A 1,063,067-nucleotide genomic window follows, 5' to 3' on the forward strand; every position below is an offset into this window, starting at 1 on the left:
TCCTTCCAGCTCCGAGAAGCTTTCTCATGACTGCGCCCCCTGTGTCTGGCAGAGGGGACAGCACCTGACAGATGCCTGTCTTAGTGGCTGGGGCTACGACCACAGAGTACCACAGCCTGGGGGCGCTTAAACACAGACGTGCATTTCCTCACTGTTCTGGAGGCTGGAAATCCAAGATCAAGGTGGGCAAGGTTGGCTTCTCCTGCGGCCCCTCTCTTCGGCTTGTAGACGGCTGTCTTCTCCCTGTGCCTCAGATGATCACCCCTCTGACGGTATGTGGATCTAACCTCATCTTCTTATAAGGACACCAGTCAGAATGGTTTAAGGTTCACCCTCAAGGCCTCATTTTAACTCAGTTACCTCTTTAAAGGCATTGTCTCCAAATAAGATCACAGTCTGAGGTACTGGGGTTGTGCGTCAACATATACATTTGAAGAATCTTAATTCAGACGGCAACAGGGTCTCACATGTTTCAGGTAAATGGACTAAATCTCAGCCTGCAGTTCAATGGGGTCGCATCGATGCAAAATCTGAATTTCAGCTGTGGGTTGGCCTCATCCAGTTGGCTTTGGCTCTCTGCCCAGTTATTTCCAGGAGTCTGGAAGAATCTCAGGAGAGCTCAGGGAACCTGGAACAAACACCTACTGCTGGGCCCCATTGCTGCCACTCCCGCTCCCTCCTGACGGCAGGGTCCCCCTCTCCCCCAGTCACAGACACGCGGATGAGCCCCCATCTCCCTGGCTGACCCACTGCCTACTGAGCACAAGTCTCTTTGGCTGAGGCCCCAGTACATACAAGACCATTTTCAAAATGACTCCTTCACAATTTCTCTTTAGGGCCAGACACCAAAGTCCCCTAGACCTGACTCTGGAACAAATATTCTTATCTTTTCTACTTGAGCTAACCTTTAAAAAAAAAAAAAAAAAGTTTGGAACCTGATGCCGTAGATGAGCTCTGAGCTTCTGTATATTTGGAAATTCTGAATCTAATTGAATAGCATGAACTCGTCTTTTTCCACAAGGGATTCGAGGCACGGTTTTTGTTTTTTGTTTTTTGTTTAATTATACTTTAAGTTCTAGGGTACATGTGCACAACGTGCAAGTTTGTTACATATGTATACTTGTGACATGTTGGTGTGCTGCACCCATCAACTCGTCATTTACATCAGGTATAACTCCCAATGCCATCCCTGCCCCCATCCCCCTCCCCATAATAGGCCCTGGTGTGTGATGTTCCCCTTCCCGAGTCCAAGTGATCTCATTGTTCAATTCCCACCTATGAGTGAGAACATGCAGTGTTTGGTTTTCTGTTCTTGTGATAGTTTGCTGAGAATGATGATTTCCAGCTGCATCCATGTCTCTACAAAGGACACAAACTCATCCTTTTTTATGGCTGCATAGTATTCCATGGTGTATATGTGCCACATTTTCTTAATCCAGTCTGTCACTGATGGACATTTGGGTTGATTCCAAGTCTTTGCTATTGTGAATAGTGCCGCAGTGAACATACGTGTGCATGTGTCTTTATAGCAGCATGATTTATAATCCTTTGGGTATATACCCAGTAATGGGATGGCTGGGTCATATGGTATTTCTAGTTCTATATCCTCAAGGAATCACCATACTGTTTTCCACAATGGTTGAACTAGTTTACGATCCCACCAACAGTGTAAAAGCATTCCTATTTCTCCACATCCTCTCTAGCACCTGTTGTTTCCTGACTTTTTAATGATTGCCATACTAACTGGTGTGAGATGGTATCTCATTGCGGTTTTGATTTGCATTTCTCCGATGGCCAGTGATGATGAGCATTTTTTCATGTGTCTGTTCACTGTATGCATGTCTTGTTTTGAGAAATGTCTGTTCATATCCTTTGCCCACTTTTTGATGGGGTTGGTTGTTTTTTTCTTGTAAATTTGTTTGAGTTCTTTGTAGGTTCTGGATATTAGCCCTTTGTCCGATGAGTGATTGCAAAAATTTTCTCCCATTCTGTAGGTTGCCTGTTCACTCTGATAGTAGTTTCTTTTGCTGTGTGGAAGCTCTTTAGTTTAATTAGATCCCATTTGTCAATTTTGGCTTTTGTTGCCATTGCTTTTGTTTAGACATGAAGTCCTTGCCCATGCCTATGTCCTGAATGGTATCACCTAGGTTTTCTTCTAGGGTTTTTATGGTATTAGGTCTAACATTTAAGTCTCTAATCCATCTTGAATTAATTTTCATATAAGGAGTAAGGAAAGGATCCAGTTTCAGCTTTCTACTTATGACTAGCCAATTTTCCCAGCACCATTTATTAAATAGGGAATCCTTTCCCCATTTCTTGTTTTTCTCAGGTTTGTCAAAGATCAGACAGCTGTAGATGTGTGGTATTATTTCTGAGGGCTCTGTTCTGTTCCATTGGTCTATCTCTCTGTTTTGGTACCAGTACCATGCTGTTTTGGTTACTGTAGCCTTGTAGTATAGTTTGAAGTCAGGTAGCATGATGCCTCCAGCCTTATTCTTTTGACTTAGGATTTTCTTGGCAATGCAGGCTCTTTTTTGGTTCCATATGAACTTTAAAGCAGTTTTTTCCAATTCTGTGAAAAAGTCATTGGTAGCTTGATGGGGATGGCATTGAATCTATAAATTACCTTGGGCAGTATGGCCATTTTCACAATATTGATTCCTCCTATCCATGAGCATGGAATGTTCTTCCATTTGTTTGTGTCCTCTTTTATTTCCTTGAGCAGTGGTTTGTAGTTCTCCTTGAAGAGGTCCTTTACATCCCTTGTAAGTTGGATTCCTAGGTATTTTATTCTCTCTGAAGCAATTGTGAATGGAAGTTCATTCATGATTTGGCTCTCTGTTTGTCTGTTACTGGCGTATAAGAATGCTTGTGATTTTTGCACATTAATTTTGTATCCTAAGACTTTGCTGAAGTTGCTTATCAGCTTAAGGAGATTTTGGGCTGAGATGATGGGGTTTTCTAAGTATACAATCATGTCATCTGCAGACAGGGACAATTTGACTTCTTTTCCTAACTGAATACCCTTCATTTCTTTCTGTTGCCTGATTGCCCTAGCCAGAACTTCTAACACTATGTTGAATAGGAGTGGTGAGAGAGGGCAAGCCTGTCTTGTGCCAGTTTTCAAAGGGAATGCTTCCAGTTTTTGCCCATTCAGTATGATATTGGCTGTGGGTTTGTCATAAATAGCGCTTATTATTTTGAGATATGTTCCATCAATACGGAATTTATTGAGAATTTTTAGCATGAAGGGCTATTGAATTTTGTCAAAGGCCTTTTCTGAATCTATTGGGATAATCATGTGGTTTTTGTCTTTGGTTCTGTTTATATGCTGGATTACGTTTATTGATTTGTGTACATTGAACCAGCCTTGCATCCCAGGGATGAAGCCCACTTGATCATGGTAGATAAGCTTTTTGATGTGCTCCTGGATTCAGTTTTCCAGTATTTTATTGAGGATTTTTGCATCGATGTTCATCAGGGATATTGGTCTAAAATTCTCTTTTTTTGTTGTGTCTCTGCCAGTCTTTAGTATCAGGATGATGTTGGCCTCATAAAATGAGTTAGGGAGGATTCCCCCTTTTTCTATTGATTGGAATAGTTTCAGAAGGAATGGTACCAGCTCCTCCTTGTACCTCTGGTAGAATTTGGCTGTGAATCCATCTGGTCCTGGACTTTTTTGGGTTGGTAGGCTATTAATTATTGCCTCAATTTCAGAGCCTGCTATTGGTCTATTCAGGGATTCAGCTTCTTCCTGGTTTAGTCTTGGGAGAGTGTAAGTGTCCAGGAAATTATCCATTTCTTCTAGATTTTCTAGTTTATTTGCATAGAGGTGTTTATAGTATTCTCTGATGGTAGTTTGTATTTCTGTGGGGTCGGTGTTGATATCCCCTTTATTATTTTTTATTGTGTCTATTTGATTCTTCTCTCTTTTCTTCTTTTTTAGTCTTGCTAGCGGTCTATCATTTTTGTTGATCTTTTCAAAAAACCAGCTCCTGGATTCATTGATTTTTTGGAGGGTTTTTTGTGTCTCTATCTCCTTCAGTTCTGCTCTGATATTAGTTATTTCTTGCCTTTTGCTAGCTTTTGAATGTGTTTGCTCTTGCTTCTCTAGTTCTTTTAATTGTGATGTTAGAGTGTCAATTTTAGATCTTTCCAGCTTTCTCCTGTGGGCATTTAGTGCTATAAATTACCCTCTACACACTGCTTTAAATGTGTCCCAGAGATTCTGGTATGTTGTATCTTTGTTCTCATTGGTTTCAAAGAACATCTTTATTTCTGCCTTCATTTCATTATGTACCCAGTAGTCATTTGGGAGCAGGTTATTCAGTTTCCAGGTAGTTGAGTGGTTTTGATTGAGTTTCTTAATCCTGAGTTCTAGCTTGATTGCACTGTGGTCTGAGAGACAGTTTGTTATAATTTCTGTTCTTTTACATTTGCTGAGGAGTGCTTTACTTCCAACTATGTGGTCAATTTTGGAATAAGTGTGATGTGGTGCTGAGAAGAATGTATATTCTGTTGATTTGGGGTGAAGAGTTCTGTAGATGTCTATTAGGTCCGCTTGGTGCAGAGTTGAGTTCAATTCCTGGATATCCTTGTTAACTTTCTGTCTCATTGATCTCTGGGTATTGACAGCGGGGTGTTGAAGTCTCCCATTATTATTGTATGGGAGTCTAAGTCTCTTTGTAAGTTTCTAAGGACTTGCTTTATGAATCTGGGTGCTCCTGTATTGGGTGCATATATATTTAGGATAGTTAGCTCTTCCTGTTGAATTGATCCCTTTACCATTATGTAATGGCCTTCTTTGTCTCTTTTGATCTTTGATGGTTTAAAGTCTGTTTTACAGAGACTAGGATTGCAACCTCTGCTTTTTTTTTTTGTTCTCCATTTGTTTGGTAAATCCTCCTACCTCCTTTTATTTTGAGCCTATGTGTGTCTCTGCATGTGAGATGGGTCTCCTGAATACAGTGAACTGATGGGTCTTGACTCTTTCTCTAATTTCCCAGTCTGTGTCTTTTAATTGGACCATGTAGTCCATTTACATTTAAGGTTAATACTGTTATGTGTGAAGTTGATCCTGTCATTGTGATATTAGCTGGTTATTTTGCTCATTAGTTGATTTAGTTTCTTCCTAGCATCAGTAGTCTTTACAGTTTGGCATGTTTTTGCAGTGGCTGGTACCGGTTGTTCCTTTCCATGTTTAGTGCTTTCTTCAGGGTCTCTTGTAGGGCAGGCCTGGTGGTGACAAAATCTCTAAACATTTGTTTGTCTGTAAAGGATTTTATTTCTCCTTCACTTGTGAAACTTAGTTTGGCTGGATATGAAATTCTGGGTTTAAAATTCTTTTCTTTAAGAATGTTGAATATTGGCCCCCACTCTCTTCTGGCATGTAGAGTTTCTGCCGAGAGATCTGCTGTTAGTCTGATGGGCTTCCTTTTGTGGGTAACCTGACCTTTCTCTCTGGCTGCCCTTAACATTTTCTCCTTCATTTCAACTTTGGTGAATCTGACAATTATGTGTCTTGGAGTTGCTCTTCTCGAGGAGTATTTTTGTGGCGTTCTCTGTATTTTCTGAGTTTGAATGTTGGCCTGCCTTACTAGGTTGGGGAAGTTCTCCTGGATGATATCCTGAAGAGTGTTTTCCAACTTGGTTCCATTTTCCCCCTCACTTTCAGGCACCCCAATCAGACGTAGATTTGGTCTTTTCACATAATCCCATACTCTTTGGAGGCTTTGTTCATTTCTTTTCCCTCTTTTTTCTCTAGACTTCTCTTCTCACTTCATTTCATTCATTTGATCTTCAGTCGCTGATACTCTTTCTGCCAGTTGATCGAGTCAGTTACTGAAGCTTGTGCATTTGTCACTTATTTCTCGTGTCATGGTTTTTATCTCTGTCAGTTCGTTTATGGCCTTCTCTGCATTGATTATTCTAGTTATCCATTCTTCCATTCTTTTTTCAAGATTTTTAGTTTCTTTGCGCTGGGTACATAGTTCCTCCTTTAGCTCTGAGAAGTTTGATGGACTGAAGCCTTCTTCTCTCAACTGGTCAAAGTCATTCTCCGTCCAGCTTTGATCCGTTGCTGGTGACGAGCTGTGTTCCTTTGGAGGGGGAGATGCGCTCTTATTTTTTGAATTTCCAGCTTTTCTGCCCTGCTTTTCCCCCATCTTTGTGGTTTTATCTGCCTTTGGTCTTTGATGATGGTGACATACTGATGGGGTTTTGATGTGGGTGTCCTTTCTGTTTGTTTGTTTTCCTTCTAACAGTCAGGACCCTCAGCTGTAGGTCTGTTGGAGATTGCTTGAGGTCCACTCCAGACCCTGTTTGCCTGGGTATCAGCAGCGGAGGCTGCAGAAGATAGAATATTGTTGAACAGTGAGTGTTCCTGTCTGATTCTTGCTCTGGAAGCTTCGTCTCAGGGTACACTGTACCCCGCCGTGTGAGGTGTGGGGTGTCGGTCTGCTCCTCAGTTGAAAATGCAGAAATCACCTGTCTTCTGTGTTGCTCGCGCTGGAAACTGGAGACTGGAGCTGTTCCTATTCGGCCATCTTGCTCCGGGACCAACGAGGCACTGTTTTTTTAAGTGACTAAGCACACGTCCCTCTCCAGACACCACCCAGGGCTTGGCAATGAGGATGCTGGTGGGGGTTTAATATGGTCACACAGGAGCCAGAGAACTGACAAGGTTGACCGGGGCACAGGGGGCATGCTGAAGTATGGCTGGGACTACAGAAAATTCTAATTTCTAGTGGATGGTAATTTCTTGAGCATTATGAGGTTTGAAACATACAACAGAAGTCTATATTATAATGTAGTGTCCTCTTATCCACAGGGATATGTTCCAAGACCCACAGTGGATGCTTGAAACCTTGGGTAGTAGTGAACCCTGTATATGTTTTCTCTTATACATACATACCTATGATAAAGTTTAATTTATAAATTAGGCACAGTAAGAGATTAAGAGCAGTTACTAACAATAAAATAGGACAATCATAACCATATACTGTAATGAAAGTTATGTGAACGTGGTCTCTGTCACAAAACATCTTCTTGTCCTCGCCTGTTTTCTGACTGTGGTTGACCACGGATAACTGAAACCACAGAAAGGAACACCACAGGCTGGGTGCGGTGGCTCATGCCTGTAATCCCAGCAATTTGGGAGGCTGAGCTGGGCAGATCATCTGAGGTCAGGAGTTCGAGACCATCCTGGCCAACAGGGTGAAACCCCAGCTCTACTAAAAATATAAAACTTAGCCAGGTGTGGTGGTGGGCACCTGTAATCCCATCTACTTGGGAGGCTGAGGCAGGAGAATGGTGTGAACCTGGGAGGCGGAGCTTGCAGTGAGCCAAGATCGCACCATTGCACTCCAGCCTGGGCGACAGAGCAAGACTCCATCTAAAAAAAAGAAAAGAAAAGAAAGCAATGCCACAGATGGGGTCGACTGTATGGTAATTACCGAAATGTGCCGGAGAAAAACATTATACTCACTTTAACCTTGACATACTGATTTCACCAAGACTACCTTTATCTTAAATGATAGCATAAAATAATGTGTTTGGAAAACAACTACACTATGAATATTAATAAAAAGATACTAAATGGCGAATTCTTGGCCATTTTCATTTACCACAGAAAGAAAAGGGGGCAAATATAGTTGGAAACAGATTAAACTCCATAGCTTCATAAGGTCCTTCAATGTAAAGATGAATAACTTCAACCTGAAGTGAAAAGCATCTGCCACGATCTTCTAAAATTACTGGGAATATAATTGACCAGCAGCCTCGGTGCTGAGACATAACACGCGCTCTCCATTGTTACCCTTTGCCCGAATATGTGGTCAGTGACTATCAGCGCATTGCCAGTGGAGGAAGGCAGGATCAGAGATGTCACCAATAGCAAACAGCAGCAGCAACACAGAATGATGGAGCCTCCCGCCACACTCTTCAAAGTGCTGCAGCCAAGAAGACAGAGAGAAGAAGGTGGTGTGGACCTGCAAAGGACAGACCCTGAATCAGTGCGACCCACCCTACCTGTGCCTCCAACCAAAACAGCGGATTCCCTCTCGCCACCCTACGCTGCCAGTCTGGAGTGAGGCTGATTGAGAAGAGAAGTTGTAAGTTGGAGGGAAAAAGTTTTAAGAGAGCCCATGAGTGCAGAAGCCCCGACTCCCACCAAGGATCTCAGCAGATGCAGGAAAGCCATGGGAGGCAGCACTTCAGGTGTCTTCCCTATGGGCAGGAAGGAAAGGGGATGTGACTATAACCAAATTCCTGCTCCCACCAGCCCTCCAACTACCAGCCCTAACAGCTAAATCCAAGAACATTTTATCTGTCCTCACTGGAGTTGAAAGGTGTGAGGCGAGAGGTTGGGAAATTTCACCAGGAGTACATGGTGAATAACAACTCTCTCACCCCAAAGACCCAGGATTTCATGAATTAGAGCAATAAATAATAATATAGATCTCCTCCCAGGTAATACCCAAAATGTAATGGAGCACCAACAGACCAATATCAACAGCAACAAGGTATAGACAAAAACGCCCAGGCTGTCCATCCTAGGGGCTGGCCTTCCTCTCAGAACCCCAGGCCAGGAGAGCAGGAAGAAGAGGGAGCACAGAGTCTGAAAGAGGCTGAGACCTGCTGTTTCAGAGGAATTTAAAGCTCCACACGGAGCTGCCCAAATTAAGCAAAAGTAAGAGTGAAATAAATGGCAAGCCATTCCTGCAAACACACTGCAGGAGAACAGTAAACACAGGGTGGACCATGGTCTGTAAAGAAAAAGATTTCATTCTGCAGCAAAATATATAACTGAATCCATGCAAGAAAGTGCTCCAAAATGTTGTGAAAGAAGTTAGTAAGAAATTGATTTCAATAAAAAGAGCTAAAAGATAGAAAAGCAAAATGAAAGGTAAATTGCAGAGCTTTGGAAACAAATCGAAGAGCAAAAACTCATTTCAGAACAGGAAAAAAACAACAAACAAACAAACAAAACCAACCAAACTGTAAATAGCAGGAAACAGAATAGACGATGCCAAAAATAACAAAGCTATCATCACGGAGGAAGAATTTCAGATCTCCACCGGGAATAAGAGGAATAAAGCACATTGCATATTCAAGCCAAAATGAGGGAAAAGACGGAGCATTCATTTTGCATAAATAAATATACCGTGTATGTGATGGCAGGAAATTAATTTCAGAAAGTAAATGTTATAACTCGTGAATTTGTAAAAATAACAAAGATAATTGCACTATGAAAATTAGGGAAGAGGGAAGATTACCACAAAATAAATGAATTGCCCATCCTATTAAACATCTTTCAATTTTCCCTCAATAGTAGTCAACAGATACTCTTCTGAATTGATAAATATTAAAGCATATCACACAGCGTTGTATAAGGAACCTGCAGAAAACCTAAAACCAAAAAGATAACTAATAATAGAGTTTGAAGTGAGAAGTGGAGAATTAATAGAAACTGTCAGGTTGATAAATCATGAACTATAGGTTGAATTATATTATGTAAAATTATATAGGTAACCACTTAACCACATAAAAGCAATAAATCTTTTATTTTAACTAAAGGATTGCACATATATCAGGAGGAGCAGGGAAATAAAATCCAAAAGAGAATGCAAAAGAAATGTCAATTTCAGATGTTGAAAAAATATTAAACCAAATATATCAGCAATATGTATTAAAAATATGTGCAGATCCAACATAAACCTTAAAAAAGTACCTCAAAAAAGTTAAACATAAAATTGAGTATAAAATAATAAGAAGTACATATTGATCTGTGTCTCCAGTTTCTGACACAGAGCTCCAAATACCCTTGTAATTTCCTGAGTGATGGGGCACTGGGAGCATCTTTTGTTCTAATATTGGTTGGGAGCATCTTTGACTGGTACGGAGTTCCTGGTATGGAGCTTCCAATCCCTTGGAATTTCCTGGGTGATAGGAGCATCTTTTGTTCTAATGAACTACTCTTGGTGGAATCCTAGATGAGGGCTGGTCACCTGAAAGACCAAGCCATGGTTAGAAGCTTGGAACTTTCAGCCCCACACCCCATCCTCTAGGGAGGAAAGAGGAGCTGGAGATTGAATCAATATTATCATTCATGCCTACATGATGAAGCCTCCTTAAATATTCCTAAGTACAGTTGCAGGAGCTTCAGGGTTGGGGAACACATTTGTGGTGCTCCTGGAGAGGCCATACCCACCCCCAACGTCTCTTTTCCTATTATAGTCTCTCCCATTTGGCTGTATTCTTTATAATAAGTGGATAAACATAGTAAAGTGTTCCCCTGTGTTCTCTGAGCTGTTCCACCAAATGACTGGATCTAAGAAGGGGGTCGTGGGAACCTTCGATTTATAGGCAAGTTGGACAGAAGCTGTGGGTGACCTGGAGACCCACCACTTACAACTGGCATCTGGAGCGGGGCAGTCCTGGGAATTGAGCGCCTCCCCTGTGGGGCTGGCACTAACTCCAGTTAGTGTCAGAGTTGAGCTGAACGGTAGGACACCCAGCTGGTGCTGGAGAATGGGTTGGCGTGGGGAAAACCCACACATGTGGAGACGGGAGGTGTCGTGTGAACGTAAGAATGAACGAGGGAGGCATCTCAGCAAAACAAATCAGTGGGGCTGGTTTTAAAAGCAGATAAATGTGAATTCAAGGTAAATACTGAAAATAGAGTGCAAATCCGGTATTAATCGTTAAACGTCCTATGGTAAATGGAAGGATATTAAAGAGGAATGCTGCTGACAGGGAATGTGGCCCCGGCCAGGCCAGTGAGCAAAGCCGGGGGTGGAGCTCCCAGACACCTGCCCAGGTCGTTCTCAGAGAGGGATCCATTCACAGACGCTGATCATACAAACCCCTCAGAAACACCTCAGCACATTACAATATTAGAAATAGTACAAAAGGCTTAAAGCATGAGGTGATATAACTAGAAATTAATTTTTAAGTTAAAAAAAATGTGGACATTTTAAAATACTCAGCAAAGCTCAGTTTGGGCTGGTCTGAGTGCAGTGGAGTGTACAAGGATTACAAACAGTTACAGGTTTCTTTGCTCCTTTTCCATTTCCACTGCTGCTTCACCTGACTAGCCTTTATTTAAAAAGTCAGTTCAAAGAAGATACAACAATTCAACTTACAGAATATCCAGAAAATACAAATGAAAACATTGCATATTAAGACGTATGGACTGCTGTTAAGACTTTGATCAGAATAAAATACAGACCCGAAAATACTTATCTGATTAAATAAGAATAATTGGAAACACACGAATTAGGCATCTACTGAATAACTTAGAAAAACAACAACAAAATAAAAGCAGAAGAGAACCGGCTGGGCACGGTGACTCACGCTGGTAATTTCAGCACTTTGGGAGGCTGAGGTGGGTAGATCAACTGAGGTCAGGAGTTTGAGACCAGCCTGGCCAACATGGCGAAACCCTGTCTCTACTAAAAATACAAAAAAAAAAAAAAAAAATTTGCCGGGAGTGGTAGCGGGTGCCTGTAATCCCAGCTACTCAGGAGGCTGAGGCAGGAGAATTGCTTGAACCTGGGAGGTGGAGGTTTCAGTGAGCCAAGATGACGCCATTGCACTCCAGCCTGGGCAACAGTGTGAGACTTCCTCTCAAAAAAAAAAAAAAAAAGTAAAAGGAAGGTATAACATGGCTGAATCTTGAGGACATCTTATTTCATGCTAAGTGAAATAAGTCAGTCACAAAAAGACAAATACTGTATGAACCCACTTGTATCAGGTACCTAGTCAAATTTATAAAGACCAAAAGGAGGCCAGGTGAGGTGGCTCAGGCCTGTAATCACAGCACTTTGGGAGGCTGAGGCAGGCAGATCACTTGAGGCCAGGAGTTTGAGACCAGCCTGGCCACCAACATGGTGAAATCCCATCTCTACTAAAAATACAAAAAAATTAGCCGGGCTTGGTGGTGTGCACCTGTAATCCCAGCGACTCTGGAGGCTGAGGCACGAGAATCACTCGAACCCAGGAGGCAGACGTTGCAGTGAGCAGAGATTGCGCCACTGTATTCTAGCCTGGGTTACAGAATGAGACTGTCTCAAAAAAAAAAAAAAAAAAAAAGACCAAAACGAGAATGATGGTTGCCAGGGGCTGGGGGAGGGCGAATGGGAGGCTGATGTTTGATAGAGACAGGGTTTCAATTTGGGAAGATGAAAAGAGTTCTGGGAATATGTGATTGTGAGAATTGTACAACAATGTGAATGTATTTAATGCCACTGAATGGTACACTTAAAACTAGTTAAAATGATAAATTTTACATTATGTATATTTTACCAAAATTTAAAAATATACAACTTTTTAAAAAGTAAAATAGAATGAAAATATTAATAATAAAAGCAGAAAACTAAGAATTACAAAACGCACCTGCAGAATTTGTTGATGGGAAGTATTAATCAGAAGGTGAACACACGGAACTGTAACACAGCAGCAGAGGAAATGGTAAGAAGGCCATTGGCAGGAAAAAAAGGAAATTTAGAAAGCAGTGCAAAATGCTACATGTGACGGCGGAGAGAAGACAAGAAAGAGTGTGGAACTGCAGCACTGCTGAAAGCGTGCACTCCCGAGGCGGGCTGTGTGCAGACACGGGGGGTGTCTCGCCACAAAGAGTTTGAGAAAGAGTCTGTGGGCCGCAGCCCCAGGGGCCATAACTTCGAGACCCCTTCCCCAACTCAAGACAAGCTATGGCATTAGAAGGTCAAACACAGATGGAGATGAAGTAAACAGTAATTAGAAAAGGAGCCATCCATGGTGAGGTCAGAAACACTCTGATGGACGGAAGGTCTACGGAGGCTGGGAAGGGTTTGTGCCACATAAAAAATGAAGGAATGAGAAAAAGTTAAATTATGTAAGAGTTACTTCCTGAGGTGTGCACCCCCGGAGGGCTCTGCTTAAAGCTTCTGTCAGTCATTTCTCCAACTCGCTGGGGTCCCCATGAGTGCACTGACCAGCTACATCTAACCCACCCGTGCTGCCTCAACTCGTTTGTCCCACAGGCTCCCAGGGCCAGGGGAAGGGCTAAACCGTGTCTTGGGCCCAGCACTGGCTGGAGAAGCACATGCAACAATGGTGGCTTCTGCTGCGCTGGCCCACTGCTGTCACCTGGGAGGGCTGGGTCAGCACAGGGGACCCCCCAAGACCCTGAAGACAGGTCCCCAGACTGCAAAGTCTAAGGGTCCAGTGTCTAAAAATATGAACCAGTAAAACTCATGGCAAGCTAAATCAATAGGCACAGGAGAAAGTAGAAATGCACACAATTACAAATGGAAAAAGGAGAAATAACCACAAATAGAGGAAAGAAAACACTTGAAGTGCCTATATTGCAAAACTATGCAACTATGTTAAAAAGTGGATGGAATATTATTTTTAAAATGTAACTAAAATGGACTCTAGAAGGGTTTGAGGACCTAACCTGAGGAGCAAAAATCCAGAAATATACCACAGCAGGCCCAGACAGCCCCACCTAGTTCTTCCACACTTAAGTGGAAAATAATTCAAAATCAATAGATGGTTGTAGAATAGAGAGGTTTTTGTTTTATAATATTTCTTTAAGTTAGCATAAAGTTAAATCAAATCTGGGCCAGGCGTGGTGGCTCATGCCTGTAATCCCAGCACTTTGGGAGGCTGAGGCGGGTGGATCACGAGGTCAGGAGATGGAGACCATCCTGGCTAACACGGTGAAAACCCGGTCTCCACTAAAAAATACAAAAAAATTAGCTCAGTGTGGTGGCATAGCCTGTAGTCCCAGCTCCTCGGGAGGCTGAGGCAGGAGAATGGCGTGAACCTGGGAGGCGGAGCTTGGAGTGAGCTGAGATCAGGCCACTGCACTCCAGCCTGGGTGACAGAGTGAGACTCCGTCTCAAAAAAAAAGTTAATATCTGGGCAAAAAACACATAAAAGCAAGCTGTAGAATGATGAATCTTAATTATAAATATTGATAAGCAAAATCATGGTACTAGTAAGTAAAGAACATCTCAGGAATACACTAATGATTTGGTCTTAAATATTCTATTAATGTAATTAAACATACTACTAGAGCAAAGGAAAAGACCTTCTGATAATCCCTCTGGACACTGAGAAGGCTTTGATAAAAATCTAACATCTATATTTTCCTCAGAGAGTCTTAATAGTTTGAGAACACACAGATACTTTTTTATTATGGCAAGGAAAATACATGTCTTCATACAAGTTAAACGTTGAGACATTACAACGTCCCACTGATGTCGAGAACAAGATAAGCATGCCACCTGAATCACTGACTCAACACTGATCTCAAATGCAACTAGATACAAGAAATAAGAGACACATTGGAAAGAAGTCAGAAGTAAATCTTAGAAACAAGTAGGAATCACAGTTTGTGGTTGATTATAACATTCATACATAAAAACCAACTACTTTCTTATACAATGGGATAAAATAGAAAATAAAGTGGAATAAATCATTCCATTGAAAATGGTAGCCAAATGATAAAACATCTGGAAATAAACAACTATAAATTCAAAGCACCTTCGTGAACAAAATCATAAAACACTACTAAGTTATATAAAATTAGACTTAAACACAAGATTTCGTGCTGTTGAATAGGAAGACTCAATCTGTAAATTCACTGTGACTCTAATTGAAAAAAAGATTCATATGAGAGATTCAGAGTTGAAGGAAGTGTTGACTTGAAAATACTGATATGAGTATGAATAATGCTTTAGAAATTAAAGGCATTCATAGAGATAAATAGAACAGAAATAGAACCAAACACTTAAAGAAATTTAGTTTACAAATAAGGCTGCATTTTGAACAGCTGGGGAAAACACTTATGACTGGATTTTAGAAATGCATTATTACATAGTTATTGATACAACTGACCACCATTTGGAAGAAAAAGTATGGATTTTTCCCTCATTTCCTGCAATAAATGAATTCCAGGGAGTCCGAAGGTAAACAAATAAAACCATAAAGTTTCAGAAGAAAATGTGAGTAAGTTTATTTATCATCTCAGAATGAGGAAGGCTTTTAAAAACTGGAAACAAATCCCACAACTGACAAAGAAAAATACTGATAAATTGACAACATAAATATTTAAACTCTATGCCAATAAATAAGGAAATCAATAAATAACATCCAAAGACAAATGATAAACAAAAATATTTTAAAGGCATAAGACAAAAATGTCCCGAAGTACATGAGCAAATTAATTAAGAAAAAGCCAAATAACCCATTTAGGAACTGGGTAAAATATATAAATGTATCCAGAGTAAAATTACAAAAAATTTGAAAAGATGTCCCATTTTATACACAATAAAATAAACCAAAATCAGAATAATATTCCTAAATATCATGTGTCACCAATTATATTGGGAAAAACATTAAGTTTGAAAATGCCCAGTGCTATTATAGAAAGTTGAGAAATTGGGCCTTTTATTGTACTCTTGATGGAGTTACATCCATTGATCAGTTTCTAGAAGATGATCTGGCAATATCTATCAAAATTTTAAATACATGTAACCTTAAACCCAGTAATTTCATTTCTAAGTTGGAATTCATACCAAGTTTTAGTCACAAAACAATGTCAAGATATATGTACAAGTATGCCAATTATAGATTTGTATATAAAAATAAAAACTGGAAATATCCATATGTTCGCCAGTAAAAGGCTATTCAAATAAATGATAGTCCACTGAGACAATGGAATGCTAAGCAGCTACTAGGAGGCATGAGGTAGATCTTTATGTGTTACTATGGGATGACCTCTAAGACAAAACCATGTGAAGAATGCAAGGTGCAGCGCACTTCACAGAGCGCTAGCGCTGGAAAGGGAAGGTCTCTTCATAACCCCCGTTCCTCCTCCTTTGGCCTCTTCTTTTCTTCCTTTCTAGAAATGCCCTTAGAAGCATCATTCGTGGTCCCCTCTGAGAGAGAAAACAGGGAGTATGGGAGCGTGTTGTTTTTAATACTTTTCTAACTATGCGCACATCTATTTCTTATTATTACTTTATTAAATGACAGAGTAGTTATTTGAGGGGCCAAAATATGCACAACTTTTGTTTGCATTTTATAGGTTCCTGTATAAAATACAAAACCAAAAAGGTTTCTTTTTAAAGCAAAACTGTGGAAGGGATCATTTTTGGGATAATGATAAGAAACGAAGCATTCCTTTTATGTATCAAAACACTTCTTGTTTCTAAAGACACTGTAATAGGAAAAACAAAAACAAAAACACAAATGAAAATCTTGTGCATGGTTCATCCGTAGCACGTGGATGGAGTGCCTGCTGAGGAAGATCCTACTCCAAAGCCGCCTGAGGCTGGAATGTCCTGATTCACCAACTTTCTCATAAGTGAGGTCTCTTCTCTTGTCACACACACAGGTACCTCACACTTAAACACACACACACCCCAAACACACACAAGCTTCCATCTTCCTCCACTGCAAAGTCACGTGCATTACCCAGAAATGAGTGGGCCAGATGGCTGGAAAAACACATACAATTTATTTAATTCTCAAAATCAAATCTTCCTCATGATGTTCCCATCTCAGGGATTAGAAGCAAATTAAAAATCTCTAGGGGCTCAGATGCCTTCTACAGTTTTGAGCTCTGAGCAGCTGTTGGATGGCACAATGGAACAGAAGAGGTCTTTCTTGGTGAATTACCCTCTGATCTCATTAAAGAATAAGAATGAGACCATCCAGGCTAACACGATGAAATCCTATCTCTACTAAAAATACAAAAAATTAGCCAGGCGCAGTGTCGGGCGTCTGTATTCCCAGCTACTGGGGGAGGCTGAGGCAGGAGAACGGCGTGAACCCAGGAGGTGGAGCTGGCAGTAAGCCAAGATCGCGCCACTGCACTCCAGCCTGGGTGACAATCTAAGGGAAGAGCTGCATCATCGCTTAGGTTTAAAAATGAAAGTTTCTCTTGTTTTCAAGTTGCCCACCTCCAGTGAATCCACCCAAGGACTCTGAGCCAGCTTTCGGGGCTGCAGCTGGGGTGGACGGGCTTGGAGCAGGCAGACTGCCAAAAGTCAGAACCCAGACTTGCTGGCTTGTCAGTCACTGAGGGTCTGCCAGTTCTTCCCTGCTGCCTGCCACTGGCCAGGTATCCAGAGAAGGGATGGGCCACACCATCCCGTCCCTGGCGCCTGCCATACTGGGGACCAGAAGAGTTCCCAGCCCCTACTTCCTAGCCCTGACACATGCAGAAAAGGCCTAGGAATATGTTCATTTTATGTTGTGCATTTGTAGGCACACACACATTTCTAAGACTAATTAAGTCCAGTGCATGTGAATCAGCTAACACATTGTTGTTTTTAAAGCCCGCATAAATGGCTTCACTTAGCTTTAGCTATTCTTTTGGGCTGTTAATTCTACTAGAACTCTATTTGTCCTGTGGGTTCTGCAGAATAGAACAGATTTGCTCAACTCCTCAGTCTCTGAGAGCAGCACCTAGGAGTTACCTGGGATCCACCAGAGACACTCATGGGGCCTGGCCCTTGTACAGAATAAACAGAAACCTGTGTCCCTTTGATTTCCTTGACAGGGTAGGTTTGCGGAAGTCAGGAAGGCTGGTAAAAAGATCCTTAGTAAGACCAACATTGTCTTTTATTATTTTTTTTTAACGTACGAACAGCATAAAGCTGCTTCTGTCTACCAACTGTCTCTGATAGAAAAAAATAACTTGAAGAAAAGCTAACAGAGAGTGTTTTAGTTTTAGTTTTTTGTTTTCCTTCCACCAGTAAATTATTGGAATGGATTTAGTGAGTCTGGTTTATTTTAGCTTCAATCTAGGTTTGTACACAAGCAAAAAGCAAATGTTGAATTTTCAGGTAGGCCTTCATGGCAAGTGGCATGCAGACATGCAAAACCAACTGTCCCGGGGTGAGGAGCCACTGGGAGCTCTCTGAAGGGCTTTCCAGGCAGTGGGCTAATGGGCAAAATGACTTCTCAGTGGCCCTGCTGACCGACAGTGCGGATGTGCCAAGGGGATCATCAGCCCACCTGAGCGTATTAAACTGAGTGCTGAGATCCTACTACCTAAAGTAATGAGGAAACCGTGAGCAACACGACTGACAGCCAGAAGGGAACATCGGAGTTGTGGCGTTTAATGTTGTCCTGGATTAGCACCCCAAAATCTCACCAAGCCAAAGGCCTTGCCCATCTGTGAGTTTTCCACATGTACAGAACCAGGCGTGGTTACGCAAAGTCTTTGGACACGGCCTCCACGAAGTTGGGAGCCGACATCAGGATGCCGATGGTGCAGATGATGGTGAAGACCGAGAAGGCCATGAGGCACAGGCGGTCCACCACGCAGGCGGCGAACTTCCACTCGCTGCAGACCGCCTCGCTTTCGTCCTGGCAGCGAAAGCGGTTGGCGATGTAGCGGACCTCCTCCAGGATCTTGGCCAGGTCCGGGTCCCCCTCGGGGGGCTGCCCACCGTGCAGGAGGTGCTCGTCGTGCGTGGGGGAGCAGGCCATGCGGCCGCACACCACCCCGGAGTCGGGGGTCGGGGCGCAATGCATGCCGTCCAGGCCGCGGAAGCCGATGTACAGCAGGTTCCCGTTGCTGGCGGGCGGCGGCGCCACGGCGCTCATCTCCACGCTGGCCAGGCTGCAGCGGCGCTGCTTGTGCTGGCAGGCCGGGCGCACCTTATCCTCTCCCGGCCTCTTCATGCGCAGGAACCACGCGCACCAGTTCAGAAGGATGACTCTGGTCTGGGGAGACAACAGAACGTTAGGAGCGGCCCCGAGGCAGGCTTCGGCTGATCCCAACAGCAGTGAGATCCTACAATACAAGCCCTGCTTCACTGGTCCTGGGGGTAGCAGGCTCCACTGCCTCCCGGATGATTTTAGCAGGCAAGCAGTGCCTGCTCATGACAAGCAGTTGAGTTCAAAGTGAGGCGAGACTAAAACTGATGCACCCTGGGAAGAAGCTAAATTGTTCTCCGGGGCAGGCACACTGCAATCTCAGGGAAGACAGCCTCGTGGAAGGGGAACGCTATGTGAGCTGTGTCAAGAGGGAAAGTCGATTTCCCTCTCTGATCCTTCCTCATCTGTAACCTGGGGACCTTCAGACCTAACTCTGGCTCCCACACTACCTGTTAGGTGCCCTGGAAGGCCACTGCAAATAGGCAAAGAGTGCCTGGGCGGCTGTAAATGTTCAAAGGCAACCCCAGGACATCCATGAGACACCAGGTGAACTTGAAGCTTGAAGCAGTTCAGGCTTCCGACATCAGATTACCACATCTCTTGTGATGATGTGAACACTTTGCAAAGCTGTTTTTCAAAGTACCCTGATAAAAAGCAAACACCAAGGAACTTCCTGTGAAACAGAAACTAGGTTAGTGGTCTCCAATCTGATCCCAAGATTTGAGAGGCGGTGCTGTGCCCCAGAGGTGCTACATTGTTAAGGCATGAAAACTTATTAAAGTCTTTTGATCTATTTAAAGGCAGCCTTGGGTATTATTTCTCTTGGCCAGGGGCTCTGTGAAAAATTTGCTGAGACACTAAAGTGCTGTGAACCAAGGAAGTTTCGGAACCTCTAACCTAACTCAGTGGGCTTCAATGAAGACTGAATAAGATGATGTCTGGGAGAGTACTTTGAAAAGTGGAAGGTGGAAGTTGGCAAACTTTCTGTAAAGGGCCAGGCAACTACTCACTTCTGCTGATGTAGCACACGTTGAAGGCGTCAAATGGATGGGCATGTTTTCTAAAATAACTTACTTACAAAAACACTTGGTGGACTGGATTTGGCCACCCAGGCCATAGTTTGCTAACTTCCGGTCTAAAGTGTGTCCTAGAGTGCACGAAAGAAGCTGGAGAAAAATCACCCCATGGAGTTCATCCTGGTTTTGCCTCTCATGGAAAGGAGAGAGACATCCAAAGCCTCAATCCAGGTAAAGAAGCATTCTTGCAAGCCCATCCAGGTAAGTGTGTGAAAAACGGGCCCTTTCCCTGAAATTATCCAGATCCTGATTTCATTTACATTTTGTTTTATGATTGTGGGGAAATTCCATCAGTAACCTAGCAGGTAGATTTCCTATCTTTAGGAAATATACAGATAGTAAATTGTGCAGTTCGTATCTACAGAGCTTTCATTCCTGGTAATCTTTTTATAACATCTTATCAAAGATAACAGCAACAAACAGGTTTGGGGACAAGAACAGGGAAGCATGCAGTTTCATTGCAGCTATAAAAATAACCCTTCGTTTCCCATTGTACTTGACAAGCAGGCGGCGCTCTGCATGTCCTGGAAAGGTTGGGTCTGCTGACCTCAGAGGGTTTTTTATGATCAGTAAGGAGCAGGGACATATGGCCCCATGTGAAACCTTGGGTGAGTTGGGCCCTCCATACGAGGCTCATGAGACAAGTCATCTCACTTGGGCCTTTCAGGGTCCTGTGAAAGGAGTATAATCCCCCCACTTTATAGACCAACAAACTGAGGTTCAAAGAGGCTAATAAACTGGCCCAAGGACATACAATGAGTAAGTAAGTGGTTATGTCACTTCACATGTTTAGCCTTTCCCAGCCTCATCTGTCAAAGGGTCTACAAGATTCTCTTCAAAACTTGTGCAACCCCACCCCTCTGGGAAGGCACCAGAAAGCCTGAGCCAGCTCTCTCGGGGGCTGCAGGGCAGTGAGTGTGCCTGCATGCACTGGCAGCTGTGCACATGGGGAGCGAGCAGCACCAGGCACTTCTCCCTCCATGCAGGGTCTACACGTCCCCCAGTGCACATCTCAAGCTCATACGATACACACTGCCAAGTCTACTTTGAATTCCATGGCCTGAATCATTAGCTTTCAAAGCCCAAGCATTTAAAAGATAAAATTATCCTCTTGGCACTCCTCAAACTGTGCTCTTGACCTCTTCTGTTAGGTTACAGTTTTGTTTCTGGCTGTGCAAATGTCACATAATGCCACCGCACCCGGTAGTATCTTCTTCATGGCAACAGATCATAATAAAAGTCCCTCGGAGGCTGTTTGTGTTTCACATACACATGGAATGAAGGAAAAATGCAGTGTGCTATATAAAGCGAGAGAAATGCATAAGCTTCATCTTTCATTTGCAGCCAACTGGTTTTAATAAGCTTTTATGCTGAGAGGTGAATAATTAGCATATGTTCTTAATTAAGATTGTTCTAGAGCAGTAGAGTGCTACAGGTCATTAAAAATGGTTTCGTGTCTCAATGTCTTAATTTTCTTATCTTCTCATCAGTCAAAATATAAGAAATGAGAATAGGTGTTTAGATTTTTGTATTTGCATAAATAAATACTGGAAGGAAAAAGAAGGAATTCATTACAATGGTTATATACCAATCGGTATTGGTGGTAGATGCAGGGTAAGGGGAAGGAATGGGAGCAGGATTTCCTTATGTATAATTTTAATTTTATTTAGACTTTAGAAACAGGTAAATGTATTACCTGCTTCAAACTGATGGATGGATAGGTAGAAAGAGCAGTAAACCAGCAAGCCCCCAGCTCTCAGGCCTCCCACCTTTGGCCTTGCATTTTGTTAAGTGTGTCAGGGTTATAAGGAAATCAGACAAAAATACAGGTGAATGTGTGCAAATGTACTCCGGTGTTTTAAGCCGGGGGGGGCTTCACAAAACAAGCCTCAGGGAACATAGTGATGTGGTCTGTGTGTGCGATGTCACCATGTAGGCTGAGCTCACATTACTGCTGGTGTAATGAGCTACAAGTGAGTCCTTTTTTTTTTTTTTTTTTTTTTTTAAGAGATGGGGTTTTGCTCTGTCACCCGGGCTGGAGGGCAATGACATCATCATAGCTCACTGGAGCCTGGAGCTCCTGGGCTCACATGATGCTCCCACCTCAGCCTCCCAGGTAGCTGGGACTACAGGCACACACCACTATGAGAGGCTTACAAGTAAGTCTTCACTAAAGAGTGTATAAGGGGAATGGGCCATGCAGGTGCAACTCTGAGAAGAAACAGTAATTTTGTAAAGCATTTCTTAAGAAGTAGTCTTTGCTAAGTGAGCATTCAGGTAACTAAACTACTGCACAATGAAATGTTTCAGGAGGCCCAGCAATCCCCTATTCCTGGAGCGTCACCTGATGGCATCTCACCCCTACAGCTGCTTTTAGCTTGCTGTTGATTCCTAGATTCCCTTCTGAACTGGGACACAAGTGCTCTCCAAAGACAGGCTGCTTTTGGGATGTGAGGGCCTTTTTAGCTCCCCAAATCCTTAGGCCAGGCTCTCTAGACAGGAGGACAGGGAAGATTTACAAAGCCCACATGAAGCGGGGAAGCAGCTCAGGCCCTCCCTAGGTCCTCATCAAGGTTTCCTGACTGCCAGGCGAGGGTGGATGCAGACCTCCGGACACCAGACCCTGCAGGAGAGGATCCCTGGGTGGGCGAGCATCTGCAGACGTGGCCGGGCACGGTGCCAGCAGCTGGGGCAGGACTGATATGGCCCAGGCTAAGCTGACAGGCTGTGGGATGCAATCCTTTGTTTTCATGCATTTCCTTTTATCCCGTCCCCCTTCCCCACTGGTGACAATTAGTCTTTGTTTTATAGACTTCTGGTTGGATGATATCCCTATACGTACTGAACGTACGGATTTGTACATGGCTCGTTCTGTTTCTTACTCTTTTCGCTCCTCATTCTGTTGTGAAGCCTCAACCACACTGCTACACGTCTGTCTCATCTGTTGCTTCCAACTGCAGCACAGTGCTTGACAGCATGCATCAAAAAAACTACCTTCTCAAAACACCGTGCTGATAGAACACACAGGGCAGCCAGTTTGAGAGCCTTACTCCGCAGCGTCACATTAGACAGCAGTGCCACAGGGCATCCGGGAATACGCGCACCATGACTGCACGCTACGCAAAGACACGTCAACGGGTGACGAAATACAAAAACAAAGCTATTTCTGGCTGGGCACGATGGCTCACGCCTGTAAATCCCAGCATTTTGGGAGGCTGACGTGGGCAGATCACGAGGTCAGGAGTTCGAGACCAGCCGGGCCAACATAGTGAAACCCCATCTCTACCAAAAATACAAAAAAAAAATTGGCCAGGTGTGGTGGCATGTGCCTGTAGTCCCAGCTATTTGGGAGGCTGAGGCAGGAGAATCGCTTGAACCCAGGAGGTACAAGTTGCAGTGAGCCGAGATTACGCCACACTGCACTCCAGCCTGGGTGACAAAGTGAGACTCTGTCTCAAAAAACAAACAACCCAAAGCTATTTCTTTAGGAATGCCCGTTTTTTGTGCAATTTTTGAAATAGATAAACCCTAGGAGGAGCCTCCTTTAGGGAGGGGCTCCGACTCTGTCGGGGGTGGGAGGAACATACCCACTTGGGCATCTTGCCCCCGTCGGGGTCGTGGTGGTGGTACTGCAGCACGATCACCGTCACCACCACCGAGAGGCCCACGATGATCATGGTGCTGGCGAAGTACTGGGCTGTGGAGAGAACAGATGCAGGGTGAGACGCGGCGCTCCTGCGGCACTGAACGTCACAGGACAGGCACACCCTGACCAGGTTCTCTGACCGTCAGGGCCTCAGGATGCAGTGATGCCACGGGCGGGGCAGATGGCCTCCTGTCACCAGCCAGGCCTGCAGCCCACATTCTGGGTGCGCAAAACCAGCCAGCATGGTCTGACTTCCCACCCACGGAGTGGCCTTCCCTCACTTCACTGCACTTCTATGCCCTCTGGCCTCCCTGTCAGCCAATAAGAGCTAGCATCGCCTGACAGGATGGTGATAAGGTGGTTCCTGTGAGTAAATACTGGATGTCAGGGCATGGGAACCATCCAGTGTTTATGATGCAGGCCTCTACTGTGCTCCAGGGGCACAATGAGGGCAAACCTGCACACCACCTGGCTGCCAACTGTCCAGCCTGAGGAAGGGGTCAGTGGCAGGGAATTTTTTTTTTTTTTTTTTTTTTTTTTTTTGAGACGGAGTCTTGCTGTGTAGCCCAGGCTGGAGTGCAGTGGCCGGATCTCAGCTCACTGCAAGCTCCGCCTCCCGGGTTTACACCATTCTCCTGCCTCAGCCTCCCGAGTAGCTGGGACTACAGGCGCCCGCCACCTCGCCCCGCTAGTTTTTTGTATTTCTTAGTAGAGACGGGGTTTCACCGTGTTAGCCAGGATGGTCTCGATCTCCTGACCTCGTGATCCGCCCATCTCGGCCTCCCAAAGTGCTGGGATTACAGAGCAGGGACTTTTCAAGACGAGAACTTCAGTCTTAGCTTTGGCTCTAATGGGCCATGCGTGTCCTTCCACCTGGGCCCACGTGAGAAGCAGCATGGAGCATCTGAGTGCTTCCACCCTGGTCCACTAGCTACTGGTTGTGAGTTTGGAGTGAATGCTCAGCCTCTTTGGGCCTCAGCTCTTCAACGGGGGTGGTGCAAAGGATGACGTTTGCGTCTCCCAACAAAGTTCATGTGTTAAAACCCTAGTCCTAACTGGGATGGTATCTGGAGGTGGGGCTTTGGGACGTATGAAGATTGTGATTTATAGTAAGAAATATGTATTTGGTCTTCCATTTCCTGGCACACAGCTCCTAAAACCTTTGAATCTCTGAAGTCATCAGTGTCTTTTTATATGCTAATAAGATGACTTATGGCTGAAGTTCCCGGATACCCTCAGGATGCGGTTTGGTTGCCAGGGGAACCAGTCAAGTAATTAGAGAGTTGGAACCTTCAAGCCCTGTCCCCTCTCCCAACCCTTGACCCCTGGGGAGGAAAGACCTACTGGGGGTTGAGTTGGTCACCAGTGGCCAGTGATGTAATCAATCATTCCGACGTAGTGAAGCCTCCATAAAAACCCAAAAGGATGGTGTTCTTTGGAGACCTTCCCAGTGCTGAACACGTGGAGGTGTCTGGAGGGTGATGTGCCCAGAGAGGGCATGGAAGTTCCATGCCCCTTCTCAAATACCTTGCCCTGTGCATTTCTTTCATCTGATTGTTCATCTGTACTTTATAATTAGTGAATAAGTATAAGTAAAGTGTTTCCCCGAGTTTACTAGAGTGAGCCACTCTAGTAAATGGCTGAACTCAAAGATGTGCTTTTGGGAACTCCCTGATTTATAGAGTTGGTCAGAAGCATGAGAAGCCGGAAGTTCTAACTGGCATCTCAAGTGGAAATGGTCTTGTGAGCCTTAATCTGTGAGTGCTGTGCTAACTCCAGGTGGCGTCAGGACTGAAGTGAACTAACTGTAGGACACCCAGCTGGTTTCCAAGAATTGGTCGATGTGGGAGAAACGCCCCCCTTTGATGTGAGAAGTGTTGTGTAAGTAGAGAAATGGTGAGTGATTTTCTCAGGGTCCTTGAAGAGGTCCTGAGGGTGCAGCCCTCATGGATGGGATTAGAGTCCTTCATGAAAAGAGGCTAAAGAGCTAATTCACTCTCTTTTTGTCACGTGAGGCCACAACGAGAAGAGGGTCATCTGTAAACCAGGGAGTGGTCCCTCACCCAAGCCCTGCTGGCACCCTTATCTAGGACTTGCAGCCTTGCAGAACTGTGAGAAATAAATGTCTGTTGTTCAGGCCCCCAGTCTACAGCAATTTGTTATGGTAGCCTCCATTGAAATAGAAACCCCTTCCTTGCAGCACTTGTGCAGTGATGAGCAATTACACAGGCCAAGATGTCTAGGAGAAAGGAGGCGGCGTTCTTTAGTGGGCAGCTCTGATTATTAAACCTTTGGTGTGGCTGTCTGCTCAAGAGACTGAGCTCTAAGCAGCAAGCATCAGGGTGCAGGAGGCTAAGCGTTCAGCTAGCCCTCACTGGTCCCCACGCCGGGAAGGAACTCGCTGCCTTCCTACAAAGACCAAGAGGTACCTGGGAGGAGCTTTGCCAGAGGTGGAAGTTCAAGACCTAAAGTTAGCGTCAGGGCTCCTGAGAAAAGGAAGGAGGCTGGAGCAAACCATGACCCTTATGAGCTGAATTGTGCTTCCCCCTAGAATTCACATGTTGAAGCCCTAACCCCTAGTGCCCTAGGATGTGACTGGACTTGGAAATAGTGTCCCTAAGGAGGTAATTAAGTACCATTAGGTTAAGTCCTAATCCAGTCTGACTGGTGTTCTTTTAATGAAGAAGAGGAAATGTGGATACACAGAGAGATACCAGGGATGCAGGTGCACAGAGGAACTACCAGGGAGGACAAAGCATGGTGAAAGTGGTTGTCTGCAAGCCCGGGGGAGACGTCTCAGGATAAACCATCCCTGATGGCCCCTTGGTCTTGGACTTTCAGCAGTGCAACTGTGAGAAAAGAAATTTCTGTGATTTAAGCCCCCAAGTATTTTGTCATGGCAGCCTGAGCAGACCAACCACCTATGGAGAGAGGGGGGTCAAAGGATTGCCCAGACTGAAATTCCATCAACAGAGGGAAGCAAAGCTGATGTCCCTGGGGCCACTAGCATCCCATCCTTCTAGATGTGGGCTATGCACCAACCAAGCCTTTCCCAGCAGGTAATCAGTCCAGAGAGGGCCTGACAACTGTCCCAGGAGGGGTGGCTGCAAATCTCTGCTGAAAGCAGTATGCTGGAAGGTAGAAAGAATGGAGTCAGAACCGGGTGGAGAGGTGGTTCTTCCCTGTCTGATGGTATCAAGAGAAAAATGATACCCACAAAGGCTTTTCATACCAACAGTTTCTCTGGCCAAAATACTGCACATACAGGGAGTTCCCCAAAGAAGGGCCTTGGCTGCTTGGTTCCCAAAGCCTAGGGGTATCCAGGTAGGGCTCTCCCTCTAGCCCACCCCCAGGCAGACACACAGCGTGGGTTCTCAAACAGCGGGCCAGCAGGTGTAATGCGTCTGTATACCTCCTTCCGACCTTCACTGCCCAATGGGAGTGGAGACTCTAGTTTTTGTTGTCCCTCCTTGGGCAGAGGGTCATGCCTTATACCTGTACAAAATATATTTCTCTCATTCATATTTCCCTAAACACTTTTATTTTATACAGAAACATTGAGTTATCTCAGGACACAAAAACGTGTGCTTCTCCCATTTTAACAAAGGCTTTTTGGGTAAACAACATCTTAAGCTAAGATGATGCATCTCTAATGATAAAATATCTGGCTTCAAAGCAAGCATGAGGAGGAGAATTATGAGGGGAAGGGAGGCATTTCTGCAAGTTAAAAGTCAAACCTCAAAGCTGAATATCCCCTTCCCCTTACTTGGGCCCAGGTGACTCTGAATAGTTACAGCAAATCATCACCTTCCAGAGAAAATGGGGGCAGTGCAGCCCTATTTCTTCTCGTTTCATCTGCTGGGAAATCCTGGGCACACCCTAACCCCATATCTCTGAGAGAGGAGCCCGACTCTTGCCTTACCTATCAATGGTACTGAATCAGATGTTGCGGGCATGATCTCAGCCACGAGCAGCATGAAGACAGTGAGAGAGAGTAAGACTGTTATCCCTAAAACATAAACACACAGCGGTTCCTCAGACAAAACAGACAAGAACGCCTCAATTCTATCCAACGAGGGCTCCTAACCTGACACTCAAAGAACGAGGGATGGTGGTGCTGGGGGATGCTGTGGAATGCATGTTTTGGGCGTGTGCATTTTCCAGGGGACATTCTATGCCACTTACCAGAGTCCCAAAGGAGTCTCTTATGGAGACAAGTTTAGGACCCAGAATTTTAAAAGCATCAACACAAACTGAAAAATTTAACTTAGCACAATTATCTCTCATATTTTTTGTAAACTATTATTGAGAAGTAGTTTCACGTAGCAGGAAAAAGAAAATATGCAGTCAGGAGACCTGGTTTCAGGTCTTAAGTTTGCTACTCAGCTAGCTATGTGACCTTAGATATAACATTCAACCTTTCTAAACCTCATACTCAGAAGATATGGGTTTGGGAATAATTTCTACTATGTGCTACATCTGATGTTTAGTAACTCTTTAAGATATTGAGAAACTCATCCCACCATTCGAAATCTTGGTTTTCTTAGCTTCGTATGGGGGTGATCATAAGAATTAACGCTGTGTACTGCAACATACAAATGCAAGCTGATACTAAGCTAAATTGTTCCCTTGATGACCAGTCGCCATCAAGGAACAGGTGGGGTGGCAGGAGGGAAGAAAGCACAGGCTCCTTAAGGCAGATTGGAGCTGGCCCCTCCCCGTGCATCCCCCCCATCCTCTGAGGGTCCTCCAGTATTCTCAGGATCACACAGTCGTCCAGCACGGAGCCCGAGTCAGGGACCTCCGGTGTCCTGGAGCCACCCCGGGCTGGAGGTCTGTGTGCGATGAGCCAGGTAATCCCCGGGAACCCTGATGGAGTCCTGAGCTGTCTGCTGTGAGCCCTCCAGAGCTGACCTCAGCAGAGGGGCCTCCAGTCTCAGAGACCCGGGTGCTTACCCAGGGAAATCTTCTCCCCGGAATCTGCAGGAAGCAGGAACACCAGCAGGGCAAGGGCAGAGATGAGCACACAGGGGATCAGCAGGTTGAGGCCGTAGTAGAGGGTCCTGCGGCGCATGGTCACTGTGAAGGTGACATCGGGGTAGGGCTCTTTGCAGCACTCATAGAACTTTTCACTCCTCTTGCCGGGAATTCCTCCATAGGGAGGAGGAGAGAAGGAGCCATTGTTAGAATACAATAAATTACCCTGTTTATTTCAATGTGTATACCACACACAAGCATAGCCCTAAAGTTTGCAAAGTGCTAAAAAAAAAAAAAAAAAGGGGGGGCTGTAATTAGCTTGAATAAAACCTGCTGATTTACTATAGCGTTAAGAGTATTTTAGTGATAGTTGGCCAAATTGGTAGATATTCTTTTGGTGGATTGGAAACACATGATTATAATAATTAATATATTACCAATTTTACAGTTATAAATATAATCATTGTTTTTCTATTTAAAATAATCAAATATAGGTTCCCATCAACTGAAGTTTGCCGTTCAACTTGCTTTTAGAAATGGAGTGGATCTGAATAACGTAGAGATATCTATCCTCACACTGCTTTGTTTAAATGCACTCTCACTACAAGTGCCAGTTCCTCATGGAAAGCATGGCATATCCTAATTGTTTTCTGTTTCTCCTCCTATAGCTCTCACTAAATAATGGAGACTACTGCAAAACTCAATAAATACTCACACCGAAAAGGACAGTGGAAAATCCCAAACTTTTAAAGCCTGCCCAGGAATAGAAAAGCTTTCTTCCAGGCTGTCAGTCTCATGGCTTACCCACTAGGTCCCATTCTCCACTGGGGATATAGCCACTGATATCTGCCTCCTGCATCTGCAGATCCAAGGACCAGCCTCCGTAAGACCAGGATCCAAACTTCAGTTTGCAATGCTGCACATCAAAGGGAAACCAGCGCACGTCGATGTAGCAGGAACTCTTGAATATGCCTGTGTGGGTGACGGAAACAGAAGACTGAAACGGAAGCTGATCGAGACGCGCTCAAAATACGCAGCAGTTCCTTCAGCCGGTTCCGCCCTCTGCACTGCAGCTAACGCAGTCCAGAGCAAACTGAAGCTGTCTCTTTATTTAATTGCAAAATCTTTAAAACAGAATCTCAGCTCAGCTTCACTGTCTTTTAAAATCCAAACGTAACACTGACATGCTCTGTCAAAAACTGTTTTGTGGGCTTTTTGTGCAAAAAGTTAGCTCTATAATCTTGCATTTACCATGAGCATCTTCAGACTCTAAATAATAAAAGTAAAGAATGCAAAATATCTCAGAGAAGTTGATAACAATGATGATGAGGTTAGAAATAGAATCTAAAAGGTGTGTGGGTGTTGTGTGGGGTGAGGTGGGCATTTTCTTTAGGTTAAAAATTGGAAGAACACATGATTATCGAGAAATATAATCTAGAATTCTGGTTAAAGCTAGAATTTTAACTAATTTAAATTCTAGACCAAGAACAGAACAAGCTGGGCACCGTGTCTCATGCCCATAATCCCAGTGACTCAGGACACTGAGGTGGGAGGGTCACTTGAGACTAGGAATTTGAGACCAGACTGGGCAACACAGTGAGACATCTCTAATAAAAAAATTAGCTGGGTGAGGTGGTGCATGTCTGTAGTCCCAGCCAGTCAGGAGGCTAAGGCAGGAGCATTGCCTGAACCCAGGAGTTTGAGGCTAAAGTGAAGCGAGCTATGATCGAGCCCCTGCACTCCAGCCTGGGGAACACACCTAGAATCTGAAAGAAAAAAAGTTAAAAAAATAAAAACAAACAGATAAGTTTAAGCTGAAGAGATGGTGCTTGAAGGAAGAGTTTCCACTGAAAAGAGCTATTCCAGGCTAGGACAGGTTGGAAGTGGATTTCCCAGAGGGCCATGGGGAGGAAACCAGAAGAGGCCACTCCAGTTATTTACGCTCATGTGCTCTTCCTGGCCCAGAGGAAGGCTGCATGGCACAAGAAGACAGGCACAGACTCAGTGTCCAGGTGTTCCTGGGGCAGGGCTGGCGCTCTGCAAATTGCTGCTACTCAGTTACAGAAAGAATGCATGCAGGAAGGGCCTCCATAGCCTTGCAAAGAAGGACCCCACCCCACAACTGAGTTGGGAAAAGATACACATTTTGTCCCTGAAGTTCCTTTAAGTATGATTTGCGTCCTTACATGAAATGTTTATAGGAATCTGGAATCATCAGACAATCCCCCTCCATTAATGGTTGGATCCCCCCAAAACCCACATTGTCTGCCAGTTAGAAAGCTTTGTAACTTCATGAGTCCATTTCTACGAAATGGCCCGAGACAGAGAATTTCTGAGACAGAAAGCAGATCAGTGGTTGCTGGGAGTAGGAATGGGAATTAACTGCAAACAAGCAAAAGGGATCTTGGTGGGGTGATGGGAATGTTCTAAAACTAGACTGTGGTAATGGTTGCATAATTCTGTAAATATACTAAAAATTGTTGAATCATGTACTTAAAATGCATGATATGTAAATTCTCTCTCAATAAAGCTGTTAAAAAATAAACACATGAAATGGGGGGAAAAGTCATGTTATGATCAAGTCTCTATTTCAAAGCTTGAACTCATTTTTTTCTACCCCTACCCCTCTAACTACAGACAAGGCAGCATCCTGGGACTAGTTCTACATTCCCAGGGAGCAGGCAAGGGGTTTCCAAACCAGGCAGCCCTGGGCCTTTCCTGCCAGTGTAAGGAAGCCCCTCATGGTCACAGGACAGCGTGTCCTGTCTGACCAGAATCCAGGGACACTGCAGTGGGGACGCAGGCCTGGAGGCCCAGAGGGGGCTGCTGTACTCGGACAGCTCGAGGCTTGCAGTGCTCCTCCTGCAGCTGAAAATAGCCTCAGCCTTCCAAACCACCTGCAGCAGCATATTCTACACTGGTGACTACAAGGGCTAAAATAGCCCTCATAACAGAAGATGCAACGTGCAGGCCTGGTGAGAAAGACCTTGGGAGTGACGGAAGGCTCCCCCACTACCCGCGTCTGCAAGGGTCCTGCTGGTAGGAGGAAATGCCAGGGCTTGCAGGAAAGCGGATGCTTCGAGAAGCCTGAACAGCTGGACTTCTTCAATCTGTTCCAATATTATTGGGAGGTTCACTCGCTCCTTTGTTCATTCAGGGGTAAATGCTAAGGTGAGCAAAGGCTGACTCTGCCCCCGGAGGCTATTCACCTGCTGACAGGGAGGGCAGGCAGACGGCAACCCAGAAGGCAGAGCCAGCCTAGCCACGGCAGTGCGGTGTGAGTGCGGCCGTGTCTATGTGAGGGTGTGCGGTGTGTAATAGTGTGTAGTATATCAGAGCGCATGAGGTGTGTATGTGGTGTGACACATGTAAATGTGTGAGGCGTGTGTGAGGATGTGGTGTGAGATGTATATGTGTGTAAGTTTAGCTGATGTGTGAGGTGTGTGTGAGTATATGAGTGTGTATGGGTGTGTGCATGTGTGCATGTGAGCATGTGTGTGTGTGCATGTGAGCGTGTGTGTGTGTGCATGTGAGCATGAGCGTGTAAGTGTGGTGTGGGTGGTGTGTGTGCAGTGACTGCGAGATGTGCGTGAGTGTGTGTTGTATGTGAGTGAGGTATGTGTGTGGCATGTGAGTGGTGTGAGTAGTGTATCTGGTTTGAATGTGCATATGTGAGTGGTGTGCGTGTGAGGGTTGTGAGTCGTGTATGAGTGGTGTGTATGAGGATGTGAGTGGTGTGTGAGTGGTGTGTGTGTGAGGGGTGTGTGTTAGTGGTATGAGTGGTGTGTGTGAGTGGTTTGTGTGTGAGTGGTATGTGTGGAGTGGTGAGTGGTGTGTGTGGGTGGTGCATTTGTGTGAGTGGTGTGTGTGTGGGTGGTATGTGGTGTATGTGAGTGGCATGAGTGGCGTATATGTGTGAATGGTGTGTTTATGAGTGGTGTGTGTTATGTGTGGGTGGTCTGTGTGTGGTGTTTGTGTTAGTGTGAGTGGTGTGTGAGTGGCGTATATGTGTGAGTGGTGAGTAGTGTGGGTGGTGTGTGTGAGTGGTGTTTGTGGGGGTGGTATGTGAGTGGCATGTGTGAGTGGTGTGTGTGAATGATGTGTGTGTAGGTGGTTGTGTGGTGTGAGTGGTGTGTGTGTGTGGTGTGAGTAGTGTGTGGGTGGTGTGAGTGGTGTTTGTGTGAGTAGCGTGTGGGGGTGGTATGTGAACGACGTGTGTCAGTGGTCTGAGTGGTATATGAGTGGTGTGTGTGATGTGTTAGTGTGTAGGTGGTGTGTGGGATGTTTGTGTGGAGTGTGTGTGTGTGGTATGTGTGTGAGTGGCACGTATGAGTGGTGTGTGTGTGAGTCGTGTGAGTACTGAGGTGTGTGCGTGGGAATGGTTGTGTGAGGGGTGAGTGGTGAGTGGTTGTGTGGGTGTTTGTGTTAGTGTGAGTGGTGTGTGTGAACGGTGAGTGGTGTGAGTAGTGTGTGGGTGGTGTGTGTGAGTGGTGTTTGTGTTAGTGTGTGGGGGTGGTATGTGAGTGGCGTGTGTGGTGTGATGCGTGTGTAGGTGGTTGGTGTGAGTGGTGTGTGGTGTGAGTAGTGTGTGGGTGGTGTGAGTGGTGTTTGAGTAGTGTGTGGGGGTGGTATGTGAATGATGTGTGTCAGTGGTGTGAGTGGTGTGTGTATGAGTGATATGTGTTAGTGTGTAGGTGTGTGTGGGGTGTTTGTGTGAGGAGTGTGTGATTGTGAGTAGTGTGTGTGGATGGTGTGTGTGTGAGTGGCATGTATGAGTGGTGTGTATGTGAGTCGTGTGTGAGTGGTGAGTACTGAGGTGTGTGTGGGAATGGTGTGTGTGTGAGGGGTGAGTGGTGTGTGAGTGTGTGTGGTGGCTGTGAGTGGTGTGTGTGTGAGGGGTGAGTGGTGTGTGAGTGGTTGTGAGTGGTGTGTGTGTGTGTCGTATATGTGAGTGGTAGTTAGGTGTGGAGGTAATTTCAGGTTGCCTCTGAACAGAAAGTTAAACAGTTGCAGTGTGGGAGATCACCCTGGAATAAACACATTAAAAATCTTCTAAAAGATCAAAAACCCCAGCTTTCATCTCAATATGCTAGCGCGCACTCTGCATGCACCTCCAGGCCATAAACCTATTTCCCTTGCCCTGTGAATCCGACTGAAAAAATGAGTCGGTGAGAAAGAACCAATCCAGGGGGCACTTAGCCTTGGAGGTAGAGAGAGAGGAGAGAGACTGCTGGGAAGAAGTCAGTCGCTAGAGAGCTCTCCCTTGAAACCACCAGACCTTGCCTGTAACCTGCATGTGCTCTTCAGTGCACACCCAGGCTCTCGGAACTGTCACATCTCACCCCCAGCAGCTGGACTGCTGCACCTGCCAAGACAGTGAGTCCCGCGGGAAGGAGGATGGCGAGCGGGAACGGGGAAGCAGAGCCTGGACAGGTGGCTTGCAGGCTGGAAGGTGAGGTGGCTACTGCCTGGCAAAGGAGACTTGCTGTACTTGTACATTGGCTTTAAGGCACACATGGTGGAAAATAAGGACACACTGGCAAAGACGGCTTGATCGAGACAAAAGAGGAGGATGACTTCTGGGGGTAGAAAGCACATAGAAGCACAGAAAAGAGAGAGGAAGTGGTGGGAGTGAGCAGAGGCGAAGCAAAGAGCTGGTCCCCCACACGGGGGACACCGGCCAGACACCCAAACTCGCTTCAATCTTCTAACTGGAAGAGGACAAAGAAAGTGCAGCTTACCTGGAGGCAGGTACTGGCAATGCCCAGAAGAATTCACCAACACGTTGGTGTGGAATGTGGCGTCAAAGCGCTCATCCGCACTAGAAACAGGAAAAGGATGCATGAGCCGGTGCCACCAGGCTGTGGATTTCCCGAAGCCCCGGGGTCTGTCTTCGCTGGTGCAGCAGAGTCCTTGAGAGGGGCCCTGTCTGTCCTCACAACCCCACACCCCGCCTGAGAGCACCACTGGGGCTGGCCTGGGAGGTCTTCCAGGAGCACAGCTTGGAAGGGGCCAGTGTCTACCCCCATTTCAATTTTCACACTGAACTGTAATTTTTTTCACAATGTATATAAAATCAAGCTCTTAACCAAAATGAAACCTGTAAACAACTTTGGAGAACATCGGCAGATGTGACATTTTCACGATATCTAGAAAAACAGAGGGTGGGTGAGGCACGCTGCCACCCTGTGAGCCTCCTGGGGCAGGGTTTTCACTCGCTGTGTCCAAAGCTCTAGTTCCAGCCTCTTGAAGGGGGCCCACACTTGGTTCATGCCTCACATATATATCTTTTTTTTTTTTTTTTTGAGACAGAGTCTCGCCCTGTTGCCCAGGCTGGACTGCAGTGGCACGATCTCAGCTCACTGCAAGCTCTGCCTCCTGGGTTCACGCCATCCTCCTGCCTCAGCCTCCCGAGTAGCTGGGACTACAGGTGTACACCGCCACGCCCAGCTAATTTTTTGTATTTTTAGTAGAGATGTGGTTTCACCATGTTAGCCAGGATGGTCTCCATCTCCTGACCTTGTGATCCGCCCGCCTTGGCTTCCCAAAGTGCTGGGATTACAGGTGTGAGCCACCGCGCCTGGCCCACATATATATCTTGAATGACTGAACTGCAGTCGCAGGAGGGAGCTGGACACCACAACCCTACAGGGCTTCCAGCTTCAGTTAGCGATGAAAAGAAGGAAAGTGGGGGAAGACAATAGAAGTGCGAGTTTTAGATGGATGCACCTCTTCCCCTCTCCTTCCCCTGTTCCAGCCTCCTGCGGCCAGGAGCTAACAACTGGGATAAAGGACACACACACACATAGCAGCAACAGCAATTACACCAACAGCCTGTACTAGCCTTGTCTTCTTATATTTTCTGGATTCTGATGTGTTGACATCTGGGGCTTTGCTGACTCTGGAGGGCTCCTGGAGAGATAGTAAACAACTCCGGCCTTTCAAACACAAATCAATCAATCTAGAACCCATACACCCACCCAAACACATCCTTTATCAGGCTGTCACACTGGGGTTGACACCAGTCCTGCTCTCATCACTGCAGGACCAGGTAACACCCAACCAGGAAGAGTCCCTATGCCCCAGGGCCTACTGCAATTATTCTAAGGAGCCAATCCTAAGCCTAAGCCTGCGTGCCCTGCTCCTCCCTTCCTTCCTGCAGAAGCCACAATGAAGGAAGGCCCTTGCTCAGGTTTCCCGTGCCTCCCTGTGTCCCTGCATGTGCTGGGCTGTGCTTCCTTTTTTTTTTTTTTTTTTGAGATGGAGTCTCACTCTGTTGCCCAGGCTGGAGTGCAGTGGTGTGATCTCGGCTCACGGCAACCTCTGTCTCCCGGGTTCAAGCAATTCTCCTGCCTCAGCCTCCTGAGTAGCTGGGATCACAGGTGCACACCACCACTCCCAGCTAATTTTTGTATTTTTAGTAGAGACAGGGTTTCACTATGTTGGTTAGGCTGGTCTCGAACTCCTGGCTTCGTGATCCACCCCCGCCCCCCGCCACTCCCCTTAGCCTCCCAAAGTGCTGGGATTACAGGCATGAGCCACTGCGCCTAGCCTGTGCTTCTGCTTCTAAGGAACTGTGAGTAAAACTGTTTTCCTTTAGGACAGTCACTTCTGTGTCTGAATGTCTCACCATGCCTGATTAAAATCAACCCTGGGTACCCTTAAAACACAGCCCTACTGGTAAAGAAAAATAAACCACCTCAAAAAAAAAAAAAAAAACACACACACAGGCAGTTGGTCAAAGTATTAGCACCCCAGAGTAAAGCTTCCCCCATTTTGGCCACCGTGGCCCCTGCAGGAGCTGCCCACGACTACAGAGCTTCAGGTAGCCTCTCCCATGTCTGAGATTCCCCCAAGGGGAAACTCAGAATCAGACACCGGAGGACAGTCTTCAGCATGCGACACACATGGAGGATACACACCAAAAAAGATCCAAGAAGAATGAGTCAATGAAAAGGAGGAAAAATCACTTCTTAAAAAAGTAATGTCCTCACAAAATTCAAGAGGATATAGCCATTAGAAAAACAGAAAAATGGCAATTAAAGGTATAATTTATGAAATAACTTTTTACGAGTGGGTGGGAGGTTTGGATGATGGAAATCACAGAGATCAAATGTAACACAGAAAGAAGACGGCATAGAGGACAAGGCCGGGGGAACTCGCCTCACCCACAGAAGCTCCATCAGGGAGAGTGGGAGGGAGAAAATTACTCAAGAAATAACACGAAGACACTTCTCACAGCAGGAAAACCACCCAAGCATGAAGGCAGAAACGGGTTTCCAAGAACACTAAGGCCTTCAAGAGCTTGTTCCCAACATATATTTCCTTGGTCAGCTTTGGAACAATGAGAGTGAAAACTGAGAAAGAAGAAATACACTTTTAGACTAAACCTGGAGATCAATAAAAGAGATTTAGAGGATGACTTGAGCAGGAGACCTAGAAAAAGGTGGGTCCAAATCCTGGCAAGATGTTAAGGTAGTGAGGACAGAATCAAATGGGTTCAGAGCAAGACAGAGGAGATATAATGAGCTGAAAAACATCACGGACTTGATTGAGGACACAGTTTAAAAAATTCTTGTAATAAGAAAAAAGGCAACTGGAAACTCTAGGAAAAGATTAATAACTGTACAAGGAAGCCATGATTTGAATATGAAACAAGAAAAACGTGATGAAGTTTAAGGGAAGGAAGAAAGGGGGAGAAGTGGGGAACTGGGGAGAGGGAGAGAAGGCAGGAGCCAAGCTGTCACGAAAGGACACACCCCCCCGTACTTCCAAACACACATAGGGAAAGAGACAGCAGGAGGTAGGATCAAGATGTAAATATTCTTTGCTCGACCGTTGTCTGTATCTGACTGTTAATGAGTCACATTATAAACAGTGATTGGGCACAAAATAGCTGAAAATGTGGACCTTCACAACCTCACTCTGGATAGTATCACGATCTTCAAGCTAGATTCTCTGGAGCCCTCAGATCCTACAGAGGCGCCTCAAGGTTTCTGAAAATATTCACCTCCAATATTTTAGTGCCTTTGCATTATGAAAATGGTAATAAAAGTCACACACTCAAATGACTATTAACAAAATTTTAACTCTTAGAGACTACCATTGTGTTAATTTATGTGTCCTGTTTAACTCCTTTTTGCATGGAAGTTAAACTAAAGCCTCTCTGGCCATGAATGTGTATGCATTTGAATCTCTTATAAAGGAGTCACCAAATGAGATTTCAGCTTTGCATTGCTCTTTTAAAAAATTAAAGTCTGTGCTTCCAATTACATGGCATCTAAGCTGTAGCAGACGTGGGATGCGTTCCCCCATCAATCACCCTCGGGAGCAGCAAAACAGAAAGCATGGTCTACAGGCTGTGCACAGTGGCCCATGCCTATAATATTAGCACTTTGGAAGGCCCAGAGGGGAGGATCATTTGAAGCCAGGAGTTTGGGACCAGCCTGGGCAACAAAGCAAGACCCCATCTCTACAAAAACAAAACATAAACAAAATTAATCAGTGCGGTGACATGAGCATAAGTTTCAGCTACTCAGGAGGCTGAGGCAGGAAGATTAGCTGAGCCCAGGAGTTTGAGGCTGCAGTGAGCTATGTCTGCATCTCTGCACTCCAGCCTAGGAGACAGAGTGAGACCCTGTCTCTAATAAAATAAAATAAACACATAAATAAATATTTTTGAAAGAAAAATACATTAAAAGTTAAGAATAGTGTGGTTTGATGCATGTTATGGGGAACAAAGTTTTGCTTATTTTAAGCTTGGGTTTCTTCCTGTCTGATTTTCATATTTATAATCAAGACTGAGCATCTGTTAGATCAGTGATTCAACTCTGAAAAAAAAAAAAGTTCCTACAAGCCTTTCTTTCAAGCATTTGGATCAATGTAATTGAAGAGACTCTTGAGATCACAAGGCAAATAGGTAAAAACAAGATAAAAAAACTGTTGCTATTAGCAACAGCTTACCTGTGACTCAGTGATTTGTGACTCAGTGATTTCTGAATGTTGTTCATCCAAACAGAATATTGAGCTACATGAAATTGTAACACATAAATGTTATCAAAATCCAAATCTTAATACCCATCATGGTAGTTTTACGCTTCTTTCCCATAGGCAAATTGATTTTATAAGTACATAGTATAAAAGTAAACTCTTGTAATGGATTTGTGCTAATACTACTTTCTCTGTTCTGAGCATCAGGGGTGGAGATAAGATGGGTTTGAAGAAGGGCCCTGTTGCTGAAAATTGAGTTCGAAAACAGCGATCTGAGGTGGGAAATGAAGAACCTCAGAAATGTGAGTGGCTAGAACCCCTACAAGGACCTCAGTGGCCACAACACTGGCACAGCTTCCCCGGGGATGCCGGACGGATGCCAGCCAACAGTGACCCCATCACCAGTGCAGGGCAGCCCTGTGCTGGCAAACATCCAGAACCGTGGAAAGAGGGGTGGGGCTGCAGGGTTTCATTTGTCTCCTCGCTCCTCTTCTGTGTGTATTTAAACCGTTCTGTATTAAATAGTCTGAAAAAGGTCAAATATATTCTTTTTTTCGACTACTGGGGGAGACAGTACATCCGCGATTTGTGAGGATGCCGGCCTGTGGCCTCCCCGTCCTTGCAGGAGCTGCCTTTATCTGGCTGCCTTTGTCCTCCCACAGCCAGCAATGACTGGGGCTCACTCTTGGTGTGAGGAGAGCTCTGAGCCCTACCCCCACCATGGAGGGGGCGACTGGGGCAAATTTAACTCAAACATGTAGGATGCAAGCTACATGTCCTTCGTGGGGGTAGGAGGAGGAGAGGTGTCTGCCTAGGATCTAAAGGATAGGCAGAGCTCCCAAAGATGGAAACGGATGTGGACAGGCCCCTGGCGGAGGGCATGGTGGGATCACACACTTGGAGATAAACCAGATCGAAGGAGGCTCCAGGAAGGTCTGGCTTGCCTGGATCATGGTGCTTGCTTGCACCATGTTACCCTAAGCAGTGAAGCTGAAAGAGGGCTTGGGAGCAAACCACTGCTTGGCCCCCCAGGCAGGACTCAGGAGCCTAATCCTTATGGGATTCCAAGTTGTGCTTTCAGACATCAATGGCAGTATAGGCAGGGGGAGCCCATGGGGCACAGGTGGACCCTGTGGGTCTGAGATCACACCCTTCCTTCCTCCACATGCCCTGGAGTCCTCACACACTGGTGCCTGGTCTCATCCCTGCAGAGCTGCTGGCCCTGGAACAAGAGCCCTCTGATCCTAGGCTCCTGCCTCAGTCAACTCTGTAGCATTGACCTCTACTGCTAAGCACGGGAGGCCTCAACCCTAAGCTGGAAAAGAAGGGAGTGACTGTGCCTCCACAGAGAAGGAACCTTGAGAGAAAAAGCCAAGGGCCCAGCCATCAAAGAAGCCCAGCAAGACCAATTCCCAATAGGGCATGTGTTCACCAGAATGAGCCTCTGCATTCAGGTAAAGATGAAGAATAATAAAATAACAACAACAAGAAGAAATCCAGGCACTCTGTCCTGCTGCAAAGAAAACGCTACGCATGGGTTCAGGATGACCCTGAATAGTAAGGTCTCATGTGAAATCAATCCTATTCCTTCTGAGTTCTCAGCAACCCTGAAAGACTGAGAGAGAGAAGGGCAGGAGAGATGAAGATGAAATCTATTCAAAAAGGAAGGGAGGATGAAGGATGATGCTCATCTATCTGATCTAAGGTGTCATTTACTTTAAATCTCTCAAGAAAGGGGAAAAAGTTGCCAATTCCCCAATTCCATGTGAAGACAACCACTGACGGAAGCGATACCCAGATTGCAGAGGGAGAGCACGGCTGTTGAGAATGGGTGAATTTTCTGCATAGAAGACAGAGGGAGAGACACACTCTGTCCTAAATCTGTTGATTTAGTTCTATATTTTATTCTAAAATGTTGAGGGTCTGCAACCAGCAAATGTGGCCCATCATAGTCCATCACCAAAAAAGTCTTGAGTAGAATCCAACTTTTATGGTCATTTCTACCTGCCAGAGATTCCAGGAAGCAGAATTCTGAGGTACCAGAAGGAGGCTTCCAGAAAAATGCATTCCAGAATATTTCCTTTTATTAAAAAGAAAATATTTACTTGTTTATGTTATTTGTATTTGTTTATTTATTTTGAGACAGGGTTGTGCTCTGTCGCCCAGGCTGGAGTGCAGGGGTGCGATCATGGCTCACTCGAGCCTCAAACTCTTGGGCTCAAGCCATCCTCCTGCTTAGTCTCCTGGTAGCTGGGACTGCAGGCACGTGCTACCTTTTCATATTTTGATTTTTATTTTAGATTCAGGATGTACATGTACAGGTTTGTCACATGGGTATATCAAATGTGATGCTGCGGTTTAGGGTATAATTGATTCCATCACCCAGGCAGTGAGCAGAGTATCCAGTAGTTTTCCAACCCTGGCCCCCTTCTCCCTTCCTTTCATGGTAGTCTCCAGTGTCTGTTGTTGCCACCTTTATGTCACGAGTACCCAATGTTTAGCTCCCACTCAGGAATCTTTTCTTTACCTGCTAGTTTGCATATTAAATTCAATGTAACATGGGATATTATAACAACCAGATATGGCAAAAGATGGATTACAACAATGCTATAAATAACACAGGATAAGATTAACACAGCAGATATCCAGTTTCTGGACTCCCTAGTTTTGTTCCTTGGGTTACATGTCTATCCCTGACCCAGCAAAACATCATCTTAATCCTTACAGCATTATGAAAGTGTTGCATTTGGCATAGAAAGTCCCTCAACTTGGTGCTTTTTCTTTAAAATTGTCTTACTTTACTATTCTTGCTCATTACTGACCCCTTGCTCAACATTGTAAATTTTAAATGTACTTGTACAGTCTCATGAAGTCCCTGCTGAGACTTTAGTTGGAATCACATTACATTTAGTTAGAATCACATTAATCACATTCAATTTATTTTGGAAAAACCTGGCATCTTTACGGTATTGAGTTTTCCCAGGCATATATGTGATACAACTCAACATATGTTGGTCTTTCTTAAACTTATTTTTTGGTACTCGTTAACACCTGCAGATATTGAAAATAAAATTTGTGAAATGACATTTTCTAACTGTCTATTGTAGGAAGATAGAAACACATCTGATACTTTGATAGATCTTGTTTTGTATCAGATATATTTTTTCTAGACAGTCTCTAGGGAGTTTCTATGTAAAAAGACATGATATGGCCTATAAATGATAACAGGTTTATTCCTTTCTTATTCATATTTTATTATTTTACTGGTATTACTATTGAAATTCATATAGTCACTAAGATATTTTTAAAGAGTGATGACACTGATATTCTTATTTTATTCTACATTTAGAAACTTCTAATGTTTCAGCATTAAGTGAGACCCGATGTCAAGTTAGGGGAAACTTCTTCCAATTACAAATGGGTTTTAAATAACATCAACTGATTTTTCTCCAACTTATCAGAATGATCATTTATTTTTTTCTGCCTCATTCTTTTAATAGAATGAATTATATTAATGGACTTTCTGAAAGTTAACCACTCCTAATAGAAGCCTACACTTGTTAGGATTTATTTTTAAACTATTGCTAGATTTTGGTATGCTGATATTTCAGTTAAGACTTATACATAGGGGTTGCTACCAAGACAGCCGAATAGGAAGAGCTCCGGTCTGCAGCTCCCAGTGAGACTGATGCAGAAGATGGCTGATTGCTGCATTTCCAACTGAGGTACCTGGTTCATCTCAGTGGGACTGGTTGGACAGTGGGTGCAGCCCACAGAGGGCGAGCCGAAGCAGGGTGGGGTGTCGCCTCACCCAGGAAGAGCAAGGGGTCAGGGGATTTCCCTTTCCTAGCCAAGGGAAGCTATAACAGACTGTACCTGGAAAAACAGTATACTCCCACCCAGATGCTGCACTTTTTGACAGTCTTAGCAACCAGCAGACCAGGAGATTCCCTCCTGTGCCTGGCCCGGTGGGTCCCTCACCCACAGAGCTCTGCTCACTGCTAGCGCAGCAGTCTGTGATCGATCTGCAAGTCTACAGCCTGGTGGGAGGGAGGGGTGTCTGCCACTGCTGAGGCTTGATTAGGTAAACAAAGCAGCTGGGAAGCTCGAACTGGGTGCAGCCCACTGCAGCTCAGCAAGGTCTACTGCCTCTATGGACTCCACCTCCGTGGGCAGGGCATGGCTGAACAAAAGGCAGCAGACAACTTCTGCAGACTTAAACGTCTCTGTCTGACACCTCTGAAGAGAGCTGTGGTTCTCCCAGCATGGCATTCGAGCTGAGAATGGACAGACTGCCTCCTCAAGTGGGTCCCTGACCCCTGTATAGCCTGACTGGGAGACATCTCCCAGTAGGGGCCGACAGACACCTCATACAGGCAGGTGCCTCTGTTAGACGAAGCTTCAAGAGGAAAGATCAGGCAGCAATATTTGCTGTTCTGCAGCCTCTGCTCGTGATACCCAGGCAAACAGGGTCTGGAGTGGATCTCCAGCAAACTCCAGCAGACCTGGAGCTAAGGGGCCTTACTCTAAAAAGGAAAACTAACAAACAGAAAGGAATAGCATCAACATCAACAAAAGGGACATCTACACCAAAACCCCATCTGTAGATCACCAACATCAAAGACCAAAGGTAGATAAAACCACAAAGATGAGGAGAAACCAGAGCAGAAAAGTTGAAAATTCCAAAAACCAGAGTGCCTCTTCTCCAAAGGATTGCAGCTCCTCACCAGCAATGGAACAAAACTGGATGGAGAATGACTTTGACGAGTAGACAGAAGTAGGCTTCAGAAGGTCAATAATAACAAACTTCTCTGAGCTAAAGGAGTATGTTTGAACCCATCACAAGGAAGCTAAACACCTTGAAAAAAGGTTAGATGAATGGCTAAACCAGAATAAACAGTGTAGAGAAGACCTGAAATGACCTGATGGAGCTGAAAACTACAGCATGAGAACTTCATGACACATGCACAAGCTTCAATAGCCGATTCAATCAAGTGGAAGAAAGGATATCAGTGTTTGAAGATCAAATTAATGAAATAAAGTGAGAAGGCAAGATGAGAGAAAAAATAGTAAAATGAAACGAACAAAGCCTCCAAGAAACACGGGACTATGTGAAAAGGCCAAATCTATGTTTGATTGGTGTACTTGAAAGTGATAGTGAGAATGGAACCAAGTTGGAAAACACCCTTCAGGATATTACCCAGGAGAACTTCCCCAATCTAGCAAGGCAGGTCAACATTCAAATTCAGGAAATACAGAGAACACCATAAGGATACTCCTCGAGAAGAGCAACCCCAAGACACATAATTGTCAGATTCACCAAGGTTGAAATAAAGGGAAAAAATGATAATGGCAGCCAGAGAGAAAAGTCAGGTTACCCACAAAGGTAAGCCCATCAGATCTCTTGACAGAAACCCTACAAGCCAGAAGAAAGTGGGGGCCAATATTCAACATTCTTAAAGAATTTTCAACCCAGAATTTCATATCTAGCCAAACTAAGCTTTATAAGTGAAGGAGAAATAAAATCCTTTATAGACAAGCAAATGCTGAGAGATTGTGTCACCACCAGGCCTGCCTTACAAGAGCTCCTGAAGGAAGCACTAAACATGGAAAGGAACAACTGGTACTAACCACTGCAAAACCATGCCAAATGGTAAAGACCATTGATGCTATGAAGAAACTGCATCAATTAACAGGCAAAATAACCAGCTAACATCATAATGACAGGATCAAATTCACACATAACAATATTAACCTTAAACGCAAATGGGCTAAATGCTCCCTCCAATTAAAAGACACAGACTGGAATATTGGATAAAGAGTCAAGACCCATCAGTGTGCTATATTCAGGAGACCTCTCTCACATGCAGACACACACATAGGCTCAAAATAAACGGACGGAGGAAGATCTACCAAGCAAATGGAAAGCAAGAAAAAGCAGGGGTTGTAATCCTAGTCTCTGATAAAACAGACTTTAAACCAACAAATATCAAAAGAGACAAAGAAGGCCATTATATAATGGTAAATGGATCAATTCAACAAGAACTAACTATTCTAAATATATATATGCACCCAATACAGGAGCACCCAGATTCATAAAGCAAGTCCTTAGAGACCTACAAAGAGACTTAGACTCCCACACAATAGTAATGGGAGACTTTAACACCCCACTGTCAATATTAGATCAACGAGACATAAGGTTAACAAGAATACACAGGATTTGAACTCAGCTCTGCACCAAGTGAACCTAATAGGCATCTACAAAACTCTCCACCCCAAATCAACAGAATATACATTCTTCTCAGCACCACATTGCACTTATTCTAAAACTGACCAGATAATTGGAAGTAAAACACTCCTCAGCAAATGTAAAAGAACAGAAATCATAACAAACTGTCTGTTAGACCACAGTGCAATCAAATTAGAACTCGGGATTAAGAAACTCACTCAAGGCTGGGCGCGGTGGCTCAAGCCTGTAATCCCAGCACTTTGGGAGGCCGAGGCGGGCTGATCACAAGGTCAGGAGATTGAAACCAGCCTGTCTAACACGGTGAAACCCCATCTCTACTAAAAATACAAAAAATTAGCCGGGCGTGGTGGTGGGCGCCTGTAGTCCCAGCTACTCCCGAGGCTGAGGCAGGAGAATGACATGAATCCAGGAGGCAGAGCTTGCAGTGAGCCGAGATCACACTACTGCACTCCAGCCTGGGTGATGGAGCGAGACTCCGTCTAAAAAAAAGAAACTCACTCAAAACTGCACAACTGCATGGCAACTGAACAATGGGCTCCTGAATGAGTACTGGGTAAATAACGAAATGAAGGCAGAAATAAAGATGTTCTTTGACACCAATGAGAACAAAGTCACAACATACCAGAATCTCTGGGACACATTTAAAGCAGTGTGTAGAGGGAAATTTGTAGCACTAAATGCCCACAAGAGAAAGCAAGAAAGATCTAAAATTGACACCTTAACCTCACAATTAAAAGAACTAGAGAATCAAAAGCAAACAAATTCAAAAGCTAGCTGAAGGCAAGAAATAACTAATATCAGAGCAGAACTGAAGGAGATAGAGACATAAAAAACCCTCCAAAAAATCAATGAATCCATGAGCTGATTTTTTTGAAAAGATCAACAAAATTGATAGACCGCTAGCAAGACTAATAAAGAAGAGAAGAGAGAAGAATCAAATAGATGCAATAAAAAATGATAAAGGGGATATCAACACTGATCCCACAGAAATACAAAATACTGTCAGAGAATACTATAAACACCTCTATGCAAATAAACTAGAAAATCTAGAAGAAATGAATAAATTCCTGGACTCATACATCCTTCCAAGACTCAACCAGGAAGAAGTTAAATCTCTGAATAGACTAACAACAGGTTCTGAAATTGAGGCAATAATTAATAGCCTACCAACCCAAAAAAGTCCAGGACCAGACTTTTTCACAGCCGAATTCTGCCAGAGGTACAAAGAGGAGCTGGTACCATTCTTTCTGAAAATATTCCAATCAACAGAAAAAGAGGAAATCCTCTCTAACTCATTTTATGAGGCCAACATCATCCTGATACCAAAGCCTGGCAGAGACACAACAAAAAAAAAGAATTTTAGACCAATATCCCTGATGAACATCGATGTGGAAATCCTCAATAAAATACTGGCAAACCGAATCCAGCAGCACATCAAAAAGCTTATCCACCACAATCAAGTGGGCTTCATCTCTGGGATGCAAGGCTGGTTCAACATACGCAAATCAATAAATGTAATCCGTCACATAAACAGAACCAACGACAAAAACCACATGATTATCTCAACAGATGCAGAAAAGGCCTTCGACAAAATTCAACAGCCCTTCATGCTAAAACCTCTCAATAAACTAGGTATTGATGGAACGTATCACAAAATAATAAGAGCTATTTATGACAAACCCAAAGCCAATATCACACTGAATGGGCAAAAACTGGAATCATGTCCTTTGAAAACTGGCACAAGACAGGGATGCCCTCTCTCACCACTCCTATTCAACACAGTGTTGGAAGTTCTGGCCAGGGCAATCAGGCAAGAGAAAGAAACAAAGGGTATTCAAATAGGAAAAGAGGAAGTCAAATTGTCTCTGTTAGGAGATGACACAATTGTATATTTAGAAAACCCCATCGTCTCAGCCCAAAATCTCCTTCAGCTGATAAGCAACTTCAGCAAAGTCTCAGGATACAAAATCAATGTGCAAAAGTCACAAGCATTCCTATACACCAATAACAGACAACAGAGAGCCAAATCATGAGTGAACTCCCATTCACAATTGCTACAAAGATAATAAAATACCTAGGAATCCAACTTACAAGGGATGTGAAGGACCTCTTCAAGGAGAACTACAAACCAGTGCTCAATGAAATAAAAGAGGACACAAACAAATGGAAGAACATTCCATGCTCATGGATAGGAAGAATCAGTATTGTGAAAATGGCCATACTGCTCAAGGTAATTTATAGATTCAGTGCCATCCCCATCAAGTTACCAATGACTTTCTTCACAGAACTGGAAAAAACTACTTTAAACCTCATATGGAAACAAAAAAGAGCCCGCATAGCCAAGACAATCCTAAGCAAAAAGAACAAAGCTGGAGGCATCACACTACCTGACTTCAAACTACATTACAAGGCTACAGTAACCAAAACAGCATGGTACTGGTTCCACAACAGATATGTAGACCCATGGAAGAGAACAGAGGCCTCAGAAATAACACCAGCCATGTACAACCATCTGATCTCTGACAAACCGGACAAAAACAAGAAATGGGAAAGGATTTCCTATTTAATAAATGGTGCTGGGAAAACTGGCTAGCCATATGTAGAAAGCTGAAACTGGTTACCTTCCTTACACCTTATATAAAAATCAACTCAAGATGGATTAAAGACTTAAACTTAAGACATAAAAACTCTAGAAGAAAACCTAGGCAATACTGTTCAGGACATAGACATGGGCAAAGACTTCATGACTAAAACACCAAAAGCAATGGCAAAAAAAGCCAAAATTGACAAATGGGATTTAATTAAACTAAAAAGCTTCTGCACAGCAAAAGAAACTATCATCAGAGTGAACAGGCAACCTATAGAATGGGAGAAAATTTTTACAGTCTACTCATCTGACAAAGGGCCAATATCCAGAATCTACAAAGAACTTAAACAAATTTACAAGAAAAAAAAAAACCACATCAAAAAGTGGGCAAAGGATATGAAGAGACACTTCTCAAAAGAAGACATTTATGCAGCCAACGGACACATGAAAAAATGCTCATCATCACTGGCCATCAGAGAAATGCAAATCCAAACCACAATGAGATACCATCTCTCTCACACCAGTTAGAATGGCAACCATTAAAAAGTCAGGAAACAACAGATGCTGGAGAGGATGTGGAGAAATAGGAACACTTTTACACTGTTGGTGGGACTGTAAACTAGTTCAACCACTGTGGAAGATAGTATGGTGATTTTCCAAGGATCTAGAACTAGAAATACCATTTGACCCAGCAATCCTATCACTGGGTATATACCCAAAGGATTATAAATCATGCTGCTATAAAGACACATGCACACATATATTTATTGCGGCACTATTCACAATAGCAAAGACTTGGGACCAACCCAAATGTCCATCAATGACAGACTGGATTAAGAAAATGTAGCGCATATACACCATGGAATACTCTGCAGCCATAAAAAAGGATGAGTTCATGTCCTTTGTAAAGATATGGATGCAGCTGGAAACCATCATTCTCAGCAAACTATCGCAAGGACAGAAAACCAAACACCACACGTTCTCATTCATAGGTGGAAAATGAACAATGAGAACACATGGACACAGAGCAGGGAACATCACACACCGGGGCCTGTCGGGGGGTGGGGGGCTCGGGGCAGGATAGCATTAGGAGAAATACCTAATGTAAATGACAAGTTAATGGGTGCAGCAAGCCAACATGGCACATGTATACCTATGTAACAAACCTGCACGTTGTGCACACGTACCCTAGAACTTAAAGGATAATAATAAAAAAAGACATATATTTATGCTCATGATGATATTTTATGCTGGGTGGAACTTGCCTGTAAACCTACCTTTTTGAATTTCTTTTTAAAAACATGTTGATCAAAAGAATGAAAAGATGAGCTACAGATTGGGAGAAAATATTTGCAAAAGACACATCTAATAATGAACTGTAATCCAAAATATACAAAGAACTCTAAAAACTCAGCAATAAAAAAACAAACAATCCAATTAAAAAATGGGCCAAAGTCAGGTGTGGTGGCTCACGCCTGTTAATTCCAGCACTTTGGGAGGCCGAGGTGGGTGGATCATGAGGTCAGGAGTTCGAGACCAGCCTGACGAACATGTGAAACCCCATCTCTACCAAAAATACAAAAAAAAAAAAAAAAATTAGCCAGGCTTGGGAGCGCATGCCTGTAAATCCAGCTACTAGGGAGGGTAAGGCAGGAGAATCGCTTGAACACGGGAGGCTAAGGTTGCAGTGAGCTGTGATCGTGCCATTGCACTCCAGCCTGGGCGACACAGAGAGACTCCATTTCAAAAAAAAAAAGGGCCAAAGACCTTAACAGACACCTGAGCAAAGACAATATACAGATGGCAAATAAGCACATGGAAATATGTTCCACATCATCATCAGTGAAATACGAATTAAAAAAAAAACTGAGATACCACTACACATCTATTAGAATGACCAAAATCCAGAACACTAACACCACCAAATACTGGCAAGGATGCAGAACAACAGGAACTCTCACACATTGCTGGTGGGCATGAAAAATGGTACAGTCACTTTGGAAGACAGTTTGGCAGTTTCCTACAAAACGAAGCATACTCTTTTCATGTGATCCAACAACTGCCTTCCCTGGTGTTTACCCGAAGGAGCAGAAAACCTGTGTTCACACAGAAACCTACACACATATGTTGATAGCAGCTTTATTCATAATTGCTAAGACTTGGAAGCAACCTTCAGTAGGTGAAATGGATAAACTAACTGTGCTGTATCCAATGGATTATTACTCAGTGCTAAAAAGAAATGGGCTATCAAGCCATGAAAAAATATGGAGGAACCTTCAATGCATATTACCAAATGAAATAAGTCAATCTGAAAAGGCTACAGACTGTAAGATTCCAATTATATTATATTCTAGGAAAAGTAAAGCAATGGAGACAGCAAAACAGATCAGGCCTGGCACAGAGGCTCATGCCGGTAATCCCAGCACTTTGGGAGGCCGAGGCAGGTGGCTCACCTGAGGTCAGGAGTTCCAGACCAGCCTGGCCAACATGACGAAACCCTGTCTCTACTAAAAATACAAAAATTAGCTGGGCGTGGTGGCGCACACCTGTAATCCCAGATACTTAGGAGGCTGAGGTGGGAGAATTGCTTGAACCTGGGAGGCGGAGGGCGCAGTAAGCGCAGATCGCAACACTGCACTCCAGCCTGGGCGACACAGCGATACACCGTCTCAAACCAAACCAAACCAAACCAAACCAAACAACAGGTCAGTGGCTGCCATGGATTGCAGAGAGAGGGAGGGATGAATAGGTGGAGCATTGAGGATTTTTAGGAGAGTGAAACTATTCTGACTGATATTATAATGGTAGATACAGGTCATTATACATTTGTTCAAACCCATACAACACCAAGAGAGAACCCTGATATAAACTATGGACTCTGGGTGGTAACATCAGTTCATCTATTACAATTGTATGGCCCTGGCTGTGGATGACTGGGGAGGCTGTGCTTGGGTGGGGGTGGGGAGGGGACATGGGAACTGTACATTCCACACAGTTATGTATGAACCTCAAATTGGTTTAAAAATAAAGTCTATTTTTTGCTAGTCTATTCCATTTTTGGTCTATTTTCTAGAAAATATTAAATCTAAGTTTCCAAATTTTTGGCATAAAGTTGTGTCATAATATTCTATTTTTAAGTCCTTTTCTGTAGTTAAAAACTCCTTTTATATCCAGCAAATTTCTCTTTGTGCCTTCTTTGTTTTCTTGGTAATTATTTCCTGAGGTATGTTGATTTTATTAGCTCTTTTTTAAAACCAATTTGTCCTTTGCTGATCTCTACTTTAGTTTTCTTATTTAATACATTTTTAAGTTTATCTTTATTCCTTTTTTTCATTGGATTTAATGTTATGTTTTATAACTTCTTGAGTTTGGTAATTAACTCACACATTTTCCCAAAAAGGGTATTAAAAGCCTTTAGGGTTTCCTAAAAAAGAGGTCTATGCTGCTATCAACATATGTGTGTAGGTTTCTGTGTGAACACAGGTTTTCAGCTCCTTTGGGTAAATACCGAGGAGGACAATTGTTGGATCATATGGTAAAGATACTTAGACAAGTATCTTTTCTAACATAAGCACTTAACGGCTATGTATGTCTGCCTACATTCCTATACATGTGTGAGTGCATGTGCACACACACACACGCAAACTCACACAACACATGCTAAAGGTTTTAATTCATATGTGGATATCTAGTTTTCCATATATTTATTTTCCCATGGAATAAGGATGCATTTTTTTCTATATCTGTATCTATATCTAAATATTGGATAAGGCTTGTTAACTATGTTGTTCAAAACACCTACATACTTACATTTTTTTCCCTTCTTACACTATCAATTACTAAAAGAGGTACGTTAAAATCTTCTACTGTAATTGTGGACTCATCCAGTAAACTTAAAATTCTACCAACTTTTCTTCAAAGCAATTTTATTAGATGTATACATGTAAGATTTGTTAGACATCTTTAGTTTTAAAAATCATTATCACCTGACCTTATTTAGCCTCAATTATACTTGTTTTTCTTACTGTGTTTGTGTGTGCGGTTGTGTTGTAAACATAGCCACTCACATTTTATTTTTGTTCCTGTTTTTCTTTTTCCTTGTTTTCATTCCTTACATACATATGGTTTAGTTTCATCTAAATAGTCTATCGTTCAATTTAAATGCGAAGAGATGTATTGGGGAGATCTGTGTTTTAACCAAATGGCTACTCCATTTACTTTTATCTTGTCTATTGTAATGTTTGTTTTCATTTCCACCATCTAATATTATGCTTTTGACTTCCTTCTCCTTGGATTGCATTTAGGTTTCTCCCATTTTCTTCATCCCTTCCCCATTCGACCCCTACTTGTTTGGAAGTTAAATATAGTATTCTTAATGTGTCTGGTCTGGTGGTTATTCTCTCATTTTAACCTTGTATATTTTACTTCAAGCTGGCGTCTTCATGGTCTTCCAGAGTAATATAAGTTCACCTGAGGGTTTTACTTCCAAGCACTGTCCAAGTTACTGTTTCATGCTACATTTTCCAATATTTTAATTCTATTATTATTACTATTATTATATTATTTTTGAGATGGAGACTTGCTCTGCTGCCCAGGTTGGAGTGCAGTGGTGCTATCTAGGCTCACTGCAACCTCTGCCTCCTGGGTTCAAGCGATCCTCCTGCCTCACTTCCTAAGTAGCTGGGATTACAGGCACCTGCCACCACGCCTGGCTAATCTTTGTATTTTTAGTAGAGATGGGGTTTCATCATGTTTGCCAGGCTGGTCTCGAACTCCTGACCTCAGGTGATCTGCTTGCCTTGGCCTCCCAAAGTGCTGGGATTACAGGCATGAGCCCCTGCGCCCTGCCCCACTTTGTTTTTAATACTCTCAAATTCATCATTATTATTTTATATAACCAAATCTGTTTACATGTACCTGAATCTTTGCCAACTGCTTCACTCACTGCTTCTCATGGCTAGTTCCTAAGGGTCTTCTGGTAGTTTTTTAAAATAGTAGCACAGCCCCTGCATGGTAAACTCCTTTAGTATCTCTTTTCCCGAGAATGTCTTGATTTTGCCCCCCAGGTAAAGAATGGTTTAGCTTAGGATAAAACTCTAAGTTGACAATTATTTCCTTTCATACTTAAAAGACATTATTTTCGTTTATTTTTCTGGCTTCTATTGTTGCCTTTACAAGGTCTGCAGTCAGTCTAATTGCCATCTCTTTGTTAGCAAGCTATCTTTTTTCTCTCATCGCTTCTAGGATCTTTTTTTGGCTTTGGACATTCCTGCAGCTTTTCTTGCACAATATGTCTTGGGCTCATTTCCTATCACGTATCTTTCCTCAGACTTGTAACTCCTGAATCTGAGGATGTATGTTTTTCATCAATATTATTACATTCTCAGCTGTTCTTTTGGGACATGGCTTCTGTTGAAAAAAATCATTGTATTTCAATGGAAAACGATGTGTCCCCTACAGCACATAGATCTCACTTAGCAAGTCTCGCCCTGTTCACTGTCTGAGCTGTTTTGCCACTGCGCGTGGACTGCAGGCAGCTGACAGATGCGGAAGTTCTTAGTCGCCCAGTAGTGATTTAATTGGTAGTGCCTTGACTTCCTGCCCCTTTAGATAAACAAGTTTTGTGTCCATTTAGAATTCATCTTGAAATTCCTTTATTCTGTATAATTTTGTACTAGTTTGACTTTCCCATTGAACTGAGGAGAACATCTGCTTGGTTTCCTCATGCAATATGAGTAAAATAGATTCTTTAGCATGTGTTCATTTTTATATCTGTATGTGAGTCATAACTTTACCTGTTTTCTGAAAATAATCTCTTAACATTTCTCCCACATGCTATTTATTATTGCCTTCTACTATTCCAGCGAGTGTGTGTGGGAGCACCTATCCCCCGCATGGGAGGAAATGGCCCTCCTTGTCAGGCACAGCCTCTCCTGGTGGCTGCAGGCTTCCAGACCTGCTTTCTGCGTGACCTTGGCCACACTGTGCTCCGGCTGCCATATCTGAAAATAATCACAGCGCTTTCCTCAGAAGGTTGTTAATCTATGTAAAGCACTTGAAATAGGGCCTGGCACACAGAAGCACTACAGAAGTGTTAGATATTATTGCAACGACTGTAAATCATTCTTTCCTATTTTCCATCTATTTAGCTTTCTATGATTCATGCAGGAAATTGCCTCTGCTCCTTCGACTGTGTCTCATCTGACATTCTGTGCCTCCACTGTCTTTAATTCTGATGGTTATATTATTTCTCATCTCTCTTAATTTTACTTGACTCTTTTCAAAGCTTTTTTTTTTTTTTCCAGTGGAAAATAACTTTTATTGAGACCCCACCAGCTGCAAAATCTGCTCCTCGCATTAAGCTCCTTCTTCCTTTGCAATTCGGTCTTTCTTGAGTGGTCCCATGAATGCTTTCTTCTCTTCCATGGTCTGGAAGCGGCCATGGCCAAACTTGGAGGTGGTGTCAATGAACTTAAGGTCAATCTTCTCCAGAGCCCGCCGCTTCGTCTGCACCAGCAAGGACTTGCGGAGGGTGAGCACCCGCTTCTTGGTTCCCACCACACAGCCTTTCAGCATGACAAAGTCATTGGTCACTTCACCATAGTGGACAAAGCCACCCAGAGGGTTGATGCTCTTGTCAGACAGGTCATAGTCAGTGGAGGCATTGTTCTTGATCAGCTTGCCATCCTTGATAAGGTAGCCCTGGCCAATCTTATAGATCTTCTTATTGATCTCAGTGCGGTGATGGTAGCCTTTCTGCCCAGCACGTGCCACAGAGAAGGCCACACGAGCAGGATGCCATGCCCCAATACAGGCCACCTTGCGCAGGCCTCGGTGGGTCTTGCGGGGCAGCTTCTTGGTGTGCCAACGACTGGTGACCCCTTTGTAGCCTTTGCCCTTGGTGACCCCGATGACGTCGATCATCTCATCCTGCCCAAACACTTGGTTCACAGGTACCTGCTGCTCGAGCCTCTCGCGGGCCCAGTCCAGCTTCTCGGCCACGGTGCCTCCGTTCACCTGGATCTCCATCAGGTGGGCCTTCTTCTGGCGCAGAGGAAGCAGGCGCATCTGGGTGTGGGCAATGACACGGATGACTTGGCAGTACTTCTTCATGCTGCTGAAGTCCTTCTCCAGCTGCTTCTTGCCATCCTCATCCTGCCATTTCTTGCAGTACTTGGTAAAGGCCTTCTTCTTAGATTTATGCCAGTTCTTACAGAAACGCCTCTTGCATTCATCACTGATGTGCTCAGCGAAGACAGTCTTGAAGGTCCGGAGGCCTCGAGGGGTTTCCACGTAGCCCACAATGCCCACAACCACCATGGGTGGCGTCTCCACAATGGTTACAGCCTCCACCACCTCCTTCTTGTTCACCTTAGATCCTGGCCTGTCGACTTCCTGCACGATGTGGGTCATGCCAGCCTTGTATCCCAGGAAGGCTGTGAGGTGGACCGGCTTAGACGGATCATCTTTAGGGAAGCTCTTAACCTTCCCGCGATGCCTGCTGCTGCGCTTCCGAGGCAGGAAGCCGAGCGACCCATGTCTGGGAGCCGAGAACTTTCTGTGAGACATCACGCCATCAAATCCCGCCAGTAGAGCTCAAAGCTGCTTTTTAAAGGGTTTCTCTTGTTTGTGTTTTTAATTCTTACTTGCATTTAATTATTTTCAAATCATGTTAGTTTCTATTGTCTTAAGTGTTTAAGAGTCCAAACCTGCCTTTTGCTGTTTGTGAATGCTTGCTCAAAGTGAGCTGTTTCTGTATGTGTTTCAATTTGAACTTCACTTTTAGCTGATTTTTAAAAATTGAGTTTTCATATTATTTCTTATAGTGTTTCATTCCTCATAGAGTTTTCATCTGTAACGTTTTCTTAAAAAATTTAATGAAGGCTAAATGGCACAAGAGCTTAAAAACACAGATGCAGGCCAGGTATGGTGGCTCATGCCTGAATCCCAGGAGTTTAGGAGGCCGAGGTGGGTGGATCACCTGAAGTCAGGAGTTCAAGACCAGCCTGGCCAACATGGTGAAACTCCATCTCTTCTGAAAATACAAAAATTAGCCAGGAATGGTGGTGGGTACCTGTAATCTCAGCTATTCAGGAGGCTAAGGCATGAGAATTGTTTGAACTTGGGAAGTGAGGGTTGCAGTGAGCTAAGATCACGCCACCTGCACTCCAGCCTGGGAGACAGAGCCAGACTCAGTCTCGGGGGGGGGAAAAAAATACGTAGTCACAGGGGTGGGACAGGATGGATGAGGGAGGAGGATGCAGGAGAGAAAGGGGCAGAGCCCTTGGCTGCCCTCTCCCAGCATTGCCTGCACACCTGGCCTCACACCTAGACACTTACCAGAGCACGGAATATTTGTTAGGCTGCAGAAAACCCATGTCTCAAACCGCAATCACCATCCGCAGAGCATGTTCATGGCACATGAAGCTTGCTGACAGGACAGACTGGAATGAATTCCCAACTCCCAACCTGTGTTGCTAGCGTGTCTATGGGGATCCTGTGGACCTGGTCAGAAGAGGACTTCTCTCCAGGTGCCCTGCACTCCATTCTACCAGGTACCCAGAGCCTCACAGATCAGACCACTTTTCATGCCACTACAAGTGGTGCTGGAATTTCCTGGGTTCTGCTGGACATATCAACCACCACCTCAGATGCACCAGAAGGCACCCCTTCCCTCATCTGTTGTGAATTCCCACGGAAGACTTTGGGCCCTGACCGAGCACAGCCTAAAACAGTCACGCTTCTTTTTCATCTTCTTGTGCTGGATGGCAGATTTTATTTGTTTCAATTCCAACTTCTCAGGGAGAGTGCAGCATTTTGAAGGTCCTGGCCTTCTCAGTGCCAACCCACCTTGTACAGGGCAAGAGGGCAGAAGCACGAGTTTTACTCCCGCCTTCTTGGGTAATGACTTTTGCGACCTAGGATGGCTGACTGAACTCCCCAGGGCCTCGTGTGGGAGAGAGCTGGGCTCCACGGGCCCCACCCTCCTGCCTGCTTGTAGCCTGTAGCCTGGGCATTCCTTCTAACAGTTTTACGTAGCCTAGATAAATGGACATGAAGGAGCTCATGAAATTAAAAAAAAATTTGTCCATTTCTAAACTACATGACCTGTTATGCCTTTTCTGGCTCCAGATGTATGAAACAAAAGAAAAAAGGAAGCTAATTATCCCCAGCAGTGGAAGGAGAAGATGTTCTGACACTGGGGTTACTATGCACGCAAGGACTATTCACCATGGGTGGAAATCCATCTCTATGGAAATGGATCACTTGGAGACACGAAGGTGAAGGGAACAACATGGTGCCCTGCCAGCTTGTCCCCCAGTGACAATGCTGACCAGGCAGACAGCCAGCCTTGAGAGCCTCCTACACAATCGGACGGCCAAAGTCCACACCTGAGGTTCGTTGAAAAATGACCAGGCTGATTTTTTAAAGAGCTTTTCCTTTAGATTGAGTGAAGAAATTGACCACCCTTAATCTGAATAAATATAAAGTCTAAATAAACTAAGCATATGCTTTCAGAAAAATACCACTTGCTATGACAGCATAAATACAAGAAAAATGAGGAGGAGGTAATATGGCTAAAAAGAATAAGCAGGAGCCGACCAGGGTTAAATCAGGTCACAGGGGTAGGGCCCTATTCTGATGGAACTGGTGGCCTTATAGGAATAGGGAAGCCAGCACGTGCCCCTCTTTCTCCCTCTCCCACTCCCTCTCTCTAGAAAGAGAGACACATGTGAGGACACAAGGAGAAGGAAGCCATAAACCAGAGAGAGTTCTCATGGGGGAACCAAATCCAGAACCTTGATCTTGAACTTCTCAGCTCCCAGAACTGTGTGAAAATAAATTTCTGTTATTTAAAGCCTCCCATTCTATGGTATTTTGTTATGGCAGCCTGAGCTGAGTAATGATTATTATTCTTTTTTTTTTTTTTTTTTTTTTTTTTTTTTTTTTTTTTTTTTTGAGACGGAGTCTCGCTCTGTCACCCAGGCTGGAGTACAGTGGCCGGATCTCAGCTCACTGCAAGCTCCGCCTCCCGGGTTCACGCCATTCTCCCGCCTCGGCCTCTTGAGTAGCTGGGACTACAGGCGCCCGCCACCACGCCCGGCTAATTTTTTGTATTTTTAGTAGAGACGGGGTTTCACCGTGTTAGCCCGGATGGTCTTGAACTCCTGACCTCGTGATCCGCCCGTCTCGGCCTCCCAAAGTGCTGGGATTACAGGCTTGAGCCACCGCGCCCGGCCATGATTATTATTCTTGCTAAATATGACTAAGAAGTCTGAACATAATCCATGAATAAACATAAGAAGGCTGTGAGCAGTTCAGAGAAGAAGGCAAAAGGGATCACACCTTTGTGACAGGCAGAATGGCATGGTGCTGAGATCCCTAGGTTTACTATTTATGTTATGTATTTCAAACTGGGTTCTGGAGAAGAATGCACAAAACAAAACAAAACAAAACAAAACAAAACAAATCCAACAGGTGCAGACCAAAGAAGTCCTGAGAAAAGCTTGCCCGAACGGTCAGGAGAGAAGCAGCCTGACAGCTGGACCATGCTAGCCAAGAGCCCTGCCCCAGGGAAACACCAAAGGAAAAAGCCGGATTCCACCAGCAGCCTCATCAGCAAAGACCCAGTGAGCATTCTAGATTCAAACATCCCCAGGCAAAAGGGAGATGCTCCTCCCCATACTTGCATGAGGTGATGTTAGAGAAGGCCAAGCAGTGACTTCATCTTGACCCAGCCGCCACCTGCTGTTTCAGTGGAGAACATTTGAGGAGCCTGGACTTCCACTCCCGCCTAGCAGTACCAAGGTCCCCATCCCTCCCAGGTGTCAACAGAGGCTGAGTGGGGAGCCTGGATCACCTGACAGCAGGGGTGGTGTTCTCCCTCCTCTGCTGGCACAGTGTCAGAGGAGGCCTAGTGAAAAGGAAGACTGAAGTAAGACTTGGGAGTCTCAAACAATAATACCCAAAATGTCCAGGATATAATTTTAAACATCACCCATAATACCAAAATCAAGAAAAAACCTCAACTTTAATGAGAAGAGAAAATTAGCAGATGCCAAAACAGATAATTCAGAAAGTTGGAATTTTCTGGATTTTAAAACCTCAATCATAATAATGCATTGGTAGGCAATTAGGAACATGTTTGAAACCAGTGAAAAAGCAGAAAGTTTCAAAAAACAAATAGAAGATGTAAAGAAAAACTAAATGAAAACTTAGAACTGAAAAATACAATAACTTGGATTACAAACGTGGGCTGGGCTCAGTAGTAGAGTGGAGATAGCAAAGGAAAGGATCCAACTGGAAGACAGAATAGAAATTATTCAATCTGAGCAACAAAGGTAAAATAGACCAACAAAAAAAAAAAAAAAAAAAAAATCAACAGAGCCTCCAGGGGTGTGAAGCCGTAACAAAATCTGATATTTCTGTCATGAGAGTCTCACAAAAAGAAGAGAAAGAAAATGAGAGTGAAAAATATTCAAAGAAATTATTAAAAATTTTCCAAATTTAGCAAAAGATACACATCTACAGATTCAAGAAGCTGAGTAAAACCCAAACCAGTTAAATCCAAAAAAATTAACGCCAAGAATCATCATAATCAAACATCTGAAAATTAAACATAAAGAGAAAATCTTGAAAGCAGTCAGAGAAAAATGATCCATAAGGGGGAAAAACAAAACTAAACAACCACCACCAATTTAAATGACAGCAGAATTTTCAACAGAGACCAGCAGGAGGCGGCATGACGTTTTCAAATGCTGAAATAAATTATCTGTAAACTCAAAATTCTAAATCCAGTTAAAATATCTTTCGGGAATAATAAAGAAATGTCAAGACATTTTTCAGGTGAAGAAAAAACTAAGAGAACTAGTGAGCAGCAGAATTACCCAAGAAGTATGGCTAAAGGAAGTTCTTGAAAGAGAGATAAAAACAAACAAAGAAGGAAGAGAAAATTCATCTACTTTACTTGAACCAGTAAGATGTTTATACCAGGCCGGGTGCGGTGGCTCATGGCTATCATCCCAGCACTTTGGGAAGCGGAGGCGGGTGGATCACAGGGTCAGGAGATCGAGAACATCCTGGCTAACATGGTGAAATCCCGTCTCTACTAAAAATATAAAACATTAGCTGGGCGTGGTGGCGGGCGCCTGTAGTCCCAGCTACTGGGGAGGCTGAGGCAGGAGAATGGCATGAACCCCGGGAGGCGGAGCTTGCAGTGAGCCGACATTGTGCCACTGCACTCCAGCCTGGGCAACACAGCAAGACTCGATCTCAAAAAAAAAAAAAAAAAAAAAGAAAAGAAAAAAAATTGTTTATACCAGTAGTCAGTAATGTAATGTTACATACATAAAATGTAATATCTAGAGCAACCATGAAACCATGAAATAGGTGTACAAAGAGACATACTCAAAAACACTATGAATAAAAAAGAAATTCTAAAAAAGAAATTCTCAAAAAATGTTAAGTACACCATAGAAAGGCAGGAAAAAGAAAAAACGAAGAATATGTCTATATATATCAATCACACAGACACACACACCCTGCAAACATTACTCAAAAAACACAAGAGTAACTATGTTACTATCGCATAAAGATCTTAGAGAAAAGAAAATTATGAAAGACAGATGTAAATTTACATAATGATAAAAGCTCAATCTACCAAGAAGACGTAGCAATCATAAATCCTTTCTCAAACAAGAAAGCTTCAAAATACGTGACCCCAAAACTGATGGAAATTTTCAAAAGATATAGACAAGTTCATAACTATATTTGGAGATTTCAACACTCCTCTCTCAATAATTCATGACAGGACAACTAGACAGAAAATCAGCAAGGATATAAAAGAACTTACATCATCAAACGACAGGACTTAACTGGCATTTAGGAAACTGTCTACCAACAAGTACTCATGGAGCATATACCAAGATAGACCATATCCTGAGCCTAAGAAAAACCTCAATACATTTAAAAGAAGTGAAACTACACAAAGTGTGATATTTGCCCACAATGCAATCAAACTAGACATGAATAGCATTAAGATGACAAGAAAATCTCCAAACACTTGGAAACTGAATGCCAAATTGCTAAATAATCCATGAGTCAAAGAGAAAGTCTCAAGGAAATGGAAAAAAATACACTGAACTGAATAAAAATACAATGTATCAATATGTATGACATGCTGGTAGTGCTGAGAATAAATTTATAGTACTGCTTATTTTAAGAAAGAGAAAAATATTCAAGTCTGTATCTATGCTCACTCGGTAAGAAACCAGAAAAGAGAGACAAGCCCCGCAAGTAGAAGGAAGTAAATAATAAATATAAAAGTATAAAATCACTGACATGGAGAAGAGGGAAAAAAAAAAAAAAAAAAAAAAACACGAAAAAAAAATCAATGAAATGAAAATCTGCTTCTTTGAAAATATCAATAAAATTGACAAACTAATATGAGGAATGTATCCCATGTGTCACTACACAGACATTGTAGACATCAAAAGAATGATGAGGAAAGCTATGAACAACTCTTTACATAGAAATTAACACATACAGTAACACATACAGCACAAACTACCAAAACTCAACCAATAGGCTATAAATAAGCTGAAGATCCCTAAAACAAACACATTGAGTCCATAATTTTAAATGTTTTTAATATCTCCAGATCCTGAATGGCTTCGCGGGGGAATTTTAACAAACATTTAAGAAAGAATTAATGCCAATTCTATAACTGTCTCCCAGTAAATAAAAAAGGATAAAACACTTAGAGGATTTTATTAACCTCATAACCAAAACTAGACAAAGACAGTAGAAAAAAAATTATAAAATGCAAAAACAAAAACTGCAGACCACATTCTCTCATAAATATACATAAACCACTCAATAAAATATTGGCAATACAACTTAGCAGCATATATAAGGAATTACACATATGACCAAGTAGAGTTTGTTCCATGAGTGTAAAGCTAGTTCAGTAATTGAAAACTGATCAATGTAATCTACCATATTAAGAAGCCAAGGAAGAAAAATCACATGATTACATCAATTGATGCAGAAGAAGTAAGTAATAACACTCAACACTCATCCATAATACAAAGTCTAAGAAAACTGGAATAGAGAGGAACTTCCTCATCCTGATAAAAGAAATTTGACAAAAACCTACAGCTAGCATCATACTTAATAGTCAAAGACTGGATGTTTTCCCCATAAGATCAGAAACAAGATAAAGTTGTTCACTTTTAACATTCTAATTCAGCATAATACTAGAAATCCTAACCAGGGAAGTAAAGGAAGTAAGAGGCCTAGAAATCAGAAAGAAAGGAAAAAAGTTCCTATTTTCAGGTGACATAAGGGTCTATGTGGAAAATCCAAAGGAATCTCAAAACAAAAACAATTAAAAAAAAAAAACCTGATAGATCTAATGAGTAAGTTCAGCAAGGTCAGAAATACAAGATCAACATAAAATAATTAATTGCTATACTAACAACAAACGTGGATACTGAAAATGCAGTGTCATTTATAACTGGTCAAAAATGAAACAAATATAAATTTAACAAAACAAGCATAAATCTTACATGCTGAAAACTACAAAATACTGATGGAAAAAATCATAGAAGTTTGACATAAGAGGGACATACCATGATTATGGATTGGAAGATTCCACATAATTGTCCCTATGAGAACCTCTAGGTTCAACAAAATTCCCATTAAAAACCCAGCAAGAGCTTTGTACATATGGATACACAAAGTCAGTCTGAAATGTATATAAACAAATAAACTAAAATAGCTAAAACAATTTTGAAAAAGAACAATAAAATGGGAAGAAGCACTCTACTCAATGTTAAGCCTTACTATACAATGAAAGCAAAAGAGTATAATGGAGAGAGAGCTAGATTAATAAAACAGAATTGAGAACCCAATAGTAGACCCACACAAATACACCCCACTGATTTTTTTCAAAGCAATTCAGAGGAGGAATATAGTCTTCTCAATGAGTGGAGCTGGGATAACTGAAAATCCACAGGCAAAAGGATAAACTTTGATGTAAATCTCAGATATCATACCAAAATTGACATCAACTTAAAATAAATGACAGACTTAAATGTAACACTTAAAAATGTGAAACTTTTAGAACAAAACATAGGAGGAAATCTTCAGGACTCTAGGCTATGAGTTCTAAGAATTGACATCAAAAACACAATCCACCAAAGTAAAATTTGATAACAACAACTTCACTATAATTTTTAAAAAGAACATGTTTACTCTGTGAAAGGCCCTGGTGAAGAAGATGAAGAGATAAACTACAGAAAGACAAACTATATTTTCAAAACACATATCTGACAAAAGGCATACCTAGAATAAAGAACTCTTAAATCTCAAGAGTAAAAATAAAACAAACAAAACCCCACACAATCTAACTAGAAAATGGGCAAAAAGACATGCACAGATTTCAACGAAGAGGATATACAGGTGACAAAAACCAACACATGGTAAGATGTTCCACATCATTAGCCACTAGGAGAACATAAATTAAAAACACAATGGGTTATCACTACACACCTACTAGCATGGCTAAAATAAAAAATAGTGGTAACACCAAATTCTGGGGAGGATGCAGAATAACTTGATCACTTCTGTTGGGAATGGCCACTCTGGAAAAGAGTATGGAAATTTCTTATAAAACGAAGCATCTGCTTATTATACAACCTAACAATGGCATGCTTATGTAATTTATACCAGACGAATGGAAACTTCAAAAACAAACAAACATGGACATGGATGTTATAGACGCTATGACTGCAATAGCCAAAAACTGAAAACATCTCAAATGTCTCTTAATGGATTAACAGTTACACAAATTGTGGCACATCCACACCACGGACCACTATTCAGCCAATCTCAAAAGGTTACAAACTACATTAGTCTACATATATAATATTCTTGAAATGCCACAATGACAGAGATGGATTAGTGTTTGCCAGAAGTTAGGGACAAGGGGGATGTGGCTATAAAGGGATAGTGCAAGAGACCTACAGTCGAGGAACAGTTCTTTATCTTAATTTGTTGGTGGTTACATGAATCAATACATGTGACAAAATTGCTTAGAATTATACACACACACAAAAATGCATGAATGTAAAACTGGTGAAATCTGAATAAACTTTATAGCGTATACCAATGTTAATTTGGTAGGTAATCTGGCAATTTAGGAGGTAAAGATACAGAGTTATTTAAGGTGTTTCTGCTGGGGAATATTAGGAGGAATACGAAAATGTACCTCCCCATAATTTTTTTCCATTTCTTGTGACCTATAATTATTAATGTTTCAAAATAAAACAAGTTAGAAACGTACTAAATCCAACAATGGTGAACTAGAAAGTATCATCTCTATGAATTATGTCACTATTAAAATGATGATTAGAAAAACCCATGGAAAATATGATGAGTGAAAAATGCAGTCAGCATAACCACATAAAATATATTAAGTAGATGGATTGAAGGAAGATAAATAAAATGAAATTTAGTAGTTTAGGGAAAAGGAACAGAAATCAAGCAATTTGACTGTGTCGTAGCTATCCGTCTTGTTCTTTTGAAATACGAAGGCTTCTTTCTTTGCCTTGCCCTCAACCTGAAGCGGTTTTCATAATAAATGAGGCAGAGTTCAACAAAGCCAAGATAAAGAGACTGTATCAACGTAGACTTAAAAGTCAGAAATAAATGCAAACTACAAACTCAGATGCTACCTACCACAGGTCTTTATGAAGCCATGAACCCACTGGTAGGGACAAAACATTTAACTAGCTCATAGTTATAACCTTTAGAGGCACCATCTGGAAGTCATAAAGTGGAATCTATACTATGTTCCGCTTACTAAGAACATCAAAGGAGCTATGTTACAGCACAACATATTTTGCCTATTAATTACAAAATGCATAAAGAATTCTGTAGTAATTCACTAAAGTTCTCTAGCATTAAAGCATCCCTGGGAAAATGAGAAGCACAAACTAGGTATCAGGCAGAAGCATTCATATTGTCAAAATCAAGTTCCGGATCTTTTTTTGTTTTGTTTTGTGTTTTTTGCCATCAGCCACCAGTGGTGAGAGCGCCATTCATCATTCAGTTGGTTTTCTCTGGACAGCAGGATGGAGACAAGCATGTAACTGAAGTAAGCATATGGGCTGAAATTCATGACTTCCAGCCACCAGATACCTCCCTGTTTCCATCTAATTAAAGGAATGCAAGCTGGCATTCATGCCCAGTAGGACAGAGTTTTTCACAAGTGACCCAGGGGGACCACGTGTGACTGATTCCTGAGCTGTACTCTACACCTGCTGTATCAGACCCTGAGGAGGCAAAGATGCAGTTTCCATTGTTAACAATCACTTGGCAGCTTCTTAGCCAGAGCAGATGTTGGAACATTGAATCAGAAGAGCTAACCAGGCAAGCAGGATCTAGATCCCCTACATGGAGCCCAAAGCACTATCTAAGAACTCCCTGAGCAGCCCGAGAGTTTTCAAAGCTCTTCCCAATTGCCCCCTCTTGACCCCAGGAAGACTGCAGCGGAGCGCCTCTACAGTCTCCTAGACAGCCTGGGCAGCGCAGTTCTGAGTCCTTGACTCTGGGTCCCCAGGCAGCAACCCCGCTGCTACTCCAGCTTCCAACACAGGGCCCAGCTGCAGGAGAAGGAGAGCTGGCAGACCCTAGTGCTGCTCCCTGGCTCTTTCACTCTTTCAGGAGCTTTGGTAAATTTTTGTCGTTTTCCTCACAATGGTTTGGTGCATCTGTACCAGGTTTATTCTTTGGTATTTTATGGTTATCATCATGAGTGTAAATGAGGTCTTTTCTTTCCATTTCACTTCACTGTTCTTCACTGACACCTAGCTCAGCTATTGTCTTCTTTCTTAAATCTTTTATTAGTTCCAAGTTTGTCAGCTGCGTCTGCCTTTAGGCGAATAATCAACTGGAAGTAATGACAGTGTTTTTTCTTCCTTGTAATAGATTCCTTTTTTTAACTTGCTGTCATAGGGCTCCGGCTAGGGCATCCACCAGGCAGTTGAAAGCAGTGATAGCTGTTGTCTTAGTCAGTTCTGGCCGCTATAACAGACTGCCAGAGATCGGGGGGTTAAATAACAAACATTTATCTTCCATGGTTCTGGAGCTTGTAAGTCCAAGATCAAAGCACCCACAGATTTGATGTCTAGGGAGGGCAACTGTCCTGGTTTGCAGATACACATCTTCTCCTTGTGTCCTCAGATGGCCAAATAAGCAGAGACAGGAAGAAAGCCCTTGTGCCTCTCCTTATAAGGACACTAATCCCACTCATGAAACTCCACCTTTATGACCCAGTCCCCTCCTAGAGGCCCCACCTTCTAACTCCATTGCCTTGGGGGTTAGGATTTCAACACACTAATTTTTGAGGGGACACAATCATTCAGTCCCTAACATTTCTCATCTTTACCTTATCTCTGACTTTGAGGTGGATTCACCTGATTTTTCAACAGTCAGCTTTGTTTGCCAGTTTTCTTCTGAGTATTATTTATCTGCTTATGAATTTTCTTCCAGTCTTAGTTTGTTTTTTGTGAATATTATTACTTTTGGGAAATATTTGTTAGATACAAATCTTTCTATATATCTTCTGGGTTAGTTTTATCAACTGTTTTATTTCATTCCATCTAAGCATACTTACCTTTCTTGAGATTCTGGTTTTTGCTAATTTCTCCTTTGACTTTCATCAGCATTGATTGTATTTTTTTGCAGTCACACTGCAACATAATTATTCATGAGCACTTTTTCTCAATAAATTTTCCTTTAATCAACATAAAATATTCATTTTGTCCCTTTTTACGTATTTTGTCTTTCATCTATATTTGTGAAATAAGAACAATGCTAAATCTGTTTCTCCTTATGGCATTTGGCAGACATGGTTTTTCAATCCTTTTAATTTCAATCTTATGGATTATTTGATTAAAATTTACCTTCTGTATATACAATATAGTTGGATTTTGATTTTTTTAAAACCAATGTAGGAGTCTGTTTTGGTTTGAGAACTGTTATGGGATTTAAACCCATTTGAATTTTTGTGATTAGTGATTGTTTTAACTTGTTTCTGCTAGTAGGTTTGTTTTCTGTTTTTTTTGTAGGCTTTTTTGGTTTTTTTTTGGCCAGATTTTCTCATGTTAGAGAAGAAACACTCTTCCTCTACCCTTATAGATTCTTTTGGGGAGTGGGGGGCTTAGGAATTAAACTGACAAAAGACAGATGAGCAACAGAAAACTGACTTTTATGCCTACATGTGCACGGGGGCACAAAGAAAAATGTAACTCTTTAAACAGCTAAAGATGAGGTTATATACTTCACAGGGGAGAGAGAAGGGAGAGGAAGGGCTTCTATGAGAAGAACAAATAGGTTTCTAGGGGAGCAAATGGGAGATAAGAAGGTCTGTGAGACAGTTCTGTTTATGCAGGTGCAACTGGTCTTTTTCATCTTCTTTCCAGTCAGTAAAAACTCCCCTAGAAAGGAGATCTATGCCAGCCTCACTCCCAGAAGTTGTTGCCTGTAGTCAGATAAGTAAGCTCTGAAAAAGCTTCTTTCTATCTGTTTAATCTCAAATGTCTTCAGTTTAAGATAACGTTCACACCCACGCCGGGGATCCATGAGAGTCCCCATACTTACACTGTTTCTCAGTTTTCTGTTCTTGCATTACAGGTATCAACTCCAGGTTTTGGTCCCTTATTTTATGTCTAGTGGTTTGGAGGTTATGATATTATTTCTGTTACTCTGATAGCTATTCAAATATTTAACATATATATTTACTTGTGCTTCTTTTCATTTTGTGCATTTAACGAGGGTTATCTTTACCATGCATGAACCAAAGAAGGCTGACACCAAACGTCTGCTATTACTTCTACTTCTTAGTCCCCTGCCAACAAAAACCATTTAACAACATCATCAAATAATTCGACTGAACTATGCCTTTTAGTGATTCCATCACTCACGAGTGCTGACTATATCCCAGGTTTGCCTCGTTCTTGGTTTCTTCTCATTTTGCTGGAATACAACTCTGAGTAATTATTTCATACTTGAGTATTTACATACTTAAAACTGCTTTTATTTTTGCCCAGAAAGTTCAGTTCAGCAAAATATTTTATTTTAAAAATAATTGCCCTTCAATATTTGAAAATAGTCCTCTATTAGGCTACTGTTTCTTGCAGCTGTGATTTTTTTTTTTGCTTTGAGAGCTTATAAGGGTTTTGCCTTTATCATCAGTGTTTTAAAATCGCAGCAAGATATTCAAGACATATGTCTCTTTTTATTCACCCTGCTCAGCTCTCAGTATGATATTGGCACATGCATAGATGACTATAACAATCCCACTTTAATTCCACAGCGAGAAAGATGTATTGCTCAATAAGTGCTGTTAGAATTATTTTCTATCCCTTAAAGAAAAGTAAAGTTAGACCCTTACCTCACAGCATACACAAACATTTTGGGGGGAGTGGGGGGAACATACACAATAAAAAACAAACTATTCAGTTTACCAAAAATTATCAGAAGAAACTATACTAGAATAAATTGATAGTCTCCTGGTCTGGGACCCCAAAGCCATAAAGGATCCGTAAAGAAAACAATACAAAAATGCAATTAGTTAAGGATGTAACATTTACATTAAAAAAAGACCACAAATAATGTGAAAAGATCTTCAGAGTCATTTCAAATGGATAATCTTTCAAGATAAGATTGGTGTGGGTAGTGGAGGAGAAAAAAGAATAATTTCTAGACTAATTTGCTTCTCGGGCTAGGACCCATACCCTACCTCCCTGCCCCACACAATCAGAACTTACTTATTTTTAATCTAAGGGTGCTGGAAGATGGCTCTCTTGATCCAGAGAGCCTGAGTTCCAAGTGCTACTGCCCAGGTTCCGGCCTCCAGTAACTCCCTCCTGGAACAGGGTAGTGGCCCCACTAATCCCTCACCCACTGCAATGTGCTGCTTGCCACGTGCTATTTGTCACACTAACTTGGGAGGATTAAAAAATGCGAATGGAACGTGGTTGCTCCCAAGGAGCTCACTGGACAGTGGGGAAAAACAAGAGTATCAAACTCACATCTGCAGCATTGTGTGATGGTTAGAGTCCTCCAAGGTACACAGCAGCCCAGAATAGGCGACTGTGGCCAGGAGTCAGGGACAGATTTCCAGAGAAGTCCGGCTGGGCTGGTCGCCATTCCTTAGACTATAGCTAGTCCCTGACCTGATTATCCCTGTTCTTTTCCCTCTCCCTTTCATTCCAAGCACATGCATCGAGGGTCCTGCCACATTTAGTCCCTTCCAAGGTGAACTCTCCCCATCCCCGCTAAGGGCCCTGTGCCATATGACCTAACTTACATGTCTTTCCATGAAGTGCCCCATCTTAAAAGTGAAAAAAGGCACCATTAACAGCAGTGCCAGGACCTCAGGCACAAACCAGGGCTGTCCCAGACAGACCAAGACGTATGGCCACCCTGCCTTGAACAGTTGCCCACGCCCTCCCACTGGATGAGGCTTGCTCTCTTCCAGATCTTTCTAAGATGTTATGTCCCTGACATACGTCATCTTCTGCTCTGCAAGATGCACTTTGTGCCCTTGTCTTACAGCCACAAAGAGCCTGTCAAGGATTGGGAAAGGCACGAGGGTTTGGAGTCAAGTCCTCAGAACTGCGTCAACAAGCCATTTAATTTCAGAAACCATTTCCTCAATTGTGAAGCAGACAGAGTAATTTTAGATGACTTCACTGAAGGACACAAAATTACATCAGATGAGACCACCCATGGTAAAGTGATTTGCTACTGATTACACATGCCTCAAGGGCAGTGAAGGTGCTTCTAGTATCTTACACAGAGTAGTTCCCCAGAAAATACCACCCAGTCGACTGACAGCAACAGCTCCACTGACCCTGTGGCCCTGGCCCACAAGGAAAGCCTCAGTTTCTCCAGGTTTTGATACAAGCGAGGGGGCACATCCAGCTTGGGCCTTGCACCCTGCACCACTGAGGTCTTAGCGTGCTGGGGAGGCCCAGCTGCCTTCTGATGCCTCACACACGACTTCGTAAATCTCTTCCTGTGCAGACAGTTGAAGACTGCATCTCTGGTGGGCAGTGGACACGCGCAGGGAACCCACAGCAGGCTCGGGAAGGGACGGGGTGGCGGCGGACCCTGACCCTCACCTGGCTGCCCGCCCTGCTCCCTCAGGCAGCTCATGATGAAGACTGAACCGCCCATCGAGTTCCTGTCTCACGTATTTATCACACAGCCCTTACAACCATGCTGGCTCTGTGTTCCACATCACAAAGATCAATAAGCTCATCTCCAAAAGCCGCGCCCTTGGACACAATGAGCTTCAGGGCCCTTGAGGTGCAGGGGGTTGGGGAGCTGCCCCGTGGACTGGCCCGTTGCCACATGCCAAAAGACAGCCTCACCCAGGCCACCTCAATGCAATGCTATCCCCACAAAATTCCGTTCACCGCAGCACCTGTCCTCTGCTTGAAATTCTGCTCAAACTCTTGCACAGCAGTTGGATTCTGTCATTCCATGCTCTGCCGTGGCACTGTTCTGTGGCCCACACTGGCTGGCAGGGGATTTGGTCAAAGAAAAGGTAAATGTCAGATTCTGAGTGAAACCAGTCAAGAAGCGACAGTAAATCCCACAGCAGCTTCAGAAAACAAACAAACAAACAAACAAACAGAAAACCCCACAGCAGCTTCAGAAAAAAACAAACTCCCTCTTTTTAGGAAGCGGAAGGCTGAGTCTGGCAGAGCAGCCCAGAGCAGGTGCGAAAGTGGAGCCGGCTCAGAGGGAGGGAGAGGGGATCTCTCTGCTTTTTAACTTTAGAAAATGAAACACAAGAGACCGAGCTCTTTCCTGATGTGACGAGAGACTGGCCGGTAATGAGTCAGACTATGGAGTCAGGCAGACCCTGCTGGGTGACCTCGGGCAAGTGGCTGAACCTCTCTGAGCACCAGCTTCCCGCCCTGAGAATTGTGGATGCTCAAACAGACTTCATAAAGTCTAGCAAGAAGGCATAAAGCCACAATTTCCTGGCTACCATTTGCTGGCACCAGGCGAGTGCCAAGTAAAGGGGGCTTGGCTCCACGGGGCTGAAGACCAGGAGCTGCGGGCAAGCAGGCTGAACGTAGTGCGTGGCACCTTCAGAAGGCACCGGATGAGGCAGGCAGCATTAACAGTCAGCCAGCAGCAGTCCACTCACTCCGGTGCCAACAGGTGGGCTCCAAGTTAGCCCGAGGCAAACAGCTGGGCCATCGGGGGCTGATTAACAACACACACTTGCCCTTCCTCCCTGCCTCTTGCTGAGATGCTAGAAGAAAAAACAAAAGCAACACCTGCCCACTGCCACAGGCTGGGAGGAGTGTACAAGCAGAAAAGAACAGAGAATAACTTCTGGACAAAATCACCTGAAGGGAATCAATTGCTAACAAGTCAAGAGGAGAATATGAATAAATATTGTTTTAAAATTTTCAGAGCAAAAAGGAACCGAAACAAAAATTCTATCAAAGGTATCAGGGCCTCTCCTGTCTCACTCACAGTCAAAGCCAAGGCCTCCACGACTTGGCCCCCAGCTCTCCCCATCATGTCTCGGCCCTCTCTCTGACCCCTGGCCTTCCCCACCCACCAATTCTCTCCAGCCACAACAGCTCAATTTGCTCCTAGGACAGACCTGGACAGCATGTTCCTGCCTCAGGGCAATTGATGAATTTTTAAAATGATAAAATTGTGACACTTGCGCAAATATAAAATGATCATGTGTCAAAGACTACTTAAGTCATTAATGAATGAAGGAACCAGGAACGTGTTAAAACCAATTCTGCAGAGCATCCTAAAAGCAGACACATACACAGACAACCAGGCACACTGGTCTGAATCTGTCGACAGGGGAATTGGTCCACCAGCAAAACCCATTTCCTTCTCTGTGGACTAGAATCATTGGTTTTGCCATCAGTTTTCTAGAAGTTAGAGTTGAAAACTAGTTTGAAGACCATGACAGGCACAGTCCACTACAGACTCAGATGACCAGGAAGGTGCCTGTGACCGTGCCTAGTATTCCGCAGGAACCCAGGTGTCTTTATTTTTTCTTCCCTCACTATTTTTTTGCATTTCAAAGTCTTTCACAAGCCTTCTTGACAAGGCCCCTGCACTGACTGTTCCTTCTGTCGGGAACACTCTCCACTTGATATCACAGGGCCTGTTCCTTCGCAGCCCTCTAGTCAGTCTCCTGGTCTGTCCCTGACCTCTGGCTCAGCCCTCAACTATTCCCTTTCCTGCCTAATTTTTCTGGGAGCACCCACACTCTGGCCCATGCCCCCCTCCTCTCTTCCCCATCTCTGTTTCTCTGGTGGGTTTGGGTCTGGTTGGATCACTGCTGAATCCTTAGTTCCTAGAACAGTGTGTGATTATGCTGCGGGAGCCTTCACTAAATATTGCTTGGAGTGAATGAACAAATTAAAAACAAACAGCAAGAGTGACCATGATGAGACCGGGGAGGGTGAGATGGACAGTTCGGAGGATGACTTTGAAGATGCAAACATAGGTTGGCTGGCTCCACTCACTGCTTGAGAACAAGCTGCTGCTCCCCCTCTTCCCACCACACATGATTTAAAAACAGCCTCCCTCCAGCTCGGGTGCGAATATCTGATTAATACGAAAGCTGTAACAGCACATCCTCAAAACTCCTTCTCTGAGGTTCCCAGCAGCAAAATTACCTCTGCTCATCTGGAACTACTACTGTCTTAGTTTGCTTTCTGTTGCCTGTAACAGGATGCCTGAAACTGGGTAATTTATAAAGAAAAGAATTCATTTCTTACAGTATGGATGCTGGGAGTCCAAGGTCAAGGAGCTGCATCTGGTGAGGGCTTCTTGCTGGCGGGGACTCTCTGTAGTCCCAAGGTGGTACCGGGCATCGCATGGGGAGGGGCCTGAAGGTGCTGGCTCAGGCCTCTCTTCCTCTTCTTATCAAGCTACCAGTCCCATCCTCATGATACCGTATTGATCCATTAATCCATAAATAAGGTTAAAGCATTCATGAGGGCAGAGCCCTCATGACCCAGCTGCCCTTCAAAGTTCCCACCTCTCAACACTGCCATATTGGGGGTTAAATTTTAGCACAAATTTTGGAGAGGACAGATATTCAAATATTTGTAAAGGACAAATATTCAAACTATAGCAACCATATCACCTTCCAGTGATGCCCTGGGGCCCTCCAAGAGCCTGGCCATGACTGCATTATGAGCCTTTGAGCACCAGCAGGCCAACCTTGGTTAGACTGAGGGATACCACAATTTCAAGAGCTATTAACCGTGACAACACTACAACTCACAGATTCACTCCCTCAGATGCCATTCCATGTGTACACTGCCATGATTCCATAATAGACACATCGCAGCCCACGGGGGCAGGCACCACTTGCTGGGATGCAGGCTTGGGCTCTTCTTTAGTCCAGTGAAATCTGCCACCTGCCTGCCTCCTCTGCTGTGGCTGAGAACACCCTCCTCCCTAGGACCCTCAAGTCCTAGGACTCTCTCCCTTCCACCCATATTGTTGCTATGCTCCCCACCAGAAGCTGAGATTGGATCTACAATCACAGCAGGGTGAAAGCAACTAGTACTTGAGTGGATGGCTCATCTGTGCTGTAGCAGACCATGTCGACAATCATCCTCCCGTGCCCAAGGCCCTGACAGCTGCCTGCTGCAAGCATCTGCAGCTCTGCACTTGATCCACACATGGGGCAGGCAAGCCAGAGGTGCCAGGGAGCTGACACCCCTGGCAGCAGCTCTCAGCCTATGATGGAAGGCAGCTGGCAGATAAGCATCCCAGTTTCCTCAGAACAAGGCTGAGATGTGTTGCTACACAGTCTCCCAGAGCTCCCCAGGAGGAATGGGCTCTGGTTGCTGGCAGTACGATTTGCTTTTCACTGCTCACTCCGGCGGCTTGCCTGCCCTCCCTATCTCACTCCCCTCCCCTCATCCTGCTTCCCAGGATCCCTTCCCAAATAAGCTACAAGCTCAGGAATCCTTGTCCTGGGTTGGCTCCCCCAGGTTCCCTAAGACGCCTGGCACCTCAGTGACGAGCACAATTATGAGGCTTCCAGGCTTGGCCACACTGCTCTCAAGTGTGTCCTGCATACAAGCCCCCTCCCCAGGCTCTGCTATCAGCCACAGGGTCAGGGAAATGAGTGAAAGACACAAGCCTGCAGATGACAAATGTAGATTTGCACACTCAGTGAAAAAGGATGGCTGACACCCCATGCTGTTCTAAACTTTCGGAGGCAACAAAAACATCTTTAAATATCTTTATTGAAAAAGGTTTCCATTATTGCAATAGAAATTTCTGACCAAGCAACTCAGAAACAGAGAAGCCCAGAGAGGGTGAGGCAGTTGCCTGTCTCTGCACGGTGCACGGTGCAGGTGCATCCGCAGAGGTGCCGGGATTCAGACTGTCCTTCTGCAAGCCCACTGCTGATCCCAGCGAGGCCTTTAATTCCATCCAAAGGGGAAAATCACGGCAAGCCATCCATAATTGCTACCCACTTTAGGCAAGATGGTGTTCAGAAAACTCCTCGAGCTGCAAGCTTAAAGTAAAGCAAAATAAAGCAACAAAGAAATGACTGGGATCAGCACCAGACAGAGACGCTTTTATTCGTGTCCATCCTCTCCTCAGTGCGACCTGGCCAGCTGGCTGGCAGCAGCACAACTTGTTCCCCATCCATCAAGGAAATACAGCAACCCATTCCAGAAACGATGCAGAGATGGCTGTTTTGCAGTGACCCAGCCACTTTACAGCATGGAAAATGCATTATATCTCAAAAAGCAATAGTGACTCACGTGGGGACTCCAATATCAAACCAGAATAGAGTGAGAAATAGGACAGACATGTTTGGGAGGCTTCACCTGAGCTACATCAACACTCCTATCAAAACCGGGGCTTACACAGGACGCATTTAACCCCCTCCTTTAGGAAAAGCCCCTCAATTCCATTCAGACAATAATGAACTAACAGATGAGTCTAATAAGCAGAACATATTATTTTCCATGCCTGGAAGCTGGCAGAAAGCATTAAACTCAGTATCTCTCAAAATACCCAATAACAGAATATCAGAGGGTTAGGATATTACTAGTGAAGCCTATTTTTGCTATTTCCTGTGTCCATTTTTGGACTCAGTCTCAGCTGAATGTTTTCTAGGTTGCCTACATGATTTCTTTCCTTTCCTTTCTTTCTTTTCTGGCTGTTCTTAGCCGCACTGTATTACACTGATCCATCTTCTTCGCTCCTCCTCCTAATAATTCCTGCACCCTCCCTTCCTCTCCATCTTGTCTTTGCACAAATGTGTATCAAGTGCCCTGCTAGGTGCCCCTAAGAGGTAGCAAACCCTAAGTGCCATCGTGGACAGGAATCCTTTTCTACGTGACAGAGCCATGTGTTCTAAACTTGGCGGGGGTGAGGGTGTCGGGGAGGTTTCCCACTGGGAGTGAAGGGGTGGGCACTCCTCACCCTGCAAGAAGCTCATAGAAATGCTCTGCCTGGAAGCATGGGTGCATCAATGAGCCGAAGGACAAGCAGTAGGGCTGGAGAGTGGATGAGGCTACAGGGCAGGGGTGGGCTGGTCAGCATATGCCTGGGGGCTGCACAGTGTGTCCAGACAGGAAGGGGAAGCCAGACAGCAAGGGGAGGCAGGGATGACAAGATCTGACTTGTCTGGGAGCTCTCTCCTCCTGCCTGCTCCTCCTCCCACATTGCCCCTTTCAGTGGCCACACGGCGGAGTGTGCCTTCCCCTTCACGATGCACGCCTCTTCTGGTCTTTCTGTTTCCTGGGGCTTTACTTTGACCCTTGCAGTTTCACTGCTTTCCTTCTTCAGCTGTGATCACTAGTGTCCCCAGAGCGCCCTGTGGTCTCCCTCCCACCCTTCTTGCCCTAGATAAGGGAGCTGATTTCCCCTTTCTTGACTCCAAGCTGGGCTCCTGCCTATTCTGACCAACAGAAGGTGAAGAAGGGCTGTTGCAGGACTCCCACACCCAGTCCTTAAGAGTACCAGCAGCCTATCCTTCCTTCCTGTCAGAGCACTGCTGGCCACCAAGCTGGGGGACACCAAGCCTTGTGGAAAAGGCCCAGAAGGGGTGGGTGCACAGCTCCCGGCTGAATGGCTGAGCTTCCCACCAGGGTCGGCATCCCCACCGGCTCAGCCCAGTCCTGCGCCGCTGTGGAAGTGCACCCCTCAGCACGCCGGCCCAGTGGAGCCCCAGCCCACGGCTGTGCCCAATGCCACGTGAAACGGACAACCAGCCACATGGGCCTGGACAGCCCATGACATCATAAGGAATAATCTGAGTTGTCTGCTTCAAGTCACTCGGTTCTGAGTAGTTTGTTCTGCAGCAATAGACAAGTGTCTATGAGTGACTTAAATATTCTCTGAAATCTATTCATTCCACATTGGGTTCATGTGGACCTGCGGGCCACATATTTAGCAGTTACTTCAAAAAGAAAGTCCTACATTCCATTTCTCAGGAAAACGAAAGCAGAAAATGAAGCAACCTCTACATCCTCCATGATGAAGCCTGGCGGACGTGGTCTACATCCACCATGGGAAAGAGGAACGAGCAGGATCCTTCAGTAGAGCTCAAGAGATGTGCGAATGACGGGGTTCCGCACCGGCAGCTGGGCCGGGTGTGTGGAGGGGGGATCGTTTCTGAGGGCCTGGATCCTGGTAACGTTTGTCAGGCAGGGACTGTTAGGTCTTTGCTCCTTGAAATTCAATTACAACTTGGAAATTCCTCATTAGCCAGAGCATTTGGAATCATCAAACATTTTACATTTTGGAATTAAAGATCCTACACATAGGCCATATAAACTGCCTCCTGTAACCGTATTAATAAGATTCCACCAACATAGTATACATATAATATGGTAGGGCTCTCTCTCTCTCTCTCCCTCTCTCTCTCTCTCTCTCTATATATATATATATATAAATAAATATTTGGAGATAGCACCTAACTCTGTCACCCAGGTTGGCATGAGTGATACAATCAAAGCTCACTGCTGGGCTCAAGGGATCCTTCTACCTCAGCCTCCTGAGTACCTGGCACCACAGGTACAGGCCACCATGCCCGGCTAATTCTGTGGTTGTTGTTGTTAAGGATGGGGATCTCACCACATTGCCCAGGTTGAATGTCATAAAATTTATTCTTGATTTCAAACTTAAAAAATCTGAATTGAGAAATGAAAAGTATTGATTATTTTTTTCTAAATTGTTACATTACCATCTTGCTCTAAGAGCAGGAATCCTCATCCTTCTGCCTGTAAACACAGAACTGCCTTTATGGAATGTGTGTTCTTTTCCGTTTGCCAGACTAAGTGTGCTGCACACCTCCACGGAGTGATCCTCCAACCTGTGAAGCTGGCACTTCCCCCATTTTTCAAAGGAGAAATTGGAGACTCAAAGGTTACACGGACTATAAATATTACAGCTAAAATTAACACTTAGACGTCTTCAACCCTGACCCTTTGCCCTCAAAAAGTCAGACACAATGCCCTCATTATGGACTGAGTTGCATCCCCCTCAAACTCACATGTTGAAATCCTAACACCTGGTGCCTCAGAGTGCGACTCTACTTGAAGACAGAACCTTTAAAAAGGTAATTAAAGTAAAAGGGGGTCATGAGCGTGGGGCCCTACTCCAATTCGACTGGAGTGCTTACAGGAAGAGGAGACTAGGGCACAGACAGGGATAAGGGAAGGTCACGTGAACCCAGTGAGCTGGCAGCCATCTACCAGCCAAGGAGAGAGGCTCAGAAAAAGCCAGCCCTGACAACACCTTCACTCAGACTTCTGGCCTCCACAATTGTGACAGGGTAACTTCTATTGCTTAAGCCTCCGAGTCTGTAGCACTTTGTTATAGCAGCCTCAGCAAACTAATACAGCCCCCCGAGAAATAGAAGACCCAAAGTCCAGGCCTGGAAAGGTGTGTGTTTGATCCATCAACAGGGGACCACTTACCCCTATTTTAGACATTTTTCAAAGCTCAGTTGTCTGAACTAATTTAAGAAGCAGAAAAGTGGCAGCAAATGAGAAGAAGATACTCTTTAACAGGCCCAACGATTCAAGTGAAATGTGGTCCCCAACAGCAAAGACAGGGGCAGAATGAAAAGTCAGTACAAGAAATGGCATCGTCCAGCCTTCTGGAAGTAGCCATGTAGGACAACACATTGCTTGTCCAGCAGGATCACTGAGTGACCATCGAGGGCAATTTGGTCACGCCGTTCCCTGCATCAGGAAATCCTGGGCTTCCTTATTCATTCAGTTGGGGCCAAAGGAAACAACTTGCTTTTCATGATGTAATTTATGAGATCTGAGACCTTATTAGTAAGAAATGTTCTGGGATCCCTTATTTGACTATGCAGTTTAACAAGAAATTTTACTGCTTCTAGAAACTTACCCTGCCTAAATAATTGCCTTTTAGGCATCTGGTCTGCAAGTCAGACTACCTTGGTTTACCAACGTGTCCCTTATTTCCTGACCTCAGGAGAAAGACTATTAGAACACAGGTATGTACCCTGCAGGGGACATTTCTGCATGCAGCTAGAGATGACAGTCCTCCAGCTCATCTGCAACCATCTCTGCCCCAGAACTCTCCAATGCACGATGGGGAACACAGATGAGGATGTGGGTCCAAACTGTGGGCTCCAGCAGTGCGTCCCATAAGCCAGCACTTTCTGCTGTTGGTCATAACTGCTGCCATTCAGAGAACAAAGGTACTGCCTTACGCAAGAATACTCCATGTGCCAAGATGCACAGAAACAACTCTAGGCCCCGAGAACACACAACTTCATGGGCATCTTAGGCAGCAGGCTAGCCAGGGTGTGCACGTGTGCATGCCAAACCAGGGAACGCCGGCTGAGGGGGACAGAGCTGCTTCTCAAAGGCCTGGTCACTTGGAAAGTCGTGTAGGCAGCAGTGGCCCCAGATCATAGATGACATATCTAGCATTTCTGTGAAATATTCAAATATACTTGATAGCTACATGTATACAAGCATAAAAGCATTTTTTTTCCTTGCTCAATATACTTACCTGTTATAGAGAAGAATGTCTGGTTTCCAAATCTGGCCATCTGGGAAACGAACAGTCTTCACCCCTGGATATTCTGACACATTCCACTGTAAATAGTGATCTGTCCAAGACTGACACACACAATGACATTAGCAGCACTTCACTTCCTTGGCTACTAATATTTCTTATAAGCAATTGATAGGTAAGTGCAAAGCCAAAGAGAATTCCAGACATTTATTATAACTGAATTGCTATTTATAAAACATAATGAAAATGGGAATTCAATAATCCCTTCCAAAATGACTGTGAAGAGCATAAAACTCACATTTAAGGTTCTGCTGTCACCATGAACACATTCAAATGGTATCATTAAAGTGAATTCCAACCCTCTGGATGTCCCCGAGCCTTCTCCTGCAGTGGATGGGTTACTTCTAGCCAAATGAATAACTGTTTTGCCTTCAAAGTTTTCACTGTGAGAATACTTCGAAAAAAGAAATTCACTTATTTCCACTGGAATAAGAACCGGACTGGAAAAATGTGGAATATTTATTTCCAAAAAGCAATACTGTGCAGTTGCATGGGAACCTCTCAGAATTTCTAAAGGAATGTTTTCAGATTTGAATTTTTATTTTGTCACAGGGATAGTGCTTCTGACACCCGACAATGCAAATCCTGAGCCCTGATGGTGAAACACAGAGTCAGGACGAAAGGAGGCAGATGAAGACTCAGGAAGCACTCACACAAGCTCGCGGCCAGGCCTTAATTGAGGTTATCTAGTGACCTTGTCAGAGGAATACCCATGTCTGGGGTCTTCCCTCCCAGGATCAGGTGCTAAACAGCCTTTCCTGGAGCCCACAAGCTCTGCAGAGGATGCTCGGGTGGGATCCCACCTGCAGCTGCCACATAATTAGCACCACCCCACAGGAGGCTCAGTGCTGACAAGTGTGAACTCAGAAGCTCCTATAATTGCACCATTATCCTGTATTCTGTCCGCCTGGTACCACCCACGCTCTGGAGCTCAGGCTTTCCAAGATCTGAAAAGGTATGTGGTGCACCACCCCGACCTGGGACCAGGGTGACTCCTCACAATCAAACACATGGTAATTTCTGCAGCAAAACATGCCTATTTGCACGGAGACAAATAAATGCCTTAATTGCACATACATTTCAATTTGATTTTAGACCAAAACAGTTTGATGCAAAGTTACGAAAACAACATTAAAGGAGGGGAACATTTTTTCCAAGCTGCTGAGATTTGGAAATTGCAGATGAGGGGCTGTGGAGCTAGAGCTACTGATACTGACAACAAGGGAGTCAAAGGGCATATCCCAGACCAACTATCCTCTGAGGAGGGCGGGCAGCATCCAGAAAGATGGTCCCAGCTCTGGATCTAATCCTACATCAGAGGAGAGGAACTATCCAGATGAGTGACATCATTTTGCAGCCAGGGACCTCCAGGAAAGAGGAAGTGTTCACGGGTGATGTGCAGAAGTATCATCTGGGGCATTCAGGATCAACAGCTGCCTGCTGGGCTCTCTAATGAGATGGAAGTGGTCTGGGAGGGGACAGGAGGGGCGCACTCAGGAAGGGTGGGTCTTGTCCTAACTGTCTTCCAGGAATGCCTGGGCACCAACCAAGCCACGCTTCCTGCAGCTCGCTCCGACTTGACACCTCTGCCCTGTGCTTCCCTTCATTTCTCTCCCTTGTCCTGGGCATGAGGCCCTTCCACAGCCAACACCTGTGCTTTCTGTGCCACAGTTTTGCATCTCATCCTGGGATGCTTCTCTGGGTTGGTCACTAATTATCAAAAAGCCAGTCAAGTTCACCGTTATTACCATACAGGTCAGGGCCACAAGGTTCCATGAACAGGCCTGGAAAGTGGGCATGGTGGACCAAGGCACTTCTCTCCTTCTCCCCTGCCTGCCGAATGATGGCTAGAGAGGGGGAGGGGAGACAGGAAATGGGAATGGGGATGGGAGTGCCTGGTTGGTCAAACCCAGACCTCTTCCAAGGCACAGCCAGAGTTGCACACTGCCTCCCCACACTCCACACACCCCACTGCGTGAACCATGGGCTCATCCCCTCCCTGGCCAGATCACAGCCTTTATGCTAGTCCAGTGTCCTGTGTATGTCCAGACTCACCATAGTTCAGAGGGGGTCAGAGTGAGGACTGCTCCCATTTACAAGAGGAGGCCAGGGTTCAGGAAACTAGGATGTTTTAGTCAGTCACTGGGTCAGGGCTTACCTGTGTTACTTGACTTTAAGCAAACTGATCTCTGGGCTCTACCAGAGATGGTTCTTCTGGCTCAGTCTCCCTGATGCTGCTGCCCATCTGCTGTTTTCCCTTGCCCCAAACCAGGCTGACCATTGTGTCAGAGGCATGTAAACCAGGGAAACTCCATCTCAAATAGCAGCTGGGTAAAACAGGCTCAAACCTCCTACGGGGCTGCATGCCCAGATGGTTAGGCATTCTAAGTCAAGGGACGAAATAGGAGGTCAGCACAAGATACAGGACATAAAGACCCTGCTGATAAAACAGGTTGCAGTAAAGAAGCCGGCTGAATCCCACCAAAACCAAGACAGCCACGAGAGTGACCTCCGGTCATCCTCACGGCTACATTCCTACCAGCTCCATGACAGTTTAGAAATACCAAGGCAACATCAGGAAGTTACCCTATATGGTCTAACAAAGGGAGGCATGAATAATCCAACCCTTGTTCAGCACATCATCACGAAATAACCATAAAAATGGGCAACCAGCAGCCTTCGGGGCTGCTCTCTCTGTGGAGTAGCCATTCTTTCATTCCTCTACTTTCTTAATAAACTTGCTTTCACTTTACAGACTTGCCCTGAATTCTTTCTCACACGAGATCCAAGAACCTTCTCTTGGGGTCTGGATCAGGACCCTTTTCAGGTAACAGTAATGGCAGAAAAGGTCGGGGGGAGCTGCAGAAAGCATCCGAATCAGACAGACCTGGGTTTGTACCAAGGCTCTGGCAGAGACTAGTGGTGCGAGGTTGTTCAGATAAATCATTGTCTCTGGACTGCAGTTTCCTCGTATGTACCCTGCCTCACAGGATGAGATAAGATAATGTGTGCAGCAGCAGATTAAAGTCATGTGGCCCTGGTAGGCAAGTGATGAATGACGGTGTAAGAAAAGAGAGAGATTTCCCCACTTTACAAAATCCTGCTGGACTTGGGAGCTGTAATAACAGTCATAACGTAGCTGCGGCCAAAGGTGGGGAAGAGTGAGTGCCAACGAGGACAGGGAACCTCAGGCTGTGTGCCCTGGAGCCCAGGTCCACACTCTTGAGCCCAGGGGGCCCACCAGTGACCCCCACAGGCTCCGATGAAGGTTTCCTAAGAATGGATATAGAATAAGGCCCTATAAACAACAAACTTCTAGAAAAAGGTGGTTCTCTGAAAGCACTTGGTTCCTAGGTCCCTCGGGAACAGGGGGCAACAGGCAAAATCTTTGTAGACAGCACCTGGCATGTTTTCCACAGAGTGGGGATCTGAAAAGAAGCATCATTGAACCTAGACTCCCAGACCATTGCATTTAGAGGAGTGTGTGCTCTTCCTTCTCTCCCTCTTTCTGTGAGATTCCTTCTCATTAAATCTTCAAAAGAAGAGTGTGTGGAGTTGTGAGGGGACACAGAAGGGAGGAAGGGGCCATTGATCGAAAAGGCACCGCGGGAATCCCAATTATTCCATGGCCCTGGCACCTGGGCCCCATGTGCACTGCTTCGAGCCCACAGGAAACTCTAAACGTGTGTGGATGCTAGCGGCATGGAAGCATTGAGGGAGGGTGGAGGAGGGGAAAGGGATGAGAGAGGGGAAGGGAGGGAGGAAAAAGGAAAGTTACCTTTCATTAAAAAAAATACATTATGGTATAAGAAGAAGATAGATTTGGTTTTCCCGGCACAGAGCTTCTAAAGCCCTGGGAATTTCCTGAGTGAGAGGAGTGTCTTTTGTGATTCATACAGAGCCCCTTCTGACCATGCCTGAGGCCTGAGTTTACACTGATGAGGTGACTTAGAGTTGGGCACCTAGATAGCTTTCATGGGGGCTGGTCACCTAGTGACTGGAGGAAGGAGCTTTCCATCCACTGCACTCACAGCTCTGGGGAGGGGTGAGAAAGGGGCTGGAGACAGGATTATAAACACTCTTGGTCAGCACATCCACTTGCGGGGAGGGTGGCGCTGGGGAGAAGTTACTGCGGCTCCGTACACCTTTCCAGCCACCACGCCCCGCCCTCTGCGTCCTTCCACTTGGTGGTTCCTGAGCGCATCCTTCAGAATAAACCAATAAACGTTAAGTCATGGGTTTTCTTCTTCCCGAGTTTCATGTTGCTGAATTCCTGTTCTGAAACTCTGAATTCACGTAAGCTTTTCTCCAGGGTATTTTATAGAAGTAGATATTAAATATTTATTTAATGAATATATTTTTCTTTATAAATATACTAGTTTGTGTATTACATACAATTTTATTAAATAAGCCAAGTATTTTCCTGAGCTGTGAGCCATCTTAGAAAGTTATTGAACCTGGGGGAGAAGGGTAGGGGAACCCTCGAATTTTCAGTCACCTGGTAGACGTTGTGGGTAGCCTGGGTACCCCATTTGCAGCTGGTATCTGAAGTGAGACTGAGTCCTTTAACCTGTGGGATCTGATGCGAACTCCAGGTAGATAGTGTGAAAAATAAATCAAACTGGTGGACCCCCAGCTGCTGTTGGAAAATTGGTTGTTGGTGCCAGAAAAGACATCGCATGTTTGATGTCAGAAAACACTTATCTTTTCTAAATTCTTCCCGTCTATTATTTTGACAGAGGAGGAAAGCAGCCTTCTTTCCAGCCCCCTGATCCTGACACTTTTTTCTCTTGGTGAGACGTAATGATTGAAACATCGCTCTTCACCCTGAGATGCTGTCGCGGCCCTAAGCAAGCCGCTAGCTGGCTTGTCTGTGAACAGGAAGCACGGCATTTCCATGTGTCAGAGATCAAGTGATAATGAATGCAGAAATTAAAAAGGTAAACATTTTAGAAAAAATAATGGCTTAAAATCTCATCTATGGTGTGAATGCTATTAGTACCATAATTAGAATTAGGAGGTTAAAGTCAGAGAACGACCCAGGAAGGCTGGGACATCAAATGCCAGAAGAATGGTCACGACTGCAAAATGAGAAGACAGATATTTTAAAAGCAAATGGAAGTCTCTGGATGGTTCAAATGTCTCTTCAGAAACTGAAATGGCTTCTGTCATTTCTTCTCATAGATTAAATCAGATTCCATCTGACAAGCCTCCCAAAAGATAAAAACTAATCTGCAGAGAAAACCGGCTGCAGAGGAGCCGGCTGCTTCCTCCTAGGAACATGAAGAGGTAAACAGAGAGGCCAAGCCTCCTTCTACTCCCTCACGTTTCTGAATGATCAAAATCAAGGGCAACTGGGAGAAAGAACAACAAAACCAACACACTGGAGGTCAGGGAGAGATTTTTCATTTTTTTACTTTTCTGCCTTTTCCATTTTTAATGCATAGAAAATGTATCATTTGCAGAGTTTAAATACCCTAGAGAAAAGATTACGTGGATTCAGATTTTCAGGACAGGAATTCAGCAACGTGAAACTCGGGAGGAGAAAAATCCACTGCTAGAGCCGTTTTTGTGGGTCTCCACCCCTGGCCCATATTTGCACCCCTCTCAGAACCCTGGCCCTGAGAGCCTTCAGTATCCAGCTTCACTTGCGCGTGTCCATTATCGTGCTGGGTCAAGTCAGGTTGGTCCCCAGCCAGGGAACACAAGAACAGCAATCAATGGAAGGTTGCTTAGAAGTGGCCCCTGGGCAGCATCCAAGCTTGCTCTGGTGACTCCTGAGTTCCTCATGTCCACGCTGTGGGTATGAACAGGAATGCCAGGGCTTCCAGACTGAAACACTGGGTGGGGGCGGGGGCAGAGAGACACAGGCATTGGCTAGTTGACTGTTAAGGTTTGTTTTAAACCCAGGATTCTTATGAGCCCTTAAAAATTCAGTTGGGAGGCAGTGTTAAAACTGCTAGATCCTCCTCTTCCTCCTCCTCCTGCGTTTTTCCTCCTCCTCCTCCACCACCTCCATTTTTCCTCCACCTCCTACTCCATTTTTCCTCCTCCTTCTCCTCCTCTTTTCCTTTTTTCTTCCTCCTCTTTTCCTCCTCCTTTCATCCTTCTCCTTTTTCCTCCTGCTCTTTTCCTTCTTCTTCTCCTCTGCCTCCTTCTTCTAAACGTGTTAATTACACAGCCTGATCATAAATGGCTTAAAGGTAGAAACTGGGTTATATATTTCTAGGTTCCCTCACCTGGCCCAGTTTAATACCTTCCACAGAGTAGATTGCTTCAAAAGAGGAGGTGAGTTAAAAGGTGAGTTTTCAAACAAATGAAGCTGCAGATGCTTCTGCAAATGTAAGCCTTAATTAAAAATTAGCTGTGCTTGAAATAAACTTAGAGGTCTCTGGTGACACCCTCTGAAGCAAGGATGTTTATTTATGGAGCATCTGAATTCAATACTGGAAGTAATAATCCAGTTACATTTTTCTTGGAAACCACCATCCTTTAAATAAAATTGCCAAATCATATACATTGCTGAAGACCAGTCACTTACTGAGGGCTAAGGAAGATAGGCGCCAGAGAGAGAGACCTCTCCATAACATGCATTTCTCTCTGTAAGAAAAAGGTCAATAGCAGCGTTGTTCCTGAGAGGGCATGGCAAATGTCCAACTTTAATTAAAGAGGGAAGCACCTGCCTCATTCCCCGAAGCCTGACCTTGCACACACAGTATGAAAGTGGGGCACGGCTGTTCAGGAAATGGCTTTATGTTGTGTCACACTACCTAAGCACCTCAAGGTTCACCCTGAGTTTCTGCTTCATTCTCTCATTCAGCAAAAGTTCTTTGGCGCCCGCTACAGGTGAGACAGTAAGCTTGGGGCTGTGGGTACAGCAGTGACTGAAGGCACCTGGAGCGCTGTCCCCACCGCGCACACATTCTAACGGTGAGGAAGACTCAGAACCAATGAGCAGATAGACGAGTGACCACAAAGTGGGTTAGATGGTGAGAAGCCTTTGGGAGAAAAATATAACAGGATAAAGAGAACACAGTGGGCTGGAGGTGGAGGGGAGGGTTTGGGACAGTACATTGGAGCTCAGGGAAGACCTCAATGAAGAGGTGACCTTTAGGAAGAGACCAGTGAGAAGTAAGGGGGAAATCAAGTGGTTCTTAGGGACGAGTCTTCCTGGCAGGGAGAGTAGCCAGTGCAAAGGCCCTGAGGGGGGCACGTGCTCGGGTGACATGTGTGTCACCCAACAAGTGGGCAGTGAGCACAGCCAGGAAGCAAAGGATAGAGGGGAGGGGAGAAGAAAAAGGAGCCAGGCAAGGAGGGAATTGAATCCAAGGCCACTTCGAGGATTTCAGTTCCTATGCTGTCCAGGGAGACAGGAGCCCCTGGAGGGAGCTGTGCCAAGAAGCTATATGCCGGCTGCTATGTTGAGGACCGACACCACCAGAAGAGGCAACACTGATGCGGAAGGCTGGATGGGGACTCCTAATAATGGAGGTGAGAGATGACGCCCATGTAGACCAGGGTGAAAGTATCATGGCTGAGGCTGTAGTTAGATCCTGGATCGGTTTTGCATGTCAAGCTGCCAGGATTTGTTGATGTATCAGAGGTGAGATGTGTGAGACAAGAGTTAAAGGTTTTTGGTTTGAGCCAATGGATCCATGGCTTTAACATTTATTCAAATGAAAAGTCTGTGGGGAGGGACAAAAGCGAGAATGACCCACGGACACTATTTTGATGCTACAGGCAGCAAGGACAATCATTAATGCCGGGCTCTCAGCAGGGGCCAGGAGATGAGCCTGTCCATGGGAAGAAGGGCTGGGCCTTCCAGGAGAGCACAGATCATGTGTGTCCTGCGCAAAAGGAGGGAAGCTAGAGTAGGTGGCAAAGGCAAGGGCAGGGATGCGCTCACTGAAGTATGCTGCTTTAAATCCTGCAGGGGAGTCTCTCAAGGGCTCTCACCTGACTAACGTTAGGTTCTGCAGGGGACTCACATGTAGCTATGGGTGCACCTTGTACTCCTAGCAATGGCTTTAAGCAGATTCATTTTCTTTTCTTTTCTTTTTTTGAGACTGAGTCTTGCTCTGTTCCCCAGGCTGGAGTGCAGTGGTGTAATCTCAGTTCACTGCAACCTCTGCCTTCTGGGTTCAAGAGATTCTCCTGCCTCAGCCTCCTGAGTAGCTGGGATTACAGGTCTGCACCACCACACCTGGCTAAGTTTTGTATTTTTCGTAGAGACGGGGTTTCACCATGTTGGCCAGGCTGGATGCAGATCCATTTTCTATTCCTCAACTCCACATGTATTTGCAGGATAACTCACCTGCCCAAGAACCACCTGGGACTATCCTTTGCCTCCATTTTTACTTCTCCCTTTCCACTTGACAAAGAGGGGCACATTTCTCTTATCTTACCTCAACTCCCATCTTGGGACACTGACCCAAGAACCAAACAAAGGATCGATTCAAGTATCAGCCTCTGTGTCTGTGTGAATTACCTTACAAATTGGGTGGCAAACACTTTCAAAGGTCCGGTGGGTTTTAATTCTTTTAATTCTTTGTTTTCAACAAAACTGAAGGAGAAACTAATCAAGCTGTCAGCTGATACATTTGATGAAAACTACATTATTTTTGGCATATAATCTAGAAGAAGTACAAAGATTGAGTAACATTGCTTTAACAAAGTGGCTTTCATGTCCAACTACTCATGTTACTACACCTAGTTAAAAAACAGCAACAGAATTGATGTGAAAACTATTATTTCTCCATTCAAGTAATAATAAGTCATCTGGGGATACATGAACTAATTTAAAACAAACTCATCTTGGGCAGATATAAATTGCCAACAAAAATTTATGTTTTATAATTACTTAAAAATTTAATTTATGTCATTTTGATGAATTATAATACCAATAACAACAGCAAACTTAAATCAATCCAAAAGAAACAAAATTTAATACTTATGGTGTAAAGGAATAATTCTTGTGTAAATATTTACATTTGAAAAAACCAAGGCACAGTGATTAATAAAAGACTTTCGGCCCAGCATGGTGGCTCATGCCTGTAATCCCAGCACTTTGGGAGGCCGAGGTGGGTGGATCACCTGAAGTCAGGAGTTCAAGACCAGCCTGGCCAACATGAAGAAACCCTGTCTCTACTAAAAAATACAAAAACTAGCCGGGCGCGGTGGTGCATGCCTGTAATTCCAGCTACTTGGGAGGCTGAGGCAGGAGAATCACTTGAACCTGGGAGGCAGAGGTTGCAGTAAGCCAAGATTGCGCCACTCTACTGCACTCCAGCCTGGATGACAGAACAAGACTCTGTCTCAAAAAAAAAAAAAAAAAAGAGAGAGAGACTTTCAAACATAAAACTATATTACATTAGGATAAAATTCCCTATAGAAAGCAGAATAGAAATGCATTCGCAAAGAAAAAAGGGACTATGTTAAACATCTGACAGTTTTAAAAAAGGCTTGTTCATATGGTGTTTGAATGAGATGGGCACCAAATTATTATGCTATTTTGATTCCATTTAACATAGAGACTGACCGTTCCATTTTTCAGTGTCAATATTTACAATTAGATGTTAAGTGGCATCATTTGCAATTAATTAAATTTAGGTTAGTATTGCAGATGTCAAGTTAAAAATCTACAAATGATAGGCAGCATTTCAAGATTCTTACAAGCATCACTAGAGCAGAGTACAAGGGCCTCTGGTTTAGGAACACTCCACCTGATTCAAACATGCAGCTCTGGAGGCCACAGAGGGCAGGGCTGGAACTCCTAAGTCCTGGGGACTGGCTATGGTGCAGGTTGTGGACATCTACATGCAGCCCTGTATCTTCTTACTTGTCTTGCCTGAAGTGCTTCTGAAGTGTCCCCACATTACCCTGTCCTATGTGCTGAGCTTGTGCATGTGTTGAGCACTGCAGACTGTAGTGTCATACACCCAACATTCATTATTGGCAGCTGTGGAGTTGGTGTGACAGCCATGGTTATGTTTTTTTTTTCTAAACAGGACCTCTCAGAAGCAAGCATCTCAGGTATCAGGACAAAAATCTTGGGTGCAAGATCTTGCAGGCCCATGGGTGAGATTGTCATTCTCTTAACTTACCATTTGCAGCCAAATGTTGGTGGTTAAAACTTGGTTCTTCTCATCCTTAAAAAAAAAAAAAAAAAGCAGCAGCATAAATATGATATGGTTTACAAAAGAAAGAATGAGACAATTATTCACGTGGGGATCTGACTGTTGGGATCATTATGTGTGGAAATTAGAATGCACCAAGCACTTCCAATATATGCAAGCAGCATTTCCCCAGAGTTAAGCTTTTCTATTTATTCCAAAGTAAGACACATTTATTATACAGCATTTTAAAAAGATGGAAAAGTATAAAGAAGAAAATTAAAACTCTGCAACCTTACCATCCAGAAATGATGCCTGCTAATGATTTAGCTATTTATCTTTGTATTTTTAAATAATTCACAGACTAAAAAAAACCATAAAAGTAGGTGAAAATCCAAGTTTTTAAAGTCAGGTTTATTTCCAAAATATATACAGTTTTAAACAAATACAAATATGTTATGCCTCCCTCCCCCAGGAAAGGGGCCATGGCCCTGTGTGGAGCTGCTGCACCCTGTGTGGGTGGTGAAATGTGGGCCGTGACTCTGACTTGTCCCTGCAGATCTGGACTTTTCTCTCATCCTCTAACTTCTAGGGGGAACATCAGGCTTTGAAATACACCTGAAGGTAAAGCCTACCTAGGTGAGTAAACTAAAGGTGAGAAAGATGAGGTGACTTTAGAAGCAGCCATTCAAACTTGGATCTCTCGGACTCCAGAGCCTATTTTCCTACATTTCCAAAACACCTCCCTGAGTTCTGCCTCCAGCTAAGCCTACGTGCTAACCAGGGAGCTTGGATAGTGTACCAGCTGTGACTTTGCTCCAGCACAGGACGTATAGAGAAGAGACCCGTCAAGACCGGCCTTTCCAAATGGAAGGCAACTTGCATTTTAGTATGGCTGACCAAGCCCAATATGGCTCAGCATAAAACAACGTGAAAGGAGGCAAATGAGTGAATTCTGTACAATAGTTATACTGTGAATGTTGTGATTCAGTATGAAATAACTCCAACCCAAAGGGCTCTGTGCATTAGCAGTTGACACTCTCTCCAGAGAAAATATTAATTAATGCCCCTGTGAAGATGTGAACAGGAGCTGAAACCTCAAGCTCCTGCAACAGAATCTACTTGGCCTGGTTCAGCAATGGGCAGTTTCCAAAAAAAAAAAAAAAAAAAAAAAACCCAAAGACCCAAAGGCAGAAAGAACGTGGCATCTACTGGGGCGTGTCAGTGGGCAGGGATGCAGATGAAAAAAGTGCTGCCTCTCATTAAAATGAAAATGCGTTGAGCATGTAAGAAGCTGGCAGGGACACTCTGATGCATCAGTGCCCCAGCCCAGTCGCTCACATGTTGGGCACCTCTACGGTGAGATGGGCCAGGTGGGGCAAATCCCACAGAGAGGAGAGGGCTGCCTAGGGAGGGACATGGGATGATGTTTCAGGGGACCCCAGGCCAGGGGCAATGGCCACAAGACGCTGAACATTTGTTCAGTTACAGGAAAAAATATATCCCATTTTCCTAATAAAATGTGCCAGGAGTTTTCGGTGGGAAAAGTTGTAGAGCTAACATGTCTCTGCACTCTGCACTGAGCAAATGATCCCCAACAGAGCTATCCATTTAAGTAGCTGGAGCACTCCAGTTCCAGTTCAATCTCCAATATTATTGGGAAGTGTTGTTAAACTCTTCAGAATGTATATCTGTTACCTCAACTTATTAAGGAGTTGTTGTTTTTAATGGACTTAAAATTAGAAAGGGTTCCATTGAGGTGCCTTTCCTTCTTTTAATTGCATGTGTGTCTTCATCTGCTGAGAGAAAGGCTTCTGTGGTTTGGGAGCTCAATTACTACCAATCTAATTAAAAGGCTTTCTTCTTTCCAACATTCTAACAGAAACCCCATTAGAGGAACACTGAATTTCAGCGGTGTGTGGCAGCTTGGGACCAAGTACAGCTTTTCAAACTGTAATCAACAAGCAGCAGCCACCACCACCTGAGCATGCTGGGATGCCCATTAGGGGAGCCCCCCACAAAGACTCAAGAGGGAGAGAGAAGGGCATGAGGAACCATGCTCCCAGAACAATCTCCCTCCTCCTAGCACCTGTACGGGCCACACATGGTCTGAGTCTCTTGGCTCTCTGTCTGCAGTGACAAGGTCCCTCACCTCCTTCCCATCCCCACTGTGCAGCCTGCTGCCCCTATGCACACCGCAGGCACACACACACACAGAGGCTGTCCTCTACTCATCTTTAGACCAGACTTTCTGACCGCCGATACGATCAGATCACCCTCCTCCAACTGCACTGCCCAAAGGATCAAGTCAAAAGTCTTGAGTGAAGTGCACAAGCCATTGCTACAAGCCATGGTCCAGCCAAGTTTTCATTCATTCATTCATTCATTCATTCATTCATGCAACATTTATGGAACATCTCCTGTCCCAAGCATTATGCTTGCCTGACGTGTGCAGTGGAAATTAATATTGCTCCTGAGCTCCTAGAATAAAAATTGTGCGTGTGTGTGTGTGTGTGTGTGTGTGTGTGTTGGTGGGGGCGGGGAATGAGGTAGGATTATACAACACAATAATGATACACTTATAACAACCTGTAACAACAAATGGTAACAAGGGTCACAGAGGGAGGGAACAGGGTCCCTACAAGGAGGAAGACAGGGACATGGACTTCACCCAGAGTGACAAGGGGTGGCGTCCTGGGGTTGAGCCTCTGATTTAACAACCTGTAATCCTGCAATACCACAGTATGTGGATCTCCTCACACCCATCATGTGCACCCCAGCCCTGAGCCTTTGTCCCTTGGTCCCCATGACTAGCCCTGCTTGCCAAGGTTCTATCCAGGCATTTACTGTCTCCAGGCCCCCACGTCTGTGACCACAGATGAGAGGCAGCAGCTGCAGGCCTCAGTCTCCTCATTTGCAAAATGGCTCCTGACTGATCCCTTTCCCCTTTCTCAAAGGGGTCCTGTGGGACTCTGGCAGCAATAGGTCTGCAGGTGTTGTGTCTCCTCCTGCAAGACCCTGACAGGCTGGCAAGAAAAACCCTCCCTCCCCAGGGGCTACTCCAAAAGCAGGTTCAGGGTCCATCTCTCCCCTCCCCTCTCCCCACAGCCTTTTCCCTCCTTGGTCCCTGGCAAGCCTGTCCCAACCCTGCTGCACTAAAGCTGAGCTCAGCCCCTGCTTCCCGACAGGCTTCTGCACAGAGCAGCTGGAGCAGGACTTCAGCTCTGCACTCAACTTCCTTGCCTCAGGGTTTGCATTTGGCCACACAGGCTGCAGGTGAACTGGGAGACCTGGGGATGGTAGCCACACCTCTGAGTGTGGAAAGTCCCCAGATGGGATTATAGTTCCCACATGGCCCTCTGGCCCCCAGCAGAAGGACATTCAGGGCAGGATGCAGGGGCTCACTCCCACTGCCCAGAATTTACCTAGGGACAAAATCTAGCTCCTCACCCAGCAGGGAAGTTTCCTTCTCTTTCACCCAAATGTCCTCCACTGCTGCCAGAGCCCCCAGCCTGCCATGCAGCACTTGAGCCTGAAACCATGAATCAGCAGGCAGAGCTGCCTACAGCAGTCACTCCCTCCAAGTTGGAGGCCACCCTGGTCAAACTAGGGGGTTCCTGCAAGAGAGGGGATAGAAACATCCAATCCTGGCCCAGAGGCCTATGAATAAATACACAGGTTTAGTCTCCCAAAGAACAGTATTCCACAGGAACCTAGGGGCCTGCAATTAAGTAGCACACACTCTATGTTTTATTCCGTTTGGACGCTTATAACAAAATACTATACACTGGGTATCTTATAAAACATAGAAGTTTGTTTCTCACAGTTCTGGAGGCCGGAAGTCCATGATTAACCTGTCACTATGGCTGAACCCTGGTGTCTGGTGGGGGCTGGCTTCCCGGATCATAGGCAGCCACCTTTTCACTGTGTCCTCGCATGGTGGAAGGGGCGAGGGAGGTCTCTGGGGCCTCATATATAAGGGGACCATCCATCATGACTGCACCCTCATGGACTAATCACCTCCTAACACCATCGCCTTGGGGATTCAGATCTCAACATATACATTTAGCGGGGGACAAAAACATTCAGACCATTGCACTGTGAAAGTGGGCTTCAGCAATTCCAGATCCTCAGGCTGCCCCCTGGCTATTCCTGCCCTCCCCAACTGGGCAGGAGGGCATGGAGGAGCAGAGTCCACAGAGGCAAAAGACCCTGGGGCTCCGGACTCATCAGGCAATTGGCTTCTGGGCATTTCAGTGTTCTCTCCTCCAAAATAGGGATGCAAACAGCTGCCCTGTCTGCTACAGCAGGTGGGAAGAGGAGGAGCATGCTGCAATCTGTGCAGTGTCACTCAGTGCCAGTGGCTGTCGCCACATAGCTACTCACACACATGGCTCTCCTGCAAGATCTACACTCTCTTCTCCGTCTCAGATGAAGACAGGAGAAGGCAGGGTCCCCAGCCCACATAATCCCAGAAGGCCGGTGTGGCAAGGCACCCTCAAGTCAACATGCCTAACTCCCTTCATTCTTTTCCAATCTGAGCCCTTCAGTTGAGAGCACACTTTAAGTGATTGTGCTTTTTAAAATCAATCTCTCTGAATAATCGTGTATATGGTTCAGAATCCAGCTGTCGTGGTAATGCATAATGTGCTATCTTGCATTTCTGCAACAATTTTTCTTTTGTGAATTACTGAGTAACATCATTCAATGTGATTTTACAGAGCTCCCATCACATTATTTTTTTTTCTTTGTGTAGATGCTAAGAAAAAAAAGCAAACACATAACAATAGACCTAACCACCACCATTTCTAAATTCTTGTTTGCAGAGAAAATAGCTGCATAATATAAATTCATATTTGTGTAGCACTCTAAAGTTTATAACAAGGGTGACTTCTTTTATCTAATTTAATACTCTTTACATCCACTATATTTTTTTCTTAGTTTTACAGCATAACAAACTGAGGTTTTCCCTGAGTCAGCAAGATACTAGGTCTGACAAAAGACTCATATTCAGAATAAGAAATAAACTCCTAAAAATCAATCAGAAAAGGGCAGGCAATCCAATAGAAAAATGGACAGAAGATGAACAAGTACTTTACCAAAAGGATATCAATAAATATCAGGTATCAGGTATCAGTGATACCTGAAAATAACAAAGCTAGCCTTTAAATAGAGTTTGCATTTCTAAATGTCACATGACATGCACACGCAAACAACTCATTTTGGCTTCACGACAATAATCCAGCAAAGTAAGTATTATTATTTTTCTCATTTAATAATGGAGATTATGGGAGACCCCCCAAATTTAATTTTATATGTCTCTTTTCTGTTTGAATGCTTTGCTATGAGCATGTATTACCTTTATGATCAAAGGAGAAGGGGAATGCATAAATATATCAATTATGAAACAAAAAGGCTCCTGGTCCTAGGTCACACAGCTAAGTACAGAAACTGAGATCCAACCCCTAACCTGCTTCATAAAGTTGAGTTTTCAACACTTGTGTTTGGAACCACGATGTCATTCTTCCCTCCTTGTTGTAACAGCAAACACTATGATTACGATCATGACAAATAATTCCCTTTGGTAATTGTACAAGACAGAAGTTTTCAAAGTATGGTCTTGGAACCCCTTGGTTTCTGAGACGCTTTCAGAGGACCAGTGAGACAAATCTTTCTTCATAATGGTTAGACGTTATTTCTCTCTTTCACCCCCCTTTTCCCTTGAGTCTTCCATAGAGCTTTGCAGAGGCTACAGCACATAGGGACCAGCAGCAGACTGAATGCAGAAGCTGGTCAGAGCGTCCAGATGTTTTCTATTACATGAGGCATTAAGGAGATTTGCAAAATAAAAAGCAACGCCACCCTTCCCACTGATTTCTTGGGTGAAAATATGGTCATTTTCCATAAAATGCTATTTATGTTAATATTATGCTATTCATGGAATGGCCTTATTATGTTAAGTGAATTAATGAGCTTTAAAATGTTTCTTAGCCTTTATCTCCAATGTGGTAAATATTGATAGATATAATCACATAAACAAAACTTAGAGGATCCTCAATAACCTTAAAGAGAGCAAAGGAGTCCTGAAGCCTGGATGTCTGAGAGCCGCTGAAGGGGAGCTTGGCATTTCTAGGACCATCCTGGTCCTTGTACCACAGGGCCTGGCCCTCTCGGGATGCAGAGTTCAGCTCTACCTCTGCTCACATTTTGGGACTGCTCAGGGTCTGTTTGTTGGGGACACAGTGTAAAAAATACAGATATCACAGGCTCTGAGCTCTGCTATTCACTAGCCATGTGGGCTTGGGGTAGTCCCATCACCTGAACTTTTCTGAGACTCAGTTCCCTTATTTGTGAAAACAAGGGTGAAGGCTGTTAACTGCTCTCTCTCCAGCATGTTGCAAGGACTGAAGAGGTAGCACAAAGAAAAGTGCCTAAAACATAGCAAAATTCTCCACTGTTAAATTACTGGAAAAAAAGTTCCTTTGATAGAAAGGTACTGAAAAAACTAAGAGAATTAGCCCAAACTGACAATATCTCCTTGCTATCTGCGGCTGCCTATTTTTAGGGGTGGCACATAATTACTGGTTGGTTTTCTGTTTCTAATTTAACTGTGTAATAATTTGTTTTGGTTCTCAGTTTATTCATTTAGCTCTGCAATGTTCCTTTTATTCTGTTATTTTATTGGCTCATCTTTGAAACCTGGTTGGTTCGGTTCCCACTGAAATTAAGGCTTAGGAATTATGTGTCTAGAGGTCAGCATTTAATATTCCCAGTGGGTTCATGGTTATTCTGCGATGCATCAATGTGCAGATGAGAATCTTTTCAAAAAGTGTGCAACCTGACTTCCTTCAAGCCTTGGATCCTGGCCTCATCCACCAGCTAGCCACCTTGGCAAAGGGTTAAGCTATGAAACTTCACTATTTCTAGGATTCTAGGAGCTCCTTAATCACAGCCGAACTGTTTACAGATATATGCTTATTTCTGACAGTACCATGAAACCTGACAAATAGAGGAAATGCATTATGTTTTAAAACACAGCACTCTGAAGACCCTGAGATTGGAGACGTTGCTCCAAAGACCCACTGAGGCAGAGACTGCAGTCCTTGGAAAAACTTCTGTGCCTAGAACTCCCCCAGCAGAGTGATTCTGAACTCTTTGATTCTATTTTTAACTACCAAAGTTAATCCTGCACAGTTCGAGAACGCCGATTTCAGGAACTATGCAAAGTATAAGGCTTAAGGGATTTTAAAAATCAGACCACAGTATAACACATGTATATTGATATATATATTTTTTTCCTCCCAACAGGTCAGCATGTAATTCCTTGAGACATAATCCCAGGAAAGACCCATGATGGCAAGATGGGAAACTGGCTGATCAGCCTGGGTCCTTTCTGGAGAATAAATGCCAGGCGAACAGAGGCAGGTGGGTTTCTTCAGCTTAGGACCTTGATCCAGGCACACCACGGACTTTTGTTCCCCCTGTGAAATCCACTGCCCAATGCCAGATTGAGGGGAGCAAGGCAAACCAAGGTGTTCAGCTGCCTGTGTGTGCAGGAATAAGAGAGCTTGCCTGGGAGAGGTGAGCCACACCCCACCTGATGTCCATTTGGTTCTCGCTGGGTGGACTCCCATCCTCAGAGCGGCCCCATCCTTCTCAGGGAGGGAGGAAGAGTTCAAGCATGCACTTTTCACTTCAACTGAAAGGGTTTCTTTCTTTCCATGAGGAAGGGTCCCCTATCTCCCTCAAAGGACCTAACTCTTGGGGAATGAAGCCTGGAAGGTGGATCATGAGAGCAGAACCTAACAGAGAAGGAATCAATCTTGAATTAGCAGAGCTGACAACAGGTAGTCATAGGAAGATTGTGAGTAGAGGAGAAAGAGGAAGAGAGATGCTGGGTTTCCAGCATACTGAGTGGAGCAAGAATCAAACTTCATCTGAACTACCCTTGAACAGAAAGGATAAATCCCCCTTTAAGTTTAAGCCGTCATCCCAACTGAATCAATTTTCAGGAATTTCCTTGAGTGTTTACAAGTTGTATTTCTCTGGACTAAGAGCAAACACCTATACACACAGCCAGACTCTCACAAATGCCTTGGTTCCAAAATTTATGTAACTTCAATATCAGGCTTTTTCAATGAATTGTCAGAAAGCTAGTTGCAATAAATCTCATCACAATTGGGGTCCTCTAAAGAACTGAGTTAGAGATAAGGAGACCCCAACAGAGTTCTTGGTATGGAACTGGTGCAAGGTGGGTTCAAAAGGCCAATAGAAAGGGAAGGGGCTAAGACAAATAAGTGGAAGTTACGAGCAGGATTTAGAAGCAGTCATTTATTGTTCTTGCTTTTTTGTTGTTGTTATTTGATGTTTCTAATACTTCTGCAAATAATATAGGCTAATTGGCTTAATGAACAAAGATAAAAATAAATCAGGCCACGAATCAGGAAAGTATAACACAAAATTAACGCATCCCTATTACATCACAGAAAATACTGAGGCATGAGCCAGATGAAAACAAATTGGAATGACAGCCACAAGAAGGGAGTATGAGTATGAATGAATGAATGATTAAATATATACATAAATAAAAATTTTAAAATAACAAGCACAAAGAAGAAAGGCAGCTAGGCACACACACATAACTAATATACAAAGTAGCCTGGAAGAAAAGCCCAAATAAGAAGGGCACGCTTCTCATGAGTTCTTTATATTAGCCTTGGATCAAATTAAGCATGATTTCAAAGATAAGCTAATAAAATAACAGAATAAAAGGAACATTGCAGAGCTAAACGAATAAACTGAGAACCAAAACAAATTATTACGTAGTTAGATTAGAAACAGAAAGGAACAAAACAGATACAGCTAAAAAATTGAGTTACTGGCATGAAGGCAGGACACGAGATAATCACGGTGAGAGAGAATCACAGCGTTCGCAGAGCAAACACACCAAGAGATTACATCCATTACAGAAGAGGTTGGAAATGGAAGTGAAACAAAGAAGCCACAGCTAGAGCTGAAATGGAGACTACAACACAGAGAAACTAGTTTAAGTATGCCGGGATAATACATGGGAGACCTGCTCGTGGTTCTAGCCAAACAGGAGACTCTATAATGTGAATACCATCCTGCTATAAACACCTGGAAATTCTGGAGAAAATCAAACAAATGTCTTTTTAAATATTGATTCTGGCTCACAAGAAATCCTTGAACACTACAACAACATCCAAGAGGAAACTGAAAAGAACATTTTAAGTCCGTGAGCTGACACCACAGCAGAGTGCAGGGGTGTGGAGACCAGTGGCCAGTGTTATTCACAGAGAGCTTAAACAATGCCTAAGTGGGACTATGAAAAGATTCTCTTTCGTAGGTGGAGGGCTGAACCAAATCCCCCATCTACTTACACCAGCATGGTCCAGGAAATCTTGAAGAGACCACTGACCAAAAAAGAATCAAGTTAGTCTGTGTCATTCTGGGCTGAAAGTGGAGAACCAGGGTATACTCTATTTCCTGAAAATGCATTGGCCTTCTTTCTGATGGAGAATTCAAATGTAACCAATCCACAATGCCTAGGAACTCTGCAAGTCATGGAATTAGCTTAGAAGTTGTTCCAGGTCAGTAAAACTTGAGGTCCCAGACAGACACAATGAGAACAAACAAATTAACAAACCACAAAAAAGAAAAAAGGAAGAAAATAATAATAACAAAAAATTGTTGCATAGAAAACACAACAATGATTATACCCTCCTGATCAAAAATACAAAATACATAAAGTATAAAATTCTCCATGAGTGAAAGAGAGAAAACCAAGTCAGGAGGAATAAGCTCCCCAAAATACAGAGAAGAGCAATATCAGAGGGATAATATTGAATAAGTATGTTTAACGTGATTAAATGCACTAAAGAGATCAAAAACATAGTAAAAGAATGAGATATTCTAGGCGTAAAAATGCAGATTTGGAAGAAAACAAAAGTAAGAGCTTTGCAAAATGAAAAGTTTAGTAACTGAAACAAAAGCTCAATGGGTGGGTTAAACAATGAATTTAAAGAACAGAAACGATCATCAGTAAGCTGAAGACAGACTCAACAAAATGACCTACAATGTAACTCAGAAGGATAAAGAGGAGAATGTGAATGCTTGAAAGACTTGAAGGGCACAATGAAAAGATTCAATATGTGTATAAAATAGTTTTATAAAAGAAAGGTTAAAGAAATAATGGCTGGGAAATTTCCAGAATTGCCAACTTACCCTCAGATTAAGGAAGTACAAGTTCCTCAAAAATGTTTAAGTATAAATCAAGGACTAATTCCAACCTCCATCATTTTTTAGCTCTGGCATGTAAATAGCTTAGAATTAATCACTCTCATACTTACAACAGAAAAAAACATGAATGAAATGAAAAATCAGTGTCATCTATTGGACTCAGGAGGGACTGACGCCGGTAAGCACCACACTGAAGTCCGGAGAGACACGGAATTCGGCGCACAGCCAAGATCTGCTCACTCAGAGCAGAAGCCACTGGAGCTACGAACTTGTGGTAATGCTTCAACGGTAATTTCAGTGAAGCTCTGGTTGCTGAGTGTGAACCAGCAATGAATGAGAGTGAGAAACCCCCAGAGAGCCACAGTCTTGTTGAGGCCTCTACAATTTCATGGGTTTTATCTCTAGAAACTCCACCAGGTTCCCATGGTAAACACGCAAGAAAGAGCTCCTTGTGGCTCCAGCGAGAGAAGGGGAGAAGTAACCATTGGGAAATGGGTCACCCAGAACCTTCTCGACAAAAAAAGCCTACTCTCCAGGGTTTCTCAGAGCCTTATCCCTGCTAGGGAAATGACATTCATCCCACTCCAGCACCCTGTAGCCTTTCTGTCTTACCTAAGGCGGGGAAAAGCTGTGTCACTACTATATCACTAGAGAAACACTTGTGAAGGTCAGAGCCCAGACACAGAGGCCTACTAAACACTACCATGTAACACAGGATTACAGAACACTTCTTCCCCCCATCCCCACTTCCCACCACACCAACAGGGGTCCAGTATAACTACTGTGAATTACAGTCCAAAAAGCCGTAGATTCTCTGAGAAAGAGTACTCAATTAAGGAATACAAACATCAAGAGGGAAGACAAAAACAAGAACACTAGAAGAAACTGACGCCTCTGGCAGTTAAAACTATAGCAAGCAAGCATCAAATAAAGCCCAACTACTACTTGTCACGTGTATTCGCACACTAAAAACGTACTTATCTAAATTCATAATGTCGTGAACATTTCTGGTTTATGACAGAAAAATTACAAGGCAATTAAAAGACAAGAAAAAACAGTCTGCAGAGACAAAGCAAACATGAGAACAGGACTTAGATATGATACAAATGTTGAAATTACCAGATAAGAAATTTAAAATAACATGATAAATATGTGAAAGGTGCTAAAGGAAAAATAAACAACATGCAAAAGCAGTTGAGTAACATCAGCAGAAAGACAGAAACTCTCAGAAAGAATTGCAAGGAAATACTAGAAATCAAAACCAGTGTAACAGAAATACAGAATGCCTGTATGCAATCTGAACATATTTTGTCAAAAATGCAAGTTAAATTCACAGTAGTGCAATGTAGCCTTTCTGTCTACATGTTAAAATTTCAAAAGAAAAAAGAAAGCAAGCATTTGATTGCCTCATGAGGAGCCTGGACACAGCCAAGCAAGGAATCAGTGAGCTGGATAATATGTCAATAGAAACTTCCAAAACTGAATTGCAAAAAGAAAAAAGAAACACAGATTATCCAAAAATTGTGGGACGATTTTGAAAGGTATAACACATATATAGTTGAATCACCACAAAGGAGAGCAGAGCAGAAAGAACAGTTGAAATAATAATGGCTGAGAACTTCCCAACACCATTGACAGACACAAATCATAGATCCAAGAAGCTCAGTAGACACCAAGTAAGAAAAACATCTAAAAAATTCAACATAGATCTTACGCTTATCACTGAAATTAAATCAAAGTGGATCATAAGCCTACATGTAAAATATACAATTCTAATACTAGAAGAAAATACAGGATTAAATATATGTGACTTTGGGTTTGGTGATTATGGTTTTTGATACAACAGCAAAGACATGATGATCTGTGCAAAGAAAAAATTAGTAAGTTGGACTTTATTCAAATTAAAAACTGCTCTACGGAAGACGCTGTTACAAGAATGAAAAGAAAAACTACAGACTGGGATAAAATTTTACAAAATACATCTCTGATCAAGAACTTATATTCAAAATATAGGAAAGAAACCCAGCAAGACAAAAACAAACAGCCTAACTAAAAAATGGCTAAAAGATATGAACAGACAACTCACCAAAGATGATGTACAAATAACAAACATATGAAAAGATGCTCCACAGCATGTTATCATGGAAATGCAAATTATAACAACGCAATACCACCCATACACCTATCAGAAAGACTAAAATTTGAAAAGTTCACATTACCAACCAATTGCCGGGAGGATGTGGAGCAACAGGAAGGCTCATTCATTGCCGGTAAGAATGCAAAACGGTACAACCACTTTGGAAAACAATTTGGCGGTTTCTTACAAAACTAAACCTAGTGTTACCACACGATACAACAACTATATTCCTAGATATTTACCCAATGATCCAAAAACATGTATCTACAGAAAACCTGCACATGAATGTTTATAGCAGCCTAATGCATAATCACAAAAACTGGATGCAATCAAGATGTCTTGTAATAGGTGAATGGAAAAACAAACCATGGCACATCCACACAATGGAATATTATTCCAGTGTAAAATGAAATGAGCTATCAAGCCATGAAAGATATAGGTGACTCTTAAATACACAGTGCTAAGTGAAAGAAGTCAGGCTGAAAAGGCTACATACTGTATCATTCCAATAAAAAGACATTCTACAAAAGGCAAAACTTGAGAGAGTAAATTTATCAGTGGTTGCCAGTGGTAGGGGTTAGGAATAGATAAATGGAGCACAGAGTACTTCTAGAGCAGAGAATTCTATATCATATTTTAATGGTGAATACAAGATATTAAGCATTGTCAAAACTTATAGAACTTTACAATGCAAAGAGTAACCCAAAATGAATGCAAAATACAAAACAAATATTTAGGAGATTTGGTGATCCAGGATGGAATGCAAAATGTAACAAAAGGATTCAAATGCATTAAAAAAGTACAAAACAATTTTACTGACATGACTGGGAGAAAAAGGTGCTGGCCTAAGTAACTTTGAAACTGGGTGTATTCTGCAAGGAACTGCATATCAGCATTGCACTCTAGTTGATGAAGTTGTTCCTCACAGAGTTATGAGTTACCAATTCTGAAACTACTGTACATGAATATTGGAATCGAACAGTTAAGTAAATGCATGCCATGTGTGGAAATCAGTTTTCTCACTTTAGAGTAAGAGTTGGAGACTTAAGCATGAATTCACATTTAGCTTAATAAGGATACATATGGTTACATACAGATATACTTAGAGATATTTGTGTATATATGAGCTATTATATACAGATACAACTCTTTGCTCTGTCGGTCTAAAGGGCCTAGAAATGATGACACCCCAATGGCAATGAACCACCTGGCACCCAAACCTTGCTTTCTAATCATTCACCAAGACAAGGAACCAGGAGTTCTGCAGAAATGGGTGATTCTAGGTGTTGGGCAGGAAATATACCAGATGAATCTGGAACATACTGTAGAGCCAGAAAGAAGGAAAATGAGTGAAAAGAGAAAATAACACCAATGCCGTTAAGCCAGAGGGATACTGCAGCAAATTTAACAAGTACCTAGTGGTAAAAACTAGAACAATTTGAACAACAAAATAAGGTAATACTGGATTACAATCCTAAGTATAAAATAAATACTCCTGAGTCTGTACTGACATAAATAAATGATTAAATAAATAAATGGGGTGAAGGAGGCAAACTGTCCATGAAGAATTATTTCAATTTATGTAGACACTTTGCCTTCATGGAGGTGAAACATTACTCTCCACTCCTTAATGTGGGCTGTGCCTAGTGACTTCCTTCCAAAGAGTACAGTATATAAATAGGAGAAAAAGAGTAACTTTACAGTCGAGGGATCTGACGAATACCATTTTAAGCCATTTGATTAAGGCTCACAACAGTAAGTCATATTGATATTATGCACCCTGCATATGATAACATATAATACTCTGCTCTCTGTCTACTCCAAAACATACTACCCCAATCTAACCTGGATAAAACATATAATACTCTGCTCTCTGTCTACCCCAAAACATACTACCCCATTCTAACCTGGATAAAAACATCCAACAAATCCCAATGGAGAGACACGTTACAAAACATCTGACCAGTGCCCTGCTCAAAACTGTCAAGATCATCAACAAGGAAAGGCTAAAAAACGGTTACAACCAAGAGGAGCCTCAAAAGCTGAGAGGACTACATGCAACATGGTATCCTGGATGGGATCCTGGAACGGAAAGAGGAAATGGGATTAAAAAGTCAAGAAAATGTGAATAAAGTATGGACCTCAGTTTAAAATATCTATGAAGATCCAATTACCGATTGTAACAAAAAGGGTCATGCTGATGTTAAGAGGATGCTCACAGGGGAAACTACGTAGCCTCCAGGGAAACTCCCTGCAGTACCTTCAAGTTTTCTTTAAAGATAACTGTTAACGTGAACTTAAAAATAAAAGTGCTCATCTTTTTTTTTTTTCTTTTTTTTTTTTTGAGATGGATTCTTGCTCTGTCACTGAGGCTGGAGTGCGGTGGCGCCACCTCGGCTCACTGCAAGCTCCACCTCCCGGGTTCACACCATTCTCCTGCCTCAGTCTCCTGAGTAGCTGGGATTACAGTGCCCGCCACCACGCCCGGCTAATTTTTTGTATTTTTAGTAGAGATGGGGTTTCACCGTGTTAGCCAGGATGGTCTCCATCTCCTGACCTCATGATCTGCCCATCCCGGCCTCCCAAAGTGCTGGGATTACAGGCATGAGCCAGCACACCTGGCCAGAAGTGTTTATCTTTAAAAAAAACTTGAAGGTATTACAAGGCAGTTTATTTATGTTTATTTATAATGTTAATAAATAATTTTACTATTTAATAAATAGTAAAACTATAGACTATGAAAAAGAATATCTTAAAAGTACAGAATCAAATACAGTTTATCTACCAAGTAACAACAACTGGCCAGGGAGCAGATGGCAAGGCACAATAACAGCAGCCAGGAATCAATGAAGTAACATGTTCAAATTATGGAAAGTAATTACGGCCTTCAACTTTGGAGTCTAAGACCAGCTACATACTGCCATCCAAGAGTAAAGGTAAAAGAAAAGTGTTTTTCAGATTAAACAAAGACAATGTCATTACTGACACCACTTCATTGAAGTAATTACTATCAGGTGTCCTCCTGGAAGGAGAAACTGGATTCAGAAGAATGGGATACAAAAATTGGAGTCAGCATAATCGAAACTCTGAAAATACTTTTAAATACAAACTCTTCTCAGGTTATTTTTAACATACACTTAAGGGATAATTCCAATTCCATTGTTTATCCTCTAAGCATTTATTCCAGTTTCACATGTCATCAAATCTAAGACGCTATTCAATTGTAAGACATGCCCAATTTCAAACAAAAAGTTAAAATGTGAAACTAACGTGCATCTTAGAATGAATGAAATATGGTGTTTAGTTTCTTTGTATGCATAAGGATAGAGATAGAGAAAATATATAAAGTAGCAGAGACAGCTAATGATCTACCACAACGTCAGGCACTCTAACGTTTGAAAAACACTAATTGGGATAAAGGGCCTACATGGGGGGTTTCTGCCAGAATCAACATTGATATTTTTATAAATTATCTCAAAGGCAGGAAACTTTCTAAGTTTGCAGATGCTCCTAAGCTTATTTAAACAGCAAAGACTACTAGAAGTGACCTATAGGGACATGCTGCTGAACTATAAGAATTAGGGGGAGGCTGGGTGCAGTGGTTCCCACTTACAGTCCCAGCACTTTGGGAGGCTAAGGCAGGTGGATCACCTGCGATCAGGAGTTCGAGGCCTGGCCAACATGGTGAAACACTAGCTCTACTAAAAATACAAAAAATCACTGGCTGTGGTGGTGGGTGCCTGTAATCCCAGCTACTCAGGAGGCTGAGGCAGGAGAATTACTTGAACCCGGGACGTGGAGGTTGCAGTGAGCTGTGATCATGCCATTGCACTCCAGCCTGGGCCACAAGAGCAGAACTCCCACTCAAAAAAAAAAAAAAAAAAAAAGAATCAGAGGTCAGTCGATGAGCATGGGTATGAGTGCAGGCCGTGCAGGCAGTGCCAGCTGTCCTTGTGGCCACCTTCTAACGCACTAGCATGAGCAGTCAGCGAGGCTGCACTCGAGTCAAGTAGCCTAAGGAGTTTCCCAGGGCAGCTGGTCCGAACTGTCTTCCTCTTCAGGACAATTCCTGGACAAAATATCCACCACTGGTGATTCACATTTATTAAAGACTTGCACATTTATTAAAAATATCTGATGGAGAGGAAGGAACATTGAGCATGATATGCCAAAGCTTCAGTCCTCTACTGGAGCCACCATGGTAAATCCAACCCTGATCTAAAGGGGCTCTGCTCTTTGCCCAAAGTGCATGTTCTGAGACTGCATGTTGCTCATGCACATTGCTCCCCAGTCAGTCCCCAGTGCTGAACTCCAAACAAGGAACACACTGGTAAGAGAGAATTCACTGGAAGTCCTACCCTGTGAAATCAGGCTGGGGTCACCCTAAGTCTAAGAGAGCCCTGTGTAAATTAGGAAAGAACTATAACCCCTCCTACCAATTCCTAGTCCATGTTGTTGTCACAAGCATTTTTTTTTTTTTTTTTTTTTTTTTTTTTGAGATGGAGTCTGGCTCTGTCGCCCAGGCTGGAGTGCAGTGGCACAATCTCGGTTCACTGCAAGATCCGCCTCCCAGGTTCACGCCATTCTCCTGCCTCAGCCTCCCAAGTAGCTGGGACTACAGGTGCCCACCACCACGCCCGGCTAATTTTTTGTATTTTTAGTAGAAACAGGGTTTCACCATGTTAACCAGGATGGTCTCAATCTTCTGATCTCAGGTGATCTGCCCACCTCGGCCTCCCAAAGTGCTGGGATTACAGGTGTGAGCCATTGCACCCAGCCTGTGGTCACAAGGATTCTAAGAAGTCCTGTAGAATCTGATTAAACTTGCAGTTTTCAAATATGTTTGTTTTTCCGTACAATCTATAACTAGTGAGTTCTGTACAGACCTTTAGGCTCTATCCTTCTCTTACAGACTTGTAGGAAGATAATAAATTACTGGTACCCAGAAATACCTTGGCAGTTCATTATAATTAATCAAACAGAGTTTTAACACAAGGAAAACTATACCTCTCCCCTCTTCAGCCCAAAATTCCATTGCCCATCTAATCTAGGGCATATACTGATGTCCTCTTCTACATGAAATAGTGAGGTGCTAAAAAAATCAAATACAGACCATTCATAAACATTTTTCCTCTTCTGAAAGGGAGAATGAAGTGACTCCTGACATGAAGCCACTACACCAATTACCAAGAAAAACGTTCCTATCACAAAATCGGGAACCAAATTGCTTTGAACCTTTTTCATAATTTAGGTGATTAAATAGTTTGCATAAATTTCCAAAGTAATTCCTTCCTTCATAAATGACCTTCTGTTATATATGAGCCACTTAATATGTCAGGGAAATATTTTTTCATTATAAACCTTGAACTGGCTAGGAATATTGTTATGTGTAGATGACATCCAAGTTTGAATCTATATAATAGTTAACAGTTGAATTTCTGTCCCACACCATCCACCCTCCTTACCTCATCCCTTCACATGTAGCCCAAAATAAATCTGCGCTAGTTTTTACATTTATTATAACCTAGGACAACAACGTTTCTTTGCAATTTGACCCAATGTCTTGGTCTGTTTTGTGTTGCTGTAACAAAACATCACGAAGGGGGTGATTTATAAAGAAATTTATTTCTCACAGTTCTGGACCTTGGGAAGTCCAATTTCAAAGTGCAATCTGGCAGTGCGGCTTCTTGCTACAACATCCCATGATGGAAGATGGAAGGGCTAGAGAGTGCTCCAGAGACAGCAAGAGGCGACCAAACTCACTTTTATAACATGTCCACTCTTGAGATAATTATATCTCCCTCTCACAATAACTCACTCCTACAATAACAATATTAATCATTATCAGCTAATCACCTCCTATTAGGCCCACTTTCCAATACTGTTGCATTAGGAATTAAGATCCCAACATATGAACTTTGGGGGACACATTTAAACCATAGCACCAAGGAATACATTTTCCCTAATTTATATTTTATAGAAAGTCCGATTATCATGAAAGATTAGGTTATAAAATAAGGAGAGATTTCCAGGAAAGAAACAGCCCCACAGCATTTTATAACCTAGTCGAAGAACTTCCACTAAACCTTAAGAATGAGATTGTTTCTACCCTCAGCTTTCCCCCAAAGACACATCCCAACCTTCTCATCTACCTTCCATGACCTTTTACCTTTCCAAAAATCTCACAATACTCACTCACCCCTCAGGAGGAACTTTCCCAGTCTCATCTCGATTGTGCCACCTAAAGTTTAAAGGCATCGAGTTCCCAAAGCTCTGCCAGTAGATAGCTCCATCAGAAAGGCAGAGGCACGGGGGAAGGAAGAGAAGACAAAGGGAACACAATCTTCCCTTCTGCTCTTAGAACCTGAACACGACACACTAAAATAATGAAAAGCTACTCCACTAAACTCACACATGAAGAGGGAAGGAATAACACTCCAAAGGTTATGGATATACACTGTTGCTTTGGGAGAAGGGTGCAAAATAAGGCTTCCAAAAACACATGAATGGGGAAAAAAGTGCCTGTCATTCAATATGTTTGTCTTCTCTCATTTCACTGGATTAATTCTAACATTGAATTTATAAATAATAAGTAAAACTGTAAAATATGGCTACATTTCTACATTCTAGACGCTCTTCCTCCTCCAGGTATGGGTTCACAGACTTTTTCACCACACATTGTTGGAAATGATCCTGAGAGAATAAAAGACCAATTTGCTTCCATAACTGTGGGCTATTTCTTTAAATCTTTACTAACACATAAATGTGTATATATAAAATAAACCAAGTCACCATTCAAGTCAATATTTTAAAGTAAGACTCAAAGCTGATGAGGGTATGGTGAAAGTTTCCTACAATGAGTCAACATACATAAACCAGCACATACTTTCTTCAAAGCGATTTATAAGTTGCCTTTAGTACAGAGAGCTTTTTGAAAAACAATACTAACTTTTGGGGCTACTAATTTCTTTTCTGTTTTTTTTTTTTTTGAGACAGAGTCTCACTCTGTCACTCAGGCTGGAGTGCAGTGGTGCAATCTCAGCTCACTGCAACCTCTGCCTCCTGGATTCAAGTGATTCTCGTGCCTCGGCCTCCCAAGTAGCTGGGACTACAGGTGTGCACCACCACACAAGGCTGATTTTTGTATTTTTAGTAGAAGACAGTGTTTCATCCTGTTGGCCAGGCTGGTCTTGAACTCCTGACTGCAAGTGATCCACCTGTCTCGGTCTCCCAAAGTGTTGGTATTACAGGCGTGAGTCACCATGCCCAGCCTGAGCTACTAATTTCACATTTAAGAAATTATACTAAAAAACAGTCAGTGATCATCAGCAAAAATGGAAACCCAAAGATGTTCTTCATAATGTTATTTATAGTGCTAGCAATATTATCAACAAAGTTAACTGCCCAGCAATGCATCACTGCTTGTACACAAAATGGAATACTACATAATTAGTGCGTTTTTTCAAAATAATTTAATCATATTAAAAATAAGATATACAGTGCAAAGAAAACATCACATAAAGTTGTACTAATGGCATTATCCAATTGTTGAAAGAACTGTTTAAGTTCGATGATCCCATTTTACATCCTGTATTGTCATGAATATGATCTGATTGTTTTCATGCTGAATTATTCTCTAAAATATTCTCATCTTACAAATAACCTGCTTTACTAAGAATTACAGGTGGAGATTGTGAACACAAAGACAGAATAGAAATTACCCAATTTGAAAAACAAAGGTAAAATAAACTAAAAGAAAAAAAAGTCAGAGACCTACGGGACTACAAAAAAAATCTAATAATCATATAATTGGAGTCCCAGATAAAAGTAGAAAGAAGGTGGAGTTGAAGAAGTACATGAATAATGACTGACACTTTACAAATTTGATACAAGACACAGATCTATAGATTAAAGAAATGAGCAAACCCCAAACAAGATAAATCCAAAGAAATCACCACCACGACACATCGTAGTCAAATTTCTAAAAATTAAGGACCATGCAAAAACCTTAAAAACAGAGAAAGAAAAATGACACATTACCTATACTGCAAAAATAATTCAAATGACAGAGTACTATTCATTGGAAACCAGAGAGTTCAGAAGGAAGATTTTCAAATGCTGAAAAAAATATCAACTCAGAATCCCATATATAGTGGAACATATTGGTCAAGAACGAAAGAAAAATGCAGAAATTCTCAGATTCAGGCAACTAAAAGATTGTGTTGCCACCACATCTACCTTCAGAAGAATAGCTAAAGCAAGTTCAATAGATAGAAAGGAAACATTAAAAGAAGGAAGTGTGGAGAGAAAGGAGGGAAAAATGCAGTAAGTAAAAATATGGGTAAATATAATAGACCTTTTTCTCCTGTTTTCTAAATTATGTTTGTTGGCTGAAGCAAAAAGTATAAAACTGTCTGAAATGTTTTTAATGTATGTGGAGAAAATAGTGAAGGAGGAGAGGATAAAGGGAGGTAAAGTTTCTATGCTGCATGCAAACTGGTAAAATAACATTAGTAGACAGGAATAAGCTATTCATAAATAATACAATACCTAGAAAAACTACTAATATTCAAACAATAGAGTATCACTCACTGGAATAATTTATATATACATAAAGTGTTCCACTGGGACACGCTATGAATAAATCAAATGGAATTCTTAAAAATGTTCAAATAGCCTACAGGAAGGCAGGTAAAACATAAAAAAGATAAACAAAATACAGAAATAAAATGGCACACATAAGCCCCTAACATATCAATAATTACATTAAATGTAAATACTCTAAGTACAATAATTTATTATTTTTTATTTATTTACATTTTTATTATACTTTAAGTTCTAGGGTACATGTGCACAAGAGTATTTTTATTTTTTAAATTTAATTTTATATTTTAAGGTCAGGGATACATGTGCTGAAACATAGATAAACATGTGCCATGGTGGTTTGCTGCACCTATCAACCCATCACCTAGGTATTAAGCCCAGCATGCATTCGCTATTTTTCCTGATGCTCTCCCACTACCAGAACCCCACCCGACAGGCCCTGGTGTGTGTTCTTGCCTGCCGTAGCCCATGTGCATGTGTTCTCATTGTTCAGCTCCCACTTATGAGAATATGCAGTGTTTGGTTTTCTGTTCCTGCATTAGTTTGCTGAGAATAATGGCTTCCAGCTTCATCCATGTCCCTGTAGAGGACATGATCTCATTTCACTTTATGGCTGTGTAGTATTCCATGGTGTATGTGTACCACATTTTCTTTCGTCTATCATTGATGAGCATTTGGGTTGATTCCATATCTTTGCTATTGTGAATAGTGTTGCAATGAACATACACACGCATGTATCTTTATAATAGAATGATTTATATATTCCTTTGGGTATATACCCAGTAATAGGACTGCTGGGTCCAATGATATTTCTGGTTCTAGGCCTTTAAGAAATTGCCACACTGTCTTCCACAATGGTTGAACTAACTTACATTCCCACCAACAGTATACAAGCATTCCTATTACTCCACAGCCCTTCCAGCATCTGTTGTTTCTTGACTTTTTAATAATCGCCATTCTGACGGGCATGAGTTGGTATCTCATTGTGGTTTTGGCTTGCATTTCTCTAATGATCTGTGATGTTGAGCTTTTTTTTTCCATATGTCTGTTGGCCACATAAATGTCTTTTGAGAAGTGTCTATTCATGTCTTTTGCCCATTTTTTTAATGGGGTTGTGTTTTTCTTGTAAATTTGTTTAGTTCATTGTAGATTCTGGATATCAGACCTTTGTCAGATGGACAGATTGTAAAAATTTTCTCCTATTCTATAGGTTGTCTGTTCACTGTGATGATAGTTTCTTTTGCTGTGCAGAAGCTCTTTAATTTAGTTAGATCCCATTTGTTAATTTTTGTTTTTGTTGCAATTGCTTTTGACGTTTTCAACATGAAATCTTTGCCTGTGCCTATGTCCTGAATGATAGTGCTCACATTTTCTTCTAGGTTTTTGTATTTTAGGGTTTTACATTTAAGTCTTTAATCTATCTTGAGTTAATATTTGTACATGGTGTAAGGAAGGGGTCCAGTTTCAATTTTCTGCATATGGCTAGCCAGTTCTCCCAGCACCATTTATTAAACAGGAAATCCTTTCCCCATTGCTTGTTTTTGTCAGGTATGTAGAAGATCAGATGGTAATAGATGCGTGGTCTTATTTCTGAATTCTCTGTTCTGTTCCCTTGGTCTATGTGTCTGTTTTTGTGCCAGTACCATCCTGTTTTGGTTACTGTAGCACTGTAGTATAGTTTGAAGTCTGGTAGAGGGATGCCTCTAGCTTTGTTCTTTTTGATTAGAAGTGCCTTGGCTATAAAGGCCCTTTTTTGGTTCAGTATGAATTTTAAAGTAGTTTTTCTTTTCTAATTTTGTGAAGAATGTCAACGGTAATTTAACGGGAATAACATTAAATCTATCTATTTTGGGCAGTATGGCCATTTTCATGATATTGATTCTTCCTATCCATGAGCATAGAATGCTTTCCCATTTGTTTGTATCCTCTCTAATTTCCTTGAGCAGTGGTTTGTAGTTCTCCTTGAAGAGGTCGTTCACTTCCGGGCTGAGACAAACTTGCATCCCAGGAGAAAATGAAGCTGACTCGATTGTGGCAGATAAGCTTTGTGATGTGCTGCTGGATTTGGTTTGCTAGTATTTTATTGAGGGTTTTTGCATCAAAGTTCATCAGGGATATTGGCCTGAAGTTTTCTTTTTTTGTTGTATCTCTGCCAGGTTTTGGTATCAGGATGATGCTGGCCTCATAAAATGAGTTAGGGTGGAGTCCCTCCTTTTCAATTGTTTGGAATAGTTTCAGAAGAAATGGTACCAGCTCCTCTCTGTACGTCTGGGAGAATTCAGCTATAAATCCATCCATCTGGTCCTGGGCTTTTTTTTTTGGTTGGTAGGCTGTTATTACTGCCTCAATTTCAGAACTTATCATTGGTCTATTCAGGGATTTGACTTTTTCCAGGTTCAGTCTTGGGAGGGTGTATGTGTTCACGAATGTAACCATTTCTTCTAGATTTTCTAGTTTTAAATAAAGTGATTTAATACAGGTTGGCAGAGGAGACTAGAAAAACAGGTCCCAATAGTCTTAAAAAGACATGATGCTGGAACAACTGACATCCACATACAAAAAATAAATGTAGATACAACCTTACATCCTTCACAAAAATTAACTCAAAATGGATCACAGAACTAAATGTAAAATGCAAAACTATAAAACCAGAAGATAATATAGGAGAAAACCTACATGACTTTGGTATAGTGATGACTTTTTAGATGTAACACCAAAGGATGATCTATGAAAGAAAGAATTGATAGACTAGACTTCATTAAAATTAAAAAATTGCGTAAACTTCAACAAAAAGAAAACAAGCAACCCAATTTAAAAACAGGCCAAAGATCTTGCTAGAGTTTGTTTGATCCCTCCAAATCTCATACGGAAAACTCTAAGGGGAAGTGTTTGGGTCACAGTTAACATTCTTTTAGTTCCCATAAGAGTCATGAGTGCTAGTTGTTAAAAAGAGCCTGCGACCTCTTCCTCTTTCTCTCTTGCTTCCTCTCTTATCATGTGATCTCTACACATGCTCCTCTTCCTTCACCTTCTGCTATGAGTAAAAGCAGACCGAAGCCCTCATCAGAAGCAGAGGATGGTGCCATACTTCTACAGCCTGTAGAACTGTAAGCCAAATAAAACTCATTGCTTTATAAATTACCCAGCCTCAGGCGTTCCTTTATAGGAACAATAAATGGACTAAGACAGATCTTAACCAATACTTCACCAAAGAAGACATACAGATAAGCATATGAAAATATGTTCCATATCATATGTCATCAGGGAAATGCAAAGTAAAACAACAATGAGATACCACTACACATTTATTGGAATGGCCACAATCCATAACGCTGGCAACACCAAATGCTGGCAAGGACAAACAGAAACAGGAATTCTCATTTATTGCTGGTGAGAACAGAAAATGGTACAGTCACTTGGAATGACAGTCTAGGATTTTCTCACAAAACTAAGCATACTCTTACTATTTAATCCAGCAATTGCCCTCCTTGGTATTTACCCAAAGGATTTGACAACATCTGTCCACACAATACCTACACACAGATGTTTATAGAAGCTTTGTTCATAATTGCCAAAAACTGGAAGCAACCAAAATGTCACTCAGTAGGTAAATGGGTAATCTGTGGTACATCTGGACAACGGATTATTATTCAGCACTCAAAAGAAATGAGCTATTGAGCCATAAAAAGACATGGAGGAACTTTAAACGCATATTACTATGTGAAACAAGTCAATCTGAAAAGGCTACATTCTGTATGCTCCCAACTATGGGACCATACATTCCTAGAGTTGACATTCTGGAAAAGGTAAAATTATAGATACTGTAAAAAGACCAATGGTTGTCAAGAGTTGGGTGGAGTGAGGGATGACTAGGTGGATCAGAGAAGACTTGGGGGGCAGTGAAAGTATTCTGAATGGTATTATAATGGTAGATACAGTTCATTATACATTTACCCTAACCTACAGAATGCACAACACCAATAACAAACCCTAAAGTAAACTATGAATTTTGAGTGACAATGATGTGTCAGTGCAGGTTTGTCAATCGTAACAACGTACCACTCTGGTCAAAGATGTTAATAATGAGAGAGATTATGCATGTGGGGCGACAGAGGATATATGGGAAATCTTTGTACTTTTATTCAATTTTGCTGTAACCCTAAAACTGCTCTAAAAATAAAACCTACTAAAAATAGCAACAAAAAAGCATGACTAAAATATAAGCTGTCTACAAGAAACCTGTATCAAATAAAACAATACACACAATTTGAAAATAAAACAATATAACAAAATATAGCATGTAAACCTTAATCTAAATAAATCTGTTGTGGCCTGATATAATATCAAATAAAGCATTCAGAGCAAATAAAATTACCAGAGATAGGGAGAGACAGTATCTGATGATAAACAGGCTAATCTGCCAAGAAAACACAGCAATCTTAATTGTGTGCCAGCAAACTTCAAAACACATACATGACAAAACTTACAAAATTGAAAGGAGAAACAAGCATCCACAATTATAGCTGGAGATGTTTATACTTTCTCTCTCCACAATTTGAAAGAGGAAGAGACAGAAAATCAGCAAGGATACAGGCAAACTTAACATCAACTAAAAATATATAACTGAAATTTATATAACACCCCACTGAACAAAAGCAGAATATACTCTTTTCACATGGCCAGGGAGTACATACCAAAATGTGCCATAATCTGGACCACAAAATTCAAAAATGTAGAATAACTGAAATAACACGAAGGATAATTTGGAATCAAATTAAAATAAACAATGGAAGAATAATAGGAAAATATCCAAAGGCTAAAACATTGAAAAACACACATTCTAAGTAACCTGTAGGTCAAAAAGAAAGAGTCAAGATAATTTTAAAAAAATATTTTGAATATGAAAATATAACATATTAAAATTTGTGAGATAGAAAGCAAGCAATGCTGACAAGGAAATTTATAATAATAAATGCATATATATATAAAAAGGAAAAGACCCAAATAATAATGTAAACTCCTACCTGAAGAACGTACAAAAAGAAGGGAAAAGAAAAATTTCTCAGAGAGCAAGAAGAATGAAGGAAAAAACAGAGGTAAGAGCTGAAATCAATGACATTGAAAGCAAGCAATAGAGAAAATCAATGAAACAAAGAGCTAGTTCTCTAAAAAAATCAGTAACATTGAAAAACCTTTAGCAAGACTAATGAAAAAAGAAGATTCAAATAACCAGTATCAGGACTAAAATAGAGGATATGAATATAGATTCGGCAGATATCAAAGGATAAAAAGAGAGTACTATGAAGAATTTTACACTCATCAATTGGAAAATTTAGATGAAATGAATAAAACCCTCAAAAAAGACAAATGATTATAACCTACCTAGAATAAAATAAATAATTTTTAAAGTCCTATAACATTAAAGATGCTGAAATTGTAATTTTAAAACTCTTAAAAATAACGTCTCTAAGCCCAGACGATTTCACTGTATCAAATGTTTAAAGAATAATTTTAACACCAATTCTACACCACTGCTTCCACAATATGAAAGAGGAGACACTTCTCTATTCATTTATTAAGCTAGTATATTACCCTGCTTACAGAAACAGACAAAGAAAGTATAAAAAAGAAAATATAGATGAATATCTCTCATAGACCAAAAATCCGTGTTAGCACATTGAATTCAGGAATATATATAAAAAAATTATGTTCCATGACCAACCAGGGTTTATTCCAGGGATTTAAGGCTGGTTTAATATTTGAAAATCAATCAATATAAAAATCTAAATATAAAAGGCAAAAGAAGAAAAACTGCACAAAAAATTCATATCAAATAATGTGATTCCGGCCAGGCGCGGTGGCACACGCCTGTAATCCTAGCACTTTGGGAGGCCGAGGTGGGTGGATCACCTGAGGTCAGGAGTTCAAGACTAGCCTGGCCAACATGGTGAAACCCCATCTCAAACAAAACTGCAAAAAATTGGCTGGGTGTGGTGGTGGACGCCTGTAATCCCAGCTACTTTGGAGCCTGAGAATCACTTGAACCCGGGAGGCAGAGGTTGCAGTGAGCTGAGATCATGCCACTGCACTCCAGCCTGGGCAAGAAGAGGGAAAGACTGTCTCAATAATAATAATAATAATAATAATAATAATAATGTGATTCATATCAAGAGCTGCAGAAAAAGCCATCTGATGAAATTCAAGACCCATTCACTATAAAACTCAAAAAAATTGGAATAAAGGCAAACTTCCTTAACTTGATAAACAGCATTTACAAAACAGTTATAGTTAGTTATATTTAGTAGTAAAAGAGTCAATAATTTCTTCTTAAAACAGGAAACAAGGCAAAGACGCTTGCTCTCACTGCTTTTATTCTATTTTCTTGAACTTATTGCACTGGCTAAAACTTCTAGCGTGGTATGGTATGGTATGGTATGGTATGGTACGTTACGTTACGTTATACTGTTAGAAGTTTTGGCCAGTGCAGTAAGTTGAAGAAAAGACAATAAAACACATACAGATGGAAAAGAAAGAAATAACACTGGTTGTTTGCAGAAGACATAATTATCTGCACAGAAAATCCCGAAGTATCCACAAAAACAAAACAAAAACAGAATAAGTAAGTTCAGCAAAGCTGCACGATACAAAATTAACATACCAAAAATCAACTTGATTTCTATATATCAGCAATGAGCATATGGACATCAAAATTAAATGTACATTAACATTTACAATTTTTAACAATAAGAAGGAGGAAGGAAAGGAGGAAGGGAGAAAATGGGAACAGGAAGAAGGAAGACAATGAAGGAAGACCAATGTATTAGTCCCTTTCACATTGGTAAAAAGGAATACCTGAGACTGGGTACTTTACAAAGGAAAGAGATTTATTTGGTTTCTGGTTCTGCAGGTTGCCCAAGAAGCACGGTGCCAGCATCTGCTTCTGGTCAAGTCTCAGGAAGCTTAAAATCATTGTGGAAGGCAAAAGGGGAGCAGGTGTGTCATATGGCAAGAGAGGGAGCAAGATAGAGGGGAAGTGGTGCTAGCCTCTTTTAAACACCCAGTTCTTGCATGAACTTGTTACGATGGGAAGAGCAGCAAGCCATTCATGAGGGATCCACCCCCATGACCCAAACACCTTCCACCAGGCCTCCAACACTGAGGATCACATTTCAACAAGAGATTTAGAGGGAACAAATACCCAAACCATATCATTCTGCACCTGGACCCCTAAATCTCGTGTCCTTCTCCTATTACAAAATATAATTATCCCTTCCAAATAGTCCCCAAATGTCTTAACTTATTCCAACATTAACTCAATCAAAAGTCCGAAGTTTCATTTAAGGCTCAAGGCAAATTTCTTTGACCTATGAGCTTGTTAGATCAAAAACAAGTTATTTGCTTTCAAGAAACAATGGTGGTACAGGCATTCAGTAAACATTCCCATTCCTAAAGGGAGAAATCAGCCAAAAGAAAGGGGCAATAAGCCACACACAAGTCTGAAACCCAGCAGGGCCGACATTAAACCTTCAAGATCCAATGTAACCTCCTTTGACTCCATGTTCCGCATCCTGGGTACACTGGTGTGAGAGGTGAGCTCCCGAGGCCTTGGAAAGCTCTGACCCTGTGGCTTTGGAGAGACTGCTGTCTCTGTGGCTGTCTCACACAAGCTGGAGTTGACCGCCTGCAGCTTTACCAGGCTCAGGGTACAAATTGACAGTGGCTCTACCATTCATGGGTCTGGTGGATGGTTGCCCCCTTCCTACAGCTCCAGTAGGCAGTGACCTGGTGGGGACTCTGTGTGAGGGCTCCAATCCCATCTTTCCCCTCAGCACTACCCTATTAGATACCCTCCATGGTAGCTCCACCCCTGCAATAGGCTTCCACCTGGGCACCCAGTGTTTTCCATACATCCTCTGAAATCTAGGTGAAAGCTGCCAAGCTTTCTTCAATTTTGCATTCTGTGCACCTGCAGACTTAGTACCACATGGTACCACCAAAGCTTATGGCTTATGTCCTCTGAAGCAGTGGCTTAAGCTGTACTTGGAGCCCTCTGTGCCATGACTGGAGCCAAAGCTTCCAGGATCATGGATGCAGTATCCTAAGGCTGTGCAGGGCAGCAGGGCCTCAGGTCTGGCCTTAGAAATCAGTCTTTCCTCCTAGGCCTCTGGACCTGTGATGGGAAGTTCTGTCCCAAAGATTTCTGAGACCCCTTCAAGGCCCTTTCCCCCACTGTCTTGGCTATTAGTGCTTACCTCCCTTTTAGTCATGCAAATCTCTTTTGGGAGAAGTTGCTCCACTAGTGCTTGTAGTCCTCTCCTGACACAATCTGCTTGTTGTCCTCTCCTGAAAATGCTTTGTCTTTCACACAGCCAGGCTGCAAATTTTCTCAACTTTTACACTCTGCTTCCCTTTTAAATGTAAGTTCCAACTCTGAGTCATTTCTTCGCTCCTGCATCTGACAGTAGGCTGTTAGCAGCAGCCATGTCACCTCTTAAACGCCCTGCTGCTTAGACATGTCCTTTGCCAGATGCCCTAGGTTGTCACTCTTCAGTTCAACTTTCCATAAATCCCTGGAACATGAGCACAACACAGCCGAACAATCTGCTAGGGTGTAACAGGAGCGCCCTTACTCCAGTTCTTAATGAATTCCTCATTTCTATCCGAGACCTCATCAGCCTGGTTTCCACTGTCCATATTGCCATCAGCATTCTGGTCAAAACCATTTAACCAGTCTCAAAGAAGCTCCAAACTTTCCCTAATCTTCCTGTCTTCTAAGTCCTCCAAACTCTTCCAACCTCTGCCCATACCCAGTTCCAAAATTAATTCCACATTTTCAAGTATCTTTTATAGCAACACCCCACTCTCCTCAGTACCAGTTTACTGTGTTGGTCCATTTTGTGGAATATATGAAGAACTCTCCATATTCAACATTTAAAAACTCCAATTAAATAGTGAGCAAAATCATCCATAGTGACAAATCAGATTAGTGGTTGCCTGGAGGTTAGAGGAAGCTGAGGTGTAAGGGAGAAACTGCAGAGGGGCAAAAAACAAACAAACAAACAACAACAAAAAACAGACTATTTCAAATGATGGAAACGTTCTTTATATTGTGGGAATGGTTTCATGAGTGTACAAACTTGTCTCAACTTATCAACCTGTATACTTAAACTGTATAGTTTTTGTATGTTAATTACAGCTCCAATAAAGCTGGTTTATTTTTTTAAAAGGTTTATAATTCTTCCAAACAGACATCTATTAAGAAGCCACAATAAATACTTCACCAATTGAGATAAATCCGGTGAGCAGGGGAAAAATCAGATAAAAGATAATTATAAAAACAGCATAGGTAGTACTTTCAAGTTAAGTGCTCAGTGTGTTTCAAGTTCTGATGTTTCGCTGATTTTCAAACTCTACGTTTGCTAACACAATATTCACAGCAGAAAATTCAGGAAGCTTTCTTTTAAAAAAAGCAACCTAGACCTCTTTTCACACTGAACAATTCAAGACACAAGAAGGTTTGGACACAAGCATTTACACTTAAAAAAATGAGATACAATTCATGTATGATAAAATTATCTTTTTAAAGTACAGAATTCAATGTAGTTTTGTTTTTGTTTTCTGAGATGGGGTTTTGGTCCGTCACCCAGGCTGGAGTGCAGTGGTACAATCAGCTCACTGCGGCCTCGACCTCCTGTGCTAAAGTGATCCTCCTGCCTCAGCCTCCTGAGGAGTTGGGACTACAGTCATTCACTATTTCACCCAGTTAATTTTTAAAATTTTTTGTAGTGATTGGGTCTTGACGGGTTCCCCAGGCTGGTCTCCAACTCCTGGCCTCAAGTGATCCTCCTGCCTCAACCTCCCAAAATGCTGGGACTACAGGTTTCAGCCATCAGGCCCAGCCTCAGTGGGTTTTACTATTGCATTGAATAAATGTCTACTCATTTAGTATTTCATTGGATAAATGTCCTTTGACCTTTCTTAAATTAGGCTGTATTTTTTGTTGAGCTGTAAGAGTTTCTTTAACATATGCTGGATACTTGACCTTTAGGAGATATATTATTTCATATATTATCTCACATTCTATGAGTTATCTTTTCATTTTCTGTAGAGTGTCCTACAGATGTGTCTATTAGGTCTAATTTAAGCCTAACGGTTATTAACTCTATTATTAAGTCTAATGTCCGATTTTAATTATTGCTTTATGCAGTTGTTTAAAAATTATGCACAAGAAACAAGGGTATCACAAAAAAAGGTGTCCATTAGCTAGAAGACGAAAGGCATTCAAGTCTTCCATTTATTTTTTAACCATCTAGTGTTTCTATCATTATTGAAACAGGGGTACTGAAGTCTTCAACTATTTTTGTTGAATTTTTCTATTACTCTCCTTTAATTCTGTCTCTTTTTGCCTCATGTATTTGAGGACCCCATCAATAGGTCATATGCATTTATAATTGTGATATATTCCTGACCAATTGACTTTTTATTATAATGAAATGTTCTTTTTAGCCTGTAGTAACACTTTTTTTTCTTTTTTTTCCCCCGAGACGGAGTCTTGCTCTGCCACCCAGGCTGGAGAGCAGTGGCGCAATCTCGGCTCACTACAACCTCCACCTCCCAGGTTCAAGCAATTCTCCTGCCTCAGCCTCCCAAGTAGCTCGGATTACAGGCACCCACCACCACACCCAGCTAATTTTTGAATTTTTAGTAGAGATGTAGTAATACTTTTAAGTCTATTTTGTCTGATATTGGTATAGCTACTCTAGCTCTAGTTTCATTACTGTTGCATGCTATTATCTTTTTGCATCTATTTATTTTCACCCTATTTGTGCCTTTGAATCTAAAATGTGTCTCTTGCATATACAGCGCAATTATTTTTATTTATTCTGTCAATCTCTGTATTTTCATTGGAGTGTCTAATCCACCTAATTTCATGTGCAATCTGATAAAGTAGAATTTACAGCTACCATGTTGCTCCTTCCTTCCTTGGGGTCTTACTCTGTTACCCAGGCTAGAGTGCAGTGTAATCACAGTTCACTGCAGCGTCAAACTCATGCACTCAAGCAATCCTCTTACTTCAGCCTCCTGAGTAGCTAGGACTACAGGTGTGCATCACCATGCCTACCTAATTTTTCTTTTTTTTGTAGAGATGGGGCCTCACTCAGTAACCCAGGCTGGCCTCCAACCACAGACCTCGAGCAATTCTCCTGCCTCAGCCTCCCAAAGGGCTTAAAACACAGGTGTGAGCCACTGTGCCCAGTTTGCTATTTATTTTCTATATGTCTTAGGTGCTATTTATTATTTTCTACATGCCTTGTGTGCTTCCCCCAATCCTTCCCTACTGCCTTCTAATTTGTTAAACAGATGTTCTCCAGTGTACCATTTTCATTTCCTTGTCACTTCACTTACTTTTTGTAAAGCTGTTTTTCCTGGGAATTACAATTAACATCTTGACTTCTAACAATCTTGTCTGGATTGATACTAACTTAAAGCAATAGTGTACAAAAACTTTCCCCTCTATAACTCTGTTTTCTCCTCCTTTCTTTATGTTGTTGTTGCATTAAAAATTACATTTGTATACGCTGTATGCACAACAACACAGTTATAATTATTGTTTTATATAGTTACATCTCAAATCAGAGAGGAGAAAAAGTTATGAACACAAAAAATATTTACAGTGTCTTTTATGTTTCCCTCGGTAGTTACTTACTGATATTCTTTATCTCTTTATGGATCTCAGTTATTGTAGACTCTCCTTTCATTTCACCTAAAATACTCTCTTCAGGATTTTCTTGTAGGGAAAATTTTCCAACAGTGGATTGTCTCAGCTTTTCTAAAATCGGAAAATGCATGAATTGCTCCTTCATTTTTGAAAGATATTTTTTACTGGGTATAGAATTCTCAAAGTCTTTTCTTCCTTTGAAAATATCCTGCTCCCCTTCTTTCTATCTTCCACGGTTTCTGTTGAGAAATCAGCTGTTCATCTGATGAAGGCTACTTTGCATGGGATGAGTTGGTTCTCTCCTGCGCTTTCAAGATACTCTGTCTTTCAACAGTTTGATTATGATGTATCTAGGTGTGGATCTTTGGTTTTATCCTTCCTGTAGTTTGTTAAGCTTTATGGATGTGTACATCAATGTTTTTCACCCAATTTGGGAAGCTTTTATTCCCTTTAGTTTCAAATATTCTTTCTGCCCCTTTCCTCTTTCCTTCTAGGACAACTCTTTTGCATGTGTTGGTATAATTGTTTCCTCACAGGTTTCTGACGCTTAGTTCATTTTTCCCCATTATTTTTTTTTCTCAGTTATTCAGATGGGATAAATTCAGTTGATCTGTCTTTAAGTTCCTTGTTTCTTTCTTCCACCTGTTCGAATCTTTTATTGAGACTCATTAATTAATATTTCATTTTCATTACTGGAATTTTTAACTCCAGAATCCAGTTTTATGTCTATGCATCTTTACTGGCATTATTTATTTGGTGAGATATTCTTATACCTTCCTTTAGTGTTTTAGACAGTGTTTACTGCATTGAACATACATAAAATAACTGGTTTAAAGTGTTTTGCTAGTAAACTCAACATCTGGGCGTCCTTAGGACAGTTCCTATTGACTCTGTTTTGTTTTTCCCTCTGTATATGGCATTTGCTCTTTTTTCACTGCATGTTTCATATATGTATATTTTGAAAACTGGACATTTAAAATACTACAATGTGGCCAGGTGTGGTGGCTCACGCCTGTAATCCCAGTACTTTGGGAGGCTGAGGCAGGCAGATCACGAAGTCAAGAGATTGAGACTATCCTGGTCAACACAGTGAAACCCTATCTCTACCAAAAATACAAAAATTAGCTGGGTGTGTTGGCGGGCGCTATAATCCCAGCTACTTGGGAGGCTGAGGCAGGAGATTTGCTTGAACTCAGGAGGTGGAGGTTGCAGTGAACGGACATCAATGCCACTGCACTCCAGCCTGGGCGACAGAGCGAGACTCCATCTCAAAAAAAAAAAAAAAAATACTAGAATGTGACAAATCTGGAAAGTATATCCTCCAACCCCAGGTTTGTTGTTGTTGCTATTTGTTTATTCAGTAACTTTTTAAAACCAGTTCTGTAAAGTCTAATGTTTTTTGTAGTGTGTAGTCACTAAAGTCTTTCCTTTGTTAGATGAGTTGCCAGCTATTCATGAAACTGAGATTTCCTTCCATGCTTGGCATCCATGAATCCCCAGTGTTTGCAGTGGACTGTGTCTGGGTGCTGGGGCACACCTTCGGCACACAGCCAGGCAGCTGACAGCTCTGCCTTGGCCTTCACTTCCTGCCTGTGCACAGTCTCAAGGTCAGTCAGAGGTGAGAGGCTAAGACCTTCTCAGATTTTTCCTGAGCACGTGCACAGCCTTACACATGTTTTTTGGAGCTTTTCAAAGAACTTGTGGACATCGAACACCCCAGCCTTTCCTTTTAATCTTTTTTTAGTTTATCTTCCTCAATTGATACCCACTGCCTCGGGCAGCCCCAAGGTTAAGCAATTACTTCTAAATTTTCAACCCAACCACCCAGGGAAAAGGCTTTCTGGACTGGGAAAGCTCTGGATTTGTCAAGTAAAAATAGTCTTGCAAGTGGGGTCTTCTACTGAACCACCAGACAGACCAAATATTGACAATGATCCAACAGTGAGACTCTGAGGAGCTTTCTGTTCTGTCCACTTTGGTGACAGACAGGCTGATGGTTGCATCATGACTGCAGCCTGAATTGCAGATCCAAGGCTACCAGGGAGCTGGAGATGGGAGAAGGAAATAGGGCAGGTTAAAATGTCACAAAAGTCACTGTTCTTACCAAGATTTGGCCTATTTTTATAAAAAATAAATGCTCCCCAGATTGCTGCAAGTTTTTGGTCTCATTTATTTTACTTCTAAAGTTTTGAAAAACTTACTTTTGGCAAATGTTGGCAGTTTCCGTCTCCCTTCTGATTTTATGGGGGAAACAATTTTCAGAGGCCATTATTCTGCTGTTTGCACATAGATACCTCAACACTCATATTCTAAAAGTTCTTCATAAGCTCTGTTGCATATTCATTTTAAGAACCACAATGCACAAGTGGCAACTGCCCCTCTTGGCCCTGGCATAATATTAGCATTTTATTCTCAGAAGAAAAAATATCAGAAGGACTCTGTATGACGAGCACAAGTAAAGCAAGAGCACAGCGCATACTGACAACAGAGTTGGGGTAAGAATGCATGACCCCCAGCCCCTCCCTTGTTTTGGTTTCCAGAGCTCTGACTGCCAGGCACATGCTGCCCAGGTAGCATACTAGAAAAATTTTCTCTGGGAAACATGATCCACCCTAGAGAAAAGACCTAATCATATTAAGGTCCCCAAAATAGCTTCCCATCCAAATCATGCTACGATGAAGCCCACTTCTCCAACACCACCACCACAAAACAGACATGGGAACTCCCTGCTCGCACACACACCACACACACACACAATACACACACAGCTTCTACCAAAGATCACCTATCATTATGAGAAAGGCTCTAATATGACAAATACAGACCAAAATAAACAACAGATAAAGGGAGTTGGAGGATGCAGACAATACAGAAAATAGAGGAAAAATTCCATAAAAAGTGAAAGCAAGAAGTAGAAGGGTCAAGGAGCAGGAGGAAAACAAAGCAGCAGCAGAAGCAGAAGAAAGAAAGAAGGAGAAGGGGAAGGGAAAGGGGCACGGGGAGGAAGAAGGAAGAAAGAAGAAGAAGGAGAAAGACAAGGACAACTTCAGTACTATAACAGAGCAACGGCATTGTTTTAAAAATACTAACAAAAATCAAATACTTTAAACAACATTCAGAGAGCAAAACAAAGTTCTTGGGAACTGGAACACTGGAAGAAGAAAATACACAACAAAATCCTAAGAAAAAATTATTCCACTTATTCCTAGCCACACTATTCATCAAGTGTAAGGGTAAAAATAAGGTCTTCAAAATCCTACTATGCTCCCTTTCCCAAACTGTAATAAAGGATACTATCCATCAACTGAGAAGATAAACCAGGAAAGAGGACCTGGATCCATAAACGGAGAATGGCAAGGGAAATTCTCTAGTTGATAGCTATTGGAATAATACAAAGTAGCTCTTTGGTCTTTGTCCATGGTTCCTGACATAGAGCTTCAAAAACTCTTAGTGACAGAAATTCCTTGTTATGCTAATGGAGTGGCTCATGGAAGGGGTCCCCTGAGTGGTTTCAGGATGGAGGCTGGTTACCAGAGAGACCAAGTGATTGAGAACTGGAACTTGAGGCTTAATCTCCAAGAAGGGCAGGGGTGCTGGAAATTTAGCTCAATCATGTGGTCAAAAGTTTAATCAATCATGCATACAAAATGAAACTCCATCAATAACTCCAGACAGCAAGGCTTGGGGAAACTACCTGGTTGGTGAACATATCAATGTATGAAGAGGATGGCACTGCTAGTCCCACAGAGACAGAAGACCCTGTGCTTAGGACTTCCTAGACTTTGTCCTATGTAACTTTTCACCTGGATGCTCATTTGCATTTTTATAATAAAATGATAATCACTAGGACAATTGTGTGTCACATAATGACATTTCAGGGAACTACAGACAGCATATCTAAAAGTGGTCCCATAGGATTATAATGGCTGAAAAATTCCTATTGCCTAGTGATGTCATAGCTGTCATAATATCATGGTGCAATTACTTTTTTTTTTAATTTAATGTAGCCTAAGTGTACAGTGTTTACAAAGTCTACAGTAGCACATAGTAACGTCACAGGCCTTCACATTTACTCACTACTCACTCACTGACTTACTAGGGCAACTTCCAGTCCTGCAAGCTGCACTCATGGTAAACACCCTGTATAGGTATATCATTCTTTTATCTTTTATTCTGTATTTGTACTACACCTTTTCTATGTTTAGATACACAAATACTTACAATTGCACTACAATTGCCTATACTATTCAGTACAGCACCATGCTGTGCAGGTTGATAGCCTAGGAACAACAGGCTCTACCATATAGCCTAAGTGTGTAGTAGGCTATAACACCTAGGTCTGTGTAAGTAGACTCTGATGTTTGTACAAGAACGAAATCCCCTAATAACGCGTTTCTCAGAATGCATCCTCATCATTAAATGACAGATGACTATATAGCACCGAGTTCTGTGAGTTGTTCTGGTAGATTAACAAATGTGAGGAAGTTGTAGGAAGCCCCAAATGTGTAGATGGCCAGGCAGAAGTGCAAGGTAGTGTCGGAATCAAATTGGATTGTAGAATACTCAGTAGATGTCAGAAAGCTGTTGACAAAAGGCAATCATAAAAGAAAGTATCAGTCTGACAGCTGCAGAACAGGCCTAGGAAACAATCAATTTACATTCAAGCAGGAGGACGAAATGCTTCAAAAGATGCCTCTAACAACATGGAAGACACAGATCCACAGGTGTCTGAACACAGGGAGAGAAATGTACACGTCTACTGGAGAGTCTGGGGATGGAATAGTGATCATTACACGAAAAATTCAACACTGGCCAAAGATAATAGTATTAACTCTAAGGAAAAGGAGTACAGCCTATCACATGGCTCAACTGTGAATTATGAGTTTACAGATTATAATATAAACATTGTATATTAATTTAAACAAAAATGATGATGTAATTTCATTAGGTAAATGTGATAAATGAAGGGAAGTGTGTTAATTATGCATGGTGGTGGAGGTAGAGAGTGAACGGAGAACTAAGTCCTCACCTTCAGTATTGTGAGGTTCTTCACTGTTCAACAGAACTAAAGCAAAAAGTGCTTTAATATAAGCATTTTATTTCAAGATATGCATGTAAATCTCAAAGAAACAGTGAAAAGAGTTAGAACTGGTTGTCTATGAGAAATGTAAATGGAAGCAGAGGAACAATAATCTTCACAAACTATCTCAGCTTTTAAACTATGGGCAAGAGTTATATTACCAAAATATTAATTTTTAAAAGTATCACCAATCCTAAGAGTATTGTGACAATATCACAGGAATTATTATTACTTTAAAGAACAGAATGTAAGAGGTGTGGAAGCTTTCCCAAGCTCACATAATTACTGAGGGTCTCATCTTATTTGTTTTGTTGTTTTCTGTGTTTGTTTGTTGTTTTGTTTTGTTTTGATTTTTTTAAATGAAGTCTTTTGTTTTTTTTGTTTTTTTAGATGAAGTCTCACTCTGTCACCCAGGCTGGAGTGCAGTGGTGCAATCTCAGCTCACTGCAACCTCCGTCTCCCAGGTTCAAGCAATTCTCCTGCCTCAGCCTCCCCAGTAGCTGGGACTACAGGTGCCCACCATGAAGCCCAGTTAATTTCTGTATTTTTAGTAGAGACGAGGTTTCATCATGTTGGCCAGGCTCGTCTCAAATTCCTGATCTCAAGCAATTCACTCGCCTCGGCCTCCCAAAGTGCTGGAATTGCAGACGTGAGCCACTGCACCCGGCCTTATCTCATTTTTAAATGTTGTTCTTGTGAATTCAAATCTTTTGTCTCTCTCTGAATTGTCCTAATAGCCACAAATAAGTAAAGTATTTCAGTATTGTGGGAGTACAAAAGGTTAATTCTGATGGGAGGAGATCTGGAAGTCTCTTTATGGACACCTCCATTTGAACCAGACCTTGAGCAATCTTAGGCTGTCCTTTCCACGGAGGAAACGTGCCTGGATGACTTTCCTCCCTCCTCTTCTGCTGCCACTACCTGGCTTCCTCCCAGGTCTGGACTGGGTGAGGCTGGCACTTAAGTGAAGGGGTTTCCTGAGCCTCCACTGTTTGGCAGCTGTCTAGTCCCACTGAGCATGGTGGTTCCACTACTACAAGCATCACGAATCTGGGCCAGCATTGGTATCCAATCAACAAAATCGGGAGAATGACAGTACATCCAACGGACTTGCCACAAGGACTGAGTGAGATCACACGCTTATCATGAAACAGGGCACGGGCATTGGCGACTGCTGCCATGCATCTCCTCTTGCTCTTGCGATGAATCCAAAGCTCTCCTGGCCCACAATGCTCCTCAGGTAGGCAGCTCTGCATATCAGCCCTTGGCGGGTGTGCTCATCCCGCGGCCACGTGCTCTGCCCTCTTCTCGGACTGATGCCCGTTTCTGCAGCCAACAACGCCATCGCACCTCAGTGAAGACACGCCCTCCCGCCACAGACGGTTTTCCTCAATTAGCCCCCATTACAGCAAGACATAGTTCTGTAACCGCTGTTAACATCTGCTTGCTGCAGCTTCTCCCCATCTCCCTATTTGCCTATCTGCCTATTTACTTATTTTTGTCTGAGAATTTGTGATTTAAGTGTAGCTCTTGAAAGTGGCCACAGCTGGAACATCTTCAACTGAAAATGTCCAATCCACAATATGGTGATTATGGATAAGATTGGGTTTGTTTCTGTTGTCATCATGTGTTGCCTGTTTAGCAGACTTTTCTTGTGTTTTCTAAAAGCATTTCTTAGTTTTATTGGATTGTTCAATTTTCTTTGTTCCATTATTGCCCTTCAAGGTTTGAAACCTTTATATCCTATTTCTATTCTTATAGTGGTTATTTACAAGTTTATGTGAAAGTTATGTGAAAACGCATAACCTTTCTATTTCTATATATACCTTCATAAATCAGTCCCTATGCACACACACACACGTATATACAGGTATACATATAAATAGATGATATCGATACAGAGAAATATCTTAGAATGCATTTCTTTTCTGCTTTTTCTACCTCTGAAATACACTACTCTCACTCCTCCAGGACTGTTTGTAGAGTGAATTCTAAAGTTTGTTATATATTGCTGTTGATGTTTCAGGGGTTGACAACTGACAATTAGGCTTAATGCCAAATTTTCTGGACTCTAACTGCTTAGATTTATTATATCTCACTTATTTTGCTTAGAGTTTGATTTTGATTCTGCATAACTGGCATACATTATTCCAGCATTTCTTTCAGACAATTTGTGGGTGTTAACTTTGAATCCTTGCATACATGAAAACACCTTTTTTTTTTTTTCTTTTTTTTCTTTTTTGCCTTTCTACTTGGCGTTTCAGAGATCTTAGGATACTAATCAGTTTCTCATCTGAGCTTGGGGGTCATAGCCCTCTGCAATATCCTAAATAGTTTTTTTTTCCTTACACTTGATGTACTGGAATTGAAGGATACAGTGGGTCTGCTGCTTCTAAGTATGTGCGTTTGTGTCTTCCCTCAACTCTAGAAGCTTTTAAAAAGCAAACAAAACAAAACAAAATCATTTCTCTATATCTGTACTTCCATTTGCTCAGTTGTTTCTTTCTGAGATATCTATTAGACTCAAGTTGGAATTTCTTCCAATACCTCCTGACAGTCTGTGGTTTCCAAATTTAATTTCCCACTGCAATGCTCCTTAGCAAAGGCAGATTCCAGTCTGTAGTGGGAGGTACACACAGTAAGCCTGGGACACCTTATTTTATTTTCTGCCAGAAAATAGAAGAAATGATTTTAAGGATCACAGTGACCGTAGCAAAACAATGCAGGAGCCAATCTGACAGTTCAAGCATCAGAAAGAATAACTGCAAAGGAGTAAAACACATCAAATGCCAAAAAAATTAATAATTCAAACTGAAAATAAAATCTCACTGGTCACTTATTTCATACTCCATTCATTTAATGAGCAAATAAACAGAAATATCCCGAAAACAAAAAAATATAGCACTTTAGAAGGCCAAGGCAGGCATATCACCTGAGGTCAGGAGTTTGAGACCAGCCTGGCCAACATGGTAAAACCCTATCTCTACTAATAACACAAAAATGTGCTGGGCGTGGTGGTGTGCACCTGTAGTCCCAGCTACTTGGGAGACTGAGGCATGAGAATTGCTTGAACCCAGGAGGCGGAGGTTGCAGTGAGCCAAGATCATGCCACTGCACTCCGGCCTTGGGCAATAGAGTGAGACTCTGTCTCGAAAAGAAAAAAAAAAAAAAAATACAAAGAAGATCTGGGTTCAGGTCCCAAAATGTTCTCTGCCTACACAGGTACAGTCATTAAGAATACCATTTCACATGATCAAAGATCAGTGAAAGTGCTTTAAAAATGTGAAAGTTCTTTAAAGTTATATACATATAGATGACGTTACTTTAGGGCTTTTTTCAAATACACACAGTGATATATGCATCCAAAGTCACACAACCAAAGCCACCTATTAGGAGGCCCTGAATACCAGTCCACTCTAGCTCTGCCCCCACAGTCCTTTCCAGATTTCCCGGTAGATTTAACAATAAAGTAAGGAGGAAACTAATTTTCCTCCAAAAGAGTAGCGTTTCTGAAATAAGTACAATATTCCCAATCCAAACAACACCACATTATGTATCCCACTCTGTGTTCATTTCCTCTATTTGAGACTAAGTTTCAAGTACTTTAACACTAAGTTTCAAGGACTAATTCAGTGTGCTTTTCAAGTGACATCTGGAAAAATCCAGGAAGCCAGTGGAAATCCAGGAAGCCGCCTTGTGCCGACACATCAATGACCAGCTGCTTCCCGCTGTTGCAAAACACCCCCGGCAAGGGAAATTTCCTGTCATGAATATTCCTTTTCAGTTTTTACTTTAATCCAATGCCCATAATTGTCCCTGTCAGAAACAATGAAGGTACCATCTGTACACTGCTGTTTTAATGCACGCCTGATGGTTACTGTCAAAGGATCGTCTCAGACCACGGATTTTGCATTAATGGCTTTGTGCATGGAAGAGGATGGAGGATCCAAACAACCCTGCATGTTTCAGAGGGAAAGGAGGCAAGGAGGTGCTCCCTGCAGCCACATATCATCTTCAGCTGCATGACAGTCAATCCTAGAGTGCAGGAAGCAAAATTAAAAGCCTACTGCTCCTGGGACCATGAGTCAGAGTAGATCACTCCCTGGCCTAATCAGTAAGACAAAGGCCTCTGATACAGTTTCTGTTTAGTCTGGAGTTGTAAAATGCAAGACCAGTAATATAAAGAACAGGGAAGCCTCCAGGACAGATCTGGAGACATCCTCCTGCTTGAAACATTACAGGCTGTCTGAAATTTACCTAACTTACACGTATATCCTGACTTCCAATTGTCTAGGATGTGGCCCTGAATGTTTGCAAGTATCAGGATTCTATGGATGTTGTCCATTTTTACCAACATATCTGTGATCCTTTCATTTCTGATCAAGAAATTTTCTTGATCTTTAACCTACAGATATTTTAGGCAAATTTAAAATATTGTCCTAAATGATTCAGTCACAAAGTTGAGGAGTAACAACATTTGATCAAAGACTTAAAAACTAGCACTTTTTATTTTTAAAGGAAAATGCTGCAAGAAAGTTTTTAAATGTGGTTTTTAAAAAGAATGTTTTTAAAACTTTTGGTCAATTGATTTTCAAAACCCAAAACATATTTCAGTTAATATATTAGCTATGGCTATAAAGTTGAGGTTTTTCAAGTTAACACATCAAAATGTTCATTACCTAATTACAGCCTGTCTTTAAAATCAGTCAGTGTATAAAGCTTTTGATTTGCTAAGATATTTAGGGAAATTTTTTTCTTTTCCTTCAGAGTCAGATAAGCATCCAAACAAAAACAAATAAAAAAAACCCATCTCCATCTCAATCATTAGCCAACAACCTTCATCATCAGATCCTGATTTGAGGGACACACTGCCATTCCCAACAAACAAAATGCTAAATGAAATAAGCGGGAGACCACTGGCTTGAGACTATCTCCCATCTTTGAGTTCCTTCTTAACAAAGGCAACCTAATTTATTAAGTAAACCAACAAAGACCTAACTTATGACTAACAGCAGAGTTTCAGTTCATCACGAACAGTCAGATTTCAGCCAATCACAGGCAGACAACTCATCACCCCATGCCAAATAAGGTAAATGCCTAGTGGTAGCCAATCAGATTATCTAATTTGCTTCTGTGTTCAGCCTATACGAGCTGGCTGCTCACACTGCTGGGTCGAGCTCTCTGAACCTCTTCTGGTCCTGAGTGCTGCCTGATTCATGAATTGTTCTTTGCTCATATCACGTCTGCTAAATTGAATTTGTCTAATTTTTTTTTGTTAACAAAATCCCTTCTAAAAATAAGAATATCCATACTGAAGATATTTAAAGGCATTTTAATTTCAGCAGAGGTCCAGAGAATCTGATATTTTAATCAATCAAGAAATAGAAACATAAGCAGAATATTAAAATAGGAGTGATGACCTGAAATAGAGTCTGTTAAAAGTACCTGTCTTAGGATGGTGATGGGAAACCTGGGGTCAGGGGCTAGGGCTTCTCATAAGTCCTTCTTTACTGACTTTGTAAATAATGTGTGTGATGTCAACATTTTTAAATATTAAAAATTTCCATAACCTATACATTATTTTTATATCATACACACATTAAATAATTAAAATGTCCATTAAGGCACAGGCATGGTGGACAATATAATATCCAAATGTGATACAGTTAAACAATCATGCACTCATTACACTAACCACCCTTTCACGACTCTTGAAAAACAAAATAAGTTAGTCACCAGTCCAATTTCCATAAAGCTGCTTCAAAGTGACACACTTTATACACAAAAATCAATTCTAGGTGGGTTATAAACATAAACATTAGAAGTAAAACAGTAACAAAAAGCCACTAAAACAACAATAGAAAGCTTCTAAAAATACAGAAAAATATCTTCATGAACTTGGGGAAGGGAAAGACTTTTAAAATATGAGACTATCAGCATTAAACATAGAAGAAAGGACTCATAAACTAGGTCACACTAAAATTAAGAATTTCTGTTCACCAAAAGACACCATTAATCTGTAAGCATGTCATACTTCAATTAAAAGTTTACAAAAGGAGAAAAGAAAGAATGTCAAAAAGTTAAACAATAAGCCAAAGACTCTAAGATACCTGCAAAACATACCTGCAACGGTTTGAATACCTGTCCCCTTCGAAACTCATGCTGAAATTTAATTTCCACTAGGATGGTACTGTGAGACAGAACCTAGAAGAGATGCTTCGGTCATGAAGGCCCCACCCTCCCGAAGGGACTAATGCAGTTACCTTGGGAGTGGGTTCATTATGAAGCGAGTGGGTTTACCCCTCTTGCTCTCTCTCTCTCACCCTCTCTTCGCCCTTCTGCCATGTGATGCCTTCCACCATGTTATGACACAGCAAGAAGACCTATGCCAGATACTAGCACCTTGATATCAGACGTTCCCATCCCCAGAACTATGAGAAATAAATTTCTTTTTTTAATAAATTACCCAGTCTCCAGTCTGTTATAACAGCACAAAACAAAGACGATGACTAAGGGTTTATATCTCTAATACAGAAAAACTCATACAAATCAATAAAGAAAAAACAAACCAACACAAAACAAAAAAAGAAAAAAGAGAGAAATAGTAAAGAGACACGATTAGACACTTCTCAAAATAATATACCAAAATGGAGAAATTAAAAAAATGAAAATCTCCTCAACCTCAGCCGTAATCAGGGAAATGCTAATTAAAATCCCAAGAAAATGTCACTCCACACCCACTAGAATGGTAAATTTAATAGACTAAAAATGCCAAGCGTTGGTGAATATGTAGAGCAACAAGAATTTTCATACACTGCTGGTGGGAATGTTAATTGGTATAACCATTTTGAAAATTGTTTAGCATCGTCCAGAAAAGTTAAAAACACGTTGCCCTAGGGCCCTGCTAATCTACATCTATTTCAGAGAGCAATGCATACTCCTGTCCATCACAAGACATATACCACATTCCTTGAAGTGTTCTTCAAAACAGACAAAATCTAGAAGAAATCTAAATAGCCATCAATATAATAATACACGTTGTTATATTCATACAATAGAAACGAAGAAAGAAGAGCTACAGAAAACAACTTGGGTGACTCACAAAAATAAAAATGAACCAAAAAAGCCACATCCCAAAGAACGCATGCGGTGTATTTGGGTGATGCCTCTCACACAGAGTTCCAGAGAAGAGCAGAACTAGACTCTGGTGTTGGAAGTAAGGCAAACAGTTTAGCTCTGGAGGAGGGAAGATCTGTATTGGGTGGTGACAGCTTAAGTGGGTTCACTTTGTGGTAATGCACTGAATTGGTTTTGATACTGTGCCACATTAGTATATATCTATTTTACTACAATTTAAAGTTTTAAAATCGGGTTAAAGAATAACTTCCAGGGGGCGGAGCAAGATGGCCGAATAGGAGCAGCTCCAGTCTCCAACTCCCAGCGCGAGCGACACAGAAGACCGGTGATTTCTGCATTTTCAACTGAGGTACTGGGTTCATCTCACTGGGGAGTGCCGGACGATCGGTGCTGGTCAGCTGCTGCAGCCCGACCAGCCAGAGCTGAAGCAGGGCGAGGCATTGCCTCACCTGGGAAGCGCAAGGGGGAAGGGAGTCCCTTTTCCTAGCCAGGGGAACTGAGACACAACACCTGGAAAATCGGGTAACTCCCACCCCAATACTGCGCTTTAAGCAAACAGGCACACCAGGAGATCATATCCCACACCTGGCCAGGAGGGTCCCACACCCACGGAGCCTCCCTCATTGCTAGCACAGCAGTCTGTGATCTACTGGCAAGGCAGCAGCGAGGCTGGGGGAGGGGCGCCCGCCATTGCTGAGGCTTAAGTAGGTAAACAAAGCTGCTGGGAAGCTCGAACTGGGTGGAGCTCACAGCAGCTCAAGGAAACCTGCCTGTCTCTGTAGACTCCACCTCTGGGGACAGGGCACAGTAAACTAAACAAACGCAGCAGACACCTCTGCAGACGCAAACGACTCTGTCTGACAGCTTTGAAGAGAGCAGTGGATCTCCCAACACGGAGGTTGAGATCTGAGAAGGGACAGACTCCCTGCTCAAGTGGGTCCCTGACCCCTGAGTAGCCTAACTGGGAGACATCCCCCACTAGGGGCAGTCTGACACCCCACACCTCACAGGGTGGAGTACACCCCTGAGAGGAAGCTTCCAAAGCAAGAATCAGACAGGTACACTCGCTGTTCAGAAATATTCTATCTTCTGCAGCCTCTGCTGCTGATACCCAGGCAAACAGATTGCTGGAGTGGACCTCAAGCAATCTCCAACAGACCTACAGCTGAGGGTCCTGACTGTTAGAAGGAAAACTATCAAACAGGAAGGACACCTACACCAAAACCCCATCAGTACATCACCATCATCAAAGACCAGAGGCAGATAAAACCACAAAGATGGGGAAAAAGCAGGGCAGAAAAGCTGGAAATTCAAAAAATAAGAGCGCATCTCCCCCGGCAAAGGAGCGCAGCTCATCGCCAGCAACGGATCAAAGCTGGACGGAGAATGACTTTGACGAGATGAGAGAAGAAGGCTTCAGTCCATCAAATTTCTCAGAGCTAAAGGAGGAATTACGTACCCAGCGCAAAGAAACTAAAAATCTTGAAAAAAAAGTGGAAGAATTGATGGCTAGAGTAATTAATGCAGAGAAGGTCCTAAACGAAATGAAAGAGATGAAAACCATGACACGAGAAATACGTGACAAATGCACAAGCTTCAGTAACCAACTCGATCAACTGGAAGAAAGAGTATCAGCGATTGAGGATCAAATGAATGAAATGAAGTGAGAAGAGAAACCAAAAGAAAAAAGAAGAAAAAGAAATGAACAAAGCCTGCAAGAAGTATGGGATTATGTAAAAAGACCAAATCTACGTCTGATTGGGGTGCCTGAAAGTGAGGGGGAAAATGGAACCAAGTTGGAAAACACTCTTCAGGATATCATCCAGGAGAACTTCCCCAACCTAGTAGGGCAGGCCAACATTCAAATCCAGGAAATACAGAGAACGCCACAAAGATACTCCTCGAGAAGAGCAACTCCAAGACACATAATTGCCAGATTCACCAAAGTTGAAATGAAGGAAAAAATCTTAAGGGCAGCCAGAGAGAAAGGTCAGGTTACCCACAAAGGGAAGCCCATCAGACTAACAGCAGATCTCTCAGCAGAAACTCTACAAGCCAGAAGAGAGTGGGGGCCAATATTCAACATTCTTAAAGAAAAGAATTTTAAACCCAGAATTTCATATCCAGCCAAACTAAGTTTCATAAGTGAAGGAGAAATAAAATCCTTTACAGATAAGCAAATGCTTAGAGATTTTGTCACCACTAGGCCTGCCTTACAAGAGACCCTGAAGGAAGCACTAAACATGGAAAGGAACAACCGGTACCAGCCATTGCAAAAACATGCCAAAATGTAAAGACCATTGAGGCTAGGAAGAAACTGCATCAACTAACGAGCAAAATAACCAGTTAATATCATAATGGCAGGATCAAGTTCACACATAACAATATTAACCTTAAATGTAAATGCACTAAATGCTCCAATTAAAAGACACAGACTGGCAAACTGGATAAAGAGTCAAGACCCATCAGTCTGCTGTATTCAGGAGACCCATCTCACACGCAGAGACATACATAGGCTCAAAATAAAGGGATGGAGGAAGATTTACCAAGCAAATGGAGAACAAAAAAAAGCAGGGGTTGCAATACGAGTCTCTGATAAAACAGACTTTAAACCATCAAAGATCAAAAGAGACAAAGAAGGCCATTACATAATGGTAAAGGGATCAATTCAACAGGAAGAGCTAACTATCCTAAATATATATGCACCCAATACAGGAGCACCCAGATTCATAAAGCAAGTCCTTAGAGACTTACAAAGAGACTTAGACTCCCATACAATAATAATGGGAGACTTCAACACTCCACTGTCAACATTAGACAGATCAACGAGACAGAAAGTTAACAAGGATATCCAGGAATTGAACTCATCTCTGCAGCAAGCAGACCTAATAGACATCTATAGAACTCTCCACCCCAAATCAACAGAATATACATTCTTCTCAGCACCACATCATACTTACTCCAAAATTGACCACGTAATTGGAAGTAAAGCACTCCTCAGCAAATGTACAAGAACAGAAATTATAACAAACTGTCTCTCAGACCACAGTGCAATCAAACTAGAACTCAGGACTAAGAAACTCAATCAAAACCGCTCAACTACATGGAAACTGAACAACCTGCTCCTGAATGACTACTGGGTACATAACAAAATGAAGGCAGAAATAAAGATGTTCTTTGAAACCAATGAGAACAAAGATACAACATACCAGAATCTCTGGGACACATTTAAAGCAGTGTGTAGAGGGTAATTTATAGCACTAAATGCCCACAAGAGAAAGCAGGAAAGATCTAAAATTGACACTCTAACATCGCAATTAAAAGAACTAGAGAAGCAAGAGCAAACACATTCGAAAGCTAGCAGAAGGCAAGAAATAACTAAGATCAGAGCAGAACTGAAGGAGATAGAGACACAAAAAACCCTCCAAAAAATCAATGAATCCAGGAGTTGGTTTTTTGAAAAGATCAACAAAATTGACAGACCACTAGCCAGACTAATAAAGAAGAAGAGAGAAGAATCAAATCAACGCAATTAAAAATGATAAAGGGGATATCACCACCGACCCCACAGAAATACAAACTACCATCAGAGAATACTATAAACACCTCTACGCAAATAAACTGGAAAATCTAGAAGAAATTGATAATTTCCTGAACACTTACACTCTTCCAAGACTAAACCAGGAAGAAGTTGAATCCCTGAATAGACCAATAGCAGGCTCTGAAATTGAGGCAACAATTAATAGCCTACCAACCAAAAAAAGTCCAGGACCAGATGGATTCACAGCTGAATTCTACCAGAGGTACAAGGAGGAGTTGGTACCATTCCTTCTGAAACTATTCCAATCAATAGAAAAAGAGGGAATCCTCCCTAACTCATTTTATGAGGCCAATATCATCCTGATACCAAAGCCTGGCAAGGACACAACAAAAAAAGAGAATTTTAGACCAATATCCCTGATGAACATCGATGCAAAAATCCTCAATAAAATACTGGAAAACTGAATCCAGGAGCACATCAAAAAGCTTATCTACCATGATCAAGTGGGCTTCATCCCTGGGATGCAAGGCTGGTTCAATGTACAAAAATCAATAAACATAATCCAGCATATAAACAGAACCAAAGACAAGAACCACATGATTATCTCAATTGATGCAGAAAAGGCTTTTGACAAAATTTAACAGCCCTTCATGCTAAAAACGCTCAATAAATTCGGTATTGATGGAACGTACCTCAAAATAATAAGAGCTATTTATGACAAACCCACAGCCAATATCATACTGAATGGGCAAAAACTGGAAAAATTCCCTTTGAAAACTGGCACAAGATAGGGATGCCCTCTCTCACCACTCCTATTCAACATAGTGTTGGAAGTTCTGGCTAGGGCAATCAGGCAAGAGAAAGAAATCAAGGGTATTCAGTTAGGAAAAGAAGAAGTCAAATTGTCCCTGTTTGCAGATGACATGATTGTATATTTAGAAAACCCCATTGTCTCAGCCCAAAATCTCCTTAAGCTGATAAGCAACTTCAGCAAAGTCTCAGGATACAAAATTAATGTGCAAAAATCACAAGCATTCTTATACACCAGTAACAGACAAACAGAGAGCCAAATCAGGAATGAACTTCCATTCACAATTGCTTCAAAGAGAATCAAATACCTAGGAATCCAACTTACAAGGGATGTAAAGGACCTCTTCAAGGAGAACTACAAACCACTGCTCAGTGAAATAAAAGAGGACACAAACAAATGGAAGAACATACCATGCTCATGGATAGGAAGAATCAATATTGTGAAAATGGCCATACTGCCCAAGGTAATTTATAGATTCAATGCCATCCCCATCAAGCTACCAATGAGTTTCTTCACAGAATTGGAAAAAACTGCTTTAAAGTTCATATGGAACCAAAAAAGAGCCCGCATCTCCAAGACAATCCTAAGTCAAAAGAACAAAGCTGGAGGCATCACGCTACCTGACTTCAAACTATACTACAAGGCTACAGTAACCAAAACAGCATGGTACTGGTACCAAAACAGAGATATAGACCAATGGAACAGAACAGAGTCCTCAGAAATAATACCACACATCTACAGCCATTTGATCTTTGACAAACCTGAGAGAAACAAGAAATGGGGAAAGGATTCCCTATTTAATAAATGGTGCTGGGAAAATTGGCTAGCCATAAGTAGAAAGCTGAAACTGGATCCTTTCCTTACTCCTTATACGAAAATTAATTCAAGATGGATTAGAGACTTAAATGTTAGACCTAATACCATAAAAATCCTAGAGGAAAACCTAGGTAGTACCATTCAGGACATAGGCATGGGCAAAGATTTCATGTCTAAAACACCAAAAGCAACAGCAGCAAAAGCCAAAATTGACAAATGGGATCTCATTAAACTAAAGAGCTTCTGCACAGCAAAAGACACTACCATCAGAGTGAACAGGCAACCTACAGAATGGGAGAAAATTTTTGCAATCTACTCATCTGACAAAGGGCTAATATCCAGAACCTACAAAGAACTCAAACAAATTTACAAGAAAAAAACAAACAACCCCATCAAAAAGTGGGCAAAGGATATGAACAGACATTTCTCAAAAGAAGACATTCATACAGCCAACAGACACATGAAAAAATGCTCATCATCACTGGCCATCAGAGAAATGCAAATCAAAACCACAATGAGATACCATCTCACACCAGTTAGAATGGCAATCATTAAAAAGTCAGGAAACAACAGGTGCTGGAGAGGATGTGGAGAAATAGGAACACTTTTACACTGTTGATGGGACTGTAAACTAGTTCAACCATTATGGAAAACAGTATGGCGATTCCTCAAGGATCTAGAACTAGATGTACCATATGACCCAGCCATCCCATTACTGGGTATATACCCAAAGGATTATAAATTATGCTGCTATAAAGACACATGCACACGTATGTTTATTGCAGCACTATTCACAATAGCAAAGACTTGGAATCAACCCAAATGTCCATCAGTGACAGATTGGATTAAGAAAATGTGGCACATATACACCATGGAATACTATGCAGCCATAAAAAAGGATGAGTTTGAGTCCTTTGTAGGGACTTGGATGCAGCTGGAATCCATCATTCTTAGCAAACTATCACAAGAACAGAAAACCAAACACCGCATGTTCTCACTCATAGGTGGGAACTGAACAATGAGATCACTCGGACTCAGGAAGGGGAACATCACACACCGGGGCCTATCATGGGGAGGGGGGAGGGGGGAGGGGGGAGGGATTGCATTGGGAGTTATACCTGATGTAAATGACGAGTTGATGGGTGCAGCACAGCAACATGGCACAAGTATACATATGTAACAAACCTGCACGTTATGCACATGTACCCTACAACTTAAAGTATAATAATAATAAATAAATTTAAAAAAAAAAAAAAAAGAATAACTTCCAAAATAAAATGAGTGTCTCTCTATGAGCTAGCCAGTGTGTTAAACGTTACCTCAAATGACAATAAAACTTCTTAATGGAGAACCGAAACAAACTGTTTCCTGACTAGCGATTTCAATTGTAAATTTCATCCATTTGTACTTAATGAAATACATTTTGGCAATCAGTGAGCAGCCTTACCCTAATTTGCTTAATCTAAATCCCTGATCATATCATCTCTGTGTGAGCTTCTTAAAATAGATACTTTAGATTATAAACTCATTTAACATCTTGAAATTTGAAACCAGCTAAACAGCTAGCTTAACACTTGCCTTCTCTCCACAAAACAAAGCAAGTAAGTTCTCCTCCCTCTCTAAGTCCTCTCCCCAGAGTATAGACACCACCTCTTTTACCCAAGACAGGAATATTTACAGATAATTCACTTTCAATGACACAAGAGTAAATTTCCCATGCTGAGAATCTCACAGGTGGCATTCATTAACCATGACAGCTACAATGTCCTACTCCTCGTCCACTGCCACCTACAGTTTATACAGGTCAGCTCCTACACCTATGAGCTGACGCAGAGCCAGTAGGCAGCCACACATCCAGGCCTTTCCCACAGCCCATTCTTCTGCACTAATTTTTAACCCATAATACAAGATTTCATATAATTCATTGCTTAATTTCATATTAGTTTCAGTCCATTGTTTTGGCTACCTGGGAGCTATGACTCCAAGGCTTCTGCTGTATCTTCAAGCTTTATATGTTGGAAACTTAATTAGCATAGTACATGATGCCTTGTCTCGAGATATCAAAAATAAAATCAACAAGGAGAGCTAAGGATAACAGGGGTGTGTGTGACTGAGTGTGCATTTACACACACATAAATATGCCCAAGTACATACTATTTTACAATACTTTTCAAATTTCTTTGGCTATAATAGTTTATAACTGATGTTTACTGAATAAAGAAATCACCGAAATTAAAAGCATGGGAACTGCAATTAGAAGATGCCAAATGATTTCTTTCTTCTCTGAGGAGGAGTAAAACACTACCTAACCCTGATTTTAAAAATAAATCAATAAGGGAGCAGAGATTTTCGTTGGCCTTCCTCCACGACAAGACTATTTCTCTTCCTTTAACAGCATGTCAAGGATGAAACGAGAAGCTCTGAGAGAGCTGAACCCTTCAGGGAATATTTTCAATGGTAGCCTTGAAAGGCAACATTTACAAGAAAGATATCCTTTACTAAAAGTGCTTACAATTCTCAGTCTATACAGATTAAAAGAATTTTGTGGGTTTATCTCTCAGAGCCCTAAAGAGGTTTTAGGAGACAAAATTTCTACCATAATAAATTGGTATCAATTATAAAGGTGCACTACAGATTGGTGTTTTTATTTATATCTAATAGCTGTACATATTTTGGAGGTACATGTGATATTTTGATACCCACAGACAATGTGTAAAGACGAAATCGGTATAATTGGGGTATCCACTACCTCAAACATTTATCTTTTATGTAGGGAACATTACAAGTCTGCTCTTCTAGTTACGTTGAAATATACGACAAATTATTGTTAACTATAATTTCTCTACTATACTATCAAATACTAGAACTTATTCCTTCTAACTATATCTTCCATCTAACTTTTTAAAATTTCTTTTTATTTATTTATTGTTTTTTGAGATGGAGTCTCGCTCTGTCGTCAGGCTGGAGTGCAGTGGCACAATCTCGGCTCACTGCAACCTCCGCCTCCCGGGTTCAAGCGATTCTCCTGCCTCAGCCTCCCGAGCAGCTGGGACTACAGGCATGCGCCACCACATCCAGCTAATTTTTGTATTTTTAGTAGAGACGGGGTTTCACCATGTTGGCCCGGATGGTCTCGATCACTTAACCTTGTGATCCATTTGCTTTGGCCTCCCAAAGTGCTGGGATTACAAGTGTGAGCCACCGCACCTGGCCTCTTCCATGTAACTTACTCTCTTTAACCAACTTCTCTTCATCATCCTCTCCCCACTGTCTTCCCAGCCCCTGGTAACCACCATTACACTCTCTATTGAGATCCACTTTCTTAGCTTCCACAAATCAGTGAGCACATGTGGTATTTATTTCCATTTAGAATTTCTGTTCTGCTATCAATAAAGATGAACTAGGTAGTTCTCGCCAACTCTCCAGTGAGAACAATTAGAAGAGCTTGGGGAAAAAAAAAAAAAGAAAAATCATGCTTGAGAGCACCAGAATACCAATAGAGCAGTGAGGAATTGCAGGGACAAGATCCAGGAAGGGAGGGGAGCCCTGAGAGAATACCAGGATTTGAGACCACCTTTCCAGAGCCTGTGGTGATTATTTAATAATGCTTAAGAGGCTAAAATTTTGAGCAAACCTTGACAAACTTAAGAGAAAAGGGGACAAAATTTGAGTTCAAGACTTACTGAAGAGAGGGCCAGGTGTGGTAGTTCATGCCTGTAATCCCAGCACTTTAGGAGGCCGAGGCGGGTGGATCACTTGAGGTCAGGAGTTCAAGACCAGCCTGGTGAATGTCACGAAACCTTGTCTCTACTAAAAACACAAAAATCAGCCAGGCATGATGGCGCATGCCCATAATACCAGTTACTTGGGAGGCTGAGGCAGAAGAATCACTGGAACCCAGCAGGCAGAGGTTGCAGTGAGCCGAGATTGTGCCACTGTATGCCAGCCTGGGTGACAAAGCGAGACTCCATCTCAAAAAAAAAAAAAAAAAAAAAAACTTATTGAAGAGAGAGAGGACTCTAGTAAATGTTCCGTATTTATGCCGTAGAATATACATGCAAGAACCAGAAAGAAAGCAGCCTTTAGAGGGACTGAAGCCCATCTTCACATCTTCTCAATCCCTAATCTAATTAAGGTAATGCATGGTTGCTGGTTGCTGGTGCCCATGGGGTGGCTGCTGTCAGAAGTAAATATTAACAGTAGTAAAAGGGTTCTCCATGCTCTCATCTCTACCATTTTCCCCATACGTTGTCTGGGGCAAACTACAGACACAACCAGGCTCAGAAGGAGCCCAGATCATGTGTCGGAAAAGCAGAAAGAACCATCACTAACAAAAACAGAGGCACAAAGTGTCTCAAGAATGGAACTATCAGACAGGGACTATAAAAGAATTCTTATGAATACATCTGAAGAAACTGAGAAAAAGCTTGAGAGCTAGAAAATTTTGTAAGAACCAAAAGGAAATTCTAACACTAAAGCGTGCAATATCTGAAACTTTAAAAAGAAGTCAATAAATGGGACTAACGACAGATAGACACAATGAGAGAATTCAAGGACTGAATATTGAATATAGGTCAACAGAAAACAGACTAGATGAAGCATGGAGAGACAAAGTAATGGGAATTACAGCAAAGAAGAGGAAGCATATGGAATAAAGCAGGCTTCTCCATCTCAGCACTGTTGACATTGGGGGCCAGATAATTCTTCATCTTGGGGAGCCATCCTATGCACTATAGGACATTCAGCAGCATCCCTAGCCCCTTCCCTGTGTCAGTAGCATCCTTCTCGCCAACTGGAACAACTGAAATTTTTTCAAGATAATGCCAAATATTCCCTGGGGAGAAACACTGGCTCTGGGTGAGAATCACTGAGATAAAGTGAAAGCTGTGGTAAACATGTAATCATTGTCCCAAAAAGAGAAGGCAGATAAAATAGAGCAGACACTATATCTAAAGAAATATCTAGGCTGTGCATGGTGGCTCACACCTGTAATCCCAGCACTTTGGAAGGCTGAGGCGGGCAGATCATGAGGTCAGGAGATTGAGACCAGCCTGGCCAACATGCTGGAAACCCGTCTCTACTAAAAATACAAAAATTAGCCACGTGTGGTGGTGCACGCCTGTAGTTCCAGCTACTCGGGAGGCTGAGGCAGAAGAATTGCTTGAACCTAGGAGGCAGAGGTTGCACTGAGCTGAGATCACGCCACTATACTCCAGTCTGGGCATCAGAGCCAGACTCCGTCTCAAAAGAAAAAAAGAAAGAAAGAAAGATCTGGCAACAATTTTCCAAAACTTGTGAATGAAACCAAGGAACAGATTCAATAATTCATTCTGAATCCCAAACAGGTAAAACAAAACAGCAGAAACATATTGTTATCACAGTAAAACTGTTGAAAATCAAAGACAAAGAATACAATTTAAAAGTGACCAAAGAAAACAAGAACAGAGAAGCAACAATAAGGCATATAGCTGACCTCTTAGGAGAAGTACTGGAAGTCAGAAAACACTAGGGTAATATACTACAGACACTGTGCTGTGTATACAAGTGCTGTAACTAACCAGCAACACAAAGTCTGTATTTTTGAATTATCATGCAAAAATTAGGCAATATAAATAAGTTTTGAAACAAACATGGAGAACTTGTGCTACTTCCAGACTCTCATGAAAAAGAAGTCTAAAGGGCAGAAGGAAAGTTATCTTAGATGGAAGTTAGAAGATACAGGGAGGAATTAAAGTAACAAAAAAGGAAAATATAGGAGTAAATCTAAAAGAATACTGACTGCAAAAAAACAATTATAATCTTATAAAATTTAAATATATTTATAGAAATAAAATACATGACAATAACAGTAGATACATTGCAATTATGGAATTAAAGTGTTGTAAAGTCCTCACATTGTACAGAAAGATTGATGACTTTCATTAGACTTTAGTCAAGGATTCCTATTGTGATCTCCAGATCAACCACTGTAAGACAAAAAGAAAGAAATATGACTAACAAACTAATAGAAGAGAAAATAAGAATAATATAAAACGAGCAATTAATCCAGAAAAGTGTAAGAAAAAAGAGAAAAAAAGAACATAGAAGAGACAAGGGTAAGTGGAAGTAAATAGCGAAGGATAGATTTAAACCCAAATAGATCAGTAATCACATTAAGGATAACTAAATTATAAAGATTCTCAAATTCAATTTTTTAAAAAACCCAACTATGTGTTACTTATAAGTATCATCATAAAGCATTTAAATACGTTTTTAAAAATGGTTTTTAAATTACAAAAGGAATATAGATTGAATATGCAGTGATGGTAAGAGTTAATGAAGAAAACATATAAATGTATTTTAAAACCTGTATTTGTTTACTAATGGGCCTAAGTGTACCACTTTAAAATCAATGCCTGTTAATACTGCTTAAGGCACCATACATCATGTTTATACCTTTCAACTTTTAAATATTTAAATATTTCTCTACACATCTATAAACATAAAGAAAAGACAGCATGAACTCTGCCAGAATGCCTTGTGTGCACTGATTTTTACACCCTTGATTTTCAACTTCTTGATTCCTTTTTAGGTTTGTTTAATTTAGCTCCTGTACAAACACATATTAATTTTGTCATTTTAAGAAATGTATCTTATTAAAACATTATTAGATCCAGTTCCTGGTTCCTGATGCAAGAAAATCAGGAGTTACAACTTTGTCCTAACAAGTAAAAGGGTGAACACACTAAAAAAACAACAGCTCTTCTTGGAGCCAAACTAACAGGGGAACACACAGGATGAACTTCTGCTCTCAAGATTGGAGGGACAAACGGGCATACAGAGAGCCAGGACTTTCCAGAGCACAGACTAATCAGCAAAACCACCACAGGAACCAGCAGCAGAGTAAGAAAACCCGAACTGGAATTGGCAAATTCCTGGAGACTCAGTGTGTACAACTTTGAAAGTTAAAAATTCCAAAAGGATTCAACCATAGGGGTTCCCAAATATCCTGAGATTTACCTCCAGAAGCTCTACCAGGTTCCCACAGGAAATACTGAAGAAATGTTCCCTCGTGCTTCCACCAGAGACAGGTGAAAGAAACCATCTGGAAATGTGCCAGAACTTTCTGTTGTTTTTAATAAGGCCTGCCATCAGGAAAAATGAATTAACTGTAGTCTAACCCTCTGGGGTATTATCAGAGCCTACCTGACCCAAGGGAAGGGAAATACTGAACTCCACCCACTCTAGCCATCCTATGGCACCCAAGCGGGGAGAAACAAACTGAGAAACACCTATGAAGTTCGTGTCCAGAGGCATAGGCTCACTAAAAAGCTGAGACCTAATCACAGGAGTATAGAATGCTTCCCCTCCCTCCACACCTTACCACTACATTAGTAACATTCATTTACAGCAGTTCCTTTTGCCTATATCATGGCCACCAATCAAGAAAAAAATCACAAAGCATACTAAAAGGCAAAAAACAAACAAACAAACGAAAAACATAAATTGAAGAGACAGAGCATGCATTAGTACCAGACATGGCAGCAGTATTGGAATTATCAGATCAGAATTTACAACAACTATTTTTAATATGCTAAAGGCTCTAACGGAAAAAGGAGACATCATGCAAGAACAGTTAAACAACGGAAGCACCGAGATGGAACCCCTAAGACATAACCAAAAAGAAATTCCAGCAATCAAAAATAATGTAACAAAAATAAAGAATGTACTTGATGGGCTTACTACTAGATTGGATACAGCTGAGGAAAGAATCCCTAGTATGAGGAATGTCAATAGAAATTTTGAAAACTGAAAAGCAAAGAGAACAAAGACTGAAAACAACAGAATAGAATATCCAAGGATTGTGGGACAATTACAAAAGGTGGAACATATGTGTGATGGGAATACGAGGAGAAGTAGGGCAGTGTTCCCCAAGCCCCAGGCCACGGGCCAGTACCTGTCCCTGGACTGTTAGGAACCGGGCCACACAGCAGGAGGTGAGGGGCACGTCAGGGAGCATTACTGCCTGAGCTCTGTCCCCGGTCAGATCAGCGGCAGCATGACATTCTTACAGGAACACAAACCCTGTTGTGACTTTCACATGCAAGGGATCTAGGTTGCACGCTCCTCATGAGAATCTAATGAATGCCTGACAATCTGAGGTGGAACAGTGTCATCCCAAAACCATGGCCCCCGACGGTCTATGGAAAAACTGTCTTCCACAAAACAGGTCCCTGGTGTCAAAAAGGTTGGGGACTGTTGAAGTACAGAAAGGAACGGAAGTATTTGAAACAATGATTGAGAATTTCCCCAAATTAGTGTCAAACACCAAACCACACATCCAGGAATCTCAGAAAACAGCAAGCTGATACATGTGGGGAAAAAAAAATCCAACATCTAGGTATATCATTTCAAACTATAAACAATTAAAGACGAAATCCTGAAGGAAGCCAAAGGGGGACAAAATACCCTTCCCTTTAGAGGACCAAAAAGGTAAGAATTACATCTGACTTATATGAAACCATGCAAGCAAAAAGAGAGTAGGGTAAAATAATTAGTGTTGAGAGAGAAAATTACAAATCTAGAATTATTGAAATCACCCTTCAAAAGATAAGGAAAAAAAACCACATTCTCAGGCAAAAATTGAAGAAATTTGTTGCAAGCAGACCTGCCTTGAAAAAATGTTAAAAGAAGTTCTTTAAAAAGAAAGGAAATGACACAGGTTGAAAGTTGTATGTAAATTAAAGGAGGAACCACTGAAAAAGGAAAAAGTGAAGGCAAAATAAAAACTTTTGTTTTTCTTATTAATTTATCTAACAGAAAACAGTTTGTTCAAAATAACAATAGCAACAATTTTTTTATACCTATATGTATATATCATATATACATATATTATATATATATATATGCACACACATATATACACACACACATATGCACCTTATAAGAAACAAATGGTACAAGGGACAGGAGGAAGAAATACATGTTATTTTGCATTATAAAGTGCTCATGTTACCCATGAAGTGGTATAACGTAACATGAAAGGTGACTTGGGTTAGCTGTAAATGTACGTTGCAAACTCTAGGGCAACCACTAAAAAAGTAAAGAGAAGAACTATAACCGATATGCCAAGAAAGGAGGGAAAACACAATCACATAAAATGCCCAACTAAACCGTAAAAGTCAGAGTGGAAAACAAAAACTGAAATAAGGAACAAGGACAAAAAAAAAAAAATCAGTAACAAATATGATAGTTATTGATCCAACTATATCAACAATCACTTTGAGTGGTCTAAATGCATCAATTTAAAGAGACTGTAAGAGTAGATCAAAAAACAAGACCCAACTGCATGTGCCTATGTAAAAACCAGAGTACTCTAAATATAAAGACACATATAAATTAAAAGTATCCTATGGATGGAGAAAAGTGTACCATGCTAACACTAATCCAAGAAAGCAGGAATAGCTATGTAAATTTCAGATAGCGCATACTTCAAAGCAAGGAAAGTTTCCAGGGATAAAAAATGGTATTACTTAATGATAAAAAGATCAATTCTACAAAAAATACTTAACAGTACTTAATGTGTATATGCCCAAAAACACAGCATCAAACTAATGAGGCAAAAACTATTAGACCTACAAGGATAAATAGGTAAATTCATTATCACAGTTGGAAACTTTAACACCCCCCTACCAGAAATTGAAAGAACCAGAAAGCAGAAAACCAGTATAAACATGGTTAAACTCAAAACATTGTCCATCAATTGGATATAAGCAATATCTATAGAATATTTTATCCAACAACAGTAGAATACACATTCTTCTCAAGCTCACATGTAATATTCCCCGTATTTGTGCCATAAAATGAGCCTTAACAAATTTAAAAGAAGAGAAATTACACCTTGCCTGCTATCAGAATACAAAGAAATTAAACTAGAAATCAGTAACAGAAAGATTACTGAAAAATCCAAAAATACGTGGAAATTAAACAATATGCCTTTAAATAATACATGTCTCAAAGAAGAACTTTCAAGAGACATTGAAATATTTTAACTGAAATGAAAATGAAAATAACTTACCAAAATTTGTGGGATGCAGCAAAAGAAGTGCTTAGGGGAAAATCTATAGCACTTAATACAGTATTAGAAATGAAGAAAGATCTAAAAATCAATATTCTAAGCTTCTACTTTAGGAAACTAGAAAAAAGAGCAAATTAAATCCAAAATAAGCAGAGAAATATTAAAAATTAGAGCAAAAATCAACAAAATTGTAAACAGGAAATCAATAGAGGAAATGAACAATAACAAAATGTTTTTTGAAAAACGATCAATAAAATTAATAAGCATCCAGCCAGGCTAAATAAGAAAAAAAAGAGAAAGGACAAAAATCACTAATATCAGAATATCACTAATATCAGAAGTAAAAGAGGAGACATCATTACAGATCCTATGGGCATTGAAAGGATAACAAATAAATACTATGAACAATTCTATGCTCACCAATTTTATAACCTAGAGAAAATGGACTACTCCTGGAAAGACAAAATTTCTCAAAACTCAAACAAGAAGAAATAAACAATTTGAATCGGCCTATATCTATCGGAGCAATTGAATCAGATAATAATAACCTTCCAAAACAGAAAGCAACAGGCCCAGAAGGGCTCACTGGTGAAGTCTACAAATTTAAAAAAGAAATTATGCCAATTATCTACAGTCTCTTTCAGAGTACACAAGCAGAGGAAATACTTCCTAAAACAGTCTACGAGTCCAGCATTACCCTAATACAAATGGCAGATAAATACATTATAGGAAAAGATAACTACAAACCAATATCACTGATGAACATAGATTCAAAAATGCTCAACAAAATATTGTGGTGGCTCACGCCTCCAATCCCAGCACTTCGGGAGGCTGAGACAGGCAGATCAACTGAGCTCAGGAGTCCGAGACCAGCTTGAGCAACACAGTGAAACTCTGTTTCAACCAAAAATTTAAAAATTAGCCAATTGATCTCAACAATGTACAAAAAGAATTATATACCATGATCAAGTGGGATTTATTCCAGATATTCAAGGTTGGCTCAACACTAAAAAATCAATTAATATAATCCATTACATCAACAGGCTACAAAAGAAAGATCATATGATTATATCAATAGATGAAAACAATTCTGACATAATCCAACTCCTATTCATCATAAAAACTTTCAGTAAATGGAATAGAACTTCCTCAACTTGATAAATATATATATCATTATGATGTTAGCTGTAGGTTTTTTGTATATGTGTATATACATATTTTTCATATGTATATATAAAATATGTATTTGTATATATACAAAATATTTGTATATGCTTACATAAATATAAATATACAAAATATATGTGTATATTTATATATAAATGTAAGTAAATATGTACATTTATTTTTATATATATTTTATATATATACTTTTTAAATTTTTTTATTTATATATATATATACTATCCAAAAAACCTATAGCTAACACCATACTTAATGATAAGAAACCTGAAGCTTTCCCACTAAGATTAGGAACAGGTCAAGGATGTCCCCTCTCCCACTCCTTTCAATAGCACACTGGAAGTACCAGCTAATACGAAAGGACAAGGAAAAGGAAATAAAAAGTATACAGACTGGGAAAAAAGAAATAAAGCTGTCTTTGATCGCAGATGACATGATCATTTATGTAGAAAACCCAAAATAAATGACCAAAAAAAAAAACTCCAGGAGCTAATAAACAATTACAGCAACTTTGCAGAAGACAAGGCTAACATGTAAAAGTAAATGGCTTTCCTATATTTTGGCAATTAACAAGTAGAATTTGACATTGAAATCATAATACCATTTAACCCCTCAAAAATTAAGCACTTAGGTATAAATCTAGTGAAGTATTTACAAGATCTATAAGAGTAAAACTACAAAAGTCTTACAAACAAAATAAAGGAAGAACTAAAGAGCTATTCTACGTTCATGAATAGAAAAATTCAATATTATCAATATGCCAGTTCTTCCCAACTCGATCTATAGATTCAGTGCAATCCCAAACAAATCCCAGAACGTTATTTTGTGGGTATCTATAAAGCAATTTTATAAGGTTTGCAGAGAGAGGCAAAAGACCCAGAATAGCCAACACAATGTTGAAGAAGAACAACAAAGTTGGAGGACTGATACTACCAAACTTCAAGACTTATGATAAAGCTATAGTAAAATCAAGACTGTGCTATTGATGAAAGAATAGACAAAGAGATCAATGAAACACAATAGAGAACCCAGAAATAGACTCACATATTATCAACTGATCTTTGACAACGATGCAAAGGCAATAAAATGGACCAAAGATCGTCTTTTCAACAAATGGTGCTACGACAACTGGGCAACCACATGCAAAAAGATAAATGTAGACACGGACCTTATACACTTCATAAAAATTAACTCAAAATGGACCACAGACCTAAATGTAAAGTGCAAAACTATAACACTCCTAGAAGATAATAGTGGAAAACCTATATGACCTTAGCTACGGCAATAACTTTTTAAATACAATACCAGAGGCACAATCCATAAAAGAAAGAATTGAAAAGATGGGTTTCACTAAAGTTAAAAATGTATGTTCTGTGAAATACGATGTAAAGAGAATGAGAAAACAAGCTACTGACTGGGAAAAATATTTGCAAAAGACATACCTGATAAAAGACTGTCATCAAAAATATACAAAAACTCTTAAATTCAGCAATAAGAAAAAAAAAACACTTAAAACTTGGTCAAAGACCTTAACAGACACCTTACCAAAGAAGATCTACAGATGGCAATAAGCTTATGAAAAAATGCTCCACATCATATGTCACCAGGGAAATGCAAATATATAACAATGAGATACCGCTACACACCTATTAGAATGCTCAAAATCCAGAACACTGACACCGCCAAATGCTGACATGGATATAGAGCAACAGGAGCTCTCATTCATTGCTGGTGAGAATGTAAAATGGTACATCCACTTTGGGAGACAGTCTGTGATTTCCTTAGAAAATTAAACATACTCCTAGCATACGAACCAGCAAGTGCCCGCTTTGGTATTTACCTAAATGATTGAAACCTTATGTTCACATAAAAATCTGCACAAGATGCTTATAGCAGCTTTACTCATAATTGCCAAAATTTGGAGGCAACCAAGATGTTCTTCAGGAGGTGAACGGATAAATAAACTGTGCTACATCCAGACCAATGGCATATTACTCAGTGCTAAGAAGAAGTGAGCTATCAAGCCATGAAAGCGTATGGAGAGAGCATAAATGCGTATTACTAAGTAAAATAAGTCCATCTGAAAAGGCTACAGACTGTATGATTCCAACCATACGACATTCTGGAAAAGATTCAACTACAGAGACAATAAAACATCACGGGTGCCAAGAATTGCGGCGAAGGTAATGATAAAAAGGCAGAGCACAGAGAAATTCCAGGAGAGTAAAAATACTCAGTATGATACCATAATGATGGTGTTATACACTATGCCATTATACATTTGCCCAAACCAATAGATTATACAAAACCAAGAGGGAACCCTCTTATAAACTGTGCATTTGGGGTGATTATAATGTCTCAATGTAGGTTCATCAGTTGTAACAAATATACTACTCTAGAGGGGAATGTTGATCATTGAGGAAGCTGTGGGAAATCTCTGTACCTTCCTCTTAATTTTGCTGAGAAGCTAAAATTGCTCAAAAAAGTAAAGATTTTTTTAAAATTATAAAGATCAATACCCGATTATACCTTCAGCATTTCTTTTTACAATATATTCTAGGTATGTGGGTTTTATAATACTTGATAATATTTTATTGGAGTTGTAGCATTTTAAATGGTGGCTAATGAATATAAAATCATACATTTTGCAAACCTAAGCAGAGGGCCACCCAAAGGAATTTAGATAACACATAAGCCCTTAGGATACTGGGCTCCACAGCCCTGCCTGCCATCTTCAGTGCCAAAGCCTAAGTGCATGACCACTTAGTTCTACTCTCTTGTGACTAAAGCTTCCAAAAAGCTGAATCTGCATTTCAAACCAATAAAACACCAAAAAAATCAATCTTGTATAATTATATGTTTTACATTTGTATATAATTACATGTTGGTTCATATTACTCATTTTAACAAACTTGACTTCTGGACATGCTTCATAACCAATGTATATTTATTTTATGCAAATCACTTAGAATGGCCTTTGGATGCATGTGCTCAGGTGACTGATTAAACAGCACAAATAAAGGAGAAACATTATGGAAACTTGGCAGATCAGACCTTACATATGCATCACTTCAAAATGATTTCTTATGTATTATCTCATTCCCAGCCCAGTTACAAGCCCAGGAAGTAAATTAATAATCACCAGAAGTCAGCGTATGCATATAAGAATAATTTAGGCACTGTCACTTAGCAAATTTATTGATGTATATTCATGATGTTTATATACACGGTTACACATCATACACAATATATCCAAAACACCTCTTAAATCTGCCCTCTTCTCCACATTCCCACAGTGGCCACCCTAGTTTCAACCTCCTTGTCCCTTACCTTTCCCTCCTCCTCTCTAACCCGTCTCACACTCACTGCTCTCAGCATCTTCTGCTTAAGCAGAGATTTGGTTACTTCCCTCCCCTGTTTAAAAATCCACCATATCTTCCCCTTCTGCCTAGTGCTTCATGAAGGAGCCTGTTGAGTAACAGCAGGTCAAGCAATTCCTTTGAGGACTCATGTTGTGCCTCTAAAATGTATGCAAAGTTTTTTCACTCCAATCTATAATTTATACTTGAATTTAATACAATATCAAGGTTTGGACTATTTCCATTTCTGGGAAAATATGCTATGGCAGGCTGGTCTTAAAGCTTCACAAAACACCTGGCACACTGCCTCCTCGTGCCTTCAGAGATGCCTAGACTAGAGCCAGGTAAAATGCAAACTTGCAGAGGAACTCAGGACACCTCACACACTACAACCTTATTGTCCCCACACTTATCTAACACCTCATACCAAAGAAAACTCATAACCCTCTTCCCCCTGCCCTTGTAAAGTGTGCTTCTAAAGCATAATTCTTACAAAAGGGTCTGTAAAACTATCAGTAGTTTGGTCAGTACTATATTGGTCTTTTAGAATGTCTCAAAAAACATAGGACATTAAATTTTCTGAAGTCTTGCAGCAAAATCGTAGGAAAGATCAACAGGTTGCCAGTGTCCCACAAAACACATGTTGGAGGTGAGCTGTCCTCCACTGCACTTTCAGCCTTTCCTCAGCCTGTAACCATTACCTGGAAAAGATATGCTACTTTCAGTGGCAAACTCTTTCTCATTTTTGGAACTCTAACCACCATCTCTTTGAAGTCATTCTCAGCGGCTCTAGTTGAAAACAATGTTTTCTAGCCCTTTGTATAAATGTGTATGCTAAATTTCATCACATGTAGTAATTTGGGATTTACTTTTTTTTTTTTTTTTTTGAGACTGAGTCTTGCTGTCGCCCAGGCTGGAGTGCAGTGGCGAGATCTCGGCTCACCGCAAGCTCTGCCTCCTGGGTTCAGGCCATTCTCCTGCCTCAGCCTCCCGAGTAGCTGGGACTACAGGCGACCGCTACCACACCCGGCTAATTTTTTGTATTTTTAGTAGGGACGGGGTTTCACCATGTTAGCTAGGATGGTGTTGATCTCCTGACCTCGGGATCCGCCGGCCTCGGCCTCCCAAAGTGCTGGGATTATAGGCGTGAGCCACCGCGCCCAGCCTGGGATTTACTTGTTAATCTCCCTAGCCAGCTCATGAGATTTCTGAAAGGAAAAATAATCCATCACCTTTCTGTTAATTCTCAGAATTTGTCAAAGTCTACAATAGGAGTTCAATAGGATTTGTGGAATAAATTGATTAAAGAGTAAATGATCTTTCACAAAAATAAAATATATAACATCATATGGTGTCTTCCTATCACTCCAGTTGGGAACCTCTGCTAACCAAAAAAAGGAATCAATAACAATATTTGGGAGCAGGAAAACCAAATACTATGGTCTCTAGAACAGCCCAGTTAAAACGGGCAACAAATGTGTAAAGAGAATCTATACCAGCCAAGATTTTGCCATGTGAAGCCTTTATGAGAACCACTGTGCCTCTGTCCAGAGGGCTGAGATTTCAGCTGCAGAGACCCGGCTCCACTTCAAAAACCAGGCAGAGCCAAGTCAGGCTGGAATACAAATGTTTGCATATTTCCTTATGTCTGATTGAGACTTCAGCTTCATGCAGCATCTCAGGAAAGTCACATTAAATCAGTTACAATTCATCCAGTTTAAATAAATTAAATGACTTTGTTCTGCCGAAGTTACCAAGTCTAAAGGAAGCAGCAGATGAAAGACAAAGGACTTGCCCAATGTTTCCTCTTAACCCTACCTCTAATCACAGAGTGGCCTTGGGCAAGGGACCATACCTTTCTAGGCATGACTTCTTGACCTCTGAGTTGAGTAGTTACATAATTAAGATGGAGCATACCTTCAGTGAATCACCAGTGTGTGGCAAGCACTTCATCTTATTTAATCCTCTCAACACCCTCTGAAGCAGGTATTATTCTAACACATGGGAAAACAGGGCTCCGAAAGGTAAGGGAGTTTGTTCAAGGCCACTCCATGAACACAGCATTGCCTGGCTTGGAAGTTCAATGTGTTCACAGCCAACCCCACGGCTAAAGTGAGAGAGAAACTTTCTTCCGCCCCCTTCCCATCACCTCTGACTGCTGACAGCCTTCTTCACACACATTTCCTAAGGAGTGTGGACTGTCATTGACACAAAGTGCCAATTTGCTATTTTTGTAATTTTCTAACGTGACAAAAGTTATTTTAAATGTTCTATTTTAAATGTTCACGTAGTGTAACACTAACCTATGCCTAAACTTCTCCTAAGACTCAGAGCGCCTCATAATAAGTTGGTTTCTTAAGTGTCTCTTAAAGAAGCAGAAGTTCCCAGAAAAAAAGCCTGCAGCTTCTCCGTGAGTAGTCTCTTCTCCAAAAGAGGCTGACGCAGCCTTTGCAACCTCAGGAGCCTGTTCTACTGACTTCCTCCTACTCCTCTACTGAGGGGCTACTGCACCATCACCCCCATCCAGGCAATACAGGGACACCCACTCCAAGGGAGACAGCTGTGGAGCAGACACAAACAGTGAGGCAGCCTGGCTGGAGTTGACCCTGGGCAAATGGGGGAAGAAGGGGCCACTGTCCCTTTGTCACCCTGTCACACACCACTTGCGGGGTGTGTCAGCTCTGCTGCCTGGTCTTTTCATGTGGTTTCTGCATGAAAATGACCATAATCACATATCCAGCTTTAAAGTCTCTTCAAGTTGTTTCCATATTCTTTAGTTGATCACAATGACTGATGAGGTACTACAGTGTCCATTTTATTAGCCAGAAAGCCAAGGCTCAAGATGCTTAAGAAACTTACCTAACAGCAGCCATTCAGAAACCAACAGAGCCAGAACCCACCGAACACCCCAAGTACAAATCTTGAGCTCTTTAAAGTAACTGAGGAGCTGCTCTGTAAACAGCAACTTTTACTGCTCTGCAACTCATAAGACTGAACCTGTCTTCCCCTACAGCTCTTCTCTCATAACTCTTCCGCTTCATCACATATACATTCAATATTTTAAAGCATGACTCTGTCTGCAGGAGGAAGAATACATTTGAGGCGAGTGTAGTGTTGGAAAGGAGGCAATGTATCACAGCAATTTTAACTAGGTTAAATGATACACCATTCATCAACATGCTAGTGCGGGTAACCATTTATTTGTAGGATTATGAAGTATCACCTCTTATCTTTTTCCACTTTGCCAGGTGACTCTTAGCACTATTTGTTTTTTAACCAGGAATTGTGGCTATTGTCTCACCTCTTTCCTATCATGCTGTCCCTCCCAATGAACATCATTATCCCTGTGCCCCACCCTGCCCCACTCCAGGGTGCTCCACAATAGAATCCGATATTCTGTATAGACATTTATAATGAATTAAACATTTGTGTGAAGCATTTGTATTATACGGAGAATATACCATGAATATATCCAAAGCAGCATAGAGGAACAAAAGGCAAGTTTACACAGAATGGCCAACTGAAGTGGGCACTAGCAAGGCTGCAAGGCAAGAGGCCCATGGAACTGGTGGCAGCTGCCTGGAGGGACAGACACGTGTATTCCTGATGGGGAACCCTGAGTCCATGGAGCAGGACTCCTGGTACCTGTCCTCACCAGGAAGGCAAAGCATGCCCATTCCTAAGATGGGGTCACAGTGAAAGTTCACAGCTAGCCCTCTTGCCCTCTGCCTGGACAGATTTGCCAGCTGCAAAGCTCAGGGGCAGGCCCCCCACCAAAGTAGTTACATATCACAGGCGGCAGAAAAGTCTAGAAGTGGCTAAACTGACACTCAATGCTGGACTGCATGTCAACACTTATACTATAAGGGAGACTAAAAAGTGAATGTCACCTGTTCTTGCTACTGAGTCCCAGTTCAGGATGCTTGAGTTTCTAAACTGAGGGAAAGGTGGGACCCAAGTACCCACGTACAGGTGGCCGGAGTGATGGAACAAGCTTTACCAGGTTCCTCCTCGGCGGAAGGAGAGACGGAGAACTGAGACACTCAGGAGAGGGCAGGCTAGGGACAGAGTCAGAGCATGGCCCTGCCTCGCCTGGGGCCAGCTAGAGTGTCCCAGCCGAGCTCCACCGCCTGGACGCCCGACGCTTTCTAAAAAGCCCCTCGGAGCCCAGGGAGGGGAGAGGGCAGCCCTGTGGGCAGGCGGGACTCACCACGTCCATGATCTGCAGGAGGCTCAGGGAGAAGTAGACGGTGAGCGGTTGCGAGTCATTGGCCACGGGCCTCTCCAAGGGGTTGTAGTTCTTGACCAGCTCCTTGTAAAGCTTCCTCTGGAACTCGCCTTGCAGGGACACTTAAGGAGAGGAGACCCGGGCAGGGGGCTCAGGGCAGGCCGGCGGGTGTACTCCCGACTCCCTCCTGCCCGCGGCCCCCGCCGCCCACCCGGTGCAGCCCAGACAAGCAGCCCCCGCAGCGCCCCCGCTGCCCCTCGCCGGCGGCGTGGGGCGCACAGAGGCGCCCGGGATGTGCCCGGGATCCCACGGAGAAGTGGAGGGCGGGGAGGCGGCGGCTTTACCATGCAGGAGCGACGCGGCCAGAGCCAGCCAGACGCCTCCCTGCGAGCAGCGCATGTTGAGTCCCGGAGCTGCCGCGGGCCGGCGCGCCTCACGTATCGGCTGTCGCCCGGGCCTGCGCCTGCGGCCACAGAGCCGCCTCTCGGCTCGGCTCGGCTCGGCTCGCGCGCCTTTAAGGAGCCGGGCGCGCGCCCCCGCCCCGCCCGCCCCCGCGCGCCTCTCCACGTGACGAGCCCCGCCCCCGCCCCGTCCCCGCCCCCTGTCCCTCCAGCCCGGGCCGGCGTCTAGGCGGCCACCCAGGGAACTGCAGCCCGGGGTGTTATCTGGAGGTACTCCCGGCGCTGGGTACGCTCCGGGCACCTCCACCCCCAGTCTCCACCGAGCGCGCTCTCGGAATCGCGCCTCCGGCCAGGCCAGGGGCTGCCCAAGGCCAGGCTTTGCCTCTCCCTTGCGTTCTTTGTCCTCACTCAGCCGGCTCCCGCTCTCAGCCAGAAGCTGCGCCGGGCACTCCGGAGAAAGCCGGGACAATTCTGGGGTCCAGTCTTCCTGGACTCCCTCCTCCACGCCAGCGACCGGGTGACAGCGTTGGGGAACCAGGCTTCGGAAGTCTTGCCAACCAGACAAAACAGACCCGAGGAAGCCCCCTCCTCCCGCTTTCCGCGAGCCCGGGTTTGCTTTCCGCACCGTTTGCTGGGCGCTAGCAGCCAGACTCTCGGCTGGGATCTGAAGTGCTGGAGGCACCCTGTCGGGGAGGACAGATGCCGCCAATGTGTGTGATGGGATTCCCAGTGGTTACCCTAATGTGTGGCTCATTCTTTTTTAAAGGAGATTAGAAAGATTGAAAAGTTAACTCCTAACTCTTTGCTGGAAGGACAGCCAGAACTTGGTGTTCTTATCTAGGCTCTTTTGAGCCAGCGCACTGGGAAGAGTTAATGAGAAGGAGAGGCTCTGAGAGGTCCAGGGAGTGCGGAGAGTTCTTGATGTTGAAGAGGAGGCGTGATTTTGGAAAGAGGAAAGGAGGGAGGAAGGCGCCAAGGGGCGGCTTCCAGGGCGGCTGAAGCTCCCTCCCATTTGCTCCCTTCTGCTGAGCACAGCAGCGCCCTGCGTCCGCGTAGGGGGCGCTACCACCTTCCTTCCCGCAGCCTCCGTGCATCTGCGCTCCACCAGAACAACGCCCGTGGGCCACGCAGCTGTTTCTGGAGGAGGATTCATGGAAGAGGTGACAGCTGAACTGGATTCACCTCAAAGGATAGCAGTCGTTGTGCCGGGAGAAAGGGACGCCAGGGGTGCCTGGAGAGCAGACAGGCGTGCCCTTAGCCTCATCTGGCTCTTGAGTCCCCCCACCACTTCTAGCAGTCTGGACACCACAAAGCAGGCACTTGGCAAAGAAATTATCTACAGAGATTAGTTGTTGGTAAAGGGGGAAAGAGAAGAAGGGAAATAAAACCCAGAAGCAGAATAGAGAAAGCCCATGAAGTATTAGTTAAAAGATTCTCACTGGCGCATCCCCTCCACTGGTGGTGGGACTGTAACACTCTTCTACAAGGGCTGAAAGTACCTAAGAGCCCTGTCTTCCCTGCTAGAAGAGCATGAGCCCATGGGGCCAAGGGAGTTTATTTTTTCTTGAGTATGGCTATCAGGATCACCTTCCTGAAACCGGAACTGCTTCCTTACCTCCATTGCACCCCATAATATCAGAAACCTAGAAATCGTTTTCAGGTGGGACAAGCAATTCGCAAGTATTTATTTGTCCTCTGTTCTCTGCTAGACACCTGGAGGACCTACAAGCGCAATCCACTCGCTCAGCTTACAATGTAGGACTGCTGGAAGTTGGAAAGTAAACTTCAGTCTCCCTTGAGCCATTAGGTAGGTCTGTGAGTTTGGCTGTATTGACTCCCATCTATGGGACTCAGGTTTTTCATTTGTGAAATGAAGAAAAGTGCAGAACATTCTCGGAATAGAGCTGACGGGCCTATATAGGTCCTGCCCTTACTCCCGTTCCCAACGCAAGAAGACAGCGAATAAAACAGCAGGATATGAATACATGCCTGGGCATACCAAAAATACGGCTTCTATGGGTAAGAGGGAAATTTTAACACTCTCAGGAGGTAAGGTGACTTTGCGCTTGGGGCCTGTGAGAGGTGGAGAACTGGAACGGAGATACTCACATAAATCCGGAGATCGGTGTAATCTCCTTTCCAGTGTAAAAAAGACCAGGAAACCCCAGCCATTAGCCAGGGAAGTGGAAGGAAGCATGTTTTCTGCCTGGGCTCCGGATAGGGGGAAAAAGATAATTACACATTCAAAAACCAAAAAAAAAGTGCATTAGGCTTAGGTGTGGAGTCCAAATGTGTATTATATGGTTTAGAATTCAAGAATTCCTCTGGAGGAAGATTTAGTAACTTTACACACATGGGACTCCAAAAAATGCCCCCAAATCACAATATTCATGAAAATAAGTTCAAAATAAAAAAATATAAACCATTCAAGGAAACAAACTCTACATCATCCTAGGCCATCATCAATTAGGGAAAGTGAGTAGGCAGAGTAAACAGGAAAATGTGTGCCTCACAATTTGAGATAATAGGACACTGAAAAATAAACTATAAAATTTGTGGCCAGGTGCAGTGGCTGACGCCTGTAATCTTAACCCTTTGGGAAGCTGAGGCAGGTGGATCACCTGAGGTCAGGAGTTCGAGACCAACCTGGCCAACGTGGCCAAACCCCGTCTCTACTGAAAATACAGATATTAACCAGGCATAGTGGCAGACACTTGTAATCCCAGCTACTCAGGAGGCTGAGGCAGAAGAATCGCTTGAATCCAGGAGGCAGAGGTTGCAATGATCTGAGATCACGCCATTGCAGTCTAGCCAGGGCAACAGAGCGAGCTCCGTCTCTAAATAAATTAATAAATAAAAATAATAAAAACGAATAAAATTTGTACATTTAAAATGGTAAAGCTATTTATCAACGTGGGTGATGTCCGTCGCAGTGATAACCCTCAATTCTCATTGGCTTACCACAGTGAAAGTTTCTTTCTCCCTCACACCACAGTCAAATAGTTCAGATGACTTTGCTGGGTGGCTACCCTCCTCCCCAGGTCTTTCAGATATAAAAGATCCTTTCATTAAATGGAGAGTGAATGTAAGACAAAAGCACTATTCAAAGAGTAAATTCTGAGAACTTTTCAATATTGACAAAAGACATCACACCACAAATTCACTCGGTCATGGATTTGATTACTGCTGAATTTAATTTGTTAGTAGACTTTAAAAGAATTTTCTATGTATATCCATGAAGGATATTGCTCTATCATTTTCATTTCTTGTAATTTTATCGTCTAATTTTGGTAGAAGATCTTATGCTTCCTCCTCCTCTACTTTCTAAAATCGTTTGTTCAAGATATAATTTGTTTCTTAAATGTTTGATGAAACTAGTGAAACTGGAGTTTTTGTGGAAAGATTATTTTCTTAATGGTAACCCAATTTTTGGTAGATATGTAGGACAATTCAGTTTCTGTTTTTTCTTGGGGAAAACTTGCTAAATTGTATTTTTTTTTTTTACAAATTTGTCTATTTCATTTAAGTTACTGCATTTATTGACATAAAGTTGTTTATTATGTGCCTTTATTACCTTATTTATATGTATAGGCCATGTGGTGATACCTCCTCTTCATTACTGTTTCAAGGAATTTGTGTTTTCTCCTGTTCTTGGTTACACTTACTAGGGTTTAACAATATTACTAATCTTTTCATGGTACAACTTTTTGCTTTAATTTTTTTAATTTTATTTTTTAAAATTTCATTGATTTCTATTCTTGTGTTTCTTATTATCTTCAACTTATTTGGGGTTTAATTTGCTCATTTTTTACAAACTTCTTAAAGTGTAAACTGAGGTTGCTGATTTTAGATTCTTTTACAATGTAAGTATTTAAATATGCAAATTTCCATCTGAACACTACTTTAGTTGCCTCCACCTAATTTTGATATGTTCTATGTTCATAACCTCCAGTTCAAAATATTTTATAATTTCTTTGTGATTTATTCTTTGAGCAATGGTTTACTTCAAATTGTGCTTTTCTGTTTCCAAAACAGCACAGTTTTTTCTAGATATATACTATTCTTAGATATTGTCAATCTCTCAAAATATTTGTTCTAATTACTCTCCCAGCACAATGTATGAGTGATCTAGTTGCCTCACATAATTCATCCACTTGTCTTTGACTTAATTTCAGATTTTTTTGGCTTATGGGTAATTTGATCTCAATGTGGCTTTTAATTTGCATTTCCCTGATGACTAAAGAAGTGGAGCAGCTTTTCATGTGTTTATTGTTATTTTGGATATCCTTTGTGAAGTGATTTTTCAGGTCTTTTGTCCATTTTTCTAATGTGTTGTCTGCCTTTTTCTTATTTATTTGTGGGAATTAATTCTTCAGAACGAGTCCTTTGTCAGACATCTATATTGAACATAATTTTTAGAACTCTGGCTTCATTTAACTTTCTTAATGGTATCTTTTGGTGAATAGATATTCTTAATCTTAGCGTAGTCCAATTTATCAACATTTCCAATCACAGTTTGCATTTTTTGTGTTGTGCTTTAGATCTCTTTGTCTACCCCAAGGTCGTGAAGATAACATCCTATGTTTTCCTAGAGTTTTATGGTCTTACCTTTCATGTTGAGATTTTTCACCCATCTAGAGTTAAATTTTGCGTATGCTATGAAGTATGGTAGGAATAGGGGTTCATTGTCTTATATGAATATTAAATTGACTCTATACCACTTAATGAAAAAGTAATCTTTCTCCCTGCATTGCCATGTCACCTTTATGCATCACATAACAGTGTATATGTGGGTCTAGTCCATTTGCTTAGACTTGCACCAGCATCACACTCTCTTAATGACTACAGCATTATAGTAGCTCTTTATACATGGCAGTGTGAATTTTCCACCTTTTTAATATTTCTTCGAGATTGTCTTGAATATCCTTGACCCTTTTCATTTTAATAGAATAAAATAATTTATTTTATATTAGCTTTACTGGGATTCTATTGAATTTTTAGATCAACTTGGGAAGGATTGATGTCTTTACTGAGTCCTCTAATATACAAACATGATGTTTTCTTCCATTTATTTAGATCTTGTTTAATTTCTCACAATAATATTTTGTAGTCTTCAACATAGGTATTTTGGCACACTTTCATCAGAATTATTCATAGACATTGGTGTCTTTTGATGCTATTAAAATGACAGATTTTTTTACATTTAATTTTAAAACTGTTGCATGTATAAAAATATACATGATATTTGCATATTGATCTTGTATCCAGTGAAGTTCTAAACTCTCCTATTGATTATAATGGTTTTTCTGTAGATTATCCTTCCCAATCCTTATTCATCCATTTCTTTTTCTTGGCCTGTTTCACTCACTATGACACTAGCTGGGACCATCAAACTCAATACTGAGTAGAAGTCATAGCATACTGCTTTGTCTCATTTCTGGTCTCAGACAGAAGCCCTTCAATAATTCACCACTGTATTAGTTTCCTAGCACTTCCATAACAGAGTACTGAAAACCTGGCGGCTTAAAACATATAAACGTATTGTTTTACAGTTCTGGAGGCTAGAAGTCTGAAATCAAGATGTCAGCATGCTGCCCCTGAGACTCCAGGGAGAACTTTCCTCGTTCTCCTCGCAGTTTCTGGTGGTGGTTGGCCATCATGGGTGTTTGTTGGCTGGCAGCTGTATCTCTCCCATCTCTGCCTTCATCGTCACATGTTGTTCTCCCTGTGTGTCTGTGTTCAAATTTCCCTCTTCTCTAAGGACACCAGTCATATTGGATTAGGCCCCAACTTAATGTCCTTATCTCAATTTGATTGCATCTGCGAAGACCCTATTTCTAAATAAAGTCACACTCATAGGTATTACAGGCTAGGATTTCAACATATCTTTTGTTGGATACATAATTCAACCCACAAAAGCCACTAAGTAAAATGTTAGCTGTGGTTTTTGGTTGTTCTGTTTTGTTATATTATTTTTTAGATAAACCTTTTCACGAGGAGGAAATTCCCTTCTATTCCTACTCAGGTAACAATCCTTAAAAATCACAAATGAGTATAGAGTTACATTTTTATAAAGTGTCTATTAAGATGAGATTGTTTTTATCCTTTTTTGTTAGTATTTTGAATTGCAATGACTTTTTATTATTGAGTTAACCCTATACACAATACAAAGACCTACATTATTGATCAGATTTATGTGAAATTCAAGTCTTGTTCAACACCAAGCTTCACTAATGATTAGTAAAAGATGCAAGCAAGAGCAGCAACAGGCACCACATCAATATCTGGAAGACACTGAGCTCTTCATACTCATCTCTCTGTGTCTCCTTTTTCTACTCAGAGTGAATTCTGCCTTCAGAGTGAGGAGTGCAAACTGCATAGAGGACAAGTTAGCACAAGAAAGCAACTAGGTTTAGTTATCACTCAGCTTGTATATCCTCCAAGGCAGGCAACCCTGTACTGGCTACGTGACTAACTTCTGTTGTCCAATGCAGAACTGTGGCCCATAAATTGTAGATCTATTTATAACCAATTTTATAGACAAGCCAGGTATTTCATCCTGAAAGTGCTCCTGGATCAGTAGTTTGTACCTAGCAACTCCTGCTGAAGTTGCGCTTATGGTGTAGCTGGTGTGTTTCATCAGCTGTCCTTTGCTAGGAGTTGGGGTCACAAATAAAACTGCCTCAGAGCCTGGAGGAATGAGTTATAGACATGCTGTCTACCCATTCCTTCCCATCTTGCAATTCTGAAAAGTAACACATTCGGTTATAGTATATTATTATTTTAAAAGTATTGTTGAATTTGTTTTGCAATTATCTCCTTAGAACTTTACATTTATCTTTATCAAAGGAAACATACCTCATATTTTCTTATTTTAATAATAAGCTTCTAAGATTTTGGTATCAAGATTATGCTGGCCTCATAAAATAAGTTGGGGATTATTCCTCATTTTTTAAATTTTGAAGGAGTGTGAACTTTGTGTCATGTATATATTTTCTCCTAAAGTTATTAGAAAAATTAACCAGGGAAGTTATCTAACTTGATATTTCCCTGTCAGAAGGCTTCATTTTATCATTTTTTTCAATGGAAACATGTGAACAGAAAAATCAAGTCATAAGTTTGAGAGGTTTGCTTATCTGAGCATTTTTTAATACCACTTTGAAGCTGTGTTAGATAATGCCAACATCTATCACTGATGTCTGTGGCTTGTCTTTTCTAATGCAATTTGAAGGTTTTCCTGTTTTATTCTTCAAATGCAAAATAATTTTGGATTTTATACTGCGCATTTTGAATATTGTGAGACCCTTCTTGTTTAAATTTTGTTAAAATCCTATCAGAAGTGTTTATTGTCACATTTATTAAACATTTATATTTTAGCCTTCTGTAGGCTGTGGTTCCCATATCAGGCCAGTTTTCCAAGCCTTTCAGTAATATTCACATTTGTTCTAGATCTGTAGCACTTAGTGGTCAGTTAGGAAAATGAGCAAAGGTCTATTGGCTATCTGAGTTCTGAGAGTCTTTGGTATGCTGATTATGATCAGGACTGTGAATGTACAGGTCAGAGGTGAGTCCACAAGCTGATAAACAGCTTTTTGGGGTCATTTTCCCAAGCTCGCGCTCCACTCTCTCTCCAGTACTTTCTGGTTTCCTGACCTTCCCCTTTTCAATCCTCTGGCCAAAAACTGCTTGGTTCCATAATTACAGTGTGTACCAGGCCCACGCAGTGCAGAACCGAAAGAAAAACGAAAACACCTGGGATTGACTCTGCCCTCTTGGAACTATAGCCACACCAAATGCTAGAGGGAGGTTCCCTGTCTTGGATACTTACCTCCTTCAGTTTTTCCATTGCTGGCTGGTTTTGCTCTTCCTGCTACCCACATTGTACAATTGCCTGGGGCTAGGGTGCAGGAACTGAGGAAATGGAGAGAAAAAATGGGGGATTTCTCTCTCTTTCTCCACATTTCCCTTTGCTGGTCGTTGAGCCTGAGCCAGAGAGTTTGTTGTTTCTATTTCTGCATCACAGTGCGCAGTTCTGGTTTTCTAACTGCAGTGAATTCGGACTGGGAAACGCTCAAGGAAAAAAAGATTAAACTCACCAGCAGTTCATGTGTATTTTGAACTCTGATGGTTTCCTTTGATCAGCCTACTGATGTTGATTTTGCAGAGTTCCCAAATTGCTGCCTATGCATTCTGTTTAGGTTTTATGAGTTGTATTCGGTAGGAAAGGAGGTTGGTGTGTGTGTACCCCATCTTCCCTGGAACTAGATCTGGAAAGTTAATTTTCCTTTTTTTTTTTTTTTTGAGACGGAGTCTCACTCTGTCACCCAGGCTAGCATGCAGTGGCATGATCTCGGCTCACTGAAACCTCCACCTCCCAGGTTCTAGCATTTCTCCTGCCTTAGCCTCCCTGGTAGCTGGGATTACAGGCACACGCCACCACACCTGGCTATTTTTTGTATTTACTAGGGGCGGGGTTTCACCGTATTGCCCAGACTGGTCTCAAACTCCTGAGCTCAGACCATCCACCCACCTCAGCCTCCCAAAGTACTAGGATTACAGGTGTGAGGCACCACGCCCGGATGGAAAGTTACTTTTTATACCTGCTATTTACTTAAGATTACCAATATAATTTATATAGGCATAGTTAATTAATTTTATCAATATATGGTTTCTTAATTCACTCTATTTCCCTCTATGTTTTCTCTTTCTATAAACATATATCTTTACTGTTCAGTGAGTGTCTTTATATGGTAAGCTGTCTGCCATCATATGTCTATAAATGTCTTTATTTTCCATTTGAATTGTGTATTTTTTATTGTCAAAATAATAGGAAAACAGAAAACAATTTAGACCAAGTGTACTACTTAATGAGTTATTACAAAATAAATGTCCCTTTAACTCCACCCATAAATTAGAGAGAACTTGGCAACAACCACAGAAAGTTCAGACCACCTTCCCAAGGCAAGCACCATCCTCCCCTAACAAGACTAACTCCTGCTCTAGCTTTTATGAAAATACCCTTATTACTTTTGATTATTGTTTTGTTATCTAGTTGAAGAGCCCCAAACAGTGAGTTTAGGTTAGCCTGATTTTTAAAAATTTCTCTGTATCTTCCTAAACTGAAAGTTTTTTTTCATTTTAGAAACCAATCCTGTAGAGTCAAGATTTTGCTGATTGCATTCCCATGGTAGAGTTTAATGTTTCACTTATCCTCTAGATTTCCTGCAGATTAGTAGTTGAATCTGTAAACTTAATCTGATTCAGATTTCACTTTGGGGAGGAAGATTACTCCATCGGTGCTGTTGTGTTCATTGTGTTTATTGTCAAGAGCACACAATATATACTTATCTTTCTTTTTTTTTTTTTTTTTTTTTTTGAGACAGAGTTTCACTCTCGTTGCCCAGGCTGGAGTGCAATGGCGTGATCTCAGTTCACTACAACCTCTGCCTCCTGGGTTCAAGTGATTCTCCTGCCTCAGCCTCCCGAGTAGCGGGGATTACAGGCACCTGTCACTGCCCCGGCTAATTTTTGTATTTTTAGTAGAGGCGAGGTTTCACCACGTTGGCAAGGCCAGTCCCAAACTCGTGACCTCAGGTGATCTGCCCACCTTGGCCTCCCAAAATACTGGGATTACAGGCATGAGCCACCGTGCCTGGCCTTATCTTTCCTTTTTTTGTGATTGGTAGCAATAGATTCTTAGATGGCACTGCTTAGATTTGTTTAATTTGTAGGTGTTGCAAAGTGGTAATGCTCCAGTTCTGTCATTCCCTCTTCCTTTAAAGATATCCACACATCTGCCATTAGCTTCCAAGTGGTAGTTTGCACAGGAAAGGAAGTATACATGTTCCCTTTATTTATGAGATTTTAACACAGATACCTGGTCCCTTAGTGTCCTATGAAGTTAACTAATCAGGTAGGAGTGTGGGGGGGTGTGTGTGTGTGTGTGTGTGTGTGTGTCTCCAGGTGTCCATGCAAACCACCAACTTCAGATAGCATAATTCAACAAGAGTCGCAGCTATGGAGCTACAAAATCCATCCCAGTATTTGTGATAAGGCCGTGTCTCACAACATCCTGCTTCTTGTTCCCAGGACAACTGTTCCTAAGCGATGCTGAACTTTGCTAGCAGACAACCAACTTGGGCTCAAGGGCTCCCAGTGCTCCTGCTGAACCTTCTTTCCTGGCAGTTCAAGACTCTTCCATGCCACCTTTCCTCCCTGCCTCCTTCACTTGGGATATACGTTGCAGTCTGATAGATCTCCAAACTTCTCCAGCATGCACCCTACTTTTTTCCCACAGGGTCTTTTCCTCCAATAAAATCCATTCACATTTAATTCTATATTGGTGTATCTGGACTAATACAGTGTATCATTGTGAGCTCACAGAGTCACCTGTTTGGTGTGTTTTGATTACGGTCACTATCCTTACTGATCCTCAAGTTGTCCTGTGGTTTGATGAGTGCCTGTTCGGCAGGTTGACTCCCAAGTTCCTTTAGCGCAACCCTATGGTCTTGGCTGGTGCCCTTGCTCTCTGTTGTACGATGATATTCTGAGCTCCTCTGTTCATTTTCTATATTTCCCACCCCAGACCTAGAATTAGCCATTTCAACCATTTCTCTAAGAAGCTCTGGTACCTTTTACTTCCAAATGTTATTTTTGGGCCTCTTCAGTAGACAGATTTAGGATATCTATCTATCTATGAAAAATATCCTATGAGTTCAAATTCAGGATGGCAGAGTGCTTACTTAATCTTTTCTATTTCACACTTGCAGCTCCTAAAAGTCCTGGTTCTGAAGGGCCCTGGCGATTCAAATAACACGTGTATTGCTTATTTTCTTCGTCTCACATTTCAAACAAAACATAAGCAGAGTAGCAATAGCAACATTGTCACCAACATGATTATAGAGAAGCATTTAAAAATTGTTTTGCATATGCTTTTTCCATTTTCTCTTTCCCTTTTTAGAACATTCTGCTGTCCGCCCATTGTCAAAGCATATAACTATTACATGCTCTACTCTCCCTCATATTGCAGATTTCGTCTTAGCTCTCCATGGAAATATATATTTAATAGTCCGTCTTTATGCCACTGTCTGTCCAGTAATGTTCATTATCTAAACCTCCTTCTCAGTACATTACGAAGAAAGCGCCCATGGAAGATATTCTCTATGTTATTCCATATTGATGACAGTTTGCTCCCTTTATACTTGAAAGTCAGTTTGTTAGGATATAAAATCCTTGACTCATTTTTTTGAAATTTGAATCTCTTTATAATATTCCTTTTATTCTGGCACAAAATGCTTCTCTTAAAAGTCTGACGATAAGCTAATTTTCTCTTTTACATCACTTTTGTCCTTTTCTCCCCTAAATATTTAAAAAGACAGAGAAAAGATATTTCTCTTTCTTTTTAACTGTGTGTTTTGGTGTTGGTTGTTCTGAGTTGACTTTCCCAGGTATGCAATTTATTATTTCATTGTTTCAAATCTCTTGTTTATAAAATATTTTTTTCAACAAAATGCCATTCTTAGTACTTGTTTTATTCCTTTATTTAGGATTTCTTCTTGGACCTGTATGTTGTGGTTTTTGTGGTTGGGGTGGTAGTCTTTTATATTATCACTTTTGCTCAAATTCTTGGCATATCTTTAACATTTTTTTTAAACTGTCCTCTCTTCTTCCACTTTTCTTAAGACATTATGTTGTGATTATTTGCATTTCTCTTGTGTTTATTTACAAAATTGTGGTTTTAAATTTATTTTTCCCTGAATTCTCTCTCTCTCTCTCTCTCTCTCTATATATATATATATATATATATATTTTTTTTTTTTTTTTTTTTTTTTTTTGAGATGGAGTCTCGCTCTGTCGCCCGGGCTAGAGTGCAGTTGCATGATCTCGGCTCACTGCAACCTCCATCTCCTGGGTTCACGCCATTCTCCTGCCTCAGCCTCCAGAGTAGCTGGGACTACAGGTGCCCACCACCATGTCCAGCTAATTTTTTGTATTTTTAATAGAGACAGGGTTTTACCGTGTTAGCCAGGATGGTCTCAATCTACTGACCTCATGATCCGCCCACCTCGGCCTCCCAAAGTGCTGGGATTACAGGCGTGAGCCACCGCGCCCAGGCCCTGAATTCTATCATTTAATTTACACTGTTCTCTTGTTTTTTGCACTATTTTCTTAGACAATTATATTAAAAGTTATAGGATGTAGCTTTCTCTAAACAACCGAAGTGTATCCCTCTGTTGGCACACTTTTAATCCTTTCATCAAAATGTCTTTCTGGCAAGTATTTGACAGTTTTTTCCATAGAATGTTTGTATTCCTTTGATTTATTTCCCTTTTACTAACTTTACATGAAATTGTAGTTCTTCTAAATTTTCAGAATGGGGACATGATTTAGAAGCATTTCTTATATCACAGCTCTCCAGTACTGTGGTAGTTTTGTAATGTGCCTATTTGACAAGGCCAAACTGTTTTTCAGAATTCCCTTCACTGTATTTTTTTGGTTAGACTAGAGAGGTTTTTGTGGGAGCTTTGGAAGGAAGACATGGGACGCCAGCCATTTTGGAGCTTACAGGTATTGGAACTGATCTGCTGACTCACTTCCTTGGTGTGAAGCAGTGGCTGGGCTTCATCCTCCCCTGGATCTTCCTTCAGCTTCTGCATCTTCTGGGCCAAGCGTGTGTTTAGCTGCGTGACACAGAGCCATAGCTTCTGCAGGATACCACTTCCGCTAATGTCAGGGGCAGCAAGTCTGACCCGGATGTCAGCCCATCCTCACAAGGTTCCAACATGTGCTTGTGAGTTCCTGCTTGCTGTTGCTCTTCCCCACTGTACAGACATCTTCCCTTCCTGGCAAACTGCCTCGCCGTGAACTCCAGACTGCAGTTCCAGAGGCAAATATAACAGCTTCTCAAAGGCTGGTGAACCAGCTCCTAAGATTTGCTGTTACACAGTCATACACACAAACATGCACACAGACACGCTAGTGGTGCTGCTCCTCTGATTGAATTGTGACTGCTGATACAAGTGACCTGTCGTTTTGAGAAAGTGTTAGAAAACATGGCATTTTGCTTTCTAGGAGTCTGACTCTATTCCCCTCCCCAGTCATAACTGGACTTTAATTCCCCTTTTCTCTATTGTTATCCCCATCCAGTTCAGTTTGAACTCTGACCTTCCAGTTTCCTCCCATTGTGGGGCTTTGTCCTGAAGGGAGGTTGGCTTATTATTACTGAGTGTCTTCAGGACCTTGTCTGCTCTGCTGTCCTTACTGAGACCTTCTGGCTTTCCCCGGCTTTAAGAATGAGCAAATCCTTCCCAATTCCAACTGCTTTCAAAAGTTGGCCCTCTGGGGATGTCCAGAAAGCAGCCATTGGCAGGGTGTGTTAGTCAGGGTTCCCTAGAGGGACAGAATTAATAGGATAGATGTATATATAAAGGGGAGTTTATTAAGGAGTATTGATTCACATGATCACAAGGTGAAGCCCCACAATGGCCGTCTGCAAGCTGAGGAGCAAAGAAGCCAGTCCTAGTCCCCAAACCTCAAAAGTAGGGAAGCCGACACTGCAGCCTTCAGTCTGTGGCTGAAGGCCTGAGAGTCCCAGGCAAATCACTGGTGTAAGTCCAAGAATCCAAAAGCTGAAGAACTTGGAGTCCAATGTTGGAGGGCAGCAAGCATCCAGCACAGGAGAAAGATGAAGGCCAGAAGACTCAGAAAGCTAAGTCCTTCCAAATTCTGCCTGCTTTATTCTAGCCGTGCTGGCAGCTGATTAGATGGTGCCCACTGCAGATTGAGGGTAGGTGGGTCCACCTTTCCCAGTCCACTGACTGACTCAAATGTTAATCTCTTTTGGCAACACCCTCACAGACACACCCAGGATCAATACTTTGCATCCGTCAATCCAATCAAGTTGACACCCGATATCAACCGTCACACAGGGCTTGCCATGTAATTTTGTGAGACCCAGTGCAAAACAAAAATGTGCCCATTGCAGATTGAGGGTAGGTGGGTCCACCTTTCCCAGTCCACTGATTCAAATGTTAATCTCTTTTGAGATGTTACCATTGGGAGAAACTAGGCAAAGGTTACACAGCATATCTCCATATTATTTCTTACAATTACATATGAATCTAAAATTATGCCAAAATTTTTAAAGTTTAATGAAGAAAGAACAGTTCTTTAATAGTGTGATTTTCTTTTCCGTACAGATTGCATGAATTTCTTTGTTGTATTTTTCTAAATGTTTTAGAGATTTTGTTTCTATTGTAAATTGAATCTTACTGTCTATTACATTTTCTTAACAGTTATTACTGGTTTCAAGGGATACCATTCATTTTTATATGCTGGTCTTGGATCTGGAAATGTCTCTAGATTCTCTTGGTTCTTACAGCTTGTCTGTTGAGTCTCTTTTTCTATGGGTTTCCAATGCAAATAGCATTTAACTGTAAAGCTGATTGTAAGAATGCATTGAGAAAAAGAAAACCATGTGAGTTTCTTCTTTATCTGCACTCGTAAAAAATTTACACTGGTAGATTTTTCTGATAATAAAATAATCTGATGTTGAATCATTTCTGATGGCGTTCTTGCTTTCCTGGTATAAATGCTTCACAATCATTTTGTTTCATTAATTTAAAAATACACTCTTGGGTTTAATTAGCCTACTCCATTATTCCATTTCTGATTTCTGAGTGTATGTTCGCCTGTGAAATCGGTCTGTCATTTTCTTTGCTTGTAATTTACTTGCTCTGTTTTGGTACCAAGGTTATGAACTGACTTCATTAAATGAGTTTGGAAGCTTATCTTCAAGTTCTGTTTTCCATAACAGATTATTTAAAATATGGGTTCCACATTGTTTGAGAGTTTGGTAGAATTTACCCATGTAATAGTGTCTGGGTTGGCAGCTTCTGGGCAAGGAGAAAATTTGATCCCCATTTAAATATTTTTATTTGTTATTGGCCTTTATAACGTTTTTTTTTTCTTTTGGTACCAAATTTGTTATTTTAAGTTTTTTCATAAAATTTTTTACTTCATCTAGTTTTTTTAACTTGGCGTATAATAGTTGGATATATTTTGAGGTACATGTGACATTTTGATACCTGTATACAATGTGTAATGATCAAATCAGGGCAATCGGGACATCCATTACCCCAACCATTTATCTTTTTTTGTGCATATTGGGAGTATAAATCTTTCAGTTATTTTGAAATATGTAATAAATTATTGTTAACTATAATTTTCTAATATACTATCAAATACTGGAACTTACTTCATCTAACTGTATCTTTGTATCCATTAAGAATTTTACATTTAGTCCTCTATAGCTGTTCATAAAATTGTTGTCAAAAATGTTTAAATCAAATTGTTTTTCAAATGTATATAAAATAAATACTTCACTCTCTAAGAGGAGAGTACTTCCAAGCCTTTAATAATATCCCATTTTTTTTCCCCAGATACTCTTCAAATGGAATTCTTAATCTGGTTTACTTGTGCTCTTGTGGCTAAAATGTCCAATTGTCATCCTAGAGTTTTCTCTTTTCATCATCCTGGGGATTCTTCTTTGGTTGTTTTCTGAAATTTTTTTGGTCCCATACTTACCTGTTTCTTCTATTACTGTCATATTGTAGTATAGCAAATACTTATAAGGAAGCGTGCACAAAAATCAGCAATCGCACGCTTTGAGGCCTATCTGAAAGCATCTTCACTGTGTCCCCATATGAGATTGACTGACTGTTATACAGAAGTCTGGATTAGAAATATTTTTCTTTGGTAGGAAGGTCAAGGCATTGTTTATTGTCTGAGGTCATTTCCATGAGTCACGTTTTTTTATTTGTCTTTTTAAAATCCATAAGGTTGCCCCTTCCCCCTCATATTCCAAAATACCACAGTGGTTAGTGTCATGCGATTCCACATCTTACACCGTGTCAGGTGTGCAGTAGGACCTTTCAATCTGGAGGCTCATGCCCTAAGAGTCTGAGAAACTTTCTAGTATTATTTCATTGTCATTTTTCTTCCTTTATATCTGTCCTTGCTTTTCAGCACTGTAATTATTTGGATATTGGCCCTTCCAGTGGTATTATTTCCCCTTATACTTGGTTTGTTGTTTTGCTCTTTCTGAGAGAACAGTTCTACTCTTATCTTCTGGCCCTTCAATGAAATATTTTGTTTTTCCCATCACATTTTTTTAATTTCCAAGAATTTTTTTCTGCATGCTTTTTAAAAGCACCCTGCTTTGTTCCTTGGCCTCACTCCCCATAGGCACTTAGCTTTCTGTGGACTTAGTTTGCAACATTAAGAGATGTTACAAACTTTTAAGAGTGTGAAAGTAAACTAATGGAGTTTCTCACATTTAAAAGTTTGTAACATCTCTTATGTCATCTTATTTGCTCTGTCCTTTTCCACTGATGCTTTATATTTTTCTTTATTCTGATTTCAGTGAAATTTTAAATATAGGCTTAATCTGTCATGTTTAAAAGAAGTTTCTTATAATTAAAAAATCTAGTACATTTATGTCAGTTCCCTTCATTGATATTCCATTTATTTGCATTTTAATTTTGGGGCATAATTTTGCCAGACAGCAGTCTACCTAATAATCTTCCTTTTAATAACCAGGCTTCATTTTTGTAATAATCTTCTTTAAGGAAAATTAAAACAATGGCTATGGAAGTTTATAAATTACTAAACAAATTCTGAAAATAAAGCACAAGTTTGGACAGTTATCCTACCTTAAAGCAACACATACAAAACTGTTTTAATAAAAAGCAGTGTGCTACTAGAACAGGAGCAATAGAATAGCCTGGGCAGTGCAGGCAGAGCCACGCATGTATTCAGGGATAGAGTGTATGATGGTTGCATTACCATTCACGAGAATTCGTTTATTACTGCATAAATGGTATTGCATAAACAGACTGAGTACCCACTGAGAGAAATGAAACTGGATTCCTACCTTACATGTGAACAAAAAATAGTATTGAATAAGTTACAATTCTATAAAGAAAGTAAATCTGCTAAGCTAACAGGTGAAGATACAGAATACCTCTGTGAACTGAGATGGAGAAATCCTCCTTAACAAGACCCAAGAATCACACACACTGAAAGGAAGGATTGATGGACATCACTCATTCAGAATTTATTTCTGTGTAGCCAAGGTAAAGTTAAGATACAGATAACAGATGGAGGTCTATTCTTTTAAGTGCCTAAAACATGCAGAGTACTTCTGCAAATCAGTATGGAAAAGGCAACCATCCAATAGAAAAAGAATGGACCATGGACATGAGAAAGCTCTTCAGGTGGAAAACCAGACAGAATACCTGCTACATGAATGCATATATGCTTAACCTAATTATCTGAGACATGCAACTCCAAACATCAATCATACTGCCGCACCGACATGAGAGTGGCAAAATTAGAAAATTTGATCATGTTAACTCCTAGTGAGGATGTGGAGAAATGGAAACCTTTGTTTACTTTGGAAATTGAAGACTAGTGAAGCCATTCTGGAGGGCAATCATTAACAATTATGTATGTGTATGCCATCTAACCTGGGAATTCTCCTCCAGGGTGTATCCCACAAAGAAATCTCAGTGGTAAGCACAGAGAGACCACTACAAAGTGATGCATTCAGCCTTGGTTATGAGAGCAAAGAGCTGGGGCTAACCTGAAAGCCTTCCTTACAGAAATGGATAAGGATGTGTGTTGCACTGTTTAGATCTCAACAGCGGTCCACGCAAAGAATTAGATTTATAGATATCTACGTATTTGTGGCTAATAAACAAAGCATTATTTGCATTAATCACATAAACACACAACTACTCTATATCATACATACATTTAAGTGAATGTATAAAAATGGTTTGAAAAGATTCTCTTTAGATAGAATGTGTGTACATTGTGAAGTTCAGGATAGGGAGTGGAATGGGAAAAGGATTCATGGATTAAATAACTAACAGGAAAGAAGGAAGGAAAGGAAGGAAGGAGGGAAAGAAAAGAAAAAGAAATAGGAGAAGGGGGGAGGGAAGAAGGAAGGAAGGAAGGAAAGAAGGAAGGAAGGAAGTGAAAGGAGGGAAGAAAAGAAAGAAAAAAGGGAACTTTGTACAGACCTGATGTTAAGTGTGCCAAAAACTGGGGAATAGTTAATTTTGTTCATCTGTGATTTTTTTTTTTTTTGAGACAGAGTCTTGCTCTGTCACCCAGGCTAGAGTGCAGTGGTACAATCTTGGCTCACTGCAACCTCTGCCTCCTGGGTTCAAGCGATTCTCCTGTCTCAGCCTCCCAAGTAGCTGGGATTACAAGTGTGCACCACCACGCCTGGCTAATTTTTGTAATTTTTTAGTAGATACAGGGTTTTACCATGTTGGCCAGGCTGGTCTCGAACTCCTGACCTCAGGTGATCCACCGTTTTCACCCTCCCAAAGTGCTGGGATTACAGGCATGAGCCGCTGTGCCCAGCCCATCTGTAATTTTAGAAAACAAAACCAGTTACAAATTGGAGGCTAGTGACTAAAAAGTCATCTGTGGAGAAATTCACAGCCCAGTTGGAGAGTGGGATAATACAGCTACAGGGATGACCATTATTCTCAGGCCGACAGTAATCTTGCCACCCAATGGAACATTACTATATAATATGACAGAAAATCTATCGGGGGAAACAAGACTGTGACCTTTTAGTGATCTTCCAGGGAAAAGCGTTTTTCTATATTCCATTAGCCCTGAGATTGATGATCTGGGGTAAAGGTAGAAGATCTCAAATCATGTGCTCGGATTACATAAGAGACTGGAGATTGATAGAGGGCTGCTGGGTGCCCACATCCAACCAGCTTGTGTTCCATCCAAACTAGAACTGATAGTTGATTGAAGAGCCCTCGTTGTGCTGTGTCATGATGCACCGTGATGGCTGAGGACAAAGAGACGGGAGAATGAAGTGCCTAAGTCCACACTGGAAACTAGTAGTTATGAAGGCCCTATTGTATGACAGGTGCTTATGGAGACTATATAAATTAATCTTCATGACAAACACAATAGGCAAGCATTCTCATCTGAAATTTTACAGATGGGATCAAGAGAGGTGATGTAAATTGCACAAGGTCTACTGGTAAAAGGAAGCTGAGGTCCAAGCTCAAATATTTGTGACTCGTTTCAATATAGAGCACCTTACATTCATCTCTAAAAGGCTAGAGTTGCATTCTGTTATCTACATGGATTCATCCAGTGCTAAGATTTTGTCATCTTATTAGCCATGCCCATTACAGGGTTCCCCACGGTTGCGCCCATATAGTCCTTTCTAAGAGGACAGCCTTAGGTACTCATGTCATGACCCCCCACTCCCAGTTCACAGCTGATGGACTAGAGTCTGGTGATGGACTGAAGGTAACCATACTAATAGTCAGGGGTCTAAGGTGTGGTCTAGAATGGAAAGATTTTCCCTAGCAGGGTTAGGGATATCAGTTGAGCAAGGTAGGTTCCACCTGTCTGGAATTTGAAGTGAGAAGTTTGGTAGCAATGAGCTCCTTGGTAGGCAAACGGGAGGTGGTTCCACACAGGGAGGAGTGGACAGACAGCATAGAGCTGAGTGATCTGCTGGCAGAACCCTGGAGTGGAGGTCCTGGGACTCCCACGGCTGAGGATGTCAATCCACAGCATTGACACTCAGGATGTCATTCCACTCAAGTCTCCCTGGTTGCCAGCCTGGGCTTCCTGACCTGGATGTGAAGCTTGGTTGTTCAGTTTTCTCTGAGTTCTTGTGAAGACCCACCCCATGGTTAAGATTCCTGTTTTCCATTTTCTTAAATGAATCCTTAAAATATATTCCCACTTACATGAGGTGGGTGAGAAAATCTGTTCCATGAAGCAAACAAGCCCCAAGGAATCACAGCTTTGATTTCTTAACTTTCTAGAAGGTGGACTCCAACTTTGATCAAGAAGGCTCAGTCAAGCATAAGAACATATAGCTAGGCCGGGTGCAGTGTCTCACACCTGCAATCCCAGCACTTCGGGAGGCTGAGGAGGGTGGATCACAAGGTCAGGAGATCGAGACCATCCTGGCTAACATGGTGAAACCCTGTCTCTACTAAAAATACAAAAATTTAGCCGGGCGTGGTGGTGGGTGCCTGTAGTCCCAGCTACTCGGGAGGATATAAACTGGATTGACGTAAACTGACATCCCTCACAAGGGAATTTGGAAGGAAAGTGCTGCCCCATTACTTAGAGCGTTTTCCCATTTTCCTGTAACTGTGCGTGTAAAAGTTTCTCAGAAAGCTCCTTTCTCTTTGTTATCGGAGGATATAACCTTCGGGGAGGCAGAGGGTGCAGTGAGCTGAGAAAGTGCCATTGCACTCCAGCCTGCCTGAGGCAGGAGAATGGTGTGAACCCAGTAGGCGGAGCTTGCAGTGAGCTGAGATCGCGCCACTGCACTCCAGCCTGGGCCACAGAGCGAGACTCTGTCTCAAAAATAAATAAATAAATAAAAATAAATAATAATGAAAAAAGAACATATAGCTAGAGGGAGGGCTTCATGTTTCAGTTTTCAATGGCTATGAGCCACATGTGGTGGGGTAGCCATGTACCCCTCACATGACTTGTGGAGGTAAAGTTGAGAGCATGGTTCTGACTTAGGAATGTCAGTGAATTAGGGTTCAGGGGTTGTGTTGTGTAAGGATCAGGAGTGAAGAACGAGTTGCGTAGGGAGAATGGGGGCCTGTGATGGGTGGGATGACATCTCAGGATATATGTGGGGCATGTACTCAGGGTTCCAGGTAGTTAATTTAATCATGGTAGTGGTTGTTTTATGAGCACTGGTTAGAAGGATAAAGAGAGGACATCTCAATAAATCTAGTAGGAAAATAATCATAATACTTTGATTACAGGTAGAGTGACAAACCATCCAGGTTTGTCTGGGACTGAAGGGTTTCCTGGTACATGGGATTTTCAGAGCTAAAACCAGGAAAGTACTGGGCAAATCAGGATGCTTGGTCAATTCTAGAACTTGCAAGTGACAGAAACCCAACCCTCACTAGTTAAGCAAAAGCAGATGATTTTTTGACTAACAGGGAGGAAAGCCCTGAAACCTAGTTTGCAAAGTTCCATATGGAAAGGATTAAACCATTCAAGGAGCTCCTGCCTTGACCTTCCAGAAATTTCACCGATCAGCATGAGGAGCTTTTGATAATCACCCATGCCCAGCCTCCTCCTAGAGATTCTAATCCCATTGTTCTGGGCCTGGGATTCAGTGCTTTTTAAAAACCTGCCTTATGTGATTCATGTATGAAATCACTGTTTTTCAGGAATAACAGGATAAGCCCATTGTTCTCAAACTTTTCTTCCCATTGCAATCATCTGAAGAGCTTAAAAAGATGCCCATGTTGGAGTTCCATTCCCCAGAGATTGTGCTTTATAACTTGTCTGGATGTGGCCAGGTTTTGGGGAGTTTTTGAATATCAGCAGATGATTGTAACTTGCATACCCACAAATTTGGGATTCACTCCTAGACCCGTTCCCAGAATAGCCCCAGAATTCAAGCAGGGGAAGGGGAATCGTGAGGATGTGTGGGTACTTTGGTCATCAGATAAATCAACAAAAAACATTTGCAAACACTGTGAGCTAGCTGAAGGTCTGGTCTTGTTATTCTGCCTGAATGGAGCATGGGTACAGGTGATTAGAAGACTCTGCAGGCAGCTGGGATGCGACCCTGGCCAGACAGAGGCTGACTTTTCCATGATCCTCTCACTCTCTACATGCTTTCATGACTGTCAATCAAGTTTTCTGATAGATGTGCAGTTGAAGTCCTAGCTCTGGCACCTATGAACTTACTTGATATCAAATCATCCTCAGCTTTGGTTTCTTCGGTTCTAACATGGGGATAATACCACACACAGTGGAGGACCTATATGAAGTAGTGGTATGTAGCTAACATAGAACAAATTATTAGTATTTCTTTCTCACCACTTTGAATATCTTAGTCCCTCCAGGGACTTCCTTTAGTAATGGAATATGTGTCTGCTATTGTACAATCTCAATCTGACTCTTAATTTCTCAGAATTTATGAATTGGCAGCCACAGAATGTTTGAATCAAAGCTGAAGTTTTCAAAGAGAAGGACTACGGGATTCTGCAATTTTGATTTTAATATCCTGAAAATGCAAATTGAGGCTTGTGTGCAAATGTAGTTTTCAAATATCATGACTCAGCAGATCTCAGATTCCATGATTCTGTAGATATTCAAAACCCATGACTTAGTGATTCTCTGATATTATGGCACTAATTTGCAATTTTGGTGATCAATACACAGAAAACGTAAATGTGAACCTCTAGCAACTGTGCAAACGATGTTCATGCCTAGAGCCAGTCTTAACTTTTTTGGCCGTGAATGAAGAGGGTTGTATCTGGAGCTGCGAGACTCATGTACCTGAGGCTTCCTCAGAGGATTCAATTCTACAATTCCAGCTCATTGAAGAAATAGCATCTATCAGAACAGTGGAAATTTCAAATTGAGATTAATTTTTGTTTGTCCTTTTTAAAGATAATGAATACTGCTTAGGTAATAAATCGGTATAGCCAAGCATTTGCACAGTGAGCACAGAAAAAGGATAAGATAATGATGCTTCTCAAATTGACTCAGAAATCTTCAGATGTAATAATTTGATGGTTTTAAGATTGAATGACTTGGCAATTATTATAGGCAAATAATAAGATGCTAAAAATGGAGAAAAAATTAATTCAGCATTATAGAGAGAGAATTCAGAATATCACAAGGCACAAAGACCCAAAAACACACTCAACAAGAGACAGAACATGCAGGATCTGACCATTGCTCCTTCCCTATTCTCCTATGAACACCTGGAAGTGGACGAACCCCAGCTGTACCTGGCCTCCATTCTTTGCTGCACTATTGAACACCTAATCCAGGGAGAAGCACTTCACTGGCTGGATAATCCCAATCAGATACCCACTCTTGTCATCTGTTCGGGGATGACAGTTGTGGTTGGTCTTAGAACTAGACAGTCAAGCAAGCTGGAAGCTAGAGAAACTTATTGGGAGGGGCTATCCTTGCTGATGGCCACCGGGTGGGTTGCGATTTGTGCAGAAAAACGCAAGGACAGGAGGTTCTCTTCCTCGCTACATATGTATTTTCTTCCCTCAATTTCCAGAACACATGCCCCGTTAACTTTTTTCCTTGGATTTATGTATGCATTCACTTATTTATTATTTATCTTTTTATTTTAAGATGAAACAGAAAACCAGACCAAAACAAATGTAGAGATTAGTTAACTATGATTATAAGGCAAATGTCTTTGTCACAACTACCCAGGTCAAGAAACAGAACTTTGCAACAACCCCAACAGCCCTCCATCATGCCCCATCCAAATTACATTGCCTCCTGTAAATGTAACTATATTATACTGATTTTTGTAACACACTCCCTTGCCTTTCTCCATAATCTTACCATCCAAGTGAGTATAGTAGTCCCTATAGTATAGCTATGTCTATTTTGCCAGCTTTCTATGGTATATAATTATCTTTCCATCAATCTTGAGATTACTCCTCCATCCTTTTTTTTTTAATATGCAATTTGTCTGTTGAGTCTGGGCTCTTTTACCTGTAGAGTATTCTACTGCGTGGATTTCAAACTCGTTATGTAGCTCAGCATGTATCCCTGCCCTATTTTCTACCAACTAACAGTGGGATCCAGAGGCTCAATCAAACTCAAGGTCAGTCCTTTTGGAAGGTCGCTGTTTGTGTTGTGGCCTTTCACCTTGTGGTTGGTTTTCACTGTTTCGATGTCACCAACTAATGAAAGCCAGTGCCTGTATCCACTAATTAATTGAGTGCTGCGAAAAGCTAATATAGTTATTGTATCACTTTGTTTTCATTTACTCTTTTAAATTTGTCAAGATATGTTTTATCATCCAGAATGTGCCCTTTCATGAATGTAAGCACGTGACATTGAAGAGACTGTGTTATTCCGCTGTTATTGAATGAAGTATTCTATAAATGTCAGTTAGATCCAGCTGATTGATGGTGGTGTTCAGTTCAACTATGTTCTTATGGGTTTCCTCCCTGCTGGACCTGTCAATTACTGATAGAAGGATATTTAAGTCTCCACCTATAAGAATAGACTCATCAACTTGTCCTCAAAATTTAATAATATTTTGCCTCATGTATTTTGACACTTTTTAGGTGCACATACACTAAGGATTGAGATGTTTGGGTGATATAACCCCTTTATCATGAAGTGATGTACATTTTTATCCCTGATTATGTTTCTTGCTCTGAAGTCTGTTCCTTCGGAAATTAATATAGCTACCACAGTTTTCTTTTAATTAGCGTTAGCACGCATACATTTCCCTACTGTATTACTTTTATCTATCTGTGTTTTTAGAGTTAAAATGGGTTTCTGGTAGACAACATATAGTTGGATCTTATTTTCTTATTCACTCGGACACTCTATTTTAATTGATGTATTTAGATCATTGACATTGAAAGGGATTATTGATATAATTGGATTAATATCTAACAAGTTTCTTACTGTTTTCTATTAAATATCTTTGTTTTTGTTTCTTTTTTTTTTTTTTTTGTCTCCCATTCTTTTTCTGCCTCATTTGGTTTTAGTTGAGCATTTTGTCTGATTCAATTTTTACTTTTTTAAAATGTTTTTCAGTGATTGCCCTAGAGTTTGCAATATACATTTACAACTAATCCAAGTTCATCTCCAAATATACTAAATCATTTTAAAGGTTTTAAAATAGAGTGTTTACAGTTTCTCCTTCCCACTCATTATAAAATTGCTGTCATTCATTTTACTTACGTCTGTGCTACATCCACACAATTCACTGTTTACTATTATTACTTTGAACAAAGTATTATCTGTTAGATCCATTAAGGAAAAGAAAAATGAAAGACTTTATTTCACCTTTATTTATTCCTTCCCTAATAATCTTCTTTTCTTTATTTAGATTAAAGTTTTTAACCTATATAATTTTCCTTCTCTCTGAAGAACTTTTTAAACATTTCCTGCTAGGCAAACTCCCTCATTTTTGTTTGGCTATAAGTTATTTATTTCTCTGTAACTTTTGAAAGATAATTACTCTGAGTATAGAATCCTACGCTTTTTCGTTATTCCTATAAACACCTTAAATATTTCACTCCACTGTTTTCTTGCTTGAATGGTTTCTAAAGTCAGATATAATTTTTATCCTTGCTTCCCAATAGATAAGGTGGTTTTACCCTCTGACTTCTTTCAATACTTCCCCCTTGTCTTTTAATTTCTTCAGTTTGGGTATGATATGCTTACATGTAGATTTCTTGGCATGTATTCTACTTGGCGTTCCCTGAGCTTCCCGATTTGTGGCTTGGTGTCTGACATTAATTTGGGGGAATTCTCAGCCATTATTATCTCAAAAATTTTCTCTGTTCTCATCTCTCTTGTTTCTCCTTCTCATATTACAATTATGTATATGTTACATCTTTTGCAATTGTCCCATGGTTCTTGGACAATTTGTTCCATTGTTTTAATTGCTTTTTCTCTATGCATTTCAGTCTTGAAAGTTGCTATTATATTTCTTAAAACTCATTGATTCTTTCCTTGGCTGTGCTTAGTCTACTGATGAGTCCATCAAAAGCGTTCTGTATTTCTGTTATAATGATTTTATTTCTTGCATTTACTTTTTTATCTATGTTTGATGAACAAAATTGATCTATAATTGATGAACAAAAATTGTATATATTTATCATTTATACAATGCTTTGATATATGTAGATGTTGTGAAATGGCTAAAAATCAAGCTAATATATATTACCTCATATATTTTTATGATTAGCACACTTAAAATCTACTCTCAGCAATTTTCAAGCATATGAAATACTGTTATTAACTGTAGTCACAACAATGTACAAGTGATCTCTTAAACTTATTCCTCCCATCTAACTGAAATTTTATGCCTTTGACCAACATTTTCTCAGTTCTACCCACATGCCAGCCTCTGATAACCACTATTCTAATCTCTGCTTCTATGAATTCAACTTTTTAGATTTCATGTATTAGTGAGATCATGCAGTATTTGTTTTTCTGTATCTTATTTCACTTTGTATAATATCACCTAGCTTTATTCATGTTGTCACAAATGACAGGATTTATTTATCAGGCCAAACAGTGTTCTGTTTGTACATATACCACCTTTTCTTTATTCATTCACCCATGGATGAACACTTAGGTTGATTCCATGTATTGTGAATACTGAGAGGAACAGGAGAGTGCAGGCATCTCTTCAGCATACTAATTTTATTTGCTTTGGATACATATTCTTGCATTTCCTTTTAGTTCTTTCTTGAAGTTTCTATCTCTTTGCTTATATTAGCAATCTGTTCTGACATTGTGTCCACTTTTTCCATTAGAGCCATGGCATACTAATCACAGTTGTAAATTCTCAGTCTGAAAATTCCAAAATCTCTGCTATAACTGAGTTAGGTTCTCATGCTTGCTCTGTCACTCTAGAAGTCCTTTACTATGTCTTGTAATTTGTTTGTTGAGAGCCAGGCATGATGTACTGGATGAAAAGAACTGAGGTAAGTAGGCCTTTAATGTAAGGTTTTATATTTGTCTAGCTAGGAGTTAGCTGTGTTTTCCATTTGTTTTTGGTGTTAGAGGCTATAATTTCCTCTAGTTTCCTTGTTTTTGTCTTTCCCGTTGTCTTTGGGTTCCCTAGAGACTTCTTAAATAAGGCCTGAGCTGTACCGTTCTTTCCATTGTAATCCCCTATTATCACACAGGAGCCCTAAAGGTGGGGTGGGAAGGTGTGGAGGGGAGGGAAGCCTTCTATCATCCTGTGCTCTTGGACTGTGATCTTCACAAGCGTTTCGGTTATTTCTTGTGCCCCCTCCCCATATGAGATGGGAAGGATGGGGAAGGGGTGAGGTTGGATATTTTCTTTTTCCCAAGCCACTTAGGCTCTGATAAAATAGTTTTCATTGAGGCTGTGTTGAGAAGAACAGAATGCTATGGTTATGTTTCAAAAAAGGCTGGTTTCTTCTCTCCATGCTAAAAGCACAACAGAATTTTTCTTTAATTCTCACTATGACAGCCTGGTAGGTATCTTGGAGGTAAAACTCACAAAACTGGGCCTGCCCCCAGCCACCCTAAGACTGGGCCCTCCTGACATGTTTGACTCTCAAGCTTGTCCACATTGAGCCTCCAACAATTTTTAAATCACAGTATACGTTTCTCTACCTTGGTACTGGCTCCAGCAAGTTTCTGCTCCTGGTTTTCTACTCTGATAAGCTGTGGTTCTCCTTATCTGCCTGTCTGTCTCTGCAATTTGGGGGCAGTGGTTTGCCCTGTGACCTCAGTTCTCTGATAGATAAGAAGAGTTGTTGATTTTTCAGTTTGTTCAGCTTTTTTCTTGTGAGGATGGGAGTGAAAACTTCCAAGTTCCTTATATGCCAGGCAGCTTGAAACTAGAAGTCTTGTTTTCACTTATTAGAATACTTTTATAAGGAACAAGTCCCCTCACCTACTATGTGTTTACCCAGGGTTATAGCTGATACAGGAAATGCAGAATAAAAACTTGATTCTTTTTAACTTTTATTTACCTAGGTTTCCAGATAATTGGTTGTTTCCCTATCATCTACACAAGACGAATTAATAGTATTTCTGAGATAATTTTAGGCTTAGAGAATAGTTGCAGAAATAGTACAAAGTTACTGTATACCTGCCACACAGCTTCTTGTATGTTAACATCTTATATAACCATAGAATATTTTATCAAAACTAAGAAATTAACACTGGCACAAAACTAGAAACCAAAGTACAGACTTAATTGGATTTGACAAATTTTTCCACTACTGCCTTTTTATCAGTTCCAGGTATATCCAGGATTTCACATTGCATTTAGTGCCATGCCTTCTTAGTCTTCCCCAATTTGTGATGATGTCTTTTTTTTTCTTGTCTTTTAGAACTTTGATTTTTTTAAAGTACTGGACAGGTATTTTGTAGAATGCACCTCAATTTGGATTTTTCTGATGTTTTATCAAAGTTAGATTGAGTTTATTCATTATTGGGAAAGATACTACCTACTGATGTGCCCTTGACACACAGGGAAGGGGTACATGATACTGATCATTTATTACTGGTGATGTTAACCTTGAGTGCATGGCACAGGAGGCGTCTGTCAGTGTGCACCAGTGTAAACTTTCTCTTTTCCCTTATGAGATGGGAAGGATCTGGGAGGGGTGGAGTTGGGCATTTCCTTTTCCCAAGTCAGTTGGGCTCCGAACAAATACTTAGAAATGTAAATACTTTCTACTTAAATGTGCCCACTACTTAAAATTCATCAGTGAATCTTGCCTATGGCAATTATACCTGTAGTGTTCTAATGGTGTTTTTAGAATATCCCCAATTTCTTCTACATTTACTGATTGGAATTTTTATGTAAAGGGAAAATGATCTCTTTATTAATTTATGTATTCAGTTATCCATTTATATTAGATGGATTCCTGGGCATTTATTTTACTCTTTGGCGTATATTCCAACACTATCATTACAGTTTAGTCCAAGTTGTTCATGGGGAACTCTTTGGTCATTGCTCTTATTTAGTTATTTATTTTTTAAATTTTACTTTTAAGTTTGAGGATTCATGTGCAGAATGTGCAGGTTTGTTACATAGGTATATATGTGCCATGGTGGTTTGCTGAACCATCAACCCATCATCCAGGTTTTAGCCCCTCATGCATTAGGTATTTGTCCTAATGCTCTCTCTCCCCTTGTCCCCACCCCCTGACAGGCCCTGGTGTGTGATGTTCCCCTCCCTGTGTCCCTGTGTTCTCATTGTTCAACTCCCACTTTTGAGTGAGAACATGTGGTGTTTGGTTTTCTGTTCCTGTGTTAGTTTGCTAAGAATGATGGTTTCTAGCTTCATCCATGTCCCTGCAAAGGGCATGATCTCACTCTTTTTTATGGCTGCAAGGTCATTGCTCTTTAGGCATTTAGAGCCCTTTTAGGTTTACTCCTGTGCTCTTTTGACACTCCCTCAAACCATTTTGCTTTTGCTTTGCTGGCTTAATTTGTTTTGTTTTATTTTAGCACTTCCTTCCTACTAGCACTACAAGATGTTACAGAATCTTTGTGAATCTTCCCTGACACAGACCTGGTATCAACCACACCTGCACAGAACCATGTTCTCCTTTTGTTGGAGAATGGTGATTAGAAACCATGAGCTGAACAGAAGGCATGCTCATTGCCACAGGGGTGTCAGAGCATCTAGTTCCTATCAGTGGATAGCACTCGGAGATATATAGGCTAACTCATGTATACACACATCTACATTTACTTCTGCATCTACTTTCATATATTCACACACACACATACACACACACTCATGAGTTCATATTGATTCTCAAAATTCAACGCAGCATCACATAATCCATTTTAGACTTGCCCCTTTCCTTATTGTAACTTCTTTCTCTCATGGTGTAAAACCTGGTTCCATTGTCTCAAATATATTTACTTATTTACTCAACACTACTATACAAATAAAGTGGTTTCAGCATTCTTTTTATTTATTTATTTTTTACAGACAGGATCTTGCTCGGTCACCCAGGTTGGAGTGCAGTAGCTCAGTCATAGCTCCCTGCAGCTTAGAACTCCTGAGCTCAAGTGATCCTTCAGCCTCAGCCTTCCAAGTAGCTGGGACTACAGGCACTGCCACCACACCCTGTTAGTTATTATTATTATTTTTTGTAGGGTTGAGGTCGTGCTATGTTGACCAAGCTGGTCTAGAACTCCTGGCCTCAAGTGATCCTCCCACCTCAGACATGAGCCACAGTGCCCAGCCCAGAATTCTTAATCCAACCCCTCTGGGAAACAAATATACCAACAAAAGCAGTCTTTGTTTATGTTCTTTTTTTCTTTAGTCTTACAGTAACCATTTAAAATACTGCTTTTTGAAATGACTTAGGTCAGCTCTTTTCTTCCTCATGCCCTCACTGTGCTTATGTAATTCATTTGTAATATGGTTTAACTCATCATCACAGTCTGGGGATTCAATCTTTTCCCCACATCCTGGTTGATTTTTTAAAATTTATGTCAATAAAATTCACTTTTTATGGCAAATTGTTCTTTGACAAATGAAAAGAGTCTGTAAAACTGTGTCGCCACCAAAGTTTTATATAATACTGTTCCATCATCCTCAAATTTCCCGTTCGCTGCTCCTGTATATAAAACCTCGTCCAATCCAAGATAATCACTGATCTGCTTTCCTTCTGACAGCTTTGCCTTTTCCAGCATTACATAAATTGGATTACATGATGCATAGCCTTTGGACCTTTCTTCTTTCACTTAGCAGAATATATTGAAGAATTATCCTTATTGTCACATGCATGCATCATCTGTTTCTTCTTACTGTTGAATAGTATTCTATTATATGGATGTGTCATAGTTTATTTATCCATTTGTCATTTCAAGGGCATTCACATCCCTAAATCTTTATGTTTGGTAGATACAGAGGAATAGAACTCTGGATCATAGATTAAGTGGATGCTTAATTTATACAAACTTGCCAAATTCTTCTCCTCAGTGCAGACGCAGGGATGGCCAGGCAGAAAAGAACAAGACCCGGTCACATCAAGTGATCTGGCTTTGGAAGCCTCTTTGATCCTGTGAGTCCAAAACTCTCCTCCCTCACTCAGAGACACCGAGAAAGAGAGGAGGGCACTTAAAGTGAGACTCCTCCCACATCAAGAGACATCTGACTGCCACACCTGGAAAAATCACTTTTTCCCTACAGGCATCACCAGCAGACTATACTGGGAGCCTTAGGGGCATCGGAAGAATCAAGTATAGGAAATAACACTGCAAAGTTTCTAAATGTTAAATAGCTATTAGAACCACAACCCATAAGAGTAGGCTAAGACCCATATGTTGAATCTGAACCGGTTGACAGCATGCTAAAATAAAATATTTAATATTTAAATAGGACCCAGTCGGTACGGTGGCTCAGGCCTGTAATCTCAGCACTTTGGGAAGCTGAGGAGGGCAGATCACCTGAGGTCAGGAGTTCGAGACCAGCCTGACCAACATGGCAAAACCCCATCTCTATTAAAAATACAAAAATTAGCTGGGCATGGTGGCGGGCTACTGGGGAGGCTGAGGCAGGAGAATTGCTTGAACCCAGGAGGCAGAGGTTGCAGTGAGCTAAGATCATGCCATTACACTCCAACCTGGGCAACAGAGCAAGACTCCATCTCAAGATAGATAGATAGATAGATAGATAGATAGATAGATAGATAGATAGATAGATAGATGGATGGGACTACTCAAAGTCTCCTGGCCTAACAGATACAATTTTCAGAGCACAGTTGAAAATTATATCATAAGAAGAATCACCTTGAATGAGAAAAATCAATCAACTGACATCAACAACAAGAAGAAGCAGGTATTAGAACTATTTGACAAGGATTTTAAAACAGTTCTAAAAATATTTCAATCAACAAGTACAGATGCTCTTAAAACAAATAAAAATACAAACTAGAAAAGTTTAGTAAAATAGCATATGGTATAAAAACGACTAACTTGAAATTATAGAACTCAAAAACATAGCAAGAGAAAGTTTTAAAAGCCCACTGGATAAACTCAATCGTGGAATGAAAATGTCAGAGGACGGAATCAATGAACTTGAAAACATATTAATAGAATTCACCTAGACTGTACAAAAGAGAGAAAATATACCAAAAGAAAATGAACAATCCTTTGGAGACCTGTGGACAATAACAAGAGATTCATTCAAAAATAGTACCACCAAGGCCTTAGAAGAAGAAAAGAAAGTGTGGAAGAATGAGTATTTGATACAATGATGGTGGAAATTTTTTCCAATTTTTCAAAAGATAGAAACTTACAGTTTCAAACAATTATTATATGTAAATCTAAAACTAAAAATTTTAAAAAGAAGCAAAAGTTTATTTTTTAATTGTATATTACTAGCATATAAAAATATAATTGTATTTTGTTTATGGGCCATAATTCCTGCAACCTTGTTACATTTATTACTTCCAGCAGTGTTTTTGTAAAATTTATAGGGTTTCTTATGTAAACAATCATTTGTCAGTGAATAGTGTCATTTTTCTTGTATAATGATACTGGCTTTGTCTTCCATTATTAGTGTTGAATAGGAATATTTCCTAGTTTAAAAAATCTCCACAAATGCAAAAGAGCCAAAATACTGGATGAATGTGTGTATTCTCTAGCCACAATGAATTCAAACTAGAAGTCAATAATGGGAAGAAATCAGAAAAATTTATATCCAAGTGCAAATTAAAGTACACTCTGAATAATCCATGAGTTAAATAGAAAATCTCAAAGAAAATTTTAAAAGACATACAGTTGACTAAAAGCAAAAACACACCATATCAAAATACATGGAATGTAGTTACAGCACTACTGAGAAATTTATACTGCTAAATATTTACATTAAAAATGAGACAATATCTCAGACAAATAACCTATATTCCCACTTCAATAACTAGGAAAACAAGATCAAAATAAATGGAAAGTAAGCAGAAAGAAGGAAATAATAAATATAGGCCAGAAATCAATGAAATTGAAAACAGAAAAAATAAAGAAAATACGTGAAACCATCAGCTAGTTCATTGGGGGAAAAAAAAAACCCAATAACATTAGTAAACCTATAGCAAAACTGGCAAAAATAAAAAGAGAATACTCAAATAAATAATAATAGAAATAAAACAGGGGGTATTACTACAGATTCTTCAGTTGTTAAAAAGATGTTATGGGGGATGGTATGAACAATTACTCATACATTCAAAAACTTGGAAGAAATGGAAATCTTCCAAAAAAGTTCCACAAACTACAAAAACTCATGCTAGATAAAATAGATACTCTGAGTATCCCTGTAACCATTAAAAGCATTGAATTTGCAATTTGAAGTGTCTGGAAGAATAATTCTCCAGGCTGATATGGTTGCACCAAGGAATTATAAAGTCATTTGAAGAAAAATAACACCAATTTTATGCAATCTATTTCAGAAAATAACATAGTGGGGAGCATCTTCTGCCTCATTTTTTAAGGCCAGTGTTACCTTGACTAACCAGTGTAAGACAATATTTTTAAAAAGAAAACTATAGACCAATACCTCCCATGAGTTTATATGCAAAAATCCTCAAAAGTATTATCAACTGAATTATCAAGTTGGATTTATTCCATGGATGTTTGACTGCTTTGGCATTTAAAAATTAATCACTGTAATGTACCATGTCATTAAGCTAAAGGAAAAAGACCATATGCTATTATCAATTGATGTAATATGCTTTTGATAATTTATGTAAAATGCAATTGACAAAACCCCACATCCATTCATGATAAAAACTCTCAGCAAGTTGGGAACAAAGAAAAATTTTCTCAATTTGATAAAGAACACTTGCAAAAATAAAAACAAAGCTCAAGACTATAGGTAACATCACATTTAATACTTCTCTCCTCCTTCAAATTGGAAACAGGAGGAAAAATCTCAGCATTCACCACTCTTGTACTGAAAGTTCTAGCCACTTTAATAAGATTAAAAAAAAATAGGCACACTGATCAGAAAGAAATAAAACTGCTCCTATTTGCAAATGACTTGATTGTCTATATGGAAATCCCAAGGATTCTACAAGGAAACTCTTATAACTAATAAGTAAGTTCAGCAAAGTCCTAGTTTACAAGGTCATCACACAAATATCTATCACATTTCTGTATACTAACAGTGAATATGCAGAAACCACAATAACATTAGCAATCACCCCAAATAAAATTAAATCTTAATTATGGATTTATAATGGATTTATATGGATTTATAGCCTTAAAGGGAAAAGATAAACTATAAAAGTTTTAGAAAAAAATTAAAAATCTTCAGAATCTAGGGTAGGCAAGGTTTTCTCAAATTTGATGTCAAAAAGAGATAATTTGGAGCTCATGAAAAGTAAAAACATTTGCTCTGCAAAATATCCCCCGAAGAGAATAAATCTATAAGCTAAAGAAAGTAAGCAAATATTTCCAAATCACTTATCTAGTAAAGGATTTGTAGCTAGGATATATAAAGATTCTCAAGAATTCAGTATTAAGAAAACCAAAAAATCCAACTAGGAAATAGGCAGAAAATATGAACAGATACTGTTTTTTGTTGTTGATCTGTAGGAATTCTTTATATATTCCGGATAATAATCCTTTATCAACATATGAGTTGTAAATACTTCCTCCCATTCTGTGTGTTGTCTTTTCACTCTTTTGATAGCGTCTTCCAATGCATACAAGTTTTAAATTGGGATGAAGTTCATACTATCTATTATTTTATTGCCTGCTATCAACATTTTTATAAGTTAGTTTGAGCGGCTTCCTTCTTCCTGTTACCAAATCATCCCTGGCTAAAACACCAAGAAACAGAAGCACTAGGCAGGAGAGAACAAGGGTTCTGAGAAATGAAAACAGATCCACTGGGAGAGTTAAATGCACCAACATGCAGAGAAACACAAGTTCAAGGAGACGGCTTAGGGAAGACTTGATAGCAGGGGCAGAAATTGCCTTGCCTCCTGCCCCTAGCATCTTCTGTGCCACATGTGGCCTGGTGTGCAGGTCAAGTTCAAGTTGGAGTCATTTAGGTAGATACCAAGTTGCATGGTGAAACCAGATTAGACACCAGTAAATACAGCCATAGGCCAAATGCCATGGGGAGGCTCAGTGAGCCCTGGGCTTGCTAGGGCGGGCAGAAAGAGAGATCACAGTAGGTAAAAGGAGATGAAGCATGAGGTAAGGCCAGGTATCTCTGGCACTACTCCATAAACCAGATGACATACCAGGGGTGGTTTCTATGTACAAAGAAAGATACCTCTCAGCATTAAGATCATCCTTTCAATGGGGCCACACAGGTTCCCATAACTCAGTCTGCCTGATACGTACTAACCCAGATAGAGAAAGGTAAGTACAGGGTAGGCTAAAGCCAGGGAACAACAACAACAAAAATGTGTCAATCAAGAGATAGTACTGCACTCACCTGGGCAAGGTGCAAGGGAGACTTGCTAACAAAAATGGTCCCACCAGGCAGTTACTATAGAAAGAAGAAAAATCTAAGGCTGAATGTTGGGGTGAGCATAGTTTGATGAAAGGGCTGTGCAAAAAGATGTAAAGAAAGTTAGTAAGATGTTGGGTGATCAGCTGTCCTGATTTACCTGAAACTGAGACATTTCCCAGAACACAAGACCTTCGGTGACAAACTAGTACAGTCCTGGGCAAACCAAGACTGTTGGTTACCTTAGCAAGATGTCAGTGTAAAGTTGGATGGAATGCCCTTGCCTGCAAGGTGTGCAAGGCTCTGCTGAGCAGTATGTCTCCACAGCTTGCCCTTCCACCCCTGGTTGCTTGCTGTGTGAATTTTCTACCCCTTCTTCCCACAGGAGATGTGTGTGTTCTCAGGCATAGAAAGCAAAACACTAATGGAGCTAAGAGGTAAGGTAAAAGGCCCACATGTAATAAGAGCTTAAGAAATGATGAGAAAAGGCTGGACCAAGTGGCTCACGCCTGTAATCCCAGCACTTTGGGAGGCTGAGGAGGGTGGATCATCAGTCAGGAGTTCAAGACCAGCCTGGCCAACATATTGAAACCCCATCTCTACTAAAAATACAAAAAAAATTAGCCAGGCTCAGTGGTGCATGCTGTAGTCCCAGCTACTTGGGAGGCTGAGGCAGGAGAATCTCTTGAACCCAGGAGGTGGAGGTAACAGTAAGCCGAGATCGCGCCACTGCACTCCAGCTTGGGCAACAGAGTGAGACTTCATCTCAAAAAAAAAAAAAAAAAAAAAAAAAAGACAAAAAAAGATTATGAATAAATATTGAATAAACATGTCAGTTAAAAGTGACAAGAGTTGAGAAAAGGTAGCAGAATTTTAAGACAGGGAAGGGCAAGCAGAAGAAAAACAGTGACAGAAACAATCTGGAGACAGACCAACAGTGTGGTAGCAATTTGTACATAGGAGAGACAGCGCGATGGAAAAATCCAGGAGAGGCAGACAGGGAAATGAAAGGTGGGTTCACGTAGAAGAAAGATGGATGCAGGGGAAGTGCAAAAAATAGAAGCAGAGAGAAATGAAGGAAAAAGTTGGAAGAGGCTGAGGAGACATGGAGAAGACTATTCAAACTCTACTTTGATAGAATAAATATCCTTGATTTCTAGGCTGAATTTAAACAGAGTAATTTAATTTCAAAGCTTTGCTCAAATCCTATAAAAATGAAGATAAATATTTCAAAATAAAGCTTAAGAATGGAAATGGCTCCATATCAGTTTGAATAATAGTTCTTGGTATTATATAAGACTTTTTTTTCTAAGCCCCCCACCCCCCGCACACACACACACTGACCAAAACAAACAGCAATGCATGCAACAGACAAATCTTTCTTGAGAGGAAGAGTCCATCAATGCAGCCAACTTCACAGTTGTCTTATTTTAAGAAATTGCCGTTGGGTGCAGTGGCTCACGCCTGTAATCCCAGCACTTTGGGAGGCTGAAGCGGGCACATCATGAGATCAGGAGTTCGAGACCAGCCTGGACAATATGGTGAAACCCAGTCTCTACTAAAAATACAAAAAATTAGCTGTGCATGGTGGCGCGTGCCTATAGTCCCAGCTACTCAGGAGGCTGAGGCAGGATAATTGCTTGAACCTGGGAGGCGGAGGTTGCATTGAGCCGAGACTGTACCACTGATTCCAGCCTGGGCAACAGAGACTCAGTCTCAAAAAAACAAAAACAAAAAAAGAAAGAAATTGCCACAGCCACCCCAACCTTCAGCAACCACCGCCCTGATCAGTCAGCAGCTGTCAAGGGAAGACCCTCACTGAAGGCTCAGATCATCATTAGCAGTTTTTAGTAATAAAGTACTTTTTAAATAAGATGTGTACATTTTTTAAAATATGCTATTGCACAGTTAATAGATTACAGTATAGCAGTCTATTCTGTGAATCACTTTATTGTAACATTCACTTTATTGCGGTGGTCTGGAACCAAACCCACATTATCTCTTTGATATGCCTATAGTAAAATATGAGAGAAGACAGATAAATGGAAGAAGAAAGTATTACATCAAAAGAAACAAGAACTTAAAGATTTGGAAAATTCTTAGTCTGTCCACATGGCAAATAAAAAATAAAAATGAGAAAGTATGTCCAGAAGAGAGAACCAAGGGTGTGGCTCAATGAAGGGAATACAAGCAGAAACACCTACACCACCGGCTTACACTGAAGGGGATGAGAGAGGGAAGAAATGAAGGAAGGTGGTGGCACTTCTTAGACTCTGCAGGCGAGGACAATGGTGCTAATTGGCTGTGAACGTGAACTGTTCATCAAGAAAATGGAAGAACGACCTAGAAGGTGTTTCAGAGAACATCAGGGCCGCCTCCTTGTCTTCAAAGGGTCAGACTCCAGCCACCACTTTGGTTTCAGCAGGCAGATGGCCTCCACCAGAAGCACTGGGGTAGGTCTGCTCTACAGAGCTGTAGGAGTAGGGCTGCCCTACAGGGCCCAGAGGCAAAGGTGCTGCCCCACTAGATCCAAAGGTAGGGGATTAAGCCCAAGAGGATTTTCCTGCCAAGCCTTAAGATCTGATGGAGTTTATCTTGCTGGGTCTGGGACTTGCTTGGAACCCATTGTCCCTTTTTTCTTTCTGACTTCTCCCCTTGAAATGGGAATGTACGTCCTAAGCCTGTCCCACTATTGTAGTTTGGAAGCACAGAATTTGTCAGTTCACAGGTTTACAGCTAGAGAGGACCTCACCCATAGCTGATTTGGATGACATCTGGATGAGAATTTGAACTTAGATTGATTCTGGAATGAATAAGACTTTGGGGGCTGTTGGAATGGTGGTTCGTGTATTTTGTATGTGAGAAGAATGTAAATTTGAGGAGGCCTGAGAGTGGAATGCTATGGATTGAATTGTGCCCCCCTCTAATCCATATGTTGGAACCCTAAACCCCAGTGTGGCTGTATTCAGAGACAGGGCCTTTAAAAAGATAATTAAGGTTAAATAAGGTCATAAGGGTGGGGCCCTAATCCAATAGAACCAGTGCCCTTACAAGAAGAGGAAGAAACATCAGCAATCTGTCTCTCTCTGCACACACACACAGAGGCCAAAGGCCATGTGAGCACACTGTGAGAAGGTGGCTGTCTACAAGCCAGGAAGAGAGCCCTCACCAAAAACCAAGTTTTCTCGTGTTTTCAGCATAGACTTCTAGAACCTAGAATTGTGAGAAATAAGTTTCAGTTGTTCATGCTGCCCAGCCTGTGTTATTTTGTTATGGCAGCCTGAGCAGACTGAAGACAGAAGGTATATTTCAGCAGCATGGTACTAACATGAAAACAAGAATCCAAAGATAAGAAAGAGACAGAATTGTTGATGTAGCCATCAAAACAGTTTGAACATATAGTTTTAGGTATAAATATGTTACAAACATAGTAACAAATTGCATGCAAAATCCAATGTTTTTCAAAAGAACATTTAAATATCAAAGATCAATTATACATTGTTTAAAAATATCAGACAAATTCCCAAAGATTCCGAAGTATCTTATGGAGAGGGGTGAGGCAGTTGGAGAGATTGAACATCAAAGGAAGCAAAGGTGTGCTAAATTCTTTATTGAATATGAAAAAAAATAAAAAGTCACTTTTTCATACCTTTGCTAGAAAATTTATGATTATGTAAATATAAATAATTAGGCTTAAGCATGATTTTTTTATATATTCAAAAATAGATTGAGTGCCTGGGATTTTGAATAAGAGGTGGTATCTGCTCTCCTGGAGCAAACTGGCTAGTGGGGAAAACAAACTAACCAGAAACCAACAACAAATGGTGTTAAGGATAGAGAAAGATAGGAGACAATGTCCTGTGCACTGCTGGGCCAGGGAGGCCCTTTCTGCAGGATTGGCTTGTGTGCTGTACCCCGAGAAAGGTGAAGACCCAGCCATGTGAAGAGAGGGGCAATGTGTGTTCCAGGGAGGCACGGAGACTGGAGGGGCCTGAAGTTGGCAAGGAATGGAACACAGGCCAAGCAGCTGAGCGGTTAGTGAGAGGGAACATCCAGTGGGAGGATGGAGGAGGAGGGGAAGACCTGATTAAACAGCCCATGTGAAGAAGTGTGGATCTCCACTAGAAGCATGAAGCAGGTAGGAGTCCCTGAAGTGTGAGAATGTGTGTGCATGTATGTGTGTGTGTGAGAGAGAGAGGGAGAGATTAATATATTCAACAAGATTCAAAAATCACGTTAAAACACTATCATAAATTATACAATGGGAAGCCTCACTTCTCTTTCTTGTCGACCTCATCACCTTCACACTCAAGATAAATTTTTCTTTCTTTCTTTATATAAAAAAGACAGCATACTATAAAATACTATTTTCAACTTTCTTTTTCATTAACAGGTTTCATTAAATATCCTGGAGATATTTTCATATCAGCATATGCAGGGCTTCCTTAAAAGTGTTTTCACTGCTTCCAAGTGTTCTACTGTGTTGATTACCGTAGCTTATTTGATTACCATAGCTTATTTATCCAGTTTCCTCTTGATGGGATTTTGAGTTGTCTGTAAATTGTGTTGTTTCAGTGCTGCTTACAATAAGTTTGTGCATTATTACTTTTCATGTGTGCAAATACGTACAAAAGACAAATTCCTGGAAGGCATTACTGAGTCAAAGGGTAGTTGCGTTTGTCATACAGACAGATATTCCCAATTTCCCTGCATTGTCTTCTGTAACATTTTGCATTTTCACAAGCAGTGGATAAAGTACCTGTTTCCTTAAGCAAAGGAGTGACATAATGGACTTACAATGACAAAAGTCCACTCAAAGAGAGTGCATGGGAGGTAGAGGAGATGACTTAGGCCTTGCAATTGACCTTGGAAGAGCTATCGGTGCAGGGGAAGCAGAGAGAAGTGAATAAAACGATATGCATTTTCTTAGAATCTGCAGGACTTGCTGATGACTTGGTTGTGGGGAGTGAGGGAAAGGAGGAAAAAAGAGTGACTCCTTGGGGTGGGACAGGAGAGCATGTGGGAACAAGAGTGCAATAACCAACCTGTTCGGGGTGAGTGAGTCCCCTGTGAGACGTCCGAACTGAGCTTTCCAGCAGTCAGTGTCACAGAAGAGAGACTGCACCTGGAGCTGTGGATTGGGGCTGGGACATAGAGCAACAGGCTGTAGGAGATCACCCAGGAAAGGTGCAGATAAAGAGAGACAAGGAAATACCCCAGGTCCAAGGCTGAAGGCAAACTGACATAGAGAGTGCAGTAGAACCGGGGGTGCCAGCAGGGAGGCAGGTGCAGCTCTGGTGACATAGGAGTGAGGGAAGAGTTTGGAGAGGGAAGGCGTGGTCCGCCAATCCCAATGCTGCTCAGGGGCTGAGTTGGATGAGGACCACATGAAGTGAATCCACTGGATGGGACAGCAGGGAAGCTCTTGATAAGAGCTTGCAGCGGAGTTCCAGCAACATAAGAACAACTGTTGGCAACGTGAAGAGACTGTCACCTTCCAAATCACAAGGGAAAGGAAAAGGACCTAAAAAGATATCATCATGAAGAAAAATTGAGAAAACACAAAGAACAGAAAATCGAGAAAACACAAGCAAAACGTGCATTGAGATGCTTATGCATATGAGCGCTAGGAGCAGCACTCAGGGTTCACACTCAGTTTCTCGGCTGCCTGCAGGAGGTGAGCTGATCGACTCCTGGATCCCAGTGTGCTGTGGTTTGCCTGCAGGGTTAGTGTGAGGACCGAGCAGACAGTACCACACCAGCACATAGGATGTGCTTGTTGACCGTGAGAGTTCCACTGGGAAGGCGCAGTGGAGGTAAGTGGATTTAACTCTTGCAAGTTAAAAAGAATTCTGAAATCATATGGGGGAAGAGGATACACACACACATCTGTTTGTGTGTGTGTGTGTGTGTGTATATCTTTCATTTTATATGATAACCTAAAATAAAATCACATCCAAGGGATTGAAAAAGAAATCATCTATCCGCCAATAAGGTAAACGACATGAAGTGCGGAGCTGAGCACAGATGGAAAGAGAAAGCAAAGGTCTCATTACACATGTTATAATCCTGGGCTCCCAGGGAAGTCTGTTAGTGCCTCAACCGTGCTAAAAATAAAGCCGCTTAGCTGGAAAAATTTGAACAAATTCTGTAGTTTTTATAATAATATTATATCATTGTTTATTTCCTGGTTTTGGTCATTGCACTGTAGATGTCACAACTGGGGAAGCTAGGTGAAGGATTTACTGGAATTCTCTGTACTATTTTGAAATTTTCTCATAAGTCTACTTATTCTAAAATAGAACATTTTTTTTAAAAAAAAAATGAGCACACCCTGTTTCTCCCCAAACCTCCATCAACTGGCCTGTCTCATTAAAAGGTGTCATTCTTCTCCCAGCTTTCAAACTGGGGACCTCAGATGCATCCCCACCTCCTTCTTTCCTTCCCTCCGTCCCCCGCTTCCTGTCTGTTCTGCCCTAGAAACATCCATCACACCTGTCCCTCCTCTCCTACACAGCTAGGCTCGGACTCAGCCTGGCATCTTCTCTACAAGGTTCCTGACACTCCTGCAATGACGGCAGCCTGTGCCCTCCCTCTGTGGCCAGAGTCCTTGTTCTAAAAAAGGAATCACATTCTTTTTTTTTTTTTTTTTTTTTTTTGCCACTTCTATCTCCAACAACTGCTTCCCATGAGGCTCCCCTTGAAGCCCTTGGGCCTGTCAAGTCTCATGTCCAGACACTTTCCAATCAAGCCACAGAAGTCATGGCCATCTGCCCGCTCTGTCCCAGGCCCCAACTGGTTTGCCCCAAGCTTCAGTCAAAGGCTGCCTCCTGCCTCCAGCATGTCTCAAGCCTATCCGCTTCCTGGAAGTATGCATTGCTCTCTAGTCTGTGTTCTCACAACGCCAGATGCCTCCTTTATTGGAGTGATGCTGAGAGATTGCCACCATCCTGATGCCTGTGCCTCCCTCGGCTTTAGATCCGGAGGACACAGCTCGGTTCCCGGTGTATAATAGATTCACAAACGGGTGTTGTTGCACTGAACATGTGCCAATGCTTTATTTATGCCTTGCTTAATCATATCAAAAAAGCCATGGAACTTCAGATGAGCCAGAAATAAGCCATTTTCCACCCTATGAAGCAATGCAACAACTCACTACCCCCTATCCCTCCACTATTCAACAGAAAATGGCCAACAATATCAAACTGTAATCTACTTAAATGTTCTTTTCTTCTGAAAAGGATTCCATTCAATAGAACTTCAGGTTATCCTCAGCTTCCTTAACGAAATTGGAATGAGTTCAGCTCACATTGGCAGGCTGGATGGAATGTGCATATCAGTGCAACCCCAATCACGCTGTTCAATAGCCCATGCAGTATTCATCTAGGCAGAGAGTGAGATGAGAAATACACCCTCAGCAAAGCTGCGGACGGGCCTGTGGGAATCTGCACCCACAAGACTTGCAGAGGAAGTTTGGTGCAGTAGAATGCAGGGGGCTGGAGTCTTAGTCCTGACTGTCTTTGGCTCATTACATCTTCACCTCAGCTGGACCCCTAGTCCCTCTTTTCTCCCAGGTGAAGACAGGAGGGTGAGCTTGAGGACCCACCTCCAGCCCTCGACAGTCCTCTGATCTGGATTTCATCCTTTACGATGTGTGGCAGCTAATGTTATGTGTTAACTTGACTGGGTGAGGGAATGCCCAGACAACTGGTAAACCATCATTTCTGGGTATGTCTGTGAGGGTGATTCCAGGAGATTAGTGTTTGAACTGGTGAACCAAGTCAAGCAGAAGGCCCTCGCCAATGTGGGTGGGCATCATCTCATCCACCAAGGGCCTGCATGTGACAAAATGGTGGAGGGGAAAATTTGCTCTCTCTGCTTACACTGAGACTCCATCTTCTCCTGTCCCTGGACATCTGCTCTCCTGGTTCTCAGGCCCTTGGACTCAGACTGAATTGCAGCACTGGCTTCCTTCTTCTCCAGATTGCAGACAACAGATTGTGGGACTTCTTGGCCTCCATAACCACGTGAGCCAATTTCTATAATGAATCTCTTCTTGTGTGTATACACCTGTATTAGTCTATCTGCATTGCTATAAATGCCTGAGGCTGGGTAATGTATAAAGAAAAGTTGTTTATCTGGCTCATGGTTCTGCAGGCTACACAAGAAGTATGGCGCCAGCATCTGCATCTGATAGGAACCTCAAGCTGCTTCCACTCATGGCAGACAGCGAAGAGGAGTCAGTGTGTGCAGAGATCACGAGAGAGGAGGCAAGAGAGAGGGAAGGGAAATGCCAGGCTCTTTGTAGCAACCGGCTCTTGTGGGAAGTAATAGAGCAAGGACTCATTACCACAAGGACAGCACCAAGCCATTCATAAGAGATCTACTCCCATGACCCAAGCACCTCCCATTAGGCCGCACCTCCAACACTAGGGGGCAGATTTCAACATGAAGCTGCACCTCCCAACACTAGGGGGCAGATTTCAACATGAGGCTGCACCTCCAACACTAGGGGGCAGATTTCAACATGAGATTTGGAGGGGTCAGATATCCAAACTGCAGCTGTTTGTTCAATTTCCCTGTAGAATCCTGACTGACACACCATTAGGAGATAATCATAAAAACGAGGAAACACTTGTCTCCAGCTTCCTGTTCTTCCTGTCAGCCCTGATGAAGCACGCACACAGCACTCCCTCCCATGTGCACACGCGCTTGCATATACACACAGAGCCTTTTTTTTTTTTTTTCTGAGACAGAGACTCACTCTGTCGGCCAGGCTGGAGTGCAGTGGTGCGGTCTCGGCTCACTGCAAGCTCTGCCTCCCGGGTTCACACCATTCTCCTGCCTCAGCCTCCCGAGTAGCTGAGACTACAGGCACCCGCCACCATGCCCAGCTAATTTTTTGTATTTTTAGTAGAGACAGGGTTTCACCATGTCAGCCAGGATGATCTCGATCTCCTGACCTCATGATCCGCCCGCCTCAGCCTCCCAAAGTGCTGGGATTACAGGCGTGAGCCACCGTGCCCGGCCTATATACACAGAGCTTTTTTATCAAGCAGCTTTGCTGGGTTCCTTAGCTATTATATTAGGTTATACGTAAAGTGTCTTAAACTCCTCTTTTTTAGGCACCTTCCCCAAGGAGGAGTTGTTTTCCATGGTGATTCATAGGACCAGGGTCACATGACTTCTGAGATCTGCTCTGGCCAGTCCTTACCCTGCATCAGGTCGACAGAGCGCTCCACAAGGAGGAGAACAAATATTGGTGTGGGAGGCCTTGGTATAGCTACTCCTTAGTCACAGCTTCAGAACTGTCGGAGAGGCTACAGGGAAGCTTGTGCCAGTGGGAAGCATGCACCTATCTCCTAGGATTATGCCAACAGCATCATGGCTGTAGCTTGGATGTATCAGGAGCAGTGTCTCCTGGCCGGGCGCGGTGGCTCTACTAAAAATACAAAAATTAGCTGGGCGTGGTGGTGCAAGTCTGTAATCCCAGCTACTTGGGAGGCTGTGGAAGGAGAATTGCTTGAACCCAGGAGGTGGAGGTTGCAGTGGGCCAAAGTCATGCCATTGCGCCACTGCACTCCAGCCTGAGTGACAGAAGCGAGACTCCATCTCAAAAAAAAAAAAAAAGAAAGAAAGAAAAAAAAGCAGCGTTTCCTATGAAAAGGAAGAAGCCATAAGCCTAAGGAAAGAGCATGGAGCATATAGAAAAGCAAACTGGAGCCAGGAGTGCTCAGGCCACTGGAGCGGGAGCCTCCGCTCTTGGACAGAGATATTTATGAGGCCTCTGGGAAAAAGTCCTGGGAAACAACCTCAACGTCTTCTGCTTCATTTTTCTACAACCTCGTGCTCCCCTGAAACCTCATTTCCAGCTGCTATACTGTCAGAGAATTATCTCTTTCAGCAGACATGGCCATAGTTCCCTGGGAGGACAGGCTGTGCATAGGCCCTCCAGTGAGAATCACACACAGCCTGGTGCAGTACGAAGCTCCATCTGGGTGTCTAGCATCAGGCGGGCAGAACTGACAGCCTGTTTGCCTGTCCTGGGCACTGGCGTGGGGGCACCATCCACCATGAGCATTCTGTGGTGGTGTTTGTGGTTGATTCACACACCTGCATGTGCAATCTCCTAAGTGAAATCTTGCCAATATTTTCTGCTCATTGTAAACTGGCTGAATTTTATGCCCCTGGATCCTGAGCCACCATATACATGCAGTAGAGAGGAAAGGTCTCCAGGAAGAAGGCATGTCTGGAAAGCTCCCCCCTTTACACGGGCTGTTTGCCTGAGATGCTCGCAGCGTCCAATTTCATCTCTGACATGCTGATTGGTCATCCCTGAAAGACCTCTCTGAGCAGACAGGTAGAAAAATGCCTGATGGCACACTTACACTGACTTCATTCAATGTCTTGCCTTTTCTCAGCTAATCTTCAACCCGTAATTTCCTAATGACTTTTCCAGGCACTGTTCTGGATCACTGAAAGGCATAGCCAGCCAAGATCCTCTGCATGGGGTTCTTGTTGGGATTTTGTCAGCGTTGCTTTCCTAATTATGAACCAGTGTAAGGCTGTCTCTGGATTTCCAGCATTTCTTTAAAGTGAGCATTCTTCACCCAGGAATAGGGTTTGGTAGAGACCCCAGGGTACAGGCCTAGAGGACACTTTGGATGTCCAGTGCTGTAGAGCCCAGAACCTTCCCGCCCACTCCACAAGGCGCTGGGCTGTCTCTGTTCCCTTCCCCATCATAACCTGCACAGCATAGTTTGGAGGGACCTACTCAACCAACACACAGCTAGGCTTTCAAATATACGGCCCTCCACTGATCTGTACTTTTTACATCCACTGGCACCTGTCTCCCCTTGACTTTTCTGTGGCCTTGGTGCTAAGGAAATGCTTCCCAAATACATTCATTAATGTCATACTATGAAATTGCATAAGTGGTTTATCATCCTAATTGCCCATACTGCATTATTTCCAAGTTAATGAGGTTATGAGCCTGCAGCAGGCATACTATAATTCTAATAATAGACTTTAGGACATGCCGTTAAAAAGTCATTACTATTATTATTGTTATTTAATTGGGGGACGGTCCTCTTGCCCCCTCACCTATAGGCAAAGGATGTGTTAGGTAAAAAGACACATGATCAGATATATGATTCCAAGGTCAACCCTGGACCAGAAGAGCCAGCTAGACATCGAGCTCTACACTGCTTTCTGTGTCTGCACACTGGGAGTCCCTCTTTCTTTCCCTCCCTCTCCTTGATCAATAAGGAAACACAGTATTCCCATCTGCCCTCCACCCCTGCTTGACACCTGCCTCATCTTCCACCAGGACAAGTCCTATGGATCCAAATCTATTGCACCCATTGGATCCACCACAGTAATTTCTTCAGGAGTTACCTCCATGATCTCTCCCCAGTTGAACACACATTGGTGTGAATAAGAACAAAAAATCAATTTTGTTTGCCAGTGCTTAAACCCTTCCGTAATCCAAACTCTACCACTCCTTCAGAATCTGTCTGCAGTTCACATTGTCCAATCTCCAACCCTCATTCCCCAAATAGCCAGGGTTATTACAACGAAATTAAAGCTCAGTCTGGTCTCTGAACACACCAGGCTGTTCCCATCCCCATACATTGTCACGTTTCTACTGCGGCATGGAAGGCAAAACCTTCCTTGTCCATCTGTGGCTCCCTAAACCATTCCAAGCTACAAAACAAGCTCATTCCACCTGTGAGGATTCCAGGGGAGCAAGACGCTCCTTCTACATCCATGATCCACTGGATGATCATAGCAACAGCATTAAGAAACCAAACCCAGATGACTCGGGAAGTAATTCGTATGTGCCAAGGACAACACAGTTAGACGAAAGTTTGTAATTAAGCCCATCTAACAATTACTAAGTTTACTTTGCATTATGAAGTTTACTTAATTTTGCAATACTTAATTTATACGTAAAGCAAGTAAAGTTGAGGATAGCATGAGATGATACAGATCAGAGAACAGAAAAGCCAATTAATCATCTCTGTACAAAAACAGACTCAGAATGATCTTTCTGAGAAGCAGAAACCCATCCCATCCACACAAAGGAAGAATCTAAGCAAGATCGCATGCTGGAGGCCCTTTTCCTTCATTGGTGCAGATGGTCACTACAGGTCACAAAGAAGGATCCCTGTCCTCAAATGCTCAGAACATTAGTGAAAAACAGAAAGGGAAGGGGCTTTTCAGAACACACGCGGACTATCAGCATAGATAACACATGGAAGGAACACAGGTCTCGTGTGCACACTCTCAGTGCAAGTGACAAAAAAAGGCCCCTAACTTCACCCACACAGACTCTCAATACCCAACATCAAATGATGACACAATGTCCAAACATTTGCAAACTCTAAGAGAAGATTACCACTGAAGACCCTGTCATCATGGGAGCATGCTGTCAGTACAAATCACACACAAAAGGCTTTATCTTCCCAGGTGCACACGCTTAGTACAGAAAAAAATACCAAAGGCACCTCTCCTCCCAGGTGCATACTCTCATTACAGAAAACAACACAAAAAACAGAACACTGAAGGCCCCTTTCCTCCAAGGAGCAGACTCTTAGTTCAGGGAAAAAAACCACCACAGACATCTCTTCTCCTAGGTGCATACTCTCAAAAAAACACTGAAGGTCCCTGTGCTCTCAGGTACAGACCCTCAGTACAGACCACACACTGAAGGTCCCTGTCCTCCCAGGAGCAGACCCTCAGTACAGATCACACACTGAAGGCCCCTGTCCTCCCAGGTGCAGACCCTCAGTACCGATCACACACTGAAGGTCCCTGTCCTCCCAGGTGCAGACCCTCAGTACAGATCACACAGTGAAGGTCCCTGTCCTCCCAGGAGCAGACCCTCAGTACCGATCACACACTGAAGGCCCCTGTCCTCCCCAGAGCAGACCCTCAGTACAGATCACACACTGAAGGCCCCTGTCCTCCCAGGTGCAGACCCTCAGTACAGATCACACACTGAAGGTCCCTGTCCTCCCCGGAGCAGACCCTCAGTACAGGTCACACACTGAAGGTCCCTGTCCTCCCAGGAGCAGACCCTCAGTACAGATCACACACTGAAGGTCCCTGTCCTCCCAGGAGCAGACCCTCAGTATAGACCACACACTGAAGGCCCCTGTCCTCCCAGGTGCAGACCCTCAGTACCGATCACACACTGAAGGTCCCTGTCCTCCCAGGAGCAGACCCTCAGTACAGGTCACACACTGAAGGCCCCTGTCCTCCCAGGAGCAGACCCTCAGTACCGATCACACACTGAAGGCCCCTGTCCTCCCCAGAGCAGACCCTCAGTACAGATCACACACTGAAGGCCCCTGTCCTCCCAGGTGCAGACCCTCAGTACAGATCACACACTGAAGGTCCCTGTCCTCCCCGGAGCAGACCCTCAGTACAGGTCACACACTGAAGGTCCCTGTCCTCCCAGGAGCAGACCCTCAGTACCGATCACACACTGAAGGTCCCTGTCCTCCCAGGAGCAGACCCTCAGTATAGACCACACACTGAAGGTCCCTGTCCTCCCAGGTGCAGACCCTCAGTACAGGTCACACACTGAAGGTCCCTGTCCTCCCAGGTGCAGACCCTCAGTACCGATCACACACTGAAGGGCCGTGTCCTCCCAGGAGCAGACCCTCAGTACAGATCACACAGTGAAGGGCCCTGTGCTCCCAGGTGCAGACTTAGTACCGATCACACACTGAAGGCCCCTGTCCTCCCAGGAGCAGACCCTCAGTACAGGTCACACACTGAAGGGCCGTGTCCTCCCAGGTGCAGACCCTCAGTACCGATCACACAGTGAAGGGCCCTGTGCTCCCAGGTGCAGACCCTCAGTACAGGTCACACACTGAAGGGCCCTGTGCTCCCAGGTGCAGACCCTCAGTACAGATCACACACTGAAGGAACCTGTCCTCCCAGGAGCAGACCCTCAGTACAGATCACACACTGAAGGCCCCTGTGCTCCCAGGAGCAGACCCTCAGTACAGGTCACACACTGAAGGCCCCTGTGCTCCCAGGTGCAGACCCTCAGTACAGATCACACACTGAAGGCCCCTGTCCTCCCAGGTGCAGACCCTCAGTACAGATCACACACTGAAGGCCCCTGTCCTCCCAGGAGCAGACCCTCAGTACAGATCACACACTGAAGGCCCCTGTGCTCCCAGGTGCAGAATCTTTGTGCTGATTGTCACCAGGACAGGAATCCTGGCTGCAGTGCCCTTGTCATATCCTGGCCACCTAAATTTCATTCTACACCAGTCTTCATTCACCTATTATTGTCTCCTAGAAATCTTCATATCCAATACTGCATCTCACGCTTTTATTTCACCTTGACTTCTTTAAACATTAACGTTCCATCCATTTTTTTTTTTAAATTAAATTCTCTATTGTTCATCCTTAAGGCATAAAACACCTCTCCAGGAATGCCTAGGGGGCATGGTCTGGCATTCTCTTTCAGTTGCTGTGACTGCTGTGGATTTTGTTGTGCTCCATAAAATCCTAAAATGCAGAAAATGTGGGTGCTGATTCCCAAAAAGTAACAATACATTTGATTTCACCAACTTGCCCACAGCAGTCCAATACCAGAGTGCGATCCTCTGCCCTCAGCCTCTAGTGGGGGATTTTACAGCCACCTCAAAACCAAGGGCACTAATAGGGCAGCAGATTCTTCTCAGCTGGGCTCTCCATTCTGCTGAGATGCCAGGAGGATCTCCCTTGTGGGCTAAGAGGGATTCAAGGACCCTCAGCCACGTGACTTGGCCTCACAGGATGCATGAAGTCTCAGGTGTGGACCACCCAACTGTCCCCCTCACCCACCGTGGGCTCTGAATCATGACAAATGGGAAGAAAATCATGTAATAGTGCTGGAAAGGAGAACAGCATCAGTATAACAGAAATTGGAAAGAAGTTTGAAACACACAAAGGAGACAGCATGGGACGGAAGCTCAGCCTCCAGGAACGCACCTGGGAGCACAGCGGCCTTCGGTATGTGATCTGTACTGAGGGTCTGCACCTGAGAGGACAGGGGCCTTCAGTGTGTGATCGGTACTAAGAGTCTGCACCTGGGTGGACAGAAGCCTTCACTGTGTGAGAGGGTGGTGGAGGGGCATGTTTGCGGGTCTCAGCTCCCAGGGAACAGCACTCCCGCCGGGACTGCATTCAGACCACAGCTGTCCTGAAACCTGCAGGCGACGTCTGAACCCGCGGAGTCAGACGACTCACCAGGGAGGTCCTGCCCCATGACCTGTGTCCCCAGGACAAGGGGAACTAAAGAGGTAGCAAGACTAGACGCCTCAGATCGTCAGCAGGGAAACAAATACAAGCATATAGAACAGTAAAAAATTACAGCATCCACTAGCCCGAGGTAAGTGATTTGCTCTCTATTAATCGGAAAGCACAAGGTTTCCTAAGTGGGTTTTACGCTGAGATTGTATTTTTTTTTAAATTCACATTTTAAAAATTCCCTGCTTTTTGTGAAATCTGCCCCTTTCTGTCTGTGTAGAGGTTGGAGTTATCTGCAGCTCCTTGTCTTACAGGACGGATCTGAGGGCGCCCTCAGGCGAGATGCCCCTTGTCCTGCAATTGAAGCGGTGAGGGAGGATCGTGGCGCGGACAGAGGTGACTCTGCCCCCTGGTGGCTGGTTGGGGAGACCGCCGCGGCCAGATGCCAGGCTGGAGGAGGCGCCAGCCCCAGTCCTGGAGGAGGCAGGAAATGAGCGCTCAGGGCACTTCCCATCCAGGTGCGGGGCTCACGCTGGAGTCAGGACTGGCTGGGCCTACAGAGTCCCGTGCGCAGGGCCCTGTGAGCTCCCCAGCGAGGCCTGCCCGAGCCCACCTCCACAGAGGAGGGAAATCTCTGGCCAGGGCTGGGGACGAGCTGAAGGACAGGAGTCCCCACCTGCTCAGGGGTATCCCCAGTAGAGAGGAGGGAGTCCCTTAAGGGCCTCATCCTGCGGGAACTCCTCAAATAAATGGAGAGTGCCTGGGGTGGAAGCTGATCCCTTGAACAGGCTAAACGTGGGGAGCTGCCAGGCAGGAGTTCCCCAGGAAGGAGCGCAACCTGCAATGGAGGTGAGGGCAGAGGCCATGCCGGGATCCTCAGCTCTGCCCCAGCAGGTGACAAGGACAGGCACACAGGGTGTCCTCCCCAACAACGGGTCAGTGCCAGGCGCACAGGTGGGTGCTGGGACTCAGCGCAGTGGGGCAGCACACCACGCTGGACACACAGCCCAGGACACACAGAAGTACTGGGTACACAACACAGGGCACACAGCCCAGGACACACAGAGCACACACCCAGGGCTAACAATAGACCACACAGCCCAGGACACACAGAAGTACTGGGTACACAACACAAGGCACACACCCAGGGCTAACAACAGACCACACAGCACAGGACACACACTGCAGGGCACACAGCACACGGCACACCACACAGGACACGGCACACCACACAGGACACGGCACAGGCCACACAGCATAGGACACACAGCACAAGACACACAGCACAAGACACACAGCACACACAGGGCTAACAACAGAGCGCACAGCACAGGACACACAACACAGGCCCACACAGTGGGCACAAAATTCTGGGCACACACCGTCAGCCAAACAACTCGATGTATACATGCTAGCCATGCAGCACCAGGCACACAGGAGTGGGCACACTTGCCAAGCATACACAGCCACACAAACCATGCTGGATCACAACACCAGGCACAGAAGGAAAGGCACACTCTCCAGCCACAGACACTGAAGCTGGGGACACGCTGGACACACAACTCTGGGCATACAAGGTCAGGCATACCATGACAGACAAGCTGGCACACCCGCTGGGAATACAAAATGGCACACACTGGGGACAACACCAGATGCTGCAGGAACACAACATCGGGCACACACCAGGCACAGATACTACACACACTCTGGGGATACAGCGTCACATACACAATGCACACACGGCAAGAGCCCCTGCTTGTAACACACGCTGAACACACACACCAAACGCAATGCTTGGCTTCCCTGTCGGGCACAAAACCCTGGCACACACCATGCTGGGCACAGAAGCCAGGGTGCAATGCCAGGCACACAAGTCCAGGCACTAATGCCAGCACACATGGTGAGAATACAACACTATGCACAAAACTTCAGACAGACGATGCCAAACACATACCACACACACACCAGCAGGCACTCCGGGCCAGGCACTCCAGGAGCACCACACTGAGCTCACAAGGCTGGGTCACACACCAGCCACGTACACACCAGCCCTGTAATTCCACCCACACAACACCAGGCACGCAGTGCAGGAGGAGAACTCTGGAACCACAGGGCCAGGAAAACAATGCCGGCGCCCCATGCTGGACACACACAGTAAGTATACAACAATGAGCGTGCAATGCCAGACCATAGTAGGCGCAGCCTCTGGGAGACGTTCAGGGCACACAGTGCTGGGCAAACATGCCATGCACAAAATGCCAGGGAGAAAGCACTGAGCCCGTATGCCAGGCACACTCTGGGCCCACCAAACTGGATGCACAAACCTGAGCACGCAGGGCCGGACACATAACGCAGGCACCCAGACAGGGTAGACACTCTGGGATCTCAATACTGGGCACACATGACTAGGTACACAACACCAGGCACGCAATGCTGGGCATGCCCACTAGGCACAAACAAGCAGGGACACAGCACCAGGTACACACAGTAGCTGCACACACAGTTGGCAAACAACACAGGGCATAAGCTCCAGGATTACACTGCAAGACTCACCCAGGGGAGCAAACGAACCCGGCATACAATGCGGAGAGCACACAGCCAGGTGCCACACGAGGCATGCAGGGCCGGGCACATGGCAAGAACACAGGCTGGACACAGATGCTGGCTACGCCACACTGGGCAAACAAAGTCGGACACACCATGCCCGGTGCATAACACCATGCACATAACTCAATACTGGACACACAGTGACAGGCACACAACACTGAGCGCACAAAGGAAGTGTGCATGCTGGCACCCAGCAGGAACACAGCACACTAGCAGGCACACCCAGTCAGCACACACCATTGGCTTTGAGCAATGAAGTGTGCGCAGACGCAGTGTCACCCACCAGCTTAGGGCTCACCGTGGCCAGCCGTGCTCCAGATGGCTGCCGCCCCGCGGCGCAGGTCTTGGATGAAGGCGAGGTGGAGCGGGGCTGTCGCCAGCCACTGGGGCTCAGGGGGTTTAGGGGCACTTGCGGCAGCCACACAGCCTGAGCGCTGCTGGCTGTAACTGTGGGATGTACGAGGGGTGCTTCCATTAGTGCCCTCATTGATGCACATGTGAATCGCTCTGAGTCTCTTAGGATGACAAAATATTCGGTGGGATGTGGCACGTGTAAAACCGACTCATATTTCTTGCCAGAGTATCTGTCGCACGATTTCCTGGGTTACTGGGTCAAAAGTCAAAGGCAGGTGACTTTGCAATTGCCAATTATCTCCGCAGGGCTACACCAGAGTGGGTCAGGGAAAGAATCAGAGATGGGTCGTAGGATTGTATCGTCATTAGGTGCATGTGCCCAGAAAGCAGGAAACAAATCTTCCAAAAAACCTCTCCCCCTGCTCTTCAAATCCCGGCGGCCCCTTCCCACCTCTTCCTCTGCTGGAGGAATCTTTAAGAGTTGCAATTTTTACCTTTAGCCGTTAGGTGGCGCCACAAAGTAAGGTATCCACTGGCCGAGGACGCTCAGCGACCCCCTTCCTCCCCCGGTGAGATTTCTTCTCTTGTTGAAGCTGCAAAGGAAAATCGCCGTTCCCAGATCTGGCAAGTGTAACATCTTCAGCAGCTCTGAATTGTTTTTATACAATTCTTTGCTTTACCTCACAGAAGGATCAATAACTGTAGACATATGCAGATCAGGATGGTTTGACCTCAGGCCAAAGCAACCTTGCTCCCCGCCAGGACTTTCCTGTAAGACAGAAAGAGTGGCTGCTGAATGCTTGTCAGGTGCGTGGCCCACTGGGTGAAGCTGTTCAGTAGGTCCCTTGCCAGTGCCCCCAGCAGCGGCCCCTAACAGCCATGCTAGTGGCCCTCTCCTTTCCAAGCACCCAGGCTTGCAGTGGTCTGGGGCAGGCCTCAGGCCGCTCCCTCCCCTCCCCGGAGCCCCTGCAGTTCCACCAGAGGCCTGATGACTCCCTGGGGGACCCTCTTCAAATGACTTCAGTCATCCATGTGGAGCAAGACAGCCAGATTCCTGGCAAGAAAAAGCCAGACAGGGCCTGGCAATCGGCCTGGCTTCCGGAGGCCCCTCCCTCCCTGCAGGTCCAGGACACACATCACTTTGCAGGAGAGGTTTCAGTCTGCAAGGCCAGCCCACGTCTCCCAGAGTGGATGGTCCTTCCACCTCACCCTCTCTCTCAGACCAGAGGGTCACTAGGCCCACGCTCTGTCCCAGGCACCAACCCCGCCTCCCAGGTTAGGGGCTCAACGTTTCTAGAATTCCTGGGGTGTGAAGGACATTCGCCTGAAAAGCTTCACTAGAGGATTGCAGACTTCAGGCTCCTAAGGAATTGCCTGGTGACTCTTGATCTGCCTTTGCCAACACCCCTCCCAACAGCGTGGGCAGCACTGAGATGGGACCACTCTGCAGGTGGAAGGAGCCCAAGCTGGAAAACTGGGTCACCAGAATTCAGCCTGCGAGCCTCGGCTTCATCCTCTGTGAAACAAAGAAGGCAATTTCCCAAGCAGAGAGAAAGGTCCTGGCACTAAGCAGGTGCTGAACAAAGACACGTAGCTGTTCACTCTGCCGCGCCCTAGCAGGTGGGTCCCGGGCAGAGGATGCACCAGAACAGAACAGAGCCATTCAGGGAAGCAATGGACTCGCTCATTCATTCTTTCTGTGAGAGCTTATGCGATCCACTCTTTCCAATGGATATAGGAAGCCCCAGGCAAAGGCTGTGTGCAACCATTTCCTTCTCTTGCTGCTTGGGGACATCTGGAAGGCTGACAAAACACACAGAACCATCTCCTGCTCTGACCAACTAATGATGCTGCACTTTCCCTCCAAGTGGAAAAGTGGATGAAATATGCTAAATCATTATTTTCAGACTGAGCCACAGATAGTACAGGAGTGTGATGGCTGAGAACAAGCAGAACTTCTGGGCCTCAGTGCAGGCAGGGGCTCCATGCAGCGCATGGAGGTGGCTGGAGCTGAAGAGACAGAGACCAGACAGATTGCTGGAGAAGACAGAGCTGCATGCTGAGCCCATGCCTCTTGCATGGCTCGAGTGAAAAAAACCTGCTCTGCGTGGTGTGCGGGACTGTTACATTCACGGAGGATGCAACCAAGACCCAGGGAGGCCCTGAACTGCATGCATCCAGGAGTGGGTCACGTCTTTAACACCTTTAATCAGGGACTGTTCTGATTCGCTGCAGTCCTGATTGGCTTTTACGCTCTCTACCTCCAGCCAGGTCTTCTTTGCAGATAGTCTGTAGAAGAGCACGGGTCTCTGAGAGCTCATCACCACCTCACTTGATCTGCTTCTGTAAAGCATTTTAAATGCATGCTGTGGTCTGAATGTTTCTCACGAATGGGATTGCTGCCCTTATAAAAGGGGCCCCAGGGAGGCGGCAACCCCCTCCAGTATGTGAGGGCACAGGGAGAAGGTGTCATCCATGAAACAGCAAGTGGGTCCTCACCAGACACCAGATCTGCCAGTGCCTCGATCTTGAACTTCTCAGCCTCCAGAACTGTGAGAAATACATTTCTGTTAAGTCTCCCAGTCTATGGTATTTTGGTTACAGAAACCCAAACAGACTAAGATGCTTTGCAAAATCATGTTTATTTCGAGCACCTACTATGTCCCAGATACTGCAACTATTATATAACTTAATTTAAACTTTTATAACAACTCTATTATATACGTAGCACCATCTCTTTTTACCTTTTCTAAAATTTGTGTGACACATGAATACCTTTGTTGGAGAAAAAAAAAATAAAACAGAAGTGTATTGACTACAAAGCCAACGTCTCCTCACCCAGCCTCTACTTCCAGTCCCTCTCCTGCATCTAAGCATATCCAGTTGAGAGGGGTGTGATTCTGGACAATTCTATATAGTCAATCATTTGTCTGTCTTGAGGAAGTCCTGCTTGTTTCCTAATGCAGAAGGAGTTATTTATCATTCCTGGCAATGTGGCATAGAATTCCCAGTGCTGCTGGGGAGTCCAGCTACCCCTACCCAAGCTCACCTCTTCCTAGAGTTGGGTAACTTGACTTTGAGGTTCAACATCGCTGGAACTCAGCGTCATCACCTGTCAAACTGTCAAAGGAGTGTCTGCCTCCAGGGCTGCTGAGTGGCCAGCAGGCGGTGGTGAGGGTGAGGGTGCAGATGGTGAGCACTGAAGCTGCACGGATGCCATGAGCAATGCCCAGCTCCCAGCCTCCTCTGTCTGCCACAGAAAATGTGTCTGCTCATGCCTAGGCTGTCCCCAGACCCCGACCCTATCATCGAATGAAGGGTGGAAGTTCTCTCTGTTCCAACACTGTTTATGTGCCATGGGTATCACCTCCTTCAAGAAACCAGGTTGTTGTTCAGGTCTAGGACCTGCTGGGGCAGAAGGGGAGCTCTGGAGGGTAAGCAACAGCACAGCAGGATGGTCACTATCCCAGGCTATGGAGCCAGACCACCTGGGCTCTATTTCTTACTTGGAGCCAAACAACCAGGTTCAAGTCCTCACCTGCCACTTAACAGCTGAGTAAATTCGGGCGGCTACCTCTTGTCTCCTCGCCACACCAAAACCCCCATTTGTAAAATCCAGACCATGGCAACTTTCACCTCATTAGGTGATAAAAAGGGTCATGCTTTTATTTTCTCTACTGTTTATTTTTATTTTATTCTATTTTCTACCTTAATTTTTAAAGATTTATTCTGTATTTGATACAAAGCAAAAATATACTTAGCATTTATCAAGATATGAAGCATGACCCTCAAATCAGTGTTCACCCATGAGCCTCCCCAACTTCATAACCAAGACACGCTAAGCAAACTGCTACTCCTACTGACCCACAACCCTCTCACTCCAACTGTTGGTAAACACTGTTATTATTTTTTTGTTCTTTTTTTTTTTTTAAGTGTCTTTACCATGTAGTGTGGATGCCTAAACAATACATTAGTTTTACTCATTTTTTGCTTTACTTAAATATTCCTATATTGTAAACTATCTGTGGCTTTTCACATTTTCACTTACCATTACATTTATAAGATTTATATATATTGTCACACGTCATTATAGACATTAACATCCGTATAAAACCATTGTGTGGGCATGTCATGCACAATGGAATTTTCCATTGTTCTGTTTATAAACATTTGAATTGTCCACACATAATCCAAGGCAATGCTGCGATGTACATTCCTGTGTATACTTCCTGGAACAAACTTTTTTTAAAAATTTTATTTTATATTTTATTTTATTTTATTTTTTGAGATGGAGTCTCACTCTGTCACCCAGGCTGGAGTGCAGTGGTGCGATCTTGGCTCACTGCGACCTCTGCCTCCCAGGCTCAAGCGATTCTCATGCCTCAGACTTCTGAGTAGCTGGGATTACAGGTGCATGCCACACATCTAGCTAATTTTGTGTGTGTGTGTGTGTGTGTGTGTATTTTTAGTAGAGACAGGGTTTCATCATGTTGGCCAGGCTGGTCTCAAACTCTTGATCTCAGATGATCTGCCTGCCTCGTCCTCCCAAAGTGTTGGGATTACAGGTGTGAGCCACCGTGCCTGGCCTTTTTAAACTTTTGGAAAAGATATTACCTAGGAGTGGGTTTGGAGGCCGTAGAGTGAGAGGCTGCACAGTACAGTGAACAAGAGAGTGGACAGAAGAATAAGACGCCCTTAGTTTGGATCTTGGCTCACTGCCACTTAACGTATTATCTTGGGCAAATATTTAACTCTCTTGCTCCTCAATTTTCTCAACTGCAAAATGGGGCTGACGGTAGTGAGTACTTCAGAGTATCAGGGGTATTACATGTGCCAACATCGGAAAAGCACTTAGGATACTGCCTGGCATAAAATAGTGGTCCGTTGTATTGTCTGATCAATTCAAATATAATTTGAAGATTCAAAGTAAATGTCATTGGTTCTCTGAATTGGCTGAATCAATTCATGTAGCAACAGAAGTTCCATCAGTATGTATTCTCATCCATTGTGATATTGTCACACTGCCTTTTTAAGGATTTGAATTTTAAAAGATAACATAATACAATAGTACAGAGTATTGAATTCACAAAAATATTATCAAAATACTTATAGCAAAGCACAGAAGCCTTTCTTCAAAATGTTATGTGTAGAGTTTGTGTGTGTGTGTGTGTGTGTGTATATATATATGGCATGTTTGTACAGTGTTAGCAATTCCATAGAGTTTTGAGTTTGCACTTGTTCTGTTTTGCATCTAAGTACTTCATTTTATTTTCAGCGAATATAACTGGCTTTGTATTTTCCATTTCAGTTTCCACATGTCAATTGCTGGTATATATAAACAATTGATTTTTACATGTTGAGTTTGTATCCTGCAAACTCATTTATTAGTTCTAGAAGGTTATTTATTTTTTAAGCTTCCTTAGGATTTTCTACCTAGACTACTATATTATTTTCAAAATACAGACTGTTTTCCTGTCAGCTTTCCTGACTTCCTTCCTTCATTCCTTTCTTCCTTCCTTTTTTCCTTGCCTTCCTTCCTTCCTTTCTTCCTTCCTCCCTTTCTTCCCTCCTGTCTTCCTTCCTGCCTTCCTCCCCTTTCTTCCTTCTTTCCTGCCTTCCTTTCTGCCTTCCTGCCTTTCCTTCCTCCTATCTTCCTTCTGTCCTCCCTCCCTTCCTGCCTGCCTTTCTTCCTTCCTTCCATCCTGCCTTCTTCCCTTTCTTCCTTCTTTTTCCCTTCCTGCCTTCTTTTCTTTCTTCCTTCCTTCCTACCTTCCTCCCTTCCTTCCCTATCTTCCTTCCTTCCTCCTTTCCTCCTTCTCATCCGTCCTTCCTTCCTCCTTCCTTCCTCCCTCCCTTCCATTCCTTCCTGCCTTTCCTTCTTCCTGTCTTCCTTCCTTCCTCCCTTCCTGCCTTCCTTTCTTCCTTCCTTCTCTCCTTCCTTTCTTCCTTCCCTCCATTTTTTCCTTCCTGCCTGCTATCCTTTCTTCCTATCTTCCTTCATTCCTTCTTTCCTCCTTCCCTCCCTCTGTCTCACCCTTCCTTCCTTCCTTCCTTCCCTCCCTCTTTCCTTCCCTCCTTTCTTCCTTCCTTCCCTCCTGCCTTCCACCTTCTCTTCCTTCCCTCCATTTTTTTCCTTCCTGCCTCCCATCCTTTCTTTCTTCCTCCCTCCTATCTTCCTTCCTTCTTCCCTCCCTCCCTCCCTCTGACCCTTCCTCCCTTCCTTTCTTCCTTCCTTCCCTCCCTCCCTCCCACCCATATGCTTTTGTATTTTCTTCTCCCGCCTCACTGCACTGACTAGAACTTCCAGTACTATTACCGAATAGCAATAGTGAAAGTAGACATCCTGGGTTGTCTTCAATCTTAGGGAAAGCTTCATTCTTTCACCATTTAGTATGATGTTGGCTGGAGGATTGTTGTAAATACTTTGTATCAAATTGTGTAAGTTCCCTCTTTTTCTAGATTGCTGAGAGTTTTTGTCATGAATGAGTGTTATAGTTGTCAAATTTTTTTTCTGCATCATTTGATATAAACTTGTTTTCCTTGTTAACCTGTTAATATGGCACATTACATTGATTTATTTTAATGACTGGATCAGCCTTGCACCCCTGACACAAACTCCACTGCTTTCTATACATTGGTGGATTTGATTGCTAATATTTTATGAGGACATTTGTGTTTATGCTCTTGAGAGATACTGGTCTGTATTTTCTTCTTTTTGTACTATCATTGTCTGGATTTGGTATCAGGTAATACTGATTTTGTAAAATGAGTTGGGAAGTGCTTCTGTCTCTTCTAATTTATGGAAGATATTTTTTAGAGTTAATATTAATTCAGAATTTTCACAGTAAAACCATCTGGTCCTAAAGATTTTTTTTCAGGGGGGGATGGTTAAAATTACAAATTAAATTTTCTTCATAGAAGTAGGATTATTCAAATTATCTGTTTCATGTTTAGTGAATTATAGTAATTGTGTTTTTTCAGAAATTGGTCCATTTTATCTAAATTGTCAAATTTACATGGGTAGGGTTGTTCACAATATTCCCTTATTATCCTTAAGCCACCTGCATGATCTATATTGATATCCCGTTTCATTCTTGATATTGACAATTTATGCCTTTTCTCTCTCTTTTAAAAAATTTTTAGTAAGAGCATTTTTGTGATGGCTGCCTTAGGATCTTAGGATCCTTGCTGGAAAATCCTAACATTGGTGCTACTTCTTTGTTGGTGTCCATTGATCTTTTTTAGTCATTCCATTTGAGATCTTCCTAGTTCTTGGTATGATGAGGGATTGTCAATGATATCTGCATATCTGAGGTATTATGAGACCAAGCCTTATTTAAATGTTTTGTTTTAGCAGCCTTCCTCTGAAGGAAGGATTGGGTAGAAAGGGCTTCACCTCATTACTGCCAGGTGGGGGCCAAACTTCAGATCCCTGCTTGGGCTCCATTGGCCCCCAAGAGGAGGGGCTTCTTGTTACTGCTGGGCAGGGGTAAGAGTTCCATGAAAGGCAGGGAGCCTAGCCACAGCTCCCCACTGGCCCCCACTGGCACTGCCAGAGAAGGGACCTCACTAGCACTGGTCAGCAATGGAAGTCCTGACCTCCCACCTGGGCTTCTCTGACATCACCACCGTGTGGGGGAGAAGTTGCTACAGTTTGGCAAGGTTGGTAGTCTAAGCTCACCAGGTGGCCTTTGCTGCTGGAGTGGGGCTGGGGCTGTGGTTATTACCATGGAGTTTGGCTGAAGCAGTGTGGTTCTTGTCTAAAAATGTTGTATCTTGTTTGGCTGCCCCTTTTCTTGTTCTGTGGCTGCAGAAAGCAGGGGTTTTTGTTGTTGTTGTTTGTTTTTGTTTGTTTGTTTTCTGGGGGATAAGGGGGTCTGTATTTCCCTATTGGCATTTTCAGGTTTCTGCAGCACTCAGTGTGAGATATTTAAGGTACTAAGAAGAGCAAAGAAACGCACTATCATGTCATTCTTCAGGACACAAGGCCCTAACTGATCCGCCCTCCTTTCTCCACCTTATGGAGTTGTGTTTGTTTTGTATATAATGTTAAGGAGCTTTAGCTGCACTAAGTAGGAGGAATAGGGAAACACATGTCTACTCCATCCCATAAATGTTTCTATGGTACATTGTCATTCAGTTTAAGCTATTTTTAAATTTATTTTAAAATACTTCCTCTTTGAGTCACGGATTATTTAGAAGCACATTTCGTAGTTTTCAAATGTTTGGAGATTTTCCTGTTATCTTTCAGTTACTGCTTTGTAGCTTGAGTCCATGATGGCCACAGAACCAACTCTGTATGAGTTTTGTTATTTCGTATCTGCTGCGGCTCATTTAATGGCTCAGAATATAGTCTGAGTTGGTAAATGTTCTGTGAGGGCTTGAAAAAAAATGTGGATTCTACTGTTTTTGGGCGAGTTGTTCTCTAAATGTTTAGATCCTGTTGGTTATTGGTATTGTTCTATAAATTGTTGACAGAGGAGTGTTGAAGTCTCCCATTAAAAGTTTGTTTATTTCTCCTTTCAATCTTCTATCAGTTTTCTATTCATGTATGTTGCAGCTTCACTGTTGGGTGCATTAGGTATTTAGGATTGCTATGATTTCTTGAGGGATTGATCCTTTTACCATTAGGAAATGTTCCTTTCTGTTACTTCACTCTGAAGTCTGCCCTCTAGGATAACATATACATTTCAACTTTCCTTTGATTAATGTTTATATGCAATATAGTTTTTCAATCTTTTCTTTCAACCTAACCAAAATGTTAGATTGAAAGTGAGTTTCTTGTAGCTGGCACATAGCTCATTTTACAATTCCCCCTGTCAATTTCTGTCTTGTAATTAGTATATTTAGAAAACTTATATTTAATGTGATTACTTATATATTAGGGATTACATCTGTCATTTTAATTTTTTTTTTTGTTTTCTGTTTCCTCTGATTTTTTCTTTGTTTTACCGTTTTCTTCTTTCTGCCTCCTGTGGGTTGTTTGAACATTTTTTTACAATTCTAGTTCGATTTTTCTATAGTGTTTTGAGTGGATTTCTTTGTATAGACTATTAAGTGGTTGCCCTAGGCATTACATTGCAGTGTAGATTTTTAATAGGAAATGGGACAATTTATAAATATATTTATGTTTCTCATCAGTCATTACAAATGAGCAAGCTGACATTCAGCTTTTACTTGTGCTTCCTCTTACCTCGATTGGCGAATCATCCCTGAGAGATGGCCACATTCCCTGTTTGCTGATGAAAATCTTGCCAAGGCGAGACTCAGGTTTCATAAAGTGGTCAGTGTGTTGAGGTAAATAGCACCTTGTAAGTCTCTGACGAAAAGTAACCCTTCCCTGGCAATTCCCCAGCCTCACTGGATTCTTTATTTCATGTTTAAATGTGGAGTCCCTCCCTGTATCCTCTAGAGGAAGTACAAGCACTGGAAGAAAGCTGAAGTGTTATTTTCATGTTTAATATGCCAAAATAATAGGAATCAAATGATTTCAAGGGGAATTGTTACATTAGTTCACATGGAGCTCGAAAGAAACTAGCACAAAGATGCTGTAACGCTACATCAAGCATCAAATCAGCTCTGATGTGCTACGTCTGAAAGCAGCAAGCATATTTAGTTGAAATTAGACTAACTGCACAGCACTTCCAGACTTGTGCTTTGAAATCATGTTAACAATGATGAGGAGGAAAAAAAACTTGCAAAAACACTGTTTTTCTCAGTGGACAGTAAAAAAATACCAATGCCATGGTTCCTTCATTCAAATAAATTCTGAATAAATTACAAAGGACCCATATTTTGTGGTCTCAGGAAGCATTTTCAAGGGAGTGTCATCTTTGCTGCTTGCACTAGTTTTAAACAAACAAGAGACTGATGTAGCAAGATGGCAGATAGAAGAGTTCTCAAAGATTAGATTTTAAAGAGTATCATGACTCATCCTGTTGATTTTTTAAAAAAATAAAATAAGTGTTTTTCCTTAATGTGTGAGAAAAGGAGTCAGCATCTGTCACTAGCAAAAAGCATCCAAAAAAATAGAATTAGAGTGATTGGCAGAGCAGCAGGGCAAGCCTGAAAGCTTAGAAACACCCCAAATATTATGTCTTTTCTATAAATTACATACTACAAAACACAAGTCATAAGACATTTGAAGAAAAACTAACAGCATAAAATAAAAGCATCAAGTGAAGTAAACAGACAATGCAGTATTATTTAAATGCCAAAAATTAGAAGTGCACAAAGATGTTTGTTGCAAGATATTAGAAGTTGGAGGGAAAAAGATCTGTTTATACATAGTGTAATAGTTAATAATGAGTAAGCTGTTCTGATTCTAGGTATTCTGGTTATATATGGATGTATAACAACCGTCCCTAAATCTACCAACTTAATACAATAATGGCAGTGTATTTTGCTCAGAATTTGCTATTTGAGTGGGACATGACAGGAACAGCCTATCCCTGCTCTGTGCAACATCAATGGGGGCAGCTCTTCTGTGGCTAGAGGATTCACCTTGAAAACTTATTTCACTTACATGGCTAAAACCAAGTTCAGTGGGCTGGCCAATTGGTGCTGACCCTTTTCTGGGTGCTTAGCCAGGGCTGGACCTGAGAGCTTTGGATCTTCCCCACATGGATTTCCGTGGAACTTTTGGACCTCCTCACAGCACGACACCTGAGTTCCAGAGAGCAAGGCAGAAGCTTCCGGCAGCATGACTTCTGCCTCATTCTATTGGTTAGACAAGTAATCAAGTTCAACCCAGATTTAAGGATCCGGGGCATTAGACCTCTCAATGGAAGGATCCACAAATAATTTGTGGCATTCTTTAATCTGTCACATTATGGAATATTATGCAGCTATTGAAAAGCAAATGGAAGTATAATACAGTTGATTTAATTCCATTTGTGAAAAAAGTAAGGGAGAAGGCTATCCATGTATATTCATATTTAGTTGTTTGAGAATAGAAAATAGTTTGCTTCATTACATATAGGAGTGGGAAGGGAAGCAAAGGGGAATTATTAGCTTGTGTACTTTTAAATTTTGATTTATTACAATTGCCTTGTATTACTTTTGTGCATTAAAAAATATATAATTCTTTTTAAAAAACTAAAATAATTCTTTTAAATTACCAAATCAAGCAGAACCAGAAATAGAATTTTTAAATATTCCATTAAAATAGCAACCAAAAAGATATTGATCTTAATAACAACAACAATAATGCTTATTAAAGCCTTGAGGGTAAACATTTACCTGTAAGGTTTTGAGATTCCTAAATGAGTGTGTTGAGGTAAATACCACCTTGTAAGTCACTGACGAACAGTTACCCTTCCCTGGCATCTCCCCAACCTCACTGGGTTCTTTATTTCATGTTTAAATGTGGAGTCCTTCCCTGTGTCCTCTAGCGGACATGCAAGCACCAGAAGAAAGCTGAACTGTGAATGCAGAACCACCACTGTATTTCTTTACATCCTGAGAAGAGTTGGCATTTTCTAGGGCATGATGTGTGGTGGGGGGGAAGTGGGGAAGAGAGCTTTTAATATGCAATTCATACAATTTTTGTACTTGAAAAAATAATACAAAACATTTTAAATAAATTTTTATTACAGTGTAACATACATATGGAAAGGCACACAAATTCTATTTTACCTCAAATAATGTTCATAAACTGAACATATTCATGTAATCAACACCCAGTTATAGAAATAAAACATTACCAACACATCAGAAGCCCTTCTGGTACCCTCATCCCGTGTCTAACCCATCCTAAAAGAGGCATCCACTGCTATAACATCTATCGGCATAGATTACTCCTATCTGTTTTGAACCTTACATAAATAGAATTATATACATCATACTCATACTCTTGTGTCTGGCATCTTGTGACAAACATTAGGCTTGGGAGATTCATCCACGTAGTTGTACACTGAAGTTGTTTATTATTTTTCAGGGACTTAAAGTATTTTATTGTGATTTTTATCAGAACATATTTACTTATCCTACCATTGATGAATATTTGGCTTGTTTCCAGTTTGGGGTTATTATGACTAATGCTGCTACTAGCATTTGTATAAACATCTTTTGGTGCATTTGCGTGGGGTATATATACCTACAAATGTAATTACCTTGTCAAGTCTAGTGGATACCGCCAAACAGTAATATTCCCAAATGCATGTATGAGAGTTTCTGTTGCTCCATAATCTCATTGACACTGGACCACTTGGGAATGGAGGACGGAACGGTAGCTGCTGGTTTCAGTTTGCACTTCCCCGATGACTGTAACACTGAGGACCTTTTCATATGTTTTGAGGGCACTTGGATGAAATTTTTTTAAAATAAAATATTCAAGACAATTGCTTATTTTTTAAATTGGGTTGTATGTTTTTTTCTGATTAAACTGTAAAAGCTCTTTAGAATTTTTAGGTTCTTCTCAGATGTGTATTGCAAACATCTTCTCACATGCTGTTTTTTCTGCCTCATATAGTTTTGTTTTTATGGAATAGAAATTCTTGGTTTTAATAAAGTAAAATTTTAAAGTAATTTCCTTTGTGATATCTTTTTAAAGAAATATTTGCTCACCATAGGGTCAGGAATATAGTTTGTGCTACTTTTGAAGCCTTGTTGTCTTAACTTTCACAATTAGATTTAAGTCCGTTTGGGATTGATTTTTCTGTACAATGTGAAGTGATGGTTAAGATTAATTTTTTCCACATCAATATTAAATGAGTCAGCATTTCATATTCTTTCTCCACTGTTCTACGCCACCTTGGTCTATAATTGATTATAGATGCCTTTATCCAGTGGTTTCTCATCACGATTTCATAAAATAATCAATTGGTCAACTGGACTTGAACTGAGGCATTGACTTTTTGGATTTCAAACCTGCTGGCTTTCAGATTCGAACTTACGTCATTGGCCCACCATTGGTTCTCAGGCCTTCAGACTCAAAGTGGAGCTATATTATTGGCTCTCCTGGGTCTCCACCTTGTCTATTGCAGATCCGGGGACTTCTCAGCCTCCACAATCATGTGAGTCAATTCCTTACGATACATTTGTAGGTAGGTAGATAGATAGAGAGAGAGATATATGTATACCTACAGATATGTTAATATAGAGATATAGATATCTCTTATTGGTTCTGTTTCTCTGGAGATCTACGACTAATAAACCTGAGAAAATCTTTCAAGCCCACAAGAATTGGTTTGGTGTTATTTCTGAGTGAAAGCTGCTCAAAAAGAAGTTAGCATTCTCCATTGTTACCTAGCTGTAGACAGTAGCCACTCCCTAGACTGCATATCCCTGGCTGCAGTGGTTTTTTCCCCTTGTCACTGTTGGACTTCAGTGCCATTCAGCATGTGCTTAACAAAGGCTTCCTTTAAAAGGTTACTGGCCAAATGCTACACTCCTTCTTCCATCCCATATTTCTGAAATGATAAAAAAGACAAAAATATGAAACTATGTGAAAACAGCAATGGTTGCAAGTTCTGCTGGTAATAATGGACTATGTAATTCTGATCAATACTCCTAAACATAATTATAAAAGCTAGATAAAATATTTCATTAAAATGTGCTTGAGACTTCCACCTCTGGGAAAGTGGAGTCGATTTACTTTTCCTAATTCCTCCGACTAAGTACATCTAAAATCCCTGGCTCTAAAAGGTGGAAGGAAACACATATTAGAAACCCCAGAACCAGAAGAACACATGGAGAACTCTGGGATTTCTTTCTATTTCACATATCCAAGGCTTAAAGCTAGAGAAGCTGACGATTCACAGACCATGCGTGAAAAGGGGGGAAAATAAAAACAAGCAAACAACACAACAAAAGCCTTCTCTCTCTAGTTAAAGGTCAGGAAACGTTTAACCTAGCAAGGTAGAAAACGTTAAAACAGTCATTACTCAACTTCCACCATATACCACAAAACAAACTGTGGCCTCACCCACATCCACACTAGTGAGGGGTAGCAGGGAGCCTACAGATCTACTCTCACTAAGCTGCAATCAGGTGCCCCAATCCTCCTTCCCAACATCAGGGTGGTATCAGAGATAGTCAAGTCAAGAGCTGGAATTTTCATCTCTAGGAGGCGATAGTCCCTTTCCCTTTGTGGTGTCAGTGGAGGTCACATGGAGGCCCAGTGGGAAGTCTGAATTTCCACTCTCCTCTGGCAGTGATGAGGTGCCCTTCCTCCACCCTAAAGTGACGTAAAAGAGACTTGCTTGGGAGCCAAAACTTCCACTACCACCTGGGCATCATAAAGCCAATTCGAGGTGGTGTCAGCACAGGTCATGTGGGGAATAAGAGGCACTGTTATTCTGACCAGCCAGGGTGATTTTAGTGGAGGTCTGTCAAAGAGTCAGAAACCCCACTCTACAGTAATGGGGAGTCTCTTGGGTGTTCTTGGAGGATGAGTGAGGGACCTGGACTTCTACATCCACCAGCTGCTGCATGGCAGAGGTCCACCTTCCTCCACCAGAGTGATGTCAGAAGCAACCATCTGAAAGAGAAGACCTAAATAATACCAAGACTATCATCATACTGCACATATCCAGTTTTCAATAAAAATAGTCCCTAGTTATAGCAAGAATCAGGAAAACATAAACTTGAGGTTTAAAAAATCAGTAAATACCAACAGTTGGATGACAGAGATGTTAGGATTATCTGACAAAAGTTTTAATGCAGAGGCCCGACACGGTGGCTCACATCTGTAATCCCAGCACTTTGGGAGGCTGAGATGGGTGGATCACTTGAGGTCAGGAGTTTGAGACCAACCTGGCCAACATGACGAAACCCCGTCTCTACTAAAAATATGAAAATTAGCCAGACGTGATGGTGCGTGCCTGTAATCCCAGCTACTAGGGAAGCTGAGGCAGGATAATCACTTGAATCCAGGAGGTGAAGGTTGCAATGAGCCGAGATTGCACCATTTGCACTCCAGAATGGATGACAGAGTGAGACTCCATCTCAAAAAAAAAAAAAAAAAAAAGTTCTAATGCAGGCATAAGAAAAATTCTTCACTGAGCAATTACAATACAATGGGACAAAAGAAAAAAAGAATTAGAAAGCCTTAGAAAGGAAAACCAAATGGAAATTTTAGAACACAAAAATAAAATAGACAAAATAAAATTTAGAAAAATCAAAGGATGGATTCAACAGCAAGTACAAGTAGACAGAGGAAAGAATCAGTGAACTCGAAGGTGGGAACAATGGAAATTACCTGAATGACAGAGAAAACAGACTATTAAAAAATGGGCATAGCCTCATGGACTTGTGGGACTATAACAAAAATCTAACAGTGTGTCATCACAGTCCTGAAAGAAGAGCAGGAATTTGAGAAAGCTGAAAAACAACTCAAAGAATTATGGCTGAGAATTTCCATAGCAAAGGATTCAAGAAGGTACATGTCTAAGTCTGTTTGTGTTGCTATAAAGAAATATGGAAGGCTGAGTGATTTATAAAGAAAAAGGGGTCTATTTGGCTCATGGTTCTGCAGGCTATAGAAGAAGTATGCCATCAGCATCTGCTCCTGGTGAGAATCTCAGGATGCTTCCATTCCTGGTGAAAGAAAAAGGGGAGCTGATATGTGCAGAGATCACATGGTGAGGGAGTAAATGAGAAACAGATAAAGGGTAGGGCCAGGCTCCTTTTAACAACCAGCTCTCATGGGAACTAACAGAGTGAGAATTCACTCACTACAACAAGGATGGCACCAAATCATTCATGAGGGGATCTTCCCCCATGAGTCCCCCACTAGGCCCCACCTGCAACATTGGGGATCAGATTTCAGATGAGCTCTGGAGGATCAAACAAACCAAACTGTAGCTTTGAGCTAGCTGTAAACAAGAAACCCAGAGAACTACACATCAAGATGCATCATAGCCAAACTTCCAAAAACTAAAAAGAAAGAAAAAATATTGAAAGCAGCCACAGAGAAATAACACATTACCCATAGGAGAAAAACAATCTGAATTATTGTCAATTTCTTGTCATAAATATTGGAGGCTAGAAAGAAATGGTAAAAGATTTTTCAAGTGCTAAAAACAAACAAACAAAAGAAATAGTTTATTCAGAATTCTATATCCAGTGAAAATATCTTTCCAATATAAGAGGAAAATCAAGATGTTCTCAGATGAAGAAAAACTAAGATAATTTTTCAAAAGTAAACTTACCCTAAAAGGATGATGTGTTAGGCCGTTCTTGCATTGCTGTAAAGTAACACCTGAGACTGGGTAATTTATAAGAAAAGCAGTTTAATTGGATCACATTTATGCAGGATATACAGGAAACACAGTGCTGGCATCTGCTTCTGGGAAGGCCTCATGGCAGAAGGCAAAGTGGGAGCAGGCACTTCACATGGCAAAAGCAGAAGTGAGAGAGTTGGGAGTGGAGTGCCACACACTTTTAAATGACCAGATCTCATATGAACTCAGAGTGAAAGCTCACTTATCACCAAGGGGATGGCTCAAGCTATTCATGAGGGATCTGCCTCCATGATCCAAAAACTTCTTCCCACCAGGCTCCACCTCCAACATTGGGAATTACATTTCAACATGAGATTTGGGCAGGGACAAATATCCAAACTATATCATTCTACTCCTGGCCTCTCTACAAATCCCATGTCCTCACATTGCAAAATGCAATTATGCCTTCCCAGCAGTCCCCTAAAGTCTTAACTCATTCTGGCATTAATTGAAAAGTCTAAAGTCCAAAGTCTCACCTGAGATGAGGCAATTCCCTTCAATATATGAGCCCACAAAATCAAAGGCAATTTATTTGCTTCCAATATACAATGTATAAACAGGCATTTGGGTAAACATTCCCATTCCAAAAGGGAGAAATTGGCCAAAAGAAAGGAGCTACAGGCCCCAAGCAGGTCCAAAACCCATGAGCACAGTGATTAAATCTTAAAGCTTCAAAATAGTGCCACCTCCAGGGCACACTGGTGCAAGGGGTGGGCTCCCAAGGACTTGGGCAGCTCTACCTTTGTGGCTTTGCAGATTTCAGTCCCCAAGTTTGCTCTCAAAGCTAGTTGAGTGTCTGTGGCTTTTCTAGATGCAAGGTACAAGCTGTCAGTGGATCTACTATTCTCAGGTCTGGAGCACGGTGTCCCCTTCTCACAGCTCCACTAGGCAATGCCACAGTGGGGATTCTGTGTGAGGCCTCCAACCCCACATTTCCCCTCTGTACTGCCTTAGTAGAGGTTCTCTGTGAGGGCTCCACCCCTGTAGCAGGCTTCTGCCTGGACGCACAGACTTTTTTTTTTTTTTTTAATCGAGTCCTGCACTGTCCCCCGGGCTGGAGTGCAATGCCATGATCTTGGCTAACTGAAATATCCACCTCCCAGGTTCACAAGATTTTCCTGCCTCCGCCTCCTGAGTAGCTGGGATTACAGGCGCACATCACCATGCCCAGTTTTTTGTTTTGTTTTTTTTTTGTATTTTTAGTAAAGACAGGATTTCACTATGTTGGCCAGGCTGGTCTCGAACTCCTGACCTCATGATCCTTCAGCCTCCCAAAGTGCTAGGATTACAGGTGTGAGCCACCACGCCCAGCCCACATAGGCTTTTCCGTACATCCTCTGGAATCTAAGTGGTAGCTTCCAAGAATCCACCACTCTTGCACTCTGTGCACCTGCAGGCTTAACATCACATGGAAGCCACCAAGGCTTGTGGCTTGCATTCTCTAAAATGGCAGCCTGAGCCATACCTGGGCCTCTTTGAGCCCCAGCTGGTGCTGGAGCCAAAGTAGCCAGGATTCAGGGAGCAGTGTTCCAAGGCCGTGCAGGACAGCAGGGGCCCTGGCCCATGAAATCATTCTTCCTTCCTAGGCCTCTGAGCCTATGATGGGAGGGGCTGGCCCAGATAATCCTTACAATGCCTACCAGGACTTGTTTCCATTGTCTTGACTGTCAGCACTTGCCTCCTTTTGATTATTCAAATATCTCTAGTAAGTGTTGTTCTGCAGACTGCTTGAATTCCTCTCCTAAAACAGCTTTTTCTTCCTCTGTCACACGGCCAGGCTGCAGATTTTTCAAACTTTCATACTCTGCATCTCTTCTAAATATAAGTTGCAATTTTAAGTCATTCCTTTGCTCCCACATCTGAATGTAGGTTGTTAGAAGCAGCCAGGCCACATTTAAATGCTGTGCTGCTTAGAAATTTCTTCCATCAGATACCCTAGGTCATCATTCTCAAGTTCAAACTTCCACCAATCCCCAGAATGTGAACAGAATGCAGCCAAGCTCTTTGTTAAGGCATAATATGCATGCCCTTTGTTCCATTTTCCAGTAAGTTCCTTATTCCCATCTGAGACCTTGGCAGCCTGGACCTCGCTGTTCGTAATTCTATTAGCATCTTGGTTGCAACCATTTAGCCAGTCTCTAAGAAGTCCTAAATTCTCCCTCAACCTCCTGTCTTCTTCTGAGCCCTCCAAACTCTTCTGTCCTCTACCTATTGCCCAGTTTCAAAGTTGCTTTCACATTTTCAGATATCTTTATAACAATGTCCCACCCCTCAGTACCACTTTTCTGTTAAGCTGTTCTTGCATCACTACAGAGGAATACCTGAGACTGAGTAAGTGATATAGCTTGGCTCTGTGACCCTACCCAAATCTTATCTTGAATTGTAATCCCCATGTGTTGAGGGAGGGACCTGGTGGGAGGTGATTGTATCATGGGGGCAGTTTCCCCCATGCTGTTCTTGTGATAGTGTGTGTGCTCTCATGAGATCTGATGGTTTGAAAGTGTTTGGCAGTACCCCCACCTCTTCTGCTGCCGTGTAAGACATGCTTTGCTTCCCCTTCCCCTTCCACCATGATTGTAAGTTTCCTTAGGCCTCACAGACATACAGATCTATGAGTCAATTAAACCTCTTTCCTTTATAAATTATCCAGTCTCAGGTCGTTATTTACAGCAGTGTGAAAACATGCTAATACAGTAATTTATAAGAAAAAAGTTTAGTTGGATCACATTTATGCAGTCTATATAGGAAACAAAATACTAGAACCTTCTTCTGAGGAGGGAAGCTTTTACTTATGGCAGAAGGCAAAAGGGGAGCAGGCACTTCACATGGCAAAAGCAGGAGCAAGAGAGAGATTTGAGGGGAGTGCCATACACTTTTAAACAACCAGATCTCATGTGAACTCAGAGCAAGAGCCCACCTATCATCAAGGGGATGGCCCAAGCCATCACGAGGGATCTGTCCTCATGATACAAACACTTCCCACTAGTCCCCACTTTCAACATTGGGGATTACATTTAAACATGGGACTTGGGTGGGGACAAATATCGAAAGTATATTAGATAGCTAAACCAAGTTCTCTAAACAGAAAGAAATGATGGAGGAAACTGGGAACACGAGAAAGGGCAAAAGAACAGTGGAAAGAATTTTAAAAATAGATAAATATAATACATTTTCTTTCTCCTATTGAGTTTTCTAAATTATGTTTGACAGCCAAAGCAAAAATTATAACACTCTCTATAACACTATCTTATGTGGTTTTAAATCTATTATAGAAAATATTTAAGACAACTATGTTATATACAGTAGAAGATAAAGGGACTAAAAGGAATGTGAGGTGTCTATATTTCACTCCAATTGGCACTCTGGTGTGGTATGTTAATAGTGGAGAAGGTTATATATAGATGGGCAGGGAGTATGTGGGAAACCTCTGTGTTTTCCCTTCAATTTTGCTTTGAACCGAAAATTGCTCTAAAGATACATTCTAATAAAAAATGCATTTACTAGATCAAAAGCTGCATGCCACATACTAGAAACTGCATTGAATACCCTTGTAAAGACAGCACATCCAGCCAGCTGCAATTGGATCTACCACTGTGCCGTAAATCAGTAGGCTCACTTAAGTTTGTTATTTCCTCAACACATCCATAGCATCAACCAATTTTATGTCCTTATAGTGACTATTTCTCCACATTGTCCAATGTTAGCAAGAATCCTTCTAAGTTGGTTTAGCCAGAACATGCCACCGTTGATATCTGATCATCCTTGATATCTGATCAGGTTCTTCCTCCTCCACCATCCCCCAGGTGATGTCTGATCACCTTGGCCAACCCTCCTTACCTCTGATTCTGATTACCTCTTAGTAATTTTCTACTCTCTGATCCCTACCATGCTCGCTGGCCATAAATTTCCCCATTTCCTTTTGCATTCAGAGATGAGCCCCATTTCTCTCCCCTACTGCAAACCCCAATTGCAGTCATCCTTATACCTGCCATGATATGCACCTCCTGGATAAAGTCTAGGTGTAAATTATAACGTAGAAACATCCCATGTAGACTCCCTTTCAAATTTCCTAAGCTGAGGGTTGTCATGGGGGATGTGCTCTGAATACAGAAGCAGAGTAGCCTAGGGAAAGTTATCTGAAGAAGCATCACAGATGCCTGCTATCAGGGTCAAAAGTAAGCTTTTGGAGAGGCCCAGTGCTGACCAATGGGATTCCAAGGAGTCTGGATGGAGCAGCAACAGGGCTGGCCTCCTCCATGGTGTCTGTCCCACCCCAGGATCATGTGAGCTCTGCAGCTCCTCTGTTCAACACACTCCTTTCCTGATCCTATGCCAACTCCCTGAAGGCAGAACACGTCGTCTTGTATCCTCCCTAATACCTAGCAGTATGAATGATCCACATTGTGCTGAAAAGACTAAAGACATCTGTCTGCAAAGCTTGGATCACTTACTTAGCACCCCTGACTCTGAGCAAGAAGGCTTGTTTCAACATTGGTCCTGAGGAAGGGCTCCAAGTGCCTTCCACTGGCTGTCCCAGGGCAGAGCAGTGCATGGTGTGGCTGAGAATGAAAAAATTAAATTTCACCAGAGAACTTTTAGAAAAATGTCCCAAAGTGGTCTAGTCATCCAATTGTCCTCCGCATTCACAGAAACTGTTGTCCTTAAACAGTGTAAGGTAGGATTCTAAATTCATTTTCAGCTTGCATGGCTTTTACTTTTATTGTTTGTCTTATAATCTGTTAAGTGCTTTTTTGTATGCCAGGACCTGGGATGACTTCTTGATGTAAATTATCCCCATAGGGGCTTAAAGAAGAGGTATTACTACTGTCTGCTAGAGAAGAAAGCCGAGGCCTGCAGGTTAGGGGCTTACTCGTGATTGCTTTGAGGGGCATAAGCAGAATGGGATGAGCCTGCAGCTTCACCCCCATCTTCACCCTCCTGCACTTTCATGTTTCTGCTGTGATTCACCCTCCCCCAGAGCCTGGCTTCAGTCTTAGCTCTGCTACACTGGAGACCCGGCTGGACATTGCCACCAGAGGCATTTCTGTCTTCCTTTAAATATATCTAGCTATCCCTGCAATGGTTAATCTGTCTCGTCTTCCCTGCTATTGTTACAGGACCAACGGGTTTCTTTGTCCACTGTGCAGGTGCATACCAATACACTGAGACAGTAGGGTTTGCAGCAGAGAAAGAGCTTAATGATGATTGATAGGATGGCTGAGTGAGAAGATGGGAGGGACCCTCAAATCCATCTCCCCAAGGAGTTCTAGACGAGGATTAAAAAAAAAAAAATCATTGTGGAGGGCAAGGGGCTGGAAAATTGGGTCACTGACTGGCCAAGTAAAGGGAATGAAATCATTAGGATGTAGAAACTGCATCTGGTGAGTCAGCTTCTCATGGGGCCCTTTGGACACGCTGAGTCAGTAGTTTCATTGGTTTGCAATACCTGAAAGAATATCTCAGATGGAAAACTTAACGTTTCACAATGCCCAGGTTGTTATCTACAGAGCAGTTACAGGGACCTCTAAGCTAGAATCTACATGATTCCTGGGCAACAGACAGCAAACAGCTCTGAGGAAGCAGGTCAGAGAACAAGCGAACTTAGTGATTAATGCTGAGTATGCTCAGCTGTTTCTACCCTCCCTTTTTTCTTGATTAATTGTATAACATTTATAAGGACTAGTCACTATCAATTCGAGGGCAGGGCTCTTTGTGCATTTCATTTCTCCATTCCCTAGAATGCTGTGTGTGTAGTACATCTGCAGTGTGTATTCATTGTTGGGATAAACTGCTCATGCTCAGTGCTTGCATGTTAAGAGGCAGGCATGCTGATCCTCCAATTCAGAATGTTTTTGTGTGATTTGGAACTGTGTTCTGTTGAAAGATTTTATTTTGAGGGCTGAAGATCTCTAAAAGCAAGAAAACACCTTTGATATCACAAGTTGTATCATTATTAAAAGTAAAAATAAATTAGCATCTCCATGGCTAGAGTGTTTTATATTCATATTTTTGTCTCTTCATCAAGCCATCTGCTTGCATAATTTCATTTCTATTCTATAGACACCCACAGGCAGCCCGCCACTGGAATCACACTCCCAGCTTGTCCTGCCCTAATCCTCAGGAAAGATAGATGAGAAGCCTTCAAGTCTCTTTCATTTAATCCTCATGACCATCTTTGAGGTACATTTTACGATCTAAAGTGAGACCTTCAGGGATGACTTGTGACCTGCCTGTTGTTAAGGAGGTGAAAGAAGACTGGAGCATAGCCCCTGACCACTCAACTCTGTGGCCGTTCCCAGAGCCCACCCACTCTGCTCTCCTGGCCTCACAGGGACCTCAGCACACACGGATCCTTTGCCCCCCTCCTCACACACCCTGCACTTTCTTCCCTCACTGGGTTACTATGACAGAATCTGCAAGCCCTGGAAATTCCTCTCGGAAAGTTGCTATAGAAACTCCCAGTGGGGGTGTCTGGAGGATGTGGTGTGAATCCTCGCAGCTGATGCACGCAGCCGTGTGCAATGAGTGTGGCAGCTCCCCATCAAGCCCCCAACATTTCTCACCCAACATGTGCCATCCCAGAGCGCGGAGGAGGAAGCCGCTCTACTCTTTTGCTGCTAACTCCAGCCTTGAAAAGAGAGCCTTCCCTCTTCTGATCTTGGGGAAAGTGCAGGGCTTATTGAACTCACCCACCTCAGTTCAGAGATAGTGAAACTGAGGCCCAGCGTGGCCATCCATTATGCAGGGATTGCGAACAGCCAAAGACAAGGGGGCACCACTTCCCCATGGAGTGGTCACACGCCACACTGCCTCCCTTGGCAGGATGGGAGTCAGGGAGCCTTGCCCCCAGCTGCGGTTTGGGTGATAACCTCCTGCATCTCCTCAAAGACCTCTGGTTCTTGCCCAAAAGCTATCTGGCTCCATCAGCTCCAAACTCAATGAAATCTTGCAGCTCACCAACTTGTCATTTCAAGAGCAAGCCAGTGGCCCCTGCTGCTCACAGCAGCTCAGGCTAATGGACATAGCCTTGGACGTGGAGGCAAAGGGCCTCAGCTCAAAGTCCAGCCCCACTACATTCTAGCTGTGTGCTTCAGTTTCCCTTCGGTTTCAGTAGCAGGGTCATTTTGATCTCTGAAGGCAGCCTTAAGGATTCAATGAGGTCTCCCCCGTGCTCCTCAGCTGCCTTGTTCAAGAGAACGGAGAACCCACCATGCCAGGAGCATTGGAGAGCAAGGAAACAGGAGGAGCCCTAAGATGCACCTTTGGGGCCGACTCAGACCGCTGCCTGGACGCTGCCTCCTCAGAGGGGCCCCCTGGTGGGCAGGGCCAGGACAGCTGGATGGGAACTCAGGGCACTTAATCCCATATGTTGACAAATGACTGGATTTTCACAGGGTTGCCTGTGAAAATTTCTCTTTTCACACAGTTCTTAAAATAAATCTTGTTGAAAGGAGGGATTCACAGAGAAGAAGTGACAGATATATCCTGTTCTACATAAGATGACTAATATCCCGCAAATGTTCACAAGAAGCATAAGCCCGAGAATGTCACAGACACAAAGGGCCTTGGAGACAGGGGTTTTGTGGCCCGTATAAGGAATGGGAAGCAAAGAGGGAGCGCCGCTTTTCCAGCCAGCTAAAATCCCACTTAACACCTTCTGCGCACCTACTATGTGTGCGACTGGGTGCAGGGGACAGGGCAAGCTCAGAGAGGGAAGAAAGAGGCGGTCCTCTGCTCTAAGGTGTTTATAGTGCAAGTAGGTGGTTAAGACACAGGGAAATATAATACTGGGAAGAACTGGGGAAGAGGTGCCAAAAACATATAAGCAATGGGCTCCTGAAAATTGAAGGACTGCATTCTCTACTTTGTGGATGCAGGGGAGAGGAAGATAAGTCTAAAGGAGTTTTACTGGAGTTGTGGGTTTCTAAGATTGACCACAATATACTGGTATTTTTGTATTATCAGTCTATTTATAAGAACCCAGACTTTTAAAAAATGCAAATATGAATAAACTTTTAAGGAAAAGAAAGTCCACTTGAACATTATTTAAAAGATTAAAGATTAAATATTGGTATCAATAAGAGACTTTTAAAAATATTTTAAAATATTATATTTTTAAAATATTATATCATGAAATATTATTATATTTTCAAAGTATATTTATTGACATCCAGAAATGTACCAGACCAAACTGGAGAGGACCCTGGCTATCCTGTTACTATGATCTAAATGTATCTCCCAAAAATGCATGTACTAGAAACTTAATCTCCAAAGCAGTGATGTTGGGAGGTGGGGCCTAATGGGAGGTGTTTAGGTCAAGGTTAAAGCTGCTGTATGAAGGGCTTCCAGGTGTGGATGCGGTGTCTTCTCCTGTTCTGTCATGTGACAACACAGGGTTCCACCGCTCAGGAGGACGCAGCATTTAAGGCACTATCTTTGAAGCAGAGACTAGACTTTCACCAGTTGCCAGCACTTTGATCTTAGACTTCCCAGTCATCAGAACTGGGAGAAATAAATTTCTGCTCCTTATAAATTGTTCAGTCTCAGGCATTCTATTATAGCAGCGCTGCCTGGCGTAAGATGCTTCTCCTCTCTAACAGAATGTAATGCTCAAAGGAGAAACAGGAACCGCTGGCAGAAAGCAGAGACCAGAGAAAACCTGTAAACTGCCTGAACATTCAATGGATTTCCCACCTCAGACATGGAACCAGTAGCCTTGTGGATCAACATGTTTAAGCACAGACACTGACCAGTAATTGGCTGATCGCCACATGATGCTGACCCAGTGGCAACCCTAGGAATTCAGCCTTAAAAATTGAAAACGAGATTTTTTTTTAATGAGGAAAAACATCTTTGGCTACATACTTTGGAAGAAACTATCGTAAAGAATTAGTACGGAAGGGTCAGTGAGTAAATCAACAAAAAACTTACAAAAAGAAACAACAACCCTGGAGGGAGGGGAGAGTGCAATCAGAATCTAGAGTTGTTGCAATATATGATCTAAACTGTTTGAAAAAATTAGGAGATGTGCAAAAAAACCAGAAAAGTGCTACCCATATACAGGAGAAAAAAGAGTCGACAGAACCTGTTTCTGAGGTACCCCACAGAAAGACAATAAACCAACTATTATAAACATGTCCAAAGAATGAAAGAAATGGTGTTTAAGAATAAAACAAAAGTATCATGACCATGGCTTATCAAATTAAAACTATCAATAACTACATAGAAATTATGAAATATAACAAAATAAAAATTATTGAGTTGAAAAGTACAGTCATTGAAGTGAAAATTTCACTGGAGAGATTCAGTAGCAGGCTTTAGCTGGCAAAAGAGATAAGCAAACTTGTGGACAGATCAATATAGACCATCCAGTCTGAAGAACAGAGAGAATTTTTTTAAAAAAATTGAACACAGCTCCCAGAGAAGGAGAGAGAAAAAGGCAGAAAAAATATTTGAAGAAACAGTGACTGAAAATATCCCACACATGATTTTTTAAACTAATTTACACATCCAAGAAGTTCAACAAACTCCAACTAAAATAAATTCAAAGAGATTCACACCTTAGCAAATTATAATCAAATTGTTGAAAGAGAAAAAATTGAAAGCAGCAAAAGAAAAATGACTCATGAAGTACAAGGAACCAAATAAAATTAACATTTTATTGTGATGAGAATTTCCATCAGAAACAATCAGAAGCTAGAAAGCAAAGTGCTAAAAGAAAAAGTCAACCAAGTATTAAGTATTCAACAATACTCTCCTTCAAGAAAAAAGGTAAAATAAAGACATTACCAGATAAACAAAGACTGAAGAGAAATGACACCAGACAGCTACTTGAATCTGTATATATATATACATTAAAAAAAACTAGTAAAGATAATTACACAGCTAAATATAAAATCTGCTTAAGTATATTATTTCTTATGCTCTTCTCTTATTTTAAACACTTTGCATAGAAAAATTAGAATTGTTGGATTTTAACCTATACATAATTATAAAGTATAATAATAGGTAAATTTCATATAAACAGCAAAATAGAACAAAGAAGGGGAGAAATAGAGTTCTATTGGAATCAAATATCTATATTTTACTGGGAAAATGTTAGTATTAATCTGAAGCAGATTGTGATAAATTAAGAAACATATTGTAATCCACAAATAAACCATAAGAAGATATCCCTTAAAATATAGTAAAAAAATAACAAAAGAATCAAGTAGTGCAATAGAAGTATCTATTTAACACAAAAGACAGTTAAAAGCAATGTATGAATCAAAAAGATATGAAACATATAAAATTAAATAACAAAACAACATATAAATTAAATCACATAAATAATTACACCAAATGTAAATAGATTGAACATTTCAATAATAGTTTTAGAGAATGTCAAATTGGGTAAAAATAATAAGACTTAAGAGACACCTTTTTATCTAAGAACACAAATAGATTTAAAGTAATAGAACGGAAATAGATAAACAATGCAAATAGTAACCCTAAGAAAACTGGAGTGGCTATACTAATATCAAGCAAAATGAAATTACAGTATATCAATATTTATGGGATACAGCAGTGCTTAGAGAACATTTCTTGGTTTTAAAATGACTTTTTTAGAAAAGAAAAGACACTAAGGTTTCATCTTAACTTACTAGAAAAAGAAGAGTAAACTAAACCTTAAACAAGCGGGAGAAAAGAAATAATAAAGATTAGAGAGGAAATCCATTAAACAGACAAAAGAAAAACAATAGTGAATATAAATGAAATGATTTTTTAAATTGCTAAACCTTTGCATAGACTGGTAATGAAACAGAGAAGACACAAGTTAGCAAAATTACGAGTGAAAGAGAAGGCATCTCTTTCAGAACTTGCAGAAATGAAATAATTATGAAAGAATACTATCATCACCTTTATGCCAATAGATTACACAACTCAGATGAACAATTCCTAGCGAAACACAAATTACTAAAACTAAGTCAAAAATAAGCAGAAAATGTGACTAGTTATAAAATAAGACCTGTATCCATCTGATCTTCAACAAAGTCGATAAAAATAAGCAATGGGGAAAGGACTCCCTATTCAATAAATGGTTCTGGGATAACTGGGTAGCCATATGCAAAAGAATTAAATTGGACCCCTACCTTTCACCATCTACAAAAGTTAACTCAAGATGGATTAAAGATTTAAATGTAAGACCTCAAACTATAAAAATCCTAGAAGGAAACCTAGGAAATACCATTTTGGACATTGGCCTTGGCAAATAAATTTTGGCTAAGTCCTCAAAAGCAACTGCAACAAAAACATTGACAAGTGAGACTAAATTAAACTAAAGAGCTTCTGCACAGCAAAAGAAACCATCAACACGTGAGCAGACAACCTAGAGAATGAGAGAAAATATTCACAAACTATACATCAGACAAAGGTCTAATATCCAGAATCTATAAGGAACTTAAACAAACCAACAAGGAAGAAACGAATAACCTCATTAAAAGATGGGCAAAGGATATGAACAGACATTTCTCAGAAGAAGACATACAGGCAGCCAACAAACATGAAAAAATGCTCAACATCACCAATCATCAGAGAAATGTTAGCAAGGCTGCAGAGAAAAGGAAACACTCATACACCGTTGGTGGAAATGTAAATTAGTTCAGCAACTATGGAAAGCAGTTTGAGACATTTCTCAAAGAACTTAGAACTACCATTCCACTCAGCAATGCCACTACTGGGTATATACCCAAAGGAAAAATCATTCCACCAAAAAGACAAATGCGCTAGTACGTTCGTTACAGCACTATTCACAATAGCAAAGACATGGAATCAACCTGGATGCCCATCAGTGGTAGACTGGATAAAGAAAATGTTGTGTATATATTTATAATGGAATACTACAGAGCTATGAAAAGAATGAAGTCAGGTCCTTTGCAGCAACATGGATGCAGCTGGAGGCTGTTATCCTGAGCAAATTTGTGCAGGAATGGAAGACCAAATACCACATGTTCTCACTTATACATGGAAGCTAAACATGGGGTACACATGAACATGAAGGTGAGAACAATAGACACTGGGGATACTAGAAGGGGGCGAGAAGTAGGGGACCAAGGGCTGAAAAACTACCTATTGAGCACTATGCTCAGTACTTGGATGATGGGATTATTGGTACTTCAAACCTCAGGATCAACACAATATACGCATGTAACAAAACCTGCACATGTACCCCCTGCATCTAAAGTAAAAGTTGAAATTATTTTAGAAATAAAATAGTAAAGAAATTAACCTGGTATTTAAAAATCTTTCCAAAGGATAAAGGTCATGCCCACATGGCTTGAAAGAACGTTTCACGGAGTATACAAATCTAAGTTGCCAGTTACCTTCTCCCAGAACTTATTCTAACTTCTGCTGGTTTCATACTGCTTTTAGACTTTATTCCTCTGTAGGTAGTCTGTCTGTCCTTTCAGTTAGTTCTAACAGATATATAGATATAGATATGCATTCTTATTCAATATATAGTTATGAAATTGCATGTAAATATCTTATATGTATATACCAATATTATAAATATATATTGCATAAGAATTATAATTATGTATTTAAGGTACTTCTATTAATATTTAATATATATATAGTCATCCCCCAGTATTTGCAGGGGATTGGTTCCAGGGCCCCTGCACGTGCACAAATCTGCACATACTCAACTCCTGCAGTCACCCCTGCTGCGGAACCCACGTATAAGAAAAGTCTGCTCTCTATACACAAGGGTTTCACGTTCCGCAAGTGCTGTATTTCTGTTTGGCTGAAAAACATCCATGTATAAGTGGACTTGTGCCAGTTCCAACCCATGTTGTTCAAGGGTCAACTGTATGTTGGTGCAGTCTCTTATTTATCCTTAAGTTTTATCTTCCTTTTTAAAAACTTTTATCAGTCATTTCTAGGAGATTTACAATGAGAGATTTTCCAGACAATCTAGTTTGCCCGATTGCTGAAAACAGAACTTTCATTTAAATCTGTGATCCTTCTGGAATTGGTTTTTATTTATGGTGTTGCATGGTTTATTATTGTTATTTTATACCTAAAGCCAATTGTCCTGGAACCATTTTGGGAACAGTCTATGTCTTCCCAAGGATCTGCCTTCCTGCTTTTTTTTTTTTTTTTTTTTTTTTGGTACAATGGAACGATGTTGAATTTTCCTGAGTCCCATGATCCTGGAAAACAATGACATTTAAGAAATCTTTCCTAATTATTTTTGCCTGGCTTTTCTATCCTGAAACTTTACTGAAATCATTTGTCAAGTCTAGGAGTCTTTTGGAGAAGCTTTAGGGTTTTCTAGATATAAGATCATGTCATCAACATGACTTTCTCTTTTCCAATTTGGATGCCTTTTATTTCTTTCTCTTGCCACATTGTTCTGGTATGACTTCCAATGCTATGTTAAATAGGAGTGATGAAGGTAGACATCCTTGTCTTCTTCCAGTTATTAGGGTGAATGCTTTCAGCTTTTCCCCATTTAGTATGATGTTAGCTGTAGGTTTGTCATAGATGACTCTTATTTTGAGGCATGTTCCTTTGATGCCTAGTTTGTTGAGGATTTTAATCATGAAGGGATGTTGGATTTTTTTTAGATAAGGTCTTGCTTTGTAATTCAGGCTGTAGTGCAGTTGCACAGTCATAGCTCACTGCAGCCTCAAACTCCTGGATTCAGGCAATCCTCCTGCCTCAGCCTCCTCAGTAGTTGGGACCACTAGTGTGTGCCACCATGCCTGGTTATTTTTATTTTAGGTAGAATAGGGGTCTTTCTATGTTGCTCAGGCTGGTATTAGGGTGTTGGATTTTATTGAATGCCTTTTCTGCATCTATTGAGATGATCATGAGATTTTTGTTTTTAGTTCTGTTTATGTGAAGAATCACATTTATTGGTTTGCAAATGTTGAACCATCCTTGCATCCCTGGAATAAAACCCAATCAATTGTAATGAATTATCTTTTTCATGTGCAATATATTGCATTTGGTTCACTAGTATTTTCTTGAGAATTTTTGCATCTCTATTCATCAGTGATATTGGTCTGTAGTTTTCTTTTTTAGTTTTGTCCTTGCCAGATTTGGGTATCAGGGTGATACAAGTTTAGTAGAATGAGTTAGGAAGGATTCCTCCTCCTCTATTTTTTGGAATAGTTTCAGTAAGATTGGTACCAGCTCTGCTTTGTATGTCTGGTAAAGTTTGGCTGTGAATTTATCTGGTACTGAGCTTTTGGTTTTTTGGAAGTTTTTAAATTACTGATTCAATTTCACTACTTGTTACTCATCTGTTCAGGATTTCTATGTTCATAGAAGCACTATTCACAATAGCAAGTCATGGAACCAACCTAAGTGTCTATCAATGGTTGCCTGAAAACGAAAATGTGTCATATACACACCAAGGAATACTATGCAACCATAAAAAAGAATACAGCTGTGTCCTTTGCAACAACATGGATGCAGCTGGAGGTCATTATCCTAAGTGAACTAACTCAGAAACAGAAAACCAAATACCACATATTCTCACTTGTAAGTGGAAGCTAAAAAATGGGTACACATGGACTTAAAAATAGAAATAATAGACACTGGGGACTCCAAAAAGGGGGAGAGTGGGGCAACAAGGGTTGAAAAATTACCTGTTGGGCATAATGTTCACTATTTGGGTAATGGGTACACTAGAAGCCCAATCCCTACCAGTATACAGTATTCCCATATAGAAAATAATCACATTTACCCCCGAATCTAAAATAAAATTTGTTTTATTTTTTTAAATAAAGAATCCCTCCAAGGAACCTTAGTGCTCTGGAAAAGGGCTTACTGCAAAGAACCACCCTTTCCCAAATGATTTTGATAAGACTCACAGATGTCTCCTTGTTTATCTATGAAAAGGTCAGAAATAAGCCTTTGAAACTCCTACTCTTTGCTTCATAAATGATTTACTGTACTGCTTGTCCACAAAGATCAGTTAGAACAAAATACTTCTAATCAAACTTCTGTTAAGCATCTCTTCTTCCTCTAGGCCCCTGAATGAGCTTTGGCTCACTCTCAGCCTGAATCATATACAACTCCTTCCTGAGAATAGGCTGACCTCTGACAAAACATCCTCTGATCAAATTTCTAGAAAGACACAAATTACCAAAACTAATTCAAAAAGAAGCAGAACATGTGAATACTTCTAGAGCAAGCAAAGAACTTGTTTGATGGAAACTCACTTATTCATTTTTGCTTGGGTTGCATGTAGTTTTGAGGTCATATCCAAAAAATTGTTGCCCAGACCAATCTCAAGAAGTTTTCCCCTAGGTTTTCTTCTAGTAGTTTTACAGTTTCAGGTCTTATCTTTAAGTATTTAATCAATTTTTAGTTGATTCGTGTATATGGTATGAGATAAGAATCCAATGATATTCTTCTGCATGTGATTATTCAGTTTTCTCAACATCTTTTATTGAAAAGGCCATTCTTTCCAACTGTATGTTCTTGACACCTTTGTTGAAGATCAACTGGTCATAAAAGTATGAATTAATTTCTAGGATATCTGTTATTCTTCATTGTTCTATATGTCTGTTTTTATGCCAGTGCCATACTGCTTTAATTACTATAGTTTTGGAAGTATTTTCAAATTGAGTAGTGTGCCATTGCTTTTCGTGTTTTAGACATGAAGTCCTTGCCCATGCCTATGTCCTGAATGGTATTGCCTAGGTTTTCTTCTAGGGTTTTTATGGTTTTAGGTCTAACATTTAAGTCTCTAATTCATCTTGAATTAATTTTTGTATAAGCTGTAAGGAAGGGATCCAGTTTCAGCTTTCTACACTGGGGCCTGTCGTGGGGTGGGGGGACGGGGAAGGGATAGCATTAGGAGATATACCTAATGTAAATGACGAGTTAATGGATGCAGCACACCAACATGGCACATGTATACATATGTAACAAACCGTTGTGCACATGTACCCTAGAACATAAAGTATAATTTAAAAAAAGAAAGGAATTGAGTAGTGTGATGCCTCCAGCTTATTTTTCTTACCTTGGCTATATAAAGTCTTTTGTGATTCCATCTGAATTTTAGAATTGTCTCTCTATTTCTGTGAAAAATGTCATTGAAGTTTCGATAGGGATTGCACTGAATATGTACATAGTTTTGGGTATTATTGATATTTTAACAATATTAAGCTTTCTAATCCATGAACATAGGATTTCTTTTCATTTATTTGTGTCTTTTTCAGTCAATGTTTTATAGTTTTCCATATAGAGAGCTCTCACCTCCTTGAATAAATTCATCACTAAGTATTTTTTGATGCTATTGTAAATGGGATTTTTGTTTTGTTTTGTTTTCTTTTTTGTATAGTCTGTTGTTAGAGCAATACTACTGCTTTTTGTATGGTGATTTTGTATCTTGCAAATTTGCTAAATTTTTATTAGTTTTAAGAGTTTTTCTAATGGAGCCTTTAAGGTTTTCTATAAGCAAGACTATGTCATCTTCAAACACAGACAATTTAACTTCTTCCTTCCTAATTTGGATACATTTTCTTCTTTGTCTTACCCAATTGCTCCAGCTAAGACTTCCAATACTATATTCAATAGAAATAGCAAAAGTAGACATCATTGTGTTGTTCTTGATCACCATTGAGTATGATACTAGCTGTGGGTTTGTCATATAAAGACTTTATTATGTTGAGGTACACATGAAGGAATGTTAAGTTTTGTCAAATGCTTTTTCTGTATCTATTGGGATTACCATCCCTTTTGTTCTTTATTCTGTTAATGCAATGTATTACTTTTATTGATTTTCATATGTTGAAACATCCTTGCATTCCTGGGATAAATCCCACTTGGCCATGGCATTTGACTTTTTTGAATTTGGTTTGCTAATGTTTTGTTGAAAATATTTGCAACTATGTCCATTGGGGATATTGGTCTAATTTTCTTTTTTTTCCTGGTGGACTTGTCTGGCTTTAGCATTGGGGAAATGCTGGACTTAAAATAAGTTTGACAGTGTTCTCTCCTCTTCAGTTTTTGGAAGAGTTTGAGGATTAGCATTAATTTTTTAAATGTTTAGAGAATTCACCAGTGGAGCCATCCAGTCCCATTCTTTCTGGGGGAGGATTTTCATTGCAAATTGAATCTCCTTACTCATTATTTGTCTATTCAGATTTTATATTTCCTCATAATTCAGTCTTGGTAAGGTTGTTTGTTTCTAGAAATTATCCATTTCTTCCAGCCTATTTAATTTGTTGGCATGTAATTGTTCATAGTAGTCTCTAATGATCCTTTATATTTCTGTGGTATCAGTTCTAATGTTTCCTCTTTATTTTATAATTTTATTTATTTGTTCCTTCTTCATTTTGTTCTTAGTTAATATAACTAAAGGTCTGTTAGCTCTGTTTATTTTTTAAAAATAAGTCTTAGTTTCATTAATCCCTTCCAATAGTTTTTACTCAATTTCATTTATTTCTGCTCTGAATTTTATTATTATCTTCCTTCTGCTAACTTTTTGGGTTCAGTTTGTTCTCCTTTTTCTATTTCCTTGAAGTGTTGATTGTTTGTTACATATCTTTCTTTTTCATAATGTAGTTGTTTATCATTACATACTTCCCTTTCAGACTGCCTTTGGCACATCTTATAAGTTTTGATTTGTTGTGTTTCCATTTTAGTTTGTCTCAAGATCTTTTTTTATTTCTTTTTAGATTTTTTTACCAGAAGTTTTTGTTTAATTTTGTTCAGAAATATGTTATTTCACTTTGATACAAATGTGAATTTTCCAATTTTCCTCCTGTTATTGATTTCTAGTTTTATACCACTGTGGTCAGAAAGGATACTTGCTATAATTACAGCTTTCTTATATTTGTTAAGACTTGTTTTGTGGCATAACATGTCAACTATCCTGGAGAATTTTCTATGTGGGCTTGAAAACAATGTGTATTCTGCTGCTTTTAAATATAATAAAATATTCTGTATATGTCTGTCAGGTAAATGTAGTCCACAATGTTGTTTTAAGTCTACTGTTTCCTGTCTTGATGATCATTGTTGAAAGCAGGGATATTGTGCTCTGTATTGTTGTATTGCTATCTATATTTCCCTTTAATTATGTTAATATTTGTTTTACATATTTAGGTGTTCCAATGTTGGGTAAAGAGACGTTTACAATTACTATATCCTCTTCATGAATTGACCACCTTATCATTATGTAACGACCTTTTTGGTCTTATATAATAGTTTTTAACTTAGCCTACTTTTTCTGCTATAAATATAGCCACTCCTGCTCTCTTTTGATTACTCCTTGCATATAATATCCTTTTCCACCCCTTCACTTTCAGTCCACATACAGCCTAAAAGCAAAATCCCTGGAGCAGAAACCAACACTACAGCCAGTACCAGGGTAGGAAAACTAAACTGTCATTGATGAGTTGCTAGAGGACAGTCTCAGAGTTAAAGTTGCTAGGGGCAAACTTGAGAGGTAAAAACTCAAGGGAAGCCCAGTCTTGGGGGAAGGGAACTCATATTTTCATGAGTTTTACCTCCAGGGGTTCTGCTAGGTTCTACAGCTATAGCATTCTATAAACATAGCCTAACCCCTAACCAGATAAACATAAAACCTCACACAAAGGCCTATTTACCTCAGTTCTTTTTACCTACTACATGATGTCTGGCTCTCAACAAAAAAAATTATGTGGCACATGAAAAGAGAAAGAAAATATAGTTTGAAAAGACAGAGAAAGTATCAGAACCAGACTCAGATATGGCAGGGAATTTGGAATTATCAGACCAGAAATTTTAAAAACTGTGATTAAAATGTGATGGCTCTAATGGGAAAAAGTAGCCACATCCAAGAACAGATGACTGATGTAATCAGAAATATGGAAACTCCATGAATCAAAAATAAATCTAGGAGTTAAAAACTCTAACAGAGATGAAGTATGTCCTTGACAAGCTTATCAATAGAGTGGAAATTGCCAAGAACAGAACCAGTGAATCGGAGGAAATGCTAAAATAAGCTTCCAGAACTAAAATGCAAAGAAAACCACTGAAAAAGAGAACAAAATATCCAAAAACCATTAAACAATTACAAAAGGAGAAACATCACCAGACAGAGAAGAAAGAGAATATTTGAAGTAGTAATGACTGAGAATATTCCAAAACTAAAAATAGACACTAAACCATAGATCCAAAAAGTTCAGAGAACACGAAGCAGGATAAATACCAAAAGACTGATATGTGGGCATATCATTTTCCAATGGCAGAAAACTAAAGAGAAAGAGGAAGTCCTGAATAGAAGTCAGAGGACAAAACACCTATGAATCAACAAGGGTAAGAATTACATCAGACGTCTCCTCAGAAAACATGCAAGTGAGAAGAGACTGAAGTAAAATACTTAAAATGTTTAAAGAAAAAAAAAACCCCACCAACCTCGAATTTTTCCCCAGTGAACTTATTATTTATAAATGAAGGCGAAATAAGACTTTCTCAGTCTTGAGGGAATTTGTCACCAGTAGATCTGCCTTGCAAGAAATGTTAAAATACGTTTTTCAGCAAGAAGAAAAATGACATAGGTGAGAACTCTGATCACATAAAGAAGGGAAGGTCATTAGAAAACGAATAAATAAAGATTAAATTACTAATTGCTGGTGATGTGTTGAAATACTATTGAATTTTATATGTTGAGCTTGAATCCAGCAACTGATAACCCAAACTCAGTTAATATTTCTAAATGTGTTGTCTTCAAATTCTTTTGGGTTTTTACATTAAAAAAAAAAACTTGTCTATAAATAGCAAATGTTTTGTTTATTTTTTAATCTACCTAACTTTTTCTTTTCTTATTGCATTTGGTAAGATCTCTAGGATATTGTTGAAAGAAAATGAACATAACAGATATTCTTGTTTTGTCCTGAATATAAAGAAAATGCTTCTGAAATTTAACCATTAAGTATATTTGTTGTAATTTTTATTATATATTAATTTCAATACATAATATAATCATGATGAAAATCTCTACTATTATAAATATTTGATCATAAATGGCTTTTTATTGCACATTTTCAAGAACTTGAAATAATTACATATTTTCTTGTCATATTTTAGTGTTATAAGTTCCACTGAAAAATCTCAGGTGCAACCATTTCTGAAGTGTATCCTGTATTAACATATTTGTGATTTTTTTTCTCCCACATTACTTTATTTAATTAAAATTAGTATTCTATCTTTCTCAGGTTTGGGCATGAAGCTTATGTTAGCCTCATGATTTAAGCTGATTATTTTTCCTTCTCTATGTATTCTATGTAGCAATGAAATTGAAGTCATTAGTATTTGTTATTTGAAAGTTTTCTAAAGCCCACTTGAAACACCATCAGCCTGGTACAGTTTGAAGGAGAATATGAGAGAGGTTTTGAATTGTAATTTCTGTAATGCTAATGGGACTACTCAGATGTCTTCTTTTTTTCTTTTCGGTGGCAAGTTTAGTACTTACATATACTCTAGAAAATTATATATTTCGTTTAATTTTTGTAATGTAATGACAAGCTGTTTTGTCAAGGTTTTCTTTTATAATTTTAAAATTATGACTGTATCTCATGATATAGTCCTTCAACTATTATTTACTGGCACTTTCTTTCTTTCACTTGTTTGGTCTTACCAGATGTATACTTTACATCTGGCCCTTTTGAGGAAAGAGCTCATGGATTGACTATCATCATGGTTTCTTCACTTCATCTTTCTTTGATACATGTTTGTTTCTGCTTTATTTACTTTGCTCTGCTTTCATTGGGATTACTTCTTTTTATAGTATTTTGATTTGCAAACTTAGTTCAATAAAGGCCAGTCTTTTTTCTTTTCTAATGGATGCCCTTGAAGTTCAAAATTTTCCTCTAATTACCATTTTAGCAGCATCACTCATGTATTGATATGCGGTCACTCTTTATCATTCACTTATAAATATTTCATGATTTCAATTGTGATTTCTATACCCCTTGAATTATTTAGCAGAGTATTTTTAATTTCCAAGGGAATATGACTTTTTGACTATATTTTGGCATTGATTTTCATCTTTGAATAGTTATTAGAGACTATCATCTTATGTATATGAAATTGATTATTTGGTATTCATTGGGGTTGGCTTTGTGGCCTAGTACTTTCCAATGTTGGTAAAAAGCTTATATAATCCCTAATTGGGTACAAACTCCTACAACATATATTCATTAATTCAAGCTTGCTAATTATGCTATTCAAATGTTCTTTATCTTTACTAATTTATGGCCTGATTGGCTTCTTTAATACTAACATTTTCTTCATGGTTATGGGTATGTCAATTTTTGTTGTAATTCTGTACATGTTTACTTCATTTATTTTCAGTTTAAATATTTTAAGTGATTTTGAACATCATTCCTATGTTTAAGACTCATTTAATTCTTCTCATCTGTGATCTGACTATTCAAGTCCTTTGCATGTTTTAATATTGGTTTGTTGGTCTTTTTCTTATTGATTTGAAATGATTAAGAAAACAAACTACTTGTCTGCTATATAAAGGCAAACATTTTTCCCCAGTGTGGTCATTTCTCTTGCTTTGTTCATACACATCACATAAAGTATATAATCAGCTCATCAAATTTCACAAAATAAAGAAAACTGCTGGAGTTTTGATTGGGATGACATTGCAGTATTGTCTCCAATCTATGAGCATGGTATATCTTTCCATTTTTTTCACATAAAATGGAGAAAAGGGAAATTATAAGTAAAAGAACAAATTAACCAAATAGAAACTAAACATATAATACACAATTGTCTTGTACTTTGAGAAAACTCATAAAATTAATAAGTCCTTGATAAAACTGATTTTAAAAAAAGAAAGACTAGAAAAAGAACTAAAAAAAAAAGAAAGTAAGAATTTGCTGTACCCTAAAAAGGCAAATTAAATAAAATGGACAACTTTCTAGAAAAATACAACCTACCATACTTGAAACAAGATAAACATGTGAAACACAGCAAAAACTACATGTAGATGTATTCACTTTCCAGTGAAAACAGTGCAGACCTGAATGGTTTCACCCAGAGTGTTACCAAGTAGTTATTTTTTAAAAATATCAATCATATAGAAACAATTTAAGAGTATAGAAGAAATGATACTCTCCAAAGAATTTTATCAGGCCAGCAAAATCCAGATACCAAGGTTGGATTAAGAAAAATTATTAAAGGCCAATTCACTTATGTATATAATTAAAATATTATTTAAAATATTAGAAACATAAATTCACCAATATGTAAAAAGTATTATTACAAATAATGAACGAATAGGTCTTATCTCAGGATTGCAAAGATGGTCTTACATTGGAAAACCAATCAATGCATTTTATCACCATTGATTGTTTTAATAGATACAAAGAAAGCATCAGCAAACATATTCCATGAAGAAATGTTGGAAGTTCTCACTCTGGTATCTGGAATGAGGTAAAGATTCTTGTTCACACTGATGGTCCCAACCAGCACATTATGTTCAGGCAAGAAAATAAAAAAGAGTAATTGAAAGAGCAACTGAAACTGCCATCACGTGCAAATGATAGAATTGTGCGTATAGAAAATCCGTAATAAGCTAAAAATAAATTATTAGAACAAATACATTTCTACATACAAAAATACAAATATTATATTTCTATTTGTCAGCCATGAAGAATTCAAAAATGGAGCTTATACTGGACTTTATATACGCAAATAATAATCAGAAGGTATAATAGAAGACAATACATTTTTTGCTATATAATAATAAGGTAAAACAGTAGGGAGTATCTTTCTAAAAAATAGCAAAACCTAAATGAGGAAAACTATTTTTACAAAAGCGATCTCCTAATAGACACAAAGGTTAACTTGAACAAATATATAAATGCATATTAGGTTGTTAAATAAGAAAACACAGAATCAGAAAGATGTCAACACTAAGGAAATTTCTAAAATTTAATGTGATATGTATATGAGGGGACTTTAAAAAGTTTGCAGCAAAATGGAATTAAAAGATAAAAATAAAAAGTATAAACTTTATTTCTCAACATAAGCTACATCAAGTTTAAGACACTTTTGTTAAGTGGTGATGCCAGTCATTTAATCCATCCTTAAACAAGTGAGGGTTCTGAGAAATTAACCATGTCAATGAAGTCTTTTTCACATTAACTGAAGAAAACTTGGTTCCCTTTAATGATTTTTCAAGATCAGGAAACAAAAAGAAGTCAGAAAAAAACAAATCAGGACTGTAAGCAGGATGCCTGATGATTTCCCATTGAAACTCACATAATTTCTCCTGTTTGATGAGAGGAATGAGCAGCAGTATTGTGGTGGTGGTGAAGTTTCCTGGGCATTATTCTGCTGTGGCTTTGGTTAGCTTTCTTAAAACACTCTCATCATAAGCAGATGTGATCAGTATTTGGCCCTCCAGAAAGTCAACAAGCAAAAACCTCTTGGAAGCCATTGCTTTGATTGTGGCTTTGTATTTGGGTCATGCTAGTAAAGCCATGTTCCATTTCCTTCTGAAATTCTTTTAAGAAATGCTTCAGGATCTTGATTCCACTTGTTGAAACTGTCCATTGAAAGCTCTGCTCCTGTCTGCATCTGATCTGGGCACAACAGTTTTGGGATCCACCAAGGGGAAAATTTGCTCAACTTTAGTTTTTCAGTCACAATTACATAAGATGAAACAATTGAGATGCCTACGGTGTTGGCGATTTCTGCTGTTGATTGCCAGTCTTCTTCAATTAGGACATGAACAAGGTGATTTTTTTCCCTCACAAATTGATATAGATTTTCTACCACTGCAGGCTTGATCTTCAACATCATCTTGTTCCTTTTTAACACGATGTATTCATTTGTAAACTGCTGATTTTTTGAGAGTACTGTCCCCATAAACTTTTTGTCAGGCATCAATGATTTCACCATTCTTCACCATAAATTTGATGTTTGGTCTTGCTTTGATTTTAGCAGAATTCATTTCGTTCTGATAGGGTCTTTTTTTCAAACTGATGTCTTGTTTTTATTAGTGCTTTGTATTAGGGTTCTCTAGAGGGACAGAACTAATACGATATGGGTATATATGAAAGGGAGTTTATTAAGGAGAATTGACTCATAGCATCAGAAGGTGAAGTCCCACAACAGATTGTCTGCAACATGAGGAACAAGGAAGCCAGTAGTGACTCAGTCTGAGTCTCAAAACGTCAAAGGCAGGGAAGCCGGAGAGCCCCTTGAAAAGCACTGGTGTAAGTTCAGGAGTCCAAAAGTCAAAGAACTTGGAGTCTGATGTTCGAAGGCAGGAACCATCCAGCATGGGAAAAAGATGAAGACCAGAAAACTCAGCAAGTCAAGTCCCTCCACATTCTGCCTGCTTTATTCTAGCCATGCTGGCAGCTGACTAGATGGTACCCACCCAGATTGAGGGTGGGTCTGCCTCTCCCAGTCCACTGACTCAAATGTTAATCTCTTCTGACAACACCCAGAAACAATACTTTACGTCCTTCAATTCAATTCAAGTTGACACTCAACCATCACATACCTCAAGCCGTGTTCTGTTCAGACATGTTATAACAAGTTACTATGAGTTTATTTTGGTGCAAAAAAGTTGAAATTTATGCACAGCTTTTATTTTATTTTATTTTATTTTATTTTATTTTTGAGATGGAGTCTCACTCTGTCACCCAGGCTGTAGTGCAGTGGCGCGATCTCAGCTCACTGCAAGCTCTGCCTCCCAGGTTCCTGCCATTCTCCCGCCTCAGCCTCCCTAGTAGCTGGGACTACAGGCGCCCGCCACCACGCCTGGCTAATTTTTTGTATTTTTAGTGGAGACGGGGTTTCACTGTGTTAGCCAGGATGATCTTGATCTCCTGACCTCGCGATCCGCCTGCTTTGGCCTCCCAAAGTTCTGGGATTACAGGCATGAGCCACCGCACCTGGCCATGCACAGTTTTTTTCATAATACACACTCTCCATGAACTTTTTGAAGATCGTGTGTGTGTGTGTGTGTGTGTGTGTGTGTGTAGCAGAGTTCAACAAGTTGATTATAAAGGTCACATGTAAGAATACACAAGCGAGAAGAGCTGAGTTTTTCTTGAAAAAGTAGCAAGAGAGAAATTAGTCCTATTAGATATAAAAATATACTATAAATCTTCTATTATTAAAATGCCATGCTATTGGTACATGAATAAACAATGGAACACCATAAAAATCCTGAAGTACACCTAAATGCAAATGCAAATTTAATATATAACAACAATGGTGTGATGGTTAACACTGAGTGTCAACTTGATGGGATTGAAGGATACAAAGTGTTGATCCTGGGTGTGTCTGTGAGGGTGCTGCCAAAGGAGATTAACATTTGAGTCAGTGGGCTGGGGAAGGCAGACCCACCCTTAATCTGGTGGGCACAATCTAATCAGCTGCCAGTGAATATAAAGCAGGCAAAAAAATATAAAGAGGAGAGACGTCCTCCCAGCCTACGTCTTTCTCCCGTGCTGGATGCTTCCTGCGCTTGAACATCAGACTCCAAGTTCTTCAGTTTTGTAACTTGAACTGGCTCTCCTTGCTCCTCAGCTTACAGATGACCTATTGTGGGACTTGTGATCATGTGAATTAATACTTAATAAACTTCTCTTTATATATATACACACACACACACACACATATATATACGCAGATATATACACATATATATTATATGTGTATAAATTATATATACACAATTATATATAGATATATATAATTGTGTATATATAATTATACATATATAATTATTAGTTCTGTCCCTCGAGAGAACCCTGACTAGTACAGATAATATATTAGTCAGGATTCTGTGGAGATAGGACCAGTAGTATGTATAGATAGGTGATAGCTAGCTAGATAGATAGAAAGAAATTTATTAGGGGAATTGGCCCACATGATTATAGAGGCTAAGAAGTCCAATCCCACAACAAACCTCCTGCAGGATAGAGTACCAGGGAAATCAGTATGTGGTTCAGTCTAGTCCAAAACCCTCAGAACCAGGGAAGCTAAAGGTTTACCTCACAGTCCATAGCCAAAGACCTGAGAACTTGAGGGCCTCTGGTATAAGTCACAGACTCCAAAGGCAGGACAGGCTGGAGTCCTGATGTCCAAGGGCAGAAGAAGAAGAGTACCCCAGCTACAGAAGACAGCCACACCCAGAAACAATGCTTCACCAGCTACTTGGGTATCTAGTAGCTACTTGGGTATCCCTTAATCCCATTAACTTGACACCTAAATTAACCATCACAAGTCCACCCCTTGTCAACTTGACATCCCTACACATCTCCTTAAACCATACTTAATCTCCAAATAAAAACAATAAGGAGATTATAGCTCCCCCTAGCAAGTTGTACATGATACAACTATCCTATGTACAACCAAAAACACACTAACTTCTTTCCCAAAAGAGAAGATAAAGTCCTTGATTGATGTTTATTCTTCTCCTTATATCCCATAACTTAAATATTAAAATTTACATGGCTGGGCGTGGAGGCTCACACCTGTAATCCCAGGACTTTGGGAGGCCAAGGAGGGTGGATCACTTGAGGTCAGGAGGTTGAGACCAGCCTGACCAGCATGGTGAAATCCTGTCTCTACTAAAAATACAAAATTAGCCGGGCATGCTGGCACATGCCTGTAATCCCAACTACTCAGGAGGCCGAGGCAGGAAAATCACTTCAACTAAGGGGGTGGAGGTTGTAGTGAGCCGAGATCGCACCACTGCACTCCAGCCTGGGCGACAGAGCCAGACTCCATCTCAAATAAATAAATAAAATAAAATTTACAATACTTAATAATACAGTCAGTATGTGTCATGTTACATGACAAAGGAATAAGAGTGGAAAGAAAATAGAGGCATTTGCTTAATACATGTATATATACAAGCATATTCTTTAAAAATATAGAGAAAAAGAATAACAATTACAATTCTTATTTCTGCAACTGGTCACATGGTCATGGGTGGTGTGTATAACTACTTTCTTCTACTACCCTTTCTGTATAATCCTTTTTCCTTCAGCAAGTGCCTTATCTGGTCCTGTTCTTTACCTGGCAGGGTGGCCCAAACTTTCATTCCTGAAGGGTCTAGGCTATTTGTAGTCCTGACTAGACTGCATTGTAGTAATTCTTCATTAACCGTAATTACAGGGCATGGTAATTACAGGGCATGGTAATTACAGGTGAAAGATGACCTAAGGGATCTTCTGTAGTAATTCTTTCATCTGTACCTCCATTGTGGAGTAGTAGTCCAATTTCACTTTAGTAGTCCCAATCAATCACCCCAGCCAACACCATAACTCTCTTCTTGGCCTGTACCAAAATATCACATCAACTTCATAATATGTACAGCTGTTATATGTCCATAAAATTTAAAAATAAAAAAACAAGGAAGAGGAGAAGGATAATATACCTCCCAATGTGAAACAGGCATTACAAATTTTGTAATTGGAGACTCAGTAAAAGGGTTGTATAAAAGCTATGGACAGTGTTTGTAGGAAGACCACAAGGAAGAGGGCAGCACCACAGGGTGGCGACGCCATGATCACCATGGCATTTAGGGGGACGTGATCTCATGCAGATTGGAGGAGCAAAGGAAGGAGTGGTTATGAAAACCCAGGTAAGAGAGGTCTGTGCAGAGACAGCTGTAATGGATGCAGCCAGCTGGGGCACAGCATAGGGAAGGAAACAGGGGAATAAACTCCATCCTCATTCTCCTCCCTCCCTTTAATCTCATTCCAGGACTCCCATGAGCTATACCCAAGCAGAATCTAGTGGGCAACAGAGCCTTTGGTGCAGCCCATGAGGGCATAGACAAGGCTGAGCACATGGAGACTGGGTGGGGGAATGCCACATGCACAATTCACCTCATTTGCCTTTTGACTCATAACTCATGGTAACCCAATAGCTGATGAGCATGCATTCCTTTACAGCTAATGAATTCAGAAGAAATCATCGAATTAGAATATTTGCTTTCTCAAACCCCTAATGAAATAATGGATGCAGGCAATGGTCATCATTGGCAGCTGGAACTATTATTTGGTAGAAAATTTTATAATGGATAGATCATCCTGATAACATCTGAACCCACAGATCAATATTAACATCAACAAAAGGAGACAGACAATAGGCACCTCCTGATGCAATATAATAGCAAGCAAACGCACTACACATACAGCATTCCTGCCAGAATTATTGAGCCTGAACCTAATCAAGACCATGCTTTACTACCAGTTTATAGGAACTACAAGGGACAGAGGAACGTGTTAAACATTCCGGGGCTGCAATCAGCAATATCTAGACTGTGGGATGTTCCACAGGGCAAAGAATCCAGTTTTATTAACAGACACTTTGCAAGATATAAAAATAGGGAAGAGGAAACCTACAGATAGATTTGAGACATAACCAATCTATGTCTGGACCTTTTGTGAATCCTAATTCCAACAAACTCGCTGTAAAAACTTTTCTGATGTGAAATGAGAGGTTTGAATGCTGACTGGAAAACTCGGCAATATTAAAGAATTACTGATTTTCAGGTATAAGTAACAGTATTATGGTTATGTTTTTTAAATTTTTATTTTTTTAATTTTATGTTTTGAGATGGAGTTTCGCTCTTGTTGCCCAGGCTGGAGTGCAATGGCAGGATCTAGGGTCACAGAAACCTCTGCCTCCTGGGTTCAACCGATTCTCCTGCCTCAGCCTCACCAGTAGCTGGGATTAAGGCCTTAGCCACCATGCCCAGCTAATTTTTGTATTTTCGGTAGAGACAGAGTTTCACCATGTTGGTCAGGCTGGTCTCGAACTCCTGACCTCAGGTGATCCGCCTGCCTCGGCCTCCCAAAGTGCTGGGATTACAGGCATGAGCCACCATGCCCGGCGGTTATGTTTTCTAAAAAAGAATCAATGTGTTTTGGAGACAAGTAGTGTAGGATTTATGTATGGTGTCTAATAATTGACTAAAAATAACTCAGTGGGGAGAGTGTGGAGTGGGTGAAGAAATGAACGAAACAAGATGGACTGTGTGTTGGCAATTTCGAAGCTAGGTTATTAGTACACACAAGTTTGCTATACTAGTCTCTCTACTGTGTATATTTTATTTTTTCCCTAATAAAATATGTAGGAAAAAAAAATTGCATGCAGAGGCTGTGAACTGTCTGTTACATAATCTCATGATGCATAATCAGCATTCAGGGACAGACGGAAAGCAGGAGCCCCTGGGAGTTGGAGATGTCTGCCCTGGAAGAACAACCGCCTCAAGTGTTTCTAACACTGTGCTGGTCACAGGTTCCCAGTCCTTGCAAAGCTGTTCACCTCTCAGAGGCCCCTCAAGGAAACAGAGAATCCCCAGTGAGACAACGAGACTAACCGGGATTAAGCTTCTCTGTGAAATCGAGAGGTCATAGTTAGGGGAGTGAATATGAAAATGCCCATTCAGTCACTGAATTTGGCAATAGGATAGGAAGCAGAGCAGGAGGGTATATCACTTCAGTTGTGAGGCAAATGTATTATTCATTGGTACAGGAAAGGCATTTGGGAAGGTGATCAAATGCATATGCTTTATAAAGTCACATGCTCAGAAAACTTTGAAGAGCAGATATTTTCCTCTTTTTGAAACTATTTTATAACAGCATAAACAGCTGAAAGGAGTGAGCTCAGTCTATGTGCACCCATTTTCATACACCTTAGCGAGAGAAGGTTGAGTTCATTTATTAAAGTCAATTAATTTTTATTCAAGGAATTTCATGTCGTGATTTCTTCCAATGCCCATCAAGGTCACTTTAGATCCTCTAATGAGCTGGAGTTAAAATTAACCATTTTCAAAAATGACCTTCAAGTTAGCCCTTTTACATGAAACTGACGTTTATTTTAATCCAGTTGTTCCGTCAGCCCATAATTATTTTACTTTGGCTTCTGTCGTCTCCTTTTAATACGGATATACTGATGAAGACTTCAAAACTCACCAGTAATCTTTGGGATCTGATTTCTTCCACCAATTTACTTTAGGGTCATTTTCAGTGTAGGTGGATCTGCCTGGTTCTCAAAGTGACACCTTCTCTAAATATGAACGAGTTCAAATCGTATTCATTCCTAAGTGATGAAATTCAAGAATAGTACAGATGTGTGGAATATGCCAATACCTAAGGTAAAAAAGTAAATTAACAGGTCTTTACTAAGACAGTTAATAAACTAATGACAGTTTAGTAACTGTCTTTTTCATACTTCAGCAACTGCCTTGTGGTCCCTTCCCACAGGTCTAACAAAAGTCCTGTGAGTAAAGTAAAACCACAGAGTTACTCCGTGACGCATTTCCAACAACATGCAGGCTACAGCAAAAGCCCTATCAGGATTAGACCTCAACGGAATGTTGAGTTTAAAAAGCAAGTCACCAAATATCACTTATGTAAAATTTATAAATATACCAAACAATAAACTACATCAATATTTCTCTTTTTTGGTTTTAGGAATCTCTTATTCTCCTAAAATTACTGAAGATCCAAAGAGATTTATTTCATTTGGGTGGCATGTATTAATTTTTTGTATACAAGAAATTAAAGCTGAAAAAGTTTTGAAACACGAGAATGCGAGTATTCATTTCCTCAGGCAGCAGAGCAGTTACACCTTTAGGTAGCTCCACTGTAGCCTCATGAAAGAATGAGAGTAAAAAACTTTCAAATAATGTCTTAATATTATTAAGTGAATATATTTTATCTTATTTCCCCCCAAAAGAATGAAACCATTTTATCTTGCTTTCATACTTTTGTGATCCAGGGATCACACTTTGAGAACCAATTCACAAATGGTTTAGAGATATATTCTATTTAATACATTTAGTAAAATCATAAAAACGTGTCTTAGCAGCGCACCCTTTATAAGCAAAGGCTAAGTTATGCTGCAATAACAAATAACGCCCCTTTTTTTTCCCATCCTTGTATGTCACATATCCATCGGCCACAGCATGGCACCAAATCCTCTTCCCTCTGGAATCAAGTAGATAAAGCACACACTCTCAGAGTTTGCCAGGCCCATGGCACATGGAAAAGAAAAAGTGAAACCACTTCTGCTGAAAGAGACAAGGATCATTTATGCCCACATTTCCCCGGCCAAAGCAATTCACACAGCCAATCCGAATGGCAGCAAGGTGGAGAAACTCCTCCTCCCCCAGGGAAGGGCAGCAAATACTTTTCACAAAAAGTTGTCCTCCCCACACCAATGTCAAGGTTAGCTTTGGGTCGATAAGGAGGTAGGATGGGGTAATGACAATTTTTTAAGTAACAGTAATAAAATAATAGAGTAAAAGAAATCTTTATAAAAAATAGAATTCTGAACCAGAGCAAACAAATAAAAAATGGTACAAACCAGAGGTGTTCTCTTTGTGACTGCAATTGACTTGACCATACTCCTCAAAATGATTTTAAATTAGGCATCATTGGCTCAGCCATAGACATTATGACCCAATGGTAATGAGGCAGAGACTGTGCATGGCAATATAGCTTAGAGGAAAATAAAGGATCATTGTCTTTTTGATTGTTTTATTTTATTTCTCAGACGGAGTATCACTCTGTCGCCCAGGCTGGAGTGTAGTGGCGCAATCTCGCCTCACTGCAACCTCTGCCTCCCAGGTTCAAGCAATTATCCTACCTCGGCATCCGGACTAGCTGGGACTATAGGCATGCACCACCACACTCGGCTAATTTTTGTACTTTTAGTAGAGATGGGGTTTCACCATGTTGGACAGGCTGGTCTCGAACTCCTGACCTCAGGTGATCCGCCTACCTTGGCCTCCGAAAGTGCTGGGATTACAGACATGAGCCACTGTGCCTGCCCAGATCATTGTCTTTGAATCTACACTTCCTGTCTTCAGTTTCTAACCATGGGTCATTAGCCACATCACTCAAGGTATCTATGCTTTGAAATGGTGATTATAATGATACTTGCCTTATAAGGTTTGATAGGTAAGTCTATAAGAAAAGACTTGGTCTATCCAAGTGCTCAGAATAGTGCTTAACTTAGAGGAAGTCCTACTTAGCCCAACTTCTGAAGCAAGACACAGCAATTAAAGTTGTGACCTTATTTATGTATGGAGAGGTGAGAATTTAGGTAACACTAACATGAGGATCTAATATTAATATGTGTCCAATTCCAACCTTGAATGAGAAAGGTAGAATTACTCAACCTGTTGGAATAACTAAGATTTCCTTGAATTTTTGTATCTGTGAGATACAGGTATGTTTTTCTGAGAGTAGCACTTTGGAGAAGATGGATAGGATTTGTGACAAAATCATGGGGGAGACATTATGACATTTTTTTCAAACATGTTGAAAACCAAACCATTAGCTCCCAAACTCCAAGGCCATGGTGACAGATGAGGTTGCTGAGAGGTTTTGCTGGTTTAACAGAATAGTGGGAGCTCTGCTTCTTGTTAGGGTATAAAAGGTTGTAAAAAGCTGTTGCTCGCAATATAACAATGAGGAAATCTTGATTTATTCCAATCATCACACATGACAACCATTAGAGACCTGAAAATGCAAAGAAGTCTAAACGCACAACATTCTAGGGAGGGACGAGCCCATCCAAGGCAATAAAAACCTGCAACTGCTTTTATCTCTGGGATGTGGTGGGAAGAACAAGCCAGCTATAAGCAGGGAGGACTTGGCTCTTGGCTGAGACAAGAAGAAACCAAAGAAATCTTGAAGGACCCTGTAGACCAGGCGTGATGGATTCAAACCCAGAAGCACCCCCAAAGTACACTCATCTACATGCCCCATAAATCCTTTCATTCAGACATTTCACCTCAAATACAGAGTGATGGCTGGGCTCCTGGGACAGGGTAAGATGGCAGAGAGAAGGAGAGGTCCTGTGGAGTCAGAAGCCGGGGGAGGCTGCAACACAGATTTCTTCCAAGGCACGGGAAGCTGGAAATGAGCGAGAAAGCTTAGGGAGACCTCAGAGTCTTAGCTCCCTATTCCTAATGAAAGGAGGGCCCTGGCTGCTACGTTTGAAATACATGAAACCTGTGGTAAACTGAAATTAATTAAACTGAAATTAATTAAATCTACAACCCAGACCAGAACCAGCTCATCTCCAGACTGATGGGAAAATAGAATTACACTGCTGTAAGTTTCTTATACATTTTTTATGAAGTTTCACAATACTATTCACAAATAGATTATAATAAGTTAAAAGTCCATGACCTCGAAAGACAACAGAAAAAAATCTCCAGATACTTTGAAATTAAATAGTACATCTGTAAATAGTCTATGGTCAAGAAGGAGAGCCAAGGAAATTTCAAGAAGTACACATAGAGTTGAATAAGAATAAAAAGACAATAGATCAAAATATGTGGGAAGTAGCTAATGCAGAACTGAGGGGGATCTTATAGCCTTAAATGCTTATGTTAGAAAAGAGGAAAGCCCTCAAAACTAAGTTTTTCCCCTCAAAAAACTAGAAAAATATTAGCCAAAGAAGCCCAAAGCAAGCAGAAGGAAATTATATAGGTGAGAACAGAAATCAACTAACCTGAAAACATAAAAATAGAAAACATTAATAAAACAAAAAGCTGCTTCTTCAAAAATATCAATGTCACTCTAGCAAGACTGGCAAAATTAAAACAGAAGAGACACAAATCAACAATATCAGTAATGAAACTAACCGCAAAGCCCATAACCATTAAAATGACAGAAAGGGAATATTAGAATCAATTTTATGCTCACAAATTTGACAATGTAGAAAAAAATGGATGAATTGCTCAAAAACCAAAAATTACCAAAATGCAACCAACATGAAATAGATAATCTAAGTGGTTGTAGTAAAGAAAACTATTTTAAAATGGGATTCATAATTTAAAAGCTCCTAAGTAACAACTTGCAGCTCCACTTCACCTCCCTGGAGAATTCTGCCAAATATTTAAAGAACTGACAGAAATTTTACACAATTTCTTCTAGAAAATAGAAGAGAAAGGAACACTTCATTAATTCATTTTATGAGGCTGACACCAAAACAAGACAGAAACAGTATCAAAGAAGAAAAATAGAGACAAACATTTTTTATAAACTTTGACACAAAAGCCATCAACAAAATATTAGCAAATACAAAAATGTACAAAAACGTTTTAAAATAGTGATCAAGTGTGATTCATTCCAGGAATGTAAGGTGAGTTTGATATTTGCAATCAATTAATGTAATCCGCCATGCTAACAGGCTAAAGAACGGAATGAAACAAAAATGAATTTGACAAAATTTAGTACTGACACATGCTAGAGACCCCCTGAATTAGGAATACAGAAGAACTAAGTGACCTTGATAAAGAACACCTACAAAATCCTACAGCTGACATTGCACTTAATGGTGACAAACTGAATGTTTTTTTTCTAAGATCAGGAGCAAGAAAGAATATCGCCTTTCAACACTTGTATTTAACATAGTATTGGAAGTTTTACCTGCCACAATAATGCAAGAAGAGAAAAGCAAAGACATGCAGAAGAGAAAGGAAAAGATAAGGCTACCTCCAATTGCAGATGACATGATCATCTTCGTAGAATATTCCAAGGAATATACAAAAATAAAGGTCTAGAACTAAAAGTCAGTTCAGCAAAGTTAACAGAATACAATATCAACACAAAAAATATTAATCACATTGCGTCCAGAGTTGGTTCCTTCTGGAGGGTTCTTGGTCTCGCTGACTTCAAGAATGAAGCTGCGCCTACCTTGGCGGTGAGTGTTACAGCTCTTAAAGATGGTGTGTCCCAAGTTTGTTCCTTCAGATGTGTCCCGAGTTTCTGCCTTCCTGTGGGTTTGTGGTCTCACTGACTTCAAGAATGAAGTCGGGGACCTCTGCAGCGACTGTTATAGCTCTTAAAGGTGGTGTGAACCCAAAGCGTGAGCAGCAGCAAGATTTACTGTGAAGCGTGAAAGAACAAACGCTCCAAAAGGTGGAAAGGTGCCCCACCAGATTGCTGCTGCTGGCTGGGGGTGGCCAGCTTTTATTCCCTTATTTGTCCCCACCCACGTGCTGCTGATTGGTCCATTTTACAGAGCATTAATTGGTCCATTTTACAGAGTGCTGATTGGTCCATTTTACATAGTGCTGATTGGTGCGTTTGCAATCCTTTAGCTAGACACAGAGCACTGATTAGTGCGTTTTTACAGAGTGCTGATTGGTGCATTTATAATCCTTTAGCTAGACGCAAAAAATCTCCAAGTCCCCACTGGACCCAGGAAGTCCAGCAGACTTCACCTCTCATTATTTCTGTATATTAAAAATGAGTATTAATTAATGAGCAGAAACCAAAATTAAAAACACAATACCATTTACAATTACTCCAAAGAAAATGAAGTACTTAGATATAAACGCAACAAAAAGTGTACAGTATCTGAATGCTGAACATGACAAAATACTAATGAAAGAAATCAGAGACCTAAATAAGTGGAGAGACGTACTATGCTCATTTAAAGACTCAACACGGTGAGTATACTTTCTCTCCAAATTGATCTATAGGTTTAATATAATTCCCTCCAAAATCTAAGCAGGTTTTTGTAGATGTTAGCAAGTTTATTCTAAAGATTATATGGACAAGAACGGACCCTAGAATAGACAAAAAATAATCTTGGAAAATAAGAATAAAGTGACAGAAAACACTGTACCCGATGCTAAGACTTACTACATAGCTACAGTAATGGAGAAAGTGTAGTATTGGTAAAGAAGCAAACATGTAAAATGGTGGAACAAATTAGTGAATTCAGAAATAGACCCACATAAATATCCTGAAGTGATTTTTGACATAGAGGCAAAAGCAACTCAATGGAAGAAGTAGATCTTCCTCCAGAAGTAGATCCTTTGGAGCAAATGATATCTCAACCAAAACCTCATGCCATATATTATATATGTAAACATATATATATTATTATATATAAATATATAATAACACAACCATATATTATATATATTATATAATATATATAATATATTATATATATATATATGGTTGTATAATTATATATTATAAATAATAATATATATATGTTTACATATATAATATATATGTAAAAACTCAAAATGGATTACAGACTTAAATTTATAACTGTATAACTTTTAGGAAACAAAGCAGGAGGAGATGTTTGGGATCTAGGGCTAGGAAAGACTTCTTAGGCACAAAAAGCACGATCCTTTAAAGAAAAACAACAAAAACTGGACCTCATCAAAATTAAAAACTCTTACCCTGCACAAGACCCTGTAAAAACAATGAAAATGCAGGCTACATATTGTGAGAAAATATTTGCAAAATACATATTCAAAAAAGTATTACCCTCTAGAATGTGTAAAGAATTCTCAAAACACAACAGTAAAAAAAGCAAAAATCCAGTTAGGAAAAAGCCAAATATATGAATAGACATTTCACTGAAAAGAGTATACAGATGGCAAATAAGCACATAAAACTGTTTAGTATCATTGTTTACCAGGGGAATGCAAATTAAAACCGCAATGAGATATCACTGTATAGCTATCAGAATGGCTATAACAAAAAAACGTGACAACATCAAATGCTGGCAAGCATGCAGAAAAACTGAATCAGTTATCATTGTTGGAAGGACTATAAATTAGTACAGTCACTCTAGGAAACAGTTTGGCAGCTTCTTATACAAGAACTATACAATTAGTCTATGATCTAGCAATTGCACTATTGGGCATTTATTCCAGCGAAACGATAACTGAGGTTCACATAAAAATCAGTACACAAATGTTTTTAGCAACTTTATGCATAATAACAAGAAAAACAAAATCTGGGAAACAATGTCCTTCAATAGGTCTGTGGTTTTTAAAAAATGTGGTACGTGCATACCATGGAATAATATTCAGCAATAAAAAAGAAGAAACTATTGATACATGTGACAATTTAGATAAATCTCCAGAGAGTTACAATGAGTGAAGGAAAAAAGCCAATTCAGTTACATACTGTATGATTCCATTTATATAACATTATTGAGATTTAAAAAAAATAACTGAGGCAGAGAACAGATTAGTGATTGCCAGGATTAGGAATGGGATCAATGTGGGAGGGAGTGAGTATTGTAATAAAAGGGCAAAGTGAGGGATCCCTGTGGTGGCACTCTTCTGTACCTTGGCTGAAGTGGTGGATACATAAACCCGCACATGTAATAGAACTGCACAGAGCTGAATACACACACCTGAACTCACCTAAGTGAGTACTATAAAACTGAAGAAATCAGAATAAGATCAGTGGATCATATCAATGTCAATTTTCTGGCTGCCATGGTATAGTTTTGCAAGATGATTTGAGAGAACCTAGGTAAAGCGTACACAGGATCTTTCTCTATTATCTCCTACAAATACACAGGAAGCTATCTCAGTATTGAACTGCATGGGAATTATCTCAAGACAAAATGTTTAGTAAGAATATATGTTGTAATTGGCAGAATACAGAGCACTTTTAGGGAGTGAAATCATTCTGTAGGATACTACAACGGTGGGCACATGTCGTTATGTATTTTCCACAACCTATAGAATGTATAGCACCAGGAGTGAACCCTAGTGTGAACTATGACTGGGAGTCACGATGGTGCGCTAAGGTAGGACCATCAGTTATAACAACTATACTACTAAGGTGCAGGAGGATGATAACGCGGGAAACTGTGCCTGTGGTGAGGATAGGGGAGGAGGGGTAGATAGGTGCTCTGTATTTCCTGCTCAGTTTTGTTTTGAATCTAAAACTAGTCTAAAAAAATAAGTTCTATGTCTTAAGGAATGTTGTAATTTCAAGAGAAATATTTAAAAATACAGATATAACTAAAAACTCAATAGAAAAGACATAATAAAAATACATCATCCATCCAGAAAAGTCAGAAAACTAACGAAGGACAAAATGTCAGATGACACAAATAGTGACCAAATAGCAAGATGGTTGATATACACACATTTGCATCAAAAATTTCACTACAAGTAAATAGATTAAGCACTTCTTTAAAAATACGTCATAAAACAGGGTAAGTTGACCCAACAATATAGTGTTTTCAAGAGACCTGATTTAAATTCAAGGACACAGAAATGTTGAAAGAAAAAAAAGATGAAAAAAATACATCTTGCAAACACTAACCACGAGAAACCCAGTGTTTCTATGTTAATATCAGATAGGAAAGTTGTGTCATACGGCTTAATAGAAAACCACAAAATATTGCTGAAGAAAGTTGGTAAGAAAGCATGATCTTCATACGGTCCTATTTCCTTTCCTTGAGTTCTTTGAACACACATATATATATGCTATACATATATGAGATATATATATGCTATATATATATGTGGAAAATATATATATATATGGCAGTTTCTTTGGGGTGTTTGCCTGTCAAGTTTAACATAAAGTGCGAGAAATCCCAGGCTAACACATCACAAATGCCCACTGTTATTACTTGAAAGCAGTCTTTCTTGAATAAACTCATATAAATTTGTTGTACATCTCTGGCCGGTTTCCGAGTCCTGAAATGGATGGTTTTGACAAAAGTTTTGTTCAGTTGTAGTATTGCTTTTTTGGAGAGAATTTACCTTCCCCCTCACTCCGCCATTCTGTAAGACTCTGGTCCCGGTTTGGGTGCGCAGCCAACACCGTGACTGGCTCCAGGGCAGCTGATGCAGACGAACGGGAGAGCTCAGCAGCCCCCGACCTGCCTTCCAACAGGCACATTCACCAGAGCAGTCTGGGAACCAAAAGGACCCAAGCAGCCTGTAAAAGTCCAGCTCCCAAGGCAGTCATAATAAATGGTTTGGCCCTAATGAGGATTGCAGGAGCTTCTATAGATGAGCTGTACAACCTTCCCTGGGCTTGAAATCTGTGCTTCATTTACCATTTTTGTGAAACCTAGTATATAAATATCCACAGTCTTTCTTCACTTTAATGATGTGAGGAGGTGCTGCAGGAAAATGCAGTCTACTCTTTGAACAACGGTATTGACGGCCAGGTGTGGTGGCTCACACCTATAATCCCAGCACTTTAGGAGGCCAAAGCGGGAGCATCACTTGAGGCCAGGATTTCAAGAACAGCCTGGGCAACATAGCAAAATCTCGTCTCTACAAAAAGTTAAATTAGCTGGGCGTGGTGGCATGTGTCTGTAGTCCTAGCTACTCAGGTCGCTGAAGCAGGAGGCTCATTGGAACCCAGGGATTGTAGGTTCCTGTGACCTATGATTGTGCCACTACAGTCCAGCCTGGGTGACAGAAGGAGACGCTGTCTCTAAAAAATAAATAATAAATAAATAAATAAATAAATAAATAAATAAATAAAAAAGTTATTGAGTGTGTCATGTTACTTTAAGGGCGTTTTTAGCAACATAAAGAAAAGCTCAGCCAGGTGGGGTGGCTCACACCTGTAATCCCAGCACTTTGGGAGGCCAAGGCAAGTGAATCACTTGAAGCCAGGAGTTTGAGACCCGTCTAGCTAACATGTGAAACCCCATGTCTACTAAAAATACAAAAATTAGCCAGACATGGTGGTGCATGGTGGTGCATGGTGGCACGTGCCTGCAATCCCAGCTACTTGGCTACTTGGGAGGCTGAGGTGTAAGAATCACTTGAACCCAGTGGGTGGAGAGCCGAGACACACCATGGCATTCCAGCCTGGGTGACAGAGTGAGACTCTGTCTCATTTAAAAAAAAAAAAGAAGAAGAAAAGAAAAAGAAAACCTCAGTTTGAACTTCGCGAGACCACTAAAAGATTTAAGTTTTACAAATTATTTATTAGAAGTCTTTCTAAATTTTGAGAGAAATCACAGTTCATTAATATATTAGTTAATATATCTTGTTAAATTCAGATTTAATTGTGCTACAGTTCAGATTTCTGCTGTTAACTCTATGGTACATCATAGATGATTTTATATCCTTAATAATCTAGAATAAACTGAGTGGGTAATATATTTATGGCTACTTGGGATGGGGGATTGGAGCCTACTTTAGCCATTTCAAATGGTCAGAGAAATTTAAGGTTGAGTGGTTAGTGTATCATTATGATTGTGATTTATTTGATCCTAAATGATTACTTGGGTACTCAGCCTCAATTGTAGCATTCTTTCTAGGAGTAAAATACGATTTACCATCCAATTTTAAAAATGCAATTTCTGAAAGCAATGCACAGTAAAAACAAAACAAAACTGGAGTGCCTTTAATTTTTTGATAAACTATATTTATTAATGTTTCTCCATATTCAATGGGATATGCTTATGCTACATAACAAGTATAATATAAACAGATGGTGGTTTCTTTTAATACCCTATCTTGACTCTTTGGATAGGCACAAATTTTCTGCATCACGATAAGGACTGGAAAGGCAATATGCTTGCTTCCAGTTTCACCCCCAAGATATAGCAGCTGGAATCTCACACTCACCTTTACAACAAAAACAAAAATACTGAACAAACGACCAAGGAATGATTCCCTTAACCCACCAGAGAACTGATAACTGAGGCCAAGCCACTAAACTAAAATGTACACAGGCTACCACGGGGAGAAACAGGACCCCCACATTTATTTTTCAGGGGCAGATAGTAACAGATACCATAGGAGCCATTAGGGGACTAGTGTAGGGATGTGAAGTGCCTGGGGGCTGTGGACAGAGGAAAGTTGCTACTCTGACAGGTCCCCCCAGCACCTGACAAGGAAGCCCACCAAGTACTCATAGGGATGACTGGGGAGGTTCCTGGAAAAGCTTTCCTCATCCTCGTAATACTGACTGAGGAATGAGAGGGCTGCAACTGATAAAATTCTACCTAGAAATATCTCCTCTATCTCCCCTATGATACCAAAGCCCGTCTACAAGGGAACCAACAAGAAAAACTGTAGCTTGGGGCTCTCGTAAAAATCCACTTTAGGTGGGAGAGGGAACAAGAAAATAAATAAAGCTCCACCCTAAAAAGAGGAGCAGAAATACTGCTAGACATCACATTCCAAGCGGAGGTGAGGCTGTAACAATTGTGCAAGGCATACTCCCAAGACCTAGGTTCATGTGCCGGAAACTGAAGCTAGGGATGTAGATATTGCCGTAACTGAAAGGCAAAGAGTAAAAATTACTAAAGACAATCAAACAAAACAGGTGTTTCAAGAGCTGTGCAACAGTATCACTCTCATATACAAATGATTGGAATCCCAGAAGACCGGAAAAAATGGAGCAGGAAAGAAGACACATTTGAAGACGTAACAATTGGGCAATTATGATTTTTCAAAAATAGTGACAGACCCCAAACCACTGACCCATGAAGCTCAGAAAATATCAAGCAGAATAAATACCCCAAAAAAAGAGTCGTACCATATTCAAAGAACTGAAAACCAAAGACAAAGGGAAATCATGAAGGTTCTACTTCAATTTTAGTTTCCATCATTTTCACATAGTTTTAAAAAGTATTGTAGTGTTATGCACACAAGGAAGGTACCAATTCCAGGGCAGCTAAAGGGTTGGATCTTGGACTTAAATAGACCATTTTCTATTTGGCAAAGGTTGAGCTCTGTGATCTTCATTCACCTCACTTTCATAGACACAATTATGTTAACTTTTTGAACTTTTTCCTCCTTGATTTGTCCAAATTACTGATTTCACACACTCTCAATCTCTTCCAAAAGCTTTTTGTGTCACTGATCAAAAATAAAGTCAATTTTTTAATGCTTTTGAGACACTAGCAAAAGTTTGTTAAACCATACTCTCAGTTTTTCTCAGGGGTGTGCATTCCTGACAGTGATTTTCTCCATTTTAGCAGTGTTTGCTCTCTGGATAGGCTGACACTTCCCAAATCATTCATTCATGGTTCCTTTTTGCTTAATAGTTATTTTCTGAATGTATCTCTCTCCTCTCACGTTTTATCATAAGCAACAAGATGAGTTTAGGTTGTGCCTTCAACACTTGGTTTGGAAATCTCTTCAGCTAAATGACAAAGATTGTTATATATGTTACTCATTTCATACAACTGCAGGGCACAATTTTACTAAGCTCTCTGCCAATACATAACACGGATCCCCTCTCTTCAGTTCTCAGTAGCATTTCTTTGTTGTTGTTGTTGTTGTTGTTGTTGTTGTTGTTTTGAGATGGAGTCTTCTTCTGTCGCCCAGGCTGGAGTGCAGGAGTACAGGGGCGCCATCTCGGCTCACTGCAAGCTCTGCCTCCCAGGTTCACGCCATTCTCCTGCCTCAGCCTCCCAAGTAGCTAGGACTACAGGTGTCTGCCACCATGCCTGGCTAATTTTTTGTATTTATAGTAGAGACGGGGTTTCACCATGTTAGCCAGGATGGTCTCAATCTCCTGACCTGGTGATCTGCCCGTCTCGGCCTCCCAAAGTGCTGGGATTACAGGCGTGAGCCACTGCGCCTGGCCCTTCAATAGCATTTCTTTATTTTCTGCTAAGTCCTCACAGGCAGCATTCTCAAAGTCCAGTCTGTGAAATCTCTCCACATTTCTACAGTATGCTTGTGGTGATGTGGCCACTCTCTAAGAGAATTTACGGTTTCTCTACCATGTCTTTCACTTCCTTCTGAATTCTCACTACCAGAACCCTTAAAATATGTATCTTTACTGTCTGTGGAAGGCAATGTAGGCCTTTTCTATCATGCTTCCCAAAATGGTTTCAGCCTCTGCTCACTGCCCAATTCCAAATTCATGTTCACATTTTTAGGAATTTATTGTAACAGGACACCACTTCCAGGTACTGAATTCTATATTCTTCTTTTTAATTTTTTTTCTTTTTGGAGACAGAGCCTCACTCTGTCGCCCAGGCTGGAGTGCAGTGGTGCAGTCTTGTTTCACAACAGCCTCTACCTCCTGGGCTCAGGCCATCTCCCATCTCAAGCCTTCTGAGCAGCCAGGGTGCATGCCACCAGGCCCTGCTAATTTTTGTATTTTTTGTAGCAACGAGGTATCGCCATTTTGCTCAGGATAGTCTCGAACTCCCGGGCTCAAGCGATCCTCCTGCCTCAGCCTCCAAAAGTGCTGGGAATACAGGTGTGAGTCACTGTGCCCAGACTGTATTCATGTTTTTATGTCGCCATCTTGACATATTCATAGATATATCACCAGGTTGGAGGGGTTAGAATCATGGGGAACCAACATTCTGCCTTCCATACTGTCACTTTTACTAGGATCCAAGTCAGAGCTCTGAATATACCATTATAATTAGCCAAAGCCTAATCCGCAACTAAAGTGATACAGCACTTCAATATGGCAGGTAATGCTGGCCAAAGAGGAGCTCATGGAAACAAGACTAGATGTACTCAACAGAATCTCAAACTGGACCACTAGAGGAAAGAGTGGAGAAACCCCCTCAAGGATTTTCCAAAGAGGGTGAATTACACTGTTTATTTGCTTTTGTTGTTGTTCTGGTTAGGCCAATTTAATGATCCAAGATTGACTGTTATGGATAATCACATTTTATATTACAGACTACAATGTGCTAATTAAAGTATTAATTGTTAATTAATCAAAGCATTATAGAGCCTATGAAATTATATAGTGTTCTGAAATTCACAGAGTGCTTATATAGGACAGATATGAGACTAGCATATGTAAGTATGGCTGGAACAGTATTTAAAATACTGAAATACATCTTTTTAAACATTTTGTTTCATTTCACAGAAGGGGATCTAAGGCAGGTAGAAAAATGAGGTAGTTCCTGCTTTTTTCCTCCTTGCTGCTCCCTCCAAAACCCACACGCATGCACATGCACGCACACACACACGCACACAATTGCTGCAAACCACTGCATTTACAGGATTTTTTACACCTCAGGTGGGCCTGATAGTTTCTAATAAACATACTTGCCATCTATTTTTGGATCTCATCACCCTAATGAAAGGATCACAGAATGCTTCACAGCCAATTACCTGGTGCAAGATAAATGCATGTATTTATTCATTCCCCATAATGATGATTAAGAAGGAGTTCATTTCACTGTAATCTTGCAGGTGTTTAAAATATAAATGAACTGACTGCAATAAGAAGTGCCCATAACCTCACCTAAGGAAAATGCCATCCTAGATAATGCTCTCTTGTCCAATCCTATTCACATGAAATCACTTTTCTATTCCTTCAAATCTCACTAACAGGATGAAATAAAGCAGATGCCAGACAGATACCACTCAAAGGGGACTGGCTCTCTCTTTTGCATCTGAGAAGCCCAAACCCCTAATCTATTCTCTATCCTGGTTTTTCCTTTTCCCTGATGCTTTGTTTCCCTAATGCAGTTTCATTAGACTGCATTTGATATTTATTTCTCCAGAGCAGAAGTAGCGTATTCCCACAGAAAAGATTTGTCTAAATACATCTACTGTTGAGGCTCTCTACAGGGAGAAAAATTTTAAGCAGTGATGTGTGTTTATGGATATACATGTTTGTAATCTTATCTTCGTGGAGGCCTGTTGAGAATTCCTGAGGCACTTACTGAAAGACTTCCTTTCCTAACATCATTATTGCTTATTTGCTCCAGATGGATGTCCTGGGAATGAGCAGCTTGGAGAGCCATGTACCATGTGTCACCCCTAGGTAACTGGTCTCCTTGTCCAGGCTCTCAGGCATGGGTGAACAGCATGCTCAGCTGGGCCTATCACATTCCACATGGCAGAGCCTTAACGTAGCCAGTTGCAAAAAAGTACATTTTAATGGAAATAGAAACCACACTCATGCTTAGCCTTGGTTGTTAGTGTTTTGAGAAGACAGGATTTAAGTCTTTCCCAACAGGGGCATGACAAGCACTGCCTTTGGGGGTCAGTGAGGCTTCAGCAGGGCTGCTCCCCACCTGTGCACCGCTCTGGAAACATTCCCTACATCCAGCCCATAGACTCTGACTCTGGCCTCTTTGCACCCAGGTTCCACAATGCATGAGGAAACTCTGAGAGAGGAATGTGATGGAAACGTAATAAATTTAGCACTTACTTAAAGTGTGATTTGATCTAGCAAAAATATTTCCCAAATGTTGGTGACCATGTTTTGGCCACAGGAGGTGCTATGGGAGGGTCTTATCTTCATTCTCTCCTCTCCGCAAAACATGACAAATAATTGGCTTTGCAATCAAATGCACCAATGAGGAGGGAACGCAGCAGGGAAATAGGGTCAAGGTGTAGGTGTAACTGGTGAATACTATATTTTTCACCTTTTATTTTATGACTATGTTGTAAAATATTAACAAAATATAAGATATCTATTTTTGAATGCTTACAAATGTGTGTATATATTTCAGATATATAAATATATGTATACACAATATATGCTATTAAATATATATTTAATAGTATTATTTAAATTGCAACTGATCCTTGAGCAACATGGGGGTTGGAGCTCTGACCCTCTGCTTAGTTGAAAATCCACATATAACTTCTAACTCTCCAAAAACTTTGCTAATAGCCTACTGTTGACTATAGCCTTACTGATAATGTAAACAATCAATTACCCCATATTTTGTGTCATATGTATTATATACAATATTTTTACAATGAAGTAAGTTAGAAAAAATGTTACTAAGATAATCTTAAGGAAGAAAAACTATATTTACTGTTCGTTACAAGGAAGTGGATCATCATAAAGGTCTTCATCTTCATTGTCTTCACATTGAGTAGGCTGAGGGGGAGGAGGAAGAGGAGGGATTGGTCTTGCTGTCTCAGGGGTGGCAGAGGCAGAAGAAAATCCATGTAGAAGTGGAACTCTACTGAAAATCTGTGTAAAAGAATTTTTCTTCATGGGTCATGTTGTTCAAGGGTCAACTGTAGTGATTACATTTTTATTTAAACACAAAATAGTTGAACATTCAGTTAAACAACTCTAACACAAGTGAAAGTGGTTAAGGGCAGTACCTCAGAATTTCTTTTTAATACGCTCGATGTTTATTTTACATTCAGGTGGTACACGCGCAGGTTTGTTACCTGGTATATTGTGTGATGCTGAGGTTTGGGATATGATGCCCTCCCCCAGGTACTGAGTATAGTCCCCAGTGCGTAGTTTTTCAATCCTTGCTCCCTCCCTTCCTTCCTGCCTCTAGGAGTCTGCAGTGTCTATCCTTCCAATCTTTATGTCCATGAGTACCCAATGTTGGGCTCCCACTTATAAGTGAGAACATGTGGTACCTGGCTTTCTGTTCCTCCTGCAGACATTTTTGTTTTGTTTACACAACTGATTTGCACAATAGTTCTCTGTCCGTGACAAGAAGAAGTCCCTGTGATCCGGCCAGCAGCATCCTCAGCCTTCTATATTGAATTATCGCTTCACCTCCACCTCAACATCATGTGAATTCTCAACACTTTGTAATTCCCAAGCTTATCCAGCGACTTTCATGTTACTGATCCTCTTACTGATAAGACCTTTTTCCTCCTTGCCTAATATCAAATTGCCATTCTCCTTTCAAAGACCTGCTTGGGGGTCAGTTTCTCGCAACTTGATGCTCCAACAAGTCTCCTTCAGGGCTGCTCCCCGCTCCACCTCATGTCCCGCAAACATCTACTCCACTGAGCACAACGCATTTTGAATATGTAGTCACTCATCTGTCTCTACCGCCAGAAGTCTGGTTCAGAGCCTGGTACACAAAAAAGTGCCCTGTGGATATTTGTGTCAATCAATCTATGGGCCCAGGGTGACTTACTCATAGGATAAAGCAAGGAGCTCCTGCTGTGGGACCTGAATTTATCACCTCTGCCAAGTGGGGCCTTTGCTGCTGACTTTCTGATTTCTTCTCATTTAGAACCAAGGCATTGTCTGGTCTTTTCCTCAAGCTAGTCACCTGAGGTGGCTGCAGGCGAGCCAGAGTCATCCCATAAGCTTCGTAACTCTACAGGCTCAAGTGTCTTGCTCCTATCTGGGCATTGCAATGTCAGGACTAGAAGCAGTGCATGAAACAGGCCTCATCAGTGCTTTCCCAGTGCAGATCTCGACTATAAAGTAGCTAACAATACTAACATAATTAATTAACATATGAGCACCTCTTAAACAATTGGCACATCTGGGACTTCACACTGCTGGGAAGAAGGGACAGCTTAGAAGAGCGTGCCCAGTGATCCCTCCTCTGAATGCTGCTCCTGACTCTCTCCCTCTATCATCTTCTGCCCACAGGCCCATGCTAGCCCCAGCGTCTTCCAGGCACAATGATGGATGTGCCTGGATGGATGTTGGAGCAAGAACACCAACACTCCCTCAGGCTTCTCCAAGGCCACCCTAAAACCTGAATGAGTTCTGCATTCTCAAGCCCCTTCACACTTGTCCCAAAAAGTCTATGTGGCTGCACCCAGAACCCACCCCCTGCCAGGATCCCCACAGGCCAGCATGCCTACCACTCCACCCACTGAGCAGCCCAGGCAAGTGGTCTGCTCTCAGGAGTACGCCTCAGTAGCTGCCACTCTCGCCCTGCTAGCTTGCCACTCTCTTTCCATTGCCTTCCCTCCTCTGCCTTCTGGGTATCCAGACTTCCTCAGCTCTGCTGCCACTCAGCTCATATCAGTCTCGCTGTTCATCTATCCCCAGTCCTCATTCAAGTGGAACTGAACATCTCATTCTAAGAACCCTTTTGATTTTAGTATCTCCATAGCCTCAAAAACTACCTGAATACCAGAACACTGCTGAGCAGTAGGGATGCTTCCCAAGGTGCTGTTATCATCCCCAGTTTGCACATGGGGAAACTGAGGCAGAGAGCTAAATCTCCCCAAAGTCAAATAGCTGGCAGCTGGCCAAGCTAGCACCCATGTGCTCAGCCACTTCCAGTGGTTCACTGCCCAGGTGATTGGCTGCTGGTATGGCAAGAATGAGGAAATAGGAGGGCTTCTCCCTGGCTCTGCAGGAAATCCCAACTTACCCAGGAGTGTGGAGCTGAGTGGTTCCATACCTCTAACATTCTTGTCTTTGTGCATAAGGGATTTTTACTTCCCAGTGAGTGATCAACAAGGGAAAGTTGTGGGATACTGCTTATTGACTTCTTCCTCAAGTCAAGGTACCAAGAGGGTGACAGAGCAAAGCTGAGAGCCAAGAGGACACATATTTCTCAAGTTACTTAGAATGCATGTTAGCAAATGTGTGCAGACTATGGAGAGGCCCACGGAAGAACTGAGCCTCCTCTTAGCAGCCAGCACCAGCTTGCCAGCGATGTGAGTGGCTGCCTTGAAATTGGACCCCCTGCCCCAGCCCAGCCTTCAGATGATGTGGTGCCAGCCGACAGCCGAAATACAACCCCATGGGAGACCCTGAGCTAGAGGGTTCCAGCCAAGCCACATGTGGATCCTGACCCAGAGGAAGTATGTAAGGTAATAAATGGTTGTTTTAAGCTGCTAAATTTTGGGGTAATTTGTTACGCCAAGATAGATAACTATACTAATATTATGTTTTGCATGTATTATCTCCTATATTATGGTTTAGTCTCTTTAAAATGATGACTCAAATATATGACTTTGCATCTAGTACAGTGGCTGAAATCTGATAGATCTTCCAGAAATGTTCATTGCATACATGAATAACTGAATGAATTTACGATCAACTTCAGGGCTGATTTTATTCATCAAACATTTATTCAGAACCTAATTGAAGTCAAGCATTGACCTAGGCGCTGGGGACATGTATGAGTTGGGGACTGCCAGCGGCCCATTCTGGGATGAGACTCTAAGCGTGCTCATAGTCATCCTACCCAAGGGTGGGGAGGGTGAGTGCTCACCTACCCACTCCCCACCAGCTTCTCTGGCTGAGGGCTGCTTCTGGACCCTGACATTCTGGCTTGCCTTGTGTGTGGTTCAAGTGTACACCCAACACCAGCACACAGCATTCAGGCAAACAGCCTCAGGTGTGTGCGGGAAGCGGCCTTTGGACAGGCAGGGCACCAGCAGCATCTGCTGTGGCATGAAATGTAAAACCAGGGCTCAGAATGCAAAGAAATTATAATAATAAAATGTAAAAGAGAAAGAATCAAAGTATGTTTCTATACATGTGAATGTGGTCACTGCCTGGTGGACTGTGGAAGGTGTCACAGGAAGTTACGTTTGAAATGGTGCTGCAGAGTGAGCATAAATTTGCTGGTGGCCTGGCCCGGTGACTCACGCCTGTAATCCCAGCACTTTGGGAGGCTGAGGCGGGTGGATCACCTGAGGTCAGGAGTTCGAGACCAGCCTGGCCAACATGGTGAAACCCATCTCTACTAAAAATATAAAAAAACAGCTGGGCATGGTGGCGGGCACCTGTAACCCCAGTTACTTGGGAGGCTGAGGCAGGAGTATCGCTTGAAACCAGAAGGTGGAGGTTGTGGTGAGCCAAGATAACACCATTGCACTCCAGCCTGGGCTACAAGAACTAAACTCTGTCTCAAAAAAAAAAAAAAAAAAAAAAAAAATGTGCTGAGAAAGCAAACAGGGAAGATGTGCGAGGACGAAAGAGCCACACATACCAAGGCACGCAAGTGTGAGCACTCATAGTGTGTCAGGAAACAGGAAATGTCCGCCTGTACCTGGGACCTCAGTCACACAGGAGCAAGGAACACATGAAAAGCTTTCAGCCAATACCTCATTCGCTTTGGAGGTATTTCCTGGTAGCAGAAGCACTGCTACTAGCAGGCAAGCTGGACCCTCCGTGAGGATTACAGTCTGCACTTTTGAGGCTCCCAACCTCCCAGCATTTAAAGCATCCCTAACACTCCCAACCATCCCAGGAAGCAGCGTCTTGTACCACATGAGATCCTGGCCACGGGTAAATTAACCCAGGGGTCCGCCCCTGCTGGAGTGAGGGAGAATCAGGCTGTTTGTTTGTGGCTGTTGCACAACTGACACCATTTTCTATATTGGGAGCTGTTATGAACTAAATGTTTGTGTCCCCTCAAAGTTCACTCGTTGGAGCTCTACTCCCCGATGTTATCAGGAGGGAGGACCTTTGGGAAGTGATTAGGTGAATCACTAAAGTCCTGAGAGTGGTGCTGTCAGGAGAGGATTCGTGCCTTTGTAGGAAGAGACTGCTCTTGCTCTCTGTCTGCCATGTGAGATTCAGTGAGAAGGCAGAGGTCTGCACCCCAGAAGGCGGCCCGCACCAGAACCGGACCCTGCTCTGCCCCGTTCCCAACCCCTAGCCTCCAGAACTGTGAGAAATACGTGTCTGTTCTTTAAGCCCCCTGGTCCATGGTGTTCTGTTACTGTAGTTTGCGCAGACTAAGACAGAGACTCTGCAGAAATTCTGGTCTCAGAGAGGCAGGGCTTTGCTTTCTATCGCAGAAACCAAGAGGGTTCAGACATTCCTGCATTTAGCCCCAGAAGCCAGGGCAAGGTCCGTGAGATGTGAGTCTGCAGAGAACATTAATGTGCAGGGGCAGTTTTGAGGTGACACTGATGCCTGGGGACCTGAAGCATCATCCTGGCCCCCTGCTAGAGTGAGGATGCCTGGGGATCAGGTAATCAACGCAGACCAAGCCCACTCACACGGGCGCTGCAGGAATTATACTGATAGGACATTCCTGGTAGCAGTCCTCATTCAATGCATGTCCATTCTTATGTTTTTTTGTTGTTTGTTTGTTTTGTTTTGTTTTTTGTTTTTGTTTTGTTTTGTTTTTTGAGACAGAGTTTCCCTCTGTCGCCCAAGCTGGAGTGCAGTGGTGCGATCTCGGCTCACTGCAAGCTCCGCCTCCCGGGTTCACGCCATTCTCCTGCCTCAGCCTCCAGAGTAGCTGGGACTACAGGCGCCGCCACCACACCCAGTTAATTTTTTGCATTTTTAGTAGAGACAGGGTTTCACCATGTTAGCCAGGATGGTCTCGATCTCCTGACTTCGTGAGCCACCCGCCTCAGCCCCCCAAAGTGCTGGGATTACAGGCATGAGCCACCACGCCCGGCCATTCTCATGGTTTCATTGTCTGGTAGTGACTTGTGGGCTTCTCAGAAGAGATCCCTTCTCACGCATAAGGGTGAGTGACTTTGATCTAACCCAGTTCTTCTAAACTGAAGATTTGCTTTCTCTCCATGTTGACATCCATGAGCAAATGTCACATCCCCTGATAGCCCTTCTGCCAGTGGGCACGGAAATGTCTCTTTGAGCTTCCACATTCACTGCAGGCTTCATGCTGGGTGGAGGGAATTGTTACCGCCTTAGATCTATAGACGAGATCATTTCTTATTTGGGGATTTATAGGTACAGCAGAAGAAAATCGTTGTGATTTGAAAGTCTAATGGATTTATTTATTTTTGTTGATGGTTTTGCACAGGGATTTAAAAGTATGGTAATTTTGTGTGTCTTTGTATTGTTTTTTAAAACAGTTGTTTTTACAGATTTTTTACAGTTTTTGTTTTGTTTTGTTTTACAGTTTCCATAGCAGTAAAATATTCACTCCATAGCGAATTTTTGTTAAAGTTTTCAGCTGCAGGTAGAAACAGATTACATCTATTTGTACTGTAAAAGCCTGGCAATAAAGTTTACTCCCAATAATATCTCTTTTTTTAAGGTGCTTAACACTAGCTCTAAAGAATAAATGAAAGAAAGTATTAGGACATGAATCCCAAAGTTTCCAAGAAATGCAGCTCTATGTGTATACAACATAAGTTATTATTTTTTTTTTTTTCTTTTTTTTTTGAGACGGAGTCTCGCTCTGTCACCCGGGCTGGAGTGCAGTGGCCGGATCTCAGCTCACTCCAAGCTCCGCCTCCCGGGTTTACGCCATTCTCCTGCCTCAGCCTCCCGAGTAGCTGGGACTACAGGCGCCCGCCACCTCGCCCAGCTAGTTTTTTGTATTTTTTAAGCCCCTTCCACCAATGGCAGAAAGGAAATTCCAAGGAACGTAGGTCTCCCTCGCACACACATGCACACAGGCACGTATGCGCGTGTCTTGTCCCATCTGCCACCACGTGTGGCTATTTTGGATGGCTCCTTGGTGCCATGACCTAGGGGTGGCTGGGGTTGGGTGTCTGTCTCACCATCTCCTGTCTGTCATCCCTGAGGCTGCATCGTCAGGGTGAACGTTGGTGTGTGCAGGGTGAGGCTCAGTCTCCTCTTGTTCCTGGGTGCAGAGCCCCTCCAGTACAGCATCCTCCCAGAGATTTCAGGCCACTCCTAGAGGTCTGGAAGGAGCCCTCTGCAGCCTGTGGCACTCTGTGGCCACAGGGGACATGGGAGGACTCAGGTGCCTGACTCCTGACAAAGTGGAAGTATTTTACTGCTTCCCAGGTGACTCTGGAGTGGGAAGGAACTCATGATACTGTGTGTGTCCAGTAGTCCAAGTGGCAGGATAGCCAGCGCCTTCTCCGCACTGGGAGAAGGGAGGGCACTCAGGGGAAGTGAGGTTAGCTCCACCTTTCCGCCATGCCTCTCCGCTGTCTCCACCTTGTGCTCCCTGCTAGGGTTCAGGTGTTGGGGAGAGCTCTGCACGTTTTCCTCGGTCTCTTGACTCCACTTCTCGCTTTTTTCTCTGACCTTCTTTCATCCCTTCCCCAACCCAGGAAAACATCATCTGTTTTTCAGGGTGAGGAAAATGAACTCAGTATGAAGGCATGTTGTTTCTCAGGGCCCAGCTTTTGAAATTCAAAATGCTTTCCTTTCAGACTCTTGCTTCAAACTTGAATCTCAAAAGTCTAATGCTGACAAAATTAAAAGTAGACTCTGAAATGCCAAGTCTCTCTCTATGCTCTACTGTGCATGTTATTTGCAGGAGGTGCTGACTGATGCCTCAGCAGGGCAAGGCGGGACACTTTGGACACACTGTGGAAAAGAAATCTGTTGTTTCTGAGTATCAACAATCAACATACTACCTACTGCAGAGGTATATACTGAAATGCCATTTGAAAGGGGCTTTTTGTCTCTATTAGCTTTATTGGTAGCACTAATGACAAATAGAGTTTTGAATTGCTGAAAATCACAGGCTAAGTTACTTTAAGGGACCAGGTTTCATCCTGAAGTCTTGGAGCAGCTCCCCGGAGTGGCCAGTCCTGACTGCACAGTCATGTCGGTGGCTTCAGGGAGACATTTTAGAAGCATGAGCTGGCTAGGCTGGTTGGAGGGAAATGGAAGGACCTGAAGAAGTTTAGCATGAGTGTTCTCTTTGTGTGGTCTCTGTTCTTCTCCTCCTGCAGAGAGGCACAGTGGAGGGCAAAGGCTTTGCCTGGGTCCCCCTTTCTCTGGGTACCCTCCATGCAGGGCTCCCAGAGACTATTGTGGACACTGGGGGAAGACAGTGGGTTCACCTGGACCCAGTTCCTCCTAACTTCCTCACTCTGCCCACATACGGCCCCTCAACCCTCTAACTCCCTTCAAATTTAGACATCAAGATTTATGTCTTTCTTCTATTCCTTAAGAGATAAGCTGATGCAATAGTTCAACCCGAAGCATTTCCACACTGCCTCATACTGCTCTGCGCTGCGGTTGCATCTTAACGTGGAGCGCGTGGAGCCCCCTTGCTTCACCTATGGGATGAATTTCTGTGGATGCTGGAAGGCACCTGGGCTCATCAATATTTGGAGGGAACATACAGGAAGAAGAAACATGTTGGTGAAGTGGTGAAACGTAAAGTGTATCTCAAGCATTTATAATATTAAAAACATAACACACGCCTGGGTCCATCACGTGGATTTTCTGGGCAGAACATCACTACCTCTGTGGTGCACTGTACCTACCTATCTTTCTAATGAGGCAGCCTCACTCACCAATCTGGCTGTTATACAGCACTCCACCCCCTATTCAGTCCTGAGGGATTTCCTTTGGTTACTTAGGCCCCAGATCTTTTGACATCGACCCAAGGATATCCTTATGGATAGTCCCCATGTTAGTTCCTGGGGCAGGAAATGCCACTTTCTGAAGACCTGCTGTGCACCACCTACCCAGAGAACCCTGGGCCATTCTGCCCAGCAAGGACCTCTGGGGAAGGAGAGACAAATGCAAGTCCCCAAATACAGTGCCCAGAATGAGTGCTGGACACTTTTCTTGCAGTCTCAAGGGCTAGGTGAACCGCTAGGTTTTAAACAAGACATTGGAATTGGGAGTTTTATGTAGTCCAGAAATCTAAGTAGATGAAAAGTTCAAACATTCTCAACTGACACAACACTAGATTTTGGAAGGGACTGCAGAGATCTTTGACTCTGACTCTCTCTTAGTGTTGAGAACTGGCTGCCATAACAAAATATCATAGAGTAAGAGTCTTAAAAAAACAGAAATCCAGGCCGGGCACGGTGGCTTACACCTGTAATCGCAGGTGTAAGCCACCTTTGGGAGATTGAAGCGGGTGGATCACCTGAGATCAGGAGTTCGAGACCAGCCTGGCCAACATGGTAAAACCCCATCTCTAATGAAAATACAAAAATTAGCTGGGCGTGGTGGCAGGCACCCGTAATCCAAGTACTCAGGAGGCTAAGGCAGGAGAATCACTTGAACCCAGGAAGTGGAGGTTGCAGTAAGCCAAGATTGTGCCATTGCACTCCAGCCTGGGCAACAAGAGCGAACCTCTACCTCAACAACAATGGCAACAAAACAAGCAAACAACACAGAAATCCAGGTGCTCAGCCTGGAGGCTGAAAGTCCAAGATCAAGGGGTCACTAGGGCTGTTTTCTCCTGAGGCCTCTCCTTGGCTTGTGATGACCGCATCCTCACTGTGTCCTCTTGTGGCCTTCTCCCTATGCATTTGCATCCCTGTTGTCTTTTCCTTTTTTAATAAGGACATCAATCCTATTGTGTTAGAGCCCCACCTTATGACCTCATATAACCTTAATTAACCCCTTTAAAGACCCTGTCTCCAAATACAGTCACACTGCAGGTTAATACTTCAACATAAGAATATGGGGAAGGGGATACAACTCAGGCCATAACAACTTACTCCACTGTGTCACAACTTAGAACAAGACATTATTACACCATCTGCTGGGTCCAAAATAATCATGGTCTGAGTAGAATAGATTAGACAGCACAGGGGAAAATATCCAGGATTGAAGTCAGACACATCAGGGTAGAGGCCTGACTGTGAAACCCACTGGCTCTGACCAAGCAAGTCACTTGACTTCTCTGAGCCTCTCTTTCTTCATTTGGAAAACAGGGAGAGTAACATATATCCTGCATGGATGGGAGTGTTGGAACTAGTGTTTGGAAAGTGACTACTCAAAACAGAGTGGCTATTCTTATGAGTCACCATCATTCTGATATTTCATGGGATCCCAATGTCTAGTGAAGCCCTTGGCCTCCTTCTGAGATGCATTTTTCTGATGAGTTGCTGCACATTGTGCTATGGAATTGTGCAACCCTGGACACAACACTAGGCTTGACACCTGAACCACCAGCCAGACGCAGGGGTCTGATTCAGGGCCTACCACTCTCTGTGAGGACTTTCCATGGGCTCCTGAATAGATGTGTGACTTTCCCTGAAGACCAGATCCCTTGCTGATCACACACCCTGTGTTTCTCCATATGTACCAATATTCTCACATAAAACTTTTCACCTTCCAGTCACTTGAACAAGGCTCATTCTGTGCCTTACAGCCTGGAAAAATAAATACATAAGTAAATAAAAGCCTTCTATCACATAACAGGGCTACATGAGGGAATTGCTCAAAGTTGTAAACTAGAATGTAGTTACTGTGGAAATACTTTGAAATGCTGTATTAGCCCATTCTCATGCTCCAATAAAGAAATACCCAAGACTGGGTAATTTATAAAGAAAGAGGTTTAATTGACTCACAGTTCCACATGGCTGGGGAGGCCTCAGGAAACTTATAATCATGGCGGAAGGTGCCTCTTCACAGGGTGGCAAGAGAGGGAATGAGTCAGCATAGGAAAGATTAGCATTTCTAAAATCATCATATCTCCTGAGAATTCACTCACTATCATGAGAACAGCATGGGGGAACCATCCCTATAATCCAATCACTTCCCATCAGGTCTCTCCCTAAATATCTGGGGATTACAATTCAAGATGAGGTTTGGGTGGGGACACAAAGTTTGACCATATCAAATGCCTATCCCTGGAGGAATGCTCTAGGATCTGGGGTCAGGGAAAGGAGGCCAAGTGGCATCAGATGGTTTGGCAAAGTGCTGAATATGTGAAAATGGTATTCTTGGCTTTGGACCAAGTTGAGCCACCTGTTCTGTCACTGCATCATCACAGCTCATGAGATACAGTCATCACAGGCTAAGAAGAGGTTGGATGTGGATAGGACCTGAGCAGCCATGTGACCTGCTCCAAAACCCTCGTAGAGGCCTATAGAGGTACAATAATTGTTCCAAAGTTACACTCTTATTTACTGGCAGTTCTAAGGCTAAATTTTAAATCTTCTGACCTCTAGCCCAACATTTTTTCCACCTTTAAAGTGAATCATAGATTCTTAAAAATTGTATTTTGCATATGAATATTCAGTTGTCCCAACAACATTTGTTGAAAAGACTATTCTTCTCCTATGGGATAATCTTAAGACCTTTGTTGAAAGTTAGTTGACCATAGGTATATGAGTTTATTTCTACTCTCAATTCTACTGCATTGATAAATATGTATATCATTGTGCCAGTATCACGTTGTCTTAGTTACTCTTGATTTGTAGTAAGTTTGGAAATCAGGAAGTGTGACTTCTCCTACTTTATTCTCCTTTTTCAAGATTATTTTGATTGTTCTAGTCCCTTGCAGTTCCAAATGAATTTAAGAATTAGCTTATTATTTCCGCAAAATAGGCTGTTGGGATTTTAATTGGGAATGAATTGAATCTATAGATCAGTTTGGGGAGTACTGCTATTATAATAGTCAATGGGTCAAAAAGTTAATCAAAAGAAAAATTAGGAAACACTTTGATATGAATGAAAAAGAAGGCAAAGCATATCAAAAGTTATATGACACAGTAAAAGCAGTGTCACATAACACAGGGAAACATAGAGCTGCAAATGTCTACATTAAGAAAAACGTTATCAAATCAATAACCTAAACTTACATTTTAAGATGCTGAAAAAAGAAGAGCAAGCTAAACCTAAAGCATGTTAGTCCATTTTGCAATGCTCTACAGAATACCTGAGGATGGGTAATTTTTTTATTTTATTTTTTATTTTTCATTATTATACTTTAAGTTCTAGGTTACATGTGCATAACGTGCAGGTTTGTTACATATGTATACTTGTGCCATGTTGGTGTGCTGCACCCATCAACTCGTCAGCACCCATCAACTTGTCATTTACATCAGGTATAACTCCCAATGCAATCCCTTCCCTCCTCCCCCCTCCCCATGATAGGCCCCGGTGTGTGATGTTCCCCTTCCCGAGTCCAAGTGATCTCATTGTTCAGTTCCCACCTATGAGTGAGAACATGTGGTGTTTGGTTTTCTGTTCTTGCGATAGTTTGCTGAGAATGATGGTTTCCAGCTGCATCCATGTCCCTACAAAGGACACAAACTCATCCTTTTTATGGCTACATAGTATTCCATGGTGTATATGTGCCACATTTTCTTAATCCAGTCTGTCACTGATGGACATTTGGGTTGGTTCCAAGTCTTTGCTATTGTGAACAGTGCCGCAATAAATTTTTTAAGAAAAGATTTTATTTGACTCCATGACACAAGCATGCCTTCTGGTGAGCACCTCAGGAAGCTTACAATTATGGAGGACGCAAAGAGGAAACAGGCATGTCCCATGGTGAGAGAGAGCAAGAGAGAGAGGAGGGAGGTCCCAGAGTCTGTTTAACCATCAGATCTCCTGGTGACTCGCTACCACAGGGAGGGCATCAATCCATTCATGAAGGATCTGACCCCATGGCCCAAACACCTCCCACTAGGTCCCACCTCCAACACTGGGGTCACATTTCAACATGTAATTTGGAGGGGACAAATATCCAAACCATATCAGTAGGAAATACTAAGAATTAGAATGGAAATTAATAAAATATAGAAAAGAAAATCAATAGAGAAAATAAATGAAACCAAACCCTAATTCTTTGAAAGGATCTACAAAATTGACAAAACTTTAGCTAGATTGATCAGAATTTTTAAAAAGAGAAGACTTAAATTGATGGAATCGGAAACAAAAAAGATGACATTACTACTGACCTTATAGAAATAAAAATGAATTATAAAAGAATATCATGAAAAAATTGTATGCAAACAAACTAGATAACATTAGTGAAACAAATTTCCTGAAAGACACAGACTGCAAAAACTGACTCAAGATGTTGACAATTTTAGTAGACCTATAACAAGGGAAAATATTAAATTAGTAATTAAAAACCTTCCCACAAAGAAAGCCCAGGCCCAGATGGCTTTACATTGAGCTATACATTATTATTTTTTAAAATTATACTTTAAGTTCTTGGATACATGTGCAGACCATGCAGGTTTGTGAAATAGGTATACATGTGCCATGGTGGTTTGCTGTACCTATCAACCTGTTGTCTACATTAGGTACTTGTCCTAATGCTGTCTCTCCCCTTGCTCCCCACCCACCGACAGGCCCCAGTGTGAGTTGTTCCTCTCCCTGTGTTAATGTGTTCTCATTGTTCAATTCCCACTTATGAGTGAGAACATGCAGTGTTTGGTTTTCTGTTCCTGTGTTAGTTTGCTGAGAATGATGGTTTCCAGCTTCATCCATGTCCCTGCAAAGGACATGAACTCATTCTTTTTTTATGGCTGCATAGTATTCCATGGTGTATATGTGCCACATTTTCTTTATCCAGTCTATCACTGATGGGCATTTGGGTTGGTTCCAAGTCTTTGCTATTGTAAATAGTACTGCAATAAACATACATGTGCATGTGTCTTTATAGTAGCTATCCCATACTTTGTTCAGATATCCTTAGTTTTCACATAATGTTCTCTTTCTATCTCAAGATCCCATTCAGGATACCACATTATGTGTAGCTGTCATGTTTTCTTAGACTTTTCTTGGCTGTGATTGTTGATCCGAGTTTTCTTAGTTTTAAAATTAGCAGAGTGTGGTGGCAGGCGCCTGTAATCCCAGCTACTTGGGAGGCTGAGGCAGGAGAATTGCTTGAAACTGGGAGGTAGAGGTTACAGTGAGCAGAGATGGCACACTGCACCCCAGCCTGGGTGACAGAATGGACTGCATCTCAAAAAAAAAAAAAGAATTTTCTTAGTTTTGATGACCTTGATCATTTTGAGGAGTAAAAGTCAGGTATTTAGTATAAATAATGTGCCTCAAGTGAAATGTGTATGATATTTTCCTCATGGTTATATTGTAGTTACATGAACTTGGGAGGAAAACCACATAGGTAATGAGTCATTCTCATCACACCATATCATATCAACTCATCAGATACTGTCAAAATGACTTACCACTGTTGATATTGATATATATCACCTAACTGAGGTAGTGTTTGTCAGATTAATCCAGAAGTTTGAAAAAAAATTTTTTTAAGAGCCATAAAAAGGTTATATCATTTAATAGTTCTGCTTTTAGAATTCTAAGTAAATTTTGAATGTATGAAGATTTCTATGTAGTGATGTGCAACATCATGTTACCTATACAAATATTAGTTTGAGGGATAAATCCATAAATATTTATATATCAGGGAGTGAGTAAATAAATCATGAGACATTAGAATATTGAACAGACACTAAAATTGTGGGACAATTATTTTTTATCATATGAGAAAACATTTGAGAATTACATTAAATAAAACTAAATACAGTAAATAATATATAAATTTTGACCAAATTACATGTCCAGATATGAATATATTTTAAATTATTTGTCCCAAGATCTTTTATGAATATTGAATCTATAGATTCATATTTTTTGTTATTTTTACAATTATCTCTTTGAATATTGTTTCTCTTTCATTTTTGCTGTTCCCTTTTTCTTCAAGTAGACATATTAGATTTACTCATTCTGTCCTTGGTGCTGTCCTTTTGTTCATTTCTTTATCTTCTTATACTGCATTTAAGTAATTTCCTGTTCCCTATCCTCCAGTTCATTATTTCTCTCTTCAATTGTGTCAAATCTGCTTTTTAAATACTAATTTGAGTTTTACATTAAATTATATTTCACATCTGTCTGAATTTTCCTTTTTATGGCCCAATTCATCCTGTTTCATCCATCTATTCAAATTAGTCATGTCTTTGTCAGTTCTAATATTGCTAGGGAACTCTAATGCTATATATTGTTTCTGTTGTTTCTCATTCACAGTGGATTATTTCCTCACATGTGGTATAAGTTTGACATGTAAATGTTTCTCCTATAAGATCTACTATATAACTGTTCTATAGTTTTCTCCTGCTTAGAGATTTTGGCTATAACTGGCATGGAACCTATTTTTACATTAGTTTTTTTAGATTACAAGTTTTGGAAAGACAGAGATATTGCAAATTTGATCTCCACACATCCATGCAATGCAAGTTCTGACTTCGAATATGTGTGCTGGACTTTTTCTCTTACCCAGAGTCCAAGTAGACATAGGTAAGTTTTCTGGTCGCTTCTCTAAGTTAATGACTATATTTCTTTACTAAGTCACTCTTTTCTAGAGGTACAGTTCTTTTATGGTCTGCCATTCATACAGAATTCTCAGTTCTAGTGCTCAAACCTGTCTCCTATGGGCCTAGAATTTTCTGTAATCCCCCATGCTTGACAGCTGGGGTGGGGCATTCTGGCTGGCCAAGCAGACCCAGAACATGAGATCTGTGCTGTGGGAAACCCACCTAAATCCTTGTAAGTGGTCTACTCCCAGAAAAGAGTGGTCTTAACATTGGAAGAAAAAATGTGAAACCCATCTACGCATTTTATGCTTCCTTTTTGGTTTTTAAGCTCCCTCGTTGATTCTATCACACACGGATTTCTTCTTCTTCCTTGTTGAAAGCTCACCTATGCATTTAAAACATGTCTGTTCTATTTTATACAGTATTTACATTTTTGTAAGAGTTTTCAATTGTGTAGAGCAAAACATTACTGGAATCAGAAATCTTTTCTGTACCATTTAGTATATTTAATTTTAAAACCGTCTTCTGCGATAAGCATTGTTTATATGTTACAGTTAAGGACAGTGAATTTTGCCTTTTGTCATCCAAACTAGCATACAGCAAAGGTAGAACTGAATTCAGATCTTCTCTTTACACTCCAGGGTTACTTCTGCTCTATCACAGATCTATACCACAGTTCTATGAAATTAAGAGAATTTTAGCATTTTTTTCTGGCTAAATACATGAGATATAGGAGATCAAATCTCCATTTATTCAACAAATATTTTCTCTGTGTCTACTTAATGCAAATATAGAGATAGATGGATAGATAGATAGATATACTTATAGGTGGGTATATAGATATATCTATCACGAGGTATCACTTGGGGGCCAAAGGGAAGGGGATGTGTTGCCAAGGACAAACCTTTTCAGAGAGTCAGAAAAGAAAGTTAACTCCCAAGTATGTTTTGTGTAACTCTAGGCCTGTGTAGTAGAAATAGCAAGTAGATTACATAATATTCAGTCTTCCCTGCTGGTGAAGCCAATGCCCAGTTAAGAAAACAATTTACTTTTCCCGCTTCCCTTGCAGAAATAACTGGGTGACTCTAATATGGCCAAGACATTTTACATGAAGCTTGTAGGGAAACTTTATTAGAAGGGGGCTGTGGCCATTGGAATAATGGCCACCCCAAACCATCCACACCCTAATCCCTAGAAGCTGAGAATGTGTTACTTCATATGGTAAAAATGGCTTTGCAAATGTAATTAAGGGGAAAGACCTTGAGATGGGGAGGTTTTCTTGGATTATGCAGGTGGTCCCAACTAGTCACATGTGTTTTTAAAAGTGGAGAACCTTTCCTGGCTGTGTTCAATGAGAGAGATGTGATGATGGAAGCACTCAGAAAAAATGTAGTGTGAGGACTCACCCTGCTGCTGGCTATGACGATGAGAGAAGGGAGCCATGAGTCAAGGAATGCAGGTGACTCTAGAAGCTAGAAATGGCAAGGAAGCAGATTTTCCCCCAGGCCCTCTAGAAAGAAAGGCAGCCTCTTTGTGCTATTGATGTAGCTCAGTGAGATCGGTGTCAGACTTCTGACGTTAAGAACTCTCAAATAATAACTTTGCATTGTTCAAAGTGACTACATTTTTGGTAAGCTGTTATGGCAACAGCAGAGATCTCATACTGGGACAGACTTTACTGGAACATCCATTTTTGGACCTTCCCCTTCCCTTTCTTTCTGTTTGGAATATGGACAAGATGTGGCCTCTACCTTGTGTGCGTGAGGATGAGGATGAGGATGAGGATGGAAGAGCAGAAAGTCAGAAGGTACCTTGGTTCCTTCTAGAATCTAGGCTGCCTATCTCCTGACCAACCCTGTTTTGTTGGTATTCTGTTACATGCATTTGAACCCACTTCACAATTTGCAGCAAACCTGACTTAGAGTAGAAAACCTAGGGTTGAGTCCTGGCTCTATCATTTAGATGTTTGACCTGCATGGCCTTGGGCGAGTCATATAATCTCTTTTGGCCTCAGTGTCCTCATCGATAAAATGGAGCATCCAAAATAGCCCCCAGGAAGCTTGTGAAAATGAAATACAGTACCTTGAGAAAACATCTAGCACAGGACATGGCACACAGCAGGGGTTCACCAGATGCATCCCCATTTTCTTTCTAAATATAACCTATACAAGTTTCATTGTCACATAAATCCACATCTATAAATATTTAAGACAGTTGGCACAGATGAATGCCTAATCCCCAGGGAAGAAGAGTGGCCTTTGGTCAGCCCCAGCTCAGTTCCACTGAGTACAGTATTCTGATTCCATTGTGCAGCCAGAACTCTGCAGACCCAACACCATCACCGCTGAGGCTCACAACGATGTGGGTGAGCAAGCCCAGGCTGCTGTGATGACATCAGGGATCTGGGATGATTGCTGGGTTCAGTTGAAGGAACACTCCCCTCCACCTCTCATGAATGTTGGGATATCATCTGAAAATTGGTGTTAGGCAAGGTTTTCCCTGACAAGGCGATTAGTCACTCCTGGAACAGTTAGTGGAGAAGATACGGCTTCTCAGTAGAAAGCTAAAAATGAGTAAGCTAGAGAGATTAAGCTCAAATGAACGTGAACAAAAGTTAGAAGTATTGGTTTCCAAAACTTGGATGTCCAGGAGCATAGCTGGGCCAAGACACCCAGTAACATCCGTGGGCTGTGACTCCTGCACTGCTCACAGGTTCTTTCCATGCTGTAGAAGCTGTAGCTCCGTATCCACCTTCCCAACCCTCGGATAGGAGGGCTTTTGAATAATTTTGGTAAATAAATAAGTTTGGAATGGACTCTGATCATCCTGATATGTATTACACGCATATTCCTGAACCATGCTCGTCAGTTGGGATGGGGCACTCTGGCTGGCCAAGCACACCCAGAACATGAGATATCTGCTTGGGAAACCCACCTAAATCCTTATAAGTGGTCTACTGCTAGAAAAGAGTGGTCTTAACCTTAGAAGAAGGAGGGAAATGGTGACGGACAGATGGAAACAACACATGTTCATTGGAGGGTCCTGGGACTATGAAGAGAAGTGTTCATATCCTTTACTCTCAGATATTCTCTCCTGAGCCTTGTTTTGAAAAGCCAAGGTTTTTATGCACATGTTCCCCAGAGGTGGAACTGAAAAGACACCACTTACAGGAGGTCATTAAAGAACTGGGATGGGAGGGGGCCACCTTTTATTAAAGAGACTCCCTGGAAATGAGGTCTACTTGGGTAGACTTAGGACTCTAAGGTAAGAACATGAAGGGATGAGAAAGCAATGGGTTGTCTCCCACCAGAAAAGCCAGCCTTACCACCAAGGCCCTGATAGAGGCACAGTTGTCCAAGGCTCTTCACCTTCCTGATGGGCTGTCTTACTGTCGGCAAAGCTGAGAGTTTAGTCTTAACCAATCTTCTGTCATCCTTCCACACATGGTGTCCCCGGTTTCCTCATACATCAGAGGGACATGGTAATAGTGTCCACCACTCTGGGGGATTGAGAACCAAATTAGATCATAGATGTCAAGCACAAGTTCTGAGTAGACACCCAGCAAATGTGTGACATCATCCTTGTCATTGCTGCTTCTGCTCCTCAGTGAGTCATTTTCTGTGTCTTTGGTCTGGAAAAAGATATGCAGCACAGTTAGCACTTCCAAATAATTGGATTTATACGGATTTGAAATGGATCAATATTTTGAATCTGGGACCTAAATTTGAGGCTGTTCATCCCACTGAATCAACAAACAAAAAAGGAGATACTGTGGTCACAAGGGTGGTGGATCATGACTGCAAAGGAGGCCTCGCAAGGGGCCAGGCAGGTAGTAATCTCCGCAGAAGAGAAACGCGAACTTCACCTTCCAGATAAAATGGAGTAACAGGAAATACATTTACTCTCATGCCTGAGACAGCCAAGAAAAAAAAAAAATAACAGTTTTTAAGTCCCTGGACATGAGGCTACAAAAGACAGTGATTCCTGAGATAGAGAAAACAGTCAAATCCACAGTTGCTTTGACACTGTCTCCCCACTATGGCATAGAAAAGTGGAATTCAGGCAGAACCCTAAAGAGTCCCTGAGTTGAAGAGACAGCTGAGATTCCAGGACATCAAGGCAGATAGCAGGCACAGAACAGAGCTGCACAGGGAGAAAACGCCAGAGATCAGCACAGAGTCCCCGCTAAGTGTTCAGCTGTACTGATCAAGGCGCATGTGCATAAACTACCGGAGGTTGGGTGTGATGTTTCATTTTATGTGTCAACTTAAATGGGCCATGGGTGCCCAGATGGAACATTGTCGTGGGCGTGTCTGTGAGGGTGTTTCTGGGTGAGATTAGCATTTGGATTGGTAGACTCAGTGAAGTAGGTTGCCCTCCTCAAGGTGGGGAGGCATCATCTAACCCACTGAGGGTCCAAAAGGATAAAAGGCAGAGGAAAGAATTTGTCCCATTTTTCTTGCCTTACTGCTTGAGCTCAGACATATCATTCTGACTTCTCCTGCCCTTCCACGGGCTTACACCACCGACTCCCCCCAGTTCTCAGGCCTTTGGACTTAGACTGAATTGCACCATCTGCTTTCCTGTAGGGCTTCGGCTTGCAGAACGCAGATCCTGAAACTCCTCCACCTCCATAGTCAGGTGAGCCCTATTTCCTCATAATTAGCAAATAAATATATATATATGTTTATCTATTATGATGGTATATATAACACATAATATGTTATGTTAACATTATATTATATATTATTGTGATATATATATTATAATATATATTATATATCTTGCGAATTTGAAGACATAGCTGTAGAAACTATCCAAGAAGGAACACAGAGAGAAAAAATTATATATTATAATATATATATGGCCGGGTGCGGTGGCTCACGCCTGTAATCCCAGCACTTTGGGAGGCCGAGATGGGCAGATCACGAGGTCGGGAGATCGAGACCACCCTGGCTAACACGGTGAAACTCCGCTCTACTGAAAATACAAAAATTAGCTGGGCGCGGTGGCGGGCGCCTGTAGTCCCGGCTACTCTGGAGGCTGAGGCAGGAGAATGGCGTGAACCCGGGAGGCGGAGCTTGCAGTGAGTGGAGATCGCGCCATTGCACTCCAGCCTGGGCGACAGAGCGAGACTCCGTCTCAAAAAAAAAAAATATATATATATAGTATGTATAATATAATATAATATAATATAATATACATATTATAAATTATAAAATATATTATAATATATAATATTACAATTATATATATTATAAATTATATATGTTGGCCGGGCGTGGTGGCTCAAGCCTGTAATCCCAGCACTTTGGGAGGCCGAGGCGGGAGGATCACGAGGTCAGGAGATCGAGACCATCCTGGCTAACACGGTGAAACCCCGACTCTACTAAGAAATACAAAAAACTAGCCGGGCGAGGTGGCGGGCGCCTGTAGTCCCAGCTACTCGGGAGGCTGAGGCAGGAGAATGGCGGGAACCCGGGAGGCGGAGCTTGCAGTGAGCTGAGATCCGGCCACTGCACTCCAGCCTGGGCGACAGAGCGAGACTCCGTCTCAAAAAAAAAAAAATTATATATGTTATATTATAATTATATAATATATTCATGTTACTATATTAATATATTAATTATAATATATAGAGAGAATATATCCTATATATATATCTCTCTGTTTTGGTTGTTTCTCTGGTGAACCCTGACTAATACTCTAAGAAAAGAACTTCCCCCCAAAATTAAACAGTGCCTGGCACTCACACCAGGCCAAAATTTGTGTCCAAACTGGCAGATAATTTATGAGACCTTGTGTAAATGCTATGACTTGAAGGTATGTGTCCCTCCAAAATTCATGTGTTGGAACTTAAACCCCAAGGTGATGATATTAAGAGGTGGGGCCTTAAGGTGTTAAGTCATGACGGTGTCACCTGCATGAATGGATTAGTGCTCTTACAAACAAGGTTGAAGGGAGCACCCTAGTGCCTTTGGCCCTTCCATCCCTTCTGCCTGTTGTACCATGTGAAGACACTGTGAGAACATAAATTGGCCAGTGCCTTGATTTTGAACTTCCTAGACTTCAGAAAATAAATTTTGTGTGAATTTTTGTGTGAAAAATAAATTTCTGTTCTCTATAAATTACTCACCTATTTTGTTATGGCTGCACAAATGGACTGAGACACTAGAATACTCGGAAGGGTCTTGCCTCAGTAGCAGAGAATAATTAGCCATAGAGTGAACATGAGTTCCTGTATAAAAATCTTAAAAGCAGATGCAAAAGGATCAAACTGCTTCAGTGTAACTTAATGGCAAACAAAGCTCAAGAATATTTGCAGCAATACAAAAAAATTCATCACTCAACAAGATAAATTAACATTGTTGTGCAACCAATGAAAAATTATCAAGCATACGAAGAAGCAGAAAATATGAGGTAACAGGAGAAGAAAAAGCAACCAATCACACCAACACAGAACTGATACAAACATTAGAATTAGCATACAAGAATATTAAAATTGTTATTGCAACTCTATTCCTGATGTTCAAAAGGTTAAATAGAAATGTGACCCAAATCAGACTTGAGAAATGAAAACTACAAGAATGAGATGAAAAATATAATATACTGAATAGCATTAAGGGCACAGTAGACATTGCAGAGAAACAGACTTGCCAATTTGAAAACATAGCTGTAGAAACTATCCAAGAAGGAACACGGAGAGAACAAAAAAAAAAAGACTCAATACATGCATGAAAAAAGCATAGGCAATTTGTATAACAAAACATTCAGAGCCCTAACATGTGTGTAATCGGTGTTAAAAAAAGGGACAGGGCAGATAAATATCTGAAGAAATAATAGCCAAAAACTTTCCAAATTTGATGAAAATTATAAACCCAATTACTGAAGATACTTAACAAACTTTATGCACAAGATACATGAAAAAAATGACATGAAGACACCATAATCACCATAATCAAATTGCTCAAAATTCCTGATAAAGAGAAACTCTTAAAAACATCTGGGGTGGGGGGGAAGGATTTATTATGCACACAGTAACAAAAATAGGGATGACAGCAAGTTTCTCACAAAACAAAAACCAAGCCCAGCAGGAAGACAGTGGAACAATATATTTAAAGCAATGAAAGAAAACCTTAGAATCTTATACCCAGAAAAAAAAAAAAAAAATTTCAAAATGAGAAAAAATAAAGACATTTTTAGACATGCAAAGCCAAAATAATTCATCACCATGAGGCCCACATAACAAGAAATGCTCTAGAAAGTCCATCAGGCAGAAGGAAGATGTTAGTATGTATCTACACAAAGGAGTGAAGGGAACCAAAAATGGTAACCACCTTGGGTAAATGTATAAGGTTATTGCCTAGTATTTAAATCTGTGTAAAAGATGATTGATTTTTTAAAAATATATATTGACTTTTTACACAGTAATAACAATGTAATGTTGGGTTTATAAAATATGTAAAATCACATGTATGATAAGGATAGCACAAAAGCTGGGACACCTAAAAATACACTGTCGTAAGGTGCTTATGCTATATTTGAAGTGAAATAACATCATTTGAGGACTGTGATAAATTAGATGTGTATTCTATAAACCTTAAAACAACCACTAAACAACAAAATGAGGAGTTATAGCAAATAAACCAGCAGGTATTAAAATCAAATTATAAATGATACTCATTTTACCCCAAAGCAGGCAGACTATAGGTGAAAAGGGAAACAATATACAGAAAAGACAAATAGAAAATGAATAGCAATATTTAAAGCTAGCATGTCAATAATTACAGCAATTTTGAAGAGTTTAAGAACTTTAATTAAAAGTCAGTATTGTCAGATTGGATAGTAATCCAAGCCCCAACTATATGTTGTCTTCAAAAAGGATAATTTTAAATATAATCAACAAAACATGTAAAAGAAAGAAACAGAAAATTATATAATGTATTAAAATTAATCTAAAGAAAGCTACAGTTGCTAGATTAATAGCAGAATAAGTCAAATTCAGACTGCAGAATATTCTGACCAAAAATAAGATTAGTTCACAATGATAAAGGGTTCAATTTATCAAGAGAACATGAAAATTCTAAAAATGTATACATCCACTAACAGTGTTTCAAAATATTTGAAGCAAATACTGATATAACTGTAAGGAGAAATAAATAAATTCTTAATTATAGGCAAATATTTCAATAACCCTCTCTCAATAATTAAAAAAACAAGTAGACAGGAAGTCAGCAAAGATAGAGAAGACATGACAACAATGTCAACCCACTTGACCTAGTTGACATTTATGGAACACTCCAACACCCCAACCTCCAACAACAGAATATATATTTTTTCCACATGCAACAGGACATTTACAAAGGTCAATAATATTCTGGGCCCCAAAACAAATTTTATTAATTAAAAGAATTTAAGTCATACAAAGTATGTTCTCTAACCAGAAAGCAATTAAACTAAAAATCAGTAATAGAAAGAGCTCTGGAAAAATCAATTTCCAAACATTTACAAACTAAGTAACACACTGCTAAAGAACACGAATCAAGGACAAACTCAAAGGGAAATGAGAAACTATAAATTGAATGAAAAATGAAAATACAGCAGGTCAGATTTGTGGGTTTCCATTACAGCTAAATTGGTAAAGGAAATTGTTTCAAATCAATGACCTTAGAGCACGTTTTAGGAAACCAGGGAAAAAAAGCAAATGAAATGGAAAGTACATGGAAGAATTGAAATTATCAAAAGATAAAGGTGTCACTCAGTGAAACAGAAAACCAAAGCGATAGAAATAAGTCAATAAAATAAAAAGTTTGTTCTTTGAGAAGCTTAATAAAACTGGAAACCACTAGCCAGATGAATCAGAAAAAGAGGGAGAAGACATAAATTACAGTATCAGGAATGAGACATAGAATGTCACTACAGATCTATAGATATTGCAAAATAATTATGAATTATTAGAATAATTTTATATTAATTTGACAAGTTAGATGAAATGGACAATATTTTTAAAGTATACAAACTAGAGTGTTAAGAGGAAATTGATAATATGAATTATCTATCTACTAAAGAAACTAATATTATACTGGACATCCTTAAAACAAACAAAATAAACAAACAGAAAACAGCTTCCAAGCTTAAATGCCTTCGCAGAGGATGTTAAACAATTCTACACAAACTCTTACAGAAAATTGAAGAAGAGAGAATATTTCCCAATTGATTCTATGAGGCTAGAAACACTCTGATGCCAAAACCAGGTGAAGACATTACAAGAAAAGAAAACTACAGATCAAGCTATTTCATAAACACAGAAAAATCTTTGAGAAAATGTGAGTGAGCCAAACTTAGCACTATATAATACAGATTATATCCCTGGCCAATTTGGATATATCCTAGCAATGCAAAGATGATTTAACATCTGAAAATCACTCAATTAATATACCATATATTTCAGTCTTTTCATTCCTATGAATTTATTACACAAGTTAAATAAAAGCATACATCCACGTAAAGACATGAGCAGATATGTTTATATAAGCTATATTTTTAATACGTCAAACTCAGAAACATGCCAGATTCCCAATAGATGAATAGATAAGCAGTCTGTGCTATATTCATACAATACAATACTACTCAGCCACAGAAGCAATGAACAAACGATCCATGCAACAGCACAGATGAATCTCAAATAATTATGACAGGTGAAGGAAGCAGAATTTTATTTAAATTCTACAAAATGCAACCAATATATAGTTATAGCAGATCAGTGGCTGCCTGTATATAGGGGCAGTGGTATTAAAGGAAGTGATTCAAAGAGGGCATAACGAAATATTGGAGAATGTCATATATATTCATTATCTTGATTGTGATGATAGCTTAATAGGTGTATACTATTGATACAGGAGCAGGGCAGGGAAGTTCTGGGTAGAGAAGGGGGGCGGTCCCTGGCGAGGGCACCACCCTCAGGCCTGTCCCCACGGACCTAAGTGAGGACAGGCACTCCCGTTTGTGCGCCCAAATGTTGCATTTTCCAAGACCACTCTGGCCGCCACACCCCCCATCCTGTGTCTGTAAAATCCCCGAGACCCTAGCCGGCACAGACATAAGCAGCTGGACCTTGAGAGGAACACAGTGTCAGAAGAACACACCGACAGATGCCGGCAGGCCATTAACAGCACAGCGACATGATCACGGAGGGAAATTCAGCCGAGGGTGGTCAGAGGAAAGCCCGGCCATGGAGCGGCCGGACTCCGGGGAAAAACCACCTTCCCACTCCATCCCCCTTCTGGCTCCTCATCCAGCTGCTGAGAGTTACCTTCACTACACGATAAAACCTTGCACTCATTTTTCAAGCCCACATGGGATCCGATTTTTCTGGTACACTAGGGCAAGAACCCGGGGTACAGAAAGTTCTCTATCCTTGCAATAAGGCAGAGGGTCTAATCGATCTGATTAACACAAGCTGCCTGCTGAGGGCTAAGCTGAAAGAGCACACTGTCACATACATCATCTGGGGCTTCGGGAGCTGTGAACACTCAACCCCAGAGGCTGCCATGGGGTCAGAGCGCTGTGCTCCCCACGACCTGCCTGTCTGCATGCTCCCCCTAGGGGTCTGAGCTGCCCTGCGAGGGGGATAAGGGAAAACTCCCATTTCACTATATTAAAACTTACCAAACTGTACATATTAAATGTGCACACTATTGCACTTCAACTAGATCGCGATAAAGCTGTTTTACAAAGAAAATAATGAAAACAAATTTTAAAAAGAAGAAATAAAGCATTTGAATCAGAAGCTAAAAATATACTATAGAAAAATGGCTTCTGCTTCTACTTAGGATATAGAAAGTCAGCACAGATATAAAAAGTACAAGGCAAGAAACCAAACAACCTACAAAATCATAGAGAGCTAAGAAGGCAAAGAAATTTAAATAAATGAAAATCCGGATATTGGCAAGCCCCTCTTAAGAAACAGGAGACACAATATTGTTAAGGCTTAATATTGTTAATATGTCAAACATCCCTAAATTGATATATAGATTAATGATTTTGGAAATCTTTTAAAAAGAAATTGACTAGATATTACAATTTATATAAAAATGCAATGGCCTTTTATAAAAATAAACAAGAAAAATAACCAAAATGAAAAAAAAAATGAAAGCCTTACTCCACCTGATGTCAAGACTTCATATAATGCAACAGTAATCAACACAGTGCAGTATTGGCATGGAGACAGACTAACAGACAAATGTACAGAACAGAGAGCCTAGGTTTCATTTTGACAACAGTTTCAAGTCAGTTTCATTAAAGAGTGCTGAAACAATAGGAGAGCCATTTGCAATAAAACAAACATCAACCATTACTTCAAAACATAAACACAATTAACTGCAAATGAATAAAAAACCTAAGCTGAAACCTAAAACTATAAAATTTGTAAAAGAAAACAGTAGAAAAACTATGTGACCTTGGGAGTTTGAAATGATTTCTTAGACAGAATACAACAATGCTAAATTATTTTTAAAAATTGGATTTTATCAAAATAAAAACATTGCCATACAAAGGTAACCATTTAGAAACTTAGCTACAGAAAAAAGCAAGCTACAACCTGCAAGAAAATATTTGCAACAAATGTATCAGACAAATGACTTGTATTCAGAACAAAGTGTTCTTACAAAACAAAAACTAAAGACAAGCTAATATTAAGAAGAAAATATCTGAACAAGCATTCACATAAAAGAAATATAAATAGCCAACAAGTACATGAAAATATGCTCAACAGTATTAGTTTAAAGGGAAATCAAATTAAAATAACGGTAAGATACCATCCATTCCCATTGTAATCACCAAAACATTAAAAAATCATTGACATTACCAAGAGTTACCAAGAATATAAATAAATTGGCATGCTCATTGGAAAACAATCTGATAGTTTCCTAAAAATGTAAACATACACTTACCATATGAGTCACGCTCTGGTTATTTATCCAAAAGAAACGAAAACATATGGTCACACAAAGACTTGTAGACATGTACATAGTAGCTTTATTTGTAATGGCCAACCACTGGAATCAAGTCAAATTACCACCAACAAGTGAACTGATTTATAAGTTGTGGTATATCTATACAATGGAATACTACTCAGCAACTCACACAACAACATGAATGACTCTCAAAACAATTATGCTGAGTGGAAAAGCAAGGTAAAAATGCATATTGTATGATTACATTTATATAACTTCTGGAAAATGCGAACAAACGTAGTGACTAAATGAGATCGTGGTTGCTTTAGGACAGTGGTGGAGAGAGTTTTGGGTAAAATGGAAATGTTTGTTATCTCGTTTGTGGTAATGGCTTTATAGGCGTTTATGCAAGTCAAAACTGATCAAACAGATCCCTTTAGATATGTTCACTTTAGTGTACTTCAATTATTCTTCAATAAAAAATTCTACTAATAAAAACAACACAAAAAGCCCCCAATGGTCAAGGCTAGAACAACTTGAGAAACAAAATAAACAAAGTAGTTTTAGATTATAACCCTAAGTTTAACATCAATATCCACATATCCATAAAGACATAGATAAATGATTAAATAAGTTAATGGGAAAGAAGAGAAATATATTATGTGCAGAAGAATTTCAAATAACTTAGGTAGATACTTTATCCATAAGGAAGTGGAGTATAATGCCTTACTCCTTAAGTGTGGGCTGTGTATAGTAAATTTCTTCCAAAGAATAAAGTATGGAGAGGTGAAGAAAAAGTAAATTTACAATGGATAGGCTGGGCATGGTGGCTTACGCCTGTAATCCCAGCACTTTGGGAGGCTGAGATGGGCAGATCACGAGGTCAGGAGATCGAGACCATCCTGGCTAACACAGTGACACCCTGTCTCTAACTAAAAACACACAAACAAATTAGCCCAGCGTGGTGGCGGGTACCTGTAGTCCCAGCTACTCGGGAGGCTGAGGCAGGAGAATGGCGTGAACCCGGGAGGCAGAGCTTGCAGTGAGCCGAGATCGCGCCACTGCACTCCAGTCTGGGCGGCGTAAATTTACAGTGGAGAAACCTAACAAACATTATCTCCAAGTGATTAAGGTCAACATCAACAGTGATCAACCATGTTGAATGTACCCTGGATGTGATTTGAGAGGAAGGCGCTTCGGCCCTTCACCTGTATGATCTTCACTCCAAAAACTCCGACTCCAGTCTAATCATGAGGAAAAAAATCAGACAACTTTCAGTAGAGGGGTATCCTACAAAATACTTGACCAATACTTAAAATGGCCAAGATAATCAAAAACAAGGAAAGTCTGAGAAACTACCTTAGCCACGAGAAACTGAAGGAGACATGACAACTAACTATAAAATGGTATCCTGTGGTTAGATGGGATCTTCAAACTGAAAAAGGAAAAGTGCATTGGGTAAAAACTAAAGAAATCTATATAAACTGTGGGCTTCTTTTAAAAATAATGTATCCTAGAGAAGTAAGCTCAGGGCTTTATGAAAAAAAAAAAAAGGAAAAATGTATCAATATCAGTTCACTAATTATAACAAATGGACCATATTAATTTAAGATGTTAATAACAAGGGAAACTGGATGAAGAATGTATGAGAACTCTTTGCAGGAACCCATATTGCCAAAATGAAATGATGAAGGAAGTTAGAAGGAATGATAATGAAAGAACAATGTTTCAAAATATGGGCTTTCAGCTATGGCTGCACTTAGAAGAACATGTATATGTTTAAATACCTATATTATGTAAGAAACTACAAAAAAGAGTAAGATCTAAATTCCATAGAAGAAAGGAAATAATAACGGGAAGAACAGAAATTAATAAAATAAAAAATGGACACAGAATAGAAAATGTTGGTTATCTGAACAAAATTATAATATTGATGAACTCCAGCAAGACAGAGCAAGAACAAAACAAAACAAAACAAAAATTTACAGCCTGGGCAACATGGTGAAGCTCTGTCTCTACAAAAGATTTAAAAAATTAGCCAGACATGCTGGTATGTCCCTGTAGTCCCAGCTACTTGGAAGGCCGACATGGGAGAATTGCTTGAGTCCAGGAGGTCGAGGTTGCAGTGAACCAAGATCGTACCACTGCACTCCAGCCTGTATGACAGAATGAGATTCTGTCTAAAAAAATAAAAAAATAAAAATTACTAATGCTAGTATCACTAACAGAAAAAATGCAACATCACTACAGGTCCTATGGACATAAGATGATAAGAAAACATAATAAACATTTTTTGCAAATAATTTAAAAAACAAAGATGAAATTCTTTGTAAAGTACAGCTGAACAAAATGGACACAGCATTATATTATTATATAAAGTCTGCATGCATCTGTTAAAGAAATGGAATACTTAAATAAAGGTGATTACGAATTCACAAAATCATTAAGAGAATAGATGAGGCTAGTATAACCTTGATATAAAACCAAGGAGGGACATTGCAAGAAATGAAAATTAGATACCAAATACGATGAAGAATGACAAAAAAATCCTTAATAAAACATTAAGAAATCAACCCTATCAAATATAAAAATACATCATGAGCATGTGGAGTGTGCCCAGGAATGCATTGTTGGTTTATCCATGAAAAAATCAATGTATTTCACCACATTAACAGACTAAAGGAAGAAGACATCATAAATCATCATAATAGATATAGAGAAAGCATTTGACAGTAATTTGCACCTATTCATAGTATAATATTATCAGCAAAGTAAAAATAGAAGAAAATTCCCCAACTTAATAAAGGATCTCTAGAAAAAACCTACAGCTAACATATGCAATGGTGAGAAAACAAATGCTGTCTTCATAAAACCTGAAACCAGGCAAAATATATGCTTACCACTTCATTTTCATATTGTACTAGATGTCCTAGCCAGCACATTAAGACATGAAAAAGAAATAACAGCATAAATACTGGAAATAAGTAAACACGCCTTGACTCACAGATAACATGATTACCTATGTATTTATAGAAAATCCTAAGAGATCTACAACAAGAAAAAAAATCAATGAATGAGTCAATTTAGCAAGGTGGCAATACGCAAAGTCAGTATATGAAATTATGAAATCTAGTGTATTTTTTCATCTTAGCAAAAATAATTTGAAAAATTAGCAGTTATATACCTCTTACAACAGTTAGGGATATTTAAATACTTAGGGATAAATTTAATAAAATATGTGTAAGACCTGTAGACTGAAAACTATATAACACTTTTAGGGAAATTAAAGAAGACCTCAATACATATATTATGTATATATCATGTTAATGGGTTGGAGGATTCAATATATTTAGGATTACAATATATTTAGTATGTTCAAAGTGATCTATAGAATCAAAGATGGTGCCAATAAAAATCCCAGCAGATATTTTAGTAGAAATGAACAAGCTGATTCTAAAATGTACAGAAATACAAAGATTGAGGATGAGTAAAAATATATCTTGAATAAGAAAAAGGAATGTTCCATGGTGTTGAAAATGTTTTACATCCTGATAGGGGCGTGGGTTATATGTATGTGTACATTTGACAAAACTCATTGAATCATAAATTTATGATCTGTATTTGTACTGTAAACAAATGGCACCACAAAAAGAAATAACAAAAAATAAGTCCTCAGATAGTTTAATAAGCACATTATATAAAATGTTCAATAAGTATTAATTTCCATTTTGTTCATATTACCCCCCAATGTAATTGAGCAAGGCCTCATCTCCAAATACCAGAGAAACAGAGGTCATGCTTCCTGGAATAGACATGGATGCAATGCTAGTATCTCCTTTCAGGCACAAGTGGACTTCAGGTTCAATTCCCTTGGAAATTAGGCCAAATTCAGTGGCCATCACACAGATGGGGAGCAAAAGCAATATGCAACCTGACCTCATTCAGTTTCCTCTTTCTCATCTCTTGCCAAACCCAACTGGAAGCCACAGAAGGGAGCCTTTTGATGCAGATTGTCCTCCCAGGGCCCAGAGCAGGGTGGAGAAAGGTAGAGATACAGAGTAAAGTGGAAAGAGGCAATTTGTCACTTCAGGCCACCGGTCTCTAGTCAAAGGAGAGCCACACCTGGACCTGATGAAAAGGCCCCAGGTCACACTTAGAGCCCTTGAACTTGGAGCTGGATTTAATGACTGGATGGGACTCTTGCAGTGCTTCTTCTGGGGAGGGGGTGAGTGTGTTTTTCCGTGCATAGAAAGAAGACAGAACTGAGTATTTGGTGACAGAAGGGCAGATGGTGATAGTCATCAGGGAAGTTCGCCTGGTAAGAAGTCACAGCTGTCTGACTTGCTTTGGCCAATAGAATGTGAGTGGAAATGGCCTTGAGCTATTGCGAGGTTCATCACGCTCTCTTCTGCCTTCTGTAGCAGTGGTGGACACATGTAGAATGGAGCTCATGAGAGCCCTGAGTGCCTATGAGGAACATAGATGCTCCTAGTGATCAGTGATGGATATGTAACAAGAGCCAGAAAAATACATTTGTTTTGTTTTGTTTTAGCTACCTGAGGTTTTCGGTCTCTTTTGTTATGCCTTATAACCTAACCTATCCTGACTGATATCTTCCCCAACTCATTTTATGCATCTAGTATGACTTTTATACCAAAAGCAGAGAAGAAGATCATGAGAAAGAACCATAGGCCAATCTTATTTACAAATATAAATGCTATTATCCTAAGCAGAACATTTGTAAAGGAGGTCTAAAATAGTATGCATTAACATTAGAATATAGTATGCAATAACATTATAAAAACTAGTAAATATTAAAGGAGAAAAACTATCTCAATGAATGCAGGAAAAGTATTTTTAACGTTGTCAACACCAGAAAACAGATCAGTGGTGTTCTGGGGACAGGATGGGGTAAGAGTAGGGAGAAGCTGGAGGAAGGAATGACTTAGGGGCACAGGGAAACTTAGGGGGTGATGGAAATGTTCATTGTCTGGATTGTGGTGATGGTTTCTTGAGTGTACATATATGTGAAAATCCCTCAAACTGTATATTTTAAGTATGTTCGGTTTATTGCATGTCAATTATACAGTAAAACTGTTTTTTTGTTTTGTTTTGTTTTGTTTTGTTGAGACAGAGTCTTTATCTGTCACGCAGGCTGGAGTGCAGTGGCGTGATCTTGGCTCACTGCAACCTCCACCTCCCAGGATCAAGCGATTCTCCTGCCTCAGCCTCCTGAATAGTTGGGACTGCAGGCGCCTGCCACCATCCCTGGTTAATTTTTTGTATTTTTAGTAGAGGTGGGGATTCACCATGTTAGCCAGGCTGGTCTCAAACTCTTGACCTCAAATGATCCACCCACCTCAGCCTCCCAAAGTGCTGGGATTACAGTTGTGAGCCACTGCGCCCAGCCAGTAAAACTGTTTTTAAAGGTCAACGTGCATGCATGATACTCTCAGTAAGAAAGAAATGGAAGAGATTTACATGAAACTGAAAACATCTTTATTTTTCCTTTTCTTCCTTTCAGTTCTTCACATAGTTTCTGAAACTGCACTGGGCTATTATTTCTTGATAGCTTGTCTCTATCCTTTCTGACATTGGTATTTGGGATAAGATAAGTATATTTGGTTTATTTTATTAGTTGCTGTCTCTTTACCTGGGGATTTAGGGAGGTTCCAAATGGATACTGCTGGCTTCTTCTCAGACTCCTCTATTCAGCTGGTAGTTTTTATTGAGGGCACAGTATCAGTGTTATTTAATGTAGTTCATCACTGATGCCTTCATTAAAATAATGCTCCTTAACCATACTTTCTTTTTATCAAGGAGTCAAACCTGTCAGTGTCATCCATGCATGACCTCTTCTGCTATGAAGACAACTGAAATGCAGTCACATCTCCAGCCCTCCCAGCACATTGAAGATGATGAGAAAATGTGTCTTGTCCTCTCACCCCTAGATTTCACCCACCTGAAACTATTTATTTCCATTCCATTTGTAGTGGGTTAAACTGTCCCTCCTCTCCAGCCAAGAGACATGTCCAAGTCCTACCCTTCAGTACCTGTGAATATCACCTTTTTGGAAGTAGGGTCTTTGCCCATAAAATTATGTTACAGTTTTTGAGATAAAATCATCTGGATGACCTGAGATAGGCCCCTAATCCAATGGCCAGTGTTCTTGTAAGAGAAAGAAAAGGAAAGAACACAGAGAGAAAGGATGAAAGGGTGGGCACAGAAATTAGAATGATGCATCTAGATGCTAAGCATATTTAGTCCTCTCTGGCTGTCATAACAACATATCACAGAATGGGTGGCTTAAACAACTGAAGTTTATTTTCTCAGAGTTCTGGAGGCTGGAAGTTCTAGATCAGGGTGCCAACATAGGTTCTGCTGAGGGCTCTTTCTGGCTTCTACACAGCTGCCTTCTCACTGTGTGCTCACATGGCCTTTCCTTGGTGTGTGCAGAGACAGAGAGAGAGAGAGAGACAGAGAGAGAGAGAGAGAGAGAGATCAAGTGTTTTGGAGGTTCTTCTATTAACAGCATTAATCCCACCAGACCAAGGCCTCACTCTCATGACCTAATTGATTCCTAAGGTCTCATCTCCAAATACCATCACATTTTGGGCTAGGGTTCAACATATTAATTTTTTTGGGAAAACAAACATTCTATCCATAACACCAAAGAATGCCCAAGATTGCCAGCAGCCACAAAAACCTAGGAGAGAGGCATGGAATGGATGCTCTCTTAGAATCTCCAGAAAAGGTCAACCTTCTTGATTCTGGACTTCTGGACTCCAGAACTGAAAAAATAAATATCTGTTGTTTTAAGCCACTTAATATTTGGTACTTTATTATGGCAATCTTAGAAAGTTAATACATTGTTCACAGTTTATTGCAATATGCTTGCCATAATTAATGAATTTCATTGAAAACAATCATAATTTTGCATATACTTGGAAAAGTTACAATTTTTTAAAGTCACAGTCCCCATTTCACTGTATTCATTTTATGATGTAGTACATGTGATACATAAATACATTTTATGTAGTACACAAAATAATGTTCCTTAACTATACTTTCTACCACTACACAGATTTCATCATCACTATATCCCAAGGCTTGCTAGTAGATAGAAAATTGTATTTTGAAAGGGGAAGGGACATGTAAAAATATTTTCGCAAATAAGTACATTCAGCCTTCAACAAATGTTTTGTTGTTTTTCATTTTGTTTTTCTTTTTTTATTTTTTAGAGTCAGAGTCTCGCTCTGTCACCCAAGCTGGAATGCAATGGTGCAATCACAGCTCACCGTAGCCTTGAACGCCTGGGTTAAGCGATCTTACTGCTTCAGCCTCCTAGAACTAATAGGGATCTCCAACCTCAAATGGTGTCTACAAAGGCCTTCTGCTAACCACATACTTAATGATGAAAGGTTGAATTTGTGCCCCTAAGGCCAGAAACAAGGCAAGAATATCTACGTTCATCTCCTCTCTTCATTCTTTCATTAGAAGTTTTAGCCAGTGTAATTAAGCAAGAAAAATAAATAAATGGCCATATGCATGGGTAAAAAGAAGAAAATAGCTTTCATTCACTGAACATAAGGTTATCTACACAGAAAAATCCAATGGAGTGTATGAAAAAGCTCCTAGAACTAATAAGGTTGCAGAATATAAGGTCAACACACAATAATCAATCATATTTATATAGACTAGTAATGGTAGAAATGGAAAAAAATTTTAATTGACTACATCTACAGAGGAAATAGAAATAAATCTACCTAACTATGTGCAGAATCTGAATGTTTAACTACAAAATATTAATGAGAAAAATCAAAACCTAAATAAATGGAGAGACCTATACCATGTATACTTGTTGGGAGACCCTATATAATTAAGATATTAATGGCTGGGCACAGTGGCTTACACCTGTAATCCCAGCACTTTGGGAGGCAGAGGCGGGCGGATCATGAAGTCAGGAATTTGAGACCAGCCTGGCCAATGTGGTGAAACCGCATCTCTACTAAATATATAAAAACTAGCCGGGTGTGGTGGCGCATGCCTGTAATCTTAGCTACTCGGGAGGCTGAGGCAGGAAAATCGCTTGAACCCAGAAGCAGAGGTTTCAGTGAGCCAAGATCATACCACTACACTCCAGCTTGGAAGATAGAGTGAGCCTCCTTTTCAAAAAAAAAAAAAAAAAACTTCATTCTCTCTAAAGTGAGCCACAGATCTAAATCTATTTTCATCAAAACCCTGGAGTTTTTATAGGTACACATAGGCTTGATTCTAAGTTATTCAGAAAGGCAAAGGAACTAGCCCAGCCACGTTTTTTTGAAAAGGAACAAACCGGAGTATTCACAATATCTGATTTTAAAAAATCAATAAAAACCACAGTAGTCAAGACAGCATGCAGTTGGTAAAGGGATAGACACATACATCATTAGAAGACAAAACAAAATCCAGCAACAGACCCAACAGACCCACATGATTGATTTTTGACAACTGAACAAAGGCAAATATTACTAAACATACAAAGGATAGCCTTTTCAACAAATGGTGCTAGAAATCTAGATACCTACATGACCCCAAAAATGTGCCCGGACCCAATCCTCACACCTAATATAAAAATTAACTCAAAATGGGTTAGAGATATAAATGTAAATTGTAAAACTATACAGTTTTTCAAAGAAAACACAGAAGATGTTTGTTGCCTGGAATTAAGCAAAGAGTATTTAGATGTGTCACCGAAAGCACAAGCCACATCATTTTTTTAAATTCTAAATTGGACTTCATAAAAATGCAAAATGTTTGCTGTGAAGGAAAACTTCTCTTAATATGATGAAAAGATGAGCTAAAGAGCTGAAGAAAATGTTTGTAAATCACATATCTGATAACTGACTTATATCGAGAATATGGGTAAAGAACCCCAAAACTCAACAGTAAGAATATTTTAAAATCCCATCAAAATGGAAAAAAAAAATACTTGAACAGAAGGTTCATGAAAAAGAATACAGGAATGGTGACTCCACCCATAAAAAGAGGCTCCACATCATAAGCTATTAGGAAATTGCGTATTAAAACCACAATAAAAGTGAGAGTTATGGTTTGGGCTCTGACTGTAAAGAGCTTGGATGTTGTTGCAGCTGTCTTTACAATCAGAGAAACTGGAAAAATGGGAAAACAATGACTTTTCTTGGGCCCATCAGAGAATTGAGTTGTAGGACAAATTGTCATCCAGAAATCCGAAGAGACAGGTGAAACCAGAGAGTCGCAGCTGAGATACGCTCACCTGAAGAAGCTGCTAGGGCTGTAAACGGATAGGAACACTTACATGGTAATTTTGACAAATTACTGGAGTCTGGGCACGGACTAGCTTGAGAGTCAGAAATGCCTGGTGGCTTAGTCTTGGGAGCGCCCTCATACCTTCAGGAACATGACCTCCAGCAACCTCACCAGGTTTCACCTCCAGCAAACCAAAGAAGAGTCCCTCCTGGCTCTGGAAGAAAGAGGAAAAAAACAATCCTTGTGAAGTGTATCCAGAGCATTCTCCATGTGACAGGGTTACTGTCAATGGGAAAAAACCTTTAACGGAGCCTTTTCCCAGAGCTGTGGAAAAGGAAATTCCTCTCCACCCCGCCCCACAGTCTGCATGTCTCTGTCTCACCTAAGGGGCAGTGGGGAGGAGGAATACTGGGCCGGAAGAAACACTTCTGCGAGTCACAGGCCACCAACAGGCTGAGACAGGGACGCAGGCTCACTAACAGATTGAGATTTCCCTGGAAGATGATACGACACTTCCCCTTGCCCATACCTTACCACACACCAACAAGGCCCCACTGTAATCAGAGTGACTTACAAATAAAGAACGATACAACACAGACTGTCTCTAAGCAGGAGTACACAGGGAGGCCCAAATTCAAAAGAGGAGACAGAAACAAGGACGCTAGAGCAATGTGAAGCCTCTGATGCCTACAGCCACAACAGACCTTAAACATACCTACCTATGTTTAAATGTGAATATATGTGTGTATATTTATGTGTGTATGTGTGTATTATATATACCTCTTTGGTGAACACTGGCTGATACAGGCTCTAATGGAAAAAAGTAGACAACCTGCAGCCAAGCGCAGTGGCTCATGCCTGTAATCTCAGCACTGTAGGAGGCCGAGGTGGGCAGATCACCTGAGGTCAGGAGTTTGAGACCAGCCTGGTCAACATGGTGAAACCCCCATCTCTACTAAAAATACAAAAATCAGCCGGGCTTAGTGGTGTGCACCTGTAATTCTAGCTACTCGGGAGGCTGACAGGAGAATGGCTTGAACCCAGGAGGCAGAGGTTGCAATGAGCCGAGACCATGCCATTGCACTCCGGCCTGCACGACAGAGCAAGAATTCATCTAAAAAAAATAAAAATAAGTAGATAAATAAATAAATATTTTTTTAAAAAGTAGACAACCTGCAAGAACACATGGGTAATATAAGAAGAAAGATGTAAATTCTAAGCAAAAAATGCTAAAATTCAAAAGCACTGCGACAGATAATGAGGGATGCCTTTGATGGGCTCATTGTACAACTTGACATGGCTGAGGAAAAGCATCAGTAAGCTTGAATATAGGTCCACAGAAACTTCCCAAACTGAAATTGGGAAAATAATAATAAATGGAAAAAGAAGTACAGACATCCAAGATCTGTGGATAACTTCAACAGTTTTAACATATGTGTAATTCTTTGACCAAAATAGAAGAGAGAACATAGTAGAATAAATGTTTGAAGTAATAACAGCTGAGAACATTCCAATAGGAATGACAGACACCAAGGTATAAACCTGTGTAGGTCAGACAGAAACAAACAGGATTAAAGAAACAAAAATGAAACTAGGCATATAATTTTCAAACTGCATAATACCAAAGGAAAAAAAAAAAAAAGACAGAAAAAGTGAAAATCTTGAAAAAAGCTGAATTGGGGGTATGGGTGCAGTGGCTTGCCTATAGAGAAAATAGGACAAGAAACACAGGGAATTTCTCATCAGAAACCATACAAGCAAGAAAAGAGTGGAGTGAGATATTTAAAGGTTTGAAAGACAAAAAATAACCAACTAAGAATTTGTATCTAGAAAAATTATTCTTAAAAACTGAAGGAGAAATAAAGACTTGCTGAGTTAATTCACCGTCAGACCTGTCCTTCAAGAAATGTTAAAAGAGTTTCTCCAGACAGAAGGAAGATGATGTAGGTCAGAAACTTAGAGCTACATTAAGAAAGGAAGTGTTGGAGAAGTAATAAATGGAGGTAAAATGAAATCTTTTATTTTTATTTTCATTAATAATTTAAAGGATAACTTCTTATTTAAAGCAACAATAGTAACAGGTCATTGTAGCATATGGATAAGAGAAAAGACTAACAGCAATGCTACAAGGAAGGGGAGAGAGGATTGAGAACACACTCTTATAAGATATCTACATTACATGTGAAACAATACCATGATTTGAAGGTAGACACACATTAGTAAAACAAGAAAATCTATATTAGAAACTCTAGGCTGGGCACAATGGCTCAGACCTGTAATCCCAGCACTTTGGGAGGCCAAGACAGGCAGATTGCTTGAGGTAATGAGTTTGAGACCAGCCTGGGCAACATGGTGAAATCCTGTCTCTACAAAAATTGCAAAAATTAGCTGGACGTGGTAAACAACTGTAGTCCCAGCTGCTCAGGGAGCTGAGATGGGAGGATGGCTTGAGCCCAGAAGGCAGAGGTTGAAGTAAGCCGAGATGGCACCACTGCACTCCAGCCTAGGCAATACAGCCAGACTTTGTCTTTAAAAAAAAAAAAAAAAAAAAAAAAAAAAAAAAAAAAAAAAAAAAGCAAAGAAAAAAGAAACCCTAGAATGGCCACTAAAAAGTTATTTAAAAAGTATAATTGATACTCTTTAAGAGAAGATAAAATGGAACCATACAAAATGCCCAATTAAAATCAGAGAAGGCAGAAAAAGCCACCACTGGCAACTAATAGGAAACAGTTACAAATATGATTTATATTAATGCAAACAGATCAACAATTATGTTAAATGTGAATGGTCTAAACACACCAATTAAAAGACAGAGATTGCTAGACTCGATAACAAAACAAGACCCCACTATATCTTGTTGATATTAAATACAAAGTATCTGTTTGGTGAAAAGTAAATGGATGGAGAAAGACATACCCCGTTAACCCCGATCAAAAGAAAACTCCAGTAGCTACATTAGTTTCAGATGAATGGGACTTGAGCAAAAGGAAAATGATCAGAGATGTAGGGGGAGCGGTAAGTAAGAAACTCATAATCATAAAGGGGCTAATTATCCAAGGATACATAATAACCCTAAATATGCATGTGCCTAACAATAAAATGTCAAAATATGTGAGGAAAAAATGATAAACCTGAAAGAAAAAATGGTCCACTCCACTATCATACGATACTTCAACATTTCTCTATCCATGATTGATAAGATCACATAGGCAAAAAATCAGGAAGGATATAATTGACCTAAACAACATTATCAACTTTATTTAATTGATATTTGTAGATCTAGCAATAGCACAATACACATTCTTCTCAAGTTGGTATGGAATAATCACCAACATTGGCCACATTCTGCTCTAATCAAATTAAAGAAAATAGAAATTATACAAAGCATGTCTTCATACCACAATGGAAGTAACATAGAAATCAAGAACAGAATGATAGCTGGAAAGTCCCAAATCATTGGAAACTAAACAACACATCTTAAATAACATTTGGGTCAAAGAGGAATCTCAAGAATAACTAAAAACATTGATCTAAATAAAAATTAAAATACAACTTTTCTAAATTTGTGGGATGCAGTAAAAGCAGGGACATTTATAGCAGTAAATGCATACATTTGAAAAGAAGAAAAATCTAAAATCAACAACCTAACTTGTCACCTTGGATAACAGAGAAAGAAGTGCAATTTTAACCTAAAACAAGCAGAACAAAGAGGAATAATAAAAATTAGATAATGAAATTGAAAATAGAAAACAATAGAAAAAAATCAATACAACAAAGAAAACACTGAAAAGATGATTAAAATTAATAAACCTATGCAGGTTAACCAAGAAAAAAAGACATTGGACATAGTTTGCCAATATCAAAAAATAAGATGTGTCATCTCTACTAATTTCATAGATATTAAAAGAATAATAAAGGTTTATGATGAACAACTTTACACCCACAATATTTAGATAAAGTATTTAGATAAATATTTTTTGAATCTTTAGATTAAAAGGACCAATTCCTTGAATGATACAACTACATTTTACACAAAAGCAAATAGATCACCTAGCAGCTCTGTATCTACGAAGACAAAGAATCAATAATTAATAAAGTTTCAAAAAAATCACCAGATTCGATGGTTTCACCAGGGAATTTTACCAAACATTTATGGAAGAAATGATATAAGTTCTTTACAATTTCTTACAGAAAATACAAGTAAATATTACTTCTTAACTCATTTTATGAGACCAGCATTACCTGCATACCAAAATAAAATAAAGACATTACAAAAAAGAAAATTATAACCAAATATTTCTCATGAACATAGATGCAAAAGCCATCAACAAAATATTAGCATATTGAATACAACGGTGTATACAAACAATTATACACCATGCCCAAGTAGAATTTGACCCAAGTATGCAAGGCTAGTTCCTTGAAAATCAATTGAAAATCAATCAATGTAACCCATCATATCAACAAGCGAAAGAAAATAAAATCACATGACCATATCAATAGATGCAGAAAAAGAGTTTGACAAAATCCAACATCCATTCATGATAAAAACTCTGCAAACTAGGAATAGAGAGAACTGCCTAATCTTGATAAAGAACTAAAAATATCCTACTGCTAACATCGTATTTAGTGGTAAGAAACTGGGTACTTCCCCTAAATTCAGGACAGGACTGTTAAGACAATGAAAAGACACGCTTCCACTGGCAGAAAATATTTGCAAAACACGTATCAGATCAAGTACTTCTATCCAAAATACACAAAGGACTCTTAAGACTCAACCATACGAAAACAACCTATTTTTTTTTAATGAGGACAAAAGACGTGAACAAACATCTCACCAACGAAGATATACAGATGCATACGAAAAGTTGCTCCACACAATTTTTCATTAGAAAATTGAAAATTAACAATGATATAGCACTATATGCCTACTAGAATGTCTAAAATTATAGATGATAGGTAGGTAGGTAGGTAGGTAGGTAGATAGATAGATAGATAGATAGATAGATAGATAGATAGAGATAGCCAATATCAAGTGCTGGCGATGATTAAGGAAAGGGATTCATATTTGCTGATGGTTATAAAAATGCTACAGCCACTCTAGAAAACTGTTTGGTTCTTACAAAGTTAAACAAATTTACCATAAGATCTAGCAATTGCACTCCTAGATATTTAGCCAACTAATTTGAAAACTTTTGTCCAAACAAAACGCTGCATGCAAATGTTTATAGAATGTTTATTCACAGTCGCCAAAAACTGGAAACCACCCAAATATTCTCCAGTGGGTGACTAGATAAACAAAATGTGGTACAAATAATGAGACTTTCCTCAACAATAAAAAGGACTATACACAGTAAAATGGATGAATCTCCAAGGCATAATGATGAGGGAATAAAGTCAATTTCAAAATGTTACATATTGCATAATTCCATGTATACGACACATTCACAAAGACAAAACCTTAGCAATGGAGAACCTATCGGGGGTTACCAAAAGTTAGGGATGGGGGGGCGTGGTTATAAAAGGACAGAACTATAGAGTTCTTTATTGTGCTAGTGGTTACATGAATCCAAACAAGGTTTTAAGATTACAGGATTACATATCAAAAAACCAATTTACTGAATATTAATTTTAAAAGTGAAATAAATTATCAAACACTATTAAACATATACAATGTTTAAAGTGAAGCAAGAAGTCCTAAACTAAAAGTAAAATAATGATTGATTGTTTAGAAGTACACCAGGATGGTATGGGTCATCTGCAATATAACGTCCTGTTTGGGATAAGGAGGCGCGGCTACATCTAGAGGGTGACGTGAGAAGGGCCCAGGCAGCGAGCAGGTCTTGGCATCAGGGAGGGGCAACATCTGAAGGGGTGGCGTGAAAAAGTCTTTAGAGGAAGGCAAAAAATGGGAAAAGGTCAGAGAACCTCTTTGGGAGGTAAAAGGACCAGCTTTGGATTAGGCGTGATGCACAGGCCCCAGCGCAGGGCGTGGAAACTGCAGCCTGGACAGCCTGGGTGGGAGAAAGTTTGGGATGTTTAGGAAGGAACGGTGCGCCAGCCAGGGGGAAGAAACGAGATAGGTGGCCGCAGATGGCTCGAGTCAGGCAGCAGGAAAAGGCAGGCTATTTAAGCAGCGTTTCCTGCAGTCCAGGCGGAGAGCGCAGAAGGGGCCACCCCGAGGGGCAAGCGTGGGAGAGCCAGAACGGGCGCGCGGGCGCGGGCGCGGGCGCGAGGGCGCTGTGCGTCCTCCCGGGGCTCGCGGCCGCGAGCACGCGCTCTCCGTGCCCGGCCCCGGCGGTGCGGGGGCGGGGCACAGGGAGCGGCGCGCGCACGTTCACGCGGGGCTGGGGCGGGGCGTGAACGCGACCGGTGACGTCGGGGGAGGGCGCGCGCCGGGAGGCTGCAGGCGGAGCCGGGAGGCGGGCGCTGCGCGCGGCCGCGGGCGGAGCGGAGGGGCGCGAGGGGCGGAGCGGAGCGCGGGAGGAGGCGGAGGAGGAGAGGCCACCGGGACCGCGAGCGGCAGCTGGGGAGGGGGCTGCGGAGCCCGAGCGCGAGCAAAACAGCTGATCTGGTTTTCCTTTAAAGCGAGAGAAAATGGAAGTCGGGTAGCAGCGACTGCGGCGCTGCGGGCTGGCGGAGCGGAGCGGCTCGGCGCGGCAGGTAAGACGGCGCTGGCCGCGGTGCTGCCGGCGGGCGGCGGGGCCGGGCCCGCGGACCAGGCAGGTGCGCTGTCCCGGCGCGGGGCCGGCACCGGCTCCTTCCCGAGCTCCGTGGCAAGGCAGGTGGGCGTTGAGGCCGGGCCACCGCGGGGCCGGGACGCGGGGACGCGGGGGGCGCGGGCCCCGGCTGGGCTCGCCGGCGCGTCTGCATTGCGGGCTCCGCTCTGGACCCCGCGGGCTCCGGGGCCACGGGCTCCGGCCCGGCGTGGCGCGCCTCTCTCGGGCAGGGCGCGGCGCTCCGGCTGGGTCGGGGCTGCTGTCTCCGCTCAGCCCTTTGGCTGTCCGCACTGGAACGTGATGCCAGGCGTGGGGCGACCGGCCCCTCGGTCCGTGCGCGCGCGTCGGGGGTCCCGCGGCTCTGACAGACGGCAGGTCAAGGCCCGGCCCCGAGCAGCGCGCGAGGCCGCTCGCCGGGCACCGGAGCTGTGGCTGCGTGGGCCCCCGCGGCCCCGCGCACCGCCGTCCCGCTTGCTCTGCTGGGTCTCGCTGGACAGCAGGCAAACCATTAATGCAATTTGGCTGTGAACCCAGAGGCCTTCCCTAATATCTCCTCACTGGAGGGGAAAAAATTGCATCTGCGGTGCTTTAAGTGCTCCTTTAAATTTGGGAGATGTCAGTGATGTCATCATTAACTAAAACTTTCCTTCATTGGACACAACCGCTCAAGTGTACCCTCCTCCCGCCCGGTGAAGCTATTGCAGCCCTTTCAGAATGTCTGTAATAAAATGGATTTGCCTCTGCTCTGTAAACTCAGCTACCTCACACAAGTGCAAATGACTTTTATTTCTGTCTATTGACTGGAGAATGAATAGATTTAAGAGTAGCTGAAGGGAAACTTGTGAGACCCGGATCAGGGAATCCCTTCATCCACAGCACAAGGATCCAGGGGAAAGTCATGTATGACATGCACATGGTTACCGCCGGGTGATAGCTTGGTAAATGGAAGTGGGCTGTAAGAGGAACAATTTTTAAAAATATTATGGGGCAGATAATGTGTCCAGGAAAAGGTTGACAGCGGGACCTAAATCTTTACAGGTCTTAATTGCTTCAGGAAAATCTGCAGGTGTCCTTCTTCACCATCCTCCTCCTCCAGGGTGTGCCCGGGAGAAGCCTGCCCTGGGCAAAGGCGGGGAGGCAGGTTCACTAGGGTCCTCTAAGCAGCTGTGTGTCCCACCACCTTCAAAGGCCTCTTCAAGAGCCAAAGAACGTTCAGAAGAACAGAGGTAGATCTGAATGGCACTCTCAGGTCTGGATAAACATGCCCCGCTAACTGGGATCAACACTTCGTTATTTTATTGTGCGTGTGCCATTAGTACCAATTCTTATGGGAACAAAACTAAGCAAGTTCCCAAGACAATCTGAGTATCTACTTAAGCCTATCATATCGAAAGGATATCCAATAAGGGACAAACGTATTGACATTTTCATATTTAATAATTAATGACAACTCCCAATTGGTTAAAATAAGTATGCCTTAAATTATTACTGTGATTGTATTGGGTCTGTAAGGAATTTAATAGCATATGCCACACAAAAGTTGGAACCTGGTTAGAACTTCGATCTTTTGAACCCTGTATTGGTGTGAAAAGAATGGGAGAACAGTGGTTACTTAGGCCTTTAGTGTTCAAGGTGATAATGGGTGGAAATCACCGCTTTACAAAGTATTGCCACATGCAGGTCTCACCTGGGCCTGGATCATAGGTGGCAGGTGTTCCCTTAGAAAGTAATTCCTGAGGCCCCCAGGCTTGATGGAGAAGGAGAGGGGACGCCTTTCTCTGAGCAAGCGTGTGTAATTCTTGGCCTCTGACCTCCTGATGGTGCCGCATTTATTCCCAATGGTGTGCCTCAGTGAGATGAGAAACTGGCTCCAAATGAGCTGCTTTTGGATGATACCGTTCCCGCTGTGTGTAGTTGCTTTAGAGCTCAACTCTTGAGTTGTGGCAGAGATTCTTCTTTACAGAGTGTCTTCAGTAGTATGAAGATTGGTTTTTAAGGGTCTAGATTGCAAACTGTGAAAATGGAGTCTGTGAAACCAATCTGGCCCCGTATCCATCTTTTTTTTTTTCACCTGTAGACTCGTGAAAATATTCGCCACGTTTATGGTTTAACCCACTGTAGTACTTGTAAAACTTCAAATGCAAGTGTTTCCACTAAACCTTTAGGTATGGGTCACTCATTTCCCTAAAACATTTTAAAACATCCGCTTTAAAGCCTCTTCATCCCCCCTTGTATGTTTAGAGTGCTTAAATTTGGGAGCTGTCAGTGATCTCCCGAAAGAGATCACTGTCACATCTTCCGTTTCTAAGAAGTCAAAATTGCCCTGATTTTCTTTCTGTTCCCTCTGGGATCTTAAGGTCATTTATTCATGCCTTAGGCCCACAGAAGAAAGGTTGAATCAGCTCTTTTGGGCCAGCAGGGGGCGTGCTAAACGCGGCTTGGCAGGTGTGTGTCAGAGCCACCTTGGGAGTCGGTCGCCAAGTTGAGGTGGGTGCGTGTGTGTGCGCCGGTGTGGTCTGCCCCCGGTTCCCCCCGCCCCTCCCGCTCCGCTCCCGCATGCCTGTCTCCCAAGAGATGGAAACTTAAGAAAGGGTTGGGGGCACATACTTGAATGACCACAGGTTGTGGAGTCTGGAATGTAGGCCTCCCTAGCAGAGAAATTGCTTCAGTGGCTCCATGTCTTTGGAAGGTGGCCCTTAGCACACTTTGAGCCTCATGACTGAGTGCCTTCTCCGACTGCGGAAGTGAGAGTGTTAGTTTGGAGAGGAGAAAGTTGACTTCAGTGAACTACAGTCTGGTGTCCTGGTCAGGGCGTGAATGTGCCAGCCAGGGCAACGCGTGGAAATCCTCTCCTGCACACCCTTGCTGTTTGCTCCTGGCTTTGACTCCCAATTGACTGAAGCCCTGGGACCTTGTGTGGTGGCACTTCCTAGAGGAACCTATTTCACCCCTTGCCCTGGGTTATAGGTGGCAGGTGTCCGCTTAGGAAGTAACTCCTGTGGCCCCCAAGCCTGGTGGAGGAGGGAAGGGGCACCTTGCTCTGAGCAAGCTGTGTGCAAGTCATGGCCTCTGACCTCCTGGTGGTGCCATATTTATTTCCATGATGTGCCTAAATGAGATGAGAAGGGCTTTTGGCCTTAAAATTTCTCTGATGAAAAACATTTCATTACTGTGCTTTTATTTTTCCCTAGAAAATGAAAACAAGAAAAAAAAAAGGCAACTATGCTTTTTCACTTAAAATGTGCTTAATCTGATTTTAAGTGTGTGCCAGGTTATCCAACCACATGTTCCCTGGGAGGCTTTTCCTCACAGGGACTGAGCTCGGAGAGGCCAGCCTGTGCTCCAGGGCCATCTTGGCGAGTTGGGATTGGTGTTTCCCATGCTTAGATGGTCATTGCAGCATCTGCGTGTGTTACTGAAGACCAGAGACTCCTCTCTTCTCCTGAGGTTCTCATGGAGCCCCCATGCAAAAGGGAACATCACATTTTAAAAGGAAATAAGTTTCATAGATGCCCTACTAGAGAATTAGCCCAGTGCTATGACTGGGCATTTCTTTATGCTTCTCATTCCATTGAAATTGCGTGGAAAACTGAACTATTGATTTCAAGGGGGCAAATGGGAATAACATGTTTTTCAGCTTTAGTGAACCAGGCTTTTCACCTTGATTGAACACTGTAAATGGTTAAAGGGGAAGTGCCACTAGATGTAAAATAGGTGATGCCAAATCCCTTTGGAAGCTGTTCATTCTTGAGGACAAAATGGGAATAAAATATGGTGGTTCTTTTTTGTAACGTATTTAATGTGAAAATATTTTACCCTTGAACCTTGGAAAAAGAATTTTGTTTGCCCATTGGTAGACTGCCGTGTCTCCCAAAAAGTTTGTGTGTGAGACCAAGAATAAGATGGCCTTAACACAGATGCCACAAGGGGGGAACCGCCTTCATCACACTTTTGGAATGGCGTTCTTCATCATTCATAGTAACAGACGGGAGAAGTGGGTTAAAAATAAGTCTTTAAAAAGCTGAAGTGGAGAGAAGGGCCGGACGCTGCCTTATTACTTGCCTGTGTTGTGGAGGCGTGTTTAGCTGGCTGGTTTGCACACAGCATTTCTGGACCAGGAAGTGGGGGAGTATAGACTAGGATTGGGAGGGAGTGGGCCATGCAGCAGCCACAGCTGGCCAAGGCCTGGCCCGTCATGCTCTAGGCTCCGCGTGGCAAAGGGAAAGATGCCTCCCATGCATCTAAAGCCTTACTTGGTAAAATTGTGTGATTCCACAAAGCCCCAGTCCTTGCTATTACCGATTTCTGCTCTACAGCATCTCACATTCTGAGAAGTCAAATACACATTAATGCTAATACAGGTTTTAAATACATCTGTCTTAGTTAAGTAGGTAAGTCTAAAGTAAACTCATTTTGCAGGATTGAAGGATTTTGAGTTTCTCCTTCCAAGGAAATATTTTCTATTTGAGCATAGTTTATTCTTAACCTAGTTTTCCTTATAAATATAATGGAAATTTGATGTCTGAATGAATATACATGAGTAAGATGCAGTATTGACTTTTATGAAACATAAAATTAGACCTTTGAAATTCATTTCCTTGTCTGTTCAGCGTTTCATTTGTTTTATTAGATTACTGTTAAGTTTCACATGGTGCTGGGGATTGGTGTGAACAGACCATACACCCATCCCTCTGTGAGATTAGATGAAGTTTCTCAGTCACTGAGACAAAGGTTTAGGAGCTCACTCGAGAGGAGGTGGCTGCCTGGAGTGAGAGCAGACATCTGTCTGTGGTGCAGACGGGTTGAACCTTGCTGCCTCTGAGAAGACCCCAGTTTTCCTGCCCGCAGGGCTAACACACCCATCTTCAGATAATTTACCCAGATAATCTCTGCGCTCACATTTTAGGAACTTTCTGTGAATTAAGTTCTCCGAGTTTTTACAGTAAGCTCAGGGCTAGCCTGTCATGTCTTTGTTGCAGAAGAGATCACAAAATGCACAGTGTCCTGGGACTCAGCACGTCCTCCTCCCCCAGATCACCTTACGTCATCCCTGAAGTCCATGCAATACCCTTTTATCTTGGGGGTCTAAAACTCATACCATGGTTACAGCCCATTCTCTCAAAATTCCTCTAATGATGATTTGAGGTTTCAAGAAAACCTGTGCTATTGTAGTGTGGGCAACACATTTGCATGTACAATTTTTCATGCCTTTTACAAAAATTGTTTGACATCCAAGAGGTACATAGTTAACTTTTTCTTTTTGAAATGTATGAATTGGAGTATTTGTTTTGACTGTCTTTTAAATAATACACCATCTCTTGAAAGAATCATCACTGAACAGTAAAAATAAATGAGACATGCTTGAATTTGATGACCAGTTGTGTGACCTTGGGCACAGCCCCAGGTGGGGCCACAAGGGCAGAATATCTCTCGGGCCATCCTGTAGGCTTTAGGGTAGAACAGATGAGTGAGTGTATACCATGGGTTCTTTTTTTTTTTTTTTTTTTTTTTTTTTTTTTGAGACGGAGTCTCGCTTTGTCGCCCAGGCTGGAGTGCAGTGGCCGGATCTCAGCTCACTGCAAGCTCCGCCTCCCGGGTTTACGCCATTCTCCTGCCTCAGCCTCCCGAGTAGCTGGGACTACAGGCGCCCACCACCTCGCCCGGCTAGCTTTTTGTGTTTTTAGTAGAGACGGGGTTTCACCATATTAGCCAGGATGGTCTCGATCTCCTGACCTCGTGATCCGCCCGTCTCGGCCTCCCAAAGTGCTGGGATTACAGGCTTGAGCCACCGCGCCCGGCCTACCATGGGTTCTTAAGTTCTAGATTGATAACTTGTTCAATAAAAGGAATTGGAGACGGTATTTGTCTCACTTCCCATTAGCCCAGTTTCTATCCTTTGACAGTTGATGTAGTTATAGTTTGCACTTGTAACCAAGGCATTGCTTAGATGAACTTGCTTTGACTTGTGTGTGTGTGTGTGTGTGTGTGTGTGTGTGTGTGTGTGTGTGTGAAGAAGGAGGCGTGGGTAACAAGAATGGAGGGGCTTCTATGGCTTGGGGATTCTTGGAGTTAGAAGTCATTAGCCATGATATGATTTGGCTGTATCCTCACCCAAATCTCAACTTGAATTGTATCTCCCACAATTCCCATGTGTTGTGGGAGGGACCCAGAGGGAGGTAATTGAATCATGGGGCTGGTCTTTCTCGTGCTAGTCTCATGATAGTGAATAAGTCTCACAAGATCTGATGCATTTATCAGGAGTTTCTGCTTTTGCTTCCTCTTCATTTTCCTCTTGTTGCCACTGTGCAAGAAGTGCCTTTCGCTCCCCGCCATAATTCTGAGGTCTACCCGGCCATGTGGAACTGTTTAAGTCCACTTAAACCTCTTTTTGTTCCCAGTTTCAGGTGTGTCTTTATCAGCAGGGTGAAAACAAACGAATGCAGTAAATTGGTACCAGTAGAGTGGGGTGTTGCTGAAAAGATACCCAAAAAATGTGGGAGTGACTTTGGAACTGGGTAACAGCCAGAGGTGGGAACGGTTTGGAGGGCTCAGAAGAAGACAGGAAAATGTGGGAAAGTTTGGAATCTCCTAGAGACTTGTTGAATGGCTTTGACAAAAATGCTGATAGCAATGTGGACAGTAAGGTCCAGGCTGAGGTGGTCTCAGATAGAGATGAGGAACTTGTTGGGAACTGGAGCAAAGGTGACTCTTGTTATGTTTTAGCAAAGAGACTGGTGGCATTTTGCCTCTGCCCTAGAGATTTGTGGAACTTTGAACTTGAGAGAGATGATTTAGGGTATCTGGCAGAAGAAACTTCTAAGCAACAAAACATTCAAAGGGTGACTTAGATGCTGTTAAAAGCATTTCTTTTTAAAAGGGAAAGAGAGCATAAAAGGGCAGAAAATTTGCAGCCTGACAATGCAGTAGAAAAGAGAACTCCGTTTTTTGATGAGAAATTTAATCCAGCTTCAGAAATTTGCGTAAGTAGCAAGGATCCTAATGTTAAACACCAATACCATGGGGAGAATGTCTCCAGTCCACATCACAGACCTTCATGGCAGCCCCTCTGGAGAACAGGTCTGGAGGCCCAGGAGGAAAAAGTGGTTTGATAGACTGGGCTCAGGGTCCCCGAGCTGCACAGCCTAGGGACTTGGTACCCTGCGTCCCAGCCGCTCCACCTGTGGCCAAAAGGGACCAACGTAGAGCTCAGGCTGTGGCTTCAGAGGGTGGAAGCCCCAAACCTTGGCAGCTTCTAGGTGCTGTTGAGCCTGTGGGTACACAGAAGTCAAGAATTAAGTTTTGGGAACCACCATCTAGATTTCAGAAGATGTATGGAAACGCCTGGATGCCCAGGTAAAAGTTTGCTGCAGGGGCGGGGCCTTCATGGAGAACCTCTGTTATGGCAGTGCAGAAGGGAAATATGGGGTCAGAGCCCCCACACAGAGTCCCTACTGGGGCACTTCCTAGTGGAGCTATGAGAAGAGGGCCACCGTCTTCCAGACCCCAGAATGGTAGATCCACCAACAGTTTGGACCATGCACGTGGAAAAGCCACAGACACTCAACACCAACCCCTGAAAGCAGCCAGGAGGGAGGCTGTACCCTGCAAAGCCACAGGGGTGGAGCTTCCCAAGACCATGGGCATCCATCTCTATCATCAGCCTGACCTGGATGTGAGACCTGGAGTCAAAGGAGATCATTTTGGAGCTTTAAGATTTGACTGCCCTGCTGGATTTTGTACTTGCCTGGGCCCTGTAACCCCTTTGTTTTGGCCAATTTCTCCTGTTTGGAATGGCTGTATTACCCAATACCTGTACCCCCCATTGTGTCTAGAAGGTAACTAGCTCGCTTTGATTTTACAGGCTCATAGGCAGAAGGGAATTTTCTTTGTCTCAGATGAGACTTTGGACTGTGGACTTTTAAGTTAATTCTGAAATGAGTTAAAACTTTTGGGGACTGTTGGGAAGGCACAGTTGGTTTTGAAATGTGAAGACATGAAATTTGGAGGGGGCCAGGGGCATATTGATATGGTTTGTCTGTATTCTCACCCAAATCTCAACTTGAATTGTGTCTCCCAGAATTCTCACATGTTGTGGGAGGGACCTAGGGGGAGGTAATTGAATCATGGGGGCTGGTCTTTCCTGTGCTAGTCTTGTGATAATGAGTAAGTCTCGTGAGATCTGATGGGTTTATCAGGGGTTTCCACTTTTGCTTGTTCTTTATTTTTCTCTTGCCACCGCCATGTAAGAAGTGCCCTTCACCTCCCACCATGATTCTGAGGCCTACCCAGCCATGTGGAACTGTAAGTGCAATTAAACCTCTTTTTCGTCCCAGTTTCGGGTATGTCTTTATCAGTGGTGTGAAAATGAGCTAATACAAGCCAGCTCTGTTAAGCAATGCTAAGTGAAGTTCCTCTCAATCAGAGTAGATAGCGAGCTCCCCGGGAAGCTGGTTACGTCTCCTGTACCTCAGGTGCTGCTGTGTATGAGAATAGCAGGCATGCAAGGGCTAATTGGGCAGGATCATTGCAGAACATACTTCCTTATCCTTGGGGATGATGAAAGATTAGTCCTTTACATGAAAAACTAGGGGATGGGGGAGAGGAAAAAGAATAACATTCCAAAGATAGAGTCCTGTGAGTAGATTTCAGGGAGGATAGTGGGCAGTGACTGAGTCCTGCCAGAGATGGTGGTCTTGGCATTTTCCCCTGGGGGAGGCATGACCCCATGCTAGGGTCTGCACTGTCACCCCCACCCTAAGTACATTCCCTTGCAGAGCCTAGAGCTGCTCCCAGAGCATGTCCTTGGCTCCGAGACCACCGGCCTTTTTTTGCCATTGGTGTTGACTGCCATGGTGAAAGACATAGGGGTCTCGGTGCCATCTGTGGGATGACATGGGCCCCCAAGGAAGCACGTGGGTCCTTTGCAAGTGCAGCATTAGATTATTAGATTGAGTGAAAACTCTCTGGTTGTCTGTTTAACTTGGCATTGTGGGTCTGCAGCTATTGAGTAGGCATGTTGAAAGGCTGCACTTAACCTCTTGGAAACATGTCCTAGAATTGCAAGGATGGGTTGCAGTTCACCCCCAAATCTCTTGATTATTCTCTCTACCTCATCTGAGGTGTTGAATGTGAACTCAGCCCTTGGGTCCACGTGGTTATAAGTGCCCACTGACTCTGGGTTCTCAGGCACAGCACATGCAGCCAGTTGGGATGTCCTTCCGGGGTCCTCTGCCTGTACTGGAAGAGGCAGACAAGGTTTCTCCTGCCAAAACTGACTTATTCCATTTACAATCTGGCAAGCAGTATGTTCAGAAATGCATCATCAGAAAAGGTGCTTCAGGGGCCTAGTTGAGGAGTGGATACAGGTGCCAGCCCACTGCTTAGCATGTATGGTTTATTAGAAGATCGGTGTGTGGTTGCATTCACATTAGACTCCTTCCATGCCCATTGACTAGTGACTAGAGAACCTGGTCCAGGCTGGGGAAAGAGAGTGCCCCCAGCCCAGAGGAGGACTCCTTCTGGCTTGGGTCCTCACTCTGGGGATATTCTCTAGGTCTTAACTAAACATGTGAAATGAAGAACCATAGCTGCCTACTCTGATATCCCACATGGTGAAACCCCATCTCTACTAAAAATTAAAAGAAAAAATAGCTGGGCATGGTGGTGGGTGCCTGTAGTCCCAGCTACTTGGGAGGCTGAGGCAAGAGAATGGCGTGAACCCAGGAGGCAGAGCTTGCAGTGAGCCTAGATGACGCCACTGCACTCCAGCCTGGGTGACAGAGTGAGAGTCCGTCTCAAAAAAAAAAAAAAAATTATATATATATTTATCTCCACTTCTGGGGTCGAGGAGAATACTGAGCATTTGAACAAGTATTTATAATTAGAAATGAGTTGTGTGGACATTGTTCCTCCCTCTGACTCTTAAGCCCTTGAGGAGAAGCTCATGCATTATTTCTTGTTACATCTCTGAGGCACCTTGTTCAGAACAGTCTCTCCATTCATGTTTGTTAAATGCATTTAGTAGCCCTATGGGAATTAAAATTAGAAATTTAATTACTCTTCCTCGAATTGCTTAGCTCCCATGAGTTCAGAAGCGTTGCAGTTGGGAAAGTTGCTTATATAAAATTTGAAACATTTCATACTTAAGCTTGCAGTTCAGTGGCATGCAAAATTGTGTTTACTTGGGTTGCAAATAAACAAAAACCAGATAATTTACTGATCAGTTGTAATGGGACTTGCTTGTCATACAGCAGAGTGCGAGTTCAAAGAAGAACTATGGTTTCAGATTTTCCGTTCCATAGATTTTTAAGAATGAAATAAATTAGTTGTACTACCTTGAAAATGTTAGTGATAGAAAAGAGAAAATGGAAGGTCACATGAATATGTCATGTTTGAAACAATCCTTAAGGAAAAAAGAAAATTCATAATGGAAGAAAAGACGTGATCGATTAAGATGATTGATTACATTAACTTCGTATATTTAAAAATGGTGGCAAATCCTAAACCTCAAATTCTCTTAATATCTCCCCCAGAAAGGAGATACCACTGCCAGGCCTGTGTCACTGCTGGGTACATGCTCAGAGCTGTGGCTGTCCTGGCTCTCTGAAGGGCCCAGGCCAGGGGTCCTCCACTTCCCATTGAAACGACGTGGGTACTTTAAAAATCTTAATGTCTGGGCACTTCCCCAAGAGGTTCTGATATCAGCAACCGAGCCACAGCCTTGGAACCCTCTGGGACTTTTATAAAAGCCCCTATTGATTCTGGATTTGAGAACCACTAGCTTCAAGGAAGTTCTTGTAACTTTAGAAATGCAGGGAGACAGGTCCAGGACAAACAGGAAGGACCATGAGTTCCTCTTCTCTTCTTATATATTATCCCACAAAGGGGAAAGAAAGTTGGTTTCCTTAAAGCAGAGAATTGAAAGACATCTGCGAGATGAACTGGTAGAATGTTTACTATTTGATCAAATGATGGTTTTATATCACTTAACTGAATATATAGCTGGCTTACAAATGTTTATGTTCATGAGATCTGTTGTATAATGTGGTGGCTAAATTATTAATAACAATGTATTAAAGACTTGACAATTGCTAAGAGTAGAGTTTAAATGTTTTTACCATAAAAAGTAATAAGCATGTAAGGTAATGCATACATTAATTAGCTCTATTTAGCCCTTCCATGTACAACATGATGTGTTGTACACCAAAATATAAACAACAAAAACACACAGTTTTGTCAAGTTAAAAAATAAAACAACAACAACAAAAAAATAATTTTGTTATGAAAACAAACAATGGTAAAATGTACGGCCATGCAGAAGGAAATCAAACAGTTTGCCAGGTTTGTTAACTTGCGTACAGTATATCATCAAGTCTTTACCGTTTTACAGTGCTTTGCAGTTTGCAGAATACTTTTGTGTAGATTATCTAATTTGATCTCCCAATAACTCTGTTGTCAGGAGGGAATTTGTTCCCATTCTACTGGTGAGGAGACTGAGGATGGCAGTCTGTGGTCTTCCACAGTGGTCAGAGTGACCAGCACACTTGGGATGGCCCTGTCTTCAGGCCCCATGTGACTGCCCCTCACCTGGTGATGGTTGGTCTGGTGGACTCCACCACTGCCTCCCTGACATTTTAGTGACATCTGTGGGAGGCTGAAATGAAGACATTCATGTGAGGCTGACTCTGCCCAAGGCTAGCACAGCGGCCAGCCCAGTGAATGGTGGGGCTGGCTGGGTTGGTGGTGTGCAGTGGGATGGGGATGTGAGCCAAGACAGGGAACCTGGCCGTTGTTCTTGTTATGTTTGCCTCATTCTCCTGCGTCTCTAGCCTTGTCGTCTTCTGTGGCAGCAGCACCTGTATTGCATTATCCATCCGTGCGAGCAAATACCTGCTTTCCTTCCTTAATAGTGTTTTCCTTGGACGAGTCTTTGTGCCCTTAACTATTCCCGCTGCCCTGTCCTGCAAGGTTGGGTCCCATCCCTCTGCACCTGGGCATTTGGCAAATGCACATGGCTGAGCTGCTGCCTCTTCCTCTGGTCTCTATTTTCTCTGTCTAGGATTTCCGCTTTGTAGAGGGGTCTTTGAACGAAGCCTTCCATGCTAGCCACACTGCACAGCAAGAGGCGTTGGACCTCGGGGCGAAGGCATTCAGGCCTCCCTCAACATCTTGACTATGACTACTCTGGTCAGTGGCTGTGGTCCACCTCAGTCTCCTTGCCACCCTTGCCCTCTGGCTACCTGCCACACCTGTCTTATGGGCTCTCTCCTTGCTCCAAGAGGTCCTCAGTGGGCTGCTGGGGACTTTTGACCTCACCTTTCTGCCCCTGAGCAATACTCCTTATCACCTGCCACCTTGTTATTTTATCTTGGCGGGAGAATAAGGTCTGCCCTTTCCGGGAAGACAACAGTGCCACAACACAGTGATATACATACTTTTGTCCCCAAGATGTTGGGTGAGAAACCATGCTTTCTGCATAAAGTACTACTGGGAATTTTTTATTTTAAGTAATTAACCTTCCCTTGTTGATTTTCTTTTTCCCTTTCAATGTTCTTTCTCTTGCAAAAGTTGCCCAAGAAGGAACTAAACTACTGCACGTATTATAATGAGAGGGCGCATGGTTCAGTGCTGCAGTCTCAGCAGAAAAACCTTTTTTCAGAATTGAAAGTCCAAAGTAGACCTTGCTAAGAAAAAGTGAGCAATCAAGTGGCAATACCTCTCATGGTCCAGGATATGCCCAGGACAGCAGAGCGAGGGAAAGTCAAGTGTTGAAGGACGTGGGGGGCAGTCCGGAGTCACGTGTAGTCCCCGCCCTGGAGCATGTGCTGTGTATGTCACACTCTTCCTAACACCGAGGGGCCCTGCTCAGGCCGCGCTGACTGCCCAGTGGCTTGCATTTGCTCTATCTGTACACTCCCCCTGCATCCCGGGCTTCTCCCAGGACAGCTTGCCATCCCTATGTGATTGCCTTTCCTGAGTGTGTAAGGGGGAGGGCGTGGGAACCCACGTGCTGGCAGAGGGGACTGCGAGTGCCCAGGCCAGGCCTGGGTGAGAATGAGACACTCCCAGCCCCGGGCCCCACACTGGGTTTGCTTTCCATTTGTGCTGCCTCCCACTGGGAGGCCCATGGCTAAGGCGGTTCAGCTACCAGCTCTAGTGTCCCTGTATGTGACATCTGCCTTACAGGTGACAGCAGGCCCCAGGTGCTACTGTGGGCTCTGGTTGGCTATTTTCCTAGCCCCTCTTCCTTCAAGACAGAGCACAAACTGTCTGGGTCCATTCTTGTTTTCCTTCAGGGCTGGGGCAAGTTTGGGCCCAGGAGCTGGATCTAAGATCTGTTCTATCTATTGCCTGGGAGCTGAGGGGCCTCGAGGAAGGTTCTCACTGCTTTGAGCCTCTATTTCCATGTTGTGAAATGAGGGTAAGACTAGGTACCTTGCAGGATTGTTCTTGTAGGATTATTGTTATGAGGACAACAGAAGGATAGTTGGCATTTGCCGGCTGTCAACTATTAGAGAAAGGTCACCTGGAAAAAGAGAGGGACTCAGTGGTCAGGGGCTGGCCCAGTGACAGCGCTCTGTCCAGCAAGCCCCTTCTCCACCGGCTTCTGTGATGCTCCCAGCTGCGAAAGAGCTCAGAGCCAGAAATGACAATCTGGACCCTTTGGGCAGACGTCAGAATTTCCTTGTGTTCTTTCCTTTTTGGGGAGCATACCAAAGGATTGTTCAAACCTTTGTCTGCTGTGCGTCATCACTTTAATTTTTACATAGATTGTAGATGAGTTTAATTAACATGTATGGCGAGGAGGGGTTGAGAAGAAGCCGGTCCTGAGTGAGCTCCACTTTGCCCATGGCATTTTGAGTATAACCATCTGTTTGGGGGAAACTTTGTGAAACATGTTCCATAAAACATACTGACATCTACAAAGATAAAACTAATACAGAGCTTCTCAAACCCCAGACTCTCAGCACCTTGCTCCTCTCTGTGTGTATAGCAAGGCAGAGAGTGTACATTGCTCTGTAAAAATTGAGTCATACTAGTTTTTACTCTTTCCTTTGCTTAGTTATTTATTTTTCATGAAAAAAAATCTAATATTTGCACAGGTTAAAAGAATAAGTTCAACAAAACAAAACAAAAGAGCATACGGTAAAATGGGGGTCATTTTCTTCCCTCAATCCCCATGCCTTTCCCAAGAGGCATTACTACTAATTGCTCCTTGTGCATCTTTCTAGAAATAGTCTGTGGATATCCAAGACTATTAAACACATAGGAGCATACATAGAATACTTGTTGGAGATTATTCTATTTTTAGTCTACAATACATGCTATTTTAACTAAAAAAGTATTCAGTTAAATTATATTTTTATTTAGTGATTAAAGACTTGCTGAATTTATATGTCTTATTTCTTGGAGCATAAAAGTTTCTAAAAGTTCCCTTTCTTGGTTTGGGTAGGCCAGCCTGGAGTTACCCTTTACGTAGCAGCCCCTCCCAGGCATAGCTCCTATAGCAGAGCCGACTGGTGTGCAGGAAGTAATGTCCCCCGGCCACTCAGCTTATAGCCATGTGGGTTAGCTGAGTGCCCAGGAACAAGAGATGGATTTGAGGAGCAGCTGTAGCCTCCATTCAATCCCTGTAAAATTAGGGGAAAACTATGAAATACCTGTTTGCTTATTATTGCTGTTTATTAACATTGCATTTACTGTGTATTTAGGGTTGGCATCTGCTCACTCGGGTTGAAAGATTGCTAAATTTGCATATCAGTGCTTCCTTTTGCTCCACCCATTTCCCTATTTTGTTACTTACGCTATAACTTTTCACATTAGCAAGGCACATAACATTGGTCATCTCTTAGGTAAGGATTCTTTTTTTTTCAATTTGTTTTTTTGATTGTCTGAAGTTCATTGTATAGTTTGTTTAATCCCTGGCTCTGTTTTCCTCCTTTCTTGTTCTCTTCTCACATGGCTCATGGCACACGCACACTTGAAGAATTCTTGCAAGCTTGAAAATATCTCTTGCCTGATTATAAAGGTCTTGAGTTGCATAATTTCCTTTAAAACTATATAGAGATATTTCTCCTGTCTTTTAGCACAGTTATTATGGAGAAATTTGAAATCAGCCTGTTTTCACCTAGAGGTTCACGTGATTCTTTTAATTCAGTTAATTTACTTGAATGTTTCTGGATGCTGGTATTGTTGTATCACTTTCTTCTAAACTAAGCACAGTAAACCCTTGTAATTGACAGAGATGAGTCAGTTTATTTCAGAAGTTTTCTTGTATTATATCTCTGACCTTTTTTTCTGTTAACAATTCAATAATGTTAATTATATGCACATTGTTTCTTTTGTCTTATATTTGTCGTCTCTTTGATAAAGTTGATATTTCATATTCTCCATTTCATTTGTTTATCTCTTGGGTTGATTGCCCTTATTCTATTATTAATTTGCATCTAATGTGGTTTTCATCCCTATTCCATTTATTTTAATTTTTATTTCTTCATTTCTTTTCCATGCCCTGATTCTCTTTCTGTTGGTTTATGATCTCTTCTTTGTTCTTTTTTTTTTTTTTTTTTTTTCCTTTTTGAGAGAGTGTGGTAGGCAGGATAACAACCCCTCAAAGATGTCAGTATCCTAATCCCCAAAACCTGTGAATATGTTACCATACCTGGCAGAAAATTGGCACTGAAAAATGAAATCAAGTTGAGCATGGAATTAAGGTTGCTAGTCAGCTGACTTTAAAATAGGGAGACTATTCTGGATTGTCTGCATAGGCACTGTATAATCAGTAGGGTCTTTCTTAAAAGTGGAAGGAGGGAGACAGAGAGAACCAGAGTGATGGCAGCTTCAGGACTTTGCCTGACATCATCGGAGGTGGGGAACCAGAGCCGAAGCACATGGGGGTCTTCAGAAGTTGGAAAAGAAGAGGGAAACGTTTCTCTTTATGGTGGGCAGAATAATGACCCCCAGAGGTGTTCCTCTCCTAATTCTCGCAACCTCTGCACATGTCACCTTATGTGGCAAGAGGGAATTTGCAGGTGTTTGATTAAGTGAAGGTCCTTGAGACAGGGAAATGATCCTGGATGACCCAGGTGGGCCCCAGGTCATCACAAGGGAGGCATTGGGGTCAGAGTGAGGGAAGGAGATGTGGTGGTGAGAGCAGACGTCAGAGTGATGTGTTTCCTGGAAGGGGTCCACGAGCCAAAGAATGAGGGAAGCCTCTAAAAAGCATCAAAGACAAGGAGCAGATCCTCCCTGGAGCATCCAGAAGGAATGCAGCCCTGCCAACACCTAGATTTTAACCCAATTTTAGATTTATGACTTTCAAAACTATAAGAAAATAAATTCCTATTGCTTGAAGCCACTCAGTTTGTGGTAATTTGTTACAGTAGTAATAAAAAACTAACAGAGAAAATTGGAAATATTTTTTTTAGTCACTTTATCTGTGTCTCTATGGATATTTTCTCAGGCATCTGCATTTGCTCTTCTCCTTTGCCACCCTGTCTTCTGTGCCTGATTCCCATGCTGGTTGCTTTGTGATTTTAGTCACTTTTGAATGGGGTCAGGTCTTTGTTGAAGAATGGGGATGAGGGTGAAGCTAGGGAGGGGTGCAGACTGGATTCAAGTTTGTGGTCTGAAATACATTTACTCCACATGAATTCCCTTTGTCTAGGCAGGCTATGTTCCCTAGATTTCAGGGCTTAAGTTGGAAGTTGTTCATAGCAGACCTCTTGTGTTTCTGTCCTACATTTGCTGCCTCTCTCTCTCTACAAGACCAAGTCCACAGGCTGAGGCCCACTCAGTGGCCATGCTCCTGTATCCACAGAGCCCATTCATGACCAACCACATCGGGGCTAGGCCATTTCTCCCGGTGGGGCCCATGTGCCTCCCCAGGTTCAGGAGGTGGGTGCTGGCTCTCTCTGTGTTCCTGATTGCATTGGTTCTGGTACACTCAGTGGTTTGTGGTTTGTGGTTTGTGGTTGTGTCTGTCTCCTTGATTTGTTGGGGGTGGAATATATTTCTCTTTCTAGTTTTCTCTCTCCCTTTCCTTTTTCATTGTTTCTGGGGATTTCAAAGAAAGTGTGGAGGAGTAGATTGTTTGCTGGAAGCTGAGAAGCTGCTGTCTGCTGGCTGATTGTGTGGATACTGAGGGGTTTTGCTTGTAGTCTTTGGGGACTTCTTGTGCTTTAAGAAATAGGTCACTGTTTTGCACAGATGCTGGGCATTGTGTAGTAACTTTAGGGCTCCTTTTCCAAGAAGAGTTTTTGTTTGACTCCAGAACAATTCGTCACAAAGGCCCTTTTGTTAGATTAGACAAGCTATTGTGTTAGAGATTTGGCATCCCAGCGAGGGCCACCCAGGCCCTTCCTTGCAGAGCAGCCTGGTGGGAAGGGAGGCAGGCAGGTACCACCCTGGACATCTGTCCCACTTTTCCCCACCTCCGCAGCTTGTTCCTGTATACTGCCTGGTCCTGGTGGCCTTGGAGTGACCACCTGTCTCTCGGAAGTCTGTGACCTTTTGGGTATTCATCAGTATAACCTTGAAGGAATTCTTACTGCTTTAGTAATTTAATTAAATCATTAATATAATGAATTTTAAATCAATGCTGTCATTTCTACGTGGTAAGAGTAGCAATCATTGATTGCCAAGTGCTTTGCCTATGTTATCTAGTTTAGATTTCACAGCTACCCTGCCAGGCAGGTATCAGTGTTCAAGCCCACTTCACAGATGAGCCCATCGAGGAGCACAGCATTGGCCAGTTGGCTACTCACATGGCACAAGCTGTCTTCATAAACATCTGACTTAGTCCTTTGTAGGGAGGAGGCATGTAAGTACTTTATCAGATTGAGTTGAAGGTTATGAACTTTGTGTATTCTCTTAGAAGCTATTTGTAGTTACAAATCTGTGGACCCAAACTGTATTATGGAATAGTTTATTGCAATAGTTCGAGATTTGTTTGTTTTAAATTCTCATTTTAAAATAGTTGTATGTTAACAACCCTTAGTTTTTTAGAGTTTCTCCATCTGCAAAACTTAGTTTCAAAGGCCATGGCGACTTAAAAGTGAGAAATCCTAAATTCCAAGGAACAAGAGCTGATGAAGATTTCCCCTCAGCCTGGCCTACTGTAGACTGTCCTGTTGGCAGCTCCTTCAGTCTGTTGCCCCTGGGGCTCCTGCCAGCAACTGGTGTGAAAGGTAGAGGGCACCCACACTTACTGTCTTCAATTGCTGGCAAAAAGTCTACCTTGCGTTAAAAGGCAATCGGGGCTGGGTGCGGTGGCTCACGCCTGTAATCCCAGCACTTTGGGAGACCAAAGAGGGCAGATCATGAGGTCAGGAGTTCAAGACCAGCCTGACCAACATGGTAAAATCCCATCTCTACTAAAAATACAAAAATTAGCTGGGCGTGGTGGCACGCGCCTGTAATCTCAGCTACTAGGGAGGCTGAGGCAGGAGAATCACTTGAACCCAGGAGGCGGAGGTTGCAGTGAGCTGAGATTGTGCCATTGCACTCCAATCTGGGCGACATAACACCCTGTCGCAAATGAAATGAAACAAAACAAAACAAAATGGCAATCAGCTGAAGTATCTAAATACTTTTCTTTCTCTGCCTGCCTCCAAGTTTGTAGAGTTCACATGGGATTGTCAGTCATGGGGATGTGTAACTGGTGAACTGTGGCTTCAGAGAAGCCAGAAGGGCTAAGCCCTAGCATCCCTGTAAACAGGAGGTCAGCAGGACCCAAAGGATTAGTTCAGATGATCAACTCCATCATGGTACTGTTGCAAATGTGGAGAAAAGACAACACTGTTTAGAAAACACTGCATCTTGGGGTCACCTGTACAACCAGAATGTGTGATATCTTAGAAAATTAGCCCTCTTGATCTTTTTGCGTTACCTGGGAAGATTAGAGAATGAACCATCCATCCATCAGCTTCTCTGACCTTTCCTAAGTAGAGAATTCATGTATGACATTGATTCTATGACATTACCAGCCACTAACTCTTCATAGGCTGCCTGCTACCTCTTCTCTCTTTTCTTTCCATCTCCAATTAGTCATTTATTGATCCTTTTCGTTACATCCTCTAATTTCTTAGCCATTCTCTCACATTACCCCTTCTTCCAGCTCTCTGATATATTCTGGATAATTCCCTCAATACTTCCTTCCACTTCATGAATCTACCTTCTACCTAATGCATGCCAAATCCACTTTAAAAACCAGCCTCTTGGTCTTTGATTTTGTGATTATAGTACTCATTAACACAAATTCTCTTCATTTCTCATCACCCTGGTCTTTTTAATGTTGTGATACTGTTTACTTAGTGTTTTAATCATGTTTTAAAATGCTTGAATCAACCCTTAAAGCATTATTTTGGTCTCCAAGTAATCATTTATTACGTGAGCTTGGTGGTGGTGGTGATGGTGGGGTGGGAGTTGTCTGGTTCTGTTGTTTCTGGGTCTGTTGGCTCTTATTCTTGGGGGAATTACTGCTGCTTTTGTTTGGTCACTGGATTGCAGCCTCATTTTTGGCTTGACTTCAGGATGTGCCTGGCCAATGAGGCTGTATTTGCTTCTGTCAGGCCTCCAAGGGCACCATGGGTTGCTTTGCATGTTAACTCCTTGGGTTGTTGGTTTTGGACACTTAAGTGGCTCTCTGAGCTTAGGACCTTCTGAAGCTGTGCCCTTTATTGGTGCATTGTCCTGCCTACAGCAAGGTTGTGAAAGTGCTTTGTATGTGTTAGGGATGTGATGGGTGTAAGCAGAAGGATGGGGCCAGCCACAAACCAGGGAGCCTGCAGGCCTGTTTCTTTTTCTTTATTATTATTATTATTATTATTATACTCTAAGTTCTAGGGTACATGTGTACAACGTACAGGTTTGTTAAATATATATACATGTGCCATGTTGGTGTGCTGCACCCATTAACTTGTCATTTACATTAAGTATTTCTCCTAATGCTATCCCTCCACCTCCCCCCCACCCCACAACAGGCCCTGGTATGTGATGTTCCCCACCCTGTGTCCAAGTGTTCTCATTGTTCAATTCCCACCTATGAGTGAGAACGTGAGGTGTTTGGTTTTCTGTCCTTGCAATAGTGTGCTTAGAATGATGGTTTCCAGCTTCATCCATGTCCCTACAAAGGACATGAACTCATCCTTTTTTATGGCTGAATAGTATTCCAAGGTGTGTATGTGCCACATTTTCTTAATCCAGTCTATCATTGATGGACATTTGGGTTGGTTCCAAGTCTTTGCTATTGTGATTAGTACTGCAGTAAACATATGTGTGCATGTGTCTTTATAATAGCATGATTTATAATCCTTTGGGTATATACCCAGTAATGGGATGGCTGGGTCAAATGGTATTTCTAGTTCTAGATCCTTGAGGAATCACCACACTGTCTTCCACAATGGTTGAACTAGTTTACACTCCCACCAACAGTGTAAAAGTGTTCCTATTTCTCCACATCCTCTCCAGCACCTGTTGTTTCCTGACTTTTTAATGATTGCCATTCTAACTGGTGTGAGATGGTATCTCATTGTGGTTTTGATTTGCATTTCTCTGATGGCCAGTGATGATGAGCATTTTTTCATGTATCTGTTGGCTGCATAAATGTCTTCTTTTGCGAAGTGTCTGTTCATATCCTTCACCCACTTTTTGATGGGGTTGTTTGATTTTTTTCTTGTAAATTTGTTTAAGTTCTTTGTAGATTCTGAATATTAGCCCTTTGTCAGATGGGTAGATTGCAAAAATTTTCTCTCATTCTGTAGGTTGCCTGTTCACTCTGAGGGTAGTTTCTTTTGCTGTGAAGAAGCTCTTTAGTTTAATTAGATCCCATTTGTGTATTTTGGCTTTTGTTGCCGTTGCTTTTGGTGTTTTAGTCATGAAGTCCTTGCCCATGCCTATATCCTGAATGGTATTGCCTAGGTTTTCTTCTAGGGTTTTTATGGTTTTAAGTCTAACATTTAAGTCTCTAATCCATCTTGAATTAATTTTTGTACAAGGTGTAAGGAAGGGATCCAGTTTCGGCTTTCTACATATGGCTAGCCAGTTTTCCCAACACCATTTTTTACGTAGGGAATCTTTTCCCCATTTCTTGTTTTTGTCAGGTTTGTCAGAGATCAGATGATTGTAGATGTGTGGTATTATTTCTGAGGTCTGTGTTCTGTTCCATTGGTCTATATCTCTGTTTTGGTGCCAGTACCATGCTGTTTTGGTTACTGTAGCCTTGTAGTATAGTTTGAAGTCAGGTAGCAGCCAGAGAGAAAGGTCGGGTTACCCACAAAGGGAAGCCTATTAGATTAACAGTGGATCTCTCAGCAGAAACTCTACAAGCCAGAAGAGAGTGGGGGCCAATATTCAACATTGTTAAGGAAGAGAAATGTCAACCCAGAATTTCATATCCAGCCAAACTAAGCTTCATAAGTGAAGGAGAAATAAAATCCTTTACAGAAAAGCAACTGCAAGCCTGTTTCATGGGACACTTTGAAGTTGGAAATAGCTTGGGAAGTGGATCTGTAAAAGGACAGGGTTGCAACTGGTATGTTTATGTGCCAAGGCCTGAGAGTGCCCAGTGTGTGCTTTCTGACTTTGAGTGCTCAGCTACTGTTGGAGCAACATGGGCCCCTGCAGGAACTCTCAGCTGAGCAGAGGCAAAGAACTTACTAGCCTTTTTCAACTGAGCATACCATATTTTTCAGAAGTCTATTTGTTTGTTATCAACGAGATTAAAAAATGCAAAGCATTGGATATGGAAGAGCACATGATCTCAAGAGATGACTGCTGAGTCAGACCAGGGGACGGCAGGGAAAGGCTTGGGAAGGCCAGAGGGCAGAGAAAGGAGAGAGGCAGCTCAGAGATTGATGACTGGGATGTTCTGGAGCCTATTTGTGGACTTCTGACTGAAATTTCTTAAATTGTGCAAGCTCAATGAGAGAAAACTATTTAAAAAAAAATAAAAAGCACAGGTTTTTAGAGTATTGCCTAAAACTGGGGAACCATTACTTAAAGTTCAGGGTTTGATGCTTCCCCAGGCAGACTGGTCTGCATATCCCCTTCATCTCAATCCCACAGCAGTCATGGCTGCTTTACCCCCGTTTTTGCTATTGTTCCTCCCTGGGTACCCAGCAGGGCCTTCCCTTCAAGACCCTAGCCCCTGCCTCTTGTATGACACCTTTGATTTCCCTTCCCAAAGCCTTTCCCTGCCATCCCTTGCTAAGCACCTGCAGGCAGAGAGGCCACTCCTGTAAGCCATGATCCTGCCTCACTGAATGCGTGTTCTTCAAGGGACTCTGCGGTTAGGGACCTCACTCCTGAAGGGCAAGTTGCAGGTTGATATGGTTTGGCTCTGTGTCCCCTCCCAAATCTCATGTGGGAACTGTAATCCCCACATATTGAAGGTGTGGGCTGGTCGGAGGTGATTGGATCATGCGGGCAGACTTCCCTCTTGCTGTTCTCATGATAGTGAGTGGGTTCTCACCAGACCTGATCATTTAAAAATGTGTGGCACTTCGTTCCCTCTTCGCTTTCTCTCCTGCTTCAATGTGGTAAGACATACTTGCTTATCCTTGGTCTTTCGGCATAATTGTAAGTTTCCTGAGTCCTCTCAGCCGTGCTTCCTTTTAAGCCTGTGGAACTGTGAGTCCATTAAACCTCTTTTCTTCATAAGTTACCCAGTCTCTTTATACCAGTGTGAGAATGGATTAAGACATAGGTCCACATGCCTTTGTGAATCTTACCCGTGGTAATAGTGATTTTCATGGTCGCGACATTATCAGAGCTCTTCAGATCTCCAAAGCAAGGTCTTCCCTGTGTTACCCTTATGCCTTCAGGGCCCCCACAGAACCCTGCAATAACCAGCCCCAGTAGATCTGGCAGTCAGAGGTCATTTTACTGCTTCTCTGGAGTAAGGTATATATTACCAAGTCACTGTGACCTGGGATCTTTACAAATAGCCTCCTTCTCATGGCGGTAAAGGGAAGGAACGTCACTAGCCCTTAGTGGAGGACAGCGGCTGTCTTGCTCTTTGACCATGATCACACCCTTTTTTCATTTCTATCATGTACTCGGCACCAACTCAGCATCAGGCCTGTGTGCACAGTGGCCTGGCTCTAGGCGCTGCTGTCCTGTGTGTTGGGAATGGGTGGAATTGTTTCAGGAACATGCAGCATGTATGAACTGTATTTACACCTGGGACACATGTTTATGGAAAGGGTTCTCTGCAGCCCTATCACATCCTCTGCATGCCCTGACATAGTGTGCTAGCCCCTTGCAGGCCCATTCACTCACAGGGATGACCAGGCTACAGCAGGCCTGCAGGGTACCCTGCCCTCTTGGCATAGCCTGGGAGAGGAGGAGGAGGACGGTCCTTCCCTGCCCTGCCTAGCAGGGAACAACAAGGCAACCCTTGGCTTTTCATTGTCTCTATCTCTATATTTAGTCTATCCTAAATCTTACTGCCGTTGGCTTTGTGCTCTTTCTTTCTACAGACTTTTTGTCTAAACTCATGAAAGTAGCAAGTACTCTTTGGAAAAATACCTACTTGTTGGAGAAGAAGTAAATAATCATATATGCAAAAAAAAGATTTATCTGGTTTAGTTTTTCTTGTCATGGACATCATTTCTTGAGCCTTTTCTGTGTTATAAATATTCTTCTTAAACCAATGTTTCAGTGGCCATGTGGCATTGTGTTGAATGTGTGGTGGTTGTTGAACTGGATATTGATGGGGGCTCACCAGGGGCTGGGTGCCATGGCTTTGCTGAGGATGTGTTCCAGGTTGAGTAGATGAGTCTTGTCAGGTCATTGGAGACGAGTGAGCCACACCAGTTCCTGTCCACTCTTGTTCCGTTGTCAGAGTTCTCCCCTTTTTCCTGTTCTTTAGGGTTCTCAGTGGGCTCCCTTCACAATCTTACTCTGATCTCTGCAATGTGGGCTCCTTCCAGCTTTCTAACTTAGTCCTTGACAACATACCCAAAGAGTTTATATGTAATCCCTTACCCTTCCTCCACAAACCTCTACCCAAAAAAGAAAAAGACAGTTTGGGCCAGAGGCTCTAGACTGGCCAGTGGGCCAACTTACCCATCTGGTGGAAAGCGCTCAGCCCACCAGGAAAAAGTCATGCTGATCATATCCTGAACGTGGGATTCCTCGGGGATCCGAATTGGGAAATATGGAAGAAATCAGACACTAGAAATAAGAGCAGAGGCCCAGAAGGTAGGAGGTAGAGAGTCTGAAGGACAAAGGTGAACAGAGCAGGGCTGTGGAGTTGCAGTGACTTGAGGCCCGAAAGCCTGTCCAGCAGAGGGGCAGAGCCAGCCAGGGGAGGGGAGGGAGCAGGTGGAAGCAGCCGCTGGAACAGCTGAGTCCCTGGCGTCCCACACTCTGGGGCCACTGTCCTGAGAGCTGCCTCCCATCAGACCCCAGGCCAGTGGGCTCTCTTAATAAGCATGGCATCCTGTAGAGTCCCCAGACCTCCTCCTGCATGGCAGAGTCACCAACCCCTCATGGGTCTGCAGATTGTCTGTGGTTGCACTCCAAGCACTTTGTGCTCCACGCTCACTCAGGCCCTCCCTGGCGGGTGCTTAGGCCGAGTTAGAATACCACTGGGTCCTGGCACATCTGCCAGAGGGGGATAGAGGGTGCAGGGCGGAAGGGGGTGTTGCAGAGGTGCTAGGAGGGGCCTAGTACAAAGAGCACTGGGAGGTCGCAGAGTCCCCAGGCCAGGCCTGGTTGGGGGCTGGGGATCTGTAAAGCATGGCCAAATGCCGACCATGATTCCCCTGCCCAGAGCTGGATCCCCTGTGGCCCTGGGTGTGTCATGTGGTTGGAGCCAGCATGAGGCCAGCTTCACAGAGGATGAGAGAGATGGTGGGTGCATGTGAATACTGGCTACTCCTGCGGCTTACCTGCATGGTTTCTGATGTGCACGAGTGTGCGCCCCACCTATTTGAAACCTGGGCAGAACCAGGACAGGAGGAGGGGCCAGAATCTGCACCGAGTGTGGCTCCGCAGCCTTTTCAATTCTCCTCCTCTTCAGATGGAGAGGTACAGGACATGGAACAAGTTGTGTTCCGAGCCATCAGGGAAACAGGTTTACATCGCTTAGTGCAGGTGAGAGGATGCCCAGTGCCTGGGGAGCGGGGATGGCTGGCATGCTGAAGAATCCTGCTTTTTAATTATTTTGAACCAGCTGTAGCATGGGAACCGGAAGGGATTTGAATGGCAAGAAGGCAGCCTATTTCGAGGTCTCTCAGGAGCCCACCATGGAGGGTGCCTTCCATAGACCGTGAAGGAGAGAAGAGCTCATACAGGAGGCTGTCTGTTTGCTGGGGGATAGCAGGGTCTTCCGTGTGTCCCACATTAATTCTTATGGGAGCTCTGCTGGTGGTAGCCATGTCTCCAGCTCCCAGGTGGGGACACCAAGTCCTCAGAAGGGTCCCTGAGTCAGTGAGCAGGCCCTGAGTGATAGGAAGAAAGGGTTTGCACTGTTCCTGGCAGGGCATTGCCTCTCCTGGCCTCCTGTGGGACCCATCTACGTGTGGCATCAGGTGTTTTCCTTTGTGGAAGGTTGGGAGTGTTGGCTTTGCTTTTGTAATTGATGTTTTCTGCTTAGTAAGGTAAACGCTCTATAGGAACCTCCACCTTTTGAGGGACACGTTACTGGCTGTGGAATCAGGAGTTCTGGGAGTTGTATATGAGGAACCAGGAGGCACAGGCAGGTACCTTCGCAGCAGGCTGTTAGGAGGCCAGGGACAAGAAGACATCTCCAGTGTCATCGAAAAGGGGTCTCATGGAACCAGTGTGCGATTCTTATCTTATCTTATTTTATTTTATGAGATGGAGTCCCACTCTGTTGCCCAGACTGGAGTGCAGTGGTGCAATCTCAGCTTACTGCAACCTCTGCCTCCTGGGTTCAAGTGATTCTCCTGCCTCAGTCTCCTGAGTAGATGGGATTACAGGCGTGTGCCTGGCTAATTTTTGTATTTTTAGTAGAGACGGGGTTCCACCGTGCTGGTCAGGCTGGTCTTGAACCCCTGACCTCATGATCCACCTGCCTCAGCCTCCCAACGTGCTGGGATTACAGGCATGAGCCACCACGCCCAGCGCAGTGTGCAATTCTTGATTCTCTTCTGTCATATCCTGTGCCGCCTCAGTGTGCGTGCCTGGGCTGCTAGAGGTCAGAAGGCACAGCACAAAGGTGGGAAGTGTCTTTAAATGATAAGATGATTAAAGTTCACTCTTTCCCCCCAATTTTCAAATTTTCTGTCAAAGTGAATATGTCCTTAGAACTCTGAATGGGCTTTGCAGAGAGGATTAATGAGGTCTGATTGATTGGAAAACTTCAAGGCGTGGCCCCTGCTCCCCTGAGGTCATGGCCCTCCTGCCTGGCTGGTGGTCCTCACAGTGTGAACCATGTAAACTGTGAACCTCACAGTGTAAACCGTGTGGTTTAGCTGGGAGTGAACATGACTCCAGTGCATCGGGGACCATCAAAGAGTACTTTGGTGCAGAGCTTGGAACCTGCCCACAGGGAACAGAAATGTGCTCCTGGACTTCATATCATTATGTGATGCAGGTGGCCCTGCTAGTCCTTCACCTGTTAAGTTTGAGTTAGGCAGAGCAGAAAAAATGAAACAAAAAACAAAACAGGCCAAAAACAATGACTGTGACACAGCCAGGGTTTGTTCATTGTCACCCAGCTCAACCGGGGTTCTGCCAAGCAAGGGCTCATTTGTGATGTTGTTACAGATGTTTGCAGAAGCTGTGGACATTGCCTTGCTTCTGTGCCTGGGCCTAGAAGGCTGCTGTAATTGTGTTACATGGAAATTGTACAGATTGTCATTTCAAAATGGTACATTTTTAAAGGAAGAGCTGGAAAAATAGCATAGGTGTGGAAAAATCACTGTCAAAAGAAATAAGGATCACTGCCAGAACATGTTTTCAAGAGACTGACTGTATTAAGGCTTGATGGTAGGGTTTTTTTTTTTCCCCCGAGAAAAAATATTTTAAAAATTGTCTTGAGTTATAATGCCATGATCAGAAAAAAAAAAAAAAAAAAAAAGTATTGTCACTGGGAAGACTAAACCTTCTAAGAGAAATTGCCCAGAAGTTGGGGATGTAACTGTTCCCAGCATCCAGGCCACCTTTCTAGGGCATGCTGCCCCTTGGACCTCAGGAAAGCAATCCAGTGGGATAGACTTCCTGACTCCTCACATGTGCTGTGAGGACAGAGCACAAGGGCAGCCAGGCCTGGCTCTCCTCCTCATTTCCACTGTGGGATGGGGACTAGGGTCTGCATAGCAGTGGTGTGAGCCTGGATGTGTACAGGAAGGGAGCAGTGCTTCTGGGAGGCTTGTGCACAGCAGTTTCTCACCCATTCCCTCAGCCCTTGGCTTCCTGGAACCGAGAGCATTAATTCGGATGCATGTCGCACTGGCATTTGGGGTTTTCGGAGCAGATAGCAAATGTAAGCCCATCTTTTGGAATGCTGGGCCCAGCAGTGAATTTGGGATTTTCTTCTGTTCTACTATGGCTTAAGTCATGAGAGACATGCTTTAAATAGGGAGGCAGGGATGTCATTTACAGGCACTTTCCCAGCCCTAAGTAGGTCAGGGTTTTGTCACAGTTTTGAGGAGATCACAGGTGAGTCACAGTAAATTTGGAGAGTCACGAATCTTGTCAGAATTCAGAGTGCGTTTGTGATATTGTTAAATAGCATACCTTAATTACTGGCCTGTGCAGTGTTCTCTCTGTCCCCCCAGCCCCCATTCCCCGGGGGAGATAGTACAGTCTCCATTGAAACCAGCCATCAGAGGGATTCAGCCTCACTCCTGGCTGTGAAAAATCTATCTCTTGCTGGCTTAACTGGTGGGAAAAAGCAAATCCTGGGTGCAAGGCATGAGAGTCGCCCCCTCTTGCTAGCCTCTCTCTCCCTTAGCCCTTGGCTGCACCACTTTTTATGGCAATAGAACCTCATGCACAAAGGGCACGTCAGAGATTTGCAGGTTAATACATGCAGCCGAGTAACTGAACACACCTCGCAGTCCACACCTAGATCAGGACACAGAATAAACCCACACTGCAGGAGCCCCTCATACCCCTCTGGGGTCAGCGCTGCCCTCACTTCTAACAGCATAGATTTGCCTGTTTTGTACTTTAGGTACATGGGACCATGCAGGATGCATGCTTTTCCATTTGGCTCCTGTCACTCAATATTACGTGTGTGAGATTCATACAGGACCTTATGTGTAGTTGTAGCTCGTTAATTTTCAGTGCAGTGCAAATATACAGCATTCACTGTTGGTGGGCATGCAGATGGTTGCCAGTTTGGGCTATTATGAACAGTATGGCGTTGGACATTCTAGAACATGGGTGGAGATGGGAGCATGGTTTGCCGAACATCTGGATGCACTGCTGGTGAGTGGACCTAGGAGTGGAATTGCTGGGTGGCAGGTGTGCGGGTCTTCAGCAGAGGACATATTCCATCTCTCCAAAAATACACTCTTTCCAGCAGGTGGAAGCCAGAATGCGGTTTCCAGGTAGAGTACATGCAGTTTTATGATGGCCATGGAGTATGTTTGGATTGATTTGGGGCAAGCAGGAATACGGTGGCATTTCAGTAAGCAGTTATCCTTAGAAATCTGAGAGAGGAGGACTGGTCTTCACACAGGCAGATTCTGCGTTTCAATGGGGACGTTTTAGTTCAATGTTTGTTTGTGCAACTCAGTTAAATTTTGCTTGCTGTGCTCAGCCAGTGTCATCCACCAACAGAGCACATCCTGTCCCTGATAAACTGACTCAGTGGGTAATAAGGGAAGTGACTGTGTAGACAGGCAGAGGCAGAGTGGAGCCGCCACGTTGTCACTGTGCACCTGTTGCATGTGTCCTCCAGGCTTCCTTGTGTCCTGCATCCTCAGGGCTGTGTTTCAGAGCATGCCTTGGACACTGAAGATGCCCACCATTCAGCAGCCTCATTTGCAAGGCAGTTCATGGTTTGACCCAGGCTCTGTCTTCTGTCAGCATCACCTCTCACTCTCTCTGAGGCCAATAGTATCTTCTGGTCCCAGGTTGAAGTCCAAGTTGAGTGCCTTGCCCAGGAACTCTGTGACTAAGAAAAAGGGGCTGGAACTTAGCCTGAGTGTTCTGACCACACACCCCAGGCGATTCTGCCACACCACAGCCCCCTCCTCTGTGTACCAAGCAGATACATTGGAGGTGGTGCTTTATTTTATAATGATGATTAATAGGTCCACTAAACCACAGGCTCTTCTGTTGCTTGGCGGAGGTTCAGCTTTCCGTTCTCCATATTGCACAGGTGACCGCATTCCTCAGCAGCAGGGTGTCGTGGCCTGTCAGAAGCCCTCCCAGCGTGATACTGAGACAAGCCTGTGACTTCAGGTATTCCTTTGCCGTGGCAGATAGTACATTCTATCCTCAGTAGTGGATGGATAGTGGTAGAGAATAGATTCTATTCCTTTTCCATGGTAGATAACAAATTCTATAAAGTTATTTTAGGAAACTCTCGTAATGGGACGTACTAGATCGAGTAATGTGAAATCTAAATCCTCAAGAGGAATATTTTGGCATTACTGTCCATTTTAATATTTCCTGTTCATGTGTGGTATTGTGGTATTTTCTGAAACCTGAGCATTTTCCTTAAAAGCATATTTCCCACAACTACCAATGTCTCTTAGAGGGGGAAAAAAAAAGACTGAAAAACAGTCCAGTTAACTTCATGCTATATCTAACATTAGAGGACGCTTGATAACCTCTAGAGTGTAATGTTACCTTTCCTCATTCTAAGAATAGACTACTGTTATTTAGACAGTGAAATTTAAGCTTCAATTTTATTTTTTATTTTTATTATTATTTTTCTTTTTATTTTTGAGACGGAGTCTCACTCTGTTGCCCAGGCTGGAGTGCAATGGCACGATCTCTGCTCAATGCAACCTCCACCTCCCGGGTTCAAATGATTCTCGTGCCTCAGCCTCCCAAGTAGCTGGGATTACAGGTGCACGCCACCATACCCAGTTAATTTTTTTTTTTTTTTTTGATTTTTAGTAGAGATGGGGTTTCACCATGTTTCCCAGGCTGGTCATGAACTCCTGACCTCAGGTGATCCACCCACCTTGGCCTCCCAAGGTACTGGGATTACAGGCATGAGCCACCACGCCTGGCCTAAGCTTCAATTTTATAATAGTCTATACAATTATTTCAGAAACTGCTGCCTGTGTCTTGAAATTGTAATGGGGATTACCAGTCATTGTAGGTCATTTTTATTTTAAAAAGAGATTTTACTTTGTGTAGTTAGAGTCTGGTCAAGTTAAAGAGCTAGCAAGACAAAATAACAGAAACCAAAAAAAAAAAAAAAGTTTTTTTTTTAAAGCAAATAATGCAACTTCCAAAATATCATTTATATTTTTTTATCTATGTGGGTGAGTGCCCACAGTATCTCCCAGGAAAATTATTACAAGATGTTTAATGTTGTTTTAAGAATCCCAGCCTTGATGTAAGAGTTTATATCCCAACTTAGTCCCAAGAGGCTTTGCACATGGTGACCGATGCTGTTATTTATACCTGAGCATGCTGCAGTGACACACTCCTTAGCACTTGTCCGAATCCCCTCACACACACAAGTTAGTTTCTCAGCCCACGTTTTGGTTCAGTGGAGCTGGGATGTCCCTGGAATATGGAGCCGTAGAAGTTTATAGAAGAGGAGAGCAGGGCTCTCACACGTGCTCCTGTGCAGGTGCTGAGTGGACGCCAGGACAGGCTGCAGCAAGTGGTGTGTCTTTGGCAGGATGTGCCTGGCTCTACTATTTTACCACCTCAAATTAGGTTACATTCCCTTTAGAGTTTAAAATAAGGTTGTTGTGAACCCTCATCCTGTTGGTCACAGCCAGTCCACTCTTTTATTTGGTCCAAGGGCCCTCAAGATGCTTACCTGGCCCCATGGATACCGTCCTGCTGATGAGCAAACAGAAGAAGAAATGGGAATGTGAACATGTGTCCTGTTCCCCAAAGCAGTCACTGCCTTGTGACTTTGTCACTGCATAGTGGTGACATCCGGTATTGAGGCCAGTGCCTACCCACTGTGGGAAGCAATCCAGTCGCAGGGGCCTGGGGCCACTGCTGGCCAGGACTAGGGTGCCCCTTTCCCCACCGTGGTGTTTCAAACGGTTCTCCAAGCCAGAGGAACCTGGCCCTGAGGCCAGGGCTCACCTTGCCAGCCACTCTGCTGGTTCTCCCACCAGCTGTCCCCATGGAGTGCCATGGAGCAGGGGCTGGGAGAGCAGCACACCAGTGTCATGAACTCCCCACCCCAACCCAGCTATCTGGCTGGGTCCCCCAGTCCATTGGATCCATTCTGATATTGGTGGATCTCGAAGGAAAAGGGCTCAGTCATGACCCAACATGCATCTGGGAAAGGTCTCTCTGACTGTTGAGTGGATTATAAGGGAGATGGGGTTCAAGATCAGTTAGGAGTAGTGGAGGGCCCTCAAAATGAGTTAGGAATAGTGGAGGGCCCTCAAAATCAGTTAGGAGTAGTAGGGGGCCCTCAAGATCACTTAGGAGTAATGGGAGTCCCTCAAGATCACTTAGGAGTAGTGGGGGGTCCTTGAGATCAGTTAGAAATAGAGTAGGATCCTCAGAATGAGTGAGCAGTGGTGGGTGTCCTGAAGATTATCAGTGGGGGGTAGCCTGAGATCAGTTGGGAGTGGTGGTTCTGCAGGCTTCCTGGAGAGAGATGTGGCAGCTTAGACCAGTGGGTGCTGATGAGAAGAGAGGCCTGGCTTGGAGACCTGGTCTTTGGGGGTTTGGGTGGATTGAATGTGGAGAGGTAGAGGGTGATGTGGAGAATGGGACCATGGTCTCTGGCTTGGTCTCTGGGGGATGGCAGTGCTGGTGGTTGAGGTAGAGATGACTAACCTTTAGCCTCTGCTAAATAAATTTTTGCAGACCAAAAGTTGTTATTGTTTGTTTTTAAATGTTGCTGAAGTCCAATTTATTATTTTTAATATACTTTAAAAAAAATGATTGGCGTCACATCTAAGAACTTTTTGTGTAGTGCTAGGTCCAAAAGATATTCTCCTACAATTTGTTCTTAACTTTTGTAGTTTTGCATTTTATGTAAAGTTGTGATCCATTTTTGATTATTTCTTATAAGCCGTGATATTTAGGTCAAAGTTCACTTTTTTGCTTATGGATATCCAATTGCTCCAGCACTGTTTTTGAAAAGGCGATTCTTCCATTGAATTACTTTTTCTACTTTGTCAAATATCAGTTGGCTGTACTTGTATGGATCTATTTCTGTTGTTTAATTCTGTTCCATTGATCTATGTGTCTGTTCCTCTACCAATAATACCACACTGTCTTGATTACTAAAGTTACTGAATAAGCCTTAAAATCAGGTATAGTGATTTGTCTCATTTCATTCCTCTTTTTCAAAGTTATTTTAGCTATTCCAACTTCTTTGCCTTGCCATAAATCTTTTAGATTAAACTTGTCCATATTTACAAAAACACCTTACTGGGATTTCGATAAGAATTTGAAAATAATTGACATCTTTATTATGTTGAGTCATCTAATCTATGAATATGGTACATTTCTCCATTCATTTATTCTTCTGTATCTTTCATCATTGCTTTGTGATTTTCAATAGACAAGTCCAATACATGTTTTGTTCAGTTTATACCTAAACATTTTATTTTATTTTATTTTATTTATTTTGAGATGGAATCTCACTGTCACTCAGGCTGGAGTGCAGTGGCACAATCTTGCCTCACTGCAACCTCTGCCTCCTGGGTTCAAACGATTCTTCTGCCTCAGCCTCCTGAGTAGCTGGGATTACAGGCACACACCACACGCCCGGCTAATTTTTTTTTTTCTGTATTTTTGATAAAGATGGGGTTTCACCATGTTGGTCAGGCTGATCTCAAACTCCTGACCTCATGATTTGCCTGCCTTAGCCTCCCAAAGTGATGAGATTACAGGCATGAGCCACCGCATCTGGTCCAGCATTTTCTTTTCAGTGATCATGAATCATATTGTTTTAATTTGTTTCATCTGTGCATTGCTAGTATATAGAAACACAATTGATTTTGTATGTTTATGTTGTATCTTGTGACCTTGCTGAATTTGTCTAGTACTAGAAGATTTTCTATAGATTCCTTATGATTTTCTATGTAGACTATGTTATCTGTAAATAGCAATAGCTTTATTTCTTCTTTATGAATCATTGTGTGTTTTATTTCCTTCTCAGGCCTTATTACACAGGCTAGAACTTCTAGTACTATGTGCAATAGCAATGGTGAGAATGGACGTTCTTTTCTGGTTTCTGATCTTAAGGAAAAAGCATCCAGTCTTTGTGCATGCCTTATGATAGTAGCTATCTGTTTTTTATAGATGGCCTTGATCAGTTTGAGAAAGTTCTTTTCTAGTTTGCTGAGTGTTTTTATATCATGCGTGTATGTTGGATCTTGTCAAATGCTTTTTCTGAGACAGTTGATATGATCTGGTGGTTTTTAGATTTAGCCTGTTAATATTGTGGATTATATGGCTTGATTTTTAAAAATGTCAAACTAGCCTTGCATCCCTGGAATCAAGCCTACTTGGTCACGGTACATAATTCTTTTTACATATTGCTGGATTCTAGTGGCTAATATTTTGTAGAGGTTTGTTGTGTCTGTGTTCATGAGGCATCTTGGTACTCTTTCTGTACTCTCTTTGGCATGGTAAAACGAGCCTCTTAAAATTAGTTGGGAAAATATTATCCTTAGCAAGGATTTCCAAGAAAGGAATTATGAGTTAAATTCCATACTGTAAATTTTGTTTAGATCTTCTGAATCTAAAGTGATATAAGTTCATGAAAAGCACAAAGAGAGTAAAAAAGGAGAGTACTTCAGAAGAACTGAAAAGTGATTAAGTTATACAAGTACCCTTTTTTTAGATTCTAAAATGGCCTGCCCTGGGGATAATTGTGAAAGACTACTTCTGCGCCACAATTCTGCATTAGAGAGAGCATTTTAAAATGTTACCACCAAACATCACTTTTGGAGTTTGCTTGAAAGTGTGTCTTGAATCAGAGGCAAATTATAAAGCAGTGCTTTGTTTCAGAAGAAAGGTTTTGGTTTCTCAGTGGTGTTATCACAGGGGATATGCTTTAAATATTGAGTTAGTCTCCTCAACTTGTGTATATACAGGTTGAGCACCCCAATCCAAAGATCTGAAATCTGAAACATTCCAAAATCCAAAACTTTTTGAGTGCTGACGTGATACTCAAAGGAAATGCTGTTTGGAGTATTTTGGATTTCAGATTTTCAGATTAGGGATCCTTGTAAGTATACTGCAAATATTCCCAAATCCCAGACACCTCTCGTCCCAAGCATTTTGCCATTTTGGATAAGGGATGCTCAACCCGTGTGTGTGTCTGTGTATGTTTACATATGTGTATGTGTGTATGCATACATGTGTATGTATATACAGATATATGTATGTGTGTATGTATGCATATGTGTGTACATGTGAATACATATGTATTTGTGGGTGTGTATGTATGTGTATGTGTGTATGTATGTGTGTGTGCATATGTGAAATATCTATATTTAGGTCCAAAAAATAGGGCAGTTTGGTGAACAAAGTGGAATATACAATTTTAAAAGGGAATAAAACAGCATACTTGCATTTCTTGTCAATGAAGACCGACCCTGGCTGCCTTGCATTTATTATTAGCGGTGAAAAATCAGTGGAGATTTGCTGCACATGGCCTCGCCATTCTCTATGGTGCCCAGCTGAAAGATGGCTTTTGGAAGGTCAAACAAGTTTGTGCTTCTTTCAGTTGCCAGCTGTAAGATGATAATAATACAGGATGTCTAGTTAAATTTGAATTTCAGATGAATAATGAATAATGGTTTAACATATGCTTGTCTCAAATATTACATGGGACATGGTTATACTAAAATATTCGTTGTTCATTTGAAGTTCAAAATGAATTGGACATCCTGTTTTGTCTGGTAAACCTAGCCTTTCTCCATATTTTTTCTGTGTTTGAACCTTGTTCACGTTCATCCAAGGTAAAAGCAAAGTAAGTTACAGGGAGCGTGTTGAAACTCTGTAGCAATAGACTGAGACAGTCATCTTTTCCTGATAGATGAACAGGCTGGCAGACCTTGTATAATACGTGTTTAATTTTTTCCATTGGTGCTTGTGGCGAGATGGTTAGCCCTGGGCTGGGGGGTGGGGTGTCACACCCCTCCCCATAATAGTTTGTGTCCTGCACCATCGTTGCTAACTCACACTTACTCTTCACAGTGATCTCACTTCATTTGTCTTGCCAGCATCTCATTATTCAGAAAGATTCTTACTCATCTACACATCTGCACCTCAGTCCTATTTGCAATTACCCTTTTAGGTTGCTGCCTGAATTAGTGTTCATGCGCTGCAGATAACCACTTTTACATACTTCCTGGGTCAGATATAGAAGCAGACACAGCGTTTATCTATTGCATGCTTCACTTAAGTTGTCAACCATCACAAGCATTGTCTTGAATTATGTGTAGTGCTTGGATTCAACAATTGGCCTAAAGAATACATACATAATAGAACTTCTCTGTCAACACCTTGAGAAACCAGATCCAGCAGGAGGCAGCTCTTGGAATGTTTTACAAATTACATCTGAAATCTGTACCATCCATTAAACTGGCTTATGTGGCTAGAATAGGAGGAAAGAAGAAATAAAATGGTTGTTTACTAATATTTTTACTCCCATTAAAAATGTCTAATGTTAATAAAACTTTAAATAAACATGATTGATCAATTAAAAAAAAAAACCATATACCAGCAAGAGGAAGACTGACTGGGGAAAGCACTGTTGGTGGTCGTCCTACCATCTCTCTTTACAGCAACAGTGGTCCCTGGAGCTTCCCGTTCTGTTCCTTTCTGCTTTGTTCTGTTCCAGGCAGTTGGCAGAATTGCGCTGTGAACTCCAACCTTGTTGCTATGAATGCATTCTTTCATCTGTTTGATTTGTTTCAACCCAGAGGAAGGAAATGTCTGTGACTCTTGTTTGCACTTTTGGCTGGTTTTAGGGCACCTGAGGCCATTCAAATTACAACTCTGCCCAAAGCAAAAGCTAAAGAATATTACTCTTTTCAGGACAGATGTCCTTAATGTAAAATTAGAGAAAGCATCATAGGAAGCTTCACAGCAGCTAAACTGAAGGCCCTCCACGGCCTCCCTGTTTCATTTGAAAGGCTCTGAAGAATGTGGGCTCTGCACAGAGATGAGTAGGGGAGGACCCCCCACCAAAAGCAGAGAGGGGCCTCCAGGGCCATCTTCTCTATGGCTTGTGGAAACTGAGTCCAGTATTCTCAAGTTTATGATGGCTTCTCAGATTTCTACCATTTTCAGCTAAATTCACTTATAATGAAGTTTAAAATCTTGTTTGTAATGAACTATTCACTCAAAATACTGAAATGAGACATTTGATAACTGCTGATATCTGGAATTCTAAGATATTTACATCTACTCTGATTCTAAAAGAGTGTCAATAAATTGTAAGTACAACACTTTTATATTGACTTAAATATGTTTTAGTGGTTAAACTGCATAAATACATATTTGCTAAGCATTGGTCTTTCAGTGGTCAGAATGGATATTTTCCTACAATTTTGATGTTATAGGAAGCAAAGAAATACCACTTGCTGCAAGTCTATTGCCATTTGTGAGAATGTTTCTGCAGCCCTCAAGCCTGGATACAGATTTTTCTAAATGGAAATGGTTTATTTGGTAAATATTCTCTGCTTCTTACCTTCTATATTCAAGTATAAAGAAATCTGTTTAGTTTCTGATAACCAGAAATTATATACATGCTTGCATCAAATGTGTATTGGCCAAACCTCATGGGCAAATGTGTAGGGAAATCACTTGAGTTGGGTATTTTGAGGAGAAAGAGCCTCCACTGCCATCCCTGGGCCTTCTCTGCCTCAATTCTCAGCTGTGAAACTCAGCCCTCTGCTGAGAAATCATCTTGGAAATAAAGGCCTCTTCATTTTTTCTCTGGGAAAGGAGCATGGGCTTGTATCCTCCTTTAAAAAGGATCAAGAACATCACTGCACACCCATTAGGATAGCCACTATCAAAAATAAAAACAGAAAATAAGTGCTAGTAAGGAATTGGGGAAGTTGGAGACCTTGCTCACTGTTGATAGGAATGGTGGTTCCCCAAAATATAAAACATAAAACTACCATAGGATCCAGCAGTCCCACTTCTGGGTATATATCCAAAAGAATTGGACGTGAAGACTTGGACAGAAATCTGTACATCCATTTTTATACAGCAGTAGCCAAAAGCTGGGAGCAACCCAAGTGTCCCTCAGTCTATGAATGGATAAGCAAAATCTGGCATATTCATACAAGGGAATATTATTCCGCCTTTGAAAGAAAGGAAATTCTGACATGTGCTACAACATGCATGAACCTCAAGGACATTATGCTAAGGGAAATAAGCCAGTGACAAGAAACAAATACTAAATGATTCCACTTATATGAGGTACCCAGAGTAGTCAAATTCATTGAGACAGAAAGTACAATGGTGGACGATGAGGGATGCTGGGGGGTAATATGGAGTTGTTGTTTAATGGGAACAGAGTTTCAGTTTTACAAGGTGAAAACAGCCCTGTTGATGGTTGTACGACAATGTGAATATACTTAATGCCTTAGAAGTGTACACTTAAAAATGTTGAAGATGGGCCGGGCGCGGTGGCTCAAGCCTGTAATCCCAGCACTTTGGGAGGCCGAGACAGGCGGATCACGAGGTCAGGAGATCGAGACCATCCTGGCTGACACAGTGAAACCCCGTCTCTACTAAAAAATACAAAAAAAAAACTAGCCGGGCGAGGTGGCGGGCGCCTGTAGTCCCAGCTACTCGGGAGGCTGAGGCAGGAGAATGGCGTGAACCCGGGAGGCGGAGCTTGCAGTGAGCCAAGATCACGCCACTGCACTCCAGCCTGGGCGGCAGAGCGAGACTCTGTCTCAAAAAAAAAAAAAAAAAAAAAAGTTGAAGATGATAAATTTTATGCTATGTATAGTATACTACATATTTTTAAAAGTATCAATGATTTGTGTCTGTCTGAAGATGGAAAGACCACTCATTCCTTCCTGTGCCCATGTAGATGTTTCTGTATTGTGGTGTAGTGTTGTGATGGACCTGTGCTCTCTCTGTCACATGACACTCTCGAGCACATGAGGTTCCTTTTCAGGTTGCCATACCAAGAACCCCTGTAGGTTTTCTCTGGCTCCCCATCACCTGATATAAGTTTGGCCAAGAGAGCCCCAAGGGAGGAAGCATGATGCCTGAGATACCTCTGGGTCAAGCTTGGAGGAAGGGCTCCCCATGACACTGGCCCAGGTTCTCAACCTACCAGCCCAACTTTTTCTTTTTCTTTTGAGGTAAAATGAAATGCACAAATCATATGAGCCTTGACAAATCCATGCACCTGTGTAATCCAAGTCCATATCAAGATACAGAACATTCACATTCACATCATACCAGAAATCTCCCTCGTGCCCTGCCCCAGCCCTTCCACCAGGCAACCTGTCTGATTTCTCCATCATGGATTAGTTTTGCCTATTCTAGAACTTCACGTGAAAGGGATCCACAGTGGGCAGTCATTGCTCGGCAGAATGCCCCTGTGATCCATCTGTGCCGCTGCTTTATCAGTGACCTCCTCCTTTTTGTCACTGTCTGCATTCCATTGCGTCACCATGCTGGGGGTTGCTTGGCTACTTTCCCGTGGCTTGACTCCTGGGCTCTTCCCAGTTTGGGGTTTGTTGGAATAACGCTGCTGTGAATATTCTTGTACAAGGCTTTCTGTGAACTGATTCTTTGGTTTCTCTTGGGTTAATGCCTAGGAATGGTATCAGGTCACAGAGAAGTTTACAAAACTGTTTTCTTCTCCTGCCCACAAGGTCCGAGAGTTCTGGTCGCTGGGCATCCTCACCAGCATTTGGCACTGACAGCCTGCTTGCTTAGGGCATTGCCGTGAGTGAGTAGTGGGTTTCATCGCAATTCTCATTTGCATTTCCCTTATCTGATGATGCTGAAGATGTTTATTGATCATTTGCATACTCTTCATTTGTGAACTACCTATCCATCTCTTTTACTGATTTTTACTAGGTTTGTTGTATTTTAATTGTTGACTTGCAACTAGTTTTTTTGGGAAGTAAAATTTTGAAATTTTTACGAAGTCTAATTTATGATTTTTTTATTTGTGGTGGTTGTTTCTGTGTCCTAAGAAGCTTTTGCCTACCCTAAGCCATGAAGATATTCTGTTTTCTTTATTAAAGCTTTATAGTTTCGCTTTTACATTGAGCATTGTGATTCATCTCTAATTTTTGTGTATAGTGTGAGGTAGGGATTGAGGTTTCTTTTTTTCTATGTGGATACCCAATTTTTTCAGCATCATTTGTTGAAAAGATCATCATATCCATGATGAATTATAGTGGTGCCTTTGCAAAGATCAAATGGTCATGTAAGTGAGTGTCTATTTTTGGGCCCTTTATTCTGTTCCATTGTTGGTCATGCCATTACCACACTGCCTTGATTACCATGCCCTTACACTAACATCCCAAACTTCTGGTCATCCCATGTTCTTGGCTGTGCTGCAGTGTGATTGAGTATGTAATATTAACCTGTTGGCTCACACTCACTTTCCTTGGGCATAACATGGCAGTGATGTCACTGAGTGATGGTGATGACTAAGAAAATTCTGACAATGACATCAGGCACAGCATACACGTAGGACATCTTCAGTAAATGTGTCTCTTCATATTGGATTCTGGAAAGTGAGCTCACATCTTTGTGTACTATCACCACATCATTGTCGTATAGGTAGGAGGTCAGTGCAGGAACAACAGGGTGAAATAATTTTAATTCAGATCTTTCATTCTGTGGCAGAGGAAAAAGATGTAGCTCCAATTACTTAGTTCCAGTGTTGACCTTGGCCATTTTATTTTGCAGCATTCTCTAATCTTTCAAAATTGATCAGTCTAAGCCTCACTTTTGTCATATGTAAAATGAAGACAGTACCCCTCAAGATCATTGTCAGACACAGGTCTATTCAGGCATGTGAAAGCACTTTGTAGGACCTAAAACATAACATCCTGAAATGCTGTCTTGACCTTTCTCTCTCCATTGGGATTGCAGATATTCAGAGGGAAGGACAGATTTTTCATTTCCATTTTTTGTGTCTGACTCAGATATGAGGTCTCACTTCATTGATTTGGTATTGATTTGGCATTGATGAACAGAACATTTAAAATCATTGACTAAGAGTGTTTACAGACTTAAAGAGCCAGCTGTTGCCTTCTTAAAGGTTTTGATTTAAGGCATAAACCTGGGCAAGTTTGAACAAGTGTGGGACACTTGTGACAACTGTGGGACACAGACGCTTGGACTCGAACAAACAGCTGATGGTGGTGATGAGACTGTACAGCCACCAGCTTCATGCCTCTTGAGATATGTTTGGAATGTCCCAAAGTCCCTTAACCCAGAGGAAGGGTGAGTGCCCCAGACAAGGGCATGAGAAAGATGAAGAGAAGAGCAAGAAGAGGCTACCACAGCAGCAGAGATTGCCGTGTTCACTTTGAGCCCCGAGCAGTGGTTTGAGGCTTGTTTGGAAGTGTTTCCACCTCTTCGGTTGAGTGTGTCTGGATCTCAGGTAACAGACTCAGGGGTAAGGAACAGCCCGTTTCCTTCTCTGTGAGTCTGCTTAGATTCTGAGCTCCCATTCCGCACAGCCTGTGCCAGAATCATTTTGGGTGTTTTCTTTCTCCCTGGGTTGTGCTGGAGGTAGGATCTTTCTTCAGAACTGAAAGGGGGAGGTCCCCAAGAAGGAATGGCCACCCTCAGGCTGGTGGGCATTGGTCCACACGGACAGGCTCTGCAGTGTCCATGCGTCTGCTTGCCTCGTGTTACAGCTATCTGCACATGGTGAAGGTTGGGAGCATTTGACATCTTTATTGGAACAACCCAATGTCTGGTGTCCTCATATCATGCCAAGATGGTCTCCACTTCCTGGAGCTTTCACCCAGCAGTGGGCAGAAGCCCATGGAACCAAGAAGGAAGATGGCAGAAGCCTTCTTTCATCCGCTCAGGTTGTGACTTCTAGAACAAAACCAGCATGGATGAAAGATCAAATGTGGGAGGACTCCCTGTCTGGAACCTGTTCCTTACCATGTTGATGGTGCCAGGCCATGGTTGAGTCAGAGAATTTGTTGGAGCCACAGAAAATAATACAGTGCCTCAGCAGACCCCGTCCCAGGTCCAGTGCCACCCCTGTCCTCTGAGGAGAGGGAGAGTGTTTTCATGTCTCTAGATTTGACCTGTGGGCACTCCCGCCACTGCCCCATAGTTCACTTTCCCTGATGTCTGTGCTCACCTTTCTGTTGGTCTCTTTGGTTTTATCTGCTTCATTAGTTGGCACGATCATTCACTCATTTAACAGATATTTATGGAGCATGTACCATGGACCAGGGGCATCAAATGCAAAAGGAAACAAGCATGAGCACTTTTCCCTGCTTGGATAGAGCCAGTTCAATGCACGGACACTCAGAGGCACAGCGATGAAGAAGGGACCATGCCCTCCTCCAGTCATAGTGTACATCTTCTGGCCCCTGGCTTAGGGACCTGCCCAGGATAAAGCGGGAGAGGGAGATGCGGGAGGTAGCTGTGACAAATCCCCACCCAGAGGATGGGGACAATAAATGCTTTGTATTAGCCAGTGCAACCCTTGAAGGCCAAAAGCTCAGGGAGGCGGGTTCCCAGGATAGAAAAAAGTACAGATTGGTGAGAAAATATTCCAGGCAAATTTGAATCAGGACCATACACTCTCTCACCTTACTTCCCCCGTTTTCTCCATACTGTTCTTCCATGAGTAGCTGATCTCAAAGATGACTAAGGCCTACAAAAGAACAAGCTTGCAGAAAAACCTGAACATGAAAAAGAAAGAGGTTATATAATTACTTGTCATTGACTATAGTCTTTCTACTGTACAATATACTATGAGAAGAGAGGATCTTGTGTGTTCCCACCACAAAGAAATTGTAAATGTTTGATGCACATGCTAATTACTCAATTTAAACATTACACAATATAAACATCTATTGAAACATTACATTGCACTGCAGAAATAAACATAGTTATGTGTCCATTAAAAGTTTTTAAACATTTAAAAAGAAAATAGTAACAAAAATGTAAAAGGAAGACATCAGCAAATGTCTAAGAATTGAATGATTCAGTGACCAGCTCAAGAATTCAAAAAAGTAAATTTCTGTACTCAAAAAGAAACTGCCGATCTCTAAAGCAGAATTTAAGCATAGGAGAAAGATTCAGAGGAGCGAGTGAGATGGAAGAAAATAGGTCCCAAGCTGGCAGAATTCAGGGTGGAAAGTGGAAAAGAAAAAAACAAAATGATGCCAACACAGAGATAACCAGGAAGCCACAAAAGAGGAAGCCTCCTTGAAAATGCAGACACCATGGACAGGATAGGAGAAAACCACACAAAAGGAACAAAGCCTCACCATAATTTGATTTTTTTTTTTTTTTTTTTTTTTTTTTTTTTTGAGATGGAGTCTTGTTCTGTCACCCAGGCTGGAGTGCAGTGGTGTGACCTCGGCTCGCTGCAACCTCTACCCCTGCAGGTTCAAGCAAGTCTCCTGCCTCGGTCTCCTGAGTAGCTGGATTATAGGTGCACACCAACATGCCCAGGCAATTTTTGTATTTTTATTAGAGACAGGGTTTCACCATGTTGGCCGGGCCGGTCTCAAACTCCTGGCCTCAAGTGATCCACCTTTCTCAGCCTCCCAAAGTGCTGGGATTACAGGCATGAACTACTATGCCCAGCCTGATTTTCTAACAAAGAGTTTTAGGAAAGAAGGAGAACATTAAAGTATACAATAAAAGAAAACTGTGTAAATATACAGGCCAGACTTGGCTCTGTCATTCAGAAGGAACAATTGAATTTTGGTAAATGATACAGTTTAGCTCTGTGTCCCCATTCAAATCTCATCTTGAATCATACTCCCGTGATTCCCATGTGTTGTGTTAGGGACCTGCTGGGAGATAATTGAATCATGGGGTGGTTTCCCTCATACTGTTCACATCGTAGTGAATATGTCTCATGAAATCTGATGGGTTTATCCAAGGTTGCTGCTTTTGCATCTTCCTCATTCTCTCTTTGCCTCCTGCCATCCATGTAAGACCAGACTTGCTCCTCCCTACCTTCTGCCATGATTGTGAGGCTTCCCCAGCTACATGGAACTGTAAGTCACATTAAACTTCTTTCTTTTGTAAACTGCCCAGTCTCAGGTATGTCTTTATCAGCAGCATGAAAACGGACTAATACAGTTAATTGGTACCAGTGGAGTGGGGTGTTGCTGAAAAGATACACAAAAATGTGAAAGCAACTTTGGAACTGGGTAACAGGCAGGGATTGGAACAGTTTGGAGGGCTCAGAGAAGACAGGAAAATGTGGGGAAGTTTGAAACCTCCTAGAGACTTGTTGAATGGCTTTGCTCAAAATGCTGATAGTGATATGGACAGTAAGGTCCAGGCTGAGGTGGTCTCAGATGGAGATAAGGAACTTGTTGGGAACTGAAGCAAAGATGACTTTTTACGTTTTAGCGAAGAGACCAGCAGCATTTTGCCCCAGCCCTAGAGATCTGTGGAACTTGGAACTGGAGAGAGATGATTTAGGGTACTTGGTGGAAGAAGTTTCTAAGTAGCAAAGCATTCAAGAGGTGACTTGGGTGCTGTTAAGAGCATTCAGTTTTAAAAGGGAAACAGCTTAAAAGTTTGAAAAATTTGCAGCCCAACAGTGTGATAGAAAAGAAAATCCCATTTTCTGAGGAGAAAGTCAAGCCAGCTGCAGAAATTTGTATAAGTAACGAGGAACCAAATGTTAATCCCCAAGACAATGGGGAAAATGTTTCCAGGGCATGTCAGAGGTCTTCACAGCAGTCCCTCTTATCACAGGCCTGGAGGCCAATGGAAAAAACGTGGTTTTGTGGGCCAGGCCCAGGGTCCCCAAGCTGTGTCAAGCCTAGGGAGTTGGTGCCCTGTGTCCCAGCTGCTCTAGCCATGATTGAAAGGGGCCAACGTGGAGCTTCAGCTGTGGCTTCAGATGATGCAAGCCCCAAGCTTTGGCAGCATCCACGTGGTGCTGAGTCTGTGGGTACACAGAAATTATTAATTGAGGTTTGGAAACCTCCGCCTAGATTTCAGAAGGTGTATGGAAATGCCTGGATGCCCAGGCAGAAGTTTGCTGCAGGGGCAGGGCTCTCATGGAGAACCTCTGCTAGGTCAGTGCAGAGGGAAAGGTGGGGTCAAAGCCCCACACAGAGTCTTTACTGGGGCACTGCCTAGTGGAGCTGTGAAAAGAGAGCCACCGTCCTCCAGACCCCAGAATGGTAGAACCACTGACAGCTTGTATTGTGTGCCTGGAGAAGCCACAGACACCAAATGCGAGCCTATAAAAGCAGCTGGGAGGGAGGCTGTACCCTGCAAAGCCACAGGAGTGGAGCTGCCCAAGACCATGGGAACCCACCTCTAGCATCATCATGATGTAGAGGTGTGACATGGAGTCAAAGGAGATCATTTTGGAGCTTGAAGATTTGACTGCCCCGCTGGATTTTGGACTCTCATGGGGCCTGTAGCCTGTTTGCTTTGACCAGTGTCTCACATTTGGAACCGTGGTGTTTACCCAATGTCTGCACCTCCGTTGTATCTAGGAAATAAGTAGCTTGCTTTCGATTTTACAGGCTCTTAGGTGGAGGGGACTTGCCTTGTTTCAGATGAGAGTTTGGATTGTGGACTTTTGAGTTAATGCTGAAATAAGACTTTGGGTGACTGTTGGGAAGGCATGATTGGTTTTGAAATATGAGGACGTGAGATTTGGCAGGGCCCAGGGTTGGAATGCTATGGTTTGGCTCAGTGTCCCCACCCAAATCTCATCTTGAATTGTACTCCCAGAATTCCCACAAGTTGTGGGAGGGACCCAGTGGGAGATAATTGAATCATGAGGACAGTTTTCCCCATCCTGTTCTCATGGCAGTGAATAAGTCTCACAAGATCTGATGGTTTTATCAGGGGTTTCCACTTTGGCATCTTCCTTGTTCTCTCTTTGCCTGCTTCCCTCAGGTAAGATATGACTTGCTCCTCTTTGCCTTCCACCATGATAGTGGGGCTTCCCCAGCCACGTGAAATTGTAAGTCCAATTAAACCTCTTTCTTTTGTAAATTGCACAGTCTCAGGTATGTCTTTATCAGCAGTGTGAAAATGGACTAATAAAGTAAGCATTAAAAAGACTGAACAAGACTGACTGTCATCCTGGTGAATTTCTCGATTTCCATGGTGATTCTTACCTGGCACAAAAGCAGAAAAGGGACCGGGCGTGGTGGTTCACGCCTGTAAATCCCAGCACTTTGGGAGGCCGAGGCGGGCGGATCAGGAGGTCAGGAGATCAAGACCATCCTGGCTAACACGGTGAAACCCCGTCTCTACTAAAAAAAAAAAAAAAAAATACAAAAAAATTAGCCAGGCGTGGTGGCAGGCGCCTGTAGTCCCAGCTACTCGGAGGTTGAGGCAGGAGAATGGCGGGAACCCGGGAGGCGGAGCTTGCAGTGAGCGGAGATCGCGCCGTTGCACTCCAGCCCAAAAGCAGACAAAGTTGGGAACATAGGTAGGTAGAATCACACTGGGTCAGCGTCTGCCAGGCAACACTTTCTGAAAGATACTGGCTTCTGAGAAATTCTGAGTGGAACAATGGGGCCCTCAATGATTTCCTATTTAGCCAAATTGTCCCAAGTATAAAGACACAGATAATAGATAGATTTTTTTCAAGCATGCTGTAAATCAGAAAGCTTAGCTGCTATGAGCTCTTTTGAATAAGGGTTTTGAATAAAACTATTAAATATAAAAATCCAGCCAAAATAAAAGTGAATAGAAGTACAGAGCTTAGTATAAATGGGTGGCGAACCTTGGATATGTATAAACATAAAAGTAAGACAGGCCATCTGCATGAATTACAGTGAAAGTATGTGATATAAATGATGTGAACCTTGCAAATAGTATTATAACTTAGGAAAGTCTTTGGCTGGGTGAAGGGAGTGGATGTGTGAGTATCTAATGGCCTCATCTTTCTTAGCAAAATAATTGACAATCACTACGTTGAAGAGGCTATCTTAAAAAATGAGGGTGATAACTTCAAGGCTTTTCATAATGTTTTTGTTATCTTTAGAACAATCATTTAGGAAGACATCTCTTATAGTAAAGAAGCATTTATCTGAAATTTAGCAGTTCTTTCTGTTTGGCTGTCTTGTCTTTCCTTTCCTTTCATTATCTTTATAGTGAAAAATACGACTTGTCGGATGCTCGGTGTGTTGTGGGCATGGAGAATACCTGGTGAGCTGGCATTCATGCACGGAGCATTCTTGCAAAGCAGCAGGTGTTGCTATGGAAATAAAACAGGTGAAGTAATGGAGGGTCGGGAGTGAGATGCGGCTCAGGAAGGCCTCTCTGAGGAGTGCTTGGATAAAACCCAGATGCTGAGCCGGAGCCAGCCTAGCAGAAGGAGCAGGCTTCAGTGTCCTGAGCATGAAGGAGTCTGTTCCAGATACTGGACAAAGGCCTTGGTTCAGTGTCCCTGCTTTGCTGGTGCTCTAACAGGTCATCTGCCTAGTGGCTGGTGCTGCCCCTACTATGCTCTTCACGCTTTGGACTGTGTCTTCATCTTTTTGCCTACCTAACCGGCCTGTAAGATTGTCTGGAAGATGTTCAATGAATGCATAAAGATGCACATATGAATGAAATAACCCATGAATGAATGAATATTCTTTGAGGGTGTCAGGTTAATGACATATGACAATTTATGCCATGAGCTGTTTCTTATTTTTAAGTTTGACATTGTCAAAGTAGACCTCCTTTTGGAAAGACGATGAAATCCACATTTTCCAGCATGGGATTTAGGCTGCTGCTGAGGGCTCGTGACCAGGCAGTTCTAGTTTGATATTCTGGCATCCTCCTGTGAACCACATGAATTTATCTTCTGAGTTTTAGGTTCTAAGGTACACGTGCAATCAGAAAAATGAAGTTCACAGCCAAGATCCTTGTCTATATTTGTTTGAGAAGAAAGTAAGTTGAGATATTTTACATCAGGTAGGTTTAGGAGGCAGTGCCCTTTGGAAACCTTGAGCGTAATGATTTTGCTAACTTTACGCTTACCTATTCTTTGCTGTAAGGATATTTATGTAACAGATATGGCAACTCTCAAAAACAGGGTAATGAGTAATTTTAGCTCTTTTAAAATAAATGTATCCTCTTTTTTGGCAAAGATTGCTTGGTGTGGGAGTCTGCATTTTGACAATCAAATGTATAGGTTCGCTATTTTGTTTAAGCAGCTGTGATTTACTGGCTAACATGTGGAATGCTCACTCTTAAGAGGCCACACCCCTGGGGATGGAGCAGAGACACTCCTTCTCCTTCCTGGAAGCCCAGCTTAGTAAGATCAGTGGGAGGTCGCTGATGCTCCTACCTGCCTGGCGAATTTCTCGATTTCTGCTGGGGATGCAGGCCTGCGTTTGAATCGCAGCACCCGCTCTGTGTTCGAATGAGGTGTCCTGGGGAGACATCGAGGAGCAGAGCTTTATGTGTGTGGTCTTTTTTGTCTTTGAGACACAGGCTGCAGAGGCTGACAAAGTTTACAGCATGTAGCTGGAGCATCCTTTGAACATTGTTCTCCAACCCCTTGAAATGCATGCCCCGCAGGCCACATTGGTTTTGCCCCATTTTCCTCTCTGTGGTTTTCGCATGGAACCATACATCTTGTAGAGTTTTATTCAGAGAATTTAGAAAACTGAGAGTGTCTTTTTAACTAGTTATTGTCTGTGGAGATCTTAGAGTACTCCGTGAGGGTACGCAGCCTTCCCCTCCACTTGGAGGTCAGTCTATACAGATATTCCCGGAAACGTGTGTTACAGTGCGTTTCCCAAGCGATTTGCCCCCTTGGGCCTGAGGGGTCTGCCTGGATTAGAGATGAAGTCTCTTCAGGCTCGACAATTGCTGATCTGTCTTATGTAAGAAAGTCCCGGCAACTGACACTTGCAGTGTGCTATTTAAAGAAAGTTTTCTGTGAATCTCTTTGCAAGTGAAGAGAAGCTTGTCTGGTTATTTGTGATGTTTCTTCTCTGCCCACGAAGAGGCAGGGTGGCCAGGCTGGGGGTGCAGGCCTGCGTTTGAATCACAGCCCCTCCACAGCACCCGCTTTGTGACTAGACCTTCTTGGAATCTGTTTTCTTATCTGTAAACTAGGTATGCTTGTCGAATGTCTTGTTTTCTTTGTTGCTTCTTTGTCTGTTTCCTAATAAATAACAGAAACTGGAGGGAGCTGGGGAGCGGGGTCCATGATGCACAAGGATTCCCAGTCAGGTGCAGCTGGGTCTAGGGTGTGTCTGCCCCCAGAAAGCAGCGCTTTGGGAAGCCCATGCCCGTGTCTGCCTACATGGCTCTGTTTCCCACTGTTTGACTATGCCATTTTCTCTCTCCTTACTGACTTCCTTACACACATGGGAGCAGGTGACCACCAGTAGCTTCTTCACTTCAGAGAGCTACCACTGTACGATACCAAAAGACCAGGAACAAGAGAAAAAATAAATACATTAGACCACATCAAAATTTAAAACTTCTGTGCTGCAAATACTACCTTTAAGGAAGCAAAAAGACAGCCTACAGAATGGGAGAAAATATTTGTAAATCATATCTGATAAGGAACTCATATCTATAATACATAAAGAACACTTAGAACCCAGTAATGAAAAGACAGCCCAATAACAAATAGAAAAGACACTTGACATTTCTCCAAAGTTGATATACAAATGGCCAGTAAACATATGAAAAGATAGTCAACATCATCAGTCATTAGGACACAAAAACCAAAAGCAAAATGAGACAGCACTTTACATTCACTTGGATATGTAGAATCAAAAACATAGACAAGTGTTGACAAGGAGGTAGAGAAATTGGAACTATCATATGTATGTTTCTGGTGGGAATATAAAATGGTACAGCTCTTTGAGAAACAGTTTGGTAGTTATTCAAAAAATTAAACATAGAATTTCCATGTGATCCAGTAATTCCACTTCTAGGGAAGAGAAGTGAAAACATGTTCACACAAAAACTTATACATAAATGTTTATTATCATTATTTATAATAACCAAAAACTAGAACCAACCGAAGGCCCATCAACTGATGAATGGTTAAATAAAATGTAATATACAATGGTGTGTTGTATATTGTGTTATTATTCAGCAACAGAAAGAAATGAAAAACTGGACTGGGCTTGATGGCTCACGCCTGTAATCCCAGCACTTTGGGAGGCTGAGGTGGGCAGATCATGAGGTCAAGAGATCAAAACCATCCTGGCCAACATGGTGAAACCCCATCTCTACTAAAAATACAAAAAAAAAAAAAAAAAAAAAAAAAAAACACTAGTTGGGTATGGTGGCACGTGCCTATAGTCCCAGCTACTTGGGAGGCTGAAGCAGGAGAATTGCTTGAACCCAGGAGGTGGAGCTTGCAGTGAGCTGAGATCGCGCCACTGCACTCCAGTCTGGTGACAGAGCGAGACTCCGTCTCAAAAAAAAGAAATGAAAAACTGATTTATGCCACAACATGACTGACCCTGGAAAATATCCTGAGCCAAAGGAGCCAGTCACAAAAGACCACGTATTATATGATTGCATTTATATTAATGCCCAGAATAGGCAAACCAATCGAGACAGAAAGTAGTCTCATGGTTGCCTAGGGCTGGGGGCCGGGGAGGGAATGGTAAGTGACTGCTGGTGGGTGCAGGGTTTCTTTCAGGGTGATGAAAATGCTCTAGAATTAGATCGTGCTGATGGTGGCACAACTCTGTGAATATACTAAGAACCAATGAACTGTACACATTAAATGGGTGAATTCTATGGTAAGTGAATTATATCTTAATAAAGCTGGTTAAAAAATAAAAATTTACAAATTAAAAAAAAGTAAAAAGAATCGTCCAGCCTAGATTTCAAATTCCTGGAGGACTCTGGTCTAGCTTGTGGGGAGCCAACCACTGGATCCAGTGTTGGGACCTGTTATAAGAGCACAGCTACCAGAAAGTGGTGGGGCCAGTTTTCTGTAAAGTAGGCAGGCAGAGAGAGAAATAGGTGTCCATGTGTGAGGATAGCAATGGTGTCTTGTTACTAGGATTAAAATAAATAAATGCATGGGAAGCATTTAGTACTGTGCCTGACACACTGTACATGTTGACTATAATGATTGCATCAATGCCAGTTTACTTGGGGAAGAATTGTGAGATATCTCATAGAAAATATAGCTCAAAAAATAGTCAAGTGATGATCTCAACCTAAAGGAACCTGAAGAGAAGTGTCAGGATAAAACGGGATTTAACTCTGACTTTATTACTTGAAACTTTGAAGGCAAATGGTGTGTGGTTGATTGCTTAAGTGGGATACATCTATACCTTATATTTTTAAATATATAGACTTGAAGTCGTCTTATAGACAGTCTCAATTACTTTTCAGTAGTACTTTATATACTCCATTGCCTGCTTGCAAGATAATTTACTGATTTCTGTGTTTTGCTGTTACTAGCTTTCCATTGTCGCTTCCTGTGATATGAAGTGCTAAGTGGTTGCCAGCAGAAGCAAATAATAAGAATGTTTAAGGATGGAGTGGGGTAGGAGTGGGCTTTCTTTCATCAACCTTTGCATCTGACACTCAGTACGTGAGTTGTATTCAACTTCTTAGTTGCCACGTGAATGATACCACTTCACAGTGTGGAGGTGAGGGACTGGATATTTAAAACACCTGTATACCTAGGCCATAATCACAAAACCATAAATACTGTGATTATAATTTTGATAATTACATATATTGAATATGTTTGATATTACATATAAAAATAATATATAATGTATATACTTATACATTATATATGACATATAATATATATCCACTTGTTATATGTTACTTATATGTTATATATAATGTATATTTAGTTTATGTTACCCGTATAATATATAAGTACTTATATCTAAGTATATAAGCATATATGTTTGTATAAAAATGAAGTGTTTTTGAATTATACACATATAATTACGTTAGAAAAAAATAGACTACACAGATAAACAAAATAAAATACATTGGAATTTCAAAATTCCATATTCCCAAATGACCAATACTGGTATCTGTCCTTTCAGATTTTATTTATTTAGCTCTGAAAATATATGTAGATCCCACTAGTCATATTCTTTTCTCTCTCAATATTTACTAAACATCCATGTGCATTAATCAATGCAGATCTCCATTTTTTTTTATTTTTTGGTTTTAAGGTAATTTTAGACTTATAGAAGAGCTGCAGGAAGCATGCTTGCTTTCCTCTCTCTAGCACCCAACTTATTTGCAGCCTTCTTGAGCTCATCAGGCTTCCCCAGAAGTGTCATACTCTTAGTTTTTAGGTTATACTTTTCCCCCTAAGCCATTTATCCAACAAAAAGAAATTACTGGGCTTTTATTCCATGCGTAATTTATAACAACAATTCAAGGGTTCTGCCCTTCATTAGATCCTTGCTTTTAAAATGTGGTTTTCTAGCTCAAAGTCCATCCTTAGTTTAATCTCATTATTTGGAGAAGAGAAGCTATTTCATCTTCCAGCCTGATAAATCTCTACATGCATGGACCCCTCCATTCATTTCTGCTTACAAATTGGCCAATTCTTTTCTGAGCTCATCATCTCTTTCTTGTGTCACCTTGCCAAACCCAGCCGTCAGTGTCCCTCTGTCCCACAGGACTGACCTTTTGTCCTCCACTTATTCTCAAGTAGAGGACCTGCCCTGAAGATGCCCACAGGAAGTAGTTTTACCAAACTCTCCACCCATCCCATGATACCAGGACTACATAAATTATTTTAAAATTGTTTTACAGCAGCAGCAGCAGACCATTAGCAGATGCTCATTTCTGTATCAATCACCATGAGTTCTGTTATGCTTCAGTAATAAACAGCTTCAGAATCTCTGTGGTTTAGAAAAGCTTATGTCTTGCTACCATCCCTTGTCCATCCCCGGTCAGCAGGGGCTGTCACACTGCAGACCCAAAGAGCAGCCACTGCATAGTGGCTGCTGGAGATAGGAGTGTGGGAGGTCAGGCCGCAGCTCTCAGGCTTCCACCTGAAAGAGGCACATCACCTCTCTGCCCACTCTTTATCAGTCAAAGCCAGGCCCACGGCCTCACCCCTCAAACACAGGGAGGCCGCTGTCTCCCTTCACCTGGAAGCAGGGAAGCCAGACACACTTTGTTAGGAGCACCTGTGACTACATTATACCCTTTTGTTGAAAATGTTAGTGGTTTCTATTTTTTTCTCCCTATAAAGAGAGATGCAATGAATATCATCTTTTCTCTGTACCTCTTTGTTCCTGTCCTTTTATTTTTTAAAGATACAGTTACAGACTTCGAAGGACTGTGTTAAAACGTTTGGCATCAAGGCTGTTGCTAGCATGTGTGGTACCTGCCTAGTCCATCCTCACTGCTATAACAAAATCACTTAGACTGGGTAATTATAAATCATAGAAATGTATTTCTCACGGTTTGGGAGTCTGAGAAGTCCAGTTTCAAGGCACTGCCATGTTCATTGTCTGATGCAGCCTTGCTGTCTGCTCCATAGATGGTGCCTTGTTGCTGTTCCCTCAGCTGGGGGTGATGGAAGAGCACACAGGATGAATGTGGCATCCTCACGTGGCAGAAGAGATGGAAGAGGGGGCAACTCTCTGACGGCTGTCTTGTAAGGGCATGAATCCCATTCAGGAGGGGGAGGTCTTCATGACTTAATCACCCACAGAGGCCTCAATTCTTAATACCACCACCTTGAGGCCTAAGTTCTATCTACGAATGTGGGTAGGACACATACATTAAGCCGCAGCAGTGCCTCTGTGTACAATTTGGAGAAAGGCAGGTGGGCAGCAGGTTGGTATGAATAAGGTTCTGCCCCTTTGCAGCCCAGGCCAAGGGCATGGGTGTCGGTTGGATTTCATGCTCTGCTGGCCCTCGGCCTGTTAGGTGACACAGGACATCACTCTAGTTGTGGGCAGGACTTACCAAAAACCCAGGAAGCTTAGGTTCCCATCTAAAGTCAATCCATGCTTTCAGAAATTGCCAACATGTCCTGACTTTTAGAGCCCATGGGAGAACAAAAGCCTTGGGTTTTTCAAAGATCAGAAAAGGAAAGGCCCAAAGGAGAGATATTATTCTGTAGAATTCATTCTAGTCCGTAAATTATATTGAATTTCTGGATAGAGTACAAAAAAAACCAGAAAAATGTGACTAAAATGCACCTAATCTCCTGGTGTCTGATTTCTCGATTACAGAAGGGCATCTCCTTCCTTAGAATGGAGGTTTTTTTTTAATCAGTCCTGACCACAGACTGCTTCTCTAGACTTTCAGCAAAATCTCACTGATAAGCCATGAGTGATGGGGAAATGATCTAGGGTGGTGTAATACAAACAGGAGAAACTAGGTGTGAATAACTGACTTCAATTGGATGAAAAGCATGGACAGCAATAGGAGGCACCCAGTTGAAATATTTGGACGTTTAAAACCTACCAAGCAGAGGACCCAGGGAAACGGTGCTCATAGACAGAAACTAGTTCACGGCCTCAGCATGATGGCGTGCCCAAGAGCGGCATCACTTCATTATTTTCTTCTGATTTGGGTTCTGAAAATGTAATTCTGAAATTTTGTTTTCATTGTGAATTAAGTGAATTGAGGCAAGTTTTGGGGTTATTTGGTTTCTTTATTAGTTTGCCTTTCTTAATGTACTGTCACATGACAGACACCTTCTTACGGTTCATACCCCCTCTCAAGTGTCCTTCCTCAGAACGGCCTTCCCATGGGACGCGCAGGCATGAGTGCATATGAAAAACATAACACAGTTATAAATATAATATACATAAATTAAATTCTGGCATTAATAATTTGTTTGCCAAAGGATTTACCCTAGGATTCTTTTTAGTAGTAAAGGTCTCAATGTATGTTTAACATGTGATTCTAATTTTTTTTTTTTTTTTTGAGACAGAGTCTCGCTCTGTGGCCCAGGCTGGAGTGCAGTGGCGCGATCTCAGCTGACTGCAAGCTCTGCCTCCCAGGTTCATACCATTCTCCTGCCTCAGCCTCCTGAGCTGCTGGGACTACAGGCGCCTGCCACCGTGCCCGGCTATTTTTTTGTATTTTTAGTAGAGATGGAGTTTCACCGTGTTAGCCAGGATGGTCTCAATCTCCTGACCTGGTGATCTGCCCGCCTTGGCCTCCCAAAGTGCTGGGATTACAGGCATGAGCCACCGCGCCTGGCCATGTGATTCTAATTTTTAAAGTGATTTTTCTTAATATAATGGGATCAGTCGTTAAGGAGAAGAAACTGACTAATATTTTAGACAGCTTTTTCCTCCCTTTTCTGCTTTTGTGAAGAAGGAATCAAATATCTCTTTTGTTTGTTCCAGGAAGGACATGATAGAATTGCATGTGTACCTACGGGTCCTCTACCCAAGGTTTGATGTTACCGCAGAGTGATTGGATGAAAAGCATTCCAGGCCATGCTACTTTTCATCTTTTGATATGGGCTGGAAAGGGGCCGGAGCCCTCAAAGCAGCATCCTCACCTGTGCCCAGAGCAGGCAATGCCTCACTCATTCAGCGGCTTTTTTCCTGGAGGCCAGCAGAAGCTCCTCACGTATCAGTGGCCCAAACTGGGGCATGTGCCTCTTCTGGTCAGTCACTGTTGACTGAGGGAGAAGCATTGCGAATGGTATAAGTCACCACCTGCTGTGCTGGCTGGGAACATGGTGGGGACCTTTCTCCCAGAACATCTGTGCTATGGGCAAAGAGAGAGAGCTGCCAACAAATGTCCATGTGAGAGAGTGTGCCCCATCTTTGGAGAAGCTTTCTGTTCATGATTGTTACAGAGTGCATACATTTATGTGTCACAACAACAACTTACAAAACAACCCCTGTGGGATCCCAGTGCTGTGCTTTGGGTAGGACGATGGCCTATAGTGGGAGAGGCCCCCCAGCCTGGCTCCATCCTGCTCCCACCGCCTCATAGCCCAGTGCTCTGTTTCCAGAATGGATCCAAGCATAGACCAGAGGATCTTTGCAAAGTGAACTCACACAGTTCCAGCCCCTCACGGGCTTTGACGGAAGGCCAGTGGCAGAGAGGTCAGAAGCACTGGACGTTCAATGAACTCAGACACAAATGAGCTAAGTGACCTTGAGCTCATTCCTTGCTGGGTAGGTGTTTGCTCATCTGTAAGATAGAATGATCGTACATCACCCCAGCCACCCTCGCGGGATGGCTGTGATGAACAGATGGGAGAACAGATGCAAACGGTCACTCACCTTTGGAACTGAGGAGCTGACAGTGGCTCTGGTTTCTGCGGCAGTGTCATTCTGCTGAGAGCCCTCTGATTCACAGTGTGCACTTGGGCATGTTGCTTTCCCTGCTAAAATCAGAGATCTGTATGTCATTGCTCCTATGGCTACAGCAGCACAAACGTCCTGGCAGGGGGCGTTTGGAGGGGAGTTTCCACATTGCATGGATTTGTGCAATTGTAAATTTAGATACAGCACCCTAGAAGGCCCTGGAAGCAGCAGAAGGGCTGGGGAGTTCTGTGTGCCTCTGTTCAGCGACAGGGAACCAATGTTGAAGAAACCCAGTGGTCTCCTTTGCAGCAAAGGATTTGAGAGTCGGGGAAGGTGGCAGGAACAATGCGGGAGCTTCAGGACTCTGCCCTAGGAGTTCATTCCGCCATGGCAAGGCAGGGTATTTACTCACAGCTGTTGTGTAATGAATAGATACTTGGCCCATGCATAGATATGAATCTATGCAAAAAGTAACTGCCCAGTAAACATGAATAGAACTTACGCATGATTTTTAGGCCGGGTCCAGTGGCTCACACCTATAATCCCAACACTTTGGGAAGCTGAGGCGGATGGATCACTAGAGGTCAGGAGTTCAAGACCAGCCTGGCCAACATGGTGAAACCTCATCACTACTAACAGTACAAAAGTTAGCTGGGTGTGGTGGTACGTGCCTGTAGTCCCAGCTACTTGGGAGACTGAGGTAGGAGAATCGCTTGAACCCAGGAGTTGGAGGTTGCAGTGAGCCAAGATTGCACTGCTACACTCCAGCCTGGGCAACAAAACGAGACTCTGTCTCAAAAAAAAAAAAAAAAAAAAAAAAAAAGAACTTATGCATAGTTTTAAAATTCCATTTTCTTAAATGTTAAGGCTCTTCTTTTTGTCTTAGGATCTTCTTTTTGAATTAGGATGTGTCACATGAACAGGGTTGCAGCAGGCGCGGCGCCCCCCATGCCATGGTCATCATCAGTGCTATTGGTGGGATTCTCAGTTCTTCAGGGCACTCGGTTGGGCTGACTCCTGGGCCTCTTGCGGCAGGGCAGGTCTGGGGGATGATTCCGCCTGGTGAATTGTGAATGGGAGTGCTGTGTGTCACTTCCAGCTGGAGTCAGTTGTTGACACGTGGTCCGTTAGAGCACCCTTGCATGGCTGATGCCAGTGGTTGGGGTGGTCTGCTCCATCAGCCTGAAACCCAGAAAGAGGGTTTGTGGAGCATAGCCCCGGGCTGATTATAATGCATAATTAGCATGAGTGAGAAATAAGCTGTTGTGGGTATGAGCTGCTAGGGTATCGGCTGGTCTGTTTGCTACCCCACAGTGACCTAGTCTACAGGGATTGATGCTCTCGCCATTTCTTTTTTTACTTTTTATCTACAATTTCTTATCAGGCTGATCATGTGTCTTAGAATCAAGGTGTTACAGTAATTCCTCTGGTGGTTTTCCATAATTCCCAGTTAAGGAATCTTTTCAAGCATTCTCAGTTAAACGTAAGTAGAGCCTCCTGACTGTTGTCCAGGTGTCACTGCGGAGGCAGGAATTGGGCTTGGATATTCTAGGAGATTGATATTTACAGAAACATTTTGAAAACTAGAAAGCTTTGTGAAATGGTGAAACTGGAAGTTTCCCAAGTTATGTTTCATGATGTTAAAATATCTTCCATTACAAAATAAAGGTTCTTTGACTCAATAAGCTTGGGAAATGTTATGTACTATTTTTTTCTTAAAGATGCATAATGTTCATTAGCATATCAAAGGCTCTGAGAAGGCCTGCAACACAGAAATTGTTTATTTCAGTGGAATTCAGTATTCTTCAAACTTATTTGAACAAAGAATGTCCTCCCTTACCCCGACCTCCCCCACATATTTATCAGACCCAGTGTTTATGGGGAGGGCAAGACAAGAATGTGGCATTTGCTGAATCTTGGAGCGGTAGAGTAGTTCTTCATGTCAGAAAGCTATATGGTGTGTCATGCAGTAAATCATCATGAACTAAGGCACTTTACATAATTATTCTCTTTTCTAGTCTTTTAAGCAAAATTTATTGAGTTTCTACTGTACAGAAGCCTAACAATGCTGGATGGTAGTGAGTGGAACACTCTGTGCCTGATCCATGGACCCAGGTATCAGCATCCGCATCAGCAACGGCATTGGTGTGGGGAGGGCATGCGTATACCTGCACATGCTTGGCCTGGGCCATTACCTGCTGAATGGAGCTCTATTAACATGAGGCCAGAGGATCTCTATTGAGCATGTACTACCAGCGATTCCCGGGCTCCCTGGTGTTTGACAGGTGCCGCATCAGATGTCTTGCTTCTGCCTTCTCTGTGTTTTGGGTTGGGTTCTGAAAGTGTCCAGGGAAGGGCCTGGCCTTGAGAATTCATCCTGAGGGAGAATAGATGATGTGGCATGACCTCATGCCTGTGTGTATGTGTGTGTGTGTGTGTGTGGAGCTTAGTGCCCTTAGAAATGACAGCTAAACCCTTATATTTTAGAAGACGTTTATCACTTGCGTGTTAAGACCAAGGGTGCTGAGGACCAAGGGGAGACTCAGCCTGGGGCATGTGGCTTAGATTAGCAAAGCTCCTCACATGGTGGATGGATCGAACCTTCACACTTGCAGTTGTACCGTCTACGCGGGACATTCTGGAGGACCACACTATTTGAGACAGCAAGGAGTGGGAGTGGGATGGGGACGCTTTACGGTATGGGTGGAGTGTTCCGTCTCTTGAATGCCTTTCATTGCAGCCATCGGTAGGTGGGTTCTTGAGGTCCAGAAAGAGGCACTCCATGAGGCAGGTCTTTATGGAATTTGTCAGGCACCAAAAAGGGAGATTTGGCTCTTTTTACTGGCCCATGAAATAGCTTCAGGGCATGCATTTTCTTGGAAGCTGCTATTAACCATCACCTGAAATTTCTCCCAATGCTGTTTCTTCTCTCCTCCAGCAAGGACAATTGTAAATGAGGCAGAGTCATTTAAATTCTGTCCCTTTCACATTCAGATTACCTCAGGGTAGCTGATGTGACCACCCTTGGAAGGCGTAGCTGAAGGGCAGTTGATGCCATAACTGCCCGATTCCTGCGGGTCTGTGGTGAGCTGGGGACCTGCAGAGGAGTGTGGAAGCCCTGGTTGGGCTCCCTGAACAGGGTCAGCTGGGGCGTTCTGATTAGGAGGCAGTGGGTCCGGGGCATGTTTGGGAGATGAGGCCCATGTGATGCGTGGGTTGATGCTCTGATACTGTCAGAAGCCGGGGTCCACTTGCGGAGCCCCCTTCCTTGTTAATGCTCCCTCAATCCCCGATGCTTCCACCAATGCGGAAGGCCTCGCTCTGGTCACCACCTGCCCTGTCCCTGGGAAGGCTGGGGGAAGTCAGGCAGCAGTGACCAGCGTCCTTCCGCAGCCTCAGGCCTCTCTCAGGTCTCCTCAGGGGTGGGCTCCAGCGAGAGCGAAGCTGACCCCTCGTGCTGTGTGGAATGAGTGAGGGAGTGAGTGGATGCTCACTGTTGCTCTGTGTGCAGCTCTGAAAGGCTGATGGGAAAAAGCAGGTTGCCCTAGTCCAGGGAACATGGTGTTCTGGCCAGGCAGACTGCTCGCAGCAGGGCCTGGCCAGCTGGCAGCACTGGGCGAGTGGCAGCCCTCACTGTGCTCTGTATCCCTACAAAGTGAGGATGGTGAGGCAGTTGTGAGGGTGAGAGGAAGGCACCTCTCTACTGCCCTTTAACTAGCACCCAGAGCCCTGGGAGTGCGGTGGAGATCCTGCTCACTCCTGCGGCTTCTCACTGTCTCCTTTTCCAGCCACACACGTCAAACACCCATAAACACACACCCACATGCACATACGCACACACACCCCACAGGTGTTATACACATACCCATGCACTTACATGCACACCACACTACACACACCTACAGACACTACACCACACATACAGACACAGCACACACTCACACATACCACACACATAGACACAGCCCACATCATACCCCCACACACACATGCAAGTACAATACATATCACACACACACACCACACACACATGCACTTACACGTGTACCATGCACATATACACTAAGCCACACACACACATCAAATCAATCAAATCAATCAAAAGGTCTCAGTAATTCATTTTATCTCTCCCTCAGTCTGCCTCTTTCCATTCCTACTGTACTAGATCCTGCCATCACTGTCTCTCCGTAGCTAGAAATATTATTATATTTTCCACCAAATGTAATTTAAATTGCCCTTGAAAGTGGAAACTGAGACAGAGGTTGAATCCATGCACCTTCTGTGCAGTGCTTTATCTGTGGATAATGTTTGTTCTACTCACTGTGGCTCCTCCTGCTGCATAGGAGGTGCCGGACCCTGCTTTGAGACTTTCGATGCAAGGCACACTCCTTCATAGGCACACAGTACAGGCTGCAGTGGCTTGGCTTTGCACCTCATGAACTGGGGACTTTCTCATCAGAGAGCACTCTGTGTGGCCCTGCTGGGTGTCCTTTAGGGCTCAGAGCCTCCTGGGCATGGAGGCCTGAGCCGGCTGATACCACAGAGCTGGGAGAGACTGACTTTCGGACAGAATTCCAGAAGGGGCCAACCTAGTCCTTGTAGTGCCTAACCTCCAACAGTTAGTTGAGAACCATTATTAAAATGGCTCTTTGGAGCAGCAGACATAGAGGCCACTGGCATTAGTTGAGGTGGTTACCTTAGTCTGCTTGGACTGTCATGCAAAATATCATAGACTGGGTGGCTTAAACAGCAGTCATTGATTTCCTCACAATTTGGGAGCCTGAAAATCCCAGATGAAGGTGCTGGCAGGGCTAGTTTCTGGTTAGGGCTCTCTCCTCGGCTTGCAGACAGCTGCCTTCTTGCGGCGCCCACACATGGCCTCTTTTCTGTGCATGCATGAAGCTAGAGCCAGTGATCTCTGGTGTCTCTTTTTCTTCTTATATGGACACAAACCCTATGTGTTTAGGGCCCCACCATTATGACCTCATTTAAACTTGGCTTGAATGCCCTGTCTCCAAATGCAGTCATGTTGGTGGCTGGGACATCAACATAGGAATTTTCAGGGACACAGTTCTGTCCATGACAGCAGTGAAATTTTCAATGAGGCTCCACTGCTTCTTCAGGTAGGCCCTTGCCCACCTTAGCACCCCTGTTGTCCCACCTGCACCCTCTGTATAAGTAAACCCAGCTCCATAGAACTATGAGTGTGCTGGGCTGCTGTGCCGAGGGACCCCTCTGGCCTCCCGAAGCCGCTCTTCTCCAGCTGCCGGAAGAACTGCACCATCTGCACCACCTTGCGGGCTGACGGTGGTTCCATAGAAGCCCTGGAGAAGATGTGACTGTGAGTGCCTTGCACTTACCCCTTCACCTCTCCAGGCGTGTTTTCTTATCTCTGAAGTGGGGAAAACACACTCATCTGGTCACAAGATGTTAGTGGGTCCAATTAGATAAATTTTGTGGAAGTCTTTAATGGACTGAGAAATAGTTATATACAGGAAATGAATTGTAGCTGGTATCACTGAATCACTGATGTGCATAAATAAAGTGCTTGTGTGTGTGGATTATTTAGGAATCTGTTCAGGTTTGAGTAACAGAAAACTGACCAATGAGTGGCTTGCTTTTCATTCACAAGGAGGAGTCTCAAGGTTACTGGCTTTGGTATGAAGGCTTGACCCATCTAGGCTGACCTCTCATTCTCTGGACCACATGGCCGCAAGGTGGCTGCTGAAGCACTAGCCATTGTGTCCTAGTTCAAGGGAAGGAAAGCTGGTCAGTACCAGCTGCTTCTGATTCTGTTTTATTAGGATTGCAAATACTTCCTGGAAATCTGCTGGGCAGGTTTATGCTTAGGTTTTATTGGCTGGACCTGGGTTTCTGCTTAGATTTTACTGTACTAAAACTAACTGCAAGAGAGGCAGGGAAAGCAGGAAACGGTATTGTCACCATTGTCTTACAGTAGTCTATATCCGTTGCCCAACGCTCGACACAGTAACCCACCACTGCTGCTCAAGCCAGATTCTGATGGGAAGGCAGAAGAAAGGGATTGGCATTGGGTAGACAGCAAAGGATGGTCATGTCTCTCCCAGGATACACTTTACTTCCTAAGAGCTGGAATTCAGAATTGCCAGTGGTGAAAGGATACTAGGTTCTGTTACAGGAACGTTCTTCAGTGTTCCTTAAAAATTGTAGCACCAGGGATTACTAATAGAGAGCAGAGTTTCGGCTGGTTTGAAGTCAGTGTGCATCTCTCTAGTCGGAATGGAGGTATTGGAAGCTGACCCTGCAGTCTACAATGTGCTTATTCCTGCTTCCTCTCCCGTCAGAGTCTGTCTCACTGTCCCCCAGGCACTTCTTGGTCCCTTGGCTTCTCAATGATTTTGCTTTTCAGTCTCCACTTTGAACAATCGCCCAGCAAGTTTAAAAAGGAAAGGCAGGAGCCACATACAATTAGACAACGTAAAAGGAAGCAAGGGCCAGCCTCACCTAGCCCGCGTGGGGCCTGGGCAGCCTGAAGTTGGACTGCTTCAGTCCAGCTCTGTGGCTCTGTACTCCAGGCTTGTCTTGTCTGCTAAATGAAGTCCACACCTTGGCTCTGCAGATGTGAGGCTCAGGGGAGGGAATGTGCATCTCATTTCATTCTTTTGTCCATTCTCACACTGGTGTGAGTGCTGCTGTAGATGGAGCCTGGTGAGGCCTTGGATCGTGCTGTCTGGAACAGTCAAGAATATGAAGCAGAACTGATGTCATGCTCTGGCATCCTTAAAAGGGCAGTGCCTCGGGGTCTCTTACACTCAGACTTCTCAATATGTAACCAAGGTCCTAGGTAAATGACTCGGGGTAAGTGACCCCAAGGCTAGGACTGACCCAAAAGGAGGTGGTGGCAAGAACTACGGTACAACTCAAGCTCATGCTCGATCTCTGAGTCAGGCACCTTCTCCGCTTTCCAGAGCCTGTTTTCTGAGAAGCTTGTTGCAGCTCATGCTCTGAAAGTGCTCACGTGAATGAGGTCTGTGCTGGGGAAATGCAGTGGGTATCAGTTTTGAAGCCTAATTGTGTTTCAAGAAGCCCAGTGCTCCACACAGGGGCTCCTGTAATGGAAAGGCAGTGCTGCTCAAGTAGGAAGATGGTTTTGCTCTTTTATTTCTTTGCTTTGACAGTTCATCCTGGCACTTGCTGATGGAGTGTCAACTCTTGAGTTGTTTTAGTTGAAACCTTGTGAAGGAAAAACCTGGTGAGGATTTGTGTGTTTGTGTGTGTGTGTGCGTGTGTGTGCGCGCGCGTGTGTGACATTTGTTAGTTCAATTGTATAACAAAATATTATGTTTGGGGTTTTCTGTCTTCTGGCCCCTCCTCTGTGTAAAAGTACCATGTGCTCTGAGTGTCGCCAGCTTCAACAGACACATGAAACTGGCACCTATCAGCAGCAGGGAGGCTTCCTCGAGGTTATTAAATACAGGAAACAGCATATTGGTAACAGCGGCTCTCTCAGTTGGATGATTTCCCCTAAATTCTTGGGAAGGGTTCCAGTCAACAGTCTGTGAGGCTTCAGTGCATTTGTGGATTTTTTGGGGGGCGCGGGGTGGGGTGGTGGTTGGTATATGATTTCTATTTTACCTCTTTAGGAATGAAAGCATCTTAATCAAATATAGCACGCTCATTCCCGGAAGACCAGCTCCAGGGGGCTCTGCTGATGGTTTGAAACCATCTCAGGCAGACAGGTGTTATTGAGCATAGGTAGTGTTGGCAGGGACCCTTAGCCCACCAAGTCCACCACAGGCACTTCCCAAACTCTCCCTCTGTACTCCTGCCAAGACTGGAGCTGGGGATCTTAACTGCCAGGTCCCCAAATAGGAGATTGGGAATTTTTCTGCCTTTCCTGTGGCATCTCTTGTGTGCAATTTGGGGACAGTCAAAGAAAATAACATGTAAGAGTTTAATAAAAGGAACTTAGAATTAAGAATGTCATTAAGCACATTCATCAACTTTAATGACGTGTAGTAACTCATGCACTCACCTCTGTGAGCCCTTTTCACAGGTGTGAAACACATGCGTGTCCCTGTGAGACTCTGTCTCTTGGGAGATGGCAGTGAAGAGCTTGGGGCTCAGCAATGGGGAGATCTAGTGTGAACCATAGCCAGTGTGGGCAAGTTACTTAGCCTCTCTGAGGCTCAATTTCACCTGCAAAATGGGAATGGTATTATTGACTCTATTGAGCTTATAAGGGGATTCAATGAGGCCATGTTTATAAAAAGACTAGTACATTGCTATGCACATAGGAACTGACAAATAAAGGAGAATTGAACAGATTGAATTGAAATAGCCCAGAGGCTTACAACATCTCCAGATGGGAGAGGGAAGGGGGATTGGGTGGCACATGTGGCCAAGGCCACCCCACTTCTTGGAAAAGTGGATGAGTACACATCCCCGGGACGTCGGGCAATGGGTTAGGATGGGGACAGTGTCAGGGCACCATGTCTCTGCTGCCTTCATCCCCAGGGTTGCCGACCACATGTCCATAGTGGATGCCCCACAGGCAGGGCACGGACGGCAGAATACCTTTCCTGTGAGAAACTCAGTTCTCCTGCTTACCATTTATATTGGATTGTGAAATGCTCTGTGGTCACTTTTGTTGATAATGTATTTTGATAAAGTCTCTCTTTGTAGCTAGAGGGAACTGTTTTCTATACATGATCCTGGGACAAGAGACTTTGGCTCTGCTACGTGATGGAGGGACAGTGGCTGAAGGATGGGATGATCAGCCTTTGACCCCAAGGACCAGCAGTGGTCACTGGGGGTCCTTGTTGGATGTGAGGCAACCCACTAGACCCTCCACGAGGAGTCTGCATGGAAGGATGGGGTTTAGGTAAAAATTTTAATAGGACTTTTTAATGACAGAAGTCTTGAATGTCTGGTTGAATATATTAAACAGACTACATTCTGCTTTGTCTCATTTTCCAGTGATTATAAGAGGTTGGCTTGGATGATCTCTTCTTAAATGTGTTGCCAGTAACATTGGTAGCCCTACTGATTCATGAGGAATCTCTCATTAGTGCAAATGTACTTCTGAAAGGCACATAAATGGGACTCCAGGGAAAAGTCCTGTCCAGAGATGCACCAATTACTGCAAGATGAGCCATGTGCTTTTTGCATTGAATGAGACCCAGAATATAGTATCAACCCAAGCAAAAATCTTACCCTAATGCTTAACAGTAGAAAATGATCTTAGTTTTCTGGGCTGAATAAATCTCCAGAGGTTTCAGGATTGGAAGCTAACAAGAGTTTTGCATAAAACTCTTGAATTTTATTGCTAAGATTATGATAGATTAGTTGGAATGTAATTCCTAAACTTGTAGAAAACAATGTACAAATCTTTAAAATGTATTTTGATATAGTTCCATATAGAAACCTCCTTAAAATGTGTTTTACATAATATGTCATTGTGGATATTCTGCAAAACCACAGCGCCTTAAAAACATTCATATTACTCTTGTCTCCTCCCTTGCTTGGTTGCTGAGCGTGCATTTTAATTGATTTGTGTTAATTGATTAAATGTAGATATTTGTAGCTTTTATTGTTGGGTTTTGGAGGAGGAAGATCTCCAGAGACCTCAGGCTATCTCAGCTGTCCGCCTTGAAGCGGGAGTCAGGGACCTCAGGCAGCTTCCTGTGCAGAGAAGCACACCTTCCCCTCCTGCCCTGTAACTCTCTTCACGTTCATCTGGATTGAAGTAAAGGCACTGAATATGATGTCAGTGGGTCTTAGATTTTGCCAACTACAAATCTGTCAGTTCCTACATATGCCTCTCTCTCAAGACAGACACAGTTTGATAAATCACAGGCCTCCCTTTAGAGGTGATGTGGTTATATCACCTCTGTGCCCTGTGCCTGTGCAGACGGGGAAGTTATCTTTTGGGATGGATAGAAGAGAAGGTTCATGCATCAGGCCCTTCCTGCATACAGGGCCCTGTGAGGTGGGCTGGCATCCCAGGCATTCAGTGGGCCCAGGGGAGGGTCAGGAGGAGCCCAAGCCTGTCCTTTGCCAAGGTGCATCTACAGGAGCCTACCAGTGCAGGCCATTGCCAAGTTGTTCAGCTCTCTAGGTTACCAGGTTGCTTACACCTGCCTTTTCTTTCTGTTTCATTACAAATCAGGCTCACTACTCCTCCCTCAGCACTTAGCAGCCACTGGGCTGATAGGCCTCTTTAGTGCTGTCCTGCAGCCTTCCAGCAGATCCTGGATCCCACTGGGAAACTAACTCACCCCACCTGCTGCCTCTGCAGGGGCTGTGTGCATGTGGAGGTCAGGCAAGAAAAGGCCAAGGATGGCTCCTGGCAGTTCTTTGTTCAAGATGCCTGGCCAGCCGAGGAGCCTCTGCGCACAGCTGCTTTCTGATGCCTGTCTTCTTCCCTTGCCTCTCAACACAGTGCCTGGGACAATTATGATGTTATTATGTGCTGTGCCCATTATTTCTTTAGCAATTGCTTCTGCACATGTTGTGAGCGGTTCTCCTAGAGCTCAACAGAAGTAGCTCAGCGGCACTTAAAGCAAAGTGGTCTATACAGACACAGGGTTTAGCTTTGCCCCAGGTGGGTTGGTTTGATGCTTACCACTTGTCATGGGCGCGTCAGTAGGTGATGTCCAGCCCAGGTCAGGTGGTGTTTGTGGAACCCCCATGATGACAGCTCCTCTGGGGAAGGAGAGTTTCTTCGGTTCCATCTGGCATGGCTGGGATTGGGCATCCCTCCCCCACCCCTCCCCAGCACAAGAGAAGTGTCAGTTTCTGAAATCTGTCGTCATTCACCGCATCAGCCTTCAGACTGGTGAGGTCGAGGGGCAGTGGGAGAATGGGGCAGAAATTCTCAGACGCCTCACAGCACTACATCCTGAGGTCTCCATGGAGGAGAAAGGGGAGGAAGGGGCTTAGTCCCTGGGGAGAGGTTGGGCCAGAAAGGAGGAGGGAGCCAGCCCTGAACTTCGGGGAGAGTGTCCTGAGTCCCTCTGAGGACATTTTAATTCAGGGAGTCGGGGGCCCGGGTGTTTCCAATGAACCATAAAAATAGGCACTCCATCAGAGCTGTGGTTTTAGGTTGTGTCCAAGAAGCTTGACTGGACATACGTTGGTAGCAATGCCAGAGGGAGCTGCCTCTTCCCATTGTCCCACACATTTTCTCTTCAAGCTATTTTATATCTTGAAATTATGTTTATGCAATTTCAGTTGAAGAAAGGGTCTGTTCCTTGAAGGTATGGAAGCCATCCTGCAGAGTTAGGGGTGAATAGTAGGTAAAGGCTGAGGACTGCATCATGATTAAATTGATTAACTTCAAGCAAGACCAAATGTGTTTTGTCTCATGCCCCCTGCCACCTCTGCTCCCATGGAGTTAGGGAGACATCTGACTTACCCGCCAGTAAGGGGATTAAGCTTGTCATCTGGTATCATCACCTTGATCTGAAACCATGGGGAAGGAAGCTTTGGGCTTTGTAGCAGATGTGCTCGGCTGGGATGAGAACTTATTGTGAATTCCATCTTGCATCCTGAAAGATGTACTTGTGGGTGGGGCCTCCACTGGCTTTTCACCTGGTCCCCTACCCCACCAGGGTTTGCTCTGGAGGTCACTGCATTAAAGCAATGCTCTCAGATGGTCACAGTGGAAGGCACTTATGTGACTCACTGCAGCGCTGGAAACTTTCTGAGAACAGGGTGACACACCTCAGCCAGCCAGTCTTCCGAGTCGTAAGGAAAAGACTGACTTTAGCTGTGGGGCTCAGCAGCACTTAGGAAAAGAAGCGGAGTCTGTGTCCCCTGTGGAGCTCCCACCAGCTGAGGCCTTGAAAAGGGTGCTTCCCCCAGTGTTCTCAGCAAGACAAGGGCGGAGGCACCCCTGAGCCTTCCTGGAGAGCTTGGTCCCTGTGCACAGAATGGTGTGTTGGTGGTGTATATGCTTGAGAATCAGAGCCATCATGGTCTTGGGGACAATAAGAAGCAAGCTTAAAATATACAATTTTTAAGTCATGTTTTGTGAGTGGGTAAGAAATGAAGGGAAGATGATATTTTAGCAAATAACTCTGTTTTTAAGGATATCGAAGTGATATGGATTGATGCGGTAAGATGTTTTTATTCCAATGCCTTGAGCAGCAGGCAGTGTGTCCTGGAAATGTGAAAATGCTGTTCCTGGTCTGGAGTTTGCTGCTGAATGACCTGGTGTCCTGGGCCACTCTGAGCTTCTGTCCCCTTCTCTGGGGCATGATTATTGGTTCTGTGGATTGGTGGTTTTCAACTGTGCTATTTTCATTTGTCTGGGAATGCTCTGCTCAAGTGAAGTCTTACCCACAAAAGTCGACAGACCTGCCCCTTGATCCTTCTCTCCCTCAGCCAAAAGGTCACTTAGAGGTGCCTAGAGGGCGGGGAGAACCTCCTGACTGGGTGAATTCGGGGATCCCTCTCCTTCCACATCACTGTGGAGCCTGAAAAACCTCAGCAGCGTTTGCACCAACTGTCAATTGGGGTTCAGTTCAGGCCTGAAGAATTTGACCTGAAGTAGTCCTTGTAGTATTTTTATAACAAAGACATGGTAATTGCTTTTCAAAGACTGAGTAAAAAAGGAAATGACTATGACTTTATTTCTTAATTTTTTTCTGTAAAATAAGCCAGTCTGTTAAAAAAGATGTGAGATGTTAAACGTACCTCAAAGCATTCTTAATCCCACATCTCAAATGTGCTATTGCAGGACTGAATTTCAATAACATCAAATTGACTCCATAAGTAGTTACTTATAATCTGGATATCAGCATAATGAAGCATAATGTGAGAGTGAATATTATTATACCTTATGTGATGGTTAATACTGAGTGTCAACTTGACTGGATTGAAGGATGCAAAGTCCTGATCCTTGGTGTGTCTGTGAGGGTGTTGCCAAAGGAGATTAACATTTGAGTCAGTGGGTTGGGAAAGGCAGACCTACCTTTCATCTGGGTGGGCACCATCTAATCAGCTGCCAGTGAGGCTAGAATAGAAGCAGGCAGAAAAATGTGAAAAGGAGAGACTGGCTTAGCCTCCCAGCCTACATCTTTCTCCCGTGCTGGATGCTTCCTGCCCTCGACCACTGGACTCCACGTTCTTCAGTTTTGGGACTCAGAATGGCTCTCCTTTCTCCTCAGGCTGCAGACAGCCTACTGTGGGACCTTGTGATCATGTGAGTTAATACTTAATAAACTCCTCTTTTCATACACACACACACACATATATTCCATTAGTTCTGTCCCTCTAGAGAACCCTGACCAATACATCTTATTTTTTTGTGATTTCATGCAAAAAAATGGGAGGTAACTGCACTCCTGGTACATGGAGCTTGCAGGATACTAAAGCAGTGTCACTTGAGTGTAATGTGTGGACGCATACACCATGTGTATGAATTATGCTGTGTGAATGATGGTTCTTTGGATCAGTCTATATAAAAATATATAAATAAAAAACATATAATTTTACATTTATTTATCATGACAATATTTTATTTTTATTTATTTATGTAAAAAATCAGTCACGTATCATAGGTTTAGGATTTAAAGCCATCCTGATTTCTCTTGGCTTTTAGTCATGGATTGAAAATAATTTAATAGTAAATCTCATATCTCTTGCATACACACATACACACAGCACAGTGTAGAAATATAGCAGAAATAAGCTACTTTAGCACCCGCAAAGTAGATGATGTTTCTTTTAATTTTTTTATTTTGTTAATTGATACTTTCAAATGTTACTGTTCCACCAAAAATGCAATTTTATGCATTTTGAGAAAATGCTTCTGTATCTGAGATGATGTGCCCACTGTTGGCCTAGATAGTGGCAGCTCAGAACCAGCCCAGGGTTTGCCCAGAGCCTCTGCAAACCAGAAGGGCTGGATTCTGGGAAACTGTTTTCTAAGGCAGTCAGAGCCCTGGCCACCTGCCATCAGGCTGGGAGAGTTGAGTTAGTGCGGTTCCTGGTGTTCCGCTAGACCTCAAGCCAAGCCAGCTCCTGTGAGAGTAGTACACCTATCTCTGCCCTTGCACCTGGCCTCCCAGCTGCCTGGGGTATGAGGCCGGCTCACCTCTGCACGCTGGCACTGGCGCACACTGTCCAGCCTGTGTTGAGTGTTGAATGCACTAGTGATTGTTCATTAGGAAGGCTAGTTGCAGTGTGGAGTTTCTGGGGATATCTACTTTCCAGAACGATCTATGGAAACCTGATTCTGCTTTTTTTTTTTTTTTTTTTTTTGAGGCTGCTGGATAATGCTGTACATTAAGCTGCATATGTGTTTTCTGTAGGTTGTTGTTTCCTGCTTTGTGTGTTTGTTTCTGGCCCAGCATGCAGAGACCCTGAGAGCATGGCTCTGAGACCCATGGAGGGATGCCCATGTGCACAGCAGGGACTGCAGGGAATCCGCAGCAAAGGGGCACCTGTTTGTAGACGCTGCCGTGGCTGCTGTCAGCAAGAATCAGCAAAGCTCACAGCCATCCACCTGTCAGGGGTCTTAGAATAAATAAGAAAAAAAAAGAAAAAGAAAAAAACACTGGGGCTAATTCTCCTCTGTAGGAGGAGTATCGCCTTCCCTGCCTCTGCTTCTGCTCATTCTGGTGGTGAGAAGCTCTGTAACCCAGAGGGGCCTAAGAATGTGAGGCTGGATGAGACCTGGACCTGGCTGTGTTCAGCAGAGCATGGGAACTCGTGGCCTTCAGGAGTGACCAGGGGACACCCACCACAGTAGCCAGCCACAGAGGCCGTTGGGTAGGCCGGCTGCCCTGTCCCTCCTGGCTGCATCCTGATGGTCCCACAGCATCCTGGGGAGCCCCGACCTTCAGGAACACACCATGAGCTTGAAGCCCACTGTCCCTGACTGGCTGCTGGCAGAGTGCATGGGGGTGGTGAGACCATGGGCCACCAGGACCCTGGGCACAGGTGCCTGGCCTCCCCTTGGCAGGACCGAGGTGTGCGTATCTGGCTGAGCCTCAGGTCCAGGAGTGCAGGCCCCCGGAGCTTTTTGCCTGGGAGCGGAGACATTCTGAGGTCTAGGTGGGCCCAGCCTGGGCTGGTTTCCAGGCCCGGAAGCTCCTACTTGGTGAGCTGATGTTCGCGGGAGGACTTCTGTGTTCATATTCCAGGGTGAGTTTTCCGTGCACACTGAGTACCTTGTGTTATTCATAATCATCTGGCCACGAATGGGAGGTGTGCTGCTAATGTCACTGCCAGATTTCTGCCTGTGTCACAACCTTATGCTAGCCTTCTCACTCCCTGCGGTCTCTGGTGTAATAAACACTCTTCTTGCTTTTGCACCTGAAGTGTGGTTTCAGTGATTCGAGTGTCATGTGTGGCTACCCCCATTCACCTAAAGAAAGTTTGGGTTGCATATGAAGAGATCTTTAACTCAGCAGTGCTTCCCCTGTATCTTCAGCCTCCTGCCCCACCCCAGCCTGTGAGCCTTGACTGAAGGGAAGCCCCATGTCCTGGGTCAAGCAGCAGCCAGGCATTGAGAGCGACTAGGTGTGAGCCAGAAAGATCTGGATTCCAGCCTGTCTTAGTAAGCTCAGACTGCCATGACAAAGTACTGCAGAGGGAGTGGTGGATGCAAGAGGTGTTTATTTCTCACAGTCAGTTCTGGAAGCTGGGATGTCCAAGGTCAAGGTGCTGGTGGAGTCCGTGTCTGGTGAAGTCCCTCTTCTTGACCTGCAGGTAGATGGCTTCTCACTGTGTCCTCACATGGCCTTCCTCCTAAGCATGCAGGCACGTGGAGGTTATGTCTTCAACACAGGGATATGGGGTGGGCCGAAACATTCAGCCCCCAGCATAGCCCCAGACCTACCACTTAGGAACCGTGTAATGGAGAGACTTGCTTCCCTCTCTAAGAGTGTTTTCTCATCTGCAAACTGAGAATGGAACTGTATCGTTCGGGGGCTACTGTCTGGCTCAAGGAGACGCAGCCCTCTTCATGGCCTGCAGGCCCGCACAGCCCTCTGTTCCTGTCCAGGTACCCCGCTCTCCCCTGTGTCTTTGCCGGACTCAGCCCAGCCACTCCCGCCTTCTCTCTGTTCAAGGAGCCACCCCAGACTCGTTCCTGGCTTAGAACTTGTACACTTGCTGTTTGCTGTGCTCGGAAAGCTCTGTCTCCAGACGATTGTGTGGCTGCCTCCTGGTCATGGGGCCCTCTCCACCATGGTCCCTCCTTGAAGGCCTGTGCCGCCTCTTCCAGTAGGCTGTGTCTCAGAGTTCTTTCTACACGTGGTGATCTTGAGAGGTGAGATCGTAGCTCCCTGCAGAAAAGGAGAGGTCTGCTTTCTGCCCACTAGCAAAGTAGTGGGTTCCCTAGGCACAGAGCTCCTCAGCCATGACAGGAGCCCCCCAAGGCAGAGCCTCCCCTGGCTTCCTTCTCGTGGGGGCTGGGAACCAGAACAACGTAGCTGATGCCCTGCTGTTTGCTGTGCTATACATGGTCAGCTGTCCTGCTGGGGTCCAGTGAGCCTCGCTGTCTACTTTTGGCACTTAAGGTGTTGGAGCAAGTTGACTCCTGGTTATCCTCAATGAGGTTTCAGTTCTTCCCTGGCAGGTTGGTGCAGCATGCAGCGGAAATTCACTGTCAGGCCCATGTACTCCGCTTCCATTCTTGATGCTTCCTGGTCGTCTTCAGAATACTCGTCAGTCAGTGCCAGAGCTGCCTTGTTCATTTTATGTGTTTTTGCCTTCATGCTCTTATCCATGAGCATGAGCGTCTGCTCTGACTTGTCCATGGCCACACCTGGATGCCTGGACAGCAAGCATGAGGGGGCATCGGGAACACGCCACGAACACTTGAGTGAAACAATGAACCGTGTGCAGGACAGCAGGCAGCTCACGGGCACTGCGTTTATCTCAGTAACCTTGGCTTCAAGTGGGGCCACCCTCTCTCAGAATTTTGGGGAAGATCACATTTGTTATGGACTAAATTGGGACCCACCCAAAATGCCTGTGTTGAAGTCCTAACCCCTAATACCTTAGAATGTGACTTTATTTGGAGATACGATCTTTAAAGAGGTACTTATGTTTAAATGAGGCCCTGTGGGTGAGCTCTGATCCTGTATAACTCATGTCTTTATAAGAAGATATCAGTCACCAGGGATGTCCACACACACAGCAATGCCCATGTGAAGACGCAGTGAAAAGGCGGGTATCTCCCAACCAAGAAGAGAGGCCTCAGGAGAAACCAACCCTGCTGACACCCTGATCTTAAACTTCAAACCTGCAGAACGGCGTGAAGTGAATGCCTGCTGCTTAAACCCAGCTGTTCTTGGGCATTTTTTGTGGCAGCACTAGGACACTAATACAGCGTTCCATAACTGATATGCTGGGAGGAAGTATCACAGCACTGGAGAAATAGCACACACAGGGACCACTCGTTAGGGTAGTGGCAATAGGAACACGTCTTTGCGTTTTGGAAGGGCACTTACAATTCTGTAAGCATGCGTCCAGGCTTAGGATAGGGTTTGGGAATGAAGGTGGGCGACTCACTTTGGAGTACAAAGCATGCGATTTGCAGGTGTCACCCAAGGAATGGGGGCTGTTCCTTTAGGCAGCCTGCATGGTGGGGCCTGGGCCCTCAGTGAAGAAGGACAGGGCAAGGTCCTGGCCTCCTGGAGCTTGTCCTTTGGGGGAAAAGACAGAGAGGCCACAGGGAGAGGGTACTGAGAGCAAAGCCAGAAACAGAGCAGCCACGCTTAGACTCAGTATTAATGGAACAGGTACTTGTTGTTGAGAAGCGAATGCCAGTCTGCATTCCCTTCACTGCCAATCAAAATCTGCTGCTTTATGGAACCTAAAGAAGGAAGGTCCCTATGAGCAGAGGGGTTTGTGTTCTGTTTTGTGACCAAGATACGTACAAAAAGATCACTCAGCCCTCCTAAGCGAGAAAACACCTCCACCCGCCCAGCTTTTCGGGGAGGGTTGGCAGTTTAGAATCACGTCTCAGAGGCAGCACAGGCCCCCATGCTCCTGAGGTCGAGGGGCATGACACCAGGGAGGTGCTGTCATCCACTAGGGCAGCTCAGAATGAGGAGCTTCTGAAACATCTTAACTGATTTATTTTCCCTTTTTTTTTTTCTTTTCATGCTTGCGCAAGTGCAAGAGTAATGTTTGAGGCCAGGTGCAGTGGCTCACACCTGTCATCCCCAGCAATTTGGGAGGCTGAGGCGGGTGAATCACCTGAGGTCAGGAGTTCGAAACCAGCCTGACCAACATGGTGAAACCCCGTCTCTACTAAAATACAAAAATCAGCCGGGTGTGGTGGTGCGTGCCTGTAATCCCAGCTACTCAGGAGTCTGAGGCAGGAAAATCACTTGAACTCGGGAGGCAGAGGTTGCAGTGAGCTGAGATTGCACCACTGTGCTCCAGATTGGGCAACAGAGCGATACTCTGTCTCAAAAAAAAAAAAAAAAAAAAGGAATATTTGAAAGCTCTGTCTAAATATAAGTATGAAATAAAAACTGGAAGCAATAGAAGAGCATTGGGTCATCATTGACTTGGTGGCTACTTTTTTCTTTAATGCTTTGTTACATTAATTGTGTAACAATCATGGTGATTAAATTTTGTTTCAATCTGGCTAGGTCATAATATCCAGAAATGTGGCATGTTGCTGTGAAGGTAATTTTTAGATGAGATTAATATTTCAATTAGAAGACTATTAATAAAACTGATTGCCATCCTCAGTGTGGGTGAACCTCATGCAATTATTTGAACGCCCAACAAAAAAAGACTGAGCTTCCCCAGTGAAGAAGGAAATCAGTCTTCAGACAGCCTTCGGACTCCAGCTGCGATATCAGTTCTTCCCTGGGGTTCTAGCCTGCCCATCTGCCCTGCAGATTTTGGGTGTGCTAATCCCCGCAATCATGTGAGCCAGTTCCTTAATTCTCTTTAGAAAGATAGATAGATAGATAATGCATAGATACATACATAGACACACACATACACACATACACACACACACACACGCGCGTGCGCGCACCCCTTACTGGTTCTGCTTCTCTGGAGAACCTCTAATGTTAGAGAGACTCAAGTTCACTGCATGTGGCGGTGATCCCTGCTGTGACTTTCTGCATCTAGTGCATCTCTCCAAGCCTTAACTGAGCCTTCTATGAAATGAGGATGATGCACCATCCTTGCAGGATCCGTATGAACATTTCAGGAGATGAAGCAGAGTGTTCATCTAGGGGCCAGGTTCAGAGAGGAAGCTTGGACACCATGCTTCCGGGAGGGCATGTGGTGTGTGTGACTACATTCCTGTGCTGTCTTTCTGTGCCCTACAGGGATACATATGGGCCTGTTCCTCACTTTACAAAGAGGAGACTGAGGCCCACAAATGTCCAAGCATGCTTCCAGTCACCCAGCTGTGGAGTGGCAGCCCGCCTGTCTCAGGTGCTGTGCTCCTAGCTCCAGTGTTCTTTAAAGAAAGAGCCAAATTTGCATTTCAGGAACCTGCAGGCCCGGGAGAGTGGCTGGGTGTGTAGCTGCACTGTGCCTCATACTCCCATGCCACTCTCCATAGGGAGGTGTGCTTATCCATGGCACCTGCCCTGGCACTCCAACCCACTGTTTTCACCTCCCGGAAAGATAGAAGAGATCAGCCAATCATACTGCTAGCTACACCTCTCCGATTTTCTCATCCCCCAACTCCAATTCTCTCTCAACTCAGACCTCTTTGGAGTTTCATAAACCCAGTCCTCCAGGTCAGCACTCCAGTATCCACAGAGGCTGAGACCCGTGACGAGGTCCGAACCAGGTTTTTAGGGACCGCACAATGAAAGTGCAACCCCTGATGGTGCTAGCAACCCTGTTCAACCTTCCCGAAGACAAGGGCCTAGAGGTCTGAACCAGGTTTTTAGGGACCACACAATGAAAGTGCAGCCCCTGATGGTGCTAGCAACCCTGTTCAACCTTCCCGAAGACAAGGGCCTAGTGGAGGAAAGCCTCAATCATCCTGTGATTCCCACTGACGGAGAGAGGCCAGCTGCAGAGAAATTTCCTGCATAAAAGTCTGTGTATTTCACCTGTGGACCCCAAATGAACCGCGTCTGTAACCCACTAACCTTTTATCCTAGGATTCGAATGAGCAGGCAGATCTGAATTGTCTGCATTTCTTTAAAGCCCAAGTTACTTTCTTCAAAGGATAGTCTCATTTGTAATATTAAAAGCATAATGAGAATAACTAGGTTTTATTATTTAAAAGATTTGTAGCCGCAATAATCTTATTTTCATTTTTATAGATCTCTATTCAAAATCAGACCAATGACTAAACTCTGGAGAATAAAGGAAATGACCTGTTATTTTACTTAAGATAAATACATTGACTTTTATTTTTAAATTAAATCTTGAGTAAATTAATTCATATATCTGGGTTGATTGTAAACCCCAGGAGAAACAATAACTTTGTATTTATTTGCAACTGAAGTTCGGCTCTCATCTTATGAAGCGCTCACTGGAGAAGCCCAAGCGGGCCCAGTAGGGAAGGAGCATGCCCCAGACAGTGGGCTGGGGAGGCGAAGTCGATGAAGTGATTCTCTGATTTCTATCACTCAAATGTAAGTTCCATGAAGTTAGGATTTTTTTTTCATTACTCTATTCCTGGCCTTTAGAACAAGGCCAGCCAGCACTTGTAGGTGCTTAATTAATATTAGTTGAATGAATGAATCAGTTAGACATTTACTAATTTGTGACTTTCTCCCACCCTTCCGCCCCCCGATATTATACCATTGATCCTTGGTACTTAACAAAAATAGGAAGTGACAGATTTATATTTGAATATTTGAATGTATCATTGAGATTGTCACACTGCTTTCTGCTTCCTGTGATAGGGACATTAAATCATCTCTTTTGAGAAATAACTGTCAATGTAAAGAGGAAAACTTTGCCAGATATTAAGGCATACTGCAAATCTATAGTGATTGGAAATTGTGGTCCTGATGTAAATACAGACAAATGGGCCCATAGCACAGAACAGGGAGCTTAGAGACAGATATTTGTGCAACTGAGGTTTAATACATGTTAAGGTAGAACCACATATCCACAGGGTAAGCTTCTATTAGGGAAAAGTTTCCATGTAGAAAAATGAATCTAGATCCATACCAAACACCACATAAAGGTTAAAAATAGAGGTTTAAATGTGAAAGATAAAACTGTGATGTTAATCAAAGAAGGCTTAGATGTAGAAGAGTTTTTAAAATTAAACTTCAAAAGCATAAACTATAAGGCAAAAATAATTAATTTGATCAAATTAAGAATTTCTGATCAACATAGGCTTCCTTGGTAGCATCAACAGACAGATGACAGCTTGGGAGACCATCTCTGGAATACCAAGGCACGATGTACAAGGAACTCTTCCAATCAACAGCAACCGAGAAGAACCTACATGGAACAATGGCCAAAGGTTATAACCAGGCATTTTTCAGAACAGGAAAGTCACAGGGCTAAAAAGCAAAAGAAAAGATGCTCCAAGTCATTTTTAATCAGAGAAGTGTGGACTGCAAAGCAATCAAATGGTCTTTTATGAATGACAGGACAATGGGCCATCTCCTTCCATTAAGCCTTCCACTGGTGGCTCTAGCTGCAAACCCAGAAGGACTTAAGAAAATGCAGCTTCGTACCCCTTCCAGTATTGTAATTTAAGGATGACGGAGAATGAGAAGGAAACATATATTTTTGGTTTGTAGAAGGAGACATACAAAATAAGTAGAAGAAATGCTTTCTAAGAAGAAGGTACCAATGGACCATAGAGGAGGGATGGAGGACTCTGTGAGGAGAGAGGACACAAGGAGACCAGGTTGAGGCAGGAAGTGCCCCTTTGGCCTGATGGGAAGCCATGGAGGCTGAAGGGAAAGGCAGTGATGCTCTTGGACACAGTGTGGGGTTGTCTTTCACCTGGGGTCAGATAACCCAGGAGCATCAGTTACTACCAGGCCAGAATTAGCCCAGAGCGTAGGAACTGAAGAGGCCAGAGACCCCTGATGCTGATGCAGGCAGGGGCAGGGAGAGCAGGTTCTGTCCCATTATCAGAAAGAACATTCCTGCTGCTTCCAGGGGAGGTGCACAGCGGGTTGGGAAGCTGGAGGGAGAAGCATGGCGCACAGTCTCCTGAGTGCTGTGTGTGCGGTGGTGGCACGGGGCGAATCAGCTTGGGGGTCATTTCCTGTGCCCACGTGCCATCTGTTGATTGGTGTTTGGTGTGAAGCATGTGGTGTCTCCCGGGGCTGGCGGTGAGGAGGATGAGCGTCTGCATGGCAGTGTGGCAGGACTGCTTAGAATCCCCAGGCATACTAGGCACGGGGGCAGCCTGCCACTAGCCTGTGTCCCTCCCGGCCTGGGGGCTGCACAGAAGAGCTCCCTGAGGACAGCCCCTCAACCAAGCCCTTGGGTCCCACTGAGGCCAGTCACTGTTCCCTGAGGTGTAGAGGTGAACACAGAGTGGAGGACTGTGCTCAGAAGCCAGTGGGGGATGGCAGAACACACATCTGCCTAAAGAAGAATTTTATCTGGTGGTGGTCACTGTTGTGCAGAGAATGCTGTGAGAGAGACTGAGGGCTGCCTCAGACTGAGGAGTCAGCAAGGGTCCCAGAGGAGAAGAAAGTCAAGGTGCAACCTGAAGAAAGGTAGGGGCCAGACAGAGGGAATAGTGGACAAAAGAAGCTCCAGGTTAGGACTGAGTGTGGCTCAGTGCAGGATGAACAGGCTGGCCCAAGTCAGGGAGTTGGGGGAGAGGGGAGGACAAAGGATGCAATGGAGAGGGCAGCAGGACTGGAGTAGGTGGAGGTCCTATGAACCTGGCCATGGAGTTTGGGTTTTGGCCCAAATGTGATGGGAAGTCATTGGGAGGTTTTAAACTAGAGGTGATGGAATCTGGTTTCTGTGTTAAAAAATGACCCTTCCTGCTGTGTGGAGAATCGAATGTAGTCAGGGGTATCAGTCAGGTGACACATGCAGGCAGCCAGGCAAGAGGTGTTATGAAGCAGATAAGGTGGTAGCAGGGAGATGAGAAGAGGTGGAGGGATTTGAGACGTGTTCCGGATTTGCCTGTTGATTGCACATGGTTGCTGAGGAGAAGAGGAGAAATGAGGAGGGCTTTGATTTTTGGCTTAAGAAACTGGGTGGGTGCTGAGAAGAAGGAAGTTGGAGAGAGAGTGGTGGTTGGAATTCAAGAGTCCTGGTTGGGTAGTAGTTGGTTTGCAGTGAGTAGGCATGTGAAGTGGAGAGCTCGGATAGGACCGAGTGTCTTCTCTATATCATCCAGGTGCTATTTAGAGCCTTGATGGGAGTGCATTTGGGGAGGGCATAAATGGAGATGAGATGCAATCCAGGCTGAGCCTTGCATTCCATGACATTTGTCAACAGAGTCTGAGGAGCAGCCAGTGATGAAGGAGGAGGACCAGGAGAGGTTGGGGTGTCAGGACAGCCAAGGGAAGGCCATGTTTCAGAAGGAGGGAGGGGGCCAGCTGGATGGAATTCTCTTGAAGGCTAATTAATATAAAATACACTTCATGAATGATCCTAGAAACCCACATTAACACAAAGGCCCACCAGCACAAAGCTGCATAGAAAGCCTCTTAGATGCTGGGGTTGGTCCGGGACATGTTGTACCGTACTCATTCATTGTGTGCCTGTGTCACATGCATCCCTTCAGTCGAGCTTTCCCTATTCTACAACTAGAAGCAGAGATGTGGGCATTTCATTGACCCTTCTACTCAAAAGAGGGACACAGCAAGAGAACCAAAATAGAAGGTGGGATGGTAGAATACAAAATTTGAAGAATCCCAGAGGAATCATCAACCCACTTCTTATATTTAACAATAAAAAATTCCTAGGGACCAAGCAACTCCCTTAAGATGACTATTAGTTGTACTGGGCGTGGTGGCTCATGCCTGTAATCCCAGCACTTTGGGAGGCTGAGGCAGACAGATCATGAGGTCAAGAGATCGAGACCATCTTGGCCAACATGGTGAAACCCCATCTCTACTAAAAATACAAAAATTAGCTTGGGGTGGTGGCGCACACCTGTAGTCCCAGCTACTGGGGAGGCTGAGGCAGGAGAATTGCTTGAACTTGGGAGGCGGAGGTTGTAGTGAGCCGAGATCGAGCCACTGGACTCCAGCCTGGTGGCAGAGCTACACGCCATCTCAATAAAGTAAAGTAAAGTAAAATAAAATAAAAAATACTGTTAGGTGTAGGTCAGGACTAAAACTCAAGACTTGCACCTCCCAGTCCATTATTTTCTACCATGAATACGATGGAAAAATGTCACTTCCCTAGGTGTCTCCATTGTCAAGTTCTCATCCTAACCTTAAAAGGGGACCTCAGCCTGTGACTCTGTGTCTCTCAGGCAGTTCCATAAAGGGGGCACCCTCTCCTGCATGTTCTGGGGCCCATCATGAGGCAGCATCTATAGCCACCAGGTCTGTCATTCATGGATTGAGGGCCAGAGGCCCCAGAGGGGGTCTTCAGGGCACAAGAGGTGGCTACATTTTCTGAGTTGTTTCCATGATATTGGGTGGAGGGGGGAAGCTCATGAGTGGGTGCAGAACGAGGTCACAGGCCAGGTTCACACCCAGAAATTCCACCCCAGGTTGGACTTGTGCCTTCCCCACACACCACAGTCTTCAGGGAGCTGTTTTGCTTTCTCTGTTAAGGGCATCTATTTAATCTCTTCCTCTTTTTCTCCTTCCTTCCTCTTCTTTTTTATTTATCCTGTCTCTTGATAAAGCAATTCTAGTCTTTGAATCAAAGCACCTGGGTTCCAGATGTGGCCTCTCCTTTGCGGGCCTCACTGTTCTCGTAACATGAAGGCTTTGAGCTACATGAGGGCAGACGTTCTCCAGGTGTGGCCCCTAGGCCTGCAGCATCAGCATCAGCTGCGAACTTGTTGGAAGTGCATGTTGTTGGCTCTTTGGGCCTCCCCAGCCCCACTGAATCAGAGTCTTTGGGGGTGGCCCTGCTGCCTAGAGTTTACAGGCGCTGCAGGGATCCTGATGTCATGTGGGAGCCATGATGTAAAAGGTCTCTGGTTGCTGTTGTTCCTGACACATCTAGGGAGTGTGGTGTACTCCCGTCAACGTGATTTTATAGGGTGGTGGTGGCTCCACTTGGTAGAACCTGGAGATGGACTTGGCCTTGTGGAGTTTAAATTGTATCCTCTTCCTTCTCCCAGCTGTTGAGGATCCTGAGGCTTGCTAGGCGCTATTCAGCCAGTCTCCCCGCTCTGCACCCTGTACCTCTAACTGCGTAACAGTGGCAGTGAAGGGAGCTGGCAACTGTACCTCTAACTGCGTAAACAGTGGCAGTGAAGGGAGCTGGCACCTGTACCTCTAACTGCGTAACAGTGGCAGTGAAGGGAGCTGGCAGGCAGGGCCAGGCTGGTGGGTTAAAATGCAGCATTGGCTCATTTTGTATTTTTGGTAGAGAGAGGGTTTCTCCATGTTGGCCAGGCTGGTCTTGAACTCCTGACCTCAGCAGGAGAATCGCTAGAACCCGGGAGGCGGAGGTTGCAGTGAGCAGAGATCGCGACATTGCACTCTAGCCTGGACAACAAGAGCGAAACTTGGTCTCAAAAAAAAAAAAAAAAAAAAAAGGCAGCATTGGATTTCCACAGTTCTACCTCTGCCCCTCCCAGGACCTGCAGTTTTTCTTGCAGAGATAGATATGTTTCTTTTGAATGTGCCATGCTGCTGAGATCAGAATTAAGCCATGAGCGAAGAAGCCCAGACCGTATGAGTGGCGTGATGTTGAGCCTCAACAGCACTGAACTGGACGGGAAGAATTTCAGTTTTGGGAAACGTAATCATGGAGGAGTGAAATGTGTTGCCCTTTTCATGTCAGAACATTCATGTGAAAATTATCTGGCTTCAGTTTTTGTTTCTAAAATTAACCTTTGGTATTAGAAACATTTACGTTAAAACCTGGGGGATTACTTTCAGACATCTTGGATTACTTTCAGATGATTGCATTTCTTGGGGAACACCACAGTGGGAGAGGGACCAGAAATATTCCCATCTGATTGAACAGAGGCTGGATGTGACCAGCCCAGCAGTTTCTCCTGGTTTCTACCCTGCATGAGGAAGGTGTGGGCTTGGAGGAGATGCTCAGTCAGTGTTCCTTAGAGTGACTGCTAGAAGATATTCTGTGTCTATTACATAGTACTTACAATGGTATATCTCCCCTCAGAGTATAAAAAAATTTGAAATTTATTTCTAGCTTCTTCAAGACTTCAGTGATGCCAGAGATCTAACTGGGTGTAAGATTATGGTAATGGCTGTAGGACAACAATCCAGTGAAACTGAAGATAGAATGGGATCTAGAGTTTGGGTCCTGGCCTTTAGTAATCCTCTGGCCTTGGAAAAGTCACTGCACCTCCTTGAGCCTCAGCCTATTCATACGCAAAATGAACATTAAAAATAAACCCTTCCCATGAAGGATGGAGCAATTAAGATTATGTGAGTAAGCTCTTTCTAAACTACAAAGAGCTCTGAAGTATCTACTGCATGCTGTGGATAGCTTTGGGGTACCTTTCTCAATGTCTCTGTTCTAAGGGTACCCTTTTCCTCCTCCGTTCACATTGCTGCAATGTTTAGAAAAAGAGGCCTGGCCCCTCCACCTCCTGCGGCTACCACCCAATGGTGGGTTCCCTACCCACACTGGGGCCAACACAATCCCCACCTGCCACTATGGATGATTGGCCAAGGGGGGATACTTGAGAGGGGTAGTGCATTCTTTCATGGGAATGTGAAAATACCTTCCCAGAAGAGTCCTTTATCCTTGAGTGGGTTAACCTGTATCATTGAAACTAGGCTGTTCTCTTTGCCCATCAATAGCCATTTGGAATGAAAACAAGAAAAGAGATGAGAATGAGGAAAGAACCATCTGAAGACATGGCAAACATGGCCATGGTTCCTGCCCAGTCATAAAGCCCAGATCTATTCTGGCCCTTGGAGTGTCTGGCCTTCCATTGTTTGCTTATACTAACTTGTGGGTTCCTGTGTTTTGTAGCCCAAAGGGTCCTTTGGCATGATGACACCATATCAGGCACATTAGTGCAAAGTCTTACGCATATTTCTCAGTGTCTATAAGACTAATTTAAGACATTCATAAACAGAAGGGAAAAAAGGTATAAATATTGGAAAGACAAAAACACAACTGTTATTCTTAGAATCAATATGATTTACCTAGAAATGCAAGAGAACCCATCTATTAATCCAATTACTCAAAAATTAATTATTGAGTGCCATGTGGGGTCTGGCATTGTGGAATGACTTAGAATTATGAGAGTGTACAGTAAAGTGGCCAACTACAAAATAATTGTATAACAGTAAGCTTTCCATGTTAAATAAAGCATGTTACAAATTTGTTGATGTTAAACAAGGCCTGGACCATTGCTGGAGGATTTCCCATGTTAGATATATTCCTAGGGTCTTATGCCAGCTTCCTCCCTGATTTCTCTAAAAGACTGAACTGTTGCCTAAAGAGCTTCCTGTGTTCTATTCATTGGAAGGAGTTTGCACTGCTATGAATTCTATAATATATATGATATTGCCTGCCATTTCCAATGCCTCCTGTATTGTTTTTATTCAAAGGGTTTCTCACCATTATGAATTGTATCATGTACTTTGAGGCTTAAGTCAAAAGAACTTCCCACATTTATCACATTCAAAGTCTTTCTCAGTAGCCTAAGTACTTTGATGTTGAGAAAGTTGTTGATGTGCACTGAAGGCCTTTCCACATTAATCATGTTCATAGGGTACCTCTCCACTATGAACTCTCTAATGTATTTTAAGGCTGCCACCTAGGCTCAGTATTCCTTGAGGTCACTGAATTTCCCTCCGTCTTTAAATCTTTGATGGAGAGTAGGAGATGTATATTTTTGTAAGTGAACATTTTTCATATCTGATTAGCTCCTATCTTGGCTCCAAATTTGGAAAATTTATAATTCATATTAGAATACCAAATGCTTTCTTGCTGTCTCATTTAAGAATTAAATTCCAAGGTAACCAATTAGCTCTACTTGGTGAGGTGACCAATAACTGTATACTATCTTCATGCTTCTTATAGCCATTGAGCACCCTTTTCCTTGCTCCAATAAGGCCATCACATCTGGCTCAGAAAAACAATGTCTAGCATTGAGATCAAATTGCCAGTTCTCCATCATCACATCCTGGTACAACATTTCTGGAGCAGGTTCAAACGGCCTCATCTGTGGCCACATCTCTGGCCATGTATGCCATGTTGTTTGATGAGAAAGAGCTGACCAGTCCCCTTTCGGGCCTCCACTAAGTGGAGTCCACTTAGAAAGCCCAAAACATATCTAGAGCTAAACATTGACTTTTATATGTAAAGCAACATTTTCCCCTCCTCCTTAGGTTCTTTGTTTCGTAGAACAACAGGCCTCACACACATTTCATAATGAGATGGAATGAAGAGGAGGGGCTACAGTCTGTCTGTGATATCACTGCAGGGTCCTGGGTCAGAACTCTGGCGATTCTTTGACTCTGAGCCATGTTGCTGCCTTCTCAGAGCTCCTGAGGGGAGACCTGCTTACACCTCCCTTTCCCAGATCAAGTCAGCTATACCTGCTTGCTGGAAGCCTCCATTCTAGGACTCGCTACCTGGCTTCCTTCTTAGGGACACCTCTCTGGAGGCATCTCATGTAGCAAAGAAGTGAGATGGTGGAGGGGCAGCAGGGCATGAGGGCCACAGAGCCCAGTGACACATCCCACAGCACCACATACCCACAAAGCCCCACTCGCAGCTTCCACATCCGCGTCCTGTCCAGGCACATACCCGGTCTCACACATGAACATGGCACACACACAAAAGGAGACTCCAGTGATGAGACACTCTGTCCACATTCCTGACCTCTGCCTTAAGTACCTAGGCAGATTTGGCAATAAGAATTGTTGGAGGATAGAGAATTTGTTCTACTGGATAATACCGTTTATTGTAAATAATAATGGTAGCTCACATTTAGTGCTTATTATATGCCCAGCTGTATTAGTTTGTTTTCTGTTGCTTAGGATACCTGAAAGTAGGTAGTTTATAAAGAAAGGAATTTATTTTTTAAAATTATGGAGGCTGAGAAGTCCAAGGTTGAAGAGCTGCATCTGGTGAGGCCCTTCTTGCTGGTGGGGACTCTGCACAGAGTCCCGAGGTGGCGCAGGGCATCATATGGCAAGGGGGCTGAGCGTGCTGGTTCAGGTCTCTCTTCCTCTTCTTATAAAGCCATGATTTCCCCTCCCATGATAACCCATTAATCCATGAATGGATTAATCCATTCCTGAGGTCTCTGCATCTTAAAGACCTTACTTTTCAATACTGCCACATTGAGAATTAGGTTTCAACGTGAGTTTTGGAGGGGATGTTCAAACCACAGGACCATACCTGCTTTGTGTGTTTATGTGTACTATTTAATTCTCTGACCAAGGAAGGTGCTGCTCTCCTTACTTTGTGGATGAGGAAACTGAGGCACAGAGATGTTCATCTCATTTGTCCAAAGCCACACAGCTAATCTATGGCTTAAATAGGTCAGGCTCTTGCTGCTTTGCAAACAGACCCAAGTCACATGTCTGCTGCACTGGTTGGGGTACAGCAGGAACGTTACAGTCTGGAGTGGATGATTGAGGGCCGGGGTCAGAATCATGGAAGGCATCAAGTTTTGGGGGCACTGCCATCTTCCCCAGTAACTTCCAAGTTGGTCAGGATAATAGGTGTTGCCCTTGTACTACAGTAATGACAGAAGGTCGTGGAAGAAGGTGTGGGGAGCTCCAGAGGCCAGGTCTGGAAACGGCACACACCTTTTTGCTGTTCCTCTTTCATTTAAGAAAGAAAGAAAAGCTAGTATAATCTTGGAGTGAGAAAGGCAGTTTCTAAACAGAAAAATATGAAACATGTTTCAAATAAAAATATCTACAGATAAGAATTTTATTTTTAAAAATTCACATGTACCGAAAGCTTACCCAAAATTATAAAAGGACCAGCTGAGAAAATGTATCAATGCATACTTACAGGGTTTACATGCATCAGTATGTAGTTACAGGGTTTAGATCCATGAAAATGTACTTGCATGCTCTAGATGCATCAAAGTGTACTTGCAGGATTTAGATGCATCAAAGTGTAGTTGCAAGGTTTAGATGCATCAAAGTGTACTTGTGGGGTTTAAATACATCAAAGCATACTTGCAGGGTTTAGCTGCATCAGTGTGTACTTGCAGGGTCTAGATCCATCAAAGTGTACTTGCAGGGTTTAGATGCATCAGTATGTCCTTGCAGGGTTTACATGCATCAGTGCTGTACTTGCAGGGTTTACATGCATCAGTGCTGTCCTTGCAGGGTTTACATGCATCAGTGCTGTCCTTGCAGGGTTTACATGCATCAGTGCTGTACTTGCAGGGTTTAGATGCATCAGTATGTCCTTGCAGGGTTTACATGCATCAGTGCTGTACTTGCAGGCTTTAGGTCGTGTGTTCATGTTATCTGCATGCCCACGCTTAAGAGATAAGCACAGGTGGGCATTGCTGCTCCCTTCTGAACTGACCCTCCTTTAACTCCAGCCTCCCCATTCTACCTCCACAGCTTCCCCTACTTTTCCTCAGTAAAACACTCAGGAGAATCATCTACCTTCGTTGTGCCATTCCTCACCTTCTGTTCATCCTTTTTGAAAAAGTAATACATTTTAATTGTGAAACACTTCAAGCACTCGGACAATACAGAGCCCACTGCTTCTGGAATGCCCTCCTCTTTGGTTTAACTTCCTTCTTCCGGAAGCAAACGCTTTAGGATGCTGGTTCTCAAATTTTTTGAGGTCAGGTTTCCTTACGTTCTTAAAAATTATCGTAGTGCCAAAAGAGCTTTACTTTGTGAGGTATATCTGTTAATATTTCCTGCATGGGTAATTAATACTGAGAATTTATAAAATATCAATTTTAAAATTACGATTATAAACCTATTACGTGTAAACATAGATAAGCTTTTATGAAAATTTTTTCAAAAAAAAATCATGAAAAGGGTGGCATTGTTTTATGTTTTCGTAAATTTTGACTGGCTTAATAGAAGACAGCTGGAATTTCTTAGCTGCCCCACAATCCATGTATTGGGGTGTGTTGTTTCAGTTGTAGTGAGAGAAGCAAGTCTAACCTCATACAGGTAGTTGGAAAAGGGAGGAGTATTTCAGTTGACTTTTCAGGTAATTGTGGATATCTCTGACACTGCATCTGAATTCAACAACAGGTAGTTTCTTAAAATTAGTTGCCACATGGAATCTGAAACCACACTGATAAACTTTTCATACCCCGTTACATTACAGTCCTTTGCCATGTCTTGCACTTATCTACAGATGATCTATAACATGATACACTGATCGCTGGGAAAATAGTGGTCCCTTGAGTTAGGTATCTTCTAAGCATGGTCACATTTCATTACACACTCTTAGAAAATCACATTCATTAATACCACCACCAGTCTCATCAGAAAAGTCTCTGAGTATTGGGAAAAGTTAGATTCACAGTAGTAGATACAAGAAGTTTCATGGGGAAGCTCAAATTTTATCATCAACAATAAAATACTATTGGGATTCTCTTTGAAGTGACAGGCTCACTACATTCATTTTCAAGAGGATGCTTGCCAGATACCAGTGTCTGAAAAATGATAGTTTTCAGTTATTCTTTCAAACCCTGCAAGTATGCTTTGATGAATAGAAGGTGAGGAAAATGATGTTTCATGGCAATGCAGCTAGTTCATGGTGTAACTCAGGCAATCATACAGGTGCTGTGTCTCAGGACCTCCATCGCTCTTTGGCATAGAGCAGAGATACTTAGAATATCAGGAACACTTACACACAAGGGTTGCTGGTTAATACAATTAATACTTTTCACTGCTTCATCGATATTCTTAAACTGTTTTCTGTTTCTGTTTGGGTTTTGTTCTTTGGCTTTTGTAAGTTTGAGTGTTTGATGGTGAAGAATATGAAGGCTACTGGCCCGGTGGATGCTATTGCCTTAATTTGTGCAACTTTTTCCATTGCTTCGATACCACGAGTGTTAACACAACAAAAGGCAGATCTCTCCTTAGAATGATCATTGAATGGTCGTGAAAATAGTCTTGACCTTTTGGATCAAGGAACCCCAAACCTCTGCTTTGGGATTCCTGCATGACATTAAAAGGTACGCCCCTAGATGGAGGAGAGATTGCCCACTCCACACTCCTTCAACAGCAAGTATTGATGTTAAAGCTCTGATTTTCCATTTCTTCTGGTTTCTAACAGCTGAGAAATTCTTTCCTTTGTTGCCAGTCTTCTTTAAGCATTCTTTTCCCTTGACCTCCAGAATGCCACCACTTTCTGGTTTCTTCCCATCTCAGTGTCTGTTCCCTTCCCTTCTCCTTGCTGGCTTGCGGTATTTTCTTTTCTATCTGACCCTTAAATGCGGGACGTCACAAAGGCTCAGCCCTGAGTTGTGTTCTGTTTTAACTCAGCTCTTGTTGGGTGGTCTCAAGTTCCATGGCTTTAAATACCAGTTTTGTGCAGGTTCCTCAAGCTACACCTCCAGCTCAGAACGTTCTACTGAGCTCCAGTTCAGTGTACTAGTTGCCCAGTTGATGTCTCCACGGTTTCCACAGGGACCTCTGATCCTGCTCTCAGCCAAGCTCTTCCCCCAGGCCTCCTCTTTTTAGAAGTGGCATCTCTAATACTGAGATGATCAGAACATTTGAAGTCTTGTTTGATACCTTACTCTCCCTTTCCCCCCAAGCCAATCAGCCATGAAGTCATGAGAAGTTATTCACCAAATTACTTTCTTTCCACCATCATTGCCGATCTGCTGCTTCCTCTCCTGGGTCCCAGAGCCTCTGGCCAGTACTGCTGCCGCCACCTTTCACCAGGCCTGCAGGGTCACCTACACCATCTCCTGTGCCCCTGGGTGGGGCTGTCCCTGCTCACCACCCCTCAGGGCCTCCCACTTTCGTTCCTGTGAATCCCAGCATCTGCCTGTGGCTACAGACCCCTGCCTAGTTTGGCTTGTCCTTGGCTTTCTGACCTCAGTTTGTGTCTCAGATCCAAGCACATTGACCTCTGCTGTATTCAGGGAACAGACCTGGTCTTTTGCCACCTCTGGGCTTTCCAGGACTGGTTATGCTCTTCCTGCGATGTTCCTTTAGGTCCAGTTTAGAGACCGGGATTCCCTCCTCCGAGCTGCTCCTGCACACCCCTGTTGATGGCTGTCTCATATTACCCTGGGCACCTCCCTCAGTACCACAGACCCTTTGCATTATCAGCTACCCTGCCAGGTTCCCCTGCAGCGTGAGCCCATGCCAGCAGCCCCTGCCTGTTCACAGCAGCATGGAGGGTTGTGTCACTGCGCGTCATGTCCGAGGGCACCCCTGCAGAGCACCTTCCAGTCTGTTAGAAAAACCCACTCCCTTACATGACCGAAGGACTGGGATAAACAGTTCCTAAAAGAAAAACAAAAATGAGCAACAAGCTTTATAACTGTGTTCCATTCTCACTAGCAATTGATTTCAGGAAAAACACTTGGCAGTATCACCAAGATCCTGAAATCTAATATTCAGTCTCGCACGATTCCACGTTTCAGAATCTTTCTGATGGAAATGGCTAAAGATAGGATACAGATTTATATGTGAGGATATTTTTCTGATAATATGTAAAATCAGCCATTTTCATTGGAAGCAGTGAAAATGTCTCTGAATAGGATGATGGTGAAATCAGTTAGTGATGGGTGAAATGAGTGGCTTTGTGTGGCTCGAGCAGAGATGGTGTCCCTGAGGCTGCAATCACTATGTCAGGTCCAGCCATAGGGGGCATTGGATGCCAGGTGAGCAGTCAGAACAGGTGTGACTGTCAGAATTTAAGGAGAGGTGCTAGCTGAGCCTGGGATGTGCATTACCTTTGAAGATATATATACTGGTGCAGTCAGGTTTCAAAATATGTTTGCATGAATGAGATCGCAAAACTTAATGGTTAATACAACCTTGGATTCTGATAGGGTGTAGCGGGGATGGCTCCTGTGTGGTCCGTGATGTCTGAGACCCCAGCTGAGAAGCCTTGAAGACTGGGGCTGGACTCATGCAGAGGCTTATTCTGGAGCTGGGTCTGGATGACTCAAAGATGGGGACTGCTGACTGGAGTGCTCACATGTGGCCTCTACACGTGGCTTGGCTTCCTCACAGCATGCTGACCTCAGGGTCATTCTTACATGGAGCTTCAGGACTCCAAGTGTACATGTTCTAGCGAACCAGGCTGCATCACCCTTCCTTAGCAGTCACACTGCATCCGATCTCCTGTATTCTATTGATCCTAGCAGTCCTGAGCCCACTGAGAAGCAGAAGGGTGTAGGTCACAGACCGCCTCCTCTCACTGCAAGGGCTGACAAGGTCACATTGTGGAAGAGACACATTGCTGTGACCATCTTTAGAAAACACAGCTTGCCACAAGGGCCATTATTTAACTAACTAAAAACAAGAGGCCGATGCATAAACTCGGTTTTTAAATTTGCCATTCAAAATATAACTGCTCAGTGCATCAAGAATATTTGTACCTACAGTCACTGTATTCCTTCCCCTGTGGAAAATTGACAGAAGCCGTTGACTTTTTAGAACATGAGTGTGCAAGACATTGAATGGCGGTGGCTGGCATCTCCAACCGTCAGATCCAACGACAGCCCTCTTTTCTGTAGAGATGTACTTGGCAAGCAAACTTAATGGAATACTCAGAGGCTCCCTTTGCCCTTTCTTCAATACAGAAGGCAATTTGAGAAGCTCTTTCTTGCTTCTTGATCTTATTAAAGAAGATCTCTTTCAATAACTCATTTTAGTTCATCTTTTCTCCCCATATGCTGTACTTCAGTAGTTGACTTGCTGTGAGAAATCCCTCATTAGTGTCTTTCTCAGGTGGTGGTGTCTTCAAGAACCACTGAGTGCTGGGGCTGCGGCACCCACAGATCCGGAGTCAGGTAGCCACCTTCCCACAGCTCCCACCGGCTCCTGCCGGCACCTCTAAGTACTGAATAGAGTGCCCGCCTGCCTGCCAGTGAGGCTTGATTTAGGTTTTTTTGTACTTTTTAAATCAAAAATTTAATCTGTAGTAAAGCTGATTTTCTCCTCTTAATTTCCAAAAGGCAGTCATTTCTTAACCTAGTAGAAGCCCCATTTTAAAAATGCATATATACATGTAAATAAAATACGAGCTAGTTTGAATGTTAAGTGTTTATTGTGTGTGTTACTAGAAGTGAAGAAAACAGCGGGAAATCTCTTGAGGTGAGTGAAATTGGTGCATGGCTGCTTTATTTTTAAGTGATTTTTTTAAACCAGAGGGGCAGATACTACAGAAAGAGTTGTTTCCTGACAGTTGACATGGCCGGCCTGTCTGCTTCTGCCATCCTTGCTGGTTAATCACCCCAGGCACTCTCTTCTTGGTTTGAGGATGACACGCCCCCTCCTCGGAGGGAGCAGATCCCAGCACTTCATCGTGGACTGGGTTGTGAAGGCTTCTGGGGTGCACTGAGAAGACTCCAAAAGCCCTTGAAGCAGTCAGGATGTGTGATTCCAAATCACAGGTTGAGGTCGACAAGAACCTTGGAGAGAGTGAGTTCCAAATCCCCATCTTACTGACAACAGATCCAGGAGGACCAAGGCCTTCCTTGGTGCATGGTACCCTCTGCACCCACATCCTCCTCCATTTCCCTCTCACCCACTCCCAGGCCTCCAGAGTGGCCCAGGAAGAAGACTCTGGTGTCCAGAGCCTAACAGGGACAACCTGAGCCGATGTTCAGGAATTTGCGGTGGGAGCCAGAAGCTGTGTTGTACAAGGAAAACGGTACTGAGATCCTTTCCCAGACTCTCAGACCCAGACTTTTTCCAACACACAAAGGCCACAGAAAGGAGATTTCTTCTTCTACCTGCTTTTTTACTGTCAATTGCCTTGTACACAGAAACGGTGCATTGTTTTTCTTGTAAAGTAAATGCTGTTTATATGAAATAATTTGCTCTATTACACCAACAGGATGGTTCTAATGTAACAGGTTGGCAGTGTGAGAAACAGAGGTTTCTCCTGTAGCCTCTAAGAATGTGGATACAAAGCACATGTTGCCTGGCTGCCTTGCAGTGAAAGTTTCAATCAGTGAAGCGTACTTTTCAGATTGTATTAGTGCCAGCATGATGATTTCTCAGGAGAGCTGTTTTTCAGAGTTCTGAGCCCAGTTTTTGTTTTGGGTGATAATGCCATAAAGGAAATGGAACCCAGGGACTCCAGGAGGTGCCCTCAGCTGTTTGGTTGAATAGGGCGCCTGGGTGAGGAATGGACAGTCTTAACTCTGGAGAAGAATTCTGGAAGAGAGTTACAGAGAGAAGACAGTCTTCTAAAACGTGACCCAAGCTCTGCGGTGGAAATGGAGTGTTCAGATACATTAAAAATTCCTAAAATAGTGTTTCACATTCATCAAGTAGAGTTTATCCATTCAAGATGTAGCTGTTCCCCAAGCTTCCATTTCTGTTTAGTTTTCCTTCCACAGTGCTGAAATATTGCATTTTTACCCCAAGAATTCATGTCTGCATTGATCTGCATTCCATTGATCATGTTTGAATCATTAAAGGGAATAGTGAAGACATTATACGTGATGGTGGGGCTGGGAGCAGGGAAAAGAAGAGCAGAGAAATAAATGAATCCCCCACCCATGGGTGTGTGTGTGTGTGTGTGTGTGTGTGTGTGTGTGTGAGAGAGAGAGAGAGAGAGAGAGAGAGAGAGAGAGAGAGAGAGAGAGATACATCTTGTTGACTTTTTCAAAGAATTAATTTCACCTTTTCCTAATGTCCCTTGGCTAAGGAGAGGCTTTTCTGCCCAGGCAGACACTCTACAAATCCACACAAACACTCAAATACTTGGCAGCCTGCAGACCAGCACCTGCGGCATTGGAGTGGGCGTCCTAAACACCAGGGCTGCCTCCTGTGGGACAGAGCCCCGCTCCATGCCACTGTGTGCATTGTATGTAGTTCAGGGCATTGGTCAACTAGAGCATGTGCTGTTTCGTTAGGTAAATGGAAATGTGTTTCCATCTCTCTTTCCTTTGGATATACAATTTGCAGTGAGTGAGTGAGTTTGCTGTTCCTGGTCCTTCCCATCACTGAGGGATCCAGATGGAATCTTCTAGCTGCACCCCATGGTATATTTCTCCTCACCTGTTATCTCTCTCTGTGGTTTTTATCTGTGAAGATTATTGCTACAAAGTGACCAGTCAGAGCCATCCCTGCTGACCCCCGGCATTCCTGCAGAACAGCCTTGTAGACAAGGTATGGGCTGTTGAGTTCCTTGGGTGTGGTATTTGTACCCCTCTCTCTATGCATATTGGCTCTTGTCCTCAGAATTACTCACTGCACATTCGGCCATTCCCATGGTGCTGATGACTGGGCAGATCAATCCCCTAGCCCAGGCCTCTTCTGGAGACTGATACCCCTAGATCCCACTGTCCCACACATGGCCAGCCACCAGAACTGTGTCTAAGAGCCGCTCCGTTTCCTCCCATCAGTCCATCATTTCCACCTGTGTCGCCCTCTGTGCCCATCCTCTCCCTCACTGCCCTCTGCTACTGTCTTGGGTGCCTGCAAACGCTGCAGCCGCTTGTGTTCTTTGCTGTTAATTCTGCAGCCGCCCCCTCGCCAGGCTCTGCCTTCAGCCTCTTTGCACACAGCTTTCAGTGTTTGTGGGCTGCCCCCAGAACTCCCTCACTTAGCGCCGTTTAGGCAGAACCCACGCATCCACCTACTCCGGGGGCTGCCATGAGATCCGACATGGAGGCCCCCGCCTGGCTGCCTGGGGGCCTGGGCTGAGGGTGGGGGGCGGGGAGCCTGCAGGAGCACCCCAGCCTCTGCACTGCCCTCCCCACACACTGCCTGCTCTGTGCTGATGCCCGCAGCCCAGCCACCTTCACGGGGTGAAAAAGGAGGACCTCCCTCCATTTTCTGTCCATCTTGAGTGCCAGATCTGACTAAGATCCTGGCAACTCGCAGGCCATCCAGGTCCACACGCAGGTCCTCACGCCCACGGGTAAGGAGCGCATTGCATTAGGGTTCAGCATTGACCATTTGGATAACCTTGAACCAGGGAGTACCAGCCACTGGGGTACGATAGACTGAATGTTTGTGTCCCTCTCAACCTGACCCCCAAGGTGATGGGATTGGGAAGTGAGCCCTTAGGGGGGTGATGAGGTCATGAGGAATGGGATTAGTGCCCTTGTAAGAGAGGCCTGAGAGAGACCCCTTGCCAAAAGGCTGTCACGTGAGGATGCAGGGAGAAGTCACCGTGTACCAACCAGGAGCAGGGCCCTGGTCAGACTCACTCAGCCAGCCCCTGATCTTGGACTCCCCAGCCTCCAGAACTGTGAGAAATGAATGCCTGTTGTTTATGAGCCGCCCAGTTTATAGTATCAGGTTACAGCTGTCCAAATGCACTGAGGTAGGGGGCAGGTGGCCTTGTAACAAAATGTTCCATTTTATAAAAGGATTAATGATAGGAACCTATTAAATAGCAAGACTCCCTAGTATGCATTTAAAGCCCAATTTTACTTACTAGCAATGCCCACTTTCAGGGACAAACTAACATGAACAGTTCAGCCCACACCCCTGAGGAGTGTTGTAAGGCCCCCGGTTCCTTCAGACCCTGGCAGTCACAGTGCACTGCAAAGCTGTTGACACACAGGCATGCACTGTTTTCCTCAGTATTCCTAAGTCTTGAGGTCTTTGCCTTTAATTGGGTTGTAGCTTTAGTAGAGGAAGGTAGGTCTCCACTGAATTGGATGTCCCTGTCTCCACATACCTGAGGCTGAATGCAAGGAAAAGCCAACCTCATTAGGACAGGACAGCCTCACTTCTTACCAAGGAAGGAGAGAATGGGGAGGGGCCACGTGCTGTCAGATCTCCAGTCACACCACAGGTTGCAAGCAGCCCCTGTCCCTTGCTCCCACTCTCCCCACAGATTCTGGCAGCCACCATCCAGGAGATAACACTGAGAAAGAAGCCCCAACCAGAAAGTCACACCAAGGGCTTGGCCCTTCGGAGCATTCCCACAAAGCCCAAGTGGTTGGGAAGTACATGTGTCGCTATCTGGAAGTCCCACACTGGAAGTATTATGTGAAATAAGCTGAAGACACAGCCAGGCCATGTGCCAGGCCCTACTGGGAGCGGCACCAGGTGCTAAGGGGTCCTGGCCTGGGGCAGCTGTTAGGGGCAGCCTGGAGCATAGGCCCAGAATGCGCCTCCCTTTCCCTGCACGGTGACCAGGCGCTTCTGCAGTGCGCGGACAGGTGCAGGTGGCTGCGTGGCGGTGGCACTCTGTCCTTGTACTCTCCCCTGTGTGTCTTTCCCTGGAAATGTTCATCAGGGGTGTGTGTGTGTGTGTGTGTGTGTGTGTGTGTGTGTGTGTGTGTGTTGTTTTAACCTCAGATATTAATTTGGTGACTTCTGGACTGAAATTGAGCTTTGAATGCACTGCTGCTGGAAATCAAACAATGAATTTGAGAACTCAAGGCTCTCCCCTGGATGTGGTTTGGCTTTTCCAGCCGCAGGTTCAGCTGATTCAGAGCCTGTCCTGAGGGATACACCCACATTCTTCCCTTTCCCGCCTCCTGCCCCTGCTACCTTGCCCATGTCTACACTCATTCCTTCAGATGTCCAGGAGCAAATCTCTTCCCCTTAAACTACAGGCCCATTCAGTAGGACTGGGTTAGGAGAGTAGTACCCTCTGTGGGAAAACAGATCACGTTTTGTTGCTTAAAAAATTCGACTTTGAAGAGTATTTTCCTCCTAGATATCTGCACAGTTGATCTTCAAGCTTTTGCACAAATGTCATCTCAATGAGTCTCTTCAGTTTTACAACCCAGTCTCCAGACACCCATCCTGCCCAGCAAGCCAAGTCTTCTGTTGTAGTCACAGGACTTGCAGACTCATAACCTACTGTTTAATTTACTTATTTTTTTTCTCTGTTCTTATTGGAATATAAACTCCACAAAGGCAGAGGTTTTCATCCACTGGTATGTGCTGAGCACCTAAAATAATCCTCATTACATGATTATTCATTGAATGAATGAATATGTGGCTTTTGTTATTTTTAAATGAATCTACAGTGTTGGTCTTAAAACGAACTGCCTTGGGTCTGTATATTTTGGCATTTTATTTTCTTAAGCAGCTGAGTCTTTCAGGAAGCAGATAAAGATGATTAGTGTAGAAGTGAAACTCTGTAAAAGTTTGGAATGGGTAAGTGTTGAAGAGAGGGGAGGAGTGTGTGTGTGTGTGTGTGTGTAAATGCGCGGACATGTGAGCGTACACACGTACATGCATAGGTCAGAGGAGAGGATAACAGGTTTGGATGTGATGTTGTGTCTCTTTTTGCAGTAGTATCACCTTTTTTTAGCTATCTTTTCAATCCAAACTTTTCCACCGAGAAGGCACTGAGTCGTTCTTGCCTGACGAGGTGACCCAACCCCCACGAGAAGGCCACGACAGCGTCACAATCTGCTTGGGTGGTCTGTGGATCCCCTGGGGTCGTTGACTCTTAATTTTAAAAGACAAGTGTTATAAGCTTTTGCTGTTTCGGTGAAAATATATCTTCCTTTCCTAAATTAAGGGAAACGTAAGTGGCTGGTAGTGTTTCCCAGACAACTGAGATCATGTTTGAAGCCTCGATAAAAAGTGTGCAGAAAAATCTCTGGATGTGGCACGGAAACTGATGTTGCTGTAATCAGCAACTAGCAGGGAATATCTGAGATCCCCCTCTGGAGACGCACCTGACTGCATTTACGTGTCTGGTACTAACATGTCCTCATTAACAGAGCGTGCTGGAGCTGGAGCTGGAGCTTTGTTTCAGAGCGGCATGTTCAAGCCAGAATGTTTCATGGCAGGCAGATAGTCATTCACTTTCCTTTTGGGCTGGTCTTCAAAGTTCCCTTTTTCTCCTCCACAGAGGACAGTATTTTCCAAGGCGTTCGAGTGTTTTGGTGGTAAAACATTTTAAAGCAGTCTAAAGGGGTCATGAAGAGCCAGCAGGAGGCCCCTAGGTGCAAGGCGTGGGATGATTGCAGGGCTGGTTATGGAGCTGTCCCTGGGCTGACTCTGACTTGGCTGGCAGTGGGCAGCCTGCCCCAGCCTGTTCCTGGGCTGCAGAGAGCACCTTGCTCATCGGAATTTGCCGCTGTCCCATGGTTTTTTGTATGGCCCAGGAAACCACCTCGATTCTGGAATGTATTTCCATGGAGCTCCACTGAGAGGACTTTATTTGGGGAGGAACAGAAGCCTCTCAGACTCTTCTCTCATAGTGCATGGCTGTGTGGCTGCTCTGGGCGTGTCTTCAGATAGCCTGGATTTTACTTTTTACCCACGGTGCCATTAACTTCATTTCAATGACTGATAAAGTGTTCTTCTTGACAAACAGTGCATTTGCTGATAATTATTTCTTTTTGTTGTCAATTTTAAAGGTGCTGGTCGACAGATTGTGAGCCGATTATAAATTGCCTCTCCCCACCTCCCACCATCTCATTCACTGCTTGTATGACATGTTAAACTGTTTTGAGGAGTGGAGCTTTTACATAAGCGTCTGTTGATCGACCGCAAATGTGTATGTGTATTTCATATTATTTAAACCCATCAAAAACTCCAGCATCCAACTTGTTGTTCTCACATTTCAGATGAAAAACTGAAACACAAAGATTAACAAAGTCCCCTAAATTTATATAGATGGTTAATAGTGGAAGCTGGGATTAAAGTGGTATTACAGATTACATGTTTGTATCCCCCCGCTCCCAAATTCATATGTTGAAATCCTAACTCCCAAGGTGATGATGTTAGAAGGTGGTGCCCTCGGGAAGTGATTCGGTCACGAGGGTGTATCCCTCATGAATGAGATTAGTGCCCTCATAACGGGGACCCAGACATTCCATTGCCCCTTCTACCATGTGAGGGTGGGGGGAAGGCACCATCTATAAATGGGTAGCAGGCCCTTAGCAGACATGGAGTCTGCAGGTACCTTGATGTTGGGCTTCTACCCTCCAGAACTGTGAGAAATCGTCGGTAAGCCGCGTATTTGATGGCATTTTTGTTATAGTAGCCTGAACTAACTAGACTCAGTGTGGAAGATGCTGCTTTGCCAGATAATGAATTCTGTCAAAGGACATATTATTCATCTTAGCAAATGTCAATATGTAAATGCTTTATATAAATAAGACACCATTTTCAGTTTCCTGCATTTTGTCATTTAAATGGAGTACATGCTAAGTAATAGTTGTTCATTAAATGCTTATAGAATTTATATTCATAATATACAGATATATAGATAGGCTTATATCTACATATTAAAATATACATATCTGTAATTATATTAGCCAGGTAATATCGAGTAACCAGTAACATCAGCTAAAAATTGAAAATAGTACAGAGAAACACCACTTTCAACATTGTTAATATTGAAACAAAGTGTTTCTGTAGCATTACTTGACATTATATACAAACTTCTTTAATACATTGCAAATTAACAGGTAAAAATGATTGTACATATTAGCCACAGTTGGAATTTAAAATAGCACATGTAGATGTATTTGGGCTTATAAAGTATATTGTAGGTGCTATTTGAACTTCATATATATTTAATATACATAAAAGGAATATATTTTTCTTTTTAAGAGTTTGTTTTTATATGCTTTTATCTCAAAAAGTAAATGTCAGCAGTTCCCAACTTTGCAGCACATTGAAATCAGCTAGGGGGCTTTCAGATGTCCTAGTATATGGCTCTCAATCCAGCCATTCTGATTGAATAAGGTTGAATCTTTGTATTGGGATTTTACCAAGCTACCTAAGTAATTCTAATGTGCAGCAAACTTTAGGAATCCCTGGTATATGCAGTGCATGAAGAATCATCAGATTTAGTATCTGTGTATGCCCCACAACTCCTCATTTATTTTTCAGTCCTTCACTCGCTGTACACTTGCCCATTATCTGTCGGGGACTATGCAAATGCCAGGCACATAGAGGTGGATGAAAAAGGCATAGCATTGCCCTTCTGCAATTGTAGTCTGTCAGAGGGGTATAAGCAGTTTACAGGTAAAGAAATCAACACTCTAAAATGTTTTTTAAAGACTGTAGAAAGTGAGAAGGAGGTCAGGAACAAGAGGCTGTTAGGGAGAATACATGTCGGTCCAGGCAGCAAGACGGCGTGGATGAACACTACAAGTCAGGGAGGAGTTTGGCAGGCTCTGAGGCCAAGCAGAAGGCTGAAGTGTCCCATGGGAGAGGCTGAAGAGGTTGGAGAGGGGTGTCTGGTGCAGGGGCTTTTAAGCCATGCTAGTGACTTTGGACTTAGACTTCAAACATTGTGATGCTGTTGGCTATTTTAGGCCAGGGGGCTGGGGTCAGGGTGGAGGTGGAGATAAGGTTCTAGTTAACCATTTTAAAAGTTCTTTGTGGTGGCTGTTGCATTCATTCAAGTAAGGGATGATAGTGGCCTGGAGAAGAGTGGTGTAGTAGAAGTGGATTCATGATGTATTCGGAGGAACCCACTGGTGTCGTTGGTGAATTGCATATGTGATGCAAGGAAGAGAAAGGAATCAAGGACAATTCCAAGCATTTGACCTAAGCAATCATGTAAATGTTGATGTCATTTGGTGGGAAGGGAGATAGTTCATGGGCTGTTGCCAGTGGATGTGGATTTGGAAGTAAAGTCAGAATTCTATCTGGCATATTAAGCTTGAGATGCCTGATAGACATCTAAATGGAGCTGACAAATAGGTAGTCCAGTAAACCAGTACCCAGACCAAGATATAGAACATAAGCAGGTGAACAGAAATGTTCTTCTTCCTCTTTCAGTATCTACCCTTCTATGACCTTGTTAAACTCATTTGTTAGTTCTAGTAATTTTTCTGTAGATTTTTTATAATTTTGTAAAAAACTCATCTGTGGACAAAGTCATTTGAGATTTGTTTCTTTCCAGTGTGTATGCCTTCAATTCGTTGTTCTTATTTCATTGGCCAGAGCCTCTGGTACAATGTGGACCACGAGGGGCAGGTGCAGGGGATCCTTGCCTTGCTCTTGATCGTAGACACAGAGCACGCACACTTCCATCGTCAAGTCTGATGTAGGCTGTGGGGTTTTCAAAGGTGCCCTTTGTCAGGTTGAGGGAGTCCTTGTATATTCTTAATCTGTTGAGAATTTTTTATCGTGAATAGATAGATTTTTGTCAAAGGCTTTCCTGTATGTTCCGTATCTAATGAGATTATTATTTGGTGTTTTCATTTGTTCTGTTAACATAGCTTCATTATTTTCCATCGTTAAACCAACCTTCCATTACTGGAATAAATCCAAATTGGTCATGGTGTATCTTTTTAAATATGTTCCTGAATTTGGTTTGCTTATATTTTGTCAAGACCATTTATGTCTGTGTTCATGAAGGATATTGGCCTGTAGTTTCTTTTCTTAGTCTGGTTTTGATATCAGACTAATGCTAACTTCATAGAATAAGTTGAGCAGTGTTCCCTCCTCCAGTGTTTTATGAAAGCATTTGTGAAGGATTGATACTATGCTTTCTTTAAATCCTTTGTAGCATACACCAGTGACACCATTTCAGAGTGGACTTTACTTTGTGGGAAGAGTATTATTACCAGTTTAATTTCTTTGCTTGTTATTGATCTATTCAGATTTTCTACTTTCTTATTGTATAATCTTTGGTAATTTGTGTATTTCTAAGAATTTGTCCATTTAATATGAGTTATCTGACTTTTTTACATAAAGTAGTTCATATTCCCAGGTAATTAATACTTTTGGCATCTGTAGTTTTGATAGCAGTATCCCCTCTTTCATTTATGATTTTTGTGATTTCTGTACTCTCTTGAATTATTGGTAATCTAAGGGTTTGTCAGTTTTGTAAATATTTCCAAAGAGCCAACATTTGATATTTTATTTTTCTGTTTTCTGTTCTGGTCCTCGTTGTTTTTGTTGTTCTGCTCTTGTGTTTAGCTTGCTTTTCTTTCTAGTTTCTTAAGGTGGCTGCTTAGCTTATTCATTTCATACCTGTCTTTTCTAATATATATTTAATTTTATTTTTTGAATTGGCGTACTGCACAATTGACTTTCTGTTGTATAGTTCTGAGTTTAACACACATATAGATTTGTTTAGCCACTATCACAATCAGTGTGCAGAACAATTTCATCACCTGGCAAAACTCCCCCAAGCTGCCCTTTTGTAGTCAGCCCTTCCTTTACTCCTGATTAACCCCTGGCAACCACTAATCTGTTCTCTGTCCCTATAGTTTTGGTATTTTCAGGGTGTCATAAAAATGGAATCATATGCCATGTATTATGTTTGGACTGACTTCCTTCACTCAGCATAGCAGATTTGAGATTTATCCTTGTTGTGTGAAATCAATAGTTCATTCCTTTTTATTGCTGAAAAGTATGTCATTGTATGGAGGCATCATGGTTTGTTTATTCATTGACACTGTGAAGGATATTTGGGAGGTTACAGTTTTGGATTATCACAAATAAAGTGGCTGCGAATATTCGTGAACAGGCGTTTGGGAAAACTAAGTTTTCATTTCCCTAGAATAAGTATATAGGAATGAGATTGCTCTGTCATGCATAAGTATATGTTTAATTTTATTTAAAAACTACCAAACTATATTCCAAGTGTTTTTTGCTTCATGTAATTTGAAGCTCTTTTGTTAGGTGCATACACATTTGGGATTGTTTTTTCTTTTTGATGAATTGAACCTTTTATCATTACATATTATCTCTCTTAATCCTTGGAATTTCCCTTGCTCTAGTCTACTGTATCTGATAACAATATATCTGATGTTAATAGAACTACTATACCTTTCTTTCCATTAATGTTTTCATGACATATCTTTGGCCATCATTTACTTTTGACCTACTTATTTTGTTGGACTTAAAGTGGATTTCACAGAGAAAGCATATTGTTGACTCTTATTTTTTAATTCATTCCAATAATCGATGTCTATTATTGGTATATTTCAGCCCTTTGTATTTAATTATTGATTTGTTTGTCCTTAGATGGACAGTTTTTTATTATTTGTTTACTGTTTGTTCTTTCTTTTTTGTACCTGTTTCCCTTTTCCTGTCTATCTTTGGGATACTTGAATTTTTTCAGTATTCTATTTTAACTTTTCTATTTTTATATTCTCTTTATATAAGTTTTGGTGATTGCTCTAGAGATTACAATATTCATACTTGTTTTTTCACAGTCTGTGGAGAACAACATTTAACTACTTAATGTGGAATGTAGAAACCTTACCACCATATAGGTCTCTTTACTTCACCCCCTTTGTGTTGTAGGTGTCTTATATATTACATCTGCAGACACTGAAAATGCCATCAGTGTTATCACTTTCACTTTTTTTTTTTTTTTTTTTTTTGAGATGGGTTTCTGTCACCTAGGCTGGAGTGCAGTGGCATGATCTTGGCTCACTGCAACCTCTGCCTCCCAGACTCAAGTGATCCTCCCACCTCAGCCTCCCGAGAAGCTAGGACCACGGGCATGTGCCACCATGCCCAGCTAATTTTTGTATTTTTGGTACAGACAGGGTTTCGCCAAGTTGCCCAGGCTGGTCTCAAACTCCTGAGCTCAAGCGATCCATCCAGCTTGGCCTCACAAAGTGCTAGGATTACAGGCATAAGACACCGTGCCTGGCATCACTTTTACTTTATAGATATTGTATAGAAATTATGAGAAGAATCTATTACATTACCCATATATGTACCATTTCTGTTGCTTTTTATTTCTGAAGTTTCAAGTTTCCCTCCCATGTCATTCTTGTCTGAGGAACTTCCGTTAACGTATCTTTCAGAGTAGCTCCAGTGACTAATTCTCTTCATTTTCTTTCATCTGAGAATATCTTTGTTTCCTCTCCATTCTTGAAGATTATTTGTACTTAGTATAGAATTCTGGGTTAACAGTTCTTGTCTTTCATTCCTTTAAAAATGTTGGGCCTCTGTGGTTTCTGATGAGAAATCTGCAGTCATTCAAAGGGTTGTTCTCCTATTTATAATGCGATGATTTTTCCTTGATGCATTCAGGCTTTTTGTCAAAAATCTTGTCTTTGGTTTTCAGCCGCATAATTATGATTTGTCTGGGCCTGGATTTCTTTTATTTTCTTTTGCTTGGGGTTCCCTGAGTGTCTTAAATCTCTATATTTGTCTTTCGCTAAACTTGGGAAGATTTCAGCCACCATTTGTCAAATTTTCTTTTCCACACCAGACTCTTGCTCCTCTCTTGGGACTTTGATAACACAAATGTCCAACTGTTTGAATTCTTTCCCTCAGTTTCCTGAGTCTCTTATTTTTTTTCAGTTTTTTCTCTCTGATGTTCAAATTAGATAATTTCTATTGATTTCTCTTCAAGTCCAATGACTTTCCTGTGCCATCTCCATTCTGCCATTTAACCCATCTAAAGAACATTTTTTTACATTTCAGCTATTGCATTTTTCATCTCTAAAATTTCCACTTGATTCTTCTTTATATCTTTTGTTTCTTTACTGAGACTTCTGTCTTTGTTGTTGTTGTTGTTGTTGCTGAGATGGAGTCTCGCTCGGTTGCCCAGGCTGGAGTGCAGTGGCACGATCTTGGCTCACTGAAACCTCCGTCTCCCAGGTTTAAGTGATTCTCCTGCCTCAGCCTCCCCAGTAGCTGGAATTACAGTTACATGCTACCAGGCCCGGCTAATTTTAGTACTTTTAATAGAGACAGGGTTTCACCATGTTGGCCAACCTGGTCTTGAACTCCTGACCTCAGGTGATCCGCCCGCCACAGCCTCCCAAAGTGTTGGGGTTACAGGCTTGAGCCACCACACCTGGCTGACTTCCGTCTTTACATTTGTTTATTCTTACGTCTTGAAGCATGGTTATTCTAGCTGCTTTTGTCTGCTTCTGCCGATATTTTTGTCATCTCGGAGTAGCATATGTTGTTTTTCTCTTTTCTCATAGTAAAGGCTTTCCTGGTCATTTGTGTACCGATTAATTTGGATTGAATCCTGGACATTTGGAATATTATGTTATCAGACTCTATGTCTTATCATAATAAGAATATTGATTTTGTTTGTTTTATCAGGCAACAACTATTTAGTTAGGTTCAGGCTTCAAGTTCTGAACCTTTTTGGGATGTGGTTCCAAAGTCGAGCCTGTTTTCAGAGCCTTCGCAATGCTATTTGGACCCTTCTATAGCTTATGCACCACTCAGTGGCAAGCCTGGGACCTGGATGGTAGCTAGTCCTATAGTTCTATAATCAAAGCCTTTGGTGTACTGTTTAGGGTTAGATCCGTGCATGCACAGCTCAGAGGTGAGCCAGAAGATCACACTTCGCTTTACGGGGTTACTTTCTTGAGCTCCTCCTCTTCACAGTCTTTCTGTTTCTTTGTGCTCCTTTCAGTGTCCTTTGATCAGATAGCCAGGGCTTTAGTGTCCCTGCTTTGTCTCGTACTTCATGACTTTATCTGTATGGAGGTGAAGTGGTGGGAGAACAGAGGAAAAAAAAGCAATGAGGATTTGCTCCAAGCCCTTGAGACCACAGCTCCTGTGGGCAGAGAGAATTCCCCTCCCTCAGAGTTTTAGGAACATGCCTGGCAGCTTTGGCCACCACTCCTGCCACTGCAGAATCGTTGCACATCATTGGTTTTACTGTTAGTTTTGAAAAACCAATTTGTTTGAGATATAATTCACATACCATAAAATTCACCCATTAAAAGTGTAGTTTATTGATTTTTAGTATATTCACAGATACATGCAACTATTCGCACAGTTTAATTTTGGAACACTTCATTACCCCAAAAAGAAATTCCTTACCCATTACCAGTGACTTACACACATGCCCCCCAGTTTAGGCAAGCATTGATCTATTTTCTGCCTTTACAGATTTACCAGGGCATTTTATACAAATGGCATCATACAATATATTATCTTTTGTGTTTGGATTCTTTTACTTAATGTTTTCAAGGTTCATCCATGTTGTAGTAAGTACCAGTGCTTTTTTTCTTTTCATTGCCGAATGATACTCAATTGTATGGATATATCACATTGCATATATCTATTCATCAGTTGATGGATATTTGGGTTTTTCTATTTTTGGCTAATATGAATAATGCTGTTATGACAATTCATGTACAGATATGTTTTCATTTCTCTTTGGTGTATACCTAGGAGTAGAATGTCTGGGTCGTTTGGAAATTCTATGCTTAACTTTTTGGGGAACTGGTGAACTATTTTTTGAAGTAGCTGTATCATTTTACATTCCTACCAATTGAGTATAAGATTTCCAATTTCTCCACATATTTGTCAACACTTATTATTGTCTATCTTTCTTATTATACCCGTCTTAGTGAGTGTGAAGTTATATTTCATTGTGATTTTGTTTTGCATTTCCTTAGTGACTAGTGATGTTGAGTATCTTTTCATGTGATTATTAACTGGTTTTATGTATTCTTTAGAGAAATATCTGTTCAAATCTTTGTCCATTTTTATTGGTTATTTGTGTTTTTATTATTGAGTTGTATATATCCTGTATACAAGTCCCTTATCAGATGTACTTTGTGCAAATATTTTCTCCCATTCTGTAGTTTGCCTTTTCACATTCTTGATAGTGTTTTCTGAGAAAAAACTATAAATTTTTGTAATTTTGATGAAGTTCAATTTATCTTTTCTTTTGTTGATTGTACTTTTGTTATTGTACCTACAAAATTATTGCCCAACTCAAGATTACAAAGATTTACTGCTATGCTTTCTTCTAGGTGTTGTTATGGTATCATCTCTTAAGTTTAGGAGGCCCATGATCAATCTTGTCTTAATTTTTGTGTACAGTGTGAAGTAAGGATAGAACTTTATTCTTTCACATGTGGATACTAAGTTGCCCGACCACTATTTGTTTAAAAAAAAAAACACTGTTCTTTCGCCACAAAATTATCTTGCTGTTCTCATAAAGAATCAATCAGACATAAGTGCAAGGGTTTATGCCAATACCATACTATCTTAATTATTGTAGATTAATTGTAACTTTTAAAGTCAAAAACTGTGGATCCTCCTTTGTTTTTCAAGATTATCCTGGCTATTCTCAATCCCTTGAATTTCCGTATGAATTTTAGGATCAGCTTGTCAAGTTCTGAAAAAAAAGGGATTGAGTTGAATCTGTACATTAATCTAAGGAGTATTGCCGTCTTAGCAACATCGCATTTTCTGGTCCATGAATATGGGATAGCTTTTAACAGCAACACTGGAAACTGGAAGACAATGGAAGATAAGTTCGATGTGTTCAATACAAAACCCTGCAAAACTAAAATTCTAATTCCAGTGAAAGCTTCTTTATAAAATGAAGGAAGAAGAAGTGAGCATTTGGTGACAGAGAGTATAGATAAATTTTCAAAGATTGTTGCTATAAAGGAGAGCATAAAAAGGAGTGGTAGCTGGAGGGAGATATGAAGTTGATTTTTAAGATGAGCAATTTAAAAACATCTCATATAGAGAAGGAAGTGATGAAACAGTGGAAATCGGGGCTAATTGGAAGGATGCTGTCCCTTAGTAACTTTTAGCAGGTGAGGAGGTTAGCATCCAAAGGGAGATAAGGTGAGAGAAGGGTGGAGGATGAGGGTGCAGAAGCTGAAGAATAATGATGGGAAGATCAAGAGTTGTCCATAGACCACTGTGTAGAGTAGGTAGCAAAGTTTTAAGGGAGACTGAAGGGAAAGAGTTTGTTGGAAATTTGAGAAAAACAGAAAAGTATGAAACTGTCATCCTGGAAAATAACAAAGTGAAATTTCCATGAAAATAAAACAATTTAGCAGTTTTTAGTGCCTATATGATATAAGTTTGAAGACAGCCTAGTCATCAGAGTTCTAAGATTTTTTTCCAGTGATGTTCAGATGGCTTGGTACAAGTGCAGAATAAGTGATGTGGAGTAGAGGGAAGCATGGGCGAGGCATGAATATTATGTGTAAAAGCATGGCTCTGGCCAGGTGTGGTGGCTCACACCTGTAATCCAGCACTTTGGGAGGCTGAGGTGAGAGGGTCACTTGAGGTCAGGAGTTCGAGACCAGCCTGGCTAAGATGCCAAAACCCTGTCTCTACTCTACAAAAATTAGCCAGGCATGGTGGTGCATGCCTGTAATCCCAGCTACTCAGGAGGCTGAGGCAGGAGAATTGCTTGAACCCGGGAGGCAGAGTTTGCAGTGAGCTGAGATCGTACCACTGCACTCCATCCTGGGCGACAGAGTGAGACGCCATCTCAAAAACAAAAAAGCAAAAAAGCATGCCAGTGTGGTAAGCCACGGTCTATTAGGCACGGCAGTCAGAGAAGCAGGACTCAGATGGAAGAAAGTATGAGAAGTGACAGGATCAGCAGAATGTAGGCCCTGAGAAGGGCAGACTCATGCACACATGTCCATTGGATACTTTGCAGAAATCAGTAATTCTCTTTGGGGTAGGTGCCAAATAAGTGGTACTTGACTCTTGTCACACCTTCTAGTCACCTGGGGACCTTTGAAAAAATGTATCAATGGGATTCAAGCCCATTGGTTCAGGATCTCTGAGCATTCGTGTCTTTTAAAAGATGTACAAGTGATTCTAATACACAGACAGAGCTGATAGCTGCTACCAGAGCGCATGGAGTGCTGGAGACACAGAGCTGCTGCCTTGCACAGCTCCCAATGGCACATTGATAGGGACTGCAGTGTCCTTGGGTGGAGGGCTATAGCAGCATTTTATTTTTTTTTTTTTTTTTTTTTTTTTTTTTTTTTTTTTTTTTTTTTTTTTTTTTTTTTTTTTTTTTTTTTTTTTTTTTTTTTTTTTTTTTTTTTTTTTTTTTTTTTTTTTTTTTTTTTTTTTTTTTTTTTTTTTTTTTTTTTTTTTTTTTTTTTTTTTGAGCATTTTAAGATTGACAACCCGTGGGAGGAGGTATAGACTCATTAAAGTATTAGGGATTTAAAATATCTAGAGCAGTGATTCTCAACCCTGGGGAGGGGCAGGTCAGAAAAACATTTCAATGCCTAGACAGCATCCCAGACATCAAAATCAAAATTACATCAAAATCACGGTGGTTGAAGCCCAGGCTAAATTAGGACATTACAAAACTCCACAATTTTTTTTTTTTTTTTTTTGTATAGGAAATACTGGATGGGGTACAGGGTTGGGTAGAGATTGGATGATTTCTGATGGAGTCTTGTTGAGTTTGAGGAAGCTGTGCTTCATCCAGTTAGAGATGTCAAAGAAGCCATTAGCTCCAGGTCTGGAGCTTGGCAAAGTCTTGAGCTGCAGCAAAATAATCCTCCCCACTATGGGTGAATTGTTGATTGCTATGTATTTTTAGAACACATTAGTTTTGTGATGTTCCAATGCAAGTCATAGTCTTTATAAATGACCATGTCTGCTCTCTGGTTTGAGCAGTATTCCCATAGCTAGAGAGGAGAACACAGGTCTGGCACTGATGTGGGATGCTTATCAAACGCAATTAGAAGAGCATCGGGGAAGGGAGGTTTCTGCAGAGTTTGTGTGATCGTACCTGCTAATTTTAGAGTCAAAGGCCCAGATTGGAGAAAGATTCAGTAGAGTGAGACCAGCTAAGGCTCCTGACTTACACAGCAGGGCCGTTCTTGGCTGTGTGCCCAGAGGGCGATGACCACAGGCTTCGCAGGAAGGCACTGTTGTTTGCTGTTTTGCTTGTTTGTGTGTTTGATTTTTTTTGTGTGTGTGACAGACATGTTGGTATTTCCCTTTATCTAAATGATACTATCCATTTCTACAGTTTTGTATCTGTTTAAGAGGAAGTGGATCTCTTGAGGTTGTTTTTGAACTTTGACTACATGACCTTTAAGGTCCCTCAGTCCATTTTGATAATTTGTCAACATTAAAAGTAAATGAAAGCCTGCGTTTTAGGATTCATATGAAATAAAAATCGAAGACATTTATTTTTGCGAGTTCCCTTAAAATATGTCCAACTACTTAGCATTGAATATTGTTGTGGTTGTTCAAGTGAGAATCTGGCCATTGTTGGGGAGTGACACAGTTCTTGCCACATCTGTTCTAAGGATCATCAGTGGGTCATCCTCATTTGTGAAAGCCTCTTCGCCTCCTCGTATTTGTTTTTGTGGAATATTTGTTTACTCAAGGCACTGACAATGCTCAAAGAATTCTATAGAATTATTATTTAAATCCTTATAAAATTCTAATTTACCATATAAAATGCTTTGTCCAGATGCAAGTGACCCATAAGTACACTTTGAAATGTAATTGACATTTTATTAGTGCCTGTGGGTTTGTGCCTTGGAAGAGAGATTTTGTCTCCTTAGGACGAGGGTTGCCCATGGTACAGTTCTGGGGGAAAATGTTGCAACTGGCTGGTAATGTCCCGGGGCTGGCTCCCAAATCTCCTTGTTACATTGTTGATTAGTCTGTATCTCACGTTTGTATTTATGTATTTCTGGGGTTATTGGAAATAATATTGCAGTTGTCCTCTTGACCATTGTGTTTAAGTGGTAGCAGTAGCAGTGGTACTAGGAGTGATATAGTGAGATCTAACCTCTAGCAAGTCCTTTCTCTGTGCCAAGAACCCTTTATGTGTCTATATATATATTATTTCATTTCGTCCCTACAGTGACCCTATGAGGAAGGTGCCATTTCCATCCACACTGTATAAAAGAAGAGATGAAATAACTCCCCAAACTTTGGGGTTAGAATTAGATCCCTGCCTGTCCAGGCTTCAACTTAAGATCCCTGGAGATTGAGCCCCAGGAGGTACAGGATTAATGAGATCTGCTTCTGCCCTAGAGAAAAGCAGGAGGTGGGGTATGGGAGTGGATGTGACAGCACAGTGAAGTTGGGTTCATCTGGATGGGCACAGAGGTTAGAGAGCCTCCATGTGATGTGTGCCTGTGCCATCTACCCCTGCTCAGTCCAGTGGCATTCCAGTGGCTCCGAGGAGACAGGAGATATCTCCTGCTTTGAGGAAGAGGATGGTTTCCTGCCATCATTTTTATGTCATGGAGCAACTTCAGTGGCCCCCACATACCCAGTATACAATCTTTACTGCTTTCTTGTGCGTACTGTTCCTTAGAAGCAAGAGGGATGCTGAGTAGTTGTTAGGTCTGCAGTAGCTGCTGTGTTAGGCCAGAAGTTTTGTCAAAATCCCAAATAATGGTAAATTGTAAGCTGATCTCATCTAATTTATTTATCTTGCATAGGATATCCCCATATTCTTATTTAACTTGAGCTGGTTCAGGGTTAATAAAAACTGTGTGTGTGTGTGTGTGTGTGTGTGTGTGTGTGTGTGTGTGTGTGTTGGGTACACTGGGATTTTATGCATTTCTGTCCTCAGAAAGGACCCAGTGAATGGATAAGGGGCAGTCCTGTCTCTGTCACCCTGGCCATGTTCACTTTGGGAGATGGAACATTGAGGCCGTAGTCGATTACATCACGAGGACAGTGACTTTGTGTGTCAGCGCTCACTTTACCGCCTTCTCTGGGACCACAGAGGCAAGACTGTCTTATAGACATTTCCAGGGCCCTGAAAAGTACCTTGAGAGGAGAAACAAAAAGGTTTTCTTTAATGTCTAGATTATTCTCACAATTATTGTTTGCAGTGGAAATCCCTGTTCCAATTTAATAAGTAAAGAGAAAGTTAAAATAATGATGAATGGTAATAATGTAAAACTCAAACTACAAAATAAAAAGAAAGATAAACTGTAGAAGAGTTATTCTGTGTTTAGAAAGAAAAAGCAACAGAGGACCCACAGGCCATTTGTCAGAGGTGTGGAAGTTGAAAGCAGGTGTCCACAGGCGCTGGAGTGTTCCTGGGCACAGCTAACTCCATGGCCAGTGGGGCAAGACAGGGCAAGGGGCAGCAGCTGGGCTCCTCATCGTCAGCGGAGTCCCCACTGGAGGTGAGGCTGGAGTCCCCAGCTCTGCTCCCTTGCTCTGTGACGCGCCTCTGCAGAAGGGCTTAAGCCCGTAAACCCTTTCTAGTGGGTACCAGGTAGACAACACCAGCCCCTGCACGCCCCTGTTTGCCTTGCTGCCTGCCTGGATGCCAGTCTGTTACAGACCTAGGCCCCCATTGGGTGGAAAACAAGCAAACAGTCAAAGACAAAGCTTGAAGATCGATTGAGAAGCATTTCGGTGAAAACACCATTCTTACTTGACAATTTCTTTGGCGTTAAAGACGAACACTTTTTTTTTTTTTTTTTTTTGGAGATAGAGTCTTGCTCTGTCGCCCAGGCTGGAGTGCAGTGGTGCGATCTCTGCTCCCTGCAAGCTCCACCTCCTGAGTTCACGCCATTCTCCTGCCTCAGCCTCCCTAGTAGCTGGGACTACAGGCACCCACTGCCATGCCCGGCTAATTTTTTTTTCTTTTTTTGTATTTTTAGTAGAGACGGGGTTTCACCGTGTTAGCCAGGATGGTCTCGATCTCCTGACCTTGTGATCTGCCCGCCTTGGCCTCCCAAAGTGCTGGGATTACAGGCGTGAGCCACCGCACCCAGCCGAAGACCAGCACTTTTGTTTAGGTTTTCCTAAACAAAGCCCTGCACAGTTTAGGTTTTCCTCATATGATGCCTCCTATCTGATACTAATGGATGGGAAAGGCCCCTGTAGCATTCTAGCTCACCCTCAGATATATCAAGAAGCTCTCTTGTGTTTTCAAATGCTTCTGGCACCATCAGGCTGAAAAACCATGTATGCCACATATTAATACTTCCTCGCTTTTCCCCTCCTTCCATTCCTCCTCCTTCCCTCTCTCCTATCTTCCCTTATTCTCTCTCCCACCTTCACTTCCCTACTTCCCACCTTCCCTTCATCTCTCTCCTCCTTAAATAGAATTCTGTCTTCTCTCTTTCACACACACACACACACACACACACAGAGAACACACACACAGTCACACACACACACCATCTCTCTCTCTCTGTCTCTCTCACTTTCTCCCTCTTTCTTCTGTGCCAGCCAGCTAGACTAATAAGGAGACCAACCAGTTATTCCAGGAGAACCTCCTTCATACCCCTACGCCAGCAGTGCTCAAACTGTGGTCTGTAGACCCCTGGGGTCCCTGAGAAGCTTTCAGGAGATTCACAATGTCAAAATAATTTTCATAATAGTATTAAAAGAACAAATCTGGAGGCATCATATTACCTGATTTCAAACTATACTGTAAGCCCAAAGTCACCAAAATAGCATGGTACTGTTATAAAAACAGGCACATAGACCAATGGAACATAATAGAGAACCCATAAATAAACCCAAATACTTATAGCCAACTGGTCTTCAACAAAGCAAACAAAAACAAAGTGGGGAAAGTACACCCTTTTCAACAATGGTGCTGGGATAATTGGCTGGCCACATGTAGGAGAATGAAAATGGATGCTTGTCTGTCACCTTATACAAAAATCAACTCAAGATGGATTAAAGACTTAAATCTGAGACATGAAACTATAAAAATTCTAGAAGATAACATTGGAAAAACCCTTCTAGACCTTGGCTTAGGCAAGGATTTCATGACCAAGAGCCCAAAAGCAAATGCAATAAAAACAAAGATAAATTGCTGGGACTTAATTGGACCAAAGAGCTTTTGCATGGCAAAAGGAACAGTCAGCAGAGTAAACAGACAACCCGCAGAGTGGAGGAAAATCTTCACAATCTGTATGTCTGACAAAGGACTAATATCCAAAATCTACAATGAACTCAAATAATCAACAAGAAAAAAAATCCCATTAAAAAGCGGGCTAAGGACATGCATAGACAATTCTCAAAAGAAGATACACAAATGGCCAATAATCATATGAAAAAATGCTCAGCATCACTAATGGGCAGAAAAATGCAAATCAAAACCATGATGCAATACTACCTTACTCCTGCAAGAATGGCCATAATAAAAAAAGTAAAAAAATAGATGTTGGCGTGGATGCAGTGAACAGGGAACACTTCTACACTGCTGGTGGGAATGTAAACTAGTACAACCCCTATGGAAAACAGTGTGGAGATTCCTTAAAGAACTAAAAGTAGAACTACCACTTGATCCAGCAATCCCAGTACTTGGTATCTACCCAGAGAAAAGTCGTTATATAAAAAAGATACTTGCACATGCATGTTTATAGCAGCACAATTCTCAATTGCAAAAATGTGGAACCAATCCAAATGCCCATCAATCAATGAATGAAGAAACTGTGATATATATATACACACACACATATGTATATAAGTATATATATTTATATATATACTAGCCCCATTTTCCATGAAACACCATTTTTACCTGAAAGAATGACTGACAAACTATGTTTACTCAGACTTTGTTATATGGCAAAGTTTTTTTTTTCCAAAAATGATGAGGGTAAGTCTCTCAGCTAAAACAATTAATACTATTTGTTGCCTTCCTGTCAACATGCATATTTATATATACATATATATGTATATATTTACATATATATAGTATATAGTATATACATATATAGTATATATAAATATATATGTAAATATATACTATATATGTATATATATTTATTTTTATATATACTATATATGTATATATATTTATTTTTATATATACTATATATGTATATATATTTATATTGACATATGTGTATATACATACATATGTGTGTATATATATCTCACAGATTATGTATCTCATATATGATGGAATACTACTCAGTCATAAAAAGGAATGAATTAATGGCATTTGCAGCAACCTGGATGAGATTGGAGACCATTATTCTAAGTGAAGTAACTCAGGAATGGAAAACCAAACATCATGTGTTCTCATGCATAAGTGGGAGCTAAGCTATGAGGATGCAAAGGCATAGAATGACACAATGGACTTTGGGGACTTGGGGAAAGGGTGGGAAGGGGGTGAGGGATAAAAGACTAGAAATAGGGTGCAGCGTCTACTGCCTGGGTGATGGGTGTACCAAAATCTCACACATCTCCACTAAGGAACTTACTCATGTAACCAAACACCACCTGTCCCCCAATAACCTATGGAAATATAAATAAACATTTGGTAGAATTTTCCAGTGACACCGCCTGGACCTGGAAATTTCTTTTTTGGGAGTTTTTTAAAAAAAGAAAAGTCATTTGTGTTTTTCACTAAGTGGACATTTGGGCCATGGTACAAGAAGTAATGGTGGTGAAACTGCCGGGACCTTAGCTTGAATCAAGCTTGTGGCATCAGACTGCACCATTAGTCATTGTATTCCTCACTGTTCTGTACAATGTAAAGGTAAATGCTAATTTCCCTTAGTAATGTCCCTGACGAAACAGTAAAAATGATTCATTTTATTAAATATTGACCCTTGAATACAAGTCGTTTTAATATTCTGAGCACTTCTGCTGCATATGATGGTGGTCTTAAAACGAAATCACCATCTGTGCAGTTGTTTCAGTTGCAAGCTGAACTAGCCCCCTTTTCCATGAAACACCACTTTTACCTGAAAGAATGACTGACAAACTATGTTTACTCAGACTTTGTTATATGGCAAAGATTTTTTTTTTTTCAAAAATGACGAGGGTAAGTCTCTCAGCTAAAACAATTAATACTATTTGTTACTTTCCTGTCAACATGCATATTCTTTAAAATATGACCTAAATAGCTTACCACCACTTAAATTCTGTATTGATATTGGCGGCAATATTAGTGAATGTGATTTTTGATATTGCATAATGAAATATAATGTGTCAACATTTGAAAAAGTTTCATAACTCAGCAAGCTTATGTTTTCCAAATGACTAATGCATGATGTAGCAAAATTATGCATGAATAAAAGATTCCTTTGAAGTATAAGCTAGACCAGTGAATTTTAGAGTAACAGAGTACAAAACATTCATTGATGTCATGTTCGATTCCACAGTGCCACTAGCTTTTAAGCAACTATCACTTGTCAAGTTTCAGAATGATATCAAAGAATATCCTACAATTATTTGAAAAACCTACTAAAATACTCCTCACTTTTCCAGCTACATTTCTCTATAAGGATAGATTTTCCTCACATACATCATCCAAAACAACATAGTTTTGTTTTGTAATTGTACCGTATTTGTATGTATCCATACACATCATACTTTAGCATTATATGTTTTCAATTTTACATAAATGGAATCATACTGTATACATTTTGTGTTTTTCTTTCTTCTTTTATTCAACATATACTTTGAAATTCATCTGTATCACTGTAGGTACCTGGAGTTCTTTCATATTCAGTGTTTTATTTGTATATGAATATGCCACGTTTATTTATAAAGTATTTATTTTAAAAATTTAATTTTAGATTCAGTGGTTATGTGTGCAGGTTTGTTACAAGGGTATATTGTGTGATGCTGGGGTTTGGGCTTCTGTTGATCCTGTCACATACATGGTGAACATAGTACCCAACAGGTAGTTTTTCAGCCCTTGCCTCCTCTCTCCCTCTCTTCCTTTGGAGTTTCTAGCATCTGTTATTCCTGTCTTTATGTCTGTGCATATCCAAGATTTAGCTCTCACATACAATATTTGGTTTTCTGTGTTAATTGCACTAGGATAATGGCCTCCAGCTCCACCTATGTTGCTTGAAAAGGACATTATGTCATTCTTTTTTATGGCTGCAGAGTATTCCATGTTGTATATGAAACACATTTTCTTTATTCAGTCCATCACTGATGGGCATCTAGGTTGATTCCATGTCTTTGTTATTGTGAATAGTGCTACAATGAATATACATGTGCATATTGTCTTTTGGGTAGTACAGTTTATTTTATTTTGGGTAGATACCCAGTAATGGGATTGCTGGATTGAATGGTAGTTCTCTTTTTAGTTCTTTGAGGCATCTCCAAACTGCTTTCTACAGTGGCTGAACTAATTTACTTTCCCACATGCAGAGTATAAGCGTTCCCTTTTCTCTGTAGCCTCACCAAGTAAAAAGTAAAATGGTAAAACTCAAAGTAATTTTTTAAAATGTCTGTTATCGTTTGAATTTTTAGTAATGGCCATTCTGACTGGTATGAGATGGTATCTCTTTGTGGTTTCGGCATGCATTTCTCTGATGATTAGTGATGTTGAGCAGTTTTTCATACGTTTGTTGGCCACTCATGTGTCTCTTTTTGAGAAGTGTCTCTTCATGTCTTTTACCAACTGTTTAATGAGGTTGTTTCTTGCTTGTTGATTTGTTTGCATTCCTTATGGATTATGGATATTAGTCCTTTGTCAGAGGCATAGTTTGTGAATATTTTCTGCCATTTCTCTAGGTGGTATATTTACTCCATTAGTTTATTTTGCTGTGCAGAAGCTCTTTAGTTTAATTATGTCCCACTTGTCAATTTTAGTTTTTGTTGCAGTTGCTTTTGAGGACTTAGTCATAAGTTATTTGCCTAGTCTGATGTCCAGAAGGGTCTTTTCTAGGTTTTCTTGTAGGATTTTTATAGTTTGAGGTCTTAAATTTAAGATTTTAATTGATCTTAAGTTAAGTTTTTATATGGCAATAAGGAGGGGTCCAATTTCATTCTTCTGCATATGGCTAACCAGTTTTCCCAGCACCATTTGTTGAATAGGGAGTCCTTTCCCTATTGCCTATTTTTGTCGACTTCGTTTCTATTCAACAATGACTAGTTCAACTTATCCTGAAACAAATAATAACATAGTATTAAAGGATGGGAAGATTAGTTGGTTTTAGATGTGTGGCTTTACTTTTGGGTTCTCTATTTTGTTCCATTGATCTATGTGTCCATTTTTGTATCAGTACCATGCTGTTTTGGTTATTGTGGTCTTGTAGTATAGTTTGAAGTAGGGTAATGTGATTCCTCCAGCTTTGTTCTTTTTGCTTAGGATTTCTTTGGCTATTTAGGCTCTTTTTGATGTCATATAAATTTTGGATTTTTTTTTCTAATTCTGCAAAAAACAATGACATTAGTGATTTTATAGCAATAGTGTTAAATCTGTAAATTGCTTTGGGCACTATGACCATTTTTTGTTTTTTTGAGTCAGAATCTCTGTTGTCCAGGCTAGAGTGCAGTGGCATGATCTTGGCTCACTGCAGCCTCTGCCTCCCAGGTTCAGGTGATTCTCAAGCCTCAGTCTTCTGAGTAGCTGGGATTACAGGTGCTTGCCACCACACCCAGCTAATTTTTGTACTTTTTGTAGAGACGGGCTTTCACTATAGTGGTCAGGCTGGTCTCAAACTCCTGGCCTGAAGTGATCTACCCACCTCGGCCTCCCAAAGTGCTAGGATTACAGGTGTGAGCCACCACGCCCAGTCGAACATTTTAACAATATTGATTCGTCCAATTCATGAGCATGGAATGCATTTCCATTCGTGTCATCTGTGATTTCTTTTATCAGTGTTTTAGAGTTCTCCTTTAGATATCTTTCACCTCCTTGGTTAAGTATTCCTAGGTATTGTATTTTTTGTGTGTGGCCATTGTAAATGGCATTGTGTTCTTGATTTGACTCCCAGCTTGAATGTTATTGGTGTACAGAAATGCTACTGATTTTTGCACATTGATTTTGTATCCTGAAACTTTACTTATTATGTTTATCAGATCCAGTGCTCTTTTCATGGAGTCTTTAGGGTTTTACAAGGTATGGAATTATGTCATTCGTGAAAAGAGATAGTTCGACTTCCTTTTCTTTTCTTTTTTTTTTAATTTGTATGCCTTTCATTTCTTCCTCTTGTCTGATTGTTCTGGCTAGGACTTCCAGTACTATGTTGAATAGGAGTGGTGAAAATGGGCATCCTCTTGTTGTTCCAGTTTTTAAGGGGAACACTTCCAGCTTTTGCCCATTCAGTGTGATGTTTGAATATGCCACTTTTAAAATGCACTCTATTGGATAAGCATTTGGATTCTTTGCAGTTTGGAACTATTATAACACTGCCATTAGCCTTCTCAGACTTGCACTCTGGTGTGTATGTGCATAAGTTTGTCTAGGGGTAATTATGTGGCATTGTTGGCTCATGGGGGTATCTGTCTCAAGTTCACACACTGAATACCAAACTGTTTTCCAAAGTGGATGTGCCCATGTATACTTCCACCAGCAGTGTACGAGAGCTCACTTTACATGCTCACCAAAACTTGGTTTGAACCAAACTTTAAAATCTGTGCGCACATGGTGGATGTTTGAGTATCTTTTTTTCACTGGTAACTAATAAAGTTCAGCACCTTTCCATGCTGTTTTTAAGAACCCTACACTGGAAGCAACCCAAATGTCTATTAAGGGTATAATGCAAAAATAAATTGTGATACATTGACACAAAGGAATGCTATGCTATTATAACATTGCTATGAATATTCTTGTGCATGTTTTTAATGACCATATCTATGTATTTCTGCTGAGTAATACCTAGGAATGAAATTGGTGGTTCATAGGGTATTTGTACGTTTAGCTTTGGTAGATACTGCCTAATGGTTTTCAATGGGTAGTTGTCCCAATTTACAGTCCCATCATTATAGTAAACCTTTTCTCATGATTTTTCTTTTGATCTACTTCCACATGTATAGAAAAGTTGCAAAAATGACACAAAGGACCCCCATATATGTTTTACCTAAATCAACCAATTGCAACTGTATACCTTTTAACTCATTTGCTCTATCCATATATATTTTTAAATATATGTATGGTATGTTATGTATATAAATATATATAATAGTTTTGTGTGTTTGTTTATATATAGGCATATGTGCATGCATATGAATACATGTGTGTGTATCATCGTGGTTTTTTTTTTTTCTGAACCATTTGAGATGGTAGAGACATCATGCCCCTTTACCACAAAAAATTTCAGCGCATATTTTCTTTTATAAGAAAGACACTCTCTTTCATAACTATGGTACAATTATTAAAATCAGGAAATTTGACACATACAATTATAGTATCTAATCTACACTCCATATTAAATTTTATCAATTCTCTCAATAATGTCTTTTATAGCTGTTATTTTCCCAGTCCAGGGTTCAATCCAGGATCTTAGGTTGCACTTAATTGTCATGCCTTCTTAGTCTGTTTTAATCTGGAACAGGTCCTAAGCCTTTCTCTGTCTTTCTTGATTTGGTGTTTTCCAAGAGCATGGACAAGTTAATTTGTAGGATGTCTTCCAATTTGATTTTTCTAAGGTTTCTTAAAGTTCTGTTAGCATTTTTACCAGTAATGCCACAGAAGTGATGTTATGTCCCTCCTAGTGTGTTGTATTAAAAAGGCATATGGTGTTGATTTGTCCCATTACTGGTTATGTTAATTTTGGTCACTTGGTTAAGGTAGTGTAGGTTTCTCACCTGTAAAATTATTTCCCTTTGTAGTTAATAGGATTTTGCTCATTAAACTTTTATCTATTAGTTATCTACTAGTTTTAGCACTCATTGATGAATTTCTAACTGTTACTCCTCCTACATTGGCATTCTTCTCTATGTAAGAGGTTTATTTTCTCTATTTCCTTAATCATCTATTTATATGGACTTATGGATCTTATTTTGCCCAGTGGATTATATTGTTGCTACCATTATTTATTGTGATGCTCAGGTTGCCCCAGATTTGGTGGGTGGGGAAATCTCTTCAAACTAACTCTCTGTCCTTTGGATTTGTGCCCACTGTTCTCTTAACACCTCTTTCCTTTCTGGTGCAAGGAGGTAGTCTAGGATTTCATTTTACAATCTTTGCTCCAGCACTGAAATCAGCCTTTTTCTAGGAAGTTCTGTTTTATTTTAAGGAATGTTATTTAGAAATAAAAAATTTGGGTGCCGGATGTGCTCATTGCTTCTAGGCCTTGTCATAACTAAGAAATGTAGGTATTTTTCAAAAATGAGAACTTACATTGATCCTTTCAGCCCCAGTCTGCACAACCCTTCCCATCTTAGTAACTCCTTTTACCAGTGGTCAGACACTTTGCTTTCAATAATCTTAATATATTTACTCATTTGTTCAAATCTAGAATACACAGAAAGTGGTATCAGAATTGCCATCAAATACTAAAGAAAAGAAATCAACCAAGTATAGCTCAACATTTGTGTGGTAGTATTTTTAGGTATAATTTACATCAGTAAAACACACATTTTAAGTGTGCAATTGAACAGATTCTGGCAAATGCATCTGCCAATCTAAATGACACCCCTACCAAGATACAGAAATTTTCTCTCACCCCAGAAAGTTTCACTGTGCCCTGTTCCAGTTAATACTCTCCAAAAGCAACAAGTTTTCTAAAAATTATTTAGAATATATTTGTTTTGCCAATTTTAAAACTTCAGATAGGCCGGGTCTGGTGGCTCATGCCTGTAATCCCAGCACTTTGGGAGGCTGAGGTGAGGGGGGCGGATCACCTGAGGTCAGGAGTTCGAGACGAGCCTGACTAACATGGAGAAACCCTGTCTCTACTAAAAATACAAAATTAGCCTGGCGTGGTGGTGCATGCTTGTAATCCCAGCTACTTGGGAGGCTGACACAGGAGAATCACTTGAACCCGGGAGACAGAGGTTGCGGTGAGCCGAGATTGCACTCCAGCCTGGACGATAGTGAAACTCTGTCTCAAAAAAAAAAAAAAAAATTATGTAAAAACTACTATGCAGTTTGATTTCTCTTGTTTCCAGCTTCTATGAGATTTACCCATATGGCCGAGTATATCCATATGTCATTCTTTTTTTTTTTTTTTTATCATTGAATAGTAAGTATTCTATTGTAAAGAACATATGTATACATATATGTGTGTGTGGTGTGGTATGTGTATGTACAGATATACACACCACAGTCGTTACCCATTCTCTTGTTGATGGACATTTGGGTTTTCAGTGTTGTGTCACTATTAATAAAGCTGTTTTAATCATTCTTGTACAAGTCTTTGTGTGTGTAGACACATGTTTTCATTTCTCTTAACATAAATACCTGGTGGGAAAACCCCAGGGTAATAGGGTTGATGTTTGCTTAGTTTTATAGAAAGCTATCATATCTTTTTCCAAATGAGTGGCATCATTTCTATTTTCCCTCCAGTAATGTAAGCAAGTTCCAGATGCTCCCCATCCTTGTTAGCACTTGATGTCGTAAGATGTTAATTTTAGCCATTTTAGTAGGTATCAAGTGGTATCTGTTTGAAGTCTAAATTTTCATTTTCCTGATAACTAATGATGTTGAGCACTTTTTCATGTACTGTTGACCATTTCTGTATCTTCCTTTTAAGTTCCTCTTCCAAACTTTTGGCAATTTTTTTTTTTTTAAAAAGGATAATCTGCCTTTTCATTGTTGCCATAGGACTTTTATTATAGAGGTTAGAATTAAGTCATTTGTCAAGTCTATGTCTTGTGAATATTTTTTTTCTCATTTGGGGATTTGTCTGTTTATTTTCTAAATGGTGCTTTTCAGTGAGTTGAAGTTTTTAATGTTTTGATAAAGTCTAACATGTTCAATTTTTTCTTTTATGATCACTGCTTTCTGTGTTCTAAGAAATCTGTAACTACTCCCAGTTGCGAAGGTAGAAGACTGTGTTTACTTCTGAAAAAAGGTTATAGTTGTAGGTTTAATGTTTAGTTTTGTGACCCATCTTGAATTAATCTTCGTTTGTGGCATTAAGTAGGAATTGAAGTACATTATTTTTCCACATGAAAATGCAGCTATTCCCAGAACCCTCTGCTGAAGCCTTCCTTTCACCTCTGAATTACCTTGTCGTGGTTGTGGGTTTCTTTCTAGCTCTCCTCTATTTTGTACCATTGAGCTTTATCTTCATCTCTGTCCCATTGATTTATATATTTGCCTTCATGCCCATATCATATTGTCTTGACTACTGTAGCTTTATAGTAACTCTTTAAGTTCTGTAAGACTTCCAGCTTTATATTTTCTCAGATAATTTTGGCTATTCTAGATCAATTGTATTTTTATTTAAAATTTTGAATAATTTTGTCAGTTTCTACAAAAAGGCCTACTGGGATTTTTAAAAATAGAATTGTCTTGAATCTATAGATTAATTTTGGGAGAACTGACCCTAATATTGATGTTTTGAATCTATGAATGTAATATATTTTTCTATTTTGTAAGGTCTTCTTTAATGTCTCTCAGCAGAGGTTTTTGTCTTAGTGTAGAAAACCATGGCAGCTTTTGCTAAATTTATTCTGGATTATTTTATGTTTTTTAAAGCCATTATAAATTGATTTATTTTAATTTCATTTTCCAACTTTTTGCTACTAGTATATAAAAATACAATTGATGTTTTTGACATATTGACCTTGTAACTTGCAGCCTTACTAAATGCATGTATTAATTATAGAGCTTTTAGAATTTGCTGCATTGACATATCATCTACAAATAGCAAAACTTTTCCTTTTTCCTTTTTAACCTTTATCCCTCTTTTCTACTTTATTGCACTGGCTACAATCTTTGATACAAGTATTAAGACTAAATATGCTTAACTTGTTTTTAATCATAAGGGAAAATAATTCAACATTTCATCATAAAGTAAGAATTAAGGTTAGAATTTTTTTAAATGCCCTGTATTGCAGGAGGAATTCTTTCTTATTTCAAGGTTGCAGGATTTTTTTTAAATCAATAGGTATTAAATTTGGTCAAATGTTTTACTGTTTTTTAGTTAATATAGTAAATAATTTTTATTGGTTTTTGAATGTTTGCCTAGTCTTACATTCTTGGGATACACTCTACTTGGTCTTGATTATTTTTCATATATTACAGGATTCAACTAATACAGTATGAGTGATTATGGCAATGTTCATGTTGGTTGTTGATCTGTTCTTTTCTTTTCACATTCTTCTTTTAGTGTCAGAGGTATGCTAGCCTCATGCCAAACTTGAGAAATTAGTGTTTCTTTCTCCTATCTTCTTAGAGTTTTATAAAATACAATTTTCTTAGTAAATATAGATTCAGAATAAAATATGCAGCTCAGATTTTCTGTTTCCTTTTATGTCATATTTAGTAAGTTGTGTTTTAAAAGAAATTTGTCTAATTCATCTAAATGTCTAATTTATGATCATATTTCTTCACAGCATTTTCTTATTCTTTTTATGTGTGTAGAATCTGAGGTTCTGCTCCCTCCTTCATCTGTGACGCTGATGGTTTAAGCGAGCTCCTGCTTTCCCTCTTTCTGTCCCTTCTTCCCCTCCTCTTTATTTCTCTCTCTCATCAGTCTTGCTGGGTGTTTGTTTACCAGTCTTATGAATCCTTCAATGAATCAAATTTTAGGTTAATTTTCTCTCTTATGATTTTCTTTCTTTCTTTTCTTTTCTTTTCTTTTTTTTTTTTTTTTTTTTTTTTTTTTTTTTTTTTGAGATGGGATTTCAACATGTTGGCCAGGCTGGTCTCAAACTCCTGGCATCAAATGATGTGCCTGCCTTGGCCTCTCAAAATGCTGGGATTACAGGCATGAGCTACCATCCCTAGCTGTTGATTTTATTTATTTTCTGTTTCACTGATTTCACCTTTATTTATTCCTTCCTTCTACTTACTTTGGTCTTGATTTGCTTATCTTTCATACATACTTAAGGTGAAAACTTAGATCACTAGTTTTAAGCCATTCCTCATTTGTGTGTTTAATACTATAACTCACTCGAAGCACAGTTTTAGCTGCATTACCAAAATTACATGTTTTTATTATCTTCAAGTTTAAAATTATTTTCTAACCTCCCTTGTGTTTTTCCTTTCACTCATGAGTTATTTACATGCATGTTATTTATGTGCATGTTATATAGTATCCAAATATTTGGGACTTTTTTACACATCTCATTTTTCATGATTGCCAGATTAATTCCCTTTTTGTCGTAGGACATACTCTGTGTTATCTCAGCATTTTGAATTTTATTGAGACATGTTTGGTGGATCAGCATATGGCTTTTTCACCAAGATATGAAGGCTCTTTTTGCACTTGAAAAAAAATTATATTGTATAGTTTTGAGTTAGAGTATTCTGTAAATGACAGGTAATATTTGTTGATGGTGTTCAGGTCTTCTATACCCCTGCCTTTTTTGTCTACTTGTTCTAGCAGTTCCTTTAAAAATAGACCTCAAAATCATCCACTATGGTTGTGAATTTGCCTATATTTCCTTTTAGTCTTGTCATATTTTGCTTTATATATTTTGAAGTTGTGTATTTATATACATTTCTCATTGTCTTCCTGGTGAATTAATGTTTTCATTATAATGAGATGTTTATCTCTGGTAATACTTTTTTCTTGAAGTCTCTTTTGTTTGATTGTAATACATCCATTCCAACTTTCTTATGCTCACACTTTGCATGGCATATATATTTTTAACCCCTTTTCATTCAAGCTACCTATGTCTTTATATTTAAAGTGAGTATCTGTAAATAAAGTCTATTTGGGTTTTGCTTTTCTATTGCTGACTTAATTGAAATAAATGCTCTATATGCAACTTGGAAATAATATTCTGCAGTTTGTCCATTAGCATTTAATTCAATTGTGTATATGTTTAGGTTTAGTTCTGTTTTTCTGTGGTAGGAAAAGCTTTTGACATGTTACAAATATGAATAATGTTAGTGCCATATTTTTTCTAAGGAGCCATATATCAGATAGAAGAAATTTCCTTCCATTTCTAGCTTAGATTTATAAAATCTCAGTGGTTCAGTTTTTAAAAAGCTTTATCTACATGCACGTGTTGAAACACAATTATTTTGTAGTGTTAAACCATCCTTGCATTCCTGTGATAAACGGAAGTTTGCCATGATTGTAATAAATATATATAACCAATTGTTGTGGATGAGATTGCCCTGTATTTTTTTTCTTTTTTTCTTACTACTTCTTGTCACATTTCCGTCCCAAGATTACGTGCTAGTCTCATAACATGAGTTTAGGATTGTACCCTCTTGTTCTTTATTGTGAATTAGATTGTAAGACTGAATTATTTCTTTATTTGTCAAGAAAACCATCTGCACCTAGAGATCCTTTTATAGAAAAACAAATGTATATATCTGTTGATTTAACTCATTTAATGGTTATAGGGCTGTCCAAGTTTTCTGATATTTTAATCAGCTTTGGTAAGTTTTATTTTTCTAAGACTGTGTCCATTATATTCATATTTGCCAATTTATTTGCATAGAATTATTTTTAGAGGTTCTCAATAGTATTATTCTTTTCATAAGCCTAATGGTTGATTTTCTTGGTCCTGTCTACCATATATTTGTTTTCTGTGGTTTTTAAAAAGTTTCTGATCTTCATCATTGTTTTTCTTCTAATTTTTTGTGTTTATTTTGCTATTTTTTCCTAACTTATTGAAATGGGCATTTGGCTCCTTAATTTTTGGTATTTTTTATTTTCTTGTATATACATCTAAAGAAATAAAACTTTATTGCTTTTATTGTCTCTTACTAAGCTTTTGTGACATATTTTATGATTTAGTTCAAAATATTTTATTATTTCAGTTGTGATTCTTCTTTCATTGTTGGGTTATTTTTGTGATTTTTCCTTCAGGTTTTATTTATTTTACTTACATTTCTAACATTTCACTCTTGAAAATATTAAATATCTATGTGTGTATGGAACAATAAAGTGAGTATCCATGTATTCATCTCCCAACTTTTACAATTATGAAGTTGTGGGGTACAGCAAACCAACCTGGCACATGTATGCCTATGTATCAAACCTGCACATTGTGCGCATGTACCTTAGAACTTAAAGTATAATTTAAAAAAAATTTTTTTTAAGTATGAAGTTGTGGCCAATCTTACTTTTTCTATATCCTTGTTCCCACCACAACCTCCTGTATTATTTTGAAGCAAATCCTATGGGCTATTTGGAAGTATGTGTTAAATCTCCTAACCATATGGGGATTTGCTAGTTGTCTTTTTAAGTTAATTGTAGTATGGTCAGAAAACGTGGTCTGTATGATCTCTTCTTTTTAAATTTTTATGATGCATTTTATGGCTCAGAGTATGATAAATATTTTGTAAATGTTCCATTTGTACTAAGAGCATTTTGTAGTCTGCAGCCCTTGAGAGTATAATTCTATATGACCCTTAAGTAAAGTTTGTCAATAGTACATTCACATATATGTCCTACTTTTATTTTGTCATTCTGAAGTAATTCTTTTTATCACTAGCAAATGTTTTTTACCTAAAAGTCTATTCTGTCTGTTGTTAATGTAACTACACCAGTTTTCTGTTGGTTACAATTCACATGATGTATTTCTTACCCACCCTTTTAATTTTGTCCTCTCTGTGTATGCTTTAGATGTCTTCTATAAACAGCATGTAGTTGAATCTTGAGTTCAGTCTGCCAATTTATTGCTTTTAACTGGAGCATCTGGTCTCTTTACATTTAATTTAATTAGTGGCACATTTGGGATCACCTCTACCGAGCTCCTCTTGTACTTTCTATTTGTTTCACATCTTCTGTTTTTTTTCCCCCTCTCATTTATTGCCTTCTTCTGGATTCTTTTTTAAACTAATTTTTCAAAATACATTGAGAATTCACCACTTTTTCTCACCCCCACGGCAGCCATCCTCGCCAGACCATTATCCTCCTTCCTCCGGGAAGGCAGTGGCCTCCTGACTCATCTCCTCCTTGCTTCTCTCCTTCCTCCCACCTCCCACTCTCCCCCCACCATCTGCTCACTGAGCAGCAGCCAGAGTGAGCCCCATCACATGTGAGCTCTAGCATGAGGCGGCTGGGCTCCAAAGCCTGCAGCGACTCCTGGTTTCACACAGAGGGAAAGCGGTGAGTGTCATGGGGCTTCTGGCAACCCGAGAGGCCTCAGCTGCAACCCCACCTCTGCTCTGGGCACTCAGACACACCTGCCCACCTGCAGCTGCTCCAGCCTCTGGGGGCTGTTGCCCTGCCAGGCACCCGAGTCACCAGCTCATCTCCACCTCCTTGTTCCAGAATCACCTTCTCAGTGAGGCCTGTTCCGGCCACCCCACTCATGTCCTCACAGTCACCTCGGCCTTCCTCTCCCCTGCCCTTTTCTGTTGTCTTTTCATCGTGGTAGTAGTCTGTCACCTGTAAAATCCTATGCGGTACACCAAGTGTGGCATCATTCAAAGACGGGTCTGCCCCTGTTAGAAAAGAAGCCCCATGAGGAATTTCTGCCTTTTCTGTTCACTGATACATTGCAGTGCCTCAGAAGGGCCTGGCCCAGAGTAGGCATTCAAAAGACATGGTGAGGCTAGGCACAGTGGCTCAGCCTATAATCCCAGCACTTTGGGAGGCTGAGGTGGGTGGGTCATTTGTGGCCAGGAGTTCAAGACCAGCCTGGCCAACATGGCAAATCCCCATCTCTACTACGTGGTAGTGCATGCCTATAATTCTAGCTACTCTGGTGACTGAGGCACAAGAATCACTTGATTCTGGGTGGTGGAGGTTGCAGTGAGCTGAGATGGTGCCACTGCACTCCAGCCTAGGCAACAGAACGAGACTCTGTCTCAAAAAAAAAAAAAAAAAAAAAGACATGGTGAGCAAATGTGGGCATTGCATTTTAACCTTAGTAGTTATTTGAAAGTTATATATCTCTTATGTCTATTGTGTTAACATTACCATGGAAATGGCAATGTGCGTATTTATCTAATTAAGTCTAAAGCTAGCCAAACTGTTATTTTCCTCCTGGATTTTGCAATGAGCTGCAACTACTTTTAAGATATTATTTCATTTTATTTTATTTCGTTAATTTTTTGAGAAAGGGTACAGCCAACAGTGAATATCCAGTTGTTTTTGATATACTGAATCCAATACTTTCAGCATTGGACTGGATGACATCACGCGATTAGTAGACACAGAACCTCAAATTGCATTCATTATAGAAAGCCAATCCACAGGTGTTTGTTGGGTTCCTACACTGGCTGCAAGCGCTCAGTACTATGAGAGTTTTGAGTGGTTTCCAAAGCCATTTGATCCAAGATGAGTGGCTTAAAAATACCTGGGGTTTTTGTAAATCAGTCCCAGACCCACATCCAGAAATTTCTCTGTGACAAGTCTGGGCTGCTCCCCAGAAATGTGTACTTTCATCAGACCATTTCCTTTTCTGCAGCCCCCAGTGAGCCCCTTCCCCAGCAGGTCCAGTGTCCTCAGAGACCTCTGTACTTGATATCTGATCTGATGCCATGTGGCATTTACAGGAATCCCGACATGGTGTGGGAATACCTTGCTTTAAGGATACTTGATAGGTATAAATGAAAGTTTAAAATGTCCTCTGAAGAGTAATTTGAGTTGTCTTAAAATCAGGAAGGCTGCCTCTAAGCTTTCCGGCATCCAGGCTGTCAGATCAGCAGTGCGCCTTTGTGTACTATCCCGAGAAACATAATCATTTTGGGGCCACCATGATTGTAAGGCTGCATTTCAGGAGTCAACAGGCTGCACTTGTGGAGAGAGCTGCAGAGGAGTGGCGAGTGCGTGTACAGGTGGTAACAGTCCTGATCAGTGGAAGCAGCGTAGGTGCTGGTACCTTCCTCCACAGAAAGCTGTCACAGCAGATAATCCTCCTGGGTTATCAAATTAGGGATCACTGTCATGCTCTATCAGAATGCCTCTGGGACCCTTGGAAACTGTATGGGATTGCTCCAAGGAGGATGCAGGCAGCTGCTGTCCCTCCCTGGACCTCTTATGTAGATTCAGTGCTGATAGTGGTGCCCGGAGTTCCTTCTTCTCTTCCAGTCTGACTTCATGCATGCTCAGGTCTCCATCCTCAGCCAAATTCTTCACCTCTCCTCTTTACACTTAGGATGCCAGTTACAGAGCTAGGAGATAAGGGCTCCACGGAGGTCCTCATCTGGCCCCATGGCATCCTCATCATTAGCTCCAGGCCCCCTGCCATTCTCCCTCCTCCATCTCTCCCCATCCCCCCATGCCCAAGTTCTTCTCAGTCTTTGCTGGCTCCTATTTAACTAATTATTCCCTCCTGGAAATTCTCTCCCTTGTTTTCTCTGGCAAACTGTTAACCTTTTATAAAAATGCCCTCAATTAATTTTATTGCAAAAATAATGACATTTTTACAGCCAGTGAAACAATGAAAAGAAGCTAAAAAATGTTAATACCACCCAATTTATACTTCCTTGAGCTTACAGATACTATGTACAAACTACCAGCTACACCTATACATTTATGAACATAAATATGTACTTTTATAAATAGATACTTTTTTGCAACCTACTGTCCATGATTCCCTACAATACACATGATTCTGAAGCTTCCCTTCCTCAGGAAAGCGTACAGCATGGATGTCCTTCCAGATCAGCAAATCGAGTCTAATTTCTTTCTTGAATGCTGTGTGATAGTCCCGTATGAACACATTCAGTCTATCCAGTTATTTCCTGCTGAGAAGCATGCTGACTTTCTCCAGTTTCTGCCACTTCCAAAATTCTTTGTATCATTGAACACTTTCTAATATACTCCTGCTCTTATTTCTGTAAGATATGTTTCCAAAAATGGGACCACTGAGTCAAGTTTTTAGATACTGAACTTGAATCACCATTTCCAGATTACTTTCCAAAAAGGGCATAGAAGTTCACATCTTCCCCCAAAATGCAAGTGCGTGCAGTGCTCACTAAACCCCTCTGACCCCGGATGTCATCCCCAGGGTTTCTCCAGTTTGTGTGAAAATGATACGGCATTGGCAGTTTGCATCATTTTTTCATGACTACCTTTTTGATGCATCTTGATTTCATTTTCTGTAAACTGCTTGTTCGTGTCTTTTGCTGGAGTTTCTGTGGGGTTGTCTCTATTTCAATAGTGGATAGCAGTTCTTTGTTTAGAGGGCTATTAGTCCTTTGCCTGCGTATGTGTTTCAACGATTTTTCCAAGTATATTAATGTCTTTTTATATTGTTTATTTTACCATATTAAGAAACATTGTCTGGTTAAATATTTCTATTATTTTTATTTATGATTTCTACCTATCCAACATTGCTTAAGAAGGTCTTCATGCCACCTGTAATTCCAGCACTTTGGGAGGCCGAGGAGGGCGTATTGCCTGAGCCCAGGAGTTCAAGACCAGCCTTGGCAACACGGTGAAACCCTGTCTGTACTAAAAATACAAAAATTAGCTGGGTGTGATGGTGGGTGCCTGTAGTCTTAGCTACTTGGGAGGCTGAGGCAGGAGAATCACTTGAACCTGGGAGGTGGAGGTCGCAGTGAGCCAAGATCATGCCACTATACTCCAGCCTGGTGACAGAGCGAGACTCCGTCCCCCCCACCAAAAAAAAAAAGTCTTCAAGCCAAAGTCATACAAATACAAAGCCATACAAATATTTGAATATATTTTATTTTAATATTTTTAGTTATTTTATTTTACATTTATATTTTAAATTTATCCAAAACTTACTTGTGTTGGGGGTGGGGGATATAAATTTGTTTTCTGCCGGCTCTGTCTGTTAAATAAACTACTCTTCCCTGGGGACAGCAATGGCACCTGGAACATACGTTGGTCTCACAGTGCATTGGTCAGCACAGCTTCAGTGTGAGGTGTACACTCCCTCCCTGTCATTCTTTTCTAGTTTTCTTGTTTGAGTTTGGATGTGTGTTAATATATACAAAGAGCTTAAGACAGCACCTCTTTTTTGTTTTCTGCTAAATTTATTGTATTTTACTTATATCTTTAAACATTCAACTATGGAAAATATTAAACATCTATAAATATGTACAGAGTAATATACTGAGTGCCATGCACCCATCACCTAGCTTCTGTAATGATCAAGCTGTGGCTAATCTTTTTTTGGGGGGGTGGAGTCACCCTCACCCATTGCTAGTGCAACTACAAGTGTAAACGTGTTCACTGCTTTTATCATTATTACTATTTATCTTATTTTTATAACTTTTAAGTTCAGGGGCACATGTGCAGATTTGTTACAAAGGTAAAATTGTGTCATGGGGGTGTGTTGTACAGATTATTTCATCTCCCAGGTATTAAGCCTAGTATCCATTAGTTATCTTTCCTGATCCTCTCCCTCCTCCCACCCTCTGCCCTCTAGTAGGCCCCAGAGTGTGTTGTTCCCCTCTATGTGTCCATGTGTTCTCATCATTTAGCTCCCACTTGTAAGTGAGAACATGCGGTATTTGGTTTTCTTTTCTTGCGTTAGTTTGTTAAGGATAATGGCCTCCAGCTGCATCCATGTCCCTGCAAAAGACATGATCTCATTCTTTTTTATGGCTGCATAGTATTCCATGATGTTTATGTACCACGTTTTGTTTATCCAGCCTATTATTGATGGGCATTTAGGTTGATTCCATGTCTTTGCTGTTGTAAATTGTGCTGTAATGAACATACAGATACATGTGCCTTTACAGTAGAATGATTTATAGTGCTTTGGGTATATACCCAGTAGTGGGATTACTGGGTTGAATGATATTTCTATCTTTAGGACTTGGAGAAATCACCACACTATCTTCCACAATGGTCGAACTAATTCACACTCCTACCAACAATGTATAAATGATGTATAAAATGTTCCTTTTTCTCCATAACCTTGCCAGCATCTGTTACTTTTTGACTTTGACTTTTTTTTTTTTTTTTTTTTTTTTTTTTTTTTTTTTTGAGACAGAGTTTCACTCTGTTGCCCAGGCTGTAGTGCAGTGGCGTGATCTCAATCTTGGCTCACTGCAACCTCTGCCTCCCAGGTTCTAGCAATTCTCCTGCATCAGCCTCCCGAGTAGCTGGGATTATGGGTGTGTGCCACCACACCCAACTACTTTTTTTTGTATTTTTAGTGCCACCACACCCAACTAATTTTTTTGTATTTTTAGTAGGGACGGGGTTTCCCCGTGTTGGCCAGGCTGGTCTTGAACTCCTGACCTCAGGTGATCCACCCCCGCCTTGGCCTCCCCAAGTGCTGGAATTATAGGCATGAGCTACCATGTCCAGCCATTTTTTGACTTTTTAATAAAAGCCATTCTGATTGGTGTGAGATGGTATCTCATTGTGGGTTTGATTTGTGTTTCTTTAATGATCAGTGATACTGAACTTTTATTCATATGATTGTTGGCTACATGTATGTCTTCTTTTGAGAAGTCTGTTTATGTCCTTTGCCCACTTTTTAATGGGTTTTATTTTTCTTGTAAATTTATTTAAGTTCCTTATAGATGCTGGACATTACACCTTTGTTGGATGCACAGTTTGCTGAAATTTTCTCCCATCCTATAGGTTCTCTGTTTACTCTGTTGGTAGTTTCTTTTGCTGTGCAGAAGCTCTTTAATTAGATCCCATTTGTCAGTTTTTGCTTTCTTTGCAATTGCTTTTGGCATCTTCATCATGAAATCTCTGCCTGTAACTATGTCCAGGATGGTATGGCCTAGGTTGTCACCTAGAGCTTTTATAGTGTTGGGTTTTACATTCAAGTCTTTAATCCATCTTGAGTTGATTTCTGTATATGGTGAAAGGAAAGGGTTCAGTTTCAATCTTCTGTACCTGGCTAGCCAGTTATCCCAGCACCACTTATTGAATAGAGAGTCTTTTACACGTTCCTTGTTTTTGTCAGGTTTGCCAAAGATTAGATGGTTGAAGGTGTGCTGTCTTATTTCTGGTTCTCTATTGTGTACCATTGATGTCTATGTATCTGTTTTTGTACCAGTACCATGCTGTTTTGGCTACCAGAGCCCTATAATATAGTTTGAAGTTTGGTAGCATGATGCCTCCGGCTTTATTCTTTTTGCTTATGATTACCTTGGCTATTCAGGCTCTTTTTTGGTTCCATATGAAATTTAAGATACTTTTTTCTAGTTCTATGAAGAATCTCAATGGTAGTTTAATAGGAATAGCATTGAATCTAAAATTGCTTTGGGCAGTATGGCCATTTTAATCATATTGATTCTTCCTATCCATGAGCATGAAATGTTTTTCCATTTGTTTGTGTCACCTCTGATTTCTTTGAGCAGTGTTTTGTATTATTCCTTATAGAGATTTTTAACCTCCCTGGTTAGCTGTATTCCTTGGTATTTTATTCTTTTCATGACAATTGTGAATGGGAGTACATTCCTGATTTAGCTCTTGGCTTGACTGTTGTTGGTGTATTACTACTATTCTTATCAGTTCTTTTGTTCATACTTCAAAATAATTGTATCCAATTCCCCAAAATGCAATGATAGAACTCTGATTGACAGTGTGTTCCAGCTTTGGGTTAATTTTGAAAAAATTGACATTTTTTATATTAATGTGTTTCACCTTCCCCTGCTGAAACATGATCAGCTTCTCTAGCTTGTCCTGTCTCCATACCTGCAGCTTTCAGGCATCCTCTGAACACTCTTATTTTGGATGATTGGCTGGGTTTCCTCTTTCTCTTGACTTCTGATTGTATTTCCCCATTATGTGACTGAGACTTCAGTCTCGAATTCTTTTTCTGACAAACTTGCCATTTGAGAGCACTCAGACAGCCTCCTGTCTATAGCTGACCCCATCGTGACAGCTCCAGCCATGACTTCATTTATTCAGCAGATATTTGTGGGGTATCATGGCCCTGTGCCATGCTAGGCACTGAAGAGACAGTGGTGAACAAGATGGATGTAATCTCTGTTCCCTAATGGAACCACAGGCATGCTCAGGAGAGAGAGCCAGAGGGCTAACCTGGTCTAGGCAGCCAGGGAGGGCTTCCTGGAGGAAAAAGTGTTTATAAGTTGAACTCTGAAGGACCAATAAGAATTAGCCAGGCTGAGCAGCAGGATGTGAATGTTGGGGTAGAGGAGGCAGAGAGTGGAAAGAACACCCAGGCAGAAGAAACAGCTTATTCACAAATCCTACAGTTGCCCAGAGAGTGAGTGGGGCCTACAGTGAGTCTGGTAGAGGAGGGGGTGTTGGTGGAGGGTCAGAAAGAGCCAGAGTTGACCAAACTCATGGAAGGTAATGGTGACAGATGTCAGTGTCATCTGGTTAGATTTGCTCTGAGCTGGGCTCTGTTCTCAGCCCTTTGTGTTTGTCTCAGTTCACCCCCACAGCAATCCACTGAGTTAAGATGTAAGGAAATCAGAGTGCAGATATATCACCAACTTGGCCAGGTTTGCACGGCCCCAGGATCATGAGTCAGGACTGAAACTCGGGCTCCAGAGCCCACTGTGGCAAACCAAGATGCTGTTAAAGACCTTCTTTTCAGGAGACTGGCTGAGTTTTAATTCTTATGTTTTGTCTGTTGTGTGGAGGAGCAATTAAAGATTGAGCCAGTGGTTGAAGGGAGGACCTCAAGATTGTGGTTTGGATAAGATTTATTGCAACCCTAGCAAAACATGGAGACTAATATCCAAAGGAAGGCACAACTAGGAAAGTGGGGAGTAACACAGAAACCAAACTAGTAGGCAAGTATTCTGTGCGAAGAAGCACTGGAAGAGGGACTTGGAGGTGGGAAGAATTCTTTGTTGCTCTTTGTCTTCTTTGTCACTCTTTCCACTTAGAATGAATTCTTTTCCACAGTACGAATCTGGCTTCACCAATACAATATTTTCTGGAGTGCGATGCAACTGATAGAACCACCTGTACATGGGAAACTTGGGAAGCGCATGCTTGTTACATATGCCCCAGTTGAAATCCACACTGTGGCATTTCCAAGGGACTAGAGTAGACTTCTCCAAGAACCAACTTTTTAGTTGTTTTAGCCATATGTTGTGAACAGCTTTCTAACATGCATTGTATGTTTCTATAGCCGGTTAAGCTGTAGTCGTGCAACTACTAGTATCCTCTCCTTGATATAAATGTGAAGCATGGCACAATCAAATCACAACTAGGAGACCATATGTATCCTTTTAACCCCAGCTTGCCCTTGGGTGAGACCAGGCATCTCTCAGAGCCTCATTTTCCTCACAGTTATTCACAGCAGAGCCAGGGACAGAGGAGACACCAGCCCTGTGCATGTATACCAGTCAGGAGTAAGTTCTCTTATGACAGTAGAATGCATCTATATGCTTTCTGCTGTTTAATGAGTTCCACTGACTCCAGGCGTTCTGTTTGCATGACTAAGTAAAGAAAAATAGTTGGAGGAAAAGGCCATGGAGTGTAGGAGAGACTGAGGGGATGATTAGTCTGTTTTTAGACATGATTTTAATATCAAAGTAGAAATTCCAGGGAAGAGAGAGGAGAGAACTTGGTCCACCTTTAGCTCTCAGGATCCTGTATCTCCCTCCTCCTGGTTGGCGTTCTTCTCCCCAGAGGACTCGAGCAGGTTCAAAAAGCATTACTGAAAGGGAAATGTCTGTTTGTGTGATTATATATTTTTTCATTGAGGATAATTTCCTATCTTACCCTTTTTTAATATGCTTTATTTTTAGTGCAGTTTTAGGTTCACAACAAAATTGAGAGGAAGGTGTAAAGAGTCCCCATTCACCTCCAACCCCACACATGCATAGACTTCTCCATTGTGTCAGCCTCCCCCACCAGAGGGGTCCAGTTGTTACAACTAATGAACCTACATTGAGACATCATTATTGCCCAGAGTCTGTGGTTTACATCTGGGTTCACTCTTGCCATTGTATACTCCACGGGTTTAGACAAATGTATAATGACATGCATCTACCATTATGGTATCATACAGAGTAGTTTCACTGCCCTAAAATCCTCTGTGCTCCACCTGTTCGTCCTTTCCTCCCTCTAGTCCCTGGTAACCACTGATTTTTTTTTCTTGAGATGGAGTCTCGCTCTGTTGCCCAGGCTGGAGTGTAGTGGCATGATCTCGGCTCACTGCAACCTCTGCCTCCTGGGTTCACACCATTCTCCTACCTCAGCCTCCCGAGTAGCTGGGACTGCAGGCACCCGCCACCACACCCGGCTAATTTTTTACATATATTTTCAGTAGAGACGGGATTTCAACGTGTTAGCCAGGATGGTCTTGATCTCCTGACCTCGTGATCCACCCGCCTCATAGTCCCACAGTGCTGGGATTACAGGCATGAGCCACCGCATCTGGCCAACCACTGATCTTACTCTCCTTGTGGTTTTGCCTCTTCCAGCTTGTCAGTCATATAGTATGCAGCCTTTTCAGATTGGCTTCTTTCACTTAGTAACATGCACTTAAGTTTTCTCCGTGGCCTTATAGCCCTTTTTTTTTTAAGTGCTGAATAATATTATATTATCTGTATGTACCACAGTTTATCCATTCACCTACTGAAGGACATCTTGGTTGCTTCTGAGTTTTGGCAATTATGAATAAATCTGCTATAAACATCTGTGTTCTTACCTTACTCTTTTAGAATGCAAAATCAGAAAATACTCTCAATTCCTGAATGTGGAAAACTCCATAGGGATGTAAAAAGAGGTCTCCCTTTAGAGAAGGAGAAAATGCACATGATTCACCAGCATTTGACTGAAACATCAAACAGTTATAACAAAACAGATTATGCCACAAATGCATTATCCCAGGAGTCTGGTGCTGCACAACCCCTGAGACCCAAGAGATCATTTCAACTATTAGGGAGAATAGAGGACCTTGGATTTAGTCCTAAGGATATTTTGTACATATATTTTATAGTTTTTCCTTTGACACTTTAGCAACGTGACCAAGGTGCTACTAAACTCTTCTCCAGGGAGAAAGCATGCAGTACCTGAGCTTGAACTACCAGTGGTCCTCCATCCCTCCATCATGTCCATCACTGACCTCCTGTAGACCATGTGGGGCTCACTTTGTATTGACCATGGGCTCGGTGCTGGAGGATGATAACAATCCTGTGACTGCCCCCATGTTGGAGATGAGAACAAAAAGTTGTAGAAAGCCTGAGTATCCTTCCCAAGGTCAGAGTTGAGAAATAGTAGCATTGGGATTTAACCCAAGTCATCTCCACCCAACCCCATTCTTATTACACCTTGGCAGCAGCTGAATCTGACCTCATATCATCTGGTGTGGTCACTTCAGTGTACGCTCCAAGAAATAAAATTCTGCAGCAGAAACTGGAGAATGATCTGAGTTTGAATTGAGAGGCTGGCCACAAGGTTGACATTTCAGAGCCAAACACATAGGGGAAATTTGATGCCTTTGACAGGGATGGATGAACTCTCTCAAGCAAGGCATGTTCAGAACAAGGCAGTTAGAGAAGGGAGAGAGCCAGCATTAAAGGTAGTTATGGAGAAGGGGAAAAAAGTAAAATAACATAATGGAAGGTGTAAGAGCTTTAAATGCAGAGGGTTGTCTCTCAGGTACCATGGGCTGCTGTCACAGAATACTGTAGCCTGAGTGGCTTAAACAACAGACATTTATTTTCACAGTTCTGGAGGCTGGGAAGTCCAAGAAGAGAGTGCCAACATGGTTGGTTCTGGTGGGGCTCTCTTCCTGGTTGCTGACAACCACTTTCTTGCTGTGTCCTCACATGGCAGAGAGAGAGGAAGCAAGGTGTCTCTTCTTAAAAGGACACGAATTCCATTCATGAGGCTGCACCCTCATGACCTAATCACCTGCCAAAGGCCCCACCTCCTAATACCATTACCCTGGGGGGCTAGAGTTTCAATATATGAATTTGGTGAGGACACAGACATTCAGTTCATAACAGGAATCATTAGTATCATAGGAGAGAGAAGGAAAAATAAAGCACACAGGAGACCCAGTGGGAGGAATAAGAGTGGGGGACAAAGGGCAGAGGGCTGGGGAGCTTGCAGAGAGAAGGAACTGATAGAGCAGATGTGGACAGGAGGGTTGAGAAATCTGACCACGATCTGGAGGCTACAGCTGCAGTCATAGTTTGGGGGAGCCTTGCCCTCCAAGGAGAGTGTGAGGTGTGCTTATGGACAGGTGCATTGACCTCAGGGCATGCCTGTGAGTGAGGTGGGATTAAGCACACAGAAAGCAGAGGGTTAAATCTAAAAGTGAAAATGAAATAATACCCAATTTTAACTACATTATTTCCCAGGTACCACATGGAATGCCCGTGAAGGTAAACTAGATATCAGATCTAAGTACCAGTTTTAACTTTAAAAGGAAAACCAAAAAAAAAAAAGGGGCCACACTCAGTAGCCACATTCTTTACTACTTCACATGCAAGCTTCCATATTAATGTGACTGTTTGTGGCCACAACCCATTGCCTGCCATATGCTAGGCGTTGAAGTCACCATGCTGTTATTTCTTCTTTCCCATGACAGTCAGTATCAGAGTTATTACACAAACCAGGACTAACAGCCCATGCTTGTTTTGCTCATCTTCAGGGTATCATGGTGATAAACTTTAGTTATTGATTTCTTCAGTAAGCAGATACAGTAACCCCTTAACACCCCCATACATGGAGAACACATTCCGAAACCCCAGTGGATACCTGAAACTGTGGCTAGTACCAAACCCTATATATACTGACTTTTTCCTACATACCTACCTGTGATAAAGTTTAATTTATAAATTAGGTACAGCAAGATAATAACAACAATAACTTAAAACAATTATCACAACATACTGTAATAAAATTTATGTGAATATGGCTTCTATCACCCTCTCAAAATATTTTATTATACTGTACTCACCTATTTTCAGACCATAGTTGACCATGTGTAAGAAAAACCACAGATAAGGCAGGACTACTGTACACACATCTGTTTTTAGCTGGTGCTCTCTAGGTATCTCTGCACTGGGCATCAGGCCAACTGCTGGATCTCCAGGGGAGAATGACAGACATAGTCCATCCCTACCTGGACCTCACAGTATAATAAAAGATAAGCTAGTAACACACATGCACATAACTGTAATGAATGTGAAGCATAGTAAAGGAAAAAAGTGGGTTCATGGGAAAATAAAGGTAGGACTTCATTGAGATAATTTAACCAAGGAAATCATTTGAGCAGGTGACATAGCACCTGAGACCTAACGGGTATGTATGAGTCCTTATAGGAAAGATTCTGGGCCAAGGAGGAACGATCCTGAGAGTGTTGAGGGAAAAAGCTCACACAGCAGGAGAATGAGGAATAAAGAGAGGTCATGCGTAGAGAGGTGGAGAGTTAGGCAGGGGCTGCCCAGGTCACAGAAAGGGTCTTCTGTTTCATTCTCTCTGTAATTCTCTGTAACTGTAGAATTAGGGTGAAGGAAAAGTATGAACCCATTGAAAAGGTCATTCAGATTGCTAACGTAAAATGGATTGAGGTGGGGTCAGAGAGCAGGAATGAGGGGCCATCTCAGCTGCTCTCTGCTGGGTACTTGGGGCAGATGGTAGAAGTGAAGATGGGGAGAATCCAGTAGCCTCAATGCTATCTTAAAGGTGGAAATGCCACCATGAAATTACTGATGCACCGTGAAAGGAGAAGGCAGACTGAGAATGGCTCCCGGGATACTGGCTTGATCAACTGAGTAGATGGAAGAACCTTTTACTAAACTCAGGAAAATTGGAGGAGAAGCCAATTCAAAGAGGAGAGCCAGATGTGCTTTTCGCCTCATTATGTTTGCAATAACTGTGAGGTATCCAGGTGGAGACTAAGTGGTCAGATGTACAAGACCAAGGTAAAGTTCAGAAGAGAGTTGGGGGCTTGAAATATAAACCTGGAAAGTGTTGGCATTTGGGTGATATTTAAAGACGTGGCTACTAACAGCTTCATCTATGGAGAAAGCATAAGTGAGCATAAAGGACTCAGAGTGGAGCCCTGGGGAGTCGTTTACATGTCAGATAGCCACAGAAAGGCCAGCCAAGAAAAGTCAGAAGGGGCAGCTGAGAAGTAGTTAGATGAAATAGGAGAGCCAGGTGTTATTAGAGCAACAGAGGAGAATGGGAAGAAGTCATCAAAGGCAACAAACACAGGGAGGCAAATAAAACAGGGAATGAAACACCCACAGTATTGGTAACAGGGCCGTCCTGTGGATCTTAGCAAGAATAGTCTTGGAGGAAAGGCCGCAGCTGAGGCCAGCTGGTACCAGATTGAAGAATGAATGAGGGATATTCATTGGAATTTCATTCTAGATCAAAAGACTCTGTGTGGTGAGATGACAGTTCCTCACGAATTGGCCTATGAATACAGTCCAAATGCTCAACATTTCAACATGGATTTTTGTGGAATTTAACAAAATAATTCTAAAATACCTATTGAATACTAAAGGTCTAAGTAGCTGAGACAACAGTGAGGGGGAAAAAGGAGGGTGAATGGAGAGATCAATGTTTTAAATGAATGGTAACTACAATATATGGCATTCCTGCCTGGGCTGGTTCTGTGGAAGAAACCGGAAAGCCCAGAACAGGCCTTGGACGATATAGGAACTTGTACAAAATAGAGGCAACCTTACAAATCAGCACAAACTCTGCTGTGGGAAGATTGGGAAAGGTGGGGATATGAGGTGAGGTTGAGAGATGAGCCACTCAGAGTATGGGATGCCAGGCTGAGAATGGATGCATGGCCAGGTTCTTGTGCTGGACATGATGGGGTGATAGATTTGAGACCTGGTAGGGGAGAATGGGCGCTTGGACCTAGCACCTGCTCCCGCATGGCCCATGGCCCTGGCCCACAGCCTCCTGTCTCCCTCTCAGTCAGCCTCACCTCTGTCTGATGAGGAGTCAAAATAGGGAGATGTAAGTGAAGATTTCAGACTTTTCCATGTATCGTAATATGACATAGTGAGGCAGGCCACATGTGTTTTTCTGTTACTGTTTTTGCTGTTTTCCATCTCTACTTCAGGTGGATTTTCCTAGAAATTGACCCATGCAGGAACAATCTTCCCATTGAACACTGTCGACAAAAAGAACCGTGACAATGCCATCATCACTTCTAACATTGAGAGCTCCTCTAGAATGTGCTCTTGGCTGGTAGGTGCAGTGGATCATTGCAGCCATTGGAGCCCACATGAAGTTACTGATGACTTAAGGGTCCTTGAGAGCAGTGTTCTCAAGGGCATATTTCTTAAGGAATATACATCTTGGGAAAGGGGCTAGTTTCAGTTCTGATTCTTGCTTCGCAAAGTGATTTATTAAAGACAGGTTGCTGATGGGGTACAATAACATTCTGTTCGTAGTGTTTACGTTTTCTGTTTGATATGATCAAGCTTAGATCTCCCTTTCCTTTTTTCTTTCCTTCCTTTCTTCTTAGCTACGCTGTTCAAGGGATTTTTTTAAATTAGGAAATTTGCTCCTGTCTTACTACTTAAGTGGGAAAAAATGCAAACACTATTTCACAAAGTGTGTGTGTGTGTGTTGATGTCTTCAAGGAACTTTTTTATATTAGGTAATAGTGGTTGACTCAATCGTGAAATTCAGGAGACAGAGAAAATGCTTAAATTCAGTTTCAAGAGTCCAGAGTCATGTAGGAACTATCCAGGAATTAACTTAACTGATGTGTACTAGAGAGGTACTAGTCAGGGCTAGAGATTTAAATTTGGAAGACACTGGTGCTTAAATATTTAAGGCCTGATGTGGAATAAGATTACAGGGGAGGAAAGTGTAGACAGAGAAGGAAAAGGAGCTCAACGCGGAGTCTTGGGCACTTGAATATTCATAGGTTAAGAAAAGCAGAACCAAAAAAAAAAAACTCTGTCTAGCTCAGGGTTGGGGACTGCATTAGAATTATAAATCTGCGAGTCATCAATATAGAGATATTTGTGTCCATGGGAATGAATGAAGATACTTTCAGTTAGTTTAAGTTAGATACAGTAACACATACCCCCAAATCTCGGCAGCTCAAACCACAGTTTATTTTCTCCTCCTGGTGCACTGGGAAGTCAGGGCTTGCTACATGCCATTCTCCTCCAGGCTGGTGGAGTGCTGCCATCAGGAGGTCACCAGGCTTAGGGGCAGGAGGAAGAGAAGGACTGGAAAGGTGAACACTAGCAATTAAATGCATCCACTTAAAATGACATCTGCCACTTATCATATTTCATTGGTCAAAGCAAGTTACATATCCACATGTAGCTTTGGGGATGCCAGGAGGTACAATTTTTCTGAGTGCCCAGAAGCAGAAGAAAAGTGGATATTAGTGAACAGTTTTAATGCCCACCACAGTGTACCCTTCTGGTCACCAAATATTTGATTCAGTCTTTTTGCTACACAAATATCAAAGGTAATTGCTCCCTGTGGGAGACATCCTAAAGTCTCATCAGCCTCAAAGTCACGGGCTTCTGCATGATGCCTAGTGGTCTCTTTGTAAGATGCAGATACAGCTTCTTTGAGTCTGGAGACCCATGGACTAAATAAAAGAACAAGTTAGCTGATACCACACAACCATACAGTCATACCCACACAACAACATGCACTAGTAGAACAGGAATGGAGTAACTGGGAGACAGGTGACTGTCAATGGCCATAGAAACCCTGAAATTCCTCGGGGCAGAGGCTGTGAGGTCCCATCACCCTTGGTCGTTCAGTTTCCCAGCAGGGCAGGGGCTTCACCATCTCCTACTCTCCTGGCCTTGGCTCTTCTTTGGAGAATAGAGCACTAAAGAGACCATGGCATCCTTGCAAGCTGGCAGCTTTCTCAGTCTGCTTCCTACCTGTAGTCATGTGGGGGGATCTGGGCTCATTTTGTGTCTGGAGCAGTCTCAGGTCTCTGCTACGTGAGGCTCCCGATGCCTCTGCCCTGCAATTGCTCACAGCCCAGAGGCTTGGAATCTGGTGGGTCCCTATCAACTGCAGGTGCCAGTAGCCATCCACATTCCTCTTGGAGATTTCAGATAAGTGGCATTTCTTTGCTTTTGTGCCCCCTGCCCCTGCCCCTGCCCCTCTCTTGACTTAATTGTAGCTGGCTTCAACAGGAGGACCTACCCTTAAGCTCTTTTCCCTAAAACATCGTGTCTAGTTTCTCCACTGTGTGTGAGTCAGCCTTCGAACAACCATAATCCAGGGAACATTCCTTCAGGTAAAGGCTGGGTGGTCCTTTCACATTGGTTTTAGGACCCCAGCACTCCTGCCCTTGTATTCAGACTGTGAAAGATGAGATCTCAGGTGTGTGAGAGCAACTGCATGGCTCAGCTTCTACGTATGCTCCCATTCTGTGAGTAGCAGAAACAATCCCAGTTCCTTGAAGCCCCACTCCAGCTTCTGTTGCCCATTCCTATCTCCTTAGGATTGCATCAACGGCATATTGTGTATGATAAATGTGGTATTTCAAATCAGTGAAGAAGAACGGACCATGTAACTGTGTAGTAACACTTGGTCATCCATGTGAAAGCAATTCACTGGGGAAACCTTTTGCCATTTACAAATGTTACTTCCAGATGTATTCAAGTGTGAACGTTTAGGAGAAAACCCCAAGAACTATTACAAGGAAATATCAGAGAATAGTATTTATTTTAGGGGAAGAATTTTCTAAGCAAACCCAAAACCCCACAAGCCATAGAAGATAAACAGCACAGATTTTATTTCATTAAAATTTCAACTTCTGTAGGGAAAAGTCATATTTTAAGATGAAAAGACAAGCCACCAATGATAATGTAGTGTTCATAATAATACGCAGAGTGCCTCAGATCAATAAGAAAAATGAGCAAGTAAAATTAATCAGGAAATATATACATAGGCAGTTCACCAAAGAAGAAATATAAATAGCCTGTAAATATGTGAAAAGTTAACCAGCTCCATGAGTAATCAGAGGAGAGCCAATTAAAACAACAACAACAAAACTCTGAGGTACCACGTTTTGCTTACTATGTTGGCAAACAAAATAACACAGATGTCCAGTCTTGGCGAGGGTGTGGGGAGACGGCACTCACGTGGCTAGTGACTGATGATGCGTTACTTGGTATATGGTCCTTGAAGGACAATATGGCAGTCTCTATCTAAATTTAACATGCAATTCCATTTTGATCCAGCACCTCCACTTGCAGGATTTTTTTTTCTCCAGCAACTTCTGCCTCTGCAGGCCAAGAGTCAGACAAGTGTCCCAATTTTACTTTTGTTTTGTAACAGGAAGACAAAGCCCATGAAACAAAAATGGTGAAAGGAATCACAGTACATCTACACAAGGGAAAGCAATGCAGCAAGTAGGGGGAAGTGAATTAGCTCTCTCTGCTGACAGAGAAATATCTATGGCATAGGAAAAACAAATCCCCCAAGAACATCTCCTATGATCTGAATTTTATCACTGAAAAAGTTGAGGGCTTGAGTGTAAAGGGAAAGTCCAGAAGGATGTATGACTTGCATTTCTTTCTCTCGCCACAGCTGGCCTCTTAGCTGAAGTGGCCAATTTCATGGACAAAGGCGGGGGTGCAGGTTGGGTGGGGAGTGGGGCATATACTTTCAGAAGGCGGCAGGGCGATTGTGCCCCAGGTAGCACTGGCACCACAAGCAAGGGCAGATTGTGTGGTGAGGTGGGGCAGCACCTCAGAGCTGTGCCATCAGTTGAGTAGTTGATTGGCAGGCCTCCGGGCCTCCTCCAACAGCTTCAATCCCTTGCCACACGGCCTTCCTGAGTTCTCAGGCTCTGCAGGGACTCCCCTCCTCTCTGGCTAGGCTCCAAGTCCTTGCCTCCTTCACCTCCTTGCCCTCCTGCACCCTGTCTTCCACTCCCCTGACTTCTGCCCCAAGGTCCTCATGGTGGAATCACTGTCCTAGCTAGTAGGAAGGACTGCTGGTCATCTTTCCAGCAACGCCGAGGCACTCCCGAGGGCTCCAGCCAGCAACATCTTCCCTGCTCTCTTCCTATCCAAACTGCTCTCAGGGGGCTCAGGGGATTTGGGTTACAGCTGCCCAGGCAATCAGACAGGTCAGGGACTCAGAACTTTCCTTTTTGACAGTCAGTTGGAAGTCCCGTGGCCTCGTCGTGTATTGCTGTCTCTGGGATGTATCTTATATTGTCTAGGCCTCTGTTTTGCCAACTGGAAGACCACGAAGTGAACAAGGACCACTGTGCTGGGGACCTTTCAACCCAAACATCCTGCAACCCAGCCTGGCTCCTTAGCAGTTCCTCCCAGGCCCTGGGTGGTGGCAACTCTGCTGGCTCTGGTCACTCCCTGGGCCGCAGTAGTCCTGCCTGCATTCCATCCATCTTCAAACCAGCATCCCCAGGCCTCTTTCTGTGATGAACCTCGTCTCCCGTTCCATGCAAACTGTCTGTGCATTGAACCTGGCAGTGCATTCAGGAGTGTGTTTGCAAACCTGCAGTTTCCAGCGAGTGAGAGCATTTGAAGTCAGTCAGTGGGCACACGTCTGTTCTGTGAGAAGCTGCCCATTTTCTGAGAGATCCATGAATATCTGCCAAGAAGCCTCGTGTAATAGCCATAGGATATATACCTGTGTGGACCCAGACAGCTTGGTTTTCTCTAGATGGGAGCTGTGACAGCCTTGGAAACTTCAGGGCCATTCCTGCATGGCTGAGGTGAGGAGGGACTGACTGTGTCCACACCAATCAGAGCTCATCCTACACCCTCTCCCAGTCCCTGCCAGAGATTCCCTTGACCTCAGAGGGATCAGGGGCCCTTCACTCCCTATGGGAGTGACGTGAAGAACCTGTGAGCAGGTTCTTCAATAACCAGAACCTGCAAGGGCTAATGAGGCTGTGCCACAGGCTGCGTGCCGCTGTGCCTTCATGGCACAGTCCCGGCAGATCCTCCCTTAGTCTCCAGTTCACACAGGCAGACCCCGCCTATTCTCCTTCAGTTATTTATCCGTTCACTCAGGCAGGCAGTCAACAGAATTTTATTGAGCACCGACTTCGAGCCAGATGCTGTACTGGGTGTGGGGAATTCAATGAAAAAGATGCAGTCCCTGGCCCAGGAGCCTGAGTCCGATGCAGAGGCTGCTGTGCAGCGTGTTTGCCTTCAGTCCCGTGACACAGCCCGGCTGTGAGGCGCAGGCATCCCTGGTCTTCTCTGTGGGATACATGCTCATGGTTTTTCAATGGTCTTCATTCATTTAAGGTAAAATTTTAATGTTAAGGGCAGAAAAAGGAAACCGGCCGGGCGCAGTGGCTCACACCTGTAATCCCAGCACGTTGGGAGGCTGAGGCGGGCGGATTACAAGGTCAGGAGATCGAGACCACACTGGCTAACACGGTGAAACCCTGTCTCTACTAAAAATATTAAAAATTAGCTGGGTGTGGTGGCAGACGCCTGTAGTCCCAGCTACTAGGGAGGCTGAGGCAGGAGAATGGCCTGAACCCAGGAGGCGGAGCTTGCAGTGAGCCGAGATTACACCACTGCACTCCAGCCTGGACGACAGAGCGAGACTCTGTCTCAAAAAAAAAAAAAAAAAAAAAGAAACCAACTATTGCTCCCGTTGATTTAGAAATCATTACGTTATTTTCTTTTAGACACATTTCTTAATGTCTTTCTCAAAAGACGGAGGAGGAAATGAGTGACAGGGCTTTGTCTTTTTCACTTGATTTTCAACTCATTCTTTAAAAATGCTTTAAAAGGCTAACAGTGACTGAATACTGCTGTAAGGGAGGAGAAAACAAAACCTGCATTGACGAAGGAAAGGCAGCATCTCTCTGGTGGAAATTAATCACCTAAGCCACCTACTATGACTGCACAGGATACAACTGGTAGCCCAAAGGCTCTGTGTGTTTACAGTGTAGACATTTGAAGCAGCATCGTCTTGGCCTTCACAAAAACCTCGTGATACTGTTCTAATGCCTTCTCCCCCATTGTAAACCGTCTGCTGCCTCATACTGAAATACTGCACCCTGGTGACCTCAAAAGCAACAAGCATTCATGTACACACACACTGTACATACAGACACAGATACATACATGTGTGCATGCAACGTACACACTGATTACATAGAGGTACAGTCATGTGTTGCTTAACCACAGGGATACAATCTGAGAAATACATTTAGGTGATTTTTGCCATTGTGTGAACATCATAGAGTGTACTTACACAAACGTAGATGGCATAGCCTACTACATGCCTAGCTATATGGTATAGCCTGTTGCTCCTAAGCTACACACCTGTGCAGAACGTTGCTGTACTGAATACTACAGGCAGCTGTAACACAATGGTAAGTATGTGTGTATCTAAACATAGAAAAGGTATAATAAAAATACAGCATGAAAGATAAAAATGGTAGACCTGTCTAGGGCACTTAACCATGAATGGAGCTTGCAGGACTGGGAGTTGCTGTGGGTGAGTCAGTGAGCGAGCGGTGAGTGAATGTGAAGGCCAGGACCTTACACTACTGTAGACTTTAGAAACATTGTGCACTTAGGCTACAGTAAATTTATTTTTAAAAATTAAGTTCGTGTGCCATGATGTTAACAACAGCTATGATGTCACTAGGTGATGAGAATTTTTCATTATAATCTGATAGGACCACCGTTGTATATGCAGACCATTGACTACAGCATCATGATCTATCTGCACATGACTGTAAATAACAACTTTATTGGACGTGGCACAGATGGAAGCTACATAAACAGTCTATACAATATGGCCAAGTCACCAGGCTCCCTGTTAGTCTTGTGAGCAATTTTAAACTTTTCCACAATTCTTTCTCTACTTTGGAGTGTTTCAATTAATTTGCCATTATATTATAATTTACATTTTTATTAAGCCTTTACAGAGAGCAGCTGAATTTCTTAATTAATCTGTCAATACAAGTTGTGTTAGCATTTAAGCTTAAAAGGAAAAAAATATATAGTATGTATGTGTCACATATATTGAAGCACCAGGAAGCTTGAGGAAGGGGACATGGGCTATCCCCAGATGGGGAGGATGGTCAAGGCCTGAGGCTGGTGTGTGTATGGTCAGAGGGGATGAGGGGACACTTTCAGGGAACAGCCCGAGGGAGTGTGGCTGGTGGGGAGAAAGCGGGAGGAAGTAGTTGGTATCTGAGAGGAACAGGGTATCACATCATTCAGAGCATTGTAAGATGTGGTAAGACTTGGCTTTTCCTCTAAGATGTGACGTCATTGGAGAGGCCTTGGCAGAGGGACTTAATCCAGTTCGGTTTAACAAGATCACCGTGGCTGGTGTTTGAAAATCAGAAGTCAGCCTGCCAGGGCAGGGACGCTGACAAGGAGAGAGCTGCAGCATTGCAAAGGAGGAATGACGGTGCTTGGGCAAGGATGGTGGCAGAGGAACAGTGACAAGAGGAAGACTCTCTCTTCAGATTATATTTAGAACCCAATAGAACTTGCTGATCGGCCAGATGCAGGTGTCAAAAATGTTTGGTCCTGCATCTTTGGTCTGAACAAATGGTCTGAACAAATGGAAGCTTGAGGTTACCCTGATCAGAGATGTAGAAGATGATAGGAGAGTTTGATTTGCAGGGAAATGCCAGCCTCTCTGCAGCTGCGTTTTGGTGTGTTTACTGTCAGATGTGCATTACATGTCCGAGTTCCTGAGAAAATAAGGGAGTATGTTGGAACCAACAATGAAGGAGGGATTTCCAACATAAAGCATGGGCGAGCAATGGTGGTGCACGCCTGTGACCCCAGCACTTTGGGAGACGGAAGGTCGCTTGAGTGCCGGAGTTCAAGGCTGCTGTGAATTACGATTCCACCACCGCTGTCCAGCCTGGGCAACAGAATCAGACTCTGTCTCTTAAATAAAAATAAAACATAATGCCAGAACCTTCATGAATGTGAACTAATAATGCATTTCTCAGTAATGTAAAACAACGGGAAAAAATTACCAAAGATATAGATCCCAACAACAAAGTGATGAGACTCTATCTAATAGAAGCCTGTAGAATAGCAGGTTATATGAAGTCAGAGGGTTTACATGGTATTTTTTTTCCTATTCACTTATTCAGCATACATGTATTGAGTTCCTCATGTGGACCAGGGAGGTGCCTTACAAGGATAATAAAGAAATGTAAGTCACAAACCAACTGCTTATAAGCCTAAACAAACAAGCACAGTGCACAATCCATGATAACAATGGAGTCATATGGTAGCAGCAAGATTTGAGATGGGAACATGAGAAGTTGGGGAACTTTCTAAGTGGGCTGTTTAACAAGTGCTAGGAATTATCCAGCCAAGAAGTGGGCAGTGCCATCAGAAGAGCTGCAGAAAAGCCTGGTGTGTTTACAGAACAAGCACTTCAGGAAAGAACAAGTGGCCAAAGAGTGAAGGGGCCTGTTTGATGAGCACTGGAACAATTTGAGCCTCCAACTACTAATTATAGTAACAGGTGATTATTTATTAAATTGGTGATGATTCTTAAGAAAAAATGCATATGTTTATATTAAAAGAAAGAAATGGATGAATAGAAATAAATGGGGGAGAAGGGAAAGTGCTTTCTTATAGTGGAGTGTCAGCTAATAAATGTAGGAGAAAGGAAGGAAATAGAAAGTCACCATTTGATGACCACCAAGTGCTAATTGTTGCAAACAGAAATATCATTGCATACTAAAACCAATGGGGGAGAAATTCAATGAGAAATAGAATATAGAATACAAAGAGATAGAAATAGAGTAGAAATAGAATACAAAGAGTATATCTCTGCAAGATACAAACAGAAAAATAGTAACTGTTTAGGGGTGGGACCTGATGCACATCACCTTAGCCAGAAGATCAACATAAGCATCGTCACCATGGGCCAAGTAAACATGATTTGCCCCTGGTGTGGTTCACTGCGGACAGAGCATCACTTCCACGGCGTTCCTGCCAGAAATACACAACAGGGTCTAATCATGAGGCCTCGCAGGGCAGACCCAAACTGAGGGACATTCTACCCTAAGTAGGGTATCAGGATTGCAAAATGATAGTCTGAGCCCTGCCCAAGGATACCATCTCACACCAGTTAGAATGGTGATCATTAAAAAGTCAGGAAACAACAGATGCTGGAGAGGATTTGGAGAAATAGAAATGCTTTTACACTGTTGGTGGGAGTGTAAGTTAGTTCAACCATTGTGGAAGACAGTGTGGTGATTCCTCAAGGATCTAGAACTAGAAATAGCATTTGACACAGCAATCCCATTACTGGGTATATACCCAAAGGATTATAAATCATTCCACCGTAAAGACACATGTACATGTATGTTTATTGCAGCACTGTTCACAATAGCAAAGACGGAACCAACTCAAATGCCTATCAATGATAGATTAGATAAAGAAAATGTGGCACATATACACCATGAAATACTATGCAGCCATGAATAAGGATGAGTTCATGTCCTTCACAGGGACATGGATGAAGCTGGAAACCATCATTTTCAGCAAACTTAACACAGGAACAGAAAATCAAATATTGCGTGTTCTCACTCATAAGTGGGAGTTGAACAATGAGAACACATGGACACAGGGAGGGCAACATCACACACTGGGGCCTGTCAGAGGGTGGAGGGCAAGGGGAGGGAGAACATTAGGAGAAATACGTAATGTAGGTGGCAGGTTGATGGGTCCTGCAAACCACCATGGCACGTGTATATGTAACAAACCTGCACGTTCTGCACATGTACCCGAGAACTTAGAGTATAATGAAAATGTTTTAAAAGAAAAAAAAAATGATAGACTGAGAAACTGTTTCAGATTTTCAAAAACTAGATTAGAAACGTGAAAATGAAATGCAATGTGGGATCCTGGACAGAAACAACCATTTTGTTACAAAGGACATTGTTGAGACAATGGATGAAACTTGATTAGTATCTGTAGAATAGACTCCTATGTGGAGAGAATGATAAATGTAAAACTTTAACCTTCGAGGGGATCTAATTGTGAGGTATGTAGGAATTCTGTATACTATTTTTGCAACTTTTCTACATATCTGAAATTATTTCAAAATAAAATTTTAAATAAAGTAGGCAGAGTTAAAGAAGGCCTTTTATGCCATATTACCAAGGGGGATGCATGACTGCCCCATAGGCTTTGTGGCTCACAGCCACGGTGAAGGCCCCTGGGCAGTTTCAGCCAGGGAGTTCCCCATGCAGCCTCCTCCCTTTGTCCATGTGCACATGGTACCTGGCCCTGGGAAGTCTTCATCCTTTCGATAGCTTTTAATCTGCAAAGTATCTCACTGAAATTGATAGGCCAGGTTCCATGCAGCATTCCCCACTGTTGGATTCTCATCAGATTGCCTCCAGCGTGTCTCTGAGATACGGTAACAAAGGTATCAGAACATGCGTTGTCTCTCCCCGCTGCATGTTCTCACGGGGGCCATTGCTGGTCCATGTGTGCCCACGGTCTGATGCCCGTGCTCCCCGCTGCCCTGTTGCTCTCTGTGGAGGCTGTGCCCACTCACATGTCATTTGCTCCTCCGTCTTTGAATGCTAATGCATCTCAACAAGATGATCTCCTTTTAGAACACAAAGTAAAGGTGTTAATACAAATTCTACTATTGAAATAATTTACGTATATAGTAATAGATAATATATAATTAATATGTTAATATATTAACATTACATATAATACATATGTATTATATAATATATTGTATATAAATATGTAAAAATATATTTGTATATTACATATAATACATATGTATTGTTATATATAGTATTTTACATGCTATTTTATATAAAACATTGTTAAAATAATATATATAATTGCAAATCATTTTATATATATATAAGACATATATATTTCTCATGCTATTATCTGATTGTTTCTTTGGGTTTCTGCCAAAAAATCATTTTTATATTTATATTATAAATTTTAAACATTTTAATATGTATATATTCATTTTGTATTTTTTGTAACCGTCTGACTTCCTTACAAACCAGCATGAGCCACAGCTCTCTATTTGTGTCTCACTGCACCACTGCACTGTGGGCAACACCCGTTCTTGTTGTACCCTCAGAACAGCGCACAGTCTAGCACCTGGAGGAAGGACTCGGTACAATTTTGTTGAATGGAAGTAGCAATGTACGCTTCAAGAAAGGGTCACTTTGGAGTTAGGAAAAGGATGAAATGCTCAGATGTAAAGCAGAGGAATGTGTTGAATGGCCAGTTGACTTTATAATTTTCGTTTATTTCTTCAGCATGTTTTCACTGAGTGGCTGCAACATCCCCTGAACTGTGTACTAAGGTCCCAGGGATAGAAAAGACAAAACAAGCAAGTTCTCAGAACTTAAATTCTCCAGGGAACAGAATGACATATATGGCTGGCTGGATGGATCAGTGAATGGACAGACGAGGTATGTAGTGTTATTAACAGACAATGGTAGTGCTACAAAAGAAGTAATTGGTACTGCAGTAAAATAATGAGGAATGTAGTTCAGCAAGGAAGTCAGAGAAGCCTTCTTAGCAGTGGTGAAATTGAAGCAGACACTTGAACTGAAAGGAGGGGCAAGGGAAGCACTGTATAAGCTCTTCCAGGTGAAGTCAGTCCCAGGGCACAGAGGCCAAGGAAGCAGTGGGCTGTGTGTGGGCACATGGAAGGCTCAGCCTGCAGTGCTGGTCCTGGACAGCCGGGCGCCATGTGAAGTTGGAGAGGTGGAACATCGAGGTGAGGCAGGACAGATGAAGTCTTGGAAAGAAGTTTGGTCTCACTACAGTGCAGTGGGAAGCTATTGTTCGGTTTCAAGCAAGGTAGGGCATGATATAATTTACATCTTTTTTTGTTTTGTTTTGTTTGAGACAGAGTCTCACTCTGTTGCCCAGGCTGGAGTGCAGTGGTGCATTCAGCTCACTGCAAGCTCAGCTTCCCAGGTTCAAGCGATTCTTCTCCCTCAGCCCCACGAGGAGCTGGGACTACAGGCGCCCACCACCACGCCCAGCTAATTTTTGTATTTTTAGTAGAGACAGGGTTTCTCCATGTTGGCCAGGTTGGTCTGAAACTCCTGACCTCAGGTCATCCGCCCGCATTGGCCTCCCAAAGTGCTGGGATTACAGATGTGAGCCACCGCGCCCAGCCAATGTACAGCTTTTAAAGATTCTTGTGGCTGTGTTGAGAAGGAATTGGAGAAAGGGGCAGACTATGGTTTGCTGATGTGAGTAAAAATACTTAAACTAAATGAGCTGATCAATAGCACACCAGCAAATGTCCAGCTGAACGCCAGTAACGCTGTTTTTCAAATATGTGTGCTGACAGAAGTTGGAGAAGTCCTTCACAAGCTTATTTATTGACTTTGCCTAAGGGCTGTTTTATGGCCCATAGATTTTTGCTGCTCATTGTTTTTATTGAAGAATAACATACCTACAGAAAAGTGCACATCAAATGTACAACTTCATGAATTATTAAAAAAATATATATATGCCTTTGTATTAAATAACCACTGCCCTGCTCAGAAACTAGAACATTAGATGCCGGCATCTGCCCCCTTGAGCTTTCTCCCTGGTCTTTCTCCTCTATTCAGTCTTTCCATTCTCCTGACCTCTCACCTGCAGTGTTGCCTATTTTTTTTTTTTTTTTTTTTTTTTTTTTTTTTGAGACAGAGTCTCACTCTGTTGCCCAGGCTGGAGTGCAGTGGCACAATCTCAGCTCACTGCAAGCTCTTCCTCCCAGGTTCACGCCATTCTCCTGCCTCAGCCTCCCGAGTAGCTGGGACTACAGGTGCCCACCACCACTCCCGGCTAATTTTTTTGTGTTTTTTAGTAGAGACGGGATTTCACCGTGTTAACCAGGATGGTCTCGATCTCCTGACCTCGTGATCCGCCCACCTTGGCCTCCCGAAGTGCAGGGATTACAGGCATGAGCCACCGCGCCCGGCCAGTTTTGCCTATTTTTAAACTCATTGTGATAAATGGAATGAAATAATGTGTTTGCTGTGTGTACCACCAGTTCATTCGCTCATACTATGCTATTCATGTATATTTATCTGTGTGAGTATAATGTGGTTTATCCATATATTCCAATTGTCCAGTTGATTCATTGGTTGTCATTTGGCGGCTTCCAGTTCTTAGCTATGTGTGCAGTGCTGCTATGGTGATACTTCCCGTATTTTTTGGTGCACAGGTGTACACGTTTTGGTTGTGTAGGTACCAAGTGCTGAAAGTACTGGCTCACAGGGGATGTGTAGGATGAGCTTTGGTAGATTCTGCCAAACAGTTTTTCAAAGTTGCCTTACCAACTACACTCGCACCAGCTCTGTGGGAGGGCCCTGGTTGCTTCACATCTTTGCCAACACTCGGTATTTTCAGTTTTTGTAATTTTAGACATTCTGGTGGGTATCTAATTTTAATTTTAATTTAATTTCACTGATGACTAATAAGGTTGAGCAACTTTTCATTGATTTTTGGCCATTCAGATGTCATCTTGTGAAGTGCGTGTACAAATATATTTCCATTTTGCTATTGGATTGACTGTGTATTTCTTATTAACTTCTGTGTTTATTCAGGATACCAGTCCTTTACTGAGTCTTTCTCTCTGTATTGCAATGATGTTTTCTCTCTGTGTAGGTTGCTTTTCACCTTCTCTAGGTTGTTTTCTAGTGCAGAGAAGTTCTTAATGTATCTACTTTATCTCTTAGGGTTTTTTGTTGTTGTCATTACTGAGACAGAGTCTTGCTCTGTCACCCAGGCTGGAGTGTAGTGGCACGATCTCAGCTCACTGCAACCTCTGCCTCCTGGGTTCAAGCGATTCTCCTGCCTCAGCCTCCCAACTAGTTGGGACTGCAGGCATGCGCTACCATACTCGGCTAATTTTTGTATTTTTAGTGGAGACAGGGTTTCACCATGTTGCCCAGCTTGCCACCTTAAGCGATCTGCTCACCCCAGCCTCCCAAAGTGCTGGGATCACAGGTGTGAGCCACCGTGCCCAGCGTACTTTACCATTTCAATAGTAGTTTTGGCCTCCTGTTTCAGAACTCTTTGCCCATCCCAAGTTCATGCAGATGCTCCTTCGTGTTGCCTTCTAGAGGATTTATTGTTTTACCCTCTACATTCAGAAACACCATCAACTTGGAGTTGATTTTCATGTATACTATGAAGAAGATAGATTTTCTTATATGGCTCTCCCAGGGACTCAACACATTTACTATGGACATAAATACTCTCTCAAATACTCTGCAATGTCATTTTTGTCAAATATGACCTTTATAAAGCCACATGCAGCAGACTGTCAGTATTGAGGTTTGACAGCAATATGGAAGTGTAATAGATGAAGCATCCAAAATGAGATGCCAGGTCAGAAGCCCCAGTTAGGAAGGAATGAGCTAGGATCATTTCCCTTATTTTTGAACACCTCGAGCTGATCAAGGATATAAAGAAGGAATCAGATGTAGGGAGGAGAAAGGATGCTGTGAAGATAATTTTTTGAAAAAGCTGTTAGAAAGCCACTGTCAGCTCAATGTCCTTCTGTTTCAGGGGATTGGGGAAGGTGAACTACCCCTCACCTGGAGCCTTTCGGCTGAGGATCAACAGGATGTTGAAGGTAAAGGTGCCAATGCTTGGATCTGGGCATCTCATGAGTGAGAAAAGGGAGCAGGATGCATGCCTTATGATTGTCAGAGCAGAGTGTGTGAGGACCATCATGGCCCCGGGATGGGCCATGCATGTAGGAGCTGGCAGGCGGTGGTGTTGGGCCCTGTCACTGGGGCCGTGTGGAAGGAGAGAGGGACCTGAGTAGCAAGAAGCTAGAGGAGGACTTCAGGTGCCTGGGACACTGAAACTGCAGAAAGTGACTGTTAAGAGGAGGCACGCAGCCGTCTGGGGTAGGAATGCCGCACATGAGTGACCCCAGCATGGAAATCTCCAAAGAGGCATGGAAACGCCCAGGAGGACAGGTGAGCCTCCTCCAGCGGCCACACCCCAAGCACCAGACAGGGCACGAAGCAGTCCCTTCAGTCCAAACTGCCCCTCCTCCCACCTCCACACCGCCACCCCCACACAGTTAGCAGAAGACAGACGCCAGGCACAGCACCTTCCCCAGGAAGGACCCTTTGGAATTCTCTCAACTAAATGCATTTTAAAGGGGCCAGAAAGAGATTTTTCAAAAATAATAATAAGTTGCATTTTGATTACATCCCCAAAGTCCTGCTCTTTCAGTTTCCCTTTGAGCAGTTAACCACTGACCCTCTGCACCACCCTAGGCAGAGGTAGCTGATCACTCAGGGGGGTCACTCTTGTGTGAGGGTAAGCCTCCCGCTAGCCCAGAAGTGCTCTGGGCCATAGTTGAGCTTTCATATTGCTGCACCATGTAGATGCTGAAGTGAGACAGAAACACAAAAACACAATAACCATCTGCCAAGGAAGCAGGAAAAAAATCACCTTTCAGGCCATTGTCCTGCTAAGTGGCATGGCCTCCCAGCCAGTCAGCATTTATACACAGGGAGAGCCACTTAAGTAATGCAATTTGATGCATCTTAATCTGAGATGACACAAACATCAAAGGCATTCCTTCTCCCTTATTTCCAATTAATTTCAATATGCATTATTTTCATATGTTCTTTGAACCTCAGTATAAAACATGGAATCAACTCTCTCAGTTAAAAGCAGTGGAGTTTTGCAAAGTAGCTTGCTCTAAGCAATGTTAGGGAGGTGATGCCTTTGCCGTTCCTGGGTTTGTATTTTTCCATTTTCCAAAACTCTGTAGGTATTACAGATATCATTGTATAATTTAGAATTTAATCCTTCTGGAGAGTCAGGTTTCATAAAGGTGATTTATAGCAAGTGAAACTTGCAGAATTATGGAGAGTGGTGATATAAAGTAAGGTAAGGCAAGAGAAAGGGAGAAAGAAAGGAAGGAAAACACGTTTTATGTGGGTTTCCAGTTATGGAAGTGTAAACGGCATCCTGGTAGACAGAACAGAACTGGGAAAAGAATATGACAGTCATTGATCACCTTGAGTGTGTGCTGATTTTGTAATAGAAATAAGGAATAGAAATGTCATCAGTCACAGCCTTTAAGTGATAGGATTCTAGATCATTGTTATTTTCATCTTTCTTCTTTGTGTGTTTTCTGAACTTTCCCTAATAGACATCTGTCATTTTTGTAACCAGAAAAACATAGATATTAAACAAACACAAAGGCGTTGAAGCCTTCAACTCTATTTGCTGTTCATCATAGAAAGGGTTTTTTTGTTTGTTTGTTTCCTAGTCAGGCCACAGTCAGTTCAGCTGAATGAACGTGAACCGAAATGCACACCTGCACATGCTCTTCGGGTGAGTGTTCTGAAGGACAGACACCCACCACTGGGCCGCCAGGACTGGAATTTCACCCAGCCGCACTGCCATGGGAATACCTGGGAGGACAAGGCCAGTAGCTGGGCAGGTAGAAAGAAAGACTCCCCCACCCCAGGTTTGTGACCTGGGGGCCCCGGATGCTTGGCTGTTGCAGGAGGTAAAGCCGTGGAAATTCACTGGGACTGCTTCTATTGACAGCCAACGGAGAACCAGCAATACAATAATAGTAGATTTCAGTATTCCACTTTCAATAATGGATAGCTCTTCCAGACAGAAAATCAGAAAGGAAACGTGGGTGTGAACAGCACTGTACGCCAAGTGGACCTAACAGACATTCACAGATCATTCCACCCAGCAGCAGCAGAACACACGTTCTTCTCTTTATTTCTTACTGCCCAGCTGTTGATCTTGTCCTCCCAGGTCTCCCTCCGGTGCCTCCCGGCCCAAGGTCTTGCTATCCCCCTCTGCACCTCCATGCAGGGCTGGAGGCCACTCTGGCTGTCTGAGAACTTTTCTGGCATGTATTCCCATGGCAGTGCGACTGGGTGAAATTCCAGTCCTGGTGGCCCGGTGGTGGGTGCCTGTCCTTCTGAACACTCACCTGAGGAGCACGTGCAGGTGCGCGTTTCGGTTCATGTTCATTCAGCTGAATTGATTGTGGCCTGACTAGGAAAAGCCCTTTCTGTGATAAATAGCAAATGGAGTTGAAGGCTTCACTTCCTTTGTGTTTGTTTAATATCTATGTTTTTCTGATTACAGAAATGACAGATGTCTCTTAGGGAAAGTGCAGAAAACACATAAGAAACAAAGATGAAAATGACAATTATTAGAATCCGATGCCTCATGGCTGTGACTGATAACATTTTTATTCCTTATTTCTGTTACAAAATCAGCGCAGCCTCGTGGTGACCAGTGACTCTGTATTTGTCATATTCTTTTCCCTGTTCCGTTCAGTCTCCCAGGATGCAGTTTATACTTCCATAACTTTTTCTATACTTATGCAAACATGACTATTTATAGGGTTTTATTTTGTTTTGTTTGTTTTGTCTTAACAAAAGGACTTAGACCATATATTCCTCTGCAACTTGTTTTCGTTAGTTAACAATAAACTATGGAAGCATTCCCAGATACACACACTTATGTGTGTGTATAATGTATGTATGTGTGTGTATATATATACACACATATATTTGCATATACACACATACAAAAACATTTTTAAGGCAGCTGCACAGTCCTCTTTCATGGGCAGCAGGCCTGCATATAGAACCACCACACACAGATATGCAAAGCAAATGGAGCTTTATTTTCGTCTAACTGACGTGTCCTCCTGTGCTCTGTGTTCTGTCTGTCTCTTCCCGCCCTCAGCCTTTCCGTCAGTGTCATCCCATGCTCTGCGGCTGTAAATCCTCTATGGTGAATGCCCGGTTCTTCAGGATCCCCTGTCTCCTCCTGGTGTCCTGGCCACATCATCTGTTGTGCAACTGTAAAACTCTTGGGAGTGAGGGGCACTTTAATAAGGACACTGGAGCCACAAGTATATCCAGGGATCTTATAGCTGTCCCTATGCAGGTTCCCAGGTGCCCCACCTGTGTGCAGGCCAGTGTCTAGAGAATGATGCCAGGTTTGTCCACACTTGTGGTGCTCTGCTGGCACCTTTGTGGCTGTCTGCATCTCACAGAGCTCCTGCCCTTTCCTGTGAGTGCTCATGTCCCTGAGTCCCTCAGCTCTCTCTGCTTCTGAGTCTGCCAGTCCTGCTTTTCCAGCTCTGAGTCTTGGGGATTCATCCTGTGGTCCTAGGCCATAGCATCCTTGCTCTAGCAGGCATAGCTGGGAGGTCTGGCCTGTTCAGCCCTCTGCAAGAGGACACCCAGCTCTTCCTGGGCATGACCTGGAAGTGACCTGTGTTCTCTCTTCCTCTCTCTCCTGCAAGTCTCTTGCATTACCTTGTATGCTGTGACACTCTGCTCAGATTCTGTCTAGTCTCTTCCCACAATCCCAGAGAGGAGCAGAGTATAATCTACTCCTCAACTGCTGTCACTTTCACATCTTCTCTGAAATTCCTCTCCACTGGGGCCTTGGACCCAGAAACAGCCCAGGCCACCTGTATCTCTCACTGCCTCCTTCCCCACCTTCCTCCCCGCCAGAGTCCCTTGAAGTGAGGTTTTCCATTTCTTAGTCATCAAATCTTGAAGTCCCCTTGTCCCTGACAGATAGTAAAATTATCTGGGTCTCCCTCAAAAGACCCTTGAAATGCTAATGGAGCTATTGGAATTTAGAAAATTGTTTAATTGCTTCCTCTTCCTCCAATAAACCTGGATTTCTAGAGGATATTCTTGCTAAGGAGGTTAAGAAAAGTCAGCACTAAGGGCCAGGGCTGATCAGTGGCCCCTTTGATTCTGAATATAAATCAGCCTTAAAGAGGAGGGCTGCAAAGGAAACATGACTTAAGGGAGAAAGATATGACAGTGCAAAAGTGTATGCTCATTACAATATAGTGCGGCTGCGTCCAAATTCCTCCCACCTCACCTCTATGGATGGTGGTCATGCTTTTGCCATCCTAAATAATGCTGAGGGGGGAAAGCCTCTTACACGTGTCTTTTTCTTTATTAAAACTCTCAATTTCTGTGGAATAAAATCCTAACAATGTGATTCAAAGGGCATATGCAATTTAACTTTTAAAATCTGCTGATTCATCTTTTTTCAATTCATGCTCTCACCGTTAATGTGTGAAGTGCTGTTTCCCCACATCTTTACCACCACCGGATGTTAGAAACTCTTTTTAAGTTTTACAGTCTCATTAGATTAAAAAGCAAAAGTGTCTTGTTTCATCTCGCATTTGCTTGACTGCTTGTGAGGGGCAGGTGGTGTGCGCTTTCACAGCCTATCAGCTGTCTCCAGCCCCTCTTTTACAGGAGTGGCTCCTCCCATTGTCTCCTAAGGCTGTTCTTCCTTTTAATTCTCAATGGTGCAAGCTCTTTATATATTAGGAACTCTAACTTTTGGTCAAATGGGTTGGAAATTTCTCCCAATCTGTTTTTACTTTGTATATATTTTATTTATATTTTACCATAGGAATTCATACCAAAAGCAAGAAGTATGACAAGTACAACTTTTTATGAAAGGACTTAAAAATCTAGATAAATGGAGAATTATACTGTACTCCTGGATGGGGAAGCTGAATTTGAAGCCATCAGTTATTTTGAAATTAACATGTATTTGTAATGCAATTTTGGTCAGTACTCTAGGTTTTTGTTTTAACTGAGCCCAAGCTGTCCAGTAATGTCAGCAAGAAATTCCTCAAGAAGAATAGGAAGAGGGGTCTTGTGTCATCTATAAAAGTATCATATAGCCACACTCGTCAAAAGAAAATAGTATTGGTATCAAAAATGACAAAAATTAAAATCACTGAAAGAGAGAAGAGATTTTGCAAACAGATCAAAGTATGGATATATTTTAACTTACTTGGAAAAGACAGCATATTTAATAAATATCTTGTAATCAGTGATGTTGGAAGGGAATAAAATTGGATGCCAACACTGAGGCATGCACATGAATAAATTCCAGATGGGTTTTAAACCTAAATGTACAGCAAAAAATCTAATCATATAAGTAGCAGGAAAAAGAGTAGAATGTGATCCATATAATCTCAATTGAGAGAGGTCTCCTTAAATAAGGCAGGAATCCCAGAATGATAAAGAAATAGATGGCAGATATGGCTATATGATAACCGTTTAGCATCTTTTCCTTTAGTCTTTTATATATGCAGTTTTACATTCTTGAGGTTTTTTCATATATATGGTTTTCTCTTGATTTTTTTCACTTCCTAAGTGTTTCCCCAAGGAATATAAAACTTCAAAAATGTAATTTCAGTATCTCTGTATGTTCCAGTTTATACACGTGCTATCATTTAATTAGAACTTACCATTATTAAACACAATCCACAATTCTTTGAAATTATATTTCAAAAGTAGAAAACACATTCCATAATATATTGAATAGAGTCTGACATGCAAGCCGCATGACATACTGTGGTAGCAACTCTCAGGATAAGACAAGTGGGCACTACATGGTAAACTAGACCTGGTGCTCATACATAGAATCCAGTGGCAAACAATGTTTAATAAGTTATTAGCATCATTTTGTATAAATTGGGAAGAAATTTATTGGGTCCTTTCCTCATCCCATGTATACGGACCAATAGAAGATAGAAGCAACAGAGATACCTCAGGCACCAGGCGCTGGTTGCAGATGTGGGGCAAAAGTACTGTATGAAATCCACAGTGCATCCAGGGGGCTTTTCTTTGATCAAATCCCTGAGAATTTTCATAAAATAAACACTGTTTGGGAGTTTTAAGAGGAGGAATAGAACTTGGCTTCTGCAAATTATGGCAGTCATGTCAATGTGACCGAATATTCTGGGACAGATTTCCAGAAGAAAAGAGTACATCTTGTGAACCGTCAGCTTGCAGTGGCCTTAGTTAGAAGTCAGCATAGATTCTGACTTCATTTTCTTTCTGGATAATGTTTTTGAGAGGGAACACTGGAGACATTATACATCTGAATTTTTGGAGTGCGTTTGATTAAAGAGGTAGCATAGTGTAATTGTAAAAAAAAAAAAAAAAAAAGTTTATTTTGAATCAGAAGAGTTGAATTCAAATGTCTAAACCCTCACTTACCTGTTCTCTTTAGAGAAGTCACTTCACTCTCAAGTCCAGATTTTCCGTTTGTAAAATGAAAGTTTGGGATCTAAGTGACTTCAAAAGTCCCTTCAAGCTATAACACTCTGCTCTTGTAATTCCTCGTGACAGTCCTATGGTAAAGATGGAAAAACGTAGCCTGAATGTCATTTTAATGAGATAGGAGTCACCATTGTCAATGACCATACACAGAGAACACATTTGTCTGTTAGTCCTTTAGTTAAGCCTAGAAAGGAGTCTCTGGCAGACTGCTGTGAGGCTGTGTCTTCCTTCCCATCTAGGCATTTTCTAAATGCTCTAGAATAAGGGTTAGCAAAGTTTTTCATAAAGGATCAATAGTAAATATTGCAAGTTTTGCAGGCTCTGTAGTCTCTGTTTACAACCAGACAACTCAGCCAGTAGATTTTATATAAATGAATGGGTGTGCTTGTGTTCCAATAAAACTTTATTTATAAAAAACAGGGAGCTGATGGGCAGGCTGAGGTTTCCTGACACCTACTGTTGCACAGTGAGAACATTCATGGCCCGCAGATCAAATTGTCATTTATTTGGTTAAGTTTTATTTAACACTAAGTCCTAGGCTTGCAAATACGCATGTGTCAGTTCCTGATCTCCAGGAACTTCCAGTGAGGAGATAGCAGGTGAATGAGATGGGGTGCTCCTTAAGATAGGGAGGTGCCTGGGGTGTGGATCTGGTCCTGTGAGTACAGGCAGCTGTGAGTGCCAGATTCTGCCTGGAGGTTAGGCTGGGCAACTGGAGCCGAAAGGAGTCCAGATGGCTTGTCCTAGGCAGGAGTTGTGGTGCACTGAATCTAACAAGATGAAATTCAGTACTGACTGAAATGGGACAGTGAGTTTAGACTTCAAGATAAAAGCAAAAAAGCAAACAAAAGACAGCTGTTCAAGTGGGAAGCAAAAGCTGTCACTAAACCAGCAAGTTCATGTGAGTTTCTGCAGCTGCAAGTAACTAGAATGAGATAAATGGGTCCCAACTCATCAGGGCCTTGAGCTTCTCCATCCTGTGGGCCGATCGTGTCTGAAAAGTTGTCTTCATTTCTTCATTTCTTGGCTGGTGCAAGGAAGGTCTAGAGGGAAGTAATTTCCTGACACTAGGTTGGCTGTGATGGAAAAGGAAAGAGTAAGTACTGGGTGTTCTGTTAATTCTCACATCAACCCTGTGAGCCAGGGATTACATTATATCCATTATAGAGCAGCACTTCTCAAATTTTGGTGTGCGTAAGAATCTCTGGAGATACAGTTGAAATGCGGGTTCTGGTTCAGTAGGTCTCAGTGGGGCCCGAAAACATTACTTTTTTTTTTTATTATACTTTAAGTTCTAGGGTACACGTGCACAACGTGCAGGTTTGTTATATATGTATACATGTGCTATGTTGGTGTGCTGCACCCATTAACTCGTCATTTACATTAGGTATATCTCCTAATGCTATCCCTCCTGCCTCCCCGCTCCCCACAGTAGGCCCTGGTGTGTGATGTTCCCCTTCCTGTGTCCAAGTGATCTCATTGCGAACATTAATTTCTGATGAGCACCAGCAGATGCCAACACAGCTGGGCAAAAGTACTGTATGAAATCCACAGTGCATCCAGGGGGCTTTTCTTTGATCACACCCTGAGAATTTTCATAAAATAAATACTGTTTGGGAGTTTTAAGAGGAGGAATAGAACTTTGCTTCTGCAAATTATGGCAGTCATGTCAATGTGACCGAATATTCTGGGACAGATTTCCAGAAGAAAAGAGTACATCTTGTGAACCGTCAGCTTGCAGTGGCCTTAGTTAGAAGTCAGCATAGGTTCTGACTTCATTTTCTTTCTGGACAGTGTTTTTGAGGGGGAACACCAGGGACATTATATGTCTGAATTTTCATAGTACCTTTAATTAAAGAGGTAGCACTGTGAACAGCAAGGAGGTGGATGAGGAAACAAAAATTGGCGGAGTCCGTGGTTTGTCCCAGATTAAACTGCTATGAGTTGCTGTAGCAGAAATTCAGAACTTACGTAACTCAAATAGGTATATTTGAAAAATAGTGAGAAATAGGTCAGCACAGGTCAAGATGTGAAAACCCGATAAAGCTAGGTAGAGACTTGGTAAGATAAAAATAAGTGCCTCAAAATGTTCAGTGACAGTAGTGCCCTGATACGGGCAGTACTTAAGGAAAAAATCGGTATTTAAGGAAGAGGTGTAAAGGGTCTCCAGGAGTGGGCAAAGTATGTTTTTAATTAAACACTTTATTTTGAGATGATTATATATTGATATGCAGTTGTAAGAAATACAGAGTGCCAGTGTCCCCTTTACCCATTTTCTCCCAGTGGTAGCATCATGCAAAACTATGGTTCAGTATCACAACCAGGACATTAATATTGATGTAGTCAATATGTAGAACATTTCCATCCCGTAAGGATCCCCAGTGCTGCTCTTTATATCCACAATCACTTACCCAACCTCATTCTTAACCTCTGGCAACCATTCATCTGTCTCCATTTCTACAATTTTGTATTTTAAAAATGTTATATCAATGGAATCATATAATATGTAATTTGGGGATTTTTTTTTTTTTACTTGGAATAATTCCCTGGATATTCATCCAAGTTGTTGTGGTTATCAAGAGTTCATTCCTTTTCCTTACTGAGTAGTGGTTCACGGTATGGGCATTCCACAGTTTGTTAGCCATTCACCCCTTGAGGGTTCTGGATCATTTCTAGTTCCGGGCTCTTATGAAGAAAGCTGCTATGAACATCCCTATGCAGGTGTTTGGGTGAACGTAAGACTCCATTTCTCTAGGATAAGTGCCCAGGAGTCCGGTTGCTGGGTTAAGTGGTAGTTTTATGTTTAGTTTTAGGAGAAACTGCTTTCCAGAGTGGCTGTGTCATTTTCATTTCCACAAACAGCATGTGAGTGATCCATTTCTCTGCGTCCTTGTCAACTGTTGGTGTTGTCACTGTTTTTTATTTTTGCTGTTCTGATAGATGTGCGATGGTAACTCATTGTGTTTTAACTTGCATTTCCGTGATGGCTAAGGATGCTGAACATTTTTATGTGCTTATTTGTCATATATACCTTCTCTTCAGTGACATGTCTCTCCCTGTTTTTTGCCAGTTTTCTAACTGATTTAACCGTTGAGTTTTGAGAATTCTTTATACATTCTAAATAGTAGTCCTTTGTCAGATACGTGGCTTGCAAATATTTTCTCCCAGTCGGTAGCTGGTCTTTTTACTCTCTTTCACAGAACAGAAAGTTCAGATTTATCAATTTTTACTTTTATGGATCATGCTTCCGGTATCAAGTCTAGTAACAACTTCTTTCCTAACCCTAAATCCCTAAGATTTTCTTGTGTGTTTATTTTCAAAAAGTTTTGTAGTCATATATTTTACATTCAAGTCTGTGATCCATTTTAAGTTAATTTTTACTGTATACAAGGTGTGAGACTTAGGTCAAGTCTCTTTCCTCCTTTTGTAAATGCTCTTTGTTAAGTTGAAAGTGTTCTATTATTACTTCGTGAAGGGGTGTTGAATTTTATGAATTTTTTTCCTTCACCAAGCGATGTGATCATGTGATTTTTCTTTTTAATCTGTTAATATGGTGGATTACATTGACTGATTTTTGAAGATCAAACCAGACTTACATTTCTAAAATAAACCCCACTTGATAATGGTGTGTAATTACTTTTCAATATTGATGAATTCCATCAGTAATATTTTGTTAAAGATTTTTGCCTCTCTATTCATTAGGGATATTGGTCTGTAGTTTTATTTGTTTACACTGGGTTTGTCTGGTTTTGGTATGAAAGTAATAGTGGCTTCATAGAAGTGTTGGAAAGTGTTTTCATTTCTTCTGTTTTCTGGAAGAGACGGTAGAATTGGTGTTAATTCATATTTAAATGTTTGGTAGAATTCTCCACTGAAACCATCTAGGCCTGGACATTTCTTTGGGGGAGGTTTTAAATTCTGAATTTAATTTCCCATAGTTGTAGGACTATCCAAATGACCGGTTTCATATTAGAGTAATTAAGGTAGTTTGGGCTTCTCAAGGAATTGGTCCATTTCATCTAAGTTGCTAAATTTATATATGTTGAATTGTTCACAATATTACCTTATTATCCTTTTCATGCCTGTAGGGCCAGTATTCCTTTTTCATTCCAGATACTGATCATTTGTGTCATCTTTTTAAAACTTTTTATTTTAAATATATTTTTTAAATTATAATAATTTTAAATAATTTTTTAAATTAGGAAAAAATTATAAAAAGTTTAGAGTTCCCATTTGCCTTTCACCCAGTTTTCCCAAATGTTGACACTTTACAAAACCACAGTACTATTATCACAACCAGAGAATTAACATCGACACAACCATGTTAACTATTCCACCAACATCATTACAAAAATTTTACTACTTTTCTGACTAATGTCCTCTTTCTGTTCTAGAATCCAATCTAGGTCCTACGCTGCATTTGGTTATCATGTCTCGTTAGTTGCTTTTAATCTGCAGCAGTTCCTCAGTCTTTCCTTGTCATTACCCTTATACTTTTGAAGAGAACTGGTCAGTTATTTGGTAGAATGACATTCCATTTGGGTTTCTCTGATATTTTCTCACAACCAGATCGAGGTGAGGCTGTGCACTACGGGGAAGGAGACCGCTGATGTGCTCTGCTCGTTTCTGTGTTGGTGCACATACTATTGATATGTCTTATTACTGGCATGTTGACCTTGGTCCCTTGACTAAGGTGCTATCTGTCAGGTTTCTCTAGTACAAAGTTACCATTTCTCCATTTGTCATTAGTAAATATCTTCTTGCAGGAGATACTTTGAGACTAGGATGCAGGTATATTTTTCTCATCACAGCTTTGAGTGAGAAAGGTTTGGGGGCTCAGAGGAAAATCCTCAAGACATATTCTTACACCACTGAATGACATCAGGTGGCCTGTGACGGTGACATCTATAGAAGGGACAAGGAAAGCAGAAAAAGGCCATTCTCTATGAATATCATGATGCTTATGATTGCCTGACTTGGGGAGAAGAGGTGAGTAGTGAGAGATACAGAGAAAGAGAGAGAGGAAAAGAGAAAGATTGATGCACAGAGAAAGAGAGAGAGCTGAAGAACTCATTGAGATGGAGAGGGCAGAATCAATGGAGAATTCAGTTTTTCCGTCTTGACTGACTTGAAGAACAGGTAAGTTTTGCAAGTAAGGCAGGTTTGATTCTAAGAAATCTGAGGTACTTGTGAGATGTGTAAGTGGACATCCTATCAGAGAGCAGGGCAAAGGGTGGAAAAGAGAACAAGACTAGAGAGGGCCACATGGGAGTCACCTGAACACAGGTGTTATGAATATTTAATGAGTATAAATCAGTTATCCAACAGAAAGAGCCAAGCCAAGCACAAAGTTGGGAGAATACCCACAGTTTGTTGGAAAAGGAATCAGTGAGACAAACTGAAGTCATGGGGAGATGAAGGACGATGGTGCCCTGTGTAAGGAACAGTTCACAATGGCAGCCATGACGACTGTGTTAACTAAGAGCTAGAAGGTCAGTGATTCGTCATTAGCAGGGTGTGACTTCTGGGGCTGTGGTTTCAGTCAGGTGGTAGGGATGGAATCCAGATGTAGGCAGGGGATAGGAGAATGCAGAGAATGCTGTAAGTGATGAAGAAAGAAGTGGACAGCAATTATTCTGAGCAGTTCAACAGGGAATTTTCTTTGTTAATGATGCAGAGGGAAACATACCTGTACCATCACCTCCACTAACAGTGCAGTCAGACAGATTTGATTGCTAAAGAAGACTCACAGGGCCCACCCAGAAGGACAATGCTCACAAGTCTGTGGTTTATCGACAAGAAAGGATGTGACGGAGCGACAAGCATGAAGGCAAGGACCTGCCCTGCATCCAAAGGCTGCCTCACAGCAAACAGTGTGGACACACTGAGGCCGACACGGGCTGCATCCAATGGTCTTCCCTCTGCAGGCCTGAGCCAGATGTCTTTTCTCTGTTGGAACCACGTACCCATGCAAGGAAGGAACACCTAAGACTAAGCAGCCCAGTGGAGTCTCCGTGAGGCTTTTTGTAGCCTTCTGGTCACATAGGCACATTATTGCTACATGAGCGGCTCTAACATCAGAGCCCCCTCCCCAAACATGTGCAAAACATCAGTCTCACAGTCGTTCATAAACAATGAGGACAAACAGGCAGAACCCACCCTGAAGCTTGCCTTGGACCCACGGGTAAAACAACAGTGTTGGCCGGGCGCGGCGGCTCAAGCCTGTAATCCCAGCACTTTGGGAGGCCGAGGCGGGCAGATCACGAGGTCAGGAAATCGAGACCATCCTGACTAACACGGTGAAACCCCGTCTCTACTAAAAATACAAAAAACTAGCCGGGCATGGTGGTGGGCGCCTGTAGTCCCAGCTAGCTACTGGGGACTGAGGCAGGAAAATGGCGTGAACCCGGGAGGCGGAGCTTGCGGTCACCACCACTGCACTCCAGCCTGGGCGACAGAGCGAGACTTGTCTCAAAAAACAAAAAACAGAACAAAAAAACCCCTAGTATTAATCATCGCCTTTCATCGTTTGATGCAGAATGTCTCTCACTTCAGCCAAGCAGCTCAGGCCAATTTCAGACCTGCTGGAATTAACCCTCCCAGCACATCCCTCTACTAATGTTATCTCAGTAAGTCCTTATCACCATCCTGTTACATAGGTACCATTACTCTTCTTTTTAGAAAGGGCGATGTGATGCTCAAAAACAGTAAGTACACTGCCAAGACAACACCACTAGGAGAAGGGAGGCGGAAACTGATTGTGTGGGACAGGAGGGCAGATGCCTTCACAACAAGGCCCCCGGGTGTGATTGAAACAAGCTGGGAGTAAAAAGGAGTAGAGAGGAGGAGCTTGCAGGTATGAGGGCAGCAAAGGGATAACTGTGAAAGGTGGGTCTCCTGAAAACTGAGAACAAATGTGCTCCTGAGACTGCCTAAGAAGAAAGAGAGAGGATGAAGCTATTAGCAGAGACTGGGGCCCAGGCCTTGGTAGCCTTTAGATCAGTGGTTCTCCACCCCAGAGGGCTGGTGCAAACACAGCTTGCTGGGTAGTGCCCCCACTTGCAATTCAGCCGGTTCTAGGTGGAGCCTGAGAACTTGCATTTTTAACAAGTCTCCACCAATGCTGATGTTGTGGGCCAGGGGCCCCACTTTGAAAACCACTGTTCAGGCTTGTCAGTGCCACTTGGGTTGGGTCAACTGGAAGCAGAAGAGCTGGGGTGGAGGGATGACTCTCTGGGACCCGTCTTTCTGGTCTCTATGCAGAAGTATCAACAGGTCATGATACTAGGGAAGCAACATAAATGAAAGGGACCAAGTTGGATAAATGCCAGGGTATTAGAGGAAAATGTGTTTCAGCTGCTTAGCTTTGATGTGAAAATTTGAACAAATAACCAGTGAATAAGGGACTATTTCCATTCCCAGTTTGGAAAAAAAAAAAAAGATCTTTAATAAAAGATGGAATTGTCACCAGCATAATTTTAACCATTTTAAAATAGAAAATATCCTTGGTGGGGAGGGAAGGGTTAGGAAAGAATGTGTGTAGTTGGAGGAAGGAGCAATGCTTGGCTGCTGTCCTGGTGGGAGTCAGTGAAGCTGCCTGATGAGGACAGTAGCAGGACCATGGGCTCGATGATCAGGAAATGACTTTTTAGATGGCGGAGATGCTTCTGGGGCTTCAGGAGCTGTGGAGATAAGGTGACCAGTGTCTTCACCAAGCTGGGATAAAGCATCGTTCACATCTCAGCACATTTCGAGAAGTGGCCTAATGCTAACACAGCGCGTTGGCTTTGCTGTTCAGGTTGCAGGTGGCTGGTCGTGTGACCCTGGGCAGGTTGTCTGACTCCTCCGGGCTCAGGAGAGGTGGTCTTTAAGCAGACGTGCATGCTAGCTAGCCCCTGCAGCGCGGGGTTATTGTGAAAATGTAATGATAGAGAATATGGAGCATGCCTGGTACAAGGAGACACTCAGAAATGTCCTCTTCTGCTTCAAGGTCAGGTAGAAGAATCTTTTCAATTTCACCTCCTGAACCCCAAGTAGCTCTAAGTCTCGTTCTTCTGAAACCCTTGTGTTCTGTGGCTCCTGAGCCCTAGACCCACAGATGCTGGGTCTTTGTGGCCCCCTGGAGGCCCAGCTTCAGGAGGACCCTGATCACAACCCGAATAGGATAGCAGTCGAGCAAGATTCAGCAGACAGCATGTGAGTAAACAGATTAACAGGGTGATTGCTAACGCCACAGAAAGTAATGTGGGTGAGTGAATGACAGCGAAGGTTGAGGAACGTCATTCATAAAGGGCAGCCAAGGAGGGCCTTTCTAAGGAGGTAGCAGCATGAAACCTGAGGGTGAGGAGGGGCCGCCTGGGGAAGGAGGCAGGTGAAGGGGAGGAGTCCACTTGGGAAATCCCAGGTCACCTGGTCATGTCACTGGGCCCCGGGATTGGCATGCGGGTCAAATGCAATGTTGGTTGTGCTTAGACAGTTGAAAGCAAGTAGAAGCTGAAAAAGGGATGATTTATCTTAGTTCTGGGAAGTTGGGTTAGCAGTGAGGTCAGGAAGCAGAGGTGAGCAGCCAGCACCCTCTTTCTCTTGGGAAACTTGAACACATTTTAGAGTTACAGTTCCCCTAGGGAAGAAATTAGCAGAGGCCACCCCACACCCAGGACTGCTGCTCCAGTCCAGCAGTCTTCTCCCCCTGACCTTGATGCCTGGGCACAAAGGCAGCTTTTGCTGAGTAACAGAATGCTTGGACTTCCCACTCCTCTGTTTTCCTCTCCTGGCTGCATCTGCTCTGAAAGGCTACAGACACCTGGCCCCAGGCCCTTCAAGTGGGCACCCACCTCCCTCTGGGCGACAGAGGCTGCTGCTCATGGGAACTCCCCTTGCTCCCTCTGAGTCCCTCTGAGTCATCTGGGTGGTGGGTGTCCCTGGACCAGCAGCCGTTGGGTCTGACCACTCACCAGGACACATGCCTCTGAACACTGGGACACAGGCCCTTTGAGGTCTGTCTGGAGCTGAAGGGCCGGCTCCCACACTGGGATGGAGAGGAATATGTGTAATATGTTGGTGAGGGATGCAGGCAGGTGTGGGAGGAAGTGGAGCAGGCACAGTCCATGGAGGACATGGGGCACGGGTACAGAGGCACACAGGCATCATCCAGATGGCGAAAAGGCGATGGGCCCAGATTCTGCCCTAGTGAATGGAAGGTGCCAAGATTTCAGACCAGAGGGAACTGCAAGAGAACTGCGGAGACCCTCTGCCTTCAGCAGATTTAGCTGCTGCCTGCAACTTGCCAGACTGGCAGTCCCCAGCGTGCTGCCAGCAGGCACTCTCAAAATGCACTTCTGGCCTGAGCCCTTGCTGGCCTCAGCGTGCCAGTGGCTGCCCGTCTGTGAAGAGGAGTTGTCTGTAATGGTGCTGCATGGCCAGCCAATTCTGCCTCTCCACCCCCAGCCCCTTGTGCCCCCCACCCAACCCTGTGCCCTGTCACTCACACCTGCAGCTACACCAAATCCTTCCCCACCCCCTGCACAGGGGACTCCTTCATCTGCGGGCCACCCACCCCCAACCCGTGTCTGCACTGGAGGTTCTCTGTGGAGAATTCTCCTCTCTGGGGCAGTAGAAGGACAGGCCTGAGTGTGCCTGAGCCCCCCTTCCTCAGGTGTGTGTGGGAGAATTTACCTGCGAGAAGTTAGCAGCGCCTGCCTAGTGAAGGCCCCACATAGAATAGGCCCTCAGCAAACACCAGGGGCCTCTGCCCTCCTTACCTTTCTGGGAACTCTTACTTAGAGTTTGAGGTCCAAGCCAAGTGTCTCCTTCTCTCTGAAGAGTTTCCTGTCCCCGGAGGCAGATGACAAGACAAGCCGTGACTTCCCTCGGACTGGGGCCGCTCTGTACCTCAGGTGTTCACCAGGCAGCGGGCTGTGCTGCGGGTGTCGGCCTCCAGGTCTGTCTCCTGTTTCAGATTACAGGGTTTTGATGTCAAAACCACTCAAGTTTATTTCTGCCTCGTGGCCTGCAACTCCTAGCATAGTAAACGCTCATTAAAATGTTCCTGATTTGTGCAGGACCTGGGTTTTGTGCAAATAAATAATAAAAAAGTTTTGCTAGCTGACTACAGTGAAATATCAATCACTTCATATCTGTTTGGATGACTATTAGCCACAAGAGAAGAGGTATGTGTTGGTGAAAGTGTGGAGAAAAGAGAACACTGGTACATCGTTGGTGGGTATGTAAATTAGTGCAGCCATTATGGAAAAAGTGTGGCGGTTCCTCAGTGATACAAAACTAGAACTACCATGTGATCCAGCAGTCCCACTACTGGTATATAGTCAAAGGAAATGAAATCAGTATGTCAAAGAGTTACCCGCACTCCTATGTTCACTGCAGCACTATCCACAATAGCCAAGACATGGAACCACCCTGTGCTCATCCAAAGATGAATAGATAAAGAAAATGTAAAACATGGCCAGGGCAGTGGCTCACACCTGTAACCCTAGCACTTTGGGAGGCCAAGACAAATGGACCACAAGATCAGGAGATCGAGACCATCCTGGCTAACATGATGAAACCCCGTCTCTACTAAAACTACAAAAAAAACTTGCCGGGCGTAGTGGCGGGCACCTGCAGTCCCAGCTACTCGGGAGGCTGAGGCACGAGAATGGCGTGAACCCAGGAGGCGGAGCTTACAGTGAGCTGAGATCGCACCACTGCACCCCAGCCTGGGTGACAGAGCGAGACTCCGTCTCAAAAAAAAAAAAAGAAAGAAAGAAAATGTAAAACGTGGTATAAATGCACGATGGGTAATATTCAGTCATAAAAAGAATGAAATCCTGTCATGCACAGCAAGACTGAACCTGGAGGGCATCATGTTCAGTGAAATAAGCCAGGCATGGAGAGACCAATCCTGCATGGTCTCACGTATGTGTGGAATCCGGAAAAGGTGAACTCACAGAAGCAGAGAGCAGAACCGTGTTGGTCAGGTGCTAGGGGAGCTGGGCTGGGGTGAGATGTCGGTCAAAGGATACAAATTTCATTGAGGCAGGATAAATAAGTTCGAGGGATACATGGGGACTATTAGAACATGGTAACTATTGTAACGATGTATTGTATCCTTAAAAATTCTTGAGACTTGCTGAGAGTAGATAATAATAAAGTAAACTGGTGTTACAAAAAAAGTTTTCTGGTTGAATGCTGAGCAGCATTTCCTGAGGGAAGGGAGGTTGAGGGATCTGGGCTTGTGAAGGGTGGAGGGGTCTTATGACAGGGAGAAGGAGAGCTGAATGAAAGAAGTCAGGAAAACCTGGGTAGGAGTAGGGAGCAAGGAGAGCGGCAAGAGCCCAGGATCCAGGTAGCCTGAGGGAGGAGGCCCCCAGCCATGGGATGCCAGAGGGCATGCCAGTGCCTGTTGACCCTTCACACACCTGCGCTGCGTGGGCCCCCTCCACTGGCTCTGTGAGGGCAGTGTCCTGGCCTCTGAGCTCCACTCTGGGGTCACTAAGGTCACTTGGCACCCTGTTGGGCAGCCGCTGCTCATTTTGTACCTGCTGTTTCCCGGCAGTCAGCCCTGGAAGCATCTCTGGTCCTGTAGTCCTGCCTTCATCTTGAGCCCCTTTCAGTGCCTTGTATTTTTACAGTAGTTTCAGCTTAGAGCAGTGAGTTGTTCGGGTCTCTGGAGCATCTTCAGAGGTCCCTTTTCATCTTCACCAGGACATTTGGAACAGCCCAAGTCCCATGGTGATGCAGGACAAAGCAGCCGTGGTGGCTTCTTAGACCACAGGCAAGTGGGGGACCTGGCTGGTAGTGATCCCAGACCTCAGGAAGCCCAGCTGATGGGTTTCCCATGTGCTGGCCTTCAGTGACACCAAGGGGCCGGGTGGAGAGGGGGATTCAGCTAGAACAGCCTCTTTGGGCTTTCACCTGCACCTTACGGACCTGGGTCTCTGCTCTCACCTGGAGCCCCCCAGACACGCAGTGTGTCCACAGCGTTAGCACGCTCCCTGGGCCCACTGTCAACACTGGGGGCTTTGAGAAGGGTGTGTCTGCCTGGCATCACCACACCCAATCCCGCCGCATTCTGCATTTCAGAGCCAGAATGCAGGTCTAAAATGCCTGTTTTATTTTAGAAACTACTGTTCTCCCCAGGATTAAAATGTGCAGGAAGCATTCATCCCACCCTTAGTTTAGCTGATAGCCTTACCCCTCCCTTGTGTTTTGTTGCAGATCTGAACTCATTTTACCCAATGGCTGTTTTCCTGCATTTCCCTCTAGAGGTATTGGCATTTCGAGAAACACTTCAGCCTTCCAGATCTTTACGTAATTCATTACGGACATAGTTTGGACTTACAGTATCTTACAGTACAAAAGAAAAAAGAAAAGAGACTTTCCTCTTTATTTCCAGAAGTTGTTACAGACTTCTCCTGAATTTAAATTTCCTGAAAATTTGGCCAGGACATGCTGTAAGTTTTTATTCCATTAGGGAACCATAAACAAAACCGCTTACCAGCAGGCCTGAGGCAGAGATGAACGCCTGACCTGAGCATCTCTCCTGCACCTTCCTGAGAGACAGACCCAGTGATCACTGTGTGGATTAAAGCCCATTTCCTAGAAACTCACTCATCTCTTGAAGCTTTTAGGAAGACTAAGAGATAAAGCTACTCACTGAGAAATAAAGGCAGGAAAAGTGTCTGTCCCAGTGCAAGCCCATTTCCTAGAAACTCACTCAGCTCTTGAAGCTTTTAGGAAGACTAAGAGATAAAGCCACTCACTAAGTGATAAAGGCAGGAAAAGTGTCTGTCCCAGTGCAAGCCCATTTCCTAGAAACTTACTCATCTCTTGAAGCTTTTAGGAAGACTAAGAGATAAAGCCACTCACTAAGTGATAAAGGCAGGAAAAGTGTCTGTCCCAGTGCAAGTGTGTGAGGGTTGTTAGTCGGGGGTGTCCTTCATTTTCCGCCAGGGGACTGCATGTCCATGGAGTGAACACCCCAGAGTGGGCAGGGGACCAAGTCCAGCATTGGAAACACGGGGCCCCGGGTCGAAGGCTGTTCTTAGGTAAGCTTCATGACAAACATGGCATTTGAGCTGGGTCTTGAGTGGAGCCAGGAGAGAACAGGAATTTTGAAAATTCCTGAGGGAAAAAATGTGAACAAAGAAAGGGACACAGGAAGTAGTTTATTGTTAACTATAATTTTCCTACTATGTTATCAAATACAAGAATGTATTTCTTCTATCTAACTGCATGTTGGTACCCATTAGCCAACTTCTCTTCCTCCCCACTTCCCTTCCCAGCATCTGGTAAACACTATTCTACTCCTACGTCTGTGAGACCCACTTTTTTTGCTCCCACATTTGAGTAAGAACATGTGATATTTGTCTTTCTGTGCCTGGCTTATTTCACTTAACATCATGACATCCAGTTCCATCCATGATGCTGCAAATGACAGGATTCCGTTCTTTTTCTGGTTGAGTAATATTCCGTCCTGTATATATTCCACACTTTCTTTATTCATTCATCCATTGATGGACACTTAGGTTGAGTCCACATTTCAGCTATTGCAGACAGTGCTGCAGTAAACATGGGAGTGCAGATATTTCTTCAATATACTGATTTCCTTTCCTTTTAATATATACTCAGCAGCAGGATTAATGGATATTTGGTCGTTCTGTTTTTAGTTTCTTGAGGAACATCCGTACTGTTTTCCGTAATGGTAGTACTAATTTACATTCCCCTTTCTCCACATCCTTACCAGCATCTGTTGTTTTTTGTCTTTTTTATAATAGCCAGTTCTAACTAGAGTGAGATGATATCTCATTGTGGTTTTAATTTGCATTTCCCTGGTGATTCATGATATTGAGCATTTTTTCATATGCCTGTTGGCTGTTAGTATGTCTTCTTTTGAGAAACATCTATTCAGGTCATTTACCGATTTTCTAATCAGATGATTTGTTTTTTTGCTATGGAGTTGTTTGAGCTCCTTATATAATCTGGTTATTAATCCCTTGTCAGGTGGAAGTTTGCAGATATTTTCTCCCTTTCTCTAGGTTGTCTCTTCACTTAGCTGTTTCCCTTCCTGTGCCGAAGCTTTTTCGCTTAATATAAACCCGTTGTTCTATTGTTGCCTTTTTGAGGTCTTATGCAAAAATCTTTGCCCAAACCAATGTCCTGAAGTGTCTCCCCAATGTTTTCTTATGGTAGTTCCATAATTTTAGGTCTTACATTTAAGCCTTTAATCCATTCTGAGTTGATTTCTGTATATGATGAGATAAGGATCTAGTTTCATCCTTCTGCACATGGATATTTGATTTTCTCAGCACCATTTATTAAAGAGACTGTATTTTCCCCCATGTGTGTTCTTGCCACGTTTGTCGAAACCGAGTTGGCTGTAAGTGTGTGGATGTATTTGCGGGTTCTCTGTTCTGTTCCATTGGTGGATGTGTCTGTTTTTATGTGAGTGCCATGCTCTTTTGGTTACTGTAGGTTGGTAGTATCATTTGAAAACACAACCAGTGTGATGCCTTTAGCTTTGTTCTTTTTGCTCAGGATCACTTTAGATCCAAGGTCTTCTGTGGTTTCATATGAATTTCAGCCTTTTTTCTATTTCTGTGAAGAATGTCATTGGTATTTTGAGAGGAATTGCATTGAATCTATAAATCGCTTTGGTTAATATAGACATTTTAGCAATATTAATTCTTCTAATCCGTGAGCGTGGGATATCTTTCCATTTTTTCAGGTTCTTCCTGTTGAGTTACAGGGGTTCTGCATATGTGATGGGTATTAATCCCTTATCAGAGATATGATTTTTAAACATTTTCTGTCATTCTATTGGTTGCCTTTTCACTTTGATAGTGTCCTTTGGTACACAAAAGTTTGTAATTTTGATGAAATCCAATTTATCTGTTTTTCCTTTGGTTCCTGTTTTCCCTGTTTTTTTGGTGGCATCGTACCCAAGAAATAATTGTCAAATCCAGTGCCATAAAGCTTTTCCCCAGTCTTTCCCTGTATGAGTTTTATAGGTTTAGCTCTTACATTTAGGTCTTCAATCCATTTTTAGTTAATTTTTGCATACAATGTTAGGTAAGAGTCTAACTTCATTATTTTTCATGTGGATGTACAGTTTTCCCAGCACCGTTTATTGAAAAGATTGTCCTTTCCACATGGAATGGTCTTGAGGAAAACGTTTGGCCATTTTTGTGAAGCCATGCATGGCACCCTTGTGGAAAATGATTTAACCATATATTTGAGGATGTATTTCTGGTCTACCTTGTGTGGACTGTAAATCTGTCTTTATGCCCACACCACGTGCTTTGATTAACATAGATTCATAGTATGTTTTGAAATCAAGATGTGTGAGACTTCCAACTTTGTCCTTCTTTTTCAAGATTGTCTTAGCTATTGATTCTATTCTTTTGCGTTAGAAATCAGAAAATTTATTGCCTACAAAATCATTTTGAAAGTACTACTCAAGCCTTCTAGTAAAATTGAAAAGTAAAGGAGCAATGAGAGATATGCAAATTATTTATGATCAATCAGCAAATACCAAAACACAGTCATGTTACAAGTAATAATATAGAACTGAAGCTTAAAGCAGTTGTTAAGAATTATGACTCCTGAGAAAGTAGAATACAAAAATCAAAAGGAATTTCAAATTAACATTTTAAATAATTTCAACAAAATATAGCAGGTAGCAGAGGAAGAGATGGGAATTAGATTGAACTAGGGGCCTTATCCTATGTGGAAATTAGAGGTTATGTATGTTATTTAACTGAGTAAAAATTAAATTTTATCTATAAGTTATTAGATAAATGACCTAAAAAGGTAAAAATATACAGACATCTGCTGACCTAGGGGATGCCCAGTCCAGATGGGGTGCACCTGGTTCTGTGTGAAATATGAACAGCCCCCTCACTTTGAGGTTCCCCGCAGATCACACCCCCAGAACCTCTCTCCCAGAATCTCAGAAGTCAGAGTTCAGTGTTCGAGCCCCGCTGGGAAGCACAGTTCCCTCCCCTGGCACATCCGCTTCTAGGAGCTCTAAGCCCACCCTCACGTCTGTTAAGTCTACACAGATGAGACTTTTCCCATTGATCCTCATCTGTCTCCTGATGGGGCATTCATTTAAAAATTTAAGGGTGGGGTCATGTATTAGGAGTGGGAGACAGGGGTGTGGGATTCACCAGCCAACTGCAAATGCATGTTAAATATTTAAAATCATTTTAAAATTTGAAATATTAATATTTAATTTTTTAAATATAAAAAATCCTAACATTGAAATTGTGAATTCTCACTTTCCATGAAGTGTGAACATTCTCTTTGATTCTCACTGTCTTTTCCAGAGTTCTCAGGCGCTGTGGTCTCACCTTCCACTGGGGCAACAATGGGCCATTTCCAGCAGGGACGGTGCGGCGTTGGCCTGCATGCCTGACTGCCACACACCTCCAGAATCAGGTGTCTGAAAAGTAAGTCCTGTGTTGGTGGGGTCTTAGTGGCAAGCCAGAGGGGCAAGTGCAGTCACTGCCTCTGACAATAGACCTGGTAGTGGTTCTGTGGACTCCCTGGAAATCAAACCTAAAGCCCGGATAAAGTATAAGGTTCATTGAGAAAGAGTCATGAAATGTATTTCATACGGCATTAGAATTTGAGATTGGAATAATAGGCATTATTCTTTAAAAGGAAAAAAACAACTGTAGTGATTGACAAGTGACTTGATTTATACCAGTGCAAAATTTGTCATCTGTTGCAACCATTATTGATTTTTAAAATATTATAAGCAAAAGAAAAATAGTCCTATTATCTTAACACACTAATTATTTTTACTTTTACTGTTTCCTCTTCTTATCCAAAAATACAATTTTAATCTGACCGATATCAAGAGTGATAGCAAATTCTTTTGCTTTATCACTCTTGGAACAAATATTTTTATATACCTTCTTGCCTACTTTTTATTTTATTTTATTTTATTTTTTATTTTTATTTATTTATTTTTTTTTTTTTGAGACGGAGTCTCGCTCTGTCGCCCAGGCTGGAGTGCAGTGGCCGGATCTCAGCTCACTGCAAGCTCTGCCTCCCGGGTTTACGCCATTCTCCTGCCTCAGCCTCCCGAGTAGCTGGGACTACAGGCGCCTGCCACCTCGCCCGGCTAATTTTTTGTATTTTTTAGTAGAGACGGGGTTTCACTGTGTTAGCCAGGATGGTCTCTATCTCCCGACCTCGTGATCCGCCCGTCTCGGCCTCCCAAAGTGCTGGGATTACAGGCTTGAGCCACCGCGCCCGGCCTCTACTTTTTATTTTATAAGCTTTAATTCTACAGAAAACTTGAAGGAATAGAAAAGTGAACACCCATAATTCTTCACCCAGATTTACCAATTGTTTATACACAGACACACGCAGATGGTAAATATGTGTTTGTGTGTGTTTGATTCTTTTTGTCTGAATCATTTGAAAGTAGGCTGTTGACATCATGACACACTTTGGCATCATCTCCTAAGTACACAGCTGCCTTCTACAAAAGTGTAGTACCATTACCACTGTGAAATATAATATTGATAAAGAGATATTATCCAAATATGTTGTCCCTATCCAGATAACTCTGATTGTCTCCCAAATATTCATCATAGCTGTTTTCCACTGTCTAGTGTTCAATTAAGTATCACTCACTGAATTCAGTTATGTCTCTTTTTATCTGAACTAAAGCCCTGCTTTCATTTTTCTCTTTCATGATGTTGATGTTTTTGAAGAGTCTGAGCCACTTGTTTTATGGAGCGCTACCCAATCTGGACTTGTCTGATTATTTCCTCATACTTAGATTGAGATAGACATTTCCTCCATCTCTCTTTCCAGCACATCAGTGGGCGCCCATGGCTCATGGTGATAAGTTTGTTCACCGGGCTAAGGTCGTTTCTCATGAGCTCTCTTTATAAAGTTACTTTTTTTTTTTTTTTAGATGGAGTCTCGCTCTGTCACCAGCTGGAGTGCAGTGGCAAGATCTCGGCTCACTGCAACCTCCATCTACCAGATTCAAGCGATTCTCCTGTCTCAGCCTCCCGAGTAGCTGGGACTGCAGGCACCCACCACCACACCCAGCTAATTTTTGTATTTTTAGTAGAGATGGGGTTTCACCATGTTGGCCAGGATGGTCTCCATCTCTTGAAGTCAGGTAGTCCACCCACCTCGGCCTTCCAAAGTGCTGGGATTACAGGTGTGAGCCACCACATCTGGCCTATAAAGTCACTTTTTACATTCTTGTCTTTTACTAGTAAGCAATGGGGCAGACTTTGAAGCTCCGTGAACATTCTCTTCCCTGGCTGATTTTCATCCAGTGATCTTAGCATCCCTTGATGGTTGTATTATGATTTTTAAGCCATTAGTGTATTGGGACCTCAGACTTTCTTTGTCACATAGTCGTTTATGTTTCACATTTTCTGTGGTTGGGAGGTCATCACACAAGGGAGCATATGGTGAGGTGGTCAAGAGGACTCTGAAGTTAGACCATTCAGATAGGCATCTAGGTATGCATCTTGTCTCTGTCATACAACAACCAGGTGACTGTGAGCAAACATTTCTCCTCACAAACCTTTAGTGTCCTTATAGTTACAATTAGGAGACTGGGAGTGACCATCGCAGGAGGCATATGGCGGAGGGTAGAGCCTGTGGCTGGCCTTGCTAAGCAGTAGCTGTTAATTATTATCAGACACAGGAAACATGGGCAAGAGCCACTGGATGCTGCTTTTATTCCTGAGATCTTTTATAAGACCTTTAGCAAAAATGCTAATAAATCTGAATGACAGAGTAGATGCCCCATGCTCTGTGTCCCGGCAGTTAAAAGGTTGCATAGGGAATGAAACCACCACGCCAGGAAGTATTCATCAGTGAACAGTGTCCTGATGTGCCCTCCCCCATCGGCTTCCTCCTCCTGCTCTTGGTCACCCTTAACTGCCTCCCCTCGCTGGGCCTGAACCTCCCTGGTCTGTTGTCAGGTTTGCCTTTCAGTCACCACTAACCAATTGGTTTTTTTTTTTAATCTGAAGATTATGTGTGGGTATTTTTTTCCATTTAGATCAAGTCCTTTTAGTTCTATTGGCATCCCATTGCCACAGAATGCATCTTCCTTGAGAATGTTTTGAAAATTTTACCAAGAAAACAGTTTGTGCAAATATAAGTTATTTTAGAAGCTACACACGAATATGAATTAGACTGAGTCTTCAAAAAAATTGCTGTTGGAAAACATGTTAATATCTTAAAAATACTTCCTCGGAAAAGGTTACTTGCCTCATTTTCTTCCCCACAACTCTTAAAAGCAGATGAGAGCTAGTGCTCACAGAGAAGACCGCTCTGCATCCTGCGTCCGGATGACATGCTTTCTGTCGGCTTCTTGTCAGGCTGAGCTTGAACGGATGGCCCTGTGAGGTTCCCCTGCTTTCTGGGGCGATACCAACCCAGCTAGCCTGGGGTTTGCCAGGACCAGAGGACACTTCTTGTGGGCTCCAGCCCCAGGCTTCCCTGAAGCCTCGCCACATCTCCTTTTTCCTTCTTACCAGCTGTTCACGTGCCAGGAATCCTTGCTTGTCTCCTTGTCCTCTGTATGCGCTCCTTGGGGATGGGACTGTGCCTTTTCTGTTTTCCCAGGAGCAAACCCAAAGGTTATAGGATGAGTGAAGTGTAGGTGAAAATCAAACCTCTGGTTCTGCATCAACACCAAGGAAATCACTGAGTTTCACTTGAGTGTGTGGATGGAAATATCAGGGCTGCCTTTTCTCAGTTTCCCAAAGCACATCCTGTGGGATATCTGTCCACTTAGAAACCTGAGCTCTCTGGACTTGAGTGAGCTCCACGCTCCAGGCCTGTGTGCTAGAGAACCAAATGGAGGTGGCTGGAAGCCAAGGCAAAGCCCGTGCAGAGAGGCCCACTCCCAGGAGGCTTGCAGGTGCTTGGCCACACTCGGGCGAAAAGGACCCCTCCTCCTCCACAGCCCGGGGCCAGGCCCCTCCCTGCATCTCCCTCTTCCTGTTCCCTTCTCCTGTACAGCAGCAGCCCGGCAGTCTGTGTTCCCCAGTGTGGGTTCATCAGCATCACCAGCCAGGAAACCCTCATACCCAGAACTTGGTTTTGGGGCTTACTCTTCAAAGCCCTGTTGCTGAGCCATGGAAAGAGACACAGTCCCCCGTGAGATGGCATAAGTATAAATTCACAAAAGGCTTGAAGACACACCCTTAGGGCAGTTCTTAAATCCCCTGGGGGCTTGCTATCCCCACAGACATTGTGCCCCGTAAGTGTGTGAAGGTGGGTCAGCCAGTCAAGATAAGGCCAGGAACCCAGTGTGTATTCAGCACTTTGCTGAATTCCCTGTGTACATCTTGGTTACTCCTAGAGCATGCAAAAGCTCAATTCTCAGGCAAAATCATCTGCTACCATGTTCCAAAGCTTTGTTTAACTCATTAATTAGGGAACCAGCAAAAAGACAAATGATCTGGCTCCACAAGCATTTGGTAACTGGGATTGATTGATTGATTGATTGATTGATTGATTGACTGATTGATTTTGAGACGGAGTCTCGCTCTGTCACCCAGGCTGGAGTGCAGTGGTGCGATCTCGGCTCACTGCAAGCTCCGCCTCCCGGATTCACACCATTCTTCTGCCTCAGCCTCCCGAGTAGCTGGGACTACAGGCACCTGCCACCACGCCTGGCTAATTTTTTGTATTTTTAGTAGAGACAGGGTTTCACCGTGTTAGCCAGGATGGTCTCAATCTCCTGACTTCGTGACACATCCACCTCAGCCTCCCAAAGTGCTGGGATTACAGGCATGAGCCACCGCGCCTGGCTGGTAACTGGGATTTTTAAGGTCAGTTGGGAAAGAAATGCAGAAATGAGATGCTAAGTTAAGGCAAACCTCTACAAAGCAATACAAATGCCAAATTTGGAGTTAATTTGTTTACTAGGCAGTAAAAGTCATAAGCTATCAATCCTGCAGGCTAATCTCACAGGGCTATAAACCTCTTTATTTTAACCAATTGTGAATGATTAGATAAATATTTGTCACACTGCTCAAGAGCTTCAGAATGAGATCAATCAGACTTTTTTGCATTCTAGCAGAATATCACAGATCCCAGAAATCATCATTTTTCCCTTTTTCAGGTTTGGAATCAATGTTTCCATAACAATCAGCTAAAATATGGTGGTTGACAAGTTGTGAGTGATCACGTAGCACCGTGTGAAGGTGCCGCTTTTTGGCCTGCACAATGCACTTGAGCTCCGGTGTAGACACTGCAAGGCCATGTGTGGGAGACAGCTTCTGACACAGCTCCTAACCATTCCTGCCTCCTGACGTCGCATCTTCGTATTGTCCCCTGCCCTTGGGTGTGAGCTGGACATAGTGACTCGCTGTTAATAACAAAATACAGCGGAAGTGACAGGTGTCACTTCCAAGACCAGGATGCAAATGCAGTGGCTTCTGTCTTGCTCAGGCTCTCTCTGACTCTTCTCACATGGTTGCTCTGATGAAACAACTCTGATTTTGTGATCTCACCTTTGGAAAGGCCCACGTGGCAAAGGACTGAGCTTCTTAGTTCAACAACCCTCAGAAACAATTCTGTGAATGATCACATGAGTAAGCTTGGAAGAGAAAGGTTCCTCATTTGAGCCTTCAGATGAGACTGCAGCCTCAACTCACATTTTGATTGCAGCCTTGTGAGAGACCCTGAGCTAAGGTGCACTCTGACTCCTGCCCCACAGAAATGGTGAGATTATGTATATGTGTCGTTTTAAGTCCCTAAATTTGGGAGTCGTCGTTTCACAGCAATAGGTAACTGATGCAGCATCCATGAAATGTATAGGGTTGATTGTTCTTGGGTATGTGCTTCTCAGCAGAGCTGTCTTTCATCTTTCCCGGCTTCTCCCATCTCCTTTCTCCTGCTTCTCTACTGTCCCTTTCCTATTCTTTATTACTCTTCCTTTCTTTATTCCCACTCCATTTGAGTTCCCCTTCTCTGCAACTATAATTGCATCCTTGGCCATTGATTAGGGAGGCTTAAAACTAGAGGTACCTTATTTGTGGGGACAACGTGCAGTTCAGAAAGATACCCCATCCGTGGCCAGTAGCAGAATAGTTTTCTTTGTTGAAATCAATTGCTTCGAACTTACATTGACTACATCATCCAGGGCTGCAATGCTTCTTATTTGGTCTTGAGCCAATGCTTAGTGTTTGAATGCAATTGGCTTTACCATTCTTTCCTCAGGGGAGTGTAGACAAACAAATTTTCTGCTTAAGAATGCAGTTTCTTTCTGACTCAAACAGCTGATCCTATCAACTTGGACTTCATAGTCATCAGTTTCAATTCAGAACCAACCTTTTAAAAATTATATGTTATTTTGATATAAAAAGTACCAAAGGAAATCTTCTCAAGGAATAGAACTCCAGATGGTTTTATTAGGTTTCCCAGGTTATTAATTTAAGAATATATTGCAAATAAATATATACATAATCATAATCATACCTATGTTTTTGATTTTTTTTTATTTCAGTGGGTATATAGTAGGTGTATATATTTATGGGGTACCTATCCTTTTTTTGGTACTAGCTGTGTGCCAGGCACTATGCTATGTAATCACCACCACAACCATATTAAAATAGGAACTGCAATCCTCCTCTCAAAACTGAGGCAGTGAGAACCAGGGACTAGACGTAAATTATCCCCAGGAATTTTTGGAATGCCTGCCTGGATTTGTATTTGTATAAGTGTTTCTAGTGACTAAAAATGAAAACCCAAGAAACTAAAGAAGAAAACAATTAGTAGATTAATCTGTTGGGTCATAAAGTTGACAGGGTAGTATAGAATGCTGGGTGGGTTCTTCAGAATCCACCTATCTCAATGTTATCTATTTTAAAAGTTCAAATCCATACATGATGACAGATATTTATTTCCTTTATGTTTATTTTTTTTATTTGGGCAAAGTTGTTTATTATATTTGAAAAGATAGACACTAAAATAAAACACTGAATTTTACCAGTCACTGATATGTGTAAATAATCAACTAACATGGGCCAATAAGAAAGCCCAAAAGCTGAAATTCTCCTGTTTTTGTGAAATCTAAATTCTTTTTTCTTAATGGAAAGAGCCACTACGTCGACTCTTTTGGTTCCACTTACTCTAAGTGGGCTGGAAACTTCCAAGTATTAACAGCCAGCCCACTGGAATTTCTATCCAAATGTCCCTTAGACACCCTTCCCTCTCTCCCTTTTTAACATGCACAGACTGTCACACACAGTTATGTGAATGTGCACATACATACACACACACATGCGCATGCAAACATTCACATGTATTCACACACGTTCAACATAAACACAGAAGTCACAGACACACATACACACTGTTAAACACGTACACTCACATGGACATGCACACACACAGCACATGCATACACATGCTCACATATGGACACGTAAACATACATGCACACCTAGTCTATGATCCATTCAGAGTTAATTTTATATATGGTGTAAGATGTAGATTGAGTTTACTTTATAGAAGTCCATTTGCTCCAGCATCATTTTTTAGAAAAGTCTTATCTTTTCTCCATTGGATTGTCTTTGTGCCTTTGTCAAAAATCAGTTGTCTTTCGTTTTAGTAGTAAGTGTGTCTATCCTCTACTATCCCAATGCTATACTGTCTTGGCCATGGGAGGTTTATAATGCATCTTAAAATCAAGTGTGTGAGTCCTCTAACTTTTTTCTTTTTCAGTGTTGTTTTGGCTAATCTAGTTTCTTTATCTTTCTATATAAAATTAGAATCAGCTTGTCTGTGCCTACAAAGAAACCTGTTGGAATGTTGACTGGGATTGCATTGAATTTATAGATCAGTGTGACTATACCTGACATCTTAACTGTGGTATATCTTACAGTTCATAAAAACAGTACATCTCTGTATTTATTTAGGTCAATTTTGGTCTCTCTTGCCTGAATTTTGTCAATTCCTTAGTTAGAATTTTTGACTGTGTCCTGGCTCTGTTGTTCTCCAGGTCTACATGTACCCTGTTCCCTCTTTTCCTGGCTCTGCACCCACTGTCCATACCCCTTCCCCAGTTACATGGAACTCAGCCCTCTACTTCTTTGCAAAATCCCCAGTCCCCTGTGGTTTTCAGATGAGATGTCACTTCTTCAGAGCCTCTCTTACTCTCTCCTCCACTCCAGTCTAACATGGGTGCCCTTCCCTTGTGCCTAACACCATCTTGTCTCTCATAGCTCTAAGCATCATGTGATATAACTGCCTCATTAATTTGTTTTTTAGGCCAGCAGCCCAAACACTCTTTTGTTTGTGTTTGAGGTAGGCAGAGACCCTACCTGATTTTAGGTTGTATCCCTAGCACATAACACAGAGCAATGGCCCAGTTAATGGCAGCTGGGTGTAGGAATGGAGCAATGAAGGAGCGAAAGGAACTGAAAAGGGAGAAGTAAACTAGCCTTGAGTGAGGCTCTGCTCTGTGTCAAGCACCAAGAAGGTAGGTCAACAGTGGTCAATAGAAATTAGACTGTCAGGGAGAAGTTAGACAATCATTATTAGACAGTGAAACACAGTCAGACAGAAAGATATAGAGGGAGAAAGGAAAGGGAGGGGGATATATAGACAGACATTCAGGCAGGTTGTGGATAATCAGATAGATACATTCATGGGCATATGGATAGATATGTAGACAAACAGGATAGGTTGAAAGACATGCAGACAAGACAGATGGGAAAAACATTGAGACCCCCAGATGGATAGACAGAAAAACAGAGAGTTTCTAGCATAGAGAGACAGACAGGCAGTCAGATAGACAGATATATAGCACAAAGGCATACAGACATACTGACAAATAGACACCCAGAAACATGCATAGGTGGGTGGGTGGGTCAGTGCATGGATGGATGGATGGATGGATGGATGGATGGATGGAGACAGGTAGAAATAGACAGGATGCCAGAAAGAAAGAGAGAGAGAGAGAGAAGAGAGAGAGAGAGAGGAGAGACAGAAAGAAAGAAAGAAAGAAAGAAAGAAAGAAAGAAAGAAAGAAAGAAAGAAAGAAAGAGAGAGAGAGAAAGAAAGAAAGAAAGAAAGAAAGAAAAAGAAAGAAAGAAAGAAAGAAAGAAAGAAAGAAAGAAAGAAAGAAAGAAAGAAAGAAAGAAAGAAAGAAAGAAAGAAAGGAAGAAAGAAAGATGGGTAGTTAGACATCTACATAGATAATAGTAAGACAGACACATGACCAATGGAAGGAGAGACAGAAAATCAGGAAAGAGGAAGGCAGACAGACAATGAGAAAAAATAATTAGAAAGATAGATACATACAGACAGGAACAAATATACATCAAAAGATATGTAGGTAGGTAGGTAGGTAGGTGGAACAAGAAAGGGAGAGATAGAATATAGATTGAAGGTAGATGATAGGTGGACAGGCAGGCAGGCAGGCCGATAGGTATAATATTTTTATTTAGGTTTATTTAAACTTAACACAGTTCCAAGAAAGATATGGTATCTTCTGCATATATAGTTGGGGAAGTGGATTCACAGGGGTTTAGTGATTTCCTAAAGACCACACTTGAAGAGCATGGCAAAGCTTCAACTCAAAACTAGCCCTACCTTTCCCCAGGGTTTGTGCCGGCACAGCCTCCGTGGATTCTCCAACCCCCATCACATAACCTGCCAGACAAGGTGCACCTTTATACTCTTCTCTTGCTTGCATTTGCTTCCATGCTAGAGCCTAGGCCCCTGTCATTTCTTGTATCTTATTTAATAGCTTCGGTAGAAAATGATGCTTGAAGTGTGGTTTATTATGTGAGCAGGGGGCAAAGAGTTTGGGAGGCCTTAAAGTAGAGATGAGTGTCCTGCTCCCTCCCTCCCGGGTCCTGAGCTCCTGAGAGCCCTCATGACCATAGCTAGTTTTCCTTCTGGAAAGTTTTCTACCCATGAGACCTTTTTCCTGTTAGTATTGTTTAATCATGCTATAACACATTAATAATCTCATGTGTCCTAGAGACACTTCCTTGTTGACACCTATAATGTAGTTCAGGTACTGATGTAATAGGCTTGATTCAGCCAATCTCCTATTGACAAACTTTTTTTATATTTCCAGCTATGCTGCAGGGAGCATCGTTAGATGTGCTTCTTTGTACACATAAGCAGAGTGTTCTCTCAGGAAGATACTGAGAGGCAGAATTGTATAGTTACAATTCTATATATGTATTCTATATTAAAATATGTATTCTATATTAAAAACAATTTTAGATACTAAAAAATATGGCCCCTCCTGACCTCACCACTAGCCCAATATTCCCCTACTAGCAGTGTTAAAAACTACCAATTTCACTTCACCAGGACTTGATGTTTTCAGGCTTTTTTTCCCTTGCCAATTTGATGCATGAGGGCGTGGGTGAGGGTGGTTAGTGGGTATCTTGTCTAATTTGTATTTTTGTCATTATGACTAAGGTTGATTCTAGTCATTTGAGTTTCCTGTAAATTGCACATTCATGTAATATGTCAATTTTTTAATTGGTCCATTGAATACCAATCCCTTGTTTTTATGTGTTTTCCAAAATTTCTTGTTCTGTTATATAACTTTAAAATATCTATTTTTTTTATCATATAGAACTTTGTTTATTGTCTTTGGTTTTTGCTATTATCGGTTTTATCAAATTTATTTTGATGGTGTATTAGTCTGTTTTTACACTGAAATAAAGAGCTGCCCGAGATTGGGTAATTTATAAAGGAAAGAGGTTTAATTAGCTCACAGTTCAGCATGGCTGAGGAGTCCTCAGGAAACTTACAATCATGGCGGAAGGTGAAGGGAAAGCAAGGCACATTCTTTACAGGGCAATAGGAAGGAGAAATGCAAGCAGGGAAAATGTGAGGCACTTACAGAACCATCATATCTCATGAGAACTCACTCACTATCATGAGAACTCACTCACTGTCATGAGAACAGCATGGGAGAAACCTCCCCCATGATCCAGTGACCTCCACCTGGTCCCACCCTTAACACATGGGGATTACAATTCAGATAAGATTTTGGGTAGGGACATAGCCAAACCATATAATTCCACACCTGGCCCCTTCCAAATCAAATCTTGTGTTCTCACATTTCAAGACACAATGATGCCTTTCCAACAGTCCCCTAAAGTCTTAACTTATTCCAGCATTAACCCAGAAGTCTAAGTCCAAAGTCTCATCTGAGACAAGGCAAGTCCCTTCTGCCTATGAGCCTGTAAAGTCAAAAGCAAGTTAGTTACTTCCTAGATGCAATGGGAGTACAAGCGTTGGGTAAATACAGCCATTCCAAATTGGAGAAATTAGCCAAAACAAAGGGGCTGCAGACCCCATGCAAGTTCAAAATCCAGTAGGACAATCTTAAACCTTAAAGTTCCAAAATGATCTCCTCTGACTCCATGTGTCACATCCAGGTCATGCTGATGCAACAGGTGGGCTCCTATGGCCTTGGGCAGCTCTATCCCTGTGGTTTTGCAGGGTATAGACCCCCTCCTGGCTGCTTTCACAGGCTTGTGTTGAGTGTCTGCGACTTTTCTAGGTGCACAGTGTGAACTGTCGGTGGATCTACCATTCTGGGATCTGGAGGATGGTGGCCCTCTTCTCACAGCTCCACTAAGCAGTGCCTCAGTGGGGACTCTGTGTGGGGGCTGTGACCCCACATTTCCCCTCTGCACTGCCCTAGCAGAGGTTCTTCATGAGGGCTCTGCACCTGCAGCAAACTTTTGCCTGGACATCCCAGCATTTTCATACATCCTCTGAAATCTAGGCAGAGGTTCCCAAACCTCAATTCTTGACTTCTGTGCACCTGCAGGCCCAACACCAAGGCTTGGGACTTGCACCCTCGGAAGCAACAACCTGAGCTGTACATTGGCCCCTTTTAGCCACAGCTGGGACACAGGGCACCAAGTCCTGAGACTGCACAAAGCAGCAAGGCCCTGGGCCCGACCCACAAAATCATTTTTTTCCTCCTAGGTCTCCTGGCTTGTGATGCAAGGGGCTGCTGTGAAGACCTCTGACATGCCCTGGAGACATTTTCCCCATTGTCTTGGTGATTAACATTTGGCTCCTCATTACTTAAGTACATTTCTACAGCCAGCTTGAGTTACTCCTCAAAAAAAAAAAAAAAAAAATTTTTTTTTCTATCACATTTTCAGGCTGCAAATTTTCTGAACTTTTGTGCTCTGCTTCCTTTTAAACATAAGTTCCAATTCCAAACCAAATCTTTGTGAATGAATAAAACTAAATGCTTTTAAGAGCACCAAGTCATCTCTTGAATGCTTTGCTGCTTAGAAATTTCTTCCACCAGATACCCTAAATCATCTCTCTCAAGTTCAAAGTTCCACAGATGCCTAGGGCAGGGGCAAAATGCCACTAGTCTCTTTGCTAAAGCATAAAAAGGATCACCTTTGCTCCAGTTCCCAACAAGTTCCTCATCTCCATCTGGGATCCCCTCAGCCTGGACTTGATTGTCCATCTCACTGTCAGCGTTGTGGTCAAAGCCATCAGCAAGTCTCTAGGAAGTTCCAAACTTCCCTACATCTTCCTGTCTTCTGAGCCCTCCAAACTGTTCCAACCTCTGCCTGTTACCCAGTTCTAAAGTCGCTTCCACATTCTTGGGTATCTTTATCGCAGCACCCCACTCTCTGTGGTACCAATTTACTCTATTAGTCTGTTTTGATGCTGCTATAAAGAACTGCCTGCGACTGGGTAATTTACAAAGGAGATAAGTTTAATTGACTCACAGTTCAGCATGGTTGGGGAGTCCTTAGGAAACTTACAATCATGGTGGAAAGTGAAGGGGAAGCAAGGCACTTTCTTTACAGGACAGCAGGAAGGAGAAATACAAGCAGGGGAAATGCCAGGCACTTATAAAAACCATCAGATCTCATGAAAACTCACGCATTATCGTGAGAACAGCATGGGGGAAACCACCCCCATGATCCAATTACCTCCACCTCATCCCACCCTTGACACGTGGGGATTATGGGGATTACAATTCAAGATGACGTTTCGGGTGGGAACACAGCCAAACCATATTAGATGGACCTTCACTTTTTAGCTCTTACAAAGGCTTTATCTATTAGTTAGGGCTGGCTAAAAGCTAAAACGAGCATCCCCACAAATCTCAGCACTTTAACACAAGGCAGGTTTATTTCTTGCCATGTACCAGCCTGATAGGGACAATACCATCATGTAGGGACTCACATTGCTCCCATCCAGCAGTTCTACTATCCCCTGGGGTTACTGACTGTCTGCTGAATCCTTTCTAATGAGCTGAGCTGGCAAATAAGAGATAAGGGAGAAGTGTGGATGCCGTGGGAGATTGGGGCCAGGCCTGGAAATGGCTCATTCCTTCCATGCCATATTCTATTTTCATGGAACTTAAGTCACATGGCCACACCTTGCTTGGCCTTGGGAGGCCAAGAAATGTGATCTAGAAACACAAAGGCAAGGGCTGTGGTCAACATCAGGCAGGGTCTCCAGCACACTTTTCTACCACAAGGTCATAAATGTATTCACCTATACTTTTCTCTGGCACACTTACAGTTTTACTTCTTCTCTATGTGTATTTAATTCCTGTGGAATTTGTTGGTCAGTGATAGGATGTAGGGAATCTTGCTTTATTTTTTCCAAATGGATTTCCAACTTATTTTATAAATTTTATAATGTGGTCCTTTTCCCACAGGATTCTCAGAAATTTGGGATTCTCTATGTGTGTCATTCTGTCAGTTAGCAATGCTTTCAGCTTCGTCGGAGATGTTTAATTTCACAAGACAGAGTTGGGAGCCAGTGCACGATTGGGTTGGCTGCTCAGTGATGTCATGGAAGCATCTTCCAGGTTCTCTTGACCCGTCCCTTATGGTCACAGGCCAGCACAGCTTCTCGTATCACATCACTTCAAGGTAGGAGTGTTCTATGCATGCCCCTTTTCTTAGGAAAGCAAAACATTTGCCAAAAGTAGCCTAGAAGATTTCCTATTGCATTTTGGCAGCTCACGGAGGAGAAAGAACTGGCCACATGGATACTTTGAGCTGTAGGAAAAACTGGGAAAGCAGATATCAGAATTGTCTTGATTCACTTAGCCCAATCATCAGCCCATATATTAAGCCCACGGACTTCCTACATGGGGCCGAGCACGTTGTAGCCATGAGCAAAAGCAAAGGCTGTTAGCAATAAGGAAGGGGAATGGGTATTGGATGGGAAGTTAAGGGCATCTGCCATTATCATATACCAAATTCTCTCTCTTTCCCCGCTACCCTCGCACATCTCTGCATTTTCTGTTCTCCTTCACAGGTCCATATGTCTCTGTCTGCCCTGTGTACCCATCACTTTAGTCACAATATCTTTATGTGTGAAGTGTACGAGAACAAACATCCAACTTATTGTTTATCAAAATTGTCTTGGAATTACTGGCTTATTCTTCTAAGTTTTAGAAACTGTTTGTCAGCTTCCACGAAAAATTCCGTATTGATTGCATTCAATTTATTATACATATTAGAGAGGAACTGGCATCTTAACAATATAGTCTTCCCATCCATTTATGTAAGTTCTCTTTCTATACCTCATTAAAGATTTATTGTTTTCTGCAAAGGAAAAAGAAATAAAGGTTTCCTTCTTTTTGTGTGTTTTTCCTAATTAACTTACAGGATATTTGGTGGGGGTTGGTTGGCTATTATGAAATAGATCTTTTTGTGTTGTTTTTAAAATTCTAACTTGGCTAATGTTGACATGTAGGAAAAGTGTTGATTTTTGGATGTTGATCTTGTTCCAGCCATTTAAAATGTTCTCATTTGATGTAATACTTAGTCATGAGTTTGTTCTAAAGCTTGATGGAAACGCTTCTAAAGTTTTCATTGTTAGGTGTGATAAGTCCTAAAAAATTAGAATCAATATCATTTAATAAGTAGAAAAAAGCTTCCTTCTATTCCTGGTTTGTTTCAACTTGGTATAATGAATAATTGTGGGCTTTTTGGCATCTTTTAAGATGACCATATGGTTTTTCTCCTCAAATTTGTTAAGATAGTGTATTGGCATGAGAATCATGTTTGGCCATTAGTAACAGAGAGAAAACATGGCAGATTTAACAAGAGGGGAATTCACTTCTCTCACATATATGAGAATGAGGCATTCCAGGGTTGGTAATGGCATCTCCAGAACCCCACAGACTTATCTCCTTCCACCCTAATGACCCCCACTACCAAGCACCCAAGGTGACTGCAGCAGCTCCAACGCTCTAATTTGTCTCTTTGTGTCTTTTTCTATATTTTGGACTCATTTGCTAATCTTTAATTTTAAGTTGTACATCTATGTTTATAAATGGTATTTGCCTTGGGTTTTTTTTTCTATTGCCTCTTTTCTAGTTTAGACATCTGAGTCATTTTACCTTTATCTGTCAATTAGGAATACATTCAGCTACAAGTAACCAGACATTTGACTTAACTGGCTTGAAAAAATAGATACTTAGATGAGAAGTAAAATAAGAAGTCCAGGGGTGGACTGTCTACGGCTGGTGCAAGTGTTCCATGATACCATCGGAAATAGCTTCCTACTCCACCCAACTTTTGTTGGATTTTGTCCTCTTGCATTACGTTTTATACTCCCAGAATGGTGGGTGGACTTGCAGATGTTATTTCCTCACTCAAGGCAGAAAGAAGGGGAAAGGCAAAACGAGAAAGGACTATTCCATTGAAGCCTGTCTCTTTCAGGTAAGCAAGTGCTCTCCTCTAAACCCAACCAGTTGGAAACCCAACCATTTCCATCAAGTAGACTGAATCATCGCCCAGCATGGCACATGCAGATTGGTGAATCACAGGTTGGGGAATAGCTGGCTTTTACCAATTGCCATTCATCCCTGGGTGCTAGCAATTTTGTCTGTCTTTTCTGAAATCCAGGGTCTCAACTGCTCCCTGATAAACCAAGATTCAGTCTGCAGTAGGTGCAAGGGTATGCAGTGGATAACATCTAAGAAGCTGGGCTAGCACCTGCCCATTGCCTTCTAGGCTCTGGATGCCAATTTTTTCTATCTTCATTTATTTTCCTAAAGCATATGTCATTCCTGTCAGTTCTCTCCTCTGAAACTCTCATCGGCCTCCCATTGGCCTCATAACATAGGTGAGCTACTCACCCTGGCAGCCCCCAGGTCTGGCCCTCACCTTCACCCCTAGCCTCTTGGCCACTGGCTCTCCTGGACACACTGGGATATCTGTGCCTGGCCACCACCCATGTTGCTCATCCAGTCCGGAATGCCCTCTTTGCACTTTTCCTTAATCCTCCTCAAAAATTTAACTTACCTTCAGCTGTCTTCATCTGCCAGGCACAGAGAACTGTTCCTTTCTCATATTCCAATGGGTTTGCTTGTAAGCAATATTAGAGGATTGATTCCAATCTAGATGGAATTTTGGTTATTTTCATGTCTGCCCATCAGAATGGAGTATGAAGGTAGGTTTAGTGTTTTTAGTTTCCTTTTGTTCATTTATTCAGCATACTTATTATCTGGTATATTCCAGCTTGTGGTGATGTTAAGACAATTAAAACGTGAACCCTGTCCTCCAGGGCAGCCTTCGCAGAGAGAAGGAGGAGGCAGGTAGGTTGGGGTGACAGCTCAATGTGCAAGGGGTGCCCCACCATTTGTCACAATGACAATGGCAGGCCAGGAAGACAGGCTGACCCATTAGCCTGTCTTTTCCTTGAAAAGAAGGTGCCTTTACCCAGAACAACTGATTTAATGATTGGAATCAATAGTAAAACTAGCAACCTGATTTGTAAGTTGTTTGGATTTTTTTTTTTAAACCCTTGTCAATGGCACATTGGTCTGATTCAGGCACGTATTTTATGCCATTGTAACAGCTAGATGTGTGAGCCTGAAGAATAAAAACATAAATCTTTCAAAGCAAAGTGGCCTTGCAAGTATTCCAATGCTGACGATTTAGAATTGTCAGGCAAGCTCTGCTGCGCATTTTCAGGGATGAGATAATCTCTGTGACATTGAGGTTCTCTTGTAAGGTGATCTTTTCAGGGTGTGGGCACATTACACTGTTGCAAGATTGTAGTTGTCTACAAGTCAGAACAAGTGTCACCATGTTTCGTGGCCTTACAAAGTTCACTTTTGTGTTTAAGTCTTTTCTTCAAAACTATTATTATTCCTTGTGGATTCTTTAGGAATTGTCTACAAACTATCACAAATTTAGAATGGTTGGACTTAGGATTTTCTAACTTTAGGGTAGGTTTCTTGGGAGGGTTACCCCATCATAAGTCAAGGAGCATCTGGACTTATGATGCTTCAACCTATTTCAACTTTAAGGTGGATTTATTGGAATATTACATTCATTTTCAACTTACTATATTTTCAGCTTAAGATAAGTTTATTGGTATATAACCCCATCATAAATTGAGGAGCTTCTGTAGTTTTTATGAACAGTCTGTAACCCTTTTGGGATCATAAGCCCATGACTGTAATGACAGCTGTACACTTACTGTCATAGGAAGAACCCTGGAAGAATTCTATATGCCATTGATGAGTATATCATTTCAGTGCACACAGGAGAAAACTTCAGTAGGTCCTACACTTACTGCTGTTCCCAAAGATGTAAATTTTAGTAGAGACTTTTCTTCCATCTTTCCATACTGGGAGAAAACTATGAAAAGGTACAACTGAGTGAGTGTCACCTAAGGAAATGTTTTGCTTCCAATCATGCATCTATGCACATAATATATGTCAAAGGCACCAGATGTTTTGACTTGACACCTTTTGAAGACACCCTGTTCCATTGTAAAGGGATGGTATTGTGTGATGGCATAATGGTGACTTTTGGATCAAAGTGAGTCTATGTGGGAATCCTTACTCTGCCACTGGACACTCTGGGCTTGAGTAAAATGGAACAAAACCACTGTCCCTGTGGAATTGTTGCCTGTATGAGAGTTAACTTACCCTTAAAGCACTAAGCACGATCAATGTAATTTTGGGCACTCAGCAAGTAGCATTTATTTTCTTCAGTGAGATATATAGGGGATTTAGGCCCATGGGAAGAATCTTTTTAACTCCATTCAAATAAATTTGAAAACCAGGTAAAGATGGATAAATCTCTAGGAAAATGTGACATAATAAAATTAAACCATATAGAGATAGAAAGTCTTGGCAGAGCAATTTCCATAGGAAAAAATTCGAGGAAGTTGTAAAAGAGTTCCCCAAAAAAGAAGGACCAGGAACAGATTGATTTGTGGGCCAAATCTACCAACCTTCAGATATCAAATGGCCCTGGTGCTACTTAGGTTAATCCAGAGCATTGAATAGAATGTGAAACTTTCCATTTTGTTTTATGTATATAATATTAATTATAAAACCTGACAAAGATTACACATAAAAGTAAAAACCATAGCTCAATCTAGTTTATTTATATTAATTTAAGAATTTTACAGAAAACCAAATGCCACACATTCTTACTTAAAAGTGGGAGCTAAACAATGAGTACACATGGACTCAAAGAAAGGAACAACAGACACTGGGACCTACCTGAGGATGGAGCGTGGGAAGAGGATGAGGATAAAAATACTACCTAGTAGGTACTATGCTTATTACTTGGGTGGCAAAATAATCTGTACACCAAACCCCCATGACATGCAGTTTACCTATATAACAAACCTGCACCTGTCCCCCGAACCTAAAGTAAAAGTTAGAAAAAAATAAACAAATATTATGGGAATCATTTAAAAAAGAGTTTTAAATAAAAATTAGCAAAACCTAATCAAAAAGCACATAAAAAGAAACATCAATGAATGATTAAAGGAGATTTATTCCAGAAACATTAGTTAGGTTCAGTATTAGGAAGCACATTAATATTATTCATCATATTAGTAGATTTTATGAAAAAAATAGTGTGAAAGTCAACATCTATCCATGATAAAACCACTCAGTAGAAGAGGTTCATGGGTACCCTTTAAACATGTGTGTGTCACTACCCAACTTCAAACTATACTACAAGGCTACAGTAACCAAAACAGCATGATACTGCTACAAAAACAGACACACAGACCAATAGAACAGAATAGAGATCTCAGAAATAAGACCACACATCTGCAACCATCTGATTTTTGACAAAAACAAGCAGTGGGGAAAGGATTCCCTATTTAATAAATGATGCTGGGAAAACTGGCTAGCCATATGCAGAAAATTGAAACTGGATCCCTTCCTTACACCTAATACAAAAATTAACTCAAGATGGATTAAAGATTTAAATGTAAAACCCAAAACTATAAAAACCCTAGAAGAAAATCTAGGCAATGCCATTTAGGACCGAGGCATGGGCAAAGATTTCATGACAAAAACATCAAAAGCAATTGCAATAAAAGCAAAGATTGGGATCTAATTAAACTAAAGAACTTCTGCAAAGCAAAAGAAACTATTATCAGAGTGAACAAACAACCTACAAAATGGGAGAAGATGTTTATAATCCATGCATCTGATGAAGGTGTAATATCCAGAATCTACAAGGAACAAATTTACAAGAAAGAAACAAACAACCCCATTAAAAAGTGGGCAAAGGACATGAACAGACACTTCTCAAAAGAAGACATTTAGGTGGCCAAAAACATATGAAATAGAGCTCAACATTGCTAATCATTACAGAAATGCAAAGCAAAACCACAATGAGATACCATCTCATGCTAGTCAGAATGACAATTATTAAAAAGTCAAGAAACAACGGATGCTGGCGAGGCTATGGAGAAATAGGAATGCATTTACACTGTTGGTAGGAATGTAAATTAGATCAGCCATTGTGGAAAACAGTGTGGCAATTCCTCAAAGACCTAGAACCGGAAATACCATTTGACCCAGCAATCCCGTTACTCTATACACCCAAAGGAATATAAATCATTCTGTTATAAAGATACATGCATGTGTGTGTTCATTTCAGCGGTATTCACAATAGCAAAGACATGGAATCAACCCAAATGCCCATCAGTGATAGACTGGATAAAGAAAATATGGGATCTTCATGGCATATTTCTAGATTGCAGCTCTGACTCAGATGGACACAGCAGCATTCCGAAGCTTGCATCGTATTTCTAGCTCCAGATCTACTACAAGAACAAACCAGCAATCCTGAGAGGACCCACAGACCCTCTGAAGGAAGCAGACTGCTCCTGCAGGACCCAGGAGACGCCCCAAATACTGTGAGTGCCCCACCTATGGAAGTGGGAAAGGGAGATCCTGCTCTCCCAAACACACACCTCCAGTGGAGAAACTGAAGGTCTGTTTGCAGGAGAAGTATCCAACCTTAACTGGAGCTGAGTCAGTTTGGAGTACTGAGTGAAATATAGGGGTAGATGAAGCAGTGGGAAAGGCCCTGGGAGCTCCCTGGTCCCCAAGCAGGCCATTCCTACCTGGCACTACAGGGATCCTTCAGGAGGGAAGCCAGAGGAGTGGGGAAAAACACCACAGGGCAAAGGAAGTCTCCAGCTGAACTTTGTAACAATTTGAACTGGGTAGGAAGCCCCTTTGCCAGAACTCAGGGGAGGGTGCAAATCTGTTGTGCAGACTCTCCGCAGGCGGGGAGTAGAACGCAGCCCTTTTCTTTTCCAGCTGGGAAGCAGGTAACCTGGGGCAGGTTCTCAACTCTGCTTGCCCACTGCCTGGAAACAGACTTGGGACTGTTAGGGGAGGCACGGTTGGAGTGAGACCAGCCCTTCAGATTTCACAGGGGCTGGGTGAGGCCTGTGACTGCTGGCTTTCCCTCACTTCCCTGACAGCCTGCATGACTCAGCAGAGGCAGTCATAATCCTCATAGGTTCACAACTCCACTGACCTGGGAACCTCACCCTCATCCCTCACTGGAGCCACAGCAAGACGCACCCAAGGACAGTCTGAACTAAGACACACCCAACCCTACTCCCACCTGATGGGCCTTCCCTATCTACCCTGGTAGCTGAAGACAAATCGCATATAATCTTGGGAGTTCTAGGACCCCACCCACCACTGGTTCTTGTCCATACTACCACAGCTGATGCTCCCTGGAAAGTGCCACCTCCTGGCAGGTGGCCAACCAGCACAAAAAAAGAATATTAAACCACCAAAGCTAAGAACTCTTGCAGAGTCCTTTTGACCCCACCACCAGCTCCAGGAGAACGGGTGCTAGTGTCCACAGCTGAGAGACCCATAGATGGTTTACGTCCTGTGCATTGTCCTGTGCAGACAATACCCAGTACCAGTCTGGAGCCAGGTAGACTTGCTGGATGGCTAGACCCAGAAGAGAGACCACAATCACTGCAGTTCAGCTCACAGGAAGCCACAATTACAGGAAAAGCAGGAGAGTGCTACATCAAGGGAACACACCGTGAGACAAAAGAATCTGAACACCAGCCTTCAGCCCTAGACCTTCCCTCTGGCAGAGCCTACCCAAATGAGGAGAAACCAGAAAACCAACCCTGGTAATATGACAAAACAAGGCTCTTTAATACCCCCCCAAAAATCACACTAGTTCGCCAGCAATGGATCCAAACCAAGAAGAAATCCCTGATTTACCTAAAAAATAATTCAGAAGGTTAGTTATTAAGCTAATCAGGGAGGCACCAGAGAAAGGCAAAGCCCAATGCGAGGAAATCCAAAAAAACCTCTGTAAAGCATAAATCAAAACAAAACCTCTGTAAAGCATAAATCACACAGGATGTATAAAACAAAAAGACAAGTTAAAAAGCAAAAACAAAAAAACCAAGGTACACAGGCAACAAGTAGAACAATGAATGCAATGGTACCTCGCATCCCAATAATAACATTGAATGTAAATGGCCTAAGTGCTCCACTTAAAATATGCAGAACTGCAAAATAAATAAGAACTCACCAATGAACTATCTGCTGTCTTCAGGAGACTTACCTAACACATAAGGACTCACATAAACTTAAAGTAAAGATGTTGAAAAAGGCATTTCATGCAAATAGACACCAAAAGCAAGCAGCAGTAGCTATTCTTAGACAAAACAAACTTTAAAGCAACAGCAGTTAAAAGAGACACAGAGGGACCGTTATATAATGGTAGAAGGCCTTGTCCAACAGGAAAATATCACAATCCTGAACATATATGCACCTAACACTGGAGCTCCCAAATTTATATAACAGTTACTAACAGACATAAGAAATGAGATAGACGGCAACACAATAATAGTGGGGGACTTCAATACTTCGCTGACAGCACTAGACAGGTCATCAAGATAAAAAGTCAGAGAAACAATGGATTTAAATTGTACCTTGGAACAAATGAACTTAACAGATATATACAGAACATTTCATCCAACAACCACGGAATACACATTCTATACAACAGCACATGGAAGTTTCTCCAAGATAGACCATATGATAGGCCACAAAATGAGTCTCAATAAATTTAAGAAAATTAAAGTATATCAAGCACTCTCTCAGACCACAGTGGAATCAAACTGGAAATCAATTCCAAAAGGAACCTTCAAAACCGTGCAAATACATGGAAATTAAATAACCTGCTCCTGAATGATCATTGGGTCAAAAGTGAAATCACGATGGAAATTTAAAAATCATTCAAACTCAACGACAATAATGGCACAACCAATCAAACCTCTGGGACACAGCAAAGGGGATACTAATAGGAAAGTTCATAGCCCTAAACACCTATCAAAAAGAGTGAAAGGGCACAAACTGACATTCTAAAGTCACACCTCAAGGAACTAGAGAAGCAAGAACAAACCAAACCCAAACCCAGCAGAAGAAGGGAAACAACCAAGATCAGAGCAGAACTAAATGAAATAGAAACAACAACAACAAAAAAATATATATATAAAAGATAAATGAAACAAAAGCTGGTTCTTTGAAAAGATAAATAAAATTGATAGACTACTAGCAAGATTAACCAAGAAAAGAAGAGAGAAAATCTAAATAACCTCATTAAGAAACAAACAGGAGATATTACACGACAGAAATACAAACGATGTGACACCACAGAAATGCAAAGGATTATTCAAGACTATTGTGAACACCTTTACACACATAAACTAGAAAATCTAGAAGACATGGATAAATTCCTCAAAAAATACAATCCTCCTAGCTTAAATCAGGAAGAATTAGATACCCTGAACAGACTAATAACAAGCAGTGTGATTGAAATCTTAATTTAAAAATTACCAGCAAAAGAAATCCAGGACCAGATGGATTCACAGCAGAATTCGACACTATTCCACAAGACAGAGAAAGAAGAAAGCCTCTCTAATTCATTCTATGAAGCCAGCCTCACCCTAATACCAAAACCAGGAAAGGACATAACCAAAAAAGAAAACTACAGACTGATATCCTTGCTGAACATAGATGCTAAAATCCTTAACAAAATAATAGCTAACAGAATCCAGCAACATATCAAAAATATAATTCACCATGATCAAGTGGGTTTCGTACCAGGGATGAAGGGATGATTTAACATGTGCAAGTCAATAAATGCAGCATACCACATAAACAGAATTTAGAACAAAAATAACGTGATCATCTCAATAGATGCATAAAAAGCATTCAACAAAGTCCAGCATCGCTTTATGACTAAAACTCTCAGCAAAATTGGCATACAAGGGACATACCTCAATGTAATGAAAGCCATCTGTGACAAACCCACAGTCAACATAATACTGAATGGGAAAAGTTGAAAGCATTCCCTCTGAGAACTGGAACAAGACAAGGATGCCCACTCTCACCACTCCTCTTCAACATACTACTGGAAGTCCTAGCCAGAGCAATAAGAAAAGAGAAATAAAGGGCATCCAAATTGGTGAAGAGGAAGTCAAACTGTCACTGTTTGCTGACAGTATGATTGTTTACCTTGAAAACCCTAAAGACTCCTCCAGAAAGCTCCTAGAACTGATGTAAGAATTCAGCGAAGTTTCTGGATACAAGATTAATGTACACAAATTGGTAACTCTTCTATATACCAGGAAGGACAAAGCAGAGAATCAAATCAATAACGCAACCTTTTTTCTAACAGCTGCAAAAATAAAATAAAATACTTGGGAATATACCTAACCAAAGACGAAAGACCTCTACAAGGAAAACTACAGAACACTGGTGAAAGAAATCATAGATGACACAAACAAGTGGAAACACATCCCATGCTCATGGATGGGTAAAATGAATATTGTGAAAATGATCATACTGCCAAAAGCAATCTACATATTCAATGCAATCCCCATCAAAATACTACCATCATTCTTCACAGAAGTAGAAACAACAATTATAAAATTCATATGGAACCAAAAAAGAGCCTGCATAGCCAAAGCAAGACTAAGCAAAAAGAACAAATCTAGAGCATCATGCTACCTGATTTCAAACTATAATGTAAGGCGATAGTCACCAAAACAGCATGGTACTGGTATAAAAATAGGCACGTAGAGTAATGGAAAACAATAGACAACCCAGAAATACACCCAAATACTTAACAGCCAACTGATCTTCGACAAAGCAAACAAAAGCATAAAGTGGGGAAAAGACACCCTTTTGAACAAACAATGCTGGGATAATTGGCTAGCCACATGTAGGAGAATGAAATGGGATCCTCATCTCTCATCTTATACAAAAATCAACTCAAGAGGGATTAATAACTTATATCTAAGACCTGAAACTATAAAAGTTCTAGAAGATAACATTGGAAAACCACTTGTAGACACTGGCTTAGGCAAGGATTTCATGAGCAAGAACTCAAAAGCAAATGCAATAAAAACAAAGATAAATACCTGGGACTTAATTAAACTAAAGAGTTTTTGCATGACAAAAGGAACAGCCAGCAGAGTAAGCAGACAACCCACAGAGAGGGAGAAAATCTTCACAATCTGTACATTTGACAAAGGACTAATATCCAGGATCTGCAACAAACTCAAACAAATCAGTAAGAAAAAAAAAATCCCATCAAAAAGTGGGCTAAGGATATGAATAGACAGTTCTCAAAAGAAGGTGTACAAATGGCCAACAAACGTGAAAAAATGCTCAACATCTCTAATGATCAGGGAAATGCAAATCAAAACCACAATGTGATACTACCTTACTCCTGCAAGAATGGCCATAATAAAAAAAAGTCAACAAACAGTAGATGTTGGCATGGATGTGTTGAACAGGGAACAGTTCTACACCGCTGGTGGGAATGTAAACTAGTGCAGCCACTATTTTACATTCCAGAAAAACAGTGTGGGGATTCCTTAAAGAACTAAAAATAGAACTACCATTTGATCCAGCAATCCCACTACTTGGTATCTACCCAGAGGAAAAGAAATCATATATACTTGCACACGCGTGTTTGTAGCAGCACAATTCATAATTGCAGAATCATGGAACCAACCCAAATGCCATCGATCAATGAGGGGATAAAGAAACTGCAGTATATTTATACAATGGAATACTAGTCAGCCATAAAAGGAAATGAATTAACATCATTTGCAGTGACCTGGATGATATTGGAGACTATTATTCTAAGTGAAGTAACTCAGGAATGGAAAACCAAACATCGTATGTTCTCACTGATATGTGGAAGCTAAGCTATGAGGACGCAAAGGCGTAAGAATGATACAATGGACTTCGGGGATTTGGGGGGAAGGATGGGAGGGGGGCAAGGATAAAAGACTACAAACAGGGTTCTGTGTATACTGCTCAAGTGATGGGTGCACCAAAATCTCACAGATCTCCACTAAAGAACTTACTCCTGTAACCAAACACCACCTGTACCCCAATAACTTTTGGAAAAAATTTTTTTAAAAGTTTAAAGAAAATGTGAATATACACCATGGAATACTATGCAGCCATAAAAAGGAATGAGATCATGTCCTTTGCAGGGACATAGTTGGAACTGAAAGCCATTATCCTCAGCAAACTAACACAGGAACAGAAAACCAAACACCACATGTTCTCACTTACAAGTGAGAGCTGAACAATGAGAACACATGGACACAGGGAGGGGAACAACACACACTGGGGCCTGTTGGGGGGATGGGGGGATGGTGAGCATCAGGATAAATAATGCATGCAGGGCTTAATGCCTAGGTGATGGGTTGATAGGTGCAACAAACCACCATGGCACACCTTTACCTATGTAACAAACCTGCACATCCTGCACATGTGTCCTGGAACTTTAAATTAAATTTTTAAAAACGTGTGTGTGTGTGTGTGTGTGTGTGTGTGTGTGTGTTTGTTTGTTTAGCCCAAGACCCAACACTCACCATCTTTTTCAGTGTGGAAACACCAAAGTTGTTCCCACTAAAGTTAGGAGCAAAGCAAAGATGCCCATAACCTCTCATAATATGTAATATTATATTGAATGCATTAATCAAGGAAATCAGGCAGGATTGGGAAATAGAGAGATACTCCATCTCAAAAAAAAAAAAAAGTTAACACAAACTATATTTGCATTTGATATGATTGTGTATCTGGAATACTAAAAAAACTATGGAAAATTGCTATAAATTGTAAGAATTTAGTAAAATAGCAAGATATAAATTTAGCACAGAGAAATCAATAGCTTTGATTCGAGCAGGAGAAATGGAAAGAGTAACTGTGTAATATGCTATCATTCCTGATTTTATTAAGAACTAGGATTCGGTGAGGGAAGGAGGTTCATCTGTCAAAGAGATTAGGTTAAGTAAAAACTCTGAAGTCTTCTATTTGAATTGGAAATATTAGAATGAACTCAAAATTTAGTCTTTATTAAACATATTTCTTAGCTCTCCAAGAAGTCCTGTAAACAATGACTAAACCACTAGTTATGGGTACACCAAGCGCCCAGATTGTGGTCTTGAAAAACCGTTCTCAATAAAGAAGACTGATAGTTCTTTGGAGAAATGTCGAATTCTAGATCCGGAACAGTAAATGTAGAAAATGGACCTGAAACATTTTGTCACCCAAGATATATAGAAAAGACTCTGTCAGCTGCGCTAGTGTCAAGGGAACTTGATTCAGAACTTAAGCATCAATAAAGACAACAACTGCTCTATACTGGACAGATCAAAATGCATAAAATATGTTTAAATCGAGGAATGCAAAATATTTCAAAAAAAGGAGTAACAAATTGATCCCATTGAAAGAAGCTAGTGAACCAACTTGTCCAAGTAAAATGATGAATTAAAAGGTCATAAATAAAGCATCCATCTTGCCTTTTCTATTAGATGTCTACCACTGGGTGACCAAATAGTAGATTAGTAGAAGTTTCCCTTTAAGAATTCCAGCTAATAAATAAAGAATGAATGAAAGAATTGTACTGCCAGTATATGCAACCCCTCTTGAATTGCTGGGTCTAGGCAATGATCATCAGTGGCTGCTACCATTGCAGGCAGAGACAGATACTCAGTGCCTACTGATGGAAGAAGACAGCACCAAAATGTGCCCCAAATTGAACCTGAATCAGATTGAGTCTTATATCCCAGTGCTGATTTACATGAAATAGAGAGGACAGAAGAGCACATGACATGGCACCAGAGGAGCAATCAGTAAAAGCCAGATGATAGAAAACTCTAGAGAAAAATATATACATCAGATTTTTCAACAGAGGAAAAAAGACGGAGGCAAAATCTGTAGATTAAAAAAGACGTATCAACCAATTACAATAAGAGATCTTACTTGAATTCTGATTCAAGTAAGATGAACAACAAACTGAAAAATATGTGAACTTATAATGTTTGATATCATTGGAAATTTGCACACTGGAAATTTGCACAATGGATATTCTTCATTCTTAAATGAAGAATTATTGTTAATTTTTAGGTGGGATTATGGTACTGTGGTTATGTTTTAAAGGGTCTTTTAGAGAGAGAGAGATGGAAGTAGTTGTGGATGAAATAATGTGTTATCTGGAATTTGCTTCAAAATGATGTGAGCAGGGGAAGGGTTGGAGATAGAGAAGGAGCATGGTTGGCTAAGAGTTGATAATTGTCATGCCTAAGGGATGGGTGCATTGGCTTTAATATACTTTTCTGTCTACTTTTATGCATATTTAAATATTTATTGGAAAAATATTTTTAAAATATATACCATCACTTAATTCTGTGTTCTCCTTATTAGCCTAAAAGTCTAAGCTCAAGAGTAGACAGACTGGGATGTTGAGGTGCCATTTAATATTTCTAGTGCCCCACTTTCTCCTGTCATTTAAACTACTGTTTAACTCGTATTAAGAACCATTGAAGAATTTGATATGTCATTGATGAATATATCATTTCAATGCATGTAAGACAAAACTCCAGTAGATCCTACACTTACTGCTAATCCCAAAGGTATACATTTTAGTAGAGACTTTTCTTCCATCTTTCCATGCTATGAGAAAATTGTGAAACAGTACAGTTGAGTGAGTGTCAGCTAAGGAAATGTTTTGCTTCCAGTCATGGGTTTATGCACATATTTTATTTTAAAGGCACCAGATGCTCTGAGAGCCAGCACAAGGCCCAGTCATGGCCCCTGAACAGAAGGCATGTCTCCCTCCCATTGAGCCCATTGGGTGTCCAGCCCAGGGCACCTGCTAGACAAGTGAAATGGGCTCAGTGCCCACACGTGTGCCTTCTCCGAGCCCCAGGTGCACGTGGTGGGCCCCAGCACTGCCCGCTGTTGCTGCTGGAGCCTTCCTTGGTTCCAACCACACAATGCATTTGAGAGTATCAGCTTCACCAAGGGGAAAACTAAAGAGTGAAATGATCCCGCAACAATGCGAACAACTTCAGTGTGCCCCACAGACTTTCCCATAGCCTCTTCTGTTTGATTTTCACACAGCCCAATCTGTCGCTGTCTGGCCAAACCTCTCTTCTTATTCCTCAGTAAGAAGCACCTCCCCTCTCCTCACCCAGGACTTTTTACATTGAATTTCCTGGAGAAATTGCTTCATCACAGTCCAAATTGCTGTTAGACTCATCTTTATCTCTAGCTTGCATTGTGGAGGTTATATAAGTAATATACGTGGCCAAGCTTTGGAAATGATGATGTGCTCTGTGCATTGGAATGTTTGGCAGAGCCAAACTTCCCAGAACTCATGCCCCCGCACTGAAAGACACCGGGCTTTCTTACCTTTCATCTGACCCATGCAAATGCTCTGGAAGATGTGTTTCCCTAACGTGGCATCCACTGAAGCCTTTGTCCCCTAGTGCACCACACTTGCCCAAGGTCACAATGGCAACTGGCAGAGGACGAGCCACACACGCAGGCTCGTAGAGTGTTGACATCTGAGTTGAGACGGCCAATTCATTTCACCAGGGAAGCCCAGGCATCTGATCTCCTCACCAGGGTGGGCTTCCTCGCCAGGCCAGACAGGATGAACGCATGCCTGACCTTTTTTCATATTTAACCATTTACCCGCTTAACAGGGATGTATAAATGTATGGGTAGTCAAGGGCGGATTCTCAGTACCAGAACAGTACATTTGCCTATTGTTTTAATCTATGTCAATGGTAATAATAGTAATAGTGTGTGTTCTTTCAGTATCGTCTCATCTCACTGTATCCTTACTGCAATTCTAAAGAGGCAGAGTTTTTCTCACCCTCATTGCTCAGATGTGACAACCAAGGCTTCAAGAAGTGAAGTGCCCTTTCCAGGGTTGCAGGGGCTTTGCACCCAGCCAGGCCATCAGCTCCCAAGCCTGCGCTTGACCCCAGATCTGTTCATCCACCCCTCTGTTCCCTTATCCGTGTGTTCAGTGTGCTGTATCATCAAACAGACCTGATGAAAGCAAGCTCCCGCTCCCCACTCACTTGCGTGCCCCTGCCCGTGGCCCTCACTGGCCCTCTCTGAAGTCAGTCTCTCTGGCTGTGATGGGTGTTCACTCGGCTGCCTCCGAACCACCTGCCTCCCAAGCAGCAGCTCTGAGCTCATGCCCGGGCCCGGCAACCCTGTGGAGCCAGGGGTAAAGGAAGAATGGTCATGCTGACCTTGCCTTCATTTAAAAGGCTGATATTTTGTTCATCAAGGATATTTTTGCACTACATTTTTCTTTTGCAAATATAGCACTAAAATGTTGTTTATGTTGATTCCTGAGTGTTTTTGCATCCCCTTAGATTCTGCAGCAGTGGCAGGTGCCGCCTCGCCTCACCTTAGTTTTGGCCCTGGTGTGTGCCAGGCACTGTGACCAGGAGGATAGAAAGGAGGATGAAGTAGATCCCAGCTCTCAGGCAGCTGGCCCTCTGTTGAGAGAGATTTTAAAGGCATTCACTACCCTGCTCGCTGCCCTAGGAGTGAAGAGTAACCTCCAGGCATTCATTCACCCATAGTCTTCCTGTACCTGTCCCCAGGGTTCAGACCACAAGCCTCTGCCACCATCTCCCAGTGTTCATTCTCCATCTACTCATTTTATTGCCTTTCAGTGTCCAGTTATGATGTCTACAGACAAATATAGCAATGTTTTATTTGAGCTTCACTGAAACAGAAATTTGTTTGTTTGTTTGTTTGTTTATTTGTTGGAGATGGAATTTCACTCTTGTTGCCCAGGCTGGAGTGCGCGATCTCAGCTCACTGTAACCTCTGCCTCTCGGGTTCAAGCGATTCTCCTACCTCAGCCTCCCAAGTAGCTGAGATTATAGGCACCTGCCACCACACCTGGCTTTTTTTTTTTTTTTTTTAATTTGTAGAGACAGGGTTTCACCATGTTGGCCAGACTGCCCTCAAACTCCAGACCTCAGGTGATCCACCAGCCTCGGCCTCCCAAAGTGCTGGGATTACAAGTGTAAGCCACCATACCTGGCCAAAACAGAAGTTAATGAAAAATGTATCCTGAGGCAGTTTGGGTCTTTATCCTGCTACACCTCTGTCTTGCAATTTTGCTCTCTCTGGTTGGACCAGTTCCTCCACTAAGTGTCTTCCAAATCCAGCAGTTGGTCTTTGAGACCTGTGTGTGTGTGTGTCTGTATCTCTCTGCTTACTGGGGAGCTCCTGGGGCGGCTCAGGGGGCTCATAGTTCCCACACAGTCCCTGCAGTCATGGCCAGAACAGATTAGCAGCTCCATGAAGGTTGCTTAAGTGAGAAATGAACACTGCAACCTCGGATACGGGAAGGAAGACGGAATTGAAGGCAGGAGCCCCCACCAGTTTAACCCTCTGTGATTCTAAGCCAGGGCACTAGAGGTAGACCCCTTATTCCTGCCTTCAGCAAGCTGGTGGCAGCAGTTTTCTTGCTCAGTGGAGACTTGGGAAGGCAAGGGTGGTCTCAGGGTCCCTGTTGAGAGTTCATTCAGTGGCTCATGATTAATGTTTGTTGAGCATGTACTATGGGCCAGTACATTTTGTGCATGAATTCCTTAAAATTTCATAATAACTGTGAGATACTATTATTATTCTAATTGTATTGATGAGGAAACTGAGGCATGGAGAGGTGATATAACATGCCTAAGGTCACACAAAGTATGTGAACCATTTTGGCCCCAGGGACTGATTCCAGGGCCAACCCTCTTCCCCACATGGCACTGCCCCTCCTAAGGCAAAGTCACCAGGCATTGACGGGACACATCACTCTCCCCAGGGTGGCTGATGAGACCTTCAGAGACGTTCTGTCTAAGGGCTAGGATGCATGGAGGAGAGCAGGAATGCAGGGCCAGGGCACGGCCACCCAGAGCCTCAGGCTGTTCGAAGCGGCTGAGTGAGTGCTTTAGACCACACAGGGTAGGTTGAGAGGCACCGTGCATGCTTGGGAGGATGGCCCAGGTAACTGGGGGCCAGTGTCCCCACCAGCCCAGCCCCTCCCATATCATCATGGGACATGAATGTGAGGATGTGGTGATGGTGGCAGTGTGAGATTTAACAAATACATCTGGAAGGCCAGGTGCGGTGGCTCCCACCTGTAATCCCAGCACTCTGGGAGGCCAAGGTGGGCAGATCACGAGGTCAGGAGATCAAGACCATTCTGGCTAACATGGTGAAACCCTGTCTCTACTAAAGATAAAAAAAAAAAAAAAAATTAGCTGGGTGTGGTGGTGCATGCATGTAGTCCCGGCTACTCGGGAGGCTGAGACCGGAGAATGGCATGAACTTGGGAGGCAGAGCTTGCAGTGAGCCGAGATCGTGCCACTGCACTCCAGCCTGGGCAACAGAGTGAGACTCCATCTCAAAAAGAAAAGAAGAAGAAGAAGAAGAAATAAATCTGGAAGCAAGATAAACACAGTAGCTTCTTACCACACAAAACATTCATTTTAAGTCCACACTTTAATCTATGTTTGCATTAAGGACATGATACAGAGGAGGAGATATGGACATAATTTTAACTGCCATTCTGGTGAAAGCTCATGAAGTTCACAGTACAGCAACCTGGCATAAGTATAAATGGGCTGAGATTACACAATTCACTGCCGCCAAAAGGTGGGGCAACCCAAGTGTCCATAGATGAATCAACTGATATGTAAAATGTGATCTATACATGCAGTGGAATATTAGTCTACCTTAAAAAGGAAGAAGATTCTGACACATGCCGACAGCATGCAGCAACCTTGAGGACAGTATGCTAAGAAGAATAAATGAGCCACAGAGGACAAATCCTATATGATCCCATTCACGTAAGGCACCCAGAGTAGTCAGATTCACAGAGACAGAAAGTAGAATGGTGGTGGCCGGGGCCTGTGGGGAGAGAGGAATGCAGAGTTAGTATTTCATGTGTACAGAGTTTCAGTTTGGGAAGATGAGAAAGTTCTAGAGTTGGATGGAAGTGATGGTTGCTCAACGGTGTAAAGGTACTTAATGCCACTGAACCTTACACTTAAAAATGGTTAAAATGGCAAACTATCACAAGAACAGAAAACCAAACACCGCATATTCTCACTCATAGGTGGGAACTGATCAATGAGATCACTTGGACTCGGGAAGGGGGACATCACACACCGGGGCCTATTATGGGGAGGGGGGAGGGGGGAGGGATTGCATAGGATTTATACTTGATGTAAATGACGAGTTGTAAATGGGTGCAGCACAGCAACATGGCACAAGTATACATGTGTAACAAACCTGCACGTTATGCACATGTACCCTAGAACTTAAAGTATAATACAAAAAAATGGTTAAAATGGTAAATTTCATATTATGTATATTTCACCACATAACTGAGATTGAATGTACTGGTGTGGTATGTGCTAATAAAGTTTAAAACAGCTCTGTAGGCTGGGCGCGGTGGCTCACGTCTGTAATCCCAGCACTTTGGGAGGCCAAGGCGGGTGGATCACAAGGTCAGGGGATGGAGACCAACCTGGCTAACATGGTGAAACCCTGTCTCTACTAAAGATACTAAAAACTAGCCGGGCGTGGTGACAGGCGCCTGTAGTCCCAGCTACTCGGGAGGCTGAGGCAGGAGAATGGCGTGAACCCGGGAGGTGGAACTTGCAGTGAGCCGAGATCGCGCCACTGCACTCCAGCCCCTGCGACAGACAGAGCAAGACTCCGTCTCAAAAACAAACAAACAAAAAAGAAAAATACAGCTCTGTGCTGTGCAAGTGATCCTCACTGAAATAGAAGTGCTTGCTAAAACGAGGGAAGCTGAGACAGCCCCTGGCCAGGCCCAGGCATGGGAGATGGTGGTCAGCTGGTGAGCAGTGACCTGTAGGGCCCAGGAAGACAGAGTACATGCCTCAGGCGATTGGCCAAGGCCAAGATCCAGCCTCCTGTGACAAAAAGCCAAGCCTTCGGCCTCAGTCTGAGGGTAAGGAGATCACATGCTCTTGTTTTCTGATCTGTCCCCCAGGTGGCAGTGACAAAAGAAGAGACTCTCCCGGCCGAAGCCCCGGTGCATGGAGAGAAGGAAGAAATCAATTTCCTAATTGGTACCATATACATCAGGTCAAATAATTTTCTTATTTTCTAGCCGCATCAACTAAAAATTATACCCAGTAGGAGCTGTGTGCAAGATGGGGTGGTCACAATGAATGTCCCTGAGGGTATGGACCTCCCTGCCTGAGACCCTCAGTCCTCAGGGTCTTGCACATTAGGTGAGCTCATTTCCTGCATTCCTACAGAAAAACAGGAGTGCTCAGAGAAATGAAGCCCATGTCACAGCTGGACAAGGGCAGGGCCAGGGTCACATCAGGCTATGTGCCTGGCTCTAAAGCATGGGCCACTGACACAGGACCTACCCCACCAAGCGGCACCCATCCCAGTGGGTTTCTGTGAAAGAAAGAACAGAGGACAGTCATCAATAGTATGGGATTCAAACTCACCCCCACAATCTGTAAAATTAATTACATGCTTACTAGCATAAAATTCTCCATTGCCTGTAATGGAGTCTGCAGACTTTTTCCGTAAAGTTCCAGGCAGTAAATCTTTTCAGTTTTGTGGGCCTCAGGGTCTCTGTTTTAACTCCTCAACTCAGCTGGGTGCAAAAGCAGCCGCAGGCAATATGCAAATGAGTGGGTATGGCTGTCTTCCCATAAAATTTCATTTACAAAAACGGGTGGCATACCACAGGTGGCCCGTGGTCCATAACTTGCGGACGTTTTATCTACACAAACACAAGGATGCATTTGTATTCCATCAGCAAAGACTGAGCACCCACTGGGGACCCCAGCACCTCTGACTCGTGTAAGTCTCTCTCACTTGCAATGTGACAGTTGCTTTTCCCCAGCAATCAGCTGCTGCAGTCAGCCTGGGTCAAGCTGCTGCACATCCGTTCTCTTTCTCTGGCTGGGATCATACTGCCTGGGAAATCTGACATTCTTCAGAATGTTGTTGGATTGATGGCAGCTCTTAGAGAGATGGCAGATAGTTTAGTAGCCATCTTCAGCAAGTGTGGTATTTCAGTCAACTGTGGATTAACCTGGAGTCTTTTCTACTAGCCAAGTAAGGGGTGAGGGCTGAAGGGGTAGGATGGCACACTGGTAAAGGCGTAATTGGAATAGAGTGGGTAACATTCATCACATTGTGAAAGTATTACAAGTCTATACAGTTCGGAAGAGGATTAGAAATCTAGCAACTCCAATTGAATTTTTCTAGGTATACTTAGGTGTTTGAAATTCTAAAATAATCTAGTCTTTTTTCCCCATCAGTTATTAGAATTAATAAAATGTAAGGTCAGGAGCACTGGAAATAGTGATGACCCCTTGCCTTAGTCTATCTGGGCTGCTATGTCAAAATACAATAGCTTGGGAGGCTTATGAACAATAGAAACGTATTCCACACATTACTAAAGGCTGGGAAGTCTGAGATCGGGGAACCAGCGGATTTCATGTCTAGTGAGGGCCCATTTCCTGCTTCTTAGATAGCACCGTCTCCATCACCTTGGAGATGAGATATCAACATATGAATTTGAGGAGGAAACACAAACATTCGGCTCATAGTACCCCTTCTCTCACATGGCATGTACAGAGGGATGACATTTTAGTTCAAATTATATAATATAATGTCTTGCATGAAGAATCAGGCAGTTGGACCAAACCAGTTCAGAAAAATATGACAGCAGGTGGAAATGGCTCCTCTTCTGTCCCTCAGGTCCCTGCATGTAGTTGTCACTTGCAGCTCCATTTCCGTCACGTGGTAAAATGCCTTTTCTCTTCTTTCCTGCAGATGGATGGTTTCTAGTGTGCTTCCAAACCCCACCTCGGCTGAGTGTTGGGCAGCACTTCTACATGATCCTATGACTCTTGATATGGACGCAGTCCTGTCAGACTTTGTTCGGTCCACAGGGGCAGAACCTGGTCTGGCCAGAGACCTGCTGGAAGGTAAGCCCACGTCCTTGTCCCCCCACACCACCATTGTGGGCATAACCACCTTCCAAATAAGAAGATTTCCAATACCTGATAACAGTGGTACTTGGACAGTATTTGGACTCTCAAAAGTGAAAGTGTTGGTGATAAAATTATTTTTGTTATTTTTATTTGGCTTATGAAATATATCACCCAACTCTTGACAGTAAAGTTGCCGTGAAGCACTAATTGGGCTTTGCCTTGTGTCACATCTTACTGATGTTGAGTCAAAATTTATCAATGATTATTATATTTAAGAAAATATATTCAATGGAGCAGAAATACAAAACATTCAAGAAAATACTTTTATGGGAGGCCTTAGTTTCATATCTCTGTGTTAGCTGAGACGAAAGTACTCTAGGCCAGGGTTTTTGGTGGAAAAAGCACCTACTATCCAGTAAAGTCACTGGGAGTAATTCACAAACAGGAAGACAGCCTTCATCCTCCAGCTTTTCACATAGATATCATTTGCTGTGTGAGAAATGTGCACCCTTCGTATGTGTGATGTTTTCAGATATTTATTCAGCTACAACCATAGTGAAGTAAAATGAAAGCTTAGATTCTGTGTCACTAAAATGGATTTACCTTTTTTTTTTTTTTTTTTTGGATGGTGGCAGTGGTATGCCACTGGTAGGAAGGACCAGTCACAACTTCTCAGGACAGTCAGCTGTGTGAGACGACAGAACTTTGTAATGTTTACTCTTTACTTCAAATGTATAAACTGCAATTTGTGGAGTTAGTAAATACTTGGTCAAGAATTGTAAGTCACAATGATTCTTGAAGTTACTTAGGGAAAATAAGAATTATTGTACATTTGCAGAAGTGGAGAGAACTATTCCATCGTATTGAAAATTAAGAACCACCTACTGGAGGGTTATCAGAAAATGGCAATGGCAAAAACATAGTTTTAAAATTTTCCCCAACCTCTTAGAATTTCAAACCAACTCCAAGTTTAGAATAAAATATGCTTAGAGTTTTTGCGATCTATGGAAATCACAATATGATTCTCCCTTCCTGCTAATTTATATGATATAATGTCTCCCTGTCAGTTTCCATTATTTTTGTTAAGTGGGCAGCAGAGTGGAGAAACAGGCTTGGAATAAGGTCGGCAGTGAAATCTGAGTTCGAGTTTAGATTCAGCCACTTATCATCTATGAGATATAGGACAAATTATTTTACTTCCGTTACCCTCAGATTTTTCTACGTTGAACTTAACCCACCTTACGAGGTGACTGTGAATATTAGAAGTTGTGATATAAAATGTGTGGTAAAGAAGCAGCATGTAACAGATGCTCAAAAAAGTATTTTCATAAGAACATGCTTGTGGTGGCCATTATTGGAATTAGTACTAAAATCAGTATTAATGTCTAGACAGTCTTAAATAGGAAGCAAGAGATGTCATCTCTTTTCTTTATTTTTTTTACTTATATTCTTCACATTAAGATACAGAAAAATTAAGTTTTTTGTGTCTAGTTCTATGAACTTTAACACATATATGGATTTGTGTTATTACTACCACTTTCAGGACACAGAAGCACTTCATCACCTCCAGATTCTCTGTCCCGATATCTTTTATAATCAGACCCTCCCCTACTCCAACCATTGGCAACCTGTGCTCTCTTTTCTATCGCTAGTTTTGTCTCTTTGCAAGAATGTCAGATAAATGTCCTACAGAGCCTAATCTTTGAAACTGGCTCCTTTTCATGCAGTGGGATTATTTCGAGACTCATCAAGTCATGTGTCAGTGGCCGGTTCCTTTTTGTTGCTGAGTAGTATTCCATTCTGTAGGTACACCACAATATATTTATCCACTAATCTGTCCAGGGGCATTTCAGTTGTTATCCATTTTTGGCAGTTATGACTAGAGCTTCTAGAAACATTTAAGAACAGGATTTTGTGAATATGGTTTTAATTTTTCTTTCTTTTTTTTTTTTTTTTTTTTTTTTTTTTTTTTTTTTTTTTTTGGTGACACGCAGTCTCGCTCTGTAGCCTAGGCTGGAGTGCAATGGCGCCGTCTCAGCTCATTGCAACCTCCGCCTCCCAGGTCCCAGTTCAAGCAATTCTCCTGCCTCAGCCTCCTGAGTAGCTGGGATTACAGCCGTGGACCACCATGCCCAGCTAATGTTTGTATTTTTAGTAGAGCCGGGGTTTCACCATATTGGCCAGGCTGGTCTTGAACTCCTAACCTCGTGATCCGCCTGTCTCAGCCTCCCAAAGTGCTGGGATTGTAGGTGTGAACCACCGTGCCCGGCCTAGTTTTAATTTTTCTAGGCTAAATACATATTAACCTTGTAAGAAACTGCCAACCTGTTTTCCAGAGTGCTGCACCATTTTGCATTCCCACCAGCAATGTCTGAGAGCTCCAGCTGCCCCACATCCTTGTCAACACTTGGAATTTCTTCCTTTTTTGTTTTTTCGTTTTAACCATTTGATAGCTGTGTAATGGTATTTCTTCATGGTTTTAAATTTCATTTTCCTAATAACTAATGACATTGAAAATTTTCATGCTATTTATCATCCATCTTTTTATTCTCTTTCATGAAATGTCCGTTCAAGCTTTTTGCCTATGTCTAAATTGAGTTGTTTACTTGAGTTTTAAGAGTTCTTTACATATTCTGAATATAAATCCTTTGTTCAGATATGTGATTTGCAACTATCTTCTCCCAATCTGTGCTTGACTTTTCAGTCTCTTAACAGGGCCTTTTACAGAGCACAGTTTTAAATTCTGATGCAGTCCAACTGACGTTTTTCTGGTATGGATCTTGCATTGCGTGACATATCTGAGAAATTTTGCATAACTCCAGATCATGAAGATTTTCTCAAAGTTGGGCTTTTAAAAGTTTTATACTTTCATGTTTTACATTTAGATCTACGACCCATTTGAGTTGGTTTTTGTATATATAATATGTGAGATTTAGGTCCAGATTCAGTTTTATGCATACAGATAACCAATTGTTTCAACATCATTTATTGAAAATATCCTCCTTCTTTCATTGAAATTGAATTGCCTTTACAGATTTCACAAAAAGCCAACTGAGGGTATTTGTAAGAAATATATTTCTGGACAGTGGTTCTGTTCCATTAATCATTATGTCCGTTCTTCTATCAACACTGTGCCATATTGATTTCTATAGCTCTGTAATGAGTCTTAAAATCAGATAGTGTGATTTTTCTAAATTTATTCTTTTTCAAAAGTGTTTCAGCTATTTTTTTTTTTTTTTTTGCCTTTCTGTGTGAACTTTAGGATCCACTTACCTCTATCTACTCTATCTATAAACTGTTTTGCTGAGATTTTGACTACAATTTTAGTAAATCTACAACTCAATCCTATGTTGTGTCTTTCAGTCCATGAAGGAATGCTATAATTTCCGTGTACTTGGGCCTCCATTAAGTTCTTTCATCAACATTTTATGGCTTTTGGCATATAGATCCTGTACATGTTTTGTTTTATGTATATCGGGGGGTGGGGTTGTAAGCTATTGTACATATTTTTTATTTCAGTTTCTACTTGTTCATTGGTAATATACAAAAATATAATTGATTTTTGTGTGGTGATCTTGTATCCTACAATCTTGCTAAAGCTAAACTCAGTTTGTTCTAGGAAGGTTGTGTGTGTGTGTGTGTGTGTGTGTGTGTGTGTTCTCCTTGGGATTTTCTACATAGGTGATCATATTGTCTCTGAGTAAAGACAGTTTTATTTCTTCCTTTCCAGTCTCTAGGCCTTTCTGGTTTTCTTGTCTTGTTTCACTGACGAGGACTATTCAAAAGGTTAAACAGCGGTGTTAAAAAAGAAGATCCTTGTGATGTTCTTAATCTCTGAGAAAAAGCAGTATTTCACCGTGAAGTAGAATGTTGGCTATAGCTTTTAGTAGATGGTCTTTATCAGGTGAAGAAAATTTCTTTCTATTCCAAGTTTGCTGAGAGTTTTCTAATAAATAGATATTGAATTTTTAAAATGAAGATCAAATGGGTTTTTTGCTTTAAACTGTTGCTATACTAGATTAAACTGATTGTCTTCCAGTGGTAAACCAGACTTTCAGCTATTTCTTTCCATGTTTCTATGTTCTACCGTTTTTTTCTTTGCTTCTGGGACTCAGATGATAGGACGCTCAGACCTTTTGTTGTTACCTAACATCTCTATGGTTCTGTTCAAGTTTTTCAACTTTGTCTGTTGTTCAGATTCAATCATTTCTATTAATTTGTTTATAAATTTACTAGCTACTTCCTCCATCATCTTCTGTTAGTGAGCCCATCCAGTGGGTTTTCTATTTTAGTAGTTGACTTTTTTCATTTCTAAGATTTCCACTTAGTTCTTCTTCGTATCTTCTATTTGCAAAACTTTCTGTATTTTTTAAGAGTACCCTTCTTTACTTGTACAATATTTTTAACAACTGCTTGAAAATCTTTGTCAAATAATTCCAGTATCTGTTTCATCTCAGAGTAGCTGTTCGCTTTCTGTATGCTGAGTATGCTTTCAGTATGCTGAATTGTATCCTAGACATTTTAAATACTATGTTTTGAGATTCTGGTTATCGTTAAAATCTTACAGTGAATGTTATTAACTTTATTTTAGAAGATAATCACTCCAAATGGGTTCAGACCACAAATTCCTAGTTCCTGCAAGACTTGTGTGGATTGTGGTTGCTGTGAAAGTCTTTGAGATGTGGATCTATCTCACACAAGTGCCACCTAGTGGCCAGCCTGGGACTCCGGTGGTAGTCTGTCCCGTATTTCAGCACTCGAAGTCTGTGTCATCTGTGTAGGGTCAGATCCACACATGCAGAGCTCAAGGGTAAGCCCAAGGGTTGATGAGCAACTGTCAGGGGTTGCTCTCCCAAAGCCTTTCCTCACTGTAACCTGCTCAGTCGTGTCTGGGTCCCTGGGCTCTACCTTTTCAACCCTCCAGCCAGCTTGGGTGGTTGAGGCTTGATTTACCCTACTCTCGGGTGCACGTGACTGAAACATGTCAGAGCCAAGCAGCCAGAAGCCAAAGAGAAAAAGCGTGAAGGTTGTCCCCACCTTCTGGGGACCGCAGACCCTCTCGTTGGAAAGGAAGTTTGCCTGGCCTGATGACTTTAATTATCTGCCATTTCTCACTAGGGCCACAGAATTTCTTGAGGTCTGGGGCACAGAGAAGAAAAACTTTTAGAAAAAGAAAAGAGGATAAATTAGAGATTTCCAGACTTTCTCAGAAAGTAGAGACCCCTTTCCTGCTTCTGTACCGAGTTGGTGGCTCTTCCTGGAATTAGGGCCCGCTCTGGATTAGGAGGTGCACTGAGTCCACACTGGGGAGACTGGAGGTGGGGAAGTGTCTCGCTCACCTCCAGCTCTGTGGCACTTCCAACTGCGGTCTCCTTTCTGCATTGGCACTTCCAACTGTGATCTACCTTCCTGAGCCCCGTCGCTGCTGCCTGCACGCTGTCCAGGGGTCCCGGGCGCACCCCAGTGGGAGAGAGGGTGGCAGTGCTGAGCGCTCACTCACCTCACCCACGGCTGGGTCCTGCCCTCGGCTTTCACAGGTAAGAGGACTGTGGTTCCATTGTGTGTGATGGATTGAGGTGTCAGAGTCATTTGGGTGAAGATTTCTCTAAAGTCAATATTTCAAAGAATGAAGTATTTTTGTTGTAAGTCCTCAGAATGATCTGTATTGGGAGGATGTCAGTAATGTGGGAATTTAGAGGGGAGATGTCTAAAGGGAAATAAATCCTCATGGTGGCAGAAGCTGAGTGGAAGGTACATGGTCCTCATTTGTAACTTCTTGTACTTTTATTTATTTCAAAATGAAAAGTTAAAAAACACCGCAATGATGGGAATCACAGCACAGCAGAGGGAGGCCAATAAGAGAGGAGGAGCAGAGGCTGATCACAACCTTGGTAAACTGAGGCAAGTGAACACCGACCTGCCTCCAGACAGAAGAGGGTGGCCTTGCCTGTTCGCCTGCTTCCTGTGTTACCAGATCAAACTTGGGTCTGGCGCTCTGGCACAGCAAAGCCAGAAACTGACGTCAAGCTTGCAGTAAGAGAAAGTGAGACATTTATTGCAGGGCAGCGAGCCAGGAGAATTGGGCAGCTCGTGTTGAAGCCCTGAATCCCCCAGTGCCATATAGGTAAGCATTTTCACAGGCAGGAAGAGTCTGGGCGTGGTGGCTCACGCCTGTAATCCCAGCACTTTGGGAGGCCTAGGCGGGCAGATCACCTAAGGTCAGGAGTTCGAGACCAGCCCGGCTAACCTGGTGAAACTCCGTCTCTACTACAAATACAAAAATTAGCTGGGTGTGGTGGTGGGCGCCTGTAATCCCAGCTACTCAGGAGGCTGAGGTACGAAAATTGCTTAAACACAGGAGGCATAGTTTGCAGTGAGCCGAGATTGTGCCATTGCACTCCAGCCTGGCAACAGAGTGAGACTCTGTCTCAAAAAAAAAAAAAAAAAAATAAAAAAATAAAAAAATAATAATAATAATAAAGGCGGGGGCAGAAGTTACAGGCAAAGACATAAATCAATACATGGAGGCTGTACATTGGTTTGACCTAGAAAGACAGGCCATCTTGAACCAGATGTGGGGCGAAGGGCACAGGTCATAGGTGGATTCGAGGATTTTCTGATTTACAATGGGTTAAGGAGATGAAGCTTTGTCTGCAAATTTGTGATCAGCAGAAAAGAATGTTAGCTCTGGTCTGTGGGCATGACCTCCTCTAGGCCCATCAGGAAGAATTTTAGAACAAAGAATGGTGGTCCAAGCTCAGTCCTCAGTTTCCCCTGTCTGAGGTCTGCATGCCAGCAGATAGCACTTTTCATTTGGTGAGGGTCCTGGTTTCAGAAAATCAACTCAAGGACTTGTGTTAAAATGTTACCTTTATTCTCTATAGGGAACTTGGGTCTATTCTGTGACTTTAACTTCCCTGGCTATTGTTTCAAGTTATTCTTCCCTTCTTGCTTCAGTTGCTCGTTTACTTCCCAGTGCTGGCTAGGTGCCTGGAAATGCCTTTGAGGGAACTCAAGATTTCCTTTTATCTTCATGCTTGGGGGCAGGTGCCCGGCAGGCCCCTAAGAGGGGTCTCTGCTCCATCTCATCTTCGTATCAACCCCTTGCATGTCCCTGAAGTGGTTCTCCAAAACAAATTCAAGTCAGGTAACTCCATTTCCTCAAATTGTTCATACCCCGCCCCCATTAATTACCTGCAAAATAAACTTCTCCACCTGGTACTCCAGCCCTTTAGCATCTAGTCCTATTCCATCCCGTCCCTCATTACCTGAGACGTCTCTTCACCGTCCCTTTCCCTGACTTGACACCCACCTCTGTGCTTCTGTCTTCACCCATTGCTCCTGCTGCCCCTCCCCCTGCACACACTGCCTCCCAGTTGAAATTCAGCTCTTCCTCCAAGATGGATCATGAACTCCCAGACAGCAAGGACCATACAAGGTTTTGTTCACTGTTTGCCCAACACTCAGCACGTATGAGTCCCTCAGTAGAGTGATCTATTAATAGCTGCTGGGGTACAGTGATAAGCAGCCAGACAGAAATCGCCCCCATGGAGACAGATGGAAATAAGTTATATAGTATGTTAGCCATTAATGCTGTGAAGATAACTAAGTTAGGGAGAAGGTAGCGGGTATGAGTGTGTACAGTTTTAAATAGGGTTGTCAGGGAAGGCTTAAGACTTCACTTAAAAAAAAAAAAGGGATCTGAGCAAAGATTTGAGGAGGTGCGAAAGCAAGCCATGTGGATGTCTGGAGGAAGAAGTTTCTATGAAGAGGTGAGGATTCACTGATCATTCCTTGCCCTCCTGTGGAACTTTGTGGACTTCTGCTGCAGCATGTACTTGGTTGTGCCTTGTTTTATAATTCATCACATGCTTGTCAGGCTGGATTTGCCCAGTCTTGAGCACATGCCACTGATTTAGCAGAATTCACAGCTCTGACATTTCCAAGTGTGTGCCATTAGAGGACTGCCATGGGCAAATCCCACACCCTTGAATGGGAACAAAAAGGTGGTCTAGGGACCATGAATCCTAAGCGGGAGTTAATGCTTGACCACAAGGTGTGATGGCCCTTGGCCGGGGCTGGGACTGTCTTGTCAGTGGGTCTAGAAATACTGAAAGGAAACCGTTGGCTGCCCTTCCAACTGTCCTGTTCCCACTAGGGAGAGCTCTGCCGTTAGACCAGACATATTTGGGGAAAAAATGGCAAAAACAGAAAAAATAAATAAACATCTCCAATCAGAATTCTAAGATACGTCCTCTAGCCCGGCCCCATTCAGGAAGACACATTCTTCCTTTAGAGATAAGAGTATTTAAATACTCTTAAACAGACCCATTAAGACCATTTGTGGTGAGTTTCCTTGTGTCACACTGATCAATTAAGTAGATCTGATTTCCCTCATTTCCTTCCTACTGGGGAAGCTTGTAACCCCCAGGTACCATCACTGGCCTATTTTGCTGGTTTTACTCAAAAGTCTGTGCCATTGTGGCTGCTTGAAATTAAACACTTTGGCCAGGCGCGGTGGCTCACGCCTGTAATCCCAGCACTTTGGGAGGCTCAGGCAGGCGGATCACGAGGTCAGGAGTTCAAGACCAGCCTGACCAACACAGTGAAACCCCGTGTCTACTAAAACTACAAAAATTGCCGGGCATGGTGGTGCACACCTGTAAACCCAGCTACTCAAGAGGCTGAGGCAGAGGTTGCAGTGAGCTGAGATCGTGCCATTGTACTACAGCCGGGGCAACAAGTGAGACTCTGTCTCAAAAGAAAAAAAGAAAGAGAGAAAGAAACACTTCCTCTCTGGAAAGCCAACCACATTCGTCCCAGCATCTTTCTTGGTGTCTGTGCATGGACAGAGCCTCCCCATTCCGCCATGTCCCCCACCACTTTGTGTCCTTCCACTTTGCTTCACTTATGTGCCCACCACTCCAGGGTTCCTTGAGGTCCAGGAATTCCATGCCGTTCGCTTTCACATGGCTGAGAGCCCCAGCGCTGTGAATGAGCTGTCCTGAGTGGGCACTCAGTAATGTGGGCGAGACTGAATCAAGCTGAAGAGGGAAGGAGCAAAAAAGCAACCAGAAGCTCTCTGATAGTGCAGCTCAGATTCACAGCCATGTTGTTAAACACTTCTTAAGATAAAAAATTAGCTGTGCAAACTGAAATCGATTTAAACGATTTTCTTTGATTAGGCAGGAAAGAGGAGGCTGCTACATATTAAGAACTCTCACTTAAGCCAAACCTTCATGTTTTCAGTCTCCAAGCAGGCATTGAGGGCCTCTGGGCTGCGTGTGGGAGATCCAGGAAGAAAGAAGAGTAGGCCCTGCCTTCAGGGTCCTTCCTGCCTAAAGCAATCTATAGGCAGCTGTGTTCTAACAAAACCTTTATTTATAAAACAGGCAGGCAGCCAGCCTATGGGCAGTAGTTTGCCAACCTGTGCTGTAGATTAAAAAAGGCTTGAGATCTGTCAAACAGTGATAATGTATGCACATTATTTGAATACTGATTCCAACAAACTAAAAAAGAAAAATTATAAGACAATCTGGGAAATGTGAGCACTTAACATTTACTGGATATTTGATGATATTAAAGAATAACTACTTTTAGATATGATATTTTTATTGTGATAGTGCTAAGAGAAATAAGATACATACTGACGTGGATGGATGAAGTAATATCATGCAGGGGTTTTCTGGGGACAGGCGAATGGGTGGGAGAGGAGATGAAACAGTATTATCCATGAGATGCTTTTTATTAAACCTGAACAGTGGATGCAAACAGGTTTATTATAAGCGATGTACGAATGTTTCCATAATAAAAAGTTTTAAAACAGACAGCACCAGGAAACCTCCGCTTCCAGCCAAGATGAAGTATCAGAATGTGGGTGTGCCCTCCCGCCTAAAGAAGAAAATGATAAATACGATAAACAAGACACTGAACATTAGATAGTGAAGGACAGTAGTCCCCAAGAGATTGGAAACAAACAAGGTTAGTCCTATAATTGCCCAGCTCACTGCCTTGAGAAAGTTTCTAGTGTGTGGTACAGGGAGGAGGAACCCAGAGGAAGCTTGCCCGACTCCACAATGGAAGGAGACAGAGCTTAGAGTCCCAGGAGTCCAGGAGGCTGGAGTCCACAGGTCAGATCCTGAGAGAGGAGACAGCTACACAGAGAGAACTGCAGTGATTCACAGAGCGTTTGCCTCTGCCACTCCGCCAAGTGTCAGTCAGTGCCTGTGTGTGAGGAAGCTATGTGGAGCTGGGGAGAGAACCACCTAAGAGGATTAGAGGAAACAGTGCCTGGGGCTGATACAGAGCCATGGAAAGTGCCTGTGCTCGCCAGCCAGGCCGTACAAGCACTGAATATAATACCTAGAAGGATCTTGCCTCAGTAATTGGGAATAATTAGCCCTGTAATAAAAACTTTTCTAGGGCTAGACACAGTGGCTTATACCTGTAATCCCAACACTTTGGGAGGCCAAGCGAGGAGGATCACTTGAGGACAAGAGTTCAAGACCAGCCTGAACAACATAGTGAGACCTCTGTCTCCACAAAAATCTTCTAAAAATTAACTGGGCATGGTGGCATATGCCTGTTGTCCTAGCTATTCAGGAGGCTGAGTTGAGGAGATCACTTGAGCCCAAGAGTTCGAGGTTATGGTGAGCTACGAGCGCACCACTGCACTCCAGCCTAGGCAACACTAAGACCCTGACTCTTTAAAAAAATAAAAGTAGGTAAATCACTCTGATCATACCTAATGAACCTTAAAAGCAAGAAGCAAGATCCAAAAGGATCAGAGTGAAATGGCCTCATTGCCTGACCCAAAGTTCTTGGTCTCACAGCCAAGGAAGTCAAGGACATGGCCACACCAAGGGTGAGGTTAGAGCAGAAGCAGAAATGTATTAGGTGAAAGAAAGATAATAGCTCTCTGCAGCAGAGAGGGGTCCCAAAAAGCATTGCCATTCAGCAGTGAAATGCAAGGGTTTTTTTTAAGCTAGCTAGTGGGGAGGCAGTATCTTATCTACATAGGGTGTGCAAAACCAGTTAGGACCAGGTGTGCCATCTGCATAGAGCGTGAATCTCTGGCATCCTCCACCCCAACCTTTTATTATGCAGGCAGTTCTTTTGACTGAGTTACTACACGTTGCTTTCCTACTGTGTATGTGCTTAAAAAGGAGAGGTATAGCCCCCGTGGTGGACACACCTGGCCCCAGGTACCCCTTTCTGTCTGTGCAGCTGCAAGCATCCCCCCATGCAAATTCCAGCTTCCTTATCTATGTTTGCACCCCGATCTTCGAGGCTGCTCTTTGTTGGAAAAGAAGTGATTTCCTGGGCTGCTTTTTGGTAGAAAGGAAGTTCTGCCAAGGGCTCTCTGCCCTAACCATCTGCCTGGCTGGTCTCTTTTTACCTCCTCTCTCACGAGTATTTCCAAGAAATGTAACTTCATTCTACAACAAAGCTCAATCATATTTATAGAAATATAAACTTGTCCAGCACCAAATAATGTCAAAGTCTTGCTGTCTGGCACCCAATCAGAAGTTATCAGGAATGCAAAGTAGCAGGAACATAGGACCCATAATGAGGAGAAACTGTTCAATCAAAGTCAAACCAGAACTGCTAGAGATGTTAAAATTATCAGACAAGGGCACTAAAAGTTATTATAACTGTACTCTATAGAATAGAATAAGCTGCATACTGACATGGTGTTCAAATGTTTAAGTAAAGATATGGAAAATACTTTTTAAAGCCTGAGTTGAACTTCCTGAGATGAAGACTACCTCTGAGATGAAAAAGTAACTCAATGGAATTAACAGCAGATTGCTTATTACAAAAAAGAGAAAGATTAGTGAATGTGAAGACATAGCAATGGAAAATATGCAAAATGAAACACAGAAAGAAAACAGAAGTAAAGAAATATTAAAGGCATCAGTGAAAGCCAGCTGCAGTGGTGCATGCCTGTAATCCCAGCTACTTGGGAGGTTGAAGCAAGATGATTGCTTGAGCCCAGGAGTTTGAGGCTAGCCTGGGCTACATAATGAGACCCTAATCTCCAAAAAAATAAAATAATTAAAAATTAAAGCATCCGTGAGCTGTGGAAAAATGTAAGCAGCCTGAAATAAGTGTAATTGGAATCCTTGAAGGAGAAGCATGAAAAACAGGAAAAAATTATTCAAGGAAACAGTACCTATAAGAAAATTTATAAGTTAAACACCTCTTATTAGAAAAGAAGCAAGGCCTCAAATCAATTACCTTAATTTTTATCTTGAAAACTAGAAAAAAAAAGAGCGAATTAAACCCAGACAGAATAAATGAAATAATAAAGACCAGAACAAAAAACAATGAAACAGGAAACAGAAAAATAGCATTGAAATTCAGTGAAACCAAAAGTTGATAAACCCATAGCCAGATAATCAGAGGAAAAAGAAGATACAAATTAACAATATCAAGAATGAAAGAGATGACCTCAGTACAGATTCTCAAGATATTAAAAGGATTATAAAGGAATATTATAAACAATTATATGCCAATAAATGCAGCAACTTAAATGAAATTCACAAACTATTTGAAAGGTACAAAATACCAAAGCCTATGCAAGAAAAAAAAAAAAATGATTTGGATAGCTCTATATTTATTAAAGAAATCCAAGTTGTAGTTTAAAACTTTCTCACAAAGAGAACTGCAAGCATCTATAGCTTCATTGGTAAATTCTACCACACATATAAAGAAAAATTTATACCAGCTCTTCCAGGAAATTGAAAAGGGGTTAAACTATACCAACTCATTCATTCTTTGCACCAGCATTACCCTAATACAAAACCAAGAAAGACTGCAGACAAATATTCCTCATGAAGAAAAATGTGAAAACACTGAAAAAAATTTTAGCAAATCAAATTTGGCAGCATATATAAAAAAGATACTACATCATGACCAAGTGGGTTTTATCCCAAAAATGCAAAACTAATTTAACATTCAAAAATCAATCAACATAATTTTCTGTATTAACAAACTGAGAAACAGAAGGTATATGATCATCTCAATAAATGCAGAAAGAGCCTTTGGTAAAATACAGATTCATTCCTGATTTTTAGAAAACACTCAGAAAACTAGAAATAGAAGAAGACTTCCTCAATCTTATATAAAGTATTTACAAAAAAAGCCTACAGCTAACCTGACACCTACCGATGAAATAAAGCTTTTCCGCAAAGATGAAGAGGGAGATAAGGATGCCCCCTTTCACCATTTCTATCCAACATTTTCCTGGATATTCTAGCCAGTGCAGTCAAACAATAAATTATAATTAAAACGCATCCAGATTGGAAAAGAAGAAGCAAACTACCTTTATTCACAGGTGACATGATGACATACTTAACATATCCAATGGAATTTAAAAGCATTTTTTGGAACTAGTAAGTGAAGTTAGCAGTGTTGTAAGATACAAAATCAATATAAAGAAGACAATTGCATTTTTACAATTGCAATGAATAATTGCATTATTTTTTAAAATACATTTTAAAAGTACTTTATTCAATAGCATCAAAAATATGAAATATGGATAAATTTACAACTGAAACTTCAAAACATTGCTTAAAGAGATGAAAAACCTAAATAAAGGTTTAAATGTACCATATCCATGGGTCAAAAGACTCAATATTGTTAAGATGTTGGTTCTCCCAGATCACTTTAAATTCAGTACAATCTCAATAAAAATCCAAGCCAGCTTTTTATGTAGAAATTAGCAAGGTGACTTTAAAATTCACACATAAATCCAAGGACAGAGCATAAACAAAACAAACTTTGAAAAATTGGAATAAAGTTAGAAGGTGTATTAGTCAACTCTCACATTGCTATGAAGAAATACCCAAGACTGGGTAATTTATAAAGGAAAGAGGCTTAATGGACTCACAGCTCCACATTACTGGGGAGGCCTCAGGAAACTCACAGTCATGGTGGAAGACAAAGGAGAAGCAGGCACCTCTTCACAGTGGCAGGACAGAGTTAGTGCAAGCAGGGGAGATGCCAGACACTTATAAAACCATCAAATCTCGTGAGACTCACTCATTATTCACAAGAACAGCATGGGGGAAACTGCCCCCATGATCCAATGACCTCCACCTGGTCCTGCCCTTGACACGTGGCAATTATGGGGATTACAATTCAAAGTGAGATTTGGGTGGAGACATAGAGCCAAACCATATCAGAAGTCTAACAATACCTGATACTAAAACTCATAAGAGTACAGTAATCAAAACTGTGATATTGATCAAATGTTCAACATGAGGACTATCCTTAATAATATTGCATTGTACACTGGAAAATTTGCTTTTAACACACACACACATACACACACATATGCACAAAGGGGTAACCATGAAATGATGAATAAGTTAATGTGCTTAACTATAATAACCATTTCACTATGTATAAGTGTGTCAGAACATCATGTCCTATACCTTAATATATACAATAAAGTAGTTTTTTTAATGTAGAGAATTAGATCAATGAAACACATTGGAAAGTTAAGAAACAGTTCACATATATGGACAACTGATCTTCAATAAGGATACAAAAGTAATTCAGTGCAAAAAATAATCTTTTCAACAAATGGTGGAATAATTGGATTTTCATATGCAAAAGAAATGAACTTTGGTTTATGCTTCATTCATATGCAAAAATTACCTTAAAATGGATGGTATTGCTAAATATAAAACCTAAAGCTAAAAAAGTCTTCTAGAAAAAAACACAGGGGAAAATATTTTTATTTTATTTTTATTTTTTTTATTTCCATCGGTTATTGAGGAACAGGTGGTGTCTAGTTACATGAGTAAGTTCTTTAGTGGGGATTTGTGAGATTTTGGTGCGCCCATCCCCCGAGCAATATAGACTGAACCCTATTTGTAGTCTTTTATTCCTGAGTCCTCAAAGTCCATTGTGTCATTCTTTTGCCTTTGTGTCCTGATAGCTTAGCTGCCACTTATGAGTCAGAACATACGATGTTTGGTTTTCCATTCCTGAGTTACTTCACTTAGCATAATAGTCTCCAATCTCAACCAGGTCGTTCAAATGCCATTAATTCATGAGAAAACCTTTTTAACCTTGGGTTAGGAAAAGATTTTCCAGACACAATACCCCATAAACAATCCATAAAAGAAAAAATTAATAAGTTGGACTTCATTTAAAAACTGCTTTTTGAGGATAGTGTTAAGAGAATGAAAAGATAAACTACAAGTTGGAAGAAAGTACTGCAAATTATATGTCTGGTAAAGCACTTGTTTCTAGAATATGTAAAGAACTCTCACGACTCAATTATTTTTGTAAAAACTATCCAATTAAAAATAAGCAAAAGGTTTGAACAGACTTCACCAAAGAAGATACATGGATAGCAAATAAGCAGGTGAAAAGACACTCGACATCATTAATCCTTAGAGAAATGCAACTTAAAGCCAGAATGAGATAGCACTACACACCTATGAGAATGACTAAAACCAGCAATAATGAGCATACCAGATCTCAGCAAGGATGTGGAAAAACTGGGAAACTTGTACGCTGCTGGTTTTGAATGGAGTGGTGCAGCAACTTTAGAAAACAATTCGGCAAGTTCTTCAAAATTAGACATGTACCTATCTATGTACAATCCAGCAAATTTTACTCCTATTTAAGAAAACTGAAAGCATTTGCCCATAGCAAAGCTTGTACACAAATGTTTTTAGCATTCTTAGTAAGAGCTAAAAACTGGAAACAACCTAAATGCCCATCACAGGTAAACGGGTAAACAAGTGGTAGTAGATACATGCACTGGAATGCTGCTCGGCTCTCAATCCAAAGGAGTGAATTATTGATATGTGCAACAACAGAGATGACTCTCAAGATAATTATGTGAAGTGAAATAAGTGAGATAAAAAAAAAACCCGACATATTGTACAATTCCACTTATGTAAAGTCTAGGAAATGCATACTGATCTATAGTGACGGAATGCAGGTCAGTGATTACCTCAGACAGGGCTGAGGGCAGCAGTGAGCAGCAGGGATTACAAAGCAGCTGAGGAATCTTTTGAGAGTGGTAGACATGTGTGGTATCTTGTGGTGATGGCAGACCTCAGAGGTATTGCAGATTCAGTTCCAGACCACTGCAATAAATATAGCGATAAGGCAAGTCACATGAATGTTTTGGTTTCCTAGTGAATGTAGAAATTATGTTGGCTAGGCCCAGTGGCTCACACCTGTAGTCCCAGCACTTTGAGAGCCAAGGAGGATGGATAGCTTGAGCCCGAAGTTCCAGACCAGCCTGGGCAGCATGGTGAGACCTTGTCTCAAAAAAAAAAAAAAAAACTACAAAAATCAGCCAGGTTTGGTGGTGCATGCCTGTAGTCCCAGCTACTGGGGAGGCTGAGGTGGGAGGATTGCTTGAGTCCAGGAGGCAGAGATTGCAGTGAGTGGAAATCGTGCCAGTGTACTCCAGTCTGGGTGACAGAGCAAGACCCTGTCTCAAAAAAAAAAAAAAAAGTTGTTTACACTATTCTGTAGTCTACTAAATGTTCATTAGCATTGTATCTAAAAAATGTACATACCTTAATTTAAAAAAATACTTTATTGCCAAAAAATGCTAACACTCATCTGAGCCTTCAGTGAGTCATAATCCTTTTGCTGGTGGAGGGTCTTGCCTCGATGTTGATGGCTACTAACTGATCAGGGTGGTGGTGGCTGAAGGTTGGAGTGGCTGTGACAATTTCTTAAAATAACACAATCATGAAGTTGGATGCATTTGATTGACTCTTCCTCTCATGAAAGATTTCTCTGTAGCATGTGTGATGCTGTTTGATTGCATTTTACCCACAGTGGAACTTCTTTCAAAATTGAAGTCAGTCCTCTGAAACCCTGCTGCTGCTTTATCAAATAAATTTTGTAATTTCTAAATCCTTTGTTGTCATTTCAGCAATGTTCACAGCATCTTTACAGGAGCAGATTCCATCTCAAGAAACCACTTTCTTTGCTCATCCATAAGAAGCAACTCCCCAACTCTGATCATGAGATTGCAGCAATTTAGTCACATCTTCAGACTCCACTTCTAATTCCAGTTCTCTTCCACCACATCTGCAGTTAATTCTTCCACTGAAGTCTTGGACTCCACAGAGTCATCCATGAGGGTTGGAATCCACTTCTTACAAACTCCTGTTAATGTTGATAATTTGACCTCCTCCCATGAATCACAGATGTTCTTAATGATATCTAGAGTTGTGAATCCTTTCCAGAAGGTTTTCAATGTACTTTGCCCAGATCTACCAGAGGAATCACTATCTATGGCAGTTGTAGCCTTAGAAAATGTATTTCTTAAGTAATAAGAGTTGAAAGTCAAAATTACTGCTTGATGCATGGGGTACAGAATGGATGTTGTATTAGCAGGCATGAAAACACTGATCTTGTACATCTCCATCAGAGCTCTTGGGTAACTAGGTCCATTGTCAATGAGCAGTAATATTTTGAAGGAAATCTTTCTTTCTGAGCAGCATGTCTCAGCAATGAGCTTAAAATATTCAGTAAACCAAGGTATCAACAGATGTGCTGCACCCAGGCTTCTTTGGTCCTATTGAGCACAGGAAGAGTAGATTTAGTGTCATTCTTAAGGGCACTAGAATTTTCAGAATGATAAATGAGCATTGGTTTCAACTGAAAAGTCACCAGCTACAATTGTCCCTGTCTGTAGAAGCTTTGAAGCCAGGCATCGACTTCTTCTCATCTAGCCTAGATAACATCTTCTTCCAATAGAGGGCTGTGTTGTCTACACTGAACATCTGTTGTGTAGTGTAGCCACCTTAATCAGTGATGTTAGCTAGATCTTCTAAGATCTAGAGATCTTGCTGCAGCTTCTCCATCAGCACTTGCCACTTTCCCAGTGCAATAACATAAAATTTTTATGTTATTGAAGATGGCTTTTTTCCTTAAACCTCATGAACCAACCTCTGATAGCTTCTAACGTTTCTTCTGTACCTTCCTCACCTCTCTTAGTCTCCGTAGAACTGAAGAGAATTAGGGCCTTGCTCTCGATCAGGCTTTGGCTTAAGGGAGTATTGTAACTGGTTTGATCTATCCAGACCACAGATCACGGAAACTTTCTCCATGTCGGCAATGAGACTGTTTCACTTCCTTGTCATTTGTGTATTCACTGGAGTAGCACTGTTAATTTCTTTCAATAATTATTCCTTTGCATTCAAAAGTTAGTTAACTGTTTAGTGTAAGAGGCCTGGCTTTTGGCCCATCTCAGCTTTTAAAATGCCTTCCTCACTAAGCTTAACCATTCCTAGCTTTTGATTTAAAGTGAGACATGAAACTTTTTTTTTTTTCGTTTGAACAACTTGACATTGTAGGGTTGTTAATAGCCTAACTTTAATGTTGTTGTGTCTCAGGGAGTAGGGAGGCCTGAGGAGAGGGAGACAGGAGAATCACCAGTCAGTGGGGCAGTCCGAATACACACAACGTTGATTAAGTGCATCGATGTGTGTGGGTGTGGTTTGTGGTGCCCCAGAACAGTTACAACAGTAACACCAAAGATCACTGAGCACAGATCACTATAACAGACATAATCCTAATGGAAAAGTTTGAGATATTACGAGAATTACCAAAATGTGACACAGAGATGCACAGTGGGTGCGCGCTGTTTGAAAAATGATGCCGATAAACTTGCTCAGCACAGGGTTGCCACAAACCTTTAATTTGTAAAAAGAAAATGCAGTGTCTGCAAAGGGCAATACAGTAAAGCACAGTAAATGAGGTGTGTCTGTATGCACATGTGTCAGCTTCTCAAATTGTAAACCTAAATATGTGCATTTTATTCAGTGTCAATTGTATAAAGCGATTAAATTTTTAAAAGGACAGATGCAGACAGCACCTGGCGTCTGGGATAAGGTGTATCATTTTCCTCTTTAGGGTAGGAACAGCCATGCCCCCTGTTTTCATGCTGCTGGAGACCAGCCGGCAGGTGGGGGGCAGTGGCTCTCCGTGCCAGTCCTGGGCATGCAGGTGGCAGTGCAGGGAGTGCCTTTCCCACATAGCCCCTGTTTGCAGCCACAGCTGTCCCTGCAGAAACTGGGCAGCCTGAAGTGAATTAACAAGACAGTTTTCAGATCTTCACTGACTTCCGGGTCTCACATGTCACATTTAACCTCCAGTTACATCGACTTTTTCAAACCCACTTAGGCATCTTAGAATTTTATCATTTACATTCTTTTATGTTGAATCAGAGAGTTGTAGTACATGCCCACTGTCTGCTTTCTACACGGGGTTGGAGTCAGCGCCTTCACACAACCTCCCCGGAAGCACCAGGCGCCATCCTCAGTGCAGCAGCAAGGCAGTGTCAGGGCTCTCCGCCCCCACGTCTCTGCCCGCCTGCTTCCATGGGCTGCTGGGAAGGATGTTTGGATGGGAGGTCTTTGTGTTTTCAGGCAGGAAATATTATTTGCTCCGCTAGCCCAAGCCTTACTAATTTACTGTGCAGTCGTCAACAAGTTTCTTGATCTTCTTGCTCTCTGTTTTCTCATCTGTAAAATTGAGGGCAGTGAGCAAGGTGGCCTGTAGGTCCCAGGAGCACCAAGGTAGTGCTGTATTTAGTACCAGGTTTTTCTCAGAGGAAATGGGGGCTACTTGGGGTCAAAACAAAGGATAGTCTTTCTAGATAGGGAAAGACTAGCGGTGGGTCAAAACTTGCCAAGAAGGACTACGAATGGAGCTTTGCCTGTGGCTTAAAAACTTTGGTCACAGACTTGGAGGGGCTCAAACCCCTCGCTTTAGAAGGCAGAAACCAAGAACCACTAAGGACCTAGGACTTGCTGACAGTGTCTTTGGAGTTTAAGGTGGAACTGAAGTGAGAGGTGATTTCCTTCCTGTCACATCCAGTGAGGCTGGGAATGGCTGGGTGCCAGAGGCAGGTCCCAGAACGTGGGAAGAGTCCTGTCTGCGTCTCCGGGGTCCCGACCTTGAGGAAAGCTTGCTGTCCCTTTGTCCTGCCTCACACTCCCTTTGGTTAAAGGTTTCACTCAGAGCCTGATGGAAACCTTCAGGAAAAAACAGCCCCAGACAGGGGCCGGGACATTGGGGAATCCTTGGGTGGTTTCTGTGTGGGGCGGCCCTGCTCTGGGGAGCACAGGGGAACAGGACTCCACCGCTGTCCTCAGGGCACTCATTCCCTGGTGCAGACATGCAGGAGCATCGCCTGCTGTATACAGCGCAGATGGGCACTGTGCGGGAGAAGCCTGTAGGAAGGGAGGCCTGGAGGGATGAGGAGGGAACTCCGCCATGAGCATGCACGGAGCTCGGTGAAGGAGGGCCTTGACAGACAGAGGCCTGGCGGGTGGAGGCGGGTGGAGAACATCCCGGCAGCACACACAGCGCGTGCTGTGGCATGATGGCAGGAACATGCATGCTGTGGAAAGGCAGGGAGGAGGTCCAGGTGCCCTGGGAAGAGCGCGTGTAGGGAAACGTCATGGAAGAGGAGACACCGAGGAAGACCCGACGCGGGGTCATGGCTGGTTTGCGTGCTGTGTGGAAACTGCCATAGACTGGCTTTGTCAGCCGTGGCAGAGAGAGGGGGTTGCGTTTTTCTCTTTTCAATTTGCTTTGGGGTTTCCCTGTCTCTGGAGAGTGGCTGTGAACTCCAGCCCTGCCCTGACGGGGCTCCAGGGAGGTGGCTATGCATGTTGACAATGTGCCTTCACGGGCTACTTCTTTATCCTGGCAGATGGCAGAATCCCTGTGTCTGGCCTGGGCCTTGGTCTCTCCGGGGAGACTTGTTTACCCTGTCAGATGCCCTTGAGTCTCTGGTCTGTGTCCGGTGTAGTTATTTATTTAGCCTACCAAGATAGCCACTCTCTGGGACACTTCTGAATTTGGAAAGAAGTTAGGTCCAGGTGTGTCGGTTGAGTGAGACACAGAGGAGGCCACTCAACGAAATGTATGAAATACCAGAAGCGTGAGTTCCTCGGGAGAAGAGGGCAGCACGCTCGACGGGGGGAGCTGTCAGGACCTGTGTGCTCACCAGCGGGTGGGGAGCAAGAGAGATGGAGTGTGGGCCCTGAGGGCTGAAGCCTTTATGGGGTCCAGGCCATCACCCCAGCAGGTTCCCCACAAGCAGTTGTAATTTGTCGGGTTAGAGCAGGTAGGCGCAAGTTACAGGAGGCCATGCTGTGAGCGAGGGGTGATCATTGCAGCATATGTGGGCAGTCCATGTAAGGTGTGAGCGTCTGCAGGGTGGGTCAAGTAGGTTGCATCTAGCTGTCCCTTAGGGACATGGTCACCGAGAGGCAGCTGTATAAGGCACATCTCTGGATCGACCATTTTGAGGGCCTGGGAAGAGGTGGAGACCTGGAAACTTTCAAGGGTGATTAAGCCCTGCTTTTGGTATGAGAAAGTCCAACATATATTCAAAATAGGTACCAAGAAAGCATATCATTATAAGAATTCACTGCAGAGGATCATCTGAAGGGTCTAAGGTGAGAAATGAATAGCTAATGTAGAAGCTGAAGAGGCATCCACAGGAATTATCTCTAATGAACTGGATCTCCCTCCAAGATAGAGATCAAAATTGCTTTAAAACAAATACAGGCCAGCTGCAGGGCTAACACCTGTAATTCCAGCACTTTGGGAGGCCAAGGCAGAGAATCACGTGAGGCGAGGAGTTGGAGCCCAGCCTAGGCAATATAGCAAGACCCTGTCTTTACTAAAAATACAAAAATTAGCCAGGTGTGGTGGTACACACCTGTAGTCCTGGCTACTGAGGAAGCTGAGGCAGGAGAATCATTTGAACCCAGGAGGTCAAGGCTGCAGTGAGCTCTGATTGCACCGCTGCAATCCAGCTTGGGCAACACAGTGAGATCCTGCCTCAAACAAAATTATATTCTGATTATCTGAGTCCATTAACACATTGTTCAAATGGATTTTTCTAGCTCCTCCAAGTTACAGATAGTTCCATGTGCACAGAACTCACCGCTCTCAAATATTTTCCCCACTAGTATACTACTAAATGTTTCAAACATGCAGAGAAGATGAAATCATTGCTCAGTGAACACCATGTACCCACCACCTAGATTCTACAATTAACATTTTACCCTACTTTCTTTATCACGTATATGTACCTATCCATCTATCCATTCTTCCATGAATCCATCAATTCATCTAATTTTTTATGTATTTCAAAATAAGTTGCAGATATGTAGCTTACATTTCACCTTAAATGTTTCTGCCTGGCTATTATTAACTGGAGTGTAATATGTGTTTTTGGTTCTTCTTTATGGTAAAATATATGTGCAATGAAATACACAAGCCTTTATGTATGCCATTAATAGGTTTTGACAAATAGACACACCTTGTGTCCGAAACTGTAATAAAAAAAATTAAACACTACCTTCCTTTCGAAAAGTTTCCTCACTTCTTTTCTTAGTCAAAATCCCTCTCCACCTCAGCCCACCCCAAGCAACCATTGTTCTCAAATTTTTTTTTTTTTTTTTTTTTTTTTTTTTTTTTTTTTTTTTTGCATTCCTAGGTTGGTTTTGCTTGTTCCGTAACCTCGTGTGAATGAAAGTGTACAGTGTGCACTGTTTGTGTCTGGTTTTTCCACCAAGCACGTTTCTGAAATTCATCTATGTGGAGTATATTAGCAGTTCATTTCTTTTGAAGAAAGAACGAAGTGTGCTAAGTAGTGTTTCATTGTGTGGCTATACCACAGTGTTTTTTGTTGTTGTTGTTGTTTGTTTGTTTGTTTGTTTGTTTTTATCCATCAATAGTTGATGGGCATCTGAGTAGTTTCTAGGTTTAGCTACTATCAGTAAAGCTACTACATACATTTCTGTAAAAGTCTTTTTATGGAGATGTGGCTTTGTTTTTCTTGGGTAAACACCTATGAGTGAACTCTGGATCCCAGGTAGATGTAGCCGAGTCATAAGCAGGTGTATGTTGAGTTTTACAGAAACTGCTAGACCTTTTCAACTGTGTTTATATTGTTTTATACTCCCACTGTAACAACATACGAGAGTCCTGGTTGCTCCATCATCTTTGACTTTAGTGTTGTCAGCTTTTTAACTGTAGCCATTCTGGTGCATTTGTATGTCATTCCATTGCAGCGCTTTTTTTTTTTTTTTTTTAATCAAAAATGTTTAGTCAAAGTCTCTTATTGCCGCACACAAAATCATCCCAAAATTTAGCAGCCTAAGACAACCATCATGTATTTCTTACACCATTTCTGAGGATCATAAGTCCAAGTGTGGCGTCCTTCTCAAGGTTACAGTCCAGCTGGGACTGCAGGACCTTCTTCCAGCCCCACTCGCGGGGCTGCTGGTGGCCTCAGTTCTTCACTGGCGGTCAGCAGGAGACCTCAGAGCCTCACCACAGCCTCTTCCTTGGCTACCTGGGCAACCTCATAAGTAATCAGTTGACTTCCCTCAGAGTGAGTGATCAGAGAGAGAGAAAGAGCTTCCAGTGGAAGCCACAGCCTATCATGGAGTAATCTCAGAAGTGACATCCCATCACATAGGCTATCATCCATCGGTCATACAGACTAACCCTAGTATAAAGTGGAGGGGGCCACACAGAGGGATCCTTGGGGGCTATATTGGAGGCTGGCCACCCCGCGGGGAGACAGTAGAAGCAGCCGCCTCGGGGAGGCAGATTGTAGTCAGGATCCATAGGAGCAGCAGGGAGCCCATGTGTTTCTGTGAAGTCTGCTGAAGCCAGTCAGAACATCCTGAGCCTGACTTACCACCCTTCTCTGGCCTGCTGCGGTCATGCAGTTGTAACATGGTGGTGTGAATGAATGAAACAAGGTATCCACAACACTGAAATGGAACATAATAGGGCCTGAACAGAGGACAGTTATGAATATTTCCATACAAAATGCAGTTTTATGCCCTTCATCAATGGTCATTTTCTCTCATTTTACTTTTGAAGACTAGATTTGCCAGAGTCTCTCTGGGGCCAACCCAGTACACCACTGAGAAGCTCTTGGAAAAAGCCAGATTTGTCATCATTTTGTTTTTGTTTCCTGATATTTGGAAAGTTTTCTTCCTTCTGTTTCTAAGTGTCCTCTACCTAACTAGTCATGGTGACTCCTTGGATAGTATTCTCCATGGTTTGTTGTGAAATATTAATGCTTACATTGCAATCTTGCAGCTTTCAGCAGGAATTATTTTTCTGATTGTAATCAGGCCTCTAAGAAGAAGCACCACTGATTTTAATTTAATGTTAAATTTGTACTAAGACTGAATCATAATGGTTAGACTAATCTAAATGGTGCAAATGTATAAAACTACATGTCCATGTGCTCAGTTCCTGCTTGTTTATGTTTTGTTATAAAGTAACAGCTTTTTAACATCAAATATATTCCTTGTAGCCACCTTACACTGACACTGCAAAACCTATTACAAAGCAAAGCCAACAAGACAAAGTCAAAATATTTCAGTTTCTTATTGAAGTATTGCATACCTCTAGAAATTACAACATCACTGTGTAACTTAATGAATTCTTAGAAAGTGTAGCATCAGTGCAGATATCATTGAAATCAAATCAAACTATGACTATCAGCAGCCAGAAATCTCTTTGCTTCCCTCTTCCTATCACAACACCTTCTTTCTCCCCAAAGGTAACCACAACTACAGTCATGGCTGCTAACACCTTGGGTTAGGCTTTCCTGTGCTTAGGCTTTGTATACATGGAATCATGCAGTATATATTCCTGTGTGTCTGCCTTCTTTTGCACGTAGACACATAGATATAAATGCATATAAATCTTGCCAGAGTTATTGATTATTCTTTTTTTCTCTTTTTTTTTTTTTTTTTTTTTTTTTTTTTTGAGACAGAGTCTCAATCTGTCACCAGGCTGCAATGCAGTGGCATGATCTGGGCTCACTGCAACTTCCGCCTCCTGGGTTCAAGCGATTCTTCTGCCTCAGCCTCCCAAGTAGCTGGGACTACAGGCACCTACCACCACGCCCAGCTAATTTTTCTATTTTTAGTAGAGATGGGGTTTCACCCATCTTGGTCAGGATGGTCTCGATCTCTTGACCTCGTGATCCGCCCACCTCGGCCTCCCAAAGTGCTGGGATTACAGGCATGAGCCACTGCACTCGGCCGAGTTATCGATTATTCTAAGTCTTTCCAAAGAACCATCTTTTGGCTTCGTTGATTCTCTTTGTCGTTTGTCATCTGTTCCATTAAAATCTGATGTTATCTTCATAAATGTTTGATATATTTGGTTGTAGATCTACCCTCTCAGCATTTGTGAGTTCTTTTCTTGGTCTTGTTGTTTCCTTTTTTCCTTCTTTATTTGTTGGTTAAATTTGCTATTTCTTAAAACTGTTTGAGATCAGTACTCAGATCAGGGGTTGGCAAACTGTTTTCCGTGACAGGACAGATAGTAAGTACTTTGGGCTTTGCAAGCTGCACATGCTTCCTGTCACATATTCTTTCTTTTAAATTTAAAATGTAAAAGCTGGCCAGGCACGGTAGCTCACACCTATAATCCCAGCACTTTGGAAGGCTGAGGTGGGCAGATCACCTGAGGTCAGGAGTTCAAGACCAGCCTGGCCAACAAGGTGAAACCCCGTCTCTACTAAAAATATAAAAGTTAGCTGGGCGCAGTGGCGGGTGTCTGTAATCACAGCTACTCGGGAGGCTGAGGCAGGAGAATCGCTTGAGTCCGGGAGGTGGAGGTTTCAGTGAGCCAAGATCGCACCACTGCACTCCAGCATGGGCAACAGAGTGAGACTCTGTCTCAAATAAATGGATAAAAATAAAATGTAAAAGCTATTCTTATTTTATGCATTATACAAAAACGGGGCAGAGTGAACTGGCCCATGGGTCATAATTTGCAAACCCCCAACTTAGATTATTGATGCCCAGCCTCTTTTCACATACATATAAATGGTTATACATTTCCAGTTAATTCCTCAGCATATGAGGAGTTTTCACTTCTCTTTCTGTTATTGACTTCTCTTTCTGTCAAGCACACACACCAGACAAGGCAAGGGCAAGGTCTGCCTGATTCAGCCAGTAAGGATGCGACAGGCCAGTTTTAGATGCAGACAGTTTATTACTCACATAGACAGTGAAGGAGAGAGTAGCCAAGGTGCCAGCTCCCAGGTCCTTGTTCCACATGCCAGAAAGCATGACACTGAAACAAAAGGGATGGACTGTTGCGTAAGTTGTGCAAGACCCCATTGCTGAGGAGCCTGTTCTGTGCTGCAGCTAAGACGTTTCACCTGTTTATTACAGTTTTATTTTCATTCATGTCTACTATCCTGAGGGGGTGGGAGAAGAAAGGCCCACACCTCATCAGAACAGTGAGGCCAAGCAGAGCTGTCTCATGACTGCCTTGCAGGGGAGAGAGCAAGGTGAGGGAGAGAGGTCCTCAGAGCAGTACCTGACAGAGCTCCCGTCTGCTCCTGTGCCGGGAGGATCCCAAGGCGTTCTGCCAAGACTCAGACCGCGGTTCAAGCCTATGCCTGTGGGGTCTCTGTTGGTACCTGGAAGGTCACCTGGGCATGGTGGCACAGCCAGTCCCCTACAATTCCCTGTCCTCTTCCAGTTGGTCAGAGGAGGATCTGAACGATTTCAGCCTTTCGAAATTTGGTACTTGCTTTATGGCCTAGCATATGATCAGTTTTGGTAAACGTTCCATGTTCACAAAGAAATAAATTTTGTGGATTTTGTGATTCTTGGTGCAGTGATCTGTATATGTTAATTGGATCATATTTTTCCTGTGATTTAAATCCATACTGATTATTTTTGTCTGCTTATTCTATCAGCTCCTGAAAGCACTTTGTTAAAACCTCCAACTATGATTGTGGACTCGTATATTTCTCTTTATTTTCTGTCCAGTTTTCCTTTATATAATTTGAAGTTAAGAATAGTCTTGAGTGGCAGGGCGCGGTGGCTCACGCCTGTAACCCCAGCACTTTGGGAGGCCGAGGCGGGTGGATCACGAGGTCAGGAGATCAAGACCATCCTGGCTGACACGGTGAAACCCTGTCTCTACTAAAAATTCAAAAAATTAGCTGGGCGTGGTGGTGGGCGCCTGTAGTCCCAGCTACTCGGGAGGCTGAGGCACGAGAATGGTGTGAACCCGGGAGGCGGAGCTTGCAGTGAGCCGAGATCGCGCCACTGCACTCCAGACTGGGTGACAGAGCAAGACTCTGTCTCAAAAAAAAAAAAAGAATAGTCTTGATGTAGCTTCCTGTTGGACTGATATTTTATCATTATAAACTTTGTTCTATAGTTATTAAAGTTTTATTTTCATTAATGTCAACTTGTCTGACATTGGTGTTTCTACATTAGCTCTTTTGATTAGTGTTTGCATGATATATTTTTAAAATAATTCTACTTTCAACCTTTGTGACAGTTTGTAATTCAGATGTAAGCAATGTAAAATTAAGGTTTTTAAAATCCAGTCTGATCATCTGTTTTTCACTTGAAGCATTTTAGTTTACCTACATTAGATGTGATAACTGATCTAGTTGGTTATAGATCTAACATCTCATTATTTGCTTTTGTTTGCCCTGTCATTTCCTTTTTCATCTTTCCTGCCTAATTTTGTATAAATCAGAGTATTTATTAATTTTCTATTCTATTAGCTTCTTCCCGGTACATTCTTTTACTATTCTTTGGTAGTTACAATGGAGGTTACAATCTATATCCTTGACTATATATAGAGTTTCTGGTAAAATAGTACTCGTACCATACTTTGGACAATTCAAGGAACTTAGTACTTCTGAACTCCATTTAGCCCCTCCTGTCTTGTGTATTAATGTTGTCCTGTAATTTGATTCTCTTTCAAACTCCATAGGGCAACTTTATTTTCTATAGGGTCAATACCCACTTAGGCTATAACGATTTTCCGTTGTTCTTTATTTTTTCCTGCAGCTCTGAGCTTCAATCTGAGATTATTTCCTTCTACCTAAAGAATACCCTTTAGTATTTTCTGTAGTGTGGTCCCCTGGTGATAAGTGTCTGCAATTTTTTTTAATTTTGCATCTGCTTTTAAAGAATAATTTTACAAGATATAGGATGGCATTTATGTAGGTATTTACTTATTTTTGCCCTCTGAAGATGTTCTATTTTCTTCTGGCCTTTATTATTTCCATTTAAAAGTCAAGGTAGCAGTTTTTTTTCTTGTACTGTTTCTAAAATATTTTTCTTTATCATAGGTTTTCAGCAGTTTTATTATAACATGCAGACTTGTATTTTTCTTTTATTTATGTTCCTTGGGGTTCATACGAATTCTCAGTCTGTGGCTTGATATCTTTCATTAATTTTAGAAAATTCTCTGTCATTATCTTTTATTTTTTTCTATTTTTCCATAGGTTATTGGGATACAGGTAGTGTTTGGTTACATGAGTAAGTTCTTTAGTGGTGATTTGTGCGATTTTGGTGCATCCATCACCTGAGCAGTAACACACTGCACCCTATTTGTAGTCTTTTATCCCTTGCCGTCCTCCCATTCTTCCCCCAAGTCCGCAAGTCCATTGTATAATTCCAATGCCTTTGTGTCCTCAGAGCTTAACTCCTGCATATCAGTGAGAACATACGATGTTTGGTTTTCCATTCCTGAGTTAATTCAGTTAGAATAATAGTTTCCAATCTCATCCAGGTTGCTGCGAATGCCTTTAATTCATTCCTTTTTATGGCTGAGTAGTATTCCATCGTGTATACATATATATATACCACAGTTTCTTTACCTACTCATTGATTGATGGACATTTGGGTTGGTTCCATGATTTTGCAGTTGTGAATTGTGCTGCCACAAACATGCATGTACAAGTGTCTTTTTCATATAATGACTTCTTTTCCTCTCTAGGTAGATACCCAGTACTGGGATTGCTGGATCAAATGGTAGTTCTACTTCTAGTTCTTTAAGGAATCTCCATACTGTTTTCCATAGTGGCTGCACTAGTTTACATTCCCACCAGCAGTGTAGAAGTGTTCCCTGATCACTGCATCCATGCCGACACCTACTGTTTGTTGATTTTTTTTTTTTTATTATGGCCATTCTTGCAGGAGTAAGGTGGTATCACATTGTGGTTTTGATTTCCATTTCCCTGATCGTGAATGATGTTGGGTATTTTTTCATATGTTTGTTGGCCATTTGTGTATCTTCTTTTGAGAATTGTCTGTTCATCCTTAGCCCACTTTTTGATGGGATTGTTTGTTTTTTTCTTGTTGATTTGTTTGAGTTTGGGTTCTAGATTCTGGATATTAGTCCTTTGTCAAATGTATAGATTGTGAAGATTTTCTCCCACTCTGTAGGTTGTCTGTTTACTCTTCTGGCTGTTCCTTTTGCCATGCAAAAGCTCTTTAGTTTAATTAAGTCCCAGCTGTTTATCTTTGTTTTTATTGCATTTGCTTTTGGGTTCTTGCTCATAAATCCTTACCTAAGCCAATGTCTAGAAGGGGTTTTCCAATGTTACCTTCTGGAGTTTTCATAGTTTCAGGTCTTAGATATAAGGCATTAATCCTTCTTGAGTTGATTTTTGTAAAAGGTGAGAGATGAGTATTGCATTTCATTCTCTTACATGTGGCTAGCCAGTTATCCCAGCACCATTTGTTGAAAAGGATGTCCTTTCTCCACTTTTTGTTTTTGTTTGCTTTGTCGAAGATCAGTTGGCTGTAAGTATTTGGGCTTATTACTTGGTACTCTATTCTGTTCCATTGGTCTATGTGCCTATTTTTATACCAGTACCGGGCTGTTTTGGTGACTATGGCCTTATAGTGTAGTTTGAAATCAGGTAGTGTGATGCCTCCAAATTTATTCTTTTTGCTTAGTCTTGCTTTGGCTACATGGGCTCTTTTTTGGTTCCATATGAATTTTAGAATTGTTTTTTCTAATTCTGTGAAGAATGACAATGGTATTTTGATGGGGATTGTGTTGAATTTGTAGATTGCTTTTTGCAGTGTGGTCATTTTCTCAATATTGATTCTACCTATCCATGAGCATGAGACATGTTTCCATTTGTTTGTGTTATCTATGATTTATTTCACCAGGGTTCTGTAGTTTTCCTTGTGGAGGTCTTTCTCCTCCTTGGTTAGGTATATTCCTAGGTATTTTATTTGTTTGCAGCTATTGTAAAAGGGGTTGAGTTCTTAATTTGATTATCCGCTTGGTCGCTCTTGGTATATAGAAGAGTTACCAATTTGTTTACATTAATCTTGTATCCAGAAACTGGTGTATTCTTTTAGCAGTTCTAGGAGCTTTTTGGAGGAGTCTTCAGGGTTTTCAAGGTAAACAACCATATCATCAGCCAGCAGTGACAGTTTGATGTCCTCATCCCAGATTTGGATGCCTTTTATTTATTTCTCTTATCTGATTGCCCTGGCTAGGACTTCCAGTACTATGTTGAAGAGGAGTAGTGAGTAGCCTTCAATGATCATTTGTATTTCTGTGGTGTCAGTTGTAATATCTCCCGTTTCGTTTCTTAATGAGGTTATTTGGATTTTCTCTCTTCTTGGTTAATCTTACTAATGGACTATCAATTTTATTTATCTTTTCAAAGAACTAGCTTTTTGTTTCATTTATCTTTTGTATTTTTTTGTTTGTTTCAATTTCATTTAGTTCTGCTCTGATCTTGGTTATTTCCTTTCTCCTCCTGGGTTTGGGTTTGGTTTGTTCTTGTTTCTCTAGTTCCTTGAGGTGTGACCTGAGAGTGTCAGTGTGTGCTCTTTCAGTCTTTTTGATGCAGGCGTATAGGGCTATGAACTTTCCTCTTAGCACCTCCTTTGCTGTATCCCAGAATTTTTGATTGGTTGTGTCATTATTGTCATTCAGCTTGAAGAATTTTTTAATTTCCATCTTGATTTCATTTTTGACCCAATGATCATTTAGGAGTAGGTTACTTAATTTCCATGTATTTGCATGGTTTTGAAGGTTCCTTTTGGAGTTGATTTCCAGTTTGATTCCACTGTAGTCTGACAGAGTACTTAATTTCATTTTTCTGGTCGGGCGTGGTGGCTCATGCCTGTAATCCCAGCACTTTGGGAGGCCGAGGCGGGCAGATCATGAGGTCAAGAGATCGAGACCATCCTGGCTAACACGGTGAAACCCTGTCTCTACTAAAAATATAAAAAATTAGCTGGGCATGGTGGCGGGCCCCTGTAGTCCTAGCTGCTCGGGAGGCTGAGGCAGGAGAATGATGTGAACCTGGAAGGTGGAGCTTGCAGTGAGCTGAGATCGCGCCACTGCACTCCAGCCTGGGCAACAGAGCGAGACTCTGTCTCAAAAAATATATATATATGTATATATATATGTATAAAATTTCATTTTTCTTAAATTTATTGAGGCTTGTTTTGTGGCCTATCCTATGGTCTATTTTGGAGAAAGTTCCTTGCGCTGTTGAATAGAATGTGTATTCTACAGTTCTTGGATGAAATGTTCTGTGTATATATGTTAAGTCCATTTGTTCTAAGGTGTAGTTTAAATCCATTGTTTCTTTGTTGACTTTCCGTCTTGATGACCTGAATAGTGCTGTCGATGGAGTGTTGAAGTTTCCCACTATTATTGTGTTGCTGTCTATCTCATTCTTAGGTCTATTAGTAACTGTTATATATATTTGGGACCTCCAGTGTTGGGTGCATATATGTTTAGGATTGTGATATTTTCCTGTTGGACAAGGCTTTTTAAAAAAGCATTATATAATGTCCCTCCTCCGTGTCTCTTTTAACTGCTGTTGCTTTAAAGTTTGTTTTGTCTGATATAAGAATAGCTACGTCTGCTTTTGTTTTGTAATATTACCAGAGCTAATTTGCTGGTTCCTTCTCATTTGGTAGGCTCTGTCAGAGGGAAGGTCTAGAGCTGAAGGCTGTTCAGATTCTTTTGTCCCACAGGGTGTTCCCTTGATGTAGTACTCTCCCCCTTTCCTGTGAGCTGAGCTGCAGTGATTATTATCTCTCTTCTGGGTCTAGCCATCCAGCAAGTCTGCCCGGCTCCAGGCTGGCACTGGGGGCTGTCTGCACAAAGTCCTGTGATGTGAACCATCTATGGGTCTCTCAGCCATGGATCCCAGCACCTGTTCCAGTGGAGGTGGCAGCGAGATGAAACGGAGTCTGCCAGCGTTCTTAGCTTGGGTGGTTTAATGTTCTGTTTTTGTGCCGGTTGGCCTCCTGCCAGGAGGTAGCGCTTTCGAGAGTGCATCGGCTGTGCTGTTATGGAGAGGGACCAGCAGTGGGTGGGACCCCAGAACTCCCACGAGTATATGCCCTTTGTCCTCAGCTACCAGAGTAGATAGGGAAGGACCATCATTTGGGGGCAGGGCTAGGCGTGTCTGAGCTCAGACTCTCCGTTGGGTCTTGCTGTGCTGCGGCTGCTGTGGGGAGTGGGGGTGAGGTTCCCAGGTCAATGGAGTGGTGTTCCTGGGAGGATTATGGCTGCCTCTGCTGAGTCATGCAGGCTGTCAGCAAAGTGGGGGCAATTCGGCAGTCACAGGCCTCACCCGGCTCCCACACAATCTGAAGGGCTGGTCTCACTTCTGCCATGGACCTGCTAACGGCACCCAGTTTGTTTCCAGGCAGTGGGCAAGCAGAGCTGAGGACTTACCCAGGGTTACCCACCTCCCAGCTACAAAAGACAAGGGCTTTAGTTCCTCGCCATCCTGTGCAGCTTGCAGGTCAGATTTGCGCCCTCCCCGAGGTCTGGCCAGGAGGCTTTTGCCCAGTTCAAATTGTTACAAAGTTCAGCTTGAGACTTCCTTTTCCTTCGCCTCTGACTGCCCCACCGATCCCTGTGGTGCCGGGCAGGAGGGCCTGCGTGGGGACCCAGCGAGCTCCCAGGGCCTTTCCCGCTGCTTCCTCTACTCCTGTATTTCTCTCAGCTCTGTGAATTGACTACTCAGCTCTAGGTAAGGTCGGGAACTTCTCCCACAAACTAGACCTTCAGCTTCCCCAGTGGGAGTGTGTGTCTGGGGGCAGAGGATCTCCCTCTCCTGCTTCTGCAGTTTGGGCGCTCACAGTATTTGGGGTGTCTCCCCGGTCCTGCAGGAGCAGTCTGCTGCTTTCGGAGTGTCTGTGGGTCCTCTCGGGGTTCCTGGTTTGTTCCTGCAGTCATTCTTGAGCTAAAATTCATGACGCGAGCTTCCGCACACTGCTCTGTTCTTCCCGGTTGGAGCTACGATCTAGTCCTGCCTCGTGTCCACCATTATCTTTGAAAATATTGCTTCTGTCCCATCCTGTATATTCTTCCTTCTGGAACTCAGCTATAGCTGGTCACTGACTTATGATAGTTCAACTTATGATGTTTCAACTTTATAATAGGCTCATTGGGGTATTACAAGAATTTTCAACTCACGGTATTTTTGACCTAGGATGGGTTTGTTGGGACATAACTCCATGGTAAGTTGAGGAGTTTCTGTGCACGTGTCGAAAAGCTGCTTTCCCATGCTTATGCGTATGGCCTTGTACTTTAATCTCTCATTCCACGCCTCCACCTCCCACTGTGTGTCTGTGGATCTGCATGTCTGTAAGTCTGCTTCAAACTGGATATTTTCTTCTGAATTTATCTTTCACTTTATTTATTCTCTTCTCTTGATTGCCCAGTCAGCTCTTAACCATATGCACCGAGTTCTTATTTTTAGTTCATCTATTTTTCTGTTCTAGACTGGACTTATTTTTATGTTTCTCAGTTCAATTCTCTGCCAAAATTCTTTTTTTCTCTCTCTCTCTTTGAGATGGAGTCTCGCTCTGTCTCCAGGCTGGAGTGCAGTGGCACCATCTCAGCTCTCTGCAACCTCTCCCTGGTTCAAGCGATTCTCCTGCCTCAGCCTCCCAAGTAGCTGGGACTACAGGCATGTGCCACTACGCCCAGCTAATTTTTGTATTTTTAGTAGAGATGGGATTTCACCATGTTGGCCAGGATGGTCTCGATCTCCTGACCTCGTGATCTGCCTGCCTTAGCCTCCCAAGGTGCTGGGATTACAGGCGTGAGCCCGTGTACCCAGCCCAAAATTCTTTAACATCTACATACTAAATATAATTATTTTAAAATACAATCATGCATCACTTAATGATGGAGATACATTCTAAGAAATGCATTGTTAGGCAACTTCCCTACTGTGCAAACATCACAGAGGACATTTATACAAACCTAGATGGTGTAGCCTACTACACACCTAGGCTATATAGTATAGCCTGCTGTTCCTAAGTTACAAACCTGTACAGCATGTTACTGCACTCAATACTGTAGGTAACTGTAAGGCAATACTAAGTATTTGTGTGTGTATCCTATATAAATATAGAAAAGGTAATACATTACACTAGAACATGATGACACCTTCAACATCACTAGGCAATAGGAATTTTTCACCTCCATTTTAATCTTATGGGACCACTGGTCATTTTAATTGGGTCTTGGATATTATATATTAAGATTTTGAGATATAATTTTAGGCTATGGGTGATTTTATTGTTTTTCCTGAGAAAGTGAAGTTTGCTTATTTTAGGCAACCAGGGTAGGGACTTTAGTAATCCAAGACCACTTGAAGCCAATCAGGTATTTAAGTTATTTGAAGCTCAACTTAATTCCCTACTATGGCTGCTTTGTTTTTAGTTTACTCTGACTCTTGGGGTATAGCCCTTCAAGTTCCCAGCCGAAAGCCTGGGGTGTTGGCCAGGCTTTGTTCTTCATTGAGGGCCCTGAGTTCTAGTTTCTATCTGCCCATATCCATAAGACTTGTTGAAAACTTTGTTCAGCTCCCCAGCCTCTCAGCCACTGCTTTTATCCCTGGCAGTATTCCCAATGGGGAAAGTAACTCCAAATGCTAATTTATCTCTCTTGTCTCTAATCCTCTCCTAGTTCTTAGCCTTAACAGTCCTCACTACCTTTATACTCTCTGATGTCATCAGACAGGTATCTTTCTTATATTTTGCCATGTTTCCTAGTTATTCCAATGTCAGTATTGTTGTAAAACAACCGACTCCACCATTTCCAGATACAGAACTCCCCGGGGCAGTTTGAATGTATTTACTGTGCCATCACTGATAAACACTTACTTCAGTGCTGGACTAAGCGGACAGTAACAGTTTTGTGAATGAAAATTTTTATTAAAGAATTCTAAACTGATTTAGATGATATATAATGTCAGCATTCTATAACTAATCTTGAAATAAAATATTATTACTTACGCATGAAAAAAAGTGTTTGTATATATTGCTGATTTAATGCCTAGAGGGTATCTGGTTTTATCAGTTGAATAAAGGGCTGCTGACTGCCGAAACAGAAGTTGTGCATTAGGCAGTTAATGTGACAGATGTTGACATCAGCTTTGTAGTGTTACAGTTTACACAGATGAATTTGGTGCAGGATGTGTATTTCCATTACTGTCTGACTTAGTACATATTTGCAGTATAGGGAACACAGATTATCTGCTATTGTTTACATTTTACTAGTTATACTAGAAAATCCAGTTAACTTTGTTATTCATCCATTTCTGACTAATTTATTTGAAACAACTCCAAAAGCCACCAATATTAAGAAGTGACTCCTGTGTTGGGAATGTAACATTTTTCAAGCTACTGCCTCTGGGCACGGTCACGTGTGTGTTCATAACGGGGGCCTCTGAAGCCTGCCTCAGTTCTGCACCACTTGTCTCTCCCTCCCCTGAGGCTAAAGCACACCTGCCAGAGCTTTGCACATGAAGATGGTAAAATAGTTAAACAAAGTTTCACAACAGCCCTGCATATCTAGCAAGAGTTGTTTATGGGAAACATAGGTTATTCTGCATTTACGCTGAGCCAAAAATTACAAGCAAAGAGCAACTGTGACGGGGATGTGAGGCCACCTGCAGATCACTGGATCCAAACCAGAGATGCTGGTTGGAGGTCATCTAGCTGTTTAATTTTGGTTGTGGTAAATTAGGTTTGCTTTTAATAATGTTCTTCTCAAATGGAAGCTGGACTCGAAGAGTATACAGAAAGGCCTATTGATGTTGGCATTCATGGTTTCCCCCCAGGCTCCCGCAGAAGTGGTTCACTGGTTAGAATGGGAGCTCTGTCCTTTGTCACTCCCTGTCCACGGACACAGTGGCACAGTCTCCCCAGTGGCTGGAGACAGGGCATGGAAAGAGCAGGGGCTGCTCATGGGCAGAGAGGCCGGCTCTTGCGTGCAGCCCTGTAGCCATGTTACAGGAATGCAGTCCCTGGAGTTGCTTACGTAACCAACAGCCTGTGTGGCCTGAGGCATAGATTAAGCCATTTAAGAAAATGAGTCTGAAAAAATAACTGATTGTTCTCTGCTTTAATCGATTTGTTCCATGATTGCAGGCTACAATGGAGAGTGAGCACGGAGGCGCCCCCTAATGGCTTTGCCCAGTAGGAACCCCCTCACAGCCAGCGCAGTTTCCATGCTGTTAGTTGGAGCCACTCCCTGCCTTACCCAGTTAGGATGCAGGCCCAGAGGCCACCAAGGAGAATCAGCCGTCCACCCACCCCAGAGGGCCCAGGGTGATGTTTCAGAGGAGAGCAACTCGAGTGCCAAACGCCAGTGGTCCCATGTGACTGGATGTGTGGACACTGTCCCCAGTGTGTCCAGAGTGGCCCCCACATTCCTCTGATGCAGGGTCCTTGATGTCTGTGGCTGTGATAGAGGGAGCCAGAATGATGGATGGCCTCATGCTGTGCACACACAACCCAACACACACCTGCCACACACACGCCACACAACATATTTACCACCCATTCCCCCTGCACACCCACACGCACCCATTCTACACAGCACATAGAGAGTAAGTTCTAACTCTCATTCAAAATGCAAATTCCCTCATCAAAAGCAAACTAAAATCAAATATAAAAGCAAAGAAACAAACAGCTGTGGACAGCCCTACTTTCGCCTTGCCTGACCATGCGTCCTAGCCACACTCCACCCAGAGCAGAGCCTGTGTAGCGCCCTGTGCCTCCCGGGCTGCTCTGCTCATCACACCTGTTGCTTGTAGAAGCTTCTGGCTCCCTGATGGCTCAGTTAGACCCGGAGTCTCATGCAGGACCTCCTTTCCAGTCCAGTAGCCAGTCTGGACTCCGGGGCACAGAGGTGAGGGGCACAGCTTTGCCACACACGCTGAGCACACTCGCCCATCTTGTTGAGCTTCTCAGCCCACCCTGCCCTGGAAGTCCTCCCTTGGGCTCCTGAGTGGGAGCCACAGGTTGTCCTCTGACCCACTTCTCTCGCCACATTCATGAGCCAGTTACTAACTGAACGCACTTTATGTAAAGGCACTGCTCTAGCAGCTATTTGCAAGTATTTTTGTGAGGCAGCTGAATATAGTTTTCTTTCTTTCTTTTTTTTTTTTTTTTTGGTTATACTTTAAGCTCTGGGGTACATGTGCAGAATGTGCGGTTTTGTTACATAGGTATACACGTGCCATGGCGATTTGCTGCACCCATCAACCTGTCACCTACATTAGGTGTTTCTCCTAATGCTATCCCTCTCCTAGGCCCCCACTCCCAACAGGCCCCAATGTGTGATGTTCCCCGCCCTGTGTCCATGTGTTCTCATTATTCAACTCCCACTTATGAGTGAGAACATGCAGTGTTTGGTTTTTTTGTTCTTGTGTTAATTTGCTGATAATAATGGTTTCCAGCTTCATCCATGTCCCTGCAAAAGACATGAACTCATCCTTTTATATGACTGCATAGTATCCCATGGTGTATATGTGCCACATTTTCTTTATCCAGTCTATCATTGATGGACATTTGGGTGGGTTCCAAGTCTTTGCTGTTGTGAACAGTGCCGCAATAAACATATGAGTGCATGTGTCTTTATAGTAGAATGATCTATAATCCTTTGGATATATACCTAGTAATGGGATTGCTGGGTCGAATGGTACTTCTAGTTCTAGATCCTTGAGGAATCGCCACACTGTCTTCCACAATGGTTGAACTAGTTTACATTCCCACCAACAGTAAAAAGAGTTCCTATTTCTCCACATTCTCTCTAGCATCTGTTGTTTCCTCACTTTTTAATGATTGCCATTCTAACTGGTGTGAGATGGTATCTCATTGTGGTTTTGATTTGTATTTCTTTAATGAGCAATGATGAGCTTTTTTTCATATGTTTGTTGGCCACATAAATGTCTTCTTTTGAGAAGTGTCTGTTCATATAATTCACCCACTTTTTGATGGAGTTGTTTTTTTCTTGTAAATTTGTTTAAGTTCTTTGTAGATTCTGGATATTAGCCCATTGTAAGATAGATAGATTACAAAACTTTTCTCCCATTCTGTAGGTTGCCTGTTCACTCTGATGATAGTTTCTTTTGCTGTGCAGAAGCTCTTTAGTTTAACTAGATCCTATTTGTCAATTTTGGCTTTTGTTGCCATTGCTTTTGGTGTTTTAGACATGAAGTCTTTGCCCATGCCTATGTCCTGAATGGTATTCCCTAGGTTTTCTTCTAGGATTTTTATGGTTTTAGGTCTTATGTTTAAGTCTTTAATCCATCTTGAGTTAATTTTTGTGTAAGGTATAAGGAAGGGGTCCAGTTTCAGTTTTCTGCATATGGCTAGCCAGTTTTCCCAACACTATTCATTAAATAGGGAATCCTTTCCCCATTGCTTGTTTGTGTCAGGTTTGTCAAAGATCAGATGGTTGTAGATGTGTGATGTTATTTCTGAGGCGTCTGTTCTGTTCCATTGGTCTATATATCTGATTTGGTACCAGTACCATGCTGTTTTGGTTACTGTAGCCTTGTAGTGTAGTTTGAAGTCAGGTAGTGTGATGCCTCCAGCTTTGTTCTTTTTGCTTAGAGTTGTCTTGGATATGCAGGCTCTTTTTTGGTTCTATATGAAATTTAAAGTAATTTTTTCCAATTCTGTGAAGAAAGTTAATGGTAGCTTGATGGGGATAGCATTGAATCTATAAATTACTTTGGGCAGTGTGGCCATTTTCACGATATTAATTCTTCCTATCCATGAGCCTGGAATGTTTTTCCATTTGTTTGTGTCCTCTCTTATTTCCTTGAACAGTGGTTTGTACTTCTCCTTGAAGAGGTCCTTCACATCCCTTGTAAGATATATTCCTAGATATTTTATTCTGTTAGTAGCAATTGTGAATGGGCGTTCACTCATGATTTGGCTCTCTGTTTGTCTGTTATTGGTGTACAAGAATGGTTGTAATTTTTGCACATTGATTTTTTATCCTGAGACTTTGCTGAAGTTGCTTATCAGCTTAAGGAGATTTAGGGCTGAGATGGTGGGGTTTTCTAAATATACAATCATGTTATCTGCAAACAGAGACAGTTTGACTTCTTCTTTTGAAAACCCTTTATTTCTTTCTCTTGCCTGATTACCCTGGCTAGAACTTCCAATACTATGTTGAATAGGAGTGGTAAAAGAGGGCATCCTTGTCTTGTGCTGGTTTTCAAAGGGAATGCTTCCAGTTTTTGCCCATTTAGTATGATGTTGGCTGTGGGTTTGTCATAAATAGCTCTTAATATTTTGAGATACATTCCATCAATACCTAGTTTATTGAGAGTTTTTACCACGAAGGGGTGTTGAATTTTCTCAAAGGCCTTTTCTGTATCTATTGAGATAATCATGTGATTTTTGTCATTGGTTCTGTTTATGTGATAGATCGCATTTATTGATTTGCATATGTTGATCCAGCCTTGAATCCCAGGTATGAAGCTGACTTGATCATGGTGGATAAGCTTTTTGATGTGCTGCTGGATTCGGTTTGCCAGTATTTTATTGAGGATTTTTTTTCCATCGATGTTCATCAGAGATATTGGCCTGAAATTTTCTTTTTTTGTTGTGCCTCTGCCAGGTTTTGGCATCAGGATGATGCTGGCCTCATAAAATGAGTTAGGGAGGATTCCCTCTTTTTCTATTGTTCGGAATAGTTTCAGAAGGAATGGTACCAGCTCCTCTTTGTACCTTTGGTAGAATTCGGCTGTGAATCCGTCTGGTCCTGGACTTTTTTTGGTTGGTAGAGTATTAATTACTGCCTCAATTTCAGAACTTGTTATTGGTCTATTCAGGGATTCAACTTCTTCCTGGCTTAGACTTGAGAGGGTGGATATGTCCAGGAATTTATCAATTTCTTCTAGATTTTCTAGATTTTCTAGTGTATTTGCATAGAAGTGTTTATAGTATTTTCTGATGGTAGTTTGTATTTCTGACAGATTAGTAGTGATATCCCCTTTATCATTTTTCATTGTGTCTATTTAATTCTTCTCTTTCTCTTCTTTATTAGTCTGGCTAGCTGTCTGTCTATTTTGTTATCTTTTCAAAAAACCAGCTCCTGGATTCATTGATTTTTTTTTGGAAGGGTTTTTCAAGTCTCTATCTCCTTCAGTTCTGCTCTGATCTTAGTTATTTCTTATCTTCTGCTAGCTTTTGAATTTGTTTGCTCTTGCTTCTCTAGATCTTTTCATTGTGATGTTAGGGTGTCAATTTTAGGTCTTTGCTGCTTTCTCTTGTGGGCATTTAGTGCTATAAATTTCCCTCTGCACACTGCTTTAAATATGTCCCAGAGATTCTGGCACATTGTGTCTTTGTTCTCATGGACTTCAAAGAGCATCTTTATTTCTGCCTTCATTTTGTTATTTACCCAGTAGTCATTCAGAGCAGGTTGTCCAGTTTCCATGTTGTTGTGTGGTTTTGAGTGAGTTTCTCAATCCTGAGTTCTAATTTGATTGCACTGTGGTATGAGAGACTGTTGGTTATGATTTCTGTTGTTTTGCATTTGCTGAGGAACGTTTTACTTCCAATTATGTTGTCAATTTTAGAAAAAGTGTGATGTGGTGCTGAGAAGAATATATGTTCTGTTGATTTGGAGTGGAGAGTTCTGTATATGTCTATTAGGTCCGCTTGGTCCAGAGCTGAGTTCAAATCCTGAATATCCTTGTTAATTTTCTGTCTTGGCGATCTGTTTAATATTAACAGTGGTGTGTTAAGGTCTCCCACTATTATTGTGTGGGAGTCTAAGTCCTTTTGTAGGTCTCTAAGAACTTGCTTTATGAATCTGGATCCTCCTGTATTAGGTACATATATATTTAGGATAGTTAGCTCTTCTTGTTCCATTGATCCCTTTACCATTATGTAATGCCTGTCTTTGCCTCTTTTGATCTGTGTTGGTTTAAAGTCTGTTTTATCAGAGACTAGGATTGCAACCCCTGCTTTTTCTTTACTTTCCATTTGCTTGGTAAATATGTCTCCATACCTTTATTTTGAGCCTATGTGTGTCTTTGCACATGAGATGGGTCTCCTGAATAAAGCACACCAATGGGTCTTGACACTTTATCCAATTTGCCAGTCTGTGTCTTTTAATTGGGGCATTTAGCCCATTTACATTTAAAGTTAATACTGTTATGTGTGAATTTGATCCTGTCATTATGGTGCTAGCTGGTTATTTTGCCCGTTTGTTGATGCAGTTTCTTCATAGTGTCGATGGTCTTTACAATTTGGTATGTTTTTGCAGTGGCTGGTACCGGTTGTTCCTTTCCATGTTTAGTGCTTCCTTCAGGAGCTCTTGTAAGGCAGGCCTGGTGGTGACAAAATCTCTCAGCATTTGCTTGTAAACTGTAAAGGATTTTATTTCTCCTGCATTTATGAAGTTTAGTTTGGCTGGATATGAAATTCTGGGTTGAAAACTCTTTTCTTCAAGAATTTTGAATATTGGCCCTCATTCTCTTCTGGCTTGTAGGGTTTCTACTGAGAGATCTGCTGTTATTCTGATGGGCTTCCTTTTGTGAGTAACTTGACCTTTCTCTTTGGCTGCCCTTAACATTTTTTCCTTCATTTCAACCTTGGTGAATCTGACGATTAAGTGTCTTGGGGTTGCTCTTCTCGAGGAGTATCTTTGTGGTGTTCTCTGTATTTCCTGTATTTGAATGTTGGCCTATCTTGCTAGGTTGGGGAAGTTCTCCTGGATTAATATCTTGAAGAGTGTTTTCAAACTTGGTTCCATTCTCCCTGTCACTTTCAGGTACATCAATCAAACGTAGATTTGGTCTTTTCACATAGTCCCTTATTTCTTGGAGGATTTGTTCATTCCTTTTCATTCTTTTTTCTCTAATCTTGTCTACTTGCTTTATTTCATTAAGTTGATCTTTAATCTCTGGTATCATTTCTTTGCTTGATCAATTCGGCTATTGATACTTGTGTATGCTTCACGAAGTTCTTGTGCTGTGTTTTCAGCTCCATCAGGTCATTTATGTTCTTCTCTAAACTGGTTGCTCTGGTTAGTAATTTGTCTAACCTTTTTTCAAGGTTCTTAGCTTCCTTGCGTTGGGTTAGAACATGCTCCTTTAGCTCAGAGGAGTTTGTTATTACCCACCTTCTGAAGCCTACCTCTGTCAATTTGTCACACTCATTCTCCATCCAGTTTTGTTCCCTTGCTGGCGAGGAGTTGTGATCCTTTGGAGGAGAAGAGGTGTTCTGGTTTTTGGAATTTTCAGCCTTTTTGCCCTGGTTTCTCCCCATCTTCGTGGATTTACTACCTTTGGTCTTTGATATTGGTGACCTTCGGATGGGGTCTTTGAGTGGATGTGCTATTCCTTTCTGTTAGTTTTCCTTCTGACAGTCAGGCCCTTCTGCTGCAGGCCTTCTGGAGTTTGCTGGAGGTCCACTCCAGACCCTGCTTGCCTGGGCATTACCAGCGGAGGCTGCAGAATAGCAAAGATTGCTGCCTGTTCTTTCCTTTGGAAGCTTCCTCCCAGAGGGGCATCCGCCAGATGCCAGTCAGAGCTCTCCTGTATGAAGTGTCTGTTGGCCCCTCCTGGGAGGTGTCTCCCAGTCAGGATACACAGGGGTCAGGGACCCACTTGAGGAGGCAGTCTGACCCTTAGCAGAACTCAGACGCTGTGCTGGGAGGTCCACCGCTCTCTTCAGAGCCATCAGGCAGGGACGTTTAAGGCTACTGAAGCTGTACCCACAGCCACCCCTTCCCCCAGGTGCTCTGTCCCAGGGAGATGGGAGTTTTTTCTGTAACTCCCTGACTAGGGCTGCTGCCTGGTTTTCAGAGATGCCCTGCCCATCGAGGAGGAATCTAGAGAGGCAGTCCGGCCACCGCGGCCTTGCTGAGCTGTGATTGGCCCCATCCAGTTCCAACTTCCCAGTGGCTTTGTTTACACTGTGAGGGTAAAACCGCCTACTCAGGCCTCAGCAGTGGCGGACGCCCCTTCCCCCACCAAGCTCAAGTGTCCCAGGTCGACTTCAGACTGCTGTGCTAGCAGCGAGAATTTCAAGCCAGTGCATCTTAGTTTGCTGGGCTCCGTGGGGGTGGGACCCACCGAGCCAGACCACTTGACTTGCTGGCTTCAGCCCCGTTTCCAGGAGAGTGAACTGTTCTGTCTCTGGTGTTCCAGGCACCACTGGGGTATGGAAAAAAACAAACTCCTGCAGCTAGTTTTCTGTGTGCCTGAACGGCCGCCCAGTTTTGTGCTTGAAACCCAGGGCTCTGGTGACATAGGCACTGGAAGGAACCTCCTGGTCTGCGGGTTACAAAGACCATGGGAAAAGTGCAGTATCTGGGCCAGAGTGTGCACAGCTCCTCAGGCTCAGTCCCTCACGGCTTCCCTTGCATAGGGGAGATAATGCCCTGACCCCTTGTACTTCCCGGGTAAGGCGGCGCCCTGCCCTGCTTCGGCTCGCCCTCTGTGGGCTGCACCCACTGTCCAACCAGTCCCGATGAGATGAACCTGCACCTCAGTTGGAAATGCGGCAATCACCTGTGTTCTGCGTCGATCTCACTGGGAACTGCACACTGGAGTTGTTCTTATTCAGCCATCTTGTCAGCAATCTGAGTGTAGTTTTCAACTGAACTCTTAGGGTATACCCACATGTCCAATAGCTGGAACTGCCCTGGCTGACTCCAAGCGGAGAACTGAGCCTCCCCTAACCTAGGGGCAGCATCACCACCACAGAACTCCCAGGCTCTCCCAGACCAGGCTCCCTGAGCCATCACATAAACCTCCGGGGCCACTCAGCCCATCTCAGCCCTAGCCACGGGGGACTGGAAACATGCTGCTCTTCCTGTCTGAAAGCTCGAAAGTTTCCACTGCTTTTACTCACACCCACAGCCAGTCATCAGAAATCCTGCTGGCTCCCCTCAGAAGCCCAGCAGCCCCTGTGTGGGGGTCCACAGCCCAGACTCCATGCCTCTTGCCCTGCCCACTGCTTCTGCTTTTCAGACAGCAGCCAGAGCCAAATGTAAAATAGAAGTCACTCTGTTTCTCCAAAAACAAGAAGCGCTGGGTTTGGTGGGTTACTGCTGGAAGCTGATTGGGGTTGCACTGAATCTCTGAGGACACAGGGGAGGCCAGTCCTCCAGAAGAGAGCTGGAGGGCTTGCAGGGCCTGACTTCCAGCCAAAGTGATTGGATGGTGTGAGCACACACAAGAGACCGCGTATCCCCGAGCAGGACGGGATCCAGAGAGAGGCCTGCGCCAAGGGCAAGGGAAGGAAAGGCAGCTCTTTCCAACAAAGGTGCTGAAACACTGTAAAATGGTACGTTAAAAAAAAAAAAAAAAAGGAGGACCTTGACGCTCTGCCTCCTGCCATGCATACAAATTACTTCAAGGCAGGTTAGGCCTACATGTATAAACAAAACCTAAGAAGCTTCTAGACAAAGGCATGGAGGGAAAATCTTCATGAACTTGGAGTTGGCAAACACGTTTTAGAGAGGCCAAAAAAGGACTATGAAAAAGGAAAACATGAATTGAATTTCAAATGAAAAGGACTATGAATTGAATTTCACCAAAACAAAAAATTTCGGTTCATCAAAAGACACTTAAAATAAATAGGCTGGGCATGGTGGCTCACACCTGTAATCCCAGCACTTTGGGAGGCCAAGGCCAGCAGATTACTTGAGCTCAGGAATTCAAGACCAGCCTGGGAAACATGGCAAAAGTATTTCTCTACAAAAAAAAAAAAAACAAAAGCTAGCCAGGTGTGATAGCATGCACCTGTGGTCCCAGCTACTTGGGAGACTGAGGCAGGAGGATTACTTGAGCAGGGGAAGCAGAGGTTTCAGTGAGCTAAGATCATGCTACTGCACTCCAGCCTGGGCAACAGAGCAAAACCATGTCTTAAAAATAATAAATAAAATAAAATAAATAGGTAAGCCACAAACTGGGAAATAATATTCATAAAACATGTGTCTGTTAGAGCACTTGTATCTAGAATGAATAAATTACAACCACAAGTTAATTATAAAAATGCAAATAATAGAAAAGTGAGCAAAAGACTTAAAAACAGAAAAAAAGAAGAAGATACATGAATTACCAGTAAGCACATGTGAAAATGTTCATATTAGTCATGAGGCAAATAGAAATTAGAACCACAATGAGATACTACTGCACACCCACCAAAACAAAAAAAATTAAGAATGCTGACAATACCAAGTATTAGAATGATGTGGAAAAATAGAACTTTCCAATGTTAAAAGGCAAAATAATAAAACCACTTTGGGAAACAGTTTGGTGGTTTCTTACAAAATTAAAAATACATTTAAGCCCTTAACCCAGCAATTATACTCTTGGATATTAACTAAAGAAAAATGAAAACATATGTCCACAAAAAGACATTTACTGGAATGTTCATAGCAGCTTTGCTTATAATCACACAAACCTAGAAGCAATGCAAATATCCCTCAGCGAGTGAATAGATGAATTCACTGCAGTGCCAGCTAAACAGTAGATAGTACTCAATGGTTAAAAGAAGCGAACTATTGATGCACGCTGCAACACAGATGAAACCAGAGACCTTATTCTGAGCGAACGAGGAGAGACACGGAAGACACTTATTGCATGATTCCATGTATATGGAGCTCAAGGGCCGCGTAGAAGACAAGATTCTGAAGATGTCCCTTGAGATTCCTGTTCCCTGACATTCAGCCAGACACTGCTCTGGGTACCACTGCGAAGGGACTTTAAAATAAATTATCCTGGATTATCTGGGTGGGCCCAAGGTAATATTAAGGGCTTTTAGAAGCAAAAGAGGAAGACAGAGGGCCCCGAGAGAAGAGGAGGAAGAGGTCACCAAGACTTGATGTATGAAGGGGACGTCATCAGTCATTGCTGGCTTGAGGATAGAGAGAGGGGCCACGAGCCGAGGAACATAGGTGGCGTCTAGACACTGACAGTGACCTCCAGCTGACAGCCTGCAAGGAAACAGGGACTCAGTGCTACAGTCAGCCACCTGGAATGGGGTCCTGCCACACCTGAATGAGGCTGGAAGCCAGTTCTCTTTCAAGCCTCTAGGAGGGACTGCGGCCCTGCTGACACCTCTTCAGCCTTGTAAGACTCAAAGCAGAGAAACCAGCTGAGCCTACTGGACATCCAGCCTACTGTTTTAAGCTACTATGTGTGTGATACTTTGTAGGAAATGATGCCAGAGTGATTGGCTTGGAGGGGCATGGGGCCATCTGATGTGATGAGCTTGACGTAGCCATGATCTACTTGATCATGCCAGTGGTTACATGGATGTGCAGTAGTTGTAAGAAAGAAGAAGAAGTTCACCCCGCTGGGCACAGCTCTGGGCATTCATTCTACCATGTGCAAATTATCCAACCATAAAAGAGAATAAAACCCTGTCATTTGTAACAATGTGTATGGAACTGGAGGTAATTGTGTTAAGTGAAACAAGCCAAGCACAGAAAGACAAATTTTAAAACTTTTAATTAAATGAAAGACTGTGAGAACATTTCTGCAGCTAAGAATCTGCCAGTGGTCTGGTCTCTCCCAGGGTAAAATCTTGCATCCACTGCTAACCCTGGGGTACACAGACACTGTGGGAAGGAAGCAAGTAGACTTCCTGGTAAAAGAAGATGGAAAGAGCTAGAAGACTTTCTTTAGAAGTGACAAGTTAAGCTCCTCCTGGAAGCCAGATTGGAAAACACCCAAGAGACATGAAGTGATTTATTTCTCATATCTGCAGGATTTAGTTTTATTTCAGTTTTAAAAAGGTGCCTCGGGAATTTTTAACTGAAACGATGTAACTGAAAGAAATGGATTTCTTTCTTAAGTACCGTGCAGATCTCAGAACCAGGGTGCAGAGTGCCTGGCAAATCCCACATGAGAAGGCTGCTGTCAGTCTCAGCAAAGCATACTTTAATTTTCGGACTGAATTCATTTTGACAGTTGGCTTCACTGTCTTTGATATTTTTATGAAAATCAGTATTTCGATTCCTTTTTAAGAACCATTTTAAGATTAAAGGCCAGGAGACCTTACATTGGTGAATGAAGTTAACAGTGTTGCTGATTTCAGTGCGCAGCTTTTTAGGCTGTCTACAAAGATGATGATTGGACTCAGTGAGATTTACTTGCAAGACTGACTTGCAAGTTAACTCTGGCTTTCTGCAGCATGACGCTTTATTCCAGCAGGTTCCCACCTGCACTGAGGCAATAGTAGCAACAGTGTTGCTTACATATGGGGGGAATGGCAGAGAGTGGGGCTGAGTAGAAATGAAATTCATTTATTTCTCTTTAAAATCAAGTTATATGTTTTTTAAAACTTCATCTGACACTTCGAAATGAAATTATATGTTTTCTAAAAGTCCCCCCGCAGGACTATCATTTTGGTCCTCTCTAGTCCCGCCCTACAGCCCAGCCCCGCTGACCTCCTGTTGTATACACGAGCCAGAGGTGGCCTCCATGTTCTGGCCCCTAGGCTGGTGGTTTCTTTACTGCAGACCATTTGCTGAAAGCCTGCCAGCCCCAAGCTCAAGTCTTTACGTATCCAGTTGTTTTAAACATTGACCAATTATGAGCAGTTTTCTCCACGAAGAACCTGCCAGCTTTGCGTCCCGCATGAAACCTCCCCAGCGTCCACTGCCCACTGGTAGGATAGAGCCTTGTGCCTATAAAGCCCCAAGCTGCTGCTGCCCTCAGCGCTCTGACCCCGAGACCCCGCTTCTGAGTGACAGCACCTGGACATGTGTCTCAGTCTAGGCTCTCTGGCGAAACAGAACCCATAGGAGATGTAGGTCCTGTGTGCAGTCATGTGCTACATAATGACTTTTCAGTCAGTGATGGACTGCATATTCCATGGTGGTCCCGTTAGATTACAGTGGAGCTGAAAAATTCCTATCACCGAACGGCATTGTAGCTGTCACATATTTGTGAGGATGCTGCACATAAATCTGTGCTGCCATTTGTATACAAGTCTAGCACATACAACTATGTACGGTACATAATACTTGCTAACAAATGACTATGTGCAGACCCCCGACTCCTCTGCAGTACCTCTCAGTCATCCAGTCCATGACAGCTGTTCGCGTGTCTGTCTTACCTCTTACTCTGTCCGCCTTTTAAGAAGCACGTACGTAATGGGTTTATGTATTTACTATGCTATACTTTTTATCATCATTTTAGAGTGTGTGCCTTCTACTTATATATATTTTTAAAGTTAGTGTAAAATGGCCTCAGGCAGGTCCTTCAGGAAGTGTTCCAGAAGACGTTGTTATCATAAGAGACGACAGCTCCATGCATGTCACTGCCCCTGAAGACCTACCAGTGGGACAGGCTGTGGAGGTGGAGACGGTGATATGGATGATCCTGACCCTGTGTGGGCCTAGGCTAAGAAAAAATGTGAAATTTTTTTAAAAAAAAGATTCTAGAATAAGGATAGAAAGAAAGAGAAGATTTTTGTGCTGTGGTACAATGTGTTTGTATTTTAGTCTAAGCGTTAGTAACACTTGGTAATAACAAGAGTCAAAAAGTTTTAAAAATGTATAAAATAAAGTTATAGCCGGGCACGGTGGCTCAAGCCTGTAATCCCAGCACTTTGGGAGGCCGAGACGGGCGGATCACGAGGTCAGGAGATCGAGACCATCCTGGCTGACACGGTGAAACCCCGCCTCTACTAAAAAATACAAAAACTAGCCGGGCGAGGTGGCGGGCGCCTGTAGTCCCAGCTACTCAGGAGGCTGAGGCAGGAGAATGGCGTAAATCCGGGAGGCGGAGCTTGCAGTGAGCCGAGATCCGGCCACTGCACTCCAGCCTGGGCGACAGAGCGAGACTCCGCCTCAAAAAATAAAAAAAATAAAAAATAAAGTTATAGTAAGCTGTTTAATTTATTGTTGAGAAAGAAAAAATTAAATTAGTATAGCCTAAGTGTGCAGTGGTTCTACAATCTACAGCAGTGTACGGTAATGTCCTGGCCTTCGCATTCACTCACCACTCACTCAACTGACTCATCCAGAGTAACTCCCAGTCCTGCGAGCTCCGTTTACGGTAAGTGCCCTGTGCAGGTGTACCATTTTTTATTTTTTGTACCTTATTTTTACTGTACTTTTTTTTATTTTTAGACATGTTTAGATGCACAAATACTTACCCTAGTGTTACAGTTGCCTACAGTATTCAGTACAGTTACATGCTGTGCAGGTTTGTAGCCTAAGAGCAGTAGGCTACACCACAGAGCCCAGGTGTGTAGTAGGCTGTGCCGTCTAGGTTGTGTAAGTGCACTTGGTGATGTTCGCACAATGATGAAATCGCCTAGTGATGCATTTCTCGGTAGGTATTTCCATTGTTAAGTGGCACATGACTGTGCAATATGCACACATACCCATACATGTTTGCATCTGTGTGTGAGTGTGCGTGTACATGTATATTACAGAGATAGTGGGGGAGAGAGACACACCTATTATAAGGAATTGACCCATGAGGTTATGGAGGCTGCGAAGTCTCGTGATCTGCAGTCAGCATGCTGGAGAACCGGGAGAGCTGAGGGTGTACGTTCCAGCTGAGTCCAAGGCCACCTCAATGACACTCAGGCAGAGAGAGTGAGTTTCCTCTTATTTAGCCTTTTGTTCTACTCAGCCCTTCAGTGGATTAGATGAGGCCCATCCATGTTGGGGAGGGCAATGTGCGTTGCCCAGTTTACAAATCAAAATTAAATGTTCATCTCATCCAGAAACACCCTCCCAGACACACCCGGAGTAATGTCTGAGCAAATGTCTGGTCTAGATAAGCTCCTGCTGTGCGGATGTGCCCTTCCCCACGTGTCCGCTGCAGACCACTCCAAGCTCGCCCAGTACAGCTTGTGCGTGCTGCTGCCTGCCTGTGGTCTCATCTCTTTTCCTCGTTCAGCCACCAAATCTCTCAAACCCCCAACACCCCTGTGCAGGTGGTGGTTTTGCAAGCCTCTGAGCCTTTCTATGTTCTGTGTCCCATACTGGCCTCCCGCTTCCTCTTCCGGGAAGCTTCCGCGCCTCGCTCACAAATAGCAGGGTGTGTCAGCCCCTGTGCAGACCCCCGGCTCCTCTGCAGTACCTCTCAGTCATCCCAGTCCATGACAGTTGTTCCCATGTCTGTCTTACCACTTGCTCTGTCAGCCTCTTAAGAAGCACGTACGCATCTTTATTCACATCCATGCCATCAGCACCCGGGGATGCCTGCGTGTCCTGGGAGCCTCGTGGGGGTATTGCTCAGTGAATCCATGGCCATGAGCCAGCCAGCCTTCCCTAAGGCACAGCGTGGAGCACTTCCTTGTCTGTAGCTTTTGGCTGTTCAGTTTAGCTATTTCTTCAGCTGCCATGAAAACGCTTGTACCATTTATTTGCATCATTGTTTAGATTAATTGTATTCTGAGTACAGAGAACCCAAGCATCTGGAAATACTTAAGAATACACTTTGTTTATAAGATCTGGAGTGTGTGAAACCCAAAAGTAGAATTTCTCAGGCTGTAAGCACGTATTCTTTTATCTATTCATACAACAATAAGATAATTTCGTCTGTGGAATAAGTCAACCATGAGTTAATGCCTACTGTGTATGTATGCATGTATGTGTGTGTAAGGTATTTCCATCATTAAGTGATGAATGACGATATGTGTGTTTAATTTATTATTGTATATGTATGTATACACATACACCAAATTACACTATACACATACTATATACATACACACATATACAATAATAAACACACACATGTATATAGTCATTCATCACTGAATGACAGAAATACCTTATGAGACATGTGATTGGTGATTTCATCATTGCGCAAACATTAGAGTTCACTTACACACAGTAGATGGCATAGCCTACTACACACCTAGGCTCTAGGCTGTAACCTACTGCTCCTAAGCTACAAAACTTTAGGCAATTGTAACATAGTGGTATTTGTATATCTAAACAGAAAAGGTAAGGTGTTGTACTCTGAAGTTACAAAAGCTATGATGTCACTAGGTAATAGGAATTTTTCAGCTCCACTGTACTCTTACGAGAATACCATTGTATATGTGATCTGTCATTGACTGAATTGTCATACAGCACGATTGTGTGTGTACATATGTGTGTGTATAATTATAACTTGCTCTTTTACTCAGTTGATATATATATATAACCAAATTGAAAGGTTTTTTCCCAAAATTATTATCCCTTTATCATAAAAATATACTAATTATATTTTATATTACTATGAGATTGAAAGTTTCAATACCAATCTTGCAGAGTAACACAAAATAGTTACCATTCAATACTAAAACTGAATGATTTACTTTTCTACATTTAGCCAGTTGTTTGAAATAGTTGAGTACACAATTTATTTTAGCTTTTGGATGTCTGCATATTCATTAAAAACAAAAAGGAGCCAGTTAGTTACCCAAACAATCACATCCACCAGGTGTTTAGGTAAACTGAGGCCCTGAGGCTATTAGTATAAATTCATTGAAAAAATGCCAACAGAATGAGAAAATATAGGTGGGCCTGGTAACGCACACCTGTAATCCCAGCACTTTGGGAGGCTGAGGTGGGCAGATCCCGTGAGCCCAGGAGTTGGAGACTAGCCTGGGCAACGTGGCAAAATCCCATCTCTACTTGAAAAAAAAAAAAAAAATGCCCAGTGCAGTGGCACACCTGTAGTCCCAGCTACTCAGGAGGCTGAGGTTGGAGGATCACTTGAACCTGGGAGGTGGAGGTTGCAGTGAGCCAAGATCATGTCGCTGCGCTCCAGCCTGCGTGATAGAGCGAGACCCTGTCTCAAAAAAAAGGCCCCAGAAAAACAAAATGAGGAAATACAAGTCACTCCGGATCCTACTGTTTAAAGAGCATCCCAAGGATATTTTGATGTCTCTCCTTTCAGTTCTCCATGCAGATGTCCATACACGCGTGTGTAGATGTCATATGTGTGCGCGTACATGTAATATGTAATATGTGTGCGTGTATATGTAATATGTCATACGTGTGCGTGTATATGTAATATGTCATACGTGTGCGTGTATATGTAATATGTCATATGTGTGCGTGTATATGTAATATGTAATATGTGTGCGCGTATATGTAATATGTAATACGTGTGCGTGTACATGTAATATGTCATACGTGTGCGTGTACATGTAATATGTAATACGTGTGCGTGTACATGTAATATGTAATACGTGTGCGTGTACATGTAATATGTAATACGTGTGCGTGTACATGTAATATGTCATATGTGTGCGCGTATATGTAATATGTCATATGTGTGCGCGTATATGTAATATGTAATACGTGTGCGCGTATATGTAATATGTAATACGTGTGCGCGTATATGTAATATGTAATACGTGTGCGTGTATATGTAATATGTCATGTGTGCGTGTATATGTAATATGTCATATGTGTGCGTGTATATGTAATATGTAATATGTGTGCGTGTATATGTAATATGTAATATGTGTGCGTGCATATGTAATATGTCATATGTGTGCGTGTATATGTAATGTGTAATATGTGTGCGTGTATATGTAATATGTAATATGTGTGCGTGTATATGTAATATGTCATATGTGTGCGTGTATATGTAATATGTCATATGTGTGCGTGTATATGTAATATGTCATATGTGTGCGCGTACATGTAATATGTCATGTGTGCGTGTATATGTAATATGTCATATGTGTGCGCGTATATGTAATATGTAATATGTGTGCGTGTATATGTAATATGTAATATGTGTGCGTGTATATGTAATATGTCATGTGTGCGTGTACATGTAATATGTAATATGTGTGCACGTATATGTAATATGTAATACGTGTGCGTGTATATGTAATATGTCATATGTGTGCGTGTATATGTAATATGTAATACGTGTGCGTGTATATGTAATATGTAATATGTGTGCGTGTATATGTATACATACACAGGATTTGGAGTATACATCTTCTTCAAATGTTTGAGGTAGAAGCAACTAACTGTTTCCAAAACCTGCCCTTCCTTCTGCCTAAGCAGGCTAAGAGACCTCATGTCCCAGGCTCCCTTGCACTTCAATGTGGCCGTGTCACGCACCCCACCAAGGAACAACAGAAAGAGTGACATGTGCCCTTCTAGGCTGGCCCGTCATAGCCTGCCTGAGGAGGTGAAGTTTGAGGAGAGTCTGCAGTGAAGCCAGGAGGAAGAGGCCCTCCTCCCCTCTGAGTAGCAATCCCTGCCCTCCAGGCTGCCATAGTCCCTGGAAAAGCAGTCTCCGCCGTGAGGGACTTCCCCTGCCCCTGCTGGCTGAGTGGGCTGCTGCCGCCCAGGCAGCCATGGAAGCCACGTGTGGAAGATGGTACCTGGATCCCTGGATGAGTGTGTGGAGCGGAACCATCAGAGGCCTGGACTCCACCTTTACTGCTGTGTGCAGAGAGGAATAGGCCTTTTGTCTTTAAGCTCCTGATGGGAGGCAGGAGGCTCTACTGATTGCCACAGTTTAACCTACTCTGATTCATTATTTCTGTTAAATATTGAGATAGTACAAAATTAATTTATCAGCATTAATTATGAAAATTCCCAACTTAGAAAGTGTGGGGGGCATGGAATTTGTCATTAACTTTGACATCCCTTTGTGTTTCCTGCTAACCCATCATGTTGCCTCCCCCTTGGAAACGACCACTCACCTGAAGTTTGTGTTTACCTTTCCCTTGCTTTCTCTTAGCGTGTTGCCATGCGTGTCTGCACCTGTAGTCAATATGTTGTTTAGTATTGCATGCTTTGGCCTTCATATAAATGGAGCCAGACCGCATGAATCTTTAGAAACTTTCTCCTTTCCTACAACAAGATATTCCTGAGACTCCTCTGTGTTGTTGTATGGAATTAAATTGCTTTTTCGTTGCCACATAGCATTCCACTGCTTGAATAAACCAAATGTATTTGTTCATTCTACTTTTGATGAACATTTGACTTGTTTCTCTTTTCTGCTGTTATGAACAGGGCTGCTGTACTCATCTTTAGTGGCTCTATGCGCATATGGCAGATGTACGGGCATTTCTGTAGGGATTATACCTACAAGTGGGATTGCTGGATGCCAGGACACAGGGCATTTTAGATTAAAAGGTCAGGAAGAGCCTTTCTGATGAGGTGATAGCTCAGGAAAGACCACAGTGAAGTGAAGGAGAAAGAGCGCAGATATTCTGAGAATGCATAATCCAAGCAGAAGGAACAGCGAGTGTTAGGGCCCTGTGGCGGAAAGCCCTGGCCGAGGTCAGAGTGGCTGGAGCCCAAAGAGGGACAAAAGGCGACGTCACTTGGTGCCTGGGACCAGATTGCCAAAGGCCTGGAGGCCGTGGGGAAGACTCTGAAGTTATTTGGAAAGTGATTGGAACCCAAATCTCCTTTGATTGGGGTTTCAAAGGAGAGGAACATGACAAGATTTACATTTTCTTTTTTGTTTTCTCTTTTTTTTTTTTTTTTTTTGAGACGGAGTCTCAGTCTCTGTTGCCCAGGCTGGAGTGCAGTGGCGCGATCTCAGCTCACTGCAACCTCTGCCCCCTGGGTTCAAGCGATTCTCCTGCCTCAGCCTCCCGAGTAGCTGGGATTACAGGCACCTGCCACCGCACCTGGCTAATTTTTGTATTTTCTTTTTTAGTAGAGATGGGGTTTCACCATCTTGGCCAGGCTGGTCTTGAACTCCTGACCTTGTGATCCACCTGCCTCAGCCTCCCAAAGTGCTGGGATTACAGGTGTGAGCCACCACGCCCGGCCAAGATTTACATTTTCAAAGGGCCGCTCTGGCTGTCCTGTGGAGAACAGGTGACAGGGCACACCAGGGTGGAAGTGAGGAGAGGAACCAGGAGCCTCTGGCAATCATCCAAGCAAGAAATGCAGCCAAGCTAAGGTGACAGTGGTAGAGGTTTTGATTATGATTAGATCAAGAATGCATATTTTAAGGTGAAGCTGCAAGGACTTGCTGATGTGGGGTGTGAGGGTAAGAACAGAGTCAAGCGTGATGCATGGATCTTTGGCTTAGGCTGTGTTAGGCTTGGGATGCTTTTAGATAGCCAAATGGAGGTGTTGAGTCAGGAAGTGGATGTGCAAATCGAGAGTTGGCCTGAGGACAAAACTCCAGGAGTCATCAGTATTTAGATGGCACTCACAGCGAGCAGCCCTGGCAGGCAGTGCTGGGGGAGAAGAGCGATGGTCCTGGGGCTGGAGCCCTTCAGCAGGCAGAGGCCAGGAGGAGGAGGAGGAGGACCCAGGAGGGGAGACCCAGCTGAGCAGTAGTGGAGAGGGGGCAAGTCAAGGGAATGTGGCATCCCAGATGCCAAGAAGAGCATGGCTGAGGGAGTGGCTAGCGCTGAGTGTTCCTGGGGTTGGCAAAGTGCAGGCCATCAGTGCTAGGGACATGGGTGGTGTAAGGGGAGTGGTGGGAGTCAGGGAATGAGGGGAAAATGAGATGAGGGGGCCAATCGTAGGAGCAATGGCAGAGGAGCCTAGAGCTTTCCCTGGTGATGGCCACATGCGCGCTTCTTGGGGTTTCCAGCCAGACATCTGAATAACAGCAGAAGCCTCTATCCTGTGTTGTTTTTAAACTTTCAGACTCTTCAGACTTAGACCGCCCCTTGGAGATGAATCTCAACCATCTCACCTTAACATTGCCAAAACTGGGACTCAGAGGAGGCAAAAGTTGCCCAAGGTTACAAGGCAAGCTCACAGCAGGGCTGCGGCCACACCCTGGCCCCTGACACTCCCTGCTGTTCTGACTCCCACCCCCGAGTGAATGCATGTGGTACCCACAGCCCTGGCGGGCTGCTATGCAGAAAGCCCTACCTCAGTCCTTGCTATCTAATACACCAAAGCCAGGCTGTAAATTGATACATACGTGAGCTATCCACACTGTACGTATGGAATTTAGACTTTCACTTAAGTTCAGGGTTAATTCATTTAAAGAAATTGACTGTAAAAGCTGAGGCTAAGCCTCCCACCCATCACATCTGCGCTGTCTGCAGTCTTTATGTTCTGCCTGCATTTCCCTTCTTTGGTCATTCTATCCTGGAGGAAGGAAACCGGATAAATGGATTCATTCCTAGAATAATAGGAAGGGTTAATAGTAATCGTAACTGGCGGGAGCCTTTCTCCATAGGGTGAACCAGCGTAGCCTCACCTTCAGAATTCCTGCTGAGGGCCCATCCTGACCCCACCTGCCTTTCTTCTGTTTTAATGTATACATTTATATTCACATGCATATGTAATTTTGCATGAATGGTATCATAACATATATGTCATTTGTTTCTCAAAAAAGTCTTCTTTGTTGCTTGGCTCATCCCAATCCCTCCTTCCTCTCTCTATTCATGTCATTACAACTCCTGGAAACCCATGTGAGCAAGCTAGTGTGTGTTCTTCCACATTTTTCTCCAAGTTCAAATAGTGGTCTGTAGACACCTGTGTACATACACATCTTTATGTATACACATACATGTATACACATATGAATATAGCCACGGCTCTTTCAGGGGCACATAAGAATCTGGAGGTTGCAAATGAGAAGGATTTTCAGACCACCACTTAGAGGCTTGCGCCCCAGCTGGAAGGGTGGGAGTGAAGGGCAGGGAAGCCACAGATAGAAACACGTGACTGAAAGGTCAAGCTCAACCCGGGGATGCCGGTGGGACGCTCTGTGCTGTCACAGCCTACTGCCCCAGAGCACCGAAGCAGCTCACCCACAGAAGCTCTCCTGGGCGCAGCATGACTCAGGCAGAGCCACTGTCACCATCTGGGCTGCTGAGGATGGGATTCCCCGGAGCTGGGCCAGAGGCGGTCTGTTTCTGCTCACAGCTAACCTTGGCGTTCGAAGACTTCTCCTGCTGCCTTCCAAGCCTCACATGAATGTTTCTCGTTTGAGAACCTGGAGCTTGTCTGGAAAGCAGTTCTGGGAAGTGCCATTCCAGGCTGTTCCCAAATTATGCAGAGGAGAATGAAGGGAGGGGAGAGGTTGAGCACAGGCTCTCTGGCACCATCCACCCCTTTTGTCAAATCCTCATCCATCCATATCCTTTGGCCCATATCTAACCAGCAGGCAACAGCGGTAACATCGTGCCCTGCTGATTCTCCTCTTCTTGATACCACTGGAAATGTGCACACTTCTCACCAACAAGGGGAAGCACAACGTCCGATAAGTCACCAAACCCATCTTGAGTTTTGTTCATTCGCCATCTAGATCACTCACAACCCATTTCTGATAAACTATAGCGAACTGAATTGAGAACTTAATTTCTCCTCATCAGTAGGTCTTACGGCATATGACAAGGAAGGGAGAGGGCGCACAGGATTTCTGTACTCCAATAGATAAATCACCAAACCAGAGGGAAATAGGCAGACCATCATGATCTTGAACACTGCACCTTGCAGACTCTGGCTGACATGTCTGTGACCGTTTTCCACTGTGACAAAGATATGGTTTGGAGTAGGAGCTTATGTTGAAAAGGGAAGCAGAGCATAAAAGGTTGGAAAATTTGCAGTCTGATAATGCAGTAGAAAAGAAAAACCCATTATCTGGGGAGAAATTCAAGCCAGCTGCAGAAATTTCTATAAGTAACGAGGAGTCAAATTTTAATCGCCAAGACAATGGGGAAAATGTCTCCAGGCATGGCAGAGGTCTTCACAGTAGCCCCTCCCATCACAGGAGGCCTGGAGGCCTAAGAGAAAAAAATGGTTTTAAGGGCCAGGCCCAGGGCCTTGCTGCTCTGTGCAGTCTCAAATCCCAGCCGTGGCTAAAAAGGGCCAATGTAGAGCTCAGGCCACTGCTTCAGAGGGTGCAAGTCCCAAGCTGTGGCAGCTTCCACATGGTGTTAAGCCTGCAGGTGCATAGAAGTCAAAAAGTGAGGTTTGGGAACCTCCACCTAGAATTCAGAGGATGTATGGAAATGCATGGGTGTCCAGGCAAAAGTTTACTGCAGGGACAGAGCCCTCATGGAGAACCTCCGCTAGTGCAGTGCGGAAGGGAAATGTGGGATGGGACCCCCCACACAGAGTCCCTACTGGGGCACTGCCCATTGGAGCTGTGAGAAGAGGGCCACCATCCTCCAGACCCCAGAAGGATAGATCCACCAACAGCTTGCACTGTGCACCTGGAAAAGCTGCAGACACTCAGTGCCAGCCTGTGAAAGCAACTAGGAGGAGGGCTGTATCCTGCAAAGCCACAGGGTGGAGCTGCCCAAGACCATGGGGACCCACCTCTTGCATCTGCGTGACCTGGATGTGAGACATGGAGTCAAAGGAGATCATTTTGGAGCTTTAAAATTTGACTGCCCTTCTGGCCAAGTGTTTACCCATTGAATGTACCCCCATTGTATCTAGGAAGTAACTAACTTGCTATTGATTTTACAGGCTCATAGGTGGAAGGGACTTGCCTTGTCTTGAGACTTTGGACTGTGGACTTTTGAGTTAATGGTAAAATGAATTAAGACTTTGGGAGACTGTTGGGAAGGGATGATAGTGTTTGAAATGTGAGGACATGAGATTTAGGAGGGACCCAGGGGTGGAATGATATGGTTTGGCTGTGTCCTCACCCAAATCTCACCTTGAATTGTAATAATCCCCATGTGTCAAGGGCAGGGTCAGGTAGAGATAGTTGAATCATGGGGACAGTTTCCCCCATACTGTTCTGATGGTAGTAAATAAGTCTCACAAGATCTGATGGTTATATAAATGTGAGTTCTGTACAAGCTCTTGCCTGCCACCATGTAAGACATGACTTTACCCCTCATTCACCTTCCACCTTGATTGTCAGGCCTCCCTAGCCATGTGTAACTGTGAGTCAATTAAACCTCTTTCCTTTATAAATTAGCCTTGGGTATGTCTTTACTAGCAGCATGAGACAAGACTAATACAGGTGTCCTCCTAACGTTCGTTTTGCCCCAGTATTGTGCAAATGCAAATGCAGTCTCTGCTATGCAACCAGAGTAATTTTTCTGAAATGCAAATACTTTATTTTCTAAATTAAAAATCTTATCATGTTTCACTTCTATTGAAAATGCCTCAGTGACTCATCTTTGCCTTTCAGGTCAAATCTAAACCCCACTGTACAATTCCTGCAAGGCGTCTCTCTCCTCCCTGCTATCCTGCTACCATCATCCTAACCAGACCTCTCCTCCTGCTGCTCTCCACTTCATCCACACTTAATGACCTCAGTACCTTGAATGTGCTTGCCCATTCTACTTCCAGATCTATCCAGATGCAGCTTTCTGTCCAGTAACACCCCTCTCTCTGCTCACCCTCCTGGCTTCTTTGCCAAGACAACTTTTACTCTTCTTTTTGATCTCAGACAAAAAATGACACTTCCCCCAGGGAGCCCCTTGGATCCCAAATGATGGTGGTTCTTTCCTAGATATCCTGGTGGAATCTATACTTCTACATAGCACATAGTTCCCCCTGCCATTGTTTGTTCTCCTGTATTTTTCCCTACATTATTTAGGAATGCGTTGGGCTCCAAGTAATGGAAAACTCACAAAACAGTGGATTATGTGGTACAGATACATACACATGCACTCACACACATACTATATATAGTGTGTATGAGTACACATATGTACTATATGTAGAGAGAGTATATCTGTATTGAAACTGTGGATTAGGGGAGCTATTATATGTGTGTGCATGTGTGTATGTGTATACATGTGCATATATACATATATACATACACACAGGCACATACATACAATAGCCCCCCTTATGCACGGTTTCAGTTTTTAAGGCTTCAGTTTTACCTGCAGTCAATCACGATCTGAAAATATTAAATGGAAAATTCCAGAAATCATAAGTTTTAAATCATGCACCATTCTGAGTAGCATGATGAAATCTCACCCTGATGTGAATCATACCTTTGTCCAGTGGGTCCAGGCTGTACATGTCACCCACCCATTCATCACTAAGTGGCCATCTCAGTTATCTGATCAGCTATCCTGGCATCACAGTACCTGTGTTCAAGTAACCCTTCTTTTACTTAATAGTGGCCCCAAAGTACAAGAATAGTGATACTGGCATTTTGTATAAGACAAAAAGAAGCCATAATGTGTTTCATTTAAGTGAAAAGGTGAACTTTCCTGACTTAAAGAAAAAAATATTTTTTATTACAGTATTTGTTACAATATACTGCACCTGCACTGTGGGCCTGCTACTTTTTCTGCCCAATCCCCTGACAAACTTCCTGCCTCGTGTTTTTTCCTCAGATTTTTCCAGGACCTGACATTCTTCAGATATAAACCCCTTGTAGGTGATATGAGTTGCAAACATTTTCCCAAGTTGACAACTGTCTTTTAACATTTTGTGTGTATTTGATTCTCTTTGGGGTTTTTCATTGTCAATGAAAAGAGTCAAACTCTGTAAAATATTTGGAGAGACATTTGGAGCCAAATATGAGTGACCATGGCCCATGACACAGGCCTCAGGAGATCCTAATAACATGTGCCCAAGGTGGTTGGGGCACAGCTTGGTTTTATACATCTTAGGGAGACAGGAGACATCAGTCAAATACATTTAAGATGTACATTGCGGCCAGGCACAGTAGCTCATGGCCGTAATCCCAGTGCTTTGGGAGGCCAAGGCAGCGGATCACCTGAGGTTAGGAGTTTGAGACCAGCCTGGCCAACATGGGGGAAACCCTGCCTCTACTAAAAATACAAAAATTAGCTGGGCATGGTAGCAGGAGCCTGTAGTCCCAGCTACTCGGGAGGCTGAGGCAGGAGAATTGCTTGAACCTGGGAGGCAGAGGTTGCAGTGAGCCGAAATTACACCACTGCGCTCCAGCCTGGGTGACAAAGTGAGACTCCGTCTCAAAAAAAAAAAAAAAAAAAAAAAAAAGAAAGAAAAAGGACATTGGTTTGGTCTGGAAAGGTGAAACAGTGCAAAGTGGGGGCTTCCAGATTATAGGTAGATTTAAAATTTTTCTAATTGGCAGTTGGTTGAGTTATCAATAGAAAGGAATGTCTGGGTTGTGATAAAGAGGTTGTTGAGACCAAAGTTTTATTATGCAGATGAAGCCTTCAGGTAGCAGGCTTCAGAGAGAATAGATTTTAAATGTTTCTTATCAGACTTAAGTCCAATTAGATGTTAAATGCTGGGTGTTAAATGTGGATGTTAAATGCTGGTCAGCTTTTAAATGCTAGATGCTAAATGTGGATGTGTAAATGTTAAATGTTGGATGTTAAATGCTGGTTGGCTTTTCCTGCATTCCAAGAAGGAGGAGGGCATAATGAGGCCTGTCTGACCCCTACTTCCCACCCTGGCCTTCCCCAGTCTTTCCGGTTAAATTTTAGGGTACCCTGGCCCAGGAAGGAGCCTATTTAGATGGTTGTCGGGGGGCCTTCGAATTTTATTTTTGGTTTACACCATTATGTTCCATTGTTGAGTCTGATCACAAACCAGTCATTGAGGCGGTAGAGTTCATGCCAGTGTCTCAGAGTGCTCCTTCCTCCTCTCTGTACTTACTTTTCAGAGTTTCTCTGGTTATTCTTCCTTATTTTTTTATGTGAATTTAAAATCAGCTTGTCTGATTCCAAGGAAGGAAAACAAAACCTGCTTCTGTTTTTTTTGTTTTGTTTTGTTTTTACTGGAATCAAATCATATGTGTAAGTTAGAGGAATAAATTACAACATTAAGTCTCCTAAACTAGGAACATAGTATTGTTGCTGGAAAAAACAAATTCTGTAAAATATTTTAAAAGGTTTATTCTGAGCCAGTATGAATGACCATGACGTGGGGAATAGTCTGAAGAGGTCCTGAGAACAAGCGCCCAAGGTGATGAGGTTACAGTTTTGTTTTATACATTTTAGGGAGACAGAAGTTACAAGCAAAGACATGGATCCATACATGTAAGGTATACATCGGTTCAACTTTAAAAGGTGGGACATCTCAAAGATGCTTAGAAAGGCAGGGAGTGGGGATGGTCACAGTCATAGGTGGATTCAGAGAGATTTTCCAATTGGCAATTGGTTGAAAGAGTTAAGCTTTGCCTAAAGATTTGAAGTCAGTAGAAAGAAATGCTTGAGTTAGATAAAGGGATTGTGGAAGCCAACATTCTTGTTATGTAGAGGCAGCCTCCAGCTAGCAGCCTTCAGAGAGAATACATCGTAAATGTCTCTTTTCAGACCTTTCAATGTGTCAGACTCTTACTTAATCTTTCCTGCAACCAGGAAAGTGCTAGCTGCGTTAATGGAGATTCTCTACAAATGCAAATTTCCCCCACAAAGATAGCTTTGCAGAGCCATTTTAAAATATGTCAAAGAAATATATTTTGGAGTAAAATATATTTGATTTCATTCAGGGTCTATTATCTGTCTTGTGATGCTATCTCAGAGTCAGGTTGGAATCTGGTATCTCATTGCCACACAGTCTGTTTGGTCAGTCTTAGGATCTGTACTTTAATGTTAATGCTGGTCAGTTGTGTCCAGGAATTCAGTTTTTCAGGTGTCTCTGGGGTCCCCTTGGCCCAGAGAGGGTTCATTTGGTTAGTTGGTGGGGATTAGGATTTTCAGTTTATGGTATGCACAGTTTAACTTGTATGCCCTTGAGGAATATTATAAGTTTTCCACATTTATGCTGTTGTTGACAGAAAGATTCAAGCTCTGTAAGACTTTTGAAGAGATTTATTCTGAGCCAAATATGAGTGACCAATGGTTCATGATATAGCCCTCAGGAGATCCTGAGCACATGTGCCCAAGGTAGTCAGGGCACAGTGTGGTTTTATACACTTTAGGGAGACGTGAGACATCAATCAATATGTGTAAGAGGTATGTTTGTTTGGTCTGGGAAGGTGGGGCAACTTGAAGTGGGGGCTTCCAGGTCATAGGTAGATAAGAGACAAAAGTTTGCTTTCTTTTGGGTCTTTGATCAGCCTTACACTGAATACACAATTTACATGAGAGAGGCAGGTAGAGGAATAGTCACTTATGCTTTAGTCTGACTCAGTAAATCTGAATTTTTACATAAACAATAGGGCAGAGGAAGCAACCAGATATGCATTTGTCTCAGGTGAGCAGAGAGATGACTTAGGTATCTCTAAGATGACTTAGAACTTTAAAACAGAACTTAAGAGTTCTGGCTGTCCTTTGTCCCACACCTGCGGAGATGAGCTATCAATGTATATTGCCAGGGTAAAATGCAACAGAACTGTTTTAGGGCTCTGAGGCCCTAAAGGAAGATCTTGAAGCCCATAAGGAATTTCCTTGTGAGCAAATTGTGAGGGAGGTATGTAGTGTTTTTTATCTTTGTAGCTATCTTATTTAGAAATAAAATGGGAGGCAGGTTTGCCTGATACCCTTTGGCTTAGTGATTTTGGGGTCTTGAGATTTATTTTCCTTTCACGTTGTGTGTATTTCTTTTAAATATATCCCTCACTACTTTATCATTTTAGTTGCAATTGTGTATGGAATATTCTTCCAGTATGTCTTCTAACACCTTTTTCTTCACAGATAAAGGCTATTTATTTATGTGTGTTAATTTTACATCCAGTGTATTAAGCACTAATGCTCTTCACGGACTATGTCCCGCTCTCTGACTCCCGCTTGTGGGCACGTGGGAGGATGTAGTTCCTGGGCCCCGTGTTTGGATGGGAGCCTGTGGCTAGTTCTTGCCATGGATTGTAACAGAGGTGAGATATCGCCTCTGGCCCAGAGTGTTTGATTGTTGATGGGAGATGCTCCTGGCTTTGTATCCTTCTTCCACAGTCATAGGCATAGAGTGGCTGCTCTATGAGCCAGAATCCTGGAATGACAAGGTATGTCACAGAGCTCAGTCAACCCATGGGGGATGTGTGGAACAAGTAAAAAGTAAACCTGTGTTGTTACGACCTCCAGGATTTGCAGGCTGTTTGTTACCATGTTGTAGTCACTCCTGCTGTTTATGGTATGCTCTAGGTAATTGTGTATGTCAGTGTGGTGATCTTAGTGTTTCATGGTAGTTTCCGCCGTATAAAGTTTCTGCCTTCTAATTTACTGTGCAGATATTCATACCTCTTATATCTTCTGTTTCCATATGTACTTTGGATTTGTTTTAACCAGGTGTGCAGATATGGAAATTATTATTATACAGGAAGAAGTTTTGTTACTTACAATTCCCTAGAAGCAGGGTGCATGACACAACACACAGGGCCATGTGGGGAAGCCCTGTTTCTTTATTTCTGTTTTACGTTGGCTACTTGACTTATTTTTCGTTTTTATCATTCTTACTATGCTATCTGTAGTGTGTTTTCTCTTTTCTCCCATATACTTTAACTTCATTTCTAAAACAATTTGACTCCTTTTTCCCCCTGAGTTTAATCTGTTTCTGTTTCATAGTCAGGAGGCAGAGGGAGCAGGAGAAAAACCAGAGCAAGAGCCTTTATTGCAGTTTCCATGGGAAGGATTGGGCAGGGCACGGCAAGCAGGCCAAGCTGGTTGAGGGTTGGCTCGTCTGAGTAATTCCAGCAGGCCCAAGGTGGAGGGACCCTTCTGAGTTATCTGGTACCTGGCCCTGGGCTGATTAGAGGAGGGGAATATTGGCCTGGAATTGTAGGAAAGGCTGTGGTTGAGGGGTCTGGGCTTTGGATTAATGGGTTTGTATATGAAAGGCAGGCTTGCAGAAGAGTAGTTTGTTATCTCTAGGAATATGCTAGCCCAAGGAGATGCAGCCTCTCCCAGGTCACAAAGGCCCCAGGATGTCAAAGCATCATAAAATACAAAGAATAAAAAACATGATTAATACACTTCATTGCCAATTGAACACTTTTGCCTTATAAGGTGGTTTTCCTCATCTTACTTAATGCTTTTTGGCCTGAATTCTACCTTGTTTGATACAAGATCATAACCTCAGTTCTGTTGTTATTGTTGTTTTGTCTTTGTCTTGTATACCTGATAAACTACTGTCTATCTGTTTTAGTTGTGACCTTTCTAAATCACTTTGCTCTAGATGTGTCTCTTATATACAGCAAATGATTCATCTTTCTTTTTAGAGATAATGTAAAAATCCTTTTCTTTAAATAGTTGTGTTAAGCCTACTTACATTTATTGCTATGACAGATATGGTTGGTTTTAGTTCTGTCATAGTTTCTGTTTTTCTGTATAAATATTTTAAATGTCTTTCACTATGCTATCTTAGCTTTTTATTTTAGAATATTTTTTCTGATATTTAAAAAATTATGTTAATGGTTACTTTTTTAACCACTGGTATATAACAACTATAACTACTTATAATTATGTTTATAACTAGTGGTTACATAAGTTTGCCTTTATGTAATATCCTATATCCCTTTTTCTTTAGACAATATCAGTTTATTCCCTATATGCCTCAATAAAACAAGCTTCTATCTTCTTCCTTCATTCTCCCCTCTCTCTTCTACCATCTAATTTAACCAATAGTATATCTTTTGTCTGTTCTTATTGTTTCCCCTTCTACTATTAAATATGCTTACACGTACATATTTGACCTGTCAACTGTAGTTTTGTTTTGTGTTTTTGTTATTGTTGTTATTTTTGTGACAGTCTTGCTCTGTCGCCCAGGCTGGAGTGCAGTGGTGCAATCTCAGCTCACTGCAACCTCCACCTCCCAGGTTCAAACAAGTCTTGTGCGTCAGCCTTCTGAGCAGCTGGGACTACAGGCGTGTCCCACCATGTCCAGGTAATTTTTGTATTTTTAGTAGAGACGGGTTTTCGCCATGTTGGCCAGGCTAGTCTCAAACTCCTGGCCTCAAGTGATCTGCCCATTTTGGCCTCCCAAAGGTGTGAAATACTGCACCTGGCCTGACCTGTCAACTGTTAACATTATCTTTGCAGTCTCTTGTGTAACAGCTGAGGCATTGCAAATTTATTCTGCTTTCTAAATTCTACCATTTTTGTTGATTGTGTCATTTTCATTTTGACACAATATTGATAATCTTCTTTATCACTTGTATCTCTACCTTTGCTTTTTCTTAGATGTGCAGTTAAGAAAACTTACTGCTGCCTGACTGCTCCTTTGCCAAACTCTTATTCATCTCTTGATTGGCTAGAGTTCATCCTCTAGTAGTTTTCTCAAAAAGTGTCCATTTGAGAAATGTTTTCTGAACTATTCATGTTTTAAATGGTTTGTCTACAGCCTTTATACAGAAAAGAGTAGACTGGATGTACATAAAACCTTCTTAGCTCATATTGCTTTCTTTCCTTCAGTATCTTGTAGATATGGCCCTACTGTCTTTTGGCATTGAATGTTGCTGCCAAGAAGTATGTTGCCAACCTGATTTTCTTTCTTTTTTGCTTACATATTTAAAAAATTATCTTTATCTTTAAAAGAGGATAATTTTTAAAGGATATATGTTGGTATTGACTAAGAACAGTTTCCTTATACAGTGTGCCCTTTAAATATGTAAAAACAGATATTTCAAAAAGTTTGTTTTTTTAATTAAAATCTTTAAATTCTTTTTTTTCCTTTTCCATTATTTTAGATTTCTTATTTGGGGCTCCAATTATGAGTATGTTGGATTTTTTTTTTTTTTTTACCTACTTTATATCTAACATTTTTCTTTAACCCTGTGTTTCTTTATTTCTGTTTTGTCTCCTTATTTTTCATATTTATCATTCATTCTTGCTATGCAATCTGTAGTCTGTTTTCTCTTTTCTCCCTTATAGTTTAACTTCATTCCTAAAACAATTTGACTCCTTTTCCCCCTGAGTTCAGTCAGTTTCTGTTTCACCTCCTCTTGTGAGTTCATGTATATCTGATTTATAGTTTTTCTTCAGAGCTATGATGGTTTTGTACTAAATTAAAGCAGCTCATCCCTCTCTGAGTGCCAAAATACATATGTTAAATTTAACTTGAAATCCACTGCCTCTTAAGACAATGAAAAAAAAATCAAATGATTTAGAAGTTTAAGGCATAAACATTTTCAGCAGTAAACTGTACTAGAGGTTGTAGTTCTTACCATGAAACCTGTGCCTGCTAGTAATCCAATAACTTGCTGTTTGGTGATAATCAGAAATTGAGGCATCCTGAAAGGAAAACTTCACAGGCAACGTCCTCAGTCTTTGAATTCTTTTGGTTAAGGTCTTCTTCCATACAGCTGTACTGTCTTGCTGCTTGGAGGAACTATTCCAGGAAGAAGGAACAGAGTAAGCAAATACAGAAAGATAGGACAACAGGAACATATTTTGAAGATCTGCAGGAGAAAATGAATATTTTGAGCTGTGTGTATTGCTATCCAAAATAAATTAGAATTCTGAGCATATAGAATTAGATGAGGAGAATAGAAACTGGATAGTCAGCTAATATCTGCCATAGTCAAGATATTTGGCTTTAAAACTTAGGATATAAGTTGTAACTAGAATTAAGCTTATTCTCATAGAGATGGACTTAATCTTCAAAGGAGGGTATAAATTAAGAGTAAAGAAGAGCAAGAAGAAAAATTAGGGGAATCCATGTGTTTTATGGGCAGGAAGAGGCAAAGGAACCAGTGAAGGGACCGTAGAGCATCCCAGGGTGCAAGAGAAGAGGAAGTATGAAAATATCCATGTTAGAATTAGGCCTCTAGTGCCCTCCCATGGATTTTATGGCCGTGGTGTGTTTGGAGCATGGCATTAGTAACAGTCGAATGAGAACCTCACAGAGTATAGGTAAATCTGTGGAGAAGAGAGTAGAACCCAGCAGTTGAATGCATTGGCAAGGTGGGGATGGAGAGTGGGGATCCAGGTGAAAGGGTAAACTCTGGTTATGAAGGGTCATGGTAGGTGAGCAACGTAGAGAAGGAGGTGTGTCAGCAACCAGGAGCTGTTATGTCCAAAGCTGGGTCAGGTTCAAGGGAACGATAACGCCAAAAGCTAAGGTTTGAATCAAGGCAGATCTGTATTTGAATCTCAGCTCTATCACTTACTCACTGGCTTTTAACTCCGAGTGCTAGAAGTTAAACATAAAACAAAAACCTATAATTAATGAGAATAATGGTAATTACCATCTATTAAGCACTTTCCATAAAGGAAGAACTTTACAAACACTATCTCCTTTTCTCATTTAACCCTCATAAGAGTTCTCATTAGATGGATTGTGTTATCCTAATTGTACAGGAAGGAATGCAAGGCCTTAGGTGATGAAATGATATATTCACCATCAGAGAATTAGTTAGAAGGTGGAACCAGGGCTCAAAGCCAGGCTCTAGAACCTGTGTTCTTGACTGTTCTTCTGGGTTGCATTCCTTCCCAAAAGTGAGTATCCCGGCATCAAGGACATGTATCCTGTGGCTGCCCCAGTCTTCCAGCCTCGGGTTTCACCATGGGCCTCTGCGCCTTTCCTTCTCATCCTTACTTGATGTAACATCTGTTGGGGTTCCCAGTAACTTAAAATGGAAAAGATGAGAGGGGAGCTTATTTTTATTTGCTCCTTAAAATTAAGGCTAACTTTTTAATTCTTTGATTTCTTTTTAAAATTTTTTTAATTTTTAATTTTTATGGATACATAATAGTTGTACATATTGACGGGGCAGATGTGATATTTTGATACAAGCATACAGTGTGTAGTGATCAAATCTGGCTAATTGGGATATCCATCAACTCAAACATGCATCATTTCTTTGTGTTGGGAACATTCCAAATCTACGCTTCTGGTTATGTTGAAATATACAATATTGTTAACTATAGTTGCCCAGTCGTGCTATAGGATGATGCCTCACTGAATCGGATGCAGTGTGTGACACTCCTTCCTGCTGTTACAAGTCCACTGACTCTCAGAGTCAGGAATCGGAGTGCCCACGCTGCCTCCCACTCCCCAGTGTGGCTGCGCCTAGTGCTACGAAGTGCCAGTCCAGCACCCCGTGTCGGGGTAGGAGCCCTGCTGAGTGTGTACCCACGCAGGGCACACCTGCCCAGCCTGGCATCGCACCCGGTGCAGGGCCTGAGCTTGGAAGCCTATCTCCTACCAACACTCACTAACAAGAGAATCCCCCCCAAGCTTCTGCGTCTCTCATAGTAAGCTTAAAAAGTAAAACTCTGAGCAAAAGCCCAAAGAAACTTTGAGAATTATTTCAATTCATTTTTCTTTAATTGACGCTTTGTTCCCCTCAGAGAGTAAGCTCTACAACTTGATTTTCAAAGGTGAATGTGATAATCGGGGGTGCAATGTTTAGGGGTGTGTGTGTGTGTGTGTGTGTGTGTGTGTGTGTTTGAACCTAAAGGCTCTGAAACTGTGTATAGTCACATATTTTAGATGGACGTCACTTATGGGTATGAAATCTACTTTAAGTCATGCAGAGGGCCATTTTCCCCTTTGAAAAATGAGAACTACTGGTAGAAAATTCATTAGTTTATGTCCTCATGGGAAACCCTTCTTGTCACGGTTCTTCTCTATGATGAGACCATAATTCATGCATTCATATTGTCACCTCTTGTCACTTCTTGTCCACAGGCAAAAACTGGGACCTGACAGCCGCTCTGAGCGACTATGAGCAGCTCCGCCAGGTGCACACAGCCAATCTGCCGCATGTGTTCAACGAAGGGAGGGGTCCCAAGCAGCCAGAGCGAGAGCCACAGCCCGGGCACAAGGTGGAGCGGCCCTGCCCGCAGAGGCAGGACGACATTGCCCAAGGTACCACTGAGGGACTGAGCCTGGGCACAGCTGCCCAGGCCAGTGCACCGCAGCTCGCAGGTGGGTTGGGTGGTACAAAGAATGGTGGGGTCATCACCTCTCAGGTGCAGACAAATTGGACTCTTAGTGCCTTCTTCCTCACACTATGCCGAAATGTCCTTTGTTGCTTCTATCCATGGCTCCAGCCTCTACCTCAGAAAAGCAGAAAAATGAGTCTGATTTCCTAGGACCCCAAAAGCCCAATAAGTGAGTAAACACCAGCATTCCTCCTGGAGTCCTGGTTTTTTCAGACCAAACATCTCTAGTACTTTTACTTATTTCCAAAGTAACAGTCTCCAAGTCTGTTCAGCGCCACATTTCTTGCCCCATGCGCTCCATCTTCTCTATCCTTTTTCTTCATTATCAAAGTAAGACATGCTTATTATAACAAAGGAAACAATACTGAGATATATGAGGAACACTTAAGAACATTCTCCTGCACACCTCCTAGATCTCACCAGTGTAATAATGACTGATAACATCCTGGTGGTCTCCTCCTGCTCCTCTTGCTATCTTGTTCAAAATCAAACACGTCAGAGTCAAATGCACAGCACACTGCAAAGTGCTTGTTTCACTGAGCAGGCGATGATGAACATAATCTCTTAATAGCTGCATTTTACTCTATAATATGTTAATTTTTAGATCACTGCTGTATTCATGGTGATTCTGTTTTTGCTTGGGTTTTTGTCGTTGTTATTATTTGTTAATTGCCGCTGCAAGCAACGCTGAAAGAAACATCTGTACACCTGTAATCTTACATACTGGTGCTTTTGTTTCTATAGGTTTGCATTCCCAGAATGGATTTGCTGTGCCAACACATGTGTGTTTCTAGCTGAATAATTTTAGGACTTCTTTCCTAACATATTTCTACTCACCATGTGTGAAACCGGGTGTTTCCCTTCATTCTTGCTAGCACTGGATATTACAGTGTATGGTGTGTTAGGCCATTCTTGCACTGTATTAAAGAAATACCTAAGGTTGGGTCATTTATTTTAAAAAGAGGATTTATTGGCTCATGGTTCTTCAGGCTTTACAGGAAGTATGGTACTGGCATCTCCTCAGCTTCTGGGGAGGCCTCAGGAAGCTTACAATCATGCAGAAGGCAAAGGGAACAGGCACTTCACATGGCCAGAGTAGGAGCAAGAGAGAATGAGTTGGAAGGCAGAGGTGCTGCATACTTTTAAATGATCAGATCTCATATGAACTCAGAGTGAGAGCTCACTTATCACCAAGAGGATGGCCCAAGCCATTCATGAAGGATCTCCCCCCTCCCATGATCCAAACACCTCACACTAAGCCTCACCTCCAAGATGGCAGATTACATTTCAATATGAGATTTGGGTGGTGACAAATATCCAGACCATATCATTCCACTCCTGGGCCCTCCCAAATCTCATGTCCTTCTCATTGCAAAATACAATCATGCCTTCCCAACAGTCCCCCAAAGTCTTGACTTGTTCCAGCATTCACTCAAAAGTCCAAACTCTCGTCTGAGTCAAGGCAAGTCCCTTCCACCTGTGAGCCTGTAAAATCAAAAACAAGTTATTCACTCCCAAGATACAATGGGGTATAGACATCGGGTAAACATTCCCATTCCATAAGGGAGACGTTGGCCAAAAGAAAGGGGCTCCAGGCCCCACACAAGTTCAAAACCCAGCAGGACAATCATTAAACCTTAAAGCTCCAAAATAATCTCCTTTGACTCTGTATCTCACATCCAGGGCACACCAGTGCAAGAGGTGGACTCCCAAGACCTTGGGCAGCTCTGCCCCTGTGGCTTTCCAGAGTTCAGCCCCCACTGCTGCTCTCTGCTTGCAGCTTTTCCAGGTGCAGGGTGCAAGCCACCAGTAGATCTACGATTCTGGAGTCTGGAACGTGGTGGCCCCCTTCTCACGGCTCTACTAGGCGGTGCCCCCATGAGGACTCTGTGTAGGGTCTTCTGCCTCACATTTCCCCTTGGCACTGCCCTAGTAAGGTTGTCTGTGAGGGCTATGCCCCTGCTGCAGACTTCTACCTGGACACCCAGGCTTTTCCATACATCCTCTGAAATCTAGGCAGAGGTTGCCAAACCTCATTCACTCTTGCATTCTACATGTCTACAGGTTTTTAACACCATGTGAAAGTCACCAAGGCTCATGGCTTGCACCCTCTGAAGCAGCAGCCCAAACTGTATCTGGGACCTTTTGAGCCAAGGCTGGAGCTGGAGCAGCCAGGATGTAGGGAGCAGTGTCCCAAAGCTGCACAAAGTAGCAGGGCCCTGGGCCTGGCCCCTGAAACCATTCTTTCCAACTAGGCCTCTAGGCCTTTGATGGGAGGGGCTGCTGTGAAGGTCTCTGAAATGCTTTAGGGCCTTTTCTCCATTGTCTTGGGTATTAGCACTCACTTAGCTCCCTTTTTATTATGCAAATATCTCTAGCAAGTAGTTGCTCCTCAGCCTGCTCGAATTCTTCTGAAAAAGCTTTTTCTTTCTTTGCCACATGGCTAGGCTGCAAATTTTTCAAACATTTACATTCTGCTTCTCTTTTACATTCTGCTTCCCTTAAATATAAGTTCCAACTCGTTTCTCTGCTCCAGTATCTGAAATGCAGACTGTCAGAAGCAGCCATGCCACTTCTTGAATACTTTGCTGCTTATCAATTTCTTCTACCACATACCCTAAATCATCAAGTTCAAACTTCCACAGATCCCTAGGGTATGAACAGAATGTAGCTGAGCTCTTTGCTTGTAGCAGGACGAGCAGGACGAGCCACAGACAAAACTCCTCAGACACCAAGTTAAAGAAGGAAGGGGTTTATTTGGCCGGGGACTTCGGCAAGACTCCCGTCTCAAGAGCCAAGCTCCCTGAGTGAGCAATTTCTATCCCTTTTAAGGGCTCACAACTCTAACGGGGTGTGCATGAGAGGGTTGTGATCAACTGAGCAAGCACAGGATATGTGACTGGGGGCTGCATGCACCGGTAATTAGATTGGAACAAAACAGGACAGGGATTTTCACAGTGCTTTTCTATACAATGTCTGTAATCTATAGATAACATAACCGATTAGTTCAGGGGTCAATCTCTAACTACCAGGCCCAGGGTGTGGTGCTGGGCTGTCTGCTTGTGGATTTCATTTTGCCTTTTAGTTTTTACTTTTTCTTTCTTTGGAGGCAGAAATTGGGCATAAGACAACATGAGGGGTGGTCTCCTCCCTTATGCTAAGGCAAAACATGTGACATTTGCTCCAGTCCCCAATAATTTATTCATATCCATCTGAGACCTCCTCAGCCTTGATTGACTCTGTTGTCCATTTTCATTATCCATATTTTGGTCATAACCGTTTAACCAATCCCTAAGAAGTTCCAAACTTTCCCTCACTTGCTGTCTTCTTCTGGACCCTCCAGACTTCCAACCTCTGCCCATTACCCATTTCCTAAGTTGCTTTCACATTTTCAGGTACCCCTTGGTACTGATTTTCTATGTTAGTCCATTCTTGCATTGCTATAAAGAAATATCTGAGGCTGGGTAATTTATAAAGAAAAGAGGTTTACTTGGCTCATGGTTCTGCAGGCTTAAAGGAAGCATGGTGCTGGCATCTGCTCAGCTTCTGGGGAGACCTCAGGAAGCTTAAAATCATGGCAGTGGCCAAAGAGGGAACAGGCACTTTACATGGCCAGAGCTGGAGCAAGAGAGAGTGAGTGGTGGGTGGGAGGTGCCACACACCTTTAAACAACCAGATTGCGTGTGAACTGAGCAAGAGCTCACTTATCACCAAGGGGATGGTCCAAGCCATTCATGAGGCGTCTGCTTCTAATCCAAACACCTCCTACCAGGCCGCCCCGCCAAGACTGGGGATCACATTTCAACTTGAGATTTGGAGACAAATATCCAAACTACATCAAATGTGTTTATGTTCTTTTTCTACTCTGAAGAGTGGAAAATGGTGTCTTGTTTACACTCTCATCTTGCCATTTGCTTGTTAGGCCATTGGATTTCCCCTTTGTAACTTGGCTGTTCATGTACTTTGTCCATTTTCTATTGATTAGTTTGCCTTTTCTTATCAATTTGTTTCTCTCTTTGTAATAAAGACTAAAACATATATTTCGTGTGTGTGTGTGTGTGTGTGTGTGTGTGTGTTTCCCACTGTATCACTTGCCTTAGGACTTTCTTTTCAGAATGTTTTCCCATACATGTTTACATTATCTTGCTCTCATGGCTGATGAGCTTTCTCTCTCACTTTGGAAGGTTTCTTGGACTACAGAGTTACTGAAATATATTTTTTTTTTTTTTTGAGATGGAGTCTTGCTCTGTCACCCAGGCTGGAGTGCAGTGGCACAATCTTGGCTCACTGCAAGCTCTGCCTCGCAGGTTCACACCATTCTCCTGCCTCAGCCTCCCAAGTAGCTGGGACTACAGGTGCCTGCCACCACGCCCAGCTAATTTTTTTGTGTTTTTAGTAGAGATGGGGTTTCACTGTGTTAGCCAGGAGGGTCTCGATCTCCTGACCTTGTGATCCACCTGCCTCAGCCCCCCAAAGTGCTGGGATTACAGTCATGAGCCACCATGCCCAGCCTGAAATATATTCTTATATTTAATTTAAATTTTGTTCTTTGAGTCTTTTCATCAATTTGAAATTTTTATAATAGTAAATAATCTGGTTTTGCTTTCTTCTGGATTGAGAGTGAGTTATTTAAGTACATTTCCCCACTGAACTGAACTAAAATGCCAGCCTTGCCTTATATTAAATTCTCAACATACCTGGACCTATTTGCATACTTTGTTCTGCCCACCCCATGGCTGCCACCCTGTTACACTTGACTCAGTGGTTTCACAGGGTATCACTCTCTGCTAAGCAAACCCTTCTATTGCTCTGCTTTTCCTTTTTTTTTTTTTTTTTTTTTTTTGCTGTTTTTGAATATTTATTTTGCCATCTAAACCTTAAAATTATAATTCTGAGTGGAATTGGAATAGATTTTTATTTCATTTTAAAAATAATTTGCATTTGTAATATTGTTCTTCTATCCAAGAACATTACGTATGCCCCTGTACATCTTCAGATTCTGTTCAGATTTTAGGCATGGAAAAAAGAAACTCATTTTTTACTTATTTGTCTTTTATCCAGTGAGCTACATAAATTCTCTTATTAGTTCTAATAGTTTGTCCTAAGAGAATCACAAATAATTGTATGTTCTTCTTCATATTTATACAATTAATTCAGTTTTTTATTTTATTGCATTAGGTAGACTCTCCTGAACTGTTGAGAATGAATGCTGTATTTGTTTCTATTAGCTCAGCCTATCATTCAAGCTATATTTGAATCTATATCTTGGATTATTCTTGACTGTTTATTCTGTTGTTTAGAAAAGCCATAATTGAGTTAGAAATTTTAATACGTATTATCTGTGTCTTCTCTGAGTTTCATCCTTTCTGCTGTATTTGTTTTGATGCTATCTTGTTAGGTATATGTATATTCATAATTTTTTAGATTATCTTGCTCTAGTATGTTTTTTAACCAATATATAGGCTGTCTGTTTGTCAAGCCATTTGATATAATAGTTTTTATCTTGAAATCTGCTTTTGTTGATATTAAACAGCTACCCTGGCTTTCTATTGGTTCATATTTGCCAGAAATATCATTTTTTCTGCTGATGTAATTTCAACTTTTCCTTATCCTTTCACGTTAAATGTGATTCTTGTAGACAACTTATTATTAGGTTTTATTTTATTATCCAATCCAAGAATCTCTGTCTTTTGAGTAGTTAATTCAATCCATCCTTCTGTCCTATCTTCTCTATCTAATTGAATTTTTCTACTGGTTTGCAAGTTACACATTCTACTTTTACTCACATTGCAATTACTGCTATTCTATTAAAATCAGTATTTTGGTTTTCTTCCTATTATTTTTAAAAACTTAACCACTATATTTTCCCCTGCAAAATACATCTCTTAGTATGATTTTTGTTGTTCTGTCCTGCCTCTACTTGCTCTCAATCATATTTAGATACTTTTTGTTGCCTTTGCTTATTTAGATAACAATTAACTCCTTTATTTATTCACATGTATTCATTTCTCTTTTGCAAAAACAAAAAACAAAAAACTTCCTCAAAGACTACTTCCAAAAAGAATTTTTGCGTGGTGAATCTCCTAAGGCCTTGAGTGCCTAAAAAGGTTTACATGGTATACTTATATTTTCATTTAGTAGATTAAAAACTCTAGTTTGAAATTATTTTCTTTGAACACTTTCCACCCCTTCCTCCATCGTGTTCTTGCAGCTTGTTCCTCATGTCTTCTAAGAGATTCACTTGACCTGATGTTTTCACATCCCCATTTATTCTGCACATGAATGCATTATTAGTCTCATTAAATTTTTTTCATCCCAAGTTAATTCTTTGTCATTATTATTATTATTTTTTTTTTTTTGCATTCTGATATTCTCTTTATCTCTCTGCACATATTTACTAGGCTCATTTTTTAATCTAGTCCTCCTGGCCAGTACTATGTTGCCTTTCTGTGACAGTTTCCCTGGAAGCTCCTGGGGCGTGCAGTTATCATCCATCTTCACTTGTGCCGGAGCACAGGCTCTGGTGGGTGCTCCTCCAGATGGGAGGCGGGGAAGGGTCCTCAAGCTGGAGAGCCTTGGATGTTGTCATTTGGCCTCTAGAAGTTCCCTGCCTGTTCCCCTCCGCACAGCTGGATTATCTCCTGAGGGCTGCTCCCAGCGCCTCTCTTCTAGAAAGTCCTTGTGTCCTGTAGGGACTGCCCCGCTCTGGTGTAACTGCCAAGCTCCCCCGTATGTTAGGGAAAGGAGGGAAGTGGTGCCCATGGTGACTGCTGCCCCACCCAGCTGTGCTCCAGCACCACCTGATGTTCTCCAGCTGGCACAGGGTCGGGGCTGGGGGATGATAGGGAAGGCAGGCCATGCTGGAGCCATGCTGGAGAGAGGAAAGGCAGGACCAGACGCCCTACCCCAGGCCCTCTCTGTCAGTCTCACCCATTCCCACCTCCTGCCCCTGGGGATCTCCAGGTGGGTGTAAGGACAGGACACTGAGGCTGTGCACTGTCTTGCCCCTCTTGTTGATTATTCTTAAATTTGGTTTCATTTCTGCCATTAGACCTGACTCCAGAGGAACCACCCCTTCCAGTCATTGGCTCGGTCTTATTCTCAGGGCCTTCCTTGACTGTAGCACATGGTTAAGGCTCCTGGTATCTTTCATGCAGCAGCAGTCCAGACAGATGACCACATGGCCATTCCTGCTCTTTTGAGCTGGGAACAAACAAACCAACCCATTATCTTATCCTTCTGGTCCAGGGGCTACAAGGAACCTCCCGTCTGCTACCAGAGAGGTTGGCAGAATCAGGGCCTAGTAAGTGTAGTTGTTACATACTGTGATCTGACTTTTCTTAGATACCATTTAAGAAAAAAAAATAGGACTCTATCCCAGCATAATCCTATTAATTGAGGCTTGCGAGCAATCATATCAATTCCTATTGAATTACAGAGTTTCCTAATTGAATTTATGTCTCCTTTAGTTGAGTTCTTCCTGAAACCATAGTGTGCTAAAATGGAAAATGGAACATTTCATATTCTAAATCGGGGGCCAGAAAATGACCTGTCAGCCCAACCTGGCCTGTTTTTTAAGTAAAGTTTTATTGGGACTCCCCCACGCTCACTCATGTATGTGCTGTCTTCGGCAGCTGTAGTGCTGCAAAGACAGAGGTGAGTAGTTGAGACTGCGTGGCTCACAAAGCCTAAAATATTTCTATCTCACCCTTTAGGAAAAGTTTTGTCCACTTGTTTTAAAATGTACCCAGGATCCGTTTTAATCAGGTATCACAAGACACACAAACACAGAAATTACTGTCATGAAGGTGGAAACAGGAGGCCCAGGACAGCATGCAGGGCCATATTGGGAGGCGCGGGTCGTGCGGAGGTAGGAGTGAGGGGAAGCACGGACCAAAGCCTTTGTGATGGTTTCTATGGGAAGGCAGGGCAGGGGGAGCAGCCCCTACCCCAGCTAGTGTGCATAACTGCAGCCAGCTCAGGGGCAAAGGGCCTGTCTCCAGCTGCCTGATACCTGGCCTGAAGTGCTTAGGGCAAAGGAACATTGCCTCCTGGAGAGTAAGAGCCAGCTGGAGAGGGTGGTTGGGAGCGTAGATTCTGGATTGGCGGCTCCGCATAGGAGAGGCATGCTGCCGGGCAAGGCCTTTGCCATCTCTAACATCGGTTCACCCGGGAGGGGCAGGCTTTCCCCAGTCGGGGAGGTCCCAGGTGCCAGAGCAACAAAAACTAAGAAAATAAGAAAATGCAGGGCCAGGTGCAGTGGCTCATTCCTGTAATCCTCGCTGAGCCCAAGTGTTTGAGACCAGACTGGGCAACACAGCAAGACCCCATCTCTGTAAAAATTAAAAATAAAAGGAAAATAAATGAAAAAAGAATTTATAGTTAATACATCTCCCCTTTGTCAGTGGCAGGGAAATTCTGTACATTGTTATACTATGTTTTGTTTTGTTTTTTAATCTTTCTGTGTTTTTCTGAGACATAACTTTGATCATGATAATTCCTATAAAATGTTTTATTTATACATCCAAAAGCAGAGTCACTGAGTTCACATTTAAAGAATCAGTATGTGAGTGTGTGTGTTTGTGACTCTGTGTGTGAGAGAGAGATGATACATGTGCATTCCTGGGGTGTCACGGGAAATGTTAGAATTAGGAGCATATATTTCTCATTATATGATCTTCAACACAATCTATTAATATTTTTAGTTCAAAAATACTTTTTTCCTTTAGACTCCAAATATTTCATGTTTAGAACTGCAGAACAGCATCCTGTTGTCCTAGGAATCACCACGTTTCCAAGGCCCTTGAAGTGTCTCATGTCAGTGCTGATAGATGGGCCAGGAGGAGCATGGGTGCCCCTGACCAGCAGGTGCCCACTGTTGAGAGCAGCCTCGAGATTGTCTGTCCCCCCAACTGCGGGTGCACATAGCACCTCAATTCTCTAATGCCTGATGTCCCTCTCCATCGGGTCTCCAAAAATGGGGCAGTTCCTTCTTTCCAGATGCAAAAAAGGTAGTATGTGGCAAGATGAGCGGCCTCAGCATGGCTTGCACGAGGTAGAAAGACACAAGCTTCGGCTGCTCCTGCACTCAAGTACCTGAACCAGTGTGGGAAGCAATGGGCCGTCCCCACCCCCCAAGCTGGGCCTGCACGCTCCCTCCCTCTTCTTTCTAACTGCCTGTGTGGCTTAACTTCTCTTTTTACCTTTCCTCAAAATACGAAGAACTTAATCCTGTTGGTCTCAGAGTGAAACTGAAGGTGAATCTAAACCACCCATTGGTCTCAGAGTGAAACTGAAGGTGAATCTAAACCACCCATTGTGAAATACAGTCTGTCTCTGTGACTCTGTATTCATTTTAATGGGAAAATACATGAACCTTCTGGGAACTCGCTTTGGGTTTAAAACGAACTTGCCACAGGATCGAAAGCCGATGCTTTTTAGTCTGTTTTAACAAAACTCCATGAATGCCATTTCTGTCCGGTGCTCTAGCAAGTGGGGAAGGAGGACGCTGCTGTTCCGGGTGAAGGCTGGGGCTGGGTTTTCCGCGTGACCGTGGTGTGCTGGTCAGCGTGGACCTCAGAGGGGCCTTGCAGGAGCACAGACCTCACCAGTGGTCAGGCTGAACTGAAGGACAGTGGGAGTCCTTGGGACCTCAGGGAATAGCCTCAGGAATTTGCCACAGGGCTTAGACAATCCTTATTTAGACTTAATTTAGGCAACACAGGCAGCAGGTTTTTGAATAAAACACCAGAGACCGTGCTTTCCTGAGAAAAATGAAAGATCTACCGCCTTGCTAGAAAGACTTCTCCTTACTGAAAACACTGACTGTGAAAAAAGATAACCTATTCCTAACATATATTTAATCTTGTTTTATGTGCAATGTTGGTCATTAGAACACAGGGCTTAGAAAAACAAGCGTGCTTTTGTAGCGCCAAGAGGATACATCTACTTTCTAGGTAGTTGACTTCCTAACATGGTAACATATTGTACCTTAGAGAAATCCCACACTGCCTTTCTCATTCCCTGGCTGAAAAGCCCAAGAAGAATAAAGCTAGAGGAGAGCATTACTTTTTAGAGTGCTGTGGCAAAAGAATAGCCAGACGGAAGAGGAACACATGGACTGACTGAATATTGTGTGTCCTGGGAGGGCCACGTAGGAGGCATTTATCAGCGTAACTTTAGTAAAACAGCCTGTCTTAAAACCTGAGCCGCTGTGGATGCCTGAGATTGTTTCTTTGCATTAACTGCATAAACGCATCGAGACAAAGAGCGGTCTGCCTTGTACCATTTAGTCCTGGGAGAGGACAGCTCAGTGGACTCGAGTTAGAGATAACTGCAGACCCAAGAGCAAGCCTGGTGCTCTTCGACAGTGCTGATGTGCAGCTGTACCGTGGGCTCGCAGCTCCCCACTTACTAAGTGCTTTCCTGACTCTTGTGAATAAGTACCACATACCAGGTGATGGTGATTAATCCAGCAGCAGGAAGGCCTGCAGGATAGAACAGGCTTGTAGGATAGAAGGGCTGGTACAGAGAGAATATGGGTGTGCATGTGTATGTGTGTGCACACATGTATGTGTACATGTGTGTATACATATAGTTTGTGCATGTTGTACATGTATGTGCACTGTGTGTCCTGTGTATTTGTGCTGTATGTAGTATGTGCAAATACATCTATATATGTACATGTATATAGTATGTATACAGTCTGTAGTGTATGTACATGGGCATGTGTGTATGTGTGTAGTATATGTGCCTAGTATCTGTATGTATGTGTGTGTGCATGCATGTATGCATATGCTATGTAGTATATGTGCATGTATGTATGCAAGTGGATGTGCAGTGTGTGTCTAGTGTATGCATGCATATGTTCCTGTGTATACTTTTGTATTCGTGTGTGTGCATTTATGTGTGTGTGTATGTGTGCAGTATGTGTATGCATATGTATATCTCTGCTTATAAGTGTGTGCACATGTAGTATATATGTGTGAACATGTGTGGTGTGTTCATATGTGTGCACATGTGTATTGATGTGTGTTGTGTGGTATGTGCATGTGTGTGGCATGTGTCCATGAATGTGTACCTGTGTGTGTATTGCGTGTGCACAGTATGTGTTTATGTACACACACAGAGCCGCACCTACACCCATTCAGCCCTTGTGGCTATCTTTCCTTCTCCCCCTGCAGAAAAGCGACTTTCCCGGGGGATTTCCCACGCCAGCTCAGCCATCGTCTCCCTGGCCCGGTCCCACGTGGCAAGTGAATGCAACAACGAGCAGTTCCCCCTGGAGATGCCAATCTACACATTCCAGTTGCCAGACCTGAGCGTGTACAGTGAGGATTTCAGGAGCTTCATCGAGCGGGACTTGATCGAGCAGGCAACGATGGTGGCTTTGGAGCAGGCAGGTGAGTTGCCCCTGCCGGCAGGCCCGCGCCCTTTAGGTTTGGTGAATGGTGAGCCGGCCTAACCCACTCTATGAGCAAGAGAAGGGCACGTGTTCTCAGACACCGGGCAGTTTTCAATTAGGATTCTAGATGCTGCACCGCACCTCCTGCTCTACGGGCCGACAGTGTTCTAGCCAGCATGGGCTGGATAGAGGGGCCGATAACCAGGTGGTGCTGAAATCTCTTGAGTTTTTCCCCTTGCTCCTAAATCCCAGTCCTCCTCTAAGGAGAACCCTATGCTTCTTTGCCTTGCTTCTCTCTGTGCCCAGACAACTCCTCCGTGGGCGTTAACGAAAGATAGGAAAGACCATGGGCTTTAGAGAAAACAGGAGACCCGTCACTTTCTGTGGACTTGGACAAGTCAGGTGATCTCTCTGAGCCTCAGTTTCCCGATCTGCAAAGATGAGGAGACTGCTGACCCAGCAACACTTTGGGGTACTAACTGACGTGTTCCTTCCTTAGCTGTCGGTTCCCTGCCTGCACCGCCTCTTCCAGCTTCCAGGTTAAGGAAGCATGAAACCTGACCACAGTCTCCTTCTTTCTCCTTAATGTTTCCTCACCGCCTTAACATCCCAATGAAGAAAGCATTCAAGAAGCAAGACAAACTCTCTTCTTTGGAATGTTTAAGGAGAAAATAATGAGTCCAAAACAAAAGTCTAAAACAGATTTAGGTTCTTCCCGAGACAAAGCAATGCCGATTTCACTCATGATCATTCACATTGTAAACATTGCACAATTACGTATCTGTGGGTCTTTGAGGCACGCATGTGGAAGATGTTACGGCTGTCTCCTCAGGCCCACCACGCTCCTTCCAGTGGGGGCCCCGCCTGCCTGCACGGGCTGATGGTGCACATGGAGCATGTCCTCAGCCAGTGGGAAGCCCTGCTTCTGCTGGGGTGGGGAAGCATCTCCTTCCAGTGCTGACCCAGCCGTCAGCCAGCGCTTCATGTCCACTGTGGAGTGGAGCCTCCACTTCCAAGGCTTGGTCCATGGAGCCATCCCCACATGTGTCGTCCCAGGAGTTTAGGGCTGCAGCCAGCAATGTGCTGTTAGGGAGTAGAGCTTCTCTCGGCCCTCAGCCAAGACCCAATAAAATTACTAAGCACTTTCTAGAGTTTCAGAAGAAGACAGAAGAGAAGTACCTGTAGGTTGGTATGATTCTGATATTGGTGGATGGACCAATCAGGACCCTGGTAGGAAAGAAAAGGCAGCACAAAACTGAGATAAAAGGACTCCATAAAGGGACTGCTTTCCAAGGAGTGGGCAGGATTTAAGGACACCAGCGAAAGATACTGCTATTCCTGGGACTACCATCGGACCTGGCGAAAAGACAAGGGGTGAGAGTGGCTGATGGAGATAGCCACTGGCAGGAGGTGTGGCGTCTGGGAGAGAGAAGATGCTGGGGAAATAAATACTCTGACCACACTCTTCCTCCACCATCCAGGTTCTGACCAGTGCTTCTTAATGGCAGAAGGGCAGACTGCAGGGAGCTCACTGATGTGATCCACACAGGTCACCCTCTGCATACACAGCAGCATGGAGAAGGATAGACAGTAGATCTGTGGGGCCAATGGGAAACATCTAGAAAGTCAATGTGCAGGGAAGTTTTACCAGACCTGGCTTCTGTGTACACATGTACACCTGCTTTCATGCCATTGCTTGTCATTGTTTGCCCAGGGCTGTTGTCATCTACCACTTTCAAGAGGGAAGGCACAAGATGCATTTAGACAAAGGACGCGATGGTGCTTAGTGGGGCTTATTTGTGTTGGGCAGGCTTGCGGTCAGGTTGCAGCCACAGGACTCACAGAAGCCTCACCAATGGCGTGCTTGGCATTAGAACAGGCTCTACATTCCCAATAGCTGGATCTCATGTTGTGACTGTGGAGAAATTGTTATCTCAGCTTCTTCACAGCCATCAAAAGCAACCCAGTGACTGGCACCCACAGCCTTGCTCTGTCTTACCTCAGCAAGATTCAACAAACATAAAACAATTCAGCTAGATGAGCAATAACGTAAACCACTCACTGTGGGGGCTGGTATCTTAAAGACGCTTCTATATGACTAATTCAGATAAGATATTTTCAATGGAAAAGGCTCACTATTCATAGAGAAGCGGAAATTAGTATTTGTTAAGAAAGAAACAAGTTTCATGGGTTACTGTCTGTTGAATGCTACGGCAGCGCAGACCTTTACACAGCTCCGCACTGACGATGGCTAACAGCTCGGGTGATTGTAGCAGTTGCCTGAGTGCTGTGCTTTGTGGTAAGCACAGTCTCGTGCAAGGTCGTAGGTAGAGCTCACCGTATTACCTTCTCCTTGAGCCCTACCATGCTTAACAAAAGCCTTCACTTATTTTGAACGTCTTTTCTGTTATTTTTTTCCATATTTTGCATATTAATTTTTATCACTTGTATTTTACTTTCCAGACTAACATTTTAAGATGAGACTCTGACTTCATCCAGTCTTGAGAAAACCTTTTAAAACCCCAAACTTAGTGAGTTAAGATGTTAAATTATGAACAGCCCATTGTTTATGTTGGGCACCAGGAAGAGAACCAACTGGAAGCAGCAGCGGTCAGTGAAGGCAGGAGGCTCGGGCTCCCATCCAGCGGTGGAGAAGCCTCCGCTCACAGCCTACAATCACAGGAGGCCTTGAGGAAGTGGGTCTCACGCTTCAGGGAGTGGTCAAAGGTGCCTGTGGTGCAATTAGCACCTGAAGATCAGGGGTCTGCCTGGGACAGGAGTCCTAGTAGCCAACATGTCTTCCTCATCCCTCGCGCTGAAAAATAACGAAACTGGCTAGGTGTGGTGGCTCACGCCTATAATCCTAGCACTTTGGGAGGCCAAGGCAGGAGAATCACTTGAGCCCAGAAGTCTAAGACCAGCTCGAGCAACATAGTAAGACCCCGTCTCTACAAATAACAAAACAGATTAGCCAAGCATGGTGGTGCACGCCTGTGGTCCCAGCTACTCAGGAGGCTGAGGTGGGAGAATCTCTTGAGTCCTGGCAGTCGGGGCTGCAGTGAGCCATGATCACACCACTGCACTCCAGCCTGGGTAACAAAGCAAGACCCTGACCGCGCCCCGCCCCCCAAAAAAATAGAAAAAAAAAAAAAAATAACAGAGGTACACAGACAACTGTGTGTGTGCTCCCTCAGTGGCGTGAAGCAGTCTCTGGCCTGGGTGATAGCGTGAACCTGACCCCCACCCGCCATCCATCTGACTCCTCCGAACTCCTTTCCTCTGCTCTCAAGTGAGGTCTTAGACTAGGTCATTTCTCAGTACCCTGCCATGCTCAGACTCACGTGAAGACCCTCAGCTGGCTGGTGCTAAATGGGTCTCCCACAGCCCCCACCCCATCTGGGTGAGCAGTTTGGTCACTAGAAAGCACTGGCAGCTCCTGCACCTTCCACCCCACAGCCAGGCTCTGCTCCCATGGCCATGTTTCCATCATGTCACTGTCCATGTTTCCATCATGAAATGGCCGTCCAAGAAAGCTGCTCAGTGTTGCTGGGTACAAAGAGTAAATGTCTCTTTCTAATAGCTTAGTGCTTAGAATCTTTATGAATAAACTGTTTATATGCATTATTATTTTACTGAATATATGAGAGATTGAAATACAGATGTCAAAAAATTATTGAGTAAAAAAACAATCCATTTGTTTAAGGGACAGTTCTAGCTGTGCTTGGCAGGAAACATTATCTCTGTCATAAGACTTTGGATGGAGGACTTCCTTTTCCCTTGGGACAGAACATGAACCCAGGGCTCAGGTGGTTCTGAAAATTGGCGAACAATGGCCTTCACTCAGTTAACACTGCCCACGGTCCAGCTGTCCATCCCGGGGCCTGATTCCACTCTGCCGGAGCCCTGCGTGGTATCTGCCTGGCCTCCCGAGCCACATAAGCAGCCCCATCTATTTTTGAGGCCTCTGTGTCAAGTGGAGTGCCAGTCTGGACTCCCATAAAACCCACAGATCTGGGAGACTGGTCTTCCCTAGCCTTCAAACCCTGGAGAGTTCAACCCACTCCCACCCCATGACAGTCTCAGGGCAACAGAAGGGCGAGATCTTCTGGACCTAAAACCAGCTGACCTCCTGAGAGAGGAAGGGAAACACCTTTTGTTTTCTAATGACTAGCCTGCCATTAAGAAGGCAAGAAACCACTGCTTTTGCCATCAGCTGATCCTGCTGCATTTATACAGGAGATGGCTCAGAGACCCGGGTCTCTGGGTTTGGGAAGTTTCATCTGCTGCCTCTGGCAGCAGCGAACCAGCATGTGGGTGAGATGGTGTGGTTCTTCAGTGTGTCTGGGGGCAGAGGGCAGAGGCATTTTTTGTATAATGCAGGAGTCACTGCATACATGGGAGGTGGAAACACAGATGTTGAGAAATCTCTAGACACACCTTTGAGTTGTGCTCCAGGGGAGGATAATTGGATTGAGGGGAATCTGCTGGGGAACCTGCCAGAGAATCGTAAGCTACAGAGGAGGCTGGCAGGCTTCCGAGTCAGCCCAACCCTGGCTGGGGGCCCGGATCAGCACGGGGAGCTTGGCCATGTCACTGGACCGGCTTGAGCCTCACTTTCTTCCCTCTGAAAGTCAGAGATGTGTAACGGCGGCCAAATGGAGACAGAGTGACCCAGTGTCATCCTGTGTTGAATGCCCACAAAATGCCCCATCCAGGTCTGGGGTTACCTCCACACTCCAGGCAGATGAAACCCCTGCACTTAGGGAGGTGAAATTCCAGTGGAAGAAAGCCGGTACAAGGGGAGCATGAACACGAGGTGGGGCCTCAGCGGCTGCTCTGAGGGGATTAGGAAGGAAGGTGAGGGAGTCCCAGGATGCCGCTGGAGGGCAGGGAGGGAGGCAGCAACAGACATGTGCCGGCCCAGCTTTCCTGACGGAGGGAGTCTAGCGTCAAAGTCTTGGCATATTTAAGGAAGCCAGTATCACTGAGCTGGTGGAGCAAGGGCGAGAGGATTTGGAAAGGAGGGCAGGAGAATGGGAGCGGGGCCCTAGGGAGCCTCATATGTCCTTTGGGCTTCACTGTAGGTAGACACACAGCCCCTGGAGGGTTTTGAGCAGGGAGCTGTTGCGTCTTGATTCACATCTGACGGATTCTGGCTGCTCGAGAATGGACTATGGGGTGGTAAGAGAAGAAGCTAGAAGAGGAGGGAGAGGCGGCTGCTGCAGACCAGGGCAGGAAGAGGCGGCTGGCAGAGTCATGGGGGTGGTGGTGCAGGTGAGGGGCAGTAGAGAGACCCGGCTGTGGGGTATATTTTGAAGGCAGACCTGCAGGCCATGACAGTGGAGGGCTGGGGCTAGGGCAGGCAGGGAGGAGTCCAGCATGGCCCTAAGAATGTTGCCCTGAACATGTGGGTAGACAATGGTACCTGAGGAGATGGAGACTCCTGGAGGAAGGGCAAGATCGAGGGGGGGCGAAGAAGAAACCAGCACCGTCAGGCAAAGCCTGAGACTGTAGTAAGACTTGTAAAGTTGCTGTCCAGATGAACATGAGGGTCTGGAGTCACAGAGAGCTCTGAGGCGTGAATGTGGATGTGGAGTTAGTGCCCTAAGGTGAGACCTGTGGATGGAGTGAGCTCCTCGTAGGACCCTGCGGTGCACCTTGCCTCCAGCCTGGCTCCATGCAATGGTGAGCATGAGTTGGACACACTTGTCTGGAGCATGAACAGAAAACAGAAGCCGTCCAAAGAATCAGGCTGGGGCCCTGCAGTATTGAGGGCTCCGGAACAGGAGCCAGCAGAGGAGACTGGGAATGTGTGGGCCTGGGAAACAGGGCGAACCAGCGGTGGATAGTGACCCTGACACCCAGGGTGGAAGGTGTTTCAAGAAGGGAGCAATTTGTGGTGCCAAATATGCCAGTAAGTCAGTGTGCACTAGAAACGGACCGCTGGGTTTGACTGCGAGGCCAGGGTTCTCAGGGAAGCCATGCTGCACTGTGTTTGATGTAGAGAACTGCGAGGCCAGGGTTCTCAGGGAAGCCATGCTGCACTGTGCTTGATGCAGAGAAAGGTCAGGAAGTGGCTTTCCTTCCCCTTCTCCTTATAGATCTCACCATCGGCTGCTGTGAGTCATCTCTTTCCTCCAGCTTTTACACACTCTTGCCCTCCATCTCATGAGGCTTCCATTGGTCTCCTAGCTACCTGGGACCATTCCTTGCTTCCAAAGGCAGCTCCTCCCATTGCTAGTTACCAAATTTGCCTTCCGATCCTTGCTGTGCTTTGGAGCTTCCTCCACCCATCAGTCAGGCAGAGTCGCAGCTCTGAAATCCCCGTAGGCAAGCCTGGAAATATCATGTTCCTTTGTGGGTGGGGTGCAGCGTTGGGCAGCCCTGAGCACAGGGCCTGGGCCAGAGTGTGGGAGGGACAGAGGCCAGGGTTCACATCGCGGTGTGGTGGTCACGGCGTGGTTCCTGTGCAGCCCCCTGAGGGGGCATCAGGCTCTCCTCTGTGACGCAGTGATGAAGCAGCCCACCTTGTGGGGCTACCGTGAAGAGGAACTGAGGTCATGTGTGCACAGGGCTGGTTGCATACTCAACATCAAGTAAATGGCCTCCTCTACTCATTTTTTATTTTCATAGAGTGGTATTTCTTATTTTTCTTCCTTAAACTTTTTGCTATAAATAATTTAAATTGTGACTAAATACTGTTATCTTCTCACGCATGACAATTATTCATTCATTTAGTAAACATTGATTGAGCACTTATGGTGTCTCAAACCCTATTGTCATAGCCCATTTGCATTGCTCTAAAGGGATACCTGAGACCAGGTAACTTATAAAGAAAAGAGGTTTATTTGGCTCACAGTTCTGCAGGCTGTACAAGAAGCATGGGGCCAGCATCTGCTTCTGGTGAGGGCTTCAGGAAGCTTCCAGTCCTGGCAGAAGGGGAAGGGGAAGCAGATATGTCATATGATGAGAAGGGGAGCAAGAGAGGAGGAGGTGCCAGACTCTTTTTAACAGTCGTCTCATGGGAACCAATAGAATGAAAACTCATTACTGCGAGGATGACCCCCCACCATTCATGACGAATCCAACGCCATGACCCAAACACCTCCTGCCAGGTCCCCCTCCAACACTGGGAATCACATTTCAACATAGATTTGCAGGGGAAAAACATCTCAAACTGTATCAACCACCAGTATTATCAGGGACAACCAAGACGAGGAACACAAGGCCCCTGCCCCAGAGCAAAGGATGTAAAGGTAACACCGCAGTCCCGTGGCAGGAGCTCTCACAGAAGCACGTGCAAGGCACAGCGATGCCCAGAGAGGGGACGTCCGAGGGCTCAGGTGGGGAGGGTGCAATCCAGTGATATGAAAAGGAGTCACAGAGTCACATTTAGGGCAAGAATCCCCTCATCTTTCTGTTAGAGAATTGTCACGTTTTGTTTTCTTTCATCGAAATGTCGTGGGGTGATGAGCAAAAAGACATCTGATTTTAAAGTGTGTGGTAACCATCTGCTCCCAAGCTGAAGTTAATTGGTCCCATTATCACGGATGAATCAGAGACTGTTGCTCAGAAAAGTCAGAAGAAGTGACTAATAGCTCTCCACATGTGAAACCACCCGTCTCCCTCTGTGGTGTTCACCTGCGATTTTCTTATTTGCAGAAGCTCAAGTTCTCAATCTATTCCCAATGCCAGTGCCCAGTCTTGTTCCTGTTCTGCGGTTATGTCATGGGGAGATGGGAATGACCACTCTGTCAAAGCCAGGAATAGAAACATGGAACCATGAACTTTTTGCATGTTCCCAGTTGCACTCCTTGTATGGAGCACACCTTTATCTTGGGCACCCCACTCTGGGTTCTGCGGGATGTTAGAATAGCACTGGGCCATGAAGGGGTCTCCAGAGGCTGGAAAGTGCTGGCATTTACCATGGCTGGGCCATCTTTTCAGGGCGGTCACACCTGGTTTACAGCCCAAGGAGTGCTCTCAACTGGGTAAGAGTCTTAACTTCTGGAAGCCAGCTTACATCAAACCACTAAGCCTTGCCCTCCATCCACCCAGCTGCTCTAGCAGGCTGCACCCTGCCTGCGTGCCCTCTCCTGAGTGTGCACGGTCTCAACAGCCTGGGCTACACTGTTATCTGCACAGGTTACAGGACCTGTCTGCTTGCCCTTGAGCACTCAGGTGTTTCTTTGTGCATAGCTCCCCTTAGCAGCATGCACTTCAGGGACACGAGTAAACCTCCCAGACACCTGCTGAACACTCCTGGGATACGCCTCCCTGGATACGCATGCAAAATGAATGGACAGAATTCCTATTTAAATATCCTTGGGCTAAAGGATGTTGTCTGTGTTTCTATTGCTGCCTAACAAATTACCACACATTTGGCAGTTTAAAACAGCACAAGTGTATCATCCCACAGCTTCCGGGGGCCAGACGTCTGCTGTGCTTTAGCTCGGTCTCAGACTCTGCTCAAGAGTCTTTCAAGGCTGAAATTAAGGTGTCTTCTGGCTCTGTGCTCATCTAGGGGTGGATCCATTTCTGAGTTCCCTGCTGTTGGCAGAATTTAGTTACTTGCGGCTGAATGACTGAGGTCCCATTTTCTTGCTAACTGTTGGCTCCTAGAGAGTACCCAAGAGACTCAGAAGTAATACAGGTTCACTGTGCGCTGCTTCCTTGCCAAGTCTCATGCATGTGTACAGGTTACACAAAGCAGGTGTCTTACAGACACTCAGTGAGGGACAATAGCAGCCTAGGGTTCAGGGCAAGACAGTCACACAAGGCTTAGGACAGCTGCCCAGGGTGCATGCTGTCTTGTGCTGCAGCTGAGGGACCCGAGAAAGCAGCCTGCTGTAGGTTTTATACCTGGGGGATACAGTCATTATTGGGCTAAAACATTGAAATACATCCTGTTCTCAGAGGAACCAGAACAGAGTCCAGACTGTTCCAGCCAGTTTTCCATGATCTCAGGATACTGCATTCCCAGCACATTCTTTTTTTTTTTTTTTTTTTTTTTTTTTTTTCTGGAGACAGGGTCTCCCTCTTGTCGCACAGGCTGGGGTGCAGTGGCGCGATCTCGGCTCAGTGCAACCTCTACCTTCTGGGTTCAAGTGATTCTCCTGCCTCAGCCTCCCGAGTAGCTGGGACTACAGGTGCCCACCACCATGCCCAACTAATTTTTGTATTTTAGTAGAGTATTTTGTATTGAGTAGCATGTTGCCTACAGTAATTCTTGAGAACTACAGGCAAGAAACGGGAAAGAACGGGGTCAGTCCAAAGCCATCCAGGACCCCACACCAGGTCGTTGCCGTCTGGCTCTCTTCACATGGCATAGCAGTGAAGTTGTTTAGTGCTTCAGGTTGTTTACTGTTTGGCATGGCAGTTGTTTACTGCTTCAAGACCAGCCAGAGAATCTCTCCTCTCTCCCCTCTCCCCCTTTCCCTCTTCCCTCTTCCCTATTCCCTCTACATTCTACCAGCTACCCTTTCTCTGTAAATCTCTGATTTCCTTTTCTCTAACCACTGAACCCTCTTCTAAAAAGGTCCGCAGAGTAGGTCAGACCAACCCAGAATAATCTCCCTTTTGGTCAACTCAGAGTCAGGGAAGAATAAAGTAATGACAGCTGCAAAATCCCCTCACTTTACCCCATATCGTAACCTAATCACAGGAGTGACATCCCTTCGGAGTCACAGGTTCCACCTACACCCTAGGGGAAGGGATGACACAGGAGTCCATCCCAGGAGGTGGGAATCTGGGGACCACTTTAGAAGTCTGCCTGCCACAGATGCAGTGTCATTACTTGCAATATGATAATTCTTCTATGCGAAAAGATCCAGAATGAGAGATTAAGTCATACTGAATATGTTGTGGTCAGGGGAATTTTCTTGATTTCCTGTTGTGCTACTTTGAACCATTTCACTTGGATTGGTATGCTTGCCTAGAGGCACATGCATTTGGACTGAATTCTTTCTTTCTTTCTTCCTTTTTTTTTTTTTTTTTTTTGAGACAGGGTCTCTCTTTGTCTCCCAGGCTGAAGTGCAGTGGTACGATGTCAGCTCACTCCAGCCTCTGTCTCCCGGGTTCAAGCAATTCTCCTGCCTTAGCCTCCCAAATAGCTGGGATTACAGGCATACACCACCATGCCCGACTAATTTTTATATGTTTGGTAGAGACGGGGTTTTGCCATGTTGGTCAGTTTGGTCTTGAACCCCTGGCCTCAAGTGATCCCCCTGCCTCGGCCTCCCAAAGTGCTGGGATTATAGGCGTGAGCCACTGCATCCGGCCAGAATTCTACTCTTGATGGTTTCACATTTCAAACAATGTGTCTCTGAGCCATCCAAAGACATCATACCCTTTGACTGGGCTCTTTTGACAGTCAGAACCATGGATCTGGTCATCTGGGATGGGATGGGGGTAGGCACTATGACAACTGTGCTTTTGATAATAGCAGCCTTCACATATTGGGGATCTCCTATGTGCTAGGTGTATTGTACAGCATTAATTATGTCCAGATCTCACATCGGCTGCATGCAATTGCCAAGATGCTCTTCATTTTACAGATCAGGAAGAAGAGACTTGGGGAAGCAGAAGGGTTTGCCCATGACTGCCTGGCTGTGAAATGTCCTCATCCTGCCCATGCCACGGGACCTCCTCAGTTCAGCTCAGAGCCTTGGGAACTGTCACCCTTTCCCTCAGGATATTTTCTGCCACATGACCCATTCCAAATATGAATTGCATGATTTATGGGATTTCCTTAAAAGAATAAATCACCAATACCAGAGAAAATCTCCAAAGGAACACTCTTTGAGAGGCCAAATAGAAAACCAGCAGCCAAGTTACACAATTCTAGAGGGACACATTGCTGAGGGCACCGCGCAGGACCATCTGACAGAGGCAGAGTGAAGGGGGGTGGCCCAGGGGGCCCACAGATGATGGGGGTGGCCCGGGCGGTACCACAAATCACAACAGTCCCCTAGATTTACATTTAGCGCTCCTCACACAGAGTGGCTGATCCCAAAGTCCTGTCAGGAAGAAAATCAAATCAGGTTATCAGATTTTTAGGAGTATATGGTACGTACAGAATAACAGTTCACAAGCCCAGGCGACTTCACACCAAGCGTCGTGAGAAGCTCGCCTTGCGGCAGTTCCTGCACAGCTGAGAAGGCGTAAAGGAGGAAGCATTTTGACCATTTTTGTGACTGACTGTTACATATTAACCATCTTTTTAGGGCAAATAGAGTTAGTTGTTTAAGCTGATTTGTGTACAGTTGGTTCGCTGAATCATGCGGACTAGCCTACGTTTTGTGTTTTGTTTATGATTAGAGCTAATATTTCAGGGAAATCAGGATGACTTAAGTTTTGGCTACATGGTTATAGGTGGTTGGCCTTGGGGTGTGTCTGAACTGAGGCCTCTATTTTTATTTTTCTCTAACAGTCCTGTAAAATGCAGGGATACCTAATGTTGCCGATGTGCTATTACCCACCAAGACTGAAGTTTGGAAGTCGTGATAAATCTGCTGTAACAGAGCTCATAAGATCAAAAAATATTCATTAAGTCACTATTGCATTGTCATTGTGTTCTCACTTGTATTTTTGTGGGGAAGAAATAGCATCAAAAGAGTTCTGTTTGTTAATCTAGGTATTGGAAATGAAAAGCAAGTGTTCAGGTGGGAGTTAAGGAAGGGTTAGAAAATAGAACCTTTAGATGTCTTAAGAAGTGATAAAATAAAACTGACAGTGTATCAGATCCATGAGAAGCCAGCCTGTTCAACAATTCTGGGTAAAAATAAGAAAAATGTGATGTTAAAGCATATATTAGTGACAATATATATTCACAGTTTTATGTTGTAGCCTTGTTTATAGACTCAGTCAGCATCTAAGGTACCCCTTCAATATTTCAGACATACTCTTTTGCATTTTATGGGAAAAATAAGATGAGGTGGAAATATTTGCAAATTGGGGTTTTCTAAAGACATTCCATCCAGCAAATTTACCACCTGAATCCTTTCTTTTGCCTTCAAAATGTCATCTCAGGTACAAGCAGCTTCCAGCTCTCTTTTCCCTTATAGCCATCTCTGGAGCTAGACCCATCACCCTTTCATTGTTTTAATTCCTTATTGAAACGTTCATGTGGAAAAGTGTGCAAATCATAAGTGTAGAACAGATCACATCCTTTAACAAGGACTCAGACAAGAAACTCACATCAAGGAAACTGACTTCTTACAGCATGGATTTATTTTGCCTCTTTTTGAGCTTTAAATAAATGGAATCATGCATGGGTTAAGTTCTGGATTCTTCCACTTAACATTAAGCTTATGCAATTCATTCATAGAGTTGTGTAATTACCATACAGCTTATTTATTCTCATTGGTATATTGCATTGCAATGCATGCATGTATTACAAATAACCTTTCCATTATGTTATTGATGGATTTTTTGGTATCTTAGCTCAGGCTAACATAACAAAATACCATAGACCAGGTGATTTAAATGACAGAAATTTATTTTCTCACAGTTCCAGAGGCTAGAAGTCCCAGATCAAGGTACTGGCCAATTCAGTTCCTTGTAAACGGCTGCCTTCTCACTGTATTCTCACATGGTCTGTCTTCAGTGCATGCCTTGGGGTGGGGGACAGTTTGAGAGTTGAAGCTCTCTAGAGTCTTTTATACAAACACTAATTCTGGGAGATCAGGGCTCCACCCTTATGACCTCGTTTAATGAATTTCAATTACTTCCTTGAAGTCCTCACCTTCAAATATAGCCACACTGGTGATTAAGATTTCCATATGTGAATTTGGAGGGGACACTTTCAGTCCATAGCGAGCTGTTGCAACTTTGTCATTATTATAATAAATAGTGATGCTGTGAACATTCTTGTACAGGTTTCTGGTAAGCCATGAACACATTTCTAAAGATATATACAGTCATCCCTCAGTATCCTTAGGGAATTGGTTCCAGGACCCTCTAGATACTGAAATTCTCAGATGTTCAAGTTCCTTGTTGGTATGCTATTTGCATATAACCTACTCACATTTTCCCATGTATTTTAAATCATCTCTTGATTACCTGTAACACCTAAAACAATGCCTACATCATTTCATCCATGTGGATTTGACATATTATTTGGCACAAAGCAAATTCAAGATTTGTTCTTTGGAACTTCATGGAATTTTTTTTCTGGATTATTTCTATCAGCAATTGGTTGAATTCATAGATTCGGAACCCACAGATACAGAGGGTTAATTGTACCTAGGAGTGACATTGCTGGGTCATAGGATTTACATATGTTCAGCATGGTAACAGTTGTCCAATTAGTTTTCCAGAGTGGATGTACCAGTTTGCTCTTCCTCCGTTGAGGGTTCCAGTTGGTCCATGTTTTTTGTTTCTTTGTTTTAGTTACTGTGTTGGAAGTGTAGGAGTATCCACACAGTGGTTTTAATTTTTATTTTCTGAGGACTAGTAAAATTGGGTACTTTTCATGTTGTTGGCCATTTGCATATCCTCTTTTGTTGGGTGCCTTTTCAGGTTTGTTTGTTACCCATTTTTGAGATTGCCTCTTTGATTGACTTGTGGGAATTATTTATACATTGTAGAAATGGGACCTTTGTCAGATGTGTATTGCCAATATCTTTACCCACCCTACTGGTTGCCTTTTCACTCTCTGACTGATATACTTTAATGAACAGAAGATCATAACTAAAATAGTTCAATTTACCTTTTTTTCCCTTTACTTGAGAGCCTCTATTTCAGCTTAAGAAACCTTTGCCCAACCCAACATCCTGAAAATATTATCCTGCCTTTCATACTTAAATCTATAATCCACCTAAAAGTGATTTTCATAAATGATGTGCTATGTAATGAGAGTCCATTTTCCTGTATATTCATCAACCTGACATGGTACCATTTATTGAAATCATCCTTTCTTTATCATGCTGCAGTGTAACCTTGAGATACAGCAGGTGAGGTGACTGTGTAGGTGTGGGTCTGATTCTGGGTCTGCTCTGTTGCATCAACAATTTTAATGTTATTCTTCTTTATCATTCAGTTTAAATCATTTTAAATACTTATTATAATTTTTCCTGAGTCATAAGTTACTTAGAAATATGTAGCTGAATCACCACGGGGCTATTTCTAGGTTTTTTTTTCTAGCTTAATTCTTCTGTGGTCAAGTAATGTACAATGAATGATTTCAGACATTTTAAATTTGTTGAGACTTGCTTCATGACCCAGCATATAATTATGCTTAATAAATATTCTATGTGCACTTGAAAAAAATTTGAATTCTGTCCTTCTTAAGTATAGTACTTTTTAAATATGTTAATTATATCAAGTTTGTTAATTTTGTTGCTCAGATCTTTTCTATTCTTCACTAAGTTTTTGTCCACTTATTCTACCAGCTGTTGAACAGGGTGTGTTAAGGTCTTCTCCTATGATTGTGTTTCTCTGTTTCTTCCTTAGTTATCTTTTGCTTTATATATTTCAAAGCTGTGTTAGTGGGTGCATAGACATTTAGAATTATTATACCATCCTGGTACATTACTACTTTAGTTTTGTTGTTAGATGCAGGCCTGATGGCAGCAAAGTCACAGGTTTTCATTTGTCTGAAAATGGCATTATTTTACCTTCATAATTAACAGCTAGTTGTAGGCTTTATAGACCATGTAAGTCCTCTATCACATATTCATTTTCTCTTTCTCTTTCCCTTCCCTCTATGCCTCTTATAGACCAAAGTTTACTGACTCCTGATCTATATTATTTTCTCCCTCTACTTTGGATTTAATCACTGTTCTTTTATAACTTTGTAACATGGATGCTTAATTAATTAATTTCTAGCTTTTCTTTTTTTCTTTTGCAAGTATTTAAGGTTATTAATTTCTTTCTTCATACTATTTTAGCTATATCCCCAAAATTTTGGAATGTAATGTTCTTGTTATTACATAGTTTCAAAATATTTTCTGATTTTCATTTTGGTTTATTATTTGACCCATGAATTATTGTAAGTGCTTCTTTGTTTGCAAGTATGTAGAAACTATTAAATATTTTTAGTTATTTTTATTATTGATTTCTTAATTCCATTGTGGACAAAGAGCATTGTCTGTATGATTTGAAATCTGTTGAGAACTTTGCTTCATGATTCAGAATATGATCAGTTTTTTTAAATCATTTCATGTGTGCTTGAAAATAATGTTTAGTCTTCTGTGTTGGCAACATTGTATTGTATTTGTCCATTTGGTCATTTATTATGTTTTTCACATCTTCTGTACATTTATTGGTTTATTTTTTACTTTTTCTCTCAATTACTGATACAGATGTGTTAAAATCTCTCATCACGATTGGGTACTTGTCTATATCTCCTTTTATTCCTATGGATTTTTAATCCTGTATAAATATAATGCCATGTTATTGAATGCAGCAGTTAAACTGATTTCTTCCTCATGTCATGGAGCAGTTGAACAGTGTAGAGGGTGTTTATTTAATTCTGCTACTGCTTTTTGCCTTTTGATTTATTTTATCTGCTATTGATTCAGCTATGTTAGCTTTCCGTAAGTTAAAACATTCCTGATGTACCATTTGCCACCTTTCATACCTTTACCTATAACACTTTTGTATTCCTGTGTTTTAGATTTCTCTCTTGCAAGCTGCATGTAGTTAATTTATTCATAAAATCAGTTTCACAGCCTTTGTCTTTTAACAGGTACATTTATTTTTAATGCAACTATCATTTTCCCCCATTCAATGTGGTGTTTATTCTCTCCTTACAAATCTTCTTTTAAATCAGTTAAATATTGTTTAATCATGTCTTTTTAAAAATTCTACAATTTTGAAGTTATACCCTCTCTTTCCATTATTTTAACATGTTAACCTACATTAAACCCAGGCAACACAGAGACCTTGGAGTAGTTTAGTTTTATTCATCCCTATTCTCTCCTGTTTTGTGAGTTGTTGTCATTTATTTTAATTCCATACTTTTAATCTCATCAGACATTCATGTTTTATATGTCAACATTCATTTCGATTTACCCATATGCTTACCTTTTTTGTTTCTCCTCGTTTCTTCTTGCGTGTCAGATCTTCCTTCTGTTTGAAGTTCATCCTTTACAGCTTCTTTAGGTGAGTGCTAATTTTACTCTCTCAGTTTTTGTCAGTCTTAAAATGCCTTTGTTTTGCCCTCATTTTCTTAAAAACATTTTTCATGGGTATAGTATTATAGATTGCCAGTTATTTTCATTCAGCACATTGAAGATTTTTTTGTGGGGGGCTTCTGCTTTCCATTGTTTCTTTTAAGAGGTAGGCTGTCAGTCTATCACTCCTTTGAAGATCATTTGTTTTTCTCTTTCTCTAGCTGCTTTAAGATCTTTTCTCTCTGTCTTTTATATTGTGCAGTCTCACTAGGATATGTTAAGAAAGACATTAATTTTGTCGTTCTTACTTAGAATGTCTTAGACTTTTTAAATCTGTGAGTTTATTTTTACATACTTCTTTTGGAAAATCCTCAGTCAGTATTCAATCTTGCCTGATTTATTCGTTTCTGAATTTTGATTGGACAATGTTAGATCTTTTCAGTCTATTCTTATGTCTCATAAACTCTCTTGCATATTTTCTCTTTCCCTCTTAGTTGCTTCTTACTTATCTTCAAGTGTATTAACTTTTTTCTTCAACAATGTCTAACCTGATATTAAACTGATTCTTACTTTTGTACTTTAATTTTTATATCTTTCATTTTAAGTTCTGTATGTGTTTTCCAAATCTGCTTCTTATTCTTTGGTCATATTTTGTTTAATTCTTTTGTGTATTTTAAACATTTTTAACATACTTGTTTACAGTTTCTAGCTAATCATTTTAACCTCAAGTTTATAGGAATCTATAAACTGTTGATATTGTGTGTATGACTGTTATTCACAATGGCTTGTTTCCTGTTGTATTTGTAATTTTGGGTCGTGAGCAGGATGTTATCTGTGGGAATCTCGTGTGGCCTGTGTTGAGAGTGTACTTCTCTTAGAGAGATTGTTTTTGTTTTTGTTTGTTTGTTTGTACCAGTTTCCCAAGAGAAATTACCTTTGGTACTTAGAACCAATTTTATGTTAATTTCTTGGCTTAGTGGTTCCAAGCCACAAATCAATTTTAGCTCAAATCTTCATGAGAGTCAACATTTCCGGGAGAAGTTTTTATTTTCCTCTGCTAAGCCTAGGCTAAAAGAGACAAATTTTCTTCCCAGCTACCTTTGCCAGAGCAAAATTATTTCTAATCTTTGCATTCAGGATATAGTTTTTGAGGGTCCTAACTCTATGTGAAAGGAAAAGGCCATCCCCAGTCCCAATTCTCCACATTTCAGGGTCTCCAGCCTTTTATCCAGTTCTTGTGAAGTGATTAAACAGTTAAATGTCTTCACTCATTGGCAGTTGCTGGTTTGGTGCATACTAATTTCCATTCCATATTTATTTTTGGTTGTTGGAGATTTACTACACTTTCTTTCAAGCTTGGATATACATTTGAAAGGATTATTGAAAATAAGTATTTTTATTTTCTGACCTCTTTTCCTCTTTAAATCTGTGCCCTCCTGCTCATCTTAGGGAAGGGGATTTCTCTTTTCAAATGACCAGAGACAAAGCTTTCAGCCCCTACTTTATCTGCAGTGCTACACACATCCGTACAAGATCTTATTTTAAATTATTTTTTGCTAAATATTACAGGGAAATCAAGAATAATAAGTATGGCGTAACTAACAGAAGTAAAAATCGATAGGGTTTGTAGGGATATAAGAAATCTTTTTGTTGGTTTTAAAAAGTGCTTTCTTTGGTTCATTAGGCTTAACACCTAAAGGCCAGGTCTTTCCTCACATTCCTCACATGGTTCCTTTTCCCTGAGATCTACTCAACTTTTTTCTTTAAATCTTCTTTATCCTAATACTACAATCTAACCAATGATTGTAGGCAAAAAAAATTAACATGCTGTATTTAGATGTCTACCCAATTCAAGGGTGTAATTTGCATTTCTGAGAACCTCTGGACAGTGCTTCTCAGCAATCTCTGTTGAAGGACAACTCTTTTCTTTAGATTTCCAATTCACTGTCTCCCTATGCTTCTATAAAATTTAATGAAAATATTACAACAAAGCCCATTGCTATAAAAGCTCCTAAACACTTCCTCCCACTTTCTGGACTTGCCTCATTGTGCACCAGCTGACCTCCCTTTAAGCAGCACCAGGCACTCTGTGTGCAAAAGCTTCCCTTTATTTGCAGTTCATAGTCTTTCTTGCATGAATGTCAGAGTAATTGTACTTACTCTGAAAAGGACTTTGGTGTATAAAGGTACCTTTTGAGCCAAAGCATTTTGGTTCATGCATTCGTTCATTCATTAGCATATGCATAAATATACTCCTTTAGTTAACTCAGTATTTTGAACCTGTATATGTATGCATATACATATATGGTACTTTCGTACCACGTATATGGTACTTTCTATATGGTACTTTCTATATGCCACGCCCTATCCTAAGTACTTTCCCAATATTAAATAATATAATATTCATAAAAACTCTGTTAGATAAGGACTATTATTATCTCCATTTTTAAGAACTGAGGACTGAAACATAGAGTGATTAAGTAACTTGCTCAACACTACACTGCTAAGAAGTAGTGGAACTGAGATTTGAACCCAGGAAGTCTACCTCCAGCTTCAGTGCCTAACCAGTCGGCTGACTGCCTCTCTAATGACTAGCTTAGACACTCTAATCCAGATTCTGCAAGGGTAGGTGTTCCAGAACTCACTTTATTTCATCCTCATTTTCAACTTGAATCAGTTGGTCATTATTGCACAGACCTCTGAATTGAAAACGGAAATCAGGCCTTCCACCTCGTTTGTGGGAAGAACGATGATTGGTTAGTGTGCCTGCCATGGAAAGTGTGGTGATTTTTCAATGCTACTTGCTATGGTGTAGAGGGGATTGACAGAAGATACTTCAGAGAAGTCACCTATTAGCTTCAGGGCTCTGTGCCTTCAAAAAAATTGAAAATTATAACCAAACTGTAAAAATTTCAACTCAATCTATTGAAAAAGCAGAAAAATTTAGTCAAACTAGTATTAGTTTGCGTTAGTTAGATTCCCCCAAAATATTTTTAACTGAATTCAACCCATTTTTAAAACGTAATCGAGACAAATGAGTTAATTTACGTAGAAATTGTCTTTGGCACCAGAACAGAATGTCTCCATTGTAAGACTATGGAGTAAACCCACATGCCATTTCTTTCATCTTGAACATCTTCAAATCTACGGGAAAGTTGAAAGATGAGTAATATCTTGCACAAAAAATCACCAATTTTCAGGACTTTGTCACATTTGCTTTATCTCTCTTTATATGTATGGAAGTACATAGACTTTTTCTGAATCATTTGAATGTGTATCACGAATACTTCACTTCTTCTGAAAATAAAGACATTCTCCTGTATGACTAAACAACATTATAAAATTAGCACTAACTTAGTAATGTCAACTAGTAGAGTCCATACTCAGATTTTTCCAGTTGGCCCCAAAATCACTTTTGTAATTTATTTTCATTCCAAAACGCAATTTTTTAAATTATACTTTAAGTTCTAAGGTACATATGCACAGCGTGCAGGTTTGTTACATATGTATACATATGCCATGTTGGTGTGCTGCACCCATTAACTCGTTATTTACATTAGGTATATCTCCTAATGCTATCCCTCCCCGCTCCCTCCACCCCACAACAGGCCCCAGTGTGTGATGTTCCCCTTCCTGTGTCCAAGTGTTCTCATTGTTCAGTTCCCACCTATGAGTGAGAACATGCAGTGTTTGGTTTTCTGTTCTTGTGATAGTTTGCTGAAAATGATGGTTTCCAGCTTCATCCATGTCCCTACAAAGGACATGAACTCATCCTTTTTTATGGCTGCATAGTATTCCATGGCGTATATGTGCCACATTTTCTTAATCCAGTCTGTTATTGATGGACATTTGGGTTGGTTCCAAGTCTTTGCTATTGTGAATAGTGCCACAATAAACATACAAGTTCATGTGTCTTTACAGCAGCATGATGTATAATCCTTTGGGTATATACCCAGTAATGGGATGGCTGAGTCAAATGGTAATTCTAGTTCTAGATCCTTGAGGAATCGCCACACTGTCTTCTATAATGGTTGAACTAGTTTACAGTCCCACCAACAGTGTAAAAGTTTTCGTATTTCTCCACATCCTCTCCAGCACCTATTGTTTCCTGACTTTTTAATGATTGCCCTTCTAACTGGTGTGAGATGGTATCTCATTGTGGTTTTGATGTGCATTTCTCTGATGGCGAGTGATGATGAGTATTTTTCCATGCGTCTGTTGGCTGCATAAATGTCTTCTTTTGAGAAGTGTCTGTTCATATTCCTGTGCCCACTTTTTGATGGAGTTGTTTCCCAAAACCCAATTTTATGCATTACATTTGGTTGTTATGGCTCTTTATTCACTTTTTTAAAAACGTTCTCTCTTCTTTTGTTTTTCATGAAAATTGATATTTTAAGATTCCCAGCCAGTTCATGTAGAATGCTCACATCTCATTGTTGAATGCCCCAGTGGGGTTAATTCCTCACCCTTCTCCCAAGTGTAGACCTCTGGGCCATATGACCCTGGCTTACTCTCCTTGTATCTGTAATAAAGGCTGGAAGAAGCAGAGGCCCTGCTGATCTGCACACTCTGTAGGGATGGGAAGGGGAAGGGCCTGCTATGCCTAGACACTGGCAATGAACCAGGTTGGAGGGAGGGACAGCCCAAGGGAAAGGAATTGGGGTGTGGGGAGGAAGGAATATAGGAGGAATGGGATAACATGGATTTGAAGCACTTGCTCATTATATGGACCCATTCGATAGCCACTCCCCACCTAGGAATAACAAGTCTGAGTCTTAAAGCAGAATCCTCAGTCTCTACTGCAGGGGAGAGGCCAAGCCAGCGCCTCCCAGAACCAGTGGCAGAGGAATAAGCATTGTGTACAGCCCCTATTCATCAAAAGTTAATAGTATGATTTATCTGAAGATTTGAATATATAATGTATTTTTAAATACTGTCTTCCTGTGATATAATGAAAAAATTGCCAAATTCATGTTGGTGTTACAGCGAGGGAGGAGGGAATGAGAATGAAATTCATGTTGGTGTTACAGCGAGGGAGGAGGGAATGAGAATGAAATTCATGTTGGTGTTACAGCGAGGGAGGAGGGAATGAGAATGAAATTCATGTTGGTGTTACAGCGAGGGAGGAGGGAATGAGAATGAAATTCATGTTGGTGTTACAGCGAGGGAGGAGGGAATGAGAATGAAATGGGGGAGGCAGATAGAGGGAACTTCAGCTTGATCTTTACTCGTTTTTCTTTTCTTTTACATTGAAAGGAACTTGCTGGAGAAATATGGCAGAGGAGTGACATTCATTTGGTTTTGAGTGATGAGTGTGTTGCTCTTGGCACTGTAGAAAATTTGAGGCCCACTTCTGCTCCTTATTCAATAATACAGCTTCTGAAATCACATAGGTCAGAGAAGTTAAAATTGACTTGCCACAAACTCAACCATAACAAACAAAATTAGACTGGCCTTCTTTGTGATCTGATTTTGTCCCAGGTGTGTGAGGGCTCCTGTGAGGGTTCAGCGGATCGTGGGCAAGTTTACTTACTCCCTGTGAGCCTCAGTTTCCTTCTCTGTAAAATGGGAATAACATCCCCTGACACAGAGCTAGTTGATTTAGTGAAGGTCCTGCAGTGAGCAGAACACACTGACCCAGCCAGCAGGAGCTGAAACTGTGAGGTCATCGTTATCCCACACAACTTAGAGTCTGAAAACAGGGACGTTCATGGCAGGGCTGGCAGCTGCACAGTGTTATGGAGGACCCAGGCACACATAGCACCCTGCTCTTCTCTCCCCAGCAGGTCAGTGCTGGCTGCATCTGGGGATGCAGTATAGCTGTGGCCACATCAGGTCACACATCCTCACACTACATCATTCAGGGCAGCAAGAGAGAGCCCCTGATTATGGCCCTTGTGAAGGAGGAGCAAGCCCCAGCAGGCTTCCTGTTACATCTTGTGGGCCAGGTGACAGCAGTCCCTGGCAAGGGGGATGGTATTGCACAGATCGTCTTGGACGTATGAACACTTGCACGTTGCCCCATGGGGCAGGCAAGGAGGCTTGCCCGAAAAGCCCCAGACACAAGCAGGGCTCTGTCCGCGAGGATGAGAGGGAAAAGCTACGGGGTGGGCAGAACAACCAGGTCTGCCACAGAAATGCAGACCACCTGCCTCATTAGCATATTCCCTTTCCCTCCTCTCCCTGATTGTCTACTCATGTTCCCCGTACTCCCTGACGGCTGCCCAGAGCACTAGCAGCTGAGATCAGTGCAGAGGATGAACGAGTCTGCCCACTTTAGTGTCAAATGTGTCAGGTTTCCAGGTGTTACAGCCGTTCTGTTTAGTTTTATGCCTTTGTAAGCAAAGACCTTGCCATTTTATTTTACTTTGTGGCAACCCAGTTTTACTATATCCCAGCCTGGTTGTTATACACACTTTTTAAAAGTCAAGTGAGACAGGTTGCTATTTCACAGCCTAGAGAAAAAGAAGTGACTAAGTAACTGCATGTTTTTTCCAATGATGTCCACAACAGTCCATCCAGTAGTACTGTCAATTAAGGCCCTTACTTACATTTCTCAGTTAGCTTTAATAAGGTGACTTGTAGTTGATAAGAATATGCCAGTTAATTAGCATAAGCATTAACATCTTCATATAATAAATAAATGTCTACTTAACTTTGTAGTGTTAATTTTAATACATGCTTTTGTTTAGAATTAAGGGCACAGTTATTTTTTATCAGTAATGCCACTTCTTACAATGGAATCACTGAATCTTAACCAAAAAGCACTGAAGAGTCGATAGGGATTCAGTTTAAACAAATAACCAACAAGTTTTATATATTAAACTTTATTAATATCGCAACACAGGCCGGGCGCGGTGGCTCAAGCCTGTAATCCCAGCACTTTGGGAGGCCTAGATGGGCGGATCACGAGGTCAGGAGATGGAGACCATCCTGGCTAACACGGTGAAACCCCGTCTCTACTAAAAAATACAAAAAACTAGCCGGGCGAGGTGGCGGGCGCCTGTAGTCCCAGCTACTCGGGAGGCTGAGGCAGGAGAATGGCGTGAACCCAGGAGGCGGAGCTTGCAGTGAGCTGAGATCCGGCCACTGCACTCCAGCCTGGGCGGCAGAGCGAGACTCCGTCTCAAAAAAAAAAAAAAAAAAAAAAAAAAATATCGCAACACATTAGGCAATAACTCTGACTCTAAAATAAATATACTTCTGAGAGCCTTAATTTTCAAGCATTATTTGCAGTCTATATCCTTCATATTTCATTATTTCTATTCTGATAGCAACACTTTTTACTAAAATTGGATTTTTTTATTTGTACAAATTTATGGGGTACATTTGAAATTTTGTTACATGTATATAATGTGTAGTGATTGAGTCAGGGTGTTCATCACCCGAGTACAATGCATTTTTGTTAAGCAGAATCCCCCTATTCTGCTATCAAACATTAAATGTATTCCCTCTATCTTACTGTATGTTTGTACCCTTTAACCCACTTCTCTTCATCCTCCCTCATCACTCACCTTTCCCAGTCTCTGGTACCTGTCTTTGCACTCTCTACCTCTATGTGATCAAATTTCTAGCTCCCACATATATTTCAGAACATGCAATATTTGTCTTTTTGTGCCTGATTTATTTCACTTAGGGTAATGACCTCCAGTTTCATCCATGTTGCTGCAATGAATGACATCATTCTTGTTAATAGCTGAATGGTATGCTCCTGTGTATTTACACCACGTTTTCTTTAGCCATTGACAGATGGAATATAGAAATGTAGAACACGTTCTGCTTCTTCAGTTGTTCAAATCCTATTAATATTTCTCTCTTTTTTAAAGAATTTTTTATTAAAATACTATTACAACTCTTTGGAAATATCTGTTATAAACATTCTCATTTGAATGAAGTTCCCAAATTGTTGAAGGCCCTAAGGAGGTGCATGTTATATTTCATCCTCCAAATAAAAACATACATATACATGTCACTATAAGTTTCACATAACATTAGAAACTTGATACAACCATTCATAAACTTGAAGCAATTTTTAAACAATTTTAATATTATCCAAGAAGTAACATGTAAGATGACATTTGTGTCACCTGCCTAACATGTAAGACACCATCATTAGATGAGCCAGGCTATTTATCCTTTCCATAGCCATATTCTTTTGAAAAGCAGCCATGAGTGCAGGCGCACCTGTCATCAGGTTGGATAGAGTCTCCTGTGGCCATCAGCCTGGAGATTACCTTTGTCTCTCTTCTGTGCTGTTCACCCATTTCCCTCCTGTTTCCTGTATTTCTCTGGTTTTGGTTTCCACCATCATTTTGTGGTGTACATTCTCCTGAAGCTTCCTGAGAAAGAGTGAATGAAGATGTCTTGACATGGGTTCACTAGAAAACAAAACCCAAGGTAACTCCCAATGGCTATTTATTTCAGAGACACAATCCCAGATGTGTTAGCAACTAGTTTTATTGAGAAATAAGGCTGCTGTGAATTTCTTGTATTAGTCTTATGTTTTCACTTCCCTTGAATATTCATGAGTGGAATTGCTGGGTCATATGGTAAAGGTAGGTAGTAGTCATTTCACACTGCCATAAAGATACTGCCTCAGACTGGGTAATTTACAAACAAAAGGGGTTTAATTGACTCACAGTTCAGCATGGCTGGGGAGGTCTCAGAAAACTTACAATCGTGGTGGAGGAGGAAGGGGAAGTAGGCACCTTCTTCACAAGGCAGCAGGAGAGAGAGAGCACAGGGGAAACTGCCACTGTTAAAACCATCAAATCTCATGCGAACTCACTCACTATCATGAGAACAGCATGGGGGAAACCGCCCCCATGATTTAATCACCTACCACCTTCCCTTGACACATGGGCATTACAATTCAGGATGAGATTTGGGTGACGACACAGAGCCAAACCATATCAGAGTATGTTGAATGGTATCAGAAATTGCCAAAAGTTTTTCTAGTTGTGCCATTTTACAATCCCAACAGCAAAGTATGAAAACTCCAGTTGCTCCATGGCCCCTTGGACATCTGTGCTAGTATGTAAAATACAACTGACGCTTGAACAGCACAGATTTTAACTGCAGAGGTCTACTTCCACTTATATGTGGATTTCTTTCAACCAAGTGAGGATCAAAATTACAGTATTCACAGGATGCAAAATCCATGTATATGGAGGGCCAACTTCTCATATATACAACTTCCACAGAGCCAACTATCAGACTTCAGTATACACAGATTTTGGTATATGTCAGAAGGGGAAGGGTCCCAGAACCAATCCTCTGCAGATACTGGGGGATGACTGCACCATTGATTTGTGTATATTGATCTTGTATCCTGTGACCTTAAAAATTGCTTATTCGCTATGTTTTTTTGTAGCTTTCTTATGATTTTCTGTGTGAACTATCATGTTCTCTACTAAGAATAGTGTTATTTCTTCCTTTCGGATTTGCGAATACAGATTTTATTTCTTTCTCTTGACTTATTTCACTGGCTAGGACTTTTCATACTATGTTGAATAGCAGTGGAGAGAGGGGGCATCCTTGTCTTTTTCCCAGTCTTAGACGTAAAGCATTCAGTCTTTCACCATTAGGTATGATGTTAGCTATATGTTTGTGTAGATTTTTTAAATCAAGTTATGGAGATCCCCCCATTCCTAGTTTTATGAGAATTTTTAATTATGAGTGAGTACTGAATTTTGTCAAATGCTTTTTCTGCATTCATGATATGATTATGTGATTTTTCTTCTGTAGCCCATTAATATGGTGAATTATATTGATTGATTTTCAAATATTAAACCATCCTTGCATCCCTTGGTCATGGTATATAGTTCTTTGTATATGTCACTGTGTTCTACTTGTTCATATTTTCTTATGAATTTTGCATCATATTCATGAGAGGTGTTACTCTGCATTTTTCTCTTTTTGTAGTTTCTTTCTTTGATTTTGGTATCAGGGTAATGTTGGCTATTTTCTGGAGGAGCTTGTATAATGTTGGTTGTTGTTAAGTATACCTCTTGGTATAACCTTTTTGGGAATTGTTCTAGTTATTACATTATATACACATACTTTATCAAAGTCTATTGGTATTGACATTTTACTACTATTGGCGAAGCATATAAACCTTACCTGCCTTTTTGCTTCTTTATTCTCTACCATTTATAATAAAATTGTTTTAAATATTTATTCAACATACATTGAAACATATAAACAGATAGGCAATGTCATAATTTTTGCTTTAACCATCAGACATAATTTAGAAATCTCAAGAGGCGAAGGAAAGTCTATTATATTTGCCCATATTTTTGTTCTTTCCATGTTCTTCCTTCTTTATATGCCAAAATGCCTTCTTTTATCATTTCCTTTCTGCCTAGAGAACTTCCTTTAGCCATTTATTTAAGGTAGGTTTGCTAGGAACAAAATCTCCTAGTTTTACTTCATCTGAAAATATATCTGTCTCTTGCTTATTACTGAAGAATATTTTTGCTAGCTTTAGAATTCTGGGCTGACAGTTATTTTCTTTCAGCACTTAAAAAATGTTATCCTGGGTGGGTGTGGTGGCTCAAGCCTATAATTCCAGCACTTTGGGAGGCCAAGGCAGTCAGATCACTTGAGGTCAGGAGTTCGAGACTAGCCTGGCCAATATGGTAAAACCCCATCTCTACTAAAAATACCAAAAATTAGCCAAGTTTGGTGGTGCATCTCTGTGTCCCAGCTACTTGGGAGGCTGAGGCAGAAAAATCACTTGGGTTGAACCCAAGAGGCAGAGGTTGCAGTAAGCTGAGATTGCACCACTGCACTCTAGCCTGGGTGACAGAGCAAGACTCTGTCTCAAAAAATAAAAATGTGATCCTGTTTCCTTCTGGCCTACATGGTAGCTAATGAGAAATCCACGTCTTTAAAATTGTTTTTCCCATATAAGTAAGGCGTTGTTTCTCCTTGGCAGTTTTTAAGGTTTCTTTCTTTGTCTTTAGGTTTTAGAAGTTTGACTATGATATTTTGGCATGAGTTTCTATGGGTTGTTTTCCGTTCAGGGTTTGCTGAGCTTCTTGAATCTGTATGTTTGTTTGTTCATTTGCAAAAATTGGGAACTTTTTAGTGATTATTTCTTTGAGTACTTTTTTAGCTGTATCCTATTTCTCCTCTTCTACAGGACTCCAGACTTTTGTCGCAGTCCCACATGTTCCTGAGTTGTGTTCTGTACATGTGTGGTTTTTTTTTAAGTCTAATTTTTCTCTATTATTCCAATTGGGTAATTTCTATGTTCTACCTTTATATTACACTGATTCTTATTCTATTCTCTCCATTCTGCTTTTCAGCACATCCATTGAGTTTTTAAAATCAGATTTGTATTTTTCAGTCCCTATTATATCTTCCCATATTTTTATTCTTTATTTGGCTCTGTTTTGTATCTTCTATTGTTTTGGTAAGACTTTCTATGTCTTTACTACATTTTCTGTTTTTTCATTTGTCTTAGGTATGTTTGTAATTGCTTGTTGAAGTATTCTTAGGATGACTACTTTTAAATCCCAGTCAGATAACTCTAACATCTATCATCTCAGTTTTCATATTTTTTCTTGTTCTGTTTGAAATCTTCCTGGTTCTTGGTATAAGTGATTTTTTTTAATTTAAGAGGGTATATATTGGGTATTAAGTTATAGGACTCTGGGTCTTACTTAAATCTTGTGTTTTAGCAGACCTCCTGACGCCACTCTGGTAGATTCAGGGGGCCATTGCCTGACAACTGCCAGAGGGTAATTGAAGTATAGGTTCCCCCTCTGCCCCTGTTGATACCTAGGGAATGGGCTTGATACTTCTTGGCAGGGGTACTCCCTAGCTGAGAGGAGGCGGAGATTCTCATTACAGCCAGATGAGTGTGAAAATCCAGGCTCCCTATGTGTCCTCTGAAGATAGAGGGCAAGGTGCTTACTACCACCCATAGGGTTGAGGTCTTAGCATTGAACTCAGCCTTCTCTGACACTCCCCAGGCAATGGAGCAGGCAGTGATGAGCACCTTGTTACAGCCTGGTGAGGGTGGAAGTCTAGGCTTCCCACTAGACCTTTGCTGGCAGGGGCGGTAATCGGTCTGTAATTTTTTCTGCAGTATTTGGCTGGAATAGAAGAGGAAATGTCTAAGCAGCTACTGTCTTGCTAAGCTGCCCCTTTCCTGGTATTCTGTCTAGAGAGAGCATGCTTTTTCTTTTCTGTCTTCTTTCTGTTTTTTTGTTTGTTTGGTTGTTTTGGTGTTTTGTTTGTTTGTTTGTTTGTTTGTTTTGTGGCCTGCTCTCATTGGTGTTTCTAGGTTCCAGTTTCTACAGTATCTAGTCTGGGATATGTGAGGCAAAAAGAAACTCCAGGGAACCCACCATTATGTCATTCCTCAAGTCTCAGGATCCTGGCTAGTCTGCCACTTCTTCTCCAATTTTCAGAGTCTTCTAATATGATTTTATACATAATTTTCAGGGCTTTTCATTATACTTAGTAAGAGGAATAGGAAAAAGTACATCTGCTCTATCTTCCCTGAAGTAGAAGTCTCTAAATGTAAATGTTCATGAAATTTAACATGACTACACCTACATAGCTATAATGGTTTTGATGAATCAAATGAAATATGAACTATACTTTCAAAGGTATGAGTGCATCAAAAAACCTAGATGGCAAAAGGAAAAAATAGCTTTCAGGAGGGAAAGCTGTATTCAAGGAAATGACCGAGAAATGTTTTATCTTGTGTAAAATATGTTTCCAGATTCAAGGAGAGAAGGTACTGGTCTTGAGTTTCTTAATGCTCATGCTAATTGATGGGAGGATTTGGCCACTTCTTGTCTTCAAAGGGAAAAGAAATCTGTATTTTATTTGAGGAGAGAAGTAGCCATACTGTTCCCCCTTTCTACTGAAACCTGTGGAAAATCTATCCCTGATGTTTGTGCCTCCTTAGCAAACGCCCCCAGTGGCCCCTGCCTTTTCTGGGATCCTGTTCTAAAGTGAGCTTCTGTTCCAGGTCGCCTGAACTGGTGGTCCACTGTGTGCACAAGCTGTAAACGGCTTCTTCCTTTGGCCACGACAGGGGATGGGAACTGCCTTTTACATGCCGCCTCACTGGGTAAGCTCTGCAGCACAGACAGAGGGTAGCCAGGCTCCAGGCCTGCGCAAGGAAAGACATATGCTATTGAAGGAAAGACATACGCTAAATAGAGTCACCCATGTCACTGTCATCTGGGAAAGTCCCCAGGAGATAGAGCTAACAATCCTGGCCCTTCTTGTCAAGTAGCTTGCAGTTGGTAGAGAGACAGAATACACATAAGAAAAGACCTGGCATGAGAGAAGGAGACCTTAAGCATAGCCACAGGGATGGGACTTAGAGACTATTGCCTGGTACAAATAAAAAGGACTTCCTGGAGGAGGTGGGATCTTTACTGAAACTTGAAGAACTTCAGAGACTAGAAGAGGACATTGCAGGCAGGGAGACCCCGCAGATAAAGCATAAAGGCAGGAATGGACAGGGTGTTTGGAGGTAGGGGTGAACAAGGTAAGGCTGGAGCAGGAAGTATTGGGAGCAGCGCATGAGGCTGAGTAAATGAGGATCCACTATGTTGACAGCAGTCAACAATTGGCCTGGACTAATGGAAACAGACGTAGGTACTGCCCAGATAAATCACAGGGGAGTCGGCATACTCAGAAGATACCACAGAGAGACCAGCAGCCTTGTCCAACAGAGACATGAGCTTCCCAATCACACACAGCCACACTACACAGAAATATTTGGATAATTGAGGATCATCATCCACTTTCTGGAACCTCAGTTATCCCTTTAGGCCCAGCGTTAGATGCACAAGGCCGAATCCATTTTGATAGGTGAGTCTGGGTTTGCACCAGGGACCATCAGGGCTGGTTGCTCCCTACCCGCTCTGGAAGATAGCGCCTCTCCAAAACACATGACCCTCACACAGGAATGCGGTCCTTGGTCAAACTCGCATCCCAACAGACGTGGCTTTAACTGGGTGCTGTGACCTACCTCAAGGGCCAGCCCCCAGACCACTCTCTCTTTGGACCTGCAGTGAGGCCTAATAAGCAAGAGGTAGGTGAGATAAGACTGTAATAGGCTTCAAGGGAAATACATCAGGGTTTTGGAAGGGTCCCAGAGGAGGATGGAGACCAAGAGGAAGGGAAACATTCCCCAGGCTTGACCTGCAGTGAGGAAAGGCAAGGCACCCACTTACCTGCTTCATCTCCATGTCATTGGAGCACACTCTGCTTGTTGGCATTGCAAAAGTACTCCACATTCACCATGGTGAGAAAATGAAAATCAGTGACCCCCACCCAGCGGCGGCCACTCTTAACAGTCTGGTGGTGTCATCGTCTTCCAATCTTTTGTCTATTCTTTAGGTGAAATGATGATCTTGCTGTGTTCACAGTCTTGAATCCAACATTTTCCCTTACGACTTGAGAATTTTCCCTGCTGTTATCCTTCAGACATATGATTTTCAGTAGTTGGGTCATATTTCATCATAGTGGTTAATATTAACTATTCCCCTATTATTGAGCATATTTTGCCTTGTTCTTTGTAAAACCTGGAGAAAGAATCTAAAAGAATAAATCTCTCATCTGTGTCTAACAGCAGCCTTATTGTGAAGTCTGGATCATGGAAATGCTTTTGTCCCTTGCATATCCAAGGATGCCCAGCCAGTTGAGCCTTTGAAAACATCAGTTCATGTTACTCTCCTTCTGAAAACTCTCCAGAGGCTCACAGCTCCCTTGAGATCCCCCTTTTCACTCTCCCTCTCCCCTCAATCCCACTCTAGCCATCTTTCCCTCTTGCCTTTTCTCAAGTACTGCCCCCTCCGGGTCTGTCCCTGGCCTTTCGCTGTGCTGGGACAGCAACTTGACTCCTTCCTCCACCCATTTGAGCCTTTGCTCCTATGTCTCCATTCATGCCACAGCAAATCTGCCTGCCTCACCTCTCCTCGTGGAGCTGCCACCCTCAACATCGTACACTCTGTGCCAACCTCATGGCTGCCTCACTTCCCACTTCCCCACAACATGCGCTCCATGAGATTTTAGGAACTTCATGTGTCCTAGTCACTGCCACGCATACTGCCAGCACCTAGAATGAGTGGGTGGATGGATGGATGGATGGATGGATGGATGGATGGATTCCCCTGTGCTTTCCCTTGTAGCCAGGGCTGCCCTTCTTTTGAGCGCTTCTCCCACGAGTTGGGGTTCTTGAACACATCTGAGCTGCCAAGAGCACATTCTCAGAGGTGGTTCATTTCCCTCTATATCCTCTCAGCACTTGACACAGGGTGAGACCCTCCCGCTGGGAAGCAGGCAGTCTCTCGTGGGCCTGGTGTGTGCAGTGGTGTCACTGACACTCTGCTTCTCAGGAAGCTGAGATGCCTCAGGGCTGGAGATGAGGGAAATGGCAGGCCCTGGAGAAGCCAGGATGCTAATGGCCTCCCTCGCCTGGAGCCCTCCATGAGGACACTGGACAGCCTGTCCCTGTCCCCTAGTCAGTCCCCCACCCAAATGTTAAGACTTGGATAATGACCCTTAGGTCCTCAAAGCAAACCAGCAACATTGAGAGTGGGTTGCCAAGGGCGCCGGAGAGGAAAAGCACTTGATTTTCACCCACTATTATTTTGCTAAGAACAGGATGTGCTGCTTCATTCACCTACTTGCCTTAATGGGAAGCCTCAGGAAGAAGGCTAGAGGGGAATTAACAGAACCGCTGAGTAAGGAGGCTGCTCTGCGTGCAGACAGGAGGCCCTCCCAGTGGGTCATGGTAGTTTGCATCACCTCTGGCTTGTCTTTTCCTCACGTCCTTTCTCTCCTGTGTTCTCCATGGCCTCCTGGCTCCAGGAATGTGGGGGTTTCACGACCGGGACCTGGTGTTACGGAAAGCTCTCTATACCATGATGAGGACGGGAGCCGAGAGGGAAGCCCTGAAGCGGAGGTGGAGGTGGCAGCAGACGCAGCAGAATAAGGAGGTTGGTATCCACTGGCATGGCCGGAGGCCGGGACCCAGGTCAGGTGCCGCCTCGGGCCATGGTCAAGTCCAGAGCATGGTCCCTAGACCCCAGACTGTCTTATGAGGGGAGGCAGAAACAGTCCCTGGGATCAGGAAAGTCTCCTGCTTTTAAGCCCATGAAGGAGGAGCCTGTTGAAATAGCAGAGTCCCGGCAGATAGCAACTATGCGTCCACTTGTGCTTCCTTAAGGCATGATTATGAAAGCTGCCTACCTTCATTCCCAAAAGCATCCTGGCTTGGCTGATGAATTATATATATGGCCGCCTGCTGTCAGGTGCAGCCCATGGCTCTAGCCCCTGTGTGTGAGGTCAGTCCAAAGGGATTCCCAATTGTCCCCAAGCATGGTAAACATGAGGACCTTGCTCTTCTAGAAGAATCTGCCTGCTTTCTGACTACAGTTGATCCATTATCCCTTTAAACTTTGTAATGGCCAGCCACAGTTAGGTGCATGCACAGGTTAATGCTCAGTCATCCCCAGCCCCTGAGAATGACCCTTGTTGGTGGGCAGATTCCCAACAGCTCTGGAATTAGAGCTTGGAGCTTTTGAAAATATAGTGTGCATAGCAAAGGTGGCCAAGAGGGTGCAGTTAGTGTAGTTGGTAGCTACCTATAGATGTGCCTGGCCTGGGTCCCAGTGAGGCTGGTCTGGGTTGGGAGGGTGAGAGGAGGAGGGCAGCGCAGCTGTGGCCCGCCCCCCTCTGAGCCAGTTCCCCTCTGCCAGTCAGGGCTGGTGTACACGGAGGAGGAGTGGGAGCGGGAGTGGACGGAGCTGCTGAAGCTGGCCTCCAGTGAGCCGCGCACACACTTCAGCAAGAACGGCGGCACAGGCGGGGGGTAAGTTCTGCCCCTGCTCTCCCCAGAAGTCCCCTCCAGCTCCAGGCCACCCAGGGCTACACACAGCATGGGTGGATGGCACGGGGGGAATGTGGGACCCTCATGCTGTGGAAGACAGAAAGATTCCAGCTTTCCAGCATTAGCTTCAAGACAAGGATGCACAGAAGGACTGTGGGTGATGGCTGGCCCCTGCCGGGTGCTGGTGGAAGGGTACGCAGCCCCCAAATGCACTATGCAGGCAGAGGTGAGCTCACATGAGCTGCCTCCAGGCCACTTTCCTTGAACGTTGTTATGCAGAGCAGGTGAGGTGTGCGCCCTCAGGGCACAGCTGGCCTCTGGAGGTCACACGAGATGGTGAGCGTTCCCACACATTGCCAGCACGCGGACCTGGCTCTGAAGTTTGGATTTTCTCCCCAACTAATTAATTCGTGGCTTCAAGAAGTCACCCTGAAAGCAGAAGCTCATTAAGCTAGCCTGCTGTTTCCCAGATGAGCTCCGTGGATATTATATGTGTTCCCAGCAAAAAGGCTCCACGTCTGTGCGTGTTTAGGACTAGCTTGTTCCTACAGAAACACCTTGGATGTTCTAGCGTGGAATGAAGAGTGCGGCCAGACCAACGGGGCAGCCATAGAGCCTTGATCATGGCTTATTCTTCAGTTCGTATTCTCTGGAACCTGAAAGCAAAGGTGTTGCTCCTAGAAAAGGTCTCAGCCAAACATGAGAAAGTGTGAGCAGTAACACCAGGGAGACCCACGGAAGGAGGATTGCATGCAGCTCCAGGCTGCCCTCAGGCTCATGGGCCCTGCAGCAGGTACCTGGGTCCTCATCCACCCACCAAGGCAGGGCCTAGTGCCTCATGGGTCAGCTCTCCCTGGAGGCCCTGGCTGGAAAAGAGGCTCCCACAGAGCTGCAGCAGCAGCGGTGGCGTCTGAGACCATGTTTACAGATGAGATCGTTAGAAACCCACATACGCTGGCACAGCCTTCCTCCATGTTTTAAGGCTATGGTATCTCTGTACCAACAGCCTGTCTTGGTAGGACATTTGAGGACAAGCATTCTGAAGTCTCGGTCAACTGTAAAACTGCTCTTCCTCTGCACGCCTCCCAGGTCCTGCCTGTGATGAGTCTTAAGCATTCCTCCACATCGTTTTCACAGTTGCCTCTCTCCCTCCTGCCACAGGGCAGATGCCTGATACATGCTGGCAGACTGGATCCAGTCCAGGTGTCTCTGCCAGGGACAGGGAGGAGTGGGGAAAGACAGCAGCAATGATTACAGTAATCACAGGTGATCATCACATACACGTCTCCTGAGTACCCCCATCCAGGAGGAGCTTCCCCCAAGGTCCCATGGCTGGTGAGCCCATCTGACTCCTAAGGCCACAGCCTGGTCCCCTGCTGCCTGCTCCCTGGGGCCCGAGGGATTCAGATGCTAATGGGGACATAGGGGCCACTTGGTGTCTGTCCCTATCTCCCACAGAGTCTGAGTGATCAACTGTAATCTAACAAAAGGATTAGGTCCCTTTAGGAATATCCAAAATGGCCCGGACATTGTCCCATTTAGTAGGATAGCCTGGTCCCCTCCTCCTGGAAGCCACAGTTCTGGTTGCCACATCACAAAAGAGAAGGAAGAACTCGGGGAATGGCCAGAGAGGGGAAACTAAACAACCAAGGGTGGATGGGAGTGACCCCAACAGAAAAGAATGGAGAGGTGAGGCGGGAAGGTATGGGTGGTGTTGGGGAAACAGAAGGAAGAAGGTGAGCACGGGTTGTGTAGGGTGGAGTGGGGTCAGGGAGACCATAAGAGGGACCCGTGCTAGGTCCTCTATCTCCTCCTTTCAAACCCCATCTCACAGGCCTCCAGTACGCCTTCCACAGATTGGAAAACCGAGCCTCAATGGGATTAGACAACTGTTCCAAGACCACAAAAATGATAAATGGAGGAGCCAAAAAGTCAAAATGTGGTCTGATCATTGTAGAGCCTCTTTTGACCAGGCTCCACAGCCCTAACGAAATCCCTCAAATACAGCAGAGTCTGTAGAACCTCAGGCAACACATCAGCCTGCAAATGAAACCACCACTCTGGGCTTCAGATGGTGATGGGAGTGAGGACGCAGCCACCTGGTCCCCACAAAAGCATTGATGCTCAGGTCGGAATCCTGTGCCAATGATGCAGGAGGCACTTCTAGGGTTTCAGCAACAGGTGTTTCCAGTGGAGAAAGAAAAAGGAAAAACAAACAAACAAACAAAAAAAACACCTCAGAAGAGGACAGAACACATGCAATAGGAATCTATCTAACAGAGTTGCTTCTGTAGCCAGATGCCTCCTTGGGTTACCTGGAACCTTTGCATGGCCAGTCAAGGAGGGAGGCCTATGGAACCAGGCATAAAATGCACATTTTCCTGGGAATAGGGAGTTTTGGCTGAGTCCCATGGACTGGGGTGATGGGCAGAGAGCGCCTCAGCAAGGCACCGTGCAGCTGTGCAGGACTCGCCAACAGGGTGCTCTAGAGTGGCCAACTGCTCCAAGAATTCACTTGGGGTTCAGAGTCCATAGAGAGGCCTGTGTGTCCAAGCACAGTGTGCTCTGCCTTTTGCCTGTGTCCTCTCTCCCCATGTTGAGCTGAGAGGTGTGGGGCATCATCTGTGGGGCTTGAGAGCGCAGAGACGAGTTTCTGACGCCTGACTGAAGGGCCTGAAGGCAGAAACTGGCAAGCTCAGGGTTCACGGGGCTGTGGCAGGCTGTGCAGGCCAGGACACGGGGCTGTAGGGGATGTAAGGCCAGGATGCTGCGAGCTGCCCGAGGGCCAGGCATGGATTCAGGGAGGAGGCCCCAAGCAGGCTGGCTTCAGGACTCACCTACGGTGGGGACCACACAGAAGGCCAGCCCCTGAGGCCAGGGCTGAGGGTGGACACAAGCAGTCAGTGAGAGGAGTCACCACCGCAACCCAGGGGCCTGAGGACACAGCCCCTCAACTGGCAGAGAGCTCTGAAGACCCACAAAAGCACTTCCTCAGACAGCAGGCCAGAACTGGGACCTCCAGCGAGCCCAGCGGGCCCTGAAGGAAGACAGCAAGAAGGACTTTGCCACTCTCCTGCCCCTCCTCTCTGCCTGTGCTAGCCCCACAGGGGACACAGACGGCAGCCAGAGAAGGGGAGGAGGCAAAGGGTGAAACAGAGAAGCCAGCTGGCAGCTAACCCAATCTTTCAGGAGGCTCAAACTTGGGGCTGATAGCCCCCTGCACAGGAAAGTGACCGGAAGAACCACACAAAATTTCCAGGGTGCCACCCGCGAATAGGAAAGAGCAAGTTAAGGGAGAGTTTGCAGGCATGATGGCGAGAAGAACTAAAGTGGCCTTCTTCGTCCCAGCTTGGGTTTCCCAGAACCTGTTCCCCACGGATGAGGGTAAAGGGGTGCAGTGCGGGCCCTGCATCCTGCTCTGGGAGCCCCTGCTATGGAGGCAGATGGGGCAGTCTCTGTTCTATTGGTCCTTGACACAGATGATGGCCTGGAGTCATTTTTAAACCTGTTACTTTCCCAGAAAGCGACTATGTCACTTATCTGAAGAGGTCAGAAGGGACCAGAGACCAGGTGTGGGCGTGAGCTAGACCCGCTTCCTCTCACTGTGCCTCCCAGGACTCAGTGGCCAGGCCCTGGCCACGTGGGAGAACCAGGCCTTCCCTAGGGCTTGGGGAGGGGTTAGTGAGATCAGATGGGAATTTGAACAGTGTCACCTACTGAGTCCATGTTATGCGTCAGGCAGTCCCATGAGCTGTCATTATCATCACCAATCACAGATAAGGAGGCTGAGATTCAGAGAATTAGATAATGTATTAGTCAGGGTTCTCCAGAGAAACAGAACCAATAAAAGATATATATAAAGAGATCTAATGTAGGTATTGGCTCACGTGATTATGGTGTCTAAGAATTCCCACGACCTGGCATGTGCCAGCTGGAGACCCAGGAAAGCCAGTGGTGTAGTGCAAAGACCCAAGAGCTGGAGAACTGATGGTGTGGGTCCAGTCTGAATCTGAAGACCTGAGAACCAGGAGTGCCAAGGGCAGAAAGTCCATGTCCCAGCTCAAACAGGTTTGGTTATTCTGTCGTCCTCCACTGTTTTGTTCCCATCCGTGAATAGATCAGATGAGCCCCACCCACACTGGTGAAAGCCATCTGCTTTCTGCTCTCCAGCAATTCAAACGCTAATCTCATCCAAAACACCCTCGCAGACACACGCAGAAATAACGTTTAACCAGCTATCTAACCATCACAGGTTAGCTTCCAGTGTCCCACAGGCTGAAAGGTACAAAGCCAGAACCTGAACTTAGAACCGACCAAAACACCTAAGCCCACACTCTTGACAGATGCAGACCAGGCATGAGGAGTAGGAATCAACAACTTATCTTGACTATGGTGAAAATAATCATTTTTGTTCTTTAAACTTTTTAAAGAACTACTTATTTGTTTTCTGTTTTATGAGAAGGGTTAAGTGGAAGCTGAGAGGCCAGTTGGATGGACAAAGAGGAAGGGAGAGCAGAGCAAGGGGGGCCTTTGGGGGACCCTCTGGCAGCCCCCGGGGCATCTTCTGTCTAGGTCCTTACTTTTCTCACATGCTAAGCTCTCTGCTTTCTCTTTGTAGTTGAGTTTCTGAAATTTCACTGACAACGTGTTTGCTGCATTTCTTTTTATTAGCCTTTTTCTGAAGTAGTTAGAATCCCAAGTGATTTCCTAGAACACAGTCTGAGAGTTGTCAATTTCGGTCAATCTTCTGAGGAAAAGCAAGAGGCATTTTTTTCCTGGGAGATGCCCACACCACAGCCTGGTGCTCCCAGGCCATGGGTTGGCCTTGTGCAGGAAAGGAGGCATTCTTATGTGTATTCCTGAAGGTTCCATGACTTCCACCAGCAGACCAAGCAGAAAGAGCATCTGCTAACGAACGTAAGGTGTCCTCACTTTGCAGATGTGGGACCCGGCTCAAATTTTTAAAGACATTTCTCATTGAAAATAAGACCAAAGTTGACTCTATCTAGGGATGGTCCTCAAGTAGGAGCCTTTCCTGATCTTCCTGTCTAAAGAATCCACCTTTTATCACTGTACTGATAGTTTCTTTTTTATTATTTTATTATTTATTTAAATATGTTTAGGGGATACAAGCGCAGGTTTCTTACATGCAAATATCGCATTGTGGAAAAGTCTGGGCTTTTAGCGTACCCATTACCCAAGTAGTGAGCATTGTACTCAATAGGTAATTTGTCAGTCCTCACTCCCTCGAACCCTCCGGCCTGTCATAGCCCCCAGTGTCTATTATTCCACTCTGCCTGTCCATTTGTACACATTGTTTAGCCCCCAGCTATAAGTGAGAACAGGCGGTATTTGACTTTCTGTTTCTGAGTTATATCACTGAGGATAATGGCCTCCATATCCATCCATGTTGCTGCAAAAGACAGGATTCCATTCTTTTTTACGGCTGAGTCATATTCCATGGTATGTATACACACCACATTTTCTTTATCTAATCCTACATTGATGGACACTTAGGTGGTTTCTATCTCTTTGCCATTGTGAATAGTGTTACAGTAAACACGCAGGTATCTTTTTGATATAATGATTCATTTCCCTTTGGGTATATACCTAGTAGTGGGATTGCTGGATTGAGTGGTAGTTCTGTTTTTAGTTCTTCGAGAAATCTCCACACTGTTTTCCATAAAGGTTGTATGAATGTACGTTCCTACCAACAGTATGTGTTCCCTTTTCATCATATTCTCACCAACGTCTATTTTTGTTTTTGTTACATTTGCTTTTGAGGACTTGGTCATAAATTATTTGCCTAGGCCAGTGTCCAAAAGAGTTTTACATAGGTTTCCTTGTAGAATGTTTATAGTTTCAGGTCTTACATTTAGGTCTTTAATCAATCTTGAGTTAATTTTTGTATATGGTGAGAAGCGTGGGTCCAATCTCATTCTTCTGCATATGGCTATGCAATTTTCCCAGCACTAAATGAATAGTGTTATTTCCCCAGTATATATTTTTGTTGGTGTTGTTGAAGATCAGTTGGTTGTAAGTATGTGGCTTCATTTATAGGTTATATATTCTGTTCCGTTGATCTATGTGTCTGTTTTTGTGCCAATACCATACTGTTTTGTTTACTATAACCTTGTAGTACAATTTGAAATTAGATAATGTTATGCCTTCAGCTTTGTTCTTTTTTCTTAGGATTCCTTTGGCTAGTCAGGCTCCTTTTTAGTTCCACATGAAATTTATTGTTTTTTCTAATCCTGTGAAAAATGACATTGGTAACTTGATAGGGATTGTATTGAATCTCTAGATTATTGTAACAATATAATCATTTTAATGATGTTAATTCTAATCCATGAGCATAGGATATTTTTCCATTCATTTGTGTCATCTATAATTTTTTTCTTCAGTGTTCTGTAGTCCTCCTTACAGAGATCTTTCACCTCCCTGGTTAAATATATTCCTCGATATTTTTGTAGCTAATATAAATGGGATTGCCTTCTTGATTTAGTCCTCAGCTAGATTGTTACTGGTATATAGAAATGCTACTGCTTTCAGTATGTTAATGTTGTATCCTGAAACTTTACTAAACTCGTGTATCAAATATAAGAGGTTTTTGGTAGAGTCTTTATGGTTTTCTAATTATAAAATCATATCATCAGCAAACAGGGATGATTTGACTTCTTCTTTTCCACTTTGGATGCCTTTTGTTTGTTTTTCTCTTGCCTGACTGCTCTGTGGGGACTTCCAGCACTATGTTGAATAATGGTGAAAGTGGGCGTCCTCATCTTGTTCCAGTCCTTAGAGGAAAAGCTTTCAACTTTTCCCCATTAAGTATGCTGTTAGCTGTGGGTTTGTCATATATGGCCTTTATTATGTTGAGGTGTGTTCCTTCTATGCCTAGTTTGTTGAGGATTTTCATCATGAAGTGATGCTGAATTGTATTGAATGCAAAAATCCTTGACAAAATACTAGCAAATCAAATCCAACAGGACATCAAGAAGATAATATACCATATCAGGTGGTATTTATCCCAGGGATGCAAGGATGATTCAACATACACAAATCAATGAATGTGATATATCACATAAACAGAATTAAGAACAAAAACCATATGATCATCTCGATAGATGCAGAAAAATAACTGATGATTTCTTATTTGATCATCTGTTCGTATCTCTTTCTACCTAAACCTGCATTCATGGGCACACATGGGCAAGCGTGAGCATGCTGAGCACAGTGCTAGACCTGTAGTTGATGATCAGTAACTATTTGTCACCTGGTTGACCTCAGCTTATTGATTCTAAGGAATAAGATAAGCCGTGTTCCTCAAGCCACACTGGCCACTGCTAGAAGCATCTTTCAGAGCCTAAGATCCATTCAGTCCCTTCAGAGCACTGGGAGGCCCCCGTCCTTCCATCCCAGCTTCCCAGGCCATAGCTCTTAGCAGAGCCCCTGCTAGACTGTACTGTGTCGTTGGAGAGTCTTTTGTAAAAGGTGCCTGTCTGGGCAGGCACAGCCCTTGACCAAGGGCAAAGGCCCATAGCAGGACATAGGCTGGGTTCAGCCCCTTGAGCCTCCTCAGACTGGCTCTGCTGGGCCCTACCTGAGAGAGGAGTTGAGGCACACCACTCAGAAATGCTGCGCATGAGATCTGTGCATGAGGAGAACCTTGCACCTGTGAAAAGGAGTGAGGACTGTCCCCACATACTGTGCTGTGGGTGTCTCAGGATGCATCAGGAGGAGGAAAAGGCAATGGTTGGAATAGCGAGTATAAACTCCTACCTAGAGGTGGGAGGATGTGTGCATACAGTTTATGCGCATTTACTCACATTCATACATGTGCACACATGTGCACTTACATTTTTTTTTTTAGATGGAGTCTTGCTCTGTCACCCAAGCTAGAGTGCGGTGGCGCGATCTTGGCTCACTGCAACCTCCACCTCCCGGGTTCAAGCGATTCTCCTGCCTTAGCCTCCTGAGTAGCTGGGACTACAGGTGCACACCACCATGCCTGGCTAATTTTTGTATTTTTAGTAGAGACGGGGTTTCACCATGTTGGCCAGGATGGTCTCAATCTCCTGACCTCATGATCTGCCCGTCTCAGCCTCCCAAAGTGCTGGGATTACAAGCGTGAGCCACCACCGCGCCTGGCTAATTTTTGTATTTTTGGTAGAGATGGGGTTTCACCATGTTGGCCAGGATGGTCTCGATCTCCTGACCTCGTAATCTGCACGCCTCAGCCTCCCAACGTGCTGGGATTACAGGCATGAGCCACCGCGCCCAGCCTTACACTTACCTTTTTTTATGGAAGGTACACCAAAAAGCAACACCTATGTCCCCATAGGTGAGGTGACTGCAATTTATCATCCAACCTGGTTCATTTGGGGAAAGGAAAGTGGGCACTAACCACTTGGGATGTGTGCACAGGACTTTCCCAAGCAAAACAGGAGGTATGGACGCCCCATCTGGAGGAGGGGATGTGGGGAGGGACCTGGGAGGCTTCATCCAGGCTCTCTGTCTGGGTGGCTGGGTGACTGCTTATTAACAAGCCCCAGACTGGCTTCCTTGTCCATGACATGGGCTCTTGCCAAGGATGGTCTCCAAGGATGGTGCCTACAGTTTAAGCCAGGGTGCCCCCAAACTGTTCCCTGGGGCCTGAGATACCATCTGGACCTTGCTCCATGACCTTTGCTTCTTGGTCCTGCCAGGAGGGACTCCTCAGCCTGGCCTCTGCCTACCCCCATCTTTCTCAGGGTGTTTTCATTGGATAGATGGTATATCCCTAACCCTGGAAATTCTCCCTCCTCAAGTACCCACTGGAGAAGCGGGTGTGGGTGCCCTGGAGAACCCAGTGTGTGGCGCCCAAAGCATGTTAGGAAGTTCTCAGGGCATGCACATCTTGGAGGATGAAGTCATTATATTGCATGCCAGTCTTCTTTGCAGTAAGCACTGATTATTAAGCATTTTAGGAATTGTTATGTCTTTGCCCAGTGACCAGATTCTCCCCACAATCCCAGATCTCGCATTTGCTCAGCAAACTCACAAGAAGACATGAAGTCTTAGGGCTAAAAGTGGGAGTGAATTTTCAGAATTGGCTTTTCTGAGCTGATTTCTACCAATGGGCTCTGGTCACAGAGTGCAGGTCACAGTTCCAAACTCTCGTCCCAGATAAGATCTTGTTTGCCCCTCCATTTTAGAGCCCCCAGCTAAACTGGAGTTCCAGTACCAGAGCAGCTAGCAAACCTGCAATAAGGAGAAATGAAAAGGGGCCTGGACATGGGCGTTTACAGTGTGCCTTTCACGGGATACTTCTCTTACCTGGCAGGTGTCCTAACACCTGGTTGCCCAACCCATGACCAGGGGGTCCCTCACATGGGAAGCTTGTTTGTACTGGCAGATGGCTTTGTGGCTCCTGTCTGGCCTGTGTCTATTTTTTTCTTACCTGATCATCGCTCTGTGGCTGGGACCAACCTTGTGTTCTCCTTGGCGTCTGGTGAAAACATGGCCTGGGGTAGCCTCTGCTTCTTCCAATGGAAGGTGCAAATTCAATCCACTGCCACAATGAGAAAGGAGTTCAAAGATTTTTACTTATAGATCCTGGGCATGGAGGCCATCATGAGTTGGGAGGGCAGTGCTCCATCCCAGGGCCACATGAGGTAGGGATTAAGAGTCAGGCAGAGAGATCCAACTAGAAACATATATAGGGGAATAGGATGTGGGTCACTTTAAGTTCATGGGCAAATGCCTTAATGGTCCATTTAAAGGAAGTGGTAGGAAAGCGGAAAGCCCAGTCTCCTAGGCAGGGAGATACCTCTAAGTTCTTATCTCTGGCCACCAGCTTGGGTCATTGGGTGTGGTGGTCTACTTCCAATGCCCAGGCAGCAACCTCTGCTGTTTCGTTTCTGTTACACCCTCTATACCCTCAGGAGCCTGAGGAGCCAAGCCAATGCTCTCTGGCTGCCTTCAACACTGAGGCTCCTGGTATAGAACCAGAACCCTCCCTAAGTCTTGGACAAGGAGCCAGAAGCAAGGAGGAAAGGGCATTATGATTTTCAAGCTGCACCAGCTGGAGCTGGGATCCTCTCTGCTACCCCCTGGGTCACTGAGCAGGTTTCAGTTGCCCACGTGGCTCCCATGCTCAACACTAAAACTGGAATGGAGAAAGGATGCTCTGCTGCAGCTGTCCTCCATCACCTCCCAACTGGGCCCGCCATCCTATCACTGCTGCTGAAGTAAAATGGCCCTGCCTTAAGTTAGCCATGAAAAGAATGCCATGCCAGTACAATGGTGCCTGATACTTAGCCTTTGCACTGTTGTTACCATGGAGGCCCTCCTGCATAGCTACTCAAATACCAGGTGTTCTGCCAGGAGGCTCCATGCTGGGCATGGCCCAACTCCATGCCTTGGCCCTAGCACAGATCTTGAAGGATGGGTAGATGAATGGACAGACAAGTAGGTGATTGGGTAGACAGATGGTAGAACAGAAGAATGGAAGGATGAGTATGTGGATGGATGGATGGATGGATGGATGGATGGATGGATGGATGGACATGTGGGTGGATGGAGAGGTGGACAGGTGGGTGGGTGGGTGGGTGGACAGGTGGGTGGCTGGGTGGACAAGTGTATGGGTGGGTGGACGGCATGGATGGATGGATGGTTGGATGGATGGATGGATAGATGGATGGACAATTGGATGGGTGGATAAATATATGGATGGATGAAGAGAGGGAGGGAAGGAAGAGAGATGGGTGGGTGGGTAGGTGGGTAGATGGAAGGATGAATGGGTGGATAGATAGGTAGGCAGAAGGATGGATAGATGGGTAGATGTTACATGAAGGCAGAGTTCCCTGAGGGCCTCTGCAGTGCCTTTCACAGCACCAGCATATAGTAAGTGTTCAATGAATATTTATTGGTTTTTTGGTTGGAGACCCTGCTTTAAGTTTTGCATGAGAAGAATGCTGTGCCAGTACAAAGGTGCCTAATACTGAGCCTTCACACTGTTGTTACCATGGGGGTCCTTCTGTGTAGCTGCTCAGATCCCAGAGTGTTCTGCCAGTAAGTGAAGATGGGACTCAGAGTCCAGGGCTGAGAGGGCTACCATTCATCTTGCTTTGCCCACTTCTCAGCATTAGTATCTGACTCACGAGCAGCTCCTCTCATTCCAGCACTGCCCCCTCCATTCCTTGAATTAGGGAAGGAACAGTGCTGCACATTTCTAGTTGGGGTATTTCTCTCTCCAAGTATGCAGATTGTAACTCCATGTTCTCTCCTCCTGTGCTGTTCATTATCTTGTTCAACCATTTCACTTGCTGGCACTCGGCGCATACTGGGTGACAGGGACAAACAAGCAACTTCCAAAAGCACTTGACCCCCCAGGCACCACAGCTTGGCTTTCAGGGGTGGCTGGGCAGGCGAATCACCTGCGATGTTTCAAAATGCACACCCAGGAGCACTGCGTTTAGACCTGGCATAAAATATATGTGTGTGTCTGTTTGAATATGTGTTCATGTCAATACATATTTAAAACATTCCTTTTCTACTTTCCTTTCCTTCCTTGCTTAAAAAGTAAGTTCAAAAGCCATTAGGTGGGGCAAAGCAAGGTGGCATCTGGAGTGGGTGGGGGATGGGAGGACACCAGGGGCCAGAGCGAGATGTCAGCCAAACAGGTGAAAGGGGTCACCTTGGGGAGGGGGAGCAGAGGCGGGAGATGGCTGACATATGGGAAGATGGCTGACATAAGGAAATGCTTTAGAATGAATACAAACAAGTTTTCTCACAGTAAGTGAAGAAAGTTGCAAGTAGAATTAACTTTGTGGGGTTGGATTGGAATTGGGATATCAGTGAACTCAAGGTTTTCTATAAATATTGAGAGGGAGAGAAAGATGAAAATAAACATGCAAATCTGTATCCATGTGTGAGTGTGAACTTGAACCACATTTTTGCACCAGGAAGCAAGAAAGCGCTCTAAGAAATGAAGGAAGCTGGGCACGGTGGCTTACACCTGTAATCCCAACACTTTGGGAGGCTGTGACCGAAGGACGACTTGTGCACAGAAGTTCAAGACCAGCCTTCGCAACATAGTGAGACCCCTGTCTCTACAAAAATGAAAAAAGTTTTCTGGGCATAGTAGTGTCCTGTGGTCCCAGCTACTTGGGAGGTCAAAATGGGAAGCTCACTTGACCCCAGGAATTCGAGGCTGCAGTGAGCTATGATCTCACCACTGCACTCCAGCCTGGGCAACAGAGTGAGACCCTGTTTCAAAAAAAAAAAAAGAGAGAGAAAAAAGAAATGATGATGATATCACAGGACACAGATCCAGCTTTAGAAAAGCCACACTGACCACATCAAGGAGTATCTGAGCATCCACATAATCACACTAATGGATTATAACCCATTGACTAAAATGGAAAACCAGAAATCCACAGTGATACCAATAAACATATAAAGGTCTGGTGAGGAATGGAGTGTTTGCATAGGTTCAAGTTCCTCCCCACAAAATGCTTGTTAATTTCAAAGGAAAAATTAGTAGCTCTGCAGGGGCAAGGCCTGGGAGATGACCTTAAGGAGTGGTCCAGGTCAACCTCACCAGTGATGGGACAACCTCACCAGTGATGGGACAATTTGCAGTTCACACAACCTGACAAGATGTCACGAGAAGGACTCAGCTTGACCCAATCCAATCTAACCATGATGAACTAGAGAAAGCCTTATGAAGGACATTCTACAAAATACCCAGCCTGCAGTCTTCAAAAGTGTCAGGCCGTGGAAGTCAAGGATATCCTGAGAAATGTTCCAGGTGAAGGAGACTAAGGAGACGCCACCGCTGAATGCTGCACGTGATCCTGAGCAGGAACCTTTGTTCTGAAAGGCATTACTGGGGAGCAACTGGCACACATGTGGGGTCTGGTGATTGCATGTAACCGGGTGAATTCCTGATGTCACTGGCTGTGTGGTGGTTGTGTAGGAGGATGTTCTGTTCATAGAAAATGAGCAAGAACTTTCCAGGCTGATGAGGCACCAGGTTGGCTGTTTATTTTCAAATGGTTCAGGGAAACAAAAGCTCTTTTTACCATACGTGTGCAACTATTTTGTGAGGTTTCTATTGCTGCCAATTTTTTGAACTGTTAAGATAAATTGGGTTGGATGTGGTGGCTCAAGCCTGTAATCCCAGCACTTTGGGAGGCCAAGGCTGGTGGATCACTTGAGGCCAGGAGTTTGAGACCAGCCTGGCCAACATGGTGAGACCCCATCTCTACTAAAAATACAAAAATATTTAGCTGGGCATGGTGGCAAATGCTGGTAAAAGACTAAGCTCCACTCCTGCCAGGGGAAGGGGAAAAATAAAGCAAAAACACCAAGCATGATGCCAGCCAGCCAGGCACACCAAAACTTAAGTCCCTCTCCCCAGCCCAGCTCTATGTGAAAAAGAGGGCGGGGACTGGCGCAGGAAGAAAAGCCCACAAGATGAAAGGACCTAATTCTTACAACTAACGACAGGTGTCTGCCAAGCCTCTGGACCAGTGACGGCCCTGGGCCAGGACTGCAGCCGGCCCGGGGCCAACACTACAGCCACGCAAAGGCCACCCAGCCCAAAAAACTAAGTGTATAAAAAATAAATAATAAATAAATCGGGGAAAAAAAAAAACAGGAGAAACAGATGACAGCGCATACACGGGGCGGGCCCGTGCCTTGCCTAGCCTGCGCTGCAGGAGCCGCAGAGCGGGAAAAAAAAGGAAACAAAAAAAGGACAGAGAGAGCAAGAAAAATAAAGTGCAAATTAAAGAAAAGGAAAATAAAGTGCAAATAAGAAAAAAAATAGGAGAAAAAAGTAAGTAAAAAAAAAACTAGAAAAGACAAAAAGAAAGACACAGGGTAAAACTAGGAAAAGAAATAATGTAAAAGAAAGGCAGAAAGTTAAAACATGTTAAAAATTGTCTGTAAAAGTTATAAAAAAGTTTATGCAAAAATATTATATAATTTAAAAGCAATTAGGCCTCCTAAATGTAAAACTATTTAAAAAACAGTTTATGTACAAAATATGTAAAAAAAAAACTTTTAATAAAATTACAAAAAGACATAAAAATATGCATTTTTACCTACATTAAAAGGTTAAAAAAAATTGTTTTAAAAGTTTAAACAAATCCGGGCTTGGTAACTCATGCCTGTAATTTTAGCACTTTGGGAGGCCAAGGCTGGAGGATCAAAAGGTCAAGAGATTGAGACCATCCTGGCTAACATGGTGAAACCCCGTCTCCACTAAAAATACAAACAAATTAGCCAGGCATGGTGGCGGGCACCTGTAGTCCCAGCTACTCGGGAGGCTGAGGCAGGAGAATGGTGTGAACCCGGGAGGCGGAGCTTGCAGTGAGCCGAGATCGCGGCTCTGCACTCCAGCCTGGGCGGCAGAGCAGGACTCCATCTCAAAAAACAAACAAACAAAGAAAGTTTAAGCAAATTTTAACTATTAATTATAAAGAAAATTCTGTATGTAAACATATTAGGTAAAGAGGTATCCAATTTTTCTGTCAACTAAAATAAAAGCACAATAAATTTTTCTTAAAGCCCTAACCTGCTCTTTAACAAAAATTATAAAAAGTTTTAAAACGCCTATAAAAACCTTACCTTATAGTCAGATATTAAAAGTAAATAATGTCTATAAAATCTTATTTTAAAAGTTTAACATTGATAGCATATTAATGTAAAAAAATTCGTACAAAAAGCATTATCAAATATAAAATAGTGTTTAACTTTCTTAAAGCCCAAGGGTGGCCAAATAAGTCCCAAGGTCCCTCATCCCCAAGGCCACAACACGCAGGGGCAGTGAAGGCCACATAAAAGCCAAGACCTTAAGAGGGGGCAGGGCCGCAACATCCGCTAGGCAACACTAAGCAGAAACGGAGCAGAAGACGCCACCGTGGGGCCTCAAGCCCTACAATATGCAACGAAAATTATAGACTTAATTTATCTTCCACTTTCCCTTCCCTCAAAACTAAAAATCTTTTAACACAGGTACCAACCCTAAAATTTCCAGTACACCAGCACCAGCCTAAAAACCACATCCTTATCAAAAAATAAAAAACTCAAGCCAGCCTGGGAGGGACCCTATTTTATGCTGTTAACCACCAAGACTGCCGTCCGCACAGCCAAGAAAAAAATGGACCCACTCTACTCAAATCAAGAAAACATCTTAGGTTACTATACTAAAATCAAGCCCTACTAAGTTAAAATTTTAAAAAGCTTAATTTTCATATACCTTCTCTATTTCTTTCCTTTCCTTATTCTGTTACTAGCTCCCTTGTTGTTAATGTAACTACATCTAACTCACTTCAAACCATTGCTTTTAATGCTTGCTCTATCACACCTTGTAAAAATATAAAAAATCAATGACAGCTAGCCTTTTCACACAAATATTTATATCCTGGCCCTCTAATTAACACAATTACCCCTAACACTTGTCGTTATAATCACCTGCGAATTTTCTGCTCCTACTGAGAGGTGAAGCCAACTGGACTTCCTGGGTTGAGTGGGGACTTGGAGAACTTTTCTGTCTTACAAGAGGATTGTAAAATGCACCAATCAGCACTCTGTAGCTAGGATTATAAAACGCACCAATCAGCAGAATCCTAAAAGTAGTCAATCACAGGGAGGACTGAAAAAAGGACATTCTGATAGGACAGAAATGGAACATGGGAGGGGCCAATAAGGGAATAAAAGCTTGCCACCCCAGCCAGCAGTAGCAGCAACCTGCTCAGGTCCCCTTCCACGCCGTGGAACCTTTGTTCTTTCACTCTTCACAGTAAATCTTGCTGCTGCTCACTATTTGAGTCCGTGCCACCCTTAAGCGGTGTAACACTCACCGTGAAGCTCCGCAACTTCATTCTTGAAGTCAGCAAGACCACAAACCCACTGGAAGGAACCAACTCCGGACACACTACAGCCTAACAATCTTGCAATAAATGGAACTACGTCCTTTAAACTACTCAAGAGCAAAGTTAAACTTCCACCAAAAAAAAAAAAAAAAAAAAAAAAAAAAAAAAATTTATATAAATCTAAAACCTTTCATCTATTTCATTAAAAAATCTATCCCTTCTGTCAACCTTTATCAATATAACCCTGTTCTTCTATCACCACCTCCACCTTAACTAACTCTAAACCTGCCCTTAATCACTTCTGTAATATAGAAATTGACATAAATTTTTTAAAACCCTAAATATTTTTAAAATACACATTATTCCCCCATCTTCCCCTTCTTCAGCAGCCTAAGTTCTAAATCCCACACCAGTTACTCCTACATCTAATAAAAGTAGAATGTCTATTATAAAAATAAAAAATCGAAGACAGACCTTAGCCATCAAAACAACGTATCAAAATACAAACGCCTAGCTAAAATAAATATTCTGTTCACACTTTAAAAACAATTATTACGCTATTACACTTGTACACATGGTACTCCAGAGGCCCAAATTATCCCCTTTCCACTTAAATGGTCTCCTCGTCAACCAAATATAAACTATGTAGTAGCTCTTCTTCAAAATCCCACTGCTTAAAATAATCCATCATGCCAAGCTCTCTCTGCTATTTCCTAAAATTCAACACCCTGCGCGTCAGCCCCTGAGGGCAATCCAGCTTCCACCTTTTCTAAATGCCAAATTTACTTTGTGCCTCTCACGGCAAGAAAAAAATTTAATATTCCTTAAAAGTATTTAAAAAATAATGCAAGAAGCTCAAGCTTTTCCAAAAGCTTGCCCATCAATCCATGCTTAGCCATCCCCAAACAAATATATGGTAGTACTGTAAAGGACCCTTACTAAACACTATGCCAAATAATTGAAACAGTACTAATCCAATTAGTGGTGCTTCACTGTAGCATTTCATCAATCTAAAAAACTAAAAACAAAACACCACAGGCCAAAAAAATGTCCTTGTAAGTCCTTTAATCCTCAAGTTTACATAAATGCTATTAAAATCCTGTAAAAAATTTCCAAATAAACTTAAAACACAAAATCAAATACCTGCAAAATTTAAATCCAAGTTATTCTGGTAAGTAACTATGAATTTAAAAAATGTAAACTAAACTACATCTGTTACAATCAGCAACAATTCATAAATTACACTGAAAACGCCATCAAAAAAATAGCTAAGCAATTAGGACCTACCAGACAAATTGCCTAAAACAAGCTTTAAATATAATATTAGCAAAAAAAATTATGTCATAATTAAAACTCAATATTGTACCTTTATTTCTAATACTGCCCCTAACAAAACTATAACAAAAGCACTACAAAAATTAACAGCACTATCCAATAAACGTGCCAAAAATTCTAAAATAAATAACCCTTTTTCTAAAATAATAAAACATCAATTCAATAAGTAAAAAAAAAAAATTTGGCCAGGCGTGGTGGTTCACGCCTGTAATCCCAGCACTTTAGGAGGCCAAGGCGGGCGGATCACGAGGTCAGGAGATTGAAACCATCCTGGCTAACACAGCGAAACCCCGTCTCTACTAAAAATACAAAAAGAAATTAGCCAGGCGTGGTGGTGGGTGCCTGTAGTCCCAGCTACTGGGGAGGCTGAGGCAGGAAAATGGCAGGAACCCAGGAGGCGGAGCTTGCAGTGAGCTGAAATCACGCCACTGCACTCCAGCCTGGGCGACAGAGTGAGACTCTGTCTCAAAAAAAAAAAAATTTAACTTCAATTCTCACCTTGTTCACTCTTAATAATATACTTATAAGCTATTATATTATTCCCTGCCTTCAAAATTTTATACAAAAACTTCTCTCTACCACTCTTACAAAATTAACTCCTAACTCTCCTCCACCCTATTCAAAAAAATTACTTCTCTTAAAGCAATTAAATCAAAACAGACAAATTTTTTAAAAATTATAAGAGGGAGAATTGTAAAAAGTAAAATAGTGGTTCCTCTTCAAAGCCTTTCCTCCCCATCTAACTAAAAATAAACAATAACTTCTCTTAGAAGCAAAATTTAAAGACCTGTGCCAGCATTCTTAAATATCTGCTAGCCATAATTTTAAAAATCAATATACTTTATATTCTTAGCTCCCACAATTTAGCCTAAATATTTGCCCTGGCATACTTATACTAGTCCAAGAAAGCATTAAGTCATAGCCTGTTCCTCTTCCTTATTTAAAAGCATTTTTACCTTTCTCAACATTCCACACGTTACTTCCTCCTTCCTTTGTCTCCTCTCCTCTGCTTTTGCCTCTTTAAAAAAATTCTAAGTTACTAACCAATGAAAACAAATACAAAATGTAAAATCCCGTTCCAGTCAATAAAAACCAGGCATAGCAATAAGGTGGATGCATCAGGTTATAAATAACCTTATTTCCTTTATTCAATATACTCTCAAAACTGCTAGCAAGTATACCCTTTTTATAAAAAATATAAAAATGGCCTTACTAAAACAATTAAATTTATATTCAAGTGCTATTTCTTTACAACACCAGAAAACAAACACTTCAAACAGATTGCAGTGAGCTGAGATAATGCCACTGCACTCCAGGCTGGGTAACAAAGTGAGACTCTGTCTCAAAAACACAAGGTAAATTGAATCACAAGAAGAAGAAAAAACATGGGTAGTATGTAACCAGAATTCCCCAGGTGATGGTAATGCATTCCCTAGGATTCACAACCTGCATTCTGGAAGTCCCAGGTGACTGGGAACTTTGCCCATGAAGCCATGAAGCTCTTTCCCTGGGCCATGCCAGGGGCCACACTTGCCGGCCCTGGCCCCACCTGCTGCCATCCTCACAGACTCCCTCCGCTAATTCTGAGCGTTCCTCGGACACTCAGAAACGAGTCTGAGAGCCACCTCTGGGGAGTCTTGGCTGGCGCGGCCATCTCAGCTGGCAGGCACTGCAGGTGCAGCCGAAGCTCCATAACGCTGTGAGCTCTGGCTGTCCTCTCAATGTGCACCTCCCTTTTGGGTGGCCCTGCTATGGGGGGACATCAAGGCTGCCACCTTCTGCCTGAACGTCTTAGGGTTTGAGTGGAAGCATTCTTGAGCCTGCTGTTTCCCTGATCCTCAGACATGAGCCAGGGGCATGGTCAGGGAGGGTCTGGGCCACCTGGGCTGCACATTCACGTCGCATCCCCTCCAGCTCTGGATTGAAATCCAGACAGCCTTCTCACTGTTCTCTTCCATTGGGGTGTCTTCTAGAAGGCTCCTCAGATCTTGGTGGTAATGACCCCACCAGCCCATCAGATGTGCTCAGGGAATCCCTGGGTCTCTGAGGGAAATAAACAGGAGAGGAACCCCTCCATCCCTCCAGCCCCCACTGCTTCCTTGTGAAACACCCCCAGAGAGCCAACAGTCCTGCTGCCACAGGCTCTGGTGGGCTGCCTCCCCCTGCGGAGAGACTCGCCTTCACAGCAGCCAGCGCCCTTCACCTGCGGGCTCTTTCCAACTCGTCTTCCGAGACCGTTCCCACGGTGGGGTAGGGGAGCTGGGACCTGTGCGTTTGCCATCGGCGGATGGCATGAGAAGTGGCCCAGGATGGCGCAGCTGCCGGGGTCCATGAAGATAATATCCAGAGTGGGGAGGGCTCAGCCCCTGCATGAAGCAGTCCCCACTTTCTCCATCCTCCATGCTGTTTCAGTCAGTGACCAGCTGGCTCTGTTTTGTTTCACAGTGTGGACAACTCAGAGGACCCCGTGTATGAGAGCCTGGAAGAGTTCCACGTTTTTGTCCTAGCCCATATATTAAGAAGACCCATCGTTGTTGTGGCAGATACCATGTTAAGAGACTCAGGTGGAGAAGGTAAGTTCCTCAAGGGATGTGCTGTATTCCTGACACAGAAAGCATAGCATCCCAGCTAGAAAGCAGATAGCACAGAGCAAGGTCGAGCTCCCAGAGACCACAGAGCTCCCAGAGGCCACAGAGCATCACTCTGTGCAAAGATCTACTCAGCATGTTTCTTTCTCCTCCCTGATGGTGGCAGGGATTGCTCTTCACCAGCTGCCCTGCCTGTCAACAGCAGGTGGCCAGGAGAAATCTGGTCGTGTGGGGACCAGGACTAAGCCCAGAGGGCCTCCTATCTCCTGTTGTGTGCCTAGGGCACAGCAGACAGTCCACACCCCTCTAACAGCCCTGGGCCATGTCCTGGAGGCATTCAGTCACTCAGGTGCCTTCCCGCCCCTCCACAGGCCACCTGTGTGTGAAAGACTAAAAAGAAAGGAAGACAGAATGCATAGCAAGGCTATGATAGAATCAGAACTGGCAGAGAAAGAGGCAGGGGCAGTTTATGGCCTGCCCACCGAAAGCCACACTCTGTGCATAGCCGCTTCTCGAAGGTTCCTCCATTCAGCCCTTGCCACAGCCTCCCAGGGTGGACACCACCCTCCCTACTTTACAGAGGTGAAACTGGAGCCCAGAGAGGCTAGGCAGTGTCCCCAGGGGGATCAGCCCAGGGCAGGGAGTGCTCCAAAGCCTGTCCTCCCTCCAGTGTGTAGCTGACCAGAGCATCCCTCCAGCCCGGTTTGAATTGACGCCTGCACCTTACAAAAGTCACAGGTCTTCCAAGGAGTTCCACAAACCAGGATGTGGCTCTTCATGCTAAACAGCTGCCATAGAAAATCTGATGTGGCCACGATGGTTATGTAGCCAGGGAACTGGGAGGACACAGGTCCTGCCTGGCCCACCCCCTTCCCTGTGTGGCTCAGGGACACGGGCCTGCTGAGGTCTGCAGCTCTCCGTGCAGCACCAGGACTCGCATCGGGGCCCTGCTGTGCAAGCCCAGGACTGAGCTCCCAGCACCATCAGATATCTGAGTTGCGGGGCGAGGGAAGGTCCACCCTTCCTACCATTCTACTCACAGCCCTCTTGCGGGTACCCCCACCCTGCCGCCTCTCAGTGGGACTGTCCTGTGAGCAGAAGCACAATGATCAATTTAGACAAAGCGAGGATGGGGGAGGAACTCTAAGAGTTCGTCAAAGACGTCCCTGAAATTACCGTCCCTGAATTCTGCCCAAGGAGTGCAGCAATACGCTGACTCTGGGGCCAAAAGGCAAGACGTTTCATGAGCTAAAGGCAGATGCTGCTTTAGGACAGATATTTCCGAAGTTATTCTATTTTGGTGAGGGTGTTAGGCTTTTCTGCCCTCTTTTTTACAAGTAAGAAAATGAGATTTTGTCCCTGTCACTGAAGGATTCGATCCCTTTGATTCTCAGTTCCCATCTGACTTACATCTTGGTCCTGGAGCTCTCTGGCTGGTTCCTTCAGATTCAACAGAAGAGGTTCTCAAAATATAGAACAAATATACACCCTCGAGAAGCGTAGATATTGGGTTGTATACAAATGCTTTACCAAACACTAGGAGAGGAAGAAGTACATCCAGAAAAATGTGGGCTTCCAGGCTGCGACTGCTCTGACCAATCTCGGGTGACAGTGTCACCCCAGCCCTGGGGCTCCTGAACACCTGTGCAGGTCTCAGGGCCGCAGGAGTCCTGGGGCAGACAGATGACTCTGGAAACTCTCAGCCCCATCCCTCAGCACTGCCTCCATCCGCCCTCCTGTCCCTCCGCTTCTCCATGGAGCCCCCTGGGATAGTGAGGGACAGGGACGCAGGGGCCTCCCCTCCCAGCTCAGGCTGCTGCTCCTCACACCCTCACCCTGGTTTGTGTCCACAGCGTTCGCACCCATCCCATTCGGAGGGATCTACCTGCCCTTGGAGGTCCCTCCCAACAGATGCCACTGCTCGCCTCTGGTTCTGGCCTATGATCAAGCACATTTCTCTGCTCTCGTGTCCATGGAACAGAGAGACCAGCAGAGAGAACAAGGTATGCCTGACTCCCCAGAGAGTGCACGCCGGGGCCTGGGGTGGGGCAGAGCCATCAGAAGGGACCCCGTTGCACAGGGAGGGGGATTGTGGAGACCTCCCCTAGAAGCACACCTGTGCACACTCAGCAGTGACAGGTTTTGCATAACACTACCTTATGCATGTGTGAACGTTTTCATTGAAAATAACCATGTGAAAGACAACATTCTCTTTAAAATACTGAACAAAGGCAACCTACCCTTAAATAGCTTTTACTGTTCTCCCTTTCACTTGTATACGTATTTTACAGGAATGTAATTAGTCTTAGAGGTAAATTAAAGGGAAAAAAACTTCAAGAGCAAGTATTAATGAACTATGGCCCACCACCATTTTTATAAATAAAGTTTTATTGGAACAGAGCCACATTCATTCACGAGGCATCGTCTGTGGCCGTTTTTGCACTACAGTGGTAGAGAGAGGAGCAGCCACTGACACCGAGGCCTACAGCGCCTAAAATATTTACTTGCTAACTAGCTCCTTATGAGAAGAGTTTGCTCACCTCTGCTCCAGGGTAAGCTTTTAACTCAAAAGGTCAACATTTCCTTTCAAAGCATTGCAGCTGAGTTTCCTCTAAGCAGCCATTTCAGTGCTGCCGATGTTGGGCCGGCCCCACAGGCTGTGCACTGCACAATTCTAGGGCACCAGTCAATGTCTTTGCTCGGGAAATAGGGGGATTTTGTTTGGAACCATTGCTGTTTTCTCATGTTAGCTATGGATGGATGTGTGACCAGCCGAGTGGAGAGGAAACTCCTTCCTGTTGTCACTCTTGTTTGTGGTATAGGCAGAGACTCACTCCCCCACGAGACAGACGGACAGGCAAGACCAGCTGTTTCAGAGTCCCTGCCACTGGGTATGGTTCCAGGGAACGGGAAGTGATCTGGCCAGGCCCACCAGGGGCAGGAAGCTCGGGGTGTCTGCTTCTGAACTTTTCCACTGAGTGTACAGCTCAGGAAGTAAATGCAGCAACAAGATTGCCCCGCTAGGACTCCCAAATGCTACTCCTTCCTTTAGACAGCTGGCAAGGAAAGGACGCAGACAAATGAACAGAACCCAGCCGCCCCCAGCCCTCCGCCAGAGGTGGCACCAGCGTGTCACTTCCTGGCCTGGCGGCTGAGTTAGGAATGAGGCTGGGGCTGTGGAGCAGAAGCTGAAGGTGAGAAACGCACAGGGCATTCAAGACCCCTTCCCAAGAACAGATACAGATACAGATACAGATACAGATACAGATACAGATACAGATACAGATACAGACACAGATACAGATACAGATACAGATACAGATACAGATACAGATACAGATACAGATACAGATACAGATAGATACAGATACAGATACAGATACAGATACAGATACAGATACAGATACAGATACAGATACAGATACAGATACAGATACAGATACAGATACAGACACAGATACAGATACAGACACAGACACAGATACAGATACAGATACAGATACAGACACAGATACAGATACAGATACAGATACAGATACAGATACAGATACAGATACAGATACAGATACAGACAGATACAGATACAGATACAGATACAGATACAGATACAGATACAGATACAGATACAGATACAGATACAGATAGATACAGATACAGATAGATACAGATACAGATACAGATACAGATACAGATACAGATACAGATACAGATACAGATACAGATACAGATACAGATACAGATACAGATACAGATACAGATACAGATACAGATACAGACACAGACACAGACACAGACACAGACACAGACACAGACACAGACACAGACACAGACACAGATACACAGATACAGATACAGATACAGATACAGATACAGATACAGATACAGATACAGATACAGATACAGATACAGATACAGACACAGATACAGATACAGATAGATACAGATACAGATACAGATACAGATACAGAGCTCCCAGGAGCCGACACACGCAGCACAGCGGCAGAACCCAAGTTGCAGAAGAGAGAGGACGGGAGGCTGCAGCCAGCCATGACGGGAATGTCACATTACGGTTCTTTATTATTTGCAGATGTGGCACTGGCCACAGAAGGACAGATTTGATCAGTAAGGCCTAGGAGGTCTTTCCATTGTCTCCCCGCTTTCAGTCCAGAATGCCTGCACCGCCTTCCTGGGGGTTTAGCTCTTTGTAGGGCTGACCCAGCCTCTTGGGAGACCAGAAGGGCCTTTTCAGGACCTGGGATCCAGGCCAGGGGCTGGGCCCTCTGTCCAGTCCCCAGGGAGACTCTGTGGTCACAGGAAGATGATGGTCCCAAGGCCAGCATTTCCCAGTGCCAAGCACAGGGTCCAGATACCCGGCCCCCTCCTGGCAAAAGGCACCGAGTGCTCTTCCAGGCCTCCAGATCCTGCTGCTCGGTGTTTTCAAGGCACGTATGAAAGCATCCTTCCTTCAAAGCGCGCCCGCGGAGGCCGCTGTGGCTCGGTGCCTTTCAGGAGAGCCTTGCAGAGTTCTGGGTGGTTTCACTTCTGATGACCTTGTTTCTAAACACTGGGATCTGGTCCCAGTGCACCCCTCAGAGCCACTGTGGTGTGGGCCTATGGCTCCCTCACAGTCGAAGCAGCCCACTGGGGTCCTCCTGGGGTGGTACGGGTCCCCGCATCCAAGGCCATCCTGGGGCCGGGCTGCACATTCACCCATTAGGTCCCCACGACCCCCTGCAGGCCAGGTGCCGTGGCCACGCTCTTTGTCATGCACCCGTGTGCCCCCTTAGATCTTCACCTCTGCAGCCCTCCCTCTGTGCCTCGAAGGACACTGAGGGGATGGGACAGAGTCGCAGCTGTGCTCTCAGGTCACAAGACTCCTCAGCAGAGAGGGACGTGGAAATCACAGTGAGGCTGCAGCTTCCAGGATGGGACCCTGCGTCCTCTGAGCGCAAAACAGGAGCAGCCACACCACAGTAGCAGGCTCAGGCCTGCTGGGGTGAGCTGGCCAGACCGCCAAGTCGCAGGGCCTGGTGGGAGGCAGGAGATGGGAGACTCCAGAACACTGAGCCCCAGGACACCACTGGCCCCACTGTGAAGCACAGGTGTCACCCTGTGCCATGGTGCCCAGCCCGTCCTGTAGACGGCACCCTGTGACAGAGGCTAATAGATACGGTAATCACAGGCCCCAGGAAGAGCAGACACCATGTCCTTGTGCCTGAGGAACGATGCTTTGAGAGCCTGGAAATGAGATTAAAAATGTATTTCAGGCTGAGACAAGGCTCCCTTCTTCCCATCACCCCCTTCCTCCTCCACTGTTTACATGGCCCGTCATGTCTCATCCACATGTGTCCAGCTCCTGGAGGCTTAAATATCCATGAGGCATTCTTTAAACTTCTCATCTCGAGTGCCTCTCCCTCTAAGGGAAGCCCCCTCTTATAGGTGCTACTGCCACGCCCAGCTACTGCTGATGCCGCCACTGGCCGTCTTCAAGGTCAGGAATCCTCCCCTGTTTCCCAGGCTAGGCCAGGACTTGGGGAGAGGGAAGGGCTTGAGGTGGAAGGTCAGGAGCTGGTGGGACTGGTCAGTATGGGCAACCTGAGTGGCTCAGGCTTTGCAAATCTACCTTAAGACTTTTTAGATCAAATGTATGCATTCTTTCTTGGTAGGTTCCACACCTGATGGCCACCTGCTTTCTCCAGGGGAGGACATTAGTCCTTTGCTCCCTGACACCCTGAGCCCTGGGCCTTCAGCTCTTTGCAGGAAGCAGCCTCCTTGCAGCCACATCTTAAAATGGCCTCCAGGGGAGCGCTGTGAAACCCAGATCTGGGCATTCTGTCAGCACCCAGGCCAGGACAGTTCATACTGGCCACTGAGCAAATGTGTACATTATGAAAAATCAAATCAATTAACAGGAGAAACAGAGGTGCCACATAGTTCCTGGAAACATAGAACCTAGGAAAGAACTTTGGAAATCATCCAGTGCAATAATCCCAACTCCCCCTCCTTTTATAGCAAACGTTGTCCAGTGTACTCTTCATTATCCTGAAATGAAATTCATGGATAATGTTACCTATGTTGGAATAAAGTCCATTTCATAACCCCCACATCGGGAGAAATCAAAGGAAACCAATGTAATCAAATAGTCTGCATTTCTGTAAATGCTCTCACACAGCCATACCGCGAGACTCAACAAAGCAATCAGATCCTGGCACCCATATGTGGGGTGCCCAGTTACACAGGCAGGGGACATAGGTGTGCCGAGCATACCTTCAAATACCCCAGGAGGCTCTGTCGTCCAAAATGACAGCTAACTCTTGGTAAAGTCCCAAACAAGCCAAACACAGCCTTGCCCGTCTCCACAGCTCCTCTTCCCTTTGCGTGGATATAGAGCCATGCAGCGCATACCCTCGTGTACATGTTAGCTCTCGGCCTGGCCAGCAGGTTGCACTGGGAAGGGCTGGGTGCATACGGGTGCTGCCTAGGTCTGCACCCCACCTTCAGGCTCATATGTTTGCAGTTGCTTCCTGTGCTCAAGTGCCGCTCTAAGGTCCTTTCCAGGAATCACGATTTAACCCTTCCCATTTCCTATTCCCCGCTTTACAGAGGGGGAAGTTGAGAAAGGAGGAACCATCCCCAGGGAATGGTTGCAGCCAGTGAAGGATTGGGAGGGTGGATGGCGAGGCTTCCGCAAAGACTTGGCCCAAGAGAGTGGCATTCAGAGAGCATGCAGCTCCCAGAGAAGAGGCTCAGGAAGTGGTACCCCAAGTCAAAGCCTGCTTGGGATGAGACAGCATCTCAGACCTGGTGTCTCAGGAACCTTCAGGGTCGAAGAGGGTAGGGAGGGGGTTCTTTGTTTCATGGAAGGTGTCAGTGCCATCCGTGGCTGTTCTTTTCTTTAAAATGTATTGGCCAGGCGCGGTGACTCATGCCCGTAATGTCAGCACTTTGGGGGGCGAGGTGGGTGGATTGCCTGAGCTCAGGAGTTCAAGACCAGCCCGGGCAACACAGTGAAACCCCATCTCTACTAAGATATAAAAAATTATCTGGGTGTGGCAGCATGCGCCTGTAATCTCACCTACTCGGGAGGCTGCAACAGGAGAATCTCTTGAACCCGGGAGGTGGGGGTTGCAGTGAGCCAAGATTGCACCATTGCACTCCAGCCTGGGTGACGGAGACTTCATCCCACCCCCCAAAAAATTAATATCCAAGTCCATTGTTTAAATAGTTCTTCCCTCATATATACAAACAGCCTGTGAGCCTCTGAGGCATATCCAGGGGCCACACAGAGGTCAGGGAGCCCTCAGCGTGTCCTCAGTGCCTTCCCCCAGGGGTCTCGCTTAAGGACCCCAGAGAGCAGCACGCAGGCAGCCCTGAGGGAGTCCACTGGTTACAGATGGAGGGGGAGATGCTGGTGTGAACAGAGAGCTCCGAAACGAGGCTTACAGATGGTCACACCAAGGTTGGCCACTCCTTTATTGGGAGCAGAGACTCAACACATTCAAAATGTGATACTTAAAAAGAAAAAAAATGTTTTTCCAAAGAGCAGCTTACCAATTTGTCTCTTGCTGCTTAGGAACAACACAGCAAGTTTTAAGTGCCTGCTAGGGATCTTGGGAGCCGAACAGAGTACTTCTACCCACCGGGCCATGGAATCAGCCTTCCATCAGTATTTGATGCATGGCTCCTGGTTAAATCAAACGCTCACCTGTGCTCTACTATTCCCCAAGCCATGTGGAATGTGACGTTCCAATTTTCAACATGTTTGACAACGAACCATGCTTTTTCTTGCAGGATTAATTTACAATAGACAAATCTAATCTCTTTTTCAATAGAAATGTATCTTTACATGTTACAAATATTATTACATATTCTGCTCAACTTGATTTCATAATTGTGTTAAAGAATTATTTATTGGCCAGGTAAGGTGGCTCACGCCTGTAATCCCAGCACTTTGGGAGGCTGAAGCAGGCAGATCACAAGGTCAGGAGATCAAGACCATCCTGGTTAACATGGCGAAACCCCATCTCTACTAAAAAATACAAAAAATTAGCTGGGCATGGTGGCGGGCGCCTGTAGTCCCAGCTACTCAGGAGGCTGAGGCAGGAGAATGGCGGGAACCCGGGCAGCAGAGCTGGCAGTGAGCAGAGATTGTGCCACTGCACTCCAGCCTGGGTGACAAAGCAAGACTCCATGTCAAAAAAAAAAAAAAAAAAAGAATCATTTATCAAATACCAATCAAATTGGTCTATTTGTGTACCCATCTGAATAAAATAATGGAGGAAATATGTAATGCCTATTACGAGACATTACAGTAAGAGTCAGATTACTTCATGGTGGCAAGAAAGTTTTTTCTTTTTTTTCAAACTTTTTTTTTTTTTTTTTTTTTTTGAGATGGGGTCTCATACCCAGGCTAGAGTACAGTGCCGTGATCTCAGCTCACCTCAACCTCCACCTCCCAGGCTCAAGAGATCCTCCCATCTCAGCCTCCCAAGTAGGTGGGACTACAGGTGCATGCCACCAGCCCAGCTAACTTTTTGTGCTTTTGGTACAGATGGTGCTTCTCCATGTTGTCCAGGCTGGTCTCAAACTCCTGAGCTCAAGTGATCTGTCTACCTCAGCCTCCCAAAGTGCTGGGATTACAGGCATGAGCCACTGCGCCTGGCCAGCAAGAAGGTTTTAGAAACCAGAAGTGACCCCAAACTGAATTACCTTTGTCATTAGCCTCCCTTCTCTTGGCTACTTTCTAAGTTTGCCAGTTGCCACTGAAAGACAGGGTCAGAGTGGGAGTAAAAAGCACAGCTACGCCTACCCCTGTGGTGTGTGACCACAAGTCTCACTGGGCCATATTCCTTTGCCACTCCTCTCAGCAGCCCCAGAGCACAGACCCCTGAAGAACCCTTCTCTGCAAAGGCCCCTGGCTAAGGGGTGACAGGCCAAGGAGCTGGGGTTGGGGGCATCCAGACTTTTAGCTGAGACCTCTGCTCCTCAAATCTGTCATCTTTGACATTGTTGACCTACGGATCACAAAGCACCATGAAGTGGCCAGGAGCTGTGGAAGGAACTTCATGGCTATGGAGCTCTGTCCTCAGCTTATAGAGGGGACACGTGCCGAGAGAGCTGGGTCACACTGATTAAAAGCACGAGGTGTATTTATCCACAATACATCTGCTGATTGGTTCAGGCCCTACCCCAATGACCATCAGCTCAGGGGCCCAAAGCATTGTTCCAAAGGGATGCCAGCCACAGTTAACTCCGCGGAAAGAACTGGCCAAGAGTTTTTCACTCATGCCTGAAGGCCTGGAGAGAAGAGAAAGCAGGAGTGCACCCAGATGCCAGCCTCCCCCCAGGAGCCCTGCCTGTCCCCTCCTGAGCTACAAAGTAGGAACAGACACTTGGATCCCCCACCAGACCTCCCCAAGACATCCATGCCCACAGGAAGCGCATACCAGCCACCACCGCCCCTCATTCTCGAATGAGGATCCCAGCCATCGCTGTGTAATGTGCAGGTTTCTCCATCTGGCCACTCCAGGCTCCTGAGGACCTCCACACTCCCATGCATGGTACTGGAGTGAGAACATGCACTCCAATAAAACCCCTTCTGAGGGGGGCTGGGAGGCAGCGGCACCAGCCACCTGTCCTACCTACAGGACAGGAACAGCCAGCACTCACTGTCCTGGATGTGGGGAGCGAGGCTTTGGTGGGCCAGGGTGACACCCTGGTTCTGCTCTCTGAGACCCCAGTTGTCATTGTCCCACAGGGCCACACATGAGGCGTGCACAGAGTGCGTCCTCTGGGGCTGAAAGCTTCACCACCCACTTTTGGCCTGAGCTCAGGAGCCCAGAAATTGTCTTAGATGCTGAACGCTCTCTCAGTCTGAGAGCTTTTTCAGCAGCACTCTTTCCAGTTTTGTCTTAGTCAATTCAGGCTGCTGCCACAGAATACCACAGCCTGGGTGGCTCATAAACAATAGAAATTTATTTCTGATAGTTCTGGAAGCTGGAATACAAGATCCAGGAGCCAGCAGATTTAGTGTCTGGTAAGGGTGTCCTCCTCCTGGTCTACACACAGCAGCTTTTTACTGTGTCCTCACATGGCCAAGAGAAAGAGAAGAGTGCTTTTGTGCCTGTTGCTATAAGGGGACTAATCCCATTCTCAAGGACTCCACCCTTGTGCCTTAATCAGCTCCCAAAGATCACACTCCTGATACAGTTACATGGAGACTAAGCTTTAACAGTGAATTTTGGAGGAACACAAATATTCAATCAATAGCAAGCTTATTCCATAGACCAGTGACCAATCCAAAGATCTTATCTACATATAAACTTCAGAGAGAATGTATGTCTGCCACCATTGGCCCTGATGCCCAGCCTAGGGCCCCCATTCTCAGGGACTGGCCTTGGCCTCATGCGCAGGCCATCATTATCTCCCTCCTCCCTCCCTCTTTGCTTTGAGTTTAATTTGCTACCCCTTTTCTAGTTTCTTAAGGCAGAAATTTTGATTACTAATTTGAGATTTGTCTTCTCATCTAATATAAGCATTTTAATGCTATAAGTTTTCCCCTAAGTACTGCTGTAACCACATCATACAAATTTTGATGTGCTATATTTGCATTGTAATTCTGTTCAAACTTAATTTCCCATGAGACTTCCTCTGGCTCATGGATTATTTAGAAACAGGTTGCTTGAGTTTCAAGTTTTGGGGGATTGTTCAAATATTTGTTACCGGTTTATAGTTTCAGTTATGACATGAGCACAAACATGATTTCTGTTCTTTTCAATGCACTCAGACTGACTAAGAATATTTTCTGTGTTGGTGAATATTCCATATGTATTTGAAAATAATATATACTCTGCTCTTGTTGGGTTCTAGAAATGTCAATTACCTCAAATTATCTGAGAGTGTGGCTCATTTCTTCTATATCCTTACTGGTTTTTGCCTATTTGCTCTGTCAGTTACTGAACAAAAAGTAGTGAAGTCTGCAGCTGTAATATATGTATTTATCTCATTTTTGTTAGTATTTGCATCATGTAGTTTGAAGCTATGTTATTAGGAGTATTCATACACATAGGATGATTATGTCTTCTTGGAAAATTGACCCCTTTATCATTATGTGATGTTCTTCTTTTTCTTTGGTAACAGTCCATGTTCTGGAGCCTACTTTGACATAAATGTGGCTACTCTAGCTCTCTTTCCATTAGTGAATATCTTTTAACCGACATATGTCTTTATATTTACAATGGGATTCTTTTTTTTTTTTTTTTCTTTTTTCTACGACCTCAACCTCCCAGGTTCAAGCAGTTCTCCTGCCTCAGCCTCCCAAGTAGCTAGGATTACAGGCATACACTATCATGCCCAGCTATTTTTGTATTTTTAGTAGAGACAGGGTTTCATCATGTTGGCCAGGCTGGTCTCGAACTCCTGACATCAAGTGATCCACCCATCTCAGCCTCCCAAAGTGCTGGGCATGAGCCACAGTGCCTGGCCCCTACAATGAGATTCTTGTAGACAGCATATATGTGGGTTTTGCTTTTTTATCCAGTGTGACAATTTTATATTTTAAAAGATATGTTTTGACCATTTTCCTTTAATAGTATTAATGATATGTTTGGATTAAAATCCACCATCTTGCTAGCTGTTTTCTGTGTATCGTATGGGTTCTTTGTTCCTTTTGTCTCTTTTCTGTCTTATCTTGGGTTAATTGAGCTTTTTAATGGTTCCATTTTATTTCCACCATGGACTTGTTATTATAGCCCTATTTTTAATTGTTAGTGATTTCCCTAGGGTTTACAATAAACATCTTTAATTAATGAGTTGTTTTTTTTTTTTTTTTTTTTTTTGAGACAGAGTCTCACTCTGTCACTCAGGCTGGAGTGCAGTGGCGCAATCTTGCAGCCTCTCACTGCAGCCTCCAACTCCTGGGTTCAAGCAATTCTCCTGCCTCTGCCTCTAGAGTAGCTGGATTACAGGCACACAGCACCATGCCCAGCTAATTTTTGTATTTTTAGTAGAGATGGGGTTTCACCATGTTGGCCAGGCTGGCCTCGAACTCCTGACCTCAAGTGATCCACCCACCTTGGCCTCCCAAAGTGCTGGGATTATAGGTGTGAGCCACCACACCTGGCCTAATTAATGAGATTCTATTTTAAGTAATATTATTCTACTTCACATGTTGTGTAAGGATATTACCACAGTGTATTACCTATCCCTCCCTCCCATTCTTTCTGTTATTATCAGACATTTTATTTTTACATCTGTTATAAATTCATAATGCACTGCTGCTCTTTGCTTTAGACAGTTATCTGTTAGAGCAATTAAAAAGATGAAAAAAATGAATTTTCACAACCATTTATTCCATTTCCATCACTCTTAATTGTGTAAATACAAGTTTCTAGTGGTACCATATTTCTTGCACTTTAACATCTCCTATAGTTCAGGTCTGCATGCAATGAATTTGCTCACTTTTGTTGGAAAAACTCTTTATGTCTTCTTCATGTTTCAGAGATATTTTGGCTGGGTATAGAATTCTAGATTAACAGTTTTTTGGGTTTTTTTCTTTCAGTACTTTAAAAATGTCACTCCATTATCTTCTGGCTTACCTGTTTTACCTTGAAAAGTCTGCTGTAATTTTTATCTTTGTTTCTCTATATATAATGTATCCTCTTTTTTCTCAGGCTGCCTTCAAGGCTTTTTTTGTCTTTGGGTTTCAGAAGTGTTAAGATGCTATTTTAGGCATATTTGTGGTGTTGTTATTTTTCCTGCTTGGTGTTCTCTTAGTTTCTTAGACCTGTGTTGATGGTTGTCATTAATTTGGAAAATTCTTAGCCATTATTTCTTTAAAATGTAATTTTGCCTTGTTCTTTCTCCTCTTCTGGGATTTCATTTACACAGAACTTAAGGTGCCTGATATTGTCACACAGCTCTTAGATGCTGTGTTCATTTTCCCACCTCCTTTTTTTTCTGTTTCAGTTTAATTTCTAATAACCTATCTTGAGGTTTACAGATTCTCTGCTCAACTATATCAAGTCAACTGACCAGCCCCTCAATCATTCTTCACTCTATTATTGTGTTTTCATTTCTAGAATTTTCATTTAATTCTTTCTCATAGATTTGTTCTGTATGCTGAAATTAACCATCAAATCTTGCATGGTGTCCAGCTTTTCTATTAGTCCTTAACTTATTAATCAGTTACTTTTAATTCCTTGTCTGATAGTTTCAACACCTGTGTCATATCTGAGTCTTGTTCTATCAACTGATTTGTCTTTTATCAATGTGTTGGGTTTTTTTAATCTTTCCTTTCGCCTCATAGGTTTTATTGTTGTTGTTGCTGAAAGCCAGGCATCTTGAGTGGGACAGTAAAGACTGCAGTAAATCACTTTTATTCCTGGAAAGAAGCATGCCTTTCCTTTTGCTAGGTTTTTAGAGTCTAGGTTTGGACCAGTCTAGTCATGCTAGCCCAGGAGGGTCACCCCCATCCCCAGATCCAGGGATACAGTGCCTGCCTAAGACAGATGCTTAATTAGAGTAACAGAACATGACCCTTAGTGCACCCAGTGTTTGTTGCCCTATACTCTGCAGTTTAAGCTTTTGTTCCTTGGTAGAGGTGGGATAGAAGTATCTATGGAGACACTCTCTTAGAATTCCTGCCAGTCTTTTGTGGGAGAACCAGGCAGGTCCTGTGGAGAGGAGCCTGCAAGTGCATGTGAATTCCCTTTATATCTTCAACCCCAGGGTTCCGTACTATTTCACTAGCTGATACTCTTCCTTTACCAATTTAACCATTTTCGCTGAATTATTCTTACTGCGGTCCAGCTGAATTGGCCCTTCTTAAGCTCATGTCTGTCTCTCCTTGGAGGCACCTGTCTTTCCTTAGGTATTGGATAAGTCGGCTTCCCTGTGACTTCAGCTGTCTGCTGGGTTAAAGATAAGTTGTGAATTTGCAGTTTGACTGGCACGTTGTCATGGTGGAACAATGCTCTTCCAGCTTCTCACATCGGAGACAAAAACCAGAAATCTTGATTTTTTTAGAAAATACGTACTCAGAAGATATTCAGGCTAGTATGAGATGATGGCTATGTGTTTCCAGGCTAAAGGACATACAAGAGGCCTTTCAAAAACAACAACAAAACAGCTTTCTGGCCTTTCTAGGCTCATTTTGAAAAGCAGTTGCTGTTCTAGACATTTACCACCAGAGGGCAAGCCGCTGTGCGTCTGCCACTCGCTGGTAAAGCCAGGTTTCCAATAGGGAAATGTCAGAGGGTACAGTGAGAGGCAGAAGCATCCCCAACAGCCGCTGCTCACAAGGAGGACCTGTTTTCACGGCCTCCTGGCCTGAGCTGTCCCTGGGCTCTGCAGCCCTAGCCCTCACCACAGGCCGCAGTTGACCCTCTGCAGAGAAGCCTGTCTTTAAGCCCCTCGGTGTCTTCCGTTGTGAGCAGGCACGTCCCTAGAGCCTCTCTCAGTAGCTGGTCCTTCACCCCAGCCAGATCTAGGCCGCAAGGCTGCAGGGCCCTTCTAGGAGGACAGGCAGTAGCCCCTTCAGGGGTATTCCCCCCGTGCACTGGACCCCTGGGCAGCTGGAATGGAAGGGAGTCCATTCCAGCCCTGCTGTTGAGGGGAGGAGTCCCCAGGAACCCCATGACAGAGAGGTGAGGGTGACGGGAGTGCCGTCTTAGCTTAGGTGGTTTGTCTGAAACAAACAAACCAAAATCAGAGTGGCTTAACACAGTGGAAGTCTAAAGGGAGTGTTCTCAATTGTCAGGCAGCTCTTTAGTGGGGATCTGCTGTCTTCTGCAGGCACCATGGAAGGGAAGTGGGGGAGAGGCCCCCCTATGCCTGAGCACATCACCCAACACTTCCCACATTGCCTCTGCCCACAGACCATGGGTGCCGCTAGGTGCCTGTTCCCCCTAAATCCTGGGGGCGGGGTGGCTAAGACATGGAGTGGTGGCTGGGCTGATGCTCTCCAATGGCAATTCTACCCTGGGAAGCGGGTGGACAGCCAGACCCAAAATGTCCAAGTTGCACCCACAGGAACTGCTTCTAACAGATTATTCTTGTTCTAGAACAATATTTCCTGAATTTGCTTGATTTTAAAAGCCACAGGAGATGCTTATTTAAAATGTCACTTTCTGAGTCGTTTTCCTGGACACTTTGGTTTGGTCCATCTGTTTATGGGGGCTTGGAACTCCCAGGAGCTGCACTGCTGTATTCGGGGAAACATTGTGGATGGGGAGAGCCTGTGCCACCCCCTGCCCCGTGAGTAGGAAGCAAGGCTAACCCCTTCTCTGTTTGTGTAGTGACTCATAGAACTATGGGACAGGCTGCTGGGCACCACCCAAGGGAGACCTGTCCCTGAGCCAGCCTTGCAGCCCTCCCTGGGTGTGTCTACTCTGCAGCTCAGACCTGGGAAGGGTGGCCACATCAAGGCAGAACCCAGCAGGCTGCAGCAAAGCCAGGCCAAGCTGCCCCTGACCTCTCAAATCAGAGCACTGCACTTTCCAATCCCAAGCCAGATTAATGAAAAGCCCGGGCCAGGCGCAGTGGCTCACGCTGTAATCCCAACACTTTGGGAGACCAAGGCGGACAGATCACAAGGTCAGGAGATCGAGACCATCCCGGCTAACACAGTGAAACCCCATCTCTACTAAAAATACAAAAAATTAGCCAGGCGTGGTGGCGGGTGCCTGTAGTCCCAGCTACTCGTGAGGCTGAGGCAGGAGAATGGCGTGAACCCGGGAGACAGAGCTTGCAGTGAGCCAAGATGGCGCCACTGCACTCCAGCCTGGGCGACAGAGCGAGACTCCGTCTCAAAAAAAAAGAAAAAAGAAAAGAAAGGAAAGCCCGGAGCTGGCCATTGGTCAGCAAAGCTGCATTTCCCTTATTCGCAGCTTGGGGAGGCTGGGGAAGAAAAGGTGCAGGGGTGGAGAGGGGAATTACTTGTACCCACTTTTCCTCTTAAGCAACACTGGAGGGCAGCATTGAGTCAGTTTTTCCAATTTCTTACCAAATCAACTATTGGTATTCAGTCTTCGATTTGATCTATTTCCTTGCCTTTTTGTTCTTGCCATGGCAGCCTTGCTGTGAATCACGGGCTCCAGCAAAGAGGCAAAGCAGCTGACCCAAGGCCTTGGGCTGTGCTTCTCTGCTGTGGTGTGACTTCTAGGAGTGGGGCCTGCAGGGGAGCTAACTGGAGCCCACAGGAGGCTGCTGCTTGCTCCGAGGAAAGACTTGGGGAGATCATCTCCCACTTCCTCCTGCCCTTGTCCCTGACAATGCCCTTGGGAGGAGTCAGTCATGTCACGAGGAACTCCTCTCATCAGGTCCCCCAGCAGCTCAGAAGCTCCTAGAAGATCCCAAACCTGTAGACACCCCCTCCACCCTAGCCCTCCTGGAGTGAGCCAGGATTTCCCACGAGTGGTGAGTTTCACCACAGAGCTTTTGTGATGAGTCAATCCCTCTGAGAAATGACCAGCCAGCTGCTCGTCACTGCAGTCTCCACTGACATGTGACCTCAAAAGGACCCTCTGACCCCACCCGAGAAAGGCTTCACCATCACTGCCTTCTGCCTGCTGTTTACCCTTCCAGGGCTCATCACCACCTGACATTATGAGGTGTTTGTTAACCTGCTTATCTGTCCCCAGCACAGGTGAGCTTCCTACGGGCAGGGGTGAGTGGGTCCACGGGTCCCAGGCACTGACACAGACTTGTGGCACAAAATCACAAATCGGTAGAGGTCAGCAACACCCTTGCTCACCTGACTTGTACATTCAGCCTTTCTCTGGGATGAGACAGGAGAGCTGGGCCCCAGGCCCACCTGCAAGGTAGCCTCCCAAAGTGTGCCTAACCTGCCTAGATCCTTCCTAGAAATAGCAGAAGCAGCAATAGCTTTTTTCCCATTCTGATGCCCAACGGAGTATCTGCCATTGGACAGACCCAAAGAGACCCAGGGTCCAGGTGACGCTTCCAACTGCTCTCCACTGTCTACGATAAATATGGAATTTTAAAAACTAGCAATAGTGGTTTTGGTCTTCATGCTCCTGCTGGCACAGATCTGTGTAGATCTCCACTCGGTGCACTTGTCACCTGAACACCTGGCTTGGGAATTTCCTTCCCATCCTCCCTGGGGAATGCCGGGGCTCCCAGCACGGCTCTGTCTCTTCTGTTCCAGCCGTGATCCCCCTGACGGATTCTGAGCACAAGCTGCTGCCTCTGCACTTTGCAGTGGACCCTGGCAAGGACTGGGAGTGGGGGAAAGATGACAACGATAACGCCCGGCTGGCCCAGTAAGACCCTACTCTGTCCCTTCCCCCAGCGCCCACAGGGAGGGCTATGGCTGGGGCATCCTGGGGAGGGGCTGTACCACCCCTGCTCCTCCTGGGACAGCTGGCATGCAGGTGGGCTGGGTGCTACAAGGGCCAGCTCAGACCATTTCAATGGGGTATTCTTCTCTTGCCAGCCTTATCCTGTCACTAGAAGCCAAGCTGAACCTCCTCCACAGCTACATGAATGTGACATGGATCCGGATCCCCTCCGAGACACGGGTGAGCCTGGCTGTGCTGGGACCAGATCTGGCGGTAGGGTCCAGGCTGCTCAGCTCCAGCCTGGCCAGGGTGCATCCTCCCAAATGCTCCCACACTCTTGCCTGCCCCTGCCTGGTCGCCCACGCCCGCCATACCCACAGCCCAGTAGCTCCCCCATCCCTTTGACCTAGCCACCCTGGCTGGGGTTTGAAGTGGCTCTGGTTGGACCCAGTGGGTGTGTACACACGTGTAGGCATGTGTGCATGCAAGCATGCACTCTTGTAAAAGGATTTTTGTCCCCCTATTTTCTGCAGAAGGAATAAACACGCCCACTCAGAAAACAAGCGACAGGCAAGTCACAACACAAAACTATCTCTACTGAGATCAGAACACAATGTGCTGCCGCAGAGCGGAATTAATTATAAACTGTGTGGGTCCTCAAGAAAGCCAGGGAACTGAGCGCGCGATTCCTCGGCGCCCCCTTCCTCCCCTCCCGGAGGCAGCACGCTGGTGGGTGGAGTTGGCAGGAAGGTGAGGAGAGGGGCCCGTGCCCCGTGAGGCTGCCTGCCTCCAGAGGGTTGGGGCTGCCCCTGCTTGCAGACTCTGAGCGATTCATTTTAAGCATCTGACTGATGTTTTCTGAAATCTCAGTAGTGAGCTGCCAGGGAAAAAGATTTGTAAAAAAAACAGCCTGCAAATAATTGGTCCTCTCCAGCCAGTTACTTAGGCTTGAAGTGGGGCTCATCAGGAATTAGTAAAGGAGAGGTGTAAGTCAAGGAGTCGGGTGGTGGTCAGCACTGCTCAGTGCTCTCAGACTCCGGCCTTTGCCTGTACTTCATCTCCCAGGGCTCCACGAGGCGGGGACTGATACCCCATTTTACTGATGGCATAAGTGACAGCCAGTCGGTGGCAGTCTGAGTGCTGCCTCTCAAAGGCCTGGAGCACTCCGGTGGTGCTGTGGCTGTTGTTCTTCAGCACCCACATGGGGAGTGATGGCAGCGGCTCAGGATCTAGAATCAGGAAGCTCGCGGGCTGAGCATAGCTTTGCCTGCAATTGCCAGGCCTCGGTGCCTTCATGTCAGATGCAAGGCTCCCAGCTGACAACCGTGGGAAGGGTTCTTCCAGCCAGGGACTCCCGAGCCCGCTCTCAGTGCCCTCCTGCTAGCACCAGGCGCACCTCCGTTCCTGGCCCAGCCCGTGTCCACCCTTTAGTGTCTCACACACTGGTCTGAGACACTTCACACCTTCCTATCCCAGGTGGGAAGGGGAAAGGAATTTCAGAGTGGGAGGTGGTGTGGGTCAGTTCTGCCCACGTTTGCTTCAGGGTGACCTGGTCACAGGACAGTCACCGACTCATGGACTTGCTTGAGGGGCCTGGGGGTGGGGAGACAAAAATTAAGTGGGGGAGCAATGGGAGCCTTCTCCCAGGCTCATCCCCTGGAGGCCAAGGAAGCCTGTTCAGGTATGGGCACCAGTTCCTGCAGCACCCAGCAGCCAGCATGAGGGATCCTGCCTCTCGTCCAGTGAGTCAGAATTCTCTCCTCACCCAGGGAGGTCCCTCTGCAGACGCAGTAGGTGCTGCCTGCCTCTCTGCCCTCCCATCTCTTTTCTCAGGTTCTCCCCACCCCAGATATGGTCGTGCCCTCCTCAGACTGGTTGACCACCTCAGTGGGTCTCATCCAAGCCGTGCTTCCCAGCGTCACCCCACCCCAAACCACCCAGGGGCCCTTTTCTGGGAATGGGAACATCTTTTTTGCTGAGCGCAGGCCTATTTCAGAATCCTCAATTTAGCACTCCACCTTGCCAAACTGAGTGAGAAAGGAACCCCTGAAGCGATTTGGCATCCCTGAATCAAGGGGGTGTTTGATTCAAGATCCGATGAATGAGATTGAGTACAAGGTTTCTGTCCCCTGCCTGGCGTGAGGAGGCGGGACATCTTTTCAAGGGTGACAGTTTTGTGCAGGCCCAGTGTCCTCCCCACCTGAAGGCCTCCATCTTCACAGAGGCTGGCCTGGGACCTGTGTCTGGTCAAGCAGGCGGCCTTGTTAGTGGGGAAGGCCAGAGTGTGAACCTGATCATTCTCTGAACTGTGACAAGGCTCTGGGGACCAAGGCCAGTGGGGTATTTGCACCATGCCCCAATCCCCCACTCAGGGTTCCAGGCTACCAAGTACCTGAGGTCCCCCAGAGAGAAAGAATGAGTACACCCCAGCTTCCGTGGCCAGAAGACACACGCAGATAAGAAGTCCCTACATCCTTTTACTACTGCAGCGAATCAGAGCCCACTCCTATCCGCTCCTTTCCTTCAGCACCGCCCATCCAGGTATCATAGTCACCAGAGAGACAGTGGGGACTGGGACAGTGAACCTTGAGGGCCCCAGCCTTGGCAAGACAGGGGCAAGGTGTCTCTTCCTCGGCCAGCCCGTGGACCGCTCTTCTCTAACCATCTTCACTCCGGCCCTCCCTCTCCACACAGGCGCCCCTGGCACAACCGGAGTCTCCCACGGCCTCGGCAGGGGAGGACGTGCAGTCCCTGGCCGACTCGCTGGACTCGGACCGCGACTCGGTGTGCAGCAATTCCAACAGCAATAACGGCAAGAACGGCAAGGACAAGGAGAAGGAGAAGCAGCGCAAGGAGAAGGACAAGACGCGCGCCGACTCCGTGGCCAACAAGCTGGGCAGCTTCAGCAAGACGCTGGGCATCAAGCTGAAGAAAAACATGGGCGGTCTCGGCGGCCTGGTGCACGGCAAGATGGGCCGCGCCAACTCCGCCAACGGCAAGAACGGGGACTCGGCAGAGCGGGGCAAGGAGAAGAAGGCCAAGTCGCGCAAGGGCAGCAAGGAGGAGTCGGGTGCGTCGGCAAGCACGTCGCCCTCGGAGAAGACCACGCCGTCGCCCACGGACAAGGCGGCGGGCGCGTCGCCGGCGGAGAAGGGCGTCGGGCCGCGGGGCGACGCCTGGAAGTACAGCACGGACGTGAAGCTGAGCCTCAACATCCTGCGCGCCGCCATGCAGGGCGAGCGCAAGTTCATCTTCGCCGGCCTGCTGCTCACCAGCCACCGGCACCAGTTCCACGAGGAGATGATCGGCTACTACCTGACCAGCGCGCAGGAGCGCTTCAGCGCCGAGCAGGAGCAGCGGCGCCGCGACGCGGCCACTGCCGCCGCCGCCGCCGCCGCCGCCGCCTCCACGGCCAAGCGGCCAGCGCGCAGACCGGAGACGGAGGGCGCGCCGGTCCCGGAGCGCGCCTCTCCGGGCCCGCCCACGCAGCTGGTGCTCAAGCTCAAGGAGAGGCCGAGCCCCGGGCCCGCGGCGGGGCGGGCGGCGCGGGCGGCGGCGGGCGGCACGGCCTCCCCGGGGGCAGGCGCGCGGCGTGCGGGCGCCAGCGGACCGATCCCCGGCCGCAGCCCCCCGGCGCCAGCGCGCCAGAGCGTCATCCACGTGCAGGCGTCGGGCGCGCGGGACGAGGCGTGCGCGCCGGTCGTGGGGGCGCTGCGGCCGTGCGCCACGTACCCGCAGCAGAACCGCTCGCTGTCGTCGCAGAGCTACAGCCCGGCGCGCGCCGCCGCCCTGCGCACCGTGAACACGGTCGAGTCGCTGGCGCGCGCGGTGCCCGGGGCCTTACCGGGCGCGGCGGGCCCGGCGGGGGCGGCAGAGCACAAGTCGCAGACCTACACCAACGGCTTCGGCGCCGCGCGCGACGGCCTGGAGTTCGCCGACGCCGACGCGCCAACCGCGCGCTCGAACGGTGAGTGCGGCCGTGGCGGCCCGGGGCCGGCGCAGCGGCGCTGCCAGCGCGAGAACTGTGCGTTCTACGGGCGCGCCGAGACCGAGCACTACTGCTCCTACTGCTACCGCGAGGAGCTGCGGCGGCGGCGCGAGGCGCGTGGGGCCCGGCCCTGAGCGGCGCGGCGCAGGCGGCGAGGTTCTACCTTCGAGGATTTCTTTTCCATTGTGTCGGTGTCTTTTTTACATGCTCTGGTCCACCGGAAGGCCGGCGCCTCCTCTGTCAGTGCCGTGTACGTGTTTGGTCAAACGTTCCTAATGGTGCCTGAACCTACACTGACGCCACTCAGGTAGTAGACGGATAGGAAACAAGTCATACTGTTGGAAGTGGGTGTGCTAGCCTAGCATCTGCCTCGTACCTGTGGAAACTCAATAGCCATTGCAAGAGTATTTTTGTTCCTCAGTAAGAAATAAAGAAATTCGCAGCCCTTTGTTTTTAGAAGGGAGTGTTTTACATGCTTTTTTTTGCTTTTTTTTTTTCTCCTAACCTAGCGATGACCTCTTCCAGGTAGCGGTTCCCTGTGCGCGGTGGGTAGTACCCAGGGCTTAGAGTGAACGCGCACCCGGGGCTGCGGTGGAGGCTCCTCTGCGAGCTCCACTTGCCTCCCATCCCGGGACCTAGGAGAAGGCGGGTACCTGGCCGCCAGCTGACGCCCTGGTGGTCACTGTGGCCCTTTAGAAACACACAGCTCCATTTCATAAGCCAAACCTCCTCCCCCAGCCCCGGCTCAAGCACCATTCACACACTGCCATCCAAGCCGCGGGCGGCCGTGGGAAGGGCACTGGACCACCCGTCTCGCGGGCGCGGTTAGGTACAGCGATGGCTCCCAGTGCCAGGCAGCTCAGGTGACAGGAGCTTTCCAAAGACACCTAGGGTCCAAAAAGCAGGGTTCCCATCTCACAATTTGGATTTGCCCATAGAGGAGAAGATAGGACAGCCTGCTCACATTTCTCCTTTGAAGGCACTTCCACAGTGGACTGTCGCTGGAGGGCCCCTGGGCGATGACCATCGGTGCCCCGGGAGACCGAGGAATTCACCCTTCGGTCACTGTGTAAGCCCCCACTAGGTTTCTGCTCTTTCCAAAGGGGAGGAGCTGGGGGAACCAGGAAGGAAGCCCACCCCAACACCTGCATCTGTCTGGGTTCAGCCGGGTAAAGGGACTCACTGTGATCGTGGCCCCTCCATGGGGCAGGACGACCCTGCCTCCGTCTCGTGACACAATGAGGGAGCAGCCCGATCCCTGTGCGGTCTCTTTTTTTGGTGCCTCCTACATTTCTTGAGGAAAAAAAAAAAAAAAAATGTGTCCTTAGCTACCCTGTTTTGAGCAGCAATATGCAGCCTCTTCCTTCCAAGATTACCTCCGGAGAACACCATTCTTGGCCAGGGACACTGAGGAGCTAAACCTGCCTCACTAAGGAACGCGCTTGTTTCCAAGAAATGAGGATAAGATGGGTAAAATCCTCACTAACAAAAGAATACTATAAAACCTGTGAGAGCCTTAGAATAGCTTCTAATACTCCTAGGAAAGGAGAAAGCGCCTGGTTTTGCTGTGAGTGTATCCTCAGAAAAAGCAGGAGGTCGACCATCTCTTCACTGGAGCCAGCTTCTCCTCTAGAAACGATGCTTTTTTCCCTAACTAAAGAGCAGCAAAAACAAACAAACAAAAAAGTGGGAGGGGATTTTTTTTACTTGTTTGGAAAATTATAATAAAACAATTATCTCCTGTGAGTAATGCCTTTTTGCTTTTAATTATTCCACAGCAGGTGGAGTTTTCAGTAATTTGTTCAAGTTTTGCATAAGTGGTTCCTTAAATCAAAAATTATTTATTAAATAGGATCTTTAAGAAATTTTTTGAAAGTTTTACTTTTCCTGCTGAACAATATTTTCAATGTCTGGTAATTACTGTACTAACATTCACGTCCCTGATATTACTGGGGTTTCTTTTATTACTCAGAAAACAAAAGTGGTTTTTTAAAAATCTCATGGAGAGGGTCTGTGGCAGCTTTCTGGACTGATTCTTCGTGTCACGCTGAGCAGCCGCTTTGGCATCCAAAGCTGTGGGGTCACAGGAAGTGTTGCTTCGGGTGTGGATGCCAGCCACTCCTCATGCCCCTCACTCCTAAAAGATGGAGACACCCAACCTTAAAAATGCTGCAGTGGTCCATTCAGAAACCAAACTCGCATGCACAAGATGTCAAGGAGGCATAAAGTCAACTCTTGTTTGTTTTTCTCATTTCTTAATGTAAAAACAGCCAACCAGAAGTTTCTAAAACTGGCTATGCAAATTCAGATCTTTTCTTTCTCATGCTATCTGCCTGGTTTGTTTAATTAAAAAAAAAAAAAAAAAAAACTGAGAATAAAAACAGTCCGTTGTAATACAGGAAAACCTTCCAAACCAGGCAGAGTACGTAATTATCAAAGCACCAGGACCTATTCTAACCTTGCATTTCAAAGTTACCTCCACCCATCACCATCTGATGACAGATGTGCCCTAAATAAGAGCCTGCGATAAAACCACTGGCTGCATCCTGCGCCCCAGCTTCTCAGTGTGGTAAAGAGGCGCCAGACGTCTGTAGACACCTGCTCCAGGCTGGTACATTACCACTCAGTCCACATGACTTAGGAATAGGATCTGAATCCATCCTTCCTCTAAACAGTATTTTTAAAAAAGCGGGGGGAGAGAGCCGATAGTCATATTAAATGTGCAGGCCCCATGCACCGACAGCATGCTCCTTGAGAAGACCTGTTTAGACCTCGTCCCTGGCCAGAGACCAACTTCATCAGGCTGGCCAGGAGCTATTAAAAACTGTGTTGACTGCATGTGGGCCAAGGGCTTCCCTCATAGTCCATGGCATGAGGGCCCTTTGTGGAGCAGGGAGAAAGGGAAGAAGGTGAGTTCCCCCGGGGTGTATGGCCCTGCTGTCGTCGCTGACCCTGCCTGAGAGCAGCCTTCCCCTCCTGATCTGGCCACACTTCCCTTTCTAGGAAGGACAGGTGTCTCCAAGGGACTGCAGGTTTCCAGAGGATCCCAGATACTTCTAAACCCTGTGAAGGTTACTTCAGAAATTTACATTTCCTGCACATTTGTTACTGGGTAAATGATTTTTTTAATATATTGTTAAGGGAAGGTGTTTTTCAGTGTATTCTGTTTGTAGATTTTATGCTGTGTTACGTTGAAATTTTACAAGCCAAGTTTAAACTATACTATAAAAATTATTTTTGTATTATTTTCAGAACATGCCACAGAGCAATATTTTGCACCCTTTATTGTCACAGGGTTGTCCCTTAGAAGGGTAACTGGAGGTGGGAAGGAGCTCCACTCTGGGCTCCGGGGGTTAAACGCTTTTTGCTGCTTGTTCGAATACCTTCTGAAAGTGGGAATGTATAAATGTCTGTTTTGATTGAAAGCTTGATTTCCTTTTTTCTGTTCATGGATTTTGGTACTGCACCTTTCCTCTTAAATGAATACTTTGTATTCACTAAATTACTGTGGACCTTTTCTTACCTATTACCACCCAGTGGCATTTGCATCTATTACTTTACAAATTGAATGTTTTTCCAAATGATTTAATTTCCTCATTCTCATAGCTTACTGTCAAGAATTGGGTGGCTGAAGATAAAAGGACTCTCCGTGCCCCCCAGGTGCACACCTCAGGGTGTGGACATCCTCCATGCAGCGCCCGCCCTGTCTCTGAGGAGGGGTCATGGGTCCACCCCCACCTCCCCCCACTTAATATCCACAAACTTATTTTGCAAACTATTCTACTTTGCAAAAATAAACTTAACCTAGCAAAATATACTTCACATTAGTTAAGATAAAAGGGCTGTACTTATCAATGGTGGGAAATTTGTGCAAGAAAAAAACAAAGACTTTTCCAAATCCATGTGTGTAAGTTCCATTCCATGTGAGTCTTTTATTTACTAAGAGACTTGGAGTAAAAGCTGGAGGCATCTGCTGTATGTTTGGGGCTCCTTTCTTTATGACAAGATTCTTTTTCTCCTCATCTTGGTGTGGACTTTACAAATTAAGTTTCCCCAGTGTTCTGTCCTTTATCTTTCTTCAGTGCTTCTAATAAGAAGAAATGTGTTTCCATGACTGAGCGAGCCCTGTGGGGTCAAGCAGACCTTACCAGCTCTGGCTTCATCCTCATTGGGCTGCAGAGTCGGCCCCTGCTCTAGTTGAGTCTGGTTCTGCTGCCAGCTGAGGACAGACACACCATATGAAGGGCCCAGAGGTAGCTGGCATGTCAGGGAGCAGGTATCCCCTTCCAAAACGCCTTAAAGTGATGGCTCTTTGGAGACCTGAGGCACGGCACCACCTTCACATTTGCTCCTGACTCGAAACTCTAGCTGGCCGGTTTTAGTGTGGCTGGCCAGGGCAGTGACCAGCGCTCAGCTTTGTTCTTGTGTAATTCAACTCCACCCTGCTGCCCGTGTCCTCTCCACAGCTCTGGGTCTGTTGGCCCCGAGTGTATTTCTGCCAGTGCTGCCTCACTGACTCAGGAGTGGGTCCTGGATAGTTCATGATAGAGAGGCCAGCACATGCCATGGGGAGAGCCCCCCACACTTACCCTGGGAGGCCCTGCTGCACATCCAGGCTGGACCACTCTGCAAGCTTCTGTCGTGAAAGACAGGTATGGGCACTGTGCAGATTGGCCTGTTAGCAGTTATGCAGGTCCCTTCTTTTCCAAAAGATCTATTCTTCTTCCCACTGCACCCCAGCAGAAAAGAGCTAGGGAGATGCCCTGCAGGGACCCCCGGGAACAACAGGTATGTGCAGTCTGTGCAGTATGAAGAACTTGGCCCCACCAGGCTGAGCGGAAGACACACGTCATTGCAGAACAGCACTGAAGCCATCATCTCCAACCATGCTAGTAATACTACTATTTCTATTTATTTTGCCAAATAGTTTGTTGAAATTTGCATTTTTGCTCTTTTAATCTTGCCAAAAAAGGGGGCCTCACTAATCCTAATTATGTACATACAGAATGATGCACATTGCTTGTATCTTTTTATTCCTCCCAAAGAGCATCTCAAGGATATATATGTATACACACATACATTTGTTTAACATAAGGTGAAGAGTACCATTTGGTTTTAAGAGTAAATATAGGCCAAATCTATTCAAGACCAAAGCAACCTATTAATTTAATGAGGACAAATTAGTGAAACCAGCTGTTTTAGAATTTATCTACAGACACTGGAGTGCTACTTTAAATGAAGAAACAGCCTCCCATGGCAGAGGAAAAGCCAGGTCCTTACAAAGGCCTCTCCCACCCCAGTACTACTTCTGCCTGCTGCTCTGCCCTGGGACGTAGGCCTTCCTGCCATTTCTAGTCACAGGCACCCTCCTGCCTCAGGGCCTTTGCACATGTCATCCCTTCTACCTGGAACATTCTTCCCCAGAGAGCCACATGGTTCACCCCTCACTACCTGCCAGTCTTTGCTCCAATGTCACCTTTCAACGAGGCCTTCCCTGACTTCTTTATTTAAAATAGCAACACACCCCACTCTCCCTCCCTACCCACCTCTCTGCATCATCATCTTGTGCATTTCTCACCATCTGAATGCTGCAGATGTTAATCATTCATCCATTTATTTGATTCTCGCCTCACCGTCTCCCATAGACTGTAAGCTCCATGTGGGCAGGAACTTTCATGTGTCTTGCTCATCACTGTATCCTGGTGCCTACAACAGTGCCTGATACGTATTAGGCACTGGATAAGTATTTGTTGAAAAAAGGAAATGAAATCAGTAAATCGAAACCTATTAAGAGGCCAGAAAATGTCAATTTCAGCTTTCATCAAATCCAGGTTCTATTATTGTGAGAACTTTAGTTGACCCAGTGACCTGGCTCCTGTGGGTACAAGATGGCTAGATATGGCATTGAGCAACACTGGGCAGCAGTGGTGGCTTCTGTCTGTGAATGCCTGCCCTGCCGCTAACCCGCACAGATGTGAGGCTCGTTGTTCGCAGGGGAGCATTTTGGAACCAGCTGGGGATGAAGACAGTTTTAGACGGGTAGCTCTAGTAGTCAGATGCACAGTAGCGGGTTCCCATCACTCCATGAGGTCACTGTAGACCTGGACCATTCCAGAGAATCCTTTGTTCATCAGTCTTTAGGTGTCTCCCAGTCCTTCCCAGTTCCACACGGGTGGCAGCAGATGGCCCAGCCCAGGGAAAGTCCATCTGACCATTAGAAGGACTCGTCCTCCAGCGACCAAAGCAGGTTGCAGAGGAAGAGGAGCTTGTCACAAACATTAACCAGCACAGGGCTGGGCAACTGCACTGACAAATTTGGAAGCAGCAGGACCAGATAGCCAAGGTCCCTGGGTATCCCCATTGGCCGCTGGTAGAGGTGCACTGGAAGGTCAGAGCCTTGACACCACAGAGCCAAGCAACACACACCGCCTTGGGCCCAGGACCCAGTGCTGGCAGCTGGCCTCACCCACAGCAGGGAGGTGTGGGTCCTCCAGTGACCTTCCTGCCCCTGCCAGATGATTTTGACAACTACCTAACCTTGGTGTTTACTTCTAGGTCCTTTGGCCAAATGCATTTTCTTCTAAGAGTTGTTGGCAAAATACTGTTACAAGCTTCTTATGGGACTTTTGTCCTACTGTGACCTGGTTAAAGGCTTTGTCCTTCTCTTTAATCCGCTTCTGTGGTTTTGCTGTCATTTCTCTTGATGCCATATTTTCAGGTCCTTCATGGGAGGGGGCATAAGGTCTCCATCGTAACGTCCCCTCTGCAGCTGTCCAGCCAGCAGTGACTGGGCCCCTACATGTGCGTTCCTGTGCTTGAATTGTCAAATAAACAGTGTCCCTTTCATTGCTGCCCAAACAGACTGGAGGCCTGCTCCTGCCAGCACTCAGAGGGGGAGTGTGTGCTTCCCAAGAGCCTGCCCCCTTGGCCCATGCAAACTTTCTCCATGGCAGGTGTCCATGGAGGTCTCCCAGGCCCTATGGGCTGTCCAGCTCTTTGCACACATTCTTCCTGCTTGCAGGAATGGAAACCAAACACCTGATACGGAATGATGACTTGGCAGCGGGGAGTGGGGCAGCTTGTCTCCACTAACTTAGGACCAAAACTAGGAAACTCACCATGAGCATGCTTTGGAGATCAGCTGTGGCCTCGAGCCCCTGTACACGCAGAGGCAAGCCCCACCTCTGACAGAGCCAGTCACCATTCAGTAGGAGCTTCGCTTCCCCGGGCCCACAGGTAGGAAAGGCTGGGCTCTTAGTCCTATAAGTAAAGGCGCTGTTAGGAGCAAGGAGCAGGTTCAGCTGGGTCCACAGAGGAACTAAGCTCCTTAGTGACCGGTTACTGCCTCATCTACGGAGTTTGAACTCCATTCACCATCACCTTTGAGAATTTGGCCTTGTTTTAACTAAGGATTGTTGAAGTAAATTAGAACAAGGGACCATCCTCACCCTGTGTGTGCTTTGTTCCATTAAACATGCGTTTGGCCTAATGAAATCAGTGAATGTTCCTCTTTCTTTTTTGTTTTTTGGTTTCTTTGATTTTTGGATGACATATGTTGCTTTATTTCTCCTTTTTTTTTTTTTTTTGATTACTGTGGACAAAGGAAAATAATGAGGCAAAAACAGGTCGTCAGTCACATTACTTTGACCCAGTTGTGCAGAGCCCCTTTTTACCTGCAGGTGTTAATTCCAATTCAATGCAAATATCCTTTTCAATCCGGTCCATTCTTGGAGAAGAAACCCATTGTAAGAGCTGTCTTCTGTGGTTGGGATATTACTTTGTAAAGTATTAAAGCACTAAACCAATTTTTGCAATATGTAGTAAATCTTGCTTTCATTTTGGAAAACTTCCAGTAATGACTACTGCACTTTTTATAGAAGAATTGTATTTAATTTCTTTCTTTTATGAAAGATTATTTCAAGTAAAAATAGCTCTGTAATCTGTGTGACATGGCTTCTCCATTACCTGACACAGAGAGAAGCTTTGATGCCTACTCAATAAAATTAACATGTTTGTAAAGTATTGCTTGGTCCAATTATTTGCCCACTGACTCCTGTGTTCTTGTAAAATGCCATCTAAGAAAAGCTTTATTGCCAAGAGGAAGAGGACTATATCAGGCATCCATCCATACCAGTATTGTTTTGTTTAAATGTTTTCCCACCCAGATGAGATGTAAACCCAGTTGTCACAGTTTCATTCTTTTTTTTTTTTTTTTTTTTTTTTGTATTTTTAGTGGAGACGGGTTTTTGCCATGTTGGCCAGGCTGGTCTCAAACTCCTGACCTCAAGTGATCCACCTGCCTCAGCCTCCCAAAATGCTGGGATTACAGGCACGAGCCAGCACGCCCAGCCAAGTTTCATTCATGTAAGAGGAAAATAGTTTATCTCCTTTTTAAAATGACCATGACACATTTTGTCTGGATGAAAGCTGTATTTAGTCTGTTTTCACACTCCTGATAAAGACATACCTGAGACTGGGTAATTTATAAAGAAAAAGAGGTTTAATGGACTCACAGTTCCACGTGTTTGGGGAGGCCTCACAATCATGGCAGAAGGCAAAAGGCACGTCTTACATGGCAGCAGGCAAGAGAGAATGAGAGCCAAGTGAAAGGGGAAACCCCTTATAAAACCATCAGATCTTATGAGACTTTCTACCACAAGAACAGTATGGGGAAAACCACGCCCATGATTCAATTCCCTCTCACCATGTCCCTCCCACAGCGCATGGGAATTATGGAAGCTACAATTCACAATGAGATTTGGGTGGGGGCACAGCCAAACCATATCAGAAGCTGAATAGGGTTGTCCTTAACATGTCTTCACCAGAGGTTGCAACCATAAGCAAGAGAATGGCAGCTGGGAGCATAGAGAAGGAGGAGGATTTTGCCGTGAATTTTTGTCTGTGAGTGCTCTTCTACGGAGGAGAGGCGCTGCCTCTGTAAAAGAAAGAAGCCCCCTCAGGAGGCTGTGGGTGGGGTCCAGGCCACAGGCCTGTCTAAAGCAGGTGTGATGCACCCAGGACTCGGTCCCAACCCACTGTGTGCCATGCGCTGGGACAGTGATGGAGGTGGTGATGACAGGGCCTCACACACTGAATAGGCATCATTGGGGGTGGCACATTCTCCGCATAGTGGAATTCAGTCCATGCAACAACCCTATGAGATAGCAAAATCTCTGTGTTGTAGACAAGAAAAGTAAGGTTTGGCGAGGTAAGACGTAAAGCCGGGATTCCAGCTCAGGTGTGTCTGACACGAGGGTCTGTGCTCCCAGCATCAGAGTACATTGTCATCCTAAGGAATGGGCAAGGCCCCCGCCCAGGAGGAGCTCACAGTCTGGGGGAAGGTGACACACAAGTCCATCTGGCTCCAGGTTGGGGGTGAGTTAGCACAGATGGGAGAAGGACAGGAAAGATACCTGGTGGGGCTGTGGGATTTGCTGGCGCAATGGCCACTACATACCCATGGAATCCTCTTAAGGCCGATGGGACCATACGTTTCTGGCTCTAATGTTTTTCTACATGAGGAAATAGGAAACTGTTCCGAGTTTGTTCAGGACAGGCAGAGAATCCCATATGAAAGGCAAAATCCTGCATTTGAAGCTTTGAAAAGTGCTTAGAAGACTATGTAGGATGGTGGTAGGAGCCCTGGATTGGGAGACAGACAGTCTGGCCCCAGAATTGACCTTGAGGAAGGCATCTCACCCCTCCAGCCCCAGGTTTCTGTTCAGTGAAATGAGCGACTCAAGAAAAGGCTCTTGAAGTTTTCCCACCAAATCAAAGAATCTGTGTATTTAGGAAAACAGAAGTCACCTCAGTCGTTTTAACAGAGAATTTAATATAGGAAACTAGTCAAGCAGGTATTGGAAGCCTAAAAAACACAAAAAGGAGACATACAGGTCCCGCGGAGAGAACGTACAAGAAGCAGCTCCCTCACAGGGTCAGGGGCAAAGCAAAGAGGCGCGTTGTTAAAATCCACAGGCAGAGAGGGCAGGGCTCCACAGCATTGAGGTCAGACCCTTGAAAAGGGAGCTCCTCCCAGCTGGTGCCTGTGCCTCAGGACGCCAGAGGAGGAGGCTCACGGTGCTAGTCTCAGATCTCCAGGGAGGGGTTGCTGGTGTCTCAGGAGGGGGTGTGATTTGACAGCTTCTTTCATGGGGGGGGGGGGGGAATGAAATTGAAGCAAACTGCAGCTAGCAAGTGAAGAGCTGTTGCTAAGACAACATTGAGAGAAACTGGAAGCAAAAGGAACGAGCAAGTCCCTGTGCATCTTGACCCACCTACACACATGCATATATATGCACGTATGCACGTACATGTATATGTGTATACACGCACACTGAGCAAGAAGAAAGATAGGCAAATATGCCTCCCTGCTGCAGGCCCCCCAGAACTGAAGCTGGCCACAGAGCACGGTTGATGTTTGAAACTCCCTTCTTCCATAACCGTTCCATGTTGGCTTTGCTCTCAGGCAGACCTCAGCGTGTTAGGATTCTTTACCTCATGCACAATCCAAACTTTCATTCCCGTAGATTCTGAGTCCTCACAGGTCCTTTTGTTCAATGCCATTGTTTACCATTAACTTATTTTTTGATGTGGACAAAATTAAAGGCGCCCCAAAGAGTCCCCTAGATTTCAGACATCATTTCTTGGCCCCCATTATGTAGTAACAACTCATTCAGTCACCCAGCCAGTAGAGTAACGATCATCTTGGCATTGATTCAGCCAGCTCAGAAGCCCAAAATGGCCAGGTCTCAGCTCTGGGTTCAGCGAAATCACTGTGCCACCTGTTGGGAAGCTCCCTGGGGAAGTAAGAACTACAAAACAGAAAAGCGCTAAGGTCTGGGGCAGGGGAGGTATAGATTCTTGGTTACGGGGTGTGAGGCAGGGGCAGGTACAGATTCTTGCTTACGAGGCTTCGTAGTGACAAGAGCTCCTCATGTGCCCACCTCTTGTTTCCCAGACCGTGTGTTCCGGCCATGGGACCACCATATGGCAGACCATATGGCAGTTGCTGATTCAAATCCCAAACTCCATCTGTAAGGTAGAACTCCGACCTTTCAGGGAGCTGTCTCCCTGCGGGCATCCTAACTGAGTTTTCAGTAGGCAGGTCCACAGTGCTATCAAGTCAGCTGCTTCTGGGTCAGTGGGATGTGCAGTAAGTGAAGTCGTTTTGCGTGATCTCATTGCCGTAAAATTGCAATTCTTCATCAGAAGTAACACTGTGTAGAATACCACAGCAATGAATCAGGCACTGTTTTCGTCCATGATAGTGGCTTTTGGCAGCAGCATTGCAGACAGGGAGAGCAAATCCGAATCCAGGGCACACCCATTCTAGTGAGGGAAAATGATTTTCCCTTATGAAGGGGTCCAGCTGGTCCATCTGGCTGGCCCTTCCCAGGAATGCACCACAGGGGAGCTGTCAGAAGATCACTCCAGCAAAGCAGCGGTGGCCTCCAGGCTGGCCTTGGCAAGAGGAAGTTCATGTCATTGTGCTCATTCACAGCCTGCATCCCTGCACTCATGGTCCTGGGCGCACTGAATAAACATCAGGATGGCGGGTGAGAGGGTCAGTAAACATCAGGATGGCTGGTGGGAAGGTCAGCTAGCATCACAGAGCATGCTTTCTTGTCCACCTGCGTCTGAAGAGCCTCCTCTGCACAGGGAGCTCCTGGTGAGCATAAACATGCCACCCAAATATCTCCAGTCTCTTTACACCTTCTGAGCAATCCAGCCACATACATCCTCCCCCACCTTCCCGTACATACATCTGTTACCATGCTTCCTTGTCACCCGTCTTGGAATCCTGTTCTTTCCAAGTTCCTGACCATCTAGCGAATTGTTTTCACCTGCCCATGAATCAGTGTAAATCATGATTTCTCAATAGTGGCACTATTGAAATTCGGGGCCAGATCATTCTTTTCTGTAGGGGACAGCCCTGTGTGCATTGTTAGATGTTCAGCAGCAGCATCCCTGGCTGCCTGTGATGGTTGGTTGTATGTGTCAGCTTGGCTGGGTGAAGGGATGCCCGGCTAGCTGGTAAGCCATTATTGCTGGGTGTGTGTGAGGGTGTTTACAGAAGAGATTAGCATTTGAATCCACAGACTGAGTAAAGATGACTCTCAGCAACGTGGGTGGGCCTCATCCAAATCGTGAAGGGCCCACATAGAACAAAAAGGCAGAGGAAGGTTGAGTTCACACTCTCTGCTTGAACTGAAACACCCATCTTCTCCTGCCCTTGTGCTGGCTCTCCAGCCCTCAGACTCGGACCAGACTTACACCAATTGGCCTCCTTGCTTCTCAGAGCTTTGGGTTCAGACTGGCGCTACATTAGGGGCTTTCCTGGGCCTCCAGCTTGCAGGCGCAGATCATGAGATCTCCACAATCACGTAAGCCAACCCATCACAGTAAATCTGTTTTTGTATATCTCTATCCCATTGGTTATGCTTCTCTGGAGAACCGTGAGTAATACACTGACCTCCACTCACTAGATGCCAGTAGCACCCCCATCTAGTTATAGCAATCGAAAATGTCTCCAGACATTGCCAAATATCCCTGGAGCTGGAGAGCACCCACTGCTGAGAATCACTAGTGTAGGTTAATTCCTCTGACTGTCTTTCGGTACAGAAAAGCGAGAACCATTTGTTCTATTCAAGCTCCATCCACTGGGACAATTTCCCTTCCCCGCCATTTACCAGAAACACTCCAGAGGTCCCACAGCCCACTCTCAGCTGGTACCCACATATCCCAGAGAACCATCTGAAGGCAGGTCTCAGCCATCTAGTCACAGAAGTTGATGCGGGCCACAGACGTAGATTGAGAGAGGAGTCAACATAAGCAGGAGTGCATGTCACGGGGGTCTCAGCCACCTGCTCACGCACTGACCCGTGCCTTCTGGATTTTCTCCAACCCATCCTCTCATGCCCCATCTTCACTTGATGACAGATTACAGCTGCATGTGCCCAACTTTATGGATGAGCGGGTCGAGTAACACCCAGTCTTTGATGGCCAGCTTAGTATTGCAGAGTCAGCTGATGTCCTCGGTCATCTGTCCTCGGTCATCTGTTCATCTCCTTACCAGGAGCCAGTGGTACACCAGGAGCTGCTTTTTGGAAAGCGAAATGTATATATATAGAAGAAGGCATGGGTTTGCTCCAGAATATGAGGTTCAATACTACAGTTCACCTCCTGGGGCTCTCTGCTATGTTGCTATTGGCCACAAACACTTGAGCACCACTGAATCTGTTGGGTGATGAGGCCCAGGGGACCCCACCTGCAACTGGTAGTCTTACAGGCACCCTGGACAATGCGTTGGGATATCACCCCAAATCATGTATAGGATGCCTTCAAAATGCAAAAAGTCTCAGCAAGCATCATGCCTCATTTTGGGGTATGATCACTTATCTTCCACTTTCTTGGGGTGTCCTGAAATGCTCCACAGGATCCTTAGCCACTTCACCAAGTGAGTGAGCCCCCCAGCATTTATGGGGTTCATCTCCTACTTCTGTGTCTTACCGAGGTGGTGGCAGTGACTGCTGCCATCGCGCTGGCTGCAGAAGGGAGGCGGCTGGGGCTGCACACTCCGTGGAGCTGGTGGGAGCCCCGCACTTCTGAGTTGGGGCAGAAGCTCCCTGAAAGCCGCTGCAGCCGCCCAACCCACGGCTGCAGACCCAGGCCTCCTGTGCTGCCAAGAAGGCAGGGGAGGACGGGGCTACAGCCATCCAAACAGCAGCTGTGGATCCAAGCCTCTCTGTGCTCTTGGAGGGGGCCGGGAGCAGGTAGGAGCTGCCCTCCTGGGTGCAGCTGCCCGACAGGCAGCTGCAGACCTGGGCCTCCCGCTCCACAGAGCAGGAAGGAGCTAGGGACAGGCAGGAATCCCGCCCCTTCCAAGCTGGTGGGGCAGGAGCTCTCCAGGTGCTGTTGCGGCCCTCCCAGGTGCAGGACGGGGACATCTCTGCAGTCTGTACCCTGGACCCCCATCTTCCGTCCCTGCAGGCTCAGTGGTGCCTGCTTCCACTGCCTGGCCCCTCTCCTCTCTGGCACCTGCTCCAATCTCAAAGCCGGGTTGGGGCCAAGCCCTGGGGCCATGAATGGCAACAGAAGGCCTGGGCGGAAGGGGGGGTCCCTGTAAGACCCCACCTTCAGACAAAGGAGGGCCTGAAGGCTGGGGCCAGGCTGCCAGTCCCACGGACCAGAGTGGGGACTCGTGGTGCCTCCTCCGGCCCACCCATGGCCACCAGTGGACCAGTCAACATGCACTTCCTCCCCTCTGAGGTCCATAACAGCCCTGGACTCAGCCAGAACAGGGCAGAGGACAGTCAGCCAGGGGACAGTCAGCCAGAGGACAGTCAGCCAGGGGACAGTCAGCCAGGGGACAGTCAGCCAGGGGACAGTCAGCCAGGGGACAGTCAGCCAGAGGACAGTCAGCCAGGGGACAGTCAGCCAGAGGACGGGGATAGGACAGAGAGATGATGGGATGGCCAACTGCAGAGAGGAGCTACCCACTTTGGGTCTTCTCTGAGCTGTTGTATTACTAAATAAAGTTCTTCTTTGCCTTCTTCCCCCTTCACTTGTCTGCATACCTCATTCTTCCCAGATGCAGGCCGAGAACTCAGACAAAGATGCCATGGAGGTTTCCGGGCATGAACACCCCAAAGATCCCGAAACAAAGGACCCTAATGTACTTGCTACTCGTGTCCCATCAGGACCAATCAGCATAGTGTCAATGGTGTGGTCCACTATGGTTTTCTGTGGCATCTCTGCGGATGCTATCATGGCAGAGAGAGCAGGAAAACTGGCATAACCCTGAGGCAGACTGGGAAGGAGTGCTGTGGGCGCCCTAGATGCCAGCAGACTGTTTCTGGTGTTCCTGGAAATTGACATAGACATTAAGAGCCAACTCTCAGTGCCACGGGGCTGCAACTGTGGCTCCCAATAAAGAAGCTTCAGGCAAGGCACGGTGACTCACACCTGTAATCTCAGCACTTTGGGAGGCCAAGGTGGGTGGGTTACCTGAGGTCAGGAGTTTGAGACCAGTCTGGCCAACATGATGAAACTCCATCTCTACTAAAAATACAAAAATTAGGTGGGCGTGGTGGCATGTGCCTGTAATCCCAGCTACTCCGGAGGCTGAGGCAGGAGAATCGCTTGAACCCAGGAGGCAGAGGTTGCACTGAGCCCAGGTTGCACCACTGCACTCCAGCCTGGGCAACAGAGTGAGACCCAGTCTCAAAAAAAAAAAAAAAAAAAAGGAAGCTACATCCAGAACAGCAGCTGCAATTGGAGTCACCAGCTGGTTACCTTCACTCTGACGCACTGTGTTTCCCCAGGATGCGTCTGTCTTCAGGAGGTTAAGCAGGCCAGGGAAGCCGAGACATAATAGGAACTTCCACCCTGAAATCTTTCGAGTATTTGATAGCGGCACTCATCTCTGCAATTCCCCTAGGATGTGGGGTTAATTACTTTGATTTACTATTGAGGTAGGGAGGGAAAATTCCAAGACTTTTCCTTTCTTTCCACTTTCTACCAAAATGGCATTCGCTCCATGGCAGAAGAGCCAACGTGGGGGCTCTGTGGGGGCTCTGCCGGTTGCCAAGTGCAACTATTTCAACTGTACGTTCAGAAATGGGAGACATAACCCCCGGAGAGCCCACAGACACCGTCCAGTGGAAATTCACATTCACACTTGGGACCAAACTCTTTTTATCATCTGACCTCCGTGAGTCCCCACTTTGACTGCTGGGCCATTGTAGTGTCTTGAAGTCCCCAATATCGGTGACATCTCAGAGCCAGTGCCGAGTAATCACGAGATTATCAAGGCATTCCCTTCCCCTGCCGTAATTCAGGAGGAGACATTTGTCAGAACAACTTTTTGCTCCAGGGCACAATCACCCTAGAGAAAAGCCACAGGCTCATGGGCAGTAGGCATCTGGGGTAACATGGCTGGGCCTCTTCTCCAGGGACCGGGGCTTTTCTCCTGGGTACCTGGCTCACATTTAGTCAGCGAGTTCCATACCTGTCAGGTGGCTCTGGAATTCTTCTGGAAAACCTGATGCATTGCTGTGAGTCTACAATATGGTTACGGAAGTAAGAAATTTCACCTTCAAATCTGCAGTGTTGTGCAATAAAATTAATTTTATTGAGGTATATTTTATATACAGTAAAATGCACAAATATCAAAGTATAGCCTGATTGATGTTGGCAAAGACACACCCCCAGGTCATCATCACAGCCAAGATACAGAACATTCCCACCACCCGGGAGGCCCTCCTGCCCTTCCCACTGCCCCCTGCCCGCAGAAGCAGATATTGCACAGGTGTGCTCACTTTAGACTTATTCTGTCCTTAAACCTCATGCAAATGGAATTGCAGCATGTGCTGTTTCTAGTCAGTTTTCATTTGCTCAACCTGAGGTTTCTGAGATTCATTGCGATTGTTGTGGGTTTCAGCAGTTTGTAATGTCTTTATTGATGAATAGTCTCCTATTGCATGGCCACACCACCATTTGTGTGTTTGTTTTCTTGTTAATGGACATTTGGGTTGTTTCCAGTTTGGGAATAAAGCTGCTATGAACATTTGTGAGCATTTGGTAGACACAGGCTTTCAGTTCTTTTGGATAAATACATAGAGTGGGTTGGATGCGGTGGCTCATGCCTGTAATCCCAACACTTTTGGGAGGCTGAGGCGGGTGGATCGCCTGAGCTCAGGAGTTCCAGACCACCCTGGGCAACATGGTGAAACCCGTCTCCACTAAAATACAAAAAAATTTGCCGGGGTCAGGCATGGTGGCTCACAACTGTAATCCCAGCACTTTGGGAGGCCGAGGCAGGTGGCTCACAAGGTCAGGAGTTCAAGACCCGCCTGGCCAAGATGGTGAAACCCTGTCTCTACTAAAAAATACAAAAATTAGCTGGGTGTAGCAGTGGGCGCCTGTAATCCCAGCTACTCAGGAGTCTGAGGCAGAGAATTGCTTGAACCCGGGGGGTGGAGTTTGCAGTGAGCCGAGATCGCGCCACGGCACTCCAGCCTGGGTGACAAAGCAAGACTCCATCTCAAAAAAAACATTAGCCAGCAGTGGTGGCCCATGCCTGTAATCCCAGCTATGGGGAAAGCTGAGGCATGAGAATCGCTTGAGCCCCAGAGGCAAAGGTCCAGCTTGGGCTACACAGCGAGACTCCGTCTCAAAAAAAAAAGAAAAGAAAAGAAAAAAGAAAAAAAAAAAAAATACATAGAGTAAAATTGCTGGGTCACAGGAGAGAAGTTTGTACTTAACTTTATTAGAAATGGCCAAACAGTGATCCAAACCGGTTGCATGGTTTTCCTTTCCACCAGCAAATGGATTCAGTTACCTGAGACAGGAGCATACCATGTCCGTTATTCTGGTGCCCATGCAGTAGCCCCCACAACCATACATACAGCAGCCCAAGTGGCTGTCTGTTCCCTGCACACGAGGTTTTCCACATCCGAGTTAGGTACATGCACGGAAGCACAGAATCCCGCCATGCCCCATGGCGTGTTTGCACAGGCCTACGCCATGTGTCCCTCCTCCCGGGAGCCTCCCCTATCTCATGCCTCCCCGCTGCTCCCTTCCTCTTGGAGGTTGAGCTCATATTCTGCCCTCTGTCCTGGTCAGCGTCACCTGTGCCTCCTCTCCTCCCTCAGGTGTTTGGTTCCTGGGTGCCAGGATCTTGATTTACCCCTGTGCCCTTGAAGGCTCAGTCGATGTGATTAGCGCCCTTTCCTTCGGTGCAGAAGAGAAGCCTTCCTCTGTGCCCAGGTGAGCTGGGCAAGCAGCCTGAGCCTGGGCATGCCCCTTGCCCAGGGAATAGAGGTGACTCCCTGCCATGCAATTCCCAGGGAGTGTCTGGGAGTGCCCTGGGAGGAGCTCCGCAAAGCACCAGGGCTCAGCTTTGCCCCAGGCAGGGACTGCCCAGGAAGGAAGACTTCTCAGGGGAGGTGAGGGCTGCACAGCCCTGATCTACTCACACAGAGAAGGGGACAAAAGGGCACCCCAGTAGACAGGACATGCACTCCTTCCACAAACTGCCTGGGGACTGCTTTGTGCTGGGCTCACTAAGTGTTGTGGATTTGCCCAGGAAAAACACAGCCTAGTGTCCTCCCTTAATGGTACAGAAGGCAGGAAAGTTAGCACAGGTGCTGCTGTGACAAGAAGGAACAGGGACAATAAGAGCCAGGGCAGTGGCCACTTTCCCCTGGGTCTGGGGGCTCCTGCAGTGAGCCCAGGGCTGTCCTGACACAGCCTGACCACTCTCACAGCCTTGATGGGAAGGATCACCAATGCAGCTTTGTGGACGAAGGTTCAGAGGGGTAAGATCACCTGCCCAGGGTCACACAGGGAGGAAGGAGCCGAGCCAGGCTGCAGGGTAGCTTGGCCAAGTCCCTAAATCTGCACTTGTCCTTGACAAGCCTGCAGAGGGACAGAAAGCCAGAAGTGATGAGGGGCCATGCATCAGTAGCTGGTGGTGCTGGCCAGCCCTCAGGTCATCAGAGCTAGGCGGGCACCATCCTCCCTGGCCTCTTTGTGTCCACCCTATTGTCACGAACAGTGCAGGGGCCGCGAAGGGAAGGAAATGTGACCAGAGCAGTCCTCGTCTTCACCAGGCTTCACTGCAGGAGATAGCATGGCCCTCCCTGCACTTAGAGCTGAGCAGCATGAGGCCGCTGATGGCTCCCACTGTGCTAGCTCGCCTTCCCCCACGGACTCTGTCTTGACAAAGTCCCAACACTCATCAGTTCCAGATTTGTGCTCTGTGTTTTTGACTTTCCAGGTTTCCATAACTCATCCCAGACACTGGGATTGGAGTTCTCTGGGGGTGGATCAGGGTGTTTGAGCCACGTGTCCCCTGCTCTGAGGAGTTCAGCAGCCCTTGCCTGAGCACATCAGCAGCAAAACAGAAGGAGGAGGTCTGGAGGAGGAGAGGCGGGAGCCCAGGCCTGTCTGCTGTTGGCCTCCCAGGACCAGCAGGAGCACCTCAGAGGCTGGTTCAGGGGTAGGAACCAGCGAGGCATATAGTATTTCCTGCGAGTCCAAGGAACAGCTGCTATCAGAGTTCCCACGTTTGCAGAAAATGCTTTGCCCTAAGCCGTGAGGTGAGAGCTGGACACCTGCATGGTGAGCACCACGGAAGAAGAGACTCCTGGTTGGTCACGTGCTGTATCCACATGAGGGTTTTACATGTTTTATGCTTCTCACCCAGGAGAAAAAAAGTAAGTTGCCTGTAGTCAACCAATGATTTATTTCTCCTTTCAAATCTAGTATCTTAACCAGTGAGTTAATTCTGTAGTTCTAGATTTTACTGCAGTTTTTGATCAGTAATTCATAATCTGACATCCATAACCTACTTGTGCTACACCCAACAGTAATAAAATTGGAAGGTTGGGCTTGATGCTTTGTTTATTATCAAATAAAGCCCAGCAGTTTATTCTCCTTTGTCACCAGCAAGCAGTTGGAGGAACATGCCCAACCCACACATTTCCTACTGGAAAATAGAAATGAGCAATGATACTGTTTTGGAAAAACTCTCTCAATCGTATTTTTCCTCTGCTCTCACACCACCACAACCATCATCACAGAAGAAGACTTCTGTGACCAAAGGCGTGGAGGTTTCTCCTACACACCAGGCAGCAGACACCAGCTGAGTGTCCTCCGGTTCCATTCCCACGCGTCCCGGGCAGATCTGCACTTAGGACTGCCCAGCTCCCAGACGCCAGGCGCAAGTCCAGACCTCTGGAACTTCTGACCAACCCGCTTCAAGTTAGAGTTCCCACAACCCTCTCTTTGGGTTCTGTCAATTTATTGGAGCAGCTCACAGAACTCAGTAAGGAACACGTTTGCTAGTTTATTATAAAGGATATTACAAAGACTACCCATGAAGAGATGTGTAGGATGAAATTGGGGGAAGGGGCACGGAACTTCCATGCCCTCCGTGGGCGCCACCCTCCAGGAACCTCCGTGTGTTCAGCTCGCGGGAAGCTCCCAAACCCAGTCCTTTCGGGGTTTGATGGCAGCTCCGTGACATCAGCATTCCATCCCCCAGGGGGGCAGGACTCCCTCTGGGGAGGGTCTGGTGACCCGCAATCAGAAAGCTGCAGGAGGAGTAGAGTCCTGCCTTGGGGCAGGTAAAAGGAGGTCGGGAGAAGACCAGAGAGATTCTGTTTCCTGAGACCTAAAACACCCAGCGTTATACAAAAGACCCTAACACAAGCTATGGGAGTTACAAGCCAGGAACCGTGGACAAAAACATGTATATATATATCTCATAACACCACAGATACTAAACACATCATATTCAAAACCAACTTCTTTAAGAATAATCAACTTCATAGGCCAGGCGCGGTGGCTCATGTCTGTAATCCCAGCACTTTGAAAGGCCAAGGCGGGCAGATCACCTAAGGCCAGGAGTTCAAGACCAGCCCGACCAACATGGAGAAACCCGGTCTCTACTAAAACTACAAAATTAGCCGGGTGTGGTGGCGCATGCCTGTAATCCCAGCGACTCAGGGGGCTGAGGCAGGAGAATTGCTTGAACCCGGGAGGCGGAGGTTGCAGTGAGCCAACATCATGCCATCACACTCCAGCCTGGGCAAAATAATAATAATATTATTATTATTAATAATAATAATAATCCATTAGTTAGATTCCTTTTTGTACCATGTTTTAAAAAATCCTTTTCTAAGAGCCTCAGCACTGCCACCATGAGGAGAATTTCTACCCAAGAGAGATGGAGTAAGAGTAACCAACCCTGTCCCCTGAAGGAAAATGCGTTAAAAGTGGTTTTGATGGTCTGGGGGTGAGGGCTCATTTGAGTCTGTTTTATGATTCCTCCCCCAAGCTCCTGAAATAAGCCCAGGGCCCTGTCCTGTTCTGTCCACGCTCACGGTTATTCCTGCCACGTATGTTACTATTCTGGTCCGCCGTGCAGCAGGTGCTTTGTGGCCAAGGCACCCACTGCTTTAGAGGTGCCAAGCAAGGCCCATCAGGCTGAAGGGCAAACCGCAAAGGTCCGTGATGGAGGAGGGGGCAGAGGGCCCTGGGCAGAACCTGGCTGTGATCCGGAATGCTGCGCTCATGTCACTATCCAAAGGCTTTAAGGTAAGATTTCTAATCCTCTTCCGTGCTTCCCTCCCAAGCCTTTAGGAAATGGCTGTCATTGCCGCCCTGACTTTGAACTCCGGAGATGGCGTTCTGTAACAGCATTCTATAATGTCATTCCAAAATGTGCACGATAAAATGGTGGAAATATTTATTTTTTTCCATGTGGACATTCATCTATTAATTCATAAACTTTCTGGAAAAAGAGAAACAAGCCCTGAGTGGGGTCACATGCAGGTCAGGAAGGAGGTGAGTTAGCAGGTATGCCAGGACCCACCTTGGAGCTCCTCTGGGGTGCTGACCACAAACACCAGCAGCACAGTCCCAGAGCGCCAGGGTATCTGGGTCACCTCTGTGTATGACGGAGGAGGCATCTGACAGCCATCACTGGCACTTACCCTGAGAATGGTCCTATGGTCTAAGAAGAGTGTTGGCAGAGTTCTGAGTTAAGGAATCCAGGAGTAACCAATTTGGATATTCACTCCTTATCCATGAAGAGCATCCGAACCCCTGGCCCATCCCTTGGAATACAGACTGTACAGGGGATAGGAGCCCTTTGTTCTGGGTTAAATAGAGGTTGCTAGGTGGAGGGTGCTAAGTGAAAATGCTACACAAACTGTCTGCTTTTTACAAATGGTAGCAATCTTCCTGTCTAGTCTGCCACCGCTAGAAGTCCCCCAGTAAACCCTAGGTCTCGTTCGCTGGCTCCTGCTCTTGGACATGGTGCCATCCCTACTGGAGTCAATAGGGATCTGGCACAACACCGCAAGAACATTCCTCAGATTCAGTTCAAGGATCTCTCTCAGAAATGGGTCTCAGTGCCCCAGAGTGAAGAACAAGTCCACATCCCAAGCCTACAGTGGAGAGTGAGCTCAGGGGTCAATGATCTGGTGGAAGGGCTTGCCCGAGAGAGAAACAGGGATCTCCACTGCCAGGAGGGATGAATAAACTCATCTGAACCAACCTACCTAATCTATCCACCCATCAATCCAGCCAACAACTTAAAAAATTGCTCAAAATATGAGAAACATCTGCTAAAGATATGAGATTAATGAGGTTAGAAAGAATGACCTTCTTTAGGACTATTTAAAGTCTAGAGGTGACTGCTGATCCTGGAAGAGGGACAAAGGAACATGAAGATCTTTTGCAGGGTTAAGGGGACAAAAAGCAGAATTCAGGGCCCACCAAGAATAGAAACACCAGTTGGGGCCGGGCTCAGTGGCTCATGCCTGTAATTCCAGCACTTTGGGAGGCTGACATAGGCAGATCACTTGAGGTCAAGAGTTCGAGACCAGCCTGGCCAAGATGGTGAAACTCCCTCTCTACTAAAAATATAAAAATTAGCCATGCATGGTGGTGGGTGCCTGTAGTCCCAGCTATTCAGGAGGCTGAGACAGGAGAATCACTTGAACCCGGAAGGCAGAGGTTGCAGTGAGCTGAGATCGCACCACTGCACTCCAGCCTGGGCGACAGAGCAAGACTCCATCTTAAAAAAAAAAAAAAAAGGAACACTAGTTGGGGTGGGGGGTCACCCTTTGTGTGGGGATACCAAAAGATTGCCTTCTCTGAGAAAATAAGAAAATTAACCCTCATGAGGGCTACAGCCTGGCTTCAGTCATCAGTGTGGCCCAGGAGACCTCAATTCCTGAGCTGGATTAAAGAGAATGTTTATGCTATGAAATCTGCCAGAAGCAAGTCTCTGTAAAAAAAAAAAATAGTAATAATAACATTATCCTATGCTTCAAAGTATCCAACTCAAAATGAAAGAGAACCAGGCATTCAGGAAAGCAAGTCAACACAAATGAAAACTAGTAGAAACAATAGGCAATAGAATTAACCCACACAAGCCCCAAGTAGTGAGGATATCACATGGAGATTTTTAACTAGCTATACTTACTACTTTCAAAAAGATAAAACACGTCATTAAAAATTCTGGTGAAACTGAAACTGATTTTTTTTTTTAATTAAATAGCATAAATGAAAGAAGCCAGACCCAAAAGGTTATATATCATATGACTCCATTCACATGACATTCTGCAAAAGACAGAACTGTAAGGACAGAAAACACATCAGGGGTTATGAGATTTGGAGGATCAGGAGGTGGCTGACTATTATAAAGGGGATGCACAGGACAATTTTTAAGGCGATGGAGCTACTCTGTCTGCTACTGGAGTACTAGCTACAAGTATCTCTGTATTTGTCAAAACCCATAGAACTGTACACATTACAAAAAGTTCACTTTTAATGCATGCAAATTACAAAACCTCAACTAGTAGGTTGGGGAATTCCAGGATGGAACACAGACTGTGACAAGACACTCACTGAATTACAAACATGACCTCCGTGAGGGGGTGGGAGGAGGAGCTGGCCTAAGTAAGCTGGGAAAGCAGTGTTCTTACTGGAAACACCTGCAGACAAAGGGCGCGATACTCTCCTTAGCACGTGCCTTTCAAGTAAGAGCAGGCGAATGATTCCGAAGCTTCCACACAGGTATACCGGGCTTGAACAAACAGGTGAAGGCATGCTGGGTGGTAAGAGCCAGCGTCTCACTGTGGGGAGTGTGGAAGGGGGGTTATGGATCAACAGTGGGGGCGGGAATGAGTCCTGTAGGGCTGGCCTTGGGTCTGAGACATCAGTGTGAACCCAGGCTTAGTTCAGTGGACAAACAGAGGGTCAGAAAAAAATCACTAAAGGCACAGGATATGATATGGTTTGGATGTGATCCAGTTGTGATCCCTGATGTTGGCAGATCTCCCATGAATGGCTTGGTGACTCCTCACGGCGATGAGTGAGTTCGTGCTGTTAGTCCACACGAGAGGTGGTTGTTGAAAAGAGCCCGACACCCCTCCCCTCTCTCTTGCTCCCTCTGTGGCATGTGACACAGCAGCTCCCACTTTTCCTTCCATGACTGAAAGCTTCTTGACGTCCTCACCAGAAACAGATGCTGGCTCCATGCTTCGTGCACAGCCTGCAGAACTGTGAGCCAAATAAACCTTTTTTCTTTCTAAATTACCAACCTCAGGTATTCCTTTATGGCAATGCAAATAGGCTAACATGATATTACAAATGGGCGAGTACACATACACATGTGCCCAGCTCTGTCCACTAAGAGAGGCTAGAGCAGCAGCTCCCCAGTGGCCAGGAGAACACCCAACGCCCAGATCTTGGGCTCTATAGCATTTTCCAATCAAAGGAAACAGGATCCCTGGAGAAAGGAGAAATCCAGGAAAGAAAGGCAGAGGCTGCAGCATATCTCTGCTTCCCTTCAGCCTGATTGGGGGGAGACGCCCAGGGCTCCCCCGGGTCTAGCTGGAGCTCATTTTGTCATGCTTCAACTCAGGTCCGTCCCTTAAAAGTCAGTGATGCCACTCACCTGTGCTGCCATCAGAGGGACTTTGACAAAATGGGACTAGACCTGCCCTGAGGCCCGCTAACCTAGAAAATCCCCACCCCCTTCACCCCAGCCTGCAAGGTCCCAAAGCCAGCTAGGACTGCTCTACATGGTTCACCAGGCCACCTCGTGGGACACAGCTTTGCATGAAGTGACCATTGGTTTTCTTCCTCCACAGTTGTACCTGGAATCTCTGCCCACAAAAGCTAAGGGGGAGAAAATGGCCAGTCCAGGTGTCTCACAGCTGCAGGCAGAGATCCTGGCGCACCCCCTGTGTAACCGGAAGGCACCCTATCAGGGTCTCTCTTTTGTCTTGGAGCACCCCAGCCTCTACCTACAGCTGCCTGTGCCCTGCGGCAGGCAGGGCAGGTTGGGAAAAATAGGTCCCAGCTGAGTCACACTCTTAGCTCCAGCCCAGACGGCTTCTCGGGCCAAGGCTGCTGCGGGCTGTGCTGTGCAGTACAAGACTCTGGGTTTGTCTGGAATCCACAGTAAATAAAAAGGACATTCCCAAATGGCTCATGAAAGTGACTTGCAAATAGCTGGGAAAAAATAGATCATCTTAAGGAAAAAACAAAACTCCTAATCCACACTTCCTTCCCAGGCTCACTTTTTCCCAAAGAGATGTTTTTATAAAGTCATGAACGGGTTTTAAACACATATAATAGAAGGATGGTGAAAGTGGGCTTAAAAGGGATGAAATGCTGATTTAGTTAAAAGAGAGTGATGCAGAGAACAGGGGTCTGGACACCCATTCCCAAGGCGCCGCAGCCTGCCGCGTGCCACGTGTCCCTCCAGACACCCAAGCGCATATGCGCATGTGTGAGGATATTCGTGTGAGGGCTTTGTACATGTGGGAGCATGCTGGGCACATGTCTACATATCTTGATCACAGAATCCTGCTTTCTGGACAGACACATGCCATTGTGTGAACGGATGATACTTTACTTAAGTCATCCTGTTTAGTGGGCATTAGGTGTTTCCTGACTTTTGTCACAAACACTGCTTCAGTGAACACATTTGTCATTGTCTTTACTCAATCGTGAGCACATTTGCAGAATAAAATCCTACAGAAGAAATCACTGAGTCACATGTGTGCAAACACCGTTTGAGTGATGTTGCTGTGCCGTGGGGAGTCGAGGTGGGCAGAGCCCAGCAAGGGGTTCACACCAAAACTGGCCAGACACCAGCCACAAGGCCTGTGACCTCGGCCACACTCCCCTGGGGACACCAGCGGAGCAGCGCCAGCCTGCCCTGAAGACAGGACGAGTGGCCACCCACAGTCAGCACCACCACAGGGGGGAGGAGCAGAGGAGGGCTGGGGAGACAGGCATCTGAATAAGACTGAGATTCCCATCGGGCTTTGCCCTTCCAGGGCCAGCTGAGAGGACCAGAAGTGGTGCTGAGTCCAATTGCCCTGTAGACCCTCTAGCCTGAGGAGCTGGGTGCAGTGGGTGGGGAAAAACTGTTCCAGAATTAGGAGTGGGAAGCAGCTGCATTTCTCTGCATGTAGGAGCAGCAGCCACATTCCCCTGTACCTGGAGTCCCAGCTGGAGGTCCACAGTATCTTCCCAGGAGTGACAGGTCAGCATTTCTTATCCTACGTCCAGCTGCCTGAGATTAAGTTCCAGGTGAGGGCGACGAGAGGTGAGGGCGACGAGAGGTGGGGGCTCCTTGATGTCCAGCCACCACCCCTGACATGAAGTCTCTGCCTTGGGCACCGTGCTGCTGAGAACAGTGAGGCCCCACCAGAAGAGGCAAGCTGACAAAACCCAAAGCTACTGCCCACCTCCATCCACCAAGTGCCTAGATCCGAAGGTGGGAATATCACCTGGAGAGAAGTGCACCCTCGTCCCCACCCCCAGCTCAATAACCATTGCTTGGAGATTTTTCCAGAGAACCTGAGTTCATCTGGAGTCAGAATATATATCAAATTCAGTTCATATCCACAAGGATTGGTTCCAGGACTCCCCAAAGATACCAAAATCCACGAGTGCTCAAGTCTCTTGTATAAAGTGGCCTAGTATTTGCATATAAAATACACATATCCTCCCATATACTTTAAATCATTAAATTACTTATGCAATGTAAATGCTAGGTAAATATTTGTTATACTGTATTGCGTAGGGAATAATGACAAAGAAAAAAGACAGTTCAATATGGACACAACCATCTTCTTCTAAAAAAAAACAAAACAGTATTTTCTTATGGACACAACCATCTTCTTCTAAAAAAAACAAAACAGTATTTTCTATCTGCGGTTGGTTAAAAGCTTGGCTGTGGAACTCAATGATATGGAGGGCCAACGGTACCAACCTCCAGAACCACTCCTTCAAAGGATCCTGTATTTGATTGACTCCATCTGTAGAGCAATTGAATCTCAAGGGCATTGTTGACAACAACATCACAATCAGCCAGCAATTACTGGAGTTTACAGCTAGGTGTGGCCAGGGAAAGAGACAGTCAAAGAGGGACTGCCAAAACCACCGCCATCACTGTGACTGCGGAGCCAAGGCTGCCTGAAGAAGCAATATCAAATGTCCAACACCAGGGGGAGTAGGTTTCACTTAAACAATCCAGCCCTTCACTAAAAAAAAAAAAAACAATAGCAAGCCCTTTGGGGGAAATGGGGGTGAGCACCCAGAGTTGCTACAATATATCATCAATTATCTAAAATATTCCAGCAAAAAATACTGAAACACGCTAAGAAATAGGAAAGCATCATCTGTACCTCAGGAAAAAACAGCAAGAAAACATCCTGTGAGAGTAACTCGATGTCAGATTTTTAAAAATAAATTGTATTTGTCTATATCTGAGGTTTACAACATAATGTTATGAGACATGTATATACAGAAAAATGGTTACAATAGTGAAGCAGGTGAACATAGCTATCATCTCCCATAGCTACTTTTTTGTGACAAAAACAGCTAAATAGGTGTCAGATTTAACAAAGACTTTAAAGTGGCCATTATAATATGTTCAAAGAACTAAAGAGAACCATGACTCAAGAAGTAAAGTATAATGACAATATCACATCAAATAGGAAATAGCAACAAAGAGAGATAAATTGTTTTTTTAAATGAAGATACTGGAATTGGAAAGTATAATAATGGAAATAAAATTCACTAGAGTTTTTAGTTTAAATTGGCAGAAGATTAAAACTGGCAGAAGAATTCATTAACTTGAAAATAGATCAACAGAGAGTATGCAAGCCAAAGAACAGAGAGAAAAATAAATGAAAAACGAACAGAGCTTCAGCGATATATGAGACACCATCAAGCACACTAGCATACACATCATGAGAATACCAGGAGAGGAGAGAGAAGAGAAGGAAAAATATTCAAATAAATAATGACTGTAAAATTTCTAAGTTGATTGAAAAACAATATACATCCAGGAAGCTCAACAAACTCCCAGTAGGATAACCACAGAGATCCACAAAGAGTAAAATGCACTATATCTCAAATAGTAAAAGTGCTGGGGGAGAGGAAAAAGCTGAAAGCCAAAAACAAGTAGACAATTTTTAAAACCTCCAAACAAACAAAACAAAACAAAACTTATCCCTTACAAAAGAATTCCCATAAGATTCGCAGCTGAATTCTCATCAGAAAAAAAAAAAAAAAAAAAAAAAAAAAAAAAAAAAAAAAAATGGTGGCCAAAAAGCATTGGAATCACATATTTAAAATGCTCAAACAGGCCAGACATGGTGGCTCACACCTGTAATCCCAGAACTTTGGGAGGCCGAGGCAGGTGGATCACCTGAGGTCAGGAGTTCAAGACCAGCCTGGCCAACATGATAAAACCCCATCTCTACTAAAAATACAAAAATTAGCCAAGTGTGGTAGTACACACCTGTAATCCCAGTTTACTCAGGAGGCTGAGGCAGGAGAATTGCTTGAACCCAGGAGGCGGAGGTTGCAGTGAGCTGAAATCGTGCCACTGTACTCCAGCCTGGGTAACAGAGTGAGGCTGTGTCTCAAAAAAAATAAAAAATAAAATAAAGTAAAATGCTCAAAAAGAAAAAAGCCTATATCCAGCAAAACTATCTTTCAAACATGAAGATGAGCTGAGCATAGTGACTCATGCCTGTAATCCCAGCACTTGGGAGGCAGAGGTGGAAGTATGGCTTGAGGCCAGGAGTTTGAGACCAGCCTGCACAACTTAGCAAGACCCCATCTCTACAAAAAATAAAATAAAAAATAAATGAAGGTAAAATAAGCTCCCAAATAATCAAAAACTGAGATATTGTTGATAGCTGACTTCACTGCCCCACTTACAAGAAATACTGAAAGAAGTTTTTCAGGCTAAAACAAAGTGACCCCAGAGGTTAATTAGAATCTACCCTAAAAAGACCCAAAAAGTGCTGGTATAGGTAATTATGTCATCACATTGTATAATTGCAAAAGACAATATAAAATGCATGCTTTTTTCATTCTTCTCTTAACTGATTTTAAAAGCAATTATATAAAGTTATATATATAGAATGTATAGTTGGACATATAACATATAGAATTGCAACGTTTTTGCCAATAACAATAAAAAGGAAGTAGGTGGCAACAAAGCTGTATTGGGCTAAAGAAATGACTACAGATGGTAACTTGAATCCACAGGAACAAAAGAGAAGAACCAGAAATAAGGAAAAGGTTAATATAATAGAATTATTAATAATTCTAAAATAATAATTCTATTAATAATTACTATTAATATATACCCACTCTTCTTTCTTCTCTAAACTTCTTTAAAAGACATAAAATTATATAATATAATAATTATTAAAGAGTCTTTGGGTTTGTAACAATAATGTAATATGTATAATAGTAATATCACCAAAAGTGGGATAAAAGGAACAGAGCTATATAAGAGCAATGTTTCTATGTATCACTAGAACTAAGCTAGTATAAATATAAAACTGATACTAATAATTTAGGATGTATGCAGTAAGACTTTGAACAGCCACTAAGGAAATAACTAAAAGAATTGTGGAAAAAAATCATTAATGAATTTAAAATGGTACATTAGAAAATATTTAATGTAAAGGGGAATGAAGGACTGAAAAGACATAAAACATATAACACACAAAAAGTAAAATAGCAGCTGTAAATCAAACTATAATATTAAATGTGGATGGATTAAATAATCCAATCAAAAGGCAAAGATTATCAGGCTGGATTTTAAAAAACATGATCTAACTATGTACTCTCTACAGGAGATGCACTAGATCCAAAGACACAGTGGGATAAAAGTAAGTGGATAGAAAAAGGATGTACCATGCATAAAGCAATCACAAGAAAGTTGGAGTGGCTATACTAACATCAGACATCAGACAAGCTAAACTTTCAAACCAAAAAAAGTTTGTCAAGATAAAGAGAGACATTAAAAAGTGATAAAGGGATTAATCTATCAGGAGGATAAAGCAATTGTTTAAAAATTATGCACCCAATAATGGTACACCAACATGGAGGAAGCATAAACTGAGATAAAGGAAGGGAGAAACAGACAATTCAGCAATGAGAGTTATAGATTTCAATACCACATTTTCAATAATAGAGAAAAGGTTTCCAATAAGTAATCTAAGTTTCTACCTCAAGAAACTGGGGGAGGGACAAAATTAAACCAAAAGCAAGAAAGAAGGAAATAAGAAGTAGAAGAGTATAAATCCATTAAATTGACTACAGACGAATATCTCCCATGAATATAAATGCAAAAATCTTCAACAAAATACTAGCAAAACTAATCCAGCAACTACAAAAAGGATTAGACACCATGACTGTGATGGTTAACTTGACTACAGTGTCCAGTTGCTTGGTCAAACATCAGTCCAGATGTGGCTGTGAAGTTATTTTTTAAATTCAAATTAATAATGTAATCAATAGACTTTGAGTAAAATCAAATTACCTGCCATCATGTGGGTGGACCTCATCCAATCAGTTGAAGGCCTTAAGGGAAAAGACTGAGGTCTCCAGAAAAATATATTCTGCCTCCAGATTGCTTTTGGACTCAAGACGACAACACTGACTCGTGCTGGGATTTCCAGACTGCCAGCCAGCCCTACATACTTCAAACTTGTCAGTCCCCAAAATAATGCAAGCCAATTTCTTAAAATCTCTCTCTCCCTTCTTCCTATCCTCCTGCTCCTTCTTCCTCTCCCCTTCCCCCTCTCCCTCCCCTTCCCCCTTAAGCCTTTCTCTCTCTCATTCTTTTTGTTTAGAAGTAGAAATGGCCTGACATGTGATTATATACCAATTATGGACTATGACCAATGGTCTGAATGGATGGTCAGGGACTTGGAGGGAATATAACTGGAAAATTGATGACAAGGAGGTCATGTGTATAGATCTCTGATATTATGTGTCAAGGTAGGTATGTGTATAGATCTCTCTGAATGGGCACAAAGAGTGAAGATATGTGTGTCTCATGTGACAGTTCACTAAAGAGTGACCTCAGAAAAGGAGGACCTTAATAATCAAGTGGAGGCCGGGCACAGTGGCTCACGCCTGTAATCCCAGCACTTTGGGAGGCCGAGGCAGGCAGATCACAAGGTCAGGAGTTCAAGACCACCCTGGCCAACATAGTGAAACCCCGTCTCTACTAAAAATACAAAAAATTGCCCGGGCATGGTGGTGGGCATCTATAATCCCAGCTACTCGGGAGGCTGAGGCAGGAGACTCGCTTGAACCCGAGAGACACAGGTTGCAGAGACTGGAGATCGTGCCACTGCACTCCAGCCTTGGCAACAGTGTGAGACTCCATCTCAAATAATAATGGAGTGGATAAGATGACCCATTTTGTGGATACCAGTCAGCCTCTTTGTCCAGCCAGGCTTGTCATCATCCATATGTTGGGAGCAAGCCCCCCAAAATCTGGCCATACACTGGCCCCAAAACTGGCCATAAACAAAATCTCTGCAGCACTGTGACATGTTCCTGATGGCCATGACACCCACGCTGGAAGGTTGTAGGTTTACGGGAATGAGGGCAAGGAACACCTGGCCCACCCAGGGTAGAAAACCGCTTAAAGACATTCTTAAGCCACAAACAATAGCATGAGCGATCTGTGTCTTAAGGGCATGTTCCTGCTGCAGTTGACTAGTTCAACCTATTCATTTAATTAGGCCCATCCCTTTGTTTCCCATAAGGGACACTTTTAGTTAGTTTAATACCTATAGACACAATGCTAACGACTGGTTTGCTGTTAATAAATATGTGGGTAAATCTCTGTTCAGGGCTGTCAGCTCTGAAGGCTGTGAGACCCCTGATTTCCCACTTCACACCTCTATGTTTCTGGGTGTGTGTCTTTAATTCCTCTAGTGCCACTGGGTTAGGGGCTCCCTGACTGAGCTGGTCTCGGCATCCATAGGCTCCTGAACAAAAAGCGGCCATGGTGGCAGGGATGGAAGCTGTGCATGGGCTCAGCAACAGACTGCCACTCACCAAGGTTGACCCAGCAGTTGCTCCCACTATGTGTCCAATCTACCCTCAACAGAGACAATATACCCAACCTACTATGTGCCCAATCTACCCTCAGCAGAAACAACACTGAGCCCTCAACATGGTGCCATTTTCCAGAGTGTTCAGCCAAATACATGGTGGCAGGTTGATTACACTGGACAGTTCCCATCACAAAAGGGACAGTGTTTTGTTCTTACTGGAATAGACCTTCTAGATATTGATTTCCTTTCCCTGCACACAATGCTTCTGCCAAAACTACCATCTGTGGACTTCCAGAATGCCTCATCCACCATCATGGTATTCCACACAGTATTACTCATCAAGGAATTTCCTTCACAGCACACGAAGTGTGGCACGGGCTCATCCTCATGGAATCTACTGATCTTACTATGTTTCTGACTATCCTGAAGCAGATGGCTTCATAGAATGGTGGAATGGCCTTTTGAAAATGCAGTTACAGCACCAACTAGGTGGCAACACTTTGTGGGGCTACGGCAAGGTTCTCCAGCAGGCTGTGTGTTCGCTGAATCTGTGTCCCATATAGGATACTGTTTCTCTGATAGTCAGGATTTCTTCAACAGTCCAGGAATCTAGGGTGGACATGGGAGTGGCACCACTCACTATTACCCGTAGTGACCACTAGGACATTGTTTGCTTCCTGTCTCTGCAACTTTGTGCTGTGCTCTGCTCATCTAGAGGTTTTAGTTCCAAAACAAGGAACGCTTCCACCAAGAGACACAAGACTGATTCCACCGAACTGGAAGTTAAGACTGCCACCCGGCCACTTTGAGCTCCTCGTGCAAATGAACTAACAGGCAAAGAAGAGAGTTACTGTACTGGCTGGGGAAACTGACCTGGAATACACAGGAAACCAGACCGCTACTGCACACGGGAGATAAGGAAGAACGCGTGTGGAATAGAAGAGCTCTTTTAGAGCATCTCTTAGTACTACCATGCCCTGTGATTAAAGTCCATTAAAATAAATAAATAAATAATAAAAAAACAGAACAAAACGCAGTCAGAACTACTAATGGCCCGAACCTTTTAATAATGAAGTTCAGGTCACCTCATCAGGGCTCGCTGAAGGCAAAGGGAATACAGAATGCACAGAAGACAAGGGTAACTGGAAATACCAGCTAAGGACCACGTGACAGAAACAAGGACTGTAACTGTTATAAGTGCTTCTGCCTTATTTTGTTACAAATATCTTTGTGTGCATGTATTTGAAAAAGTATTTGTTTTCTTCCCTCTCTTAGTGCCTTATCATATAAGATGTATGAGCTTTATATCTTAGTATTTAAGTTATAGGATATCAAAGAAAAGTAGATGTCATTCAAGGACTTTCTTTTTCTGGGGTAAGGGTTAGTGCATTTTCGGTTGTAGGCAGAATAGTTGTATCATGCTAGGCGGAAGTATGACCTTGTTATTGAATGCCTCTGTTTGGAGATGAAGTACAGTTTAAAGGAAATATGTCTGGATGCCAAGATGACAAGGGGTGAACTATGACAACTGATTTTATGTGTCAATGTGGCTAGGCTATAGTGCCGAGTCGCTTGGCCACAACATCAGTGTAGATGTGCTGTGAAGGTATTTTTAACATTCAAATCAATGGCATTTGAGTAAAGCAGATTACCCTTCGTGATGCAGGTGGGCCTCATCCAATCGGTTGAAGGCCTTAAGAGAAAAGATTGAGAGCACACACAAAAAAGAAATGTCTCCAGACTGCCTTTGGACTCAAGAATAGACAAATCTAAAGAGATAGGTCATTGTCTCAGGGCTGTGGGGGATGGGAAGAATGCGCATGACTGCTGATTGACACACATTTCGAACTCAAGTAAGATTTTTGTCTGGTTGTTTTTGAGACAAGGTCTGGCTTTGTCCCCCAACCTGGAGTGCAGTGGTGCAATGCTGGGGTCTCCCTGTGTTGCCCAGGTTGGTCTCAAACTCCTCGGCTCAAGGGATGCCCCTGCCTCTGCCTCCGAAAGTACTGGGAATATAGTCATGAGCCACCTCGCCCAGCCTGATACGGTGTTCCTTTATGGGGTGATGAAAATATTCTAAAATTATGGGGATGGTTTAAGTGGATCTATTAAAACTATTGAACTGCACACTTTAAATGGGTGAACTATACAGCATACAAATTATATATCAAAACAGTTGTTATATTGAAAAACCAGTGAAATTAAAATCTATGAAGTAAAATGCTGGTTAATCAAAACAATAGAATTGATAAACCTCTAGCATGCTTACTTTTGTTTTTTTTTAAAAAAGCTGCCATCCTGCTTTCCAGAGTGGCTGTAATGTTTTACATCCTCACTTCTAGCATCCTTCCAACGTCTAAGCAGAAAGCAAAAACAAAACAGTTTCTTTATAAAGAAAAAAAATTAAGGTGGGAATCAGACTTCTCCACAATGCTAAATATCAGAAGGCAGTCAAGTTCTTTCTAAGAAACTTAAAAAAGGAGTGCCTGTGACCCAAGAACTATATAGTTAACTAAATTGTGTCTCATGTGAAAAAGACAACTAAAAGACTATATGCAAAAGCTTGCTAAGAAATTACATCACCAACAATTCTTGAAAACATAACCCCAACTGAATAACATATGAAATTATTTAAAGGTTCAAAAAATGAGAGTGATATGATGTCAAAGATGGATGGTGAGCAGATAAATCACTTGAAAGAAGAGACCAATCTATATGGGTGCTGTGAATCTGGTCACATAACTGAATGTAAATGCTTAGAATTATTCTGAAGGCCAAAAGTACATAACAGCATAGCACTAGTCCCATGCCAGTGGTCTCGATATCAATGCCAGTTTATTTTGTTAAGAACCAAGAAGGAGTGGATAACAGACCAGGTGAAGAAGAACCTTTTCTAAACTTACTATCTTTAATATAGGCAATAATCTAAAAGAACTCTACTAATAGAAAAGAAGCAGAGAAGATGCCTTATAAAACGCAGGATAATATAACAACCAAAGATGACAAAATCCAGACAGTGAAAGACAGAAAACAAAGGAAAGAGCAAGTAAGCATAAATATTAGAAAGCGACTGGGCATGGTGGCTCATGCCTGTAATTCCAGCACTTTGGGAGGCCGAGGCGGGTGGATCCCCTGAGGTCAGGGGTTGGAGACCAGCCTGGCCAACATGGCGAAACCCTGTTGCTACTAAAAATACAAAAATTCGTCAGGTGTGGTTGTGCAGGCCTGTAGTCCCAGCTACTTGGGAGTCTGAGGTGGAAGGATCACTTGAGCCTGGGAGGTGGAGGTTGCAGTGAACCGAGATTGTGCCACTGCACTCCAGCCTGGGTGACAGAGTGAAACCCTGTCTCAAAAACAAACAAACAAACAAACAAACAAAACAAAAGCAGAAAACATGAAACAGCATAACAAAAATAATACCAAAAGTATTAGTTACAGTGACAAATGTGGGTAGTTCAAATACCTCTATAAGAAGACAATCAGTTAACTAAACTCAAAAAACAATATCCAACTATATGCTGGTTATAAGAGACACAATTAAAATAGAGTGAGGCGTGGAATGTGATTCACAAAGGTAGGAGCCGTGTCTCTGTGACACTCTGCAAAGCTCAGTTCTGAGACACCGCGTGGCATACATATAGGAGATGCTCACTATGGATTTGCTAATGACAGCAAAGGAATGAACGAAAATATGCTAGGTCAATTGCAAACAAGTAAGTGAAAAGAACAGATGTCACATTTTTAAAGAAAAAATTCACAGAAAATAGAATCTAAAACAATAACTATGAAAATAAGGCAAAGGAGGTCATTTTATTTTTCTAAATCATGAAATGACAACTTCCACAATCCTTCTTACATGGGAAATATTATTCCACTAAAATGTATTAAATGAAAACTTTAAAAATACAAGGAGAAATTGACAAAAATGCAATTGCATGGGGTCGTTTTACTGTATCGCTCACACTTTTTTTTTTTTTTTTGAGACAGAGTGTCACTCTGTCGCCCAGGCTGGAGTGCAGTGGCACGATCTTGGCTCACTGCAAGCTCCGCCTCCCAGGTTCAGGCCATTCTCCTGCCTCAGCCTCCCGAGTAGCTGGGACTACAGGTGCCCACCACCACGCCCAGCTAATTTTTTGCATTTTGTAGAGATGGCGCTTCACTGTTTTAGCCAGGATGGTCTTGATCTCCTGACCTCGTGATCCACCTGCCTCAGCCTCCCAAAGTGTTGGGATTACAGGCGTGAGCCACTGCGCCCGGCCTCACTCACACTTTTTGATGGAGGCAGTATATAAAAAATCCACAGGCATATGAAGGCTTAAATAATGTAATCAATATTACTGATTGAGTAGACACTGCTAACGAAGTCAACCCCCACCCCCCAACCCCCTCTGACACACACCTACACACACACACACACACACACACGTTTGTTCAGAGTCATCAGTTGTCAAATGAGCTCTTTCTTTTTTTAAGAGGAGCAGTGTTTCTTGAGGCCCAGATGCAGGCTGGTGGGTGGGTGAGGTTAAAGAAACACCATGGCAAAGGTTCTCTCTTGGGGCCTCTGGGTTCAGTTTGAGCTCCTGGGATTGAGATCGGTTTGAGGGCCCAAAACCAAGATTTTCTTGAGCAATCTGGTAAATTTCTAGACCATGAGGTCATAGTCTGAGGTCATCTAGCTGTTGAAGGGGAAGTCTTAGAGGCCAGATTAGGGAACAAAGGAAGCCTTACTTAGTCTAGGTGAGAAAGTCTGGCTTCGAGCTGGGTTTGTACTCTTTGATCTTTCCACTGCTGTAGGGACATAGGCCATGCTCGGTGGAGGACTGTGTGCTCTTGGCAATGGGATGGAGGGTGGAAGGCTCAGCAGGCCTTCATAATCTTGGTGTAACATGAGTGTGCATATGACTGTGGTTATAGGCTATGACATGTGAGTCATGTCTATGTTAAATTTTATATAAAAACAGAGAACTGGCCAGGCATGGTGGCTCAGGCCCATAATCCCAGCACTTTGGGAGGCCAAGTGGGGGAAGATCACTTGAGGTCAGGTGGTCAAGGGCAGCCTTGCCAACATGGTGAAAACCCGTCTCTACTAAAAATACAAAAATCAGCCAGGCATGGTGGCAGATGCCTGTAATCCCAGCTACTGGGGAGGCTAAGGCACGAGAATTGCTTCAATCTGGGAGGCAGAGGTTGCAGTGAGTCAAGATTATACCACTGCACTCCAGCCTGGGCAAAAGAGCGAGACTCTGTCTCAAAACAAAACAAAACAAAAGAAAAAACAAACAAACAAACAAAAAAACCACCAAAACCAGAAAACTTTCCTTTCCAGAATTCAAGCAATATTTATAAACATTGATGAAATATTGGGCCACAGAGAAACCTCAATAAATACCAAAAAGCAGAACATGTAATGAGGTTAAAAACCTCAATGCAATAAATCTTCAAGTCAACAACTAAAAGTTTAATTTTTTAAATGCCCTGTATGTAAATCACACCCCAATTTTTAAAATCTAACCCCTTGAAACTTAAAAATAAAATCACTGTCCTAAAGAAACATCAGCTCACCGAGAAAAACAAAATTGCATTTACATAAGACGGGAATGATGAGAAAATTGCCCAGCAAAACTTACGGGATGTGGCCACGGCCTGTTTTTATTACTAAGCAAGAAGAAATGAAGAGCCATGTGATGAGTAGTAAACAGATGAAGTCAGAAAAACAGAAGTCAGATGCGAGGAATGTGCTTTAAAAGACACACACGTCAGGACAAAAACAAAAGTTGTAACTGAATTACATGAGAAAAAAATATCTAGTCTTGATAAATAACACTAAGGGCTGTTCTGAGAAGAGACTGGTCCCCCTGCAGGCACCGGGTGGGGAGACTAGGATCCCAGCCCAGCTGTTGACTTCAGCTGAGCCTCTCTGAACTCCCTGTCTCCCTCCATCTGCTGGATGAGAGTAAATCAGACCGTCATAGAGAAGAAGCCTATGGTACCAACTGGTACCCAAGTCTGCCCTCTTCCTACCTAATGTAACTGCTTTGTAATTTTGCATGACTTGGGTGGGGTCATTTATTCTTTTCAGGAATAGATGCTCCTGAACCGCGCTCAGACTCCTGAACCGCACCCCCTCCAGCATTAGGGTGCAGAATTATCAAACACGATGCTGCTCTCTGCGTCCTGGCAGTCAGCTTCCTCCATGTCCCGGGCCAAGCCTCACAGCCCAGGCAGAGACTGGTTTTTGTCACGGAGAAACACCTCAGAGCAGGGTCTTCAAAACCGTTCCGCCAGCCAACCCCACCCAATTTGCAGATTCAGGAGTAAAATAAATGTTGTCACTGTCAAGCCACTAAGTTTCCAGGTGGCTTGGCACACAGCCGTAGTGACTGACTGGGAAAGTGCATCAAGGAAGAAATTAAGGAAAAGCAAGTGTGAAGTCAGAGGCCGAGAGATCATGCCTTAGACTGGTATGTGTTATACGTCAATGTAAAAGGTTGTTGTTGGGGTAAGAATGGATATATCCTCGTGGTCAGGATACAGACCATGTATGCAAACCGCTCAGCAAAGTCCCTGGACACACTAGGCTCTCAAGATAGAAACAGTGGCTACCATCATCACCCTCACCACTGCCAGCAGCAGGCCGTCTCCCAGTACTGGCAAGGACGTATTTAGCCGGTGGCATTCATGTGAATTAGCTATCCTGTCCCCGTAGCCATGTCAACATATCATCAAGAGGGGCCGGGGGCGTGGCTCACGCCTGTAATCCCAGCACTTTGGGAGGTGAGGCAGGAGGATAGCTTGAGCCCAGGAGTTCAAGGCCAGCCTGGGCAACATAGTGAGACCCCTCTCTACAAAAACAAACAAACAAACAAAAAGCCTGTTGCGGTGGTGCGCGCCTGTGGTCCCAACTATCCAGGAGACTGAGGAAGGAGGCTCGCTTGAGCCCGGGAGTTCCGAGGCTGCAGGGAGCCGAGATCACGACACTTCACTCCTCCAGAGCAAGACCCTGTCTCAAAAGAATAATGAAAATAAAGGACGGGGCGCGGTGGCTCACGCCTGTAATCCCAACACTTTGGGAGGCGGAGGCGGCTGTTACACGATCAGGAGTGACCTGGCCAAGATGGTGAAACTCCGTCTCTACTAAAAATACAAAAATTAGCCGGGCATGGTGGCGGGAGGTTGAGGCGGAGAATTACTTGAACCCGGGAGGTGGAGATTGCAGTGAGCCGAGATCGCACCACTGCACTTCCAGCCTGGGAGACAGAGCAAGACTCCGTCTCAAAAAATAAAAGACATTAAGGGCTTTCTGGGGCCAACTCTCCCACACTAATGTCCTTTGCTTTTCCTTTCATTCGTGTGCCTCCTTTTTAATGAAAGGACTTTCTTTGCAACCTGGTATCCAGCCAGTTTCCCGATTTAAATCTAGGTTCTGCAGCAGCTGAGGACGGGTGTGTTGCGGGAGGCGGTGTGGCGCGGCGCGGAGGCCGCGTGGACAGGGACCTGGGCGCGGGCACCAGGCGTCTCCGGGGTGGGTCTGCAGGCGCCGCCCGTACTCGCGGGTCACCCTGACCTCGAAGCCGCGCGACTCTGATTCGCGCTTTCCGCTGGCTCGGCTGGGGCGGTGCCCGGAGAGCGAAGGGCCGGCGGGTCAGCGCGGGCCACCCTCTCCCGCTGCCCGCCCGGCGGCCACCCACATCGGCGGCAGGAGCGGCGACTGCGCAGCGGCCCCCGGCACTCGGGCCCTTCCCCCTACCCTCCCATCCCCAACCAAAGATTGGGGCGGGGCATCCTAGTCCGCGTGACTCGGGTGGGTGGCCTGAAGCTTCCACAGTTCCGCCAACGCGGGACCTGCGTGTGGATAAGAATCCACAAGCGTGGGGGTAGGGCTGGATCCCGGACCTGCCCTCCAGGAGCCCCGAGTCCATAGCCAGGCCGGCAAGCGTGAGGCGATTCCAAGAGACCTGCAAGAGAGGAGCCTGCTGCCAGAGCCCAGGCTCGGGGTCTGGACGCTGGGAAAGTCCACGAGCAGGAATTTGATCCTGCCTTGAAGGATGGCCATAGTGCACCTGTGCACCCAAGAGCAAGGCCCACGCAGGGAGCAGGACAGCGCAGGCCCAGGGGAGGACCCTGGAGGAAGCTCAAGGGATTAGGTTAAGCCTAAAAGAAGGTTTGGTGGGAAATAAGGCTAACCAATGGCATAACACGATTAACCCACATCAGCCACGAAGAACTTAGCTGGTAGAGGGAGAGGGTGAAGGGGTTCCACATGTTGGTCAAAGGATACGAAATTTCGGCCAGGCTCGGTGACTCATGCCTGTAATCCCAACATTTTGGGAGGCCGAGGCAGGCAGATCACCTGAGGTCGGGAGTTCGAGACCAGCCTGACCAACATGGAGAAATCCCGTCTCTACTAAAACTACAAACTTAGCCAGGCGTGGTGGCACACGCCTGTAATCCCCGCTACTTGGGAGGCTGAGGCAGGAGAATGGCTTGGACCCGGGAGGTGGAGGTTGCCATGAGCCGAGATCGCCATTGCACTCCAGCCTGGGCAACAGAGCGAGACTCCATCTCAAAAAAAAAAAAAAAAAAAAAAAAGATACAAAATTTCAGTTAAAGAAGAGGAATAAATTCAGGAATTCTATTGTACAGTTTGGTGACTATAGTTACTAACAACGTATTATAGACTTGAAAATTGCCGAGAGTACATTTTAAGTATTCTTACCACCAAAAATGTAGGTGAGGTAATGGATATGTTAGCTTGATTTAGACACCCACAATGTATACGTACTGTATATCACACATCATGTTGTATACCATACATATATACAATTTTGTCAATTTAAATTTTAAAAAAAGATACTAGCTCATATTAGTATTTCAATCAGCCAGCCCAGAAATATCTGGTAGAGAAGGGAGGCAGGCTGCAGATCCCAAGAGACTGAGAGAAGGAGCAGGAAAGATATCCTGGGGCTGATGGGGCCTCAGATTGCCCAGCGACTGCTGAGGTGTCAGGAGAGGCCAACATGTGCTGCGGCACCAAACGGCACCAAACCTCAAGCGGAGCACAGCAAAGGTGCGTTTCCCCTCACACAAAGTGCACTTCAGAGCTGGACAACTCTCAGGGGAGCAGTTGACCTGGTGACAGGCAGTGGCTCAGTCTCCACCCACGACCTCCTCCGTGGTCACTGTGGGTGGGAAGAATGAGAGGACCTGGAGAGTCAGATGAGCAGGTAAATGCCTCCCCCTGGAGGTGACACAGCCTTCACCCAAGACGTGATCCCGCTCCCTGTGAGGGATTCAGGAGTGTCATCTCCCAGGGCCCTGGAAGGAGGAGAGCCAGATGGGGTCGGTGCTGAAAGTCTCCATCAGCAAAGGGGGCAGGAGCCTGTGGACTGGTTCTACCTATGCCCTGCTTTGACAGGAGGCTGGCTTGCTGCCTGGGGCTACACTCTGTCACCTGTCAGCTGCATAGAAGTTCTCCTGGACTTACTATGAGGTCACATCCCAATGAACCCATTGTAGGTTGAAGATCTCATAAGGTGAAAATGCGTGTAATACACCTAATCTACTGAGCATCATAGCCCAGCCTACCTTACACATGCTCAGAACACTCATTTAGCCTATAGCTGGGCAAATTGTCTGGCAGCACCGTCCCCTATAGGGTTGTTTACCATCGTGATCACATGACTGGTGTCCAGCATCGAGACAGAGTATGTTACCGCTTCCTACTGAATACATATTGCTTTCTCACCATTATAAAATCAGAAACATTATAAGTGGAACCATCATAAGCTGGAAACCATCTGTAATTACATGGCCTTCTGATTGGCCTGTTAGAAGTCACAACAATGGGTGCTCGCAGAGTGCTATGGAGAAGAGGTCTCTTGTGAAGCACTTAAGATTAGCTGAAGCCGCACTCAGACAAACCACCCCTGCGCCCAGTGAGGCCCCACTTAGGAAGACACACAGTCGGGAGGCAGGCAGAGAATTGGGCATGGGAGTGACCTGCAGAGGCCACTCCCATTCCCCGTGGGTACATGGACCTCCTACCTGTACAAGAGCGAAGACGTGACGCAGGGTTGGCCCCAGCTCTGCCTCTCCAGCCAAAGGGCTGGGCACATGACCCAAGGGGGAGGAGTCAGAAAGACCATGGGGACTTTCTTGAGCTCTCTGCTCTGGGAGCTCTAGCTTCTCTGACCTTGGAGTTGTTGATGATCAGCTTGCTGCTGGGAGAGCTGGTCTGAGGATGAAGCCTAAAAAGCAGGGAAACAGAATAGAATTGTGGAGACAGAGAAAGAGAGAGAGAACACAGATCCAACTTGAGCTCCTAGAACCAACTGTGCCTGAAGCTACCACCCACTACACAGCCGATACATGTCCTCTTTCTGTTTCACCTAGCTTGAGCCATATCCTCAGTTATACATTAAAAATTCCAATTACTAATCGTTCTCTGGCTGCAAAGCCCAACACAGAATTCTCCTAAGCTAGGCTGACCCACTAGTAGCCCTCCTTTGGTGAGGCCCCCGTTTCCCCTAAGGTCAACGTGTTAGTAAAAAAAAGCAAGTTACCCGGCCTCTGTGTGGGAGGAGGAAGACACAGGCCCTTCTACTGGGGGTGTGTCTATCCTGGCCCTTCCCTCTCATGCCCAGTCTTCCCACTTCCCTTCAAGCTCATGTCCTGTGAGCCCAGGGGTGGGGATGTGACAGAAATGAGGTGCTCCTAGGACCGCTAGAGAGCCCCATCTCCTCTGATGTGGGGTGGCACAGAGGTCACTGAGTGAGCCTCCTCTGCCCCTTACGGGAGAGCTCCTCGTGACTCACTGCAGGGTTGGGTGCAGTGGGGGACAGGGTTTGGGAAACAGAGACCTTCTCAAGTGAACTCAGATGGAGGGGGATTTCCTAGCAGGCCACAGGAGACCACGGCCCACCCACGTGAGGGCTCTCAGGTCCTTGGGAGCGTGTGCAGCTTCTCTCTTCTGCACCTGCAGGGCCTGGTTCCTCCGGCCCCTTCTCCTCACATCCATTCTCTGCATGCAGGCTCTGCAGCCTGGCGGCCCGCCCTGGCTCACCCCGGCCAGCAGCCTCAGCCCCCAGCCCGTGCAGATGTCACGTCCAAAGACCCAACCACATAACCCAAGGTCTAGCAGGTACAGCTGCCAGAAAAAATGCGGAACACCCATGCAACATTTGGGATGTGCTTATACTAAACTCTTATTCAAATCTTTATTTGAAATTCAAATGTAACTGGGTATCCTATATTTTTATTTGCTAAGACCTGACAACACTCATGGGAGGAAGCCCCCAATGGGAAGAAAGGCTAAGGTAGAAAGGGAGATCCCAGGACTGCTTTCTGGGGTGCACCCCTCCCTGCACGCCACCCCACAGATATTTAGGCCGTGAGGCAGACCTCGGGCCGGCAGTGCCGCATCGTCACTGGGGGAGCTATAAGTGGCTGCGAGGGGAACCAGAGCAAACCCCAACATAAGACATGGCAGAGAAGAGGCACCCTGCTGCTGCTCCACATTCCCAGTCACCTGTGAGGGCCTCCGATGACTGGCATTCCAGGATCCTCTCCCCAGCCAGCAGCCACTCCTGGCAGTGACTACGTGGAAGCTCCCAGTGGCCTTGGTGGGTATGAAACTGCTGGGGTCCATCTCTAGCCTGGCCCAGTCTTCGCAGGGAAGGATGATAAGTGGCCACTTGTCATGCCCATGCCCACACTTCATGAAAGTGCCCAGGGGAAGGTCAGTCCACCTCGATCATCCTGGCAGTCAGGGCTGGTGTTCCACGCGTCCGGGGGGCAGCCTGCGCTTCGAACACCCCACCCCCAGGGGTTACCAACTGACTCTGCAGCAGGGATCTGAGCCTGTGAGGATGGCAGCGAGTCCCTGAAGCCTGGTGGCCTGAGCTCCAGGAGGAGGGTTGGCTGGATATTTAGTTCTCTCTACTGTCTGCGGTAATGTCTAGCGAAAGGGGGCTGGTCGAGTTCTTTCCAGAAAGGTAACATTGTCACACAGCGTGGAGTAAAGGGGCCCCACAACCTGCTGGGCAGTGCAGCAGCCCCAGGCCACACCTCTGTGAACAGAGCTTCCTGGTCTGGGACCCCAACCAGGGCGAGCGAGGGGTGAAGTGAGCAGTGCGCAGTACATGGCATTCCCACCTCCTGCGCCCTCCCACCCACCCTCGCCCCACTCATGCCAGGCCCTGGGGATGGGATGAGCTGAGAGCCAGAAGTCTCACGTGAATGCAAAGCACCTCCACCCTGTGCACCTCCCACCACACCAAGTGCTGTGGTGACCACACTCTCCCAGAGATGGGCCGAGTGTGGGCTGGGCATGGGTTCTCACCATCATCTGCGTTTAGAGGATACGAGGACACAGAGGGGCTCAAAGGGGCCCGGCTGCCACATGGACTCACATCCTTGGAGGCGTCACCCTGAGCTCCTCTTACCTGGACCCCAGAAACACGTCATCCCCTAAGAAACCCCAGAGTCCCAGAGTGGTGCTTAGCTGCCTGGCCCTGTTCAGCTGTCACAGGTCCTGCCTATGATGGTGGAGGTACTCCCTCCCTCCCTCCTTCTCCTCCTCCTCCCTCCCTCCTTTTTTCCCCGCCCTCCTTTCCTTCCTTCCCTTTTTCCTTATGGGCGGCGTGCATGTGCCTGCTCCACTGGGTGGAGCAGAGTGATCAGGACCTAAATCCAGGAACTCCTGGGGCCCGCAGGCATGACTCCTCCCTGCTCAGTGTTTGCCAGACTTAGACCATGATCCACTAAAGTTTGGACATAAGCTCAGTGGGCGGCGATTCCTAGAAAATAGGAGTGTATCACATGTAGGGTGAGTGTTTCATGAACACAGTATCAGTTACACACATACATGAATAAATGTACATACATCTGTACACGCATGCATACAGCAGCTATGAATGTATACTTTAATTTTCTGTAGAGATGGCGGATGAGTGTAGGGTGAATGTGTCTCGCATAAGGGTGAGTGTTTTTGTGAAGTTGGTGCCGGTTTTAGATATCTGTACACGCCTGTGCATACACATGCATGTGGGGGTGTCGTGGAGATTGCATCATCTCCTGTGGGTCACAGCCAAAGACGTCTGAGCAACTCTCTTTTATTCTGTTTACTTCAAGAGAAAGAAAAAGTAGCAAGCCAAAAGTCCCTGGGCTTCTCAGGAAACAGGCTGAGGGACACTTTTAGCGCGGGATCGGAAGGTCTGGGGGTGGAGACACATCCTTTGCCCGCCGCAGACACTGGAGGTCGTGTCGACATTGCCTGCAGATGTCCAGGAAAGAGCTTGGACCTGGGGGGCAGAAAGCCATGGGTCCATGACCTTGACAAGCTCTCCAGCCTCCCCGATCACCTTCCTTGTCTGTTACTTGTAAAAGATCGAGAGCCTCTTGAGGCCATTTTGAGATTAAACACGCCACCTGTGAAGGGTCCTAAGCATGACCCCAGAGAGACCCTCCTCCTAGTCATTCTCACAACCAAAGGTTTTCAGCTTGCAGGGAAAGCCCGAGCTGTCCCCAGTGTCCCTTACAGTGACAAAGGCCCCTCGGAAGCAGCCCCACCCCCACAGGCTACAACACGTTGAAAGGACAAAACATAGACAAAACTTAAAAGAAGTAAAAACACACATGTTGCACCCGCCCCGTTCCTTAGCGTGCGTAAGATACACACAGGAAGGAAGTGGCTGGGGTCATTCAAGGAGGCTGAGCTGCGACGGCTCAAGGAAAGGAATATTTTCTGACAAGTCCGCCCTGACTGTGGTTTTGAACATGATTTCAGCCCTAGTTTTGGCCGGTCCCCGGCCCCCGCCAGCACTTGTGTCTGCAGTCTAGACACAGCAGTAAGGGTGGACGCCCATGCAGGAAGGCGCCCAGCGTGCTGCTCCATGGCCTTGGGGTTGGAGTCAGGCCGGTTAAGCGAAAGCTGCTGTGGGCCAGCGTTGGTGGGGGCTGCCGCCGGGGCAGGGAGGTGTGGGCCGCTGCCGGGTCCACAGGGCTGAGGAAGGAGGGGGGCTCAAGAAGCCTGCTTTCCGGTATGTTTCCAGCTACTGACTCACAAACAAACCTGTTCTTGATTTCTGCTCTTAACCCGCTTCAGGCCCCAGCAGGTCCAGCCCTGCGGAACCAGGGAGCTCCCGACACGTCATTCTCAAACTCAAAAGTCCCTTCCACGCCCCTGAGATAGCAAAGACCCAGTTCCAAGCCTCTCGCACCTCCATCCACAGCCTCTCCTGCTTTCCAAGCCTTCCCACATCCCCACTCTGGCTCAACTGGGGGCAAGTACCCAATTTGAACCTCCGTTGGGGGGTGCTGTTGGTTCCCGGCCCTTCTTCCCAGTCGTCTATACAAGGCCTGCCCATCCCCTGAGCCAGCTCCATGGCACCTCCTCTGTGCACCTTCCTGGCTCTCCTGGCAAGTCTCTGTCCCTTGCCATCGCTGACCCTGCATTTGACTGTGTGGGCAGCCGTATGTCCGGCTGTGTGCAGGCAAAGCAACGAGCCTGGCACCAGTGTTGTGCTGTGTGAATGATCACACCGCCAGTGACAATGATGGCAGGCCTCTGACCCTCCACCAGCTGGGAATCTCTCTGGGGTAGGACTTGGCTGTTCTCTCTGCATCTTCTCTTAGTTCTACAAAAGATTTCCTACATCTGGCAGGTGCTCAAAAAAGAAATGTGTCTCCTGGTGGTCTGGGGCCAGAAGATTCTTCGCATGGTGAGGGCAGCTAAGACCCTGAGCTGGGCAAACTACTCCTTTTGCAGGAGGGGCAAGAGCGGCTGTGGGGCAGCTGTGGCCTCAGCTGCCAGGGACTGGCGTGAGACTGACGTCCCTTGCACGGAGCCTGAGTGGCCAGTCAGTGTCAGCCCACACAGGGGCACCACTGCTTCCAGACCAAGGGATCAGGGAGACCTCACAGGGCTGGGCTCTCAGGGCGGGGGTATCTTTGAGACGACATTCCCTGGGGCCCACAAAGGTGCTGTAGTCTGAGCCCACGGGCTGGACGGGCATCCTAGCCCATAGCCTTCAGTAGAACGGGAGGTAGGAAACAGGTGAGGCCTTTGACGGCCCTGGCTCACTGCCCTGATCGCATGTACAGGCTGCAGAGTAGACAGGGACTGGGGAAGGGGGGACCCTGGTGGAAGAGAGTGGACTCCCTAGGCAAAGGGAACACAGCTGACAGTCCAGGGAGATCAAGGTGGCTAGAGTTTGCAGGACAGAGGACCTAAAAGGAGAGAGCTGGCAAAACAGAGCCCTGGACATCTTCAAAGAGTCTCCTCCATTATTCACCTCATGCGTGTGAAGAAGCTGCCTGCGGCCAGGGAAAAGCCACCATATGGAAGTAAAGAACAGCAGCTGGGGCTCCCAGGAGGCTCCCACCAGCCAGAACGCACAACTCCTGATTCACTGGCCACTGGCTCCAGTACTCAGTGGGTAGCCTAAACTTAGCCCTGGACTAAGCACTGCTCCACACCCACCTAACACATCATAAAAGCGAGACCCAGCAAGATCAAACAGTTTCTCAGTAGCTTCACTACATCTCAGAAAAAAAAACATAAGGTTATTTAAGTGTTTATTTTTCTGCTTTGTTTTGAGGCGGAGTCTCACTCTGTCGCCCAGGCTGGAGTGCAGTGGGCGCTGGAATCACAGGCATGTGGCACCATGCCAGCTAATTTTTGTATTTCTAGTAGAGATGAGGTTTCACCATGTTGACCAGGCTGGTCTTGAACTCCTGGCCTCAAGTGATCCGCTCGCCTCGGCCTCCCAAAGTGTTGGGATTACAGGCATGAGCCACTGCACCCAGCCTAAGATTATTTAAAAGAATACAAAAATATCCAGCATCCAACATGGCAAAATTCACAATATCCAACTTTCTTTTTTTTTTTTTTTTTTTTTTTTTTTTTTTGAGACGAAGTCTTGCTCTGTCACCCAGGCTGGAGTGCAGTGGCCAGATCTCAGCTCACTGCAAGTTCCGCCTCCTGGGTTTACGCCATCCTCCTGCTTCAGCCTCCCGAGTAGCTGGGACTACAGGCACCTGCCACCACGCCCAACTAGCTTTTTGTATTTTTTAGTAGAGACGGAGTTTCACCGTGTTAGCCAGGATGGTCTTGATCTCCTGACCTCGTGATCCACCCGTCTCGGCCTCCCAAAGTGCTGGGATTACAGGCTTGAGCCACCTCGCCCGGCCTACAATATCCAACTTTCAATGGAAATGACCAGGTCAGGTGCAGTGGCTCATGCCTGTAATACCAGCACTTTGGGAGGCTGAGGCAAGAGGATCACTTGAGCCCAGTAGTTCAAGACTAGCCTGGGCAACAAAGCAAGACCCCATCACTACAAAAAAAATTAAAAGTTAGCTGGGTGTGGTGGTGCATGCCTATAGTCCCAGCTACTCAGGAAGTTGAGACAGGAGGATATCTTGAGCCCAGGAGATTGAGGCTCCAGTGAGCAGTGATCACACCACTGCACTCCAGCCTGAGCAACAGAGTAAGACCTTATTTAAATTAAAAAAAAAAAAAAAAGGGCGGAAAGAAAGAGAAAGAGAACAAGAAAGAAAGCAAGAAAAGGGAGGAAACAAGAAAAGGAAAGGAGGAAGGAAGGGAGGAAGAGAAGAAGGGAGGGAGGGAGAGAGGAAGGGAGGGAGGAATAGAGGGAGAGAGGAAGACAGAGAAAGAAAATGACCAGGTAGAGGAGAAGGTGTGGTCCAGTTGGCTGGTATGGAGCCTTCCATGGAGGGCAGAGGCCATGTCTGGATAGGAAAACAGGGAGCCGAGGGAGGTGGTCAGGAAGAAACTCCCTTTCCAGTGCAAGAGCTCCTGATAAGAGCTTGGTGACAAGGACGTAAGGGGCAGGGGGAGATGGCATTAAACAGAAAAAAAAAAAAAAAAACAGGAAAAAAAATCTCAACTTCACTTCCCCTTCCAGCAACCTTCCTTTTTCAGCAAAACGACATGAAAGGTTTTTATAAGTGCTCTGATTTCTCTCTTCCTTTCTCTCTAGTCTTCCTCCTTATTGTGAGATATAACATACATCCAGAAAAACGTTTAAAATGCAAATGTCCAACTTAGCAAGTTATCGTAAAGCAAACACCTGTGTAACCACCACTTGCATCCATCTGGATCACACCTCCTCCATCCCCGTGGCCTTCCCCAGATCTCTGCCACCTGGCATTCCCAGTCAACACTTCCTTCCTTCAGTTGCTTTATAGTTGACCACATAAGCAAGTGTCCCTAAATGGTAAGGGCGCATCCGCAAGCCTTCGCAGGGTATAGAAATTGAATCGTGCAGTGTATGCATGGTTCGAGACCTGGCTTCTTTCTCTCAAGATTATGCTTTTAAGATTTGGCCAGGCCAGGCGTGGTGGCTCACGCCTGTAATCCCAGCACTTTGGGAGGCCAAGGCGGCAGATCACAAGGTCAGGAGACAGAGACCATCCTGGCTAACACGGTAAAAACCCATCTCTACTAAAAATAAAAAAAATTAGCCAGGCATGGTGGCACATGCCTGTAATTCCAACTACTCGGGAAGCTGAGGCAGGAGAATCGCTTGAACCTGGGAGGCAATTTTATGTGTCACCTCTAGTCAAGGTGACACATAAAATCAACCATCACATATATTTTCTTTGGAGAAATGTCTGCTCAAGTCCTCTGTCCATTTTTAAATCAGGTTATATGTTTTTATTGTTGTTGAGCTGTAAGTGCTCTTTATATATTCTAGATATTAAGTCCTTACCAATCAAATGGTTTGCAAATATTTCTTCCATTCTGTAGGTTGCATTTTACTTTCTCGATTGTTTTATTTGATGCACAGGGTTGTAAGTTTGATATAGTCCCATTTGTCTATTTTTGCTTTTATTACCTGTGTTTTTTGTATCATATCCAGGAAATTATTGCAAAGTCCAATGTCAGGAGGCTTTCCCTCTGTATTTTCTTCTAGGAGTTTTAAAGTTTCAGGTCTTATATTTAGGTCTATTATCTTTTTTAAGTTAATTTTTATAGATGATATAGGTTAAGAATCAAATTTTGCCGGGCGCGGTGGCTCAAGCCTGTAATCCCAGCACTTTGGGAGGCCGAGACGGGCGGATCACAAGGTCAGGAGATCGACACTTTTCCCCGTCTCTACTTTGGAAGGTGGCTGGTCCCAGCTAAGGCAGGCAGTGGTTGGAACAGTTTGGAGGGCTCAGAAGAAGATAGAAAAATGTGGGAGAGTGTGGAACTTCCCAGAGACTTGTTGAATGGCTTTGCCCAAAATGCTGATAATGATACGGACAATAAAGTCCAGGCTGAGGTGGTCTCAGATGGAGATGAGAAACTTGTTAGGAACTAGAGTAAAGGTGACTCTTGTTACGTTTTAGCAAAGAGGCTGGAGGCATTTTGCTCCTGCCCTAGAGATTTGTGGAGCTTTGAACTTGAGAAAAATAATTTAGGGTATCTTGCGGAAGAAATTTCTAAGCAGGAAAGCATTCAAGAGGTGACTTGGGTGCTGTTAAAGGCATTTAGGGTTTTTTTTTTGTTTTTGAGATGGAGTTTCACTCTTGTTGGCCAGGCTGGAGTGCAGTGGCACGATCTCAGCTCACTGCAACCTCCGACTCCTGGATTCAAGCGATTCTCCTGCCTCAGCCTCCCAAGTAGCTGGGGTTACAGGCATGCACTAACACGCCTGGCTAATTTTTGTATTTTTAGTAGAGATGGGGTTTTACCATGTTGGCCAGGCTGCTCTCAAACTCCTGACCTCAGGTGATCTGCCCACCTTGGCCTCCCAAATTGCTAGGATTACAGGTGTGAGCCACTGCACCCGGCCACTGAAATCTTTATATTCATCGATAAGGCCCACAGATCTTCCACACCGGCATTGGTACTATTCCAGAAAGTAGGCTTTGGTTACGGTCTTGCCCTCATCAAATATCATTTGATCACATATGTGAGGATTTATTTCTGGGATCTCTCTTATGTTCTATTACTCTATATGTCTTTATGCCAGTATCATACTATTTTGATTAGTGTCAGAGTAGCGATATATTTTGAAATTGGGAAGTGTGAGACTTTCAGTTTTGTTTCTCTTTTACAAAATTATTTGGGCCATTCCTTACGATTCTCCAGATCTCACCTTGAATATTAATAATCCCCACATGTCAAGGGCAGGATCAGGTGGAGGTTAACTGGATCATGGGGACGGTTTCCCCCATATTCTCATGGTAATGAGTGAGTCTTACAAGATCTGATGGTTTTATAAGCATCTACCATTTCCCCTGCTTGCATTCACTCCGTCCCGCTACCCTAGAAAGAAGGTGCCTGCTTCTCCTTTGCCATTCACCATGATTGTAAGTTTCCTGAGGTCTCTCCAGTAATGAAGAATTATGAGTCAATTAAACCTCTTTCCTTTATAAATTACTCAGTCTTGGGTATTTCTTCATAACAGTGTGAGAATGGACTAATACACAGCCTATATGTGTCTTTGTATCTAAGGTGAGTGGGTCTTGAGGTTCTGAAAAATCTGTTGAACCACTCTCTATTTCTTTTTTCTTTCTTTTTTTTTTTTTTTTTTTTGTTTTTTGTTTTTGAGATGGAGTCTTGCTCTGTCACCCAGACTGGAGTGCAGCAGTGCGGTCTCAGCTCATTGCAACCTCTGCCTCCCAGGTTCAAGCGATCCTCCTGCCTCAGCCTCCTGAGTAGCTGGGATTACAGGTGCACGCCAGCATGCCCTGCTAATTTTTTGTATTTTTGGTAGAGATGGGGTTTCATCATGTTGGCCAGGCTGGTCTCGAACTCCTGACCTCAGGTGATCCGCCCACCTCGGCCTCCCAAAGTGTTGGGAATACAGGTGTGAGCCCCTGTGCCCAGCCCTCTATTTCTTTTGATTTACATATATAATAATTACTGACAGGAAAGGACTTACTTTGCCATTTTCTTGTTTGTTTTTTGTATACCTTGCAGTTATTTTGTCCCTTTTCCTTTCTTGCTGCCTTTCATTAGGTTTTGTTAATTTTTTTTTAGTGACATGTTTGATTCCTTTCTCATTTTCTTCTGTATATCTTCTACAGATATTTCCTTTGTGACTACCATGGGGCTTAAGTATAATACCTTATCATTATAGCCATTTATTTTAAACTGACAGAAACTTAATATGAGTTACATACAACATTTTACATCCCCCCTACTTCATGTTATTTATTTCACAAATTGCATATTTTTATATTTTATGTTCATTAACATAGTTTGATAGTTATAGTTCTATTGATACTTTTATCTTTCAAATTTTATACCAGAATTAGATGTGATTTATGTACCACCATTAGAATATTATAGGATTCTGTACTTTTCCATATACCTCCCTTTACTGAGTGCTTTATATTTTTTATGCCCTTGTGTTGCTGTCAAGTGTCCTTTTGTTTCAACTTGAAGAACTCCCTTTAGCATTTTTTTGTAAGGTAGGTTTAGTGTGGATAAACACCTTCAGCTTTTATTTTTCTGGGAAGGTCTTTATTTCACCTTTTTTTTTTTAATGATCAAAATGTATTTATTTAATATACATCACAATGGCTCAGTCAAGGCTTAATTTAAAAGACAAAAACAAAACAAAAATAATACCACAGCTCAGGATACAGAGTCCTATACAGAAATCACAGACACGACAGACCATCGAAGGAAAACTTAAAAAGACGACACAAAGATAGGCAGGGAGACCAGGTGTGGTGGCTCATGCCTGTAATCCTAGCACTTTGGGAGGCCAAGGCGGACAGATGACCTGAGGTCAGGAGTTTGTGACCAGCCTGACCAACATAGTGAAACCTCGTCTCTACTAAAAATACCAAAATTAGCTGGGTGTGGTGGCAGGTGCCTGTAATCCCAGCTACTCGGGAGGCTGAGGCATGAGAATCGTTTGAACCTGGGAGGTGGAGGTTGCAGTGAGCTGAGATCTCACCACTGCACTCCAGCCTGGGCAACAGAGCAAGACTCCACTTCAAAAGAAAAAAAAAGGACAGTCTGGGCAGCCTGGGTCAGGGGTCCTGGCTGGTAACCTACTTTGAGTAGGTTTCTTGCAGGTAAAAGCTGTGGGAAGCTTTTTTCCAGAACTCAACAGCATGCATGTTCAAAGGGCTATCAATGTTGGGTTCTCCTAGCAGACTCTGGATGGAGACCAGAATGGTCCTGATGCCATACAGTACAGACCACTTGTCCTTCCGAATATCCAGGCATATGTTACCCTGGGTGTCTATGTTGGGGTGGTAGCAGGGTATGAGGAACTTCAATGTAGGCTCATTGTAAGGGTAGCCACTGGGGAACTCTAGCAAGAGCTTATACCTCAGGTCTTCATATACTGTGCCAACTGCTCCACGGATGGTCCCTACCCATTTGAAAAGTTTGTCTGATTCAAGGAAGGCAGAAATCCCTTTGTCACCAGACATCATGAGGGTCATCAGCTCCTGCTATAATCTTCTGCCCACAGGACTCTGGGCAGCACCCCCACTCAGCTCAGTTCTTTTATGGGTGGTGACGATGCTAGTGGCAGCTGGGTTGTGGTTTTGGGAGACCACTTGGCTGCCTTCTCCTTCATTTTTGAAGAACAGTTTTGTTGGTTATAATATTCTTGGTTGACAAAAGTTTTTTTTCTTCCAGTACTTTGCATATAACATCTCACTCCTTTCTAGCCTATAATATTTCTGCTGAGAAATCAGCTGATAATCTTATAGTAGCTCCCTTGTACATGACAAGTGGCTTTTCTCTTGCTGTTTTCAAGACTCCCTCTTTATCCTTGACTTCTGATACATCAAACTATCCTTGATAGTTTGATTACAATATGTCTCAGTGTGGGCATCTCTGGGTTCTTCTTAGTCAGCATCCTTTGAGCTTCCAGAATTTGGATGTCCATTTTCTTCCTTAGATTTGGAAGTTTGGGCCATTATTTCTTCAAATAAGCTCTCTGCCCTTTGCTCTCATTCTTCTTTTTAACTCCTGTAACATGTACATTGATAGGCTTGATGATTTTTCATAAGTCCCTTATGCTTTCTTCACTTTTATTAATTCTTTATTCTTTCTGTTCCTGTGACTTGATCACTTCAAATTATCTGTCTTCACCTTCACTGATTCTTTGTTCTGCTTGATCAAGTTGTCTATTGAATCCTTCTAGTGAATTTTATAATTCAATTATTGCAGTCTTCGGCTCTGGATATTTTTTTTCCTTAGTTTTTGTCTCTTTGATCATATTGTCACTTTGTTAATACATTGTTTTCTGGATTTGTTTTTAGTTGTCTGTCTGTGTACTCTTGTATCACACTGAAGTTCTTTAAGACAATTATTTTGAATTCTTTTTCAGGTCGTTAATTGATCTCTTTGTTTAAGGTCAGTTCCTAGATATTTATTTTGTTCCTTTGATTGGGCCATTTTTCTCTATTTCTTCATATGCCTTATTATTTTTTACTGAGATTTGTGCTTTTGAAAAACAGGTACCACTTCAGTCTTTATGGCCTGGCTTCATACAAGGAAAGATCTTCACTCAACTAGGGATTCTGGGGGCCTCTCAAGCCTTTTCTGGGGAGATGCATCATGTAATACACCAGGTCCCCATTTGCCTTCTACCATGGTTGTATGCATCTTGAGGCCATCACTAGAAAAGGATGCCAGCACCAAGCTTCCTGTACAGCTGCAGAACTGTGAGTCAATTAAATCTCTTTTCTTATTTATGTTTATATATATGTATGTATTTTTAGAGACAGGGTCTCCCTATGTTGCACAGGCTGGTCTCCGACTCCTGGGCACAAGGGATTTTCTAGCCTTGGCCTTCCAAATTGCTAGGATCACAGATGTGAGCCACCACACCAAACCAAAATATTTTTTCATTATAAATTACTCATTCTCGAACACTTCTTTATTGCAACACAAAAATGGTCTAATACATAGATCCTGCTAGGAAAGGCATGGTAGCTTTGTACAAAAATTTTTGTAGAAAAAAATTTTGCTTACTGATTAAATTTCTTTAGTACTATTTCTACTATGTATGTTTCTGTAATTAGTATTTTTTCAGTTAACTATCTTTCACAGTTTTGGGGGTTGAGTTGTTCAGTATGTTCTCTACTTTTCGTATTATTATTTGTGGGATTGATAGTGATGGTCCTCTTTCATTCTTGATAGTGCTATTTGTGCACTCTTTGTTTTTGTCCTTGAACACTGTTACTAAAGGTATATCATCTCATTAATTTTTGCAAAGAAGCAACTTTTGCTTTGGTCGATTCCTTTTATTTTTGTTTTTTTCTATGTCATTAATTTCTGTTCTTGTCATCCTCGTGTCTTTCATTCTACTTTCTTTAAATGTAATATACTTTTTCTCTGATTTCTTCAAATGGATATTTTGTTTTCCTAATTTCTTCGAATAGATAATCGCTCTTTCAGCCTTTGTTCTTTCTTTATATGTTTGAAGGCTGAAAAAATCCTCTAAAGTACAACTTTAGCTGCTTCCAACAAGATTTGATATACAGTATATGGAGAGCTTTTATGTAATTAAGTGCAAATTTTTAATTGCAATTCTTCTTTAAACCTTGAGTTACTTAGAAGCAAGGCTCTGTCATAAGCTCTATTTTGCCTTTTTATATAGAGAGGTGGGTTTTGGTTAGTGTTTGCACAGTAAATCTTTTTTAGTCCTCTTATTCACAAGCTCCCTGTATCCTTGTGTGTTGAATGTGCACTTTGTCATTTAAAAAAAAGGTAAAGTTTGTTAGCTTTTTAATACACTTTAACAACCTTTTTATATAATCGGATCATTTAACGTTGTCTTAGTTCATTTTGTGCCACTATAACAGAATACCAGAAGGCCAGACACAGTGGCTCATGCCTGTAATCCCAACATTTTGGGAGGCTGAGGCAGGCAGATCACCTGAGGTCAGGAGTTCGAGACTAGCCTGACCAATATGATGAAACCTTGTCTCTACTAAAAATACAAAAATTAGCAGAGTGTGGTGGTATGCGCCTGTAATCCCAGCTACTCGAGAGGCTGAGGCAGGAGAATCACTGGAACCTGGGAGATGGAGGTTGCAGTGAGCCGAGATCGTGCCATTGCACTCCAGCCTGGGCAACAAGAGTGAAACTCTGTCTAAAAAAAAAAAGAAAAAACAAACAAACAAACAACAAAATAAAAAAACAGAATACCAGAGACTAGATAATTTATTTATTTTATTTTATTTTGTTTTATTTTATTTTATTTGAGACAGAAGCTCACTCTGTCACCCAGGCTGAAGTGCAGTGGCACAATCTCAGCTCACTGCAGCCTCTGCCTCCCGGGTTCAAGCAATTCTCCTGCCTCAGCCTCCTGAGTAAGCTGGGATTACAGGTGTGCACCACCACACTTGGCTAATTTTTGTATTTTTAGTAGCGATGGGGTTTCACCATGTTGGCCAGGCTGTTCTTGAATTCCTGACCTCAAGTGATCCACCCACCTCGGCCTCCCAAAGTGCTGGAGATTACAGCCATGAGCCACTGTTCCCGGCCTAGATAATTTATTTTAAAAAGAAATTTATGTCTCACAGTTCTGGAGGCTCGGAAGTCCAAGATCAAAGGGCCAGCAACTTGTGATTGCCTTTTTGCTGCTTCATAATGTGGTAGAAGGCATCACATGGATGAGAGAGGGAGAAGGGGGCAAACCAAACTCATCCTTTTTTAAGGAACCCACTTTCATGATAACTAATCATGATAATTACTCACAACCTTGCCATTAATTCATGTATTAGGGCAGAGCATTCCATGACCTACTCACCTCTTAAAGGTTCCACCTCTCAATGCTTTACATTGGGGAGTAAGTTTCCAACACAGGAACTTTGAGGGACATATTTGAACTCTAGGAAACATATTAACAGTTAATAACAAAGCAAACATGCAACAGACAAGTTAATGAAATTTCTAATACATTTCAATTTAAAGCTACCATCTTAAAGGTGCTATTTGTCTCATTTGTTCTACGTTAATTTTTCTCTCTTTTCTTGATTCTTTGAGAGTATTTTGGTCCATATTTCCTTTCACTATTAAGTATGACATTTGATATGTGTGTTGTATAAATGCCATTATCCAATTGAAGAAGTTTCCTTGTTTTTAGTTTGGTAAGTGTTTTTGTCAAGAAAAGGTGTTGGAGTTTTTCAAATGCTTTTTGAGATGTTGATGTGATTTTTGGTTTTTAATCTATTGATGTGATGTATTACATTAATTATTTTTAAAATGTTAAGTCAACCTTATATCTCTGCTGTAAATATCACTCGGTCATGGTGTATAATTCTTTTTATATATTGCTGAATTTGGTTTGCTATTATTTTGTTTAGAATTTTTAATATCTGTATTCATAACAGGTATTGCTCTGTAGTTTTCTCGTAATGTCTTGTCTGGTATTCGTATAAGGATAATAATGGCTTCATAATGAGTTGCAGACTGTTCCCACCCCTTTTTTTGAATGTGAGATATTAGCATTAATTCTCCTTTAAATGCTTGGTAGAATTCAGTGCCGACGTATTCTGGGCCTAAGATTTTCTTAGTGGGTAGTTTTTGACTACTTTGCTTCTTAGAGGTATATTCAGATTGTCTATTTCTTGTGTAATCAGTTTTTGTGGTTTGTATCTTTCTAGAAATTTGTCAGTTTTATCTAATTTGTCGTTACCTAATTTGTTGGCATACATACAATTGTTCATAGTATTTCTTTAAAATCCCTTTTACTTCTGTAAAGACAGTAGTAATGTCTCCTCTTTCACTTTGATTCTACTAATTTGAGCCCTCTTTTTTTCCTTGTTCAACCTAGAAACTGAAAATTTCAACCTGAAAATTAAACATTTATCAATTTTGTAGATGTTTTTAGAGAACCAGCTTTGGGTTTATCAATTTTTTCTATTATTTTTATTGTCCATCTATTGTTTTTTATTCTCTATTTCATTGATATCTATTCTAATCTTTATTATTTTCTTCCTCTGGCTTGCTTTAGGTTTAGTTTCCAGTTTCCTAGGGTGAAAGGTTAGAGTATTGATTTAAGATCTTTTTTCCTTTTTAACATAGGTATTTACAGCTATAAATTTCCCTCTAAGCACTGTTTTACTTGCATTCCATTACTTTGGGGATATTGTATCTTCATTTTCACTCACATAAATCTATTTTCTGACTTCCCTTTTTATTTTTTCTTTGTCCTATTGGTTATTCAGGAGTGTTTTGTAAAATTTCCACATATCTCTGAGTTTACCAAGTTATTTTCCCGCTACAAATTTCTAATTTCATTCCATTGTGGTCAGAGAACATATTTTGTATTATTTCAATTCTTTTAAATTTATTGAGGTATGCTTTACGGTTTAGCATACGGTCTATCCTGGAGAATGTTCTATGTACACTTGAGAACAGTATGTATTTTGTCGTAATTCAGTGGAATGTTCTGTCTTAGTTCATTTGTGTTGCTATAAAGGAATACCTGAGCCTGGATGATTGATAAAGAAAAGAGTTTTATTTAGCTCATGGTTCTGCAGCCTTTACAAGAAGCACGGCACCAACATCTACTTCTGGTGAGGCCTATAGGCTGCTTTCAGTCATGAGCTCATGGCAGAAGGCAAAGGGGAGCCAATGTGTACAGAGATCACATGGCAAGAGAATGGAAGCAACAGAGAGGGGAGGTAGGGAAGTGCCAGATTATTTTAAACAACTAGCTTCCATGAAAACTAATAGAATGAGAACTCACTCATTAATGTGAAGATAGCACCAAGACATTCATGAAGGATATGCCTCCATGACCTAAATGCCTCCCATTGAGTCCCTACCTCCAACATTGCGGATCAAATTTCAACACAAGATTTGGAGGGGCCAAATATCCAAACCATAGCATGTTCTATAGTCGTCTGTTAGGTGTAGTTAGTTTATAGTGTCATTCAAGTCTTCTTCTACTTCTTTATTGATCTTCTGTCTAATCGTTCTATCTATCATTAAGAGAGGATATTGTAATGTCTATTTATTTCTTCATTTCTGTCAGTTTTTTCCATGTATTGGTGCTCTGTTATTAGCTGAATACATATTTATAACTGGTATATTTTCCTGATGGGTTAATCCTTTTACTGTTATAAAGTATTCCCATTGATGTCCAGCAACATATTTTGCTTTAAAGTATATTTTGTCTATTACTGTAGCCACTCCAGCTTTCCTATGGTTGCTGTTTTCATGACATATCTTTTTGCGTCCTTTTACTGTCAATCTATTTGTATCTTTGAATTAAAAGTGTCTTTCTTGCAGACAACATATAGTAAGTAGAAGCATGTTTTTTGTAATTCAGTATGACAATTTTTGCCTTTTGAGAATTGTTTAATCCACTCGCATTTGATATTATTATCAATATAGTCAGATTTATGTCTATTTTATTTTTGTCTTACATATGTCCTGTGTTTTTTCTGTTCTTCCATCGCTGCTTTACTGTTTTTTCTGCAGTAAGTAAATATTTTCTAATGTAGCATTTTAATTTCATTAGGATTTTTTCCCACTATATTTGTACTACATTTTTTAGTGGTTGCTCTAGGGCCTACCATATATAATTAACTGATCATAATCACCTTGAGATTTAAACGAGTTTAATTCCAGTGATCTATTAAGAACACTATTCCTATAAAGCCCTGTTCCATTTCCCCCATTTCTGTGATATTATTTTTATACACATTACATCTATTAATTTTACAAACTCAGTGATACATTGTTATAATCATTTTCTTAGCCCATTACATGTTTACTCCCACTTACCTCCTTTGTGATGTTATTGGCAAATATATTTCACATATATGTTATAGGCTCAACAATGCATGATATACATATTATTTTATATAATTGCCTTTAAAATAAGTATGAGACAAAAGAGAAAATATGCATTTATAGTGTCTTTTTAAAGGACAGTAACTTTCACTGATACTCTTTGTTTTTGTGGATTCAAATTACCATTTAAGGTAACTTGCTTTAAACCTGAAGAATTTTTTTTAGTATTTCTTGAAGGCAGGCCTAATAGCAACAAATTCTCTGGGTTTTTGTTTGTTTTGTTTTTTAATCTAGGAATTTCTTTATTTTGCCTTCATTTTTCAAATACAGCTGTGATGTATATAGGATTCTTCCTTGATTTTTTCTTTGAACACTTCAAATATGTTATTTCACTGCCTTCTGACCTGTGTTTTGTTATAAGTCAGCTGCTAATGTATTTGGGGTTCTCTTTTAAGTGATGAGTCATTTTTCTCTTGCTGCCTTTAAGATTTTTTCTTGTCTTTGGTTTTCATCATGATGTTTCTGTTTGTAAATGTTTTCTAATTTATCCTGTTTGGAGTTGATTGACCTTTCTGAATGAGTAGGTTGTTGTTTTCAATAAATTTGAGAAGTTTTCTGCCACTATTTCTTTGAATATTTTTTTCTACTTTCTTTCCTCTCCTTCTGGTACATTGTTATGTATATGTTGTTGTGTTTAATCATGTCCCACATATCTCTGAGGCTGTCTTTTTTTCTTTTCCCCCATTCATTTTCTCTCTGTTCTTCAACTTGAATAATGAGCTGACTGGGGTATTGTTAGGACTCTCTTTCTGTCTCCGGCCACATCCAGATGTGAAACCACTAATTGCTCAATGATTGTGCTCTTGTTTTCAAGAGTGCTTTGGGGCATTGATGCCTCTACAAAGACATCCAATCAAATTGTGATTCCTTTGAAGGAACCGTTTCTGAGGTCTAAGCTTCATATTTTCCCCCAGGAACTCAGAAGTGCTCCTCCCAGCTGTCTTGTTCCTCAGTTCTGTCCTGAAAACTAGCCAGCCTGGTTTAGGCTTTCTCTTCATAAATTCATGAATCTCCTTTCAGATGCCTTTCACTACAACTCGCACTGTTCTCTAGAGGCCCTTGGGTTTAAACTTCTCCACGTTCTGTTGCACAAGAAGTCAATTCGAATGAGAAGAGATTGGAAACTATCTGTTTTATGGCCTTCTTCTCCAATCAGGCAAAATTTTTAAGCTGGAGCTGGAGGTGTGGAACATGACAAGTTTTTCTTTGAGTGACACCTAAACATGTAGAAGTTCCTCCTCTTCTTTGCTTTTTAAAGTGGTGATTTTAAAATTTTTAATTGCAATTGTGCATGACTAGTAGCAAATATAATTAATTTTTATTTATTCAACTTGTATCCTTGTATCTTGGCTAAACTCCTTTATTAATTCTAGAAGTGTTTTTTTTCATAGTTTTTTTTTTGGTGGGGGGGGCTTTTCTTTTCTGCATGTACAGTCATGTCATCTGGAACTAGATCTCGGCTCACTGCAAGTTCCGCCTCCCGGGTTCATGCCATTCTCCTGCCTCAGCCTCCCGAGTAGCTGGGACTACAGGCGCTGGCCACCATGCCCGGCTAAACTTTTTTTTGTATTTTTAGTAGAGACGGGTTTCACCGTGTTAGCCAGGATGGTCTCGATCTCCTGACTTTGTGATCCACCTGCCTCGGCCTCCCAAAGTGCTGGGATTACAGGCGTGAGCCACCGCCCCTAGTCCAATATTATTTCATTTCACATGTAGTGTAAGGAGCTTATTATTATATTCCCAATTATTTCCTCCATCCTTTCTGCTATTGTCACACATTTTACTTTTCCATATGCTATAAACACATGATACATTGATCTTATAGTTTGCTTGAGACCGTTGTCTTTTAGAACAATTAAAATTAAGAAAATTTTAAATAGACTTTATTTTATGTACATTTGCTTCATTTCCAGAATACTTTATGTTTTTCTGTAAATTCAAGATTCTGCTGGTATCGTATTTTTTTCTGCCTGAAGAAATTCCTTTAACATTTCTTATATTGCAAGGCTGCTAGTAGTAAATTTTCTCAGTTTTTATTTATCTGAGAAAGTATGTCTTCTTCATTTTTTAAAGATATTTTGCTGAATATAGAATGCTGGGATGACAGTTTTGTCTTTCAGTAGTTTAAACACGTCACTTTATTGTAATCTGGATTGCACTGCTTCTGTCACTTTATTGTAATCTGGATTGCACTGCTTCTGAGGTGAAGTGCACTGCAATTCTCATCTTTGTTTCTCTGTATGTAATGTGTCCTTTTTCTCTGGCTGTCTTCAGGGTCTTTATTTTTGGAAACTTGAATATGACATACATAAGTGTGGTTTCTCTCTTCCTTCTTTCCTTCTTCCTCCCTTTTCTTCCTCCTTTCTCTCTCTCTCTTTCTTTTCCTGCTTGGTGTTATCTAAGTTTCTTGAATCTATGGCTTGGTGTCTGTCATTATTTTTGGAAAAATTCCCAGCCAACATTTCTCAAATATTTCTTCCCCCTACTCTCTTTCTCTTCTCCTCTTGGGATTTGTATAATGTGTATATTGCATCATTTGGTATTGTCCCACAGCTCTTAGATGAACTGTTTTTTTGTTTTTTTAGATTTTTTTTTGAGATAGAGTCCTGCTCTGTTGCCCAGGCTGGAGTGCAATGGCACAATTTCGACTCACTGTGAACTCCGCCTCCTGGGTTCAAGAAATTCTCCCACCTCAGCCTCCTGAGTAGCTGAGATTACAGGCATGCACCACCATGCCCAGCAAATTTTTGTATTTTTAGTAGAGACAGGATTTCGCCATGTTGGCCATGCTGGTCTGGAACTCCTGACCTCAGGTGATCCACCACCTTGGGCTCCTAAAGTGCTGGGATTACAAGCATGAGCCACCATGCCTGGCTGGTTTTTTATTTTATTTTATTTTATTTTAACTGTTTGTTGCTCTTTGTTTTTCTATTGACTTATCTTCAAGTTCATGTTGATCCTTATCTTCACTGTGTCTAGTCTACTGATGAGCCAGTCAAAGGCATTCTTCATCTCTCTCACTGTGTTTTTCATTTCTAGTATCACCAGTTGATTCTTTCATACAGTTGCCACCTCTCTCCTGAATCATCCACCTGATCTTGTATGTTACCAGCTTTTCCTTTAGAGTCTTTCACACACGAATCATTACAATTTTAAGATCCCTGTCAGTTCCAACATATCTTGCTTTTTCATATGGCTCATAGTTTTTGTTTAAAAATAAACATTTAACAGTAGTAACAGAGGTAAATAATTTTCATACTTGGAAATGAGCACACCTTTCCTTCTACGTCTTTAATGTGGGGGTTCTATTAATCTAGTCAGGAGTTGAGTTTGACTTGAGATTTAATGTTGCAATAATCATTCTCATTATATAACAGACTTCAAATTCTAATGTTACCTTGTGTTTAGAATGGGGACTATTTTGCTAGAATTTTAACTTCCCTTTCTCATAAGGATGACACTGTTGGCACTTCTCCATCCTCACATTTTAAGTTTTTTCCCATGGATGGTGAGGGACAGGGGAGGGATAGGGGAGAAGTGACCTGTACCACCACTAGGAAGGAAGCTTTCTCGAGAGTCTCCTTGGTCTTCCCCGTGATTACCTGGTGAAAAAAATTCATCTTTTAACTTCATATGTGCAATTTATATATTATATGCAACATATGAAATCTATTAATTGCTCTATTAATTTTATAACCTGCTGTCTTGCAGAATTCGTTTATTTTTTTCAGGCAGTTTTACCAACTATTTTACAACTTTGTTCTCTAGGGTTTTCCAGATGCACCATTTTGTCATCTGCAAACAGAGATGCCTCCAGTTCTTTTCTCTTACCTGATTGCATTGGTTAATATATTAAGTAATAATAGAGCTAAGAAAATGTTTGCCTTGTTCCTAACCTTAGTAGGAATGTTTCTAGTGTTTCCTCATTACATAAATCAGTGATTTTAGCATGAGGTATATACATAGTTTATCATGATAAGGATGTGTCCATTCATTTTTTCAAGACTATAAGTACAAATGGGTGTTCAATGTTTCCAAAGGCTTTATTGGCCTCTGTAGAGAGAGTCAAATGATTTTTTCTCCTTCAACTTATTATTATTGAATAATCTTTGAGTTCCTGGTATGGAATTGCTTTTCACTGCAATATTGATTTAGTTCTGTAGTTTGGGGAAGTCTTTATTTTTCTTTTTCTTGATGTTCACTTTCTCATGACCAGAGTATTTCTCAAGTGTATGTATTTCCCCAGAATGAGTTCATGGGTGGTTAACTTTTAAAATATTTTCTTACACATAAAACATTATTTTTGCTTTCATAATTAATAGTTCGGCTTACCGTATCATTTTTGAGACAAGATAGTTTTCCCTCCAGCCTTGAAGGAAGCCTTCTATTTCTCCTTAGCACATCGTGCTGCGAGCTTGTTTCTCTGCCAGTGACCTGTGCCACCCCCTCCTCTTGTCTTTCTAGTAGTTCATGGCAAAATGCCCAGGTATTGATACCTTCTCTTCCTTTCAATTCTTTTTTATAGAGAAGAGGTCTCCCTGTGTTGCCCAGGCTGGTCTTGAACTCCTGGGTTCAAGCGATCCTCCCACTTCGGCCTCTCAAAATAATGGGATTACAGGTGTGAGCTACCACACCCAGCTATCTTTTCTCAATCATCCTATGAAATAACTTGAGAAAGTTTTAATTTAAAAACTGTTCCTCCTTTTTTAGCTCTGGGAAATTATTCCCCCAACATTTCTTTATTTCCCCTGTAGTAGACAAAATAATGGTGCACCAAAGGTGTCACCTCCTAATCCCTGGAACCTACGAATATGTTATCTTACATGGAAAAAGGGACTTTGCAGATGTCATTTAAAATCTTTAAATGGGGAGATTTTTCTGTATTATCCAGGGAGCCCAATGTAATCACAAGAGTCTTCATAAGAGTGAGGCAAGAGGGCCAAAGTCAGAGAAGATAATGTGACATCAGAAGCAGAGGAGAGGGTGGTGCAATGATGGAGGCAGGGGTCAGAGTCAGAGGGAGAGATCTAAAGAGGATACACTGCTGGCCTTGAAAATGGATGGGTCCACAAGCCAAAGGATGCAGGCAGCCTCTAGAAGCTAGGAAAGACAAGGAAACAAATTGTCCCTTAGAGCCTCCAGAAGGAATGCAGTCCTGCTGACACCTTGATTTTAGGACTTCTGGCCATTATAGCTGTTAAGATAATAAATTTATGTTGTTGCAAGCCATTAAATGTGTGGTCATTGCTTACAGCAGCAATAGAGACCACTACACTTCCCTCCATTCTTATTTTTTTCCTGTTCATTTTTCTGAACTCCTAGCAGATTTTTTTTTCTTTTTTTTTGAGATAAGGTCTCACTCTGTCACCCAGACTGAAGTGCAGTGGCGCAATCTTGACTCACTGCAGCCTCTGCCTCCTGGGTTCAAGCGATTCTCCTGCCTCAGCCTCCCGAGTAGCTGGGATTACAGGTGCCTGCTGCCTCACCTAGCTAATTTTTGTATTTTTAGTAGAGATGGGGTTTTGCCATGTTGGCCAGGCTGGTCTCGAACTCCCGACCTCAGGTGATCCGCCTGCGTTGGCCTCCCAAAGTGCTGAGATTCTAGGTGTGAGCCACCGCGCCAGGCCTATCAGACACATTTTGACACCCTGGATTGACGCTATGCATCTCTTACCTGCCCTGTCAGACTCTTCATCTTTTTATCTTCTTGCCCTACAGTCTGGGAAGTTTCTTTAACTTTACTTTCCTATCCTCCTCCTGATTTGCTTTTAATTTTTATCATCACATTTGTAATGTCTCTAAACTTTTTTGATTCCCTGATTTGTCCTTTCTCTAGTTTTCCATTCTTGTTTTGTGGATGCAATATCTCCTCAAACATATCTGAGATGTTAATTACGACTATTTTATTCTATTCATTGCCTTTAGTATCTATTTCTTCCAGGGACAACTGTTACTTTTGTTCCTCTTGGTCCTTCTGCCTTGTGACTGTTTTCCTTGGTTGCCTGTTATGTACACAGATGAAAGATAAGACTGATGCATACAGACAGCTGCCAAGGGTTCCCTTTGTGGTTCCAGGGTCTGTTTACTCAGCAGGCCGCTCCCCTTCCTGGGAAGGCTGGCTTGACTTCTGCTTAGCCGGGTGAGTCATACCTGGCAGTCCTCACCAGAGGGTACCCAGCTTCCTCATCTCTACAAAAAGACCAAACTAACCAGGCTTTACTCCAGCAGATACTAACCCTTCTCCTAAGTTCACTTCAATTTCCTAGCAATATGTTTTCGTCAGCTCAGGTTGTTATAACAGAATCGCACAGCCAGAGTTGGTTATAAACAGCAGAAACTCATTTCTCACATTTCCAGAAACTAGAAAGTCTAAAATTAAGGCGCCAGCAGACTTGGTGACTGGCGAGGGCCTCCTCCTGGTTCTTAGACGGCAGTCTTCTTGCTGTGGCCTCACCTGGCAGAAGAAGAGAGGGGGTTCTCCGGGATCTTGTTTCCTTTTTCTTTTTTTTTTTTTTTTTGAGATGGAATCTCGTTCTGTCGCCCAGACTGGAGTGCAGTGGCACAATCTCAGCTCACTGCAACCTCTGCCTCCCGGGTTCACGCAATTCTCCTGCCTCAGCCTCCTGAGTAGCTGGGATGACAAGCGCACAGCACCACGCAGGCTCTTCTTTTCTAAGGGTACTAACCCCACTCATGAGGGCTCTGCTCTCATGACCTGGTCACCACCCAAAGGTTCCTCCCCCTAGTACGATCACACTGGGGTGAAACTCAATGTATGAGTTTTGGGGGGACATGTTTCCATCTACAGCATAAGCATATTATTGGTTCTATCCTACTACAAAACAGTACTCTTAGCCTCTTTGAGGCATGTTGGAGCCTGTGATTAAAGCAAAGAGCTCCCCGCAGTGTTCCACGCACAATCTCTTCATCCACTCTCCAAAAGTGAAGTCTCTAGCTTCCTCTCTTCCCAAACCGTGGACCCTGAGCTTGCAGCCTTTCTGTGTCCGGAGTTCGTTCCTTCCCGTGAGTTTGCGGTACTGCAAGAATGAAGTCACGGACCTTTGCAGTGAATGTTACACCTCTTAAAGGTGGCATGGATCCAAAGAACCAGCAGCAGCAAGATTTATTGCAAGAGCAAAAGAACAAAGTTCCCACAGCACTGATGTGGGCTGGAAAGGATTGCCGCCGCTGGCTGCAGGGTGGCCAGCTTTTATTCTCTTATTTGTCCCCACCCATGTCCTGCTGATTGGCCCATTTTACAGAGTGCTGATTGGTCCATTTTACAGTGTGCTGATTGGTCCATTTTACAGTGTGCTGATTGGTCCATTTTACAGAGCACGGATTGGTCCATTTTAGAAACCTCTAGCTTGCCACAGAGAGCTGACTGGTGCATTTTACAATCCTTTGTAAGACAGAAAAGTTCTCCAAGTCCCCACCCACTCCAGAAGTCCAGCTGGCTTCACCTCTCATTTCCAGCTGGTAGAGGTACCCTTCTACCCAAGCCTCCTCCTTTCTACCCTCCTCCCTGCCACATACACTCACTCCTGCACACTTACTGAGCTCCAGTGCCCTCTGCTTTGGTTTATAAATCAACATCATCATGCCTGTTTTTTATTTTCTGGAAGTCCATGATAGCCACGGGCCCACTGGTAACTTGCCTGTGCCCCACTCTCCTTCTCAGCTCTGGTTGGGTTATGCTACTTGGTCATGTCCAGGGAGTTCAGACACGAGAGGGAAGCAAACGAGGTGTTCAGTCTGCTCTGTGGGCACCTATGTCCACATGCTTAGTTATCATTGTACTTGTGGTAACATGCCAGTGTGTAGCAGGAGTCCTCTCCCTGACAAGGACAGAGCCTTCCCACAGATGAACTGCCTTAGCGCAGCTGGCACTCCAGTCTGGGATCACATAACCACTGGCTAACCTTTTCCATGAGAAACATAATTGGCTGTAAACTCTCTGAGGGTGGTGAATCAGTTAGGACTATCTCTGACTATGGGTTAAAACAATCCTAACATAATAGTGGCTTAAGCAAGAGAGCAGTTTACTCAATGTGGGAGGCAGGAAGTCCAGGTCTGTTACAGGGGCTACACTGTGATGGGGACTCAGGCTCCATCTATCCAGTGCTCATTATCCTTGTGTGGCTTTAAATACCCTTGTGTGACTTCCATTCCCACGATGACCCATGGTCCGATGTGACTGCTGCAGCTCCTGCCGTCATGTCCACACTTCGGCCAGCAGGAAGAGAAAGGAGGAGGAAGGGCTCATCCACTCATTTACAGAAGTTGTTCATGACACCACTGCACACCCCATCAGCCAGAATTGGTCTAATAGCCACATGCCGAGCTAAAAATCAAGGCTTTCATTATTAAAGATGGGAACACGTATGGTGGGGCCTCTAAAGGAGCCCCAGCCGACAGCGTCTATCTCGTTTGTGATTTTATTCCCCCAGCTAGAGACAAGAATTCTGGAGTCATGATTCATCGATTATTTGCCGGGCAAATACAGTTTCACTGTAGCCTTTGACTTGGACTATGTTGCCCTGAGTTATCCAGACCAGAGCAAAAGATCTTGCCCAAAAACTGCTAAACAGCAGAAAAGACACTAAAATAATGAGGGGGATCAGCAGACATATCTATACTCAAAACATTTTGGGGATCAAGATAGACTGACAGCTGGAATTGGCAATCAAGCCGTAGAGAGAGAGCCAATGGGAAGCAGCTGGTGCTCCCCAGGCCTGGGCTAGCATGCCCTTCCTGGCATCCATTTTTCCTGCTGGGCCCCAAGGGACCTGGCCCTGTGCGTCAGTTCTGCGGCGGCAAGGGATGCTAGTGAGGCTGCTTACGAAAGAAGAAAACAGTTCATGAGTCCCATTGCCTGTCCCTCCAAGGCAAACACTTTTAAAAGTATTTTTTTTCCCCACATTTTAGCATTTCATATTCTGATAAGGCCCATATACTGCTGTGGGCTGAGCCAGAACAGCCTACACATCCCAGGGGAAGGAGGACCTTCTCTGACGAAACAAGTCTAGACTAATGAGCCGCAGAACTCAGTGTCTGGTGATAAGCTGAGAACACTGAGCCTGCCTCCCCAGGCTCCACCTGGGGCTCTGTGCAGCAGCTGCCGCTGGAGACAGCTCCTCGGCGCCTGGCGGTGGGACAGCAGGGCAGCCCTGGGTCCCAGTGCCGCTAACAGCCAGGTGGGACCTGAGCATGAGACCCTGCACCACAGCGGGGACATTCAGGCTCTGTGGACTTCCTGAGTGCCTTCTTCACATTAAGCTGTCACACATTTCCTGATTGGAACTGTCTCTCTGGGTCTTTGTCACTGGGACCACTTGGGAACCCTCTGACTGAGTCTCAGCCCAGCCTCATCTCCACGGTATCTGAGGTGCCCCAAGCACACGGCTTTCATCTCCTGCCCCTAGAGGTGCCCCTGTGGGGCAGGGTCCCCAACCAAGAGCTCCTTCCAACCTCCCGTCCTCATCTAAACCTCATTCTCCTTTCAGAGGCTGGCGGGGGCACATCTCCTCCCAGAGGGATCTCCATCCAGGAAGGCCATGGACCCCACCCGGGGTCAAGAGGCAAGGGAGCAGCAGAGCCTGGAGCTGAACCCACATCTGCAGCTCCCAGGCCTGGCCCCCACAGCCCTTGTGTGGGCCCCCGGACAGCCTCGCTCAGAGGCTGTGTCCTGGACATGCGGCGTCTCTCTCCCACTGGGGTGGACATTGGCGCTGCTCACCCAGACCCCACGTCTCCTCGGGTAAGCCCTGCATTCTGCGAAGTGGATGGCGGCAGGATCTGCCTCCGAACGTGCTCTTCTGACGTGGCGATTCTGGCAGTTCTGCTGAGAGGTGGGGTTTCCTCTCTTCCCCTTGACTGTAGGCGGGCATGCGTGCCACTCTGGGTACGCGATGCTGTGTGGCTTCTGAGGCTGGATCACAAATGGTGAGTCAGTGTCTGCTGGTTCTCTTAGGACTGCCCTCAGAGACTCAGCGCTCGTGCTGTGGGGAAGCCTAAGGGGGCCATGCAGCCAGAAGACAGTGAGAGACCTTGGAGCTGGACTGCTGAGTTCAGGTCCCTGCATCCGTGTGGCCTTGGGCAAGTCCCACGTCTCTGAACCTCAGTTTCCCCATTTGTAAAATGGGCATAATAGAGTCTTTCCCGCTGAGTGTTGTTAAGAGGATCAGATTCCCACACGAAGGGCCCAGCCCAGCCCCACGCACCAGGTGGTCCCACCCAGTGCTGGTTCCTGCTCCGGAGTACAGACTCTCACCCCAGCACAGGCCTGCGCCCAGAGGGCGGGATGCAAGCCTCAGGCACACCCCTGACCCCTGCTCCCCTCAGAGCAGGCAGCCCACCACCCACTTCGCCCCTGCCCGTGCCTTGCCCTGACTCAAGCCAGCCGGGACGTTACAACCCCCAGGGGACAAAAAGCAAGGCCCAAGGGACCCTGGGCAGGTGGGCAAGGACTTCGTGAAAAGGGCATAACTCTGCAGACTAGAAGATTTTGTCTCAGCCGGGTGCAGTGGCTCACACCTGTACTCCCAGCACTTTGGGAGGCTGAGGTGGGCGGGTCACCTGAGGTCAGGAGTTTGAGACCAGCCTGGGCAACATGGAGAAACCCCGTCTCTATTAAAATTATCAAGTTAGCTGGGCGTGGTGGCGCATGCCTGTAATCCCAGCTACTTGGGAGGCTGAGGCAGGAGAATCGCTTTAACTCGGGAGGCGGAGGTTGCAGTGAGCCAAGATTGCACCATTGCACTCCAACCTGGGCAACAAAAGCAAAACTCCATCTCAAAAACAAAGAAAAACAATTGTTTCTTCATCTATCCACAGGACACATTGCAGCGCCTGCCTCAGAAGGTCACCTGGTGACATCAAAAGATGATAGCGATGCGACGCTTCCAGGTGCTCAAACCCACATCTCGGGGTGAGCTCATCTTGCCCCTCCCTCCCACATGTCACAGCCATGGCATCCAGCCAGCCCGCCCTTCACAGGCAGTCACCCTGCACCCCCAGCACAATCGACTCTGGTCCAAGGCATCGTCCCTTCTCTCCTGCATCTGCCCTCTGCCTGGTCTCTGGGCCTCCACCCTCTCCCTCGGCCCTCCTCCGTCCTCCCCCACCCTCCACACAGCACAGTGATCCAGGTAAAACCCGAAACCCAAGTTGGGGCCTGCCACCCCTCTGCTGGAAGCCCCAAGGGCTTCCCATTTCCCTGCAGGGCACCTCACCCCAGCTCTGGCCTCCCTGCGCTGCTCCAGCCCCCTGCCTTGCCGCCATCCCAGCTCTGGGACTGGCCACTTTCAGCTCTGGACCTGGGATTTGAGTTCTCCCTGCCTGTGGCACACTTCATAAGGCTTGCCGACTCACTTTTTAAGGCTTTTATTTAAATGTCATCCACTCACGGAGACCTCCCTGAGCAACCTAATTAAACCGCACACCACTCCCTCCACGTGGGGTCCCCTTCACTGTTTTCTGTTTCGTGGTTGCCATCTGACACAATGCTGAGGATGGTTTCTCGCCTCTCCCCAGTTAAAACACAAGCATGAACATGAAGGCGGGGCTTTCCTGTCATCTGTGTCACTGCTCTCGCTCCGTGGATTCCCCGCAGAAAATGAGAATACCCTTTCCTCACTGATGAAGGCCAGGCGGAGGGCGAGCAGAGGGGTGGAGCAGGAGGAGGACTCGTCTCCTGGCAGGATGTCAAGAACCCCATGGGGAGGCTGTAGTCTGGCTTGGCCTGAGACCATGTGCTGTGGCCTCTGTGGGTCCAAGCAGTGCTGACGGCAGCCTGGGGGTTTGAGTCACCCTCCCTAGTGGGAAGGCCCTGGGTGAAGAGCAGAAGTCAAAGTCAAAGGGGCAGCTGAAGCTTTGAAGAGCCACTTCGCAAAGGGGCCTAGGAAAGAAAAAGGCACCAAGGTGTGGGCCCAGCATGGCAGAAGCCCTAGAGCCCAGAGTCAGGCTCTCAGCCCCTCCCTGTGGCCCACCCTGGCAGATTGGGCAAGACAGGTGTGCACATGCACAAAAAAGCCCTAAGCCAGAAGACCCGCCCTCCCAGTGGCTGGTGCCCCTCTGCCCCACAGCGACCCACCCCACCCTGGCACATCCACCCAAAGTGAGCCAGCTCTGACTCTAAGACCACACCCCTTGTCCCGCACCCAGCCACAGGGCGGAGGTTAGTGCAGGTTTCAGTGCCCTTGGACTTCATCTGGGAGTAGAGGGGGCAGGTCTAGGCCTGGACCTGGAGCAGTGGGTGTCAAGGAATCCCCAGGGATGGCCTTATCCCCTGTGTAGGCAGGATGGCTCTGGGAAACCAAGGGCAGTGTGTGGTGGTTTGGCACAGCTGACTGCAAAAAACTCAGAGATAGGCTGGGCGCGGTGGCTCACACCTGTAATCCCAGCACTTTGGGAGGTCGAGGCAGGTGGATCACCTGTGGTCAGGAGTTTGAGACCAGCCTGCCCCACATGATGAAACCCTGTCTCTACTAAAAATACAAAAATTAGCTGGGCGTGGTGGTGTGCACCTGCAATCCCAGCTACTCAGGAGGCTGAGGCAGAAGAATTGCTTGACCCTGGGAGGCGGAGGTTGCAGTGAGCCAAGATTGCACCATTGTACTCCAGCCTCTGGCAGAAAACTCCGGAATGCAATTCCCTGCCATGTGGGTTGCCCCCCCTCCAATTTGTGGAGCTAAGGGGCCCCTTGTTTTCAGAGAGAGCTCAGCTTTGCCCAGTGGAGTCTCTGCTCTGCTTCTCCATCTGGTACTGACATCCTCCAGGGCAGCCAGCACCATCCTCTTCACTGAGGCAGGATGAGGGGCTCCCACTCTGCCAGGGACACTCAGGATGCTTGGGGCAGGGTGACACTGAGCTTCCCTGGGCACAGGCTCCAGGGAAAACCTAGTAGATGACACAGCCCCGCCCAGTGGGGCAGATCAGAGGGAGCTGTGTGGGCGAGCACTCGGCGACTGCAGGGCTTGCCCAGGGCTTCTTGGCCTGGCTGCAGGCTCTTGCCGCCCACAGAGTCCTGTAGCTGCTCTGCGGGAGAGGGAGGAGGGCACCGTGCATGGTTGACTCTTCCTGCTTGTGGGCTCCGACAGCCTTGGCCTCCTGCTTGATCTTTCCAGGGTCTGGGGGCCTGCTCCAAAGTCAGACACTCCTGATGTGGTACTGTGTGTGGGGACAAAGGTGGCTTGAAGGGGACAAAGGTGGCTTGAAGGGGCCTGGTGGCCACGTGGGCCTCGGAGCCCCAAGCTTGAGCCCTGGGATGGGAGGGGTTGCTCCTTCTCCACTGGGGTCCAGGAGCCAGTGGGCTCTTGCTCTGGGGGCACCCTGGGGGCCAGGCAGCAGCACCAAGCATGCCCTGAAACAGGCGCTGGCCAGAGCCTGGGTGCAGGCTGCGGGGTTGGCCCTGGGCCAAATCGGCTCCCTCTTTGCCCACCATGCTCTGCTCCCTTCCACTACACACAGATTGCCAGTGGCTGCTTTGGTTTGGTAGCTTCTGCCGCCACCCCCACACCCCTTCTAAAATCGTCAGAGCTGCCCTGTCTGGTCTGCTGTGTCCTAGTGCTGCCCTGTCCCCTAACGCCTGGGCTGTTTCCTTGCTGTGATGGCCATGGTTGTGCCTCTGAGGCCTGGGCTCCTTTCAACTAAGGGGTTGGGGAATCTCTGAAAACACCACCAATTACGGCCCCGCCCGAGCAGGAGCATCCTGTGCTTTGTGGTGGGAACGTGTCCAGGCAAAGGCCTTATCTGAGAGATCAGGTAAATTACCGGGTAACCATCGGAGCCTGAGCACAGACGCAGGCCTAACAGGCTCCTTATTAGGCTAATTACCAGCTCCTGGGCTGCCGAAACTGCGTAAAACCCAAGATAAACTCAGGGTCAACCTGGAGAGCAGCTGGGAGGTGGTGTTTTCCTGGAGAGGCACTTGCCAGAGGCCCTCAGGCTGAGGCCTGGGAGAGAAAGACAGAAGAATTCCCAGGGAGAGTGGATCACCCCCCGAAAACCGGAGAAGTCTGCAGACCCCACATCCAGCTCCTAACTCCGACGCCCTCCACGTCCTCATCTGTAAATTTCGTCCCTCTGACATTTATGATATGCCAGGAGCTGCTGGCCACTGGGTATGGTTGAAAACAACATAATAATAATAATGTTACAAAATCAGCCTCACACTGTACAAAGAGTAGCTCCTTTAGTCCTCAACAAATCCATCTTCATTTTATAGATGGGCAAACTGAGGCTCAGGGATGTTAAAGGACTTGCTAGCAGCTGCTAGAGCTGGAACCAAGAGGCAGCCCTGACCCTAAAGGGGAAACAGGCCCAGGAACTTCCCAGCGCCCCTCCCTTGAGGACAGACGACGTTGGCAGACCACGGACCCTCCCGCTCCGAGTCGTCTGGGCCTCTTGGCCTGCAGCCTTTGCAAGTGCACGTCACTGAGGAGAGGGCGCCACCGCCCCAGGCCTGAGAATGGCTGGCAATGGGCGGGGTCAGCGGCTCTCTGGGCTGGTAATTATGCTCCGGGTAATTATGCTGGCGCTGGGCGTGGCCTGAGCCGAGAGCGGGGAAGACTGCCTGCCCTGCCACATGCACCCCTGCCCTGCCCTGCCCTGCCCGGCCCTGCCCTGCCCCGCCCTACCCCACCCTACCCTGAACCTGGATACCCTCTTGGCCTCAGGGCCTCAGACTTGTCCCCAACCCCGCTTTGCCTATTTCCCCCTGGGAAATGACCCCTGGCAAATGTTCCTGTGGCAAAGTCAAAGGAAAAACCTGGACTGGAGGAGGGAAAGTGTCCTCTGGGGGCAGGGTAGGGACAGGCACCAGCCCCTGACCCACTGTTGAAACCGCCACTGCAAAATGATAACCCAGACAGTGGAAGAGATCTGACTTAACTAACTCCATCTTGCTTTGAACCTCCAAGCTGTCCTTGTTCATTCCTGGGCGTAAGCTGAACTAACTTTGGGAGAAACTTGGTTTATAGTTGATAGTTTAAAACAAAGACAATTTAACATCCCTTTCCCAAAGCAGACCTCCTTCTTGCCTAGGGACTAGACTGCCTTTGCAGGACTAACAAATTAGCCAAAAGATTAGAAATTATGGTTTAGGAGTCATGCAGCTGGAGGCTACAAGATTCTGACTTTCTCCAAGTTGCTTCTGGGGATAACATCACTATTGTAAAGTCTAAGATCCCTAAGATAAGTGCGTGAGATATTTTGCAGACCCTGCACTCCACGGATCAGCTGGCGCCACCCAGGTCAATAAACTGGTTCATCTGATCCTGTGGCCCCAACCCAGCAACTGACTCAGTGCAAGAAGACAGCTTCGACTCCCTATGATTTCATCCTTGACCAACCAGTACTCCCAACTCACTGGCTGCCCCCTACCCACCAAATTATCCTTAAAAACTCTAGGCCGGGCGTGGTGGCTCCAGCCTGTAATCCCAGCACTTTGGGAGGCTGAGGCAGGCGGATCACAAGGTCAAGAGATGGAGACCATCCTGGCCAACATGGTGAAACCCCGTCTCTACTAAAAATACAAAAATTAGGCCAGGCACGGTGGCTCATGCCCGTAATCCCAGCACTTTGGGAGGCTGAGGCGGGTGGATCACGACGTCAGGAGATCGAGACCATCCTGGCTAACACGGTGAAACCCCGTCTCTACTAAAAATGTAAAAAACTAGCCGGGCGTGGTGGCGAGCGCCTGTGGTCCCAGCTACTAGGGAGGCTGAGGCAGGAGAATGGCGTGAACCCACGAGGCGGAGTTTGCAGTGAGGCGACATTGTGCCACTGCACTCCAGCCTGAGTGACAGAGTAAGACTCTGTCTCAAAACAAACAAACAAACAAACAAAAACTCTAATTCCCCAGTGCTTGAGGAGACTGATTTGAGTAATAACGAAACTCCAGACTCCAGCACAGCTGGCTCTGAGAGAATTACTCATTCTCTACTGCAGTTCCCGTCTTGAGAAACCAGCTCTGTTCAGGCAGCGGGCAAGATGAACCCATTAGTGGGTTACCCTGTCTCCCCAAAACATAGCCCAAGGCTTTCACAGGAGACCCTTCTTGCCCCACAGCCCCTGGCTCGGCCTGATCCCTCTGCACAGAAGTCCTGCTATGCCCTGTCACCTGGTCCCCCTCTTCTTTAGTATCCCACGTCACCCTCACAGCCCCCAGGCTCTAAGGCCCAGCACCTCACTTGGGGCTTGTGTGTTCCTCATGGGCTGGGAAGCCTGGCGGACAGGGATGGGGACTTAACTGCACCCCCAGGAAAGTCCTGCCAGGCCAAGACAAGGCCAAAGGCAGGAAAAGACAAGGGGCCTCTGCCTAGGGGGCTACCCCCCGAGTCACTCAGAAACTCTACTCTGTCCCCAAGGTCCCGTCCCTGCAGCTCTGGTACCACCATCCCAGACCTGGGGTATTAAGAAAAGGAAGGGCCACATCAACTTCCAAACTGGATCCAACCGGCTTAACTAGACTTGCCCATCTCCTTTTGTTCCTTCTCTTTTTCATGAAATAAAAAGAATGAAGAGATGAGCTTTGGTTTTATAGCAGTGATTCTCAGGGTGTTGTGGGGCCCAGCAGTGGCAGCAGTACCTGGGAACCGGCTGGAGTACTCAGGCCCACCGCAAACTCACTGAATCAGACACTGTTTAATGAGCCCTCCAGAGAAGCCTGATGCTGGCTGCAGTGTGCAAGCTCCTGGCCTGCAGCCTCTCTGTCTCACCCTCACACATGACCCCACCATTGCTTCCTTCAGACCAGGAGCTCAGGAGTTCGGGGGCCCCGAGGGCATCTCCCACTCAGAATCACTCCAGGGCTTCCCTCCAGGGCCTCCCATCTGTTCCCCTCATCTCTGATGCACACCCAGGCTGACTCCTGGAACTCCTGATCTGCCTGAACGTTGCCCTCACCAAAGACCACACCCCGGTGTGTGGGCAGCTTAGGGCCAGACCCCCTACTCGACTCACGGGCTAGGAGTCCCGATCCTATGGACACTTGCCTTTTGCCTTTTAACCAGGCTGGGGGTTACAGATCTATCTCAGTGTCTGGTCTTCTTTCTTCAAAGGCACAGCCAAGCATCTGAGCAGGGACAGAATAGGGCGCTCTGCAACCTCTGTCTGCTGGAGACACTGGGAACAGAGGCGGCCACGGAGACATGGGGGTGACTTCCACAGTAAGGTGCCCAGACCAGCATGCCAAGAAGCCACCGTACACTGCTTGGGCACCCTGACCCTCCCTCCACTATCTCAGTTCACATGTCAGTGCTGATGGGATGCCCTTTCAGGGCCCCACTTGTCCCCCATCCAACTAACCAGGCTGAAAATGTAAGCCCTAGTTACCCAGTATGCAAAAAGCTACAGGAGCTGCCCCTCCCTACTCCGCAAGACCCAAGCAGAGCCCCGGAGTCCTTCACTGGGTCCACTGCTTTGCCCACCCTCCCTGTGTCCCCATGTCCAGCCAAGCCAGCCATCAGACAGTGTCAGTCCCCCACACCAGGTGTGCCCCTGCCCCTGAAGCCCACAGACTGTGGTCCTTTCTCTACAACCCAGTGCCAGCTCTGTGCATCTCTTGGGTGGTGTCTTTTCCTTTGGAGTAGTACCTCAAGTCCCTGTGGTCTCCCTGACAAAAGAGACCTTCATCCCTTGAGGGCAGATTCCTCATTCACCTGAATGTGTTCTCCCTCTGCCACCCTCCCAGCACCGGCCACAAGTCCAGGCACATGGAATCGCATGAGTCAGAAAGACTCTTTTTTTTCTGAGACAGAGTCTTGTTGACCAGGCTGGAGTGCAATGGAGTGATCTTGGCTCACTGCAACCTCTGCCTTCCGGGTTCAAGCAATTCTCCTGCCTCAGCCTCCCGAGTAGCTGGGATTACAGGCATGCACCACCACACCCAGCTAATTTTGTATTTTTAGTAGAGATGGGGTTCCTCCATGTTGCCCAGGCTGGTCTCGAACTCCCCACCTCAGGTGATTTGCCCGCCTCAACCTCCCAAAGTGCTGGGATTATAGGGGTGAGCCACCACGCCTGACCTGAGACTCTTTAAATATAGTAAACTGCATTTGAACATTTAAGTTTTAATTTTCTTTTTAAACAGTTCAATAGTCTCAATAACATTAAGGAAAAAAAACTTTCCCAAGTATGTAATCAATTAAGTATATTAAAATATGATGATTCACATTTTCGAAGTGTTGTGGTATTATATATGAACTCAGATTTGGGGCCAGGCATGGTGTCCATGCCTGTAATCCTAGCACTTTGAAAAGCCAAGGCAGGTGGATTGCTTGAGGCCAGGAGTCTGAGACCAGCCTGGGCAACATGGCAAAGCCCTGTCTCTACAAAAAATTAGCCCGGCCTGGTGGCATGCACCTATAGTCCCAGCTGCATGGGAGGCTGAGGTGGGAAGATCACTTGAGCCTGGGAGGTTAAGGATGCAGTGAGCCATGATCATGCCACTGCACTCCAGATTGGATGACAGTGTGAGACTTTGTCTCAAAAAGAAAAGAAAAGAAAAAAAAAAAGAACTTAGAAGTTAAAATCTCAAGTCTAAATTAATTCCTCAATTTTAACTTTAAATTCTTATTACATGGTTGGCCTATGACTCTAACGGGCCACATTATCCAAAACATAACAAATGCTGAAAAGACCAGGTGCACATGTTTTACAATGTTAAAATTGCGGGTTTGATTCTCCTTAACATCTGGATGAACAATTCTACAATGTTGTCATCAAGATGGTATCAGAGTTACCTTTCCAAGGAACGTCGGGTTAGGTTCCTGGCTGGTGGAGTGTTTAACATCTGGAGTGGCCCTGCTCACAGCCAGGCAAGAGGCTGAGCCTATGTCACGGCTGCTTTGCCAATTTTTTTCACATGGCAGGAGAGGAAGAGCCCTCCTACACAAGTTCCCTGAACACTGGTCACACGTCACCTAATTCCTACCTCTTTTCACTGACATTTTCTAGCTCCACTCTGGTGGCTGCACACTTCTGTGTCCCACTGGGCTATTTACTGCTTCCTTTACTTCCGGTGTGTGTGTGTGTGATTTTTTTTTCCAGGCCTTCCTGTCTGTTAGCAGAGCCAACAGGTATTTAAATGACACTTGTCTGACTCTCCGCAACCTGGTGACACCTGACCGTGACCGTGGCTGCTTGGTAATGGTAGGCCCCCATGCTCTGGTCATCTGTCCCCGACAAAGCTGTACCAGCCTCAAGTAGATTGTGCTGTCTGGTGGCTCCAGCTAGGTGTCCAGCAGCATGGACAGGATGACAGGGTGTCCCAGCCCCGCCCTACATCCCCAAAACGAATCTGTGTGAGGAACAAGCCCTATTCACCAGCCACAGGCACCCCCCCCAAAGCCAGGCTCCCCACAAAACCCCCTGCTCCCCCAGTGTGTTCAGACATCCCTGCACCCCTCCCTCCAGTCACTCCAGATGTTGAGCTGTGGACCTGAAAAGGGGATCTCCTCAGGCACCGGCCTCTCAGGGGTGTGGGGGAACTGTGGGGGAAGCGATTCTCAGCCTGACCATCCATGCCCAAGCAAAGAGGCATGGGAAGCGCCCAAGCCCCAATGTGTTAGACACTGCCCGTGGTGACAAAGAGCAGATGTCCTCCTCGGCTGGAGAAGTGGGCTGGCAACAGAAGGAGGAGGCCTGGGAGAGCTGGTGGCTGACCCACCATCCTCTGTCTTGATTAAACCAGCCCTCCCTGCTGGGCCTGATGGCTCACGCCTGTAATCCCAGCACTTTGGGAGGCTGAAGTGGGCGGATCACCTGAAGTCGGGAGTTTGAGAGCAGCCTGACCAACACGGAGAAACCCCATCTCTATTAAAAATACAAAATGAGCCGGGCGTGATGGCGCATGCCTGTAATCCCAGCTACTTGAGAGGCTGAGGCAGGAGAATCCCTTGAACCTGGGAGGCAGAGGTTGCAGTGAGCCAAGATCACGCCATTGCACTCCAGCCTGGGAAACAAGAGTGAAATTCCGTCTCAAAAAGAAAGAAAAAAAAAAAAACCCAACCCTCCCAGGGCATGTGTATCACAGGCCCTGAGGGGACAACAGCCAGAAAAGCTGGTGAATGTCCAGTAGGCAGAGGATGGAGGGTCGGGGACTCTGACGCAGACTTCTTGGGCCAGAACCTCAGCTCCACCACCAAGCAGCAGCATAACTTGGGAAACTCAATTCCTTATACTTTGGGGGTTCCCCTCCCCGATTTTTATTTTAACAAATTAATTTTTAGGTGATATTATTAAATGAAATTAAATGTCAAAACTGTAGATGAAATGTGCACCCTTGCCATCCAGGAAATGCCAATCAAAACCATAATAAGGTACCGCTTCACATCCATGAGGATGGCTATGAACAAAAAGGCGGACAGTAACAAGTGTCGGGGGATGTGGAGAAGCTGGACCTCTCATGGATTGCCAGTGGGAATGTAAAACAGTGCAGATGGAAACAGTCTGGCAGCTCCTCAAAACTAAACATAATGTTGCCACATGACCCAGTAATCCCACTCCTAGGTGTATACCCGAGAGAAATGAAAACTTATATCCAAAAATAAATAAATAAGGAAAAAAGAAAAGAAAACTTATGTCTACACAGAAACTTGTACACACATGTTCATAGCAGCAGCATTCATAGCAGCTAAGGAGTAGAAATAACCCAAACATCCATCAGTGGACGAATGGACTTTAAAAAATAGTATGCCCATACAACAGAGTATTATTCAGCCATAATAGGGAGTGGGGGCTGGGCACAGTGGCTCACGCCTGTAATCCCAGCACTTTGGGAGGCAGAAGTGGGCAAATCACTTGAGGTCAGGAGTTTGAGACCAGCCTGGTCAATGTGGTGAAACCCAGTCTCTACTAAAAATACAAAAAGTAGCCGGGTGTGGTGGCAGGCATCTGCAATCCCAGCTACTCCAGAAGCTGAGACAGAAGAATCCCTTGAATCCAGTAGGTGGAGGCTGCAGTGAGCCGAGATTGCCCCGCTGCACTCCAGCCTGGGCAACAGAGGGAGACTCCATCTGAAAAAACAAACAAACAAACACACAAACAAACAAAGCAAAGCAAAGGGAGTGGAGTACTAACACATGCTACAACATGGATGAAACTTAAAAATTTATGCTAAGTGAAACGAAACAGACGCAAAAAGCCACATATTGTTTGATTACATTTATATGAGATATTCAGAAAAGGCAAATCCAGAGACAGCACGTAGATGAGTGGCTCCTAGGGCCAGAGCAAATGGGAGAATATCCCGGGGGTGGGAGGGGATAGCTAAAGGGTACAGGGTTTCCTTTTCAGATAGTATTCTATGATTGACTGTGGTAATGGTTGCACATGTCTGTGAATATACTAAAAGCCAACGGATTATATACAGTAAAAGGGTGAATTATATGATATGTGAATTATATCTCAAAAATGTCATAGAAAAAATGGCCTAGAGAAATCTCACTTCCACCTCCATCCTCTCTGCCCATATCCACAGGACTTCTTTTTGAAAAAATAAGCAAAGTCTATATAAAATACACACCCACACTCTTTAAAATACTCCCCTCCCCTCCCCTTCCTTTTCTTCTTTCTTTTTTCTTTTTTCTCAATCGCCCAGGCTGGAGGGCACTGGCTTGCGATCTCGGCTCACTGCAAGCTCCGCCTCCCGGGTTCACGCCATTCTCCTGCCTCAGCCTCCCGAGTAGCTGGGACTACAGGCGCCCGTCACCACGCCCGGCTAATTTGTTTTTGCATTGTTTTAGTAGAGAAGGGTTTCACCGTGTTAGTCAGGATGGTCTCCATCTCCTGACCTTGTGATCCGCCCGCCTCCGCCTCCCAAAGTGCTGGGATTACAGGCATGAGCCACCGCGCCCGGCCAAAATATTCCCTCCTTTCTTACTCAGGTAGTGTTGTCTTTCATGTGCCGCTTGGCACCTTCCTTTTCTTTTCTTTAACCTAGCAGTGTACCCCAGCGCTGTCAACATCTCTCTTTGGTGCACAGCGCTTCTCCGTGGAGACCTTAGCCTCATGGACTGTGCCGCCAGGAACAACCTTGCCTGCAGGTTGCTTCCTGTCTGTCCAGGTGATCCTCCCTGTGGGAGGCCCCTGAGATGCAAAGGCAAAGGCAGTCCAGACTTGGCAGGTGCGGCTGCCTGTCCCCCCACCTCCCCACCCACCACCCTCACAGACGGGAGCCCGACCCGGTGCCCTCCAGCCACGCAGCATACCCTTGACTCTCCACAGAGGCCTCCGTTTGCTCTGTGACCCGGACTGTGGTAGTAATGAGACGAGTGGATACAGGTCCAGCACTCAGAACGGTGCCTGGGTCATAATGAACATGAGCTCAGTGGGAACTCTCCTCACCACTCCCCTCACCTTCAAGGCCAGAGCAGCGATGCCTGGCTGGGAAAGCTCTGCCTTTGCTTGCTCTCTGGTCTTGGAGCACAGAAGCGGCCGCAGCTGCGACCCCAGAGCACAGCGGGGTTGAGCCCCGCGGCGCGGCGTGTAGGGGGTACTAGAGGAGTAGTGGGAGGACCCAGGGACAGGGTGCTGGGATGGGGGCTGGATGGCCGGCACCCTGCCCTGGCTCTGAGACCCCCTGGCGGGTGGGTGCATCCTAGGTCTGCGGGGAACGGGGCGACGGGCCGGGGGGTGACGGGGAGGGTGCTGTTTAGCCAGGTTTAGGGAAGGCCTCTCAGGGGGAGCGCTGCAGCAGAGGCGTACAGGGAGTGCGCAGCACACCTCCGTCACCTCTCTCTCTGGACCAGGAAGTGCAAAGGCCGAAGGCCGCGCCGGTGGCTGCTTACTGAATGCTGCCTGCTGCTGGGAGGCCCCGGTAGCCCCAGCAGGGTGGGGGCTGGCGGGAAGGTAGGGGCAGGCCGAGTTCTGGGAGAGACCTAGGTGCCAGGTGGGGGAGGATCTAGAGGCCGCTGGAGCAAGAAGGCAAGCCGCTGTGGGTTCTCCTTGTAAAAGGCTCGCGCGCCCGCCTCCAGGCTTGCAGGCTCTCCCAGGCTGCGGTCCGTCTCCGTCCAGGCGGGTATGGTGGGGCTGGAGCCAGCGGGGCTGCACAGTCGTGGGAAGGAGATCTGCTTTGCAGGTGGAGCCGGCAGAACTTGCCTCCACGCTCTCCAGGCGTAGCGGACCTGGCCGGAGCCGGATCGCGCACCTAGAGCCGTTCCCAACGCGCCCACTGCAGCCGCTTAGACCTCCCGGAAGCGTCGGGGGCGGGAGGTGTGCGGCGGGGGCGGGGTGGGGGCCAATCCCAGAAATGGGTGTGGGGCCCCAGATGGGGCTCCTGGGCCAGCCCGGAGCTGACCCGTGTCTTGGGCCGGTGCAGGGCCCCCATTGTTTTTGTTTTTGTTTTTGTTTTTTTTGAGACGGAGTCTAGCTGTGTTGCCCAGGCTGGAGTGCAGTGGCCGGATCTCAGCTCACTGCAAGCCCCGCCTCCCGGGTTCACGCCATTCTCCTGCCTCAGCCTCCCGAGTAGCTGGGAGTACAGGCGCCCGCCACCTCGCCCGGCTAATTTTTTTTGTATTTTAGTAGAGACGGGGTTTCACCGTGTTAGCCAGGATGGTCTCGATCTCCTGAACTCGTGATCCGCCCGTCTCGGCCTCCCAAAGTGCTGGGATTACAGGCTTGAGCCACCGCGCCCGGCCGGGCCCCCATTGTTAAAATACCGCCAGCAGACTCCATTGAATTTCCAAAACGCCACCCAAGTCACTGGGGCTCCTTCCTCGGGGCTATTTACAGGGCGGACCCCCAGGACAGGCCTGAGGGGTCAGGGAGGAAGCACCCTGAAAGCCCCTTCGGGAGCGGGACAGTCGCGCGCGTGGAGGACCCGGGATGCGCGGTCAGGGGCCTGAGGAGCCCAGAGTACCAGGGGGAAAAGGACGCGGGTGGGGAGCGGGGAGAGCGGGGCGGGGCCACGTCCCCGTGACCTGTGACTCGGCGCCTGAGCCCGCGGCCAAGGAGGTGGCGCCTCCCCGGGTCTCACCGAGGGTCGCTGTCCGCGTTACATGAGCTCACGTAAGAAGAAACTTAGAATGACAGAGTGCAAAGCACAGTGACGATTCTTATCTTTCTCTCCCGGACCACGGGCTCATGCTTGTGCCATCTGAGCCGCGGTGGGCTGGGGGCATCGCAGTGGACAGAGGGCGCTGCGAAGTGGAGACGACGTCCTGCGGTGGCCGCGAGGGCCTGGGGCTGGCCGGGGTCCGAGCCGGGGTGGAGACGGCGCCGCGGGGGTCGGGGGCGAGGGGGCAGCTGTCGGGTGTGGCCAGTCGCTTCGGAGGCAGTGAATGGCCCGGCCCGGCTCAGCGCCCGCCCGGCCAAGGGCTCCCCCGCCCCCGGCCCAGCAGTCCCGGCTGCCCTCCGGGCGCGGCAGTCCGCGCAGGAATCCTCGGCCTCCCCGGGGCCCTCATAGATCCTCCCCCAGGCCGGCAGTTCCCTAATTCCAGGAACTTACTAGAGCCTGGGAAGCCCGGGAAGCGCCTCCCGCCGAGGTCCGCCTCCCCTAGCCCAACTCCGCGGACTCCTCTAGGGCTCCTGACTGCCTGAGGAGCACAGTAACACCCAGCCCCCCACAGCCCACACAGCCCCACACAGTCCCCCACAGAGTCCCTTCACAGACCTGCAGCCCCACACAGACCCCACAGTCCCCCACAGACCCCACACCCAGGCCCCCACACTCAGCCCCCCCACAGCCCCACACCTCCTACACCCACAGCCCTACACAGCTCCACATCCAGCTCCACACATCCTCCCTCAGCCCCCCACAGCCCAACACCCAGCACCACCCCCACAGCCTCCTCAGTCCTATTCCCAGCCCCTCCACAGCACCACACAACCCCCCTAAGAGGCCCACACAGCCCCCTCAGCCCTGTAGAGTCCCCCAGAGCCCCTCACAGCCCCCTCAGCCCCACACAGCCTCCCACACTCACCGATAGTCCCCCACATTATCACTCCCCTCCGCCCCATAGTCCCCACAGCCCTCCAACCCATAGAGAAGGCCCATGCAGTTGAGAATGTACATCCTTTCCTGACTCAACAGCCTAGTAAGGGTCAGGACAAAATGCCATGGCCAAGAGTGCCATGAACAATGCCTGGGGACAGGATGGCCAGAAAGGCTCCCACAGGACATGACCTGTGGTCTGGGTCTTAGGGGATGAGTGAGATTTGAATAAGCAAGCCTGTTTCAGCTCAGGGAGCAGACCAGAAGAAAAGAAGGAAAATAAACATAGGGCTAATGCTGAGCACAGAGATAAGGGACACAGAAGCCTGATTCAGTAAATCCACCTTCAACTAATAGGAATTCCAAAAGAAAAGAATGCAGAGGGAGGGGAATTAACAATACAAGATTGGAGGAAAGCAGTGCAGACCTAAGGAACAGACCTAAGGAGACATGGGTCTGCAGATGGAGTGCTCCATGGAATGCAGGATCAAGGAAAAAATAACCTGCCTCTAGAAATATCTGAACAAAAGTGCAGAGCAACAGGGAGTAAGATTGGCTGACAGATTTCAAAGATGGTAAAAATAAAATGTTCACTGCAAGGGCTGAGAACTGCAGTGCATCACATCCCCATCAGTAGCAATAGTCGTAAGAAGATGATTGGGAAGTAATTTTGAACCTTGTTTTCTACACTAGGCCAAATTATGAATCAAGCATGGGGTAGAAAAAAAGATACTGTTAGACCTCCAAGGACTCAAAAAAACAGAAACCCATCCTCCCATGCATCCTTTCTTGGATAGTTACTTGAGGATGTATTCCAGCAAAGTGAGAAAGAAAGCTAAGAGAAAGACCTGGGATTGACTCTTGAGTGATCCACCAGGGGGTGGTAAAGGGAGTCCAGGGCTGTGCTCCTACCCAGGGACAAGGAGTTGGAGTCTGGATCCATGGGGTAGGAGAGGGAAGGGGAGGTCTTGAGAACAAAAAGGTGGCAAAACTGAGGCCATGTCAGAGGCACATTATTATTCTGTTATTAATATTATGTGTTAATAAGGAAGAAAGGCAATTTAAAGCTCTAGGGAAAATGTATATAACAAAATTCAGCTTCAACTATAAAGCAAACGAACATAGGATAGGATTTTCAGTTCCTGAGGGAAGGCAAAATGAGTTTGCCCCATTTGCTCTGATGCTAAGAATACCTTCCTTGTGTGGTTGGACAGGGTGGTGGTGGTGGTGGTGACTTTAGGCCCACAGAGAAAGAAATGTCCTTCTGGCCCAGCAGGTAGCTGTGCAGTGAGTAACATGTAACAGTGATATGCCCAACTGCCCATGAGTGTAGAGGCTCCCACTGTTGCAGTTTGAATCCACTGGGCTCCACTTTTACTATAGACAAAGCTGCAGAAGTAAAGGCTGAGGAGGATGGTGTTGTGGGACCTAGAGAGAATGGATAGCAGAGGCCATCCTACTATCACCTTCCATAAAGGGGAGTCAAGACGCAGACCAAAGGTATGGTAGTAAACACAGGGGAGTAAGAGCTAATGTAAAGTTTCAGAGATAACCTGCAGAAGGTTAAAACACTCCTCTAATGTAAACACAGGGGGAGGAGGGAGAAGGTACAGAGGGGAGAGGGGACTGGAGGTAATTATAGTTGATGCTTGAACAACACGGGTTGGAACCGTTGATCACCTCCCCCATGAAGTCAAGAATCCACATAAAACTTTTGACTCCTCAAACATTTAACTACTGATAGCCTGTTGACTAGAAGAAGCCTTGCTGATCACATGAACAGTTAATTAACACATCTTTTGTATGTGAGATATATTATATTCTGCATTCTTACAATACAGTAAACTAGAGAAAAGAAAATGTTATTAAGAAAATATAAGAAAGAGAAAATATATTTAGTATTCATTAAGTGGAAGTGGATCATTATAAAGGTGTTCATTCTCATTGTCTTCATGCTGAGTAGGCTGAGGAGGAGGAGGAAGAGGAGAAGATGGTCTTGCTGTCTCAGGGGTGGCAGAGGCAGGAGAAAATTTACATAGAAGTGGACCCACGCAGTTCAAACTCGTGTTGTTGAAGGGTCAACGGTATTCATCTTTCATATTAGGAAGCCAGTATATTTTGTCAGATACTCATAAATCACAAAGTAGGAGGACAAGTATTTTATTGAAGCTGAAGGGAATAACGACAAAAACAAATTAAAATCAGAAGCGATAAAGTTTAGTCCCAAGGTGGTAGAACTGGTGTGTGTGGGGGGGATGGGTAAAGAGACATTCTATCATTCGTTTTTTTGTTTTTTGTTTTTGGTATTTTTTAACCTTGTTCATATGTATGATTAGAATTCCTGAATTTTAAAAACAAAACCAACAGTCAAATTACTTCCAAAGTCCTTGAACATCATGACTCAATACTCCATAAAATAAACATATTTTACTGTTCCTTTTTCTTTTTCTTTCTTTTTTTTTTTTTTGAGACAGAGTTTCGCTCTTGTCGCCCAGCTTGAAATCTTGGCTCACCACAACCTCCACCTCCCGGGTTCAAGTGATTCTCCTGCCTCAGCCTCCTGAGTAGCTGGGAGGGATTACAGCCATGCACCACCATACCCGGCTAATTTTGCATTTTCAGTAGAGACAGGGTTTCTCCATGCTAGTCAGGCTGGTCTCGAACTCCTGACCTCAGGTGATCTGCCCGCCTTGTCCTCCCAAAGTGCTGGGATTACAGGTATGAGCCACCATGCCCAGCCTTACTGTTTCATTTTTTAAATCATTTTCACTGGCACTTTCTCAGTTTTACAACTGTCAGCAACTGTATACAGAGTATGCATTCTTTACCTAGACATGAAGGGAAAACAAACAAAAACAGTTTCTAATGCTTTCCTAAAGGGACAGTGCCAGCTGATAAGAAGAGTAATAACCACCCAGCCCCATCATGTTCAGGCACTTCCAGGTACCAGGGCAGATGACTTCGACTCCTTCCTGACTCGAGGCAACATCCTTACCTAGTCTCAGATCAATGAAACCTGCTCTTGTTTTAAAGGCCTCGCAGCAGGGAGCTCAGCCTGTCTCCTCTCCAGCTGAAGCAGTTCTATTTTTATTCCACGCTGTCGGATGGCTCGTGTCCAAGCCAGTGGCTGTGCTCCAGGTGCCAGACTCCCTGGCAGCACCCCTATTATGGGACAAAGCTCTGCCTGCTCCAGACAGCAGCCTGGCCACAGCCTGATCACAGGCTAGTCACAGCCCTGTCACAGACATCTGTGCACACTTCAATCTGCCCATTGTGGGGACAGCCTGCAGGCCTGCCTGAACCTGGCCAAGCCCTGATAACAGGCAGGAACCACATCTGTGAACCAGGTCACAGATTGTCAGATTGTCAAACATTTCACACCTAAAGTGAATACAGAGAAAGGAAAAACAAGCCCCACTTTTCCCACCGCCCAGTTCTAGTACAGGCAGACCTCAAGATATTGTGGGTTTGGTTCCAGACCACTGCAATCAGCAAATATCACAATAAAGAGAGTCAAACACATTTTCTGGTTTCCCAGTGCATATAAAAGTTATGTTTAAACTATACTGTAGCCTATTAAGTGTGCAATAGCATTCTGTCTGTAAAAGCAATGTACATACCTTAATTTAAAAATACTTTTTGCTAACAAATGCTAACAATCATCTAAGCCTTCAGCAAGTTTTGGTCTTTTTCGTGCTGGAAGGTCTTGATTCAATGTTGATGGTTGCAGACTGATCAGGGTTGTGGTTGCTGAGGGTTGGGGTGGCTGTGGCAATTCCTTCAAATAAGACAACAATGAAGTTTGCCACACCAATGGACTAGTCTTTTAGTGATGGACTTCTCCGTAGTGTGCAATGCTGATAGCATTTGACCCATGGTAAAACTTCCTCTGAAATTGGAGTCCATCCTCTCAAACCCTGACACTGCTTTATCAACTAAGTTTATGGAATATTCTAAATCCTTTGTTGTCATTTCAACAATGTTCACAGCGTCTTCACAAGGAGTAGATTCCATCTCAAGAAACCACTGTTTTTCCTCATCCATAAGAAGCAACTCCTCATTCATTCAAGTTTCATCAGAAAGGAGTCTCAAAGTGGGCTTCAAAATATTCAGTAAGCCATGCTGTAAATAGGTGTGCTGTCCTCCAGGCTTTGTTCTTCCACTTCTAGAGCGTAGGCAGAGTAGATTTAGCGTATTTTTAATGGTCCCAGGATTTTCCGAATGGTAAATGAGCACTGGTTTTAACTTAAAGTCATCAACTGCCTTAGCCTCTAACAAGAAAACCAGCCTGTCCTTTAAAGCCAGCCATTGACTTATCTCTAGCTTTGAAAGTCCTAGATGGGATCTTCCTCAAATAGAAGTCAGTTTCATTTACACTGAAAATCTGTTGTGTAGTGAAGCCACCTTCAGCAATGATCTTGGCGAAGATCTTCTGGATAACTTGCCGCAGCTTCTATAGCAGCACTTGCTGCTTCGCCTTGCACTTTTATGTTGTGCAGATGCCTTCTTTCTTTTTTCTTTAAGATGGAGTTTCACTCTTGTTGCCTAAGGTGGACTGCAATGGTGCAACCTCCGCCTCCCAGGTTCAAGCAATTCTCCTGCTTCAGCCTCTCAAGTAGCTGGGATTACAGGTGCACACCACCACGCCTGGCTAATTTTTTGTATTTTTAGTAGAAACGGGGTTTCACTGTGTTAGCCAGGCTGGTCTCGAACTCCTGACCTCAGGTGATCCGCCTGCCTCAGCCTCCCAAAATGCTGGGATTACAGGCTTGAGCCACTGCGCCCAGCCTAATACCTTCTTTCTTTAAACCTCATGAACAAACCTCAGCTAGCTTCCCACTTTTCTTCTGTAGCTTCGTAGCTTCTCTTAGCCTTTGTAGAATTGAAAGAAAGTTAGGGACCTTGCTCTGAATTAGGCTTTGACTAAAGGGAATGTTGTGGCTGGTTTGATCTTCTATCCAAGCCACTGAAACTTTCTCCATATCAGCAATAAGCCCATTTCACTTTTGTATCATTCATGTGTTCACTGGAGTAGCCCTTTTAAAAGTTTCTTTGAGAACATTTCCTTTGCATTCACCATGTGGTTAACTACTTGGCACAAGGTGCCTAGCTTTCAGCCTACCTCACCTTTTGAAGCTTCCTCGCATGGCTTCCTGAGCTTAACTATTTCTAGCTTTTGATTTAAAGTGAGAGACCTATGACTCTTCCTTTCACTTGAACACTTAGAGGCAATTGTAGGGTTATTAATTGGCCTCATTTCAATATTGTGTCTCAGGGAATAGGGAGGCCTGAGGAGAGAGGGAGAGACAGGGAAAGGCAGGTTGATGGAGCAGTGAGAACACACTCATTTATCAATTAAATTTGCCACCTTATATGGAAGTGGTTCATGGCACTCCAATTATAAGAGTAACATCAAAGATCACTGATCACAGATCACCATAACAGATGTAATAATAATAAAAATGTTGGAAATATTTTGAGAAATACCAAAACGTGACCAAGACACAAAGTGAGCATGTGCTGTTGGAAAAATTGCACCGATAGACTTGCTCAAGGTAGATTTGCCACAAATCTTCAATTTCTAAAAAACACAATATTTGCAAAGTGCAATAAAATGGTGTGCACTAGAACAAGAAATACCTGTAAATCCTAAATAAATCTAATGTTGCAACCCCCTTGGGCCCCTCTCAGTCATCTTGTCCTGACTTTGGGATTAACCTTCATCATGTGGTTTCATACTCTTGGTCTATAGATACTCATCAGTTCAGGCTGCTAAAACTAATTACTATAGACTGGATGACTTAAACAACAAACATTTACTTTTCATAGTTCTAGAGGCAGGGAAGTCCAAGATCAAGGTGCCAACAGATCCAGTGTCTGGTGAGGGCTCTCCTCCTTGTTTGCAGATGGCCACCACCTCCTTGTATCCTCATATGGCTGAGAGAGAGATCATCCCTCTCACATCTCTTCTTGTGAAGGCATCAATCCCATTCATGAGGATTATGAAATCATGAGATCCACCCTCATGGTCTAATCACCTCCCAAAGGCCTCACCTCCTAATGCCATCCTATTGAGGGTTAGAGTTTAACATGTGAGTTTGGCAGGGACACATTCAGTCCATAGTAGGTATGGATGCATGAGCAGCTCATGGCATTGCTTGGTGTGTTTGGTGCTCCTTTAGCTGTTTGCTTTTGTGGTGCAGCATTGTTTTTGGTGACTTTGGGATGACACCCTCAGTTCTACATCATCCCTTTGCACCAATGTGTGGTCAGCCATTGGGCGTGTCTGTCCTTGTGTGGACATGTTGAGGGCATTTGGGGTGTGTCCAAAAGTACGGTCATGAATGTTGGTGGACATCTTTTCGGGGATGGAGTGAGGACACACTGCACCAGCTTACCTTTGGCAAGCTCTTAGCCTCACAAAAGTGCTATTGTGAGTCTTGATGACAAAAGTGATACCTGAGTAGTTTTGAGAATTTAGAGAGCACACAAAAATAAGTAAATAAAAGTCCTCTGTTGTCTTCTACCTAAAGGTAACAATTGCTTGAGTTTGTTCTGTCTCTTACCTGTCCTTATGTTTTTGAGAAGGAGCCTCACTCTGTCGCCCAGGGTGGAGTGCAGTGGCGCGATCTCGGCTCACTGCAACCTCCACTTCCCGGGTTCAAGCCATTCTCCTGCCTCAGCCTCCTGAGTAACTGGGATTACAGGCACCACCACCACACCCGGCTAATTTTTGTATTTTTAGGAGAGACGGGGTTTCACCATGTTGGCCAGCCGAGTCTTGAGCTCCTGAGCTCAGAGGATCTTCCCACCTCAGACTTCCAAAGTGCTGGGATTACAGGCATGAGCCACCTCACCTGGCCTACCTACCCTTTTTCTATGCATTTAAACATGTAAACACAATATAGCTATAGAGAAAACTTTTTAAAATAAATCATGATCATACTTCCGTACTGTTTTGCAACCTACCTCTTTCACTTAATAATAGATTGGGTATTGGTGATTATGGAGGTTATGTGGTTCATTGAATTAATCTCGTATTCCTGGACATTTAAGCTATTTGAAACATCTTGATATTTTTAACAGGTAACTTTCTTTTAATGTTGTTCTTTTGTGATATTCGCTGCATTCACAAGAACATATGCAATGAAAGTGTAAGTACGGCCCTGTCCTCAGCACTAGGCTGCTCATCATCGCTGACACTCCTGTGTGTGCCTCTCCTGGCCCTGTGACCCTCACTGCAGAGGCACATGTTCTCTCGGAGTTAGAAGTTGTGTTTCCATTGTAATCCGGGTTCTGCAAACTAGCAGCTGGTCTTCCCAAAGTGGAAGGTTCATGTACAAAGTCCACTGGGCCATGGTGGGAGAGCACTGCAGAGCCTGGGAAGGAGGCCATCCTCCCTGCTCTGAGCGTGTCCAGCCCCCACAGGCCAACAGTCAATCTCAGGAAACCCACCAGAGTGTGTTTATGGTGAAAAGACCAGGAGACAGATAAGAGACAAGGAGTAGCTGTGTTCAGGGTAAGCAGGTAATAACCACTTTCCCAAAATACAATCGGTCAGTGACCCTCGTGTGGCTGGTGTTGAGATGAGGGCTCCTCTTAGGAGGTCCAGAGGAAGTCTGCTAATTATGCAGGCCATCTTCATATTTACTGTCAATTCTCCCTGGTCCCCTGGCGAATTCATAAGTAAATGATTACCCAATTGTGAGGTTGGGAATGGAAGACATTATGATGGAGTCAAGAATGAGCCCTGGAGCTGGGGTCAGGACCCCCAGACTGAGCTCCTCAGGCCTCTCATGTGTTTGCAAATAAGGGCAACGCCCATCACCACGTTGTACTCTCTGTCTCTAAGTTCCAAGAGGTCTGAGTGAGTGGATGCGATATCTACACACATTGGCAGCCTGGGCACGGGAAGTCACAGCTATGCAGGAGAAAAGGCTTTGCCTGGTTGCTTGGCGGGCCCTAAAGGGAGGTCTGAACCTCACAGTGACTGGGACTGGGCCCCTTGAGGGCAGCTTGCTCGTCTTCTTAGAGGACATTGCATTGGACACACGAGGCTGCCAGGTGCAGGCACACAGACTGGCCAGTGTTCAGGCCCCACAAATGCAGCAGCCAGAAAAATGCTAAGTCACCAGCCCTGCGTCATGGGGCCCGCCAGTCTTCTGGGCCTGTCCCACAATGCCACAGAATAGACAAAGGTACCCCTGGACAGGTTAGAAGCCTTTAGAACTCAGAGCTTAAAAGGCAGCTGTGGCTGGTGGTCCAATTAGACCAGGATCCCTCCGTGACTTTTGCCAGCTGTGTGACCTTGAGAAGACCACTTGACCCCTCTGAGCCTCGTACCCTCTGCAGCCCTAAGTTGGGACTACTCACACCTCCCTCTGAGAGTGCTCAGAGGGCACAGCTCAGCAAGCAAGCACCTGGCCCAGGACCCGGCCAAGTGGCTGCTGCCTGGGAGGCATCTGGGACAGGGAGTGCAACGTGAGACAGCCTTCCTCGGTGTCCCCGGTCGGACCCGGTCTCCATCCACGGGGATCATTTCCCAGTGGCATGTGAGAGTGGAGGCCTGGCCTGGGGGCCTGAGTATCTGGCATGGGCACAGTTCCCAGCATCTGACATCTCACAGCCCACTGTGAACTTCACCATGACCCTACACAGACCATGCCAAGCTTGCTTCCCAGGTGAAGGCAAGGCTGCGTGGCAGGTTGCCCAGAGCGGAGACACCAGACCTTTCTCCAGCACTGTGTTGTGTGGTCATCGCCCTGAGCAATGGCTGTGCAGGCAGCAGCAGGTGAGCTGGGGTGCAGGCCTTCAAGAACTGATCGGCTTTTAAGAACTGTAGTGAAGTGACAATTATTTTGATTATGACTCCTACTTTTTAAAGCTGAATAATTGATGGGGAATACTAGGAAGGACAACAAAACACAGGTGGAAGAGATACTCAGTCCAGTTTAATTCAACTATGTTTTGTGGCCCTTGCTAGGGCCGTGGAGAGTGGGATGCAGGTTCCTTCCACTATGCAGGAGTTCATCAAGCCCTGCAGCCTAAGCCGCCACTTTGCTCTCCCCAGCCCAGGGGAGTGCAGGAAGGACATGAAGGCTGGGAGGGATGGGGGGCTCATCCTGGACTAGCTGGGGGTTGGGGGCGGCCTAATGTGCAGCCACATCTCAGTCTCACAGGGTAATCACAGAGGCCCTTATAAGAGGGAGGTCAGGAGATCAGAGAGGAGATGCTGCTCTGCTGGATTTGAAGATAGGGGAGGAGGGCACAAGCCAAGGAATGTAGGTGGCCTTTACAAGCTGGAAAGCAAAACAGACTCCAGAAGGAAGCAGCCCTGATGACACCTGCATTTTAGCCCTGTAAGACTTGTTTTGCACTTCTGACCTCCAGAGCTATAAGAGAATAAAAGAATAAACTTGTGTTGCTTTAAGCCACTGCTTATGGTAATTTGTTACAGCAGCAACAGGCAATTCTTTTTTTTTTTTTTTTTTTTTTTTGAGACAGTCTTGCACTGTTGCCCAGGCTGGGAGGGCAATGGCACGATCTCACCTCACTGCAACCTCCGGCTCCTGGGTTCAAGCCATTCTCCTGCCTCAGCCTCCCGAGTAGCTGGGATTACAGGCGCCCACCACCACGCCCGGCTAATTTTTGTATTTTTACTGGAGATGGGGTTTCATGATGTTAGCCAGGCTGGTCTCGAACTCCTGATCTCATGATCTGCCTGCCTTGGCCTCCCAAAGTGCTGGGATTACAGGCATAAGCCACCGCGCCCGGCCAGCAACTGGCAATTAATACAGACCTTGTGTTTCCAACGCTGTCTTCTGTTCAAACCTGCCTGTCCTATGTACCATTGGAATGCTGGTCTCCGACGCGTAACAGTGCAGGAAACTTGGTGCAGAGAGAGCAGCCCTACCAGGAGCAGCCGCGTGTCTTTACTGCTTTCCACATAGAAGACCTTTCAGGAATGGTGCTAATGGCAGGAATTTTATCATGGCCTAGATGAGGTTTGATTGGGGGTGACTGAGCCACCCATGTCCCCAGAATAAGCTACACATTGCCTTATCTGTTATTCAAGGCCTTCTGCAGCCAAACCCAATCCAGAAAAGGCTAGTCCACTCCCCAACACGACCGACAAGGCTAGGAGCAAGTGTCAGAGGGTCTTGATGATTACACCCCAGTGAGTCCCCTTGGAAAATCCTGTGGCCCTTCCTCTGAACGCTAACCAGGCCCCCTTCCAGAACACCAGTCCCTTCATGGAATTCCTGGCAAGCAGTGTTTCAGCTCCTGCTTGAATGCCTCCAGTGACAGGGTGCTCACTGCCTACAGGCCAGCACCAAGGGATGGGAAGTCCTTCTTTATTTATTTATTTACTTGTTTTTGAGACAGAGTTTCGCTCTTGTTGTCCAGGCTGAAGTGCAGTGGTGTGATCTCGGCTCACTGCAACCTCTGCCTCCTGGGTTCAAACGATTCTCCTGCCTCAGCCTCCCAAGCAGCTGGGACTATAGGAACATGCCACATTTTTGAATTTTTAGTAGAGACAGGGTTTCTCCATGTTGGTCAGGCTGGTCTTGAACTCGAACTCCTGACCTCAGGTGATCCGCCCGCCTTGGCCTTCCGAAGTGCGGGATTACAGGCGTGAAACACCACGCCAGGCCGGAAGTCCTTCTTTAGAGAGGCAGATGTCACTGTGAGCCTTGGCCAGGCTCTGCCCTCTTGGGGAGTGCACCCCCGCCCTCCACCAGATGCTTCTCCTCACCTGGTCACTATGCAGCCAGACACAGCACTTCACCTAACTGCCACAAACTGACTTCTAATCCAAGTCTTGAGAAATATGGAAAAAAGGTCAGAGCCAGGAGTGTCCTGAGGCTGACCCCTCAGGCCTGCGTCTAGGATGCTGTCATCTCTGACACAACCCATCAGCCACAGACCCTCTCTGCCACCCAAAACTGCTTTGTGACCTGGTCCAAAAAGGAAGTGTGAGAAGAAAATGTGCCATGCGCATGCCACAGACACTCATACATTTGTTCTTCGAACGCCAGGAAAATCTATTGCTTGCTTTTTTTCTCCCTCTTACATTACTGGGGGCCTCTGAAGGCCTTAGGAGACCCCTCACTCCTGGGACGGGGGCTCCATGAATGGTGGGGACCCCAGTCTTCTGGAAAGAAACCCCAGGAGGGGTTTCAAATCTTGGCAGTGACATCATAACTGACAGGCTTTTTTTTTTTTTTTTTCTGTCAATATTTTTTAAGCATCTGGGATCCTCTCGACACAAACCTATTTATGGAAGCGGATCCACCCTGCAGTTGCTGCTATCTGGGGAAGTTCCTGAGCAATAAATGGCTCTGAGAAGGCGGAACAGTGGCTGTCCTGGGAAAATACTCCAACCAAGAATGGGCTCCAAATGTCTCAGTACCAAAAAGACTTTTGTTTGAAAAATGTGTGCTTGTTTTTATGACTGTTCAGTGTGTGCCTGGGTGCATTCATTTCACGCCTCCCTGCCCCCAATCTGATACAGAAAACAAACGTTCATCAGGCGATGCCAGCTGGTGTCGGGGGAGCTTCGGGAAAACCCACGTCTGATCAGCTGCAATGCCTGCATTTGTTAGTAACACTTCACATTTTGTGGTGGTATTCATTTACCCCATGAGCCGGTCATCACAGGCCGGGTATGGTGGCTCAATCCTGTAATCCCAGCACTTTGGGAGGCCGAGCAGGTGGATCACCTGGGGTCCAGAGTTCGAGACCAGCCTGGCCGATATGGTGAAGCCTCGTTTCTACTGAAAATACAAGTATTACCTGGGCATGGTGGCAGACATCTGTAATCCCAGCTACTCAGGAAGCTGAGGCAGGAGAATCGCTTGAACCTGGGAGGCAGAGGTTGCAGTGAGCTGAGACTGCACTACTGCACTCCAGCCTTGGCGACAGTGAAGAGTGGGGCTACAGAGCGAGACTCTGTCTCAAAAAAAAAAAAAAAAAAAAACAGGTAATCATGTACAAACAGCCTACGGCCCAGACTCAGCGCTGGTCTACCCCTGGGTGACCCTGAGATGTGGCTGCACCAGCACCTCCCTTCCACATGCTGTAGCTAGAACAGGGTTCAGGCCAGACCTCCACCCCAGCAGCCACCTCCTCCACTAGCTGCAGGCTTCCAATTGCCTCTGATGAGGACATCATCTGCCCTGGGGGCAGCCAGGGGCAGTTAGTGTTCCTTGGGGACTTCAACGGGCTCTGCTATCAACACCTGCCTTCCTACTCCCCAGACTCCTAGGGCCCGGGGACCTGTCCTCGCTGCAGCACACTTTGGGGTCTGTGCCCATAGTAGGTTGTAAGAACTTTGGTAGCTAGAAACAGGTGTGTTTTCTAGACTCCAGGCTGAGGGGTAAGGCGAGCAGGGCACATGGAATTGAAAGAAGCGGTGGCTGCTGCCCAGGAGAAGGAAGTCCAGGTGTTTTGGGGGGACTCTGAGGGAAAGGCGCTGTGCCCTTTGAGGGAACCTGCCATCGCCACATCCCTTTCTCCTCCATGCTCTTTCGGATGGACGGAGGGGTGGGAATGTGATGAGCTGAAACAGCCTCCCATGGGCAGGAGGGGGCCAGACGAGCACCCACTCGCTGCGAGAGCTCTTCTGCAAGGCCTTCCTTCCAAAACAGGACCCGCCAAGCTCCAGGCAAGCTTCAGTCCCTCAGTCAATTGCGACTGCTTGATTTTGTCCATTTCAGTTCCCTTCCCATCCCAGAGCCTCTGCAAGACATGCTCTTCAAACAGACTAGCTCCAGCAAATAAAATAATGAATCATAAATTTTATTTCAAAATGTAAACGTCACTAAACATGCATACACGTTAAAACAATAAAATTTACAATTTCGTTAATTTTTCTTTTTGCATAGGACATCATTACAATATAGAATCTATGCCATACAAAATACATACAAAGTTTTATCCGAGCAAGCCAAGGCCAGACTGGGAACTGTACAACTGTAATACTTCACTGTAGTGATCCAGGAAGATGAAACATGGCCTTCAGAATTATGGTGGGTGCTGGTTAAAAAAAAGTTCCTACAGAAAAGAAAAACATGAGCTCCATGGAAATGGTCTTGGACCCTTGGATTCTGCCTTGGGCTTTTGGCAAACGATTCCAGAGAAGCTCCACCAATGGCTTTGGATGGGAAAGGGTTGCCTGTGCGGGCCTGAGGCAGCTGAGGCCCGGAAGCATGCACCCAACACATGCACACAAGCAATTCCCAGTCACCAAGGAACCACCGCAAGCCCCAAACCCGACAATGACAATGCATAGTTGCTCAGTAGTGCCTCCTTCCTGCTGAGGCCGACCAGCCCCAGAGGCCCCAGCACTCGGCACCGGGGTGGAGCCCGCTCAGACACGGGCTGATGGGCCCGCGGGGTGTCTAGAGCCACATGGGAGGTGGCCCTTCCTCCTCTCAGGGCAGCCAGATACAGGGGGGCTCCTGTGCTGAGTGTGTGGCCTCGCAGGCATTCGGCTCACACACCTGGTTTCCAAATAAGCAGGCGCTGTGCCCTGTCCACAGGCCCTTCAGAAGAGACTGGAGAAAGCAGGACCCTGAGGCCTTAAGCAAGCTGTTCGCCCCCCACCCCACCCCCGGACTTCCTGCCTCCACCCCCCACCCCCTCTCGGGAATGTGTGACTTGTAGGGTAGGGGAAACTATTTCTCTCCCATCCAGTTCGTTTTTAAATAAAAGTAGTAAAGTTTTAAAGCTGTATGAGAAAGAGAGAGGCAGGGCAGGGCCAGGTAGCCGCACTGCAAGTCCGAAATCCGTAGAAACCAAGCGCGGCCCCTCTTCCCTCATGGACACCGGGCTCCCGTCTCCGGCCGAATTCAACTCTTCTGATGCTGAGGGACACGACGGCAGGCAGGCGGCGGCACCTCGCCCTAAAGGGTACTCAGGTGTGTGTCAGTAGTAAGCTGGACTGTGCATCCAAGTTCTGGTACAAAGGTCTCTGGAATGTGTCTCAGACAAGTCTTCAGAGCCTCAGAATCAGGAAAATTAGTAATAGGACCTGGTTCTCCCTGGGGTAATCCTGATTTCAAAAACCATCAGCCCACGCCTCAGATTTTAGCTTTGGAAAATATGGTTACCAGAATTGTATATGGAAACAGTCAGCAAAAGATGTGGATAACCTACAAAGCGTTTCTTACTGGTTGTGATGTGACCAACACATCACACCCTTTAAACCTTCTAGCACTGTGTCTTTGACTAAATGACCTTTTTTAAATGGGGGAAAGAAAATCAGTGACACCTATCAGAGGTGAAAATAGTCAGGTAGCCCTGTAAACACAGCCACAACCAGAAGTGGAGAAACAAGGCCACACTATTGCTCAGATCACATCTTCCTGTTGGGTGGCACCCCTGCCCAGCTGAGATCCTGAATGGGTCCCTAGGGAGTACCAGGGCCCTGTGCAGTCCATCTTAGCATTTGCTTCTGGCAAGAAAGAGGATGGTCTTCTGGACACACCAGGTCAGGAGACAAAAGACTTGAGGTCAAGTCTTGAGGCAGAGTGGCCAGCCCTCTCTGCCCATCCCCACCTCTGAATCACCCCTCACCGGTCTGAGCTGTGTTCAGGGTGCAGCAAGGCCTGCGATCGCCATTGCCTCAGATCTTTGTACCTGGAGGCTGCACCATGGCGAATCCAGCACCTGCCTTGGTGTGGGGCCTGGGAATAAAGTCAGGATTAGGAGTGCGGCCATCTTGCACTCGAGTGTCGTGGGTGGGGGCGCAGCAGGATGCAGGTAGGGCACCTCCAGGACCATGTTCCCATCCAGGACATCTCTGCTCGTTCCTACGCAGCACCCTGCAGGACAGGATCCCAGGGCTCTTTGAGGAAAGGGCTGTGTCCATCTGTTTTCCTATATGGCTGTAGGATCCAGTAGGCATTTGGGGAGCTGACAACCGTTCCCCTAATATGGCTGATGTAAAGAGGGGCTTCCTTGTCTGGGACATGAGCAACACCAGCCCCTTGATGCCTGAGCCCCAAATCAATTTTAGACCTTTTATAGGGGAACTCTCCCTTCACTCAGGCGAACTTCATTCTGAGATCTCTGCCCCTGTGGACCACTAGAACTGAAGTCCCAGAACAAGGGTTTGAGTTTTCACTATTATTTATATGAGTCCTATGGGTTCCTCAACCCCACCAAAACTGGCAAGCATGGCCATAAACCACAAAAATGGAAGACCCTGAAATAGATGCAGTCTGGGAAAACATTCTGCATGTTTGAAGAAAATGAAGCCTGTTTCAGGAGGGTCCGCCTTGTGTGCCCACTTCAGTGGAGGCAGCGTTCCAAGGCCCACCACCCTCTTCCACAGGAATCCCTCACTTCATGATGAGATGGACATCTGCCCTTGAGGACCCCTGTGAACTGTGCCTGAGATTCATGGGTTTCTCCCCGCCCTTCAAGTGAGATGAGTTTAAAACCCCAGATGATTCAGGAGGGTCTGGCCAGGAGTACCCAGCAGGATTTCTCTCCTGGTGCCCTACCCGCCCCCATTTCCCAGTCCAGGCCGGGGCCTAAGGACCACACCCTGCCATTAAACGAGAACCACTTTGGGAAAGAAGACACACTCTTAAGCCAAAAATAGCCAATGCCTGCATATTTCTGTTTTAAGGCAATGTTACCCTTCCATCTATCAGACGGAACAGCCCTGGGTCATTTAAAGGAAAAATTAAATTAAGTGCTCTCTTTGGAAACAGCCAACACCCGCTTCCCTCCCCCACCCCCCGCCCTGCTCTAAAACAAACCAGCTCTTCTTTTTATTCCAAGATGACTAGGTTTAGAGTCCTATCTTTTCCTTCCTATGTGCAGACAGATGTGGAGCTAGAAAATCTCCTTCCATGACACCCTGGGCAGATCACAAGGACGCCTGACCGCTCCCTGGAGAGCGCTTTGCCAGCCTCCCAGGGATGGGCCGTTCCCTCTCCCTGCCTTGGGGAACGGTGGACAGTGAGTGCACCAAAGGACTTTGGAATAAAATTCCTGAACCTGGAATGTGAATTCCTGAGACATAAAATGTAGTCAGAGTGTGGCTTTCTCTGCCTCACACGAAAACAACTTTGGGAGGGACCTCACTTTGGAACTGGGCATGAAGATCTTTGCACCACAAGCACCCAGGGCTCTCTTCTGTCAAGGTCCCTACCGAATATTCCACTCTCTCTCCCAGACCCGACGCAAGCAGGGCTGTCAGGGAGCCTAACACAGCATGGCAGCCAGAGTGGCCAGTTCCGCATCCAACCAGTGTGGGGGTGACCCTCTCCCTGCCAGTTCTCACCGCAGCAGAAACAATGCTACTGCCCAATTTAGGGCCCATCGTTCTACCTAGAAAACACTACCACGCTGTCGGCCACTCCCAGCTGGCACACAGTGGTGAGAAGCGGGCACCCGGCAGCATCCTGTGCCTGAGCAGCTGCTGTGGACAGAGGATACCTGTCCACTCTGGAGCCAGCCACAACAGTGGCCTGCAGCGGTGGGCAGTGGCTAGGCCTGGGTCCCGGGTTTGTGCTGCACCCCATACCATGGTAGGACTGAGTAGAAGCAGGATGGCCACGACCAAGGCACGCTGGGCCCAGGAAGCCCATCTGCGGCCCTCTGAGGTCCCAGAGCCGCTCCTTTGCATCAAAATAGGTACTCATCAAAACAGGTATCTCTGGCAAGACACCCTGAGTCCACCCCAATCCCCCCACCCCCCAACACACACGCGTGTGTGCTCACACGCGCACACACACACGCACGCACGCACTCTGTCCTGGGCCCTTATATTTACAGGCCCCAACTCTCAGGAGGAAGGGAAGGTGGTACCTGGGCCACAAGCCTGGGGTCGACACTCCAGCCATCTGCAGAGGAGTTTGCTGGACCACAGCTTGACTGACCCGGCCCAGGGCTCCAATCCCAACCCAGGACTCAGCTCTCTGCTCCTCCTCTCCTGCCAGGAGAAGGCTGGTGATGGGGCACTGGAGCAGCCCCACCAGCTGGGTATGGCCTGGAGCCTCCAGGCAGGACAAGGAGAAGCAGGAGGAAAAGGGAGGAGGAGTCCGGGGACACGGAGAGGCTGGAGGTTTGCTAAGTCTGAGTTGGGGACATGGTGGGTCTGAGAAAAGTGTGGCCCACAACTTTCCATCTGGCATTCCCTGGGGAGGAAATAGAATGCGCGCTCTCCGACAGCATTTCCTGTAACATCCGCGCCACTCCTGAAAAGGTCCAAGTCACAATGTTCCGGTCTCTTGCTACAGAAGTCTCTGTGAAGCACGATGCGCTGCCACAGGCACAGCCACTCACACAGGCCATCTGACGAGGAGGCCCCGTGACCTGCCCATTGTTTCCAACACACGTGCCCATGCGGGAGGACTCCGGAACTGGATATGCCACCAGGAATTTCTAACATCTTTTTACAAGACCAGAATTCCCCATCAGAGGCCCAGGTATAATAGTGACAGGGTCCTGCGTGCCTTCTGCAGGGACACGGAGAAGCGGAGTCCTGGCAGGTGTGACCCCGGCCCCTGACTCGGAGGTCGGACGGTGCAGTGCTACGCTCAGCCAGGGCTGGCACCTCTGCTTCCAGTGCTCCCTAGCGCCGAAGGAGAGGGTTCCCGGAGGCCGGGTGTGAGGCAGGCAGGGTGCAGAGGGCTGAAGGCCCCCTCCACTGTCCCCAAGGTGGAGTGCTCCTCCAGCCGGGGACAGCTTTAAGGCATCCCTCTGCAAGGGCCTGTCTCAGAATCAGCTGCGTTGCAAGCCCGGCCAGGCTTGTTGGGCAGAGGCCAGAGGCTGGGTGGGGGGCCGGGCAGGAAAAGGTCAGGCCCGCTGCTTAGGAATCTGCCATGGAGGCACAAACGTCAGGGACCACATCTGCTCCCAACAGACCCACAGGCTGGCCGGCCAGCCAGCCAGACGCTGAGCTCCACCAGACTGGCTGGCCTGCTCTGTCCCCAGCGTGTTCCCGAACCTAACAGAAAACTCCAGAGTGCAAATCTATGTACAGAGTAAGGCGGCAGGAAGGGGTGTCCTCACTGACCTCGTGGAACGTGTCCATCCCTGAGAAAGGGGGTTCAACACCGCTGAATCTCAACTTTGTGGGTATATCTGTTGTGCAATTGGTGGGTGGTGTTTTTTGAAATTTTTGTGTTTTTTTTTTTTTTTTAACAAATTTACTTTGACACCTGAGGTGAAAAAAATTGTTTTTTCGTGGACTTCACATCAAGTTCTCTCTCTTCTCTCTTATTACAAAAGGAAAGGCCAGGGACTCACGAGGGGGTGGGAGCGGCTGCTCATGGCTGTGGCGGGCTCAGGGTGAGCTGGCCGGGCTGATGGTGGGGCTGCTGGCGTCGGAGCGGCTGTAGTCGCTGAGGGAGCCGGTCCGCGAGCCCCCGCCGCGCCGCTGCAGCATTCCCGGGTGGAAGTTGGCGTGGCGGCGCGCGTGCTTGGTCAGGTGGTCGCTGCGCATGAAGCGCTTCTCGCAGATGGGGCAGCTGAACTTCTTCTCGCCCGTGTGCGTGCGGTAGTGCCGCGCCAGCTCGTCGGAGCGCGCGAACTTCTTGTTGCAGTCCTGCCAGCTGCAGGCGAAGGGCCTCTCACCTGTGGACACAGGGGCAGAGCGTCAGTATCCGCACCTGGCCCCGCTTTCACACCCTCTCTGGGAAAGGACCCGCAACACCCAACACCCCGATCTCTCATCACCCCTCCCATGTGCCCCACCTCCAAGGGCTCCTGTGACAAATCCATCAGCGCAGAGATGAAGGTGGCCCCTGCCCTCCCACCCACGCCTGGGATGGAGGCAGAGGACACGGCCTAGGATAAAACAGCATTTCAGGTGCTAAAGCTGCAGGGCCCATGGGTAGGAACCGGTCAGGGCCCCAGGCTCCTGGCAGTGGACCCCCTAAATACACCACAAAGCAGGCTGCACTACACACCCATGCAGGGCCAGCAGTCTCCAATGCATTGGGGTTGCAGGCCCACGCCCTGGCTTCACAGGCCTCCGGGAGCCCAGCTGCCCATGTTGCTCCATGGGAGCCACACTCTGGACCCCTGCAGGGCAGGAAGGCAATTCCCATTCTGACCCTCCTCAGCCTAGTCTGTAACATGAGAGGGTCAGCCTAGGTGAGTTCCTGGGCCTGGAATTCTACGAACAGTCTGCTGCTCCTTCTCTCACAGAAGTCCCAAAGTGGCCAACCAGGGATGGCTGGTAGAGCAGGAGAATGAGACAGGCTCTTGCATCCCAAGCGTGGTGACATACAAGGGCAGCAGCCCAGCGCACCCCATTAGGGGCCTGTGCAGGTGGGGAGGAGGCAGAACACAGTGGGGTGGGAGGTAATCAAGGTAGGTCTGGATGCTGCTCCCTCCTTCCCATCCCTCACTCAGAGCGGGAAACAGGCCAGCATTTACCCAGGCAAACTCTTAACACACTAAACTCTCAATCACAAAAATGACATCAACGGCTCAGGAAGAACCAGGCTTGGGGCGGGGGGGCTCTGGCACCCCAGAAAGGAGCCCTTCTGGTATTAGGGGTGGCCGCAGGGCTCCCGTTCCTACCTGGTCACTTCCCCTCTCACCCCCACACAGACCCTAAAGTGACTGCCAGTCATTGAAGCTGGTCTACCCATGTTCAACAGAGGAAACCCACTCACCCACCCACCTTAAACACAAGCAGACACCCAGGGATGGCCAGACAGCCAAGGAGAACCAGCAGCATGGAAGAGAAAGGCCAAGCGCAATTTAACCACCAACTCTAGAGGAAAAGAGTGAAGCCAGGAAACAGAAGACAATTTTAACTTGAAACTTCTGTATTCTCTGAGGAATCTGAGACAAAATTTGATGCAAAAGCAAAGAGAATACAATACAAAGGAAGTTCAGAGAGCAAAAACGGCCAGGCACGGTGGCTCATGCCTATAATCTCAGCACTTTGGGAGGCTGAGGCGGGTGGATCACTTGAGATCAGGGGTTTGAGACCAGCCTGGCCAACATGGTGAAACCCCGTCTCTACTAAAAATACAAAAATTAGCCAGGTGTGGTGGTGTGCGCCTGCAATTCCAGCTACTTGGGAGGCTGAAGCAGGAGAATTACTTGAACCTGGGAGGTGGAAGCTGCAGAGAGTCCAGACTGCATCACTGCACTCTAGCCTGGGCAAGAGAGTGAGAGTCCATCTCCAAAAAAACACACAAAAAAAAACAACCCAGCAAAACAACAGCATTTAGAAATTGAAAACAGCATTATGTCCATATAAAACCTTCATATAAAAGCTGGAAATACACTCAAAGCAAATATATGAGAAAAAAACAACAAAAAACAGTTCTGGGAAAGATGTGTTCCGTCTCCTGGCACTGCTGAAGCAGGGGCCACGTGTGGGTGCCTTTGTTCTCTTTATTGATTTTACATTTTGGGGGAAAAGGTGTTGGGGGGATTCAAAATCAAGTAGCACCACGATTTCCCAAATACATGACAATTACAATCAAGTGAGAAAACAGAAAATACGGAGAAGAAATTACAAAAGAAATAACAACAGTCTCTGTCAAAGAGTACAAAAAAAAAAGAAGAAAAAGAAAAAGGAGACAGGAGACTAACATGAGACAGGCTGCACTGAGGTGGACCAGGTAAGTGAGTTAAGATCTCTGCTGTGAGAAGCTCTGCAATGTCAGAACACTGAGTAAAAACAGGAGCTCTCACAGCTTAATAGAGAGAGGAGGAAGAAACAAACACCAGGTCATCCACAAAGGAACAAGGCTGGGACAGACACCAGACTTTTCCTAAGTCACAGTGGATCCTGAAGACAAAGGAACAGGGTCTTCCAAGTTAATGTCTCACACACTTCAGCTAAAATGAGATAAGACCAAGGAGCTAGGGACATGACTGTATAGTAAAGGGCCACCTCATGACAAGAGCGAGGCAGAGACCTGGGAGGTCACTGGAGCACAGGACCGGGGCTCACGGGGGAAAATTCCAGGAGGAAAGTGAGTTTTGTGCACCACAGAGTACCATCAAAAGGCTGGATACACTTCAGGATACAGTAAAGACACATCACTCTTCTTTGTTTAAAAGAAAAAAGAGGCAATTAGAAACTCCAGGAAAAATAAAAGACATATAAAAAAACTGTGGTTCAAATTAGATGTAAACGAAAATGCCTCATGATTATGGGTCAAGAGCTCCGAGCCAAGCTCGGTTCTAGGGATTTTTCCTATGCTCTATTATTTATTCTTCACAACTCCATGAGGTGGTGGCAAGAAACGTAATCCCAGCACAAGCCCTGCTGATGGAAGCAAACTTCACACAGCTGTGGTCATACTAACCTTAGCACTAGTTGTCAGTGTTTAGAACCAATCCTATAAACAAAGGCCATACAACTGACTTGTGGGCCCAGCAGAGAACATGGATTTAAGGGAAAAGTCGGAATGCACACAGTGTGCAAAGAACATACCTAAATCAAACACAGAGATTTAAAATTACAAAGATAGTCAAAATAAGTAAAATAATACATCCATCAATTTAGGAAGAGTTGGAGGGGAGGGACAGGAGTGAGGTAAATCCTTAAATTTCATGGCAGGAGGGATAACAGAGAATATCTAAATTTGATAAATCAAGAAACAGCAATAAGATACAGTTCATTTATAGCAGTAACCATCAAGACAACTAAAATCAGAAAAGAAATGCTCTCTAGGGAGTGGCGCTAGACTGGTGAGAGGATTTTTTTTGTTGCAAGCTCCTCTGTGTTATGGGTATCTCTACCTATTTACCTATCTATCTAATCTGAGCCAGTCTTGCTCTGCCACTGCAACCTCCACCTCCCAGGTTCAAGTGATTCTTCTGCCTCAGCCTCCTGACTAGCTGGGATTACAGGCACCCACCCATGCCTGGCTAGTTTTTATATTTTTAGTAGAGACAGGGTTTCACCATGTTGGCTAGGCTGGTCTTGAACTCCTGACCTCAAGTGATCCATCTTCCTCAGCCTCCCAAAGTGCTGGAATTATAGGTATGAGCCACACGCCCGCCTTGGGTCTTAAAAAAAAAATTCTATGTGTTTCTTCCATAACAATAAGAAGAAATGTTTAAATATAGTTCCTTAAATATCTAGTCCAAAAAAAAATTCTATGTGTTTCTTCCATAACAATAAGAAGAAATGTTTAAATATAGTTCCTTAAATATCTAGTCCAGTATTTCCCAAAACATGTTCAAAGAAATGTTATCATTGTATAAAACTATTCATTGCTTCCAGAATAAAAAATTTTGTCAACCAAAGAGTGAAAATGTTGCACGGTAATTCCACTCTTGGAGATTCACGTCGCACACTAGTCATCAAAAGCTTGGGAAAGTCCAGCATTAAATGGTTTAGCATTAACCATGTCAGGTCTGACAGATGAGGTTCAGACCCTGTTCCCTAGCTGTGACACTATGGCCTCGAACAAGCTCCTTGCTGGCTGTAGTAGAGTGGATAATGGTCCCCAAAAAGATATAGCCAAGCCATAACCCCCAGAACCTGTGCATGTGATCTTATCGGGAAAAAGGGTCTTTGCAGATGTAATCAGGTAAGGATCTGGAGATGCGTTCCCAAGTGTGGAGGGTGGGGAAGAGGGGGAAGGGAGCAAGTGAGAAGGGGGAGAAAGGGGGCAGGGGAAGGAAGGGGAGGCATGGAGCAGATTCTCCCTCAGAGCCTCCGGAAGGAATTAACCCTGCCAACACCTTGGTTTCTGGAACTGTGAGACAGTGAGTTTCAGGTGCTTTTCAGCCACCCAGTTTGTGGTAATGTGTAACAGCAGCCACAGGAAGTGAGCACACTGCCCCATCCTCATAGGGTGGTCCATACAGTGATCCCGAGGGGCGGTGCATGACTGGCCTCAGCACAGTGCCTGGCACGTTCCAAAGGTCCACTCCTGAAATCTCAGCTGTTACTGTTGCTCTTAGTCATTAGCCCTGTCAAGTGAGTCTCCCCAGATTTGCGCCTGTTGGTGTGGGGGGAAGCCACACTCAGCCTTGCTTCCTAATAGCTCTTGTGAGGAGCCTTGTCCTTTAGCTCCTTCTGCCTGCAGGCCGGGGCAGCATGTGAGGTACACAGAGCTACAGATGGGCCACACGATGTTGGGGCCGCAGAGAAATGCAGCATCCAATGGATGGGGCGCTGGTGCCAGGCAGCCTGGAGTGGAGGAAGGCGGGTGTCTGGTGCAGCCACTCCACCAACACAGCTCTTAGCCTCCCTGTACGTCAGGAGCTTTATGCTTTGACAGGGGACATACTGGGTGCCTGGCCCAGAGACACGGTCCTGACCCAGGCAGATGCAGGCCCCACGGCTCCATTCTCTGCTCCTCCCTCAGCCCGCTGCAGAGAGGTGACAGTTGTGAACTGGCCCACAACAGGAGTTATGGCTCAGGCCAGCAAGGAGCAGCAGCACCAGGTCTGGCTGGGTCCCCTGGTAGTGACACTCAGGCAGCACCCAGGAGGCTGACAAGGAACAGCTCAGAGAAGGGAGAACAGGCTGGGGCGGGAACAGGGAGCAACATGCCCCAGGCCACTTTCACCCACACGGTCGCAAGGAGCCCCAGGAGCTTTCGTGCATGTGGGTGAGAGCCCCTGCTATTCATCATATTAGAAATTAGAAATTAAAATGGAAACGAAGTCTTCAATCCAAGCATGCATTCCAGTCACTGAAGAGGGACAGTGCTGTCACACATCTTATAGCATCTGCAATAGCCTACTGTACTCTTTTGGGAGAATGAGGCAAACAGTGCTATTGTTATGAAAACAGTTTTGATCTCATGGCCCTGGTGAAGGGAAGACACCTGCGGGTGTCCAGCTTCACTCTAAAAACTGCTGTTCTGGGGACAGACTCCAGGGGGGCTGTGTGCAGCCAAGTGAAGTGAACACAGGGGGGCACCCAGTGAGGTGAGGGGCCAGCCAGGCCTGGCCCTTCAGAGAGTGCGCCCACCTCTCATTCTACGGCAAAGGGGGCCCATCGGACTAAACAAACCCAAGCACCCTCCTTGCTGGGCTCAAACCCTTCATCTGCCTCCAGCCGGGCATGTCATATGGAGACAGCAACAGCAGGACAGGGACTCAACAGGACAGGGCTCCCTCTAGCTCCAAAATGACAAGAGAATCGGTAGGAGATTCTAGACTCTTGCGGAGGAGCTCCTAGCCTTCCTGCCGGATCCCAGAGCCACTCCAGCTCCCCAGGTGGGAGGGCCCCAGGGGTTCTGGCTGTGTGTGCCTGCGCCTGTGCATGGGATGGGGGGCCTGAGACAAGGTGGGATTAGGCCTTGTGAGGAGACTGGGTGAGAGGAAGGGGGCTGGGGTGGAGCCTGGAGGGGCGCTAGGTGCCCTGGAGCCTGGAAGGGAGGCTGTAAGAGGGCTGGGGGAACTGTGGGGAGCTGGGGGAGGGGCTACGCCATGCTGGGGTTTGGGGGTCCTACGGGTGCCAGGTAGTGGGGGACTCTTCGGGTACCAGGCTGCATGGCCGGGGGGTGCAGGGTAGGGGACCGCATGGAGTTGCGGGAGAGTAGGGGGTGGGGATTGGAGTAAGGGTGGGCGGGGCAGCTGCTCAGGGCTGCGCGTTACATAAATGTTCCCTGGCGCCACAGCGAGGCCGCGAGCGGAGCAGCGCGGACCGAGAGCAATTGCCTCATCTTATCAGGGAACACAGCGTCCCACATGCTGCTCTTGCCCAAGCCGCAGGCCCAGGCGGGGACAGCGTGTTCCCTCAGAGAGCCAGCCGGGAGGGGAGCGCAGGGGCTTTCTCTCCTTCAGCTGAGCCCCCCATCCACCTCAGCAGCCACCTCCCCCCTCCCCCACAGCAGCCACGTGCAAATGCAGCCAGCTCAGGAGTGTGCATGCTCCAGCTCAAAGCCTGAGCTCAGACTCGGGCCGTGGCGCGGACTCCACTCTGCTCACCTACGCAAAGGGCACGCTCCAAGTTATCTCCTGTGATCCAGCCTTAGCCAAACTCCTACCCACCACCCCACAGGTGAGTGGGCCCCCCCGCCCTCCACCCAGCTCCAGCTACCCCTGTATGAACCACACTGCAGATCTGTCTGTGAACCTCCTGTGGGAAGCCTGTTGAGGGGTCATTTTTCCAATGTTCTCAATGCCCAGCACCAAGCTAGGGCCAGAGCAGCATCTGCTGCAAGGGCCTCTTCTTCTGGCCTCCTGCTGGGTCTTCTCTTGGAAGCCTCGCTGAGCTCCCCTTCATGGAAGGGAGAAGGGAAGAAATGCACCTCCTACCGGGAGGTCCTGGAAAGGCAGATGAGCTGGCACCCTCACAGGGATGTCCTGGATGCAACAGCAGACCTCTGCAGCGCGAAGGTCCACGTGGGTGTGTATCTGGGGGCAATGGCAGGGGCAGGGCTGGTCAGACTAAAAGGGAGGCATGGGGAGAGCCTTCCAAAGAGAAACTGCTTCCCCTCGGGCTCCCAGGCCACTGCCCCCAGTCTCCAGCTATTCCCCACCAGTGAGTGGGCTGTCATTCACCGATGGACAGCTTTGCCCTGTGGGCACTGGTTTGGGGCCACTTCTAGCTCCCAACCTCAAGACTGCCATGTTTTTCACTCCAGGGAAGCCTGTTCCCCTCCTGCTGGAGCAGCTCGGCACACAGTCAAACACAGGGGCTGATCAACTGCTGGCCTCCAATGAAACTCAGGCATACGGCCTCAGGGGTGGCAGAAAGAAAGGTCTGGCGTCTGTGGTGGGAGGTGGACTTCCTAACTCCTTTGGAGGCCATTTGGCTGCCCTGTTCGTCTCTAGAAATGTTAGTAGTGGTTTATTAAGCCACATGGAGCTGACATGCACATGGCCGCCCAGGAAGTCCAGGCTGGAAGCTCTTACCCACCCACTGAGCAGGTAAGGGAAGTGAGGCCCGAGAGGAGACAGTGAGCTGTCATTCAGCTGGCTGGCGCCAGAGCGAGAGCCACAGCTGGGATCTGCCTGTGGCAAGGAAGCAGCCTGCCCCACCCCCACTCCTTTGTTGATGCCTCAAGGATTGTCGTCCAGCCTGTTTCTGTCACTGTGAGGGTTAAGTGGGAGAATACACGGGACACATGCCTGCTGCACAGTGGTGCCTGGAGGAGATAACAATGTTATCACCTATGGGCCAAGGGGCCCCGGGAAGCATGTCCGTGAGCCGCGCAGTAAAAAGGACATGGGGGGGCACGTGTGCCCCGTCCCAGGACGCTCTGGTCTAGTGCCGCTGATCACACACTACCATCCACTCTTCACATGCAAGAGCTGGCAGGGTGCTGAAGCCTGGCTGGAGACCGCCACAGTGTCGGAGGGAACGCTGCTTCAACGAGAGAATCCTCCTTGGGCAAATGTGTGTCTACATTTCTACAATGCACGTGAAGATATTTTTTACAGTAGGCATTTTTCTTGTCGCTTTGCTTTGTTTTCGAATAGGATAACTTGATCCTAAAAATTCATACAGAAAAACACACAGGAATAGCCAGAAAAAGTCCTGCAAAACCATGACGTGGGGAAACGAGACCACCAGGATTCAACACAGTTTCGTAAGATGATCACTGGCCAGTGAAGCCCAGAGGAAATGGCAGAATTAGAACGAAAGGCAGTGATAACTGCATAGGATGGAGAGACATTTCCAACCCCTAGGGCAGGGAGCAGTCAATATAAGGGAGGAGACCACCCCTCATATTATCTTATGCCCAATTTCTGCCTCCAAAGAAAGAAGAAGTAAAAACTAAAAGGCAGAAATGAAATCCACAAGCAGACAGCCCGGCGCCACACCCTGGGCCTGGTAGTTAAAGTTCGACCCCTGACCTAATCAGTTATGTTATCTATAGATTACAGACATTGTATAGAAAAGCACTGTGAAAATCCCTGTCCTATTCTGTTCCATTCTAATTACCGGTGCATGCAGTCCCCAGTCACACACCCACTGCTTGCTCAACTGATCACGACTCTCTCACATTCACCCCCTTAGAGCTGTGAGCCCTTGAAAGGGACAGGAATTACTCGGGGAGCTCGGCTGTTGGAGACGTGAGTCTTGCCAAAGCTCCCGGCCGAATAAAGCCCTTCCTTCTTTAACTCGGTGTCTGAGGAGTTTTGTCTGTGGCTTCTCCTGCTACAAATACACATATCAGGACGCTTCGGTAGCATCTGGAAAGGTTGGGTTCATTCTTCCCACCCTATACCAGCATAAGTTCTAAATGGGTCAAAGATTCAAATGTGAAAAATAAAACCACAAACATTCTAGGAGAAAACTGTAAGACAGAAGTTCCTTCTATGAATCAAAGTCCACAAACCATAAAAGAAAAGACTAAAGGCTGGGCGTGGTGGCTCATGCCTCTAATCCCAGCACTTTGGGGAGGCTGAGGCAGGAGGATCACCTGAGGTCAGGAGTTCAAGACCAACCTGGCCAACATGGTGAAACCCTGTCTCTACTAAAAATACAAAATCAGCTAGGTGTGGTGGCGGGTGCCTGTAATCGCAGCTACTCAGGAGGCTGAGACAGGAGAATCACTTGAGCGTGGGAGGCAGAGGTTGCAGTGAGCCGAGATCACACCACTGAATTCCAGCCTAGGTGACAGAGTGAGACTCAGTCTCAATCAATCAATCAATCAATCAACTGCACAAAAAAGTATACTATACTTCTCCATGAACAAAGTCATCATAAACAAAGGCAAGAGATAACTGACAAAACTGAGAGAAAAAATATTTGCAGCTCATATCACAAATGGCTGATCTCCAAACCAGAAAGAGCTCACAGGAATTTTAAAAAGAAAAATATCCAACAGAAAAATGGGCAAAGCCGATTCATAAAAAAGGAACTACAAATGGCTCTCAAGTGCCTGAAAAGATGCTCCACCTCATCCATTACACACGTTTGCAGTATGTAACGGCAAATGAAACACACTGAAATGCAGCTTGGTAGCCATCACCTCGGTAAGGCTGCAAGTAAGCAGGCATTCTTTGCTGATGGAAGTACAAACTGCTACAACCTCCATGGAGGGCGATTTGGCAATACCTATTAAAATGAGAAATGGGCACACCCTTTTATCCCACATCTGAACTTTTGACATCCTAGCCTATAAACCCATCTGCACATCTCCAAAATGGGATATGGTCCTGATTAGTCAATGCAGCAGGAGCCTGAAAACAACTCATGTCCTTCCACTGGGGCCTGTCAAATAAATTATGGAACACCCATATAACAGAATACTATCGCAAAGAAGTAGAATGAGTTCTTTGCAAACTGATATGGAAAGATTTCCAAGCTGAGTGAAGAAAACAAGGTTGAGGAGAGATGACCAGCGAGGATCTACGTGTGCCTTGGCCTGTATGTGCAGAGAGAGGGTCCCTAGGAAAGTAAGAACAGAGATCACCCAAGGGAACACTGAGCAGATGGAGGACAAGGAAGGTTGACAGAATTTTCCCTGGGGAAACTACTTAAATCTTTCAGATTCTGAAACACATACATGCATTTCCTACTCAAAAAGTTAAATTCAAAACAAAAAAATCCATAGCAAACTAGAAAACGCAGCCATCAATAATGCCAATTTAAAAAGCAGATATTCAACACTCTGAGCACATTACCGGCCCCATTCTGTATTCCCTGTTTCAAAGCACATTTCCTCATATTACCCCAAGAGCTCTCCTAAAATAACAATGGTCGCCCAGACAGATTCTCCTCAGAATGTGCTGGGCAGTGGCTTCCAGGATGAGAAACTCAAAAATAGCAATCAAGTCCAGTCTAGCTTTGTAGGAGATGCTCCCAGGGCAGGGCTCTGGGGCTTGAGAGCCCCTGGGTCACACTGCAAACTGTCCTGTTGGAGGAGGGTGCTCCCTGATAAACTGTTTGACAGGCCCAGCAGTTTAGAACGGGTCAGACTTAAAAGGCTATGGGTGACAAATATTCAGCAAAGGATTTAAACAGAAGCAGTTCCAGGGTTGTAATTACACGTCAGAAGCTCCCTTCAGGCTTCTGAATATCACACTCCTGCCATAAGACCACTCTGTGACACCACTGTGGGCTGAAAATTAGCCCAGGTGGATGGGGCAGGTATTGGCAGCTAGGACAGCCATGTCCATCTGGCCACTAGGATGCAGACCCTAAGTGCTGCTGCAGGGGCTCGTGAGGAGTGGGAACCAGGGAATCTGTGGATTACTGGGAAAGGGGTTTCTCTTGCACCAAAACAGAAAAGGCAGGAGGGAGGGAGGGAGGGAAGAAAGAGGGCAGAGCACGTGGTGGGTAGGTAAAGGGACACAGTATGGAAAGGCCTCTTGGGCTTGCCTCTGGCTGTGACGTCTGGGCGGGGGTGGGGGGCACCAGCCTTGGCAGTCACAGAGGAGATCTGCAGAACCTCACAGAGAAGTCCAACTGCTCCTTGACATGAACAAGCACCTGCACAGCCAGCCCCAGCTCTGCACCCCAGGGCCCCGTGCTCCCGGCTGGCAATCTAGGCAACTGAGGGAGGGGCCCCTGTCTGCAGAGCCTTCGGCAACCATTGTGGCCCACTTCCTCTTCCTGTGTCTCCCCTCCCCCAGCCTTCACTTCCTCCCCCTGCCCTCTCCTTCTGTGTCTCCCAGGGCGGGGGGACCTTGCTGGCAGTGACCCCACCCTGCTAAGCTCTGCTATAGACACTCAATGGCACAAACAGATGCATGCACACTCTTTACAGGGGTGCAGCTTTTACTTTTGGCCTGCACTGGGCTCACTGGACTCTACCAACCTGGAGAGACAGAAAGTGTTGATGTGAAACCCATGTCAGAGGTAAGGAACCAAGTGACCTCACCAAAGTAACACACCCAGAAGAGTGGGGCCTGAGGCTAGGCTCCATCAGGAAGAAAGACATTCTCACAGCCCCTCCCCAGCATGGAATAGGAACACTGCTGCCCACGTTCACGTTCCAGGAGGAGCAAGCAGGGACACCCACCCACTGTGCAGTGAGGCTACCCTCTGTACCCTGGGGTCCCTGCGGCCCCCACAGTCAGGTTCTACGGGCCTATTTCACTGCAGGCTTGCCCAGGCTGGGGGCATTTGGGCCTGAGGACCTGTGGGGGACCTCCACGGTCCCCAGCTCCCCTGCAGCAGGAAGCCACAGCTAAGGAACGAGCCGGGCAGTTCCCTGGGAAGGGCCGAGGGCCACCAGGCAGCGCACTCAAAACAATGGCACTCAGAAGCGCTGGAGAAGCCTCGGCGGGCTCCTCTTCCAGGCCCAGCACCTGCCACCTGGCTGGCTCCAGGTGCACAGCAGGCTCAGTTTTCTCAGGAAAAATGTGGCAAGGTTTCCAGCAGAATATAACAAAACAATATATTCTTCAGGGTTGGTTTCACAAAGCAAATACATCCGAATTACAATGAGCTTGTAATGTGGACGATGGGCCTAAAAAACGCCTTTGGTTTTTGAGGGAGCTGAGGCAAAACAACAACAACAACAAATGGGACAATGATCTGTTTTCTCTGGAACAGGTGAACAGTGCCAGGGGCTTCTGCTAGCAACTTCCAGACCCCCAGGAAGGAGCCAGAAAGCCCCCAGGCCTCTCCTGCAGCAGCCCAGGCCCATGGAGCCACCAGGGGCTCTCTCATCTTCTCACTGGGAGCAAGTTGCCCCCATCTTTTGGGAAAGCCCTTGTGTCCAAAAACCCTCTAGCAGAGAACAGGTGACCTGGCAGATCCAGGCCCTGTCCCTCAGCCCTGCCCACAGGTCTAGTAGCCCCCTACATCCTGCCCAGGCTTGTCGCAGCCTAAGTGCATTGGAGAGAGGGCTGGCCTGAAACAGAGCCCCACTGCCTGCCATGTGGGGAGATCAGTGCTCTGGGGGCCACCTCTCCTCGGGAGACAAAGCCCACCCTCTTCCCGGCACAGGCCTGCCCACTGCGTGTCTGTGCCCATACCTTCCTCCCTGCATCCTGCTGGCCCTTTTTCCTATGCCCTTCCCTGTCCTAGCCTAGAACAGGGCCCTAACCTTAAGGGAGCTGACCCCAGGGACACCAGCCAGGAAGAAAAGCAGTACCACACTCTGCACTATCCCATGGCTAGGCCCCCAGAAGCTTCAAGGTTGGAGTGACCCCCTCTGCAACAGCTCTGTATGGGACTCCAAGACCTGAGGCTACCTAGGTCTGCCTGATGCCAAGGGAGGGCTAGCAAGAGCTGGGAGGAGCCACTGGGGCAGGAACACTGTCCTGTGTCCTGCCTGCCTCCCTCCCCCAGGACCACAACATGGTGGGTAAGGGCTCGGCGCTCCTCGAGGTTGTCCCCAAGGTCACTGGAACCAGGCTTCACAATCTGTTGAATGGGGTGGACGAGGGAGAGTAAGCACATGGAGACAGCCCAGCTATCTCTCTCGAATGTTCTTCTGAACCACTGATGTGAGCCGCTCATAAACAGCCCCTGGGAACGTGGACAGGGAAGAAAAGAGACTACCAAGTGGCTGAGCCCCGCCCTCAAATGCACACACGAAATGCATATGCCAGAGCTCTCACTGCAGGAAGGAAACAGAGGTTACCTCAGGAAGATGGGATTTGTGTGTGACTCTCCTTTCTGCATTTCTGTCTTCATCAAATGAATCCATTTGGACAGGTGGAATTAATGCAATAACACTATATAACAAAGTGGTGTATGTACACACACATACCTTTCACCCAAGCTCCAGCTCACCACCGGGACTGCTTCCACGGAACCCAGCACCCCAGCTCCTGAGAAGGGAATAGCGCTAGTTCGCATGCACCAGGACACTGCCTGGAAGGTTAAAAGGACCACATGCCAGAATTTCATAAAGGTGTTTGCTCTCCTTTTGCTAAGGGTTACAAAACACATTTGCAAATTTCCGTTCTCAAGGTCTGTTTTAAAAACAGCACTAATAGAACACCAATGGTTTCTGCCAACAGAAGGCCAGAAGCCACCTGAGACAAGGGCTCTGGAGCTTCTCTCCTTCATGCACAGCCCTGAGTCACAACTCCTGTTGCTCCTGAAGGAATATGTAGGGAGAGGTATATCTGCCTCTTGCCCCAGAAGCTTCCAGATCATGGATTGCTGCAAGTGAAGGCCTTCTCCAGATGAATGGTGCTACCTCTGGACTCGAGAGCTGAACCCAAAGAACAGACATTTCCATTTCCTTTCCATCGTGAGAGCCTCATCACTAATGCCTCCCAAGGGAAGCCAGAAGCATCTTCCCTGAGCGCAGTGGGGTGACGCACGTCCAGCTGACCCCCACTGCCCCCACCTTTCCTCTGCCATCTTGAAGGGAACGTTTCCTGGCTTCAGGAGCCAGTGTGCGGTTAGCACCCTCGTTCTGGGCATCGGGAGGCAATGTGACTGCTTGTACACCAACACAGCCTTGATGGCTGGTGACAGCCCAGAGATGACATTGCTATCCACCTCTTCAGAGATTTTCTGAAGCACCAAGGCAAGACAGGAACATGAGGCTGGAATCCACAATTACAGAGCCAGGTTTATTTAGCTGGTAAAAATGCTCTTCATTTGAGGCTGATCAAAAGTAAAAGCAACTTGTATCTAAAATACATAAAGAACTCAATCTCAACAATAAGCAAACGCCCAATTTAAAAAATGAACAAAAGATCTGAACACTCCATCAAAGAAGATAGATGGTAAACAGCTGTGTGAAAAAGTGCTCAGTGTCATTTGTTATTATGAAAATTCAAATTACACCAAAGAGATACCACTATACACATTTACGAGAATGGGTAAAATCCAAAACACTGACAATACTAAATGCTGGTGGAGCAACTGGAGCTCTCATCCACTGCTGCAAGCATGTTAACCACGGGGGAGCTGAGCAGCCACTCGAGGAAACGCTGTTTTGATGGAAACTGTAAGAATGCAGACAATTGTGACTGTACTATAGTCAACCTGCCAACCTTAGGGTTGAACTCTCTCCTTCCTCTGCACAACTGTCTTCTTGTGAGCTGCCTTCAGTTGCTTCCAGGATATTGCTGGGTGTATCTCTGGCAAACTCCTGGATAACACTGTTGGGCAAGAACCCCTGCCTAGTGCTTACCTTATCCTCTCATCTCTCCCCAGACCTCCTGCACTGGACCAAAGGCCTAATAGGAACTCTGGATAAAGATGGCAGGTCAGGCACCGGCACCCACCACCTTTCCAGCCCCAGATCCCACTACAATGAAAGAAAGTCGATTTTAGCAGACAAAACAAAATATAAAGAGAATAACAAAAATAATCTGGAAGCAAGAAATTAGAAAGACAGCAGAGAAGGCAAGAAATCAATCCACGTTTCCCCGCAAAGGCTCAGGAGTCGCTGGTGGGGGTGGGGGTGCAGTTAGTGGGGGGCACCTGGACACCAGATAAAGCAGCTGTGGACGCAAGGTCTCTCCCCACCTTACAGATGGCTGCCTGCCCTTCCTGCACCTACCAGGGACCAGAGGCTGACTTTCTGGGAGGGTCCACACAGGAGGGAGCTCTGGACCGAGGACTCCAGACCCAGCTCAGAGCGGGGCCGCCTCCAGCACGGGGGTGTGAGGAACAGCCCGCTCACTGAGTACTGCCTCCCAGCTTCTCTCCCAGTGCGGCAGCAGGACCGCCCTCCCTCCCCCAGGCAGGAGCAGAACACTCATCTCGGGGGAAAACGCTGAAGGAGATGGCCCAGTAGACCATCCACAGGAGGCCACCATTGCTGAGCCCGCTGGGCACCCAGGAGCCCCCACTCAGCTCAAGGCTCTCTGGGCCATGTCACCAGACATCGAGGATCAGCAGACAACGCAGAAGAGCCTGACGTGGGTGGGCGAGAGACCCAGACCAAGGAGCAGAGACAGGTGATGCGGACGGAGCAGAGGCCACGCAACGAGAAGACCTCCAGAGCTGTCACTAATATCCTCACCGCACAGACGGCCTGGCGGAAGCAAGAACTGCATGCGCCTTTAACAGGGAGGCCCAGAAACCCGAGTTTGAAAGTAAAGATACAGAAGGAAAAATGTGGCAGAAATAAAAATCCCAATAGCAGGGTTTGGGAGAGAACACTGAGAGAATTTCACAGAAAACAGAGCAAAAATACAAATGGATGGGTAAGAGAGAAAAAATACGAAAATGTAAGGATCAGTCCAACAGCTCCAAATAAAAGAAACTGCAGGCAGCCCTGAGAACACAGGAAGGCAGCCCTGAGAACACAGGAGGTGAGGTGGATCGTGAAGAAAATGGCAAGAATGTTTTCCAGATGCCACCCGAAGGGCCCGCTGCAGAGGACAGAGCTTGGCCAAGCACCTCCATGCATGTGCACACTTCCAAGCCCTGGGTAAAGGCACAAGCCCAAAAGGCCCTGAGACGCAAAGAGACTGGCAGGTGCACACAGCCAGAATCAGAACAGCTTCAGTCTTCTCCACAGCAACATCAGAGCTCAGAGACTGCAGCAAAGCCTTCCAAACCCCACGAGGAAACCATTCCCACCTATGATTCAACCCAGAGAAACGTGAATCAACCTCAGACCAGGATCAAGACATTTCCAGACATGTAAGCCTTAAAACAATAGCCTCCCATTCTCCTAAGTGAATTAACGCAGGAACAGAAAACCAAACACTGTATGTTCTCACTTACTTTTTGAGATGGAGTCTCGCTCTGTCGCCTGGGCTGGAGTGCAGTGGCACGATCTTGGCTCACTGCAACCTCTGTCTCCCCCAGGTTCAAGCGAGTCTCCTGCCTCAGTCTCCTGAGCAGCTGGGATTACAGGCGCCCGCCACCACACCCGGCTAATTTTTGTATTTTTAGTAGAGACGGGGTTTCACCATGTTGGTCAGGCTGGTCTTGAACGCCTGACCTCAGGTGATCCACAGGCCTTGGCCTCCCAAAGTGCTGGGATTATAGGTGTGAGCCACCGCGCCTGGCCCGTTCTCACTTATAAGTGGGAGCTACACACTGAGTACACAGGGACATAAAGGAGGGAACAGCAGACACCAGGTCCTACTTGAGCGGGGAGGGAGGAAGGTGAAAGATTGAAAAACTACCTATCCGGCACTATGTTTATTACCTGAGTGATGAAATAATAACAACATCAAACCCTGTGACATGTAATTTACCCATGTAACAAACCTGTACATGTAACCCCGAACCTAAAATAAAAGTCGGAAGGAAAGGAAAAATGGCCTCCAGTGCACCCCTTCCAGGAGGCTATGCAGCAGGAGCGCCACCAAGAAGCAGACGGCAGGGGCTCCAGGAAATGGGGCCTAGATGGTAGGGAGGGGTCCCAGGATGACAGCCAACCCCCGCAGAGATGTTACCCAGGCCACACGGAACAGGCCACACCGGGTGTGTGGGGACACCTGGGGGCTGGGGGTGTGGGGACAACAGCACTGGAAAAATCAAGCAGAAACGGCAACTATTGAGCCTCAGAGAAAGAAACACACGTAATGTATGGGTCACCTGCAACTAGCATTTACTGTCATGATCCCCAAAATACTGCATGCTGGCTCCATCCTAAATATCCAATTATCACACGTGTGGGGGAAGGGTGCCTGCAGGCACTCATGTGCCATCATGGGAAGTCAGGAGATAATGCCCAACACTCTTCTACTGTCAAGAAGAGCCCCTATGAGCATGTTACCGAGCTGGGAAAGGTAAATACCAAAGGCAGTAGCTGAAGAAGCTGGCAGAGGGTGGGGGTGACCTGCTTATCACAGTGAGCGTACAGAATGACTGGATCCTTAAGCTATGTGTATTACCACATGCACTACTATAATACAATTTTTAACATAATTTACAAAATGGGATGGGTGTAGCGTTCTCGCCAGTCCAGCCTTTCCTTAGAGCATCACTTTCTTCTCCTAGTAGCTCCTCTTCAGAAGCCATTAGAGGGTGCTGGCCCTGCCATCTCCCCAAGGCATGTGGAGATGACACCCTGCCCTTCTGCTCAGGGGAGGTGAGGGACTGTCCACAGGAGACACTGAGCACCTGGCCTCATCCTCACCTATCTGTGTTACCTCAGTAGCACTGCTGATCGTTTCGGTTGTTGCTGCTTTTGATCTCATAAACACCTGTGTCCTGGTTGCCTTCTTTTTACCTATGGACTAGTTTTAACTCCAGGCTGAGGGATGGCGAGATGAGCTCTATCACTTCTTTAAATGGTGGCTCCAACTCCAAGCTCGGGGGTTTTAGGGCTGGACCCATACAATTCCCAATACCAAGTCATGTGGGGTGACTTCAGGCTTTGGATTCTTCACTCCACACTATTAGCCCAGTATCAAAATTAGACGTTATCAGGCTTTCATTTGAAGATGTAAGGTGCTAAAATATTTATGGAGAAATTGATACCCCATCGATTCTGGGATTTCCTTCAAAACAATTGGAGGGGACAGTGGTGGGGGAGGGCAGAGATGAGACTGCAGGGGCCTAGCAGGTGCTTAAAATGTGGGTGTCCTGAAGATGTGGGCATCTGTCTGAAGTTCCCCAAACAGAAGTTTAAAAACTATTAATATGACCGGGTGCGGTGGCTCACGCCTATAATCCCAGCACTTTGGGAGGCCGAGGTGGGCGGAACACTTGAGGTCAAGAGTTTGAGACCAGCCTGGCCAACATTTCGGTGAAACCCCATCTCTATTAAAAATACAAAAAATTGTCTGGGCGTGATGGCGGGTGCCTGTAATCCCAGCTATTTGAGAGGCTGAGGCAGGAGAATTGCTTGAACCTGGGAGGCAGAGGTTGCAGGGAGCTGAGATCGCGCCATTGCACTCCAGCCTGGGCAACAGGAGTAAAACTCGTCTCAAAAGCAAAAATAAAAAACAAAAACCTATTAATATATGGACAGACATTGCAACCCGAGGCCCTGCCCGGAGGCCACTCCTCCTAGCTGGATTTCAGCCCATCCCTCCTCTGGCTCTCCCCAGGCCTGCTCACCAGCACACCATGGTTTGGGGTTTGGTCAGCTGCTTCTCTGCCTGCCCCTGGCAGGCAAAGTCCCATCCTGCAGGCCTGGGCTGATGTCCTGGATTGGACATTGCTGTCAGTCAACCGCAGCCTGACACTCACTGGGAGGGCAGAGTTGCGCCAGGCTCCGGGGCCATGCCGGGTGGGGACTGGACAGGCCCGAGGCCTCCACACTGACACTGTCTCCAGAGTCTGGCTGTAGTCAAGTGCCACATCTGACCCCACACTACAATCTGGGTCCTGGAGTCGGAAGGGCTCAGGGGAGTCAGGGACTCTCAGGGGTCTTCAAGCTAGGCAGGGCCACGGGGTGTACTTTTCCCCCAGAAGCAGCCTGGTTTCCATTTAAAACGAGGAGCAGCGAGCTCCTCTTCTCCTCTGCGGCCCAGGCCTGCAACACAGGCTCCTCGGTGAGAGAGGGAAGGCTGTGGGGGGCTGCCTGCCGAGAGCCCCCTGCCCCAGGCTTGGCCACTGCGAGCCACCCCACAGCCCTGCCAGCTCACTGTTGGAACTCTGGCCACAGCCACCGCAGCCCCCCTTCCCAGCAGCTATTCTTGGTCTGTGTCTCCCTTTGGGGGGAGGATAAGGGTGGAAATGATCAGCAGCTAAAATTAGCAAGAGGCAAACAATTGAGGCCAGGAATCTGAGGTCAGCTGAGGACAACAGTTTGTTCTCTGCAGCCCCGAGGTGGTTTTAGCAATAAAGGGAATTGAAAATGAAAACAGATCTGGAAGCACCCCAAGCCCTGGTGGGACCAGGCCCAACATGGCCAGCCCCAGGTGGGCAGGCCAGATGGCAGGGACTTTGCCCAGCCCAGACCCCCCAACCTGGGGCTCCCCTCTTCACAAGGGGGCCTTCTACAGCCGGGAGGCAACACCCAGAGCACCTGCAGCTATGGTTACAGAATGCCTGGGACAGGTTTCCCACGCACTTAACGTGGGTGTGACTTCCTCTCCAGGGAGGCCCAGCACAGGTGGCTGTAAACACCCCCAGTAACTGCTGGATGACCAGGGCCACAAGCCCCTGCTTTGATACCTCCGGGCACTCCCCCTTTAACAGGCCCCAGCAAAACTCCCTAAGTGACAGACCAGGAAATCAGGCCACAAAGTCAGCAGATGTGGAGCCACCCTTGAGCCCAGCCCCCTGGCCCAGGGTCCCCTCCCTGTCACCACCTCTGCAGTCCCTCCTCCCCTGGAAGGCCCGCCCAGAGCAAGCCGCACACTCCGAGCTGCCACCGACAGGGCCCACAGTCTAGGTGGCTGCACGGTGGCTGCAGACAGACGGGAGGTGGGTCTGGCCTCGTCATGCTCCACAGTCAAGAAACTGCCCTCCCCCACAAAAACTCCAGGTAGCCACCATGGAGGTCCCAATGCCAGTGGTCTCTGGGTTCCATCTGGTGATGCTCAGTCCTAAGGGAACTTGGCTCAGCCTAGGATGCATGGGATTAAATATAGCCTTTTATTAAGTTTTTATTCACTGATCTCTGCCACCTAACAGTCTGCAAATGTCAGAAGAAATAAATCAGCACAGTGGTCATAATTCAGAGCTCGGAAGCACACACGAGGCTGGAAATGCACAGACCAGGTCGGTAGACCCACAGCCCTGAAGATACTGCTCCTGTCCCCAGGAGTGAGTAGATGCCGACAGGCCCTTCCATGGGGCCACCACAGGGCCAGGAGCCAGAGGCACACCAAGTGGCACCACATTAGAGACACTCATCTCAGCAGCTGCTGAGGCTGCTGGCCGACCTCATGGCCCATGGAGAAGGCAGGCATGGAGCCCATGGCCAGCCCACATCTGGGCCAGGCAGAGCTCACACAGCCTGTCCTCACTGGTGCCATCATGTCTGTGCATTCTGAGCAGGACCAAGGGAGCCTGTGGGGCAGACACTGGGACTGAGGGAGGTAGAAACCCCTGAGCGTGGCCTGCAGCAGGCCAGGCCTCTGCTGTGAGACAATCTCACTTTTCCCTGAACTGCAAGATCTCAGGACCCAGTGTCCAAGGCTGGACCACAAAGCCTCCAAGATCTGAGGGTCCAGGTGAGGCCTGTTTGGAAGAGTCTGAAGCTCCCAGGTACAGGGCAGCCTGGGGATCCCTCTGTTGTATAAACTCTACTTAAACAGTGACTTCTGTTCACTGCAAAATCCCCCCCTTTTTTTTTTTGAGATGGAGTCTCACTCTGCAACCTCCACCTCCTGGGTTCAAGCAATTCTCTGCCTCAGCCTCCTGAGTAGCTGGGATGACAGACGTCCGCCACCACACCCACCTAATTTTTGTATTTTTAGTAGAGACAGGGTTTCACCATGTTGGCCAGGCCAGTAGTCTTAAACTCCTGAACTCATGATCCGCCCACCTCAGCCTCCCAAAGTGCTGGGATTACAGGCATGAGCCACCGCACCTGGCGTGCAAAACCCTTTTAACAGTGTTGACTTGTGAGTGGTGGGATTAATGTTAATGATTTTCCTCTTTACTAATGTTTCTTGATACTTTCCTGTTTCCCAAATCATCCTTAATTAACATGTTCCACTTTCGTAAGTAGAAATAAAAACAAGTGCCGGGGCACTCAAATGATGACGTTTTGGCAAGGCAACTTCTTACAACAACAGGAACACGCTGACATCTGACCCCAGCCCAGAGCACCAAGAGCAAGTCCATGATATGGGCTGAGCAAAGACTCTCCAGCTCCGGTTTCCCAGGCCGTGGCCCAACTCAGAATCTGCCCCAGGTCCAGGGATGGTGGATTTGGCTCATTTTACAAACCAAGTGGTTCCTGGAGACACTGGGGAACTCTTATTCGGAAGTCCATCCACACTCCCTCCTAGCCTTCCTGCTGTCACCGTCATTATCATGTTCTTACACAAAGGCCATTAAACATTAAGCTCCTTACTGAAAACTGCTGCTGCCCAGAAGGTGCCTGGGCAAAGAGTGCCAGGCCTGCATTCTGGCCTGGCCATGGGCGCACCTCACGAGCTTGCTTAGCCTCACCTTCTCCACTGGCATGGCCACCTCTAAGGTGCTTCTCAAGGGCTGTACTCAGACCAAAACTTCCTTGCAGATCCTTCAAGGTCTGAAAGCTGAGCCAAAGAGCCAGTCATTGTGCAAGTCCCAGACTTCACCAAAAAAGGGGGTGAAGTTGGGCCAGAGACCACCCTACATGCCAAGCTGCTTTCTCTAAATACCCAGTGGATGGAACAGGCACAAAGAACCAAGGCTTGGGTGTCATTTCCTTTATCCTGAACCCTGCAGGGGCATAATTTCCTACATTTCAAATATTAAGAGTTTGGTGAAGACAGAAGCAAAGTGGAGCATCCTTGCCCAGAACCACACAGACTCCCTCCTCTGAGATCTGTAATGAGATGAAGTTCACAGGTGTCCACCTGCTCAGCTGAGAGACCATCGTTCTCATTAGGCCCAGGCAGAGGAGAGCTAGGGCGAGGTTTTGAACAGTGGACCGATGTGGTCGGCATCCAGGTGCCCTGCACCCTTGGGGGCCTGCTTGGCCCATGCCCTCCCTCCCCAATCCCAAAGCTTCATCTTTCTGTCCAGGATCCGTGGGTCCAGGGTGCCCAATATCCTACCACGACTGAGGCAGACCCTGGCCCCTTTCTGCCCTGTAATGGGCATATTGGCTTAAAAACAGGGGCCGCATGCTGTACCACTCTCTAAGTCTGGAATGGCCGAGAGTTAGGGGTCATTTTCTCTAGGGCTTCACTCGGTGGAGAAAAGCACATCATCTCATGAAATGGGATTCATCCCATGAATCACAAATTCGGCAAAGGCTAGGCTACTCTGAGGACTTGGCAGCTTCAGCAACACTCCGAGTACTTTTGGTTCCGCCAAGAACACATAGCTGGTTACATTACACCATTCAACTTCATGTGGAATTCCAGGGACATCTGAGCTCATCTGCTTTTCATTAATTCACACCCAAGTTCACACTGGCAGGAGGGGACCTGGAAGCTGTGAACCCCCTCCCCCAGGAAGCCCTCCAGGCCCAGGAGAAACAGGCTTAAAGCAGCCTGAGGACCTGAAGCCCCCTGCTCCCAGCATGGGTCACAGGCACAGGGGCACAACAGGCTTGGCCCATACTGACCTCACATGGGCCCGGAGGACTTCTCCTGCAGACACCAGCCTACTTCCTCCCCACTGCATGCCAGGCACTAAGAGCAGAGCACTGCCCTTGCACTCATGTAGCCAGGACAGTGAAGTACCAGAGGCAAGGTGACTAACCACAGGCTGGCACCAGCTGGAACAGACTGGGTCCCAGAGATTCACGTTGAGAGTCAGTGCAGAACGAGGCAAGCGCCCTCCAGATCCCCAGGTCCCCGGCACAGTGGCCGTTTCATCGAGGAAAGCGCTGCTATACCACTGCCGCCTGACAGGGCACCTGCCTCTCACATGGCCCAGCCAGTGTCAGTCCATCCCAGGCTCCGGAGAAACACGTCATAATCTGCACAGGTGGCTCACAGGGAAAGCAGCGTCAGCCTCCCCTCCCTAAATGGGCAGCAGCATTGCCCTGGGTCGTGGGATTCCCCCAGATGAAGTGACAGTCACAGGCTGTGGCCCTACAAAGTTAAGGGGCAAAAAAGCTGCCATGAATGGGGGGAGTAGGCCTGCAGAGGATACAGTACCCCACCGCACCTCGCCATCTGCACTCCGTGGTTAGGCAAGAACGCCGAGCACTGTGGGCTGAATGTCCATGCCTCCTGAAACCCACACCCTGCGGCCCTAACTCCCAGGGTGATGGGTGGCCTTAGGAAGTGGGGCCTTTGGAAGGTGATAAGGTCATGAGGACAGGGCCCTCCTTATGGGATGAGTGCCCTAAGAAAGGAGACCCCAGAGAATCCCCTCGCCCCTCTACCAGGTGACGTTATAGTAAGAAAACAGCTGTCTACGAACCAGGAAGAGGTTCCTCACCAGATACACAAGCTGCCAGCGCCTTAATCTTGGACTTCCAGCCTCCAGAACCATGAAAATAAACTTGTTGTTTATTTGCCACCCATCTCCAGTATTTCTGTTACAGCAGCACACTGGGCCTCCGCCACGGCTCTGGGGTGGTGCTTAAACTCTACAACGCCAGCACCGAGACACCCCGCTGGAGCCCAAGGCACTGTGGCCTGAGATGCAGTCAGGACTGCAGGGTCTAAAAAATGCGGACATCGGTGGCCAGAGCAGGCAGGCTGCCGTGACTGCAGGGCCACACCCTTGGCTGCCAGGAGGGGCTTCCTGGGCTCCATGTTGGCAGGTTTTCAGCGAGAACAGGGCCAAGCAACAGTCCTGTCTGGGAAGCAAAACTGTGGGTGCCACTTAATTTCTTCTTTTAGCTTTTCTGTACTTAAATGGTCTGTAGCACATGTATACTTCAATAAAAAGTATGTGGTGCGGCGTGCGCGTGTGCCTACGGACCATGCACGGTTTTTTCCTTTCGGAGGGCACTGGAGGCTGGGCTGACATAGCCACGCCCTCTGGGTTCTGCCGCCCCTTTAGTGCAAAACCAAGACGAAGAGGGGCGCCTGTACTCCTGTGTACTACTCCCTCTTCTAGACATCACCCTCCAGTCACCCTCCACAGTCATTCCGACAAGAGTAGCAAGCTTCCTGTCCCAGCTCCACAGGCAATCCACGGGAGGAGGAATGGCGTCCTGTCTTCCCACAAAGCCTGTGTGTTTTTCACTTTCCTCCACCAGCAAGTACACCTGGGGTTTGAGGCCTGCCTCCCGCCTTCAGAAAAAAAGTCCCAGGAAGTGCAGGAAGAAGCCTCCACACTGAGGGAGACTCATGTGGAGTGGCCAAGAAGGCCAGGCCGGAGACAATGAAGCCTGAGATCTGGAACGCACTGAGAAGTGCAGCTCTCTCCCTCATGTTGGGAGGGTGTCATCCTCAGGGGGTGTGGTCCAGGAGAAGCCAACAAGCCAACAACACACCTTCCTGTTCCACCAGCGTTGCAGCCACTATCACAGAGGCAGACCCCAACCCCTGCAGCCTATATACTGCCCCAGGGCCCCAGAGGCTGGAGGGCGTGGGAGGGCAGACATAAGAGGTTGGGCCCCCCTCAAGCTGCTGCCACAGGATGGCAGCATGGGGGCCTTTGGGCCCAGCCACTGAGACACCCACTTCTCCTTTAACCATTTCTTGCCTTGACTTCCCAAGCCACACTGCCCCTGCCTCTCTCCCCTACCCTGCGGCTCCGCTGGCTAAGCACCTGCTATAGGAAGCCCCCATCCCTCATGAGCAGCACTTCCAAGGCAGAGTCACCCCCTGGGCCCCACATCCTGCCTCTCATCACCACAGTCAAGGTGGGGCCCCTCCCAGCCCAGCCTGAGGGTCCCCTTTGACGCTAGCACACACAGGTTCTAGAAGGCTTGCCACCCACGCGCCGCAAAGCCTGGGTAGCTCCTCTCTGCCTCCAGTCTCCACTGCCCACCCCCAGCCTCGCCTCAGGGGGAAGCCTGTTCACAGCTCCCCTTCCCCACCACGAGAACCAAGGACAGCCTCTTCCTGAGGTGTGATGTCCCGGTGGGGCTCAGCAAAGAAGCTGGTCGCCCTGATCCCTCCAGGGGGTTCCCAGGCCCTGCCAAAGAAGCCTTTTTCTGGGAAGGCTGGTGCTACCAGCAGAGCAATGAAGGGGGAATGCCTGCTGATCCCAGGAGGGTGTCCAAACCCTGAATTCCCTGCTTGACCTTCTAGCTTCACAGGTCCTCAAATCCTCCTACCTGCTTGGGCTCGGTGCCACGCCCTGTCACAGACCTGACCTCGTCCCAGCCCCGGTGACAGCCAGCAGGTGGGGGAACCAAGGTCCTCACCCATGCTTGCTAACGCAGTCTGCTCCTGCCCCCAGACTCAGGACCCTACGCTGCCCCTCTCCCCTACTGGCCCACCCAACCCACACGTCCAGTCTGCATCTTCCCAGACCCTCCCTGATGCCGCCAGCACAGAGGGTGCGGAGTGGTGGCAGGCAGGAGCCTGGCCTGCAGGGCCAACAGCCCACCTATGGCAAGCAGGAGCCCCAGCCCCACCACCAAGTGCCTGGGATGTCCCTGTCTAGAAACAGAAAGATTTCGAGGCACAGGTGGTATTTTCATTTCTTCTTCCAGTTGAAGGCGATGCCTTTAAAAGAGAAAGAAAGATACGGAAGTAAAGGCTGCTGTGTGACACAAAAGTCAGCCCGGGGGGCCTGCAACGAGGGGACGCCCCATTTCCTGAGAAAGCTGGGGCAGGGAGCAGCAAGAGGCCTTGGGGCTCCGGCCTGGAAGCATGTGAAGAGGAAGAAGAGAACCCGGAGAGGAGCTCCTACCCGGCTGTGGCCTGGGGGCTTTCCACAGCTGTGTGGGTGGCCGCAGTTCCAGGGTGGCTGAATACTGGTAACAGGGGTGGGGGGTCCATCATACTCTTTACCAAAGAGGATGGGTCAGGTCAGAGTGGACCAGTCCAGAAGGGGAAGGACAGCAGCTGCTGTGCAGGAGCTCAGGCCTGTGGCCAGGGTGAGGGGCCCGTGTGGAAATCTCTCCTTCTGGCCTCAGAGAAAAGCAGAGGACAGGAGGTCGGGGGAGAAGGTTGTGAGTTTCAGAAAAAAAGAGCAGGTGCTTTCTGGAAGCCACAGATGGGTAATCTTCCCAGAAACAGAGTCAAGATCATTGACCTGGTGTTCTGTGCAGAACAGCCCTGGGTTTCTGTCAGGGTTCGCGGGGGCTCCTGAGAGAAATGCCTGGGCCGTGGGCCTCTCAGCGTGAGGCAGGCATCTGTACAGAGGGGCTCACGCGGGCCTGTGCCAGATGCCGGCGCACAGGGGCACACTTGTGGAGACCCACTCCCTCTGAGCTCAGATACTCTCCCTCTAGAACCAGAACCCCTAATAGTGCCTACAAACGGTACCCTCCAGGCAAAAGAGACAACCAGGGGTGAGAGGTGGGGAGCAGCTGCAGCCCTCCCCAGCAAGTCATTTGCCCCCGGTAAACTGATGGTGCAAATATGACCTCGTGTGGCCCACAGCATCTGACGACTTGACACAGGCTGGCAGGGCAGACACCCGGAAGCCCTGGCGTGGTCAGTCTCAGGCTGCGGCCTCACAACTGCAACAGCCAGGCACGACGCTGCCCACGCAGGCCACTGGGAGACAAGAGCAGGGCAGGGTCCCCTGGTGAGGGGGCTGGGGGCCAAAGGAATGGTGCACCTCCTGGGCTTTCTCCACCTCACCCAATCCTCACACTCACAGATTTCCTGTCAGTTTCAGGAGGCGACTCTGCTGCACTCCTGGAGATCCTCTGCTGCTTGCTGCTGGGCACGCGGTGGTCACTCAAGGCAGGATCTGCCCCCAACTCCAGTGCTTTCCAGGCAGGTACCCAAAGGGGCAAGACGCAGGCCAGAGGTACAGGAGGGCAAAGGCAGGCTGGGGTGGGGACACAGGCCTCCAGGCCCCCAGAGCAGCACACAGGGCCCTGCTCTCAGACACCACACCCTCAAGGGACAGAAACACCAGCCAAGGCCAGGTCCCTCATGACACTCAGGCAAGGAGTGAGGAATGCCCAAGACCCCGCTTCACCCCTGTCCACCGATCCCCCACAGTCCCAGCCCGACGCAGCACGCCTGCCTGTCCTGCTCCTCTCCTGGCTCTGTCCGGGATCTCACAGCTGCCTCCTCCTGACCAGCCCTATGGAGCCCAGACCCACTGCCCAACCTGCTCAAAGGTGGGGAGGCCAGGGTGGCACCCTCAGAAGGGCCAGGAGCAGACCCTGACTCACACAGCCTGGAAGGCACCTGCCCCAAACTGCAACAGCTCACACTCGCTGGCCAGCCCCCAGGGTTGGCTTGTACCTAGCCTGGCTGTCCTGGGCTGAACCCTGGAACCTTGGCCTGCTCCTGGTTACTTGCAGCCCCTCCCTCCCCACTCAGGCAGCTTCCTTGGGGAACCCAGGGAGGATCCCGCACAGCCCCAGGACAAAGTCAAAACCCCTCCCACCCTCATCCTGCCCCACCCGGCAATCCTCCCAGCTCTTTCTGCACTGGATTCCAGGAGATTTTGTAAAAAGAAAGGTTCCATTATGTTTTGAATAAAAATCTGAAAATCTGTAAACCCAAGCACCAGAACTCCTTCTCCACATTCTTACAGCAAATTCTATAATGGTCCCTTGGGGGGTCTCTCCCTCCCCATTGGCCCAAACCCCCACAACCCAGAAGACAAACAGGGCCCTTGGCCTGGCCCAGCCCAGTCTCAGCTTCTAAGCAGCAGGTGACCCCTTTTGCCATGGGCCAGCCATGACAGTGGGGTGAAGTCACCCCTAAAGGCCACCAGCCAAGGCACTGAGAAGCCAAGCTTGGCAAATGTCTGGGGTGGCTGGGGATTCCTGGCCTTGGTGCCTGGCACCCCTGCCACCTCCCCTGAAGCCCCTGCCAGCCAGACACATGAAAACGTCCAGCCATGGCATGTTTTCAGAGTATGCCCTGGCTTAAAAGGCAGGTGAAGGAGGCCACTCTCTGCTGACACTCCTTCAGTCCTGCCCCAAAGAGGGGCAAGCCTAGGTGGCCACTATCATCCTGACACAGGCTGGAGGGGAGAACCTGGGATGTCTGCATCTGCATAGAGATGGGTACGGGTGTGGGGAGAGCCCCACCTCTGGAGCTGGTGTGACAGGCCCCGGGTGGTATGGGTACCCAGAGCCAGCTGGAGGTAACTGCTAAGTACTGGCAGGTGTTTGCCCCAGGGGGTTGGAGAACATCCCCCAGGGCCAAAGTCACCCGAGAGCCAGGCCATTTGTGCAGAGTAAGTATTTAGGGCAGCAACCAGGCACGGGTGACTTGCAATGTGTGGCTCTCCTGTCTCTGCTGCGGTCTCACAGGGAGAAACACTGAACACATTATACAAAGACTGACAAGTGACCAAAAGTATGGGTGGGGACAGGGGATCAAGAGGTCTCCCAGGGAAGACTAAGGAGCAGGTTAATTCGTACACCAGAGCCTCAGACCTCTCCAAGGAGACCTTCCCTGTGGAGTCACAGTGACCCGCAGTTAGTGGGAATATCCCCACACCAGGACTCAGCTTGGCCTGAGGGCTGCATGCGCTGTTGGAAAGCCAGAGCTGACCAGCTCTTAACAACAACAGGCAGTTTAAGTAGAAAACTTTCCCAGGTCATTTCTTGAAGCTGGAAATTATCGCCTAACGTGAAATCCAGTTCTTGCTCCTGTAGTTCAGGAGACTGACAGCAAGGGTGGGCAAACAGACTCTGCCACGGCCCGTCAGCACCCGGGCCCCTGTGGATCCCCACTGAAGGTTGGATGCACCCCTCACGCCTCCGTGCCTTCTCCCTTCAGGTGAGCAGCCTGAAGGCTGGTCTCCTTCCCACTGCTGGGGGCCAACACCTGGTGGGAGGTGTGCAGACTTAAGACTGCAGGAGGCTGTTCGGGAGGCTGTGTGCACCCAGCCTGTCTGTAGGCACTGTGTCCCGCCTTAGGGATGGGGACAAGTCTGAAGTCCCGAAGGCATCTGTGTCTGCAGAACATTCAAATGTGGCCACCCCAGACCCTGCCACTGTTTCTCCCAGGATGGTGTCTGCTGCACACCTGAGCCGGCGGGCCCTGTGCAAGGGTGCAGGGCAGTCCCCAGCACAGGCGCCACTCTACACCCAGTCACGCAGAGCAGAAGAGACAAAAGGCCACTCACGACCACAAGAGCAGAGCACGAGACAGTATGTGCCTCAGTGTCCTCCTTTCCCCAAGCACAGGAGCCTGGCCAGCAGGCGGATGTGGAAACCCCATGGCCAGGAGAGGCCCCAACCCCCTCCAGCAGGCTGGCCCTGCCTGGGGAACACGCACAGTGTCCGCGGAGCAATCAGATGCCGGGAGAGCAAAGAAGGCCACGCTCTCCTTAGTCACTCCAAACGTTCACCTCCGACCATAGGAAGCACTTCCATACCAAATACACTCACAGGAAGACGGAAATCAAGCAGGAAAGGGGTGCAAAGGCCCGGCTCAGCAGCCAAGAGGCCAGCCTCAAGAAGGCCTCATGCTTCCCTTTAGGAAACAATCCTCATATTTGCAAACACAGAACTGCTGCCCCAAAAAAGAAGGAAAATAAAGGAAAAAATACATATATCCGCAGATGGCCCAAAGCTCATGAAGGCAATTACTCCTGTAAACAAGAAGTGGAATGCCTGTGGAAACGAGCGAAGCCCAGGCAAGACACAAAAATAGCAAACCTAAGTCCTGAGTGGGATTCTCTGGGCTGCTGATGGCTGAGATGCCGACGGCAGCGATGAGCTCGCCCCACTTGAAGGAGCTGTTATAAAGCGGTCGGGTGAGGCAAGTTTTGCTGCAAACAAGATTTCTGTTGTTCTCTACTGAAGAGCTGTCAGTTAAGAAACCCATCATGGTGCCTGGGCCTCGGGAGGGGAGGCGGGCCACCCAGCAGGGCACTGCGTCCCTGGGAGGGCAGCCGGCATTCTCACCCAAGACTGCCTGGTCTCAGAAAGTCCTTCCCTTGGGGTGGGGTCACTCGGCAGGACTAGCATGGCCACCTGCAGGCACAGTTTCTCCTGTCCCTGTGAGACTGCCCAAGACTGCTGACACAGGGTGCAGGGCAACCTTCAAGCCCACCTCAGACAGGTGGACTTGTCCAGAACTGTTCTGACGACTGGGAACTCAGTCTTTCACCCTGAGGTTGAGGTTTCCGTTCAGCTACTTCTGCTGATTAAAGAGTTTGGCCAGGTACAGCTTGTTGGTACCCGAGAGGGGTTGGTTACCTGGTAACACGTGAGGCTCACCTGAGACGGGGTCACCACTCCCTAGTCTGAGCATGCTTGATGCCTAGCAACAGGGTCTCCATAGCAACAACAGGATGCTCACAGAAGCTCACAGACTGTACCACTTTCCTGCAACCAGTCTGGGTTTATCCAGGAGGATACAGACACAGAAGCTGAGGCTGGAGATGCTGGGGGTGACTCTGGGAAGTGGGGCTCAGGGCAGGCTGTGAAGATCCTGGAAAGTGACCCAGCACCTGCTTTAACACAGTAGTTCTGGGCTGGGTGTGGTGGCTCACACCTGGAGTCCCAGCACTTTGGCAGGCTGAGGTAGGAGGATAGTGTGAGCCCAGGAAGTTTGGGGCTGTGGTGAGCCAAGATCGCACCACTTTGCTTCAGCCTGGGTGACAGACTGAGACCCAGCCTCAAAAAAAAAAAAAAAAAAGTTCTGATTTGTCCCAGTCTCAAAAGAAAAAAAAAGGTTCTGAATTGTCTGAGAAGACAGCAAACCTGTCTGTTCATTCAGGCGCCCATGAACAATACTGCAGGGGGTGAAATTCTGCTCTCGCAAGTTAATCACTACTTACCTCACCCGACACACACGTGAACACACACGCACACATCCCTCCTACTGGGTGCCTCACCCACGTTCTACCCCTCCGCTCCTAGAGGCAGCATGACCAGACCCACTTCACAGTGAAAACCCGGAGCTGGGTTCAGCCTGTCCCTCTCCGGAGCCAGGGCTCATCACTACGCCACAGTGCCTCTGTTTAGATAACAAAGAACCATCAGACAAGAAGGCCTTTCTCTGATGAAAAATAAAACACTGAGAGGCTCCCAAGGAAGGTCATGCAAACACAACATCTGTGGAGTCAAACTTCCAAGAGGTGGTCCAATAAGAGAGACACAGCAATGACTCGGGGCTCCAGGTCCAGAGCCCAAATTGTCAGGATGAACACGGTGCACAGGGGCGTTGGGTCCCCCGAGAAACTCCCAAGTGTGCTCATGTTTTGGACTCCTTTAACACGTTCCAATACTATTTCAATACCTTCGACTTGAGATTTTTTTCTTGTTTTTAAGACAGGATCTCCCCGTGTCACCCAGGCTTGAGTGCAGTGGCAAGACCGTGGCTCACTGCAGCTGCCACCTCCTGGGCTCAAGTGATCCTCCTGCCCGCAGGCTCCCGAGCAGCTGGGACTACAGGTGTGTGCACCACCATGCCCAGTGGAGTCTCACTATGTTGCCCAAGCTGGTCTCGAACTTCTGGGTTCAAGCAATTCTCCGGCCTCAGCCTCCTAAAGTGTTGGGATTACAGGCATGAGCCACCATGCCCAGCACGAGTTTTTTCTTAAATACTATAAAAAGTATATTCTCCAGAAAAAAAAAATCAAATTCTGCATACATCTTTGAAAGGGGTGATGTTAGCAGGACTGTTTCTGCTTTACAAACAGAGAAAGGATGACAAGAAAGGAGCTGAGCACCCAGGTGAGGATGGATGCTGGGGCCCTCGCCACAGCCCTGTGCCACCCAACTGCAGGCGAGTTGCCTGTTCAACAGGGAAACCTGGAAAGGCCAGGAGGCTTGGGGTGTGCACAAGCAACACCAGGGACTCATTCTAAAACAAATGCAGCAAATCTGAACATTTTTTTTAGTGCTGAGCTCGCTTGGCAACTGCCACGGCAGCTGCTGCAGAGACAGGCTTTTGAGGCAGGTTCATGCCTGAGGGTGGCCGTGAGGGCAGTGGAGAGAGGACCCAGGAGGCAGCCCAGCCCAACTCAGCACATCCTCAGCCTGCCTCAGTCGTGAGAAGGGACCGAAATAGACCTGCAGGCCTACAATGAAGACGAGACCCTGGAAACAGGCCTAGAGGCAGAGAGGCTCACAGGCCACACCACCCACCAGGGCAACCTGGGTCAGCCCTACTGATAGTAAAATAAACAAAGCCACTTCCCTGGATCCTCACCTGGCTCCTCCTTGGGGTGGGTGACTCTCTACATGATAATCCACGGGTGGGCAGAGCAGGGAAGCCCAGTGAAATCCAAGGTGAAGGGTCAGGCCTGTGAGAGAGCCTGCTGCTGCATCTCCCACAGCAAAGTGCCACCTGGGGCACTCCCACGAGACAGCAGGCGGGGGGGCGGGAGGCCATCCACTGGGCGCAGCCAGCCCAGGCTACCTACGTGAGCAGTTAGAATTTAACAGCAACCACCAACAAGGTATAAACGAGCACATGCCCTGACCTGCAGGGAGGGGGCCAGGCCTCTGGCAGGAGAGTCCAGCACTGGGTGGGAGGGTGCTCCTCGGGCTCAGTCAGACTCATCAGCCTTCAGACAGCTTCTGAAAGCACCAGTTATGGGTATCTGAACACCCAACAGGGGAAAGGCATCTCCCCAAAATTTTCCATGGAACTTAATTAGCCTCGAAGCCAATAAAATCCTGGTGTGGTGTTTACGTAAGAACGTCTGGTCCCTGGATTGTGGCCAGCGCTCTCCCAGCCTCCCGTGCCAGCTGTCGGCAGCGGGGGGCCCTCTTTGCTGCCCCCGCACTGCCTCACCAGGGCCTCGCCACCGTCTAAGAGAAAAGTCAATGAATCACTAAAACATTCCTCCTATAAAGGGAAGACAAATGTTTATTAAGAAATTATAGAAACCAGGTCAGACATTTTGGTATCTTAGTCATTCTTGCTAATTAAAAAAAAAAAAAAAAGGAAAAAATCAAAATAGAAACCCATCCTAGAAACTTGAGACAATGGGAAGTTCTCTAGCCAGGAGCACTTGGAGCTGTGGTACAGCCCAGTTGCCAAGGCAACCCAGTGTTTACCTCCAGTTCTGCTGTGTAGGAGGACCCTGACCATGAGCAGGGACAGTCAGCCAAGCTACCTCCTCCCAACACCCCAAGGGACAGGCCGCCAGGGCATCCCCAGAGGGCGGAAGGAGGAAGCCACAGCCTCCCCCACAGTGTCTCCCAGGCTGAGCAGCTACAGACAGCACAAAGGAGGGGTACCCTCCCCCTCTCTCCTCAGGCCCCCTGGGGTCTGCTCCCCTGCATACCCACCCACCTGCTTGTCCTGAAAATCCCTCAAGACTCTTAAAGAAATGCTGAGATCCCAGAGTACAAGGGGGAGTAGAGGAAGTGAGAATGGGGCCACACTGAACCTCAGCTGGGCAGCCAAGGAGCTCAGTTCCCATGCATTAATCTGGCCAGGGCCAGGATCCCAACAGGTTGCTGGCCCCCCTGGTTTGCAGAGGAGGAGCAGAGAGACCAGGGGGCAGAATGGCCCAAGATGGAGTGCCCCATCAGGGAGTAATGGTACACACCTTCAGGCATGGCTCCAGGGTCCCACCCTCCATCCTGAAGGCTGGTTCTGCCTACACAGCCACGGCTGGGCACGCACTGCTGCTTCCTACCCTGCTCTTGTAGAGACGGGCCTTTAAGTGATGCAGCCCCACTGGGGTTCATGGGGCTGGGAGAAACAAACATCGTGCTGCAGACTGCACCACCTGGCCAGACGCCTCCAGACTGGGTTCCTTCCAGTGAACGATTGTTCTGAGACTTGGCTGCATGGCTGACCCACATGTACATGTGCATACACAAACACACACACACACACGCACGCAAATACAGGCATATACACACACACACACGCATACACATGCACACACTCACATAAGTATACATCTTCCAAGGTCATGTGCGGTGCTACATGTGCAAAGGAATTCCAACGCTTGGTTCATAATCCAGGGCAACTAGGAAGATCAGGGAAACAAACTTTGAAGTTTCTCAAAGGGTAATGTGAGTGAACTTAAGAATGATACAATTTGTCCAAAGCAAACTGCTAAAGTGTACTACCCAGCCCATCATTAGGGAAACTAAATCACAAGCTATAAGTAGCCAAGGCTGTATTTCCTGTAAGACTCTAAAGCCTGACAGTAATTCAGGACAACCACCCACCTGCTCGCCAACACAGCGGCTCTACACCTGTGACAGTAGACACTGAAGGTCTCCTGCTCTGTCAGCCGCAAAGGGGACACAGTGTAAAGTGCTAAAACTAATTTCAACCTTGATAAAACACGGTAGCCTGCAAAGCCCCTCAGGCTTCCCCAGAGAATGCCCTGGCACCTTAGGCCAAGCAGCAAAATACAGCCATGCACCACATAACGACGTTTCAAACAATGACAGTCCACGTGGGATGAGAGGCTGGTCCCATAAGATGCTATCCTGTTTTAATTGTACCTTTTCTATATTTAGATACAAAATGCTTACCACTGTGTTACAGTTGCCCACAGTATTCAGGACAGTACCATGCTGTACAGGCTTGTAGCCTAGAAGCAATAGGCTACACCATACAGCCTAGGTGTGCAGTAGGCTATGCCGTCTAGGTGTGCATAATAAGTACATTCTATGACGTTCACACGAGGACGAAACTGCCTAACGACACATTTCTCAGAACGCACCCCTGTCATTAAGCAACCTATGGCTGTAATTTTAGAAAGGGCCTGCCATGCAAGCAGAAAAAAAGGGCACTCTGGAAAAGATAGTAAAACCTTGGGCATCTTCCCTCTGAACGTACAGCTGCAAGGGGCCAGAGTCCCTGTGGGTCCTCACGTGCTGCTGTGTGAGGCGTCCTCCTGCCACCATCCCTGCTAAGAGACAAAAACGACAACTAGTGGACGAGCACAGCAGAATCCTTCCACATGTAAGGCGGGCGGAGGAAGGAAGTAAGACCCCAGCAATGGGATGGAGGGAATCTGAGTTCCTGCCTGCCCTGCCCCGGGCCACTTAGCATGCCTGGCAGGAAAGGGACATGGGGGCAGATGGCACCCCTATGGATGCCTTCAATGACCAGTAGGCAAACCAGATATGGCCAGTCATGCAGGTGAGGACAATGGGCAGTTAAGTTGGGAGAGCAGATAGGCCAAAATATGCAAAGTAAGACCATAGAGAGCCTGCCAAACCCTCAGACTGTGTGTCACATTTACATATCCCAGATTCAGATGTGTGACAACCATGTCATTAACTCCCATTTATCTGCCCTGGTCCATGACAATGTGTTGGGGTTTGTTGTTGCTATGATGCCCGGGTGCACCCCAAGGTGCTGACTCCAGCTCCCAGATCCTGGCTTTAAGCAGCACCCCCAGCCAATGGCCCGGGTGAACAGCCTTCACCTTTCTGGTAACCCGAGACCAATGACCTGCTGGACCCATGCCCTCTGCCCCACTCCCAATCGACAAAGGAGTCAGGTTCTGAACTTACATATGCCTTTGCTCTATTTCCAATCTCCTTTCTAACAATTCCTTGCAGACACCCCTATTCATGCTCTGCCATTAACTTTAACTTCCACCAATAGCCCTAAACCAAGTTCCCTTTATTCTTCTTCTTTACAGTGAACATTTAGACAATAAAAGAGTTAAGACAAGTAGAAAGTCTCGGAGAATATTAGAGGAGGAAATGCTGGCTGTATCACAGGCCCTGCACATACTTAGGTGTGGCCCAAGGAATCTGAGATCTCGCTAACCCATGCATACCTGTTAGATCTCTAGGGAGCACCTGACCACCTCCCACATACCAGGACACTTGGCCTCCCCATCCACAGCTTGGACCCACATATGGAAGCACAAGGCCCCTGCCATCCCCAGTGGCCATAGGCCTTGGGGTCACTGCTCTGTTCACAGGCTCTCCCTACTCCAGGAGGAAGGCAGATGAGTCCTCCAACGAGGCCAGACCAGGAAAGGATGGTAGACCCCCAAGGATTAGCTGCCAGTGCTCCAAAAGGGAGTGAGGAGGCCCCAACCAGGGCCCTGGCCACTCGCCAGGCTGCTTAGGCATCACCTCACCTCCCATGTGTGTCCCGTGGACGCTGGGGTCGGGGGAGAAGTCCCAGGTTCCTCTGAGCCCACATCATCCTCTCCCCACTTCCAAGCTTCCTTCCACCTGGCCTGCGCTCACAGGAGACAGGCACGTGCCACAGCTCCACCTTTAGAAGCTTCTCCTGAGACAGGAGGCCGAGGCAGGCTCTGAGCCACATGCTCTTTGGTGAGCGATTTTTGCTTTGGGCCTTCAATTCATGCAGAGCTCTTTCATGCTGCAGCGTGGGCTCCAGCTTCAAGGAGACAAGCCTGTGCCCTGTGCCTGGGGACCCAGGGTCACCCATCCATGCAGAGTAGGCCACACCCCTGTGGCACCAGCACAAGGACATTTAATCTAAGGGATCAAGCCTCAGTGCTTCTCCAAACAAGTCACCTTGGGACAGACTGGCCAATGGCCCCGGAGTGTAGCCAAGTTTCTGGTTAGCAAGTGTTTTTGTGATGAACTTCAAAAACGGAGAACAATAAACAGAATCCTCCCCCTGCCAAACGCTCTCTCTGTCTTGTGTGTCCAGAATGATGTTGGTAAAAACCAGGGACTGGTCAAGGCTGAGTTTCTGGTGCTTGGTGCCATGCTGTGCCCTCCCCCCACCCCACCCCTGCCACCACACACACACACACACACACACGCACGCACACACACACAATGCCTAACTGCAAATGGTGATCACAGCCTGGCCCTGCATCAGGAGGGGAACTGAAGCAGTGTGGAGGACACAGGAGCCCGGTCCCTCTGCTGGGTGGGGCAGCGGGGTGCGAAGGCAGAGCCCCTTCACCACAGCCCCAGTTTGAACTGAGCAAACTCCACGTCTCACCCAAGAGCCTGACTCACAAACAGCTGATCCACATTGGCTGGGGGTGAAGACGGACTTAAGATCTAAAACTGAACTAGAAATCAGAGGTTCCACATAGCCACTATGTTCCAGGTGTGCATGCTCCTCTGTTCAGCAAGCATGAGCAGGGTGCCACGTCCACTCACACACACACCCATATGTGTTTATACACATGTACGTGGATATGGAGGCATACGTGTGTGTTCACAGCCAAATGGCAGAGCTTTTGGTTGGGTGAGGATTTCTTCTGTGCCCAGTGCCCAATTGATGCCAAGAGTAAAACAAGTTCAAGTCTCCGTCATATTGGCCCAGAAAAGTGTCCAAAGCCTTCTGAACTCAGTATCTCCCACCGCAAGGACTGCACTGGTGGCTGTCTCCATAACCCCATCCCCAGCCACACAGCACAGCGGCTGCTTTTGAATCGCCAAGCTGGAGAGAAGTTTATTCCCATCTCGACCGGAAGTTGACTTCTCAAGAAAATAATCCCATTTGGGGCTTTGAAAAGAAAGAAAAACAGGCTCAGGTGCGTGGACTTGGGATCATTTTTGTTTATTCTTGAAAGCACATAAAGACCAGGACTTTGAGGGTGTCACCCGTCGTAGGCCCTCCCCAGCCCTGGGAGACAGGCTGCCTGTGGCACAGGGCCAGCATTCAGGTAGGCTGACCAGGAACACTCTCACAGCTACCCTTGCGCTGGCTATTCATACCACCTGGAGCCATTTTCATTCAAAGGAAAATCAGGGTGCCCTGCCTGTTTGGGGAAAGGAGCGCCCAGGCCTCCTCCAGTTGGTCCTTTGACTTCAAAAGCCTTCCAAAGCTGAACCCAACCCCCAACATCTGTCCAGTCAAGGAAGTTGGAAGATGGAGTAGAAACCAACCAGCTGGATGGAAGGGGCTCAGCCTGGCTGCCCACCTTAACCATGTGGTCCTGCAGTGGGACAGGCTAATATCCCATGCCCCGCCCCCATGATGCAATGGAAGTGCCCAACATCACCTGTGCCATATTTTGGACCAAAATTTGTTTAAACCAGACCTGATCATGGGAAACAATCAGACCAATCCAGATTGTGAGTTGTTCTACAAAACAACTGGCTTCGGGCCTTCAAATGCCAGTGTAATATAATAAAAGACCAAAAGATGGGAAACTATCCTAAGCTAAGGGAAACTAAATAGGACAACCAAACACAACGTGTGATTGACTGGATCCTGAATCCTATAATGGACATTTTAGGAATCACCAGGGGAACTGAATAGGGACTGTGTATCAGATAATATATAATTTAAAGAGAGAGGCGAGATGGAAAAGAGAGAAAAATATAGACAAAAAATTAATTTTTCTTTCTTTAGAAAGAAAAAGGGAAGGAGGAAAGGAGAAAAATGTAGCAAAATACGACCCAATGACCCTATGGGAAGAGTACTGGAGTGTTCACTGTACTACTCCCTCAATCTTTCAGCAGCAGCAAAAATCTGTGCGGGAAGCCGTGTACCGGGGACATCCAGGTTTCTACTACCACAGGGCCCTGCTCACCTGCAGTCACCTGAAACACTGATCCAGACAGAAGTGGCAGTAGACACAGTAGGTATACCTACCTCAGGAGCGCCTGCCCAGGCGCAAGCCCCAGCTCCAATCCCTGTTCCACCCTCACTTACTGTGTGACCCTGGGCATGATTCCTAAGGCATCGAAGGCTTAGCTTATTTGAAATTTAGTAATAATAAGAGAGCCTACTTCACAGGGTCCTTGTGAAGATTAGATAGCTTGATGTAAACTAATACAAACAGAACGATGCCTGGCCCCTAGAGCAAACAGTCTGGAAGTCTTAGGATTGTGAGAGCTGAGTGCACCGTTCTAGAAGTTTTTATTTTTAAAACTATTTTAACTGCTTCCTGAAAACACAAACTGAACACACTTCACAGTGCCTTGGTATCTCAAGATCCCTGCTAGAGTGTTATTCATTCCAGGGTCTCTCATGCAGACCTCAGGGACTGCTGCGGAGACACATGTGCCCCTCCACAAATGGCCCCACACTTGTTCCAGTGCTGGCTGACTGCGGGGCTTCTTCATGACCCATTTAAACACACAGACTTACACATGCATATGTTAACAACCTACTGGTTTGTTTCCTCCCCTGCCTTTAGCTGCTATCCATGTATTTCGCCCTTCCCCAGTAACCAATCAGATTAAAACTATGTGTAAAGTGGGAGCCAACAGGACCTAAGGGCAGGAGGCTGTCAGAGCTTGAGAAGTAGGCTTCATGGCACCTATTCAGAAGGATTGTGTTCCAGACATGTGAAGCCCCAGACACAGGCTACTGGTTGAATGAACTGCCTCCTATCAGTTGGCTCAGGCAGCACACCCTCCAGCCCGCTTTCAGCGGAGTGGGGAGCGGGGGCAGAGACAGCACCACACCAGCCCCCACCCAACTGCTCCGGGGCTGAGAGCCCACCACACACTCTCCATCCAATCTCTGTAAAACCAGAACTGAAGATGGCCAGGAGAGCCAGCCACCAGGCGTGCGGGAGTGACAGTGGTTTTGCTGACACTGTTTTAAATGTTCTCAATGTTCTCACACACAAAAAAGGAGAACTGGGAGAAGTAAACATTTTCAAGAAGGTGGAGTGGTGACACAATAGGTCTCTCCCTCAGGGGAGGGGGGACCAACAACTGCGGTCTACTTCCTTTAAAAACATAACATAGTAACTCCACAACAAATTTCACCAACACTTATCAACCCTGTTAACACCACCACTAGGTCTCAATCCTACAGAAATGCCAGCTCCTCTGCACCAAGACACACACACATCAGAGTCCACTGAAACACAACTAGTAATAGCGAAAAACAAAAAAGGCAATGTAGCTGTCCTGTCCATAAACGAAGGGTAAATAAGTTACAATACAGCCATATAACCACATCTTGGAATACCACGTGGCTGGGAAAAAGAATGAAGATGCCTCATTTAAGCACACACACCGAACAAAATGCCATCAGTGGGATGTTTGCTAGGATCCTATTTATGCATGTTTCAAAATGTCTATGTGGATACACATGTATGCATACGTGCAAATCCATCTAGAAGGTCTGTAAAGAAAACCACCAATGTGGGATAACAGTGGTTTGGGGGTGGTGCAGGCTGGCACCTCCCATGCTGCATACACTTCTGCATTGTTTCAGGAGTTTCACAACTAGGGCCACTGGTAGCCTGGGACTGCGAAGGTGTGAGAGGGAGGGGTGGAAGTGCTGAGCCCCTGGCCTGTGTGTGTCTCTGAACAAGGCACGGGCCACCAACAAGCCCGGCTTTACCCTGGGTAAAGGAGATCCCACCCAGATGTCCTCTGCTCTGCTTTCCGAGGCAGCATTAGGGAGCATCTGCAGGGTGCTCAGGGAACAGTGTGCTTGCAAACAAGCCTCTAAAGCCAGAGTGTGCCTTGGAGGAGGGGTCGCGATAATCGGTCAGGATCAAATCCCCGCTTCAGTGGGTAAAGATAAACTTCAGGTTAACCCCACCCAAATTATCACAGGAAATGGCTGACAGAATGTGATCTTGCTCTACTTCCCTCCTCCACCCCAAACAGGGCCAGGGGACCACAAACATGCTTCGGGTTCTGCAGGAGGGAAGGCTGTGTACGCCACTATGCTCACCTTTCCGTGGAACCCCCAGAACCCAGACAGGGCCCAGCATGCAGAGATGTTTTGGCTCCAGGGCTGGAGGGAAAACAGGGCACAGAGCAGTTTTGAAAACAATTATTTTTGGGAACAAATAGGTAGATATGTATTCAGGGTTTCTCTACCAAGAGAGACCAAGTGGCCATTCTGCTGGGAGCCTGCCAAGTCTCCCCATTCAGGACAACATGCAGGACCTCTCCAGAGGCAGGATCTGGGGAACCAGTCTGCCCTCAAGGGGGCCCCAGCCTGACCTATCCGAAGGTAAGTCCTTGAATTTCTGCATCAAAGCACCTCAGGCTCCAAGAAAATCTGCTCCTGGCCAGGCGCGGTGGCTCAAGCCTGTAATCCCAGCACTTTGGGAGGCCGAGACGGGCGGATCACGAGGTCAGAAGATCGAGACCATCCTGGCTAACACGGTGAAACCCCGTCTCTACTAAAAAAATACAAAAAACTAGCCGGGCGAGGTGGCGGGCGCCTGTAGTTCCAGCTACTCGGGAGGCTGAGGCAGGAGAATGGTGTAAACCCGGGAGGCGGAGCTTGCAGTGAGCTGAGATCCGGCCACTGTACTCCAGCCTGGGCGACAGAGCGAGACTCCGTCTCAAAAAAAAAAAAAAGAAAATCTGCTCCTGGTCTTGCTGCTCCCCTATGCCCCTTTTAGCAAACTTTCCAGATCTGGCCTGGGAAGTTCTAACTGGCCAAATAACAAAGTAGCACGAGCTGCAAAGATGCTTTTCTAGGTTTGGTGTTATGCATTCGTTATAACATCAACAATTACCTAAATGTGACAGAGACCAATGTGTCCACAGAATAACTCCTGGGAGAGTGGGACTGGGAGACCACACTGCTACACAGCTAACCAGGACAGAAAGCTCTCAGCATGCAACTGTTCAGAGAGTGGGGATGGAAAATCAGAGCAGAGCCGCGGCCAAGGGACCACAAGTGCCTCCAGAGTCAAGGCTGACCCTTGCATTTCCCAAAGGGTCTTCACATACTTGACCTCATTTCCCTGAAGACTTTGCAGGTGGTCAGGGCAGACATCACCAACTTGCAGGGAGATCTGGGAACCGGTCCCTGGTCACAGAGGAAAAGCACAGAGCAGCTGGCTACCTTCCTGGTTTTGATATTCACCCTCTGCCATGAAATTACTGTGGATCCTGGAGATGCAGGAAGCGGCGGGGGCACCTTCCCACACCTAATGGAGCACAGGGTTCGGCATGACCTCCGTCACTGACTGCAGAGACCCCACAATGCTGCTAGAGGCCCACAAACCACAGACACCTCAGAGCCCATGGCTGCAGCAAAGCTATCCCCTCGTGGCCTGCCTTCTCAGTCATCCCTGAGGGCTGCCTGGGTTTCTTCCTTCTGCAAGACGCTCCTCTTCTCCTTTGAGGAACACCAGTTACTTACGCTCTGCCCATCTGGGCAGGAACTGGAAATGGGCTTCCCAGGGGTGCCCTCCGCCAGATGCTGAACCACACTCCCTCCAGAGGCAGGTTTCTGGGCAGTGCAACCCTCATAATGGGTCACCTGGGGTACCGGTAACATGCATTCCCAGCTGCAGGCTAGAACGGGTCGGCATCAGGGGCCTGAAAGTCTGCATTCTTCCCAACTCCCCGCCACCCCGCTGCCGGAGCCCTGTGCACTGCCGACATGGAGGCCGGTTTCCATCCTGGAGGTAGCACTTCTGATGTCTGCACACCCGAAGGGTGGAACAGTTTCTCTGCTTCAAGAATGGACACTAGCACACTGCAAACGCTCAAAGGGTTGGTTCTATTCTCTTTTGCCTGCCTTCGGTTTCCAGGCGCTCCGAGGAAACTGGCCCCACCTACGGCGGGAGGCCCGAGTCTCCAGAGCCCCTGCACCAATATTCTAGTCAAGGGGCTCGCGCGGGGCCAGAGCCTGAAGCCGGAGGTGAACCCACCAGGAAGACATCCCAGGGCTGAGGCCCTGACGAGCCGGCCCCGCCCACCACGGCGAGCCCCTCCCCTCGGCCACCCCCTTCCTCAATTGCCAGCTACCGGTGCTGCCGAGTGGCAGACCACCCTGACAGGGGCTGTAGAAAAATTTCCCAAACATTAAGTATCCCGCTCAACACGCGCATCTTCCCCCAAAGCGGATCTCAACCCCAGCCACGCCCCAAGCGCTGCCCCGACCCGATACTCAGGGTCCACCTGGAGCCGAGCCCAGCCTAGCCCTGCCTGGCCCCTCCCCCAGGGCCACACCCACCCTGCAGCCGCGTCCCGAGCTGAACTCTGAGTCCATACTGATCCCCACCCCCAACCTGAGCCCCCATACCCTTAACTGACCCCGAATGCCTAGAAATGGTCCTGCTCTCACTCTCTAGCCCATCACTTGCCACGCGGTTTGGGGCGGCCACAACAGCCTCCGGAGTGAAAGTTAGTCCGAAATTCGAAAGCCTCACCTGCAGACCTCGGGCCCTTTCAGTTCCAAATGTACCGGAAAAAAGGGGGCCTTCAGCTCTACGGTCTCCAAGGCTGCAGGTTCTTTTAATGCCTTTTAATCACTACGTGAACTATTTTACAAATGAGACACTACCACCCTTGGTCACAAGGCAACAATATTCAGTACATGGGTTTTGAGCCTGCCCCCCGAAGAGGTGAGTGTCACAGAAGAACTCACGTGAGCTCAGGGGAAGCATATAGATTTTCACACAAAAATGGGGGAGGATTGCCGTCCATTAACACGTTTTCATCTTTGTGTTAAAAACGAAACAAAAAGGGGGGGAGGGAACCGCCACAGATGAATCAACTACAAAGTATCGGGCCGCGCGTGGGAACTGCTGCCGCTGGGCTGGCGGGGGCGGGCGGTGATCCCCAGGCTGGAGGCTCAGCGCCCGCCCTGGCGCAGGTGCCGCCCGCCGCGCACCGGCCCAGGGCAGGTGAGAGGTGGGCAGGCGAGAGGTCAGCACGGAGGACAGGCAGCAGCCAGGGCATTCCTTTCCGGAGAGAGCTGCGAGGCCGAAGAGCCCTAGGGCCGGGCGCGCCCCCGCCGGCCGACTGGGCGGGGGTTCCCACAAAGAGCCGCAGGCGGGGAGCGGGAGCCGGGACCGCCCCCCGCATCGCCCAGCGCCGCCGCTGACTCTGGTTACGACAAATTAAACCTTAGAGCGCTGGAAAAATTACAGGAAGAAGAGAGCGGAGAATGTGCCGAGTGGCGAAGGAAGCCTTGTCCCTACGTGAACTTCGCCCGCCGCGCGCCAGGGCCGGCCCCTCCCCTCCTGAGCGCGCGCCCGGGCGGCGGGGGAGGAGACTAGGAGGGACCCCGGAGAGCGTCCCCTGCCCCCCCTACCGGGCGCCCCACCGTCACGAGTGCCGCCTGCGGTCCACACCCAGGCTGTCCGCACCTGCCCACACCGCCCCCCGGCCGGGCGGGGTCCCCGCCCCCGACCCAGATGACTACATCCGCCCCCGCGGCCCCACCCGAGCGCGCCCGGGGAGGGGGCGTGCCCGGCGGGGGCGCGGTCGCCTGGCGGGCGCCGGCTCCAAGAGCCAGGACCCGCCTCGCACGGCGCGCGGGGCCAGCAGCGGGTTGGAGCGGCGGGGGAAGGGGCGAAGCCCCGGGCGTCCCGGCCCGCCCGGCCCCTACCTCGTGCCCCGCCGGCGGCTCCGGGGGCGTGGTCGGGCAGCTCGCACTGACCCCGTCCGAGCAATCCGGGCGCCCGCGCCGCCCCACTGACCTGTGTGAGTTCTCAGGTGCGCCTTGAGGTGCGAGGATTTCCCGTAAACTTTCTCGCAGCCCGCGTAGTGGCACTTGTGCTTCCTCTGCGGGGACTCGAGGTCGGCGCGACTTCGGCCCCGCCGGCCCCTTTGTCTGAGGCCGGGCTCGCCGCTCCCCGCGGGCCCCGGCTCCCGCTCGGGTTCCAGCCCCGCCTCGGGCTCCGGCTCGCTCCACGCCGGGCTGGGGGGCGCGGCCGCCGCGCCTTCGCCGCCGGGGGAGGCGGGCTCGGGGGCGGGCGGCGGCAGGCGGCAGGGGGTCCTCGCCTTCCGGGCCGCGGCGCCCTCCCTGCGCTCCGCCGGGACGGGCGCCGGTGCTTGCTGGTTGAGGTCCGCTAGGATCCGCGCCACCACGAAGAGCGAGGCGCTGTCCTTACCGTCGCGGCGCTCCTCGACGCGGGGCAGCGTGGGGGTGGCGGCCGCGGCCGCGCCCTCGGGCCGGGACTCCGGCCCCTCACGCGGCCCGTGCACGACCGCGCGGCTCGACATGGACACGAGGCACTCGGCGGCGAAGTGGTCCACATAGGCGGCGGCTGCCATGCTGCGGGCTGGGGCCGGCGGCGGTGCTCTTGCTGCGAGGCGTCAGCCGCGCATCCGCACCCACGGCCTCGGGAGAGCGGGCGGGGGGCGGGGGCGCGGCGCGCCCTCTCCTCGGGCTGGGCTGGGCTGGGCGCGCAGCCGCCTCTGCCGTCACCCGCGCGGCTCCGCGTCTGCGAGGCGCCGGCCCGGCCGGGCACCGAAGAGCGAGCGCATGGGGGGCGCGGACGACTGGGGTCCCCGCGCGGCGTCAGGGGCGGCCGGTTCTAAGGATGCCGAGCGGCGACGTTAGGGACCACCACGCCAAGTCGCGGCCGCAGCTTCGCCGCGCATTGTGGCAGGCGGGACAGCTGCCGAGCGCGCCGCGGCTCGGTGTGGGCGGCCCGGCCCCGGGGGTGGGCGGGGCCGGGGCCACATCTGGACCCGACGTCAGCCCCCAGCCACATCCTGGCGGCGCAGGTTACAGGCGGCGGCGGCCGCGGGGAGCTGCGCGCGCGGAGGGGGCGGGGAGCCCAGAGCGCGCACCGGAGGAACGGAGGGGTCGCGTGCCCGCGCCTGGGGAAGGGGGCGTGACCGATTGCCAGGACGGACGCCATTGGTCCGTGAGTGCACGGCCAGGCCAATCCGGGCCGTTAGAGGGGCGTGCCCGGTCCCGGGGCCTGCGCGCGCCAGTGGGCGTGTCCCCTGGGCCGGTAGGAGGAGGGGCGGAAACTGGAGCGGGGCGCGCTGACGCATGACGTCCGGGGGTGGTGGGCCTGGTAGTCGCGGCGCGGAGCTGCTGCCCGTACCCCCCGCGGTGGGGACACAGCGGGCACTTCCCTGCCGGAGCTTTTGTGTGGTGGCCAGCCTTCGCCCCCGGCGTGGAGCGGAGTGCTTTCTGGAGGGCGCTATTTGTTCCTCCCGCGATGGGCGCCGGCGGGGAGGCGTGTCTGCTCGGCGGGGCGCGGGGCTGCCTGGGGGCGGAAAGCACTCGCGCCGCGCCCTCAGCCGCCAGTTTGCCGGGTGGCCGCGCCTAGAGCCTCAGGCCGCTCGCCCGCTCCACGCCCTTGCCCTGCAGAGCTCCGGGAGTCCGGGCGGGGCAGTTCCTGCGGGAGGGACAGACTCCTCGGGCTCGTTCCTGGCGGCCGGGGTCCGGTGTGCGGCCGCGCTACCCTTGAGCTCGGGTCAGCCCGAACAGGTCTGGCCTCGGCTGGCGGTGAGCCTGGCAGCCCGGGTGGCGCGCCCACCGCGGCCTGTGCCTCCAGAAGCGAACTACGTGCCAGGGCGGCCGGCGCCGCTGCTGAGGGAACGCGGGGCCCCTTCCTCCCCCTCCCGCCTCAGGCCCGCTGCCAACTCTTCTAGGCTGCCCCTCTCCCACCGCGGTCGGGGGGGCTTCAAAAGCCACCAACTGCGAGGACCCCGCCCACCGCGCCCCACCCGCCCGCTGTCTGGGCCTCCCGGAGGAAATGCTCGGCTGCGTCCTGCCCGCGCCTCCCGGCCCGGGCCTGGCCAACTTGCCCTTGACTCTCACCGGTAACCCCTACTCCAGCCCGCGGCCCCAGCCATTCTCCAGGCCTGGGCTGTCCTGGGAGACGCCGGTGAATAACTTCCCACCGCCTCGGAACCGGGCTCAGCAAACCGCCTACTGCCTCTCCCCGGTGCATTGTGCTTAATGGACATTGGAAGGAGTCCGCCACCCTTGCTGTGTTCTGAGAGGAGCCTGGAGAATGAAGGAGCCCGGGCCCTCACCCTCAGTGGACCCCAGCAGTGGGAGGGGGGTGTCATTCTTCTCTCAGAATTAAGGTTAATAGCGGAGTTCAGGTTCTCACCAAATTGATTTGGGGTTGGGGCCCAGTAAGACTGCTTTTCAGGTAACCGACGGGGGACCGAAACAGCCATTCCGGGTTGCGTGTTATGGTGAACAGCAAATTGCATGGATGTTTGAGCACCCTCAGTATCTGTAACTAAAACCCAAAAATGCCGTCTCGCTGATTGAGTTGCTCCCCTCTGGGCTGACTATAAAGGTGCTGGGCTGGGTCTGGTCCCTCTAGGAGGGTCTGTGCTTGGCAGAAAGTAATCATGTTTCTTCTAGGCAGATTGTGTTGATGACATTTAAGAGACGTGTGTCCTGATCAACTAATGATTCCGAATGTTCCTCCATTCCCACCACATGTCACAGTCAGTCACTTCTTAAGGAAGGAGTGGTCCTACACCAGCTTATCAGCCACCCATACCCTCCTGGCCCCTTTCCAGCCAGCAGAATTCTCCCCAATCTTCAAGGTGCCACGTCTCTCCACCGGGTCACCCCAGCCAGCATACACAGTGGTAGGCCTCCTAGAGTGTGCACTATTCTAGGTATTGGGCTACTACAGCCATGAACAAAACAGGCCTGCCCTGGGTGAGGGGATGCCCTGCATGGCCAAGGGTCCTCGGCACTGATGCACCCCCTCCAAGAGTTTCCCAAGAATGTGGATGCCAAAGAATTTTGACTGTATTCTGTGGCATTCTGGATAGAAAACTGAGCCCCCTGGCCGGTTTCTCAAAAATCCACTCAAGCGTTTGATGATTGTCGTGGTGTTCACTGACTTTATCCCAAACCTACATGGAAGCGTCTTCCGCACAGACACAGCTCTTCCCCAGAGAAAATCTCTCAGCTAAGAGTCCATGTTTTCGTTGCTAAGTAAAATTTTGACAGAGATGGCCTATGTATATGTGAGGGCTGGGCCGCCTCATTTCAAATGGAAGCAACAGAAAAGCAGAGCAGCTGTGTCTGGGGAGTATAGAGACTAAAGGCTGAAAGGGTGGTTGAGTTTCTGGGTAAAGTTGGTAGATGGTTAGTATGTGTTGACTTTAACTTCCTTCTGGAGCATTTGTTAGAAGGCAGAAATCCACAAAGACAGGGAGAACAAGAGAGGAAGTAACAGCAACACAGTTTTTGAAGCTAAAATACTTAGCAGATTCAAGAAAATGAAACCCTGAGATAGTAGCTAGGAAGGAAAGCTAAGAATATACTCCATGGAATCCCCCAGAAGGTTCACTAATGGGTGGCACTGTGTACCTCTGAATGTGAGAGTAAACTGGGGTGAAAGTAAGGTTGGCAGAACATCTGCTTGAGGAACACTCAGATGCCCATATTTGCACCCCAATTTCATGCAGCTTGATAAGTGCCCCTTCCTTGTTCTGACAAAAGGCTGGATATTTATGACCTGAAAAAAGTAAAAGGCAGCGTCTGGGGTGAGTGGACACCAGGCACAATTAAGGACAGAGGTACGGTAATAGGATCAGGCGATTAAATGCACACATGGATACTGGATGCTGAGACCCACAAGCCCCCTTCTGGGATTTCAGAATGCAAGCAGCCAGGAGACTAGAAGGGTCTTTCCTGGGGGAGCCAACCATGCCAAGGGGAAACACCCAGACATTCTGACATTTGTGGCTGCCCAACTACCCTATAGGGAAGGCCACAGTTAACACCGCCACTCATGTGCACAGAAGTTCTTGTCAGTCTCTCAGTCCCTCCCGGGCAAAATACAAGCAGGCAGCCAGAGCTGACCGGCATCTCAGGAAACCCTGTGTCATGAAATACAAAGTTAGGATACAGTTTTAAAACAAGTTGGAAGAAACAGTCCATGCAGAAGGAAGTAAACATCAACAAAACCATCAATAATGTCATTAAATTTTAAAAGACATACAACCTGTGAAGGGAGAACATATATACAGAAACATTCAGGGGAAGAAAAGTGTTCTGGAGATGTTTGCAAGGTAGCAGAAATGTAATAGTGAAAAAGCTCCCTGAAAGTAGAACCGAAATAAAAAAAAAAAAAAAAAAAAAAAGGACAATAGAGAAAAGCTAAATGAGTGGACCAACCAAAAAAAGTCATTGATCAACGAATAGGGACCCCAACAGGTGATCAGGGAAAGCACAAGAGAGAAAATCATCAATGAATTATTAATTCAAGAGGGGTCTTCACGGACATAAGCTGAAAGGCAGAGAGCCCTACACAGTGGGAAAAAATAGCTCTACGCCAAGACATATCATTGGCGAGTTTCAGAATGCAGGGAACAAAAGTGTCCTGACAGTAAAACAAGTCACATACGAATAGTCGGGTCAGAATGACCGTGGGCCTCTCCACAACAACCCGTTGAAGTTAGAAGGAAAGGAACAAAGCCGTGGGAAATAAATGAAAAGGAAAATTATTTTCCAACCTTCACCCAGCCAAACTATAAACGAAGTATTTTCAAATGCATGAAATTTCAAAAAATTTATCTCCCATGCATCCTTTCTCATAGTAGGAAGCCACCAGAGATTATACTTCATCAAAACAAAGATGTAAACCAAGAAAGTGGGAGACGTGTGATCCGGAAAGCAGGGAAGTCACTGCAGGATGGAAGGGAAAGGAAGTCCCAGGTGATAGCTGCCTAGCCAGGTGCAGAGGGTCAGCAGCCCAGGCTGGAGCAGATTGGCAGCTCCAGGAACAGTTTCAAGAGATGAGATGAACAGAGTCCCTGTATCAGTCAGGAGAGGCTGGGCCACACTGCAAAGCCCAAAGGTTTATTTCTGGCCATGCTGCGCGTCCATAGGGAGGCACTTGGGGACAGCAGGTTGATGGAGCAGCCTCTGTATAGAATGTGCTGGTTGCCACACAGAAGACAAGGGATAGCATGGACCCAAGGTTGTTAGCTATCCCTTCTTTCCCATACACGAAATACATTTTACCCCTCCCCAGGTAGGCCTGACCCATCTCACATGCCTGTTTAGTCTGGGTCTAGAGGCCAGAGACAGGATAACAGGAATTTGAGGTGAGGGACATTCTGTGGCAGCCAGTTCAAAGCCCAGGACCCCCGTGAGAGGAACAGTGGTTTCTTCATGTGGCTCATGTGGTTCCTCTTGGTCTGGAGACCTATGATATAAAGATGAATTGTCTGGGCCCCTGCTGCTCATATGCACACCCAATGCTGGAAGTGCAAAGAGATAGAATAACACAACAAACAGCCTAATTCAGAAAAGGGAGGAGAGGGAGACATGCAGTAGACAGTATCCGTAGCAATCCTGAAACCCTGCTGGGCAGATATGGCCCCTGCCCTAAAGTGACACTACTCCTTGAATAGCCTCAAATGTGCTTGCTGTGGAGTTTGGGGATGGGGCAACCAGGGGCTTTGCTCCACCCTCGGGAAGTTTTTCCTTTTGCAGTTATCCTCCCTGGCTGCACATGAAGTGGATATTGGGGAAATATGTCCTTTTGCTTTTGCGGGCTGAGCAGTTTTCTCAGCCCATTTTCTGCCTGTAAAAGGTTGGAGACCAAGAGTTATTTTAAGTTCCAGCCACAGGTTGTATTACTCCTAATTTTGGGCACTGCTAGTTTCTTGAAAATGTAGTTAACATCTTACCTAGTCTCTTTGCTTCCACTTGGTTTCATTGTCAGTATCCACTCACAGTACTTTTCAAGACATGCCTCTCTCTCAACTTGATTGCAGATCCTCTGAGCCTCTCAGTCTTTGATGGTAGAGTAACACCCTTAGTCTCTTTTCCCTGAACCTTTTAAGTTATCCAGTGTGACAATTTACCAAATATTATGCCATTGAATACATGGATGGCCATGCTTCCAGCCTTCAGATTCCATTTTCCCACTGTCTGCTTGATCAGCCACATATCTTGGTTTCTGTTGCAGCAGTGCCCCATTCCTGGTTACTATTCTCTGGATCAGTCAGGATCAGCTAAGTTATGTTACAGTAACAAATAGTTCCTGAAGCTCAGTGGCTTAAAATAGCAAAAGCCTAATTCTCAGTACATTGAGGGTTGGATGGGGACTTTGCTCTCTGTCACTATCATCCTCACCCCACCACTCAGATCAACAAAGCAGCCACTCTCTGACAGTCACCATGGCAGAGGAAAAAGGGACTTTCTGTAAGGTCTTGCATTGGCCCAGAAGTGACACACATCATTTCTGCTCGTAACTGGTCACATGGACTGTCTACTAAAGACTGAATGTTTGTGTTTCTCCAGGATTCATATGTTGAAATCCTAATCCCAATGTAACGATAGTTGGAGGAGAGATCTTTGAGAGGTAATTAGGTCGTGAGAGCAGAGCCCTCATGAGTGGAATTAGTGTCCTTAGAAAAGAGACCCCAGGCAGGGCACAGTGGCTCTCGCCTATAATACCAGCAACTTTGGGATGCCGAGGCAGGTGGATGACTTGAGGTCAGGAGTTCGAGACTAGCCTGGCCAACATGGTGAAACCCCATCTCTACTGAAAAAAGTACAAAAATTAGCCAGACTTGGTGGTGCACACCTGTAATCCCAGCTACTTGGGAGGCTGAGGCAGGAGAATCGCTTGGACCTAGGAGGCAGAGGTTGCAGTTAGCTGAGATTGTTCCACTGCACTCCAGCCTAGGTGAGCAAGACTGTCTGTAAATAAATAAATAAATAAATAAATAAATAAATAAATAAAAGAGACCCTGGAGTACTCCCTGGCCCTTCCACCATGTGAGGTTATAGTAAGGAGATGGCCTTCTATGAACCAGAAAGCAGGGCTTTACCAGACACCGGATCTGCCAGCTCCTTGTTCTTGGACTTTCCGGCCTCCAGAACTGTGAGATATAAATTTTTGTTGTTCATAAGCCTCCCAGTTTGTGGTGATTTTGTAATAGCAGCCTGAACAGACTAAGACACCATCTTGTTCACAGGGAGCCAGGAGTAGACCCATGATGTCCCCAGAAGGCAAGGAACTGAGCTATTCAGGGACACATCAAGAGTTTCTCCAATACCCAATCTGACTTGAGAAGACTGAGAAAACTGGTGAGGGGTTTGGGATTGAAATAATAAGTAGATAGAAAACTAAATGAAGAGAAAAGACAATAAAGAGCTCCAAAGAAAAGAAAAGGAAAGTCAGTTATAGTTGACTACTTGGCACAGTTGCAAATAGTGTTTTCGTGATGGTAATAATGAATACTGAACACTGATCTAATAAGCTTCTCTGCATGGATCTGGTAGGGGAATGGGGCACTCAGGTGTACGCAGGGCAGAGGGGTGGGAGGGAAGTCCCTATCTACATACATAATGGGAAGTCAACAGACACGGCTCCAAACTGAAAAACCGAGAAGCAGCGATGCAATCGTGCTGTGGTTGGCAGAATTCTAAGATGGCCCCAGCATCCTGCCTGTGGTCTGTGCTCACCTTCTTTCTCCCAGTTAGTCAAACACTCGGTGTTTCTGTGAGGGGTTTTGCAGATGTGATCAAGGTCCCAAATCAGTTGACTGGAAGATAGGGAGACAGTATCTGGGTGGGCCTGTGATAATCCCATGAGCCCTTTCAATCTGGGTCAAAGGTCAGAGACAGGGAGCTCAGAGAGAGTAGAAGCATGACAGTGATTTGAAGTGAGGAAGAGTCTATTGCTGGCTTTAAAGACAAAGGGGCCACATGGCAAGGAACTCCGGCAGCCTCTGGTAGTTGACACTGGCTCCCGGATGGCAGTCAACTGAAATGGAGACCTCCTACCATATGGAGCTTGCACAAGGACCCAAGCTGCAGAGAACACAGCCTGGGCAATACCTTGATTTTAGCTTCGTGAGACCCTGAGCAGAAAACCCAGCTGCACCACGCCCAGGCTTCTGATCACAGAACCTCGAGATACTAAACCATTGCTGTCTCCAGTCACTAAGCTTGTGCTGTTCTGTTAGGCAGCAGTGGAAAACGAATACCCATGCTGTTTGAGTCATGGAAATAATTAGGTAAAAGAGGAAAAAGAGATCATTTCTGGGGAGGGAAAGTGGAGGAAAGGAGGGAAGGACTGCTGTGTTTCCTAACAAACCTCGTAGAACTATCTGACTCTTCAAGTGATGTGCATGTTTAACTTAGAGGTAAGGAAAAACAAAAATCAAAAGATGGGGTCAGAGAGCACTAGCTGCCCAGTGAAATCTCTCCTCTCTTTCCACAGTTGCAACTCAGTTCATTTCCCAGACCCTTTTTTTTATTTTTATTTTTTTTTTCAGACGAAGCCTCGCTCTGTTGCTCAGGCTGGAGTACTGTGGCACAATTTCTGCTCACTGCAGCCTTTGCCTCCTGGGTTCAAGTGATTCTCCTGCCTCAGCTTCCTGAGTAGCTAGGATTACAGGTGCCTACCACCACGCCCAGCTAATTTTTGTATTTTTAGGAGAGATGGGATTTCACCACGTTAGCCAGGTGATCCGGCCTAGGCCTCCCAAAGTGCTGGGATTACAGCCGTGAGCCACAGCACCCGGCCTTCCCAGACACCTTGTAGTTAGGTGTGACCAGGTGACTAATTCTCAACATGGGAGTGTGGGTGGAGGGGCTGCCTGTCACCTCTGCACTGGGGCTTTTAAGAGAGCAGGTCTCCATGCTGCAGCTTCCCTTCCCTGCCTGCCATCTACATGCTTATGGCAACAAAGCTCTAGGGGATGATGGAGCCACCAAATAGAACGAGCCTGGGCCCAAAAGTCTTTTGGCCAAGAACATGCTCCCGAACCATCACTGTGTTTGAGCCGCAGTAGACATTGGGGTCCACCTGTTACTGGGACTTAGCCTACCGGAATCAATGTGGAAACTGGGGTGGAAGAAAAACGACAGGTACCAGGTAGAATGGGGCTGGACATTTTTCTGGAGTGTTGCTCTCTAGGCTTCCTGGTGACAGCCAGGCTGTGAGATGCCCACTCTGGGCACTGTCCTCCTTCTTCCCAGGGCAGCCATTGCCTGCAAGCCCTGCTTCTGCTCACAGAGTCCAGCCTGGAGCTGAGGGTGGTTTGGTTTATCCAGGATGTCTCAATGTCAGCGCTCAGTGCCCCCCAACTCAGAGGGCAGGCAATGTCCTCCTCAGCCCAGGAGTCATGTGTAAGCGCTCAACCCCCCACCCCCACCCCACACTCTCCTATCTGCTTTTGACCTGTGTCCTGACGTACTTATAATGTCACCAAGGAAGCCTTCCATCCAAGGAGGGCTTAGACCCCAAAGTTTTTACAGCCCTCAAGCCTGACCATGTCAGAATGGGGTTGTTGGATGAAGAACTTCTGATCAAAAACCTCATCTCAGTCACTGACGGTTTGGCGTTTTACAAAGAATAAGCCATTTTCTGTTGTATGACATGGGGTTGGAGTAGAAAACTCTTTTTATGCCCTGTCTCCCAGTAGTCCAGAGTGCGAAATAATTGATCAAGTTCTAAAGGACAAAAGCCAACTTCGCATCTGGTGCACATTTACACGGGAAAAGATTAAAACCAGCAATGCTGCTGAATCTGAGCCATCGAAACACCCGAGAGGTATTTACAGCATCTGCAACAAATGTACGAGGGAAGCAAGTTAAAATGACGGACGATCCCTTCTAGGCTTGCCAGAGCAGATGGCTCCCACTCCTAAACATGACAACTGACACGGGATCCCTGCCCTCCCTCATGATCTGGGAACATCTCCAGGCTTGATGACAATTGTCCATTCTACATGACCCCTCCCACTCTCATTCCTTGGTTGTCTGCCATTCATAACTGGTGATCCCCTCCCCGCTTGGGTCTCAGGGTCAAATGCTGCATTTTATCCCATTGACTCTGAGATTCCTGCCAAGCTTCTGGTCAATAGCAATAAGCCCCCACCCATCAGTGCTCACCAGACACATTGACACACACAGGAACTCTACACAGAAGGTGCCATTCATTCCCATTTCCAGGTGAGAAAACTGAGCCTCAGTCAGGCCAAGAGACTTCTAGAGCCACATGAAGCAAGATGCAGAGCCCAGGCTCTCGGCCTAGAATCCTTTCACCTCACACTGGTGCCCCCACTGCCAGCCTACAGGAAGCTGGCCAATTAGCACAGGGACTTACCAGATCGATTCAGGGAGAGCCAGGCTGGTTCATTCTGGGCTGTCACGGGAATCCTGTCTAATGAGTGTTCTCATTAATGGGATTGGGAGGATTTATCATGAACAATGTAGGCTATGACTGCCTTGAATTCTGGGCTGTTTGCATCTAGAGCTGAAAGATGGCAAGGGTTAGCCGTTCTGATACACGTGAAGTGGTTTTTCTTTTTGTTACTGCTAAAGTGAGTACCAGTCGGTAGCATCTAGGCACCATCAAATCACAGGAAGTGAAGCTGGAAATGAACTGCTAGGCCACTCATGGTCAGGTGGAGCTCAGCAATGAGCACACATGGTCTGTTGTTAACCTGGGGCGGCAGGCAGTGAATCCTCAATCTATCATGTTCTTCATGTATTCAGTTAGTTTTATGGGCTCTGGGCTTTCTTTGTAGGACAGTGTATTGAAGAGTCAGGAGCTCTTAGACCTGATTTTATAGTTCGACAAATTGATTTAAAATATTTTCGGGATACAGGTCTGAGGAGTTCTTTCTGTCTGAGCCTCTTTGAACTGGAGCTGTCTGATTTGGTATGAGGTGTGAACTTGTTTCCTATGTAGAGCAGAGAACTGCACAAAGAGGGATGTTAATATTCCAGGAATAAAAGAATGTTTTCCCCTCAATGAAAGAGAAAGGAGAAGAAGTTAAAAATCAGATTTAATCATATTACAGGAAACTTGAGAGCAGCCACAAGGCTGCCATTTCCAACCTGAAGTCACTTCCGAAAAGTCCAGAAGTCATTCCCACTGGAAGCTACTGACTGGGACCGTTTGAGGGGTCTGCATTGGGTCTGGTGGGTGAATACAAGGTAGATCCTTAAACAGCTCCTCTGCAGTGGAGTAAGAATGCCCACGGCTCTCAGCCAGCTCTGGGATCAGTCACCAGCCATCTCCCCTCGGTGTCCAGTGCCTTGGGTGAGCAGCCACTCAGGAAATAGGTGCTCAGACAATGGGGGAGCTCTCCAGCCACATCTGTGGTCTCCTTGAAGTCTCTCCTCAAAGACCTTTATCTGCCCAGGTGTCGTTATGAAGCAGTAATCCTGGACTGAGACAGCTCAGCTCAGGGACTGCAGCCTGGATTCCTGGGCCCGCTGACAGTGAGACATCCAGGGGAACTGCCCATGAATGTAACCACCCCAGCGGTGTGCACACACCTCTACCTACAGCAGCTCCACCACATGCCCACAACAGAGAGGACCAGCTGGTGTGGGGGCTGCCCCTGCTCTCAGGGAGACCTTCAGTGCAAGCAAGGAGGGACCAGGGATCCCCTGAGCCTCGGCTCAGTTCACAGCCGTGCTGAGCTGAAGGAACCCCCTGCTTCAAGGTAGAGATTGTTCATACAGTGTTGTTGCAGTGTCTTAAAAAATAGCCAGGCCGGGCACGGTGCCTCACACCTGTAATCCCAGCACTTTAGGAGGCTGAGGCAGGCAAATCATTTGAGGTCAGGAGTTCAAGACCAGCCTGGCCAAAATGGTAAAACCCCATGTCTACTAAAAGTACAAAAAAAAAAAAAAAAAATTAACTGAGCATAGTGGTGCACGCCTGTAATCCCAGCTACTCAGGAGGCTGAGGCAGGAGAATTGCTTGAACCTGGGAGACGGAGTTGTTTCTAGGTCCTCTTCCTTCATCATGTCCTTCTGCAAATGACCTAGTTTTCTTGATATCTATAAATTAAGCTGCTGAAGGAAACTGACCCATATAATCATCATAATCCATTTTGGCATAACCTCTTGTGCCAGACTAAGTCACAGGCCACCTAAAGATGGGCCAACTTTGAGGTCTGGGGCCCACCCCAGTCCAATCAGCTGTGGCCATTGGGTATAGAGAACTTACATATACTCTAAGATCATTGATATCTGCCTGGAGACAGGGCTGGGTGAGGCAGGGAGGGGCTCTGCTCTAGGATGTGAGAGAGGGAATGGATAGAACAGCTCTTAGCCCAGTCCTGACTCCAAGTTTGCCATTTTGGAAGAAGTCCAGGCCTGCCCTGGAGGACCCTCAGGTAATTAGCAGATCAGAACACCTTCATTGGCATACAGCCCCCTCTGATCTCTGAGGGCTCATCTCCAGAAGAGTTAGGTGGTCTTTGGTCCTCTCCACGAGCAGCCAGAATACATATTTCTCTCCTGCCTGGCCATCCTGGAGCACCAGAACTGCAGTCCAGGGTCCTGGAGCCATGTCTCTGCCACCACCCCTCTGTGGAAATGCATGCACATCACCTCTGCTTTCTACAGCTCAGTTTCCTCATTTGAAATGGCTTACGATTGCTGTGTAAAATCCACCACACACCTAGTGGCTTGAAACAACAACTGCCATTTATTTATTTTTTTTCATTTTTTTTTTTTTTAACTAGAGATGGGGTCACACTATTTTGCCCAGGCTGGTCTCAAACTCCTGGACTCAAGCGATCCACCCACCTCAACTTCCCAAAGTACTGGGATAACACGCATGAGCCACCATGCCTGGCCTACTTTTATTTTTACTTTTTTGAGATGAGGTCTTGTTCTGTTGCCCAGGCTGGAGTGCACAGTCACAGCTCACTGGAGCCTCAACCTCCCAGACTCCAATGATCCTCCTGCCTTGGCCTCTCAAAGTACTGAGATTATTTGCATGAGCCACTGTGCCCAGCTATGACTGCCATTTATTTTGCTCACAGCTCTGCTATTTGGACAAGGCTTGGAGAGGATGGCTCATCTTGGTTCCATGCAGAGTCAGCTGGGGTGGCTCAGCTGGGACAGGAAGACTCTCTTCCATGATGGTGGGTTCACATTGGTCCTAGTTGTTTAACGGGAGCTCAGCCACAGCTGTGAAATTGGGCATTTTGTCCTTAACCTCTAGAATGGCTGCTTGCACTTCCTCACAGTATGGTGGGCTGTGTTCTAAGAGCGGGCGTCTCAAGAGATCAAGGTGGAAGTGCATGACATTTTTACAACCTGATATTCAGAAGTCACGTGGGTTAGGCAGATATAGTGACCCACCTAAGTTCAAGGGAATGGGGATGTAGATTCCACCTCTTGGTAGAAGAATTACAAGGGACTAGAGGAGCCTGTGGAACTGGAGACAGCGGTGTGGCATTCTTTAGGAAGCACAGCCTGCCACAGAGAGCTGACAGGGCTGAGCCCTCTCCATGCTGACGTTTGATGGTATCTGATTCATAAGGACTTTGGGGAAACCCAAGACACCACAACCCAGTCTCCCGACCTCCTTCCAGGAAACCAAATTTCTTTATGAGAATAGAGATTTTTTCTTTTAAAAAATAAGCTATAATTTCACAAGTGCCAAGCTGAGATGTATCTTTTCTTTAGAACCCTGCATGCTGTGGAATTTGTCCTGGCAGAGGAGGAATTTCTGTGATTCAGGAGTCAGCTCCAGAGATTGCAACCAAAGGCCACTTACCAGAGGGACACATCGAGGATGACCGCTCATGAGAGCATTGCTTCACTGCAGGTATATCTTCCCAAGGGCCTCTTAGCAGAGACAAGGGGGAAACAAATAAAAATCCCTGACTTGCCAACCTCCCTGGCAGCTGGGTGTGCCACGAGACCACATTTGGGTCTGTAGGATCTAAGGACCCAGCATGATATCTGTCATTTCCAAGAGACCTCTGAACTGGGAGGTCTTGCTGCCTTCTGTTCTCCCTCCACCCACTGCGCGGGACCCAGAACCTTGCTGGCAGTCCAGGAGCCCCCCACAGGCAGAGGAGCTGCTGCACCCACCCTGCTGCATCCTCCGGCTGCATTATGAGAGAGAATAAAGAGGTCCTGTTTTCCTGCAGCAGGGCTGCCCCTCGCACATACAGCCCTCTCCAGTGCCACGTCTGGACCCAGCGCAGCTCCTTGCAAGTATGCAGTGAGCAGAGCATACTTGGAAGTTCTGCTGGAGGGACCTGCAGGAACAAGGCCTGGGAAAGGACAACTGGATGCTCGGACAGGAGGACCACCTGGCAGTGACTGCCACGGGCAGCTCCCTTTCCTGGCTCCCATCCTTTCTCCTCCAGATGCTGTGGCTGCCTCTCTCTGCTGGCTTTGCCCCTTTGGCTCTTAGCACCCCAGGGCTTCCTCTCCCAGCAGTCTCCTGGCTCAGCTTCAGCACCCTCTGCCGACTCTCTGAGTCTTCAGGGACAGACCCCTTGGGGGAGATCTGGTGGGCAGCTGGCAGCCCGCCATTGGTTCTCGCAGCAGGCCACCTTGCAGCCCTGGTCAACAGAGTGGGCTGCCCCGGGGAAGATCTCAGGTCCCGTCTGTCAGGGGAACATGGTGAGAAGCATGCAGCTGCAGTCAAGGAGCTTCTGTGGCCCCCAAGGGCTGCCCAAGGTGCGCCGTGCTGGGGGAGAGGCTGGGCTGGAGTCCTGGCTGGACTGCCCCAAATGCCTGGCGCCCTCATCCTAAAGTGGGGAGCATCCTCCTGCCTCTCATGGGGCTGCCACATAAACACCTCCTGGGCGCTGAAGAGGGCTCTGCAAGGCACTTGATCCACAGGAGACGCCCACCCGGGACTGGAGCAGGGTGGGAGGGCAGTGCCCAGAACGCCAGGACTGTCCAGGACATATGCCTTCAAAGTCAGGGGCTGCAGCAGAGGGCCTAGCAGCTCCTGCTTTTCTCCTCAACATTCTGTTTCAAAACTTTTCAGCTGGGCGCAGTGGCTCACACCTGTAATCCCAGCACTTTGGGAGGCCAAGGCAGGTAGATCATGAGGCCAGGAGTTCAAAACCAGCCTGACCAACATGGTGAAACCCCATCTCTACTAAAAATACAAAAATTTGCCAGGCCTGGTGGTGCGCACCTGTAATCCCAGCTACTTAGGTGGCTGACGCAGGAGAATCTCTTGAACCCAGGAGGCGGGGGTTGCAGTGAGCCGAGATCGCGCCACTGCACTCCAACCTGGGCAACAGAAGGAGAGATTTTGTCTCAAAAATAATAGTAATAGTAATAATAATAATAATTCAACCAGAAGCCAAAACAGTAGTGCAATAAACACACTTTACTCTGATTCACCAACTCTTCAGTGATTGCCACGCTCATTTTATTTCTCTTTCCATCTGTCTGTCTATATCTCTATATTTTTTTGAAATGATTTGAAAGCAAGCTGCTGACCTCACAACACTTTGCCCTACATATTTGCAAAAAGGAGGACTTGCTCTTGGATAGCCACAGAGCCTGTATTGGACTGAATAACTTTATTGTTCATCTATGAATATTGTATAATATGCAGACCATATTTACATTTTTGCAGTGGACTCCTAATCTCTTTTCTAGCCAAATATCTCTCCTTTTTTATGAGATAGAGTCTCACTCTGTCACCCAGGCTGGAGTGGAGTGGCACGATGTTGGCTCACTGCAACCTCTGCCTCCTGGGTTCAAGCAATTCTCCCACCTCAGCCTTCTGAGAAGCTAGGATTACTGGCCCCTGCCACCACGCCTGGCTAATTTTTGTATTTTTAGTAGAGACGGGGTTTCACCATGTTGGCCAGGCTGGTCTCGAACTCCTGATTTCTGGTGATCTGCCTGCATTGGCCTCCCAGACTGTTGGGATTACAGACACGAGCCACTGCACCCGGCTTAAATATCTCTTTTTTATCAACCAAACTGAGATCTCTGTCTTCAGAATGCTGCACTCTCACCCTGGTCGTAATCCATGTTAGGGCTTTTCTGGAGCCTGCCCACCTCTGCAGGGGGTGTTGGGAGTGCCAGTGAGGGTGGAGCAGGGAGCTGCAGGGACAGGAACATTTCATCCCCTCACTGCCATCGTTGTCTATAAAGATACAGCTAAGCTCTGACAAAGGCACCATTGGTTTTCCTGCCTTTAAGAAGTTTGCTTCCAAACTCTACAAGCCAGAAGAGAGTGGGGGCCAATATTCAACATTCTTAAAGAAAAGAATTTTCAACCCAGAATTTCATATCTAGCCAAACTAAGCTTCATAAGTGAAGGAGAAATAAAATCCTTTACAGATAAGCAAATGCTGAGAGATTTTGTCACCACCAGGCCTGCCCTACAAGAGCTCCTGAAGGAAGCACTAAACATGGAAAGGAACAACTGGCACCAGTCACTGCAAAAACATGCCAAATTGTAAAGACCATCAATGCTAGGAAGAAACTGCATCAACAAACAGGCAAAATAACCAGCTAACATCATAATGACAGGATCAAATTCACACATAACAGTATCAACCTTAAATGTAAATGGGCTAAATGCTCCAGTTAAAAGACACAGACTGGCAAATTGGATAAAGAGTCAAGACCCATCAGTATGCTGTATTCAGGAGACGCATCTCATGTGCAGAGACACACATAGGCAAAAAACAAAGGGATGGAGGAAGATCTACCAAGCAAATGGAAAACAAAAAAGGCAGGGGTTCCAATCCTAGTCTCTGATAAAACAGACTTTAAACCAACAAAGATCAAAAGAGACAAAGAAGGCCATTACATAATGGTAAAGGGATCAATTCAACAAGAAGAGCTAACTGTCCCAAATATATATGCACCCAATACAGGAGCACCCAGATTTATAAAGCAAGTCCTCAGAGACCTACAAAGAGACTTAGACTCCCACACAATAATAATGGGAGACTTCAACACCCCACTGTCAACATTAGACAGATCAATGAGACAGAAAGTTAACAAGGATATCCAGGAATTGAACTCAGCTGTGCACCAAGTGGACCGAATAGACATCTACAGAACTCTCCACCCCAAAGCAACAGAATATACATTCTTCTCAGCACCACATCACACTTATTCCAAAATTGACCACATAGTTGGAAGTAAAGCACTCCTCAGCAAATGTAAAAGAACAGAAATTATAACAAACTGTCTCTCAGACCACAGTGCAATCAAACTAGAACTCAGGTTAAGAAACTCACTCAAAACTGCTCAACTACATGGAAACTGAACAACCTGCTCCTGAATGACTACTGGGTACATAACGAAAGGAAGGTAGAAATAAAGATGTTCTTTGAAAACAATGAGAACAAAGATACAACATAGCAGAATCTCTGGGACACATTTAAAGCAGCGTGTAGAGGGAAATTTATAATCCTAAATGCCCACAAGAGACAGCAGGAAAGATCTAAAACTGACACCCTAACATCACAACTAAAAGAACTAGAGAAGCAAGAGCAAACACATTCAAAAGCTATCTGAAGGAAGAAATAACTAAGATCAGAGCAGAACTGAAGGAGATAGAGACACAAAAAACCCTTCAAAAAATCAATGAATCTTGGAGCTGGTTTTTTGAAAAGATCAACAAAATTGATAGACTGCTAGCAAGACTAATAAAGAAGAAAAGAGAGAAAAATCAAATAGACGTGATAAAAAATGATAAAGGGGATATCACCACTGATCCCACAGAAATACAAACTACCATCAGAGAATAATATCAACACCTCTACGCAAATAAACTAGAAAATCTAGAAGAAATGGATAAATTCCTGGACACATACACCCTCCCAAGACTAAACCAGGAAGAAGTTGAATCTCTGAATAGACCAATACCAGGCTCTGAAATTGAGGCAATAATTAATAGCCTACCAACAAAAAAAAGTCCAGGACCAGACAGATTCACAGCCGAATTCTACCAGAGGTACAAAGAGGAGCTGGTACCATTCCTTCTAAAACTATTCCAATCAATAGAAAAAGAGGGAATCCTCCCTAACCATTTTATGAGGCCAACATCATCCTGATACTAAAGCCTGGCAGAGACACAACAAAAAAGAGAATTTTAGACCAATATCCCTGATGAACATCGATGCAAAAATCCTCAATAAAACACTGGCAAACTGAATCCAGCAGCACATCAAAAAGCTTATCCACCATGATCAAGTGGGCTTCATCCCTGGGATACAAGGCTGGTTCAACATACGCAAATCAATAAATGTAATCTAGCATATAAACAGAACCAAAGACAAAAACCACATGATTATCTCAATAGATGCAGAAAAGGCCTTTGACAAAATTCAACAGCCCTTCACGCTAAAAACTCTCAATAAATTAGGTATTGATGGGATGTATCTCAAAATAATAAGAGCTATTTATGACAAACCCACAGCCAATATCATACTGAATGGGCAAAAACTGGAAGAATTCCCTTTGAAAACTGGCATAAGACAGGGATGCCCTCTCTCACCACTCCTATTCAACATAGTGTTGGAAGTTCTGGCTAGGGCAATCAGGCAGGAGAAAGAAATAAAGGGTATTCAATTGGGAAAAGAGGAAGTCAAATTGTCCCTGTTTGCAGATGACATGATTGTATATTTAGAAAACCCCATTGTCTCAGCAAAGTCTCAGGACACAAAATTAGTGTGCAAAAATCAGAAGCATTCTTATACAACAATAACAGAGGCCGGGCGCGGTGGCTCAAGCCTGTAATCCCAGCACTTTGGGAGGCCGAGACGGGCGGATCACGAGGTCAGGAGATCGAGACCATCCTGGCTAACACAGTGAAACCCCGTCTCTACTAAAAATACAAAAACTTAGCCGGGTGAGGTGGCAGGCGCCTGTAGTCCCAGCTACTCGGGAGGCTGAGGCAGGAGAATGGCGTGAACCCGGGAGGCGGAGCTTGCAGTGAGCTGAGATCCGGCCACTGCACTCCAGCCTGGGTGACAGAGCGAGACTCCGTCTCAAAAAAAAAAAAAAAAAAAAAAAAAAAAAAAAAAAAAAACAATAACAGAGAGCCAAATCATGAGTGAAATCCCATTCACAATTGCTTCAAAGAGAATAAAATACCTAGGAATCCAACTTACAAGGGAAGTGAAGGACCTCTTCAAGGAGAACTACAAACCACTGCTCAACGAAATAAAAGAGGACACAACCAAATGGAAGAACATTCCATGCTCATGGATAGGAAGAATCAATATCATGAAAATGGCCGTACTGCCCAAGGTAATTTATAGATTCAATGCCATCCCCATCAAGTTACCAATGACTTTCTTCACATAATTGAAAAAACTACTTTAAAGTTCATGTGGAACCAAAAAAGAGCCCACATTGCCAAGTCAATCCTAAGCAAAAAGAACAAAGCTGGAGGCATCACACTACCTGACTTCTAACTATACTACAAGGCTACAGTAACCAAAACAGCATGGTACTGATACCAAAACAGAGATGTATACCAATGGAACAGAACAGAGCCCTCAGAAATAATACCACACATCTACAAACACCTGATTTTTGACAAACTTGACAAAAACAAGAAATAGGGAAAGGATTCCCTATTTAATAAATGGTGCTAGGAAAACTGGCTAGCCATATGTAGAAAGCTGAAACTGGATCCCTTCCTTACACCTTATACAAAAATTAATTCAAGATGGATTAAAGACTTAAATGTTAGACCTAAAACCATAAAAACCCTAGAAGAAAACCTAGGCAATACCATTCATGACATAGGCACGAGCAAGGACTTCGTGTCTAAAACACCAAAAGCAATGGCAACAAAAGCCAAAATTGACAAATGGGATCTAACTAAACTAAATAACTTCTGCACAGCAAAAGAAACTATGATCAGAGTGAACAGGCAACCTACAGAATGGGAGAAAATTTTTGCAATCTACTCATCTGACAAAGGGCTAATATTCAGAATCTACGAAGAACTCAAACAAATTTACAAGAAAAAACAACCCCATCAAAAAGTGGATGAAAGATATGAACAGACACTTCTGAAAAGAAGACATTTATGCAGCCAACAGACACATGAAAAAATGCTCATCATCACTGGCCATCAGAGAAATGCAAATCAAAACCACAATGAGATACCGTCTCACACCAGTTAGAATGGCGATCATTAAAAAGTCAGGAAACAACAGGTGCTATAGAGGATGTGGAGAAATACAAACACTTTTACACTGTTGGTGGGACTGTAAACTAGTTCAACCATTGTGGAAGAAAGTGTGGTGATTCCTCAAGGATCTAGAACTAGAAATACCATTTGACCCAGCCATCCCATTACTGGGTATATGCCCAAAGGATTATAAATCATGCTGCTATAAAGACACATGCACACATATGTTTATTGCAGCACTATTCACGATAGCGAAGACTTGGAACCAACCCGAATGTCCATCAATGATAGACTGGATTAAGAAAATGTGGCACATATACACCATGGAATACTATTCAGCCATAAAAAAAGATGAGTTCATGCCCTTTGTAGGGACATGGATGAAGCTGGAAACCATCATTCTCAGCAAACTATCACAAGGACAAAAAAACCAAACACCGCATGTTCTCGCTCATAGGTGGGAATTGAACAATGAGAACACTTGGACACAGGAAGGGGAACATCACACACCGGGGCCTGTCGTGGGTGGGGGCAGGGGGGAGGGATAGCATTAGGAGATATACCTAATGTAAATGACAAGTTAATGGGTGCAGCACACCAACATGGCACATGTATACATATATAACAAACCTGCACGTTGTGCACATGTACCTAGAATTTAAAGTATAATAATAAAAAAAAAAAGAAAAGAAGTTTGCTTCCGAGACCACAGACCTCCAGTCCTACTCTCAGTGACCCTAGGCCATGCGGCTGTTCTCAGGCCCACAGCCATCTGTAGCCCTGCCCCCACCTGGTCACCTTCCCTTCCCTTCCCTTCCCTTCCCTTCCCTTCCCTTCCCTTCCCTTCCCTTCCCTTCCCTTCCCTTCCCTTCCCTTCCCTTCCCTTCCCTTCCCTCCTCTCCCCTCCCCTCCCCTTCCCTTCCCTTCTTCCCTCCTCTTCTTCCCTCCCCTTCTTCCCTCCCTTCCCTTCCCTCCCCTTCTTCCCTCCCCTTCCCTCCCCTTCCCTCCCCTTCCCTTCCCTTTCCTTCCTTCCTTCCTTCTTTCTTTCTTTCCTTTTTTTTTTGGAGTCTTGCTCTGTCACCCAGGCTGGAGCGCAGTGGCACAATCTCGGCTCACTGCAAGCTCCACCTCCTGGGTTCACACCATTGTTCTGCCTCAGCCTCCTGAGTAACTGGGACTACAGGCACCTGCCACCACGCCCGGCTAATTTTTTGTATTTTTAGTAGACATGGAGTTTCACTGTGTTAGCCAGGATGATCTTGATCTCCTGACCTCGTGATCCACCTGCCTCAGCCTCAGTCAGTGCTGGGATTACAGGTGTGAGCCACTGCGCCCAGCCCATCCCATCCTTTCTTAGAGATAAGACAAAAAAAAAAAGAGTACTCCTCGTCTTCCCCCAGTGTACTATCCAGAAGGCAGGGGGTTATCTCTGAAAGAAATTGGTGATTACTAGGAAATCATCTACATTTGTCCACCCATCATGACACCAAGCACTCAGGCTTCTCGGTCTCCTGTCTGATCCCCACAGACTGAATTTAGTCCCCACATCCCCAAATTTATATGTTGAGGCCCAACCCCCAGTACGATGGTAGGAAGAAGTATGGTCTTTGGGAGGCGATTAGGTCATAAGTGGGGAGCCTCCATGATAGGATTAGTGACCTTTTTTTTTTGAGATGGAGTCTTGCTCTGTCACCCAGGCTGGAGTGCAGTGGCACAATCATAGCTCAATGAAACCTCTACCTCCTGGGTTCAAGTGATTCTCCTGCCTCAGCCTCCCAAGTAGCTGGGACTGCAGGTGCTCACCACCATGCCTGGCTAATTTTTGTGATTTTAGTAGAGTTGGGGTTTCACCATGTTGGCCAGGCTGGTCTCGAACTCCTGACCTCTGATGATCCATCCGCCTCAGTGTCCCAAAGTGCTGGTGTTACAGGCCTGAGTCACGGCGCCCAGCTGGATTTGTGACTTTTTAAGAAGAGAAGGAGGAGAGAGGAGAGAGAAGAGAGAGAGAGAACATCTCCACCACGTGCAGAAACAGAAGGAAGACAGCCATCTCCACGCCAGGGAGAAAGCCCGCTACTGGTACCCGGATCTTGGACTTCCCAGCCTCCAGAACTGTGAGAAATAAGCCACCCAGTCTGTGCTATTTTGTGATAGCCTCCTGAGCTGATAAGACACTCCGTGATGCAGGAATCAGGCCCACTGCACAGGAGGGAAACCTGCTGTGAGAGACACAGTGGGCCACACAAAGCCACACAAAGCCACGCCTGGGGCCTACATTGGAGTCTGTTGATCTGTTAGATCAGTCAACAGCCAGTTAAAAAAACAGGAGTCTCCCATCATAAGAGGTTGGCAGGTGGGCACTTCCCAGGAAGTGGCTCAAGGGTGCCCACAGGAACCCGGCTCCTCTACCATCCTTAAAGTGTTGGCTTTCTGCTCTAGAGACATCTGCCACTGCTCCAGGTCTGCAACTGGAGTCAGAAGCCCGGGGAGGCTGGTAGAAGCCAGCGACCTGTGCCCTCCTTAAGAAGAAGATGCTTTTCCACAAGACTTCTGTTTCACTGTACTGGCCACAGGGTGCTTGGCCCGCCAGCACTGAGGGAGATGGGGGAAGCAAGTTTGTGACCTCGCAGCTCTTGTAGGGGAGGCAGCAAGAGAGAGGGGCTGGGCACAGCCATTGGATCAGCCCATCCGGTGTGGGCCACCCCCGGGGTCTTACTACAGACCCTGAATTCTGATTCAGTTGGATAACTTGGGACAATTTGGGGAACTCATTCAAATTCCAAGTGCCCTTTGAGGTTTAATTGGGTGCCCAGCAAATGCCCGTGCCCTGAGGAGTGGGCTTTTGCTTTTCCAGTAGATGGGGAGCAGGGGATTAAATTTTCTAATTCCACATCTCCCTTCTGCCTCTCTGAGATCTCCCAGGGTTTCCTGGTGAGGATGGTTAGCCTGTGTGTCTGAGGGTTTTCAAGCTCACCGTAAGCTTGATCAAGGCGGCTCTGACCCCCAGGAACTTCCTCGCAGGTGCGATGGGGGAGTCCCTGGGACCTAAAAGGAGGGCAAGCACAGGTCCTTTTCCCCCGCAGCCTGCAGCTGGCTCTGTCTTCCCCCACAAGCTGAATAGTTGTGCAGTAGGGGTGCAGGCCGGGGAGGGTGGGGCCCAGGCAAGGGCTCAGTTCCTCCTGGGCTGTGACACTGAGGTCCCGCCCATAGCTCTCCTGCTGGCCAAGCCCACCTGCAGCCTGTCCTTGGGGTCTTCCCCACACCTCCCTTTCTTGTCTAGGCTGCGGGGTCTTTCTCCTCCTGAGCTCTGGTTTCTGCACCTGCTGCATGTTGATCCTTCCCACGGCCCTGTCTTCCAGTCATGGTGTCACCTCCAGCTGGGCCAAGCTTTCCCCCGGGGGCTGTGCTCCTGGCTCCTCAGAGGACACACCTCTACCCCAGTCCACTGGGTGCATCATGGACTCCTCTGACCTCCCTCTGGTTGGTTTTGGACTTCGGGGAGTCCCAGCAGGAGATCCCCAGGAGAAAGAAGGAGGGAGCCTTCCCTGGAGTCAGGGGGCTGTGAGCAGGTGGTGGCTTTGAGGGCCCCTCTCCTCACGCTGTTTCCAAGTTTGCAGCACAGCCTTCCCCCTCCAGGGTGACTCAGTGGTGATGGCCCCCGTCCCTGCTCTGATATCTGGAGGGGATGGCCCTCACCACAGCTTTTCCTACACAGTTCCCGTCTCCGTCAAGGCCTGAGGAAGGGCCGCTGCCTGCGGGTGTGCGGCGGCCTTTGCACCTGCGGCTGGCACCGCCCCAGCCCCTTCAGGTGAGCCAGAGGCAAGCACTAGTTAAGCCTTTCTCCTGTGAGTCACAGTAGCGACAGCGTTTGCATTTGGAATACAGTTGTGAAGTCAATTTAGTTCCATGAGTGCTGGCTTATTGCAGGCGCTAAGGTAGAGCTTCTGGGCTAGGTACCAGGTGCCAAAATGCAGGTTCTCACAGCCGGGACACAGGACCATGCATGGAGAGAAGGCAGCCGGGCTCAGGAGGGGCTTCTGGGGAAGAGGAGGAGTGCACAGGGGCTCGGCAGGCTAACAGGAGCTTGTGGATCCATAAAGGACACAAGGGAGTGGTGTGTCATGGACACACCCCCGGGACCAGCGAGGAAGAGGGCAGTGCTCCACAAGGAAGGGGATGCCGCTGACGGCAGGCACCCCAGGGGCGTGGCGAGGGCAGAGGGCCCTGTGCTTGCTGCCGAGGCAGCTGGATGCTGTGGCGAGGCCATTGAGGAGACAGAGAAAGTACTGAGAAGCTCAGAAGGGAAAGGGGAAAGGGCCAGGGGAAACTCTGGGGCCGCTGTGAGGAGCATGCCCCGAGGGGCTGGGCCCTTCAAACCTGGGCTCTGCTGTGTGATGCTGGGCTGGCTAGTGAACCTCTCTGAGCCTGTTTCCCCATTTGAAGAGTAAGAAAAACACCTGTTGTGAGCGAAGCATCAAATAATGCAATGCTGCAGCGTGGGCGCCACACACTTGGGGTTTATGGTTTTCTCCTCTCTTCCAGCTTACACTGGTGACCTTGGAGTCCTCACCTTGCCACTGGCCAGCCCCGGGCCATCTCCCCAGGCCCTTTGGGAACCAGGCAAGGTTCCCCCACCACCCACCCCACCCCTCACAATGTGTTCTGGATGATGCCCAGGGCCTCCGCGTCTGCCCCTGGCTGTGTCCCTAGCAAAGGCATCAGGTGCCGTGCAGAGCCTTGAGGCAGCGGCGGTGCAGGGAGCAGGTGCTGGCAGCTGCCGTCAGCCCCACAATGTGGCTTTTGTCGGCCGGGGTAGCTGTGGAGCCCAGGAACTACCCCTGTCGGGGAACAATTCCCAAGGCTCAGCCTGAGCGAGGCTGCAGCTCTCAACAAAGCCGCCGAGAGCCGTTGGGCAGGCCCTTTTGTCATGCAAATACAGGCAGGGACCAGCGCGCTCCCCTGCATGCTAACCGCTTTCAGAGGAAGCCAGGGCCCTCCCGGGAAAGGCGGCGGCTCCTCGCTTCCCTGGGCCTGCCCTGCCTCTCCCATTGTCCTCTCCTGCACCCGGCTTGGTGAGCATCACGCTGGGCCCAGGACGCAGGCCCTGATTCTCAGAACTCACAGTCTGACCAGGAGTTGACCAGACCCGAGGAAAGATGCAGAGGCCAGAGGACATCATACCAAAGTGTCCAGCTGGCCTGGAAGAAGGAGACCGGGGAGCTGGGAGAGGGCTGGGTGGGGAGACCCCTCTGAGCAAGCCAAGCTCCCAAGTTCGGGCCAGCCAGCCCGGCTGAGGACAGCGTCTCATGGGGGAGAGCCTCGGGGGGAGAAGGTCTGTGCATCCTAAGGCCCCAGTGGCGTGGCTGGTGACTGGTTCCAGGAGAGCCTGGCTGGTGTGAGAAGGGCCCGTCCGTGGGCTCCTGGCACACAAGGCTTGCATGCTTGAATGGGCTTGGAGAACAGGTCAAGGGTCCAGGCCCCCTGGGCGGGGCAGGTGCCCCAGGGCTGGGCCTGCATGCCCTTAGGAAAGGGCCTGACAAGGGCCTGAAGACTCAGGGTCCATCCCGACCCCACCCCACCAGCCCAGATGGCGATTTGGCATGTTGCTGAGTTTTTCTGAGCATCTGTGTGCTTATCTGTAAAACCAGCATCGGAATAACCTCCATTTTAGGGCCATGGTGAGATGAAATAAAATAATCCAGATAAAATGTTGAGTTCAGTTTTCAGCATGTACTAGGATCACAATGGATGATATCAACGGACAGCAATTTGCAAAAATTTCCAATCTTAGAAATGCATATACTAATTTCCCGTTAACGCTACTTCTAGGAGTTTATTCTACACGTATTCTCACGTGTGCAAAATGACATATGTTCAAGGTTATTTTTCACAGATTTGTTTGTGACAACCAGAGATTGGAAACAGCCCAACTGTCCATCTAGAGAGCCTGGCTAAATAGATCATGGTCTGTCCATCCATGTCACAGAGTAGTCTGCAGACGAGACAAGAACGGGGTGCCCTTTGTGCACCGACACAGGGATCTGACCTCACAAGGAGACACGAGGGAAGGCCCCCTACACAGCCAGTGCCTGTGGCCCAGAGTTGGTGTCCCATGAAAGGAATGGGGCCAGTATCTTGGGGACCCAGGCAGCCTCCTGGGCAGGGACAGAAGGTCCACTGGGCCCAGGGAAAAGGTGGGGGTGGCAGGAAGGGCAGTGTGCAGGGTCCATTTCTCTCCCTCTTTCTTTTCTCTCTCTCTGTCTTTCTTCTCTCTCTCTCTTCTCTCTGTCTCTCAAACACACAGACACACACACACACACACACACACACACACACACACACACACGGACTTGGAGATAGAGACTTTCTCCTGCAAAAACAGACCGTGTTGGGCAAGGTGGGGCACACAGCTCTGTAGGATAGAATAACACAACCAGTCACCATAGCAACAACAGGGAGTTGTAATTTTCAGACTGTGAGCTGCGCCAGAGCCCAGGGAGAGGATGCAGGCCACCAGCAGGGCTCCCTCCGGGCAGGTGCCTCTGTAACTTGAGGAATGGAGGCCTCAGCCACTTCACCTGTAAAAGTAGGATCTGATCTGCACACCGTTGCATTGTGATGCCTTGGAGGAGAAATTGAGAAAGGCTGGGAGGAGCTTTTAAGCAGGCAGAGGGCTCTGCAAAGCGTGAAGGCTGTCAGCCTCCCCCAGCACGCCCAGGGGAGATGCCTGGTCCCCTTCTCTGCTCCCAAATGCCCTCATTAGAGACGCCTACGTGCAGCCCTGAATTTCTATCATAAAAGCATCTTTCAGATAAATAAATAATGACTAGAGAAAAGGAAGAAAGCAGATTGCATTTCACCGGGCAGGAAAGCTGCTTGGCCTCTCGGGGTAATTTGGCCAAGCTGCCCACAGGTGCCCTCTGCGTGAACACAGGTGTGAGTCCCCACCAGGTGCTGTTCATTGCTTTCTAAGCACCCTCGCCCCCACCTCCACCCCAACCCCACCCCAGCCCTTCCAGCTTGCAAACTGTTTGCAAAGTCATTCTATCATGGCTGTCTCTCCAACAGAGAGCAGTTTCCCAGGAAGGCACTACCCTGACAACTGGCCTTGTCCCGTGGCATGAAGCCAGCCTCACTCTGGACATCGCTAGCTGAGCTGGTTGGACTATGACCGTGGTGGCCAGCACCTCCCAGGACTGACCCTGCAGAGAAGGGCCACAGATGAACTCTGACCCTTGGGTGCAGCCACCCCAGCCAGCCCAGCCAGGCCCAGCCGGCAGCCCTCCTCTGTCCCCATGGGCCTGGGATGCAGCATCCCATTTTCCCTGGTGAGACTGACCTTGTAGGCTATACAGGGGGAAGGAACTAGCAAGGCTATTCAGGGCCTCACCAAGGGGAAGGGTCGCTGTCTGTGTGTCTGCCAGTTTCTGGAGACATCCCCGATGGTCTTCCTCCTGCAGGTTCTCAGGCAGTGCCCTCCCACTCCAGGCTGTGCATGGCTAGGGGGTGGTGTGCAAGCCAGGCTGGCCCCAGGCTACCACTCACACTAGTGCTATGGGGCTATGGTCGCATCCCTCAGCCGGGCTAGAAATGGAGATGGGCTAGGCTTGGGGTGGGGAAGGGTCCATCTTCAATCGCTTAGTTCTCAAACTGTGTTCTGGGGTGGGCAGGGAGGGTGAGCCATGCTCCATAGGCAATGGTGAGTGCTTGAAAACGCCTTTTTAAAACCAGGGAAAGCAAATGCAGGAGTATGCTGAATACCACACATCATCCCCATGACATTTTAAGGCAGAGCAACATCTCATACAGGCAGCTCTGCAGGGAGCCCTCTTGGGCCTTATCACTCTCAGGTGGCGGTGGACAAAAGTCTGAGACCCCCATCGCGTGAATTTGTGTTCCTGTCACTTTTCACATGCATGATCTCTGGTGCATGACCTTTAATCTTTCTAGGAGTCATTTTATCTCTTTTGGAGGGATTTGGGAGTGAGGAGTTGAGAGGCAAGGCTTTAAAGGAGCCTGAGGTCACCTCCCCTCACCCACTCCCAAGTGGAATCAGTCCCTGAAGCCCCTCTTCCAGCCAGGCAGGCTTGGGTGCGGCTCGGGGCTCTGGGACCAGAAGGCCTGTGGGCAGGGTGGCTGTGTGGGCGGGGTGATTCCTCTTGGCTTGGCTCAGGGGCCCAGTGCTGTCCCAATCTTGTTCAGGGTGTGGTCTCTTTTATGCTGTATAATGACTCAAAAAAAAAAAAAAAAAAACTTTGTTTTTGAACAAACCAAGAATATCTGTCCCAGCATAATGACAGAAATATTGTGAGAAATTAAGCATCTGTCATTGAGCTATCAGGCTCTATTTTAGGTTACACCTGCTTAGAGATTACGCTCCTTTCAGCTCAGTGCTGCCTCTCACAGCGCCCTGTAGGCACTCCGAGGTTCTGGGGACAATTGTGGGGCCTCACCAGGCCCCAGTGGCCCCGTCTGAGGTTCAAGAGGGTGGGCTCAGCCCCTGCTCAGACACTCACGGCTCGGCACGTCCAGCCAGCTTAGTCCCCTTTCATCCATTTCTCCATAGTCCCCTTCCCCTCCTTGGCACCCCCATCTCCCACCTAGGTCCTAATGGCATGTGGCACTCAGTGAGCTCCAACTCTCGCTAGACTGTGGGAGTTGTAAAGGGAACAAGGTGCCCTCTTGCCTGTCCCTGGCAGAGAGAGCCCAGGGACCCCACAAGGGGTCTAGAGGTCTGGAAACAGGCATGCACCATCTCCTTTTTGGGCCAGGGCCAGAGGGACACACACGGCAGCTGAGGGGGCTGAGGTCACCTTCAGGCCTCCTGGGATGGTCTGGAGTGTGTCTTGCTGTGTCCCTCAGCCCCCTCCATGCCTGGAACTGCCCCCCAGAAGCCCCCCATTCCTAGAGGAGATTCCAGTCACTCGATTTCCCCAGGGATCTCTGCATCTGCAGTGCCTGGCATTTATCTCCCCCACCGGTCTCAACTCCACAGAAGAGACAACTGCCTCAGAGAGGCGACCTGCGCGTGTTTCCCCAGCCACTTCTAACCTGCCGACCTCATGCCCTCTTCCCTAGCCTGCAGGTCCTCTGCCAGCCACACCTGGGGCCATGACGTCCCATCTCAGGGAAGAGCCAGAAGCTCATCCCTGGGTGACTTGGACTCAGAGCTGGGCCAGGGAGCGCGGAGTGGCCCTCCAGCCAGACGCTGCATTTTGCAGAATGCGCCGTTCCGCACGGCCCCCGCACACTGCTGCTCCCTGGCCTGGAATACATCCCTGAGCATCCTTTTTCTGCTCTGGGAGCCTTCTCTGCCCACACACTCTCCTGGCAGCCTGGGCACTGTGCAGTTATTTAGGGCTGTTCCTGTTCGTTTGCCTCCTCGGCTTCCTACCAGACTGTGAGCTTCTTGGGGCGCTGGTCTGGACTCAGGGGACCCAGATGGGCTTCATGGAGTCCAGGGAGGGCGTGCAGACCACCCTCTGTCCCGCAGTTCCCACTGTCCCCTCTATGCATACAGAAAGGCCCAGATGGCGGGGAATGTTCCAAGCCCAGAAGCATGAATTCACTGATGCCTCCCTGAGTAGGGGTGTCCATAAGGTGCTGTCCCCTAAGTTCCCAGAGCCCCTCAGGGCCGGGGCCTTTCTCCACTGGTCTGGGAAAGTCAGTCTCAGCAACCAATGGCACCTAATTATTTACAGGACTGAAATGGGTTAGAAATCTTGCAAGATTCAGGCCCAGTAGAAAGGCCCTTTTGCATTTTTTGAAAACCTCAATGCAAATTCAATGCAAAAAGGAAATAAAAATATCTGAGGGTGTTTCTTAAATTAAGTTCGACACATTACTGTGTCATTCAAAAAACAGGCCTTCCCTGGATTTGTTTCTTAAACATTTCTGTGAAAGAGAAGCAATTTCCCTGCCACCGCCTCACTCCAGATGGCCCAACCCCTGGGGACCTGCTTCAGGCCCGATAACATCTCCTGGTGGGCTGGTCACAGTGAGGCCCTGCACTCACTTGGCGGCAGGGTCCCCAAGGGACCTCGCCACTGGGCAGCCGTGGCAGATGGGCTGTCCCCGCCTGCCCACACACAGCAGCCATCCCCACAAGGCAGGGGATGGTCCCTGCTGGCTGAAGGACGGCTGTTTTTCTCAGATCCAGGCCAAGTCACTCGGGCAAAAGGTCTGTTCCTTCCTACAGAATGCTCCGTTTGTAGCAATGCTAGGGCAACCCAAAGAGGACGGACTCTGTAGGGAGCCCATTGACACCACCCTCATCTGCCAAGGGAAGAGCTGAGGAAGAGCTTCTTGCCCAGCATCGCCAAGGGTGTTCCTGAGAGCTGGGCTGGACACCAGGGACCGGCCCTTGTCCCACACGGGCTGGAGGGGAGCCATGCAGGGTTGCACAGGTGTGGGTTCTTAAAGTGGACAAAGGCAGTGGGGTGGGGAAGGGCAGGGAAGGGAGGGTCAACGCCATCCCTGGTCCAGAGGGGAGAAGGTCCCAGCTCAGGAGAGCCCCCACCCCCACCCAGCTCTGGGAAACTCTGGGGCACCCACACAGAGCCCTCCAGACGTGACTTCCCGGCTGCCGCACACCAACTGTTCCCCACAGCTGCCCAGCTGCGCCTGCGCGAGGTGCCCAGCCAGCCCGGCCAGCACCGAGGGGTCAATGTTTGGGGGCCTCAGGAGCCACATTTTTATAAAGGCTAAAAATAACGTTGGTGACTTTTAGTTTTGCTGATTAAGGAGGTTGTCATAAAAACAATCTCTATGCACTATAATAATTTCATTTAAAAAGAATTTTTTAACATTTCAAAAAACTCATATTAAAAATAATAGAAACATTCAGCATTACAGACATGGGCAAAGCTGTCCTCATTTTTCTCATTTCACCCGGGACCAGGGAGCTCTGTTGGGAATCCCAAGGCAGGCTGAGTTGGTCCAACCGGTGGCCTGGTGGTCCCAGGGTACCCCACAGGCCCTGCTAGTTGGGGACTAACAGCCAAGCCTCTGTTGAAAGTTTCCTGTTCCCCAGACACAGCCTCCAGGGGTCCTGGGTGTCCCCTGAAGAAGCCTGGCCAGCCCAGGTGTTTCCTGGAGAGCGCCTGGCCCCAGGCCCTAGAGGGGTTGGGCAGGGTGGATCCTCCCTCCCCAGCCTGGCATCTCTGGCTTCCAGGGCTGGCACTGCTGGCCAGGACTGCCCCAGACACTCTGCGTGTGCTCAGAGCCAGCTGCCACACAAAGCCGCATTGTGGACCTCCTCCTGGCAGGCAGACATGTGACAGCAGAGGGTGGGTGGTGGGCTGGGCGGGTGTGCCCCACCGCCTTCCTCCTGGTCAGGGCTCAGCATCCTCACATCTGACCCCACATAGCAGGAGCCAGGCCAGGCAGGCTCTGGGGCCTGGCAGAGGCACGAACAAACGCCGAGTTGTAGTCATAGTGCCCTGGAGGAGGGCTATCATCCAGGGGCCCCCAACTGCACTCCTTCCAGGGGCGGCCAGCACCCAGGCCACAACTTTACCCAGACCTTGGTCCTTCTGTCTCTGCTCCAGCCCAGCGCCCCCACACTCTCCCTTTCTCTTGCAGGTGATGGATGGACGGCTCTGACTTACAGCCTCAGCCTGGGCCAACTCGGCTGCAAGGAGAAAAGGGAGCCCCTGAACTCAGGGCCTCCAGCCACCCGGAGGTCTGTCTCCAGGAGCACAGCTTTCACGCAAACAAAAATTGCAAGACTGCTCTGCCCATGCCACCCATGCCTTCCTGTAAGACCCCGTCCTGCTCAGGGCTCCCACAAACAAGGATACGAATCAACAAGAAACACCCCAAATGGAGAAGAGACAGCCCTCCATTTGGAGCCTACCCTTGGGTTCCTCTCCTTTCCAAACCTCCCAACAGCACGGCCTGCACCCTGGGGTAAAAAGGATGCCCGGGTGTGATGGGGCACCATCTACACTGTGGAATATTATGCCATTAAAAAAATACCAAGACTCCACACAAACATGAAAAGAATGCGTGCCCAGCCATTTCCCTGGCAGGCCCCATGTTGGTGAAGGGGGTACCATGCTCCTCCTGGCCCAGGCCAGGTGCTGCGGTATCCCTCTAGAGTCCTCCCTCTCCTGCTTCCCTGCATTCCCCTGTCACCCCCTGTACAGAGGCCAGTGCCACCTTCAGAGCCGCTATTCCGGGCCCTCCTCTGGTGGTGCCCTCCCCACAGGTGAGGAGCCTGTGGGCCCAGGAGATCTGCCCACCCAGACCTGTGCCCCTGCTAGACCATGCAGCTGGCCTTGGGGCCTAGCATTCCCCCCAGACTCCTCCACCTGGGCCTCGTGGGCCTCCCTGCGTCTCTTCCTGATAGGGGTGCACAGCTGTGGGCCTTGCGCCACAAGGGACAGCTGTTTCCAGTGATAATCCCCATATGGGCTGGTCTGGTCTGGGCTGGCGGGGCTGTGGGACGGGCAAGGAGTGGGAGTCGAGGGGAACAGGTGGGGCCTTGGCCACACTTCTGTGCAGAATGGATTCCAGGATCCTACACTTGAGCCTGGCCTTCCAGTCATTGTGAAGACTTAGCTGTCAAGGTAAATGGATAGAAGGTATCCCATCAGCAGTGCCATAGCTGAACCCATCACTTTCCTACATTAGGACATTGTGATTTTGTGCTATCATGAAGAATATGCATTTGGCCTTTTGTAGTCTCCCCACCCTCTTTCCTGGCACACAGCTTCGAAAACTCTTGAATCTCCAAAGCCATAAGTGTCTGTGTGTGCTCATGAGAGCAACTGGTGGCTGGGGGCTCCTGGGTAGATTCAGGAATGGGGTTGGTTGCCAGGAGAACCAACCAGTAATTGGAGGGTTGGGATTTCAGCTCCACTACCCCACTACAGAGAGGGGAGAAGAGCTGAAAGTCAAGTTGATCTCCAAAGGCCAATGATGTAATCAATCAGTCTTTGTAATGGAGCCTCCATAAAAACCCGAAATGACAGGTTGGGAGAACCCCGCGCTGAACGCACAGAGGGGCTGGGAGGGCGGCACCCAGAGAGGCCTGGAAGCCCCGACCCCTTTCCACGTTGCCTGCCTGCGCGTCTCTTCCATCTGGCTGTGTATCTGTATCTTTTTTTTTTTTTTTTTTGTGTATCTGTATCTTTTATAAGATCCTTTAAAATAAACCGCTAAACATAAGTAAAGGGTTTCCCTAAGTTCTGTGAGCCATTCTAGTAAATGATTGAACCCAGGGAGTGAGTCGTGGGAACCCCTGATTTACAGCTTCTTTGTCAGAAGCACAGGTGACAACCTGGACCTGCAGTCAGCATGTGACAGGGCAGGGCAGCTCTGTGGGACTGAGCTCAGCCCTTAACCTGTGGGGTCTGATGCTATCTAGGTAGATTGAGTCAGAATTGAGTTACACTGTAGGACACCTGTTTGGCATCCAGGGAACTGGAGAACTGCATTGCTTGGTGTGGGAGAAGCAGCCCACACTTCCAGGGACTGGAGTGGTGCACACAGGTACAGAACACACACCGCTTGCCCTTCCTTCACAGGTGTGGAGCCGGTGGGCTTTGGGGTGTGCTCAGCCCTGCAGCCCTGAAAGGTGCCTTGATCTGGCCCTTGCGTCACTGCCTGAGCTGGGGCTCGGCCCCTCAGTTCTGCTAGTCCCAAACCCACTGCTTTCCCAAGCCTTTCCATGCTGAAGAAGCAGCCCTGACCAGACTCACCCAGCCCCTTTCCCCACAAGCTCAAGGTCCAGGACTTCTCTTGATTGTCATCACCCACGCCCTTCAACCCATCCCAGGGTTTTAAGGCTGACCTCCCACTAGCTCTGTCTTGTCCCCCCATACCCTTCTCCCCAACCCTGGTGAGCTCAATGGGTGGCTGGTCCATTGGCTGTGACCCTCCTTTCCCCGCTGTTTGAGGCTCACCTCGATGTGCCCCCCTCCTCCCTGCCAGTGACGTGGGGACTGTCCTGGCTGGCCACTACCAGCTGTTTGACTCTCTCCCCACTTGCTGGGGGACTGAGGACCCTGTCCTGCTGATAAGACATAAACAAAAGTTGGCTGGGAATTCCTGGCTAAGGTTTCCTCTCTGATAAAAGAGACCCACAGGAAGAAATAGTCTAGCATGTTCCACGGGACGTCTGCCATTGTCAGGATATCACATCTTTTACCAGCCAAGTGTGAGGCCACACCCTGAGGAGGGCTACACCCAGGGAGACACCCTGGAGCCTGGCATAGGGTGCCCACTGCCACCCCGCATCTGTACTTTCTGCTACAAGAGCCTCAGTCCCTATTGCTCCTTCAGCTTGATCCTGGGTCTTTGTCACTTGTAGCCAAACAAACCCCCTACACCTGGCGCTGCCCTGCAGCGTCTCCTCTGATTCAGTCGCTGGCCTCCTTCCAGGACTCAGTCCCCGCTGCCTTTGTACCCTGGCCTCCTGAGGCAGCACACCACCCGCCAATGTGTACCTGAAGAGCAAAGGTCATCCCGCATCCAGGGCTGCGTCCTGCCCTCTCCTGCCCCTCCCGGCATCCTGGTGACAGGCCAGATGCCTGTCCAATAGAGTTCAGTAGAGTTTGTTGACACAATGCATTTTTTCTGGTAAAACATCCACTGTGAACCTGCTCATTTTGTTGTGCAATATCTTTAAAGTCCACATGGTATTAACATTTGTGAAGTAGGAAAACATTTCTCCCTCCCTAGAGATTAATTAACAGCTTCTATTACAGGTCTGCGGTCTCTAACACACAGTTCCAAATTCTAAACAATCCTGAAAACCAACACTTTTTCCATAAGTTCGTGGCAAACTCATTTGGTGGCAAAACCTGACTTGGTCAGATATAAGGATAGTTAAAGTCTTAATGTGAATATTTGCATGGTTCACTGCAAAAATGTATGAATGCACTTGGCAACGAGTTGCCACCCTAATCCTATTAGGGCGTTACTTAACATACATACGTAGTTGATTACTGGTCTAAAATCCAAATGTTCTGAATCAGAAAAGCATCCACCCCCAAGAGTTTCTAATGAAGAATCATGGAACTGTGTTAGATAGCAAGCGCTTTGTAATGCTATTTTCTTTTTTTTTTTTTTTTTTGCCTTGACTGCCAAGAAGGTCAAATTTAAATAATTAAGCTTATTCACAGCAACAAGCCTTTGTCTCAAGTTTCTTAATACAATTATCCTGTCTTTTTATAACTTGCCTTTAAAAAAATTATTTCCACAATATAGCTTTCTTGAATTGGTGTCTTTTATTTAATTCTGGTTTACAACATTATTTTTTAAATGAGATGAAGATAAACTTACAGCAAATTTATGACTCCAGGAGGCTTCTATGGACTATTGGGACAGATGGCCCATAAGTGTCTCTGTCTGCCATCCCACCTCCTAGGGGGAAGGAGGGGCAGGGCTGGTCGGATCATGGATCGATTCTCCCTGTGCATCGATTCTCCCTGTTCATCGATTCTCCCTGTGCCTCACTGCATGTCCAGGGGAAACAAGCGACACTCCCTTGCCATCCCAGCAGCCACAGCCCTCGGTGGCTTCTCGTGAACTCGTCCATCCCACAGCCATCCTGCCACCATCCACATGCAACAACACGCCTACTTCAGGTCAGTGCAGCAAATAACTGGCTTGCAAATTTGCATCATTAACAACCTCCCTAATTCTTCCATCAGATCCACCCTGCTAGGGAGACTCAAATATAGCATTTGTAGAAGTCATACATTATGAGTTAATTTTTTCATACAAGACTATTTGTGTGGATATATTGATAACAGAGTACAAATGTTTAACTGCTACAATAAAAAGAGTGACAAGCACTAACTGATGGGGACTATGGTGATTCTTTTGGGGGACTTGCCATTACATTCTAAATTCTCAATGATGGATAAGTATTACTTTTGCAGTAACAATCAGGAGTGCAAGTTTGTATTTAATTGCTTTGCAAATACTATTATAGAGCTGTTTCTTAGAGTATGGCAGCCCTTTTCTAAGAAACAGGCTTCCCTGGATCTCCCTAAGACACTTTCACGGGAATGTGTCAGAAATCTGAAAATGCAATCAGGCTGTACAATATTTACTTCAATTAAATTTCTGAGGCTATCTCTTTTATCAGGTAACATTTTAATTTTATGTATTTTTTTTAGAGACAGGGTCTCACTCTGCCCCCCCAGATTAGAGTGCAGCGGTGCAATCATAGCTCACTCTAACCTTGAACTCCTGGGCTCAAGCAATCCTCCCTGCTCAGCCCCCCAAAGTGCTGGGATTACAGGTATGAGCCATCATGCTCCACCAGGTAACATATTTAAAAAGCTACTTAGAGCTTTGTCTACATGATGTCAAAGCAGTCCAATAATTCAATAATTCTGATTAAAATAAGCAGACTTTCACTTCTAGTTAAGACAGAGCACTGGCATCAGACTAGCCTTCCTGCTGCAAACAAGTTGGAAACCAGACAAAATATATGAAAAAAAACTATTTGCAAATAACAGGTAGTGCAGGCACATGATCCCTCAGAGCAGCTAGGCAGAAAGCATGAGCCCTCCAATCGACCTGGCTTCTTGCCTGCAGGCATTTCCCAGCCCTGGTGCAGAGAGAGGATCCAGCAGAGAACAGTGGTCTTGCCAAGCTGAGGAAACAGCAACTGGAGTTTGGGGAGGCAGAAAAATGGGTTCATAGGCCAGGCATGGTGGCTTACACCTGTAATCCCAGCACTCTGGGAGGCCAAGGTGGGTGAATCACTTGAAGTCAGGAGTTCAAGACCAGCCTGGCCAACATGGTGAAACCCCATCTCTACTAAAATTACAAAAATTAGCCAGGCGTGGTGGTGAGTGCCTGTAGTCCCAGCTACTTGGAAGGCTGAGGCAGGAGAATTGCTTGAACTCAGGAGGCGGAGGTTGCAGTGAGCTGGATCACACCAATTGCACTCCACTCCAGCCTTGGCAACAGAGCTAGACTCCACCTCAGAAAAAGAAAAAAGAAAGAAAAAAAAAGAAAAGAAAAGAAAAGAAAAAGACAAAAAAGGGGGTTCATGAATCTGCACGGGGTCACCCTGAGTCTCAGATGAAAACAGATGTGTACCTATATAGGGCAAGAGTCCATGGGGCTGGAGACACAACCACAATGCACAGGTAGAGGCAGCTGTAGGCATTGCAGTAACCAGAACTCGCACAGGTTGGGAGGCCTTCGTGTTCTGGTCAGCCAGAGGGGAGAGTCCTCACTGAATACCAAATTACAGTCATGCACTACATGAAGATGTTTTTGGTCAATGATGGATCACGTGTATGACAGGGGTCCCACAAGATTGTAGTGGAGCTAAAAAATTCCTCTCACCTAGTGACATCGTAGCCATGTAACATTATAATACAACACATTACCTTTCCTATGTTTAGATATGTCTAGATACACAAATACCATTGTGTCACAGTTGCCTACAGTATTCAGTAGCACGTTGCACAGGTTTGTAGCCTGAGAGCAATAGGCTGTACCACATAACCTAGGCGTGTAGCAAGCTATGCCATCTAGGTTTGCGTAAGCACACTCAACACTCTCTGTTGTTTGTACAACACAATTGCCTAATAATACATTTCTCACAATGTATCCCCCTTCTATAGTGGCATGTGCCTGTAGTCCAATAGAGAACACAGAAAGAAATGACCCTAGATAAAGCCCTAACAAAGTTTTAAAACAAGTCTTGAGAGTTTCAAGTTGATGCACAAAGAAATTAAGTGCCTATCAGAACAAAATGCAACACTTTCTAAAGGAAGACAACCAAATCCAGATATTCAACAATGTAATATTCTCAAGTCCAGCATTCCATAAAAATTATTAGACATGCAAAAGGCAGGAAAATGTAACCCAAAACAAATAAACAAAAAGAGTCAGTAATAACAGACCAAGAAAAAGCAGAGGTGATAGAACTAGTAATCATGGACTTTAAAACAACTATTATAGATATATTCAAGTCTAGCATTCCATAAAAATTATTAGACATGCAAAAGGCAGGAAAATGTAACCCAAAACAAACAAACAAAAAGAGTCAGTAATAACAGACCAAGAAAAAGCAGAGGTGATAGAACTAGTACTCATGGACTTTAAAACAACTATTATAGATATATTCAAGGATTTTTTTTAAAAATGCAAACATAACAAGGGGAGACATTAAAATCACAAAAAGAAAAAAACAAAAACAAAAACAAAAAACAAATGGAAACTCTAGAGCTGGAAAAATACCCCATCTGAAATAAAAATTCACTAGATGGAGGTAGGTTCCTGATCCGGGCGAGATGAAATAAGCACCTTTTACCTGCCTTTCCGCTGAGTGAAATGATGCTTCGTGGACAGAAGTCAAGGGGCAGCCGCCTGAGAACTCTAAAAATGCAATGGTAAGCTGACAGGGGGAATGAGGCCAGAAGCTGAGGGGCCACCAGATTAGTGGTGTATTTCCCGTTTACCTTTCCTCCAGTATTACCCAGCCTGGACTCAAAGCCTCTTCCCCTAAAACCTGCGAGGGTACAATGGGTGTGGACAAAGAGCACTCCAAGAGAAGCCCTCTCTTTCTGCTTGAAGAGCAGGAAAGGGGACTCCTGAGAGTCAGAGAGTGAGAGGAATGCCCTGGTTATTTTTCCATCCTCTCCCTCCCAGCCTCAAGCAATCCCACAGCAGCAGGGGTGACAAGGGCAGTGGCTGTTGGCAGGGTGCCTGAAACTCTAATGGACAGGAATCCTTCTCTCTGACCAGAAGAGTCACGGTACCAGGAGTGTGAGACAATGTTTCATTGTTTTTTCTCTCCCTGGATTCTCCCACAGATTGACCCTGGATGCAGTCACAGTTGTGGAAAGTGTGCAGCAGAGTGAGAAACTAAAGCCTGGGCTCTCTGGCCACAGGATGAGAAAGGGAGGCTCTAGAGAGCAGGAGATAATGGAAAGAAAAGGTCTCAAGAGAGTAATCCCATAGAATTGTGTATGAATTTCTAGGCTCACTTCTGAGCTGCGTTTGCATGGATCTGTTCCTCATAGCACACCACAAGCTTTGAGAATTGAGCTTAAAGGTAGACCACAACCCCAGGTCCCAGACAAGCCCATGGAGAATGTACAGGCAGAGCAGATTCACATAGTATTGCAAAGCCTTTCAAAACTGAATTGACATTGGAACCACAGCCCACAGATGGTGGGTCAGAACCCGTAGCCCGAACCTAATCAGGTCAATTGTGTATTAAAACAACAATGTCAACATTCTCTTTGGGATTTAAATAAGACACAGAGCCTTATAATATCCAAAAGGTCCAGGTACAACCCCAAATGCCTTGTAGTTAAAGAACCAGAAAAATCTCAAACTAAAAGGAAAAAGATAATCAAAAGGCATCAACCCTGAAATGACACATGTTGGAATTTTTAAAGACTTAAAGCAGCTATTGTAGCCATGCTGCAATATGTAAGGGGAAACTTTTGAGATGAAAGGATTCAAAATCTTAAAAAAGAAATAGAAAATACAAACAAGAACCAAATGAAAATTTTAGAACTGAAAGCTGCAACAAATGAAATTAAAAATTCCCTGGATGAACTCAATAACAGAATGGAGAGCAGAGGAAAGAGTGAGTAAACATGAAGCTAGAGCAATAGAAATTGAATAGTAGAAAGACAGAAAATCAATGTACAGAGCATCAGGAACCTATGGAATAACATGAAATGATCTAATATTTGTATTATTGAAACACAGAAGAAGAAGAGAAAGACTGTGGTACTGGTATAATATGTGAAGAAATACTGGCTGAGGCTGGGTGTGGTGTCTCACACCTGTAATCCCAGTACTTTAGGAAACCAGTGCAGGCGGATCACATGAGGTCAGTTCAAAAGCAGCCTAGACAACATGGTGAAACCCCGTCTCTACTAAAAATACAAAAATTAGCCAAGTATGGTGACTCATGCCTGTCATCCCAGCTACTCAGGAGACTGAGGCATGAGAATTGCTTGAACCAGGGAGGCAGAGGTTGCAGTGAGCTGAGATCACACCACTGCACTCTAGCCTGGGCAACAGAGAAAGACCCTGTCTCAAGAAAGAAAAAAGAAAAGGAAGGAAAAAGAAAAAGGAGAGAAAGAGAAAAAGAGAGAAAGAGAGAAAGAAAGAAAAAGAAAGGAAGGAAGGAGAAGGAAGGAAGGAAGGAAGGAAGGAAGGGAGGGAGGGAGGGAGGGAGGGAGGGAGGGAGGGAGGGAGGGAGGAAGGAAGGAAGGAAAAGAAAAAAGAAAAGAGAAGAAAGAAGGAAACAAAGAAACAAAGAAAGAAAAAGAATGAAAAGAAAAGAAGGAAAGAAAGGAAGGAAGGAAAGAAGGAAGGAAGGAAAGGAAAGGAAGGAAGAAAGGGAAGGGGAGGGGAGGAAGAAAAGAAAGAAAAGAAAGATATGTATGTAGGAAGGAAAGAAGGAAGGAAGGAAGTCCTTCTGAGTCTGCTGGCTGAGAATTTCCCAATTTGGTGGAAGACATAAACTTATACATTCAAGAAGCTCAGTGCATCTCAAACAAGATAAACTTAAACAAATTAATGACCAGACACAGGATAATCAAATTGTTAAATACAACGACAAAGAAAAGAATCTTGAAAGCAGCCAAAGAGAAATGAAACATTAAATAGAGGATCAAGGATTTGTATGATGATGGATTTCTCATCAGAAATTATGGAGGATAGAAGAAAGTGGCACAGCATTTAAAAAAAACTGAAAAAACTCCCAAAACTGTCTGCCCAGAGTTTTCTGTCCGGTGAAAATATTCTTCAGAAATAAAAAATGGTATAAATACATTGTAAGATGAAGGAAAATTAAGGCAATTCATTGCCAGTAGACCTCCTTTAAGAAAAAAAATCTGAAGGAAGTTTTTTTAGATAGGAGGAAAATGATGCCAGAGGCAAACTTGAAACATTGGGAATTAAAGAAGAAAAACAGAAATGGCAAATATATGGGTAAATATAACACACTACCTTTATCCTCTTAAATTCATTAAAATATGTATGACCATTAAATGTACAAAGTATAACACTGATGTGGTTTTCACTGTGGGTAGATGTAATATATACGGCAACTATATGATAAAGGGAAAAGTGATAAAGGGAAATGACAGTAAGATTTTAAAATTTCAGCCAGGTATGGTCGCTCATGCCTGTAATCCCAGCACTTTGGGAGGCTGAGGCGGGCAGATCGCTTGAGGTCAGGAGTTCAAGACCAGTCTGGCCAACATGGTGAAACCCTGTTGGTGAAACCATGTTTCACCCTACAACATTGTAGAAATGTATTTCTCTACTAAAAATACAAAAATTAGCTGGGCATGGTGGCATGTGCCTGTAGTCCCAGCTACTTGGGATGCAAAGGCAGCAGAATCACTTGAACCCAGGAGGTGGAGGTTGCAGAGACCTGAGATTGTGCCACTGCACTGTAGACTGGGCCACAGAGTGAGACTCTATCTCAAAAAAAAAAAAAAAAAAAAAAAAAAGATTTTAAAATTCCACCTGAAGTGGTAAAATACTAATTCTATGTAGACTACAAAAAATATATATCTAACAATGAATATTGTAATCCACAGTGTAACCACTTAAAAAAGTACAGAGATATTATAAAAAAAAAATCTCAAGAATTAAATACAAATGAAATACTAAATGTATTTAAGTAATCCAAATAAAGGAAGGGAAGGGAAAATACCAGAATAAAAAATCAAGGAACAAATAGGAAACCAACAGAGAAACTGTAGATCTAAACCCAAACTTCAAAAATTACATTAAATGTAAGTGGTTTAAACATACAAATTAAAGGAGAGAGATTATAAGAATGGAATTAGAAAACAAGAACCAATTATATGCTGTCTATAAGAAACCTATTTAGAATATTATTATATGGATAAGATAAAAGTAAAAGGATGCAAAATGATATACCATATAAACAGGTTGGAGTGGGTATATAAATATTAGAAAAAGTAGACATCAGAGCAATGATATAAAGGTCAATTCACTAAGAACACATAAAAGTCCTAAATATACAACTAACAACAGAGCTTCAAAATAAATGAAGCAAAAGCTCATAAAACTGTAAGAAAAAATGGAAAAACTCACAATTATAATTTGAAACTTTAATACTTTTTTCTCAATTACCAATAGAACAAGCAGACTGAAAATCAGTAAGGATTTGGAAGACCTGAACAAAACACCATCTACCAAAAGAATCCAAATGACACTTTTAGAATATTCGATCTGACAATAGCAGAGCACAGATTTTTTCTTTTCAAGTACATGTGGAATATTCAACAAGATGGATTGTATCTTGTGTCATAAAACAACCCTAACTAATTTTTAAAAATTTAAATAATTCAAAGTATGTTCTCTGACAATAATGAAGTTAAATTAGAAATCAGTAACAGAAAGATAAGTGGGAAATAAGCAAACACTTGTAAATTAACACATCTAAATAACTCATTGGACAAGAAGTCTCAAGGGAAATTAGAAAATATTTTTAACTAAATATAATTGAAAATATATCCAAATTTGAGGGTATAGCTAAAGCATTGATTAGAATTTTTTTTTTTTTTTTTTTTTTTTTTTTTTTTGAGACGGAGTCTGGCTCTGTCGCCCAGGCTGGAGTGCAGTGGCTGGATCTCAGCTCACTGCAAGCTCCGCCTCCCGGGTTTGCGCCATTCTCCTGCTTCAGCCTCCCGAGTAGCTGGGACTACAGGCGCCCGCCACCTCGCCCGGCTAGTTTTTTGTATTTTTTAGTAGAGACGGGGTTTCTCCGTGTTAGCCAGGATGGTCTCGATCTCCTGACCTCGTGATCCGCCCGTCTCGGCCTCCCAAAGTGCTGGGATTACAGGCTTGAGCCACCGCGCCCGGCCTAGAAAATTTTTTTATCACTTAATGTTTTTATTAGAAAAAAATTCAAAATTATTCAATCTAAACTTCTACCTTAATAAAGTAAACAAAGGAAAGCATAATACACCCAAAGCAAGGAGAAGGAAGTAAACAATAAAAATGAGAGAAGAAATCAGCAGAACCAGAAAAATAATAGAGAAAATAAATGAAACAGAATAATTGTTCTTTGAAAAGATCAGTACAATTAACTTCTAGTCAGACTGATGAAGGAAAAATAGAAAAGATACAAATTACCTATATCAGCAAAGAGGGGATATCACTACACACCATAAACATTAAACAGATAATAAGGGAGTTCCATGTACAACTTTATATACCTATATTTTAAATTTTAGATGAACCAACTTTTTATTTTATTTTATTTTATTTTTTTGAGATGGAATCTCACTCTGTCACCCAGGCTGGAGTGCAGTGGTGTGCTCTCAGTTCACTGCAACCTCCGCCTCTGGGTTCAAGTGATTCTCCTGCCTCAGCCTCCCGAGTAGCTGAGACTACAGGCTCATACCACCACACCTGGCTAATTTTTGTATGTTTAGTAGAGACAGGTTTCACTATATTGGTGACGCTGGTCTCGAACTCCTGACCTCATGATCTGCTCTCCTCGGCCTCCCAAAGTGCTGGGATTACAGGTGTGAGCCACCGCACCTGGCCAAACCAACTCTTTAAAAGCTACAAACTACCAAAACCCACCCAGGAAGAAACAGACAACCTGAATGGTCCTATGTCATTTGAAGAAATTAAATTTGCAGTTAAAATTGTTTTGGAACAGAAATTTCTAGGCTCATTGGTGAATTCCACCGAACACTTACAGAAGAAATAACATCAATTTGACACCATAAAACTATTCCAAAGTGCCCAGTTCAGTTGTTTTTAGTATGTTCAGAAGACATGCAAACATTCCCACTGCCTAGTTCCAGATCATTTCCGTCATTCCTGAGATTAAAAAAAAAACAACCTGTATTTATTACCAGTGATTCTCATTGTCCCTTCCTCTAGCCCTTGGAAACCACCAATTTGCTTTCTGTCTGTGGGGATTCACCTCTTCTGAACATTTTGTATAAGTGGAATCATACAATATGTGGCTTTCTGTGTGTGGTTTCTTTCACTTAGCTAAATATTTTCAAGGCTCAGCCATGTTGTCACGTTTCAGTACTTCCTTTCATGGCTGCAGAATGTTTTGTTATATGGGTATACCACATTGTGTTTATCCATTCATGAGCTGTTTCCACTTTTGGCTATTCGAATAATGCTACTGGGAACATTTGTGTACAAGTTTTTGTGTGGCCATATGTTTTTATTTCTCTTGGGACTATACCTAGGAGTGGAATTACTGGGTCATGTGGTAACTCTATATTTAACTGTTTAAGGAACTGCTAGCCTGTTTTCTAAAGCAGCTGTACCATTTTACAGCCCCACTAGCAGTGTATGAAGGTGCTAATACCTCTGCATCCTTGCCACCACTTGCTCTTATCTGTCTGAGATATTTGATTATAGCCACCCTGGTGGGTGTGAACTGTTATCTCATCATTTTGATTTGCATTTCTCCTGATGGGTAATGACATTGAGAATCTTTTCATGTTCTTATTGATCATTTGTATATTTTCTCTGGAGAGATGTTTATTCGAATCCTTGCTCATAATTTAGTTTTTTAAATTATTGTGCTGTAAGAGTTGTATATGTATATTATTTTCCTGGATATTTGACACTCGTCAAATATATTGTTTACAAGTATTTTCTCCCATTCCATTGGGCTGTTTTTTCTTTGCGATAGTGCCCTTTAAAACACATAGGTTTTAGGGCCGGGCGCGGTGGCTCATGCCTGTAATTCTAGCACTTTGGGAGGCTGAAGTGGGCAGATCACCTGAGATTGGGAGTTCGAGACCAGCCTGACCAACATGGAGAAACCCTATCTCTACTAAAAATACAAAATTAGCCAGGCATGATGGTGCAGGCCTGTAGTCCCAGCTACTCGGGAGGCTGAGGCAGGAGAATCGCTTGAACCCAGGAAGCAGAGGTTGCGGTGAGCCGAGATTATGCCATTGCACTCCAGCCTGGGCAACAGAATGAAACTCTGTCTGAAATAAATAAATACATAAATAAAATAAAAATAAAAAATAAAACACATAGGTTTTAAATTTTGATGCCAATTTATCTATTTTTCTTTTTAAGCCTTAGGTGTAATATCTAAGAAACCACTGTCTAATCTAAAATGATGGAGATTTATGCCTATGCTTTTTTCTAAAATATCATAGTTTTAGCTCTTATATTTAGGTTTTTGAAACATTTTTAGTTAATTTTTATAAATAGTATGAGCTAAGGATCCATCTTCATTCTTTTTATTTTTATTTTTATTTTTTTGAGACAGAGTCTCGCTCTGTCGCCCAGGCTGGAGTGCAGTGGCCGGATCTCAGCTCACTGCAAGCCCCGCCTCCCGGGTTGACGCCATTCTCCTGCCTCAGCCTCCCGAGTAGCTGGGACTACAGGCGCCCACCACCTCGCCTGGCTAATTTTTTTTGTATTTTAGTAGAGACGGGGTTTCACCATGTTAGCCAGGATGGTCTCGATCTCCTGACCTCGTGATCCGCCCGTCTCAGCCTCCCTAAGTGCTGGGATTACAGGCTTGAGCCACCTCGCCCGGCCCCATCTTCATTCTTATGCCATGTGGGTAGCCAGTTGTCCCAGTATCACTTACTAAAGAAACTATTTCTTCCTCCATTGAATTGTCTTGGCATGCTTGTTGAAGACCAATTGCCCATAAATATATGGATTTATCTGTGGACTCTCATTTCTGTTACATTGATCTATATGTCTATCACTATTTTACTTCCACATAGTGTTGATTACCATGACTTTATAGTAAGTTTTGAAACTGGGAATTGTGAATCCCCAAATTTGTTATTTATCAAGAATGCGTTGGCTATTTTGGGTTTCTTACGTTTTCCTATGAATTTTAGGATCAGCTTGTCAATTTTGATGGTACATCAAAAAAATAAAAGTTTATTGTAGTGTACATTAATTTAAAAAAAAATGTAAGTCTGAAAAAACACCAGATAGGCTTAACAGAAGATGTGACATGACAAAAGAAAAGGCAGTAAAATGGAAGATGAGGTACTCGAACTATCCAAACTAAAGCACAGAGAGAAAAATGGCTGGAAAAAAAATGAACTTGTTAGGGAGCATAGTACCTCTAAAGATGAACAATGTCAAGGGGTGTAACTTATCTGCAATTGCAGTCCTGGAAGTGGTCAAGGGCAGAGAAAATGGATGAAGAAATGATAACTGAAAATGTTCTAACATTTGATGAAAAATATAAACACACTATTCTAAAGAACGCGTTGAAATCTAAGAAGAATTAATGCAAAAAGCATCATGGCCAAATCATTATATTCAAATTGCTAAAAACCTGTGCTAAAGAGAAGATCTCAAAATCAGCCAGCAATAAGAGACACATTACGTCCCTCACCAAGGAAGAGGTACAGGTGGCAAATAGGCATACAAAAAGATGCTCCACATCACATGTCGTCAGGGAAATGCAAATTACAACAACAGTGAGCTACCACCACTGCACACCTATTCGAATGGCCAAAACCCAGGAACTGACACCACCAAATGCTGATGAAGAGGGGGAGCAACAGGAACTCTCATTTATTGTTGGTGGGAATGCTAAATGCTACAACCGTTTTGGAAGACAGTTTGTGGTTTCCCACAAAACTAAACATACTCTTACCGTACAATACAGCACTGTGCTTCTTGGTATTTACCCAAAGGAATTGAAAACTTTAGTTCACATGGATGTTCATTAGTGTGTGAAATACCTGCATATGGATGTTTATAACAGCTTTATTCTTAGCAGCAATCATGATGCTCTTCAGTAGGTGAATTAATAAAATGTGGTATATCCCAACAATGAAACATCATTTGGTGATGAAAATAAATGAGATATCAAGCCATGAAAAGACACGGAAGCAACTTAAATGCATATTACCAAGTGAAAGAAGCTGATGTGAAAGGCTACAGACTGTGACTCCAACTATATGATACTCTGGAAAAGCAAAACTATGGAAACAGTAAAAAGATCAGTGGTTGTCAAGGGTTTCAGGGAGGGAGGGATAGATAGGCAGAGCACAGATAATTTTTGTAGGGCAGTAAAACTACTCTGCATGATACTATCATTATACATTTGTCTAAACCCAGAGAATTAATGATGTCTAGAATAAAAACTAATGTAAACTGTGGACTCTGGGTGATAGTGATGTGTCAATGTAGGTTGATCAGTTGTAACATATGCACCGCTCTGGCAGGGGATGTGTATGGGGAGGAGGTGATGCGTATGTAAAGGCAGGGAGCATTTGGGAAATCTCCGTGCCTTTCACTCCATTTTGCTGTGACCCCAAAAAGTAATGTTTCTTTTTAAAAAAGGTACCTTATGTATAGAGAACAAAAATAATAACGACCATCAGAAACAATGCAGGGCAGGAGACAGTCAAGTGGATATTTTTCAAGTGCTGTGGAAGAAAACCTGTTAATTTTTCTCATTCAAAAAAAATATAATTATTTACAACAATAATAATATTAATATGCTGTGGAATTTATTACATATATGGACATAATATATCCGATAACAGTGGGATGGAAGGCAAACAATGGGAAAACAAAGGATGAAAGAAATGAAAGTATATCACTTCAAGGTTTTCCACCTTATGTAAGCAAGTATACTATTATTTGATTAGTTAATGACAGATCTTGTAAACTCTAAATTAACTAGTAAAAGAATAAAGATAATACATATAGCTAATAAGCCAATGGAGGAAATAAAAATGGAATATTGAAAAATACACAATTCAAAAAAACAAAAAGAGAAAAAGGAACAGATAGACAAAAAGTAGACAAGTAGCAAGATGGCAAATGTAAAGCCAACTATTTCAATATCTAAAAAAAGAAAAACTAAACTAAAAGCAGCAATGGCCATATTGAATTAAAAAAAAAAACAACTCCCAAATGCATGTTATCTATAGGAAATACACTTTCAATGTAAATCCCAGGGAGATAAACAGTAAAAGGATAAAAAAAAAATGTATAATGTAAACTCTAATCATAGTAAAAATTACTTCATTTATATCAAATAAAATAGACTTCAGAAAAAGGAATACTGCTAGAAATAAGGAGGAGTATTCATATTAGTAAAAGTATCCATTCATCCAAAGGTATAACCATCTGCTGTAGATTGAACTGTGTCCCCTACAAATTTATATGTTGAAGCCCTAACCCCTAAGGTGACTGTATTTGAAGGGCCTTTAGGAATTGATTAAAGTTAAATGAGGTTGTAAAAATGGGGCCCTGCTCTGAAAGGATTAGTGTATTTGTAAGAAGAGGAAGAGAGAGGCTGGGCGCAGTGGCTCACACCTGTAATCCCAGCACTTTGGGAGGCTGAGTGGGGCAGATCACCTGAGATCGGGAGTTCAAAATCAGCCGGGCCAACACTGTGAAACCCCGTCTCTACTAAAAATAAAAAAATTAGCTGGGCATGGTGGCGCACACCTGCAGTTCCAACTACTTGGGAGACTGAGGCAGGAGAATTGCTTGATCCTGGGAGACGGAGGTTGCAGTGAGCCGAGATCATGCCATTGCACTCCAGCCTGGGCGACAAAGTGAGACACCATCTCAAAAAAAAAAAAAAAAAAAAAAAAAGAAGAGAGAGGGAGTCTCCTTGGGTTGTGCATGCATGCATGCACTGAGGAGAGGCCACTTGAGCACACAGTGAGAAGGCAGCTGTCTGCAAGCCAGGAAGAGAGCCCTTACCAGGACCTGACCATGCTGCCACCCTGATCTTGGACTTCCAGCCTCCAGAACTGTGAGAATACTTTTCTGTTATTTAAGCCACGCAGCCTATGGGATTTTGTTATGGCGGTTACGTTTAACCATGTTAAACGTGCATGCACATAATAAGAGAGCTTCAAAATATATGAGGCAAAAATGGATAGAACTGAAAGGAGAAACAGACAACTCCACTATTACAGTGGGAGATTTCAACACCCAACAGACAGAAAATCAGCAAGGATCCAGAAGAATTGAACAACACCATCAACCAGCTTGACCGAATTGACATTTACACAATATTTTATCTCCCACTGCAGACGACACATTATTTCCATGCTGGATCATAAAACAAGTCTCAATACATTTTAAATGGCTGGAAAATATACCAAGAATATCCTCTGACCGCCGTGGAATCAAAGTAGAAATAAATCACATAAGATGTCTGGATATCCCCCAAATATTTGGAAGTCAAACGAATACTTCTGAAAATTCCACAGGCCAAAGCAGAAATAACAAGAAGAATTACAAAGTCTTTCGAATTGAATGGTAGTGAAAATACAACCTGTCAAAATCTCTGGATACAGTTAAACAGCGCTTGGAGGGAAACGTGTGGCTCGAAACACTTACATTAGAAAGGAGAAAGGTGGGTGGCAGCCAGGACCACAGCCGTGTGTGAATGACGCTTTGGGAGGAGCTCCAGGACAGCACATGAGGGGCAGCTGGCCAGGCAAGGGATCAGGCTCAGGGTCCTAAGCAAACAGAGCCAGAGAAATGTCAGTGCCTTTTGCACATGCACACACACACGTGTGTGTGTGTGTGTGTCACGTGTGTGTGTGCGTGTGTGTGTGTGTTTCAGGTTTGGGTGGAAGGTCGCTGAGTACCAGAGGATTCCTTCAATTGCACTTTCTGCCTGGAAATGGAGAAATGCCTTCTGGTGTTCAATGCCACCCAAATACCTGGAAAGCAGTTTGGTCAGTGCGGGTGGAGGAGGGTTAGACCTGGTGGGGGTTGGGCAGCTGAAATCTGAGGGCGCAAGCGTGGGGGCAGGGGGCTCAGGCGCCCCACCCAGGAGTCTGTCTAAATTCCCACAGCCTGGAACTGACTCCCCTGGCATTCTCCTTCTCTCTGGGTGGGGACAGGACGGAGCTGCTGTGTTCTGACCTCACAGTGAAATCTGAATAATTGATGCCCAGTCTAATGTTTCGCCCAATTGTCATAAAGCAAGAAACACAAGCCCAGTGTGCGGCAGATGAGGCCCTGGACAAAGAGCTGTTTTCATTGCCCCCTTTCCCGGCCTCAGGTCTGCGCGGCCCTCCTCCCAGCACATGATCTGTGACAATCATCCTGTGTTCTCCCGTCCCTCCCTGGGGAGCCATGGGAGGGATTATCGGGAGGTGGCTCCCCAGGGTAGGGGAGGGCTGTGCCCCCACCCCCGCATGTCATCTGGAGCGTGTGCCCAACCGTTGCTTGATACCCACTTGGCACGGCCTTCTCTCTGCCAAGGGCTGCCGGCAGAGCTGCTGTCAATACAGAGCTCTCACCCAAACAAACTGCGCAGATGGGTCCCCAGGGGCCTGTGAGCTCCCAGCTCCAGTTCCATGTGCTAGGGTGTGGGACATGAGGAGTGGGTGTTGGGGACAGCAGAGGGACTCCCTGAGCCCCAGGCAGATGGGATTGAGCCCAGCCCTGTTTGGATTTCTGGCACTGTTGTCTGGGGGTAGGGCTCATTAGTCACACCCCAGGGGAACATACACAGTAAATGAACTTCAAACACACTCAGCTCCATGAGCAGGGGACAGGTGACAGACCTCATTTAGCCTGGCACCCGAGGCCATGACAGCATGTCTGGGCCAGGACAGGGCAGTGGCACAGGGGTGTTGGTGCCAACCTGGTCACCATAGGCGCTACGGAAACCGGGCCTGCGGGCAGGATGTGGCTTGTGTTCCCTGCAAGTTTTCCTAAATCGTTCATATATGCAATCTCGGAAAATCACAGAAATCTTTGGTGAGCTCAAGTTTAACACTCCCACCCTCCCCAAGTTCACAGGGCTGGGCCCTGGAGTGTGTTTTTAGGTTTGGGCGGGGAGAAAGGGGCTGAGCCTCTTCCTGATGAAGGGAAGATGGGAGAAGAAGGTGAGATTTGGGGACCAGTGTGTGGGCTGTGTGGGCCACAGTCAGCAGCTTACAGGCCCTCCTGGTGTGTCTACTGAGAAGACACTCTGAGAGCAGGGCAGGCAGCAAATGAAAGTGTGGGCCCTTGTTCAGAAAGCAGGAGGCGTGTTTTCTTCTGCTATTTAAAATCAGCCCTGGGCTCAGGGATCCCTGTGGGGCCTGTGCAGACCTCCCAGGTGCCCAGGGCTCTATCTCATCCGTGGAGTGCCCGTGCTGGACAGCCTGGGCCTGCGGCAGGGCAGGGGGCAGCCCAGAATGCCTAACAGGGGGTGGGAAGGAAGCAGGAAAAGGAGTCTTGGAGGACGCTCCATTGTCCCATTGACTTCACTTACAAACACACATTCAAGGATAAACCCATTAAGAATCCCAAGAGCGGAACCCCAGGGCATGGCCGAAGGGGTGGCACGCATGGGAGCCTTCCCTGCCCGTGAGGCCTGTGAGGCCTTCTTCCCATCCAGGGCAAACCAGCCTCCTGCTGGGGCAGGGTGGAGTGGGGACCATGCCAGGGACGGGGCACCATTGCGGGACTGGAGGTTTGGGACAAGCCTTAGCCCCAGGCAGCCCAAGGCAGCCACAGTGCAGAGGAGAGGGGAGACAGCCAGGGCTGCTGAATGGAGGGTGGGAGTGGACACCAGGCGCTCCGCCCCATGCCTTCCTCAGAGCCCTCGTGCCCACCCCACCCACTGGGCAGAGACTGGTTCACAGCCTGTCCCTCCCCAGTAATTGTCCTTTGCCTCAGGGAAAGTCCCTCCTGAGACAATGCTGCCACCAGTGGGACAGTGACCCGCCAATGTTGTTGGTACAGAGGCCCAGCCCCTTCAGGGTGCGAGGGCATCATGGGCCTATCTCTCTCTGTCTCTCTCACCGCCCTCCTCACTGTATGGAGCATGGGCGGTGAACCAGGGGGACTTTACCCAGGGCAAGGGGTCCCACCAGCTGACGCAACATCCTGGTGGGCGAGGGACCTGGAACCGGAGGACGGGGCTGCTCTGAGCACCACTCGGAAGATGACGGAGAATGACAACCAATGAAATCAAAATGGGAAAGTCAGATAGCCTCCCTGGAGCGTTCAGAGAAACCGATCTCCAGCATTTGGGGGATTTGGAGGATGGAAGCGAGAGGTGGATCACGCCGAGGCTCAGAAGTTACTGCTAGGCGTGGGGGAGCTCTCAGCCTCCAGGGGTGTCCCAAGCTAGGTCAGGACCTCAGTAGGGAAGGGATCCCGAGACCTCGGATGGAGAGTCTGGGGAGGTACAAGTGAGGACCTAGAGCTTCAGATTCCTATGTACATGCAGGGCCTGTGGAAGTGACCACTCCCCCTTAGGCAATAGTGTCCCTTCCCCTAGCCAGCTTGAAGACTGCACAATGGCCCCAAGCTGGTGGTGTCTGACAAGACAGTGCTTCCTTCAGACCCACCTCCACCCTTCCTCCAGGCAGCCAGACTGATGGGAAGGGTCAAACCCCACTGCAGCCCAACTGGAGAGGGCTGGACCTGCTAAGGGAGTAGAGGCCTGGTTTTGCTTTTTAAAAGAATTTGAAGTGAAATACATGTAACATAAAAGTTCTTATTTCTGGATGTAGAGCTCCGTGGCAGTAAGTACATTGACACCTGTCACCACATCCATCTCCAGAACTTTTTCATCTTCGCAAACTGAAACTCTTCCCCATTCATCACTAAGTCCTCATCACCCCCTCCCCACCCAGCCCTGGCAGCCACCATTCTACTCTCTGTCTCTGTGGATTTGGCTACTCTGGCTCCTTATGTAAGTAGATTCACACAAGATTTGTCCTTTGGCTACTGGCTTATCTCACTCAACATAATGTCCTCAAGTTTCATCCAAATTGGGTCATGGGCAGGGAAGACTTTTATGCCAAAGAAGCTGCAGGCCCAGGCTGGACCAGGAAGACCAGTAGAGTGTGCCTGGGCCTGGGCCTGAGGATGCCAGAGCACAGGATGAGGGAGAGCCTGTCAGTGTGGGCACACCCGCCTGGAGGCAGAATTTCACTGCCAGCCAGGACCCCAGGAGATCCCTGATGCGGAACTTCACAGCCCAGCCAGGACCCCAGGAGAGGGTGCTACCGTGAGCTAGAATGATTCTTGGAATGCCCAGGAGGGGTCAGCTCAGGACCAAAGGCTCTGAGTAAGGCTGGAAAACCCAGGAGGGCTGATGGACCCCCCCCTACACCAATGTGACAAAGAGCCCTGGGGAGAGGGTGGCTCGTGGTTGAGAAGCTCAGTGGTGCTGTCCTCTGAGGGTCAGGGCTGACAGTAGAGGTTTCTAGAGGGATCTTAATAGCAACAGGGATGATGACAAGATCTCGATGGGATAGAGAACAGATGGTGCTGCTTAACCTTCAGAAGCAAGGTGGATGCAATGATCTCAGCAGGTGGCCACTCTGAGTAGCAGCTGGGGCCTATTGTGCAGACAGCCGCAGAGGGGCTTCCTCAAACCCAGAGTCCACAGAGGCAAGCTGGGTAGGCGGTTACCAAGGGCATGGCTTAATTGTGTGATCAACAGTACCCAGGATGGATGACCAGGAGGCTGAGGGCAGCCACCTCCCACCCCCAAATCATAATCCCGTGGCTGGTTTCCGGCCGCGAGCCAGTCCTCAGACCCAGAACCCAGACTGAAGGAGATACCAGATCTGTGAAGACTGGGCTGCAAACCCATGGCAAGTGTGGGCAGGAATGACTCCTCCAGGCCTTCCCCAAGGGGCTTCTCAGCCATGGATTACATCTCCATGCACAGGGGAAAGGGAGACATCCAGACATTTGTGGGACTGCTGGGCGCAGGATCTGAGTTGACACTGATGAGTGGAGGTCCCAGTATCTCCACAGACCCCTGGTGGGGAGGAGCATGAGGGACCGGTCTTGGGTCTGGCTCACTGTGGTCGGGATCACCTCTCCACCACCTGCACATATGCTTAGGATGGAGATTCCCAGCAGTCAGTAGAACCCACATGGATTCCTCCACCTGTGGGGGAAGAGCCATGAGAGCAGGAGGGCCAAGTGGAAGCCTCTGGGTCTCCCCTCCCCTGGCCAGGATAGCAAATCAAAAATGGTATCACATGGCAGGGGGGATGCGGCAGAGATTAGTGCCACCCTAAACAAATTCAGTAGTTCAGGGCTGGTGGTCCCTGTCATATTCCCATTTAATTTACAAGCCTAGTTTCTACAAAAACCAGATACAGGGTGTCAGTGAACCATCCAAACTGAAGCAAGTACTGCCCATGGCAGCTGAGGCATCGGAGGCAGTGTCTAGGGTAGAGCAGAAGAATGCAGCTCAGGAGCGTGGCATGCGCCCATCCATCTGGGACTGTCGTCCTTTCCATTCCCATAAGAAGGGGACCAGAAGCAATTTGTACTCCCATTGGGTGGACAACACACCTTTATCCAGTGGAGCCTGGACCGACTGGTCATTCCATGAATGGATGATTCATGTCTATTGGGTTCTACCCGCAGATGGCTTGTCCTCCAGGCTCACCACACACTGATGTGGTGGTTTTTTGGCAAGTCCAAAAAATAAAATAAGAATCACTCGTGCCATGGTCATGGTGGGAGCCAGCTGAAGGGTGACAAGTCTGGCAGGCCTGGTCCCTAGACTCAGGGACTGGAGGCCAGCCCCAGGTCAGGGGAACCTGGCAAAGGAAGGGGTGCTGGAGAGTATCACCATGCGTGTCAGAGGACAGGGCACCCGGAGCGGGGTGGGGCTTGTGTCTGACACGGGAGCGGGGCAGGCACTGTTCCAGGCCTAGGAGATGGGATCACTTTAGGCAACAACTGGGCAGATGCCGGAGGGTCTCCGAGACAGGCTGGAGTAGTGGAGCACTGCACACGATAGCCTGGCGGAGCTCCCACAGCCCATGTGGCCACTCTGCGATCCAATCAGAAACAGCCCCTGCCTGTAGACTGAAGGGCAGGACTCTGAGTGGGACTCAGCCTGCACAGCAGCAGAGCCTGTGCCAAGCACCCAAGAGCCGACAGGTACCCGGGGCGTGGCCTGGAGACTGCAACTGACTCTGAGGCTTACGTTCCTCCAGCCCCTCTTCTGCCCTATAAATGTCCAGGCCTGAGCCACTGCCCCTCTCCGCCACAGACCCTCATGTGCTGTCCCCAGGTGGAGCAGATGCTATGGATGGGCCAGCCGCACACCTTCAGACACGCAGGTGCCCACCTCAATCCTGCCCTGTGCTCGATCCTCTCCATTCTACTCTGTGAGCAGCCAGGGCAGCAGAGCAGTCGATTCTAACCAGGTGCCTGGGATCCTCCTTCCACCATGGGGCCTTATCCCGCCATTGCTCCTTCCAAAGGGGAATTCCAGAGCCAAATAGCAGGATCATAAAAATGCTTCCACTTTTTCCTTTGAGAACCAACCAAGAGCAGGGAAGGAGCCTGTGGCGCTGTGAACTGGCCAGCGGGCAGAGGCATGAGCCTGTTCTCCCCGCATCCATAACCAGCCAGTCGCCCCCCTTAGGCCTCGTGGTCTCTGGGAAGTGTGGGTAATGAGGCCGACGGTGGACAGGCTCCTCCACCTTCCCCAACAGATGCATCATCCCCTTCTCCAGCTGTTCTGGGAGCTCAGGAAATGCCCCTCGATATGGGGGGTGCCTGGGGAGGAGGAGTGCCCCTCCCACATGTGCCCACCTGCTTCCTGTGGGGCCCTGACTGGAACCCCGCCTGAAGAAAGGAGCAGCCCTTTTGCCTCTGGCCCATGAGGGCCTCAGAAAGGGCCTCACATGCTCAAGGCTGGGTTAGGGTCTGCTGGAGCCTCACAGGCACCAGGAACCAAGGGACATGCAGCAGGGGTGAACGAGGGCGGGTCCCAAGCCCTTAACAGCTGCCCTGCAAGTGGAGGACTCCAGGTTCTCGCAACCCTTGACTGTGCCGCGCACCCAGGACAGCATTCTGTTGTTTTCAAAGGAGATCTTATTGAAATTGTGAATAAAGATTATGAGAACAAATAGAGTCATGTTTCCTCAACATCAGCTGTTGCCCTTCTAAGTGTTGGTGTGAAGTTTATTTGTCCAAAAGGTTTAGGAGGCTAAGCCATGCTTTTTTTTTTTTTTTCCTCTTCTATTTTCTTTTGAGACAGTCTCGCTCTGTCGCCCAGGCTGGAGTGCAGTGGCACAATCTGGGCTCACTGCAAGCTCCGCCTCCTAGGTTCAGGCCATTCTCTGGCCTCAGCCTCCCGAGTAGCTGGGACTATAGGCACATGCCACCCCGCCCAGCTAATTTTATTTTTTTTAGTAGAGACCGGGTTTCACCATGTTGGCCAGGATGGTCTCGATCTCCTGACCTCGTGATCCACCCGCTTCGGCTTCCCAAAGTGCTGGGATTACAGGCATGAGCCACTGTGCCCGGCTCATGCTGTTTTCTTGATTGTGCCCCAGACACTTAAGACACACAATGGGTCACATCCAGGAGAGAACATCCAGGTCACCTGTGTGCCTGAGCAACCCTGAGAACAGGGCTCTGTGCAGGAGGAGGAAGATGCCTGGGTGAGAGACACCGCATACATGGGAAGTTTCTGTCAAGAGGCTCCCCCAGCCTGGATGGCCCTGGGGCTGAAATTAGCGTCTTTAGGGAGAGTTGCAGAGCCTTTGAGGCTGCCCAAAGGACGGAAGTGCAGCCCATGGCTGTGGGGGTAGAGCAGCACTTGTAACAGAGAAGGGTGCCCCACTCAGGCCCGCCAATCCACACGTGGGTGGAGGGTCCTCTTTCCCTTTGAGACTGCAGGCTTCAGGGTCGTGGGGTCCCCCTTCGCTCACCTCTCCTCCAATGTGTGCATTGGTGCATATCTGAATCCCGTCAGGCCTGAGAGGCAGTTCCTGGCCCCAGGGAAGCTCCGGATGGCAGCCTGGTCAACTGCATGGCGTCTGGGAGTCACAGTTCATGTCAAAATCCCTGTTCCACTGCCTGCTGGCCACATCCTCTGAGAGGATCCTGTCACTTCTGTAAATGGAAGTTTCCAGATTTATAAGATGGGATTAAAATCGCACCTGCTGCCCCCAGGGTCTTGTGACGATGAAGCAGGGTAACGCAGGTGAAGCTCTTGGCCTGGTATTGGCCACTGCGCAGGAGGCAGGAGACGCTGTCTGGGTGGCGCAGCCCAGGTCGGAGAGGGTCTGGGCCATGCCAGAATTGGAATTTCTCTCCAATTCCAGCTGGAGTGTAGCAGGACAAGCTGCAGACAAAAGCCCTCAGACACCCGGTTAAGGAAGGATTTGGCTTTATTTGGCCGGGAGCTCCAGCAGACTCGCATCTCAAGAACCGAGCTCCCCCACCCGAAGGCAGCGTTCCTGGCCCTTTTAAGGGCTTACAACTCTAAGGGGTTGCACGTGAAAGGGTCATGATAGATTGAGAGCACTTGTGGTTAGAGTGGGGGTTAATCTTTTAACCTCAGGCCTGGTCATCAGTGGCACCGGCTGGTTTTGCCACTGACTTCATTCCTGTTGTGTTTCAACTTTTACTTCCTCCTTCTCTTCAGAGACAGGAGACAGTAAAAGAAATGGCCTCTCTCCTCAGGAGGACGTGGTCAGAAGTGGCTCAGGCCCAGGCAGGCCTCCGCAGAGCGCCTGGGTTTTAAGGACCATCTGATGAAGCTCTCAACCTATTCCCTGGAGCAGATGGAGCTCCCAGGGCTGCCGGCAGAAGGACAGAATTCATCCAGCCTGGTTCTGAACCCAAAATAGCCTCCCCGCTTAGGGCAGAGCGGCTTGCCCACTATCCTCCACGGGTGCAGGTTCCTTGGCCCAAGCTAAGCTCTAGCTCCCACAGGAGGCTCAGAGCTCCTCCACCTGTCAGGGCAGGGCCACGGTGGGGGTCTTGGGCCTTCTTTGGAAACAACCAGGGTGAGGCGGGTGTCAAGGGGAAAGACGTGGGAGGCAGTGAGAGCAGGACGCACAGGATCTGGGCCTGCCCATGCCTGAGCCCGGCCACACCCCCCTGGATCCTGCCCGGCCTCTACCAAAGGCCACTCCTTGCCTTGCATTGTGGTCGATTTTTTTTCTTTTAATTACCAATGACAGGCCAGTCTTTTGCAGAGGCTTCCTGAAGGGCTTTTAAATTTCCAAGTCCAAACTCCTCAGCCTGGCAGCCAGATCTCGTCCCATCTGGGCCTGCCTGGCCTCTGCCAAGCTGTCTGCAGTCCCTGGAATGAAGAGCCTGAGTCTCCCTCTGCCCCTGCTCCGAGCTGGCCAGGCTCTGTGTGAAAGCCCACCTTCTCCTCCACTGCACAGCCCAGTGGGTTCAGAACTTCTGCTCATGCCAGGCTCCTGCAAACAGAACGGGTATCATTGACGCAACCCAAGCCTTTTGGGCCACGCCTCCCCCCGGTGAAGTCCCCACCAGGGCCATATGCCATTTCGTCCTCCAACCTGGGTTTGGTGTTTTCATGAGCTCCCTTTTGCAACTGAGGATTTTGAAGCCAAAGCCAAAAAGGCAGGAGCTGCGACTGAAACCTTAGGCTACCCAGAGCCTTTCCGGTGGCCTAGGATCCCCTGAGGTGTCCAGCATGTCCCTTTGTCCCAAGCTGGCCCAGATTCCACTTGGGCCTCCTGATCAAGCTTCACAAACAAGGGTCAGCATGCCAGCATTCATCACTCCCTGCCAGACTCTGGGCTGGGGCTGGGGCAGCAGAGATGGGCAGCTGTGGTCCTCCACCCCTGTTGGGAGCTGAAGGCCTATACGTGGCAGAGGCAGAGCCACTGGGCAGAGGGCAGGGCAAGGGGCTCCAGAGAAGACACCATCACCTCCCAGAACAACAGATGCCACAGCCAGCACACAGTAGGCACCTTAATATCCATAGGGCAGATCAGCACCAGGGACGCATGCCCGAGCCTCAGCCCATGTGGCTCCAGAGAGTGAAGTATCAAGCCCCGGTCTAGAACCTTCTCTCCTGCATCCCTTCCACAGCCCCATGGCCTGAGCCTCAGCACCAGCTCTGCCCATGGGGATGCCTCAAACTCTGCCTGCTGGGTGCTTTCTGAGGTCACCTTTGGCCCCTACACTAAACATCAGCCTGAACCAGGCGTAGAGCAGGAGCAGCCTCAGACCTCTGTGTAACACCCTCTTGGCCCATTTGCTCCTCCGGCTTTTACAACCTCTTTGTCATCGATGCCAGCACTAAATACCTTCTGCTTAAAATGCCTGGGATGGTTTCTGTCTTCCTGGCTAGAAATTAACTGGTTATAGAGTTGTTTGCCAAACAGATGTTTCCAGATCTGGGCATTAAACCAGTGCTCCCCTGGCTCTTCCAGAGGGCACCATATCCTGGGCCTTTCCTCTCTCCTCTTCCTCCTGGACTTGCATCCAAAGCCCTCCTCTCTCCCCGCAGTTGGAATCACTTTCTCTTAGCTCACCTTTACCCTTCTTGAAGCACAGACTCCCGCCTTCCTGGGGGTCCTGGTCAGTGGGGAAGAACACACAATGCTTCAGGACCTTCTAGGACAGTTTCCCTGAGCCACTCTGGGCCTGAGGCCTCCATGTTTACACCTTTTCAGTTTCCTGTGGACTCCAGGGTTCTCTTGGCTTCTACATGGAGTGAGCTGCTGTCATTCCAATCTTTTTCCCTAGGAGCTCGGGGTCCTAGCTTCCAGGGAACACGACTTCCATTCCCCTGCTCACTCTCCTTCTCTTTCCCCAGCTTACTGTTCTCCCTCACAGCTTATTTCTGATGATAATATCCAGAAAACAAGATCACAATGTGGTCCCGAAAGCTGCCACATCATCCTCATGATGATGAGAACGTCTCTGGAAGATGACGTTCGCTGGGGTTCAGAGGACACATTGCTGCACCTCCCCAAACAGTGATCTATTATTTCTCATGCTTATCTTGGCTACTATTGTCACACGGCATTGACTAGAGACACATTTTTTGCTGTGTTCACTTGGCTACCAGGCTGGGTTGGAAGGTCCCCAAAGGTTTCCCTCACCTGCTTAGTGCCTTGGTGGTCCTCCACATCACCTTTCTATGTGGTTACCTTGGGATTCCTCACAGCATGGTGGCCCCAAGGCAATATGACTTCTCACATGGGGTAGAAACGTGGGTCTGTGTGCCCTGCAGAGCTGAAGGAGAGGGCAGGGCTTCAGGAAAACGGTGAAAGGGTTCAGGACTTCTTGAGAAACCATGACCCAGCATCAGGGCCCAGACTGCATTCTTTGGGGGCCCATCCAATGCATGTGCCCAGGATACGCTCTCTTAGCTCTCCCTTGACCACTATGGGCTCCTATGCATGTTAACAATGTCTGATTAGGCATTGTTAGGCACAGCTGTGCCTAGAAGGTGACCAGCAGAGCCGGGGTGATGTCCCCTGGAGGGAAGGAGTCTACAGATACAGCAGCAGCAGGAGCTGGCAGAGTCTCTCCTTGACCAAACCAGTCAGCCTCTATTGAGCCCTCTTCTCCACTCAGCATCACCTCTGGTCTATAAAAACTGCCGACTCAGTGCAAATGACTTTGTCCCCCTGCACCCCCCAACCATCACTAAGAGACTTATAAAAATACCAGCATAGTTGTTAACAGCCATGTCCCTAGGATGATGCCCCCAGTCACCCTTAGGGGCCTGCCTGAGAGAGTGCAGTGCTGCCAGGAGAATTTACTGTTTGTCACAGCCACAACCTGGTGATGGGCGGATAGGCCCCTGGACCCTCTCATTGAGCAGTCACTTCAGAAAGCTGGCAGCTGTGAATCCTTCCGCTGCCCCTTGAGAATCTGCCACCACCCAAACTGTCTCCACAAGGACCTGGGAGCTGCCTCTGCAATGCGAACTTCCAGAGGCTCTCACTCTGGCTTTGCTCCCAGTCCCTGTGGGAGGCCACAGGGCTGACTTGGGTGGGCTTCTTGCTCTAACCTGTACCATTGTCATAAAGACACTCAAGGCCGGGCGCGGTGGCTCACGCCTATAATCCCAGCACTTTGGGAGGCCGAGGCAGGCGGATCATGAGGTCAAGAGATTGAGACCATCCTGGCCAACATGGTGCAACCCCGTCTACACGAAAAACAAACAAACAAAAAAAATAAAAAATTAGCTAGGCATGGTGGCAGGTGCCTGTAATCTCAGCTACTTGGCAGGCTGAGGCAGGAGAATTGCTTGAACCCGGGAGGTGGAGGTTGCAGGGAGCCGAGATCATGCCACTGCACTCTAGCCTGGCCACAAAGTGAGACCCTGTCTCAAAAAAAAAAAGACACTAAAGACACAAGGAATTTGCTTCTCCTCCAGATGAGCCCAGTTATCACACCCAGGTAGCCAGTCACTATCACACCCAGGTGGCTGAGTCTCATGGACCAACCCTCCTTAACACCCCCAGTGTCTTCTGAGCACACGCAGCCTTTACCCCCTGCCTTCTGTTTCAGGGAAGTTGAGCTCAGTTCACCCTGGCGCCTCTTCCCGATTGCAGTCATTCTTACTCAATAAAGCCTGTCCTCACCCCTTTAATAGTGCCCAGCTTCGTTGATCTTGGAGAGAGGCAAGAGGCCAGCACTGGCATCTCACCCTCATTCCTACCACGGTGCGTCCCAGTGAGGCCTGGGCATGCCAGGCCGTGTTTAGATCCCCTTGTCTCTTCTATCTTCAAGGAGCCTCTCCAAGGATTAGTGATACATAAAGCAATGCCATTTTGTCCCCGGTGGTGGGACAAAACTTTTCCAGGACCTAACTCAGCTCCTCAGGACCTCCTCTGTCATGAAGCAGGCATTTGGTGACATTCTCCTGCTGCACTGGCGTTGTTCCCCCGGTCTGCGACTGGCGGCATGTGTTAAGATAGGTACAGCAGCCAGACTCAATCGCTACCCTTATCTGGGTGGATGGGCTGCCGCTGTCTCCACAGGGGCCTTCAGCGTAAGGTGCCAAGTGTTGAAGGGAGCAGAGCGGGGGCAGGGGCATCAGTCAGACCAGACTGGAGCCAGGAACCACAGGGCCACCACCCTCAGGGACACAGAACATATCACTAAGGTGTGGCCTTAAAGGACTTTGCTGGCACAAGCAGGATGAGACCATGTGAAGGGGAGGCTCCAGGGATGGAGATCCTGGTGTGGGTGTGTGCATGTGTGTGTGTGTGTGCCTGCATGTGTATGTGCTTGTGTGCATACGTGTGTGTGCATGTGTGTGTTTGTGCATGTGTGTGTATTTGTATGTGAGTGTATATTTGTGCGTGTGTATTTGTGTGTGTGTGTTTGTGTGTGTGTGTGTATTTGTACGTGAGTGTATATTTGTGCGTATTTGTGTGTGTGTGTGTATTTGTATGTGAGTGTATATTTGTGCGTGTATATTTGTGTGTGTGTTTGCGTGTGTATTTGTACGTGGGTGGGTGTATATTTGTGCTTGTATATTTGTGTGTGTGTTTGCGTGTGTGTGTATTTGTACGTGGGTGTATATTTGTGCATGTGTATTTGTGTGTGTGTGTTTGCGTGTGTGTGTATTTGTACGTGAGTGTATATTTGTGCATGTGTATTTGTGTGTGTGTGTTTGCGTGTGTGTGTATTTGTACGTGAGTGTATATTTGTGCATGTGTATTTGTGTGTGTGTGTGTTTGCGTGTGTGTGTATTTGTACGTGGGTGTATATTTGTGCTTGTATATTTGTGTGTGTGTGTTTGCGTGTGTGTGTATTTGTACGTGGGTGTATATTTGTGCTTGTATATTTGTGTGTGTGTGTTTGCGTGTGTGTGTATTTGTACGTGAGTGTATATTTGTGCGTGTGTATTTGTGTGTGTGTGTGTGTGTATTTGTACGTGAGTGTATATTTATGCGTGTGTATTTGTGTGTGTTTGTGTGTGTGTATTTGTATGTGAGTGTATATTTGTGCGTACTTGTGTGTGTGTGTTTGCATGTGTGTGTATTTGTACGTGAGTGTATATTTGTGCTTGTGTATTTGTGTGTGTGTTTGCGTGTGTGTGTATTTGTATGTGAGTGTATATTTGTGCTTGTGTATTTGTGTGTGTTTGCGTGTGTGTGTATTTGTACATGAGTATATATTTGTGCTTGTGTATTTGTGTGTGTGTTTGCGTGTGTGTGTATTTGTATGTGAGTGTATATTTGTGCTTGTGTATTTGTGTGTGTTTGCATGTGTGTGTATTTGTACGTGAGTGTATATTTGTGCTTGTATATTTGTGTGTGTGTGTTTGCGTGTGTGTGTATTTGTACGTGAGTGTATATTTGTGCTTGTATATTTGTGTGTGTGCGTTTGCATGTGTATTTGCACGTGAGTGTATATTTGTGCGTGTGTATTTGTGTGTGTGTGTTTGCGTGTGTGTGTATTTGTACATGGGTGTATATTTGTGCTTGTATATTTGTGTGTGTGTGTTTGCGTGTGTGTGTATTTGTTTGCAGTGCAGCTTCTGCATGGCAGGTGGGCTCCAAGACTCAGGGGTTTGGGCGGGGCCTAGAAAGGAGATGTGCAGGCAGGTGGCAGCATGGGAGTGGGGCAGCTGGTCTGGCAGCCCCTGAGAGGGCAGCAGGGGACAGGAGGAGCCCTTGGGGCTGCGGTTTTGCTGGGAGGCACCTGGCTCCCGCCCCAGTGATAGCTGGGGTTCACTTCCTGGCCCTGCCATGGAGGCTGGGCCCTAAGCGTGCCTCTAGCCCCCAACCCAGCCCCCAACCCATGAGTGGCCCCAAGTCCCCAGAACTTTGCCTTCTGAGGAGAACAGACAGATCTGAGCCTGGGCTGAGGGTGGGAGTGGGTAGGCCTGACCAGAGCACCTTCTGGAGGGAGGGGAGCCAGAGCAGGCCTCCGGTCAGTAGCCCCGGCCCTAGACGCCCGTGGGGGACCTGTGCATAAAGGATAAGGAATGGTGGACTCCAACCTGAGCTGCAAACTCATGACATGCACCTCTGCGGGATGAGAGCAGTTCCTTTCCAGCCCTCCTGATTTCTGGAGCCACCTTTGCCTCTGCCCTGCCATCTGCCTTGGCACGTCACTGTGTTTACCTCACCGCCCAGTTCTGCCCTGATGCCTGTGGGGGCTGCTCGGAGCAGGTCCCAGTGCACCCTGAGATCCCTTCGGCAATATAGCAGTGTCCCACGACTGGAGGGGGAGGGGCAGGGCATGGGAGAGCGTGCAAGGGGACAGGGACGCACTGCTTCTCCAGCCCCAGCTCTGAACAAGCGGGGACCCCAGCGCAGGTGCGAAGCTCGGTCAGGGCTGCTCAGAGAGTGGAATTCACCCACTCAATGACAAAGAAACCAGGCCCCACTGTCCCTAAACAAACGCCACTCGTCCTCTGGCAGAGGGGTATCTTTTGGGGATTTGAACACGATCCCACTCTGCAAACCTTCTCTTTCTTGCCTTTAACACAAACAACACAACAGCTGCACCCGCCTTGCAGACAGCAGGATCCGGGCTGAGCCCTCAGGCCCAGCTGCAGCTACAGTGCGTGTTTTTGTCTTTTTGTGGTTTCTCCCTGGGGTTAGGCAATGTTTCGTTTCTCAGCACAACGACCCACTGAGCAGGCCTCTCTCTCCGCGGTGTCAACAGTGTCATCAGTGGAGGGGGCTGGGGTGGGGCGTGGGGGGTGCTGCGCTGTGCCTGCCTCTGGACTCCCTGGGCTCCTTCTGAGCCGATTAACTCATTAGGAAGCCCCAGTGTTCCCCAGAGGTGCTGGGTGGAGGGAGAGGCTGGCCCAGGAGTGTTCTAGTAAGATTAGGACACAGCCAATGCCTAAGGCAGCGTGCACTGCTCTGGGACAGGGGCCACGTTTATCACCAGCCGCCCGGCACTGGCATCTCAACTGGAGAAGGCCCCAGGCTCTGAACCAGCAGCCCCTCTGACAGCTGGGCCAGGCTGAGCTGGGGCCCCATGATGTCCCAGCTTCCTGGAAGTCAGCCCCATCCCAGTTTCTCTTCCGTCTCACCCCTCCGTGTCCCCAGCTGACCCTGTGGCCCCCTCTGAGGACTACCCAGGTGTCAGGTGTTTACCACACGTTGTCTCACTTCCAAGATGCGAGGGGTCACTGGAGGGCAACAGCAAGGCTGTAACGTGGGGCTGGAGCCCCAGCCTGGTGACTGCAAGACCACCCAGCTCTCTCCTTGCACCATCGAGGCGCGTCAAAGGGCTGCCTTCACAGCTGTGTGCCCAGCCAACCTGAGCAGCCTCCCACACCCGGTGTGGACACCCCCTCAGCCTAAGAAGGGACTCCTGGACCTGGGGCTTGGGACCTTCCCAGGGACTCCTCAGAGCTTCCACCCAGACAGGCCACCCCACGCCAGTCTCCAGGTCCCTGAGCCTCCTGCCCCACCACCAGACCCTGCCCTGTTTGGCAGCCACCAAGAGCCCCCACTGTGTAGAGCCCTCCAATATCCTAACATCCCGCCTACCCCTGAGCGTTGTTCAGCAGCTGTGGTCAAAGTCCATGTCGACAGTCCCGTTCACTTTCCCAGCCTCGCTCACAGCTTGGGTGGCCTGAGACCCTAACCAAGGCCGGCTGGGAAAGTCTATTCCTTCCCTGACATCAGCAGTGCCGCAGCAGGCAAGGCCTTTGCCTTCCTCACCCCTTGCTGGTGGCCCAGTGTCTAGAGCACCACACCAGGAGGGAGGCCCCCCAGAAGGCCCTCGAATAGCAGAGCTGAACGTGCACAGCTGCCTGCCCCAAACCTCTTGCTGTGGCAGAAAAGGAGCTGGTGCCCTAAGCCTCTGGGGTAGGCCCCTGTCCCTTGCAGCCAGACATTTTTCTAGCTGCTGTCCCAATGGACCCTGCAGACCGGGGACCCTAGGACCACCGAGTGCAGAGGTGGGGGTGGGTGTCCTCTGGCCGCCCCACTCCCTGGAGCCCAGCAGTCTGGGAAGTGGGGTTACCCCCTAAGGGATGCCACAGCCTACCCGCTGCCCACGGAGGCGGCATCCCGAAGCCCCTCTGTTACACTCTCTTAGTCGTCCTCTCTGGCTCAGAGCATGTACAGGGAAAGGCAGGAGGCAGGGGCAGGTCTGCAGGTGAGAACCACTGGAATGGACTCTGCCCGGGGGTTATTTATGGCCAGCCCTGGTGAAGGTGCTTCCTGCAATGCCTTCTCTCTGTGCCCCTTTGACACTCCCTACTCCCCCATGTCCCACAGTGGGGCCTCTCCTCCTAGTAGGCCCCTCCCAGTGCTCAGTCCAGGATGGAGAGGTGGGGGTCACGGGGGGTGCTGGGGAGGGTTCGTGTGAGGCCTGGGGACCTTTGTATGGGGTCCCTAAAGCTGCCTCACTCCTTCCCTAGGGTCCCCAAGCCCAGGACCTCACAGCCACCTCTGTCCCCTGCCCCTCATCCCCCTCCTCAAAGCCAAAAAGTTCTAGGTGCTGCTCCCCAGGGCTCCTCCTCTGGACCCTAAGCCCATAGCTGAGTTTAGGCCTCAGCCTGCTAAGTGCATGTTTCCTGAAGGCCACCCATAGCAGGAGACACAAGAAGGGGTGAGGGAGGGCTGCAGGGCAGCCTAGATGCCACTCAGGTGGATGGCAGGGGTGTTGGGGCCAGTTCCCTGCTGCCCCCGGGAGCTGGCAGTCCATTTCAGAAGCAGAAACAGGAAGTGCTTCCTGACTGCCAAGCAGGGCAGGGCAGGTGGTCAGTGTGGCCCAGCTGCTCAGAGCAGGCTGGTGAGGGCCTGGCAGCAGGCACAGCAGGGTCCCGACAGCAGCACCCCCAGCCAAAAGACACTCTCTGGGCCACAGGAGAGGGAGCCTGGCCACAGGCTTGGCCTGCAGTTCGTGGCTGGGAGCTGGGCATGGGAACGGGAAGAAAGACCAGCTCAGGAACCGGCAACCACAGTGGGTTTCGGTTCAACCAGCATTTGCGGAACCCTGGCTTTGTGCCAGACAGAACACTCAGCACTGGAAAGGGGCCAAAGGGAAGGTGGCGCAGGCCTGCCCACCTCAGTTTCTGCTCTCAGCAGACGGGTCACCTAGGAAAGGGCTGCCGCAGAAGCACGTGACGGTCAGACCAGACACAGTGGGGCTGGTCCCAGAAGCAGCAGATGTCGGCTGGGTGGGGAGGGGAGAGTGGGGTTCCAGTCGGCTAGGGAGGGAACAGGGTGAGAGCAGGACAGGCCGGGCCTGGCTAGTGTGTGGCTGGCACATGGCTGAGGCCAAGACAGATGGCTGGGAGCAGGCACTGTGCTCAGTAGAACCTTTTCAGGACCCAAGCTGGGGAGAGACAAGCTGAGAGCAGAGGTTCGGGAAGATAGCGCGGTGGAGGCGGCAGCACTGCGGAGGTGGGATTGCCCTGGCTTTCAGGGGGGCATTACGTCAGGGCCTTTGAGCAGAGCTGTAGAGTCCAAGTGGCATAGGGAATTTCCCAGCTCAAGTCAAGAGAGCTAGGACATAGTTAAAACCTGGAAAGGACGGGCAGGTAGAAGTCCAATTCCGGGTTCAGCCTCATTGGGTAAATGATGCATCGAAAACTATGCACGTGCTGTGGGATAAAGCATTTTCAGTTTCCAGGGTCTGCGTGCTTAGGCCTGATTCTCTAGAGCAAGAGAGGGCCTGCAAAAAAGTCAGTGCATGATTCAGGTCTTTTGCAAGTCACCAATTCTAGCTGACTTTACACCGAAAGAGGAACTTGGGGCAAGGAAGCTGCACTGGAGCTCCAAGGAGCCTGGGGGAGGGTGCGGCAGAATCACCTCAAACTCCCTCTGCATTGGCTTGGAGCTCCTTCCTCTGCAGACAGGTACCCTGTGCTGCCCAGACCCTGCCATGGAAAATGACTGCCCCAAATCCCCCCAAGTTTATGTCTCCATAAAGTGAGCTAGGATCTCCTGGGGCCAGTTCCACACTCCTGAGGAAGGGGCTTTGGTTGACCTGGCTTGGGTCAAGTGCACATCCCTGTGCTAATCCAGTGTGGCTGGGACAAAGTCACCTCATGTGGATCAGACAGAGCAGACCCCAGGAAAGTGCTGAGAGGTGCTGAAGGTGTGGGGCTCATATACACGCGCCCCAGAACCCGATTTACTGTGCCCAGAGAAGATGGCATATGGCCGTGTGTTTGCCTTCCAGAATCTCAACGCAGCCTTGTTTATATGTGATAAGTGTGACACGGATGAACAGCAACAGATTTAGGGCCAAATAAAATTCTTGATTTCTGTCAAATGTCCACCAGGCTGGCCTGTAGTGTGACCCCTTCAGATGTTCAGCTTGGACAGTAAACAGTTATCAAGGGCTTGCCTGCCACACCAGGCTGTGCCCTGAGGGTACAATGTAAAATAAAGTCCCTGTCCATAAGGGATTACCCGGGATCTGGGGGGAACTGTGGACAGGCCACTGTTATGTGCAGTAGAGAGCTTAGATATTAATTTGTCCCTGGTTGTTTTTGCGTGTGTGTGTGTGTCTGCATGTGTGTTTGTGTGTGTGTGTTTATTGCAGAATATTTTTCCCCAAGCAAAATCCTACCTGAAACGCTTAACATTCCAGAGACATCGCCAAAGACGGGGGGGACTCCTCCCCTGGAGTAATTCCTGAACAAATCTTTGGAACCAGTTTGAAAAATAAACAGGTCTTCATACCCCCCATGCCGGGTTTTCCCTCCCCCCCCAGGCTCCCTCTGCCTCCTTCCTCTCCACAGCACACCTCTTTTGAGTCCCAGGGTGAGCCTCTCTGGGATCCGCAAGGACCTTTGGTGCCAGGAAGCAGAGCCTGGAAATCAGAAATGCCAGCTTTGGGCCATACATGGAGAGGCTGGGGATGAGCTGGTGAAGATGCCCCATGGTGCTGGCTCAGGGCTCCTGCAGCTCTCAACTCCAGACCCTCCTCTGCCTGGACTCCTGTGGGCAGCCCCTGAGACCACAGCCAGCCCATGATTCCCCACTGGACTGGCCCATCCGAGTCCTCTTGCACCCCCTAGAAAATCTATGTGCCTACCTCATTTTACAGAGAAAACAACTTCCAGATAAGCCAAAGGAAGCCAAGGCGAACCGTGTCTACTCTGCCATATGTCACTTACATTACCTTATTAATCCCCACAATAACCTGTGTCTTTACACCTGAATAATCTGGAGTCTGAGCTCAGTCATGTCCCCAAGCTCACACAACTGGTATGGCAGAGCAGGAAGTTTAGACCAGATCCCTGAGGTTCCAAAGCCCTCCCTCTGCAACAAAGGAGCACGGGTTGCCAGTGGCAAGCGTGGGACACAAATCCCAGGCCCCATCTCCCATCCATGCATCTTTGACAGAACAAAGTGACTTCTCACCTTGTCCCTCCTGACTTAGAATCCTGACAAGGACCCAGTGCCCATCAAACAACAGCTGGGAGGTTGGGTCCCTGCCAGCCACAGGCGCTGCTGCTTGCAAAGCTCTGTCTTTCAGCTGCACTGACTTACCCCAAAGGTGCATGCCTTTTGCTGCTCCATGCCCTGAAACGTGCTGTTCCTGCTGCCTTGAGTGCCCTCTCCGATTCTCTACCTAGCAGACCCCCCCCGAGAGACTGTACCTCCCCACGCCTTCCGGGGCCTGCACCGTCTTCCCATCTCTACTGTCCCCCTCTGCAACCCCAGCTATGTCCTGTGCTTTCCTGGGCTAGCATGGTATTTAGGCCTTCGGTGGGCCAAACAGGTTGTTACAGGCTGAGTGTGTCCCCCCAAAACTGATATGCTGAAGTCCTAACCCCCCAGGCCCCCAGAACGTGGCTATATTTGGAAATAAAATATTTAAAGAGATAACTAAGCTAAAATAAGGTCTCTAGGGTAGGCCCAACTCCAATTTGACTGGGTGTCCTTATAAGAGGAGGAGATTAGGACACGCAGAGAACTGGGGGCTCACACACACAAGGAAAGGCCATAAAAAGGTGGCTGCCCGCAGGCCAAGGAGAGAGGCCTCTCTAGAAACCAAACCTGCCAGCGCCTTGATCTCTGACTTCCAGCCTCCAGACAATACAGTTCTGCTGTTTAACTCTATCTGTGGGGCCAGTGCTGTCTCTGAACCCACGAGAGGTGGATGGTGTTTTTCCCATGGCTGAATACACAGCTCCAGGAATCAAGGGGTATGTGTGGTAGGGGCTCCTCTCATTGTAAGATCTAATAGCTCCCTTGCCCAGCTTTTCCTTCCCACCTCTGCAACTTGGAGCTGTATTTGTTTGAAGGTTGAAGTCCCTAGGGAGGGACTGCTCCACCAGCACACACAGCCAATGTTCCCTGAATTGGAAGTTGAGACTGACGCTTGGCCATCTTGAGAATCTCATGAGGCCAAAAGGGAGGCCCTTTACTGTCCGGGGTGGTCCACCCTGATTACCAAGGGGAAGCTGGGTGCTGCTATACAGCAAGGCAGAAGCAATGTCTAGAAGCCAGGGGGCCTCTGGGGTTCCTCCAATTACCTGCTGTCCAGTCATAAAGGTCAGTGAGGAAGTGCAGCAACAACCAAAGGCACAAATGAAGCCTCAATGATCCCACCAAGTAAAGAGCCCCAAGTAGCCGAGATGCACGCAGAAGGCGAAGGAGAGCTGCATTGGCTGGAGGGCACACGAAGCTGTAGGTGCCACCAGGTCTCAGGACTACTTATAGGGGCTTGGTTCCGTGGTTCATACCTAAAATTCCAGTGCTTTGGGAGGCTGAGGTGGGAGGATCACTTGAGGCCGGGAGTTCAAGACCAGGCTGGACAATCTAGTAAGACTCCATCTACTAAAAATACAAAAAAATGAGCCAGGCATGGTGGTGCATGCCTGTAATCCCAGCTACTCAGGAGGCTGAGGCACGAGAATAGCTTGAGGCCAGGAGGCGAAGGCTGCAGTGAACTGAGATGGCGCCACTGCACTCCAGCCTGGGTGACGGAGCAAGACTCTGCCTAAAAAAATGAAAAAGTACACAAATTGTAAGTGTACAACCGGACATAAAGCACACATCTGTGTAACAGTGTCCAGGCCAAAAGCACATGGCCAGCACCCTACAGTTTCCTCTGGGCCCCTCCAAGGCCTACCCTCCACCCCCTAGAGTGGCCATCACTCTGACCCTAACACCAGCTAGCAGTTCTGCCTATTTAACTTTGTATGAATGGACTCATGTAGTCTGTACTTTAGGGCCTGGCTTCTTTCTCTCAGCTCTCTGTGTCTAAGAGTCATCTCTGTGGTTCTGTGTGATTGTGCATGGTTGATACTCACAGCTATGAAGTTTTCACGTACGAGGATAAAAGCAATTATTTGTCTATTCTACTGTTGATGAATATTTGGGTAGTTTCCAATGTTTGTCTACTACAAAGTGTTGCTTTGATCTTTTTTTTTGAGATAGAATCTCACTCTGTCACCCAGGCTGGAGTACAGTGGCACAATCTCGGCTCATCACAACCTCTGCCTCCCAGGTTCAAGTGATTCTCCTGCCTTAGCCTCCCAAGTAGCTGGGACTACAGGTGCACGCCACTAGCCCAGCTGATTTTTGTATTTTTTTTTTCAGTAGAGACAGGGTTTCACTATATTGGCCAGGTTGGTCTCGAACTCCTGACCTCGTGATCTACCCACCTCACCCTCCCAAAGTGCTGGGATTATAGGCATGACCCACTGCGCCCGGCATGCTTTGATCATTCTTAGGACCTATCTTTTGGTGAACACACACACGCACACACACACACACACATTTCTGTTGGTTATATTCGTAAGGGTGGAATTGCTGGGTCATAGGCAAGCACATGTTCAACTTTGGTCATACACCTGTCTTCCAAAGTGATAACGCCAAGCTACTCTCCCCACTGCAGTATGGTTTCTCCCCATCCTCAACTATGTTTGGGATTTAGTCTTTTACATTTTAGCCTTTCTAGTGGGTAGGCGGTAGCATTGCATTTTCTTTCTTTTTTTTTTTTTTTGAGACTGAGTCTGGCTCTGTCACCCAGGCTGGAGTGCAGTGGCCTGATCTTGGCTCACTGTAAGCTCCGCCTCCCGGGTTCACGCCATTCTCCTGCCTCAGCCTCCCAAGTAGCTGGGACTACAGGCGCCCGCGACCATGCCCAGCTAATTTTTTGTATTTTTAGTAGAGACGGGGTTTCACGGTGTTAGCCAGGATGGTCTTGATCTCCTGACCTCGTGATCCGCCTGCCTCCGCCTCCCAAAGTGCTGGGATTACAGGTGTGAGTCACCGCGCCCGGCCAGCATTGCATTTTCTCCCTTCCCTTCCCTCCCCTCCCCTCCCCTCCCCTCCCCTCCCCTCCCCTCTCCTCCCTCTCCTCCCTTCCCCTCCCCTCCCCTCCCCTCCCCTCCCCCCCCTTTCCCCTCCCCTCCCCTCCCTCTTCTCCTCTCCTCTCCCCTCCCCTCCCTTCCTCTCCTCCCCTCCTTTCTTGCTTGCTTGCTTGCTTCCTTTCTTTTCTTTCTTTCTCTCTCCTTCTCTCTCTCTGTCCCTCCCCTCCTCCTTCCTTCCCTCCCTCCCTTTTCCTTTCTTTCTTTCCTTTCTTTTTTCTCTTTCTTTGCTTTCTCTATTTCTCTCTTTCTTTTTATTTCTTCCATCCTTTCTTTCTCTCTCTTTCTTTCTCTTTCTTTCTTTCTTTTTCTTTCTTTCTTCCTTTCCTTCTCTCTCTCTCTTTCCCTTCCTTCCTTCCTTCCTTTTCTTTCTTTCTTTCCCTTTGCTTTTCTCTTTATTTTTCTTTATTACAGGTAAGCTCTAACACCCATCTGAAGCATACAATTCAATGGATTTTAGTATATGCAGAGTCATACAGCTATCATCACAATCTATTTTAGAGCATTTTCGTCACCCCCAAAAGTAACCTCATAACCTTTAGCTATCACCTCCAACACCCCATTCTCCCTATCCCAGGCACCACTAATCTATTTTCTGTCTCCATAGATTTGCCTATTCTGGACTCTTGTTTTCTTTTCTTTTCTTTTTTTCATACAGGGTCTCACTCTGTCACCTAGGCTGGTGTGCAGTGGCATGATCCCGGCTCACTGCAACCTCTGCCTCCTAGGCTCAAGCAATCCTCCCACCTCCTGAGTAGCTGGGACAACAGGTGCACCCCACCACACCTGGCTTTTTTTTTTTTTTTTTTTTTTTTTTTTTTTTTTTTTGTATTTTTTTAGAGATGAGGTTTTGCCATGTTGCCCGGGCTGGTCTCAAGCTCCTGAGCTCAAGCCATCCACCTACCGCCGTCTCCCAAAGTGCTTGGATTACAGGTGTGAGACACAGCACCTGGTCTATTCTGGACATTTCATATGTATGGAATCAGGTCATATGTGGTCTTCTGTGACTGGTTTCTTTTAATTAGCATGATGTTTTCAAGGTTCATTCATGTTGTGGCCTGTGTACAGTACTTCATTCCTCTTAATGGTCAAATGCCATTTTGTTGTACAGACACATCACATTTTGTTAATCCACTCATCAGTTGGTAGATATTTGGATTGTTTTCACTTTTTGGCTCCTGTGAACATTGCAGCCAATGAACATTGCAGCACATGACTAATGGTGCTATGAACATTCATGCCCAGGTTCTTGAGTGAACATATGTTTTCGTTTCTCTTGGTAACTCTACCTAGGAGTGGAATTGCTGGGTCAAATGGTAACTCTAGGTTAGACTTTTGAGGAACTACCAGATTGCTTTCCAAAGTGTCTCTGCATCATTTAATATTCCTACTAGCAATGTATAAAGGTTCTGATTCCTCCACATTTTCACCAACACTTGTTTCCTTTTTTAAAAAGTATAACCATTCTTTTGTGTGTGAGGGGATATCTCGTTGTGGTTTTGACACACTGTAGTTTTGATAGATGTTTCCTTGACGACTAATGAGGTTGAGCACCTTCTCATATGTTTGTTGGCCACTAGGGCATGCTCTCTTGTGAACTGCTCACTCAAGCTCTTTAACCACTTTTTCTGTTGGATTGTATTCTCTCTTCTTGTTGATTTCTAGAAGCTCTTTATATATTGTGGACATAAGTCCTTTGTCCAATATATGTGTCACATTCTCCCAGTTTGGTTTTTCTTTTTATTCTCTTAATAAATCTTTTGAAATTAGTTATTCATTTTAATATAGTCCACTTTATCCATTTTCTTCCTCTCCTCTTCCTCATTCTGTTCTTCTTCCTCGTCTTTATCTTTATTGTCCTATTTGTAATCCCTTCAGTGACCTCAGAAGCCATCCACCTACAGTCCTTGTGGACAGCAATTTTGCCATAAGGGTCAAGTATGGTGGCAACTTGCTGTCCCCAAGTCTTTTTTCTTTTTTGAGATGGAGTCTTGCTCTGTCGCCCAGGCTAGAGTGTAGTGGTGCCATCTTGGCTCACTGCAAGCTCCACCTCCTGGGTTCACGCCATTCACCTGTCTCAGCCTCCTGAGTAGCTGGGACTACAGGCGACCGCCACCACGCCTGGCTGATTTTTGGACTTTTAGTAAAGACAGGGTTTCACCATGTTGGCCAGGATGGTCTCGATCTCCTGACCTCGTGATCCTCCCTTCTTGGCCTCCCAAAGTGTTGGGATTACAGATGTGAGCCACTGTGCCCGGCCACTGTCCCCAAGTCTTATCTTCAGTAGATGCTCCCTTCCAAGCAACCACAGGTGACAACGAAGTAATTGCAGTGCCACAGGTCACCAGTGTCCTATTTTCCATGGGCAATGAGTTTATCTCTGCCTTCAAATTCTCATACTCACACAGGTCAACAACCCACCCACAAAGACCCAAGTTGGAGGGTCTGTTTCCTGAAGCAGTGCCGACTCAGCCAGAAAGACAGAAACCATGTGAGGTATTTCACACATCATGCAGAGAACCGATTACAAAGGTGTTGGAAGGATAAAGGAGTAGAAGGAGGGAGCAGGCCAGAGAACAAGAGGAAGAAGGGCAGGTACCCACAGATGAGAATCACTAGTTCCCTTTGTCTTGGTCCATTCTGGCTGCTATAACAAAATACCATAAACTGAGTGGTCTACAAACAGGCTAGAAACCCAAAATCAAGGTACCAGCAGAATCAGTGTCTGGTGAGGGCTTCCTGGCTCATAGTCGGTGACTTCTTGCTGCATCCTTACATAGTAGAAGGGACGAGAGGTCTCTCTTGGGCATCTTGTATAAGAGCACTCATCCCCTTCATGAGGGGTCCGCTCTCAGGGCCTAATCACCCCCGGCAAAGGCTTCACCTCCCAACACCATCACTACAGGCGTTAGGATTTCAACATATGAAATTGGGAAGGACATAAACACTCAACCCATTGCACCCCTGGGCTAGAGCCCAGAGTCAGCACCTGCTGCCGCCCCAGCGGAGAGGCCGGGGCTGTGGGAGAAGCTGGCACTGCTGTTGTGTATCAAGGAGAAGGCAGCTTTTTAGCCAGAGCTGTGACTGCTGATAAAGGTGCCGCCTGTGCTCGGGCTTCTGGGGTTCATAATCATCCAGTTCCTGCTGCTACAACTGCCATGCTGTGATACGGACATTCCTCTCTTCTCCTGCCTTTGGAGCTCCTGCCACACCTCCTATGCTAGTTGCTACCACAGGGCCTAACCAGAAGCCGGCAGGTGAGGCACCTGGCACATGCAGAGAACCCGGAGCCCCAGAGCAGAGCACAGGAGGCCGGTGTGGGCAGGAACCCTGGCAGCCACCAGCACAGCCCCAACCAGGCTGCAGCCCCACTTGCCTGCTCTCGGCTCCTTGAAGCCCTGGGCTCCCTAGGGTGGCTGGCACGCCCTCCACACTTCTTCCCTGGACTGAGTGCAGCTCACACTCTGTGTGTGGCACACAGGCCATTTCTGGAAGAGGCTTTCCTAGGCCCACAGGGGCTGCACTGTCTCCGCCTGCTGATTTTCTGCACATCTTCCTCGCTAGAGGTGAGTTTCCTGAGGGCAGACAGCAAAGCTCACTTCTTCCCAGGCCATAAACATGGTGTATGTTGAGTGAATTCGTGAATTAAGAATGAAGGAATGTGGCTTACGCCTGTAATTCCAGCACTTTGGGAGGCTGAGGCGGGCAGATCACTTGAGGTCAGGAGTTCGAGACCAACTTGGTCAACATGGTGAAACTCTGTCCGTATTTAAAACACAAAAAACTAGCTGGGCTTGGTGGCAGGTGCCTGTAATCCCAACTACTCAAGAGGCTGATGGGGGAGAATCACTTGAACCCAGGAGGTGGAGGTTGCAGAGAGCATAAATTGCGCCACTGCACTCCAGCCTGGGCGGCAGCACGAAAACTCACAGGCCTGCCCTTGGGAAAATTGTGGAGTAGGTTGGGGGCTTTTCTCTCTGGAGATCCCCTTTCCAAGCTCCCAATTGCTCGATTGCTTCAAGTTCCCGTCCCGACATCTGGCCACAACACGCTGCCCTCCCTCAGGTCCTTCTGGCCCTGCATCTGGTGTCCAAGGGTGTGTAACTGGGACTATGTTGTCAGCGGCCCAGACCTGAGCTTTGTGGCATAAAACACACAACTAGCTATTTATAGTCAGGGCTATTTATACAGAGTTTATGAAAAAATAGTTATGCGGTAGAACAAACTTGGAAAATTCAGGTTTAAGCAGATTAAACATGATCCTCGAGTACAGAATTTCTCAGCTCCTGAATACACTAAGGTGTCACTCCAGGAAGGGGCCCATTAGCTCAGTTCCCCAAACTTACGGAACCACAAACTCCTCCTTTTTAGGAACACCTAAGCAGAGTTTAGTAATTGATTAGGTATAACTTTAAATATATGTAATTGATCTATCTTTAAAGAGGTAACACACGCACACAGAACAACACTCAGTAGACACACTCAGGTACACAGAATAAAAAATGTGTCTTCCTTCCCAGCCAGCCACCCAGTCCCCCACCCCAGAGGCAACCGCTGTCAGTAGCAGCATGCGTTTCTTCTCAGAAATGGGGCACAACTTGTCACCCAAGATGGAGGCTTCCAGGAGGGCTGTGGTTGCTTCTAGCTGCCCCTGCTCCTCTCACAGATGAGCCTGCTATGTTGGCCGCCGCTGCTCTCTGTCCAGCTTTCGGCCCACACTACCCCGTTTCGTCCACTTTTTCAGAACCTGGAGGTGCTGCTGTTGCTCCTCACAGGGGGCTCCTGGGCCCTGGGCAGTAAGGCAGAGGGACCAGTACCCTGGGCATGGCTCCCTCTCATTTATGACTCACTGCAGTTAGTTTACAGCCTTGGAGTGTCCTCTGGGATGAAAAAGATCAGGAATAGCTCTAGGCTGTGGCCTGGAGGAGCCTTGGTATCTCGTCCTCCTTTGGAAGAAGGTGAGTTTCTTGGAAAATACTGCAGAAACGGCTTGAGCAGTTGTACCATGCTCTTGTGCAGAAGAACGTCCAGAAGCATCCTCACTTCTTCATGGAACGGACTTTCTCTGGAGTGGGGTGGGAGTGGTGCCAAGCACATGGTGACGGAAGATCATAAAAAGGGGAAGTGGAATGGGTTTATTAGCTATTTGCTGTTGTGTAACCAGTTACTCCCAAGCCTCGCAGCTGAAATAACAAACGTTTATCATCTCATGAAGTTTCTGAGGGTCAGGAATTTGGGAGTCGCTCAGCTCTGCGGTTCAGTCTCAGTATCGCATGAAGTTGCAGTCCAGACACCGGCCAGGGTTGCAGGCATCCTAAGGCTTGACTGGGGCTGGAGGTCTGCATCCAAGCTTACCCAGGTGGCTATTGGCTGGAGGTCTCCATGGGCCATTGAGCGTGCTCAAGACATGGTAGCTGGCTTCCTCCAGAGCAAGAGAGGCGAGAGAGGGCAAGTGAGGAGGAAAAGCCACAGTGCCTTTCAGGACTCAGTCTCCAGGGTCACACTCCGTCACTTCTGCCATATTCTTTTTTTTTAAGTTGTTTTATTGAACTTTATTGTTTATAAATAATATATCATAACATAATTTGTGTATTGTCACTGACACCAACTTCATAGTAAATTTTCTGCCTAAGATAATTCAATTTCAATGAAGGATCAGTGACACAGACATATTTATATTATGTATATATACATATATTCTCCACATAATGTGATTTTCTGCATATAGTATGAAAGTGCTATAATGATTCATTTTGTTTTATGAACTCAAAATATAGCTAAATATATTATTGTGCATTAATTATAAGAATTAGTTTTCAGGCTTTTCATAAGAAGTTTTTGCATTAGCATAATTTTATTATATATATTTTATTTTATTTTATTTTATTTATTTATTTTTTTTTTTTTTGAGACGGAGTCTCGCTCTGTCGCCCAGACTGGAGTGCAGTGGCGCGATCTCGGCTCACTGCAAGCTCCGCCTCCCGGGTTCGCGCCATTCTCCTGCCTCAGCCTCCTGAGTAGCTGGGACTACAGGCGCCCGCCACCACGCCCGGCTAATTTCTTTTTGTATTTTTAGTAGAGACGGGGTTTCACCGTGTTAGCCAGGATGGTCTCGATCTCCTGACCTCGTGATCCGCCCGCCTCGGCCTCCCAAAGTGCTGGGATTACAGGCTTGAGCCACCGCGCCCGGCCTATATATATTTTATTATACAATTTTAAAGTTAGTATGTTTGCTTAAAATATTTAATATACAGCATTCTCTGGCAAATAACAAAAGAAATCCCCCCCTTAAAAGAGCATTTTATTAAATGCTTGCTTTATTTATTTATTTATTTATTTATTTATTTATTTTGAGACGGAGTCTTGCTCTGTCGCCCAGGCTGGAGTGCAGTGGCATGATCTTGGCTCACTGCAACCTCTGTCTCCTGGGTTCAAGCAATTCTCCTGCCTCAGCCTCCCGAGTAACTGGGACTACACACGCGAGCCACCATGCCTGGCTAATTTTTATATTTTTAGTAGAGACAAGGTTTCACCATGCTGGCCAGGCTGGTCTTGAACTCCTGACCTCATGATCTGCCCACCTTGTCCTCCCAAAGTGCTGGGATAAGTGGCGTAAGCCACTGCACCTGGCCTAAATGCTTTATTGTTTATTAAAACATTTGAGGATAGGTGCAGTGGCTCATGCCTGTAATCTCAGCACTTTGGAAGGCTGAGGTGGATAGCTTGAAGTCAGAAATTTAAGACCAGCCTGGGCAACATAGCAAGACCCCATCCCTACCAAAAAAAAAAGAAAAAGAAAAAAGGCAGGGCGTGGTGGCTCAAGCCTGTAATCCCAGCACTTTGGAAGGCTGAGACAGGCAGATCATGAGGTCAGGAGATCGAGACCATCCTGGCTAACACGGTGAAACCCCATCTCTACTAAAAAAATACAAAAAACTAGCCGGGCGAGGTGGCAGGTGCCTGTAGTCCCAGGTACTCAGGAGGCTGAGGCAGGAGAATGGCGTGAACCCGGGAGGCGAAGCTTGCAGTGAGCTAAGATCCAGCCACTGCACTCCAGCCTGGGCGACAGAGCAAGACTCCGTCTCAAAAAAAAAAAAAAAAAAGACTGGGGGAGGTGGCTCAGGCCTGTAATTCCAGCACTTTGGGAGGTTGAGGCAGGCAGATCACCTGAGGTCAGCAGTTTGGGGCCAGCCTGGCTAACATGGCAAAATCCTGTCTCTACTAAAAATACAAAAATTAGCCAGGTGTGGTGGTGCATGCCTGTAATCCCAGCTACTTGGGAGACTGAGGCAGGAGAATCACTTGAACCTGGGAGGTGGAGGTTTCAGTGAGCTGACATCACACCATTGCACTCCAGCCTGGGCGACAAGAGTGAAACTCGGTCTAAAAAAAAAAAAAAAGAAAAGAAAGAAAAAGAAAAATTTTGGAATAGCTCTTCATAGGAAACTTATCTCTTACTCTGAATTCATAGTATTTGTGAGTCTAAAAATCTTTTGATTTTCCTGAAAAAGAAGAAAATAATTCTGGCTTAAGATAGCATCCGGAATTGTCACAGATTTAGGTGGAAAAGCTTAGAGGATTCACAATGAACATTGTATTCTGTAAGCCCCCAGCTTTGACCATACCATGGTAGAGAGTTGCTAATGATTTCTCTCGGTGAAATCTAAGCTTTAACCTTTCTAAGTCGCCGATTATCTGAACCCATAAACATCTTTGGAGAAATGACAGTGACAACATTTTGCATGATTTCTTTCAATTCATTTGTGTATTAAAATAATTATCAAGCAGCTATTGTGTGCTAGGCAGAGCGTAAGGTACTGGGAATAAAAGAAATGACTATGACGCGACTACTGTCCTTCGGGAGCTCCGAGTTATTTGCAGATAGACACACGTTGTGCGAGAGAACAATCCTTAAACGTAAGTAACTATTTTTTCCGCACTATCATTTCTCTCCATACTATTCATTAGAAATGAGTCACTAAGTACAACCCACACTCATGGAGAGGAGATTTGATGGGAGGAATAGCAAAGCATTTGTGGACTATTTTAAAACCATCACAGTGGGGATGGGGGGCCAAACACGGGGCCAGCTAACAGCTGGTGGGTCCTGATCCATCCCTAATAAGCCCTGTGATCCCAATTGATTAGCTAACTCCCTGGGCTCAGTCTCTGTCGTGCAGTTTGGAGATGCTGCTGCTGTATCTGTCACAGGGCCAGTTGCTCAACACTGCAGGGAGGCAGATAGCAATTGAGTCAAGCGCGTGGGCTTTGGAATCAAATCCCTGCCCCCACCACTTCATGTCTCTGAGCCTCAGTTTCCTCATCTGTACCATTACCTACATGCCAGGGTTGTGGAGAAATAACTTGAGGCAAGTATGTGTAGACAGCTGGTCTTGACTGAGTCTAAACTGAGCCAGCCCAGAGACATCTATTTGATGGAGAAGACAAAGGGTGTTGAGAACGCATTTGGCATGTAATGTGACCAGTGGAAAGGCAGGCTGGAGGAGACCTTCCCCCAGTCACCTGCAGGTTCTTGTGACCCCAGAGGAAGCCAGCGTCCACCTTCATCACTTTCCCCAGCTGGGCTGCCTTCTGGGGACATGACCAAAATTTTGGATCTGGGGGAAGAATTCAGCTGCTCCTGGGATTAAAAGCATCACCCCCAGACTGAAGCCAAAGACACCCTTCACTGTGATCGCTCACTGCTTGGGGATACACGCAAACAAATGTGGTCATATGGCTCTGCTCAAACCTTGGTGGTTTGGAACACTCTGGAAGCCACCTTTCAGAGTGCACATGGAGCACACGGAGACTGGAGTCCCAGCCTGGAGAATGCTCAGCTCAGGACTGGGTCCTGCAGGCTCAGAATCAAACTTCTGTGAAGTCCAAAATCAATTTTAACCCATGATTTCTGGGCACCGACTCGCTGAGGATCTTCAAGATTTTCTGGATAGGGAGTGGCATGTCAGTGGCAGGATGTTCTACTGGGGCTCTGATGAGTTCTAGTGGTCCTGTTCCTCTGGGAGCCAACTCTGGGTCTAGGGGCTTGCTCTGAAGCAGGCTCTGTAATGCAGGGTGCTGCTGGAAACTGGAAATATGCAAGAAACTGCCTGCAAGGATGTGCAGTTGCTCTCACAGCTCCTGGGGCAAGGCCCCGCTGGAGAGGCTTGACCCTCTGGTAATCCACGGGTTCTGATTTTACCTTCCTATGGGGAGCGTTCGACAACAGGGCTGCTTGTCCATTGCACTGAGCAAGTCATCTAAGATCTGCAGGCCCCTTTCCAGGCAAGGCTGCATGCCTGAGACAAGGGAAAAGAACATGGAATAGTCAAAGACTTCCTCTCTGCCTTGAAATCATGCCTTTTTGCTTTTATTGTTTCTAAAACAGAATGGAGAGAAGCCCACGTCTCAGGACCCCAAGTGAGCCTAGGATTTGAGGTTGTCTGTCACCTTGGGGCCCAACCTCTGCCCAAAGGGGGCAAAAAGAGGTTGGGACACTCCTCTCTCTCAGGACCCCAGAAGTCAAGTGTGGGTACAGGCAGCCCTTCTGCCATTGGCCCCAGGCTGGGTCAGTGACTCCAGTCTTGGGCATGGGGTGGTGCTAGGGGTTAGAGAGTCTCACCTTCATGCTGGACAGCACAACTCACATCTAGGCGATACTTGGCACACCAGTCTTTACATGAAAATAGGAGTGAGTCATGGATGGTGCTGGCCTCTTGGCATCGCCTGAACTCTGTCTTGCCACTGGAATGTGCAGAGAAGGAGACCACTCTGTTATGTCAGATCAATCCAAGAGTCCTCCTGCAGTAATCAGGGCTGGAAAGGAGGCAGCCCAAACAAAGATAGCTGTCTGTTCTGTGTGTCTTTTCGGCCTGTCTGTGACTGTCACACTGTGCCGTGACTGGACCGTGAGGCTGCTGGCCTTCACACACGCTGCAGATGGAGACAGCAGAAAGCACAGGCTCCAGGCTGCCCCCTGCCCTGCCCCTCAACATGGGGACCACCTCTGCCCCGGAAGGGACTGGAATCAGACAGAAACCCGGAGATGCAGAGGTGACCGGCCTCAGATCACAGGGGGACCCCAGCCCAAAAGCTACAAAGAGGGGCAGGCTGTGAGCCATGAGAACGATCAGGCACCCGGGGTTCCCAGGCAGAGGACCCTGTCCTTGTGCTCATGAAGTGACCGAGTGGAGGAGAATGTTTGGAAAAATATCTGCCTGAACTTGGAGGGCTCAGGCTCTGGCGTTCCTCGGCATGGGTGTGAGTCTCAGCTCCACCACTCACCAGACGCAGGGCTCAGGTGAGGGATCTCAAGTTCGCCGAGCCTCAGTTTCCTGAGACAGTGATGCCCAGCAGAGGGTAAGTGCTATCTAGGGTCTGATGTTGTCATTATTAAATGAGTCCTAGCATCACTATAGTGATGCAGCCCTTAGGAATGAACATGAGGGCTGAAAAAGGAGCACAATTTCGCTTCAACTCCTTTATTTTAAAACTACACTTCTCGGATCACTTGAGGTCGGGAGTTCGAGACCAGCCTGGCCAACATGGCAAAACCCCATCTCTACTAAAAAGACAAAAATTAACCAGGCATGGTGGCAGGCGCCTGTAATCCCAGCTATTCTCTGGAGGCTGAGAGAGGAGAATTGCTTGAACCCGGGAGGTGGAGATTGCAGTGAGCCAAGATGGTACAGCTACACTCCAGCCTGGGCAGCAGAGCGAGACTCTGTCTCAAAAAAATAAAAATAACAATAAATAAAAAATACACTTCTCTGCATGGAGCCACAGTGGAGGGCCCTTACTCAGAGGCCTGCAGGGGTGTGGTGGGTGAGCGAGGCCAGCTGTAGGGGCTAAACCTGGACCTGAGCCCACCACTCCCACCAATGGCAGCCTGTGGGAATGCCAAATCATCCAGTTCTCCTGGCAGGTAAAAAACAGGTTTTCTGCTATGTGAAATCCTCAAACGTTTAATTCAAAGTCTGCAGGGGCTACCCAAGAGTGGCCCAGGGCCGCCTGTGTCTGCCTGGCCTCTAAAGGACAGCCTGGAATGGCCCGGGGCAGGTAAAGTGTTCCTGAAGCTTTCTGCTGGGCACACCCTCTGAGTGTGCCCAGGCCCAGGCAGAGTGAACAGTGCAGTGTTAGAGGTACAGGCCAGGCTCCGGCGGCCGACGGCCTCCCGCCCGCCCTCGCTGGCTTCAGGGAGGGGTGGAGGCTGTTGAGGCACAGTAAGAAGCTTTCTGCAGCCCCTCTCCTTGTTTTACCCCAGGGACCTGCTCTTTGCCATCTTCCCCAGCAAAACACACCTCAGGAAACTCCCTGAGCCCAGCCCAATGAGACAAGTCCCCATCCCAGGGAGAGCTGTCCCTTAGCGGGAGCAAAAGGTTGTGGAGCCCAAGTGCAGAGCTTTTGTCATCATATCTCAAGCGTGGGCTTGCAGCTGGGTGTCGGGGGTATGTGAGGTGACAGTGTCCTCCTAGCCCATGGATTTGGGTGTCATCATCGTCACCATCACCACCACCACACCACGATAATGGCCCTCTGGCCCTGCAGAGCGCTGGGCGTCCGGTGGAAGGAGGGCATTCCTGCTTCTGCTGAATCTATGGTCTTCTCTGGCCCTGGAGAATGTTCATGGACCCCAGTGGCCTCCGGGGGCCTCTGCAGGGCCCACCTGCTCAGAGGCCCAGAGAGAGACCCCAGAGAGTGGCCGAGCCTGTCCACACCAGCCTGGAGTTGACAGCATGGCATCCGCTGTGTGCCAGGCCTAGGCCGGTTTCTGCCCTTCCTCCCCCAGCCCCCAGTTCTCATGCTGGGCTGGCCCTGCCTCCTGGAAGACGCGGTCCCCCATCTCCACCTTGCTCTGCTTCTCCTCCCGCCTCTCAGGGTCCCTCTCGGTAGCTGCTTTAGTCAGCCCAAAGCATTGTCATTAGACGAGTGGGTGTCTGTGGGACGTGTGCAGCCACCAGGCTTCCCAGTCTGCCTCTGTCAGCCCATTGGTGCCGCCATCAGTCCCCTTGGCTTTGGAAAGGCCCAAGCGGACACCTGACACAGACAAGGCAACTCCATGAAGGCCGCTGTTCAGAGCAGACCCTGGCATGAGGCCACATCAAGTTCAACTGGACCTGGGCAGGCTGTGTTCTCAACCTCAGAATGGCTTGTTTCAGCTGTTAAATGCAGCTATGTGTTTAAAATTTGTATTTATCATTTACAAAGATCTACACAAACCGACCTCATTTTTTTTTTTTTTTTGAGAGTCTCGCTCTGTTGCCCAGGCTGGAGTGCAATGGCATGTTCTTGGCTCACTGCAGCCTCTGCCTCCCCGATTCAAGCAATTCTCCTGTCTCAGCCTCCCAAGTAGCTCAGATTACAGGCGCCTGCCACCACGCCAGGCTTATTTTTTGTATTTTTAGTAGAGACGGGGTTTCGCCATGTTGGCCGGGCTGGTCTCAAACTCCTGACCTCAGGTGATCCTCCCACCTCAGCCTCCCAAAGTGCTGGAATTACAGGCGCGAGTCACCGCACCCAGTCAACCTCATATTTTCTTTCTCAGTGAAGTGGGGAGGGAAACTGAGGCTCTGGAGGGAGTCCAAGGGCCTGTGTTCACATTCTCATTTTCTCCATGCTTCACGGAAAGCAGCTCTGGGGTTCTCCAAAGTGCAGGGTTCTCAGCTGCAAAATGAGGGGATTTCACGGAAAGCATCCTCCAAGATCCAGGACTGCACCACCATCCCGCTGACACTTTCCCCACAAAGCCTGGTTCATGACATCTTAGGCGTTCAGCAGCACACAGGTGCCTTCGCTGAGCTGCAGGGGACGCAGCCCCCAACCTGAGCAGGGGCCTTCAGAGGCCACCCTGAGATGAGGGAGCAGAAGGCAAGTGGTCATGGAAGCCCTCATCGCTGCCCCCCGGCTAGTCAGGGTACTGTGGCATCCGTGTGACAAGCACTGATCTGTCACATGAAACATCACGTACATCGATGAGAACACAGAGGGTAAATAAAAAATGATGGGGCCAGGCGCAGTGGCTCCTACCTGTAATCCCAGACCTTTGGGAGGTGGAAGCAGGAGGATTGCTTGAGGCCAGTAGTTCAAGACCAGCCTGGACAACATAAAAAGACTATCTCTCAGGCCAGGCACAGTAGCTCACACCTGTAATCCCAGCACTTTGGGAGGCCAAGGTGGGCAGATCACTTGAGCTCAGGAGTCGAGACCAGCCTAGGCAACATGGTAAGACCCTGTCTCTACAAAAAGTATAAAAATTGCTGGGCATGGTGTCTCATGCCTGTAATCCCAGCACTTTGGGAGGCCGAGATGGGCAGATCACCTGAGGTTGGGAGTCCAAGACCAGCCTGACCAACATGGAGAAACGCAGTCTCTACTGAAAATACAAAATTAGCTGGGAGTGGTGGCACATGCCCATAATCCCAGCTACTCAGGAGGCTGAAGCAGGAGAATCGCTTGAACCTGGGAGGCAGAGGTTGCAGTGAGCTGAGATCTCACCATTGTACTCCAGCCTGGGCAACAAGAGCAAAACTCCATCTCAAAAAAAGAAAGGAAAAAAACAAGTACAAAAATTATCTGGGTGTCATGGCACGTACCTGTAGTCCCAGCTAATTGGGGGTGCTGAGGCAGAAGAATCGCTTGAGCCTGGGAGGCCGAGGCTGCAGTGAGCCGAGATTGCATCACTGCACTCTAGCCGGGTGACAAAGTAAGACCCTATCTTTAAAAAAAAAAAAAAAAAAAAAAAAAAATCAACAAAACCCAAAACAACAAATAAAGAAAGACTCCATCTCTACAAAAATAAAGTAAAAAATTTAAAAAATGATATTATGCCCAGGGAGGGTGGAATGGAGGACTATCAGCAAGTCGGACCACCATCAAAGACTTCAAGAGTGCCAAGGTGGTGGTCCCCATCCTATCCCCCATTTAATTCACTAGAATTTGAATCATTAGTATCTTCCCTGCAGAGACCGCACCGATTATGGCGGATGACAGTGGACTACCATAAACTTTCCCATGCAGTAGCTCAGTTGCAGCTGCTGTGCCACATGGAGCTTCTTCATCGGAGCAGATGAACACAGACATTGGTATGGGTATGTAGCTGTTGATCCGGTGAACACAGTCTGTTCCATACCCATCAGAAGGAGGGTCAGAAGCAGCTCGCATTCACGTGTGGTGGACAAAAGTAAACATTCAGAGCTTTACCCATGGGCTAGGTTGATTCTGCTGTCTTCTGATATAATATGGTCTTCAGGAAGGGAATGGGGCTGTAGGAGCTTTCCGCAGAGCAGCTCCCTGGTCCATTGTGTTGGTGATACCACGGTAACCAGACCTGAAGAGCAGGAAGTGACAAGTTCTCTTGATACCACGGAAGACACAATCTCTTGAGGGTAGGAGATAAACCCTAGAAGGATTCAGGGGCCTGTCCCATTTGTAGTGTTTCTAGGAGCCCAGTAGTCTAGGGCATGATGGGTTACACTTGCAAATAAAGGGTGAGTTGTTCCACCTCGGGCTTCTAAGTCTAAGAAGAGAAAAAGCAATCAGTAGTGGGGCTTTTTGGTTTCAGAGACATAATACTCTGCATGTGGGAACTGCTCTGACCCATTTTTCAGTTGACACAGAAGGTTGCTAGTTTGGGCTAGTTTTGAGTGGCTCCCAGATCCACAAGGGACTCTGCAGGCCAGAGCCCTGTTCTGTAGCTATGCTTTGATTCTTGGGCTAGATGAACCACAGGCAGGCTCCAGATCCTGTCATCCAACTCTGGGTATTGCCATCTCTTCCCTCATCTCGCACTTCATGCCTCACACCTCATGGTGAGCTTTCCGTGACCAGGTAACAGAGGAGGAAAAAGCCTGAGCTCAGTTCATGGATGGATCAATCCAGTATGTCACGGCAAGACAGAGATGGATAGTACCTGCACCACAGCACCATGCAGGGTTGCTGCATAGTCACCATCCACTGACGATGAACATCTTCCTAATGGGCAGAGCATTCTGCGGTGCACCTGGTCATCCACTTCATGTGTCCAAGGCCTAAGGTAAAAACATCCATGGATTCATGGGTAGTGGGGAGTGGCTGGGCTTATGGTCAAGAGCTTGGGAGGAGACCAGAAGTTCAGGGACAGAAAGGCTCAGGAAAGAGGCAGTGGATAGATGTATGAGGGTGGGCACAGGGTATGAGGATCTTTGAATCCACCCGGGGGAGGCACTGAGTAATCAAATGGGCAAGGTTACTTGGCCAGTAGATGCCAGTCCTCCTCTAAGTTTGCCACCCGAGTGTTAGTGCAATAGAGGATGGAGTCATGGTGGGGGCTGTGCACGTCTGAGCTTCGATTTTAACAGGGTCTTTTATTGTTATTACTTGATGCTCTTTGCCTCTAATAAAATGCTTATGCCAAAATAGTCTTTTGTCTGATATTAATATGACACCCCCTTTCTTTGAACCCATATATGTTTTTTCCAACCTTTCACTTTCAACTCTCCTGTAATCTTGTGTTTTACAAGTCTCTCATAGCTGACCAGGCGAGGTGGCTCATGCCTGTAATCCCAGCACTTTGGGAGGCCAAGGCAGGAGGATCACTTGAGGTCAGGAGTTCGAGACCAGCCTAGCCAACATGGTGAAACCCTGTCTCTACTAAAAATACAAAAATTAGCCAGATGTGATGGTGGGCGCCTGTAATCCCAGCTGTGTGGGAGGCTGAGGTGGGAGAATCACTTGAACCCAGTAGGTGGAGGTTGCAGTGAGCCGAAATCGCACTACTGCATTCCGGCCTGGGCTACAGAGAGAGACTCTGTCTCAAAAAAAAAAAAAAAAAAAAAAAAAAAAAAGTGTATAGCTATAATTTTTAAAATCTAGTTTGATCAACTTAGTCTTTTAGCTGGAATATTCGTCCATGTATATAAAGTAATTGTTTATATATTTGGATTTTAATCTAACCTGTAATTGTATACTTGCTTTGTATGCTTATCTTTTCTCCCTTCTTTAAGTATACTTATTTTTTTTTCTCCATACCCTTGCTCCAATCTTTTAGTGAATACCCTAGAATTCCAAATATAAAATTAAGAATTACAATAACGTATTAACATATACTATGAATTCTTAATATATAAGACGCTGAACTTAATACCTTTTTACCCTCCACTCAGATAGTAGAAGGGCCTTGGAACCCATGAACTCCATGTAACTTGTGCTTGGAATATATGTTTTCTTTCTTTCTTTTTTTTTTTTTCTGAGATGGAGTCTTGCTCAGTTGCCCAGGCTGGAGTGCAGTGGTGCTATCTCAGCTCACTGCAAGCTCCGCCTCCCGGGTTCACGCCATTCTCCTGCCTCAGCCTCCCAAGTAGCTGGTACTACAGGCGCCCGCCACTATGCCTGGCTAATTTTTTTTTGTATTTTTAGTAGAGACGGGGTTTCACCATGTTAGCCAGGATGGTCTCGATCTCCTGACCTCGTGATCCACCCATCTCGGCCTCCCAAAGTGCTGGGATTACAGGCGTGAGTCACCGCACCCGGCCAGGAATATATGTTTTCTTATCTAGAACTTTATTTCTCTTTTGGTTTTCTTAATTCCACTAGACATTATTAATACTGCTTGCTATAGTTTGAATACTTGTCCCCTCCAAAATTCATGTTAGAATTTAATCCCCAGTGTGGCAGTGTTGGGAGGTGGGGCCTTTAAGAGGTGCCTGGGTCATGCAGGTTCTGCTCCAATAAAAGAATTAGTCTATTCATGAATTAATGGATTAATGGGTTATCATGGGAGTGGGACTGGTGGCTTTATAAGAGGAAGAGAGACCTGAGCTAGTGCGCTTAGTCCCCTCTCCATGTGATGCCCTGAGCTGTTTTGGGACTCTGCCACGGGTCCCCACCAGCAAGAAGGCCCTTGCCAGATGCGGTCCCCAACCTTGGACTTTTCAGCCTCCATAGCTGAAAGAAATAAATTACTTTTCCATATAAATGATCTAGTTTCAAGTATTCTGTTCTAAGCAATGGAAAACTAAGACACTGCTTTATGCAATCAATGGTTGCTTTTATTCACCCTCTCAGTACTTCCTGTTCTTCACTCTTTCTTCCTCCTCAAACCTTCCTCTGAGATCACTTTCCTTCTCACTGAAATGCAAGAAGAGTCAGCTGGTGATGAACTCCCTCAGTCTTTGTACTTTTCTTATTCTTGAAAAAATTTTTCCCTGGGTAGAAAATTCAGCCCTCTGAAACCTGCTTCCCGCTTCCCCGTCTTCAGTTACCTTCGATTGAAGCACCTGGTGCAGGTGCCCCTGACTGCTGCCTGAGCTGGCTGCCTGCCGCTTCACCCTTACCCCAAGGGTGTTGGCCTTCAGTGTGGGAAGGGCCTCCACCCTGACTCCCCACCTTGGGTGGCCCCTGAGCCTCAACTCTGTCCCTTAAAGCCAAAGGGGCTTCAAAGGCCCCAATATTCTTATCCCTTTTAATGCATACTTTCCCCGGAAGCTGGCCTGGCAGTTCTTCATTATCTTGCTGGTTCTTTGGCACTTTTAAGATAGTATTTTTATAGCAAATGCTGGTGAGGCTATGGAGAAAAGGAAACTCTTATACAGTATTCGTGGGAATGTAAACTTGTACAGCCACTATAGAGAACAGTACGGGGGTTCCTCAGAAACTACAAATAGCATTGCCATATATCCAGCAATTCCACTACTGGGCATTTACCCAAAGGAAAGGAAATCAGGATATTGAGGGTACATCTGCACCCCCATGTTTATTGCAGCACTATTCACAACAGCCAAGGTATGAAATCAACCTATCTGTCCAACAACCAAGGACTGGATGAGGCAAATGTGATGTATATACACAATGGAATACTATTCAGCCATAAAAAGAAGCAAATCCTGTCATTCATGCAACATGGAGGGAACTGGAGGACATGATATTAAGAGAAATAAGCCAGGCACAGCAAGTTAAACACCACACGCTCTCACTCATATGTGGAAGCTTGAAAAAGTTGATCTCATAGAAGTAAAGAGTGGAACAGAGCATACTGGAGGCTGGGAAGGGTAGGGGAAGGAGGGGCTGGGAAGAGATTTGTTAAAGGATTAAAACACTGTATCTGGGCTGGGCTCAGTGGCTCACTCCTGTAATCCCAGCACTTTGGGAGGCCAAGGAGGGTGGATCACCCGAGGTTAGGAGTTCAAGACCAGCCTGGCCAATATGGTGAAATCTCCTCTCTATCTAAAATATAAAAATTAGCCAGCATGTTGGTGTGTGCCTATAATCCCAGCTACTCCGGAGGCTGAGACAGAAGAATGGCTTGAACCTGGGAGGGAAGGTTGCAGTGAGCTGACATTACACCACTGCCCACCAGCCTGGGTGACAGAGTGAGACTGTCTCAAAACAAAACAAAACAAAACAAAACAAAAAACTACATCTGGATAGGAGGAATAAATTCTAGTGGTCTCTAGCACTGTAAGATGACTATAGTTAACAATAACATAATATATAGTTTCAAGTAGCTAGAAGGAAGATATTGAATGTTCCTAAGACAAAGAAATGATAAATATTTGAGATGATGGATATGCTAATTACCCTGATTTGATCACCATACCTTACATGTATTAAAACATCACTATGTATCCCATAAATATTTAAAATTATTATACGTCAGTTAAAAGATAAACAAAATACAAAATTTTTAAAGAATATTTTAAATATGTTCTAACATTTCTAGTTGTTTCCAGTAGGCAGGTTTGTCTGAATTAACCAGCTCCTTTTCCCAGACTGGTGTCCGGATGATGTCACCTCGTATTTCCTGTTACTTTTCTATGGACACATCTGGACACATGATTTAGTCCCTATCTCATGATGAACATTTTGGACGTGGCCCTTTAAGGGCAGTTTTTCTGTTGCATCTTGTCTTCCAAAGTAGCTCTAACTTAGCAGTCCAACAAGTAGGCAGAAAGAAAAAGCGAGCTCTCCACGGTGAAGCAGGGGTGAGGGCCCAGGACTCTCTTTGCTCAGCCTACCTCCCCTACCCCATCAGCCTTGAGCTCCTCCTGGAAACACTCGGGAGTCCCAGAACACAGCTTGAAAATCATTACCCTGAGAACTTACTAACCAACATGAATTCACTATTGCCCATACCCTAAGGAAATCCGAAGCGCAGTGTTGAATGCGTCCAGCCTGCTCTGCTCAGGGAAAAGAGTTGCTGAGTCTGAAGCAGAGGCTCTTCTGGCTTGGGGAAGAGGCCCTTGGTGCTGTGGGGCATACATGAATTCTCATGACTATGGCAACCACAGGGTGCCATGAACAGTTGTACAGGTTGCATACTAGTCAAAGACTCCCTTGAGTCAGGAGGCAAGTGGATTCTGAAATCTAGTGCATGCCCTACACTAGATTAGGTTAGGTCTCTTTTTTTAAATTTATTTTTATTTTTTATTCACACAAATGTTCTATATAGGCAACAGTGGCCCTATGACCAGGATGAAATGACATCATTGCTCCACCTGCCTTTCTGAGCTCAGTCCCTATGCTTACTGGGCCTCTTTGTGACCCTGCAGACTCCACTGCAATTCTGACTTCAGGAAGGGGTGCCCTGGGCTGGGGACCTAAGTATTCTAATCTAAAAGGAAACCTCCCCATGGAACACAAGGGAACTCGCGTCTGGCTTCTGTATTTTCATCCCTTACGCTGGGGGTGGGGGTATGACTCATTCCCTCTGGACCAAGCAGGATTCCAGGAACTGATGATCTGGCCACGGGCCCTGAAACCCCCAGGAGGCTCTTGGGAAACGCACCCAGCCTTCTTCAATCAAGCTGGTGTCTGCGTGGCCCTCCCGAGCTGGCTGGAATCCAGCCTTCACTTTCCCTCCACCCACCTCCCACTGCTCCAGTGACAATGCTCACAACGAAAGCCAACCAACAGGGCACAAGGCTGCCAGCGAGGCTGAACGGCCCCCTCGGCCTCCTGGCCCGGCCCGTGGGGAGCTGGCAGTCGCAGTGACGGGAAAACACACATTGTTTGGGGGCGTTGCAGATACAGTACAGATTATTTTTAGCAAATTGTTCCGACTTAGTGAAAAACCTGAAAGATAGTGTTGATAATCATTCTTATTTTAGTGCCGCAGATGGCACTGCTATAATTAGACCTCTGTTTCTGGGTGATTCTGCTGTTCCCATAAGAAGACACCTTGCCTGATGCAGAAACACATCACTGAAGGGTGTCTTCATTTTTTAATTTGGGGCTCCATCTTTTCCTTTTTACCCTGAGGTATTAACAACATTTGTTGAGAAAAAAGTAAATTATTCACATGTCTCTCACGCTAATATTAGCCTGGAGATAACTGAAAGGTTTGGGGCCTCTTTGTTCTCTGATCGGGTGTCAGGCGGGAATGACCCGCGGCTCCGGGCCTCCTCCTCAGAGGCGCTTCCCGGGCCCTGAGCCAAGTCAGGATCCCTGCAATCTCATTTCACCCGCACTTGCCTTCAAATCGGTGTTTTCCATTTGTAATTAGTACTTATCTGTGAAATACTTGGGCCGACACTGGTCCCGCTCCTGGGCCATAAGCTCCACAGGGAAGGGGCTGGAGCATTGTTGTTCATGACATGTCCCCAGTGCCTAGAACAGAGACATCTGTGGAACCTAAGAAGGAACGGGAAAGCCACCGCCGGAGGTGGGCGTCTAAGGAACCTGCAGCCTCTAGCTCTGTTCCCGGTCCTCCCACCCTCGGGCTCATCACCACTGGTCAGGCCTCTGGCCAATACTTGGCCTATCTCTGTGACTTCAGTTTTCCCATCTGACGAGTGGAATTAATAAAATATGCCCAACTTACAGCAAAGAAATAGCACAAGACTAATAAGGAACATGGAAGTGTGGTAAGACTGAAAAGAGGAAGCAGATAGGAGCCAACGATTCTATTCTTGAAATTAGGATTGAAGGCCAGGTGCGGTGGCTCACACCTGTCATCTCATTCCACTTTGAGAGGCCAAGGTGGGTGGATTGCTTGATCTCGGGAGTTCGAGACCGGCCTGCGCAACATGGTGAAACCCCATCTCTACCAAAAATACAAAAATCAGCCGGGCGTGGTGGCACGCGCCTGTAGTCCCAGCTACTCGGGAGGCTAAGGTGGGAGGATCACTTGAGCCCAGGAGGTCAAGGGTGCAATGAGCTGTGATGGCACCACTGCACTCCAGCCTGGGTGACAGAGTGAGACCCTGTCTCAAAACTAAAATAAATAAATAGATAACAATTTTTAAAAGTTGTGTGTGTGTGTGTGTGTGTGTGTGTGTGTATATATATATATATATATAGAGAGAGAGAGAGAGAGAGAGAGAGAGAGAGATTGGTTACAGTGAGGGATACAGACAGAAGAACTGGAATTCCACTGAGAGCCTAAGTCCCTTGGGAGCAGGTGTTTCTTCAAGACCTTATCACAGCCACAGCCTGAAGCTCAGAGTCTCTCACACAGTAGGTGCCCAATTGATGAGCTGCACTCAGCCAGCCTTCGAGATGACCCCCACCATGACCCCCAGTGATCTTGCTTCCCAGCCTTCTCAGCCTTGTGTGGAATCCTTCCACACTGCATCTAGGACCACAGAATACAGCAGAAGTGATGACATGCCGCTTTCAAGGCTGGGTTATGAAAGGCACCATGGCTTCTCTCTTGGTTATGTTCTCTGTCTGTGTTTCTCTGTCTCTCTGTTTCTATCTCTGTATGATCAGTTGCTCCAGGAGAAGCCACCTCCTGAGCAGCCATTTGGAGATGCCCATGTGGAGAGGAACAGAGGCCTCCATCGCACAGTCACATAAGAGAACACGAAAGCAGTTCCTCCACCCCAGTCCGGTCTTCGGAGACCACTGCCCCAATTGACAGCTCAACTATAATCTCACACGTGTCCTTGACACTCAGAATAATGAGCTAAGCTTCTCCCAAATCTCTGACCCTCAGAAACTATGTGAGATATACATGTATGTTGTTTTAAGCTGTTAAGTTCTGGGGCTACTTGTTATGCAGCAATAGGTAACTAATACACCACCCACGCACATCTCTGCCTCCTGGCTCTGCTGTGTTGGGGCTAGGGTCAGCCTTCCCCTAAGCTGCCTCCAGCAGTCAAACCCCTTCTCTGCCTCCCACCTCTCTGGTTCTCATTTCCTCCCTCCCTTGCAGACCACCCCTCTGCCCCTCCCTCAGCAAGGGCCAGTGACAGGGGCCAGCACAGACCCCAATGAAGGAAAGGAAAGGGCCACAAGAACCGTGATTTCACCTGGTCCTTGAAATCGGGGGACTCATGGCTCTGTCTCCTGGCATGAGATGGAATCTTGGCCTTGCTCCCACCATATTGACTCAGCCTCGTTTCCTGAGAGGCAGAGGCCCTCACCCAACCTCCTTTCCCCTCCATCCTTCCAATCCCACCACAAAGGAGCCATGCTACCACTTACTTTCTCCGAGCTGCCTAGGGATCATCACTCTCCTAGTCCCATCAGATGCACCTCAGCACTGGGGGCTGGATTCTTCTGTGGGCCATTTTCCACCAACAAATGCAACCGCCACAGCTTAGCAGGAGTTCCTGCAGAAGAGAGAAAAGCCCTGCTGGCTTCTCACATCCAGGATGTCTGCCTCCAGTTGCCCACTGGATGGAAACTTCTTCCATTTCTTAAAGACTCAAACTCCCCGGAGTCTCCTGGCCCCCCTGCTGCTGACTGCTCTCACTCCTGCACCTGCATCCCATTCTCCAAAGAGCTCACAATGGCAGCCAGCAACTGGCAGGGCTGCCTCTTCCTTTCCTTATTAATTTTGTATTTTTAGAAAAGTGATGCACACATGCAGTGTACAGTCCAAACAGTTATGCAGCATTCTCTCCCCGTTTCTCTCATTCCAGAGTCCAGGGGTCACCACTTTCCTTCTTTAAATCTGCTTCTGAAAACAGAAGGAGATATGGCTATTTTTATTCATTATATTTTGACATTATTTGTTGACTTTCTACCATAATAGTGGTGATTCGACACTTGCTATTCACTGTATTCCCACTTTCCTCCCCCACCCATCATCCCAATATATCTTTAGATCATAATTGTGGGTTAATAATCAGTGTTTACCTTACTAGGACTATCAAATTGTGTTAATTGCAGAGCCCAATAGTGTGCAATGAACTTGTTCCTTTCTCATTATCCACTCCTGCCGCCTGCGCCAGAGGAAAATGCTTCCTTCTGTCAAGCTGTCAATGTCCTTAAGGCTAACTTTCCCCCAGATACTTCCACATTTCTGCCAAACACCTATCAACAACTGCTTCAAACTCCAACACATCCCATAGGCTGGCAGTTCCCCTTCCCTGGAGGCCTTCTTCCCAGGGCCCTCTGACTTCCTGCTCTGTTGTTACCGTTACCTTGGGGCCTCTCTTGGCCTGCCCGTTGGGCTAGGTCCTGCTTCCTGCACCCCAGGTCCTCCTGTCTCTTGGTTTACTTGCTTGTTTGGGTGGCACGCATCCTCCAGTATCTTTTGAGGCAAGGGTTTTAAAGATGTTGCATGCCTAGAAATGCAGTTATACTATTTTATACTTGAAAAATAATTTGGAAAGATACAGAAATTTAGGTGGAAAATGATTTTCCATCAAAATTTCAAAGGCATTATTCCATTGTCACCTATCTTCCAGTGCTGCCATTGTGAAGTCTAATGTCATTTCATCCTTAAATCTTTGTGTGTATTGTTCTTCTCCCCTGCAACCTCCAGCTTACAAGGCTTTCTCTTCATCCTGAATGCTTTCAGATTGTATGGTGACACGCCTTGGTGTAGAATTCTATAATGATGGCCGTTAACAGGCTCTTTCCATTCAGAGGCTCCCATTCTTCACTTGGTAATTTTCTTGTATTATTTATTTTAAAATGTCTCCCCCTTGTCTCTGGTCTCACCTTTTGTAACTCTAATTAGTGGCACCCCGAATCATCTGATTGACATGCTAGTTGTCTTTGGTGTCTTATTGTCAATCTCTTTGTCTTTTTTCTAGCAATTTTCTTGACTCCACCTTCTATCCTATTTATTAAATGTCCTCTTTCTTGTGCTTTGATGATCCCTTGATCCCTCTTTCCTAGAATGCCAATCTTGTGTGTGTGTGTGTGTGTGTGTGTGTGGTCTTGCTCTGTTGCCCATGTTGGAATGCAGTGGCGTGATCTCAGCTCACTGCAACCTCCACCTCCCGGGTTCAAGTGATTCTCCTGTCTCAACCTCCTGAGTAGCTGGACTACAGGCATGGGCCACCATGACTGGCTAATTTTTGTATTTTAAGTAGAGATGGGGTTTCACCATGTTGGCCAGGCTGGTCTCAAACTCCTGACTTCAGGTGATCTGCCCACCTCGGCCTCCCAAAGTGCTGGGATCACAGGCATGAGCCACCATGCCTGGCCTAGAATGCCAATCTTGTTTCCTGGATGCAATCTACTCTGTCAGCTCCCAAGAATGTGACTGATAGGGGCTTCATGTTAAGCTTTGCTCTGCCCCTTCCCTCTGCTTCCTCCGAGTGCCTCTTCCCTACGTGTTCCTGGTTGTGCTGCACGTTGGCTGCTTCACTCCTGTGTTCAATGACCACGGACAGTTGGTTCATCGCCAAGGGCACAGCCCTGAAGAGCTCACTGAAGACTTCTTGCTGGCAGGGGATGATTTTAGACCGGCGGCTATAGCAGATTTTTTTTGGGCAACCCTCACCTGCAAACATGTTTAGGTCTCCTCCTGAGGGACATGTGCCCTGCCTGGGGCATGTAGGTCATGCTGCCAACTTCCTGGGAGTAGAGTCGGGAGGGGGTCTTAGGGATCTCCTCAGCGTAGGCAAAGCCTTTCTTCTTATACCTGGACCCCTTTTTAGTCCAGAGCCCCACCTCTGCCTTCTGCTGTCCTTCAGTGCCTGAGCCTAGAGCCATCTCTCTACAATTTCCCCAAAGAACAAACTTCCAGGCTCGTCTGAGGCATGCCGTGGAAGGAACCTGGGATCTCAATGGCTTCCCAGAGTGCGGATCAAGCCCTCTGGTTTGGCCCCTACTGCTCCTGCCCCATGGCCTCTGTAGTGCCAGCTGCCTCCATTTGCCCAAGCTTCTGGGTCAGGCCAAATGAATGGCCCTGATTATTAGCAGCATCCTCCCTCCTTGCCTTCACCTGTCCTTGGGTCCTAGCTTCGTCCCGTCTGTTCCCCTCACTCACATCTCAGTCTACCTATCAGGAAAATGGGGATAACAGTGGTTCCCACCTCCTGGGATTGCTGTGAAGAATAAATAAGCTCAGGGTGGTGTCATCATTGCCAAGATGGAAATAACCTGGCCAGCCCCTCCGGCCAGCCCTGTCCCCAGCATGTGTTCTGTTCTGCTCACACAAACCCAGAAAGAGGAGCCAGCCAGGTGACAGTATGAAACACACATGCTGAGTGTGCAGAGCCAGGAACTCTGTTCCCTGCACGTGCTCCAGGCCCTGCCAATGGTGCATGACCAGTCACCAGCCAAGCATGGCGCTGAGAACGTATGTGGCCTCCCTGAGGCTTTGCTCAGTCCCCTCCCTCCACACCCACGGAAAGAGGTGTGCACACATGCAAAATAGCAATAATAATAGTATGAGATGGCAGCTGAGACCTGTGCGACTGATGACAGTTTGAAAGAAGGATGAGCAGGCTCTCTGCCATCTGCCCACCGACTTTTCAAGTTACTTTTACCCATCTTCAAAATTACATCTGCTTTTAGCAAGAATTACTGATGTGATAAAGATGGGAGTGTTCACCATGCAAGGGCAGGTAAGTTGCTCTGTGCCATTGGGGGTTTAACCCTTAAAAGGAGAGGGGTCTCCCTTCAGCTGCTGCAGGATCCTGGTAGAAGACGGCACAGATGACATGAAAACCCAGGGAGCCATGCCTGCTGCTGGGATCTGGGCTCACCCACCTCTTGCCCCTACCCAAAACTGTCAGGACACGAAGCCTTGCCCGGAGCCTCAAATGCCCAGGGGCTTGGCCAGGCCACAGACTGTGCAGTGGAATGTGTGCACACTGCCTGCTTCATCCCACAGCTGTGCCTGCCATAGGTTACCCAGCAGCAGTGGGCACGTGCAATTCAGCTGAATTCAGGGAAGCCAGCAAGTGCTGGGGAATTTCAATGGATGACCTCAGCACAGTCAGGTGTCTGTTTAGAAAAATATACATGGCCAGGCGTGGTGGTTCACGCCTGTAATCCCAGTACTTTAGGAGGCCAAGGAGGGTGGATCACAAGGTCAAGAGATCTAGACCATCCTGGCCAACATGGTGAGACTCCGTCTCTACTAAAAATATAAAACTTAGCTGGGCTTGGTGGCGCACACATGTAATCCTAGCTACTCATGAGGCTGAGGCAAGAGAATCGCTTGAACCTGTGAGGCAGAGGTTGCAGTGAGCTGAGATGGCACGACTGCACTCCAGCCTGGTGACAGAGCAAGACTCCCTCTCAAAAAAAAAAAAAAAATAAAAGTAAGAGAAAAATATACACTTACGAGGGCGAGGCAGGAGGATCACTTGAGGTCAGGAGTTCGAGACCAGCCTGGCCAACATGGTCAAACCCTGTCTGTCTCCACTAAAAATACAAAAATTAGCTGGGTGTGGTGGTGCATGCCTGTAGTTTCAGTTACTCAGGAGGCTGAGGCAGGAGAATCGCTTGAACCTGGGAGACGGAGGGTCCAGGGAGCAAAGATTGGGCCACTGCACTCCAGCCTGGGTGACAGAGCAAGACTCCGTATCCAAAAAAAAAAGCAAACAACAACAACAAAAGAACTTTTAATGTACATGATGTGGTAGAAGAAAAGCACTTATTAGTGAGAATCACCGCCTCCTAAGAAGAGAGTGTCCCCTACTGCAGAGTGCTTTGCTTCTTAATCAGGCTCAGGAGGGAGGGCCTGAGGCCATTGAGACCATGCCTGGAACAAGGAGGCAGCCAGCCAGGCTGGTGACTACGGAGGGCCACCCACACACAGGGGGTGGAGTCAGCACCTGTGTGCTCTGCCTGTGAAGTGGCTGGCAGTCCTTCCCAGGAGGGTGTGAGCTGAGGTGTCCAGGGTGCACCAGCTAGCCCACGGCACAGAGCCTGCCTGCTGGTCTCTACCCACAGGGGATGCCCTGCTGCTCCAGCATCAGATTTGGGACGCCCCCCTTGCCCCAACCAGAGGGCATCAGCAATGCCTAGGTAAGTGCTCATCTTAGGGACAAGTAAGAACATAATCAATTGCAGAAATGTCTGCAGGTCTGGTAGGCTCTGCCTCTGCTGCCCCATGCAGACCTCAGCCCAGGGCGCCTGTCCTGGTGCTGCGCTGGCTGTGTTGTGGATCTGCCTCTCCAGGGCTGGCCTTGTAGACCCTGACCCAGGGAGCAGCTGGGCTGGCCCCATGTACAACCAGCAGCAGGCAAGGGTGGGACAGAGCCAGACTGCAGCCTCCCCCAGGCATGGCTTTGACTGTTTTAAAAAACTTAAAATGGCTGGGCATGGCGGCTCACCCCTGTCATCCCAGCACTTTGGGAGGCCAAGGTGGGTGGATCACCTGAGGTCAGGAGTTCAAAACAAGCCTGGCCAACATGGTGAAACCCCGTCTCTACTAAAAATTCAAAAATTAGCTGAGTATGGTGGCAGATGCCTGTAATCCTGGTTGCTCAGGAGGCTGAGGCCCAAAAATTGCTTGAACCCAGGGGGCAGAGGTTGCAGTGAGTGGAGATTGCACCAGTGCACCCCAGCCTGGGCGACAGAGTGAGACTCTGTCTCAGAAAAACCCAAAAAAACAAAAGAACTAAAAATGTCCTTCATGCTTGGAGTCAAACATTCAAACAGAATAAAGGGGACAATGGGAATGCTACCTACCCCAGACCCCAGGTCTCTTACCTGGCGGTCTCAGTCAGCTCAGGCCACTATGAAAAAGGATCACAGACTGCGTGGCTTATAAATAGCAGGCATTTATTTCTCATAGTTCTGGAGGCTGGAAGTTCCAGATCAAGGTGCCCGTATGGTTGGGTCCTGGGGAGGGCTCTCTTCAGGTTGCAGTTGGCCACATGGCAGAGAAAGAGGAAGAGAGCTTGGGGTCTCCATCCTCTTGACCTAACCTCTCAAGGGTCCCACCTTCTAATGACATTGCACTGGGGCTGATAATTTCTACATATGAATTTGCGGGGAGGAGTACAGAAACATTTGGTTCATAGCATCAGAGGAAACATACGAATGTCCATGTTTTATGCATCCTACCAGGAATTTCTGTGTGCACACACACATACACTCATTCGAACAAATGAGATAAGTCTAGAACATACCCTCTAGCTTCGTCTTTTTCATGAAACAATATACTCTGAAGATTGCTGCATTTCATAGACCTAAATATACCTCCTTCTTTTTTTTGTTTTAGACGGAGTTTCACTCTGAAGTTTCACTCGGAGTTGCCGAGGCTGGAGTGCAATGGTGAGATCTCGGCTCTCTGTAACCTCCGCCTTCCAGGTTCAAGTGAGTCTCCTGCCTCAGGCTCCCGAGTAGCCAAGATTACAGGCGCCCGCCATCACACCCGGCTAGTTTTTGTATTTTTAGCACAGATGGGGTTTCACCATGTTGGTCAGGCTGGTCTCGAACTCCTGACTTCAAGTGATCCACCTGCCTCAGCCTCCCAAAGTGCTGGGATTGCACCAGGAGAGCCACCACACCCAGCCACCGCCCTCTTTTTCAATGACTGCATGGTAATGCAGACCTGACCTAGGGATGTGATGTAATTAATCCTGGTAGTTCTTAAGTTGTTCCTATCCTTTTCCAATCACTACAATGCTTTGATGAGCTTCTGTATTACATGTCTTGACAAGACTGTGAAGTGGGCTTGCCGGGCCAGAGCACATATGTGTGCAGTTCTGCTAAATGTGACTACATTCCCCCATGGAGCATGTCCCGTCAGCTCACTCGAAAGGCCATTGTCAAAGTTTGGAACTTGCTGATCGGATAGTGGAAAGTAGGATCTCATTGATATTTCAGTTTGCGTTTCTCTTACTGTGATGACACTCAGCATATTTTAAAATGTTTAGAGGCATTTTTCTTTTATTCTCGTTGCCCATTTTTCAATTCAGTTGTTGGATTTCTTTCTTTGATTTATAGTGGCCCTTTGCCTGTGCCATAAGTTACATATATTTTTATGCATAAGATTCTGTTTTCACATACACTTAAGTATACCTTATTCTTTTTCATGACTGCAGGGTAAATTCCATCTTAGGAATGTGCCATATTTTTTTTCTATTTATCTTTTTTTTTTTTTAACTTTAAGCAGGATGTTTTCTGCCATGCAGATATATTTTTTTCTTATCTGGTAGAATAAATCAATTATGTTGCTATGGCCACAGGGTTTTGCAAGATCATTAAAGAGTTCAACCCTCTCCAAGATTACAGGTGTGTGTGTGTATGTGTGTTTGAGACAGAGTCTTGTTCTGTCACCCAGGCTGGACTGCAGTAGCACAATCTTGGCTCACTGCAGCCTCCACTTCCTGGGTTCAAGCAATCCTCCTGCCTCAGCCTCCTGAGTAGCTGGGACTGCAAGCACGCCACCATGCCCAGCTGACTTTTGCATTTTTAGCACAGTAGGAATTTCATCATGTTAGCTGGGCTGATCTCAAACTTCTGACCTCAAATGATCTGACTGCCTTGGCCTCCCAAAGTGCTGGGATTACAGGCTTCAGTCACCGCTCCTGGCCAACAGTTGTTTTTTTTGTTTTAATCATTTTCTTCCGGTATTTTTTTGGTTTCCATCTTTGATCCATCAGGCTTCTTCTGGAGGGAGTGGCCAGCATGACTCCATAAAGCCACATCCCCAATATAGTAAAAGGCTGTCTGGAAGGCTGTCTGGGCCCCAGCTTTGCACCCCACGGTCAGGTCACTGTGTCTGGGTGGAATTGTCCCCTAAACACAGTCCCACTGAGAGGTGAAGCCAACGGGACTTCCTGGGTCCAATGGGGAGTTGGAGAACTTTTGTGTCTTACAAGAGGATTGTAAAACGAACCAATCAGTGCTCTGTAAAATGGACCTATCGGCGCTCTGTAAAATGGACCAATCAGCATAATTCTAAAACTAACCAATCCCAGCTAGGATTGAGAAAAGGGCATTCTGATAGTACAGGAACAGGACATGGGAGGGGACAAATAAGGGAATAAAAGCTGGCCTCCCCCAAGCCAGCAGCGGCAACCTGCTCGGGTCTTCTTGGATGCTGTGGAAGCTTTGTTCTTTTGCTCTTCACAATAACTCTTGCTGCTGCTCACCCTTTGGGTCCTTGCCATCTTTGAGAGCTATAACACCCGGAAGGCCCAGGGTTCCATTCTTGAAATCAGCCAGACCACGAACCCACCCCAAGGAACCAACTCCAAACACACCGCTCGCTCCTATTACAAGCACAATGTTCTCAGCTGGGAACTGGGCTCAGGCCGGCTTCCAACTGCTCACGCTGGTGGAGGAAAGGCCCACCGCACTGTGTGAAGTGAAGGCAAGGCCGCTCTAGGTTTGTGCCGCCTGGTTTTTGCCAGCCCCTCTTTCTCCATCTCCCCCAGGGACACCACCACCGTTCATATGTGAGCTGCTGCTTTGTGTCAGGAGCTGCCATGGCCCAGGATGGGACAATGGGCGCACTTGGGAGGGTCTGCATCGTGGCACATTGCAGGGGCCTCGCTGAGTCTAGTAGAGAATCCGGCCTGAGCCCTGGCCAGCAGTGGGAGCCATCCAGGACCTGGGGAGGGAAGGCAACTGCCAGGGGGAACGGTACGTGCAAAAGGGTCCCCCGCAGGGCACAGCGGGCCACTGAGGACCGAGTCTAGCGGTGCCTACCGAGATCCACTGCTGAGACCACGATGCAGCACACAAGGCACACAGTCCCAGGCAAAACCGAGCGAAATAGAGGACCCCCTGCACACCCGTCGGCCAGGCACAGCGCAGGCGCAAGGACGCAACCACCCACACCTCACACCCAAAGAGCGAGAGCTGGCGGACCTTGTGCGGCAGGCCAGCCCCTCGGGGAACGGCCGGGTTCTGGCACCTGTCGTGCTCAGGCTCCAGTTCTGACTTAAAAACTCTGATGCTCACGCCTGAATCCCAGCAGTTTGGGAGGCAGAGGCCCACGGATCACGAGGTCAGGAGTTCAAGACCAGCCTGGCCAACTTCGTGAAATCCCGTCTCTACCAAAAATACAAAAATTAGCTGGGCTTGGTGGGCACCTGTAATCCCCGCTACTCTGGGAGGCAGGAGACTCCCTTGAAACTGGAAGGTGAACCAAGATCACCCCACTGCACTCCAGCCTGGGAGAAAGAGTGAGACTCCATCTCAAACAACAACAACAAACTCTGATGCTGTTTTGTCATCTATAAAAGGGGGTGACACTACAGCAGTCACTGACTCTGTGAACCCTCAGATGAGCAAGAACTTCTTGGGTGGGTGTGTTACAGGAGAGGGGTCCCAATCCAGATCCCAAGGGATGGTTCTTGGATCTTGGGCAAGAAAGAATTCAGGGCGTTTCCACAGAATAAAGTGAAAGTAAGTTTATTAGGAAATTAAAGGGGTAAAAGACCGGCTACTCCATAGACAGAGCAGCCCCAAGGGCTGCGGTTTGCCCATTTTAATGGTTATTTCTTGAATATATACTAAACAAGAGGTGGATTATTCATGCCTCCCCTTTTCAGACCATATAGGGTAACTTCCTGATGTTGCCATGGCATTTGTAAACTGTCATGGTGGTGGTGGGAGTGTAGCAGTGAGGACGACCAAAGGACACATCTTGTTGCCATTTTGGGTTTTAGCCAGCTTCTCTACAGCAACCTGTTTTATCAGCGTGGTCTTTATGACCTGTATCTTGTGCCGACCTCATATCTCATCCTGTGACTTAGAATGCCTTAACCGTCTGGGAATGCAGCCCAGTAGGTCTTAGCCTTATTTTACCGGCCCCTATTCAAAATGGAGTTGCTCTGGTTCAAATGCCTCGGACAGGTGCAGAGGGAGGGTGGTGAGTGGAGCCCACCCACCACCAAGTCACACGCACCCACACTCCTGAATCGTATTTTCTAGGCATCTTACTAATTTAATCCCCACAACAACGAGCTGCGGAGGTTGTTTCTCTCTCAGATTTCTGCACATCCTCTGTACTTGTAGGATTTGGGGGAACAAGTCAAGTTGCACAAGCTAATCCCTGAAATGTGAGCCCCGCAGCCCTCTCCCAGAGCCGGTGGCCTGGGTGCCAGGTCCCCGACAAATGCTGGCTCCACGGCAGCTGCCATCACTTCCCTGCGGAAATGCCAGTCTGCAGGGCAACCCCGAGGTCCTCGTGCGGGTGACCAGCTGTGGCACGGCCAGCTCGGCCCAGGGAGGGAGGGGCTGGGCCGCCCCTCAGGTATCTCGCGAGGGCGCTTGGCGGCTCCAGCAGAGGGTCTGCCTGTGAGAAGGTCGGGAAGTGCTGCTGCTTACGGGGCTGCCTTCAATTATTTCAGCTGCACCGAGGTATTTCAAAGTCAGACCAAATAAACATTTGCATCTAAAAAAGGCGAAACAGGGTCATTTGAAATAGAGAAGAAAGCCTTTCCCATATCCGGAGGGTGTGGCCCGACGTTCCAGAGCAGCGGCAAGGGTTCGCTCTGGTTTTGTGCCTGTGCCAGGGCACCCAGCCCAGCCTCTGCTTCAGGAGGGAAGTTATTTTCTTTTAAATCAAATGTGTGGCGACCCACGTTTCCTTTCCCTGATTTGCACCGTGGTCACCCTGGGCCCCCTGCTGCTGTCCGGTCCACATCTTTAAAGGGCTCTCTGTGCTTTTCCTAAGAAGGGGACCACAACACACTCGACGGTATCCACCGGTCGTGCCCAAGGCAGGAGGAAGGGCGGCGCCCCCAAACTCCCAGGCCGCCTGCAGCACCCTCCCTGCGCCCCTCTCCGCCTCTGGGGAGCATCCTGCCACCGCCCCCGTCCCCTCCCCCGCCCCCACGCCAGCCCGCACCTTCTCACTCTTGGCCAGGCCTCTGGAGACGTCTGAGAGCCAGGGTTTTCCTGAAGAGTCAGGATTGGAAGGTTGGAAGGCGGTGAGGGCATCAGGTTTTTTCTTCCCTTTTCTTCTAGCAATTACGCCCCCGTGGCTAAATTAAACTCCCATCGGCTAAATTAGGCCCAAAGGGAGAGGCACCTGCTGCTAAGCTGTGCGTGTTGTCCCCCTAGGACTTCCATCCATTGCTGAGCTCCTGACGACAGCAGACGACAGGCCGCACCCTGATCCCACCTGGCTTACAGGTGCTGTCACACAGGTACGCCTTCTTGTGGATCATCAGTCACCATTTGCCCCTGGCAACAACCCTGTCTTGGAGGAAGGTCCTTGCCGACACCCGCCCCTCCCCACCCTTAAGGCTTCCTTGCTCCTTCATTCAACCATTGTTTACATTTCGTTCAGGACTGCTGACTAACACTTTCAAGCACAGCGGACCCTTAAACAACGCAGGTTCAAACTGTGCGGGTCCACCCACAGGGAGGTTTTTCAATCAGTTATACAGGCAGAGTATCCCTGCCTCTCCTGCCTCCCTTCCCACCTCCTCCACATCTTCCTCTCCGCCACCCTGAGGCATCAAGACCAGCCCCTCCTCCTCAGCCACTCAACGTGAAGATAACTAGGATGAAGACTTTTATAATGCACTTCCACTTAGTAAATACTTTCTCTTATGATGTTAATGACATTTTATTTTCCCTAGCTTAGTTTATTGTAAGAATACAGTATAAATACATATACAAAGTATGTGTGAACTGATTTTTTAATGTTACCAGTAAGGCTTCCAGTTAACAGTAGGCTATTTATTAGTTAAGTTTGGAGGGAGCCTGAAGTTACACAAGGGTTTCTGACTGCGTGAGAGCTTGGCTCTCCAACCATCACATTGTTCAAGGTTCAACTGCACCTCTCCTACCCATCTCCCCCGCCATCTGATGTAGTAAGATAAATATAAAAACACTTAGAAGCCCTTGAAAACCAGGAAAAATGCCACCAACAGACCAGAACATTGGCGAATTTCTGGAAGATATAAAGCAGAGGAGATCAGATTCGTGGTGAAACGCATTAGAGCCAATGGCATGCAGGTGGGAGACCATCTTAAAAACCCTCAAGTCTGGAAATGGGGTAGGGTGGGGGCAGTGAAGAAGGAATGACTCATGGAGCTTGGATGGGGTAATCACACAAAGGGCTGCCCAGGTGGCTGAGGCAGTGTCCTGCCTGCCCCAGGGTCAAGTCTGAGTGCAGCATTCAGGCTGAAGACAAAGACGCACGGGGAGCCTCCAGAGCCAACGCTGGCCCAAAGAGAGAAGCAGGGGCCTGCCCAGGTGACTGCCAGGCACCGTCAGCCACACTGACAGGGAGAGTGGCCCAGATCAGAGGCCCAGGAAGGCACTCTGCCTTTGCAACCTCCCAGCCTGTCCCCATGACCACAAGTGCCCAGTGGTGCCAGGGCTGTCAGACAGTGGCGGTTTAGTTGTGTGCAAGAACTACTCCGCACGGCAAGAATGATTGGTTGAGACCGACAGATCGCAAACACACTGCACTCAGGAACCCTTCACCCTCTTAGAAATGGCTGAGGGTCTCAGCGGGCTTTCATTCACATGAGTTGTATCTATTGATATTTACGGTAGTTCAAGTGGAAAAAATTTTCAATATTCATTTATTTTAAAATATTAATAATGGCATGTTAACATAAATAACACTTATACAGGCTGTGTGCGGTGGCTCACGCCTGTAATGCCAGCACTTCGGGATGCCGAGGTGGGCAGATCACTTGAGGTCAAGAGTTGGAGACCAGCCTGGCCAACATGGTGAAACCCATCTCTACCAAAAATACAAAAATTAGCTGGGTGTGGTGGCGCCCGCCTGTAATCCCAGCTACTCGGAAGGCTGAGGCAGGAGAATCGCTTGAACCTGGGAGGCAGAGGTTGCAGTGAGCTGAGATTGTGCCACTGCACTCCAGCCTGGGTGACAGAGTAAGACTGCATCTCAAAAAAACAAAACAAAACAAAAAGCAAATAGCTACATTTTTTCTAAAAATAGTTTATTTAGTAAGAAGAGTGACATCATTATACATATGTGTGTGTATACACACACACACACACACACACACACATATATATATATATATTTTTTTTTTTTAGACAGAGTTTCGCTCTGTCACCCAGGCTGGAGTGCAGTGGTGTGATCTCGGCTCACTGCAACCTCTGCATCCTGGGTTCAAGCGATTCTCCTGCCTCAGCCTCCTAAGTAGCTGGGATTACAGACATGTGCCACCATGTCTGGCTAATTTTGTATTTTTAGTAGAGATGGGGTTTCACCATGTTGGATAGGCTGGTCTTAAACTCCTGACCTCAAATGATCCGCCCACCTTGGCCTCCCAAAGTACTGGGTTAACAGGTGTGAGCCACCACGCCTGGCCCATTTTATATTTTTTAAAATCTCCCCAATGGGCCAGGCGTGGTGGCTCACGCCTGTAATCCCAGCACTTTGAGAGGCCGAGGTGGGTGAATCACCTGAAGTCAGGAGTTTGAGACCAGCCTGACCAACATGGGGAAACCCCATCTCTACCAAAAATACAAAAAATTAGCCAGGCATGGTGGTGCGCACCTGTAGTCCCAGCTACTCAGGAGGTTGAGACAGGAGAATCGCTTGAACCTGGGAGGCAGAGGCTGCAGTGAGCTGAGATGGTGTCACTGCATTGCAGCCTGGTCAACAAGAGTGAAACTCTGTCTCAAAAAAAACAAAACAAAAACAAACAAAAACTCCCCAATGTCTGGCTTAATAAACACCTGGATTTTCTTTTTTGTTGTTGTTTTAATTTTATGTATTTTAATTTTATGTGTTTAATTTAATTTATTTATTTATTGAGACAGAGTCTCACCCAGGCTGCAGTGCAGTGGCATAATCTCGGCTCACTGCAACCTCTGCCTCCCAGTTCAAGCAATCCTCCTGCTTCAGCCTCCCAAGTAGCTGGGATTACAGGAATGCACCACCACGCCTAGCTAATTTTTTTTCTTTTTTTTTTCATTTTTTTTTTTTTTTTAGTAGAGATGGGGTTTCACCATGTTGGCCAGTCTGGTCTCAAACTCCTGACCTCAAGTAATCTGTCTGCCTCACCTCCCAAAGTGTTGGGATTATAGGCATGAGCCACCATGCCCAGCCAACAGCTGGATTTTCATACCTCCTTCTTCTTTCAAGCTGTAGTGATAATACACATCATGTAGACTCTGGAAAACTCCACTGAACACCCATTTGTATATGTGCTGCTAAAGCGAGCACCTGAACACCCATCAGAAAAAAAAAGTCTTTTTTATTCCTATTAAATAGTTTTGGCTTTGCAGACACCCAGAAAGAGTCTTAAGAACTCAGGCGTCTGTGGATCTCACTTTGAGAACCACTGTCTGGGCACTCATTTACAAATGGGATCGGATAATCAAGAACCCCCAGACATTTGAAGGAAACCAACAGCCTGCAGAAGAAGTAGACAGAACCCTGGACAAAACAGGATAATAATGCAGGAATCAGGAGAAGACATTAAAATCAGCATAATTCATATCCTCTGAAGGGTCAATAAAATATAAGAACCAGTCAGATGGCAAGTGGGCACAGAGCAAATACACAAAAACCAATACTTTCCATAGATACCAATAAATAATCAATTGGAGAGGACGTTTGCAAAACCAACAACAATCACAAATAATCTAGGCATAGGCATAACCAAAGTTCTGGAGAACCTACATGAAGACACATTTTTAATTGTATTAAAGGACATACATTGAGAGATGTGTTATGTTTCCTGTGGGAAGCTTCAATATTATAAAGGTGGCAATTATTTGAGTTGCTCAGTGAACTGTCCTCTGCATTATACTAGGTTGAGCAGGATTTCTGTCACGAGTATGCACCAAGAGTCATAACTAATATATCTTCTAGGTCAGCAGTCCCCAGCCTTTTTGGCACCAGGGACCGGTTTCATGGAAGACAATTTTTCCACAGGCCCGGACTGAGGTGGGGATGGTTTCAGGATGAACCTGTTCCACCTCAGATCATCAGGCATTAGAGTCTCATAAGGAGGGCGCAACCTAGATCCCTCACATGCACAGTTCACAGTAGGGTTTGTGCTCCTATGAGAATCTAATTCCACTGCTGATCTGACAGGAGGCGGCGATCAAGCGGTCATGCTCCCGCACCTGCCACTCATCTGCTATGTAACCTGGTTCTTAACAAACCACAGACAGAGAACAGTCTGTGGCCCTGGGTTTGGGGACCACTGCTCTAGGTTGAAAGCCACTCCAAATAAAATAAAGAGACAAGTGACTGACTGCAAGAAGATGTTTGCAACACATATAATAGTCAAAAGGTTAATATACTTAATATATAACATTCCTGGAGTCATATGAAGACAAAGAACCTTAAAATACAGGCAGATAATAGAAGCTAAACAAGAAGTAGCTACACGCATGAAAACGAATCCACCTCTGAATTAGTTAGGGTAAGGCTCACCTGTTCTAAGAGACCCGATGATACAGAGGGTAGATGAAAAAACAGATCTGTTTCGGTATTAGGTTCTCCAGAGAACAGAACCAATAGGAGAAACATACACACACACACACATATATATGATAAATATGTGTATATTTATCTAATATTATATTATAGATCTATATTAGACATTACATAGGATATATATATACACACAGACACACACATGCACACATATTTATTTTAAGGAATTTTGAAGAATTTATTTTAGGGAACTGTTTTAAGGGATTTATTTTAAGGACTTGGCTTCTGCGATTGTGGAGGCTTCGTAAATCCAAAATCTGCAGAGTAAGCTGGTAGGCTGGAGACTGATATTCCAAGTTGGAGTTCACGAGCAGTCTGCCAGCAGAATTCCTCCTTGCTCAGAGCAGGTCAGTCTCTTTTCTCTTAAGGTCTTCAACTGATGGGATGAGATCTGCCCACATTGTGGAGAATAATCTGCTTTACTCAAAATCTTCTGATTTAAAGGTTAATCTTATCTTAAAAAATACTTTCGCCAGGTGTGGTAGCTCAGGCCTGTAATTCCAGCACTTTGGGAGGCCGAGGTGGACAGATCACTTGAGGTGAGGAGACCAGCCTGGCCAACATGGTGAAACCCCATCTCTACTAAAAATACAAAAATTAGCAGAGCATGGTGGCACATGCCTGTAATCTCAGCTACTTGGGAGGCTGAGGCACGAGAATCGCTTGAACCTGGGAGGCAGAGGTTGCAGTGAGCTAAGATTGTGCCACTCCAGCCAGGGCAACAGAGTGAGACTCCGTCTCAATCAATCAATAAATCAATCAATAAATACCTTCATAAAAACATCTAGAATAGTGTCTAATCAAATATCTGAGCAATGTGGCCAGATGTTTAAGTTAACACACAAAATGAGCCCTCACTCTTACTTTCTCAGGTTATGGGTCTAGGCTGAGCAGCAGCTCTGCTCCTCCTGGTCCCCCAAAACCCCAGGACCCTTCTCTCCCGCTGCTGACCTCCCCTAGGGCACTGCCACAGCCAGATACTAGGCAGCTTGGAGGCCCAGGTAGAGAAGAGCCTCCTATCACAGGCCTGCTCTTACTCTGTTGCTGAGAACTTGGTCCTGTGGACAAGCCTAACTGTAAAGCAGGCAGGAAATGCAGCGGAGCTCAGCAGCTGCTGCCCAGCCACAGATCTGTTGGGCAGGAAGAAGAGGAAAATGGATTGTTTTTTCCTTTAGTAGAGATGAAGTCTTGCTATGTTGCCCAGGTTGGCTTGAATTTCTGAGTTCAAGGGATCTTCCTACCTTAGCCTCCCAAAGTGCTGGGATTACAGGCATGAGCAAAGCAAGAAGCCTCTACCCAACCTCCCTATTAAGAAGGAAATGTAAACTAAATCCAGGATTTTTTTTTTTTTTTTTTTTTTTTTGCTTATCAGATTGGCAAAAATTAAAACTTTGCAATCAGTTGTATGTATCAGACAGGAGGGTTCTTAACCCATAGTAACAACTACAGAAAAAGATCTTATTTTGGAGGGCACTCAGAATCTTGAGGATGCAGGAAGAACAGGTTTGGACAATGAGCAGGTGTCATGAGGCCTCCCTAGGTCAATGGCAGAAGCAGGCTTGCACAGACACTTTGCCCATGGGACATGATGCCACAGGTGGACAGAGCCACGGCCAGGCAATGCCACTAGCACTCCCATTGGGCATTCGCTGCTTCTCCCAGGTCTGCAGATGCAGGGCCCTGGGATTCTCTGCCCAAATGTCACCATGCTCATTACCAGGGCCATATGGGCCTGTTGAGGCTTCCCTCTTCCTCACTCTATGACCTGAAGGGGATGGAGGGTCCTTTTCTGGTGGGGCGGGGATGGGGGTTGGGGAGGTGGGAGTCCAGTATGGAGTTTGAACCTGCAGGCTGCTGTAAGGTCCCCACTGTTTTGCAGGGCTTTACTAATGTCTCTAGAAATCTCAAACACACGTCCGGGCGTGGTGGCTCACACTTGTAATCCTAGAACTTTGGGAGGCCTAGGTGGGTGGATCACAAGTTCACGAGTTCGAGACCAGCCTGGCCAACACAGTGAAACCCCGTCTCTACTTAAAATACAAAAATTAGCTGGGCATAGTGGCAGGTGCCTGTAATCCCAGATATTCAGGAGGCTGAGGCAGGAGAACTGCTTGAACCCGGGAGGTGGAGGTTGCAGTGAGCTGAGATCATGCCACTGCACTCCAGCCTGGGCAACAGAGCTAGACTCCATCTCAGAGAGAAAAAAAATTTCAAACCCACATAGCCAGCAGTTCTTAGGAATCTTCTAGATTCTTCTGGGAATCTTCCATTGGTTGCAGAAAAGAACACATTCCTAGTGGAAACAGTAATTCGTGGAATAATACGCATAGAAAAGTGGGAGGCCTCATTGTTTCCCTTATGAGCTCTGGAGTCAGGCTCAAATCCTGACTTCAGTTCTTAGTAGCTGTGTGATCCTGGGCAGGCTACTTAACCTCTCTGTGCCGCAGGCTCCTCATCTGAAAAATTCGAGTAATAGTAATAAACTTTACTGAGGTTCGCGATGATTAAATTAATATTTGCGAAGTGCTCAGACCAAGAGCTTGGCATTTGATGAATACTCATTACCCATTAGCTCTTTTCATGATATCCTGACCCCGTTTCTTCTATACAAAGCATGTCAACACGCATCGGTGCATGTTGGTGTGTGCCCAGAACTGTACACACCCACCCATTAACAATGGCTGCCTGGAAGTAAGGATATGAAGGAAGTGTGAGTATCCATGTCCCTTTGTGATAGATGTGTGAATTACTGTGACTCCCCTATATCAGTCACTGACACTTGTGGACAGGTGGGTAGGTAATAGGTAGTAGCTACGCACAGGGGTGAACAAGGACCAAGCAGGCAAAGCCCCTGCCCTGGCTCAGGGGACTCTTCCAGGTCTGCCTCAGGCAGTGTAAGAACGCCCCAAGGGGCCTGGGATGCCGAGGAGCAGGGAAAGGGACGGAGGACCGGCGCTTCCCAGTGCCAGGCCACGGCATTAGCCACCCTGCTCCTCGAGGTTCTGGGGCCAGATGTCCCCCCAAGTACGCACGGTCATTCGGTGAACAAGTGCTCTCATCTGAAAGTGCACACGCCTCCAGCGGGCTGAACTTGGGGGAGGGTCCAGGCTCCATAGGGAACCGCCTCCCAGCAACGGGGCTCGCCCATCGGTGGCAGAGGTCAGGCAGGAAGGGCTGGGAAGGGCGGGGTCCGTGCGGCCTGAGCCCTAGACCCCTTAGGCCTGGGGACGGATGTGCACTTCGCCCATTTCAACATTTCCTCCCCGGCTGGCCACGGCCCAGGAAAGAGGCAGGGGTGCGGTTTCCCTCCGCCTCCCTCTCGGCCTTCTCTCCCGCACCCCTCCTCCTCCTCCCACCGCTCCTTCCCCTCCTCCTTTCCCGCACCCCTCCTTCCTTTCCCCCTTCCTCTGTCCCTCCCCCGCCCCGGGTCCTCTCCCTCCCGTTCCCCCGCCGTGCCCTCCTCCTCCTCCTCCTCGCGGTCCCCGCCCCGGAAACCTGGCTCGCCCCGGGAGGCTGTGGTGGGGCGCGCGGGGTGGTTCAGGGGCCCATCCTCTCCGCCGCCCGCGCGCCCCGCCCGACGGCTCGCACCTGCTTGGCGGCGGCCGCTGGATTCTCAGCCTCGGGTCGAGGAGGCGGGAGGGAAAGTGGGTCAGCGCGGGGCCGCGGCGGGGCCGCTGTTGTGCTTGGAAAGGGGCCCGGGGTGCCGGGGGCCTCTACCGGGCGCGGCGGCGGGAGCGTCCGCGCGTGACACGCCAGGCACAAAGGGGCCGGGCCGTCGCCTGCACTGGGGCTCGGGCTGCTGGGAGAAGCCGTCGGGTGCCGCACGCGTGGGCTGTGTCCCCCTTCCCGGCCACGGCGCGGGGCGGCCGGGGCCCGGGGCTCTCCCCTCCACGAGCAAGGCCCAACACCGCAAGCCGGAGCTAGCAGGCGCCCACCACGCCCGCTCTTCGTACGTCCCCCGGGCTGGGTCTGGGCGGCTCCCTCCTCCGGAGCTGTCCCCGCCGCCCCGCCCTGCCCCCTGGTGTCAGCCACGGGCCTCGGCAGCCTGGCGTCCTCCTGGGAGCGTTTTTCTGACACCTCTGAGGGACCCGGTCCCCTGACCCCCTGGCCCATGCGGTCTGCCCAGGTCTTTGCGGGCGTTGGCTCTGTTTCAGGGAAACCTCCGAGGCTGATACCTGGCAGCAGCCCTGCGAAGGACTGCTCAACCACTCACTTCCCGACCACCGTGCCCCCAGCAGCTCTGGGACGCCGGGCTCTGTGGGTGGGCTGGGTCGGGCTGCAGACATGGGTCACTGTCCTACAGCAAGGACTGGCTGCGAGAGCAAGGAGGGGACCAGGCCTTTGGGATGTCAGTCCCCGAGCTCCCCTCTGCTGTCCCCTGCACAGGCGCAGAAGGGCATGGCCGGAGGGTCAGGGTGCCCCAGCTGGGTTCCTGCACTGCCGCAGGCCTTGTCCTGTTCCCGCCCGCCCCCACCCCACCCCCACCCCCCCACCGCCCCACCGCCCCAGGCTAGAATCCCACCGTCCTAACATGCCGAGAACTCTGGCTACTGCTGGAACTGGAACTGGGCTTCCTTCCTGGAGAGCCTATCCCCTGGGTCACCTGATGAATGTTTCACCCTGTTCCAGAAGCTTTCCAAGTCTCTGACCAGAATGCCTCCCCATCCCTTGGCTCCTGTTGCACAATCTGCAGCCTACAGTGACCACGCCTGGCGCAGGCCTCTTCTCGGGCTCTGGGAGGCTGGCCTCTGTGAACGCTGGGCTGAGCCAGCTTCTGACCCAGGAGGGGCCGAGGGCTGCCACATTCTCACCCCGCTCCAGGTTTGAGAAGGTATTTCCATGGGAAGCCTGTATCAAATACGTACCCTTCCTGTGTGTCCTCACGTGTGTGCAGCAGTAACTGCTACAAGGCTACAGTCGGCACTGCTGAGCCAGGGGTGGTCCCTGAGCTTGTCTGAACCCCGCTGAGTGGAGCTCGATTGACAGGCAAGTGTTTGGTGTTCCCCTGGCTTGTAGAAGGGCTGATGTTAGCTCCTGAGACCACCATGTGTCTACTGCAAAAGGACAGCTGCAAGCCTCCAACAGATAGGGGAAGGAGGGAATGGGGAGAAGGGGGAAATCAGTAAAATACGACGTTTTCCAGCACCTGGGAGAGAAGGGGCTCTTGCACCGAAAGCCAGACACTACTCTTCTGGGGGAGGTGGCCATCTTTCCTGGCTTCATCCCTCTCCCTGGCTTGGGAGGGAGGAGGAGATGCCCACTGGGCCACTCCGGGCAGCCGCTCAGCCAGTGGGCACCCAGGTCAAGCAAGCCTGGGTGCTCCAGTGTGAAAGGAACCTTAAACTCATTGGCCTAGGACCCCAACTTTCTTTCCACCCTCATCCAGGAGCCCTTGTTTTGAAAGCTTCTGTGTATTAAATAAATGACAATTAAATCAGAAAAATCTGTGTGACTCTTTTTTTTTTTGAGACTGAGTCTCGCTTTGTCACCCAGGCTGGAGTGCAGTGGCTCGATCTAGGCTCGCTGCAAGCTCTGCCTTCCAAGTTCATGCCATTCTCCTGCCTCAGCCTCCGGAGTAGCTGGGACTACAGGCGCCCGCCACCATGCCCGGCTAATTTTTTGTATTTTTAGTAGAGACGGGGTTTCACCATGTTAACCAGGATGGTCTCAATCTCCTGACCTCGTGGTTCACCCACCTCAGCCTCCCAAAGTGCTGGGATTACAGGCGTGAGCCACCACGCCCGGCCCAGAAAAATCTGTTTTGAGTGTGACCCTCAGAAACTCAGTAACCTCAGGGAATTGGGCAGGGGTCGTAGAGGTGCCTCCAAAAAAAAGGGAGAACTGCTGGGGGTCCCCCTCAGATACCTCCACGTGTTACACTTTCCTGCAGGACTGGATTTTTTTTTTTTTTTTTTTTTTTGAGACAGAGTTTCTCTCTTGTTGCCCAGGCTGCAGTGCAATGGCACAATCTCGGCTCACGGCAACCTCCACCTCCCAGGTTCAAGCGATTCTCCTGCCTCAGCCTTCCGAGTAGCTAGGATTACAGGCATGGCCACCACGCCCGGCTAATTTTGTATTTTTAGTAGAGACAGAGTTTCTCCATGTTGGTCAGGCTGGTCTCAAACTCCCAACCTCGGGTGATCTGCCCGCTTTGGCCTCCCAGAGTGCTGGGATTACAGGGTGAGCCACGGCGCCCAGCCTAGGACTGCATTTGAGCTAAATGCAAGGAGTGCCAGTTCCTGCCGTTGACGACACATGGGCCTCACCAAGCCCTGCCCGCTAGCTCTAAGCCTCTAGGATTTCAGACAAATCCTCAAACATAAACACAGAGCCCTATGGATCCTCTCAAGAAAAGCAAGGCAGGGGCCCTGCCAATTTGGTTATGAGAAAGATTTCATTAGCTTTGTTGTATTTGGCTTTTGTGTCACGGGCCCAGTTATCACCTTCTAGAATCTCCCTTCCTCCTTGTAAACTCCAGCTGAGTTTTAAGGCTCAGAAGTTCTCAGGGAAAGCAACATTGGATATTAAGACCTGAAAGTTGGTTTTGTTCTTTTTTTTCATCAACTAGCCCTTCTTTTATGTCTGTTCGTGGCCAGACGTAGTCTGCGGCTTCACGTAGCAACGTCTGATTAAATGAAGCACAGCCTATCCTGGGGCCATAGACAGATAATTACAGTGCTTAATTTTTTCATTTGATGAATAATGAAAGCTGTGCTCATTTTGTGTGTGTGGGAAAGAGACAACTTTAATATATTTGAACTTGAAAATGGCTTTTTAGTATTGCTGTCCTGACACACTATAACACAGCCCTGATTGGTTATCTACAAACCTTTCAAAACAGAACAGGCGTTTAGTGCCAAACAGGGCAGGCTGTGGAAGGGACGGATTCCCGGCCTGTCTTTTATGTAATGTAATGCACATATATGGCAGAACAAATATTTCTTCCCCAAACACTACATAAACCATATATCCCACAAATGATAATCATTTGTCATCAAAGTTCTCATCATATTCTCACGTCTTAGGTATGCTACCAGACTTTTCTCAAGCAACAGAAGAAATTATTCCTACTCGTATTGCTTGTCTTTTGGAACTTCCCTGCCTCTGAGCATGTGGGAGGGTAGAAAGGGTTTGACCCAGGAGCCAGCAGGGAAGCTCTAGTTCAGCAATGAACTCTGCTATGACTTGGCTGTGTTATATCGCAGAACTCACTTTCCTTCTTCGGGTTTCGATTGCTTTATCTGTTAGTGGACAGAAGAATAATTCCTCTTCCCTTCCTCTCTCCTCTTTCTTTCTTTCTTTCTTTCTTTCTTTCTTTCTTTCTTTCTTTCTTTCTTTCTTTCTTTCTTTCTTTCTTTCTTCCTTCCTTCCTTCCTTCCTTCCTTCCTTCCTTCCTTCCTTTCTCTCTCTTTCTTTCTTTCTTTGTTTCCTTCCTTCCTTTCTCTCTCTCTTTTTTTTCTTTCTTTGTTTCCTTCCTTCCTTTCTCTCTCTCTTTCTTTTTCTTTCTTTCTTTCTTCTTTCCTTCTCCTTCCTTCCCTCCCTCTCTCTTTCTTTCTTTCTTTTTCTTTCTCTCTTTCCTTCTCCCTCCCTCCCTCCCTCCCTCCCTCCTTCCTTCCTTCCTTCCTTCCTTCCTTCCTTCCTTCCTTCTTCCCTCCCTCCCTCCCTCTCTTTCTCTCTCCTTCTCTCCTTCTCTGTCTCTCTCTCTCTTTCTTTCTCTTTTTCTTTCTTTCTACAAGATCTTGCTCTGTCACCCAAGCTGGAGCACAGCAGCATGATCACAGCTCACTGCAGCATCAATCTCCAGGGCTCAAGTGATCCTCCCACCTCAGTCACTCAAGTAGCTGGTACTACAGGTGTGAACCACCATGCCTGGCTAATTTTTTGTATTTTTAGTAGACACAGGGTTTTGCCATGTTGGCCAGGTTGGTGTCAAACTGGCCTCAAGTGATCTACCTGCCTTGGCCTCCCAAAGTGTTAGGATTACAGGCATGAGCCACCACACCCAGCCTGTTTTATCTTTTTGTTATGGAAATTTTCCCTCTCAAACAAAACCAAACACAGAGAGAGTTGTAAAATTAGCCCTCACATATTCCGCACCAGCTTCAACAATTATCAGCACATAATCAATCTTGTTTCATGTGTATTTCCACTCACTCCACCCCTGGCTTTATTTTAAACAAATCCCCAGACATCTGTAGTTTCATTTGTACGTACCACAGAATTACATTTCTTATCTAGTGCCTTTGTCTAGGGGCTTGAAATAGCAATCATTTATTAGATTATAATTCTGTGGGTCAACAATTTGGGCTGGGATCAGCTGGATGGTTCTTCTGTTGGTTTTGTCTGGGCTCTGCCATTTGGATACAGTCAGCTGGTGACTTGATTGGAGCTGGACAGTCTTGGATGGCCTCACTCACATGTCTGGGCAGTTGGCTAAGGTGCCTCAGTTCTCCACATGGCCTCTCCAGCAGGCTAGCTTCGGCAGGCTTTCATGGTGGCAGCTTTCCAAGAGAGGGCAAGCTCCAATGTGCAAGCACTTTTCAAGTCTCTGCCTGCCTCATGTTTGCTAATGTCCTATTAGCCAAAACAAGTCACATAACCAAGCCCAGCATTAATGTGGGAAGGAGAATCACAAGGGCATGGAAATGAGGAGTAATCCACTGGGGGCCATTACGGTAGCAATGTATCAAGAGAATATGTTTCTAAAATATAAGGACTCCCTCCTATACACCCTTTTTAAAAACATAACCACAATTCCATTATCACAGCATACAAAATTAACCATAAATCTTTAAATATTGACAATATCCCCTTGGTGTTTACATTTCCCTAATTGACACATGAATGTTTCTGTTTTGTTATTTTTTATAGTTGTTTGAATCAGAGTTCAAATAAACCCACACACTGCATTTGGGTATGTCCCTTAAGTCTCTTTAAATCTACAGATTCTCTGTTCCCTCTCTCTGTTTTTTCATTTTATTTTATTGTTTTTGAGATGGAATCTCACTCTGTTGCCCAGGCTGGAGTGCAGTGATGAGATTTCAGCTCATTGCAACTTCCACCTCCTGGGTTCAAGCAATGCTGTTGCCTCAGCCTCCTGAGTAGCTGGAACTACAGGCATGCACCACCATGTCCAGCTAATTTATATATATTTTTTTTATTAGAGACAGAGTTTTGTCATATTGGCCAGGCTGGTCTTGAACTCCTGACCTCAGGTGATCTGCCTGCCTCAGCCTCCCAAAGTGCTGGGATTACAGGCATGAGCCAGCACGCCCGACCCTCTCTCTCTCTTTAATGTTATGGTAATTTATTGAAGAACCTAGGTTATTTTTCCTGAAGAATGTCCCACATTCTGGATTATGTTGTTTGCACCACCCCCCCCCCGTTTCTGTTTAGCATGTTCTTCCATCTCTGCATTTCCTGATATATTTAGGTAATTAGATGTGGAGGACCCATCAGATTTCAATGCAGGTTTTTGGAAATGTTTCATAGATGATGTTAGGCATTTCCACCAGCACACACATAATGTTTGGTTCTCTCTCTTTTAGTGATGTTAGGATATACTATAGGGTTCGGGTGTTTTCAGCCTGAACCTGTCAGCTTTTTTTTTTTTTTTTTTTTTTTTTTTTTTTTGAGACAGAGTCTTGCTCTGTCTCCCAGACTGGAGTGCGCAGTGGCGTGATCTCGGCTCACTGCAAGCTCCGCCTCCCGGGTTCACACCATTCTCCTGCTTCAGCCTCCCGAGTAGCTGGGACTACAGGTGCCCGCTGCCACGCCTGGCTAATTTTTTGTATGTTTTTTAGTAGAGAAAGGGTTTCACCATGTTAGCCAGGATGGTCTCAATCTCCTGACCTCATGATCCGCCTGCCTCGGCCTCCCAAAGTGCTGGGATTACAGGCGTGAGCCACCGCGCCTGGCCATGACCCATCAACTTTTTATTCAGGGGTTTTAGCCCTTGATAATCGTGACCTTCATCCAATATTTCAGTGGGGAATGCAGTGTGGAATTTTCTGATTCTATCATTCCTCTGCATGGATTAGCTCATCCACAGTTTGGCTCTCCTGGGGTACAGTTTATACATAAAAGGCAAGAGAAGTCCTGATTCTTCCCCTTTATATACCAGTTTTCAGAAAATATTTTGACTTTGCAGCATTCTCCAAAAGTGGTCAATTAACATTGTTTCCTTTTGTTTTGTTTGAGCATTATGATGAAGCCATATTAGGTTTCTGTTTTGTTTTGTTTTCACATTTGAAATGTTACTGAATACTTCAGGTTTTATTCTTTTTAATGTTCAAGCTCTCCCATCTTTGGCCAATGAGGCTCTTCAAGCTGGTCCTTTTTACTCACTCTAAGGAGTCTTTCCAAGGCTCCCGTTGTCCATTTCTTGCCCTGCACTGGGAGTTCGTTAGGCATTTCTCTGAGAGCATATGGCTTCTTTCAGTGGAAAATGCAATTTAGAGACCACAGTCTGGGCACTGGGTGGGGTTGGTGGGGTCAGGAGAGTTATTTCTTACTAAATTAGTCATTGTTTCTATGTCTTGGAGAATAGCCGCTTTGGAACTAACAGAATAATAATTTCAGGATGATAATATGAAAATTAGTACCAACAATGTGATTACTGAAGACAGTTTAAGATTTTTTTGTCTTTGCAGTTCTGTTTGTCCTTAGGATACATCTCACTAGGGAGGAAGCACCCAATTACACAAGGCTTCCTGTTAAAGCGCCCTGGAAAGTATGTTTCTCCGTGGGTTAAGCTACCAAATTGTTACATAGCTTTATGTCTATCATGTTACTTTTGACCTTTAAGTAGCTTTCTTTTTCCTTTTGGTTTAATTTTGTTTTATAGTTATGTCAAACAGTTACATGATTTCAAAGTCCAATCTATAACACAAAGTGTGGTCAGAGGAACCTGGCTTCTATCCCAGGCCCCCACGCTTCCCTACTCCCCTTTTCTGCACCCTCCTTTTCTCACTTGAAACTGCATTGCAAGAGCACTTCCTTAGGCTTCAGGAGCACTTCTTCCTTACCGACACCCAGTGGTCTGTTGTGGGGATCACCAGCGTGAGAAGGGGAGTGTCCACACTGTGCGTTGCTACCTACCATGGGTTTCAAATTGTTTTAATGGTGCTTAAAATGTAAATGAAATAGAATAAAAAAGTAAGTGTTGTTTATGTGTAACCATTGTTTAGTTTTATACACCTGTGTATGTACTTCTTTTTTTTTGACAGAGTTTCACTCTGTCACCCAGGCTGGAGTGCAATGATGCGATCTTGGCTAACTGCAACCTCCGCCTCCTGGGTTCAAGCACTTCTCCTGCCTCAGTCTCCTGAGTAGCTGGGATTACAGGCATGGGAGACCACACCCAGCTAATTTTGTATTTTTAGTAGAGATGGGGTTTCACCATGTTGGTCAGGCTGGTCTCAAACTCCTGACCTCAGATGATCCACCTGCCTTGGCCTCCCAAAGTGCTGGAATTACAGGCATGAGCCACCATGCCTGGTGTATGTACTCTTTTACAGTGTGTCTTGATGTATTTTGTTCTGCTATAATATAATAATATCACAGGTGGGGTTATTTATTTATTTATTTATTTATTGAGACAGAGTCTCACTCTGTCGCCCAGGCTAGAGTGCAATGGTGCAATCTCAGCTAACTGCAACCTCCGCCTCCTGGGTTCAAGCACTTCTCCTGCCTCAGCCTCTTGGGTAGCTGGGACAACAGGCACCTGCCACCAGGCCCAGCTAATTTTGTATTTTTAGTAGAGGCAGGGTTTCACCATATTGGTCAGGCTGGTCTCGAACTCCTGACCTCAGGTAATCTGCCTGCCTCGGCCTCCAGAAGTGCTGGGATTACAGGCATGATCCACCACACTCAGCCTGGTGGGGTAATTTATAATGAACAAAGATTTATTGGCTCATGATTCTGGAGGCTGGGAAGTCCAGGGTCAAAGGACTGATATCTGGTGAGGGCCTTCTTGCTGCATCACCCCCTAGAGGAAGGGCAACGAAAGAATCAGAGTGAGAGGGAAGGCTGAACTCCTCCTTTCTGTGGATTTAATTCATTCATAAGAGCAAAGTCCTCGTTACCTAATCACCCCTCAGTGGTCCCACCTCTTAATACTGTTACAATGGCAATGAAATGTCAACATGAGTATTGGAGGGGACATTCAAACCATACCACAGTGCAATCTATTTCTTCGTCATCAAAAAAATTTGACAAACCCTGGATTAGTTAATTCTGAAGTTTCCTTTGGCACTAAGATTCTATAATTCTGCCTCCTGTTTAGAGAATCATGCCCTAGACTTCCTGGGACAAGCCCACCTTTTCCATTGACAAATTTCTCAGGCATCAGCAGCTAACCTCTCCTGGCATTCACCTGTCTCTTAAGACAGGTGATAGTGGAAGTCCCAAGATCTAAACAGTGCCACTCTCTGCTGTGGCAGGTTCTCTGTGGTCCGGGGTTTGATCTTAGCATCTAGGTCTATATGCTTCCAGAAGCTCTCTCACCTTCTTCTGACTCACACGTGCTGCTAGAGATACTATCTGAGTATCCCCAAAGAGCCTTGGGAGCCATCCAGGTCCACACTCAGAAACCCACCCAGAGCTGGGGCAGTAACCTCAGTGTCCTATGGACCAACTTGAGATATTTTAAAGATTCCCCAGGGTTACACTGACTGGGCCCAATCTTTTGTAGAGGCTTAGTCCTTCCATAGGAATGGTCTGCACCTGGAGCCTACGAACCATGACACTGAGGGTTGCCTGTTTCCACGCCATTGCCTTTTTCTTTAATGATGTGTGCCCAGGATGCCCGGGGAATAAGGATTGGCTTGGTGTTGGGTTTTCCTGTGATGGGCTCAGGGTGGGCATGTGATGCAGGGAACAGGAAGAGGAGTGTTTCAGCGAGAGGTTTTCCTGGTGGTAAGGAAAAAGCATACTTTCCCTCCCGCTGGGGCCCTGTGCAGTGTGAAGTGCTGAGGGTGGGAGCAGCCCTCCATGACTTATGAGGGAGACACCTCAAACCCCAGACATGCTGAATAGGCCCGGCAGCCTGTGGGAGCGTTTCTAAGCCTTGGAAAAGAGGCGTCCCTCAGAGTCGTTATCACAGACGCCAGTGATGACCAGACATTCTGTGACTGGCAGTCAGTGGCATCCTGGCAGAGAGGGTCACACTCTTCCTTTGAGGTCCACAGGAAGGGACCATGCTGGGGGTACCTTACAGGCCCCTCACTGTTTGGAGTTCAGGAGCTCCAAGAGTAAGGGAATTTGGTTCTTGCCCTGCACAAATATGAAGGGAGGATGCCCCCTTGGCATTGCCATGCCGATTGCAATGGGAATGAGAGAGGGCGGGGCAGGTGGCTCATTTTGTGATTGGCAAAGGGTGGGGGCTTTTTTAATAGAAACTAGGGCAGTTTTAACAGTCCCACGGAGCCCCTTGCTTTAGTATGAGCAGCCACACCCTGTTGTGATTTTATTGTCATTCATATTGCCACTTGATCAGCTCCTTTAAGCCTTCACTGACTTTTATTCTCTCAGATACTGTTGTTTGTGCAATAATAAGACCCTTAAGTCTTTGCAAGCAAGTTAAAGTGAAATACACCAATTTCCTGTATGCAGTATGGGAATTATTCTCTAAAATGTAAATGTACTATGTGAGATCTCAATGGCTAGGTGTGGATCCAAGTTTTGTGATGTCTGAAGATTATACAGTCATAAGACTCCTTTAAGAATTAAACATTTTGAAAACTAAATTAGGTATAAAAGCAAATATTTAGAATGAGAAAATAAATCCTTACAAATTTTAAAGAGCTGAAACCATCACAAACATCATAAAGTACAGAAATATAATATCTTTTTGTAGTTAACTTCCTGACATAATTGTATAATACATGTTTTCTTACATTTTTGGCTACAAACTCTTTAGTCATCCTTTATAAGGCAGGGTTTTTTTGGTCATATTTTCTATACAACATATAAAAGGTAATTTAATCTTTTATCTGGCACAGGGGTCGGTAAACTTCTTCTGTAAAGGACCAAAGCAAATATTTCAGGTGTTGGGGACCAAGCCTATGTATTGAGTACTCATATCTGCCATTGTAGCAGGAAAGTGGCCATAGATAATTTGTAAATGAATGAGCGTGGCTGTGTTACAATAAAACTTTATGTACAAAAACAAGTGACAGCCTCCAGGACATAGTTCAATTGATAGTCTAGCATCAAAATAATAAATTTAATTACAAGTTTAGAAAACTTTCAGCTTCACAATCCATTATTAGTCATATCATGTACATTTTTAAGACTCAAATTTGGGACATTTGCTTTTCTTTTCTTTTTTCTTTTTTTTTTTTTTGAGACGGAGTCTCACTCTGTTGCCCAGGCTGGAGTGCAGTGGTGCGATCTCGGCTCACTGCAAGCTCCGCCTCCCGGGTTCCCGCCATTCTCCTGCCTCAGCCTCCGGAGTAGCTGGGACTACATGCGCCACCACCAGGAGCGGCTGATGTTTTTTTTCTATTTTTAGTAGAGACGGGGTTTCACCGTGTTAGCTAGGATGGTCTCGATCTCCTGAACTTGTGATCAGCCCGCCTTGGCCTCCCAAAGTGCTGGGATTACAGGCATGAGCCACTGTGCGCAGTTGGGACCTTTTCTAATAGGTTTTTTTCTCTATATGAGCTGTAAGGTTTCCAGGCATTTTCAGGTTTTCTTGTGCAGAGATTCATCTTAATTAAACACACTTTGAAGTGATAATGCCTCCTAATCCGTTTGTCCCTGTTATCTGCATTTCACTGCTTTGGTGGCAGTTTTGCATGCTTTTAACTGGAGCCATCAGACATCAGGACAAGATGTATCTGAGACACTAAAACATAAAGGGATAAGAAGAAATCTGTAAAGAACACAACTGCACATACAAATGCTTTCGCTGTGGTAGTGCTACAAGTTTATGCCCCACAAACGGAAATTCGGACAAATCCTACTTCTTTTGATTCCCAGCAGCAGACCTGGCTTGGAGGGAGGGTGGCTGAGAGGAGGCAGAGGTCATGGTGAACACTGCCTCGTGTCACTGAGATCACCGCATCTGCTCTGAGCCTCACAGCCTTGGCCATCAAAACAGCCCTGAGCTCCCATGTGCCCTGACTGGTTGGGCAGCCCTTCCCCACTGCCCACCTGGAAGAAGCCACCAGGGACACAATGCCAGCTCCCTGTCCTGCTCCTTCTCGTCCACTCAGAGGGGTAGAAGGAGGACCCTACAGCCGTAGGCCCCGGCAAACCACCAGTCAGGGATTCAAGTCCCCACTTGTGAATATACAGTGAGAGTGGCCCAGCAGACCCCTGAGTGGCACTGTCATCAAGGGTTGGAGGATCCCAGGTGAACAGCAGTGGGAGGGAGACCAGTGAGCGCCAACAACGCAGCGTGAAGAGCGCAACTCACTTGCTACACTGGCAAACCCTTGGATGAGCCCGCAGTTCCTCTAACAAGTCTGGTTTTCCCCAAGCGCCTTTCTGATGCATACCGTAGGATGATTTATCCTCCTTAGCGAACTTGGCGTGGAGGACACCGTGTGATGGTTAACGTCAAGTGTCCATTTGGCTGGATTGAAGAACACCTAGGGAACTGGTTAGGCATTATTTGGGGGCATGCCTGTAAGGGTGTTTGCAGAGGAGATTGGTATGAGTCTGAGTGGACGAGGAGGGGAAGATCCGCCCTCCGTGTTTGTGTGCCATCCAATTGGATGAAGGCCCGAATAGAACAAACAGAAAAGATAAAATTGGTTGCTCTCTCTCCTAGAGCTGGAATACATGTTCTACTGCCCTTGGACATAAAAACTCAAGGCTTTCCCGACTTTGGACTCCAGGACTTACACCAGCAGCCCACTGAGGTTCTCAGGTCTTCAGATTTGCACTGAGCCACACCACCAGTGTCCCAGGGTCTCCAGCATGTCAACGGCCTGTCTTGGGACTTCTTAGCCTCCATAATTGTGTGAAGCAATTCCCCTAATATATTCTCTCTCATATATCTATAGATATACATCTACATCTCTATATTCCATTAGCCCTGTCTCTCTGGAGAACCCTGACTAGTACAGACAGGATCATGAGTAAGCAACCAGGGCACTGACCTTGGATGGGCCACTGGACCTCACAGGGGTCTGGTTTTCTGGAGACAGTGAGTGCCCTCTCCGCTATGTTAGGGTGACACTGAGACAACAGGCAGAGAAGCCTGCATCACCCTTGGGCTTTGCCTCAGGTTTGAATGGCACCTTAGGGCCATTTCCATGTCCCTGCTTCCTGAATCTGAGTCCTCTGCATCCCTGCAAGGGATGCTCCATTCCCCAGCCTCCAGTGAAAACCCACTGAGGCAGAAAATCTCATTGCCCAGCAGGTCCCTCAAGTCTGCTGCTCTTCCATCTGTTTGGTGAGGAACAGGGGTGGAGGTGGGCAATGAAAGAACATCCTTTCACCCATGCCCAGCCCATATTTTGGGGTCTCGAGCAGGAAGAAGGTGGGGTTGCATCCCCCTAAGACCCGTGCCAGCATTCACAATACAGTGTTCTCAGTGTGCAGCCTCAGTCTACGGCAGCCCCTGACAAATGGCAGAGCTTTCTGTCTGTGCAGCTGTCTGCCTTATAGAGAGCTGTTTTCTGCTACGTCAAAGGTTGGGGAGAACCTGGGCATGTCAAAGGCTTGGGAGACCTGGGCATGGCTGCTTTCTCTCCTTCCTTCTGTCCTGCCCAGCCACACGGTGATGGAGGGAACCTCACGACAGAGCCTTGCCCAGGTGCATGCGGGGTGGAGTCCATCACAGCGCTGGCTGGTTTGTTGAAAAGGAGGCCAGGGAGGCTGGTAGGAGAACCCTACACTGTATACTTTTACTCAGTGATAAACCAAGCTATTCATGAATAATGTCCAGAGTGTGTCCTCAACACAGCGTGGCCCTCATGGTGCTCGCTGCCCTGTCAGACTCCAAGCAACCCGAGGACAGGGTTTGGCGTCTCTCTTGCTCACCTTTGCTTCTCCAAAGCCCAGTGGGCCCTCAGGACGTTATTCCATATGCATGGTAGAATCTGTTGCATAAGGTCAGGGCAAGTCCACACAGTTACTTGCAACATGGCCCTTTCAACTGTTAGCAGGTTCTGGACTCCAAAACCTACATAATGTTATGTGAGGTTGAGAGGAAACACATAAGCATACTTGCAACCTATAGGACTCAGGTAGTAAGCTTACCCGGGGGGTAGAAACCCCCATCGCCAAGAGTCCAGGTGACATCTCCACCCCAGACCAGGAAGCAGACCCTCCAGGCTACTTCCCCTCACTCATCCTAAGGAGAAGTCAGGCAAGCACCTTGCCAGGGGTCCAAGAATAAGGTTTTCCCCCAGCGCCTTACAGTCTCTGGTATGTGGGCATATGGGGGGCACTGGATGTGTGGAAGGCTGGAGAACCCAGCAGTCCCCACTGGTGGGCTGCTCATGCCCACATGAACCGGCAGACAGTGCCTGTTCCACATGGAGCAGCTGTCTCTTTCCAGCTTCTTTGAAAGCCATATGGTCGTGTGGATGGATGGCCATCCTGAGAGGCAGACAGAAGACAAGACTCGGGCCAGCCTGTTGGGTGGCCCGGTTCTGCTGGTCTCTGGATGGATGGGTAACCCTGGCAAGTTAGACAGGTGCACTGAGCCTTTGTTTTCTCATCTACAGAATGGGAATGGCATCTGTTTTGTAGCATGATTGCATGGATTAATATAGGTAGTGCTTAAGCAGAGCCCAGTACGCGGTAAACACAACATATCAGTTATTATAATTAATACCTGAGAGGGAAGAGGCAACCCCCAGTCAGAAGTTCCATGCTTCTCACGGACAGCAGTGGCTCCTGTCATGGCTCTGTTCATGGCTGTGGACCTGGAGCAACTTGGACAGACGGATGCATGGGAGGAAAACACTTGCTCCCAGAATGACAGGATCAATGCCTAAACCTCAGGGCATCAGCTCTGATCCAAGGGTGAGCCCCAAAGGCAGTCCGCTCTTGGGGGCAGCAGGAGAAACCAGGAAAAGAGGCAGGCATATCTCATATCCAGCCTTCCAGAAGGTTCCACTGTGCACCAGGAGGAGTGGCTGAGGGGCTGTACTGCGGTGTCAGCTGCCATTATTTCTAACCAATTCATGCTTCAGCAGCCAAACAGGAAGTGCTCACAGCTCACTGCTGGGTGGATTTTGTTCTTGGTCTGATATGATAACCTAGAACCTAGGGGTTCCGAGAGCGTGGGGGAGACAACCAAAGCAGCTGCCGGCCCAGAGCCTGCGTGTGTGAAGGAGGACCTGGGGCAGGGTGGAGAGGGTGAGAGGACAGCTAAGAGTAGGGGACAGCAGGGGGTGGAGGCACCCAAGCTGGAGCAGGGATAGAGCAGGCAGGCAGGCAGGGGAAGGGGATTGGGCTCGGGAATGCTGTCCCGCCGCCATCCAGAGTCAGACCCATAGTCAGGACCCCTGCACCTCACCACACCCGCTTTCTGGACCCTCAGAGGCTCAACAGCACTGGTCCCAAAGGAGAAGGGGCCTGGGGCAGTCAGAACATGCGAGAAGTGGCAGCGCATGGTGCCCAGAAAAGCAGCCAGGTCTGAGGCCTGGGCTCCCGCCGGACTCTGAAAAGTCCCAGTAATAAGACCCAGGGAAAGTCATCTGATCCTCGCAGCTCAGGGCTCAGGCAGCACAGCCAGCAGCTCCTGCACGTGGAAGCCGAGGCCCAGGACAAGCACCCCGTGGAGCCCGACTCGCCAGGCCTGAGCCGGGGCCTCAGGACCTTCTCCTGCTCTGTGAGGCTTCTACGTCGCTGTGTGAAGTCAGTTCCCAAGTTCCTTCTTCCCCGGCAGGCTCTGGAGGGAAGGCTCTCCCAGAGAGGTACTGGCTCCTTCTTTCAACTTGCCGTGCTGACTTGCTGAGATTTGCCAGAAAGTGGCTGACGGTCCCCACCTGCTGGTGACAGTGTGGGTGGATGGGAGGCCCTTGGTGATTCAGGAGCACCAGCCGGCTCCTTGACAAGCTGGGCCACGGCCACCGCCGCCTCCTCCTCTTCCTGAGCTCTGGTGGAATCACTGCTCTCTCCCTCTTTGAATCTTTTTGATTCACTGATTACAACACACACACACACACACACACACACACACACACACACACACACACTTGCTCTCTCTCTCTCTATCTCTACAAGAGAAACCAATGGCAATTTCTGCTCAGCATCCACTGCTGGTCAGTGACCAGTTCCCTACTGGAAAGAAAACTCCAAGAAGCCTGATCTCGTTTTGCTTCTGGGTGTTCCAGGACGAGCTGACACTTGGGAAGGGGTCCCAAGGGCAGGGTGCCCTGGCCCTGAGGACCACCCACAGTGTGGAGGGGGTGAGAGTTGCTGCCGCACCCCATCCTCAGAGTCTCTGCCAGGAAAGTGAGGGGCCATGGGAAGCTAATGATATTCCCTCCATGACATCACCCCTCCAGGACGCCCTCCCCACCAGAGGCTCCTTGCAGCCAGTTAGGAAAGTACATCATGAGTTCAGTGACGTCCCCAGTTCGGGGACTCCCGGGTCCCTGACACAAGGACAAGGAGTTGAGACAAGTGTGTCATAGACACGGATTTGGAGTCAATGGGCGGAGATGAGGCTGTGAGGGGTGGAGAAAGGAAGAAGACCAGTGGGAAAACCAAGGTCCCCTGGTGGCCCCCGGCTGGAATTTGAGTTCAGTCCACACCTACAAGGCCACTGCCTCTCCCACCTCCCTGAGATCTGCCTCCCTTGCCTGTCTCCATTTTCCACCCCTGGATTTGGCCCCAGGGCTTGTTCATGACCTTGACAAAGGGCAGCTTCTAGGGACAGGAGACTTCAGAAGCTCACTCTAAGCAGTGGAGGAAAGAAGGACAGGAAGGCAGCAGGGCAGAGCAGGCAGGCGGGAAGGGGTGGAGGAGTGGGCCGACTTGGGAGAAGGCCTGGCCTCCAGAAAGTCTGGGTGCCACTGCTGTGTTGTTTGAAAGGCTGAAGACTGAAAGTGAATGGGGGCTAGGCACAGTGGCTCATGCATGTAATCCCAGCACTTTGGAAGGCCAAGGCAGGTAGATCACCAGAGGTCAGGAGTTCGAGACCAGCCTGTCCAACATGGTGAAACCCTGTCTCTACCAAAAATTAAAAAGAAAAAAAAAATTAGCCGGGCATGGTGGCACATGCCTGTAATCCCAGCTACTTGGGAGGCTGAGGCAGGATAATCACTTGAACCAGGAAAGCAGAAACTGCAGTGAGCTGAGATTGTGCCACTGCACTTCAGCCCGGGTGATAGAGTGAGACTCTGGGAAGGAAGGAAGGAAGGAAGGAAGGAAGGAAGGAAGGAAGGAAGGAAGGAAGGAAGGAAGGAGAAAGAAAAAGAAAGAGGAAAGAAAGAAGAGAGAGAGAAAGAGAGAGAGAGAAAGAAAAGAGAGAGGGGATATGTAACATGACTTGGTAACCCGACAGTGAGAGGAGGGTAATTGCAGGAGTGAAGTTCTTAGACATGGTGAGGGGAAGGGACAAGGCAGGGCTGACCCCATGGAAGCAGAGGAGAAAGAAGGCTGGCTGGCAGCAGGATGGGGGAAGGAAGGCAAGTGCCTGATTCCTCTGTTGGCTCTGCAAACTGGGACATGAGGCCCTCAGCTGGGGAACAGTGTGCTGGGCACTCAAAGACAGAAGAGAAATCCGACACGCTTGACTAAGGAGGGGAAGGCAGAGTGTGGTAGGAATCCAGGCAATTCAAGGATGATTGGAGAAACGGATCAAGTCCATCGCCCTTGGTGACTTGCATCCAAATTCATTAACTCACCCAACAAACACTCAAGGATTGCCATTTATGAGGGAGGAGGAGGAGGGGGAGGCTAGGGATAGAGGAGGCAGAAGGGAAAGAGAGTTACCTTGGTAGAGCCCGTACTGAGTGCAGGAGCCAAGCAAAGTTTGTCTCAATCAACCACAGCATCTGTGGGGCTTTGAAGCCACCCATGACTCCTATTGACTTGGGGGAAGACAGGCTTGGAGACACCACAGAACTTGCCTGGCATCACCCAACTAACCAGTAATGGAGCCAGCACGTAAGCACAGGTCTGGCCCAGGTCCCATGGTTTAACATCTATGCCACCTGCTCCCAGCTGCTGTGCACAGAACAATCTACTTTTTGGTGTGTCGCTCCACAAACTCAGAATGCAAATTATCTTTGGAATTAATCATTCTGGGATTCGCTGGTCTTAAAAATAGAAAGGCCATATCTTCCCCTGGCAGTCCACTCTTGCCTTGAATTCTCAAGAAATCAGTAAAAAAAAAAAAAAAAAAAAAAAAAAAAAAAAAAAAAAAAAAATCCCTGGGGACTAGGTGCAAAGTTTCCTTGGTGTGGGGAGAGCAGGTTCCTGGCATTGCTCCACGCTGCCACGTGGCGGCGCCATTGAGGCCTGGTCCAACAGAAGCCTGAGCTGTGCGGCTTATCTGCTGCTGGCCTGGCCCGCCCGCAAGGGCACCGTGACCCGGGAGGGGAGCCCGCTCCCTCAGACCCAGCTGTGTCCGGGTGTCCTCTGCTGTGATCCCCAGGCTCGGCCTTTTTCCCAGCGACACTCTTAGAGTGACAGTGTCCAGGGCCCTCTGACCACATGTCTAAACATGTAAAAGTCATAGCCAGGCGTGGTGGCTCACACCCGCAGTAATTCCACCACTCGGCCGGGCGCGGTGGCTCACGCCTGTAATCCCAGCACTTTGGGAGGCCGAGGCGGGCGGATCACGAGGTCAGGAGATCGAGACCATCCTGGCTAACACAGTGAAACCCTTTCTCTACTGAAAATACAAAAAATTAGCCGGGCGTGGTGTCAGGCGCCTGTAGTCCCAGCTACTCGGGAGGCTGAGGCAGAAGAATGGTGTGAACCCGGGAGGCGGAGCTTGCAGTGAGCCGAGATCGCGCCGCTGCACTCCAGCCTGGGCGACAGAGCGAGACTCCGTCTCAAAAAAAAAAAAAAAAAGTAAAGGCCATAAATCAAACTAATATGTATAAAGCTATAGTTTTTATATGATTGAAACTTGGCAAAATATCATAGATGGCTGAATTTAATGATTGTTCATGTCTGGGTGTGATGTTGGTGGGTTGGTGGTGTTTGCATGAATAATAAAGTCATAATTCATAAACTGTTATTTATTCTGTAAAATTTATTTTTCCTGCCTTTGCTTTAGCAAAATCACTGATTATGTTGAGATAATGAGATTGTCATAGATTTATGTTCAAATGATAGGAAAGCCAAGTTAGACCTTTCTTGAATCATCAAAATAGTTGTTATATATATATTTAAATTCAATTTGGAGAAGTTTTGCTCTGTTGAGGTGGTAGCAACTGGAATCATTATTCGAATTCTTTTCTTTTTTTCTCAAAAAAAAAAAAAAAAAAAAAAAAAAAAAAAAAGCCCAGCCTATCCTGGAGTGCAGTGGCGTGATCTTGGTTCACTGCAACCTCTGCCTACCGAGCTCAAACGATTCTCCCAGCCTCCTGAGCAGCTGGGATTATAGGTGTGCACCACCACACCCGGCTACTAATTTTTGTATTTTTAGTAGAAACGGGGTTTCACCGTGCTGGCCAGGCTGCTCTCGAGCTCCTGGCCTCAAGGTGTGATCCTGCCGCCTCAGCCTTCCAAAGTGCTGGGATTACAGATGTGAGCCACTGCGCCCGGCCTCATTACTCAAATTCTTAAAGCAATACTTAGGTTTGAAAATTAATCACAAATTATACATAATATGATCAAATAGTACAATGGGTCACATATGATAAAATTTCATTCGTGTGGAAAACATTACAAAATATCTTAATACTTAATGAAATACAAAATTGCATAATGAAAATTTTCGTCACCTTTGTAAGTGGTGGTTTTCACGCAATCTCACTGTCCTTTTAAAGCAATATCTAGATCAACAGCCAAGTACATGGTAGGGAACATGTATTGCGCACACTTGTAGAGGAGGAGAGGTCTACACTGTGGTCTGCAGGTCCTGGGATGGATCCCAGTGCTCCTATTCATTTTGCCTGCTGACCTGCTTATACAGGGAATAGAGTTTCCACGTATCTGTTCAATTTTTTTATTGTGATGTTATCTTCAGTGACGGTATATATATATATATATATATATATATATATATTTTTTTTTTTTTTTTTTCCTCTGATAATTTTTCTATTTGCCTCTGTCATGCACTGCAAAGATATCTCCTGCCTGGGACCTAATGGATGTTAATCATGGAGATTTCCACAACCCGACAGGTATAAATTCAGACTCCAAACCCATACATGGCAAGCAGGATTCTAATATGGCCCCAAGAGTCCCGCCCCTGGTGTAAACTCCCTATAGAATTCCTTGTCCCGACCCGCGGGATCGTCAAAGCAGGCCCTGGAAGAGGGGGTGGGAATTTGGGGAACAAGAGACACGAGAAATGGAGACAAGACAGTATCCTGATCAAGTCTCATTTATTGGCGGTAATACAATGCTTTTTATATGTTAGGAGGGGCAGGGGTTGGGCTAGGGCGGTGATGATCTCTCCAATGGAGGCGTGGCCAGGTAGGTTTCGGTTTTTTTGGTCAGACGTCATGTTGCGCCTGCGCTGTCAAATAGTCTCTTTGCAGATGCGGGAAAAATGGGTGAAGAAGAAGCAGGAAGAGCGCCATCTTTTATGGAATAATAGTACAGGGGAAGAAGGTAGAACTACAGAGGAGGTATAGAATGGAAATGTATTTAGCTCAGGCGTCAATCGTCAATTATTATTCGCTATGGCCGGGGCGCGCAGCTCCGGACAATTCCTTCCTCTTTAGTGCATGCAGAATCAGTGACTATGATAGGATGTCACTCCTGTGATTGTCACAAGTCAGTTGACGTTGAATTAATCAAGAGGGAGACTATCCAGGTTATCCTGGGTGAGCCTGGCCCAACCAGAGGAGCGTCTGAAAGAAGGTGAAGCTTCGTGGAGACGTGGCCCAGAAGACGCCAGACTGTCGTGTTGCAGACTGCTTGTGGGTCTGATGTGGTTTGGATCTGTGTTCCCACCCAAATCTCATGTGGAATTGTAATCCCCAGTGTTGGAGGTGGGGCCTGGTGGGAGGTGATTGGATCATGGGGGCAGTTTCTCATGGTTTAACACCATCCCCTTGTTGCTGTCTTCACAATAGTGAGTCCTCACCAGATCTGGTTGTTTAAAAGTGGATAGCATCTCCCTGTCACCTCTTGCTCCTGCTCCAGCCATGTAAGACGTGTCTGCTTCCACTTCACCTTCTGCCCTGATTGTGTTTTCCTGAGGCCTCCCCAAAGCCGAGCAGATGCCAGCATCATGCTCCCGTACAGCCTGCAGTACCATGAGCCAATTAAACCCCTTTTCTTTATAAATGACCCAGCCTCCGGTATTTCTTTATAGCAGTCCCAGAGTAGATGAACATAGAATCCATGTGGCGAGGACCAAGCATGTCTCCAGAAGCCGAGACAAATCCCAGGGCAGCCTACAGCCAGCAACAAAGTGGGGACCCCAGTCTTGGAACTGCAAGATAGAACTGAATCTTACAACTTGCAAACTGAATTTTGCCAGCAACCTGAATAAGCTTGGAGAGAACATGGAGCTCCAAATGAATGAGCGGAACCTTGATTACAGCCTGGTGAGACCCCAAGCAGACAGTCTTTTTTTTTTTTTTTTTTTCTTTGTTCTTTTCTTTCTTCTTCTTCTTTTTTTTTAATACAGAGTTTCGCTCTTATTGCCCAGGCTGGAGTACAATGCTGTGGTCTTGGCTCACCACAACCTCCACCTCCTGGGTTCAAGCAATTCTCCTGCCTCAGCCTCCCAAGTAGCTTGAATTACAGGTGCACGCCACCACGCCTGGCTAATTTTGTATTTTTAGTAGAGACGGGGTTTCTTTATGTTGGTCAGGCTGGTTTCGAATTCCCAATCTCAGGTGATCCACCCGCCTCAGCCTCCAAAAGTGCTGGGATTACAGTCGTAAGCCACCGTGCCCAGCTGAGAGTTTTTTTAAGCTGTGCTTGGACTTCTGACCCACAGAAACTCTGAGATAATAAATTTGTCTGGCCTTTGTCACCAAATTGTGGTGATTCACTGTGTCACAGTAGAAAACTGTACAGCGTGGGGCATAGGCTGGGCTTTGTTGATTTCCCCTAGTCCTCAGGGGGAGATTTACTTCCTGGCCATCTCTCTGTGACAGTGAAGGGAGTTTCCACTACCCCCGTTCCCTGAGGCTGAAGCCCCCAACCAGAGACTTCAGTGAGGACCCGCAGCCTTGTGAGAGCCACAGCCACATCCCCTTGTCCAAGCCCCACTCTCAGTTCCAGTGCCTTCCCCTCACCACAGTCTTGGCGCTCCAGCCCCCACCTTTCCAGCCTCGGAGGGTCTCCCTCCTGCCTCTGCCCTTTCAGTCCCCGCTCAGATCAGCTCAGTCCTCAGTACAGGCACTTAAAGTGTGGTGGCCACACTGGGGGCTTCCAAGTGTCTGCTTGGCCTTGCACTGATCTGTGCTGGTCTCCCTCTCCCATCACCCCAGATCCTGGCGAGCGGGTCCCAGAGGGTTGGACGGGTGGATGGAAAATCTTCCTGGGCCATTTTTTCCTGAGAGAAAGCAGATGGAAGAGGGAAGTTCTCTGATCTGAAGAAGCCCTGTTCTACCCCACTCCCAAATGGCCTGGAATGGGGCCTCATACCTGCCCAATGCCCTTCCTCTGAGTTCCCTGTGCTGAGGCCCCTTGGTTCCAGGGCCACAGTCTGGAGGTATCTGCAATGGCAGCACCTGGGGCTCCAGCTTAGTCTGTACCGGCCCTCACCTGAGCCTCCTCCTGACCGTATGCTGGTAATGGTGGCCCCACTGGGTCATGCTGGGCCCATTGAATCATCCAGCCATGCAGAGAAGGAAGGGAAGCGGAGGAAGGGGACTGCCTCCAGACATTGCCCCAGCCTTTTGGGACTCCTAGGCCAAGGGACCCAGATTCAAATCACAGCTCATTAGTCTCTCAGAGTACATTTCAAGGAGGATCTGAGTGTTGAGGCCTGGACTTTCTACACTTTGGAAGACTTTCTTTGTGGAAGCTGATACTTTAAAAAAGTGGCCATGACAATATTTATCCGTCTAGAACCTTGCCTAATCCCATGAAGAAGTAAGAATTTCCTCCCCCTGTGTCTGGGGGAGACTTTGTGACTGCGGATTTGCCGGCTGACTCCTGAGGCTCAGTCACAAATGGTGACACTGCTTCCCATTGGCTTTGTTTTTTTAACTGGGACACTTGAACTTGAAGCCAGCCACCATGCTGTGAGGAAGCCCAGGCAACACAGAGAAGCCATGTGTGGGTGCCCCGGTTGACAGTCGAGCTCGGGTCCCAGCCAGCAGCCAGCACCCAGCAGCCAGCACCCAGCACCAACTCACTGACAGATAGGTCAGGAAGAGGCCTCCAGGTGGTCCCACCCCTGCCTTAGCATCTTTCACTTAAGACCCCAGACACAGAGGAGCAAAGACAGCCTGTAGCTGCCATGCTCACAGAAAACAGGGAGAGATAATAATTGATTATTATTGCTTTTTTAAAATTAAACTTTTTTATTTTGAGATAATTGTAGATTCAAATGCAGATATTAGCAGTACAGAGATTTTCATGTACCCTTCACCTGTTTCCCCCAATAATCACATCTTACAAAACTGTAGTACAACATCACAACCAAGATGTTGACATAGATCCCTCAAGACGCAGCTATTTCCATCCCCATAAGGATCCCTTTTAATAGCCGCTCCATCTCCCTTTCCTCCCACCCTTTCCCTAACCCTGGCAACCACTAATCTGCTCTCCATTTTTATAATTTTATCATTTCAAAGATGTTACATAAATGGATTTAGACAGTATGTACCCATTTGGAATTGACTTTTTTCACTCAGCATAATTCCCTTGAAGTTTCATCCAAGTTATTGTGTGTGTGTCAATGGTTTATTCCTTTCATGGCTGAGAGTATCCATGATATGGATGCACCATTGTTTAGCCGTTCACTTATTGAAGAATAGCTGGGCTGTTTCTACTTTGGCTCTATTACAAATAAAGCTGTTATGAACACTCATGCACAGGACTGTGTGTGAAACTAAATTTTCATTTCTCCGGGATAAATGCCCAAGAGTGCAATTGCTGGGTCATATGGTAGTTGAATGTTTGGTTTTATAAGTAACTGCCAAACTGTGTCCCAGAATGGCTGTGCCACTTTATATTCCTGCAGCAATAGATGAGTGATCCATTTTCTATACCTCTTCACCAGCATTTTTAAAATGTTGAATTGTGGTAAAATATATATAAAATATATATATAACATAAAATTTACCATCTTAACCATTTATAAATGTACAGCTCAGTCATGTTAAGTACATTCACATTATTGTGCAGCCAGTTTCCAGAACTCTTTCCAAGTTGCATATCTGAAATTCTGTATCCATTAAACAACAACTCCTCATTCCCTCCTGCCCCCAGCCCCTGGCAACCATCATTCTACTTCCTGTTGCTATGGATTTGACTACTCTAGGTACCTCATATAATTGGAATCAAACAGTATTGTCCTGTTGTGACTGGCTAATTTCACTTATAGCATAATGTCTTCAAGGTTCATCCCTCTTGTAGCATGTGTCAGAATTTTCTTCCTTTATACGGCCAAATCATATTCCATTGTATGGACATAGCACATTTTGTTTGTCCATTCATCTTGGATACTTGGGTTTCTTCCACTTGTTGGCTATTGTGAATAATACTGTTATGAGCATGGGTATAAAAATAGTTCTTCAAAATAAATAAATAAATAAATAAAATATATATTTGTATTTATATATTTATAAATATATATAATATGTAATATATATTCTTTTTAAGCTGTGCTTAGATTTATATGTAATATATAACATATAAATAATATATATTTATTATATAATATATAAAATATATAAAAATATATATTTATTATGATATAATAAGTGTATATTATATAATAAATAACATATAATAAATATTATACATAATATGTATTTATAAATATATAATATATTATATATTATGTATATATAATATAAATACATATCAAATATTATATATAATATATATTATATATATATAATATATATTAGACTGAGTTTCACTCTTGTCGCCCAGGCTGGAGTGTAATGGCACCATCTCGGCTCACTGCAACCTCCGCCTCCCAGGTTCAAGCAATTCTCCTGCCTCAGCCTCCTGAGTAGCTGGGATTACAGGTGCCCACCAGCATGCTCAGCTAATCATTGCAGGGTTTCAGCCTGTTGGCCAGGCTGGTCTTGAGCCCCTGACCCCAAGGTGATCCACCCGCCTTGGGGTCTCCCAAAGTGCTGGGATTACAAGTGTGAGCCACTGCGCCCAGCCCAAACAGGTATATTTTTACTTCTTCTTTTCCAATTTGGACTTCTTTTCTTTTTCTTGCCTAATTTATCTGGCTAAGACTTCCAGTATTATGTTCAATAGAAATCCTGTTCCTGATCTTAGTGCAAAAGCTTTTAGTCTTTCACCATTGAATATTATGTTTGCCTGTGAGTATTTCATATATGTTTTAAAAAAATTAACCTAATTTTATTTTTTTTTTGAGAAAGAGTCTTGCTCTATCACCCACGCTGGAGTGCAGTGGCATGATCTTGACTCACTGCAACCTCCACCTCCTGGGTTCAGGTGAATCTCATGTTTCATCCTACTGAGTAGCTGGGATTACAGGCATGTGCCACCAAGCCTGGCTAATTTTTGTATTTTTAGTAGAAACAGGGTTTTAACCATATTGGCCAGGCTGGTCTCGAACTCCTGGCCTCAAGTGATCCACCTGCCTCAGCCTCCCAGAGTGCTGGAATTACAGGCATGATATATATATGGCTTTTATTATGTTGTGGTAGTTTCCTTATATTCCTACTCTGTTGAGTGTTTTTCTCATGAAAGGGTGTTGACTTTTGTAAAATTCAACAGAAATTGAGATGTTTTCTGCATCAATTGCAATAATCTTGTGGTTATTTTCCTTCATTCTACTAATGTGATGTAAAATAAAAAACATTGATTGATTTTTATATATTGAACAATCTTTGCATTCCAGGAATAAATCCCACTTTATCAAGATGTATAATTCTTTTAATTAAAGAATTATATATATGCTGTTGAATTCTGTTGACTAGTATTTTGTTAAGGATCTTAGCATTAGTATTCATTGGAGATATTGATCTGTTGTTTTCTTTCCTTTTAGTGTCTTTGTCTGGTTTTGGTATCAAAGTAATACCACTTAGAATGAGTTAGACTGTGTTCCCTCCTTTTCAATTTATTGGGGAGTATTTGCAGAGGATTGGTGTTAATTCATTACTTAAATTCTTGGTAGAATACATCTGATCCAGGGTCCTTGTTTTGTTAGGAGCTTTTTTGTTATTAATTCAGTCTCCTTGATGGATCTAGTTTTGTTCAGCTTTTCTATTTCTTCATGAATCAGTCTAGTACATCATGCGTTTACAGGAATTTACCCATTTCATCTAGGTTATCCAATCTGTTGACAGTCATCCATAGTATTCTCTTACAATCCTTTTTTATTTCTGCAAAATCAGTTTTAATGTACCCTCTTTCATTTCTGATTTTAGTTTTTTAAGTCCTCTCCTTTTTTCTTATGCAATTCAGCTAAATATTTGCTGATTTTGTTGATCTTTTCCAATAGCCAACTTTAGTTTCATTGATTTTTCTCTATTGTTTTTCTATTCTCTAGTTTATTTATCTCTTCACTAATTTTTATTATTTCCTTCCTTCTGCTACCTTTGGGTTTAGTTTGTTTTTCCTCTCTTAGTTTCTTAAGGTATAAGTTAGATTGTTGATTTGAGATCTTTCTTCTTTTCTACTGTAAGCATTTACAGCTATAAATTTTCCTCTTAGCACAGATTTCGCTGCACCCACAGTTTTGACATGTTGTGTTTTGTTTTTATTTTTCTCAATATATTTTCTAATTTCAGTTGTGGTTTCTTCTTTGACCCATTGGTTATTTAAAGTGTGTTATTTATTTCTCACATACTAATTTCCACATTTGTGGTTTTTTCCAGTTTTCCTTCTGCTATTGATCTCTAGTTTCATTCCATTGTGATCAGAAAAGTTACTTTGTATGATTTCAATCTTTTTAAATTTATTAAGACTTGTTTTGTGTCCTAATATATGATCTACCCTAGAGAATGTTCCATGTGCACTTAAGAAAAACGTGCATTCTGTTCTTGTTAGGTGTAGTGTTCTATATATATCTGTCAGATCAATTGGTCTATGCTGTTGTTCAAGTCCTCCGTTTTCTCAATGATTTTATATGTGGTTGTTCTATTCATGTATTAGTCTGTTCTTGCATTGCTGTAAACGAATACCTGGAATTGGGTAATTTATAAATAATAGAGGTTTAATTGGCTCATGGTTCTGCAGGCTGTACAGGAAGCATGACAGCTTCTGGGGACGCCTCAGGAAACTTTCAGTCATGGTGGAATATGAAGAAGAAGCAGGCACATCTTACATGGCTGGAACAGGAGGAAGAAAAGACTGGGGAGGTGCCACATACTTTTAAACAACCAGATCTCATGAGAACTCTATCGTGAGACAGCACTAGGGTGATGATGTTAAACCATGAGAAGCCATCTTCATGATCCAATCACTTCCCACCAGACCCCACCCCCAATACTGAGGATTGCAATTCAACATGAAATTTGGGTGGGGACACAGATCCAAACCACAGCAATCCATAAGCGAAAACGGAGTACTAAAATATCTGACTATTATTGTAGAGCTGTGTATTTCTCTCTTCAATTCTGTAACTATTTCCTTCATAGATTTAGGAGATCTGATATTTGGTGCATATACACCAATTACAGGCATGAGCCACCGCTCCCAGCCTACTTGCCTATTTCTTTATTTTCTCTCTGTTAATCAGATTGGGTAAATTCTATTGATCTGTCCTAAAGTTCAGATTCTATCCTCTGTTGTGTCCACTTACTATTTAGTCCATCCAGTGAATTTTTTTTTCTTTTGTTGTATTTTTCAGTTCTATAATTAGTTTTGTGATTGTTTTTAAAGTTTTGTCAAATTGGCCAGGTGTGGTGACTCATACCTGTAATCCCAGCACTTTGGGAGGCAGAGGCGGGCAGATCACTAGAGGTCAGGAGTTTGAGACCAGTCTTGCCAACATGGCGAAACCCGTCTCTACTAAAAATACAAAAAAAATTAGCTGGGCGTGGTGGTGCATGCCTGTAATCCCAGCTACTCGGGAGGCTGAGGCAGGAGACTCATTTGAATCCAGGAAGCGGAGGTTGCAGTGAGCCGAGATTGTGCCACTGCACTCCAGCCTGTGCGAGAGAGTGCGACTTTGTCTCAGAAGAACTAAATTAAACTAAACTAAAATAAAAATAATTGTTTTATTAAATAATTCCAACATCTGATTCATCTCACTGCGGGTATCAGGTGGTTGCTTTTCTCATTTAAGGTGCAATTTTCCTGGTTGTTGGTAGGACAGATGACTTTCTACTGTGGCCTGGAATGTTGGGTCATAGGTTAGGAAATTCCAGGTCTTATTTAAACTTTTTATTTTAGTAGGCAACTACCCTGTTTAGGTTTAGCAATGCAGGTGTGACCTACTTTTGTGGGCTGTGGTTGCAGTAACATCTGATTTTCAGAGACCTTGCTGTGCTTTTTTAGTCTGCTTGATTTTTCTCTTGAGCCTGGGGCTCCTACTGGTCTCTGCAGGTACTGATTGAGGGAGCAGAAGGAATTTCCTCAGGCATGCGGCCTGGTGCTTCCTAGGTGAAGGAAGTGTGTCTCCAGCCACAGCGGGGAAGAGTGCTCCCTCGGCCAGGCACTTGTGGTGAGGGCACTTCCTCCTCGATAATGCCACCCATTGCCTGGTATATTTATCTCAGCGTCAGTCTCAAGGGAGGGAAGGGAGTCACAGCCTCGCAGAGACAACGAAGTTTCCCAGGCTGGGTGCTTGTTACGGTGGGATCCTCTTTGCTGACCCCCGTGACCCGCAAGCTGTGTGGTTTCTGCAACTGAGGAATGGAGTCTCAGACCTGACAGGGCAGGAGAGCACGTCCCCTGGCAGCGGAGTGTCTGCTGGGCTTGTGACGGATCTCCCTGGCCAGTTCTGCTGGGCTCGCCTGGTGCTGTCAGCGGGACTCCAGCTCCCATTATGGGAGAAATGAGCCACCCTGGCCACCTTAGGCTGCTGGCAGGAAACGCTGGGCCTTGGTCATCGTTTCATATCTGGGAAGGAGTTGTAAGGTGGCCACCTCCATACTGTTTATCCAGTCCTGTGGCCCAACCAGTTTGCCTTCATCCTACAGCCTTTCCCAGTGCTCCTTTGGTTGTCTTTTCTGTTATTTCCAGGGTGTATCTAGTTGGGAGAAGCAAGAGGAAACAAGTTTAAATGATCTTGTCTAGACAGGAAATCCAGCTCTGATTATTATTGTTTAAAGCCACTACATTAGGGGGCAATTTGTTACACAGCCAGAGTAACTGGAACACTCTTTAATAAAAAAATCAAAATATCTTACTTTTGTAAATACATTAAACAAAGCCATGCAAGAATATTGCTAGAGCCATTTCCAGGGTGGAAAGTTCCTGGGCAGGTGAAGGTCCCTGAGAGGAAACTGTCGGCTTCTCGGTGGACTTGCACTGTCTGCGGCTTACGTTTGAACAGTAGTGAGTCATTGTACCAGGGCCTTTGCGAGGACTCAGAGGTAAAATATAGAAAGCCCGGCATGTGGGTGGTGCTTGGCAAATTACTTCCCTCTCTTTTGGTCTATGCAGCTTTTAAGTTTCTCACTTACATCTGTAATTAAGTATTTTTTATTCACAGAGTACATTTTTACTGCTCTCAAGTAATTCCCTATTTTCATGAAGTGCCAAATTAAGCTGAGATCAATATCCCTGAGTGTGAAGGATCAGGGTCATTTGAAGTCCATCTGGCTGCACATTATATCCTATGGGGGTGGCCTTTTGTGAAGTTTTTCTCATATTTGGCCAAGCAAACCCCCCATGGGGATCATTGTTTGGAGCCTCTATTGACAGTAAAAGAAAACTGCAGAATGGTGAGGTAACAAGTGAGGTGCTTTTCTCAGCGCCTGGAAGCCTGGCGGTGAGCAGTCCAGGACACAGACACGCTCTGTAACACCTCCAGGGCCAGGCTCCACAGCCCTGCACCCCACCATGTCTGCAAAATGGTTTTCATTCTCCTGCTTGAAAATAGGCTCCTCCTGTGGCATTGGCTTGAGTCTGAGCTCCAGGCAGGAAAGGAAGACAGAGAGGGAAGTAACAAGGAGGATGAAGGATACCTCACCAGGAGTGCAGGAGAAGTCCTCCAGCAGGACACATCCTCCTACACCTCACCGAAAGGGAAATGGGCCCATGTTTCTCCAAACAGAAGCTCCCGGGGCGGGGAGCAGGAGGAGGAAGGCTGGGAAGGTCACTGTGCTTGTGCTACTGACTCTGACACTATCCTGTAGGGCATAATGACTCAGCCAGTCCTGAATCCTCCTGGCCAAGGTATCATCTAGCTTCTTGCTACTTTGTCAAAGTGTGGTTTGAGGACCACAGCATAATATCCCCTAGGAGTTCACTAGAAACTGGGTGTGAACAAGATCCCCAGGAGACTCACATGCACATTACAGACTGGAGTGCGCTGGCCTGCTGCACCATTTTGTCTTCTAAAAGACAGGTCATGCAGCGCCAGGCTCCACACAGATCGCAGGTTGGAAGCACTCTGTTCTGGCTGCCCCAGCCTCCTGGAGTCTACACGGGTTCTGATGAAGGCCACCTGAATCTGCCTTGTTGGAGCAATAGGATGTAGACGTTAGAGGCGATTGATAGAGACAGTAGGGTGTAGACATTAGGATGCAGCTAGTAGATATAGACAGTAGGGTATAGACATTAGCACACACGTAGTAGGTATAGACAGTAGAGTGTAGACATTAGCACACAGGTAGTAGGTGTAGACGGTAGGGTGTAGACATTAGGATGCAAGCAGTTAGTATAGACGTAGAGTGTAGACATTAGGACACAGATAGTAGGAATAGAAAGTATACACGTTAATGCAGGTCATCGGTGTAGACAGGAGGGTGTTTGTTGATGGTGGGTCATGGGCAGACAGAGTGCAGACAGTGTAGTACAGAAAGTAGTTGTAGACAGTAGGATGTCACTGTGGGGTGGTTATGAAGGCCCACAGGGATGGGGTGAATACTGAGAACATAGCATGCCAATTCTGTGCTATTTTACCCTTGTCACATTTTAAATTCATAAATTAAATTATTAATAATTCAATAACAAAACAAATGGTGCTTCTCTGCACACTCTTGTATGTATTTGCCTTCTTCCCCTTTTATGTAACCTACTGAATAAGCTGAGGGTGTTGTATAGTGGGCTGCACAGCTGGTTCATTGTCCAGGGTTATATTGGCCAAAACTGTAACCAAAGCCTGCTTTCTGGAATAATACCAATGCCGGTGTGGAAGATCTGTGGGCCTTATTGATGAATATAAAGATTTCGGTGGCCGGGGGCGGTGGCTCACACCTGTAATCCTAGCACTTTGGGAGGCCGAGGCTGGCGGATCACCTGAGGTCAGGAGTTGGAGACCAGCCTGGCCAACACGGCAAAACCCCGTTTCCAGTAAAAATACAAAAATTAGCCAGGCATAGTGGCGCACGCCTGTAATCCCAACTACTAGGGAGGCTGAGGCAGGAGAATTGCTTGAGCCCGGGGGACGGAGGTTGCAGTGCGTTGAGATCACACCACTGCACTCCAGCCTGGGCGAAAGGGCAAAACTCCGTTTCAAAAAAAAGAGATTTTTCAGAACCCATATCTTCTTCCTCTTGCTCCTCAAAATCACCCCCACTTAGGCCCTTTTGCTCTGAGTGAGGGGCCCAGCTCAGGAACTGGAGCTCGCGATCCTTGTGCTGGCTGCAACCCAGGGTCCTGTCGGAGCAAGAAGAGCCCAGGACAGGTGGGAGCCAACCCTGCCCACAGGATTGGTAGTGAGGCAGGGGCAATGATTAAACCTTGGTGCCAAGACCTACAGCTCCTCAGTGAGCTTCTCCAAGCCTCTCAGCAGAGAGGGTGGTACCGCACCAGCTCCTCCAGGCCTGGCGGGGCCAGTCAGGTGTGGGAGGCAGGTCTCGCTGGACGGGGGCCAGGATGGACCTTGCCTCCAATCCAAAGGTGACTCCCGGTTGCTGAGGAGGGGAGAGTAAGAGGTCACTTTGGTGGCCCACCAGGAAACGACCACATTTCGGTCATTCCTTGGGACACCCAAGTAGCAGCTGTGGTCCTAGCCACCTACGGTGGGGTTTCTTTTCACTTTGCTGCTCTGCGTTTTATGCTTTCAAAAATTTGATGACATTTCTGGAGTTCTGAGTTTGGGAGTTTCATGGGGTTTACAGCCACGCATGAGTGCTTGGATGCATTAAACAAAATGAGTCTGTGGGGGTCGTTTCTTCTCTAAAACGCTCATCTCAAGAAATCTTCCAGGATTTTATTTTCACATCTAATGAAGAACAATGGGCAATGTATCAACCATCAGATTTTCAAAAGAGTTCACTTAAATTATGCCGTGTCTTTAAAATGAGCTCTTCCACTCTCTTCTTATGGAGAGAACACAATTACCAGATTCTGTCAGAGTTAAAAGTGGGTATTTTGTGGTTTGCATACAAAAAGTGTGATTTTATTATTATTTTTAACTACGCAAGCCTCAAGAAAAAGCAGAAGCAGGGGGAGATGACTGAGCCACGACTGGTCACTGCAAGTGTCACGAGACAGCAAGAAGACCCTATGCTTCCTGACTCCGTGGGACCTTCAGCTTCCTCTTCCTTCACTGGCTCTAGAGAGACCCCTCAGAGACAGGGGCCATCTTTCAGACCCCTCTGTCCATTTTGCAGCACTAATGGCGTGCGGGCCTATGACAGGTGCCAATGGCGGTGGAGTATGAGGTTTGGTTACTATTTGTCAAAACAATATTGAGTGCATGTATGCATGGCATCAAATTCGCCCTGTCCTGGCAACCACCACAGCCCCCGCCCCCGGCCTCTATGAGAACACAGAGGTAGGTTTTCCCTGAAGCAAGTGAGGCTCAAACTTGATGTGCAACCCCAGCCCTGCCAAGGCCTTGCAGCTAATTACCCATTTGTAAGTTTGTGTTCATTTTCTTCAAGAGGGTCAGCCAATGGCACAGGATTCGTACCTGGCTAAACCTGGATCTGCTTTTAGTGTGCACCCAGAAGGCCCAGAAGCACAGGGAAGGAGGTGGCGATGAGCAGCAGTCCCTGCCAGGAGCTGATCAGCCACAGACCCGGATGGCACTGAAACTGACCCTGGGACCCCATGTGCCCTGGTTCTCAGCCTCAGTGTGGGCAGGAGAAAGGGGATGAGCCCACTGATCAAGCACTCACAGTGCTCACAAATGATCCTTGCAGCACTCCCAGACGTGGGTGAGAAAGTGAGAGAAGAGTGGGAAGGAGTGGCCTAGAATGGCTCAGCAACAGCAAACCAGACCCTAAAATCCTGCCCAGGGCTTTCCCGCCACACCACGTGTCCACCTAAGTGGCTTCCCAGGGTCCTGGCAGGAGGCCTGGGAGGAAGACCTGGGATGGCAGCTGTCCTTATTTCCTTGTTCCCTGGAAGAGAAGGAGGAGTGCACTGCATTCACCGTCCTTCCCATGCACCGTGGTGACAGAGAGCAAAGGACACAACAGCCTCAGATGAGGGCCACTATAAGTGGGAAAATTTATATGACATGATATAACACGACATGACGTGATGAGAGATGACATCATATGATACAGTATGGTATGACATGGTATGGCATGGCATGATATGGTATGATATTACACAGTATGATGATATGACACAATATATGACAGTAGGATGATGTGACATGACATGATATGATGATATATAATATGACATGATATATAATATGGTATGCTATAATCTGACATGATATGATGATACGACAGGATATATAATATGGTATGCTATGTTCTGACATAATATGATGATATGACACGATATGATATGCTGTGACATGACGTGGTATGATGATATGACATGATATGATGATATGATGTCACATGACGTGGTATGATATGACAGGATATGGTGATATGATGTCACATGATGTGGTATGATGATATGACACGATATGATGATATGTGACATGACGTGGTATGATGATATGGTACTCTTGAACACAGAGTGTTTGGGTGATCACAAAGTCAGCCCCACGGGGCCCCTTCTCGAGGGATTCACCTCAGGTGCTGATCGGCCCCACAGACAGACCTGGAATTGAGTGGGAGAAGAGGGGCGAGTCCACCCTCCCACCTAGCACTGGCTCTTCTGTTGGATGTTGCTACGGACTGAATCACATCCCCTCCCGAAGTTCTTTGTTGAAGTCCTAACTCCCATACCTCAGAACGTGACCTTATTTGGACACTGGGTCTTCACAGAGGCCCTGAAATTAAGACGAGGTCATTGGGGTAGGCCCTCATCCAGCATGACAGATGTCCACATAAGAAGAGGATATTTGGACAAAATGCACATGGAGAACGCCTCGTGCAGATGAAGCCAAGGAACACCAAAGATCACCAGAGAAACACCAGCAGCGGGGGAGAGGCCCGGGGCAGATTCTCCCTCATGGCCCAGAAGGCACCAACCCTGCTCACACTGCCTCATACCTCCCACCTCTGGAACTGAGAGAAACGAAATGTCTGTGGTTTAAGTTTCCCAGTCTGTGGTCCTTCGTTAAGGCATTCCCAGGAGACCACCTCAAATGGGACTAAAGTGTGCCTGGGTGGGGCCTCACCATTGGGGCTGGGCCTGCACGGCCTCAGGCTTGCTGAATCCAGCCTTACCCGCCCACACCAGCATCTTCCCAGGGGCGGGCTCTAGGGTGCCGGACCAGAGCACCTTAGGGTGCCTCCTCTCTTCTTAGGGTGCCTCCTTTCTCCTGACATGTGTTGAACACCTCCACTGGTCCCAGCGGCTGGGAGTTACAGGTGCAAGGCCCATCCTTTCTTGGGGTCAGGGAGAGAGGGCTTTGATTGGGCATGGGTGCTGGACATGGCCTGGAGGAGAAGGGAGGACAGGCGCAGCTGTGACCAGAGGCTGACCAGAACCCAGGCAGCCCTAAGGGGGCCCAAGGCCGCTGAGCCCTGGCTTTCCCACCCACGGAGCTGAGGCAAGCCCTAGTGGGCACAGATATTGTGCCTGGTGTCAGGAACAGGCCTGCAGGGGTGGACAAGAGACAAGTCCCTGAGAACACTTGGCCTGCTGGAGACCCCCAGGGGCAGTGCCCCCATCCAGGGCGTGTTCTTTCATCCTTTTGCTCTCCTTTCCAGGAGAAGCACTTACCATCCGCGCTAAGCTAAGCGTCTGCTGCTTTCAGAGCAGAGTGTGGTGGCTTTGTTCCCAGGCATGTTCTCAATATACAGCCGAAATTTCTTATCCATTTTCCTCCGGGCCTTTTAAAAGCCCAGCTACAACATCAAATGGCACACGTACAATTGTTTCGTGCACAAAAGAGGTCCTGCCAAAGCTGGGGTGACCCGCAGCCCGGCCTCCACTCACTGGGCCAGTGCTCGACCAGCACTTGAGGTGATCCCAGGGTAGGGGCCGGGCCAGTCCGGGTGCAGAGCCAGAGGCGGGCGGTGAGGCCTGCAGGGGACCTGCTTCCCTCAGCTCCCTTCTTCTGAGAGATGGGACAATGGGTTGGGGGAGGCTGGGGTCCCGGGAGCCAAGGCCCACAGCATGGAGGGGCCACTGGAGGCAGCTAGGCCAGGCCAGGTGCCCCTCATCCATCCACCCAGCTTGCGCTTCCAGGAGAACGTGGTTCAGATCACCGTCTTTCCACCCCTGGGTTCACTTGCCTGTTTACTCTTGGGCCAGCAGTAGGTTCTGAGCACCTCCTGTGCCATGGGCTGGGCCAAAGTCACCCAGAGCTGACACCTCCCGCATGGGGCCACCGCCAGTGCCTCCAAGAACTCAGGCTGGCAGAGTGGGAAGGAGGCAGCAGCAGCCTGAGGAGCCGGAGGTGTGGGAGAAATGACTCTCAGGACACCGCAGAGTTAGAGGGACACACGCCATAGAGTTAAGGGGCCAGGAGACCTCCTCCAGGGTGCATGGGATGAATCATGTACTCATACCTCAGAACGAAACCCTAACTCTGAGTGCAGCAGAAGGAAACTGCATTTGACGACAGTCTTTAAAGAAATAACTAAGTTAAAATGAGGTCTTTGGCATGGACCCTAATCCTATCTGACTGGTGTCTTTATAAGAGGAGGAAATTTAGCCAGGCACAATGGCTCACACCTGTGGTCCCAACATCTCAGGAGGCTGAGGCAGGAGGATCACTTGAGCCCAGGAGCTGGAGGCTGCAGTGAGCCATGACTGGGCCACTGCACTCCAGCCTGGGTGACAAGACCTTATCTCTAAAAGAAAAAAGAAAAAAAAGGAAATCTGGACACAGCTGTGCACAGAGAGACAGCCACGTGAGGACATAGGGAGACGATGGCCATCTCCAAGCCAAGTAGAAAGGCCTCAGGAGAAACCAGCCCTGCCCACATCTGGGTCTCAGACTTCCAGACTCCAGGACCGTGAGGCAATGACTTCCAGTGTTGAAGTCCCCCAGCCTGTGGTGCTCAGTCACAGCAGCCTGAGCTGATGACAGGGGACATCGGGAAGGTTGTCATAGGCCTGGCGGAGGCCAGGAAAGGGTCTGGCAGAAGCAGGGGAGTGAGTGTGAGCCTTACCCCTCCCACCTCTGCAGTACTCTTCGTCCACGGGGCAGACACAGGCGGGTTGCGGGACGCCGGGTTCCAGGGAGTCGAAGTTCACACCATGGAGGTGTGGCACCTCTTGATGACACATGAACCAATAATCCCCTAAGTACTGACACCCTCTCCTCACTCTGGGTGTGGCAACTATGCCTTTGAGCTCCCAGGAGCCAGCGACATGAATCAGGACCACCCTGCTCACTCTACCCTTGACAATTCATGGAGATCTTCAGGGAAAATGTATTTTTCATATTTGCAGATGTTTGTTTGTAGTCCTAACACGTGATTACAATTACCAAGTGGGATGCCTTCATCGAAACACGAGCCTCCAGAACCTCACACTGAAACCCAGTTTGCCTCCAATTTTTGCTCTGGGGGAGACATGCTCCTCTTGGGGCAGGACTGCACGCTCTCGAGAGTGAATCCTGGCAGCTTCATGGTGCACTAAGCTGCACTCAGGGGCTTGGGTAGGGCTTGGTGGTCCTCAGGCAGCCCCCTGGGAGATGTGTTGGTGGGAGCCCCTCCCATGCACACACCTTCTTTGGTCCTGGGGTGCAGTAGCAAGATCAGGGGTCTAGTCTCACAGAAGAGAAATAATATGCATGAGACACACTGTCCACTGAGGCTTGGCAAGAGTGGTCTTCAGTCTGTGGGCCTACCCTGGCTCTGGAAGTAGGGAGGGTAGAGGGCAGTGACCCAGGGCGAGAGACACCAGATGTGACCTAGAGCAGCCGGGTCCTGGAGGAAGCTAGAAGGCAAAGGGAAGGGACTGTGAGCTGTACTGCAGGAGGACAGGTCTCTGACAGGCCTTGGCCAACCCAGCTCTTCCCCATCTACTCACAGATCTTAAAATCACTGTAGAGTGTACTGAGGATGCACCTGCCTGAGATAAGGAGGAGCTGTCTGGAACCACCTGGGCAATGTTCTCGTCCCTTCTAGAACAGGATGTCCCAAACTGCTTGTGCTTTAGCGATCCCCATCACCCGCAGGGCATAAAACCCATCTGCGGTCTCTCAACTGTGGTGCGACGTGGGACACACAATGATGAGGCTCCATCTGCCTCGTGTAGCCTTCTTGAGCCTTAGAGGACCGGCTTGCCATGTCCTCTAAGCTATAAATCCCATCTTTTCCAAATATCAGACACTCAACCAATAAATGTGAAAAATGTTAGAATGAAGCAGACTGTGCCTGTGGATGACTGTTCCCACATTTATCACAACCAAGGCAGCCAGTCGACTGGCCTCAAACCCTGATCATTGCAGCAATACCCTAAGCCTTAAATTAGGAAGCATTCTACAGTTTACAAGGCACTCCCCCACATATCAGGACCTCTGACCAAAACAGTGGGCGATGTGGGGCTTTTGCCGCTATGGGGAAGGGAAGTCAGCGGGCCCAAAGCCCCACAGCTCTGCGTAGCTGAGCCCAGTTCCCCTCCTCACACACAGCAGACTCTCAGAGAAGGGCCACCTGTCTCACGTCCTGTGACACAGTGGCAGGTGGGCAGCCAGATGGGCCACAGAGATAAGAAGTCACCCCCCACTCTGACACCGCAGGGCAGCCTCGGCCGCTCTCCCCATGCTCCCCCACTCTGTTCAGGGGCTCAACTCTGGCCTGGCCCCGCACGCTCACTTTTAATCCTGATTTGGGATGCTCCAAAATGCAGGCCGCTAAGCCTGGGGGATGGAGCGAGAATAATCACGTTTGGGCTTAATGTGAAGTGAATTCTTTCCACTCTTTGGGGTCTGGAGATTTCTAATGGCACATTTAATGACATGAGCTCCTGCAGTCTCTGTTTTTGCAGAAAGTTTCGAGGCTGTCCACTTTTGGAAGCATCCTGGCCCCAACCCAAAGAAGAGCCCTGCTGCCGAGCTCTCCTGCCTGGGCTTTCTTTTGGGTGCTGCTACCACAAGACTCTCCTCTTCAGTGGCCTCAAACCACCAAAGACATTCTGTTCCCTGACACACCAATTTACATATTTTTAAGGTGAAAACTACAGGGCAACATGAAGAGGGAGATGGGGGGAGAGAGACAGACACAGACAGGCAGAGAGAGAAAACAATAGAGAGAAAGATACAGATGGGAAGAGACTGAGGCACAGATATCTGTTGGCAAAAATGATGCCCTTATTGAAAATCATTGGCTCCTGCTACTAACCAGACATGGTGAATATGACGACTACACAGCCTGAGCCACCTCGTCTGACCCATGGCAGTCAGAGCTGGTCCGTTAGAGTTCTTTATCTGCTGTCCCCAGGTGGCCTCAGTATCTTTCCAACACGGAGTAGCAGGCAACCACCACTGTGTATTTGACAGGTAGCTCTCTCAGAGCAGTCATTTTATTCTTCCTGCTCAGTGTTTACATGCATGTCCCCCTGGCAGAAGGTGATCTCCTTGCTGGCCGGAATCATGTCTTTCTTTTTTCTTTTCTTTTTTTTTTTCTTTGAGAGGGAGTCTTGCTCTGTCTCCAGGCTGGAGTGCAGTGGTGCGATCTCAGCTCACTGCAAGCTCCGCCTCCCAGGTTAACACTATTCTCCTATCCCGGCCCGCGGGATAGTCAGAGCAGGCCCTGGAGGAGGGGGTGGGAATTTGGGGAACAAAAGACACGAGAAACAGAGACAAGACAGTGCTCTGATCAAGTCTCGTTTAATGGCGGTAATGCACTGCCTTATATACACTTGGAAGGGAAGGGGTTGGGCTAAGGCGGAAATGATCTCATTGCCGAGGGCGTGGCCAGATTAGTTTGGGTCTCTCCGGTCGCACGTCATGTTGCGCTTGCGCTATTAAGTAACAATTTTCCCCGGCGCGGGAAAAGTGAGTGAAGAAGAAGCAGGAAGAGCGCCATCTTTAATGAGGTATTAGTACAGGGGAAAAAAGGCAAAGATAGGGAGAAGGTGTGGGGTGGAAATGAATATAGCTCAGGCGTTTAATCCTCAATTATTATTCGCTATGGCCGGGGCGTGCAGCTCCGGACATTCTCCTGCCTCAGCCTCCCGAGTAGCTGGGACTACAGGCGCCCACCACCTCACCCGGCTAGTTTTTTGTATTTTTAGTAGAGATGGGGTTTCACTGTGTTAGCCAGGATGGTCTCGATCTCCTAATCTTGTGATTTGCTGGCCTCAGCCTCCCAAAGTGCTGGGATTACAGGCGTGAGCCACTGCACCCGACCCGGAATTGGGTCTTTCAAACTGAAACTGAGCTGGTAGTTTCTGGAGCAGATGACATCAGTCATGAGGGCTCATCGTTTCTGAAACACCTGTTCCCACCCCAAGTTCAGCGCCTCTACCCACAGTTTCCTGGGGCTGAGAGGTGGAAAGTTCCCCCAGGAAACCCTGCCTTTCTTTGTCAGTGATTCAGGGAAACAGAGCAGGGAGAAAGCTTCCAGGTGAGTTGGTGAAAAGGCCCCAATGACCCCAGGGAGACTGGGATGGGGTTGGGGGAAGAGTCAGGTCGGGGAAGGGAGGGAGACTCCCAGCTCTGTCCCACGCTAGAGTGATATGGTTGTAGCCAACCTAGAGAGCAGCCAGAAAGAAGCAGCCTGTTTCCAAGAAGAAAATGAAAAGAAAATGGAATGCATGTGTTACCAATTTGACAATATTCAGAGTTATGTTACAGGTCTGGCAGAGAGTTTAGAGATAAGTTAATAATAAAACAAAACTAATTAAATGAAGGAAAACTCAGCAAATATCAACTTCAGGCAAAACGAAAAGCTGAAAGGAAGCTATACGAACAATATATGAACTATAAGTAAATTATTCCATAGTAAAGAGAACACCAAATATTAGTTTACTCCAGACCTATGACACCACCCCATGAAGACTGCAGGAAAGGAAGTATGGTTGGAGAGAGTGGTGAGGGCTACAATATCTATTTACCTTCCCTAATAAATAGTCAGTACATAATGTCTGCAATTGAAAGACTTAGAAATAATATTAAATGTATGTTATTTAGAATCTGGAGGTAAATACTAAAGAAACAGATAAGTGAATTGAAAACGATTATCTCAGTGAACAGGAGATGAAGAGGGAAAAGGTAAGGCAGGGGCTAACAGTTTTATTGTGGGTTGTATAACTGTTTGGCACATATGCATCATTTTGCGAAATGTTAAAACTAGAATTGGCCGAGTGAGGTGGCTCATACCTGCAATCCCAGCACTTTGGGCAGCCAAGGCAGGAGGATCACTTGAGCCCAGGAGTTCGAGACCAGGCTCGGCAAAATAGGGAGAGCCTGTCTCTAATTTTTAATTTTTATTTTTTCTAAAAATAAAATATACATAAAATAAAAATTTTTTAAACTAACATCAAAACATAGACTTACTATATATCCATCTGTACTTTTCTCAATGTTCAAATAAACACACCATAGATTAGAAGATATGATTGATAGATGTAATCTTTTTGTAAAGTAAACATGTATAATATGTTTTTATTATACATGTTCACGGGCGCAGTGGCTCACGCCTGTAATCCCAGCACTTTGGGAGGCTGAGGCAGGTGGATCACCTGAGGTCAGGAGTTCGAGACCGGCATGGTGAAACCCTGTCTCTACGAAAAATACAAAAATCAGCCAGGTGTGGTGGCACATACCTGTAGTCCCAGCTAGTCGGGAGGCTGAGGCAGGAGAATCACTTGAACCCTGGAGGCGGAGCTTGCAGTGAGTCGAGCCGAGATGGTGCCACCACACTCCAGCCTGGGCAATAGAGTGAGACTCCATCTCAAAAAAAAAGAAAGAAAATATATATTTTGTCAAGGTCTCCTTTTATATTCTTCAGTAAAATTTTATTGTTTTCTTCCTATAGACCTTACACCTTCTTTTTAGGCTTGTTACCAAGTGTTTTATTGTTTCTTTTGCAATATGATGCGAACGATTTTCTAATTGACTATGCTTGAGGATAGAAAACCTGTTATTTTATTCCTGTTGACCTAGTATCTGGCAATCTTACTGAATCCTCTTAATTCGAATAGTTTGCTTGCTAGTTTTCCTAGCTTTTTGTAGGCAGATCTTTTTTTTTTTCTATTCCTTCTCAATATTCATACTACTTCTCTCTTTTTCTTGTCTTACTATATTTCTGCATTGGTTGGAACCTCCAGGAAAATGTTGAATACAATTATGGAGATAGCAGGCATCTTTATTCTGTCCTTGATCTTTATGAAACTGTTTCTAATATTTCACCAGTTATCATGGACGCCTGCAAGATGCCTCTAGGAGGTATGTGCCATCGGGTTACAGAAGTTTCCTTGTATTCTTAGGTTGCTGAGAGTGTTTGTTTCTATTTTAATAAGGAATTGTTACTAAATGTTGTCAAATATTTTGGGGTTTTGTTTGTTTATTTTTGGTTTGGATTTCTTTTTCTTGTTTCTTTTTATTTTATTTTATTTTTTGCCTTACCGAGATGGACCATATGGTTTTGGCAGCTATTGAGATGATCACAGGGCATTTCTTCATTAAGCCGTTAATATGCTTGATTACATGAACGGATTTTCTAGTGTTGAGTTATCCTTGCATTCCTGAGAATAAGGTATGACTGTGCTGGTCATGTGGTCTTTTCTTTTAGAACTGCACTAGATTAAACTTGTTACCATAGTCTTTTTTTTTTTTTTTTTTTTTTTTTGAGATGGAGTCTCACTTTGTCACCCAGGTTGGAGTGAAGTTGCGTGATCTCTGCTCACTGCAACCTCTGCCTCCCAACTTTAAGCGATTCTCCTGCCTCAGCCTCTGGAGCAACTGAGATTACAGGCTGCTCTCAAGCTCCTGACCTCAAGTAATCCCCCTGCCTTGGCCTCCAAAGTACTGGGATTACAGGGGTGAGCCACTGCGCCCGGCCGTTACCATATTCTTTCTAAGTTTCATGTCTATTTTCACCAGAGAACTGGTCTAAGGTGACCTCTCCTGGTCTGGCTTTGGTGTTAGGATTGTGCTAGCTTCATAAGACAAGTTTGGAGCACTTCCATACTTTTGCAATGCTCTGAAAGTCAAAGAAATGATAGAACTGGTGAGCCCAACATATCCAGGACAGGCGCCAGGAGGCCCAGAGATAGAAGGCACAGGTTAGCCAAGTAACGTCACACACTCATGCTGTGGCCAGCATCTCAGTACTGCTGAGGACAAGAGAACGCCAAGGAGCATGGCAGGGGAGAAGGGCAAAGGATGCCATCGTGGGGAGGTGGCAAAGGCAGCATCTTAGAGGCAGGTGAGGATCTGAGTCAGTCCTGAGCTCTGAGGGGTTTTGAGCAGGAACATTACCTGACCAGATCTGCAGTTTTAAAAGTTATCCTTGTTTGCACAGGTGTAGACAGCTGTCTGGGAGACCACAGTACAGAGGTGGCTAGGACATGGGGTCCCAGAGCATGAAGGGTTCCTGTCTTGCTGATGAGGTCCCCATCACTGAGACAGGAAACCTAGAGGAAGACCAGGTCAGGAAGTGGACTGGAGAGTGGTGGGGAAGAGCTGCGTTTGAGGTGTGTGTCTTTGATGAGGAGCCAGCTTGGAAGCCCGGTATGAAGTGCAGAGAGCCCAGGATGGGCTATCAGGGCAGGAGGGTGCCACTGGGGAATTGTCCCATGGTAATGGAGCTGAGGGGGAGGGGGAGGTCCCCCGGGGTCCAGTGAGAGGAGAGGAGGTCTTACACCGAGGCTCAAGGAATGTTAACAGTTCCAGTTAGGTGCAAGCTGTCAGACCATGCGGGATGCTGAGAATTTGCCTGAGGACAAGGAGGCAAACTGGGACAGCCTGAGGATGAGGCATCGGCTATATCCAATTCTCTGTGAGGCCTCAGAAAAGTAGGACTGGAAAAGCCATTATGTTTAGCAGCGCAGAAGGCGTGGCCCCTCCCCCAAGCCCACCCCATCCACAGCCTTCTCCATGTCACCTCAGGTGACCCCATCTTTCAGGCAGTCCCGGCCCGAAGTCTTGCAGCTTCCTAATGTCTGTTCTCCTCACACATCCCACATCTGCCCCTCCTGCACATCATCTTCACTCCACATTCCAACTCTCTCTAGGGTCAGACCCCCACCCATCACTCCTCTGCCCCCACCCGCTTCCAGGTTGTCAAGTTTCTCGCCACAGCCTGGCCCCAGTGGCTAGTGCATCTTAAGAACCACAGTGGTCCTTTCAAACTGCACATTGGATCATAATCAGAAACGAACCCCAAAGTGCTGAGAAAGGCTCCCAGGTCCCGCACTATCACCTCTGCAGCTGCCCTCATCCCGGCATCCCCTCTCCCAGGCGCCCGTGCCTTCTTGGTGTTCCTTGAATATGCCAGGCAGGCCCCAGAGTCAAAGCCTTTGGCTGTTGCCTCTGCCTGGAACTCCTCCTCCCACATCCCTGCTCAGTGGACTCGTTCACCAGCCACCTTCTCCCAGTCTTTGTTCAAAAGCCATCTTCTCAGAGACTTTCCCTATTTAAAATTGCCACTGCCCCCAGCCCGGCCTTTCTCTCTGCTTTCTTTCCCTGCCTGGCTCTTACACCCTCTGGTACGCTGTATCGTTTATTGCTCGAGGCGTCTGCCTCCCCATGATAAGGTCAGCTCCAGGAGGGCAGGGACTCTCCCCTGCTGTTCCCACATGTATCCCTAGCACCTGATGAGTACAATACGTGGCCCATAGTACAAGCTCAAAATATATCAGTTGAATTCACTTCAAGGGTGCTGAGAGACAGCGGGGAACAGAGGGCCGGCCCCACCCCATAAGAGATGTGCTGGTTCTAAGCCAGATCCCAAGAGGTGGATGTCGTGCCTCCACCCTCCAAACTTCCACAACCAACAGGCCTCCCAGAGGAGGAGGCGGCGGGTCCTGGCCCCACAGCTATGAGGGCTTCACAGCCTCCTGTTATATTTTCAGTTTGCCAGTCGTTAAATAAAAATCTGTCTACGACGACGGGAATACATGGCCTGTCCTCTCTGAGCTCCAGTCTGTTCCCTTGCACGTGGGAGATGACACGCATGTGCCTGTAGGAGACAGAGGAGGGTCGGCAGCCAGGGCGGCACACTTCGGGCCAGGCTTGCACTGCAAAGACCCGTGATCCCACCTGCCTTTAAGAGGGACGAGACAGGCGCCCTGGAAATCAGAAGTGACACGGAGAGCCCCACGTACCAGAGCAGCCCAGAGCAGACAGGCCACCGGCCACAGGATCTGCAGAAGGCGGCTTGCTGTGTTGCTGCCAGATTAACGGGGAGAAAATGCCCACTGGCGGCTCCAAGGAGAGAGCTGAGACCCATGGCCCAGGCCGGGATGCAAATTCTGCTCTGAGACTCAGGTGGTCGGCCAGGTGGGCACCAGGCCTCTGGGATCTGGATGCCACCCTCCAAGGGGCCTTAGATGCCAGCAGTGAGGGGCTGTCTGCCCTCACAATGCACCTTTCGGGACAGCCAAATCCTTCCCATTTGACCACCCTTTGCAGCCACCACTTTGTCAAAGTAGATTTACTTTCAATCGCCATTTGCTAAATCTCTTCCCTCTAAACCTTTTGGGGATGGAGGGATTAGGCCTGATTACAGATGTTGGGAGTGGTGTCAGGAGTCGGGCAGGAGGGGCCACCAAAAGCCAGCACATGCTCCTCCTGGGCTGACCCAGCTGCCAGCTGGCCTCACCCCAGGATCTGGGCCCGCGTGCCTAGTGCGTGGGGCTGCCGCCAAGCGTGTGGCTCTGCTCCTGCCCACCCAGGGAGGGCAGCCCCCGTGCCACTGGCCTGGCCACCCAAGGGAGTCAGCAGGGCGACTCACGGGCTGCCCGAGAGAGATGAGCTCCTTCAAGCGGGGCTCGCTCAAGAGTTCTACATCGGGGTCACAGAAGGTGAGTGAGCTTTGCCGGCGGCCTGCGGGCAGCCGGGAGGAAGGGCAGAAGCACACTGGTCTCCAGCTGTGTCATCTCAGAGCGCTGGCCCAAACTGTGCTGGATGGGCATGGGGCATGGGGTGTTCAGAGCTCTCATGTCAGGGTACCTTCTCAGAAGGTGCCCTGTGTTTCCTGCCGCCGTGTCCTATGCCTGTGGTCTCTGTTGCTCCCACCTTCCAGTGGCCATGGCACACCTGGGAGGCATCTACCGGAGTGGCACAAATCCTTTCGCCATTCTGGAGTCAGCAGTTGCAGAGTTTTGCATCTCTTGCTTTCCCTGAGAGGGTGGCGCCCCTTAGTTCTCTCTGCTGGACTCTAGCTCACCCTTTGTTCTGCATCAGATGTTTGTGTGGGCTCTGGGGGACCTAGGGATGACTCAGGCTTGGGCCTCGCCCTCAGGGGATGGGGTCTGATAGAGGAAAGCAGACAGCACCATCTAACAGGAGGGAAGGCCAGAGGGGCCCTAGGCGAGAACCTGGGAGGGCAAGAGGCTCCCAGGACTTGTCACCAGCTGTGGGGAATAGCCTTTCCCAGGAACCCCAGACAGGACCTCCCACAGCACATGCTGATTTGAGACTTAGGTGTGCTTTTCCTAGGTGACTCTGAGCCAGCCTGGGAACGGTGGCCCTGAGCACCCAGGGCTGCCTGAAAGAACTACTTGAGCCCAGTGGACTGGGCAGGCCACTGCCTCTCACCCTAACTCCCTGACTGCCCCTGGCATGGAGTGGGAGGCCAGCCCAGACCACAGCAGAGGCCTCTGGACATCCCTTGCACACCCTGAGGACTCAGTGGGGATCTCTGCTTCTTCCAGGGCGCTGCCCACTGTGCACAGGAGGGTGGGGGGAGGCAGCAAGGGAGCTGGGAGAGCAGCAGCAGGTGCAGCCCTTGTGTTGGCCGGGGAGGGTACAGCCCCCTAGCTGGCACTTACTGAGCACCTGCAACATGCCCACTGACCCCAGAGCTGGGGACGGAGCCGCTGAAGCAGTATGAGCCAGGTGACCACACTCAGACAGGTTCCTTATCTGGGCTAAAAACAGAGCCTCAGGCGGCAACTGCTTCCCATCCATACGCAGCTCACCAGGCTGCGGGTCTCCCGGTCCATAAAATGGGGCAGAAGCAGATGTCCAACCAAGTGTTTGCTAGTCTCTGGCACCTCATGAACCTGAAAATGCAAATGGAAAAAATAAAAGCCTCTTTAAAAAATAATAACAGGGCTGGGCGCGGTGGCTCAAGCCTGTAATCCCAGCACTTTGGGAGGCCGAGACGGGCGGATCACGAGGTCAGGAGATCGAGACCATCCTGGCTAACACTGTGAAACCCCGTCTCTACTAAAAATGCAAAAAATTAGCCGGGCGCTGTGGCGGGCGCCTGTAGTCCCAGCTACTCGGGAGGCTGAGGCAGGAGAATGGCGTGAACCCGGGAGGCGGAGCTTGCAGTGAGCTGAGATCCGGCCACTGCACTCCAGCCTGGGCGACAGAGCGAGACTTCGTCTCAAAAAAAAAAAAAATAATAATAATAATAACAATAAAGAGTTAAAGCTCGCCTCCATTCCAAAATGGGAAAGATCCATCCTTGGGGCTCAGTGGGGGACAGGCACGTCTATCTGCTTTTGTGCGCGTGTGTGAGTCAGCATTATTTTTAGAGATGCATGTACTCGTGTTCTTGTGTAAGTTTACGTTCGCAAATGCACTGCTGCATTTGGCAGGAACAAGAGACACACCGCTGGCCGTACAGCCCGGGCCCGGTGGCTCCACAAGACCTCCTCCTCCCCGGCACTAAGCTGGCCCACACTGTTCTTCCTGATAAGCTCTGAAAAGGAACAGGCTTTTGTCTTTTGGATTTGATGTCACCTCCTCACCTGTGCCCATACTGCTGTATGTTTGGTGCCCTGGAATTGCAATGGGTAGGGTCTGGGAGCAGGGAATTCAGCAAAAGGGGAGGACGGGAGAATCACTTCCATTTTGGTCCAGATTGAAAAACAGCACCTCCTTTATGTCAGCACACTCACAGCCATTCCTATAGGATCTCACACTCTGCATTACTTCAAGCCCAAGGACACAGATAACCCCCGCCCCCTATCCCCTATCACAGCGAGGTGATCCCACACTGTGGTGGTGTCAAAGGTGTTCGAACCAGAGCGACTCCGTTTTGAGTGAGGGCGACTCCGTTTTGAGTGAGGGCTGGGGAAATGGGGCTGGGACTTGCTGGGCTGCATTCCCAGAAAGTTAGGCCTTTCTAGCCTGTAGATGTTTACGGTTATGGCAACAAATTAATAATGTTTACTAAACAGACCCAGACTTGGGAGTGTCCAGATATCCCGATATCTGGAGAACAAAGGGATTCCTAATTTTGCTTTAAAAATAATAATATTGATTCTTGCAAAATATAATAATTAAGAAAATAAATCATTTATCACAAACCCTTGTAGCAGAGCACATCTCTCCATATACATGAATATCACACCTAGCGTGGACATGCTCCTCCTCTAGCTTTCAGGAACGTCCTACTCTGTCTATGGAGTAGCTGTTCATTCGGCTGTTCTTTCACTACTTTACTCTGTTTTTTTTTTTTTGAGACAGAGTCTTGCTCTGTCACCCAGGCTGGAGTGCAGTGGCACGATCTCGGTTCACTGCAACCTCCGCCTCCCAAGCGATTCTCCTGCCTCAGCCTCCCGAGTAACTGGGACTACAGGCACCTGCCACCACACACGGCTAATTTTTCGTATTTTTAGTAGAGACGGGGTTTCACCGTGTTAGCCAGGTTGGTCTCGATCTCCTGACCTTGTGATTTGCCCGCTTCAGCCTCAAAAATGCTGGGATTACAGGCGTGAGCCACCGAGCCCGGCCTACTTTACTCTCTTAATACACTTGCTTTTACTTTTCACCGTGGACTCGCCCTGAATTATTTCTTGCACGAGATCCAAGCACCCTCTCTTGGGGTCTGGATCTGGACCCCTGTCCTACAACAGTGGTGCATGCCAAGCTCCTACAAAAACTTGTAGGAGTTAAGAATCTTGATGGCACACTTTGCCCTAAGGCCTGTTTATAAAAGCCCTCGCGTAAGAAGCAAAATTATTGATGGAAGAATGGAAGATAATACCTCTGGCTTTAAGGAAGCCATTCTTTAAGGAAGTACTAGGAAACAGGCGTGAAATCACATGGGCATACAGCGGACTGCTTTCATTCTATCTCGTTGCATACTTGGCCCTCCACTGACGCAGCAGCTCGGTGCCGGTTCCCGGTTTCCTAACTGAAAGCAGCACCCCTCTGCACGGTGTTTGCTGAAACACACCAGCTGCCCTGTGGGAAAAACACACACAAACTGCACTATGTACAAATCTTCCAGGGTCATCTCGCCTGACCCTCTATTTGTACAAGGCAGATCTGACCCTTTGTCCTTGGCTGGTCTGCTCTTCCCAGCTCTGAAGCTCTTCCTTTGGTCTTAGACCAACAGGGATGCACAGCGTGGAATCCTGAGGCAGTGAGTAAATCCCTGGGGACAGGGGGGAGCCTTGAGCTCCATCTCTCTGCAGCCTGCTGCTGGGAGGCCCCACTGGCCAAAACAGTCCCTCTTCCAGGCCTCCAAGTACTCATGCAGGAGATGAAAAATGAGATTCTGCCTGGCACTTTTATCCCTGTCTACATTTTTTTTGTTGTTGCTAAAAGGCACAGATAAAGTCACGAGTCAAAGGTCAAGATCCTAAATACAATTAGTAATAGTATAGTCCAGCAATGATACCCGTCTACCTTAGACAAATTCTAGCACATGTGTACAAGGAAAGGTGCAAAAATGCTCACATTCACATTGCATACCATAGAAGACCAGAAACAATAAATAGTTCCTTCAAAAGGGTATGGATAAACTTTTGTTTATTCACATAATGAAATACCACACAGTGCTTAAAACAAATGAACCAAGCCACCTGTATCAACATGGATAAACCTCAGAACATATTGCTGAATTGAAAAATAAGCCCCTAGCCAGGCGTGGTGGCTCACACTTGTAATCCCAGCACTTCGGGAGGCCAAAGTGGGCAATTGCTTGAGTCCAGGAGTTCGAGACCAGCCTGGGCAACATAATGAAGCCCCATCTCTATGAAAAATACAAAAAATTAGCCAGGTGTGGTGGAGGGCACCTGCAGTTCCAGCTACTTGGGAGGCTAAGGTGGGAGGACCACTTGAGTCCAAAGAGGTCAAGGATGGAGTCAGTGAGCGGCACTCTAGCCTGGGCAACAGAGTGAAACTCTATCTCAAAAAAAAAAAAAATGAAAGCATACTATTTATAGAAAAATCTAAGACACACAAGGCAAATCCAAAATAAATACATATATCTCTTCAAAGTGGAGGTGGTTAGCTGTATCTGTAATACTGACAAAAATAGTCAAACTCTGTGAAATATTTAAAGAGGTTCATTCTGAGCCAAATATGAGTGACCATGGCCCAAGGCACAGTCTTGAGAGGTCCTGAGAACATGTGCCAAGGCATTGAGTTAGAGCTTGGTTTTATACATTATAGGGAGAAATAAAAGATCAGTCAATACATGTGAGGTATACACTGGTTCGGTCCAGAAATGGGGACATATTGTGGGGAGGGTGGCCCACAGGTCATAGGTGGACACAAGTGTTTTCTGGTTGGCAATTGGTTGAAAAAGTTAAGTTATTATCAAAAACCTGGAATCAATAGAAAGAAGTGTGTGGAAGTTCAAAGTTTTTATTATGTAGATGATGTCTCTCAGGTGGCCACCCTTAGAGACAATAGATGGCAAGTGTTTCCTGTTTAGGTCTTTAAAAGGTGCTAGACTCTCAGCTAATCTCTTCAGGACTGGGAAGGCCTGGAAGGGGAAAGCTCTACTACTTAATAGAACTCTTTACAGCTGCAAATTTCCCCCCACAAAAGATGGTGGGCCATTTCAAAATACAGCAAAGAAACATATTCTGGGGTAAAATATTTTGATTTCTTTCTTTCTTTCTTTCTTTTTTTTTTGACAGAGTCTCGCTCTGTCACCCAGCCTGGAGTACAGTGGTGCAATCTCGACTCGCTGCAACCTCCACCTCCCAGGTTCAAGTGATTCTTGTGCCTCAGCCTCCCAAGTAGCTGGGATTACAGGTGCCCACTACCATGCCTGGCTAATTGTTGTATTTTTAGTAGAGGCGGGGTTTCACCACGTTGGCCAGGCTGGTCTTGAACTCCTGAACTCAAGTGATCCACCTGCCTTGGCCTCCCAAAGTGCTGGGATTACAGGTGTGAGCCACTGCACCTGGCCATTTTCCTTTTTTATCTGTCATGTGCTGTTATGCCATAGTCAGGTTGGAAAGTAGGCCACATTATATAGGGTTAAATGATTCAATTGCCAAGTGCAGTGTGTCATGCCTATAATCCCAGCACTTTGGGAGGCTGAGGTGGGCAGATCACGAGGTCAGGAGTTTGAGACCAGCCTGGCCAATATGGTGAAACCCCCTCTCTGCTAAAAAATACAAAAATTAGCCGGGTGTGGTGGTGCACGCCTATAGTCCCAGCTATTTGGGAGGCTGCAGCAGAAGAATCACTTGAATCAGGGAGGTGGAGGTTGCAGTGAGCCGAGATTGCACTACAGCCCTCCAGCCTGGTCAACAGAACAAGACTCCGTCTCAAAAAAAAAGAAAAAAGAAAAAATTCAACCGAGGAGCCACCCTAACTGCCTGCCTGACCAGTTTCTTCCTTTCTCCTCTCCAAGGGGTCCCTCTGTAGCCTAACAACAAGTGCACCCAGGAACGCCAGCCTGAGGGCATGCCCAGCTCCAAACCAAAGGGACCACAGAGTCCTCTGTTAGAGATCCACAATGCACATCAGCAAACTAAAGGCTCTGATAAGTCCCACAAAGGGACTTTTAACCCAAAGTCGCCTATAGAAGAAACCCTTTCCATGCAAAATACATCACCATTTCTGGAGCCCAGGCCAGGCTGAGGACACTTAAGAACACTTAGGGCTGCTGGCAACACAAGATTAGGAGTTAGCTCCTAAGGATGAAATGGAGAATGGGCTTTACCCCTGACTTCCCCCACAGCTAGAGGATGGGCTCCTCCTTCTGCCACCCAGGCTTGGGGATGCAGCAAGCACAGGATGTTTAAGAAAGAAAGACAGAAAGGAAAAATAATTTGCTGCTCAAAGTCACTACCAAATTGTCAATGCTCACCGACAGAATATCTTCAGGTTTCAGAATTGAAGAAATTGGCAGAACGTCAAGATGGAAGAGGGATTTTAAAGATGCATGACAAGTCATAGCAGCCATGCACCCCAAGGGCCCAGGCAGCCCTCAATTTATCCTCAAAGGCTCAGAGGGACAGCCTTTGGTTCCTATGCATGCTGCATTAAATAGAACCCTTTGTAATTGCTGAAATACTTGAAAAACCTGGTGTCTTAAGCACAGCCAGAGAACACACACACCTGTCCCCCTCAGCTAAGCCGGGATGTTATTTTCTTGGAGCAATAGGTAGCGGTGGCTCCTCAGAGATCAGGGTAAACTCTCAGGGGTCCTGAAAGCCACCTTCTCCTGCCTGTCCCCACCCCAAAGCCAATAGAGTGTCCCTCTGGCCATTCACAGATTTTTGCTTCTTGCCTGGCCTCCCCAGCCCTCAGTTCCCTTCCACGTAGAACCCTTCCACGTAGAATTAGAATAGCCTAATTGGCTATTAGGCTACTTGGGTGTTTTCCACTTTAGAAAGGTTGGTCATGGCATCTCACATGAACCAGCCACTCTCAGACCTGCGGGGTCACTCTTCCCCTCTTCCACTGAAGTCTGAGGGGACACAGGTGGGTCGCACTGTTGCCATGTGTGCTGTGCAGGGCATCTGCAGGTTGCCCAGGATTGCAGGGAGGGGAGGCAGGAGACCCAGTGCCCACCCTGGCTGCCTGGCTCCCAGCATGCCTAGGGGATAGATCATCAGACCACCCAGCTGTCTAACAGGCGCCAGAAGTGAGGTTACCCTGGGGGTGTCTGTGTGCTGGCAAAAATCAGCCAGCCACCTTCTCCCCACAGGCTTCTGTGCAGATTACACATGTTTGCTAGGGGGTTAGATGACTAGCATCCCTTACAGCGTGAAGGCCAGGAGAGTTCTTATCTGCACAGATGAGAGGCTGCTGAAGTTGACAGGTGCATGCCACTCACTAGCTGCTTTTCTGTCTCTTCATTCTCCCTGGTGAGGCGTGGGAGCCTTTTGATGAAGAGTTTACCTTTCCTCCTTTCACAGAACAAAGCTACTTCTCCACTGAGGGAGGCCTTGAAGCTCCATTGAAATTCGCACCATCACAGAGAATTATTTGCTAGTATGTAATGTTGATGGTTGGACTTTGATTTTACATAATCAGGATGGAGCGTTCTCTCCTACACAACGCAGGGTACAGCTGTGCCGGAGCCAGGTCACCCGAAGGCCCCCAGCCCCCTAACCCCCTTTGGACCTGGAGGGTGTGAGCACAGCCTCATTGCTCACCCCCAGCTCATTAACACATTTCCCAAGATCAAGGAGCCGGGTCCTGCTGTCCTCGCACCTACCGTTCAGATCCATTTCATTTGAGGATCTTTGACTCAGAAGTTGTCTTTTGGCTTTGTCCCTTTATTAGACCCTTGGGGTCAGCCTGGACTGCCCCACTCCCCACAAGGACATGTTGTTATGGAAATCTTGGGGAAGGCTGAGGACACAGTAGACAAACTGCACAATCTCTGTGCCTCCCTGTTGTCCTTCCTTGACCTCTCTCTTCCCAGCCCCTGCTGACGGTTTTTGTTTTGTTTGTTTTATTTGTTTTTTTAATTGGTCCCAGCAATTCCACAGGCACACCAGCCCCAGGCAAGATTTCACTACTCAGCAGATCAGAAGCCATAAACCAAAGCCACCATCACTGGCAGGCCATTCAGCAGCCGCCACCTCCCTGGGCACCTGGACCCCTGGTCCCCTTTAAAGCAGTTCCACCCCCAGGGTTATCTCAGCTACTAAGAAAAGTTATAGGTTTTTTTCCACATCAGCCTATATGTGTGCTTGGAAATGCTCCCCCAAATGAACACAGGTAGATGTCTAGAGAAGACCCATGTTACCCTGAGTGGCACCATCCAGCTGCACTTTGCCATACACAGGCCTTGCTTGCATCGCAATTCCCAGCCTGGGGACTGCAGGGGCAGCTAATCTGAGAGCGACTGGGAGTGATGAACAAGAGCCACTGGGAATCCTTAGTCCAAATCCCAGTTCAGATGTGTGGCCACAGGACAGCCGTTCCACCTCTCTGGGCCTGAGTTTCCATATCTGTGAGGTGTGATGATGTTGCCTGTTCACTAGGAAATTCTTTGCTTTCTACATATTTTATGCCATTAAAGGAATACCCTTGTAAAAAGTCATAGATTTAATTTAATTTCAGAACCCCGACTGAAAAGTGAGCAAAATCTTATTATCAGCTAATAAAGTGTTTATGGGAATTCAGAACAGTTCTTTGTTATTTTTCTCTGCAAGCCCGCTGAGGTGCTTTAATAAAGATAAACATGTGCACATAGCTCAGTTGTGTGCTGGGCAGTGTTTCTGGAGCTGGGGATCCATGATGACTGTGAAAAGACCAAATGAAAACAAATTTAGTTTAAAGGCCTCAACTGGCTTTCTTTGCAATTCTAGAATCAGGCAATACTTTATTCCATAAAAAAGAAGAAGTTAATTCCACTGAGCTGAGCAAAGGAGATTGGCTTCATAGGCACAAAAAGGGCTGAAGAAAACAGAAACAAGGAACAAACATTGAATTTTTTTTTTTTTTTTTGAGACGGAGTTTCACTTTTGTTGCCCAGACTAGAGTGCAATGGCATGATCTTGGCTCACTACCACCTCTGCTTCCTGGGTTCAAGCAATTCTCCTGCCTCAGCCTCCCAAGTAGCTGGGATTACAGGCATGCACCACCACGCCCAGCTAATTTTTTGTATTTTTAGTAGAGAAGGGGTTTCTCCATGTTGGTCAGGCTGGTCTCGAACTCCCGCCCTCAGGTGATTCTCCTGCCTCGGCCTCCCAAAGTGCTGGGATTACAGGCGTGAGCCACCGCATCCGGCCTTGAATGGTCATTTCAAAGTTACTTTCCTTGTAATGTGAGAACAGGGAGACAGAAAAATGGAAAATGAATGGATTGGTTAATATCAGGTTATTTCAAGTTAAGGATTAAAGCAAGGGGAACTTCATAATCATGCTGATTGAAGACTGAAACTGGCCTGCTTGGTAAATTAGGCTGTTATCTCTCTCTCCTGATTTTCCAGGCCAGGTAATGACTGAGTTTCCATTTGGTGATGTGTAACTTTAACATGAGTGACTCCATTTTGATTTCTAGTCTGGTCTGTTGGGGCCTAGAGCAGGCTTAGTCCAAAAGCAACAACTTCTTTTAATTTTTATTTACTAATTCCCCACTTTTGGTCAGACTGTCACCTAGGTGAGACCAGAACTAAGGGTATCAGCACTCCTCTCAGCAACCCCTCAGTTTCTGTGTTTCCAGTCTCAGCACGTCACTCACAGGTTATGGTGTCTCATGACTGTGCGTTTGAGTTTTTTGTCATTCCAGCTGAAAAGGGACCATTTGACATTTGGTGGATGGCTGCATGCAAACATTTAAAACTTTTTCAGAGGATACAGTGCACCAAGGAGAATACTATTGTGACTATAAGGAGGTTAATACTGAATATGGAGTATGCTCCTTAGCCAGGGTCCTCACAAACCAAGTGTGTCCAACCTGTGGCCCAGGACAGCTTTGAATGAGGCCCATATTCAAAGTCTGGGCCAAATCAAAATCATAAACTTTCTTAAAACGTTATGAGATTTTTGTGTGTGTGTTTTTTGTTTGTTTGTTTGTTTTTGCATCTGCTGTCATTAGCATTAGTGTATTTTATGTGTGGTGCAAGACAATTCTTCTTCTTCCAATGTGGCCCAGGTAAGCCAAAAGATTAGACAACCTTATAGCCAAACCAACTAAAATCAAACAGATCCAAAAATGAACCTGATGAGTCCTCTACCCATTTCGAGTGGGCTGCGTGTTGATTTTTTGCAGCTGTGTCTCTACACGCTCTGATGTATTTATGCACAATAAGAAGTGTCAGCAACCGTACAGCTTCCTCCCCGTTCCATTGTTAGGTAGCAGTTCTAACAGCTAGCTTCCCCGGAGTAGGTTAAATTAAAAAAGAGAGTGCTACCTCTGTAAAAGAGACCACAAATACAGTTTGAACAAACAGTTGTGTTTGGGATGTTGCTAAAGTTGCCCACTAGGTGGCCTAGAGGATTTGTTAGATCCTGTAACTATTTAGGTTTGATATGACAGAGTCAACATTCCATCCAGTTAACCCACAGAAGCTAATGATTGTGAAATTGTAACTGCAGCGTTATCCTGCCAAGTGAAAGAGGCAGGCATATGTAAAAAAAGAATTAAAAGGGATAAGAGTCATTATCACACGGAGTCTTGTTCTGACACCTTGGAGAAGGCTGTCCACAGCTTTAAGTCAGCATCTTCTTGTCCCAGCTTCCAGTTTGAACGTCTCTGACTGTGGCAGTGCACGTTCTAGGGAACTCTGTGTGGCTCACACATCAAGGGCATGAGACCTTCCCTTGAGACTTATATCTAGTTGTCCAGCTTCAGTTTATAGGACTTCAGAAACAGAGCAGTTTTTGGTTTTAGTTGGAGAGTTGTAAGATATTGGAGAAAATGAGAAGAAGTAGTTAGAATCTAGTCCAGTCTACAGACAGATAATAAAAACTCAAAAACAAGGCTGGGGCCGGGTGCGGTGGCTCACGCCTGTAATCCCAGCACTTTGGGAGGCTGAGGTGGGCAGATCACCTGAGGTTGGGAGTTTGAGATCAGCCTGACCAATGTGAAGAAACCCCATCTCTACTAAAAATACAAAAATTAGCCAGGTGTGGTGGAAGTCACCTGTAATCCCAGCTCCTGGGGAGGCTGAGGCAGGATAATTGCTTGAACCCAGGAGGCGGAGGTTGCAGTGAGCCGAGATCATGCTACTGCACTCTAGCCTGGGCAACAAGAGCGAAACTATGTCTCAAAAAAAAAAAAAAAATCTCAAAAACAATGAACAGGGCCATAGTTTAATAATAGGCGTATTATAGTTTTCTTCTGAAATGTGATTTTTGTCTTATAGTCACCCCCATTTATACCAAAGATCAACAGAGTAAAACTAATTTGTTTGCAAAATAAATTTAGTCTCATTGACCTTATTTACATAATTAATAATTACAGCAAGAGTAACCACATAGGCTCCTTTTAAATTTGCATGGATGGATATTTTGACAAAGAATCTCAGATTGGACTTTTATTTATTCATTTATTTTGAGACAGAGTCCTGCTGTCTCACCCATGCTGAAGTTCAATGGTGCGCTCATGGCTCATTGCAGCCTTGACCTCCCCAGCTCAAGTGATCCTCCCACGTTAGCCTCCCAAGTAGCTGGGACTACAAGCATGTGCCACCACACTGGCTAATTTTTGTATTTTTTTTGTAGAGATGGGGTTTTGCCATGTTGCCCAGGCTGGTCTTGAACTCCTGGGTTTAAGTGATTGGCCCATCTCGGCCTCCCAAGTGCTGGGATTACAGGTGTGAACCACTGTACCTGGCCTCAGATGGAACTTTGAAAAACCTGGACACTAGAAGCCGAACCAAGGCAGACATCAGACTTTGCCTGCAGCGTCTTATATATTGAGTTTCCTGCGCCTGCCAGGAAATGATGACATTTTACTCACTCACTGTAAGGCTCAGAACTCTTGAAGCCTGACTTTCCATACGTATTCTCAAATATGACATTCCAGTCAAAGCCTTGGTAGTATAACCAATGTTTCTAATTGTATCCTGTTATAAAGAGAGCAAATTATTATTGAAGTTATCCAAATAACCATATTGCCATATAAGTAAGAATACTCACAGATAGCTTCTGAATTGTGGAAGGATCAGGTAGGCAGGAAAAGCAAACATTCTAATTTTTGTTTATAAAAGTATGCTCTACAAAATTGCTGTAAGCTGTAGCTAGCTTAAAAGAAAAAAAAAAAAAAAAACTTTCCTTAAAACTGGAAGACAGGGCGAGCACAGTGGCTCACGCCTGTAATCCCAGCACTTTGGGAGGCCAAGGCGGGAGGATCACTTGAGATCAGGAGTACAAGACCAGTCTGGCTAACATGGTAAAACCCCATCTCTACTAAAAATACAAAAATTAGCCAGGTGTGGTGGCACATCTGTAGTCCTAGCTACTCAGGAAGCTGAGGCAGGAGAATCGCTTGAACTCCGGAGGTGGAGGTTGCAGTGAGCCAAGATAGCACCACTGCACTCCAGCACCACTGTCCTCCAGCCTGGGCAACAGAGGGAGACTCTGTCTCAAAAAAACAAAACAAAACAAAACATTAAATGAACCAACAATACTTCAAATTAAAAAGCTGTGAAAACTCATAATTCTTCATCAGTTCATTCAGCTTCATGTAATTAATTCTTGCTCTGTTTGATCTCAGCAGTTTCACAAACCCATCTGTTTCTTCAACTGAGCTTTAGGCTTTCTTACTCAATCCAATAGTACCTCAAAGTTATCGGAAACCTATACTTGTCAGACTTCTTTCCATTCTTTCTACAAACCTCCTTGAAGACACACTGCTTTAGAATTGTAGTTGCTGCAGAAAGCTTTCAGAAAGGCATCAGAATAAAGCAATTAACTATAGACAACCAGACTTAAAGTGGCCATGGTTAAAAGCCTGATGAGACTCTATTATAGAAAGGATGCAATTGACAAGAAAATTTGGTTATTTCTGCAGTGTACATCACTTTAACATAATAACTGACATTATGACTTGATAACACATCAGATTTCTAGAAGTTTCATAAATTGTGGCACACCTTAGGAATGTATACAAATATAACTCAAAGAAAATTTAACATTATTTGACAATGTTTTCCACAAAATTTAACATATCAAATAAGTCTAATTGGTTTAATATTTCTCATTTGAACTTCCAGGGGCCCTTCTGGAGTGTCCAAAAGTTAGTTTGAGGTCAAATATTAAGTGTGAATTTGATTTTGGGCCGTTTGTCAAAAATAAAAGTTCAAAAGACTTGATCAAAAATAAGATTACAAGTCACTGTGCTAAATAATAATCATTCATTTAGCCAGAGTGATAATTAAAGACTTCAAAAGCAAATACAAGAAGTAACATAATGGTCAAAAACCTTAACTCTTTAATAGAGATAAGTGTTAGTTTTCCTAAGTAATCAATGACTTAACAAAGAAAATGTGAAGCATAGGAAATTATTTTGATTAAACAGAATCATTGTTTTCTAGGCCAATTACCTACAAGATCTCACAATAATTTACTAAGAGCAAATCAATACTTTAAAAAAAAACCTTGTTGTTTTAACATAATAAATCAAATTTCAGTTTTGCATCAGTGTACTTTTTGATATTACACATTAATTTCTAGAAAAAGCTATACAAAGGTAAGGTTTGTTATGTAAACTTCAAGCCAAAGTCTTCCCCATTGTAAAAGTTCCTAATGATTTAGATGCAGAGGGAGACACCCTTAAAAATAGAATTTCTTTTACAAAGAATTTCAAAAAAAGACAGCTAAGTGCCAAGAAATTGTGTTTTGGAAATCATTTAGTTGATATATAGAAATAATTTAGTTGATCATTAGATGATATATTTTCTTTTTAAAAATATTTTCATTTATTTTCAAAAAAATATTTCATTTATTTATTGATTTGTAGATCGAGATGAGGTCCCACTAAATTGCCTAGGCTGGTCTTGAACCCCTGGGCTCAAGAGAGCCTCCTGTTTCAGATTTCCAGAGTGCTGGGATTACAGATGTGAGCCACTGCACCCAGTCTGGTCTTTTCAACTTAACCTGTTTCTTAATTAGACAACTGACTTCAGAGCACAGGTCTTGAATACATAGGGCAAAGAAGGCATTTTCTATTCCTGGACTTATTAATAGAATTCGATTTGATATCCCTCACAACCAATTTTAACCAACTTGATCACACACAAAATTTCTTTCATAGGATTTTACTTCCACAAATCTTCTACAACTTGCTTAAACCTTTTTGTCCTAAATTTCTTTCTTCATATTAGAATAACCAATCATTCTACCTCATGACAAAAATATACTTTTTTCCCTGTCATTATGACCACACAAAATTCTCTCTCATACATAAAAAAATTACTTTCTCTTCTCAACATTTTTCTATCAAAAATACACACTCATATTTATAGACTTTTTTGCACCACTTTCTCCTACGTACTGGTTTCTGTCTGCCTTGTTTCTATTTTTTTCCTTAGTCCATATTTTAAGACATTCTCTAAATAACCTCCAAGTTAGATGAAATTAGTCTTTTCTTTAACAAAGGTATATCCTCATGTCCTTCTACAATTTTCTCACCAAAAACACATCTTACTTTTTTAATACACTTTGCATACAGAATTACCTATATTAATTAAAATTTTTAATATTTAATAAACTTAATTTCTAGTGAAAACCTAGGAAATAAATTTTGAACTGTCATATACCAACATTTTATAAACATGCATGTTCTAATTTATAGAAATAAGTGATTCCTCATAGAACAATTTTTTATGTTTACTAACAGACCGAAACATATTTAGCTTCACCATGCCATATAAAAACAAGATTAGAGGCCAGGTGTGGTGGCTCATGCCTGTAATCCCAGCATTTTGGGAGGCTGAGGTGGGCGGATCGCTTGAGGCTAGGAGTTCCAGGCTAGCCTGGCCAACATGGTGAAACCCTTCTCTACTAAAAATACAAAAAAAATTAGCCGGGTGCGGTGGTAGGCACCTGTTATCCAAGCTACTTGGCAGGCTGAGGCAGGAGAATCACCTGAACCCAGGGGTCGGAGGTTGCAGTGAGCTAAGATGGCACCACGGCACCCCAGCCTGGGCAACAGAGCAAGACTCTGTCTCAACAAACAAACAAACAAACACACAAAGATTAGAAAATGTCTTATTCTGTTTAGTGCTGCTATAAAGGAGTACATGGGGCTGAGTAATTTATAAAGAAAAGAGGTTTGTTTGGTGCACAGTTCTGCAGCCTGTATGAAAAGCATAATGCCAGCATCTGATTCCGGTGAGGGCTTCAGCCTGCTTCTACTCATGGAGGAAGGTAAAGGTGATCCAGTGTGTGCAGATCACATGGAAGAGAAGCAGCAAGAAGGATGGAGAAGATACCAGAACTCTTTCTAACAACCAACTCTTCAGGGACCTCGCACAGGAACTAATTAAGCAAGAACCCACTCATTACCACGAGGGCGGGGCAAGCCATTCATGAGGGATCCCACCCCAGATCCAAACACCACCCATTAGGCCCCACTTCCAACATTGAGAATCACATTTGTTTTCTTTCCTATTATTCAATTTTTTTTTTTTTTTTTTGAGACGGATTCTCGTTCTGTCACCCAGGCTAGAGTGCAGTGGCACGATCTCTGCTTATTGCAAGCTCTGCCTCCCTAGTTCAAGTGATTTTCATGCCTCAGCCTCCCAAGTAGCTGGGTCTACAGGCTCCCGCCACCATGCCCAGCTAATTTATTTTTATTTTTATTTTTATTTTTAAAAGAGACAGGGTTTCACCATATTGGTCAGGCTGGTCTCAAACTCCTGTCCTCAGGTGATCCGCCCACCTCGGCCTCCCAAAGTGTTGGGATTACAGGCGTGAGCCACCATGCCCAGCCAAGAATAAAATTTCAACATGAGGTTTAGAGGGCCAAGTATCCAAACTATAGCACAAAACATATATACCTTAAACTTATGTTCAGCAATTAATGTTTCAGTGTTTTAACTTAGAGATGACTTAAACATTTCATGAATATCTATTAATCATAACATGACTTTAGGATTAAGTTACTGAAAAAGATTTTAAAATTATGAGAATGGTATTTATATATTTGTATCCCATTTACATCCACATAATTTACTCATTCTTAACAATTATGCTTACATTGCTGGTTACACAAAGTTAGCCATCATCTCAATGATTTTGCTGCTAACTATTTTACAGCACACAAGTGGTAGACAGTTGCCACCTAAGCAGGAATGCTAAAGTTAAATACATTCGTATTTTGCTGATCAGAAGACACAGCTGTTTTTATTAAACCAACAATATTAAATTAGTCTTACTTACCAAAGATTTACCCAAGTCACATGAACAAAAAGGCATTTAGGTTAGTTTCTTTTTTCTGATAAAATATTTAAGTGCTAACTTTTTCTTTAAGCCAGTTCATTATGACTCTTTCTTATATTTTGGTGGAGACACATCACACATACATAACACAGACAGACATACAGACACGCAGACAGAGGTAGATATGGTTTTAATAAGATTATTCATTTGTCAGTTTTCAACTAGTTTCTCTCCCCTGTTTAGACAATTAATGCCCTGATTACCTGCTCTATTGGCCTAAACAACTGTTATCTAGGCAACATCAAATTTGTACATCCAAAGGCAGGACTCTTAAAAAGGTAGAAAAGAGTGGAAAGAGGTAGAAAATTTACATGTCAAAGGCACAGAACTTAGATCTAAACATCATTATTTGCCAAGATAAAAAAGGTCATAGGTAAGGCCTAGATCAGGCAAAATGGTCAGCCAAAGCACCTTATACAAAGGTAAGGTTTTTTTTTTTTTACGTAAACTTCAAGCCAATCTATTCTCCACTGTCAAAGTTCCTAATGATTTAGATGTAGAAAGGGAAGCACCCTTAAAAATAGATTTTCTTTATAGATATAAATTTCTTTTACCAGGATTTCAAAAACAAAACAAAACAAAAGCCAGCTAAGTGCCAAGAAACTGTGTTTTGGAAATCATTTAGTTAATACATAGTCTTTTCTTTTTTAAATTTTCATTTATTTATTTGTAAATAGAGATGAGGTCCCACTATGTGGCCCAGGTTGCTCTTGAATTTCTGGGCGCAAGTGATCCTCCTGCCTCAGACTCCCAAAGTGCTGGGATTATAGGTGTGAGCCACTACACTCAGCCCGGTCTTTTCAACTTAACCTGTTTCTTAATTAGACAACTGACTTCAGGACAGAGCCCTTGAATAAACAGGGCAAAGAAGGCATTTTTTATTCCTGGACTCATTCCTAGAGCTCAATTTGATATCCCTCACAACTGAATTTTTCTTTTCTATTCCGAGAGAGGTTGTCCTGTAAGAGTGGGGTTTAAAGTAGAAATAGGGGCTCTGGTATCTACTCAGACTGGATAACGGGAAGAAGTGTATCAGAGCTTCCCTTGGAGGCCATCAGTCTTGGTGGTTAATATGAAGATTGTCAGAGGGCTGGCAGGCTGTTTCTAGGAGCTTCCCTCAAAATCTTTGTAAGGGCAGCCCCCTCGCCAGTGCCCTGGTTGTTTGTACCGATGGCAACAATATTCTGGAGACCATTGTTTCAGGGGTCCGAAGGCCACCCTAGGTTGTTGTTGCCATGGAACTGAGTCTCTTCAAGAATGGCTTTCAATGGTCATTTTTCAGGCTTTGCTTGGCCCATAAGTGGACCAGGTGGTAGGGCTTGTCAGATAACATCATTCTGCCTCTTTCACCCATTTTTGGGCTTCCCCAGTTCCCACACACATGCGGGTTAGTTGGTAGAGATCAGATGACTCAGGGTCACAAGTTCTAGTCGAGATCTCAAATTCTTCAGAAAACTTTTGCAAGTTTTTTCTAGGTTTAGGAAAATTTTAAACTATGGCTCTGAACTCTATTTTTATCCAGGGAATATAAGTCACTTGAGTATTATTTCCTAGGGTTTGGGGTGGTTTTATCTTATAAGAAAACTGTTTAACCGTTTTCTTCTGCGAATATAGGCAATTCCGACAGAAAGTGAATAGATTGTGAATATTTAGGCAAAATAGGATACAGAGGAGCAGTAGGAGTCATGTCGGTTTTACTGTCCTTGGTATGGGGGATGTCTTGCACTTTTAGCTTTTATTAGCTCTTCACAATGAATTTTTTAAAAAGCAATTTTAGAATCCTGTTGTCTCTTTGAGACTTCCGAATGCCTGTTAGAATAATAATCCCATTCTCCCTGACTAATTTAAGAGGCTTGAGACTCAAGTGTGCTTCTTAGATAACCAGTTCTGTGTTCACCTGTAACATTCCATATAACAGCCATTGTCATTCTGAATTATCTTTAGTAAGACTTTGCCACTTTTGAGAATATTTGCAGCTTCTGGGGCCATAATTCTTGTCCATGAAAAAGGCAGGTTTATTAGAAGGCAGAGTACTCAGATCTTTAGAAATTAGAGATCCCATTTTTATGTTGGCTCTTGGGTATCTCAGAGCCAAGATGGCTTTTGCTCTGAGACCTCACCATTGAGAAGAGAAGAAATAAAGAGGACCCCTCCAAAAATAACCACTTACTGCCACTGTTATCAGTTACCTTAAAAATGTCAATTTTGTTGCCACAGTGACTCCTCAGTCACTGCAAACCGAAAGGTGGCGTGCCCTGCCACAGCACAAATTAACCTTGGTTCTCCAAATGCCAAAAATATCAGGGAGCACTAATGCAAAAGTGAATAGGACTTCTCAGGACTCCGTGAGGAAGACAGGGACCTCCCCAAAAGGTAGAGTGAGCAGGGCTTCTCCTGTGCTCCTGCAGGGGTCTCAGGTTGTCAGATCTGTCTTTTTCAGGTTCCTTCCTTGGTTGCCAGATCTGTCAAAAGACAAAATTACAGCAAACTTAGTTTAAATACCTCAGTTGACTTTATTTGCAATTCTAGAATTGGGCAATACTTTATTCCATATAAAAGAATTAGTGTTCCAATGAGCTGAGCAGAGGAGGTTGGCTTTATAGGTGGAAAAAAAAAAAGGCTGAGGAAAGCAGAAACAAAGGGCAAAAAGCAGACTGGTCATTTCAAAGTTACTTACAAGGACAGGGAGCTGGAACAATAACAAGCTGATTGGCCAACACCAGTTACTTCGGGTTAAGGATTAAAACAGAGGGAACTTTATTATCACGCCGATTGAAGACTGAAGGGGGCCCATTTGGTGAATTAGGGCCTTGGCCCCCACAATGGCAACATTGTCTGTTTCAGTAGCAGCCTAACCCAGCCTGTGATGATGGCAGATCAGTTACCTCATAGAGGGTGGGAACTGGATTTACCACACATGGCATTCCATGTGCTTGAAAGAGATGCTTGTTTGAATTCAGAGTTTAAATGGTGCTGTGACATCCACCTTGTGGTGGAAGACAAGAGTCCCCATGCTCGGCCGGGTGCGGTGGCTCAAGCCTGTAATCCCAGCACTTTGGGAGGCCGAGGCGGGCGGATCACAAGGTCAGGAGATCGAGACCACAGTGAAACCCCGTCACTACTAAAAATACAAAAAATTAGCCGGACATGGCAGGGGCGCCTGTAGTCCCAGCTACTCAGGAGGCTGAGGCAGGAGAATGGCGGGAACCCGGGAGGCGGAGCTTGCAGTGAGCCGAGATCGCACCACTGCACTCCAGCCTGGGCAACAGCGTGAGACTCCGTCTCAAAAAAAAAAAAAAAAAAAAAAAAAAGAGTCCCCATGCTCAGACAGCAAGCATGGCAGGGGCTGGTGTGGGAGAGACAGGCACATGGAAACACAGAGCTAATGTCTCGGCCTCCAGACACCTCCTGCTGCCTTGGCGACCCCATGGAGCATGGATCCAGTGCTCTCCCCATTCCCACCACCCATCCAGAGGCAGCACTGCAACCTCCTCCCACCCCCCTCCTCCCACTCTCCCAGAGATAACAAGGAGATGGCCAACATGACCATGGCCACGCCTTCCTCCGAGTTCTACACACACAGACCAAAACAGGTACACACATTCAGGGGTTTGTTGACAGGCTTGTTTTTACTGAACTAACATTACACAATTCTCATCACTATGCAACTCTATTACTCTTCCACTTACTTTTTCAAGGGTGTCTTTGTCCATTTTGTATTACTGTAAAGGAATGCCTGAGGCTGGGTAATTTATAAAGAAAAGAGGTTTATTTGGCTCACAGTTCTACAGGCTGCACAGGAAGCATGGTGCCAGCGTCTGCTTCTCATGAGGGCTTCAGGCTGCCTCCACTCATGGTGGAAGAGGAAGAGGAGCTGGTATGTGCAGAGATCATGTGGCAAGAGAGGAAGCAAAGGAGAGAGGTGCCAAGCTCTTCTTCACAATACACTCTTGTAGAAACCAACAGAGTGAGAGTTCACTCATTACTGCGAGGATGATGGCACCAAGATATTCTTGAGGAACCTGCCCCCATGACCCAAACACCTCCCACTAGGCCCCACCTCCAACACTGGAGATAAAATTACAGCATGAGATTTGGAGGGGACAAATAGCCACACTATAGCAATGGGTATCCCTACAAATTTAGTAGATTTAGATCTAATTCTATCTTGCATTTTTAATTATTTCATCCATATGTACGTACTTGGGTAGGATGGATCATTCTCTTTTTTTTTTAATTTAAAAATTTTATTTAGTTTTAATTTTTAATTGACAAAAATTGTATGCATTTACCATGTTCAACATGATGTTTAGAAATATTTTAATAAGGTGTTTATTTTATTTGGCCTTCTTTCTTCCTAGGAAGCCCATATTGGCTATGGTGGTGTGTAACCTTCCATAATTCTCTGATTGAACACGTACTAATGTGTATGGACACAGAACATGTGCACATATCTAGGGTTTTTGATAGTGTTTATTTCTAAAGATGGGATCATAGGGAAGTAAAAATAATTTTCTCCTTCACCCTTCATGAGTTCTTAGCGGGACTTCTTGTAACAAGAGAAACAAACAAAAGTTTAATTATATGTATCCTTCCTATATATAAGGGGGATAACCAGTTGAGCCAATCTTTTTTTTCCTTTTGAGATGGAGTTTTGCTCCTGTTGCCCAGGCTGGAGTGCAATGGCATGATCTTGGCTCACTGAAACCTCCGCTGCCTCCCGGGTTCAAGCGATTCTCCTGCCTCAGCCTCCCAAGTAGCTGGGATTACAGGCATGCACCACCACACCAGGCTAAATTTTTGTATTTTTAGTAGAAATGGGGTTTCTCCATGTTGGTCAGGCTGGTCTCGAACTCACGACCACAGGTGATCTGCCCACCTCGGCTTCCCAAAGTGCTGGGATTACAGGTGTGAGCCATGGTGCCCAGCCGAGTCAGTCTCTTTAGTAGATCTCAAAGAGTGGTCTTAGACTTCAGGTTTAAATACCAACTTTTTCTGAAACCAAGAAGGAAGGGTGTGGAGAAAGGCTTGGTTAAAAGAGATGACCAGGGAAATCACTGGAAAACCAGAAGTTAGATTTGTTACACAGATTGAGGTAGGTGCCTTCTGCATTGACTAAGGGTCTCTGGTGATTTAGTTACTCTTCTTTTCCTGGGGCAGAGAGGTAGACACCCTTACAAATGGAGATTTCCTTTATAGACGTAAATTTCCCTTGCAAAAGGATAACTGCTATGGTGTTTTCAAAGCTCTCCCTGTGCCTGCAGTTTCTCAAAATAGCCAGCTCAAAATAACCCTTATGCCAAAGAGGCATATGTGGGGTGGCATATTCCGGTCTTCTATAGTCATATTTTGGGTTGACATGTCCTGAACCCCATCAGGATCATAACTAACATGCTTCTGCATTTTAGAACATAGATGATTTAAGATTCTTAGAAGCAGTCCAGTCCCTTCATTAGAGGAAACTGAGATACAGAAAGGGGTGACCTGCTGAACTTGGCTAAGCTCAGCCCAACCTGAGCCTTCCCCTTCCCATTCCTTCTCAACACTCCAGCCACATGGGCCTCCAGCCACATGGGCATCCGGCCACCCATCCAGAGAGGGAGCCTTTGCATGGACTGCCGGGGCGTGCTCTTCCCAGAGGACCGCTTACTTGTTCAATTACTTGGGTCACCTCTGTCTTAAAGAGCCACTCCCATGGACTCGCCTTCCCTTTATCTCCCCTCCCAGCCCTTATCACTGCCCTATATGAGTATCTACTTGTTTACACATCCCCAAGCCCCCTTGAGGAAAAGCTCCAGCGGGCAGGCTGTGTCTCACTCTATGTCCTAGCCCCACAGACACTTTCCATCTGCCGTCTGGAGAGCCATGGGGAACTTGTCTGGAGAAGCCCTAGGCTGGATGGGGCCTCTCCATTGTCTATTGTGTTCATTACTGACCTTTTCCTTTATTTCCCTGCTCCCCCCGCCTTTTTTTTTTTTTTTTTTTTTTTTTTTTTTTTTTTTTTTTGAGACAGGGTCTCGCTCTGTCACCTAGGCTGGAGTGCAGTGGTACGATCTTGGCTCACTGCAACCTCCGCCCCTCAGGTTCAAGCAATTCTCCTGCCTCAGCCTCATGACTAGTTGGGACTATAGGCACATGCCATGGGCTAACTTTTTGTATTTTTAGTAGAGACGGGGTTTCACCATGTTGGTCAGGCTGGTCTCCAACTCCTGACCTCAAGTGATCTGCCGGCCTCAGCCTCCCAAAGTACTGGGACTACAGGAACACGCCACTGGCTAATTGTTTTGTATTTTTAGTAGAGACAGGGTTTCACCATGTTGGCCAGGCTGGTCTTGAACTCCTGACCTCAAGTGATCCACCCACCTCAGCCTCCCAAAGTGCTGGGATTATAGGCGTGAGCCACCGTGCTTGGCCTCTTCAGTTTCCTTACTGCAGCCTGACTCCCAGGGTCAGTGTCTCTAAATTCCTCAGGGGTCACAGAGACTGTCTGAAGAGGATTCATGACAAAATGAGTGAAATGCATTGCGCTCCAGTTTTACTGTATTAGTCTGTTCTCACACTGCTAATAAAGACATCCTTGAGACTAGGTAATTTTAAAAGGAAAGAGATTTCACAGTTCCACATGGCTAGCGAGGCCTCACAATCGTGGCAGAAGGCGAAGGAGAAGCAAAGCTGTCTTACCTAGCAGCAGGCGAGAGAGTGCAGGGGAACTGCCCTTTATAAAACCATCAGGTCTCGTGAGAAGTATTCACTACCATGAGAACAGCACAGGAAAAAACCGACCCCATGATCCAGTGACCTCCCACAAGGCCCATCCCATGACGCATGGGGATTATGGGAGCTACAATTCAAGCTGAGATTTGGGTGGGGACACAGCTGAACCATATCACTGGCCCCCTGTGGGTAACTGGTGCGATGCTCAAAGTAAAGATGCCAGAGGTCTTCACCCAGAAGGAGATTCCAGAACCCAGTGCGGCACGGCTTCCTTCCCTTATGTCTTACATGCCCTCACATCCTCTGAAGCAAATGTACTTTTTCATATGAGTTATCACAGTGACTAACCAAAGAGACAGCCAGTGGTACTCGGAGCCCTCATTTCACTGGGTAGCCAGTGGCTACTCTATTGCAGGACTAGGGCTCCTTGAGTGGTAACTGAAAGAAATGGATTCTGTCCAGCCATGTGTGGACTGCAGCTGGGGCTGGAGCCCTGAATCAGGAGCCGAGCACCTGAGCTTTTGGGCCTGTGGGGAAGGGGCCATGGACCTCCTGAGGGGGATGGAGGCCCCTCAGGTGGGAGGTCCAAGAAAGAGGAGCTGCTTTTGGGGTCACAGAGGGGCCAGGGGAGGCAGAGCTTGTGCCCAGCCTTGGAGTCAACCGGGCTGCCAATAGGCCCATGCAAACCCGAGATACTAGGCCATCAGGAAGGCACTGTGGGGAGGTAATCCGCGTAATGGCCCAGAACACGGCGCAACAGCTGGCTGGGGCTAATGCTCCTCAGTATCTGCTTTTATGTGATTAATGGCTGTGGATAAAACCTTGATCCCAGGAAAGCAGGCCCAGCGGCTAAGCCCAGCCCAGAGCACCACTTTGGTTACGCTGGGAGCCCGAATCATTTTGGTGATTTTCATTTTAACCAAGCTGTCATTTTAGTATGTGAGGAAAAAAAATAAAAGTGGTAGGAACTATACTCACAGAGAGCCCAGAGAGGGGGCAGCAGGGGGATGGGGGCGAGCCTGGTGCTGGAGGCATGAAAACCGCTGGGGGCCCAAGTGTCCTGACTCCCCCGGCCACCCACTCACTGCTTCCACCCACTCTCACCTCCCTTGGGTTCACACTATCTCCCTGGACCCCTCCTTGACCTCTGCAGACTAACCAGTGATCAGAGGATGTTTCTGCCACTACAGCAGTGCCCCCTTCATCCACAGGGGATGGCTGAAAGGGCAGCTGGTACCGAACCTGATGGCTGTCAATCAGAACACATCGCTGTCCGTGCCTTCCACCCACGAATGTAATGCCTTTTCCATCTTAACTAAGCTCTTATCACACACGGTGGCCGAAACTTTGGCAGTTTGAAGTGCGACAGCAAAACTTGCACACATTTTTGTTTTCCTTCTTCATAATTTCACACATAGAAGATTCATTCTTACCGTAAATCTTAGCAAACGAAGCATGTGCTTTTTTTTCCCTTAAGTTGAGGATTTTCATGTTTTCACTGAAAGGAAGCACTGTGCTCTTCTCTTTGGCGTATCTGAATTGCCAGCATCGCTACTTTTGCGCGTTAGGGCTGGGATTAAGTAGAATAAAGGTGACCTGGACACAAGCACTGTGCTGCCACAACCGTCGCTCTAAGTGGCTGACGGTTGGTGTAAACACAGATACACTGGATGAAAGGAGGATTCACACCCAAGACAGGGCAGAGCAGCATGCTATTTACAACCTATGAATTGTCCATTTCTGGAGTTTTCTATTTGTTCCTGGATAACACCCCAGAAAGTGAGGCTGCGCGGATAAGAAGGGACTACTGATTTGCACGTCTTTTTTCTGTGCCTGACTGTAACCATTGCCCAACGGATTCTCCTTGCCCTCTGCCTAGACAGAGCCAGTTTATCAAGACAGGGGAATTGCAATGGAGAGAGTTTAATTTACACAGAGCCGGCTGTACGGGAGACTGGAGTTTTATTCTTACTCAAATCAGTCTCCCCGAACATTCGGACACCCTGGATAATTTGGCAGGTAGCAGGCCTGGGAGTGTGGAGCATTGATTGGTTGGGCCGCAGATGAAACCACAGAGGGGCAAAGCTCTCCTCCCACACTGCGGTTCCTGTGTGGGGGCCACAATTCCAGATGAACCTGATTACCACCAGTCTGGGTGGCGTCAGCTGGTGCATCAGAACTCAGGGTCTACAAAATATCTCAAGCACTCATCTTAGGTTTTACAACAGTGGTCTTATTTCCAGGAGCAATTTGAGGAGGTTTGGAATCTTGCAGCCTCTGGCTTCATGACTCCTGAACCTTGTTTTTAATCTTGTAGCTAATTCGTTAGTCCTACAAAGGCAGATTGGTCCTCAGGCAAGAAGAGGATTTGTTTTCCAAAAGGGCTGTTATCATCTTTGTTGCAAAGTTAAACTATAAACTAAGTTTCTCCCAAAGTTAGTTCAGTCTACACCCAGGAATGAACAAGAACAGCCTGGAGGTTAGAAGCAAGACAGAGTCAGTTAGTTCAGGTGTCTTTCACCGTCATCATTTCCTCAGTTAGAATTTCTGCAAAGGTGGTTTTATAATCTCTTTTGCTTCTCATCTTGACCCTGTAAATAGCAGGGTGGGGTGCACAAAGGTCAGATGCCAGGTAAGACACTGGGGCAGGTCCCGGAGGTCCCAATGTGGCCGGCGTTAATCCTTCAGTTGCTGGGCCATGAAGATGTGTCCAGGAGTTTCAGGGGAGCCACACTACCCAGGCAGCTCTGAACAGTGGCTACTTCCCGACCTGTAGGGAACACCCTGATGTCTTTGACCTGGAAGAGCATCCCTGCTGAAGACCAGCCCTGCCCAAGACGTGGAGGAAGTGGGTGCTTTGGTTCCAAATCACAGATGGGAAAACTAAGGTTCAGAGAGCTTATGGCGTCTGCAGAATGTCCCTGACAGAGTCAGCCACTGGTTGAATTTCACATACTCTCTCTTCTCTGCCAAGGTGGCCTACCGGAACCCATGGCCATTGGCCCACGGTGGGATCTCACTCACTGTCCAGTGTTCTGTAATATCTGGGCAAGGAGGGAACCACACAAGGGTGTCAGATGCCCCCTAAGTGACCACAGACAGCTGACACGAACATCTGGGCTATGTTTAGCGTATACTACAGTTGTATGCCAGGATTCTCCATAATACACACACCCTTTACTCCTTTCTTTCCCTTTGCTCCCATTTATAAGACCATTCTAAGCAATGGTATTATGTTGAACCACTTAAAATGGCCATCTTTGTAGGTCAAAATAGTCAGACAGCAGCAATTTCATGTATTTTTCAGAAAGTTGACAAAACCGCTGAGGATCAGGTCGGCACTGGAGGCAGCGGCCAGGTGGGGGCAGCAGACAGCTGAGCAGGCAGAAACCGGGACTCCTAGGCGGGGAGGTTCCGGGAGCTGCAAGAGAAGTAACCCTGCAGGGTGCCACCAAATGACCCAAAGTGGAACGGGCCAGGCGGCCCGGGTCCCTTAGCTGGACAGATCTGCGCAGTAAGCACAAGTCAGCACTGTTGCTGTGGCACTGGCACCATCAGCACTTGAGCTAGGGTCACCTGCCAGGTCTAGTCCTGCCGACCCTCAAGACCCAGCTTCCAGGACAAGGGACCTGCCAAGCTCCAGCTGCTCCTGACCACAGTCCACAGTGGAGGAATGACACAGCACTTGTCCAAACACAGCGCTGCATGAAGCTCCAAAGGCTGATCCACATGCCATTCATTCTCTGTGACTGAGCCTTTGACTCGCGGGCCCCCAGCAGCCTTCCTATCCCTCCTGCGAGCTCCCGAGGAGGCCGCCCCCAGAATGGCATGTGGCCATCAGCACTGGCTGGAGGTGCTGACGATGCAGTCTCAACCGGTGCAGTGATGCAGCCACCTCTGATTGGAAGCCAGGGGGCTTTCATCTGAATTAGCTACAAAATTTGCTGAGTTCTATGCAAAATAAAAATGCTGGCCCGCTGTTCAAACATTGTAAAGAATTTCAAGATGGCAACAGCAAAGTATAAAACCAAATGCAGGTTTCTGACGGCAGGGCCCCATGAGCCTGCACAGGTCGCCCACCCAAGGGACCAGCCCTGGCATTTGTCTTGAGTGGAGAGCCTGTCTGGAGTGGTATGGGGTGGGTTGGGGCTGCCTCTGCATGTCTGCCTGTGCCCATCAGTGATGTGGTGGCTTCATGGCTCTGGAAGCAGAGAATCCCTGGCACTTCCCCATCCAGCCCCGTCTCCCCCAGTTGTGAGCAGGAAGGGGGTTGTGACACCTGAAATAAGAATGCACAGAGCTCCCGAGGCTTGGGGGTGGTGTTGGGCCCCTCCTGGTGATATGGGGAGTGCACCATAGGTGTGCACCTGTGCAGCCGGGCCACGTCACCAGCATCCCTTATGGTTCATGAGTCAGGAGCAGGGCTCAGAGAGGAGAATTCAGAACAAAGACGACACAGCCCACAAGCGAAAGAGGCGGGTGGGCTAGAAAAGGTGGGAGGGGCCAGAGCTCCATGAGAACCGGCGGGCACAGCCCAGGACGGGGGTCGGTGTTCTCACGCCACAATCATTAATTGTTGAACACTGATTGATGGTGATTGTTAAATACTGTAAATATTGCTCCTGGGTGCCAGCAGGTTGGTTGCCCCCGGAGACAGTCACCAATCCTGAGCTCATGGGAATAAGGGAGCCCTTACCCTGTGTGCTGTGCTTGACACTCTGGTCAGCAGAGTGGGGAGCGGAGGCACAGGCCAGGGTCTGCAGATAATAAGGATCCAGTCCAGATAATAAAGATCTGGTTTCAGCCCTGGCTCTGCCGTGGACCAGCTCTGCGATGTCAGCCAAGTTACCGCCTCTCTGAGCCTGAGGGAAAGAATGCCAGCACTTTCTCCTGGACTCCAGGCACAGACCCCACTAGCTACAGGGACCTCCACTTCCAGGCCCCTTGGCATCACTTTAACACTTAAAACTCCATTGTCTCGCAGCCCTGTTTCTCATCCTCTGGGAGCCCAGCATCTGCCCCATTTCTGGGGCTCCCTGGCTGACCTCGTTTCACAGTCACTGCTGGTTCCTGTGAGATCTAGATGCTCACCCTCCACCCCTTCCACCCAGCGCTTCTTGAAGCTCCGGCAGCTCTGCCTTCTCGCCACTCTGTCCCATCCAAGTATGGAACTGAACTCTTTGTGACTCCACAAAACAAGACTTAGCTGAGGAAGTTGTGTGAGGTCAAGTTGTGGTGGAGGTTTGAGAACGACTGTGGAACCCAAACGGAATGTTAGCCTCACCACCTCCCTGTCCTGGGCTGTCCTCAGCGGCCACAGGGCCACCTTCCTACTTTCACCATGTTTTTATCTTGGGGAACCTTGAATTCTCCTGTGTTACTTGGCTTTGTTCTGAATTCTCCTCTCTGAGCCCTTCTCCTCAGAATTCTGCCTTCTGCAGAAACGCAGCAGTTAAGATGCTTTTCTGCTAAACTAAAGGCCACCTGCCCCTGGGGACTGGTAGGCCTTTGGCCACTCTGAATTGCATCCAGATGGCAGCTACCCACAAGAGGCCCCCAGTAGCAGAGAATCAGAAACATACACAAACTGACTGGGCATCCTTGGAGATGCCACGAGACATGCTTTGCAATGGCCCCTTCTCCACAGTCAAGGTCAGAAATCACCTAGAAACTCAGGAAGAATAAGAAATCTCAGGGGTTCAGCCTGCGGCCTTCACAAACCAGCTCCATGGTGCAAATTGCTTAACACCTTGATTTCTCCAGCTGAGAAATGGGGATGCTGGCACCCTTTCCATTAACTTCTACAGTTATGAACATCGAAAGGCAAATGCATTTCTTTTCATTTGTTTTTGTTTGTTTGTTTGTTTGTTTTGAGACAGGATCTCACTCTGTTGTCTAGGCTGGAATGCAGTGGCACCATCTCAGCTCACTGCAACCTCCACCTCCTGGGTTCAAGCAATTCTCGTGCCTCAGCCTCCTGAGTAGCTGGAATTGCAGGCGTTCACCACCACGCCCGGCTAACTCTTGTATTTCCTTTAGTAGAGACGGGGTTTCACCATATTGGCCAGGCTGGTCTTGAACTCCCAACTTCCAGTGATCTGCCCTCCTTAGCCTCCCAAACTGCTGGGATTACAGGCTTGAGCCACCGCACCTGGCAGGCAAATACATTTCTAAAGTGCTTTGAAAAGCAAGCCATTTCTCAAATGCCTAATAAAAAAAAACTTCTGGCAACTCACCCAGCCTACACTGCCAGCATCAGCTCCATCCTTCCAGCTCCTGGCCACCACCTCCTAGGATACTGGACCCACCCTAAGAGACCATAGGTACTTTTAACCCTGCCAAGGATGGGAGAGTTGTGAAAGGAAGAGGAGTGGGGAGGAGAAGGGAACATTTACTGAACTCCTGGGTTCTGTGTGCACATGCATTGATCATAGGAGGTATCCGTAAGAGATAGCAACACATCCCCACGTGGGTTTCACAGTGGCCTCCTGAGTTGTTGGATGCAGTCTTCTCTGAATGCTCTTTGGTCAGTTTCGTTAATTGCATTCTTCAAATCTATATCCTTCTTGAATTTTTTGTCTTGTTTTATTACCAATTACTAAGATGTGTTTAAATTTCTCATTATGATTTCTTGTTGTGATTATGCCAATTTTTACTCTTTGTTTTTTGAGATAAAGTTTCACTCTGTTGCCCAGGCTGGAGTGCAGTGGCGTGATCTTGGCTCACTGCAACCTCTGCCTCCCGGGTTCAAGTGATTCTCCTGCCTCAGCCTCCCGAGTAGCTGGGATTACAGGCGCCCACACCATGCCTGGCTATTTTTTTGTATTTTTAGTAGAGATGGAGTTTCACCACATTGGCCAGGCTGGTCTCAAATTCCTGACCTCAGGCGATCTGCCCGCATCGGCTTGCCAAAGTGCTGGGATTACAAGCGTGAGCCACTGTACACGGCCATACTCTGTGTGATTTTAAGTTTGCATTATTAGGTGCTGTTTTTAAGTTATATTATTAGGTGCATACACATTATAATTTTTTAATAAATTTTTTGAGATGAGGTCTCGCTATGTTGCTCAGGCTTGTTTTGAACTCCTGGGCTCAAGGGATCCACTCACTTCAGCCTCCCGAAGTGCTGGGGTTACAGGCATGAGCCACTGCGCCCACTAAAATTCTTATGATGCTGCGGTCAATTGAATCTTTTCTCACTACCTTTTCTCTTTATCTTAGTCATTCTCTTTGCCTTAAAGTCGACTTTGCCTGAGATTAATTATATCTCTTTCCATCCTTTTGGTTTTAAACCTGCTATATCCTTGTATTTATGTTGGTCTTTTGTAAATAGAATATGGTAGCTCTTGTATATAAAGCATGAAAATTTTGGCCTTTTATCCAGAGCATTTATTGCATTTACATAGAATTTAAATTCTGACATCGTTATAGAAATCCGCCATTTAGTATGCGTGTGCTTTCTATTTTCCCCACCTGTTCTATGTCCCTATTTCTCTCACGTTCTGTCTTCTTTTATATTGATTGAATGTCTTTATTACCATGTTTTTCTATTGAATTGAAAGTTGCACATTCTTCTCTTATAATTGCATTGTTTGCCTGGGATCGTAGCGGCATTCTTGGCTTATCAAAGTTACTATTAATTAGGATTTTAACCTCTTTTTCCAGTCAATATAAAGACCTTAGAATTCTAACTCCATTTATCCCCTTTCAGCATGTGTGCTATTGTTGCATGTATTTTTTAATGGCCAGAATTTCTCTTTCAGAGTAGCTTTAGGTTTGCAGAAAACTGAGCATGTAGTACAGAGAGCTCCCATATACCTCCTCCCTCCCGCTCACAGCTGTCCCAGTTAGCAACATCTTACACAGTGTTGTATATTTGTTATAACTGACACGCCAATACTGACATATTACTATTAACTGAAGCCCGGAGTTTACATTATAATATACTCTTTGTGTTGCACATTCTGAGTTTTTTTGTTTTGTTTTGTGTTTTTGAGATGGAGCCCAGGCTGGAGTGCAGTGGCATGTTCTTGGCTCACCGCATCCTCCATCTCCGAGGTTTAAGCAATTCTCCTACCTCAGCCTCCTAAGTAGCTGAGATTACAGGCATGCGCCACCACTCCCTGGTAATTTTTTGTATTTTTAGTAGAGACGGGGTTTCACCATGTTGGCCAGCTGGTCTCGAACTCCTAACCTCAGGTGATCCGCCCACCTTGGCCTCCCAAAGTGTTGGGATTACAGGCATGAGCCACTGCGCCCGGCCCAGTCTGGGTTTTGACAAAACTTAATATCATGCATCCACCATTACAGTATCATACAGAATAGTTTCACTGCCCTAAAAATCCCCTGTACTCCAACTGTTCAACCCTCCCTGTCATCGCCCTGAAACCCTGGTATTCACTGATCTTTTTAATGTCTCTATAATTTTGTCTTTTCCAGAATTGGAATCATATACTATGTAGCCTTCTCAGATTGATTTTATTTTTTTTGAGATAGAGTCTTACTCTGTCATCCAGGCTGGAGTACAATAGTGTGATCTCGAGTCACTGCAACCTCCGCCTCCCGGGTTCAATCTATTATGCTGACTCAGCCTCCCCAGTAGCTGGAATTACAGGTGTGCACCACCGTGCCTAATTTTTGTATGTTTAGTAGAGACAAGATTTCACCATGTCGACCAATCTGGTCTTGAACTCCTGGCCTCATGTGATCTGCCTGCTTTCGCTACCCAAAGTGCTGGGATTATAGGCGTGAGCCACCATGCCCAGTCTCAGATTGATTTCTTTGACTAAGCAGTATCATTTAAGGTTCTGCAAATCTTGGGGCCTAATGGCTTTATTTATTTATTTATTTATTTATTTAGACACAGAGTCTCACTCTGTCACCCAGGCGGAGTGCAATGGCGCAATCTTGGCTCACCACAACCTCCACCTTCCAGGTTCAAGCGATTCTCCTGCTTCAGCCTCCCAAGTAGCTGGGATTACAGGTGTGCACCACCACGCCCAGCTAACTTTTGTATTTTTTACTAGAGACCATGTTTTACCATGTTGGCCAGGCTGGTCTCGAACTCCTAACCTCAGACGACCTGCCCGCCTTGGCCTCCCAAAGTACTGGGACTACAGGCATGAGCCACCACGCCCAGCCCCGATGGCTTATTTCTTTTTAGCACTGAATAATGCTCCATTGTCTGGAGGTACTGCATGTACCCACTGAAGGACATCTTGCTTGCTTCACATTTTCAGCAATGATGAATAAAGCTGTCATAAACATTTGTGTGCAGGTTTTGGTGCGGACATACATTTTGAATTTGTTTAAGTGTCTAGGAGCCCATTTTCTGGATCATAAGACTATGTTTAGCTTTATAAGAAACTGCCAGACTATCTTACAAAGTGGCATTCCAATCAGCAATGAATCAGTTTCTGCTGCTCTGCATTCTCCTAGCATTTGAAATTGTCAGTTTTATTGTGTTTTAGCCATTCAGATAGATGCGTAGTGGTATCCCATTATTCTTGATATTCCCAATAACAAATGATGCTACAGTTCCCACTATTCCTGATAAAAAATGATATTGAGCATCTTTTCATATGCTTATTTGCCATCTGTATTTCTTGTTCGGTGAAGCGTCCAGATCTTTTGCCCATAGTTTTAACTGGGCTATCTGTTTTCTTATTGTTGAGTTTTAGGAGTACAATGTATATTTTGGATACAAGTCCTTTATCAAATGTGTGTTTTGCAAATATTTTCTCCTAGTATCTGCTTTTTAAATTTACATAACCATGTCTTCTATGGAGCAGAAGTTTTTCATTTTAGTAAAGTTTATCAATTTTTTTCTTTCATAAGCCATTCTTTTGACATTGCATCTAAAAAGTCATTGCCAAACTCTAGGTCCCCTAGATTTTCTCCTATGATATCTTCTAGATGTTTTATAATTTTATGTTTTACATTTAGGCCTGTGATCCACGTTGAGTAATTTTTGTGAAAGGTGTAAGGTCAGTGTCTAGATTCATTTATTTCCATGTGGATCTCAGTTGTCCCAGCATCATTTGTTGAAAAGAACATCCTTTCTCCATTGGATTCCCTTTGCTGCTTTGTCAAAGATCAGTTTATTGCAGTAGTGCGGGTCTATTTCTGGGTTGTCTGCTCTGTTCCATTACATATTTTTGTGTGTGTAGTATTTCACCAATACCACACTGTCTTAATTATTATAGCTTTATAGTGTATCTTGAGGTTGGGTAACATCAGTCCTCTGAGATTTTTCTTCTTCAGTACTATGTTGCTTATTTTGGGTCTTTTACCTTTCCATATAAACCTTAGAATGAGTTTGTCAGTATCCCCTGACCCAAATAACTTACTTGCTGGGGTTTTGACTGGGGTTCATTGCATCTATAGATCAATTTGAGAAGAGCTGACATCTTAACAAAACTGAGTTTTCCTATCTATGAACATGAAATATCTCTTCATTTATTTATAACTTATTTCATTTCTTTCATCACAGTTTTATAGTTTTCCTCATGTTGATCTTGGACATATTTTGTTAAATTTATTACTAAGTACTTTATTCTTTGGTACTAGTGTAAAAGATATTACGTTTTTATTTGAAATTCCAGTTGTTCATTTCTAGTATATAGGAAAGCAACTGACTCAAATCTATTAACTTTGAATCCAACAAACTTGCTGTTATCACTTATTAGTTCCAAGAGTTCTTTGGTTGATTCTTTGGAATTTTCTAGATAAATCATCAAGTCATCTGTGAGCAAAGACAGTTTTATTCCTTCCTTTCCAATTGGCATAAGCTTTATTTCTTTTTCTTTTCTTATTGCATCAGTTGTAATTTTCAGTGTGATGTTGAAAGTAGTAGTAGGAGGGGACATCCTTGCCTTATTCCTTATTTTGGTGGGAAAGCTTCTAGTTTCTCACCATTAAGTATAGTGTTAGCTGTAGGTTTTGTTGTAGTTGTTCTTTATCAAGTTGTGGAAGTAACTGTCTATTCTTCGTTTGCTGGGAGTTTTTATTATATACGGGTATTGGATTTTCTCAAATGCTTTTCTACATCTATTAATATGATCATGTAATTTTTCTTCATCTTGTGGATGTGATGAATTACCATGATCGATTTTTATACATTGAATCCGCCTTGCATATCTGGGATAAATCTAATTTGGTCATGGTACATAACTATATATATCGTTCTCTATACATTTCATACACTAGTTTGATTTACTAATATTTTGTTGAGGAATTTTTGCATTTATGTTCATGAGAAATATTGGTTGTAGTTTCTTTTTTTTTTTTTCTTGTAATGTCTTGGTTTGGTTTTGATATTAGGGAAATGCTGGCCTCATATAATGTTAGGAACTATTCCTTCTGCTTCCATTTTGTGGAAAAGGTGGTGGAGAATTGGTATATTTTCTTCCTCAAATGTATGGTATAACTCACCAGGGAAACACCTAAGCCTGGTGCTTTCTGTAGGGGTAACTTACTAGTTATTGACTTAGTTTTTAATAGATATTGTCTATTCAGGTGATGTATTTCTCATTGTATGAGTTTTGAAAGATTGTGTGTTTCAAGGAGTTTGTTCATTTCATCTAAGTTATTTGTGGACACAAATTTGTTCATGTTATTCCTTTATTATCCTTTTAATGTTCATCAGATCAGCAGTGGTGGCTTTTCTTTGATTTCTCATATCAGTGACTGCATCTGGTCTCTTTGGTTAACTTGACTAGAGATTCATCAATTTTATTGATCTTTTCAAAGAACTAGCTTTAGTTTTCTCTACTGATTTCCTGTTTTAATTTCATTGATTTCTGCATTGATTTTTATTCCTTTTTCCTGCTTTATTAGTTTTAATTTGTTCTTCTTTCTACTTTTCTAAGGTGAAAACTTAGATTGCTGGTTTTAGATCTTTCTTTTTTTTGAGATGGAGTCTCCCTCTGGGCCCAGGCTGGAGTGCAGTGGCGTGATCTTGATTCACTACAACCTCTGCCTCCCGAGTTCAAGCAATTCTCTGCCTCAGCCTCCCAAGTAGCTGGGATTACAGGCACCCACCACCACGCCCGGCTAATTTTTGTGTTTTTAGTACAGACGGGGTTTCACCATCTTGGCCAGGCTGGTCTTGAACTTCTGATCTCGTGATCTGCCCACCTTGGCCTCCCAAAGTGCTGGGATGACAGGCGTAAGCCCCTGCGCCAAGTAGATCTTTCTTTTTTTCTAATACATACATTCAATACTACAAATTTCTCTCTAAGTACTGCTTTCACTGCATCCCACACATTTTGGTAAATTGTGTTTTCATTTTCATTTAGTTCAAAATGTTTTAAAATTTTTCTTTGACTCCTGTTACTTAGAAGTGAATTGTTTACTCTCCAACTATCTGAGAATTTCCAGATATCTTTTGGTTACTTTTTTTTTTTTTTTTGGTCTAATTCCATTGTGGTCTGAGAGCATACTTCGTGTGATTTTTATTCTTTTAATTTTGCTGGGGTGTGATTTATGTCTCAGACTGTTGTCTCTCTTGGTGAATATTTCATGCGAACTTGAGAAGAATGTGTATTCTGCTGTAGTTGGATGAATTATACTGTAAATATCAATTAGATTAAGTTCATAGATAGTACTGTTAAATGCAACTATATCTTTACTAATTTTCCCTGTGTTGGATCCATAAATTACTGATAGATGTGTTTTCGAGTCTCAACTACGACAGTGGATTTTTATATTTCTCCTTGCAGTTCTGTAAGTTTTTGCCTTTTGCAAATTGACATCATTGTTGGACATATACACATTAAAAATTCTTACATCTTCTTGGAGAACTGACCCCTTTATTATTATTATGTAATGTCCTATTTATCCCAATAAGTTCCCTTTTTCTGCTTTACCTGTAATTAATATAGCTACTTCAGCTTTCTTTTGACTAACTATAGCATGGTATATCTTTCCCCATATTTTAACTTTTAATTTGCTATCTCTTTATATTTAAAGTGGACAACATTATAAATGGGAGCTAAACAATGGGCAAAAAAAAAGAAAAAAGGAAAAAATACGTCAAATAAAGTGGACAACATATAGTTGGGTCTTATTTTTATTGTCCACTCTGGCAGCCTCTGTTTTTTAGTTGGTGTATTTAGGCCATTCACATTTATAGTGATTATTAATATAGTCAGATTGATATCTACCATGTTTGTAACCATGTTCTATGTATTTCATTTGTCTTTTCTTAGTCTCTTTTTCTGCCTTCTCTAGTTTCAACTGAGCATTTTATATAATTCCATGTTCTCTCTTCTCTTACCATATTAATTATCTTTTTAGTGGTTGCTCTAGAGTTTGCAGTATACATTTAAAACTAACCTAAACCCACTTTCAATTAACACTATATCACTTCATGAGTAGTGCAAGTACTTTATGGCAGAGTATTTCCACTTTTACACTCCTGTTCCTTATAACATCATTGTCATTTATTTTCCTTATATATAAGTCATAATCACCAAATACATTGTTGCTATTATTATTTTTGTACAAAGTTATCTGTTAGATAAATTAAAAAAAATAAAAGGTTTTACTTTACCTTTATTTATTTCTTCTCTAACACTCTTCATTCCTTTATGTAGATTTGAATTTCTGACCCATATCTTTTCCTTCTCTTGAATAACTTCTTTTAGCATTTTTCACAAAGTAGATGTGCTAGTGACAAATTTCCTCAATTCTGTTTGATGATATCTTTATCTCTTTTTCACATCTGAAGGATAATTTCTCTGGATACAGAATCTAGGTTGTTGGTTTGTTTCTTTCAACACTTGAAATATTTCATCTCACTTTCTTCTTACCTTCATGGTTTCTGACAAGAATGCTGATATAGATTTTACCCTTGTTCCTCTATAGATAAGGTTTATATATTTATTTATTTTTGAGACGGATTTTTGCTCTTGTTGCCCAGGCTGGAGTGCGATGGCATGATCTCGGCTCACAGGTTGAAGCAATTCTCCTACCTCAGCCTCCCAAGTAGCTGGGATTACAGGCATGCACCACCACACCTGGCTAATATTTTGTATTTTTAGTAGAGACAGGTTTTCTCCATGTTGATCAGGCTGGTCTGGAACTCCTGCCCTCAGGAGATCCGCCCACCTCGGCCTCCCAAAGTGCTAGGATTATAGGTGTGAGCCACCACGCCGGCCAGTAAGGTATTTTTTCATCTCTCATGCAATGGACTGAATGCTTGTGTTCCTTCCCCATCAAACTCGTGTGTTGAAACCCTAATCCCAATGTGAGCATATTTATAGGTGAGACCTTTGGGAGGTGATTGGGTCATGAAGATAGAACCCTCATGAATGGGATTCATGCCCTTATCAGAAAAGACCTGAGAGCCAGCTAGCTTGCTTTCTACTCTGTGAGGATACAATGAGAAGCTGGCAATCAGTCTTCTCAGCTTCTTGGCCTTTTGGGTAAGATCAAGTGAGAAGTTGGTAATCTTCAACCCAGAAGAGAGTCCTAACCCAACCGTGGGGCACTCTGATCTTGGATTTTCAGCCTGAGAACTGTGAGAAGTAAATTTCTGTTGCCACTCACTCTATGGTATTCTCTTATAGCAGCCCAAACTGACCAAGACATCTTGTTTTTTTTCCCGAAGTTTTCTCTTTGTCTTTGGTTTTCTGTAGTTTGAACATGGTATGTCCACATATTTGGGTATTTATTGTGCTTAATGCTTTTCAACATTTCTGGTTCAATGGTTTGGTGTCCGCCCTTAATTTTGGAAAATTCTCATTGTTATTACAAATATTTCTCCTGCTCCTTTCCCTCTTTCTTCTCCCTCTGGTATTCATAGTACATGGACGATACAGTTTTTTATTTATTTATTTTTATTATATTTCTTGAGACGAGGTCTGGCTCTGGCACCCAGGCTGGAGTGTAGTGGTGCAATCTCAGTTCATCGCAACCTCCGCCTCCTGGTTTCAAGGGATTCTCATGCCTCAGCCACCCAAGTAGTGAGATTACAGGCGTGCACCACACCTAGCTAATTTTTTGTATTTTTAGTAGAGATGGGGTTTCACCATGTTGGCCAGGCTGGTCTCGAACTCCTGGCCTCAAGTGATCCTCTCACCTCCGCCTCCCAAAGTGCTGGGATTACAGGCGTGAGCCACCGCGCCCGGCCTGATACAGCTTTTTTTTAAAAACTGTTCCACAGTCTTTGGATATCTCTTAATTCTTATTTTAATTTGCATTCCAGTTTTGGAAGTTTCTATTGACATCTTCAAACTCATTAATTATTTTCTTGGTAATGTCTAGCCTCTTAATCAATGGCATTTTTATTACTGTAGGTGTGTTTGATCTTTAGTTTTTCCTTTTGATTATTTCTTAGAGTTTCTCTTTGATAATATTACACATCTGTTCTTGCAAGTTGTCCACTTTGTTCATTAGAGCCCTTAGTGTGTGCTTGTATTTTTTTTTTTCTTTGAGACTGAATCTCACTCTGTTGTCCAGGCTGGAGTGCAGTGAAGTGATCTCGGCTCACTGCAACCTCCACCTACCGGGTTCAAGCAAGTCTCCTGCCTCAGCCTCCCAAATAGCTGGGACTACAGGCATGCCCCACCATGATCAGTTATTTTTTTTTTCCCCCTGAGATGAAGTTTCGTTCTTGTCGCCCGGGCTGGAGTGCAGTGATGCGATCTCAGCTCACTGCAACCTCTGCCTCCCGAGTTCAAGCGATTCTCCTGCCTCAGCCTCCTGAGTAGCTGGGATTACAGGCACGTGCCACCACACCCGGCTAATTTTTGTATTTTTAGTAGAGATGGGGTTTCGCCATGTTGTTCAGGCTGGTTTTGAACTCCTGACCTCAGGTGATCCACCCACTTGGCCTCCCAAAGTGCTGGGATTACAGGCATGAGCCACCATGCCTGGCCTAATTTCTGTAATTTTAGTAGAGATGGGCCAGGCTGCTCTAGAACTCCTGACCTCAGGTGATCCACCCACCTCAGCCTCCCAAAGTTTTGGGATTACAGGCATGAGCCACTCCACCCAGTCAGAGCCCTTAGTATTAATCGTAGTTATTTAAAGTTTCCAGCCTCGTGATTCCAAACTCACTGCTATATCTGAGTCTAGTTCTCTTCCTTGCTTTCTCTCTTTACACTGCTTTTTCTTGCCTTTGGCATACCTTGTAATTATTTTGTTGAAAGCCAGACATGATGCATTGCAAAAGAACTGAGGTAAATAGGCCTTTGGTGTGAGGGTTTGTGTTCATCTGGCCAGGGATTACGCTGTTTACTGTAGGTGTGGGTGTTTCTGGCTTCACATTCCTCCAGAATCTTTTTTTCTCTATTATCTTCAGGTTCCCTAGGAAATTCTTAAATAGTCTAAGCCTTGCAGTTCTCCAGCTGTGACCCTCTGGAATTACACAGAAGCCTTTGGTGATGGTGGTAAGGTGTGGGAGTAGGGAAGCACTTTATTTATCTATTTTCTTCAGACAGAGTTTCGCTCTTTTTTTTTTTTTTGAGACGGAGTCTCGCTCTGTCGCCCAGGCTGGAGTGCAGTGGCGCGATCTCGGCTCACTGCAAGCTCCGCCTCCCGGGTTCACGCCATTCTCCTGCCTCAGCCTCCCGAGTAGCTGGGACTACAGGCGCCCACAACCGCGCCCGGCTAATTTTTTGTATTTTTAGTAGAGACGGGGTTTCACCGTGGTCTCGATCTCCTGACCTTGTGATCCGCCCGCCTCGGCCTCCCAAAGTGCTGGGATTACAGGCGTGAGCCACTGCGCCCGGCCCCAGAGTTTCGCTCTTGTTGCCCAGGCTGGAATGCGGTGGTGTGATGGTTCACTGCAGCCTCTGCCTCCTGGGTTCAAGCGATTCTCCTGCCTCCCAAGTAGCTGGGATTACAGACTCCTGCCACCACACCCAGCTAATTTTTGTATTTTTAGTAGAGATGAGGTTTCACCATGTTGGCCAGACTGCTCTCAAACTCCTGGCCTCAGGTGATCCACCCGCCTCAGCCTCCCAAAGTGCTGGGACTGCAGGCGTGAGCCACTGCGCCGGGCACTTTAGAATGCTGCAATTAGACCTCAGCCTGTGTTCTTGGGCTGTGACTTCCACCAGTGCTTCTCAGTAGCTTTTCCCCAACTTGTGTGAGACAGGAAGGCTAGAGAGAGCTGGAGTGTGGTATTTCCCTTGCAACAGTGGGAAGACTAAAGGGGGCTGGAGTTTGGTATTTTTCCTCCCCCACATTGGTTAGGTTCTGCTGTGGTTTCAGTGTTTGTGTCCCTGCCAAAATTATTGAAACGCAACCCCAAATGTGATGGCATTAAGAACTGGGGCATTAGGGAGATGATCAGATACAGAGGCAGCGTCCCCAGGGATGAGATTAGTGCCCTTGTAAAAGAGGCCCCGGGGAGCTATCTCGTGCCTCCCACCAGGTGAGGACATGGCTAGAAGGTGTGTCTATGAAGACACAAGTTCTCACCAGGCCCCAAATCTGCCTACACCTTGATATTAGACTTCCAAGCCTCCGGAACTATGAGAAATAAACGTTTGTTGTTTATAAGCCAGGCAGCTTATGACATTGTTGTTTTAGCAGCCTGAACAGACTAAGACAGACTCTGATAATGTAGCTTCCCTTGATGGCAGGCAGAAGAGAGAGTGCTCCGGGTGTGTCTCAACAGGGTTACTTTTCTCCATCCCTGCTAGAAACAGGAAGGGATTTTTCTGTGATCTTCACTGTGAGAATCTGCTGGAGTGCTTGGAGGTAAAACTCACAAAAGTGGGAGGGCTACCCTAAGATGGGCCATCCCTGGATCCTTTAACATCTAAGCTAGTCCACAGTCAGCCTCCAGAAATTCATCAATTACAGCTTCAGTTTTCCTACCCATTTCTGGCTCTAGCATTTTCTCCAGTTCTAGAAGCTATCATTCTCTATATTTCCCTTTCTCTTCATTTTTCAGAGTGTCTGTTTGTCCCTGTGACCTCAACTGTCTGATTGATCTAAACAGCTTTTTCTTGCTGTGAAAATGAAAGTGATGGCTTTTTACACATCCACGCCAAAACCAGAAGTTTTTTTTCATTTAATTCCAAATCTGTTTTATTTTACTTTTTATTTATCTATTATTATTATTTTTTAAACAGAATCTTGCTCTGTTGCCCAGGTTGGAATGCAGTGGCGCAATCTTGGCTCACTGACACGGTCGCCTCCTGGGTTCAAACGATTCTTCTGCCTCAGCCTCCTGAGTAGCTGGGATGACAGGCACCCACTACCGCGCTCGACTAATTTTTTTTTTTTTTTTGTATTTTTAGTAGAGACAGGATGTCACCATTTTGGCCAGGCTGGTGTTGAACTCCTAACCTCAGGTGATCCACCTGCCTTGGCCTCCCAAAGTGCTGGGATTACAGGTGTGAGCCACCATGCCCAGCTTCAGATCTGTTTTAAATCCTGCAAGATATTATCGCTATTATGTTATACAATTGGTATCCATTTAGATGTACACACATATTTACTATTTTCATCGTTCTTTATTCCTTTTTGTTCCATGCCTTTATCTGTGTTATGTTTACTTCCATCTGAAGAAAGCTCTTTGTAAGTCTATTACGAATTAACTCTCTGTTAGTTTGTCTAAAAATGTCTCCATTTTTCTTTTGTTGTGGAAGAATATTTTTTTCTAGACGTAAAATTCTAGGTTGGCAATGATTTCCTTTTAGCACTCTGAATATATAATTTTGTTACCTTCTAACCTTCATTGCTTCTGTTGAGAGGTCAGCTGCCTTTTTAGTAACTGTCTGCTGTATAGAAGATAATCTTTTCCTTTTACAACGTTTTAAAATTGTATCTTTATCTTTGGTTTTCAGCAATTTCACTGTTGTTTGACTAGATGTGTATTTTTTTGTGTTTATTATGCTTGGAGTTCATTGGGATTCCTAAATTGTGGACTAACATCTTTCATCAAGATATGGAATCAACCTAAATGTCCATCAATAATAGACTGGATAAAAAAATGTGGTACATATACACCATGGAATACTAGACAGCCATAAAAAAGAACAAGATCATGTCCTTTGCAGGGACGTGGATGAAGCTGGAGGGCATTATCCTTAAAAAACTAACACAGGAAGAGAAAACCAAATACTACATGTTCTCACTTATTAATGGGAGCTAAATGATGAGAACACATGGACACATAGAGGGGAACAACACACATGGGGGACTTTTGGAGGATGGACAGTGGGAAGAGAGAAAAGACCAGAAAAAAAATAAGCATACTAGTGAGAAGTGAAGCCAGCTGGACTTTTGGGTCCACTGGGGACCTGGAGAACTTTTCAGTCTAGCTAGAGGATTGTAAATGCACCAATCAACATTCTGTAAAAATGGACCATTCAGCACTCTATAAAATGGACCAATCAGCACTCTGTAAAATGCACCAATCAGCACTCTGTAAAATGCACCAATTAGCAGGACGTGGATGGGGGCCAAATAAGGGAATAAAAGCTGGCCACCGGAGCCAGCAACTGCCACCCGCTCGGGTCCCTTTCCAGGGTGTGGAAGGCTTATTCTTTCCTCCCAGTAGATCTTGCTGCTGCTCACTTTTTGGATCCCTGCTACCTTTAAGAGCTGTTAACACTCACCAGGAAGGTCCACGGCTTGGTTCTTGAAGTCAGGAGGACAGAGAACCCAGGGGAAAGAACCAACTCTGGACACACTAGGCTGAAAACCTGGGTGTTGGGGGGCGGGGTGGGGAAAGAAAACTGGCTGATGAAATAATCTGTACAGAAAAGCGCCATGACACAAGTTTACCTGTGTGACGAACTTGCATTTGTATCCTACAACTTAAAGGTTAAAAAAGAACATTTTGAAGTATGTAGAAAAATATTTTTCATCAGTTTGGAAAATTCTCATTATCTCCTCAGATATTGTCTCTGACCCATTTTATCTCTATTCCCTGGGGATTGCAAATAAAAGCTGTCAGACCTTGTCCTTGAATTTTGTATGCATAGGTGACATTTCACAGAACCCCCTGGCAATGGGAGGGTCCCCTGTAGCCCTCGCTTTCCAAGTCTCCTGCAGTGAGGGGCTCAGGAGGCAGCACTCTTTCTGGAGAGTCAGGGAGGAGCAGGCGGAATTGGGGGTCCTGGCCTGTCTACCCCTCCCCTTCCTACTGATTTGGCTGGGAGGCTCCGTCCTGTGAGACACCATTCCCCAGGTGGAGCAGATGGGCCCGTGGTGAGTTTCGACGGGGATGATTCAGACAGAAGACACATTGGGAGATGATCCTATCTCACCAAAACCAAGACAGCAGCCCTTGACAGGGGTCCTGCTGTCAGGAACCTGCTCCGGCCCTCTGAATGGGACTTCAAGAAGCAGTTTGCTCCGACACGAACAGTCACCAGCACCTCACATGGTTAACCTCGTGTTAATCTGATTATTTTCAAGTCCTCTGTTATGATACTTTCGCTATGTGAAATATTAAGAGGTATTTCAGAAGAAAAAAGATACTACGGGCAAATGAGTTTGAGGAATGCTGGATTACATGAAAGGAAAGGGGGCTGTTTGCGGCAAGACTTCTCAGAATTCTAATATCCTAATATGCATTGTGAATCTCCAAGAGGAAAATATAGGAAGTAGAGTTGCCCTAATTTAGTTCACATGGAATCTTTTTTGTTGAGAATGCCTGAGGTCTAAGAAGCCCAGTTTAGAGAATATCGCCCCTGGGCAGATGCAATACTCTAAGAAGAACTATCTCCGAGTTAGAAACCCCTCAAAGTGGACACCGTTCCTTTTCATCTCAGCCAATTGAAAAAAAAAAAAAAAAAAAAAAAAAAAACACAGTTTAATTGGCCCCCTGGCAGAAGGACGGGGGAGAGGGGGCGGCGGGGCATAGTGGGATGTAGAAACCTCTGCTAAGCAAAGTTTCTCAGGACTGGGGAGGATTTGGGACTAATTGTTAGCAATCTTTAACCAGGGTGTTTCTTGTCTGCTCAAGAGCCCAGACTAGAGTGCAGTGGCGTGATTTCGGCTCACCACAACCTCCGCCTCCCAGGTTCAAGCGATTCTCCTGCTTCAGCCTCCCGAGTAGCTGGGATTACAGGCATGCACCACCATGCCCAGCTAATTTTGTATTTTTAGTAGAGATAGGGTTTCTCCATGTTGGTCAGGCTGGTCGTGAACTCCCGACCTCAGGTGATTCACCCACCTCGGCCTCCTAAAGTGCCAGGATTACAGGGATGAGCCACAGCTCCCAGCCACTCAATTTCTGAATCAACTTGGGAAGAAGGAATGAGCTTTAAAAAGTAGAACGCCACATCCCTTCTTCTGTTGCCACACTTTCCAGCACTTGTCCTACCCCTCTAAGCTCTGTGTGCTCACACTCGCTACCTTTCTCTTAGCAGCCCTGCTTTGGCCTGTGTTTCAAACTTTTCCAAAGACTTTTTCAAAAGATTAAGATGCAAAGTCTTTCTGCTTACTTAAACAAAAGATTCGGGTAACCATACTCTATTCCCAGAACAAAAGTTTCACTGCGATTAGGTACAGCCAAATTTTTTGGGGGTTCTTTGTTTTGCTTTATCGGTTATTGTAACCAAATGGGGTAAAATTCAGATTTTAGGAGTTATAAAGCATTACTTAAAGGACATGACACTAACAGGAGATCAACTTGAAGACTGCTATGAGCTCCGCCATTTCAACAGGGCACGAGGACACAGGAGATAGAAATAACGCCCTGGGCGCCTGGTGTGAAGAGGGGTGCCATGCGTTGAGCTCTTGCTAACACTGAGACAGCTTCCTGTGTGGACTGTGAGGAGCCACAGCTGCCTACATGGGGCTCAGGAGCATCATTTTGTCTCCTGAAGATCCTGTTCTTATGCAGTCTGCTGCTATCAACAAAAGAAGCTTGAAGTCAGATGGAGGCAAAATCATCTCTTGCCATTATTCCTGCCCAGATTTCTTTTCAGGAACACAGATGTCTTGAAGGAAGAAAAGGTCGAATCAACTTGGTCCAATATAATTGGACCCACATTTTGGGAGTTTTGCCATCACTCCAGAGTGAAGACTTGAGAAGCGTTAGCTATGGTGTTGGGATTTGAAAGTCCTCCATTAGGTCCCAGCAGAGGGTAGAACGTTACACTGAGACTCTCAGGGATGCCAGCACAGTGAGGCACTGGAGCTTCTTCCATGCAGTTAGTGTAGTTGCAGATTAATGAGATGTTAGACGTTTGATGAGAAGGAAAACCAGCTCAGATAATGCTCTCTCCTTGGAACTTCCAGAAGCTCCAGCTGCAACCTTTCCTCATGGCAGGATCCAGGACCAACCTCCATGGCCACACTGGGTTTACAGCTACAAAGCTGTAACACAATGGATTATCTCCAGCACAAAGTCACCGGTTTTATTTTCACTGTAGAGAGTATTCTGAAGATTAAAAAAAAAAAAAAAACATTAAATGCTTGGCAGGTTTTTTTACCCGTGTGTTTGTTATTCTAGCATGCATCATCTGCCAGCACTGCAACACAACCCACTGAGGAGCAGAAAAGGAAGGAAGGAAGGAAGGGAAGGAGGGAGGGAGCGAGGAGAGAGAGAAAGAGAGAGAAGAAAGAGAAGAAAGAAAGGAAAGAAAAAAAGAGAAAGAAAGAAAAAAAAGCAAGAAAAAGAAAAGAAAAAAGAAAAAAATGAAAAGAAGGTTCTTACAACCAGACAGGAAGTCACTGTCCAATTTCAATTCTCCCACTGATACCTCCATGGCCAGTCCTCACAAGCCTGTGTCCTCCAATGGAGGATGAGGAGCAATAGAGGGGCCTCAGGAGCTCTCACTTCCTAAACCCGGAGCCATGGGGTGGAGAAGAGTGGTGTGAAAAGGCCGCTGCCAACGTTCACCTGTTGATGAGGCTGGGCAGCCTACAGAGAATGGCTAGCATATTTTGGCCAACTTGGATCTTAAGGCTCACTGGGAAGACCCTCTGCCTTCCAGACAAAGAGAGGAGTTTCCAAGACCCACGTTCCAAATATCCAACGATCTTATTTTCCTCCAAGTGGGGAAACCTGCTTTATTTTTTTGTTAGTCAGTAGAGAGATGGAAGCAGAGTTTATGGTAATCGAAAGTATTGATAGACCTCTATGTCTTTGTCCAATCTAGTTATCCATTTGTTTACTTTGTAATTATCTTTTACAACAACACCAAAAGATTTTAAATTACCCTCTAGCCTTCTTAATTCATAGAGACATTTTTCAATGAAATATACATTTAATTTACAAAACAAAGTTTTTTTTAACCTACCACTTTTATTTATTTCAGAGATTCTGCCAACTGAGAATCAGTAGCAATAAGTCAGTAATAGTAGTAGTACTAACTTATTTTAAATACATGTAAAGAATTCAACAGTATGCAAAGTGGAAGCCCACCTCTGCAGTCAATGCCAGGAGCAATATAATTTTTTGAACCAATATAAGTCTTACTTCAAATAAGACTTTGAAAGGGAAAGTTTTTGGATCAGGGCTTTCAGATCAGGATTCACAAAACTTTTGCTTGGCCAGTGGTGGCCTGAGCCCTTGGACTCCCACCCTGCCCCACACCTGCCCTCTGTCCCCAGCATTATTGTCCTCTTTCTCTGCCCACCACCCATCTCCAGCCTGGGAACCAAGCTCCAGCTCACAGGATGTTTGCCCTGACGCCCTACTATCTGCCATCTCCAACTCTAAAGTGCCCCCTTTCCTCAAGTCTGCTGCCAGGACTCCCATCCAAACTATATGCTCAGTTTGAAACTCCATTTGCCCAGGCTGGAATGCAGTGGCATGATAACAGGTCACTGCAACCTTTGCATCCCAGGTTCAAGCGATTCTCCTGCCTCAGCCTCCATAATAGCTGGGATTACAGGCACCCACCAATATGCCCAGCTAATTTTTTGTATTTTTAGTAGAGATGAGGTTTCATCATGTTGGCCAGGCTGATCTCGAACTCCAGACCTCAGGTGATCCACCTGCCTTGGCCTCCCAAAGTACTGGGGTTACAGGCGTGAGCCACCGCACCTGGCCTCCTCTTTCTTTTTTTAATTCTCTCTCTCTTTTTTTTTTTTTTTTTTTTTTTTTTTTTTTGAGACAGAGTCTCACTCTGTTGCCCAAGCTGGAGTGCAGTGGCGCAATCTCGGGTCACTGCAACCTCTGCTTCCCAGGTTCAAGTGATCCTCCTGCTTCAGCCTCCATAATAGCTGAGATTACAGGTGTGAGTCACCTCACCTGGCCCATTACTCCTCTTTCTTTTGGAAGCTCCCTCTGCCTTTATGCTTTCCTCTTGCTTGTCAAAGCTGATTGCAATGCTTCCTAGAGTCTGCCTTGTATTTCAAATGTGTTTATATGAGCACTGGCTCCCCCACTAGCCTGCAAACCCTTAAAAGTCATTTCTGAGTCACTGCCATATCTCCACACCACACCAGCAGTGTCTGGAGCATGGGAGAGGTGATCTCAATGATAAATTGAATTAAATAGACTGTGGATATCGAGGAAGCAAGAAGCCAGGGCAAGTAGGTAAAGTCAAAAGACAGGTGACAAGCTGGAAAAAAATATTTGCCACTTTATTAAAGTCAAAATTTCACCATATTTGGTATGTAGGAACAAGCTTTAAAAATAAAGAAAAAAGGCTGGGTGCAGTGGCTCACGCCTGTAATCCCAGAACTTTGGGAGGCCAAGGCGGATGGATCACCTGAGGTCGGCAGTTCAAGACCAGCCAGACCAACATGGAGAAACCCTGTCTTTACTAAAATATACAAAATTAGCTGAGCATGGTGGCACATGCCTGTAATCCCAGTTACTAGGGAGGCTGAGGCTAGAGAATCGCTTGAACCCGGGACGTGGAGGTTGCAGCGAGCTGAGATCGTGCCACTGCACTCCAGCCTGGGCAACAAGAGCAAAACTCCGTCTCAAATAACATAAAATAAAGAAAAAGACCCTATAGAAAAATGAGCAAGAGATGTGGAAAGTTCACAGAAACAGAAATACAGATGGCCCTTACACATGAAAAGATGCCAACCTTACTTATAGTAAGATAAATGCAAATTAAAACTACATTGACCTAACAGACGTCTAAGAGTATACTACACCCAACAACAAAATACACAAAATACAAATTCTTATCATGTGCACATGGACCATTCTCTAGGACAGACCATATGCTAGGCCAAAAAACAAGCCTTAATAAGTGTAAAAGGATTTTTAAAGTATGTTGTCCAGCCACAGTGGAATTAAATTAGAAATCAATAATAGAAAAAAAGTCGGACAGGCCTGGTGGCTCATGCCTGTAAACCCAACACTTTGGGAGGCCAAAGTGGGCGGATCACCTGAGGTCAGGATTTTGAGACCAGCCTGGCCAACATGGGGAAACCCCGTCTCTACTAAAAATACAAAAATTAGCTGGGCGTGGGGTCACATGCCTATAATCCCAGCTACTTGGGAGGCTGAGGCAGGAGAATCACTTGAACCCAGGAGGCGGAGGTTGCAGTGAGCTGAGATCATGCCACTGCACTCCAGCGTGGGCAACAGAGCAAGACGCTGTCTCAAAAAAAAAAAAAAAAAAAAAAAAAAGAAAAGAAAAAAACTTGAGAAATTCAAAAGTGGACATTAAAGTACATACTCCTAAGTAACCAGTGGGCTAAAAAAGTCACAGGAAAAATTATAAAATATTTTAAGATGAACAAATATGAAAAATTATATTGGATGCAGCTAAAATAGTGCTCAGAGAGAAATTTATAGCTGTAAACACCCATATTAAGAATGAAAGATCTCAAATAAACAACCTAACCTTCAACTCTAGAAAACAGAAGAAGACAAGCAAACTAAACCCAAATCAAGCAGAAGGAATAAAACAAGACTAACACGGAAAAAATAAAATAAAGAATAGAAAAACAATAGAAGAAATCAATGAAACCAAAAGTTGATTCCCTGAAATGGTCAACAAAATGGAAAAACCTTTAGCTAGACTGTCCATCTAAACAACAGAGAAGACTCAAATTGGTAAAATCAGAATGAAAAAGAGGCATCACTAATGACCTTCTAGACACATTAATATAAAGGATCGTAAGGGAACACCATGAATAACTGGATGCCAATAGATTTTAAAACCTGGATGAAAGGGACACATTCCTGAAAAGACAAATTACTGAAACTGACTCAAGGAGAAACAGAAAAATCTGAACAGACCTATAAAAAGTAAAGACATTGGAGTATTAATTTTTAAACTTCCCATAAAGAAAACCACAGTCCCAGAAGGCTTCACTGGTAAATTCTACCAAACTTGTAAAGAGTAATGAAGACCAATCTTTCACAAACTCTTACAGAAAATAGAGGAGGCGGGGGGTCTTTTCCCAACTCGTTCTATGAGGCCAGTTTTACCCAGATACCAAAACCAGACAACAGCATCCAAAAAATGAAGACAACTATAGGCCAAAACTATATGGACAAACCATTTCCTATTAAGATTGGCAAAATTCTAAAAGTTTAACAACTTATTATGTTGGTGAGGCTATAGGAAAACAAGGACTCATAAAATCCCACTGGAAATGCAAAATGCTATAATCTCTGTGAAGGAAAGTTTTGCAATATTAGCAAATTTCATATTTATACCCTTAATCCCAGCAATCTCACTTCTCGGAATCTAACCTAAAGATTACAGACAAATGCAAAAGGACATGTGGCAAGACTTTTTGTTGCTGTGCTATTTGTAGAGACCAAGAGCCACCCAAGTGCCCATTGACACGGGTCTGGTTGAATCAACTCTCATGCATCCACTCAGGGATTAGGATCACACAGCTGTCAAAAGAAATGAGGGGCAGCCATGTCCTCTCCAAGAAAACTGGAGAAGTGAAGTGCCAAAAGCAAAGCAAAGTGTGTAAAGTCCTCTACCACGTATGTGAGAAAGAGGCAGAGAGAAACAATACGTATATATTTACACTTAAAAAGTGAAAGGATAAAATAACATATATATATTTTTAAGTTTACTTGTGGCGGCCAGGCATGGTGGCTCACACCTGTAATCCCAGCACTTTGGGAGGCTGAGGTGGGCGGATCACCTGAGGTCAGGAGTTTGAGACCAGCATGACCAACATGGTGAAACTCTGTGTCTACTAAAAATACAAAATTAGTCAGGCATGGTGGCACGTGCCTGTAGTCCCAGTTACTTGGAAAACTAAGGCAGAAAAATCACTTGAACCCAGGAGACAGAAGTTGCCGTGAGCTGAGATCGCACCCCTGCACTCCAGCCTGGGCAACAAGAGCGAAACTCCATCTCAAAAAAAAAAAAAGTTTACTTGTGGGAAAAGAAGAACGAGGGAGAAAGACAGATGCCATAGCCAGACTACTCTGAAAGAATCTTGTTTGCAGATTGGACTTTGCCAAAATGCAAATGTTTCACTTAATTATAAAACAGACTTATATTTAAAAACCAGTTCCTAAAATAACGCATGGAAATCCAATGGAAAATTCAATGAGTGAATCTTACTGGAAATCTGCCTTTAGCGTTAGTGCTATTGTTTGCTCAGACAGCTCACTGGACGCATACTAATTCTCAGACATGCCAGCGTCTCCCCACGGTTCTCGGGTACTGCGTTCCCCAAACTTGCTATGTATCAAGTGTGTAGAATAACCACACAGAGAATAATAACTTTAAGTTCTTGAGAAAACCTAACAGGACATATGCAAGGTGAAAAAGAACAGCAAAACAATGTTTTAAGCTGCTTCCAGTACTGTTAGCAATATGGGTATGTTACTTGAAACTATATTCAGGATAAAGCAAAAGAGAAAGCTTTTAATGTCATTAGGAATAAGGCTTTTAGCATAAGCAGAAAGAGACACAAACATAAAACCAAGGAAGTTAAGTAAAATCCCTCTGTTTCTAAATTTGAATTGAAAATTATCAGCATACATGACGCATTTTCTTTACAGATGCGTGTGCAAACACACACACACACACACACACACATACACACACAGCTTCATAATTCCGCCTGCTGAAAAGGCTCAGAAACAATTCAGTTCAGAAGCACATCCTAGTTTCTGAATACTGTTTCTCACTCAAAGGAATCAGGGCTCCTTGGAGAAGTGCCTGAGCCCAGATCTGGGGCAAGAAATGTACAAGACGATCCCAAAACATCTTTGCATTCCAGATAGCAAAGGAGCTCTCAGAGACTCCTGGGGTGGTGTCAGAAGGATTCAGGAGCCTTTGTGAAACTGGGACCATGCGAACAATAGTAAGAAAAATAACTGCTGTGGATTTACATGCATCAAATATGTTCAAATCCATGAATTCATACTGACACTCTGAAGAAAAGGAATGCATTAATCACGTTGGAATGAGGCCAGGGAACCAACCAATTCCTCTGGAGAGGGAAACCTTTTTCCCTGTCTTTCCTCTGCAAGCTGTGCCTCAGGGTGACCAAATCTGCCCAGGGAGTTTCTCTTTATAGATGAATTCCAGCTAACAAATAAAGAACAGTCGACCTAATTAGAAGATCACCATTTTGCGGCCTGGCGCGGTGGCTTGTGCCTGTAATCCCAGCACTTTGGGAGGCCGAGGCGGGTGGATCACAAGGTCAGGAGATCAAGACCATCCTGGCTAACACGGTGAAACCCTGTCTCTACCAAAAAATACAAAAAATTAGCTGGGGGTGGTGGCGGGCACCTGTAGTCCCAGCTACTTGGGAGGCTGAGGCAGGAGAATGGCGTGAACCCGGGAGGCGGAGGTCGCAGTGAGCCAAGATCGAGCCACTGCACTCCAGCCTGGGCAACAGAGCAAGACTCTGTCTCAAAAAAAAAAAAAAAAAAAAAAAAAAATCACCATTTTGCAAGTCCTAGCGATATCATGGCCCTAGACAGTCATCATCAAAGTCCACCAGCATTGCAAAAGAGATGGCTCCTAACAGAAGGACACACCACCACCAGTCTTGTCGCAAAAGTTCACCTTGAATCTGAACAGGTTTCGAGACGTAACTATTGGTCAGGAAATGCAGGGAACGAAGGAACATGAGAAACAGTATTGCTGTCTCATCTCAGAGTCCAACCAGGACCCTTGGGCCTCCACCTGGTGTGTCCCCTGTCAGCCTGGGGACTTTCCACGACCTCCTCAGGGCCCCACACAGGTGAGCACACAGGTCACTGTCCCCACACTCTCACCAACTGTGACCGCCAGCTGGCCTCATTCCCTCTGAGGAATGTGTCCTCATTCCTCACCCATGACGAGAAGGACCCTGCCCCCACAGCTGGGTGAGGAGTGAGTGGTCAGTATCCACCCTTTGTGGTGCTGTTCTTGTTTCCTCAGACAGCTCCACAGACACATAATAATTCTCAGACCTTACAGCGTCTCTCCACAGTCCTCAAACACTGTGTCCATGCACCAGGTCATCCAAGTGACTTCATGGGGGAGGATGCCCCCGGAGAGTAGGCAGTCTGGTGAGAACGCCTTCCCCCACAGCAGAAGTTCAACACCGCCCAACAGAAATACAAGGTGAGCCACAGCTGTGAGCCACAGAGTAGAGGCAATTTTAAATTTTCTTTTTTTTTTTTTTTTTTTTTTTTTTTTTTTTTTTTGAGACGGAGTCTGGCTCTGTCATCCAGGCGGGAGTGCAGTGGCCGGATCTCAGCTCACTGCAAGCTCCGCCCCCCGGGTTCCCGCCATTCTCCTGCTCAGCCTCCCGAGTAGCAGGCGCCCGCCACCTCGCCCGGCTAGTTTTTTGTATTTTTTTTTTAGGCGGGGTTTTCACGGTGTTAGCAGGATGGTCTCGATCTCCTGACCTCGTGATTCGCCTGCCTCGGCCTCCCAAAGTGCTGGGATTACAAGTGAGCCACCGCGCCCGGCCTTTTTTTTTTTTTTTTTTTGACAGTCTTACTCTGTCGCCCAGGCTGGAGTGCAGTGGTGTTATCTCGGCTCACTGCAACCTCCGCCTCCCGGGTTCAAGTGATTCTGCTGCCTCAGCCTCCCCAGTAGCTGGGATTACAGGCACCGACCACTACTCCCGGTTAATTTTTATATTTTTAGTAGAGATGAGGGTTCACCATGTTGGCCAAGCTGGTCTCGAACTCCTGACCTCAGGTGATCCACCCACCTCAGCCTCCCAAAGTGCTGGAATTTCAGGTGTGAGCTGGGCCAATTTTTAATTTTCTAGTAGTCGGTTTTGAAATGTAAATAGAAGCGGGTGAAAAAAATTAATAACATTCAATTCAACCCAATATGTTCTAAATATTTCAACGTACAATCAATTATTATCACAAGTCTTGGCAATCCTGTGTATATTTTACATTCAGAGCACATCTCGATTCTGACTGGCTGTTTCCAGCGCTCCGTAGCCACACATGCCTTGTGGCCACTGTGTAGGACATCTCAGCTCCCAGTTGCAGGCCACACTGCACAGACCCTGGGGAGGAAGGTATTCTCTTGGGGAAGGTTGGGGCTCCCATTGTTTCTAGCTTATCTGAACCTGAAAAAGAACGTATTTGTCTAGTGAAGGGCCCACTGCCTGGAGAGCCACTGAATGGCAGCCGGCCGGGTTGGGGCTGGTCATTGGCACTGACCACAGAGCCTCCACACCTCCCAGCTGTGGCAGTGCCGGCCATCAGCTCACTTCCCCATGTGGCCTTTCCCCACGGCTCCCAGACTGATTTCAGATGCCCCGGATTGTCCTGACTGTGCCTTCAGAATTCCGGCCACGTAGTACCCTCCCTCAGCCCCTGGAAGAGCTCCCGATGAAGCCGTGACTCTCTCAGGCCTGAGGAGCCAACACCAGTTCAAGAAAGAAGACCCGGGAGCCAGGCCAGGGCTGCTGCTGCAGGCACTGCACCCCCCGGGGCTGTGCCCGCTCCAGCAAAGCACGTGGGAGCCCCTCACCCGACCCTCTGCCGACCACTCTGTGGGGACAGACCCCGAGTGAAACTAATGAAAGCAAAGACAGACCAAGAAAATGGCCTGGCACACGTGCTTCCATCAGAAGTTCAGAGACTCCCTGTCTGCCAGGCATGGGGTGGGGGAGTGAGCCCAGCCTCCACCTTCAGGACTCTACATACGGGCGGAACATGACAACCTGGGCACTCCTGCTCCACCCCACCTGCTCTCCGGGCAAGCCACCCTGTCATGTGGCTCAGAGTCCTCTTCTGTAAAACGGGAACAGCCCTAATTTCCCTTCCATCCGACCTGTCTGCTCCTCTGTGAGAAGGGGGAGGTGGCCAATGCCCAAGAGCCTCAGATGCTGGGGAAGACCCAGCCCCTCTGCAAAGAGGGATAGTTCAGGGTTTGGGTTTCTTTCCTCCTGGGCTGAGAAAGCTCGTGGACAGCTGGAATAACCATGCATACTGCTACAGCACATCCAACAGAGCTCCCACCACGGTGCTTTTCAGGTGACTGTGGATGCCGGGCAGGCAAGCTCCTGGTGAAGTGGGGAGAGCAGGGATTAAAAGCACTCAGAAGGGGCTGAGAGTCATGTGGGGCTCACACTGCATTTGCAGCTGGGTTCACCCTGACCTCAGGCCCAACTTAGATGAAGAAGGATTAGCAGTAATTAATGCCATGTGCCGCCTTCTCCACGCTCCCCGGGGAGCGAGCACTGCCCGGCTGATGAGGGGATTCTGAAAGAACAATTGTGTCCAATTGTCTCGATTACGCAAACCCTGCTGACATTTCCAGCCAGGGAAGGGCTGGCTGGGTGGGAGGGGGATGTGGCGGGGCCACTTCAAAGGGAAAGCTCTAGCTCCCCTACCTCTCTCACATCCTAAGGCTGCCTTTGTGGATTCCACATGGAACAGCCTGGAAGCTTGGGGCCCTGGCTTCCTTTTCTGGCCTGGGAGCCAGGTCATGGGGCCATCGCTTCACAGGGATCATGAGGGCCCAGGCCCAAGTGCTCACATGCTCCTCATGGGGACTGCTCCTCTTAAAGGCTGGGCCCTCCTCACCCAGCTCCCTGCCCTGGCCAAGGAGGAGGCTGGAAGAGCCTGAGCCGTGCCCTCCATTCCACTGCTGTGGCAGGTAAGCTCAGATGCGGGTTAGCAGGTGAAGGGAGGTCAGGCGCAGGTATCCTCAGGTGTGGGTAAGCTCAGGTGTGGACAAACTCAGGTGCAGATAACCACAGACTCAGGTAAGCTCAGGCGCTGGTAACCTCAGGTGCAGGTAGGCTCAGGTACAAGTAAGGTCAGGTGCGGGCAAGCTCCATGTGCTTCCTCGGGCCTGTTGCTCCCCTCCTCTTGAGGCTGGTTGGACAGGACCCTATGGAACAGCTGGTGAACCTGTGTTCAGCCTGGGTTCCAAGAGGCTCTCTCAGCAGAAGGGACTCACCAGGTTGATTCAGAGGGGACAAGCACTCTGTCAGCGGGTCACAAAGAGGCTGAAACCCTCTGAGCTTCCCTCGGGGCCAGGTTCTAAATCCAGGTGCCAGGGATCTGCTCAGAAGCCCCGGCTCCAGGCCTCCACTTCTTGCCTGTCATTTCTTCGCATCTTACTTTGCTTGGGGAAAAGGTGCACCTTCCTTAGAACCCCAGAAAATGATGAAGTTCTAGCAGAAACAGCATTTACACTTCTAAGCCGTAATAGCTGATATTTTACCTGTGAAAGCCTTGGGGAAGAGATTGGCTACACAGAACAGCATCAGGAGGGGAGAGTACTGCTCCCTCTCACTGCTGGGAGGCGTGCAAACTGGTTTCTGGAAGGCAGTTCAACAACACGCAGCAAAGCCCTGCAAGTCCACACCTAGGAACCCATCCTGAGGAGAGAATCCTGAAGGGATGCCAACATTGACATAGCATCGTGTGCCACCGGAAAGCACAGCGAACAACCCAAATGCCCAGAAGCAGAGGGCTGGACACATAAATCATGGTCTGTCCATAGGATGAAACATCACACAGTCACTTTTAAAATGACAGAGAAAAAGGCATAATAACCGTGCAGAATTATTGTGTTTTTCATTACACACACATACACCTGTCTAATCTATTCACAGAAAAAGCCTAGAAATACACGGAAATATCAGTCGTTTTAGGATGGAGGCCTTATGGGTGGTGTTTGTTTATTCCTTTGTACATTTCTACATTTTTCTTTTTCTTTAATCATTTTCTATCACAAATTCATTTTCCTTTTTTTCCCAGAAAATATATATTTTGTACTTTTTATTGATACATCATAGTTGTGCATATTTTGGGGGTACGTGTGATATTTTGGTGCATGTATACAATGTGTATGTTTTTTAAAACCTTAGCAAAAATTAGCAGAAGTAGTGGGGGAGGTAAGGAGGAATGAAAATATTTGCAGGGCCGGGGGCAGTGGCTCACACCTGTAATCTCAGCACTTCGGGAGGCTGAGGTGGGCGGATCACAGGTCAAGAGAGAGAGACCATCCTGGTCAACATGGTGAAACCCTGACTCTACTAAAAATACAAAAATTAGCTGGGCGTGGTAGCACACACCTGTAGTCCCAACTACTCAGGAGGCTGAGGCAGGAGAATCACTTGAACCCAGGAGGTGGAGGTTGCAGTGAGCTGAGATTGCGGCACTGCACTCCAGCCTGGGTGACAGAGTGAGACTCCATTAAAGAAGGAAGGAAGGAAGGGAGGAAGGGGGGAAGTGGGGAAGGGGGGAAGGAAGGAAGGAAAAATTTGCAGAAATTGTGTTTGGGTTAACAAGGGATAGGAACTGAGAATGGAGAAGGAAGATGAGGCACATTTTCTCTGTCTGAATCAGATATTTAGGGAGGAATTAAGAATGGAGCTCTGCCTCTCTCTGAGTGCACTTGATGAATATGGGTTTGATTTTGGAAAAGACTGCGTTTGGTCATGTTCTCAAAACGCCATTGTTTTGAACTATCCAGCAGCAGTTTTAATTCATGGCATTTGCAATTATATTTATAACATAAATTAGCTATTCTCTGCAGTGTATTTTTTTAGACCCCAAAAAATGTAATTGAAGGTGTTTGCTCCTGTTGAAGATGTTTGCTGTAACTGTCTATGTTTTATTATTTTCTGGGAGAAGTTTGGAGTTGTGTTTGGTTTGGCTCTGTGCAACCTCATTTATTTGCTCTGTAAAGTTGACAAGCACAAGAAGTGAAATGACACTCAGGCATTTTAAGATACGAGTCATCTTCATTCTGAACTAAGTGAAAACAAAACAGATTTTCTATCAACCTAAAATCCTCTTACTGGGGGCAGTAGATGTTTTTAGAAAATAGGCTTTGGCTTTGGTTGAAAATGTTTGGAAGATGTCCTATAATTTGCGTGTGTGTGTGTGTGTGTGTCTGTGTGTGTGTGTCTGTGTGTGTGTGTGTGTCTGTTTGTGTCTGTGTGTGTGTGTCTGTGTGTGTGTGTGTGTCTGTGTGTGTGTGTAAATGCAGTACCTGGGAAAATGGAAGACTTCAGCCAGGGGAATAAGAGGACTCAATACCCCCAAGCCTTCCATGACCTAGAGATTAAGGGGATTCAATGTCTTAAAACCTCCATTAAGTAGACAGTAGCAAGAGACCTGTTGCCCTCAGTGATATGCAGAGGTATCTGATGGGTCAGTATCTGCCATTCTCCTCTTTCGCAAGCTCTGAGGTTAGACTCAGCCATGGGCGAAGTAATTACAGCATCCATTGGGAGCAGGCAGAGTCTAGGAAACAGATTGGTCTGTTACCCCAGATGCCCATCATGCCAGGAGCAATTTTCCCAGCCTCTTGTAGAAAGCACCTATTAGTATCTATCTCACTGCTTTTCAGAAACTGTATCTTCAATTGCTAAGTGGGGAAAAATGCAGTTACAATGCTAGAGCTGACTTTAAGAAAACAAGTTAACATCAGGCCACAGTACTCCCCTCCCCCGCTGCTAAGACCCTCTTGTTGCTGCACACCTTGTCCCCTCCTCCCTCACGGCTTCTGGCTCCCATTCCCCCAACCCCTGGCCCCCTGTCTGCCCCCACCGTGAAAGTGGCAAGCACAGGTATCCTCCTCCCTCATCACAACTTATCCATCCTGTGTCTGCTCCCCCAGGGTGGGGAATGCCTGAAATGCCTTAAGGTAGGGGTAACGCTCTTGGCAGGTGGCCCTGGCTCTCCTGGAGACAGGGCACAGGAGTGGGCAAATTCTGCAGGCATGGTGAGGTGGAAAGCTTGCTGCTCAGGAATCATGGCCACAGTGCCCTTTTTTGTTTGTTAATCATTAAAAAGCATACTACATGAATATATAAAGTTGTAAAACCCCACAGAAGAGCCAAGTGAAGTCCTGTTTACACACTCCTCCTGATCCCCACTCTCCCATGCTGCCGACCATGCTTAGTGTTTGATGCGTATTCTTCTTTTTTTTTTTTCGTGACGGAGTCTCACTCTGTTCTCAGGCTGGAGTGCAATGGCATGATCTCAGCGCACTGCAACCTCTGCCTCCTGGATTCAAGCGATTCCCCTGCAAGTAGCTGGGATTACAGGCGCCTGCAACCATGCCCAGCTAATTTTGTACTTTTAGTAGAGATGAGGCTTCACCATGTTGAACAGGCTGGTCTCAAACTCCTGATCTCAGGTGATCTGCCCACCTCAGCCTCCCAAAATGCTGGGATTACAGGCGTGAGCCACCATGCCTGGCCTAATGTGTATTATTCTAGACCTCTGCTGCCTAATAGAAATAGCACATATGCCACAGATATAATTTCAAACTGTGCAGTAGCCACTTAAAAAAAAATTAAAAACAAACAAGTGAAATTAACTTTAATTCTATAATTCATTTAACACGATGTATCTAAAATATGATTGTTTCAACATGCAGTCAATACCAAACACGTAGTGAGGTATTTTATGTCTGTCTTTGTTGTTCTAAGTCTTTGAAATCCTGCTACACACCTCGTTTTCAGCTCTCATGTCACAGTGAACACTAGCGTGCCATCTCACACTCACAGCGTGTCTCCATTCACCCTGGCCACATATCAGGGGCACAACAGTCTCAGGTTACCAGGGTCTACCATGCAGGACAGCTCCGCTCTCGAATATCGGGAAGTTTGTTCTTGTAGAGCTGGATCATGCTGGAAAGATTTTACTACAATTTTTTTTTAATTCATAATGGAGATGTTTATACTTTAGAGTTCTATGTTAGTCTTCTTCATGGTTACATAGTCCATGATTTGGTATATCATTAATTGTTTTAATCAGTCCCCAAGGTAGACTCACACAAAAGTGGAGGTTTCCAATTTTTCACTTAGTTTAAAATACACTGCAACAAACATCCACACATTGCCTATTTACATGCAAAAGTATTTCCAGATGATAGATCTGTAGAAGTGGAAGTGCTGGGTCAAAGACAGGTATGCACCCTTTGCTCTGAGAGGCAAGCCAGTTCTTAGCCAAGCCAGCCACCCATCCGCCTTGGGGTTTGGACCTTGTTCCCTTAGAGGTAAAAGCAGAGTTGCACTGGATACCCTCCATGGTTCCTAAATGCTCAGTTCCATGGCCCGAAGGGTGGCGATTGCTGCCAATGCCTTTGGTGGATGTGGTCTTGGGTGGGTGGGTGACAGCTGCCTGCTGCCGCTGGAAGGCAGGCCTGTATCGGGCAGACAAGCAAATCGACCACACACACCTTGTCTAGGTCAGCAGAAAACACTCAGAAAAGACCCCAACTCTTTTATTTGTAGAATTGCTCTTTGGCTACTTTTCATGAATATGGATCATTCATTAAATGTTATCATAGTAAAAGAGCAGAGCAGCAAGGGGCCCGGCAGTCTGATTCCCGTGCTGGCAGCCTCCACCATCATGCTGAGCTATGGTGAAAGCCTAGGGTTCCATCCGCCCTCCCCTCACTCCTGCTGATGTGCACCCTTTCCCCACCCTGGTGGCCCCAGCAAACATCACAGTCCTTGAGGGCCAAGAGGCTTGGGTACCCAGATGCCCACACCTCACAGGCCTAGTGCCTGGGCACTCTGGTGAGGCACTTCCCTGGACTGTGGGAGCCCTGCTAGAGGAAGCTCGAGGGCAGGGACCTGGATGGGTAGTAAAGGACAGAGAGTATCTGGAAAGGAGAGGGTACTACCTGTGGGAACCAGGCAGGCACAGGAGGCTGGCCCTAAGCCTTTTCGCCTCTCTCCTGTGGACACTGGCTGCACCCGCCTAGCCCCTGACAACCAGACCAGGCACTCAGGCAATGAGGGGAGCTCCTTAACACAACACCTTCCCAACTGCTATGCTCTTCTGAGTGAGCTGGCCAGGTGACATTGGCCAAAGCAGGAAGGGGAGCTGTTGAGAGGCCCCAAGATCCTTGCTGGAATCCTCAGGTTCCCAGACAATCAGGGTAGACCCGGTGATGGGAGAAGGAGATGGGGACACGCATGCATCCGAAGCTATGAGATTCTGCTTCTCTCTCCTCTTTTTGTTTATTCTTTTATGTTATTGCTAAATAAAGTATTTTTAAAAGCGTGTAAGACGTCTGCACACAGTTTAGAGAATGATAAAGCAGATCCCTGTGTTCTCATATGGGGCCCTTTCCCACTGCACTCCTTCCCTCCCAGAGGCAGCGCTGCCTGACTTCTGCAGGGCTCGTTCCTGGCTTTGCTTGCTCGCTTGCTTTCTTTTCTTTCTTCCTTTTTCTTTCTTTCTTCCTTTTTCTTTTTCTTTCTTTCTTTCTTTTTCTTTCTTACTTTCCTTCTTTCTCTTTCCTTCCTTCTTTCTCTTTCTTTCTTTCTTTTCTTTCTCTCTTTTTCCCTTTTTCTTTCTTCCCTTCCCTCCCCTTCCCTTCCTTCCTTTTCTTCTCTTTATTTTTTTTGAGACAGAGTTTTGCTCTTGTCGCCCAGGCTGAAGTACAGTGAAGCTATCTTGGCTCACTGCAACCTCCACCTCTCAGGTTCAAGTGATTCTCCTGCCTCAGCCTCCCAAGTAGCTGGGATTACAGGCACTCACTACCACGCCTGGCTGTTTTTTGTATTTTTAGTAGCGATGGGGTTTCACCATGTTGGCCAGGCCAGTCTGGAACTCCTGACCTCCAGAGATCCACCCACCACAGCCTCCCAAAGTGCTGGGATTACAGGTGTGAGCCAATACGCCTGGCCCCTGGCTTTTCTTTATGTTTCATTTAGTTTAGTTTTGAGGTTTACATATTTTTTATATTTATTTATTTATTTATTTATTTAGAGATGGAGTCTCACTCTGTTGCCCAGGCTGGAGTGCAGTGGCGTGATCTCAGCTAACTGCAACGTCTGCCTTCCAGGTTCAAGTGATTCTCCTGCCTCAGCCTCCCGAGTAGCTGGCTACTCCGCTAATTTTTGTATGTTTAATAGAGACGAGGTTTCACCATGTTGGCCAGGTTGATCTCGAACTCCTGACCTCAGGTGATCCAGCCGCCTCAGCCTCCCAAAGTATTGGGATTACAGGCATGAGCCACTATGCCCAGCCGTGTTTTTGAATAATTTGAGATGAAATTTGTGTCACATAAAATTGACCACTTTCAAGTGACCAATTGAGTGGTATTTAGTATAGTCACAAGGTCGTGCAACTACCTTGTCTCTCTGTCCTTACTTCCAACACTACAAAGTAAAACCCCCTACCCATTAAGCAATTCCTCCCCATTTCCCCTCCCCGTGGCTTTGCCCCTGGAAACTAGTTTGTGCTTTGTCTGTATGGATTTATCTATTCTGAATGTTTCATCTAAATGGAATCATACATATGTCACCTTTTGTGCCTGGCTTCTTTAAGTTAGCATCGTGTTTCCAAGGTTCACCCATGTTGTGGCATGCTTCAGAACTTCATTCATTTATGTGGCTAAATAATACTATTTTGTTTGTATAACATATACTACAATTTGTTTGTCCATTCATCCACTGATGGACATGTGAGCTGTTGCCACCTTTTGGCTGTTATGAATGGTACTGCAATGCTACATGCTTATTTGAGTCTGTTTTCACTTACCTTGTGTATATACCTAGGAGTAGAATTGCTGGGTCATAGGTAATTCTGCCTTTAACTTTCTGAGGAACTGCCAAATCATTTTCCAAAGTGACTCTACCATTTTACATTTCCACCACCAATGTCTAAAGGTTCCAATTACTCCACATCCTTGCAAACATTGGTTACTATTTTTTATTTTGGGATGTTTCTTATTATAATCATCCTAGTAGGAGTGAAGTGGCACCTCATTATGGTTTTGATTTGCTTTTCCCTAATGTCTAAAGATGTTGAGCATCTTTTCATGTGTTTGTTGGCCATTTGTATATCTTCATTGGAGAATTGTCTATTCAAGTCCTTTGCCCAGTTTTTAATCAGGTTGTCTTTTTGTTGTTGAGTTGGAAGAGTTCTTTTATATATTCTGGATATTAGACCCTTGTTAGATTTGATTTGCAAATATTGTATTCCATTCTATAGGCTGTGGTGTGTTTTTGTTTTTTTAACTTTCTTAATAATGTCCTTTGATAAATTTGATGAACAGTTTTTGATTTTAATGAAGTTCAACTTACCTGCTTTTTCTTTTGTTGTTCAGGCTTATGGTATCACATATATAAATCTATTGGTCATGAAGATAATGAAAATTGACACATATGTTTTCTTTTAAGAGTTCTATGGTTTTAGCTCTTACAGTTTAGTCTGATCCATCTTGAGTTAATTTTTATAGCGAGTGTGAAGTAGGGATCCAAATTCATTCTTTTGCATGTGAATATCCAATTTTTCAAGCACTATTAGTTGAAAAGACTGTCTTTTCCCCCATTGAATTGTCTTAGCACCTTTGCAAAAAATTGGTTGGCCATAGATACATGGACTTATTTCTGAAATTTCAGTCTTATTCCATTGGACTGCATGTCTGTCCTTATGCTACTACCATACTTCTTTGATTATTGATGCTTTGAAATTTGGAAATCAGAAAATGTGAGTCCTCTAACTGTTCTTTTTTCCAAGATTGCTTTGTCGGCCATGTGTGGGGCTCATGCCTGTAATCCCAGCACTTTGGGAGGCCGAGGTGGGCGGATCACTTGAGGTCAAGAGTCGGAGGACAGCCTGGCCAACATGATGAAACCCCATCTCTACTAAAAAAAAAAAAATTAGCTGGGCATGGTGGCACATGTCTGTAGTCCCAGCTACTCTGGAGACTGAGGCACAAGAATCACTTGAACCTGGGAGGCAGAGGCTGCAGTGAGCCGAGATCATGCCACTTCACTCCAGCCTGGCAACAGAGCAAGACTCCATCTCAAAAAAAAAAAAAATTGCTCTGTCCATTTAGCCCATTGCAATTCTTGAACACAGGATGTCTTTCTATTTATTTATTTATGTCTTCTTTAATTTCTTTTAGCAAGGTCTTGTCGCTTTCCTTGTACAAGCCTTTCACCTCTTTGGTTAAATTTATTTCTAGATACTTTCTGATTTTTGATGATATAAATTGAATTGTTTTTGCTGTACAGAAGTATACCCAATTTTTGTGTGGAGATCTTTCACTCTCCACTTTTGCTATATTAGTTTATTAGCTCTAATAGCTTTTTTTGTGGATTCTTTGGGGGCTTTTCTTATTTATTTTTGAGACAAAGTCTCACTTTGTCGCCCAGGCTGGAGTGCAGTGGCACGATCTCAGTTTACTGCAACCTCTACCTCCTGGGTTACAGTAATTCTTCTGCCTCAGCCTCCTGAGTAGCTGGGACTACAGGTGTGTGCCACCGCACCTACATAATTTTTTTATTTTTAGTAGAGACAGGGTTTCACCATGTTGGCCAGGCTGGTCTCGAACTCCTGATCTCAGGTGATCTGCCCCCCTTGGCCTCCCGAAGTGCTGGAATTACAGGTGTGAGCCACTGCGCCCGGGCTCTTATTGTTTTATTTTGAACTTCATCTGTATTTCTAAATAATGCATTGTTTAGCTTCACCTGCTTTTGAACTTTATACAAATGGAATCACACTGTGTGTATCTTTGACAACTCAATTCTTTTCTTCTGTGCTGTGTTTGAGGAGTCACCCATATGGTAGCTGGAGTTTGTCTGTTCTCGCTGCTGTGTGATATTCCAGCGGGACTAGACGGCAATGTACTCGTACATGCTACCGCGGCTGGGCATCTAGGCGGCTCTCTGTTGAGTGTTTACGAACAGTGCGGTCTCCTGGAACATACATACATGCACAAGTATATCTGGAGTAAACCTCAGTGTGGAAGTGCTGGGCTGTGGAGGATGCGCTGCTCCACTTCCTGAGACAATGAGAAATCGTTTTCTGTCCTCCTCAAAGGGGGAGGCTCAAAAGCAAATGCCCATTTTGGAGAAAACATTTTGAATCTGCCAAAGGAGACCCTGAGTAACGAGGGACAGGGCTGGGGGTCTGGGCCTGGCTGCCTGGCCGCGTGGCCGGCCTGGGCTGGTGGCTCCACTGTGATGCTCCATCTTCTCTCTTGGTGCCACTCGCCTCCCAGGGCCCCTACCAAAACCCTGACTCCTCCATAGCCCCAGTTTCTTCATTTGTAAAACCAGGAGAGCTGGCGGTCTCTGCAGACTTACAACGCACACATACCACACCTTTATTCTGTGGGACAGTCACGGTGGTCACCACAGTAAAGAAATGAGACCCCGCACTCTGCCTTCCCCTGCTGTTCCCACTCCCAAGAGCATTTTCCCCAGAGCTCCTGCCTGGACCAATCCTCTCATCCCGCAGGGCTAAGCCAATGCCCCACCTTACCCCACCCCTCAAGAGCCTCCTAATCTTCCAGAGAGAAAAACCTTCTCGCTCATCCCGGCCCCTCCTGACCCACCTGGGAGCTCCGAGGGGCTGAGTCCCCTTGACACATCTGGAGCCGGCGGAGCCCACCACGTTTAAGAGGGCTCTGCAAGCTAACCGTTGAGCCACGTGCATGCTGGGCTTTTTGTGTGACATTCAAAGTGGTCCAGGTTACACAGGCCCCACGGAACTTTTGAAGATTATTTTTTTTCCCCATAACCCTCCCAAGTTTTACAAGCTGAGTTGTGAGATGTGTGGGAACTATAAATATACGAGCAGCCCAGACACTGACCATGAGTCACCAGTCACCGCAGACCACACTGGGTTAGGACAGTCCCAGAGGAACACAGCGTACATATGAACCCCTTTGGGGGGTCTCGCCCGCCCTCGCCACCATGTGCCACTCCCCATCCTTCTCTGCAGGACCATTCCCACCTGGCCTGCCTGCCAGGAGCAACCCCTGCTGCTCACAAGTCCAGCCCTTCAGGAGTGCCCGCCAGTGCCTTTCCCTGCCCTTCGGATCTGCCCCATCCTGGGTCTTCATCCCTCAGAGCCGACTGCTGCGAACTGGCCAACCTGCTAAACCTGAGAGGCGCTCACTGACTTCACATGTGCGTGCTGGTCCCCAGCAGCCCCAGAAGTGCATTTAACAGGGATGGTGACATTGTCCACAAAGGGCAGAGTGGGCAAATACTTGCAAAAGCCTTGGAAAAACACAAACCAAGACTTACGTCCAGCACTGTTAGGGCTGATGATTGGGCTGTGAGTTCTGGAGTGAAGGGTTTCTGTCTCACTGTGTCCCATTCTCCAGGACAGCGGGTGAGGCCCGGGTTTCACTCTCAGCTCTGCCATCCCACTGGCCTCCTGCTTCCTTGGCTGGCCATGGATGAGAGAATTGCAGACAATGTCATGAGTCCCCCCAACCTACCCAGCAGATCCCAGCCATTGAAACAGAAGCAGAACTCTTACCCTCCTTGCACTTTTTTTTTTTTTTTTTTAAACCAGCTAATGCTTAAGAAACTTGAAAATCGTTTACTGAATACAATCTCTGCTAGACATTGGGCTTGAAGTTGTACACATTTAATCACACTTAATCCTTACAGAAACCATGAAAAATCAGCCTCATTACCCCATGTCATAGACAAGCTAATCAAGACTCACGCAAGTTAAGTAAGTTGGCCAAAGTTATAAAGAAAAGAAATGGTGGATCTGGGAGCTGACTTAGGTACGTCTAAATCCAAAGTTCTCCTTCCACCACACTGTTTATACTGTGTTTTTACTTTAAGAGAACCTTTAAAAGCTTAAACCCAAAGAAATGACCTTAATAGTAAAGGTTTCCGGCACCATTCAGGCCTGTTGGGAAGATTTTTTTTTTCCAGGGTGCAGTTTCTTCCTTTTTTTTTTTTTTTTTTTTTTTTTTTTTTTTGAGATGGACTCTCTCTGTTGCCCAGGCTAGAGTGCAGTGGCACAATCTTGGGTCACTGCAACCTCCGCCTCCCAGGTTCAGGTGATTCTCCTGCCTCAGCCTCCCGAGTAGCTGCCATTACAGGCGCCCACCACCACACCTGGCTAATTTTTGTATTTTTAGTAGAGATGGGGGTCTCACCATGTTGGCCAGGCTGGTCTCGAACTCCTGACCTCATGAGATCTGCCTGCTTCGGCTTCGCAAAGTGCTAGGATTACAGGCGTGAGCCACTGCGCCTGGCCCCAGGGTGCAGTTTCATATGGAAAATACCACATGGAATCACTCCTAGAAAGCAAGAAGGCCGGGGACAGCCACACTGGGGAACACCATGCAGCTGGTTGAAGGGTGAGGAAGCTCTCTGTGTAATGACTCAAAAAGACTCCCATAATTGTTGCTAACGTTTCCTTTTAAAAAGTCCTTAACAAGAGCATGTGTGTTGAGAAGCAGGAGAAAATAGCTGAAGGGAATGCACCAGAGTGTTCACGCAGGTTACCATTGGGGGCTAAGGTTGCAGAGGGAAAAAAATTACTTTTTTGTTTCAATATCTCCATATACTTCCAATTTGTTCCACTGAGCACATATTAGTCTAGGGTTTTTTCATTTATTTGTTTTAAATTTTAAGCAAAGAAACCCCCCCCCCCCCCACCACACACACACCATAGTCACTTCCCACCCTGACACGGTGCTCCAGGCCAGTCCAGGATCATCTGCCCCAGGTGACATCAGCTCCCTGTGCACCACACGGCACAGGTGTCCCTTCAAAGGGGCAGGCAGGAGTGCATTCCGCGGTGTTCTGGGACCCAAAGCTTACGCATTTCGGGGACACCATATTGAGGAAAATGATACTAATCTATATCTAAAGCAAGCTCCAGGCATTGCAGAGGTGGTGCAAGTGTGGGCCCTGGAGCTTCCTCAACCATGCGGTGAACCGTCCCAGGGCAGCTGGCCCTTCTCATCAATTACACACTCCCCCCAGCCAGTGACCCCAGGCCTCCTCGAGTTACAGCACCCCAGGCACCTCTGAGGCCTGTCTCGGTCCCCCATTCACCACAGCCCAAAAAATGTGCGGTTGCACACAGGCCTCCCCGCTGTTCTCCAGCAGTGATGTCGGCCAGCACAAGGTCAGCAGGCCATAGTCACCAATGACCTGTTATAGGCACCAAGCCAACTCCTACTGAATTCTGTGGAGGAAGGAGCAATATATACTTCATAGACACTTACCAAATTTCCTCCCGGATTTTGAACCAAGTGAGACAAGTTAATGAAACTTCTACAACCAAAAAAACATTGACTATATATAAAGCCTCCCATTACCCGACATGTTGGCCCACCATTGTTAACCCTCAGAAACCCACCCAGTTGGGGACACGCTCGCCGCACGGCCAGAGAATTATGAGCTGCCTGGAAATGACCACTCCTATTGCACAATAATGCAAGACCATAAGACAAACAACACCAGCCTGTCTTCAGTTTCCATACTGTGTTCATCATGAATTTCCTGCATTGATTTTTATTTTTTAAAAATACAGCATTAAATGTCACTAATCCTAATTACCGGATTTCTGATACCCCAGATGAGTGCCTCACTTGCCTCACCCTCAATCTAGCCCTGCCCATCACCCAAGAAACCACTGGGAGCCCAACGGCATCCCGCCAGCTCACCCATCTTCCAGGTACTTTTGCCAACAGACTTCTGGTGGGCAGACGCTGATCTCCTCCTAGGTCAGGTCACCTCCTCTGGCGCATGCCCCCAACACGATGAACTTAACATTTTTTGAAACCTTGGCTTGGAAGGCCCCCACAGATAGCAGGAAGCTGATTGCAGCACGTATGGTTAATCTCACATGATTGCCCCCAAATCCCAAGGGGACTTAGCGTGAAATGCCCACCATATTCCCTCAGTCTGGCATGTCCAGAGTTTGTTCCTTCGGATGTTCAGATGTGTCTGCAGTTTCTTCCTTCTGGTGGGTTTGTGGTCTTTCTGACTTCCAGTGTGAAGCCGCAGACCTGCGCAGTGGGTGTTATAGCTCTTAAAAGTGGTGCACACGCAGAATAAGCAGCAGCAAAATTTATTGCAAAGAGCAACAGAACAAACCTCCACCCTGGAACAGGACATAGCAGCTTGACCCTGCTGGCTAGGGTGGCCAGTTTTTATTCCTTTATTTGGCCCCACCCACATCCTGCTGATTGGTCCATTTCACAGAGAGCTGATTGGTCCATTTTACAGAGTGCTGATTGGTCCATTTTTACAGAGTGCTGATTGGTGTGTTTACAGACCTTTAGCTAGACACAGAGTGCTGACTGGTGCGTTTTTACAGAGTGCTGATTGGTGTGTTTACAAACCTTTAGCTAGACACAGAGTGCTGATTGGTGTGTTTACAATCCTTTAGCTAGACAGAAAAGTTCCCCAAGTCCCCACCCCACTGAGAAGCCCAGTGGGCTTCACCTCTCACAAGGACTAGAGTGGAGCCCAGATATCTGCATTTCCAGTTTAAAATGTTGTTTTAACTGTGGTAAAATACACATAACATAAAATTTACCATCTTGCCAATTTTTAAATGTACAGGTTGTGTTAAGTACGTTCACATTGTTGTGCAACCAATCCCCAGAACTCTTTTCATCTTAGAAGAGGGAAACTCTACCTGTTCCTCCCTCCCACCAGCGCCTGGTGGCCACCATTCCATTTCCTGTCTCTCTCAGTTTGACTGCTCTAGGTACTGCATATCACACAGCAATTGTCTTTTTGTGACTGACTTATTTCACTTAGCACCATGTCCTCAAGGTCCATCCCTGTTGTGGTATGTGTCACAATACCCTTCCTGCTGAATCATATTCCACTGTGTGGATAGATCACATTTTGTTTATCCACTCATCTGTCAATGAAAATCTGGCTTACTCCTATCTCTTGGCTATTGTGAATAATGCTGCTATGAACACAGGTGTAAAAATCCCTATTGAGGCCAGGTGCACTGGCTCACGCCTGTAATCCCAGCACTTTGGGAGGCCGAGGCCTGTGGGTTATGGAGACCATCCTGGCTAACACGGTGAAACCTTGTCTCTACTAAAAATACACAAAAAATTAGCCGGGCGTGGTGGCGGGCACCTGTAGTCCCAGCTACTCAGGAGGCTGTGGCAGGAGAATGGTGTGAACCCACGAGGTGGAGCTTGCAGTGAGCCAAGATCGTACCACTGCCCTCCAGCCTGGGGGGCAGAGCAAGACTCTGTCTCAAAAAAAAAAAAAAAAAAAAAAAAAAAAAAAGAAATCCCTGTTGAGACCTGCTTAACTGCTGGATCATAGGATAATCCTGCGTTTCATTTTCGAGGAACTGCCATACTGGTTTCCACAGTGGCTGTACCCTTTTACATTCCTGCCAGCAGTAAACAAGTTTTCCAATTTCTCCACATCCTCGCCAGCACTTGTTATTTCCTGTTTTTTCAGAGTGTTCATCCTAATAGACATGAGGTGGTATCTCACTGTGGTTTTAATTTTTATTTCTCCAGTTAAGATGAGTGATGTTGAGCATCTTTTCATGTTTGTTGGCCATTCATACATCTTCTTTGGAGAAATGTGTAAAGTCCTTTACCCATTTTTTAATCAGTTTGTTCATTTGTTTGCTGTTACTGGGTTGTAGGGTGTTCTAAATATTAATATATTTTTAATATTAATCCCTTATCAGACATATGATTTGCAAATATTTCCTGCCATTGCATACGTTGTCATATATCTACGTTTTTAACAACCTCACTTGGACCAGCAGAGGAATGCTTTGAAGAACGCTGGCACAGAATCTGTGGGCCCCTTTCTAGAAGCAAGTTTCTGGGCCGGGTTCCACCTAGGAGCAGGGCCCAAGGGGAGGAGACAGGGAGGAGTGCTGGCACCACTCAGCCCCTGGGGCCCCTGCTAGGAGAGGTGGGGATGCTGACCTGAGCACCCACATGCACCCAGAAACCAGGGCCTTGCCCATTTACAGGGCACATCATGTCCCTGGTCACCACCCCTAGAAAAAGCATGATGCCAAAAAGCCAGGGCCATGCCTGGGTCCCCTCTGTGATGGGGAAGGGGGCTGCACACATCTGCAAGGCGCAAGTTGTGTTAGAAGCACTTGCCTGGCTTATCTCTGCGTGACCATGGAAATGGGGAGCAGTGGAGTCTGACGCCAGTAGGTGCATGCCTCGCAGGAGCTCCCTGCTGTGCTGGCTCCACCTGAGGGGCTAGAGGCCAACCTCACTGCTCTCCCTCTCCTCCCCTCCCTTCCTCCCAACCTGGGCTGATGCCCCATGGTTCTCCCCACAGCCCCCAGGTGTTCACCAGCGGTCCGACCCTTTTCTTCAGGTCCAGCAGATGCCCTCGCTGGAGTTATCTGCTTGTGACAGCACTTGTTTGTGACCAGTGTGAAGGCAGTTCTCTGAAGGGTGAGAGAATTACAAAATCCAATACCCAGACTATTTTCCTTTGCTTTTCTCCTGGGAACGGTCAGAGATCAGTGATCGTATGAGTTAGTCCCACAGGTCTTCACTGCAGAACATTGCACACCCATCAGTCTGAGCCTGGGGTCTTTCTCCAAGTGTGAGGCCTTGGCTGCGGGTCCAGGGTACCTTTTCTGTCAGTAGTAAAAAAAAAATGAGAAGCAGATATCAAAGGTTCAAAAGCCTGACCCTGGCTGCTGTCTGTGTGGCCAGCCTGGATAATTCAGGGTCTGCATTGCAGCTCTTCTGTTTTTGTTTGGTTTTGTTCTCCTAATTGAATATTTGCACTAACCAGGTCAGGGCTAACTAGTAACACCCTGCATTCTGCCCAAAAAATCAGCAACCCCATTACCCGTGATGAGGGTGGCCTGGCAGGAGGCAAAATCGACAAGTGTTCCTGGTATCTGGCCAGCACCACCTTGAATTAGGACATCAACACATGTGATTGGATTGTAAATCATGTAATGACAACTGCAATGAAAACTCCAAAAACAAACGGGCATGTGCTCACATTTTCACAGTAAAACTCCAACAATGTTGACAAAATCTACTGTTTGCATTCTGATACGACTTTCTTCCATTTTGTGATCTTTTTATTGCTCTTAATTATGACTGTTAGCATTAGAGACACACCCTCTGACTCCATTATTTGCAATTGCAGCTTAAATATGCATATGTCCTAAATGATGGAATGATAACCAGCAGTGCCATTGGAAAATGAAAATATCAGTGATGCTGCAGAAATGCCAAAGATGTAACTATGAGGCTGGACTCGGAACTGGCCATAGTTGGGGAGACTTTGGACTGAGGCATCCTGGTATTGGCTGGGTGACCCTCGGCACATTCTCCTTTTCCTGTTTTTTAAAATAAGCTATGTTAGTCTTTACAAAATTAAAAACACAACATGAGCAATGAAGAAAGTAAAGAAAAAGTCTGTATCCTCTCCCACAACCACAAAATGAACAAGTTAATGAATTTCCTTCCTTTCTTCCTAGCCTTATTTTGTATTCACTATAAAAAGAAAAAATGTTGGCTGGGCATGGCAGCTCACACCTGTAATCCCAGCACTTTGGGAGGCCGAGGCAGGTGGATCACCTGAGGTCAGGAGTTCAAGACCAGCCTGGCCAACATGGTGAAACCCCTTCTCTACTAAAAAATACAAAAAAAAAAAAAAAGTAGCCAGTCATGGTGGCGGGCGCCTGTAGTTCCAGCTATGCAGGAGGCTGAGGCAGAGAATCGCTTGAACCCAGGAGGTGGAGGTTGCAGTGAGCCAAGATCACGCCACTGCACTCCAACCTAGGCAACAGAGCTAGACTCTGTCTCAAAAAAAAAAAAAAAAAAAAAAAAAAAAAAAAAAAAACGCCAGGCACGGTGGCGCACACCTGTAATCCCTGCACTTTGGGAGGCCAAGGTGGGCGGATCATGAGGTCAGGAGATGGAGACCATCCTGGCTAACACGGTGAAACCCCATCTCTACTAAAAATACAAAAAAATTAGCCGGGCGTGGTGGCGGGCGCCTGTAGTCCCAGCTACTCAGGAGACTGAGGCAGGAGAATGGCGTGAACCCAGGAGGTGGTGGAGCTTGCAGTGAGCGGAGATCACGCCACTGCATTCCAGCCTGGGTGACAGAGCGAGACTCTGTCTCAAAAAAAAAAAAAAAAGAAAAGAAAAGAAAAGAAAAAACGTCTTATTAAGAGCACTTTTCACAATAGCCAAAAGTGGAAACAACCCAAATTCATCAACTGATGAATTCATGTAATGGAATATTACAGAGGCATAGAAAGGAGTAAAGTCCTGAGCTGCACTACCTGGATGACCCTTGAAAACATGACGCTGAGCAAAAGGAGCCAGACACAAAAGGCCACACATTGAATGATTCCATTCATATGAAGTGCCCAGAATAGGCATATCCATAGAGACAGAAAGTGGATTTGTGGTTGCCGGGAGCTGGGCGGGGTCAGGGAGGAGTGAGGAGTGACTGCTAATGGTTACAGGCTTTTTTTTAGGGGTGATCAAAGTGCTCTGGAATTAGGTAGGGGTGATGGTTTCACAGTCTTAGAACTATATGTAAAACGCTGAACTGCAGACTTTAAAAGGTGAATTTTAGGGTATGTGGATCATATCTCGATTTTTTAAAAAAGAAAGCACAAAGAAAAATATCACTGTCTTTAAAGATCCAGCTCTGTTTCCTGGACTCTAGTCTATAGGAGGGTCTCTTGGTGTCCCCAGAGGAGAGCCCCTGGGAGAGAAGAGAGTTAGAAACCCGGAGGGAAAGGGAACCCCGGCCCAGGAGACAGGTAGGCTGCGACCACCTCCAGCATTTCCTGCAAGCCAGCCCTGTCACCTTCCTGAGGACGGGGATGATGAAGCAGAGGACACTAGGTTTCAAAGCTCTTCCATGCATGATGTCACTAGGCTCTCACACCAGCCTGTGGGGCAGACGAGAGGGCCATCATTGTCCTCATTTTGCAGGTGACGCTCCACAAGTTGGGACCGAGGTGACCCTCAGCTGGGCCCTCCTACCTGTGCTCTCTGCAGCTAGGGGCAGGAGGCTGCATGTGATGTGACCTGAGAGTATCCCTGAGAAGCCAGAGCAGGACTCTCAGCGGAACCACCCAGAAATGGCCGGGTGGACCGAGGCCAGGACCATTGGCAGTGGCAGTGGAGTGAGCGGGTGGGAGGGTGGAGCTGGAAGGAGTGATTGTGGCTTTTCATCCTTTCTGCATATGAGACTGGGCGGCTTGTGCTCTGGCTGGCAGGCTTGTTTGATTCTCCCACATGAAGAGTTTCAGGCACGCAGGTGCTGCCCCAGGTGGGGCCCACAGGTGCCCATAGGAGCCAGGCAAAGGCAGGTCCCAGGGAGCTGTCAGTGCAGATGTGGGAACCCGCTGCCACCTGCAGCCGTGCTGGGACACCAGCCAGCGTTCCCACATCCTGAGGGCTTTCAAGAGAAGCCATAAGTATAATCTTCCTCTTGGTTAATAATGGCAGCTAAATGTAGTTTTTATAAAAGGGTCAAACCAAGCCCATATGTGGGCCACATGTAGCTGTGGGAATGAGAGTTTGAGTTGTCTGCTCTAAATATATATACAAAACAGGCAGTTTCTTCTGGATAAACTGGTCCACACATCATTCATTTCATTGTGGGGTTTGCTTGTTAATTTTGGCCCAAGACACAGGGCTTTGAGTAAACAGAGCCTCGCCCGGCAGTGCACCAGCTCTTACATTCAGAAGCCACTTCCCCGAGCCATGTCTTCCCAGACCAAAGTCACACCCTGTCTTTGCAGCCTCCCTCCTTGTCTCGGTCCAACCTTCTCAAGGTATCCCCCTGCACCCTCCTGTACCCCTCCTCGTGGGTCACCCCCACCTGTGTGTGTAAACACCTTCTAGAAGATCAGATTGTTAAAGCACCCCATGACCCTTCATTCCACTCCAGCTCCCACCATTTCTGGGCTCCCCTTCAGGGGAAGACTTCTCCTCGGGGTTGACACTTGCTGTCCACACTTCCCCGGCCCTCTCGCTCTAAAACAACGTAAACACCCAGAGAATAACATGACAATGTGCACCTGAGCAACCCCCACCCAGATGGAACAAAGGTTTC

The 1,063,067-nt window shown here is 44.8% G+C and overlaps 6 protein-coding genes and 1 non-coding gene across 9 annotated transcripts; 2 read left to right on the plus strand and 5 right to left on the minus strand.

Moving 5' to 3' along the window:
- Positions 1 to 16,490: 16,490 nt before the first annotated feature.
- On the minus strand, positions 16,491 to 896,762 carry CHRNA7 (cholinergic receptor nicotinic alpha 7 subunit). Its single transcript, XM_050795837.1, has 11 exons — positions 896,759 to 896,762; positions 157,750 to 157,896; positions 157,388 to 157,527; positions 88,466 to 88,510; positions 78,297 to 78,406; positions 34,107 to 34,186; positions 29,170 to 29,337; positions 28,345 to 28,539; positions 27,311 to 27,397; positions 23,330 to 23,439; positions 16,491 to 18,732 (listed from the first exon to the last, which is right to left on the minus strand). Exons 2-11 carry the CDS (start codon positions 157,802 to 157,804, stop codon positions 18,214 to 18,216), a joined length of 1,509 nt encoding a protein of 502 aa, XP_050651794.1. The 5' UTR covers positions 157,805 to 157,896; positions 896,759 to 896,762; the 3' UTR covers positions 16,491 to 18,213.
- Positions 53,495 to 54,810, minus strand: LOC126957902 (60S ribosomal protein L3-like). The gene has a single exon (XM_050795839.1). The coding sequence runs from the start codon at positions 54,759 to 54,761 to the stop codon at positions 53,550 to 53,552; it is 1,212 nt and encodes a 403-aa protein (XP_050651796.1). The 5' UTR covers positions 54,762 to 54,810; the 3' UTR covers positions 53,495 to 53,549.
- LOC126960423 (small nucleolar RNA SNORA18) lies at positions 257,494 to 257,626 on the minus strand. The gene has a single exon (XR_007727971.1). It is a non-coding gene; the product is annotated as a small nucleolar RNA SNORA18 (small nucleolar RNA).
- OTUD7A (OTU deubiquitinase 7A) lies at positions 315,309 to 685,782 on the plus strand. 2 transcript variants are annotated; one of them, XM_050795833.1, is made up of 14 exons: positions 315,309 to 315,501; positions 492,843 to 492,965; positions 526,194 to 526,288; positions 528,008 to 528,162; positions 597,676 to 597,855; positions 609,116 to 609,334; positions 638,446 to 638,547; positions 641,304 to 641,431; positions 642,194 to 642,306; positions 661,971 to 662,098; positions 663,967 to 664,116; positions 679,281 to 679,395; positions 679,569 to 679,653; positions 682,108 to 685,782. In XM_050795833.1, exons 4-14 carry the CDS (start codon positions 528,012 to 528,014, stop codon positions 683,533 to 683,535), a joined length of 2,799 nt encoding a protein of 932 aa, XP_050651790.1. In that variant the 5' UTR covers positions 315,309 to 315,501; positions 492,843 to 492,965; positions 526,194 to 526,288; positions 528,008 to 528,011; the 3' UTR covers positions 683,536 to 685,782. The 2 variants fall into 2 exon arrangements, with proteins under 2 accessions (XP_050651790.1, XP_050651791.1); XM_050795834.1 differs by lacking the exon at positions 492,843 to 492,965.
- On the minus strand, positions 736,348 to 737,039 carry LOC126957906 (ubiquitin-conjugating enzyme E2 C-like). The gene has a single exon (XM_050795845.1). It carries the CDS (start codon positions 736,744 to 736,746, stop codon positions 736,348 to 736,350), a length of 399 nt encoding a protein of 132 aa, XP_050651802.1. The 5' UTR covers positions 736,747 to 737,039.
- On the minus strand, positions 780,846 to 831,622 carry KLF13 (KLF transcription factor 13). Its single transcript, XM_050795841.1, has 2 exons — positions 830,680 to 831,622; positions 780,846 to 786,662 (listed from the first exon to the last, which is right to left on the minus strand). Exons 1-2 carry the CDS (start codon positions 831,254 to 831,256, stop codon positions 786,373 to 786,375), a joined length of 867 nt encoding a protein of 288 aa, XP_050651798.1. The 5' UTR covers positions 831,257 to 831,622; the 3' UTR covers positions 780,846 to 786,372.
- Positions 896,763 to 929,826: 33,064 nt separating the features above from the next.
- Positions 929,827 to 936,542, plus strand: LOC126957907 (uncharacterized). Of its 2 annotated transcripts, XR_007727011.1 has the most exons (4): positions 929,827 to 929,974; positions 931,176 to 931,270; positions 935,978 to 936,063; positions 936,207 to 936,542. XR_007727011.1 is itself a non-coding variant. In XM_050795847.1 (3 exons), the coding sequence occupies exons 1-3, from the start codon at positions 929,967 to 929,969 to the stop codon at positions 936,217 to 936,219; spliced, it is 345 nt and encodes a 114-aa protein (XP_050651804.1). In that variant the 5' UTR covers positions 929,827 to 929,966; the 3' UTR covers positions 936,220 to 936,542. The 2 variants fall into 2 exon arrangements, 1 of the variants encoding a protein (XP_050651804.1); XM_050795847.1 differs by having other exon boundaries at positions 935,978 to 936,542.
- Positions 936,543 to 1,063,067: the final 126,525 nt, after the last annotated feature.

The sequence above is a fragment of the Macaca thibetana genome, chromosome 7, assembly GCF_024542745.1.
Source record: "Macaca thibetana thibetana isolate TM-01 chromosome 7, ASM2454274v1, whole genome shotgun sequence".
Lineage (NCBI taxonomy): Eukaryota > Metazoa > Chordata > Mammalia > Primates > Cercopithecidae > Macaca > Macaca thibetana.

What these genes read in the sequence shown, in the direction of transcription:
- LOC126957902 (XM_050795839.1), bottom strand. Translation starts at nt 54,761, where the DNA reads ATGTCTCACAGAAAGTTCTCGGCTCCCAGACATGGGTCGCTCGGCTTC.
- CHRNA7 (XM_050795837.1), bottom strand. Translation starts at nt 157,804, where the DNA reads ATGCGCTGCTCGCAGGGAGGCGTCTGGCTGGCTCTGGCCGCGTCGCTC. An exon ending in TCCTGCAGATCATGGACGTG is followed by an intron (nt 88,511 to 157,387) that starts GTGAGTCCCGCC and finishes TTTTTTTTTAAG; the next exon opens with GATGAGAAGAACCAAGTTTT. An exon ending in CCAACATTTGGCTGCAAATG is followed by an intron (nt 78,407 to 88,465) that starts GTAAGTTAAGAG and finishes TGTGTGTGTCAG; the next exon opens with TCTTGGACAGATCACTATTT.
- OTUD7A (XM_050795833.1), top strand. Translation starts at nt 528,012, where the DNA reads ATGGTTTCTAGTGTGCTTCCAAACCCCACCTCGGCTGAGTGTTGGGCA. An exon ending in GGCCAGAGACCTGCTGGAAG is followed by an intron (nt 528,163 to 597,675) that starts GTAAGCCCACGT and finishes TCTTGTCCACAG; the next exon opens with GCAAAAACTGGGACCTGACA. An exon ending in AACGGCGGCACAGGCGGGGG is followed by an intron (nt 642,307 to 661,970) that starts GTAAGTTCTGCC and finishes TTTGTTTCACAG; the next exon opens with TGTGGACAACTCAGAGGACC.
- LOC126957906 (XM_050795845.1), bottom strand. Translation starts at nt 736,746, where the DNA reads ATGACCCTCATGATGTCTGGTGACAAAGGGATTTCTGCCTTCCTTGAA.
- KLF13 (XM_050795841.1), bottom strand. Translation starts at nt 831,256, where the DNA reads ATGGCAGCCGCCGCCTATGTGGACCACTTCGCCGCCGAGTGCCTCGTG. An exon ending in GCACCTGAGAACTCACACAG is followed by an intron (nt 786,663 to 830,679) that starts GTCAGTGGGGCG and finishes CTGTGTCCACAG; the next exon opens with GTGAGAGGCCCTTCGCCTGC.
- LOC126957907 (XM_050795847.1), top strand. An exon ending in CCTCCGCCTTCCAGGTTCAA is followed by an intron (nt 931,271 to 935,977) that starts GTGAGTCTCCTG and finishes TTGTCCCCCTAG; the next exon opens with GACTTCCATCCATTGCTGAG.